Below are 1,153,433 nucleotides of genomic sequence, written 5' to 3' on the forward strand. Positions count from 1 at the left end.
TCACAAAAGTAGTAGCAGCAATCAGGATTCACACACTCTCTGCTGAACTGGGGATCAAGCCTGTGGCAGGGGAGCCACTATGGAAACTCAGGAGATTCTGTCTGGGAACATGTCAAAGTGTCCTTTGATAGTGGGGAAGGGAGGGAGATTGAGGCCTCATTGGCTGGGATATGCACCTCATGGCACATATTTTATGAGAGAAATTTGCCATTCCTTCCTCTCTAGAGACATAGGTCTATGGTTATCTGGAGCTGGTATGTGGAGCCCCACCCTCTACGTGGGAGGAGAGGATGGAGGAGCACCAGGGTGGAGTTGGGGGCACTAGCTACGACATAACAAAAGACAGCAGCTGAAGAATGGCTAGCTTGCTTCTCCTGGAGCCTTCTCCTCTCCACCTCCACCATGAGAAGACAAAGGTGGGATGAACCACATCCAAACTCAGTCAGGGAAAGGCTCTGATCACCTCAACAGTCTTGGTCTTCTCATACCTACCCAAGGGATTTGAGACGGTTTTCCGTGGCCTTTGGTCTGCTCCACCACAATAAGAGGCTCGCCCGAGCTTGCCCTCGGCTTCCACCTGGCATGCAGTAGCCCTGCAATGAGGCCATGAGTTCTATAGCCCTTGGCTGTGAGATAAGTTTGAGATTCAGGGTGTATTGCAGAGATTCAGGAGAGAGTGTGTCCTCCAGTGGTCCTTGATCACCTCACTAGATGAGGTGAATGACCTTCCAGTCCAGGGCAGTATTGGCTGAAACGGAGGGTGGGAGGTCGGGGTCGTGGCTCAGGTATCCTTTAGTTGGCTCCATGTGGGATATTTGCCTCTGTTTTTGCTGAAGCCCGGTTTCTCCAAGTGGCGGTGTGCACCAGATAGATGGTTTGAGTCACTTTCGGAAGTTCTGGGTCTCAGGTGGAAGGAGGGGCCCTTTAGTTTATTCTTCAGGGCTTGAAGTTGAAATCATGAGTCCAGTAGGGAATGTTTCAGCAGGAGGCCTTGTCTTTACCCCACCCCCTATCTGTCTCTCTCTTCCTCCTTCTCATCCTCCCCCACTCACCCCTCCCTTTCTCCTTCTCAGCCTGCCCCTCCCATTTTTTTCTCTCTCCCTCTGTCTCTCTCCTCCTCCCTTCTCCCCACTCCCTCAACAGCAGGCCTATCCAGCCAGCATCACCATACGACTTTCATCTTATATTTGTGCTTACACAGGACAAAGGGCATTGATGTTCCATTTATGTTAAGGATGTAAAACTTCCCTTACAAATATAATTGAAAATTAAAATATTTATTATTTGTGTGGGCACGTGTGTGTGTGTGTGTGTGTGTGTGTGTGTGTGTGTGTACATGAATGTATATATGTATGTATGTATTCAACATGTGCATGCCACAGCACATGTGTGGAGGTCAGAGGACAACTTTTGGAGGTCAGTTCTTTCTCTTCTCTGTGGGATCTGGAGAACTAGAGGACACCTGGTGAGTCCCAGGTTTTTCTTCTGGTTTCTGGGAAGTGTTCCATTCACAGGCTCCCCACTAATTTCTACCTTTCCTGGGGACTGGGTTTGCTCAGCTTTATGACCATGGCTCTGGCATGACCAGGCAGCTCTAACATGGCTCTACTCAGGAAAGGATGTGTTGTATCTTTTCCTCAATCTGGCTTCAGAACAGAAAGAGAAGGCTCTGCCAGCCCCACACTGTGTGTGGGGTAAACGGTCACCATATGTTAGCAGCCCCTCACCTCCTGCTGTCCTATCTTGTTGGGAATCTCAGAGTCCTTAGCTCTTTCCATTCTCAGAACTGTGTTGGGATGAGCCCTCCAGCCACTCATCATCATTCCTTCCATCTTCGACTCTGAGCTGCACTTACAATTGTGTCCTGACCACAGGACCTTTGAAGCCAGTTCCGACTAATCTGGAACTTCTGCCTGGTCTTCCCAGAAGCTTGCATACAGGATCTCCCAGTCCAGTGAAAGAACTCGGCTCCCTGCTGGGCTGGCCTCTTGGAGGTGGAGATATTATGGTCTGGAGACAGCCTGGTGTCTACATCTTTACTTTTCTATTGTGCCAGACACAGTGACTCTGAAGGCCACACAGACTCCTGAATGAGTGCATGGCCACCATGGCCATCTGAGCCTTGCCTACAAATCCTGTGATACAGTAAACGATTGCTTTTTAAAACGTTCAAGGTGTGGAGTCATTTGTTAGGCAGTGAGAGCTTACGGGAGGAATCGACTGAGCCAGCCCAAGCAGCTCTCATCAGAGGTGGATATCAGGATGTCCCACTGGCTGATATGAAGCTTTGGTGGGCATGGGGATGACCTACTGAGCTAGTCATTGGCTAGCCAGAGCTGCCATGTGCTACCTTGAATTCCAGAGCCTGCCAAAAAAAGCCTCTACTCTGGGGCAAATTTCTTCTCTATCACTAGGGGCTTGGGCGTTGTCACAGTTAAGGCATCCTGTGACCGTGGCCAGAATGGGTGAGAAAAGGAACAGATACAAATCTAAAGATCTGCAAGGGCCTGAAAACTGCTGTGTTGCAGGGAATATTAATATGTAGCCCGGAGGTGTTCATTGAACCAGAACTCTACAGCAAAGGGCAGGGTGAGAAAGCAGAGGCAGGAAGGCCAGGCAGGGCAGGAAAATGTCCAGAGGCTGCACTGTAGTTCCAGGCTGAGGGTGGGGGTCAAGAACCAGTTTGAGCATCGGAGTCCAGAAGCCACTTTGGAAGGAGACCCAGGTGCTTTTATATTTAAAATGGCTACTGGAGAGCCCATGGTTGTGGATGTAGGGCTGACCAGATGCTGTTGACGATGAGTGTGGCACACACATGACCCTAATTTCCTTCATAAGGTGACAGGCAGAACCAGTACTGGGAAGGACTTTGGGTCTTGGGCCTGACCTTTAATTCCTAATTTCCCCCCCACATGCTCTGAACCAGGCTGCTCTCTGGCAAATACAAAATTCAAGGAAAATAAATGAAAGTCTTGGCTCCGCTGAGGACGCAGTTAACATTTACATCTGAGGACCAGCATCACATGGGAAAGGTGCTGACCCAGGCAGTTCGGCTGAGCAGGGAGGAGGAGGAAGACAGCTGAGTGACTGAAAACTTCCTCTTCCCACTGCACAGCAGTGTGTCCTTGACTGTGGCCCTCCGCCAGGGCAGGATGCCTGTCTTGAAGAGTCCTTTAATTTATCAATGAAGGTTAGCTCCTGTTTCAGGCAATTTTCTAAGCCGGCTGATTCATTTTTCAGGGGGTGTTTTAAATTTATAGGGAAATGGAGATCAGTGTGCAGCTCTGTTCCCAATTGTTAACCTAATAGTTAGCACCTACCCTTAGCACAGCTCATTTGTTGCATGTGCTCTATCAATATCTAGAGTTCATGCTAGGTTCCCTCTTGTTTTGGCAAATCCTTTGGTACTTGTGGCCGTTGGAGCCCATGCCTATGACAGGGTTCATGGGCTGAATCCTCATCTCCAGCCTGGTGGTTACACTCTTTCTATCCTGGGTGTGCCTCAACTCTGAGAGCTCACAGTGTACCCATGTAGTTCTCATACTTGACAGGCACCTTCTGGATTTAGTATCTTTCTCAATTTCACTCCCAGAATTTGGGCTACCCTGTCATGGGGCTCCTCTTTTTGCTGCTGCCTCTGGCTTCTCTCTGCTTTACAGAATGCAGCCCTCTACTCCAGCCTGACCCAGGGTAAGATGTGTTCAACAAGCTCTGGTCACACATGTTGGGCATGGCTCTGGATAACTGTCCTTGGCTACTGTTTTTGGATGATAATCCTGAGGAAGAAAGGCATACAGAATGGTCCTGCCTCTGGCAAAATGTCAAGTTATTAATTGGCAATTTCTTCATGTGTTATGGTAGATGCTGGTGATGGAGATGGTGGGAAAATGCAGGGCAAGTGAATGAGCCTCAGCTGCATGAGGTTCCAGGAAAGCAAAGATATAAATTCTCACTCTGAATAAGGGAGGCCAGTGTGCAGGTGTGCATAGCCTCAGGACAGGTGTCACATCTATACTCTGTCACACTGTCATATTCTATCTTTGATTTTAACAGAAGAAATGGAGGTATGGGGAGGGGAAAGAGGTGGAAGAGAGAGGAAGACAGAGAAAGAGGGAGGGACAGAGGTGGATGCTCTGGCTATGGGTTTCCTTCCCTTCTATTGAGCTGGTCGTTTCCTTGGTCACCCTAGACTCAGGTGCAGTGATCACTGCAGGAGCTGGCTTGCTTATTGCTTCATCTTTTATCTATGGGCAATAACATCTGACTAGTTTCTGGTGGTATTGCCCTCTTGAGATCAGCTGGGCACACCCAGGGCTTGCTAGAATTTCCAGGGGCCTCTCAGGACCTGTGGAAAGGGTCTGTATGCTATGCTTGGGATTTACAGTGGGGGCTCAATCAGTATGTGTTATTAGTGTGGCATACGTGGAAACAACTGGTGTTTACTGATTATCTACATTGTGCTGAGACCTCCCTGGGTGCCTCGGTGCATTCTAGTTCATTCCTCATGACCCGTTGGTACAGGCACATCATTCCTATTTTTAGAGGCCATGGCTCAGGAGTTTGGTGATGGGCCAAGGCTTCCAGCTGGTGCAGGCATACTGAGGCAGTTACCACTTGAAACAAGATCTGTTTTACTGAAAAAAAAAAAAAACCTTAGGTCATTCCCAGATAGTTTATCTATTCATTGATTTTTCCAAGAAATCAGTGCTATGTACCAGAGAAGATATGCTAACCATGTGGTTTTTGCCAATAGGCTCTGTTCCCAGAGCTTTCCTTCAGAGGAACACCTGCTGTCTTTGCCATTTCTGTGGAAATGAGGTTGAGGAGACCTGTGAACAGGTAGGCCAGCCTGGGAAGAATTCAGCTGAGCTATTTCCCAAGGAGAGTCATTTAGCTGATGGAGGAGGGCTTCCTCCTTGGACCATCATGCCTTTATGTATTTCCAATGTTGATCCCTTAGAAATCCCCAAGAGGATTTACCTTCAAAGGATGAGAACCTTGGAGAAATAACTACCACGGACAAAAGTCAGGAATGGAGATGGGCCTGGAGCACCATGGCATGCCAGGAGGGAAGGGCTTAAAACACAGCCAAACAGTGTGTGACCTCTTGGCCTCCGTCATGGATAAGATGCTCATTAAATACATTTGTCAACTGTCCTAGGGTCTAGGTCCTTGATAACTTAGGGTGCTCTGAAAGAGAGGTTACAGCTATCAGCTATGGCCCTGGGTGCCACCAGATAGTGTGTGTGTGTGTGTGTGTGTGTGTGTGTGTGTGTGTGTGTGTGTGTGTATCCCCTATTTGGTGACATATTCACAGATTCATTTATCCACACATTCATTTATTCATCTTCCATTTATTCATCACCTACCCACTTACTCATCCACTCATCCATCTATCTGTGCATCCTTCATTCAACCAGCCATCTACCCATTCACCCATCCACCCACCTAGCCACTCAGGCCTCCTCTTGATGAGGCGCCCTCTAGCTAAAGGTCATCCTCCATTGTTCTTTGGGTCTCACATTACTCTCCTGAAGGGTGTTGTTCTCTCCATGTTCTCTGCTCCATCCCCTGTATCATAAAATTTCCCGCTCTGCTGTCTTATTTTCAATGGCAGAAAATGGGATTTACTTTTTTTATTTTTATTCTTTAAAGAACTTCCCTTGGCATTTCTTTATCCTCGAGATGTCATCCTGTCTGTCTAGTTTTCTTTGGAACAGCAGCCCTTGAAAGAGTAGCCTGTATCCATTAGTGTCCACTTCTCCTCTCCCATACTCTCCTGAATGCACACCTCCAAAAAAAATTGCTCTTGTTAAAGTTATCCATGACCTCTACCATATTGAACTCAGTAATAGCTCTGTCCCCATTTCTCTGGGACTGACATTAGCCATAGCAACAGTAGATTGCTCTTTCCTTCTTCAAGCTCTTTATTTACTTGACCCTTGGCGCACACTCTGCCTGGTTTTCATTCTACCTTCATGGTGGCTCCTTCTCTATTACAACTCTTTCCGAATATCTCCAAAATCTTAAAATTGGAGCCTTTGGGGCTGAGTCCTTGGGCATCTGAATTCTACTGTCATACTTTATTGATACCATTCAGATCTAGACAGTTACAGATATAGTCCACATGCTGATGAGTCCTGTTAGAAACACCAACCTTACCCTTCCATGAACTTTAGACCCAGTCATCAAACTATTCCTTCGATGTCTCATTTGGACACAGGAGGCTTAAATATCCCACACCCAAACTAAACCCAGGTCTTTCTTATTCACATCCTGTTTCTCTTATATTTCTCTCTCACATTCTTCTTTAAATCCCAGGCAATGACAATCCTATCCTTTGGGTCTCCCAACCAAATGCCTGAGTGTCCTCACTTCTTATTTTCTCTTAAAGCACCACTTGTCACCAAATACCATGGGCCACACCTGCAGACCGCTACCTACACCAGTCACCTCATTGCAGCTTCAAGCCAGGATCTCTACACTGAGAAGATACGTGGCCCTGTGGCCATCCTCTCAATGCCTTGGACCTCAGTCAGTTCCTATTGTGGAACCAATGTGTTTCCATAAAACATGAGTAAGACTTGGTCACTCCTATGATTGATAAAGAAATCTTTTGTGCTTAGGAGAAAAATTGTCTGCAGCAATAGGGTCCTCTGTGATATGGCTTTCATCATCAAGATTCCCATCCTCATTCATATTCTCTCTCTCTCTCTCTCTCTCTCTCTCTCTCTCTCTCTCTCTCTCTCTCTCTCTCTCTCTGGGGTTTCTCTGTGTAATGATCCTGACTGTCCTGGAACTCACTCTGTAGACCAGGCTGGCCTCAAACTCACAGAGATATGCTTGCCTCTGCCTCTGCCTCCCCAGTGCTGGGATTAAAGGCATTGACCACCACCACCCAGCCCATCATCTCTCTTACCTGTTTGTATACAACACCCCTGGGCTCATTTTACAGGACTCTCTTTCTCTTAACAAACCAGACAAGCTCCTGATTCAGAATCTTTACACATGCTATTCTCTGCTTCAATTATGTGTCCATCCCTTTTCTTCTCCTTCCTCTAGGTAACTTCCCATCAGTCTGTCCCTCTTCCCCCAGGTGACCTTCCACCAGTCACTTCCCTCACTCAGGTGACCCCGCCCTCCACCACCAGACCCTGCCTTCCACCACCAGACCCCACCCTCCACCAACAGACCCTGCCCTTCACCAACAGACCCCGCCCTCCACCAACAGACCCCGCCCTCCACCAACAGACCCCGCCTTCCACCAACAGACCCCGCCTTCCACCAACAGACCCCGCCCTCCACCAACAGACCCCGCCCTCCACCAACAGACCCCGCCCTCCACCAACAGACCCCACCCTCCACCAACAGACCCCACCCTCCACCAACAGACCCCACCCTCCACCAACAGACTCCACCCTCCACCAACAGACCCCGCCCTCCACCAACAGACCCCGCCCTCCACCAACAGACCCCGCCCTCCACCAATAGACCCCACCCTCCACCACCAGACCCCACCCTCCACCACTAGACTCTGCCCTCCTCTCACAGGTGACCCTCAATCATCCTTCCTTCCTTCACTCAAGTGACCCTCCATAGCCTCTTCCTCCTCTCACAGGTGACCCTCAATCATTCACTCTCCCCTCTTCAAGGAGACTTTCCATCAGCCTCCCCCCTCAGATAACCCTCTGTCAGCATAGTCTCCTCTACCCAGGTGACCCTGCATCTGCTTCCTTCTCCTTCACTGGTGACCCTCCATCAGCCCCTAAGTCCTCTTTCTCTCTCTCTTTTTTTTCTAGTCTCTTACTTAGCTTTAGCATCTTAGTGAGACTTCCATCAACACCCTATCTAAATTTTATCACACTTATTTTTATCTGCCTTTCATGCTTATTTTTTTTGTTGAGAAAAATTCCAACCCATTATATATTTTTTTCTATCTCATTATCTTCTGCACCAGAAAGGACAGAGCTGTGGGAAGCAATGTTTGCCTCACATCAGATCCCTCCCTGCAGCATCCTCCAGCTCCATCTGCTCCTAACCCGATGTGGGGCTATGGGACAGTGTTGGCCTTATGGGTACCCTGCTGCTTTCCAGAACCATGCCTGACCCTCCTCCTAACCTGTCAGGCTTTTAGCAGATCAGCATGGAAACACCGCACAAGGAACACCTAAGCCCCAGAATTTGGGCCGGGGGAAGAACCACAATGAATATTTAATGCTTCTCCCGAGGTTCCTGCAGAGTGTTTTCCAGCTGAGGGTCAGTTCCGAGACTCCATGAGCTCCACTGTCAATGCCTTACTGTCCCTGCCAAGAGTTCAAAGGACACTGGGTTTTTTGCCTCATTAATATTAACTCCTTTGCTGTGGGGGCTTGTCCTGATGACATCTTTTCTTGTTAAATATTCATTCATTGCTGAGGTGAGCAATGCTCTGTAGATGGACTGTTACTGGGGGACATCACAGCTAATTGTCACCCTCTCCCTGCCCTTTGAGAGTCAGTGTCCCTGTCAGGAAGGTCTAACCTGGTCTTCCTTTGGGGAGGTTTGAGTTTGATGAGTCCCTCAGATGTCCTTGGATGCACAAAAGGCCATGGACCAGGCACTGTGTGGGAGAAGCCCGCATCACACTGTGAGCAGGACTCTGACACCTATAATTGGACATATCCCTCTATAGCCTCATCATTAATGGATGATCATGTGGGAGGAATTTTCTAGACCAAGCCCTCATTTTACAGATAGGAACATGGGATTCAGAGGTATGAGGGAATTAATCAATTATATACAAACTGGTTTGAGCCGACTGGAGAAAAGTCCATGACTTACTAGGCTACTTTAGCCAGTGAAATCAAAGCCAGGCACCTGTAATTAAGTGATGTTCAAATCTCTCAGAGCCCTTTCAAGTCTATCTACTTACCAAAGTGTTTTAAAAGCAGTCAGTGGGACTTGATCCACCCACCTTGACAGTACCCAGCACTAGTGGATACATATGAGTAAGTGCTGTTCACAGGAAGAGTATCCAGCCCAGTGCCAACATTTACCACTATCCAACACTGTGCACTTACCACACAGCAGCCACAGACTTCCAATTGAGTCTAAGCTTGAGGTGCTATCTATCTCTAAGAACTAATACCCACGCTCAGCTGAGGCCTGGGTTGAACTCTGCCTGCCACACACTCTCTAAGGAATTTCTGTACTGTTTTCTACAGTGGTTGCACCATGCCATATTCCCACCAACAGCAAACAGCATTCTGATTCTCTTTATTGTTAACTTCTGGCTTTGATGTTGTTTTGTGGAAGTGGGGTCCAATCTGAGCCAGATTTGTTGCTGGAATATTAACCATTCTGTACACCTGCTCTGTGACTGGAAACCCAGTGCTTTGTTGAGGTGGCTTGTGGTCTGATCAGACAAAAAGTTGAATTTAAAAGTCTTTGAAACAATTTAAAAGAACTGATGTAATGTTAAGTATTCTCATTACAGTAGTAAATAGATAAACATGGCAGCCAAGAAGCTTGGCTTTGCTCTATACCATTTAAATTACTTTCAAAAGGTTCATATTTAGAGTTGGAGTTTAAAGGTAAGGTCTAAGATTTTCCCAGATGCCTGAGATTTATAGTAATTCCAATTCCAGAGGGCTTTAATCTATTTCCCCTAATCTGTAGCCTTGTAGAAATAAGAGGCAGTGATCCCAAACTGCTTTTGAAAGATGCCTTGGCCCTGTGCTCTTGTAAAGTTTGAGCTGTGTGTCTATCCCTGGCAGGGTTTGGGTGGCCTCTACTGACCTCAATGCACTTGGGGAATGAGGCCTGTATGATGGTACTGAGTGCTACCATAGTCTTCCTGGTATGTGGCCCATAGCTGTTTCTGGGGGTAGGGATTCATGGAATTAATATGAGACAAAACTTGGCAAGAACCAGAGTTTGTCATGGGATGGCTGGGATGTCAGTTGTCTTCTCTATGAGGTGGGGACAGCTTGGGGACCACATGGGAGAGGGTGGCTCAGAGCATGCATCAGCCACTGTTTTGGATGCATTAGAAAAGACATTCAGTGGGAGGTCCACAGACTTGAGCCAGCCCTGGCATCACCCTGTAGTGACAACTTGCCTCCTATGAGTCCACGATCGTCACTGTGGTATGGAGCTGGCAGTGCACATGTCGAGCTAGAGCAGAGAAGGAAGGGGAAACATGCACCAGAACTCAACACATCAAGGCCCCTGACTGATGTTCACCGAGCCTTTGTCTCTCTCCATCACACCCAGTTTCCTTATGATGCGGGAGACATGCATCCTCAGACAACTCCATCCTGGGGACACTCTTGTACTGAAGAATGGTTTCAAAGCATACTTCCAACTCTCAGATTTGCTAATTTTTTTTTTTGTTCAACAAACTCTGCAAAATAAATGAAATTTTGCAATTAGCTTCTTATTGTCCCTGAACTCGGTAATGAAGGAATTGGGGGTGTTTTCCTTTATCGTTTTCATGTTTCATTGTACACCATAATGAATGGTGCCATTTACTCTCAGGTAACTATGTAGAGTGACACGAGCTAATTGCATACTTTGCAACCTCAAATCAGCAGAATCTCACAATATATCATGATAATGCTCCTGTATTTCACTGAGGAAACGGGCTGTTGAATACCAGGTTAATTATGCACGCATTTAATAGAATCATGGCGTGGGGTGGTAGGTGGGGGAGTTGAGGGAGAGAAGATGTGGAGTCAGCTCCTTCAAACCCCCCCCCCCCAGTTCTTATTACTACATAGTTGTCGTCTGCTGCCTGAGTGGGTATGTGTGTGCATTTATTTGTACAATTATAAAAAAGCCCTTACTTTGCAATGCAGTTTATACTATGCACAATATATTCATGGATAGTATCTTATTGGTTCACCAGTAAACTTAGGAATTAGCAGGCGAAGGAATAATTCCTGTGATTTTTTATTTTTTAATAAATGAGGAAACTGAGTCTTAGGAAGATCAAGTCTTAAAATAGCCATCAGATTCTCTCTGCTACAGCCAGGTGGCTGGTCCAAGACTTGTCCCACAGAAGACTAAGTACAGAGGTAGCAAAAATGCCCTGCTCTTCTTAATTCAGACACTGAGGTGCTGTCCAGTCCACAGCCCATACAGGTGGGGCTGCTCGAGATCACATACACTAAGCTCTTAGGATGCTCACCTCCTTAAATGCACCCTGGTCTGCTTACTTATATCCCTGTCATCTCAAGGAGATGCTAGCAAGGTCACCATTAGGAGTACCTATCCCTGTGTGAATCTGGGGTGTTCCCAGTGCTACCCTGTTCAGAAAACCTCCCTCATCTCTGAATGCAGACCCCCATCTTCTCTACCCCCTGCTTTGCTTCTCCAGTGTCTTGTTTTTCTCCCTTTCCTGCTGTCATCTACCATTATGTGCATTATGTGCACTGTGGTACACAGCCCTACGTGTGGACCTTCTGCCATATGCTCAAGGACCAGCTGCTGTCAGTGTGAGAAGGAAGGGGACGTGATAGTCATGGGGAGAGTGTCCTGAAAACCTCTTCATGGCTTCAGTTCTCTTTTGACTGCTTGTGTCCTGTGTCTCAGCTGTGTCCCCAGGAGCTGAAGTCACGTGGAATATTGGACAGGTACTGTGTTTCTGCCACCCCAATGCTCTGACCTAAAGACAGAAGCAGCTGCTCATCAGGTGATGAGAACGTCCTTAATTCTCACTGGGGCTCCACAGAGAGTGTCATGACGTCTTGTTCACAAAGGCAGAGATGGTGCACAGGGAGAAGTAGCTCTCCTAGGCATCCGGGAAGACTGGCAGGGGTGAGGTGGATGACATGTTCCTTGCTAATGGGGCCTACAAAGTATGATTCTTGGTTTCCAACAGCTACTAACACTTTGCAGCTGGTCCCTGGCTGTGGACAGGTCTCATCTCGTGTCCTGTTGGGAGATGCAAGATAGAGAACACCGGGTCTCTGCCCAGAAGTTCTAAATAGGGGTGGTGATGAATCCAGAATTTTTCCTCTTTGGGGAGGATCTGGGGTGCAGTCCTTCCACTGAGCTGTAGAGGGAGGGATGAGACAGGGCGTCTGTCTTAACCCAGGTATGCACAGGGCTTGGAGAGCACCTGCTGGCAGACCCACGTCATCTTCAGGGTAGGGCGTCCACAGTGAGTGGTTGGTAGAGACAGGGCAAAGGATGTCAGTTTTTCCTTCACAGACATTAGCTGATCTCAGTAGAATCAATCCCCTTTGTGGAGTTAGAGCTGAGAAAGCTGAACACACATATCCACATGTCTATGTTTATATACTTACACATATATTAATTATTCATGTACCCACTGATAACAAGGCATTTTCCATTTCTTGGCCTTTGTAAATTGTGTTGCAATAAACATGTGAGTATGGGTTTCTATTCCTTTTCAGAAACACCATGACCAAAAGCAATTTCGGGAGGAAAGGCTTTATTTCATCTTACAGTCCACCATTTGGGGAAGCCAGAGCAGGAGGAACTTAAGAACCTGGAAGCAGGAACTGAAGCAGAAGCCATAGAGGAGTGTTCCTTACTGGCTTACTCCTCTTGGCTTGCTCAGCCTGCTTTCTTCTAGCACCCAGGACCTCCAGCCCAGGGATGGTGCCACCCATAGAGAGCTGGGCCCTCCTACATCAACCATCAATTAAGAACATTTTCTCAACCGAGGTTGCCTCTTCCAAAACGACTGTAGCTAATGTGAGTCAACACACCAACCAGCCAACACAGAGGGCAGTTGTTGTCCCCTCCACATACTGTTTTAATGTCTCCCCCTTTCCATTTGAAGATGCTTTCCTTCTGCTTCTGAATGAGTTAGATGGTCTGTCAAATTCCCAGAAGGAGTATTTGTACTATGCAAGGTGCCCTGAGGTCGAGCATGGTAGCAACTGTGTTTCCTATTTCTCTCGATGTTTCCTGTTGTATACTGTGGGATGCCAGTATTTCCTGTTTCCTTCTGTGGGATACCCAGATTTCCCGTCACCCTCTATGAGGAGTCACTGTTTCCTCTTGCCTGCTATGAGGTAGCCTTGTTTCCTGTTGCCATCTACGAGGTCCTGCTGTTTTCTGTTGTCTGCTCTGAGGCATCTATGTTGTCTACCTTGAGGTGCCGCTGCTGCCTATTATCACCTGTGGGGCTCCTGTGGGTCCTGTTGCCCATTTGGGGGTGCTTTTGCAGCCTTCTATGAGGTGCCTGGTTGCCACTCGTCTCTTGTAGGGCTCCCATGTTGCTTGTTGTATCTCATGGGTACCTGTCATGTCTGTTGCCTCATGTCAGGTGATCCTCACTCGGCCTCATTTCACCCTTGCCACATTACTGTGGAAGCCATAAACAAGATTCCAGCAGGCACTCAGCCAAAGCTTAACCTGGAGAATATACGACTGCATGGCTTATGCAGGGTGAACAAGAACTCTCCCTCTACTCTGTGAAGCCATGCCTTGTTCTGTAGCGGTCTCTCATAGGTTTGGGACTCACACATTCACAGCAAAGCCTGGGCTGGACTTGCATCTGTGACCTGCTTCTGCTTCTGCCCTGACCTCTCCCATCCCGGGTCTCTGTTCCTATGATGTTCTGCAAATGACTTTTCTGGGATTCAGCAGCTTTGTAGGCTGATTGAGGAAAGCACATTGTTACAACCACCAAAGGCCTCTGGATCCAAGGTCAGCCCACATGCACCAGCCCCGGCTTGGTACGTAGAAACCAGATTGAACCAAAGTAGCAGAGTAAACATGAGCCAGGAGCAGGGCAGAAGAGAGGAGGGTCAAGATGCAGAATAAAACATAACTAGGTGTGTGTGTGTGTGTGTGTGTGTGTGTGTGTGTGTGTGTGTGTGTGTGTTTGTGTGTGTGTGTGTGTGTGTGTGTGTTTGTGTGTGTGTGTGTTGTGATGTTATATGTGTGTAGTCTCTGTGGTATGGCCTGTGTCTCTGGAGATAGTATGCACTGTATATGAACATTTGTATATTGTGTGTGCATGTGTACATCAATACCATGTACACATATAGGCATCACCATTAGAGGTACTATGGGGGGCACTGGTGACTTTTGTCTCCAGGGCACAGCCACCTATGAAACAGCTATTAAAAGTTGAGGTATTAGGTATTCCTGCCCCAGACAGCCCACTCCTAATGAAATACCCAGACTTCCTCTATCTTCAGAATCTACCTGGCCCAAATGCTACCTTCAATAGGAGCTACAGACTACTAGAAGTATCAGAAGCAGGCAGCTTGACAAGCAGTGGGGTGCAGGCCCCTGGTCTCCTAACATGGAGAGAGGTTGCATGTGGGGATGAGAGGTCCTCTGCTCGGCTGGAAGTGGCTCAGATGTGTAGATGTAACCAACCGTCTTATTAAATAAGAAACACAGAACCAATGTAAAAGAGAAAGCCGAGAGGTCAGAGCTCAGAGCTAAAATCTCACCCTTCCTCCCGCGGTGGTCCTAGCTTCCCAAAAGAGAGCTATTTCCTGTGTGTAAGTCTTTTCATAGTCTTTTGTTCTGCCTTCTCATTGGTTGTAAACCCAAACACGTGACTGCCTTGTCACTGTCTGTATGTACAGCCCCCCAGGTCTTAAAGGCATATGTCTCCAATGCTGGCTGTATCCCTGAACACACAGAGATCTACCTAGCTAGCTCTTCTACCAAGTGCTGGGATTAAAGGCGTGTGCCACCACCGCCACACTCTTGCTATGGCTCTAATAGCTCTGACCCCCGGGCAACTTTATTTATTAACATACAATCAAAATCACATTTCAGTACAATTAGAATACCACCACACAGATGAGGAAGGGCATCCCATCAATCCTCAGAAAGCATTTCAGGGCACAGTGTGAGAAAGAAGGTTGCAAAAGGTAGGGAGGGTAGGCCTGGACGGTAGAATGGTACATGGGAAGTAGGTGTGAGTGCGAATTACTTGTCCATTCATCTACCTGTCCATCCATCCAAGGCCCACCAGGTTCACTGTGGTGGAGGAGTACTCTCCAGCCTGGTGGGCCACACGAAAGGAGACCATCAGGCAGAGGATAGTGCAGCCTCACACTGGCCTGTTGACTTGATGTTGCTGGCGTAGCCTCACTTGTTGCTCCTCACAACGTCCCAGGCACTGGATAAAGCCCATCTTCCTTCCATACCTGTAGAGCATCTCAGCAAGTTTCAGGGCTGTGTAGAGAAGGCACAGTGGTCAGGAGAGCCATGGTTCCAGGTGTGCGCTGGAGTACCAGGTATATGTTTTAAGACCTTGTAGTGCAGACACAGTCCCTTTCTTAGCTCTAACCTTATTTCAATGCTAGTCCCAGCCTTTCCTTTAGGTGCCTCATTAAGGACTTACTTTAGCATGGAGATGCCACATGTTCAGGGTAATCATATACGGCCAGGCATGCAGGCAGCATGATCTGAGACAAGACTGACTCTCTAAATCCAGCAATCAGGATACCACTGAGACAGATAGCCTAGGATGTTCTGGGACCTTGGGACTCACCTTGCCTCTGTCCTGAGCATCCTTAGATCCTCTGTTTCTTTTACTGCCTCTCCTTCACTTCCTTTTCCCCCTTCATATGTCATATTACATAATATACAATGTAATATAATATACATATTATATAAGTTATATATATATATATGAACTTATAAAATCTATATTCTGCACATGAGAGAAAACATGCAATATTATACACAATATTTGTTTTCCTGGGTTTCTGAGTCTGGTTTATCTTGTCTAACACTATAATCTTCAGTTCTATTAATTTTCCTGCAAGTGGCATAATTTCATTCATCCTTATGGCCAACTAGAACCCCACTGCATGTGTGTACCACACTTTCATTCATCGGATGGTAGACTGTTGCGGTAACGCCCATCCTACCACCACCCGTTCACCATGTCCGAGCGAGGGCTGCGGATTAAAAAATAACAGACATGAGACAGCGGGTCATTCACCACCGCTGAATGCCGAATGCCAAATTCCATTTATTGAAAGAGGGAGGAAACCTTAAATACAGGCTTACAGCAAAATGGAGGATCCCTGGAGAGCAGAAGTTTGCTATTGAATATTCTTGCATCTAAGCTGTTAACGCCCAATATGCAGGACACACAAACAAGGAACTTCCCTTAAGCATTCAGAAGGGTGGATACTGGCACGGAATTATCATAGGGAGGACATCTGGTCAAGGTCCGCAAGCAGGCAATGGCTTTACTCAATATGGGAGGAGACCAAGGCCCTACAGTAGACATTGAGGCTGGTTCTACAACTTGGCTCTCGGGACTTGTGCAGCAGTACACGTACAAATATCTTTGTGGTGTTCTGACTTTGAGTCCTTGGGTCTAGATCCAGGTGTGCAGCTGGATCATAGGGTAGTTCTGTTTTTGTAACTTTCAGAGGAAATTTCATACAGGTTTCCAAGTGTCTGCAGCAGTTTACGTTCTCACCAGCGGTGTGTAAGTGTTCTTTCCACGGCTTCACCAGCATTTCTTGTCACTCTTCTCAGTGAGAGCTCTTCTGATCAGTGAGATGGTATCTCAGTATAGTTTTAACATGCATTTCTCTCATGTCTGTGATTTCTCTGTGGGTTAACATGTGTAAGCTAGAAAATTTCATAGGTACTGGAATGTCAGAAAAGATTGAGTTAAAACCTCAAACCCAAACTGAAGTTGCAAGTAACTCTATTCTTGTAAACAGTCATAAACTAGACAAGTGAAATGTGTGGTGTGTGATGGGAGCCTTCACACACACACACACACACACACACACACACACACACACACACACACACTTCAAGGTACTGAGAAGAAGGCGGGACCAGCTGGGATAGTGTGGAGATTGTTACCCTCAGGCTTCGGGAAGACCCTCTTGGTATGGTGACCTGTGGTCAGTGGGGTGGGAGACTGGTGACCTGGAACTGGGATTAGCTGGTGTATTTGGTATGATCAAAACTGGTCTGATGAGAGGTGGCCATGGGGTTGGAGGTCACTGGTGCTGGACGGAGGGATCTTCCACTTCAGGTCTATGGAAGGCTGTGGAAGTTTTGTTGCTAGAGTGATTGTACATAAGGCAGCAAGGACTTTGATCACAGAAGTAACGAGGCTGCGTTTTAGAACCTGGCTGTGCACAAAGGGCTGGGGAAGGGTGCTTAGGACAGCATGCTGTGGTCATAATCCAGACAACAGGTAACCATGTAGCGGAGTCCGATGGCAGAAGCAAAGGTGAGGCCTTGCCTAGAACAGGAACCCCATTGACAGATGGGATGGCGCCTCCATCTGAGGGAAAGGAAGAAATGAAGAGTGGTTAAGTTTTGCCGAAGGTGTCCTGAATGGTGGCATCTTTTGTTAAGGACAGTGAAGACTGACTCAGGGATGGAAAATAGGACTCTGCTTTTGAAGCTTAGCTGTAAATGTCTGTTAGTCAGTAGACAGAAGTCCTGTCGGGGTCAGGTAATATCAGTCTGTTCCAGGAATGTTGCCAAGGGTCCAAGACAGAGACAGGAGATCGGCAGCCTACAGAAGAGAGTCAAGGTGATGATTCCAGAAGGAGTGGCCTTTAGAGTAACACAGAGGAGAGCATGAGGGTGAAGCCTGAGGCTAGAGATGAGGAGAAACTGGAGAAAGAGCAGATGAAAGGGGATGTTGTCACATGGCAGTGTCCAAATGTGCCATGAATGATTGGAAAGATCATGCCAGTGCAGAAGCCGACTCGGGCTGGCCAGCAGACCAGGCTCAAGGCTTTTGTCACTATTGGAGACTACTCTGGTCATGTTGGTTTTGGTGTTAAGTGCTCCAAAGAGGTAGACTGCCGTCCGAGGGGCCATCGTCTTAGCCAAGCTTTCCATCGTCCCTGAGCAGAGACTACTAGGGTAGCAAGACTGGCCAGCTCCACACTGTTCCATGCAAAGTGGCAGGCCGATGTGGCTCTGTGTTGGTGCATCTCATCCCTGTCTCCAGAGATACTGGCACAGTCTCTGCTTCTAAGCCCGAGAAGCTACTGATGGTGGCCAGGATTGATGACTGCTACCCATCAGCCAGGGCCTGCACTACCACCCTGGGCAACTTTGCCAAGGCCACCATTGATGCCATCTCTAAGACCTACAGCTACGTGACCTCTGGAAAGAGACTATGTTCATCAAGTCTCCTTATCAGAAAATCACTGACCATCTAGTGAAAATCCACACCACAGTCTCTGTTCAGAGGACCCAGGCTCCAGCTGTGGCTGCCATATAAGGGTTTTTACACAAGAAAAATAAAGTGAATTAGGTCTGTTAAAAAAAAATAAAGGTTGGAGACTGACTGAGGCATTGGTTCAGACTTGGCTCAAGGCAGGACGTCTGGTTTCTGGTTAGGGGTCACTACAACATAAGGAACTGTATTCAAGGATCACAGCATCTAAAAGACTGAGAACCACTGTTCTAGAGTGAATGATCTGGAAGCATGTAGGGACCAGAGGATGGGTTTTGAAATCAAGACAACTGAAAACGACAAGCTGTAGGGAATGCTGATTTAACATGTACCCATCTCTGTAAAACTTGGTTCCTTCATCATGTGTGGGGACGGATGCAGGACACATATGTAGGGCATTGGCAAAGGCTAAATGAAGGGATGTGAATTCACTCTCCTTCTGTAGCAGAGAAGATGTGTATCTTGGAGGTTAAGTGATTCATCAGGATCAACCAGCTTTAAAAACCTTGGAGCTCGACCATCAAGCAGGAACCACAGACTGAACCCGGGGTCTGAATTGGTCATGGAACGGGGGGGGGGGGGGTGGGAGTGGGGAAATATAACCCTGGCCCACAGCAGAACTCCAGCCAAGTGCCCACTCCACACCAAATGCACCAACCAGGAGCTGGGCCATTGGGCACAACAGTGATCTGTTTGTGATGAGGAAGCATGGCCCAGCCTAGTGTCATGGTGACTTAAGTGAGACAGGGACACCCACATGCAGGCCTGGGGCAGCCCACACGGGCTCTGAGGAGAAAACACAGGCCTACCTGGTACCTTGCAGCCACACGGGCACTATTAGAGCGAGTAGAGGTATGGTAAGGTGGCTAATGGGAGGGAAGGGAGGAGGGAGGGAGGAAGAGCGAGAGAGACAGACGGACAGATAGACAGACACAGAGAGACAGACACAGAGATAGAGACAGACAGACAGAATGGTTCAGGTTATGTGGACAAAGGCATATCTGAAGAGCTGAGAGAGGAAGGGTTCAGGCTGAGATGGTGAGGGAGCTGACCCCTTGGGTGAGCCCTGCAATGTGTCTGAGCAGCACAGCAGAGACGACCCTGTTGATGAGAACACAGGTGAGCCAACCCTGAGGACATGAGCATAGGAGACCTAGTTCCACCACTCATCTGCCACAGAGCTACATGGGTTGGGGAGAGATGCCTTCCCCCCATCAATGCCTGGGGCAGGTGGGAGAGCTGACCCTGTGGTCACAAGAGTATAAGAACTGTCCCTGATCCCTACCAGCTGCAGCACTCAGGAGAACAGGCCCTGCACCTCACCAGGGCAGTACAATAGAGCCAACCTTGTTAGCAGAGGTGTGGGAGAGCCAGCCCCAAAACTGTGACCATTCGAGAGCTGTTCCCTATTTCCCATCTGATGGACCAGCCCTACAGCTCCCCAGGCCCAGACCCAGGGTTATGACTTGGCTGACCCATCATCCACCCCATCTATGATCTGCTGGAGCACAGGGACCTGACCCACAGACCCAAAGCTGCAGGATCTCCACAACACAGAGTGGCAGTGGGGTTTTCAGGAAGAGTCCTAGTGGAAGCCCAGCATAGGCTGTGTATGGAGACCAGAGGCCTTGAACCAGACCAATGATTCTTTGCAATGAACACTTGCATGTAGAGATGGATGTACAAAAGGGTATATGGCATGACTTGTTGGGTCCCACTGCAGCTTCCACGATGAGATTTTTTAATTTTTTTCATTATTCTTATTTTTTTAATTTAATTTTCTTCCATTTTTCTCTTGAACTTTTTTTGAGGGGGTGCAGGGGCTGAGGATGGATGCTAGGGAGGAGGAAGGAGGAGGATCAAGATACATGATATGAAAGACACAATAATAATAATAATAATAATAACAATAAAACAACAACAACAATAATAATAAAGAATCTTGGAGCCCTTCACACCCACCAGGAGTTTTTTCCCCAGGCCTGCATTAGCATCTCTTTGATAGTATGGTCTAGAATGATGGGCTCCAGCTCATGGTTCATGAACATACAGTTGTAAAGTCACCTGCAGGGTCACAGCAGGGCTGGCTAAGGATCTTGATAACATCATGTCTACCTTCTGGCTAACAGTGGTCTATCTTTAGAATCTACTTTGTTCTCTGCACCTGCTACATGTTTTCATAGCCAGGTTCCTGGATGCTGTAAAGGGTGAAGGATACAGGCAACCACATCCACCTGTGACTTGAGCCAAAGTAGGAAGAGGGTGAGATGGCTTTGAGCATGGGGACCTGAGGCAGGCACTCCATTCTGAGAGGCTTTCGTGATCAGTCACAAACCTGGACTCGGTCTCTCAGAAGCTGCTGTGGGGCAGAGTAATGAGTTAGGGCCCTGGATGTAAGACCATCTAGACCCGAGAGAGGAGGCAGTGTGACCCAGAACTCAGGAAAGCTGAGGGAGGACCCTACTTGAGCATATACTTTGTTGGACCCATGGTGGTAGTTCCCACGGTGTGTTAAAATAACTTTGGCAATCGTTAAGCATTGTGGTGTACAAGTTGAACTAAGACAGTCAGCCTAAAGTCTTGAGTTGAGACTCAGACTCAGCCCATTTTACTGTGTCTATGGCATTCTACTGTTGAGATAACCCTGAGAACCGGCACCAGGGAGGGGGGGCGCTGGCCCTGTGGCATGGCCACGGGATGTGCTGTGAGTTCATGTGGATCTGGCACACAGGCAAGCAGAAAGCAGCTTGCCCTCTGACACCAGCCCTACCAACTACTCTCAGAGGAAGCATGACCATCTGCCTGTGCCTATAGAGCAGCCCTGAGATGCTGGGCAGGAACTCTGCCTTTCAGTGGTTTCTGCTGTGGACTCTCCTCTACTCCCCATCCTACCCACTCACGTGCACAAAGTCCTCTCAGAGCATGCCAAACCATCCCAGGGTTTGGTAGTTTATCATCCTGCCCGTCCGCGGCCATTTCCCTGCAAGCTGAATGTACTCCTTGCTGCAGCTGTGGAGTAGGGGTTCATAGTTCTCCAACTAGAGTTCAGCATCACTTTCATGGTCTCACTGTGACTACTAAAGAAAAGACAGGTGTTGGGTTATAACAGTCCAGTGACTGTCTCCTTCCTGTCTCTGATGGATACCCACTGGACACCTTCCATTGCCAGGATCTATCCTGGGTACTAGGTACTAGGTACTTAAGGACAGAGGTCTTTTATGTATCTTCTCCCCAATAACTTACTTCAACAATGTGCTCTTTGCCCAAATTGTTACAGTATCTTCTAACCCAAGTGTTTCTGTTTCTGTTCTCATTTTACTACTGTGCACCCTGAGGCAAGTGGAACCCTCTGCAGTTACTCCCTGGCTTAGTACCAACCAATTCTCTGAGAACCAAGTGTCTAACCTCTCATGGGACCGAGAACAAATGCCCTCCTTGGCCCGAGGGATGTCTTCCCAGCCACATCTCAACTCCCTGCTCCCATTTATCCTCTGTTGAAGCCACAACCAATTACTCTCAGTTCATTAAACGAACCATCTTGCCTCTCACCTCCAGATCATTGCTCACGCTGTTTACTCTGCCTGCAATGGCGCTCTCCCTGACTCTGCATTTTAATTGCCTATTTATAACTCCATCCATGAAGGCAGCAATCAGATGATTGGGCATGAGACCCTTCGCCAGTGCCTAGCATAGTGCACAAACCCTGGTAGGAGAATAAGAGATCTTAATAGAATTAATAAGTTCATGTGTTCGTTACTTGTGATATATATGCCAATGTATCAGCTGCGGTGTCCTGCCAATGGGTACTCTGGGTGGCTGTGGGATGCTGTCAGCTTTTCTCTTTCCACCAAATGACCTAGACACCCAGTGACTGGTGAGTGTTCAGAAGGCTTCTTTATCTTCTCTCTTGAGAAGCTGCTGACAGATTTTGTAAGACAGAACTATCGATGCCTTAGAAGAAGAGAATAAGTTTGTTAAACTGGAGTAACTGGAGTAATGAAACCCCTTTTTATTTCCTTGTCTTGATAATAAGATCACAATGCTAGGAGTTTTACAATGCACTGCCATTGTGAAGCGACCCTGTGTGTACCGTGCAGCATCCACGAACCATCTGCCCATCAGATATGAGGTGCTATCCCCATTCCTTTCCAGGGTCCAGGGCACTCCTGCCTTTGTGTTGTTCTCTCTGTGGCATGGTATTAGTTCACAGTCACATGTCAGAGGTCTGAGCCACATTCCTAGCCTCCTGGAAGCCCCAATCAGAAGCTCCGGATGGGGTGGATAATGAGATCCGCACTTCCTCTCCCACCACATTGAGGTCTCGATGTGGGGTTGAATGCATGTGGAGCATCAGGACCTTCTACAAAGGCAAGGGCATATTGCTCTCATATGCCGGTCTGTTGGACAATTTTGAATCCTGAAATTTTAAACTAATGGTATCTATGTATCGTCCTCTACATCATTAATAAGGTGGCAGGTCCAGCTGGTGCCCCACGAGAGTCCTGGCCACTTGGAGGAACTCACTGCGGCGTGATGCCTGCTTGCTTTCAGCGCGGTGACCACACTACAGCTGGTCCTAGTGGGCTTGTTTTAAAGACTGTCCTAATCAGCTTCATGAAAATCCTGAAAGGCTATGTAAACGACACTTCATTAGAGTCTAAATAAGTTTTATTTATTGTTATCCCTGCTGGTACCTGATGCTGCTTTGGGAATGCTTCATCTGCCCAACACTGTGGAATGACGGGACGCCGTACACAGAAGCCTCTCCCAAACATCTAACATTTACCAGCTCGAGTTGCAAAGCAGAAATCCACAAGCCAATGCTGAGCTGAAGCATTGCTAAGGTGGGCCACCCAATTCCCTTACGCAGGGTTTGTAGAACATCTTTAACCATGTCACAGATAGCAGCCATTGCATTCTCCTGATGGGTACTCTAGGTGGCTGTGGGACACAGCCAGCTCTTCTCCTTCCACCAAATGACCCAGGCATCCAGTGACTGGTGATTGTTCAGAAGATCTCTTTCTCTTCTCTCTTGAGAAATTTCTGGCTTTTCAGAGAATAGAAAAACATAAACATATACAAAAAAACGAAGAACTTTTTTTCTTTCTACTTCAGATTCTTTAAGTGAAAATATTAGTTGACATGCATTTCTTTAATATAAAATCTTTTATGTGAAAAAGTGATAACAGATTAATTGTATGTTTGGTAAGTAGAGGGAAGGATCCTTCCCAGGGTAAACCAAGGGACCATAGGGAAAGATGTGGGTCAGAAATAATTCTACAAAGGAAGCTGGGTCACTTTTTTAATTTTCATTTTTCAGACATTTATATGGTGTTTCTTGATCATAGTAGATACAACCCCTCACTCCTCCATCCATCTCCCCACAAGACCACATCTCATCTTCTGCTCAACCTCATGTCCATTTACGATTTGTTTGTTTATAACCCATGCAGTCTGATGACTGCTGCCCAGATGTGGCATGGGGTCATCCACTGGGACATGGGGAACCAACCAGTTGCTATACTCACAAAGAATAGTGACTCCAGAGACTGAATTGATAATCATGGACCCTGTAAGTGTCTGAGCTAGGACTTCTGCATATATGTGATGGTTATGTAGTTGGGTATTCTGGTGGGACACTTAACACTGGGAGTGGGGAGAGGTGTCTCTGAATCTTTTGCCTGCTCTTGGGACCTCTTTCCTCCTACTCATCCAGGCTTGATATGAGGGTTTGTGCCTAGTCTTATGCCTAGTCTTATTGTAACTTGTTATGCCCAGTTCAGTTGATATTTCAGGGAGGCCTGCTCTCTTTTCTTTTGAAGTCAAAAGGAATGGATCTGGAGGAGAGGAGATGTGGGGTGGGTAACTGGGAAAAGCGGAGGGAAGAGAGGCTGTGGTTGAGATGTATTGTATGAGAGAAGAATAAAAGAAAATAAACTGATAGGAAATTAAAAACAAAGAAAAGTGACTCTCCAGTAGTCACCACTGCTAATAACCCACACTCAGCACAAGGTAGGGCCCCAGGAGCCTTCCCCGATCAATGCTGGAATTGAAAAAATATGTGTGTGTGTATGTGTGTGTGTGTGTGTGTGTGTGTGTGTGTGTATGCATATGCATGTGCAGTGTGTGTGTGTGTATGTTGTGTGTATGCATATGCATGTGTAGTGTGTGTGTATGCATATGCATGTGCAGTGTGTGTGTGTGTGTGTGTGTGTGTGTGTGTGTGTGTGTGTGTGTGTGTGTGTGTGCATGCCTGAAGAAGCCAGAGGCACTGGAACCCTTAGAGCTGGACTTATAGTGGGCCTCTGGACGTAGCTCTTGGGAAGCAAACTTGGGCCCTCTGTAATAATGGTGCAAGCTCTTAACTGCTGAACCATTTCTCCAGCCCTTGTGCTGGAACTTTTAATTGGCCTTTTCTTGTGCAGGTCTTAGGTGGGGAACCACAGCTGTGGTGAGCTCATGGTGAGACAGCCAGGACAGGTTGAGAGGTCAGCATTTCATGACACTCCTCTCCATCCTCATCCTCTGGTTCTTACATCCCTTCACCCCTCTCTTCCCTGGTGCTCCCTGAGTGAAGCCCTAAATCTTAAAGAATACAAAAGTATTAACAGATGGGGAATGCAGGGTGGTTCCTTGTGGTGGTATGGTGTAGTGGGAGGTATGGGGTTGTATCTGGAGTGGGTTTCACACTTTGCCTATTATTATTCCCACCGTGGCTTGGTCACTTAGTGGCTGTGTAACCTGGTTGAGGCTCACCTGTCTCCTCCAGGGATTACAGCCAACACTATTAGATTCCCTGTGGAGAGTCAGGCTGGACCTGGCTGGGAAGATCTCTCGATGAGGCTCAGGCCCACAGTGCATTCATGACAGGGAGTTAATGGGTATTATCTGTGGTCTTAGACCATTTTTGGTTGTTAGTCATGTAATGCCACAATTGTGGAAGTTATAAAAGAAAGTTATTTTGGCTCATGCTTCCTGGACCATTTGGAGGGCAGCATTTTTCTTACTGGTAGATCCCAAAGGCAGTGTAGAGTATCACCAGGTCAGGGCCAGTGAGACCAGTGTGGTGCTCTCTGGTCCTACAGTGTCAATGCTTTTAACACTGGGTAAACCTACTTCTAGGACATGATAGCCGAGGACACACTCAACCTACAGCCAAGCCATAGCACTCTTACCTCAAACGCTGCTTTAAGTCATGGTCCCATTGTGAGCAGTCATGGTAAGCTGAGAAACCTTCTGGCTCTTTTTTTTTTTTTTTTTTTTTTTTTTTTGCCTGTCCTGGATCTTGCTCTGTAGACCAGGCTGGCTTTGAACTCACAGAGATCAGCCTGGCTCTGCCTCCTGAGTTCTGGGATTAAAGGCGTGCGCCACCACCGCCTGGCCCTTCTTGCTCTTTTATGTTGGCTTCCAAAATCATAGGTTTTATGAAATGAGTGGTTGCCAGGCATGGTGGCACATGCCTGTAACCTTTTTAACTTGGAAGGCAGAGGTTAGAGGGCCCCGGGTTCATAGCCAGACTGAGCTACATAGAAATGTTGTATCTCGGATAAAGAAAAGTGTCTCTGTCTGGTGACCCAAAGCCATGAATTTATTACTGAGAGATGTGTGTCCAATGCATTTATTATGTTCTTGCCATAAAAACTGGTCTCCTGCTTGATGTACTCGTAAGTCAGGGCTGGTATCCCACAGATTGAGCAGGGCAGAGGTTCTTCATTAGAGGAGAGCAGGAGTCCAAGGGTAGAGGGCACCCCAACCTTTGAGGAAGGGCCAGTGACCTTAATGAGCAGTCAAACAGAGGGCCCTATGCCGAGGTTCAGAAGAGACCCGAGTGAGAGAAAACTCCAGGTGAGAAGAGATGACATTTTCCCCAGCAGTATGGTAGCCTGTTTCTTTCCCCCAGAGAGCTCCCTGCCTTGGCCCTGTGCCTCCCCCACCAGGACACTCCAGGAGGTCCCTGTGCTCTTCCAAAATCCCATTTTCTTGGTTCTTCTTATCTCTGAGGTGACAGGGTGACTTTTGAAAAATCCTTTATAAATTCTACGAGGAAATCAGAAGGGAAAGATTACAGGTTAAAAATAGTCAACTTCTCCAGTGCCGGGGTTTCTTCTGCCTGCCTGGATGGTTCCTGCTGACTCCCAGAAAATGGCCTTCGCTGTTCTCCACACTGGCCTAGTGCTGCGGGACAGGGACTCTGCCTTCCCACAGCTGTAGGGGACTGTCCCCATGTACCTTTCTAGACGGATGACTCATCTGTCACTCTGGTCTCTGGGGTCCCCCACCTCTCTCTTCTCTTTCCCGGGCAGATCTAATCATTAGCCCTTGTCCCTTGGGGGTAGTGGCTCTTCTCTGGCTGCCCGGCCTTCTCAGCTTCCCGTCCCTTGGACACACAGTTCCCTGTCAGAGTTCCCCATCTTCAGCGTGGTCACATTTGCTAGTGGAATCCTTATCCTTACACATCACGTCACTGCACGGCTTCTTAGTTTCCACGTTACCACCCATGTTCCTCGGCTACCCATCATTTGGCTCAACCGGATGCGAGTCTTCTACCCCTCAAGTGACAGTCCCAAGTGTTTCTCCCCTACTTGAGAGGAACATCCAGTCTGAGAATGCCTCACACTGATGCTGTCACGACGGGGTGTTAGTTTTTGGGGTGTTTTAGTTCTAACACTGGAACTGTGGCCAATGAGGCTCCCACAGGAAAGCGAAACAGTGAAGGTCCCCTCAGAAGCTTTGGTGACAGGGTTCATTCCCTGAGCTCACCCACATGGCTGTGAAGCATCCATGCGGCTTCCAGAAGACTCCTACTGAGCATTTCAGGCCACGTGCTTGATGGTTGGGGAACGCAAGGTTGGAAAAGGCAAACACGGGGCTGGAGAGATGGCTCAGAGGTTAAGAGCACTGGCTGTTCTTCCAGAGGTCCTGAGTTCAATTCCCAGCACCCACATGGTGGCTCACAACCATCTGTAGTGAGATCTGGCTCCCTCTTCTGGCCTGCAGGGATACATGCAAACAGAACATTGTAGTATACATAATAAAAAATAAATCTTTAAAACAAACAACCAAACAAACAAACAAACAAAAAAAAAGGCAAACGCTCCCTGTCCTTAAGCCTTGCGGTGGTTCAGGAAGGCAGACAAGAAGCCATCGGCTGATGCTTCAGTGACAGGGCACTGGGAGTTAAGTTCTAAAAGTAGCAAGGGAATCAAGTGTGAGGGTGGAGAGTGCCTGGGGGTGCAGGCTTCTGTGTTATTTAGAGAGAGGCGCCATTGAAGGTGCTGGTGAAGGAGTGCCTGAACAAAAGAGGAGGATGTCCCAGAGGGCAGTTAGGTCTCACGGGCTGGATGGGCCAGTGTGGTCAGCGTACCAGGAGGCCTGGGCTGGATGGGCCAGTGTGGTCAGCGTACCAGGAGGCCTGGGCTGGATGGGCCAGTGTGGTCAGCTCATCAGGAGGCCTGGGCTGCATGGGTCAGTGTGGTCAGCGTATCAGGAGGCCTGAGCTGGATGGGCCAGTGTGGTCAGCGCATCAGGAGGCCTGGGCTGCATGGGTCAGTGTGGTCAGCTCATCAGGAGGCCTGGGCTGGATGGGCCAGTGTGGTCAGCGCATCAGGAGGCCTGCTCCAGGGATGGCTGGAGTGGGTGAGGGAAGGAAAGGAGGGAGGAGAGAAGGGGTCATGGGAGGGTGGAGACAGAGGGGGAGGCCCTGGAGCCCATCCTGAAGACTCGGTCTTCAAGGTGAGATGGGCCAATTGAGGAATTTTGAGAGTAACACATTGGCATGTGAAAGGGAACCAACAGAGGCTGAGGAAAGCTGATGCCGTGGGCCCTGCTAGGAGCATGTGGAGGCTGTCCAGGTGTGAGGGGGGAGAACCAGACCCCGGGGGCTTGGTGAGGGTGGTTCACAAAGACCTCAAACAGAGTTCCATGAGCACAGTGGACACGTCACCATCCAGAGGTGGGCACGGAAACCAAGGGATGGAAGCACCAGAGCAGGAAATGTCAAAGCGACTGTGTGCAATGTTTGAGGTGCGGACCGCAAACATTCTTGAAGCTCTTCCAACAGAAGGGGAGTTTGTCCACAGAGGCAGCGTTTCCCACAAAGCCTGAGTGTTTTAGGCCAACCCTCCGCAGGAACTGAAGGCACACGCTGTATGCAGGGCTCTCTGCAGTACCCTGCACACACTAATCACAGGGTACCAGTGATGAAGAGGGCACTGAAAATCCACAAACGCGATGATTATGTGGAGACGAAATTGATTGTTTCAGTGATGGCAGAAAGTGATGACACAAGGCTCCAGCTTTGGCTTTATGGAAATTGCAGCATGTGTGTAGCGTATAGTGGTGTGTGAATGTGTGGTGGTGGTGGTGGTGTGTGTGGTGTGTGTGTGTGTGTGTGTGTGTGTGTGTGTGTGTATCTGCATGTGTGTAGTATATGTGTTATGTAGTATACAGGGTATATGTGTGTGTAGTAAATGTGTGTACAAGGTATATGTATGTGTGTGTGTGTATGTGTGTGTGCATGTTTGTGTGTGTGGTGTATGTATGTGTATATGATGTATATGGGGGAAATGTGTGTGGTGTGTATGTTTGTGTGTATGATGTATGGTTTATGGTATGTGTCTGTGTGTGTGGTGTATGTGGGATGTTTCTGTGTGATGTGTGTGTATGGTATGTTTCTGTGTGATGTGTGTGTGTGTGATATGGTGTGGGTTACTTAGGTCTGTGTGTTTATGCACATCTATCAGAGAAGCAGGGATAGTTTTATTTCCAACTCCGAGGAAGATGTCTCATTTTAAGCTCCCCAGCAAGCCCCACCTTCCATTCTTTAGCACCAAGTTAACTGTTTTCTTCTAAGCCGAGGATCCACCATGCCATTCCTCCCACTGTGGTCAGAGGCTGTTGTGTCTGTCCCTGTGACAGTTGCTCTTGTCTCATAAGGAATGCCTTGAGAGCACCCTGCCTGGCCTGTACTCCACCATGTCCTAGGCTATTTCTGCTGGTCAGTAAGCACGTGGCTTTTAGTGAATGATTATAACCACGTGGAAGGCTGCACTCACTACTGGTTTTGAATTAGAAGTCAGATGATGAGCTCAAGGGGCCTCACAACGAGGCTGTTAGGCTGATGCTGGTGTGGGAATGTGAGAAGATGCCACATGAGATCAGTCTCTAGGCTGGAGCTGGGGCTCAGTCAAGAGAGTGTTAGTCTGTCATGTACAAAGCCCTGGTTTTGATCTCCAGTACTGCATAAGCCAGGAATCATGGTGCATGCCTGCAATCCCAAAGCTAGGGAGGTTGATGCAAGAAAATGAAAGAATTCAAGTTCTGTTGCTGGATTCTAAAGGCTCCCTTGGGGGAGGGGGTAAGAAGGAACAGTGTCAATGACACAGACACTGGGAGTCAGGTGAAGGCAAACAACAAACTCATTTATTCAATAATGGGGAAGGCCTTATATCCCCTCCTCCCAGCACCCAGGCTATGTCCCAATCTGGTGGCATTGTGTGGTCATCTTTCATTGGCTGGGCATGACCAGGAACTCTGGCAGTGACCATGAACGCTGACAGTACCTGTTGCTAGGCCCTCAGGCAGACTCCAGGTTGGCTCATAAGGAAGTACGTTATGTGCATGCCTTGGCAACTGGTTTGAGCTAGTTTCCTTGACCCTATGGGCCTGTCCTACTACAAAGGTCATCCTCAGTTTGAGCCCAGCTTAGAAGATGTGAGATACCACCTCAATGAGAAAAACCACTTTCTGTGCTGCGTTCCCATTGGGCCACGCCACTGAAGCACTGGCCCTACCACCTCTCCTCCGCTCCGTGTCCCTGATGGTTGCAGCGCCCTGCAGAATGCATTCCCAGGGCAAGCACCCTAGGCATGGTCCCCATGGTCCTATCACATCTTGTTAGACTACCCCAGTGGATCACACTGCCAGAGATTCGAGGGTAGAAGGAAGGGGCAACTATCCATTGCTTCCTCCTGGTCAGGTCTGGTTTCCTGGCTAAGACATTTGTCTTCATGCTATTTCCTGTTGGGAAGACATTCCTGAGCTCCAGCATCCGTCTCTCGGGCTGTCTTGGACCACACAGTAGGTGCTGCTGCTGCTGCTGATCTCTGTCCCACTGTGTTCTCAACCTTGTTCTCACTCCCTTCTAGAAACCAGATATGTTTTTCATACAAAATTTAAGATTCCCTGGCTCCCTGAGGGTGAGATACAGTGTATGTGAGGCTCCCCTGGCATCTCCCTGTGTATCTGTGTCTGTATGGCCTATAGTATGACTCCACCTGAGCTCTGTGTGGTCTCAACACTGAGGGGCTGAGTCTTTGTTCATCTGAGCTCTGTGTGGTCTCAACACTGAGGGGCTGAGTCTTTGTTCATCTGAGCTCTGTGTGGTCTCAACACTGAGGGGCTGAGTCTTTGTGGACATTCATCTCTTTTGTGTGGTGATAAGCAGTGGCTGGCAGGTTTTAAAAGAAGGTTTATGGGTAATTTATTTTCTTCTTTCTATTTCTCTAACTTCTTAAGTGAACAAAATGTAGTTTATGCCTTTCTTCAGTGGGAGATACTTACTTTGAATGAAAAAAGTGCTTAGGAGAGGGAGGGGCTAACATACATTTCAGGAATTATTGTTTCCTGGTTTAGAGTGGAGTTCACACACCCGAGTGCGTGGTGAGAGCTCTTGTGAGGGCTTGTGGCTCTGGCCACAGTTTTCCAAGGGTTGAGAGCAAGCACTGTGCTCTTGAAACGAGGGGCTGGTCCTTCATTATATTCAGGGGAGGCCTCCTAGAAGATGCAGGGGGGGGGGGAGGGGTGCAGCCATAGCTGAGAAGAAAGACTCATCCAGGAATCAGGACAGTGTGTTCTGAGTAAAGAAGGGAGGGTACAGCACACCCTAAACAGGAATTCTCAAGCATCCTAGGGAAGTATGGCAGATCTGGAGGACCTGAAGGCCTACACCATGTGGCCTGCATTTCAGGGAAAGGGTAAAAAGATGACATTCAGATCACAGGCCTCAGGATGCCTTGGGCCTGGTTCAGTCTGAGCAGATTGGATTTCAGTACCAGCGAGACTAATATACAGGAAGGTGACTAGAAGCAGGGTACCAAAGAGAAATGAAAAAAGGTGGTTGCTCATGTGATACATGAGTTGAAGGTGGCTGAAGGTGATATGTAGATTTGTTATAAAAAAGCAAACTAAAATAAAAAAGTCACACAAAAAAGAGGAGGCCTATGGACCCTCTCCCTCAAACCCAAACCCATACCAAAACACATTCAGACGAACCAAAACACATTCAGACAAACAAGAGGCAACATATGAGCCCTATCCTCCAACAAAATAAAACAAAACACCCCAACCAACCAACCAACCAAAACATAACAAAATAGAGGAAAATATAGATCTTATCTCAAAACAAAATAAAAATATAAATGGAAGAAAAGAAGATATGTAGACTCTCTCCTCATAATACAAATCCAACCAATAAAACAGAAATAGCCATTAAAAAAAAGATTCTCTCCCCCCCCCTCTCTCTCTCTCTCTCTTTCTCTCTCTCTGTCTCTGTCTCTCTCTCACTTTCGCTCTCACTCACTCAAACATACACAGAGAGAGAGACAGACAGACACACACACACAATACATACACACACACACAGAGACACACACATATATACAGAGAGACAGACAGGCAGACACACATACACACAATGCATACACAGAGAGAGACACACACACTCACACATACATACACACAGACAGACAGACAGACAGACAGACAGACACACACACACACACACACACACACACACACACAGAGTGGGGGAGAGAGAGCAAGCTTGGCTGGAAGAATTGGGGGTGGTGACTAACAGTTAGTGATCAATCAGCTCTTGGCAGTCGGAATCAGGACAATAACAGCACAAATCAGTGGCAGCTTTCTGGTGTGACCAGAGCTGTGGTAAAGCTGGAAGGGGAAGTGGTGTGTGGTGGCAGATGACTGGGCTGAGAGAGATGGGGAGGGGTCTGCCCAGTGAAGAATGATGACTCAGCATGTGGAGACAACTTTAGGAACCTCAACGGGCTGTGTGGAGGAGGGAGACAGGGAAGGAGAGGACATGCCACCTGGGACTCCTGCAAAACAAGGTTCATGGTTACCCCAGCCTAAAAGACATGGCTGCCCAAAGAAAGCATCTAAAAGTTCACTTGATCATCACTTGGAACCTACGTTTGTTTTTTCCAGAGAAATTCAAACAATACTCGAGTATAACCAAGTATGTGCATGCCATCGTAGCTCCATTCCTAATGCTACCAGTGCCCCACCATATCTTGAAAGCATCCCCAAGCACCTCAGTCACTGCCCCAGAAATTCTTTTTATGCACATGCCATACTGTGCCTACCATTTTACCTTTCCCTCCGCCAGTTAGTTCTCCACTACTGCCTGACCTCTCTACTGACAAGGAAACTTTATAAGGCCAAGGAAGCAGGAAATCTGCAAATGCTACTATGATGATTAATATTGTCAACTTGACAGGATCCAGAATAGGAGACAAGCCTCTGGACATCTCTCTCTGCTTACTGATTGTGGATACAATGTGACCAGTTGACTTGTATTTCTGCCACTGTGTTGTCCTTACCATGATGCACCATATTCACTCAAAGTATTAACACTTAGTTAAGTTGTTTTTCTGTCTAGCATTTTGTTGCAATAACCAGGAAACTAACACTTGATCTTGTCAATGTTGTCCTATTACTCAGAAGACTCACAGAATGCAAAGTTGACTGTGTAAACTAGGAGTCATACTCCCCAGTGAGTCTGGTTGGTTGGCAGTAGGACTTGGATTTTCTCACAGTCTTGAGGGGTGCCAGGGTTGGGCTTGGAATTCCAGAACTGAAAGGAGATAAATGGCTGCTAGGAATAACAATGTCCCACATGAAGGTGGTTGGTTTGGGTCTATATGTTTCCACAGAGAGGGGACAATGTCTGTGGTTAGGACAGCTGTTTCAAGTGCAGACTATGAGAAAGGACACTGCTGAGCTATAAGGGTGGCTCCCTCCATAGGAAAGGCCCTCAGATGTCCTGTTACAGATAGGGAACCTTTTCTTGTCCCCCATCTGAGATTCATGCCATTGAGGAAGCCTGTGCACACTCAGTGTTTGCAACATTTTTTTTCAGAAGGGTTTTCCTCTTCTTTTCACCTCACCAGGAGCAAGTAACAGATCTGAAAGAGGACTGATTCAGGTACAACCTCCTCTTGAGAGCTGAGGAGGAGGGGGGCTTGAAAAAGGCTGGGCTCACAGGGGATGGATGAGCCCTGCTGGATTCATTCCTCCTTTGGATTGTCAGAAATCTGCTCAGTAATGGACAACCAGGAGCCCACTCTGATAGCATCCCATTTCTTGCTCCCAACTTATGTTTAATAATTCAGCTGGAGAACCACACAGTTGCTTCCAGCAGCACAGGATACTCTCAGAAAATCCCCTTCATATACCCCTGCCTGTCTCAAAATCCCTGCATGTCATCAGTGAAGCCCCCACTTTGGGAGACAGTACTAGTTCACCCCCAGATTCACAGCTCCCTTGAGTTTACCCTCCTCCCCCAGGAAACAGAGAGAGAAGGTCAGAGACTTCTCCAGGATATGGAAGCTCAGATTGTGTATGTTGGGAGACGGTTATTAAACCTAAGGCCTCACACATTCTAGGCGAGTACTCTGCCATATATTCCCAGGCCGAAAGTCCAGACTTTAAAGTCACACTGAATGGAGGTCATTCTGGAAATCTAAGAGTGGGATGGAGAACCAGCCTCACAGTGGTTTACTCAACACAGGGCTGGTTGATCCAGGTGGTTAATCACCCCATGGGAGACAATAGAAAGGCAGGCGAGATTCATGGTGGCCATCAGATGATATTTGGCATCCACAGGATATGGTGTGACAGATATGGGGGACAAACACTCCCTCCTCATTCTTTGTCTACACACTCTCCTTCTGGGGCCCTTGAGCGGCTCAGCTCAACAAAGCTAACCAGAGCAGCCCAAGTGCAATGTACTTCATCCTATAGTCAGCCTTGGGGTGGGGCCAGATGGACAGGTCAACTGCCCTGGGAGTCCAGATCTAGTTCAGCAGTCACTGTTTTGGGACTCCTGTGGCCACAAGCAGAGCAAGCCAGGATGGATCTGGCTGCTGCTATCAGCATTTGAGTCTGAACAACTTACTTCTTTCCTCTTCATTGACAAGGTAGAGACTGAACCTCAGACTTTGTGGGCTCTCATGAGGCTTAGCGGAAAGATGCATACAGAGCTTCATACATGGCTACTATTCCATCTCTCTGACCCGCTACCTCAGCCTCATTTTCCCGGAGGCCAGAGCGAGGAAAGCAGTGGTGTTCTTAAGAGTGAAGATAAAGGTGAACTAGTCAAGGTGATGGGGAAGGGGTTAGGTCATGCCACAGCTCTCAGGGTCTGAAGGACAATTTCAATGTTCATGCGCAGCTCTGTTGGGGCAGGGATAGAAGGATCATTGTCTTAATTGTTAAAAGATCTACAGCTCATAGAAGCCGAGTGAGTAGCTTCAGGCCGTAGATCACATCCTCAGTAGAACAGCCCATAGTCATCTTTCGGATTCCAAACTGTATAAATATCTTGTGTACATACTTTTGAAATGTGTGTTCTTGGTGGCATACACAGGTGCATATGTCTCAACTTTATGCACATAGAACCTGCAGGTGCATGTCTCTGTACTGCTCCCTGCCTCATAGGCATCTTGCATACATTTGCTGACGTGCACCAGGACAAAGGTGGTGTTCTGTCTAGAGCTCACCTTAGGAAGAAAAGGGAGTTTTCCCTCCCACAAAATGGCTGGCCAGGAAATGATAAGTGTACATGGCTTGGTGGGTTTTCTCCCTCTCTGTGCTGAGGTTTCCTCCATGCAATTAAAAATGGCAAATAAATTAACACATGAAAGTATGTAAAATGGAGAAAACATTTCTGCAGGGGTCACAGCCATGGTGACCTGGTTCCACGTTGCCCAGGTGTATCTGCTACCCTGGGCAGAGTGAAGGAAAATAACATCAGTGCTGGCAAGGCTGAGCCCCTCCCCCTCGCCTTTCTCTCTCTCCAAAATCAATGTGACTTCCTTTGAAGGAGGCTTCAGCTTTCCGTGGATGTTCCTGCCATCTCCCCTCCTGGATGCCAGTGCGGCTGGCAGGCAAATCAATTGGTCCAGCAGCTCTGCCATCCAAGACACAGAGTTGAGCTGACATCTCCCAGAGAGCCCCAGAGATTCAGCCTGGGCACCTGGGTCTGTTCAGTGCAGAGCAACAGGCAGGCGGGCACTGGGCATGCTGTCATTTGAGCAGGGAAAAGGGACAAGACGCTGTGTCAAAAGTGACACTCCGGCTTCTGCTGGTCTCGCAGAGATATCTGCCTTGATGTGACTGTGACATCCAGCAACAGAAGTGTCTGGTTTCTGCACTGGATTGAAATCCATCCAGCTCCCTGCGTTCACAATGATGATTTCTAACGCTAATTCTCAGTGAGCCAGGCATGAAATATATGCACAGGCTCTGCTCGCGAGGGCCTTTGGAGTTATTGGAGGTACCTGGGATGAAAACATCTGTGCCATTCCCTTTTGTGCATTTTCGTTTCCTCGGTTTCAATTATGCAGCCAGAGACTCTGGGCAAGAGAGAGAAGGCGAGAGTGTGCTGCTATGCCCCCTCTCTTGATAAGAGTCGGTGCCTGGCCGCTGCCTGATCAGGGAAGCAAGAGAAGAAAGGGGTAGCCTTTCATCTTCCCAGACACACAGCACTCCGCTCATGCAAATGAGATTGTCTAAAAGCATCCCTGCTTCCTGCAGAGCTGCCTGGGGGCGGGGGTCCCTCAGCCATTCTCTCCACAGGACAAATGTAGGGTGAGTTTGTTGAGATCAGGCCTGTGATCATAAGTGGTTGATAGGGCTGCCAGCCATGGAAAGCATTTGGGGGGGGGGGTATGATAATACAGCACAGGGCAGTAGGCTAGGGCTGTGTGTGCACCAATCACACGTGTATGTTGGTGTACGTGTGTGTGTGTGTGTGTGTGTGTGTGTGTGTGTGTGTGTGTGTGTTATTCCTATTTCACATCTGCCTCTCACAAAGCCTCAGCTGCTCCATGGCAGATCTCTGTTTATTCTCTCCTAGATAATGTGTGCCAAACATGGAACACGTTAGAGGGTGATGACCTGTGTGGTCTGAGGGGGGCCAAGACTGCACTGTGAGGCAGAGGTGAGCCAAGAATCCAGGCCTTCTGTTTGTATAGGAGAAAGGCCCCATGTGTCTCTTGACCTCTGGAGGCTAAGATCCATGTGTTGACCCCTTGGTTGGTTCTTACTTTCTGGGGCTCATGATGGGTTGGACACTGCCCCAAATGCTAGTGCTTCCCTGCACACACCCTCAGCTCTCTCATCTAGCAGCACAGGACTTTAGAGGGGTTCACGTTGATTTGGGAATTGCTTTATGGCTTAGTTATTGTAGGAAACACAGAAAAGAAGCCAATTTAATAGTTCTGAAAGTAAAAGTCCACAGACATGATTCCTTGTCCCCCCCACCCCCTACATCCCCTCCAGGCCTGTTTGTTCAGATGAACAGGAGTGTCCAACCTACTGCCCGTGGGCTGCATGTGGCCAAGGAGAGCTATGAATGAGGCCCAGTGTAACATTATAAACGTACCTGAAACATTGTGAGACTTTGTAATTTCTGTTTTTGAAACTTCCTGGCATAGCTCTTGATGGGGAACTTCGTAGGTGACAAGTCTAGTTGTAGCGTCCAAGATTGGACATGGCGATCCTGTGTGCCATGTGTCTCCTGTTCTGCCTCCCAGCACTCAGGCTGTGTATTCTTCCTACCTCTCAGATGCTCACGGAATAGTGACAAAGGGTGTGGAGAGGCCACAGGGAGACCCTGCGGCAAGAGAGGCTGGAATGGGCTCTTTGTCCATCGAGTCAACCTCTGTGGTTCCTTCCTTCCTTCAGAGTTCCAATCTGTAAAATGGGGCCATTCGAACCCAGCTTGGGAGGTTCATTCAGCTCCTTTTCCTATCTAGAGATTGTTTTGTTGCTGTTCTCTAGGTTCAGGCTGTGTGCACAGAACAACATTCATGGGGGAAGGGAATCAGAGCAAGTCAAAAATGACCACTGTTGGCCACAGTAGCTGCTGCCCATGTCACACTGCTGGACAGCTACCAGAAGCAGCTGGGGTCTAGAGCATCATCTAACCTGGATTTTTAACATTTATTTTTGAGCTGTGTGTGTGTGTGTGTGTGTGTGTGTGTGTGTGTGTGTATGTGTGTTGCTTGTGTATTTATAGGTGTATGTTTTTATGTGTGGTGTTTGTGTTTCTGGTGTGTTTTGTGTGTTAGCATGTTTGTGCTGTTAGTGTCTGTGTATATATGTGTTCGTATGTGTGGTGTTGGTGTGCTAATGGTGTGCATATGTGTTTGTATGTATGTGTTTTTGTTTCTGGGTATGTGTGTTTATGTATGCATGTTTATGGGTGCATTGTGTATTTGTGGATTCATATATGTGCACTTGTATTTTTATGTGTGGAATGTTCATGCATTTGTGTGTGTATGTGTGTGTATGATGTTTCCATGTGCATATATTTGTATGTATGGTGTGTGTGTGTGTGTGTGTGTGTGTGTGTGTGTGTGTGTGTGTGTTTGAAAGACAAAAGACAGCTGGGCTGGGGTGGTGGGGAGCACTGCCCAGGTGTTGTGGAGAGGAGATGGATTTGGGGAGTCTTTCCTTCCTCCTAATTATTTCTGGTTGGCTGCTGTTTTCTCTCCTCTTGTCTCCCTTGCCTCATTCAAAGTGTCTGTGGATCGATAATAGCTCAGGCTGAGAACCTTGGAGGGAGCCAGCCGCCACTTTAGCTGCCAGGCAGGATGGAGTCTGAGGTAGCGGGCAGAAACCCAGGCTGGGTAAATGGACAGCCTGTCAGCCCCAGGCCACCTCCTCCACCACATTTGCTTTGCCCACACTCCTGAGACTCAAAGCAATGACCCTGCATCACTCCACAGGCCTCTTGCAGCTCCCCAGTCTGCTGCTTGTGACCTTTCTCAATTCTGCACCCGTCTGCAAAAGGATTTTGCTGGCCTCACTTGGTGCCCATGAATTATCAAGAGTTTGGGGATGCTGGACAAGCCTCCAGACTGCAAGGGAGAACTCTTTCCAGGGCATATCAGCAGAAGAGGGTCACAGCCCGCTGCTGTAAAGAGCCTGAGTCTAGAACTCACTTCATGGAGCTGACTTGCGGGTTGCTCTTCAAAGAGAAGCACAGGCCTGAGGCTTATACCCGAGGCTGCTCAGTTAGCTGTAGAAGAGACCTGTGGTGCCCTCTGGTCTCTCATTTCTTTGCATCTTGTAGGGGAAAGGTATGAATGGGAGAGGCCACCAGAGATGCAGAGGCCATTGGCAGGATTATTGTTGCCTTTCCTATGAAAGTCTTGCCAGAATATTAACTGTGGATTCTAGAATAAGCTGATATGGGTTTTGCTCATCACAAACAAACAGTACAGCTACCAGCCCAGCTTGGCATGACAGTATTAGAAACGAGATCACATAACATACATGAAAGCTTTCTTTGTCACTTATAAGGACATTTTCAGGTTTATAGAGGGGCCGATGAGACCATGCTTGCCTTCAAGAAGCTCACAGCCAAGTGAAGGTATTCTAGCTGTACCTGTCACCACTGGACATGGCCAAGAAAATGCTCAGGGTGAACCACCGAGTAGGGCATCATAATGACTGCACATGACAGACGTCTGTGGATCTCATTGTTCAGAAAGTCCCCAAATAACAATGGGTTTTAAGACAGAAGAGAGAGGGACTGGGATCCACAGATGGAGCTGTCCTCCTTTGTGTTCTGGGGTCTCGGGGCTCAATTCTGGTTATGTCCTCAGATTTCAGCAGTACCTCTTTCTGTAAAACCTGTGTGTTTGTGCACAGGACACAGGGACTGCAATCCCCCTCCCCATGTGAACAGGAGGTGTGCATCTCTAGCAAGGAAAAGCAGGGATCTAAACTTGAAAGGGCCTCTCTTGTTTCAAAGCAGCTAGTGAGACTGCCTGTGCTGTGTGCTCTGTAGAGGATAAGGCCCCATGATGTCAGGATACATGAGTTCCCTGTCAACTGTGGGGCAGAGACATGCTCTGTAGAAGGATAGGATGTTGGGGCTCAGCCTCTGTGAGTCTTGCTCCAGAGTTTGTCCCACTTATTACCCCAGGACCCATTTTTTTTTAAAGAGCTCGATTCCTACATGAAAGCATTGTCCTGGAGAAGGAAATGTGAGGAGCCCCAGCCTGGGGCTGGACTTCCTGAGTTTCTTGTTTTCTAAGAAGCAGAACACCAGAAGAGTTAAAAGAGGAAGGAAGCAGTCTGAGACCAAATGAGCTTCTACCAGTTCTGCTAATTATGCAGCACACCCTCTGAATCTGACGTCTCTAGCCCTCCATGTCTGCATAAGGAAAACAGACGTGCATCTAGAATCATCTAGAATGACAGGATGCTCCATCAGTGGCACACCTCTTGGGTCAATCGATGCCCTCTGGACAAACTCGGCTGCACCTCCATTTAAACATCTCTTAAACGGGCTTGGTCATGAACTCCCAATGTGCTTGTACCTGGTGTGTTATGTGATACACATTTTGGGTCACAGTGGGTTCGTTTCATAAACCTGCCAAGTTGTTTTCTCTTAAAAAGTCCTGCATTTTGCTGCCTCTAACCCTTGTCACCCCATCCATCAGGTGCACAGGGCTTCTCAGTTGTGGCAGTCCTCCATGCAACCCTACACACAAGTTCCTGCCTTCTCCTGGTTGGTGTATACTACCTGGCATCTGGGCTTGGCCTTGTTTCCTCGGACAGGTGACCAGAGGACTCCAGATGGCTGCCAGGACTCCTGCACCATCCATGCTGTCTCCAGCTCTGGGCTGGGCTGGCCTAGCATCCTGGCATTTAATAATGCAGAGGCCTTTGCCTATTAATTATTAACCGTCCTTTCTGCATTTCTAAGGACAGAAAGGGGATGGGCTTTAAGACGGAACAGAGAGGGACTGGGATCCACAGATGGAGCTGCCCTCCTTTGTGTTCCAGGATCTCAGGGTTGAATTCTGGTTACGTCCTCAGATTTCAGCAGTACCTCTTTCTGTAACACCTGTGTGTTTGTGCACAGGACACAGGGACTGCAATCCCCCTCCCCATGTGAACAGGAGGTGTGCATCTCTAGCAAGGAAAAGCAGGGATCTAAACTTGAAAGGGCCTCTCTTGTTTCAAAGCAGCTAGTGAGACTGCCTGTGCTGTTTGCTCTGTAGAAGATAAGGCCCCACGTGGCCCAGATACATGAGTTCCCTGTCAACTGTGGGGTGGGAACGTGCTCTCCCTGATAATTGCAGCATCATCTGCGGCTTTACAGCATGCCCACTGCTCTTGCTAGACTGCCATCTCTGATGCCAGCCAGAGATTTCACATTCACAGGGCCTTGTGCCACAGCAGCTGAGAGGCCATCTCAGGATGCTTAGCTTCTTCCTTTCCTCCAGCCTGGCCCCTGGCACTTGGCAGCTGCTCATGACTATCAGGCCTGCAGGAGCAACGAAGGCTGCGGGGATTTGCCCTCACATTGGCAGGCTCAACACCCCTTCTCTGATACCTTCTTCTCCCCTTACCTGAGAGGCTCCGCTGCTCTTGAGTAGTAATAATAGGTAATAAAAGAAGGTGAAAAAGATCTGGTTTGCTCAGTTTTGCCTTCATTGAAGGAGTAGGGTAGGCATCAGCATCAACATGACTGTGAATGTTTTTAGTGCAGAGGGGCTTGAGGAAGGCTCTGTATAGGGAGATGGGGTCCAGGCACCTCAGTGACCTATACTCTGCTGAAGTCTGGGGCCACTTACTCTGGAGCGGCCACCTTCCCTGTCAGTGAATCAGTTTGCACCTATTAATGATGAACTCAGAGTCACCAATAATGCGTGGGTGTCTCATTAAGGAAAAGAAGTGAAGAAGCAATTCTCGTTGGTGCAATTTAACTGAGGACAAGCACAGATTTGAATCCTCTACTTCTCTCTCCCGGTATCTTTGGTGATTTTCTTTCTGCAGTGTGAGTCTGAATCTGTGCCTGTCTGGATGCTGTCTGGTGAACCTGTCTGTGTCCCTCTGTCTGTCTCCATCCCCCGCAAAAGAGCTTTGCTCTCTCTTTATTGAGCAATACAGAAAGCATCACATCAGGAAGGAAGGAGGAATCCTTTATAGAAATCTTTAACAAGGTTTTTCAGGGGATTAAGTTACTGACTCCAGCTGACCTAGATAAACAAACCAGTGCTATCAGACAATATCCATATGTTGTCCTGAACATTTATGGAGAATATTCACTTTATAAGGCTGCTTTTGGCTTGTTTTCTGTTGTATACACATGTATTACTCATGGGTCTGGGGTATGGAAGGATACATACATTATATTCAGATTCCAGCTAGGTCATAAACATTAATCCCATGATCACACGAGAAACCCAAGGGAATTAAGGTAGTTGTTACATGGTTCTCTTAAAGGCAGTCTAAACTAACAGGCTGAACACACAATGGGATAGCAGTCTTAAATGACCTCCAGGTATATTATTAACTCTGGCTGTGAAGTCTAGCAAAAGTTCCAGTCTCTTAGAATGAAAGAGACATTTTCATACTAATGCATGGCCACACCTGTCTAACCTGCCTTTCCTCCTGTGCTATCTGTTCTACTTCTCAAGTCAGAACAGCTCCCACTTGATTTCTTCCTGGATCCCCATGGATGATGATTTGGTGCAAAGTGGTATCACTCCACCCTGTTCCCCTTTCCATTCAGTCTTCAACTAGGACATGGTCTTTAGCTGAGCTGTAGGGGCAGCTTCCTTGGAGGATGTTTCTGCTACTGTTGGCTCCTCAGGTCCATCACAGAGACACAAAGTGTAAATGTGACTGTCACTCCCTGCAGGGGATGTCCCGGGGGTGTGCATTGCCCTAAGGTGGGACATGAACTCCTAATGGTGTGCGTGGGTTCTTGGTACCTGGCATGCTTAGGCCCTGCACTTGCTCATCGTCACTAAGCTCTGCCCCTTGCACCTGTCCATCACTTGTTCCAGATCCAGGCTTCTACTCTCTGGCTTTCATAAGTGTCTTCATGTGGGCTCAGCATGTCAGTCTCCTCCCACCCCCGCCCATTTCACCCAGCTACTCAAAGGTTACGATTTTCAAGAAGCTTGTCTCAGCCCTTTGGTTCTGGTGGCATTGCCCCTCTCTTTCTCTATGGTCCTCACAAGGTCCTGCACTGTACTTACAAGCTGTGGTACTTTTTTCCTTCTCTGTTTACATCGTCTTTCCTATCTGAGATGGAGAAAACTGGATGTGGACCTATGTGCTGCGGTACTCAGGGGTCCGATAACCACAATACCCAAGAAATAGGGCTGACTCTTGGTCTTCCCTTTTAGACATTAATCTGTGCCAGCCAATGTTCTTTAGAGGACTGTGTGCTTTGGATGGACTATGTGGCTCTGGGTACATTGAGGATGGTCAAGATACTATCTGCATTAGTTTGTTCCCTGGTGAACATGACTCAGTTCAATAACATGTGACTGTATATATGTCTCTCTGTGTATATATGTCTGATATGTATGGCACCAGACCCTGTGGAAAAGCAGAGGTCAGAGGAGGAACAGGAACCCAGGCTGAAGAAACAGATCTGAGCTCCTCCCTACCAGAAGCAGATATAAATGGCACAGATACTGTTTTCCAGATGAGGTCACTAAGAGACCTTACATGTGAGTTTTTTGTTCCTAAGCACTTGCCTGTAGGGCTGGAGCTGAGTGTGGAAAGGCCAGTTTGAGACCATACCTGAGAAGCCATGTGTAGGCTTTGGAAATATTCCTGGAGCCATGTTGGGTGTCAGCACCTTGGGAGGCTTAGGTCCTTAGAGGTCTCTGTTAGTCCTTAGAGTCTAGCTGGCTGGCAAGAAGCCCTTGCCCCTTATGTGAACTGTGCCCTGGTCACAGAGATGCCACAGAGACTCCTCCCCAAGCCTGGCAACTTGGAATGGTCGATGCCGACACATCTGAACATGCCACGCTAAGGTCTCCACCACTTCTTCCCCCACAGCCCTGGCCCTGGGTCAGAAACTTGATGACATTGCCTTCTCCTGGTCAGGCTTGCAGGGTTTTCTTGCAACCCTGTGTCCCTGCTGTGATCGGGCATGGATTCCTGGTAAGATCTCTGCTCACTATTCATAGAAATCTGGATAATGTCCCTGTGTATGGAGGAGGGCTTGAGTCTATTCCAGACCATCGCTGCAGAGAGAACACAGCTGGATAGCATGCCCTGCCCACAGAAGGATGTTTCGTAAGATAGTATGGGCAGTGGACCATTCAGGTGCACAGAATTCAGCCTGGCACAGCACCAGGGGGTTCAAGAGAAGCAATGACAATAAGTCATATTAAATGACACTTTGGTGACGAGGGAAGAGGTCATATGAACTGGCAGCCCTAGTTAACAGGAGGCTGTGAGCAGAATCATTATATGTGATATGTGAGGTAAGATACAAGTAATAGGGCGAGTTGGGAGAGGAAAAGTTGGGAAATCAGGAAGAGCAGGTGGTGAACGCTATTGTTCAGAGGGAAGGTGTCCCCGGAGGAGCTGTGGAGCTTCCCGAGATGTGGAAGGCCAGATGAGGCAAAGACATAATATCCCCCAGGGATCAATTCTGCCCTGCAAAGAAGCCATCTTGATGATTGAATGCCTCTCCTACCTCTGACTTAATGATGAGGTACACAGCCAGAGAGCAGCAGAGGACTCAGCCTAGGTGGGAGATGGGGAAATCATCCTGCAAGGATGCTCCCCTGCGCTCTGCATCTCCATTGCTGTTCTGACTGGGATACCATGTTTCAGTTAGCCACCGGAGCCAGTTAGCTGTTTTCAGAGACCTCATGAAGTCATACGTATGCACCAACTACAAAAACAGCCTTTGCTGGCGAGCAGAAGCTCTGAAGTCTGGGCAAGAGGATTAAGATAAGGCACTATGGTGATGAAGCCCACAGCTGCCCCAAGGGTGGGGAGCATGTGGTGACAATAAGGACTAGCGACAAGCACTGAGTCATGGCTCATCGGAAAGCCCTGTGATTTGTCTAGGTCTTCAAGTGAGAATGCAGGGAGGGACCTGTGACCAATCAGAACAGGCGTCCTCACAAGGCCAGCAGCCCCTGTCTGTGATATAGGCAGGTAGCTGCAGATGGACCAGACTTTACACACCAGATGTGCCCAGAGAGACCTCCACACAGGGAGGAACAGGCATGGGAGCTGATGTCAGGCCTGTCCTTGCCTAAGTGTGATACCTGCTGCTGGCAGCCATCACCACCATCTTCATGGCTTCCGGGAACCCACATTCACTACCCAATCCTTGCTGCATGCCTTGGCTAGCTAGGGCCTGGCTCCGGCTCTCCCGAGGCCACTGCAATGTGACGTGGAGCAGTCTGCATCTCATCTGGATGCTGAACCGTGTATCGCCCGCTCCCAACCTTGCTCATGCTGTAGGCACGATCTATGCCCTTTAGGTTATATAGCCAGTTACCTCCTGGAGGCCACCCTAAGCTCTTGAAGGTCATCCTTTATTACTGAAATGAAAGTCAGGGGTAGTTCCTCAAGGTCATCTTCTATTCATTACCATATAGGCTCTCCCAGAAGGACTTCCACAGTCCATCCATTAAGACAAGCAGAGGTGTGTGGGGGGGGAGACGAGGAGTGATGGGGAGGAGGGGGACCGGAGAGAGGGAGGAAGGGGTGAGGCATGACAGTGAGAGGGGACAGGGTGGAGATGGAGAAGAGGGACAGGGGAGTGAGAGGGAAGGAGAGAGGAAGAGAGAGGGGGGATATATTCAGGCAGCAGAGAACAAGCACAGGTGTAACACATGCGTGTGACATGACAGTCACACCTCTGGAACATCCTATTTGTTGGAAAGGAAGATGATTCCATAAGGGTGTGAGGATCAGGAGGGGGGCCTGCTAAAGACCCATGCGGTAAAGGCTTGGTCCCTAGGATGGTGATATCAGGAGGTGGCAGAGCCTTTCCGAGATGGGCCTTGCAGAAGAAAGGTAACTGAGTGTGTAACCTTGAACCGGAGTAATGAGGAGCCGTGAGCTTTGTACACCAAAGCCCTGTTCATCTCTCAGGGCCTCGTGTGGGCCAGCAGAGAAGGGAGACAGGGCTATGGCACAGATACATGTGCATGGACAGTCCAGAATCTGTGCTGGTGCAGTCCACAGACATGGTGAGATCAGAGGCACCCGGCTGGATAAGCCAGGCAGCCTGTCCCTCACAGACCTGGCTCTGCTCATGACTCATTCCCAACTCCCGTTCTCTTCAAGAGGAGATACTGCCTGACACCTGCATATCCCACACACTTCTTGGGGAAGTCCTGTAGGCATGCTATGGGATCCTGTCTCACAATGAACAAGGGGTTGATGAGGAGAAGGATGCTCTTGGTTCACCCACCCGAAGGGCAGTTCATGTCTTTCTTTCACAGCTCTTTGCCCAGAGAACCATCTTCCCTCCTCACCTTTTGCTTCCCTGTCCATGGAGTCCTTCTCTTCCCTGCCCTCCTCTTCTGCCATTGCTCTGGTCCCAAGTTCCACTAAGCTTTTTTATGCCCCCATCTGACTATGATGGCATAGATACACCCCGATCTTCGCCTCGCTGAAGTCTTCACAGCACTCGGCACAGGTGACCTTGGAATATCCTCTGTCCCTGCCACCATCTCTCTAGCTCTTTTGATTTTCTTATCTCCTCTGCTCTCTCCATTCTTGACAGCTCCACACTCTCCCCTCCATAGGGGCTTCCGTGGCAGTGTGACAATCTCTCTCCATGAATCTGCTGTGGTTTATCCACATGCTTTTCACACAATTAGACAACTGAGTTGCTTATGAGTATGCTAATGCATAGCTTCATGTGCACATGTGTCTCTTTTGGAGGCTCTGATAGTCCTGCCATGGAAAATTTGTAACTGCCCCTGGGCGCCCCTCCCCTGCCCACAGCTCCCCTTGCCTCCTAGGGCATCTCCCTTGACACTAGCAGGAAGTGCTGCTCTCACTCCTGACTCTCCTTGACCTTTTCTAACAAGATGCATTGTGTCGCTTATCACATTGACCTTGAATCCCAAGGTCGACATCCGTGTGAGCTTCCAAGGGTGGTGCAGTGTGGGGCTATTCATCTGCAGGCCCACAAGGGCCTCATAATGAGGCTCTCTGCCCTCATCAGCCCCAGAACTAATGCCCCTGTCTCACCCTCAGCCGAGTGTATTCCCGGTGAAGACAACACCCACTGCTGTGTCTGAGGCAGCAGTGAACTAGCACATGCAGATTCACTGGGGCTGTGTCTGCCCTACAAACCTCAGATGCAGGGAAGCAGGGATGGATGAAGACATTCCTCGGGATAGATGGAACCAAATAAGCAAAACAAGAGACCCAGAAGGGAGCAGGCCAGTCGGGCGATCAATTGAACTTCCTTTTACCATCCGAGTTAAGCCACAGACCAGCAAATGCACTGGAAGGAAAAGCGTTTGTGCATTAACTCATTAGAAGGCCTCCCAGAGCCTTGCTGTAGACGCCTTCGCCTTTTCTATTGCCCAGAGAAGATTGCGGGTCAAGGCTTTTAATGGTAGATGTTAGAGATCTGTAAAGCCTTAAAATGAAAAGAATTAGAAATTACCCAAATTCTGGGGTTGAGAAATATTTTTATCCTCATGGATTTAGATTCAGATCTGGACTTGCAAATTAAAACGGTACTGGGTGAAATGACTCACACTGTAAATGCTCTGAGGACAGTCACCTTCCATGCACTCGATGACAAGATAGATTAAAAAATGTCCACACAACCCTTTCACAGAGCCCAGGTGCTTCTCCCAGTGGGAGTGAGTCAGTGGCTCTATTGATAATGCTGTCTGCAATCAATGCCAAACCACTGCCGCCTCCACTCTTTCCTCGTGCTCATCCTGAGAAGCCTCGGCCTGTTTTCTGTTCCCTACCCTCTCTTCTCACAGTCCGGTCTCAGAGGGAAGAATCAGGGTGGAGATTGCTTCTAGAGAAAGTCACAGCCTCTAGTTTAAGTCAGGACTCCCTCAGCTTTCATTCTTTGAGGCTACTGATGAGGGTGTGAGAATTCAAAGACGCAAGCCGTATTTTATATCCCCAAGTTTATTACCAAGGTAGCAGCCTGTTGATGTGCATGTCTCCGTGGACCTCCAGTAATGAATTTCCTGCCATTTCACTCTTAAAAAAAAAAAAAGTATATGTGTTACTTGTCAAAAGCAGGGTTATTTATATGTCCCCAAATTCATAGGTTCTTGCAGCTAATCTTCACGAATATTACTTGATGGGACATTATGGGCAAGATTTACTTGATATTTGTCCTTTTTGTAAGCCTGCACATTTATTTAGAATAGCATCCCGGGTTCTCTACTAAGGAACAGCCTGCAGACCCAGCCATCCTCTGCCTGGGCCTTTGCCAACCATTGATTGCTCAAAAGATAATGGCCTCCCCAGCAGCAGCGTCGGAAGGGGGAGGAAGAGACGCTCTGGTAAGTTAAAAATGAACAAGGAGGCCCTGGCTCTCTGCCGAGGAGAAGACCAGAGAAATAGACAAAACAGATGCAGAATGGAAAATGTTTTTTCCAAAAAAAAAAAAAAAAAGTTTGTGTTTGCAACGTATGAAAAAATCTACCATGCCTAGCTCTTTCCATTTTCATGGCAGGGTGGGCCTGGGCAAGTGTGCCAGGGTAAGTCAAAGCAGAAAGTGTCCATCCTATTGGATCAAGAAAGGGTAGGACTGTGATGTCCCCAAAGCCCTTGACCAAAAGCAACGCTGGAGTTCAAAGTGATTGCCCCATCTTTCACGAGAGTGCTGAAATGGGCGTTTCCTTCAGGTATCCGACTCGTTGGACATGGGCAGGGTGTCCTGAAAGCAATGGACAGTGAACTGGATACTGAGTTCAAAGCAGGCTGCTAACTCCCTGGAGTTTCTCCGCTGCCTGGCACCCCATTCTTCTCTGCAAGGGAAGGAGGGCGTGAGGCTACTCTGTAGCTGAGATCCTTGCGAACCATGACATCGTATAATTATCCTCCTGACCTATTTCTGACCCAGGCCCGAAGATGGTGCTAAGTACCAGTAGTGCGGAAGAAGAAGAAATAACGTGGGAGGGAGAGGCAAGTGAGCATGGGTATTCTCTAAGGATGGTGTAAGGGAGGGGCATGAGCACGGAGCTCTCCCAGGCAGCGGTGATGGGGATTTTAGGAGCCAAGTGAGGAGTGTGGGGTGACCAATGAAGAATCTTTCACAGGGCTACGGTGGTTCCAGGGAAGAGCTGTGTATTCCATAGGATTTCCACCCTCCCCTACCCCACCTGGTGTATTCACCACTGGATTTGGATATTGGAAGAACCTCCACTTCCCTCGTGCTCTCTAGCTCACCAAGAGGGTACTAGAGGAGAAATAACCACACTGCCTATATAGAAAACAAATTAGGCTTCCTAGCATTCTGCCCAACAACCGCAGGTACCTGCTTCTGCTCAGCTAGATATCTCCACCCCACCCCTCCACTCCCGCCCCAGCCCCAGAGCCTCTCAGTCCCCTGCACCTTGAACACACGTGCCCCCACACCCCTCCACAGTTCACCGACTGGGTAGTGAGGGCTGGGCATTCATAGACTAAGGCCCTGACAAAAGATCTGGGCCAGATAGAGACCCCTCGCATTTCTGGTTTTCACCACAAGAGGGCGCGGCAACAGACGCCATCTTAGAGGCAGAGTTGCAGCCTCCACCAGAGGAGATTTCTGTGGGTTCATTAATCCTGGATCCCAGCATCCACAGCTCGTTTCTGTGTTTACAAACAGCTACAGTGTCTTGTTGGTAGCAGCCCACGCAGACCCAGGCAATGATGATCTGCCCTTCCCCTTCTTGTGAAGTAGTCTCCATAAACACGCAGCACATCTGGAGCTAGGGTAGCCTTCACCAGGGTTTTCCAGTTTCTTCTTTCGGTGCTGGATTCTCGATCCATAGTTGTTGACTGGACTTTGAATCCACTAATGCCGCCCAGTCTTCCTGTTGTTTTCTTCTTCTGGCTCAGAGGAAACTGAATCATCTCATCTCAGCTTCCTTCCAGGTCACTATTTCTTTCCTAATTTCTAGTTCTTTCAAACTTTTTTTTCTTTTACTGAGAGTCAGGGTTTCACTGCTACGGAGCCATGGCTGGCCCCATACTCACTATATAGAGCAGGTGGTCTCGAACTCGCAGATATCTGCCTGCCTCTGCCTCCTTAGTGCTGGGATTAAAGGTTTGCACCAACTAACGTGGCTTTAAATCTTGACCTTGCCACTTTGGTGGGATACAAGGCTCCACCTTTGGGGTTTTTGATTTTCTTCCCTTTGTTTGAAATGTCTCTATGGGGGGATTCACTGCCTGGCATCTCTGGCTCACAAACATTTTGAGACTCTGCCTGCTCTACCTGTCCAAAGGACACCTCTATCCAGATGTCTGCAGATATGGCCAACTTGACATTAAGTGCCCAATGTCTTATCTTTCTTACTGAACCTCCCCCTTCAGCCTTCCCCGCCTCAGCTGAGAGCTTATTTGTCCTCATTATTCTCAGGTAAAAGACTGTAGCATTAGCAGGGCTTGTGGCATACATCTGTAGTCTCAGAATACAGGAGTGGATACAGGAGAGTCTCAAGTTTGAGTTCATCATGGGCTACATAGACAAGATAGCCTGGTTGGGGGGGGGGGCGCTGCATCTTAGTTAGGGTTTCTATTGTTGTGGTAAAACACCACATCCAAAAGCAATTTTGTAGGAAAAGGTTTATTTGGACTACCTTTCCACACCACAATGCGTTATCTAAGAAAGTCAGGGCAGAAACTCAAAGTGAGAGCCTGGATTCAGAAGGTGAAGCAGAAGCCATGGAGGGATGCTGCTTATTGGCTTGCTCCCCATGGCTTACTGAGTCTGCTTTGTTGTAGACCTCAGGACCACCAGCCAGGGGTGGCACCACACACAACAGGCTACCGCAACCCCCCCTCCCATCAATTACTAATTAGCAAATAGTGCCCCACCCCCAGGTTTCCTTACTGGCCAATCTGATAGAAGAATGTTATCAGCTGTGGTTCCCTTTTCTCAAATAGCTCCAGGGTGTGTCTGGCGATAGAGTGTAGTAACTCTGAGTGAAGACTCAAAGGAAGGGAACGTAGAAGCACCGCATCATCTTCTTGGTGTCACATGTTGGACCCAACGCTGGTGGAGATCTGTCACCACAGCCCAGCCACAGTCTGGCCCCTTTCACTTTCTCTGTGGCTGTCCTCTCTCGGCTGGGTTATGGTAACTGCCCAAGGAGCATGCGGCCACTACTCTTTCCTGGTGCAGCCTGTTTCCACAGCGACCAGAGCTCCCTACTTGGACAGCCCAGCAGGTTTTGTTTTTCCATTGCTCAGAATCCTCAGATGGTTCTAACTCCTCTGAACAAAAGCCACCTTCCTTGTAGTGGCCAAGCCCTCCTGTTAGTCTCTGTCACCTGTCCATCTCCAGCTCCTGGGCTGCCCTGTGCCTGCCCAGCACAAGACACACCAGTTCCTTATCGCTCTCACCTGCGTGTATTAGGTACATGCCTGCCTGAATTCTTCCATGATTGGGTCCTTTCTTCCCAGAGGGGTGTTCCACACTGTACAGTATATGTCACTCATCAATGGCAGCCAGAGGACTCCCCAGTGGGATTTTGCATGTCACTTTACCCCACATTCCATACAATTCATAAATGTTAGTGAACTCTATAGCTGTCGGTTTTATTTGGTTAATTGTTCATTGCCTTTCCCCTCCAGAACCCGAGTGTCAGCAAAGTAGGTCTTGGAAGGAAACCAGGGCTGGATTGGGAAGCTGGAGCTGGGGGTGGTGGTGAGGGTTGGTTCCTGGGAATCCGCAGGACAAAGAAGGGGAAAATGGCATGGCTGGGCTTGCAGCTTGGAGAGTGTTTCTGGTTGCAGGGATTAAGGAACAGGAGGGAACAGTCTGGGCCAAGTCAAGGTCAGGAAGTATTAGGGAGATGGAGCTGAGCTAAGGGCAGCCTAAAGCACTGTCTTAGACCCCTGCCCCATGGCCTGGCACAGAAAATGCAGTGGACAGGAGCCTGGCTTGGGCTTGGCACAAATTATATCCTGGACTGCCCAATGATTCAGGGCTCATCATCTTCCTCTTTTGCTGTCCCTCACATAGCCTCATGCAATGTACTTGTGGGTTTTAGTTTTGATTTAAAAAATCCACATAATAAAATTAAGTGAAATAATTTGGGAGCCTGGGTTTGATATGAATTTTCTACATATGATATGCATGGAGGAAAACTATCCCTTGGATAGTCAGTGATAGCCTTAGAGCATGTAATGCAGGCATTCATGGGAACCAGCTCAGTGACAAGGGCAGACATTGTCAAGGAGTGAGGGGACTGCAGAGCTGCCTGGAGTCTAAGATGGGAGGTCCAAGTCGCCATCCTAATGTCCGAGGCATGAGCAGAAGGTGAGTCAAGATGACTGCTCCCAGAGTCTCGGTCTCTCTTCCCTGGATTCAGGGATCCATCTTCCTTCCCTCTTTGTCCTGTACCATTCTCTCATCTCTTCCTCAAACATCCTTCCTCCAGGCCTAGTTTGTCATGTTTCCTTGGCTTAAACACCCAGAGAGTTCCTCTGAAGTGGCTGGGATCCTGGTGACTAGGAAAGCAATCTGATTAGAGATCTACCCTGGATCATATAGCTGCTGGGTGACCATGGCCGACATGTGCTATTGTGCTCCTGAACATGGGTTCAATGATTAGAGGTGATAAGACTCAGATGAGCAGGTAGCTGGACAAGGTTGGCTTATGGGCAGTAACACTAGCTAGAGTCAGCTGTAGCCTTGAGGCACTAACTTTATGATGGACCCAGACAGCGAGCTCCTAAAGAATGATGTCTTGACCTAGGTCTTTTCTAAAGACTGGAACTGTGGGTCTAGGAAGAATTATCATTCCATCCTCCAGCTCTGAAGGATATGGAGGATTTCCTTCTTCTCCAGGGTCTGTGGACATACTTGAGATGATGCTTCATGCTTTCTACTCACCTAGCCTGTACCGCTGAGCAGAAAACACAAGAGAAGAAGGGAAAGGCTTGGCCCTAGGGTGCTTTTCTTTCTGGTGAACTGAGTGCCATATCTCATGAGTCAAGGGAAGGGCTCAGTGCTCTTCTGTAGCAGATTCAAGCCCATATTCAGTGACCTCCAGTTCCCCTGCCCCCTGGTTGCCTCTGCTGCTTTGTTCTACTCTGGATTGGGAATTAGCTAAGCTTTGGTTGGAACTGGGTCAGATACATCGTGAGGCATGAAAGGTAAGCTGGGGGCTCCATGTGGTCTAGACATTCTCACATTGCATGCTCACATCTTAGGCTGTGAACATTGATGAGAATTAAGGGCAGCAGGCTCTTCTGCTGGATGGAGGAGGAAGCATGCCTGGTATTTTTCAGCCAGGAGTCTATAGGCATGAATGATCAGGAATGTGTGGGAAGAATGCAGAAGTAGAACCCACTGATTATAGCAAACCCTGACCATTAATGCAGACTTGTGATCAGAGGTCAAGGGCATGGGCAGACACTGGTCACTGAAGACTGAGAGCTTGACCAATTTCCTCTGAGGCTGTTTGGGATCATTGGGCATTGATTTAAGGGAAGTTTTATGTGTCCACAGTGGCAAGAATGCTGTTCTTTAAAAAAAAAAATCAAAGATCCTCTAGCAAATCTCATAGCTTTGTCACAGTGTCCAGCCACAACCCAAGGGTCACTTCTCTGCAGGAAGTGTACACTTTGCCTGAACCTGCATGGGCAGTGACTTGACTCCAGCCAGCAGTCCTCAGCTCTCTCCGGCTTCATCAGCCTTGTGGCTTCTCTCCAAGAGGTGATTTTCATCAGGAGTGGATGGTATGCTTGTGGCATACCACAAGGATGGTCTAGAGACTGGAGGCTCATCCAAATACCGAGATACCCTCAGGGTGGGCTCATCCAGTCTCTGGGTGCATCTCCTGAATTGTGCTATAGGACTAACATGGTGACTCCCAGGTCACACAAATCTTGTTCTTAAAAAGGTCTGACTTCTGTAATTTCCCAGCTCTGTAAATGATGCCTTGGAGCCTGCACCCTCTCTAGAGTCACTGCATGTCTGGTTTCTTTCCCGTTGTAAGATCTTGCCAGGCTGGTCCCAGTGCTGGCCAAGTGAGGAGACTCATGCAGGGACTTAAGAGTGTCTGAGCTCAGACAGAAGGACCACGAGCTGTAGAATAGATCTCCTGACTGTGTCAGTATTCACTGGATCTGTCTGCCCAGGGAAAGAATCACCACTGATGGAATGCTGTTTGTGAAGCTATATGTAGTTCAACTTAATGATGACCCTGCAAGGTGCTTGTTTTCACTGAGGTTCAGAGAAAGACTAGGTCCTGAAACCCAGGAGACACCCACCATACTTCAGGCCCAAGTCCCTTTGACCTCAGATCTGACATTTACATGGAACAGTATCTTCATAATCACTGGCTGCAAGTGGCAAAAAGCTAGAGCTGGTATTTACTGAACAGTCTCAGCATCCCAGAAGGCAATGTTCTAGAAAGGCTGTTTCACTTGTCTGCAGCTCTGGGACATATCTGTGACTTGGAAAGCATCTTCTTCATAGCCCAGTGACTCCCCTGCTCATCAGAGGACAGACCCATAGCTGACTCTTCTTTGCATTTGAGTGTGGACTTTGGGACAGACCAGAAAAAATGCAGGTCTATGCCCCATCCATTCAGAGGGACCTGGAAGAGGGCTCAGGGTTCCTCTTCTCTTGACCTTACCTAGAATGTGAATATCAAGGCAGGCCACACCATCCAGAAAGGGTTGGTGTCAGAGTATCCAGCCACTCAGGGGCCACTTCTCTATGGGAAGATGTTGATACCTGAACATGCATGGGCAGTGACTGCAAGCAATGTTCAGCTGTTCTCTGTCCTCCTTAGTCAAGTAGCTCCTCTCCATGTGGTGATTTTATAATCAGGACTAGATGACATTCTGCACGCTCGTGGCACAGTGTAAAGATGGCCTAGGTGCTGGTCTAAACACTGAGATGTTATGCAGAAGGTGTAGGACTCATGAATGTCCCTGGAAGCTTTGCATCAGTTCCTAATATAAGACATTAATAAGAAACGCTGAGATCAGAGCCTGTGTGTACATTTCCTCCTTTTAGGTACATGGAATGATCTACCTCTACTTCCCTGCAGAATGAGCATAAAAGTCTGAAAGGACTCAGGGACAGGAATGAAGCTCTGGCCCTCCCTGCAGAGCAAGACTGTGCTGAGTATCGAAGGGCAGCCTGCCTGGGCATGTTGGGATCTTGAACATGTTCTCTTATGGGTGTCCTTAACCTGGTCTCCAGGGCAGCCAGCAAATTCAGGGACACATCAGGGCTGCACATACAGCTTCTTTAAAAGGGAGAGGCAGTCCTTATTTTTCCCAGCGTCTATATCCAGGTTTTACCAGAGAGCACAATTTAGCATCTATGACTGATGCTCACAAAAGCTCAAGCAGACACTTAGAAGGAGTTTTTGCAGGAGGAACATTACCATGAGGTTTCTCCCTCCTAAAAATGTCACAGGCGTGGATTTGAGTTATACTCCATCTTATTGCTCCGTGGAGAGGAGGTGTGCCTTTTATTTCCAGTGAAAGAAAGCTTGGTATTGTACTTTACAAATAACCAATATTTATTGTCTATTTCCCATGTGTTGGGCACAGTGCTAGCGAGGCACTGGGGAATTAGGTTGCCATAGTGCAGAGCCCATCCACTAGGCTGTGAGTGGGGAAGGCACCTCATGTGTACCCTGAGGTGGGAAGATGGGTCCTTCAGTGTGAGGTGAGGGCTTTAAAAGTTCTGATTCAGTAGGAGCAGATTAAAGACATACCCTTCTTCTCACAGGTACCCTGAGACTCTGCAGGAGTCAGTTCTCTGTTGATAATAGATTCCCTAGGAAGCCATCTTCCCCAGCCCAGAAAAGGAACCAGAGCTGGGAACTTCCTGGAAAAGGCAGGCTGGATTTGTTGTTCAGGGAGTGCCAGGCATCTGAGTAGTGTGCAGGGTATGTGAATGAGTTGGTGCTTGGGGCCAGAGGGTTCTGAATGGCCTTCCTGGGTACGCATGGACAGTGATACAAAGCCTTGGATGCTCAGAGGTCCACCAACATCCAAGAATCACATAGAATTACCTTCCCTCTCCTTCTGCCAGAGAGTAAGGTGGATGCCTGGATTTGCTGCAGTCTGGGGGCTCTCTCCCAACTCCTGGAAGCTCAGCACTGCCCTTGGAAGGACTAGTCTCACTCCCAGCTGCTGAGATTTTTGCAGGAGGCTTGGGCTCATCCTCAAGGACTCTGAGGCAGAGCAAGGGCTAGAGACACAAATAGATTTGCTAAGACAAAGCACATCTGCCTTTTGCCCACTTCTGTCCCATTTTGAAGGTTTTATGGGCATTGAAATTGTGCCCACAATGCTGAAATAACTTGATAGGGGGAAAATCCTTGGAAATAAATAAGCTTTAAGGAATATATTTATTAGAGTGACGGAGAATGGAGAAGAAATTTGCCATTTGAGAGCTCACTGCGAGAATGCTTGATCCTGTCTATTGTTCATCTTATTCAACTGTCACAGTTACTATTGAAGCTGCCAGGGACAGAAGGGGGTGCTGAGTCTGGGTGGACCACAGGAGTGCTTAGGAAGCTGGTCCTGGCAGATGTAATGTCATCTTGACCTCTCCAGAGAGCTGCTGGGGCAGAACCAGGCCCAGGCTGATCCTGAGTCCCTTTGCCTGGTTCTGACTGCTGGGGCTCGAAATGCCATGCCAGGAAGATTTCAACTTTGGAGTTAGAGTCTGCAGAGTGGAAGTGGAGATTGGCTCTTCAGTGGGACCAGGGACCTAGCCGAGGTCCCCAGAGTGAGAGCTCTTGCAGAGCTGCTATACACATTAGCATGAGGAGGCTTAAAGCGGCGGAGACTGATTCGTTCACAGATCTGTCTGGAAATCCCAAAGCCAGGTGTTGGCAATGCAGTGATCCCCCTGAAGCCTCTGAGAGCGAGCTGGAGAATCCTACTGTCAATTTGATTGGACTGAGAGAGCACAGATTAGTAAAGTGCATCTGGGTGTTGTGTGTGAGGGTGTATCAGGGATGAGGCAGAGCTTGAGGGCTCAGACCTGATGAACTGTTCAATTCATCTGATGGAGTGAAATGGGAGGGGACTAGCAGGACTCCATGGGAGGGTGGAAGATGGGGCTTGTTTAGAGGAAGCTGGGTACTGGTCAGATGTGTCCTTGAGGGCCTGGTCCCATACATTATGGCTGCACTCCGCTCCTGGGTTTCTGTGCCAGGCCCTCCTGCGTTAATGGAGTGAAGTTTCTGATGCTGAACCACATAAGCTTTCCTTCCTGCAGTGTTCTTGGGGTCCTTAGCCACAGTACTAACCTAATGAGCATGGGGGGGGGTCCTTATTTACTCCAGCTTCTGGAGGCCCACGTGTCCTTGGTTTGTAGTCTTATCTCCTCAACCATTGTTACATAGCTGTCTTTCCTCTAGGCATGCCTCTATGACCGTCTTTCATGACATGTGGGTACAGGGGCATGAGAATCTCAAGTTGATTATATATGCAAAGGCTCTTCAGACAAAGAAGTATCCAGAGATCTGGGGATTTCAACTCGGACAGACCCTTTGGAGACACAGTCACTGTATAGCATAGTTGAGCTCTAGTTTTGAAGATTAATTAGCCTTGGTAAGTTTGAGAATCTGGGCGGTAACCAGGAAGGCCAATCTAAATGGAATCATCACCAACAACAAGGATGCATGTGATATAGACCAAAAAGCTAGGCAGGTCTATTGTGCCCTGTGCTGTGCTCTCTCCATGACTACAATGTCACCCGTTCTTTTGTTGGGTGACACTCTTCCTGGAATTCTGTAAGAAAGCAGGCTGATCAAGCCATAAGGAGCAAGGCAGTAAGTAGCACTCCTCCATGGCTTCAGAGTCAGGTCCTGCCTCCAGATTCTTATCTTGTTTGAGTTCCTGCCCTGACTTTACCTCACTGACGGACTGTGATGTGCAGTGCAAGCTGAAATAAACCCTTTCCTCCCAAGTTGCTTTTGGCGATAGTGTTTCATCACAGCAATAGGAGCCCCAACCAAGACAGTTGGAATTGGAAGAGACTTGTGGATCTCCTAAGTTTTAGGCACTTACTGAGACTTGGGTGAGTTGTTTACATTCTGAATTCTTCAGAATGGAAGGTTTCAACTCGGAGAGAATGGCTACACAATACCTTCACTGTGTTTTGGAAACGGGACTACAACAATCTATCATATCAGTTTCTGCTGTGTTGATTCATCAGCCCTAGCAAAGATCCCATCTTTAGTTAGGGACTGTTTTGTTCTGTGTTGCTCCAACATAATATACCTTTGGGCCATTGGCCCCACTCCACGCTAGTACCACCAGGGTGTGAGTCTCACATGAGCACATGGGCTTTGCTTCCTGCCTTGAAATGGCTAGTGTTAATTGTCAATATGACAGGATCCAAACTCACATGGGAGATGTGCCTCTTAACATGCCCGTGAGGTATTATCTTGATTATATCAATGGATGTGGGAAGACCCATCCTTGTTGTGGGCAGGTCCATTCTCTTGGTCAGATGATCCCAGAGTGAATAAAATGGAGAAGGGAAACTGAGCATGTGTGTGCTCATCACTCTCTGCTTCTAAGTGTGGATATCAAGTTATCAGATGCTCTTGTTGACCTGGCACTCCCGACAGGATGGATTGTATCTTGAACGACGAGCCAAATAAGCCTCTGTCTCACTTAGGTTATATGTGTCAGGTGTGTTATCACAGCAACAGGGAAAGACAGACAGGCAGGCTTGCATGCCACAGTTCTGACCACAGATCCCCACCCTGTTGGAAATCCACAGCCATTCTAGCAGCCCTGGAGCATCTGGTTCTGTTTCCCGTCCTAGCTCAGTGTGACCACTTCCTGCCTCTGAGGCATTGTAGAAATCAGTTGCCAATCATCTGACATCATTACTGTCACCCTCTTTGTATTTTAAGAGTTTGATTTTTTTTTAAATAAAAGCATATATTCTCTAAGATTATTAATTACATCTGTTTTGAAATGACTGTTTGGTTCCACCCTGCTAACAATGCCAGGCATCAACCTTCTCTCTTTACTTTTCACCTATAATCCTGTGGGCTTCAAAGCCAGCGACCATGGCCGCTACTTCCATCCCCACCAAGCCTGTTAACTGCAGAACACACACCGTCCCACAGCTGGATGGAGTCTTAGTCCGTGTTGTGCAGTCAGTACTTTGGAGAAGGTGACATTTCCTTGGAGCAGCCCCAGAGTCTGGCCTTCTCCAAGCTGCAGTGCCACTGAAGTCACCTCCCCACACCCTGACCCGCAGTTAGCAACATGATGAAGTTGTTGGGGACCTCCCAAATGGGCAGAGTATCATAGGCTCTAGGAAAGGGGAGCAGGGGGGTCTGAAGACATTGGGGTTCCTGCAGAAGGACAGTCAGGGATGTGAAAGAGACCTAGAGGGGAGAAAGCCTGGAAATGCATGTTTATTGTGACAATGGTGATCATTATAGCAACCACATCTGTTTTCTGGTGCAGGGTAACAATCTACTCTAAAGACCCCTGAGACATGGGAAGATGCAGTGGCTTGTTGGATGTCAGCTTATTGGGCTGAAAGTCAGGCCTCTCTGTCCTAAAAATTGCTTATGTTCTTTATCTTGGTGTGTATTGGCCATGAGAAGCACATGAGGCCTCAGACAGAAAACACCAGAGGGAACCACTGAGGTCTGAGGAGGGCTGGGGGTTGCCTCAGTTGGGGGGGGGATGGGGTGCAGCATAGCTCCAGGGCTGGAGCCCAGCCACCAAGCAGTGGAGGGAGGAGCTGAAGCTGCCTTAGTTTTATGGAAGGAAGAGCAGGTGCCTCTCAGAAACAAGGGCTGGGTTGGCATAAGTGTGGAGGGCATAGGAGATTGAGGCTGAGAGGGGCCGTGCAAGGCACACAGAGAAGTAGAGAACAGTGTTAGCGGCTATTTGCTGTTTCCTCGGGTAGCATGTCACCATGAGCTTCACATTCTTTGCCATCCATCGGGAACCTGTGGAGATTTAAAATCAGCATCTAGGACTTGACCATTGCTCAGGAGAAAAAGGCTGGATGGGACTCTGGGTAACGTGGAGTGCTGGGCATTTGGAAGTAGGGCAGACTGGGTAAACAAAAGGTAATCATCCAGTTCGAGATAGGCTGAGTTTGCATCAGTTGCAGATGTAGGCATCCCAAGACTTCTGCAGAGTCTCCACAGACTGTGGACAAAGGTCAGAGCACGGACTTTCTACTAACTTCAGGAGCCTCAAGCTCACCGTAGTGTTAGGTGCAGAAACAAAACACGAAGAATCAGAGTCCCGGAAGAGAAAGCAGATATGAATAGGAAAACCCAAAGAGGGAGGACCAGAGAACAGTACTGGGGCATCTGTGGGGTAGGGCCTGGTGGAGTTGGCTGGTCAGAGGCATGGACTAGCACACTCATCGGCAAGGTTCTTAAACCTCTCTCCAGGTCTCTGGATTTTAGTTTCTCATATCCGCAGAGTATCATGCATATCTTCGAAACGCACCTTTCCTTGCTGCTGACTCTAAACGTGTTTCACATTTCCCCTCCTGGCTTTACAGACTCATCGATCCTCTCCTTTCTTCCCAAATGCCTGAGCCAGTGCTAGGCACTGCCTCCTGCAAAGTGTTAAACAGCAGAGGAGCCTGGCAGACTTCCAAGGCACCGAGGCTGCAGGCAGGCGAGCAAGCTGGCTGGCCCCACCAGGGGAGACATTTGCAACCCCGGTCGATGGAGACACAGAGGAAAAGGTTGGCCTTTCTGCAGAGGCTTCTCCCATGCACGGCTGCCGGCTTCAGATCCATTTTCTCATAAAGCCCAGACTCAGCCGTGAAAGGCTATAATCTGAGGGTTTAAAAATGCCAAATCCAATCCTGGGGGATGGAGAGCATAAGATGAACTGCTCTCTGGTCTGGTGTTGGGAGGAGCACACCACGGCTTCCCTTATCTGCTCGCTGTTAACCCAGCACCAGCAGCCACACGAAGTAAGGGCTTTAGGTTTATCACCTTGCCACCTGGAAGACACAAAAGTCAGGGCCCCTGCTGGGCAGCTGCTGCTCTGTGGGTCACTTTCCACTTCTGTCAAGGGCAGATAAGAGCTGCCCCACTCCCCTTGGAGATGTGTGGAAGACAGATGTGATTTGAGTGGTGTATGCATTTTATAAATGGAAAGAGTCAGGGCAATCAAGGTAATATACATGCTGCCTGGTTGGGGTGTAACATCGTCTCTTGTAGCTAGACTGCTCCTGTGTGTGTGTGTGTGTGTGTGTGTGTGTGTGTGTGTGTGTGTGTGTGTAAAATAGTTCGGTTTTTCCTTTCATTTGAGTGTAAAGTGCTGTAGCATGGCTATTTTTGAAGAGTGTTCTCAATAACCAGGTAGTGGGTGCTTTTTGGAGTTCATGGGCATGAGCAGAGGCAAACATTAGCATGAGGATAAAATAATGGTGTATGTGGGGGGGGTAGAGGATCCTCAAGTGCCACTTCTGACTATGGAGCCTCATACAGCAGAGACAGGTAGATTTGAGCCTGTTTTCTTGAACAACACCCAGAGATCTCCACAGCAACCATTTTATACACCAGTAAAGACCTCTGCTGGCTCCTCAGCTCTGGCCATGTCTGATTTCCTGCTATGTCTTTATCAGATCCCCTTAGGCATACTTACAAGTTGCTTAGTCGGGAGAAATCAAAGCCCGATTATGTGTTTATTTATGTACTTACTTCTTGAGTTAAGAACACAATCAGGTTGACATTTTGAAAATGCAGGACATGGTTTTGAAAACAAAAAGTGCCATGTGTCATCTCATCCTACAGAGATGAGGTCACCTACAGAATGGAAGCATTCGTTCCAATGATTTCTATATTCATGTGTGTTGTTTGTTGTTCTTTTATCTGTATATAGTGTTGGCCAAACACTTGAGAAAACAACTCAAACCAAGGATTCATTTTATGTCATGCTTTCGGAAGGTTCAGCCTGTAGGTACTTGGCTCCGCTCCCTTGAGCAGAGCATCGTGTTGGTAGGAGCATGTGATACCACATGGCAGACAGGAACCATAGACAGAGAGAAGGGGCTGATACAAAGGCATGCCTACTCTTCAACCTGCTTCCTCCAGTCAGGTCCCACATCCTAGTTTCCAGAGTGCCCCACCCCCCAAAAAAAGCACCACCAGTTGGGACTGAGTATTCAATTCATGAATCCATGAAAGACTTCCATTTTCACACTCCAACATTTTTGCCTTGGGTCCCCAAAGTCCAATGGCCAATTACAAAGTGCTAGATGCATTTAATCTGTTCCCAAGAGTGCAAATCTATGTTTAAAAAAATCTCTTATTTCTTTACTTTTTGGCGGTTTCACACATACACAACGCACAGTAACTATATTTACTCCCCTTACCTTCTATTAACTTCTATTTACCTTCTATTAACTACCACTGAAGAAAATGACACACCCCTACCACTACCCTTGATCCTCCACTCCCCCAGCAGCCATTAATAGTCAATAGCTTCCCAGGAGGTCTGGAGTCTCAGGGAGAATTCTTCTGCTCATCATTGAGTGCTCAGTCCTGTGAGGCATAGGGACACCTCTGCTTGATGGATGTCAAGGGGTCCAGTCAGAGGCAGGCATCCGCTGCTGCTGTGTGTTCATGATTGCAACAGTTTTGTCATAATCTGGTTGGTAGCATTTCATGGCACTCCTCTGCTGTGGGATGTCTTTCTGTATGCTCTCAATATGTGTTGCTCCCATTGGTTAATAAATAAAGCTGCATTGGCCTATTGCAGGGTAGGATGGAGCCAGATGGGAAAATCCAAGAGAGATAGAGAGGGAAGAAAGAGATGCTGTGAGCCACCCACAGAAGAAGCAAGATGTGAGAGATCAGGTAAGGCCATGAAGCCATGTGGCAAAACATAGATTAATAGGAATGGGTTGAGTTATGTCATAAGAGTTAGCAAGCAAGAAGCCTGAGTCATAGACCAGATATTTTATAATTAATATAAGCCTCTGTGTGTTTTTTCTTGGGACTGAGCAGCTGCAGGACATGGCAAGACACAGGAAAACTTCTGCCAACACTCTTCCAGATCTTAATTCTTTTTTCCTATCTTCCTTGATGTTTCCTGGGCTTTGAGAGGTGAGCTAGACGTCCTGTTTAGGGCTATGTGCTCAACACTCACTTATTTTCAGCACTTTGGCCAGATCAGAGACTTTGTGTTAGCTATTACTCTCTGCAAAGTCTGAGAGCAGAATAGTTTATAAAACAAACATTTGTTTACTTAGGGAAATAACAGTAGTGTAGGCTAAGCATAGGCTTTTGACCAGGCTTATAGTACCAGATATCTATTGCCTCCCATAGTGCAGGCCTCTGATCTAATCACAGAGTGATTGGTTACCTTAAAATAGTCATGCCACTGTTACATCAGTGAACACATCTTGGCAGGTCAGTACTGCAGCATGCACGGTCTAAGGCTGTATGAGACTATTGATAGGTTTTCTACCCCAGCAGTCTGCATAGCCCCTTCCAGCACTCTGAATGCTAGCCAACAGGGAGAGTTTACAGTTCAGTTACAACTTGTTTCCAAGAGTTCAATCTCAATCATTCCATCACTGTTCAAAAGTTTAACTCCAGAATCTCTACCGAGACTCAAGGAAATCTCTTAGGTGTTACCCCTGTAAAACATAATTTACAAACTTCTAACACACAGTAACACAGAGCAGACGGCCCCATTATGAAAGGATAGAATGGGAGAATAGAAGGGTGGATTGGACCACAGCAACCCTGAAACCTGGCAATGCTGATACTAAATCCCGTGTCTCTATGTCTGACATCTGGAGCACATGGTGTCATGGCTTGAGCTCCAAAAGCCTGGGGAACCCCACTCCCACATCTTTATCATCCATAACCTTTCTTTTCCTGTGCTGACTGCATCTGTTTCTTATAGGTTTTCTCAGTAGATATTCTAAATCCCTGGTATCTCCAACTTCCTGGACTCTCCACTGCAAATTCACTACCAATGCATCACAGAACCTTGTCTACAAAGACTCCAATCCTATTATGTATTGCCTTACCTTCAAGGTTTTCATTGTAGTCTGGGCAGAAATGACATGAAATTAAAAGCCTGCAAAGCCAGATTACATAGGCAATGCAAAGTCTACCACCAGCTCCAGTGGTGGCTGCTCTCCTCTCCTTGGACTAAGGCTGTGACATCACTGAATACCTGGGTGGCTGAATGCCCTGTAGTGACTCATCGAGAAACAAGTCCCTGGTCCTGTGCAAGCAGCCTGCCCCACTCTCTTCTTAAGGGAGTCTTTTTAGAAGAGTTTACTCTTTGATATCCTTGAACCTAGGTGGGGTCCAGCCAGTTCCAGAGATTCTCTTGGGGCATCTTTCCTGCTTCTGTTTTGAAAAGCATGTGCCTTTTTTCATGGAGTAACTAAGCTCTTCAATAGTCAAACCTTCACACACTCATTTTCTGGCCAAGTTTTAAAGTTTTTCAAATCTTCATATTCTTCCTTTTGTTCATAACCATAGTGAAAACCTGGCTAAAACCAGCTAGCCTCAGCCATGCCACAACCCAAATCCAATACCCAGTGGAATTTTTGTGCCCATCTAAAGCCTTGTGAGTTAGGTTTTCACTACCTGACTTCTAATTGACATTCGAGTCCTCTGAGATTATACTAGAGTCACCCTTTATGTTATGCTTATAATATTCTATGTTTTCTCTGATCCCCATCTCTAAGATCTTCCAATTTCCTCCCAATAAACAAGTTGCAAGGGCTTAAAAATCGCATGCTGGGATTTAATCTCAGAATCAGTTTGCATTTCAATGATATAATTTTCTGTGTTTAGTGATAGTTTTTGGTTGCTGTTGCAAAATAACTGTCTGAACAATTTAAAAGAACAGAATTGACTCCACAAATTTGTCCTCTCACTTCCACATGTGGACTGTGGCATACGCCCTTTTCCCCATCATACACACACAGATACAATGATAATAATAGTTAAGCTTTCTTTAAAAGGAGGAAATACAGTGGCTCATAGTTTCAGTAGGGTCAATACATTGTATTCTTGGGCATAACATCACGGTTTCAGTGGGGTTCATACATTGTATTGTTGGGTATAACATCATAGTGGTACAGTGGGTCAATACATTGTATTCTTGGGCATAACATCATGGTTTCAGTGGGGTTCATACATTGTATTGTTGGGTATATCATCATAGTGGTACAGTGGGCCAATACATTGTATTCTTGGGCATAACATCATGGTTATAGAGCTTATAGAAAAGGCTGTTCATTTTTGTGGTGAATAAGAAGCAGAGAGGAGGGGACTAGGGGGCCAATCGTGTCCACAGTGACCTACTTCTTATAATTAGGCCCCACATCCTAAAGCTTCCACAACCTTCCAGGATATCATCAGTAGATGAGGACCACATATTCTACATATGATGCTATGGAGTCTCATAGTCAACCATAGCAGTTACTACATGTGTTTCTGTAATAGTCTTCTGTGTTTATTCCTTCTTGAAGTCCTGTGGTATTTTAAATATCTTACTCTTCCCACACCATCCACCAAGGATTCTTTGTAGCATTATTCCAGTGACTAATGAATATTTCAGCTACAAAGGCATTTTTTCCTTTTCCTGTCTTTTCTCTTTACATTTCCAGTTGAACATGTCAGACTCTCTGTCATTATCCAATGTATTTTGTTGTTTCTGTGCCTTCAGCTAAAATAGAAGCTGCAGTGTATGGGGTTTACCAGCCATTCTGTTGTCAGAAATGCACACAGAGAGCACAGCACAATACACAGTAGCTCATATATAACAATTATTTGTTGATGATGTATGGACTTTTCTGGCTTCCCTTGTAGATGTTTCAAATGTTGCTACAGTAAGACACATTCATGTGAATCTTTAGGTGTATTTCTATGGTTGATTGAGGGAAAATTCTGTAACAAAATGTTGATGATCAGAAACTGTGGGTGTTTATATGGACCTTGATAAATTTGCCAAATTTTAAACTAGAAATGACACCAGCTTGCATTCTTATGGCCAACATATGAAATAACTATTTATTTTCTTTCTTTCCAAATACTCACTTGCATTTATTTTCCTGTCTATCAATTCCATAGGCACAAAGATACATAACTTTTAATTTGAACTGTAACTCTAGTGGATGAGAAAAATTTTGCATGTTTATTAACCATTTATATTTTCTGTGGGCTGTTCCTTTTCATTACCAGTGATTTTCCCCTTGTTTCTTTGTGAAATTTCTCTGAGCCTTAAGAATACCGATCTGTTACACATGGCAAATCCTCATTTGCTCTTGTCATTTAATTTTGTCACAATTCTTTCTACATACAAAACTTTTACATTTTCCTGTAGTGAAACGCACCCACCTCTTTATGATGTGTGAAGTTTTATGGAAGAACATTAGATTCATTTTTCCCCTAAATCCCAACTATTGACAGGAAGGGCTCATAACTGAGGCATCCCCCCTTTATTGAAGGGTCCTGAGTGTCCCCACTGCAGAGAAGAGGACCCCCTTTTTCTTAGGATGGAAAGATTGCAGATCAGTCCTGCAGCAGAGATGAGACCGAAGGCCATTTGCAAGATGGATTTTTGTGGTCATCTCTTGGTGGGGTCAGGGCTATGGTTTGGGGTTCAAACAGTGGTGAATATAAGGAGTGGGGAGGTCACTTAATACAGCACACCTGTCCTCAGAATTTATCTTAATCCCATATTCCTGATGTTTTACCATCTGTCGGCAGGCCTCCCTCCCTGAAATAAGTCAGGGGCTTGAATTAATTTCTTGCTACGTTTGTTCGCCTCTTCATTTACTCCATATGTTCATCACCTGCATGTGCAGTCATTCCTTTAAGTCTCCACCACAGCTCCCCATTTCATTCTCTTTCCTTGGTCTACAAAGTATGCTTTATTGTCCTTATTAATCCCTCCACTGATACTACCGCAAATGCTATTATTTTTCAAGAAAATTAGAGCAAATTTTTAAAGACCTCATTATTTTATGTGGGTGAAATAAAAAAGAGTTGTCTTCCAATGGACCATGTCCTTGCCAAATTTATATTTTAGTTGAGTCTCACTCCAAGACGACCTGTTTTCAAAAGCCTGGACTTGTGACTTGATGCATTAGCAAATAGAACTTCTGTGGGGACTAGAAAAACCAGAAGGGTCCCAGAGGGTCTTGAATAAGAGCTGAAATTCCAGTCCTATCCCTCGTTCATTAGCTTTGAGGTGGGTTCTCCATGGACACCTATGTGGACCCTTATGTGTGATCAGTGAGCTCCTTGTAGTGAGGGAAATTGCAGATCATATGCTCCAAATTCACTTGCCATTTGCTCCTCACTGACATGGAAGGCTTGAGTCTTCTGAATCCAGGAAAGTTCAAATAGTGGTCAGAGGAAGAGGCCTGTGAGTAAGGATGATTCAAGATGTGTTTGCATGCAGGATTCTTGACATCAAGGCTTTGCTGATGGCTCTTCTGTTTTTTTTAAACACATATAGCTGAGTTTCTAACATTGAATTGAAAGCTAAACATTGTCAGGAACATCAGGAAATACACCACCGGGATTCAAACAGATTCTGAAGGGTGCTAGAATCAAGACATATCACTGAGTTCTTTCCTTGTTTAGTATTCCAAACTCTTTTCAGAGTTAGTTCGTTGGGCAATTATATCATGAGCAATGCTCAGCGAGGCACTGATGTCACCAATGTCATCAGACTTATTGGACGATGACTCAAATTTGCCAAGTCACAGGTCACAGTTCGAAGTCATGTAGGCTCCTCTGCAGAAGAGGTTGAACACCAGGCTGTTGGGAAAAGGTGAAATCTTACGGCCTGGAGTGGGGTCTAGAAGCAACATGTTCAATCGGTTTGCATGTCTCCTGCTCAGGGTATGTGACTACACTGTAGGGAAATACCAAGGCTAGGTAGTTTATAAGGAAAAGATAATATATCTAGGGTATTTTGTAGCCCCAACGTGCAAATAGCACGGTGCTGGCTCTAGTGAGGCTCCCCTAGCTGCACCATGCCTTGGCGGATGGCATCACGGTAAGAATATGAGAGAGGGGAGATGACATCACTAGATGAGAAGGTGGACAGAGAGTGGCTGTAGAGGAGACAGGCTTGCTTCTTCTATGGCAATGTTCTCATGAGCATTAAGTCAGTGTCCCAAAAGAACCCCCTTCATCCCTCCCAAGGACAGTACATGGGACTTAGGTGTCCTACTTACCAAATGCTCCCCAACCCCATGTCATGCCATCATACCGAGGATAAAGACCCTGGCGTATAAACCCCGGGGGATGCACTCATATCACACAACCCTAGCATTAGCCTTGTCTCTGGGCCTCGTGGAGGACAGGAGTGGCTTCTCTTCTAAACAAAGACAACATGAGATGAGCACCTCAGGGTTGAAATGACCTCCAAGACTCTGTCCCAGCACAGCAACCCTGTCCCCACCCACATTGCTCCTCTTTCAGGGTTCCCAGTGCAAGACCGCAGAAGCCTCCTCTGTGCACTGAAGGTGTGGAGGGGACAGATGGGGCCTCAGAGGTCCTGCCTTGGGGCTGGTCAGGCTCTGATTAGCTCCTGCGATGTTGCTGACCTTGCCTGGCTGCTCAGAGCTGGGTAACTAGTGGGGGCAGTAAAGTTGCTTCCTGTGCTATGGGGCTGTATCTGAGGTATCAAAGGTATGGTGTCTGGATCATATAGAAGTGGGCAGAATTTGATTCCCTTTCCTTCTCCCTTCCCTTCTTTCCCTGGAGTGGTCACCATTCTCATTTTTGCAACAGAGTGGGGTGCTTGCCAAGATCCCTTTGGTCTCTAACCCCAGAGGAGAGTCTACACAGCCTAGCTGCCTATAGTTCTGTTCATGCCACCACCTCCTCTAGGAACTTGTTTCAAAGGAACCTCTGATGACCAGTTAGTACCAAAGGCCCAAGTACAAGCGATGGGGCCAGCCATACTCTGCAGCCAAGCTTCCAAGTGTCAGCAGCCTGGGGAGCTAAATGACCATCAGAAGCACAGGAAACAAAGGACCACCTGAGGCACAGGGGGACTGTGGAGGGCAGGGATGTTAGTCCTTCAGGGATTGAGTCAAGGAGTCCTGGCTTAGGGTAGCACCTATGAGTTGCATAGTCCAGCCTCAGAGTGGAATAAATCTTCTGGAGTGGTCTGACAGTAGTGGTTATTAAGCAGCAAGGGGTCCGTATGTGCTCCTGTGGATCCATGTGTGTGCATGTGTTTTCTGTACACACACACACACACACACACACACACACACACACACCAAAAACCTTGTATCTACTCTGCTTTTCCCATTGATCAGCCCAGCTTCTTAGCCTCTCACCTTCCTCCACAAATACCGATAACACCGTCCTCCTTGTCTTATCCTTTCATGGCCTCTTTTTCTTCAGTGGCTGTCCAAGCCCTTGAACTTGGCCCAGCCCTGACTTGCATCCTGTCTCCAAAGTTCCCCAATGGCCATCCTTTCTCTAAGAGCATGAGGCTAGATCTGAGGGAAAGGCAGTTGAGGAAGTAGAAATCACAGGATAAAAGTCAAAGGCATCTTTCTTGATTTGCCTTGACCAAGGCTCTGCCTTCCCATTAATCAGATTCTCACCTCCAGTTCTTCTCTAACCTCTTCTTGAACAAATGAGGGCGAGACCACTACCCACCTATACCTTGGCTGTGGAAAAAACCAGGCTCGCCTCAAGCGAGGGACAGAGTCAAGGTTAGAAAGTGCTCTGGTTTTAATTCTCGCTGCTCCACAAGTGGGACGCAGGGCATGATGCCAACCTTCTTAATAACTGAGAGAAGGGAACAAATGGAGAGGGTGCAGGTGGGAGACGTGAAGATGTGCTGGGCTGATTAAACTCCACACAAAGAGGAGGCCTTTGTTCTGGAATTGGGATGGGGAAATCCAATCAATCACTCTACTTGCACTTGAGAAGAGAGGGAGAGATCATTCACTAGAATCATCTTTTCCTGTTTTTAGTCTAGTGATTTGCTAATGCTGTGTTTAATAACACACAGGAAAGGGGAGGTTTTCAAGACTATAGCTACTGCCTCCTCTCTGAAGACTCAAGGCAACCGTCCTTAGGGGAGGTGTTCTTTTATTCTTACTCACTTCTTTACAGCTGTTGGATGGTGACTCCACACGGTGCTAGGTGTGAGCTGATGACCCAAAGAGTCTCAGGGTCTTCCTTCGTGGATTTTATTGTTCCTGCTGCAGACAGTCATATTTTCATCCAATATCCATTTTTTCTTCCTTCCTTAACTGTAAATTCTTAGTTGAGCATCTGTTCCTCTAAAATAAGGATCTACTTTGTTACTTTCTTTGTATCTAAGAGTGACTAGGGAGAAAGGCACTGGTCCAAGAGTCTTAAACAAAAGGTTCAAGTCTAAATTCCAGGCAGTGTGGTTTTGATGGTGACAGCATGTAGGCTTCAGTTCACTTCCTCTTTCCTGTTGGTCAGAATATTTGAGTTGTAGTTCAAAGTCACCTGTGGGGGACAATAGTGTACCCCCCCAAAAAAAAGGGAAGAAGGAAGAAAAGAAACCAGAGTCTCTGGTATGTATGGAACCAGTAGTTTAGAATTATCCATCTAAACTCTAAATTTACCTTATTTTGGATAAATTGTACATTGTGTCTCATTTCACCTAGGTATTTTCAATGATCTCTGAGTCACACAGCAGAGATGCTCTCCATGTGGAAATGGTAGAAAGAAATAAAAGCAAATCACTACAGGTCATAGTTTGAGTCTAAAATGCCTCCCATGCACTTATATGTTTAAACACCTGGATCTCTGCTTGTGGCATCCCTGTGGAAGGTTGTGGAGCCACTGAGGCAGGAGACAGGGCTGACCGAAGTGGGTGTGACCCTGGAGGACAGCCTTCTGGGGTTGTAGCCTGGAATTGCTTTCTGTGTCTTGGCTTGCTGAGTTGTGAGAGGCTGTGCTGTATGTTCTAACCAGCACAGTCTGAGCTGCCCCTGGCACTGGGCCTTCTCTTCCGTCACAGGCTGTATTCCTGAACCCATGGGCTAAACAGACCTCTTCTCTCCTAGGTTGTTACTGTCGTGTTCTGTTTTGCTTTTTTTTTTGTCTCAGTGATGAGAAAAATAACTCAAGACAAAAAATTGGTACCCAAAATGGGATTATTGAAATAATAACTCTATATGGTTTTTAGGCTCCTGGAACTAGTTTGATGTAGTCTTGAAAAAGTGAGCCAGAGATGCACAGAATGCTGTGATTAATGTTTTACAGGTTATTCTGGGAATTTGAAAGAGCAGAATGTAATAGAAATGAGAAACTAACCACAACTGTGCTAGTGAAGTTTTAGACAAAAATAAGGACTCCGTTGGGAGGTCACCTAGAGGCCACTCACAATACATCCTAGCAATGTACTTGACTGCATTCTGGTTTTGTCTTGAAATCATGAATGAAACTCAACTCAGAACTAATGCACTATTTTTTTTGGGGGGGGAGAAATTCCAAGATAGCATAGTCTTAGGCTGTGGCATGGGTACCGCTTATTGTGTTTAGCCAGATTTATATCAAGACTGCAGAGTCCAAACAGAGCAGAAATACACAATAACAACAACAAAAATGTGCTGTTTGGCAAAGAAAGGCATGTAGGACACTTAAACTTGTAGATCAAGTGGCTGTAATTGGTAAGGGCATTGGTATCATTAAAGAAAACTCACACATTTTCACTGGGCCAATAGGAATGGTGGCTTTAGGGTGAGACTTGATCACCCACGGGAAGTTCCATGGTAAAAAATGCAAGCCCATTTGGAAAAGTTTCCTTTAAAATATAGTGACTGATAAATTAGAGGCTCTGAGGTGCCTTGCTCAAATAGGGATAGCTAGGTTAATGTTTTCCAGGTTCAGCCTCACAGGTACCCATCCATAGACTGCTGCAATTGGGCATATATGAAGCACTCTAGCATATATCTCAAGTTGATAACAGAATTTGGCATCATCCACTGGGGCTGGTTTTGTAGGCATGCAGAATGGAAGAGTTATAGAGCCAATGAGGCTTGTACCAGTGTTCCAGGGGATGGCTGACAAAGTGTGACAGCTAATGTTTCTCGTCAGCTTGACACACCTGAGAAGAGAGAACCTCAGATTGGCCTGTGGGCATGGCTGTGACATATTTTCTAAGTTGCTGATTGATGTAGGAGGGCCCAGTCCACTCTGGGTGGTGCCATCCCTCGGTGTGAGGAAGGTGGTTGAGCAAACCAGTAAGCAGAGTTCCTCCACAGTTTCTGCTTCAGACTTCTGCTTTGAGTTCCTTGTCTTGGCTTCCCTCAGTGGTGGACTTTAACCTTTAAGGTAAAATAAATCCTTCCCTACTCTAAGCTGCTTTTGCTCAGAGTGTTATATCATAGCAAGAGAAAGCAAATTAGACACACACACAGAGGTAATATCTAGCAAGCCAGAGTATCCTCGAGGATCCCTTGAGAGCTGTAAATGAACTATGATGGCAAAGCGTCAGTCTCAGGGAAGACCCCAGGATGCTGGAGGTGTCAAGAACATGGGACTTCCTCCAAGGAGAGTGGCACATGCTGGATAGGTCCAATCTAAGCGAGACACCACTTGAGCTGCTGGTGTAAGGGTTGTAGGAATGGAACCAAGCCTGCGGTAGCCCACATGACATACTATATGCCATATGTAGAGCTACAAGGCTTGATGTTTCCCTGCTTAGTCTTGGTCTTCTCTGGATCCAAAGTTTCCCTTTATCCTCCCATTCCTCACTTTGGGAAGGGAGTGTTTTACTCTCTGTAATCACAAATTAGAAACATGTAACTCAGTTTTTGTTTTTAATTTTACAGAGGCTCATAATTCATAGATTGCCCCAAATTTACAAAGAGACTTTGGGCTTTTTAACATTAAGACTATGGAGACTTTTGAAGTTGGACTGTGTTGCTTGGATTCTAACAGATCCCTCAGAGGAGGGGGTGAGAAGGCGCGGCGTCAGCGACACAGACACCGGGAGTCTGTTGAAGGCAAATAATGAACTCCTTTTTTCAATAACAGGGAAGGTCTTACATACCCCTCCATCACCCAGTCTGTGTGGTTTTCCCTCATTGGCTGGGCATGATCAGGAACTCTGACAGCAACCAGGAACTCTGACAGAGACCAGGAACTCTAATACAGATTACACTTGTCAGGATTTCTGTTGGCCAAGTATCATCAGTGACCTCCAAGGACTTATGGGTCCCTTGTAGGAGTCGATATTCTACCCTCAGATGTGTTCATCTCACAGACCATCTCTAGGAAGGGCAGGGAAGACCTGGGGAGAGCTGTGGGGTCTTCACAATGCTGCTCCTCTCTGGGCCCCATTTCTTCAGAGCAGTTTCCCCTGAAGCCCAGAGCCATGTCCCAGCTACCTCATGCTCTAGAAATGGAATCTTTACACACAGATGGGAGACACTTTCCACCTAGAGTTTTGAATCCCCACAATGTTCTGTGATTATGTCTCTTCTGAAACATCCCCCAACAGCTGAAGAAGTGAGACACATGAAGAAAACAAGAGCCTGGGTGTTCATATTTCCATGTCATACTGAGCAGGTGGAGAAAAGGGAGCACAGACTATGGTAAGGGAGCACTATGTGTAGAGGGAGAGTGGACCAGGGAAGAAGTGACCCTGGGAGGAAAATACTCAGAGTAGGGAAGATGTAATGATGGAGGAGAGTGCTCTAGGGACAGGAGGTGGTAAGCTGAGGAAGAGGGGCAATCTGGAAGAAAGGAGGATTGATAAGGGGGTAAAGGATGGTTAAAAGAGGAGGGCACTCTTGGAGGAGGGTAGATGGGCAGAGGGAAGAAGGCATTCTCAGAGGAGAAAGGATGAAGGAGGGGGCAATTAGGATGGCAGTGGATGTTCCTTTAGACAACCATTCATCTCAGATTTTCTAGTGATGTTCTTCAATAATAACTCACCTTGTATCCTGACGGAAGTTCAGGAACAGGTTAGATGTGGCATTGGGGTAGCAGTGCCCATATCAGCTCTGAGATCATTGCAGCCACAGTGGCACAATGTAGGGTGGCATACTGCAGACAGTGTGATGGTACAGGTGGTATGATGAAGGGTGGTGTGATGATGCAGGGTGATGATGCAGAGTGATGAGATGATGCAGGATGGTGTGATGATACAGGGTGGTCTGATGATGCAGGGTGATGAGATGATGCAGGATGATGATGCAGGATGGTCTGATGATGCAGGGTGATGAGATGATGTAGGATGGTCTGATGATGCAGGATGATGAGATGATGCAGGATGATGATGCAGAGTGATGAGATGATGCAGGATGATGATACAGGATGATGATGGAGGGTGATGAGATGATGCAGGATGATGATGCAAGATGATGGCGCAGAGTGATGAGATGATGCAGGCTGGTGTGATGATGCAGGATGGTCTGATGATACAGGGCGATGAGATGATGCAGGATGATGATGAAGGATGGTCTGATGATGCAGGATGATAAGATGATGCAGAATGATGATGCAGGATGGTCTGATAATGCAGAGTGATGAGATGATGCAGGATGATGATGCAAGATGATGAGATGATGCAGGGTGGTGTGAAAATTCAGGGTGGCATGCTGCAGGTAATTTGATGCAGGGTGGTGTGGTGAGGCAGGCATTGTGATGGGGCAGGTAGCATGAGGATGCATGGTGGCAGGATGCATTCATATGAGGATCTCAGCACATAGTAAGTTGGTATTTTATAAGCAACTCTAGAAACAGAACTTTATGGACATGATTTCATAGAAAAGAAAAGCGAATGTTGGAGAAGTTTCACAGCCTTCATGCTGCAACAAGGGGTTCAAATTCAGCTCTACTTTTGAAGCCACCCAGTAGCCGCCCCCACAAGCTCCTGAGGATGTGAGTAGGTGTGACAGGCTCTAAGCTTTATGTCATGTCCTTCTTCCATGCCTTAATTAAAGCTGTGCATGTTAATTTTTCCCCTAACTTTTAAGCTCAAGGGTCATTCATAGCTCGTTGACAATAGAAATCCAACAGTTTTTTCCCCAAAGTAAACAATAATTAGCCAAACTAACATTTAATTTGATAAACTTAATTTGTAGAAAGCCTGCATCTTACATTAACCCTGGGATTATCCACTCAACAATTTTTTTTTGAGAAATCCATGATGTGTGGGGCTTGTGTAAAGTTATTCATAAGCTAACCTGGTCTACCCTGCCTGGCACCTGGTGCCTCATGGAGTGTCTGCTTTGTTCTCAGCTTCTAAGCTTAGGGGGAAAAAACTATAGAACTTTAAAGTGTAGGCTTCTCATTTTGAAGGCAGAAAATATTAATTTACCCATTTTTATCAGGATAGGTTAACCTCCCACTCTACTCTCCCACCCCCATTTCAGGGCCTCAGCACTGTTGCTATTTCTTTCTCACTGGACCAGGACCCTGTAGACACCAACATGTGCCAGGTGCAGAACTGAAACCATGGGTTGCACCTGTAGGTCATGGAGGAGCACCTGCTTGAGCTGTTCACTAAAGTGTCTTCCCCACCCAGTCCTTTCCTGTCCCTTGTTTCAGAGGACGGTATAGCCCAGCAGAGCCCTGATACAGGCTGTCATTTAGGATCCAGATCTTTCCATGGTATGGGTTTCCAGAGCCTCTGTAGCCGGCCATCAATGGGAGAGAAGAGAGGCATCCAGGGTACCTGAGCCTGGAAGAAGCACTTCTAACTGAGCATGGATCATATTTTCAAGATGGACTGAAAATATGAGTCCAGCTGTATGTGGAGGAAAGTCGAGCCTCATTGCATCTGGGCCATGTCCTCCTCAAAAGGTTGATGGGGTAATGGAAGCCTTATGACACTTGCTGTTTTTCATGATGTTATATCAGAATCAGGGGGATTGTCTGTGATATGCCCTTTCTCCTGAGGTCATATGAAACCACAGAGGCTGTCTGGTATTTACTCTTCCATCAGTGGCCAACAGGAATGAAGGAGGCCATATAGAACATACCTTCCCTCACAAGTTCTGAGGGAATGGTTGAAGCCATCTGGCAAGTGCCCTTCCTCATGAGGATATATGGGATTGAAGGAGTCCAGGGGTTTTCAAATGCTACACTGTGCATTATGCAAATGTTCATAAGTTTCATCTCTGAATCAGACAAGGAGAAATAGCTATGGTTGAGGGCCCCACATTGCAGGAATCCCAGACATTCCTGCTGAACAGGGCACCCATGGAGACATTGGACTAAAGTAGGCTGATATGGAGCAGCTGGAAAGCCAGACATGGTACCTGTGGCCTGAACTCTGAATGCTTCTCTGAATATTTCAGGAGGAGGCTAGGCCTAGGCCTTGGTCCCCTCCCAGAGTCAGAAAAAGGGACAAATTGCAGGGAATGCAGGGCACAGCCAGTACCCCATTGGAGGTCCAGTCAGGTACATGTCTGGGACTCGTGAGTGGAGATCTACTCCACGATGGCTATAAGATGAACACCCTGGGTCCCGATGCTGTGCTGATGTGGGGGTGCAGGGGTCTCCCTCATGAACCCTAAGTTTTCCCCACTCAGCTTCTTTCTGGGTCCACATAGCTACTGAATGCCCCTGCTCTGCTCCCCAGGGTGAGGATCAATATCATCTGCCCATTATCTTGGCACTTGCTGCAGCCCAGCAGGCTGAGTCTCTGACCTCCTGTTTACCAGGCTCCCCCAAAGCCACAAAGCTTCTGTTTCCAAGTGGCTGGGCCAGAAACATCTGCAGTATTAGACTCCCAGCTCCCTGGGTACACACACAGTGCAAGGCAACTCACCCAAGGGTAGGTAGGTATAAATTGTCTAGATACATTCACACAGCCCTCTGCCCCTTTGCCCCTTACTTTTTATATAAATATTTTCCCAGTATAATTTGTAAGCTTGAGCAAAAGAGAAAGCATTACTGAAAACTCCTTAGGCTTGAGTGAAACCATTTGCACAAAGGTTGTCTTAGGAGGTAATGTTCCCACAGTTATTATTGGCTGGGTTTAAATTACATATAAATTAAGATACTAAAATGAGGATAAATGCAGCATAATAAGTTGTAAGCTTTATTCTCTGTAACTGTACAGAAAAATATTTTAATTTAAAAAATTTCCATAGTTAAGTCTTGCATTTAAGGCATTATCTCAGAAATTAACACATCATCATTTCTTTCTCTTTCTTTTTAAAATAAAATTTTCAATGCCTCAAACTTTCCATGTATGTTGTGCTTGATTTGTTGGCACATATATATTTAACAACATGCATACACGTGACAGTTCCATGTACAATCTTCCAGATTTTTCTAGACAGTCTCTTTCTCTCTCTGACTTTGAGGCATGTGCTGTGATTTAACTCTCATGTGACACTGGTTTTAAGAACTGAAGTCATCTTACATATATTATGTGCTGGCAGGCATGAAGAGGATTTCCAGAGAGAGTAGATTGCAGCTGAGTGGGAAAGGTAAGGCTGATGCATAACCCGGAGTCCTAATGAGCTAGCCCAGACTTCCTATGAGCAGACACCACACTGTACAGAACTCTAATGTGCACCTCTGGGTCCCCTGTGAGTATACACTATACAGAACCCTGAGATCCCACCCTGGGTCCCCTGTGAGTATACACTACACAGAACCCTGGCATCCCACTCTGGGTTCCCTATGAGCATACACTACACAGAACCCTGGCATCCCACCCTGGGTTCCCTGTGAGCATGCACTACACAGAACCCTGGCATCCCGCCCTGGGTTTGCTGTGAGTATACACTACACAGAACCCTAGCATCCCACCCTGGGTTCCCTTTGAGCATGTACTACACAGAACCTTGGCATCCCACTCTGGGTCACCTGTGAGTATACACTACACAGAACCTTGGGATCTCACCCTGGATCCCCTATGGGCATACAGTGTACATAATCCTGAACCCTGATTCTGAAAAAGCTGCTTCCTGTGGCATCACACCAAGAGTGAGGCAAAACCACTTCTGGGATCATGCTGGGCATAGCAAAGCCAAGTCCACAGTAAGCTCCTGTGATGACCAGAAGTTCTGACATGTTGCCTTCCTCCTGCTTCCTACCAGAGACTCCTGCCTTGACAAACACTCATGCAGGGCAAGCCTCAGGCTCCCAACAGGTCTTTATCTTAGTTACATTTTCTATTGCTGACCATGACCAAAAGCAACATGGGGAGGAAAGGGTTTATTTCATCTTATGACCTGTAGTCCATCATCTAGGGCAGGAACTCAAACCAGGAACTGATGCAGAGACAACGGAAGACTGCTGATTACAGGTTACTCACTTATAACTTGCCCACCATGCTTTCTTATGCCACCAATGACCACCTGTCCAAGGGTAGTACCACCTGCGGTGACCTAGGCCCGATCATCAACCATCAATCAAGAAAATGCACCACAAGCTTGTTGGGGCATTTTCTCAATTGAGGTTCCCTCTTCCAAAATGACTACAGCTTGTATCAAGTTGACATAAAACTAGCCAGCACAGACTTGGCACCCATACTCCTTCCTACCTCCCTACCACAGATCCCTGCCCTGTGCCTGTCTCTTAACGTTAAATTCACTAAGTCCCAGAACTTTCTTAAGTGCATGCTGGGGTGCATATGGGCAGAGGAGTGTCTTCTACCCCCTGAGTTGGGACAGCACTTCAGGGCTGATGGCAGCTGGTAAGCAAGGGTGTGCACAGGGCCTGTGAGGACTGGAAAACTCAGCAGTGGTGGATGAGGAGGATGCAGCAGCCTTTAAGAGGACTATCTGCCCAGACCATGAGCCATGTCTCATTCCCAGATATCCCCAAAGAATCTGGATCCTATTCCAGATGGCTTCAGTGGAGCCCCCTCTTCTGCTCTACGTCTTCAGCTTCTGCCTTCATGGAGAGGTATCAGAAAGGAGGCTTCTGAATCCATCCCTGAGGGAGCACACTCAATGCCCAACAGAACACCAGGCTGGGGCTGGCAACAGTGCCTCCATGCTCCCCTCCTTGAGTGCGCAGAGATGGCTACACGTGTCGTCTGGACCAAGAAGGGTGCTCCACAGGGCAGGGAGTATGGTGGTCCAGCATTTGCAAGCGTCACACCCATGAGAAAAGCATGCTGGGAAACAGCACAGTGCAGCTGGGACATGAATGGCTTCCACTAGGGTGGAAGGGCTCCTGATTGCAGCTGGTTTCCTTGGCAGGCGAATCACATCCTCCAAATTGTTCCCATAATCACCTTCCTTCTGATTCTGACCCTCCCTCTTCCCTCTCTTAGGACCCCGAGTGTCATGGCCCACCTCAGCTCATCTCCCCATCTCTGGGTCTGTAATGCCACCCCACCTGCAAAGTCCCCTTTGCTACTGACAGACACATTCGTAGCTCACAGGGGTGGGAACCAGGACATCACTGGGAGCCTTTACTCTGCTCCAGAGATGAATACAGGTGGGATTTTCTTGTCACCCAAAATTCATGAAGCGAGGTGCCTGTTTGTGCAGCCTCCCATTCTCTCCCTAAGCTATTGCAGATTTCACAGAAACAGAACAATGGCTGTCACATGCTGTTGAGGGAGCACAGCATCCTCTCTTCAAGATCAGAAGAATGTAGCAGGGAAGCACTGTGGGTACCTCCTGCACACTGTGACATCAAGGTCGCTGTGATCCAGGAACATTGTGGTGACAGTGACATGCTCAAGGTCGCTGAGCCCAGTGTGAGGCTAGGAGGAAAGCCCCCTCCTTCCTGGGGAGCAGCTCTCATAAAAGGCGTGCATTTTGCTCTCAAATTTTAAAGCTCCCTTTACCTGCTGTGACACGTACTCATGGGCCAGGAAGAGCTCTGTGTTTCTAGCCATTTCCACACTATGACACCGGGACGTGCCCACCTTGCTAATTGGGGAGGATTAAATGGAGCAGCTATCACAAAGCCTGCAGCAGCACTCTCTTCCAGAGCAGGAGCTGACAGCAGCCTTCCCCTTCCTACAGACATAGCCCTGGCAGAGCCTGCCTCCCTCACAAAGGCAAGAGGCCACACTGCTGAGGAATGGTGTCTTCCCACCTGCAGATTTCTGCTTCTCCCAGCCCGGAATAGCTCAAGTAGGCTGTGACCTCGGCAAGCACCCTTGAGAGAGTCTCGAGGCGCCTTGAGAAATTGCACAAGAGGCGCTCTGCATCTGGGCTGGATCTATTATTCATGCAAGCATGTTTCAGCGAGCTGGGTAATTTAGAGTCTCTCGGAGAGTGCTCTCTGCAGCAGCCATAAACCACGTTCCCAGTGCTCCAGGGGAAAATTACCTTTCCATTGCTCCAGCTAGGGGTCATATCAGAGATTTCACCCAGGGAAGTGAGGACTGAGGAGGGGCTGAGACAGTCCAGGGCTCAAGGGCCCTCCAGAGCCCAACGCTGGGGACATCTCCACCTGTCACTTCCTGGACGACCTCTGGAGCTTCAGCTTCCTCACTGCGAAATGAATGCTGACTGCAGATGCCTAGCAGCCAGGCTTGTGCAGGAGGAGCCCAGCCCCCCACCCTCTACTGGGAGCTGCAACTGATCTCCTGCCTCTGGCGTTGTCTCCACAGGGTCATGGATGTCTGTCTTCCTGACTAGGGACCTAGGACACAGGAGGCACAGTGGTAGGCACACAGAAGCACAGATTCACTGTGTGCATTTTTATCTCCATCTTCATAAAGCTGTCATCGTGATGTATTTAAAAACTACAACAAATACAGATGCACAGGTCCGTCCCCCCCCCCCCCCCCCCCCCCGCCAAAAGCAGAGCACTGACACTAATGCATACACCACTCACACATACACCAAAGAGGAGAGATGCATTCAAAGAAGAAAGCATCAGCATCCGTTTTCAGACGTTAGAGACATGACGGGAACCTGAGGCCAGGGCTGGCTTCCGACTTTATTTTTAGCTGTGAGAACGTGGCACGTGTGGTGTGGCCGCTCACCCCTCTTCACTGCAGTGCCACTGGCATTCCATCCCACAAATGCTCAGCTGCTGTACAGAACAGCAACTCCCCCTCTCCACCCGGCCAACATGCGAGGCAGGAGCTGGATAAATCTCCAGGTGCCAGGGTCTGTGGCAGCCCCTGCACTCCACCGGGGCACCGACGGCATGGCTTGGGCTCTCCAGGGCATTCCTCATCCGGTAGGCCTGGCTGCTTGCATTTCATCTCATTCCTTAGAGCCCGGGTGTGACAACTCCTGGGGCTCTCCTGTGCTCATGGCTGTCGGCTGGTGACAAGGACATCTGTGGGGATGTAGACCCCGAGGTGAGAGGGAAGACGGCTGTGAGCTGAACACCTGCAGTCCCAGGGGGCCAGCATGCCACCTCAGGTGTCAGGTGGAGTCCAGGATGCCAGTCAAAGGCTGACATGGAGTTGGGCTCTTGCTGAGTTTCTGCCAGCTTGGTGGCCCCCACATCACGGTCCTGTCACTGCAGGGATGGTGATGCTCCCCTGGTGGGGGGGACAGAGTGACAACCCAAACCTCATCCTTTAATTTCTCAGGGCCTTTGTTTTCTCTGTTTCCTATCTATTAAAAAAATAATAACCCATCTGGTTGGACCATTTTGTGAATGTACTAAATGCCATCCAATTATTTACCTTGAAAGAGTGGATTCCATCTTCATGAAGAAAAATAGGTGTGGCTCAGCTGGTAGACAACCTGACCAGCATGCAGAAAGCCTGGAGTTCAGTTCCCAGCACTGTATAAACTGGGCATTGTGGTACATTCCTAGGATCCCGGCCCATGGGAGTCTTGGAAGGAAATCAGAAATTCAAGGTTTTCTTTGGTTACATGCTGAATTTGAGGATACTCTGGGCTACATGAGACCCTGTCTCCAATAAGATAAAATAAAATCAAAAAGGAGAAAAAGAATGTGTAAAATAGATACCTGAGACCTTGAGATCTTTGGAACTGTGCAGAACCTCAGATGCCATCTGGGCAAACACCCTCATCTATAGAGGGCTGCTCAGGTCACACCCAGGATCATGGGAGAGAAGAATACTGAAGCCTGCCCAGTGTCCGAATTCCAGAATCAGGACCCTGCCCTTGCATGGTCCCATGCTCCTTCTTCAGAAGCTTAAGTGTCTGAACCGAGGAGACAGGATCCTGGCTGGCTGCTTGGTTATTGTTGTTGTTACTCATTGACCCTCTGGACTAGGTGCTGAGACTGAGCCTTGCCTGATAGCTGCTATTTGTGGGGATGCCATTCTGCTCCATGACAAAATGCACTGCTCCTTGGGGTTCCTTTGTGTTTAGGATCATGATAGCATCCCGTGGAGGATGTCAGCCTCTGACTCTGCTCTGGCTGCTCCTGTGGCCAGGAGTTCAGGGCCTCAAGGGTCTAAGGATCCCAAGGTGGCTCAGTTCTCTTCCCAGGGAAGCCAGAGAAACTAGAGTATGGGTCAGCCACTAGAAAAAGAAGTGGCACTTATGAGGGTGACCCAGAGGGACTGACTCTTAGGAACCCTGAAAGACCTTTCTATCTAGTCTCTGGGGAGTTTCATAGAAAGACTTCCTGAGGGTAACAAGAAGGTCAGTTACCAAGAGAGGGCACATCCATGCCAGTGGGCAGAGCACTGCTGTTCCCAGGCTGGGCCAGCAGCTGGCCTCCTCACAGCAGCAAAGTCCTAGTGAGGTCACCGTGGCTCTAGTTACATTGGGAGCACTACCTGTGCTCCAAATTCTCTGAGAAAAGGCTATTTAAGCCCCTGTTGTATGATAGGTATAAGGGATGGCCCAATCCTGCGGCTGCTAGCCAGAAATTGTTAGCTGTCAAGACATCCCAAGAGCAGGTACACAGGTCCTTCAGGGATACCAAGAGGTGAGGGTGTATCCAGGGTGTGTCATGGCCTCTGCTGGACTGGGACTTGAGAGGAAGGAAGACTGCCCCCGTATTCCCAGAAATCAGGTGGCTGTGTGTGTGTGTGTGTGTGGTGGTGGTGTGGTGTGTGTGGTGTGGTGTGTGTGTGTGTGTGGTGTGTGTGTGTGTGTGTGTGTGTGTGTGTGGTGTGGTGTGTGGTGTGTGTGTGTGTGTGTGTGTGTGTGTGTGTGTGTGGTGTGGTGTGTGTGGTGTGTGTGTGTGTGTGTGGTGTGTGTGTGTGTGTGGGTGTGGTGTGGTGTGTGTGGTGTGTGTGTGTGTGTGTGTGTGTGTGTGTGGTGTGTGTGTGTGTGTGTGTGTGGTGTGTGTGTGTGTGTGTGTGTGTGTGTGTGTGTGTGATGGAGGTGAAGGAGGTAAAGGTCTAGGAGGAAAGAAAGCAAAGGCACATCATATGGTGGGGGGAACGCACTGGGGCCAGGCAGAGAGGGGAAGCAGGAACGTGGAGGGAGAGGGCAGGCAGGCAGGAGCACAGGGCTGCTGGGAGGAAACAAACACTAGGGTGGGGTGAAGAACAGGAACATAGAGGGGAAAAATGAAGCAGGATCACAGGGGTGGGTGGATGGAGGTGGGGGTGGGAGGCTCTTAACAGAGGAGAGGCTAGGGTGGGCTTCCCCATGCCAGAGCAGCAGGCAGCTGAGATGTCAGTGGTACCTGGGAGAATCTGCCAGGGTGAGCCTGGACTGGGTGGGCAGGTCCAGGGCAGATATAGATCAGAGTGACCAGGTGACAGAGAAGGTGGCAGACAGATACAGTGACATGAACAGCATCCACTGAGGGGCTGAGTCTGAGGTTTTGAAGTTGAATTGCAAGGCAGGGTAGGCGTGGGGGGGGGCTTTCTCTTCTCTCTCTCTCTTCCATGCCTTCCAGAGGAGCAGCAGGTCCAGCACAGGCCCAAGTCTCCCACAGTTCTTCTTTATGTCCTTGAGACCTGCGGTGAGGCTGACGCAACCTGTAAGTTCTCATATGCTCTGATGATTCCTGGGCTGCAACGGGGGGGGGGGGGTGAATCTCATGGTAGTGTACCCAGATGCTCTTATTGTCTGGGGATCAGCCTCCTCCCCAGATATTTTCTTTTTTTCCCTGCCCTCATGCCAACTGACAATTTATAACTCGTGTTAGTTTGCACATTTATTCCACTCCAGGTGATTGCTTCTCCCTTCGGGTAAGTGTTGGTCAAGGACTACTCACACTAGGCACACGGGATGGTAAAGCTAAGGGAAGATGCCTATAAGGGAGGAAGGAAAGTCGCACTGGGAAGGACTACTATAGTACCGGAGGGCACCGGTGGGCATGGAATAACTCAACAATGCCAACATAAGAAAGCAACCCAAGTGCCCAGCAGGGGATGAAGAACAATGAAAGTGTGGGACATGGAAGGTTTTGGGTTTGGGGCTTAAGGAGGACAGTGAGGCAGACTGTCCTTTGGGGTAACAGATCTGTTTGGAGAGTTACTATTGTCACAGAAAGACATAAGGGATGTTACTAATGTCAAAGAAAGACATAAAGTCCCAACATGACTGGGACTCTGAGGAGAGCCAGGTCCCCAGGGCAGAGCAGAAACCTCTTCTTACAGTGTTCAGATGGAGGAAGATGTTCTGTGCCCCATGATTGATGAGTAATGCATAGTATGTGCTTGCCATCAGGCTGTGTATGAATAGGTGTGAGGTAGAGAAGGTGTAAGTCTAAAAAACATGCTACTTTAGTTCTAGAAACTAAAAGACTGTAGTTTCAGGAATTGACCAAAATGATGGAGGACTTTTCCAAAAGGGTATGGCCCTTACTAACAGTGTGTGTGTGTGTGTGTGTGTGTGTGTGTGTGTGTGTGTGTGTGCGCGCGCGCACACACACACCCTAGAACAATGTTCATCCTGAGCAGGATGAAGTTAGGTGATTCTATGCTGTATGACCCACACTCTCATCTTACTTGTCGGTACATCTTACACTATGTACTCACCTGAGCATGCCGCACACTGAAGCAGGGTGGGGAGCAGCTGCCAGTCTTTACCCTAAGTTGGATAAAGATGGATGTGGAGCTAAGGTACCATATGGGTGAGTGGTGTGATAAGCAATTAGTGCATGTGAACTTGTATCAAATCATCACACTGCATACTTTGAACATGCCTAATCTTTGCCAATTATTTTAAAATATAAAATAGGGTTCCTTATGAATAAAATACAAGGCTAGCCAGGTATCAGCATGATAATGTTTACAAACACAAATAACATGATAAAAATTAGTAGGAAAATAGGGAGAAGAAACAAAGAGAGAGGAAGATTTATGAGTTTAGGTTATCATGTGGGGACTGAATATGGGCAAGTGGAGAGAGCTGGGCTTTTCTCTATAGTCCCTTTGACTGGATATATGAGTCTGTGGACAGAGGAAGCAGACAGCATCACCATGGCCAGCTCAGGTCAGGCTTACCCATCATTTCACAGAGAAAGATATTAACCATCCAAGGGTCTTCCCAAGGTAATATAGCAATTTGTGGCTGAGCGGATGCATCTGTAGACTTGAAGGTCAATGGAATCCTGCAATATCACATTGCATGAGCTGCCTAGGACTGTCTCCTGGCCCTGAGCCATGCTCACAGCACTGCACAGACAAATAAAGACATTCTTCTGTGGACAGAAGATTCACACTCTGTACCACATCTCTGCTTATTTATTCCCCCCTTTTCTGATGTTTTGGTTGGGAGCCTTGACTTTAAAGGCTGAGGCATCTCTCTAGCCCCGCCTCCTTTTCTGAGCATCTTTTACCATGGTGCTCAGCATCCTTGAGGATGTCAAGTGAGGGTCTGTACACAATGGCACTGCAGATAATAAATTCCTTGTATGTCTTTGTTGTTGGCTGGGCTTCTCAGGATGGTTTATCAAACCCTTGTGAACTTTTTCTCTAGCTCTTTATCAAAGGCTACAGAAAGGCAGTCTATTTGCATGTTAAGATGAGGAAAAAGAACAACCACTTTAAAAGATAAGGGTTGGAATTTATAAGCCTTTACAAACTGTTATTTCTTTCACTGAGGGAAAATAAAAATGGGAGATAGTAAGAAGGCAGGGTATTGCAGATAACATCATTTAGAGGATTTTGAAACCTGGTATAATTTATCATCATATAAGATGCTTTGGTCTGCAAGATCAAAGCGACTGGTGTTATCTATCTACATACAGCCAATTGAATTGCCTCTTCAGAGTCCCAGACAAACATTTCATTAGTTGCCATTCATCAGGAAATTGGGATGAAACTCCAAAACACTTCTTTAAAAAAGCTGGATTGCATTTCCTACACGTGGCACTTTAAAAACAATCATTTGTATGGCACTTCTCTTCGGAGAGCTCAAACCATGTCGCTTCCCAAATATTTGTAGTCTTCCTGACCCTCCTTTCCAGTCATGGGCTTTATTCTTCTCATTTCTCAAGCGGAGGGGGAAAGACACAAACTATTCCAACACATCAAGTCAGTCTGGATCTAGGCAAGAAAACCATGATGTCATTTTAAAAAGCTATTGAATTCCAACAACAGCTGTGTCACTTGGCTTGGCAGTCATCTCCATCAAAAATCTATAAGTGGGGCAGGAAGGTGATGTGGGCTTGAGTTTATCGAGCACATGGGGTTGTGTTGAGATTCCTGAGGTGGCACTGCAGAGGGAGGCCGTAGGGATGGTCAGTTAGGAATGCTGTCTGTCTGTGGACTGTACACTGTACCCGAAGGATCATGAGCCTGACCTGTCTCATCTTAGGTGGGGCATTTGCAGCAGTGGATGTGTCCAGATATTCCAGATTGGCTGCTAACAGCTCATGTGAACTTTTCCCTACCCAAACCACACCTGGAGTTTGTTTGATGCAAATATGCAGGAGCTAGATATATATCTTTGCCCCACCAAGAAGATACTAGCAAGCTCAATGAAACATTCATCTGAAGACACCAGAGAGCCGCCCAGACATTCTAGGCTTGAGGGTGTTTCTCCAAGACAGAGACCCACAGGGGATCTTCCCCTCAATGCTAGAAGAAACAAGCCTGCAAAGTGGACTGAGCCACCAGGGCCAGAAAAGACAATGATGATCCTGAGGTTTCAACCTCCAAAGCACATAGGAAAAGAAGGGATAAGGTATCTTGTCAGCTCAGGATACCATGGCAGAATGTCACTGATGAGATACTGTCACCTCCTTGCAGTCCTGGAGGTGGGAAGCCTGAGGTTGAGCTGAGTAATGACCAAATCTAGATGAGGCTTTCTCTGGCTGTAGACACTGTCTTCTGAGGGATAGCACTCTGGTGCCTTCCTCCTCTTACTAATCATAGTGTGATGATCCCACCCTTGTGGCATTGCTAAACTTAATCTTATACTAGAGACCCCACCTTCAAATATCATCATACTGCATACCCAAGGTGAAGAGAAAAACTTGAAAGTTTACATGCCATACGTATGCATCTGCATTCTGCCACTTCAGCAAAAACACCTGAGGTCACTTAAAGGAAGATTTATCCTGGTGTATGTGCCAGAGGTTTCAGTCCAGGGACACCTGGCCTTTGATGTTCTGGCAAAACATGATGGTGGATGATTGTACCATTCATTTAATGGTAGACAAGAAGTAGGGGAAGAGGGGATCAGAGGCAAAAATCTACCCTTCAAAGGTACCCTCAATGATCTACTTCTCCAACTGGGCTCCACCTCCTGGTGCTCCGTCTAGCTGTGACAGGATTGACCCACAGCACCCCTGTGATCCCATCACCAGTTGGGGACTAAGCTATCAGCACACACGTCTTTGAGAGAGCACTTTCTATCTAAACCATGACAAAAACGTAACTACCAGCTTCATAGGAGGAGCCAATGTTCTCCTTTCCTGTCTCACTCTAGTTGGACTTTATTTCCCAATACTCACTTATGCAGATACTCTGCTTTGGAGAGTGCTGAGGGTCAGCAAAAAGGGTGCACCAGGACTGTGGACACCAATACTCAGAGGATCTTTCTGTGTTGTGGGCAGTGGTCAAAGTGGCCATCTTGTCCTGCCCATAGACTGGCTCCTTCTGTGACTTTCCCACTGGGTTCTACAATGGGTTGTCTCCAGTGCTGTATGCCTTCTCCAGGTCTAGCCTCCCATCAGTACTTCCAGCTCTGGGTTGGTGCTTAAGGCAGATGGTTTCCTTAACATACCAGATAACAAACCTTTAAATGCTATTGCAACGGCCAGGGAGACAGGTCAGTGGCCAACCTGAGGACAAAATTTGGATCCCCCAGAACACACGTCAATGCTGGTGGGCATGGTGGTCCACCTGTAATCCTAGCATTGGCAGATAGGGACAGGATATCCCAAGACCTTTATCACTCAGTGTATAAGGTGAAAGAGTCCTGGAGAATAATTATGGACATAAATGTCAAGCCTCCACATATATGTGCATACAAATATGCACAGGCATGCATGCTCACACATGTATCTATATGCATACACACACACACACACACACACACACACAAGAAAATGGAAAAAGAAAAGCTATCGTGAAAGTTTGCTTGATTATATGACGCTATGGCAGTTACTGATAAATTAGAAAAAAAAAAACCAAAACAAAAAACAGGTACCCAATCCTCCCATGATTCATCTGCCACCCCACTACAGGAAACTACCACCCCACTACAGGAAACTGAAGCTGCCTCAATTGTTTCACAGCTGTGAACATTAATGTCACAGCTCTTGCACAGACACGTGGAGGTTCTCATTTGGCATTTGCACCTAAGTAAATTTCTAGAAGAAGAACCTATGAGGCAAAGCCAGGCACATTTAAGGCTTTTGAGTTCTGCTGCATAATTATCTCCTGGAAGTTTTAGAGGTGACTGCCTTTAAGTGAGACTGTTATTTCCAGCATATTAAGCCCCCCTCCCCTTAAGGTTAGGACCACTGTCATTGTATATTCACTTGCTCTATAAATTAGTTCTGACCTCACAGACTTCCTGTTCTTTTCCATTACCAGGCTACCTTCTTAGCTCCAGGGGTGGGGGAAAAAAAAACTTCTTAATTATCACATCTTCATACATTCTTATAACAGTTGGGAGAAATAGTCCCTATTAAATTTTCAATTAAATGATTTATTTTTCTAATGAAACTTAGAAATATTTTGAATGTTTCTATCTGATTGTAATTTTTCACTAAAGAGGTTTACATTCATACCTCAATTTGCAAAGAAGTAGCATTTCCACCCTACTCTACTCCTGTCAGGGAGCACAGGGTCCCATCCCGAGGAGCTGCCTGCTCTCTTACTTTCTTTGGTTAACTTAGCAATTCCCTTAACGTGGGTTCCCTTCTGCCCATCTGCTGACATCTTTCTTATACACTCTGTATCCGTCAGTCCAGTTTCTCCCATCTCAGGCCACGTCCTTCCTCACAAATGAGGCCCCTCCTTCATAATTTAGCTTGGTATGAACCTACTGTGTCCTTGCTACAAGATTCTAAGCTGGAATGTTTTTTTTTCTAGTGCATTATCAATGTTGTCCAAGTACCTTCTGGCTCTTCGTGTCTGAGAAACCTGCTGTCTTTTTTTTTTTTTTTTTGTGATTAATCCTGGGGAAAGCCCTGTGGTTTATTTCCCTATGACCATTCTTCAGGTTTCTAATTTACGATGAGTTGTCAGTAACTTAAAAGTGTTGCTCTTTTATTCTTCTCTGCTCTGCTCCAACACTCAACCTGCTTCTTGCATTAAAATCCTGGCCACTGTAACAGATGAAGTCCAGACTTTCATCTGAAGATACTAGAGAGTCGCCTAGACATTCTAGGCTTGAGGGTGTCTCTCCAAGACAGAGACCTATAGGGGATCTTCCTCTCAGTGCTAGAAGAAACAAGCCTGCAAGGTGGACAACAGTGTAACCTTTGCACGCCTTCTCCTACTTTGCCCAAGTTTTGATTTTCTTCCACCCTTGGATGGCTCTCAAAGCTATGTCTTAATTCCACCGCCCTTCCCTTCTGCAGGTCCATTCTACTGTTAATCCTGGGTTGTGACTTGAATTTTTAGTCTGACATTGTTTTCAGTCCCAGGAGTTCCACTCTGCAACATTTTTCCTTCAGTCTTTGCTACAGTGACATAAACATGTTACAAACCTTGTCATTTCATCCCTCCTTAAGTACACAGGTTGCTGTGAATGACTGCCACCATCCATTTCCAGAACCTCCCGTATTCCCAAACCAGCCTGGTCCCTTTAGACCAAAGCTCTCCACTGCTTGGGAATTCTTGCTCTATAAACCAAACGCTCCAGGTCTTGCATGTGAGTATTACCTTGAAGTAATTATTGGTCTGTATGTGCTTATTTTATTTGGCATGCTGCCTACAATGTTTCTTTCATTCATTGTCTCCACCTCCCCAACCCAGCCTTGCCCACTGTTCTTGCTCCTTGATCAGATTTCCTTTCTTGCATTGGGCCAGAAAGTGCCCATAGGCATTCATGGCAGCATTCCATGTGTACACACACATGTGTGTGCACATGTGAACTCTTGACTGATGTATACCAACAATAATAATTTGTGTGAAAAAGCAAGACTTATGCTTATGTGAAGTGTTCCCTAGATACCTACTACAGCTTTTCATTAGTTACCATCAGGCAGTGTAGGGTGTCAATATCAAACATAGCTCTCATTGAAAGGGATTAAGAAATAGTATATTCTTGAAACCAAATGGGTCTGATCATGTCCTTGGTACACAGAATCAGATGGCTTCAAGTATCATGTACTAACACAGAAATTGTTTTATGAAGTTTTTATAATTAGAGAATAAAAGAAAGTCATAAATCTAAACAAATACATGGATGGAAATATCAGGTATTTGAGTGTTCTGGCTAGTTTTTTTTTCAACTTAACCCAATCTAGAGTAGACAGGGGAAAGGGAGTCTCAGCTCAATAACTGCCTAGGTCAGATTGATGACTGATATAGAGGGCCCAGCCCACTGTGGATGACATCATTCCTACACAGATGGTCCTATGCTGAACGAGAGAGCTAGATAAGCATGACCCTGTGAACAGCGCAGAGAACAAGCTGGAAATCCACATTCGTTCATGATAGACTGACATGGAAGTGCAAGTTAAAACCACTCCATCCCCTAAGCTGCTTTTGGTCACAGCAAGAATGTTTTGTCACAGCAACAGAAAGCGAAGACCAGCAGTTTACAGAAAAACAGAGGAATCTGTTATAGGTTTTAGAAGTTTTCTAATGAGATTCTCAGCTTTAGAGCCGGTGGAAGCTTGTGTTCTCTTAATACCTTCTCACAATGACCTACCTGATACTCAAGAAGATAGTAGGTCAGACATAAAGGCAGGCAATGGATAGTTATCAGGCAAATGCAAGAAAATCACAGATCTGTAACATTCAACTCTTTACAACCACAAAGTTCTGGTCAGCTAGTCTTGTGGAATCTTTAATATAGGTGTTTTTTTCCTTTCTTTTTTTCTGCTGAGAACTTCACTCTCATTCATAGATGAAGAAACTGTGAAGGAGGCCGGGGAACCCTTGACCCTGCATGTGTTGGAAATGTTGGCATCACCTTTACTTACATCCACAGGGAAACAGAATTCTTGCCTCTGGTGGTCAGGGAGGCTTCAGGTTCCCTAGTTGACTCTTCTTCCTCCAGACACCTTCTCTATGGTAAGAAAAAGAAAAGGAAGGACCAAGAGATCAGCCTATCCCAGGAGTTAAGCCCCAGCTCCACACACCTTTTTCTTTGCAAATGGCTTTTACAGCTAAAACACCTTTTCCCCACTGGTTTTCCTATCTTGCTGAGGCCTGGGGGAACATGTCTAGTTCTTGATAAGCTACAGGATTTGTGAGGGCCAGTGCAAAATGAAAATGCATAGCCTTCTATTTGGAAGTTAGTAACAGCAGCATGATTGGAGCTAGGCTGGGGCTTTGGAGCTCAAGTTCACCCTGGGCCAGAAACTCATCTTCAGTGTCTGGCAGGGGGACTCACAACTGATTCCAACCATGAAAACCAGGATGCTCTGTCACTGGACAGAATTGGCAGACGCATACCTCTTTCCTCTCCTCATGTATAAGGGCCAATTGTTGCACGAATCCTAAAAGGTCTTATAATAAAAACCCAGAGCCAGATGTTGGGGTAAATGTTGAAAGACCAAGGAAATAAAGGGAAAAACCACTAGAGAAACTTCTCACTACAGAATCCTCAGTCTGAAAGGAAGGCTAGAGCCTATCTCCACAATTCCTCAGACTGAATGCCTCTGAGTCCTCAGCCAAAAAGGCTGTGGTTCCTGTCTCCTCACATCTTATGTGCCTTTCTCCGCCCAGCCATTTTACTTCCTATCTCATCCTTCCTAGTGCTGGGATTAATGGCACGTGTGCTTCCCAAATACTGGGGTTAAAGGTGTGTGCCACCACTGCCTGCCTCTGTTTCTCTCCTAGACTGGATCAATCTCATGTAGTCCAGGGTGGCTCTGAACTCACAAAGATCCAGACGGATCTCTGCCTCCAGAGTGCTAGGATTAAAGGTGTGTGCCACCTCTCCCTGACCTCTCTGTTTAACTCTGCGGCTGGCTCTGTCCTCTGATCTTCAGCCAAGTTTTATTAGAGTACAACAAAGTATCACCATAGCCAATTTAGAGGCTCACAGGAGATTTTGTTTCATAGTTATGTTTTCCTCAGACTTCTGTCTTTGCATCCAAACTAGAATCAAGCACAGACACACGACTATCTTCCAGCAAGAGCCTGTAGGCACACAGCTCACCAAACCTAGCCTGCTCCTACAGAATCCTAGGGAAGAGAACAGACCAATGTGGCCCTAGCTCTCTTTTGAACAAGCAAGTGGAGCTTCTCCAGCTATAGAAGCAGAAGCTGCAGGCAGCCACTTCAGGTTGGGCACATCAGGTCCTGATTGCTCATAGGAAGGGCAGGTGCTGCACAGAGTGGCCACCACCGTGGAACTTCTGCGGGGCTCACAGGAAACTGACCAGAAACCTAAATCATAGTCCGGGATATGGCTGAGTGTACCAGACTGACTTGCGAGACAAGCCTGGGAGTGGATGTAGATTGTACAAGCCACTAATCTAGAAAATTTTGCTGCAAACAATAAGGAATTCTTTCCGAGAAAGGAACTACTCAAGCCATACCCACCCTCGATTGCTGCACTCAGACTCTGCATACAGATGCACAGAATGACAGATGCACAGGCACCCATCCAAAATCAAAGGCGATCGGTTTGAAACTACAGCTGTCCAGCTGTCATTAAGCCCCTAACCCGGACTTTGAGTCATGCATGGTTACTAAATGAGAATTCTTGGTTGCACTGCGCTGGCCAAGCCGTGTTAAAATGCACGCTCTGCCTCTTTATTTAAACAATCGGGGCGCTCTGCATGCCACAGCAGTCAGTCTCACACAGAGAACACAAGAAGCCAGGGGCCACACTGCATGCACACTGCATGCAGCGTTCACCACTCCTCGGCAGCGCCCGCTAAGCAGGGCAAATGCCTAGGCCGCGGGGCATGCTGGGGCGGCGCGCAGCATGCTGGTTACTGCAGTCCTTTGCTCTCCAACGCTCGCCAGCGGCTCTGGCCCAATGCATAGTGGTAATTGTAGTCTACAGCGCTCCGTTTCAGACTGGCAACGCCCCGGAGCTGTGCATGCTGGGAAATGTACTCCATAATTCCCCTAATAGAAGCCGCATGGTCCCCGTTCAGCGCACGCTGGCTTGAGACCACACCTTTCATCATGGAACTGGCCAGCTGCAGTGCCTGCTGGGAAATGTAGTTCCATAACTCTGGAGGTTAGAAGCCCGGATGTCTGTGCCTTCCTCCCCTGCTCCCTTGAACTTGCACACAACCCTGAGTTCTGGCAAGACCTGGGAACCTGACACAAAACAAAACAAACAAAAACCTGTCTTGCCACAAAGCTGGCTAGCACCAGGCTGAGAAAATGAGGTCGGTCTAAGGAAAAATTAACCAATATAAGAAATTTATACATAACAATAAGAATAAAAAAACGTGGAGCTAATTAAGATATAGCTGAACAAAGAAGAGTTGGCAATGTCGAATCTCCAAGGAGCCTCAGGCATCTGAGAATTATTGCTAGTCTTGAAATAAAAAAATCTGAAAAGTCATCTTTTAAAATTTAACTTTGTGTGTGTGTGTGTGTGTGTGTGTGTGTGTGTGTGTGTAGCTATGCACTCTACTGACTGAACTATATCCCCAGTCCTGTTTCTGTTTTTAAATTAGTATTTTTTTTCAGTTCTGAGGATCAAATCAAGTCGTTGAACACATTCAAGAGAAACACTTTACCACTGAGCTGGTCATATGCCTGTAATTTGAACTTTAAATAATATATTTTGTGTGTATATTTATAGTATACAACATGGTGTTTTGATATATGCGTGCACTAGGAAATGTTTTGGTCAAGAAACTAGCATCCACTACCACATATTTATTTGAAGTGATTTGAAATTAACCTAAATATCTATCAACAGATGAATGGATGACAAGTGTGTTGTATATACACATTGAATTATTATTCAGCCTTAGAAAAAGAGGAAATTCTGTAACTAGCAACAACACAGATGAATCATAAGGGCATTAGGTCTAAGTGGGATGAGCCAGACACAGGAAGACAAGTATTCCATGAGCTTGCTAAAGTGTGGAGTCCAGAAAAGTATAATCCATAGAAATAAAGAACAGAATAGTAGTTTCAATAGCCAGGGATAGATGTGGGAGATCGGAGAGAGGGTGATCAAGGAGTAATTCAACTACAAAGGCAAAATAACATCAGATGTAGTATATAACGTAATTATGGCTAATAGCAATGATGTAACAAACATGGGTCCCACAGTTAAAATTTTGATGCACTGATTTATGGCTCAGAATCCATCATACACATATACCTTCAGGCGTATTATTTGGTAGTGTGATTGTTGGGTCATATGATAGTTACATTTTTAACCTTTTGGGGAACCTCCATCCTCACTTCCATAACGGCTGTTGTGATGGCTACCTTGTTAACTCCACACACCTGGGAAGAGTAAGCTTGAGGTGAGCAATCATCTTCATCAGAGTTGCCTGTGGCCATGTCTGTGGTTGGGGGTGGGGAATTTTTGGTTGCTGATTAATTTAGGGGGGCCTAGCCCAATGTGGGCAGTGCCATCCCTGGGCAGGTGGTTCTGGGTTGTCAAAAACAGCAAGCTGAGTACACCCTGGGTAGCAGGCCAGTAAACAGCGATGGTCCTGTTTTTGCTTCCTCCATGTGGTCTCTGCTTCAGTTCCTGTCTTGGCTTTCCTCAACGGTGGGCTGCAACCTGTAAGTTGAAACAAACTCTCTCTTCCTCAGGTTGCTTTTGGTCAGTGTTTTATCACAGCACCCCCAAACAAACCAATACAGCTGTGCTAATTTACATTCCTATTTGCTGTGCTTCAGGGTTTTTTTAAATCCACATCCTTGGTAATATTGGCTGTATTTTGTCTTTTTGGTGACAACCCAGCAGTTCTCAATGTGTGGGCTGTGACCCCTTTGGGGGGGGGTTGAATGACCCTTTCCCAGGGGTTGCCTAAGACCATCAGAAAACACAGATATTCACATGACGATTCATAACGGTAGCAAAATTATAGCTATGAAGTAGCAATGGAAATAATTTTATGGTTGGGAGGTGGTCACCATATCATGAGGAACTGTATTAAAGGGTCACAGCATTAGGAAGGTTGAGAACCACTGTGCTAGCCATTCCTGATTGAATGAGGCAAAAATCATATGATTTTAATTGTACCATGATTTGTGATGTTTAACAGTGTTCATGTACATATCAGCTATTTGTGTGTCTTTTCTTTTGAGAAATGTCTATTTAATTCCTTTATTTGTTCTCTCTTTTGATTTGGGTTATTAGTTCACTTGGTGTTGAGTTGAATTCTACATGTTTTGAATTGTAGCTCTTTAGTAGATGTATGATTCATAACTGCTTTCCCTCACTACATAAGCGGTCACTTGACTACCAATGGCTTCTTTAGTATTGCAGAGAATTTTAATGTGACAAATCCCCATATTTCATGACGTGTCATGATCCCACTTACGTGTTTGTGCTCCTGCTGTTTGTGCACTAGTGTCCATATCTGAATCAGCTTTTCTCAGAGCAATGTTATGAAGCACCCCCATTTTATTTTCCAGTTCTATAGTTTTATATTTTGTGTTTGTCTTCAACTCATTTTGTGTTGATTTGTGTGTGGTGTAAAGGTCTGATTTCATTTCTCTGTGTGTTGCCTGGGCACTATTTATTGAAGAGAATGTTGCCTTCCCATTTGTGTTGCTGGGACCCTGGATAAAGAGCAGTCAGAAATGCACAATTTTCCATTTGTTCAGTCGGTCTGTATGTTTATTGTGCCAGGACCACCCTCTTATTGCTGTAGTTTTGTGGCATATTTGGATATCCAGTGGCAAAGATGCCTATAGCTTTATTCTATTTGTTTAGCTTGTTTTGGTGCCTAAACGTCTTTTGAGACACTGTATTTTAGGAATTATTTTTTACTTTGGTGGAGGTACAATTTGGGCTCTGTTAGCAATTGCACTTGATTCTAGATCACGCTGGGACATGCACACAACTTAACAATATTAATTCTTATAATCTGTTAACATGGAATGTCTTTCCGTCCTTGAGTTTTTCATTTTTCTCTCTGATGTCCCATTCATAAATCCCTCATGACTCTGTCCTGACCAATGACATGTGATTGTCATATGGTTATCTTAATGTGACGTTGAATTGGTTTGCCAATATTTTTGTGGTGGACTTTTGTATCTATTTTCATCTAGAATATTGTCTTGTAATTTTCTTTCAGTAGTCCTTTCTCACCAGGTAAGCATGAGTTTAAGGGCACATGGGGCTGACTACTAAGGAGAAACAGAAAAGCCAAGGAGGAAGACAGATTTAAGAAGATGGGGAGCTGAAAGGCAATACGTGTATCTTACTCTTGGAGTGTGACACAGTTGTTCAGGACAACAGGCACAGTCATGGTGCGGGACAGCCCACAGCCAAGTGTTTGCTCATAGACCCAGGCATGTACAGTTCAGCTGGACTCACATCTGTGGGTTAGAGATGCTCAAGGAACCTGCACAGCCTCAGTCATGTGAGCTTGAAGTTTCCAGGCTTGATTTGGAAGATGAGTCCACATCCAAATGAGCACAGGGAGTCCAAGTAGTAGTTTCCATTTCTGGCGACTCTTAGCTGCCCTGATTGAACTTCCCTTGGGTTTCCCAGGGCTGATTTCCACAGGCCTCCCTCAGAAGTCAGAGAATTCACAATACATCATTCAGCCCAAGGCTGGACTCAAACATGAGTTTCAAGGTTTGAAGTACTCTTCACTTTTGTCCTTCTTAGGCATTTTAAAGATACCACGATCATAAAATAAATGAAAATGTGGATCCAAGATGTATGCAGGACCAGTTTTAAATGGCACTAATATGGCTTAGACTAAATGCCATCCATCTGAAGGGCTCCTGTCTTGCTGTAAACAATCTGAAATCTTGTCTGTTAAAAAAGAACACTGTGATACCTCACTGCTCCCAGAGAATTTTCTGTTTTTTTTTTTTTTTCCACCAACACTTTACCATTGTGGTTCCTTTAAACTGTAAACCTCTATTTCAGTATGAACGTAAAATGCCTCTGTAGGCTCATGTGTTAAAACGTTTGGTCCAGGCCAGGCAGTGGTAGCGCACGCCTTTAATCCCAGCACTCAGGAGGCAGAGCCAGGCGGATCTCTGTGAGTTCAAGGCCAGTCTGGACTATCAAGTGAGTTCCAGGAAAAGGCGCAAAGCTACACAGAGAAACCCTGTCTCAAAAAAACAAAAACAAACAAACAAAAAAAAAAGTTTGGTCCTCAGTCCTCAGGTGAGGGTACTGTTCGGGGAGTTTGTGGGACTCCTTTGGAATATGTGAACTAGCCAGCAGAAGTGAGCCACATGGAGCTAGCCTTGAGGGTGATGCTCACTCCCACTTCTGCCCTGAGTCCTTTGCTTCATGGTGTGGTGTGGAGGGGCTACCCACCAGCCCCACATTTCCCCAGAGTACTCTTGAGTAGGAGCAACAGAAAATATTAGTTAGAAGGACATAGAGGGGAGGGAAATAGATAGAAAATACAGGAACCTATTCCATCAGGCCCCGACTGTCTCTGCTCTACAGTATTTGTAGGAATGCTAAGGGGTGGAGCAAAAGACCTGCCCCCCAGCACAGCCAAGTGCACACCATCTCAGACACCTGTACTCAGGCCCATGGTCCAATCATCCTCTCTATGCAGACCTGCTGGATAAAGCCAGTAGGAGCCTGAAAGTGGGCTCCCACGGTGTTCCCTTCACCACCAGTGGACCTGTCTCAGCATCATGCCTGCTCCACCATGATGGATTCTGTCTTTATGTCTGTCTGTCTCTATCTCTTCTGAAATTGTGATCCAAAAATAAATCCCCCCCCTTTAAATTGTCCTGTAGGGGATTCTGTCACTGTGAAAAGGAAAGTAACGCAGCAAATTGACCCTGAGAAGTAGTGGTTGTTGCTCTGATGAACATGGCCATGTGTTTTGTATGCTTTTACAACTTGTCTGTGGGAAGAATGTGGACGAATTCAGAGTCCTGAGCCAGAGAAGCCTGAGAATTGTGCAGGCAAAGTTCAGAGGGTGATGTTGGTGGGAGTTCAGAAGAGAGGATTCCAATATCAATGTGGTCAGGAGAGATTATGTGTGTAAGGTTTCAGATGGGACCTCTATCTGGATTAGGGGCAATTCATGTGACTTTCTGTGAAAGGATATAGTTATGTTCTTGTTTCCAGGAAATCTAGTGAGGCTGGATTCAAAAGTCATGAAATAATTAACTTGGTGGAGGAAATTTAAAGATGGTATGGCATTCAGATTACTTTTGCTGACGTTAGCCAGATTTAAAGGAAGAAAACAGATCAGACAGCAGAGCAGAAAGATGTGAACAATGTGCAGCTTGGTGAGAGCTGGAGAATGAGGACATCTAAAGGTGTGAAGAAGGTGGAGGGCTGCTGTGGATAAAATGTGTTGTTCTCATTGGTTGATAATGAAGCTGCTTGGCCAATGGCAAGGCAGAATAAGCTTAGGTGGTACAATCAAACTGAAGATGGAGATGAAGAAGGGCAGAGTCAAGAGACGTCAGCCAGCAGCCCAAGGAATAAGATGCCAGAGAACCAGTAAGCTACAGGCCATGTGGCAATGCATAGATTAATAGAAATGGGTTAATTTAAATGTAAGAGCTAGCTAGTAGTAAGCCTGAGCCATCAGCCAAACATTTATAATTACTGTTTGAACGATTATTTGGAAGTGGCTGTGGAACAGGTCAGGATGGAGAAGCTGTTTACTGAGGACAAAGCACCTTAATTTGTTAAAGTGCTGATTATTAAAGTGATTGAAGAGAAACAGCATGACTTGCACATGGACCATAGGAAAGGCACCTTCAGTATAAGGTTCATGACTCCTCTTCTAGCCCCAACTCTCTTCCTGTCTACCACCACCATGTGACCAGCAGCTAACAGCTGCTGTGACTGCAGATGGAGCCTTTCTAGCTGGTATTTCTTCCCCACTGTGATGAAATATGCCCTTTAATCTGTGAGCCAGATAAGTTCATCTTCCCTTATGATGCTCTGTCAGGTGTCCTGTGATAGTGAGAAAACCACTCAGCACATCCCTCAAAGTGAAGAGCCTCTGGAGAGAGTAGACATCCTCTTGTCTTCAGCTGGAGATCACCACAGCCCAGAGGGACTTCTGCTTCAGCTAGGTAACCCATTCTCTGAGAAAATGCTATTTCAAGAGAAACAGCCTCGGGAGGGACAGCCCATTGGCTCGTTGTCAGTATTAACTAGAAAGTTGACAGGCACCTTGGAAACAAGAAAGTGGGGTGTGAGTGCAGGAACTGTGGGAAGTAAGTTTTATTTTGAGTATGAGAGAAGGTGAGTGGGGTAGATATGAGGAATGGGCATTGTTATTGATGCTGTCCCCTAGTGATACATAATTACCATTGTTCTTCATAGTTGCTCATGATAGAGTTTACCATCTCCCATAGTGAACGACTCAGAGGCTGAGTGGAATTGAGGTGTTGATAAGTGTACCCCAGTCAGCAGAAGACCAGTGTGCACATAGGCAGCTGGATGATATGTTTTCTCCCCCAGTCACTTAGCAGCTGGAAGGGAAAGGACCCCTGACCATGGATGATGTTCCTGTTGCCTGTTTCCATAAATATTCCAGTGTGAATCAAACTACAGACGTGTGACATGCATTTAATACAAGTAAAATTTACATTCAAAATTAAATCAGGTCATTTTGAGACAAAGAGGGAATAGAAGCTCTCTGTACCATATTGTGAACCACCTCTTGTTTAAACGTCCATTACCCAGAACAAGAAATGAGTTTTGTACTTAAATTGACTTCAGTCATGTTACATGTGTGTGGGTGTGTATATGTACCCTCAAAGACACAGCCTATAATGAATGTGCTTATTGAGATGGCTTATGTTGATTGTCAACTTGACAGCATCTAGAATTACCTTGGAGACAAGTGTCTGGGAATGTCTCAGGGATTATCTAGATTAGATGAGGCAGGAAGACATACACACTAACCTCAGACAACACCGTATCATGGGCTTGTGTTTTGGACTGATTACAAAGGACAAAGTGAGGTGAGCACCAATGTTCATCTTTCTCTGCTTCCTGACTTTGGATGCCATGTGATCATCTGCCTCATGTTCCTGCTGCCGTGACTTCCTTACCAAAATGGGGTGTATTCTAAACTGTGAACCAAAATATATTCTCTCATCCTTAAGTTGCTTTTAAGTATCTTGCTGCAACCATGGCACGAGTAACCAAATATACTGAAAGTATTCCTGAGGGTAGAAAACCTGCCCACTGGATAGAGGTCTTCAGGACCATCTGGAGGCATGTTACACTGTCTTAGTAATTTGCTGTACTCAGATGCCCTTGTGCTGGGATACCTGCCTAGGTCCAGATCATAGCTTCTGAATGAAAACCTTCTTCCCACAGAGAAGACTCAGGGAAATGATAAATACAAATGTAAATTAGCTGTCAACTAGATATTAAAATGGATTTTTAAGACGAATTTATCTACTTTAAAAGGGAGTAAAGATGATCCTTCTGCTAAATGATTTGAGAGCGTAATTGGCTGATGAAGGGTTAGAAAAACAGTGATGAAAGGCAAGTGCATTTAATTCCAGCCTGTCACTTCCCGCTTTATAAATTGGTTTATTCCAAATGAATACTCAGTTTTCAATATTAAATTACTTCTTTTTTATTTATTTATTTTTTCCCTTTTCCACCATACTTATGTGACTCCTTAAATATATCCAACAGTGGGCAAAAGCATGCAACATATGTTTTCTGGGTGTGTTTTAGGATCTGCTGAAGTGTAGCATTAATATTGAAAGAAATTATATTATTAGCTTCAACTTGTAAACCTGGTAAAATGTTTGGCACTGGATGGGTCTTCCTAAAGATAAACACTTGTTCAGAGGGACATGGGTTAGTGTGACTGTAACTTATTTCCATCATGGCCATTTTTACCATGTGCAAAGTACCCCCACTCCCTTAAAGACTAAGCTCATTTCTCTTCATCACAGAATCAATTAGCTGTGGTCAGCTGGCTGTGATACCACAAGGCTCCTGAGATCCACATGTTCATCACTTAATCCTTCTAGCCTAGTAAAATAAAAAACCCAACCAGGTGTGGCTAGGTGTGACAATGCCATGCCCTGATTACACACAGGCTGACTATAACCACTCATGGGTCCTTAGGAAGGGAGAAGAGAGGGAAATGTGTCCAGGGAAAGTGAACTAGGGTAATAGCACTGTTCCCAAGGTGGAGCCCTCAGACCAGCAGCTGGAAGCTTGTTGGAAACACATTGGAAGTCCCCCCAGCTTATCCCTGTGATCTGTTAATATGAGCAGATTCCCTTCCACAGGCATGAAGGAAGGAGACAGTCCTACACGGAGACTCATCAGTGGAGGTCATTCAAAGCTACTTCTCACACTTCTTCACTCACTTGTAATATAAAATTGGTAGGCTTAGGGAAGAGGCAGGGACAGGATGCAATGGAGCCGGAGAGTGCTGTTACATGTCTCTCATCATGGTGAGAGCAGCTCAAAGAGAGCCCTGTATGTCCCTGCTGCTGAACCAACAGGAGCTGTGTTGAGAGGGCTTCCAGTTCTCAGAGTCCACCGTGCTGTGCCATGTGCCAAGCAGAGGACCATAGATGGTCTGGGAAGGAGCAAATTTGGGGAGAAACAGACACATTCAAATCCTTGCCATTTCCACTCTGAAGTGGAGGAGTTCCTCATGTGACACCAAGCTTAGAACCTCAGTGTCTGCTGTCCACAATCTAGTTTCTGAGCTGAGCTTAAGTGATTGTGACATTGCCTGTGACCTAAAATTGATCAAAATAGTCATGTATGTCCTCAAACTTTCCTTAAGGAAAAAAGTTATGAAAAGTGTCTGTGGGGCCATAGATAAACTGTGAAGATGTGTGGAAAGATTGTGGTATGAGAGCACACACACACCTCAGAGGCAGAGCCACAGCAGTTGAGCTATTAGCTTCATTAGAAAAATATTTTGACTCATTCAGAATCAGTAAGGTTTTATTGTCACTTTTGATAGGTCTAAGTATAAAGTCACATCTATTGAAAACACAACATTATAATGAACCCTGATATGAACCAGTACAGGCTTCTGCCAGAAAATCTTTTTCTTGGTTTATCTGGGGTGGGGGTTGGGCAGCTAAGAGGCAGCTTGGAAATCACCAGAGTGGATGATAGGGTGACTTCACTTCTCAGCTTCAGGGACTCTTGTGATCTGGGGATTAGATGGCCCCTGGAAAGCTTGTGTGTTGAAGGACTGGGCCCCTGTGCAGTGATGGATTGTGAGGGCTCTGATATCATGAGTAGATTCATCCATGCATGAATTCGTCATGGGATGTCATTACTGGGAGGTAGTGGAACATGGGAGGTAAGGCTTGGTTGAAAGGAGTAAGTCATTGGGTGCCAGTCAATTTTTGGATGGTACATCTTGTGTCTTTGGAGAAAGAGGGGTTGGGAGAGAGGGGAAGGGGGGATAGGAGGGAAAGAGGGGGAAGAGTTAAATCTGTCTTGAGTGTGAGTATGTGCATGTTTGTGTGAGGGTGCACATGTGAGAGTATGTGTGCATGTGGAGGCCAGAGGACAACCTCGGGTATTATTCCCCAGGCATCATCTATCCATCTATCCCACTCTCCCTTCTCCTTCTCATCTCCGTGTGTGTGTACGTGTGTGTGTGTGTGTGTGTGTGTGTGTGTGTGTGTGTGTGTGTTTGATAGAGTCACTGTGTCCAGAGATCACTAAGAAGGCTAGTCTGACTGTCAAGTGAGCCATAGGAGTCCACTTACCTCTGCATCCCCAGCACTGGGATCACACATATGTGCTACCTACCATGTGCAACTGGAAATGTGGGCTCTAGGGATCAAACTCAGGTCCTCACGTTTGTAAGACAAGAACTCTACTGACTGAACCACGCCCCCCACCCCCCAGCCCAAAGCTGGGGTCTTTCCTGCCAGTGTCAAATGACTTCCAACCATCTCTGTCATGTGCTGATGTTCTAACAGGTCAGCAGATGCACAGGATGGAGGGCTGGGATTTAGGACAGGATCACTGGGAGACACAAAAACATCAGACTCAGAAAAACAGACCGTGCGTTTCAGGAAGATGTATTGAAAGTAGATAATCCCTATGTCTAGGCCATCACCAAGGATGCAGCTGTTTGGATGTAGTCTACTAAGTAGAAGAGAGAGGCAAACTGTGTGTGAGGGAGCTGAGGAGCTGGAGGGACCGGACAGGCTCTAGGATTTAAGCCATTGCTGTAACACCTCTCTCACCTGTGCTAAGTGCGGAGCTAACTCGTGGATCTCATCGGCTCTGTGCTTGCGATTCATTTCCCGTACTTCCTGCTGTGAGGCTGTTGGCCCTTCTCTCTGATACCCTCCACCTTACACTCAGGGTGGAGTCTTCTTAGGTAACTTGCGTCTGGCACACTAGACCTAAGTCAGTGTGTTGACAACACAGGGATGCTCAGAGTCAGAGACAGGACCAAGCCATTCAGAACCAAGTGGGTCCCAGCCCCTCTTTTTTCCCCCCACCATCTCCAGAGGCTTGTCCCCAGGTATTGCTCAGGCAGCCCATCTTTCTACATCCCCAGTCTGCCCTCCCAGATGCTTCTCTTTCCAGGGCAAATCTTGGCGTTTCAAGAAGGGCTCCACTCAAAATGGTGCCAAAAGGCTTCAAGAGCCCCATGGAAGCTGGGAGAGGCTGCATATGCTGCAGTCTGTTTATTAACAGAATTTCTGTGGCTACTTCCCTTGAGCCCATAGTCCAGACACTGAACTCATTCTGTCCACATTTGCCTCTAATTGAATGACTGGGGCCACTGTCTCCTTTCTCCAGATAAATAACTAACACTGAGGGTGAAGCCTTGTGCCAGGCCATGCCATGAGGACTGGGATACCTTTAGTGGCAGAACTTTTGGATCTTTAGGACAAAGGAAAAGGAGCATTCTATCTATCTCTCCATCCCACAAGGATATTATGTCTAAGGCACAGGATCCAGGAATGCAGAGGCGGTCCAGACTGCACTGTGGATAATGGACTTCAAGTGTGATTTTGATGGAGTCCTGGGTGTCAAGGGATGACCCTGAGTACAGTTACCATTTAAACTGAGATTACAGGGTAGGGCCAGGATCAGGAACTGAGATGAACCCTGAATACTGTTAACTTCTGGGTGTTGCTGGCATTTGAAGTGAGGGCTTCAGATTTCCTCCTTCTAAACTTCTCCCTTTCAACTCTGCCCTTTCAGTTCTGTAGGGTTGATTCCCTCTCAGCCTCTGGAAGAAGGAAGGGGGGTTTGAAGGCTTCATTTTCCAGCATCTGTGTGATGCACTGGCTTCCTCTGTGTTTCTCTAACATGTTGTAGGAAAAGTAGGGAAGGCTCCATCAAGGGCTTCTGGCAGACAGCTCTTGGGAGGAAGCTCGGCAGTGTATATTTGGTGGAGGAGTCTGAGGAGCCTGAGAAGCAGCTGCCTGGCCCCTGGGGTCTGGATCCCAGCTCTTGGCTTACAAACGCATGGGCCTGAGCTCCTTGATAAATGGAAACAATAGGGTAACGGTTGGTTCTCCGCTGATCCATATCCGAGAAGGCTATAAAAATGGTAATGCGTGTATTCATAATTAACACACCAGCTATAAATCATCTCAGAACCAAATTATGAAAACGAGGAATCACACATAACGCTATTGGGGTGAAAATTCACTTGTGCGAAAGCAAGAAGACAGAACAGGACCAGAGAGGTAGACTCACTGTTGTCCAGCTTAGTGCACCGTGGATGGAGGGCCAGCATCAGTGACACCCTTGACTCCACAGTGAGCCTCTATGATGATGAGGCTCCAGTAGACCTAGGAGATAGGATAACTCAAACATTTACTTCAAATTGAAGCGCCCCCCCAAGGGAGGAGGAGGGAGGCCTATAAGACTCAGGAAATCTCTGAAACTAACTAGATCTCAAGGCCCTTTACCCAGGTTATGGAAGCAATGAACAACTATTTGGTGAGGAGGCTCTCTGACTAGATGATCTGCCTGCGGACGACTATTCACCCTGTCTCCTTGAGTCATGCAAAGGGATCTGGGGTTACAGCTCCCACGGGCTGGTAACCCAGGTTAGGGTAGACTTTTCAGGAGTGCAGATGCCATGTTCTTTCACCCTGAGACACTCACTGAATTGCCAGATTGGACCCTAATGCAATGGTTACTTTGGTCTGTCATTTCCCTAACTGGTATGAGTAGATGATTATTCTCGTCTCCCCAGAAAAGTCTCACACAATATGAGCACACCCCTAGCACATAGCAGACTGACCCCCTGTGATACAGCAACTCTCAGGGCAACACTTGCCAGCCTACATTTTATTCACAGAATCACAACAGGAGCAATGGATTCCCTTAGCTATGGCACTCACCTGTGGCTGTGCTGGAACATTTGTGTTTAGTCCCTATCTTGGTATATGCAAGATCACAGCTCTGTGTATCAAGCTGAGTTCTCTAGGTGAACCAGACCAATAGAATGTGTACATGATGCTTCACTAGCTTGGCTCATACAACAGACTGACTGAGTAGTCTAACAGTAGCCATCACGCTCTAGAAAGGCTAGAAGCCCAAAGGCTGCCCACAGTCCACTCCTCTGGATGTCTCAACATCCCAATCTGGTGCCGAAGGCCTAGAAGATCCTTGGAGGATTATTACTTTTCATTCTACACTGGGATGCTGAAGAAGCTGTGTTCTAGTATCGACAAGGTGGCAGCAATAGTAACAGCTGCCACCTGCTGGAAGGTGGGGGAGGGTCTTTGTTTCTGGTTAATCCCTCCTGAGAACATGAGCTGACAATCAAGATTTGTCACCACAGTTAGTGAGAGGCCACACCAGACTGAAATCCAGATTCCCAGATTCTCGGGATGACAAGAAGAGCTGGGCACTGGTTCCTGCAAAGACGCTGTCCTATTTTGCTTTTCTACTGCTGTGATAAAATACTGACTGACAGCAACTTGGGGGAGAAAAGGGTCTATTTATATTACAGTTTATGGTCCATCAGGAAGGGAAGTTGGGGGCAAGAACCTGGAGGCAGGAACTGAAGCAGGGACCATGGAGGAGACCACGCTTTCTGACTTGCTTTTTTATACAGCCCAGGACCACCTGACCAGGATGACCAGAATGGGCTGAGCCCTCCCACAAGAAACAATCAAGAAAGTGCCCCATTGGTGTATGCCAGTCTGATGGAGGCATTTTCTCAGTTTAGGTTCCCTCTTCCCTGATGACCCTAGCTTGTGGCAAATGGACAAATAATTAACCAGCACAGGTGTCTTGCTCAGTGATGGGTTAGCTGCCTTCTCTCTGGGGAGCAGACAAAGGTGGAGCCTGAAGACCAGACATGTTCCTGACCTGCATCCAGGTAGGACCAGTTCTGACCCACAGAGCCCTGCCCAGAGTGCTTGGGTTTAAATTAGGCCAAAGACAGACCACCAACAGCCATCCTATCTGGGTAGCTTTTAGAGAGGGTCCTTTTCCTGGTGTACTTGAAGTTCTAAGAGTCACAGCACAGAGGGGTTTCCTGGGCCAGGCAGATGCTCCTTGAGTGATTTTTTTTTTTTTTTAAACAGAGGATCGGAAAAATGCACTGAGCATTTGTCAGCCGTGTCAGTGAGGATCTCTCCTCATTGCTGGCAAGCTTGGTGAAGCTCATGCTTTCTTACACACACACACACACACACACACACACACACACACACGATTATGGTTTTTCTTTTTCCCAAGGCTGGTTACTGTATTGTGCTCTTTCAGCTGCACCTTTCTTACTCTTTGGATTATAATCATCTGGTGTTAAGCTTCTGCTATACACAATCCAAAGATCAAGCAGGGATTTTATGGGCAGCCTGAAGCTCAGAAGAAAGAATTAGGTTGAGCATCTGCATTCTCAACGTATCCTCTCTTACCCTCTGAAAATATACGGAATAAAATCAGGCTATTATGACTTAAGTAGCCAGGTATAATCAGAGCTGAAAAGAGGCAGCCCAGGAAGCCAGATGTCATCGAAAACCTGGGTGCACAGTGCATTATCCTCAGACCTCACCGAGCTCGGCTAAAGGAACAGGCTGAAGGAACTGGGTGGAGATTCTGTGACTCAGCCAGGGCGACATGGCTGGGATGGGGTACTGAGATCTGACTCGATCTGCCTCCCAGGTGCTGGTGTCCCTCCAGTACTGCCTTATTGTCCTCAGCAAGTACTCAGTCTCTTGACTGAGTGAAGCCCGAGGCTTAGATACACAATTCACACCTCCCTCTCACCAGCTATGCCATAAATCAGGAAGATTCTCCTCCATGAGGAGGGCAAGTGTGGCATTCCGGCAACTAACTGTCTTCAGATCATGAGGTGGTCACCGGGAGAGTGCTCTGAAAACTACAAAGGGACACAGAAATGTAAGACTTGTAATATCTTTGTTAGGGGTCCGAAGCCACGGAGATGGGTTTAGCTGGGTAAACGAACAGGTAGGTACTTACATGAAGCCCCTTGGAACTGGTGAAGGGAAACTGGAGCAGGTAGAGACACTTAGCTCCCACCTATCACAGTGTGGTCTGTGCCCCCTGCAAAGAAGGATGAGGAACAGCGAGGAGGCAGGCAGGTTTATAAGGTCACAAAGGCTTGCTCTGGTGAGGGTTGACTCTGTTTTCCCAGCAGCCTCAGCTTCCCTTGTTGTGTTTAGTGAGGCAGAGGAAGGACAGAGAGTTAGGGCATGTGTGTTGAGTACAATGCGGGGCTATCTTTTTTGTGACACTTGGTAGCTGTGTACATGGAGATCACCGCTCAAGTACTGGTGTCCGTCCATCTAAGGCCTCAGAATCTTTAAAAGATGAGGAAAACAGTGTCTTCCTAACAACATGTGGGGTTCTCATGAGGATCACATTGAATAACGCATCCAAATGTTGGTTCAGAGTGATGCCGGGCAGATGAGCTGTCTTTGGCCTCAGTGAACAACCACTAGAACTCAGTGTTTGCTGTGAGGTCTCCAGGAGCTCTGGCTGTGCATCCTGGGGCACATATGGGTTGCACATTGATCGAACTTTGAGGGACTACCCTACTATGTTCCTGTTGCATCTCAGCTGGGCTGCACTTTCCCGCAACTGAGAGAACTCCACAAACACAAGCATTCAGGGTGTATCCCTGCCCAGCTAAAGTAGAAAATATAGAAACAAGGAAGTGTTAACATCTCCTAGGGGTGTATCTAATATGTCACAAAGCCTGAGAAATACTATGTTAAGGGGTTGTGCTGGAAGGAACAGTTTAAAGCCATATAAATGTCACCTTGACAGAGAAGTAGTATAAGGGCTGGGTGCTCCTCTACTGCCCAGGTCTGCTGTGTCCCCTGAGATCCTGAGTTAACGACAAGGACTCCCTTGAAGAGAATGAGTTTCCTCAGCAAGAAGGAGAGGAGACTAAGAAAAACAACTGAGGTTTTTAGAAAATCTAGTCACAAACAGAAAAACAGTTTCCATTGGTGAAGAGCAACACTCCCTGAAGGTGGAGACGCCAGTGTGTGGCAGCTTCATGGCTCTGTGCAGTCCATTTGGTGCTCTGGTTAATGCAGTTGGCTTCATCTTTTAGGCATAGGGGAGTCACTCTGGGTGAGACTGGAGCATTTTGGTAGGATCAAGGTTGGCTTCAGAACCTGCCTTCCCCACCTCTCTTCCAGGAGAGCCAGGTTCAGAAGTAAAATATCTAGAGTTTGGTCTAACAGTGTCAGGGGCCAGGATGGCAGAGACCCATGAATCCCAGCTGGAGGAAGGTTCAGTTTGGAAAACACAGCCAAAGCTTATGGCAGCAAGGCAATAGAACACCTGTATTTGCCCAGGGCTGCCTGTGAGCACAGGCTGTGCAGGCTCTGTCCAAGGATCCCCTGTTCTCGCTCCAGCCTCTCGCTGAAGCCAGGTGCCTCACTGCACTTCTCATGAGTGATAGTCTCCTTTTCACTTTAAAAATTTCAGTCAGTTAAACATAGGGCTTTCCAAATGTGTTCCATGAGTGCATTTATTATTGCATCTACACCAGCCTTCTGTGAATAATCTTATTGTAAATGGATTTGTAATCAAAATGTCCTAGACAGTTACACGTTTGCACAGCTCGAATAAACAGGTAAAGACAGCAAAAGCAAAACAAAACAAAAGATCAACCCAAAGGGCTCAACATTGAACAAATACAAGTGTCTCTATCAGCTACTAGAAGCCACTTGGAAGCCACGCTGATTTAAACAGTGCCCTTCCTTGTCCCCTGGCACAGAGAGTTCACTGTTCTCTGTGGATGATTTGTCCTTCCGTGTATTTGCTAGATTGTGAGTTACTTATGTCCTCATGGGCTTGAGTGAGGCTGGGCAAGGAACACTCATCCAAAATAATTTTGGAAAAGTTTACAGAGAAGGAAGAAGAGGGAGGTAAACCCTTCATGTGCCCTTTTAAGGCAGCATGTGCAGGTCTACAGCTATTCTGTAGGACCGGGTCCTAAGCAGAGCCTGGGTGTGATAGTGACACTACCCTGACCTGTCTGCACCAACGACACTGTGGTGTTTGGTGTTGCCAGCACTGATTCAAAGATTAATGTTCATGAGCTTTGTATGTGATGTGTTTATTCTACATTGAAGAAGGCCCACCTCACTCCAGTCATGGCAGAGATAGAGGTCTAGTGCTTTCCTCTGCTTATGGACCAATGCACAAGCTCTGAGAAGTGTCATGGGCAGTAGATAGAGGCAGCAGAAGGGTTTGGAGTTGCTGAACTGCATTGAGGTTTTCCTCCCATAGATATAGTAGGCTATTAGCATCAGCAAGTTTACAAACCTAGAGCGAGGAGACCATCTGACCCAGTGGAGGCCAGAGATCCTGGAGATCAGGGAGGAGAGTGGGGAAGGGCAGTTGTAATGTCCTGTCATGGAGTCTGGAGTTCCTAAAGTGTTTTCTGTCAGACTAGCAATCTAGTAAAAATTCTAAAGAGCCTTCATTCCAAAATGATTTTAGCATCACTCAGAGCTTCCAGAAAGAGTGAAGAGGCCTAGAATATTCCTTACTAGCTCCCAGAAATGATGTCCTGTGATCTAACAGGGAGCATGTATCAACAATGGGAAACCGAGGTCTGAAATAACATTAAGTGTGGGCTTGTTCACATTTGCCAGCTTTTGTACGTGTTTCCCTGTCTGGGAAGTGGTATGGACCATTCTCTGAGATTTTGTTACACAGCGTAGGGGACTTCCCTTCCCCCAGTACTGTCACTATGGTCACAGCCTCTGTCTACTGCTGAACCCTGAGCACCAGTGACCTGTACTCTTTCAGGGAAAATCTGTCATCTTGAGGACATCCAGCAAATCGGCTTTTGTCATGGTCAGTGAGGTCAGATGCATTCATGGGTTCCTGATCGTCTTTGGTGAAGGGTATGGTAGGCCTTGGTCCATTCTGGAATTGGATGGCTTATTTCTTACTGCCCAGCTTGAGAACTGATCGTACATTCTGGGTACAGAACTTGCGTTGAGTTTGTGGTTTGCAAAAATCTTTGGCCATTTCTAAGAAACAATCCATGGTCACAAAGATTTCTCTCCCTTTTCTTAAAAAAAGGCTACAACCTCCCCAGCCAGTGTCTGAGTAAGGAGTCTGGGAATGGTGGTTTCAGGATGGTGGTGGGTTGGGGTGGGGGTTGAAGCCTCTGGCATCAAAGAAGAACACACCGGGTCTCAGGCCATCCAACAGCTCACATCAAAGCAGCGTGCGTAGGCACATACATGCATGCATTTAGGAATACAGGTGTGTATGTACACACGTTGCCACATGTTTGGGATCACCTGGAAAGGTATCCTTTAGTCTAACTCTACTAGTTACTTTTATGCATGCGCCAAGCTGCATGTGCGGCGGTCAGAGGACAACGTGTGGAAGCCAGCTCTTTACTTCTACTATGTGGGTCCCAGGGACAAAACTCAAGTTATTGGTCTTGGTGGGAAGTGACTTTACCTGCTGAGCGTTTGGCCAGCCCGGTAACTTCATCTTCATTTTATTCATTCATTTATGTAACAAGATGTAGCTAGAGTTTTCCTGTCTTGCCCACAGTCCGGACAAATCTTTGTCACCCACCAGTCCCACAGCCGCTCAGACCCAACCAAGCAAACACAGAGACTTATATTGCTTACAAACTGTATGGCCGTGGCAGGCTTCTTGCTAACTGTTCTTATAGCTTAAATTAATCCATTTCCATAAATCTATACCTTGCCACATGGCTGGTGGCTTACTGGCATCTTCACATGCTGCTGGTCATGGCGATGGCTGCAGTGACTCTCCGCGTCAGCCTTCCACTTCCCAGAATTCTCCTCTCTCCTTGTCCCACCTACTTCCTGCCTGGCCACTTGCCAACTAGTGTTTTATTTATGGACCAATCAGAGCAATTTGACATACAGACCGTCCCACAGCAACAAGAGTCAGGCAGTCCTCTACTCTCTTCAGCTCTGTCACGAGTTCCAGGGAGACGAAGCCAAGAGTCCCTATGCTATTCCAGGCCTGCCGGAAGGAGGCAGGCCCACCACAGTCAGCACTTGCTGCAGCAGGCACAGCTGAGCCATGACTGAGCATCCTAGGGACCAGGGTTTGAAACAGTGAAGTTGCTGGGCCATGGATCACAGCGATGGATGTCATTTCTGAGGCAACACTCCCTGTTGTGTGCCGCAGTCTCTCTTGTTACCCACAGTTAAGGACCCTTATGTCAAGTTTCCTTCACTGTGGTGTTGGAAGACTGAGAGGCGCATAGGCTGTCAAAGCTTAAGGCCTTGGTGATGGGCCTCTCAAGATGTTGCAAGGGTAAGCTTTGAGCATGGTCTGAGGCAGCTGAGGAAGTCAGGGACAGCTCCCTGGGGAGTGTGATCCTCCTTTATTCCACAGCTGACATTGTGTGCCACACTCTCGGTACTTCTATCATATACATCTATCACATACACCAACTTTCAGGGTTCCAAAACTATAGAGCAGGATATTTGGGGGGCAAGACTCATTTCCTAATTATCTTGCATGCATTTTGTGTTAGGTGAGTTCCCAGCACATATCTGCTACTTAATAGCCAATTGCCACTAAATAAACCAATTAATCAGTGAGTTGAATAAATGTCGGGCTGGTAAATGCTGTTCCATTTGCTCTTGTCTGTGGCATAAATTCTGCCATTATGGCTGATTTCAGGCCACCAGTTCGCTATCTATCATTCAGTTCACAGAACTACTGACAACTGAGCAATCAGCATTCATCAGCCAATACAAGCCAGGAGCTCAGCTCTTTGGTGTGTCAAGGTGGAAATCATTGTGCACATATGGATGGAATTTAGGCCTGGCTTAGCCCAAGTTGTTTTGCTAGGTTGTAGACACCTCATGGGCAGAGCCCAGGTCTCATGCTCCTTGAGTCTCTTGGAGTTCTCTGGCCCACACATCACAGCAGCTGTAGTTATATCGTGTATAAGCTCAACCTCCCAGGCTCTAAAGTTCTGTGGGGACTTTCCTTGCCAAGAAAAAACAACTCTAGAGAAAAAGCTCTCATTGCCCTTGGGTAAACTATGACGACTCAGGATGAGTATGAACAAATCTGGGCAAGATAGGCCAGGTGGGGAGAAAACAGGATCAGTGTTGGGAGGGGAGATAGAAGGTGAAGAGTGGTCCAGCAAAGACTCAGGTCAGGGCAGGAACACAAGCTCCATGCTATCCTTGTCCAGAGGGTGGTGGGATGCCAAGGAGCCAAGGAGGGCTTGGGTAGCCTCAGGGTCTGTGATAGCCAGGATCACCAAGAGGCTCCTTGTTCAAGACCTGCAGTGTTTCTTCTTACCTTAATAGACCAGGAGACCGTCAGTTTAGATTAGAACAGGATAACACAATCGGAAGTTTCTGGTGGAGGTCCACCCCTGTCCACGTACCTTGGTCCATGCCTGGTTCCTCTGACAGTTGAGACTCCACATGTTAGGGTTCTCTGGGCCTCATTTGACACTAGACTAAGAGGTGCTTATCATATTTCATCCAGAGTCCTAAGCTTGGCTCTGACCACTGAGAAGCTCCGCCTAAGTGCTCACCTGTTCCTCTGGGTAGTCTCCTATTACCCTGTATTCTGCTAAGACTAGACAAGCCTTCCATCTGTAGCCTGGACCACCTAGCAGATCCCAGGTCTAAGGCCAACCCCTGTGCCCAACCAGCCCTGTGTAGGTGACAATCCTCATGGAACTCGGGACCTGAGTCTATTATGTCCAGTTGGAGTAATTCCCACAAGAGCACCATGAAATCTCCATGGTTTACCTAGGAACAGCCTTCAGTGGGTCGGGCAGAGGAAACTTTGGTATCTGTTAAATCTGTACTTCCATGACTCTTAACTGCAGACACACAGGGAAACACTATCCTTGGTGCTGAATGACATACTTCAGTGCCTAGGTTTTTGTAGGAAATGTTAACTATTTCAACATTGTTTTTCTGGAAGGAACCTTCTAGTGTTATAGAGTATGTGTGATTTCATGTGTCTTATTTGTGTGTGTGTGTAGGGAGAGGTAGGAGTACATAGCAAACTTGGGTGTTTAGTGCCCATATGTGGTGGTGGTGTCTCTTTGTGTGAGGTGTGTGTTGTCTCTATCAGAGGTGCATGCTGTCTCTCTGTGTAAGGAAGGGTGGTGCACAGCCTCTCCTTGTGATGGGCATGCAGCTTCTGTGTAAGGGTGCGGTGTCTGAGTGTCAGGGGTGTGCTGTGTCTGTGTGTCAGGGGTGTGCTGTGTCTGTGTATTAGGGGTGCACTGTCTCTGTGTGAGGGGTATTCTGTCTCTGTGTATTAGGGGTATGCTGTCTCTCTCTCTGTGTTTCATTTTTTCATTGATGGGAAAAGCCTGACAATCAAATTACTTAGAAGACTTTTCAAATTGACTTTGCCTCTCTTATAAAAATGAGCCATTTAATGTCTTTGAGGCCATCACTGAGTCTTTCAGAGGGAGGGTGAGGCGAATCAGAAGTAAAACCCACACACTCTCGCTAATGGTGTTAATCTCATTTGCTGTCAACATTCAATACTCATTGAAACTCCTGTCCCTCTACCCCCTGGGACAGAAGCCCTGGCAGAGGAGCTGCCAGAGTAGACAGGCTATAGTCAGGCCCAACTGTAGGTCCCAGATGTCCAGGAAGGGTGTGGCTGTCATGGCTTATCCTGAAGGTCAGTCTGTGAACAATAAGACGGGACAGATATGGACCTGGGAGATGCTTCTTGCTGGAGCAAATACCATTCCACGTATTAGTACAGCTGTCCAATCTTTTCACAGAAAACAGCAGGCCATTCACTCCTGCATGTGGTTCAGACAGTAGAGGTCTGAACCTGGGAATGGAGAGTATAGATGATACATTCTTTTGGGTGGTCCTGAGTGACAAGCCCAGGTCTCTGGGGCAGTAGACACCACAGAGTCAAAGATGTATGGCCCCAGAAAATCTTCTGCAAAAAATCCTGAGCTGTGTAAGTCGGGGCTAAGACACTCACATCTGCCAGTACATAAGAACTGAGTGGGCCTTTCTGGGCCTATACATTTTTGCTCAACCAAAGGGTACTGAAACCTTCTGTGTGGTTTTGGATGAGTGGAGTTCAAGGATCTCAGTCAAGGATGCCAGATGTCCAGCAGAGCTACTCTGTTTCCAGGAAAGAACAATGGATATGGATGTTAGCCACTGCTAGCCAGGGATGTACCTATAGAAATGAGGGGAGAGGGTAGAATTCTGTTTAGAGGAAGGGCATCTGGTAGACCCGTGCAAATGGAGTTTCAAGGTATTAGCTTGTGAACTAGGAACCAGCACAGTGGGAAGTCAACTGACTCAGAGGAGCCAGAAGAAGCACTAGGGAAAAATGGCCTTGGGTGGAGCAGGCTCCAGTCTGACTCTGGTGTCTATAGCACCACACTGTCTGGGCAGGGCATGCATGCTTGATTATCCCCATGGGACAGCTGGGAAGTCAGGGAGGCTGACCGTACAGGGCTGGAGTGGAACAGTTTGTGAATTAAGTGGGGGAAAGCCAAGGTATGGGCATGGCAAGACTAGGGGGCAGCTGGGTATGGCAGGTCACTGCCCTGAGGGCAGGGAGCTGGAATACATGGACAATGTGGGGACCATGACCCCACTGACCAGAGAGGGGAGGAACAGAGATGTGGGATGGGAACAAAGGCTTTTTGGAAGGGAAATCAGCCTGTTCCCCTGGGTGGATTGCTTAGAAAAGCTAATGAGAGACATAAAGACCAAAAGCATTCAGGGGATGCCAAGTGGAGATGGTGCTTCAGCAGGAACACACTGGATGAAATTTAGCATAAGCTGTGAGGCAAACAGCAAGCCTGGCCTGCTCCCCACTATGCATGGTGCCATTGCACAGACTATAGGCAAGCCATCTGATCCCTGGGCCTGTCTTGTGGTGGAGAGTACAACAGAGAGCAAGTCAGTACACAGTAGACAGCAGATGGTGGCTGTCATGAGCTCCCTGGATAAGGCAGTAGTGTGGTAGTAAGGAAGAGTCGTCGGACAGTGTGATACTAAACAAGCCTGAGAATGGGAAGGAGGTGTGCACATACAGAAATCCAGCACATCCTAGGCTTCAGGATGAGTTGGGTATGGGCCCAGGTTTGGGGTAGAACTGTCCTGGAGGTCCTGTACTTGTGAAGAGCTTCAGGACCAGCTGGGTAGGGGAAGTGCACAGTTGACCCCGATGGCACTTTGATGCTCACTGAGACACACTCATCGGTCTCTCCCTGGCCTGCCTTATCTGGGCCTCAGTATCTCTGATATCCTGAGTCCCTATAGTCCAGAGACTGCACTGCCAGGTGGTATTGGCACGGAGGCTTGGGCACTTCCTGTCATCTCTCCCAACCCCACTCTGCAGCTAGCCTCTAACCCGGAAACGGTTGCTTCTCATAAGGTCCTGCCCATCTTCGTTGGCTCCCTACCTTTCTTTTCTTTCTATTTTTAAGATCAAAAGCAAAGAGATTTCCCATACATATCCTGTCGGCACATGTATCCATTGTTGTGAGCATGCCCACCAGGGTGAATGTACATTTGTCACGGTCAGTGAAGGACCCCTGATGCATGATGGTAACTCAAAGTTCACAGTTCACATTTATATTCATGCTGCCTATCGATGTATTTGCATGCATGCAGTGACATGATCCATTATTGTTGATCATATGAAATCTATATGATAAAGTACCATCGCTGCCTGCAGTTCTCCTGTGCTCTGCCATTCCATCCATCTCACCCCAGTCCCTGGTGTTCCCCACCATTGTCTCCTCTCTTAGCTTCACCTATACCTGAACCTCATCACAGTGGATTCCCACGATGGCAGCGCTTTCACACTGTCTATCACAGATATTTGAGTTTCTCTCATGTTTTGAATGGCTCTGGAGTTCCATTCTATTTGTGCTGAATACTATCATGTAATATGAGTACACCCCCTTCATTAACTCCCCCACTGAAGACATTATTTACTTGCAAGGTTTAGAAAACAGAAAGAAAGCTACTGTACATATCTGTGTTCAGGGTTTAGTGTCAATAACAGTTGTTACTTCTTTTGGGAAAATATTAAGGGGTTTAACTGCTAGATTCTATGGACTGTGTGTGTGTGTGTGTATGAAACTACCAGGCTGTCAATCAAAACTGGCTGCATCATCCTGCACTTTGGATGTGCATGCATGTGAATGTACTTGTGTATGCAAACATGCACAAGGGTGTGCATGCATGTGTGTGCACATGCACATGGAAGCCAGATTTCAACTTCAGGTACTGCTCCTCAGGCATAGTTTCACCTCCTTTGGGGACAGAGTCTGAAAGTCTCATTGGCCGGGAACATGTAGGCTAAACTGCTTTTCCAAGAGTCCAGAGATCCACCTGTCTTCTCTTTGCTAGTACTGATGTTACAGAAATGCACCACCACACCTTCATTTTTGCATGTGGGTTCTGGGAATTAAAATCAGGTGCTCATGCCTGGGAGGCAAGCACTTTACTAAGTGAGTCATACTTATACTGCCCCATTCTGCATTTCTTGCCTCAGTGAATGGGAGTCCATGTTACTCCCCATGGGTCATGGTGTGCTCTGTTCCTGCCACCCTGGTGAGGATGGAGAGATGTCTGCTTTCAATGTGCATTTCTCTAAATGAGGAGTGCTGAGGACACTCTCTTGACATGCTAGTTTTCCATCTGTTTTTGGTGAACTGTGGTCTCTGCAAATACTTTAATCCCTTCATTTTCTTGTTGAAAAGTTCTTGTCATAGTTCAAATAACAGGTCTTTACCTTGTAAGTCTCTTGAAAATAGATCAACGTAGTATGTGGCTAGTCTTAATATTCTCCAACTACCATCTTCTTTCATAGAGAAGTTTTTATTTTTTGTGGCAATACAGCTTACTGCTTTTTCAAGGCCCATGCCTTTGCTCCTGTAGGTAAAATGTCATCTTCATATCTAAGGTCATCGGGACATTTCTCCTCTGTTACGCTCCAGGGATGTTATAGTTATGTGTTTTATATTGCAGTCTGTGATTGATTTTGAGTTAGCTTTCATAATAGGTGCATGCTCTATGTCTCTATTTTATTTTATTGATGCATTATTTATTTTGTCATGTAGATGTCCAGTCATTCTAGGGACTTGTGTTCAAACACTAACTTTGCTTCATTGTGTGGCTTTGCTCATCTATAAGGATCCTCTGTTCTTTTTCAACCATCTATTTATCTCTTCTTTTACTAATATCAAATTGTCTTCAAGATTGTATAGCATCATTGTCTATCTTGAAGTCAGTCACTGTGTTCCTTCTCTTTAGTATTGGGTTGAATAACCTGGGTCTTTTGCCTCTCCACACACTTGAGTCAGTCTGTCAATATCACAGTTATTAGGGGCTGAGACTTTCCTTGGAATGATGTTGAATCCACAGAACTATCCTTTTTTTCAACATTGAGTCATCCCACCCATGACCATGGAGCATCCCTCCTTCCATTCAGTTCTATTTCATTCACAAGAATTTCTTAAACTAGATGTATTTTATTAGACACAGACAGGAAATTTCACTTGGGTTGTGTAGACGTAAATGGTACCTTGTATTTCACTTTGAACCCCAGTTCTCCTTGCTGCTATAGAGGCCAGTGACAAGTTTCCTGATTTTAAGAATGTATCCTGTAAACATGTCAAAACTGCTTATTCCTGGTGTCTTTTATTCATAGATGATCATGACATCTGCAAACAGATTTCTTTCTTTTTTCCAAATCTATATATTTTGTCTTTATTGTATTGGCTATGACTTCCAGTATGTTGACTAGAAATGAGGGGTAACATCTGTGTCTTGACTTTGGCCAAAGAACCCTAGTTTCTCATGGAAACTAAGATTGTAGATATGAAGTATTTCAGTAGGTTTTCTTTCAACCAGAGGAAGTTTCCCTCTGATTCTAGTATTTTTCAGTTTTTAGTCATTCATATGGGCTTGATTTTTTCAAGTTTTTTTCTGTACCTATTGATAGTATCACATAATTTCTCTTACATGTTTGAATATTTGCCTGCATGTACATATGTGTGCCATGTGCATACAGTACATGTGGAGTCCGGAAGAGGGCCTTGGATCCCCTGTTCTGAAGTTTAGGGGTCATGGTGAGCCACCATATGGGTGCTGGGAACTGAGTCAGGGTGTTTTGCCAGAGAAGCCAGTGCTGTTAACTATTGAACCATCTCTTCAGCCCTGACATGAATGAGGGTTTTTATTGTTTAGCCTACTTATATGATGGATTATACTGATATTTTTGAGGCAGGCTCCTACCATGGAGTCCATGTTCATGCTAGTCAAAAGTGAGCTTTAACTTGTGATCTCCTTTCCTCCCCCTCTAGAGTGCTGAGTTTATAGGCATACACCCTGTGTCTAGCTCGTATTTACAGATGTTGTAGTGTGAACTGGCCTCAGGTACCTGGCTTGGGCTCATTCTTTTAAATACCGTACCCACATAAGTGTGTTAGTTTATTTTCTGTCTTAGTACCATAATGCCAAGGTGGCATAACTTTATGAAGAAGCAAGGTCCATGGAGCTCACCTTTTTCTCTAGAGGTCTAAGGATGTAGTACCAGCTTCTGCTCAGAAACAAGGGACATTCTCTCCTTTTACAATAGCTCAACCATAATGGCTATTGAGGGTTCCTCAAGAACTATTAAATCCCTCTAGGGCAGCATCACTGGTGATGTCTTACTGGATTCCACTTCTTAAAAATTCCTCCAACTCATAACATATCCACATTGGACAACAATATGGGAAGCAGAGCAGCATCTTCAAGGCAGCAGTCCCTGCCTCCACAGTGTTCCCTCCAATTGCACCTGGTTCAGACAGGTGAGAGTATGTCTCTTAATATGTCCTACATAAAACAGGACACTGAATGAAGGAGGTTGGTCACAGGGATTTCTGGTGACAAGAGAAAATTTGGCTGAGAATGAAATGTCCACACTGGGATTCCGGTGAAACCTCTGACTAACAGCTTCTCAGAGGAGTCATGTGATCTGATGCCTAACAGCAGCCCGAGCTTGCTGGCGCTTTGCTATTCGGGACATTTCACCCAGGACCTTCAGCTGTGTCTGGTTTATCTTTGCTCTCCAAGCCCGCCCACTGCTCCCTGGCCTGGCTCTTACACATGTCCAGTTTCCTAAGGAGAGCCAGTGATGCATCCTTGCCTTCCAATCCCGGCATGAACTGTACCACTAGCGGAACTCGGTGGAGCTCCCCAAAAGCCCTCCAGCAGCGCGTCACCGAGGAAGTGTTGTCTGTGGACCTGTGCCCTGATGAGCCTTGTTTTCTGTACCGAGTGACTGGCCCTTCACTGTGGCCCGCTGCCAGAGCCATCTGATCCCTCCTCCCTCATGGTGTGTGGTTAGCATCTCAACATGCAAATCCCGGCAGCTGGGCACGTTCCTGGAAGCCCATTTGCCTGTTGTCAGCCATCCTGCCACAGAGACAATGGCAATTGGGGTTTTGAGACCACATCTATCCCTAATGCTATTTCCTGTAAAATTCCTCTTAATTGTTATCACTTCTCCATCTACTGGTCCCTAGAACATTCTGGTGGTAATGTGATGACCACAGTTCAGAGCCTTCCTCCTCTTTAAATCATGCCGCCTTTGGTCCATCTTGCAAGGCTGGACTAGCCAGTCCCTGTGGCTGCTGGAGAGAGCCAGCCCTGAACAGCCAGCCACCTGGCTCTTGAGACCTCACTTCCAATGACAACAGAGCTGTATGGTTCTAAAGTAGGCCTGAACTCTGTATATACCTCATGCTACATTCCTCTTCCCAGGAAAACATCCACTTTTGTGTGCATTGGTTGGGGTGAGGGTATGCTCTGCTATGCCCCCTAGAGATCTTCCTGAATGCTCTCCCTAAAAGACCATTCCATGTCTGATTGTTCTATTTCAGACTGTGGAATGACCTAGAAAGCTGTTTTGGTTGGTAGCAACTTGGTGATTTTCCCTCTGGTCTCAACATCGAAATCTGCTGAGCCTTACAAATTGTAATGCCTCAGTGCCCCTTTGAAACCTGTCACACCACAGCTGAGAGTCTAAGTACAGAGTTCATTCTAGATGAGGACTTGATATGTACTGGCAGCCATGATCTTCTAATTCAAACATGTGGTTTTTCCTTGACCAAGGAATTGTACCATGTCCCCAGCACAGGGCAGCTGTACCCACCACCCAGGTTTCCCTTAAGCTCTCCAGCTCTTTTCCTCTTGGTTCCCTACAGTACATCCTATGAGGCCTTTGGACACACTCATTTATCTGGCAGTATAGCTGGAGTGTGCAGACATCCCAGGAAGCTCACCCCAGACTGTTAGCACAAGTGCCTAGCTGACGTTGCCCTCCTAAGTTGTATGTCTCCAGAGCAAGTGTCTCTCATTTATGGCAGGCGAGTGTTGTGAGTGGACTACAGAGTGAGGTGTCACACCCTCGCATCCTATCATGACACCCACACCAACACTGTTTTGTCTCTAGGGCTCTGTTTTTCACCCCTGGTGCACTCTGAAGTTGACTGTTTCTATGATATGCAGTGATGAGATAGGCCACCACTGCTGCCTCCTCTTCCTCCTTCTCTTCTTCCTCTTCCTTATTCTCTTCTTCCTCATCTTCTCCTCCTCCTCTTCCTCAACCTCCTTCTCTTCCTCTTCTTCCTCATTCTCCTATTCCTTTCTTCCTTCCTCTCCTCCTCTCCTCCTCCTTCTCTTCCTCTTCCTTCTCTTCCCCTTCTCCGCTTCCTTCTCTTCCTCTCCTCCTCCTCTCCCCCTCCTTCTCTTCCGCTCTTCCTCTTCCTTGTCTTCCCCTTCTCCTTTTCCCCTCCTTCTCTTCCACTCCTCTTCCTCCTCACCATCCACTTCCTCCTCCTCTTTCACTCCTCCTCTTCCTCCCCTTCTTCCTTCCAGGTTAGTCCAGCATGCTATAGCCTTTCATAGGTCACCACCTGCTCTGGGCCTGGAGTTGCCCAAGTTGTCCCTTAGATGCTTATTTCTTGGGCACCTCTCTGAACATTTCCATTCCCTGAGGCAGGGTTTAGCCTTTGGGAGCAGTTAATCAGTCTCATTCCTTCCTCTGATGGTCAGAGAAACATACAATTCAATATGGAGGAGACTGAGGTTCTGGAAAAAAGAAAGGGAAGACAATAATCCACAAAACACACTTGATTCCCTGACAGAAAACATGTCTAGAAGCTAATCACTTCCTCACCACTATTCTTTGTGTGTGCCTCACCTCTACTCACCTGGCTGGCTGCTGAGCGCCTTGTACTGTGCACTCACCCACCTACCTAATCTCATAATATGTCCGTTTGTCACTTGCCACCAGCTGTGAGGCCGTCAGCATGGCCACCCAGCTCACTGAAGCTTGAACTCTGCCCAGCTGTCTCCTCAGCCAGCTCTCAGATTTCCTTCAAGGCTGTCTGGCTCTGGATAGAAGCATGCTCCCAGGAGAACTCCTTCATGTCTACATCTAAACAAAGTATCCTTATCCCAGCACTTACTGGACCACACCTTTGTTCTTTATCATTGCTCTCCTCACTGTATCCCATTAGTGAGCCATGTGGAGCCAATTGTCTGACACTGGGCTGCTAGTGAATTCATACAGCTAGTAAGTACATGGCAGACATTTCAGGGCCCCTGAAGAGAGGATGGGTGAGATGCCTATGTTCCAATCGACTCCACCCACATGGCTCCCAGAGCTGCTAGAAAGAATGACCAAGTAGAGATAAGTCCCAGCAGGGAGCTAGGCAGGTGCTAGGGCAAGACCTGAGCAGGCTGATCCCCTCCCGTGTTAACACGGAGGTTGAGTCCGGATCCTGTTACATGCTCCCCTGGTGGCCCTTGGCTACTTCCTTCACTGCCAGCTCCTGAAAATTGCCATCACTATCCTTCTCATTCCACGGGTCCCAGAGAGAAGCAGGCAGAGACAGTGCCCTGTGGCAATGGGTTAAAATTACGCTGTCACTCAGGGAGAGTAAGATTGCACAGAGCTCAGCTGAAAGGCACTGATTTCTTAACAGACACATTCAAGCAACTACCAGAGCAGAGATGGAGGGGCTGCTCACTGATTCTTGTGGGTACCCCGTGCCTGCCTGAATGGCACTGTTTGCTTCTGCCAAGAGCTGGGCTAGAACAAGTTTTAACAATAAAAAGGAATGAGATGAAAAGCAGTAAGCTCATGGTAAACCAGCAAGGGTACAAGGTAGGTCCATAGAGCAAAAACTACACACAACTTAAAGGAAAACTCTAACAGTTGATCACATCTTCCCCACAATGTGCTTTGATAAGAGCACAACAAAACACAGAACACATTAGTGTGCCCACAAGAGCAATTCAGAAAGTTCCCAGAAGCCAGTGCCAAGTGAGACCACTACCCAGACTCCTAGTCTCCAAGCTCTTCTGGACTGAGCTTCTCAGTGACCATTTAGAAAACCTGGAGCCTAAAGACTTGTGTCCATCCTTGAGGCAGGCAAGCTTAGGGCTGGCTTAGCAACACAGACCCTCCTTGGCTTGAGCTACACACACATTCCTTTCCCAACAGAATTTTTACCAGTCAAGCACCAGACTTGCATCAGACTGCATGCACACCCACTTCGAAACAAAGAAATTGATCGCTCTGACCAGAGCTTCCTAGCAACCCTTAGTAACTCCCATTCTGTGATTAGACACATCTCTCCACTAAGGAAAACGGGCTGATCCAGGCTGGACTAATAAATTGTATCTTCTATATGAACTTCTAAGAGGGATAAAAATCCTATTTGCCATCTTATACCTATGCATGATTGGGTGTGCATATATTAAAAACAGAAGCATAATCAGAAAGGACATCCACAAAGAGCAAAGGCTTACATTAATTCAAGACTGTCAATCAAAACAGAGAACCACCCACACTCTAGCCCTGGAGACTATTTCCTCTGCCTCTTGGACCCACCTAGGCAGTTACAAGTTTCAAAGACTCATGTTTGCTCAGAGCCTGCTGCTCCCTTGCAGTGTGGCCCACACTATTTCACTTTGTTTGTGAACACAATCCCTCGCTACTATGCTATCTTTGCGTTATTGTTCAGTTCTTTGACCAAGATGTCAAGAGCCCTGAGATATCTGGTCCAAAGACTCCCGGTAACATTCCCCTGATTACTGAATCAGTGATAAAATGGCTGGGGCACCACATGAGCCCCAGCTTAGAGTTCAGCTTTCTTCTACTATGCTTGTGACCCCCCCCCCCCCACACACACACCTGAGAACACAGGCCTGAATGATCTTGTTTGGGATGGGATGTGCTTTTAAGAACTGACCAAGAGCAGTACATGGATAACAACAAGGTTATGTTTCGGACAGCTCGGTGTCAAGTTCATGTAATAAGGATCTACTTCTGCCAGGAAAGTTCATCCCTTCTCCTCCTCCGTGGCTCTGGGGTCAGTGTATACCCTGCCTTGACCCCCTACCTTCAGAGTGACTAAGTGCCACTGAGCATCCCCCCCCCCCCGCCCCCCTGCCCCCCCGCCCCCTGTCTTGGCTGGGTTCCAGACTCTGCATTGTGAAGATCTCCACCGGAGCTGGGGAGACTGAAGTCTCCAATTTTAGGGCCCTTCCCATGTCCCTCAGGTGGCTTCACGTTCCTTATTCCTAGCCCTTCTCTTCTCCACTCCAGAGTCCCCATACCCCGAGAGTTCATTATGAATTACAGAATGTTATAGACTACAAATACGAAGCCTCATATACAGAACCATGCCAACTTATTTATAAATAAGCTGAAAATTGGCAGGAAATTGAGCCCAATACATGCTCCTGATTTTCATCTGTGGATAAACAAAACTGCTCACCCATCCTTCCCCCCATACTGCCTTTGATAAAATAGCAGGGGGTTCACAAAGTTATTAAAAATAACCTGAATGCTGAATTAATGACTGAAAACTTTAAAAACTCATTTGAATAAAACATAGTTGGGTCTTTTAAAAAAGACATTTTTTATTAGTTTTTATAATAACTCATCTTTTCCCTAACTCCTCATAAAGATATAAAAGCTCCCTGTTATGATGCCCTGTGAGTCGGTGTCCTCCTGCTGAATAGGGTGGCCTGAGACCCAGCACTGTTTTGAGGGTTTCAGAGGAGAACCCTTACTCCAGCCAGGCACAGAGCACCCCCAAATGCCTTCCACAACTCTGTTCCAGGTCCTCTACTTCCAAGTGACCTCTGGGAGACCTGAGAGGATATCAGTGACCCCCCATCCCCTTCAGGAAAGCCACACATACTGTCCAGCAGCTTTCCCGGAGACCTTGCTTATTGTTCTGTTGTATTAATTTGTTTTCTCACTATTGTGACAAACGTATCTGTCAAGAACAACTTGAAGAAGGAAGGGCTTGTTTTGGCCTCAGCTCAGGATGATATATATAGTCTATCATGGTGGAGAAGACAGGGGCCATGGATGACATCGCCTTTGCAGTCAGGAAGCAGAGAGTGATGGGTGCTTATGCTCAGCTCACCTTATTCTATCCATTCCATTTGGGACTGCAGTCCGTGGGGATAGGGTCATCTACATTTAGCGTAGATCTTTCTACATTAAATAACCTGTCTAGGAATTCCCTCACAGACATCTCCCAGATCCTGTCCAGTTGACAATAATATTAACTACCATACTAGTCCCTGCTCAGGCCTTATCCATCAGAGCTCCCAGCTTCCCAGAGATGATGGAGGCCTCTGCACTGAACAGATGTGACCCTTCATGTAGAGGCATGGCTTCCTCCAATCAGCTGCCCTCTTGTCCTTCAGCTGGATAGTGCATCCTGTTATGTCTACGTCCTAGTCCAGGTAGCAGACCTCCTGTTTGTTATCTCAGGCTCCCAACAGATCTCACAGGGAGGGGGGCTCACACAGCAGGCAGGAACTCCCTTATAACTTGGAAGATGGAAGTCCAAGTCCCAGGTTTTGTCAGGAGGAGCTCCCTTGAGACTTCCCCATAGCTCCCAGATGGCATTTCTACTTCAATGTGTCTTCCATGCATCCTCACGCTGTACAGCTTCTGCTGCAGAGAGCTACTTATAGTGGATCAGGGTTACCCCGTGGCTGCACCTAACCTCCTGCTCCATATCCAGCCACATCAGGGGTGAGCAGTTCAGAATATGGATTTGAGGGACACAATTTAGTCCACAGCACCTCCTGTCTGACATCACAGATCACTTCCAAGCATGTGAATGTCTGTCCTGTTAATGTCAGTGTTTGTCGCTTTGTTTATCTATGTGTAACCCTGTTTCTGTGTATGTGTGTGGTACTCACGTTTGCTTAAAAATCCGTCACCTCATGTAGTAGGTAGGAATGCATCTTATCAGGTGTGTACGTATTCAACATATTTGCACCCTAGCTCTAGGGTTATGGAAAAAGAGGTGAAGAGATAAGCTTGGAGAGGGCACAGTAGGGGTGGCAATCAGCACCAATCACGGAGTGGAGCTCCCTAACTGCACACCCACGGTCTGATTACCATCCAGGTGTGGCTGCAGCTTAGCAGCTAGCAAAGTGCAATCATCTCTAAAATCGGAGCCTCAGCACTGCCTGTGTTTGGACTGCCACGTGCAATAATGTACGCCTGCTCTTTGCTCTCCCCTCACCCCCGGCAGTAAAGAGATGGCAGAGCACAGGAATCAGTAAGAACCCCATCAAGCTCTGTGATTCTTTTTTCTCTTCCATATGAGAAATAAGTACAGAGACGGGAGGGGAAGGAATGCTGAGATTATAGCCAGAAGGAGAAAGAACTGGCCATACAAAGTCGTGGAAGTGGGGAGATCAGCAGGGCTCTGTGTGGTCACTCTAGAGTCAGGCTCCCAGTTTGACTGACCCTAACCCTAACCCTGAGCCTGAGTAAGAATAATACAGACAGGCCCAGAGAACCTCACCTGACTTGGCATGGCACTTCTGAGGGGATGAAAAGGTATGCAGGACATTGGTCTCTCCCAGCAGCCTCCACACTACAGAGCAGCGGTGACAAGAAGTACTGCCCTTCTTGGGCACAGTAGCCCTGAGAACATCATGGTGATCTCACCAGTGCTGGGTTTAGATGGGACTGAATTTCAGAAACTCTTCCCTAAGGTCAAAGGTCATGTATCTGGAGATGGTGGAGTAAGGTCTCCAAGGGAAGTACTCCCCTCGAGGCCAATGCCACCAGCAATCCTGCCCGGTGAGCAGCAGCCAATCGTACAGTGAGCTTTGAGCAGACTGAGCTTTGACTGAGGCTCCCAGAGCCTCTTTCCCCATGGGAAAGGCCAGATCTCTGGAGAGTCTGCTTAGCATTCTTCCAGCCTCCATTCTTCCTCCCTGCTGCCTCTGGACATCTTTTAGTTGGCAGTATCTCTGCTGCTAGATCCACTGGCACAGGCTTAGGGGGAAGTGACTTGGGTCAGGTCAAGGTAACCTGCTCAGCCTTACCTACCCACTGTTCCTGCTGCGTGACCTCCTAGGTGACTCCGGGAAGCCACTGGATACACTGGTGAATTGTAGAAAGAGCCTCTTTTGGTGATATTTTATTTGTGCTGAAATGTGGTTTTACTTGTATGTTAATAAATAAAGTTGCCTGGAGATCAGAGGTCAAAGCAAGTCATAAGCAGAGTCAGGCAGTGGTAGCCCACGCCCTTAATCCAATCACATGGCAGGCAGTGTCTCTGTGTGTGGTCAAGGACACAGCCAAACATGGTAACAGGGGTCTTTAATCCCAGTACCAACCATAGAGACCTGGAGGTCTGTATAGACAGGCAGTGATGAGGAAGTCATGTGGCTGGGCTTAGAGCCAATGAGAAGGCAGAACAGGAAGGCAATAAAAGCACGGGTCAGACAGAAAGAAGCTCTCTCTGTGAAAGCTACTGCTGGTGGTAAGCTAAGGCTAGTCATGGCTATTGCTCTGATCTCTTTGGCTATTACCTCTGTATTTGACTCTGTGTTTCTTATTTACTAAGACTGTTTAGAATTTCATCTATAGCCTCTCTTGACACTGAGCGCTTAGCATTAGGGTTGAGGGTCTACACAGCAAATGCTAAAATGTTCACAAGCACTGGCCAAAGTGGACTCTGAACATGAGAAGTAAAAACCCTTGAGGTGCCTGGGACAAGGTTCAGTCATCGGCCCCTGTGGCCTAGAACCCACTCATGAGTGGATAGCCCTCTATGTCTGTTAAAGTCACTGCCAGTCCTCTGCCTAAGGTAGCTGGGAAGTTCCATCTTTCAGAGGGTCTGAAAGGCCACATTTCTGCAGCTGAGGAGGTTACCTGGGAAGGACTGCCTTGGGAACAGAGTCAGCCGGACATGAAGCAAGCATAACAGGGTCTCCTCAGCTCCCCACTGATTAGATATTAAGATGCCGTGTGTACAAACCATCCCCTCCTTGCTCAGCATTCTGTAACCCTGATCGGCCCTTGAACAAGGGCCAAAGTGATTTGTTTTAAAGCACAGGCATGTACCCCTTGCTCTCAAGTTGCAGATAGACTCTCTGTCCACCATCCTGTGCCTGCTCAGTGATCTAGTAATCCCCAGGACTGGAAATAAGGAAAGTTTTAGAGCCACAAGTGAGACTTGTGAAAGATGGGCAAGAACAAGTGCTGTTTGCTCTGTGCTGGACAGGGTCATGATTTCCTGGAACTGAGGAACTATGTCCTGGGAGGTACCTTTTAGTGACAGGCAGGTAGCTTTGTTGACCAACATGGTGAGACCTGCAGTTCCTGTTGCTGAAGGCACAAGGGTGTGGCATTACCTACCTGGGTTTTATAAGCATCTCCTGTTGTGCCAGCTGAAATATGGGAACTCTGGGACATAGAAATGAGCATTACACTCTCCCACTGCTGGAGATCAGTGGTCACACTGTGATTTGTCTCCTAGTAATAGTGTCCAGCTTTGGTTGGAAGGACCAGTCCCCAGCTCTGAGGCTGGGGCAGCAGGAACCACCAGGAAAGCATCAGGCCTATGTTGTCTAGTTAAGGAAATGAAATGGGATATCGATGTTAGGGAAGCCTCATGAAATTGTAAAGCTGGGGGCTCCTCAGGGACCCTGGGTGTTCCTCACCCAGTGACTGTACAGGAACCAGGATGGCCTTTTCCTCATCAAGTATGGCTCACATGGAGCATACAGCTCAAGAGTACAGTGTGGTTCCATGCAACAAGTACCTTACACAACTATCAGAATGTACCACAAAACTATGATCTCAAGACAGCACTCAGAAGTGAAGGGACTACCGTGTGTGTGTGTGTGTGTGTGTGTGTGTGTGTGTGTGTGTGTGTGTGTGCGCGTGTGTGTGTCTGCATGGTATTGGGGGAGGATTGATACCAGTATATTGTCAAAGTATATGCAACCTAAACAACAGTGGTCCCAGGTATGAGCGTTCCCTTGGTTACTAGAAGAAGCAAATCTCAAAGGAAATTAAAAATTTAAAGAAATTAAAAATTTAAATTGCAAAGATGAACAGATCATAGAAGCTTACATGTATGTTTGAAAGCACACATTCATGCACACACACTAAAATAAGGCTATAATTTGATCCAGTAATCTCACTCCTGGGTAATTATCTGAATGAAATGAAATCAGTGTCTCAGAGACATCTCTGCTCACCGTGTTTATTGTAGAATTATTTGCAGAAGCACAGAGGTGTGAATAACCTAAGGTCCACCCACAGGTGAACAGATAAAGAAAATGTGGTGTGGCTACACAATGAACTGTCATTCAGCCTTAAAGTGAAGGACATGTCTTCAATAACACCCATTAGAGTAGAGGACATTTGTGAAACATAAGCCAAACATAAAGACAGGTGGTACACTGTCTTATGAGTGGAATCTAAAAACAAGCTTGGAGAGTCTTAACAAACCCTATCTTGACCGTCCCCCCCCCCAGACAAGGTTTGTCTCTTAGGAGATTCTAGAGCCTGTCTAGTTGATGACCAGCAATGACCACCACACTGTGTAAGATGTCATCTTCCCCCTGAACTCTTTACCTGGAAAACTTACCCAAGGAGGTCCTTCAGGCCCTTAGCACATCATCTCAACATGATCCTGAAGGTGGAATACTCCAGACAGGCTATGTGGGGAAGTTCCACAGTGCACACTTCCAGCAGGCTTCTCTGTAATGCTCACACACACAGTACATAGAAAAGCATCACTTTGGAGACCAGGATGAGAAAACCCACCTCTACAGGAATGATTTTTAGCACACAGGCAAGGCGATGGCCACCTCTGTCCCTCCCACCACCACAGGTAGAGAGGCAACCACTACCTCCTGTTTTTTGAAAGTGAGCAGCATCTCTCACAGAGGCGAGTCCACATCTGTGGTGAGCAGATCTGTCTGGAAGTCTGGAAGAGACAATTGTGCTGAATGAAACTTTAAGAAGGAAAAAGATGAGCTTTTAATGTGAAAGATAAACAACAACAACAAAACAACTTGCCAAGTCTTAGGGACCTAACCAAGAGCTGGAAGGCAGAGAGAAGTTTGTTTCCTAAGAGCTACTTTCCCACTGAAAAGTGTACAGGGGTGCTGTCAATTGGGAGGATGAAGAGGGGGGCTGGAGTGCTGTGGGATGTCTTTCTGTATGCTGTGAATATGTGATGCTTCCATTGGCTAATAAATAAAGCTGTTTTGGCCTATGGTAAGGCAGCTTAGAGGCAGGCGGGGAATCCAGACAGAGATATGGAGAGAAGAAAAGAGAGGAGGGGGAGACACCAGCCACTGACCAAGGAGCAGCAAGATGCCAGCAGACTGGTAACGCCATGGCCATGTGGCAAAACATAGATTAATAGAAATGGGTTCATTTAAGATGAAAGAGCTAGCTAGCAAGAAGCCTGCCCTAGGCCATACAGTTTGTAAATAATATTCAGCCTCTGAGTCATATTATTATTTTATAAAAAATATTATTTTATAAGTGGCATGGAGAAACTTACCACTGTGCTAGAGGAAGCAAAACTGGGAATCAGATACCACCTGGATCCATGGGAAAGGACGAGGAGCGCTCTGAGACACTCGTGTGAGCACTGGGGGTCTGTCGCTGGTCGTGACATCATTGACAGGGTCAGTTCTGCGTCCATGATTCCACCCCGTTTTCTAAGGAGCAGCCTTGGGGGTGGCAATCTCAAGGGGAAAGCCCTCATTCTATACAATACCTGAGTGTGAGCAATGTCCAGGAAGGCTGGTTTGGGGGAATGGATGAAAGGCAAGCCCTTGGGCTACTACACACTCTCCAAAGGAGCCAGAAGGCAGCTGTGTCCGGTGCCCACCCACCCCATGATGGCACCAAGGGAGCAGCCCATCAGAGATCGCAGACTGGATCAGAGAAAGCTGCAGTTGTGGGAGATAAGGTTGGGTTGGGGCTGCCGATCTATCAGGACAGAAGATGTCAGCAGCTGCTGCCTGTGCACCAAGGTGACGGTGACCTCTGACCCAGGTCAGGACTTGACAGTAGCCCATACTCCCGGTGTCCCTGATTCAGCTCCTGTGTTCCAGATGTGGAATCTCCCGAGGCAGGTTGGGGAGAGACAGAGGACTGCCACTGAGTGCTTTCCAGGGTTGAGTTTCCTTCACCACTGCTCACTTGTGTGGACCAGTTTGAGAGAAAGGGTCATTTATATCTCTTCAATCCCCCCTTTCTAACTTATATTTTGAAATAAATTGCTTAGGCGTCACAACTAGTCAAGGCCCCCTCCCCCCTCAAACTACCCTCATGAAGAAAGAGAAAAACTGCTCTAGGCTGGGATCATCAGGGTTGAACTGTAGTGGAGACACCTGTTAGAAATGTCGGAACCAAGCGGGACCCTGCCTGGTACCAGATTGAGCCTTCCAGGGTGTGGCCCTTCATGGAGACTCACACCAGCTCCTATCTCTGACCTCTAGACAGTTCTGTGTCAGATTTAGCCACGTGACATCTCTATGCCTCTTTTTTTTTTTTTCATCTGAAATGTGGACACTGAGACCTTGGGAACTGCTGGGGTTAAAATGGCCGATACACACAAATGCATATCTGTTCACTGCAGGGACTCACATTTGTTGATCTGGAAGTAGCCACACCCATATGGCTGACAACCACTCTCCACTCTTCTGTGAGTGATCAGTCTCTTCACTAACCTCTCCCTTCTTCTAACCCTGCTGACGGGCCAGGCCCTGACTCTCACCCTGATATCTGTCTCACAAGTGATGACATAAGGTTAGAATGAAATTGGTGACAGAGACAAAGCCCCTCTCATCACCGGGAGAGGCCCCGGACTGTAAGGCAACACACACCAGACCACCACCTATAGCCATTCCAGGTCTCTCTGAGAAGAACACATCCCACCGAGACACCGACGTTTGGATGTGGAGTCTCTCCTTATTACAGTGTCCTGAACAAAATTGTCTCCTCACTCATCCAGGTTTTGTCTTTGACGGTATCTATCTCTCTACTGCTACCTCCCTGCCATCAATTTAGGCATGAGTCTGTATCTTTATCAATCGGGTGTTTTTCTTTGCTGGCTCATATTCCACCCCCCCTCTGCGTGTGTGTGTGTGTGTGTGTGTGTGTGTGTACACTTGATACTGACATTTCTAAACAGGTGTCACCTCTACAGTCCAACCCTAATATGTTCAGCTTAGGGCAGTTATTCCTCCCCTTTATAAGGGCAATTTGTGAGAGAGGGAGCATAGACCAGATGTATACATGCTTACACACACACACACACACACAGACACATCACACACACATACACACATACATACAGATACATATATATACAAACACAGATACACATATATGCGTACACATGCACTTATGAATAGACACACACTCCCACGCACATGTACATCTTTATCATGACTGTTCAGTTATTCCCAAAGCATAATCCTTTTTATTGGCTTGACACATGCTTGATTTTGGAGTGAGAAGAATGGAGCCTAGAGCAGGTTGCCAACACTCCACTCCTTCAGATGTGACCCTCTGATGATAAATATCAGTGTCATCTAGAAATCAGAGGATTATCATCATGAATGACCAGCCTATAAAGACTGGATCCTGTGCGAGCCACATAAGGGCCAAGCTGTGTGGCCTTTCTTTCCTTTACATACCCTTAAAGATGAGAACTTGTTCCTAGATCACTGTTTACTAAAAGCTGAGGGCTGGGTTTGGATGCTCTGATGGGCTGTGGAGTCTTGAGCCAGGAAGTTAGACATGCAGAATCATGGGCACAATCTTATACCTCTTGAGTCAGAATTTGGGTTTTAATGGCATTCCCAGAATAGCCCTATGCATAAAGTTTGAGAAGCAAAATGACTCACTAACCCATGTGAACTGAGTAGGGCTGCTTCTTACAGTTTGGATTCTTAAGCTGATTTTGTTGAGATATTTAATGTCTCCCTTACTGTGATCTGTAGTCTGAGCTCTGGTACAAAGTACTTTATAAACCACAAAGGCACAAATCCGGATATTTTGTCTTTCTGTGAGCAATTCACAGGATCCAAGAATATACAGGCTGAGAAATGTCTCCTCTGTTCTCTGAGAGCAATGGAAATCTGGTGACCTGCTGTGCTCAACTGACCCGGAAATAACTTTGCACTTAATTTTAATTTGCTATGGGTGGCAACAGTGTTCTTTTTCTGTCAAAAAAAAAAAAAAAAGCAGCAAGCACTCACATGGGTGAAGGGCTGCAGCTGTGATTGATGGCAGAGAATGTAGGGTAAGGGCAGGCAAGGCCTGCACAGCCAGCTGCCATCTTCCCGGGTAGCAGGAGAGTACTTCCAGAGGCTGCTGAATAGGCTCTGTCATGTAGGGGGATGCCCTGGCTCGAGCCTGCTGATGCCCTGGCTTGGACTCCTAGTCTATCTGAGCACACTTTACACCAGGAGCTTAGGAAAGGGAAGGGATTCCTAGCCAACCCTTAAGGGGTAATTATTTATTATTTCGACACTTGGGCATGGCAAGACCAAGCTGTAAGGTCCTCAGGGGTTACTAGGGGTCTGGACCAACCTGGAATGCCCTCCTGAGAACTTCAGTTTCTCCTTCACACCATGGCCTGGAGACGAGAGCTGTCTGTGATCGCCCCCCAGCTCCTGAATCTGCAGTCCCACCTGAAAGCCCCTGCAGGTCAATGCTCTTCCTTTGCCCCTTCATCCTGTCCTCTGTGATTTGGGGGGGATGTAAGGGTGGCTTTAGACTGCTGGTTCCCATGGTGCCAGGTAGACAAAAGGGAAGGCTGACCTCTCCTTCATTTTATGGGGGCAATGGCTGTCTCTTTGCAGCTGCACAGCTTGGTGCTGATTTATCCATGAAGTACAACTGAAGAATCAAGGCCTGGTGAGAATCTGGATGAAGTGTGCAACCCATGTGACTAACTCCCAGTTCCAGGTGGGATCTTGGACTATGAGCTTCACAGTCTCAGGAACCCGAGAGAGAGAGAGAGAGAGAGAGAGAGAGAGAGAGAGAGAGAGAGAGAGAGAGAAAGCGCTCCAAGGCTACCTTCCTAACCCTTACCAAGCAAACAGCCTCTGTCAGAGTTCTAAGAGGTGTTGGAATGAGGGTGCCTGGAGGATGTCAAGTTATCCCCTGTTGCCCGCCTCTGCTCTCCTGAAGTTGATGAGACTAAATGACCTCCAGGCAATGTGTCCTTCTCAGGATCCTCATTAGTTTTCCTCTCCCCAGTCTCCACGTAGGTCTTGCTTCATACGGCCTCTGATACAAGCCCTGCAGTCTCCCCAAGGACGCATCTGCCTGTCCATGTACCACTGGTCTTAAAACATCTGCCTTCTCCTCCCTCTTTTCCAGTATCCACACATGCATGTCTCATCTTAGTAAGTCATGTCCAGGAAATAACACCAGAGTGACTCCAGCTGAGTCAGTGTGTCAGCAAGAGCTGCAGATCAGGGATATTTGCATCAGACAATTTGACTCAAGGGCCTCAGTTCATGATATGAGAAATCAGGCCAGAGGGGTTGGTGGAGCATGGAAGACATTTGGGATTGGCTTTGTAGTTAGTGCTTGAAAATGTATTTGCTGACCACATTTTCTGTCCATAATTAGACCTAAATCTAATTGGGCTTCTGAAAGAGCTGTGGCTGTTCAAATGGTCTGAGTACTGTGGCAGCTTTCTGTACTGTGCAAATGAATGTATACAAAAGGTTCCTTGCCACTCAGATATCCCCATTCACTGGGTGCATCTCCCATGAGGCTGTGTGCCTTGAGTTTTCTGTGACATTGATATGTACCCAGTCAGAGAGTCTCTGAAACATATATCAACATAGGTATTAGGCCTGGGATGACATTTGCATACTCTGTGTTCTTCAGGACAGTGAGATTGGCAGCCCACCTGGTGTGTACCACCATAGGTACTAACTACTTAAGCCTATGGACTTAGGTCCCCTCACCTATAGAGGTATATGGCCATACCTTTTGGAAAGATGTCCTTAAGTTTAAATCAGGTGACATTAGTAAATTCCTAGGATAAAGTCTATTCATGGAGAGTAGTTGGTGAGTGGAAGGTCATGTTTCCTTTCCCATCCTCCTGTGTCTGACATGGTGTCCCTCTTCCCTCCTCTCTCTTTCTCCCACTGATCTTTCTTCTCCAGGACCTTGTTGGGCTTGGTAGTTACCCAACAAGGAATTTCTTCACATTTCATACCAGAGTCTAGTAGACTAATAGGATGGCAGTATTTTGTTTCATTTTTATAACAGGATCTTGCTATGTGGTTCAGGCTATTCCTAAACATACTTTATAATTAGCAGTTAAAGAACACTGGCTACTCTTCCAGAGGACTGAGTTCTGTTCCCCAGCACTCTCACTGAGCGACTCACAATGGCCTCTGAGTCCAGCTCCAGGTAATCCAATGCCCTCTTTAGACCTCTTCAAGTACCTACACATGCATGGCAGATACTGACAGAGAGACTACTCACACATGTGAATAAAAATAAGTCTTTAAAATAATAAGTGATTAGCATCCTGAGGACCAACACCTAAGATTGTATGCTGACCGCATATATGTACATACACATGCATGCACACCCACACACAAGCATGCAGCCATTCTCTCTCTCTCTCTCTCTCTCTCTCTCTCTCTCTCTCTCTCTCTCTCTCACACACACACACACACACACACACACACACACACACACACACACGGGTGTGGGGTGTGGGGTGGGGAGGCTTTCTGAGGGATTCCACACCAGGGGCAGACAGAAGGAAGAAAGGTTGTATGCCAACGTGTCAATGTTGGTTGAGAGGGGAGCGGGGCAGGGAGTCCAGGAAACAGGAGGGGTAGATACAGGACTTCTTGCTACAACCTTGCAGCGAGCCTCCGTCCTGCCCTTTCACCGACCATGCCGTAAATTAGCCAATGGACAAAGAGCTCAGCACACTCATTCCAGGAATCAGAGGGGCATCTGCAAATACTCAGGAGGCAGAGCAACTTCAGAAGGAAGTGAGAGGCAGAAAGGCAAAGACAGCTTTCGAGGCGGCTCTGGTGTCCTTGTTTGGCTGGTATGTGGAAGAGGAAGCGTAGGACCCCTGTGCTATCAGCACCAGGAGGACACTGGCTCAGAAGGTGGCTGAGAGGACAGGCTGGGAAGGACAGCGGAATCCAGTGTGGGATGAGAATCAGGTCCTTGCCGTGGGTACTGTCTCTAACTGACCAGAAGAGGTGGGTCACCTTAAATCTGGCAAGCCTTCCTCATGCCTTCCCCCACCCCGTCCTTACTGCCAGCCCAACCACATCTGTCTAGCAGATCGCACCCCTCTAGGCTGCTCCAACACCTATTCACTAAGAACAGGAAGGACACATTTCTGTTATCTATACCGTGGGGCTGTCCCTCGACCATGGGTCCTTGATATGGGGGCTGCACTGGGGAGGGACGTACGTTGGACTTGGTGCCAAGGGTAACTCCAGCCCAAGAAATTGGGAGAACCATGTGTCTTATCCCTGGAACAAGTTTTATGCTTGGGATGGCTGTGGGCCAACCTGAGTTACATTAACAAACGTGCAAAGACGGTTTCCGTGTGGGAGAAGCAAAGAATGCTCAGCTCCTGGCCCTGAAGACTCTTCTCAGCCCGAGGACCCTTGATGCTTTCTGTTCTGCTCATTTAGTGGGGGTGATGGCATTTCAAGGGCAATTCTGGATACAAAAAAACTGCCATACGCTGTCAAGCAGGATGCAGATGCGAAGAGAATTCCCATTCAGAACACAGCTGTGTATGGATCAGTGGCCAGGGTGGCTCGCTTCCCATCACGCCAGGCTGTTTACAGCACTGACGGTGCCGGGCTCGCTGCTTTGTATCTTCTGAACAATTACAAGAAGGAAATATGGAGAAAGACTGTCACTTGGAAAAGTAAATGCCAAGTAGATGCTGGGAGATGCTGCCTCGGTGTTTCCCCATGGGCTAAAATCATCCATTAATTTTCAGAACGACCAGCAACTACTTCTGAGTATTTCCCCCAGGGACACACACAAATCGAGACTCATGTGAGGCAGCCAGCTCCATTCATCCCCCCATGATGCCGGTCTTTGTGAATCACTGTGTCTAGTTTAGAGGGTTTTTTTTGTTTTGTTTTGTTTTTAATGTAGGGTGTGGTGTGGTGTTATGTGCATGTTCTCATCTGTGAGCATGTGTGTGGGTGCTTGTTAGTGTGTGAAGGCCAGAGGTTGATTTTGGTCTCTCTCTCTCTCTCTCTCTCTCTCTCTCTCTCTCTCTCTCTCTCTCTCTCTCTCTCTCTCTTAATGGCTCTTCATATTATATACCAGCACAGGATCTCTCACCTGAACTTAGAGGTTACTGCTTAGGATAATCTAGCTGACCTCCCAAGCATTGGGATTATAGGCAGACTGTCATGAACATTCAGCATTTATGTGGTTCTGGGGATCCAAATCCTGGTCCTCACACATACATGGCAAACACTGGAATGCTTTACCCACCCACTCATCTCCCCAGGCACCTAGTTTGGATCTAACTGTCAAAACTTCTCTAATGGATACTTTTTTGGCCTGGACCCTACTTATCAAGAGTATTTCCATTTTTCAGAATAGTCTGTGAATTTACTTTGCTGATGTGAACATATTTATTATACACAACAGATCCATTCAGCAGCCACCTTAAATAACAAATTCCACCTCGGTTCTGCTTTATTGTAATAGGTAAATAATTGTCTAGCAAGAAACCCTTTTACTTATGTGAGTGGTTTTTCAAGTCTGATGGTGAGGGTCTTCTGTGGCCACCCTTCTGAGCACCTACTATGGGCTGACATGGTGCTCATGCAGTAGGTGTACTTCCTAATGTTGGCCTGTTGATGATGGACGATGGCTGATCTGGTTGATGTCTGTTCCTGTGGCTGAGTCTCCTAGCTTGGTTAACCACAGAACCCCAGAGAACTGAATGAGGTAGTATTTGAGAATTGGAGGTGCACCAGGGCTGCTGTGCCCTGGGAAGAGCAAGTGTGATGTCACTGCTGGAAATCTGGGGTCTTGGAATATACACACACCTGGCCGCCTGGTAGACACACCAGGCCAGGCACTTAGGTGGCACCTGAACTTTGGACCCTCAGCACAGACATGGAGACCATCACGGTGTTGGCTCCACAGCTGTAGCTCAGAGGTCACATGATGTGGGGTGTCCTTCTGTATGCTACAGATATGTGTTGCTTTTTTTGGTCAATGAATAAAGCTGATTTGGCCTATGGCAGGGCAGAATATAGCTAGATGGGAAAGCCAAACTGAATACAGGGAGAAAGAAGGGTGGAGTCGAGAAAGATGCCATCCAGACGCCCAAAGAGCAAGATGCCAGCAGACTGGTAACACTATGGCCACATGGCAATAAATTGATTAATAGAAATCGGTTAATTTAAGTTGTAAGAGCTAGTTAGCAATAAGCCTGAGCAATATGTCCACACATTTATAAGAAATACTAAGCCTCTGAGTGGTTATTTTGTAAGCAGCTAGGGGACCAGGTGAGACACAGAAAAGCCTCCTCCGGCTACAGCCACCCTTGGACCACAGCTGCCCAGCTCAGGAGGATGAGAGGGTACCAGTCAAGCAGCTCACATCCTCCTGCCGACATTTGTTGTTCTGATTCTTTGTCCCTGAAATGGATTTCCTCTCTCATTTGGGGGTGCCAGTCAGAAATCTGTTTATGTCATGAGATCCCCAGGGTGCATGAAAGGAAGTCATCTCATCCAGGAGGTTTCCACTTGGGGAAAGGTGAAGACTGGATAGGGGTACAATTCTTGACCATGATGCAGGAGCAGAGGAAACATAGAACTCACTCCCATCTCCTGGCATTGTTCCATCACCGAGTGTTCACCCCAGGCTTTGGTCCAGATGGTGTGAGCACCACATACAGTTCCTTGCCTTTCGGTGACTGTCATGTGCAACCAGCATCTACTGGGGGTAGAGCTTTGACCTAATTCTCAGATCCCTTCCAGGCAACAGAAGATGCAGCCTGGGTAAGTAAGGCACAGGGTTATCATCAAGCAGAGATGGGATGTGGGGTTGTGGGTAGTGCAAAGCCCCTGAGGTGTACACTGGCTCCTCACTGCCCCATCAGCTTGGGGGACACCCTCCTCCTATTAAACTCTGCCTGTGTGTGCATGTGTCTGGTTATAGGCACGTCGGAGACCCATTCTGTTTCTTTAGAGACCTCCAACATAAAGTGCCTGGTCTATTCAGCTTCTTCTCCAAATCCTTCATCACACCACAAACTCCTAGAGAGAAGGGACCTCAAGTCACAGCCTGCCATCTTTGTGCAGTTACCAGCTTCCAGCTTCCATGTTAATGAAGGTTAAATATAAATCCTGTACATTTTAATAAAGTTTAAATATAAATGTTGCCATAGCTATTCCTTGCCAATTTTATTGAAACGGCATCCAGCAACGCTGCCTAGATAGGGCACAACATTTGAAATATTATCTAAAATGAATGAATAGAACTCTCCAGGAACACAGGTGAGATACTCTTCAGGTCCTGTCCACAGTCCTGTCCGGGTCTGTGACAGTGTGGAAAGTACTGGAGGGCTGCGTGACTTCAGTAGAGTGCTTGGTGTGCTGGGAGCTCACAGACAGTTCACACCCACAGGGTTGTGAGCATTGAAAAGACCCCCCACCCCCCGTACACCTGAAAAGGCCACCACTCCCATCCCTGCTGTGTGGGGTAGCAGCCTCCACTGCTGTGGGAATGTACAGCTGTGCAGTCCCTTTGGAAAGTAGCTTGGCAGTTTCTTAGTACCATATATGTTATCTGTCCATCCTATGGCTTGGTGCTTCCCCCAAGAGACCAGAACAGGCTTTCACGTGCATAAGAATGTGTACACTCAGAGGCTGTGCACAGGTGTCCACAGCAATTCTACCTGTAATAGTAAAAGGAAACTGGAAACACATAAGTGCGGTGACATGGCGATGTCACTTTTAAGCATACTGCATGACAGAAATGAGGTTAAAAAAACAATCAGCCATGAAGTTGGATCAGGTCCATAGCAGGATGCCATCTGTGTAATTAACAGTTTTTTTTTAATCGAGGTCTCATGTAGCCCAGGCTGCCCTCAAACTCACTCTGTATCCAAGAACGATCTTGAACTTCTGATCCTCCATCCTCCCCCTCCCAAGTGCTGGTATGACACTCTAAGTTTGTGTGATGGTAACAACTGAACCCTAGGCTTCATGCCTGGCAAGCACTCTATCAATAGAGCTGCAGCCCCAGCCCTAGTATTCTTAATTTTTGAGTTATAATATTCAACATTGTGAGGAGGGAAAAACGTGGAGTTCTTGTGGACATATACGCTTGACGTCTGTGTTCAGTGGTTGAGCTCATCTGCAGTACAATTGGCAAAGAGCATCAAAGAATCTACCTGTATAACCTCGGGTCAGCTCAGAATCTGCGGGGTCATGACTGCCCAAGATAGGCCCGCATGTGTGTTCTCAAGAAATATCCAAATTGTCATTCAAAATAGTTGAAAGAAAGAAAGAAAGAAAGAAAGAAAGAAAGAAAGAAAGAAAGAAAGAAAGGAAGGAAGGAAGGAAGGAAGGAAGGAAGGAAGGAAGGAAGGAAGGAAGGAAGGAAGGAAGGAAGGAAGGAAGAAAAAGAAAAAAGAAAAGCTACTTAGTGCAACACTAAGGAATTTTTCAAGTAAGTCTGAGCCATGCGGTCTCTGTGTCTCTGTTTCTTTCTTTGTGGATATGGGTGTTTCCATTTTCAGCTGAGTATGGCCTTAAATTCTTGAGTTGGAATACATGTGAGCAGAGCAGAGCTGAGAGTCTAGGCAGAGTACATCTAGACTAGATTTTTCCTGTCTTCTCCAATGTTCTAGCAGCAAACACCCAATAGCATGCTTATATACATTTTTTCTGTATTGTGAGAATGCACCTATCTGTGAAATACATTCTCAGAAGGGCACTTCTAGGCTAAACTATGCCTTCACTTAAAGAGCTGGTTAATACCTGTTTTCCAAAACTCATGTGCCAGAGTGCTTTTACTCCAGTACCTATGCCTCCATGTGGCATAGGCCCTCACCAAATTCACCATGGAACAGGTTGTAACACACACAGTTCTTTTCACTCTGGCAAGTGCTTGTACAGACATCTGAGCACACATCATCTTCCTGAGTGAAAGCCTGCCAGCTACCACTGCATGGCATCCTGGGAGCTAGAAACCTCTCTTGCCTCCTTTGTCCCAGTGACTAACAGCTGCCCTCTGGTCCACCCCAGCAGGTCCACTGAGTCAGAGAGCTGTGAGCAGAGTTGCTCTTTCCTCAGGAGTTTCTACCAGGGAGGGCCCTTGAGGCAGCCTTCTGCAGCTAGAACCCCATGCTGTGGGGAGTTTTGTGGCGATGTTTTCCTGCTCTGTGGATTAACTGTGATTGTAGCAAGAGGGGTTAAGTATACTCTAAAAGACTGTCAGAGACCAGTAGGGATGACTGTTGGCAGAGAACCTCATGGTGTCCTGGTAGCTGCCCTGTCTACAGGCAGATTTGCTGAGCCATAGGCTCTGTTTCTACTAGTTTCTTAAGTTAATGTAGTTCTTGGTTGAGTCCAGAATCATTGGGTTACTTCCCCACTCTCTTCCTCCTCCTGTTCCTCATTCTCTTCTTCCTCCTCCTACCCTCTTACCCCTTCCTTCTTTTCCAGATTCTCCCCTTCTTCCTCTTTTTTCTCCTTTTCCTCTTACCTATTGTTTTGAGACAGAGTCACTGTGGCCTGATACTGACCATCCTCTCACCTTGGATTCCCAAGTGCCACACAGCTGCATTTCTATCTACTGCCTGATATCAACTGTCGTTTCATAGTCACTGAAAGGCTGGCTGTTGGTTTCTTAGGAATAAAATCAGCCCTTGTTTCAAGCACCCTAATTAAAAGTAAGTAACAAGCTCTAGGAGAGCGAAGGTGTGCTGTAGTCACTGCACCAATTACTGTGATTTCCACCTAGTGTCTCCTCCACTGCTTGACAAGCTGAAGTCACTGAAAGGAAACTATTACACCCGAAGATCCAGCCACTCACCCCACGTGGGGGTTGGGGGGCAATGTGTGACTTCAACAAAGTCCACTGTCTCTGTAGATGAAGAGCTAGCCAGGTCAGCCAAGCAGCAAACTGCTAGCATGTGCAGACGACCTTGGTGCACTCTACCTCCACATCAAACCAGGTTGATTTAGGACCAGTTGGTGACAGGACCAGCCAAAAGGAACATATGCAAAGTGAATTAGGTGGTTAGTCTGCTCCTAAGACATCCAGGTCCCTCCCAAGTTGGATCAGTGGCCAGAGGAGGTAGCCAAGCATTTCTGAGATGAGGAGTGGGCAGCCAGCTCACACTAGTAAGCCAGCAGCTCCCTTCTTCAGCAGCTGTGGCTGCCATGTGGCTATTTGTGTCTGTGCCAGGCTTGAGCAGGTTGCAAAGTGGGTCCTGGATAATGTGACTCCAAGGACACTTTCCTGCAGTGACCTCATATTCTCCTTGTGCTCAGGTTCCTTCCATATGGCACTGTCAGACTCCTACACACCACACACAGGAACACATACACACACACACACACACACGCACACCCTTACACCCCTGCATATTCATACATGTGTTCAGGCTCTTAGGGTTCATCATATGCTGCCATTATGTAGGCTCTATATGGCCAGGTACCCACGGAAAGAAGCATTACCTGGCTGCACCACATAGGACTGAATAGAAATGGTTTTTCACTCCCTCCTGACCTTCTCTGGGGAGCTGCAGGGCCTGTGGCTGGCCTGATCATGTTAGCTAGTTTATCTTTTCTGCTTGGGCAGGCTGGGACAGGAGCCAGGCTGACCCCTTCTGCAAGCAGCCAGACGGCAGGAGTGAGCATTACTCCTTTGCAAGAAGACTCCAAGAAAAGGTGCAGCTGGTGTCATTAGCATCCTGGGGCAGAGCTGGCATCCTCTCTCTCCTTCCTCCCAGGGTCCATCCTTAATGACAGCGAGGAGGGAGAAATGTCCTCATCAAGACACCCAGGGAAAGAAGACTTGGGAGGGACAGGCAGCAAGGGTGGTCCTTGAGAAGTTCGCGAGTGGACACAATCCGATGTGCACCAGCCTCACTTCCTCCAGCTGAACTAGCCCAAGCCAAAGTTCTCGTCCTAATTCACAGCCAAGAAATGCCTCCTGCCTGTCCCTTTTCCTGTCTCATCTTCATCCCCACTCTCTGATAAATGACATTTCACTTATCTCTGGATTTACTCCTCTACTTTAGTATTAAGTGAACTAATAAGATTACATAAAAACACAATGGAGGTGAGGAAACCATGGCCACCTTCTATTGTCCCATGTCATAAAAAGAAGGTCCCATACACACTCACGCACAGGCTTACACCACGTTGGTTATGAAGGAATTCTGGGTCCCACTGTTCCTTTGACTTCATGGGGCAGAAGCACAGAAGCACAAAACACTCCACAGGACTCCCTAAGAGATGGCTCCAAACTCATCAAACTTGTCACTTTTTGCTCTGGAAAGGTTTCATTCTGGTTAAGAATAAGGAACTCCATGTGATGACTGTCACTGTAAGTTAAGTGAGCTATAAAATAATAATAATAATAATAATAATAATAATAATAATAATAATAATAAATAGTAATAATAGTAATAGTAATAATGAAGTCCTGCTACAAGACCTTGATGGTCACAGGGCTTGAACTTTAAGAGACCTAGAGGTAAGCCCTAGTCCCATGCTTCTCATCATGGCAGATACAGCTAAGGTGGACCCACCCTGGCGTCTTGCTCCACTGGGTCTGCCCTGGCACACAACAGAAAGATGCTTGGAAGTGGTAAAGCCTGATGAGAGTGTCTGCACCAAGGTCCCAAGATTGGCCTTTCCTTGATTTCCTTGAAGACCAGTGGGATCCAGCTTCTAGTCCTGTTAGTCCAGAATTTTCCTAGTAACTATACTGTTAGTTTTTTCCCAAGCAGATCTTCTTTTTTAAAATTTTATTTTATAATTTAATTTAATTTTACATATCAGCCACAGATTCCCCTGTTCTCCCCCTCCTGCGCTCCCCCCAGCCCACCCCCCATTCCCATCTCCTCCATGGCAAAGACTCCCCTGAGGATTGAGTTCAACTTGGTAGATTCAGTCCAAGCAGGTCCAGTCCCCTCCTCCAAGGCTGAGCCAAGTGTCCCTGTATAAGCCCCAGGTTCTAAACAGCCAGCACATGCACTGAGGACAGGTCCTGGTCCCACTGCCTGGATGCCTCCCAAACAGATCAAGCTAATCAACTGTCTCACTTATCCAGAGGGCCTGATCCAGTTGGGGGCCCCTCAGCCTTTGGTTCATAGTTCATGTGTTTCCATTTGTTTGGTTATTTGTCCCCTGTGCTTTTTCCAACCTTGGTCTCAACAATTCTCACTCATACAAACCCCCCTCTTTCTCGCCAATTGAACTCCTGGAGCTCCACCTGGGGTCTGGCCGTGGATCTCTGCATCCGGTTCCCTCAGTCATTGGATGAGGTTTCTAGCATGACAATTAGGGTGTTTGGCCATCCTTTCACCAAGAAAGACACAGGGATTGCCCAATGACAGAGAATGGATGAGATCTACATGAACAACATGGACATGAGTGGGGGTAATGAAGGGCAAGGGTCGAGGGAAAGAGAGCTTAGGGAATCAGGATATCCCAGCTGGATCAAGAACAGAGAGGGGGAACAAGGAATCAAAGACCATGATAAATGAAGACCACATGAGAATAGGAAGAAGTAAAGTGCTAGAGAGGTCCACAGAAATCCACAAAGATACCTCCACAATAGACTGCTGGCAATGGTCGAGAGACAGCCCGAACTGACTATCCTGTTATTATCTGTTTCTCCATTCAGCCACCCTTTCTCCTCCAGGTTGTACAAAATCACCTTCTATCACCTACAACTTAAAGCTTTCCACATTGTCTGTGGCTCAGGGAAGCACCTGATCCCAGGAGCTCCACATGCTCTCCACTCCCTGTTCCATGTTAAGATTCTCTCATAGGATCATGAAGACTGAGACAGCATGGAAAAACACATAGGCATGGCCCAGTTTTAAGGCTGACTTGAACGCTCTTTACATATGTCATTGGGAAGCAGACACTTCTGATTTTGAACTGATTCCAGATTTGCCCTACAATAAGCTGTATTTTTTCATTTGTTTGTTTATTTATTTATATGGACCTTTGTGTGTGTGAATGTTTGTATGTGTGAGAGGGAGAGAGTACACATGTGTACAAACATGAGCATGTAGAAGCCAAAAGTAGACATTGGCCCACAGCGTAACTTTTGAGCCTGAGCCAGGGAAGAGTTGGCTCTGTGAGCCAAGTGCCTGTGTAATGGGGGCTACCCTGGTGACATCACATGGTTGGGGGGTTCCTGGAAGAGGCACTGAGATTCCTGGAGAACAACTGTGCTTGAACATTTGGTTGGTCATTCAGCGACTGTGAGGATGTGGCTGAGGCACTCTCCTCTCCAGGCAGCATTGTTCTTGCACTATTGATGCTCTCCTCAAAACCATGCTATTTTATGAACCTGTGTGTGTGTGTGTGTGTGTGTGTGTGTGTGTTTATATAAAGGAGTTTAACTGGTGTTACCCTGTACAAGGGATAATGTTCCTCCAACAGCTGTGGGTTCCCAAATACAAAGCCAAGGGCCAGCGGTGGAAGAGTTCCCATGTGTTGTTGCCAGGGTGTCCTGGAAACCTTCGAGACAATGGAGGCTGTTGTCGGTGCTCTCAGTTGCCACCAGAACCTATTGCTGACGACACCACACACTTTGGTCATAGGACATAGAGAAATCAAGTTAGTATTGATTATGAAGCTCCCTCCCGGCCGGCTGGTTTTCACAGTACCATAAGGTACTATTCAGGCTGCTGAGGGAAAGAAATCATCAGCAGTCTTACCTTAGAATTGCAGTGATGAGCCGGGCGGTGGTGGCGCACGCCTTTAATCCCAGCACTCGGGAGGCAGAGCCAGGCGGATCTCTGTGAGTTCGAGGCCAGCCTGGGCTACCAAGTGAGTTCCAGGAAAGGCGCAAAGCTACACAGAGAAACCCTGTCTCAAAAAAAAAAAAAAAAACGAAAAAAAAAGAATTGCAGTGATGAGTGTTTTAGCAAGATCTACCCATAGATGCAATGTGAATGTTGAGGGGTAACCAACTGCTTTCCAATTGACTCTAAGGATAACCCCACAACAGGAAGCTCATGATTCTCACTGTAAATCTGACCAAGATTCCATGATTGAAGAACCCACAGGTCTCAGGGAAAGGATCTCTTACTACTATCCTGCTAAATTGATACAGCATAAAGCTGCCCTCTATATTTGCAGATTAGTACAGCTCTTAGACCTCATCTGAGAAATTCCTTTGTGCAGTGGATGATGGTTAACAGAAAAACCCACAACTAATCAAAGTGCAGAGAATAAGTGCCAGGAGAGTACCAACTATATCACACCCCTCCCAAAGCTTCAGGTCTATATTGGAGGAGGAAACAGAAATGTATAGGAGCCAAAATTCAGGGAGGATCAGACTAAAACCATGTCTTCTGGACATGCGGGACTGTTGGATTCATGAACTCACAGCTGCCTGCACAAGACCTGCAAAAGATCAAGTGAGCCAACATTCTAACATGGGAGAGGAGGGGCACTCATGAGCTTCCACCCCTAACCAAGGTGCCATTGACAGCTGGTGGCTTCTGAAGAGGGAGAGATGGCTTTTAAGGGTGTGTCTCCTGTTAGGACAACTATCCTCCAGTGGTCAGCCCCAGGCCTGGAAGTATATGGTTAGTACGCATAACCATATAAAAGCACAGGAAATTTGGAGGGGTTGGGAAGGTTGGAGACTCACGTCAATGTTTCATTTAGGATGGGCTCCCTACTGGGCAGGACAGGAGCAGAGAGAAGAAGCCGCTAAGAAGTGAACTCAGAGGAGCAGACAAGCCGTGAAGGCTTAAGGGAGAACATTCACACAGTGAAGACTTTTTGCCCTTCAGCAGATGATTAGACTTAGCAAAGGGCCATCAGGGAACAAAGATTCAACAAAACATGTAAGACAGAGCTTGGGGCACAGCCCAATGGTGGAATGCTGACCTAGCATATGTGAAATCTTATGTCATTAGCAACACACACCACACACACATACCACACACACCACACACACACACACACACACACACACACACACACACGCGCACACGCACACACGCACACCCCACACGCACACCCCACACGCACACCCCACACGCACACACCACACACACACACCACACAAACACATACACACCATACTCACACATACATCACACACATACCACACAAACACATACATACCACACACACACACACCACACACACACATATATCACACACACATGCACACGCACCATACACACACACACTATACACATATACACTACACAAACACACACACCACATAAACACACACACACCACACAAACACACACACACACACACACACACACACACACACCACTTGAAAGTAAAACAACAGGAGATAGGGCTCATAAGGCTGAACACATGTAAGAAAAGGCACCATAAACATGGCCTTGTATCCCGAGTGATGAGGAGTTAACTTGGGGGTACACTGAGCTGCCTGCACCCAGAACTCACTATTGAAATACACTCACAAAATGTTCACCTACGACTTAAATATGAGGACATTTTGAAAGCTTTTTTAAAAAAATGTCATTCCATTCTCTTCATCTATTTGTAATGTTAACCTAGAAAAATTAAAAGCGAGTGCCACTGCTAACAGGCTCTTGCTGGAAGAGGTAGAATAATCCATCCACTCAGTTTCAGATGCCAGAGGACTAGAGCAATCCAAGAAGGCATCAGCAATAGATTAGGAAGCCCTGTGTCCCATCTGCCTGTAGGTTTCTGTTATCAGTTTAGCAAACATCAGGCCGGTGGAGCCCCACAGTGAAGTTGTACATAGCAACCCACTTTCTGGAAAGATCTGACCTACAGACATCTCGTAGATGTGACCATGGGCTAAAAGAAGACTAGCAAAAGCTCGCAAACAACTTCTTTAGCACAGTGTAAGGAACGTGGGAGGGCAGGGCTCAGGGCTCAGGGCTCAGGGCTCAGGCCATGCTTCCACGTGGGCAAGTTGCTCCATCCGAGTCCAACTGCAGGGCAAGGTTTGCCATGCTTCTGGATGTCTTTAGTGGAAGCCCTCCTCCAACCCTCAGAAGACACGGCCCCAGGTTTAGCTACTTCTTCAATTTCCTCCTCCCCAGAAGGTCCTGCCTTTTAAAGATATTGTAATAGATGGATGAAAAGTAATTTCAATCAGGGAGAGCTGATGGAAGTTTTGGCAGAAAGCAGAGCTCTGCTTGAATTTTCCAGATCTGTCCAAATAGGGCAGCTCCTGTTGCCCCCAGGACAAACTCTGTCCTTCATATTCAGAGCAGCCGCGGCCAGCATCTCTCTTCCTGTGTGTTATGAGAATGCTGAATCTGAAGTGTGACCACTGGGTCAGAGTACTGAACAGTAGTTGTCCCTTTATCTTTGTGTGTTTGGAGAAGAAAGAACCAGATCCTCTGGAAAGTATTGCTGAGTTGTGGTTGTGGGTCAAGGTGCCCCCAGCGTGCCAGTACATGGGCTGGTAATGGAGGAAGCGGGAAGGTGCTGGGTGCCCCCTGACACTGGTCTGCATGGGAGAGGTACACCTCTCAGCTGCCCAGGGTCCTGCTCTTTATCTACAAAATGGGGCAAGCAGGTTCCTAGAAATCTGGCTAGCAGAATACCAGCGAGGTTGGGGTGGTGAGTATGAACACCTGTCAGAGTGCACTATGGTGTTAGCATGCCTCGGCCACAAGTGGAGTCATGCCTATTGTAAGCTTGGAGCCTTTAAACACGGTTCATTCCTCTTCCTCACTCTTCAAGTCACAGACAAGTTAGAGGTGAGAGGAAATGAATCCCAAAGAGAGCAGAGAGGGGACTGGCTGTGAGCACTGGAGACAAAGGCAAGGCATTTTATAGTCCTGGGGAGATGCTGACTGCGACCCTCTTTGGTTCACTGGCACAGGCTGCACAGGCCACACACACACACATTACTGGTACCTTCCCAAAGGGTTCAGTTGTCTCCCTCCTCTTCAGTTGTCTGGCCTCTCTTGGATGACAGCAGCTTACACACATACTGACTTTGTCCTTTTGGGGCTACCCCATCTCAGGCCCTAGGTGTGTGTCTGTCTGTCTGTCTCCCCTCCCTCCCTTCCTCTCTCCTTCTTCTTTCTTCCTTCTTGGCTCCTTCAAGCACACATTGCTGCTGCAAGGGGCACTGTTCATTCACAGGCCAGCCTTCCCTGCAGTAGACTGCACTGAGGCTGAGAGCGAGGTTTTCAAATGTGTTCCCTCCCACGCTCTGCTTTTTAATTTCAGAGCCCCAGGCGATCTGCGTGGGGTGACAAGTGGCAGTGGCTTCCCTGATGTTGGTATTCTGAGGTCGCAATGTGGTTGCAGCCAGAAGCCCAGGGATGAAGTACGGCATTAAAAATAAGAGAGATTAAAAATATGTGCCCTCCCAAGTCAGCAGAGCAGAGCCAACAGCCCCACATAAAGAAGCTGCGAGCAGGATGATCTGGTGGCTGGGAAGCAGAGGGGGGGCTCGCTGTGGCCATCAATCGTCTCCCTGCACCAGTGGAAAGCCAGGGCTGAGGGAGGGTGGAGGGGGGACTGGCATTGGGAGGAGAGAAGGGGGAGGGAGGCAGGGAGGCAGGGAGGGAGGAAAGAAGAGCTCCTCTAGGAAGCAGAGAGAGGGGTGGCCAGGTGGGTGCAGACTTAGCCAACAGAGAATGGGGGTGTTCATTTCTTCCTTGTGTAACCTAAAATGGCAGGTTTCAGCCTGTGCATTTATCTTTTAAAATTGCCTGTATGCCATAAATCGAGATTTTTACGACGCGCTGTCTCCCTGCCGTGCCTACAGCTCTTAGCACATCTCTCCTCTCCCCTACCTCATCATCCGCTCTTCTTCACCTTCCTTGTCCCCGCCACAGTCCGAGTTCGTGGGTCACCCCCCACCCCCGGCAGCTCCCTCCTCTCCTGCTCATGCTAGAAACAGTAATTTCTCAGATGACAGCTTGCTTACGTGGGGGTCAAAGCCTATCGTCTATTGTTCGAGTTGCACTCTGTTGCTGTGACCAACACCCTGACCAAAAGCAACTTAGGGGAGGAAAGGATTTATTTGGCTTACACTTCCAGGTCACAGTCCATCACTGAGGGGAGTCAGGGCAGAAACTCAAGCAGGAGCTTGAAGCAGTAATAGCAGAGGAACACAGCTTGCTAGCTTGCTTGCAGGCTCACGTTCAGCTAGCTTTCTTAGCAGCCCAGGGCCACCTGCCCAGGGAATGATGCCACTCACAGTGGGCTTGGCCCTCACCTGTCCGTTAATAATGAAGACAGTCCCTCACAGTCATGCTCACAGGTCAGTTTTATCCAGGGAAGCTGTCAACTGAAGCTCTTCGTTCATGTGACTCTAGTTTCTGTGACATGCCAATTAAAGGACATCTACTCAGCACACATGTACTAAGCAGGTGATATGACTGAGTCTGTATGTTGGTGTGTATGAGTGTATGTGTGCACTTGAGAAGGGCATGTTAGGAATGTATATTTAGTACTCAATTCATTTTCAATCTAATAGGGGACTGAGGATCTGCAGTTATGGCAGGAATTGCTAGTGTCCAGAACACAGGATTTTAACATAGAGGCCTGGTGAGGGGCTGTGGAAGGGACTGGCCTTGGGCAGTTTCCCATGTTGTGGAAGCAGTGTCATTAGGGAGGTGTAGGGTGTCTCCAGGCTCTGAGACCCCAGGGGACTCTCTCCTCTGTATCATACTTCTGTTCCTGAAGATTGATTACTGATTTAATTTATTCATTCATTGGAAATTCCAATAGATCATTAAAGTATCAGCATTTTGATTTTTTCATTCTCAGTGGGACAAAAATTGGAGTATTGGCATCAGGCATCACTAAAAAAGATGCCCCCATGGTTGATCTTCTCTTATTTAGATTTGTATTGGCCAAGAAGACACGAAGTACACGTGATCAAGGAACCATGGGATTGTGGAATAGTTGTAGAGGCCAGCAAAGGCATGTAGGAGTGTGTGTGTGTGTGTGTGTGTGTGTGTGTGTGTGTCAGTGGCACTGTCCACAGTTGGGTGCTTAATCCTGTTATTTCTCTCTGTGTGTCTCTGTTTTTCTCTTTCTCTGTCTCTCTTGGTGTCGTTGTGTCTGCCTGTCTCTGTGTCTGTCTGTCTGTCTATGTGTGTGTGTGTGTGTGTGTGTGTGTGTGTGTGTGTGTGTATGTGTGTGTGTGTGTGTGTGTGTGTGTGTGTGTGTGTGTGTGTGCTGTCCACAGCTGGGTAATGAATTCTTGTCCACCAAGCTCTGGTACAGAATTCAGGCATATTTCTGTCTGTATATATATCTGTCTCTCTCTCTCTCTCTCTCTCTCTCTCTCTCTCTTTCCTTCTTTCCCCACCCCGTGTGTGTGTGTGTGTGTGTGTGTGTGTGTATTCACACCTGAGTGCTGAATTCTTGTCCACCAAGCTCTGGCACAGAATTCAGGCATTTACTTTGACTTATTTTTTTAGTTTCCTCATCTGAAAATCACAGAAAATGAGACGCCTTCCTGACAGGTTATGGGAGGATGGTTGGGATGAAAGCCCAATGTGTGACAGTGAGATTCCATTGATGTCACTACTCAGAGAGGTTCAGGACTCCATTCAGCATGACTCTTCAGAGTCCCATGATTAATATATGGTTTTAAACTAACACGTTTGCCTGAAAGGTCTGCTTCCAACGTAAACTTCCCTGCAGGGGTGTGGAATGCCCTCCTGGATGGGGTCCAGCTCCCCAAATTACTAGGTCTTTCGTGGACATTTCTGATTAGGGTGGTAAAATGCCACAGAGGGCATGGGCTAGGAAAGGGGTTAGGGTGCATCTGCCCATGATTTTATTTTTGCAATGGAGGACCAAAGGCTGAAACTTTTCATGACTAGCCCTGGTCAGCCCTGAACTCTTCATCACTCCTGAGGTGGGGCTGGGACTGGGGACAGTTCTTAATAAGGAGGAGCAAATGTCTAAGTGATTAGAAGAATGAGAGGGTGGAGAGACGGGAAAGCACATGTGTGGAGAGGACTATGAATCGGTAGACGAACAGATGGATGGACAGACTGATGGATGGATGCATGCATGCATACATTCAGAGATGAATGGATGTATTGACAAGTCACATGTATATGTGTAAATTAAGAGACAGATAAACAAGAATGCGTGGACTTGGCTTAATACACATAGAAAGTATTTTAGGGGTTAATTTTGTACCAAGATTCCAAGGAGAGAATCCAGGTGGGCACTGGTGAGCTAGGACATGGGAGCCCAAGAATTACTCTCGTGACAGCAGATTTCTGGGAGGGGACCAACAGAGGTAGAAGCAGGGATGGAAAGAGACGATGTTGGCAGTAACTGTCTCTGTCACCCGCACGCATCGGAGAAGCCATACCATAGGTTACAGTAGTCGGAGTTCATCCTCACCCAGTGCTGTTGCACAGTCCTCCTCACCCAGTACTGTGGTAACAGTCTTCCTCACCCAGTACTGTGGTCACAGTCCTCCTCAGTACTGTTGCACAGTCTTCCTCACTCAGCACAAGAGGCAATTGTTTATCTTTTCTTGTTTTTAAGATGGGATCTCATGTATCTCAGGGTAGTCTTAATCACCTATGTATCTGAGGATGACTTAGAAACCCAGACTCTCATGCCTCCACATTCCCAGTATTCAGCACAACACCTGACTTTTTAAACATTTTCAGCCGCGTGTGTGTGTGTGTGTGTGTGTGTGTGTGTGTGTGTGTTCATTTGTGTACACAGCATATTCATAGAGGTCAGCTCCAGGTCTCAGTCACAGTTAGTACCTTTCACTTTGAGACGGAATCTCCTGGTGCTCACGGCTGTTACAGGAGCTGTCTAAGATTCTCTTTCTTTGCCTCTCATCTTATGGTTGGAATGCTGGGATTGCTATCCTGTGTTACCTGGAGACTGGGGATCTGAACTCATGTCCTCACCTTGGCTTGGCAAGTGCTTTACCCACGGAGGCATCTCCCCTGCCCTCATGCCTGGATTTCATTTGTCTCTTTTTAATCAAATAAAGCAAGTGAGACAAGACAAGTGAGAACAAACAGAAGACAAAACCCAAACACACATACTCGAGAGGCTGAATAACATATACAAGAGGCAGGACTCAAACCCTGGTCTCTGAGGCTCCCATAGTCATGTCAGCTGGCTTTGTGGCCTCTGCAGAGGCAGACACTAGCAGCCAGGCTCTGCCACTCTTAAGCATACTGCCTCTAACAGGGGCAATGGAGCAGGTTTGTGGAGAACAGTGTGCCTTCAGGATAGCAGCTTTGAGATTGAGCCTGTCTGCTTGTGGGGCTGATAAAGCAAAGCCTATGAAGTCAGCTACAGAAATGCCTCGGGCCCTTCTTCTGAGAAGAAAGGCTGTCCCTGTTGGTCTGGGCACAGCTCTCCTCCTGCTTAGCCCCAAATGGCCTCGGGCTGCTCATTCATTATCCTCCCGGTGCCCTGCCCCAGTTGGTGGACTAGACACGGGGGGGGGGGGGGGGGGCGCGAGGCGAGGCTGACGGGGGCAGCAGCTCAGACCCACCCTCCTCCAAGGACAAAGAGCAGTCCCTCTTCCCTCAGCGGAGAGGCCCCTCCCTCTCAGGCTGAAGACTGGGAAGGAAGGCTTGTTGCTCAGTACCTGTAATTTGCACAGAGGGAGTTCAGCTATTTCGGAGAGCAGAGGTACTAGAAATACCCGAGTGGTGGGGAACACCGATGCCTCCTCCCACACCACCCTCAGAATCTAGGGTAGTAAAGGGTGAACGTTCCATCAAGGTGACATTGATTTTAGAAAAGATTAAAAAAAAATGGCACCAATCTTTCTAAATGCTGGACAAAGGAACACAGAAACTAAAAGGCAAACAGACCTGCAGGAATCTACTTTCTCCCAGGACAGGACAGCGACACCTGTAGGTTTAAGGCTCCCCTAAGTTTCAGGGCTCAGGGATCCCCTGCTAAGATGTAGACTCTGATCCTCTGCCCTTCTGGGGTGGGGGAGGGAGACTGGAGTTCTGCATTTCTCTCTAGTTTTCCAGAAAACCCTGATGCTTGTCCCTTGAGCCACAATGGGTCACAAAGAAGTCTCCTTTCTCCAGGGTAGTTCCTCTCTGCACAGCTGTGGTCAGCTGTCCTGCAGATCCCCCAGGGAGGAAGCTGTCTCCTCTGAGTGATAGCCCAGTTGGGCAGTACTGACCGGACACTGCTCTGACAGCTTAAGTTTATATGTTCTTATCAGGAAAGAGATTTTTCTCAGGGGAACAACCGCAGCGTAGGAACTTCTGGGACTACCTTTCCCTAGGGAGCAATCCTCCAAGGACCAGGACAGTAGAGACAGGTCCTGCTTCATGAGTGCTGTTCCTGTTCCTGTGAACTGGATTACTGGAGTTAGTCTTGAATGCTGTCTCTTCTCCAGACAGGCCATTTGGAATTAGTACTTCAAATCTCCTCAGAGTTAATGAAGACTTTGGGCAGATCACTGGGTCAGCCAGGGTGCTGGGTCATGACTTCACAGGACAAGGACACTGATGACCCTGTGGCTGTAGTCCAGACACACAGGGCTTCTAATTATTTTTCCAATAAGTTTCAGGAAGATGTTGCCCAGAGCCGGTTTGATAACAGCTGTCACGGTGACTGTGTGTTCCCAGAAATCCCATGGGCACTGCAGTTCATCAGTAAAGGAAGTATGCTGCCATTTTTTATTTCCTTCCTGAGATATTTCTGTTTGGGGGAACTTGAAAGACGAGAGAGAAGAAAATATTAGTTCCCAGTGAAGTATAAAACTTTAGGATGTGACCCTGGTGCCTTTGTGACCAACCCTATGTGCTGTCCCTCACTGAGGTAACTGGGCTAGCATTTATCAGGTTACATTCACATTTATACACAGAGGGATTTAGAGATGACATCATGGCAGCCTGCAGCCAGGTGCTAAGCTGAAGCTGGGACACCTGAGCCTCAGGTGCTGGTCCTTTGATCTGTGCCCATGGAGAGTGTAAGTGGCTGTTCACAGAATTCTTTCCTTGGGTCCTTGGATATGGTTATGGAAATGTCACAGGGGGTATGGGCCAGAGACAAGGTGAAACAGAGCTCTGAGTTAGGGATGTGGCCTTCTCCAGCCCTGAGGTCTTTTGGCCTGGGCCTCTGCTGCTGTCCTCCTGACTCACCCCAATGAGGCATGCAGAGAATGACTGCAGCTACACGTGATCTCAACTCAAATTAGAAAATCAGGGGTCGCTAATGGACACGGCGGTATTCATAAGCTCCAGGTCAAATGTGGGTCTTCACACGTTATAATGGCACACGAAGTTCATCTCACCTCTGTAGGTAGAAGCAGGCTGCTATTACTCTCATTTCTGTATAAAAATTCAGGAACTTATCAGTTAGTAAGTGATTAGTGCAAACACTAACTGCCAGAGGTGTCAGTGGCCAGCCTAAGCCATACTGACAACAGAGCTCCCATCTAGGGAACCAATTTTTCAGTCTTGCAACAGAAACTTTGTCAATGGTTTGATCCAAAGTCTACCTTTTCTATCCTTACTTTCCTATAAGGACACGGTGTGAGAGCTATATCCCCAAAGTCATGACAGCCCTAAAGGAGACAAACTCGTCGTGGAGATGCCAGCCCTAAGCCCCACCCAGCAGTAGATCCTTCCTTATGAAATACGGAGCACACACACATACGATTGACCAGAGATGCACATTTTATCAGCTTGGGTCAAAGTCTCATTTCTATACACACTGTGATTCCAGAAAGAGCTCAGCTTGGTAGCTACCAAGCACAGAAGACAGGACACCCCAAACACCCAGAGAGAGACTCACACCAGTTTTTGGAAGTAGGGGTCACCTGAACTGGTGCCCAGCATGGTACGACTGCCACTAGAAGAAATGTCACTGGGCAGCAATGGCAGGCCTGAGCTAGGTAAGGGGTTGGAGGACACATTGTCAAGGGAATCCCCACTCCAGGAGCCCCTAAGCATGAGCCAAGGCCAAGAGAATGGGTTTAATGAAAGACATAGAGCAATCATGGCAATTAGGCATTTATCCCCTTGGAACTCTGGCTAATCCCAGTAGCAGACGTTGCTGGTCCTTCAGGGAGTGTGGGCAGGTGAGCAGGAGAGTCGATCCACCTAAATGAGCCAGGGAAGTCACCGTGTGCCTCAGGCTCCTCCCAGACCTCACCCACGTTCTCCTAAGTGAGGCTCCCTCAATCCTGTCACCGCAACCCAGGCTTTCTAACCCCCTCCAAGGTCAGGAAAAGGGTGGGGCATGGATAAGTGACTTGTTTGAAAAAATGGATTGCTGAACTGAGTGACTTACAGCCAAGGATCCTGGACTTCGGTCTTCTTGTATGCCTGTACCTGTGTAAACCAGTCACATTTCTGGGCCTCAGCTTCTTAATTCATATAATGGGGATATTTTCTTTCTCGAGAACAGTGGTTCTCAACCTTCATAATGCTGTGATCCTTTAATACAGTTCCTCATGTTGTGGTGACTCCCCCAACCATAAAATTATTTTCACTACTACTTCATAACTATAATTTTGCTAGTTATAGTCATAATATAAATATCTGTGTTTTCTGATGGTCTTAGGTGGCCACTGTGAAAGGGTAGGTTGGCCCCAAAGGGTCACAACCCATGAGTTGAGAACCACTGCTGTAGACCATACAATTTTTAGGATATAAGAGATGTAAGGAGGGAAGGACATAAACATTTATGAAAATGTAAAGTACTGTTTTCTAGTTGATATGTGTTTTAGATCTTATGGGATAAGGGATGTGACTTCCAAGGTGGGGGAAGGAAAAGAAGCAGGTGCTCAGGGAGACCATCTGGGGTCAGCGAAGGTCAGGGTCTACAAGTCGCTGGGGCAATTAAGTGTGGCACCTTCATTCCACAGCTGGAGGTGGGGTGTGTCAGATCACTCATGGGCATGCTGGGTCGTTGTCTGTCCACTAGACACACGCTAGAGTCATCTGGGAAGAGGGGGCGTCCACTGAGGAATTGCCTCCCTCAGACTGGCCTGTGAGTAAGTCTGAGGAACATTTTCTTGATGTATGATGGATACAGAAGGGACGGCCCAGCTTACTATGGGTGGTTCCTCTGCCTGAGCCCATGGTCCTAGGTAACGAACAAAGCAAGCTGACTCGTGAGCAGTGTTCCTCCATGGTTTCTGCTCCAGGCCTTGCCTCCGAGTCCCTGCCTTGGGTTCCTTCTCTGACTTCTCTCAGTGGTGGACTATATGCTGTTGCTTTCGGTCAGAGTTTTATCACATCAACAGAAAGGAAAGCAGGGCGATGATGCTCTCTCCTGCCCCTGCTTGGCAGGCCCTCTCCTCCTAGGCCTGGATAGTGTGCTGGATAGCCACACACAAGGGAGCGTATCTTAGTGGAACATGGATCCTCTTGTGAGCAGCAATGGCTGTTTTTTCCCTGACTGGATCAGAAGTAGCTGACTATGTACTATGTACGTGTGAATATGCACAGGATCAACCCAGACCTGAAGCTTACATTTATAGTGCCACATCTTCACCCTCAAGTAGAAGGGGGCTTGGTGAAAACTCACCTGCAGCTCTAGGGATATGTTGCTTGTGTGCACATTTAAGAATTCCTTTAAATACAATTGGTTAACATGTCCAGACCAACCATGCTGTTAAGTTGGTTAATGCCTGCAGGTTGTGTCAGTTTTCAAAGACCAGAGGCTAGAAGGCAGACGCGGAGTACCCAAGCTTGCAGAAGTGGAATATAAGCCAACCCAAGGCATGACCTATTTTGATGTGGTGTAGGAAGGAGCCCTGAGGGACACACGGAGGTGAGCAAATCAGGTCAGCACGGCCGGGGGTGGCCCTGGACCAAATGCCCGCCAGTCTGACGGAGGATTCTGACCTAATTTGGGGAGGACCTAGATTGGGGGCAACCTAGGACAAGAGGTGACCGAGGGACCTGTGCTATGAACCAAATCAGAGCCACCCGTGCAGTCTGGAGTGGTAGGTAGCCCAGAGGGGGGACAGCAGGTGTGACGCTGAGAGGACAGACAGACAGCCTCATTTGGAGGGATGCATTGAGGTGGGCTCGATAGACTATAGCGTTCCTTACGGCCTGTTTATCTTTAGGTGTCCCCGCCTACACTCAGCCTACTTTATGCTTTCCACGAGGATGTAAAAAATCTACAAATTAACACGTAGCAAAGCTCACAAACAGCATGCCATATCTTATGTCTGAAATCCAGTAAGCAATTTATATTATGATTCCATGACATGACTACAACACCCTGACCAGTTGAGTATTTACATCTTCTTTTGATACTTGATGAAATTAAGGTCAGAGGAGGTTTCCCACAGTACAGCTTCCCATGTCCTCTCACACCTTGAGAGGATGCAATCCCAGGGTGCAACCTCTCAAGGCAGCTTTGAACCCAAGTAGCATGAAGGGAATGGGAATTCCACCCTTGTGTCACAGAGTCCCGCATGCGAAGGGCAGTAGAGTCACGTGACTGTGTACCTCGTGTAGCTTCTGTGTGCCATGTGCACCACTCTGTTCCAAATCTTGGTTTAACACAGCAAGACTCTGCATTTGATGGCTTTGATTTAGTTCAATCTAGAAAAAGAAAAAAACCCGACTGATGAATTGGCTTCTCTTTCACCTCACCAGTGGTCCGTTAGTTCCAGCCAGGGCATCCAAGTGGTATGGGTTCAGATTGCCCGCTTGCTGGTGTCTGTCAATGGCTGAGTGACTATATACAGTACAGTTTTCATACCTGATGCATAAAGACAGTAGCCCCGCATACGTAGAGGAAGTGTTCATATTTATTGTACATTCAGCTAAATAGCTAGAGAAAACAGATTTTTGTTGTTGTTGTAAAAAGTACCAGTAAAGTCAGGACGTGTTTGTGACATGGCAAATGGAGAAAACTATCTCTGCAGGTGACATGGTGATGACCTGAAAGAGACTAATCATGTTCCTGAAGTGTGTGTGTGTGTGTGTGTGTGTGTGTGTGTGTGTGTGTGTGTGTTGTGAAGAGAGAGAGAGAGAGAGAGAGAGAGAGAGGAGAGAGTGAGTGAGAGAGAGAGAGAGAGAGAGAGAGAGAGAGAGAGAGAGAGAGAGAGAGAGGCGGTAACAAAATGACGCTCATTAGTAGTGGAAATGCTAAAGACAGAGAGCTCTTTCAGGCATGGTTAAGTTTTCATCATGGCAGACCCTAGGTTTTGAAACATAGTATTGGTTTGTTGAGTGAATAAACAAAGAAATCAATCAGTAGTTGCCTCTCTTGGGTTGGTCTGTGGTGGGAGGCTGTCCAAGGTATGACTCTGTCATTAGCTGAGGTGTCAGCATATAGCAGTGGCCTCATTATTCTTGTCATTAAGGTTCCGTGTCTCCCACTTCCTCCAAATAGTGGGTAATCCCTTTTGGAAGCTTTTAGGGATAATCACAGTTTGGAAGCTTGTGCAGACATTGATAGCTTCTCTCACTGGCCACTCTTCAAAACTGAAGAGGTCATGAATGTACGTGTTGTCCTAGTGAGCTTTACCTGTCAACTTGACACAGCCTAGAGTCGGCCAACTGAGGGATGGCCCAGCCCAGACTTTTCTGTGGGCATGTTTGTGAGAGACTGTCTTGACTTTTAACTGGTGTAAGGAGTACATCCCAGCACCATCCCCTGGGAGGTGGTCCTGGGCTGTTTAAGAAAGCTAGATAAATATGAGCCTATGAGCCATCCAGTAGTACGTCTCCATGGTCTCAGCTTCAATTTCTTGTTTGAGTGTCTACCCTGACCACCCTCAGTGATGGACTGTGACCTGGATGAGTAAGCCCAATAAATTCTCCCTTCCCTAAATTGCTTTTGGTCAGAGTGTTTTGTCACAGTGACAGAAGGAAAATTAGAACACATATATTCCTCTATATGCTCATTGGCCGGCCCTTCCATTTACTTATCTAAGCAACCACTGCCCACCCAACCTTCACCGGAAACCTATATATCCAAGCTGCATCTTGGTTGTTGGGAGACATGAACATCATCACTTTCTATAATGCCCCAGTCACTGGACAGGAAGATACTAAGAGGTAGTTTCGACACACCAGACTACTTAATAAAGAAGTTAATTTTCCTGGACCTTTCTAACGATAGCAGTGACTTTGCATCTCCAATAATTCAAACATTCCGAAGATGTAGTTTTATCTGGGTAGCATTAATATTTATAATTATTGCTCAATCTTCTGAGGCTGAGAGGTGTTTATAACATGGTTCTCCTTATTTGAGGACTTTCACCAATTGTTAATTGCTGACCAATGACTCTCTCTTTAGCTTTCAGAGTACTTCCTTGAAGGCACCTTTAGTTATAAAGCTTGAATTTTATCATGCAGGTTAATAATCTTTCTTCATTTCATTTTGGCACATTCCAGAAAATCATTTTTTTCAGCCATTACGGATCAAAACCGCTCGTGCTAATGCAAAATAAATGAGAAGAGTGGAGACAGAATGCGGCTGCAGGAGGGAGGCTCTCGATTTGAGGCATAATTGAGAGTGTGGAGAAAATGTGTGCAGGTACCAGGGTGGCACACGTTTCAGCCACAGTTTGTGTTTTTAATGCTCTGCAGCTCTGTGATCCCGACTGATGCTCCGAGACTGCAGGGGGGGGGCAGTAGTTGTGATGTGGAAGATGGGAGCTGAGGGAGCTGGGAGATCAACCTTCCTCACCTGCTGAGACCACAGGAAGGCAGAGCAGTCCTGACCAAGGAGACTCTTAACCTACTGTCATAGCACGGGTTATCTGGGAAAGGGACTTTAAGGTGAAGGGACTATTTCAGGGTCAAGGCAGTTATAATGCATCTGAACACTCTGGTCAATAGAGAAGTAACTTTCCGGGGTAGGGGGGAAGTAGTCTCATGGCCCTCTACAACCATGACAGTCATTTTGAATCCCCAACAATACCAAGGTTGGGAGGACATAGTTTTATCTAGGTAGCCTTGATTAGCTGTTGCTTAGAATGTCCAGGATGAAGAGTGTTTAGGAAGCAGTTATCCATGAGGAGTGAAGTCAGGATTGCCAGGGAGACAAGGGCTGAGTTTAGGTGTTCCGGGATGAACCAGAGCTCTGCAGGGCACCCAGAGTCCTCAGAGTCTTTGTGGAAGGGAGAAGGCTGGAGGCCTTAGGGTCTCTGCAGTGAGCAGTCATACATGAGCATGCTTCATCTTCTGGGAATATGAGGTGGGTCACAGCATTGCTCTGAAACCCAGGAAAATGCCTGGAGAAGTCTCAAGACAACCTTTAGCCACAAGCACCCCCATGATAGATGATGGTGTTAAACCTCTAGTGGGGTATAGGAGAAGTGTGTGGGCATGTTCTCCACCCAGAATCCATCCTCTAAAGCAAGTGAGTGGTAGAAAAAGTCCTCGCTCAGCCCCACACTCTGCTGTCACTGCCCTCCTTGGGGCTCCTTCCAAAGCTGCATGTCTTGAAAGAGGTCTTGTGTGTGCTGTTTCCACTTTTATTTCCTTTCCCTCCTTTATTTTTATTCTAGCTAGTCCCTGTCATGACTCATTGTGGTAGTATGGATGAGGAGGTGTTCCCCATAGTCCTGGGTGCTCTTTGGGTAGGTTTAGGAGATGTGGCCTTACTTGGGAGTAGGCTTTATGAGTTTAAGGACTCCCACTACATCTAGCTGTGTCTTTTGCTTCCTGCCTGTAGTTCAAGACATGAGCTCTCTGCTTGCTGTTCTAGCTGCTACCGCACCATGATGGACAGTTATTCCCCTGGATCCACAAACCCAGATAAACCCTTTCTTCTATAAGTTTCCTTGATCATGATGTTTTATCACAGCAGTAGAATAGTAACTAATACACTCAGCACTTGTTCTTCCTAGGTTAAGATGCATTTCAGGAGTTAGTAACAGTAGAGAGCTTCCTTCTAGTCTCCTGTAGAAAGATAGAATCAGTCACATTTCTTTGGCGTTATCCATGACCTCTGTGACAGAGCTGTGCTGTCACTGTCTCCTTGGTTCCTCATCCTGTGCTGGGGATCCTTGGAGCATTGTGTTTCAGGGCTAAAACCTTGTTGCCAGAATGAGATATTAAGGTAACATCTCTTCTCCAGACCTAGACCCTGTTCCTTGGCACTCACCTGCTTTGCCATGTCTTCCAGGGTATGTCAAGCACACACTGATCCTTTGTCCAGGCTCCCCCAGAGTTCTCTGGTTCTGGTTGTTGTAGTGATATTTTATTTGTGCTTGAGCAAATAAAGATTGCCTGGGGATCAGAGGACAAAGCCCAGCCCATTATATTAAACATATAGGTCAGGCAGTGGTAGCACACGCCTTTAATCCTAACATTCGGGAGGCAGAGATTCTTCTGGATCTCTGTGAGTTCATGGCCACTCTAGGAATAGAGCCAGGGATGGTGGCACATGCCTTCAATCCCACCACTAGTTAACCATAGAGGTCTGGAGGACAGACAGGAAGTGATAGAGCTGACCGAAGAGGGGAAGTGATGTAGCTGGGCAGAGAGAGGAAGTAAGATGGCCGGGCACAGAAAGGTACATAAGGCGTGAGCATACAGGAAGTAGCTCTCTGGGACTGAGGATTTCCTAGCGGTAAGAACTTGTGACTGGCTTGTTCTATTCCTCTGATCTTTCAGCATTCACCCCAATATCTGGCTCTGATTTTTTTATTAACAAGACCATTTAGTAATTCCTGTTAGAGGTTATCACTACCTTCCAGCAGGCAAGCCAGAAGCCATAGAACCACTGCGAAGTTACAACCAGTTCCTGTGTGTTATTCCCCCCACATCTTAAACTTAAATCTCCGAGTCCACTCAGCCCACTGCTTTGATCCAAGCTTGTGGAGCTGTTACAGGAACTGGGTGATTCACACTAAAACCATGGTCCTATTTGCCCTCTCGGAGACACTTTCTATAAGACTATTCAAGATGAAAATCTGTGTCATTCGCCACTAATTTAAACCCTTTATAATAAAGCAGCACCTGGTGTTTTTTTTACAGTCCCTGATGTGGTCAGTCCCCTCTGCTCAGGCTGTTTCTTCTCATTGTACCCTCTCCTGGCACCACACCTGTGTGCACTCTGTCAGCAGGGCCCAGCCACATCCACCCCTCTGTCCTCCGTTCACTACCCTCATCTCTTTTTGCCAGCTTATATCACTTCCTTTTGGCATCGTCTCCATCCACGATGACCTGGCCATACTTCCCTGGCACACATTCTTAGTCTGCAGATTTCTCTAAATTCTAGTGTTTGCTGTACATGAAATTTTCCACTGGCTCATGAAATTATTTCATTAAACCCTGACATTCCGATTTCACTGTGAGCTCTGTGAATGTAAAGATGGTTCAGACATAGCACTCAATAAATATTTTCGGATGGATAGGTGGGTGGGTGGATGAATATATAACTGGATTCACTGAGATCATAACACCGAATAAAAAACAGATTTATATTTTGGGGGGTACAGATGTTCACTGTTGTGTTGAAAACAGTTATTTTTTTTTTGTTGTTGTTCTGGGACACCCATTATGCCCTGGGATACGAGGCCATGAAGTCAAGGAGCAGGCCAGAGCCCCTGAGGGTGATTTTGGCAGAGAGGAGAAACCAGAACAGGGCCCTGAGCTTGCCAGGCAGGGAAGTAGAGGATGAAGGATCCTAGATGTGCCTGGCTGAACTATGTTCATCCTAAATTCTTACATTAACACTCCAGCCCACGGTACCTGGGGAGGTGCTTGCATTTTAAGCAAGCAAGCTAAAATGCTCTGGTAGAAAGATGTGTCCTGATAGCCGGGATAGTCAGCATCTCCCTCGGTTCCATGCCCCTGTGCCAGGCTAGGGCCTGCCTGCTCCTCTCACCTATGTTGGTTCCGCTTTCCTGGCCCTCAGAAGAACCCTACCTCCCCGGGAGGACAAAACGGGACCGAACAACACAAGCACCCATCATCCCTTAAGGACCTGTTAAACCATAGCAGCTGCACCCACCCCCCACAACTTCTGGCTCCCAGGATGCTTTGTGCTGCTGGTTTCTATTTCTCGGGGGGGGGGCAGGGAGGGGGGGATGCTGCTAGTGCTGCTGCTGCTGCTGCTGCTTCTCTGCCTCCCCTTGTAGCCTTGGTCCTGTGACTTGCAGGCCTCGGCTCAGCCCTGTTCCTCTGCCAGCTGGATTCGTCCTCCTTGCTCTGAAAATGTCTGCTGGGAAAGCAAGGCCATGGACATGCTCTCTGCTCACCAGAAAGCTTCTGACTCAGCGTTTTCCTTCCGATACTAGCGGAGCCCCCAGAGACAAGAAGGCCGTGAACGGGCCAGTGCAGCATGGTAGCTGGTGACCTGCAGAGCTGTTTGCCCCCTTTCCCTTTGGCCTGCAGACTGATGAACAGGGTACAGCCTGCACTCTGAGCCCTTAAAGAGGATGTTGAGTGGGCCTCGGGAACTAGTCACCCAATGGAGATCAAGCTGCCGTTCCCATGGTGATTCCACACTGAGCCCCGTGCCCTGGGAACTCACCTCCTCCCATTCACTGTAACCTCCATTAAGCAGAAACAAAAGATTAATACGGCAGAAGCCATTTAATGAACTCAGAGCTGGCAGAGGCTTGCAGCTTTTTTTCCAGAGCGGATTCCTGGAACGGCAGGCAATGCAGAGTCTTCCCCGCCTCTTCCAGGACAGCAAGGGCATTCAGCTGTCTGATCTCTCTGGGCTGTCAGACATCCGTGCAGCAAATGGGCTCAGGCGGTCTTATGGGTGTGGGGAAGATGCCTTACCTCTTCCTCCTTGTTCAGGTGATTCTCTCACCTCACTGGGAAGGGAGGAGAGCAGGGTCTCAGGGACCTGAAGAAAGGATTCAGGCTCCCTCTCCACCGCTCAGAGGAATGCAAGGGAGCCAGTGCTGGGAGGAGACCGGAGGCAGCAGTCAGTGCGTCTGGAGACTGGGTGTCTAGACTTGGTTTGTGGGAGGCTGCAATTGTACCAGGGGTCTGTGGTCACTGAGCTGGTTGGAGAGCTCAGAAGGTCTCTGTACAGCACCATCCATGTTTTGTGCACACTGGGGGCCCAGTAGAGGATATGCACCCATGCCTGATCTCTTTACCAGTCCCCTTTCTCTCCCTATTGGGACATGTTTGATGGCATTGGACTGAGGTGCACGCCTCTCTGCCGGGGCCTCTGCTTGCTGTACATACATCTCTGCCTTTCTCTGCACCTTCCGATGACCTATGGGATACAGATGCGGGGGTCCTACAAAGGATCTCTTGCTCTTCTAAGGGCTGATGTCAAGCCTTAGGCCTTGGGCTTGGATAGAAGCTTGAGTCTCACAGGCCCCTAGGGACACACAGCAGAGAACTTTCTCTCCAGAGCCATGGACAGTCTTCTGAGGCCATTCTCAGCAGTACACAGCCGCTGGGCAATGGATGAGCATTCGCTGCAAAGGTGAGATTAAACACAGCCGGCACAGGCATGAGAGTGGGGAGTCCTCCCCCCTCCCACAAAAGGAGTCTCTAGACACACTTCCAGGAAGATGGGCTCCTCTCAGAACCCAGAGCCCAGCAGCAGCACTGAGCATGTAGCCTGTGCCGCCCACAGAGTTGAGGGATGTGAGCTCTCAGCTTCCTTCATCCTCATCCGGGGCACAGTCTGGGCTCCAGCATTGTGTTTGCAGCACTCACTGGTAGCACTGTTCTCGTGACCATCCATCCTGTCCCAACTTCTCCTGGCCTGGAAAGTCGTCATGCCTTGGCAGGCCTTATTTTTTTTTTTTTCTTTTCTCTCTTCTTTAGAAACACTGGCTAGTGAGCAGGATGAGAAGGCTGGGCACTGTGGATGGCTAGTGACGCTGTTTCTTCTAACACTGAAGGTGGAGATTTCCCAAGCCCTGTTTATAAACCATGGCAAAACTGGGAATGGAGGTCATAAACAGAAGTGAAGGTGAGGTTGGGAGGAGAGGTCAGGGGCTGAGGAGCAAGGGCATCTGAGCCCCAGCTCTGAATCTGGCCTGGCTCTGAACCCACAGTCACCCACAGAGCTGCTGAGTCAGCCTGTGGTTCTCAATTTTGATCCTAGGGTTCAGAAGCAGAAAGGGAAGCTGCTGGAAATATAGGTCTCAGGGCAGCCCCACCCTGTTCCCTAGACTCTGTCCAGAGGGACCAGCTCAGTGGTGGTGGTCATGGTCGTGGTGGTGGTGGTGGGGGCGGGGGCTGGCTGACTGTTTCCAGTTCAAACTCAGCTCCTATTATTATTTTTAATAATAAAATATTTTGCATATTGTACTTCTTAATTAGTAGTAAATATTCACAGATTGTATTTAATAGCAACATATCCCCCACATGTGCGTTGAATATGGTAATTTGTAATTTGTTGAGTCAAAAACGTTGTGACTAAGAGAAAGTTAGTTTGGATGCAGGTGGAGAGTTGCTGTTCCTATCCACCACCATGGCGTAGAGGCCTCCTATAGGGAGCATCACACTGGGAGACACACTGCAGACCTGAACTTGCCCAAGAACAGAAACAACTGGCGAAGTCCTCCTGGCAGTGTGCAGGACTATAAAAGTTAGGCAGTTCCTTTAAAACCCACTTCCTGTTCACTTGGTGAACTCAGCTTCTCTCCATGGGATGTGCCCAATTGTGGACCCTTTCCCCACACAGTGCCAAGTGAGGTGTCCTGCAGCCTACTCAGGGTTTCCTTAGTTCCCTTAGTTTAAACCCTTCATCTTCTAGACATGGTGGCATCCCCTGGTCCATACTCACTACTTAGCATAACAGACACAGGGAAGCCTGAGGTCTAAACAGTGCAGAACACAAAGCAGGACTGAGCTATTTTACATGTCGGCATGTATCTGGCTCAGCCTACAGCAGGAAGATTTGCCCCTGACTGCCCTGTGGCTGCTCCCACCCTTGCTCCAGGCCCTGCTAAGCCTTCGATTTTTGCTAATGTGCTTTCTGACCCTTCTCCAAAATCATGTTGCTGGGATCTGAGAAGGGACAGGTTATAAGTCTTGAGAGTAGCAAGTGCTGCCCATTTACCTGGCTTTCAATTTCTCTGGGAGCAGAGCTGGTGTGTGGATTTAAGCAAGTGGGATGAAGGATTTCTGGAAAACCATGCAAATATTTCCAGAATTTATAGGATTTCAGCCTGATTCCTCATTTCAAATCTCAGACCCACAGTCTCCAATTGTATTACCAGCCCTTCTGAAAGAACTGATGGTTTTCCCACAATGGGATTCATACATTAAAACTAATCAATAGAAGAGATTAAGACTGAAACTAATCTGAGCATAAATTATTTTTTTTTTCTGAGTGGGGCTTAGGGTGGAGCAAAAAAAAAAAGTCTGTGAGGTCACAAATGCCTGCTCAGTTTCAGCATTAACCTTAGATAAGTTGTGGACAGGTCACGGTAGCTTTCTGGGCCGTGTAGTTTGCCCACCTATAGGAAGGGGCAGCAGGGTCCTTCTCTCAGGGCTGTTGTCAGATGATGCACATGATTTCTGGTGGGTGTGTAGAGGCCCTTTTACTGCTACAGAGGTGTTTGAGCCTCCTCTACATCCTGGAGATGAACTTGACAATAAACCCCCATTTGCAAGTCCCTAGAGCACGCTCTTCACTGTTCTCAGTAGGTAGAGATGAAATGTAACACCCAAGAGTGTGGCAGTGGCCCTTGATGGGTACAGAGCCTATGGGTGAGCCAGATATAAATGGGATTGAGTGATGGCTCTGTTGTCACCTAGAGAGGGGAGGATAGCTTTTCTCTCGGAATTGGTTATCGTGAGGCTTCCCGAGCTGCTCTGTGAAAACATTTATCAGAGAACATACTACATTTAGTGGTTGAGGGAGGTGCCACATATTTCATTCATGACTCCTCTATGAAGCCACGGAAAGTGGGGAGGTGGTATGTGGCTGTGTCCACCTGCAGCAGAAGCCACCAGGTGAGAGTCAGGCAGTACCCTGTGATCTTCTCTAGAATTCCTGTGCTAAGTGTGGAAAAGAATGTGCCAGCATGGCACAGCCCTCAGGGTGTGATTTTACATGGGGATCCTGGAGAGCCCATGTGACCATGTTTGGAAAGATAGCTAACATGGGCGGACTCTATCATCAGGGGCTGGTCACCAAGCAAACAGGGAGTGTGCACCCAAAGAGTCTCTGCTTCCTCTTCTTCCACTTCTTCCAATGTGTAGCCAAATCTTTCTGCCTGTCTCTTGGGCTTGTGTTGAGAGTTAAAGACACTGTCGGTGTAGAACTTGGCTCCCAAAACACATATGACTCACAAAAGTGCCCTTCATGTTATGACCAGAATAGGCCCAAATCTCTGTTCTAGAGAAAGAATGATCTCCACAAAACAGCACCCAGGAGGATCACACAGCTCACAGTCCCAAGGAGGTGCATAACTCCCCTCCTTGCATTCTAAGGAAGCCACGGAGAGGTCTGTGTCAGGGTAAACCACACAGGAGCTGTCTTTCAACCCCCTTTCACATGGTCTCATACCCTGAAGGTGGGGCTGACAGTTGATGCCATTACTTTGGCATTTGTGACATTTCTTGGTCCTGGGCCACCCCTCCCTGCCTCCTGTCCATGTGTTAGGAGGAAGCAGCTTGCTCAGCCCTCACTCTGGTTCTCTCCATTCTACCACAGCCGGGACCCAACACTGACCAGGTTAGAAGGGATCTTACAGCTGGGATGGAGACAGCAGGGTGATCCTTTGCAAAGACATATGTGTACAGGTTATGTGTGTATGTACATACAGATACACATAAGTGCTATGATGTGCATATCTGTCTGTATATGTATAGCATATATATGTATAAATGTGTATATATGTATATATATACATATACTCATGTACACACAGCTATCTTTGTCACATTATCACCTCTGTGCCCTTACAACCTTCTTGCCTTACTCTGCACTTGCCATTAAAATTGTTTAACTTCAGGGACAGGGTAGATGACTTAGTGGTTAAAAGTGCTCGTCATTAAGTTTGACAACCTAGGTTCAATCCCTGGATCCCACATGATGGACTGACTCAAAGAAAGCTGACTCTGGCCTCCTTATACAAGCATGGTATGCACACACCAAATAAATAACTGAAAAATATTTTTAATTTTCATAATGCTATCCCTTCTCAAATGTTACCCCTGCAGCCACTGTGGTCATTAGCCTGGGAATGACCCCTGACCCCTTTTGTCCCTTTTGGTCATGTGGACACAGAGCTCATGTTGCATGTGTCCTTATCTGCCCATTGTCTGACTGCAGAGGGCTTCAAAGACGGAAAGCAGATCTGAGTCACTTTTCCCTCTGCAGCAATTTGCCATATCTGGGCCACAGTAGACTCACATAATGAATAAAATAATGAATAAGTGAAGTTAATAAAATTACTGTATAAATAATACATAGGAAAAAGAACATTGCCGGTAAACCATTAACTCATGTATGGACATAATTAACCCAAAGAGGTAATTACTGTATGTTAGCACAAGTGTATTGTAAGTCAGAGAGTGATGGGGTTCAATGTCGGACCGGGCACACGGGTTTCTGTCACACAGAAAAGGTGACACGTTTGGTCAGAGTCATTTTCAAAATCAGAGGTGCCATTGACATGCAGTGAAATAACAGCATTGGTTGGCTGGTACTTATGTGTGTGCCCATGGACCCACAGCCGGGTAAGATATGGAACATAAAAGAACTTTCCTTGGGTTTCATCCAAGATAGCGTGCTGATTAGTTTTAATCATCAATTTGACATAATTAGAATCACCTTGAAGAGAGTCTCTATGAGGAACTTTCTAGATCAGGTTGGCCTGTGGGCATGTCCATGGGGGATTTTCTAGACTATCAATAGAAGATTTGCCCATTGTGGGAGGCACCATTACTAAACAAGGGATGCTGGGCTGTTTAAGAATGGAGGAAGTGAGCTGAAGAGTGGGCATGTATGCATCCATGTCCCTCTGCTCCTGATCCTGGATGTGATGTGACTAGCTGCCTTCTGTGGCCATGACTTCTGTCATGGTGGACTGTAACCCAGAATTATGAGCTAAAACAAATCATTTCTCTCCTAAGTTGCTTTCTGTCAGGGTATTCTATCAGGGTATTCTATCATAGCAACATAAACAAACCCAGGACACGTGGCTACCTAATAAGATGTGTTATTAGGTTATTAGGTTGTCATTAGCTCTTCACACACTGAAGAGCTGTGACTTGGTTCTGGAGAGTAGGGGAGACCACAGTAGTCTGTTTCACTCAGTGTCTTGTGTGGACAGCACAGGAACCCTGCTGTGGGTTGGGTTGTGTTCTCTGGCAATGAAATTTCAAGTCCTCACCTCTGTCCCTGGGAATGAGACCTTAACTGCCAATTGCGTGCCATTTCAGTCGATATGAAGGTCATTAGAATGAGCTATGACTCTCAAATGACTGGTGTCTCTGAAGAAGAAACAGACAGAGGGAAAGAGTAGCCAGGAGATATGACAGCCAACGTTGAAGTGGTGACCCAGCCATGAGGACCTGGCCTAGAGGCTAGGGCAGAGTCAGGAATCAACTCGGTATATGTATTCACCTTGAACTCTTGCCTCCAGACCTGTGAGAGGGAGGATTTTGTTACTGTTGTTCTAGGCTTCTTGATATCTTTGACCAGGCCTGAGACTACAGGCACCTGCTCCTGGAGGACCATATTTCAAACTCTTTTCTTTCTCCAGCAACCATGGAACTCATGATGTCACACATGGCCAGTGAAGCCTGGGGGCTGGAGGCCTAGTTGATGATACTGTGTCAATATCTAGGGGTTGCTTGTAACTAGAGCAGGGGAATACCATATGCTGTTTTCATTGGCCCCTGTAAATAAAAGAAGCATGAATTTCATGTCCAAGGGTGACATTCTGAGGCCTTCAGCCTCTCCAGTTGAATCTTACATCATCATTAGGGGTATCATACCACCTGGTCTAGTGACATTGTTCATTCTCCCCACAGGGCACATTTTCTAAAGCTCATTGGCTATGCACATTTGGGGACTTCCATCATTCCATTGCAAATGTCTATTGTTTACTAAGACCCTCAAACCATATTGAGCCATGGATAGAACACCATGAAGCTCCTGCTAACCCTGCTCTTAGAAAGTACATAGCCAAATAGGCATAAACAGGAAAGCAAATTTGGAGAGAAATTTTAAGCAAAAAATCTAGAATCTTCTCTAAATCCTAAAATCCCATCCTTGAAGTAGTCTTCCTATCTTACAGAGGCTATTTAATTTGTAACACATTTTCTGTCCAGAAAAGAAACACTACTGGAAATTTCTATTGCCCCCTGGAAGAGGAACTTCACAGAGCTGGGGTCGTTGTTGACTGAAGTTCTTTGGAGTTCCTGTGGTCATCACAGGGCTGTTATAAACATCAGCCAGATCCCCATGTTAATAAGGCTACACATAGCTTTATGTTCGTCCCAGCCTGAAATCACTGACTCATACAGTGGAGAACTTAGTCAAGAACAAGCCATGTAGAGCCTGGTTTGAGAGACTGACAAGGAAGCTCTTGTTCTTAAGGCTCAAGAATCCCCATGACTACAGCTGCAGGTACCAGGCCTGGTTGGCTATTGGTCACAGCCCTCTCTGTCACAGTCCCAACCTCCCTGCATCGTCCAGGGCACAGGCACACAGTCACTAGAAAAGACATTTAAATCAGCATGAGTTTCAAATTCACACGAATCAAAATTTCTCCTAACGATAGAACCCATAGCAAAGCATCTTATTGCAATAGGTAGGCTGTCTAAATGATTTTTAATGGTTCATACATTGTCTGATTTGAGATTATCTTCTGGAAGATCCATGGCATTTTGGAAGACAAGTAGTAGCCAGCAGTCATAGCACAGGTAAACACTCTAGAATTTTTCATCTGGAAACAACAAGTGGAATTGCATCTACTTGTCTGGAATTTACATTTAAGGATGTGTAACAATAAAGTAATATAATCTCATTTAACAAAAATGAGTGCTTTCTATGGGAACCCAGAAAGTCTTTTTTTTAGCTGTAGGAAGTACCCTGAACAAACATTGTATGTGTAAGGTTGCTGCCTGCTCTATGTGTGGGACATCTCTCCTCGGGAATATCTGAGGAACACTTGAAGATGTGTTCTCTGGGTGCTTGGTCCCCTTGTGCTGTCACCCTACCCCCTGCACTCTCTTCTCCCATGACACTTGGTGACATGTGCCTGTTCTCACATCCATATTTTCTTTTGGTCTCTAAGTGTTATCAGGATAGGGACTGTGCCTCACTGACCTGCTGTGGCTGGGACCTATGATGATGTGTGACATGATAAAAATGTGTATGTGCTATCTAATCAAATAAAGAAATCAATGAGTGGACTATAAGACATCTGAAACCATCAACAATGAACCAGCAACAGCTAGCATTGTGTACATCTTCTTTAAACCTTAACAATCAGCTGTTTGGTGTGAGTTACATAACCAGCACTCAGAGGAGCATATATCTAATGCTTTCCCTCATCTGAAGCTACAGGATACATGGAAAGAAATGGCGTTTTGTCTTTCCTTTTGTTCCATTGTTAATACATCTGTGGTCATGTGGTAGGAAGAATTGTTTGGAGTTCTAATTAGAATCAGGCATTATTGCCCCTGTTTTCAGGCTTAGTGTGTCTCTTCAAATCGGCTGCGGAGCTGACCAATGTTTGGGTGTGTTCTATACACTCAGTCATCTCTACCTAGCATTAGAATCGTACAGGACAGACAGACCATCTTCTCTCTGCTCTACCCACATCCACTCTTCAGTCAGCTTTTCATCAAGGATGAGGCCCAGGAAGTCAGCTGTTCCCAGATGTGTCCCTACTGCACTTAGCTTAGCAGGACAATGACACTCTAGAAGGTTTTGATGCCCATGAACTTTAAAAGGATTCCTTCAGACTTGAGGGCAGCCAGGTATCTGGCTTCAGAATTCTTGTAGTCACCCAAGCACACCCAGAACAAAAGAATGATGTGAGAACTGTGTCTACTCTTGTTCCCTAGAACTGATGTAGGAAGGCATCTTTGCATGTCTCCATTGAGTAGCAAACTAGAGAAAGCTGTCCTCTAAAGAGTCACCTTCTTTAGCAAGCAGTGTTTAGTTATTTTGCCCCCAAATTGGAAGGATACAGTGTGAGTCAATGGGTCCCATGGTTTTAGGGATTTCATTTCTATAGTTACCTATGGCATAGTTGATTCTGGGTGTTTGCATGGTTAATAAAATATTCTTAAATGAAGCCCTTTTGAGTCTCATCTGCATTCTCTGGTACTAAAAGCCACTGAGCAAATCATCCTGGCTGGAGAATTCTAATCAGAATTACCTTCATAGGTTCTGAGCCTAATCAGATGAGAATCAGTACCTCCTCCTCATCTGTCCTTCAGATGACAATAATAACAGTATCTGAGAAGTTGAGGAAAATATCAGATTTTTAAGTTTCAGGAAATTATGGAGAAAATTGTGTAGATGAAATACCTAGATAATAACACTGGACCCCAAACTGTCAATCATCACTCAAACACATTTTCTCATATGTGAACCCAAAGAACACTCTATTTCACATGTTCAGTAAGGGCAAGGAATCATTCTATAACACAATGGTATTCTTGGGGGTGATGAAAACACTTGGTGTTGTTAAGTGTTAAGGATCAGAAATCTCCCAAGCCTGGAAGAAGTTAGGAATGATTGATGGCATCAGCCCCTAGTATTGACCAGTCAAAATCATGAGGCAAAGCTTCTTTTGAGTACCCAGGTCATCAGCACAGACTTGTCCCCTTCATGTGCTAGTACTCTGCCAACTAAATGAGGTTCCAAAATGTTGGGGCTCACACTTCCCTCCAGGCCACAATTCAAGAAAAAAAATTAAGTCATGTGTGTACTCTGAGTGATAATCAAACCAGTTATTGCATGCTATAGATCATTCTAGATTATAGCACTACGTTATTAGTTGTAAACTGTGCACATACCAAAAAAATATTAAACCATACGATGATAAATCAGACAAGATTCTCTTTTGCAGGAAGTTGCTTTTTCTGATGAAGTCCCATTCTCTCTGCTGAGCACCACGAGGTGCAGAGCACTATGCTAGGTGGACCAATAAAACCAACAACTTAAGAACTAATTAGAGAGTGCAAGTGCATCAGTACAGGTGTATTCAAGGCTTGGAGGAGTCAGGGCCTGAAATTCCATAAAACAAAGGACACTCCGAACCTCATTCTGAGAAATCTGGGGCACGGGCAGTGGTGATACACAGGAGATAAACCACAAAGAAACTTCAGGAAGCGACTCACAGCATGGTATGGCTACATCACAGAAGACTGAGTAAAGCAGTAGGGAATAAGGCTGGGAATTCGTCACAGGAACAGTGTGTGTGTGTGTGTGTGTGTGTGTGTGTGTGTGTGTGTACACATGTGTGAATGTGTGTGCTGTATGTGTGTACATGTGTGAATGTGTGTGCTGTATGTGTGTACATGTGTGAATGTGTGTGCTGTATGTGTGTACATGTGTGAATGTGTGTGCTGTATGTGTGTGTGTTGTGTGTTTGTACATATGTGTGTACATGTGTGTGCATGCATGTGACATAGACAATCATTGTAAAACAGGAGCACATGTTGCGCACAATTGGCTCTCACGACTTTGAAGGCTGACGTGCAACATGGAAAACTCGGTCCTGTATACACTGGAAGTCTGTGACCCAGTCTGAAGACTGCCAGGCATGAAAAATTACCTTACTCACTGGACAGTCAGTCTTTATGCTCTGTTCATCCCTAAAACTGATTTGCTGTGGCCTTGACACACTGGGAGGGAAATTTGTTTACTTGAGCAGACTGATTCAAATGTTAAACTCATCCAAAAACACAAGGAAAACACAGATATTGTTTTGTGTTTTCAAGAGAAAACAGAAAATAATGTTTGAGCAAATAACTCCATGGCTCAGTGTATCTGTCACATTGTCACACACATTTGATTGCCACAGAGTCTGAGTATGGTGAGACCCTAGTACTTGATCCCTCTATGACAGGAATTTTCAAAGGTTCTTAGTAAAAGAACCGCGTCTTCTTTACATGTGAACAAGTTAATTCTGTTACTTCATGAATGAAGTAGTAAGAGAAGAATGCACAGTGGAGCAAGTGATGGGGGAGAGGAAAACAGGAACCCACAGAGATGCCTTAATCTGATATAAAACCCACACCTCTAGTACCTTATGAGATAGATGAGTGATTTTCAGCTTACTAACATCCAGGGCTTTTATTTGGTGGAGGCTGTCTGCAAGACTAGAAGGTCAAAACTGCTTAGGTTTCAAAGATTGCAACCTACACAATGATATAAAGGAAGATGTACTAGTTGAGAAACAATATGTGTGTGTCCACAACACACACACACACACACACACACACATACACACACACAGGCAAAATGCATGTAAATGTACACCATATATATATATATATATATATATATATATATATATATATATATATATATATATATGAACATAGAGGCAGGTGTGTAAATCTCTGGCTGATCTTGTCATCTTCATTGAATTGGGAAGTGCTTAAATTAGTGAAGTGCTTCTCTAGGTCTCTGGAAGAATTTCCATGGAAGATTCACTAAACTGGGAAGACCCTGAACATAGGCAGCAAATCTCAAAGGTGAGAAGCAGACGGAGTAAAGGGGGAGGAGGGGACAGGTGAGATGACTCAGTGACCCTTGCCTCACAAGCCTGATGACCTGAGTTCCATCACCAGAACCCAAACAAAGATAAATAGAGCCAGGCATGGTGGCACACACCTTTAACCCCAGCACTCGGGAGGCAGAGGCAGGTGGATCTCTGAGTGCAAGGCCAGCCTGGTCTACAGAGCGAGTTCCAGGATAGCCAGAGCTACACAAATAAACCTTATCTCAACCCCCCTGACAAAAAAGAAAATTAGATGGAAAGAATTGACTCCACAATGTTTTCTGGTGAAGACATGAGCACCATGTGGAGTGTGCATGGGACACACACACCCTAATAAGCAAAGTTTAAGAAGAGGGGAGATGGCTTTTTAAAATACTGTATTTGTACTTACGAAGTAAAACAAACAAACAAATAAAAAAAATTGAAAAGTTTTGACCCCAGTAGAAATGAAGCCAATTCAAGTGTCCACTGAGGTACCTCGGTAGAGGCTGCTGTTTGGTGTCCTTCCCAACGGGCACTGGCCACTTGGCAGACTGGGGCTTTCACTATCTGGTCCTTTGAGTCCCACCTCTTGTCAAGAACTCTTGACTTACAAGAAGAAATGCTCCAAAGGGGAGTTGTGAACTTTGCCCCACACTGATTTGGAGTTCTGTGGACTGGCTGGGAACTGGGGTGTGTCGGGGATTGTATGTTCATAACGTTTTTCTCTATAGAGATACAGACATGGTTCATCATATTTTAAGGAAATGTGCTCAAGAATGGCAATAAATGCCAAAGTATTTATGCCAATATGGTCTTTGATGGGAACATGTGTGGATTCCTAACTGCAGAGTAAATAAGTGAGTGGTCAAGTAGTCAAGAAAGGCGACCCAAAGAGGTTCTGTGTGGAGGGCATGGAGCCCAACCCAGGCCTCCCTGTAGCACGAATCCTGATTGGTCTTAATAAAAAACCTGGAGTCAGATATCTGGATAAATGCTGAAAGATCAGAGAGAAACAAGCAGCAGTCACATCTCATCTCGCCAACTCCTCAGCTGAAAGGGGAAGATCCGGTCTCCACAAATGCCCCTTTGTCCTCAGCCAAAATGGGTACCTCCTCCTGCCTCTTCCTGCCTTATATGCCTTTCTCCACCCAGCCATATCACTTCCTGTCTCAACCTTCCTAGTGCTGGGATTAAAGGTGTGAGCTATCAAGGCCTGGCTCTGTTTCTTTTTTAGAATGGATTAACTGTAGTCCAGGGTGACTTTGAACTCACAGAGATCTGTCTGCCTCTGCCTCCTGAGTGATAGGATTAAAGGTGTGCACCCCCCACCACCACCACCACTGCCTGGCCTCTATGACTAACTCTATGGCTGGCTCTGCCCCCGATCTTCAGACAAGATTTATTTGGTAGAGCATATACAAAATATCACCACACCTCCCAGCATACAGGGGGACCAGAGTGCTAGCTATGGAGGAACCTAAGACATGCTATTCTAGCTGTGTTTTGTGCCTAGGGCTTTATCGCAGCACCATATACCTTGATGCTCCTCCATCCTCAGGCTCCTCATCCTCCCTCTGGAGAGCTCTGAGTGACACATGCTGCCATGCTGTACTTTCCCCTTTATGGCCTGGAATAAGTGGAGAATTTCTCAAATAAGAAAAAAATCATACGAGCAAAATTTTTGACCCAAAGAAGCCTAAGTATTTTTATTTACCAAAAGGTACTATTACCTGGAGGAGAAAGGGGTTCATCAGCCCCCACCCCTAACTGATGAGTTATGGACTCAATGACTCCTGGGGGAGGAAGAGTCTCTTCTCATTAAGGGTGTGGCCCCTGGTACCACGGAGCTTCAGTGGATGGTCCCACACCCAGGAGTATATGGGCAGTAAAACGGAACTCAGCAGATTGTTAAAAACAAAACAAAAGAAAAGACAGGAAGTGTGTTGGGGGTGGTAGTGAGGAAGGTAGGATGGATTGAGGAGGAGTTAGGGGAGAATAGGGGTGATATGATCAAAATACACTGTATAAAATTCTCAAAAATATTATAAAAATATTCTTTAGAAAGATGGAGGTAGCACAAGGACCTACCTGGGGGGAGAAGACAGAGAGGCCTGTGACCTGCTAAGGGTCACAAACAGACTATGCAAAGAACTTCAGCAAATCATTTGAAACAGGCAAGCAGTTTAAACAGATACCTCAGGAAACATGTTGGAGTTGCCAGTGAAGAGTTTACAAAATGCTCAGTTTCCTTTCATCCTCGGGAATGTGAAGTTAAAATTTCAGTGTGACGTTCCCATGAACATTAGAAGAGCTGAGAGGAAGCAAAAGCCTTCAGTGTGAAGGAGTGTAACTTGGAATGGCCAGATCGCTCCTTCACATCTGTGGAGTGAATTGGACCAGCTCTGGGACGCAGACCGAGAGGTATATAAACAGTGCTAGAGCATCGTTCCTAATAGCTCAGGTCTGGAAACTTCCCAGAAGCCCAGGGGCAGTACGAGGACATCATGAGCGGAGACGGAGTCATATGTGGTCTTGTGAGGGATGGGGATGACGATACCACGGCTTCTCGCTGTGATGTGATGGATCTGAGCGAATGCCAGGGGTAAGAGACTCCATACCATCTGACTGTTACATAAGTCCCAGAAATGTAAAAGTGATCTGTGGTGACATGGGCCAAAGGAAGAATTACCCTTGGAGCAGGTCTAAAATAGCGGGGACTCAGGTGCTTCTTGGATCCCGTTGGTTAGAATTTGGATGAACACAGTTTGTAAAACCCCATTAAACTGAATGTTATATACCTGGGGTTTTATACTTTTAATCATGGATGCCATGCCTTAAAAGACACATTCTAACCTACATTCTCCAAAGAGAGCCATGTACCTCGATGGACGTGATGATGTTCTAAATCTTTATTTTGTCAATCTGATTTTTGTGGTTTGCTAGAGTTTAGAATTTGTGAGTTTGCATCCTGACCTTGTTCTATTAGTGAATTCAGCTTGGCAATATTAATCTGATTCCTAGAGAGTCATCAATGTAAACTTCACACGTTTACACAAACTTTTTTACACTCTGTCTTCAAGGTCATGGTAGAATTTGGCACATCCAATGCTCTAATAGGAGGTGTTTTCATGTGAAATATTTTATCAATATTATTTTTCTGAGTGTATGTACATATTACAGGAATTCTTGTAGGCTTGTTGAATGAACAAGGAGGAGGTCATTGACACCATTTTGGAGAGGGGTGGGAAAAATGAAGAGTGATTTCTAATTCTGTGACCATTCTACATACATAGACACAATTTCCTTTTATCATGTGGTATCTTAGTTAGGGTTACTACTGATGTGATGAAACACCATGACCAAACAACTTGAGAAGGAAAGGGTTTATCCAGCTTATGCTTCCATGATATTCTCCATCTTTGAAGGAAGTCAGAACAGGAACTCAATCAGGGCAGGAACCTGGAGGCAGGAGCTGATGCAGAGGCCATGGAGGGGTGCTGATTACTGGCTTGGTCTTCATGGCTTACTTGGTCCTCCATTCTTATTGAACCTATGACCACAAGCCCAGGGATGACTACACCCTCCATAAAGCACTAATTAAGAAAATGCCCTACAGCCAGATCTTATGGAGGCATTTCCTCAACTGAGGCTCCTTCCTCTCAGATGACTATAGCTTGTGTCATGTTGACATAAAACTATCCAGCACACATGGCCAAAGAGTACACATGCTGTTTCTATTTGTCTCTGTCTTTGGCCTCAGAGGAGGGGCTTCTCTTGACTGACAGCTCTACTGATTGACAACTGTGCTGTCAGTAAGGGTGATTGGGATAGACTCCAGGCTGCATCCTGCCTGAAGAGCCTGGCCTTATGTAGGCTTCCCTGTCCCCAGGCAGTGGGGATTTCACTATGGTCAAGAGTATGATGGTTGCCTGGCCACATCTTACTGCCTCTTTCCACGATGATCCTCTCAACCTTTCTTTCTTTCTTTTTTTTTTAAACAGAAATTCTAAGATTTTTAAGAAAATGCAAATTCTTCTGACCAACATTTTTAAAGAGTTCCATGGTCTTGGTTAATAATGACCTTGTTATCTATAAATATTAATTCTGATCATGCATCAGAAGAATGAGGGAAAGCCTGTAGACATTGTCTTTTTTTCCTTCCTATAATATGGTTTGATTGTGACACTGTATGTAGCCACATCCTCTAAAATCTTTTGTGTCTTCCTACTGTACACCCACTCTCCCCATGCCTCCCATCTCTTGTACATACACACATGCACACACACTTACTTAGCTTCCTGTACATGTTATTTTACAAAAGCCTCTACCATGTGACCTTTGCTGATGCTTGACTTGGCAGGGTACATGGCCTGCCTTGCTGTTCTGTTTTCTGCACATGGGTTACTCCTCATGTAGCTGAGCACACATACCTTGGTAAAAATGCACAACTTGAGGTATAGCCACAGATAGCCTTTCATGCTGGAACTATGCACTGCTCTAGTGCCAGCACTGTGATTATGTGAACTTGAAGCAGTACTTGGGTCTGGGAATTGTCCTTGAGTGTTCTGCAATAAATTATTTAAGTGAGCCAAGGAAGAACTAATTGGTTAATAACCATAATTGGGATTAAAGAGTAATTCTGATTTTTAAAAGATGTTTAAAAGGATAAATATTCAGTTGTCTCATTTTGCTATTAAAAAGAAATAAGCTCCCTTAAATGGCTCCACATAATGGAATGTATAGGTGGTTAAATACTGTCCTCCACATGGAGGTGACAGGCCATTGTCAGGGTCCCTGCTGGTGGCAGGCTACTGGAAGCAAGCCGCTTACTTGTGCATTGCCTTAGGACTTTGACTATTATTATTTATGTTTTGTGCTGCTCGGTAAATGTACATTGTGCAGAACAATAGATTAAATTGTGCCGAACAAAGAGTACGATTCTGGCCCCCGGGAGAGGACTTAAATTTTAGATGCTTAGGTGGCACAGTTGAGGACTTGCATAGAGTAGAAGGTGCAGGGCACAGGGCCCAGCAAATTGCAGGGGAGGGGAGGCTTAAGCTCTACCATGGAGAGAAGAATAGCCTTAGCCAGGCCTGAGTAAAGCAGTGCATCAGAAAGAAAGCTACATTCTGGCTATAGGGGAAACAAAAACAAAACAAGTCAAGAGAAGAAAGGAAATGCAAACAGGAAAGAGGTAAAAAGACTACAGGAATTTGTTTATGAGTACCAAGTCCACTGGCTCCTGCCACTGTGCCTGGGCCTGTAGAGTGTCAGGTGTGATTTGTACCATTTTCCTGTCTGTGGTTTAGGGAACCTTGTATCAGTGAGAAATACTCAGGTCTCCAAGCAGCCACTTGCATTTACATCTTCGTGATTCCTAGGGCAGTGGGGACATCTTTGTGCCCCCTGTGGTTGTCGTCAATGCCTAACAAGGTAGAATTCTTGCTACCTGATCACAAAAGAAAATCAAGGTGTGCTTTAAGTCCAACTGTTTGTTTGAGCAGTCTGGAGCTCAGGCTTTCAAGGCCACAAGTTAGGGGCTAATGAGCACATGACCAAGGACTGAAGGTATAAAACTTTTCATTCATGGGCACATTTCAAACCAGGTTGCATCCAAGAAATTCTGGGACTTGTCAATCACATGGGCGCGTCTTGACCCACAGCTGCTGTTTGCCTGCTTACTGCTTTTTATAAACCAAGTCGTACTTCCCAAATGCAATTCTTCCAAGAAATTTCTAATCTGAAAGGAAGTCCAGATTGGCACAGAGATAGCGGCTTTCTTGGCTCTGTGACTAACAAGAAAGTAGTACCCTGAGTGCTCAGAGGGAATTGTGCTAAGTCTTGCTCACATTTGCCAGTTGCAAAGATAGAGCTTTGCTGTCAATAAAAAACAGGGATATTTTGCCAGCTCCCCTTCATTCAGTCTCTCAGCGGTGGTTTCTCAATTGTCTCTCTCCCTCTGCTCAAGATATTGTGCCTGCCTAAGAAAACATTAATTCTTAACTCTGACAAAGCCTACCAAACTGAACAACTGCACTGGCCCCTAATAAGCTTTCGATTATTTCCTGACCTCTGGGCACACCTCTCAAATTTCCATCCTTTCATAGAGGTGATTCCTAGACTGTTTTCATTCTCCAAGAGCTGAACAAATATAACATTAAGAAAATTCTATGGGAACTCAGTGAAAGGATGATCCTTAATAAGCTTTAGAGACAAAAAAAAAAAAATGACTGAAGAAAGTATCACACCAAGCTTAATTATTGGTAGGTTTCCTTAAACATCATTCATTAAATAGTACTACTATATCAAAACATTAAAGAAGATCTTTGTGGGCTGGGGAGATGGTTCAATGGTGAAGAGCATGTCCTGTTCTAGCAGAGGACCTAAGTTAGGTTTCAAGCATCCACACCAGGCAGCTTACAACCTCCTGTAAACTCCAGCTCCAGGGGATGACATCTTCTGTACTCCACAGGTATGTGCACATACCATTGCAACAACAACAATGTGTGTGTGTGCACGTGTGTGTGTGTGTGTGTGTGTGTGTGTGTGTGTGTGTGTGTGTATGAATATTACCAATGACCTATAATGTCATTGTATCATTCAGTGTGTTTTGGAAGACCAGAACCAACCAAACTGAACTGATAGGATGAACACACACACACACACACACACACACACACACACACACACACACACACTTATTAGTAGTTCCTTGTACTTGAGGCTGGATACTTCAGCAACAGTAGTCCCACAGTGGCTGTTCACATTGGAGAAGCCAAGAACCCTGTAGTTCTCAATCCACAGGCCTGGGTGCTTCAGTAGTTCCAGTTGATCCCCCAAAGCTGGAAGGTTCCTCAATAGTGGCTGGTCCTCAGTCAGTTATAGAAAATGCTGGTTCTGGTATCAGCAGTGAAGGAGTCAGCAACAGCAGCAAAAGACACATTAACTTGGTGATGAGGCAAAGCCAAAGGCAAAATATGCCAATAATCTTCCTGCCACCATGCCTTTTTATCTAGGAGGCTACCAAAGGTGCAAACCACATTTGGGGTAGGTCTTCCCATATAAACTAAGGAAACTAATGCAATTTCTTGATTGAGGCTCCCTACTTAGGTGAATCTAATTTGTGACAAGTTGATATATACAGCAACCATCATGGCTATCCTCTATCTGGTCATGTGCGTGTGCGTGTGCGTGTGCGTGTGTGTTCTCAGTGTGTGCTCTCTCATGCATGTGTTTATGGGATTGTTATATGTGCCTGTGTGCTTACACGTTGAAAGCCAGAGGAAGATGTCAAGTGTGCTCTTCTAACCAGGTCTGTCTTATTCCTTTGAGACAAAGTCTCTCACTGAACCTGGAGCTAGATTGGAGGCCATCAGGTCCTACTGCTGTTCTTGTCTCTGTCCACACAGTGCTGGGTGCCAGTACCCCAGCTCAGTTCCTTATGCTTGCACAGTAAGCACACACATTCTTGGTTTTATTTTTTCCTGTTTCTTTCTAGTCCTTATGTGAGCGCAGTTATTTTAAAAATAGAGATTTAATGTTTTTCATTACTTTCATATTTTTGTAGTACTCTGTAGGCATTCTAATCTTACCAGTATGTTTTAGTCTATCTCAATAGCCGAGGTAGGGTATTATTGGGTTTGACTGGCAGAACAGCCAGAAACTAACAGGGGTGGGTTCGTAGGGCAGGTGTCCCGGGAAAGCATAGAATCATAATTTTCCACATTGATGTGGTTGACGGTTAAACTGTGTGACTGTGTAGAAGGTTCCAGAGAGCCGAGGAAAGCACCAGAGGACCAGAGAACGCTATGAATTTTCAAATGTACCCCTATCCAGAGGTCTGGTTAGTTTTTAAGTCACTGGCTGAGTGTATAAGTACCCAAGGACCCCAGTAAGCAGGCACATGCATATATAGAGGCAGGCATGTTTTAAACTCTCTACAGAGCTGCAGTGCCTACAGACTGAGAAAGGAAATGTGAGCTTGAGTACAAACACATTCGCTGTCCAGCAAGACAAAGCAAAACAAACCACCCATTCTATGAAGAACCAACAAAATACAGAGTTGCTGCAATACGTTATTGATGACGTCCTATTATCAATTAACCTATAACCAATGATTCCCAGGAGGAATGCATGGCAAACGATCACAAAAAAGTTCTGGAGTGGGACCGCAAGGTGAGAGCTGGTCAGCCGCTTAAAAGCTGCTGTTATACCAACATTCACTTGGTTAATAAAAAAAGAGGATCAAACAGCCCAATGAAAGTGTACTGTTAATGAATGAACCGATAGGAAATCTTAATGAAAATGTGAAAACTACAGAGAAACGAGACCGCTGGAAATTCTGTAGCTGAAGAGACAAATATCTGACATAAAAATCCACTACCTATTCAATTAGTGGCATTGATACAAAAACAAGACATCAGCTTTTAAAGGGTGGATCACCTGCAATAAATTTAGAGTGTAGGAAAAACATGGAACACCGCTGAAGAGAGACACAGAGAACTATATTACCAAGCATCCTAGCATACCTGCAATTGGAGAACCAGAAAGAGAAAAAAAAAGCTTCAATTAGAGTCACCACGCCTGGCATTGACTTATGACTAATTTCAGAATGTCTCGGTAGGGTCTGTGTAACATGTAGACACATCAAATATCCAGTCACGGAAAAAAAAATCTCTAAGGCAGGTACACAAAGACTGCAGTTGCGCACACAAAAGAACAACACAATATGCATTTGACTCTTCATCCTGAACAATGGCATCTATAGAAGTTTGTTGGAATCAAATGTTAAAAGTATTGAAACATGTTTTCTATAGCTATTGAAGCTAGCCTGTAAACACGAAGGCAGGATAAAGAATTTTTGATAAGCAAATGCTGATGGAATTCTTTGCTAGCAGAATCACATTATAAAAAATATCAAGAGATGCCATTCAGGTTAACGTTTCACAAGAAACCCCATAGCCATGGAAGTGGCGGAGGATATAGCAAACGGAAAATGTGCAGTGAATGTGAGAGATGGTATTTCTGCTATTGTGAAATAAAGTATCGCCTTACTGCATGCTTCACATCTGTGGTGACTTTATTAAAAGACACGTGAATACTGAAAGTAGAATTTCTAACAAATTTAAGGTGAGTCATGTATGTTGATACATTGGAAATAGGGGAGGAAGAGGAGGAATTGGAGACACTTTGATATGGAGATTTTTGTTATTTGAGCATTTTGTTTGTTTGCTTATTTTTGTTTTGAGATCAAGTCTTGCTTCGGAGCCTAGGCTAGCCTGGGACACATGATCCTTCTATCTCAGTCTCACAAATGATACAAACTTTATAATCCCTTGGTTATATGCCAGTATTAGTTTGGAGTTAAACATTCTATTACTTACACAACAAAATAGGAGGAAAAAAGTAACTAGTTTGTGGTGGTTTGACGAGGTATAGCCCCCATAGACTCATGTGTTTGAATGTTTGGCCCATAGGGAGGGGCACTATTAAGAGGAGTGACCTTGCTGAAGTAGGTATGTCCCTGTTGGAGGAAGTGTGTCACTGTGAGGGCAGCTTTCAGGTCTCATATATGCTTAAACTACACCCAGTGTGGCACACAGCCTCCTTCTGCTGCCTGTGGAATGAGATATAAAACTCTCAGCTCCTTCTCCAGCACCATTTCTGCCTACATGCTGCCATGTCCCACCATGATAATAATGGACTAACCCCCTGAAACTGTAAACCAGCCTTACTTAAATGTTTTCCTTTATAAGAGTTGTTGTAGTCATGGTGTCTCTTCACGGCAATAGAAATCCTAATTAAGACATAGTTATTCAATGTGAAATTAAATGACACCATAATCTTCTTAATAAACACAACACAAAACAGTCACTGAGTAAGAAGAACAAAAAGGAATGAGATTAACCCAAAGGGAAGAGTAATAGCAGATCAGAACTCTACCCAGATGCATGATGACTGATGCAGACTAGTGAAGAATAACTTTAAACCAGGGATCACCAGATTGGGGCCTGTGGGCAAATATGATCTTAGTTTGTTGTAAATGCTCTGTGAACTGAGGGTGCTTTATATATTGTAAATGTTAAAAGAGGAAGCTGAACACAAAGACAGTAGTGGTGGTGAAGATGATGATGATGACAGGGATGCTGCTGGTGATGATGAGGAGGAGGAGAAAGATGGGATGCTGCTGGTGATGATGATGAAGACGGGGATGCTGCTGGTGATTTGATGACGGAAGAGAACAGTGAAAGGAAGAAGGTTCAATTAGATGTAGATGGCCTGTGAAACATAAATATCTCCTACTAACTGCTACATAAAACATGTTTTCTGACCCTTTGACTAGTAGAAATCAGGGCTTTTCAGACTATCTTAAAGGTAAACAATTATGCCAGGCAGTGGTGGCACATTCCTTTAATCCCAGCACTAGGGAGGCAGAGGCAGGTAGATCTCTGTAAAGGTGTGTGCCACCACCGCCCAGCGACTGGACTAATCTTGTGCAGGCAACCACAGCTGCTGTGAGTTCACAAATGCAGCAGTCCTCGGTCCTAAGGAATACAGAAGACACCATCTCTCTCTAGTCATCCCAGACCTCTGGCTCTTACAATCCTTCTGTCCCCTCTTCTCTGAGCCTTGGAGGGGAAGGGGTGTGACATAGATGTCCTTTTTGTGGATGAGCACCTCTCTCCTCAGAGAACATATTCTGTGCATTTTTTTTTTTACCAGTTCTGGGTTTCTGGACAAACCATTGCCTACTTCACAAAGGAGTTTCTTTGACAAGGGCTGAGAGCTACACTAACAATGTATCAGTAGAGAGATACAATTAGAGAGCAGTTTGATAGCTGTGTCCATTTAGCAAGACTGAGACATTGATGCTTATTACACAGGAATCTTTCTCTAGACACAAGACATTGGGAGCACAGCTGATACCTTGAAAACAGTGAACAGCGGGATGTTGCCTGTTTACAGTCAAGAATACCACAAATTTTAACCATCACCATTTTTATTCAACTTTGTGTGTGAATTCATAATGTAAATATAACACAAAAGACTAAAAATCTTAAAAATGAAAAGACTATTATAATAAAATAACCTGATAATAAAAAACCCAGAGCTGGACATTGGGGGTAAATGCTGAAAGATCAGAGAGGCAAAGGAACAAGCCACTAGAGAAGCTTCTCACCAGTATCGAACCCTTAGGCTGAATGGAAGGCAAGATCCTATCTCCAGGAATCTTCTGACAGAAAGCCTCCGAGTCCTCAGCCAAAAAGGTCTCTAGTTCCTGTCTCCTCATGCCTTATATGCCTTTCTCTACCCAATCATATCACTTCCTTCTTCGTGCTGGGTTTAAAGGCATGTGTGCTTCCCAAATACTGGTAGCAAAGGCATGAGATCTCAAGTGTTGGCATTAAAGGGGTGTGCCACCACTGTCTGGCAAGCTTTATTTGATACACAATATATCACCACAACTGAGGGAAGAAGAGTCCCTCTCCTTGTGGAAGATGGCTACTGGAAGGTTGCTTGTGCCCCAGTGAATGGCCATACATCCTTGTGCCTATGGACAGCACTGATTGGACTCACGGGTTTATTAAAAACAAAAAGTAAGTAAAAAGAAGACTTGAAGTTGGGAGACAGAAAGAGTCAAGTGTAGGAGGGATTATCAGAGGGAAATAGTGGTGGATGGTTGTGACCAATATAGTATTATATAAATGTATGAAAATTTCAAAAAAAAAAACCCAAAAATATTATTAAAAAAGAAGTAACCACAAAGGTGAAGCATACCTTTTGAACTTTATTTCACAAACAAATGATGTTCAGATAATCAGCTAGCACAGGGAAAGATTGCTAAGACACCTGGTCAGGAAGACAGAACTGTATGGGTATACATACTGGAATGGCTGGAATTCAAAGCTGAAATCCAGATGTGAACCAAGATGTGAAGAATTGGAATTCACACATTGCTAGTGATGAGACAAAAATACATGGCTGCCTGGCAAGGAAGTCTACGGTGTCTTCCATGTTGAGTACACACCTATAATGGGACCCATTCACCTCCCTCCTTAATGCCCATCCAGTAGGGAGGAGAGCATGGCTCACAAAAACTAGCATGCCAGCATTCATATTGACTTCAGCAACAGCTAAGCATCCACCATTTGTGAATGTATAAATAAAATGTAGTATATCCACCCAATGAAATTGCATTTAGTGCTGAGAAGAATTGATTGTTGATTCACACAAGTATGTGAACGAATCTTAAAGCACCATTTTCCATCAGGCACAAATGATTTCCTAACCTGCAATTCCACATCTGTGAGATTCTAGAAAACTCAAGACAAATTTGGTGAACACCAGTTGTGGCTTCCCTGAGCCATGAACAGGGGTGGAGCATGGCCAGGAGTGGGTGAAAGGGAATGGAATTCTGGTGGGGAGTGGATGCATTCTAGAACTTCAATGTAGTAATGTCCCCATGATAGAGTGCATTTGCCAAAATTCATCAAACTGTACTCAAATAGGTGAATGTTACTTTCTCTATAGATTTTATGCCTCCAATCAGACAAGTTTTTATTTTTTATTTTTTACTAGCCTTCAGAACTTAAGCCCTCCGACTCTTATATAATGGACTTCTATTTCATTAGGGCCATATCTCCAAGTGCAGGCTAGACTCATTCATCACCCTAGTGGTGGCTCTAGACTCAAGCCATCCCAAGATTCAAGGCTCAGCTTCTTTGTCTCAACCATTTCAACAAAACCCATAGAACATTAGAGTGTACCTTGCTAGATGAATGTGGATCACAAGACAAGCCCTAAACAAGGAATTATGAACCATAGGAGAAAATTCACTGATTGCACATGCTGGGACCACAAGCAACATCCCAAACCCACCCCTAGGTTGTAAGAACAATTACCCTTCTAGATGACAGGACTGCTGGTGTGTGTGTGTGTGTGTGTGTGTGTGTGTGTGTGTGTGTGTTGCAGGGTTCTGTGTATTCCTAGCAATGTGGAGAGAATGAGTAGAGGGCTATCAGAGGCCATACACCCTGCCCAAATAAAAGTTTCCTGTGTGTGCCTGCTGGCTACACTGTTAAGTGAATATGAAATGTTTTTGATCTGGAATATTATAAACCCTAAGTTCCATTAAAAACTCAGAGATATTTGTTTTAACAAGTCTCATATTTTTAGGTGACTTTCATTTCAGACCTTCAGGTTGTAAAGCAGGCCAGTCTTGTTCACTTTTTCAGAGGATTCTCTCCAGATCTGGGGAACAATGGTTGGTGATGAACAACTGAAAACACACAGCACACTGACAGCCTGCAGAGTCCATGTGATTCTTGCAGTGTATGCTCAGACACATGTAGATCAGGCAGGTACTTACAGAATTCTAAAACCAGTCTAATCCTGTCGAGGAAGTACCCCTGAACTATACATACTAGATTATTTGAGGATCACAGAGATGTTTATTATTTTTCCCAGGGATGAGAACAAATCTGATGTTTTCAAGCCATTATATCTTCTATTCACTTTCAGGAACCTCCCCCCATCCCCTTCGCCTCTCTCCCTTCCTCCTCCTCTTCTCTGTGTGCATGTGCACATGTACATGCATGTATGTGACCAGTGGGACCCCATATGTCTACTTGAAAGTTAAAGCTTGCACCCCTTCAGTGTTGTAACAGCTACAGGGAATTCAAAACTCCAAGGCATCGCTGCATGCAGTTAACAAACCCACAGACTTTGCATAGCTCTGAATCTAGTCTAGGAGATGATAAACATTATGTCCTAAGACCTAACAGACAAGCACCTGTAGATGACAATGAACAAGTAAGTGTCACATGGGGATCACCGCGTGAAATGAACACTTCAGAAATGTGTCCTTTTGTCTCTGTGCCCTGAGTTTACAACTGGGGAGAGAAGATCCTAGGGGGAAATATTTCCTCATGAACATAGAATCTGAGCTGAGTCTCAATGACAGAATTTTCAGAGAGAGGATGGGCAGTGTGGTACTTGACCCTGATTGCCAACTTAATGGGACTGAGAGTCATCTAGAGATACACCCTATGCATGTCTGTCAGGATTTTCCCTCAGAGTATTACTCTCAAAACCGATAGCACCTTTCCATGGTTGGGCCAAACGTAAAGAAGTCTAATGTTGCCTTCTTCCTTAGTGTGTGTCTACTACTGATGTAAGCTTCTTTGGTCTTCCAACGTGGACTCTGCACCAGTGACTATCCAGGCAGCTTCCTGATTGGGACTACAGAGACACTCACCTTAGCAGACTGAGCAGCCTACAGGGTTCTCAGCCTCTCCAGTGTGCAGATTGCAGTTGTTGCATATGTAGCCCCTACCATGCAAGACAATCCAATAAATTCCTTTTATAATATTATCATCTATCTGTTTATCTATCTTCTATCTGTCTATCTTCTATCATCTATCTATCTTCTATTTATAATCTATATCTATCATTTATCTATGTATCTATGTATCTATCTATCTTTTATCTATCTGTCTGTCCATTCTTATCTGTTCTGTTCTTCTAAAGAACTCTGCCTAATAGCTGGCAGCTTTTGAGTTTTACCCGAGTCAAGGTTCTAAGTCCCTACTGAGTCCATACTGAGATGTTCTGAGGTGGGTAAACTGGATGTTACTGAGAAAGAGAGTGTAGTGTTTTATAAAAGATGAAGGAAGCAGGAGGACCTTCACCTAGACTCCACATAACATCAAGGAAAATAACTGAAGTTATCCTGAAAGCTATTGTAGACGCTAGGAAAAGAACACTGAGCTGCGGGAAGATTATTCTGATAACATGTCAGCATGAGAGACACAAGTTGAGCAATGATTCAGACCCAACCAGGGGTGAACAGGAGGATGAAGCAGACACAAGGGTTTGCACCTAGAAAGAGGCATGGAAAAGGGCTTGTCTCTGTGACACAATGAACTGAGGAATTACACAGAGAGGAAGAAAGAACCTGGATAAATCACAGAACCAGAGACAAATATGACATGAGTGGGTAGACCTTGGGAGATGGACTTGTGAGGAACCCGAAGCATTGTGTTCTTTATTCACACTGATGTTTTTTTGCTACACAGCTGGAAAACTTAGTGTAACAGGAGACATGAGTGCTGAGAATTCCAGGAAATGAAAATGAAGTATTTCAAGGGACCAATACAGAATTATCCTTAAAACTAAGAATGGTTGAGGTTTCTGAGAAGAAACTCCTCTGAAGAAGACATCAAGTCATTGACAGTTACATGATTGTGCTTATCCTTGATACCAACCTTGCAGACAGACCTTTCACCCAGGTTTTTCATGCTGTGCTGACTTTTAGTTTCACCATCAATAGCAGCTGTGAGTGTCCATAAGCCACAGGAACTCTTGGGATTTAAGTATGGCTTCTTGGTGCACTTGCAAGTCTGAAGACTTGCCCCAGGTATATACCTCCATTCTTTCCACTCCAGATCCGGGGCACATTTGATATCTCATCCTTTATGTATCCCTGACCTACCTGCTGGGAAGAGGATAATCCAGTGATTATGTGCATAAGCTATACCAAATAAATGATGCCTAGTGCATGCTTATAACTCACTTGGTGAAGCCCACATGGGCAGCCAGCCATAATGGAATATGAAATGAAGGAACTAAATGCAGGGCAGATCAATAGAGTGTGGGTGGGGAATGACAGAGGGAGAGCTGTACACAGGAAGGGGTGTCTGTCTGACCTGGGTCTTATGGGAAAAGAGAGCCACAGCAAAGCATGGGTGTGGGGGAAGCCTACCCAGCCCATGCTTTAGATATCTACATTAATGTCTCTGGTTCGGCTTTACACGGGCCAGCTCACCCGCCAGCCTGTAAACCTGTGTGATGTGTAGGTGCTTAGTGGCCACTCTAAGTGCCTGGCAGAAGAGTCACGTGAGTCCTACAGCTTGAGAAGAGATTGCTTTAGCTCTTTCGGCGTGCTGGCGTCATTTCTAGGAATCTCTCCAGAAACTCATTAGGTGTAGATGTGCACAGCCAGTCTGGTAGGAGACATCAGATCCTTTCCATTCTCTAGACCATTGGGAACCTTTGCCATCCGGGCCAGAGGGATTGTGAGACTCAAGGAAACAAATAACTAGGAGAATAAGTGTGTGCACTGCACAATAATTGGTGCAACAGTGTGGATGTTGCATAGCCGTTTGTACCCCTTCGTTTCTTGACTCATCTATGTTTCCAGTTCAGTTCATACATGTAATTGAAGCTCTTGAGCCCCAGCCACTGGTCTTTTTCCCCTCCCCCGCCCCCAGGATGGTGACTCTCTGAACAGGAAATCCATCTGTCTTTCTTGACTTCATTGCGGGCACTCCACATAAGAGATGAAGGCAATTTGGGAGCAGCAGCTGCCAGTCTGTTGTTTGAACTCCTGGCCCATGTGACTCCTTCCGGAATGTACAGAAGATGGGCCTGTGCTTCAGCCAGCAGCACAGCCCCACACTGTGACATCTGGCTGGATTCCTGCTCAATTTAAAGCAGCTGCCATCATTCCCCTGTTCTAACGACTTTCCTTATTACCTGACAATCTATCTGAACTATCGACTCATTTCCGACCTGCCAGTTCTCTCAAAAGTTATGGAAATGGTCTCCGAACTGCAGCTTCAGCATCTCCTCCTCCCACAGGCTGTCTGCACATCGATAGATCCTATCACCCACAGGCAGGGAGGCCAATCGAGCATTCTGTGCACTCACAGGTGCCGGTGATGGAAAGGAATGCTGCTGTCACAGGCTGACCCCCGGAGCACCATAACCTCCGAGGCCAAGCCAAAGAGCATCTGTCACTGGCCAGCTTTCGATCTCTTTGCAATCTTCTGCAATATAGGGACTGCTGTTCTGGAAGAAGCTGCCTGGGTGCTTTGCAATTTCTTACAGTTTCTGTCCCCAGTTCAGGAGGAATTCCCCTTGGTGAATGCTGTGCTCTGTGTTAGCCATCTGGTCAATCCGGCGTGAACATAGTAATCTTTCCAAGCCTGGACTGCTACAAAAGAGGTTCTGGGAGAGGGAGTAATGTACCCAGTGGTTTGGCAGGAGAATCATCACTCTATGCCAGCCATTCTTACTGGGCAAAGCTAGAGGTCACTGATATCTCTGCCTCTATGTCTGTCTGTGAGAAAGCCTGTTCAGGCCTCCTTCTCCTGTCTGTGTTCTGATTCAGAGGTGACCATATGTGGGCAAGTGTGTGCAGAATTGCAGAAGGGTCTGAGAAGGTGTCTCAGTTGGGAAATGTGTGCTGAGCTCAAGCCACCAGTACCCACATAAAGGGCTGGGAATGCTGACATGTTTTAATCCCAGTGAGAGAGGGAGAGAGACAGGCAGATTCCTAGGGAATTAGAGAGCCCTAGTTTATAGTGAGAGACTGCCTCAAATAAACAACACCACTCCTGAGGAATGGTGCTCTCTAGCTACCTACCCACACACATGTGTGCCCATGCCCACATGAACACTCATATGTTGTGTGCTATCTTGTTTGTATTCTGACAAATAAAGCTTGCTTGGAGATCAGAGAGGCGGGGCAGCACCTGCTAGAGATTTAGCTCTATGAAATCTCAGCCTGAATGGGGACTGAGATCCTGTATCTACCCCACCTTATCATTTTCTGTCTCTGCCTCCCAAGTGCTGGGATTAAAGGTATGTGCCACCACTGCTTGGCTTCTATGGTTAACTAGTGGCTAACTCTGCCCTCTGATCTCCAGGTAAGCTTTATTTGTCAGAACAGAAATAAAATATCACATAGCAATCATATGCACATATACACAGAAATATCTAATCTTACACTAAATATCTATTGCTACAAGTACTGGTATATTTTATGAAAGGTTTGCTCTCAGCTTTCAGGAATGAATCTACTTAATAGAGAAAGCAAACAAGACATGATAATTTTAGTTGAGATTGAGTTTTGTTGACTTAGAGAGACAGACTAGCATCCACCTTTTATCTCATATGTACGTGTGTGTTGTATGCACATGTGTATGTGTTCACATGTGAGTATGCATATGTGTGTGGGGGGTTCACATGCACATCTATGTGAACAGAGGCCTGAGACTGACCTGAGAGGTTTCCTAGATCACTGTCCACCTTAGTCATTGAGGCAGGGCCTCTCTATTGAGCCCAGTCCTTGAATGTGAAGCTAGTCTGGCTAGCCTGGTTTCTCTTGGGATTTTTCTGTCTGTCTTCTAACTACAGGTACCAGCCAGATCCATATAGCATTTTCAGGGGATACGTGGCAAGCTCTTCAACTGCAAAGCCATTTCTCCAGCTCCAATGTTACCTTCTCTGAGTTCTGGGTTGTGCTCAGGTTGCTATGTAATGCAAGGAAATGGGAAGCGGTGGAAAAAATAATACAAACTGAGCAGTTCAGAGTGGGTCACCGAGCTCCAGCTTGAGACACAGTGGCTTTCCTTGTCTGCCACAAAGTTTCACGTCTCACCACTGATGGCTTTATTTGGACACTCCAGGTGATGTTGGCTCTGTCCTGAGTCACAGCAGCTCAATTTGTGAGTTTGTGGCAGAGTTTAGAGTTCTCCTGCTCTGCTAACTGTCTGGGCAGCTTTCTCCTCTGTGTCGTGTGGTATTCTGTGCTTCTCTGTTAGTCATTTATCGTTTTCATTATGGTCATTTTCTACAATACCACCTACCATCTAGAATGAGCAGGACTTGAGGTGCGCTTTAAAAAAATCGTGTGACACAGTGCATTAGGGTATGTTTTTTATGCTGTAAACGATTGCTGAAAAGAGGGAGGAAAGGAATGTGGAAGAAAAACCTAATGCAAATGAGGAAATTATGAACCAAGGAGCAAGTAATGAGATAGGAAATAGCTCAGGCTGAAAGAATGGCAATTAGCAGGAATATTGAGGAGAACTCAGTGTGGTCTACTCCACACTTAAAAAATTAATTCTTAACATTCATCTTGAAGTTGTATAAGACTTAATATAAATGTTGCAAAATTATTACATGGGTAGAAATTGTAAATTAGGCAAATCCACCCTCGATTTTAGGAATAATGGGCTTGAATTTTTTTTTAATGTGAGCTCAGTTTAACAGACTTGATTTTTAATTATTTATTTCTGAAATTAAACACAAAGCTGTGACCAGATTATTCTTATTTATCAGAAATTAGTAATTTTTGTTATCAACCAACCAATAAAACTTGTACAAAAGTTATTTGTGCTTATTTTTAAAACTGAAACTAATAAACAAACAAAACCTGTGTCATCTTTATGATCAGAGAGATGGAAACAAGAAACATGTAAGTGGATGCAAATGCATCACCCACCACATCATTGTCCTGACATCTGAGTCCTCTCTCCAGGTTTCACACCACCCCTCCTCCTCTGATCTTCTAGGCAGGTGAGATGGTTGCTCCCAATGTTTGGCAGGCAAGACAGGGCATCCCCAGAACAGGGTGGCCAGCCAGACTGAATGAACCAGTGAACTCTTGGCTCAGCAAGAGACTCTGCTTCAATAATTGAAGTGGAGAGCAATAGAGGAAGGTACCTGACATCAACTTCTGGTTTCCACGCTATGCTCACACACATGAGGACATGAGCACACACATGCAGGCAGACATGGACAAACATACAGATACACACACACACACACACACACACACACACACACACACACACACAGGCAAAAATAAAAGCAGGAAAACTGTACCCATTTTGAGTTTTTCTAAGGCTATTTTCTTCCATGCTTTCTTAGGGGAGCTTCTTAAATGTTCCAGATAGCTTCAGATTTTGATATATAAACCAAATGTATGACCTCTTCCTCCTTAGCTTCCCACTCTGATTCATCCATTTTATAGAGTTGAGTACAGACTATCAGGAGGCAGCGGTAGAGAGAGATGTGTGACACACCCACTTTCACACCTAACCCCATGGAGTGAGTGTGTGTGTGTGTTCTAAAGAAATGGAGTAAAAACACTTAAATGCCTGTCTTGGTTACTTTTCTACTGATGTGATAAGATACCATGATCAAGATAACTTATAAAAGAAAGTGTTAATGCCATACAGTTGCAGAGCATTAGAGTCCATTATGAAAGAACAAAGGAATGGTACCAGGAGCAGCTGAGAACTCATATCTGTAAGTCGGAAGAAGAGAAAGACACTGGGAACAACACAAGTCTTTTGAATCCCCAAAGCCCACCCCAGTGACACACTTCCTCCAACAAGGTCACACCTCCTAATCCTTCCCAAACAGTTCTACCAACTGGGGACCAAGTATTCGAACATATGAGCCTTGGGGGACATTCTCATTTAAACCATCACAGTTTCTTTCTTTCTTATTTTTTTTGTAGGATTCTTCAGAGGATGACAGGAATTGTTCTAACAGTGCATTTTGTCCCATCCATCTAGTGAGGAGAGTATACAATGCTTAGGTTGACTTGGAAGGTTAACTTGTGATATTTTATTTGTGCAACCCAATAAAGTTTATCTGAGAATCAGAGGAAAAAGCCAGCCACTATATTAAACATAGAAGTCAGGCAATGGTAGCACATGCCTTTAATTCTATCATTTGGGAGGCAGGGATCTGTTTGGATTTCTGTGAGTTCAAGGCCACACTGGGAACAGAGTGAGGCATGGTGGTATATGCCTTAAATCCCAACACTAGTTAACCATAAAGGTTTGGAGGTCTTTGCAGACAGACAGGAAGTGACAGAGCTGGACAGGAAAAGGAAGTGATATAGCTGGACAGAGAGAGAAAATGAGATAGCAGAACAGAAAAGCATATAGGCATGGGTATACAGGAAGTAGGTCTCTTTGGAAGCTGAGGGTTGGTAAGATGAGGTTGGCTTGTGGCTTTTCCTATTCCTCTCATCTATCAGGTTTTAACCCCCATATCTGGCTTTGGTTTTTTTTATTTAATAAGACCATTTAGCAATTCATCTACACTAACTAGCTATTAGCTGTGGTAAGAAGAGAGGAAGGAAGAGAGGCATGGAGCTCTAAGCATGGGGGCAGGTACAGAGTAAGACCCAGCCCAGCACTGTAGCTGAAGTTTTCCTGGTCCTGACCGGCTCCCAAGGCCCTGCGGCTGCTTGGAACCAAATAAACACACAGAGTCTTATATTAATTAAAACTGCTCTGCCATTAGCTCAGGCTAACTATTGACTAGCTCTTACATTTAAATTAACCCATAATTCTTATTTATGTCTAGCCACATGGCTTGGTACCTTTTCTCAGTTCTGCCTTCACATCTTGCTTTCTCTGTGTTTGACTGGAGACTTCTGATGCTTCCCAGAATTCTCTTCTCTGCTTATCCCACCTATACTTCCTGCCTGGCTACTGGCCAATCAACATTTTATTTATAAACCAATCAGAGCAACACATTCACGACATAAAGAGCAATGTCCACAGCACAGCACAGTCAAGGCTTTATATCTATGTGCAATGGTCAAACTCTTTTCCAAGTTGGTTGAGCTGTGTCATATTCCCACCAGCACAGAGGCCAGATGACAGCCACATCACACAGGCTTTGCTTGGGTCAACATTTGCTGCATGGAGCCACTGCGTTAGGAAGATAGAGATGTCTCAGTGTGGTTTTTCACTGCACTTGCCCAGTCAATCCAAGTTGCTGAGACCATCTATGCGTTTGTTTACTAATGTGAGGCTTTGAGAAGATTTCCTGACTGGAGAGCGGTTATCACTTCCTGATGAGTGTCTGATTCTCCCGTGTCTACTGTTAAACTCTCTATCAAGCCACATGAGTGATCCTTCGGTCACCCTGAGATTCTGCTGCACACTCTGGAACATTTCCATTGTTCCTCCTGGGATGAAGATGAGTCAACATGTGGATCTAGCCGCTCCTGTCTTCTAGCCAGGTGGGGTACTGTGCAACACCTAGTCATGGCTTACCTCTAGGCAGGTGTGCCTCCCCTGGACTCAGGCTCCACACATTGTTCCCTCTTCCTGTCAACTCAGTCCTGACTCACTTTTGCATACCCTCTAGACCTTGGCACACACTAGCATCACACTCTCATGGAAGCCTTCCCTGGCAAGCAATCCTATTGTATTCTTTCGGTGTCACACACACCTTTCACATGTCATATAGCAACCAGATTTTACTTTCACTATGGGGTTCTTTGAATAAGAGGCTTGACTCCACTTTCTTACAGCTGTTCTGTCTTCCCTGTGGGTGTGGGGAATGGCTATCCATACTGACCTGTACGTCCATGATGCCCAATAAGTAGACTGGACCTTTATTGTGCTCAGTGAGTCCTTGATCAAAGAGAAATCTGGAACTAATTTTTTGTAGATGTTGAGATGTCAGAAACACTTAATAATGAACCAAGGAATACTGTGGAGTTGTCATTGGTAGGGGACAGAGTCAGTGTAGAGAGAGCTGCAGCATCCGGGACTGGACCAGGAACTGGTGCTGCGTCAACAGTCAACAGACTTCAGACTCTGGACCACTCATGTGCTTGAATATTTACTACCAGCACACTTATCTTTCTGGACATATATCATACAAAGTCTGTTTGGGGGGTGGTACATGAGTTCATGTGTGCCTAATATGAGTGTAAGTATTCTATTATGTTTCTGTAAAACTGTGTCCAGAAGGCCAGAAAGGAATCACATGAAGCAGGTTGAGGAGTCCACTTGAAGTAGGAAACTAGCCAGGGTGAAAAAAAGAGATGGTGCGTGCTCCTGCTACAGGACTTGCAGAAGCATCTTCTAGGATGGGCTTTCCTTACTGAAATGAACCTGAACTATGACACGTATCAGACTACACAGGTCAGCCCATCACTGATGATGGCTCTGTCCCAGAAGAGGACTCTGGAGCATTGGCTTCATTCCACTCCTGTTTACCTCACTTCTCACACCTGGCACAATGTTTGCATATAAATGTGTCCAACCCAATTGAAATTTTTGAATTTCTTTCTTAGAGCATGGATCAAGGATCTCTGGTAGTTCCCTCTGACTAAAGATGGAAATAAGGGAGTTACGGGTATTACTTTTTGATTAGTTTTCTGTGGGAAAAAAATACAAGATTTTATTTTGAAATTGCCACAGGCAAACTACTCAAACAAGAAAGTAGTTTCTCTGCAGTATTAAAGAATTGCAGCTTTATCACATGTGGCCAGGCCAGTGCGGTCAGTGAAAACAGCCCTGCTTATTTCTGCCATTGGCCTCCCTTGAGTTAGGTCACCTCTTGACCCAATGTGGTTCTTTGACATAAATGTGTTCAGATTTGGGTGGCTGTCACATCTCTGCTGTTCTCAACTCTAAAGATGATGTGTGAGAAAGAACAGGCAACCTGTGTCCATGAGCATAATGGAAACATGGAAAACCCTGGGCGTGGGGTGTGTGGTGAGCCACACCATTGGGGCTGGGTTTTTCTTTCAGGCTCCTTGTAGATGTCGGTCTGTACTTTATATGTGCTCCTGTGGTTTCAGTCTTTGAATGTGCAGATAAAAGGAAGCATGAGCCGGGCAGTGGTGGCGCACGCCTTTAATCCCAGCACTCGGGAGGCAGAGCCAGGCGGATCTCTGTGAGTTCGAGGCCAGCCTGGGCTACCAAGTGAGTTCCAGGAAAGGCGCAAAGCTACACAGAGAAACCCTGTCTCGAAAAACCAAAAAAAAAAAAAAAAAGGAAGCATGAGTGAAAACCAAAAATTCCCAGATTGTATTCATGTATCCCTCTTGTGTAGCCAAGGGTTCGGGATAGTTTCCCACACCTGACACAAGCCCTGTCCAGCTCCATAACACCATGCTTCTTCCTCCACACCATAGACCAGATATGGTGCCATTCAGGCATCCTGGAGTATTTCAGGACCTGTGTGGACTGTTTTCTCTCTCGGTGTGAGGAAGCAGGACACCTTGACACCATCATCATGGTCTGTCCTCACCAGAGTTCTAGACTGATACTGAGGAGATGGGACAGAGGGGACCTGTGGAGATGTCAAGAGAGCAGCCAAAGCCACGTCCATTTGTAAATTCCCAGCTGTATGGAACGAAAGGGGAAATTTGTGTTGGATTTTGTATTAAGGGTGACCCATGTGCTTGGTTGATATAGAATCTCGCATTCTGACTCAGTCAGCACCTAAACGGTCTGATTTGTATACAGTGTGTACTGCCTGTTTAAATTACATCTATCCAGATAGTAACACAGACAGGCTGAGTGTAAGCCATTGAAAGAGTAGTAGAATTTTCTAAAGAAGTTAGAGGGTAGAGAGGAGCCAATAATCATTTTAAAGTAGAAATTCACAGGTTGATGTATGTGTAGGATATGGAGAGCATGGATGAAGGGTCCAGGCTGATGTGCAGAGAATGGTGGGCACCTATTCATCTGTGTGAGAGTGGAGAGTCCACGAACCAGGTAGTGAGGGGTGGATCCAGGAGATGGCAAGTACTACCAGTTACCAGGAAATACCCTAAGGGGCAGAAAGGGGAGCACCCTTCTAGGAAACATCATGGGGATGGAGATGTAAGGTAAATTATAGATGCTTTTCTGTTTCTAATGAGGTCACACCCTGAGAAACCCATGAGAAGTAAAACACACCAACAGCATAAATAGATATAATACATCCATGTAATAGATATAAATAAGCTCCAAACTTCACAGCTTAGCATTAGAACTCTGCAGTGTCAGGTGTTCACACTCACGAGGAGAGGGCTGACTGGGAGCCCCAGCTTGCTGCCGCTGTGAGGAACATGAGAGAGGGTGGTGCCACATATCCAGGCCCAGAAAAACACTCAAGTTCAAAATTTGAAGTGTGGTTTGTGCTGGACATGTATGGTTTGGTGCTATCTTAAACCCCTACAGTTATAGGCTGGACAGACATATGTATTTGCAAATTCACAGACATAACGAGCTTCAGAGTCAGGGGACATTGTGCCACGGTAGACTTAGGATGATCTTGGATAAGATGGTGGAGGGTGCTGTGTACGAGTCTCACTAGGGGCTGAGAGGGACCTCTGCTGAAGGAGGTGGTGGACAGAGCTAGAGAATCAAGAACATGGAGCTCGTGAAGAAGGGAGAGAGGGCCAGTCCTCACTGGGGGGTGACTGTTTTTCTCCCAGTGAAAAGGAACACAATCACGGGAGGATGAGGACAGGAGGAAACGGCTGCCAGATCCTGGGTGAAACTGAAGTCAGGAAGCCCAACAGAGGGAGAGAATCATTGTTCACCAGAGGAGGACACAGGTTCACACTTAAATCAGCCTTTTCTGCCCAAAGCGGAAACAATCAGTGAACCTGGTAAACTCTGTGATGTTGGCACCCCAACCACGCAACAAGAACATGAACCGGGAGAAGGCAGGATGAAGCACAGCAGAGGCTCCCCACACTAGCATTCCCAAGGACCCTCTGCAGATGGAGATAGAGGACTCCCTCTAGGCACAGCCTCTTAAAGGATGGGGCCTTTACTTAAACCTGTAGTATGTCTGCTCTTCCTACCGCCAGTCACAAAATCTCCTCATGTGGGAAACCGTCAGGAGAGTCATTCCTGCAGCAGACATGTGATGAAGCCACAGAACCTTCGGAGAATGAACGTCTTTGGGATTTGTTTCTTTTGTATTGTGTGCAATGGATCAGAGGATTCTGGAGCGGCAGTGTGATTTTGAAGTTTTGCCTCCAACTCTAGCATTCTGATATGTGAGGAAATTAATAGGGTCGTTTTGACATCCCGAATGTGCTATTTATTTTTAATTAATAACTTTATTTTTAGAGCAGTTTTAGGTTTAAAGAAAAAGCGACTAGAAAGTGGAGTTGTCACTTACCCCTCCCATTCCATCCCATAGTTCCCGCTATTATTAACATGAATTAGTGTGGTACATTATTCCAGCTGAGAAACTAACGTTGAATTATTATTAAGTCCATAGCTTGCATTAGAGTTTAGTCTTTGTGTTTTAATGTCTATAGCTTTTGGCATATGTCACACATCTACCATCACATTATAACTCAGAATGATTCCGGTGCCCTAAAACCCCACCATGCCCCACCCACTCATCCCTCCTGACTCCACCCCTTGACAATCACTAATCCTTTTACTGTCCCCAGTTTTGTCTTTCACAGACTGTCACAAAGTTGGCAACATACATACTGTCTAGGGGCCTTTCAGATGGCTTTTTTCCCCTCCTATCAACATACTCATCATGTTCTCCCATGCCTGTCCTACTTAGCTTTAACTATCACCTGAGAAAGGAACCCCCATGGAGGAATTACCCATATTAGATCGGCCCGTGGGCATGTCTATGGAAGATGGTCTTGATGGTTAATTGATGTAGGAGGGCCCAGCCCACTGAGGACAACAGCATTTCCTTGAGCAGGTGGTCCTGAGCTGTATAAAAAAGCTGACTGAACACGGGTCTGTGAGAGAGCCAACAGGCAGCATTACTCTGCATTTTCCGCTTCACATTCCTGCCTGAGTTCCTGCTCTGACTTCTCTCAATGATGGACTGTAACTTGTAAGTTGAAATGTACCCTTTCCTCCCTCAGTTGCTTTTAGTCAGAGTGTTTCTCACAACAGCAGAACACAATTATAGCATGTCCATTCCTTGACTTAATAGCTCGTTTCTCTCCAGCACTGAATGACACACCATTGTCAGCTTTGACCGTTCTTTATCGATCCCTTCACTTACAGAAGGGCGTCTTGGGTGCTGCCAAGGCTTGGCAACGATGAGTGGAGCTGCTACACACACACACATGCTTTTGTGTGGATCTGGGTTTTCAGGTCACTTGGGAACATACCAGGGAAGTTGGTTTCTGGACCGTGCAGTGGGAATACGCGTAATACGGTGACAAAACGCCAACTCTTCCCAAGCGGTTGAAACAGCGTGCATTTCCGCCAGCGTGAGTGAGAGCTCTGGCTGTTCCATGCTCGGGCCAGCATTCTGGATCTGAACACATTCTTATGGGTGTTCTGAGGCACCTCACTGCTGCTCTGAAATTCCGAAACATGCAGTCTATTTACGCAGTTATTCACCATCTGTGCATTTTCTTTACTCAGACGTCTGTTTAGACGTTGGGGATACTTTTTTTTTTATTAGATTGATATGCATTCTTTCTGTTGAGTTGTAAGTGTTATTTGTATATTTCAGATACTCGTACATTATCATATATATGTTTGCCAAGATTTTCTCCCTGTGATGGTTAGCTTTTGCTACTTAACACAGAGTTAAGGATGTAGGACAAGTTATTCTCAATTGAGGAATTAAGGAATTTCCTCCAGCAGATTTGCCTGTGGGGCATTTCCTTGATTGCTAATTGATATAGGAAGGCTCAGCTAGTGATGGGCTGTACCAACACTCCTGGGCAAGTGGGCCTGGCTGTATAAGAAAGGTGGCTGAACAAGCCAGAGGATGCAAACCATTCCCCAGCACCCTCCCATAGTCTCTACTTCAGGTTCTGGCTCCAGGTTACTGCTTTTAGTTTCTGCCCTGGCTTCCTCTGATGATGGGCTGTGACCTGTAAGCCAAATAAACACTTTCTAAGCTGCTTGGTGAGGGTACTACCATAGCACCACAGTAGCCATCTAAGACACTCCCCAAGTGCAGCTTTTCTTTCAATATTTTTGTTTTTATTTTTAACAATTTTTTTTAGAGAAGAAGTTTTAATTTTAATGAAACTCAATTTATTTTATGTTCTTCCATGGGTCCCATGGATCACACTTTTATGTCAACATTGCATTTAAAAGAATTCATTTTTATGTAGTTTGGTCTGAAAGGTGTCTTATTCAGGCCATTGTCTTAATTTGTGCTTAATTTGACAAAATTGAAAATCCATGACTGTGAATATAATTTTTGAAAGTGACAAAGTTGGCGCTTGTTATGTATATATGCTCCTTTTTTTTGTTTTGCTAAGTTCATGTTGCATTATTTGTCTGATAATGGCACTGATGATTTTGTTGACTACACTGTCTTGTGGCTGATGATGTTTGATCATGTTGATGTTGACTGTCCTGTTGGTGATATCCTGCTTTGCTATGATGATCTCATGATTGATGACATTGCTTTTTTGATGACTGAGTTATTCATGCCATTGTTGGCTGTTGTTAATGCTAATGCTACTGGTGTTGATGATGTTGGTTGTATTAACACTGGTGGTGATAACTCTGGAAGTGAAGGCCTTGGGAGTAATAGCATGATGGTGTTGGTGATGGTGGTGGTGGTGACATTGGTGATAATACATCAGCAGTGATGATATTGCTTCCTCTGCTGCTATTGATGAGGTTTGTTACTGGTGGCAATGTTGGTGATGTTGTATGTTGTTGATTGTCTCGATTTCTTTTCCTGTTGCTATGATAAAATGCTTGAGAAGAGCAACTTAAGACAGAAACCACTGCATGGGCATGGTGGCATGTGCTTTTAATCCCAGCACTAGGGAGGCAGAAGTAGGCAGATGTCTCAATTGGAGGTCAACCTGGTCTACATAGTAAGTTCCATCACAGTCAGATCTGCACAAAGATATTCTGTCTCAAAAAAAAAAAAAACAAAAAAACAAAACAAAAAAACAAAACAAGCAAGCAAGTAAAAAACAGAGAAAGAGACAGATACACACTATTTGGCCCATGGTTAAAGGTACAGTGTAGCTGGAGAGTTTTCTCTCTGGGTCCTGCCAAGTCTCGGCAGTCCAACAGCCCACTTATAAAATAAACACACAGACGCTTATATTATTTAAACTGTTTGGCCTAATGGCGCAGGCTTCTAGCTATCTAGTTCTTACATCTTAAATTAATTGGTTTCTATAAATTTATACCTTGCCACTTGGCTCTTGGCTTACTGCCATCTTCACATGCTGCTTGTCATGGTGATGGCTGGCAGTGTCCCCCACCCCCACCCCTGCCTTCCTGTTCTCTCAATTCTCCTCTCTGTTAGTCCCGCCTATACTTCCTGCCTGGCCACTGGCCAATCAGTGTTTTATTTATTGACCAATCAGAGCAACACATTTGACATACAGACCATCCCACAGAAGTACAGTCCTTCATGGTGGGGAAGATATGTCTACAGGAGCTTGAAGCAGGTAGGCATATTGTATCCAATGTCTGGAAGCAGAAGAAAGAAATTGCTTGTGCTCAGTCCCATCATTCTTTTATGCATTTCAAAATCTCTTGCCCAGGGAGTTGTACTAACAACAGTGGGCAGATGTATTTGGCATGTTCTTTGGCTCCCAAATAAAGAAAAGAAGATTTATTATTAATTATGAAAGCTAAGGTTTAGCTTAGGCTTGTCTCACTAGCTCTATTAATTTAATTTAACCTGTTTCTAATCATCTACATTTTGCCTTGGAGATTTTTACCTTTTTTTTCATTCTGTATGTCCTACTTCCCTGCTTCTTCCATGTATGACTGGCTAGTCCCTGGCATAGCCCTGGAATCTCTTTTTTTTCTTCCCTCAAGCCTAAATTCCTCCTCCTACTTACTCTCCTTCACCAGATGTCCCACCTACACCTCCTTCACTATCAGCCATTCAACTTTTTGTTAGACCAATCAGGTGCCATAGGCAGGCAAGGTAAAACAGCAACACACCTCTATATAATTAGACAAATGTAACACATCTTTACATAGCTAAGCAAATACTCTGCAACATAAACAAATGCAACACCTCTTTACATAGTTAAACAAATACTCTGCAACATAAACAAATGCAATACATTTTTACATAGTTAAATATTCCATAACAGATAGGTCTTCCACTTCAATTAACTTAATCAAGATAAACCCAACAAATATGCCCTTAGGCCTAACTACCAGGTGATTGTAGATCTTATCTAGTTCACAACTGAGATTAGACATCAACTCTGGTTTCTCTTCAGATCACATAAATCTTTCCAGCAAAATCAAAAGAAGGGAATAAGCACACACAGACACCACTACCACCACCACCACCACCACCACCACCACCAACAACAACAACAACAACAAAATAACAGGAATTAACCATCATTGATCATTGATCTCTCCCAATATTAATGGAGGCAATTCTCCAATAAAAAGAGACTAACAGAATGGATATGAAAACAGGATCCATGTGGTGGTATTGTATTCCCCAAAATATTGTGTCAATAGGACAAAATGGCAGACTACAGGATGGCATTTACACCAACTCCATGCCTGACAGAGGGCTGATATCAAAAATATATTAAGAAATTAGACATCAAAAAACCTTATAATCCAATTAAAAATGGGGTACAGATCTAAACAGAGAATTCTCAACAGATGAAACTCAAATGACTGAGAAACACTAATAGACATGTCCAACATCTTTAGCCATCAGAGAGATGCAAATCAAAACTACTTTGAGATTCCATCTTACATCTGTCAGAATGGCTAAGATTAATAACACAAGTGACAGCTCATGCTATCAAGGATGGTGGAGCAAAGGAAACACTCCACTACTGATGGGAGTTCAAACTTGTATAGACACTATGGAAATAAATATAGTGGTTCCTCAGAAAATTGGCAATCTATCTACCTCAAGATCCAACTATACCACTTTGGGGCATATATCCAAAGGATGCTCAATCATACCACAAGGACACTTGATCAACTATGTTCATAGCAGCTTTATTTATAATAGCCAGAACCTGGAAAAAAAACCTAGATGTTTCTCAACCAAAGAATGGATGAAGAAAACATGGTACACTTACACAATGGAGTATTATTCAGCTCTTAAAAATGGCATCATGAAATTTGCAGACAAATGGTTAGAAGTGGAAAAGATCATCCTGGGTGAGGTAGCCCAGACCCCAAAAGACAAATATGGTATGTACTTACTTTATAAGTGGATATTAGCTATAAATAAAGGATATTCACATTATGATCCACAGACCAGAGAGGCTAGGAACAAGGAGGACTGAAGGGGGACATATGAATCTCTCTAGGAAGAGGAAATAGAATATATTTTGCAGGTGGATTGGGGTTGAATGGGGATGGGCACAAGAAAGATCAAGTAAGGGGAGGGACAGAGGAATGGAGGGAGAGAGTATGGAGGGATGACTGGAATTGGAAGGCATTTGGGAGTTGATGTGAAAACCTAGTACAGTGGAAACTTCCTGGACTGTATGAAGGTGACCCTAGTTAGGACTCCAAGTAACAGAGAAAGCTTCTGTAACCAAGTAAGCTTCCAATGGTGGAACTGAAACACCAACACAGCCACAAAAATCTTCAACCCACATCCTGTCCTGCCTGCAAGATGTGCTGGGGCAGTGGTGGTTCAGGGCTGGTGGGAGTAGCCAACCAAAGACTAGTCTACTTGAGGCCTACACCAGGGGAGAAGGCCCATGCCTGACATTGCCTGGAACCAGAAGCTGGATAGCCCAGAGTCTTAGTGGAAAACCAAACATGACTGGCAAAAAAAGGAATGAAATTATTCCTAATGATATTCTGCCATACTCATAGATTGGTACCTACCCCAGTTTCGATCAGAGAGGCTTCTTCTGGCAGCTGATGGAAGCAGATTCAGAGACCTACAGCCAAACATCATATGAAGCTCAGGAAGTCCCTCAGAAAAGGGGGAGGAAGGATTATAGAAGCCAAAGGGGTCAAGGATACCAGGAGAACATGGCCCACAGAATCAACTAAGTAGGGCTAATAGGGACTCATAGAGACTGAAGCAGCAATCACGGAGCCTGCATGGGCCTGGGGTAGATTCTCTACACATATATTGCAGTTGTCTAGCTTGGGGTTTTGTGGGACTCCTATCAGTGGGAAAGGGGATGTCTCAGACTCTTTTGTCTGCTCTTGGGACCCTTTTCCTCCTACAGGGTTGCCTTGTCCAGCCTTGATACAAAGGTTTGTGTCTAGTCTTATTGCATCTTGTTATTCTATGTTCAGTTAATATCCTTGGGAAGCCTTGTCTTTTCTGAAGAGACACAGAAGAGCAGTGGATCTAGGGGAGATGGTGCCAGGGGAGGGGGGGGGGACACAACTGGAAGGAGTTGGGGGAAGGGAGGCTGCTGTGGGATGTATTGTATTAGAGAAGAATAAATAAGAGAAAAGGAAACAAAAAGGAAAGTTTTGAAAAAGTATGATTTCCTAACCAAGTCATAATAAATACTTACCTTTGTTATAAGGAAGATAAATTAATTTCTATTTGAGAATTTAAAACAAGAGACATTTTATCTAGACATCTATAAGCAGTATTTCCATCTACTCTTTTCATGACCACTTATATTTCAATGTAGAGAAATGTAAGGTAGAATAATTTTATACTTTTGTAAGCAAAGCATTTTTGCCTATTTTAAGTTATTTTTTAACATTAAAATTTTGATGGAAGCTGGACATAATGGCTTACAACTTTAATCCTATAATCCTGGCACTTGGGAGACAGAATTAGGTAGATGTGCATTCAAGATCAGCCTGGTCTACAGAGTGAGTTCCAGGACAGCCAGATCTACACAGAGAAACCCTGTCTCGAAAAAAATTAATGGATTTGTAGCTCTGTGTACAGCTGTCTCAATGATTTTACACTGACTGGTAGCCTTGTGTGTTTCTCAAATCAATGAATTGCTTTCAGAGTTATTATATTATGTAACTTCTTATATTTGTCTGGAATAGTCATTCTGTTATTAGATGCAGAAATAATTCAATAGAAGTTGTCAATAACATGTTATTTATTATAAGAAAATGGCATGCAAACATGAGATTAGCCATCACAGGGATGATGGTGATATAACAATGCTACTCATTCTTCTATCATTGATGGTGTCATTGATGTGTTGAGATGATGCATTGGTGATGACGTTGGTTGGTGGTTGTTGATGATGCTGTAGATGCTTAAAACTTTTATGTTGATGGTGGTGTTGATAATAATGAGTTTGGTTGTTGATGCTACTGTGTTATATGGTGGCGATGGTCCTTTTGGTAGTTATGATGGTGATGTTGCTGCTGCTGATTTAGCTGCTACTGCTTGTGTCCAGCGGGTCTTTAAGGAGAGATTCTGTAACTCACTCACCTTTGCCATCCAGTACTTTAAAACCTGAGAGCTAAAAGGAAATGATTTGAATTAAAAAAAATGTTGATTTGCTTGAGTTTTCTGCCTCACCTCATTCCCTTGGTTTGGAACCTTGTTAATCATAATATATCATCAAAAAAGCCACGATGAAAACTGGTATTTCTCTGTTTTGATTCTAAATCTGAACTTCATATGCTTTTCCTTTGGTTATAATTTTAGTACTGATAATCCTTGTCCTATTTGGATACCTGGACAACACTTGGGCTTAGTACATGTGAGTTTGTATGGCTCTTGGAGCTGTGGGACTCACTCTCAACATTCTAAGACTCAAGATATTAAATCTTAGTTTAGTGTTTCCTGAGAAGTCATGTAAAAGCCACTTAACCCACCTCTCTCACCCCTTTCTCTTCACTTCCCCTCTTAGGGGCCCCTGTTAAGAATCCTGCAGTTTCTTGTCTACTTCATCATGAACACTTGCTAAGAGGGCAAGCATGTCTCTGCTCTGTGCAGCTGCCCCACTGCTAAGATCTTGTCTGGCTGGCCTGGGGACTTGTGGATAAACACTTCATCAAACTCCTTCACTGACTCACAAATGCATTGGTGGTACAGGTTGCTTCTGAATCTTGAAGAAAATTTTAATATAACTAATACTGTTTGATCATCCCACTTTATTGTACTATGAACTTTGAGCCAGGGCACGCATATGTACCTTGTAAGTTTCGTGTGAAGGAAAAGAAGGCTCAGTGTGGCTTCTCTTGACTTGGGTTAATCTCCTGATCCCGTGTTGCCTCTATTTAAGCTAGTGTGAATTTGAGAAGGAGACAGAAGGAAAGAAATCAAAGAAAATATACACCACTGTTTCCCAAAATATGTTCATGACAAAGGCCCATGTTTCTATCCTCAATAAAAATTTAAAAACTCTTGAATTCATGTCTTGTTGTTGGATTATTCAATATAAGGGGTATTATAAAGGTTCTGCAATACCCACAATAGGAAAAAACAAACAGAAAAGAACAACTCAACTTTGTTCAAACAGGCCTTTCACAAATTCATTGTTCTATATTCTACTTAAAAATATGCTCCAAAAATGTACCCTGAAGAAAATGCAGGGTCTTGCCTTTTTTTTTTTTTTAAGAGGAAACAGAAACAACCAGTTCAGGGAGTTTCTGGGGCTGGTTTCAATGAAAGGAAATTACATTAGTTATTTGACATTGGTAGCAACACTTTACTATAATTTTGTAGCTTGTAACTCATAGTACAGAGATCTTCTCTGTTAATATACTAAGCAAAAGCCAGCACTTTATAGTGTAAGCTAAATCATTGTTTCTTATAATTTCTCCTGATTCAAAATGCGATTTTTGGTTGATCTTAATTAGCCACAGCATTAACCAGGACTCTTTTCCACACAGCAAGTCAGGATTCCTTTCCCTGTCATCATAAAAAGGGTGTTTCATCTGTGGAAATGCCACTTCTTCAGAGAGGCCACTCAAATTCCTCAGTCTTAACTAAACAGCCCCCAAACATCCTATGAACTCTTGTCTCATTTTTTTTTAATATAAGAAACTCCTCCTTTTTGGATATTTAATTTTTAGTTGTGTTGGGGGGGCATTGTATATACGGGTAAAGACACTGTGGAGTCCAGAAGAGCACATTGGATCTCAGGAGTTGCAGGGAGTTGTGAGCCTGCTGACTTAGATGCTGAGAACCGAACTCCAGCCCCCAGGAAGACCAGCAAGCAGCACTGCCTGCTGAGCCACCCCTCTAGATTCTTGCCTTTTTGTTTTTGTGTTCACAACACCAGACAATGTGGCAAATGTAAGTCAGCTATTCATTAGCTCACTCTCGGAGGCCACTCGCCACACAGTAACCTCACGTGAGCGGTGAGACCCCTTCGAAGTACTCAGCCTGTGAAAAGGGGCCCAAATGGTGACAGGTGCTGAGTAAGCACAATGGCTGTGTGCACAACATGATGACACATGACATCCAGTCACTCCACAGTCCATAAGAACAGTCTAACATTCTCAGACTGGGCAGAGCCTGAGGTGAGCATACCATCTACATTATGGAGACTGCAGTGTGTCTGAGTTCTATGTTACTGATGTTTTCAGCCCACGGAGACTGAATGCCCTTGCTGCCGAGAAGTGTTTACAGGAAGCACAAAATAACACATCAATTAACTACTGATTTTTAAAAGTATGTGTACATGTCCTGTTTTGATGAATTTTGGTCTTTGAGTTTATTGTACATCCTCCCAATAACTACAGCCTAAGTCACATTTGTGCTGAGGTTATCGTCTCTGAATGGTTCATCTATGGGATTTTAGGTCCCATGACAATGGGATCCAGTAATGGTGCCTACTTCAAGTACACTCACTTAGGTAGTATTTAAAATTACAAATGGATATCCCTAATGTAGGCTCCCTTTTTAAATGAAAAGTTTTATTTAAAAAAACAATTTTTCCAAAAATTATTTTGGTTTAGTTAGTTCAAAACACATCACTGAGACTGTTCAAATTGTGTCTACTGTTAATCAGTCAGAGATGGCAATCATCCAGAAGAAATTCTCTTTCATGTAAAAAGGGGAGCATCTGCCTGGGCATATGAAGACCATTAAATTATGTGTCTCCTTGTGATAGGGGCTTTGGTGTGTGAGTACACCCATGTGAATGGGGTATGTAAGGGTGTGTATTTGCAGTTATGTGTTTATAGGGTATGTATGTGGGGTGTGTAAGAAGAGTGCATGAGATGTATGGGGGTAGTGTGTGTCTTGAGTGTATTTTTGGGCTGTATGCATGGGGTGTAAGCAAAGGGTATTTATATGGGGCATTTATGTGGTATGGTGGTTTGAATGAGAATGGCCTCATAGGCTCATATGTTTGCCCCCAGTTGTGAGAACTATTAAGGAAGGACTAGGGAGTATGTGAGGTTTCTTTTCAGAAGACTCACACCATCCCAAGTCTCTCTCCTTCTCTCTCAGCCTCCAACTTTCAGATCAGGACATGAGCTCTCAGCTGTTCCTGTCACTATGCCTTCGCTCAACCATCATGGGCTCTAATGTTTTAAAATCATAAACTAAATGTTTATAAAAGAAAAGTAAGGCATGGGGTGTGTGTATGGGGAGGGAATATGGTTGTGGAGGTGTGGAGTGTATGTGTATGGGATATATGTAGGGGATATGGGGTAGGAGATATGCATGTGGGATGGGTGTTTATAGGGATATGCATATGGAGTTTGTATAGATGTGTGGGTTTGGTGTGTGTATGGGGTTTGCATGTGTTATATGTATAGATGTGTGGTATGTGTAGGTGGTATGTATGTGGAGTATGCATAGATTATGTGTATGGGGTATGCATGTGGAGTATTATAGATTGTGGGTGTGGTGTGTGTATGGGGTATATTTTAAGGTCTGACTTATGTTCAGAGTATACTCTGTACAGTCTACTTCCCATAGCTCTGAATCCACTTCCTCTTATCTGAGAGTCAGGATCTGGAGAAACAACAGGAATAGATGACAGATCAGGAAGATCAAAGGCTGAAATAAGGCTGAATGCCATTTCAGTGACAGGTTGTGAGAAATCTTAGGAAATCAGATGCTGGAAAAATTTCTCAAGGATTTTGAACTCTTTACTTATAAGGTCTCATTAGCCATGAATGATGAAACCCTGAGTTGTGTGGATATGTACCTGTGAACCTTAATTCAAAGGCCAGGGCTGGAAAGGCTTTCTATAGAAGTTAGGAACTTCTTCATCAGGTTCCTGAAGTCCCAGAAAATAGGTATGACAACTGTGCAGGGAGGGACCTCTGCAAGCAAGACAAAGGCATAGCCCAGCCATATTGGAGATGAGCCCTTGTGTGTATGTTTTATCACATCTCCTGTTTAAATTAGGATATTGGGAAGCTTTTGTTTTTAACCTATCCTAAATGCTGTTTTAAAATAACATTTCAAGCTAGAAAACAGAGCTTTTTCCTTGAGTAATTAGGATTCTTTAATACTTAGGCATTATGCTCATTTGAGAAAAAAATGGGTCAACTAAAGCACTCATACCCTGCTGGTAAGCGTATAGGCAACTTTGAAAAACAGTTTATCATTACACAATTGCATTGCTCAGATGTGTGTGCCATAAACCACAGCTTTGCTTTTGCGTGTATGTCCAACTGAAATGCACTAAAAGACATCCACAGAAAAGCGCACAGCTCTAGTATTTGTAAACTCAAATAGGACATTGAGGTGACCAGTTTTGCTCCATGTATATACTTCTTCATAATACAATGTCTCATTATAGACTCCAATGCAACAGGGTCAATAGGTTGTGAAATAGAATCAATAGACTGTGGGACAAAGTGAGCCTTTGCTTTGAATATGTTGGGTATATCGGGTATTTGTAACTATGATACAGGCAACTGTGCAACACACCCTTACAGAATAAAAGCAGCCCTAGATATCCAACTAAATGGCAATCCGGTGTCTGGTTGATATCAGGAAATAATGCCATATTGAGGTATAGAGTCAATGTCTGGAGGATAGTGGACAAGTCAGCAGTGTGCTTGGCCAGATTAGTGTTGGTTCATGGAGGGCCTTGCTGTTGAGTGTGGAAGCCTGTACATTTATCACTGTGGTCTCATTACCTCACCTTTCATACCATCTTTAGAATGCTGTATGGTGAATGGACAACGACAGTGTTTTTTGCTACCTGATGGTATTCCATGCTACTCTCTCAGAGGATCCTTTCTGGTGTATATTACTGCAACACACTGGTGTATATTCTGTAACACAACACGTTCATAACCTCACCCACTGCTCACATCTCCCCATGGGCAGCTACCATTTTCCCAATTATTTTTTCAAACTTTTTTTTTCTGTTCAGGCCCCTTGTAGATCATTCCCTACCATGCACATGGACACAGACATTTTCTGTTTACTAATATGAAAAACAAGGTATGTGACCTAAAGTTGAGTGTTATTCAGACTAGGCCAGGTTCATCACCACCTCAGAAGATGGCTCACATGAAATTCTGTGATGCCGCTGCATCCATTTCCTTCTGTTCCAACGGTCCACGGGCACTCATGTATGCATCACTTTGGGCTTATGCTTCCTCTTCCTCTGTCAGCTAGTGATAGATGTTGTGGGAGTCAAGGCCACTTGCCCATGCAGCTTCATGTACTCCATAGCTCCACTTGCAGTCATTCTGAGAAAACTGCTCCACCCTGCCAAGGCCATCCTGTTCATAAGGTGTCTTAAATCTGATGGGAAACAGATTGTGTTCATTTGGGCTCGTGAGACTCCAAACACTGTCTTTACCAGTTGCCTGACAGGAATTATTTTTTCTGAAGGTGATAATTCTTCACTGCATGAGAAATGGCCTTATAGCAGACCTTTGGTCTTCTGTTGTGACTTGACTGTGGTGTCTACAATGAAGCCCACAGGATGAGAGCTTCAAGCTCACAGCTTCATTGCTAATCTCTTGACTCTGTCTTCTGAAGAAGCTGGCAATTCAAGTCTTGAGTGCATGGCAGCCTAGAGCTTTTGCAGTTCCATTTCCCACTTAGGGTTCTTTCAGAGCTAGACTTCTTTCATATTTCTGGGTATAATGGCAGAGATGATGTCATGAACAGTGCACTAGTAAATTTTCATGTGCTGTTTGAGCTCAAAGTTAATTTACCATATACTTAACAGACTCATACAATCAAAATGGGAAGTGCAGCTATGATTAGACCATGTAGACTGTGCAGCAGAGGTAGATTCTCAAGTATGGGGCAAGCATTTCCCAAGCAGGACACTCTGCTGAGCACACTGTGCATAATAAGAAGCAGCAGACTCAGACTTTGTAGTGTGTCTACTGTGGATGGATGACCACTGCATCTTTTGCTACCCCAGTAAACAGTGTCAAAGAGAGCTGATACTCAGGTATCAACTACCCAGATCTCTTCACACCATCTCCTGAGGGAAGGTAGAAAACAAAATGTAGCTCAAGAGAAATGTAAATGTCTGCTCCTCTCCACCACCTTTGCAAACATTCTTACTGCTGTGGTTTGCATCACTCTGCACCCAACACTGAAATTTCACTGTTCCTGTGGCAATTTCTAGAGATGGGATCTGTGAGAGGTGATTCCAATGTGCATTCTTTCTCCATGGGTGGGATGGGAAAGTTTGTCTCTCTCAGGACATTCTGTTTACCTCATAATGACCCCTGAAAAATGCCGGTCCCCAAGTCATGAACTCAGAACTATGAGAAAATGCATTGCTGTTTCTGTTTCCCTGCCTCAAGTGTTTAGTTATAGCAGGATGAAGCAGAATAATTTGTTAATCTAGTATCTGATAGCAATGATACCATGGGGATGAGTCAAAGGCCTTTTTTCTATTTTTTCCTGATTTTTTATTTTTTTATTATGTATGTAAGTTTTTTTCTGGCATGTATGTTTGTGCACCATGTGACTACAGTACCTATGGTAGCCAGAAGAGGGCATCAGATCCCCTGGAAATGAACTTATGGTTTGAGCTGCCATGTGGGTGCTGGGAATTAAGCCCAGATCCTCTGTTTTGGCAGCCAGTGCTTGTAACCATGGAGCCCTCTCTCTAGACTAAAGACCTGTTTACCGATGAGCTTGCAGTTGGGTTACTCTGTTCTGTTGCTAACTCCACCAATGCTCTTATGATGATTTAACCTCATGGGAGACTGAAAAACACAGTAGGATCACGCACCAGCTAAGGCAACTGTGGGAGTGCAGTGGTGACGCCTGACACCCTGGGGTGAGACACTTCATTTACTGTGGTGTCGAGATATGGCAGGTACAGTTTCAGGGGCTGCATTTGCTCCTTTCTCCTGACACCACATGCCAACACAAAGATGGTGTGGTATTGTGTTCCTCGAAATATTGTGCATGCTAATAAACTTATCTGGGGTCAGAGACAGATCAGCCACAATATTAAACATAAAGGATAGGCAGTGGTATCACATGCTTTAATCCTAGCATTCCAGAGGCAGAAATCCATATGTTCAAGGATATAGCCAAGCACGGTAACTCACGCCTTTAATCCTAGAAGTGAGTCTTTAATCCCAGGGAGTGATAGCAGATAACAGAAAGATATATAAGGCATGGAGACCAGAAACTAGAAGCATTTGGCTGGTTAAGCTTTCAGGATTCGAGTAGCAATTCAGCTGAGAGCCATTCGGATATGAGGACACAAAGGCTTCCAGTCTGAGGAAACAAGATCAGCTGAGAAGTTGGCCAGGTGAGGTTAGTCATGGCTTGTTCTGGTTCTCTGATCTTCCAGTTCACCCCAATACCTGGCTCAGGTTTGATTTTATTAATAAGACCATCTAAGATTTCTGCTACAGGACGGGGATTGCACTAGCTGCCTAGTGCCTTCCCATATATTTGAGGACTTGAAAGAATTATAATTTGGCGAGTGTTCAGACCCAGTAGCTCCTTTGCAAGCTGGCCATAGGCCAGTAGTCTGTGTCACCTGACCCCTTTCTACCTCAACTCTTAATGGAAGAGAAATAATTACTGAGAAATCCTGGTAGTGCTGAACAACCGAGTAATGCTGGGTTATCCCTCCTCCGTTTTTTTCCTAGGTAGATTGACATAAGAAGATGACACGCTTGTCTTTGGAAAATGTGGGGAATTACTGCCATGTATCTCTGCTGTGGTGCTTCTCGGCCCTTCTTGAGAACATGACCTCTTCCCCATCAATAGTTCTTGAATCTAAAACTTGGCTCATGTCTGTAAGCCGCACAAGGAGACGGTTGCTTTCAGCTTCCAGATCATGCACCCTCGATTCCTTCTCATGATCTGTGCAGGTGAGAAGTAGTTTGATAGTCTGCTGTCTATTTTGTCCCCTTGGGGAATCATGTTCCCCCGTCTTCATAGCACTGAAGGTCAGACCTGTTGGCTGCCACTCCAACCTTCCTAGTCTTGATGATAATTGCATCCACCTGGTTTCTGATCTTGAGGCTCTGACATCTGGGCTCTATTTTTGCAGAGTTCTGTCATCTGCATGGTTTCAGTAAGCCTGATTTTGTAATCACATTACCCATACTCAGTCTGGTCTGTAGAGGACAGCAAATCCAAAGAGCGTTTGGGAAGCTAGTGCTTCACTTGCATACATCTGTCATTGTTTGGTAGACAGTGACTGTGACAGACTTTCCTGGTGGCCACAACCAGGTGGGTTCGCTGGCCTTGCATAACATATCCTTTCTACCATGCCCACTTCTGAATCACTCAGTCTCTCCTTCATCTACTGATTGACATTCTAACTCATTTAGCAAACACCACTGATTTGTCCATGTTTCTAAGGGGCATCCTGGTAAGAATTTTATTTTCCATTTCATCTCTTGAGGCTCAATTCTGTATCTCCAACTCTTTCCAAATCATTTAACTTGCCTTCATGTGAGATTTTAAACAGGGCCTCTCTACCAAGCATCCTCAGAATTCAGTCACTTACACTTTGCTCTGGCTCCCCCAGCACCATCACATTCTGGCTGGTTCTTGTAAGTAGTCACCAGGCCCAGGCTAGAGCATGGCCTGCGTTATGTCTAATGGACCAGGGGATGGTGTTAGGGAACTCAAATAGATGGTGTTGGACAGGATGGAGCCCACATTTCAAGTAAGAGCCAATGGAGTGCTTACTCTTAGCAGGAAAGGTTGGAACATTCTTTTAGCTCCAGACCTTCTGAGAGACCATTAAAACTCAACTGCTGTAGACATCTACCCCATGTCTTCATCCCATGTATCACGCTTTTACTTTCCATTAACCAAAAATATGATGAGCTCTTGTGTCCACCATCACTGGGCTAGCTCTGAAACATCTTACCACTGGAGGCATTGTCCATCTGGTTGAATACATTTTCACTTGAGAACTTGTAAGATACACTTTCAGAAGGGTTATACAAAAATCTTTTATGACCTAGAATCAAAAAGTGGATTTGGGAACACAATGAGAGAATATTTTCAAAACACCAACAGTAAGCATCTACTGTAATCTTACCATTCAGAAGTAAGTGGGCACTCAGGACTGATGCGCATAAACGCTGGCTGTCTTCTCAAGGGCATGCTTTCCAAGGAAAGGGTTTTTGATACAATAAATGAGTAATGCACAAAGAGCTATGGAGAACAAATAAGTGAACCAGGACTGAATATTTCACAGTGTAACATCTTTGTGGTAAGACGATCACCGTGGATAAACAGTTTAACACACCCATCACCTTACATCACTGCCTTCTGCTGGGGTGAAAGTTCCTAAAATCCTAAATTTTATGCCTATGGTCTAATTGTATTAACTGCAATCCTCCTCCACATACAAGATAAATTCACCACCAGACCCAAGCAGTCTGACTTCCAGTCTGTACCATTTGGCTTGTGGCTCCCCATCTCCCACCCACCCCCTCCCATGCAGGTTCCTGATTGACCTTATGCAACTATCATCTACTATTAGAGATCACAAAAAGTGAAACATGGAGTGCTTTTCTTTTTGTACCTGGATGATCTCACTTGGCATAATGCCCTCTGCTTTTATCCATGTTGTTGTGGATACGGTGGCAGCTCTCTTCTCTGTGCTGAGTTATGTTCCCATGCATGTGTGCATATGATGTCTTCTTTACCTATCACTTCGCTGATGGTCGCCATTTCCATATTTTTGTTATTGCATCAGATTCTTCCATGAACATAGGCATGCAGATATTACTACAAGATATTTTACTTTTTTCTGCTGTATAACCAGAAGAAACATGTCCACTATCTCTATTTTTAGGGCATCTTTTTAGAATCCTCCATGCCGTTTTCCCTAACAGCTAAACCTACTTTTCATTCTTAAAATATACCTTCACTACACCTTTCATATCTCTCACAGTACTGACCTGAGAGACATGAGATCATACCTTATCATTATTGAAAATTTTCTTCTTTTCTTTTTTAGTTTGTGTTTTGTATGTTTTGGTTGCTTTATTTTTTCTTTTTTGTTAGGATCTTGCTGTTTAGCTCAGGCAGTACTTAAACTCATGACCTTCCCACCTCAGCTTCCTGAGTGCTTGGATCACAGATGTGTGCCATCTTGCCAAGATAATTAGTGATTATGAGCTCTCTTTCATATGTGTGTTGACCCATGTCCTCATTTAATAGATGTCTGTTGAGGAACACGGACCATTTTTTAAAATCAAGTTATTAATTTGTGCTGTTGCTTTTGAGTTGTGAAGTTCCCTTATGTTTTTAAAGTTGAGCCTTACTCACATGTGAGGTTTGTGATCATCTGGCAGTGCATGAGCTGTCCATTCTACTGATGGTCCCTTGTGCTGTGAAGAAGTGTCTATCCTGTCTCCACCCCATTTGTGTATTTCAACATTTGTTGCCTGAGTCTTTGTGTTATAGACAACAACTTACTGCTAAGGCCAGGGTTAATCTTTTCAGATGTATTGAAATCTTCAGTCCATGTTGGATCCATTTTGAAGGTGTATGCTGTGAAATAGTGTCTATTTTCATTATTTTGGTGAATAATAAATGATTCAAAAGAGAAGACATAGATTTGAAAGTCTGAAAATATCCATGGAAGGAATCAGTAAGTGGATGTGTATAGAGTGAGAAGATAGGATCAGAGTTGACTGGTTTAAAAGTGCTCTCAATCCCAGGTAAGACTGGGAATACTCACTGGGATTTTCTTATGCTAAATGTGCAATTGGTATTTAGTGGAAATATCAAGCATGAGGATAAAGTATTTGATGAACAATTGAAATAAAAAAATAAATCTCAGATACTAGAGAGAAAATTCAGTAGTTAAGAGCACATACAGTTTTTGCAGAGGACCTGAGTTTATTTCCCAGTACTGACACTGGGTGCCTTAAAACCACCTGTATCTACAGCTGCAAAGGATCTGAGGCCCTGTTAGGGCCTCCATAGGCACTACACTCACATGTGCTCACTCACTCACTCACAATTTTAAGTAATAAAAATATCTTATACAATTAAATATCTTACAAAATTAAAATCTGTGTCCATGTAAGCAAAGCCAAGGAAAAAAGAAAGAGAAAATAAAAAGAGAAACAATGAGCCACAATACATCAACAGCACTACAAATGTAAAGATTTTGAAGTTTTATGCCATTAGAGGGCTCAAGAAGAAATTTGAAAAATAAGATATAATGTATATATTTTTAATGGGAGATTATGGAAAACGGTATAGAAACACTAAAAGGAAAAATGACATAAAATGACAAAAGTAAAAACAGGCAACATAACCACAAGTCATAAAAATGATTTAACTGAAAAATTTTTAACACTTTGACCTCAAAAAATTAAAAAAAAATTTGTACATAAAAAAGTATGTACATAAGGAGAAGTATGTATATAATGAGAAGCTAGAAGAACATAAGCTTCATGCTTTTTATCATAATATTATTGGAAGCAAATAGGTTGGACAAACTAGAAATAAATGTGCACAACTAACAAGGTTCATCTGACATTGATCCATTGGGTTATGGATTGTGGTAGTTTGAATAGGAATGGTCCCCATAGGCTTATATATTTGAATGCTTGGTCATTAGGGAGTGGCACTACTTGAGAAGGATTAGGAGGTGTGGCCTTCTAAAGTAAGCGTGGCCTTGTTGGAGGAAATGGGTCACTGGGGGTCAGCTTTGGTTTACAAAAGCTCAAGCCAGGCCCAGTGTCTCACCTTTCCTGATGCCTGCAGATCTGGATATAGAACTCAGCTCCTTCTCCAGCACCATGTGTGCCTGGGTACTGCCAAGCTTCCCACCATGCTAACAATGGACTAAACTTCTGAAACTGTAAGCAAGCCCCATTAAATGCTTTCTTTTTATAAGTTGCTATGGTCATGGTGTCTCTTCATAGCAATAGAACACTGAGACTCAACTCAATGATGAGAGAACATGTATCCCATCCATTTATTTATTCATATTTGTTTGTTTGTTTATTTAATGACTTCAGAAATGAGGTGTTTGCTGTTACTGTTTTGTTTATGTTTTTGATATGGTGGGCATGTAGCTTGCTATGTTGAACAAACTGGCCTGGAACAGAGATCTGCCTGCTTCTGTTCCCCAGTTGCTGGGATTAAAAGTGTATGCCACCATTCCCAGCTCAGAAGTCAGCTTTGTTGGGAGAGAGAGTCTGGTGACTACAGGGACCATGGCTGGTCCTTGCATGTAGAGAACATGATAGCCGTCAAGAGAACATAAGAGACAATTTAAAGTGACAGAATGGGACAGATTGCTGCCACATATAGCATGGCAGGGCCCAGGCTTCCAGAGAAATCTCCATTCATATCCTGTCTAATAACTGCAGAAAAATCATGTATGCATATTTACCATAAATCTCAACAAATGTCCAAGAAGTTCATATTGTTCAGATCATACACTTGAACCAGAATTCAGTAAAGTTAAAAACTTATCTTAAAAAAAGTGACCAGCAAAGGTCTTCCAATAGGTTAATCTATTTTAAAATACACATAAAAGTGACCATAAATCAGGGAAGAAATTATAGTGCTGAGGCGATAACAATGAGCCCCAGCTCCATGCTTTGTGTTACACACTGTGCGCCATGTGGCCAAAGACCTCTGGGTTCCATACTTCTAGGCCAGCTTCTCCACAAACCTCTTCAAAGAGTCCAGACACATTCAGGATTCTGCTGTTTAATCAACCTTGAGAACATCTGTTTCCACCTTGGATAACTTCTCTAACACCATCTCCATCCCACTGGATTAGTTGGTGTTCCCAGAAGGTCACCTCGCTCCGGCATTCCCCAACAGCACTGTTCTCCTGTCTCTCTGCCCACAATCAACTCTAGTGTCTTTCAGACTCTCTAATCCTCTAGAAACCCTTCCCTCTCCATCTACAGGTAGGGCCCCTCCTAGTGACCTCTTCTCCACACGGAGTGCCTTATTGCTACTATTTACGCTTCCTTCCATGGTCTACAATAAGATCTATTGCCTCATTCCAACACCCCAACACAGTGTTGTTCAGACTTGTGAAAATCCACTGAAGGGTCCTGGCTGGGTACATGGACCAGAAAGTAGCTGTTAGTGTTAATGTCACTTTGATAGAATTAGAAATCTAGAATCACTCTGAAGAAGGGACTTGTGAGGGGTTGTATTGATTACATTGATTGGTGTGGGAAGACTCACCTTAATTGTAGGCAAGACCACACCCTCTGCTGGTAACCGTAGGCTGCATAAAATGGATAAAGTGAGCTGAGTACTGTTTCCTGTACGTGGATGCAATGTGACCAGCTTCTTCGAGCTCCTGCCATCGTTACCTCCCCACCAGGATGAGCTGTATCTTGAACTGTGAGGGCAAATAAAACTTTATTCCCTTGAGTTACTTTTGTCAGAGTATTTTATCACACCAATAGGAAGACGCCTAACACAGGGGTGGAGATGGATAGAAGGAGGCACATGACATGATGGCTGCTGGCTGATTGCCATCTGAAACCCTGCATGGCGATTGGGTAGGCAGAAGGCTGCAGGTCCCCTTCTGTGTCTGAACTATACATATGCCTGATAAAGCACTATGTAGAACACGTATATGGCATGCCTGACCACTGTGTGGGCTTCAGGTTCTGAGACACAGACAGTGGAGTCATTAGAGGACCCTCAGAGTCAGAGCAGAGGTCAAGGTCATTCTGGAAGGAGAAGCGCTTTCCCGCCTTTAGACATCACTGTGAACCATGGGCACTGAGAGTTACACCGTGAAGCTGGGAAATAGAGAGTGCTTGCTTTGTAAGCACGAGAACTTAAATTCAACCCTCAGAAAAATGCCCACCTAAACCCACCTAAAAAATGCCAGGCAGGGTGGGTATGTGCTTGTAATCACAGGGCTGAGGAGGCAGAGAGAGGCAGACCACAGGCTTTCTGAGCAGCTAGCTTAACCTTTTTGGTGAGCCCAGGTAGTAAAAGACCCTGTCTCAAACAGCAAGGTAGATGGCACCCGAGACACAACACTGCGGTTTGACTTCTGACCTCCATGTGTGCATACACATCCACACAAGCACATGTATATACATGTGCGCGCGCGCACACACACACACACACACACACACACAAAGAAATGACTGACACCACGAGTTCTCATGCTTGATTAAAGAAGGCTTACACTGGAGCCGGGTGTAATGTCTGGAAACCAATTAGCATGCTTCAAAATGACTATTTTCCCCTCCGTTTGACAAGTTTTTTTTTTTTTCTATTGGTTGAGGAAGGGAGGCCCTAAGCAAGGTGACCAGGAGAAAGACTAAAAATAAACGGAATCATATGGCACTCCTGAAGGAGTCTGTGGTATGCAGGATGCAGCGACAGATGAAGGCACAGGCTGGTCTGCCGCCTTCCCAGACAGTGGCCTCCTTCGATGGCGGAGATGGAGACAACACCGTGGTTGGTAGGAACACCTGGTGGGTGTGGCCTTGGCTGTGGCAGGGAGCTACACAGGCTCCGGGCTCTGGGTGCTGCTCTTGCCACCTCAAGCTTGGGACAGGGACGCCCCGGTCTCACTGAGATCAGACCCGTATGGTGCTGCTCTCCCAAGTGAGGGGTGAAGATTAAAAGCTGAGATGCAGTGAGGGTAATTAGTTCCTGTCGCCCTTGCTAGATGTTCCGTGGGGGAGGGATGCTGGGCAGTACCTTGACGTCGTCTTCTCCAGCTCTCTCCTGTTCTTTCCATAATAGCACTTCCTGGTAATTATTTCCTTTCAGTTCTTTGTACGATAATAGCCTGCAGTGACTTGAAATCTTTACACTTCGACGACGTTCGTACCTAACACGGTGGAATCTGGCTTCACTCCTCTCAGCGATGCCTCCTTGAGTGGCTATTTCCCTTTCTCTCCAAAGGTGTTTGGTCCTCCTGACTTCTTGGACGGGTGTGTATTTTTCAGCCATCACCAATTTTTTACTTTCCCCAGCTTATCTTTTATTAGATCCAAATAATAATTCTGTACTTGTTTTTAGCCATAATGACCATTGTTTACTGAAAGGCAGACATGCTACATCTCACAGTGTGATCAGTCTGTGAGATCACACTTCTATAATGAACACTATCCATACCCCTTACATGCACATGATACAGGCTTCTCAGCGGTACTTTTCTGTCTATTCTCTACCCTTCTGAAGTCAGGCTATGAACGTGACTACTGTATGATGACCCCATTGACCTGGATGCCTACATCATATTCTGTGAGGCATTATGAATGCTGTGCTCTCCATAAATACTTAGAGGGTTCATCTGGGCATACATACAGAAGACTGACAGTTTCAGTTTGTAAATTATCTAAAGAATCATTTAAAACATTATTTTTAAAGGTAGCTGGTGATTTAGGAATATGAAGGACACACAGAGGTTCCTGGTCTCCAAATCCAGTTGTCACTGGGTTTAAGTTGAACCATAGTCTTTTCCACTTGGAAGTCCTAAACTCCTGTACTTGGGACACAAATATATTTAGAAACAGGGTTGCTGCTGATTAGGTTGATATGAGGCAATTCTGGGAGGAGGTTTCTATCCTAACGTGACTGGGAGCCTTTGTGGAGAGGAGACAGACACACGTAAGAAGTGATACAGGTCGGTGCTAAAGAGATGGCTCAGCAGTTAAGAGTACTGGCTGCTCTTCCAGAGGACCAGGGTTCTACTCCCAGCAACCACATGGCAGCTCACAGCTATGTGTGACTCCAGTTCCAAGGGACCCAACACCCACGGCAAAACACCAATGCATATAATATAAAAATAAAATAAAAAAGAAAGTGGTACAGGTGGCCCTGAAGGCAGACATTAGTGAAAAGATGCAGCCTGGTGAAATCAAAGATGTCATTCACCTCCAGAAGCCGAATGATAAGACTTTTTCTCACAGACATAAGATCTAGACCAGACATGTTCAACCTATCTTTCTTAAGCTACATGCATCACAGGGTAGCTATGAGCACACGCCAACGCATGTGTAGATGACATATTCTTTATCAAAATGTTGGACTCCCCCAGCCTAGACCTCAGTTTTTTATCAACCTCTAGAATTATGAGACAATTTCTATTACTGTAAGTTACCTATTTCTGGGAGCTGGAGAGATGGCTCAGTGGTTAAGAGCACTGGCTACTCTTCCAGAGGACCCAGGTTCAATTCCCAGCACCTACATGGCAGCTCACAACTGTCTATAACTTCAGTTCCAGGGGATCTGACACCCTCATGCCAATGCACATAAAATAAAGTTAGGTAAATTATTGTTTTTTAGAGTTACCCATTTCTGAAACCTTGTCATGGCTGACCTAGGCTCTCACCCAAACCTCCCACACACCTTAACATTGTGACCTCTTCATTTCTGAAAAGGTAAGTCCCGGCTATGCCCCTCTTCTCTCCATAGCTCCCCTGGCTTTGTGGGAGTTTTCCCATAGAGGGATACAAACAAATAACAATAGCCAGTTGTAATGAGTAATCTGAAGTAAACTCACACCTTTCAGCTACACCTGGGAGGGACATGAAAACACATTCCAAGAACAATTCCATATTCTGAAGAAACTGAGGTCACATGATTTTTGTCTTGTTTTCTCACAAGCACTCAGAATTCTCTTCACACAAATCCATTTTTGGACTGTGTTCTGACAGTCTTATTAACAAACATAGTTAATAAGATAACACATGTGTACACACACACACACACACACACACACACACACACACACACACACACACAAATAATCCATAACATAGCTACACATTCTTTTTGTTTTAAAAAAACAATAAAAAAATGGTTTTTAAAAAATCTTAAGGGCTGACTTTGACCCTGAAGATTAATTAGATAAAGGGCCCTAGGATCCTAACTTTCTATTTAATTAACATTTTTTTCATTTATGTAAACATACCAGCCATAGTTTCCCCTCCCTCCTCTCTTGCCATCCTTCCCCCTCCCATTTACCCCCTCCCCATCCACTCCTCTTATGTCTCCATTCAGAACAGGCAGGCCTCCCACGGGCTGGAACAAAGCATGGCACATCAAGTTGAGGCAGGACCCAGCTCCTCCTCCTGCATCAAGGCTGGGTGAGGTAATCCAGCATGGGGAACAGGTTCCCAAAGCCAGATCAGTGCCAGGGGCAGGCTAGGAGTCTTACAAACAGACCAAGGTACACAACTGTCATACACATGCAGAAGGCCTAGGTTGGTCCCATGCAGGCTCCCTAACTGTTGATCCAGAGTCCATGAGCTCCCACAAGCTCAGGTCAGCTGTCTCCGTGGGTTTCCCCATAATGACCTTGACACCCCCTCCCCCTTGTACAATCCCTCTTCTCTTTGTTTAGCAGGACTCTGGATCTCTGCACCTGCTTCCATTGGTTACTGAATAAAGGCTCTCTAATGACAGTTAGGGTAGTCATCAATCTGATTATAGAAGATGGCCAGTTCAGGCACCCTCTCCACTATTGCTAGGGGTCTTAGCTGGGGTTATCCTTGTGGGTTCCTGGGGGTTTCCCTGGTATCAGGTTTCTCCCTAATCCCCAAAAGCGCCCCCATCAAGACATCTCTTTCATTACTCTCCCTCTCCTAACCCACCTCCCCTGCCCAGCTTGCCTAACCCGATCGCCATGCCCCCATCCCCCCACCACCCCCATTTTACCCAGGAGATCTCTTCTATTTTCCCTTCCCAAGGAAATCCATGGGATGCTGATCTTTTTAAATATGACTTATGAGGTTTCTTCCCCCCCCCCCAATAAACATGAAATCAACCCTTTTTCTACTTCTCTACATCCTTGGGATCCTTGCAACTCTTGTCTTACAAGATGTAAAAGGATAAAGGTAAGGATTAACACTTGTTTGGTCCCTTACTCTCCAGAAATTGTAAAAGCATCTTGGACCAGGACAAGGAAGCTCTCCTCCACTGCATCCTATTTCTCTGGGTCTTCACTCATGAGACACCAGAGCCACAGACAGGAGCAGGGGGCTGTCCATGCCATCTAAGCACGTAGATAGGGTTTCTGAAGAGAATCTGTTACCTGGAAGTGAGCAGAACCCACACATGGAGGAAGTTCCACAGCTTCAGAGTGAAAACTGTCCTCCGAGGGACAAGAGGAGACATTGCACTCCTGGCAGGAGAACGGGATAGATGAGAAGTTCGGGAAAAGTCACAAATGTGACCCTCAAGTTCGACCATCTGCAGGAAATTTTAGAGTGAATGAAGCTGAGAAAAGAAAAAATCACAAGCAGTGGATGAAGCTGAACAGTGATTTAATATATCATTGTCAAAATCTGACCATATCTTAGACCACGGGGCAGGAAATACATAAAGGAATACATAATAACACATAAACAGTACTGAATAACAATTACCCCAGTACTAGTGCTTAGTCCTGGTGGCTTTGTCATGTTTTCCTGTATTAGAAGCTGTGGCACTTTTTGCTTTTGTTCTTTTTTTCCTCAAGATTGCCTTAGATATTTTGAATCGTCTGTGGTCACGAGAGAATGTTAGGATGCTTCTTCTACTTATGTAGAAAATACAATTGAGATTTTGATAATAATCTCATCTAAATCTGTCAGATGCTCACTCAGGGTAGCATGGGCTTTTGCGCAGAATTAAGTCTTCCATTCCATAAATGTGGAATCTCTGTTTGGAAATGCTTTAAAATTTTTTTATTGTCATTGTATCACTTCATTGCATGTGGTATTTGTTAGACACAGACATGTTCACACACATGCACAAGTATTTTTATGTGTTAATTCCACTCTCCCACATGCCCCTCCCCTTGGCTTTCTTCCCTCTCCCCCCTCCTTCGTCTCCTTGTTCCCCTAGACAGTCCCCAATCTAGTTCATGTCATAGATACATGATTTTATGAATCTATATAAAATCTAGGAAACACAAATGAGAGAAAATAGATCATATTTTGTCTTTCTGAGACTGAGTTCATTTGCATAATGTGATTATCTCCAGTTTGCATCCTACAAATGACAGATTTTCATTTTTTATGGCTGAAAAAAAATTCCATGGTGTATGTATCTTTATGCCCACTTAGTGGGATACCTGGGTTGTTCAGTAGCTTAACTGTTGTGCACAGCATGAGCCTTGCTGAGGCTTAAGTCTTAAGTTTGTGGTTTGAGGTTGTTTTCATAACTTTCTTTTCAGTTTTTTCATTGTGTTTAGCCAAACAATACTTATAAAAACAGACTTATTTTTACTTGTATTTATGTGTATGTTTGTATGTCTGGGTGACCTTATAGCATGTGTGTGTGAATACCTGAGGAGACCTGGAGAGGGAGGGTATTAGATCCCCTGGAGCTGGTGTTATAAGGGTTTATGAGCTGCTGTGTGGGCACTGGGAACTTGGCTGAACTGAACCCATCCTTTAGTTTGTAGAAAGTTTTGAGGAGTTGCTTTTGTTCTTTTCTCCACCTAAGATTCTGTCTCTGCAAATATCTCGTTTGACTTTTCTAACTTGGATAAGGTTTAGTTTCAAGTTGCCTGCTTTCTCTGGCCGGGACTTTGAGCATTGTGTTCATTAGAAGTGGTAAAGGTAGCTTCCTTGCCTGGATCTGAAGCTCATTGAGTATGATGTAGCCATGAACTTTTCATCTGTGACCTTTATTAGCTGAGACAATTCCCTTCCATTTCTAGTTTCTTGGGCATTTTCACCATGAGCATGTGCTTAATTGTGTCAAGTATTTTTTCCTCATTGATTAGGATGATTGTGTTGGTTTCTTTTTTCCTTCATTATATTAGCATTTTTTTCATATGTTGAACCATGTTGCATCCCAGAAATAAATCAGGTTTAAACCTGGCATATGATCCTTTCAAAATACCTCTTTAATTTTGTTGTCATTTTTCAAAAAATATTATTCTATATGTTACTTTTGTTCTTTGAGACTTTGATACATGTATTTGTCAAAATTTAAGTATTTTAACTCCTATTGAAACCTTTTTCAGTAAACTCTTCCTACTTTGATCGATCTCTCTCTCTCTCTCTCTCCCATTGAATTTAATTAGTGTTCCTTTCATGATCATGAGTTGGGGATTATTTCCTGGAACATGGACAACTTATTTGTGGCTATACTACTGGAAAAAAATGAGATTCCCCCCCCCCATACCTATTAACTGCCCATGGTCCTCCAATGAGGAGCAGCCCCTTCCCCAAGGACGGTGAAATACCGAGAAGTCCGGCCTTCACGGGTCTTCGGTGGGTAACCACAGCTGTAGTGGGTTCATGAGTGTAGTTGCCCTGCCACACCCAGAAGCCACTGTTTCACAACGCTCCTCCCCAACTTCCGGCTCTTACATTCTTTTGACCCCCTCTTCCTCAGTGGTCCTTGAGTCTTGGAGGGGGTAATATTAATGTCCCATTTATGATGTAGAACTCCACAGTTGTTTATTTTCAACATTTTTACCACTTGGCTGTGAGCTTTTATGTATTATCCTGAGAGAAGTGATCCAGGACCCTATAGGCAAATGCCCCATGTTCTCTTTCAGATGTTGATCCTAGCTTCTAATCCTTAGACTTGAGTGTTTAAATCGGCCTGCCCTTGAAGGTCAGGAAGCTAGAAAGGTGTTGCTGGAGAGTGAGGGATGTAGGGGGAGAGGTCCTACAGAAGAGGGCAAGGCAGAGCACGTGTGATATGAAAAATGCTGTTGGTATAAAGGTTAGTTAGGTAGGAAACGAGGAGATAGACAAGAGGAGAGGGTGGCAGGACAGGTTATTAACTAAATCTTCAGGAAGTATGTCAAAGCCCCGTGGAAATCTGCTATTTTATAAGTCTATTAAAAGGGGTATATTTTTTAAGTTTTCATGGAGGCGCCTCTGTGAGTAGGTATTGCTCCTCCCTGAAGCTGAAGGTGGGTAAACAAAAACTCTAGTACCAAATATGAGAGACCTTCCTACAGACTGTTAGACAAGGAGAGGGATCTGTGGTTGGTATGTAAAATGAAAATAAATTAAAAAAGACAAGGACGCCCCCAGAGACCCTAAAACATTACAGGCCATTGCCAATGCCCTTGCTCACCCCATAGCTGAGGATACTGCATACATGGGGTGCAGGACACTAGGGAATCAAGCCAAGTGTGGCTGCAGGATTCTTCCCTGATGGCTGACTTTTATGGCCAACACACCTTATCCCTATGTTGAGGAAATGAAGACTTATGGGAAGAATTTTGAGTTCATTTTGGGGAAATACCCTATAAGGTCATTCTTATTCATTTATTAATTTACTCAAGATATTTTTTTAGCATCTGTTATACCCAAGACCTTGGATCATTCATAGAGAACCTCAGGGTAATAGCAATGTTATTCAGGACTGGGAATCTGAACCAAGCAGAACATTTCACAAGAAGTGTCCAAATAGAGAATCTCCCTTTCCTCCTCTTTGTTACTGCATTCTTTGTCTGCCAGCCCATTAGTCATTTCTTCTCTCAGTGATGACTTGTGTGATCTTAGTATCCCCACATTCAACAGTGGTTTTTCTGGTCTCCATCTCTGAACATTTCAGAGTCTTCTGGGGAAGGAAGACTCTAGAGATGTCCCCCACCCTCTGACGCCACGATCTCCAGGATGGCTTGTGCTCAGCTGGCTGTTTTGGAATCTCCTCACTAGCTCTTCCTCTCCACTCAAACCTGTATCTTAAATTAAGCAGTGTTAGATATGGAGTCTATCTGTGCCTCTATGTGAAATGTAAGATATTTGTGAGGGTTAATCTTCACGGTCAACTTGCATGGGTTTTAAATCACCTAGGAGACTTGAAACGTGCATGTGTCTGTAAGGGTGCTTCTGAGGATGAACTGATGGGGTAAAGATATGCACCCAAATAAGGGTGGCATTATAGCATGGGATGAAGCTTGGATAGAATAAAAGGAAGGCGAGCAACAGTATTCATTTCTCTCTGCTTCCTGACCCCCGAGTCAGAAACTCCATGCTTCTACCCATGCATTGTCAGCCATGATGGATTCTTCCTTCCTTGGGTTTCTTTTTGCAGGTACTTGGTAACGGGGATGAAAACAGTAAAGAGCATGGTGTGTGCTGCTGCTGTCTGCTCCCATAACTGTGGTGCCGTTTTTATGCTGGTGGTTTGTAGATCCATTTGCCCACTCAGACATCGCCTCTAAAAGCAGCACGACATGCACCTGACCGCTCGCCTGACCTTTGTCTTCCTTGCATGCATCTCAGTTTAAACATGCTCAGAGCAGTGCCCTAACGTTCCCTCACTGGCTTCTTTGTGTTACCGTCTACCAGGAGTTCAGGGTAGAAGGCTGTGTTCCACCTGCACATGCCATCAGTGAGCGCTGTGGGCCATGCTTTTGATCTTAGGGCATTTACTGTCTTCACATTTCAGCCTGCTTTCATCTCTCACCCTGCTGTCTGCAGCAGGCATCTGCTCATCCCCAATGCTGCCACTCCTCAGTGAGAAGTATAGGAAGACGGCGCCGCCCCGTGACCCCCAATGCCGAGCCCTCTGTTTCCTCTATTGGAGCATATGCCCAAGTGTTTCTCCCTCAACTCTACCGCGACTCCCAATGCCGAGCCCTCTGCTTCTACTACTGGAGAATATGCCAAAGTGTCCCTCCCTCAACTCTACCTCTGCCCCATGCCCACAGAGCAAACATCACCATAAATTGTCTCAAGGTTTGTTTCAAATGATTTTAGATGTATTTTTTATTTTATGTGAATGACTTTTTTTTCTGTGTGTATATATGTGTACCATGTGTGTTCCTGTTTCTCACCGAGGTCAAAAGAATAACTTGGTCCCCCCTGAAAATGGAGATACAGGTGGTTATAATCTGCCATGTGGGTGTTATGAACTCTAACTGGTTCCTTTGCAACAACAGCCAGTGCTCTTAACTGCTAAGCCATCTCTCCCATCCCCTATGCTCTGATTTTTAAGGCATAGTTTTAACAAAATAGAGAATACCCCTAAATTACATCTATCTATCTATAATATCTATCATCTATCTATCTATCTATCTATCTATCTATCTATCTATCTATCTATCTATCTATCTATGTATCTATTTATCATCTATCTATCTATATCTATATAATTCTTTATATTGTTTACTATTAATTTTTTTTGTAGACAGTTTAGTGAATTATAACAATCACTGGGAAGGGAGTTTTGACTAAAGTGAGCAGCATGGATGTAAGTATACTCAGTACAGCTGACAAGTATGTGTCTAGCACCCAGCTCACACCATGATGAGATAACACTGGCTGCAACCGAGGTCCTTACCATCTTCTCCAAAGTAGCTACTGCCTGCATCTCTAACCCCCCAGATCAGCTTCCAATGCTGCATAGGTTCTCTGAGTTTTGGTCATGTCAATCAGCGTGTTTTTAGATTTATCCATGTTATTCTATGTAGTTGAAGCCCGAGTGCCTTGTTACTGTGTGGGATTGCTGTGGGAGTGGGCTCCCCTGTGCACAACCATCCCATTGTTGGTCAGTGTTGACCAGAGGTCCTAGGAACTTTGAGGGGCAGCCAGTCTCTGAACATATTTATTCATGCCATTTGGCAAGGGCACATGTGCATTACTCTTGGGTGTAGCAAAGGAGAGGAACTCTGGAATGTGTATTTCTGGGAAATGAGTGTTTATCTCCAGTGAACACCACTGTTAGGCATCCACCCCATCTAGCCCCTTGAGTTGGGTGGACTGTTAGGACCCCACTACACCCTCATCAACCTTGGTATCCCTCTCCTCATCTCTCTGTGTCTCTTGATTTAGTCCATTCTGAGGAAGAATGGTTATAGTTAGTGGTATAGACTGTAATGTCACTTGTATTTTCTGATTTAAAATTATATAATAAACTATTAAATATATTTATTTGACTATTTTTCCCAAAGCCCCCAGTGTTGCACTTTTTCAATTTTTCACTTGAACTATTTGCCTCTATTATTATTATTCTCATTGTTTTTTGAAATTATTTATGTATTCTGAATGCTATATTTCTTTAAGGCAAAATTGCATGTGTGTGTCTGTGTGCATACATTATGTGATTTGATAGTCAGAAGTTTAATAGTGTTACAGTGGATCCTTTTTCTATTTATGATAAGTGCTTGTGAATGTCTGTCTTTTTTCTTTATATATTTTACTTTTTCTTGTATAGGTCTCATTGTTTTAAAGCTCATCCAGATGTGGTCTCAGTCAGTTTAGATTGCTCTGACACATGCTGTGCTGGCTAATTTTTTTCTTTTTTCTTTTTTTTTTTTTAACTTAATTTATTTTACATCTCAATCACAGCCTCCCCTCCCTCCTCTCCTCCCATTTCTTCACCTCCCCACTTCCCCTCCCCCCTCAATCTACTCCTCCTCCGTATCTGCTCAGAAAGGGGTAGGCCTGCCATGGTCATCAGCAAAGCATGGCGTATCAAGCTGCCCTAAGACCCTGTATTCAAGCTGGGCGAGGCAATCCAGCATGAGGAATAGGTTTCCAAGAGCCAGCTAAAGCACCAGGGACAGCCCCTGCTCCCATTGCCATGAGTCCCACAAATAGACCATGTTACACAACTGTCATATATATGTAGAGGTCCCATGCAGGCTCCCTGGTTGTTGGTTTAGACTCTATGAGAGCCCATGATCCAGGTTAGCTATTTCTGTGGGTTTTTCTGTGATGTCCTTGACCCCCATGGTACCTACAATCCCTCCTCCCTCTCCTCAGCAGGACTTCTGAGCTCAGGCCAGTGTTTGTCTGTGGGTCTCTGAATTGCCTCCATCAGTCATTGGATGAAGACTCTCTGATGACAACCACGGTAGTCACCAATCTTAAAACAGAGGATGGCCAGTTCAAGATATGTATCCTTGCCTCCAGGAGTCTTAGTTGGGGTATGTCAACTTTACAAAGGCTAGAGTCATCTGAGAGGAGGGAATCCCAATAGAGAAAATGCCTCCTTACAATTGGGCTATAGGCAAGTCTGTAGAGCATTTTCTTAATTAATAAGTATGTAGGAGACCCCATCCCATTATTAATGGGGCCACCCCTGGGCTGGTGGTCCTGGGTTCTGTAAGAAAGCAGGCTGAGCAGGCCATAAGGAACAAGCTAGTAAGCAGCCCCCCCCTCCATGACCTCTGCATCAGCTCTTGCTTCCAGGTTCCTGCCCTGTTTGAGTTCCTGTCCTGACTTCCTTCAGTGATGGACTACTATGTGGAAATGTAAGATAAATAAACTATTTCCTCCCCAACTTGCTTTTTGGTCATGGTGTTTCATCACAGCAATAAAAACACTAACGAAGACACCTACCAAGGGCAGTTTTACGAGGAAATCACTTGATTTTCAAAGTTCTGGACCTCAAGATATGAAAAACCAAGGTATTAGTGAGCTCTGTGTCCACTGAGGTTCTTCTGGGTCCTGAGTGGTTGTATGCACTTTTCATCTGGTGAAAGGCAGGATGGAGTTCTCTGGGGCTTTTTAATAGTGTCACTAAATCCTATCCCAAGGGCTCTACCCTTTTGACCCAGTCACCAGCCATATATCCCCACCTCTAATAGCATAACATTCAGGACTAAGAATTTGACATGTGAGCTTTGTAGAGATGTAGACCACCAGTCCATAGCAGACATAGTTTACATGCCATGCAATTTTCTCATTTAAAATATGCCATCTAAAAATTTGTGTAGGTTTGTATAAAGCATGGCTTATGTGACCATCACAATTCACTTTAGACCCTTCTGTTGATCTCTTAGGATGATGCATCTTAGCAGTCAGTGGGCACCACACCTTTCCCATCAGTCCCACAGCCCTAGTCAGCCAATGACAGATAGTCTTTTGTGGCTGGTTCCTTTCATTTTGTGTCACATTTTCAAGGTAGATCTACACTGTAGGTTCTATCAGTATTTCAATTTCCCTTTATTATCAAATTATATTCCATTTAGAACAGGATGGATCCAGTTCTCCCACTCATTAAACTGTGGGTGGACATTCAGGTTGCTTTATTTCTTCTTATGGATAGTACTGTGATGGTGGACACCCATGAGCAGGCTTCTGTGTGGAGCTGTTTGCAGTTCTCTGATGCAGGAGAAGCTGAGGACGCCTCCAGAGGGACCCATGGGTGTTCCGTGTTCCGTCTTCTGTAGATGTGGTGACTGAACCACACCAGACTGTATGAGAGTTTATAGCTTTGTCTATGTAGTATATTACCACCTCTCACCTAAAGCTGTCTCAGTGGATGAGAAAGTGGTATCTGATCATTTCTCCACTGAGTGATCTATGGTGCATTTTTCTTATACTTTTTGACCATTGACACTTCTGCTCTAGAGAAATGTCCATCCAGATCCTGTGCCCATTTCAGTGGAGTTGTCTTTATTATTGCGCTCCTGCTGCATCATCGCCTTATAAAATACACGATCTGCTAATATTTACATTCAGCCCATGGGTCATCTTTCATTTTTAAAATACAATCTGCTGAAACACAAAGGATTTCAACATTAATGAAAGTCCATCTTATTAATTTTTATCTTGTTGTTTGTATTTCTGATGTCATATCGAACAAACTGTTGCCTGCTTTAAAGTAAAAATGATATATATCCACTTTCTGAAAAGAGTTTTATAGCTTTCACTCTTGTAATAAGCTCTTTGGCCTATTTTTATTTAATTTTTATATATGATTTGAGGTGAATGTTCAATTATCTCAGGACAGCTTGTTGAGAAGACTATTTCTTCCCCATTTAATTGTTTTGGTGCTGTGTCTGAAAATCAATTGACAATAAGTGTGTGGATTTATTTCTGGGCCCTCGGCTCTATCCATTGATCTGGGTGTCTGTCCTTAGGCCAGGGCTGAATGCCAGCATCCACTGTCTTGATGACTATGGCTCCACAGTATGTTTAGAATTGATAGGTGTGAGTACTGCAAGTTAGCACTTTTTAAACATTGCTTTGTTGCATCTAGGTTTCATGTGAGTTCTATGATCAACTTGTTAATTTTGGCAGAAATGGTAACTGGGATTCTGACAGGTCCTGTAGTAATCCGCAGGGCAGGTTTGGAGACGTTCTCACCCTGATAATGCTTTACCTGATCCATGGTTAAGAGACACCTTTCATTTACTGAGATATTTTACTTCTTTCAACATTTTTTATAGTTTTATTTTATTTTTGCTTTATTTCTAATTGTTATATTTTCCATGCTGTTATAAAAAGAATTGCAGCCGGGCGGTGGTGGCGCACGCCTTTAATCCCAGCACTCGGGAGGCAGAGCCAGGCGGATCTCTGTGAGTTCGAGGCCAGCCTGGGCTACCAAGTGAGCTCCAGGAAAGGCGCAAAGCTACGCAGAGAAACCCTGTCTCGAAAAACCAAAAAAAAAAAAAAAAGAATTGCTTATTTAACTCAGTGTTCAGAGTTCTTAGTGACAATGTGTTGGATGCTGATGTCGACAACGGTATTTAGCTCTTGCCTTGGAGTCTCATTCAGACAAGATTATGTCTACAAATAGAGGTAATTCTACTTCCTCCTTTTCCTAACTGGACGCTTCTTATTTCTGTTTTACATAATTGCCCTGGTCAAACTTTCAGTGGGATATTAAGGAGAACTGTCAAGAACAGACCTCATTATAGGATCTAAAGCTATAAACTTCTCATCAGAGGACAGGTACAACTTTGTACACCCAAATCACAAACTACAAAGACAGACTCTCCCACTTGAGTTAATTACGTGTGTGTTCCTGTTGAGTTATCTGTAGATGCCCAGGTGAACAGCATCCCTTCTGCTCACAGTTTTGAGGTCTTCATATCAGGCGGAGTGTGTCATGATTCGTATCTATTTTGATGCTCAAGTCTCTTGTCCATCATCATATTAATTTGATAAATGGCACCATTAGTGGTCCACATGTTAAATAATATTCTGGGATAAACTCTATTTGGCCATTGAACCAATGTTTATATATGTTTTAATATTTAGTGTGCTTTTAATTTGCTAGTATTTACATTTGTGTAGATGGAATTTATTTTCATTTAATCCCTACAGAATTAAATGAAATCTTAGTTAGGGTTTCTATTGCTGTGATGAAACACTATGACCACAAGCAACTTGAGGAAGAAGGGAGTTTATTTTGCTTACCTTTCCATATCAAAGATCATCATTGTAAGCAATCATGGCAGGAATTTAAAAAGGGCAGGAATCAAGAGGCAGGAACTGAAGGAGAAGTCATGGAGGGTTGCTGCTTACTGGCTTGCTCCTCTTGGCTTGCTCAGCCTGCTCTCTATAACACCCAGGACCACCAGGCCAGGGTTGGCCTCACACACAATGGGCTGGCCCCTCCCATATCAATCAAGAAAATGTCCCACAAGCTTTCCCACAGGCCAATCTGGTAGGGACATTTTCTCAATTGAGGTTCCCTCTTCCCAAATGACTTTAGCTGGTGTCAAGTTGACATAAACCAGCCAGCTCATGAAGGTAGAGCATAGGGAATTCTAGACTATTTTCTGAGCTCCCACAGCTGGAAATCAGAGGAGGATAATATAGAATCTCAGCATACTCTGAATGGAGCTGACATATATGGCCACCAAAACCACAAATTCTGAGTGAGACTAAACTTATTGACTATGACTATGACCTCACAAGAGCCTGTGACCTTCTCAGAAAGAGCATTTACTCAACAGAGTTAATCCTAAAAAATTATGTCAGGTTATTTAGAGAAAGCTCCACTACACTTAAAATATTAATCGAGCTTCCTTCTTTGCTGTCCAAAGGTAATCATCTCAAAATGTAAACATGTAGCTAAACCTCTACACTTTAAAAATGCATCATTTTGAATTCTCATTATGACTTAGTAAGGGGGGTGAAGAAAGTGTCTTGGAGCTGAGTATCAGTTTTTAATCCTCTGTTATGCAATAGACTAGCATGTTGCAAGTGACTGAAATATGTCACTGAACTGCTAATATCTGCCTCTACATAAAACTTTTCAATATAGCTTTTGTTTGGCTGTATTTCAGTTAGTTAGGCCATTTTTTAAAAATTTCTCTTCATTTCTCTTAATGTCCAGAACAGTACTGGGAATTGCTTAATGTCATTAATTTTTTAAATGCATGTAAGATTACTTTATTATTTCCAAACACTGTATAAATATGAAATGTCAATAATGATGAAAACAGCATTAGACTTTCAGTGAATGCTTTAAATTTAATGACTCATCATAGCTTTTGTTTTGCCAGTTCATCCAAGAGTCATGTTTTTATGCAAATTAGAATATGCAATTGAGTCCTTAATCATTTATTAAAGACCACAGTGATATTTAAAGGAAATATCTAGACACACCAGGTTAGCAGTGAAAACACACATAGGACCTATGAGTACAAGCCAAGGAGGTGAGTGGCATGGGCACTAAGGGATGCTGATACTTATCATCTGATTACTTGAACCTGACCAGGACACCTTTCAAATGAAGAGCCAAGTAAGCAAGTGAGTCAGGCCCTTCCCAGACAGTTTCCTGGCTCAAGGACACACCCGAGGTCAGTGGTGGAGGTGGCACCAGACAGAATGCTTCTAGCACAGGGAAGAATGGCTTACTCTTTCTGACTCACTGGGCAAACCCTAGCACTTCTTTTGGAAAATAACATGGGGCTCCTTCCAAAGATGCAGTTGTTTCATTTGCTCAGTTCAGAGAAAGCAGATGAATAGAAATCTCAACACAAAGCAACTGCAACATTGTTCTCCCAGGAAAGAATTTCAGCAGGATGATGGCTACTTCAGCCTACCACGTCCAGGGTTCCCAATGCACTCTTGAGAATCCAGACTTCTAAGCTTCTATTGGATTTTCCTTGGTCTGTGGAGTGATGATGTGGTTTACCTGTCTCCATGGCTACAAATAACTATCATTAAAGACAATATAAATGGACAACCTGGAGTTCACAGGAAGAGTAAGAGCCCACGATCTCAGTATCCTTAGGCTAAAAGAGGCTACATCCTCTTCAGCAATGCCTGTCCACACCTCAGATCTGGTAGGCCAGGACTGGACTAGATGTTCCACCAGTGGCAAAAGGACTGTGGGCATCATAAGTGGCTTAAATTGAGGAGACAGATACACAGCCTGTAGCACTGGAGACATGCCATCCAGGAAGTAAGAACATGATGCTGGGTGGAGCGTCAACCTAAGTACTGCAGCCACTCCTTTAAAAGTATGCAGTACCTTACCATAAAGATCATGTGTCCCCTGCAAATGAATACTAATGCAATATTTTGAATGTATTTCCTCGTTACCTGGAAATTTAGTTTAGAATTTTCTTGATCCTCAGAAATAAAGATAAGCCTTAAGGATAATAAAGCATGTACCATAGCAGACAGGAGTTCTGCACCAATAGCAACTTCACCTGGAGTTGGACCCTCAGACAACCAATGCAACTGCTCCCCTGGAGTTCTTTCTGGTAGTGGTTTTGTTCACATTACACCTGCAATAAAAATTCTGGACCTGAGCCTTCAGACGAGATTGCGTCATCTTGGGTACACCCTCTGGGATCAGTACCAAGAGTCTCACACCATAGTTGAGTTCAACTGCACAGGACAGAACCTCTCAAAATCTAGAAGTTACCCTGGGAACACCAGAGTGCTGTTGACACACACACACACACACACACACACACACACACACACACACACACGTATTTTTATAAATGAATGATAGATAATATTCTTCAGTGGCTTTATGAAGTGTGCCCCTGGAACTCTGGCCACGCCAGATTCAGTGGGACTAACCCTGACCTCCATTCACTATTCACAAGCAGGAGAAGTTTATATAGAGAAACCAGACATAGGTGTGAGTGACCCCACACATGACCTGGATCTTCCCTAAAATCTGACTCAATATGACGCAACCAGAAGGAACTTGAGTTTAACTTCTGGGGAACTTGAAGAGCAGCATGACTTCCCTAAAGGGTCCTCAGGGAACGCAGCAGCAACAGGTCAGACATTTAGATCTTCACAGACCTTTCTAGACACTTCAGGCTATGCCGACCTGTGCAGCTGCTGGTCTCTTCCTCCAAACTTGCGAATCTCTCACTTTTCTTTCCCAGACCCTCGGGCTCTTGGTCAGGACATCTCATTGCTGGTCCTGCATGGCTTCAGGATGTCTGAGGCCTCTTGCTACATTGTGGGATGGTCACCATCATCCACAGCCTCCACCTACTGGATAGTTGCCCCCTATCCTGCACTGACAGTAAGCAGCAACATGACCAAGGATCCTGGGGGCAAAGTTACCCTTGATGAAGAAGCAAAGTTCTAGATGTCTCTTATCTTTTCTTGGTTTCTGGATCTTTCCTTTACCACAACTCCATTTTATTTCCATCCCCTGTATCTTCCAAAAACAAACAAAGGAGCAAACAAAAAGAAACAAGTCATCAGAGCTCATCCTGCTTAGGAATTACCCATGGGAGGTTGTGTCCCCCAACCATGCCACGTGAAGGATGAGTCAGGAATCTAGACAAGGAGAGAGCTTGAGGAGGGAGTCCCTGGGTTCCCAGAGTGAGCAGTGAGAGAAAGAACACCATGTGCACAGCAAGAATCAGAAATGAAGAAGATAGGACGCAGAGAGAAAGGCACACACATGGCACTGTGGCTGCTGCTCGTGAAGCCCTGCAGGCCACCGGTGACAGTGGCATCATTGAGAGAGACCCGTGGAAAGGAGGGGAGCGATAGACTCATGAGTTCAGCTCCAGCAGGCACAGTGGGGACAAATGTATCTGGTTAAAATTTACTGGACACCATAAGAAAGATATTTGTTAAACATTGTCAGCATATAATGAATGTGTGCTAATAACTCTGTGCTTTCTGGGGGTGCTATACATGAAAAGTATCATATAGGAAAAATTACTACTATTAATCTAGTTTTGGAGAGAAAGGAGTGTTGGCTCACAAGAGCAGGCATGGTTTAGTCTCCTGAAGACGATCAGCTAACTTTGCTGGAAAAAGAACATAGGATTTATTAGAAAAATTTTAAAGGAAATTAAGTCAAATAAATAAGAATTTGGGTCAACAAGTGATTGATAATAATTTAAAGAACGAGGTCTGTCATCTTAATTTTTAACTTGCTATTTAGTGTATGTACCTATTTGTGAGATACCATATTGTAAGTAAATACCTGTCGATACTACTGACAGTTGAAAAAGGCAGTGTTCCCGCCTCCTGAAGTATTACTTCTAGTGGACTCTTCAGACTCTGCTCTGGTTCCTCCTAAATGCACAGTGAGTTGTTAGTCAGCTTTACCCCACAACTGTGGCTTAGCAATGCGTACAATGAGAAAGCATTTTCTACAAGGGAAAGGGTCACCCCCAGAGGACCGGGTGTGGGCTACTGGGAGAAGACAGTCCTCAATGAGCTCGGCAGGGTGCTTAGCTCTGACTGGGTGTGTGAACCCCATATTTCACTTTATACTCACAAATGCCTGGAGAGGTTTTACCCCACTCCCATCCCTGAATGTCTTCATCCCAGGATGTCTTCATCCCAGTCTTTAAGGGCATGCTCTGCCCTTAGCCATGCTACTGACTCCCAGAGGTTTCTTGTTTACAGGTGTATTTTCTATATGACATGAACTCTAGATGGCAAGAATGTATGCTTGTTAATATCTCTATTTTCATTTATAAAAAGTGAAGAAATCATTTACACACATTCTTGGAGGTCATGTATTCCTACTTACTGCTGCACATCCTCACTTTTTGTCTCGGAGGTAATCCTATGGAATGGTTACCAGCATAGACTCTGGCTCTTCTGTGTTCTGAGTTGTGTCCAGATGTAGTCATTTACTTAGTTTTTTTTCTATATGAAAAAATATAAATAATAGCAGAAGTAACCGCATATAATTCTGGTGTGGTGGAGTATACCTATAATCCCAGTTATGGGAAACTAGGGCAGGAGGCTTGCCAATGTGGGGCCAGCCTGGGCTACAGAGCAAGGCTTGTCTGGACAACTTAGAACCCTTAGTTTAACAACTGTCTCAAACAATAAAATAAAAGCCTTCACTGAGTTAATCAACAAACGAATTGACACATAAAACATTTACGATGTTACTGAGTATTGTAACAAGGTATACATTAGCTATGAAAGTAGCTATTGTTATTCTGACATTTGTTTCTATGTGATAGAAAGTATTTTACATACTAGGTACTCCAGTAACACCTCATACAATTCCACAGATATTTCTTAACTTGACAAATTCAGTTTTACACACCCAGTCCTTTGTACTCTTGTTAATAATAAGGTTATAACAAAGATTACTTATTGACGGTTCTGTGTGGTCACTTCCTGGCAGCTTAGTGGGTGCTAGGTCTAACCTTGCAGGTTAGATGTCCAAGGTTAAGATCACAGCTCTGACACCTGCGGGAGACTCCTCCTCTGTCTCCTGCTGGCCCTGGTGGCTTGCGGATTGTCTGTGGTGCTGGTGCGTCCTGGCTCGCAGTATAGCACAGCAAGTGCTGCTGTCACCACGTGATGTTTTCCTTGGCGTGCCTCTGTTTTCTCCTTACTCTGTCAGGATGTGGTTTATACCGGTTCATGACCTCACCTGAACACGATGAATTCTTATGGTGTAGCTCTTTCCTCCAATTAAAAGCATTCCCTCCTGGAGGGAAATTCACTAAGTCACAGGAAGTAAATAAAACTGACAAAGGTTAGGGAGTCATAAAACACAGGATTCACAAAGGTCCTCCTGGGGTTGTGTAAACAGTTTCTGGGGAAGGGAACCCCACCTGGCTGAGCTGTCTGCAAGTCTTGGAGCTCTGGGGCAGCTTTCATGCATGCACCCCATGCTGGGCTGTGCTTCACATGATGCTTTTGAGTTATCCCATCCATGCTTGTGAATGGCACCCCACCTATGCTCCTGAAGTAACCCCAGTAAACTACTTACTTGTTAGGCTAGAATCAAATGGAGTTGTTTTGTTTTGTTGTCTTTTACCCCCTAACTTAGATGAATAGATGTGTGTGTGTGTTCCCCTTAGAACATCTGTACCGACCACATTTGGAAAGAGGGGCACCTACAGCCATGCTGTCAAGGCTAGGTCCTTAACATGTCCTCTGAGAGGATGCAATTTGATCTGAAGTTGCATAAAATACTGTTTGTGTTGCTCTCAGTAGAACTCTGTCCTGCATCACTTCTGGGGATTTCTTTGGTCATCCTCCTAATGGCCCATCTACGATGTCATTTGCAATCATTACCTACATAACATTATAGATGCAGTTGCCTCCTTTTCCTGTCCCCTGCCTGCCCAGAACAAGGTACTTTTTTCTGATTGAACCCCTAGGAGCTGAGCCTTTACATCTTTTCTGTGTTGGAATCATTGTCTTCTACACTTTCTTAACTAATTCTCATTTTCCTTGCTATGTATTCCCCACTGCCTTTTTAAAATTTGTTTTCTTTTTGTCTTGTTTTGTTTTTTTTTGAAACAGTGTTTCATTATGTAGCCTTGGCCAGCCTGCATCTCCTTATGTAGATCAGGCTGGCTTCAAACTCACAGAGAACTGCCTGTCTCCACCTACAGAGTGCTGGATTAAAGGTGCATACCTCCATTCTCACTTTATGGAAGAAGGCATGATGGCCAAAGTTTTAGAATCCTTGTATTTTTTTTAAAGTTCTTTTATTCTATTTGCACAATCATCTGACAGCTTGTCTAGGTGTAGAATTCTATGTAGAAATAGTTTCCCTTCAAACTTTAGAGGCAGGTCTGTTGTTACTATGTGGCATAAAGGACTTTGTTCTCCAAGTTTTGATCTCTCCTATGGAGCTGAGTTTTTTCATGTCTGTCTCTGAGGAAGTATTATAAATTCTCTCATGCTTTGCCCATGAGGAGACAGACCTGGAGAACACATTTACTCTGACTTTTACTAATTCAATGTCTTTTCCCCATCTTCTTGTCTCCATTCTCAACACCCTTTTACATGTCTTCTTTACTTACTCCACACTAAATAATTGTATTTGTTTCTACTGAGCTTTCCTTTTGTATCAGAAGCTGTTTTTGTATGATGATAAGACCCAACATGCCTGCTAACAATGAGGTTATCAGACTGACTGGGGCCTCAGGAAACATGGGTGGGACTGGCCAGCTCCTTGGTACCTTTCTGGGTTACTTCACCTAAGACACTGTCAGTCAATCATCTCAGGACCCTGAATGCACTTGGATGAAGCCAGGGCCAACAATTCCAACAGAGAATGATCCTCCGGTCCCCTGTTAGGTACGTATGTCTGCACTAACATTCTAGTGGCTACGCAGCTGAGCATCATAGGAGCTGCCTTCACCGTCATGTTAAAGACCACCCTCCTTTGAGCCTCTCATTTTACTTCTTCACGTAATAAAACAAACCTGTGTACTGGTCTAAGAGGTACTAGTGAGCTGATGGGGACCTGGGGAGGTGATCATGGAACGGTGAGTGATAGAGGGTCTGTACCTGTGTGGATGCTCAGACCCAGCTGTCGTAGCCTTCACACACAGCATCTTACTTTCCTACAGTCTTAGTGAGACCTGCAAGGCCTCAGTGTTCCGGTAACTTCAGTGGCCACCGGATACCTCTTTGACATCACCCTATGCAGGTATTTTATTTGTGGCTCTGTTGCCTACTCCCCACTCCCTAGTAAAACTTAACTTCTCTACTCACATTTTATCTCCATCAATTCAGTTGCTGTGGACTTAGGGATTTTTTTTTTTAAATTTCCCACTATGTAGGAAAAATAATGTATATTCATCCTTCACCGGTAAGAAGACAACGAGGGTTATTTTGTATTTTACTTTGTTTTTATATGCTGGGGGTTTGAACACACAATAACCATGTGTGCTCCCAGTGAGCTGGACACCCCCACCCTACAGATTGTCAAGGTTTTCTCTTTTGTTTGTGGAATCTAACATAACTGGGCTGTGTTTTCAACCAGAGGGAAGGCTGCATTTTACTTTATTTTTTGTTGTTGTGGGGTTTTTGCTTTGGTTTTGGTTTATTTGTTTGTTTATTGGCTTGCTTGCTTCAAGTAACTCTGCATTGACCAGCAGAACTATTAAAGAAAGTTTTCCTTTCCCCGTGGCAGGCAAGACCTCTCTTAATCTTAAAAATGTGTGTGTTGGGTTCAGCTTCACAGCTTCCTGTTTCCTTTCTCTGAAAGAGCATTGCTCTCGCTTCTGTTATAAAAACACAGCAATCTGCCTTGTGAAACCACAAAAGGAGAAAAGTATAGCCCATGATATAAGAACTCCATTTTTCTTTTTCCTTTCTCCTGCAATGCGATTGTTTTCCACACCCTACAGTGCGTATCTGAACAACTGGCAGTCCCAGTATGTATTACGGAGCCATCTCCCTCTGCCACCACATTATATAGTGAGCCCTTTACCGCATTAATTTTTCCTTTACTATGTGATTTGTAATTGCTCGAGGGGATTTAATCTTACAGATATGCCATAATTCACTTCTTTAAATAGTGTGCCAACAGTGAGTATTATGTAAATTTTAACTTGTCTATTTCCCGTGCAAAAACAATTCCTCCTACTAATTTGTGAGTCTTGGCTGGCTGTGAATTAACTTTTCCTCGCTCCCTGTTTACTGGATGTATTATTGTTGCTATGATGATTTTTCTCTCCCAGGCTCTGGAGTCTTCTCAAATAACTGACCTGTGGATTCTATGTCAGAAACGTGCTGACTTGAATTTAGACTGGTGTGCCATGCCCAACAGCAGCCCCCAAGCTGCTGCCCACAGTGGTCCCTTGGCTGTTTAGAAAACTTGCTCCTTATGCCCAGCCTTCTTCAAACTCTGCAGGGATGATGTTTCTGTGGGATGCTTCTCCCTTAGCTACCTCAGTGGGCTCTCCACTCTATCTCCTAGGACGTGGCCTTCTCAGCAGGACCTGCCCTGAGTGTCTGTTCTCTCTCCTGCTTTCTTTACATTCCTGTTTCCCCTTCCTTCCTCCTGCTATCATCCCCTTTTTAATCCTATGGAAATCACAACTTTTAGTTATTTATCACTTCTACTCTTTGACATGGCCCCTCCCCCAGAAGAGCAAGGTCTTGTGTGAGGGGTGGTACCCTCACACTACCTGAGACATCAGGAATGCTTGCTGGGTCTCTTATATAAATAAAACACACGGTTCTTATTCTAAAATACATTTTATTTTTAATCAGTGAGCACATACTGTGGACTTCGTATCAGGCTGTAGGCAGGGGATGAATTGATACCTGCTGCCAAGGGTTTCCCAGCTGTGTGAAGAGATAAAGGAGGCAGAAGCCACCTTGGTCTGTGCACTCTGTGTCTGGTTCCAGGCTTCCAGGACACCATGGGCTCTGGGAGGGAAGAGCCAGGGCATGCATGCAGGACACATGCAGAGGGAGTGATCACAGATGATCATTCCTCATATGGACAGTCCAGGTGGAGCAGGCTCCCTGCTGTGATGGGGCAGGGCACGAAGCCCACATCTGACCACCGTGAAGCTTCCATGAGAAGTTTTCTCTCTTCTATAAGGAGTTGGGAAAAGTGTGATGGGGGTAGGGATTGAAGTTTTTAATGATCAAAAGGGCACTTTCAGTACCAAGCAGTGCAAAAAGAAATAAATGAACACACATATAAATAAATACATGCTAACATGACAATTGAGTAAAACAGATGTTTTAGGTTTATAGCTTTAGGTGATAGTTGAAGCTATGGGTGAATATAATTATCCAAGATGAACTGTGAGAAAGTAATGAAAATGAGAAGAAATTTTGGAAAGGGCCAGTCTTCAGTAGGTAAGGAAGGGTAAACCAACAGAGACAAAGTGACCTCATGAGACTAACTGGAAGGGAGAAGAAATGGAGATGAGAGCATGGAGGATTATTCTGAGAGAAGCATGCTATCCAGAAATAATACTCGCAGGGGAATTGTGGCAGGGGAATAGAGACTGGAGATTATATATCAAGATTAACAAATGAAAGAAGCCTCGGAGAGGGGAAGCCCCTCCTCACATGGGTTTTACTCAACTAACAGACTGTACTCAGGGCAGTTTGCAGAGAAAGACAAAACCCTTCCTCTCCTGGACTTCATTTAAGGAACAGAATTTTCACCAGAAAAGGCAAGGTACAGAAATACGTATGAAAATGTCCAGTAAACGGTCCCACACGTTTGACCCCGCAGTTTCATAGGCTTTTCTTCAGCTCTCTGACCAACTCTCATTCTTGAGACTGCCTTTCTGTTTCTTAATAAGCTGATGATATTTCTATTTGCAACATTGTGTCCCTGAAACAGTTCTTCATCACCCTCTGACACAAGACATGGCCCTGAGACTCAGATCTGCACCTGGTAGAGAAGGTGCTCGGCCCCTTACAGGTGAGGCCTGTAGGCGACAGAGACCTCGGGAAGGCAAATTCCATGGCACAGCCGAGAGAAAGTGGGGTATCATGGGATCCTCATTTGCTTTTAAGTGTCTTGACTCTTCTTAATTCATTTTTGCTTTGTTGTGTTGGTGTCTCATACAGCTCAGCCTGGCTTGACCTTGTTACGTGGTTGAGGATGACTTTTACCTGGTCCTCCTGGCCTCCACCCTCGAGTGCTGTAATTACAGGTCTGTTCCACCGAGCCAACTTAGCTGTTCTCTAACAACTAAGAAAGGCAAGCACAGTGAGAGGTCCAGAATTTCAAGGTTTTAGGTGTGTGCACATGTATTAGTGTTTTGTGGCCACACCTGTGACAATTCACACATGTGAGAGTCAGAGGATACCCTCAGGGGTTGGCCCTTGTACAAGGAAGGGTCTTTTTGTTGTTGTATATACCAGGCTACCCGGCCCATGAGTTTCTGGGGACTCCATTGTCTCCACCTCCCCTCTCCACATAGGACTGTTAAAATTAAAGATGCTTTCAGTACGTGTCAAGCTCTTACATCGTTGGACTCAAACTCAGGTCTGCAAGCTTGTGTGGCAAGCATTTTTAACCACTGAGTCATCTTCCCAGCCATAACATATTATTACAGATATTTCATTCATGTATATGTATTGTACAATGTGGTGAGTTCCATGATGACATTTTAAGGTACAGCCTGTATTTTGAGTACGTTTACCTTCTATTACCATCTCTTGTCTTCCCCAATCTACTAGAAAATACCCCCTTCCCAAATCATACCTCATCTATTTATGGTTGTGTGTGTGTGTGTGTGCACGCGCTCACATGTGTATGTTTAAGTATAGGTCCTATTTAAAAGCAAAGGGCAGGTCTCAGCAGTGTGACATTTTGAGTCTAAGGCCATTCAAAAGAATGATCAGCTTCTTGCTGCCCTCTTGTCTATCCATTATTAGATTTACCCTGCGTGGTTCTGTAATAAATGCATGGCTCATGATGGAAAGTTCCCATTACTGAGTTCCTGGAGACTCTCATATAACTGCTCATTTAAATCACTCTCTGTAGACAAACTGCCAGAGAAGGTGGCCTTTGTGCCAGTCCACAGCATCCTGGACTGTCTGTATCACCTGCACCAGGGTTACTTCAGGGGCCAAGGTGCAGCAACATTCCCTGTGCAGTGAAGACCATGCAAATGGTGGATCACAATGGTTCTGTGGCTGCTGCTCAGGGTGACCTAAATCCAGCTTGAGCAAAGCTGAAAGAAGGTCCCTCTCTGGAGTTCTTGACAAGCTAGAGAGTCACTCACAGCTCCTTCCTGACAGATCCATGTCACCGTAACAATGCCTTTGACAGTGTTGACTGTCTGAAAAAGCAGTCCTGGACCAAGTCCAGCTGTGGCTCTGCTGAGGGAGTAGGGCGCCTCTGCCTCTTCCAGCTCAAGTCCAATTAGTCACCAGTATGTGGTCAGGTCTCTGTCCATCTTTCTGCTATTCTGCATGCAGCCACATTGGGTGCTGGCTCACTAGGATATACTGCCAGTGGGCAACAGGACTGGTGGGTGGACCTCTGTTAAACAGAATCCAACCCAGGCCTCAAGAGTCATGACAGAAACTGGAAGCAAGGTGTCTGGCAAGCGCTTTAACCAGAGCCAGGCTTCTCTCCGTGCTTGCTGGGTATCGGCTGCTCTAGTCCTCACAGAGGTAAAGCACTCTCACCTCTGCTGTTACAAGGTGAAAGCAAGGCAGGGAGACAGGAGCCATACAGTGGTGGGTGTTGAGGGGAGAAGCTGAGCTCAGACCAGGCAGCCTGGGCCATGCCCACAGCAGGGCCACCCTCGGCTCACTGTGAATGTCCGGATTCTGCTAACAGCACTGTTACCACATCGCCATTCTGGCAGGTCATCCTGTATGTCTCACCTTCTGATGAAAGCCAGCCGATTAAAATCACCCCTCCCCTCCACACCCGACCGTTTAATCAGAGAGGCTGTCTCTTTAGGAATCACCCCTGGGACGTTACCAACATTTCAGTGATGGAGCTGGGCCATCCTTAAGGAAGCTGCCAAAGCCTCTGCCCTCAGAACAAAGTCTGAGCCCTCAGCATCTACTGTGACAAAACATCCCATGTGCTCTTGCGCCCCGAGCTCTCTCCGCACGGATGGAATGTCAAAACCCCAGCTTTGGGCTTGAATATTAATTAGCATTTAAGACTCATTAAGCTGGTTTTGGTGATTTATTTCATTCTGTAATTAGATATTATAATTAGATTATATCTATCAGATTTTCAACTTTCCTTTAATAGGAAACTGTTCGATACATAGAGATATAAATTTATCAAATTATAACACCTCATTTGAACTAGATTGTAAATCTCGTTTTGAAATACTTGAGTGATAGCCTAATGGTGGTTCTGTGCTTATGTGTGAGTGTGCATTTTCTAAGTGGTCAGTGTGCCCCAGTGGGATGATGGGATCCTTGGTGTGTGACATAACTATCTCCTTCTATTAAATTTCGACCTTCAGAACTCAAAGAGGTATGTGTGGTATGCCACTATATATTGCTAGGCTACAAATCCTTTGTAGTCCTTCCTTTATGAAAACAGCATTGAGGAAGACATAGGATAAACTAGGAGCTATGCATGGGGTTTCCATGAACCAACACTAAAAGCAGGAGATAATAATAACAACAACAACAACAATACCCTACTGTTTTGCAGGACATGTGAAGATAAATCTCCTTAATGAGAAGGTGAATCTCCACTTTACTACAAGCTGAGCAAAATTAGAGTTGGTAGCATGACTCATGTGCACACTCACACACACACACACACACACACACACACACACACCTACCTGTATGTACACACACTCATGTGCACACACACACCACATGTACATATGCACACATACATGCATACACACATACACACACACCACACACATACATATGCATACATACAGGCACACACACATACATATGCACATATACATGCATGCACACACACATACTTACATGCACAGGCACACACATGCACATGTACACACATACACACACACCTATATGTACACACACTCATGTGCACATACACACCACACATGTATATATGCGCGCGCACACACATATACACACCACACATGTACATATGCACACACACACACACACACACACACACACACACACACACACGTGCACTCTTTTGGAGTGAAGACAGTTCAGAGCTGCTCTGGTCTGGTTCCCCAGTGGGCAGTGCAGCCATTGTTCCTAGCCAGTGTTAGCATGATGCCTGGTCAGCCTGATGGCTGGTTCATCCATGATGCTTCCTTTGGGGAGGGGAGCACCTGCCTCTGGGATGCCTGCTGGAGAGGAAGGCCCCAGGGTTCAGGAGTGGCTGTTTCAGCATCGGCCCTATTTTCATGTAAAGACACAGATACTGTATTTTCTTAAACATAAATGTGGACATGTAGTCTGAAGCATGTTCTGAAAATGGGGCAGAATATTTGATATTGGTCTGTCCCAGACAGTCCGGGACATATGGGCATTGTGTGCACGGCGAATGCGGATCTGAATTGCTCATTCATCTCTTGGTGCCCAGAGGTGTAGTTCTGGGAGAGCTCACTGTCTCTGATGCCTGAGCTTGGAGCTGGCCAGGGTCCTGAAAAATCTCCTTGTTTCTCTGCCTCTGTCTTTTTCTGTCCAGGTCTCCAAACCCTCCCCCCCCCACACACACCCCATCACTCCTCCAACAACTCCACCCATGCATACATGCTTACATGCTTTCTCACAGACCCTTTTAAGGTAGGGAAGTTTACTGAGTTTGATGGCAGCTGCTATTTTATTGGTGCTTTTAGAGGCACTTTTCGGGGGGGGGGGCGTTGTATAATTAAAATGTTCATCTTGGAGACTGTGGCAGGAAGTCATCCGACATGTACCTGCTCCCATTTGGTGCTGGGCAAGCCAGAAGGGGTGAACTCAGCCAATTGGAAGGCCAAGGGATCTCCCACTGCATTTTAGATTTAGGGGTATCAGCTAGGAAAGAAAGCTGGAAATGGAAAATGAGAATGAAAGTCTCAAAAAGGTGAAGGAAGAAGAGGGGAGGTACTTTATCAAGAGGGAAAGTTTGGCTTGTAGAACAAAGCGAAAACCAAAGCTGGGTGGAGGCCCATGATGAGCAGCTTTTCTAGAGCCTGTCCCTGAAGAAGACAGGAAAGGACTGGAATGGTGGAAGAATATCTCCTGAGATGGGAGGGTCAAATGGAATGGGCCTGATGTGTGATCCCCACCTCCAGAAGATGTCCGCTCTTCTATCATCAGTGAGGGTCTAAAACCCAGCCAGGCCAGTTTGCTGGCTCACCTGGGAAGGCTTTCTATCAGGCCAAGACTGTTCTCTACTAGGTTCACAGCCCACGGCAGCAGTACCAAAGCCCTGGGTGGTGGTGTTGAATCCCAGAGATGCATCTGGGAAAATGTAGACCTGAACTTCACTGAGTCCGACTTCAGTTTCATGGCACATTGACATTTTGGGGTCATGTGTTATGTGCTTGAGCTTCATGAAATACATGTGTCACTTTAACCTGCTTTCATCCCTACTCCCTCTGCCGTTCATCCCAAGATCTGCAAGAGTCCAAGCGTTCACATGGACCGCTCTTCTAAAACGCCACAGTTGGCCCTGTCGGTGACTATAATGAATGCACCTAGCCCATTTGGCCTGTCTGGACACCACCCAAGCCCTATTTGATTTTACCCTCCAGGTGTGTCTAGAAATACATTATCCCTATTGAATATTTGTGCATTGTTCATGGTGGGCCCGCTGATGTAGCAAGCCCTAACTCTACCCCCAGGTAGCATTCATTCTTATAGAGAAGAAGGCACCAAACACATTTAAATCTCTGGTTTACATTATCTGTCTAGGTAAGCACCAGGCCTTTGTGATACCATGTGAGGAACACAGAGAGCACTTGAGGTCAGATGGGCCAGGGATGCTGTTCCAAGTAGATTACATGGAACCTTCAGTATGAAGAGGAGAGAAGCATCCAAGCAATGGACACAGGAACCTACTTCTAGGCAGGGGTGTCAGGAACTGTCTTGAAGGATAGAAAAGATAGAATCTAATGAGGCAGAGTGGTTTACCAAGGGCTGGAGTGCCTCAGGTATAGCCATCAGAGGCAGAGAGCGAAGGCTGTGTGCTGTAAGAGTCGGGTTCGAGCCTCACATTACTGCTTACAATTAAAGACTAGGGATGTGGTGAGCTTTTGAGAGCCTGAACTCTCACATAGCTGCCACTAGCCACATGCAGTTATTGCCACATGTGTGCCCCAGGGGACTTGAATTGTATTGTACTTAACTAATTTAAACACAAGATAAGCTCCCTTCAGTTGTTGGAAAACTTATAGACATGTTTAGACCATCTTGGAGATATGACTCACCTTTTCAAAGTATGAGATTAAAAGTATGAGATAGTCTTATTTCTGATTTTAAAAGTTGGCATTGAGATTGCTGTGTGTTGTTAGTATAGAGGACATGCTGGATTTTAAAGACTTCATATAGAAGTGGAACACAAATATCACACTGATAGACTTAGGTACATCAAATGTTGATATGATGTTTTAGATCTACTCCATTAAATAAAATATATTGTTAAAACAAATTTTCAATTACATAGCTACTAGAAAATTTCAAACTAAGTATGGGGCTCTTTTATAGCGGGCATTGGTGGTGAAGAGCTGTGTCCTCAAATGGGTAGAGAGCTAGCGTCCTGCTCATGAGTGTGCATCTGAGGTGGAATGCAACCATGCATGGAAGTGAAGGGTTAGAACAAAGAAGACATCCAGTAGGAGTTAGGGCTTGTCATGGTGGCAATGGTAGTTCCTATACCAAGGCTCCACACTCTCTGTGCACACCCTCCTCTGTTCATACTCTATAGGTTTCTCTTCTGGACCAACCAACTTTCCCTCACAGTCTTCCATCTCTTTTTTTTTTTTTAACTTCAAGTGCTAACTCCTCCAGAGTTTGACTGAGGGATTTCAGCCTCTCCTATACTGGTGCCCTGTATTTGGCCCAACATCTATTCATTAGCTGCATCTAGACATGTATGAGGCAGGCTTAGTGCCCTGCTAGGGTCTATGATACTAGGCCTTGTCCTCCTGTGCAGTGATCAGTTCTCTTGCTGCCTGGCCTTCTCAGCCTCCTCCATTCCTCAGACTATCAGATCCCAGGGTTTTCTTCCATCTACTCTCCTGGCCATCCCTACTGGACAGATGTCTGGATCCTGGGGTCTCCTGATATCCAGCCTCCTGGCCTCCACCAGTGCTTAGATGCTGATGCCCTTCAGGATCACTGCTGCCCACCACTCTTGCTGGAAGGTTTATCTGTGTGCTGTGAGTATCCACTCACCCTGCAGGCCCTTCTCATGAATCATTGCCCCTAAGCCTTCTCTGATTCACCAGATAAAATCTACTTGTTAGACGTCCCATCTCTGGTCCACCCCTCCCTGCACTGACTTGAAAGCTCCTAACTGTCCCATCACCATTCAGAGTTCAGAGAATAGCAGAATGTCATCAAATTCTAAAAGAGAGGTCATAGCTCTAATCTAAAAATTCTCCCTCCTCCCACTTCTCCTCCCCCTCCATCTCTCTGTTTTGGTTTATTGAAACTGAATCCTGATGTGCAGTTCAGGGTAGACTCAAACTTGTAATTCTGCTGCCTCAGCCTCCTGTATGTTAGGATTACTGGTATATTCCACCATGTTTGCCTGATAGAGCAGTTTTCTAGAGGTAATTTTCCACTGTGGAGAACCTATTTGCCAAGAGTGTGTTCTCTGGGGATCCATTCTGAAATGGCAGTTCATCCAGCAGCCAGAGTCACTCACCACGTCACAGATTTCAATAGTGCCGACTTCGCCTTACAGTTTCTCCATTGCACACCCCAACCTAAGCCTGGTCGAGGACAGCTCAAAGTTATGCTCTTACATCCAGGCCACAGATAAGACTTGGTTGGTATAACACAACCCTTAAAAGATCTTATAATAAAACCCAGAGCTAGTTAACAGGGTGAAAGCTGAAAGATCAGAGAAGCAGAACAGCCAGTCACTAGCATACCCTCTATGAAATCCTCAGCCTTAAGAGAGTGAGTTCCTGTTTCCTTATGCCTTATATACCTTTCTCTGCCCTTACATTACTTTCTGGGACTAAAGGGCATGTGCCACCACTGCCTGGCTCTGTTTTCATTGTAGCCTTGAACTCACAGAGATCCAGACGGATCTCTGCCTCCCAAGTGATAGGATTAAGGATGTGTGCTACCACTGTCTGGCCTCTGCATCTAATCTAGTGGCTGGCTCTGTCCTCTGATCCACAGGCAAGCTTTATCAGGGTACACAATACATCACCACAGGTTGGGCCTGTGGTAGAAGAGGGACACCATCCATCTCTGGGCATCCCTCTTTTCCCAGATGTCCCATGGATACCTGGTCCATTTCTCTCTTCTGGATTGTCTGTTGCTTACACACTTGCAGTTTCTTTATGCTCCCTTAGGGGGTTGAATCACTCTTCCACAGGGTTTGTGTGAGACAATCAGAAAACACAGATCTTTACATTATGATTTATAACAGTAGCAAAATTACAATTATGAAGTAGCAATGAAAATGATTTTATGTTTGGGGGGGTGACACAACATGAGGAACTGTATTGAAGGGTCACAACATTAGGAAAGTTGAGAACCACTGTTCTAGAGTTAGGTTTATTGTGAAGAACATGGCTAATATTTCTTTTGTTGCTGTTTTTGAAGATTACCTTTTCAGCTTATTTTTCCAAAATAAAATAGAATGTTAGTTCAGCAACTTTCTAATCTAATGTTTTAATGTATTTTTTTTTCGGGGCGGGGGGGGGGGGGGAGGTGAGATTGATACAGAGCCTCACTGTATAGTCATGGCTAGGTCTGGGATTTGTGGAGACCAGGACTGGTCTTGAACATGTAGAAACCCCCCCACTTTTAACTGCTGAGTGCTGGGATTGCAGGCATATGTCACTATATCTTGTTTTAGTATTTTAATTATTGTCAATTATGAGGGCTATCAGGTCAGCTCAGGGCATAAAAGTCCTTGGGACCCACATGGTGGAAGAAAAGAACTGACTCCTATAAGTTATTCTCTGACTTCTTCCCCCAACACACACATACACACACACACACACACACACACACACACAAATAATGAAATGAACCTTAAATATTTCTATTTTTATTTACAAAGTCGTAGCACCTATAAATAACTTCTCTTCTAGTTAGAATTCCTAGTAAGACGTTGAGCAGGAGCAATGAAAAGTGGAAAATGCGTCTGGTTTGTGATCTCAGGTGTGACACTGTCTTTGATTCACTGATCACTGTCCCAACAAATCCTTGAAGCTCTGCCAGTGGGCTGGAGTCAAATCCTGAACTAACAGCAGAAGGAAAGGCAGCCCACATCCAGGCAAAACAACCACCTCAGGCGCAGGGTGACATTCAACCAGAACATACAGCAAGAAAAGAAATTGAGAAGAAAATCCGCAACACCGCAAACAGACAAATAATGGTAAGAAGTACACAGATGTACGGCAGGAATGGGCATTGGGAGACTAGATGTGAGCGGGCATGTTCTGTGTCTAAATGGTGGATGCTGTGCAAGGTCAGATGGTAAAGATTTAGCAGAGATAAAAATGATGAAAAAAAAACCCCACTAAATTAAAACCCTAGACATGAAAGGACTCTAAATGGATGCTGAGAATGGACTCCTCAGAGGACCTCACAGTGCTGAGGGAGGAGTCCTTGTCCTTGAAGGTACATGGCTTGAGTCACCCCGAGGGCCAGTGGGACAAGGGAGGACAATGAGCAATCAAAAGACCCTGGGGCTGTACGACAGAGTTCACAGGTCAAAAGGCATGTGCCTGGAGCAACAGAAAAAGTAGGTAGCAATCCAGAGACAGAGGAAATACCTGAGAAAGTGATGATTGAAAATATCTAAAAGTAATGTGGACTGTGAAATACAGGCCTGTAACATCAGGGAATACTCCCAAGGCAGTTACCCAACATTGAGAAAAGGATTGAAAGGGAAAAACTGGCAATTTCACAATCATGGTAGGGTCACCGAGCATACTTCTCTTAACGGATTAAATAGTCATTTTTTTTTTAACTGTAGAGAATGAATGTTTCTATATCCCCCGAATTAGTATTTTGAGTCCCTGATGGGCAAGCATTAGAGACAGAGCCCTTGAGGGGTGATAAGGATTAGGGGAGATCTCAAAGGCCCCACAAAGCTGCATTCCTCTCTGTGTGATACCACGAAAGATCCCAGATATGTCTGCACAGATCATGAGTTTACTGCCTCCCTCCAGAGCTGTGAGGAATAGATGTGTGTTGTTAAGACATCCGGTATGTGTATGTTGTTACAGCAGTCTGAGCCAATATTAATAGGTATCTAAAAACACAACATACATTATTGTAGAATACTCATAATTTTAAGCCGTTATAAAATATTTAGTAAAACACATTATCTATGGAGTTATTAATTGGGACTCACCATATTTTATATGACCAGAATTTTTATAGACTGCCTGTACAAACCATAGTAGAATTAATTGGGATATATTTTATTACCAAGAAAGTTCTCTTCCAGTTATTTTGGGGTAGATGGTATGCTGCTATTAATTCTGAGTATCCTGGAACACAGAAGAATACCAGAACTCATCATTCCTATTCAATTGTTTTGTGCCTGTTGGCCAGCCTCCTTCCATTCAGACCCCTCCATCCTCCCTTGTGTCTGGTTAGCATGCTGAACCCAGAACATATCAAGTTAAGTACAAAGAATCCAGATTCAGACAGCAACACTTTGTACCACAGGTCTGCAGAAACCAGGGTGCTTTATGAGCACACAAGCGCCAGGTGTATCTTGGAAGCCAGTTGGGGAGAGCTTCTCTTGCCATCTGCAGTTAAGACAGCTCTGAGGCCGGTGGTTCTTATGGATCTGTGCTAGCTGCATCGTACAGAAGTCTCCTACAGTAGTTCTTAACAGCAACTTCTCCCTGTATCTTGTCTGACATAAGCCTGGAGTGCAGATGGAAATGGGGTGCTCAGGAGGGAAGGCAGTAAGGAAGACCTGGAAGGGAGCGAAACCCATCTGTTGGGTGCATATTCCCACTGGATGGCATTTGCCTCTCCTGTCATGAACTCTGCAGGGGAGCTTGCCTGGATTATCTTCACCATTAATTTCCTGAAACCTTCCAAGGGTAACCCATGGGAGTAATGTTTTATTTTTTAAATTATTAAATGCAGCTAAGACAAATGACTCAGGTCTGTTATTCCAGCTACTCAGGAGGCTGAGGCAGGAGAATTGCAAGTTCAAAGCCTGCCTGGCCTATAGAAAGAGTTCAAGACCAGCCTAGGCAACTTACTGGGACACTGTTGCAAAGTAAAACAGTACAAAGGCAGCTAGGAATGCATCTCAATGTTGGAGTGCTTGCCTGGCACATGAGAGGCCCAGACAAGAAGATAATTACATTGCAAATTGGTGACTTTTAAAAGTGTGGGATTCTAGTAAATTATTATGTACTAAGGATACACTTTTGTCTCCATGGGAGCTGAGTATCCTCTCCCCTTGCCCACCGACTGCATTGTTAAGCTATGGCTGCCAAGTTCATAGATTTTTTTTTTTTTTTTGGTGGCAGAACATTTGCAGAGTGACATAAAGTATGTAATTGTAAGCCATTGTTGGTGTTCTCAATTTACTTCTCTCCCCCTTGATAGTTGTATTTTTAATTTTAAAGCAACCCACATAGCTTTCTGCCTGGACTGCACTGACTTCCATTGCCACCAACTCTGTATTAAAGCTTCCCTTTCTCCACATCTGCATTGGCATTTGTTGTTTTTATTTTTGGGTGACAGCCACCTTGATTGGGGTGAGGTGATACTCCATGATCCTTTTGACTTGTAGTTCCCTGGTGATGAGACATGTTGAACATGTGGGTGTCTTCTGATTTACGTTTACTCAGATCTTTATTCGTTCTCATTGGATAACGTTTTGCACTTTCACGTTGTCTTTATTTGAACCCCTTGGAGTAACAGTTTGCACATATGTTCTCTAGTCCTGTAAGTTGTCTCCTAACTCTATTGACTGCTGCCTTTGCTTGATAGAATCATCTTAGTCTGGCATAATTCCATTTGCATGTTTTTACTTTTGTGGTCTGTCCTGCCAATGATCTATCAATCCTATTATTGGGTATATATACTCAAGGGAAATGAAATAACTTATCAAAGAGGTTACTGATTAGCCATGATTGAATTATACAAAGAACCACTCCTTCACCTCTTTGAGAACTCCACAGAAATTAGATGAGTTAGGGTGGACCCAACAAGTACTTGTTTGTGGCCCACTCTCCATAGTCCTTTTACAGACTTCTGTACTTCTAAAATAACCTAGTAAGTTCCATGAAATCAAGGGTTAATGAGGTAATTTCTAATTCTGTTAAAATGGTTTATTACCTTTTGAAAGGATGTAATGGTCTTGCTGTAGAGAATGTCAGACACCACGTGATACAAACTTCATTTTGTGTAGACAAGAAAAACTGAAGAATGAAGGCGCTAGCTCCAGTTTATGCAGCTAATCGGAAGAGAGCTCCAATTAGACACCTGGCTGATGGCTCATAGAAGTGCACACATGCAGCCAGAGATCATGAGAAGGAGCCCTGCAACACTGCATCATGGCACATAAGTCAGCTTGGAGGTTGTCATCCTGATGTTTAGGAATACGTTATCCTGTGGGGACAATGCAGCAAATGGCGAGTGCATTCCAGAGTATGCCACAAAAAAGATAATTTAAATTTAGCCTGAAGTGTGGTCCAAGCAGAGCATGGATATGGCAGCAGGTAAATTCCTGACTGTCGGATCTTGAGGGTCTCAGCCACTCAAATAACCTTGCTTTTCAGATCTCCAAAAGACACCCAAAATGCTTCTCAAATTCTGATTATCCGTTCCCATGGAAGAATGTTCTGGGCACTTTTTTACGCTCAGTACTAGGCTCTTTGCTGTGTGCAGAAGTGTAGAACTCCCTGGCTCACAGGAGATGTGTCACAGCATGAAACACATAAACTTCATTCTAGGAGGCCTGATGGCAGAGAATGTGCTATGGGAAAAATAAGACAGAGAGATGTTAAAGAGGCCAAAGAAGGAGAAATAAAGGTAACTCCAAATCAGACAGCACCAAGGACACGTGAAAGGGGGAAGAATGGTCATATGCATGTATGTGTGCACACATATGTGTACATGTGTGCAGGTGGAGGGAGAGAAAGAGCAAAGAGGAGGACATGAGTTCATGTTTTGCTGAGGGAATAGTAAGGAGGCAGTGATTGGGGCTAGATGAAGAGATCAAAAAAATATTTGGTTTTCTTTGATGGTCTCCATCTGCTACAGAGAGAAGGTTCTTTGATGGTGAGTAAGAGTTACACTTACCTGTGGGTGTAAAGAGAAGTTTTAGAATGTAGCTTGGCATTTTGTAGACAGGGGTGGTAGGTGGTAGATCTTTGATCCCACAAGCCCTGGATAGATTTCCAACACCATGAGTTTCCTTCTACTGAGTGGAGCTTAAGTCCAATTAGACAACTATTGGTTACTGCCAACATGTGAGTGTCTGTATTGTACCTTTAGGGCTTTCTTGCCATGCTGGTCATGGCTGTGATTTATGGGGTTTATAAATAAACAGAACTATTGATTTCTTCCTTCTCCTAGCAGCCTGCATAATATTTTCTGGTACTGTGTAGAGAAGACCACAGGAAGGAGGCTTTCAAGTTAGACCCAGCCCAAATAATCCAAATTATATGTTCTAAGTACATGAGATCTTCAGCATACTTCAACAACTGAGAGTCATCCAAAAGGCACAGCAGTGGTCTATGTTGTTTGAGGAGTTTCTTCGACTATAGCCTCACCAACAACCCAGACAAAGGTTTCTCATGTCTGGTATAGAAGTCTTTGTTAGATAGTTGTCTAGTTAGGATTTCTTTGCTGTGATTAAAACATCATGACCAAAAGCAACTTGTGGAGGAAAAGGTTTACAATTGATAATCCATTATCAGAGAAAGCCAAGGTAGGAATTTAAGGCAGGAACTGAAGCAGAAACCATGGAGGAACACTGGCTCACTCCTCATGACTTACTTAGCCTTCCTCTTAAATAACCCAGGTTCACTTCCCCAGAGAGACATAGCCCATGATGGTCTGTGCTCTTCCCCTTGAATAACTAGTCAAGAAAACGCTTCAAAAACTTGCTGACAGGCCAGTCTGGTGGGGACATCTTCCTTAATTGAGGTTCCATCTTCCCAAATGACTCTGGTTTGTGTCAGTTGACAAAAAAACAACAAGGACCGTCTGTGGCTCTTGTGGGGAGCATTGTCAGACTAGGTGGCATAACTTGGCTAAAGTGTGTGTGTGTGTGTGTGTGTGTGTGTGTGTGTGTAATGTGTAAATATATGTCTGTATGTGAAGCATATATGTGAGTGTATGTGTGTGTATATAGGCATAGCATGTATGTAGCATGTATATGTAAACATAAAATAATACGATTCTTTGAGACTCTTGGTGTTATTTGTCCCTTTCCCTTCTGTGTTGACCTCCCTTTCCTCTTCCCAATGACAGCCCTCTTACCATTCCCCCCATTAATATCACTTATATATTCTACCCCCAGTCCTTCCCCCACCCCATAGTCCCTTCATACTTTCCTGGTTTCTGAGGTTACACTGTGTTACACATTCATATCTGAAGATTTGGCGCTAGGAACTACATGAGAGAGAACATCTGGTAGTTGTCCTTCTGGATGTGGGATACCTCACTCAGTACAATCCTTTCTAGACACATCCATTTACCTACAAATTTCATGGTTTTATTTTTCTTTACAGCTGAATAGCATTCTATATATGCACCATGTTTTCATTTTCCATCCATCTGTCGAAGAACAGTTAGGGTGTTTCCATTTCCTCGCTATTGTGACTAGGGCAGCGATGAACACAGTTGAGCAAGTGTCTGTGGAGTAGGGTGTTGAGTCCTTTGGGCATATGCCAGGGAGTTGTATAGCTGGGTCCTATGATAGATTTATTTTGGCATCTTGAAGAATCTACATGCTTATTTCCAGAGTCACTGCACCCATTGAATTTCCACCAACAGTGAACGAGAGTTTCTCTCTCCCCACATCCCTGCCAGCATTTGTTGTCAGTCATCTGGTTGTTCTTCACCATTCTAATGGGGGTCAAATGAAATCTCAAAGTTATTTTAATTTTTATGTCCCTAATTGTGAAGGATGGTGGGCACTTTTAAATATGTTTTAGACATTTTTATTCTTCTGTTGAGGACTGTCTATTCAGATCCCTAGCCTACATTTTAATTGAACAATTTGTTTTCCTGTCTTTTAAGTTCTTTGTAGACTCTGAACATTAACTATTTGTACATGTGTAGCACACAGAAAACCTCAATTGGACATAATATGATTCAATGGATGGATACATTTACAATGTAACTCCTGTACCTGTGGCTTACAGAACATCACCAAAGAGGAGGTGGAAAGATTGTAAGAGCCAGAGGACCAGGGAGTCTGCAGTGAGACTATGTCTCCTAAAATGGGCTGCACAAACAAGACTTGAACAATGACAATACCAAAAGGGATGCTAACTCAGAAGGGACAAAATCTCATGGAGTCCCACACCTAGACAAAGAACTACAGACAACTAATGGCTACTGAGAGAGAGAAAATTAGTCTCTTCTAAAATGAGCCCCCTAATTGGTTATCCAATATAACATGGTCAGCCCTGAAATCATACATACATAAACAATAAAAATGGACTTAGCAGGCTATATTTATATTTGTGTATATCTGCATACATACATACATACATACATATAATGATAATAAAGAAACTGAGGCTATCAACTTGAGAAGGGGGCATAGGAAGGGTGAAGGGAGAAGAGAAGGGAAGTGATGTAATTATATTTTAATTGAAAAATACATTAAAAATATTTGGATGTGCAACCAGGGAAGAAGAGAAAAACCAGGTCACATGGGGCTTTGCAGACCACTTGTCATGAGCACCCTATGCCAGAAACATAAACATGTTTGTGTCTTTCCACAAAGCTAGATGTATTAAATAATAGTAAAGTCTACAAATTTTAGCTGTCTCAATGGCAGCAATTTGTCATAAAATCCTACCTGACTTGGCCTGGTTGAGATGAATGCAAGTTCTTTTATTCCAGTCTTAATTGCTAATATTAGCTCTCATGTCACTCGGCACACTGTAAGTATGTCTGTACTTACACACACACACACACACACACACACACACACACACACACACACACACACACGGGTTACAGAGTGAATGTAAACTGAAGAGGCTCAAGAGGTTTCAGAAGTGATCTGAGAAGGAGTCTGTGTAGATAAGATAAGGAACCACACCAGCGTAGGAAGAGGCTGCATCTATTGCTGCTGGAATTGGAGTTTGAGAACAAAGTTGTTTCAGCTGTGAGATGAAAGGTTAAACTTGGGTCTGAGAACAGGATACAAGAGTTTAGATCCAGATCCCGGTGAGTGAATAGGTGGATGAATGAGCAGTTGAGTAGGCTGCATCCGTGGAGGGAGGAAGGAAACTGAGTCAACCAAAGCCTCTATCATCTTAATTCTCCCCCAGTGAACTTACAAGGTGCCTTTCTACTCTTCGGGAGTAAGTCAAGTTTCAGTCTGTGCTGGATGGGTGGTACCTGAGAGACGGTGTGATTTCTGTGTCCACCCAGGGGATGCAGTCATTTATGCTTCAAAATAGAGTCTCCTGGGACAAGACACAGCCTTAAAACCAGCACTTTGTACAATATGGAGTCACTGGAGTAGGACACAGCATACACTCAACACCAGTAATGAAGACTTTGCCTTCTGTTTTTAATTAAGTAATTTCATGACTTTGAACAGACTGGAACATGACTTAAACTCGAGAAAGAATTGTTTTGTTGTTGAGTGAGGTGCTTTGGAATGGTCAGGGCAATGATGGCAACTCTGCCCGGCTGGTCACCCTGAGTGAAAAGGAAAAGGTCCCGTGCTAACGTTTTGTTCTCAGTGGTAAGTAAGAAAACATGGCCTTATCCTTCAGGGAGCTAAGAAGGGATAAGGAAATGGAAAATTTGGGGAGGAGACAGAAAACACATTTGAACTTGCTATAAGAGTTCTAAGAATGATTCAGTGACCCATGCATTCTTTTAAAAATTTGTTCCTATTATTTAAAAACCATAGGTCATAACAGTATTAAATCACATCTTTAAAAAAAAAAAAAAGAGTGAGACACCACAGGCATTCCAGATTAGAGTGACAAAAACTTCCTAAGGAAAAAGAACTCTCCAGGGCCAGCCAGGAACCTGCAATGAAAGATCCTTCAATGTAAATGCCACTCAAAGTTGGCATTTACACTAGATGGCTAGCGAGGGACTCATTAAGAGGCCATCTCTAGTAGACTATTGAAGAGGTAAATGTGGAGCCCAGTGTATGGACATCTGGACAGGAGCAGAGGGAGTGACTTTTCCCAGCTCTGAAGCGGCAACAATCTGGTGTGTCAGGGATGGGTAGTGCAAATGTCACATATCTACATGAAATGAGTTTCCCTCTGGCTGTGCATGTGTATGTGAACACATTGGGGATGTGTATGCAGAGAAGAGTCTGGGCAGGGTCTTAGGCAACACTATGAGGATATGTTTCTTACTACAGTTGCAATAAAAATGTTAAGGCCAAGATCTTTATCTTACTGCAGTTTCTGACAGTGTGTTGGTTAGTTTTATGTCAGCTTGACACAAGCTAGAGTCATTTGGGAAGAGGGAACCTTGATTGAGAAAAATGCCTTCATCAGATTGGCCTATGGACAAATGGACAAATATTGATGAAATTATTAAGGCAACTCCACATAGTTAAAAGGGAGGTTTATTTTGTGGAGTAACTTACAAGTGAAGGGATAGGTAACAGGGTCTGGGAAAGGTGTATCAGAGTCCTGCTGTGTTCTCTGGAGAACTCTGCTTGGTCTACCTCCAGCATCCAGGGTCCAGGAACCAAGAAAGCTCCCCCATCCAGATCTCGGGTCTTCAGGGTTCCTCTCTCAGCTCTGCCTTGTAAGCGTGACATTTACTGAAGCCTCAAAAGGGGTGGTATTTCCAGGTCAAAGCTGGAAAGGCTACCCACTACAGACAAACCTTTGGGATATATTTTTGATTCATGATTGCTGTGGGAGGGAGGGCTCAGATCACTGTGGTGCCCTCTCTCTGCAGGTGGTTCTGGATTGTATAAGAAAGCAGACTGAGCAAGCTGGTGAGCAGCACCCGTCCATGGCTTCTGCTTAAACTCCTGCCTCCAGGCTTCTTGCTTGCTTGAGTTCCTGCCCTGCTTCCTCTGAGATGAAGTGTGACCTGAGAATTGTAAACTGAAATAAGCCCTTTCTCACAGCAATAGAAACCTGACTAAGGCAGACAGCATGATGATGTCTCAGGTACAGCAGACTCAGGTGAAGGGGGGGGGGGGACGACCTGCAGTTACACAGTGATTCAGGGAAGAGCAGGCAAGGGCTCTACTGGCTGGTGTTGTGGACACTTGGATGGCCCCTGAAACTCCCAAGAACCCTGTGGCTGCCTTGTATGTAACTGAGACACCATTGCTAAGGGCCTGGAGACGCAACAGGAAATTAAGCTGGTTTTCTTTCTTTCAAGGTGACTCTTGAGAGTGAGATTTATCAGATACATCATTTACTTAACTTTGCCTTTCAGCCAACTCTTTGGATTGTTTCTTTGGTTTTGGGGGAAGAACTCAGGTAGAACCATCCTGCACAGGTACTGCCAGGGCAGCAGGAAGGGACATCACTGTAGGATTGCAACAACATCCTGGAGCAGCCTTAGGGACATGGGGACAAAGGTCTTTTACATGTGTCTCCCTCCTTTACTGCCTCCTGATCATTTTGCATTTATATCTTTTAAATATATTTCCTTAATAAATAATTTAATGACAATTTAGACTAACAATACAAAAATAGCATGAAGTTTTCATATTCTCTGCTAAAAATGCTATTGTTGGTTTAGTTTACCTCCCAGGAATAATTAGATATTAGAAATTCTTTATTGAGGTGGTCAAATAGTTTCTTAATTTGGGTATTTTATTTGTTATTATTATTGTTTTAACTACACATATTTATGAGGCACAGTATGATAATCAGATGCATAAATCCAATTTAAAATGATTATATTCTAACTGTTGGCAAAACATGGGCCTCACCTAGAAGGGAGTAATACATAGTTTATTCTTGAGCCAAGTGTGAATGAGCAGGACCTGGAAATACAGACACATGTGTTCATGTCCCACATGGTATGTCCCACCTGGGTAAGGGTTGCATGAACCTTTCATAGTCACAGAGCACAGGAAAGTGGCAAATCAGTGTGTGTGATAGATACATGGGCAGAAACAGCAGGAGGAAAGGTCAGAGTGAAGCAGGAAGTCTCTGCCCCAGTCACACATGTTTGAAGTAGAGATTCACAGTCATGCCTAGCACTGTGGGTATTCTTCAAATCACCTTGACCCAATGGCTTGGGCACCATGGTTGGAATAAATCCAGAAAGCTTGAATTCTTAACAAATAAAACAAGGGAAGGCTCACAGAAGCTAGAGGTCTGCTAAGAATATGTCCAAATGCCTTTGCCTGGATGTTATGTACAATAGAATCTACTAGGGGGAGTAGAGACAGCCGGAGACAATTAGACTCTGGATCTGCCACATTCCAACTCTCTAATCAACAAGTCTTAGTCAGTCAATTTAGCCTCTTAGAAACGATCATAGTTCTGACTTTTTCTTGGGAACTTTAGTTCATATTAGACTTCCATCTTAGGAAATATTTTTAAAAGTTTCTATATTAATATGTAAATTTTACATTTTATGTATAATGATATGGAAATGTTTAGTTAAAACTATACTTCTAGAAAATATCTAGATTGGTTCTTGATTTTGAATCATTTAAATGTTCACACATACAGAGGTTACTGGGCTTGCTAATATTTTATTTCAAGCTTCTCATCTATTTCTTTATCAGGAATGGGTCTTTTCATCTACCCTTGCTGGGGCATTTTGTTTGTCTTTTTTTAAGTTTTTCTTTTCATTTTCTATTTTTTTATTAAGAAAATTTTTTCATTCATTTTACATAACAACCACAGATTCCCCTTCTCATCCCTCCTCCTGATCCCCACCATCTTCCCCTCTCCCCGCCCTCCTCCATCCACCTCTCACCCCTTCCTCCAAAAGTGTAAGTTCTCCCATAGGGGGACAGCCAATCCTGGTACATTCAGTTGAGGCAGGACCAAGCCCCTCCTTGCTGCATCAAGGGTGAGCAAAGTGTCTCACCATAGGTAACAGGATCCAGAAAGCCAGCTCATACACTGGGGACAGATCCTGATCCCACTGCCAGGGGCCCCTCAAACAGACCCACCTACACTTCTGTCTCCCGTATGCAGAGCGTCTAGTCTGGTCCCATGCAGGTTCCACAGCTGTGGGTCTAAAGTTTGTGAGTTCCTATGAGCTTGATTCAGTTGTCTCTGTAGATTTCCCAATCATGATAATCTTAACCTCCCTTGCTCATATAATCCCTCTTTCCTCCCTTTGACTGGACTCCCAGAGCTCAGCCTGGTGCTTGGTTTGTCTTTGTTTTAATTACACCTGTGGTAACTTTGAGGTCACCTTCTCTTTGTATACGCTGGGATATTCACTGTAGCTAGGGCACAGCCCCTTCCTGCAAGTAGGCTCTGCTCACCACAGAAGCATGAGAAGCTCTGGGATGTCCTCGAAGGAGTGTCTTCAGTGTTCCATTTCTACAATGACTATTCCAGTTTTCTGCTTCTATTTGCATCGGTTTTGGGGACATGGGTATTCTAGGAATTTGGTGGTGTTGTTGAGGTCTTTGTCGGTATGACTGTTTATAATAGTTTTTAATCACTTATTCTCCTCGGATTGTGATGTTCTGTCATCTGCCTCATCTCAACTTCTTTCAGCGTGCAAAAAAAGTCTCAACGTATTTCTCATATTTTCAGTTTTGGAACTGAATCATCTATTACCTATTTTAAAATTCTGTTCATAGTTGCTCTTTAGATATTTCATTTTTGTCTATTATTTTTACCCTCACCAGTTCATGAATCTTCAGGCTACGCTCTTAGTACATGCTGACATTAAGCTTGTAACTGACCTCCTAGGTTGGTTCACCCAGGGCTTCTGTCCTGTGTATGCTCTCTGGGTGCAGTGTGACCCCACTGGGTTACAGGGTCCTGCTGTCCCTGGGTCTCATTTTTTGAATGTGCTTAGTGATTATTCTTTGATAGTATCTGTACAGTCTTTATGAGCACCTATTTTGAGATTTCAACAAAACTGAGCAACAGTTTTGTTGGACATGACCATGAGCCTCAATGATTCTGAGACTTGCCTGCCTGCAGCATTGCCTCCTAAAAAGCTAGAATATACTGGGCATGTGGCTGTTACCCGAACAAGGGGTATGAATCATGGGCTTTCTCATCTTTGTTGATTTTGTTTGGGTGATTTGGTTTTGGACCCATGATGTTACTGAGTTTATCCTGAAAGTGAATCCTAAGTGTTTGGACCAAGATGTTTTCTGAAATATACATGGTTCCAGGCACAATTATGAATCTCTATGTCAGAATTTGTCATGAAATGAGCTGGTGGGTCCAGAGCCTGTCAGCTTTGTCCAGGGTTCACTTCTAAACTCAACCAGCCATAACTTCACTACCACCAAAGGGGCAAGGTTGAATCCCTTCATGAAGAACTTTCTGCTCCATGTAAATCCTTGGATAGATCTAGACAGCATCTAGGCAGACACAGAAGCTAGAGCTAGGATGCTAAATATGCTTCATCCCAGATTTCCAGTGTCTATGTTGCTACAACCCAGGAACCATGCTGCATGTCACCAACAAGACAATAACTGTTCGCTGGAAGGCTAAGCACTCCTCGGAATGCTCACCTGGCCCAAGTAAGCTGTTTTGCAGAAATTGTGGTGGTACTTGTGTCTTCACAACAGAAGAACTTAGACGGGCTGTGGAGCACTTTGCTGCTCGGCTTTGTAAAATCTTACTCCACTTCAGAACATCTGTGTGAGGTAGCTGCACTTAATATTATCGCTTCTTAGAGGCATGAAGTGACCCATCCAAGATCACACAGGTACCGAACTGCAAAGAGGACATTCAGAGACTCTGACTCTTCTTTACCTCTCTGTACCTGAAGTCACATGGGACACATGCTCTCATAATTTCTATCTGGCTGCAGTCATTGCATGGCACAACCATGCAATGTTGCTTGGTCCTGGTGACAGACTCCCAGTTGCAGCACCAGGCACCCTTCACAGAGAGGCAGTGTGTTCTGTGGGAAGATGCAGGGTCCACAGAGTGCCAAGCACGGGCACCCAGAGACTAGCATGGAGATTGATCTTGTTCCCCAAAGTAAGAGGAAGCTAGGAAGGTTTCTGTGAGTGCATCTCAGTAGTGTTCATTAGGTGTCACTGTGGATTCTGTGAAGAGGTGAGACCTATGTTGAATGGATCTGACCATGCTTCAGGGATATGCTGACTATAAAGGTTCTGAATTTGCAGGAACGCTAGAGCACCTCTGTGCCACCCTCAGAATCTTGGGTGAATTTGAAACTTCTCTAAAAAAATTCAAGACTTAAAAGAAAGTTAGACCAGGACTCCTATTTGGAGGTAAAATTTAATAGATGATGGTCAGACTGTGCCTATAGACAATTACAAATGTGTCAAGTAATGGTGAGCTGCAAAATAACTCAAATGGCATGATTTTGCTTTCCTTTGTATCAGTGACAGCACCTGAAAAATGTAAGCAAAATTTATTTAAATAAGTTGCAAACCGCTTTGGATCGTGTACATCCTAGGTGCATGGAAGTTTAGTTCTGGCCCTGATGAGAATGTTTTTATGCTCCTTGAGAATTCTACTGTGGGATGCAAAGCCAAGCAGCCCTTATGACTGTTGGGACTCAGTGTGTGTGTGTGTGTGTGTGTGTGTGTGTGTGTGTCTGTCTGTCTGTCTGTCTGTCTGTCTGTGTGTTATTCTCTTTTGTCTGCATTTGCTTTGCATTTGTGAGTGGCTGGATGTTTGCTATCAGGAGTTCTGCTAATCATGTTGACATCCCCGTCCCTGGCCACCTGCTCTGCCTCTGCAGCCGGCAGGTCTACCGCAATGCCCGCTCTTTTGTTGTTTTTTCTTTTTCTTTTGCCCTTTGGATTATCCAGATGGTGTGTCTCGCACTTCTCTTAGTATTTTAGGCGGACCCTGCTTGCAGCGCTGCTTGTCGGTGCTCTGTATTTTATAGTGGAGCTAAAAATAGCTTAAATCTGAGTGGAAGTCACGGTGCTGGGCCAAATCCAAGCCTCCAAACTCATGGGAGTTCGGTCGTCACTCTGAATTTTGATTTTATGTTTGTACATGACTTGGGCCTCTGTGAAATGAAAGTGTAAAGCTGCGTCTCTTGCTAGGAACACAAGACAAACCTCCGTACACACTGGTGAGCCCCACACAGTGGCACCTAGAACTTGAAAAGTCCCTCTCTGCCCAGTCATCTTACACACTGACTACCATTTGTAAGGGTCTTTGAGTGTTCTCTTCTGATTCCTCTTGTCTTCTGTAACAACTAAATCAGCCGATACCAGTGTAGAGGTCATCAGTCTCAGTCTTCCCCCCAATAATTTATCTCATTCAGTCTTCCTAAGACTTAGTTGTTGGCTTTTTGTATTGTCTTGGTTTGGGGTATAGCAGAAGTGATCTGGCCCCAAAGTTTTGTTTAGGTTGTTTGTTCAAGGTGTTGTTTTTGTCTTTGCTGGTTGGGTGTGGATTGTATGACCCTCCAGAGTGACTTGGTCATCAAATCACTTCCTTGCTGTGCTGTTTGAACCACATTGTCTGGGCTGATTGCTAAGGTTTCTTTGTTATAATACCAGTAATTCTGGTGGATAATCTTGAATATTCACCTCAAATATACTTTATTCTTTTATGAAGGAGCTCTCAAAAATCACCCCAGGTTTACTTTTTGTATAATTTTTTTTCAGCAGAAGTAAATTTATTTAGTTAAATTTACATTTTATGATTATGTTCAGGCAATGAACTTACCTGCCTTACTTAAGGCTACTTAATTATTGTCTTCTGTATACCAGTGCCTACAGGACCAAATATTAACATTTGTGCATGTGTGCATGTGTGCACATGTGTGCATGTGTATGCAGAAGTTTGTGGGTATCAGAAGTGGATTATATGTTTGTATGTGTTTATATGTGAATATGTATGTGTATATGTATGCACATATATACACAATAACTGCCTCTTTACACAGTTTTTGCTGCTAGTACTCTAATGCTGTCTGAAAATATTAAATGGAAAATCTATAAATAAGTAGGTTATGCTCCACATAACATGCTGTTTGAAACAGTAAAATAAAATAGTTTTTCTTGCCCACAATGAGAATCTACCCCTTGTCAGGAGTATCCATCCTGCCTATGATGCCTGTACATTAATGACCTGGCAGCCATCTTGGTTGGCAGCAGGTCTATAACCGCATTCCAAGGTTTGTGTTCAAGTCATCCTTATATTTCTTAATGATGGCTTCAAGGTGCAGTATGGTGGTGCTAGTGAGATTATAGTGTGTGGTTATAATTGTCCTACTGTATTATTATTCATTGTTGTTAATCTCCTTACTATGTGCAAATCAAAAATTAAAATCTGATCTCAGGCAATAGCTAAGTGGATAAAAAGCATTGGCCACATCACTACGAGGGCAGGACTTTGAATTCCCAGAACCCATGTAAAAGGCAGACACATCACATTAACATCTGTAATCCCAGTGCTATGACGGGAGGTCAAGGAAGGGATAATACCTAGGAACTTTTGGCCCAGCCAGCCTGCAACAGAAAATTACCAAGAGACCCTGTCTTAAACACGGTGGAAGTCAAGGACTCAAGATTATTTCCCTCTGACTTCAATACATGCATTCTATCACATGTGTGCCAGTGCTCGCTCGCTCTCTCTCTCTCTCTCTCTCTCTCTCTCTCTCTCTCTCTCTCTCTCTCTCTCTCTCTCACACACACACACACACACACACACACACACACACATCACACACACTATTAAATTAAAAATAATAAAGTCTGTGCTATATTTATCTATACACCCACTGCCCAGGACACCGTGCTCAACACAGAAAAAAAGCTGACCAGCACAGAGATCCTCATACATGTGTGTATATTATATGTATATATAATTTAAGCACATACATATATTATATGTATATATAATTTAAGCACATACATATGTGCTTAACAATTTAAGCACATATGTATGAACATTCATGTGTGTGCATGGATCATGTAGTTTTATGTGTAGTTATACATTATGTTGTATGTATCTACATGTATATGTGCATTCAGGTATGCATATGAATGTATTTGCATTTAGGTTAATGTCTGTATATGTTGGTGTATTGATATGATATACATATATGCATATATGTGTATATATTTATGTGTACACACACATACATACATATATATATATATATGCAAGATTTTACTGGTTTTGTGTCTCTGCTATTGAAATATCCCAGTGTACACATTAATTTTCCTTTATTCTTCTCTTGTACATTACATCCCGACCACAGTTTCTCCTCCCTTTACTCTTCCCAGCCCTCCCCCATCTTCCCTCTACCCCAGATCCACTCCTACTCCATTCCTCTTCAAATAAAAAAAAGAGCAGGCCTCCCAGGAATATCAACCTAACGTGGCATAATGAGTTACAATAAGGCCACATTAATTTTCTTTCTTGCACTCTGGCTTGGTGTAATGATAAAATCCTAAGTATGTAACCATTTGCCTGTACTTCAGATATCCAATTTCCTGGTTACATGATGCTTCATATGAAGTTGTCTGCTCAGGGATACTCTGCTCTCACTCAGAGCTGCTGGACAGACACACCAGGCTTCTGCAGCTGGTCCATCATCATCTGGACTCAGCATTTCCTGCTATGGTTCTCCACATGACCCTCAGCAGTAGGATGTGTGTTGGATCATCAATGCTCCCAGACCTTCCAGTAAATGAAGTCAGAGTACAACTTGTGTACCTGCATCTTCTCCAAGATCTGAAGTTGGATCAGGACTTGACACATAATTTGGGGACTTGGAACAAGGGTTTCAGCTTGTACTTTGCTGTAAGGTTGGGTTGGAGGCTTCCTAAGCTGTGGTAGTGTTTGGGTATAAATAATAAGTTGTAAATATTTAGTCAAGGTCAAAGTCATTTCTATGATGAAATAGCAGCCTTCCTTGGGCATTATTCCAAATGCTGTTAACTATGTTCTGAACTTGAGGCATCATAAAGTAAGTATTTATTAAATAGTTTCTCTTCCATGAGTCAAAACTGGAAGTGATAATCTTACCTTTAGAACTGGACAGTGGTGGTCCTAGAGGGTCCAGGATCCCACTAAGTCCCCAAATATATACTTTCTTCTAGAAACTTCAAGCATTCACCATGGGGAATTAAAAAAAAAAAAAAACAAAAAGAAAGAAAAACATATCTTCAGCAATGGTTCAGTTTCAGTCTCGTGTTCTTTTTAGCCCTGTGCAAAATGATGGAGGGAGTACCTTGTTGACCCTCTGGGCATGTTCCTCCCACTGAGGCCCACTCTGCCAGGGCTTGCATCCAGGGCCCTGCAGTGTTCTTCAGCTAGTGAGGGATGCTTCCTAGGCTCCATCTCCCACAGTGCCGCTGGCACAGGTTGGGACTCCATCTAGGCATTCACACCATAGAAGGTGGCTGGTGCATTCCGAGAAAGGAGTCTGCAGGGAAGGAATCCATTAGGACAGAGTGCCAGGATTCCACTTCAGTAGGGCACACTTGTATCTGCAGATCCCCACACCTCTGTCTCACTGCCTTGCCATTCATGGGTTCAAGCATCACCCTTGTATTCTGGAATTAGACCTTACTTGTTATGTTGTTTTTTTTCCTCCCCATATGCCTGCAAATACGTGCATATGGAAGTCTATTTAACTTTTCTTTAATGGACTACTTTAAAAGGATTAAGTGGATATGAAAGGCAGCTTACACAGGGCTTAATTGGCCTTGCAGTCCAGGGTGCAGGAGATGGGAGGCCGTTCTCTTCCAAGGTCAGATCAGTGTTCTGAAAGCCATGCTGCTAAGAAGCACTGGCTGTGGGCTACTCCCAAGTTTCATAGTTAAGAGAAGAGGAGGCGGATAATAGTAGACCAGGTGAATATTTGATTTCTGTCATCTTTAATGCTCCTTTCCATTCGTCTTTCACATGCTAACAGTTTGCCATCTGTATTTTAATCGCCACTGCCCAGCCCAGAGCAGAGTTTGCTGACAAGCTGTGGTGCCACTGCACATTCTCAGGGTGACACTGACTTCTGTAGATAAGATAGCAAGCCCTAAAAGAGCTTTGACTGAATAGCTTGAAAATGCTAACCTTAAGCCACCCTGCGGCATTGCAGGAGAGCTTTTCTGCCTGTAGAGTTGTTTTGCTTCGTGAATGACCAACATTTGGGACACAGGGAAGAATTTTTAGCCCACTTTGCATCAGTGATGGCCTGAAAGCAGTCCTGAGACCCTTCCTTTTCGAAGTGGTTTTCACCCTGGTAGTGAGTTCACAGTCACATTTCCTGAAGCCTGTACGTAATATTCCTTAATTATTTGGAGAAAGTGTTAAGTGAAAGAGGACCCAGGGAAAGGAGGTAAACAACTCAGTCTGTTCTTCATGACTATGGAGAGCACTAGCAGGAGAATCACATAAAAAAGCCCAAAGTGGGAGAGGTGAGCACAGACTCCTGGTTGAGGTCATTGAGGAAACATGGCTTTGGTCCTATGTGGCCAAGGAGGCAGCTCAGCCCACCAGGAGCTGGAAATGGGCAGCAACTCTGGAGCTTCCAGGTATGAACAAGGCCCTGACAATACCTGGACTTCACTGCTGTATGGCAAGAAGACAAAATTGTGGTTCAAAATGAAAAATTTGGAGAAAAGATATGGAGGTCATTTCTGCAGTGTTTTAAATCAAGAATAGTGTAGGTCTTGTGTTTTCAGGCATTCTGAGAGTGTAGTTCCTGAAAACACACAGACAATGTCTTGCAGTCACTTTCCATTACAGTCTTAATTGTGGATATTTATCATGTTCCCAAGTTCCAAATGTTTTAGCTCAGAAAAGTCACACTGTCTGGAACTATCTTTTTGTATTCATGTATTTCAATTTTAATATTGGTCCTTCAATTGGAAATGCTGAAATGACAGTGACCGACGGCTGAAGATAAATACAGACGATAAAAGAAAACAAAGCCTTCATATTAAAAATAACTTAAGGTATTAGTATGAACCTACCTACAAAACTTATAAAATATATGCAGAAGGCCTTGATGGTCTTCTTGTGAGACTCCTAACAGTGAGAGCAGGGGCTTTCTTTGACTCTGATGCCTGCTCTTTGGACCCATTCCTCCTACTGGATTGCCTCATCCAGACTTAGTAGAAGAGAAGGAGCCCATTCTCATTGAAACTTGATATACCTTGGCTGGCTGATATCCATGGGAGGCCCACCCATATCTGATGAAAAACAGTGGAGGAAGAATGGATGTGGGAGAGTTGGGAAGAGGAGAGGGAGGGGAAACTTTGGTTGGGATATTAAAAAATTAAACAATAAAACCTTATAAAATATGATGTTTTAATATTGTTTTATCAAAACTATACATTTGCTTAGACTTACAAATCAGGCAATTCCAAAAGTTTTGAGTAAAACAGTGGTCATCCATCCATCCATCCTTCTATCCATCCATCCTTCTATCCATCCATACATCTATTCATCCATCCATCCATCAATCCTTCCATCCATCCATCCATCCATCCATCCATCTTTCCATCCATCCATCCTTCCATCTATCCATCCTTCCATCCATCTATCTTTCCATCCATCCACCCTTCCATCCATCCACCCATCCACCCTTCCATCCATCCATCTTTCTATCCATCCATCCATTCATCCATCCATCCATCAATCCTTCCATCTATCCATCCTTCCATCCATCATCCATTTATCCTTCCATCCCTCCATCCATTCATCCCACCCATTGCATCTATCCATCTGAATCTCCAAAGCTCCTCTCTCAGCCCTTATTCTAACATATTCCTCTGTAGTGCTGAGTGGTTCCACACATTGCTGTTTCTGTCTGTGCATGTGTATATCTGTGTATGTGTGTATATGTATGTGTGCACATATGCATGTGTGTATGTATGTTTATATGTGCATATGTGTGCATGTGTGTGTTTATGTGTAGGAAAGCCAGAGGTCAATATTGGATGTCTTCCTCAGTTACTGTCCTCATCTTTAAATTTTTTAAAAATAATTTTTGACAAAGTTTCTCACTGAACCTAGAGGATATGTTTGGCTAGACTAGTTAGGTAATAATCTCCAGGGATCCACCTATCTTCACCCTCCCAGAACTGGGGTTACAGATACATGTCACTCCTGGTTTTTGATATGGATGCTGGGGATCTGAATGCAGGTCCTCATTTTTATATGCCAGGCACTGAGAATCTGCCCAACTCTGATAGATTAATATTTCTTTTTGCTCTGGTTAAGATGATCTATTGATGTGGTCTGGAAGGTGGGGTGTCCAAATGCACAAACGTCTTCTCCAAAGCCACTGTCCAACCCAGTTACATTCTAATCTTAAAAAGAACTTCCCAGCGTTTACTCTGTCATTATCCATAGCCTTCTCTTAGGAGCCACAGAATCCTTGGTCTAGCCATTGTCCCTCTAGACCATCAACCTGCTGTGTAGCAGCTTGTCTTATGGCAAGGGATCCCTGCAGCTTCCTCACTGGAGCCTGTGCCCCTTTTGGTCTAAGATGGCCACCATGACTGGCTGGAGTCTATTCTCTTGTGGCTTCATAAAAAATAGAATGTGAATAAAACAAGCATTCTGGTTATCATCAACTGTTGTTGACTAAACTCCAACCCTGGAGGCACAGCTGGGGGCCTCTGCTCGGAGAGGAAGGCCAGGTCTGAAATGGAGCGACACTGTCTAGGTTGCAGTCACCTTCTTCTTCCCTCGCCTCATCCTTGGTGCTCCCCTCGAGGCCACACCTGTATTCTGAGAAGGGAGAAAGGACCATTCCTCTTGCCAACATTTTCTTCTTATTTTGGGAAGAATAAAAACTTTCCAATAGAAGTTCACAGACTCTAATTGATCAGATTTACATATAGCAAATATTTCCAGATATTATAGATAATTACTTGTCATTTTTCTATCATAAAAAATGTAATTAATGTAATGGAGAGATGGCCTGCAGTTAAAAGCACTTGCTGCTCTTGCAGAGAACCCAAATTCATTTCCCAGCACATGTATGGTGACCCATAACCATCTGTAACTCCAGTTCCAGGAAGTTCATTGCCCTCTTCTGGCATTGCATACACATACATTCAGACAAACACTGACACAATAAAATAAAAATATTAAAAACATAAATCAGTTGGTGAAAGGAAACGGTGGGATTAATAGATTACAGTGTATAATAGCACATCATTTATGCACAGACATACCTGCACACATACATGCATGTGCTATATGCACCTTAAACACACACGCATGGCACACACACACACACACACACACACACACACACACACACACACACACATACACACACACTCTGTCCTCAGTCTTCTACTGTGTTGTTCATTCATCTGGATATCAGATGCCAGACTGATATCCAGATGAATGAAAAGATATCAACTTTTCTTCAAACGCCAAAAGCCTGTCCTACAGCAGCCCACACAGAATGCCAATCCATGAATACTCCCTGGAGCTGGGTCCTGGCTTTCTGTGACGTCTTCTCACACTCCCCACGTGCTGCCATTCCAGGAAGGTTCTTTTTGTCCAGCCATTTGGGTCCTTAGTGGGTCCTCAGTCTTTAGTCTATACCCCTGTCCTTCAGCTGTGGACACACATTGCCTTTAGTTTTCAGTCAATTCCTCACTTGCTATTCTTTATTCCTTCTGAGTCTCACAGGCATTGGATTATTTAACCCCTATCTATCTTACCATTGTCAGATCTGCCCCCCCCCATATCTTTTTTTTCTGTTCTACTTTCTAGGAAATTTTTGCAAGATTATATCCCAATCCTACTACTGGGATTTGGTACATCAAATTTTAATATGCAAGGGATCTTTCTGGCTCTTTGAATCTCTTTCCTTTTCATATAAACTCCCATTTCTATTTTGGGTGTGTATTATCTTCTCTTATGTCCTGAGACTATCATTTTCAAAGTTTTTTTTTTGGTAACTTTTATTTTCTCCAAGTATCTTAGTTTTCTTTTTTCTCATTGTGTTTTATCTGTGTGTTTTGTATTGGACTATTTTCATACATCTGGGAACCCTGTGCCTCCAAATGTTGACCTGATGCATTCTACATCCAAATTTTGTTACTATCATCTTTTACTGTGTTGTTGGCCTTCTCTCCTTAGGTTTGTGCCTTCATTTAATCTTTGCTATCACTTTTGTGAGCATTGAGAGTAACCAGAAACCTGCTGGGCTGAGGAGGAGGATGACTATATTTACCACTTCTTAAGCAGCATGTTTCTTATTTCCTCTATCCTAAGGTCATTTTGGCAACCCCTACCAATGTAACAGCAAGAGCATTCATTTTGGCACTTACTGAAAGAAGAAATAAGAATTCTTTCTTTCAACCCCAATGCAAATCCAAAGATCTATGCTAAGATTAGTCCACAAAACGCATTTGTCCAGACCTCCTGACACATAAACAGAGAGACTGACTGCAAACTGGTGGTCTATGATCGTCTAGAACATGGCTTTTGCAATTTTATTTAGGCAATGGGTCTTTGGCTAGGTTGTCTCCTTGGTCATTGGCTTTGGAGCTACATATCGTCCTGCACCTGCTGTGGGCCCTGGAGAAGAAAGCCTCACTGCCTTCCTCACAATCCTCCTAAGTCACAGCTTCTACTTTACGTCTACCTCAGGTCCCATGGGACACCTTTCACCCTGAGACCAGACATCTTTGACCCACTGAGTAATAAAGATCATAATGCTTGTTTTCTACAACTTCCTCTGGAAGAATCCCAGACTCCCTATGGAGATGACCAGCTTCAGTTTTGCAGGAAATGCACAAGATGAGCCAGGAGCATCTTTTAATTATAAAAGGAAAGAACCATGCAAACATAGAATGATGGAACATGCCAAATAGATAGTGCTTTCAGTGACCAAAGCTGAACAACACAGTAAATACCAAAGCCCTGAACAGATCCCAGAGTGTACACTAACCCACATGAAAATATAAATAAGGGAATGGGAGGGAAGAGAGATGCTGCAGAGAAATGCCACCTAGAATCCAACTCTGGACCCTGCCAGTGGTATGCTGAGATACACTGAGGTCATATATTTTGCCTAAAATATCTGACCCCCGCAAAAAAAATTTATTGCTGTGACTGACCACTAAAGGGACCAGCACATGAGAACAAGTGCCTGTTTCTAATGTACCTAGCAATGTAGATGACAATCTCACTTGACCCTCACCTGACAAAGAGAGCTGGGTCCTGTGACAAGTCCCCTAGAACATATCTGAAAGAAGGGTTCTGTTGTTAACCAGATGGTACTCATTCATGCAAGATGGTTGGCAAAGTGGGGGAGAGGGTGTGGGCATTTGTTGAGAATATAAACACTGTAGAAGAAGGGACTGAAATGTGCACTTACCTCTCTCTCTCTCTCTCTCTCTCTCTCTCTCTCTCTCTCTCTCTCTCTCTCTCTCTGTGTGTGTGTGTGTGTGTGTGTGTGTTTGTGTGTAAATACACAAGGATACATGTTAAATATTCCTTCTCTTTACTTTTTGAGACAATGCTGTAGAATCCTGTCCTCCAGGCAGAACATAGCCACTGCCATCTGGAACTCAAAACTGTTTTGAGACCTGCAGGAGACATGACACTGAGTTTAATAACATTTCTTCACAGAAATGGGCAGGAGAAGGCTTATCGGGTCCTTGCTTTATATTATAGCCATTCACTTCCTCCTGCTCAAGCTCCCAACTGCATTCAATCCTGCCCCAGCTTCATATGGTCCAGGAAGATACCAGAATGTGTAGGAGGTAGAAGAATGACTGGTTCTGGGAAGTCTTTCATGCAGCTTTTGGGGGGTTATCCATCTGCAGCTTCTTTTGGAGTCACCTGTGCTTCTGTGAGTAACTCCTCACTCTCGCTTCCATGAGAAACCCTTCACCCACCCTCCAATGAAGAACCCCTCAGTGTCATTCCTATGAATAACCCATCACCCCACTCCTGTGAGAAACTTTACTCACACTTCTACAAGGAACCCTTCACCCATATTTCTGTGAGAAAGCCTTCACTTAAGTTCCTGCTAGGAACCCTTCACCCACACTTTTGTGAGACACACTTCACCCATACTCCTGTGAGGAACTACCCTCCTGTCTCTACCTCCCCAGCGTTAGGAGTACAGTGTGCACCATCATCACACCTCACTGTTTCCTCTGACTCTCAAAGGAAGTACTATGTGTCCAGAGGTTAAACTTTCTTCAATGGGACAAGGAAACAGAAAGGACACAGTGTATAGAGATAGATCTGGTAGAGATATACTCTGCATATCTGGCAGAGAATGAAGATAAAGGAATGCAATGACAGCAAGCCATGCTCCAGGTGAGCATGGAGGAAGTATACAAGTGAGAGTAGTTCAGCTACAGCCTGGGCAGGAGGGCTCAAAGGCATGAGGGAGAGGTCCAGAGTTGTAAAGGATGGAGAACTGGTGACAAAAGGCAAGGTTTTTTTTGTTTGTTTGTTTGCTTGTTTTTGTTGTTTTGCTTCTGGTTCTGATGAAGGAAAGAAAAGAGACCTGGGCAATGAAAGAAGAAGCTAAAGGTAGCTGAGGATTGAGGAGTACAGCTCTGCTGCTAGGACCAGATGAGCTCCCACCTACACTCTCAAGAAGAGGAAGGACTTAGCATAGCATCCCATTATAGAGCCTCTGTGCTTGAAATACTTGGGAATACCACATGAGAGAGGAAGCTACATCAACAAGCACTAGGGTTTTAAAGATACTTATGGCTTGAGTATAGTAGCTGAATAAAACACAAAATAACTAATATTTAATTATCATAAAACTGATAGAAAATATTATTTGAGCTAAATAGCCCTCAATATAGTTCAGAGAATTTGTCAAACTTAAGCAGAAAATGAAACATTGCTGAGAAAATGAAATCCAAATTTATATCATCACACGTGATAAAAAATTAAGAATATAGAGAATAAATACTAAGTTCATTTGGAATAGAATCAAATGATTATTTGACTACAAAATATAAGGCCTGCCTAAATCTCATTAGAAATTGCTATAAAGAAAAAAAAATATTATTGAAAAAATATCCCTTATACCTTTTTCCTTCAATGTAGTTTATAAAATTTAGTGAAAACAATTATAGATAATAAAACTTGGGACATATATGGTGATATTCAGAATGTGAAAGAAATATTAAACAGCAAAGAATGCTTGTATTTTAGAATGTTTCATGTTTTTTAATAGAATGTCACATGTTCAAAGCTGAACTTGGTCATGGAATTATGGTACTTAATTCTTAAGTTTTAATCTTGTTTGTTTTGAAACATTATACTTTATTTATTCTTGAAAGTGATAAAGCACTGTAGATCAACATCAGAAAAATCCCATGATTAGCCATGATAACATGGTGGATAAGATGGAATTTCTTGTCTTTTTCCAATACCATTTTCTTGGGTGTTCTGAATTGTCTTTGATTTGTTTTCTCATTTTTATTAGTTACTTGAGAATTCTGTACAATGCATTTAATCATATTCACCTGCTCCAACCCCTCCAGAGAAATCCCCCTTCCTATTATACTGGTCAGTTTTTTGTCAACTTGACATAAAATAGACTCATTTGGGAGGAAGGAACCTTAGATGAGGAATTGCTTCCATCAAATGAACTTATAGCCAACTCCGTGGGACATTGTCTTGCTTTATGATTGATTGGGGGTAGGAAGCAAATAGGGTAGATTGTCCTGGGCTGTATAAGAAAGCAAGGTGGGGGCTAGAGAGATGGCTAAGTGGTTAAGAGCACTGCCTGCTCTTCCAGAGGACCCAGGTTCAATTCTTAGTACCCACATGGCAGCTTACAACTATCTGTAACTCCAGTTCCAGAGGCTCCAACACTTCACATAGACATAAATGCAGGCAAAACACCAATGTACATGAAATAAAAATAAATTAATTAAACAAACAAACAAAAAAAGCAAGATGAGCCAGCCACAGGAAGCAAGTCAGTTAGATAGATGTATTTCTCCGTGGTCTCCACTTCAATTCTTGCCTCTAAATTCTTCCTTGGAGTTTTTTACTTGACTTCCTTTGATGATAGACTGCATAAACTAATAAACCTCTTTCTCTCTGAGTTGCTTTTGCTCAATGTGTTATCACAGCAACAGAGAAGTAAACTAAGACATGTATCAACCCAACATTGTGTCCTATTGCTTTTAAATATATCCCATTAAGTACAGTTTGTGATATCCTTATATTCTTGGGTATGGTGTTATCTTCTAGAGTATGGTCCACTATACTCTACGAGGAGTCACACTCTTAAATAAAATGCAAGTTGACTCTTCCACCAGCTATCAACTGCCAAGAGGTCTTCAGCTAGGGGTGGGAATTAGTGCTCAACCTTCCATTTCAGTGCTGGGATTTTGTCTGGTTTGGGCTTGTGCAGTTCTTCTATATGCTGTCTAATCTACTGTGAATTCATATTTGCAGCTGACATGTTGTGTCCAGAAAATAGTTTTCTTATAGTCATCCATCTCTTCTGGCTCCTACAGTCTTTTCATTCCTCCTTCCACAATGATCCATGAGCCTTGGAAAGAGCAGATAAAGATGTCCTGTTTAGGGATGAGTAGTCCACAGTTTTTATAGAATGCTCCTATCTCCTTTCCAGATTAGTAAGCAAACTCTCCAGAGACAAGGAATGAAACACATCCCAGTCAGAAACAGAGGGCTGAGAGTGTTCTTTCTGCATTTACCCTAAAGACACAACACCCTCTCATTTCTAAACTATTGAGTTGCCAACAGATCTCCCAGAACATTTTAAAGGTTTGTAAAGTTTGAGAACAGAGAGCTGTGTAAGAGGCAGGCTACCAGATCATCTATGCTGCTAGACCTTCTCAAAGGTATTCTGTATTTCTAATGACAGTATGAGCAATTAAATGGATGTAAACATTCTCTGTGGTGTCCTTGAGTGCTTACTCCCTGTAATATGCTTTCTCTAGGTTTAAAAAGGAAACATGGATGAATAATTTTTGCTCTGGGATAAATTAGCCATTTGTCAAATCAGTCTAGTGTACATAGTCTATTGAGAAGTGTAAACAAGAAACTTGACCCTTGATAAGGTGACAGAAGAGGAAGAGGTAACAGGAACCCACCATGAAATTTATCCAGAACCTTGCAAGCAGGTATGTCCTCTATAGAGGCTTTACTGACCAACCAACCCCCCTTTTCTTCTTGGAGACACAGTCTAAGCATAACAAGGTAAATTATGATTAATTGAAGTTGTGTATAAAATCTGGTGTTTTTCAGTATTTCTTTGGGTTCCTTTCCTGAGTTTAATATTCCATCAGAGTATGGTTCAGTATGGATTGGCCACTTACAAAATGAACCCTAGTTATCAATGCCAAGGACTTTGTTACGCTGAAAATTTTTCTCTGCCTTTTTGGAAATGCCTTAGTTAGAGTGTCATTTTTCTTTCCTTTCTTTTTCTTACCAAAAGTACTCATTTACTCAGTTAGTCAACACACTGAGTAGTCTCCTCACCATCTCATGACAGGTTCTATACACTGATGGGTAGACAATTACAGTGCATCCTCTCTGTTTAGTATGAGAAAAGTACTATGGGAAATTCAAAGAAGACCCAAGGAATGTAGGCGTAGGTGGTCCCATGGGTCTGGAAGAGAGTGAGTGTATGTGTGTCCATCCAGGTGTGGGGGTGCAGAAGTGATGGTGATGGACCCCTTGGTGTATTTACACATGAAAATTGGGGAATGTTTATGGAATTATCTAAGACATCTGGAGCAGATATTTTTACATCCAGCACCAAAGACCCTACAGAGCTCAAGTGGTAGTGAGGGCAGAGAGTGTGTCTAGACAGTGAATGAGACAGATGGCAACAAAGGTAAGAACACCTGCTGGATGTGCAGACCACTGTGTTGACAGGACACAACCGAAGAGTAAAGGGAAGGGGAGAATAATGCTTAGTTGCCATCTCCTCTGATAATTGTGCTATAGTCCAGCTAGGGAAAAAATGGAAATAAGTGAGACAAGTAATTGTAAAGAAAAAACTAAACTTTTCATAATCACATCAGACACTAGAGTATTTGATATCGTGGAGATTAAGAAGCATTACAAAAAAAAAGTGCTGATGAAAAATGTCAGTTCACTCATTTGTTCCATCCAGTATGGGTATTTGATGTAGAGAAAAAGAAGAAAGAGGTGTTATATGAGACGAAACACCCAGCCTGCCATCATGAATCTGAGTTGGAAATGTCAGTATAAGCTTGGAAGATGTTCTATGCTTTAGCTGTGCTGCTTGGAGTAGTTGGATGGATGATTAAAGTATCCCAGCAGCAAAGAGTGAGTCACCCAGACAGCCCTCTAGACAGGCTCTTCCCAGCAGGAAGAGGAGTGGAGCCTCCCCAGAAGGCAGAGCAGAGAGCGGACAGGGGGATCTGAAACCCCTGGAAGAAAATAGGAGGCCACTAAGATGACAAAACTCACAACATGGGTTTAGAACAGTCTGTTGAGGCCCCTACTGACCATGGGTGAAACAGCTTGAACTTCCATTCTGACATTAGCAACTGGGACTTACTAATTCTATCCAAACCCACTTATTAAGATAAATTCAAAAGTCCAGTCAGTTGCTCTTCAAGTTAATAACCTTCACAACAGCAAGTAAAAGGGAAAACTGAAAAGCTTACAAACTTTTCCTGCCAGGAAGTAAGTATAGAGAGCATTTTTCCTTCTAGATACATTCCCTCTCAGACAGGAGAAAAGAGTAGAAAATCTAGACTGTTGGCCTTTTGCAGCCTCCACTGAATACATACGTCTCATTTCTGAGTACCAAGACCCAAGGCATCACCGATGTGTGCCCTTGCTAGTGGTAACAAACAGCAGGAGCACACTGAACAACACCAAGTGCGTGAGGTTAGGGTGTGGCACAGCGAGACAGTTAATCTGGGGATCGTGAAGTGGCCACAGAAGGGTCTGGAAGCGTGCTAGCGGACCTTCTGTTCTGATCAGAGGTGACTGGTGGTCTGCTTGTGGTGACTCATTGACATCTGCCCTTATTCCATGTTATTTCCTGCCTCTGTGCTTTATTATCCATGTCTGTGTTTTATTTTATAACTTTAATAAGCTCAAAAGACAAAACCAGAAAAGGCTTACATATTTATATTTTGACATTTCAAAGAGATTAAGATTGAAATAAAATGGCATTAGCTCATGCTGGCATGAGTTGTGTGTGTTCTAAACTATGGGCACATTTACTTACATAGATAAACAAGGAAAGATAGATCACCCTAAGTATACTACAGCAGAAATACCTGCTGTTAACATGTTATTTTCCTTGTTTCAATTTTCTCAAACAAATTTAGTATTGAATATAAGTCTTTCTCTTGATATGCTGTTAAGTTTTGTCAACTTGACATATGGGAAGAGAGAAACTTAACTGAGGAATTGCCTCCATCAGATTGACTTGTGAGTGTGTCTGTGGGGCATATTCTTAATTCTTGATTAGTTTGAGAGGGCACAGCTCATTGTGGGTGGTGTCATCCATGGACAGGTGGTCCTGGGTTACAAGAAAGCAAGCTGAGCAAGCCATGGGAAACAAACCAGTAAGCAGCCCCCCTCCATGGTCTGCTTCAACTCTTGCCTTCAGCTTCCTGCCCTGATCTCCCTCAGTGATGGACTGTTACCCTTTCTTTCCCATGTTGTTTCTGGTCAGTGTTTGGTCCCAGCAACAGAAACCACACTAGAACTAGATTTCCCACATATTTTCATTCTCCTTCTTTACATTATTCCTCCAAAGAGGAAATCACTATCGTTGCTTATAGCCATAACATCAGCAGCACCCTTCAGCCTTTCTGTGTGTCAAGTCTGCCCCATCCCTCAAAGCAGTCCCACAAAAGCAGATACTCTTGTCCCATTGCCTTGCTGAGTCAAAGAGAGAGACACAGAGCAGCTGAAAAGCTTTCCTGTGGTCTCATAACTGAGTGGATGACAGGGTGACCCAGCAGAGTACAAAGGGGAAAATACCACCCATTCAAAATGTGGCTTTCCTTTCTTTCTCACATCTCTAGGAGTTACAGACTGTGTTGGATTCTCTATACCTACACATCAGTGACTTTCTTCACTGCAGTGACCGAATACCTGATAAGAAGCAACTTCAGGAAGGAAGGTTTTATTTTGCCTCACAGTTTAAGGTGTGGGAGGCCTGGTGGCAGGAATGTGAGGCAATGGTCACATTGAATCACCAGGCAGGAAGCAGAGGGAGAATGAGCACATGCATTCAGGTCAGGCTATCAAACATCAAGTCCTGTCCCAGTAACCCACTTCCTCCAGTGTGGCTCTATCTCCTACACATCTCACCACCCTCCCAAATAGCACCACCATCTGAGCACCAAGTATCTCAGCACATGAGCCTGCCAGAAGCATTCCGTATTCAAATCATAGCACCTGGCTATATGGTCTGCATTGAAAAAAAATTACTAGTTAGAATAAATTTTAATGTAAATCCTGGGCCCAGCGGGACACAGTGCTTAGAGTGCCTTACTTCCCTTGTGAATTGGAACTGTTATGAAAATAATTAAATCCTCCAACCCCTTGGCTGAAGTCAGTTACTGAATCATGTTCAGGGGTATGGCATGGCTTTTTCCTGGCCTCTTTGTATTAAATACAAAGATTAAAGAGCCTGCAATATTAGTGTTCTTCTCTTAGTTCTATACATGGAAGCAGAAAGATGGCTCCAATGGTATTTATTGCCCTTTCAGAGGACCTAAGTTCAGTTCCCAGCACCCATCAGATAGCTCACAACTACTGTAACTCCAGTTCTAGGGGTCAGATGCTTCTGACTCTACAGGTATCTACACATATATGGCATACCCTCACATAGACACATAAATACATGCACATATGCATATGTAAATACACACAAATAAATCTTTTTTTAAGATGCCCTACACATGTGTTGAAACATTACATAGTGCTTGTGTGTATGCTTTTATGTCTTAATAAATCAGAATTTTAGTTTTAAAGGATCCATGATTCTGTTATTTTTTATTTTTTATAATTACGTCTTTCAATTAAAATTGACAATTCAGTTCTGATTATTTCTGGTATCTTGGTACTAAGTATTATAGGCAGACAGTATTTTCTTTTAAATGTAAAGATAAATGTATCCCATGCTAGGTAAGGGCAGGCAAATGGATCATTGTCTTCTGACTAGTGTGGCTGATGCAGAGCAGTGGGTAAGAGTGCTTGAAGGCAACAACATAATACTAACTGCTTCCAAGTTGGTTGTAGAAGTTAATGAAGGATTTTAAATTCATGATGCATATTTGTCATTTCCTAGTTGTTGACAATAAACAAGAAACTTGATTATTAAAAAGAGAATAATTCCTGTTGTGCAAGCATGCAAACGTGAATCCAGATCCTCGGCACTCATGTGAAAAAGCCAAGTGTTGTAGTACATGTAACATGGTTGTGGTATGGGGTGTGGCCAGAGATGAGTAGAGGCCTAGCTCTTTCTGGTTATCACTCCAGCCAATTGGTGAGCACAGGCTTCAGTGACAGGCCACCTTTCAAAAGACAAAGTTGAGAGCAATCCAGGAAGACACTGGACACCAAGGACCTTTGGTTTTCACATATACACAAGCACACGCGCACACACGAGAGAGAGAGAGAGAGAGAGAGAGAGAGAGAGAGAGAGAGAGAGAGAGAGAGAGAGAGAGATCAAATCTAAGATTCCTTAATTAGATGCACCATAGCTTTAATGCAGAGGTGTCTTTTTACCTACTGAGTCTCCTCACTAGCCACCCTAGTGGCTGCTGTGGGTGCCCACTCACTGTGTGCTTCCTCCTGAGCAGACTTCTGATTGCAGGCTCCTCAATGCCCTCCTGATTTCTCCCTTACAGCATTCTTTGCAGGAATGTCAAACAGAGAACCTACTCAGCATCCTCTACTAACTATAAGCAGGTCTTGCTTAGGTCCATGGCCTTCCTGGGGTACATACAATCCCACATCCATGTAGAGCCTATACACTCGTTACACTTATCTTTAGGGGGAGTCTCTACTTCTGCTTTTCCCATTGCTTCAATATCCCTAAATTTTCACCTCTTCCAGAATGCTAGGGACCCAAGGATGCCAGAGAGATCCTCATGAGTTGGTTCTGTGAGGTCTAGGATTTAACGTAATATTTAATAGAATATGTGTACTTGAGTGGTTTCAATCAGCATGAGATAACTTTTCTTCTGAGACTTATCTTTTAAAAACAAGTTTATTAGACATACATTGGAAATTTCAGTTTCCCCTTTATAAAGACTTGTTTTTTTAATTATATGTACATGGGGAAGGCATGTGACCATAGGTACCTGAAGAGGCCAGGAGATAGTGCCAAATCCTCTGGATTAAAGTTATGAGTGGTTATGAGCCCCCTAATATGGGTGCTGAAAACCAAAAACTATACAAGAGTAATACATGCTGTTTTTAACCACTGAGCAATCTCTCCAGCCGATGATGATGATGATTTTGATATCAGCAAGCAATTAGCAAATGTACCATACTGCTTTATTTTCTAGGGTTAATTTTTTTTTTTTAGTGGTTTTGGCTCTGAGAATTCTATTCTCTAAGACTGAAGATTTCCACATATTGAAGAAATTACATAGATGTAATAGAGAACCAGAAGGCATGGCAATCCATCTCGAGCTACTTAAGTGTTGTCTTAAACTCACACAGTTCTGGGGGGATTATGACCCTGTGTGGTGGTTTTAAATTTGAATGCCCCTACCATAGGTTCATATATTTGAATGCTTGGTCATCAGGGAGTGGTACTACTTGAGAAGGATTAGGAGATGTGGACTTTGAGGGAGTAGGTGTGGCCTTGTTGGAAGAGGTATGTCATTGGGGGTGTGCTTTGTGGTTTCAAAGTCCAAGCCAGGCCCAGTGGCTTTCTCTCTTCCCACTGCCTGTAAATCCTGGTGTAGAACTCTTGGCTATTTCTCCAGAATGATGTTTGCTGCCATGCTTCCCTCTATGATGATAATGGACCAAACCTCTGAAACTGTAAGCAAGCAATTAAATACTTTCTTTAGTAAGGGTTTCCCTGGTCATGGTATCTCTTCATAGCAAAAGAACATGAACTAAGACACCCTGGTAGAAAGGAACAGACTAAGCTTTGGCATGTGTTAAGTTTGGGTCTTGATTGAATTGCTCACATTACTATGCACCTGTGACTTCCGACCTTGTCATTAGATGAGACAAATGTGGGAATTATTTGAAGAAGTGTTTCCTCACCAGCCACAGGGGCTCCACTTATGAGTGCATGGGTGAAATCCATGAGGCTTTTCAAACTCTGCAAAATTCTTATTCCAGTTTCAGTTCATGTCCAGATGAGCTCTAGTGACCTAGAGGTAAATTTTTCATTTCCTTTCATCCCTGCATTCTTAGACATCTTCAGGTTGCTGATTTTAGCAGAAAAGCACTAGGTTTCTCGATGTAGGTCAGGGCTCCACCCTCAGTGAGCAGATTACACATTAGAAGCTCTCTATCCATGTCTGTCATTTCCATCTCCCTTTCCTATCTTCTTCTTTCTCATTCTTTTATCATTTTTGCTCTCTTCATTTCTCACTCTGTTTTTCTTGTTTCTGACTCCATGTCTCTGTCTCTCTATGTCCATATCTATCCCTGCATCTCTCTATGTTTGTCTCTCCTTGCCTTTGTCTATGCCTGTCTCTAATTTCGGACCTGCCACTGTTTTCCTAGCCTTTAATTTCCCAAACCGTGAAATTGGTGAGCTTTCATTTGTAATTTCCCATAATATCAACAACTGTTTGTACTTTTATTTCTATTTAGAAATTAAATTCTTTTGGTGAATGGTAGTCTAACCCTATAAACTAAAGTGGATTGTCTAAGTTCTACAAGTACCTGAAACCAGTGCAGAGAGTGGGGTCTGACCCACTTCTTGTGATCTCTGCAAAACAGCACACTGTTCAATCCCAAATTTGAGGTCCCTTTCTGAGGAGGTTAAAGGAAACACAGCCTGACTCTTGACCACGTGCATTCAGAAATCATGCTGAGGAGGCATTTCCGGGCCATGATGGATAAGATTCACTGTCAATCACCAGGTGCTGTAGAGGACAGCATTCTTTAAGTGAGGGATCCAGAAGCCTGTGTGGTGGATACTGATGTCTTTGCTGGACATAAGGGAAGGTCAAGGTATGGTAGCAGAATGAAGCCCTCAGCAGTTGGAGCATTCAAACATGGGCAATAATGGAACACGGAAATCCTGAAGGTAGAAATAGAACAGTAATACCTGTTTTAGGGAGCCAGAGAAACACAGGGAGCCTAAATAGAATAAGATCTCCAAGCTCCAAATGAAGGCTGCCTGAGCCTTTCCCCACCCTGTGTGGCTAAAGGGCTCCAAATATAGCCTCAATGTGTGCACTGCAAGGCTGAGTCCAGGCTGTGGAACCCATCTAAGGCTCTAGTCCCACTGCTTTATCCATGGGCCTGTAATTCTGGGTGATTGCTCAGGAACCCTGTTTGTCTTGCATTTCCCTCTCCCTTATTGGTATGCAGCAGTCCTGTAGTATTTTCACCATTAGAAATGATGCCCTCAGCCAGCACTGAATTCTCTACTTGGTCACCCCACAGTAAGTGAAGGACCATGAAGAAGCAAAAGTAGGTAGGACATAGTACTGTATCTTACCTTTCTGTCTCCAAACTCATACCGGACCTTGTAGTTATATCCCAGTAACTGTAGAAGCTGGTAGGCACCCACATTTACAAAACCCTTCCTGTCCTTGCATAGGTCTGCCTTCTTGCAGGAGTGAAAGGAAAATTTCATCCTCTGCATAGATAAAGGACTCATCTGACATGAAACAGAGTCGAGGACACACAGTAATTTGGGACATATGAAGAAAAACTGGGCTTGGGATTCTGGTCTTTTGGTGAAGGGAGTCTGTTTCCTATGGTTGTATCTCTGGTGATTTTCTTGAGTGCAGAGACTATATTTGGGAAGACACTCTTTGGGTGTGGTAGTTGAAAGAAATGGGAGAGGCACTATGAGGAGTGACACTTCTTGCTGGAGTGGATGTGGTCTTCTTGGAGGCGGGCTTTGAGGTCTCATTTATGCTCAGATTACTGCCCAGTGTCTCAGACTACTTCCTGTTACCTACAAATCAATATGTAGGCATTGGGCTACTTTTCCAGCACCATGTCTGTCTACATGCTACCATGTTGCACCATGATGATAATGTACTAAACTTCTGAAAATGTGAACCACCCCAATTAAATGTTTTTCCTTTATAAGAGTTGCTGTGGTCATGATGTCTCTTCACAGCAATAGAAGCCCTAACTAGGGCATGTCATATCACACTCCTGTCCAGCATTGTCTTTTACTTCAAACAGACCATTCACCAAAAGTCAGTGAGAGACTTACCTTCTACCTCACATGTGGTAACATTGCATCTGTGAATTCTCCTGAAATACTGCTTGCCTCTGACTTCTAATCCAACAGTTCAGCACTATGGGTTCAAGGAATAGATTCTGACAGTGTTGAATATATCTTCTTTTTACCTATTGGAATTTGAGAAAATGCAGGAAAGTCTTGAGGCCACATTGAACATGTATCCCCTATCTGTCTCTTCATAAGTCTCTACTACTTAATAGACCCCATGATATCCTGTTTCCAGGACCTAAATGAGCCTGTGTCTGATATCCACAGGGTTGGGGACCTTCACACTATAGTATGTCTTCCTGACACATAGCTGCAGGCCTGTGTGGGACAAGATCATCTATTTTACTGATGGTCTTGCAAGGTCTCCCCTCAAAGGCACTTTTATTTTGGATGCTCTGGTTTAAAGATTGATTCATTGCCGTGATTAGATGGAGAACCTTGAATCATTGCCCAGTCAGACCCTTATTCATAGATACCAAGTTTATTTAGCTCCTAGAATTATAGACCACTCTCTTAGTCCAGACCAGAAGTTCAGTCTATCTGGACATCATGGACAATTTAATTGATTTACTACCAAATGCCATGAGTAAGTCCCATCTCCCCGAGTTCTTCTTCCAAGTAAAAACCTTAGTTTTGTTTATCTACAGAAATTTGAATGTTTATTCCTTCTTTATTGAAGCCCCATTTTTCTGCATTGGCAGAATTCATGTGTATCACTTAGTGGGCATGGTGGGGGTACTGGTGGACTTGAGTGGTATTGTCAAGGTGACTGACAAACTTGGTACCTCATCCACTGAAGACAACACCCAAAACCATGTCACAGAGCTAATATCCCCAAGACAGACACCCACTGCTGCCCCAGTGTAAGCACCAAATATTATTTCCCTTCCCCCAAACCCAACTGCCCTACCCTGCCATGATTGCCGCTGAAAAATCCTAGAGCACACTTCTTATGATAACAATGGATGGAAGACCATGTGTTCATATCTCACTGGAAGCGATGTTGGAAAACTAAGTACCCAGGTTTTTCATATAAGAGGTACTCCCTACCTACTGGTGGAGTTCAAAGGTCAGGAGGTTCTTGATGCAAGCGGGAGGTTCAGGCCATGGGAAATAATGAAGAGAGAATGCTCATTGCATAGAGGGTGAGGAGCCTGTTGACTCTGTCCTCTGAATTATGTCTGTTTCTAAATTTTCTAAGGTGGCTTCTGTGATTTTCCACATTCTCTTTCCCTAATGCTTTTCTTCAGTATTAAAAGTCTGCTAGTTACAGCAGGTGATGTTCTCAGAACAATTTGGAAAAACATGAAGTCACATAAGGCTGATGGTCTGGAATGATCCTCTTCCTCTTTAGTGATGACACCCATATTCAAGCTGGAACTTCATTAAGAATCCTGCTGCAGGCCGCCTGTTCTGTGTTGTTCCACAGGCACACTTGCACTGAGACACATCACTCCTTTTCTTTAAGTACCTTGATTTGTAGGGAAGCTACATTGGTAGTGTTGAAGGAGAAAAGAGACACAGCCACCTCAAATAAAATAAACCCAATGATAACAGTCTTTGGAGACTTTGGAAAGAACTTTTGGACAATATGGATATTTAACATTAGGCTCCCATGTGTGAATTCAGAGTACTTACGTTTACAAACGTATAAGTAATGTTCTTAGAATCATGGACTTGGAGGTAGGAAAAGAAACTTTTTGTAGATTATCTTAGTTTGCCAATTATAATCACCTGCAGTCTAAATTCTTCATGCTCCTTTAGATATCAGAATTATCTTTTATGGAATTTATGTGAGCATATTCTCTTCCCCAAATGACTAGCTGTATAAAATTGAAGCCACAGGATTGGAACTTGAACATTTTCATGCCTGATCCTTCAGACTCCTTGGGCTGGGTGACAGGAGATTCTGTGAGAGAAGAATCTATCCAAGAAGTTTCAGAAGGGAACAAAGATTCTGTCAGGAACTGGGCTAGGAGCCATTTGTGTGATAATTTGATCAAGAGCAGGGCTTCAGTCTGCCTGTGTCCTGAGTACCTGGGTGAAGTTAAATCGGGAGGTCATGGACTAGTTTGTTTAGCGGAAGAACATCCAGGCTAGTATGGAGAAGGCAACTGTAATTGTTGAAGCGACCTCCTAAGAGAAGCCCCCTGTGTTTCACTGGGGCAATAGGAAAGGAGCCTGGAGCACAAGACCCCAGAAGCCCCCTGTAAGCTCTGTCTTCTCAAGGTTCAGATACATTTAAAGGAAGAAACCTTAAGTAAAAGATCTCCCTGCTCCCCAGAAGCAACTGCCTAGGGGAGTGTTTGCAGATATAGCTGTGGTCCAAGGTGAGTAGGCCACCTCTTGAGCTGGCAGGTAAACCTGGCAATGCCATCATAATACTGATTTTGAAGCCAGGGAGGGTGGGCTCAAGGTTGAACACCTTCCATGGAGAGCAGCTGAGGCCAAGCAATGCGTGGCAGTGTTGGAGTCCCTGAAAGAAGCCCCCCCCAACCCCCAGAAGCTATGGTGAGAAGCTATGTAACTGAAGCTTTGGTTGTGATGGAAACCCCAGGATATTGGAGATGCCAAGACTGTGAGACGATCACCAGCATGGAGTGAAATCAGCCCAAAATCTGGGTATGCTGCAGGTCTTGAAGCTGGAAAGGCAAGGTGATTCCTTCAGAAGCCCCAAGTGATGCTCATAGAGGTGCAGGATTTGGTGTTTGCCCTGCTGGGTTATGGTTTTTCTCTGTATTGTCCCTTCCTATGGCCTGGTTCTTCCCATTTGGTTTACTCTGTGCCAATATCTGTTAGAAATACATAACTTGCTTTTTATTTTATGGGAACACTCAGTTTAGAGACTTTGGGCTAACTACTGGAACTGTTGATGACTATGGGGACTCTTCAAGCTGAACTAAATGCATTTTATAGTATAACATGGTCTTGAGCCTCCGGGCACAAGACCTTGAGGTGATGGCTTAAATGTAATATGTTTGTGGTCAATTTGATGAGGGTTGACATTTTGATGGTTAGTATTAATTGTCAACTTGACAAAATCTAAAATCACATGGAACTGTTATGGAATATTAGTTTAAGATGTGTTACATTTGTTTATATTATAGAATATTTGTTTAATGATACAAAGATTGTTGAATTCTTATGTTGCATTTGTTTAATCCTGCAAAGCTGTGTTATTTTGCCTGTCTAAAACACCTGTTTGGTCTAATAAAGAACTGAATGGCCAATTGTTAGGTAGGAGAGAGGGATAGGCAGGGCTGCCAGACAGAGAGAATATATAGGAGGAGAAATTTAGGCTCTAGAGAAGAAGGAAGAAGAAGGAGCAAGAAAAGGAGAAGGAGAGGAGGACACCAGGGGCCAGCCACCCAGCCCTGCAGCCACATAGCCATGCAGCCAGCTATGGAGTAAGAAGGAAAGAAAGATATATAGAATAAGAAAGGTTAAAAGCCCAGAGGCAAAGCATAGTTAAAGGGAAATGGGATAATTTAAGTTAGAAAAGCTGCCTGGAGACTAGCCAAGCTAAGGCTGGGCATTTATAAATAAGAATAAGTCTCTGTGTATTTGTTTGGGAGCTGGAAAATAAAAGCCAACTTCATGTAATATGGACCTCTAAGAATGCACATGGGGCATTACCTTGATTATGTTAGTAGAGGTGGGAAGACCATCCACTGTGGGTGCTACCATTCCCTAGGCAGAAGATCCTGAACTGTATGAGTGGAGAGCATGAGCACTAGAAGCACACATGCACTGCTCTCTGCTTCTGACTGTAGATGTCATGTGACCATTGTTTCAAGTTCTGCTCCCCCCAACTTCCCCACCATGGTGGATTGTCACCTGGAACTGTGAGCTAAAATAAAATAAAAACCCTATGTCCCTGAAGTTGGCCTTCACTGATTTTGCAAGTTAGTCCTTTTTACCTTATTCTTTTTGCTTTGCTGCTGACATACTCTGAAAGTGTTCCAGTTGGGATTAATTCCTTGTGATGAAAATGGGGCTTCCATCTCTATCATTTGCCCTATATTAATAAAATAGTGCTTATCTCATATGTTCCTAACCTGGGAAGTTATTTCCTTTGGGGGTCCCACGGCAGAGGCCTGTTTGTGCACAGTGCACATCTGATGTGGTTGCATCTGGAGTCCAGATTTTAACCATTTATTTCCCTGGCTATAGTAAGGCTCTCTGCAAATTTGTGTTCCCTTTAGATGTCACAGTCCCTGATCACCGGTGTCAACTGCATTATTTTTTTTTTCTTGCTATGACAGAATATTTGACAAAGGAAATGTAGGGAACTATTCATTTAGGCCCACACTTAAAGCTCATTGTGACGAAGAAGGCATGGTGCCACCAGTGTGTGGTAGCTGGTCCCACTGTGCTCATAGCTGAGAAACTTAGAAAAATGAATGCTAGGGCTCTTCCTGTTTTTCCTTTTTCCATCTTATTTAGCCCAAGACTCCAGCCTGTGAAGCCATGCCCCTCATATTTAGTGTGGGTCTTCCAACCTCCGTTAACCCAACCTAGAAATTCTACTAAAGTCATGCTCAGAGGTTTGTCTCCTAAGTGATTTTAGATTCTGTCGAAGTGACAATCCATTCTAATCATCACAAGTTCAACCCTTGTCAACTTAACACCCAGACATATAACTTTTAAGTCATGACCTTCCACTCTTTGCCCCCAAGAGTTCGTGGCCATCTCACAATGAAAAATACATTCATTCTTTTTTCAGTATTCTCCATGGACTTTAGTAGTTTCCAACAAAAGTAGAATGCATAGTCTCTTCTGAGACTCAGGCAGTCCCTCTACTGTGAGCCCTGTATTATCTAAAAATGAGTCACATACTCCCAACACACAGTAGTACACAATAAACATCCCCATTCCAAAAAAGGAGAATGGTTACATCACAGAGGAAGATCACAGAGAAGCGTGACAGAAACCCAACAGAATAAGTACTAGATCCTAGAGCTCCACTCTCAGCATTTGGAGCTTATAAAGGAATCTTCAGACTTCCAACAGCATTGGATAGCTCCACCTTTCCAGCTTTCTCACATGCAACCTCTCACTTGAGCGAGATCTACTCTGCGCCTGCAGCTTTTTTTTTTTTTTTTTTTTTTTTTTTTTTTTTGTGAATGTGCTATGGTCCTGGTGTCTCCAAGATCCTGGGGGCCATGACAACTTAGGTTTCCCATTCACCTATTTATACAAAGGATTTTATTTATTTATATTGCATGTATGTATGTTCTGCAGGTATACCTTCATGCCAGAAGAGGGCATAAGAGCCTATTACAGATGGTTGTGAGCCACCATGTAGATGGTATGTGGGTGCTGGGAATTGAACTCTGGACTTCTGGAAAAGCAGCCAATGCTCTTAACCATTGAGCCATCTCTCCAGCCCTGTGCAAAGGATTTTTACTGCCTTTTGTGTAGATTCTGGCTTGTTCACAAATCTTCTGGCCTTAGTGTCTCTCTAGAACTATGAAAGTTTCCATAATACTCACTCTTGCATCTTCCATGCCAAATTCTGCCAGTAGCTCATGGTGCAGCCTGGATGCCCTTGAACAGCAGTTGTAGTAGCTGCTGTGTGTTGACCCTGGGGAAACATTTCCCAAGGTTTTATTAATAATATTTTTTAAAATTTTAATTAAAATATAATTATGTAATTTCTTCCCTTCCATTTCCTGGCTCCAACCCTCCCCATGCCCCCCTTACTCCCTTTCAAATTCATGTATATATAGCAGTAATAACCTAGGTATTTATTTTTGATCAAGGAACCCCTTCAGCAGCATTCCCACTTCTGTCTCTCCTTCCAAATGAATGTGTTTGTTCACAGCTTGGGGCTGTCCCCTAGTGAGATGTTACCCGCACATCACCTTCACTATTGTCCATTGCATAAACCCCCTGGCAGACAGGCCCAGAGGTCTGTCTCCTAGGTGATTATAGACCCTGTCAAGTTGACTATCATTAACCATCATATAACCTATACAATCATGGCCAAACATAAATGAGTCGTGAACTTCCTGTTGCAAAACTCAGATTAACCAGCCACTGGATCTGCAAAACTCAGATTAACATGGAAGCTTGTCCACTTCCCATGTTCTCATCTTTGGGCAAATTACATCTGAGGTGACATGAAGTGGCCTGTCTGTGCACATGTAGAGACTGTTCCGAAGTCTAGAGAGCAGAGAGGCTGTCCTTTCTACCCACCAGGAGACACACTTTATTGTTAATTGCAATAAGAACACTTACCTAACCATTAGAAATATAACCTATAGTTTACATGTATGTATCTCATTTTAAAATTTAAGCAGTATCTATGACTTATTATTTGGAGGGCATACTTATTAGAAGGGACTGTATATTTAAATGTATTTTCTCTTACAAATAAATAAGAACAGGTAAAAGGTTAGCTTTTTACTTCCTAATGGAGACAGGTTTTAATTTTTGAAATGGGTTCCTAAGAACAATACACAATATATTCTAAGTAACTTAAGAACAATTTGATATTTGGATGCGAATAGTTTTATTGTGTAGTTTAACTGTAAACAATGGGTAGGTTTTAATATAAGTGGTCTTTCGTGTGTCCCCCAGTCTTCATGTTCCCTGAAAGGTTTAACTGTGCCTTACTGCAAAATACTTGATTTTGCCCTTTTAAGATACCATAACTTATCAAGCGGTTGCTGAACACAGGCTGGAGTGGCTCTGTACTCTTGCTCCACGGCATCATGCTTCCTTCATCTTTTCTTTCTTTCCTCTAAGTCATGTGTATGCTGGCCTCTCCAGCTCTGATGATAGGCAGGGGTGGGTGGGAAGGATCCTGGTGCCTCGAACCTGACTAGAGACAGGGCAGTTATTGCTGATCAGATGAGGTTGAAGGCCACACAGTAGCGGGGTGTTGAGTGAAGAGGTGCAGTGGACTCCAGGGACAAAATATCAGTCCTTCAGCCTGTCATATCAGAGAGAGACACCCAGAGCACCTGGTGACCAGACCTATTGAGGCAACATTATAATCAACACGTGCTTGCTCATTCATTCTCTCTCTCTCTCTCTCTCTCTCTCTCTCTCTCTCTCTCTCTCTCTCTCTCTCTCTCTCTCTCACACACACACACACACACACACACTTGCATGCACATAGACACATAGGTATTCACAAGCAGTACCTGCCCTCTCACATACTTGTATCTGTACAGACATGTACATATGTATGAGAAAACATACCCAGATAAACCTGTGATTTAAAATAATGAAAACTCAGTATTATTTTGGGATTTCTTTCTCCATCTAAGATAGTACTCATTTGAACCCTGAGGTAGTGTCTCCCATACCACCTGGCTGTGTAAAGCTTCCTGAGACTTTCATACTTCTATTTTGTTGAGAGGTGCTTTGTCTTTCATAGAAAGGAAAAGAAACTCTCGAGCTACTCAGATTTCAGTTCTAATACTACTCTGTAGTGACTGCACAACCTGTGGGTAGTCTATCCCCCGTACGAAGTATGAATGCCTGTGTGGGAAGCTTGGGACCAGTGTGGGGGCCAGAGGAGAATGTGTGCTCCCATTTTTTTCTACTGACTGTAAATGATTCCCATTCTTTGCTTCACGGAACATCCGATATGGTGCCCAATCAGCTGAAAAAGCTGCACAGACGTCATTAGTTCTGGGAGTGGGGTGGGGAGATGGAAGGAGTAGGGGGAGAGAAAGGAGAAGGCTGCAGCAGCTTGCCCCTTGTGGAGTGGAGTCCCCACCAGGGCAGCTCTATCGATTTCTGACTCACACTGTAGCAACAGGACTACCAAGCAGGAGGAAAAACCACATCTCAGAAGCAGGGATTACAAAAGAAAACAAATGAAAGAATGGTGCTGGTAGCCCCCCTCCCACCCCCAGAATCTTCTATTTGTTAGCAAGAGAGCAGTTGAGAGAAGGACATTGAATAGTCCCTTAACTTAACTTGGATCAGAATGGATAGGAAATGTACAGTATAAATGAGTTCTGAAAAATTCCTGGTTCTACTTTTCAAGCTGTTTCTGTTTTGTGTGTGTGTGTGTGGTCTTTTTTTCTTTTTCTTTTCTCCTCTTTTTCTTTCTTTCTTTCTTTCTTTCTTTCTTTCTTTCTTTCTTTCTTTCTTTCTTTCTTTCTTTCTTTCGAGAGGATGTAATGATGCCTTAGGGGAAAAAAAGCTGAAAATTCTGATAAGGATATTTAAAAAATATGGCTTATTAAAAGGAACCTTTAAGCTATACCTGAGAATTTTGAAAAGCAATGAGATTTAGTTTTAATAAATTTTGTCCAATAATTGCATCATTAGGTGGCTTCCATCTCCAACTTTCAGCCTGTACCTTGCATGAGATCTAGGGGACAGAGACAGTCTGGTAGAAAATCTTCAAGCAGGAGCAGGCTCCCACCTGGCTGCTTGGCTCACTGGGCTTTGAGCCAGAGAAGAACATCACTAAGTGACCCCCTCCCCCAAGTTCGGCGGCTAAGGCTTGGGCTAGAAATTCGTTTCTGGTCTGGGTTTTCAGGCAACCACCACATTGAAACTTAACCATCATTCTCCTCAGAAGAAAGACAACTAAGTTCAGTTTTAAAATAACAGCGTTGTCAGGCAGGCTGTCTGCATGTGAGCAGCGGAAAATTAGAATCGAGCAGTCCGTCCCCCCACCACCCCCGTGGCACACACATGTGAGCACGAGCAAGCGCGCACGCACACACACACACACACACACACACACACACACACACACACACACACATGCAGGCACGCACACGCACACGAACACGCACAGGCATGCGCGCGCACACACACGTAGCAGTCGGTTAAGGGGAAGGGTGATACCTTTTTAAAAACCGAAAGGCAGTAAGCCATTATTAGCAAGAGCTATATTGAGCTTGCTTGTCAGACAGGCAACAAAGCTGAGCTCCAGTTCCGCCCAGACATGTGCCTTGCCATTTTCATTTTAATCAGCCTGCTCAGGATGGCTGCTGATTCATTTTGCAGGATGTCCCCCTGGGAGCCAAGGTGGAAGCCTCCGGCGAGCTGCTCTTGCATCTAGGCAGGATGCAGCAGGGCACACAGAGGGGAGAGTGAGGAGGAGGCTAGCGGGAGGGGAGCTCATCCACAGGCTCACTCCACAGTTCAATATGGCTAGTTAGCCCGTGCTTCGTGAAACCCAGGATACTGCAGAAAATATAATGAAAGAAAGAGAAAAGAAAAAAAAAAGTCAGATCGTGGGATCGTCATTTCATTATCCAGCAACCACCCCCTCCACCCCCCACCCCGACACTGAATGGCTTGGAATGCTGGCTCTCCTCATGGTCAGCATATACATACACGCATACACACACACACACACACACACACACACACACACACACACACACACACACACAAACATTATTTACCTGGTAACTAGCTGGGGTGGTATACCTGATTTAGCTGCAGACTTTGATTTGTAGGACTGACAACCTTATTATGCAGTGAGCTTATTATTGATATTATTCTGCTCTCGGTTGCCATGGCCACCTTGTGAGAGACATTCAATTTTCTCTCTTCCATCATCATTATCTATGAGGCCATCTGTTGTGGAAAATGAATTCAGCCTCATTTGCATGACTGATAAGCAATTTTTTTTTTTATCTATTTAACAGAAGGTCATATGCCGGGGATTTGGAGCTCGTGAAAAAAAAAAGTGGAAAAAAAAAAAAAAAGAGCCTGGGAGAGGATGAGTGGGGCTGCGTGCATTAGGGGCTGGATGTGGAGGTAAAGCAGATCTCTCAGGCCCGCTAGCCTCTCCTTCTGCATGTGTCATTCCTGCCCGGACGACATTTTTTTTTCCCCTAAGCTACTGCTACTGCACACAAAACAGAGCGAGAAAGCTTTTTCCCTGCAGTCTTCTTGGAGGCCCCCTGGTTTCTCACCCATTGTTGGTGGGTGTATTTCAATTTTTTGAATCCCTGGACTGTGGGTTATGAAATCAATGCTCGCCGAAGACAAAAGCAGCCTTCCCTGCCTCTTGGTGCTATGCGTCCTCCTCCTCCTCGGCCTCCCACTTGTGGGGGAAAGGGTTTTCTCTTTCTGTGTGTTTTGAGCCGTCACTTGTGAGCGGTGTGGTCATGGTGTGAGGTACGTGATGCTCATTAGGTTGATACTTTGGACTCAGGGGTCAGGATCTGTTTTGCCGTAGCTCAAGGCTTCTGCTGCAGTCCTATTGTTTGCTCCTTTTTAAAGTTATTTTTATAGCATGGCTGGTAGCTGGAAGGTTCCTGAGGTCTTCCATCCTCAGAAGCCTGTCTTTAGAGCACGAAAAAAAAATGGGTAATAGATTGCATGCCTGAACAATAATTTTGTTTATAAAAAGAAATAAAAATGAGAAAAACGAAAAACTTGCTGCATGTGTGGAGGTCGGTGATTTGAGCTGAAGTAACTTCCTGAGAGTGGGTAACTTCACTTTACAAACAAGGGAAGGTTATAAGCAAGGGCTACGAGAACATTAGCTGCTCCTGAGGCACTGTTGTATTTGTCTAATTATAAAAAGAAAGTTGATTGATGTTCATCAAACTGGTAAAATCAAATAAAGATTTTTAACAATAACCTCAATGTTTGAAGTTCATAATAACAAAACAGCACTTAATTTATAACAGAAATATGTTTTTTAAAAATCACTTCATAAACAAAAAGTTGAGTCTTCACACTCTTGCTTCCAGATAGATCTGAATAAACAGTAAATAATATAAATGGTCACATGAGTGTGAAAGATACAAAATATACAGTAGAGTTTGAATTTAACATTAATTTAGTCATGACACATTTCTTATACCATTGAAACTATATATATTGTAGATCATTATGTTGTTTACTTAACTAGGAAAAAGTAGTTTGTATAACAACTCTTTTGTTCAAATGTTTATACTAACATCACAGACAAAAGTACCCACAACATCCTCATAAGCATAAAAGAGTCTTCCTAATTGTTCAAGTTCATAAAAGTAATGTAGCTTGTGAAATGAAAAAGTAAGGTATGTTTTACATATAGATAGATACACAATTACTTTAAAAATGCAAATGTTTTATTCAGAATTCCTCTCTGAAAACAGCTTCATAGGATTCCTGTAAGTTTTAACATCCCCCAAACTCTGAGCCCAAAGTATTGATGATACAAATACGTTTTAAATACAACTATGCAGCATCTATCCCCCCCAAAAAACTTTGTTTTTCCTTCCACAATTAACCTAAAGGAACATAAATGAATAAATTGCCTCAGAGCAGAAGTCAATTGGTTAAAACTCTCCTTAAAGTTGTGCTTCAATATTAAATTTTATTTATTGTAATATTTGTTTAGGATAGACACTGAGGGGGTGTTTGTATGATGGAGCAGTAACTTGGTACACTTTTTAAAACTCTTGCCATGACCCCTCCTTCTCCTAAGCAGCCATTTAATATATATTATTTTAGTCTGAATCTGGGGAAAATAAATTAATATTAAATGTCAGCTACACAGTTGAAAGCCTCCAACTGCAGAATTTGGGCAGTTTGTGAAGATTCCTGCAATCATGTTTTCTTCAGCGGACTAGCAGCAGGGTGGTGGCTGAATCCACGATGTGCTCTGAAGGGCTGTGTGACCGCCTTTTGATTTCTACTTTCAGCCTTCAGATTTGTGAATCAGATCTGTCAAGTTCTGCAAATCCTCGGACAGAGCACAGTTGATTTCTCCCCCTCCCCCCCTCCCAAAGTTAATCACCATCTTGGTTGGCTTCCTCCTTGCCTCCCTGACATTTGACTGCTGCTAATTCACTGATTAATCTCATTAATGTGATTATAGCAGGATTTGGAGCTGGCCGCCATTGTTCTGTAGACAGTCCTATTCAGGCTGAGCACTTTCCACACCATTCAGTTTGCTGTGGTTTTTTCAAAGGCTGGTGGAGGGAGCCATTGTGATAGGGTTTCCTGGCCTCCTTTCAGCACCGGGAGCTGTCCGTGGCAGATAGCAATTGCATTCGTCGGAGGCTTCCTACAGGTTCACTGCCCATGTGAAAATGGCTCACTTTCATCACTTAATGACGGTGCCCACCGAGGTAGAAGTCGAGTGGTGTTTACAGTCACAATTGGATGTTTTGAAGATGGTGGCAGCCCAGATCTGTAGCCGATGGTTTTTATTTTGTAAGGACATTGCTGCTGTTATTGCACGCACATGTTTGTAAATATCGGACACATGAATCTGCCAAAATAACTCATGTGATTTGGGGCTCTAAAACTATTGTAGATTACAAACATTACTACTTTGGAAGTGGATGCTCTTTACCTAAATGCATCCAGTTATTAATACAATTTAATCTTTTATTTATTTATTTATTTATTTTGAAAAGATGAACCAGGGTTACCTGGTTCACTAGGGCAGGAAGTACACCTAACAGGAACATTTCTACGGAGTTAAACTTGCACCCAGAACCACAACCAATGCCAGCTTCATGGATCTGTGTTTGAAGCTGAGGCCAGGGCTGAGGCCCAATAACTTGAGAATACTTATGACTGATACACAAAAATTCTTAAAGGAACATGAGCCTACAGTTTGCTTGGGAATAGATAGCTGTATGAGCTCAGGTTAAAAGAATGTAGTTAGGGTGGTGAGGGAGGGGGTCAATGCTCATTGATATGGCATCTTTATTATTTCTGCCATTTTTTTTTACCCGATTTAATTTAATTTTTACTCTTTTAAAAATTTTGACTTCTATTCATTGTTACAAACTATTGCATCCTCTGATGATACCTGTTCATTTCCTTTACCAAATTAAAAAAAATAAATGCAAATAAAAGATATTTTGCAATGTTAAAATTTTTTAAAGTTTTTTTCTATTTGTTACTATTCTACATAGAATTATCAAATAATGAATTGTAATCTAAGTATTCATTTGCTTTGTTAGCTCTCTTTAGAAACACACCACATGTACAACTTTGAAAAGATGATTACATCTGAGGGAAATTTTGATGACAAAATAATATTTTTAATGTCACCTGTCTAAACCAGACACCCCATGTCTACCTGCAAGCCAATCCACTTTCATGGAGACCTGTTGTTTTCAAAATACATATCATCCCTTCTAAGACACTGCTCACTTACTATATGCATTTTAGTGGCTACACTTTAATCTCCAAAGAACTTAAAGTTTTAGTACTCTTGTGTTAAAAAAAAATCACTTATGGAACAAGAGAAAATAATAAGGTTACTTGGGTAGGAACCAATCTGCCCTGAACTTGAACTCAACTGGCTGACCACTTTCCTCAAGGGCCATGTTTTCTAATCAATAACTAGTTTTTCAAATGCATCTAATATTTGGCCAGAAAGTCTGCAGAATCCCCCAGAACCCTGAACAGGAAGCAAATGAGTGGCAGGCGAAAGAGCTCCAGGCTGCTCTGCTCTCCAGCAGATCACTCCATAGCTGAGCTCACTGCAGTGTGCTTTCAAGTTTTTAAGAATCTCTCTCTCTTTTCCTTTAAAATTGGGTAGCATTCCTTGACAAGAGCAATAGGAGGTAAACTTGAGCAAAAACTCACAAAACATTAACATGTGTCTCACAAAGCTAAGTTTCATCCCACTGCATAATACAGTGCCCCAACTGACACCCATCTATATGTATCCAAACCAAAGACAGCTGCTATCACAAACTTAAATAATAAAGTAGTGTATGTGTGTTTTGTTTTGGTGTGTGGGGGGTGCAGTGATGTCTAAATATCATATATGGCTAGTATTTTTAACAAACATTTTAAGTTGGCATATCCCATATATTAATATACTGCCTAAAATGGTCATAATTGGCACTGGGAGTAATATTAAGGATTCTACTTCTTGTCATTTATTGTGTGTTTTTTTTTTCTGACATCAGATGATTTTAGGGAAACATCTATACATTTTCCCATCAGTGGGTTATGTTTCAATGTGACTCAGTTTGGAATATCTTTTGTGTTCTCTCCCTTCCTCCTTTCCTCTCCCCGTCTCTCTTTTGGTCTCCTGGCCTCTCTTTAACTCTGTCCCTGATTATCTCTCAGCCTCTCTCTTCTGTCTCCCTCTCCTCCACACCTGCATTGTTCCAGCATACACAATGACTTTTCTGTGAATGTTTTCACAATGAAAGTGGTTTTTTTTTTATTTTATCGTTGGCATTCTAATGAGCCCTCAGGGTATCTGCAGAAGTAATCAGAGATGGCAGAGAAAATGTAATCCAGGTGTTAGAAAACTAGAGAGAATGCATCAGTGCTTATTTATTGTATGAAAAAGACACTGACCAACCCTGCTGCCTCAGGCTGCTGGGTAGGAAGGAAACATTGCAAATGCTATAGCTCTCTATGAAAGAAAAAGGCCCATGTGGGGATTGTTGGGGGAGCAGGGAAGGGGAGGGAGGTGTTCTGATGGCAGTGGACAGTGCATTGTCTGTGAGAAGATGGAGGGGCACTGGGTGTCCCCAGCAAGCCTCCTTGTGGAGAGCTGTGGAGGTTTCCGTCAGGGCACTGGAAAGGGAGCAAGCAGTACCCTGTGTAGTAACCTCGCGCCAGGCAGATGCTCTTCAGAGGAATTACCTCTGAGAGCAGGAAGAGGGTGTTCCTGGGACCTTGGGGCTGCTGTCAGTCTCCCTCGGAAACCAGTCTGCACTGTGCCTATGGAGGCCCCCAGTGGCTGATCTGTGGGCTCTGCCCTGCACTTCTGTGCACAGGGCTGACAGCGCCGGTCGGTCCTGATGGGAGGGGTGGAGGGGATGCAAACACAGAGGGATCTGTGACCACACGTGCCTGGGGCTCTCCATGGCAGCTGAGGAGCTGCATGAGTGAGACAGACTGCTGAGGAGGACTTGCTGATGGCCACCAACTCTTCTGCAGAGAGGTACCTCTTCCCTTTCATTTAAAGGTGACATGTGGTTGCTTATTTGCCTGGCTGTTGAAGCTTCCAACTCCTCTGAGTAATTTCTGATAGTCTCTTAAGTACTTCCCACAGCCAGTTCTCCACCTGCCTGGACACCTTCCACTCTTGTTTGGTTGCACACTATGACAGAATGGCATGGTTTGGGTTACAAAGGGCCAACAATGAGTTCTCTTGGCCACAGCTGCCTCTCAGGTAAACATGCCTGTGGGCTGCTGGTCTGAAATCTTCCCAGAGTTGTTCTGACTAGGAGTCTGGATATCCAAGCTAGCTTCCAGCAGAGGGGAGGTACTAAGCAGCCTTTATGATTTAGTGTGCCTTTACGGTGTGCTGAGAGGCTGGTGAGGGAAGGGGGCAGCTACTGCCACAGAAAGGCATGTGTTGCTTGCCTCAGTAGCCATTTATAAAATCAGCACTTAGAAAAGTAAAAGCATAAAAAAAGGACAAATGCTATGGAGAGTCATATAGCTGTGTTCTCTTTTGTGTTTTTGGCATCCTACTGGGTCTGCTCTTTTTTAGAATAAACTTTTTCTGTTATCTTTTCTTCGAATGATACTAATGCTGGTATCATGGGCTGTCAGTGCTCAAAGTTACTCAGAGAATAGTTCTTCCTCTTGTTTTAAGGAAAAAGGATCAAAGGAGCCTCTGCCAGGATGGGATAATGTAATGTGGCTGGCAAGCCAGGGACACTGTAGGACCCCCTTCGTTAACTCTCTGGTGCCCGTTCTCCAGCCTTGAGAAGTGTCAGGGAGGCCTGGGCGCTTTTGTTTGTTTGTTTGTTTTTGTTTTGATGTGTAGCCGTAGTTTTAGTGAAAACACCAAGGTTCTGCTGACTTTGGTGAGGTTTCTTGGACCACAATATGCATTTACCATAACGTCAGCGATAGGGGAGATTTTCTGAGACACATCACCTAGCGGGTAGCAGCCAACAGCCAGCCTGCGTATTTACAGTTCTCATCTATTACATTAAATACAGCACTGCACATCATACACTCCGCTCTAGAGATTTAGAGGCCTGTGGGTACAGTGTAGGAAGCACACAGCACACATCCCAATCCTGCCTCACTGCCGAAAGCCTAGTAAACAGGAAGGTTAGAAATTACTGGTTTTAACTCACAGCTGTCAGGTTGAGAAACATCTAGATCAGCGATGAAGTTAGGATTTGAGGAAATGGCTGCTGCGTTTTGTATTGCTTAAAGGACAGCAGCCCCGAGCAGGGTAAGTCAGCAGGATGCTCCCGGTGTGCCTCTGCGGCAGCGATGTGGTCTCTAAGGAAACCTGTGCCTGATGCTCGCAGCCTGGGCAGTGCTGGCGGCCCAGGGCCGTCTGTCTGCTGCCTGCTGATGGAGGCTGCGCCGCATCCACCAGGCAGGGCTCTGCACGCATGCCCGTCTTCCCCGGCGTTTAGTGGTGTCAACTTATTAATTTCCATCTTCGACTTCAGGCCTGTTAGTTTCCTGTCTGAAAGCATTATTACTTTTGTCCATGTGGCAAAATAATTAGCATACAGATGAGAAGTGGCCCCGTGTCTGCGCGCCGATAGAGAGAAGATGTGCGGTTCGAAGTTGATTGGATGAATGGAGAACAAATGGTGGGCGTTCAAACAAGAGTTTTGTAGTCGCGGAGCAGGCTGGAGAATTTTCTGGGTGAGTCCCTAAGATGGAAGGCAGGGGTGGCTGCCGTGGGAACGACTGCCTGTCAGAGGCTGGCTTAGCGGAAGGTGCGGAGAGGGACTGCAGGCGCAGAGAATCCATTCTTCAGGTTTCTCTTTGAAATCCCCTCCAGGTAAATGCGTCCTGTTGTTTCTGCAGCCGTGGCTGCGCTTCCCAAAGTGGAGCAAAGTTCAACTCTTAAGGGCAGTAACAATAGAATAGTCTTTGGCTGGTGCGTGGGGTGGCCTCTTCATCCATCTTCCGTGCAGAAGTGTGAAGTGGAAATTAACTGTTTAGAGATTAGTGTTTTCAGAAATTTACAGCAGCCATTATTCAACGTGTTTAATTAATATTTTCTGGGACAGTGTATGGAGACCAGCAGAATTAGCAAATGTTGTTCTGATGAAAGCCCAGATGTAATTAGTTTTGACTAGTATATATTTTTCCTAGCTGGAAGGAGATTTTTAGCTCATTTAACCAGTTACTTATTGGGGACAGTGGAAACTGAACTGATGTTTTTGTAGGTCTGTAGGATGCACAGAGGGGGAAATTTTAAATGAGTACAACCTTTGATACTGAGTTCTTTTCAGAAAAAAAAAGGAGATTTTTTTTTCCAAATCAGTTTTCTGAGTTCATAAGTAATAATGAAGCTTCCTGGAGCCCTGAGTGTCTATTGTCAACAGTGGCACAGATTTCTTATATAATTCTGGGACTACCACGCTGGAGCATGGGTGTTTCAAAATTCAGTTCAAGATGCTTCTGGGGGAAGTCACTGATGAGGAGTCCTTTCCTGTCTTAAGGATTCCTAGCCTCCTTAGAGGGAAAGGTTTGCATTTTAACTGACCTAATTATTTAGTTTGTTTTTAAAGTCAAACTTCAGACCATGATCTTTTAGCTGTATTTCTGTAGTTTCATGGATATTTTGGAGCATGGCATGCTTTCATTTTGATTTTTTTTTTTTAAAAAGCTCTCCCCAAGTGTTGCTATACTTTAGAAATGACAGCGAATGTGTGACAGAAAATACAACTTTTGGGGGAGGTGGGTGGGTATCATTTGTTCTGCTTCAAAAAGTATGCCTTTGTAAAAATGAAAGCCACAAATACCTTCAGTGAGTCCAAGCCTCAGGTGTGACAAAGTGGGAGCAGGCTTGTTTGTCCCTGGTAGGTAGAACTTGTCTCTGATCATTTTCCTGGTCAAATTGCAAGTTTCTGAATATTCACATTAAGATGTATTTTTTGGCATAATAGGAAAATTCTCAATTTTTCTCCCAATGTATATGTACATACAAATGTTTTTTTTCCTATTGCATTTTTAAAATTAGCTAGTAAGCTAGAATGAGGGAAAAAATAAACTCATGTTTTAAATGTCTAGCCCAAAGTAATGAATACCCAAGAGTTCTCGTTTTCATGAACTCCTATCTAGAGGGAGGCTGCACTGTGCTCCCTTCTCCCATGCCTGTCTCCTTTCGGAGTTGAGGCCATCTCTGTGCGTAAAATAACTCTTTTGTTTTCTGGTTATAACTTTCTTGGAGCAGACATCAGCCTTTCTTTTTTAACCTCTGCTTGGCCGTTTAGAAGCAGGGAAGCCCTTGAATGTCACTTACCCACGAGGCTTCCTTTGTGCCTGGTTGCCTCTCACAGGTGAGGTCCATTTTTTTTTTAAGGGCAACAATTATGTCACAGGAGTTTCCACTGGAGGGAGTTACTTTTGCCACTTACAGTCCTGTCAGTTCTCAAGGCCCCTTGCAGTTGATCAGGGCTTGATCTAAAGACAATGAAATGTCCCCGAGAGCTGTAAATGTGTCCATGTGAGCCAGCCTGAAAATGTGATCTTTAAAGGAGACTTTTTATTTTTATATTTGTTTTCAACTTTTTCTCTGAGGTTGCAAATCAACTTTGGGAGAGATTATGACCTTCCATAGCTAAATCATGTAATTCATCCATGAGATTCCAAATGTCAGGTGGCTACCTTTGCCGCTCTGTGGGCAGTGGTCTCACTGGGGGGGATCTGCACCTCAGTGCCACATGTGCTGCCCATAGGGCTCCCACTGCTTATGAACAGGAAAAAAAATGTCAACAGTTTTCTTCCAAAATGTCACTTGACCTTATTTCCTTTAAAATTCTGTGCTTGTGATGTGTTTTAACACAGTAAAGAGAATGTGCTGAACCCTCCCATGGTTTTTTAAAGTGTAAAACATGTATATTTTTAAGGTTGCTGGGGTAAAAGTGTTGTGTGTAGGCTATAATATTTGAGTCGTTGGGTTAATACGTGCATCATGTAAACCTGTCTTAGATGTATGTGTGTACTCATTAATATAGTTGTGAGAACTTTGTGACTCTATACGGTATGCTGTCTGCTACTTAAATGAAGTCCAACGGTTTAGGCGGCACACTCCCTCAAATTGCCTTGAGAAAATCACCCCAATTGAGCATTTGCTTCAGATGTTTTCAGGTGCAGTGTCAAGCCTGGAACTCTAAATCAAACAACTCAGGGATGAATAATTTATTGGGGAGGGGGGTGCTTCTTTTAGTACATCGGCAAGGATTTTCATTGTAGGATTTCCACCTCCAACATGGCCTTGAGTAGCACCTCAGCCATTGTCTAAACTGAACCGTAGTGTGTTCTAAGCTGCACTCACACAGAGTGTCTTGACAAAAGTCAGCACCACTCCTCAGTTCTGGGGGGCTCCTACATCCCTGAATCCTGTAGGCAGGGGACAATTCTCGGAGGCTGACTTTAAATTTGGTGCTGTATCCTCTCCCTGGTCCACACATTCCCCTAGCCTGTGCCATCTGAGCAGAAGCTGAACGCACAGGGCACTGTCGCCATGAAACAATGCTAGCCAGACTGGTGGTGGAAATAATCCAGTCTGCAGGGCACCCCATAGAGAGCCATCAAACCGAGTCTGCTCTGGAGCTGTCTATGAGAGTGTGAACATTCAGAAATCAATGCTGCATCTGCTGGTGGACCCTCCGGTTCCCTGAAACCCCCACCTGCCTAATGCATCTGGGCAAGAGCTTTCAGAAGCCAGCTTCCTTCAGGATAAATTTAATACGTCTTGAGGGCCAGGCGCAAGCAAATTGATTCTATCTCTGCAGCAGGAACACTCATAAACATCTGTAAGGATACAGATCCTCAGCGACTCCAGGATGAGAGGATGCTATTTTGTGAAATATTCTAAGCCTACTCCCTTCATACCTCATGCCAGCATGGCATTTTTTAATTAGGAAGTTGATTAAAAAGGGCATGGCAGACCAGGGTGTATGGTCCTTTGGCATTAATCCAGCTGTTTGTTGATGGGATGGTGGAAGGCGTTGCTCATTACCCATTTCAAGAAAGGGAGAATCGGAATTGTTACAGGGCAGAGGGGTGGTAAGAACGGGGCAACCCTGCGCTGTGTGCTGAAGGCAGTTGGTTGTGGCTTCCTCTGTGCTAAGCTTTCCTGCAGCAGACTTGCCGGCTTCCTCCATGACCCAGGTCACGTGTGCTTTGCAGATACCTGGGAACACCGGGCAGCTCTGTGTATTACACTGAGGAATTCTGGGCTTCTGGCTTTCCGGCAGTCAATAGGAAAAGTCATAATTGTTTGCGCTTTCTGGATGGACATCTCTTTTGGCCACATTTCCCGTAGGCTGCCATCAGCAGTGGCAGCTCTTCTAATCTCTATGGTGCAGCACTGTTAACCTCAATAGTAACTGGTTTTGTTTTGGCTGTTTTTTTTTTTTTTCTTTCTCTTAAAGGGAATTCTTTTCTTTACAGGATCTTTTTAGAGCTTGAAGTATATTATCACAGGAATAAAATTTTATGCCTACTTGTAGTGTTCCCATGGCTAATGTGGTGTGAATAAGTACCCTGTTATGAATTTAACCCTGTCCATTCTTCTCATTGTTCGAACACTTCCTGAGATCAAGTGTGCCTAAGAAAGTAGAAACAGATTGGCAGCTAAGACAGACACTGGGACCCCCAAGCTGAGGGAGGGACCCTGGGGCTTTCACATGACCTCTTGAGGGAGCTGCTCAAGGCTCAAGACAGGGGACACAGGGAGATGTCTTCACTCCAGTGGGACTGATCAGCTGATTGGCAGCCAGCCTGTCTTTTGTTCTCTTCCCCTCTGAAACTCCATGCAAGTTTGCTAATTATTTTTAGATTCTGTGTTTTAGGAAAGTTCAGTGATAGATCACTAGCAATCAGCAGCCGTGATGGGCAGCCTTCTCAACTGCAGCCTCTTCTCCTAGCAGCATAACATAGTTAGCACTGAAGATAAAGAGTATAGCTTCTTAAAGTCAGTTTCTTCCTCCACTCTTATTCCACTGGTGGAATATCTATGCAATGAGGATACCTTAAGCTCCTATTGTGTACAGAGCCAAGAGAGAGAGAAAGAGAGAAACATCCTGTAGGTAGTCAGGGCCTAAGTATCTGTCTGTCTGTCCTACTGTATGCAGAGCCAAGAAGAGAGAAACATCCTGCATGTAGTCAGGATCTAAGTATCTGTCTGTCTGCCTAGATGTGATGCTAATCCCTGCAGGGCAACCTTTCCATGAATAGATTTGGAAATAGATTTTTGCTCTTCTGACCTAAGTAGAGTGGTCTGAATCCCTTATTTCCTCTTCCAGGGTGGTGAATACTCTGGTGGTCTTCCTGAACGTTACCATAATTTCATAGCATTGTGTAACTGTATTTCTCTATTAATTACATATTGGAGTGTACCTCCTTCTCATAAGAGCTAGAAATAAAAGTCCAGCTTTTTTTTTGTGGGTTCTGGATAGCTGGTCTACTTTCCCATAGTTCCACTCACATGGGACACAGAGTCAAGGTGACAAGCCTTTTCTTATTTGAGAATATGAGACAGTAAACAGAATGGTGTTTTGAAGAAAGAATATTGGTAAATGTCAGATGTCTGCTTCTCAGTTTCTGGACTCTTCAAAGCTGTGGGTATCAGGGATAAACAACAACATCTTTGGGTGGGGTGGGGTTAAAGCCTCTATTGCTAATTGAGGCCCAGTCTTCCAGCAGACAGACAGATCTCTGGGCTATCCACCATCCATGCTGGATGTACAGTATGAGCTGTCCTGCCACTGTGCAGCCAGCTGAAGAGCCATTGGCTACAGAAGCCTCTGGCAGCAGGAGGAGGAGAATTCAAATGAGAAGCTGGTGAGGCATTTAGACACTCTGTCAGGAGCTGCCTCCTTACCATCTAGCAGACTCCACTGAACAAACCTGTAGGCTCAGGGTTAAAATTCTGCCATTAAATCCTCTAACAGACAAGTGTGGTTCTGGTTAGATTTTTATTTTCTCTTGGAGTATGGAAAAATAAGTGGTACAGGCATCTGAAAGCTCCATGTCTTTTCTTAAGGATGCAGATTGCATAAAGTAAGAGATTTGGGTAGCTGCTGGCTGCTCATATACAAAACAGAAATCCTAACCATGTGCTTAGTTAGATTCTAGTCTCATTTTTCTTGTCCTTTGTCTTTCATGGGATGTTTGACTCTAAATTAAAATTCATAAAATTCCCCATTGAGCTTCCCAGTGCCCTTTTCCATGATTCTGAGAGAAGTCATGGAGGTCTTGCCGCCCGAATATTCTTTGACTAATTTGTTGTTACTGGGATATTGTTAACTCCAAAACAACCCTTCTCCCTCAGAGACCCACAGAGCACGCCAAGCTGTGTCATGTCAGTGCCCCAGGGACACCTTGGCACACCTGTTTACAAACGGGCTGGGCCACCTGTTCCTTCAGCTTCAGAGTTAATGATCAGAGAAGGGTCTGATCATCAGGATCATGTGAGTGGTAGCTATCCATTGTGAGATAGGTCACTTCTAACACACAGTGTCAATAGATGTCTAGTCAATTTTGAGTAAGTTAGAAAAGATACTCAACTTGTAATCATCGAGTGAATTACAAACATCAGCGATCTGGAGAGTAGATGTGGAATGTGTGTCAGAAATGGTGCAGCCAATAAAAATCTGATCATTTCATAATTTGCATTTTTTTTTAAAAAAAAAGGGACAGATGCAGATGAAAGTTTCCTTTTGCTATAGAGGTATTGCTGAGGTGGAGGCTGCTTGGACCATGAGCACTAGAAAATAGCAGCATCAATAGATATGTTAACATGAGAGGGGAAATTTTCATGGGGTCCCATCCCTAGACAAAGAACTAGAGCAGCTCATGGCTGCCCAGGGAGGGAGAATTAGTCTCTCCCAGGAATGAGCCCCCTTATTGATTGTCCAATGCAGAGTAGTCAGCCCCGAAACCACATACACGCAAGTAACATAAACAGACTCAGAAGGTTGTATTTATTTATTTGTGCGTACACGTACATATGAATGTGACAATAATAAAGAAAAGGAGGCTGTCACTTTAAGGGGGAGGTGAGTGAAGGGCTAGAGGAAGGAAGGGAAAGGGAAAAGGGATGTAATTGTATTTTAATTAAAAGTGTATTTTTTTTTTAAACAAGGGTCTGTTAAACAGTAAAACAAACGAAAATATCCCTGCAGGCTGCACAGGTCTGCCTGTCTCCAGGGCTACTTGTCTTCCACTTCCTCTTGTGACTAGGAAACGTGGAGTTGGGGCCACATGCTGTCATCAATTCTGTGCTTCTGCCTTTGACTATTAGTCCTAGTTGTTTCTGCCCCTAGGCTTTGTTTACCAAAGGGCACGTAGTTAAATATTTTCCCTTTACTGAATTCTCTGGTCCTTACCAAGAGTCAGAGCATTACCCATGCCTGGCTGGATTCAATCAACTGAACTGTGTGTGCACTGAAAGTTTCCAGCTAATTCTTCACTATATGGAAAATGACCCGTCAATCTCATTCCTTATTTTTCTCCGAGCTTCCACCGGAAGGCATTTTCATTAAGGACCAAACAGGTAGCCATCCTTTCTAGGTTTTATTTGGTTCTGTGTTCCTTTTACTTTCAAAGTGAAATTTCCATCTGTAGTTCACTTTGGCATGACCCGGAGCCCATTTGGAAGGTGCAGGCTAGAAGGCAGTGTGTTGTCCTCTGGCTTCCCACAAGACTTGGGGGTGACTTTGAGCACATCAGCCCAGGAGTCATCTCTTTGTGTATTGTTTCAAAGGAGGGAATGGAGGCCACCACTTCCCATATCCCTTTCCAAAATCCCCACTTCTGGAAGGAAAGCAGGGGCCTGGGGCACTCCTACCAGAAACTCTTGCTAGTGATGGTCCAGCGCAGCCTCACAGAGGCTAGGGAAATGACATGGCATTCATACAACCTTTTGCTCATACAGGAAAAAGAAATCACCTCATGAAACTCACATGTGCCTGAGCATTAACTTTCTCTTATGTTCTTTCCTTTGTTAATTTTATCTGTTGTATGCCTGTGACTTGCAATAAAGTCACACATTTGACAAACATTCCTTTATGGCAAACTGTAGGTGGACAGATCTTCTGACAGCAATCACAGGCACACACACTGATGGCTATGGGGGTCACCTCTTGGTTTTTCTCAGCTCTATCACTCCCTTGGGTCTTTCTTCTCATAAAGCAGGCAAATAAAGTGATTGACTTGGACTTAACGAAGCAGCCCACCACCTTTTTGGCTTACCCTTCCTTCCAGAGGCAGCATTTAGGGTAGGCATGGGTTAAATGGGGACACATTTTTAGTAACTAAAATCTATTACACAATCCCTGATTCTGATAGCCTAGACTAGGTAGCACATACATCACACACACACACACACACACACACACACACACACACGACAAGCAAGAACCTGTGGGTTCAAATAGACACCACTGTTTATCACTGCAGCCAATGTCATGTTCAGCAGCACCTCATGTGGGCCATGGTATATCTACAGGGTACCCCAGTGAAACATAGGGCACATTGCCTGTAGTGGGGAAGGACATAGCATAAGGGAATCAGGCCCCAGACAAGGTAGAAAGTCCACACATTACCCCTGACCATGACTAGGGTAATGGAACCTCTCCAGGACACTGGTACTGGTGGCTTTTTAAATAAATAAAGCTGAAGTAAAGAGTGGGTGGGGGAAAGTGAGCACAGCTAGGTATGGGGCAAAGGCCTTGGTACTACTAGTTAGAAGTTGCTGTATGTTTCACAATGCATGAAGAAAGGAGTTTGAATGTTTCTGTCAGGAAGAGGGGTTTGACATCAGAGGACCAGCTCCGATGTGAACTAACTCTTCACAGTGAACACCTGCCCATCAATGTCTGATGCTACCCCTAATGTATGGGTATGTTTATGCATCAGTTTTAAATGGGAGAAATGTTAAGGATACACGTTCAGTTTAACAAAACCATCCTACCTTTCAAAAAGCCAAAATGTGGCACAGAAAACTGCCCTCTGCATATTGGGAAATAAATCTCATACTAGAAGTGTTGAGAAGGTTCAACAAGAGTGTTGTTGATAAGGTCCATACAGGAGGGGAGGGGAGGAAAGCCTAAACACTCTCAGAATTTACTCTTCTTTTGAGATGAGAGAGCAAGGATAACATTTGCTGGCCATAAAGATGTGCCTAAGATAGGAGTTTTCTACTTGTGTTTAAAGTGGGGCCAACTAGGATCAGAAGCCCAGTGCTGCTGAGTGACAAGGATCCACACTCTGTGACTCAAGTCCGAGCCAGGCCATAGTATAGTAAGAAGCTAATGAAAGGGGATGCTCAGGAAGTCAGCTATGAAGAAAAAGAATACAGTCAGAATGTCCTTGCCAAGTCCATCACACCAAAGTCTCCCTGGGTATTAGGCAAAGGCTGCAAGAATCCTCAGGACTACCGAATTCTGTCAGATTCACAATCATACAACTCTAGGCATACTGGCTACCTGCTTCCTTTCTAAAAGTCTTCAAAAGTGCTGTAAATTCTACCTAAACACATGACAACCTTATTGCCTGTTAACTACATAGTTAACTGAATGATTAAATCTTAATCTTGCAGTCTTCCTGAGTAGGTTCCATTTTTGAAGATTTTTTTTTATTTTCATTTAATGTGTGTGTGTGAATATCTGCATGTATGTATGCACCGCAAGCTTGCCCAGTACTTGTGGAGGCCAGATGAGGGCATTAAATCCTCTGGACCTGGAGATGAGATGGTTGTGAGCCACCATGCAGGTGCTGAAAGTTGATCCTGGGTTCTCTCAGAGAGCAACAAATCTGCTTGACTGCTGAGCCATGTTTCCAACAGCTGAGCCATCTCTCCACCCCCTGAGCTGAAAATTTTAAGAAAATAATGGAAATGGGGGTGAGGAGACAGATCAGTCAGTCAAGTACCTGCAAGTGCAGGGACCTGAACTTGGATTCCCCCAGCACTCACGTAATAATCTGAGCATGGTGGCAGGCATCTCAGGCAGAAGAACCCTGGCATGGCTCACCAGTCAGCCATTCTAGTCAATTGGCGAACTCTGGATCTGGTGAGAGACCGTCTCAAAAACTAAGGTGGAAAGCAACTGAGGAAGACAATTGACATCAACTTCTGGCTTCCACATGCCTGCTCACTAATGTGCACACATATCAGCACACACACACACACACACACACACACACACACACACACACACACATTATAAAAATGAAGAAAATAATAGAAATAGGTGCTTTTCTTCTTTGCTCTGCAAAACTCTATGTGCATCTGGGACTTCCTCCCTAGGAGCATGTTAGAAAGATCTGGTTTTTTACAATCCCAATAGCAATAAAAGGGCAGAATCCTAGCATTGCTTGCCTACCAAGGCACAAAGGTAGGTGAGCTGTTCAGTGTGGGTTTCAAAACGGCTCTCAGCTTAGAAAGAGCTCCTGATCTTAAAGTAAGACCAACTTTATACATGGCTTGCAGAATAGTGACTCCACTAGCAACAGTATAAATACACACTTGTTCAATATTTTCAGGGTCGCACCACAGCAGTAATGTGAAGCATCTCCCCACATTCTCCTGACATCTCTCAGTGAAACATCAGGCAGGGTTTCTTCCTTCCTTTTTACACACCCATAACTTCTTAAAAATTATAGTTATTTGGCTAAGCATGGTGGTGCAGGCCTGTCATCCCAGCTACTCTGCTGGGGAGGCTAACCTCAGAGCATCCCATGTTGAGGCCAACTTTGGCAACTTAGCAAGACCTGATCTTAAAATAAAATGTCAGCAAGAAGATGGAGATGTAGCTCCGTGGTGAAATATCTGCCTGACCTGCAGGAGACCCTGGGATCAGTCCCAGTACCACATACAAAAATAAAGGATCTTAATCGTGTTAACAAAGCCTTCTTCAGAAGGTCTGAATTATCTGCTTTCAGATCCTGTTTAATGTAATCGGGCATCAGGCCCTCTGCAGGAGCTCCTAAGTAAGCTCCTGCTATGCACTAGTTCAGTGTGGTCCAGACATATAGGATGGAAGGACGTGCCAGGCTCTTTGTTTTCACATCAGCCAAGATCTCCAGAAAGTGGCGTGCCATGTTTCATAAGCATAGCTTCTGTGTATACATAGTGTGTGTAGGGGGCACATTGGGGGGTGTACACATAATGAATGTGTGTGCATGTGTATGCATTGTCTTCAGGTTCCAAGATCATTGCTGCTCCCTGTTCCTTGGAGCTCAATCCACCTCCAAGTCGAACTTCTTTAGCTTCATTTGTTATTTGCAAAGAGCAGCCACTCATCTACTGGCTGACTCAGCACCAAAGACATGGCCTTTTCTGCATAACCTGTTTTCTTCTTCCTCTTCTTCTCTACCGACTTCTGGCCAGAGCCTCCCCTTATTCCCATGCATTAATGTCCCTCCTTCTTCTACCTATGTGTCCCACACCTTCAGATGAAACGTATGATAGATAGAGAGAGTATGTAGCAAAGAGAGAGAGAGAGAGAGAGAGAGAGAGAGAGAGAGAGAGAGAGAGAGAGAGAGAGAGAGAGAGAATGAGAATGAACTGTGGGCAGTGAAAATTCTCAGTAATCTCTATGTGCCTGCCATAGTCTCACATGAAGGTGTGTGACAGGGACCAGACCCTGAGTGGAAGAATGTGGGAGTGACAGTGACAGGAAGATACACCAACCTTCCAGGTGATTTTGCCCCCTTTACTCCCCACTAGACTTTTCTTTGGACAGCTCCCTTTCCAAACCCAGGCTGCAGGCTCTTCTCCACTGCCCTTCTTAAGATTAGATTGTCCCCTGCCCCCAGAAGCACTGTTGTGTGCACAGATCCTCGGCCCTTGTAACTGACCATTAAGGTTCATACACATTGAAGGAGCTAATGAGAGGTCCTTACTACTATAAGGAAACACATTTGGAATCCAAGCCGCTTGGGCATGTCCATTAACACCTGGAAGCTCAGAGGCAAGCTTCTTCACTGATGGCCCAGGGTGTTGCAGAACTGATTGGGACTGAGTGGAAGATTCGAACTTTCCTGATAAAGTATGGCTGCTTGAAAAGTACTTCACCGTGGGCATCTGTCCATCAAGCCTGATGCAATCAGGGTACAGCACAGGTTTAACTGGACTGCATGAGTCATGTGCCTGGCAGAGGCCTTTCTGTCTCCTTACATGCTCCATGACTCTTTCCTCGGCAATATGCATGTCTAAAAGCCAGTTCTAGTCAAAGAAATGAGACTCTTGAGACCTGGCCTTGTCACCCATCCTGCACAGCACCTGAAGGTTGGCTTACACAAATGCAGTGGAGCATGCTCACTGCTTTCTCCCAAACCCTGGGGTTGTACTTTCTTCAGAGGATGTCACCTGGTGATGTACTTCGTATTAGAAATGCTGGTGTAGGGCTCTCAGCTGAGAAAACCATTGGAGATTGGCTTTACTGTGCATCTCACATCCTGCAACCCCTTTCCACACTAGATAAGGAACACTGGGGAATGTTTATCAGATAAGCCAGAGCAGCAGCCTCATCCAGGGCACAGATGCCTCCCTGTCTAGCGACACCAGCACGGAATTCACAGGTTGGGTACAGATGTGTGTGTCCAGCTCTAGGGGTGCTGCTTTGGGGCAGCTGCTATGGGAGAGCTGCAGCGTGGCTGGCGTCTGCTTCCTTAGGTTATCAGCTTAGATCTGGCATCAGCTTCCCTTTCTGATGCCCTATATGATCTCTTTATCCAAATCTCAAGTTCTTCCGTTTGTCATGAGTAATCTTGAAATTAGATCTTTGTCTGTGAACAGATCCAAAGCCACAGCTGCGACTGTGAGGTGTCAGGAGGGCAGAGAGACCAAATGTCAGCATTTCAGGGCAGAACCCAATATGTACCATGTGTCTGGATGGAGGGAGTAGTAGATGTCTGTGGTTTTTGATTCTGCTATGTTTGTTTTTCTGGCTGGCTGTGTATTCGGGCATTTCTGCTGCAACCCCTCATCTAAACGACTGTGGTGAAACTGTTGCTTAGACAAGATTGTTTTTTTTTGGGGGGGGGGGACAGTGTGTGTAAGGAGAAAACCAGGGAGTGCTGCCCTTTTGTCAAGGAAGTTTTCATACTATATGGGAGAAAGATACTTCTGTGGATGACCCCAGCGCAGTTTGGCATGTGATAAAGGTAGGGAGGACTTGCTAAGAGGGCACTCTGGTTTTCTCAGAGGAGATTTGGCCAGGCAGGGCAGTGATGGGGATCACGTGGAGGTGGTGTTTGCCACAATTCCAGAGAGAAGGGGAGGCAGTCTATAGATAAAGACATGGGAAGAAATCTGATCAGGCAAAGTGGATGCTTCTCTAGGGGTAATTCAGAGAACCTTCTGAGTGAGAAGGCAGTTTCTATACGGAGGAACACCAGAGAGCCACCTGGAGCACAGGTGGAGCAAGTCATCGGGGGTCAGAAGCCACCTTACAACACTCTCTGGTGATGGGCCTATGACTTCACTCTCCTGATAATGGGAAATTACGGAAAGCTTTTGTGTGGCTGAATGACAAGGCCAGAGCTTTTCTCTGGGATAATTAATCTGGCAGCCAGTCAGTGGCTACTTCCTGCCAATTGCCTCTCTAAAATAGCTCTCCCAACTGCTGCACCCCCTCCACCCCTTCCACGCTTTCTTTGGGACTGTCACTTATCCACTCATGCTACCCCATCATACAACTTGCCAATCGTCTGCACCCTGTGGTGTGGGAGATTCCCGGACAGGCTATAGTCAGAGTCTCATGGCTGTACCTCTCTCATCCGTATCAGACAGAGCACCGAGAACCAGATCCCTCTGTACAGGGTCTGCATGCTGGTCCCTCCTATTGTTCCTTCCACTCCTGGATCCTCCTCATTATCCACATCCCGTCAACCTCCCAAGGCTGCATTTCCACAAAGCCCACTCGTCCCTCCCCAGTGGTATCCATCCTCTTTTCCCCTGAGTGTTCACAAGGAAGATTGCCTTGTATTTATAGCTGTGTGTATCCTGGCACTATCTTCCCAGAGACCAGGACACAGTTTACCAGTTCTATGGGTCTGTGTGCCATAGTAGATGGAGACTTGGTTTGTGCTCCTGATTCACTGTATTATAGTGGTGAGACATGCAGGGGACCTCACCTCAGTATCGATGCTGGCACTGAGGTGCGGCTGTTGGTAGCCATCTCACTGTCCCACACTGTCTTCGCTACTTCTCCATTTTGTGCTCATGCACCATGACCAAGGCAACTTGTAGGAGAAAAGGTTTGTTGGGGGCTTACAGTTCCAAATGGCAAGTGCAGGGCCATCATGGTGGGGAGCATGGCAGCAGGCAGGCAGGCATGGCTCTGGAGTAGTAGCCGAGAGCTTAGCTCTTCTCCATAAGCACATGGCAGAAAGAGCTAGCTGAGAATGACGTTGGCTTTTGAAACCTCAAACCTTCCCCCACCTCGTGACACACCTCCTCCAACAAGGCCACACCTACTAACCCATGCAAGCAGCTCTAACAACTGGGCACCAAGTATCCAAACATACGAGCCTCTGGGTATGATTCTCATTCAAATCATAGTCATTTACAACCCTGCTGCTAAGGGATGAAGCTACGTTTTCCTCTCAGCGGAGAACTTCCTGTGTTGGCTTCCATTCCACTGTGCACCCTGGTATTTAGAAATAGGCACGGTGTCTCCTTGGGGGGAGTCACCGTAAGTCACAATGCACAGACTGCCTGCTTTATTTTAGATTGTGAAGATTATGTTAGATTTTCACCACTGTGACAAAATACCCAAGGAGTCCGTCTAAGCAAGGAAAGGTTTATTCTGTCACATGGCTTCCCAGGTGTCAGTCTGTGGCCGGCTCCATTGCTTTTAGGTTTGTGGTAGAGCAGAGACACTTGGCAGAAGGTGATAGTGGATCCCATCTGCTTACTTCCTGCCAGCCAGTTAGCAAAATGAGTGACAGGAAGGGACCAAAGACAAGATACACCCTTCAGAGGTCCACCACTCCCCAGTGACCTACTTTCTTTAAGCAGGCTCCATCCCACAACAGTCCATTCAGTCATGGATCTATGGATGGACCCACTGATGAGGTCATCTTCCTCATCATCCAACCACCTGATCAAAACTTCAATACATGAGCCTTGGGGCCATTCTTACTGAAACCATAACAGCCTCAAACTTCCTGTGCGTGATGTCCCATATAGGGAGCCCCAGACTTCTGCACATCTTCTCTCCTTTATCTACTGTGAGAGATGTGTGTTCTACCTCGTCTGACCCTTTGATACCACTCAGAAGATAAATACTTACATGTCTGCCTTGGGAAACCAACTTCCCCCAACACACACACACACACACACACACACACACACACACACACACAGAGAGAGAGAGAGAGAGAGAGAGAGAGAGAGAGAGACAGAGACAGAGACAGAGACAGAGACAGAGACAGAGACAGAGACAGAGAGGGGGGGACCTCGGGCAGAAGCACAGCAATTAATATTAAAGAACTATAGAAGGGGGAGGTCATCTCTGTCCTCAGCATTTCATCTGACCAGGACCAAAACTAGACTATGGGAGAGACACAGAACTCAGATGACCCAGACCCAGGGTCAGGCAGAAAAACTATGAAGCTTTGCAGGCCTCCCTGCTCCAGAGCCAGGCTTGGGGTCACACAGAGAAAGAAACCTCAAGTCTTCTTGCTCCAGATTCAGTATTGTCACCTTTGGGAATATGAGAAGAACCTCCTTGAACTTGAAGTAGAGTATGGTGAATCCACTATCCAGAAACAGCCATCAGCTTGACATGTTGTGGCTGGGATATAGCTCAGTGTAGAGTGGTTGTACAATAACGCTAGGCCTGGATTCCATCCCCCACCCTAGACTGGCATTTCCACTTGTCTTTCCTGCCACAGAGGTTCTGAGAGCACAGCCTGAGTGATGCACCTGTCTCTGAGGCATAAAGAATATCTCCTATTTTGTGATATTTTTTAAACTAAAAGCTGCTCCAATAATTGCAATAGTGGGGCTGAGCTGGATTAAAGTTTTTCTGGGAAATAGATCTTCAGATATCTATATCTGGAAAATAGATCCTTCATATCTGTGTATTTAAACCAACAGTTGCTTTGAAGGATTCATTTCGGCTATTGTATGTAAACGGAGTAAGCTTCTTAGCGGGACAGTGAAGTACACAGAGTGGGGACTTCTTCAGCTTCTTGCCTCAAATGCTTCTGGGGAATCCAATCCATGGTGTCCTTCTCGCCTTGGCTGACTCTGCTAAAAGGGGATGGATTTAGACAGGTGTGCAGAGAATTTTGAGACAGAGATATGCAACCCTCAAAGTCAATTTCTCTTCACTTCCAAGGTAGGCCCAAACTTCGAAAGCCACAGAATAAGCTTTGTGGGAGGTGGTATGTGGTTCTACTGAGAAAGTGTGTGCAGTCTGGGTTTCTTCATTAGCATCGTATAAAACCGAGCATGGTGGAACACGCCTGTAACCATAGCACTCCAGAGATAGGGGTGGGAGAGTCAGAAGTTCAAGGTCATCTCCAGCCACATACAGCCTAGATTACACAAGACCCTGTTTCAGAAAACCAAAAACCATTTTTTTATTCAATTCCCAGCATACTTCAGGTTACACTGACCACATCAACTCTGTGATGTGTTTAACATCCTCAGAGACCAACCATTTCCTCCAAATGTCATACCTGTGGTTTCAGACCCTGAACTGGAGGGAACTGTAAGTGTTGACCAGCCCCAGCCCACTGTTTGTCTCTGTAAATAAAGTTTTATTGGGGCATTGCCATACCGTCCATTTGCGTACTGTTGTTCAGGTCATGGGATGAATGTGCCCAGGCTTTTTGGTCAGCAGTGATAGAATCATAGATACAGCCCACTCCCTGGACCTCAGTCATCAGGAGTGAGCTGGAACAAGGTGAACAGCTGTGGGGGAGGGGGAAGGACAGTAGCACAGAGGTTATGCTGAAATCAAGGGGAGAGGATGTAGAGGATTCAGTGTAGAAAGTGCAGTGAGACATCGGAGTGGGTGAGTCTGGGCACAGGGGACTGCTGGTGTTGTTCTCCTGGGAGTGTGACCAACCTTAGGATTCCCTCTCTTCCCATTCCAGTAGCAGGCCTCCTCAGTCCGGCTCTCTAGTTGTCTAGTCCCCGATCTCTCGGGCTGCTGAACTTGACCACATCCCTCTGGAGCACAGTGTCATGACAGGTACACTCACCTCCACGATATGGATTCTCTTGTCTTCATACCTGCAATGGAGCTATCCTAGATTACGCTGCTCTCAGACTTCAAGAGTCCACGTGGTCCATGCTCTTCTCATTCGGGTGTGATGGCAGCTCCTTATTCACATGGCCATCAGACCCAGTACGGCTATAGCACAGGTTTTCTGTCTCACATCTTCTTTGTTATCACCTCTCAGTAACTCCAATTCAAATATTTGTTCTGGAATAAAACACTCGTCAAGAGATAAGAACTGTGGCATCTTTGCCTCCTGTTGCTAGGGTGACTGGGCAAGCCAGGCCATGGGGATGCAGCAGGTTGAGTGATGCTGTCCTTGGTGTCCACCGATACTTGACGAACATTGGCTCTTGGAAGAGAATATAGTCTTTTACACACTGCTGTAGGAACAAGGTAGCAGCTACCACTTTTATTGTCAGTGGCTTCTGTTACCATCACAGTCTAGACCTGTGTCAGTTCTGGCTTGTGGCTGTTGCTAGGAGAATTGGTGGCCTCCTGGTAGCCTCTTATGGGTACATGACTTCTAGGGAGGTTATCATCCAGGATAGCTCGATGAGTGCTGTCTTTGTGTGCTGTGTTTTCCCTCACCTGAGTGCATCTCTTCAGCTGAGATAAGGTAGAGTCAGGCACTGAAGTCTCCCTTTCCAGTCTGCATCTGACTGAGAGTTGTGATTCTCTTCAGGAACTGGCATCATCTAATTTTCAATATTTGAGGATGTTGTTCCCTGTGAAGGGTAGCACTAGAGGGTGCTCTTGTGGATGAAGGGAGAATGGAAAGTAAGAAAGTCCAGGTGATCCATGAGAAAAAAAAAAAAAAGGCTTTCTAGCTTAGGTGAGCTGTGCCATAATCAGACCATCCTGGGATTAAGCTGAAGTTGTGGTTTGTGGGATGAGATATCACAGGACTTCTTTCTGATACAAAAGAAGTTCTGAAAACTCTAGTACTGAAGATGGTCATTTGTGATGTTGTTATATTGTTTGTAACATGTGCCTGAGAGTGAGCCTGGTTACCCATGTAATAGCAGATACCCAGGAAATGTAAGTTGAATGACATACTGAATGGATGGAAATAAAGGGATTTAGTTCAGACGATGACTGAGGGACCTTGCAAGCAACCCTGAGCAGTCAACAGACTCCTCGAGGACTTGGTTCATCTGTCAGATCATGCTTAAATTTTACCATGTCTGCAATCTAATTTTCAATCTTGATTTCAGCAAAGTTTTAGGTGAGACAAAGATTCCATTTCAATTCTTTAACAGTTCAAGCATTCAATCCGTTTTCTACTTTCTTTTCAGTCCCAGTCACTTGAACACATAGAGCTGTTGCTCTTTCCAGGATGGAAAGAACTCATTGTTCATTGTGAGCAGACACCAGCCACGGGGATGTGCATATATCAGCATATTTAGTGGCAGGCACAGTCTCTGCAATTTGACATCTCAGTCAAGTTTGTCTTGAAGTCTGGCAGCCCCTCCTCCTCCTCATTTCTAAGGAACGTGGTCCCACACTTCCAAGCTCACTGCGCATAAATACCCAGATTCACAGTGGAGAACAGACAGCATCATTTCTGTGCAGATTTTATCTATTGGTCCAAAACATTCCGAATATTTAGACAACAGTTACTGGCTGATTGGTTAGCTAATTCCTTTTTTTTATCCTTACCTTTGGGTTTCCAGTTTGGCTACCTGCTTGCAGGATGACTTTCTCCTTCACTGTGTCATGTCTATGTTTCTGACTTGTGGAGAGAATGCTGTACAGTCTGTTTCTTTTCCATGTAGGAATGTTCTGCACTGCTAGTGATGCTCATTTATGCTGACACAGCAACCAAGGAAGGTAGTGTTATCCCATGTGGACATACACTTTGGAGAACAAAGAGGAACCCATGTACATGTACTCATGCCTCATTCATAGAAGATCAAAGTACACCTTCTCTATAATTGTATCAGTAGGATTTAACTTAGTGCCTGGTACAGGTTCAAATGCTTTTGCTTGGACATCACTTAGATCTCTGTGATGTTTCCTTACCTCCAGTTAAGAAAAACTCTTAGAATGGTTTATATAGCCTTCCAATCTTGTTTTATTCTTCATCAAAAAAAAAAAAAACAAAACAAAAAACAAACAAGTACTGAGAGCAATGTGTCATGCGGTACCTGGTAAAGCTCAAGTATGAGATGAAGACTTAATAAATAATAAAGTGATGAAAAATTAATCTGTCCACCCATGTATGTGACATGGGATATCCAGGAGACCAAAGGGTAATTTCCAACATGTCTGCATCAAATGCAGTTTCTTTACAGCAAGGAAAAAATGAAAGCAGGGGAAAAGAAGGAAGGAAGGAAGGGAGGGAGGGAGGGAGGGAAGAAGGGAGAAAGGAAGGAAAGTAGAGGCAGACAGAGAGACCAGTAGACAAAGAAAAGAGGGAAGTCAGTAAGAAGAAAAGACAAGGAGGTGCAAATGGTCCAGGGCCAGGCTTGTCTCACAGAACCCAGCTGATGGATGTGACGCAGCCTCGAGTTCCTCTCTGAGTAGAAAGAGAAGAATGGCATGCCTAGGTCCCTGTGGGTGGGATATATATCCAAGAACAGCCAATAAGAAGGGCACAGTCAGCTCTGCTGTACCAGAGGACATACATCAGTCCTGGTCCTGATGGTCCCTAGAGCCTACAGGGGTTAGAGAACCTGGGCCTTCTTTGTATGCAGGTCAAGGCAAGTTTGAAACCGGTGACATCGGAGAGAGGAACCCATCCCATGCTGCCAGACATTGAGCAAAATCCTTTAAAACTCACCATACTAAGAAATTTAATACTTTACTACTATTTGGAAGGATCCGTTTTATTTATAATATATTGTTCAAACTGAGAGGATGTGGCTACATTCTCTCTCTCTCTCTCTCTCTCTCTCTCACACACACACACACACACACACACACACACACACACACATACACACAGAGGAAGGTATGTTCTTCATTCACGAGAAATGAAGAGAAAGATCTTGTAACATTTACCCTACATTGGACTTCAGCAAGATCTGTCTGTGGACAATTTCATATTACCTAAAATTGATTATACAAGCCTGAAAATTAGCTGTTAAGAATAACACTCCTCTGAGGTCCAGTAACTGTTCAAGAAACAAAATATGGTCCACACTTCCACATGCCTTGTAGACACATATTTGAACATCTCCAGGTTAGAACAAATGCTTTGACTTTCCATAACTTCTAAGTAGTTGTTATACAGAGGACAAATACTTCCATATGAGTATTTTGAATTTCTGATTTGTACAAATCTTGTTTTGCTGTGTCCCCTGATCTAACCGCATGCTGCCTGTCTTGGCATCTCACTTCCTAATGGTAAACTGACTTCAGGCCAGGTTAAACAACTTGGGAATCATGCCAAAGGCATTGCTGTACCAAATAACATTACCCCAACCCACCCCTACTTTTCTCTAAAGTTAATTAAAAGGACAAAGTACATCAGTAAGCAAGTGAAAAAAAAATCTAGAGCCAAAACATAGGAATCTGACAAGCTAAGATTGTAATGACATTGGGTTGTGATTGGGGTTGGATGTTTAAAAAAAATAATCACCTGGAAAGGAAATATCCTATAGCTTCCGTGTTCAGGAATCCCCTACTGTCAGTTTTAAGGGATATGTTGATCAGTTCTAAATAAAGCTGAGGAAAACTAGATGATTAGCAACTTGAGATTTTTGAACTTCCAACTTCACTGATGATGGTTGCCTCACTTGAAGGAAGCCCAAACAGTGTGTTGGTTGGTGAACAAGGGAAGGGGGCCTGCAGAGGGGATGAAAGCTGTGTTCTGAGTCTGTGCACCGCAGCGAAACAGCAGACCTCACTCCCCAAACAGACCCAGTGCCCCGCACCCTCTATGCACACGGAGGCTCAAGATCCTGACTATGACACAGTCACTTGGCAATCACAGGTGAGGCTTCCCTCTCCAATTGCTCCAGCTGAGCTCAAGGCTTGCTCCCACAGGGACCCGCCCACAGGAACCCTTTGTGAATCACTGAGCAGAGGCATGATTTGGGGAGACTGTGGGCATGTCTGCGCCAAGCAGTGCCAGGACTTCCCACAGTCAGTGGCTGTTTTACCTCAGTAAAATTCTTGGTGCCCCTGTGGGGAAGAATGCACTGCTCCTGAACAAGCCATGGCCCTTTGCAGTGGACTCGGGATAACTGATGCCTGAGTGAGATGGTGACTGCCCCAAATCTCTTGCAAGTGCTGAGAAAGCTCTGTGTCCTATGAAAATCTATGTTTAGGTTTCATAATGGTGAGGCTGGTGTAGGAAAGCCTCCCCTACACTTTTGCTTCCTTGGGCATGGTCCCCTTCTTGTGTTGTCCCATAATTAAGGCCATCACAGTATTTAAGGTGTTTCTTTTTAAAATACAGAATCTGATTTATATCCTTGAGAATTTACTTTGTTATAAAAGCTTATAAAGCCTCATACCATCATAACCTTCTCCTCTATGGCAGCTGACAAAGGCAGTTCTTAAATGGAAGCATGCCTTGTTCTCAAAGATTATTCTAATAGATGTGTACCAGACGACTACAGCTACTTGGGCTTTATGAAATGATTTTGCATGGAGTTGTTTATCGCCTAGGTCTCATGTCACTATTTCTAGAGGAGGGATACCTTTAGCTGTGGATTCAAAGTCTGTCTTGGTTCCTCTCATTTCATTGACTTAGCAGATGGTTACTGAAAAGCTGTGTGTGCACCATTGCTTGGGAAATGTTGTCTCTGGTTTTGTTGTGACCCAAATTCTGACCTCACTTGTATTCAGTCCATAGGCTTGGTGATTAGGATGAATACTTGGGAGCATGTTAAGGACAGCCTGTGGGCCTTTGCTGTTCTGTGCTTCCCTGTGGAGTTAGCCCCAACAGCTCTAGCTCTACTTTCTTCTCACATCTTATCCCACCGAGTGGTGTAGACATTGGGATTGAGGTGGATAGGGGTAAGAAGGAAGGGCACACAAATGCTTTGTAAGCACCACTCTGGAGATGAGGAGGGAGCCCTGAGATGTTATGCTTTACCCAAACCCAGGGATCCTTTTCTTTGCTTAGAAGACTCCTAAAGACAGCCACATTCTTTTTAGCCTCTCTCCCTCCCTCCTGGGAAACCACTCATATGGTAGCAGGAAGGAGGAAGGGGGCGGTAGTTCCTGCTACGCAAGACAACACATTTGTTCTTCCTTGAGCAATCCCTGGAACCTTCTGGAGCTGAGGCATTGGAGTGTTCTGAGTGGTGTGCAGCTGCTGGCTGGGTGGAGGGAATGCCTGTGCTGAAGGTTAGGGATTTGAAAACCTGTCTGGAGGAAATTAGTTCAGATGCTTTGGTTGTCTGCAGAAGGCACTGCGTGTATGAGATTACCATGGTGACTATGGCAGTGGGGTCAGTGTCCTGAGTGCAGCCCAGCTCCCCACTTGGTACCTGGAAGTGTCTTATCTTGGAGCACATGTGAAGGGGTATCCAGGGTCCCCACTCTGGGTACCGCCTCTGACTAAATTGATAGTTATATTGCCTTTCCCCTGAGATGCCACTAGGCTGTTAACATTCCTGCCCACACCGGGTCGGGTATGAGGATACTCTGGCATTGCCCAACCCGCCAGTAGAGAGGCAAAACCTCTCTAATGCTGCTGAGTGTGGAGTTTCCTCTGAACAAAGCAGCCACAAGCTGTGTTCCACTGAAGGAGCTCCCCAGGATATCCACAGCACCATAGGCAGCAGCAGCAACACAAGCAATGTGCCTCCTTGTGTCTCTGGTACCCAAGACCTGATCAGTGACTACATCCAGCAAAGCTCCTCACTCTCACTCTGTATCCCCCTTTCCTGATGAGCTCATGACATTAGCCAGACAGTGCTTCTTGAAAGAGGAAAACACGTACAACCCATTGCAGACAAACATCTTAATACCAGTCACAAAGATATTTCCTTTTAATTTCTTGGGGGGAAAAAAGGGGGTGGGAGAGCCTCAAAATGGAAATAGCTGTTAACATGAATTTCATTCCTTCTTTTAAAATGAATCTAAAACCCTCAGAGTGGGACCAATGAGCAGGTGACGAGTTTCCCCATTTGTTTTGAGTGGGTACTCCCAGGATGTCAGGTCCCCTGAGCCCCAGAAGTCTGGACAGCGGAGCCTCCAGACCCTGACCACTCGGGGTGCCCCCCCGGCTGTGACTTAGCTGTAGGCCTCCAAAGCGGGAACAATCTTTACTGCATTTTCTGTCTCCTGTTGGATTTTTGCACACCTTGCTCAGTTCCTAAATTTCTTGGCTCAGGGTATTTGAGTTTCCACCCATTGACAGTAAAATAGCTAATGGGACAGAGTCTTTTTGTGCTTCCCCTCTCTCTTCATTAGAGGACAGTTTCCTTCCCCCTTGATGCTAAATAGGATGCGCCAAGAGCTAATGATGAAAGACATCATCTAGCTTGGTTGTCTCACAGCATGCAACTTATCAAGTTACAAAATGCAGTTCTCGGCCCAGTGGTGGTGGTGCATGCCTTTAATCTCAGTACTCTGGAGGCAGAGGGAAGCAGATCTCTGATTTAGAGGTCAGCCTGGTCTACAGAGCGAGTTTCAGGGCAGCCAGGGCTATACAAAGAAACCCTGTCTTGAAAAACCAAACAAACCAACAAACAAAAATGCATTTCCCAGAGTGCCTTGGGATTCTTGGTATGCCGCCATTGCTCCTGCAGTATGAACCAAAGCCTGCTGTCTAAAGCATGCTTTTCTTCTCTCACCTGAGAGCACTGCTCCTGCCCAGCCCTACCTAGCCCTTCTCCTTCCTGAGCTAATCTGTGGCTACCTCAGAGCCCTCAGATATTCTGATGAATGAAGAGGTACCAGGCCTTCACTTGGCGCTGCATCAGGAGGCCATGCCCAGGGGAGGGTATTGCTCTCATTGTACCCTATTAAGTTCTAGTGCCTTCATAGATTGCTCCTCTATTTGTAAAGTTTGCTTCTTCAGGGCTGAGATATATGATATGATATGATATGATATGATATGATATGATATGATATGATATGATATGATATGATGATATGATTGATGTGATATGATGATACCATAGGTCCCATGATAACCAGCATAATGCTATGTGTGCGTATGCTAAGGTTTTCAACAAGGACTTTGCAACTGACTTGTTTACAAGGCAAATGATGCCCTAAGGCCTGGCAGCATCATTATACCTCTGTTCATGTTTCCTTGTGACTTGGATGTTGTCACCCTTGCTGATAAGAAGAGATATGGTGATAAAATATGAAAGCATATTTAAGCCAGTTTTGTTCTCATTTGTAACACAGAGATAGTCCTGTTTGGAAGATTGTCTCCTTCCCTTTCCTCTTCTCTATCCCTGGTTTACTGTCTTGAGCTGAGGTTTGCAAGGAGGCTTCCTGACCACAGCGGAACTGATGAAGGAAGCATGGTATCAAGTTAGACTTCTGGATGAAGTTTATTTTGCTCCAGTCAAAATTCAGAGGCTCTTGCTTCTTGCCAACTGGCTTCCCCCATTCTTTCTAAATTGAAGCCTGTCTAAAATATTCAACAAGGACAACCGGGCTGTTACTGAGTGAGTTTGAGAACATGATAGGAGTTCATGTAATCCCTGGACATGCTTGGATAATAACGAACTTCAGAAGCAGAGTCACATGACCGAAACAGCAGCTGCCTTGTTTTAGCATCTGTCCCCAGTATGTCTCTTCTGTCTCTGGGAGAGTTCCCAGTCTCCTCACCCATCCTGGCCTGAGAGTGACACTGACTGTATATTTTACACTGGAAATGCAGATACCCAACAGAATGAAGCTTGGTTTCCTCCCTTCCCCTCTTTCTCCACCTATGTTTATCTCATGCTCTTTGAAGATTTGATCCCCGGCAGAGATGATGGGTAGTCCTCAGCTCCCAAGGCTGACAGCTCTGGGTAGAAATGACCTCAGCATGCTGTGATTCTTAGACTCAAACCATAAGAAGCTTAAGTTCCATCTAATAACCTTGTCTTATACTTTCCCCTCTGAGTTTATGCATTAAAAGACAAAAGAAATTGTCTGACATAAGGTGAGCCAGGAGGAGGCATTGTGGCCAGTTGGGCACCTGTGGGCTGGTCTTCTTGCCTGCCCCCAGGCTGAGTACAGGGGCATCCATGGACTCTCAAGAGGGTTGGGTTAGCCTCAGGGTTGAGGCTGGCTCTGCCACAGCTGAAAAAAATAAAAGCATCTTCTCAATATTGGTGCGCTTTGTTCCTGCATGCCTTTAACTCCGTCCTTTGTCTAAGAAGCCTGAGCCATGTGAAGGTAGCAATGCTTATATCCAGCTCTCTTGGCCCTCTCATTTCTGCATATTGGAATGACAGTGCATGTCATCGCTTAGAATCCGTGGGCATGTCAGAAGTGAAAGCTCATTTCTCTGACAGCCGGGCTCCAGGGGCACTGCTCTGAAGTCTTTAACTCTCTTTCTTTTCTGAGATCTCTTGGTGAGCAGCCCCTAAAAACACACATGGGTATTGTTTTGGCCCCTTGTCCTTATTCTTCTTACCCCCTTCCGATCATGAGATGCCACAGCTGCCACAGAAAGCATGGGGCAAGGCCTATTGCATCTAATCTCAGCCACAATTCTGTAGCTGCACCACTGAGCAGGCCTTGTATCCTCTGCACCCACTGTTTCTGGGTAACTTCTCAGCTGTGAATCTGGCTCCTGGGGTCTTGATTTCCCCCCAGGCAGCCTTAAGCTTTTCCTGAGAGCAGGCTTTGCAAATGTTCTCATGGAGAACAAGATTCAGTAACAATGATATACCCCTGGTTCCTTCCCTTCTCTTCTTTTACATCCACATTGGTCTCTCAAGTGCTTGGATGACAGGTGTGAGCTGCCATGTCAGGCTGAAAACAGATTTTGTGGTTATTGGAATGCAGGAATACTTGATACGTTCATTATTAATGTAAGCGTGTTCTTCTGGGACGCAATTACGCACAAAGCTTTATAAGGTAGTGCCTTCAGCTGCAAGCCCCTTCTCCACACCACTCTGCAGGGATTTCCTGCCGGAGGTCAGCAGCAGAGCCTTCACTTGTCTGGACACACTGGCTCCTTGCTTGCTTTCTACTCAGCTCCCTGCTTCTCACTCTTCCCCAACAGGGGGAAGCAGAGAGCAAGGCAGTAGGGCAGGATGGGCCAGGTCAACAAGGACAGGGCCTCTCACTCCTCCACATAGGGCACCAGCACCCGCACAAAGGACTCGGGCTTGCTTGGGTGCTGGGTATTAACTCTGCAGTTTTACACATTTTGGGAGGTGCTCCCCAAATGCAGACAATTCCTTATAGTGATGATGAGAATGATTTTGGATACCTGGGGTGCAGGCCACTGCTCCTAGGCAGGAGTTGACACCAGGACCACAAAAAAAAAAAAAAAAAAAAAAAAAAAAAGATAGTGTGGGAGCATCCCTGGGCAGAAGCCATCCACCTGGTTCTGCTGGTAACCTGCAGCCAAAACTTTCCATAGCAGCACACACACATTCATTCAGCCACACAGACTTCTCCCATCAAAAGAGAAGGGCTTTCTCCCATTCAATACATTAGCAAATAATACCACCCTTTGGTTTGCATTCTCTGTCTGCAGTGAGCTTCTTTAGGACAAAGTCTTCCACCTTCTGGGCTGAGCGCTCACCTCTCAGCAACTACCATCACCTACTCTGACTCTTTACAAGAACAAGCTGGTGCTGGCTTAAGTCCTTTGGAATGGTGGGCATGGAGATTTACAATGTTATCACTGAATGTGCAATCACAGTGTTAGCATCTCACTGTCATGAGCCCAGGGCACACTATTTTATATCATAAAGGGATTTAAGTTAAAAACAAAAACAACAACAACAACAAAAAAAAAAACACTGGTGTGTATCCAGGAGAAAGAGTTCTTCTATAGCTTTGTGAATAAAATCCAAGGACAGTCAGGTGTGGTGCCTCATACGTGCAATCCGACAACTGTGAGGCTGAGACAGGAGGATTGCCTTGCCATGAGTTCAAGGCCAGCCTAGGCTACAGTGTTTCTTAGTTTGTTTTGATGTCTTGTGCATGCTCTGAATTTTGCTTCTTTGAGTTCAACCATAAGTGAGCCAGTTGAAGTGTCACTGAGAGGTCTCCTGAAGGTTTGCAGTGGTACCACAGCATCCCAGATGTGGGGCACGGAGTGTGTCTGTCCTTGGGTTTTACCTTTTTTCTTGTGGTGGAGGACACTCTGCTTGTTACGGAGCTCTCTCCGTGAAAGCTGCAGAGCAGTGACTCTCAGCCCAGTCTGTCCCCTGGGACAACCTGGGGAGCTTGTGCGAACACATGTGTGCATGAGCCAAGTGGTGTGTGTGTGTGTGTACTGTACACTGTGCACATGGAAGCCAGAGATGGGCATCTGGTGTCCTCAGTCTCTCTCCACCTGATATTTTGAGACATCATCTCTTACTCAACCTGAAGATCACTTATTAGAGATCACTTATCACCCCTGGGCTGGCTGGCCAGTCTCTGCCTCCCAGGTGCTGATATTACAGGTGTTTACTGCCAAACCCAAGTTTTTATGTCTCTGTTGAGGGTCTGAACTCAAGTCTTCATGCTTGTGTGCCAAACACTTGACCAACTGAATCATCTCCTCAGTCCTCTTGGTTAAAACATATCTGCCCAGTCAAATCAGATGCCTGAAATTAGTTATTGGGTAGTTTAATGGATCCCCAGGTGACTGTGATATACCAAATCTCAGTACTGTCTGCTCCCACACCGTGTGTGTGTGTGTGTGTGTGTGTGTGTGTGTGTGTGTGTGTGTGTGTACGTGCACACAAATAGGAGCTTTCCCTCTGTTTGGTGTTGGTGTACATAATGGTGAGGAGTTTGGCTTGAATGATTCACTTCACTGGTCTCTTTACCTCACATCTTGTTGCATTTCTTTAAAATTATATCCTTAAGTCTCACAAACCAAGTCAGCACAACTGTTTCTTGCTGCTGTCCTCAAATGTAACCCTTGTTTGGGGTAGGGCAGAATGGTTGCCCATTCCAATGCATAAAGAAACATTTTATCAACAAAAGCAGAGCTTGTTAGGGCCACTCTGCCCATGTGATCCTCAAAACATTTGTGTTCTGTCCACCATTCAGTGTGATCTCAAGCACTCAGGTAGATATGTGGTTCATCTAAAAGCTGCCTAAGACTGCATATTGATCAGAAATTCCTGATTTACCCCTATACACTGAGGTCACGTACTGTCACTTGTGACTGTGTGCCTGGCTTGTGGTGATGACAAATTGTCCAGGCCACTTGAAAGGTGTCAGAACATGAATCCTGACTCCTATGGGGTCTCGAATCCATCTGAGGAATGTCTTCTCCAGGGGACAAATGACCTCTCAGCACCATCTGCCCTTAGAGTAGGTTGAAGTGGCATTCACTTAAGGCCTGGTGCAGGTGAGGAGGACTGGAGCTGTGGCTTCTGGCTCTATAAACTCATAATTGGATCTACATTGAAAGAATTTCCCTTTTCATGTCCTTAGACAATACTAAGAAAGTCACACAGCCACCCAAGATCAAATGCTGCAAAATATCATACCCACACCCTCCTCATCTAGAAAGGGTCTGGGGTCATCTTGTTTGGCTGCTTTTATTCTCTGGGTGGCATCAACAGATCATCTTTGAGAGGGATGGCTGCTGGAGTCCACAGGTGGAACCAGTTGGCGAGGCTTTATGGTGTTGCCATTGGCCGCTGCTCTGTGTTCATATATTGGCAGATATTTTGTATTGACTTCTCAAAGCCCAGATTTTCCATAGATGTGTGTGAAACTGGCTCACCACTATAAAACTAGCCAGAAAGAAGTAAAAAAAAAATCAGTAAATATATGGCATTTAAAAAAGTTGTATGAGCCACTACCAAACCACCATATTTGAAATGTGAAGGAAGATGGTGTAATAGCAGGGGAAATGTGAAAAAATAAACAAGTTTGCAAAGAACAAGCTTCCAGCGTCAGATGCAGAGGCAGGACCCGATGTGCCAGCCTGAGTTGGATATACTATGGCTGCCTGCCATACCCTATGCCAGGGGCCACAGTCCCTTTCTGACCTCCTTTGGGGACCAAGATTCTTGGGTCAGAGAACACTACAGAAAAACCAAATTAGTAAACAAGACAGTAGCTTATGTCAAAGGGTGGAACGTTCATAAAAGTGTGATTTTCTAGGAGAAAAAAAATGACATGGTTTAATTGTTGATGAAGAAGCTATCAACTTTAAGAGGGATATACACTCCATGCTGCTGGGCCTGGCTAGAGGGGCTTGCATCACGAATGAACAAGGATGTCTTCAGTCAGGGCATCTAGGTGTGGCTCTGTGGGACTCTGAATCCAGCTCACTGTATGTAACATGAACCTTTTTAATGAGCCTTCAGAGCAGCAAGGTTCAGGAGAAACGAAGGACGCTGTAGGAGTCCATATGTGCTGTTACAAGCACCAGTAGGTACTGACAGTAACAAAAACAAGATGAAACTAGGCTTCCTATAACAATCACCCAGCCTATTAAAATGATACGGTGGCTTCAGATAATCTGAAGGTGAGGAGTGGGGTCTTGGGCATTCTTTCTCTTCGGTGTACTCTGCATCAGCATGACTATGGGTGCCCAAACAACTAAGCACGCTTTGCTCAGTTCTTTCCAAGATTTCTCTGATGAGTGGTGTAGTGGGTTAGGTGTGGGGGTGGTAAAGATGCTGTACTCAGAAGTCAAACCATCAGGATTCAAACCCAACGTTTGCACTGACAAGCTAAGCCAGTTCCTCAGGGTCTCAGGTCATCTGCAGGGTTGGCATGTTGGTACCCCTACCTTGCTGTGAGGACTCAGGAACATGACACCTGGCTAGACTTGTACATACTCTCTATTTCTGATCCCTGGCCACTGAGTGGACCTTCTGGTTCTGTAGAAGTATGTCCTGGCCAGTCAGAGAAAGAAATACTGTGGTGAAGAGGTTGAAGATGGTGAGGAAATGCTGCAGTTGTGCTCTGTTTAGGAGGGATGAGATCCATACAGGTGAGCACAACCATGTCCATTTAAAGGCAGTTTGAACTAAGTACTGTTCATCCAGAATATGGATATACTCGGGGGAAACCAAAGCAAGTTTGCCGAGTTACTGCTAACACTCACACTCCGTTTCCTTTTTTTCCCCGTGTGTACCACAAATGTCAGTGTTACCTTGTGCTTTTACTTAGTACATTCTCTGTCTTAGCTAAATATCTGTAACTTTAGGCCTGTTTTTAAGAAAGACTGAGACTGACCCCTGTTCCCTGGCGTTTCTTGAATTCATCATCATCATTAAGGCACCACACTCTCTGCATACTCACGCGCACCACATTCTCTCTCACACTCTTACACACGCACTGTGTACTGGGATGCTCCTGACACTCAGTGACAGCTGCAGAGCGCACCATACTTGACTCAGTCATGGGGTTTAGTCAGTATTTTCAATATCTGAAATGTCGTACACTCTTCACAGCTACCTGAAGTTGTTTCATTACATATATTTGTTCGTTTATCTTGGGGTGCCTTGAGACACACCTGGGATGGCACTGGTGTGAGGCCGGAGGATCATTAGTGGGAGTTGGTTCCTTTTTCCCACCACATGAGAGAGTTCTGGGGGTAAAAATTGAGGTCAGGTCTTCAGGCTTGGCAGCAAAGGGCTTTACTGCTTTGAGTCATCCAAGCATAAAAGGAACAGTTAAATGGTATTTCAGGAAAAAAAGAAAAGAGAGAGAAAGGAGCAAACACATGAGCAACTGTATCTGACAAAGGAGTGAGGAGCAGTTTATGAAGTTGATGTCCTCAGAAACAGCGTGACTTTGGGGTACCACTGTTAGGCTGATAACGGGGTGGGGGGGCACACCGTTGACTGTGAAGATGGAGCCGTTGGTAAAGTGCTTGCCGCACAGACATGAGGACCTGAGTTTGATTCCCCAGAAGCTGTATAAAAGAGCTAGGGTGTTGCTGCAAGCTAGTAATCATAGCCCAAGGTAGGCGGAGACAAGATGATACTTGGGGCTACTCTGACCGGCCAGCATAGCCTACTCGGCACATTCCTGGTTCAATGAGAAACCCTGTCTCAAAAAATAAGGTGGACAAGTGTCTGAAGAAGGACAATGGCCTTGCATTCACACACATACATGCGTGTGTGAGAATACACAAACACAAACACAAACACACACACATATATGCAAGCATATGTATGTGCACACAAACTCAGGATATAGGGCATGATGGTGTATGTAAGGATTGTGCACAAAGTTGGAAATACAGAAAAATATGTTTCTTTTTCCTCCCATGGAGTAACTAAATTTGGAATGACTCTGGCTAATGGTTGGAAAAAGCTGAATTAATGTTCCATGGGAAGTGTCCTTTCTTCACGTAGTTCAGTGTTTCATGTGAGCCTAGAACACAAGACAGAGTAGAAACTTCCTTGCCCCTCCCAGGTTCTTTGCTTTTGTTTTATTCAGTTGTCTGCTATTCTTTTCAAAGAGACAGTCCTGGCATGGCCTTAGAGACACAAGCTGACTGCAGGACCCTGGGGCCCTCTTCCCTCCAGCAGGTGCAGCTCTTGTCTTGACGTGACCACCTGTGGCTAGCCCTGGGGAGCTGAGCCTCCGACTCCGGTCCCTTTGTTGGTGGCCTCACAAGGAGACCAGAGACCCCAGGCCTGACCTGGGCTCTTTCATTTTAGCAGAGAATTGCCTTTATGTTTAGAAGCGCCCCACCTGCAACCAATGGAGCTGGAGAGCCTGTCACTGGGACTGTGCCTTGGATGAGCTGTGGCAGGCAGCCCTGGTGCAGAGTCTCCACTTACTTACCGAGATAGACTAAGCTGCCAGGAAGCTGGCCTTGCTCAGTGAATCTTAGACAAGACTTCAGTAACCATGTTCTGTTCTTCTCTCCTGTGCAGGGGTCACACAGAGGCTGCAGCTGAGGTCCAGGTGTGTGCAGTTCTCAGCTGGGCTCTGCCCTGCCCGTGTTGACAACTGAGGAATCACAGAGTGTGGTAAGTTCATTCTGATAGAAATTTGTGGTTTCATTAGGAAGGCGCTAGGAGGTGCTACCTGCAGAACGTGGGGTACAGCAGTGGCCATGCTCAGATGAGGCCAGTTGAGTCAGCTTCCTTCACACTGGTCTTTGTGCCTAATGCTTAGATGCTTATGCCAATGTTTAGTCAACTAAACACACTTGTTGAATTCACATGTTTGACTTTTTCTTATCTATTTACAATGATAAAATCATTGTCTGTATCCCAAATATTTCAGAAATAAGCCAAATCTAGGAAAGAATGTTGTCCATGAAGTAAATCTATGTTTTACATAGTAGTTGGATTTTCTCCTCTTGGTGCTTTACATGTATACTGGGTCTTCTAACTTAGAGCTGCTTCCATTCTTCAATTGTGCCTCAACTCAAGTGTCTGTCCTGCCGGGGCAGAAACCTGACCAATACCCTCTCCAGACACCAAGTTCACTGCAACCAGCTACACCCACAGCTGTTTGGTCCCACAGCACCCTGTTTCCACAAGGTTATATCTTTGGCAGTCATGTGTCTGACTTGATCCATCTTCAGATGGGAGCATGCTGATTGCTTGGCAACAATCAGGAGGCATGTGAAGTTCACCTATTGCCCTGCCCACCCCATCATGACATTGTGGTGGATACCCAGGGCCTCTGGGGTTCTGCCTTCTTCACAAAGCCTGCATGGGTGAGACTGAACAGCACTCTTCATCTCAGTAAGACTAATTCACTTCTCATCAAGGCTGTGAGAAAGGAAGAAATCCTTCAATCTCTCAGGCTTAGTGCTTTCTATTTACTATAGAATTTTTAATTTTTCAAAAATCATACTTGTTAAGAGAGTAATGTCATCACTTTCCCTTGCTTTGGAGACCTTTGTCATCCACAGTTGTCCTTGAATGCTGCCATTTACACTGATACCAAATGGCTAGAGAGACAGAGTCCTTTAAAAATCGGTTTTCTTTATATGGTTAGTATATACACACTACAGAAAAAATAGATATTTTAAATGATTTAAATAAAAAATGCACTGAGAAACTCAGTTCAGTTATAATTACCATTAATACTGGTTTAGAATTCCTTATGATTACATGTATAATTTTAAATCAGGCTATGTCATTCTATACATTTTCTTCTTTATTTTCCACCTCTTTCTGTATTAATACATCCACTTCTAAAAGCATCATTTTTCCATGGTGCATGATATCCATCCTGAGACTCCATAAAGTTTTGCTCTGTGATCCTTTCTCAAACAAAACAAGGCAAAAATTCTGGCTGTTTATTCCCTTCACTGTTCATATAGTAAATCCTTCCTTCTCAGATGCCCATGTAAGTATTCCTCTCCTTTTTGCTGTTTGCTCATGTTCAGTAATAGAATCGTGACACTGCTCTGCATGTATGAACAGGTATTTCCCTGGACACTCTGTGCCATAGTCACATTCAGGAGCAGCCTTGAAATACTGGCAAAGTAAATGCTATCATGAACTTCGGATTGTAAACAAGGGGCTCAGGTGTCTCTCCCAGAGCCTGCAGAAGTCCTGCAGCATCGTGGTTGTTAAAGAACCAGCTAAAACAAATGGTAAGAGGGTTGACGCTAGATGTTCATGGGCCACTGTGGCTTGAAGTAAGGATGAGATGACATGGCCCAGTGATTCCCCTGATGCCTGTCACAGGGACATAGACTTGGGGACAGGCAGAGGGACACAGATACCCCTAGGAATGCTTCAGAGCTAGGTAAGAAGCAGTCTTTATGGACATTACAGGGGATGTGATGAAGGGGTCTGTGATGAAGGCCCAACTTTTAGAAAGGGGCAAGGTCTGCTGGCTTCCGGAAGCAGCTGCCTGGTGTCCTATCTGTCTTTGACCCTGTGCTTAAAAGGACATGTCGTCTTTAACTTCCTACTGCCTCCTTGTTTTCCTTTATAGGAAATGCATATACTAAAATACAGCCAGGAAAACATTAGGTTAGTACATTATATTTATCCTTAAATTTAAAGCATCAACTATTTAAGATATCTTCACTATATTACAGAATCATGGTGTAGATTTTGGGGGACTGTTCATAGCACTCACCATGCTTGTGTTGAAGGACAAAGTCTATATGCTTGGAGTTTCTGTTGCAACATTTCAGGATACAATGGTATGATTTCTGGAGTTTACTTCCATGTAGATGTGGTTCGATAATCATTTATAGATACATGTGGCATTGACCAGCTGACAGCACTGGAACTAGCCAAGAGGTTTGTGGAGCGTGTTGTTTCCCTGTCTATAAATGTTTGTTCATATGAAAATATTTCAGTGAATGAGGAATCACATGACAGTAAGAGATATCTGTTGACACCGGGCTGATGCAGAAGAACCTGGTTTTCTATATTGGAAAATCTGGGATCAGTGTCCTCTCTGAGACTCAATTTCCCCATCTATGAAATGAATCTGGGTACCACAAGGTTGTATGGAGCATCCAGGAGTTGATGTGTGTACACACTGCAGGACCACATTACATACAAGCCACAGATGAACTATATGTGGCTGCTATCTTGCTTCTGATATAGGTGCAGACTTGTGTGTTCACTTTCTCTCTTTTAGACTGATTAATTTTACATTTTAAAGCCAAATGAAGAATTAAACTAGTAAAGGACTTTTTGCCATGTGTAATGTTGGATAGACTTCTAGTGGTATTTTGAAATAATATTTTTCTATTTAGTATTTTTAAAATAACTTAGTGAGGATAAATTAGGGATTTTTCTCCCCAAACCATGATGTTTGGATTGAATGATCAGCCACAGCACTACTTTTTTCCTTAAACACTTAACTATCTCTAATTTTTATTTTACAACTTAACTTCTTCTTGCAAAGAGTGCATAACTCTACTTTTTATGATTATGCTGTGGACTCCTTCTTAACCCTTTTATAATCCAAGAAGGGAGGTAACATGGCCATTCTTTGTTATTATTATTATTAGCAGTATTAGTCTTTTACACATTATTTAAACTCTTAGCTATTCTGTGAATGGAGCCAGAGTTTGGAATTTACCAATGACAGCCCCCAAGAAATAAACATCCTGTTCACTGACCAGCAAAGTGCAGGTTTGAAAGGCAGCAAGTGACAGCTCTTACTGTCCTCCACTCCTGTCTTATGTGAGTGTTTCTGGCTCTTTTCCCTTGCAGATGTGAGGTCACTTTTACAGCCCATGAAGCCACTGTCCTGCCTGCTGCAGAAAACAGACAAACAAACAACAAAACAAAACAATTTTCCCAGGTTTACCTTTGAGAACCGCTTTGCTGAATTCCTTATCAGGTGTGGAGGCGAATGGATGGGTAGAGATTAAGGATACTGGCAAATGAAACAGAATTTAGCATATGAGATAAAAGACAAACACAGATAGTGAACACCATGTGTTTAGCTAAGCCCTGGAATTCTGGAGAGACAGGCATGTGGATCTTGATGGACAGTCCAGAGTGGGGTGGGGGGCTTCCTGAAGGATGTTGGTTAAACAAGCTTTGTCTCTTGAAATGAGAAAGAAGCAGCCAGGTAGAGGGAGGAAGGGAGGGAGAATAAGGCCAGCATATAAACTCGAAGGCATATCTCTATATGCAGAGGGGGAGAGGGACCAACTCGCAATCCGTGCTGAGTGAGTGTGGAGATGCAATCCAGTCTCCCCAAAGTTCTGGTTCTCAGGTCAGCAGCTAATGCTAACTTGGCTACAATACAGCCGTCCTAGAGGCACAAGCACCACGATCACGACCAGGTGACCAGGGAGAGGTAGACATTAACAGACAGCGGTGTCTGTACCCCAACTTGATTGTCTGCCAGAGCTCCCATTCTTGCATTTGTCAAATCATCTCCCCGTCGTTGTAAAAAAGACTTTATTAATTAGTAGCTGCCATATCTGTAAAATTCAAATGCTGCCTTATCTGTGTCACGGCAGCTGAATGATTCTGATAGGAACAACAAGGAACCTCACGCGGCACTGGCAACCTGGACCTCACTCCGCTGCCGCTGTGTTGTGTGGGAAATGCATGACAGATGTGCTGGGCAGGTGCTCTCAGAGGAGGTGTGTGGGGAGGCAAGTCGCGCGCTCTGTGTTCTCCGTGCCTTACGGACAATGGCTATAGACAGACCCTGGCGAACAGGAACAGTCATTGTTTTGACTCCTGTGAGGCTGCAGTCCCCTAATGGTGCTAATGCACTCGCGCTAAGTGTCCACGGTGTGCTGTGGTGTGGGAAGCCCCTCTGAACAGGAAACACAGCCCGTGGGTCAAGCACAACCTGACACAGCCGAGAATAGTAGGGCAGTCAGTGGGGGCGGGGTCACGAAGCATGGATTTGAAGGATGAGATGCTGGGAGGGAGCAGCGCAGGCAGAGTCGGGTAGCTGAGACCTCCCCTTGACGTGGAAGCAAGGGGAATAAACTACAAAGAAATGTGCTGTTGTGCGAAGCTTAGTGCAGAAGGACGGGCTGACATGGGGTCACCAGGAGCATGTCTGTGTCAGAGTGGCCGAAATTTGTCTAACAGGCATTGGGAAAGCATGTGACGTGGAAAGTGTCTATAGTGAAGATGAAAACAGAGAGGGCCCTGGAGAGTGGGGAGGACCTCCCAGATGGTCTGACGTTTGACTCTTATCAATACCATGTAGGCTAAAGTAGCTTGGTTCCCACAATGACCTCAAGAAAGCTACTTCCCCTCTCCAAGCTATGAGATTCTCACCTCAGCTACATCCACATAGCCCCTCACTGGGGTGCTGGGCTTTGGGGTATCCTGTGAATGGACTATCAGCAGAAGCAACTACAATGCTGAAGCCAGGCATACGGTAGAACGTCTTTCCATCCCTGCTCCACAAGTGAACTGTATAGGCTGGTCTCCAGCTCAGCTGCACCTGTCGGCAATAACGCACACACTCACATTGGCATGACCACCTGCCCTTGAATATCCTGTTCAGCCATCCTTTAAGGCAGAGCTCCGAAGTCCACTGTGGGGACACCCATGTGTTCCCAGAGCCACATGTCCTATGTGAGACGCTCTCCCACAGCTCTTATCCAAAATTGTAGTTCTTCTAGTGGGGTAGCATACCTGTCTCCATATGTTACCATCAGTGTTCCTGTTCCTGGCCCTGTGCTTGCCAGGTGTTTCCAGGAAGGGTTCTGAAGGTCTCAGGGAGTGACCCCTGGACCTAGCCATAGCCGGCTTCATCGGTCTTTGCTGGGAAGCTCTTCTGAGGCATTCCCATGCATTTGTGTGTTCCATCTCTCAGTGATATGTGCAGGAGTGATGTGAGAGCTTGCAGGAGAGGGGTCTTCAACAGGATCTACATGTATGACAGACAGACACAGTAGCATCCTTAGAGCTCATCCAGTCTGTACACCTGTGCTGGTGGTGCTACTGTTGACTGTTTCTTTTTTTTTAAAAAATATATGCTTTAATTACACAAGACCTCCTTTCTCAGACTATTCCCCCTAGTCAAAGAAATTACTTTAGAAAAAAAAATAAGCCCAACTCTCCTGGAACAAAATGCATCCACATCTGAAAATAGAAACCAGGACCTTTCACACGGTAATTAAGGGTGGCCCTTTCCCTGTTCTAAGGTTTCAGGAGAAAAATGAATTCATATTGCAAATAAATTCCAATGACATGTGAGTACTTAAAATTCAATAGACTGCTCTCGATTCCTCCCCCTCCCTCCCTCCCCCTTTCCTTTCTTAGTCTTACTTCGGGCTTGCCTGTCTCCTTTTCATTTACACGGAGAAAGATCTATATTTGAGTCCTACTTCTTTGTACTCACCCCATAATCACGTGATTAGTGTTCTAGTATGTCTTGATACCATTTAAGTTTTTTTTGTTACATTGTATGTGTGTGTGTGTGTGTGTGTGTGTGTGTGTGTGTGTGTGTGTGTGTGTGTGTGTATAAATGCATACCATGGTATGCCTGTGGAGGTTAGAGGTCAGTTTGCAGGAATCAATTATCTCCTTCCACCACGTGGGTCCCAGGGTCAGGCTTGGCTGCAAGTGCCTTTATCCCCTGAGCCATGATGCCAGCTCTATTAAAAAACAAAACAAAACAAAAAAAACTTTATGAGAGGCAAAATATTTAAACTACCAGAAAGAACGACTTCTGATTTTCAACCACAGGAGTGGGTGGATGGAAAGTTTTGTTATGTAATTCTCATCTCTTGGTGCTCACAGAGCAGTGACACCATTGTCTTTTCCAGGTTTGTTTTTCCTGCTTATAACCCAGATTCACTCCCTAGCGATCTTCAAACTTTCAGCAGGCTGGTCTTAGTGCTGGGTACTGCTTGCTCTGCAACCCTGGAGATTCCTATGGTCACTGCCCTGGGCAGGTACATCCAGAGCATCCCTGTGTTGCTCTGAGCACTGATGCATGGTGTTTCTGCCTCCTAGGAATGTACTCTGTGCCAGTGTGTGGGAAAGGACTGATCCTAAGGGGACCACTTTCTAGGTGGGAGGAATATTGGAATCCTTCTCATGCATTCATTTTTTTTAATCCATATATCTTTGTGTGCAAATATTCATTGCAAAGAGTCATTGGTCTGGTTTGAGGTCTCTGGTTTCTGCTACACTGTTCATGCTGGGCCCTCACTAGGATTCCTCTTGGATACCCTGTTGTTTCCCTGTGTTGTGGAGGTCCTGCAGCATTGGGTCTGCAAGACTGGCCCCTTCATGTGTTCCCACAGATCATAGATGCAGTGATGTTGGGGTGAGCCAACTTATAACCCTGTTTCTAGGCCTGGATAGTTACAGGATTGGTTAGTCTGCCAGCTCTCCCCTGTCTTCACTGCCAGGGTGAGCTCTTCAGCACTGCCCTTGAGCAAGGGGCAGGAGCAATTCTCCTGCTTTCAGATCCTCAGGGTCTGCTGTCCCATACCTATACCTTCATGGCAACTCTACTGTGCTGCCCAGGCAAGGGGTAGGGTTTACCCTCCCAAGTGCTGCAGTTGGTGAGGGGCAGGGATAGCTCTCTGGCTCTGAGGGCCAACTCTCCCACCTGCTATAGGCAGTGAGGAGTGAGGGGGGACATCCTTCCCCCACCCCCACCACCATATGGCAGATGAAGGGTGGGGCCAGATCTCTCATGCTCACATTCTTGGGGCAGTTCAACCCCCAACCCCACCTCTGTCAAGAGGGTCAGCTCTACTGTTCTGCCCAGGTGAAGTTCAGGGTTCACTTTCCCAAGTGCTGCAGCTGGTAGGGGAGGGGGGAGTCCAGCTCCCTCCCTCACCACAGGTGGCAGCGGCAAGGGACAGAGGACACCTTTCCCTCAGCATCACCACCACATGGCAGACAAGGGAGGTGTGACCTGTACCCCACTCTCACACCCTCAGGGCCACCTCACCCATGCCTCTGTCAACAGGGCCAGCTCTACTGTGCTGTCCAGGCAAGGAGCACATACACACATTTAAAATGCTACAAAATTCTGTCTCTAGATTCTGTAGGAATATGAGGGACTGGAAGACCCCACAGAGCTGTACCATCCATGTCATGCCTTGCTTCCTGTATACAAAGCTTATTTGTCAACAGTAACCGCCTGTTTTTAATTCCTGTTTTTCCTGACTATTGAACCCTTTCTTAATGACTGAACACTATCAGTCTTGTTTATTCATTTGCTCAAAAAATAATCATAAAGCTTGTATCTCCAACTCTAAGAACAGAAGAGAAAAGAGAACCCAGTACTTGCCTCTAAGGCAAACACATTTTAGCAGGTGCGTTTTTGAGAGGGCACATCAAGTGCACTCATTAATTAATACATGCGATATGAGATAAGACTGTGCAGAATGAAGTATGCCAGAGGGAGTGTGCTGTGGAGGTCGGGTGGGAGCGGTGCCCCGGGAAAAAGCCTACCTGATAGAGTCCAGGAGATAATAAAAAACGTGAGCCTCGGGGGCCTGGGGATGACCAGGTGTCCCAGACAGCTTTCTAGAGATTTGAGAAGGGAAGTCCGAGTGGGAGAGGAAGCCAGGCAAAGGTCCTGAGGCAAGGCTGCATCTGTAATATTCCAGAAACAAAGGAGCAGAGCGGAAGAGAGCTGCAGAGAGATGAAAAGTGCAGCAGGAGCAGCAGCTGGAGCAGGTTCCCCTGTGCCCTCAAGTGGTTGGATGTGGGTTGCTGACGGTAGGGAGGAAAATGGCCTCCCTTCATGTTCAATGAGAGGCCAGGCCCTGGAAGGCCTAGAGCCTGCAGTGATCTGTGGAATGGGCTCTTCAAGAGGCTCCCCTGGCTACAGGTAGGGAAGGAGTAGATGTGGAGTAAGAAGTGGAGGGAGATGGGCAGAACCACAGCCACAGAGACAGTGAGATTCTGGACGAGGGCGGAAGTAGATAGGGACAGATGTGGTGAGAGCAGTCTGGATGATGGTGGCAGGTGTGCTGCCCCAGTGGTTGAGGAGTCAAAAAGAAAAGAGAGGCAGAGAGGTGGAGGAGGAACAGCTGCAGAAGGCATGTGAAGCAAGGCAAGCCCAGGTGAGTCTAATGTGGTCAGCAGAGATGCTGGAGATGCCCACATTCAGGAAATACTGGTGGTACAGACTAGGAGTTTTGAACAACCAAATAAAAGCTCAATGCTGAGTTCTCAGAGATGGTGGGGTCCAAAGGTCAGATCAGACTGTATCTAGGAGAAGGAGTCAGCAAGATGGCAGGGATGGATAGAGGACCATCAGACAGGAGCCAAGGGTGGGATCCTGTTAATATTGAGGCAGATAGGATCAGATGCCAACAGAGTGCTCAGCCTGATATGGTTGTCCCTGGGGCAAAACTGGCACTGCCCACGGTGGTGACTGGGGACTACCATAAGAATAGCCTGAATGAGAGACAAGCGTAGCTGGATTGGCCTCAAGGAATGGAACAGCTTTCCCTGTCTGTCTTAGTCAGAGTTTCTATAGCTGTGATGAAACACCATGAGCAAAAGCAACTTATGGAAGAAAGGTTTTACTTTAGCCTAAAACTTTCAGGTCATACCCCTTCACTAAGAGAAGTCCAGGGAAAGGTTTCAAAGCACAAACTTAAAAGCAAGAACTGAAGTAGAAGCCATGGAGGAACATTGCTTCCTGTCTTTCTCTCCATGGCTATTCAGCCTGCTTTCTTATGGCATCCAGAACCACCTTTCCAGGGGTGGTACCACAGTAGGCTGGGTCCTCCTACAGCAGTCATTAATCAAGAACATGCCTGATAGACTGTCCATAAGCTAATCTTACAGATGCATTTTCTCAATTAAGATTTCCCCTTCCCAAATATGTTTGCAGAGGGTAAAGGAGATGAACTAGGGTCCTGAGGAGAAGGGAGTTCAGATCTGAGGGCTGAGACATAGGGAGAAATATGACTGAAGGGAAATGATGTGTCTAAACCTGTGAGTGTGACAAGCAGACAGTCACTAGTAGTGACAGGTTTGAACTATGACCTTGGCCATGTGGCTGACAGATGGAGAGCAGGCACGGAAAATACAGGTATAAGAACATCCAGACACAGATGCAGTTTATAGCCTTGGGCACAGGAACCCAAAACAAGGAGGCCAGGGTCCCCGCTGGCTTGAAGCACCAGGGAGTAGAGTAACTTTTGTTACAGCAGCCAAACCCAGAGGTAGCAAGAAGGGTGTATAAACAGTGTTCTCAGAAGGCAGCCACACTTCAGGGTGGGCAAGCCAGCAGATCATGTGGACATGTTGTTGTTAATGGTTCCAGGGTCTCAGAGGTTGAGGAGGTCAGGCCATGTCAGGACAGGTGAATAACAGGGTCATAGCAGAGGAACATCTTCGCAAAGAGAGCTCAGGTAGTGAGTTCTCTGAATATCTACAGCTTCGCTGGGGCACATGGACATTGGTGAAGCCATAAACTGTTCAAGTCAGGTGCGATGGTACCTCCTGGCTGCCACCTTGGTTGGATTGAGAGGACCCTAGGAGACCAGTCAGATAACTCTCCCTGCAAATGAGTGAGAAGTGATGGAAACTGGGAGGCAGAGCCTGGCTGGAGGAAGTGGGTCACTTGGAGATGCGTCCTTGAGGGTTTTGTCTTGCCAAGCCTGGTTCTGTTATGGCTTTGCTCTACTTCCTGTCTCCTGTGATGGACTAAAAGTCCTTTTGTCACAGCAAGGAGAAAAGTCATTCACACCCGTGACTTTGCAGAATTTGCCGCACATGGTGTGTCCCCGTGTGTCACAGAAAAAGCTTTTTGCTATCTCAGGATTTCTCTTGAATTTGACATCACCTTTGGCAGAGCTATCCACACATACCAGAGGCTAAAAGTGCCATGGTAGTAGCCTGAATTGTGCCCCCCAAAGCCTCCTGGGTAGAAGTCATATTTCACTGTTACTGCATTGGAAATGAACCTGGAGATGGAGCCTAACCCAACAGGGCTCTCCCTGAAGGTAAGGATACAAGGAAGGTGCTGTGTGTAAGTCAGGTATGGAAATCACCAAGGTTCAGATATCTGATGTCTGGATCTTGGCTTTCTACCCTCCAGACCTGGGAGGAAGCAAATTTTCAGTCTCAAATCCCAGCTTTGTTTTTTATGCTATGAGCTCCAGAAGACAAGACAGAACCGAAGAGCTCCCTGTGTGGGTCAGGGCGATTGTATCATGCAGCTTCCTGGAACTCTCCAGGAGAAGTTCAGACAGACACAGCTTGGTAACAAACTGAAACCTGAAGAATCTAGGATCCAGCAGGATAATAGTACTTATCCACTGACAACCTAAATTCAGTCTTTGGGGTCCATGAAAAGGTGAAAGAGGAAACCAACTTCCAAATGTTGTCTTCTGACCTCCACAGTGTGCCATGGCATGTATGCATGCAATCTCTCTCTCTCTCTCTCTCTCTCTCTCTCTCTCTCTCTCTCTCTCTCTCTCTCTCTCTCTCTCTCCCTCCCTCCCTCTCCCATCTCTCTGCCTCTCCCATCTCTCTGCCTCTCTCCCTCTCTTTGTCTCTCTCCCTTTCTCTTTCTCTCTCTCCCTCTGTCTCTCTTCCTCTCTGTGTCTCTCCCTCCCTCTCTCCTTCCTCTCTTTTTCTCCATCTTTCTCCCTTTGTCTCTCTCCCTCTCTCTTTCTCTGTCTGTCTCTCTTTATCCTCTCTCCCTCCCTCTTTATCTGTCCCTCTTCTTCTTTCTTTTTCTGTCTCTCTCCTTCTCTTTGTCTCTCCTTCTCTCTTCTTTCTCTGTCTGACTGTGTCTGTCTCACACACACATACAATATATAAATTTAATAAAATATTTGAAACAAGTAACATTTGAATAAAAGAATGACATCCTGGTATTGGAAGGAGATGGAGTTTTTCGGCTTGTCCATGGGCGCCACTGCTCATGTGCATGAACCTTCCCGCACACATGCAGTAATTGCCTTTGATGACTACAATGAGCAGATGGAGAGAGCTCTATGGAACCAAGCTCAGTGTGCTGCGTCTGGGTCTCCGACAGTTTTACTTGGGGCTTCCTTAAAATGCTAATTTAAAACCCTGCAATCTTGGCACCGTGTTCACTTGTGACCTGGTGTAAACTGTTGAAACAAAATGAAGAAAAGTCGCCTATGGATGGCTCACTACACATCAAAACACTTCACATGAGGCAAGGATGCATTGAGGGCAAGGATGCACAGACATGTATTTACATGCACGATGTCAGTTTGTAAGGGAAGAGACAATAACACACACGCACTCACACACACTCTTACAGATATGAACCTGTGAGGCACAAGAAGCCTTTCCCACCTGACCAGACCACAAGAGCTGCCTCATGAACCAAAAAAAGGAGCTAAAACATCCAGTTGGGAACCTATGTACTCTGACATTTCCATGTTAACTAGCTGACTAGGAAGGGTGAGACATGTACAGGGGCAGATGTTGCTAACTCTGACAGGAGTGAAGTGTGATGGACAGGACAAGGGTGCTAGGCTTACTCTTAGGAACATCTGCAACCTCATACTGGCACAGAAGCATGTGATGTCAGACCAAACTGGGTTAGGGATTCCAAGGGGCTCAGGGCCAAAATTCACTTTCTTTAGGGTGGGGAAGCCAAGGTGTCCCGGGCCAGCCTGCACTTTCTTTATCAAGTGCTTTTGCATAATTGCTTATTGTCCTCTGTGTCCTTCTGTGACTATACTTACAGATCATCTGGCTAAGTTGAGTCTCAATTAAGAAGATTGGCTGTAATTTTTTTTCCTGTGTCTGCTTGTCATTTCTTGGGCAAACTTCAAGTTTGACTCAGAGCTATGACTTACTGGCACATCCTTTCTTCCCTTTTTTTTCCTATTCATGCCTCTTTCTGACATATGGTAGAGACTCAAAAAGAGGTTACAAAAAGAACCAACTATGTTGTGTGACTGACTGTCCAGGATGCTATGATGACTTTAGATTCAGACACTGTCTGTTGAGCTGATCTGCTCAGGATGCTCCAGAGAATACCACACCTCAAGACTGCTTCATTCTCATGGTTCTGGAGACCAAATCCAAGAATAAGAGACCAGAAGTCCTCATGTCTGGACAAGGCTCTGTGTTGGTTTTCAGGTACCCACCTTCTTGTGAGTTCACCAGCAGACAGAGGGATAGCTCTCCTTCTTCTAAAAGTAGCTACTCTCACCAGGATTCATTTCTTGTCATCTAAGCATCATTAAACAGGAGCTGCAAAATGGGAATTTTGGAGGAGCAAACCTAACCCTATCCCTCAGGCTATGACACAAGGGAACATGTGCATGCACACACACACACACACACACACACACACACACACACACACACAGAGAGAGAGAGAGAGAAAGACAGAGAGAGAAAGACAGAGAGAGAGAGACAGAGAGAGAGACAGAGAGAGAGAGACAGAGATTTCAAAGTACATGCATATCTATATTTACAGGGTATAGAGGTGTATGTATGTGTATGTATGATTTATAATATTGTATTGGGAGTTCTAAATGCCTATGAAGAATGGGAGTACTATGGTTTTGGCCTATCAAGAGGTAATTCAGGCTAACTTGATGAAAGTGGGCTTGATGGGATCCTGCCTTTTTTTTTATTAGAGCAAGGCCTTCCAGGCAGAAGGTAACACAAGGATCCTTTACTCCCAAATCAAAGCAGAAACCACAGGCATTGCTCCATCTCCTGAATTTGGGAGAGATACAAAGGCAGGATGGTGAGTATGTGGCCAAGATGCTGAAGAGCCACAAATGCTGACTCTGCTGAAAGGTGGTGAGTGTGGCCAGTGTTAACAGAGATCTCCAGGATTGCTCTCTCTGCCTCAGCAGTGACTCTCTACAGAAGTTCAGAGGCTAAGCAGTTAGAGATAATCTCCACAGAAAATTAGATAAGATTAGATATGTCCAGGGTGATATGGCCATGGACCCAGGAGGAAATTAGATCCACTAGCATATGCCAGTCTCCATTGTCTTCATTAATGTTTTCATCTGATAAGAGATGATGAACTCAGTCCTTGTTTGGAGGGGAGAAAACTGGTAGAAACTAGGTGCCTGCTATGAGTGGCATCTGTTTTGCTTTAACAAATATATGATCTAAGGCATCTCTGCTAGATTTTTAAAGTGTGTGAGGGTGGATGGAGGGTGCTTGTTCATGTGTGGGGATGAAAGTGTGCACCCCATGGCATGTGGAGACCAGAGGACAGCATCAGGCATAATCCTTAGGAACTCCATCCACCTCCTTTGAGAAGGGCCTTTCAGTGGCTTGAAGTTCTCTAGCTAGGCTAGACTGGTTGACCAGCAAGTCCCAGAGATTCTCCTGTCTCTGCCTTCCCAGCTCTGGGATTATAAGCATACTTCCATGCCCAGTATTTTTAAAAGGGTTCTGGGGACCAAATTCAGGTCCTCATACTTGTAAGGCAATTGCTTTACCAACCAAATTATTGCTTCAGGCCCTTATAGTGGATTTATACTGAAAAGGTGTGTTCTTTATTGTCACATAATGATATCCTTGTGGAGCCTGTCTACAGACCAGTGTCTCTGACCCCAGGTCCAGTCCATGTCATACCGGGGGAACTCAGCTGGTAAACATCTTCCCATCCTCCCTAACATCCAAATACCTCAAGGAACAATACCAATGAAGAGAGACTCGTATGAGATGAATCAAGGCAAGGCAGGAGTTGATCCAAATGTCATTTCTTTCTGCCTTGGAAATGGCTGTTTGCTTTATCCCCTTTCCCAGCAGATTTATTGCACAATTATATTTTACTTAGGCTAATAATTAAATGAGTCTGAATTCCCTGAGCATATAATGCTTGATTTGGGGCAAGGGTGTTGTTAAGTCACTGTGAGGGGAAGCCAGCCAGGATTAACAACTCACGTGGGTTACCTTAAAAGCAGGAAACACATCCACAGGAGCAGATTGTTACCTATAGATCTCTAGTGTTTTCCAGTAGATTTTCCCAAGTGAAGTTGATTAGCATTATACACATTTGTCAATTTGCTTGCACCATGAAGGCTAACATACACTTTCTCCTAGTTGTTTGGCATGAATGTTGAAAGGTGATTCTGGTAATGGCAGCAGCTAGTTTTTGTAAAATGTTCATGAGTCATTGTTTTAAGTTGTAGTTTATTCTAATGCTATACACTTTGGTTTTAAAATAAATAAAAAATATACAATGCATGCACAAAAAATCAGCATACCTTTATATCTTGTCACACAAAGGAAAAGCATTTCTCCTACACCAGGAAAAAGACGTGCTTATACACAACTAAGATGGAATCTCTTACTTGATAATATTACAGTTTATATTTCAATCAAAAGTATTCCTAACTCATCTTCCTGGTCTTTTTTTTTCTTATCTGATTAAACCTCCATAAGAAATTGCCCAGTCAAGGTTCTTCAGGTTAATAATGATTATACCCATTGCTCTGATTCAAATTACTATATTTTTTCATTTTATTTACCATTTATTAATTGTATAAGGTCATGTGTTTCATTATATTTCTCACACATGTATGACATGGGCTAGACCCAGGGTCAGAGACACTGGTCTGTAGACAGGCTCCACAAGGATACCATTATGTAACAATGGAGAACACATCCTTTCAGTATATGACTGATCTTAAATTCCCATTGTCATATCCTGTTCCCCTTTCTCTACTTCTAATTCCATATTAGTATCTATCGTTTTCTTCCACCTTCGCTATGATTGCTACACACATGCATATACATATAAATATGTAAGTAAAACCAGATGAGTTCATTTAGTGTTATATATATATATGTTGTTTATATACATATACATACACACACAATATATATATATATATATATATATATATATATATATATATATTGTTTTAGAATTGACCACTTGGTGTTGAATAACCAACTATGAGGTGCATCTCTAGGGAAGACTAATTCTGCCCTTCTCAGAAGTCATAAATTGCCTGTAGTTCTTTATCTAGAGTCGGAGCCTTGTGAGATTTTCCCCATCTGTGCTGGCATCTCAACTGGTGTTGGAAATGTTCAGGTCTCGTTTTGGTGACTCTATTGTTGAGATGCATGGGCACAGCCTCCCTGTCTTAGATAGGAGACACAGTCCCTCAGCAGACATCCTGATCCTTATCCTGTCTTTTACTACATTCTTTCCACTCATTCTTCATGTTCCCAGAATCTTAGGTATAAGGGTTCCGTTACAGATGGATAAATTGGAGCTAGGCACACAAAGCTCAGTTACTCTCTGTATTCTGACCAGTTATGATTTTCTGTGATAGCCTCTCTCTCTGCTGCAAAAAGATACTTCTTTGGTGATGGCTGAGAGCTCCATTTATATGTGGTATAAGGGTAAGCATTTAGAGTGAAGTTAGGAATTACACTGGTTTAAGAACATGACAGCAGTAGGTTCTTCTCTAAGATCTATGGATATACCAGTCATGATTAGCTGATACTGTAAGCCTAACCAACTGTAAACTTCATGAGAATGTATGAGGAGAACATTTCTGTACTTTGGAACTTGTATTATCTACACTTTTTTACACTCTCCTGTGGGATAATGCTCATATACACTGTAAATATTTGTCACTTGAATTGGTTTAATAAAATGCTGATTGGTCAGTAGTCAGGCAGGAAGTATAGGCGGGGCAACTAGAGTAGGAGAATTCTGGGAAGAAGAAGGGTGGAGTCAGGAGTCACCAGCCAGAAGCAGAGGATGCAAGATGAGAATGTTGGACTGAGAAAAGGTACCAAGCCATGTGGCTAAACATAGATAAGTATTATAGGTTAATTTGAGTTAAAAGATAGTTAGTAATAAGCCTGAGCTACTGGCCAAAAATTTATAAGTAATATTAAGCCTCAGAGTCAATTATTTGGGAAGCAAATCTTTCCCAGCCACCAACATCTGTATAATCACAGCTCTTCTGCCTGATGGGTTTATCACTGAAACCTTTGTAATTTACCATCTCCTTGCTTCTGGTGACAGGATCCATCCATGCCATTTCTCTTTATCAGCAGTCTAACACTACTCAAATGGATTGTAGCCTGGCTCTGATTTCCTTTTTGTTTATAAGCCTTGGAAACTCTCCTACCCACAGTAGACATTAATTTTCCATCTGAAATGATGGACTATAAGTCCCCTGTATAGATGACTAAGGCTATAAGTGAGGAACATGTGCTATGTATCCTCTCAGCAAAGCTACTAAGCTACAATGACAGGGGGTGTCACTGAAGTGCAAAACCCCACCTCAGACTCTTCATTTTCAACCTCATTTTTTCAAAATGACATCACTAGGTGTGATGGTTAATATTTGTTTCCAACCTCAGTAGATGTAGAGTTGCCCAAGGGAGGTTGTGTTCCCCTTCTCTAGTTGGAGTACCTCTGTTCCTACCAGATCCAGTGTTGTATCATGGTTCTTCTGAGACACTCCTCTTCATATACCACAGTGATTGTCCATCTATGAACCACGCCCTCCTTGTACTAACCAGCACTTGTGTCACATTTACCACTGAACCATTCCAGATATTCTTCTGGGTCTCAGGCACTGAAACTTACATGTAGAGTCTTAGCCAATCCCATGATCAGTGCTTCAACTTTGATGCTTAGACCTAAAAGACCTTTAAGGACTGAGATCAAATTGTATATAGTCCCATTGGCTTTTGCTGCATACCAAGTAAGTATTCATGCAGGGAGCAGGTGTTTGGACAGAGCAGGTCAGTGATGTCAGACAGGATTCAAAGCCTCACTTCACAATAGCTTCTCTCTGACCATTGTTGAGTGATGAAACTTGAGTTTCATGTCTCTAACATGGGGAGAGTATTCATCCCTATCCCACAGACCATTATAAGAATTAAATGAAACAACATTTGTAAAATTACTAGGATATTTAGAATACTGAGGTACTCTAAGAGGGTTTCATGATAAGATTGTTGAGGGCTGAGGTACATGTATATAGCTATTGGTATCTCCAGCAAACCCACAAGTGGGACTCACCCTCCAGCTCCACTAGGAACTGTGGAGCATACTACCCCACACTTAAGGTCTTCTACCTTTCAGTTTTTCCCTGTCTGATTCAGATTTCAGACCCCCAAATCCCCTGTACCTGTCTTCTCCTTTCCAGCATCTTTGTGGATAGCTAAAGACACAGATTAACTTCTTGGAAAGCTCTTTTGTGTTTCTATATGACTAAATGCAAAGTTGGCCTAGGGCTGTGGGCACATCCCTTTACTCTAAGTATTTATCATGAAGAGCCTTGTCCTAGATGCTGAAAGAACTGCCTGTGATCACCCAGAGTCAGATCCAGTTCCCCCAGCAGGGAGCTTTCCACACACCACATACCATCTGAAGTCACCACAATCTCGGTAGTTCACAGCAAGGTGGCGTCCCTGGAGGCCTTGGTTCCTATTATCTGGATCCTCCTGTGTTCTTTTTGAACACTATCAGATGCCTCATCTGGAGCTCAAGGATTCTGGCCTACAGTAGCACACACTGCCATTCACTAATTTTCTTTGTGTGTGCTGTACACTGGACTAAGTACATCACATATAATGTCATTTAGTTCTAATGACAACATTAGAAGGTAGATGCCATTATTCTCTTCAAACACAAAACAGAAAACAACAAAACAAAAATACTGAAATGCAATTACCCAGCATTTTGTAGAGTGAAAGAACAGCATTGTGTGCTCAGGTCTGACAGCATCCAGATTTCCCAGTTTTATTTTCATACTTTTCTAGTCCTTGTGCCTTCTGTAGCACTTGTTCTGCTGTCTTGAAGAAGTGTTTTGTTTGATGAGTTGCTAATTGATTGGGACCTCTCAGCCTTGACGCTCTGTGTCTGCTCTCCCAGACCTTGAGCAATACCAAGCCGTCTCAGACAGGGATGGTTGCATAGTGACCTTCCAGTCAAGTTCCGGCTCCCTCCCCTACATCACCTGTGCTGTCCAGTCAGCAGGCTAGGCGCAGTGTGAATGCACCCACAAGTGGTTGGTCCACACCAGGGGCACTCAGCAAGCCCTCTGAGTCGAGGCTCATGTTGTGCAGAATCTGGACTGAGGCTGTTGAGGTCAGCCATGCCAAAATCAGTATGTCTCCTCCGGCTTCTGCTGAGTCAGTCATATTATGAGAATGTTCATCATTGACCTCAGCTTTGCGACTTCCATTCCAATATTAAATGACTCACAGATCAGTTGTGGTGCACTGAGGTGTCAATGTAGGGTTTGGGGGTGAGATGTTTCTACTGACATCATGGGGTACTACCTAGATAGGAATAAATGAAAAGACATAAGATCCAGGCATCTCGGGGCTCTGGGCAAAAATAAGACTCCAAGGAATCAGAGACATTGGGTCCTAGGAGGGTACGATTGTCCCTGGCAGGCTATCATTTGTTCTGAGATCCAAAAGCACAGAACAAGAAAATGGCTAAATCCTAGGAATAGCCCACATTCAGTTCTGGATGAAGGTAGGTTTCTTAGTCAAACTCAAGCTCAGTTTGAGCCTGAGTTTGGGTTCTGGCCTTGCTCCATGGGGCCTTTGTCTACACATTAACACTGGGAAGCCCAACTCTTTCACACTTAGAAAGGTTCACTTCATAGAATCTCTGAATGATGGAATCTCATTGGGTACACGCAATGATGGCATCACTCTTGACACAGAGAACATGTACATGTCTGACCCTCAAGGCTTTACCTCCTGGGTGCCAGCAACAGCCAAGAGCTCCGAACCATCTCCTATGAGCAAGACTGCCAATGTGACTCTGTGTATCAAGTAAGCCAAAACGGAGACTGGGATCCTGCGCTGGGAGCTATGCTAGTTGCCATGGCTGCTGTTAAGGGTGGTTGGAGACAGCTGTGCCTCAAAGCCCAGGTGACTTTACTCCTGAACTTTGCTCCTGCCTGTGTGAAATGGGCTTCCTTGTCCACTTGATGGTGGATCATCTGGCTTTGTTGGGTGCATTGTCCTTTTCTCTGGGATACTAAGTAAAATGCAACTTGAAGGGTAGAGCTGAGAGTTGAGGGGTATTCCAAGAACTTTGCCCTAAAATAAATCTCAGCTTCCTTCCACTTCCACATGGTTGTAAACTTGCAGTGTTCTTAAATTATAAAAAAAAAAAAAAAAAAGCTAGCACAAAGGCACAGCAGTAGCCAAACCAAAGAGAGTTTAGGCTGAAGAGATGGCTCAGTGGTTAAGGGCATTCACCTTTCTTTCGCAGGACTTAGGTTCAGTTCCCAGAACCAACATCAGGCAGCTGGCCACTTCTTGGAACTCCAGTTCCAGGGAAACTGATACTCCCTATCTTCCATGGGCACCTGCACACATTTGGTCCATGTAAATTCACACAGGAACGAACATGTATACTTAAACAAAAGTAAAAAAAAAAAAATCTTTTTTTTTAAGTAAGTTAAATTTGTCCAGGCAGGAAAAAAATTAAATGTACCTTCTCTAAGGACAATAATGACTCTCACCTAAAGGTTAGTTGTCTCAATATAGAGTATTTTTAAATAAACATAAAGTACTGCTTTATATTTGAAAAGTGTGTGTTTTGTATCTTTACTTTCGTGGGAGTTGTTTCATTATTTACTGTGTGCCGCTCTCTCTCCACACTTCCATTAAAGAAATGAAAATTTTTTTGTTTAGCTACTTGGAATGTTTGTCTCCTACCCCGGTAGAGCCTAAAGTTCTTTCCCGTGCACTGACATAAACAAGAATTCTGCCCATACTGAAGGAAAAATAAACAAACAAAAAAGCAAAACCTAAACCTAAACCAAAACCAACCAAACAAACAAAAAAGACAAAAAAAAGTGCTGCAAGAAAGTGTATTTACCTCCCATGCTTATGGATCAACAGAATCAATATTGTGAAAATGGCTGCCTTGCTGACAGTGATCTACAGATTCAGTGCAGAATTGCAAAGGCATTCTTCACATAGCCAGAGAAGATAACCCTAAACTCCGGAAAGGAAATGTCAAAGACCTCGAAGAGCCAACACAGTCCTAAACCCACAGAACAATGCTGGAGGTATCACAGCATGTGGACTCAAGTAATATTACAGAGTCATGGTGTCAAGGTCAGCCTGAGACTAGTGCAGAAATAGAAACATAGACCAATAATCTACACTGACGACGCCATAAGAAACCCTCATAGCCACAGCCACCTAATCACTTAAAACGATGTCAAAAACACAACAAAACTCTTCAGCCATTGGTAACAGGGAAAGTAACTATCTACATGTAGAAGAAAGAAATTAAATCTAGACCACACCCTGTGATAACTAATTCAAAATTGACATGCAATCCAACACTTAGAAGCCACTACAGAAAAACACAGGGAAACTAGCCGAGATACAGGAATAGACAAGGAATCTCTGACTAACAACTTCAAAAGCACAGGATATGATCCCAGTAATTGATGAATGGGATTATATGAAATTAAAAATCTTCTGCAAAGCAAAGGAAATAATATCACCAGAATGAAGAGACAGCCTACAGGGTGGGAGAAAGCCCTTGCCAATTATATATCATACAGGGAAATATATAAAGAACCTTAAAAACTAAACAGAGAACATCTCCCCCAAACCTTCCAATCAATAAATGGACTAATAAACCAAATATACAGTTTTCAAAATAAGAAACAATAATGGCCAGTAAATTTTTGGAAAACTGTACAACATTCCTTAGCCATATGGAAAATGAGAATACCTTGAGATTCCATCTAACCCTAGTCAGCATAACAAGAATTAAGCAATGATAATACATGCTAATGAGGAAGTGGGAAAGGGGACCCCTCATTCACTACTGGTGGGAATGTGAATTAATCCATAGAAATCAGAATGTACATTCCTCAGAACACGGAAAGTAGAACTACAATACAACCTCCCTAAAGCACTGTTGGATAGATGCCCCAAATCAGTGTGCCACTGAGGTATTGGATTATCCATGTTTGAGCTGTACTATTCACAATAGCCAGAAATTGGGTCAGCATAGATGTCCATCATCTGATAAGCAATAAATAAATAATGTGGTGCATATTCACAATGGTATTTTATGTAGCCACAAAAAGAAAAATGAAATGATACTTGCAAGAAAATGTATAGAACTCCTGGAGATCATTGCGCTCAGGGGAAAAACAGCCAGACTCAGAGTGATGTTTTCTCTCATATGTGAATTTTAAATTTTAATGTATATATGTGTGTAGAGGTGACCATACAAGTACATGTGTGTGCATTCCTGTGTGTGCATGCGTGTGTGTGTGTGTGTGTGTGTGTGTGTGTGTGATTGTATAGGTTTTGAGACTGCTAAGGGTACCAGGGGAGGGGAAGAAGATATCTTAAGGAAGTGATAAGAGGAGGGAAAGAAAGAGACAGAGAGATGCAGTGTATTAACAAGGAAGCAAGGATGGAGAGGAAGACAACCAGCAAGAAGTGCAGGACATGGGGCTCACTGCAGGGGAGAGGGGTAAGTAAGAACACAGGATGCATGAGAACGCCAAAACCGAGCCCACTGCTTTATACGGTACCTTAAAATGACTAATAAACCAGTTACAAAACAGAAATAAAATATAAATATCCTTAGGGCAGAAATTATTTGGTTTTGTTTGGTAGAAAGCTTCAACTGGGCAACAAAGATGGTCAGGTCAAGAGTTGTTACAGCTCCCGTAATTGGGAGTGAAAACGTTTGGAAAGTCTGAAAATTTTCTGAAGTTGAGAGATGGGGAAACATCAGTACCATTCATTCGTTAATTCATTCATTCATTCATTCATTCATTCATTCATTCATTCATTCATTGTTTCTTTTGTTTCAGAGCTGATGCAGGGCTTCCTATAGAGAAAGCACCTTCTTGGTGTTATGGCTCAATGAAAACACAACCTTTGTAGACTCCCAGACTGGTAGAAGTCTAATTGAGGGAAGACCTAGTTCCATGAGCAGATGGTAGAATTCCCATTACTCTGCTTTGAGTCAATCCCATTTTGTCATGCTATATTTTTACTCAAAATCACACAGTATGGACTCATGAAGTATTAAAGCTTTATCTCACTTCACTGATTTGTTTCCCTGTGAGTGTAAAAAATTCATCTTTATTCTTTTAAGGAAGAGAGATAGCCTCTGTTCTGACTGGTTCTAGAACATTACATAATATAGCATAAATGACCCATGGTGGGTCCTTTGTCTCCTCTCACTAAAAGGACACAGCCATCAAGCCAGTTGCTAAAAACTTTAATGATTGAAAAGATCACTATAAATGTATTAACTCACTAAACGCTGGAAGTGTCACCATCTGCAATGTCTTGCTGACTTCTGCTGACTTCTGGCATGAATATGTAGTATATCAAATTCTGCTGTCCATCTAATTGGCCAAATCTGAAAACCCTCCTTAGTGAACTCCCCACTGATACAAGTTTCAAAGACTTGGAGATAGAATATAATTTTATTTTATACCTACTGGAGAGGGAGGACTAATGGGTAGCTCTCTCCCAGGGGGGCTGGGTAATCATTTTCTTAGTTCCATTCCAATGATTCTGTTTCTATTTAACATTAGGAGATGATATAGTTATGTCTCTAATTCGTAATAGGCCTTCTTCATTTCCGATTTGTCTAAAAGACTGTAATCAGATTTATGATGCAAATGAGCAAAAATATCAAAGGACGTATGTGTGCAAGTGCAATGGGAATTTAGTCATCTGCTTTGCTTTGATGTTTTCAAGAACAACAAAGAAGATGTCAGAAGAAAAGGCTGGAGAATGGTTTAGAAACATGTTTTGGAAACATACTCATGCATCCATGTGTGTGCGCACACACACACACACACACACACACACACACACACACACAGCTCACATACACACTGCTGGGAGAAGAGTGGTGAATCTAGTCAAGGGCAGGTTGAGGGAGTAGACGGATGAGGCTATTGAGTGGCTGAGATGGACATGAGGTACTTAGGGCGTCTGAGTGGCCAACAGAAATGGACCCATGCAATAAAGTTAGCTTTGTGAGCTAAGCTGAAATTTCTGAAAAGAGCATTTAAATCCAATAGCAAGGCAGGGCTCCCAAGGGGACATATTTGACGTTTTTGTATAATTTAATAAGAGAAATGTTGAAGTGTTGTCCCAGAGTTCACGCACATGAGAGAACAAAGCAAATAGCCACCCTTCTTCATAGGAGCCAGACCCAGCCTGGAAGTTATCTCCATGTGACTCTGAAGACTCAGCTGTGGTACTGTGTAACCAGGGAAACACCACACTACTATAAATAAGAGATGAAAGAGAAAGGAACCCCATGGGTACTTGTCTGGGGAAGTTTAGATAAATCCACCTGCTCATACAGTAATAAAATTGCTTCTGCTAGAGAGTAGATTCTGTATGACAGAAAGAAGGTATGTGGGGTAGAATGGTACACAAACCCTTCAAAACATGTTGCTCTATCAGAGAGGTTTGCCCAGAGCTCAAAGGAGAACGTGCATCCTTGATCACTTAAAATTAGAAGCATTGATGACTCAAGCTAATGAGAAACCATAACCACAATTTTTCAATTCTGGTTAGATTCTCCAAGGTCCAAACACTCCTGTCCCCATTTGAGACACAGTAGTGATCTTGGAGCTGACTAACCTTTAAATGTTTCCTGATCTTCAGGAAGTTTGCCCATTTCAAGGATAATGTCATGGAGGCCCAGACAGAATAAGATGGACACTTCAGGGACCACTTAGTTAAGGAGGGTTCAGCTGCAAAAAAAAAAAAAAAAAGACCAATCATAAATTCTTTTCTTTCTGATGCACTCAGCACGATTTCCCATTCATCAGATTTGGGAACACTGGGGAAGGAATGGGTCAATATGTTTATATTGAGGATACTCAGGGAGCCAATGACACCATCTTAGGTGGGGAGAGTAACTCCTGCCTTGTAGCTGCTGAGGAAAGTTCAGTGGGAGGTCATGTGACAGATTTCCAGCATGCAGGTGAAGTTAGGTTGTCTTCTTGGCATCTCAATCAGAGTTGCTAATGCTTTTTTTTTTTCTTATGGAATACAGATAGGTCAAAGGTACCGAGAACATAGCTGTGTGCATCAAGTCAATGAGGCCATAATGAGAGTCAAGCCCATCCTTCAAGGACACCACATTCTTATCAGTTAGCATGGCTAACACTTCATCAGAGAGAGCATTAGCCACATTTGCTGTTTGCCAAGTAGTCTCACCGATCCTACAAATTTTGAGATTTCCAATTCACAATTTTCCCCTTGGGTAACAGATATATATGTTCCCATCATCCCTCAGTTCTATTCAGGAATAATTTACAAACAGGAATTGTTTGTACTTAGAATGTCCAGTGTTATGATTTCATAGAGGTGTGCACTGTGAAATCTTTGCCTCACAGATGTCAAGGGTATATCATTAACTTTGTTTACAGAATCTTGTCTCTAACTGGAATTCTGTGTCCTAAGTGACAGCTCTCCATCTCTGACCCTTGACCCAGCACCTGGCAACCACCGCCCCACTTCAGTTTTGTGGGTTGAACTCAGTGAGCTTCCAAACTGGAGATTCTGAAGCATTTGGTTCTTGGTAGCTGGCTTGTTTCCCTTTACACACTGTCCTCAGGCTCTTCCTGCCGCCTATCATGGCAATGTTCCCTTATATGGGCCCGAGACATTCCAGAGTGGCGTGCTCCACAGCGCTCCACCTGTCCACTGTCAATTGACGCTTAGTTGTCACATGGTGTCACATCATATACACAACCTGAATGTGTCATCCCATTTCTTTAGCCTCTTAAATATAACACTTTAGAATGAACCATCAGGTAATAAGATTAACTATTTTAAAATATATTGGCCTGAAGCTAAAATGACTTCTGGTATCTGACTCATATTTCTATCCAGGATTTACTACATTTTTGTTTTTCAATAATTTCCTTTATTTTTCTCATGAATATACTCTCGGACAGGAGAGTCATCCCTGGCTCCGGAGGTTGCAGTGCTCTTTGAATCCTAGCACAGAATGAGCTGACAGAGCCCTCACAGTACTGGGGCAGGACAGCAGCCGAGGTGTTCTTCCTGACTGACTGAGTCTGCTGTGACAGGGTAGTTTTCACAGGAAGACATACATGCTCTATTTGGAAAAGAAGGCCTTTGGGACAACATTCAGGGATTTTTCATTGTGATCTTGAATATGAAAAAAATAAAATACGTTTTTTTATACATTCTTTTTTGTTATTTATTTGTGAGTATAGGAGATATATATATATATATATATACCACATGTGTGGAGATCACAGGACCATGTGTAGCAGCTGGCTCTTCCTTTTCACCATGTGAGTCCTGAGAATGGAACTCAGGTCCCCAAGTTTGGCCTCAGGTACCCTAACCTGCCGAACCATCTCACTGGCCCAAGTGACATTTTTTATAAATTTTTATTATAATTTTTATAGAATGTTTCTTCAAGCTATAGTTGTTTCAATGATCACCAAAATATCTTGATCCACCTTTTGTGAAGATTTTATTTTTCCCAGTCTCCATTTTCTGTCTAGCATTTCTTTCTCCTTTCTGGCATAACAGTATGTGTTGCACACATAACTTATAGGGACTTCAAGGCCACTGTCACCCTCTAGAGTGGTAGAAGTAGCAGAAAGCAAAACTCCTTGTGTTCCAGCTCTGAGAGGTGGTCACAGAAGTCACAGGTGCTGCAAATACAAACACTAAATTCAACATGAACAGATCAAATGCAGAGGTTGCCTTGCACATAAGTAAACCCTACCATGTAGGAAATATGAGGGGCTTAAGTTTAGTCACAGTGATAAAAGACAGCCTGCTACTTCCCTTATGCACTGTTCTACTCTGTGGGGCCATGTCATCAGTCAGGAGTGACATCTGGGAGCCTATTTGAAAAGCAAATTATTGGACCCACCTCAAGTAACAGAATGGAAGGGGAGTACAGCCTATGTTTATTAAACTCTCAACGTGAAATCAAGACCAAGTTTGAGACTCGCTTTCCTGTAGTGGTAGGAGGCAGACTATACCTACAAGCACGGGATCCCATGTACAGCCCTATATGTGCATGTGTCTGTTTGGATGTGTGGGAGTTATTTGCATGCACTTGCCCACTCACACAAGTAAACATCAGCAACTGCTCTGCAACTCTACATGCCAGCCTTCCCTCATCTGTTACTGCTGACACAAAGATTGCTATGCCTTTGCCTCTAATTATAGCTTTAGCTACCTGTCAGAAACTCCTACCTATAGTCAGTTGTTCTTTGTTATCTAAACAAAACACACACACACACACACACACACACACACACACACACACACACACACTGTCTTCATGCTGTTGAAAATGCTGCTTATTGTTCTGGACTGTTTCTACATCTTCTATTGTGTAGTCTTCTCAAGATTTTAGCCACTTTTGACTCATTTCCAGGGGAATGACTGAAAATTGGAGTTGAGAGCCATTGTTTTTAAACAGCAGATAGCTAATATTTTCAAAGTTCAGACTGTCTGATCCCTCTTGCAACAGTTCAACTCACCTAAGGGTTTGGGGACGGTTGAAGAGATGACAAACAGTGCTCCTCCTGTGAAAACACACAGAGAGCTTCCTTTTTGGAAACTCTGCAATGTCTCCCAAGCTCCTGATTCTGAGCAGGTGTAGAGAAGCACCAAAGAACAAATAGTTAATGCAGTCTGCACAGAGAAGGGTAGAAGCTGTGAATACACGCATCCAGAAATGCCCATTTCTTTGACATGGCAGATGCACTGTGATGTCCTTGGGCTCAGTTTTCAACAGTGATCCTTCAGGATGAAAGGTTATTGAGGGGCGTAGCACTGTGGACTCCACATGTGCACAGGGTACAAATAGCTGGAAAATGGAACATTGACTTAGCCTGGGTTCTATGGATCTTTTATGTTCCAAAGATTAATAATTCTAGATAATAGGATTCTTGATAAAAAAAAAATCCTTTGAAAATTCTATCCTCAAATGGGAGCTGGTTTAATTATTGCTCCTAAAGTCATTTGGATTCTCAGTGGACAGAATGGAGTCTTCCCTACTGGCTTCCTTCCCTAAGTAAACCCTACCTAAGACAGGCTGAAGTTGCATGAAGGACAACAGCCTTACAAGAATGGGTCCTTGGCTTCTTCACAGTTGCTAATGCTATGATTAAAACTGGTTTCACTGTCTACAGGAAATCAACTGAAGACAACTAAATCTTGGAGATTTAGTTGACACATTTGATCACTTGGAACAGCTTCTTGACACCATAACAATCACAACAGATGAAACTTGCCCACCATTGTGTTCCAGACCTTGAGATAAAAATGTACTATACTTTATCAAAGGTTCACAGAACTCTGTGATGGGGAAACCAAGGCACACAGAAGCCAAAGTGCCCCGCTTTAATTTTTCTTTAATTTCTCATCTCTCTCCTAGCAAGCATTGCAGAGTAGCACTGCAGGGGGGTTGCATTTCAACTCCTTCAGGTAACCTGGTGGGCTGAAGAAAAAAATTCAGAATCATGAATTCTGTTTTCTGGCGAGTCTGGGCTGCTGGCCATTGCAAAGTCTCAGGAAATGCCCACTCAGTGGCTACACGGGCTTGCCAAGCACATCGTCTTTGTAGGTTGTTTTGTATTTTTGATGCCAATATCCCTTTGGCTATCCTGCCTCTGGCAAGCTGGCTCTGGGGCTGGAGCTGTGGTCTGAGAAACTCAGCAATTCTCTCCTCTCCTCTCCTCCCCTCCCCTCCCTCCCTCTGCCTCCCTCCCTCCCTTTCTCTCTCTCTCTCTCTCTCTCTCTCTCTCTCTCTCTCTCTCTCTCTCTCTCTCTCTCTCACACACACACACACACACACACACAAAACGTGCTTTTCTGCAAGGCTGCTTTTCCTCTGGCATCCTCATCCTCACATAGGATATGGGGGTGGGATCTGTTCTACCTACTGCACAGTGTTGTAAGAACAAAGAGGATATTGGAAGGGAGGGATTCTGTATTCCATAAATCAACAGGAAAGGGAGATTTCTATGTATTCTTTCTTGTATGTCTATCAACCAAGAATCTCTCAAAAGTTTATTATTTAAATTTTCAAGTAGACACACAAACCAGAATATTGGCTAGTCTTTGGGAAATCCCTTCCCCAGCAGAGACAGACATTCCTGTCTGTCTATCTGTCTGCCTGTCTGTCTGTCTCTCTCTCTGGATAGAATAGATAGATAGATAGGTAGATAGATAGATAGAAAGGTAGAGAGATAGAGAGATAGATATGTGTGCTTATACCAGTTGGATGAAAATCTTGATTAACATTTGTCACCTTCTACCTTGTTTGAAACAGGGTCTCTCTTGTTTACTGCTATATATACCAGGTGAACTACCTCACAAGTTTCTGGTGATTCTATCTCACCCTCCCTTCTCCTGGTGGGAGCATGCTGGGATTTTATGCATATGCTACTGCATCTAATCATTATCATAACATCCTTTGACAGGCTTGAATGTTTTCCTACATGCACCTTGAGCATACCTCACTGAAGCAAAAACATACTCAAAATGATCACACCTATATTATATGACTGCTTGTTGTGAAGTTGGTATTTCATCACCTTTTGGGTGTATCTGAAATTCAGCTGTTCAAAAAACCTGGAGTCTATTGGTTCATGGGTTGCCTCACACTTGTGTAGGCCTTGTTGGAGAAAAGCCGTGCTAGCCAGTCTGGCCATCTGAATGCATAGTTTCTGTGATGTGTACATTTTCTACATTGGCCAAAATTTACCAGTTATCACTGTTTGGTGTGCTGTGGTACACCATGGGGTGTGCAGAATCCAGTGCAGACTCCTCTGGGTCACTTGCATTTCCTTCCTGAATCCAAAACAAAACAGTATAATCCAGGGAAGTTATATGGTTTCTGTGCATTCTACAAGCAAGTTTCATGTATCCCTATAAACCAACCCAACCCTAGAGATAGGCCATGCCATAGAAGGCTCTTCCTGAAAGATTTTATGCTTATTTGTAATTAGGTGAGACAAACCCATTGTCTGAGGTGTTTGGTTTTTGTTGTTGTTGTTGTTTTTGTTAGTTAATACTTTAGTTTCCCAAAGAAAGTTGTAACTTTATATGGTGGTGGTCCACAGCTAGATTTTAAAATTTGTATTTTGTCTGTTAGAGTATGCATTTAGAAGGTGTCTCTGAATCTATATCAAGAGATATGCTATGTGAGGCCATGGTCTGATTTAAGCCTTATGGAGATAAGTTTGTCTAGAAGATTACTTATTTCACAGAAGAATCATTCTGTTTGCAAAAGAACTCACTGAGAATGTCTTTGAATAGTGAAGTCTCTTAGGGCTTTTAAATAGGATTAGTCTTCCCAAAAAGCTTGGCTCCTAACACTCACGTTCAGGAAACTGGAATAGCATATAATTTTTGGTTAACACAATTTCAGTTCCTCATCCTCAACTTGCCTGTCCTTTCTGTTTTTTTATCTTCCAACTTTGGGAGCCTCTCTGTTCACATTTCTTGCCTGTGTCTCCTCTCTGTGAACTCTGTTTTTTTTCTTCCCCTTGGTCCTGCTGGATTTTTCCTTAGCCCTGTTCTAAGGTAGACTTAGAGTCTACCTCCCAGACCTCTCTCCTCTTACTGCAGGAATTTAGGTACCAGCTGTACAGGTGCCATGTTTTGATCAAAGGACTTAAATCAGCCTTTTATAAAATCACATTCTATATTACACTATGGTGCAAATACTTGTACATGTGTTAGAAATTAGCTTTCCTCCTCAGTGAGCCTTTTCCCATTCTGAACTTCCATGAGAAGTACAACCCAAGACCTCACAAGACTGCCTGAAACCACAGATGGTGTCACATTCCATGGACTGCCTATTCCTGTGTACACCTATCTGTGGACATAGAAGATATTAGTACCACAATAATAAAGAAAAAGTGCAACTGTATACTGTAATGTGTATTCTGTAAGGATTAGAAAGTCTGGAACTTCCATTTAATGCATGGCAGCCATGTGCATGGACACAGAGGAAGTTTATTCTTCCATTGTGTCCATCCAGAGTGTGTAGATGTACAGATTCTGTGTTGTCATTATGAAGGCAAAGTCTAAGTAAAACAGCAAGTGAGAGAGAGAAAGACTCACACAGGACATGGTCTTCTAGACCAATCATCAAGGTTTTTACGTCACATGAAGTGAAGGTGTGTAGTTTCCTTTGATACCAGCTCGTGGGATGTTTTTGAGGCGGCATGAACCACTACTGAACTGCTCTTGTTGCATTGTTGATAAGAGTGGTCCATGGAGCCTGCTAATCTTGCTTGCTCATCTATCTGGGAGATGAGTAGTGGACTTACTTTGTGTGTGGGAGAGACACGTGGTTTACAAGGGTTTGCAAGAGTGTGGCAATAAATCTAAACTCTGCGTTCAGAGTCATTCTTGGAAAAGTTTAACTCATGTCACACTGCTGTCTACATGATAAAAAGCCAGTGAGATAGGTAAGGGAGCTTGCCACCAAACCTGATGACCCGAGTTCAATCCCAGGGATTAAAAAGGAGAAATAATTCTAACAAATTGTGTTCCAACCTCCACATGTACACTGGCACATTCATACAAATGTGCATGCATGCACACAGACACACGTGTATACATGCACACTCATGCGCACACACAAATAAATAAAATGTTAAAAATTAAAGCCATGGGGGGGCAGGCTACAAATATTATTCTTCCCATCTCCCTGTTATCTCCTCCTTTCTCCCTTCCTCTCCCCATCTGTCTGTCCATTCACACACCCTTCAGTCCATATATACTGAGCACTTCACTAGCTACAGGGAAGAAATGGTCAAAATACATTTATATCAGTCCCTGGCTTCACATTGCAACATGAGACCATGTGGGCAGTCCTGAGGCCATTGTAGCTGGGAGTGGGAGCACACCCTCTCCTCCTTTGTGAGTTACTTCTTTGTTACTAAGTAAACCTATCTGACTAGAAGCCAATAGGAATTTAGAAGTCCTCCATAATCTAATGCCATTCCCCACCCCCTGGATATGGTAGAAGAGGAGGAATAAATTGAAGTGAGATTTGCTGGGGAGTTCCAGAATAGATACAAGAGCTCCTTGCTTTAGTTTGTGAAACTCAGGTACCACATAAGAACCGTCTATGTAACATTATTTATGTGATAATGTTACACCACTGAACAGCCAAGAGAAATAGAGTCCCCACCACAGCATTGGATAATGCTATGCCTTGTTTCCCTCTATGTCTCTGCCTCCACATTTAGGTGACTGTTCTATGTTATGAATGTCATCCCTCTGCCCCTTCCTCTGCCAAGCAGTAGGAGAAAACCCACAGCTGGAAGCCCAAAGATGCTACCCTGGTGGGGTGTCTTAGCTGGGGTTTCTATTGCTGTGAAGAGACACCATGACCTCAGCAACTCTTGTAAAGGAAAACATTTAACTGGGGCTGGCTTACAGTTTCAGAAGTTTAGTCCATTATCATCATGACTAGAAGCATGGCAGTACACACAGGCATACCTGATGCTGGAGGAGCTGAGAGTTCTACATCTTGATCTGCAGGCAGCAGAAGGAGGCTGTGTGCCACATTGGGCATAGCTTGAGCATGTGAGACCTCAAAGCCTATCCCCACAGTGATACATTTCCTCCAACAAGGCCACACCTCCTAAGAGTATCACTCCATGTGGGCAAAGCCTTCAAACACATCAGTCTATGAGGGCCGTGCCTATTCAAACCACCGCATGGGGTTACCTCAAGTCCATTGAGAGGGAACAGACCCACAGGCCCCTGCCTTGTCTCTGGCTGGTACCTTCCCCTCCTGAATCCCATACACACACCAGCTATCTCTGTCTTCCAGCTACCTCCCTCATTGAGGTTGCTTCTCACTTTTTTTGTGATGTAGCTGTAGTTTGGACTGCCAAGCCATCCCATAGGAAGGATGGAGTTGGTGATGAGAACAGATAAGACCCCCTCCATTCCCTGTCTCAGCACTGACTGCAGCCTCAGACACTTCTAAGTGAACACCATGGGGCACTCCCCACCTTCCCCGTGCAGGATGAAGGCACTCCTGTCTAGATGGCCCTTATCTGGTTTTTCAGTGGCTACTAGCACTCCACAAAGCTCTTTAACACTCAGCTTCTTTAAAAATTCTTTAATGTTTCTTAACTTCTTGACTGATGGATTGAAATAATCTCACCTGCTACTGATATGCATTGCTGCAAGAATAAAGACTATAAAGGAATATAATTCTGAAAACAAAATGTTCACCAAGTAAGAAATAGTGGCATCCTGTAGAAAGTGCTTCCTCCCTTTTCCCTTCTGAATATATGCAGGCATACGCATAAATTTGACAGGCTTCTTACCTGGCATATGTTACCTTCAGGTGGTTCTGAATGCCACAGTGAAGAGCTGGTGTGGCTATACCCTGGAAATGCCAAGTACCTTTCAATTCTTGGTACTGAATTAACTTGTCTGCATCATACATTAACAAGTAAGCTAACCTCCAAGTAGAAAACACCTATTTACCACCCATTGTTGGTGGCCAGTAACCAGGCTCAATGTGGCAGGGAGGTGTGGTCATAGTCACACAAAGCTGGTCTCACAATGCCCCACCCACTCTGGTGCTGACTATAATTCCAGATCCCCCAAGACTAGGATAAAGAAAAAGGCATAACATGCTAAATACGGATTTAAAACTATATGAATATTGAATGTGACTATGGAAATACGTAAATCTTGAGATTATTTGATTTGCAACAAGATGCATGGAACTATACATCATCATGTTAAGTGAAATAAACCCAACAGAGAAAGACAAATAATAATGTTTTCTCTCATATGTGAAACCTATATTTTACACACACACACACACACACACACACACACACACACACACACACACACACACAATGAAACCAGAAGGGGAACTGTATGGGAAGGGGAAGGAGACCAGTGGGAAAGTTGTAAGGATGGTCATGGGGGAGAATGTAGCTCAAGAAGTGACACTCTCAAACAAAGATGCCTTGCGGAAACCCATTGCTTTGTACAATGAGTACAGGCTGGTAAATCAATTTTTTAAAAAGAAAGGATGGCAGGGGAGTGGGGGATGCTCATTATAAAAATGATGAGTGTAAGGAATATTGGTGTATAGTATCACCATGGAAACGAGCCAGTTACCTGAGGTTTAAGTCTACTACCAGGGCTATGGTGAGTCTAGGGTAGGGATGGGGGTCTAGATAGACACACTCATCAATCAGAGAACAGCAGAAGGCTAAGGCATAAGATAAATGCACCCAACTGGACGAAGGGTCTAAGAAGTAGTTAATGTGGAGACAATGCCAGGGAGGTCAAGATTAAGGATGAGGAGACCCCGAAACAGGGTTGATATCAACCTGGATAGAGATATAAGTGGCCAGAACCAAGTAGGAAAAAAGGAGAGTCAGTATATTCTAACAAACATGTTCATAGGCAGACCTTGGGCCAAGGAAGAGGCAGAGGGATGAGGGAAACACAGAGATGGTGGAAGCCTACCAAAAGAGCCAGGCAAATGGCCAGGGCTGTAGGCAGAGGTAGCCAGAGCCTGAGGCCAGAGTCTGAGAAGCAAGCCTCGAAGGGAAGAGGCCGCTGAACCACCACTGCACTGTCCCGTGAAGACATGCACTCAAATTCTGTGGGGTAGTTTGGATATGGAGTGTCCCCTACCAGATACCTGGTCCCCAGCCTCTGGGGCTGTTTGAGAAGGTTGTGGGACCTTTCTAAGGTGGAGTCTCTCTGGAGAAAGTCAGTCAGTTCCGGTCTGCTCTCTCTGCTTCCTGACGGTAGCCACCTCACACTTCGGTCATCACACCTTTCCTGACATGAGGGACTGTATCATCTCAAACTGTGAGCCAAAGTCAGTTCTCCCTCCCTGAAGTGGCTTCCTGGCAGGCATTAGCCAGAGCTATATGAAAAGTAAATAGTGAAGTCCACTTTCCAAAATAGTCTGAATTTATTCTCGGAGTGAGTCAGTGAGGGTTGTTGCTTTCCTGCTTAGCTCGGAGCTGTGGGAGCCCTGAGAACCTAGCAAGGACACTCTACAACCCTGTTCCACCAACTGCTTCCTGAAAAGGACCACACAGAAACAGTAGAACCAGGTGTAAAGCAGAACCTGGAGGGATGACGTCCCAGGAGTGTATACTGGGGGCAACACAAATTCCTCCCACCAACCTTTCCCATTCCTTTTCATCTGAAATCTCATCCCAAGCATAATGACCAGCACAGACACATGTGATGAATCTAAAGATGATCTCTCAAACTTTTCAATGTCTGCCCCACTGTAAACACATCGCCTGAGACACCCATGTGACGATGATCTTGGGATTCAGGATGTGAGTTTCTATCTTTAGTGCCTTGATCTGCAGACCCACAGCAATGCCTCTTCCTTTTATTTCTTCAGAGCAGGGAAGCCAAGACAACTGTGAAATTACAAACCCATCCAGCACTATTATTTTTAATTGAAATGGCCTAGAAAGCAGCCACATGTGTGAGTTATATGCTCTTTACTTTCTACACACGCAATTCTCATTTGCAGGGAGTAGAAAGACAAGTGTGCACTGAGAAGACAGATATGTCTCTGCATGTCACAAACGCAGCTTTCGACCTGATATAGATGGGCAAGTTGCCATTTAAAACTTATAGAAGAGATTTTCATAGCAATTTGAGTTCACATTCTATCACATAAAATAAGCACAGGCGTAGGCAGGAACCACAAGCCTGTCTCTGAGTTTGTGTTCCCTCTCTCTCCGGCCCTGACATGGCCTCATGTAAAGAAAACTCATGCACTTGAGTGTGCTTACACACACACACACACACACACACACACACACACACACACACACACACACACACACAACTCTACATGAGAATGTTTTTCAGCAGTGACTCATTCCTCTTGTCCCAAATACTATTTTTTTTTCAAAAATTTCATGCATATGTGTGTTTTGCCTGCATACATGCCTGAAGAAGCTAGAAGAAGGCACTAGATCCTCTGGAATTGGAGTTGCAGGCAACTATGAATCACGTGCGTGCTAGGAAATGAACCCAAGTCCTCTGGAAGAGCAGCCAGTTCTCTCAACCACTGACCTACCTCTACAGTCCCACAAATACTTTATGATTGGACAAAATGCCATTGCATTGGACCTCTAAATGGCTGTGAGTTCTAGGTCCTCCTTGCAGCCCACTGTTGACTTCAATTCCACAGGATGGCATTCATGTCTCTTCTGTGCACCTGTGTGGCTGGCCCTGCTTACTCTCAAATCACCCCACAAGGCAAATTGGATTCTGCTTGTTCCCCTACACCTACCTGAGGCCACTACTTTCTCTTTCCACATCATGGGTCCAGCAATGTGTCCAGGCTCTGAAGTCAATACCAGCCTGTAGATGAATTTCTAAACAGTCTTATTAAATAAGAAGCAGAGTCAAATACAGAGGTAACAGCCAAAGAGATCAGAGTGAATAGCCATGACTAGCCTTAGCTTACCACCAGCAGTAGCTTCCACACAGAGAGTTTCTTCCTGTCTGACCCGTGCTTTTATTGCCTTCCTGTTTAGCCTTGTCATTGGCTCTAAGCCCAGCCACGTGACTTCCTCATCACTGCCTGTCTATACAGACCTCCAGGTCTCTATGGTTGGTACTGGGATTAAAGGCTTGTGCCACCATGTTTGGCTGTGTCCTTGACCACACAGAGACCCTGCCTGCCATGTGATCAGATTAAGGGCGTGGGCTACCACTGCCTGACTTCTGTTTATGGCTCGCTGACTTCTGATCTCCAGGCAAACTTTATTTATTAACATACAAATAAAATATCACATTTCTGCACAAATAAAGTATCACCACACCAGCCCACTCCAGGGCCACGTGACACAGAAAACCTTCAGGAGCCACAGCAAGCAACTCAGAGATACAAGGAAGGACCACCTCAGTTTATCAGCTGTGTTTCCTCCATCTGCAACCTGCAGGACTGGGGTAGATAAGTAGGCTCCATCTTCTGTAGTTCCATTGGTAATTGTCCTCAGTGGGGGAGCCACCCCTGCCTTGTGTCCCCTCTGTCCACATCTTGTTTTGCCTTTCAGGAGTGGGTGGCAGAAGGCAGCTGCTCTCATGTTCAGCATGACCCCACCCAGCAACTTCGTTTTTCCTTTGTTCTGTTTTAGCCCCATTTTTATCAATGTATATCCGTTATACAAATTAATGAGTTCTACTTTGGCATTTTTCATTCAAATACATCACACACTTTGGTCACATTCGTCCTCCATTATCTTCTCCTCTCCCATTTCCTGCTAGCCCTTTTCATACCCTTTCATACTCTCCATTCTATTTTATTGGCACACATACATGTAAAAACCTAGGTTCAATAGAAGACAATATAGTATTTCTCTGTCTGGTTTTTGTTTGTTTTGTGGGGGTGTGTCTTAATATAATCAATGACCTCCAGTGCCATCCAGGAGTAAATGACATAATGTCCTTCTTTTTTTTTTGAATAAAAATCCACTGTGTATAGACTGTGATTTCTTTATCCACCAACTTGTTGACAGACACCAGGCTGGTGCCATGTCTTAGCTGATGGGAATAGTGATGCAGTAGTCATGGTTGTGAGGCCATCTCTGTGTTGTGCTGACTCAGAGTCCTTTGGGGATGGTACAGCTAGACCACAGCCTGTTTCTTTCAGTTCCGTGAGGAACCTCCATACAGATTTCCACAGTGGCTGTCCCAGGAAACCCTCCCACCATCAGTGTGAAGGGTTTCCCCACCCCCACCCTGGTTGTTTTTGCTCTTTTGGGGGGACCAACACCCGGCTCCCCAATAAATCACACATAAACGCTTATTTTTAATTATAAATGTCTGACCTTAGCTTGGCTTGTTTCTTGCCAGCTTTTCCTAACTTTAAATTATCTTTCTTTTGCCTCTGGGCTTTTTCCTTTCTCTTACTTCTGTAAATCTTACTTTCTCTCTTACTCCATGGCTGGCTGTGTATCTGGGTGCCTAATCCCTAGCATCCTCCTCTCCTCTCATTCCTTCTCCTTCTCCTCCCAGATTTCTCCTTCTATTTCTTCTCCCTGCCTGCCAGCCCTCCCTATCCTTTCTCCTGTCTTGCTATTGGCCAGTTATTTATTAGACCATCAGGTGTTTTAGACAGGCACAGTAACACAGCTTCACAGAGTTAAAGGCAACATAAAAGAATGTAACACATCTTTGCACCGTTAAACAAATGTTCCACAGCACAAACAAATATGACACACCTTAAAATAATATTCCACAACACCACCCCCAGTCCCAGTTCTTACTAGCATTTGTTGTTTATTAACAGGTCCTCATTCTGACTGGAGTAAGGGGGGATGTAGTTATTATTTTGATTTGCATTTTTTTTTGGCCACTTGTAATTCCTCTTCTGAGAACCAGGTAAGGACTTCCTACAAAGGACTTTAAGAGCTCAGGAGACAATGGGCAGAGCTGACAAATGGGGTTGCAGTCAGTTAGACAAGCTTCTGCACAGGAAATACACCAGAGTGGTGAGACAGACATGCCTTCTTGTCTGGTTTGTTTAAAATGTGTTTGTATCGACAAACTGCAGTTGTATATATTGATGAGGTGACCAGTAATATAATGACTTTAAGGATGTAGGATGATTAAATAAAGCTAGCTAATGTCATCTTGAGTATTTAACTTTTTATGATGAGAATATTAAACTTTAATCTCTCAGCAATATTGAAATGTGTAAAGCTCTTAGCAGTCTACTTTGTAGTATACAATTGATCTAAGAGAAATCAAATTTGTTCTTCGCTTCTTACTGAGGCCTTAACCCCACCTGCACCCCCAATCTCTGAGAGCTACTCCCTGATTCTGGGTTTGTTTATCACATTACATTGTCTGAGTCCCTTTTTGTTGCTATAACAAAATAGCAGAGTCTGGACACTTTCTAAAGAAAATAGGTTTAATTATCTCACAGTATTGGAAGTTCAAGTCCAACAGCAGTGGGCCCGTGTGTCAGCCTCAGGTGAGTGGATTTCAGAAAGAGTCTGAGAGATGGAAGAAAGTCCCAGGGCCATCAGACAGGAATCATGAGAGGCTTGTGGATTAGGTCTACTTTTTCTATGAAAATCCTCAGAGGATTCAATCATTTTCTTCTATGCCTTACTTTAAGACAAAGGCACCAGCAGTCAACAGTGTTGACCCAACATATGCACCCTAAAGGACTCACACCCACCTACCCCAAACCCTAGCACGTACAGATGCCACTCACTGTGTGAACTGATGGGAAGGAGGGATGCCCAGGAAAAAATAACTGAACCTGGAGTTAGGATTAAGTCAAATCTTGACCTTCAAGCTGCTCATAGGACCTCGAGAAGGCCCAGCTCTGTAGAACAAGAACTTTCTCCAAGGCTCCCCAGGTATAAAAAGAACTTACCTTACTAACTCACTCAAGAATGTTACCAAATGTCAACTTGATGAGGATGGTCTCTGGGCTGGTGGTAGTGAATGTCTGTTGTCAAACTAGATTGCATGAAAAAAGCTCAGAACATTAGTAAAGCACCTCTGGGTGTGTGGGATTTGAGAAAGTGTTGAATAAGAGCCAGAACTGCCCTGAGTGTGGGGGCACTGGATGGACTGTGTTGAGGGCGGGCATTCTTTCCTCACTTCTCAGGTCCACCTACCTCACCCCAAGGAGTGGAGCCACCAAAAGTCGGACAAAAAAGCCCTTCTTCCTTAAGAAAAACTATTTGCTGACCATCTACAACATTGAAGGAGTGCCTAAAAGGTGATATACAGAGTACCTGTTGCAGCCTCTCCACACCTATCAGCCCAGGGATGCTTCATGCTACACCCAACCTTACTCCTTGCTAAATAGAGGCACTCTGCAGGGCCAGCAGTGACAGGGAGTAGAGATTAAAGAGAAATACCTGTCCAGAGAAAGAACAGAGACAAAACAAGATGGCCAAACTTAAAGAAACTGACACCACAGTCACGGGTGGCAGTAGTAACCAGGGGATTTTAATTTATGTCTGTCTGTCCTCCTCAGGTTTGACCACGCCCCTCATCACCACTGACCACACCCCTCCTCAGTCCTGACCACGCCCCTACTTAGCCCTGACCATGTCCTCCTCAGTCCTGACCACGCCCCTCCTCAGCCTTGACCATGTCCCTCATCACCACTGACAATGTCCTTCACAGCCCTGACCACGCCTCTCATAACAACTGACCATGCTCTTCATCACCACTGACCATTCCCTCCTCAGTCTTGACCATGCCTTCCTCACTACTGACCACGCCCCTCCTCAGCACTTACCACGCCCTCCCCACTCCTGACCACGCCCTCCCTACTCCTGACCACGCCCCTCCTCGCTCCTGACCACGCCCCTCCTCACTCCTGACCACGCCCTCCTCACTCCTGGCCACGCCCTCCCCACTCCTGACCATGCCCCTCCTCAGCCCTGACCACGCCCTCCTCACTCCTGACCACGCCCTCCTCACTCCTGACCACGCCCTCCTCAGCGCTGACCTAACACTGATCACACCTCTCTTCACTGATGATCACATCCTTCCTTACCACCGCCAGCCTTGCTTGTTTTTACCACTGACCATGTCGCCCTCTACTGACCATGATTCTCCTCAGGCTGACCCCACCCCTCCCATCACGGACCACACCCCTTCTGTTTCACCTTTATAGTCATGTCCTTAAGCAAAGAGCCTGAAAGCCTGTCACATTGCCCAGGCAAAACCACTGAACGTAAGTCACATGAAAAACTCATAATGTCCTTTCCACATGGGTACACCGTCAGGAGAGGCTGTGTTCGCATTCATAACAGCCCGCAGCAGCCATTCCGTCCCTTTTGCAGCTGCATGCACTTGGGTAAACTGAAGAGCAGGTGGCTGCTCTGACTCCGAGTGCTTCCAGGGAGCACTGACATCGGGAGCACGGTGTAGCCCTGGTGGAGGCAGGAGGCTTATACACTCAGGGAGGCTGCCCTGCTTCTTCTCTGCTCTCACACTAACACCAGGGGGACAGGGGCCTGCTGATCAGGAGTGGGCTGCTCTCTGACGTTACAGTCCTCCATAAATGCCCATGTCTCCCTTTCAGCTGTTGTAGCTGCTTCCTTCTAAATGCCATCTGTCTGCATCCTGGAATCTTCCCTCCTCTCATGGAGCAGGTCCCAGGCTGAAGAAGACACGCCATCCCCACACCCAGTAGGTCCCAGCTGAAGTCATCCCCGCCCCCATTCTCAGCAGGTCCCAGGCTGAAGACATTCCATCCCAAACACAGTAGGTCCCAGGCTGAGTGCATTCTTCCATTTCCCTTTCACAAAGAGAACTCACAGAAGTGTGGGTCTTATTGAATGTTCAACACAGTGTTCTCTACCACAGGAACATTTTTCAAAACTGTGGAAAATTTACAGAATCGATTTTCAGTATTTCTGGCTCGGGCATAAGATGTGTGTCACTCTGAGGACCGCTGTGACCACTCGCTTGTTCTGCTGACTTTTCAGATCTAACAACATCAGAGTCTGGAGAACCAAACAAAGCAGGCAGACTGTGACAATGGTGAGCAGCAGCGAGGAGTCAGAGCATGCATGTAGAAACGCAGTGGTCCTGAAAACAGCTGTCACTATCTGGGCATGGTGGTATAGACTTTTAATCCCGGCACCTGGGAGGCTGAGGCAGAAGAACTATGAGTGAGTTCAAGTTCAGCTTGGGCTCTATAATGAAATCCTGAGTCAAAATAAAAAAAGGAGTCATTGTCTATTTTTGTGTGTGCCATTTCTCCCAACAAGCCTGGGATAGTGTAAGCCATGACTCACTTAGCCTTGTAAATCTTATAAATTAGTGAATGGTAGACAGACAGGCAGACAAAGAGGCGAAAAACAAACCGAATGGGTGGAAAGATATATAGATGACAGCAAAGATCTCTCACATCCCCTCTGGTGGTGCGGCGTTTTCTCTCAGGCTTGACTATTTGGCTGTTGTATTTCTCTCTGTCTGACTCACTAGCTCTGGAAGAACGAAAACAGAAGGGAGAGGAAATAGCGAAGCTGGGCTTCTGGTGGGAAGGCTTGTGAGGAGGCAGCCTCCGTTCCTTCTTGCTGTCTCTGTGTATTTGAGAGCACTTTGCTGTGAGCTGCCTCCACCGGCAGGGGGGTAACTTCTCCAAGGCCCCTGGGTGGGTGTCCAGAACCCTGGGACATGTCTGTGCATAGAATTTTTTTTTACAATAACGCTCAGTGAAGCCTGACTCCCCTGTAGCCATGGCTGTCATTTCTGCACACAGGAAGATCCCAGGAGGAGTTTACCAGGTCCCCTTCTTCCACACGTCTTGACATTATGCAAATAGCTATGACTCAAAGGTCAGTCAGGGACAATGGCTTCTGTGGTGGAGTCCCTCAGCACAGTGAGCAGCCGGCTGAGTGACAGCCACAGGCCACTTCAGGATGTCAGATTTGCTACCTGTGGAGTCCTCCTTCCTGCGGCTACTGCTGGAAGGGGACTTCCCACAGTCTGCTGTTGGGCAGGAGCTGGCTGCTCCTGTCATATGTGACTTCTCAGGCATGCAACTTGTTGGTGGCCGTGGATACACAGGAAGTTTCTGACATTACCATCACAATTCAGGGGGACACATGAGCAGCCACTCAAAGAAGAGACTCTGCTCACATACCAAAGCTGTACTTCTGGATTCAGCTTCTCAGTAGACCCTCCAGGAAGGGCCACATGTATTGTATAGCATACTTTGTGATGACTTAATCTCAGGAATCAGAGTGTGAGGTAAATCCCCACCAGAAAAGTAACATGGTACCTTTGAAGTGCAAAGGATAAAAAAAACAGCTGCTGATGGGTTAGGGTTAGCCCACTGGACTTCTTGGTATCTTTACTACCTCTACAACTAGTTTACTCATAAAAGGAAGTTGATGGCAGCTGACTTTTCAACTGAACATTCACCCCCACAGTGGAGAAGGGCAGCCAGATGAAACGTGAAGTACCATCTACTGACAGGCCAGGGAAGAGTCCTAAGTGAAAAGTGAAGCACTGGTTTGCAGTCAGCACTTGTATGTAAGTGAACAATTAAACAGGGATGTGAAAATTCCCTGCAGCTCCCTGGTTAATCAAAGCAAGGACTTAGAACAAATTGTTTTTTTTTTTTTCCTTCAGAGAAGTCTATACATTATAAATTACCAAACATGGTTTGATTTATTATATTTTTATTAGTGTATATTAATTATATAAACCCATAGGCTTCTTTATGACATTTTTATACATACCCAGACATGTGTGTGTGTGTGTGTGTGTGTGTGTGTGTGTGTGTGTGTGTGTGTAGTACCATATCTATGGTGCTTTGCTCCTGTATATCTTCCCATACCACACTTATTCCCACTGCCTCTCAACTGGTCTGTAGTTTTATTCTATGGAAGGCTTCACATTGTAGCAAGAGGATGAATGCTGTGGAGTAGACACACAAGTGTGGTGATGTATTGTGTACCCCAATAAAGGTTACCTGGGGATCAGAGGACAGAGACAGCCACTAAATTAGACATAGAAGTCAGGCAGTGGTGGCACACATCTTTAATCCTATCACTGTGAGGCAGAGATCCGTCTGAGTTTCTGTGAGTTCAAAGCCACACTGGGCTACATGGGATTTATCCAGTACAGGAGAGAAACAGAACCAGGCAGTGGTGACACACGCCTTTAATCCCTGGAAGTAATGTGGCATGATACAGAAAGGTATATAAGGCATGAGGAGACAGGAACTCACTCTCTTGAGGCTGAGGATTTTGTAGAGGTAAGAACTAGTGTCTGGCTGTTCTGCTTCTCTGATCCTTCAGCTTTCACCCTGATATCTGGCTATGTTTTTATTATTATTATTATTATTATTATTATTATTATTATTATTATTATTATTATAAGACCTTTGAAGACTTGTGTTACACACAAGGGTTCAGATTCCTTTTGGCTGTGTATTGTCAGAGCTGCCTGATGTGTTGTCTATCGTGTGTATGTGTGTGTGTGTGTGTGTGTGTGTGTCTGTCTCAGAGGCTTTATGTATAGCAGGTGCAGACACAAATAGAGACAGATCCTCACTGAATATAGTGCTCTGCCTACAAGATGTGCATGTTGAACTGAGGGCCCCTATATTGCTACTTCTCCTATATCGACCACAGATAATTTAAGTATCTTGAGTCAGCTATCCTTGTTAATGAATGACAAGGGCATTCAGGCTGGTATGGCACTCTTGGTCCTACATCACAAGGCCAGCCAAGGTGAGGAGAATACCCTTTGTCTCGGTGACTCCCTTGAAAGGAGCTCATCCTGTAGCAGCATCTTCAAAACTGTGCAAAGGCATACATGACTAGTTGTTTATGTGATATATTCTAACAACACCATGGAAACCTTCTGGTTTCAAATACAAGGGAAAGATGAATACAGATGGGTCTATACATTAGTCGGACTCTATTTTCAAAGAAAGGAAGCAGATCTAGAAAGCTAATAAAGATATCATACATAAAACATATGCTATAAGATACACATATATATAAATAACTCCATCCAAGCTTATTTAATAATATTATTTTATTTGTATAAACATCCGTTTTAAGTATTTGTGTATATTCAGGCATACAAAGAGCCTACTTAAAACACAGACGTGTCTGGACTTGTGCTTTTACACTCACTGGAGCATGCACAGGCCTGTCAGCAAGGACCTCTGGCACACATTTGTATGTTCCCTGAAGACTCCTTCCCCAGAGGGATGGGAACAAAGGTCTTTACTGGCAGAGGAAAGTCAGAACACTTGACCTTGTCCTTCTCCACTGCCTCCATTTCCCACTGTACTTATTCTAAAATCCTTTCCTTTTTGTAGATGAGAAGGTCGACAGTAATTAAATTAGCACCCAGGTTTCTTGATGCTCACACCAAGGATCTGTCTACACACAGATCAGGGACAACATACCCTTCACCAGAACCGTTGGTGGAAGCCTCCATCTCTGTGAAAGTCCGGACCAGTGCAGACATTCCGTATCGGGTCTGAATATCTAACTAAGGAATTTAGCTTCAGTACCACTTGAAACTACAACCATGCGAGAGTCTGCCATACAAATCCCCACCTGTAAAAGGTGGTATGCTTAAAACTCATAGAACAGATTTATATCAACTTATTTCTCCAAAACTCTTCAAACATAAGTAACAAAGAAACTGACCATAAAATAAACATATCATCTCTAAATAATATTAAACATTTTAAAATCCCACTATCTAATCAGATTAAGATTTCTTGCCCCAACTACAGACCTGCAAGATAAGTTGACAGGAGACACTTCCCTATGTATCTGGCATAAGAGGAATTGAAATGTAAACCAGAGCTCAGAGTCTGATTAGACAGTAGTAGTCAACGTGTTAATATTCTTTCCATTTTACTCTGAATATTAGAAATTAGTTTTTAGAATAATTAAACTAAAGTTATTTTGATAAGCTAGAAAAAATATTTAAAAATATTTAAAAAAATAATGAGCTTTTACTTCATTGGCAACCCTGCAAACTGTGTTTCAAAACAATGGTGTGAGATACATTTTAACTCCTAACTTCAGAGGAGTCTTTTTCTCAGCTGAAACAAATAACAGGGAACATTGGACAGTGAATTTTTTAAGAGACAGTTGCCTTTTTATATGAATCACAACATGGAACAAAAGCAGCTGTGCGGGGCCGATAGTAACAAGGTTGGTAGGAGGTGAGGATGGTTCCCGTGGAACACCTCATCAGACCACACCATCCAATCAACTTCACCCTTGCCTGGGCTCTCACAGTCTGCCATCCCACAGACTTGGCAGTTGGACCGTTTCAAGGAAGCATGTGGTATCCTACTACGGTCAAAGGAAGCTTACGTAGTCAAGAATCGCAGTGGACATACTAAGTAGAGAGTGAACCCAGGAGTCAAAGTTCAGAGGTGAATTTTCAGACTGTAGAGATGCCTCCACGACTCATCTCTGTAGAGGTGGTCATCAGAAACCAACATGGAGTGGGAGGGAGACGAGGTCTGAAGGCTGAGCTCTGCAGACTCTGCAACCAGGCCACAGGGGAGGCCGCTGAAAGCCAGAGAAAGAGCTACCCCTGCAGGTGGAAGAAGAACAGGGAAGCGGCAACCAGAAATCAAGAGAAGATCTTGTCTCAAGTGCAGGAAGCGGTCTTCAGAGTCCAGAGGAGCTGACAGATAAAGTAGGACAGCAGAGGATCACCTCTCATTTAGAAATCATCCCACAGCAAAGCATATGTCCTATGATATATTGGGTAGATGCCATCCTTCATTACTTATGATGTTCAGTGGGAATGGGGAATAGTCTAGATTTTCCTAAGAGATTAGCAAGCATACCACAGATTAGCTACAAAATTATAAACAGCTTTGTGCATGCCTGCATGCGTGCGTGCATACGTGCATGCATGTGTGTATATGTATGTGTGCATGAAAATAGAAAGAGGGCCATGAGGAAAGAAGTGGACTAAGGAGAACGAATGAGGAAATAAGAGTTATGGAAAATATGTCATGAAAAAGAAGACAAAACTACTCTGAAGCGATGGGACTAGCAGAAGGTTGAGAAGGAGAGTAGAGGACAGTAGGAAATGAGTAAGAAAAAGTATAATAATGATGTGTGTGTGTGTGTGTGTGTGTGTGTGTGTGTGTGAGAGAGAGAGAGAGAGAGAGAGAGAGAGAGAGAGAGAGAGAGAGAGAGAGAGAGAGAGAGAGAGATCTACTTCCTTTTGTCTGGCTTTCTCGAAGTCTGGCTCTGTTTGTTTGCTTTCTGTTTTCATTTATTCTTTGAGAATTTCATACAATATATTTGATCATATTCCCAAACTCCTCTCGGATCCTCCCTCACCCCTAACCACCCAACTTCATGTTCTTTCTCTCTCTTAAAACACACACACACACACACACACACACACACACACACACACACACACACACACACACACCCCTCTCAAACCGTTGAGTTCCTAAGCATGGGGCCTGCCCTGGAGTATGGTTGATGTACTCAGTGACACTCTGTTGAGTAAAACTGAGTTTCCCTCTCCCAGCAACTATCAATTGTGAATCTCTTCTTGGCTAGGGGTGAGATTTTTGTGCCCACTTCTACTTTGTCCTGCTGAGATTCTGTCTGTCTTAAACTTGTACAGATCTTGAGTATGCTGTCATAGTCTCTGTGAATTTATATGTGCATCTGCCCTGGTTTTTCTGGAAAACATAGTTTCCTTGAAGTCATCAATCACCTCTGGTTCTTACAGTTTCTATCCCCTCTTCCACATGGATCCCGGAGCTTTGAGGGGACCCTGGATCATGATATAGACGTCCTTTTTAGGACTGAGCACTCAGGTCTCCCACTTTCTACACACTGTTTATTTGCAGGTCTCTGTGTTAGTTATCATCTGCTGTAAGAAGGAGCTTATCGAATGGGTTTTGAGCAATGCTCTGATCTATGGCTATGACAATAGATCATTAAGAGTAGTTTCACTGCTACATTCACTTAGCAGAGTAGTAGTAGTAGGTTTTCCCCTAGAGCTCATGACCTATCTAGTCTGAGATTTGTGGCCTCATGAACAGTGTCAGGTCGTTCTTTGATCTCAGGGACAAGCCTTAAATCCAATTTTGAAAAGTGGTTGGTTATTCTCCTTACTTTCATGCCACTATTACAGGAGCAGGCATATCTGTCCTCAGGCCTTTCTTGTAGCTCACAGGGTTTGCAGTTGAGCAAGACTGATGATCACTTCCACCCTCCAGGAGCATGCATAGCCCCTCCCAGCATTATCAATACTAGTCAGTGGGGGCGGAGCCTTCAGTTGAGCGCCAGCTCTATTTCTCCATGATCTATAATGTAAGAATGTTCTGTATTCAGCCAGAGTCTTGTCACCAGGTTATGGGTAACCAGTAGCATTGGCAACAGCCTGTAATGTTTGCACCCTTTGGCCAAGGACTCAAAAAAATGTAACCCATTTCTTTAACTTGGCACTTTATCTGGTATGCTATGATGTCTAGTTGGGGCATTGTCCCCCATCAATGTGGTGACTCTGTTTAAACTCCTTTTATATATGTTGACATTGTAGGAGTCTTCTACAGCAGGAGGTTTCCACAGGGCCTTTAGTGTTAGCAGTCACTCCAATGCTGGCCCCCTATCCTGCCATCCCCTCTCCCATGTAACCTTCCTTCTCTAATTTTCACTTTCCCCGTTTATAACACAAATCCATTCATTTATATGTGAACCAAACAAATGAATAATAAAAATTGGGTGGAAGGACCAGAGTTGTTGATTGGTGGTAGAGTGTTTCCCTTGCATGTGTGAGGACCTAGGTTCAATCCTCAGTACTTCCAAAATAAAGTAAGTTGAAAATAGCAGCAACAGCAAATCCATAAAAATGTTTTGTGTTCCTAGAGACTGAGGAGAGGTATCCTGGCCTCCACTTTAACTGTGTCCTGCATTGTAACCTCCAGTTCAGCGGTTCCTAACCTTCCCAACTCTGCCACCCTTTAACACAGTTCCTCATGTCGTGGTGACCTACAACCATAACATTATTTTCATTTCTACTTCATAACTATAATTTTGCAATTGTTATAAATTGCAATGTAAATATCTGACATGCCTGATATCTGATATCTAACCCCAGTGAAAGGGTCATTCGATCCCCAAAAGGTTTGCTACCCACAGTTGGGAACCACTGCTCTAGGGTATCAGCTCATGGCTGTCCCTGAAGTAAAGAACATGGGTACTGTTGTTGACCCCATCCTTGCTCTGCTGTTGCTTAGCATTCATGCTGTGGGTCATGAACTTGAGCTTTGGAGCCGACACAGCCCCTTCACCTCTCACTCTGATCCTGGGTGAACATCTGGACCCTGGTGCCTCACTGTGTTCCAATGTATAAAACGCTGATGAGAAAATCCCATTTCCTAGGATGTAGTCAAAGTGGGAAGACACTTCCATGTAACATGGAGCAGAGAGAGCTCAGCAGAGCACTGGCAACCAGAAGCCCCCTCCCCCCTTCAATGCCGGGCCTGTCTGGTTGCTACACTGGGATATTTTTTCCTCCTTGGGTTTCTTGTGGCATTCTTTTATAAAAGTTTCACATTTCTAGTCAATTTACACCAATCAAACATCCATACCAAACTTTGATTCATCTCAATGAAATAAAATTAAAGAAGCATTGCTTGCTGATCAAGAGCAGGGCCTTGTAGGGAGTGGTGGCTTCCATGCTGGAGAGATGGGCATGCTCTGTGAGGAAGGGATTATTATTTTAACAACCATACTTGAGTGATAAAAAGGAAAGCTAGAGCCGGGTGGTGGTGCACTCCTCTAATCCCAGGCCTTGGGAGGCAGAGGCAGGTGGATCTCTATGAGTGTGACGACAGCCAAGGCTACACAAAAAACACGACAAAACAAAAGAGGAAAGCTAGAGTGATGAGGCCATTTGCACGACTATGAGACTAATCTTGACCAGCAGTGAAGTAGAGCAAGACAAGAACAGCTGTGGAGCAGGAGCTGCGGAAAGAGACCTAGAAACCAACCATACTCTGATCTGCAGCTGGGGCTACTGTGGACCTTACCTTAGAAGCCCGTGAAAGGCAGCGCTACAGGTTTTCATCAATAAATAACTTAGGTTCTGGTCATCTAACTACAATACGAATTTACTAATGTAAGGCAAGAAAAGACAATTCAGAGTTAGAATGGCTAACCTCAGGCCGGGCTGGGACACAGCCCCCCCCCCCCCCGCCCCCGCCCTCCCCCCCCCCCCCCCCTGGCCTCTATGCTCCTGAGGACTAGAGGACTTCTACAGGACATTCTGCAGTATTGTGCAAGGAACTCTGTAGTTGGACAAAAAAAAAAAAATACCCTGCACAATTATAGGAAGTTCTGCAGTTATACACAGGAAATGCTTTTAATATTGTACAAGTTCTAAAGTTGTGCAGGGCACCTTGTACTATTGTAGAGGAAGTTCTGCAGCTACATAGGAAGTTCTGCATCTATCTACATGGGAAGTTCAGTCATCAAACAGGAAGTTCTGCAGCTACACAGGAAGTTCTGCAGTTACATAAGGAGTTCTTCTACTACAGGGTAAGTTCTACAACTACACAGGAAGTTCTAAAACTACACAGGAAGCTCTGAAACTACATAGGAAGTTCTACAACTATATAGAAAGTAGTGTAGTATGTGAAGAAAGTCCCAAAGCTATCCAGGAAGTTCTAAGTTGTTGTATAGGAAGTTCTGCAGCTACTTCTGCAGTGTTGTGCAGTATTGTACAGGAAATTCTAAATTCTAAAGCATTTAGGAAGTCCTGTAACAGTGTATGAACACTTTACAATGCTGTACAGAAACTTCCAACACTACCTAGGTAGCTCTACATTGTTGTACAGGAAGTTCTATTATAGCAGGAATCTTAAAAGTTCTTATTAAAAGCCTCTGTATCTAGTAGCTGTCTGTTCTCTGACCCCAGATAAATTTATTAGGGTACACAATATTTTGGGGAACACAATACCACCACATTTCCTCTCTTTTTGTCTAAAATTAAAAAAGCTTATAACTAATACAAGAAAAACTATCTCCAATAAGTATATGCAATATACAGTCAAGATTACATTAACAATGTCTAGTCCATTAACATTTGACAGATTCAGACAAAAAAACTCCATTATATATATTAACAATGTCCAGTCCAGTAACATCTGATAAACTCAGACCAAAAAATTTTCATTGCTTATCTTATTTAAAACAACTAGTTCTTTTTTAAAAGTAGATTCCATAATCTCCCTTTTTATCTTATCATATCCATATTCTCTCTTTTTTCTTTTCATAATAGATTCAGTAGTCTACCTTTTGTCATTTTTATATCTTCCCCTTTTTCTTCAGGGTAGATTCAGTGATCTACCTATTTATCCTATTATTTCTTTATCTTTTTTCTCAAAGTAGATTCGATGATCTATCTCATATCTATATTCTCTTTTTCTTTTTGCTTTCTAGGGGTGAAGATATCTTTAGGGAATCTTGAAAAGAAAATTTTTTGGGTTAATTGTCAAGTCCTGTATCATTTGTCCAGTCTCTGCATAAAAGGAAAGTTCAGGACTTGTTTCGAGTCTTTATTCAAGTAGTCTGTCAGACTGGATCATCTCAACTAGCCATCTCAAAATTGTCCTAAGCAGTTTGTAGTCCAAAGCAGATCTTTTCGTGGTATTAATCAGCTTAATGGCTTTACCATAGTCCTTTTGAAGATTTCAAAGTTGCTGTTAGGTGTGGTCATGGTTCCATGCAGACTTTGTGTGTGTGTGTGTGTGTGTGTGTGTGTGTGTGTGTGTGTGTGTGTATGCGTGTGTGTGTGTGCCTCCTCTGTGGTTTGGAGCAATCACAGTCTGATAAATGTCTCTCGGAACCATGAACATTCTTCCCTAGAACAGAAAATCTTCACAACAATTTCTCCCCACCATTTGTCTTGCCAAGCTTTTCCAAACTGACCTTTGCCAATGCTTTCTTGTAACACAATGGTCCTGGCAATTCTTCTCTGAACCAGCAGCAGTAAACCCTTCGTCCCAGGTAGCAGCATCACCGCAGTCACCAACATGATGAGAAGGAGCTGGCAACGTGGAGCAGTAGCCACTGCTTCCATAGTCCCACCACTGTTTGTGGCTCAGTCCAGGCCAAAGCTTCTCCCAAGTCTCCTAGGCCAGCCTCAAACTCAGGATCCTGCTTCCTCTGTCTCCTTCAGCAAATCCTACCGGCGTGCGCCACCACAACTGGCTGAGTGTAGCTTGGGCCTGAGCTGGGGCTCACAAGGCCACAGGCAAACAGCTTTTTCATGAATTTGTAACATGAACGTTGGGCGCCAGGTGTAGAAGGAATCTTAAAAGTTCTTACTAATAAAATCAAACCCGGAGCCAGGTTATTGGGGTGAATACCGGAAGGTCAGAGAGACAGAATAAGCCACAGCTATCTCACCTCACCAATTCCTCAGCTGGTCCTGTTTCCTCAGACTGGAAGCCTCTGAGTCCTCATCCAGAATGAATCCCAGCTGAACTGTGTTGCTCCAAAGCCTGAAAGCTTAACCAGCCAAATGCTTCTAGTTCCTGGTCCTCACGCCTTATATACCTTTCTGCTTTCTACCATCACTCCCTAGGATTAAAGGCTGGCTTTCTGGGATTAAAGACGTGAGTCACCATGCTTGGCTGTTTCCAATGTGGCCTTGAACTCACAGAGATCCAGAGGGATTTCTATCTCTGGAATGCTAGAATTAAAGGTGTGAGTGCCACCATTTTCTAGCCTCTGTATCTAGTGGCTGTCTGTTCTCTGACCCCAGATAAATTTATTAGGGTACATAATATTTTGGGGAACACAATACCACCACATTCTATAGTTATCTAGGAAGTCCCCTATTGTTGTACAGGAAGTTCTCCAGCATTGTACAGGAAGTTCTACAGATGCCTAGGAAGTTCTGCAGTGTTGTGCAGGAAGTCATGTAGCATTGTACAATATTTATTGTATGGGAAGTTCTACAGAATTTAGAAAGTCTTGTAACAGTGTATGAACATTTTACAGTGCTGTACAGAAACTCCAAAGCTACCTAGGTAGCTCTACATTGTTGTACAGGAAGTTCTATAGTTATCTAGGAAGTTTCCCAGTGTTGTACAGGAAGTTCTAGAGTTATCTAGAAAGTTCTACATTTATCTAGGAAGTTCTTTGTTTTTGCACAGGAAATTCTGTAGTACTGTACTTAAATTTTGTCAGCATATAGGAAGTCGTATACAGAGTATTCTATGGCGGTGTACAAGACATATAGAGCATTTTGCTACATCTAACCCTAAATCCAACCCTGACCTAGACCTAACCCTAACCCATCATGAAAGAGACAGGCTCACACCAGCTAACCCACATAGGAAATATATAGGGACACCTGCCAGGGATCTCTGCATCCTCAGGCCACACAGTGCCTAGCCTTGGGCATAGCACATGAAACAGCTTTGCCAAGGTCTAAAACTGAGGTGATCAAACTGCAGAGGCTTGAAGAAAGAAAAAACTACCTGGACTTCATGGGCCAAATCCAAGATCTGTGTGTTTTAAATGTGTTGTTTGGGCATAGCAATGACCACAACTATGAGAACCCAGGGTAGATAGTCAGACCATAACTAGGTGAGCACTGTCTATAACACCAGTGATCTGTGACCATTGGGCTGATTAAGAATGAGGGGGAAGGTCAGAATTGAGGATGGAAAAGGCAAACATTTGAATTAATGCTGCAATAGTACACCTAATCAACAATGATCCAGCCAGCTGTGTGACTTATATACTATACATACATATATTTTGTAACACAGCGACTATGGGGTTAAAAATCTAAGTCTGCTACTGTAAGCAAATTATATGTACTTGTTCATATAACACCTAGGATTGTAAAATCGTATAGATTTAATTATTCTTCATGCTCCTTAGTCACAAGATCCACACTGGAGATCATAAACCAGGCATCCCACATGCTCCTAAATGACCAGCTGGTCTGTTATAAAGTAAGTCCCTGGGGCATGATCATCAGTGCAGGACTCCAGGACTTTGACATGGGGGGGGGGTCTAAGAAAGATTATTTGTATCAAAATCAGCAAATCTGTTGTATTTCTAGAATAAAATACAGACACAGGTATAAACACTTCTCCCTTTTCAATGTCATCCAGGCATCTCGTACAGTGTCCCGAGGGCGAGGAAGAACAAAAATAAAGTAAAATGTAAAGGAAAGCTTGTCCAGGGACTGCGCTTTCTTCCACAGGCTTTGCTGTTGGTCTGTTCCGGTTAATTACGAGGACTCCGCAGTGGCTGCACGAGCTCTTCTGCAACATTTTATACTTTGTAACAAAAGAGGACACGGCTGTGGAAATCACCAGTGCCACCCAAAGGTCTGCTCATTACTACACAGTAAGAATGCCTCAGAGCTGTCAGCCTTAAAGCTGAACTGTGTTTTTCTTTTTCAAAAAGACACATGCCCCAAAATTGCTGTTAATCGATGACAGCCATGGAGTCCAGAAACAGGAGATATTTTTAGAAAAATACATTTATTCCTACTTCAAAGTACAGTTAAGTAGTAGTAATTAATGAGAAAGACTCATCTTAAAAGGAACATTTAGAAAGGGGGTTCTGTTTTGGGACCTTTAAAAATGTTTTTGATGAGTGATAATGTAAACTATTTAAAATGCTCACATTTATACATTTTAAAAATTTGCTAACAAAAATTAATATGAAAATTTAAAATTGTCAAAAGTTAAGTCGGAGCCTATAGCTTTGATTTCATTTGTTACATACATATAGGTGAATGGTGAGGGTGATTGATTGATTGATAGATACATATATATATATATGTATGTTTATGTGTGTATAGGTATATGTGTATGTATATATGCATATATATTCTACATATATATTTAACACACATACACAATCTCATTATATGAGTAATTTACCATGGCATTTCAGAAGGGTAGAAGCTGACTAGCTAAATTTCAGTCAAACTGAGGACAGCTTATAGACAGACATGAAGAGTAGGCTCCTTGACTTAGTTGCAGTAAGCAGGGTGGAGGCTTACTCCCATTTTAGAAGAATGTGTCTTTGTGTGGTGTCTCTCCAACTGTGACAGGTCTCAAAATCAAGTGTCAATATAAATTGTTCTGAGAGATTGAAATTGCTCTTTCATAGAATTTCAGACACAGCTTTTGAAAATAATGTCATATTTGAAGATAGTTCTCTCATTTTGGAAACTTTCTTCCTATACTTCGGAAGAGAAATGATCTGATGTATTCATAAACTTGGTGGGGGATAAAACTGAGGCTCAGTGACTTTGTTTCTATTGGAGGGATGCTGGAGTCATAGCCGCTGTGACAGCACAGCATCTCCTTGTGTGGAGTGAGGAAGAGACAGCGAGGAGGCCCAGTGCATGCTTTCCTTACCACAGAAACATAAAATGAGCATGTTCCATTGGGGGTATGCGTGCATGTGCACGTGTGTATGCACATGTGCATGTGTGTGTCTGTGTGTGTGCATGTATGTCTGTGTCTATGTGCATGTGTGTGTGTCTGTGTGTGTGTCTGTATGTGTATGTGTGTCTGTCTATGTGCATGTGTGTCTGTGTCTGTGTGCATGTGCGTGTGTGTGTGTGTACATGTGTGTGTGTGTGTGTGTGTGTGTGTGTGTGTTTGTGTGTGTGTGTGTGTTTTGCTAGAACTTGAACTCAGGACCTCCCACATACTAGGAAAGTGTACTAACACTTAGCTGTATCTCCAGCTTCAGGAGCATAGATCAGGCTTGGGCTCATACTCAAGCACATGGCAGAGCTTGGGTTCAAAATATATGAAGTCAACAAATTAATTGATTAGCTGATCACATGCTTTAAATAGATTTTAAGACATAACATTGTGTAGCATCTGACACTGCAGAATTAACAGAGGAGTCTGGCCTGCATCTATGGTATAGCTTCATGGATTCCATGCCTAAAACTAACAAAATAAAAACTAAAAAAAGCAAACAAAAACCCCAAAAGATTGGCCTAGGTATACTTAAGCAGTCAACTTAATACAATATTTCAAAAATGTTTTTCTTCTCATAAAGGACAGGGAAGAATCAAAACTCCTTCTAATCCCTGGCTTGAGTTGTGGTGAGCGCAGACCTCATTTTATATGAGTTTATAAATATAATTTAGGCGCATAATAACATACAATCTACAGTAAATGTGCTTTGCAAGTGGCTCTGCATGTTCAATACACTGAGAGCCACCCACCACTCCTCAGGGGAATGCAAGGTTCGCTTGCTGCAAGCCTCTGGTCACTGCATTTCATAAACTATCTGCAGCATCCCTGGTGCTGTGTGGTTTTCTTCCTAACAACACCCTGCCCAACACATGTTGTTGATTCTTTGACACTGAACCCGCTACCACCAGCTCTTCCTTTGAGTCACTGAAGGAGATGTACCTAATATCCCTGATTTCACTGTGACCCACAACACAGCAAACAGCTCTTCATTTTAAATCCAAACAACAAAAATGATAGCTATGGATCTATGCCTTAAGTGGACTGTAAGACAGACAGTTGTCTGCAATACAAGGACTAGGTGACAAATCTGAACTATAGAAATGTACACCCTACAGGTGGTCGTGTTGGTAGTCTTAGGGAGGGTGGACTGGAGAAAGGCCATATGAGTTACCTAGTGTTTGCGCTGAAGAGAAAATAAACTAAGATGTTTTCTTTCTTTTTTTTTTCTCAGTGTTGCTGTGTGAATTTGATTAAAGGGATATTAATGTGCACTATTCTAGACATGGTACTAGATACAAGGATACAAAGATCCACAGACATAGTCTCACCCTTGAGTGAACTATAAGTGAGGTCGGGGTGTGGGTTTATTCAGACCTAGGCCCCTACAGGGATATGCATTCAGTGTGTACAAAGCAACCTGAATGCCATGCAGTGAGTTTCTACTGGGCTGGATTTTGAAGGATGACTAAGACTATTAGGTAAACAGAAAGAACAAATTTGGAAACCTGTGTTGTCCTCGAAAAGGGCGCTTAGCTGGGAGCTAAGAATTATTTTTCACATAGTAAAAGGAGAACCAAAGCCTTAACAAGAAAATCAGCTGTCCTATGGTGACTTTTTCTGTGTTTCTTTATAGGAATTTTATTTTATCTATTAGTTTCCAATGAAAATACTGAGTTTTGCTGTTGTAGTAATGTCTAGGTACCGCTAAATATAAAACTTGAAAGGACAGCTTAGGGACATTTTGTCATTAGTAATAAATTTTAATGTAAGGACTTTAGCCTAACGTGCCATTTAAAAGAGACTTGAAAAGCCTAACTACAAGGCTGGGGATTCGTTCAATGGTCAGAGCTCTTGCCTAACATAGGTTATGGTTCAATTCCCACCACCACAAAAAATAAAAAATACGTCAGTTGCGAATCATAAAACAGAAGTGATAGGTCTTAGACAGTTGTGAAATGACAGCTGCAGTAACAGATAGAAAAAAATGGATCTTTCCAGGAGGGCAGCTTCACCTGGCTTCCTGGGAACTGTGGGGTGGGCAGGCTCCCTAATAACCCGTGAGTGCCTTCACAATGGCATTGTGCAGCTGCTAAAGCCAACCCAACACCCCTCTGCTTCTGAGTCAGAAGTTTTCAAAACTTCAGTCCATTTTGTCCCTTTCCTAGCTGGTGTGATAATGGTCAGGCACCATGCAAACCACTTCACTTTAGGCCACTGCTTCTAGGTCACTCAACTGTGGCCCCATGTTGGTATGCTAGGTGATCTTTTCCTACATCATCCAAGTCAAGAATCTCAAGTTTGCCAAATGAAAGAACTGTCTAGGTATGTATGTATGTACCAAGGGATGCCTTACTTTCCAAAACATTTTGGGATCCAGGAAACTCCCTCATCAGAAGTGTCATTATATAGTAGGAAGATCCAGCCTGGGAAGGCTCACTCCCTCTATGATTCAATGATGTGGTTTTGTGAATGGAGTGTGGTCCTTGTTGGAGTTCCTGACAGGGAATCATGCCAGCTACACGATAGAGGAATTTGTGGGTATGATAAAGTGATGGGAATGATGTCTTAGATTGCAGGAGAGAGGCCCAATGAAAGCTCAGGAGTCGTCATATGACAGAGGCAGAAGGACATTCTCAAAGAAGGAGATTTGTAGTCATGGAAACAAATTGAGTTGATGTGCCAAGCGGGCCAGGAGCCAAGGATGCTAGTGGCCCCCACAGTGTGGAAAGGCAAGGGTAGAGACTGTCTTCTGAGCCTTTATAGGAAGGCAGCCTTGCCAACACTTCAATTCTTTGGACTTTCGCCCTCCAGAGTTGTCAGATAATAAGTGCATGTTGGTTTCAACCACTAAACTAGTTTGTTACAGGAACTCATGTCTTAGGAAGTCATGGATATCCAGGATCAGTCTGTACCATATATTTAAATTGGTGATAAAGCTAGCTCATGACACCTCCACAGGGATCAAATGCCACAGGTGCAGAAACACCCTGTGAACAGTTAAGTTCAACACAGAGGTCCGAGCCTTGTCTAAATGAAGACATATACCCAGGAAGGGGCAGTACTATGCTATGGTTTCCTGGTTTGACCCTCCCTCTCTCAACTCCCCAAGCTGTATGTTTGAGTTGTGAGTAAAGATTAGGACCACACTGTTTGTCCTTGTTTCGTTTTCTGAAGACACCCCCCCCCAAGTGGGCCTCAGCATGTTTCCCCCTCTCTAGAAGGAGCCAGAACCTTGTCTGCATATTCCCTCCTTCTGTACTCAAGGAAGTAAGTGAGTTGCAGGTGACTGGCTCTGCCAGCTAGTTCCTGGAAGAACAGACAATGAGGTGCTTCAGAGAGAGAAGGGTCAGTGAGTCAGAGAGCACAGTGCCTGTTGTAAGTGTAAACAAGGCCAAGGAATGAGCAGGATCCTATTCCGCCCACTTACAGTCGTTAACAGCCCAACCAAAGGCTTCTGTTGCTCAACACAGTAAAGCAGTGCACATCTCTCCCTGGATCCTAGGAGTTGTAGGACAGGGAGAGACAGCACTGCCCTGAGCAGCCTCTCTGAGACTCTGTCACCGGCTCCACCACCTTCCTCTGCCTAGGTGAATGGATGGTGATGAAGGCTCACGGATCAGTGTTATTCCTGAGCTAGCCGGATGGTTTGCATTTGGTAGCCTAGTTGCAGTCAGTAGTTTGCCATTGCTGCCAGGGAGATTTCAGAGCTTAGCTTCACAAGCTAGAAAGGGCAAGAGGAAGTCCCTGCCCCAATCCTGTGATGGACATAGTCTTTTTCAACACTCTTATCTTTAGAAATTGACATTTGCAAATATTTCCTATCAAAAAAAAATGTGTTTGCTTTTCTAAGGGTAGATAAGCATGTTATGATAAAGCAGACCCATGCTGCCTTGTGATCAGGGACAGCGCTGTCAAGATCTCACTGCCCTACTCCCCTCCACGCCTTAACCTTTCTAAGCCTCCTATTTCCTCGGCAAACCAATTAAATCGGCTATGATTCTGGGAAGACCAAACCTACCTTTTTCATCAAGCTGATCTTTCACTCCTGGGATCTACAGCATTTTATCTTGTGTATTTGTGAGACCTTTTCCAACTCTGTCTCTCATTGCAGATATTTCCACCCATGCATAACTCTGACTTATGACTTCATTCACCACTTAGCTGGTAGGTGTTCTCATTTAAGCATTGAATAAATAGTTGGCTTCAGTGTTCTCATCCATAAAAGGGCAGTTCAGCCTAGATCAGTGATTCTCAAAAATATCCATTATAACTGCCAGATCAACTTCGGTGACCTATCACCTGTGTCTCACAACTCACAAACTCTAAGGTCAGACCCAGGCAGCAGTATTTCGAATAATTCTATACATGATGTTTGGTTAGCTTACATTGTGTTTATTTTTTCACCTTTTACTTACTACCCACTCCTTTGTTCTCTCAAATTTTAAGTGTGAGCAGTATGTATGTGTATGCAAGTGCATTTATGTATGTGGGTGCACATGTTGAGTCTAGAAGACAACCTCCATTGCCATTCCTTAGATACCAACCCTCTTGTTTTAATGAGACAGAGTGTCTCATTGGCCTGGAACTCACCAAGTAGACTGGGCTGGGCATGCTGGGCATGCCTGTCTCTGTGTTTCTAGTGCTGGAACTATAAGCATGAGTCCCCATGGGTTCTAGGAATCAAACTCAAATCATCAGACTTACAAGGCAAGCATCTCCTCAGCCCTCAGCTATGGATCTTGAATGACAGCACTCACTCAGTTGCTAATCTTTGTTGTTGTCTGTCTCCTCTCTCCTGTGACTTTTATTCTTAGTTAGTTCGTTAGATTGTATGTTTCAATTTGGCTACACAAATATGGACAGATATAACGATATAAGACACACAAAGGAGTATAAGGTAGCTATGAAGCAAATGCACACAAGGGCCCCAGAGAACAGTAGGAGCAGAGCAGTCTTTGGAAAGCTCCAGGCTAAGAACTTTCCAAATGGGATAAAAAGATAACTACGCACAAGCTCAGTATTACAGAATTCCAGTTGAGACAGCCACAAAGAAGATAACTAGTGGAAACCAAGTTCCAAGATGAAAGCTTTTACAAACATCAGAATCACTGTGGTTAAATTCTCAGCAAAACTGCGGAATTTGGAAGACAATGCTGTTTTATATTAGAGATGTTTACAGAGAGGCTTGCTAATGAGTTCTTCCAAAATGGAAGCCAAGGAAGGGCATCTTCAGATACAAGAGTAACGAAGAACTAGCACCGACAGGTCTGAACTAAGGGTGATCATCAAAGATTTTACAATAAGAAGGGAAAGTATGGTTGTAACTCAGGGAAGCATGAAGGAATAGAGTACCTCTCAAACAGAACAGGAAGGTGACCATCTTACATATCATATGAACTTCTCATGAGGTTTACTGTATGTGAGGGAGATAACCAGGTGTAATAAATGAGCATCTGTGCTCTTGGATGCATCCCATCCCTCAGAGTCACACAGAGAAGAGAGTGGCTGTAGGCAAAGCCTTGGAAAACTCCTGTTTCTGGGAAGCAGCTGAGGTACTTTTAATGTCAAGTGTTAATCAGTCTAAAATGTGGGATATTAATGTAGCATGACAGATAAACAGGGAATTTGGTTTCCACTAGTTATCTTCTTTGTGGCTGTCTCAATTGGAATTCTGTAATACTGAGCTTGTGGATAGATATCTTGTATCCCGTTTGGAAAGTTCTTAGCCTGGAGCTTTCCAAAGACTGCTCTGCTCCTACTGTTCTCTGGGGTCCTTGTGTGTGTTTGCTTCATAGCTACCTTATACTCCTTTGTGTGTCTTATATCGTTATATCTGTACATATTTTGAGTTACACCTATTTATTCATGTGGGTCTGTGGTGTGGTGTGAATATGGTGCACATTTGCCACAGGCACATGTGGAGGTTATAGGACAACTAACTATAGGAGTCAGCTCTCTTCTTCTTCCACGTGGGTCCAGGGATTGAACCCAACTCCTCAGACATAGTGATATATTTATTCTCTTACCTGCTGAGCCATCTCAGTGGTCCTATGTATAGAAATCACTGATTTTTTTTTTTTACTTACCAATTTCCAATTCACTAATTTTTCCTTTGGTTCATAAGGCTATTGCTATTAATCCTATCAACCATGTTCCAAATTTCTGTGGTTTTTCAGTTGTAATATTGTATTTACTTACTTACTTATTTACTCATTTATTTAATATAGGATATGACTATGTAGCCCAGGCTGACCTTCAATGTGTTGTCCTTCTGCCTCTATTTTATAAGTACTAGGATTGCATTCATGTGCCACCATATCTGTCCTCCATTTTATTTGTCTCCTAAAATTTATTATTTTGTTATATCCATTAAGTGTTTTCATGGTAACTTGATTCCTTTCAGATATCCCCATGGGTCTGTTCTATTGGCTGTCATTTGAGGGGTGTTGCTCAAATCTATCTGGCTATATGCCGGTCTTGTTTTACTTTGAATGGTGAACACCATAAAGGGTGTATTTTCACCTTACTCTGAGGTTGGTGCTGTGTGACCTTATCCAGGCATATGTTTGCTTTTACACTTCTCTTGAATGACAGGGTTAAGGATGGAGCACCTCACTCCAAACACCTCCATTCTTCTTGTAATCAAAGCTGTGGTTCAGTTACCATGGGAACCACACTGTTTCCTGTTACCTTTCCTACCAAAGAACAACACTTATTGAAAATCTCTCACATTTCCCTGCAGTTCCTTCCCAGTGGGCCCTGAGCTCTAGTTGGAGGCCCCCAGTCAGGTACCTTTGCGCAACTCTCTGTTTTGACTTTCAAATCACACCAATAACTCTGTAACAACTTTCTCAAGCAAGAAGCTACTGCTAAGAACAGAGCCGTCACCCCAAGCTGCTCTCTGCCATGAGTCCTGGCTTTGCAAGCCGTGGCTGCATTCTGAAGCCATCAGATGGGTGATATGGACTATGATTTCCCCCCTTGTCCTTACATGAAGGCTCTTCTCCAGTAATATCATATGCCATTGTCTATCCAATCTGCCAGGGAGGTTATAAGATAGCCAGTTCTGAAGACTGTTCACTGGAAAAAACTCTTTTAGCACTAAGTCTGTATAATCACATGTCCGAGGGTGATGATGGTCCACATTACAATAGACATGTGACCACAATGAATCCATTGACTTGGTTCTCAGAGCGCTTGGGTGTGATGAAGCTGGATGCTCCTCATGGCTGTCTAGCTTTGGAATATCTGTGTATGTAAGTTGCCTTAAATGGTAGGCAGATAACTGCTTCCCCATGCCTCCCAGCATAGGCAAGGAGGATACCCTGTACTTACCCCTTAAAAGGGATTATTGCTGACACAATCCCATTCTTCCAGAGAGTAGCAACTGGAACTCCAGGGGAAAGATCCTTTCCCTTTTCCCACCCCATCCACACGGCTTCAAATCTCACTTTAGATCCCCAAATCTCACTTCTAGGATGATAGAATTCTGGCATGAAAAAGCTTCTGGCGTGTTCTAAAAGAATAGTAACTACAAAATGACAACCACTAGGTGAATAATCTTATCTCTGAGAACAGAATTAGTATGTAAAACATCAAAATCACAACCAAGATCATTACACTGACTTAAAAAATAAAAACATAATTTTTACTAGGCACATTATGTATAGAGAGGATATTAAGTATTTTAAGCCTTGACTATGAAATACAACTTTGAACTATTTAGTATTCTGAGAAACTCCATGAGCTCAAATATGATCCAGGGGGGGAGTGTGTTCTGCCTCACATTGCTAAAACCACAACCACATATCCCAGGGTTCAAGGTATACTGACCTGCTATTGATCTGCTCAACCTTGGAACATCCAAATCTGATAAAAAATAAATCACAGAATTAAGTAACAACGCAGCAGAATGCTGAGAAGTTATTTTTAATTCTTATTCTTTTGTCTTTTTAGAATTTATCAGGTATAAGTAGCACACCCAGGATTATAACCTAGATTGTGTTGTGAGGTATCCACCAGAGAAGTCCACTCAAACACAGGTCCAAGCCAAAGGAAAGTCTTTATTAGCTGGTCAGTGACTGCACTGGGTATTTAAGATCCAAGTGAAGTCCGGAGTCTTTCTCGGGGTGGGTTTTAAGCACAAAAACCACATCATAGGTTGACATACCTCATTTAGCAAGAACAGTTAGCCAGAAGCAGAACTATAGAAACCAAAAGGCAAGGTTAGTACATTTAAGGGCTTTCTCAGAACTATGACTTTGATGGATTAGGTTGCATCTTTGTTCTCATTTTGGCTGGTGTTTTCTGCCTAAGTGCCGGGTTCCAAGGCCTCGATGGTACTTCCATCATGGTATCAGTTGTGCTAAGATCTGGGACTTACTAAGGTCTGGGAGCCTGCTACATACCATACCCCACTGGTTCTACGAGCACGAGTCACATCATGCACTCATCTAGGAGCAGAGGGTTATATCGGCTCCTTAGCACTAGGAGTCTCACGGAATTTATTCTCTGCTTTGCATAGCTAACTAGGCACTTGAGAAATCAGGATCCTATAGTGAGAGAGAGGAGCAAAAGGGTTAACGGCTGTAAGTGGAGTAGTTAACCAGGGTAACCGGGAGAACAGAGACTGGTGCCAGTTGTTAGATTATCAACCTCTTCTTTCTCTCTTTTGAAGGTTATTTCCAACCATGGCTAAACTTTTTCTAATTATCCCTGATTGACTGGCCTAGAAGCAATCAGTTCCTCACAGTGCCATGCAGAGACCTCCTTGTCTCATAAAGAAGAAGTCCAGTCCTCTTTGATTCTGAAGAACAACCTTGGCTAAGGCATCTAACTGTGCTTCCAGATGGGAAGCAGAATTTTCTAGAACCTGCCATGCTTGCCCCCACCAACAGGGGGATGAGAATAGGGGTGGCTCATTGTGCACAGGGAAGCCCAGAATCTAGACTTAGGGGGGCCCTGACTTCTCCATTATAGATGAACACCTGTGGCATAACATACACAAGGATGTAAAGGAGCAGAGTCTCTTTCAATGTAAACAGTTCAGAAGATTAATACTTGGTTAAGCTGTTAGCACAAGCAAGCCAGGTAGTCTCTGGGACCTGAAAACACATTCCATTGCCATTCCTGGAGATAACCTGCTGTGTGCAGCTACAGGAATCTGCACGGGCTAAACTATCTAGGGGGTATCTTGGTGACATTAAGCAGGCACCCTTCTTTTAGAGGTCCCCCAGGGTGAGCTTAGGTTGGTCCCATTTACAGCCATTAGTGTTGGAATTGGAGCTCATGTTTCATGAATTCTAATCCCAACATAATATGGGGGATTGGCACCCAGGCACAGACAGCAGTGCTGACCTGTGTCTGGCTAGGAGTGGCTAAGGAATTGATTTACTCTTTCGAGCATCCTGATCACTGAGGGGTTGGCTTCTGCTGCCTCCTGGGCCTTGATCTTTAAGGTTACCAGAGGAATTCCTGGAGAAATTCCTGGAGTTTGGGGGCTTGCCACTTTAGGGGGCTCATATTCTGTGGTACCAAGATGGATTAGTTTGGGCTGATGTGCCAGATTTCTTTTGGCATAGGTTTCTTTTGGATAGTAAATTTGCTGCCCAGATTTGGAACATTTAGGTATAACCTGACTCCCCAGGCGCTACTGGTTTCCCAATAATGATCTTTGGCTTCCTGCCAAGCCCTGACCTTTATGGATATGAGATTATATTGCCAATGACCAAAGGTGGATGATGATGCTCTCCTTTCTAGAACTAGGGATGATCAGTACACTCCCAGAAGGACCCTGTTTCACAACCCCACTGAGCACAATAGTATTCTCCTGGCTTCTAGCAATTTGGGGAGTTGTCACCAGGGGAGGCCTAGTACTAAAAAGATCAGAGCTCCTTCTCTTCACTGGTGGATCCACAGCCCCAGGGTGTGTGCTCCTCTCCAGAAGAGAATGAACCATACCCCAGTAGCCTCTGGATGCAGTATTTTATTGAAATCTGCCTGGAAGGTGGGTTGGGTCTCAGTGGGCAAATTAACTATGTACTGCCTGGTTCCAGTCTTTCTTAATTCACGTACCCAAGGTCCTGGCTCATGAGGGTTTAGGCCTTTTCCATGGGGAGACCAAAAAGGATAAAAGAGGATAATTATAGTTATAGGGCCTGTGTCATTCTTATCTTAGGGAGCCAGAGAAGCTGGTGATGATCCATCTGCTGTTATCTTCTGTAGCCTCCTGAATTCAGCTGGGTGTGGTGGGTCCTCTCCAACCATCTGATGACTAGTTCTGGTTCTGTTTTGCAGGGCCTAAAAGGATTGAGGAGGGAATGATTAGTAAAAAAAGAAATTGCCCCAATATTCGCCAGCCCAATTGCCTGTTCCACATCACACAGGTGGCGATGTAGAAACCAAAGTGCATGTGAACCTCAGGTAATGAAGCTAAAAAGCCAGAATAGTGAAGCTTCGGCTGACCTTGTACAGTGTTTGCAGGAGGCCACATCTGACACTTCCAACACTAGAGCCTATGACCTCACTGTGATCTCTCAAAATAGTCAAGCATTTCGTGATTCATAATTAGCAATGCCATCTAGCTAAGGTGATGCCTTCCACTTCAAGGTCCACAGAGACAAAATATCTTTCTAACCTAGACCCTGATAGAATGCCTGAAGGTCCAGGGAGTCGACAGCCCTTAGCACAGCACTGGGAGTTCTAGCTCTGAGAAGCAGGCTTTGCTGGCACACCAGCTTTGACAGACATGGCTTGAAGCCCTGCCATGACTTTGCCCAGCTAACGGTACTCACCGTCCCTCCTGCAGCAAAGGCAACCTGCCTGGATTCCAGACCCTGGTCCCAGGAAGATGCCTTTCTGGAGGCATCTGTCCAGGCTTGCACTCTACAAGTCAGTTCAAAGTCTGAAAGGCAGAGGAACAACCGGGCATTCCAAAAGAATGGCAAACAGATGTTGAATGCAAACTGAGCACATGACAGCCCCCAGCCACTGCCAGTTCCAACAGGTGCTCCCTGTACCATGGACACTCAGGATTCAGGCTCAAGTTTCTGCTGTTTGTTCTAACGGTGAGGCTTTTTCTGAGGGCCAAGGTAGCAAGCAGCAGGAATGTGTGGCAAATACTGAACTACCATGCAACGGTGAGGAAAACAGCAGAATGAGAAACACTGGGCATCTGTGAGGCTTGCTCCACCACGTGTGAGATACTCTTGCAATGTTTTTTTTTTTTTTTTCCAGAATGAGGGATCTACTTCAGGCAGTGTTCTTAGACCACACCCCAAGTGTGCTTGCATAGAACCTGTTTCCCCTGAAACCAAGACTATATGATAATTACATCCATATTTAGTAGACTAGAAGACAACCCAGGTCAGCGTTTTGATTCTAGAGATGTAACACCCATAGGAAAGGCAGGGCAAAGCACAAAGCCAAAACGTCCCCAGGGATACATGCTGACGTATATATACTGACGCATATATACATGGATATATATAAATACATACGTACGTATGTATAGGGGCCTTTCAGTAATTACTCTTACAAAATAAGTTAGGGGGCTGTAGAAAGTGCAGTCACCATGCTGTCCCCAAACTCATAAAGCCCCACCTCCTTCCCCTCTGTCTTCTGCTGAAGGGTGAGGGATGGGAAGGGTTCTGACTCTGCACTGCACATCCACACAGTCTGCCCTCGGTGTTCCCACCTGTGTGGGCATGCAGCCAGCTTTCATTCTGGAAACCCATGCTGTGCCCCCTGGCAGCTGCAGCCTGCCTCTCTCTGCCCTGGACCCAGCCAGACTCCCATCACTTACATCTCCCCTCTCCTAGGGGGTCTCTTCTCCCGGGAGAGTGAAAGTCATACCTTCTGCAGAATCCGCACTTATACACAACAATGAGCAGCCTCGGGTGGGTGGCTCGGTCGGTGCTTCATTTGCTGCTCTGTTTGCTTAGTTAGATTAAAAACCGCCTGGCAGGGAGCTCTCCAACCTCCATAGGAGATGTGGTGCTGACATTTTTCCTGAGCCTCGATTCCTGATGAAAAGCTGATGGTGGTTGGCTTACTAATTCAGAAGCTAGCTTCACTGTGTCTGTCCTATGACCTGGGTCTTAGCCTGTTGGCAGAGTGAGATCCTACCAGAAGGCTTCCTCAGAGCTCTGATATCACTCCCTCCACACACACCCATGGACCATCCCACAAACTCCCTGTCTGCTCCAGCTTCTGAAAGTGCCTATGGGGACCATGTTCGCCACCCAGGCACCACACAAGAGTGCCCTTAGAGTGTTGACAAAGGAATCTGCTCTGCATGTGATTATGGAAAAGGTAGCATTAGGGTATTTAAGGAAAGGTCTGTTCTGAGATATGTTAGCCCTTCAATCGTTCACTCATCTCTCTGCTTACTACCAGACAGTGAGGACTTCCTGTGTGCCAGGCTCCATGGATATGCCACAGGGAATAAGGTAGATGAGTTCTGAATTTCTGAGAACTTTCTCACCATAAGGAAAACAGGGTTGGGCTTGCTGTGGATATTGTTCTATATAAATAAAACACTGGTGGCCAGTGACGAGGCAGGAAGTAGGTGGGACAAGGAGAGAGGAGAATTCTGGGAAGCAGAAGGCTGAGGAGAGAGACACTGCAGCCACGGCCAGGAGAGGCAACCTGTAAAGACGCCGGTAAGCCACCAGCCACGTGGCAAGGTATAGATTTATAAAAATGGGTTAATTTAAGATAAAAGAAGAGTTAGCAGAAAGCCTGCCACGGCCATACAGTTTATAAGTGATATAAGCGTCTGAGTGATTATTTTATATGTGGATTGTGGGACTGCGGGGCTTGGGGAACCTGGAGAGAAGCCCTCCAGCTACAAATGGCGCCCAACGGCTCGAGCTTCCACCTTAAACCTGAGAATATTTAATAACCAATTCTAAACAGAGCCAAAACCAGGTTCCTGCTTCTTGTCTCATATGAGCAGCTAGACGGCGCAAAACGCGGGTTTGAACACTGGCGAGTTCCTGGCGTGTGCGTTTGACCGGCAGTATGGCGGAAATGAGGCGTCTGCCAGCGGCACATTAAGCTGTGTGGTGGATTTAGTCTTTACTAGTATTAAAAAAAAAAAAAGAGGTTTCTGGGCTACACGCTGCTTTGATAAAAGCTTAGACCCACTATTTCTGAGACTTGATGACTCCCAGAGCTGGCAGAAAATGTACCACTGCCATGTTGGGCAGCTAAAGTGGGTGGAGCCAGCAGCGACAGCGCAGTTTCAGTCTCAGAATGGTACAGTTTAAAGCAATAGGCTCAAGGCTCAAGGTAATATAAAAAATAAGCCACGTAACGATGGCTAGCTACCACACAGAGAATCTGGATTATGTTGTCTTTGATATTTGTAACTGAAGAAAAACATTTGATTGCAAAAGCTGTTGAGTTATGCCAAAATGTATATTTTAAAGGTACCTTGACTTCAAAATTTGGATTTAAGGATATGTTGCTTTGGAAAAGAGGTTCTGCTTTTGTTTCCACAGAAAGCCAGAGGCTATGGATTTGTTCCAGATTAAGATACATCAGGTTTCAACAGCCAAGACCCCCTGAAAGGTCTCCAATGACACCATGGCCCAGATGATCCAGCATCCAGAGCGGTTTCAAGGCAACTGGTTCAAACAATACAGCCTCACGGACTACCCCATAGGTCTAAAATTTTCTTTGCATCCCCATAAGATACAGCGCCCCCCTCCAGCAGGAAGTAGTAAGAGATGCTACGCCCAAATTCCCAAATATACCAAGCTGGCTTTAGAGGTGGAATTGGCTCACTCCCCCTCTAAACCCAGACATATTGCTTTAAAAAAAAAAAAATGGTTAGGCAATTCTTGTGTCCCAAATCAGAAGAGCCCTCTGGTGTGGGACAGAGAAAACCAATATTTTTATTTAAAACAGATTGATTATAAATGTGATCTCTTTCTAAAAAAGAAAAGGGGATATAATATAGATATATAGGAGGATATAGAGATGATAAGATAAAAGGATAGATTAATTAACCTACTTTTAAAGAACAACTTGTTTAAAGTGTTTTACATTGGTATAGATTTTAGTTTATGTTTAAAATGTTTTACATTGGTATGGATTTTAGTTTATTGATACAAACTTGAAGTTAATATTGTTATACTGTGTATATATATATATATTTCTATTCTTGTTTGAGGTATTATGTTTATGTAACTCATTTAAAATTGTAATGGATAATTAAAAAATAGATTAATAATTAGTCATCTATGATAATCATATCTGTAGCCATGTTAGTTAAGTTTTCTAGGTATACATAGATATATTTCAGATAGATAGGTAATCTTCAAACACTTCATAGACCTAGAGAATATGGCATTTAAATAACTTAAAATTCTGTTGATGTGAGACACAGTTGCTCCTGTCTGCACCAATTGATCCCGAGAGAATGTTGGGCTTCTAAGACATTTCCATTTGGAAGTTTGTCTTTTTGGCACAAAATGGCCTACTGGGCAAAGAACTGCCCTTGCCTTGATGGCTGACAGTACAAGTGCAATGCTGTCCTTTCTGGACAAGCGGGACACAAGGAAAGTGACCACTGTACTCTGCCAAGACAGGGTAAGATGGTCTCTCAAAATTCCTGCTTCTGAAAATGGTCTGTCAGATATTCTAGGCCTGTAGCCAATCTGAATGCACCAACAATGCTGAGAAACATTAGGTGACTGTCCAGGCTGCCAGCTGTCTTGGTCTACTCTTGCAAGATTCCCGAAAGTTGCTTGCATCCATCTACCATTTCTCAGGTACCATTATGTTCCTTCTCAGGTCTTTGATGTGGTTGAAAACTAGATAGTTGTAATTTCCTCAGTTATGATAAAAGATAAGTTAGATATAAAACCTTAAACTCACAAATATAAGATAGATAGGACATCTTCTTTAATATTGTAACTATAATTCTTCCTCGGTAATTGTTTTGTTATATATAATTTTACCATGTTAAAGTTAAAACCTTCCTTTTTAAAAAAAGAAAAAGAAAAAAGGGCAAGTGCTGTGGATATTGTTCTATATAAATAAAACACTGGTGGCCAGTGACGAGGCAGGAAGTAGGTGGGACAAGGAGAGAGGAGAATTCTGGGAAGCAGAAGGCTGAGGAGAGAGACACTGCAGCCACGGCCAGGAGAGGCAACCTGTAAAGACGCCGGTAAGCCACCAGCCACGTGGCAAGGTATAGATTTATAAAAATGGGTTAATTTAAGATAAAAGAAGAGTTAGCAGAAAGCCTGCCACGGCCATACAGTTTATAAGTGATATAAGCGTCTGAGTGATTATTTTATATGTGGATTGTGGGACTGCGGGGCTTGGGGAACCTGGAGAGAAGCCCTCCAGCTACATGGGCTAAAGAAATATTTGAAATTTAAATCATGAATAAGGAAAAGATCTTGGATACAGAGAATAGCATCAAACCTTACAACAGAAAGGAATGTTCTTTCGGGGTAGATGGGATGTCCCTGTCAGAAGCAGCAGCCCATGCAAGGGCCCCGAGGCACATACACAAAGGGTACTCAAGTGTACGCTTGTGTGGAGGGACTGCAAACCGCCCTAGAGTTACAGCTAAGAAGAGATTCAGATGCCAGGCCCATTCACAATCTCCTTGCTCTGAGGCCCTCAGAACAACTTGTTTATGATGGGTATAGCTCCATTTAAAAATCTAAATGGAAATATTATTAGACATCATTTATTTGCTTATTTATTCATTAAAAATAATTAAAAACCCATTACATGTTAATAGGAGTCATATATATTTATGAAAAATAACAATATTTTCTATAACCATTATCAGGGAAAGCCAGCATTTCACATTGAGAAAGCTCTTTCATGTTGAATTCTGTCCTGCCTTACCAGACTGCAGAAGTGGTTTCAGTCCACATATCTGAAGACCATGTTGTTAGAAGGCCAAGTGAAGACCTTGGCCATCCCTCAAAGGTATGAAGCAGTCCAAAGGCCTAGAACCACACTCCAAGAACTTTTCTAGGTGACTCTGTTCTTGCCTCAGGAGTGGGAGGTGAATGTTCAGAGTCATCTGCAGTCTTGGTAGGAGCAAGGTCACCAAAGCTCCATGGGGCCAGGGGAAGTTGCTGAAGTTCTCTAACTAGAAGACTCCAGGCAGCTCTGTGCAATCTGGCTTTGCCAAGGTCATCGTTTTGCCCAGTGGAGCATGCACAGAGGAGCAGGAGAGCTCTAGGAAAAGCATCCTGGACACTACCTTCTAGAAGGCTGAGGGACAATGAGTCTGTGCCTCGACTGTGAGCAGTATCCTGCAGTCAAGTATAAATGATCCAGAGAGGTCAGGCCTGGTGGAACCTGTCTGCAATCTGAGCAGTTAGGAAGGGAAGTGGGGAAAAATAAAACAGAGGAGTAAGGTTTCCCAGACACAGGATTTCCAGATGTTCTCATGGAGTAGGACCATCCACGCACAGCTCAATCCCTGCATCTGGCCAGCCTGTCAGAAGGAAAGCAGCTTCTTCTCTCAGCGTCTCTGAGTCCTTTCATCCACAAATAAGCATCAGGCTCAGGATAATTATGATCTGAAAGACAGATCCCCATTATGGGACCACAAAAGACCAGGACAACACAGGACAGCGAGGGAAAAGGAAGGATGCAGGCTTCCTCTGAGGTCTGGTCTGCCCCCTGGTTGTCAGTACAGTGTATGGCTCCCAGTAGACCTGGATCAGCATGCCAACCAGGGCTGATTTTCTAGGCCATTTAAATAAGTAAAATGGTTATGCAATCTGGCGATGTCTGGTAATGTCACTGGTTGTAACCCAACAACGAAAGCACTGTGCACGACTCCCAGCTGCCCGAGGGCAAGCCTGTGCCATAAAACCATGCCCACCCAGAGACCATCCTGAAGGGGAACGGGAACAGCATTGCAATCCCCACCCCACAGACAGCACCTCAAACTCTATCTTCAAGGCCACAGGAGAGTCCACATCCAGAACTGTAAACAAAACAGTTGTGAGCTTCCATCATAAGTCTGTTGGTACATGAAGATTGTTTGTGGGGCTTAGTTCCAGCACCCGTATGGGTGTACTCATGTATTTAATACAGAAAGGAAGCATCTGCATCTGTGATTCCTATCAGTAAACAGATGTTTATTTATTTATTATTTGCAGTACTGAGGCATGAACTCAGTCTTGAGCATGTTAGCCAAGCTCTCTACCTCTGAGCAACCTACCCAAGCCCTGCTTTTTAATAAACAGACTATATTCGAAGATGGCTAGGCTTGCATGTAAACATTAACAGATTAGTTCTCTAAAGGATATTTTAAACTCAAATTTGATATTTCAATGTGGACATAAGCAAATTACTGTATACAATATTTATTTAGTATGGATAAATTATAACTAATTAATATATACATATTGCTATATACATGAGGAAGAATCTAAGGACTTTTAAAGGATACTCTTGGGTTTCTCATAAAGAGTTAGAAATAGGATTGAGATGATAACTCAGTGAGTGGAGTATGAGGACTTGAGTTCAATCCCTCAGGATCCATGTAAATAAATAAATAGCCAGCCAGGTATGGGTACATGCTTGTAATCCCAGTTCTGGGATGGTAGAGACAGGTGGATCCTTGGATCTCAATGTCCAGCCATCCTGCCTAACCTGTTTGGTGAGCGCCAGGCCAACCAGAAACTTTGTCTCAAAACAATGAGAATCATGCCTCAGGAACAGCAGCACAGTTTGACCTCTAGCCTTGACATAAATGTGTATACATGCTATGTGCACCTGCACATAGACAGAGACACAACACAAACAGGTGCACGCGTGCATACACACACACACACACACACACACACACACACACACACACACACACACAGACAGACACACACACACACACATTGGGAATAGCAACCCATGTGCTTGGGCACATAGTCTGCAGGTACACATTTGGAGTATCTTTGGGGATGTTAGAACAGAAGTCTGGGTTCAAAATGAGCTGCGATAGTGTGAGAAGCAGCTCTGGGTACAGTGAGTCTGTCTGTACTGGGTTTGATGATGAATGCAGCAAACAAGGAAGCAGGACTTTCACAGTGTATTTTTAGCTGGCTCTAAGGTATACCACCCTCCCCTCCTTGCAGAATTATTTTTAATTCCCCAGAGCATGCTCCCTGCCACTCATCACCACATTTGGGGCCTGCTCTTTTTCACTAGGGCTGCGCTGCCTTCCTGTGGGTGCCGCTCATCAATGCAGAACTGATTTGGAGCTGAACTGTATAATAATAAGCCTTTCAGCGGCAGCCCCACACTTGCCTTGTAATTAAGGCCTGATGGTTGTGTTGACGGCAAATGAAAGAAAATGGCTTTGTTCTCTCTTCCCTGGCTTGATTGCGGGTTCTCTCGCTCACCTGAATTCCACCCATTCTGCATTGTGCCTGTGATTGCTGGAGGGCCATAATTGCAGTCCCAGCCGATGACATTTTCAGGAGGTACAGTCTGTGCAGCTCCAGGGGGAACTGATGGGACTGTGCCTGGTGAAGCCCCTCAAGGGTGGATTTAGGAGATGCCTGTGTGGAAGTGAAGCCATGACCCAACACCAGCGCTCTCCTCGGACATTCGCTTTATATAGCGGTGAATGGCCGCAGCCTGCCTTACCTTGTACCTGCAGTCCAAAGGGACAAACTGAGTACAGACACCATTGCTGAAGTTCAGTAAGGACATGGGACTCATACCTTAGAATGTGTTTTAGGGCTGAAGACACGGCTCAGCAGTGAAGAGAATTTGCTGCTCTTGTAGAGAACCTAGATTTGGCTCCCAGCACCCACATGGCAGATCACAACTCCCTGTACCTCCAGTTCCTGGGAAACTGACGCCCTCTTCTGGCCTGCACGGGTACCAGACATACACATACATATACACAGGCTTAACTCCCATGCTCGCAAAATAAAAATAAATAAACTGAGGCTGGGGTGGTGCCTCAGTTTTAAAGTGTTTGCCTTGTAAGCACAAAGACCTCATCTCAGATTCCCAGCACTCACATAAAAAGTCAGTATGGCAGCTTGCACCTGTCACCCCAGAGCTCAGGAAACAGGTTCAAGAGAGTCCCTGGGGCTATTTGGCCAGCTAGTCTAGAGGAATCACACTGAATGGGAGACCTTGTCTCAAAAATGAAGGTGGTGAGTGATTGAGAAAGACACCAGCTGTCGATCTCTGCCCTCCTCCCCTTCTCTCATACACACATACACACACACACACACACACACACACACACACACACACACTCACTCACTCACTCACTCACTCACATACACTCTCTCTCACATACAGAACATATTCACACACAAACACATACATATACACAGATTCCTCTGGCTATGTCTCAAGAAGGTGATCAGAAGCAAAAAAAAAAATACTTAGGTCAAAGCACATTCCATAGAACTGCCAAGGTACACCTCGTCTCCTCTGTAAAGTGCATTGCTGGGATGTATATGCAGTTTGCAATTGTGCTCATCCACTCTCTTTATTCATAAGACTGAACTCAGTGCCAGAGAAGACATTTGTAGACATCCACGGTATAAAACCTGCTAGCCTCCTAAAGCTGGTGTAATCTTGGTTGTCAGCTTGACCACATCTGGAATCAACTAAAGCCCAAGCAGCTGGGCACACCTCTGAGGGATTTTTCATGATTGGACCACCTGAGGTGAGAAAATCCACCCTAAATCCCAATCATTTGAGCTCAGAAGACCCACCCTAAACCTGGGCTACAACTTGTGGTGGCAGCCCACATCAAGTGGCCTAAAAGAAAGCTTTTGCTCTTTGTCTGTTTGCTCTCACTCACACTAGCAAGTTCATCTATTCTGCTGGTGAAGTATTCCTTCACTATTAGAACCTACTTCTTTAGAATTCCAACATAAGACCAAAGACCAGCTATGACATCCAGCCTCATGCAGGGATCAACTACCCGACTTTTCCCTTTTTCCACTGGGAGATGACCATTGTTTGACTACCCCAACAACAATCTGTATCCCACTCTCAAATCCTCCTTTAATATATATTTACTCTACTGGTTCTGTTCCTCTAGAGACCTCTGGCTAATACAGTTGGTGTACATGCCCTTGGTATTTGGACTTGACAAGAGAAGCCCATAACCGGAGCGTATGTCTGGTAGCACATAGCCAAAACTAGACCAGCTTCCACAGGCTATCACATGGGCCCTGCCACACTGCCAGCATTATTTCGGGGTAGGCTTCTCTCACAAAAACATCATATTTACTCAGAGAAGCTCAATTCACAGTCTCCTGCCATTGCAGTGATCACACACAGAAGAAAACAACCAAACCTCCTCTCCTGGAGGCTGGCGGCCAACTCCATGTCTATCTGCCACTCCACTCACCTGCTGGATGGAAAGACTGTAGTGCAGATGTGAGGGCTGGCCCATGCTGAGGGCTTGGGCATGTTCCTCAGCTACTTCCATTCTCAACACTTCTGCCATAAAAGGAAAATTTAAACCATCTGTTACGGTGGATGCCTGTGATCCCAGCTCTTGGGAAGGAGATATTAAGAGTTTAATGTCAACCATGGCTATGTAGTAAGTTAGGGGTTGTCCTGAGATGTCTCAAGGAAACAAAAACAGAAGCAGGGGAAAGACAATTTAGGTATACAACACAGACCCATCATTACTTTACTGCTGTTTTCTTCATGTTTTCATATAAATTTTCTGAAAATATCTACATTTTTATTGAGTTTTAAAATTTGCATCAAACGTAACAATAATTCCATGACAGTACAGGACAAGAATGTTCACAGGTCAATATGACTTCAGGCATCCATCTTCACCCCAAGACAGTACACGGGGGCAACATGTCCCTGGAGCATATGCTCGGGTATAGGAAGTTGCTGGGAGGCAGGGTCCCCAAATTCTGTTCAGAGAAGCTTCTCTTAGAAGGACCTAGAGGAGAGCGTTCACTCAGCCACTTCTCAACGCTGATTCCTCCCATATCCTTGTGTCCCCAAGACACTGAATAGCATGTCCAGCACCACTAGCAGTTGAGTTGAAGTCTATGACAGAACTCTCATAGGAGGCCTCAAGCAATTAACTTTACCCTTCTGAAGAGCATGGTGGCCCTATGCCTCATGATGATATGCACATTTATATGCTTGTCCAGTAAACTTACAGAAGTTGGCAACTTTTGGGAGCTTGCTTTTTGTTTGTTTTCTATTATATTTACCTAAATTGACAGAGCAATGAAGGAAATTATTTTTCAAGTGCCTGCCTCTTCCGCCTCCCTCAAGAGCAGTTTCCAATTATTTTAACCAAACAGTCTAACCACTCAGAGATTAGGACGCCCACAGATATAATGGCCAATTCTTGTAAGTCGGTTTGGTGGAAACAGTGTTGCTGTAGGTGGACTTTGCATATTGTAAGTTACATATCCTTTCAAACTATGTTAATAAAGAGCAAAATGAAGATCAGATCTTGTTATAAAGTGGTCCTTGCTGTTGACACTGACGTTAATTTATAATCTGGCAACATTTTAGAATTCAAATATAAGAACTTGTTTATGAGATCATTTCATAGCAACCTGGTAAGTATAGTTTTGGTTTTTTGGTTTTTTTTTTTTAATTCTGTGATGCTTTGCAAAAAAAAAAAAAAAAAAAAAAAACAAAACAAAACAAAAAAAACAGTGTGAAAAGTGAACAGGTTGAGAAGGCAGGAAAAACCCAGGGATTTTTATTTCCTAGACTGAGGGGGAGTACATGGGGCCATGAGGGGCCAGCAGGCTAAAATCCTGTGCTAACAAGTTGGGACTCACCAGGTCATATGTGCAGATCCTGTCTGTCAGGGTCCAGTCTCTCTGGATGATGTGCATACAAACCTGGCTGGTAGAGATGATGAATAACATGACCAAGCTCTGAATCCACCACTGAGGAATAAAGGAGTCAGGAAGGGTGAGCTCAATCCAGCGCATAGTTTGGTACTAGCCCAAAGAATGGGTTGTCTGCACACAGTGCCGTTTATCCAAGTCACAGCGTGTTGAGCGGCACTGCTTGAATGTAAGCAAGCTTTATTTTAATAAAAAGCATTGCGTCCTGGGGGTTAGAATATTTAATAAACTCAATATGTAGAGAAAGGTCTCCAGTCCCAACTTACATTCAGTCTGTTTCTATTTACTGTTCATATTAGCAGGTGGAGGTAGGGGCATTGTATGTGCCGGTGCATGTGGAGGCCAGGAGTTAACTTGGGCGTAAGGCCTTGGGTAGGTCTGCCTTGTATTTTTGAGAGAGTCTCTTATTGGCCTGGAACTTGCCTATCAGGCTAGGCTGGATGTTCTGTGAGCTGACAGGGTCACTCTATCTCCAGCCCCCAGAGGCTATAAGTACATGCTACCATAACCTTACATTTCCACGTGGGTTCTGGGGATCAAACTCAGGTCATCATCCACACACAGCACCTTGCCCACTCATCCCTCTCTGCAGATCACTGTGTTCACATTGTTCAAGGCTTTTCCTTTGGTAAAACATCAGCCTGGCCCTCCCTACCCTGGACAGACCCTCTGTCTCCAGGATGAACTGCACTTTCTTCCAGGCTTACTGTACAGTACACCATGCTTCCTCTCTCAAGTTATTTGCTGATGGTGTGACCCCCTCAAAGTTCTATCCCTCACTTATTTGCAAACCTTTGCAACTCCAGGCAGAATTTGTTCACCTCTGGGTGAGCATGGCATTAAGTATGCCTCTGCCACAGTATTTCCAATTAAGAACATGATGGCCTCTCTCGGTCCCTCCTCAGAGTCGAGCCTATAGGGGACTAGGCTGAGCATTTTTTATCCTGTATCCTGTGATTCTTAGGCAGGTCAGTGTAGCTGAACTTGACTCCCCTCTTCCTCCATTATGCTTTGTTAGGGAGCTGGTAATTACCAAAATATGGCTCCTTCCCTGAGAACCAAAGGGAAATAGCCAAACAGGCAGCAGAGTACGCCTCTTCTATCTACTTTGCCTGAATTCATTGATCTCTCTCTCTCTCTCTCTCTCTCTCTCTCTCTCTCTCTCTCTCTCTCTCTCTCTCTCTCTCTCTCTCTCTCCCTCCCTCCCTCTCTCCCTCTCCCTCTCCCTCTTCCTCTTCCTCTTCCTCTTTCTCTCCTTCTCCCTCCGTCTCTGCTCCCACCCTTCCTGTCTCCCTCTCTTTCTCTCTCTGTGGCTTCCTTCTTTATGAGAATAATTTAGAAGAGAGAGAGAGAGAGAGAGAGAGAGAGAGAGAGAGAGAGAGAGAGAGAGAGAGAGTCAACAACTAGCCCACAATAATTTAACTATCCTCCTTATAATGACTCCACATTTTAGCTGTTTTAGGACTGGTTATACTTTAAGAACTTTCAGAAGCTAAATTCTTTAACGCAATATTGAAAGGAATGGGCTTCTGGTATATGGTCTTAGGAGTTGACATAGACACTGGTTTAACATTCTGAACATCTCCCCCTCCCCAAGCTCCACAAGGCAGATCCTGCAGGTAGAAAACCCCTTCTCCTTAGCCTGAGCTCTGCTGGGATAAGTAAAGTCAAGCCTGGGGACACAGTGAATTCTTGCCCCTAAACTTGCACACAGACCTGGAGCCAATGGTAGGGTGGAAACATGGTCATGCTCTGCTAGGAAGGTTCAGGTCCACATTAGCTCCGTGATCTCAGGAAGGTCACCTTCCTGGAAATCTGTTTCTCTAAGCACAAAGCTAATTGAAGCTTCTTTACCTGTGCTCGGGATTATTTTGAGGATCAAATAAGGAATTGGCATAGAAACCCTATCTTTGAAAGTTCTTTATCACAGAAGCAGAGAGCCTTTGGTACATCTGTGCAGAGGGATCTCATTGCCCCACGTATGCCCTGCTGCAACTTCTTTGCAAGAACAGTGGTTGTAATCGTAGATAACTAGAAAGCTCTGCCTGGCCCAAGGCCTGGTTTCCATACAGCAGGGCATGTCTGCAGCAAGAGCCATACATGTACTCATGTCTTCATTGTTTCTACTCATGTGCAGCTTTTAAGTCAAATTAATAGTGTATATAAGTCATGCTTGCAATCACAGCCCACAAAAGACAATAATTTATCTAGATTTTAAGGAAGGTTTTGCTGTGGCAAACAAGTTTTCCATCCAGTGACTCTTTGCAGGCATGTTGGCCTCGAACTCACAGAGATGCACCTGGATCTGCCTCCTGAGTGCTGGGATTAAAGGTGTGCACCACCCAAAGCATAAATTCTTAACCTAAGCTCATCAATAATGAGCGGCTATATGATCATTTTAGTCTGTTACACAAATACACACGAATATACTTTTATAGTAAAAATTTAAGTCATTAGGGTCATCTACAGGAAGAGGTAGGCATGACCCACCCTCGTTGGCAGGCTGCACATGTGTGTGTGACTCACAGATGCATGAGGGACAGCACTGGACGCTGGTTTGTGTGCTGTGCCTCAGCAGTGTTAGGCTATGGTTTGCGCTGCATCAACCTTGTCGTCGTCGTCTTGCTTGTTACACAGGGATCAGTTCTAGAATCATGTTTCAGCTAGAATTGTTGCATCGGTTCAGCACTCAAGATTTTTTTCTTTTATTATATGCAATACTGTAATGACAATTTTAACATGCATTTATGCACACGTGTGACTAAAACGTATTTGGTAGACACCAGGAGCTAAAATTGTGAAATCAGCACATGCATATTCAAAATTAGTGTACATGCTGCCAAATTCCTGACAAGGGTGTTCCATTTAGACCCGCTTAAACCTGCTTGAGAGTGCACTTGCCTGGCCTCTACCATACCCCATAGACAGGATAAAGCCTCTGATATCACATCCTAGGCACTAAGGGTCCTGGTTGCTCTGGCCACACCATTGTGGGCTCAAGAGTCCTTTTCTGCATCTGTACTGAGATTACCACAAGATGGAGACTGTGAATAGAGGTCTGCGGGACACATCTTAATCTAGCGGGCAGGTTACACATAGGATGTGTGTATATCTATAGATACCTACACACTGCACACTCTGAGCACTGGTGTCCTTCGTATTGTCAGTTGGAACGAGGTCCCTCACTAAATCAGGGCTTTGTTGTCAGCACCAATCCTACCCAGGGCCCAGGGAGGCTATTGTAATGTGCTCAATTCTGTCAACTTGACACAATCTAGAAAGCCCAGGTAAGGAACTGCCTAGATTGGGTTGTCCTGTGGGCATGTCTGTGAGGGATTTTCTTAATGGGATTAACTGAGTTAGAAAGATCTACCCAGAAGGTGTGTAGCACCATTTCATGGACTGTCACCTCTCTAGAGGGGGTGGGACCTGGGAGAATGGAGCCGATAAGTCTCATGCAACCGCCAACTTTATTCAGAGCCCCAGACAATTTATACTCTGAAAGTTAAGAGAAATCACATGAGTAAAGTTCTCATGAGTTCAAGCTGTAGACAATCACAAGGACAAGCTGCACGTGGCAAAAACATGTTTTTCCATGGAGGCATATAAAGGATACTTTAAACATTTAACTGAATAACAGCAGCAAGCAATAATGGGTAATCTGAAATAAACTCACTCTTATCCGCTACACATGGGAGGCGCACGCAAACACATTCCAAGAACAATTCCCTGTTTGGAAGAAAATGAGGTCACAAGACTCTTGTCTGGTATTTTGGAGTGTTTTCACAAGCCCTCAGAATTCTCCTCACACAAGTCCATTCCTGGACAGTGTTCTGACCATGGACTGAGCCCCGGACTGAACAAAGAGAAAGCAAAGTGAGCTCAGACGAGCACACGTGAGCTCATTCTCTCTCGGCTCTCGGCCGTGGATATGACTCGCAGCTTCAAGCTCTTGCCACTGTGAGTTCCTTGCTGTGATGGTCTCTGCATGGAAGTGTGAGCTGAACTAAGCCTCCTCTCACCCAAGAAGCTTTTGCTGGATATTTTGTGATGGCAATCAGAGAAAAATTAGTGTGGTGTGATGGGAAAATCTGCACATGGCAATGAGGTTTGGACTCTCTCAATTGCCCAAATGCATATCCACACTCAAAATATAGGATTTTGTGAGCAAATCTGAGAGTCCGAAGTTGATTTAGACTCTAATCACATGCAAAAAGGTGTGTGGCATTTAAAAATGGTAAAGAGAGTTTTGATATAGCTCTGCTTTCTCTGATGTCCTGTTGTTTCTCTTTAAGATGTTATCATCTATTACTTCTGTTGTCATGTGACTTCCTGGCTTATTATAGTCTTTATTTTCTGCAAAGGTTCCTTCCCTTCCCTTTTGAAAATCTGGAAGTGGACATACTTTGAATTTCATAGACATAAGAAAATGAATTATCTTCCCACAAGCTGTTCTAAAGCACAGAGTGTAAGTAAGCATGGGAGTGGGGCTCCTAACATATGGGTAACTTGGCATGAAGGGAAACACACCCTATGCCTGCAGGGAGGATGGTGAGCCAGAGAGTTCACACAAGTTGTTAGTAGAGGTCCCTCATGCTGCCCTAGAGTATGGTCCTTCTATCAGTAGATGCTCGGGGAGAGGAGGCAGAGACGTGTGTGCGAGTCATAGGGATGTGCCGTCAACCAGGGCTGCCCACCACAGGCAGCTGGGGCACGCTGCTTCCTGTCCACCATCTGGACTCCAGACGTGACCACGAAACTATAAGGAAGTCCTGTTGGAAATTGCCTTTCAGGTCCAGATGGTGCTGAGACACCAGTCTAGGAAAGCAAACCATGCTGAGGATAGAGTCCTTGGGCTGTATCTCATGAGGTCTCATCATTAACTCCACCTCATTCAGCGGAGGAGTCTACTCTTCGCTCGGCTGCGCGAGGGCTGGCAGGCAGTTGTCTGGCTCTTATTGTTCAGTGTTGCAAGCCCGAGGAAGATGTACTGTCAAAACATGTCCCTCATGTTTTAGCCTAGCTCATGCAGAACTTTGAAGAAGGAAAATTTCAAAAGCTAAAATGATTTCCACTGGAGTGGAAGTGATGCTGTGATGGTAGCTCACACACACTTTATCATAGACGAAGTTTCTTATACAAAAGCTGTTTGTGTTACGAGAATCCTTAGGCAAGCCAGACCTGCAGGGCTAAATGTGCACAAAGTCAGGTTCCGGTACCTGCTGAAGGGTCCTAGGAGTGGAGGCAAAGCAGGGAATACTTCCCACTAGGAGGGGCTCATCAATGCTGTCATTAGCAGGGCTCCTTTAGAAGCACTGTGAGGCAGAAAGCATTCCAGATTCCTAGTTCCTAATGCCATTCAACCAATGCTCAGAGCGTCAAATGTGTCTGAACCAAGCAAACAGGAGAAACGCCTTGAACCAGCATCTCTGTTTCCTGCAGGAAACAGCTTCCTGGCCAGCCATTCATGCCAAGTACACAGCAGGGCATCGGGGATTCTGGGGGAAAGTCTGAGGGGCTGTACTGGCTAGTTTTATGTCAACTTTGTACAAGCTAGAGCATCAGAGAGAAAGGAGCCTCAGTTGAGAAAATGCCCCCATAACATCCAGCTGTAGGCAAGCCTGTAGGGTATTTTCTCAATTAGTGATCAATGTGGGAGGGCCCAGCCCATTTTGGGTGGAGCCATCGCTGGGCTGTTGGCCCTGGGTTCTATAAGAAAGCGGGCTGAACACTCCATGATGAACAAGCCAGTAAGCAGCACCCCTCCCTGGCCTCTGCATCAGCTCCTGCCTCCAGGTTCCTGCCCTGCTTGAGTTCCTGTCCTGACTTCCTTTGATGATAAACAGTGATGTGGAAGCATAAGCTGAATAAACCATTTCCTCCCCAATTTGCTTTGCTCACACTGTTTCATCACAGCAATAGTGACCCTAACTAAGATAGATGCTAAAGGATAAATCTTAAATTTAGCCCTGTGCCGTGTGTGTTGGGTAGGGAAAGTGAACTTCAATGGTTCTGCCTTTCAGAAGGCTTCCCACCACTGCTGGCTCAGCCAGGTTCTATGATGCCGTCGTATCCTTGAAAAGAGCAGTGATGTCCCTTAAAAATCAGGAACCTCGAGTGTGTGTGCTAAGCACCTTCCCATAATCTGACCTTGAAAACAGATACCAGTTGCACAAAAGATCCAGGACCCAGACTGCAGAGATACCCCCTCCGCTGTTAAGAGCCAGAACCATGGATGGGGAGGCTCTGAACCCTGGCTGCTCTGTCTTGTAAGATTGAAGTTCTGAATTCTGAGCTGCAGTGGTCAGTGTCTAAGACCAAGGACGGAGAAGGTGTTGGTTCTTCTGGAGGAATGCCTGAGTAACCGGCTCCTGGAGGGGACTGATTGGTGGCATTTTGGATGTTTGCCACTGCCCCACTGCTGTGTATAAGTTACGTGTGCGAATGCACTGTAAATAAAGGAGCAGCCATTGTTGAGGAAACAGAAGTACTGCGTGCATTTGTATCATATGCATATGTATATACACATTGTGTGTGTGTGTGTGTGTGTGTGTGGTGTATCGTGTATCTGTGAGGGCAGGCATGTATTGGTATATGCATTTGTGTACCTGTGTATACGTTTGCATATGTGTGCATGTATGTACCTATGAGTATGTGTGTGCATGGGGACATTGTATTGTGCACATGTGTGTACATTTTCAAGCAGATCTGTATTTGAGTGTGCATGTGAGAGTATCTGTGCCTCTGCATGTGTGTGGGGGTATGTTAGTATGTATATTGTGAGATATGCATGTAACTGTGTATACATGAGTTAGTAGGTATATATAGGTATATGAGAGTATGTGCTGGCTTGTGAGTTGTGTAAGCATCTGTGCTTGTGTGCATGCTTGAGAGTGTTGAATACGATAGATAAGAGAAATCCATACTAAAGCACTAAAACTTAACATGTTTAGGCATGTAGCATAATCTTTGCAGACTAACAGCTCTAGACCTAGAATACAGCACCATTTATCATTCCAGTTTTCAGCCGGATTTGGGTGGTGGGTAATCTGGTGGCATTTCCAGATTGATCTGTCCTTTGCCTGGAGAATTTGCTCCAGCAATGCTTTACACACCAGCGTGTATTATGTAGGAGATGGTATTGGCCTCTTAGTCCTATGGCTGAGCACTCTGAATGCTGACTTATCTCCAGGTAGCCTGTGAGAAGTGGAGCGTAGTGTCTTTTAGAGGATTTATGGTAACGCTGCTGTGTGTGGCTGATGCAAACTGGAGAGCCCTGAGGGTCTCTTCATTCCCTGACACACTTCACTGCCGCCCATTAACACCTCTGCTGTTATTGCCATAGACTGGATTTAATGAGGCCTCTGAATTGGAGCTTAGCATCAGAAACAATGGCTTCACCAACCAGACACCTACCTCCCCAGCTCCCTCCCTCTGTTTCTCTTTCTCTTTCTCTTTCTCTTTCTCTCTCTCTCTCTCTCTCTCTCTCTCTCTCTCTCTCTCTCTCTCAAACGAATTCTTTCTTTGATGATATTCTTTGAAATAATCTAGGTATTTAAAAGTCAGAACCAAGACAATATTAGATAAAGTTAATAAGATATATTCTAAATTTCTACTCATGAAGATAATTTCTTTTGTTGTGTTAAAGATAAAGCATGGTGACATGTGGAAGTCTCCTGGGGCATCAGCAGACTATATTTTGTTATGAAGGGGCGGGGGGGACCTAGTTTCCAAGAAATTAACATATAAAATATTTTCACCTATTGCTTGGTTTCTTAATGTCATCAAAGTTGTGAGGAAGGGTAATAGTTACACAGAGTGCTTGGAATTGGTGTATTATGTGCACTTAGCTTTAGCCCAAACAGGGGCATGTATTTAAAATCAGGCAAATAATTTGGGTTTTAAAGTGAATCAACTAAATCACTTTTTTACATGTATTTATCTGTTCGTTTGTGGGGGGAGGAGTTGCCACAATGTACTTGTGGGAGTCAGTTCTCTCCTAGGAATCGAACTCCGGTCATCAAGCTCAGTGGTAAGTGCCTTTTAAGCACAGAGTCACCTCCCTGGACTTAAAAGTTTAAAAGTGGCTTAAAAATCAAGGATTCTAGAGACGTCGTCCTGTGGATGCCTCTTTCAACCCGGCTGTTTTAAGTGTCAGTGCCCATCTTTGCTTCCTGTCAGCAACCATGTCCTTCTTGCTGTTCTGTTCCTTAGGAGATGACTGCCAGGACGAATTGGTGACAATATCCAGCTGGCATTTCTGAGTCCTGTGGCGGGAGCCAACGGCACTGGTCCGAGGAGGACCCAGAGAGTGAACTCAGGTACCAAGTCTTTTCCCATTGGATGCTGTGCATTGCCCCTCAGAGCCTGTGGGGACAGAAATCGCACCACCCATTTCCCAGCACAGCCATTCCATGCACTCTTACAGAGCATTTGCTGTTAAATGGGATGGTGTATGCTGCTGTTCTTGATACTGAAGTTACACATGGGTGTCATGACGGGAGCCCATAGCACCCTGTGGGTGCTGTGAGGAGTCCTCGGGCCACGATGGTGAGAGGATAAGACCGTGTTTCCTTTAAAAAAAATCATTGCAAACAGGTTCCACATTCAAGCACAAGAAGCCATGTTTTGAGTTCACAAATTCTGGTCTAGAGGGTCAGATCAGGAGGGATGGTGGTGAGGAATGCTGTCAAGGGTTCACTGTCAGGTGTCAGAGCCAGAGGTTAGGGTGACCATAATGTGACCCAGACCTCAGAACCAGCCCAGCCTCCATCTCTGGGCATGTACAGTGTGGCCTTGCTTCAAAGCCTCTGGTACTGCATTCATGCCTCTCTGCTGGAGAAAAGGGATGCCAGTAAAGCGGCAGTTGTTCAGGATGCCCCGTGTGGAAAACTCTGGTCTACATGTTCAGGTTCACAGTGCAATAGTAATTTGTTTGTCTGCCAACTACCCCATTTGCCTGTCTGGTGATGGAACTCCAGTCCTACTCCATGGAGATGAGAGGCTGCGATTGACTCCCATATGCTGCAGCCTGGTGGGGCTGCCGTCTTTAAGAGCTTTGTGAACTGCAGGAATAGGTCACAGTCGTTTCTGTTATTTTCCCTTCTACACCCCACTCATTTCCCCTGAAGAAACCCAGTGTGTTCATTGGTTCAGCCTGGAAAAGCATTACGTTTAATTGTACATTTCCTTGTAGTTAAAAAAAGGGTGGAGGGGGTGGGGCAGGCACAACAACAAAACCCTGTTCAGGTTGAGTGTTAACTCATACTCAGCTTTAAAATCAGTTACATTTCTGATTTTTAGGTTCTGTCAGATATCATTGAGTTTAGTGATGAGGCAGCTTTGTGGACTATTTTTTTTTATCTAAGTAATATTTTAATGAATCTCTATTGAATTAGTATTTTTTTTTTTTTTTTTTTTTTTTTTTTTTTTTTTGGTTTTTCGAGACAGGGTTTCTCTGTGTAGCTTTGCGCCTTTCCTGGAACTCACTTGGTAGCCCAGGCTGGCCTCGAACTCACAGAGATCCACCTGGCTCTGCCTCCCGAGTGCTGGGATTAAAGGCGTGCGCCACCACTGCCCGGCACGAATTAGTATTTTTAAATGGAATAAAAGTTCCCATTTAAATGAAGATTATCAATGTAGTTTAATTAAAAGTGTTCAATACAAACCTCATTGGAAAGTAAACAAAGCATCAAAAAATAGATAGTTTTGAAAGAGCAGCCCATCTACATGGTAATGAACTTGGCCTTCTACAGGCTCACAGCCAGGGATGTCTTTTTGATTCTGCAAGATATATCTTGGGGAGGTAGAGCAAATTGAACTTGCTCAAAGAAGAAAACATCCTTGTGGTCCTTAAGGCCTCTAATCTCTCCCTGCCTTGTTCTCATGACCTTCCTATGACATCATGTGACTAGCTAAACAGACACTGAGTTAGCAGACCATCCTGGGTGTGAGGGCTCTTGGTTTCTAGACCCAGTCAGAAGCCCAACAAGTACCTGTATTTCACAAGGGTGGTGCCATTTGGTCCTCAGTGCCTGTGAACTGCCTCTCACGCTGGCTTTAGTGGTGACTGGAAGTGAAGTTCACAAATGGACTTTCAGAAAGGGCTGTAGAAGTAACCGTCTTATTCAATAAGAAACACAGAACCAATGCAAAGATGAAAGCCCAAGAGGTCAGAGCTAAGAGCCTTACCCTTCACTCAGCAGCTATCCTCTTCAGCCCAGAGAACTACTTTCTGTGTGTTTGTCTTTATAAAGACTTTCTGTTCTGCCTTCTCATTGGTTGTAAACCCAACCACATGACCGCCTCATCACTGCCTGTCTGTATAGACCTCCAGGTCTTCTTTGGTTGGTATTGAGATTAAAGGCGTGTGTCTCCATGCTGGCTGTATCCTTGAACACACAGAGATCTGCCTAGCTCTGCCTCCCAAGAGCTGGGATTAAAGGCGTGCACCACTACCGCCCAGCTTCTGCAATGGCTTGCTATTAGCTCTGACCCCCAGGCAACTTTATTTATTAACATACAAATAAAATCACATTTCAGTACAAATAAAATATCACCATAAAGGGCAGAGGACATGACCAGCTACACCGTGACTTCAGGAATTGTGGGGTGGAGTGATGTTTGTTTGTTATTTGGTTGGCTTGGTCTTTTGAGAAGGTCTTCTCCTCCTGTGGTCCTTAGATTTATGGTAATCCTTCCTCCAGCCCAGAAACAAAATGTCCGTGTTCATATGATCATGAACAAGACCACAGTCTGTGGGCGATTGTAGCACAGCTCAGGGTGACAGACTGTGTTGTTTAGGCACCAGTGCCATGGCTCAGATCTTAGGTCTCCCAAAGGCCTGTGTGTTGGAACCTCCAGCCTATGTGCTGTAGCAGGGCAGATCTTTCAAAAGCTGGGTCACTGGGAGTGTGTGCTATAAAGAGGTCCAATGAGTATAAGTGTGTGTTGAGCTTGCAGAGATTATGTGTCTGTACCATTTCCACTTTTGTACAAGTGTGTCTTCAGGTGGCATTCATGTTCATGTGTGTGTATGATTCATGTGCTCTACCTGAACAGTAAACATGATGCTACAGGTGTATGCCCTTATGAGGAGGGAAGAGCTCAAGCCCGTCCTTTTGCTCTATCGTGTCTTGACTGTGTGGTGAATGGACTTTCTCTTCCATTTGCTCCCATCATGACAAACCACCTCACTATAGAGCCAAAGCTAAGGGCCAGTCAGTCACCAACTGACATCTCCAGACTGTAACTAAAGAAAACCTTTCTTCTTTATAAGAAGACACATCTGGTGTTGTCTCTCATGATGGGGAATAAAATAACACAGTCAAAGAGTAAACGTTTTAGGGGCTGTGCCCTCAGAGTCTCTAAGGCTAGCAGTCACTGCCATTGTACAAAATGAGCCACAGACAGTACTAGACGAACCAGGCAGGGCTGATCCCAAGAAAACTCTATTTGCAAAATGATGACAAATGTGTCTGGATGGCAAGAAGGCAACGTCAGAAATGCTAACAATTCTGTTGGTGTCTGAGGTGGGTACCTCGTGTTATCCTCCCTTACAGACTCCAGAGTCCAATGTGTTGGGAGTATGTCCATCACAGGCTCTTTCTTGTTACAAGGCATGTGAGTCAGGTCCCAGCATGAGCCAGTAGCTGCTGTAAATTCCACAGTCTGTGGAAACCAAGCGGGCTTCAGGAAGCCTACAAAATCCACGGAGAGGAGTTTCTAGCATTTCCATGGCAACACCACTCTGCCTACCACCTTGAGATCCCCCAGGTGCGCGTCTCACTGCTGTAAAAGCAACTGACAAGAGCAAGGGAGCTCTTTATTTTGATCACAGCTCAGAGGAGCATGGATTATATGAAGAGAGATGGCATGCAGGCAGAAGTTGCATCTTGTCTGTAGTCAGGAAGCAGAGAATGAAGGAATTCAGTAGGCTCTCTCTTTTTCCTTTGTTATTCACACTGGGACCCTGGTGTAGCTTCTTCCACCATGAAATGTCTCTGGAAACTTCCTCACAGACATGCCCAGGGGTGTGTCTCCTAGGTGATTCCAAATCTTTTCAAGTGACAATGAGGATTAACCCTTACATAAGTGAAGCTAGCCCCCGTGACTCTGGAACCCAGGCAGGAGAATGGCCATATGAACCACACACCACACATGAGCAGAAGCCCAGAAAAGCTGGCAACACCTGTGCAAGTGGCCCTGGGACAGTGCAGGAGCCGGGCTGCGATGCAGGGCCGTATGAAGACTTGATGTAACACAGTTCACCCAGTCTGTTTTCCCAAGTGCTGTACGATAAGAAAACAAACAGAAAGAAAATAAAATGCCAGACACAAAAGAGAGTTATTTCAAATTCTCATGTATCACAAGCTTTATAAAAGGGTTTTAAATTCAGGAAGGACTTGATAGGATACTGTAGACTATTTTCAAAGGCTGTTTTATTGGGAATAAGGATTTGAAGCACGTTTTTGATGGAAACACAGATCACCAGCTGACTTCCCTGCTGAGGGGGTGGGGGTGGGGTCTGTGTGCAACACATCCTAGATTATTTCAGAACAGTTCCATGCAGCGCCTGAGTGGGGGAAACAACCTACGGGGCATGCTGCTGTCACTCTCCCACAAGAAGAAGGGGCTTCCAGACACAGGGCAGCACAACACCCTGCAGATATTTGGGTAGTGTATCCCAAGAAGCCAGACCAGGGAACTGACTTTTGCTTTTGCTTCATGTAATTTGAGCCTGAGTTGCCCCCATGCACAAAAGGATAATAGTCATTTATTGTTAGCAACAAAAAAAGTCTAAAGAGCACAAGGTTGATTCGTGAAACACAGACTGTAGTAGCCAGTTCCAGCCTCTGTGCTGTGTCTGAGATGAGGGTAGATGGAGGAGAACCTATGAGTCAGTCACCACCTGGTGCCCAGAGCTCTTGGAAGGCTGTTAGGGAGGTGAATCTGGTCACTACAGCTTCTATAAAGAAACATCTTGGAGGAAGCCTGCCTGTGGAGTGAGTAGCCCATACTGCATGCATCTCACACTCTGTCTTGCTTCTGTTATCCCAGCATTCCCAGGCCGAGGAGACCTGTGTAGAGCTTGGAGCTCCTGCAGGAAGAAACATGGCTTATCTGTGGTCTAGCCCTTAGTCTGTGGCTCACTCTATATGTCGGGTGGGTGATTGAGCTCAGCAATGAATGAATGATTTCACAGTGAGATAGCTGCTACTGTGAGTTCCTCACTAAGAGGAGCCGGTGGGATGACCACTGATGAACATCACTAGTGTGAATAGTAGGATACCAATCCTCTGACCGTCTCTGTAATAGATGTCTGTAGCAAAGGGCAAAGGGCAAAGGAGTCATATTTCTTACTCTCACCTTTCTCTGGGGTGTTTTCCTCACTTGCCCCCAAACCCCTAATTCCATTAGAACACAGTGTACCCCTTAATGTGAGGCTTGACTTTCTCTCTCCACCTGGAGCCTCCTGGAACCATCATTACCTCCTAAGTGTGGCCTTGAGCATCTGCATAGGGTAGGTCCTGAGATCCGGACACACACCTGCTGATCCACTGACTGAAGTTCCCCTATTTCTTGAGTTTTTTGACTCACTGCTTTTTGCAGTAGTACATGAAGAGAGGGAAGGCTGTCTATAACTGAATTAAATAGATGGTTCTCTTCTTTTATAATAAAACATCTCTAGATAAATTATTTCAAAAGTCTCTCTCACACACAATTGTATGTCATGCATCTGTTTGGTGTCTTCAAGCCAGCATGGTATACAAGATATTAGACAGGAAAATGGAACCAAAATTCTGCTGAAGAGCTGTTGATGATAAACCATGGAGTGGGAGGGGGTTTTAATGTATACATTAAAAAGCTAACCACACTATGGGGGAAAAAAAAGAGTGTCTAAAGTGACAGGTAGAGTGTGTGCCCAAGCAGGAGAATGGGAATGTCTCTGGAGGCTACTCCATAGAAGACTCCATAGAAGAAGCCCAAATCCTGGGCTTACCCATCTTCCTGGCAGGTGCTAGGGAACCAGAGGGATGTAAAATAATTCTGTGGGAGCCAAGCAAAGGCGCTACCATGAGTTCATGTGTAGTTGTATAACAAGGAGAAGTTGTAGCTGAACTACAGCATGAGAGATAGGGATGAGAGCCTATGCAAAATAAATAAATAAATAAATAAATAAATAAATAAATAAATAAATAAATAAATAAAAACCTGGACAGGATCCAGGCAGACCAGCGCTCTCAGTGAGGGCATGAAATGTGTGATAAAAGATAAAGCTGTGATCTGGGAAGACCTAGGATAAAGAAGTGTTCAGAGAACTCACCATCCTGAGGGTGGGAGGAGCCTACCCTTACCTCTCACCACATCAGTTTGTATTGAAATAGTGGTAAGGTGCCATGTCACAGGGCGGTTAGCATTCCACACAGCGGTGCCTGAACCATGTAGCTCTATGGCTGCACACAGCCCAGGCCCTCTCATTGCTATTCATGAAGAACCAAGACACACAGGCTTTACCATAAAAGACTGAGGCAGAGCCACCCTGATTTATATCCATGCTGTGTGCTTAGCCTTTCCAATCAAAGTGCCTTCACTTACTTCGCAGCTGTGTCAAAAATGAAGCGGTGCGCTGTGAGCCACGGCAGGAGGATTTCAAGGACATTTTGTCAAAGAAAAATGCAAGATGCAGAAGAGAAGTAAAGGCTATGGCTGCACACATGTGTATATTTGCTTATATTTGCATAAAGCATCTAGTAGTGACAAAGAGCAAGCAGAAATGTGTGTGTGTGTGTGTGTGTTTCTGCAGACGATTCAGGATCCAGAGGGAAATTTCTCATTGTTTTTCTTCATTCATCGCTTGCTTTTTTACGTTTGAAACATGCAAATGCATCTCTTAGTCAAAACAAACTTTATAAGAAACCCAGAAGTGTTTTCAAGCAAGTCCCCTAATGTGCCCCTCAGACCCTCTGAGTTCACAGATGGGAGCAGCTCACTTTTCTCTGTAAGAAACCAGCAGAGCTCCTGAATGCTGAGTCTGGACTTGAACTCTGGCCCCAAAACAGGAGTCAAAGTGGCTCTCTCGGGGATCATCAGGCCACAGGGATGTCATCAGAATCCTGTTTGACACTGATTGTTGGTGTACAGACTCAAATTTATCTGAATGCAGGAATAAATTAAGGCATGGTGGTGATGGCCATGTTGTGGGATGAGGATAGAGGAATGTGGGAGAGGAGGGAGAAATAGGAGGGAAAGGAAGGGGGAGAGTGAGGGCAGGCTATGGAGGTAGAAAAGAGGGAGGGAGGAGAGGGAGAAAAAAGGGAGGGAGGGAAGCAGGAAAGGATGGAGGAAGGAAGATGGATGGATGGATGGGTGGATGGGTGGATGGAGGGTGGATGGATGGGTGGATGGGTGGATGGAGGGTGGATGGATGGGTAGGTGGATGGATGGATGTGTGGGTGGATGGGTGGATGGGTGGATGGGTGGATGGATGGGTGGGTAGATGGATGGGTGTGTAGATGGATGGGTGGATGGTTGGATGGATAGATATTGGTGAAATTATTAAGGCCACTCCACATAGTTAAAAGGGAGGTTTATTTAGTGGCAAAACTTACAAATGAAGGGATAGGTAGGTTGCAGGGTCTAGGAAAGACATAGCGTAGTCTGGCAGTGTTCTCTGAAGAACTCTTCTCGGTCTACCTCCAGCATCCAGGGTCCAGGAACCAAGAGCGGGTGGCACATCCAGATCTCGGGTCTTCAGAGCCCTCTCTTGGCCCTGCCTTGTAGGCGTGACAGTTACCGAAGCCTTAATGGGGGTTAGAACTTCCAGATCAAAGCTGGAATGGCTACCTACTACAGATGGATGGATGGATGGATGGGTGGGTGGGTGGGTGGGTGGGTGGATGGATGGATGGATGGATTGATGGCAGTAAGAAAGAAAAGGGGAAGTGGAGAGTAAATAAAAGGATGGGAGACATCATCTTGGCCAATAACACGTTTGCGATATGCATGGTTGCCTTCTCCGCAGCTCCCCCATCTCACACATGCTCTGATCCCTAAAACTCTAACTCACAACCCAATTTACAAAAATCTTCATTAGGAGATTACGTATTACATTATTCACTTACTTGATAATTGAGTGATAATCTTAAGGGCAGAGTCTTGACTCATTTAAATAAAGTGGTTTAAAATGTAACACTCAAGGAATAGCTGTGGAATGGGAGTGGCAACAATCACAGCAGAAATTCCTTAGGACACTAAAGGGAAAGGTACCTTGTAGCTTAGCTGTAGTTTACATAGTAAAGTAGCTATGGATGGACAGATGGACAGCTGGGGAGGTATGACACTGATCATGAATTTTATACATATATGTGTGTGTGTGCATTAAATTTCTTTTTGTTAAAGTAACACATAGATTATGTAGGGAAATAATCATCTTTCCCCCTTAGAGGACAAATATTGAAGTATTTAGTTATATGTTGTCATGATTTGGGAAGTCTGCTTTCAAAAGACTCAAAAACTAGTTTGTGAGCACATATGAATTTCATGTATGTGTAAGCACTATGTATGTGGACATATATGATATGTGTTGTATGTTTGTGGGCATGTGTGATGGGCATAATTGTGTGTATTCCATACATTATGTGAACATGCATGTAAAGGTGTGCACATCTGTTTTCACATATGTGTGAATGCATGCATATGTGTGGTATGAGGTGCATCTATAGCATGTATGTATGTGCATGTCTAAGTGGACACATCTCTGCTTCCTTATATATGTGCATACATGAGTGATTCATGTACTTCACTTTAACAATAACATAATACAGACCATAAGATCCTAAGTTAACTCTAATATATGGATTTTTCTTTTAAAACATGCTTCTTAAATAGTCATGTAAATATCATTGATGGGGAGGGTGTTTCACCCTTTCTTTGTTATTATGTCAAACTGAGTCTTTCAGTGGGTAGAGCTTTCGAGCTCTGCTCCTAATTTCCCTGGAGAGATGCCTACCTTTCTCCCAGAGGCTCCTTATGGAATCACCAACAGGCTGCTTCCCCTCATTAACAGATGACTAACGCAGCTTGCAGGATGGATAGGCGTCTGAGGCCATGGCATCTGGCACTCATGACGAGCCACAGATGAGTTGCCAGCACATGCTTTTCCCCAGTGAGGGTGCTGCACGGATGTACTGCTGTCTGGTGAGTGGGGGTCAACTTTACTCAGTGAGATTCTGGTGTGAGGAGTGGACAGGGATGTGCTATCCAAGGGCAGGAGTCATGAACAGCCCTCTGCTTTAAAGTGGTATATAGTTCTGGAAATTCCCTCTCTGTCTCCTCCTTCCACCAGCTATGAGAGTGCTACTCAAAAATGCCCCTACCTCAAGAACATTATTTCTTCTGACTCATTCTCACACAGAAATAGAAGGATAGTTATTCAGCAGCTCCTATGTATGGCTCTTACGTGAGAGACACTGTGCTAGAGCTTTGTCCTGGGACAGCCAGCAAAACTCAAGATGGCGTTGAAACCTCAGCTACCCATGTGACCTTGTTCGTGGTTCTTAAGCTGCCTTCCGTGGAAGGACAGGGACAGTCTTCGACTGTGGCCAGGAGGAAATGCAGAGCACTGGGAGTGACAGCCAAGGGGGCTGAGCATGGTAAAGACCCAAAGTCACAAACCACCTGGAGGAGGAGCACAGAGAACATGGAGCTGTGTATATGAAGTGGTCACGTCTTCAACACCTGTTCAGCTGAAAGTGGTAGCTCTTAAAAGTCATCGAGGCACCACTGAGCTTAATGAGCCAACTTCCAAGGGCAAGGTCATGTGATTGGCCTGAGCAAATCTTGAAAGTGTGCCCCTGGTGCTAGGGAGCACTGTGCTTACACTGATGTATGAGTTACATCCTAACGCTATGGTAAAATATCACGATACAATTGACTTGAGAAAGAAAGAGTTTGTTTTGGCTTGTGGTCCAGAGGGATGGTGGGAAAGCACAGTGGGGAGACATGACCACAGTCAGGGCAGAAAACTGGCTGGTCACATGTTCATCCACACACAAGAAGCAGAAAGAGGAGAAACAGAAAGCCTATTGCCAGTCAAATACTTCCTCCAAGATTCTACCTCCTGAGGGTTTCATACCCTCCCTGGTGTCACCAACTGGGGACCAAGTGAACCTAGGGGGCACATTTCTCATTCACACCACCACAATTGGCTACATTAAGTACCATCCTATAAGAATAACAACCCCTGAAGGAGACATTATTTCCCTCAATGAAAATGGTAGGCACCAGGTTGCTTTTGTTCTTGTTAATTCCATAAAATTTATCCTGGGCCATATTTACTTTGTTATGTGGTGACTCCAAGTTCCCTTTGACAGACTGAGTCAATGGTAGAGGCAGATCTCACGACAATATAGCATGGTAAAGCCACATTATGCTATTTTACTTAAACTTCATTTATTACTGCATAGGGTTTATATAAAATCTTTTTCAGCTATAAATCTTTATAATGCAGGCCGACAAGATAGCTTAGTGGGTACAGAATCTTGCCACCAAGCCTGAGGACCTGAGTTTGATATCTGAAACTCACAAGAGAAAAGGAGATAACTGACTCTTACAAATGGTCCTCTGATTGCTAGATGTGCACCATGGTACATATTCATGCATGTGTGCATGCGCGCGCACACACACACACACACACACACACACACACACAAGAAAATCAGTGTGAATATTTAAAGAAACATTTTAAAAATACATGAATCTTTACAATGTTTTGTCACAAATCTGTGGCTGATTTATCCCTATGGGAAATAGGCACTGAGGCTGGAGAGATGACTCAGTCATTAAGACTATTGGCTGCTCTTCCAAAGGACCCAGGTTCAATTCCCAGCACCCACACGGCAGCTCACAACTGTGGGTAGTCCCAATTCCAGGGGATCGGACATCCTTATACAGACATACATGCAGGCAAAACACTCACCAAAGAACATAAAATAAACAGATCATTTTTAAAATTATTATTTTTAATAATTTGTTTAAATTTATTTTGTGTGCATTAATCTGAAGGTGTCAGATTCCCCTGGAGCTGGAGTTACACTGACAGTTGTGAGTTGCCATGTGGGTGCTGAGAATTGAACCTGGGTCCTCTGGAATAGCAGTCAGTGCTCTAAACCGCTGAGCCATCTCTCCAACCTCCATTTTTTTCTAAATTTTTTTTAAAAAAGGAAGGGGGGAAGGAAGGAAAAAAGATGGACAGACAGACCATGGACTAACGCAACTCAGGCAAGAAAAGTAATTCCCCCAAACACAGACACATATGAAGCGGAGTGTGGGCAGGATTCCTACTCAGGAGCTTGTAGAAGTACAGCAAAGTTACCCCCAAGTATCTACAAAGGTGCAAATGAGCCAAGGATCCTGAAAGAAGGTGTTCCAAGTGTCTATCAAGATCACAAGGATCTGGATTAGCCATGTTAAAAAGTAGCCCTGACTTAGGCAGCCACACACATCATGATGCACAATTATTTCTTAGATATTTCAAACCAGATGCCACAAACTCGCTTTGTGGCTCTGGCATCTGGAATCTGTGGCCTTGCAGAAAGTGCTATATGGGGTGCTCGATGGAACAGCAGAAGATGAGTGGGGAGCGTGGGAATGGTGCTGCATGTTCGGGGCCTGTGGGGATGACGATGGATGTTTGAGAGGCCATGAGAATGGTGCAGGATGTTTCGGGAGCCGTGGGGTGGTACAGGATGCTTGTAAGGCTGGAAGATAGTGCAGTAGGGTGAACGGCTGTGGGGTGGTATAGGATGCTTAAGGGGCTGTAGGATGGTGCAGGATTGTGGGAGGCTATGAGTGGTACAGGTCATATGAGAGGGGCTGTGGTGATGGCATAGAACGTTAAAGTACTGTGAGGATGGTACAGTGTTTCTTGGGGGCCATAGAGATGGGACTGGGTGCCTGGCTTTAGTATTGTCTTCCTCAGATGTCAGATCCCAGGCCATTACACAAAATTGCTACTGTGAACATCTATGTACTCTCAAGGAGAAGATAGAGCGCAGACAGCGCACAGAGCTGTGGCTCTGCTGTTTGTCCCATGGAAGATTGACAAGGACATGACCACAGAGGTCCATCTGTCACACAAGTGTTCTCACCCTGCTCCCCTTATGCTGACTCAATGCTATTGTCCCAGCCAAATGACATTAAGATAACCTTAATGTGGCCCACACATCCGACACCAGGCAGGGCCTCAGCTTGCTGACCGAGCTTTGGGTCCACATGCTGCCTTCTGTTCTTGAGCCCTAGTCTGTGCACTTGGACTTTGGCCCATGTGCCTGTGTCCTGAGGGAGTGAGTCACCTGAGATGCCTGCTTCTGCTAGCCAGGCCTGGGCTGCTGGCCCTAGACTTGCCCTTTGCAGAGAGGTTCTATAACCAGAAAACATGAGGACTTCCAGTGGGGCTCTCTTCTCTGCAGCAGAGTTGTGTTCCCCATTCAACACCTATAATACCTCAATGCTCAGGATAAGGGCCTGGGTATGAGCATGTTTTAATCAGCGAGCCACAAATTCTGATGTAGAGGAATGAAGACGGTTGCCCAGAGCTCAACCGACCTCTCTGAGGCTCCTGTGTGCCACCTCCATCCCAGCTGGTTACCAAGGACCCAGCAAGCCAGCCCTATAGCTGTGGATTATTCAGTTTCGTCACCTGAGACTCTACAAATACGGTTCATCTTCTGCTTTCCTTTCTTTTGACATCTTTCCTTAAATGTTTTTATGTCTGTATAGTAAAACCCTGCACAAACCTTCTAGCCTTTGGGTTTTTTTTTTTTAACTCTTTACTGTGTCATGGAAAGGTCACATGTATCTGTGGTGGAGAGCCCTAGGGTTCTTCTCCACACTGCAGGAAGAGCCAGCCCGTTTCTGCCTTTTCCTGCCATCTTGTCTTCTCCCCAAATGCAAGTTACCTTGGAACATCCAAGTTGTTGTGTAACTTAAATAGAAATAATTCAGTACATCTTTTACATCATTCTGTTCCACTTTTTACTCTGTTTCTCTCCATAAATCTGGCTAAAAACAAGGAACAATCATGTATGTCACGGCCTAAGCGTAATGCTATCTGGAAATTTCCTCTCCCAAATAATTTAGTCCATTCCTTTTGAATCCCATCTCAAATTTTCAGAACATGGACAGAAAGTAAACAAAATCTTAGCTATAATGCAACAGGAGTGGCCCCTACCCTAGTTCCCCCCGCAGCCTCGTTCCCATCCAAAACCTCAGCAACGTGTTCACACTCTGCATCTCTATGCTATCTGTATTCACACTGGAATGGCCCAGTGAGCCCAAAGAACAGCATTCTAGGGCTCCAATAGTCTGCTGCTGTCATCCATCACATACCGTTTCAAAACCCTAAGAATCACACAGTCGAGTTTTCACGGCCACACCAACTACATCTCGGTATCAAATTTTTAATTGGTTATTTTTCCCACCACTGTGAACAAAGCCTGTCAGAAATAATTAAAGGAAGGAAGGCCTTATTTTGGCTCAGAGTTCCAGATCCTACATTCTACCATGATGAGGAAGGCATGGGGGCTGAGTCAACACCCTCCATGATAGGGGTAGTGAGAGGTACCAGTTCCCTATATGTTAGTGTCTAGAAGCAGAGAGCTCAGGCCAGAATCATTCTGCTAGCTAGGCCACCAAAACCAGATTCCAAAACCTCCCCACAAAGCAGCAAGAGATGAAAAGGTATCGTTTAAACACGTTTAACACATGTTAAATCACGGTGTATCTTCCCTCTGCTTCATGACCACATTCCTAATAGTCCTGTGGCTTCAACGGGAAGCACTCTGGGTTCTGCACAGTCCTGATCTGCAAATTCCAAGAGCAATATGTAGAATGTTGTGACAATTTGTTGGTTGCTTGTAGGTGAAGTTAGTAATTTAGTTTTTGTGACGTCAGTTGTCACAGCCACAGCCCAGCTATGTGTGGGCAGTATGCTTGGTCACCAAGAGTCACGAGAACACGTCCTGTGGTTGTATGTGAGATGTAAGGTTATTAGAACTCACAGAGGTGGAAAACCCAGTGGTGTCAGCTGGGCATGCACTTTTACAGGGGCCCCAGTGTCATGTGCTGGATCGACAGCCATTACTATTTCCCCAGAGCGCCTCACAGCAGGCCATGGTGGGGAGAGGGGTTTACGGGTCTGTCAACTGTTTGCACTGTTCCGAGCATGAACAGGGTCCCTGCATTCTTAGGGACCCTGGTGCACGGTGAGGCAGGTCCTCTTCTTGATTAGCATAGCTTGCTCATTGCCAACATTCCTCTAGATGTCACTGACCTGGACATTCCAGTCCCAGCTCAACTTCATGCACACTTGACATGGCAACAGTCTGAGAAAGAAACACTTTTGGAGACTTAATGTTTTATCTTGTCTTTGTCCCAAGGATCACACAGCAGCCCTGAGAACATGGTACATAGGAGTACACCCTAGAGGATACCCTCCAAGTAGGGGTGCAAATGGTGTTATACCCTGGTGTCCTTCAGCAATGAATGTAGCCTTTCCAGTGTGCAGAGACCCAGATCCACCTGCTTTTCTCACCTGCTAATGAAGGACCTGATGTTACCAATTATTATTCACCTGATCCTGCGTGTCAGTAGCAGTGCCAGTGTGCTTAGCTTCAAGTAAGTGTGCAACTCTGCGTGTGTTTATGCATGATTGTGTACCTATGTGTGCACATATATGGCATAACATGTGCACATATACACACATGAGTGCCTGTGTGCAGACAGTGGGCTGAGAGCAGAGCCACACTGAGGAAACAGTGGGGTGCTGAGATGCATTCCAGTTTGACTGAGAACAGTAAGCAGCCCTAGCTCAAGCCTTCTGCTTTCCGACACGAAGAACCTAGGAGAAAGGCGTTCTGCGGCTCTGCACATTTCCAATAGGCCCCGGCAGGCCTTGTCAGGCACAGACTGGGGATGACAGCCTGGAACATGCAAATTACTGTCGAGGTGACTTGGTGCCAAACACTCTGTTTCACAGCCCCCCGTGAATCTGCCAAACCTTTCCTTGTGCAGACAGGAAACAATGGCAAGGAATCAGAAGGTCCTTTCTCTTTCAATCTGCCTCTCAAGGGCATATTGTGGGGTTTATCTCCATGATCATACTCAAAAGGCCCTTGCTGGGGGTGGTGTGATCCCCAGATGGTGCTTGAGGCTGTGTGGTGGGAGGAAGGTAAGTTCTCTCTGGTAGGAGGAGAGGTGGGCCTTAGGAGACAGGCTGGAGTGGACAGAGTCGAGGGCTGAGGACCAGGTGCGGGGTTGGAGGCTGGCTGTGGAGTCCCCACAGTCATGCGTATTGTTCGCTTCTCTTGTCTGTGGTGCTGGGCCTCTAGAGAGGCTAGCGCCGGGGACCTACTGTCTGTGGGCGTTTAGGGAGACAAACCAAATCTATTCGTTAGAAAGGCACTAGCTGCCGCTTGCGAAACCTGCCGACTAGCTGCTGCGATAACAGTGTCAGCATGAAAACATATTTCTATGGCAACAGATGCATTTTCTTTTAAATTAAATGAGATAAAAAGCAAAGTGTCTGCGCCTTGTAACGAAGCAGGTAGCGGTGTCGGGAGAGAAACAGTGGTGCCTGGCTCCACAAAATATTCATGAAGCGCACACTTCTCCACTTTCATCCCATGCCCTTTCTCATCCGCTCATACATCATCCAAATTTCTTGTGGGCCACCAGTGTCAACTGCGGGAATACAGAGATAAGATAAACTTCTGCTCTTCATCAACAGTGAAGTAAAACAGAAGCCCAGCTAGTGTGGCAGGCCTCTCCCTCCTACTACCCCTAACCCCAATTTGGCAGCAAAACTTAAGAATAGTAAGGGTGTCACTACAAAATGGTGGCTTGGCCAGAGTCTAGTCCGCAGACATTTGATTGTACTTAGTGGCTTGTTAAAAGTGTGGAGTGCTATCTCCCTGTGAAACTGATGGAGCCCACTAAACTAATCCTGACATGGGGACCCCCATTTTCCATTTCAAATGTGTGTATATATATATCCCCATTCCAGGATATGCTTTTAAAGGCCGAGAACGATCCTTGCTTTGTTAGGAGGTGGATGCAGTGATCTGCTTGTATTGTATGCTGTGGAAGTGCCTTGGATTCTGATAAGCAAAGCACCACGGTTATGTAAATCGACTGTCACATCCTAGTTTTCCTAAAGAATATGTATTTTGCCAAGCTAATTGTAATTTGATCAAAATGTTATTGTGCCCAAATGAGCTTGAATGAATTCTTGGTATTTCCTCTCAAATTGTTGAAAACAAAACAAAAACAAAACAAAAAACCCAAAACAGTGAGTGAGTGTGTGTGTGTGTGTGTGTGTGTGTGTGTGTGTGTGTGTGTCTGTGTCTGTGTGTGTCTGTGTGTGTGTATCTGTGTGTGTGTCTGTCTGTCTGTCTGTGGATCTGTGTGTGTGTATGTCTGTGTCTGTGTGTCTGTGTATGTGGTGTGTGTATGTGTGTATCTGTGTGTGTGTCTGTCTGTCTGTGGATCTGTGTGTGTGTGTGTATGGCTGTGTCTGTGTGTGTCTCCTATGTGTTCATGTGTGGGTACAAACGTAGAAATCAGAGGACAGTCTTAGCTGTTGATCCTCAAGTGCCTTCCTTTGTTTGAGATAGGGTCTCTCACTGGCCTGGCACCTGCCACATAGGCCAGGTTAGCCAGTCTGTGAGCTTGCAGGAATCTGCCTGTCTCCACTTCCTATCTTGCCATCCCTGGGATTACAGGCACATGTCATTGTGCCCAGGTTTTCAAATGAGTTTTGGAGATCTGAACTCAGGTTCTTACACTTGTGAGACAAGCTCTTTACCAACTGTTTCATCTCCTGAGCCCCCAAAACAGATTTTTTTAAATTTCTTATTTTCAATGAAACCCTTGACTAAATCCAATTAAAATACCTTTTTTTTTTTTCTTGTTTCTGTTTCCTCCTCCTTTCTCAATGTTTCCTGAGACCTTCCCAGAACCTAACTTCTTCGGCAGGTTTTTTTCCCCTGCTGCTTCAGCCTAGGATCTCTACCTTCTGCAGACCTCAGTGCTTTTTTGGTTTGGAGGACTGATGTCGTCGGAAGGTCCTAGAGTCTGGGTGGGAAGTGCTACCTCTCCTTGCCTCAGGTAACCTAAGGAGCAGGAGCTTTGCATCCCTTTGTGGCAGATGAAAAGGCTTTGATGGCTCCCATGAATGAAGCACAATGAGCATCTAATCCACATTTGGTTTTTAAATTTCATGTTTATTTTCTTCACTTGCATGAGGAAGAAAGAGCTCTCTTTTTTTATTAATTAAATTTGTTCTTTTGTAATCTCATACATGTACAGAATACATCCAATCATTCTCATCTCTTGTCCCACCTTCTCTTGTCCCCTGAACATCTAACTGTTGTCTTACTGACTCCTGCATACTCCTTTCTCTGCCTTGCAGAATAGGTTACCCTGTCACACCATCCAGCTCCTGAGGGAGGGTGCAAGCTCTCAGCAGGCACCTCCAGATGGATCTGAGAATGTGGGCGGCCCCTAAAATACAAATCCATTCCAGAAAGCCTGTCCCTGGGTCCTTGAGCCAAAATGCAGTCATGTCCTCTGAGGACATCCCAGCTCAGCTATCCCAAATTTGATTTTTTTTTTTTTTACATTAAATGGATTTGTTGTGCACTTTAGAAATGGATTTTATTCAAAAAATTATCTCATTTGAAGTAATAATAGTTTGTTATGTCTTATTTGCCTGCTTACCTGTCTGTCCTTCCTGCACCGGTACTGCTTGTTAATAGGGTCTCCTCCTTTGGTCACTGGGAAGGTTTGGGTATTATCTCCTGTCCACCCACAAGCAAAGTGAGGGTCAGAGGGCAAAACACGGAGCTGTGCTGCACAGACAAGGCTTTGAGCTACCCAGTGCTTGAAAACAGCGCTCAGTGGGATTGAAAAATAGTGCCCTCAACGCCATGGAGAAACATAACTGAGATAAGCTGACACAAACGGCTCTCAACCATTCTGCAATGCACCGTGGTTGACTCTGCTCATGAAAGGTATGAGGCTGTCAACAGAGGGTTACACTGTATCCAGCATATTCTATTTAATAGAGTTCAGAAATCTAATATCACAGAGGAAAATTTGATGTTTTAGAATTCCCAGACCTGCTTCAAGCCCTGATTCCTAGACACATCAGTTTAGGTAATTTTGACTTTTTTGCCTAACTCAGGGGCTGTCCTGGGTTAAATGAGGTCCATATCCAGCATTTTCACTATAGTGGCTAACACAGGAGAACCCTCCAGAAAGGGGAAGCACTTATAGATGGTTGTTTTTACATCTTACACAGCCCACATGTTAAACAGAACTTCTGAAAGGATTTCTGTTCCACACTAAGAATTCTGAAGACAGGGAGGTGCTCTCATGGCCAGTGAGCCGAGCATATCATGTAGGGGCCCCTGCTGTCCTGTGGATATGGAACTCCCTCCAGCGAGATGCTGTCTCTGACATTTGAGATGTTCAGTGTCCATGGCCTTTGCAGCCTGCACACGGAGGAGCAAAAGCTATTGTTGTCCATATTTGAGCTGGGCTAGCTCTGCAGGTCGACAATCAATGCCTCATTGACTTCAGGTGTCAGGAAGGGCTGTTTTTAATAGCTAAGATGCCATTGAGTTAGTAAACCTTAATCTAAGTGTTATTTAGGCAAGGCTGCTTATCCAATAGAGGGATGAACAAGTTTCGAACCTTGGGGTCCAGGAGCAGAGGATTGGAAAGGTTTCTTCTTCCCTTTCTAAGTCCAGTGAGGCTGTGGTCCTCCTAGGGCAAACTCTGAGCAGGGGAAAGATTGCAGCCTCCTCGCAGAGGATGCTCCTGAGCCTCCACCAAGAGCTTGTCACCAGACGCTCCTGCCATTGGTGATCCTCAGAATGGCACTGATCCCTCTTTCCCACCAAGCTCTGACCTAACACCACACCTGCAGCGTATCTTGCCAAGTGTCAGTTTTCAGCTTCTTGCAATGCTCTGCACCCCTATGTTCTCCTGTGCCTTCTCTCTTACTGCCCTCTCCCTGGTCCTCCTTCCTCAGACCTGGACCCAAAAGAAAACAGGCTGAGAGGAACTCTAGATGCCAGCTCCTTTTCACCCAAATTCAGCAAACGACAGCCCTCTTCTTGTTCAATAAGTAGCCTCAGCTGTCTACCTCAGCCACTTTCCAATACAGTACAGAGGCCCTGGGCTCAGGAGATAGCTTCTATGTTTCAACCCTTCCCATTGGTCTAGATTCATCCCACTGCAGCTGACCATTGCTCATTTTTTTTTTTTTCGAGACAGGGTTTTTCTGTATAATTTTGGTACCTGTCCTGGATGTTGCTCTGTAGACCAGGCTGGCTCGAACTCACAGAGATCCGCCTGGCTCTGCCTCCTGAGGGCTGAGATTAAAGGTGTGTACCACCACTGCCTGGCTGATTATTCACCATTTCCTCCTTTGTGTTTCTGCCTTTAACCATTGATGCTTCTTGCTTGCATGTTGGTCCTTACCTTGTACCATTTGCCTTCTGCGTTGAGCTTCCACTCCTAAGGAGGACTCTGCACCATGCTGCAGCTCCACCCACCTCCTCCTGGCTTCAGGCCCTGTGGTTGTCTACACAGATTCACCCCAACTCAATATGAAGTTTGAACCTTCCCTCACAGTCATGGAAGCCCCGCAGTGATTAGTCTGCAAGGCTGGTACCTCTGTGGCTGCGCTCCTGGACTCGCAGCAGGGTCCCTGCCTTTCTTCAGTAGATGGACAGATGCGATGTCAGCTCCAGACCTTCTCTGTCTGCATCCTTTCCAGTCCTGCTGCTCACAAAGCTCGGAGTCTTGTCATCTCCCACCAGGACATTCCTGGGGATTTATTTAACGTTCTCGGGTTCTAGTTTTCGTTCCCTCCAGTCTATCCTTGTCTAAGACTTCACCTAAAATCTGGATGAATCCTCCCATGTTCTGTTCTTCTTGTTAGCATTCTGAGGTCCCCCAGTTCCTCGGGGACCGGGTCTTTGTGAAGATCTTTTCCCATCACCTCTCCACCTACAACCTGTTGACATCTGTGCGCTGCTACCCGTGATGCCCCCAAAGACTGCGCTGTGTCTCCTTCCGGCCCCTGCTGTGCTGCTTCTGTCTGTGGTGACCGCTCTGCACTTGCTCTTCTTGAATCTGTGATCTGAGCACCACTCCTCACCGCCATTCGGGCCGGCCTCCTCTATGACCTGACTCCTGTGGTCTTAATGAGCTCTGCACTTATTTCAAGAATTATATCATATTCCCAGAACACATTCTACTTCTTCCTTTTAACACTAGACTGAAGTCTTCTTTGGGACTCGGAATAAACCCTTTTTATTTTTTCAGCTTTTGCCTCTGAAGTCTGCAGGACACTGCATGTTGTTGGTTCCTGATATTGAGAGTCCTCAAATCCCAATTCACTATTTTTTTTCTGAATTGTTTACAACTGAAATGGCTATTGTTTTGTTTTCTCCTTCTTTCCTGCTTCATAGAGACCTTTTAGAGACCACTATTCACAAAAGCTGCATTTCTTCTCAATGGTTCACAGATCTGGAGACAACTTCACTGTTTAAACTGTGGTTCTTTAGGTACTGTGTTTAATGAAGATGTGAGAGTTAGAAGTCCTTTTGTGTAGCATCTTCTAAGAGTGGTTTCTACTAGCTCTCTGTCTGAGTGATGGGTATTACCTTCTGTTTACTTCATGAGGGTTCTTACCATAGTCTGTTTACCCCTTAACCTTGACTACCCTGCCTTACATATTTCAAGTTCTCAGATTTCCTCTTTCCTTTCCTCTTCCTTCCCTTACATCAGAAATTCTCCCTCCTTTCCTCCCTCTCTCCCCCATCACCCTCCCCATTCCTGCCCCATCACCATTTTTCCTTCACATCAGAAACCCAGCTGTATGTCTGGACTAAATTCATGAAGAATAAAGAGACTAAAAGAATAAGTGCCAGGGTGAGGACATGGGGATCCAGAGTGTGAGGAGATGTCTTCATGCTATTAGATTTATGTTTGAAATATACAAGCAACATCATGATCTGTAGTGTAATTTCTAAGCTGATTTTAATTTTGTTAAAATGTATGGTTGTCTGGGCTCTTTGGGATGGGAGGCTAGCAGAGCCTCCAAGACAGGCTTTGCAAGGTCAGTATTGGCTTCCAAATTACCTAATTTTCTATAGTAGATGGAAAGCTGAAATATAAATTCAACTTTCTTACTGGCATTTGCAATGACTGTCTTTGTGGAGTTTAAAACTGTCTCAGAGAGTTAAGATAGAGTATGTTCTCCCTATGTAAAAAGATGGGGTTGTTGGGGAGAATGAGCAGATTGCTCCGGAGGACCCCAGCCTGTCCCTCTACCAACTGATCCTTCAGGCTGTCTCCTAAGGCAACTGTACTCCTCTTCTGTCCCCTTAGGTCTTATTCTCCAGTGACCCATTCTACTGACATGAAGGAGCATGAGATGGCAAATCAAGAAGGAAAATGAGAGGAGAGAGGAGAGGCCCATTCTTGTCAGATCTTGGGATGTGACTGAATCCTTAATACTTGTTGATGTGTAGACATTGAATCAATGGTGCTGGAAGAGAGAGATTCAGGGAACTCATGGGTATAGAGAGTGAAACACAGATGGAACTTAAGGGGTGTCCAGATAATTGGGGCTCAGAGAGAAATGGGTGTCTAGATAATTGGGGCTCAGAGAGAAATGGGTGTCCAGATAATTGGGGCTCAGCTCTTAATTCTGTTGTTTTCAGATAGTCACAGTCTAATGACACATATTTGCCAGAGTCCTGTGTTTGTCCTTCCCATCCCACTGTGGAGAGTGTAAGGACCAGTAACACCAGTAGGTAGAACACCCTGTCTCCCCTTTCCCACCAGCAGACTGAGAGGAAGTAAATGGAGTGGGGAATCTAGTGACTTCTATGGGAGGTGGACCCGGAGTTTAAGTAAGTCTTACCCGCTCGCACTGATGGGACTCAAGCAGCTGATTCTCTTTCCTCTGTGAGGCTTTCAGAGCCTGACCAAACTCTCAATGAACCCAGGAGCAGTGTCTCCTCAGCCATTCCAGCAAATATCAGGGGACAGTGTGACAACGATAAGGAGACATGGTCAAGTGTTCTGTGCACCACAAGCAAAGGTCACCCCCTAGAGAGTCACGCACTACAGTACCACATGGGTTTAAGATGGTGCCGTGGGCTGCTTTCTGTTGCTGCAATAAAGACCTTGACTCGGAACAGCTTAGAGGAGAAAGGGTTTAATTGGTTTGCAGGTTATAGACCATTATGAAGGAAAGTCGGGACAGGAATCTAAAGGCAGGAACTGAAGCAGAGATCATGCAGGAGTACTGCTTACTGGTTTGCTCCTCATGCAAACTCAGCCCGCTTTTCTATATAATCCAGGACCACCAGCCCAGGGGTGGCCCTGCCCACAGTAGACGGAACCCATTGTCTTCAATCATTGACCAAGAAAATGTTCCACAAACTTCCTTACAGGCCAATTTTATGGAGGCATTTTCTCAGTTGAGGTACTTTCTTCTCACATGACCCTAGCTGTATCAGGTTGATAAAAAATAAAAATAAAAAGCTAAGCATCACGACGGAATAAAGAGGGAGCTCAGTGGATAGTGTTTGCCTTGTAAATGTGGGGATTTCAGTTAAGGTAACCATGATCCACATTAAAAAAGGCTGAGTGTGACTACACAAGGCTAGAACCCCAGAAATGGCAGGATAGGAAGAGATAGGCAGATCCTGAGAAGCTTGCTAGCCAGCTAGCTGCTTGGCAAAGTTCCAGGCCAATGAGAGACTCCAAGTCAAAGACAACATGAAAAGCACTAGAGGACTGACACTCGAGGTCTTCCTTTGACCTCCACATGAGTGCCATGCACACTTGCAGTCACATGTGTACTCATGAGCATGTACCCCACAAACACACCACCCACACGTGTGGTGCTTTAAGACTTGTGCTATAGGGAACCTAGCTTAGCGTTATCACCCCCAGTGTTTTCAACCTTATCTTCATCTAGAGCCCTCCCTTAGGTGACATCTGTAAGCACCCAGTGTTCTGCAGAATCTGGAAAAAAAAAAAAAAAGGTGAGCTAGAGACCATCAGAATCTAAACCTCGAGCACCACCCCCAGCTCCCACCTTCCTAGGACCTAAGGAGCCACCTGCTGTGATCCAGCCTCTACCTCCTATGCTACTAGCTGTCAACACTAGTGGTTACTTCACCTACCTCAGCAGTCCAGAGAGTATGCCGAGGTGGCACTCGGAGTCTCTGGAGGGCAAGGCATGATTGCTGTCTTTGTCCAGCCAGAGGCCGCTGCTCCCTGTCTCTAGAAACTTCTTTGACTAACTCTGAAAGCCACAGGCTCAGCTGGAGTTAGAATCAAGGAAAATGAAAGGCAACATGTATTAAAATTCAAACTTGGAAATCCTGGTAACCGGGAGACGTGGCACCAGATGGACCCGTGTCTCAGAGTGACAGTGAGCTGCTGTCTAGTGCAGGGACTCCCAGGTGGATGGACTGTGTGCCATGGGCCCCAGCTGTCCTCGTCTGGGACGCAGACACCCTGCCTTCCTGCGCCTTTGGCTGCGGTTTCAGCCATGACAAGCAGGTTGACAGCTTGTCGGCACTCTGACACCCGAGAGCCTTGCTGCTCTGGTCCTGCAGGTGGGGAGGTCTAGATCCGCTTTGGAGCCGCTTCGCAGGTCAAATGCTGGAATTTCAATGTCAGGCTATGTGACCAGCCTGACAGAGAGCTTGCTTTAGGTTCTGGTGAATCAATGTGTGTGTGTGTGTGTGTGTGTGTGTGAGAGAGAGAGAGAGAGAGAGAGAGAGAGAGAGAGAGAGAGAGAGAGAGAGAGAGAGGAGGGGGAGGGGGGAGGGGGAGGAGAAAATGTGTGTGTGTGTGTGTGTGTGTGTGTGTGTGTGTGTGTGTGTGTGTGTGTATGAGAGAGAGAGAGAGAGAGAGAGAGAGAGAGAGAGAGAGAGAGAGAGAGAGAGAGAGAGAGAGGAGAAAATGTGTGTGTGTGTGGGAGAATATATACATCTGAGGGTGCCCAGAGAGGAGAGAGTGCTGTATTTGGGTATGCATATATATATGCATGTGTGTGGAGGCCAGACATTAACCTTGGATACTGTTCAGGAGCCATCCACCTTGTTATTTGAGACAGGACCTCTCACTGGCCTGGGGCTCCCTGATCTTCCTTGATTGGATGGTCAGGAAGCACAGGAATCTGCCCATCTCTACCCCCTGAAAACTGGGATCACAAGTGCACACTACCAAACCCAGCTTTTCTCCACATAGTTCCTGGGGATTGAGCTCCATTCTTCATGTTTATATGGAAAGCACTTCAATAACTGAGCCGTGCCCCTAACCCCCGGGGATACTTCCACCCTTCAACACAGTCTAGTCATTTATGGGACACAGTGGAGGTGGCTTCTGATAGAAACAGCACCCCACCCAACCTCACCCCACCCACACCTGTCCTCTACCATTTCTTCACTTCCCAGAATTAACTGCCCTGAGATATGTGTCTCCTGGGCCTCGGCTAGGTCTGCACTGTGTGAGATGCTGACTCAGTGCATGAACATCCTGTCACTCACAGTGGCTTCTCTGTGAATGCATCCCAGCCCCTCCAGACTTTCTCAGATGCAGACTGGAGAGCATCGGGCTGAAAGGCCGTCTGATTGTGGCATTCATCATCGCTGCAAATTAGCTCTGCATTAGGAGGATTTGGTCATGGAATGCTGGTCTCCAAAATGCCTCTGTCTGAGCAGGTTGCAAGGCACCAGAGTCTTTTCAAGCCTGCCAGCCGCTGGAGCTCAGCTGCAGCTCTGGGTGGCTTTGAATGCTAATCACTGCAGCAGCCCAGTTGTCACTGAGCCTTAGCGCTGAAAAAAAAAAAAAAATGCCATCCAAAGCCATCGCGAGGCCAGGAGATGATTTCAGATGAGAAGCAGCACACGCTCTGAAAGTCCTTTCCTCCTCTTTGCACAGCACACTGACAAAGTGACTTATATTCGGAGCTGGTGGAGGACGCTCAAGGTCGCACCAGGCACCACACAGGGTTTTTGTTGTAGAGGCAGCAAAGGAAAGGCAATCCTGAGTGATCACACGTAGAGCTGGTCCCCATTTAAATGGGGGCATCAGCTCACCGAAGAGCCTGGAACATTAGAGCAGGAAAATTAGGAACAAGCACAATGCAAGGAAAAATCCTCACTGTGAAGCTGCACTGCTAACCACAGATTTTTTTTTTTTTTTTTTTTTTCATTTTGAATCCCCCAAAGTAGTTCCTCAGCAAGCCGGATTTCCTGTGGCCACAGGAGACAGATGTGTTATTCCTTGTGTGTCTCTAGGTGCCCGGGAAGGAGACACAAACACTAGGCGGAGGATGGTGTGCTCCATCCAGTCCAGTCCCATTGTCCCGGTGCGCCTCTCCCCAACAGCGGTGCTTGTGTATGTTGCAGAGGACAATGTGTCCTTATGGTGCCACCGGCCAAGTATTCCTCTTTCCTGCATCCTTCAGAGGCAAAAAGCATGTATTCCTAAACCAGATCACACGGCCTTTTATAAAGATCGTTTGGAAAACCATAAGCCCCATCCCAGTTTGTTTGTTTGTTTGTTTGTTTGTTTAGGAGAGGCTCTGGAGTCTGTACGACCCACACACAGTGCGATGGCAGCCAGTCTGAGATGCAGCCGGACCCTTAGACTGTGGTACCTGAGCTTTCCTGTTAAGATCTGAATATGTGCTTAGGGATATCCCGGGCATCAGCACAGGCAGGGGCAGTACATGTCTCCTTCCATCCTCACTTCCCAAACAGAGAGGACACAGTCCACCCAGATGCCGTGTTTTGAAGTGATTACTGTCTAAAGACCTTGCAGTACCACCCTCTGCCTGTCTGAGCCCTCTTAAATGATTTGTTTGTTTTTTAAAGTAGGTAATTTACATATTTATCAAAATTTCATGTTAAATTCTGTACATTTATAGTAGATTCACAATTATTTTTTTTTTAATTTGTTTGAAGCCACTATATTATGTCTGCTCATCTGGCAGTGTGTGTGTGGGGGGGGGGGTCATGCATGCTCAGGTTTTTCTTTTTCCTTTGCTAGTAGAAAATGAAGATTTGTTCCCTCGTTTCCTGTATCATTTCCTATCCTTTTCCTTTTTAAGATGTGTTCTACCCTTCCTAACTGCAATTCGAATCCCGCCCATGGAGACCCTTTTTATCCCACCAGGGTGTCATGGTGAGCCAGGTTCAAAAACAACAGGAAGAAAGCTGTGAAGGCAGGATTGTGTTAATGACATATCTTTTATCTACAGTGCCCCTCAGGCCTCCATCTCAAACAGGGGAGAGCTGCCTCTAGATAGCCAGCTACCTCCATTTCATATATTCCCAAGACTTTCCAGGCCCCATGTGACCACTAGGATTATAGTTTTATTTATGCATAATAATTTCTCCAAAGCACATATACTGTCTATGAATATACATCCTTGGAGTCTCTTGAATGCTGGTTTTCAGAAATGAGCAGGAAGCTTTCTAGGCATAAGGTTGTACTGTCCAACATCTCAGAAGATTTCTTCCAGGCTCAGCACTTGTAAACACACACACATTGTATACACATGTATACATATGCACTCACATTGTGCACACACATACACACTGTACACACAGACACCCATACACCAGACACATGAAGGCAACTAATCCTCATAATCAGTCGCTTTCTATCCAATCTATTTTCTTGTTTTTCCAAGGAAGGCTTATTGGAATAATTATCTAATGAAAGACGTCATTCATTGCAATATTCTGCCAGTTTGCACAATAAAATACGTGAGGCGTGGTGCTGAAGTTGTGAAAGCGATCTTAAACCAGGTAGAGCAGCAAGATGCTGACTAACTTGAGAATGTCGTTAACAATTAAGTTTGTCAAGTACGTTGAAAACTTCCTAGCTGCTTTGGCCCTGGAGAAAGTGCTCCACTAAAGGTAAGCATATGCACACAGGCCATTTCCAACTTCTGAGCAGGTGGCATTCTAAAAGTTGGTTGGGAAGTCAGGTGTTTGGGGATCAAAATGAGTTTCCCTTCAGAGGCAGAGCATAAGCTGTCGTCAGACTCCCACGCCAGCCTGTGAAGTTATTTCCCACTTTACCCAGGATCACACTATTAAAGGAGGGGGTCAAGATCTGAGCTTTCACTCTCTCATCTTCCTACTCACTGTATAAACAGAGCGTTTATGCAGGAACAATGAATTGGTGGTAAATAAGTCAGTTTTTCAGGAAGATGAAGCGTCCTGACCACACAGATGGGCAAGTGTGCTTTGGTTATCAGAGGGAAAAGGGAAAATGTGATGCCTACTGTTTAAGACTTATCCATATGCTGTGTTCCCTTGAGATGGGCCTGCCATGGGGGCCTCCATCAGGGAGGCTAAGGGTGACCCTCTACACAGTATTCTGGCTGCTGGATACACAGCTGGGAGGGGAGAGTGAAGGATATGTTCAGCTCCCTAAATAGGGTTCCTGCTATCCTCACTCTCATAATCTATCCAGCGGCAAGTGTAGCTAGATCCTGCTCCCCAGTGTCCTACCCAGGCCCATCAACCCACCCACCTGTATGCTGTTCACACTTGCCCCTCATGTTTCCTCCATTGACACTCACTGTTCCAGGTGATTTTCCTCTGTTCCATACCATCCTAGTGAGTCCCAGATACCAGGAGGAGCCAGTATCTCCCAGGGAGGTGCACAGATGTGAGGACAAGGTTCTCCAATCTGACTTGGGCATCTTAGGGAGAAACATCAACAGACCCGGGAATCTAAAGTGAGTATAGGGCAGAAGCTGGACTGTAGGAGGGTTCAGGAACCTGGGTGGACAGCTCTGCAGAGCATCCAGGCAGATGGGTAGCTCAGTCTGGGTGTTTGAGTGCACTGGGTGGTGCTGGGGTTTGTAAATTCACCACTCACTGGAGATAGCGTTAAGTGTTCCACACAGGTGCATCTTGACAGAGATATGCAAGGACCTTGGCTTTGTTTCTGGCCCAGGGTACTTTTCCAGGCCCTGACTCCTGTTCAGCCCTACATAGGGCTGGATGGCATTTCACTTGAGCTATAAAAATGTGACCACTACCTGAGCAAAATCTGTCTGTTAGAGTATCTGCAACATTAGCAATGTCCAATAAGGTATGTGGTAAAGTAAGAACTGGGAAGAAGTCGTATTAAAAGAGGGTGGGAGGAAGAATCCCACCTGGCACTTTCAGATAAACCTCTCTGACACCAGTGATACCTGAACAGGTCAGCACCTTGTGTCTTTAGGATAGACTGTGTAACAAGTAATAATAGCACCTAAAGATCTTAGACATAGGAAAGACCCATACACAGTCCAAAACAACAGGTCAATAGGTAGCAACCAGGCATAAGCAGAATATGGTGACTCACACCTGTAATCCTAGGACTCCAAAAGCTGAGGCTGGAGGATTGCTTTAAGTATGATGCCAGCTTGGGCTATTTGGTGAGTTCCAGGGAATCTTGGGCTACAGTGTGAGAATCTTCCTCAGTGCAGAAATGGGGGGAAAGAAAAAGACACAGGGATGACATCATTTCAAGTAAAAAGGAACTATAGCATATTGGCTTTGATCTTAGAAGAAATGTAAGCAAAAATAGCACTTTTAAGGCAAATTATTTTATTATAGGAACCAGAAAGAAACCATTAAACTTCTCGGTGAGCAGAATTTCAAAATCACAGATGATGACATGGTTAAATTTGGTTTTTGTTGTTGTTGTTGTTTGTATTTGTTTTGTTTTTTGTTTTTAACTGTCAGTTTTTAATCCTCATGATTCACTTAGTTCCATTGCCTAAAATTGTACCAAGTTTCCTTGTGATCTGAAGAAGAGATTTCTGAGCTCATGTTTGCCCTGGCCACCATCGTCTTGGCATTTGGCTGAGAATCTTACTGGTTGGTTCTGTTACTCAAGTGCACAGCCCACTAGAGTGATGATGTTTGAAAAATTCATATTCAACTTCAATGAATAAATATTTGTGATTTGCCAAAAATATTATTGGTCCTGGAGATATTTTAAATAGATGTTAAGTGGGCCATCTCTCCTCCTGATAGTAGGAATTTGACCAGTCTCCTTTTCTGAGAAGGGACTGGGCAATTGTAGTAACAGTAGCCAGTAGTAAGTAGCAGAATATTCTGGAAGAACCCAGACCCAGAACCCTTAGCTCCTGAAATGCACCCTATGTAACGGGACCTGTGTATAAAGGTGGAAAATGGAAATGTGTCCTCTATGTTGGTATTAAAAGGTAGGGGCAAGCACCGTGAGCATGTCATTGGGCACAGTGCACAACCAGACCCTGGGGAGAGGGGATAGCAAAGGTGTCGACATGCAAAACTCTCCACGTGGTGATCAGCTGTAGGACTAGGCTGAGCTTGTGTGTGATCAGTTCCACGGATGCGCGTTTTCAGGCATGTGCACAAGTGCATGTCTTACGTAGAGAGGAATGCAAGGGAGGGTGCTGGAACAACAGCAGTTGTTACCTCTCTGAGGTGGAATTCCACAGGCTTACACTGTCCCCCACTTCCCCAGGGCACTCAGTACTGGAGCCTTATGCAGTCCAACAGTAACAACGCAGCAAGGAGTGTTAGAATCAAGAACAGTTGTTTTCTTTTTTCCTGAGATGTGAGCTATTGTTAAAGAAACAAAGGTTCTGCATACATGTTCATACATTTTACTTAATCTTAGGCGATTACTCATTAATGGCAACATAAGATTAATTAGAAACAGTCAAAAACATTGATCTGCTGCCTCGCTTTAAACTAAGCAGAGAGAGAGAGAGAGAGAGAGAGAGAGAGAGAGAGAGAGAGAGAGAGAGAGAGAGAGAGAGAGCGCACAAATCCACAAAATAAATAGGGTAACAAACACATAGTTTCTGATTGTGCATGTTTTGTGTTGGGTGTATGTTGCATGCATTTACCTGTATGCATGGGGAAGCCAGAGGAGGCTGTCCAATGTCCCACTTAATCCCTCTCTGTTTATCCCTGTGGCACAGATTCTCTCAAAGAATTTAGAGCTTCTATTCTTTTTTCCTAGCTGTGCTGGTCAGCAAATGCCAGCAATCGTCCTGTTTCTGCGCACTCTCTACACTAAGCTTCTGGATGAATGCTGTCATACTCAGCTTTTTCTGTGGGTACTAGGTATTGGAATTTAGGTCGTCATGTTTTCATAGCAAGCACTGTAGACCCTGGGCCATCTCTTCAGCCCATAGTTCCCTGATTTGCAACTTTTATTTGGTTGTCTGACAGCATGCCACTAAAACATTTTGTTTAGGTTGGGAATATTTACCTTTAACACTCTACAGACTTCAAAAACACATAGGAGATGATTAAATGCTACCTACTGAGGGATAAGCACACTGTTGATTTCCACTGTTGAGGGGCCCTTTCCTGGTTTAGTTGTTGAAGCACTTTGCCCTGAGCTTTCCATGTTGAACTGCATGTGCTTGGACTGAGCATGGATCTGTGTTCTGCAATGCCCCCCTTAAAAACAGAGCAGAAAGGGCTCAGTGTATAAGAGCATGTACTGCCCTTGTGGAGAACACGAGGTTTGTTCCCAGCGCTACACCAGCAGTTAACAATCACCTATAACTCCTTAGAGATACAACACACTCATCTGGACTATACAGGCACCTGCACTTATGTGTATCCACCCATCTACCCACCCACACTCACCCACAGCTAAAAGTAATGATAATTAATCTTTAAAAATAGTAAATATGGAAAAATGTCCTTGGGTACAGTGTAATATGTAGAAAAGAGAACAAGAAAGGGTAAATGGAAGGGGGTAAGGAAGGACTGGACTCAGGTAATGGACACCAGTCCTGAAAGCATATAAAGCTAATTTTTTCCTAGTTCAAATTTGTCACAAATTCTTTAATTCTTGTGGTAGATAGTGGGTAAAATATTTAATATTGAAAGTGTCAAAATTAATGTGAAGCTCCATGGCATTCTGTTCAGAATGCCTATTCTAACTATATACAGCCTAATTGAGCTGTATAGACTTTGGGTCTGGTTAATTTGATGCATAGTGCTTTTATTTATTCGCAATGTCTTTTTTTTTAAATAAAATTTATACAATTTAAAATAATAAATCCAAAATAAGCAAAAGTAAACCAGCAACCTAGTGACATCCAAATATGTTTCTTTCCTCACACTACAAGTGACTTTAATCAAGAATATGATACTTTGGGGGTGGTACATGGAGGGTGTCAGGGCTAAGTCCTAGGGCCTTAAGAAGTGCCCTGCATTGAGCTACTTCCTGGGCCCCAGAGGATGGCTCATTTTATTTCTGCAAAATGATGCCATTAGCCAGCAAAATGGAAAGATGAGCATCTCCGTCTGTGTTCTCTGTCCCACTTGCTCTTTGGCCGCATTAGGAAACCTCCCTCATGCAAGTTATTGTCTCTCCCAGGCCCTATTCAAGCTATGTTCGTAGCTCCTCTCTTTCAGTCTTCTTGGCTTACTAGGCTACCATACAATCAGACATGTCCAGCCTATAATCTACAGGATAACTAATGGGAGAGATATCCCTAGTAATCCATGGCGTCTGCTTAAGGGGCCAAGAAATTTATTAGAGAAAATAAAAACTCACAGTACATACAGAACAGAGGAATTATTGCAGGGTCCTGGAAGGCTGAGGCACAGTCCCACACTGTTCTTTCACCCGGTCTGTCTGCAGCATCCAAAACCCCGAGGAGACAAGAGAAAGCCCTCGATCGTACATCCCAGGTCTTAAGGGTCCCCATGCAGCCACACCCCAGGGGCATGTACTTCAAGGTCATAGGCAGATGTAACAGCTACCTGATAACTCACTAGGGGTGGTGCTTCAAGGTCATAGCTAGGACAGCTACCCACTACAGATAGATGCGCCAGATAGCTATGAATTTGGCCCACGAAAAATCTGTAAACCTACTCAATACATAAGATTGAGGGTAGGGTAGGGTGAGTGGCTAAATTGCAAGGTTCTCAAGTGTGAACTCGTGTAGATGATAGCATCATGTAGTAATGTCAAAAGGTTAGACATATCTGGTCATGAAGAAGGCATTCTAGGACTGCAGCTGGTCTTCAGTTCTGAGCTGTGGACCCTGACTGCCTTGATACCTTTGCACACTCTGGCGGTCTTCCTAGAGACCCTCGGCTCAAGCACAGCAGCTGCGCTGCCATGCTTACCCCAGATCTTATACCCACTCAGCAGGCCACTCTCCCCACTCACTCTGAGCTCCTCCTGGATAGAAGAGCAAAGGAAAATGGCACACACCTTTGTGGTAACAAGGCTGTGCCTGTGCTGACCCAGATGCCAGTGAGGAGGCCCATGAGTCTAACAGCCTACCTTCAGTGTGGGAGAGGCAAGGGTGATTGCTTTGGCTGCTGAAGGACATCTAGGCAGTAAAAAATTATATAGATTTGCTGGAAATTGAGGGTTTCATAATCAAAAATGAATAGAGAAAGAGAACATATTGATTTTAAACCAACAAAGAAATTGGGTTATGCCAGGCTGGGGCTCTGGTGATTGACTTACTCCATCCTCTTGGGGAGGGAGGTGGAGAACAATCTTCCTCATCTCCCTGCAACTGCTGCTGAGTATTGGGAATGAGTTTGCCTGTCAGGAAGATTCTCAGCTCTAGCTTGAAGAATTGAGCCGTTTCCTGGGTATCAGATACAGTCTTGTTGGTGAGGAGCGGAAGAATTTAAATTCCTCACTCTTTTGGTGACACTGTAACCCCTTGAAACCACAGAGGCAGGCTGCAGAAGGTCCTTCTGCTACTCTGAAATGAACATATTACCACTTCTGCTCAGTCTGTCTCTTCAAATAGAACCATGGACTGGAGGGTTTAAAAGGGAAGAGAGGACCAGGAACCCAGACAGTATAGTGGTCAGTTCCTCACCTGTGTGCCTGGAATGGAAAGACGCAGGCACACAGGCACACCATTTTCTGGATACCTTTCACCTGTCCCCTCCAGGTCTCTTTCCACTTGCTGCTGATCCCAGGTTATCACCATTGTTTGGTGATTAGGATTTATCCAGAGGCCAAAATGTCCAGTGTGTGTCACTGCTCATCCTTCTATCCACCCATCCACACCTTTCACTTTTCTATGTGCGTAGATTCTTCCATTCATTCCTATCTTCGGTCAACATATGTGGTCCATATTCGAGGATGGTCACAAGACAGGCTGTTCTATCCCTACAATGTCACTGAGACAATTTAGTCATTTACTGAGGGAACTGAACCCTTAGCAGACTTCAAGGAGGGCCCAAACTCTGTCTGGAGGTGGGGAGGTTCTTACTTGGCCCAGGAGCAGAGGCAGCCAAGACTGAAGCTGAGAATGAAGGCAGCTTTGAGAAAGTGCCATGGGTTCACCGGAGCAGCCATGGTTTGTTCGTGTTCATCTGTAGGTCATGTTAAGGAGTTCCACTGTGGGTCAAAGAAGCTTATGCCTCAGCCCCATCACATTGCTATGAAAAACACCAGTAGACATTGATTTCTCAATCATGGATACCTGAAACCCAAGAGATGGGGGCTGTTGAGGGCCATTTCCTGACTTTCAGCCTTCTTGCCATATCCACATGTGGTAGAGAGAGTTCTTGTCTCTTTTCTTATAGGGTGTTAATCCCATCAAAATGTTCCATCCTCTTGACCTCCCGAAGCTATCACCTTCAAATGTCACTGGGCCTTCCATAGACTGTGAGCTTTGCAAAGACAGGAACTTAGAATTGATGGAGGGTTGGGAAGCATGGTTTATTTACTTCCTTTTCTTTTTCACTTTGTTTGTTTTCTTTTTTGTTTGTTTGGTTTTGGTTTGTTAGTTTTGGTTTGTGGTCTGGGATTAAACCAAAATCTTTCACATGCTAGGAACTTGCTCTACCGCATCTCTAAAATGAGACAGGCTCTCATTGAGTTACCTAGCACTGGCCTTCAACTCACTCATGTATTGTTCGTAGGCCTCGAAATTTTGAACTTCTTGCTTCAGCATCCTCAGTAGCTGGGATTATAGGCTTGCACCACCTTGCCCAACCAGGTGTTTTGTTTTATATTGGAGATTTAACTGTAGTTACTTGGCAAGCATCCTGCTACTGAGATACATCCCCGGCCCCACATTTGTGTGCTGCTTATAATGTTCCATTTCATCTGAGAAAGTGGATTCAAATGGGTCAGACTATGGGCAAGGTCCTCAGAGGTCTGCAGCATGGGGGACAGACCAGGAGAGTCTTAGGTGAGGCACAAACCATGAGGAGGGACAGGTTACAGGGGCTGAGGCATCAGAGAGAGTGACCATCCTGCTGGTAGCAACTGAAGAGACAATGACAAGATTTACTGAACCAAGGGACACTGGAGGCATGGGGATTTTTGTATTTATTTTTGTTTTTGAAACAGGGTTTCTCTGTAAAGTCCTGGATGTCCTGGAACTTGCGCTGTAGACCAGACTAGACTCAGAAATCCACCTGCCTCTGCCTCCCAAGTATAGGATTAGAGACATACACCACCACAGGGCTAGACCTCAAATCCAGGCCTGTCTGAGTGGGGCAGATCTTCCCTCTACAGCAATGGTTCTCAACCTACCTAACGCAATGCTCGACCCTTTGATACAGTTCCTCGTATTATGCTGACCCCCAACCATAAAATCATTTTTGTTGCTACTTCATAACTGTAATCTACTACTGTTATGATTCCTAATATAAATATGTTTGGAGATAGAGGGTTCCCAAAGAGGGCACAACCCACAGACTGAGAACCACTGTTCTAGGGGCATCCCAAGCCAGGCCAATCTATACAAGGGAACCACCCAACAATTGACTGTGTCTTACAGGAACACTGAAAAACTTGATCAGTGTTGATTTTGTTTTAAACTTAAGCACACGTGAAGCTATGAAGTGAAGAACTTTTTGAGTTTTGTAGTAGTTTTTTTCAATTAATACACAAAACAGTGAGTTTTATTGCTAGACTTTCATGCATACATTGTTTTGCTCTTCTCCCCCACCGCCGCCCACATCCTCCTCCACCTCTGGCCTCTCTAGCTGCTTCCTTCTTTCACATTAATCCCCTCTATGGTTTCTTGTCTCATGCTTTTCCTCTGTTCTCCAACTCTCTCTTAAGACTTCTTTCTCCCATTTCGTGATCTCCTTTCTGATTTCACAACCTCTACCCACACATACACACTTGCTTTTGCATCACTTTACCAAGAGAAGACACTTGAGCTACTGGTACATTACTGTGTTCCTGAGTTTACACTGGACGAGCATGGAGATGTTAATTCCCTTGGGTTTTAACCCACACAAAGAAAAACCACTTAGACTTAGAAACAAAAGAGATAACTAAGAGCGAGGGTAACTATATTGCCTTGATTGAGTTTGTCTTATTTTTTTTTTCTTGCTAAACCATTTCATCATTTTACCAGATGCTTAGACCTACGGTTTCCTAATTTGCAAGTGTAGCTCTTTGGCCTGTTAGGAGCTGTGAGGAGTTAGCACTAGCCCGGTAGCCTTGCACAAGGCAGCATCTTCTCCTGTGAGGTTGTGATCTGCCTGGTCTTTGAGAAGAGTGTTTGGAGATGTGCATCCCTGGGTGACATTAGCCCACTGATGTCAGCATAAGACGCATTTCCTTTGTGCGCATCCTCTGCCTCAGAAGGTTTCCACAAGGGAGAGTATGTCTCCTCCTCATTCTAACATTTTCCAGTAATTATCAATTACCAGTCAACATGAGGAAGGAAAATTGAGGCGAAGAAGAGAATCAGAATTAAGATGGGAAGGACAGTGTGAGCTCGTTATAGTCTGAGTTACCATGAAGGCCTTGGAATCTCCAGCAGGGGGCAGTAAGCACTTGGAGTGCAGCAGGTGCCCTGAAAAGCTGGACTCTGAAATCTCTGTGGTTCTGCTGTGGTAATCTGCACATGGGTGGGTTCCTAAGAAACCTGGGACTCTGGCGAAAACAAACTTCCTTGGAGCCCTCTGCAGAACTGGAGGCCCTTTGCTTACTGCAGGGGATGTGGTGTATAAAACAGTTCTCAGGGAAGGACTCCTAGGTGCACACGTTAGAGTCTCCTCCCTAAAGGGTGGGTTAGGAGAACCTTCAGTTGAGGTAGCTTAGTGACTTCTCATGGCCATTGCTTTCTCATGTCCTTCCCACTGCCTCTGTATCAGCAACGCAGGTTGTCCTGAACATATTCTGCCCATTCTCCCCCTCATCCCATGTCACGGCTGAACTCAGATCTATTAGCCAAGCTGTAAACCTCTCATTTAGTTCTCGGTAGGATTTGCCATCGGTGTATCTACGTAGCCAAAGGCTAATGGTGAGCATCATTACAGACCTCATCCGTGAGTAAATAAATGCTCTCATGGATCTTTCGTCAGGAAAAACCATCTTTCATAACAAAGCAATACTGCAGAGACGAGGCAATGTCTGCTGGGGTTATGAATATGCAAAGCTCTGACTGTTGAACTCCTTTTGTTGATGTGTCTCTGTTCCCAGTAGCCTTTTCACAGAGTCCTCTGAGTACCCCACATCATGGTGCTAACAGACTAGTCTCTGTGGGTCTTGGGTTTTTATTCCAGGGCTGCATGTGGACTGGAGGGTGTATGGTGGCTCATCCTTTGCAGGTGTTAGTAGTTTCATTTTTTGGGGTTACAAGAGTTCACGATAATTAAGAAGCGGGAGAAACCCAAATATCATCGCTCCGGTCATGGACTCTGTCAAAAGCTTCCTCAGAGCCATCACAACACAAATCGCAACTCTTGAAATGAAACTTTACCAAATATTTAGAGATGATAATACATTATTTACCTTTAAAATACAACTGTCCCTCAGCCTAGGTGTCCAAAAACAGAGGAATGGATACAGAAAATGTGTTACACATGCATGATGGAATTTTTCAGATATAAAGAAAAAATGAAACTGTGTCATTTACAGACAAATGGATGTAACTAGAGTTAATTGTATTAAGTGAATTAAGTTAATCTCAGAAACACAAAGGTAATAGTTTCTCTCATCCGTGGTTCCTAGATGTTATATAGATACATAAAATCAAGTATAAGATATGATATGAACATAGAAGCCAAACTTCATAGTGGAACAAAGAGGACTCGGGAGATGGAAGAAAGGACACAGTAAGGAGGTATGGGGGGAGGGACGTGCTCAACACCCAAGTATTTGCATGGAGCATCCTATGCAACACAGTAGTGTATACAATGTGTACAATGAAATGTTAATCCTATGTGTGTATGTACATACGTGTGTGTGTGTGTGTGTGTGTGTGTGTGTGTGTGTGTGTGTGTGTGTATACACATCAACTGTTCCTGTCAGTGTTCCTGAGGCTGACATTTCTGATTGGAGTCATGAACATATTTATGAAAAGAGATCCATGTGTTTCTTTGCCTGGATTTCTCTTTGAGATTTCCAGAGTAGGATTTGAAGTAACAGGGCAGAGGACATATCCACATCAAGAGCTCTTCTCACTCATTCCTCTGTCCAGAAGTTCAAGTTTGCTCCCACCTACCCGTCAAATTGTCTGTGCTGACACAAAACGCTTTTGTGCCCTGAACAATGGTATTAAGCTATGAGGTTGTTCTGGGCAACTTCCTTTTCTCTCTCTGTCACATATCACAGGTGCCTCTCTGGCTCACAATAGCATAATCTATCTCATTTTTTTTAAAGAGCTGCAGAACATTACACAGTGTGCTTTAGCTTTGATTTGTGATGCTGTTCCCTTGTTAGCTTGCTGTAGATGGATTCCTGAGCCTTGCCACTCCCAGAAGCACAGCCACAGACAACAGTGTGCTTGTGTGCCTGGACACCTGCCCTTCATTTCTGTAGGCAAGACTGTAAGATATGAAGCTATGGGACAGGGAGTGCCACTCAGAACTATAATCAGTGACGTCAGGCATCGCTGACCAGTATCCTGCCAGCCCAATGCTTAGCGGTTGTGACTGTTTACAACCTTCTGAGTTCTTGCCAGTCATGTGGGTGAAATCGTCAGATTGCCTTAATGTGCCACCTGGCTGCTGCTAATCTTGGGCATCCCTTAGGAGATTCTTCTGTTTTGTTTCCACTTCTGTGACCTTTTCCTGACCCTTGATCTACTGGACGATGCTTTTGTTGTCAAATTTCAGGCTTTCTATGCTGGGAACGGCAATAGTTTTCACATTGCAAGCACTTCCTCTCTGTCCATCCACCTGCTCTGCTTCCAAAGCATCTGGGGCCTTTTCTCACATGCGATGCTTACTTTTTTATATAGCCAAATCCATCCATTCTGTGACTCGTTTCTTTCTTATGGCCTCTGAGGAATTCTTGCTCGTCCTTCATAATAATCACACCTACAGCTTCCCTAATGCACTTACAGCTCCTTAAAACTTCGGCTTTTTACTAGATATGAAGCGTATGTCTGTATATGTCATTCCAAGTTGGTCTGATGTTATTTTCTCCTCTATAGATCCTCACATGAGAGGCTTCCTTGAGAAAAGCCACCTCTGTGCACACAATGTAGTGCACCTACATCAGATGGTATTTCCCATACAGAATGGGCTACTTCTAAGTATTCATCTTCCCAGATGATCTTTCCCCGTTAGCTTCTGTCAATCCCATACTGACTTGGTAAAATTGGCTTTATACTAGGTCTTCTTAGTTATGCCCTAATATCAGTAAGGGCATGGCCTCTGTCTAACAACAAATGCCAGCTTATTTGCTGTGAACTTTAAGTTGTACTATCAGATACTCATCTTCCCAGTTAAACTATTTAGAGACAGACTATAGACAAGTAACCTTGTACTTGAAGCTTGAACGTCTTCAGTCACCTCACGCTTCTCCCCCGGTGAATCCTGTCTCTACTTTTACAGAGTCTCAGTCTCACTCCCTGTCTGTGGTGTCCTGTCTGTCTTCATAGTGAAGCAGGGTTTTTGGTGCCATTTCCATATCAGTGTGGCGAAGACAAAAACAACAAGTAATGAGTAATCCTGTTGTATTTCTTAGTCTGGCCACCTTGTGGAGTTCCTTACCCCTTTTAATATTCTTTGGAAGAGTTCCTTCTGTTTTCCTGGTATGAAATAATTTCATATGCAAACAAAGCATATTCTCTTTCAATATTCATGTGAATATGTTGGGTGATTAACTCCCAGTGTTAACTGGAGCCCCGTGAATAAGAGTGAGATAAGGACATCTCTCTTCCTCCTCTTGCTCCAGAGCCGTTAATATTTCACATTCAACACAGCCCGTGCTACTGAATGAGGTAGATATTTGTGTCTCTCTTTGTTTAAAACTGCTGTAGAATTGTCTGCTGCTTTTCTATCACCTACACATATTTTTCTTTAGTTTCTTGATATAATAACTAATGTGGTGGAATTTATTTACATTAGCAGTAAACAAATGGACATAGTTGGGCTATATTAGATCATACTATTGTACCACTCAACATGTTAGGCACCATGAATGCCATAGTTCCCATTGTGGAGCTAAGGGTTTAAAATCGAAAGCTTTTGTTGGTGTGTCATAGTGAGTGGCATGGAACCAACTGGGATCTAGGATTCCTGTGGTTCTCTTCACCCTTTTCTTCAGGAAAGGATGGGATTTTTTTTTAATGTTCCAATTAAAAATAATCTCACATGGTCTACTTCACTGAATCATCACAACAAATGTGTGAGGCAGTATTGTTAATACAATCATTTTTGAGAGACTTGGACGTAATTAGTAATTTGCTTAATTGCATGGAGCTAATCATTGACTCTGTTGTCTCAAGCATCTGCATACAACATTGAACAAGTGTGAGTTGCCCTGTGCATGAGGAAGTGCACCTATGGGATGGACCTCAGTCAGAGACATGAGGAAAAGGAGGTCTCTGAATTTGACTTCACCTTGCACATTGCTCAGGGGTCTAGTGGTTCATTAGAATCCACTTGGGAAATAGCACGACTCAGACTCATAAAAGTTGTATTGGCAGAAAGAATCCCGGCACAACCAGGTACATGACACACACTTGTGATGCAATATTTGGAAGTAGAAGCAAGATTTGGAAGTCAAGGACAGCTTTAGCTACAGAGAATGTTCAAGACTAGCCTGGGCCACATGAGATCCTATATGAAAAATAAAAAATATGCCACAGGATTCTAGGTCACATGAAGTTCAAGGAAAAGACCTAACTGATGGTGATGGCAGTCTGAAAAGTGGCTCCTACCAGCTATTATAAAGGGCATCTTGAGCTTGGAGAATGTTCCATTTGGTGGATTTTCCTAGATTGGGCTGGAGACAGTGCATATAATTACACAGAACTCTAGAATATGCGTTAGGCCACCTTATGGTCTTTATTACATGGATATTACATCAAGGCAGACTATTTGTAGATATTACTTCCCTTGCATTTAAATGGAGAGCACTGTCATCAGTAAGAAAATGTTCTGTCCAAGAGAGAGGAGGGAAAGTGTGAGTACTGTGGTATTAGGGACTGAACCTGCTGGGCCAGCATTTTACAACTGAACTTTATCACCAACTCCTTTATTATTATAGTTTGCTTTGAGACAGGGCCTTGCTCAATTTCCAAGACTGGTTGTGAACTCACTCTTTGAGACTAGACTGGCTTTGACCAGGTATTCCATTTTTCTTGGGCTCCTACGTGGTTGAGCGAATAGCACTACACCAATCGGCTCAGAAAAACAGATTTCCATGTGGTATGTCTGTTCATGTGCTTACATGCACGGGTAGCAATTCTAGTCTTACACAGAGAATTTGAAGGTGAATTTATGGGTTTGGGTTCCTGACACATGGCGATTCATTCCTTTAGAAATATATAAGCCCAGAAAATGTGACAGAGTAACCCTGGAGATTCTCACTGTGAAAAAGTATTACTGTTCTAAAATATGCAGAAACATCTTTGATTATACAGACAGTGTATGCTGGCTATAAATCTATGAATCTAAAGGGAATACAATTTCAGTAGTCAGTAAGAACTGCTTATCTAAATATTCCATATTTCAGGAGACCTCAGCACACAAGCACTGTTGTGGGTCCAATGTATACCAGGCTTTTTGGGGGGCCACCAACCAGCTCCCAAATCACGACACAGAGACTTCTTATTAGTGAAGTCTTAGACTTCCAATTAGTCTTCTAATTAGGCTAATTAGACTCCTTATTATGAATGCTCAGCCTTATCTTGTGCTTGTCCCACTAGTTCTTATAACTTAACCTGTTTCTCTTCACTCATGTTTTGCCTCAGGGCTTTTTAACCTTTCTTTCTATATGTCTTATGCTGTGTCTGCTGGCTGGTGGCTGCCTGGCTGGCCCCTGGCATCTCCCTCTCTTTCTCCTTCATTCTCTCTTCTTTCTTCTTGTTCCTCCTTCTCTCTGGAGCCTAGATTTCTCCTCATATTTGTTCTCTCTGCCTGCTAGCCCCACCTAGCCCTCTCCTGCCTAGATATTGGCTGTTCAGCTTTTTATTGGACCAATCAGGTGCCTTAGGAAGGCAAAGTGAAACAAATGAAACATATCTTTACATAATTAAACAAATATAGCATAAACAAATGTAACACACATTTACATCATTAACAAAGGCAGCAGAAACAAATGTAACACAGTTAAAACAATATTCCACAGCATAAACAAATATAACATATCTTTGCTTAGTTAAAGTAATAGTCCACAACACCAACATATCACAAAGGCTTATGCCGAGGATGCTTTTCTAGTAGCAGGCACAGGGCTTGCCTTGCAGGTGGAGCCATCCAGAAGAAGAAAAGCCCAGCAGAACTACAACACCCAAGCACACTCCCCTGGGCTCAGATGAGGCTGGGAGCCTATTTCTTACTCAGTCTTTCTTATCCAACACTATCTCTGTGCTGCCTACTGAGACTCACCCATCTCTGGCCAATCCTATGGCACCAAGAGTTAGGGAAGGGTTGTCTTGATATGTGCAGTCTGATCATGGGCCACACCCTTCCTCAGGGCCACCAGGACCTCAGAGCTACTGAACAATGGGGAAGAAGTCAACAATTGCAGTGAGGACCCAGAGGAACTCTAGTGACAGTCACAGTCTTTCCAGGTGGACCTATAGGAAGGCATCAATTCACAACAAACCTAAAGCAACCATTAAATGTGTTTTGTGGGAGTTGGGAAGATGATGTCTTAGTTGGTAAAATGCTTGGTTTTTAGGTTGAGCCATGTGTTATAAATCCCATGGGTTTACAATCTCAACTTGTGAGGATGAGGTAATCAGGTCTCTATAGTTCACTGACCAGCCTGGACTACCTGGATTTCCCTGTTTTAAAAAGAACAAAGAGGACAATGCCTGAGGTGGTCATCTGTGTTGTGTGTGTGTGTACACATACATGTATATACACACACGTGTGCATACACACACACATATATACACACACATGTGCACATATGAACCTTTGCATAGATACACACACCACAGCATTATGGATAAAGAGCACCTCATTCATCAAGCTGTCTATAAATCTCAAAATGATCTTATATCATGAGTGTTGTGGACTTAGGGCAACTTAAATAAATCTAGCAGGTGATTTTCTTCTCTGATGAACAGGAATGTATGCATCAGGGCTACATATCAGGTGAGAACCTGGGCACAGGAACAGCCTACTCACCCCCAGGCCCTTATTCTTTACTCAGTACATGAGAACCCTCCAAGCCTGGCTTAGCCATTGTGGACAGGGGAAATATATAGAAATAGACTTGGAATGAATACATTTTGCTGATGCATGTAAACCAGTGTGGTAGTTTGAATGAAAATAGTCCCATAGGATCATAGGGAACAACAGTATTGGGAGGTTTGGCCTTATTGGAGTAGGTGTGATGTTGTTGGAGGAATTGTATCACTGAGGGCAGGTTTTGAAGTATCAAAAGCTCAAACCAGGCCTAGTGTGTCTCAGTCTCTTCTTGCTGCCTGTGGACCCACGTGTAGAACTCTCAGCTCTTTCTCCAGCACCCTCTCTGCCTGCATACCACCATGCTTCCCACCTTTACAATGGACTAAACCATTGACCTGCAAGCCAGCCCCGGTTGCAGTGGTCATGGTGTCTCTTCACAGCAATAGAAACCCTAAGACAACCAGTTACTCCTACAGTTGACTCTAGATTTGCAACACTGAGACTAGAATGCCTACATCTCTTGCTACTCTTTGAAAAACCAAAGGAAATGCAACTGTACTCCTCTTTATGCTTCGCACTGTCTGCATTGTTCAAGTTGTTTTATGCCATTACCCAGCCATGTCATCTGTTCTCCTTACTTTCTTTCCCATTTTTGTCCCTTCATTATTTGCAACTCAAAAAAATGTGCTAAAAAACTATTTACAATATTCTTGATGACTTATTTCAAAGCCTGAACTATTTTACATTTCTAATTATTTCCCACCCCATCTTTTTTGTTAAGCTTGGATGCTCACATAAAGTGGCTTCCTACTTCAATACTGGTTGAACATCTCCCAGGTCCTTGCACACAGCTCCTTGCACCAGGGCACACAGGGAGCAAAATGATCACGTTTCCTGCTCCATAGTTTTTTAGACATAGTTTTTAGAAAGTAGCACAAGAATAATCATTAAAAGTGTAAACTGGTATAGAAAGAAATTTCAGAGAGATATCCTTTGTGGTTGGTTGTATCGGTTGCACAGGAATGGAGGAAATATCAGCTCTGGCATAAACCAAGTGAGCACTCACAGTGGTTGTGTGGAGGGGTTCCAGCAGGTTTTGTCACTGGCAGGAAAGCGGACTGTGAAGTGATAAGAATGAAAACTCAAGACAGTGCCATCTTTACAACTCTGGGTCAAGACCTCCAGGTTCTGACCCTGTCCTGTCTCTCCTTTACACATTTAAACATCGTAGAACTCATGACCTGTGACCTTTACAAGAAAAACTGATTCTACTAGCTGGTAAACAGAGTTCAGGGCCAGGGCCCAGAGAAGCATCTGTGATAAGCATAAGGACATGCTCTTGGTGGAGGATGCAAAGTACATGGGGTCTCTTCCATAGGGATGCGTTCTATTCACTGGAGAAACAAAGCTCAGGATATTGGTGGATTCAGGAAGTCTGGCTCATAGAATAGGATCACCAGGTCGATTGACTACTTTTTACCCAAGCATTCCAGGTGACTAGATGCCATTCATGTTCTTCCATTGAAGAAAATAGGCTCATGTAATTGACAGTCCTGATTTCTCCAATGCTTATTCTAAGCTGTGCTTCCTACATGGTGGGAATTAGGGCAAAAGAGAGGGATGGGAATGGTAAAGTCATGGGCCTTCCCTGCCCTGGCTAGTGTGAAGACCATTAGGCGGGAGGATGAGGACAGACTTTTCTGTGTGGTTCTGCTGATTTCAACTTGATGGCCCAGTTAAGAAAGCCTCAACTGATGTCAGCAGTCTGTCTCTTCAGTGTTTCCTCCTGTGGAAACCCAGGCGAGAGGAGAGTGAAAAGATGCTTCCTGTGTCTGTTCAACCAAACAGCAGAAGCTGTAAGGAGCAAAGCGGCTGGGGGCATCTGACTAAGACAGAGCCTTCAGGTGACAGAGAAGCACTATGTAGTGTAGTGAGTCCAGAACCTCTTCAAGAGCAGAGAGGAGGAACAAGTGTGTCAAGACTCACACACAGGCAAAAGCTTCTTGTGTTTAAAAGTCGCTGTCAGCAGTCAGTCAGGATTCCCACCATTCTTCTATCTCATTATCTAAAGGATCAGAATAGTTTACCAGTGTGAGACCTTATGAAAGAGTTACTCTGTAAAGTGTAATGTGTCACATGAACGGTATGTGTGTGCTCCAGCCATTCAGAGGGAAATGGGTTCATTTCCTCTGCCCTTAGCAAGCTATCAGAGTATATTGGCATGCTGGGGTGACAACAACCTCCTTGCTCAGGGCCTGTGTGGGGCCCCTGGCCCTGTGCTGGACTTCCTGTCAGTTGATGCTGGACTTCCTGTCAGTTCATGTTGGACTTCTTGTCAGTTTATGCTGGATTTCCTGTTAGTTCATGCTGGACTTCCTGTTAGTTCATGCTGGACTTCCTATTAGTAAAGCCCCATGAACCATGAGTATGCTAACATTGCAGATGAGTAAATTGAGGCAGAAAAAGGCCTAGATAGCACCTATAGGAGGAAGCAGTGTGGGGCTACAGGAGTGAAGGACACTCACTTCCAGGATGGGAGACATGGAGAAAGCCCCAGAGTCAGCCACATTCCTCATCAAAAGATTATTTACCCATCTGATTATTGAGAAGCAGGATGTGTTGGTTACTTTTCTCACTGCTATGATAAAATATATGGGAAAAAACAACCCAAGAAAGGAAGGGTGTTTTGGCTTACAGTTTGTGGAGAAGCCTATCATGATGGGGGAGATGATGGCCGGAGCATGAGGCAAATGATGGTACTGCATCTGCAGGAAGGAAGCAGAGAGATGAATGGGGTTAACCAGCTCATTTCTCCTTTTTATTCAGCCCAGCATCCCTGTTTAGGGATTGGTGTTGCCCACATTTAGGGCGGGTCTTCCCACCTCTCTTCACCTATTTTAGAAACGTCCCCCATACCCACACCTAGAAATTTGTCCTCCCAATGATTCTAGATCCTAACAAGTTTACAGTCAATTAATACAAACTATACTTCCCTGGGATTGAAAGCAAATATCACATTTGTATGTTGCAGTCAGTATGTGTAAACAGGAGTGTGTTTTAATCCAGACACTCGAAGCAGTGATTCAACATTGGATCAAGGTGTATGTATGCGAGAATATGAACACACCCACATTGCTCTAAGGCCATGAAAGTGGAATCAGTGTTGCTGTGCCTTGTGACAATGCTAACTGGGATGCTGACTCTTGTCACTAGCAAAGGGCAAGTAAGTGATAAGCAGAGATGGCACCCAAGCTGCCCTTGAGCCAAGGATATGACCTAGAGGTAGAACAGACCATTCCATTCCCATTGCAGTATGGAGAAATGACAATCTAATCTTTGAAACACATTTTGGAATTCAAAGACTTAATCCAGTGCTCCACGTTGAGATAAATTTTTAATACATTCATTACACAAAACCTGAATTTTTAGTTTCCCTTAATTGCTCAGTGGTAATGACTCCCAAATATGATGAGATATTTATGAGTTGCCACCCCGCACCATGTTCTCATGGAGAGCTACTTACAAATGGCAAACACAGGTTTCTAAGTGCCTCTTTATGTAGATCAAAAGCACCATGTAATTTTTTAAAGCAATATATTATTACAATTAGTATTTGCTACTAATGGTGTTGTCCCCACACCCTTTGTATATGACCATGCTAATATCTGTTTCATACCATTGAAGAAACACGCATGGAACGTCTCCTCTTGGTTTTGAATTCTAACTCAGCATTTATCTCAACCGATTGCATTTTCAACTGGTAGGTTGTAGCTCAGACTGACCTCAGCAGTCTCCCTGCAGCCCATGACAGAGATGATGGCTGTAGCAGGGAGACAAGTGGGTATCCTGATGGAGACTCTTGCCTGCTGTAAATGCCTTGCTTGGCTTCAGTCCTCCTGACAGGGCTCACTCTATTCCCAATTTGTCACAGGCGTTCAGTGCTACAGACTCGGGCAAGCTGTTATAGAGGAAGCTGGAGAGAAAGGAGAGACACAGAGAGAGAGAGAGCTGGCAGTAATTGTTATGTTTAATTTTTAACCCATTGTCAGAGAAATTACTATTTCATTGGAAAAAGAAACTGAGCAAATAGCTGGAATGATTTAATATTGCCTGGTGGTCAGTACCAAGGAGGCTAAGGCTGTCTATAATTAACAGTTTCAAACTTTGATCAGCTTCCAAGCTTTATTGAATGGCAGCCCCCAGTAAGTACCTCCATAGCCCCCACCCCTTTTATTTGTAATGGGCATCACATTATGATTAACTTTACAGCTCCCAGATAGCTGAGCAGTTTCTTCAGAAGTTTCTGGGACTGGTGATTTTGATGTCTTTCCCAATGCTGTCTATATCCTCATGACTGTGTTGAAGCAATCATTCATCTCAATATTTATACACCTGTTATTTTGCACATCTCCAGCTAAGACTTTATTATCATATGTTTATCATATATTTCCTGGTTAATATATATCAATATGTGTTAGAATTTAAAAAAATTTTTTTTCATGTTAATACCTTGAGGTGGTTTGAAGTATACTGCTCACAGGATCCTGCCTGAGTTTCTCATTTTCTTTGTTTTTGTTTTATTTTGTTGAAACAGGGTTTCACTATGTATCTCTGGCTGTCCTGGAGCTCACTATGTAGACCATGTTTGTCTCAAACTCAGAGATCTACCTACCTTTGCCTCCCCAGCACTGGGATTAAAGGCATGTGCTGCTATTTCTTACTTTCATGTAGGCTCACACTATTGTAAGGGAATGATTTTTCCCTGTGGTGAAATCATTAACATGATTTATTTAGTTAAACACAAACAGGAAAACCTGACAACAAGCAGCTACTTAGCCCTACCATATACATGAGACTATGTGCATGTGTACATCCCTGTATTTTAACAGTCAAGTGCATATTCCAAACACAAGCAAAAGAACTACAGGATGCATAAAACATGGGAAGCACGTGTTCATTATACATTTATTTATTCAGTGTGTGTGCACATGTATCACACAGTGCACTTGCAGGAGTCATTTCTTTCCTCCTACCAAGCAGGTCCTGGGAATTAAACTCTGGTCATCAAGCTTGGCAGCAAGTGCTAAACCATTTTGCTGGCCTTCATTTCAAACTCCCCAGGTCCTGCCTGTAGTTGACATGAATTCTTTAACAATTTTGAGAATTGTCACAATTTCCCTCATATAATCGGCTTCCTTGTAATCTCATACCTTATCTTATATTCCTCATTACCTCAGTTTATCCTGATGCTCTGCCTCTGGCCATAGTTTCCTTGTTCAGTTCAGTCATTGTAATCAGGTAGGAATACAGTATTAAGGAGATGGTGCAAACAGCAATGTATAACACCCAGAAGTAATGTCACTCTGTTTCGAACTGGGGGCAGAGTTTGGACTCAGCCTGGCATCCTCTGAATATTGATCTGACTCCCAACCATACTTTATTCTGCAGTCCACCTGCCCATTTGAGCCAAGGGCAAGGGTAAGGGGACAGAGCTCTCATGGTCACAAGACCCACATTCATTCACTCCATAGTCTAATCTGTCTCTAATACAACCAATTTCACCTGCTTTATTTTTTGTTTGATCCTTTACCACTGGGTTTTACTTTATTTTATTTTATTTTATTTTTTCCAGAGCTGAGGACTGAACCCGGGGCCTTGTGCTTGCTATGCAAGCACTCTACCACTGAGCTAAATCCCCAACCCCACCACTGGATTTTATTAAAATCTATCTAATGTAGTATGGTGATCTTATCTGCATTTGTGGAGAGTACCTGCTGAATCTCTTTTGGAGTCATAGAAGATGTTAGGGAAGGAAGAGAAATCAGGTCATCATTGTCTGGGCTCAGGGGAGACCCTAGGGTTTACCTGCAGGTCTGTGCAAGAATGTGACAAGGAGCTTACACACACGAGAGAGATTTTGTTTTTATTACAGAAGCCAAATTTCTCTATTGAAAGCAAACATCACATTTGCCCTTTGCAGTCATAGACCATGGCAAGCATTTGACTCTCTGTGATCTCAAGGATGATAAGCCTGAGAATTCAAGCCTACTGTGGCTGAGTTCCCCAAGAAGTCAAGAGCAGAGGATGCAGGGAAGAAAGACAAGGATTTTGGTTTAAAGTGAGTGTGAGGAGTCAGTGTGCTGCAAAAGCCCTTACATAGTCTGTCCTTCCAGTGGCTTCAGTCACAGCCTTACAGAGTTTGGGAGACCAGAAGGCCTCAATCATTGCTCAGTCTAACAGTTTCCACACAGCATTTAGAGACCTAAGCTCTCCTCCTGATTGACCTACTGGACCTCCAACCCACCTCTCAAAGCCTCAGTGTTGTCATTGGCAAGTGATCACTCTCATGGTAGCCTATATGTGTGGCACATTGCTACAGGGTTTCTTCCTGACAACTCAAGTGGACAGGTGGACTGTGGACTTCAGCCAGAAAATGGTCGCAGCCCTGTCCCACCCCTCACCCAATGCAGCCCTTCACCTCAGCCTGGCCCATCACAGATACATGGTATGCATTCTGAAAATTAATGCCAAACAAACATTCACAGCATTCAAATGTTTGACAAACTTGTGTTCTCTATACTGCCTGCTTGCTCGCTGCAACCTGTAGATGGAGATGTGAACATGTCTCCATGTTCCTGCCATAGGGATTTATCAACACACTGGAGGATCTTCATCCTTTGGGGAAGTCTAGCCATGGAGATCCCTTGAATTCACTTATTAAAAACAAACACCTTAACTTCTACAATGTGTTGTGTCTTAGGCACTGATAATTCAACAAGAGATAGTTGACAAATATCTTCCCTTGGGGATTCACATCTGGTGGGTCACTTGGTCCCAGAATTTCTGCTTGGCTATGGTTTGTTGTCTTCTGGAGGGGTTTCATGGTCCCTAGAAAGACAAAGCAGATGATGAGGGACAAGATGAGTTGATAGAGGCACAGACAAGACCTTCAAGAGGAAGAGGTGTGTAGAGTTCCCTCTAGTTCTGCTTTATCAGCATGACACCATGGTGGGTCTCCATCAGTCCAATCCGCTCTTGTTTTCCATGTGGTTCCAACCTTAGGAGGTGAGAGGTGATGTTGTTTCCACAACAAGGGCCATAACAGCAGGCACTGTCCCCAGAGAATCAGTCTCCCAGGCTGTGACCATAGTCACCACAGAATCAGCAGCAAGGTCAAGATTCCCTGAAGACGTAGTCTGTCACATGCTGGAGTCAGATGCTGTGTTTTGCTCTCATCATTCACCCTTTCCTAGTCATTACCCCCTTCCTTATCTTGCTGATTGTCACTGTGCATGCTTTGTAGAAGGTGAAGCTTCGCCTAAGCCAGGTTCAGGGACTTGCTGCAGGGCATGTAGTTCAGAGCTGCTATTTGAACCCACAGTCTCTAATCTTTATGATGAAATCACTTGTCACAACCAAAGTCATGTGATGTATAAAGAAGTCCCTTTGTGAGTCGATAGGGGTCAACAGCATGGAGAGGCTTCTGAGAGAGGGGCTCCTGCCAGAAGATGCTCCTCTCACCAGGAGCACCTCAGTGTGGTCCAGGGATTCTGGTTGGCAGTGTGACCTAAAACTTATGGGCATAAAACTCAGAACTCATCAGGAATCTGCATTTTAACAGAGCTGTGAGGCCTTCACCCATTGAAAGGGCCCCTGCTTGCTCTAACTCCCTGCTTATGATGTGCTCAGCAGAGTGAGCTATTTGCATAAGGGAATCTAAAGCCATTCAGATTCTGTTTCTGTTAGTATTGTCAGTTCGGGGTGAATGGCTGGGGAAGGTTTGAAAATGAGTTAAACTTGCAATATTTTCCTTTGACTGGCAAACTGTGGGAAGCAAATTTAAGCACTGTTTGTTTTCTAAGCCCTCTGAGATGTTACTTATACATAAAGCAATGGCCATTTTTGCTTCATTTAGAGCAGTGGCCCTGGGTGCTTGCCCCAGACTTCGGCAGGGTGGTCCAGTGTCTTAGGATGGGGCGGTTTTGGCTTTGGGAAGGAGTCCCTCAGTACTAAGTTCTGAAGACAGGCTGACTTTTGCTCCTGCCACTCAGAGCATTGGTTCATTTTCAGTCCCTGACTCGGGGGATGCACTGGAGGAGGGGACCCCTGCTGGCTGCTGTTTGTTTTCTTATGTGCTACCTTGAGATGGTTCCACACTTCAGCACCAACTGGGCACTGCTGCTTGGAGGCCAGGAAGAATCTGATTAGGCCTCCAGTCCTTGATGTCCCTCCTTATGATCTGTCCCCATGCCAGCCCAATGTCCACTTTTGCTGTAGACCACCATCATGCACTTCTCTGGCTTGATCACCAGATGTGCTTTCACAACGACAGGTTTCCTTTTGAAAGAGCCAAGAAACAAGCTCTGGTCAATGTTCACACACATGAATGAAAAACTCAGACCACACTTGTATGTGGGTATGCAGAACCCCTCTATCCTGGTGGCCCATACGTGCCATGGCAACAGTGGATAAATGACATGCTCCCAAAGGGTTACCTCCACCCCAGCAGCAGCACTCAATGTGTGTGCATGCATGTGCACAGACAGCAGAGGTGAGAACTTACAGCATCAAAGCTAGACTAACTACTACAGGACCTTCTATTCTGAACAGTTTCAAATAAATTTTACATAAATGGCTGATGAGGAGACAATAGCCACAGGCAAGCCAATTTCTCTTATGGGGTTTTTGGTGACAAAATGTTAACAGTCATTTTCTGCACAGTGGCAGATACCAGGTATTCCCCCATTTCTTAGCCATCAGAAAGATGAGCTGCCCATGCTCATAGATGAGACACTCCTGAAGAACAGTCCATGGCTAAGAGAAATGCCACCCTTGAGGTACAGCCTTTCCAGGATAACTGACAGCTGTTATCTGGGTGTGTTCAGTGGTTAGGGGCATCCTTACATCATCGAAGGGAAGTTTAGAGTGTCTGTGCCTGCCCCAAAGACTAGACACTGCTAGTTCCCATCCTAATAGGAGAGCTACCAATAATACGGGGGTGTCTTCCATGCTCCCGGACCCAGCTCATTTGCAGGGTACTCAGCATAGCAGTAAGAACCTTAGAAGGCCCAGGGCATGCAACATAAGCAGGAAGAGGGACCTGGGAAGCGGGTGGAAACTGACTAGACAGGAAAAAGGAGAAGAGGAAACAGATATAGGAAAGAGGGAGATTGTGCCAGGACAGAGTGGATGAGAAAGGAACAGCGAGCGGCCAATGGGTTTTGGAAACATGGGGGTCCTTGGTAACTCTGGTAAAATCAACTTTAATGAACTGATTAAAACAAACAAAAACAGATGCTGAAGCCGGGCGGTGGTGGCGCACGCCTTTAATCCCAGCACTCGGGAGGCAGAGGCAGGCGGATCTCTGTGAGTTCGAGGCCAGCCTGGGCTACCAAGTGAGTTCCAGGAAAAAGGCGCAAAGCTACACAGAGAAACCCTGTCTCGAAAAACCAAAAAAAAAAAAAAAAAAAAAAAAAAAAAAAAAACCAGATGCTGAAATGGCTTGAAAGGCAATCATGAGACAAACTATAGGACTTATTTTAAGGGCAGAGAAACCCCTAAGGACAAACAATGAGGTCAAAGAAAGATTTCTTTGTGTGTATTGGTGGTGTTTCCACAGTAAAAATTGGAGAGCATATTGCACGCACTTGGGACAAGACATGAAAATCTGCATCTCCCTTGGCCAGTAGTTTCTATTGGCTGGAAACCTGGCAGTGCAGGGTCCTGGTTGCCTGGTGCCAGAGAACAGACCTCCTGTTGGTTTGGATTGCTGGTCTAGGCACCATCAGGGATGTGTACGTGCAAATGACACCGATACCTCCATGGCTATAGCACTGTGAAGAATTGATTTAGAATCTGTTAGCTGTGAGTTTATTCTGAAAGTTGTAGTGTGTGTGTGTGTGTGTGTGTGTGTGTGTGTGTGTGTGTGTGTGTGTTATTTGTGCCTGAAATTATATTTCTACACAACTGATTTTGTATTTCTGTGAATGAGATAAAGAGAGGCAGACCAAAATTTAAAAATAATTCTTAATTTACATAGACATCATCTAATAAATTACTACTTTAAAAAAAAACTAATGAAATCCAGATACCTGTTGTAGATGGTACCTATAAGTTTTTGGGGCCTCCATCCCCTTAGAACATCTCAAGTTCTGGGATTGGCACTTGACTTCTCAGTGCTTCCTATTTTTCTTCACTAGTGTTTGTTTTGTTTCTCAGAAAATATTAAAGAGAGGGTATACTCCATAGTCTGTTCATTTTGCCCTTTGATGCTCAAAGTCTCCTTTGGCCAACTTGAGCTATGATACTTTATACATCATTAGCTTGTCTCAGTCTCAAATCTGTCTTGGGCCCTCACCATCCCAGCTTGTCTGCCACTTGGGATCTTACTGGTTTCCTGAGTTGTTGGGGGCTGCAGCAGGGGAGAGGGATGGGCCAGCTGTCTCAGGACAGGAATTCCAGAACGTGTGTAGAGACCTTACACACACACACACACACACACACACACACACACACACACACACACACACACCGGCAGGGATGCTGTGAGGGTGGAGACAGCAGGGCTCATCCCTCATCCCTCCCTCACACTCACCGCAGCTCAAGTGTCACCACTTCGACACTGGAGTTGCTTTCACATGCATTTCCAGGTGAGGGTATAAATCACCGAGCGGCAGTTTGCACAGCAGTATGGGGGAAACGCAGGCTGAGCACCGAGACCAGATTGTCCCCCGGGGCTCCTGTTCTTATCATGCCCCCTTGATGGCAAGAATGACAGGCTGCTGTCAAACTGAAAGCAAGAATGCTGTGTGCGGTGGATGGAAAAGGGACTGAAGTTCACAGTCACAACCCAGCTGCAGGAGCACACCCTGTGTGGTGACTACCATCATTGCCAGAACCTGAACCCAGCCTCAGATTTTGTAAGGGTGCTTATAGGTTGCTTGATTTGTGGCCTGAGCTAATAACAGACTCTGCTTTGGATTTCCGTGAACATCTCTTGATATAAGGCAGTTCTTGCAACATCTGTGTGAGGTAGAAACCATCTCTGCCCTATGGACAACATTCTTCAGGTTCTGGGTGATTCACCAACTTAAGAAAAGTCACCAAGGACCAAGACGCTGAAAATCATCCCTGTTCTGTCTACCCAGTGCCTCACTATTGGCAACTGCACTGAGTTGCCAGGGCATTAGGTATAGGACGGCCGTGGGTACCACTAGTCACAGAACACAGGGGCAGACTTGGAGGCACAAAGTAAACCTAGCCTTGGGCATATTGAATTCAAAATGCCTCTGGCATTGTCTTGTGCATCAAGTGCTTGTACTTTGGGGTTTGCTTTTCAAGAGACTGAGTGGGCTGCCTGATGTGTGGGTGGAGCTGTTTAAATCATGCCGTTATGGACACAGCAGGCTTCAGACTTGGAGATGAATTTGGTTGCAGTCAGAGCCCTATTTATAGAAGGCAGACTCAGCATATGGCCCAGTTTAAAGAGTACAGCCAGTGACAACGAACATTCCTTGCACTTTCTCTAGAAGTTGAAAGGCATCCAAGACAGCAGGTACATATGCTGTCCCTACTCTGGGCTCTTTTCATTGTTTCAGTGTGGAAACCCCCGTCTCCACGAACCAGGCCATGTGGCATACTTCCCTGGGAGGTTGGGTTCATGTAAGCTGGTCAGATCTGATATTCATCAGAATTGGCTCCTGGTTGGAAGATGTTTAACTTTGGTTTAACTCAGAAGTGTCCCTCCTTATCATGCCTTTGACATAAAGATGAACTGTGCACTTCACCCTGATGTTGACACTACTGAAATTTGTCCAACCCCTCCTCTCCTGTGTGAGCCCCAGGTGTCATGCACACAAGTTCTATTTTACACCATGCTACTTCAAGAGTCAACTTGTTGGGGTGCTCGGATCTAGCAAGGGCCTCAGACTGTTCTCTTCCCTCAGCACATATTCATTTTGCCAATATAAACAAGAACAAAAGAGACTCATAAGAAAGGCTTATAGCATGTCATGCCTTCTTAGTTAAATATCTCCGAAAACTCAAGAAAATCTTGTCTGTAGTTACTACCAACCCAGCCCACCCTTAGTCACATTTGTGTGTATGTGTGTTTAATTAGCATAATTTTGCCATAAGGAAAAAATAAAACAAAACTTCAAACCTAAGACTATATTGAACCCCAAAAGAAAACAAATGCTAATATGTCATAGACAGAGGCAGAGAGGAGAGAAAGCAGAGTGCTGACAAAGTTTTATTTTCCCTAGAGTCGGTATAGGGAGGACCAGACATTGCCTGTGCAGGCATTTGCTTTTCCCTAAGGAAGCAGCAGCTGTGCCCAGTGTGAAAGGAGAATGTTCTTTGGGACACTTTTGACCCTAGTCTACAGTCTTGAACAATGCATCTTGTGTGGTCACAGCTCACAGAGGTGCCAGCTTCCATGGCAGCCATAGATCTTTCCTGTTCCAGGTCAAAATACTTATTCACTTCAGATGGTACCACACAAGAGCTTTTTCAAAAACTACCCTGTTAAATTACATTTTCTGAAGATTGGACCATTCTTGTCTTAGGTATAAAATAAAATCATCAATAAATAAAAGTAGATGTCATTACAGAGTATGAGAAGATGAGAGCCTCATTTTCCAGTAATAAAAAGGGTTGCAGCTAAGATCCAATCTATTATCTTGGATAATAACGGTAATGTCTCCCATTGAAGTGTTTATAATGGGCTGAGTGACCTGGGATCCTGCTCTGGGTGGGAAAATTTCTCCTTCAGGAGGATGACTGCTATGGATTGGACAAAGAGTCTGTCTGTGGCAAAGGGCAGACCCAGCTGTAGACAGTCCCGGTGGCCTGTTGCCTCCTGTTACAGAGCACCGCCAGAGTCTACAGGGTCTGAGAGGGTGAGGCTGTGAGGAATGCCTCTTATGTTTAGAGTTTTTGTTGACATGCTGCATAGGAAAGTCCTACGAGCAAAGAATTAGCCATGCAGGCAGACAGTGTAGTCTGCCTCTTTGCCAGCCTTCATTTGATGGCCACTGTACCACAGGGTTCCCTAGGACATCTCATACCCCCCAACTACAGGACTCACCCTCAAGATCCAGACTTCATGTTTCTCCTTTTAGTTTTTGTTGTTGAAATCATTAATTCACTATCCTTTAAGTTTTAACAAGGTGATTCCATCTTCAATATAATAGTTGAGTTTAGTTCCTTGGTAGTATTCAGAACAGAATCATTTCCAACTTCAAACTGAGACTCAATACCCATGGGAAATGCTTCAGTTTTATTTGTTTTCTAATTAGCACTGTTTACTTATTATTTCATGCATTCTGAGCATATCAATCATTTGTCCCAAATGCCAGGTAAGGATTGTGAGGATGTAAGATGTTCGTAATGTAACGTGGATAGCAGTGTTTGTCATATGATCAAGATTATTATACATTGTTAGTGACAATCACATTCTCTTAAAACAATTGTCACATGATATTGACTCACCCGATTCCAAGAATGGGCCAGGTGTAACCCTGATATCTGAGGTTTGGGATCTGCTCTTTGGAAACCCAGAAGCACAGAGCTGTGGAGGAATACTTTCCCATGCTTGTAGCTGTGCTTTCCTAACTGTAATGTAAGAGTATCCCTTAGGTGGCTCCATTTCCTCACCTGAATCCAAGATGATACCTTCCCATCAGAACTCACTTGAGCCTCTGCTTGTGTTCCTTTTAATCAAAGGAGCCTATTGGCCATCTCAGGAGCCTCAGTGAAGATGTAAGGGCCACATGGCTATGAACCAGAGATGCAGGGCCCTCCACATAGTGCTGATATTGTTGGACAAATCTGAAGGACCCACTTGGAGCATGCACAAAAAACAATAGGTGCCTGTTTTAATGCTCCTTTCAGCCTAAGATGGCAGTACTCAGTACATCAGATGACACCCTTGTCCTCTTGCTGACAGTGGCCAAGTGATTGCTCAGGAGCCATCCTCTCTCTGTCCTTTAGCCATTTGCCAATGCTGTTCCTGCATCTGCGCTAACTTCTGAATCTCTCAAGTGTGGGATGAGGAGGGATGGCACTCCTCCGATGTATACTGTCAGGGCAGCCCTGTCACCCAGCTCTCAGACAAGCACTGGGTCCTAGCACACACAGCGGCCCTGGCAGAAGCAGAGATGACCTTGTTTTAAGTGACTAAGTGTGATTATTTTTTCAAATTTGGGTCCTTGGAAAGGCCATTGTGAATATATTTGTTTTGTTGCAGGATTATTGCAGTGTTGGGTGATTTCTTTTCCACCCACATACAGAGATTTCTTTGAGAATTAAAGAGGAAGTAGGCAGGCTTTCTCTGGCACATGCAGACATGTGGAAGAATTTCTAAACCTCCTCTTGGGGATGGTGTCCATAGCAACCGAGACTGTTCTGCAGAGGAATTCTCAATTAGCACCAAACACAGGAGCACTGCTTGCCAGATTTCCCTGCCAGAGTGGTCACCATCACAGAGCACAAGGTGTGCCATGACATGGTGTGGTAGGAATGCATCGCCTTTAAACAGCTTGCATCTATGATGCATGGGACTTGCAGACTACCAGGCCACTTTCCACTGGAGACTGGCCATAGATATTATAACTAGGTACCAGCTGTCATTCACCCTGACGCTGAAGTGACCTTGCCAAAGTGACTTCCAATCCAGAGTCGGTGATTTAGGGGTTAAATTAATTAGATCTCTATGAAGTCATTATATACTATAGAGATCTAATTAACTCCATCTATGTATCCCTGGGATGCATTGGCAGATGAAAAGGACACACAGACTGCCTCTTACATGATAAAAAGGGGGCTTGGGTATCCTTTTGTTACATATTCACAAAGGCTCTAGAAGGATCTACAAAGAAACCAGCAATGTATACATATTTAGAATAACTGAGAATTAGGCAGATGAGCAATTAGCAAGGAAAAAGACTTTTCATAATAAATCCCAGTACACTATCTAATCCTAAACCACGCAGACATCTAATCAATAAAAATTTAACTTCCAAAGAAAATAAAACATGCATTTCCTCGGTGGCCTTCAAATGCATGAGTCAACTATAAGTCTTACTGTTCTAAGGTATCATTCGAGCACTTATCGGGCATGAACTGCACCCATGGATCTTTGCCAAAAAATGTATACGTTTCGTTTAAGGAGAGGCCTTTCTGCGGTGGCAGGCACAAAAACAAGGAAGTGCATTTGCATAGCAGTGTAAGTGCTGGGCTGAAGAGATTCTGGAAAGAAAATGACAGCCGCTATGGGGGATAAGGAAAGCTTCTGAGATAATGTGAGCCAAGAAAGGGCACGCCAGCAGGATGACGAACGTGTGCTTAATTTGCTCAGCAATCAAGAACCACTGAAGTGTTCGGAATGGGAGAAACTAATCATAGATCCTGCCTTTCAAGAAGGTGGTGGCTGGTGATCCCTTCACACGAGGCGCAGCGGTAATAGCTGCCACCCCAGGATTTACGGACCAGATTACACGAAGGGCTCTGAATGCCATTGTCTCTGTTAATCTCTAAAACACCCCTATCAATGAGTAGATGGAAGGAAGGATGGACCGGCGGATGAATGGATGGATTTATTGCCTCGCAGAGCTCACAGCTATTGTAGTATTAAAATTTCATCCCACATGTGTTAAAATTGGGTCTTAGAGAGCGTAGGCAGCCAGCATGTGGCCACAGGAATATCACACATGAGAGGAGGGACTGATCCTTGACACTGAAGCCGGCATGCCAGCCCCTTGGTAATCACACACTGTGCACACTGGTAGTGCTTATCAGTGGGTGAAAAGATAATTACTAAAAATGTGTGAGTTCTGAAAACACCTTGAATGTGGGACTCACTTGCTCTCAAAGCCTACCCATAAACACATATACATCATATAAGATATCAAGTGAATCTTATCAGTATTTCTTTTTTTTTTTTTTTTAGACTGCACTGATTCTGTGTTATATTCCATTGATGGTCCATGCATAAACCTTGCTGGGTAGCCAGCTGGAGGAATCCTCACCCCCTATCAGGTTTAGAAATATGCTGTAGACTCGGGCAACCTGCACTCTGCGCATCCAGGGGGTGATGTGAACTCTGAATGACTCCCATTGAGCCAATGTGCTCTTGTGTTGCTCATTCCCTTGTTATCAAACGTGGCAAACAGACAAAATTAGCCCAGCCTTTAATGGAGCCGTATGTTTGAGGGGAGGTAGGAGGCCGTAGACTGTGTGTATGACTCTGACATGAGGTTTTAACCAGGACCTCACTGAGGAAACCGTTGGGTATAGATGGGCTGAGAGCTCAATACCCATTGTCCAGGGTGGTGAAAAGGAAAGGGAGGAGAGGGGAGATCTGAAGGTGAGGTAAGAGTGAGGTGGGGTGAAGTGAGGTGAGGGAAAGGTGAAGGGGTGAGGTGAAGGAGTGAGGTGAGGTGAAGGGGTGAGGTGAGGTGAAGGGGTGAGGTAATGTGAGGGTAAGGTGAAGGGGTGAGGTGAGGTGAAGGGGTGAGGTGAGGTGAAGGGGTGAGGTGAGGTGAAGGGGTGAGGCGAGGTGAAGGGGTGAGGCGAGGTAAAGGGGTGAGGTGAGGTGAAGGGGTGAGGTAAAGGTGGGGTGAGCCGAGGACGAGGTGAAAGTGAGGTGGGAGGGGATGAAGATGTGGTGAGGGCCGGGTGAGGGTAAAGATGAAGGCAGTTGAGAGTGAGGTGAACGTGAGGTAGGGCGAAGATGAGGTGAGGTGAGAGCGAGCTCAGGCAAAGGTGAGTGTAAGATAAGGTGATAGTGGGCTAAGGATGGGCTGGGGTGAGGTGAGGAAGAAATGCTTCCCTCCCAGCTCCCCACCCTCTCATTCTATCTCCTGAAGCAACAAGCGTGTGTTTAGTCTCCTGGGTAGCAGAGGGCCTGGCCTTGGCTGACTAGGGCACCCAGGCCCTTCATAGATACAGGTAGTCATCATCCCCTGGGTCTCAGACCTCCTCAGACTCTATGACTCTTCTCCTTTGGTACCATAAGCCCTCAGTTCTGCAGAGCTGGGGAACTGCTCAGAGACAGTCATACTGCCTCCATTGTGGTATGGTATTTCCATCAGAGTTTAAATGAAACAAAGCTGGTCTGGATAAGCAGATGGCAGCTTAGCCACCTTGTCTCAGCAGTGAATGACATACAGGATCTGAGACCAGTTGTGCATATAAGTCCTCGTGACATTGAACAGACAAGGACTGTAAAGGCCAGCACAGGCTATTTTCTGTGAGAACCTTAGTTTCTCCTGAGATTCCATTTAAGATCTCCTTACCATGACCTCTCAGGAGCTCTTAGGGATTAGGGAATGATTTCCCAATGTTCTGTCTTCCAGACTTCCTTTTCATATTTTTCAAACTGGATAAAAGCAAAGAGGTCAAATGGAAAGTGCACATCCTCTGAAGGGCTAAATCTAGATCTTTCATCGTGCTACAAACCGAGACAGTCTGCTGAGAAGCAAGACTGAATCTACCCCTGAGGGAAGGTCAGTACCTGACAGGCAAACCAGACCTGTACCTGTGATTTAGTAGCTTACTCTAGGGAGTGGTCACTGCAGCTAAAGACATCATGTCACTGTGGTGGGGGGATACGAACAAAGGAACTGGGCTTCCCACCTTTGGGGAAAGCCACTGAGTCTGCTCTGCCCAGTCTTGGCTTTGTTTCCAGGTCACCAATGCTTTTATTGTTTGGCACACAGGTGCTGTGTGGAGTTCTGAGGTCCCTGCTGGGCTGGGCTTGCTGTGGGAGGACACAGACCTCTCAGCTGTCAGCAGGCTGCCTGGCTCCCAGGAGGTCACTTCGGGCTAGCCATCTATCTTTAGCAGCTGTTAGCATCTCTTCATGTCCCAATAGGCAGTGATGCAAGAAAAAAACATTACAGACCCTGCTCCCTCTGTGGCGTGGCATGGCCACATGTCCCCGTTGCAGCAGACTGAGAGGATAAATCATGGTTTTTGCAAAGGCCACCCATGTGTAAGCTGATAGTCAAATGACCTGCTAGTCCTTCCCAGGGTGTCCTAGGAGCCTAGCCTCTGTCCCTTGGGTACCAGAAGCAATTTTCTCTCCTCCACAGTTGCGACACCAATGTGTTTCCACACATCACTAGATATCCCCTGATATAAAAACTACCTACTGTCTAGAATGAGGCAAGACTGGTATTCAGAGTAATCTATTGCAACCATTCATTTGAACTCTGCCTTGGCTTGTTTGTGTGACAGTCAGAACCAACATTGTATAACCTACCTCTTAGGTTGTAACTTTATCACAAATTTATTTTTATGTTCAGATTATTTGAAAAGCATAATGTATTTGTAGTGGTAAAAAAGATAACTTTGTCTTAGGCCACAAAAACAAATGAGGCCTTGAGTACCTTTGCCCAATGTTTAGTTGTTGGAAGCCTGCGTAGGATTCAGCTCCCTCCCATCTCTGTGAGTGTGGACTTAAATCAGCCTAGGAGTCATGCACAGATGGGAGTCAGCATGAGGATAGACTGTGGATTGTGCGAAACTCCTCTGTGAAGGCCAGGGTTCTACCAAGCAGTGACTGTCATGTGTAACTTTCACTACTGGAACAGCCCTAGTTAAAAGAAGACCCAGAAGCCAGTGTCTGTTATCAGCAGACCCAAGGTCTCTTAACTCAACAGAGGGCAAACAGCAGAATCAAAGGTCCAAGACCAGTATGGGAAAAACCTGGACAGTATGTCATGGAAGGGTGTGGCAGGCTGCAAGCACACATCCTCCAGCATTCAGAAGTCCCTTTGGGAGCCATACACAAATGGAACTTGGGGATATGTTTGAATATAGGAGCCTCAAAACCAGTTTTGTCTGGCCATGTGTGAAAGATTGTGCACAAAGGAGCTATTTCTGGTGCCTTGGGCTCAGCTACTACAACCTAGGGCCTAGAATTTCCAGCATAGGCTAATAAGGGTCCTAGACAGCAGGTGCTGCAAGGGAGGCTGCCATGCTCTGTTCTGGCTTCCATTAGGACAACCTTGTCAGCCTATCTCCTACTATCTATCACTCGGAGCAGTCTCCATCACTGTGGAATTCCACTTCTTCTGGGGTGAGCTTTCTACCATTACTCCCAACACAATGCTTATTAGGAACGACATTTCTTAAAGCACTGGCTGATGAATTTGGCCATTATTAATACCTAAAAATGCTGTTCTTGAGTGGGCGCCACTACCAAGCCATGGAATGTTTAAGACAGATGACCACTGGTTCCAGAACAATCGTCCTACGGGCCAGGGCCCTGGTGTTAACCCCATAGTGAGCTCAGATTCTTACCTCTGAACATCTCCTGATCTGCCTTTCTCCAGAGTGCATCCCATAGGACCAACAGGAGGGACGACATGGAAATGGGGACAGGGTGTGGAGAAACAGACGTCTTGGCAGTAAGTGAGGCATCTGAGTGCATGACGCTGGAAGTTTATCAGAAGGACTTTGGTTCCTACCTGCTCTGCTTCCATATCCAGGGAAGTGAAGAAAAGGAAGGAACCGAGTCCTGGGCATGATGGAGTATCCACAGCACAGACAAGCAGCCACGGTCCATGTGGACCCTCTGGAAGGAAATGGGAAGATGCATGTCTCGTGTGTGCAGTGACAAGAGCTGGGGCCCCTAGATCAGATTCTCTGATTTGGCGCTGCTGGAAAAGCCAATCTTTGTATCCAGGGCCCCCAGCACTACTTCCTGTTAATTTGTGGAATAACAGATGACTCTTGTAAGAAGCAGGTATAACTGACAATGTGTGATGTGGAGGGCGCCTTCCCTTTTGCAGAAATTGTCCTTTGTGGTTCCCACTGCTGTATCTAACAGAACCAACACCCAACTGTCTGTCATCCTCATTACTCAACACATCTCTTAATGATTCATAGAAGTAGCAGATCTGTTTCCCTGGCATTAATGGGGAAGTAGACACTTCCAGGTATAATCCCACATGTGTTTGTGGAGCAGTAGAATGTTGTTTCCTTGGATTTTGATGAAGAAATGGCATAAGCCCTGTGTCCTATGCTTTTGCTTCTAATAAAATACCAACCCATGCCACCCCTCCTTGTGTAGCTCACACTGTGGCCCCTGTCTCTTTACAGAACAGGATACTGTGGCCTTCCAGGGCTGCAGTGACTGTGTTACACTAACAGAGTGAAGAGACACACTGTTGTCAATGGTTTAGCATCTAGTGTCACTTTGCATCAGCAACACAGCCCATTTCAGATCAGCCCTTTAAATGTTAGACTGGCCATGTTGCTACTGTGGTCCTCGCCTGTGACGGGGACATTTTTATACTCAGTACCTGCTGCAAGGGGGTGAGTCCTGCTCAGGACTCCTGGTCAGTGCCCTGCCCTGAGCCTAGTCACCAGTGTGGCACTCATGCTTAGACTGGAAACTTACTGACAGCCTCTTCTGCAGGATACTCTCCCAGACTTGGTCGACTGTGCGCAATCACTTTCTGAGGAACACTGTCTCGTGACTTCTTGCGGTTCTCTTGTGTCACCCTCTGTGCTACCCAAAGTGAAGTAGGCAAGCACTCTGCACACATAGCTTGTAGACCAGGGGCTTCTCTTCTCAGTTCTCATGCTGTGTACTTAGAGCAAATGGTATCTACTCGCTGCTTACTTCAGGCCAACCACCCTGCTAGCTGCTTTTAGATGTATTACCTCCTGTTTTATTTCCATTTCATAATCAGCCAATGGTATTTGTCTCTCCATATTCTAGAGGAAGGAATGAAAGCTCAGAGAGGGTGAATAATTCTTCTGTGGTCACAGAGCAGCATACTATAGCATGGCAGTTTCCAGGGTAAAAAGCCCTCAGAGATATGATTCCTGTTTAAAACTACTGTAGACTCATTGTGACCCTTGTAGTCTTCTTTTTGCTCTGTTGACTTGATGGGTTTGTAGAACCTCTGACTAGCCTGGTGGAGACGAATATGTTTCTATAACATAAGGACTCCACCAGCTATTGACGTGGTACACTGCGGTTGGTTACACTAAGGCCAGAGCTGTATATCATCTCTTGCTTAGGATCAAGTGCTCATATCACACATTGTTGTAGTGGTATTTGCTCTATACGGCCCAAGGAGGGGACACTTCTTGCCCACGGTCATGGGCGGAGCACATACCACTACACATCACAGTTGTCTATGAAAAGCCACTCTTGCCTCAGCCACTGTGCTTCCTGTTAGTCGACTGAGCTGTCAATTCGGTAAAAGCTGCTGTAACACCCGGGGTCACCACAGGCCACTTAGAAGTCCGTCTTGCCATGCCCCTGGCAGTTCTAACTTCAAGGCCTGGGCAGGACAGCTTCACTTTACCTGTTTACAAGCAGCCCTTCCTTCACCTGACATAGAAAATTTTCCCAAATAAAATAGGACAATGGCAACATGAGTTGCTGCTGCTGCTGCTGCTGCTGCTGGCATGAGATCTGATGTTAACTTGGCTTGTTTTTTTTCTCAGCTTTTGTCTCTTGCCTTTTTTTACTCACTACTTTAACTGTAGGTATGAATATAAAATGTACGTTATTGAAAGTAATAATGATCAGCCGGGCGGTGGTGGCGCACGCCTTTAATCCCAGCACTCGGGAGGCAGAGGCAGGCGGATCTTTGTGAGTTCGAGGCCAGCCTGGGCTACCAAGTGAGTTCCAGGAAAGGCGCAAAGCTACACAGAGAAACCCTGTCTCGAAAAAAAAAAAAACCAAAAAAAAAAAAAAAAAAAAAAAAAGAAAGTAATAATGATCAAGATAGTACAATTATGTTTTGGTTTCCGGTCTCAATACAAACACGTATACCGATAGCATGAACTCCCCAGATGTGGCTGAGCGGTCTGCTGACACGTCCCGTCTGCACATTGTCCTGCACCTGCTCACTCCCATGCTGTTGTTGTGCTGAACACAGAAAGATGCCAAGCACCCCCCACACACTGTTCCCTGATATTCTGTCTGCTGCCCCGTCAAGTCAGGGGCATCTTTTTAAAAACATTAAATTGATCCTTTGACAATTTCATACATAATGCATTTGGATTACTCTCCCCCAGCTCTCTCTTATGTCCCTCCCATCTTCATCTCCCTGTCACCTCAACCTATCCCTTCCCCAAATTCATGACTTTCTGTTTTGTTTCATGACCCAGTTAGTTTAACCAGGGCCATTTAACCAGGTGACTATTAGATTAGGACTGTCCACTGGAGCCTGATGGGGTTACCAGTTAGTTTAACCAGGGCCATTTAACCAGGTGACTATTAGATTAGGACTGTCCACTGGAGCCTGATGGGGTTACCAGTTAGTTTAACCAGGGCCATTTAACCAGGTGACTAGTAGATTAGGACTGTCCACTGGAGCCCGATGGGGTTACCAGTGAGTTTAACCAGGGCCATTTAACCAGGTGACTAGTAGATTAGGACTGTCCACTGGAGCCTGATGGGGTTACCAGTATACACAACTGAAAACAATGGTCCCTTCTTTCCCTGAATCTCCATAGAAAACAGTTCATCAGTGAGGGCTGGGGACCCTCTGAGTTCCTCCTCCATCTTTTCCTGACTGCTGCTGCGCCCATTCTCAGGCAGGGAGTGAAGCCATCTGTACGAGTTGAAAGTTCATGGTGGCAATGGCCGTGTGTTGGTGAGAAGATGGCATTTTGTAGTCCTTTCCCTCTTCCATCTCTTACATCCTTTCTACTGCTTCTTCCTCAATGTTTCTTGAGCCTTGGGAGGGATGGAATCAATGTTGTGTTTAGGGCTGAGCACTCAGGGGTCATTTATTATCAGGATCTTGTATAGCCAAAGGTTCACCACAACAACCCAAAAGAGGGTGTCTTAGGTAGGTTTCTGTTGCTGTGATAAAGAACATGACCAAAAGCAACCTGAGGAAGGAAGGAAAGGGTTCATTTAGCTTACATCACCGAAGTCACAGTCCGTTGAGGGAAACCAGAGCGGGAACTCAAGCACGTCAGGAACCCGCAGGCAGGAACTGAAGCAGAAGCCATGGAGGAACGCTGCTTACTGGCTTGCTCTCCATGGCTTGCTCAACCTGCCTTCTTATACAACTGAGGACTACCTGCCTGGGAGTGGCATCACCCCAGTGGTCTGGGTCCTCACACATCAATCACGAATAAAGAAAATGCCACATAGATTTGCCTGCGTAAGCCAGATCTTATGGAGACATTTTCTCAGTTGAGGTTCACTCTTCCCAATGTATCCAGGTTGTGCCAAGTCGACACAGAACACAGGGAGGGGGTTGGTTGGTTACACAGCTCTGACTGAGGCGGAGGGTAGTAATTGTCTATGGGAATACATAATATATATTTAGAAGGCAATTCGACACTATGTCAATTCAGCTGAACAACAGAATTAAGATTCCTCCCTAGGACCTATGATCTTACCACTGTGAGTTTTTGATAGAATTTACAGTAGCAAGCACAGATTCCCTCCTGTGAAGCAGGCTTCAGATCCAATCATAGAGCCATTGGTTATCCCCATAACTGTCTTTTATCAGCAGCTAAGATCCCAAGAAGTACAATTACGCTGGCATAATCCTCAAATTTTATAAGAAAACTACAGTAGAGTCCAACAAAAACACTAACAATTATGCATGCAAATAGCTGCAGGTTAATGACATCCACTACTGTCTGGGACAAGCATGCCAGCATAGGAGCAGGGAAGCTGGGAAACCCCAACACATTCTGAGGATGACACACCGAGTGTGAACAGAGAGATGGTGTGAACAGAGAGAGGCAGTGTGGAGAGAGAGATGGGGAAATGGCAAACATCTTGTAGATGGGGCTAAGTAAGTGTTCTGGGGCCTATGCTGAGCTGTTTGGCTGTTGTACTGTTTGGGCTTCCAGAAACACTACAAACAGTTGGGCCACCTGGATCAGATTCAACCCTGCTAATGTTTATTGATGTTGCTCTGAGCCCAAGTGAAGCCTGGGGACTCTGTGATGAATAAGATTGATTCTGCCAGGAACCTTGAAAAATGCAGGACTAGAGAAGATAACCATAACAAAGGTAGGCTGTAACATGTGGACTGAGAGAAGTAGGAAATAGTATTATGAAATTCTAATTCTGATGGCCATGGGTGTCATGAGGAAGACTGCGTCTGAGATAAATTTTTCTGTGAATGTGAGTTCATGAGATAAAGGAGCACCAGGCCATCTCAAGCTGTGACCAAGACAAGAGTGAGCACACATGGGTTAGAAAGGCTGGTGTCACATGGGAATGGTATGCTGGGTCCTCTAGAGAGTCAGCCCACTGACAGAAGTACCAAGGAATGTAACTAGACCATAACGGTCCTGTGAGATGTGTCCCATTGTCATCTTGGTGTGTAGAAGGACAGACATGGAGGCAAGTCAAGACCTCCACCTCAGGGTTTAAAACTGTGGACCTGGCCTGTAGGCCATGTACTTTGCCTGGACAGCACAATAGAGTCAACCCTGTTAGTGGAAGTGTGGATGAGCCAGCCCCGAAGTTGTGAGCATGGGAGAGCTGTCCCCATTACTCATCTGTCTTGTGGTGGTATGAGCGGGAGAGAGACGCCCTTCCCCAAAAACGTATCAATGCCTGTGGCAGGTGGGAGAGCTGGTCCTGAGGTCACAAGAGCAGGAGAACTGTCCCTGATCCTCATCAGCTGCAGCACTCGGGAGAGTGGCCCCTACACCTAGTCTGGACAACACAGTAGAGCTGGCCCTGGTGTAGGTGTGGGAGAGCCGACCCTGAGGGTGTGAGAGCAGGAGAACTGGCCCCGCCCCTTGCTCCCTGCTGCACAGGGTAAACGTAAAGACAAGGGAGAGCTGCTAGCCTGACCAACCCTGCAATTACCCACGCTCAGAACCAGGGTTATGTGTTGACCCACCCCAACATTCACCCAATCTGTGATCTGCTGGAGCACAGGAAGTGGTCAGTCCTGTGGACCCAGGGCTGCAGGATGTCATGACACAGGGCAGCTACAGAATGTCTGAGTAGAGTCCCAGTGAGAGCCCAGCATTGATGGTGTAGCAGAGACCAGGGGCCTTGAAGCAGACCAATGATTCTTTGTGATGAGCACCTGCATATAAAAAAAATGTATGGATAAAGGGGTTTACTGTGTGACTCACTGTGTCACACTGCAGCTTCCATGATGAGATTTTTCTCTTTCTCCTTTTTTTTCCTGTTTTCTCTTAAATTTTATTTTGTTTTATTTGGAGGGGGTGGAGATAGGTGGGATCAGAGGCATGATATGAAAGACAAAAGGAATAAATAAAAAGAAAGTAAAAAAAAAAGCAAAAAACAAAAAACTGTGGACCTGGGAGAGAAACTTCAGTGTGTGAGCAGAGACAGGCAGGGGCCAGAGACTCAGTCAGCAGATCTTCCCACCATTATGAGGGAGGGTAAATAATATCCCAGACACTGTGGAAAGCTGAGGGCACCTATTGGCCAAGCAGGGTTGGACATGTGGCTGCTAATACCCAATGCCTGTTTATCTAGCGTTTGCATTGGGTATAATATAGATTGTTATTTCACGTGTTTTCTTTTTTGTGGTGGTGAAAGGGTACCCCACTATTCTTTGCTACATTCTGCTCTCGATGAGCATGTGACTTTCTCCAATTATGTGGTGTAAACACAGGAAAGTAGGGGAAGGGATCAGAGCTAGTCAGGGATTGCCCTCCCCTTCTTTGGAGGAAGGAACTGAATAATGTCTTCATCAGCTCTTTGAATTACCATAAACACACAAGAGTGGTGGGGAATCATCACCTTAGCCTGCCTGTTGATGGAGCTTCCTACATCCTGCATCCCAGTGTCCTGCTCTAGTCCCTGATGCTGATGCTGATGATTTCTTTCCTGACCAATCCTGACCCCTTCTAATATATCCTGTTTCCCCGGTCTGATTCTTGCCACTCAACTCTGAGAAGGCTGAGATTCCACATTCTGCTCCAAGCAGTTCCTGAAGAGGATATAGGTCTTGAGATCTTTAGGTCTTAATCTTGAGGAAGAATGACTGTCAGTGACAGGTGAAATTTTGAGCCAGCTCAGCTTGAATCGTTAAGTCACTTCTTCCCAAGGCCTTTGTGTTTGTGTAGATGGGGGCGGGGATCACCCTGAGAAAAAGTGCTGGCAACAGGTTCTCAGGACCCCCTAACCAGTGTGGTTCCCTGTAGTGTGGGGTATCCTGCTGCTAAGATACCAAACATCAGGAAGTGTGAATGGCTGGAACCTTCATCCATCATCCAGTTGCTATACAGGGAACAGCTAAGCAGGGGCTGGCACACACAGTGACAGCTTGAGAAGAACAGCAGCATTTAGATAGGGCAGATATTGCTTCAAAGCAGAATTCCAACTGGCTTGCAGGCGTTGTGTGAAGACATGCGAACGCATCTGCTATGTTATCCCTGCAGCAATATTGGGCTTGTTCTAGGCATGCAAGCTCACAGCTCCTGGTATGATTCTGGACTCTCAGCTAGCTTGAGAAAACTTCATCCTGACGTATCTCTGCCCTTGTTGGGCTGGTGGTGTTGGGCAGCGAGGTTGCCTAGGTATATGGAGTAAGAATTCCGTGCAGCATGTCAGACTGTTGCTGGCTTTACTCCTAATCATGAAATGGGTCCGTTCCCTTAAGAGGAATTGGGTGAGGTGCCCATGTTTTCTGGAAGATTAGAAAAAAAAAACCTGACCCTCTCATGGGCTTGCACTTTGTGACAAGCACTGCATCTGTTACTTTTCCTCATAGATAAGACAAATACCTGACAAAGGTAACATGGGAGCTCAGTATGGCTCATAGTGTGAGGGCACAGTCCATCAAGCCACTGAAGCAGGAGCTTGAGGATGCTCACCACGTTGCATCCACAGTCAGGAAGCAGAGAGGAGTAAGCACCTAAGCTCAATTTTTCTCCTTTTTAGTCAATCTGAGACCTCAGCCCGTGAATCAGCACATTTAAAGTGGGTCTCCTTACCTCAGTTAACCTAATCTAAGTAATCCTCACAGGTATGCCTAGGTGCTTGTCTTCTAGGTAATTCTAGATCCTTTCAAGTTGGCAATATTAACCGTGTCCAGTATTGAAACAAAATTATTGGGCATTGTTTATGTAACGCTGTACTTTCACTGGTGTTTCAAGTCCTGCCAAGCATTTTTGCACAACGCTCTTGTAAGTATTTTGCTATATTTTATGTAACATTTGGGGCAAAGTTCTTTTGTCTCCAAGTAATTAAAAACTAGTATAGAAGCAACAATGAGATACTGTGAGGTATTGGTCAAGATTCCTGATGTGTCGCCTTAATTTATATGCAGTGGTGGTAATTCTTAGCCAGTACCTTATTGTGTACCCCTGCAACATAGGAAAAATGGGAATATCTATCAAACAGCTCTGAAAAAAGATTAACAAATGAATTTGACTGGACTATTGGGTTATTAGAGTTTTACCCCAGGACATTACACAGTGCTTAACTCCCTCCCAGCATCTTTTACGTGAAAGCTTGAGCCACTTGAACAAGCCATGCAGGTCCTGGTTCTTCATCTATAGACTAGCCTAGTGTTGGGGTGGACAATGGAGTTAGACTTCCTCACAACATGGCCATGTTCTCTCTGCACATCATATGGAGCAGGCAGTACTAGCAGCTTTCAGCCTGTCTTTCTGGTCATGAACCCAGTTGTCCTTTGGGATAGTCCAAGGATAAAGAGGGTAAAGAAACTTGAAAGTCTTTGGAATTAGACTTTTGATCTTCTGAGTCTTCTCCAGAGGATTTCCCACAGGAGACATCACCATTCCTCAAAATATGATCCCAGCCAGGGAATGGTGCCACTCACAATGGCAAGTCTTGTCACCTCAATTAACACAATCAAGACATTCTCCCCGAGGCCTTCCAGAGGCCCGCGGCTTAGGTGATTACAGGGTCCATCAGACTGTCATTTAGCACTGACCATCACAACCACCTTATATCATGATCAGTTGATTCCTTGAGAAGTGATTGGCAAGAAGGACCAGGATTGGTGTCTCAGAACCTAGAACTAAGGTGACACAAGAGAAAACAGGAAACATTTTTCACTTGCTCTTTACATAGTGGAAACATGTATAAAACCCCTGTGGAGAATTAGCCTGGATATCTTGAAAGCCAGCTACTACAACAGCATAATTCAAGGACTTTGAGAATATCTGCAGAGCTGTTTAGCTATTGCTGAACAGTGATCCACATTAGAGTTTCCTCAACAATCCCCAAACTAAGACCTTTTTCCTTGTCCATTTTCCTGTTCTAGGCCTTGTATATAAGAGAATCTGAGGGTTTTGTCTGTGTGTGACCAGCTTCTCTCATTAGTGTTTTCTACATTCCTCCTGATAAAGTGTGCATGAGAGGCTCACTGCTCTTAGTGGCTGAGTCCATTGGTATGCATCTCTGTTCTTTGATTTTTACTTATTTGTTTATTTATATTTATATTTAATAGTAGGTTAATAAATAACAAAGGCTAAGTCAAACTATTCTTTTTCAAGACTGTTTTGATTACTCCAGCTCCTTGCATTACCATGTGAGTTTTAGGGTTGACTTAATAATTTCACAGACATATATCAGGCATTCTTGACAGACTGCATAGAATCTTCAGATCAATCTAGGCATATTACTGTCTTAATATTAAGTCTTTTGATCCATGAATATGAGATGTCTTTCCATTTAATTTATGTCTTTCATTTATTAAAACTCTTTTATAGTTTTATTGTAAATACTCAAACCTCTTTTCTTCAGTTTACTCCCAGTTACCTTATCCTCTACACTGATAATATGAACAGGGTATTTTTTCCCAATTTTTGATTTTGATATTTTCAGTCCCATTTTTATCAATCCAAATCCAGGTACTATATCAAAAATATCATTAAATGAATGGCTTATAAACAACATTAACTATTCTTTATACTTTGGAGAGCTATGAAATATAATGTCAATTGGCATATTTAGTGCCTGGTGAGGGCCTATTTCCTCACAGTGAATACTCATCTTCTCCTATGTCTTCACATGGAGTAAGGAATTAAGGGAACTTTTCTTAAGCCCCTTGATAGGGTCCCTCCTTCATGACCTTCCTAAAGCCCTTCTTTTATACCAACCTTACAGCTTGGAATTGCAACATAATACTGTTTGGGGGATTCACAAATTCAGTTTGTTTTATTATCTTGCTCTTTTTATCCCCTAAACTTACTAATTTTTGATTTTTTGAGTTCTAGTCTTAAGAGTTCTCTATATAAGAATGTATCATCTGATAATAGAAACATTTCACTTCTCTTTAATCAGACATACTTTATTTAGTTTACATGCATAATGGTTGTGTAAAGGTGAAGAGAGCAGCCACCCTCATTTGTACATAATCTTAGGGAAAACATCCATTGTTCATGATCGACAATGGTGTAAGATGTGGGATTTTCATAATACTTCTTATGTTGAAAAGGTTCATTTCTACAATTTTCAACCTCTTTTACTGAGATGTTCGTGTATCTGTATGACCTTCATACTATTGCTATGATGTAGTACATTAATTAAATTTTTAAATGAACAACTCACCTTACATTCCTGAGATAAATCCCATTTAGTCATAGTATATAACCATTTTTCATATGGCTGGATTTGGTTGTTAGTATTTGTTTGGATGTCTTTTAATATTTGTAAAGGTTATTTTAGAATCTTTAAGGGTTATTTCAATATTCATGAGGGTTATCTTACTATTCATAAGGGTTGTCTGCACTTTTTCTTTTCTAGTCATATCCGTATGTTTTGGTATCAGGGTAATACTGATCCATAGACTAGATTAAGAGATATTCCCTCTTCTCTAAAATTCTAGAAAAATTTGTTAAAGATTACTGTTATTTATTCAAATTTTAGGGGAAAAATCACCAGGGAAGTGAACAAGACCCATGCCTTTAATTTTTACTTTTTTTTTTAAATATTTTTACATATGCATGCCTTGCATATAGACCAACTTATAAGTCTTTTGTCATTAAAAGTTATTAAAATATAACTCAGGTATCTTTGCTTTGTATGAGTATTGAATATTATTGAAACCATCTCTTTCTCATTGAGTAAGTTTCAGTAGCTTTTGATCTCTAGGAATTTTCTATTCCATCTCTGGCATCTGATTTATTAACATACCATGGCTCACATTATTCCCTTATGCTTCTTTTTCTTTCAGTAAAGAGATAGTGGTTTTTTTTTTTTCTTTCCTCCCTGGTTTTGGTAACTTTCTGCTTCTTTCCTTTTTCTCTTGAATGTCTAGCTTAAACATTTTTAATCATTTCCAGACAATTTGTCTTGTTAATGCTCTCTATCCTGTTGTTTTTGCTATTGGCATTTCCTGTCTGACCTGGAGTGTCCCCACAGGCTCATGTCTTAGGAACTTGGTTCCCACGTACTGGGGCTACTGTGGAGAGGTTAAGATGTGGTGCCTGTGAGTGTGAGTCACTAGGGCTGGGATTTTGAAGGAGTCACACACTCTGGTTCTGGTCTAGCTCTTTGCTTCATGATCTGAAAACACAGGAAGCCCCAGCTTCCACGACACACCTGCATTGCCTCCCTCACCAGGATGGGCTGAAATGCCCTGGAACTGTGAGCTGAAATAAGCGCTTCCTCCATTAGGTTGTTTCTCCCAGGTTTTTGTCACTACTACGATAGAAGTGAGGTAAATTGTCTCTGTGCTCCTAGGTTCCTTTTCTCTTTAGGTTTGGATTCATTTCATCTTTTTTTGGGGGGGTCGTGTTTTTGTTGTTGTTATCACTCTTGGATAGTTTGATTTTGGCTCTTAATTAGTTTTTGAGAGGGGAGGTAGCTGACTTTTTATGTAACTTGTTATAAATGTCCATCTAAGCACGTCTTCATCCACAATGCCTTTACTTCCACAGCATTTTCATTTTAGTTTTGTACAGTCCTTAATTTGCTCTGTGACTTTTTTGTTTTCATTTTCTTGGCTTATTTAGGAGAGCTTCACTTTCATGCATTTACACATTTTCTTTTCTTTTTTCCCCCCTGTCCATGGTTTCTATTTAATTTCATCTCCATGACAGAACACACCCTGGGTGACTCTAACTCTGTGAAGCTTGTGGAGATCTGATTTGTTGTCTACCCAGCAGGCCCCGATAGGGACTTGTGGAGAATGTGGGTGTTGCCATTACTCAGCAAGACTTGTCTGCTGTGCCTAGTTGTGTTGCAGTGTGGGTTACGGTTTTGTAAGACAGCTTCTTTAATTTTATTTGTCCATTATTGAGGGCAGGGGATGACTCCAGCCATTGTTTCTGGGTCTTCTTTCTGTTGTGTCTGGTTTTGATTTATATATTTGGGACACTGCTGTTTGCTTCACGTTTGATAGTGCTTATGATTATTAGACATTACTGACTCACTGAATCACAATTTCAAAATGTCTTTTTTTCTCTATAATAAAATACTTCACCTTCCATTGCTAGAAAAGACACTCTTTGTTGGTTATTGCTTGCAAAAAGTACCATTCCCAGGCTTTAACATTCAGGTTATTTTCATCTTTCAATCCAAAGTATATTTTTTAGATGACATTAGTAGATTCTATTTTAATTTCTTCTTCCAATCTCTATTAATTGAGATGTTTAATCTACTTACATTTATTGCAATTATTGATAAGTTAACATTTAAACTTTAACTGTTTTTTTCTATGCATCCTGTCTTTTTATGATAACTTCAGTTCTTGATGCCGTGTCTATTGCATTGATCCTGCCAGTATATTTTTAATTCCTTTTAAATTTAGATTAATTTTGTTTTCTTGTTAAAATGTTCTTCTCAACCATCTTGGAAAATATAACCAGCAGTTAATTCAAGTTTGCATAATGCATATTAATACTAACAACTTCAAAAGGAGGTGAAAAAACTTTGCTTCTCAGTAGTACCCTTAATCCTGCCCTCTTTGTAATGATTTGTCCAACAAATTACATCTTTGTACATGCACACACTTTCAAATTATTTTTAGAATTTATTTTACTTTATTTTATGTATAGGACTATTTTACCTGCATGTATGCATGGGTACCACATGAGTGCTTGGTGCCTAAGAATGTCAGAAGATGGTGTTGGATCCCCTGAAACTGGAGTTAGGGACGGTTGTAAGTAACCATGTGGGTGCTAGGACTTGAAACCAGGTCCTCTGGAAAGGCAATCAATGCTCTTAACCACCGAGATATTGATCTAGTCCCAGATTTTAAAAATTTATTGATTTTTGCTGCTCCCTTTCAAACATATAGCAAAATGAGATTATTACAAACAACATGAGTTTATACTGTCTTTCCTAGTATCTGGGAAGTCATCTTACCCTTGTGGTTTTATGCCCTTCCAATTCAGCATAAAGAACCCCTTTTGTTATTTCTCAAGGGCAGGTCTTCCAGGAATTCATCCTCTGTGTTTGTTTACTTGGATATGCCAAGATGTTTTGTCCTTAGGGGTCAGCTCCAGGGACCTATGTACACTAGGCAACTGCTCCACTGTTCCTGCATACTATACAACTGCTCTGTCATTCCTGCATTCTGGGGAGTGGCTCAGCCACTGTGGGTCTCAACCCCACATGGGGTCACATAGCTAAATGTAGGCATCACAAAAGAATTGGTAACAGTAGAACGTTTCAGACTATACAGTGACCAGTGCTTAAAAAATTCAAAGTTAGTGGATGCATAAAGATTATGAACATGCCAGGACTAGCCCATATTTTGTCACGTGACTCCACTACAGCCTTGGTTCTGAACACACAACACACACAGCGTTGGCACATTGCACTGTGCGCACCATCACGACACACAATACCAACAGATGCTGCCTGGAACACCTGGTTCCGATTTGAAGTCGCTGTGTGTTATGAACAGTGATGTTTTTACTGCATGTACAAAGTTTTCTGCTCTTACAGAAACAACAGCTTAATTACAGAAAACAAAGACTTGGGTTTTTGTCATTCCTCAGCTTGTAAGTAGCAAATTAAGATAACATTGGATTAAATTGTGTTGGAATGATAGATTTTTACAAATTTCTGACTTGTGTTTCATCAAAATCTGCTAAATGAATTTTGGCTTGGGATTATGCTGGAATTTCCAACAAGTTCTGAAATGGCCCTAAGTATGTCTACCATTTTTTTTTAACTACATATTCATGTGAAATGGTATTCTCAGCACTGGTAATTATAAATTCAAAATATCTATGGACTCAGGGAAATACTGAAGATGCCCCATTTCCTATGGTATCAAATATTGTTAGGATTTAATTCTTTATGTGAAAATAAACAAGCACATCCCTCTTGCTAGTATACAGAATTGTTTTAGTTTGTAATGAATGATAGAATTATATGTGTGGCAAAGAATCATTTATCTATGATTTATTATCAGTAAAGATTTGATTTCTATGCCCATTTTATATACCTGTACACCCAAAGTCACATGCAGATCTTTTGAGGAAGAAACATGTATGATGGTAAAAAAATGTAAGAAGCCCTGATCAAATCCCTAGTCATAGTCTTCATTTTAAAGGAGAGTTTGGCTGGGTGGAGAACCTGAGGCTGACTCTGAAGACCTTGCCAGGAGAGCCTCCATAGAGCCAGCTGTGACCCCATGGTCCGCCCTCTAGGGAGCTGTTTTCCTCTGTGTTTTTCTTTATCTTTGACTGTCAGGTAGGCCTGATGTGTCCAGGCATGGGACCTACTTGTATATATTTTGATTTTGCTTTGTTTATATTATTTAACCTAGGATTTAATTAAAGTTTTCAGCTACTATTTTTTCTGGTATTATTTTTTCCTGACCCTTTCTTTTTCTCTCCACCTCTTGATTTCCAATGAACACCTAATGGTAGTCCTAGTGAAGCTCCACAGACTCCAAGGTTCCTTCCCTCCCTCCCTCTCCCTCTCTTTCTTTCTGTTTCTCAGACTAAGCCCTCCAGCCCTCCTAAGGACTGTTTCATTTTACTGGTACTTCTTAACTCCAGAAACCATATTTGGGATTTTTTTTGCCTACATAATTTGTTTCTGTATTGACCTCATTACTTGGTAAATTGTCATTTCTGTCATTCCCTTGAATTTTTTTACTCAAACTCCCTTTTATTTCCTTGGACATATTTATAACCGAGTTAAATGTATTGTCCACTGTAAGACATATTGAATATGAGTCTGTTCAATCAAATACTACAATGCTTAAGTTTATGAGAAGTAATTCAAATCATTCACTCTCCTCCACATTGTAAAAACTTTTATGCAAATGTTCTTAAACAGTCCCCTCCGCCTACCACCCAACATGGTAAAATCACTGTTTACACAAAGGTCCTGCTGTGTTCTTGGATAACTAGTCAGTGGGGAAAGCCTGAGGTCAGACCCCAGACAGTGGGGGAAAGACATAGAATAAAAACCAAGTGTACTTCCCGTCTCTGTGTGAATCCTCCCCACTTTGGCAAGCAGACACCCTTTTGGTCAGGAGGAAAGTCTTACCTTGTCTAGACACTTCAATCTGAATGGAAGTCTTTCTTTGCGACCCTGAATTCATTTCTTTTTTCCTTTTTCTTTTCTTTTTTTTTTTTTTTTGGTTTTGTTTTTCGAGACAGGGTTTCTCTGTGTAGCTTTGCGCCTTTCCTGGAACTCACTTGGTAGCCCAGGCTGGCTTCGAATTCACAGAGATCTGCCTGGCTCTGCCTACTGAGTGCTGGGATTAAAGGCGTGCGCCACCACTGCCTAATTCCCAACTGTGAGCCTCGTCAGAAAGATTTTTTTGTTGCCTGTTCTTTCTTCTTGTGTCAACATCATCATACGTTTATTTCTTTTTGTCTCTTCTAATTTTTAAAGTACTTTATGACCACTATAGTATAAATTCTCCCCTCTCTGGAGCTTGCTCTGATTGGTTCTTGGTTGCAGTGGTTTTTTGTTTGTTTGTTTGTTTGTTTGTTTGTTTGTTGTTTTGTTTTGTTTTTCTTGTTGCTACTTGTTTGATTCTTTTTTCCACGACTAACTCTGCATGAGTTCTCCACGAGTTTGTTTTATAAATTCCTGGTATTTATCAATTGTTCTGTTTTTCAGCTTAGGGGCTGGTATAAACTAGTGGTGTTCTGAGACCCCTGGAAATGGTTTTCTTAAATACACTGCACATCTTCAGCTCTTTGCCTGGGGCGTCCAGGTGATAAGAGAGGAAGCTTCTTAACTTTCAGTCCCTGATTAGTGAGCCCCAAGGTTATTCCAAGGTTAATTCCTTCCTTTTCCTTTGCTTTTCCAGAACAGACTCACAGCCTCTTAAATCCACCCCCTGTGGGGGTGGGTTCCCTAGAATTTCCAGGCTTTCCTTGAAGCTCTTAGGGTGGCTTCTGTTTATTCTACAGAAACCACAGCCTCGGGCAGGGAGAAGTAGGCTGCAGCCACTGTTGTTTTTTTGCAGTGCCCTGAAGATAGGTCCTCTAGCACTCTATTTTGAGAACATAGATTTGCCATGGGACCTGCAGGCTCCCAGAAATGCTGAGCTAAGCCAAAACCCACCCAAATCTCTCTCGTCGTTTTCATCGGAACAGCCTCGCCTGCTGTCACTCTGCTAGGATAGTGGGAGCCTAGAGCACCAGGTTAGAAAGCTCATTGTCCTCACCGCCTTACCAGAACCCAGTGTTCCCCTGGTTTCTCTTGGACTGACAATTCTTGATTCATTCCGTGGCATTGCGAACACCACAGTTTTGATGTAGCTCCCCACTTCATTGTTTTTATGGTTGGTTTTATTGTTCTGCAAACCCATAGGTTATTTAGTTCTCCAGGTTTTTATAGCTTTGTGTTGTAATTCATGACATGGTCCCAGCTGCCTCTGAGGCTTATGTAGTCACTTGTGTGATGATCCCACCCCATAAATGCTCCTCCCTCCTGTTGCTCTCCTCTAGCTGACCCTCATTGCTTGGTATAGAGCATCGCATGGAGCCTCCTGCTTCCCTCAAGATGCTGAACTGTAGCCACTCACCTCCTCCGTCCCATCTCATCAACTCCTCTTAGTTCTGCGACCTCAGATGAAGAGTCTCACCCCAAGAAACAGTTGGCCCCTGGGTGGCAGTTTGCCAGAACTGTGTGCGCGGTTGAGTGTTCAACATGCATGCAGTATGTTTGTGGTGCTTTCCGTTATCAAGAGGAGTTTGAGCATTATGGCACTTTCGATGGAATGACTGATCCATAGAAGGATAAAACACAGTTTTGCTTCAGAACTCAAATGTTAATGAATGAATTATTATTGGCCTGAACATGGAGTATTTGGGGGAATGTTTGGGTCATTCTGGATTCACAGACACAGAACCCATTGAAGTGATTGGTACACACCTAAGAACTGCTAGGGGTAAACAAGGCCCAGGAAGTGATACCATTATCTTTGGAGAATGCAATCAATTAGGTTCTAAGACAATAGAAGCCCCCAAGAGAAACATGAAAGGAACTACAATCAAGGCCTCACATGACAGCCAACTCAATGCATAGTGAAATACTGTTCCATTTGCATAACTAACTTACTTCTGGCAAGTTTTGAGGCACGAATATGACTTTCCCACCTTGTGTTAAAACTCACACGTCCACCAACCCACCAAAGGTATTCACCTGGAAGTCAGGGTGAAAAACTAAAACGCCCTACTTTTTTGACCTGCTGCTCTCTAGTGTTCCAGATCTCCACAAGTGCTGCATCTTGAAAGTAAGGTGTCACCACAGGCTCAGGTGGTTGATGTTTGCTACACCATTTGGGGAGGTTGTAGCCATTTCTGGATGTGGGGTCTGGCTGACAGATTAAATCACTGTATGGATAGACTTGAGAGTTAAAACCTGATCAACTGAGCTAGAGTTCTCCGCTTTCTGCCTCTAATGCAGTAAGACCAGCCACACCAAGTTGCTACACACATGCCAAGCCACTCCCCCCCCCCTTCAAACTGCGCATCTAAACAAACCTTTCCTTCCTTCAGCTGCCCCTGTAAGGCATTTGGTCAAAATAACACCAACGTAGCCAGTAGAGTAGGTCTCTGTCTTCACTCCAAGCACCCTGGTTGGGGTTCCTTCACCTCATGCCTTCTCAGTTGTGGGATGTCTGCCTTCTCCAGGCTTGTTCCCCATCATCCCTCTATGAGCCAGCCAAAGAGAATTTGACAGCTTCAGGTCTATTCTCCAGATCCTATACTTCAGAATCGTCATGAGGTCAAAGTTCAAGCCACCTCTTTTCTCCTTTTGTTATGGCTGATTTTACTTGGGTCTCAGAGTACAGTCTACATTTTATTAATCGCTCTCCAAACATAGGAATCTGTCTCTCAACAGTGAGTCCTCTGCTTCTTGTGCTTTCCTACAGTCCTGCCCTGTGGTATAGGTCAGTAATCAGTCATCAGGAGCGCCTTCCTCCACCTCTTATCCCTAAGGTTCAGCTCATCATGAAGCCTACAAATCTTGTGGCAATATGCCTGACTCACTGGATCAGTGATGAAAAACTCTACCCACAGAGGTCTGCACTGCAGTTCTGTCAACGTGGAGCTCACATTACTGTATGCATTTGGGGTGGGGTATTGGATATTGAACCTAGGGCATCATTCATGCTGGTCCAGCATGCTACCACTGAGCTACATTCCACAGCTGCATGCACTGTCACAGAACTGCATTTCAGCTGTATGTATTCTACTCTTCTTTTCAGACCTTTTAGAAATACAAATTGGCTTTTACACAACTAGAATTTGTGAGGTTTGGACAGATGTTCACATTTTTATTGCCATGGCATAAATTAGAAAGCTCTCAGAATGCTCTCTTTTAAAACTTTAGTCTAGGTCTTCTTTTCCAAATGGTGTTGTTGCAGTAAAATCTTTTAACCATTCCTACATTCTATTAACTGAAATCATAAAGCAGCTCCCTTCCGTGGCCTCTGTTTCAGTTCTGCGTTCAGGTTCCTGCTTTGAGTTCCTGCCCTCATCTCCCTGGATGATGGAATACAAGGTGTAAGATGAAATATATCTGATCCTCCCAAGTTGTTCTTGGTCATAGCGTTTTACCATAGCAACAAAAATCCTAACTAAGACCAAAATTGGTTACCAGAAGTGAGGTATTTCTGTGACAAACCTGACTATGTATTTTTGGGAGGATTGTGGTAACATTTGAACTTTGGGCTGGAAAAGCCACTGAATGTTCAGAGCTTAAAAGACATGTCGAAGGAACTTAGAAGAATGTTAAAAGCAGTAAAGATGGAGGCTTGATTTATGAAGTTCAGGTAAAAAAAAAAAACTGGGGGTCCTTTAATGGTGCTAATGGGTTGTCTGATATTTTGAATTAAGAACCATTAAAATGTGAAATTTTTGGTTTGTTGGACAATTGACATTGTCAGCTGGGGTTGGGGAATCATCTGGGATTAAAAAGATACCAGCATCACTGAGGGAAGTATTTCCTCAGTGTCAGAAACTGTGATACAGAGGGGACCCAGGTTGTACCTCTTGCTGACAGCTGAGCTTGGTAACATATAACTCACCAGGCAGCACAGGTTCTGAAGGCATGAAGGAGTCATGGAATGCAGCGGAGGCTTGCCAGTAGGTGGTAAGGTTGCAGTCCCTGAAGAGAGGCTTTGAGAGGCCAAAGGTGATGGTGAAGCCCCAACTGAAACAGAAGCTGCAGGACTGAAGGGGTCATGTTTAGAAGCTGAAGCTTGGTACCATGTGGCAGGCTCAGAATCACCAAGAGGAGCCCATGCCAGGCTTCTGGTGAGGGTGAAGTTGCAGTGGAAAGCTAGCACTTTGGAAATGCCAGTAGCATGGTAGGACCGACCACTAAAGACAACATCAGGTATGGAGTGGAGTTGACCAGAGCTTAAGAATTGACACTGCCAAGACCCTTTGGAGCCTGGAGAATCATGAGTGGGTCCCAGACGTCAAGAAATGAACTATTTACACTGTTGGGTTTGGGTTTTGCATTGATTTTATTTAATTGTGTCTGTGCCCTGATTCCTCCTTCCTGGAGTAAAAAAGTCTCTAAATTATTTTTGAATTTGCAGGCACCCACAGTTCAGAGACTTTTTGGGAATTTTAGAAGGACTGGATATTTTAGAGAGACTTTGAACTTTGAAAGACAGTTTGAATGTTTTAAAAACAGTGAACTTTTAAAGCATTTGAGATTTCAAAGTCTGAGGGGCTTTTAAAGTTATACTATGTTCATATTGTGATATTAATATGAGATCTTGGGGATGAACGAAAAAGAAAAGGTTATTGTTTAATAGTGTCACATCAGTGTGTAACACTGTCAAGGAATTAATTTTCCTGGATATTTTTTCTGTCAACTTGACACAAGCTAGAGTCATTTGGGAAGGAGGATTCTCAATTGAGAAAAATGCCTTTATATGTTTCCCTTCAGCAACTCTATAGGGGATTTTCTTATTTGGTGATTGATGTAAGAAGGCCCAGCCAATTGTGGGTGGTACTATCCCTGGGTAGGCAGTCCTGTGTTGTAAAAGAAAGCAGGCTAAGCAAGTCAATAAGCAGCACTCCCCCATGGTCCCAGCAGTAGCTCCTGCTTCCAGGTTCCTGCCCTGATTTCCCTAGATGATGAACTATAAACTGTAAAGTGAAATAACCCCCTTTATCCCTAAATTGCTTTTGGTCATGAAGTGTTTAAAATGTTGGATGTGTATCCTGCAAAAATCATAGCCTATAGTTCTTGCTCTCCAGAGGAGAGTGAAGTTGGACGTGAACCTGGAGACTTGATGGGAGGCTGAAAGCCAGGTAGACTTGCAAATATCCCCTGGCTTCAGTAGAAAGTGCAAGGTTGTGGGATCTGGGGTTAAGAGCACTTGTTCTTGCACAATGGCAAGCTGCCCCCAGTGATGGAGGACCATTGAATTACCTCCCTTTCCTGTTTGGGGAAGCATCCAAAAACACTAGAAGCAAATAGAAGATTTTTATAATCCTAGACATGGGATATGAGGAAGGCCCTGAATTGAGCATCTACAGGAAGAAGATGAGAAGGTGTTGGGGAGCTTCAGATGCCTGGAGTTGATTTTTTGTTGTTGTTCTTGTTTTGTTCGGTCTTTGCCAATTCTGACTTTTTAACTTAACATTTCTACTGTTTAGGTAGCAAGACAAAATAGTCTAATATCTAGAAATCACTTGAAAGCATTATCCCCCAAGATCCTTTCCATAGGAAGCTACAGGATGATGTTTCCCATGGAAAAGAAGGTAAAACAGGCAGAGGAAGACTGGGAGGTAGCAGTCACATGACCCAGAGCAGGGCTCCTGGGTGTTGGTCAAGACGACATCCCCAGTGTAGCACTGACCAGGGATCGAGGCATACAAAGGACTCTTGAGATGGCTTCCAGATGGATGCCTGAAGTATTATATAAGTCAGTTGCCTAATTCTGAGAGTGTTCATTGTTGAATTCACCCTGAGGATGCAGTAAGGCCAGGGAGTTACTGTGGAAGGAAACAGATATGGGTGAAAAGTATGGTCTAATGCAAGCATGAGTCACCTGCCAGCAGTGTTCTCTCTGTTAGGATTGTGGAATGTTCCCTAGCATCCACATGCTGTCTAATAGGGCTATGCAAGGCATGGGTTAAGGGGCATGCTCAGAAGGTGCATGTTGGCAGGAGCCCTTCATTCTTTGTAGTGGAAGCTGGTATTAGGTACTGCATCCTTGGAGATCCACAGAGATGCATTCATCTGTTCAGGAATTTGGAGATAAAACTCCAAAAGGAATGACTAGAACACTTGAAAGTCTTTCCTTCTGGAACCTGAAAACAATGGGAATACACATTACATTGTCTAAAAATCAGTGTGTTATATCATTCATTGCACTGTACTAATAGTAGCCATGATTGATGCAGCTGGTGCCAGACTCTTTCCAGTTCTGGGACTCATAGAAGTATGTCCTAGGTCCCAGGTAGGGTAAGTCCATCAGCTAAGCAGGAAAGAAGAAGGAGAATGCAGCTCAAGCTTTCTCTCTCCAGTGAGAGCCTATGGAGGGCTGCAGCCTCCCTCTAGGCTCATCCATCTGTGAATAATCGTGTTTGGCAGCTGATACATGCTGGCTTCTCAGGAGCAGAGCGCACCAGCAGGAGTGATGAGTTCCTGGCTTGGGTTGTTGCAAGAGGTGGTTTCCTGACTGTTGCCATGTTAACAAAGGTGCTAAAATAGCTGTTTCAAAGACGCTTAAAACTGGATAGCCTAGATATGTCTCCCACTCAAATAGCACCAACTTGGTCCTCTATTGGAACAGTAGCTTCCTTGTGACTGTGACTACCCATGAAAGCTACCCCACAGTACTCATAAAGCCACTCAATGGGGCTACCCCTCAGCCAGGGGACTCCCAAAGTCAGTCTGAAGGTATTTCCCTATCATACAACCTGATATTGTTTAAGCTATAGATTTATTTGTTTGTTTTTGAGACAGGGTTTCTTTGTGTAGCCCTGTAGCCCTGACTGTCCTGGAACTAGCTCTGTAGACCAGGCTGCCTCAAACTCAGAGATCCACCTGCCTCTAGCTCCCTAGTGCTGGGATTAAAGGTGCGCCTCACCACCTTTAATTTAATTAGATTTCTGAACCATACTGCTAAACTTACAAATAGCCAGGAGCCAATTTGCCTCCAAATTATTTACCTCAGCTCTCTAAGTTACAGCTATATGCTCAGTGTGGTTGTTTACAGATCACTCTCTGATAGGGTGTGTGCATATGTGCATATAAGTGCACCCACACTCCCATGTACGCAGGTGCACTTTCACTTACTGGTGCACGTATGTGGAATCCAGAGAACAACCTCAGATATCATCCACCATGGCTTTTTTGAGGCAGGGTTTCTACCGAACTAGATGTGCATATTCTCCTAGTCAGGATAGTGACCAAACCTCCCCAATCCTCCTGCCTCTGCCTGCCCAGCCATGGGATTACAAGTGTGAGCCACTTTTTTTTTAACGTAATTTCTTTGGGATCCAACTCCAGTCCTCACTTGCACAGGAAGCACCTTACCCACCAGACCATCTCTACCATGCCTTTGATTGTTTTTATGATGAAAAGAATATTGGAGTAAAAAAAACAGATGCAAACCAACTGTTGGTCCTATGGTGAGCTTAAAGACTGAAAACAAAAACCCCAGTTACATTATACATGAAGAAGAGCTTACAAATACCAGTTTGGAGAAGAATGCTCTTCTCTACCTCATCATTTGGAAACAAGTCTTAAAAAGAGCAAAAGAAAGGACTATGATAAGGAAGGAGGGAGGAAGAGGGGAAGTAAGGGAAGAGACAAAGGAAGAGAGGAGGAAAATAAATCTGTCCTTCTTCAGCCCCTCCCCCAAAAGTTTTAGACTAGTTGTCTATTTTCCACTACAAGATATATTACCATGTTTGTCTGTCTTCATGTATAACCAGCCTCAAGAACAAAATACCCATTAATCAATAGTCTGTATGTAAGGACAAATAATACTTATTGACCACAGCTAATTTCAAATAAATTAAACAGCACATATCATTGTTAAGTGGAGACAGCAATTATTTCTTATTATATCATGAATATTAATAAAAGATTAAGTTTCAAATAATGTTAACTATTTGTTTTAGTTAAGGTTTCTTTTGCTGTGAAGAAACACCATGACTATGGCAACTTTTACAAGGAAAACGTTTAATTGGGGCCAGCTTACAGTTCAGAGGTTTATCACCTTGAGGGGAAGCATGACCCCATGCAGGCAGACATGGTTCTAGAGAGGTAACTGAGAGTTCTACATCTGGGTCAGCAGGTAGTAGGAAGACAGAGTGGCAACGGACCTGGCTTGAGCTTCTGAAACATCAAAGCCCACCCCCTGTGATGCTCTTCCTCCAACAAGGCCACACCTCCAATAATGCCACTCCCTATGAGTCTATGGGGGCCATTTTCATTCAAACTACTACACCATTAATAACCATTAATAATTCACTGGCCTAAAACTAGGTTTTTAATTAGAGCTACTGCTTTATCATATGCTCTATGAATGAGTTTGTGACAGTAGACAGTATACTTCAAAGTCTAGTTTGTAGAGCCACACTTCTGAAGAAATCTCCTCCACCTGCTCCCAGCAACTATTGATTGCTAACTGCCTGTATATACTCGGGAAGGGAAGTCATCATGTAAGCCTCTTCCCTTCCACACAGAACATTAATGGGCATTCTGTCATGACATCCATTTGGAAGCCTTCACTCAGAATGAGAATTGGGGATGCCAGGGACAGAGCAGTGCCCCTTGACTGAGAGACAGGCTTGATTCTGAGTAGCAAATTTTGGTAAGGTCTTTCAGTGTTGTTGACCTACAGATCTTCCAAGGGAGAGAAAGATGACTGCAATCGTAGGACAGGGTGGCTGCCATCCTCCCGTAGTCCCCAGCATCCTCCCTGTAGCACCCAACACCCCACCCTTGCTTCCTGTAGCATTAAGCATCCTCCCTGAGATACCCAGCATCCTCCCTGTAACAATCAGTATCCTCCCTGTAACAATCAGCATCCTCCCTGTAACAATCAGCATTCTCCTTGTAGTACCCAGAATTCTCTCTGAGATAGATACCCAGCATCCTCTCTGAGATACTCAGCATGGTCCCACTGTCCCTTAGCACATATAAACTGATTACATTTGTTGTAGTGTCAGCACAAGTTCTATGGTTTTGTTCCTTCTCTGTGTATCAGCACTTCCTTTGACTCACTCTTGGTCACCTTCTTGTGCTGAGGGACCTTTGGACATCCATAAACAGCAGTAAATATATGTTCCCCACTCTCTTGACCACTTGGCCTTAATTCTGGAGGGTTCAAAAAAGCCTTTTTAGAAAAAAAATTCTGACCTACCCTCCCTACAGAGGACAGTGAGACAACATAGTAACACCATATTTGGAGTCATTTTACAGAATGCAAAGTATTATTGTTATTGCTACTAATCCCCAGTGTTAGGAATACAGGTTGTGTGTATGTGTACATGTGTGTATTCATATGTGTATTTTAAACATATGGGGGGGGGGTACATGTGTGCATGTGGAGGCCTGAGGTCCACCTCAGGTATCATTCCCCAGGATGCTGTCTACTTTGTGTTTGTTGAGACAGCCTGGGACTCAACGATTTGTCTAGACTGACTGAATTCAAGCTGATGAAACCTTTCTGTCTCCACTTCTGAGCACTGGGATTACAGACATGAACTATGACGTGCAGATTCCTGGTGTGGGTCTGGGGCTCAGACTCAGGTCCTCTTGCTTGCAAAACAAGCATTTTACCAACTGAGCTATCTCCCCAGCCCAGGGGGAAAAGTACTCAACTTTCTGATAAACCAAGAGTGAATGGGCTGAGTACCACTGAGAGTCAGGCACTATGCCCAACTGTTGTGACTAGAATTAAGTTGGGCAGCAGATACTGACATGATACAGACAAAAGTTAAATACAGAATAACACTCATGAAACCAGATGAGAAGTTGATAGGTTACATTTCATCAAAAGCACAGCTTTCAGCCAGGCGATGGTGGCGCATGCCTTTAATCCCAGCACTCGGGAGGCAGAGCCAGGTGGATCTTTGTGAGTTCGAGGCCAGCCTGGACTACCAAGGGAGTCCCAGGAAAGGCGCAAAGCTACACAGAGAAACCTTGTCTCGAAAAACCAAAAAAAAAAAAAAAAAAAAAAAAATTAAAAGGGCTGGAGAGATGGCTCAGTGGTTAAGAGCACCGACTGCTCTCCCAGAAGTCCTGAGTTCAATTCCCAGCAACCACATGGTGGCTCACAACCACCTGTAATGAGATCTGGTGCCCTCTTCTGGCCTGCAGGGACATATGCAGACAGAACACTGTATACATGATAAATAAATAAATCTTAAAAAAAAAAAAAAAAAAAAGCACAGCTTTCCCCCAACAAAGAGCCCTGTCAAGATATGGAAAGGAGAAGCAAAAGATTGGCACAATATTTGAAAATCTTGGTTCTTAACCAGGGCCGAGTATGTAACACACAGCCAGCTTTTGAAATGCAACAGTTAAAAAAAAAACTCAGTAAGAAAATGGACAAAGGCATGAACCCACATGTCACTTATGATAACAGATGATGCAATGTTCAATCCCACTATCTATGAAGGAAAGGGGGGTTTAATCCAGGAGGTACCCACATACCACTAGAATGACTGAGGAGATAAATGGCCAGAGCACCACACTTGGCAAAGAGATTGATGCACTAATGGTGCGTGACTTGGCACAGCCTCGATGGAAAACCTTTTAGAAGTTCCCTTAAGATGCAGAATTATAGTTCCTAGGTAGCCCATTATAGCCTCTTAGTTATTGACCTGGAATATTCCCAGAAAAATGAAAACTTATGTTCACCCACTAACTGATACTCAAACATTCGCAGCAGCTTTGTTTTGGAGAACCCCATACTAGAATTACCCAGATGTCCTTCAGAGGATGAGAGTCTAACCATGGAACAATGTGTCATGGAATGCTATTCAACCATGGAAAAGAACAAGCTGTCAATGTTCAAAGCAACCCAGGGAGTCTCCAGAGGAAAATATTAATTAAGAAAAGCTACTTCTAAGGACATGTAGTGTAAGACTCCCTTTAAAACACATTCTTGGCATGCTGTCATTCCTGGGGCAGGGGGGCAGAGGTGATAGGAGCTGAGAGAAAGGCTTGCTATGAAAGAATGAGAAGCCCAGTGTCCTTGAGTGACTGGTGTTCTGCATGCTGGCAGTGCCAGTGGACACCCCACCTCCACTCATGACATAGTATTATAAAGTTGAACACAGCATTAGCCAGATGTCTGTCAGCTTTCCACCTCTGTAACGAAATCCTCAGAATCAATAACTTAAAAGAAAAAAGGTGATTTTTGACTCCCGTGTCTAAGTCAAGCTCAAGCCCTGGAAGAACACTGCTTTAAGCCTCTGGCAGGATGCCAGATGCAGTGGAGAGGAGCAGGGGACAGAGAAAATTGGCTCGAAAGCCTGGAGCAAAGCAGGCAGGAAGGAGCTAAGGCATCTTGGCTCCCTTCAAGGTCATAGTGATTTAAGGATGTCCCACCTGGTTCCAATTCTCAAAGTCTACAGCATCTTCCTAATTCTGTCACACTGAAGATAATACTTAACACCACACACACACACACACACACACACACACACACACACACACACACACACACACACCCTCCGGCAGATATTCAGCTGTCAAACTATGGTACATACAGAGACACACACATGCATATAAAACTTCAAATTCGAGCAAGGGCAGGATGACCCAGTGCTATCCTGGGTAGACGATAACCTGTGATTTTTCAAGATGCAAGGGATACAGAGGGAAGGAAAAGTGACATCCCTGTAGCATCTCTTCCAACTGCAGCTGAATCTTTGATTATGTTAAAACAGTTTAAAACACAAATGTGTAGAATATGGTTACCAAAAAAAAAATGGCAAATGTCTTAAAGAAAAGTGCCCAGGTCTCTTCTGGGAGGTGAGGGGACAAAGCAAGGGGAATTGGGGGGGCAGTCTGGCTGTGTTCTTGTTTCTGCTGCCTGCTAAATGCTCCACTTAGAGCTTGTCCTGGGACCCATCAGAAGTGAGCACACAGCATAAGGGGCAACCAGACTCTTCAGGGCACTCTCTTCACCAATACTAAGCAACTGGGCAAAGGTGGAATCATATATGATCCTATCAACTTTCCTGTGAATTTTTACATAGTGGAAAACAGTCAAAGCATAATGTGTAGGCATGTGTATGCAAATATGTAGATGTATGTGTACACACACACACACACACACACACAGGCATCAAGGTGTGTGTGTGTGTGTTGTAGCCTCTAATCCATTTGTTATAGAACACTGTCCTCTGAGCAAATCAGCCTCCATCTTCATCAGATCAGTTGTGCCTACTCTCAAGCACTGATCACCATCTGTTTTGTTGGCTGTTGACATTCCCTCACTAAAAGGAGTGGCTGGGGAAAGTCACTGAGCCTTCCCTTGGTCTTCTAGACTCTCCTCCCAGCCATGTGTGTGCGATTCTGCTCTAATTCCACATGGCCCCAGGACCTTGCTGGGGAAGTTCATCTGAAGGGATGATGCCATCTGCGTGGCTATGGGGAAAACATTATCAATGCTGGATGAAGAGTTTTCCCCGTAGCTGCTTTGGGGTCACTCATGCTCTGCATGCTCTGTGAGCAAGCCCAATCAAACTCATAGTTTTGTAGGTCAGATTGGTGTACACTCAAGTCTGTGAGGCAGTTTCTCGATTGTTGATTAATGCATTAGGGCCCAGATCACTATGGGTATTGCCATCCCTGGGCAAGTAGTCCTACATTATATAAGAAACCAAGGTGAGCAAGTTATGGAGAGTAAGCCAGTAAGAATCAGTCTGCCATGGTCTCTGCTTTAGTTCTTGACTCCAGGTTCCTGTCTTGGCTTCCTCTAATTACAGGCTATAAGATGTGGTAGAGGTGGAGTCCTTGGACCACCAGAAGTAAGACCTACTTACATTTATCCAGAGGTGTGAGACATGCTTACATTAATAACATTTTATGAAAACAACACATGATTGTAATCACAGCAGATCACTGACACCCAGCCCCCTAATCTGCACCCAGCTGCTTGTTTGCTCTATGTTGGTTTACTTCTAAAATATATTTAAATTTATTTCTTGGTGCTCTTTATATGACACAGTCAACATCTACTTTCATAAGCATTGAATGCCTACAAGCCATTTTGGTAATAGCTCATGTTCCACATATTAGTAATTGTGACCATTTTATAAGTATTAAGCAGGAGTTAAAAATAAATCCACTTCAAGCTAAATACTTGGAAGCTGTTTTGTGGTTTCAAAAATAAAAGGTTTAGAATATTTCTTAAGATATTACTATGTTCCTTTCAACTGTCAACATGCCACAACCTTGAGTCACCTGGGAAGAAAGTCTTCTTAATGAGGAATTATCTAGATCAAGTTAGCCTGTGGGTTTATTTGTGGAGTGCCATCTTGATTGTTAATGGATATAGGAAGACTTACCCTGAATGTAGCACCATTTTTCATGGGCTGGACTCTGAACTGTGTAAGAGTGAAAAAAAAAATCTAGCTGAGTGTAAGAAGCAGCTAGCAAGCAGGCAGCACAGGTACATCCATTTCTTGAGGCTGTTGACTGTGATGTGATGTGACTAGCTGCTTGAGTCCCTGCCTTGACTTCCCTGAAATGATGGACTGTAACCTGGGATTAAAAGCTAAAACAAACTCCTGCTGCCCTTAAGTTGCTGTGGCCAGAGTATTTCATCACAGCATCAAGAATTAAAGCAGGACACTTGCTTTTTGTTTTTCTTTTAAAGCAGCAAATAATGAGCTGTTGCAAAATATTTTAGCAGGTGTTACCAAGGTAGGTTTACTATCCTCTGAAGTGAGGAAAATAAAATACAGACTATGCCTCTCCAATTAGCCTTATGATCCATCACACTATCTCAGTGCTTTTCAAGCCAGTCACAAATAATTCTTTCAGCAAGTTTTATTGAAATATGATGGTTTTGTGCTATCTTCACATTGCAACATTAATTTAACTTGTTTCCTAAATGGATTTTCTATAAGGAATGATTGATCAGAAATGTGTTGTGATATGGAGGTCAGTGTCATCCTCCTCCCCACAGGATTTCTGTGTGCCTAGCCTGTTACTACCGCCCTACTCATTATAAATGCAATGCAAATAGCAGTGTGTCCTAGTAATCACATCCCTCATGTAGGATTATTGTTTTATTGTGAATATCAGCCTCATTATCCTGCCTTTCTATTCTTCTCTAGAGTGACCACATCTGGTAGAAGAGGGGAAGATGTAGTTACTGAGTCCAGTCCAGTCTTTGTGTCTCTCACATTGTCAACAAAAGAAAGGCTCCAGCTGGTCCCTCAGACATATGGATATTCCAGGAGCCACGTAAAGGTAATGATATTCCTTGCCTTAAAAGCCGTTCATCTGAACAAGCATAAAAAGTATGTTTGTGAATGGAGGGGTTTTAATTTGCTAAACAAAGCACACTGTAATCTCAATGATCAAACTCGGTGTGAAGTTGCAGCACGTTGCCTGTTGCTAGACCAGGACCTGGGAGTGCTCTCTGATCCAACTGCGGCATTAAATGGAAGTTTCATGGTGCTGTTAACAGGTCTGTCCACTCTTCATAGATATGGACCAGCTCCTTGTTACTAATTCCTGAGGAGTTAGACGTTTCCGTTTTTAGTTCTGTTCAGGGCTTTCACATTTAAGGAAGGGTGGGACCTCACAGCATGGGAAGGATGTCGTAGTCCTTCACTGTTGATGGATCTTTCTGAATACCAGGAGACCCTGCCAGCTGTCCCCCTTCCAGAATTCCAGGTTATGGCTAAGCTTCTTTGGCCAGAAAAATGGATTGTGGTAAAAATAACACAACATAGAACAAAGCTCATCTTAGCTGTGTCTAGGCCCGTAGCTCAGGCATCCTGTAAATATTCACATTTTTGTGGCCTTCACCAGCATTTATTTTCAGAGCACCACATCTCTACAAATCTCAGCTTGACACCCACCAAGCATCAACTCTTCATTTCCTACCAAGCAGCCACCATGCCTCCTCCTGTCCCTTGGATTTTGGGCTCTCAGGTCCTTTGTATGAGTAGGACCATAATGCATCAGTCCATCAGAGGCTGTTCTGTTTGCTTTGCACATTGTCTTTGGTATATTATGTAATGTATGTCAGAATTCCCTTCCTTTTTAAGGCTGGCTGATACTTTAGTATACTCTTATCACTGGACACACCTGTGCTTCTCTGTCCTTCACACACCAAGACTGATACTGCTGTAACTCAGAGTGGAGAAATACAGGTTCAGGTCATTGTTTTCAACACTTCTGATATGTGTCTGTAAGTGGAAGTATGGGTTACATAGATCATATTGTATTTTTAAATTTGTGAGGAAACTCCATGATTTTTATAGTGGGTATGCCATTTTACACTCCTATATACATTTTCCAGTTTTCAATTTCCCCAAACGCATAGCCATCCTAATAAGTATAAAATGATGTGTCACTGTAGTTTTTGCTAAAAAAAAAAAAAAAAAAAAGATTATTGGTGTTGAATATGTTTTCATGTACTTGTTATGAAATTGTACTATCTTAGCCAAGTAGTTCATGCTGGTAATCTAGCAATTAGGGAGACAGAGGCAGGAGGACTACCATAAGTTTGATGTTAGCCTGAGTTACACAGTGAGTTCTGGGTAGGTTTTGGCTACAGAATGAGGCCACATTTCAAAAAGTCAAGGAGGAGGAGGAAAAAGAGGAGAGAGAAGGGGAGGAGAAGGCAGAGGAGGAGAAGAAAATTACGTATCTTCTTTGGAGAGATATAAGAAATTTTCTTTAATTAGGGTAGTTTTGTTGTTTGGTTGTAAAAATTCTTTATATGTTGTAAATATTATCCTTTTATTGGTAAATGAATTTGCAAGGATTTTCTCTCATTTCATGGGTGGCTTTTGCTCTGTTGATACTGTTCTTCAAAGCATCAAAATCCTATGATTAAAAAAATGATACAGTGCAACTTATTTTTTCTTTGTTCCCTGTACTTTTGGCTTCATATTCAAGATCATCAGGTTTGGTGTCCAAAGTGTCTCCCCTACATTGTCCTAAGGGTTTTACCATTTTAGCATTTGTGTTTATGTCATGATCCATCAGAAATTGGTTTTATTATACACTTAAGGTGAGGGTCCAGCTTTATTCTTCTGCATTTGAATTTCCAGTTTTCCCAGCATCATTCATTGAAAAGACTGTCCTTTCCATCATGTCTTGGTACTTTGTCAAATATCAGTTGGCCTTGTATGCAAGGGTGGGGACCCGTCGTTTTCCATGAGTCTTTATAACTCACTACCCCGTCAACACCACACTGTTTCAGTTGTCGTGACACGGCAGTAAGTTCATCTTGGCCACTTAGAGTCTTTTGGGATTCCATGTGCATTTTAGAATATTTCTTGGAAAAATGCTTTTGAGGTTTTGATAAGGATCACATTGACTATGTGAATTGCATGGCTAACATTCTTAATTGGCTACAAACACTGTTTTTGCTCTTTCTAGTAATGAGTTTCGGCATGCAATTTGCACATGTACTGTGACTTTAATTCTTTTTCTCAATCCAGAAAATAATATTTATATTTTATTACCTACCTTTTCTATAATCAAAAACCTCTTCAAATTCTGGCCTGAAGATGTTGTTTCATTCTTGAGCAACTCTGTTTGCTGGTGGTAATTGGGTGGGTGCTGATGGTGGCTCCACGCTCTACAGCATCTTTACCATTGCATAGATAGTGTTCATCATAATAGCCTAGAAACTCCCAAACACAGGTGTTTCCAGATCACAGGGCATTGTCTATGAACACAGTCAACACTAATCATGAAGAGAGGCTTGGGTGAAGGAGTAATTGTGTACACCTGTCAGTTTCCATGTGCTGAAGTTATATAACCCTGCACATACTTACCCCCGCTGCACAACCACCAATCTCACTGAAGGGAGGCGTCTACTCTTCACACTCAAAGTGCAGGAGGCTCCGTTAACTTAGCAAGGATCCTAGGGTACCATCATTGGGAGTAGCCTGGGTGTATATACACTAGCCTAGATGGAAGAATGAAGAAGGCTGCTGCAGATCTAGTTTCATTATGCTTTACCAACTGCAGGTGGTCTTTCCATTTCAGACATTAATTGAAGACCATTTACAGTTTAAGAAAAACATTCAAAAGTCAACCTTAAGCCGGGCGGTGGTGGCGCACGCCTTTAATCCCAGCACTCGGGAGGCAGAGGCAGGCGGATCTCTGTGAGTTCGAGGCCAGCCTGGGCTACCAAGTGAGTCCCAGGAAAGGCGCAAAGCTACACAGAGAAACCCTGTCTCGAAAAAACCAAAAAAAAAAAAAAAAAAGTCAACCTTAAACTGGGCAGGGTAGTGCACGCCTGCAGTCCCAGCACTTGAGAGGTAGAGGTAGGAGGACCAGAATTTCAGGCCAACCTGAGCTATAAAATGACTTCCAGGCCAGCCTGGGCTATATGCAGACAAACAAGAGCTAACTGAAGGCCTGTGCTGGGTTCTAGCAGCTTCTGTGAAGGTGCTAAGGTAAAAACCTGTGCTCATGATCTCTGTACCTGTTTTTTTATGTCCTCAACAGCACCAGGACCTTTCTTGTCGCTTGAGATGTAAAATAGTAAGAGGAAGTCATTGCCTCAAAGGGATCCAGACCAACCCAGAAAAGGCACACGAGAGACCCAATCTCTTTCTTGGTTAGATCAGAGCTTATGCACATCATACTAAGTCAGTAAGAGATTTTGTAAGACAACTTAGGATGACAATGGCAGTTATATAGCTTCAGTCCATCCCTCTCAGAACAAAGATAGATCAATGTCTCCAAAAATGTATACATTCTCCCAAACCTAGAAATGACAGGTTCTCCAGATTCTCATCTGCTGGTCACTTCGTCTACCCTCTGGGTCCATGCCACTGTAGATTCTCCTGGTGCTTTTTTTCAGCCTACCTTAGTCAACAGAAGGATTGGCACCTGCTAAGTTGCCATACTGTCTACAACCCAATCCAACTTTCAAAGTCTCTTACTTCACACCATGCAGTCCTCCAGTCCTCAGCCTTGTCTTTCCACAGCAGATAATTTCTTTAAGCATCTCCGTGTAAGGACTTTGGGCTTGCTCTTACAGGAGACATAAAAAGTACCATGGAAATGGCATGTAGACCAAGGACATCTTTCTATCCTCTCATGTCCCAGTTACTACTGTGATTGCTGAGATGTGGACACCTGTGGTGCCCTGCAGCTGGTGCAGAAGAAATCTAATTCACTGCACCAGAGCCCAAGGAGAAAACGCATCCCATTTCCATGCTAAAGATATGACTGAAAATAAAATCAATATCTGTTTCCGGAGACACACGTGGATTGCATTCTGAATGGTGACAATTTTCACAGGGCTCACGTGTCCAGAAGGAAAAAAATGCTGACTTAGCTCCAGATTTATAAATTGGTGTTTCTCGCCTTTGAGAAGATGTTCTTACAAACTTAAGCGGTGTCCCTTGCTTTAGTCCTGGTGGTTCCAGCAGACTTTCAAAGCCTTAGTTGAGTGTTAAAGGGTCTGTATCAAGGTCAAATGAGATGAGTTCTGTGAATCAAATCAACTGCAAAGGTTAATAACAGTAGCTAAGCATGTATTAATGCCTACTGTATGCCAGCCTTGGTATTAAATGTACTGTTAACTTACTTCATCCTCAAAATAACATGTGACATGTTACCCACATTCATAATCATGACATATTAGAGCAAAGTAGTAGACAGAGAACTTAAAAATCACAGTGAAAAAATTAAAAAATAAAAAAGTGTATAGTACCAAAAAAAAAAAATCACAGATGAGGAAATGGCCCAGAAGGGATTAGACATAGGTAGGCATTTTACCTTCTAAACCCACTTCTCTAACTACTGAACCACTCTACTGAGCTATGCAGAGCCAGATGTCCTGTGTTGTTTGTATGTATATGTGTGTGTGCGCACGCGTGCGTAATGGATTATGTATATGCACAAGGAACTCGAGAATATGCCAGGATGCTGCTAAATCAAGATGTCCCATGAAGCTGTCAACCAAGGTTTCTTGTTTATTTTTGTTTGTGGATTATAATTTTTTTTTTGAAACAGGGTTTCTCACTGTAGTTTATTAGGCTGTCCTGGTACTCATGACAGTCCCCCAACCTCGACCTCCATGGTACAAAGATTATGAGTATGTCCAGTTTACCACTTTCATACATTTTTGCTCAGAAAACAACCTAATAATTTTAAACCATACTGTCAGGATATCACTAAGTCCTTTTCGACTGTTCGTCATGATTCACTTGTAATTCTCTATAATTCTGGTGACTCCATTTCAATATGATGTTGTAAATATTAACAATAGTTTAAAAAATACATAACCTTGTTTCAGCTTTGATTTTTCTGGAATTTATCTTAGAAAATCATAGAAACTTGCCTTTCTCAGAATTTGCATTTTTGAGGTGATGGGCTACCAGCCTTCTGGAAAGTAGAGCACCATGTCACCATTCCTGGACTGTGATAGAAATGGCCCTCTATGATATTCTTTTCCTCTCCTTGAGGACAGTGAAGCTGCAGGCAATGGGTGTTTGGATGGCAGCAAAGTTGTGAAGTAGGCACACTCACTCAGGCCCACCCATCACTGGTGGTAGACAAGGGGGTTAAAAGAATCTCATCCGGTAGGGAGTTTAGATAACAAAGAAGATAGGAGGTAGTAACCAGCACAGTGAAGTCTTGCTGAGTGAGCGGAAGTCAGCTAGCTACATGAGTGTCCCGTGGTATGCAGCCTATGATCTGCTTCCTTGGGGGGGGGGACTGTGAGGCTGAGGGTTTAGCCCAAGTAGACCAGGTTATCCCACATACTGACGCTAGAGTTCAGAGGCATTGTCTCTGTTTTTGCTTGGAGCAGAACTAAAGTGTCTTCTTGCTCTGATGCTGTGGAGAGGACTCCAGAATCACTGCTGCCACATGTCCACAGAGGATCTGTGTCCCGAAGCCTCCACCCACGACTGTCAGAATTGGTTTTCTAAGTTGCTGTGTTTGGTCGGTGGAGTAGAGAGTGCTGAAACTGTTCCTGAGGTCGTAGGTATCAATTATTTTGAATATTAATTGAATTAATAGTCAGACTTCATAAAAATGAACACTGGTTGAGTGTGTGTGAATTATACAGTGCCTGGACTTAGCCTTTGCCACAGTGTTAACTCTGATGGCCCTGGGATTCACTCTAGACAGCCCCACACCTGGAAACCTTTAAAAATTATTTAGCCACAAAAAAATTCGATCATAATATTTGTGGAAAAATAGATGAAACAGGAAATTATCATCTTAACTAAAATATCCTAGGTCCAGACTGACAAACACCACATGTTTCCTCTCATATGTAGACGCTGGATTTTAATTTTTATCTGTATATACATATGGGATGGTTGGGTATAGATTTGAAACTAGGAATAGGACTGTTTGAAGGGAGAAGAGGCCTGGAGAGGATGACACAGTATTTGTGACAAGGAAGCAGATGAATGGGTGGGAAGAAATCACTGGGCAGGATATTGGGAAAGAAGAGAGAACCAACGTGGTGGTTTGAAAGAAGACGGCCCTCAGGGAGTGGCGCTCTTAGGAGGTGTGGCCTTGCTGGGGGAAGTGTGTCACTGTGGGGATGGGCTTTGAGATCTCCTATGTTCAAGCTACTCCTAGTGTCACACAGTCTACTTCCTGTTGCCTGAAAGTTGTAGGACTCTCAGCTACTTCTCCAGCACCTTGTCTGCCTGCATGTCACCATGCCCCACCATGATGATAATAGACTGAACCTCTGAAGTGTAAGTGAGCCATTCCAATGAAATGTTTTCATTTATAAAAATTGCTGTAGTCATGGTGTCTCTTTACAGCAATATAAAACCTAAGACAACCAACAAAAAACAAAACACATATGAGGATCCGGCATGGAAACCTTTATTATGCTAATCTAAAGTACAACTAAATTCCAAAATATATGCATACATAAAAAAGCATCTAAAAAATAAGATAAAGTCTTATTTTACTTTGTCCAAAAGTAGAGTACAAAGGAAAAAAAAAGAAGAATCACAGGACCCCCCCCCCAATTCCTAATAGAGAAAAATGTGCATAAACAAAATGAGAGGAATGTGTGAAGAGGAGTAAAATATTAAAAAGAATGAAGAAGAGCAGTTGTAGTGCTGCTGAAATCTGTGGTGGGAAGAAACCTGTCCTGCTGGGAAATTGTGGCCTAGTGATTAAGCCAAATATTGACTTTTTATTTACTATTTTCATATTCTCTCCCTAACAGCAGTTTAAACCTTCTCCTTAATTTTAATTTTTGTTTGACAGAAAGATTGGGTAGCATCTTTCTAATAGGGACCAACTATCATTAGTACTTCTAAAGTACATCCTGCTGAAGTAGCAAGTACCATATTCCACTTTGGGGGTCTTTTAGTTAAGTCTCCTTATCTATTATCAATGGTTCCCTTTATATGGAGTCAACCAAATTGAACTCTCAAAGTTTTGTCCAAAAATATAAACATGTAACTTGGTTAAGTATAAGAAGCATTGTATAACACATCTGCCAAAGATTACTAATGTTAGGGAAATATACTCTTTCTCTTTGAACATACAAAGGGCTTATCATATAGCCACATTGTCCAGAAGTTTCTAGAATCATCCTTGTTGGGCACACAAGAGACCAGATGCATAGTTTAGTTTTCTTTTGGATTTTGGACATACTCTAATGTGCAGGATAAAAACCCATACCTCATAAGAAGCCTTCCTGAATGCAGAGGCCCATGTAAAACACTTAGGTAGAAATGAAACTCCATTTGTTAACTCTACTGATAAAGTCTGAATGGGGGCATAGCTTTTTGAACACTGATAATGTAGAAGAAAGAAGACAGAATCTTCCCTTGTCAGAAACACTTTCAAGGTAAAGTAAAAATGCACAGGCTCTGGGTGGGTGTGGTTCTAACTCTGTATCTATGAAAAACCAAAGAAGAAACAGCAAGGCTGGATTATCACAGACATGGACAGATACTAGGCTGAGTGTTGTGGCAGTGATCACAGCACATAGTGGGTGGAGGCAGAAAGATTAGGAGTTTAGGGTCATCCTTAACTATAGAGCAAGTTAGAGGCTATCCTGAGCTACATAAGACCCAATCCTCTCAAACCAAACCAATAAAAAGCTAAATTTGACAGGAAGATTAGCTGGAAATGGGTAGAGGGTATAGAAGATGTTCTGGATTTCACATTAGAAAATATGCTCATGCTACTAGAGTGGGCTGTGATGCCCAGCTTTGATCGCTTGTTCACTGACAACCATCCAACAGGTGGCGCGGTGCTGTGAGTAAGAGTGTGACATGGCCACTTGCAATATCACACGACCCAGGGAAAGCCTGCCCTGCATAGCCACTCCACCTCAGCTGCTGCACGTGCAGAGCCTGCATGCCGAGGACACAGGCCGGTCTTGGTGCTCTGCGTTCACTGCAGTTACTCAACTTCCTCTTCTGTATGACAGTCATAATCATTGCATCTATACCTCCGAGGGCTATGGTAAGGGTTGAATGAGTTTAAGTGGCACTTGTCCCACGGTGAGCCTAGTAGGAGTGAGGCTGTGTTTGTGACATTTATTGACGTTTTACTGGTAAGAGCAGCATTGGGGAAATGCCACAAATATTCATCCATGGGAGACTGCCTAAGAAATTGTACTACATTTATCTCATGGGACACTATGAGATTTTAATGAGTACGATTATATGAACCTAACCAATCATCTCAAGATCCAATGTTATACCAAACACTATAGAATATAGAGCAATGTGTGAAGTGTCATTGTGTGTTTTTAAAACACCTTTATCTGCTAGTGGTTTGCATGGGAAAGCAGGGCCACAGGGGAAGAGAATGGGAAAGGCTCCCTCAGAGGGAAGGGATTCCTTTGCATGGCCTACCTGCAGATGTTTGCAGGCAATTGTGCTAGGCATGCCTGTGTTCCTCCTTAGAAGCAGTAATCAAGTTAATATTCATTGCAGAGAAACTCTGCAGGCCAGCATAATGAAAACGCCCCAAAGACACAAGCTGTTAGTGGCTTTGTGGAGTCAAGAGTCCCACCCAGGTAATGATGTATTCCCCAGACATATTGGCAGGGACATCAGGAGAGAATGCTGAAGTAGAAGGCAATGGCAGAGTGATGTTGTCAGTACAAAGCACAGAGAGAGTTGGCCCTCTGAGTGAACAGAGCTCTCACAGAGACCCACATATTCCAAGTCATGTGTTGGGGGGGCATGGAGACAGGATGCCCCCCGCCCCAGAATAAGCAAAGACACTCGATGAGAATACAGCACAGGCTTGGGAAGAGGCAATGGAGTCTCGGTGCATGCATGACGCAGCCCCATGAGAGGGGTCAGGACAAGTAGAGGACATTTTTATTCCCAAAGACTTCTTTAAAATGCTGCATGTGCCCTCCCAGAGACTCAGGAGTCAACAGAAGAGGACTCAGCCCACAGAATAGGGTCTCTTCATTCTCCTTCCAACATGGTGTTTCATGAGCTGGCAGGTAGTTCTGAGGATGATCTGTAAATTATTCAGCTCTTATGCACAGCATTTTCCTTGTACCACTCTGTGGGAACCTATCCCAGGCCCTCTCCCAGCAGGCTGCCAGGGGCCAAGTCCTGCTTCTTCTCTACCCTGGAGGGCAGGCTATACCCAGGCAGTGCAGCACAGCCTGTTGGAAGCCAGCTTCAGAGCCCACGCTCTCCACAGAGTGACGGATGATGCTCATCTCCCATCATTTCATGGGAGAGTCACATGCATAATTCTCATTAGTGCTAATGGCAGCTTCTTACATAAATTTTATAGGGCGGGAAGGTGGGAGGCAAGCCACTTTCATTCTTCACGGGTTTTCTTACACCGGCTTCATTCCTCTAGTCTGGAACTGGCTTCTGTGTGTTATCGGGTACCTTGCACTTGAACTGCCAACTCTCTTTACTACGTGGAGATGGACTGTAAGCAGCGCTCTGTGCTCACGTGTTCAAACACCTCCTACTTGTGCCATCCGCCTGGCAGGCACAGATATCCAATTAGTGCAACTGATCCAACGAATTCCCATGTGTTGCTTGTACCTGCTGTGAATGTCACTCTGCTCAGTGATAATGGGGCCTGGTCCCAAAATAGAGGGAGGGGGTAGAGGGCCAGGAAGACAGAGTCGTCGGTGAGAGCTGAAGTATTTTTAAAGTGACGACAGACACCAGCCCTTTCTGAAGAGAGAGCCAGCCTGTGAAGCCAGTGTGAGTTCAGGAGGAAGAGGCTAGGTACATCCATCACCCGGTCTCTATCCTCTCTGGATTCAAGAGGAAGAGGCTTGACATGCTCCTGTTATCCAGTATCCATTCTTTTTCTAAAGGGATATAAATGTATGTCTCTAGACACCAAAATGATAATGCATGTCTTCCTCTCTATTATAAGTATCTTCAGCTGTCAACTTGACTCAAACCTTGAGTCACCTGGCAAGAGGAAACATCAACTAAGGGACTGCTTCTATCAGATTGGCCTGTTTCTGTATATCTCTATGACATCTTCTTGGTTGTCAATTAGGGAAGTACACTGTGGTTGGTGGCACTAGCTGGGCAGGGGGACCTAGATAGCTGGATGTGATCCTAGAAGCAAGCCAGGAAATAGACAGTGTTCCTCTCTGGTGTCTTCTTCAGTTCCTGCCTGGAGTTTCTGTCTTGGCTTATCTTCATGGTGGGCTTTAACCTATAAGTCGCCTTCTTTCCAGGTTGCTTTTGAGCTTTATGTATATTGCAACACACCAGAACACTTTCCAATCCATCAAATGCCCTCTTAGTCTAAACAGGACCTCATCTCTGACAAAGATGACATGTAAACCAGCATTTGTCCCTGGATGTTCAACTGACAAGACTATTGCACACATACTTACAACTCACACATTCATGTACAAACATCTCAGGGCACTGACTGACTTGGTGCAGGCCTCTCTGTATATATTGTTGACGTGTAGAGGGAAGAGCAAAAGATGCCCTTTGTGAGCCTTCTTTCAGGGTCCGACAGAGGACAGTCCATGACCTGAGCACGTCACTGGAGCCAGGGTCAGCCAGAACCAAAAGGACAGTCCTGTTGTTTGAGGAATGGAGAGGGTTAGGATGGCCTCCCTCACTGCACATGGAGAAGAAAGGAACAGAAGCTGTGGTGTGCACAGCTTAAAATGGCCCCATGGCACACCCAGTAGATAGAATGTAAGCTAAGGGTGGTAAGCTTTAAGAAAATACTTCACCAATAAAAATGCTACCACACTGTGAACTTGGAATGCATGTGTTATTTCACATGACCCTTGTGTACCTGGAGTGAGGGCAGTCATGGGGAGGTCAGACACCTCAAAGAAGCAGCAGAGCTAGGCTCAGGATGGGACTCGGGCTCTGAAGGTCATGCTCTTAACTGCTGCCCTGTGTGACTCTCCAGGGGTCAGAGTGATGAGAAGAGAGAGGAAGGAATAGACAAAGGTGTTCTTCAGCAGAGGAGGACCACCACACACAGGCCCAGGGACCCTTCACTCCAGCCCTGCAGAAGTTATTTGGCTGTCACTTTCTCTCTCTCTTCCTGATGAGACAGTAGGCAGAGTCTCCACAGACGATGAGGAAAGAGACAAGACTTGAATGTATCTGAGAGAAAGGCCAGGCAGGAGGGCAGCAAACGCATTCAAGCAGGCACCTGGCTGGCAGGAAGCACCAGAGACTCATGTGAGTCAGGTGTGGCCTTCTGGTATCTTCCTGCCTCAGTCTACTGAAGGCACAGTGGGAAATAAGACTGAGGGATGCACTTTTTTTTCTGGGAGGAAACTGATAACGGAGACCATCCAGGCAGTTCAAAGACTCTTACAACAACTTTACAACTAGCATGAGCAAGATGAGGGCTGGAGGGCCAGCAAAAGGCAGCAGGTTCATTGCAGGATACTTTAGCCCTTGTGTGGTTGCTTAGAGGCTTGTTCAGGTCAGGGTGTGTGAGAGAAAAAACAAACTAGGAGGATAGTGCCCTGGGGACACTCAAGTCTGTGGTGACAGGTGTGGCATTGCATGACAGGAGGGGCAGGAATGGGTAGCAGAGGAGTCAAGAAATCCAGACTTTGGAGGGGCCATTGGAGTGGAGCTAGAAATCCTGTGGACTACTGCAGAAGGAAGTTTGGCAACAGTCACTGTGAACTAAGAGCTGAAATCCCCATGGAAGGTTTCAGGGACCGCATAAAGTCTACCTGTGAGGTTCTAGTGAGCAGAGTCACAGCTGCGGGAAGAATGGCCTGGAATCTAGTAACAGCATTCCCTTCCAGCTTGTACCCTGGTGTCAGGCCTGCCCAGAGGGTTACAGCGAGAGGATCAGGAGGCTGAGGACGTGGATGGACACAAGCAGAAGGCCCCTAAGAGCAGTCCAGATGTATCACTGCTAATTCAAGAAAGAGTGAGAATTGCAAGTTAGGATGGAAGCATGAGAAGACGGGAACTGCTGAGTCGAGAACACAGAGCCTAGGATGGTAGCAGCTGACGATGCAGGGGTGTTAGTTGGGAGCTGGGCAGAGAAATGCAGGCCACCAGCCCGGAGCAATGGATGGAGCCAGGCTGGACGTGCTGAGGCTGGGTCAGGACCTGAGCGGAGTTCCAATGCCCTTTCTTCAATTATGCCAAACATCCATAAGAAGATAATGAGCAATTTCATGGTATTTCTGTTGTAATTTATTCTTCATTAAAGATAATGTATCAACAGTGTTTCTGGAGGAAATGCATGTGACTAAATTTATAATTTGTGGCATTGCCAGTTGAAGTACTGAAATAATAGTTAAAATGTGACCTAAATCAGATAGGTTGTTACTCAGTTGTGTACTGTTTTCAGTGTTTTTCCAAGCTTGGTACCAGGATGCAAGGTTATCCCTGACCTCAAAAACAAAACTCCATTAATGGCACTGGCTTCATAAGTGAGCTGGAGGTGTTGAAAGGGGGCTGCAACACACAATCTCTTCATAACAGCTCCAGTACAGAATATCTGAAGAAAGTACCTCTCATGGCCTTGAGTTTGAAGGCCGTATGCACTGGGTAAACAGGCAGGAGTTGGCTACCCACAGCTGAACTGAAAATGCCTGACCTCCGGCCATCTGCTAAGCCAGACGTGGTATTGCATGACTATAATCCCAGAACTCACATGGCTGAGGCAGGAAATACCAATGCAGTTTGAGCTAATATAACAAAACTCTGTCAAGAAAAGAAAATCTGCTTCAGCTACAAAGCAGAGATATGGGGAGGCAGAGTACTAAAGAGGGAACAGCTGAGATTCGCCATGGTCACAGATGGGCAAATGGGTGCTACAGAGGCAGTGAAATACCTAAGTACTCATTGCCCAGGAAGGTTGTCAGAAGGTTTTTTCCTGATGTTTTCTCGTTTGATAAATAACAAGGGATATCTTTGAAGTAGAATGCTCAGTTCACATCCAGGTCCAAGGCACCCTGCCGTGACTTAAACCATGCTCTGGAAGTGTCCTGATGTTACTACTCCCTTTCTGCAGCTGAACTTCCAGAGGGAGTACATTAGAGGAGAGAGGCCTTCTGCTTCCAGGGAGATTTGGCTGCCTTCAGGTGACCGTGAAAAAACAAAAAACAAAAAATCAGAGTATAGCAACTTCACAGTCTCCACCATCTTCCATTTGTAAATTCATGCCACACAGTTTAGTTCCCATGTTTCGCCAAAGCCCAATTCAACGTAAAATACAGAGTAATCAGAACAAATCCAACCATTCACCAACAGATGACTTCTAGTCACCTACTACGTCAGACTGTGGGAGGGTCAAAGCTCAGATATTTTTAGTTGTACCTTTCCAGAACTTTCCAGAAAGGCAAACCTCAAGCAATCCACTGTTCTTCACCAAGACCTTTTGCCTCCTTTGTCTGCTCCTACGTCTCTGTTTCTCAGCATGTTGGGTACTGTGGGTATGGTGTCAACAGGGACATTTTATAAATGTAGTAGGAATCAGTTACTCATTGACAGATTTTAGCCTCACATTGACATAATGATTGGCGAAGCAGACAGGGACTCGGTCCCCGAGTATAAATACTTCCACTTTAGATGTTCCGGTAATTTGACCCCAAATAACCAGCCTGTAGTAAAGATTCATAACTCGAGATTTCACTGACTATAAAGTATCATAATACTTTTTCTAAAATATCACATTTATAATTCTCTAAAAAGAAGCCAAGTGACTTTTTAAAATAAAGCCATATTTCAGTTCTCCAGAAAAATGTTGGATTCCCAACTTGAAAGAACCATGGATTTAAAAAAACAACACTTTTAATTGGGTTTCCTGTCTGAATGATACGCAGGTGCAGGTTTGTAAGTACACACTCCCATGTCAGGTCATCTGTGGGTCAGAAAGATGCCTGAGTTTGTTCAAGTTCTCATCTGCAGTAGTTATGGCCATACACCAACTCCAAGGGAGATGAATCATTCTTAGATCACCAAGGGGTGAAGATGGAGACCTCTGTCTAGTCTTTGTCCCTTTACATCCTATAGCCAGGGTAACACCTTAGGAAAAATGCCTATTATAGGCCTATTGTATGTGCTTGTTATGTGCACATCAGGTACTGCATGTACATGAAACTTCAGCACCTGCCAAGAACCCAGAAATGCACAGCCCCAGTATAGAAAAGAGACAGCCCTAGTTACTATGCACACAGCTCACTGTCAAATGCTAAGGACAGACCCCTGATTCATATACACACAGACCAGTGTCCGCTGATGAAGATTAACCCTTTGTTCCTAAACATACAGTCCAGGACTAATGACTAATCAGGATGCCAGGGCAAGTGTAATTGAATTGAAGCAGTGGCTCAGGCCTATCATTGGCTACAGCCAGTGTACTGCAGGTTCTTCCAGAAGAATGTGGCAGCAGCTGTCCTCACATGGAGCAAACACCCCCCCCACACACACACACATATCACAAATATACAGCCAACACATTGCAGAAAGATTCCTCCATGCAGAGATCACACTCGGCAGGAATACGGCCACAGCTGTCCTCACACAGAGCAAATATGCTGTCTTCTTATTTCTTATGTGTGCATCATCTTACCCAACTCTCTGTATAGCCAGGCATGAACCATGATCATTCTATTCACACTTGTATGTGTAGCGGCCCTCCTACCTGGAACAGTCCTCCCTGTTCCTCCTCAACCCTATGACATCCGGTTTCCATCAAGGGGCTCCAGTCTGGTTTTGATGGGCAGAGCACTTTTGACCCTCTCTAGATTCAAGGTCACATCTTTATCATCTATCATATTCCTTATGAACGATTCACATTTTCCCATGTTTAATTTAACTTTGGACATTCCTTCAAATGACAAACTTTCTGTCTTCTAACAGTAAAGAAGTCAAGGTTCTGGCTAGTTGTCTAATTTATTGAGCTGAAGATACATCTATAGAACACAACAAAATCACATATAGAATTATCATTCAACTTTCTTTGTGAGATTGAGGCTTAAACGCCCCGATTTATGGGAGAAAGTACAGTGAAGCACGAAGTGGTTCTTAATTATCATGAGCATCAAGGGAGACATGCAGGGGACCTCTGTGCATCAGCAGGGTTGTTTACTGGCTGTCTTCTGAGTGCTGTGGCTGTCCCAAGTACTGGAAATAGAGAACCAGGGTGTCCAACAGGAGCTTGGCGGCTACAAAGTACAATATCAGTGGGACAGTATGTGCAGATTACAAAGCTACTGTGGTCCAGTGTGTCCAGTCATGATTAAAGGAACATCTAACACAGACAACGTCTAGGCTGTCAAGAACGCCTCTGGGAGTAATGGTCCTGAGCACCGTCCTGAGGGTAGGAGGGGTTTAATCAGGAGGAAAGATGGAGAAGTGTGTACTTGGAGGCTGAGTGTGGGAGTAGGTGTGCAGTGTGAAGAGAGAGTCCACGGGAGAACCAGCCAGAGAGAGAAAGTAAGGCCTCACGATTACGAGGCTCCATGACTCTCTGAAGGCTACAAGAATAAGATGAAAATAATGCTAAGCAAACAAGCAATGTACTCTCACTTAGGACTGATGGTCTGGCATGAAATGGTGATTGAGGGAGACAGACTGCTGGCAGGGAAACAACTAAGAATACAGTCATATATTCCACGGCATTACTCAGACTAACAGGGTGCCCTGGCAAGGAATGGCAGGCAGGACAGTAGAAATAGGCCAACTGAGAGATGCCAGACAGTCCACACTGACAGACTGACAGACCATTGGGAGATGGTGGAAGGAGGGTGGTGGTGTGATAGAGGCAGATCAAGGGAAGATCAAGTTTCTCTGTTTGCAGTTGGGCCTGATGGTGCTATTAGCCAGTTTGGGCAGAAAGGTGAGCTAGAGAAATAGCTGAGAAAGAAAAGTATTCTGGCCAAAGATGTGAGCCCAAAATATAGCATTCATCTTAGGTTTAAATTATATCTCCAAACTCAAACTTGGCTAAAGTAATAGATGACAAAAGAAGACATGTTTTCTTCTGGTAAATCTACAACAGTTCACATCCCTGGGTATTCACGAGATACCAAGCCACTGAACACAACTTAAGGGCACAGCAGAGCATCTGACTTTTCAACATACAGAGTTGACAGGAACATTCTCTTCTGAGTTAGTTTCCCCCTCGGAGAACAGGTGACTTACTAAGCTCACAGAATTAACAGTCACTGGGAACTTCAATGAGAAAAATTAAACAAATTAGTTATGCTATGAAGCTACTTAGTAAGAATCCAGACCAGAACTCAGAGCTCCTGACACTCTCTATGCCTGTTCCGTTTTCCCTAGTCAGAGTCTGAGAGTACAAATGTGGGTATTAGTCAGCAGTGAGATGACACCCTTTCCGGGAGGACTCCCCAGCAGCTCACCACCTGCACATACAGCACTATCCCATCCCCCCGGGCTGCTGGGACCAAGCCTGGTGTCTCTTAACCATTTCTAGTGGGGACAAGATAGCCAGGGACTGGGTTCAGAGGCGAATGCTGCTGCCTACTAAGGTCCCTATTAGAATGAGAAGAGACAAGAGCATACCTTTTTAACAAGATGAGATCTGGAACTTCAAGGCTGACTTCTGGTGTCACCCTCAAGCATTGAAAACATGAGGCTCCTTTCCTCTCAGTGACAAATAGCGTAGTACATATAGTGTGGAACACGGCCAGTCTCCTCTGGAGGCCCTTCTGTCTGCTGGGAATGTGGGTGTTGGCTTGCAGGCAGCTGGGAGACTCACCTGGATTTGTGTCCAGCTGCTTCCCTGTATAATATGAGTAAGTCACATGACTTTGCTAGTCCTCATCTTGTTATTTGAAAATGGGGGTTGAGAAGATCTGACATGGCACTTGGTCTGGGTGTCTCCTAGGCCACTACCTCGTGTATGTCTATGGCTGCTATGTGAACTGGGGAGATGGCTCGTTGAAAAAGTGCTAGCCATGCCAGCATTAGGGCCTGCATTCGATATCCATCACCCATTAAAAAAAAAAAAGCCAGGCATGGTAGTACATGCTCATAATTCCAGTACTGGGAAGATGGAGACTGGTGGATCCCTATGGCTTGCTGGGTAGTCAGCTTTGACTAATCCACAAACTCCCAAAACACAAGGTGGAGCTAGGGCTGGACATACTGCTCAGTAGTTAAGAGCCCTTACGGCTCTTGCAAAGGACCTGGGGTCAGTTCCCAGACCATATCAGGTGACTCACAGCCACCTGTAAATCCAGCCAGGGTATCTGATACTCTCTGGCCTCCACAGGCACCTGCATGTAACCTGGCTTACATAAACTCACACAGGCACACGTACACATAAATCAAAATAAATAAAGTTTTGATATAAAAACAGAGTGGAGGACACTGGGAGAACCACCCATGAGACTGACCTCTGTCCTCCATATGCACATAGATGCACATACGCATATGTACATACATATATGCATGCACATGCATGAGTGAACACAGCACACATATATACACATATACATACATGTACACACCCATACACAAATGTGTGTGCACATGCACACACACACACACACACACACACACACACACACACACACACACACAAATCCCCACAGAGCTAGTGGTAACTATGCCCTTAAAATGTAGGATGCTAGAAAATCATGTATTTCACATAATTTAATACAGACTTCATGGGTCTGATTTTTTAAAGTGAAAAGCAGAGAGACTACATACCCAGGAGACCTGGTTTAGTTGTTAGAAAGCATCTCAACAGGCCTTCAGGCTGTGACAGGAAGCAACTATGAATCATATCTGTCTGCTCTGGGTCCCACAGTCCTATTGTCTACATTATCCTTAGAGGGGTTTTCCCAAACCAAATTTAGTCTCAAGACAGCCCTGAAGAAAAGCACATTAGTCACTCTGGTATTGTTTCTCAGCTCGGTATTCCAGTCACAAATAAAGCTAAACTCGCCTCTGTCTGTTTACATGACAGTTAAGATGGCTGGCTTCTCACTAATATTTTTATAAGATTTAGCACACGAAACAGTAGCTGGCAAAAGAGAGTAGTCGTAAGGTATAATACTGAATGAACGGATGAGTAACAGCTTCAGAGGCAAAGCAGTCCTGTAAAACACATGGAGTTGTGCACCAGCCTGTTGTTGGTGTCCTCAACAAGAGGTAAGCACTCCTGGGGCTAGGGAGATGATAGCTCACTGAGTAAGGGTGCTTGCTGTACATGTACACTGAGTTTGGGTCACAGCACCCATGTGAATAGCCAGGCATGGCCACACCTGCTTAGAATCCCAGCACAGAGGAACAGAGCCAGGCCAGCCAGTCCAGCCAAAATGGTGAACTCCAGATTCAGTGAGAGATCCCATCTCAGAGTGATGGAGCAGGACATCTGGTATCCCCTTCTGGCTTCTGTACATTCAAGCTCATGCACCTGCACACACGTGTGAATGTAATTCCAATTCCAGATCACCCAAGTGTGAGGACAGACTCTGGGGGAGTAGAGGTCATTGAGATGCATACCCCATGTGCTTCAAGGCAGTATTGCCAAGCATGAAGCCACCACCCTGAATGGAGAAGGTCTCTCTGCCTTCCTGGGCCTCCCAGAGCCATGTAGGGGCCCAGCCATGACCTTTAGAACAGCCAAGAATGGGGCGGAGTGCTCCTTTCTAGGGGAGACTGGGCAGATCTGACGGTTGTGTTCTTACCACTATTTCCAGCTTCCAGAGAGACAAGAGAAATCAATAGCTCCCCAGTCTTGCTGGTGTTTAATCCAGACACCACTCTCTTTCTGTGGAACCCTCGGACCTCCCTCATGCACATGGGATACCTCTTTTTGGAATACCCATAAGCTTGGGGAAGGCTCACACTTCCTTATGTTGCCATATACCTTATGTTCTCTATTTCTGCCCTGTCATATGCACAGTCTTGACGTCTGTAACACAGGCAGCGGTGGGACAGTGTTAAGCATTCCCTCTGGAACAACCCCACACTTCTCTGCACACCCAGGTCATGTGCAGGAGGGCCCCCGCAGACCTCATCTGGCCATGCACATGGGTACAGCAGAACCCCAGCAGTGCACACAACACATTTACAAAGCATTTTTATGATAGAGGCAGTGAAGCCCATGCCACAGTTTTATTACCGTGATTAAACAAAACTTTAAGCCTTCAATCCCTAGTGTGGAGTACAACACACAGCAGCACTCAGTGAGTGTAAGTGAGCCATGACTGAGGACAGGTGTTGCTGGCGCCACTTTACAGCACCCATGCTTCAAAACCCAACTCAGGCTGTTTGGTTTCCTGTCCCTTGCTGAGGCTCTCCTATCTGGCATCCTACAAGGCACATAATTGACTGGTTTAGATTTTTGTTTTGCTTCACGTGTCATGTTCTGAATATTGAATTTGAATATAATTGCAATGGGTCAGACTACCTTTTTAAAATTTTTATCCAGTATGCAGGTTTGAGAGCTGGGTGAGGTGAATGTTATATGTAAATGTATGCAAATTGACATGCTAATGAGCCTGCCCCATTGCAGTAGACTTCTGGTAAGTGTGAGGGTTGTCACCCTGTCACTGGGCAGTCCACCAGGGAGCTTGTGCAGTATTGTGAGCTCAGTATGATTTAGATGTATCTGCCCTGATGATTATTATTCTCCAAATCTCCCACACCATTCCTGGGGATGACAAAGATCTCATTGGCTGTCTTCCAACATGTTGTGTCGTTTCTGTGTTGGAAATGAGTTTATACCTTGATGCCTACTAATTTGGAAGCTGGCTTCCATTCAGTAAATAGTTGGGTGTCCTATAGGTACAACATGCTAGGCAAATACAAGGGAGCCACCCAGACAGAAAGCCACCCAACCCGAGAGCCATGCCAGGAATGGAACCTGCATCCCAGGCTAAGACTATGGTGGGTGGTTTTCAGCATGAGGGACTCCTGTGGGACTTTATGGAGGGACATTTATGGCAGAGACACAGCCCTGGCTGGGTTCATCCTGTTCTACGATGTCCAGGCATTGAGGAGGCACAGCCAGTTGAGGGAACAAACGAAACATACGTAGACTATTGGACCCATCCTCCCTGTCTGAGGCCTGCCCTGCCCATTGCCCTATCTGTTAGGTTTCTATATTCAGCTTAGAATCAAATGTGCCCACACTGAAACAAATAACAGACATTAGGTGATGTAGACTCCACAGAGACTGAAAGGCAGGTAGGATGTGAGACTGAGCAGAAAGTCTCTTCAGGGCAAGCTCCTGCAGCTTCAAGAAAGGGTGACTGAGGAAACATGGGTGACTAGGACTTGGCTGGTGGATTGGTTGATGAGAGACCCTGGGAAGGAGCCCATGGAGCTGCTAGACTGGGTACCCCCAGGGTAGAGCCTGGGAGAGCAGGGTTGAGGTGTAAGGCCTCCAGGGCAGTGCATAGGCTAGAAGTAAAGTCTGTGGACTGACCCTTGAGATCCAGGGCAGAAGCTTTGATGAAGGCTAAGCGAGCATGGAGAAAAAGCTCCATGAGTTATCTAATTAGAGAAAAAAGTTGAATTAATGGATGCCACGAAGCTGCCAAGGTTGAAAGTACAGACTCAAGACCAGAATCTTGGGATCACTTTGATCTGTGGGCAAGAGTAGAGAGAACAGCTTGAAGACTGTCAAGGGGTACTACCTCAGCCAGAGCAGAGAGGGACTTCAAGAGCGGAGGAGCAACTCAGCCGAGCAGACACCATGGAAGGGTGACTTTTCAGAAAATGTTGCTAGGAAGAGTAGTGGCAGAAGGTAGATAAAATATGATAATTTTTAGATTACAGTCACGATAAAAAATTCAGAATTATTTGAAATTGGCATTTGTTTTGAGGGGAGTATTTTAAAATACATGTAAAATATCTTCTCAAAAGAGAATCCAAGCTTTCCAGATATATACGAAAAAAAAAAAATGAGCTGACAAAATAATTCTGCCCTCAAGCTTTGTTTCAATCAAGGGACTTTTAAAATTAGTCAGTTTACAAAGGTTCCTCATACCATGAGTAGGGTGCAACTTACCTTACCGTCTATTTCTCCCAAGGATATCCTCACCTCTCAAATGCTTTGTTTGGAAATGGTGTTGGGGTCTGGGCTGAAGTGGTGAGTCAGCAGGGATGCTGTCCTCACTGCTGTCTATGGACCATGCAGCCCAAGCCCAGACCTGGAAAAGGGTGAAACTCACTTGGTATAAGAACAGGACTCTCCCACAGCCTCACCCAGCTTCTGAACTTCCATCTGCCTGGAACCGTGCTTTGAAAAATCCCCAAATACTTCACTGACAGGGCAAGAGCCTGGGTCCAGCTCTACCTCCAGGAATCAGGGTATGGTGGAAGTGGTCCCCCTGAACAATATACCTGAAGCCAATGCTAGGAGCTTCACCTAAATATTCTATGGGGCCACTCTTCCTCAAGAAGCCCACACCTATACCTGGGTTTGTTTTTATTTTTCCCCAAGTGTCTTTCTTGCTCTTGATCCTGGTGTTTGTGTCTTTTAGTACACAGTGACTGAGAAGCCTACACCAGGTGCTGGCTGTGTTTCTGAGATCCCCTTTTTCCTATAGTTAAAGTCTATATATTTATCTTTAATCAAACCTTAACTCTGCTTCATAAAAAAATACTTTCTTGCTACTAAAACATCTCCTCCATTAGAGAGGGTCTCGGATGGTAGGTGGAACTAGAGACCAAAGAAAAGCTTGCCCAACTCTGTGGACAGAACTCAGCTGAGTCTCAGAACACAGACAAGCCAGGGGAGGATAGGGCCCACACACAGCATCCAGGTTGGTGTTAACCAAGTGTCCCCCTTTTCACCATAGTTTTATGCCAGGCTCAGTTTAACCACTAGCAGGTCCATTCCTATGCTCTTTTGGAGGAGGCCACAGGTATCTGGGCTATAAGAAGCTCCACTACCACATTCTTCTGTTAGTTCTTCTTCTGCCCCCATCCAGGTGTCCAGTTCTTGTATCTCCTGGCCACATGATTACTGTCTTAGTTAGGGTTTACTATTACTGTGAAGAGATACCATGACCACAGCAACTCTTATTTAATTGAGGTAGCTTGCTTACAGTTTTAGAGGTTCAGTTAATTTTCATGGTGGGGAGCATATCGGCATAGGCAGGTGTGGTACTTGAGCTGAGCGTCCTTACATCTTGACTCAGAGGCAACAGGTAGATGAATTACTGTCACACTGAGTGAAGCTAGATTAAAAGACCTCAAAGCCCGCCCCCACAGTGACACAAACCCAACAGAAGGTGTGGCTCAGATTAAAGGTGTGCCCTCCAGCCTCAAGGTCTGGATTAAAGGCGTGTGTCATCCAGCCTCCTCCAACAAGACCACATTTCCTCCAACAAGGCCACATCTTCTAACAGTGTCACTCCATATGAACTTATGGGGGCCAAATACATTCAAGCTACCACAATTGCCATCACTCAGTTCCTATCAGCTGATCATCTGTAACCATAGATGACTCTATGCCTTCTCCCTCTTATGGACTTAAGGAGAGGGTCAAACAACTCATTTCTGACTGGGTTGTTTCCTACTGGAGCAGTACTAATTCTTCAGGCCAAGGGGGAGGTTTAGACTCCCCACGATGAGAAGCCTCTGGTGGGAAATAGGCAGTTTCACATCAGCCTCAACTTTCAGTCATGGCAATAGCATGACATCATCAGAAAGCCTCCCCTCCCCCGGCTCCAAGAGCCACCTTCAATGCTACCTGACACCAGACTGAAAATAAACCTGGAACAAAGAGAGGGGATTCACAGAAGGTGCAGGACTTTTGTGGGGAAGGACAGAGGGTAAAACCACTGACTTCGGTGAAGCCCCTAAGCAGACTCGATGGACACCAACTGCATGCAGTTTAACCCTCCTGCATCCATGGAGCCTGGAGGAACTATTCTAGAGATCTTCAGGGCTGGCTCTACCTCTGAGGGACTGTCTGTCCTCATCCCAGCAGCTGATAGTAGCCAGCTGGCTTCAGCCTCTGGCTTGGAAAAGCATCACTTTGACCTCTACCTCTATCTTCAGGCCATTCTTCCTGTGCATTTGCCTGAACATCCCTTTTATAAGAGTGCCTGCCAAACTGGATTAGGAACTGCCTCACTTTTTCATGGCCTCATCTTAACTAATTAAATCTAAATTTACTTAGTCTGTGCTGCCATAATAACATGTTCTGGACAGACTATAAGGAACAGAGATGTGCTTTCTCATCATTCTGTAAGCTAGGAAGTACAAATTCACAGGCCCAGCAGACTCATTATTTGATGAGAGAAGACATATTGGAACTTCATGCAGCAGAAGGTCAACAGCAAATGGAACCTCACTCTCGTGACCAGTTACTTCCCAAAGGCCCTCTACCTTGTGTATTATCATCTCTGTGTTTGGCTTCTGTATTAGTTACCTTTTTATTGTTGTGACCCAATCCCTGACAAGGAGAGGCTTAAGGAAGCAAGAGTTTATTTTGGCTCATAGTTTGAGGGTACTAGCCATCATGGCTGGAAAGGCATGATGGGACATGATGAGTGGGATGGCTGGTCACATGACATCAGCAGTCAGGAAACAGAGAGCAATATCAATACTCCGCTGTCTTTCTCCCTTTTATTCCATCAGGTGCCACTCACACTTAGGGTGGATCTTCCCACACCAATTAACCTAAGCTAGATGATCCCTTATGGGCATGTTCAGAGGTTTGTCTCTTAGGTGATTTGACAATATTAATCATCACAGGTTCCAACATGAATAGTCAAACCATTGCAGACTGAATCTCAAATATGGCTACTTCTGAAATACGGGGGTGAGAACATGTGGATTTTGAGGGAAAGAGCTGAGCCCATCACAGTGAGGTTTGATAAAATGGGATGTTGGCAGTCTTCCTGTTGCAGTACACGAGGCTAGCCCAGCACCTCTCAGAACCAACTTCTCTTTAAGATGATGGAGAAAAATGTCTAGTTCCAAGTCCTATCAGTGACCCCTGTTGGATAACCACGCCTGGTCTCTGGGTCCTGTGGACAGCTCTTGAGTATTAGCAGTTTTCTAAGATAAATGCCCCTGCTGGCTTTAGGTCACAGATGACTTTCTTCTGCCACACTTGACTCATTTGACCAAATCAACTTACAGGCTGGAACTTAGTGATTTTCAGAGGGCAAAATCATGACAAAGGATTGACATTACGCACTAGCATTTTGCATGCCTGTCTGGCTCCGAAGGTCTGGTGGGCTGACACGTTCAAGAGGAAAGATTGAAATCTCTCCCACTGACTATTCTGACATCACTTAAGGGTTGAGTTTCTGTTTCCCTTTATTTAAAAACTCTAAAGTTAGTGCCTGGGGACTATGAGTGTTAGCCAAAGAAGATGGACTACCCTGTAAACTAAAGAACATGTACTCCTGCAGGGGAGATGCTGACCAACCTAACGTGTAACTGTTTCTGTGATGCCATTTGGAGGATGTCTCCGGGTTCACTGGGACACACATTCTTCTCTGTATGCAGAGAAGAGTCTTGAGTGTTCTCTGGCAGAGATCCTCTCCAATCTTGGAAGAAATCCTACCCATTTTTAGTAGATGTGTGTCTGTGGCATTGCCAGGGCAAAGTCAGGGCATATTTAACCAACATTCTGAGGCTATTCCGTCTGCAGCCGACAAAGGTGCCAATGTGCTCAGGTGAGATGAAGACATCTGCCTGATAAGCCTTATGAGCAAATGCTCCACCCTACAGAGTTTGGCCCATTCTGTGCCTGCTCACACTAAAAATTGTTTTTGGAATGGCAACGTATTTAAGTGTTCATCCCCTGCTCAAGCGTGATGTTCTGGCCATAGCAGGAACCCAGCATACTTCACATAGAGTAAATGAAAGCAAGTAAGCACCATGCTGCCTTCCCCTCTCTAGGCTTCTCAAGATCAGCAGGGTCTCGGTGAAGTGGATAAATGACCTGTTTCCTGAGGACTGTGTCCCAGTCTACTCTGCTGCTTACCATCTGCTTTCCAGAATGTTCCAGACCAGGCAGTGGGAGTCTGCTTAAAAATAAGTTATGTCACTCGCTCTCCTGCTTAAAGTCCTATATCAGGCTCCTGTGATGCTCAGAATAAGTCTAGGCCTGCCCTGGGTTGTCAGAATTGAGCTGATGTGACTTGCCTATCCTCAACCTCATCTGGGCCAGGGTCTTGCACTCTGAGAATGTCGAGCTCACCACTCTACTTTCTGATCCCACTCCCAGAACCTCCTCCCCTTGGACTGTGTATTATTTTCTGTTTCCTCAGTCTGGACGTTTCTTTGCTGGTTTCTCACTCAGCTTATCTGTCTTTTCCTTCCAGGTTACCCAAGTGTTACAATTCTCTTCCTTAGGAATGCCTGTCACCCAGGAGGCCCTGCCAGCCAAAGTTTCCCATCCTGGCAGCTGTCCATCCAGCCTCTGCATTAACCCAGTTTTCTGACAGCTGGAGTCTGAGCCAATATCTGTTATTCCAAGGCTTCCCTTTTGTGAAGGGGCCATCCCAGGACAGTGATGCTATGCTCACTGGGACTGTGCCCACTGGCGAAGTTCCTAGTTTATATCCACCCCAAATAAACTTTGGCTAATTAAAGATGCACATTTTTAATTCATATATTACACAAAGATTAGGAGAAATCCTGGAGTATGTCTTTTACTATATAGAAGAAAAAAACTTCTTAGATACAGCACAAAAAATTGATTTTTTTTTCTTATGAGAAAATAAAACAGTGAATATAATTAGGTCAAAGTTCAAAAATTTGATATAAGTAAATCTTTTAAAAAGTTCATAAACTGTTGACAGATTTCAGGAAAGACCTGATCAATAATACAAAAAGATCTATAATGATATATAACAACAAAGAAAAGTAGGGATCCAGCAGCAATGTCAGAGAAGAAGGCAGAAATGCTGTCACACAGTAGAGCAGATACGAGCAACCTGAATGATGAGCGTGCCCTCGGGATGGCGGTGGGAATCTATAACCCTAGTACTGGAAAGGGGGGTGGAAAACATGGACTTTCAAATGCTTTTGGTGAGTGGACTACATGTGATGGGCGATTTTTCAGCATCTGTTAAATTTTGTGTACCTGTCCCTGCAGTGTATGAGGCCATGGCCACGTGCACAAGGAGACACACAGAAAGAACTTGAGGGGGCTGAGGAGGTGGCTCCATGGGGAAAGTGCCTGTGAGGCAGGCGTGAGGAACTGAGTTCAAGTCTCAGAATCCACATAAATCCGCATGGAGGCACCCGTCTATAACCTCAGTGCTAACAGGGTAGAGGCAGGCAAAGCCCTGACGTTTGCTCGCTGGCTTAACCATACTTAGAGTTTCAGATTCAGTGAGAGACCCTGTCTCCAAAAATAAAAAGCAGGGTGCAACTGAGGGAAGCCACCTGACGTTGGCCTCTGGATTCCACATATATGTGCATGCATGTACACATGTACTACTGCCAACATATACGTTCACAAACTTACCAGTGAGTACATATATAAACACAGAGTGAGAAGAGAAAGGGGAAGAATTTTGGTTTGTTTCATTTTGCTTTTGTTTTTCAAGACAGGGTTTCTCTGTGTAGTTTTGGTGGCTGTCCTGGATCTCACTCTGTAGACCAGGCTGGCCTTAACTCATAGAGCTCTGCCTGGCTCCGCCTGCCAAGTTCTGGGATCAAAGGCATGTGCCACTGCTGCCTGCCCAGCGAGAAGGGAAGAATTTTATGAGCACGTTTTGTACTTAGTAGGGCAATCCTAAGTTTTACATTGTGTGCATAGGTCCAAACACTACCCGCACCCCATAGATACACATGCTAACAATCTACCATTTAAAAATAAAATGGTAGAGCTGGAGAGACAACTTGGTGGTTGGGAATACTTGTTGCTCTTAGAGGACCAAGTTCAGTTCTCAGCACTGACATCAGGCAGCTCACAGCAACCTGCAATTCTTACTCCACAAACTCCCACACCCATGTTCACACATGCACACACATATGCATATACATAAATAACATAATAAATCTTTTAAAAACTTTATAAAAATGAACTTATTTAAGAAGCTAAACATTGGGGTTGGGGATTTAGCTCAGTGGTAGAGCGCTTGCCTAGAGAGCACAAGGCCCTGGGTTCGATCCTCAGCTCCAAAAAAAAAAAAAAAAAGTTAGGGCTGGAGAGATGGCTCGGAGGTTAAGAGCACTGACTGCTCTTCCAGAGGTCCTGAGTTCAATTCCCAGCACCCACATGGTGGCTCACAACCATCTGTAATGAGATCTGGTGCCCTCTTCTGGCCTGCAGTTACATATGCTGTATACATAATAAATAAAATAAATCTTTAAAAAAAAAAAAAAAGAAGCTAAACATTGTTTAATTGTTTAAGCCACAGTGTGTAGTCCTTTCAGATTCTTGCTGCCCCACAAGTTTTTTTCTGCAGGCTGTGGCAGCCCTCTGTCACAGCTAATGCCAGAGACAGACTCAGGTCCTTCTACTGCCCATGTTTGTGTGTCTTTCTCCCTGTTTGCCTCTCCCTCCTGGGTACCAGCAGGATAGTGAAGAGACCCACTATGTGCCAGCCTCTTCCTATAATCCCAGCAAATCATCAAGTGTATGTTCTGCCAAAGATTTAATTGGTATTTGAGGGATGAATGGCAAAATTATACATGAAAATAAAATCTCTTTGTTAACTTGAAGGTACTGTATACCACGAGGGGTTGGCATATGTTGTTGGTTGTTTTTGCTCTTTTGAGGGGCCCTCCACCCAGCTCCCAAATAAATCACACATGGAGGCTTACTATTTTCTTATGAATGCCCAGCCTTAGCTTCACTTGTTTCTAGCAAGCCTTCCTTAACTTAAATTATACCATCAACATTTTTCCTCTGTGTTTTTTTTCCTTTTCTTACTTCTGTATTCTTACTTTCGCTCTTACTCTGTGGCTGGCTGTGTGGCTGCGTGGCTGGCCCCTTCTTTTCTTGCTACTTGATCTTGCTTGCTTCTTCTCCTTTTTATTCTCTCTGCCTGCCAGCCCTACCTATCCTTTCTCCTGGGTTGCTATTGGCCATTCAGATCTTTATTAGAACAATCAGGTGTTTTAGACAGGCAAAGTAACACAGCTTCACGGAGTTAAACAAAGGCAACACATCTTTGCATCATTAGATAAATGTTCCACAGCATAAACAAATGCAACACGCGTTAAAATACTATTCCATGGCAGGAATATGTAGAGTCTGCATTATCATCTTTGATGGGCCTTGCCCCATAACTTCTACATGAAAAAGAAACCATCATGTGTGGCTTTGTGTATATGATACAGACATACATCAACCCACCTTGGAGAATGGGCGCTCATGTGTAAAGCACAACGAGCATACCTCAGTCATAAACTGGGTTAACATGTTCTTAGTACTTTCTGGAGAAATGGGCACTTACAGAAAATAGCACTTTAAATTTTTAGCTGTCTGAAACAATGAAGAATGCTTAAGTCTACATCTGCAGCACAGGACCTCCAGCACTCCAACAGGAGCTAGCCGAGGTGTAGCAGCTCCTGTGAGGCCCACTGAACTGGCCTTTGTCACTCAAAATGCCTTCTGCTCCCGTGTGTCAGAAGCACCTCACAAAATGCCCAGCCTCAGCTCAGAGATAACACCTGGGTGTTAGCATTGAGAGACGGCCCTTCCTGCTTTCTGATCATGGCTGTTGCTCCCCAGGAATGCTGTACCAGCTCAGGTAGAGTGTGAACATAACACAGTCTGTCCTCCCAGATGCCCAGGATGTGCTGGGCTTATAATTGTAACACCTTTACCTGAGACTTTGAGTGACATGAGCCAACCTCCTGCCAGCTCCAGCTCCTGACCCAGTGATCTGTTTGCCTTGCCACACTTTGCCACTAGGTAAAGAAAAAGAAAAGAATATTTGTCATTAACATCTTCACAGGCTCAGCAGGCTTCCTCAGTACTTCTGAATGAGGCCTGTTCTCAATCAGCCACAGGAAACACAATGTTCCAGTGTTAGCAAGGAAACCTTGGGCACTTTTATTTATGCAAGACCCCATGCTTCCAAAATGGGTTCTGCGGAACCTTTATCCCAAGTGTTAAAATTGTGATGTACAAAGAAAAAAGTGCAGTTGGCAGCTTATTCTGAACATCAGCACACGTTATTGTCTTTAGCAGAGGATTTCTCAGTCTAAGAGACTCTATTGCATGCTGTTCCTTTCCAGGAGAGTGATATAAAGTCTTGTGTGCTTGTATTTGAATGCAAAACTGAGTTTCCTGAGAATATTCTGTGATACCAGCATTCTGCAGAACAATTGTGAAAAATGCACGCAGGCACTCTTGGGAGTTCTGATTTGAGCTGCTTAGACATAATATGCTCCCAAGAAGTCAATCAAAAAAGCACAACTGAGATACTTGCCCAGAATATAAACTGGATAATAGTTGTGCCCAAATCCCAGTTCTGCCTTCTAATAGCGGGTATGTCCTGCAGCATCCTCCATTAACTCCTCTTTGGGAACTTCTCAGAGACAGAGATAAATCCACACTGCTAGCAGAGGGAAGTGTTGCCACCTTCACAGAGGAATGACAACATGAACACAAAGTCAAGAATACAAAAATGCACAGTGGCTCTCTGCTTCCTGGCTGACATGTGGTACACAGTCTTACCTTCTCACACATACTCTGCCACCATGTACACCAAGGTGCACTGGGCCAAACATCCATGTGCTGTGTCCACTGGACTCCTGACCCAAAGCAAATCTTTTCCCTTATAAGTTGTTTCTGGCAAGAACACTAAGGAAATCAGTACCAGAAAACAACAGGCCACGCAGTTCTTAAACTTTTGGAGCTGGTAGGGAGAATTTCAAGCAACTGGAAATGTAAACTGAAAAAGCACTAGAATGCCACAGGCACCTTAACGGGCTGCTGTGCTGGGTGTTCAGTAGACACGAATGCTGGTAGACGTCAGCCCAGTAAAGACTTCAGCTGAGAATATTTCAGCTAAGAACAAGGACTATGTTGAGAATCTGGCTAGCAGCCACACAACGTAGTTTGGCAAATGGTTTTTTTTTTCCTCCCCTGTGTCCTAAAATCTTCTAGAAAGCTGATTTTAAAGGTAATAGACTCATTAATATGGTAGAGAAATTTTCAAGAAAATCTAACACTTAGATTATGGTGGGTTATTTCTAGCTGCTTTTAGCCATGTTTATAGTGAGAATCAGGAGCTGAAAAAAAAATCTAACAGAAGGATATGGAAAGCATATAGTGTGGTCAGAGATTGTATTAAAAATTGTGGACGAAGAAGGTTTGATTATGAAAGTTACTAGCACCATTCAAGGTAATCTAGCACTTTGCTTTGGGACAGTAGAGAGGATGCCTCAGAGGCACCTCAGGAACTGGCCAGACCCTACCCATCACAGACTCAAGAGTAACACAAAAGACAGAGAAGAGTGACCTGCCAGGACATTCTGCTCACACAAGGCCATTTAAAGAATCATTGTCCTGGCTGCAGCCATCCAGAAACTCTCACACTGATGGTGTAGGGAGCCCAAATATCACTTGATCTGGTGACAGACATTGGCATCATCTGTATAAAGCTAGTTTTAGAGATAAGATCATGAAGGCTCACACCAATATCACAAAGGAAGGCCTGGGGGACCAGGCAATGTGCAGCAGGGCTCAGAGACCCTTCAGGCAAAAGATAAGAAAGTAATGCATGAGGTTAAAGCCCAAGCTACAGTGGAGACCCCAGGACACTAGATATTATAGGAACATAAAACATCTGCCAAGAAAATTCACAGGTATTGAGTAGAGCTATCCCAAGACAGGGGCCATATGGTCTGCAAATGCCAATGCCGTTAGCAACAAGCATGTTCGAGCCTGCTACAGTTCATATCATGACACTCTGTGGCCCACATTCAAGTCTTGAAGCTACAGTATCTAGTGTTTGTCCTGTTGTGCTTCAGTCTCACGGCGCTCTCACTCCTCCTTGACGTGTTCCTGAATCTCTCCCTTTTAGAATGGGAATATTTATTTTGTACCATTGCATATTGGAAATATTTAATTTTAAAGAAATTTTATAGGAGCTCTCAGCTATGAGTTTGCCTTGAGTCTCAAAAGGGATTTGAAATTTAGACTTGTGAACAATATTGGAGCTGTTAAGATTGGGAGATTCTTGGAGATGGGCTAAATGCATTTGACATTTTGAGATGCCCATGAGTGTTTGGGAGCCAGAAGAAAGAACTTACATGATTTGAATATGAAATGCCACCCTTGGGCTTATGTCTTGAACACTTGGTCCCCAGTGACTAGAACTATTTTGAGAGGATCTAGAAACCTTGAGAATTAAGTCCTACCTAAAGGAAGTAGGGTGTGTGTGTGTGCGTGTGTGCGTGTGTGTGTGTGTGTGTGTGTGTGTGCCTTTAAAGGTTTCACTGAGACATCTAGTGTCTGTTTGTCTCTCTATATACTCTCTACACACACACACACACACACACACACACACACACACACACACACCGCCCCGTATTATATTGCTGGTTGACCAGGCAGTCAGTAGCTTCCTCCACCTCCAAATGTTCCCACTGTCATGTTCACAGTACCATGATGCCAAGTCACCATGGGTTGAACCCTCTGTGATGATAAAGCCAAAATAAATCTTTCTTTGCTTAAAAATGCAGCCAGCATTTTGGTGCACACCTATAATCCAAGTATTCAGGAAGTAGAGGCAGGAGGCTTGTGAACTCTAGGCCAGCATAGTCTGCAGAGCAAATACCAGACTGAGGTGAATGGGCCATCCAAGTTACACACAAGTTCCTAAGAAAGAGAGGTGAGAAAGGAGAGGGAGAGGAAGAAGGAGAGAGAGAGAGAGAGAGAGAGAGAGAGAGAGAGAGAGAGAGAGAGAGAGAGAATGAATTAGAAATGATGAATTAAGAATAAAGAATAATAAAGAAAATAAATAATTGTGAAGCTAAGAATGAAAAGATTAGTAGTAGAAACAACTGATGGTTTCCAACCTATTTCCATGAAGGTGACTCTAATTTATGTCTCCAGACAAACTTGAGTCATAGTTGAGCAGAGCAATACAAAGATTCCAGATGTTCAAAGCATGAACATCTTAGGGGGGCATTTCATATTAAAACCATAAGTTCCTCCCCCTGGCTCCCAAACATCCATGGGCACCTTGAAATACCAAGTGCACTTAGCCCATCTCCAAGATTTTCCCCAATCCTGATAGTTCCAGCATTGTACACAAATCTACATTCAACACACTAAGATGAGGGACATATACTCCTTTTATGCTCGGAATTTAGTTTCAAACAGAATACGTATTCAATATTTGGGGCCACCTTAAAAACAATATCACTGTTAACAGCAGCACCTGAAGAAAGTTTGGAAGCTAAAAGCAAATGCATATTCTAAAACCTGACCTCCGTGTGACAGATACTATCAACATTTTTCTTCCTGCAAATATTCATTTATGCTTTGTGAGTTTGGGTTATATTCATGTTATAATTTTGGACCCTGATAGTTTTTTCAAATTGTATCATAAGCACTTATAATTTGCCATTGCAAGATTTACAGGGGGAGTCATAAAGAAGTATCTACTCAACCCCAGATAGAAAGGACACTAAGAAAAGACTCCATCCAAGTCCAGACTGTTGAACCAGTGAGTCTACCGGGATTGCTTACAGCAATGTAGGTAACTCAAAGACAGCTGTGCCACTGAAAAGTCCCAAGGTCTTCTGTAGCTTTCCATAATAATTGCGCGACAGCTTTGTGGGGATGGTCATGTCATGCCTGAACGAAATAGCTCCATTGTGTTACTGCGATCTCAATTTACACAGCGATGGAAAATTAGTGTTTCTTGGATTATATACTGGATTGGTTGGTTTTCAGGGTCAGGGATTGGCCAGTTTTTGTAGGTTTTAGAACCCAGAGCTGGGCTTGGACCTGTTACCTACATACTGGGTATTTTCTGTCACTTCATTTAACATGCCCAGAAGTCTGGCTGGAGGGTATTTGTGGTGATTGAAATGAGAACTGTCCTTCTAAGGCTCCTATTGGAGCACTTGGCTCCCAGTTGGTGGCACTGTTTGGGGGGAAGTTATGGAACTTTTAGGAGGTGGAGCCTTGCTGGAGGAAGTGTGTCACTAGGGGTGGGCTTTGAGTGCTTACAGCCTTACCCACCTTCCTGTCCCCTGCCCCTGCTCACTCTTCTGCTTTCTGTGTGTGGCTGAAGATGTGATCTTTCAGCTTCCTGCTCTGAACACCTGCTACCCTCCCTGCCCTGCCATTATGGACTCTCCTAAACCTGTGAGCAAAAACATATCATTTCTTCCACAAGTGGCCTTTGGCCATGGTTTTTATCACAGTAACAAAATTAACTAACACCAAGGTTGGTACCAAGAATAGGATTATTGCTGTGAAGAACCTGGTCATGCTAGTTATTAGAGGACTCTGGAAGACATTGGAACTTTGGACTAGAAGAGCAGTTGAGTGATGTAAGCAGAGCTTAATGGGCCACTGTAGTAGACACCTGGAAGAAGGTTTTGAGAGTAATACAGACTGTGGAGTCCTGGTTTCAGATGAAAACGTTTCTGAAGGAAACAAAGAATATATTAGCAAATGGAGTAAAGGTCACTCATGGGATATTTGGGCAAAGAAACTTGCTGCTTTCTGTCCATATCCTAAGAACTTGCCTGGGGCTAAATTAAAATGTAATGAATTCCTTTGTTTGGCAAAGGCAATTTTAAGATGGCATAATGTTGAGTGTAAGGAATGGCTATTGTTGATTATTCTTATGCAGGTCTATAATGACTACAAGTAAGTAAGGCAAAAATAAATACAACATGTAGTTTGGAGGGGGCAGAAAAAGAGTACTAGAAAGATTAATGCTATAGCCAAGGCCTGAACTCAAGAGAAAATGTTATTGTTGGGAGATTAACTCCATTAAGGAGAGGCCTCCTGCTCGGGAACAAATGAAGGGTACCCTCAGGGAAAGGCGACCCAGCTGAACTTCCAACTTGTAAAGGGAGAAATCACACAAGGTTGCATGCTCCTAGGAAGCAATTGCTTCAACATATGAAAGCAGCTAATCTGGTCAACAGGGAGCCAAGGGTTCATCACAAGGTGGCAGCTGAACTTGCCAGTGTCATCTATGTGGTACTGGCTCTCGAGCTTGAAAGATGAAAGAATGTGGGGGTCATGGATTCTTCTTCCGTAGTTTCAGAGAGCTGCTGAAGCCAGGCAATGTGTGGCAATGTTCCTCACTGTAAAGGGGCTCTGAGAAGCCATTGTATGAAGCTATCATACCGAATCCTATGTCACAGTGAATACTCCAAGATATTTAAGATGCTAGAGCCTTAAGACTTCTGCCAAGGAGTGCTTAATTCAGGAGTGAAACCAGCCCAAGAGGGGTTGCAGGCAGCAAAGCTGGAGAAGAGGAGCCATCCTGATCCTTTAATCTAAATCCCAGGCCCTATACATGGAACTACTTGGTGGTTTGATATATGCCTTGCTGGGTTTTGGTATTGCTTAGGTCCAGTATTTCTTTCCTATGGACTTATTCCTTTCTTTTCAAATGGAAATTTATATTCTGTGCCATTGTGTGTTGGAAGTGTGTGATTTGCTTCTTAATTTTACAAAGGTCACAGTTAAGAGATTGCCTTGGTCTCAAAGAGACTGTTGAAGACATGTGAACTTTTGAAGTTAGACTAAATGCATGAGGTGACCATGAGCCTGTGGGAGTCAGTGGAATATAATGGTTTAAGAGGAATATCCTCCATAGGCTCATGCATTTTAATATTGGCCTCCAGTTGATGGAACTGTTTGGGGAGGTTATGAAACTTTTAGGATATAAAGTCTTGCTGGAGAAAAATACATCACTAGTGGTAAGATTTGAGAGTTTATAGCCTCACCCTACTTCCAGTTCTCTCTCTCCTTCCCATCTCTCTTTCTTTCCATTGGCCTATGCCCCCTCACTCCTCCCTTTCTTTGTGTACTTGAAGATGTGATTTCTCAGTTTTCTGCTCCAGCTGCCTATGGCCACACTTCCCCTACCATTATGGACTCTGCCCCTGAGACTATAATCCAAAAAATATTTATTTGTGGTTATGGTGTTTTAATCACAGCAGCAAGAAATAGCTAACACAATATTCTTTCCCATACTTCACAGAAGGGAGAGAGATCTGAACCTGAGCAGTCAGGGCAAGGCAAGGGGACTGGTGGGGTGTCAAGCCACACCTCAAAACAATGTCATCAAGCAAAGTCAATGCCCTTGTCCTTCATGTTGGGGAAGGTTTGACATGTATTCTATAGCCTGTCCCACATTTGGTGTTTGGCTGTATTCAATTTCCATCTCCTGAATTTCTTTGCAAAGCTGAGAAGTCGGAGTGCTACACATAAGAATGCAGTCTGCCCCAGATGAGCTCAGGAATGGCTCCAAGTCCCAGGAGTCCATGAATAAACAATAGTCTAGGTTAGTAGACAGTTTCTTTTGGAGTCCATGAATAAACAACAGCTTAGGTTAGTAGACAGTCTCTTTCAGACTCTTGATTGTAAGAACTGCTTTTATCTTTCATTTTCTGCTAACTCTTCCATGCATGTTTCTCAAATTCCACAGAATCTGCCACGCAGATCAGCGGCTACCCACAGCAGTGCTAGGCCAGAGGCCATTTTATTTGCTGCTGAGAATCCTATATCTACAGGACACTGTCTAAGCTGACAGTCACACACCTAAGAACCTGAAGTATGATGCCAAATGCTGCCCAGATTTGCTCAGGGTTGGGCAGGAGCTGTCTCTGCCTACGTCCCCAGGTCCACAATGCCATCTCACTATTCCATTCTGGTCTTTTTTTTTCTTTGCCTCCTGTCATGTTTCTCAGAACCTCTCCTGAAGTACCGTGTGTCTCTGTTGTTGTCCCTCTGTGTGTGACCATGAGGACAAAGACTCCTTTGGTTCCACAGAACCCAAACTGCCTGAAGTGAGCCAAATTCGTATCATCAGCTACCAAGTAGATCATGGCAACTGTTCCTTGGGTCAAGGCTGAACTAAAATAATGGCAATCTCCCTTCCGGGTAGATGTTTCACTAAAGGAAACAGCTAGTGGTGAGTCTGGCCATGCTGCCAGCCCCCACATGTATCTGTGGAGCTTTCTGCTTGGCTTCTGTCTGATGGCAGGGAGCTTTGTGGCCTTGGAGTCACAGGTCATGTATAGCTGGGCCCTAACTGTGCTGAGTGCTAGTCTGTGGTCTGGTGTGACATCTGGTGTAACATCTATCCAAGATTGACGAATGGAGTGGGACAGTTAATAAAGTAGCAGACAGGAACAAACCTGGATCCCCAGACACAGAAATCATCATCATGTTGTACATTAAGGATCACATTCTTGTCTTTCTGTGGCTATTCCCAGTGGGCATAGGTCTAGAGAAAGAATGATGTTCCAGGTCACTGGCTCCTGGGGTCCCCTACCCTCATTCAGCTTTGCTTATAGTTATAAAGCACAATAGCTTTAAGTGACAATAGTCTTCCAGTGTGCAGGCTTCCTGTGAGGATCAAATGTGATCATGATGTCTGGTTAACCAACATTCACTAGCATGTCACTCACCGGCTAGGGTGCCACACACCTTGCTGATAGGATACAAACATCCCTGGAAATGGAGGCCCCTGAGGCTGCTGTTGCATCAGGACCAACAATACCCTAAAACGTAGTTTTGATTTTAAGGCTGCCAACTCCAAGTTATCTAATATCCCTTTGTCCAGATTTCTTATTGACCTTCTAATCTTCTGAGTTCTGGCTGCCCAAAGCCACACTATCCACCTAGGGCTCCTGAGTTGGGAATGGCCTCCCCATGCTTCTGTCTCCTCCCCTTAAAGGGAAATGCCAAGTATATCTCCTTTCTGTGCTGGAAGCTCCGTCCACTGCAGTTTCTTACCCTGGGTTCCCAGCTCTAGATCTCCTTAGCTTCCTTCCTCTCCCTTTGGCAGGTTCCTACCTCACTAGCTGTACTAGGGCTAGTGGTACATAGTTCCTTTCCACCTCTGAGCTTCAGGCTGTACAGTATATGCCAGACCCTTAGGCTATGTATAAGAGAAAGTACAGTGCCTGTTCTGGGCCAAGAGACATGGAAGAGAATCCTTCCAGTGCCTGCTGCCCCTGAGGTCTACTCACCCCTTCTGTATCTTGGTCAGTGGTAGATAGGTTAATGGAGTTTCCCCAGCACCTAATGTCCACTGGAATAAGAGCCTTTTTGCAGGGTAGATTATCATTTTTACTCAGAGCCCTGGCTGCTGTGAGCTTTAATTAAACCTCTGTTGGGGAGGAAGCTGGAGGTTGCCCCTCAAAGGTAGCTCCAAAGGATAAGACTGATTATCAAAGTATTAGGTCTGCACTCTGCTGTTAGTGAAGTGGCTTAACCCTCCTGACTGCTGGGGGTGAGGCAGCATCCTTGCACATCCTGCTGCAGAGCTAAACAAATGGGAAGCATGATGCCCTTCACTCCCTCTCAGAAAGGTTCATTTTCATTTATAAGAGGCAATGAGGTGATATGAACCTCTTAGCAGTGAGCTGCCATTTTCTAGGCAATTGGGTGTAGAGAAAAAGAAGTAGGCAGCTACAGTCCTGCCATATCAAGGAATGTCACTGAGCCCCAAAAATGCTTCTAAGGCCACGCTGAGTCACGAATGGCCTATAGGGAAAGTGTAGGACACAGACAGGTGTGGCAGCAGTGGACAAGTGTACTCAGAAGCCATCAGGGTGTTTCCTCCTGACAGAGCTCCTTGCCCTCCTCAAAGACCTAGGCTACCAGGGCACACACCTTTTCTTGAGAGTTCTCCCATGCTATTGAACACAAGATAGAAGTCAATGACAGGTGGGCAGCCTGCCTCGGGGACAATACTTATGAGAGAGGACACTAGCTCCATCCTCTGAAACAGCCTGACCTTCAACCAAGGTCATACCTGCCAGGGTCTGAGGAGGCACAAGCACATAAGTACCTGCAGTGAGTCATGCACCAGGCTCAGCCTGCCACACGAGCTGAAGTTTGAGCCCAGCATCTCCCTTCTGCACTTCAGGGACACCAGCTGGCTGCACGACCCTGCAAGGCTGGGCAGGGGCAAGGTGTGGGGCAGCACTAGTGAGACCGCGATCGGATATCCCTGATTTTCTAAGAAGCAACGATTCAGGCAATGAGTAGACAGGTTGGCAATGGAAATCCACCAGAATAACTCAAGGAAAGAATAGAACCCAGATCCCAGGGGGCCTGACCCCATGAAGCTGAGGCAGGAATGGGGCCTTCTGCAGGTCCTTAGAAGTTTAAGCACCTCTACTACAACATGTTGAGTGAGTACTCTTTGAAAGCGCTTAGGGATTTAAAAAAAATTGAAACATAATTTACATGTGATAAAATTCACAAACTTTAATCCTGGTGTCTGCTGTCCAGTCTTGATGTTTGGGATGCATCTCTAACCACATGACTACATGGTACACTTCAGCATATTATTTTTTAAGTTTGAATTTTTTACAACTTTTTTTTTGGTGTCATGGCTCAGAATCATAAGATTCGTTTCTCTTGACTTCTCCTGTTTAACAGTTTTACCCCTTATGCTTTTTAAAAATATTTCATTTTGTATGTATGGGGTATAGGTCTGTGCACAGTGTCCATGCAGTGACTGCAAAAGCCAGAAGACAGCATTGGATCCCCTAAGACCAGAGTTATAGACAGTTGTCAGCTGCCACTTGGGTGCTGGGAATCAGACCTGGGTCCTCTGGAAGAGCAGGCAATGCTCTTCATTGCTAACCCGTCACTCTAGATTATACTTGGGTCCTTAAGCCAATGTGAGATCCATTTTACATATGGTATTATAAGACAGGGGTCCAAATTCATTATTTTGTGTGGTAATATGATCTGTCCCAAAATCATTTCCTTGGTGGAAAAGTTAATAGCAAATACCTAGGGGAGGGCGATTTTGGAAACCTCTATTCTATTTCCTTGACCTGGTGTCTCGCTTTACACCATTCCATCTTATTCTGCTTTGCTAAAAGTTCTAAAGTTGAGTGTGCGAGTCCTATGACTTCTCTCTGTATTGTCTGCTGTGGATATGGCTTCAAATATTAAATGGTTCAAAATCAAACAGGGCAGAGCTCAGCAGCAACCTCGTACTTTTCAACACCAAAGCATCGTTCATTAGAAAGGCAGCTACTGTGACACTGTTGCAGTAATGGGAAATCCAGCCTGCAATAACTCCCTTAGAGAAACGGATCCACAGATGGCAAGGTAGGCAAGATACCAGGGAAAGAGCTACTTGGAATGTCTCTTTTGTCCTGACACCCTGCCATGATGAGCAACAGACCTTCCTTTACACCCACACAGCACACCCCCTCTATATCCAGACAGCAGACACTCCCATGGGCCCAGAAGGCAGATCCTCCTCTACACCCACACAGTACGCTTCTTCTATACCCAGACAGCAAGCCTTCCTCCACACCTAGACGGCAGACTCTCCCTGTACCCAGGGACCAGACACTCCTCAACACCCAAACAACAGGCCCACAAACACAGCAGAACTCCTCTGCACTCACACAGCAGGCCCTCCTCTACACCCAGACAGAAGACCTTCATGACATCCAGAAAATAAGAAAGTAAACCCTCCTCTATACCCGGACAGTAAGCCATCATCTATACCCTGACAGAGGGCCCTTATAAACACCCAGATAGCAGACTAGTCTCTAAACCTGGACAGCAGGCCTTTTACTATATCAGAAGAGTAGGCTGTCTTCTACACACACAGAGGGAGCCTTCCTCCATATGCAGACAACAGGCTCCGCTCTACACCCAGACATCAGACCCACTAACACAGCAGATCCTTCACTAAAAGACAGCAGGCTCTCTTCTATTCTCAGTGGACCCTCCCATAGGCCCAAACAGCAGACCTTCCTGCACACCCATACAGCTGAATACTACATCCAGGCATCAGGATCTCTTCTGAACCTACACAGCAGACCATTCACTATACACAGAGAGCAGACCTTCATGTCTATACCATATGGTTTCCTCTACACGCAGACAGCTGACACTCCTCTGTACCCAGACTGAAGGTTCTTCGCTTCCCCTTATCCAGCAGCAGGCTTTATCCCACATCTGGACAACAGGCTCTCCTCCACACCAAGACAGCTCTCCCTCTACACTCAGCAGCAAGCTATGCACAAGGCTTCTCAACATTGCAGAGACCCTCCTTTGTCATTGCTTCCTTCAGCCCTCATTAACTGCTGAGGTGCCCTCTGCAGCACAACCACCCTCTGCCTGTCCCCTGAACTTGAATATTGCCTCAGGAGTTGTGTCTTACCCTCTCTCACATATCCTGCCCACCACATATCACCTTCTGCTCAGGGAGACTCGTCAAGAGCCTGCATTCTGACACTATGTTGATCCAGTTTGTACTCAGTATTTGAAATAAGCACTAAATAAAGGCAGATTGATTTGGAACAGTTTCAAACTCAACTTCAAAATGTAATTCAGTTAGTAGAGTACTTGCCTAGCCTGTACAGGGTCCTGGATTTTGATCTCTATAAAATTACTAAATTTCCAGTACTTGGAAAGCAGAGGCAGAAGGATTAGGAATTCAAGGTCATCCTTGGTAAATGGCAAGTTTGAGGCCAGTGTTAACTAGATGAAAGGAGGTGTGTGTGTGTGTGTGTATGTGTGTGTGTGAGAGAGAGGAGGGGGAGGGGGAGGGAGAGAGAGAGAGAAAGAGAGAGGGGGAGAGAGGGAGAGACAGAGAGGGAGACAGAGAGAGACAGAGACAGAGACAGAGACAGAGAGAGACAGACAGAGAGAGAGAGAGAGAGAGAGAGAGAGAGAGAGAGAGAGAGAGAGAGAGAGAGAGAAGGGGGAAGGGGGAAGGGGGAGAGAGAAATTGATTTAATGCCAGGGCAACCAAGCGTGGTAGTTATACCTATAATGTCAACATTTAGGAGGAAAGAACATGAGAATTGCCTCAAGTTCAAGGACAACTTGGGCTACACAGCATATACCCAGACAGCCTCTCTCAAAGAAATCAATAATAAAAGACTAAAATGGCATGGAGAAAATGTACTGTTAAGCAAACTGCCACACCATCACACAATATTGTGCTGTCTACCTAAAAAGAGAAAGGGCACAGAGGAAGGAGGACATGAGTGGGATGCAGTAGAAAAGGAGGGCAAGTTTGGTGACAGAGGCCGGTACAAATTCATGCAGGATGTACTCTAATGGCAGGCCCCAGTGTCCCAGGCCAGTGCTTCCCAGGTGACCAGGACTCAAATCCTTTATGAAAGAGGGTTCCTGCAGATTCCACAGAGTGCTGAGGCTGAACATTAATGCAAAAGGTGATGGTCACACACACATTCCAGGGGGCCAGAAGAGAGTGAGAATCGGGTCCTTCAGCTACAAGAAAGCTTAGGCTTCTGAGTACCCAGAAACCAGACTGGCCACAGCAAAAGCTGCTGGAACAAAGCCTTCACCTTCTTGAGCAAATCAGTGTCACACTAAGACTGTCACTGACAAGAGAGGAAGAGGCATTTCCAATATGCAGGACCTTGGACAATCACTAGGATCCTCATTCGAAAGAGATGCAGACCTGTCTCCTCAAAGAGAAAAGAAATCCAGCAAAGAGACACCTGGACACAGAGCCTTGGATTCACCCAGGATGGTCTTCTGCTTTAGGAAACCACCAGCTGCCCTGGGAGGGTGACTAAGAGGGGACTGGTGAGGTCTCCAGACAGGGTATGACGCTGGCTGTGGCAAGACCTGCCCAGCCCCAGGGAACCAAGAACCCTGTCCAGACATGCAGGAAAGCAAGGGCTCCTGAAAGCAAATAAACAGAAATAAATTAGGTGTGAGACCTCATTTTCCTGAAATTTATTTCCCAGGGGGTATTCCTGCCACCAACTTACTATTTTTAAAAATGGACTAAGAACCAAGAAAGAGGAGGCTCTGATCTGGTTACACAAGGCAGGACTCCTCCCACCCCTCCATGGCTACAGGGGCTCTGCTGTCCCTGATCCTGCCCCTGGGGTACAATTGGCTGCCTTCACCAATGTACCATTCTGAGTCAGCTTAAACAGCCTGCAGGCAGGAGCTTACTGTGTCTCAATGTCATTGCCGATTCTTCTGTGCCTCTGAAGCGTCATCTCGCATAGCTTGTTAACAAAATAAAAAGCCACAAATGAGTATGCTCTATGTGACAAGTTTAACAAGCAGGAATCTCAGATCCAATTTCATTTCTGCCAAAAATGAGCTGTACCACAATTGGTTTGCTTGTCACTCATTAATACATGATTTAATTGTTTAATTTTAAACATTATGAGCTATCAGCATGTGTGTTTCTTGATGTTCTAACGTTCAGGTGAATGTTAGTCGGTTTCAAAATACTTATTTTTTTAGGAGAATCTAAAAGGCAGTGTTATGTTATAATTGAGCTACCATCAATGTATTGACTTGTTTTCCTTTTTATCTTGCTGTTGTGTATTGATTTAATCATTTATTGACTGGTGTCGACCATAGATTTTCTACTGACTCAAGAATTTCCCCTTTCTCCTCTTTCATACTTCCTGTTTTTTTCTTTATACCCCAAATTATTTTTCTGCATATTTTAAGACAATGACTATGTTAGTCTTAATCTCTGTTCCTTTAAATTTGACTATGGATGTGTGTTGCGATATGTTATCTATCTTGTTATGCTGAACTGCTAGGGTCCTTTAGGAGACCAAGGAGACAGTCCCAGTGAGCTCTCTTGCTCATCACTAGAAGCATCCCTTCTAGACCCAAGGGCAGGAGTCTGGTAAGAAGGGTTTTCTGCCTATTAATATTGTCACACTTGTACATGAATGCCAGGGAATCAGAGATGCTTACACTCTTAAAAAAAAAGTGTGCAGACGTTCTACCATTCATTGAACACTCAGTAATAAGCTGGATGCTTTTGGTATATTATTTAATTTAGCAATTGAAAACTCAAGGAAGTTTGTGCTTATGGAACAATACACATAGACCATGAAATAATAAGTGAAGGTATATAAAAAACCCATTTTGTCTGAACTTGATCATTTAACTATTCAATATTTTACTGGTTGGTTGAGTCACAGCATTATAACCCCAATTTGAACTGGATCCCTCCTCTAGTCAATGGGAACAGGGTGGGGTTTTTCTGACTTCCCTTTTCTTTCTTCTTTCTCCATCTTCTGTTTCAAGTCTGTGCCCAGTGTGTTAGGTTCTGGAGGAAGACAGTAGTGCACAAATATTCATTTGCTGTCTGTGTAGATGACATTATTTTTAGAGAATGAGGTTTATAAGGGAAGACTCTACACCCCAGACCCTAGTGTCCAGTGTAATTGAGGAATGCTCATTTCCAGGCCCAGAGCAAGGGTGTTGAGGCCTCGGGCCAACGATCTCTGTGTGTCTTACTGCCTCACCCCCCTGAGTTTGCTGCTGTTTACCAGAGAATTCCCAATGACGGGGAGTTTATACTTTGGGGGCAGGTGTACTATGTCAAGCTGAGGAACTGAAATACAGATATTTATAAGTTCCCAAAACATCTCCAGTCATCTGCCCACAGAGTTAGCTCGCCATCCTCAGGAGAGAAGCCTTTCTTCATCACTTGATCTGTTAAGGTTTAAGATAACCCAGAGGTTACAGTCCCAGGGAACTGCACAGCAGTGGCACTGAACTGCTGGAGACAAATGCAGCAATGAATGTCCCAGAAGACTGAGGGGACATCAGTGACAGCCACTAGGGCTCCCCTGGGAATACAGAAAGCTCTGCCTCCCTCCCCCAGACCTCTGCTTTTCCACTCTTCTGAGAGTACGTGAACAGCTGGCCATGTCCTCCCTCCCTTCCGTCCATCCTTCCTTCCTTCTCTAGTGGGCATACATGACACATGTCTATGCAGGTCAGAGGACAGCTGGCAGGAGTCAGTTCTGCCCTTCTACCATGTAGGTCCCAGGGATTGAATCAGATTGTCAGCAGCAGCAAGTGCCACCTCACTAGCTTAGGCTCAAATCAAGTCTCTAAAGTCCTTGAAGAAGTCACAATTAAATGAGGCTTACATGAATCCTAGTGTGGAGCTCACCCCATGGTCGTTGTGAAGGTCGATTCTATCCCAGACTTAGGGAGTAGGGGCATTGATGGTTTCCTGAATGTATCAGCCTAAGGGGGGGGGGGCTGCCGCAAGCAAGAAGAACAACTTGAATGCAGGAACATGTGGCTAACCCACGGGTATTCTGGTCCCTGGAAGAGGAAAAATATGGTCAGTCATGGAGGACACCCATTTACATTATCTCCTGATATGTTTGTGAGATCCTTGGGTGCGTAATGCTTTTCCTTTTTTACAGATGGAGAAATGGAGGCACAGAGAAATTAAGTGACTTGGCCACAGTTACAAGCTGGGGAGGACCAGGGAAAGCCTAGAGAGAGCTGGCTCTGGGCCTGCATCCTGCCCACGGAGTCACCCTGTCTCCGTCCTCAGGAGAGAAGGCTTCCTACAAGGTAAGGGCCATCTGTCTCCCCTATGATGTGCCTCCGCGCTGCCTCCACACTGAGTGGGGAGTTAGTGAGCAGAACTGTGAGTAGCCCTCTCTGTTCCAGATCAGATCAGTGATGAATGACGTCCTCAGGTGTTCAGCCTGGGCACCTGACGCTCTATCCTGGCAGCTCTTGACCTCCTTCATCCTTACATGACCTCATAGTCCCCAAGTGTTAGTGCCCTTAACCTTGACAGACCTCCTTAACACCGGGTCTCCTGGGTCTCCACTGTGTCATCCCTGCTGCAGCCACTCTGTCCTCTGTGAAGCCCTCAGTCTAGTCCTCACCTTTTCCTTCATGTCTGACCCTTCTTCCTCTTGGATGGAGAGTGATAAAGTCCTGGAAGTTAAAAAGGAATGGGGCGGGTGTGTGGGTGTCCGTGTGGGTGTGAGATGATGCTTCAACTGCCCTCCAGGATCTTTTTTCTAGTCTGTGCCTGTTGTGGCCTGCCTGCCCCTCTCACAGCCAGCACACGTCAGGGCCTGGGCAACTTTTACCTCCTGGGCCTTCACTAGGAACCTAACTCTCACATCCCAAATGTCATGGCATGTCAGGCAGGGAGGAGAGAGGGCAGGAACTAGATCCCACTCATCATCTCTGTTCTGAAACTCTGCTCTTCAGTCCCACACAACACAATTCCACAGTGTCCTGCTGACATGTCATTGGTCTACCCCAGACTCTTACTGTCATACTGAGTGTCTACTGCTTTTCCTTTTCTAGACCTTTCTTCCCTCCAGCCTTTCGTTCAGGATTTGCTGGGTTGTTTTCCTGTTCTCAGGGGAGACTCTGTGGATGCATTTGTATCAGCTCCATCAATGAAAGCTCCCTGCAGTGAGGCATCCCCAGATGGAGCGGTGCTTTTGTCATGGGCAGGGCACACCTGACACAGGAACTGATTTCAATGGGGACAGCTTAGTGACAATCAGGTTCCACGAACTGATGGCAACCCCATGGTACAGACACCATCCCTGGGATGCAGAGCTGACAGCTCATTGGTAGTGTATACTAGGTATTTTACAGTTCATGAAGCCCTTCCCAGTCCTTCCGCACCTGTTGTGAGCATTCACACCTGATCCTCAATTCAAGCTTACAGGAAAGTGTGGCTCTTACTCAGTAGATTGTGCAATGCTGACACCGAGGCCCAGAAGGCAACAGAACCACAAGATGGGGGAAGCTCCCTAAGCTGCATTGTGTATACTCTAAGCTACTTCTTCCTCCCTTTCCCATAGCTGTTCATTTTATAACCCGAAGCAGTTCATAGCAAACAGTGTTCTGAGGGGTCTTCTGTTTCTTGCCCTTGAATGCTGATATATGTCACAGGTCACAGGTCCTATCACCCATAGGCAGGAGCTTCTACAACTTCTCTATATTCTTTAGTATTTTCTTTCCCCTAAAAGCTACATAAATAATTTAGGGGGTAGACTCTAAAAAAATTGCAAACTAAAGATTTGCTGGTGTAATTTCACATATATAAATGAAAGGTTTGAGCTATAGTTTTCTATATCACACATGAATCTTGAAGTTTAATATTTTTACCATGATAATTAAAATTAATTAGGGGGAATTCAAGATACAAAATGCTGAGCATGGACAGTTATCACCTAAGAGAATCCTGCATCAGCATGTGATTATGGAACTGAGTGTGAAAATGTACAGACTTTGAAAATGTCTCAAAATTTGTTTTTCAAAGGAAGACACAGGACAAAGATCGGATAGCCCAAAGGCCAGCACATTGAATGTTGTTTCACCCTCCTTAGTTGAGGAAATAGGGCCAAGCAACCCTAGACTTTGTCTCACTGGAAGAAAGGAAAAGGGAAGGCCATGGGGAATGTTTCTAGAAATAGGAGTGTTCATATTTGACTTAAAAGTACAATAGACTTTTTGTTGTTACATATTTTAAGATAAACTGACATTATCTTTTTAGAAAACTCTTTAAAATGTGCATAAAGATGTGCATATTTATTGTGACTTACTTTCTGTAGTGGAAGTAATCAAACCTATAAGAAATAAAACAACCCAACTCTCCACCATTAGAAGTTAGGGGGCAAGTCAGATGCCTCTAAGCAATGAGGAACAGACATGCACACAGCAGAGCTACCCTCCTGCTCCAGCCTGCGTGGGGTTGTGGGTTAGCACAAGTTCAATACAGCCAGTTGCCTGGAAGTCAGTTCACAATCAGTAAGCATGTAAAGGAAAGGCTGGGTCACATTCATCATGTTCTGGAGCCTAGCACCTGTGTCATCTAGGGAAGAAACTTCTCTGGGAAAGGTGGGGCAGCTGCTGATTTACCCTCACAGAGCTGGGCTGGTCCCTGTTCCTTTTACCTCTCCAGTAGGTCAAGAGATGCAGAAAGCATGATGTCTCTGATCTGAAGATGTGGTTGACTAGTGGGAATATTCAGATGACCTCAGGAGGCAGTGCAATGTTGGGAAACTTGTTTAGAGAGAGGTTAAATCTATTCCAAGGAGATGGATAAAGAGCAGGTGAGTGGTTAACATTGGGAAAGAGAACTTAGACACTGGAGGCCTGGGTGACTTCTAGAGAAGATGGCATTCTCTGAGCCATTACTTTATAAGAACAGCCTCCATCTTACCTTTGAGTCCACAAGCTGACAGTATTCTGTGTAGCTAGAGTTTTCCTGCCTTGCCCACAGTCAGGACAAATCTTTGTCTCCCACCAGTCCCACAGGTCATCCTATGGAAGTCACACAAGTCCTGTACGTAGGTTAGGTCTGGCTTCTCCAAGGTTCTGAGACTCAGCCAGCTGCTCTTCTTGAGAACAGTTACCCTCAGGGATGAAGGAGACCTGTGGTAGCACTCTAGGCTTCCCCAGAGTCAGAGCACAGAAGTCATGGATGCTGGACTGTCCTGTGAACCAGCTCAGACCACAGTGGGATCAAGAAAGTTGAATTCCATAGTGTGGAAAACAGGTGCCATCAGTAAGGGATGAGGAAAGACCAGAAGCTCAAGGTAGTGCACAGCATTCCATGGGGCTGCCACCACTCAGCTCTGGCTAGTGGTGACCAAGAGAAAGTTAGGAATCATCTCAGAGTATGCTCTTTGCTCAGGGCTTAGTCAGCAGCCTCTCAGACATGAGCACTGGCCCCCAAATGTACACAGCTGCTGGGAAAACACAGATAGAAATATGGAGGGATTTTTTCTCTGTCTTATCCACCTAATATTTTACTTCTATCTGATGATACTAAGATTAGACAAGTTGAGTAATTTCACATTTACTGGTGCTGTGAACAAGAAGCCTATTTCTCTCTCCTAATTTTCCTGTAACTTCTTGAAAATTATGCCCTCCCTTATTTCACATGAATATCAGATCTAGATCCTAAAGATCAGTGTGCTTATACCACATTAAATTCTCTAAATAAAGGTGTTGTCATACTTCGGAAAGTTACTTTAAATCGCCATAGCACTCGGCCTTAATGCTTTGCAGGAATGACCAGAGTATATGATTTCTCATTTTTGTTGACCTTCACAGATGGGCTTTCATGATCCAAATTTGTGTGAGCCTGAGCTGAGTATGGGCACATGTTCTGTCGTGGAGCTGTAAACATGATGTGTCTGTTACCTAGGAGACAGTGACTCTCAGAACAGGTGCTAGTGGGGCACACCAACCCACACACAGTTGCACCCTCACACCTCTTCTCTCCAGAGTTCTGCTTCTTCCTCATCACGTCTTCCATCTAATTTGGCCTCTGCCCTTCCTCCAATCTCCCCTCTCAGTGTGGGGAACCAGCAGTGAAACAGATTTGAACAGCAAGAACTGAAGACAGGATCCGCTGACTGGTCCAATGATTAACTGCTTCCTGAATAACTAAAGGGTGATAAGGCAGGGTTAAGAACCAGCTCAAGTTCTGGGGTCTAGGTGAAAGCTACCCATATCCAACCTGCAATTCAGAACCTCCTCTGGTCCCTGTCCTACAAGGAGGACCATGGAGGGCCAAGAAGATCCACAGTGTGGAGACAGAGATAGCTTGGCCCCCCACAATCCCAGTGCCTAAAATGTAGCTACTTCTTGGCCCATGGTTGTACCCTGCTGGTACTTGGCAAGGAAAACAGGCTCCAAGGGTTCCCACAGACTCCACAGACTCCTTGAGAACACAATACTTTAAAATATTACATTCTCTTCACTGAGGCTGAAACTGAGGAAAGTGTCTTTTATCAGGGGAAAAAAGATCAAAGTAGTAAGATACATCCTGATTCCAAATGTAAACTTTACATGCTATAAAACAAGTCACGTGTTCTCTTTTCAACACATCACCCCTGAGAGCTTCTGTTGGCATAAAACCAACTTCTTAAACTCAAGACTTCTTTACGTATAAAACCACTTAATTTTTTTTAGAAAAAAAAAATCTAGCCGGGCGTTGGTGGCGCACGCCTTTAATCCCAGCACTTGGGAGGCAGAGTCAGGCGGATCTCTGTGAGTTCGAGGCCAGCCTGGGCTACCAAGTGAGCTCCAGGAAAGGCGCAAAGCTACACAGAGAAACCCTGTCTCGAAAAACAAAAAAAAAAAAAAAAAAAAAAAAAATCTATCATTAGTTTGAAAATAAATAGGCTTAAGGAAAAAAAAAGATGGATGCTAAAGTATCCTTGGAGTGTGGATTTCCTAATGTAAATTGCTGATGGGGACTTCAGTGACCCAGGCAATGAGTGGGATTAGCATTTCCAGTTGCAGGGAGGGCAAAGATGGGATATGGGAAACATCAAGGAGTCGTCCTTGGTACAGCTAAGGAAGCTCCTGCAGCTTTTGAGCTAAGAGCCCCTGAGCCGTGAACAGTCCAGACTCTGGTTGCCACTGATGCTGTCTAGTAGAGGGGTTACCAGAAGAAAACTAGTCACCTTTCCAAGATGGCAGGTGTGCAGGGTATGGAACTCCTGAAAAGAGTGTGCAGGAAGCCTGCAGGAATGCCTGGCCTGTGACCGCACACTATCAGGTGTGACATTAGAAAATGCCACTGCACAGTATATGTGCTCTGCTGAAACCAAACCACACTATTGGCATTTGCTGAACATCTGTAAGGGTAGAATACAAACAAATTTGAAATATTTCATCCTGTGATTTTCTCAGACAAAAGGAAAGAAAGAGAGACTCTCAGAATTTATTTAGTGTTGTCTGTATGTGGAATGCTGGGTTAGACATTTTAAAAATATATCTATCACTCAATCATCATTGCAAGAAACATTGTTTGATAGAAAATAAAACACATTCAAGAAACACTGTCATCCAACAGAATTAGTGCTAGATAAACCAACAGGACCAGAGGAGAAGAGAGGAAAAGTAGAGCCTGTGACAGGAATTTAGCATAGAGCAGGAGGCCTTTCTGTGTAGCTGGAGTAGTGTGGTTACATGACAAGCAGTTAGTGGGAAAACGGCTGTCCATTTCCAAAGGCAGAACTGACCTATATGTGCAAAACAAATAAAAATACAGAAAGGGGCAGGCATGGTGACACATGCTTTTAATCTCAGCATGTGGAGAAAGTCTGGTCTACACAGTGAGTTCTAGGCCAGATATATATATATACCAAGGTGTATATATATACCTTGTCAATAATAATAATAATAATAATAATAATAATAATAATAGCAATAATAATAATAATAATAAAAGGCTTATGAATTTGAATGCAAAAAAAATAAAGTAGTTCTTATTGGGCCACCTGAACCATTAGCTGAGGAAGCCAGTGTTCCCATCCCATGCCCACAGAGAAGAGCAGGGTATGCCATACCTTGAACTAAAGCCAGGAGCATCATAAACACAGGTTTACTCACCAGATTCTGAATAAATGTGACAAAATGACAACTGTTCCCTTCTGAAATCAGGTACAGACCCTGTGATGATGGACCTTCCTTTGCCTGGAATATCTTTCTGCCATTCCATTTTAACCTGAAACATCTGATTAATTCAATGTTCAGCTCCAACATCAGTCCCTCTACCCTTCACCATAGTTTTTTCTATCCCTGGGTGAGAGTGTTGCTCAGCTCAATTTACCCTAACACTTTTAATTCAATTTTAAGTTCCTTAAAGAAAAGGATTTTAAATGTCCCTCTGCCCCTGGACAACTTTACAGGGTCTTAGAAGACACACTGTTTCTACAGAACAGAAGCACTTCCCTCACCACAGGCCTTACTCACTTGCCTCATTGGTCCTGTACAGCTTTGCTAAAATTTTGCTTTATCTTGAAAAATCTCATGTTGAATAGCAATTTCCGAGCCTCCGTGTGTCTGTCCCTTTAGGTGCTGTTTAAACTACAGCCCCCACACTAAGACAGCATTCAGAAGCTTAATGCTTAGGCCAACTGGACAGAGGCTTTGGTAGTATGAGGCCCAAAAGATGCCCAAGAAACTCCTGTATCATATGAAACACCCCAACAGTCTCTTAAGTGCATTTATTGCATCCATGTCTTCTCCTTAAGACATTCATGTTCCAGGAACAAAGGACCAGCCCACAAGGTTGGTTGGGCCACATCCTCGCTGGCCTGTGTAGGCAACCATGTGAGTCCTCTTAGCCCAGTCCCCTTCCGTCTTCTCAGAATTCAGCTAAGTCACTCCTTTTTCCATAATATTTCTATAATTCACCCCACTCATGCTACCATGGCCTCTGTACGCTCTGCCCACTGTGCCCCTCCTGGTCACCACTGGCCTCACAGTGTTTGTTCCCTTCAAGTGCTATTATTTCTCTTTGATCCATGAGATGTTCCTTTCAGTACACCGCCTATCCTCTGTTACCTATAGGCCTACAGTTTCTCAGAAAATGGCTTCATTCATCCATCCATCCATCCATCCATCCATCCATCCATCCATCCATCCACCCATCCACCTACTCACCTATCTATCCATCCATACAGGACTTCAAATATCTTTGTTCAGGGATAAGTTGCAGTCTCTTTCCATACATGGACATATGATTCTCAAGTACCATAGCGTTCCATGAGCATGCACTTCCCATGAGCTCTTCCTTTTCTGAAGCTATCCTTCATATACTAAATCAGGTGCAGCACTGTATCTGAAGCAGACAGGTCACATGAATAGATACTAAATTCATGGAATGAGCTTATATTCCTTATTGTATGATGTGCCCTGATGCCACTGGTCACATTGTATCCATGGAAAGTAAGTGCAGACACTCCGAGCTTGGGCAAAGGGCAGGTCTACCCTCAAGGTATATCTCTAGCAAGGCCATGCGCATCTGTTCGGTGCTTTATTCTAATATGTCTCTTTCCAAGGAGTAAGTGGCTTTGATATATGGTATATTGTACAAGGCATGGAATATGCCATCATGTCCCATATCTTCTGCCCAGGAATGTTGCTGTCCACACCAGACATGGCAAAGAAATCACTGTTGGAGTTAAAAAAACAAACAAGTAATCTGAGAAATGTTTTACTGTTTGTGTCTTAGCATCACTGCCAGTCTCTTATCAGCCCCTCTATTATAGTGACTAGAACTACATATATACCTACTGAATGAACTTTTATTCATATCTAATAAATTAATATATTGTGGAAATATTTGGTGGATAAGATATTAGTAAATATTTACCTCATGGTTGCTCATCCCTATGATTTAAAGGGGACATTGACAGCATATGTGACTTTCCCATCCATGAGTTCAGAAATGTAGGGTTTTTCCATAGATGAAAGAAACATAAAAAATTTCCTTACAAGACTGGTACAAGGTTCTAATGAAGTAGAACTTGGACACTTAACATGACAAAGTGTTTATCTGAGAGGAGAAAGGCTAGCAGAATGCCTTTGGGGGCTTCCTTTCCATGTCAAATATCATGTATATAGTATGTCCTCTGCACAGGCAAAGATCTGTGTACCTGGATTGAATAACACAGAAATGAAGCTTCCAATGGTATGAGTGACATTCTGCTCACCTCTCTTTCCTATAAGTTCTTTGTCATATTAACCCAGTTAGTTACAAGGAACATCTAGATACTTTTTGTCTTCTTGTAAACATAGTGGGTGTCTATTATGTTCTTGGTACAAAATATAATGCAGACAACCAAAGGTGTCCTAATCATATCCTCAAGAGGAAAGTTGGATTCCTGGAAAGCCATCCAAGTTTGTGGCTGAAGAGTGCAGAGGCCTAGTGATTACTAGACCCAGGTTTGATTTTCATTCCTCAATGAGCACATTTAAGACTGTTCAGCCCTTGGTTTCCCATGCTGCCCTGTGGAGGCCTTCCTTTATAGAACTCCACAGCATTAAGTGCCTATGACTCCAGTACCAGGGATAGTCAGGGGTGCTGGGTACAGCTGATCTGCATTCACAGGACAAGGGCACTGACCACCTGAAAATCTATTCCCAGATGGACGTGGACGCTGAGGAAAAGCGCCATCGCACACGATCCAAAGGTGTTCGAGGTAAGTGAGCACTTCCCCGTGTCTCTGAGGCTGGCTGGAGATTGCCACAGCAGTTCACTGACCCCCAACACCACCACCCTTTTGGTAATTTTCCATGGGAGAAGAGTGCCTATGACACATGATAAATTTTTATGTTTTCCATCTCTCTGCAGTTCCTGTGGAGCCAGCCATACAAGAGCTGTTCAGGTTAGTGCTTTGTGGGGGAAAGGTGTTCCCAGCAGCAGTTTAGAAAACTCAGGCCTCTGAATGGGTGTGCTGTACTTACGGACTGATTGGCGGCTTGCACATAGCCTGCTATAGTGGTGAAATTAATTCCCCTGAAACTGCAGATAAAAAGCTCCCTGTATCTCCTCCCTTGGTCAGTGCTGTTTCTCCTCTGCCCTCTCTCCCTCCCTCTCTCCCCCCTCCCTCCCTTCCCCCTCCTCTCCCTCCCTGCCCCCTCCCCCTCTCTCTAAGAGGCTGGCCTACCACCATCAGTGCCCACAGAAGCCCATGCAGCTATATAATCAGCTCTTTCCTGTTGCAGCTGTCCCACTCCGGGCTGCGATGGCAGTGGTCACGTCAGTGGCAAATATGCACGACACAGAAGGTAATGCCTGCCTTTTTCACAATGTGCTGTCTAAGATGGCTTGTTTAGAGACCCAATGCAAGTGAAGACATGTGGGCAGGTGTTTGGGGATATAATGCATGCCATCCTTGTCTTCTTTTCGATCACTTCTCCATGTCCTTCCACCTCCTGTATAGTTCTCAAAGCATAAGACACTCTGTGTCACAATGTTGACAACAGGGTATAAATTGGCACAAATCATGAGGAGCCTCCCATTCTCACCTGTGAGCCCATGCTCAGCATGTGGAGAGCTTGGGGCTTCCCATGACCCATGAGGAAGGTTGAACCCTTCCCTCTCTCCTCATTACAGTGAACCTCAGAAGATAACTTAACACAAGACCTGTTGAGCTTTATGAAGTAACCTTGGTCCCATCGTCTAAGAGATCTTGTACTGGGAAACACAGACTGCAGTGATACCCAGACAACTGCAGGGAATGCTCACACAAGGGACAAGAGTTAGGACAGATCACACCCAGAGTCCTGGAGACAGGTGGTCTTGTTACTCTCACAAGTACTAGATTTCACATTCCTGATGGTGAGGGGGTGTGGAGAAAACATCAGGAAGGAAGACAGTTGAAAATGCACCAGGGCACTTTATACACACCTGTGGCCAGCTGCCATGCCCATGTTTCGTCTTCCCATCTGCTCTGACAGGAAACACAGGTGGGTCCTGCTGTATGAAGGTCCCAGACGTGATAGGTGTCTAAAGTCATCCTGTGCTACTAACTTTCCGTGGCCAGACTGACATCATTTGAGTCGGGCACTGCCAGAGGTACTCAGGGTGACCTCTCCTTTGTCCTCATTCTCCATTTTCTGTCCAATGAAACAGTAATTTGTGGGTAAAATCAAGCTATTATTTTGATTGTCACTTTGTAAAATCAAAGGAAAATTTGTGAATCATTCCCCAGATCCCCATGATTGCACACAAGGGCACAGGGGATTGCTTAATGAGCATCCATCATGAGATGGCTGTCTGGTTTCCCCATGACATACCAAAGGAGACATGGGCCACTTTTCTCTAGGAATTTTTTTGTTTTAAATTACTAACTTTAATGTGTTACATCATTATTCATGCCATATAAAATTGTAAATTGCTGAATCAGGTAATGAGACTGGTAACTAAAATATAAATTTTGCTACGTGGAGACATGTAAGGTCTTAAGTCTGTGTGCTTAAAGACAGCATTATGTGCTCAACAGAAAAATAGTTGGCAAACTCTGAGCAGCGTCTATTTTCTCCTAATCATCTCTTCATTAGCCGATAGTTAGGCTTTCTCACAGTTATGAAAATAAATTATTAAATTTGGTTAACAAATTTTAACTGGATATCATTTCATAGCCACAGTTTTGCAAAGAAAAAAAAGAAAGAAATTTAGAAGAATAATTACAAACATTCATTTGGCTTTTATTCTGTGAACAAGTAATTGCTGTACCTATGGGGTTGTGTTGTGGTATTTCAAGGCATGTTCACAGTGAGCACTGATCAAGTCAGAGAGATTACCACTCTCTTCTCCTATCTCTATCACACATTCAGATCCTGAAGGTGAATTCCTGGAAGGTGTGGGTTGATGTGGCCATGAATGATGTATATTCACTTCTTACATACTCTGCTTACACGTGGTTTCTGAGGGAGATCTGAAGGCAGTTTAGCCTCAGTCCATTTCAAAGTAGATCCTGGCATGAAGCACTCAGGTGGACTATGAGGAAAGACACAGAACCGTGCCAGCTAGGAAAGTTCCCCAGAAGCCTGGGCACATAAAAATGCTGGTACCATTTTATCCTGACTCATTCCCTCCTGTTTGAATTGAAGCATTCACCAGAGAGTACACAAGCAATGTAATATGGATGGAAACCAATGGCTCCAGTCTGGAAACCTGGATTCTGATTTTCCCTGTGCCACTGACCATCTGAGGTGGCAGGACAGGAGTGATCTAGTTGGCTGTGACCTCCAGGGTCCTCAGGCCACTGGTGATACTTGCTAAGCAAAGCCACAAGATAATGCATTTTAACATCTTGGGGTTGCTGGTGTGTTAGGATTAGAAGATTTGATTATGTCTGGCTTTGATTTTTATGGTTTGAAAGTAACTTCTGGCTGCGGTATTTTCCTTTCCTGAGACCTGTCCATTCTGTATGCAGTCCACCGGGGCAGTAGTGGTAACTGTGAAGGATGTCTGATGTGACTTGGACATGGGGCTTGTCTTAGGGGTAGAGAGACATGGGAGCTACAGCCTGGTATGGATAAAATTATCTGCCCTTTTTATCCTTTTAGCAATGTATTTCTTGTCGAATGCGTTCTCCTCAAGGCTGCAATTTTCACTTAGCTTCTATGTCCCCCCCAGTCCATGGTATTATTTTAATATGTTGAAATGTCTCTTTGAACATGCACAAAGTGACTAGAGGCAGATGTGGGCAGTCCATGTTATGAAGAAAAAAAAAATCAGTGTGTGTGTGGGGGGACCTATTCTATAGCCCTTTGTACCATAGTAAAATGGTGCCTATTCTATAGTCCTTTGTTTTTATTAAGAAAACTCCTAAGAAAATGAATATTTTCTCACCCTTTTAGTTTGCTGTTTCTGTGCTTCTTAGGCACAAAGGGTGAGGCTCTGCATGCTGATCGGTCTCCTTGTGGGTGCTAACTCTGTAAAAGAAGACGGGAAGGTTGGGTGTCCTTGGGTGATGGAGACGAGCACAGATTTCAAAGAAATGAGGAATAAAGCTGTACCAACCACTAGATAAAACCTGGGCAAGGAGATAGTAAGTTGAGAGTGATTCACAATTTAAGATTTGGATTTAAATATTAGGACCAGAGTAGGGCTGCAATATGCATTTGGGAATGTTTTACACCAACCCCTGTATTTTGTCTTAACAAAAGACAAACTGCTTTGTAGGTATTTGTTTGTGTTAATAGCTCGTAATAATCCATGGTCTCTGGTAAACCTAGGTCCAACCATACAATTAAATGGTAAGTTGAAAGTTAAGCTAGTACAACATATAAAGAAAACTGAAGCAGAGAAATGCAGGCTATGTCGTGGTCCATACAGTACTAAATTCAGTATGAGTCTCCTGGCACCCAGGGCAAAAATGAGGAAGATGAGTGCTAGACTCCCAGGAGTCTGACAGAAGCATTGCATGGCTCCCTCTGAGTGACACCCTCTTGGCACCAAGCACCAAGTGTATCTGAATGGATTGCTGACAGCAGGCATCCAAGCTCAGCTGACATTTTGGTGCCCCATCAGCTAATCTGGGTTTGGCTTCTCAGAACAACAGACAGGACACACAGTGACCTTCAGAACTGTCAATAATAGTCTGTGGACACGAGTCTGCCCTTGGTCCCATATGTGATCTCGTGTCACTAGCTGTGACTATGACAAAGGCATGCGTGCAAGGATGGGAGCTGACGAAGTGTACCCTGAGGATTGGAGGCAGGTCCTACATTCTGAACCCTCTGGTCTCTTCTGTACACAGTGAAGATGGCTCCTTTTGCCACCAACACTGCCATACTGTGTATGGCTATGTGTGTGCAGCTACCCTGATCCTCTACTAGTCTATGGCTTCCTACCTTGTGCTAATAGGATGTCAGAGACAACTGAGAACCTCAAATGTACAGTCTAATTGGAACTTCAGTTTTCAGATACATCCAGTAAATCTCAGTCTTTCTGAGTTCCTGAAGGGTCAGCTTAGATCCCAAAGCCTGGCTGCCACTGCACTCTCTACCCACATGCCAAAGTGGGCTGATAGGACCTGTGGACATTTAAAGTGCCAAAGGCCAGGGCTTTCTTGCATGCCAGCAGTTAGGTTTCGGTGAGAGAAATGAAACATCTGTAGTTACAGGCATGACGTTCAGCAAGATGCTCTGTAGCTTCCTCCTGACCTTACCGAGCAGGTAAGAACCCAAGGTTTAACATCTTAGCAAGCAGCTCACTGTGAGCAACTCTGAAAGTGTAGAAGGTCCTGCATAAGTTTCTGGAGACCCTAGCAGAGGACAGGCACAGAGTGGGATCTGGTACTGTACACTGATAGCCCCCCCTCCCCAAACTGAAGGCCGATTCTCTGTGGTTGGGTTGCTGACAAGTGAAAGAAACCACTGCCAGGCTGGGTTGTGTGAATGTGGGTTGTATGGGTGTAAGTGTGGGTATGACCCTGGGTTGTGTGTGTGGGTGTGAGCCTGGGTGAGTGTGTGGGTTGTGTGAATGTGGGTTGTATGGGTGTAAGTGTGGGTATGACCCTGGGTTGTGTGAGTGTGGGTGTGAGCCTGGGTGAGTGTGTGGGTTGTGTGAATGTGGGTTGTATGGGTGTAAGTGTGGGTATGACCCTGGGTTGTGTGAGTGTGGGTGTGAGCCTGGGTGAGTGTGTGGGTTGTGTGAGTGTGGGTTGTATGTGGGTGTGAGCCTGGTTTATATGTGTGAGTTATGTGGGTGTAGGTTGTGTGAGTGTGGGTATGAGCCTGGGTTGTATGAGTGTGGTAGTGAGCCTGGGTTATGTGAGTATGAGTGTGAGTGTGGGTTGTGTGAGTGTGGGTGTGAGTGTAAGTTGTGTGTGAGTATAAGTCTAGGTTGTGTGAGAGCGGTTGTGAGCTTGGGCTGTAAGTGTAGTTGTGAGTGTGGGTTGTGTAAGTATGGGTGTGAGCCTGAATTGTGTGAGTGTGGCCCAGGTACCTCATCAAAGGTTTTGTCATTCATCTGGAGTGTTTTAGGAACTGATCTTGAGACATGAGCTATAAAGCCAGATGTCAAAAAATTTACACAGAAATCTATTTGTCATCCTCAAAATACTTATTACTTTATTTTTCACTAATATCATATTAATTTTTCCAAAAAATTGAAATAATAATATTTTATTAGCATTTAGTACAGAGTGATATTACATGCTGTGTAAGAATTGGAATTTTAACTTTACACACAAAAATTGTTAGGTGTATATGCTTGAAATGAATTAGATTTGCTTGTGTATAAATGATTTCTATAAAAGCCTCCCACACACCCAAGGGTGGAAAGTAAGGGGCTCAGAGCCCGGACACATTCACTACCTGTGTGTTCCATGAGCCTTCTGGACTGATGGGACAGTTAACAGATTTCATTTACACTCTTTACTGAGATTTTTAAATTACTTATTAGTTAAGCATGGATTCCTGCTTAACTAATAAGTTAAGCATAACTTAGCCTTGTAGTCTCTGAGCACTTCACCAGCACCCTGAAGTTAGGAGATGAGAACAGCTATATTTCAGCCCGCTCCAATTTAGAAAACACTAAGCTAAATCTTTCAGCTCACATTTTTAAATTTACAAGCTTCAAATGGTAGCTTTTCTTTTTTTTTTTTTATTAGGAAATTACTGGATCCTCTCTGGCTTGTTGTGCGTACTCCTTGTTCAAATTCTCTTCCATTTCACGCACCTTTCCACCCACCAGCGTGATTGCCAGGGCAGCCGGTGGGTGAATAATTGCCTGTCTTCACAGGAGCTTGCTTGGGAGCTAAAGTGGAGGGCTGGCTTCCTGATGTATGCACGCCTCATTTGGATTCTGCCAACAGCCTCAGGGTGATATTATTCATGCCTTGACAGAGAGCACTCACTAAAAGCTTTGGAACCCAGCCAGGTACTGGCTGAGAGATAGGGGAGCATTGCAGCTTGCAACTGAGAGGAGCATCCATAATCCAGAAAAAAAAAAAAAAAGGAAGAAAGAAAAGGGAGAAGGAACAGAGAGAGCCCCTATGCCATCCTCTTTGCTTTCCCTGGCTTCATGTAGATAGAAATTTCATTTGCATTGAAATAAAACACCCTAAAAATAATTGCATTTTTTCCTAACCACGCTTGAAAGTTTAACACAATTTTCCACGTTTAATTGCAAAGCTGATTTTAATTAGTAAGGCCCCGCATGTGAAAAATGAAGATCCACTTGGGTGCATGGATACATTGCAGCGTCTGCCGGATGTTCTAATTAACGACGGGGCTGCCTTGCAGCAGGGCGCGCCATGGGATGTTTATAAGGGATTCAGTGCACACAGCCACCTAGCCAGCCTATCTGTGTTTACTCCCCTCCGTTCTTTATGAGGCATCATTGTGCCTGCCGTCACCCCATCCATAAGCTTTATGGCATGCCTGTCCTTTTTACTATTTGTCACCGATTCTGTAAATCACAAGTTAGGGCATACATATTTTAACATTAATTTGAGAGCAGACCACAGCAGCACAAAGAGAAAAAATGTTGAGACCTAGGGATTTATTTGGGTGAAGTAGCTGTCCCTGATCACTGCTACTCTGGGGCTGTACTATGAGTTGTATCTGTGCAGATATATTTGGGCACCGTTGCTTCGGACTGTGGTAGCAGTTAACCTTTATTATCATAGTAAATCCTTTATTTTAAAAAGTCTCTTGGCCATTTTCCTAAGAAAACAGTCAGCCTGCTGCTGTCTGCCACACATCTGGTCTCTGCCTCCTTTGTGACTCAGTGGGTTTGATACACAAAACAAACATAATACGTTTACACATGTTTGAAAAACTGAATATATATCTATAAATATATATTAATAATGCTACATTCAAAGAGAAGGAGCATAAATATTTTCAGATAAGGAGCTCATGTCCTGGCAGAGGATCTAAGGGCTGTGATCTGAAGAGGTCACATCTGGATTTGGCAATTATCTCAGCCTGACACCTTGCCTGACGATCAGACACGTGATCTTAGCAGCTTTGGAACATCAACAAAACGCACAGGAATGGATGGGTAGTAGGGCTAGTGCTGGTGCTGACCCACCAAAAGGTCCATGGTTCACTCAAATTCATCTATGCAGGAATCGTAAGAAATAACAGCTACTCAATACACCCAGAGATTGGAAGGCAGTGGGTTGTTTACAGGCAGGTGTTGGAGGAGCTGGATCAGCTGTACAATTAGGAACAATATCCTTCGGGACCCAGTGTTGTGACCCCAGCTAGTTCTCACCTGAGAGGTGGTGTCTGCTGACAAAAGGATTCTTATGAATGGTAGGCTGCATCTTCTCAGGGGTATGTGCCTCAACTTATTAGGAGGTGAGGAGATAGTGATGGGGAGCAAGGAGATGAAAGAGTGTAGGCTTCTAGTCAGGCTGCCTTAAGGAGGCTCTGATGACTCCTCCATTACTCATCAATTCTGCATCTCCAATCGGAATCTAGTCCATTTCATGTTGCTGTTACAAAATGCCCCAGATTGGACTCTATAACAGAAAGGGTTTTGCCAATTGGCCTTATATGTGGGAGCCTGAAAGGAAGGCCTCACACTGTTAGGCAGGAAAGTAGAGGCTGGAGGGGCCCAGCAGCTCAGGAACTAATCCAAGTTCTCTAACCCTGAACCCAAAGAGCAGCATCCTGAGTGGCTGGGTCCCCTCCTCACTGATGTCTCTGCTATGAGGCCCATCATCTTAAAGGTATCAACACCTCACCACAACCGTGCACCCGAGTGGAGGAAAAGCCACTTCTCCATCATGACACACACTAGCGACTTTCAGAGGCTGCTGAATTAGGAGCAGTGCGGCATTCTTGTTCTTCACACACTTACCTAGGGATGTTCATGCATTAGTAAAGCAATTACTATCATTTAGAATAACAATGAGAAGATGGATGAATAATTGGAGGGACCTTCTAGACTCTAACTTTCAAGGACCTGTTATTTCTTCTCTGCTATCCCCTGCCTTACAGAGAATAGTGTCTTCAAAGTTCAGTGACAAAATATGGTTAGAAGACAAACTTCAAAGTTAGAAGAAAAAAAAACTTGAAAGAAAGCAACCCTCCTTTCTAACTGTAGCATTGATCCAATGAGATTTCAGTATTCTGTGTAGCTTTAGGTTTTGCCAGGGGCACATATTAGCTTATGAGATCCATCATCAACCCTCCCACCTGGTGACAAGATGCAAAGGTGAACCCATCCTAAGGGCCACTACTTCTTCCTCCAGCTCTCTTTCCATTCTCCTGCACCCACCTCACATGCAACGCAGAAAAACAGCTGTAGCTGCTCCAGACTCTGAAGCACTGATGGGACATGGCAGCTGTTTTCATATCTCTAGGGCTCCACAGGCCCCCATGATCATTCTGGAGCCATCTCTGATAGACAGTCTCTATAAGCACCTAACCCAACTGTGAAGCTCGGGGGTGGTCATTTTCCTTGAGCCTAGAACCTTATTACTACCTAAAAACTCTCTAGAAAGGTAATCACTGGGCCCCCATCCAGATCTGCTGCATCAGAAACTGGGGAGGGGGGCCTCATCCATCTGTAACTTAAGTGTCCCTGGGGACTCTGTTGCTCTGAGCTTGACAAGGACACCAAAAAGAGCATTGTTGACGAAGCAGTCTTTCTAGAAAAGGAGATGGTGCCTGGGAAGGCAACTAATAAGGCCAACCCAGACTACCTTAAGTGTCTACCCAGTCCTGATCCCATCTGAGATTTAACAGTGAATGAGGATTCAAATCCTAGCTCCCTGATACAGAGTGTGTACAGAACAAGAACTCACATTCAAACTATGGACATCAACTCTATACAAATGGGGTAGACATTCCTGCTCTGATATCCATGGAATGTACAGCCTGTGTCCTCACCCTGCCCCAGCAGCCCCACACAGTGTCACTACCCAAGAGAGAGTAGTAACACACACACACACACACACACACACACACACACACACACACACACTAGTAGCCAGGATTGTGAGTGTGACTAGCAGTGACTGAGATTTCACTTTGATTCAGATCACAGATGCATTTGTGTGGCTGAGCAACAAGAAACAGTCTACAAGATGTGGCTTCTCCCTGGGGGAGGAGAGGGCATCACTTTTCAGGGAGACATGGGACATTTTTTTAAGCCACTTTTTTAGGGTCAGCCACTCATTGCTATCTGTGGGTACTAGAGGGTCAGCACATACTCTGAGACCTAAAAGGTATTGTGGACACCTCCCACTGCCTTTATAGAGCCCCAGTGGATAACAAAGGAAAGCCTTCAAGACTAGAAGATAATCAGGATATCTGCTGGAGACCATGGCAACCCTCCAGGACTCTCTCCTTCCCCATTGAGAAAGAACGTGTGTTGTCTCTGGTGCTTCTGCTACTCTGAACACATTGGGATAAGCCACCCTCCTTCCTGCAGAGAGCTCACAGTATCACTGTGCAATTTCAGGCTCTGCAACCTGCTCCTGTCTCAGTGGCCACTCTGCAGGGCTGTAACTTGTGGCTAATGCTGTATGGAATGACACAGAAGGATGCTGCCTGTACAAAAGGATTCATTTCCTGAGACTTCAGGGAGGATAGAGCAGGGACACACAAACCTCCTGGATGCAATTCTTCCATTAATAATTCATCTTGCTGCACTCTTGCCTACTTCTTATCAACCCAGCCAATCAGGTGACTTGCTGTACTCTGAATGAGACCTTGGCTCCCAGCTGGCATGAGACAGGTATCAGAAGAGCAGGGGAGCCTGAGTGTCACATTCTGCCTCAGAAAATCAGAGGGGTCCTGTGCCTACCAATCGCACTAAAGACAAGATTGGGAAATGAGGTACAATGTGGCCATGCAGCAGTGTGGGCCGGCCTTCCTATGTCCAGGAGCTGGCCTGTCCTGGCCTAAGTATGGCCAGAACACATACTACCCTGAGCCTCTGTGGCCACCATAATTAATTCTAGAGCCATAACTAGTATGGTGGTGAGGGACACTGAGCTCAGGAGTGGATACAAGGGCCTCATTGCTCATGTGTCCTCTCCATATTGACATAGTGTGGTCGGGATGGGGATGGTGATACACAGAAAGGCTGTGAGGAGTTAGCAGGCCAATAGAACAGTGGTAGTCTCCTGATCAGGCATATCCCAGGACACAGCTGTCCACCAAGATGTAGACAGTTTCTTCCCCCTTCAGGATCCCTAGGTCCTCAGAATCCCCTGGAAATAACAGTCCCAGGGACAGAAGCAGTAGCCTCCTGAGATGCACATCACAGCAGGCCCAGTCCCCTCCTGTCACTGGGACTCAATCCTTTTAACCAGTCTTTCTTCCCCATGTTTCTTTTTTACCCAGTCTGGAGATAGTCTTTCTTTCCTCCAGCCCTCCTCAACCGCCCACCCACCCACTTACTCCAAAGGTGACTAGCAGGTTAGGAAAAAAAGGCAAAGTACTATAGTGAGTAAGAAAGGAACCCAGTCTTCCCTGAGGCTAGTAGGACAATGACAAACTTCTTGCATTGACCCAACTTGTTCCAAACAAGTTTGAAAAGGTGGGGTGGAGGAATCCAGCCCAGAGTCTTCTACTACCTTGCTACCCTGGAAGTGAGTCTGTCTATCAGCTATCTCTGGGGCATCCTTCATCTTAGCCCTAGGTGTACACATGGGCTGCCAGGACAGCGGAACCTCCAGCTACAGGGCAACTTCCAAAACACTGGGGAGAGAAAGGGCGGCTGAAGAAGAGTGGACTGTATAGGTGCCCTTTGTCAGCTCCCGAGGGATGCAGCTGGCAGGAGAAACCAGAGAAACACCGAGACTGGCTCAAACTTGAATTTCAAATAAAGGTCGGGCACCTGCTTAAATAAGGGCAAGTGTGAATTATGACAGCCTCATATGAGTGGGGCGAGTCTGTTATTGTCACGTGTTAGAGTCCTGCCCCTCAGTTCCTATCACCTGACCAGCTAAGGGGTGAGAGCACACCTTCAGCTTCTTGTTTGTGGTTTTTAATATATCATGACTCTTCTTTTATAGGTTGGCTTCATGTTACAGCTGTAACTTTGTAGTTATTTTTAATTATTTTTTACTTAATATAAGCCTTTTGCCTTATCATTAGATAGTATAATGATGCTGAATTCCATCCTGGGACTGTGCTGTAATTCATGTGATTCTCTTACTGTTGACAATGCCTAAGTGTTTGGAGTAGCACTTCTGCTAATACCTTCAGGGTTTCAGTTTTCTCTGGGGGATAGAATAGCCTTATATGGCTGGGTAAAGGACATGGGGACCCTGTGTCAGGGTTTCTTACTTGTAGGGTGGGGTCTGGCAATACCATATTTCTAGAGTGGAAGATCAGGAAGCCCTTATTGTTCTCTGGAAAGAAGATGCTGTGTAATCTTGTCTAACATGCTTCTTGCTTATCCAGAAAACAGCCTCCCTTTTAAAAAATTGATCACTTAACTTACAATGTTTTTGCAAGAGCATTCTGCAAGACAAAATGGTTAGCATATTAAGCAATGTTTTTCCCCTTTTGAGAATGAGCTAGCCTCCCAGAGTACTTACTCTCAGGTTGGGTCAAGGTGTGACTATCTCTCTATAGTCAAGTCAAAGAATGGGCTACTGGGAAATAGGCAAGCATAGGCCCCAGAACTCAGCAATCACCTGTTCAGCCTTGAGCTCTAGATCCAGAATTGAGAAGAGGAACTGAGGGATCACCCTTCATAGCCAGCTTAAACCATAGCTATAAAATGGGTCATCAGCATGCCCTCTGGGCATCTTGCACCAGTTGTGGTCAGACTGGAGCACAGCCATCTGAGGCCCCCAGTCCTTGGGTCAGCCACCTAGAAAATTCCCTTTATTCCTAAAGCAGACCCAGTACAAAGGAGAATTAGGCTCTGGCCATTGGATGGAACATGGCCAAATACATGGACGGGCCTGAAGGTTTTTACAGGGCCACTTGTGTGTCATATAGAGGTGGTGAATGGAGCCTTTGATACTTGTTGGCCTCTCATTCAGTCAGTCTCCTTTAGGTTTAATTTCAGAATAATGGTAAAGTTTCTGTCTCTAGATGATAAAATGAAGCCACCCAGCTCTTCGCAGACTCACATGGAATGGGAAAAAACGCCAAAGGGTAGGGGCTACGCCCACACTCTATCTCTTGGCACTCTCTGAAGGTTCTCATAAGGGGAGCAGACAGCCTGTACCCCCTACCCCCACCCCCCAACATTCTTTGCAGGCTCAGCAGTCCCTTCTACCTGGAGACTTTCTCCTGTCATGCCAGTCTTTGGGATAAACTCAAAAGAATCTTTCCAAGTCCTGGAAGCCTGTCTTCAGTAGGTCACTCCTGAACTTGCCTGCTCCTTCTAGAGCTGTGCATAATTCTGATTAATTTTCAGGAAAATGAGCCCCTCTGCTGCTCCTGTCTAGTGAAGCTGTATCTGCTGGCTTTCCCAGTGCAGGGGGCAGTGCTGAGTGACTGTGGTTTAGGAGGCAGTGGGCCCAGGGCAGTCAGGGTCCCTTGCCCACCAGAGCTCCTCCAGAGCTTTACCCTGTCCCTGACACCTCAGGGATGCTTGAGAGAGAAAGACTTTCTACAGAGCAGAGGACTGTCACTAAATGTCTAGGGAGTATAGACCCAAATGACACTAAGGGCCAATCTTCATGCCTGATGTTCTGAAAGGCATTAGCATTTCATGTCATTCACGAGGGCAACAATGTTTTTACATCACCTAAAAACATAATAAAAATAAATACAGGGAGTTAAGGATTTTTAATTAGAATATGTTACTCTTAAATTTTTTCCAGAGAAGGGGACAAATGAAGCAAACAAAATCATCCTCACAATTTATGATACTTTGAAATAATTAAGCACCATTTTTGTGATTACTCAAGTTCTGATTATTGAATTCGGGTTTGAAACAGCTACTGGGGATTCTGCATCCAGAGGCAGTTCTTCCTGCCTGTGTCATCCGGCATGTCTTAGAGCTTGGTCCCACTCTCATGGCACTCAACACTCAGCCAGACCACACCATGCAGCCAACTCGCCACAGCCACCAGCCTTGCACAGCAGCTCCTCCAGGGACAATACAAGTGACAGACTCTACATGAGGTGGTGCAGGGCTTTGTAGAAGGGTGGGGATAGAGAAGATGGGACCATATGGCAGAGCTGTGCTCCTAAGCAATGCCTCTGATGAGTGTGGAAGCTTTTCTAGTTTCTTTATCTCAGAAATTACAGCATTTGGTCAAGAATCACATAAGTCAGGTTTGAAGTGATCGCCAACTTTTATGAACATGTAAAAAGAAACTGTGAGTCTAGAGAGATCCATGATATCTTGACACCCTACTTACAGAAGACTGATTGCATAGATGTCCCTAAACCAGGAAATATGATTAAAGATCAAGGAGGTAGCCTCCTGCCCTCAAAGATCATGTGACACATCAGATATACCATAGTCAGAGATAGAAGCACATGTGTCCATGGTGGTATGTGATTATTTCTGAGTTCTGTCATTGGTTCTGAATATAAGGCAGAGACAGAAGTTTGACTTTATGAAGGCCCCCAGATCTGTTCTACTTCATGCCTCTTACAAATGCACTCTGTCAAACTCATGGATTTCAATGTAAGGAAGCATCCTGACAGCAGCAGTCTGATTTGCTGAAACATTAGAAGTGGGAAGACTCATATTACTCCAGTGTTTGTTCTGTGAGCTGCAGGACTTGGACAAGATATATTAGCCATCTTCCCAGAGGGTATTCATACACAGTTTAACATCCAGTTCCTCCTAGCTGTGCACAGTCTACATCATTCAAGTGTCCTATGATTCTCCTCCTACCCAGAGGATCATCACAATTTTCCTCAGAGAGAGGTTTCCTTTTCTGCATTACAACACAACACAATACTCTGTTGTCTTAGAATCTGATGAGACACTTGCTGCAAACCCACTTGTAAAATTTCTTCCCAGGGAGAAAGAAGACCGGTAACCCTGTGTGTATTCATCTACCTGATGTTGGCCATTCACTGTATGTTTCTGAGAAATTTTTCAGCCTTGAGAATTAAAGGGAGATAGAGAAAGAAGTAATAGATGGAAGAGCAAGTTTCACCAGTGAACTATCTGAATTAGGTCTATCTCTATCTGAATATATGAGCCATACTAAGGTGATATATTTTTCCCATCTCAATCCTGGTAATCACAGGCCATGCCATGCACACAAAGAAATACCCAAAGCAAGGACTCAACTTCTCCCTGAGGAGAAGGTTTTGCCAAAGCTCTCAGAAGATGAGATGATCTGAGCTCCAAGAGAGTTTGTGAGGAAGAGGGAAACAGCAGGTATACATTTCCTGGATAGCTGAGCATGAGGAAGGAGGATGTCTTAGAGTTTCTAATGCTGTGAAGAGACACCATGACCACGGCAACTCTTATAAAGAAAAACATTTAATTGGGATGGCTCACTTACAGTTTCAGAGGTTCAGTCCATTATCATCATGGAAAGGGAGTATGACAGCATGCAGGTAGACATAGTGCAGGCTACATCTTTGTCAGAAGGCAACAGAAAGTCAACTGTGACACTGGGAGTAGCTTGAGCATAGGAAACCTCAGAGCCCGGCCCCACAGTAATGCACTTTCTCCAACAAGGTCATACCCAACCCAACAAAGTCACACCTCCTAATAGTGCCACTCCTTATGAACTTATGGGGGCCAATTTCATTTAAACTATCACATTCCATTCCCTGGCCCCCATAAGCTTTTAACAATATCATAATGTAAAATACATTTAATCCAACTTCAAAAGCCCCCATAGTCTATCACAGCCTCAAAATATTTAAAAGTCCAAAGTTTAAAGTCTCTTCTGAGATTCATTCAATCTCTTAACCATAATCCCATATAAAATCAAAATCATAAAATAGATCATATACTCCCAACATATAATGCCACAGGATATACATTATTGTTCCAAAGGGAAAAGGAATATAGCAAGAAAATACTGGACCAAAACAAGACTGAAAACCATCTGGGCAAACTCCAAACTCTGCATCTCTATGTCTGATGTCAAAACGCTCTTCAGTTCTCCAGTTCCATTCAGATTTATTGACTGCAAAACATTTCTTTCTCTTTGGCTGGTTCCACTCCCTGTTAGCAGCTTTCCTTGGCAGGTATCCCATGGCTCTGGCATCTCTAACATCTTGGGGTTTCCAAGGCAATCCAGGCTTCACCTTCACAGTTTCACATAATGGCCATTCTAGGCCTTCATTGAGGGACACTCCTGATACTTGCCTGGCCTCAGAGGCTTTCCTTAGGCACAGAGGCAAATTACACAACCAATTTCTTCTATCCTTAACTCTAAAGCCAGAATCATGTGGCCAAAGCTGCCAAGCTCTGCTGCTTGCTGGAGATGGGACATGGCCCCCTCATTCAATTACATCTTCATCAACTTTCTGTTTTTGATTGTTACCTTCACTACCTAAGCTTGGCTGTCCTTGAACTTGCTCTGTAGGCCATGTTGGCTTCAAACTCAGAGCTGTGCCAGACTCTTCCTTCCCAGTGCTTAGATTAAAGGCATGCACCACCACATCTGGCTCTAAGCTTCCTTTTTGCAAGTTGGAAACTTAGCTGGATGGGATCTTGCCCTGAGGTCACCACTCCCTTTATTTCATTTTTAAATCCTTTTATCTCCTTGAACACAGGATTTAGCTCTATTCCACTTCCTAGTGCTCCTTTTCTCAATCTGTACATTTTGCATTTTAATTTGTTCAGTTTATTCCTTTTCATTATAAATCTTCATCAGAGTTAACACTAATAACTACACAACAGAATCTATACTAGGCTGTTTTGAGATTTCCTCTGCCAACCGAATTAATCCAAACTCTTTACTTTAGACTCAGGCAGACTTTTTGGACAAGGGCAAAAGGCAGCCACATTCTTCACCAAAATATCACAAGAGAGATCTCTAGGCAACATACTAAAATTTTTCTCCTCTGAAACCTCTTGAGTGAGCCCCTGACAGTTCAAAGAACTTTAGCACCACTGTCTTCCATGCTCCTATGAGTATGGCCCATTGATCAGTGCTTAAAGCTTTCCACTGCTTTTCTAACACTAAGTACCAAAGTCAAAATTCTTCCAAATAAAAACATGGTCCAGCCTATCACAGCAATACCCCAGTTCCTGGTACCAACTTCTGTCTTAGTTAGGGTTTCTATTGCTGTGAAGAGACACCATGACCACGGCAACTCTTATAAAGAAAAACATTTAATTGGGATGGCTCACTTACAGTTTCAGAGGTTCAGTCCATTATCATCATGGAAAGGGAGTATGACAGCATGCAGGCAGACATGGTGCAGGCTACATCTTTATCAGAAGGCAACAGAAAGTCAACTGTGACACTGGGAGTAGCTTGAGCATAGGAAACCTCAAAGCCCACCCCCATAGTAATGCACTTTCTCCAACAAGGTCATACCCAACCCAACAAAGTCACACCTCCTAATAGTGCCACTCCTTATGAGCTTATGGGGACCAAATACATTCAAACTACCACAGAGGATGTTCAACATAATGTTAGGAAAGAAACTGAGTCAGGAAGGGGACATGCAGGATTTCATATATAGAGAGAGGAGGAGCCATAATGAAGCAGAAGGCTTGGAGAGACCTCCCATGCTCCTTCACTCAAGCTCAGTAAATGCTGCTTGTTAAACATCCAAGTTTCCAAGCTACTTACTGAATCATAGTGGTGAACAATCATGTCACTATGTCTTAGTCACCGTTCTACTGCTGTGAAGAGACACAATGACCAAGGCAACTCTTATAGAAGTCATTCAACTGAGGGAATACTTACAGTTTCAGAAGTTTAGTCCATTATCAGCATGGTGGGAAGCATGGGGTGGCACACAGGCACAAATGGTGCTGAAGAAGTAGCTGAGAGCTACATCTTGATTGACTGGTTAAGAGAGAGACTCTAGGCTTGGCATGGGCTTTTGAAAACTATACCACAAGTGACTTTTTCCAAGAAGGTCACACCTCCTAATCTTTTCAAATAATGCCACTCCCTGGTGACCAACCATTTAAATCTATGAACCTATGGGGGGGCATTCTTATTCAAACCACCACATCCTGCTATCCAAGAGGGTGAGGAGGAGAACTTGAATGGCTTAGGGCAGAGACCACACAGTACAAGCACTAGCCATTTTCTGTCTGAGGTCCCACCCTGCAGAACCATCATCCCAAGAGAGCTGCAATGTATGGAAAATTCAACCTGGGGACAGGGTGATAGCAGTGCTTGGAATGAACCCAGGGCTGAGAAAGAAGGCAGGGAGAACACAGAGGGCACTCCAGGGCAGAGGGTAGCACTGAACACATGGCTGCTAGAAGAGTGTAGTACAGAGGGCCTCAAGGTCAGAAGGAGACACTGCTGATGTCCAGTCCTTGAGATGAAGGGCTGGGAATGGGAACTCACAGGGGCCAGTTTGCAAGAGCATCAAAGCACAGAGGGTGTTGGATCTCTACTTGCCAGGAAAGTAAGAGAATAAGGGGGCACAACAGGGGAGGGAGGAGAAGAAACAGGAGGGAAATAGTAGAGATGGGAGAAGGAGAAGAATAGAAAGGTGGGGTGCAGGCAGATAAAAGGGGGGATGTTAAACAAGGACTGATGATGACTGACAAGAGGAACCAGGTGTTTCACAGAGGCCATTTGTCCACCTGCCCCTGAGTTCCAGGAGGAGAAGGTGAATGAAAGCAACAGGTGACCCAGTTGAAAGCATTTAGTCTTAGCAGAGGTATACACACACACACACACACACACACACACACACACACACACGCTCTGCCTGCCCTCACATCTCTGTGCCTTCACACATGCACACTGCCCTCACACACACTGCCTTTTCACACATCCATCTCATAAGCCCTGACCTCCCATCAAGGATAGATTTTAGTTCATTGATTTTTCTCATAAGTTTGCTAGAGACAAAACTATCATGGTCAGACTTGTAGCTCCATCTGCTAGAAGTCATGGTAGTAGCACTGGTGAAACCCTAGGAGCTTCTAGGCCACGGGGACTGAGGCATTGAGTACAATGACATTCAGAGTTGAATAGTACTTTGCCAAGGATGCTGCCACGTTGTCTACCATGAACCCAAAGGTACATCTTTCCACTGAGCTGAAGATAAACCCAGAGTTGTACTGTCACATACATGCTCAACCTTTCTGATCAAGCATATCAGTGCCAACTTGAGCATATTCATTCAGTAAGATAAGATGGAAATAGTACCATGATACCACATGATGGTCCAGCTGAGTGAGTGGTGTTTGTTCCCAGCAATTACCTATCTGGACATGTTCCTTTGAACTGATGTAACCAGAATGCCTATAACTAGTGAGAACTAGAAATGTAAAGTGTGTCTAGGTCCCTAGGAAACATTTTTCTCTCTGAATATGTACATCAGTTTTCATTTTGGCTGGGTCGAAGAGGTGTTTTTGACATAGAAAGTCTGGTTTAATGTTTGACATTGGGTGTGCCACTGCATTTTCTAGGTCAAAGCTGGATCAGATGGTTTTTACGGCTCCTCCCCTGTACATGTTAGTGGTGTGATAGGCCACTAGGCCATATTAAAATGAACACTTTTGGAAGACCTCTTAGCCACCCAAGCTCTTTGGTTAAAATAGAATCTCACTTAAAGCACACCCTAGTAATCTAAGGGCATGAATGGACCAGATTAATCTGCCAATCTTACTGCTGATGAGTGGCTTGGCTGTTGGAATAGTTTTAACATCTGCAGCATTCTGATCTCACAAATGTCAAGGGCAATCAATACCTTTTATGGAGAGAAAAGAAGCTGTATGCATTTTACTGAAAGGTGGGAGCTGATAGAACCAAGCAATAAAGGCTGGTAGGCCACTGCCAATTGTTTCTGCAGTCAACCAACAGAAACAGAGGTTTTGAAGCCTTCTTGTCATGCATGATGGGGACCCAGGATAATGAATATCTGGCAGCATCCCTAACACCAAATAAAACTACTACATTAATGCAATAAGCCAGCACCAGCACATGTGAAGTAGTCAAGGTAGTTTACAATAGACAGGAAATATCTCCTGTGCAGAATATAGGATAAACTATCTTGAATTCTAGCCTGATTGGAACTGACTTGATACAGAATCAGGAACTTGAGATGGGCCTTAATGATGAGTAGGAGAGGAAACTCCCAACAGTACGAATCATGAATGAACACAGAACTCTAGAAAAACGAAGAAAGGATGGCTATGATGATGGACCAGACTGGACAACAACAGAAGCTAATGTGAAATGGGAAGATGCAGACAAGTTAAAATTTCTTAATTCAGTAGCCCTTGTCTTAGTTGAGGTGAGGTGAGGATCAGAACATGGATTGATTCCTCTGCTGCACAGGCCTCACTTGACTAGTAGCTGGGACTTGGCTTCTAAAGGCAGAAACATCCAGGGGAGAATAACAGTGATGCAAAGTCCTGTCTAACCCAGCTGAGTCTTTGGCCCTGCTGTGAGCTGGATCTTCTGCTGATATAGAAGGCATGGGAGGCAGCCACGAGGCACCTACTAGAGGAAGCCTCTGAAGACTGAGTGTGCATGGTGGCAGGTTCTTGAGATGGGTGGAAATGGGGTGGAAGCAGGGGATGGCTCTATGTTTGTGTGAGATGCCTCTGTTCCATGTGGCCAGTGACCTGGTGCATGCTCATGAGTGGTCACCCCGAGAACTATCTTCCAGTGAATCCAGCAGGATTCAACAAGTCATTCATTGTATAGAAAACTGAAAGCAGGCAGGACAGACAGACCACAGTGCCTTCCTTGAGCCTATGTTCTGGAATCTGAAAGGAACAGTGGGCAGTGCAGAAGGTCACCACAGCCTCCTAGAACTTACTCCGCAGACCCACGTGACATTGGTACACATATCTGCCACCAAGAAAATCTGAGGAATCTCAGTCCTCACCCAGGGCAGCACCACAAGACACCAGAATACAGGCAAGAAAGGAAGCTTTGAGGGAAATTTCTCTGCAATTAGAAGCACACTAACATTTTTGTGCAAAGGTAGAGTAAAGACATTTTAGATAGGCAAGGGTTCATAGCACATGCCTCCATACACCCTGCCTCAGAGAGTTCAGGGTCTTGAAGATGGGCTCCACTGAGGACATCTGAAGGCCAGAAAGAAGAACCAGCCTAGTGAGGAGCAGAAATGTCCCCAGGAGGGTGAACATACAGAGCCTAGGGTGAAAAGGCACAGGCAGAGAAGGCTGCAAGAAGGCTGACTTGTGTGTGTCATTGGGACAGAAACTTGCACACAGGAGTTTGATACCTGAAGGAGAGTTGGAGAATCAATTAGGACATATATGGAAAAAACAGAAATATCCACAAATACAGTGTTAATAGACAGGAGAGAAAATGCAATAGTACAATAGTCGGCACCGCGGCCTGGGCAGACCCTGTTTCATGGTGGTCATTGGGAATATCTGTGGACTGGACATGCACCTGTCCATCTGAGAAGGTACCTGTTGAGCTCTTATCTCCCAAAGAATCCCAGTAGGTAATGCTTAAACTGAAATCCAGGGAGCGTTATATGAGCACTTATTCCAAGATTGTCAAAGAAGCAAAGAAGACTTGGAAGATTACTGGTTTTTCAAACTGACTTTTTAAATGATGTGCTAATAAAAAAAACCATTGAAAAAAAGGCAACCATTGGAGTGTAAATAAGATAGCCTGGAGAAAAGCTATTGAAGAAATCTGACAGGCCCGATAAAAGTTGTGACTCGAGAAAGTGTTCTCGACTTCATGTAGGATTTCAGCAACTGGAGCAGTTATGTACGTAAGAATCCCAAGGAACCAAATCTCTGCCAGAGCTAGTTTGGAAAATGGCTTAAGTTCTGAGTGAGGTTTCTGCAGTGACCACCAGAGCTGCCTCTGCTGGTTTTCATGAATTGAAAGCTGTTGGTGTGGTTGGGGGGGAAAAGTCAAAGGTTAATGGTTGTTTTATACTTTATCTCTTTGGCAGTATGTGTTTAATACTGGACTATGTCGTGTAAGTGCATTTTTAAAGCTAAAAAGCAAGTATGTGACTCTGAGAAGTTCATGTTTAAAATCTGTAGATAAAGATAAAATATACATTTATGTATAATTTTTATTAAATATTTTTCAATGTCTAGAATATTTATGATTTACGGTGAGTTTAAATTGAAAGTGGATGTGAAGTTTCCAAATAAACTAGACATCTGTTAACCACCCTCTACAGAAGACAGTTAAACTAAGAAAATACACTAGGACATAGTTACAACTGACTTAGTTTTACTAGTGTGTGGTTAAATATCTTATGAAGAAGTTTGAAATTCTAGCTCTTTAATTGAATAGTACAGTGGTTCAAATTCTTTTGAAAGTATTTTTAAGTGCTTTCCTGTACTCTACAGAGAGGTTCAAGAACAACTCAGAACCTTCTTCTCGTTTCTCCCCCATAGTAACATCCACAGTACACTGTGTTCTGGCAGGAGGATGGTAGGCAGTACGTCTGGCTAGAAATGCTGTTGGGATGGGCAGCAGTGGGTGGCGACAGTTTTACAGTGGTGTTTTCCTGGAAACAGTGGAGTGAGGGTCTTAGACAGAATCCCATCTACTGCTATCTACTTCAAACCTCATTCCAGTCCCACCTTGCTGAGGCCACCTACCAAATGACATCTATAAGGGAACACAAGTTTAGTGCACAAGCTTTAGTTGGCTTTTCCCTTCTTCCTAACCACAAATAAGCTAGTAGATACTAGTTTCCTCCTGGGTCTTCTCCATCAATTTTTGGTACCTTCTACCAGGCTGGAAGGCCAGAGGTTGTCCTTTGCCCCTTCTCCTGATCACTTGAACATGGGTCTTGTTTATTCCATGCCCAAGCTAGGTGAGTTATGATTGATACCACTCCTCACATGTCTTTTACACCCCCTCCCATCCTATTTTGTTCTCTGCCAGTTCACTCCCATACTACAGGTGAGAAGTCATCACTGCAGTCAGTGTGAACATGGCCATGTTTGTCACTTTTTACTCTCTTGGGGCCTCTTCTGACCCCATCACCTGATCCTGACCAAGGAGGGCCAGAAGGCTAGTAACACCCCTACATGTCTATCTCACTACTCATGTTACAGCTCATAGTCCCTCTACCTCTGTCTTTCTGTGTCTGTCTGTCTCGGCCTTTCTCTGTGTCTGTCTCTGCCTCTCTCTGTCTCTGTCTCTCTATTTTTGTCTGTACCTACCCCTCTCTACTTTTCAATCTCTCTTCATTTGTCTTTGTTGTATTGGGCCCTCCCTGTGTCTGTCTCTGCCTCTCTGGGTCTGTCTGTCTCTGCTTCTCTTTATCTCTCTCTGTCTCTCTGTCTGTATCTGTCTGTCTTGGCCTCTCTTTGTTTGTCTACCTCTGTCTCTCTGTGTTTCTGCTATTCCCTCTTCCCCATAGTGCCTTCCTGTGAAGTACTCTACTTCCCTTCTCCGCAGACCTATCTACGCTGTCTCATGACATTAAAATCATGTGCACTGCTCAGGAAAACACTTCCTGAATAAATAAGCAGACAAACTCACTCAATCTTCATGCAGCAGATGCTTCCTGAATGCCTACTTATTATATAAAAGGCTTTATAGAGAAAGCACCATTGTTAATGGCCCTTATAATAACCCAGTAAGAAATCAGGGCAGGATTAGTAGATGTTAAAAATCAGAAATCCTGGCATGAACAGAGGGGAGTTATAAACTCTGACCAATGATGCCCAGGGGTGTGGCCCTAAGCAAACCTCTGTCCCTTCAAGAGGGCATCAAGAGTCCTGCCTCACAGGGTCATTGTGAGGGTCTAATAGTGATAAAGGTCTATAACCTCAGCTACTTGGGAGACAGAAACAAAGAGGTAGAGAATGAGTTCAAGGCCAGTAGGAGCCTATTATAGAGACCTGTGTCTCAAAACAACAACAAAAAGGTGAACTGGGAATGTAGCTCAGTAGAGTACTAATATGTGTGAGGCCCTGAGTTCTATCTATAGGACCATAAAAAACAAAGAAAACATTATTCACATATGCAGTAAGTGTTCCAGCAGTGACATTCTGGACTGAGGTGCAGAAAACACCACCTATGAGTGAAGTAAATGTTCTGCCAGTGACATTATAGACAGCTGCAGCTAGAACTCAGTATTTCAGGATTGTGTTACTTATGACAAAGTAACTACTAAGCTTAACACAATGAAAACACTATAAGCCACACAGGAAAAGGCTACCTGTGATCATAAAGAATGACTGGAGAGCTCTGAGCTAACGTAGCAGCCACTGGACACTTACTAAACACAGCTCCCATGAGATACCTGCATTCTATCCTCTCCTATCGGTGACTGTGGCAGAGACCATGGGCAAAGGAAAGGCTGCCAAGCTCATTTTCAGTTACACAGATTCTGCTCCTGTTTAGTACCTGTATAAGGAAAGCACATGTTTAAAACAAAACAAAAACAAACAAACAAAAACCAACTAAACATAACCCAGAATCCAGACTTGAAGAATTCTGTGTTTTACATACTCAAATCCATGGAGGGTAAACCATAGCAAGCAACCTCCAGAAGAGCCCACGACAGAACACAGAGAACCAGTCAAACAAAGATATATAAGTTTTTCAAAATTAAGGTACTCTGGGGGTGCCGGAGGCTGAGTTGGAGGAGAGTGCAGTAAGGTGTCTTCATGTGGCTACAGAGAGATTAAGACACAGAGCCCAGACACTGCTTCTGTTTAAGTGTTATTTCGCTTTCCTCTCTACTTTCCATTTTCTCTCTATCTCTGGACAGAGATGTTACACAGACTTTAAGGGCAGTTTGTTTGAATCAAGTCTAGAGCCTGACTCTGAGGTGAGGCTGCAACCATGATTATGCCTGGCGCCTGCATTAAGAACCACTTTATGGAGACACTATGGAAAAATTATAAAATTGTTTCAGTCAATGAAATACTATTGAACTACAGTGATGTTAGCAGTAAACATCTTTGCTAATTCCTTGATGTTTCAACCGTGTATTAAAAAAATATAAATGCAGTCGAATTGCAGTGTTCACATTGTATTTTATGTGAACTGATGGGACCAGAGGAGAGGAAGAGCAAATCGGCACACTACAAATGAATTTGTTCTCCAAGGACACACTTAGTTCTCAGGTGTGCAGTGCTTGGAGACCAGGAAGGAACCTTCAGTACATACCTAAGACCAAGTAACTGTTCTACCCCTCAGGTGTGGGTGTTTGGCCTGCTGGACACTCTTCACATGCTTTCCAGGACCAGTGGGTTTTTCTAAGTTTGCCTTCAAGAACCTTATGCTGCCTTCCAAATTCCAGGTCTCTTTACCATAGTCCATCCTCACCTTCATCTCCATGACATTCATTATTTCTTCACTTGCCTAGTATGCACTAAGCAATCCAGAGAGCATGCTAGACTCTCAAATGATATGAGATTGCTTCTCCTCACTGACCATGACCATATGATAACCATTAGCCCCATGTAGCACTGGATACTTGAAATATGGCTAGTAAAGCACAGAAATTGGACTTTCAGTTATCTTTAATTCAAAACCTGCATATGCTATGAGGCTACTGTGTTAGATGCTGCAACTCAGAAACTAAGGAATCAACAGATCCTTCTGTCATATCACTCTGGAGAACAAAAAAGGCATCATGTGACCTGTAACTCCACTAGGACATGGTACACTCTCATCCTTCACCAGCAAGGACATAGTGGATTGTCCCATGAGTGTTCATTGGCTATCTACCACCAGACAGGTTCCACTGGCCACTCAGAGAAGGCACACACCTGGTGAGGCTTCACCATGTGATTCAAATGATTAAAGAATGAGTCGATGAGTTTTATTTGAAATAGCAATTGCTCTTGGATAATCTCTGAAGTGGAACATGAGAAGAGAAGCCAAAGATATTAACTTTAGCCCTCAACCTGGATGGCTTCATGGATGCTTCAAGCACTCTGCCACGAATCCACTTGGTTTTTTCAATCTGAGGACATCCAAGAACTGTAATTTTGTTGTCATTTGGAAAGACATGAATGTGTTGATGGACACAGCTGTGATAATTCACAGTACTCCAAGTGCATAGGTGAGAATGAAACTTCTCTTCCTCCTCCCAAGCTGCCACCTATCAGCAGATGCAGCATCCATAAGACATGAGTTTGGCAGGACCCACACCCCAAATACAGTCCCAGGGCTTTTCCAGGTCTCTGGTGACCTGAGCAGCCTCCTGAGTCAGCTTCTAATATTGGGTAAAATGTGTCTGGACTCAGAATTTGTTATCACATAAAAGTGGACACCAGGAGCTGGCAGTTAGTGAGAGATGTCAAGGAATTTGCATATAACTGAGGTGAGACACTTTTCACTGTGTTTTAAGGACATAAAGAAACACCAGAGCAACAAACAAAATGAACTGGCAGGAGGTGTTAGTGTTTGAAGCCAGTGAATTCTACTGTTAACACACTGAACCCACTTTTTCCAAAAAGCAGTTCAAAATATAAGTAGGCTGGAAGACTAACGCATACACTTACATGGAATGTTCCAACAAGGAGAATGGTCATCCTAGGAAGTCTAAGTGACCTCACAAGTTAGGCTGTGAAGGTCTAGTACCACTCATCTTGTAGATGGATGAACATAGGCTCTGCCAGAGAGGCCAGGTGTGTCCAATTCAATGTTGGTGAGGCTCAAGGACCTTAGTACTCAGACCCTTGCATGCGGGTCCTATTACTAGCCTGGAGTTATCCTCAGTTCTTGACTTTTCAAATGAAAGAATTCAGCCAAGAGATATACATCGTTTAATTAGTTTATTTAGCAAAAAGGAGCTGAGGTAGTTCCCTTCAGACAGCTTAGAGAGGCCTGATGAGAGAGCTGGGATTTGTTATTTTTAAGAGACTATTTAGGACTATTTATGATACTAATATTTATAGAGGTAAGATGTCCCCCTTTTTCCTTCCAAGAGATAGTGAACCAGATATATCTCCCTTTTAGACTGTTTCTTCCCATGGTCCTCTTAAAATGCCCATAAGTATGTGAAAGCAACAATGTAAATGGTATTATAATAAACCCCGAATCTTTTGAGGCTGCAGACCCTTCTTTGGTATGCATATATGGCAACTGGGAACATCCTTGATACCTTGGTTTCTGATATATATATATATATATATATATATATATATATATATATATATATATATATACATATATATCTGAGGGTAGCTTCAAAGATGCTTAACCATAAGGGGACATCTGACCATAAGGAGACACAGCTGTCAAGATCCAACCACATGTCAGTGAGAGCGGAGGCCACTGTATACCATTCTGCAGCAAATACTGTCACAAACTGAGGACCTAATCAGGGCCAGGCACTGAACTCACCTCCTCATGTTGGTTTTTGCATTTTGTGACAAAGGTACCAGTGTGAGAGGGACACATTTTTAAATTTCAGCTGTGATTATGTGAGATACAAAGTTGAACCTCTGTACAAAATTACTCAACTGATAAGCCCTGCCACAGGTGAGCTCCATTCACCATGTTCCAGCACTGCATACTCTGCCATGCAGCCTGACTCCAGCACCCACCCTCACCTCTTTTCATGAGAGGTTGGTGCCTGTTACTACTATGGGGTCTCAGAGTGCAGAGGAGGCTCCCTCAGACTATAGTGTATAGTATCTCTGCAGTCAGCATCCTCCTTATCACCTGGCTCATTCCAATGCCTGAATGCCACACAGGCATCCCTTTACTGACCATCTCCATCTTCACTTCAGTTGTCATCCTAGCAGTTCCCCATGACCTTTCCAACACACAAAGCTGATGGCATCAGTAACTGCCTGCAAGAGCTCAGAAAGAGTCCCACAGTCAGCCCACTGAGTGGACCTGCCCCTGTCTGGCACACCATTATTTTCCTCTCTTGTCCTACTTCTCTCAGCTCCTTGGGGCTTGTGTTTCCGTTTTCTGAACTATATTGTGCTTTCTCTTACATCCATCCATATTGTTTGCAGATTCTTTTGATATGTATTCCAAGTGTCTTTTTTTCTGCCAGAAAAAGTTCTTCTACCCTTAAAAGTTCTTCCCAGCATAACTTCTCAAGGTCTTTCAGGCATTCGATCACCTGACCCTTAGATATGGTGTCCTCCACATATTGTATGAGAGGACACACGACCCCTAATTCATTCATTTGGTCTGAAATGGTTCAGTGCCATGATGTCCAAGTGTTTGGGTATATGGTATAGAAGAGTGAGAGATTAGAAAGGATACCACTGACATGTCAAAGTCACTACTGGACCTCATAGTCCTGGAGCAAAAAGCTCTGTCCCTTTGCATCAACATCTGCTAAATACCCATTGCATGGCACTGGATGGCCAAGATCTGTGATCATGTCATCATTCCTAGGTTCCAAACTGCATGTCTTAGTTAGGATTTTTATTGCTGTGAAGAGACACCATGACCACGGCAACTCTTCTAAAGGAAAACATTTAAGTGGGGCTGGCTTCCACAGACTTAGTTCACTGTTGTCATGGCAGGTGGCAATGGTGGCATACAGATGGACATGGTGCTGGAGAAGGAACTGAGAGTTCTACATCTTGATCCTCTGGCAAGGAAGCAACTGTGTTTCACACTGAGCATAGCTTTAGCGAAGGAGACCTCAAAGCTGACTCATACAGTGACACACTTCCTCCAACAAGGCCACACCTTCTCCAACAAACTAGACCTCCTAATACTACTACTCCCCATTGGGACCATTGTTCTTTCAAACCACTACACTGAGCCAGCCCAAGTCTGAAGGAATCTCCTATTGTACTGACCAGTGAAAGGGAAAGTCACGTGGCATTTTAAATACATGCATTATTTCCCATAGTATTTTTGTCACTCTCACTGATACTTATTCCTTGCAGTACATACAAGCTTTCCAGGAAGAAAAAAAAAAGAACAACTAAATAGGCAACATAATTTGGAGAATCATCTTTTCCCAGGGAAAGAATATAAAAGGTCAGCTTGGAGGGAGAGTCCGGCTCAAATTCATCTTGATTTAATGGCAACTGCCAGAAACCCCAAAGTCAATCTCTGGGGGCTGGGAATGGAATTGACATTATCCATCTGACATTATCACTGACAGTGACCAGCCTTTAAATGAGACAATACCTGCCATCAACATCTGTAGTTTGTCTGCTTTTAGTAGGTTTTCACATCTCAAGATACTATTCTGTCTTCAAAATATACAGAGCTAAGCATATCCAAGTGCTTTTAGAAGATACACATCTTATATTGGTGTACATAATATATATGTATGTAAATATCATGTGTGATATAGTAAAATATTTAGCAATTTGAATCTGAGCTTTCAACTGCCTGAGAAGCATCTGGAGGAAGGGTTTCATAGCCATCCTCCTGAACTAGGGTCTCCATGCCATTTGGAATCATAGTGATGGTGACCTAGAGGACTCTGATTACATGCTAATGGTAATTAGACAAATCAAGCTGTACTTCGATGTCATGTCATTCTCATTAGCAGAACTGTATATGAGAGAAGAGTAGTACCCTGCCCCTTTGCATTTGCATGATGACATTTATGCTCAAGCCCAAATATCTGCAAGGCATCCCATTGCTCTGATATTCAGGCAGTAATGTAAATCTCCTTCTCTGTCCTTTCTCTATTTTTTTTATCAGTGTATATGGTTGTCCCTTGGCTAAAAAAAGGAAAACGCAAGATAAACAGCCCCAAGAACCTGCTCCCAAGCGAAAACCATTTGCAGTGAAAGCAGATAGCTCCTCAGTAGATGAATGCTATGAGAGTGATGGTACTGAAGACATGGATGATAAGGAGGAAGATGAGGAAGAGGAGTTCTCTGAGGACAATGATGAGCAAGGGGATGAGGATGATGAAGATGAAGAGGTGGATCGGGAAGACGAGGAGGAGATTGAGGAGGAAGATGATGATGAAGATGATGATGATGATGATGATGGAGATGATGTAGAAGAGGAAGAAGAAGAGGAGGAGGAAGAAGAAGAAGAGGAAGAAGAGGAAGAGGAAGAAGAAAATGGTAATCTTTAAGTACTAACAAAGCTTAGACCATGATTTGGGGTCAGTTTTCTGCATGAGTTTTCTAGTGTTAATATCCTTGGCATCCTAACAATTCCAGGACTAAGATTTTTCAACACCAAATGGATAAACTACTTATGTGAACTTAAAAGTTTGTCCCAAATAATTCCTTTAAGTTATCTTTTAGGCTTCAGATTTCTGTCAAATTGTTATTTAGATTGGTTGCCATGGCAATTTGCTGAGCTATTTGTGGCATAATGTAGGAAGAAATCTGGTCTAGCATGTCTGGTGTTTAAGTTGTTCTGTCCGAGAGGTACTCAAGCATGGCTGTTGGCACAACCTTAGCCTCTGTACCTCCAGTGTGAGAGCTGAAGAGGTACATTCTGTCTGTTGATTGTCAAAGCTATACTTTGGTGATTGTCATGTGGCTGGGATAAAAAGAGATACTACTTAAAGGAAATGGTTGGTGGATTGGTTGTGCACTTCATATTTCAGATCCAGGTTTCTGGTCTGAGGCAGAATATGGTGAGTTGTTCAAGCAAAGTGCAAGCTTGCTGTGAAGTATATGGGTTGCTTCTATAATGCACTCCAGAGGATATATTTTTCTGTCCAGTTTTTACAAGACTCAAAATCATGATTTTTGAGCCTTATATTCTAGAAGGAAGTGGTTTTCTCATGATCCTAGATACAGCTTTTGTTGGCTTAGGGTTTTCCTCATAGAAATGTCAAAAATAATGATAACAGGATGAGAATACTTTTTTCTCACCCTTGTCCCTTGGGCTCAAAAAATCTTCAAGAATCTGAATTCTGAGACAGCTAATTTCCAGATACAAAGCCATTATCTCATCTATTGGAGAGAGTACATGTTTAGATCATGCAAATGAGCCAGGCATCACTACTCCTATGCTCAGGCATAAAATAACACACCTCATTCCAAAGCCATGGCCATTTGTGCTAGAAAGCATGAACTTTACTGGACAGTCCTACAGTGTTACAGAGGCTTAAAGTTGTTATGTTAATAATTTGCTACTCACATTTTTCCTAGGTTCTTTCTTATGGTATTACAGAACACTTAACAAGTTACATCATAGCTCATGCCAATAATTACTGTGAATGCTGTGTGAACCCAGTGTGCTGTGGATAAATGTACTGATGTCACTAATGAGCAGCTAAGAATTAACTCATAACCCTGTGTAATGAAATGTGTGAAAAGATGTAGAGGAGACCAGTTAAGCAAATATTTAGGGACACAGTATCAGCTGTGTGCAATTCTAAATGATATCTTTAGTTGTCAGTGCTGATGAGTGATTTGTATCTTGGCTGTGTGGCATCATTGCAATCATATAAAATACTCTCTTGCATATTCTCATCATGTTTGGGAAGCAGGAGACATTAATGTTCAGGGTTATGAACATTCGGTATGCACAAAAAGTCTTGTCCAAATTTAGAATCTGCTCCATTTTCTAAACTTAAGTGCTTCTGTTTTGTTTGCTTGGGGTCAGAATTTAGGTAACCTACCTTTTAAATATACAAAGTGACATGCTTGGAAGTACTCACAAGTCTTACTGAGGTGCATAACAATATGGCCACACTGGCTTGAGGTGTTCTGACTTAGCACCTAGATCCTGGGTGCATAATGAGCTCAGTAGCAAATCAGAACCAGGCAATTTTAGTTGGAGTGATCAAGCAACTGAACATAACCAGCAGACATAGGACAGAATCATCAAACTTCATAATAACTGCATAGGTCCCAGATTTTTAAGTATAAGGCACACCTGGCCTGGCACCCACTTAGGGATCCAGCACATGCTGAGTATAACCAGCTTGTGGAAGCAGAAACCTGTCAGAAGGGAGGAGGACAATCTCAGATATGTAGTCAGCCAATGAGGCACTGTTTTCAGAAGTCACAGCATCTGCTCCCCAGATAAGTCACCTACTAGGTGACTTAAAAGACCCATTGAATTACTGAGGAGGAGCTCAGCACATGATCTGCTGTGAGAATAGTTTGTGCGACCCCAGTGAGGCAAGTATGCCTTTGCAACACCCTTGATAGAAAGGAAGGCCCTTCACCCCCTTTCAAGCACCCTCTTATGTGCTACCTAGACCCAGGCACTGCTTTTTTTTTTGGTTTTTGTTTTTGTTTTTCGAGACAGGGTTTCTCTGTGTAGCTTTGCGCCTTTCCTGAGACTCACTTGGTAGCCCAGGCTGGCCTCGAACTCACAGAGATCCGCCTGGCTCTGCCTCCCGAGTGCTGGGATTAAAGGCGTGCGCCACCAATGCCCGGCAAGGCACTGCTCTTATGGAGGATCATCCCCGTGGTTCTGATTGTTGTGGGTGCTTTGGAGGTGATGCCAAAGGCTTGTTTGATTTCCCAAACCTTTGACCATCAACAAACTGCACTATCAACCCAGCTTTGTGAGTACAGTTCCTGGAGAATCCCTCAGAAGCTTCTGTAGTATGGAGAAGTCTCCACTGAAGAGCCTGTGAGCTAGTATTCTAAGACACAGTTTAACTAGCACCATACAGTGATGTCCCGGTGCTTTACATTCCAGGTATTTCAAACCTGCCAGGGCTGGGAATCTCCATCAAAGGAACTCCAGAGCTTTGTTGATAGAACAGCTATTCAACATGATCAGACTCTTATTTGTGTTTACATTGTTAAAATGAAGCTTTGAGAGACAGAAATCCATCAGTCTCCTATTTTCATATCCTCACTGTGCACACCCTATTTTTACCAGACTGTGGAAGTCAGTGCCCAAACTTGTCACAGGATAGCCCTACCACACATCTAGGAAGCACAGTGAATGCAAGATTCCTACAGTATGTGACAGTCACACTTTTTAGTGCTAGTCACTGTCCTGAGGTTTCGTCTCTATGTCCCTTAGTTGACTCATAGCCCCATCACAGGCTGAGGTGCAACCAATTCCTCTCAGGTTGGCAGTGCCTCATTCCTGCCATATAGGTACAGACTGTGACCTCAAGTGAGAAGCAAGAAAGACAGAGAGCTTCGAGTAGAGAACTTAAGCAGCCCATGCTTAAACCATAATTTGGATACAACTTGAACAGATACCATAGTGGAATAGACCATATTCAATGTGCAGAAATCAGGGCAGTGATATGGGAACAGGGAGAGAATCTGAACTGGCATCAGCCTGAGGACCAAGCATGAAGCCTCAGGTTATCTGTGCTGGTAACTGTGTCCACCCAGGAATCATTTTTTCTTGACTATAATTTGAAATGTGTTTACTTTGTTTCAGGTAAAACACATTTGCACAAATCATCAGATTATTATGAAAGGAGTCCACTGAATATAGAAGAAACATTATTTAGAACATGGGAATTAAGTATTTCGTTTCAAGGATCTTTGAGCATTGCAGTTACACATAAACTAAATGGCCCTGACACTGAATATCCTATGAGTACATGTATTTTAAAAAATTGTTATGTTTTATAATGTGGGCAAATCACAGGCTAGTCTTTTCCATAGTCTCATTTTCAAAATACATAGTGAAAAATGCACAGTAACTATCCAATTCCATACTTATTAAATAACAACTACCTATCCTAAAGGTGAGTTAGTCAGATTTAGCAGATTTGGCACATACTATGATTAAAGGTCTTTCAGGATCCCTATGATAAGAAATACAAATTTACTGCATAGATAATACATATAAGGTATGGTTTATTTTCACACTCCACCCACCAAAAAGAATAATCATTTAAAACATCATATGCAGATATACATATATGCATGTCCTTTTGAACTGAAGTTTCATCTCCCTATAGACAGGAAAGTGAATTCTCTGAGGAATGACTAGGCAGTGTGTGGTCTAGACTGAATAAGACCAAACTACTACCCTCCTTACTTTAAATTCTCTGCTTCAGCTACTGATAAAATGCTGGAGTTCCCAAGTGACATCTGCCTCTGGCATCTCAGAACTAAACACTGTGCCCTAAACACTGAACACTGCAAGACTGTCCCCAAAATCACTGTGTGAATCAATGCAGGTGCCCTTTCAGTTAGGGTTATCTGGCCTTTGTATCCCACATCAGTTAGCAGCCATGGGTGTGGTATCCTTGGCAAGCTCATTCTGAGGAGTAGATTGTTGTGAATTCTGATATTAAGAACCTTCTCTAATATGCTAGACAGTTGCTCAAGGCCAGGCAGAATGAAAACACATGGTGTGGAGGCAAAGTGGAGGGGGGGCTGCTTTTGTTAGAGCAATGTAGCTTCCTCTGCTGTCCCTGAAACAGCTGGGGCACTGGCAGTCCACACAGACAGATTCTGATGTGGGACCCTGTCCTCATAGTCCTTATCATGAAACAATAGATCTGTCCATGAGACTGCCTTTCCTGAGGTGATCCCACTCTTCAGTGAGTCCATTTCAAAGACCATACTATGTGAATTCCTCCTCACAGAAGCATCTTTCTAATTGTTAAGATTTCCTGGGGTATGTTTTCTTCCGCACAGTGATGTGTAAGGCCCCCAGTTGCACTCATGACCTGATCATGGGTGAGGTAGTGGCTGGTGTGGTCATGGGGGAAGAGGATAAAGGTGCTGAGCGGTCTGCACTGAGGCCCCACAACTCCCCAGTCAACCCTCAGGGTGCTGCTCTCCATATTGATTAGCCAATTATCCTTCTGTATCTTTCCCAGGGACAGGTCCCTGATGAGGGAAGCAAGCTGAAATGCAGACAGACTGTGAAAATCAGAATTAGCCAGCCAGTGTTCTACTGCAGTCAGCAGAAAAAGCAATGAGTTCTGAGACCAGAACAGCACAGAGATGATGTGTTTAGTATGCAAGGCTTCACCTGAGGAAGGCTGTGGTCACAGTTGGGAGAATGAATATAGTGGATTTTATCTTCTTAAAATTAACCTTCCCAATATACACAAAAGTCTTCTGTGGGGATACTGGGAATGCAAGTGCCCTGAGGTAGATGGTGCTGTGGCTTGAGAATAAGAAAGCCTTTAACCTCAAGTAAGATCTAACTGTCTGTCCATAAAAAAAAAAAAATTTAAAAATCCTGCTCCATGTCAACTAGTTTTTGCTTAATTATAAAATAAATTATATCAAATTTCATGAAGTTTGAATACCTTGAGGCAATTCAGAAAATGTAATGAAAGTGTAATGCTTCATACCCTTAAGATGCAAACATATGTGTGAAGTGCTAGAGGCTAGCCTTTTCTACAGTAATGAATCAGGGTGTCACACAGCTTGTTTTAAAGTCCACTGTAGAGAATCAGCAGTACATTTGGTGTGTCTTGTTCATTTAATTTTTACCCTAAATGCTGAGTGGTCACAGGGACGAGGGGCACTTGGGGTTAGGGAGGTGGAATCCTAGCTGTGCTCATGTCACTCATCTTGAGAAGGTCATCCAGCCTTTTAAGTTTCATTGTGAAATAAAACTCTCCTCTTCACTCTCTCCCTGTCTTGCCCTGCAACATAAAGTGGGCACAAGACACAAAAGAGCTTTACAAGTCTGAACTGTTCATAACTATGATGTTGCAGCCAAAGTCAAAAGTGACTATATGATAATATCCCTGCATTTAGTCAGGTCTACATCACTCTAGAACTATAGCTCTGCCTATCTGGAGCACTGACCCAGTCGTGCTGCAAGCCTGTTCTGCCCTGGGGACAATCAGTGCTCAGGACCATTAGCTCCAAAGTGGGAAGGGAGTGCCAGAAAGACAGGCAGTGAGTAACAGTGCTGTCTGCTAAGGCTACATCAGGACAAGGTGTCAGGATGCCTGACTGTAGTCTCAAACATGGTATGTGCTTCTTGTATACTCAAAGGGTACTGGGCTAGCTGAAGCTTTTGTTGGATTAGAGTTTTCTTTTCTTTTTTGTTTCAATAAAGAGTAAGTAAAGTAAGAAGGAACACACACACAGGCCAGAAAGAACACAACAAAGAATTGAGCTTTGCACATTGAAGTGGTGGCTTTGAGAATTCAGGCTGAAGACAGGAACACGTTTGGAGACTGAGGATTAGAAAACCTCTTATTACAGAGAAAAATAACATCTATAGGGTCCCTTAGAATTGAGTCAGGGATGAGGAAGGGAAGACCTAGAGGTCCCTCCCAACCTACCACACTTATGTAAAAAGCACACTTACCTCAGCCCTGCTCTGGAGACAGAAGAGCTAGGATACACTTCACGAGGATACACAGCTACACTGTGTGCTCTGTGGGCAAGCAATGCTCAAGACTGGCCAGTTAACATTAAAGAGAGGCAAACAGACAGGTGGTGAGGAACAGACACAGACAATGAATGGCCCGGCTGAGAGAAACAGATAGAGACAGGAGGACAGAAACAGGCAGAGGGCAAGGCGGACAGAGACACCGAGACAGAGGAAGAATTGGTCAATAAGTCACTGCCATCTGAAAGAGTTCATGGATGGAAGGATGTGGCTATCCTATTATTTTTAAATCCTCAAATCTACATAAGACAGTGCCCAAATGTCATTCAGAAGCTCCTCAAAACCTTATGAATAAATGAAATTTCATTCACATTCCATTAATTTAGTTCCCTAATGAATGAAAACTTTAAGAAAGAAACACAATTCACAGTTTCTAAGTTAAAAGTGACTTGGTTCCCTGGTAGAAATTGTTTTTTCTTTTAATCTACCTCATTGTGTTGCATAGGGAATTTTATTTTACGTACAACATGGACAACTAATAGGGGGCTACAGTTGGTAGGAAGCTTGCCTGGGATTTATGGACCCCTGAGTTCAGTGACTACCACCACAAAACATGGAAAGGGTGGTACAAGCCTGCTACCTCAGAACTCAGGAGGTAGAGGCAGGAGTTCAAGCAACCTATAGGCTGCTGTTTCCTATAGGAAGCCTCATTCCTTTCTTCCTTTATGCTGGTCTAGAGCCCTAGACTCAGTGTGCCTGAGAAGCAAGGATGCTGAGGGCTGGGTATTGTAGCTTCAGTGGCTCTGCCTGGCTGGTACCTGCCTCCCTCCCATGGTTCATAAGCTCTGCAGAAGAAACTTGTCAGCCTGGGAAAAGTCAGAGGAAGCAGCCATTAGCAAGTCTGGGACCCAGACCACTATGACTCAGGATACAAGATGCATGGCCAGTCTTATGACCTTGAATTAAAGCACTAGAAATTCTTGTTGAATGATTTCCCTCATCTGTAAGGCATAAAATGGTGTATGGACTGCAGAGAGCTATCAGAAACCACAGTGGGGGCCCTAGGAAATTACCACCTCCTAGAGCAAAGCTAGATAGTGGGATTAACTTCAGGTTGGTATTCCCAATACTCATGAGACACAACCACCCTCCCAGACTTCAGGAGAAGACATCTAAGATGGATGTCCTGACATTGTATGGACAGGCTCTGGCCATGTCCTCATCCTCTGTGCCCACTTCTTCACATACTACATTGGCCATGGGGATCTTGGCTTTTCTGGAGCCTTGTAAAACTGGAACTTACTGCTGCTTATACTCCTAGCCTCTGGCAAGGGTCTCCTTCCTCTTAAGAACTGGCCTCATCCTCCTGCTCTGGCTTCCTGTCTTGCCTATATTCCCATCCAGCTTTGTTTTTCTTCATAGCATGCAGCTGACATCACAGTGTATATTCACACTCTATCTATCTCTTCTGCATTTATCACCAACTATAACTCCTATGAATACAAGGATATGATCTTTTTGTTTCACTGTTGAGTTCTAAATGTGACTTAGAGATATGTGTTAATGTGGGTTATCCCCCATCCAGTATACCAGGATTGGCTTATGTAAAATGTGACAACCATAACATTTATCTTCAATTTGGTGAGAAGTCTGAGCTGATGCCCTTTTCCAAGGGCTCTATCTGTTTCTGTTTAATGAGGAATCCTGGAAGTGCCAGATTTAGTTGGGGTTGATGAATGGCTGCTAGAACTCCACAGGTATTGCTTTTAGTCAGCCTAGGTAGCCATTACTTTCTGTAACTCAGTTTCCTGGGTCAGACTATTTCTGTGAGAGGTATCTTCCAATGACCAACTGAGCTGCTAGCACCTTAGCATCTTGGGGAGTTTGGGAAACATCTAGCTTCTTCTTCCTTTAGGGGGAAAATATAAACTTTAAGACAGTGTCAGGAACCAGGATGATTTCTGAGCAGGTAACTCAGTGGGTTGTGTCACTCCAAGGAGGGTATCACAATAGGCAATTATGACCCAGTCTGTGTTCCCTCGGGACTAATTTGGTAAGAAATGCAAGATCATGTCAGACCTTGTTCAGGAGTAATAGAGGCATTGGCCATGCCATGAGTCAGATTGATTTATAAGGTTGGATTGACAACAAAGTGCACACAGCCATGGAATAAACAACAGCAAATACTGAGTGTGCTTATCTTCAGAAAAACAGCTCAAGTTTTCAATGTGCACACACTAGTAGCACTGAGAATAAATGAGAGTAGCCTTCAGAAAAGAAGCTGGAAATTCACTTGCAGCAACTGTGTGTGACACATCAAAACCATGTCCCAGGATTTAGCAGCAACATGGGAAGAAGCGGCTGTAGAGCAGATACAAAGGAGCTGGACCTCTGGAGATGGGAACTGCACCTGTGTTCAGGATTTTCCTGGCAGCTCCAGGGCTGCCATCCCTAGAAGTGTCCCCAGATATCTTCTGCTTGTCCCTCTGTCAACTCCTCTTTTCCTACAGGTGGAGATGGGGGACTCCTGAGGTGATAGAAGGTGGTCCTTGTTGAGTAGGATCAACCTGTATCCTAAGAAATTTTAGTCTTGAGAGGCAAAAGCTTCAAAAGTGGGACCCAGAAGCAGATGGCATCTTACCCTTCAATGATATTGTAAGAGACAGGATGGATTGTGCTGTAACCTTCTGAAACCCTTGAAAGGAGCCAAAAAGGAATCTGTAAATGTCTCATCTCTTATCCCCATTTATCCACACAGTTAATTTATGAGGAGGAATCACTACAAAAAGGTTCTATTTACATTTGTTTCTTAAAAGTCCCACCTAATGGGGGGGAGGGCTACCCACCACCCCCACATTTCTCCAGAGTGCTCTTGAGTAGAAGCAGCAGGAAATAGAAGGATTAGAGGGGGAAGAAACAGATAGGCAATTCAGGTAGCCTTGAGAGGGCCGGAACCTGTTCTACAGGCCTCAACTGTCTCTGCCCTAAGGTATTTACAGAAATGCCAAAGGGTGGGGCAAAAGACCTCCCCTGAGCACAGCTAAGTGCAGACCATCTCAGACACCTGCACTCAGGCCCGTGATCCAATCATCCTCTCTATGAAGACCTGCTGGATAAAGCCACTAGGAAACCTGAAAATGGGCTCCCACACCTAGCCATATAAACTTCACTGACTAGAGGAAATCAAATGCAAATATCAGTCATTCACTTTCAACAACTTTCAAGAGAAAGTGCATTTTCTTACTATCTGAAAACAAAACTCCGGTGTCTCTTTTCCTTCCATGGGTCTCTGCTTCAGGTGCCCCCCATCCTGAAGCACTTGCACCTCTTCTTCTTGGCACCCATTAAGCCCATGGGGCCTTCTTAAGGGCATTGTTCAGATAGAAACTACCACTTGGGGCTTTGTGGGTATAGAGAAAGGGTTGTGGTAGAAAAGCCCAAGTTTGGGGGTGAGTGTTTAAGATAATCCTGTTCTGCAAACCTCAGACAATCTACAAGTACTGAAAAGTAACCGACATATCTATAATGAAAAATCTGGAGATGATATAGAAAAATTGGGAGGAAGATGGAGACACTTGGCCACTCAGGGGGCATGCTGATGACCAATAGGGTACCTGCCTTTCTCCAAATGTGATTTGAGAACTTCCCCATGCTCAAGCAGTGAGAAGGATTTTAGTATCTTGATGTTAGTCCTTCTATGAATATAAAATGCTTCTTTCAACACCAGTAACAAGGCAAACAGGAACACTGTTAAGTAAGGTGTAATTAGGAAACAGGACAGTTGTGACTATGGTGGCCATAGTTAGCACCATCTGGCTATAATGATGTGTTCATGCCTCTCCATCCCACTCCCACCGTCCTTGCTGATCTAGAGGACTTTTATATGGAAAGGTGCCCTAGGGGTTGTCTAGCTCAGCTAAAGACCTGCTGATCTGTCCAGGAGGAAGGGGACTTGGAAGCAAGGTGCTAAGATCCTGGGGCTGAGTTCAGAGAAGTATGGCTTCCAGAATTTATTCTGCCCTCTGTTGTAGGGATGCCAAGAAGGTGGGCCCTGTCCCCTTGACTCAAGTCTGGGGGTTCTGAAAACAGCAGGATAGAGGACAGGTTTTCTCCTACCATCCAAGGAGATGCCACATGCGCTGCACAGTGTGACAAAGTAGCAGAAGGAAGAAGGCCAGAGAGGAGATGCATGGTGATCCTTGTCTGAAGAAGTGATGTGTGTGTGTTTGCGTGCACACACATGTGTTTCATGAGCTCTTAAGATTATTGTTAGCAGAACTATGGGCAGTCAGGATCTGCCCTCTGTTAGCCTCTTTAAGTGCATTTCACTTGCTTTCCTATCTCGCTTGGTTAGCCCAGGGCTGTCTTGACTATCCATCCAGAGTGTATGTAGGCCTTATCTAATTTTCTAATCTCTGGTGATGGCTACTCTTCATTTTCATTTTAGAATTTCCTAGGAGGCAGAATCTGGGTCTGTCTTTGAGAGTTTTCAGAGATGTTTAAAAAAAAAAAAAAAAAAAAAAGGAGGGAAGACCTACCAACCTACCATGAATGTGGGGCTGGGTACATCTCATAGGCTAGGTCCTGGACTAAATTAACAAAGGAAAACAAGCAAATGAAAATCCAGGTGAGTGCCAACATGCTTTGTTCTTTGCTTCCTAATTTGTGAAAGATCCTATCTGCATGCTTTCACCACTATGGACTCTACCAGCCTTCTCTTGCACAAAATACTGCATCACCTTAATTATGAAGTCAAAATTAATCTTCTTTCCTCACCTTGATTCCATCCAGTATTTGGTCACAGAAATGAGAAAAATAATACACCTTTTCAAACCAGAATGGATCTAAATTGCATTAGTCAAGACACTGGCCGGTGGCAGGCTAGCTTAGCTGACAACCTCAGCACAAGTCTCAAAGGCTAGTAATTGAAATCTGTCCCCAATTCATGATAGGCTAGAGAGGAGTATCAAAGAGAGAGAATGCCAGAAGACAGATGCTGAGAATAACAGTAGTCACCTGTGGTTGGGGGACATACAGCAGAAATCTGCCTCATCTGATGAGAAGGATCTGGGTATCTAGCTGCTAGTCTACACCAAGCCCACTGGGTTCCTCTTCCAAGAAGACTGCAGTTTGGTTGCTATGGAAACAAGCAGTGCAGAAGACTGGGAAAGCAATCATGCACAGCATCCCAGTATGGTCTCTCAGTTCTGTCACTTGAACACATGTGACTTGTGGCTGCCTTTCAGAAGTAGTAGCCACTGAAGAATCTTTCTTAGGGTCTCTACAAGGATCAAGAAGGACAAACAGATCTCTACCACCATAAGACAGGGCTTTGTATTCTTCTGAATTCTATTGACTACAGAGAGAGAGAGAGAGAGAGAGAGAGAGAGAGAGAGAGAGAGAGACAGAGAGAGAGAGACAGAGACAGAGAGAGAGACAGAGCGAGACAGAGACAGAGCGAGACAGAGAGAGAGACACAGAGCGAGACAGAGACAGAGCGAGACAGAGAGAGAGAGTGAGAAAGCTCTTTACTGAGCATAAGATGTGATTATCAAAAAAGTTATATCTCAGGCATGCTTTTTAGAGACAAACTACAGCAAAACCAGTGTATGAAGTTCCAGCCATTCTAGGAAAACCTCCCAACTATGTGATTCTGTCTGTGTAGCATAAAATCTTCCTAGTGGTCAGACTCAGAGGAGGTGAGTTATGGCAACAACATTTATAAAGCCTTCACAGGAATCAAAATCACTTGTATAACAGCAGTTAACAATGAGGTTGGTTGCCGCCTAATAATCTTGTGGGCAGATCTCCTGGACTCAGCCACAAAAGCACCTCTACCTTTAGGCTTATTTCCATCCTTTGGAAGTGGATCAACCCAAACTTCTCTGATTTCCATCCCCACATGAAAACTCTGGGATTCAGCAGGGAATACCAGGGCCTGGACAGGTTGAGAGGTGGTCTCTGGTCTCAGCCTGGCCCTGGGGCTCTGTGAGATGACAAATGCCAAACACAGTACTACAGAGGGAACACAGTATTCTATCTTCTCTACGCAGCCTGGTATTCGTGTTCCTACTGTTTATAACATAAACATGTGCATTTATTTTCTGGAAAAAATGCTTTGTTCATCACAAATACATCCTTCTTCTTTCAGAGAGCATTAATCACTAGACAGAAACAAGAAATACTGCCTTCTGAAAGTTTTGTGAGCTGGAATATTTACATCACATTTCTAGTCCCTGACTGGTATAGAAAATTCTAGACCATTTTCCAAAACCCATAGCTATGATGGAGTCTTTTCAATGCTAGCCTCAGCAGAAACACGACTAGGTGGTAAATTGTCTGAATATGGAAAACCAGACATTGAATTCTAAATGCTCACCATGACATTCTAGGCAAGACTGAGACACAGCATGTCTTTAGAATCTGTTTGCTGATGACTTGGAGCCGGTTTCCCTCCATTAGTCCACATAATTAGGAGCTGGCTTTAGGGGATGCCTTGAAATAGTTAAACACTGGTAACTTGGGGAATTCTATTCACCTGTGAGGATTTTGGCCCTAAATGTCATTTTCTCAGCCATATCCGTATTTGCTGCTGTCACTCATGAGGCCTTAAATGACACTGAGCATTATTAACTTAAAGAAATGGGAAAAAAAAGCAGCAGGCCCTGTCTTCATATGCATTCCCTACTGCCCATTTCCAGATGTCATCCTTGAAGAGGCGAGTTTCTCCAGGCATCTATGAGGGAAGAGAAAGTACTGGGAAAACATACCACCCATGCCAGGCATTTGAAATCCACAGTCTGTGTACCTCACTCTAGGGTTTGTAGGAACCTGCCAGGAAAGGCCAGGCAGATAATTATCCCTGCCTTACAGATGAGCTCATTATGACTCTTGAAAGGTCACTGTCCTCTCAAAATCACTAAGTAGCAAAAGAGTGATGGGACCAGTTGCGTAACTTGCAATTTCATATCTGCCTCACACGGCCACCAGAGCATCTGTAGTGTTCTCCCAGCTCACTTCCCTGTGAGAAGCAGGCATGCCGCACAGGCTGGAGAATGCCTGTCACTTTTCTGGCACTCAGGCAGGGAAGAGACCAATGCTGTCTTCAGTTCCTCAGTTTCAAGGGATAGCATGGCTGGGATACTGTGTGGAGCAGCTTATCCACTTTTCTCATCTTCTTGGGAAAAGGTGACACAGATTGGTCATAAGGGGGTGAGATGTACTCCTTAGCATGTCATGTGGAAAGCAGGACAGGTAAAACAAATAAACAAAACAAACAAACAACTGAGGACAATCCTGAGATGAGTAAATGGAGAATCAACAGCATTACATCTGCCACATTTCCTGGGAAAAGCTCATGAGAGCCTTGTCCTTTTCCAGAGCAGAATTCATTTTTGAGCTTAGATACAGAATCAGGGATTAGGTGGGATTTTTTCCTGGTTATTACATTCAATGACTTCCTCCTCCTTGTGTGTGTCTGTGTGGATACACATGTATGTGCAGATATACATGAACACGGAAGGTACATATGGCAGCCAGAGGATAACATAAGGTATCTTTCTCTACCACTCTCCACCTTATTTTTTAAGATAGGGTCTTTCACTGAACTTGGGGGTCACTGATTAGGCTAAGCTGGCTGTCCAGCAAGCCCCAGGGATTCTCCTGCCTACTTCCTCAGGTACTGGGATTACAGGCATGTCACCACACTTGGCTTTTACATGAGGTTGGGAATCAAATTCAGATACTTGTACTTGCATGATAGGGCCTTTACCGGCTGAATTTCCACATGGGGGAAAGAGAAGACTTCTTCAAACTTTCCTCAGACCTTCACATATATACTGTGGCACATGTATCTACATGTAGTCAAAGACATGCACATAAAGTATAACTTTTAAGATTTTTAATGTTTCAACTCATGAGACATATTGTCCATTTCCAAATCATGGCTTACAAATTCATTGGGTTGGTACTCTATAGATAATAGTGACAATTACCCAAACGTCAGGTTGCTGTGTATGGGTAGAGCAGCTTTATCATGCCCAAGGATGATCTAGTTGTAGCCCATGAACATAACAAAGTATAAATCAAGGGGGAAATATAAAAATCACATTTCCAAAGAGTCATGAGAACAAGATGTACTTAGCCCTCAAAAGCTGTGCTGCCAGCCAATGGGAAGGTGTGCATCTGGGATTAGCCTTACCACACTTGTGATTATGTTTAGTAGTTTAGCTTCTTTCTTTTTGCTGCTCTTTGATGACAATTTTATCCTTATGATAAGGGGAATGGTTCAGGCAGAGTGTGGTGAAATGAGGAGGTTTGTGTTCAGAGAGAGACAAAATCTGGTTCACGCAGCAAGTGTTGCCCTCTAACTAACACATGCTGATGTTTGGAGAGTGGGTCAGATCCTAAATATCTGTTGACTCCAGGTGGGATGTTATTTTCAGTTATTGCTATATTGAGCTCCAAATCTCTTTTTGCTAACATAAACCTTTTCTGCATAAAATCCATAACGAAAGCACCAGAGGTTCAGTATCTCAGCTTTAGTCAGCTGGTGTTTGCAGCTAGTCGATATGCCTCATTCCTCCAAATCATTATCAAACTCTGAAAGTTCTCTGGCATTTGAATCATGAAAACAAAGGACAGATGTGAAATGGCATCCGTTAACCATCCAACCAAAGGGGAATGCATTTGAAAACTCATTTATTATTATCTATGTTTCGCAATGCAGATGACAGCAATTGTGTAGAGTTGTGAATAGAGATTCAAATCCAAACTGCTCTCTAAGTGAAAGCCAAATGGGTTTCTGATGAAATAGAGGGGTTTACGTCATACTTAACATGGACTTTTAAAAAGATTTTCTCTAAGTCTTTTGAGGTTGAGTACATCTTACTGAAGTTTCTTCAGGCTGATGAGATGGATGAATATATTACCACCATAGGTCAAATTAAATGATAGATTGTGAGTGTGACAGTTAATAAATCCCATCTGATCCAGTGACATGTGGTCACAGTACATGCCTAACTTGTCTTTAGAGGAAGCCTTTGTCCTCTTCCTTCCTCACATTCCCTGTGGCACTCCTACCACTTCACTGTGGGCCTTGATATGTTGACAAGAAACTGTCACATTCATACTTCTCAATTCAGTGTCCTTATGACCAGGAACTTCCTAACAGGGAGTCCTTCCTATGTGACTTCAGAAATCTGAGGTTGTCTTGTATGTTGCCTTAATATGATGGGAAGCAAACAACTTAGAGGGGGTTACAGAGAACCTCTAAGTGTTAGCAAAAAGGAATGTTCAAGAATTTTTAGAAAGAGATGTAATTGATAGGCCAACTTTTGGCTGTGAATGCAGCCTTCAATGAAGGTGGTAAATTAGAATATCAAAAAACAAAAATGAATATTTTGATATTATATTTATTGTATTTAGTAGCTGATTTTAAAACTAACAGAGTTTATAGCTCTCTGTGGATATCTTAAGTGGCCTTCTGCTCTTTAATATGATTCATTTGCTTTATGTTTATATTTTCTACCCAGCAGCAGATGTCTTGTAAGATTCCTTTCTAGACAAAGCAGAATTTGACTTGCTGTGAGCTTGCTGTCCATGCTGTAGCAATAATCTTCACAGTCTAGCCACTTTCTCTCTTCCTTTTTGTCTTCTTTTTTTTTTTTTGCAGAAGACCATCAAATGAGTTGTACTCGAATAATGCAGGACACAGAAAAGGATGATAACAACAATGATGAGTATGATAACTATGATGAACTAGTAGCCAAGTCACTATTAAATCTTGGCAAAATTGCTGAGGATGCAGCCTACCGAGCCAGGACCGAGTCAGAAATGAACAGCAATACCTCCAATAGCTTGGAGGACGATAGTGACAAGAATGAAAACCTCGGTCGGAAAAGTGAACTGAGTCTAGATTTAGACAGTGATGTTGTTAGAGAAACAGTGGACTCCCTTAAGCTGTTAGCACAAGGACATGGTGTTGTGCTATCAGAGAACATCAGTGACAGAAGTTATGCTGAGGGAATGTCACAACAAGACAGTAGAAATATGAACTACGTCATGCTAGGGAAGCCCATGAACAATGGACTCATGGAGAAGATGGTGGAGGAGAGTGATGAGGAAGTGTGTCTGAGTAGTCTAGAGTGTCTGAGGAACCAGTGTTTTGACCTGGCCAGGAAACTCAGCGAGACCAACCCACAGGACAGGAGTCAGCCACCCAACATGAGTGTGCGCCAACATGTCCGGCAAGAGGATGACTTCCCTGGGAGGACACCAGACAGGAGCTACTCAGATATGATGAACCTTATGCGGCTGGAGGAGCAGCTAAGCCCCAGGTCTAGAACGTTCTCCAGCTGTGCCAAGGAGGATGGGTGTCATGAGAGGGATGATGACACCACCTCAGTGAACTCAGACAGGTCTGAGGAGGTATTTGACATGACCAAGGGCAACCTGACTCTGCTAGAGAAAGCCATTGCTTTGGAGACAGAGAGAGCCAAGGCCATGAGGGAGAAGATGGCCATGGACGCTGGGAGAAGGGATAATCTGAGATCCTATGAGGACCAGTCTCCAAGACAGCTGGCTGGTGAAGACAGAAAATCCAAATCCAGTGACAGCCATGTCAAAAAGCCATACTATGGTAAAGGTAATATTTCTACCTAACGTAAGTTGGTTCAGGCAAATGTGAGCTAAGTGAGAGATTCTAATGATAGTCTGTTGTACTATAAATCACTACAAATTTTATGTCTAATGTACATTTTTAGAGATTATTCTAGAATTTTATCATGTGATACTTTGTCTATAGAACAAATAAAATATTTGTCTGAGAAATGCATAAAACAACTAAATGCATTGTCATTAGACCAGGTGGATGAGATGACAGTGGGAGAGTGCATCCTGGAGAAGACAGGGCTAGTGCACAACACACCTATGATAGAGACCATAAAGACCAGTCTATGCTGTTACCATGATCTATGCTCAACAGTGGCAAGGGTTTAGGCAACAATCAGTCAATCAGAGATGAGGCACTTTCTTCATAAATTGGATTGAGTAGATGGCTTCATGATTTATAAAATTATCACCTAGTGACAGTTATTGATGAAACTGGCCCTGTAGAAAATACCCAAAAGGAGCTGAACAGCAACACAATGACCGATGACATAAGATAAGGACAGTGACTGCACATTAATTATCTATGATAGTTAGCTAAGGAAACTACTTGCCATGCAAGTCACGGATTAGTCACAGCTGAAACCAATAGCAATTTCTCTAGAATATTCATTCCCCTTACTAGCTCCATTACATTGTGGAAACAGTTGTGGCTCTTTTTTCAAATACTGTGTATTTTTTTTTAATCTCAAAACTATCCAATATGACAGTTTAACTGAATTTTATTTTATGAAATAAGTGAGTACATATTTGCATCTATCTATATATGTAACTGAGCTAACCTGACGGAGCGGCTTCATGTTCATAGTAGCATCTGTATCCATCTGCAATTGGTAAAAGTCTTGATTCAGCTTCACATAGTAAGCACTTCAGTATGGTTGATTCTTCACAAGACTCAGAACTATGAAAGAAACTATCTCAAAAATGAAATTGGTAGTTCCTTAAATCTTTTCTGTATTATCACCAAAATGTTCCTTTTTCTGCTTTTCATTTTGTTCTGTACATTACAAATACTCAGTTTCCTCACTATGAATCTGATCATGAGATTCAGAAATTTAGTTTGAAAATCAGTTGCTGAACAAACTTAAGAACAATCAGAAAAATTGTATCTTCCCCTATCATGGCACAGGTGTGTACTCCCCTTTCGATGTGTGCTCTTAGCTCTGTGACCAGCTGGACATTGCAATGACCAAGTCCAAGCTGGTAGAAGCCTTAGCCAGACAGAGCGCTGAGTGTTACTGGTTGACTATTGCCTGGGTAGATATAGGCTTTCCATTCAGTTGCACATTCCACCAGAGGAGTGCAAACAAGAACGCATGACTTTCTAAAGGATACAGATTCTGGTGCCATTGAGCTTCAGGCTTTCCTTGAAACACTATGGAACACTGAATATGTGTCTTAAATGATGAAACTAGCATTTGAACAAGATGTGATGAACTGATAGTTAAGAGATTTCTAGTTGGATTTTGAGAATGATAAAAATCAATTTTAAGAAATTCACGCCTTCCCATATGACTAGATATTTTGTTGTTCAGATATATTTTAGGCTCATGTTTTAGAATTCTAAGTAGTAGTTCCCAGGACAGAACTCTGGTCTTAAGAAGCATAGTGAGTGACCATGTGTGGAGGCAAATTACTCAACAGAGTCTCTGCATCACCATGGCTTCTTTGGTTTGTGTAGTTCGCCAAACACACAACTCTTTTTGCTTTGTTGTTATATTGCTTTAGTTTTATGCAAAAACATGGAATTTGCCCTGTGCGCTTCTTCCCCTACATAAGGACAGGGAAGTACATTTTTATCATGAGAAAAGGAAGACTGGGAACCTGAATTTTCTCATGAGATAGAAGGCATTGGTCACCACTTCTCTAGCTTCCCAGGTTTACTTCTGACCAAAGTTATCAGTGTTTTCCAGCAACAGTTTCCATGTTTCCTTGACTATAACTATAGTTTCATTCTGAGCCAAAGCCAAGCTAACACACACACACACACACACACACACACACACACACACACACTCCAAAAAAATGGAGCAAAGAGATTAAAGCCCTTTATAAAAGAACTAAAGTTATGGGACCATATCTCACCAACATACCTGAAGCTGCCTGTCACATCAACATGGTGCATTGTGGCTTCTCTCTTCCTTCTGTAATGATAGAGACCACAGATACCTATTCTCATACCATACATCTTAACTGAAAGTACCTCATTAAAGTACTAATGAGTAACACTTCAAAGTATTAAGTGAATATAAAATAACTCCTTTGACTTCCACACAGCCCCCTTTCTCTGACCCATGGGCGGAAGGGGAATACGTGGAATTCAGCACACTTTTTGTTTCTGTTATTTCAAGGTTTCTGGTTAGGTTGCCTGGTCTTTTTGTCTGCTCTATTCTTTCCTGTTTGTTTGAAAGATGAATTGGGATTGCAAGAAATAAGGAAGCAAAGGAAAGTGATAGTGAAGGCCGTGGCAGGCCCCATCTCCGTCATGCATCAAGAGCAGACTATGCTCTTCTAGTTTCCATACCCCGAGAGTTTTGAGCCACTTTTTAAAATATAAAGATCACTTAATTTCAAAACTGTTTCAAAGTCTGTGAAATCTTGTTATTTGTGGGAGATATTGGGGTCCTGATGAAGCAGTAACTTTATGATAAAAGTGAATAGTAACCATTGTACGTTGTATATTTTTAATCCTGTACAAGTCATTTGTACCTAGTTAAAAATCTCTTAAATTTATTATTTTAAACTATCAATGCTGTCCTTTGAAACTGTTACTGTGTGGTTACTATTTCATAATGACATGGATTACCTTTTCTCAGTACAATGAAATTATATGCCCTCGAAAGGCAACAAAATGCTAGGCTTTACTTTTTATCTATAGAAGCTGAAATGCCAGGACTTACTCTTGGGTTTGTTGGCAGAGGCCATGAGGCAAGTATAGGGTCAGGACAGCAGTTGGCAATGCCCAGTGTTTTGTTCCACACCAGTGATGCTGGAGCTGTTCTAGCAACTGACAGGAACATTAGGTAGATGATATGTTAGCAGAAAAGGAAAAGGGGAATGTCCTTCACATCAACATAGCAGCGTTTGTAAGATCCTGGGAGTCATTTGTCTATTTTATGCTCATAAGTGACACAAGAAAGTCTGTAAGAGTTCAAAAATTCCAAAATCAAGCCAGGTACAGTGAGTGGTTCATGCTTGTAATCTCAGTATTTAAGAGACTGAGGCACAGAATATTACCCTGAGTTTAAAGTCAACCTGAGTGACATAGTTGAGATCCATGCCAATTTGGATTACAGGGTGACATTCTATCTCAAAAGACCAAAGCAAGTAAAATTCAAAGTCAAGATATTTTTCCTTGATATAAATGAATTCTTAACCAAAAGTAAAGCATGTATTTTCTAATAAGCATGATTGGCCCAATTAATGAGATATTCATATAAAAGAATTAAACTCCTGATGAAAATTTAACTGTAGCATTCACTGAACCAAAATGTAATAGCTACTATTGGTGATCTGAGCAACTGGTTTTCAAATACTTGTTCCAAAACACAGTGTGTCACAATCTACGATTTAGAATTCAGCCTGAGCTGGCCTCAGAAACACTTTCAAGAATGTAATGCATGAGGGTGAACTGTGGTTGATCTGGGTGTTAAAAAAAAAAAAAAAAACTCTATTAGGATATCGTTACATCTCTGGCATCCAGCATCCAATTCTGGACCAAACGTCTGCTCTGATTGGCTCTTGGCTGGCGCTGCAGAGGAGCTGGCAGCGCTCTAGATCAGCCTGACCTCCTACTGTGTGTATGCATGCACAGCATTACACGAGCCTTCCTCTGGTTCCAAGCACAGACGAAGAAATCAAAACAAATGGTTGCTCCAGCGGCTTCTGAAGCGTTTTTTGATTGCCCATCACCCTGCCAGGTGGGATCGCCACCCTTTCTGTCATTTGCTTACAGTGCCTTCTGAGAGTTCAGTTGATTTTCCAAAAAAAAGTGCCGAATTGCTATGCTAAGAAGCAGTGTTGTTTAACCTCAGAGAGAAAAGTCTGCAGGAAAATTCTGCAGTTTATGGCGTATGAGACCAGAGTTCTTCAAAGAGGGAATCAGGTGAAGGATTTCTGAGCAGCACCTCACTCTGGCTGAATTATATGGAGAAATTGCTGAATGAAAATAATATGGAGTTTTGTTCTCTAAGAAGGTCACTGTCTCATCACTATTTACATTGATTTCTTTGAGCAACACAGCTTATCATGTAACACACGGGAAACCAATTAATCAAGAGTTAAGATTAGAGATAGGTGCTTTTTTTAATTTTTGGATTAAAAAATACTTCATGATTCCTGATTACATTGTATAAGGTTGAAAATATCACCCACACCCAAAGAGCTATGAAGCAAAAGCCTAATGTCCCAGCCTGTCCCTGACACCTGCCTAATTTTTCTGTTTAGCAAAGGTCTCTTCAGGTTGCTGGATAACCGCATGAGTCTGCAGCTGGTAAACATTCATTTTCTTGACACCTGTTGTCGCTTTTAGATCCCTCAAGAACAGAAAAGAGAGAGAGCAAGTGTCCAACCCCCGGGTGTGATGGAACCGGCCACGTAACTGGGCTTTACCCGCATCACCGCAGTCTGTCTGGATGCCCGCACAAAGATAGGGTCCCTCCAGAAAGTAAGTTGTGTCTCGCCGCTCCTCGGGGCGTGCAAGCACTCTGGCTCTGTCAATCATCCCCCCCAACCTCATCTTCATGGCACCTCAGTGAAGCTGTCACTGACCAGACCCTTCCTCAGCCTGGAGGGCACCTCAGGAAGCTTCCCCCTACATCCTCTGGATATTCTGGGTACCAGCTCCCAAGAGTAGCTCACCCGGAAGTTGTCTCCCTGGAATAGGCTCCCAGGCCCACTTGGGCTCTGGTCCTCATTTCTACTTCTGTTATCCCAGGCAGGTAATTTCTCTACTTGGTCTCACACATTACAGAACTGAACTAGCCAGCCTCTAAAGTAACCCAATCACACTGGTCTTAGAAATCCCAGGAAAAAGAGGCCTTGGGACTCCTGCCCAAATTCCTGAACTATTGCATATTGTCCAATCAGCATTTAGAACAGTTTTGTTGCATTTTCTGTAGTCTGTTTCATATCACAGGTGCCCTGGCATTTGCACACTAAAGATACCAAATGAACAGGTTTGGATCTGATGGAGTTTTCTTTTACACATTCTTTATAGAAGATAGGTTCCAAGGCTATGAGATGAATCTGTGAAAACAGTGTTTCTTTTAGATATAAAATGATACATAGCCTTTTTTGTTTACCTTTCTCTTGGCAAGAAATATACCAACTGTGTAAAATCAATGAGAATCAATTGTCCAAAGCATAGACTACAGTATCAGGGATGAGTAAGGTAGTGGATGCCTAGTATGAACCTACAGCATGCAGTGCCCTCCTTCAGCTTTCAGTGGGGAAGGTGCCTGGAGGTGTTTATCCAAACGCATTTTGAGCACCATGCTGTTACCATGGGCACCCTTGAAATCCTTGAAAAGCAAACCTGTCAGAGGGCAGGCAGTTCTTGTATCAGTGTAGCAGTAGAAGCACAGAAAGCTAAGTATTCTCTGGTGAAGTATGTTCAGATGGTATTGTGGCTCCAGGTTCTCAAATGCCTACTAAAATGACATGCTTATGTTTCCTGTAACTGTCTTGAGGACAATTATGAAAAAGTTGTAAAAATAAACAAATCCAGGTGTGTCTACAATCCCGTGTGTTACATGACAGGGAGACGCATGGTTGATGACAGCGGCTTCCACATGTGAGCACTGTGGTGGGTGCTTGGCTGGCAAATGCAAGCACTGGCCCATTCAATGCCATAAACCCCTCAGGGAGCACTGCCCTGATTACCAGATGAAGAACATGGGAATCTGACTCCATCTTCTTTCTCTTTCAAGGGAAGCACACTGGCTGGCAATAGGTGATGCTCAGTTCTTTAAAGTTCATCTGAGCAAGTGTTAATGGGCCTGAAACCAGCTGTAAACCCATGCCAACTCTCAAACCCATCACCAATCCAAACCCTGGGCCTGGTGTTTCTGTTTCAGCTCTAACCTGCTTCCTGGTATCAGGCATGTTGCCGGTTCTCAGTACAAAATGAGGCACCAGGGCTGAGAGCTAATGTTTTAGGAGGAAGTTTCTTTATGGGATTTATCCCCAGGGCATAGGTTTTTTTGTGTTTTTTTTTTTTTTACCTTCAAGATTAATCCTTTTCAATGGATAAGAATTCTCCTTGACTGTATTTTTACAGGAAATGTCTAGATGTGGTTCAAGTGTGGGCTATGCTCTGTTGAGCTGGAAATTGATTAGGCCTGCTGCTTGGCCACATGTGGATCTACTTTAACAGGCAGTAAGTAGGGCTCAGGTCTGAGCTGGTCTTACAGGTGTCATAAAAATTCATTTCTAAAGCCAGGTATGGTGCATGTCTGTAACCCCAGAACTTGGGAAGTAGAAGGAAGTTGAGTTTGACACCAGCCTGGTCTATATAAGACCCTGTCTCATAAAGGGTACACATGGCACAAAGGTACAGAGGAACTCTAAGTACTGCCTCATGAGTACTTCTTCATAATACCACAGAATATAAATGTAAATAATAAATAAAGTATTCCACAGTAGGTAGCATTGTTTGTTTTTCTGGACTGGCTTCCCTGTCCATTTCCACCCAAGTGAATTCAGTGAAGGGCTCTTCTGCTGTAACATACTAACTGGACAGCAGAGGGCAGTTCTGCCCATAGAGACCCCCCAGGTGAGCCCAGACAGAGTTGCTATCACCACTCACAATACAGATTTACAGTATGTTGGGTAGTGTGTGTGGGGGGGTATCCAAAGTAGGTGGAGTGGGTGCCACCTTTTGAGTAAGTATTACTAGTACAAACAGGAGTGAGTTACCAGGGAAAGCATGAAGTAGGAGGAAAAGAAAGGAACCCAAACATAGGCTTGTTTAGAAAGGTGAGGTAAAGGAGGAAATGGGGGGGGGGGTCAGTAAATCCAGTAAAATAGCATTTCTCAAAAGTTCCAGGTGTTGTGATGTCTATGGCTGAGGTTCAAAAGGAGCCTAGGAGGAAGGGCTATAGAGGTCACTGGACCTCCTGTTTGAAAGCTTCTGTAGATGCTTCAGAGAAAGACTGGGGAAGAAAGTAGTGAGGGATAGCACTACAAACTAAAGTGGAGAAATGTTTGAGACAGAGTCCATAGAGACAACCTGCAGGCTGAAGAGGCAGATGCCACTACAGGTATAGACTGAACAAAACGTCTGGGTCTCCATTTAGCAGGATACAGAAACAGCCACTTGAACTCTGCCACACAGCCAAGCCTGAAAGGTGTTTGCTCTCTCCAGGGAAGACTTGATAACAGAAATATTTGGCATAAAGAGAAATAAAGACACATATTAAGATAAAGAGAAATATGTGTCATTCTAGCAGAGCAATAGGCTCGTGAAAAGACTAGCAAAACTACAGACTTCAAAGAGAAGGGCACATCCTCCTCTGAGACAGGGACTTCTCAGAAAAGGGATCTCCTAGCCTGCAAAAAATGGGCTGAATGCTGACTTTTCCACTTTGATCCATATTTACTGAGCATTAGCAATATCTAAAGAGGAGGCAGGAGCTATGAGAACTTAAGGACAAAACTGCAATAGGCTGTTTTTAAAGAACTCACCAACAGTAAAGATGGATACAACAAGGGCAAATAGAAACTGTATACAGGGTCCAGCAAGACAATGACTGCTCCAGGGGAAGAAAGTCATGGTGAATAGTGACAGGTGTAAGCAGACATGGCTCTGAGCAGACCTCACATGAAAACCAACCCTAGGCAGGCTTTGCAGGCAGGGAGGACTGCCAGAGGCCACTGGGGTTTGCAGAGCTCAGAGAGGCAGAGCATGTGGCCAGCAGGCATCTTTGGAGTCAGTTGTCTTGACTTCCCCAGAACTCCTAACCCCACAAGCCTCAGCAGATACACAGGATGGAACCATTGATAAGGACCAGCTTCCCTGGATGCCAGCAGGCAGGGTCTTCATGCCCTGAAGGCCATCTCTGTCATCTTCCTATTTGTTACTTTCATGTCGTGAAAATGCAGAGATCTTACTATTCCTGCTCATTCTACTGGAAGCACAAAAAGATACTGATTTCATAAGCAAACATGGTTCATTTGAAAAACAAGGTTTAAAGTTCTGCTCACTCACATCTGACTTTGATGATCCCATGTGTTTCCAAAGCACAGGCATGTTTTTAAAACGCCCAGGCTATGTGCTGTTACACGGCTGATCAGCATCCAGTGCTTACCCATGGAATACACTAGGGTGGCCCCTGCTTTTCTGTCCCATGTGGGACTATTCAGTTTCAGCGCTGTCTGACCCCCATGGCTCCTTGCCAGTGCACCCTGCTTTGCATGCCTGAATACAGTCATACAACCTTCTTTCTCTTCCCACATGTATTTCCTGGTCATGCACATCACAGACGTTTGTAGGCCTGTCTGTTGTAAACTAATCTAGCCTGTTAAAACAACTGCATATTGTATTCTCATCATTTCTCTCTTTTAATGCTGGGCTGTTTTCTTTGCCTCTCCTTTGTCAAGTTCTTGCCATGCATGAAAATGTTCTCAAGTGTCCCACTCCAGGCTGCACAGGGCGAGGGCATGTGAATAGCAACAGGAACTCGCACAGAAGGTAAGCCACACTCTGCTGGGGTATATGCTAGAGGGAGCCATCCATATCCTTGCCCCATGGGAGCTCTTTACTGATATGCATCCCTCTTTTTCCAAGGAAACTGGTGGATCTACTCATTGCTCCTTAAGTCAGTCGCACCATGTACAAGAAGGTCAAATGCTTGGTTGCCCTTTTTTGAAGATTAGATTTCTTCAGTTGTTGCCTTCCTTAGTATAAACAAACACTGTTCCCTCACAAGATACTCTTCTTGGTACAGCATCTAAGATGGACACCATAGCCACTTATATTGACAGAGACCAGAAGAGATCCAGCAAGGTTCTAACATCTTCCCACATAGAGGAGACTGTCTTCCATGTACCATGTAGAACAATAAACTAGAACCCAGCAGTGCTAACCCAGATGACTAACTTGGCTGCTCTTGAAATTCTGATGAATCCCCTGTCAACATCATGGGCACCACTAAAATACGAACAGATGCCCCAAAGCTCTAGTAGGGGTAGGTACACCAGTGGTGACAGTACTCCAGGTCAATGGCTTTAACTGGACCACTGCCGACAATATATGTGGTCAGAATCATAATCTGTATGGGGACAAGTTCCAGCTTTCTTCTCCATCATTTTCAGACATTATAAGAAACGCCAAGATCCTCAGAAAATCCAGGTGCTATCAGATCACTTCTTTTTTGCAGTAGCAGAATGTGATTCTGTTAAGGTTTGTCTTGACATGGCTTAGGTTTCTTCCTAAATAGATGAAGTAAAATTTCTCTTAATTTTTGTCTGACTGGTTAGTCACAACAAGCAGCTTGGTTACTGGTGTTAAGTTTACAATAAAACAGACCACAGTTCTAGGCCTGGTGGAGGTTCTCTGGTACTAAATCTGCAGGAGCTGACAGAGAAGCAGGAGGTCCCTGCATAGTCTTGTGCAATGAGCCATCTTCCAGCTTCAGGACATGTGTGCACATGATGGATACCCACACATATCTAGAACACACAGAGTCAGCATGTAGACACCAAGATTCCCTGAGGAAGCAGCTGAAACAAAGAAGCCTCTCTGCTTCCTCTGCCATACTGACCGCCTGAATTAGTTACTAAACACACTGGGACACAGTCCTATTGCACCTGCTTTCTCTTTCCTTCCCTCCTGAGCTGAGGTCAGAATCTCTGAAGCCTTGCAGGTAGATGCCTTTGTGGCATCAGCTCAGAGTGACACCTTCTGGTACAGCCAGCTAACTGCCACTCTTGAGTTTGTCAAAAACTCTTTCTCTAGCAGCCACTGCCTGTTCTCCAGAAATGGCCAACACTCTAGAATTTTTGCCTGAAATTTTAACCAGCTTGTGTTTCATTTGTTTCTGTGAATTTGGTATGCTCATTGGATAGGCCTGGTGTTGCCATCAGAGCTGTGTGTCAGAGCCCAGGAAATACACAGCACCAACCAGGCTGGGAAACTCCCTTAGTGCCATCTACCTCAGGGTCTTCTTGGCTGACTGAAGGACAGAACATGATGGGTGCATCAGTGTATGGCAAGGCATTTGTGACCATTCAATTACATCTTCTTTCTATCACAGCCTCTCTGGATGCCCTATTGCTGCTGCAGAAAAACTGGCAAAGGCCCAAGAGAAACACCAGAGCTGTGACGTGTCCAAGTCCAACCAGGCCTCAGACCGAGTCCTCAGGTACTCAACAGAAGTGTGTCATTCATGGAGTTCCATCAGAATCCATCCCAGACACAGAGCATGGAGAGTGTTTGGGACACTCCACAGGGTAGATGTGCTTTACGCATAGGAAAGACAGGCCAGATTAGAAATTGAGACTTGTGCCCTCTCTCATGCAACATTATGTGGAAGCCTGGAGGTCAGTGTAACTCCCAGGTCTCCAGTGGCTCAGTGTGACTTTTGAACTGAGAGAATTAGAAACAGTTATATGATTTGCAGCCCTGATAATTCATAACTCTATGAATGCTAAATAAAAGAGAAGTTTTAAAAATCAGTAATGTTAGTAGCCCAATATAATTTTATCTCAGTTTGGAGCAAGGTACATCACCTACTTATGGATGGCACTGCTCTTTTTAAAAATGCAAGAATGATGAATGCCACATTACCCATGCCTGGAAGTTTTATGTATGAAAAGTCATCAAAGCTGTCATCACCTTTTATCCTCATACACCCTAAGATGTGGGTGGAAGTAGGTGGCATCACTGCCATTTGACAGGCAAGACACTCAGAGTGCAAGGGCTCATGACTTACCTGAAGTCACTTAGTACTGCATGTTAAAGTGGAAAAGGCCTGAGGAGCAGGACTGAACTCCAGTTTTCCAAATTTGGGAAGATGGTTATTAGTAGAAGAAGACATCTACATTCCTCAGAGACTTCACACACATCTCATGACATCTATGATAGCCAATGTACTTCTGCCTTCTTAGTCTCATGACAATGTCTTTGTCTCTGCACACAGATGCTAACTATCATCCTAGTGGCCACATCTGGTTAGGTAGATGCCACACCACAGCCAAAACTCAGTGCTAGCTCTAAGACATACAGGCTGTCTCTAAAGAGTGATGATGAATACTTTCCCATAGGTACAGCATTTGGCTTCTGCTAAAGGTATTTCTTTGGGAGAAGTTACTTAGAGAAAATCACTATACAAGAGGCAGAAATGTCTTCATGTCCTCATTTAGTATTTCATGGATTTTTTTTGCAAATAATTAAACTTCCTTTCTCCTTTGGTAACAAATTAAAATATTTATAGAAAATTAAAAATATTTAAATAAAAGAAAATAAAAATAGCTATAGTTCCTCTATTCCAAGGTAATCCCTCTCTGACTTTTGATGTTTCTATGCATTGTGATGAGAACCTTGAAGAACCCCTTGTACGCCTCTCAGGTTCCTACTTACTGTCACAGTCATTTTGCAGATATCACTGAATACGAAACAATTCATAGGACTTCTCCACTTCTCAGTCCATCAATCATTGGTAGCATGAGGACAACGCCCCCCCCCTCCCGCAACTCCCCAGGCTGTTTAAAGGAGAGTCCTTAGCCAAAGGAGATGTGGGAAATTGTGAGCAGGGTTTATAACTAGAGGAATTTACTCATTTCCTTCAATCTGATTTGGCCAGTTGTGAAAGGTAGAGTCCCTTTCACGATGACTGCCCTGTAGACATGGGTGCAGGTTCAAGTCTACTTCCTCCATAGCAAGTGCTGTGTTTGGGTATCTTGAGAAACTTCTTGGCCCTTGAGACTAATAAGACATTCAGGTAACTACAAATATCACCTCCATCCTGATGTTCAGAACTAAGGTACACCCTTATTGTTTCTGTGGCTTTATAACTCAGGGTCCCTCTAAGATGATGCAGTGAAAAGATATATCCAGCACCAAATAAAGAGGAGGGGACAGCAACTACATATGGGCAGGCAATCCTCCTATGTGCCTCTGGCTGGTGTGTCAGCCAAGGGGGCAAGCCTCTACATAGAAACAAGTCTCCTCCAGCTATTCATAAAAAGCCTAGGAGCTCCACCTACTACAGCTTAGGTTCTCTAGGCAGGACTTGGCCTATGGCAAGGACATGGGTCATCTCCCCCTTGTACCTACCTGTTCTCCATCCCTGTTGCTCACCTTAGGTAACAAGTATAACCTCCTATAGGAGAAGTGTCAATCTAGCAACTTAGTGTTCTCCATATCTCATTGGCATGAAAGAAAAGATTAAACTTTAAATCTACAGTAATGTAAGTGGTCAAGATTTAAAGAAAAAAAAAGTAAAAATAAAAATGACAAATTGCCAAGCAGGAACTGGACACTTGAAAAGCCCACTGACTAAGGAAGTGTCCTGTAATCTGTTCCTGCACCCATGACCCTTACTGCCATCCCTGATGGCCACATAACCCTGCTCATTCCTCTGATTTGGTCCTCATCCTTCCAAGGCTCAGGATCGACTCCTGCCAGCTGTGGCTCTCTGGCCTTGCCAGAGGGTGAATAGAAAGGTTGTTAAGCCTTAAAGTCCCAGAAGTTCCCATCTCCAAAGGTGCTCATAGTTTTCCTCTCTTCTTGAAGGTTTTTTCCCTTGGATTGTTCTCATCCCATGCCGGGTTCTAACCTAAAAGTGTTATCTATTATGCAACACCTACTCAAACGGTGCCTTCTGCTGCCAAGTGTAGAACCAAGGCAAAGGCTAGAGCTTCATGCATTTGTGAAGCATTGTCCTGTCTAATATAATGCTCTTAAACAACAGCCCATCAATTGGTATACTATTGCTTCAACAAGAAGTAAATAAGCTGAATTGGTGAACTGAAGACAAGTAAGTTGGTAATTTGGGAGTGTGTATTGGAACCACACTGGGCCACCATAAAAGTGGCATAGATACACTGTTGAGTAACATATAAAGGCCAGGTCACCTACAGGCACAGCTCTGTGGTAGTCTGTCTGCCTAGATTGCCAGTAAGGGACTGAAGGTATGACTCTAGTTTAGCGATGGCCTATAACGCATAATACTCTGGGTTCTGTCTAGTATCACAAAAATAAAAAACAAAAAATAATCAAAGAGGACTCATTTTCTTGTAACTACTATTAAATATAAGTTTAAGAAGTAATCAGTGAAGGAACAACTCATATGCATGGCTGGATATTGTCAAAGGTTATAATAGCAAGAAAAAAATGAAAGAAACCAGTTCAGTACAGTAACATTCATATTCTAACCCCACACAGTAAGAGTGGCTTCCAAAACCTAAGCAACTCAGAGAAATGGCAAACGCCAGGTGAAATCAGGGGCAAAATACGCCGATTTCTAAACACTTAAAAATCGTGCTAAGATTTCACCGTTTTCAGCCTGGAAGAATTCTGGGTAACTCTTTAAGGCGGTTTTCATATTTTCTAAACATTGGCCCTGTGAACTGCAGACCGGGAAGTCGGGCGAGAGGGCACGGGCCGAGCCCTGGGATCACCACCCCGTCCCAGGAGAACGAACGGGCTTTGCCCCACGGCCTCGCACCAGCGCTCGCCCCGCGGCCACGCTGGCTCACACCACAGCTCACACCGCGGCCATGCCGGCTCACACCACAGCTCACACCGCGGCCACGCCGGCTCGCACCACAGCTCACACCACAGCTCACACTGCGGCCACGCCGGCCCACACCACAGCTCACACCACAGCTCACACCACAGCTCACACCGCAGCCACGCCGGTTCACACCACAGCTCACACCACAGCTCACACCGCGGCCACGCTGGCCCACCCCGCGGCCACGCCGGCTCACACCACAGCACACCCCGCGGCCACGCCGGCTCACACCACAGCCCACCCCGCGGCCATGCCGGCTCACACCACAGCTCGCCGCGCGGCCACGCCGGCTCACACCACAGCTCACACCACAGCTCACACCACAGCTCGCCCCGTGGCCACGCCGGCTCACACCACAGCCCACCCCGCGGCCACGCCGGCTCGCACCACAGCCCACCCCGCGGCCACGCCGGCTCGCACCCCGAGGTCCGGAAAGCTGTCCCCTGGGAGATGCGGGCAGTGCTTGGGGCTAAGGACAGAGTTCCCTAGTTCCAGCCGGGTGAGAACAGCGTTGCCCGCAGAACAGGCAGTGTTTCCGGTCAAGGAACAGGCGCCGCATCTGGTAAAAGCTACAAGGCGGTATATCCGGTAGGAAAAGACAGTGTTTCCACCTAAGGACAGGCAGTGTTTCCGGCCGAGGGACAGGCGTGGAGGTTTAGGCAGCGTTTCCGGCCGAGGACAGGCGGTGTTGTTTGTTTCCGGCCGAGGGACAGGCGATGTTTCTGGTGTTTCCGGCCGAGGACAGTCGGTGTTTGTTTCCGGCTGAGGGACAGGCAGCATTTCCGGTGTTTCCCACCGAGGACAGGCAGCGTTTCCGGTGTTTCTGGCCGAGGGACAGGCAGCGTTTCCGGTGTTTCCGGCCGAGGACAGGCAGCGTTTCCGGTGTTTCCGGCCGAGGGACAGGCGGTGTTTGTTTCCGGCCGAGGACAGGCGTGGAGGTTGTTTAGCGGGGTTTTCTCGTGAGGTCCCCGGCCCGGGGTCTGGGATGACGAACCGGCGGTGTTTCCCGGGGAGGTAGGCAGCAGGTCCAGGCGCGCACCCACCGAGCAACAGCAGGCCGGCCTGATGGCCCTGGTAGACGGACTGTGAGCCGACACCCGTCCGCGCATTCGCCGTTTCCCTTTCTTCAACGTTTCACGTGAACCAGAGCTAGAGTGGTCAATGAGCCCACCCGAAATTAAGGAAGTTTTTAAATAGATTCACTGTTCAAAAATGATGCGGATAGGGACACGGCTTTTTAGCGATATTTTACCTTAGAAAAAGTTTTCATCGATGAGTGGAAGACTTGAAACTGACGTCTGTTGTATAGAAGAGAATTGGTTAGGGTATAAGGGGACCTTTTATGGCATAAGTGATTTCCACTTATGAAATAGACACACAGGACAGAACGTCAGTAAAGGAATAAGAATCAAAAATTCCTCTATTTAAATATTTTATCCCAAAGTCTAAAATAATACTAGATTTTCAAAAAATTGAAAGGTCGTGACTGTTTGATCAAAGGTTTTCCTACAACTGCATTTTAATACCCAACTAGATAAATTCTGATCCAGTTTTGTCTCATTCTATGTCCATAAGTGTTTTTATTTCCTCTTATTTTTTGAGGAAAGTTTCTTAGGTGTCCATGTCATTGTATGTGATTCCACAACCCATTGTAACCTCCACAAGTGCAATCCGATGTGACCTCCTGTACATCAGATGCTTCCTCAACCTTGTGTGTCATATTTTCAACATCGTTCTTCCTGAAAGTGAGAGAAAATGATAAAACACATTCTTAGCGTTTTTATTTCTTCTTTTTAGTTCTAGTATTGACTTTTAGGCAGGTACTTTATTTGTGGTGTGTAATTAAATAAGACTGTCTTTTTTTGGGGGGGGGTTAAGTTTTAATCTGTGAAAGGTCTCGAATCCTTGATACATGAACGAAATCATATGAACTAGGATAGATATGAATCGTGTTGCATGCACAGCCTCGAGAAAGCAAGCCATTTGTTGTTTGTTATCTGTTTACTTCCAGGCCAATGTGCTTTGTCAAGCAGCTTGAGATTCCTCAGTATGGCTACAGAAACAATGTCCCCACAACAACACCACGCTCCAACCTGGCCAAGGAGCTTGAGAAATATTCCAAGACTTCGTTTGAATACAACAGTTACGACAACCATACTTATGGCAAGAGAGCCATAGCTCCCAAGGTGCAAACCAGGGACATATCCCCCAAAGGATATGACGATGGTAGGAGGTGCACACTCTTATACATGAGAGACACATTGCCATTGATGATGTTGTTGTTGTGTGTGTCCATGTCCTGCAGGTCAGCCACTGTTCGTGCTTGCCCAGTGGGTGCCACAGGCACAGCACACATGGCAGAGTCCTGTGCTGAAAGCGCCTCGGCCCAGGAGGGGCAGGTGGACACACCTGTGGGTCGTCAGAGGGGCTCTGTTTTCTGCAATGACTCCAAGGCATTGGCCTCTGCCTACTTACATGATACAGAGAACAAGGCCCTAGGCTCTCTGTGTTTTAGGGGTGTGACTGAGCTGGTACCCTTACCTAATAAGCTTTTTTAAAGGCAAATACCCAAGACAAGTTTCACTGGAAGAAACAGGTTGAACTCTTTTGTGAAGCTCCACATTGACAATGCTCTTCAAGGGTACACATTAGAAGCCTCTGAGGAGAGGGCCTTGCTCAAGGTCTGTGCACAGGCTGCACCCTAGACCAGTGAAGGTGGAATCCCTGGGATCCTCTTTGTATTAGTATTTCTTAAAAGATACACAGGGCTCTTGATGCAGGCATGGCTGATAACTTCCACCTAGCTAGCTATGTGGGCAAGCCAGGCCTGCATTCCCTTTCTAGATGTTGAGGAGGAAGGCCACTTCAGTGTGGGGCACTTGACCCTGAAGGATCACCTGCCTTTTAGAACTGATGGCACAAATAACCTACAAGTCGTCTGATGATGTCAAAGTCTTGCTTGATACCTTCCTTCAGATGGAGGAAGAGGGGCTTTTGAGGAACTAGGGCTCTTCTCTGAAAAAGATACTTAAAGTCACACACACACATAAAATGTATTTAAAAGTCTGTGGATTCAGAAACCTTTTAGCAGTTCATCGTGAGCTGCTGCATACCTTTATAAGCTGTGTTTTCTTACAGAGATAACACATAATTTGTTTTATGAATGACATTTAATGTTTCTTGACATATCACATATTGATCATTTATGTGTATCAATTCTGAAATATTCAGACAGATAAATACACATAGAACAAAGGTAGGGAAACAGGCATCATAGAAATAAGTATTTTGGGTTTTTGTCTCTTTGGTAACAATTACTTGCTGGTGTCACATCTCGTAATTCATTCACTCAGTTTCAAATGAAGGATCAAAAGGAAATTATGTTCACACAGATGTAAATTCAGTTGATAGACTTTTCAATCCATTGATATCGTATAGTGATTCAGTTAATTTTTCATCAGATATTTGTTTTTCACATTCCTACTCCAAGGCTATGGTAAACACCGATGTGCTTTGTCACTTTTCACCTTACTGACTTTAGCCTGGCACACAGGTAGAGTCATGGCTGGTCATGGTGTCTTTAGAGCCATGCATCCCTTTCTGGTCCATAAGTGAATCTGCTTTAGCTAATACAGCTTTGCACTTTATGAGCTACAGGGTTCTGCATCAAAGAACCTTCTAGTTTATTCACTTCCTTGAAAGTAGAGGGGGACTGAGACACTGAGAGTCCCTCCTCAAGGCCTCTGTGATAAACAGTGGAGATGAGGTGGTTTTCCCACCATAAAGGCAGGAGTGAGCATATTTATTGGTCCTGATTATCTCAAGTCCAGACAGAGATCTGTCTTGCAAACTTGGAATGAGTCATGCTTTTCATTGGTCCACCAGAAAAGACCAGTCTATTGAGCATGCTCAGTTAAACCTCAGCATTAGATTTTCAGGAAACCAAGGAAAAAAGGAACAGCAGCAGCCTTCCACCCCAACTCTCTGAGGAAGCAAATCAAAGCTCTAGTTCTCTCCTGCTGTCTCTGCTGGCAGACAGTTATATCTGAAAAAGGCCCATCCTGGACAAAATTTCTGAGTCATAAGACTGTGTGGGAGACCCCACCTAGGGAAGCCATCCCTGTGCTCAGGCACCAATAGGTAGATTCCAATGTAGTTGACTATAGAAGCACCCCATTTGCCTCAGACTTCTTTCAGACAAAGAAGTATCTCCTGCTCTTGGAGAAATAAGAGATTTCTAGACTATAAATTCCAGCTTGACAGAAATGAAAGTTCTTAAGCACTGGAGGTGAGTGGTGTAACTAATGCATAGGGCCTGGATATCAGCTCTTTACCTGCCTAACCTCCCTGCAGCCAGCAAACCTTCTATCAACCACTGGCTTCTCCCAGACACCTCACCAGTGTCTGCTGTCTATCCACCTTCAGTCTACTTAGTTTGTCCTTCTGGGCAGAAGGGTTCATAGGTGAGATAAAAAATACAGGTGTGTGACATGCACTCATGCATAGGGAAGCAGGGGCCATTCTGTCTGAAGGACTGGATGAATGCCACCAAATGGCATACACTTGTGCCCAGAACTGGAATAGGCTTGATATGCAGGGATACCCATTGGTTTGGGGGCACTAGGTGACCTGGGGAGGCCAGAAGGAAGAACAAGGTTCAGCTGTAGGGGCTGAGGAAACAGCCTCCTCATGTTCTCTGTCACAGTGTGGATCTGGACACCTCCCATAGGAAGAGGATGTGTACAGGATGAGATGGAATGGGAGGGGAAGGGTCAGCACAGTCCGTGAGTGTGAAGTTAGCATCTCTCTCCCCTGTGGGCAACTAAGAATGGCTCTTATGTCTTTCAATTTTAACAAGAAAGCCAAAAGAAGGATGTCTCATGACATGGAAGTTATATGAAATTTTAAATTTCCTATCTGTGGTTATGAGCCCATGGTTACTTTCCATCTCACCTGTGGTCTAGGCTGTTGTCTAGGTTAGTAGCACATCCCAGGACTTAACTCCTGCTTGGACCTCATGGCCTCAAATTTTTGCCACCAGGCCATTTGCAAGACAAGTTGCTGGCCTGGGTGTTTCAACCTTGGGCACAGCTCACAGGGCCACCACAGCTCCCACCCTTGCCTCTTCCCTTTGACCCTTCCAAAGTCTTCAAGTTCCAACTTCTGATTATCTATGAGCCTTTTCTTTGTTTCTAAGAAATGCCAGTATGCTTTCTAGACCAGTCCTCTCACCTTAGCCCAGACTCCACGACATCCCAGACACGAACATCAGGCAGCTGGGCCATCAGTCTAGGTCCTCCACATTAATCCTTTGTAGCTTGGATTTCTGTGTCTGCCACAGCCACAGCCATGCCTGAGACTTGCTTCTCTTCTGCTACCTGAAAATCTTCCTCTTGGGCCTTTTCTGCTCAATTCTTTATGCAGCACCAAGTGTCTTATTTAATTCTATGGCTGCCTTCCAGCCTATTATGGCAGCCCGTGTCTTCTGCAAACACACTGCCTGCCTGCAGTGTAGCCCTGTGTCCCATCCCTGGATTGATTCACCAATGAGCATGCCAGGATGTTAGCTCCCAGTGGGCAAAGTACCTGGCCCTCAGAGTCTTCAGGCATTGCCATAGGGGAGGAAGGACTAGGAAGATAGTGGCTCTGGCAGAGGTGGTAATCAGGCCCTCTGTAGGCCTGGTCTCCAACAGGATAATCCTGTTTTCCATGGAGGATTCTGCATCTTCATCTCTGCCCATTTGTAGTACACAACACAGAAGTTAAGGACTAAGAGACTATTCCTCCTTCTAAAAGCACCCACCTTAGTGATCAATGCATCTGTATTCCTATATGTCTGGTTTTCATGAAACTCATGATTATATGGTCATGTGTCTATTCCCTGAAGGAAACTGAAAATGCAAAATAAACATATCATCTAAGGAGTATGAGAATTTCCATAATCAGAGCAGGCTGCTGAAGAGGTTCTAGCTGCAGGTTTTGTGTTGGTTTTCCCACTTGGGTTTTAGTCTTTGAAGGCAGCCCATATTTAGCCCTGGAGATGGGTGATGATTTTGTCTTCTTTAGTCAGGGATAGAATGTAAGCAAGTGTGGCACTTAATGTGGCTGCCTGGCTATCAACCACTGGTGGCCTCTAAGGGAGAAGCCTTCACATTCTCATTTCCCATCATCTGTTGTTACCTAGGTTACATAGTTTCATCTGAAATAGACCTTTTTGCTAAGGAAGAAAGGTGTATTAGCTACTATTTTTCTGGTTAGACATGGAGGAGGACAGTGACAGGAACATCCCAGGTAAATGCCCTCACTATGCACCATGAATGAATGCCATGCTGAGTGTGGCCTTAGTGACTCAGACTGACAGTTCTGTGGATATCAGGCAGTGTTAGCAGGATGAAAGACACTGCTTTCTCGAATTACTTAAAGTGCTGTTAATTTCATTTTGCATAAAACAAGTTGTTATTTAGACTAAGAAAAAGGAACAGTATAGATGTGACTGTCACCCTGGTTGCATGAGTGATGGAAATGGGAAGATGCATAGAGAGGTTCTTGACAATTCAGTCCCCAGCTAAACTTCTGCACTGCCCACCTGTCAGAATGCAGGCATCATCTCCATGACTTAAACCACTGGAAAACTACATGCACCACCGTATTTACACTTATGACTTCAAGATAATGGAAAGTGATCAAAGTAGGATAACAGAAATATAATAATTTTAAAGATTTATTTTAGTAAAATGTTGCCCACGGATGTAGTGTTTTAAGCAGCTGAAATGCTGGGACAGTAGAGGACACATGCCTCCTAGACTGCAACCTGAATGCTTCTCTGTGTCTGCTGCTGCCTTGAACAGTGTCAGTGTCTGTATCTGTGAAGTGCATATGCAGCAGAATCCACAGAGAGATGGGAAGCTAGAGAATCTGGTATATTTGACCTGGGAAGCAATTACCATGGGACAGGATGCTGCAGGGCATAGTTAAAATCCCAGAGACATCTGCTGGCTCTCCCTTAGCTCTATGCCCACAAACCTGAGTAGGGCCACTCCACAGCACTGAGTGGGAATGCCATCCTTCTACTCTGACACAGCCCTATATAATGAGACCCTGTCTCAAAAAAGAAACAAGAAGATATCAAATTATCTTTTTTCCTGGATTGGTGCCTAGCCTTACCTATCTAAAAAGAAAACAAAATAAATTCTCTTGAAAAGTGATAGTGAATGCCTGTAACACTAGAACTTGATTTGTTGGGCAGATGCAGTAGGCTCTTCAGTTCTAGACTAGCCTGAGTTATGTGGTGAGCTTTATCCCAAAGACAACTTCATATGTGGTATTGAATTTTTCTAGCATTTTCATGTTCTTGTTTTTTATGAAAAATGTTAATGATGCAGAATTATTAACTTGAGTCCACATCCACAACAATTCAAAGCATGGCAGGTATGGCCAGTATAGCCCTTGGTGCCCGTGTGCAGGCCTCTGCCTAGTCCCCCTGTAGTGCTCTTGTTCAGTCACTCAGGGACCCTGGTATAAGCTGTGCATGGTCAAAATCCACTGTTCACACACACACAGTTCTACAGTCATACTGATGGAGTTTACAAAAGAGAGAGAAGAGAATGAACAGGTGGCCACTGCCCCCTCCACCTACCCAGTGCAGTGTTCCTGAGCTGCCCTGAGGCTGATTGATTAACTAGCCCTGCATAACTAACAGTGTGTCCAAATAGCTGTTTGCCCTACATGAGCTGTATTGGAAACTGACTGGGGTCTCTTGGAAGGAATCTGGATGAAACAGTTGCTTATGCAGTTTGTTTCCTGGTGTGGGCGCTGAAATTAGAATGGGGTGGTCACTCTTACCCCAGGATCTGGTCATCATGGCTTCATCTGAAGTAACTTGAGTTTTATTAAAATGTTTTCCCAATACTATACCTCCCCTGAGTCTTAAGCAGCCAACATTTAATCAAGACTCACATTACCACCTAGGGTCATTTCACTATGGTTGTTCATTTGTGTTTGGAGATAATTTTATAGTATGAGTTACAAAGCCTGTGTTAGCTCTTTTAGAAAGCTTATGGCTCATTTTGTGTGTTTTGTCCTCTTTGGAGGACAATTACCAAGAACAGGCTCTAGGTACAGAGCAGCTAATGACCCTGAGGCCACAAGCCCAGAGAGCAGTGGTCAGCCATAAGTCTTTTCACAGGCACAGGTACAGTTACCATAAGAATGACTAAGGTAGCCATTGCCTGTGAGTGAAAGGTAGCTCTAAGCATTGCCCTAGCTAGCCAACCTGGTCCATGTACATCCCCAGCCCCTAGTGCCATTCTCTGCCCTCTTAACAGTTCCCTTTAGGTAATTCCTCACCCTTAGGAGGCTGGACAGGGTGTCTCTATGTGGAATATCTATTCTTGGTGAAAAATGAATATCCTGTGAGCTCAACTAGTAGTGCTCTGTGTTAGTGAAAAGGACCCATCCTAGTAAATCAGCCATGAAGGAAAGGCATGTTAAGTAGCCCTGAAAATTGGCCCTTGTTCCTAAGTACTTGCTGGCTATTTATGAAGGTGTTGGCATAAAAGGATGCTGATCAAGGGATCTGCAAGGGAAGACCCCCTGCAGGCAGATGACAAGCTGACCCCGTGTTGTCCAGTGTCCCACATTTACCAGGGACAGATCTCTGTCCTCAAACATGCTAAGCTCATTTTTCCCTCTAACTCCAGAAGCCTGTGTAAGAATTACAGAATAGAGGTGTTTGGCTCACAATAGCTGGTATGCATGCCCTGCCAGAAACTTTTTCACAAAGCCTGTAGTCCCCACAGCTTTAGTGGTGGTTCTTGGGGATCCTGAGAATCTGGGTCAACTACACAGGGGACTAAACCCCAGTTGGTATCCACAGCCACATGTGGGTAAAAAGAGTGGTCAACCTCTTGATGGATCTACCAAAGGAATCAGTCACTTATAGTAGCAGCTAAGTCCTGTCTTACCCAAGTGGGTAGATGCTGCAGCAGTCATGAGCAGCCTGTCAAAACAAGAGTGATTCTCTCCCAAGGTCACCCCAATTCTCTGTTCATTCAAGCACGCATAGTGCAGAATGGGCAGAATCTTGGTTCTTCATGAATAACCCCCATTTCTGTGTGTATAAAGATGGGTGGGTTGGGACCAGTTGTGTGTTCAGCATCCTGGGTGCAAGGCCTAACCACACTGTCCTCTGTCTCTGCAGCCAAGCGGTACTGCAAGAACGCCAGCCCCAGCAGCAGCACCACCAGCAGCTATGCCCCCAGCAGCAGCAGCAACCTCAGCTGTGGTGGTGGCAGCAGCGCCAGTAGCACATGTAGCAAGAGCAGCTTTGACTATACACATGACATGGAGGCCGCACACATGGCAGCCACAGCCATCCTCAACCTGTCTACACGTTGCCGTGAAATGCCACAGAACCTGTCCACCAAGCCACAGGACCTGTGCACCGCCCGGGTATGCACAGGGACTCAGCCGTGTCCCATGGGAGCTGGCTATGAGTTTGTTCACTGCCAGTCCTACAGCCCTGGCCTCAGAACAGTGGACAGATGTTTTGGTCCCCTCCAGTTCTAGCTTCTGTCCAGGACATTAGCACAGCCATCACCCCTGAACTTTATGGTGTCTCAGCTTCAGGGTACACAAAGCCAATAAGAGGTACAGCTTGCTATTTAAACGAGGTTTGGTGGTAGCATTGTTAGATAAATATGAGGCTATCCCTTTTCTACGTGCATAGTAGGTTAGGGATAGGGAAGCAAAATGGTGACATCTGACTGCACTCTTGATAGTCTATGGTCTCAACCAATACTCTTATCTCAGTGGTACCCTCAGTGCTACAAGATTCAAGAAATGTTTCTGTTGTTTAATTTTTCTTATCTGTTAAAGCAATTGTATTTATCATGAAAATCACTTTTTTATTTTTTGTTTTGAGATTATAATACAATTATGCCCATTTCCCCCTTTTAAGCTATTAATTTATGTATGTGTGAGTGTGGAAAGAAGCAGGTATACCGTGGTTCATAGGTGGAGGTCAGAGGATAACCAGCAGAGGTTCTCTCCTTCCATCCGATCGGCACATATCATTTGGCCCACTGCAGCACTGCTGGCACTCAAAGCAGAAGAGAGAGCCATTAGGATGGGCAGGGAAGAGAGGGAGCTCTCTCCCCAGGGCTCTAGGCAGGAAGGAGTGGCAGGAAGAGACTGTGCACTGACCACCTGCCCTCTGTGTCTGGAGGCTGTGGGCACTAACAGCAGTTGTCATAAATCATTGTAAATTATGTGAATGGAGAAAGGTCAATCACCCTATGGTTTGCAAGTACTTCCATTCCTTCTCTATTTTTATTCCACAGTAATGGGACAGTGTCAGGGAACATGCGCTCTTTATGGCCATCTGGGCTACTGAAATGCAAGGCTAGTATAGAAGCCATTCCTCCCTGTGAGAATAAAGACAGGAACCTCCCCTGGGGTTGTTAGTTTTGTCCTTTTTAAAAAATAATGTTACAGTTGGGATAATGGTTCCAATATGATGCATCTAAATTAGTATCAAAGCTTAGAATCTGGGGTGCTTTGACAGTTCTGGCAAAACAACACTAAAAATATATGAAGAGCACAGCTCCAAGGCCAAGACCCTTGTCCCCATGTCCTCTACCTGCCCAACCAGAAGTGGTGGCTAGACATCAGAGGCCATGGAGTCATTCCAGTTGGAGGGCATATTCTTTCTTGGAAGAGTGAACTCTCCTGGGGAAATGGAGGGTTATTTTGACTGTGCTTGTCCACTGCCATCTAAATACCTTCACCCCTTTGCCAGCAAAGCAGACTCTGAAGAGCTTGACCTATTTTGATACATCAGTGTGTGTGTGTGTGTGTGTGTGTGTGTATGTGTGTGTGTGTGTATGTGTGTGTGTGTGTGTGTGTGTGTGTGTGTGTGTTCTCACTTTTCATTGACTCAGTAGCAGATATGAAGATACCCAGATCAACTCAGAACAGAGTCCCCATAATAGGGCCTGGGGACTTGTAGTGCATACCACCTGTTTTTAAAATGGAAATCTCTTGGCACTGGATTTTATGTCAGAAGGAAAATTCTAGTTCCTTCTCCATCCTTTCATCAACATTCAAGTCCTTTCCTTTTCCTTCTCACTCACTTTGTAATTATTGTCATCAGTGGAATGAAGCGGGGAAATTAACCTGGTATATTATGGATGTATGGTAGGATAGAGGATGGATCTGTGGAGGATGGATGAGTAAAGGATAAATGAATACATGGATGAATGGATGATGGGTAGAGGGAGGGAGAAGGGTGAGTAGATAGATGATAAATGGACGGGTATATAGATGATAGATGAATGGATGGGTGAATCTTCCAAGCAATTTCTCTGTTAAGCCTGTGGTAGCAGGCATACCTACAGATTGTGATGGTTCACTTGTGTGTTAATAGGAAGTGGGGTTGGAGGGTTATATTGGTGAACTCAGTCTTAGCCAATGGTCATCCTCAGTTGGGAAAGACAGAAAGGTGGAAAGGTCAGTCAGGCCTTCTGGGTTATAGATCTTTCTTTCAACAGAACCCAGACATGGAAGTGGATGAAAATGGTACCCTGGACCTGAGCATGAACAAGCAGAGGCCTCGAGACAGCTGCTGCCCAGTCCTAACACCCCTGGAGCCCATGTCCCCCCAGCAGCAGGCAGTGATGAGCAGCCGATGCTTCCAGCTGAGTGAGGGGGATTGCTGGGACTTGCCAGTAGACTACACTAAAATGAAGCCTCGGAGGGTAGATGAGGATGACCCCAAAGAGATTACCGTAAGTTCTTCTCCTTGATCCTACCTATATTTGGTACCAACCCAAGCGGGGCCTTGATGAAGAAGAGTCATTTGCACAGTCTTCAAGAGAAAGTGCATTTTCTTCCTAAATTTGACCTTTAGCTGACAGGGACTTGAAAAACATTTTTGGTTGACTCGGGAAATGTATAATTGACACTGAATTGAGAGAAACAGACTATGGGCTCTTTCAAATTTTATTTTCTAATAAGTATGCATCATTACAAATGGTTTCTTCTAGGAAAATACAGAAAAGAGCATATTATTTTCAAAGAAAATTATACTGCATTTTCCTAGGGCAGTATAGGCAGGAGGGTCAAGAGTTCTAGGACAACATGAGCCATATAATGAGACCCAAGTTAATTAAAAAGAAAAGAGAAGAAAAACTTATTAACTGTGTGCTACAGATAAGCTCATTCAGACTATACTTCTTGCTCAAGCATTCAGGTTATACTTCTTGCATAATATATCTTAGTATAGTCATCTGACTCCTTGTTTATGGCAGTCTTTCTAAGATGCTTATGTTAGAGCACATTTTTCCAACTAGTTTGGACTTTCAAATTAGTTTACTACTGTAGTATACTAATGCTTGGACAAAGGAGGATATTTTCTTTCTATTTTGTGTGTTTGTGGGTATTACATATACAGGTGCACCCACATGCAGAGCTCAGAGCAGGAAGTCAGATATCTTCCTGTGTCACTCTCTGCCTTACTTCCTTTAGGCGAGGTCTCTCGTTGAACAGACTAGCCTGGCTTGCCAGTGAGCTCTTGGGATTCCTTGTCCTTTCCCAGTGCTGGCGTTAACTGCACCCACAGCCATCCCTGGCTTTTTAATGGGTGCCTAGGATTCAAATGTGGGTCCTTGTGCTTACAGGGCACGCCACTCTTCTACACTCAGCCATCTCCTCAAGAATCTCTTTTCTCGACTAGAGACTTTTCCAGTGCTCAAATCTGAAAGTTCTGACATCTTCATACTTTGAAAAAAAATGAGTAGAATAAGAAGCCCACTTATCAAACCAACACTGCCGTACAGTGGAAAAGAAACAAGTGGAGAGGCCTGCCTTTGAGCCCTTTTTGTTTTTGTTTTTTGTGCTATGTAGTCCTGACTGACCTCAAAGTCATGGTGATCTCCCTGCCTTCTCCTACTGAATGCTAGAGATAAAGGTATGCACTATGTCACTCAGCTGAGACTCTGTCTTAGTTCCTTTTCTGTTGCTGTGATAAAGCAACATGACCAAGGCAACTTATGATTGAAAGTGTTTAATTGGCCTTACAGTTTCAGAGAGTTAGAGTCCGTGATGGCAGAGAGAAGGCGTGGCAGCAGAACAGCTAAGAGCACACATCTCAGACCCCAAGCCGGTGTCAGAGAATACAGTGTGGATGGCAGGAGGCTTTTCCAGTATCCAAGCCCACCCCAGTAACACCTCCTCCAAAGGCCACACTAATCCTTTCCAAAGAGTTCCACCAACTGGTAACATGATCTTGTGGGGGCCATTCTGATTTAAACCACTTTAGGCTCTTATCTTCAGTCTTCAAATTGAATTAAGTATTTAGGCATTGTAAAAATGGGATCAAATTTGAGTGGCAAGCTAAATTTAAGCATTCTTTTTTTCTACAGTTAAACCATGATCATCAAGAAAGAAATGGTAGTTGAATCCCTGAATTTATTTTAATTAAAATTAAGCCTCCCTCCAGTGACAAAAGCTTCTTCATCATAGACTGTCTTAGAAGTAAACTTGTTGTAAATTTAAATTACAACATTAATGTAGTTGGTCTTCCATTGCCTTGACATAGAAAAGTACATGTAGTAAAACACTAGTGACTGGCAAAACGTCCACTCTAAAATGTTTTCAGGCAGAATATTAGATTTACAGGTCCCTGTTAATAAAAGGTGTCCCTATAATAGCCATGTACATAGAGCTCTTTCCTAGACACTAGACACAAAAAAAGGCCAGGTGAACTGTTTTCTCTAGCTGCTAAAATATCCACTGGTCCTGAGCAAGAGCCCTGTGAAGTTTTAGCAGCCCATGGACAGTTCACCTTGCGTTTTCAGAGGAGCCCCTTATCACAACAGTGGTGCATTTGAGTTTTAAATAGAAGAGAGGCAAAAGAACAGACAGGGACCTGCAGCCAGCGAACTTCTGCTGATGGGTTGTATTGCTGTGTGTGGTTCTGAAGCTGCGTTCTGTCTACAGCCAGAAGACTTGGACCCATTCCAGGAGGCCCTGGAAGAAAGAAGGTATCCAGGGGAGGTGACCATCCCAAGCCCCAAACCCAAGTACCCCCAGTGCAAGGAAAGCAAAAAGGACTTAATAACGTAAGCATATCATAAGGTGACATGCTGGCTCTTAATTCTCCCTTCTCTGGCTTACTTTTAAAGTGCAGACATATATGCCTTGTCGTTTGAGCATGCACATTCGTGGCCCAGGAATCTCCAGCTGCCAGTTGAGCAGAGCCAGAGGCTGCCTTGCACCTGCTTGTTCTCAATGATGCTCTACATGTGAAGGCGTCATTTCATTTAACCCTGTGCATTTTGCAGCTTTCTCCAGGGTGCTTAAATCCCCTTGCAGACATTGCAGCTAAACTGGAAACAATGAAATTTTTTAAGTTTTTTTAAAACATACTTACTATTCTGGCTGTCTTTGTTTTTGTTTGGTGGCAGATGTCCAACTCCAGGGTGTGATGGGAGTGGTCATGTGACTGGTAATTACGCCTCACACAGAAGGTGTGACTTCATTTTTCTCATGGTGGATTCTGTCTTTTCAATTTATTGTTTTCAGCTTACCTCAACAATGCTGTCAAAGTACAAATGTTGAATTCTGTGTCAACCCTCTGAGTGCTGTATGCTGCTCTTCAAAAACATGCTACTTTACATGTTACACAGTGACTGTTAGACCACTGAATTTGCAAAATTCTTCTCAAAAATTTAAACCAAGAGAACATGTATTTTGTTGTAATTTTTAAAAAGTTATTATTAACAGAAATGATTTCTTAGACATATGTGTGATGATATTCATAGTTAATGGTATAAAATTTCAGTATACAGCACTTGGCCCATTGCTCTTCTGCATTGAACTTTTTTATTTTCAACTTTGTGTTGTGTTGTTCGGGCTCTGCTTGCTGCCTAGGGCTTCACTCACTGTGTCTCCTGGCCTGTCTTACAGTCTGTCTGGCTGCCCCCTGGCGGACAAAAGCATTCGAAGTATGCTGGCCACCAGTTCACAAGAGCTCAAGTAAGCATTAAATCTCTTTGCTGTTAGTTCACAGAAAGTAGTGTGCTGTTTGAAAGTAATTTGTTTGTGAAGGAGTCTCCAGTGACATTCCTGCCTGATTTATTTGGATGGTCTCTAGTTCTTTTGTATCACAACCTTTCTATCTGGAATTTCTTGTCTTCAGATAAGCATGGACTCCCAAGGAAAAATGTTTCAGAGTTACTCAAACTTTTAGAAAATTATTGTATAACATTTTAAAAACTGGACGCCTTGGATAAAAATCTACCTAGTAGATTTTGTGTTCTTCGTTATGAACACTGCCCAGGCCAGTGATGGTTCAGCTCAAGATTTATGTGGTGTTGGCATACACACACACACACACACACACACACACACACACACACACACACACACAGAGTAGCCCCTCCCTCTCCTCTGTGTTGTACCTTTTAAACATAATTCTGGCAAAACTGTGAGCCCAGTGCCAGCACCAGCAAACTGAGGCTATTTTCTTTTGTAATCAAGTATACCAAACTCAGTTCCAAGGAGACTATAGAAGGAGGCAGTGAAAGTATGCAGAGAGCATCGAAACCTTACCCTCTCTAGTCAGTGTGGACTTTGAGGTGTCTGTAGGATGAAAGGCCAAACTTGACAGCACAGCATGATGCCAACAACTGCCCCTCAAATGATAGCCTTTGCTTACCTGACCTCTCCTACTACTGTGTTCTGTGCTTGGCTGGGAAGATGCTGCCCCCTCCTGACCATCCTGTCCCCTGACCCCATGTCCATAGTCCAGGGGTGACCTGAGTGCAGCCTTCTGTTTGACACCCATATCATTTTTTTCAGGCTCCCTGTCCAGGGCCCTAGTGCCATAGACCACCTGCTCATGTTCAGTGACTTCCTGAACTAGCCCTCCTGTCGCACACAGGACTCTTGCCTTGCCGTTGTCTTCCTGAACTAACTGTAAGCAGCTGGAGGGCTTCCTCTTGTCTGACAATCTAGAAGCATTTAAATCAATGCCTGGTGGACAAATAGCTTTAGCACCTCAAAGCAACAGCCTTAGGAGCAACAATCCGGCACACTTTTCTCAGGCATCTTTTTGTCATGGCTTCAACCCACATTTCCCTCATGGTCAAAATGTGACCAACTGCACTTGGATCTTGGCCAGCACATCAGGATGTGGCATCATTCTCTTGACTCTCTTGATGAGGAACTCTTTGCAAAAGCCTGTTGTATCTCCAATTGCAGCAGGCCACCTGTAAACAAGAAACTAGCTTTTGTGCTGTTTGTACATTCTGTCTGCTTAGTGTCTTGAGACCTGGGACCAGAACATTTTTCTGACAGTGTAATTCACATTGGCTTATATCTTTTAGTGTTGGGCTTGATGTTTTTAGTCATCTACAATTTCAGGCAGACCTGCCGTTTCTTCAGACCACAATTCTCCTTGTCTCATTTCATCTCGGGAGGTGGCTGGTCCTCTCATCAGTATCCTGAGGGAAGGAGCTGCACTCACATCTTCCAGACAGAGTAGTCTTGGCCAGCACGCTCCCTTTTTCTTCCTGCCAGGAAGTTGTGTCATCCAGAAAACAGACGCTTTTGCCTGGTTTTGGTTAGTCCTTTTTTGCTTGATCTCTGCTGGGAAATCTAAACTTGACTAATTTCCTAAAATGATCTGTTTCTGTTAATGAAACTTCAAAACTAAAGATTTGGTGTCTTCTTTAAAGATTTGGTGTCCCGCCTATGCTTCCTGCCTGGCCACTGGCCAATCAGTGTTTTATTTATTGACCAATCAGAGCAACAGATTTGACATACAGACCATCCCACAGCAAGAGACTAAAATTTAAACAGCCATTTTTTACTTGACAATATGTCCTCTACACATAAATAAATAAATAAATAAATAAATAAATAAATAAATAAATAAATAAATAAATAAATACACTGTCATGATAGCCTTTTATCTCGGCCTTTTCATTGATGACTCTCAGTCCATCACTTCTTTGTAGCAGTCAGAAGGATTGGCTGGGGAGCTTTCTCAAACAGAGTAGCACAAGTCATCCTCTTTAAGTTGTATAGCAGCTTAGAGTAACTCATAATTATTGCAGTGTATTAATATTCCTGAAAGCCTTGGTCAGTTTGTACATTAGCATTTTACCTGAATGAGAAACTGAGTTGAGTCCCTGGTTATTATTCCTACAATACTCTCTACTTATCAATAATGATGTTAGGAAGTGGGTCCCAATGACCTCAGATACCACTTGGAACTTTTTAGAAAATTTCCTCTTATCATTTCCAATACTGAAATTTTATAGGTGACCCTTAGATGAACATTCTTAGCCATGGACAAGAAAGTTGTCCAAAAACCCATTGACCTTTACTCTTAAACTTCATAGATAGCACTCTGTTTATTCATCCAGAAGAGCCACTATGGGATAGTTGTAAGAAGAAATCAATGATTTTATGCTTAATTATGTACAATGTGTAAACTAAAAATGTATCAAAATGTTACATGAATCTTACCAACACTGTGGAATCACTCCTGGACCCCTTGTGTCCCTGTTATGCATATCACATGTCCTGGGGGGGAGGGAGACTTGAGGGCCAGAGAAGGGAAGACTGTTGAGCCAAGTACTTCCCTACCCACCCTGCCTGTGAGATTGTGGCCACAAGCAGCAACAAATCCAACTGTAAGAAGTAAGGTGACCTTTGAGAAGAAGTTGCCCTAATGTAAAATCTGATTCTAAAGGTACTTTTCTCCTTTTGAAATGTCATTTTCTAAAATTCTCCAAAGTGCCACATGAAAGGCAGCAACAGCTTTGCTGCCTCTTTGAAGAGCCATAGCCTCCTGGCCAAGGACCCTTTCCTATATGGGAGTCATGTTCACTGGCAGACACTGGCAGATGCTGGCCTCTGTGGGGTTTTAGCCATCTCAGTAACCAGTCTAAGCCAAGAAACCTAGCTTCAGACAGGAACCATGGGCTTGCTTGCAGTGGCCCCAACTGAACAGGCTTCCATTTACACTTCAGTCAGATATAATGGAATTCTAAAATTAGAGTGGTTGTAGTTGGCTTTAACCATGCACACGCAAATGAATATACAAATCAGTAACTAATAAACTGAAGAGGACTACTCAGGGAATGGCTCACTGAGTCCCTGAGAAAGAGGTAAAGCAAAAAGGCCTGTCTCCTCTCTGCCCCTCTGATTTATGTTGATGCCCTTTGGGAAACCCTCCCTAATATAAACTCCTAGGATCCAGCATAGGGCCACAGGAGAGTTCGTAGCCTGAATGCTGGACCATGACAAGTATCCTTGGGAGTTCCCTGCCCTGAATCTTCTTTCCATTTCCTCTCCTGTGGGAGTGTGGATGGATGGGATGAGTAAGTGGGAACATTCATCTTAATCCCCTGTAACTAGATATGCACACCATAACCCAAATAAACAGTGAACAGAGATCTATGCTGTGCAAACCTCATAGTTCTCCAGACACAGCTTAGCTCTGTGTGTGTTTGTGCCTCACTTCCTTCAGTGCAGATTATAGTAAATTTCACAGAGTAAAAATTTAAATTCAGGTAATACAAAGAAAGCAGGTATCATGATCATGACCTACTTTTTTCATGGAGAACATGTTGTAACATGAAATGCAGATGTTAGACCCTCTAGCCTAGCAGAAAGTCATCTCTTCCATGCCTCAGTTTCTTTATCTGTAGCCTAGACTAGCACTGGGGTAGCTCAGTCGGCATTCAGTGGATGCCAGTATAACCAAAAGTGTCAAGGTCCAGTAATCCCTGGGTCCTTAGAAAACATCCACCAGCCGGGACTCAGAAAAGAGGAAATTAACAAGGTAATTGATGTTTCTGAAATGGCAACATCCCTTGCTCTTTGAAAAGTCACTGAAATAAGAACTTCATTCATTCAAAGGTCTTTGGGAAAAAAAAACTTACCATCATATTCTTTAAGGGATGTGGTAGCACACACCTATAATGTCAGCATTCTGCTGAAGCAGGAAGATGGCAAATTCAAGATGGCTAACCTGGGCTACACAATGAGACCCTGTTAAGAAGAAGAGGTGGGGAGGAAGATGATGATGATGATAATAGAAAAGAAAGGACACTGTACAGGTACACGGTTAGATAGTGTGGGGAGGTAGGAAATCTGAAAGCTTTCATGGAATGTTCTGTTGTGCTATATCAACATGTCCAATAGTGTGCTCTATAAGCCTATTTTATCATGTGTTTCTATTGTGACTGCTTGCTCTTTGCAGTGTGAATCATCACAGTTCTCATATGTTCCTCATTTAACCCTTATATCCAAAGCTTCCCCAGCCACGTTGATCCACTGGCATCCATGTCCTCACATCCCAGGATTCCTTTGGAAACAAAGACAGTCTAGAATGCACTGAGTTCACAGACTTCCTATACTGAAGTCAAACCATGAGAAGACATTTTCATGGATTACTCAGATTGGTGAAATTCATTCATTCATTCATCCATTTATTTATATGAGATGTTCAGTCATCTCAAACATATTCAATTCATACCTAGAGGTAAGACACAACTTCAACCTCCCCCTCCACCCTGGAAGCCATGTTCATATACTTACAACAGACCAAAGAGAAACTCTACACTAATCCAGGGATCATTGGAGGACAAGCCAGACAAGAGAAGGGGTGCTAGATTATTAGGACAGGCCAAAAAAGTACCATAAAATCAGGTAAATGTAGGCTACATTTGTGGGGACAGTCAAGGCAACCTAGCAAATAACGAATGTTGGGGGTACATTCACAACAAGAATGTGTGTTGTGGGTACTAATTCTATGCTACAAAATAACTTGACCAACCTAGGGAAGAGGTTGCATCTAAAGATGACAACTAGAGATGACAGCAAAGGTGTAGTCTATGGTAAGGTACTAGACATTGTCCTAAGACTCAACAGGGACTTGCTAGCAGAGCTAAAAGCAGTATCCTGGAATGATAGTGCCCAGAGACTGAACTATAGCAGAAGGATGGAGGAGGGAGTGTCCACAAGAGACCCCTGGAGGAGAGGGCAGAATGGTGGCTTGGGCTTGGGAAAGCCTGAGAGTTTAGATCGAGTAGCTGCCTTGATTTCTGGTCCTCCACAGAAAGAAAAAGGGAACATGTGTTACAAAGATAACTCCCACCTTCTAGCACTCCTTCTATCATGCCTGGGTCTGCAGCCACGTGTAGCTATCATGAATTAGAATGTGGGCCAGTATTGAAACAATGACTGCTCATAGGAAACCAGTAACAACCATTCTTGGCAGGAAGGTGGTTTTCAAGGCAAGGTGAGAATTGAGCTGTTAATGTGCTTGCGCTTGTGGGAGATGCCTAGGCATCATCTGGCGGGCAGTATGTTTAGCCAGTCTGAGAAGGCCCACCTTCAAACTGTCATCTTCACCTTACACATAAAATGAAATCCTTAAAATATTCAGTAACATCTTCTCCTTTTTAAGAATTTTATTTTATATGTATGAGCGTTTTTCACCTGCTATGCTCATGTACTATGTGTGTTCCTGGTACTCAAGGAAACCAGAAGAGGGCATCAGATCCCCTGGAACTAGAGTTATAGGCCATTGTGAGCCATCATGTGAGTGCTGGGAATTGAACCTGGGTTCCAAGGAAGAGCAACCAGTGCTCTTGACTGGACTGCTGAGCCAGCTTTTTAGCTCTCTCACCATCTATTAAAAGCAAAACAAAACAAATAATAGATAAGCACAGATAAGATCTCCCAAAGTCTTATACAACAATGAAAAATGTCAAGCAGAAGTTAAGCCATTCCTGACTTTCTCAGTGGGGACCTGCCTTCCCAGGCTGGCCAGTGACTCACTTGAAATATCAGCAAGTTCATGAAAGGGAGCCTGGCTTCAGCAGACACTGGCATCTTACTCACCTTAAATTGGCTACATTTCCAGGTTACCTACTGTGAGTATCTTTGCACTGTTGCAATTCACCTTCTAAGCCTGGACTTAGAGAGGGAAGCTTTGGGTCCTTCCTCTACAGGGGAGCACTTGCTCTCCATCTTTCACTTAGAGCTAACTTGGTAGTTGTTAGGTTTTCATCATGACAAACTGGGGAATATATTAAATTCTGAGTCAGATCTTGAAGCACATGTCACCCCTCACATAGAAATTATGAAGCATTCAATTCAGATATCAAAAACTACTGAATGATGCTGCTTAACTGCAAGCAAAAAGTGGCATTAGTTGTTTCTTATTTGAAAAAAGTGTTGAAATTATATAGTGTATTTGATGCTTACTATCCAAATGAAAATTTTTTATTTCTTTTAATTTTGAATATGTATTTTTAGACGTATTTTATATATTTGCATTTTATTGTTATAAGTATAAATTTACACACACACACACACACACACACACACACACACACACACACACGCACAAGCACACCCCATGATTGTTGCGCTGGACATTTTCCTTTTGTGACACACAGTTGTCTGAGTGTTCTTCATATTTCATTGCTTGTCAAATGGGCCTCTCCTACTTACTAAGAATGAGCCTATTTCTATCTCATCCTTGGCTCCTCTGGGGTGACTCTGAGAAGCAAGAGCCTTTAGAATTCTGGGGACTTTGGGCCCGTTCCAGATGTCAGGCACCATGCAGCATGAGGTACAAGCCCCTAAAACAGAAAGCCTAGTCACTCAGAGGCAGTTATGCTGGAGTTTAATTGTAAATCTGAGGTTTTAATCTTACAGAGACTTCACTAATTTATAGTTTTCTAGGAAAAAATGAACAAAATTGTAAATAAAGTAGATATTCCCTTTGGGAATTTATTGACAAGAATTTTGGAGAATTGTTTTCCTGACACATTCAGGAGAGGCCAGGATTCTCTTCCAGCCTTTTCTGGATTGGAATTTTTGACAGATAGGGCAGACTGCTTTCAGGCATGCCAGGACTGGGGAGCACCACTGGGTTTAACTTGTCTGCATGTTTTATATGCTTAATCACTTATTTGTAACCATGGCCTGTGCTCTCTCAGAGCGACAGTCTGATGATGCTCATATATAATGTGTTCTGGTCCTCTGCTGCATTTTTCCATATCATTCTCCTAACTGCTGGGTTTTATCTGACTCCATCTGAAATTATTTGAGTACCATAAGTTCATAAATTTCTTGTATATATAATTAAGATGTGTAAACTCCTGTTTCCCTATGGAAAGAAATGAAGGGCACCCTAATCATACAAAGCGACTTGATAGCTGCTCCTACTTGATTTTTGTGTGTGAGGATCCAGTGCAAATGCCTTCTGATAGATGAAAATACAATTTGACTGTGAAATGAGTGACTACATACTGTCTGTCAGAACTTTCTAAAATGACAGAAGGTCCCTTGTACACAGACCCACATAGTAGACACAAGCCACCTGAATTAGGCTACTGTGCCTGGGGACTGAGTTCTTAGTTGTGTTTAATTTTTATTAATCTCTGGGGCTAAGGATTTCACTTCATTTGTAGAGTGCTTGCCTAGAATATATAAAGTTCTGGGTTCATTCTTCACCACTGCATAAATAAAGGGTGGTGGTAGCCCATGCCTGTAATCCCAGCATTCAGTAGGTAGAAGCAGAAAGATCAAGAGTTCACGGTCATCCTCAGCTATATAACATGAATTTATTAATCTAAATACCCACATAGATCAAGTAAGATTCATGTCATCCATGTCAGATCTGCTTCTTTTATATTGTCTATATTGTCCTTATTCATTTTGCATTCTAATCAATATGTGGGAGTATTTCATTTCTGGAGCTGACTAGCTAATATATTGTTCAACATCTTAGTCCTCGACGTTTTTGTTATACTATCAGTGAATGGCAAATAAATTAATGTTCATTTGTATGTTGTTTCAGGCAGATTGAAACCAAATATGACATAAGTTTCATGGTATTACTTTTCTTAGAGGAATCTTTGCATGCTAAATAGGGCCTATAAGAAAGTAATTAATAACTCAGAGTGAAGGCTCCGTTATTTTATTTTTTGTTTTGTTATCCAACCTTATTGTGTTCAAGCATGTACAAAAGTCTGATTTGAGCTAACCAGTTGCAGTAAGAAGCCTCAGGCACCCTTCTAGTGAGATGATTGTCAATGCATCTGCTGATTATGTCAGGCTTTTCTCACCCTTCCACTCAGATCTTGAATGTTCCTCTTTGGAGTTTGTATTGACCAGTAATAAAATAAGTCTTCCTTTAAGAACAGCTCTGCAGGAAAAGGGCAGTGATATTCATGGCCCACTTTTCATTCATGTTTAAATTATGATGCATTTATAGAGTACAGAATGCAAATATGCATGGCTTGTTTAATATACCTTTCTGATTATTATTTTATTTGAGTGTGTGCACATGTGTATGTATATGCGCATGTGTGTGTATGTGTGTGTGTGTATGTGTACAAGTACATATGTGTGGAGGTCAGAAGTGAGAGTCAGTTCTCTCCTTCCACTGCAAGTTCCATGGATCAAGTAACAAGTGTATTACTCTCTGAAGCATTTCCTCAGTCCTAAAATAACGTTCAGTGTCATAGGTAGGCAGTAAGGAGCATGTGAGTTGGCTGGCCTGTTCAGACAGTTGGGTAGGCATGTTCATGTGACCCCATTCCACTCTGTCCCCACCCTAGTACCATCCCAGCATCTCCATCCTTCATGCTGTCTTCCTGTAGTCAAGTATGGGTGATATGCTTAAGTAGGAACTTGATTAGGATTTGAAAACATACACGGCATATGTGAAAGACTATGGGGACTTTTGAAGTTGGACTGAATGTATGTGTGATATGGCTGTGAGCCTATGGGGGCCAAGGAGTGGGATGTGGCAGTTTGAATGAGAATAGCAACCATAAACTCATATATTTAAACATATGATCCTCAGTTGGTAGAACTATCTGGGAAGGATTAGGAGGTATGGCCTTGTTGGAGGAGGTGTGTCATTGAGGGCAGGCTTTGAAGTTTCAAAAGCTTATACAATTTCCAGTGTCTTTCTCTATCTTTGCCTTGTGTTTATGGATCGAGATGTTAGCTCTAAGCTAATGCTCCAGTGCAATGCCTGCCTGCCTGCCTGCTTGCTTGCCTGCTTTTATGCTCCCCAACATGACAGCCATGAACTCTAGCCCTATGGAACTGTAAACCCCAAGTTAACCCCTTTCTTTTATAAGGTTCCTTAGCCATTGTATTGTGCCACAGCAATCGAAAATTAACTAAAACTATTGTATAAATAGTGTATAAAACTATTAACTACTGGCATATGTGTCACAGTTGAGGGAGAAAATACACCATTTGCTAAGCAAGTAAATTTAAATGACTGAGTATAAAACTAATACAAATTCAAAAATGATAAAGCAAGGACAAGAAAACATACTAATATTCAAATGTTGGTGTTTTGATTAGTTATGATCTTGCTGTGTGCCTTTCTGCTTGCTTAACGGAGAATCCATGCTCTCACATTTGGAGTTGTGTAACACAGGGGCACATTTCCAAAGCTTTCATCTTAAGAAGGCAGTGTGAGAAACCTAGACACTGGTACCCAGTGTTGCTTTTGCAAGTGTCACTGGTAAGGGTTCCTGCCTCATCTGCACGTCTGGTATGTGATGCTCTTCTCCTTCAGGGCTGAGACCCTCATGGGTAGATCCTGACCACAAGTATTCTGTAGGGCATGACATATGTCCTAGTTAGCTTTTCCATTGCCATAATAAAAGTGATCAACAGCAACTTGGGGAATAAAGAGTTTATTTCAGCTTACAGGTTATGGTCTAGCTTTGATGGAAGTCAGAAGCTCAAGCAGGATCCCAGAGGCAAGAACTGAATCAGAGAATACAGAGGAATGCTCATTACCAACTTACTTTCCCCTAGCTTTCTCAGCTACCATTTTTGTATAGCCTTGGCCCTTCTGTTCAGAAATGATGTCACCCACAGTGGGTTGAGCACTTTACTAATTATCAATTAAGAAAATGACCCTACCAACATGCCCACTGGCCAATATGATGTAAACAATTCCTCAGTTGAGATTGCCTCTTCCCAGGTGTATAGATTTGAGTCAAATTGACAAAAACTATGACATTTACCACAGGTATCATTTATGTGTCATACCTGGTTTTAGGGGACTCCTTGTCACAGTGTATAAGCCAAGCCCTCCCCTCCTCACTTCTGACATTTTGAAGATCACAGGTGGATACTACCTGCATACTTAGAGCATACCAACAAAGTCAGTGCAGGGGGCAAGGAGAAGGTCTCAGAACATATAGCAGTTGGATTCACTAAAAGATTGTCAGTCTTTATTGAAGAGCTTTCAGGAAAAAGATGACATTGCCTGATGTGGCTTCCCAAATCCCTCTGGTGTCAGGAAAGTAGAGGATCTCCATGGAGATGGGGAGTTGGCAGTGGAACAGAGGACAGCAAATGGGAAGGGGTGTGCCCCAGAAATAAGGGTCCAGGAGACAACTGGTATTGATGAAGCACCAGTTTCCCCTCAGCACAGATGGAGATAGAACTGAGTTCCAAAAGTCAAAATTGGACCTCTGACTCTCTATGATCCCCAAACTATTGGGGATTGTGTAGGTGTTATTGAACCCTATGTGTTCTTTAATTCACAAAGGAAGAAAAAGTACCCAATCTTGGAGAGTCATGAAACAGGGCAAGAAAGTGGAACCAGCAGTACTCTTAGTCTGCCTTGTTGATTCTCTCTCAGACTCAAACTTTACCATAAGAACCATAGGAAAGAAAGAGTGAAAAGTATTGTCTTTGTGGATATTGATTCCTGGAATAATAGCTCAAATATTGGCAGCCTGAGTTTTTGTCATGACTAGTGTCCATCCGGGGTTAAGTCTATTACTACCTGATGCATGTAGGGTATAGGAACAAGGGAGAGCAATGATGACTCCCCCAAAAGAGAAGGGCAGGTGCTTATTTTCAGAATATTTTGCCTTGAGGCCTGAAGGATGGTAAGGAAATCCAAGTACCCCTTGATTCTTCAAGTAACCATTTAAATTGTATGCATCCTTGAGAAATGGTATGATATATTCTGTCCCCTTGCCATGCAGGCATATATCCTTGAAATGATTTTCATAGCTTTCTGTTTATCATAATCTAACCTGTCAACAAAAGCACACTAGCATGATTTCTACTGTCAACCGCATCTCTCATCATCTTGCACTCATAGACTCCTAGGATTTCTGACTTCTTCCAGTAGATAGCATTTACCCTTTTGCTCTGTAGTCATCTGTGGCCTATGACATATAATAGAGAGTAGTTTCTATACATGTGCCCATCATTCTCCCCTAAATTCAACCCATTGTTATAGATCCAAGGACTAATAAGTTATTAATGAACAAAATGAAAATATTCTTACTGTACAACTCAATTTTGTGAGACTCCAGAGAAGTTTTTGAAGAACTGTTGAAAGCAATGGATGGGTCAATGCACAGACTAGCCAGTCTTGAGAATTCTAGCCACTTCTAAGTGGTAAAACTTGGAAAGATTATCCAGGAGGTTCACCAAGATCTTGTTGCTTGGGTGGAAATTGACCCAAGATTATGGGCATCATGATGACATTGCCTGCTGTAGGGACACAGAGCACTGGTCATAGTGGCACGCAAGTGGAACCCAGTGCAGCATTACAAGGAGGTGACAAAATGGTGGCAAATACAGAATGATGCTACATCACATTCTGCTGCCACATAAACATCTCAGCCCTGAACCAGGACCAACAGCTACTGAGTGGAGGATACACAGACATTGTTGACTACTAGATCAAACACTGGAATGAAAGTCATGTCCTTGTCCATCAAGAAAACCTACTTGCCCTTCAGCATTATGCTCAGGTCTTCATCTACAGTGTGTCACTGCTGCACAGAAAAGATAGCCAGTGTCAACTGAAATCAGCAGAGTGATATTCTTATCAAAACAAAAGCAGCCTTTAAAATGTGAAGAAGCAATGCATCATGACTCCTCTTCCTCTATGAGTAGCTGGCCTGAACTACTCTGTAGAGCAGGAAGCTGAGACTTCCTGGAATCAGCCACTGGGACCTTTGCATTGAAACTCACATGTGTTTACCAAGTCTCAAGAACTAGGTTATTTGTGGGAGCAGTGTGATGGAAATCCAGGTATTCTGAACATTACCTCTACTCTGAGGTGAGTTGGATAACCTCTTGGCTCTGCCCTCTGTCTTCTCTCCCTAAGCCCTACATCCTGGTTGAGAGTTCCTGGGTGCTTGCTTATCTTATTGCAGGTTCATCCATTAGATCTCCACCCTACACCATCATTTATATATTTACTAGGCTAAAAATAGCAGACAGGTCAGAGCTTTTCTGCTTAAAAGTTATCAGACCGAGTAGCTTTGAGTGTACACTACATCCCAGAGCCTGTCACCCAACACTGAAAAGTGTATCTGTTGGGTGTTCTGGTTCTGTTTGTTCATTTTAGATTAAACACACATTGTTTTTAGTTTAGGTCCATGTGTGGGACAAGGTCTCCAATAACTCAGTAGAAGGTAGGACTCCTGACTCTGGGACTTGGACTTGCTGTCCAGTGCTCTCTATACCCAGAACCCACATGGTACTTAAGCACACTGGACATTGAGTAGACTTTAGTGGATGGTCAAACTACCACTTCTAGTTGGTCTATTAAATCTGGCCTTCCTCAAGAGAACTCTTTACACAAATGATGGTGACAGGTTCATGGTTGAGTTATGGTTCTACCAAATCACATTGCCAGTCCCTGATATCTGTCTTTGGGGGCCTTGAGGATTATGACTTCTCTCTTGGAAAAAGTTTCTTTTTCTTCCTTCTATTCATGACCAGAGCTCTTTCTACAGAAACCACTCCAGTGCCACATGGGCATCAAAGAAAGCAGCTGCTGAGACCAAGTAGAGACAGTTTCCACTACTGTTTTTTTTTTAATATTTCCTTTAGAATTTTAGTTCAGTTGTTTAAATTGCATTATTAAGGCCGCTTCAAAGATCTAGAGGTGTATCTGAATGTGAGTGATATGAGGGAAATTGCACATCCTCACCCCACCATGTACTAAACATTTGTGGCCTGAGTCCCTCAGTTGAAGGCCATAGAGGGCAGGAAGCAGAGCCAAGGTCAGCACAGACAAAAATCCAGACTTCCAAAGTCAGACCATGGCTTGACTGTAGTCCTAGTGAGCTGTCCCCCATTCTCATTTCCATCTGCAAAGTTATTTCAGTGCCAGCAGCTTGTCCATCAAAAAGATCAAATGAGTGATGTCTATACAGTACTTGGAATGGCACTTGATGCCCAGAAGAGCTGTGTCTATTAGCTCAGTGAATTCAGATTGGCACACAGAGAGACCAGAACCAGCCCAAAGTAACAGAAGGCCAGGCTGAAGAAGCCCTGAGATTGTTTGGAGGGAGGGGACAGGTAGTGTCAAGGGAAAATGACCAAGATGATTAGCACTCTAAAATTTAACCCAATTCCAACAAGGACTGAAATAAAACTTTTTACACTTGAAACTTCAACAACCAAGATCAAAATATTTCAAAGATAAAAGAATTCCATTTCCTAATATGTCTTTTTCTCACTCTTGTCTAATATGGTTCAATTTTAAAACTCTTATATCAGACTTGCAAATCAGGTTTAAAATCATCAAATAAAAATGCCCATCAGCCCGTCAAATTCACTTCAGATCTAATCCTCATTTACCACCACCCCACCCCAAATTCAGAAACATTTCCCAACTGGCATATTTTGATCATCTCTATTCTCTGTCATATCTTTATTTCTCAAACTACTTTGAATTCTTGCTTCATTTCCCTTCCTTTTTTGGATAGCATGTGTTTTAGGATGAGAACATAGTAGAAACTGAGGCACTTTTTGTTCTCCTGTGGATCATGGTGGATCAGACCCCTTCTCCCAGTGTTAGAGCCATTGAGAAACCCTGTGTCTGGCTTACACCTCTGTAGACTCTAAAGGAGGCCAGCCTGGCTTTAAGGTTAGTCTGTTAGACAGTGGATTAACTTGTTTCTCAGCCTGCTTTTGGCACCCTCCAGAGCCTAACCTATCACCACCTTGGTTGGCTGCTAGTAACACATAGCAGAGGGCATTGTGGGATTCCTCATATAAAGCCCACTTTAATTCTTCCTGTGTATTTCAGCTGTGCTCTGCTGTCACTGTGGTGTCTGGGACTCTCTTACCTCAGGCTCAGGCCCAGAGCTCTCTGGGGGAGATGACCTAGGCATCTTATACTTGCTAATTCTTCTTTCCTTAGAGTGTTCCATTCCACTTCATCTACACACCTACTGCAACTAATTGTTCCATACATGTCTGCTTTGTGCTGGGCCTGATGAGGAAAGAGGTGATGGAGGGTGGGCTTATGGGCGTGATACCCCAGCAGCTCAGCTGGCCCAGGCACTCATTTTATAACAAGGAACAAGGATTCAGAGATTCTGAGCTCATACTCTATCTTCCCTGTCTACATGTGCTTCAGCAAGTTAATGAAGCTTTCTGAATTCCAGTTTCCTTATCTAGAAAAAGCAGCAATAAGATTTGCACACACACACACACACACACACACACACACACACACACACTTCATAAGGCTCTTGTGTGGCCCAGTAGATGTACATGTGTCTGTCTCTCCACAGAGGCTGGAAGTTATACCATGAACATCAGCGAGAGAGACATGGCCTTGGAGCCGCAGAGAACATGGTTTAGACAGTCTAGAGTAAGCCTCCTGGTGGCCAGCCCAGAAACACTCTGTTGCTCCCATTTCTTCCAGCACCTCCAGGGTCATTTTTTGTTGAAGATGTTTCCTAAGCAAAGTGAAAGTTTTAATTTGAACATTTATATCATCTGGTTTTCTATTTGTACAAATTCTTAGAGTTTTCTTATGTTCATGGGAAACACATCAATAAGATGCAGAAGCAAAAAAGCTGTGGCTGTTTGGTGGGTGGGCAAATCCCTACTTCAGGTGGCTCGTGTAGGTCTTTCAGATGCCCATCCTCTCTTCATGGATGACACAGTTGATTTTCAGTGTATTCCTTTTGTCTTTCTATGGCCTGTGGCAGAAGGCAGAGTGGGTGAGACAGGAAGGCTATGGAGAGAACCAGAAAAGCACATGTCTGGCTGAGTGAATGGTTCCTACACCATGCACACTATTTCACAAGCAGAAAGCTATCCCAGAAAGGTGACTTATCTTAGGCCATGACTTTCCAAGGTAAACATTGTACTTTAATAAATTTGCTGTGCTGCTTTCCACAAAGATGTGATGTTAACTCAGTCTTCTATATCCAGGGGAAGAAATATTGTTGGCCTCCTTCTCTATCTACAATAGGCACTGCTGATCTGTATGAACACATGATATCCCTTCTCTACTCCCTCTAGAGCAAAACAGTTCAGATTCTGCAATGGGCCTAGCCCAGCATGGTCTTACCCTCAGGGTAAGCTATACATGTACACACACATACACATGCATGTATACACACACACACACACACACACACACACACACACACACACACACACACACACACACACACACGCATGTGTGCTGAGCCAGCACAGAAGGGTAAACCTAGAGTGATTCACCAGGTTGATGAGAGGATGAGGCCTGGGGCTCCAGGAGACCTCCTCCCAGTGCACTTTCCAGAATGCTGCTCACTGGTTCCCTGGACCATTTTTAAAGTGAGCATAGGGCAGTCCTTTAGCTACCGAAAGCTCAGAACTCCAAGCTTTAAAGAAGGCATCATAACAGGTGCAAAGAGAAGTACAACAAATGGCTTTAACTTACACCAGACACAAGAATGCTACCTGATCTCTGAGTCAAGATGACTGGGACACTCCCCTGGGGGCCTGTGCCACAGTCTGTCCTGTCCACAGGGCAGCCTCTCTGTGTAGAGGCCCCAGAGTCCAAGATTCTGTGGGAGCCTGTGAGGAAGAGGGCTGAGGTTCAAACCTGAAGTTAAATGGATCCAAGCCTAGCCATGTGCTAGGGCCTGCCCTGCTTAAAGGCAGCTTCTCGTCTAGAGGATTCTGTTTGTGCATCTTCCCCATTCTACACACTCCTTAGAACACACAGTGAGACAAGCCCACTTCATTATAATGTCTCCACCCTCCTTGGGGCATTCAGCCTTCTACCCTCAGAGCCTCCCCATCCCTTCAACACTGGCTGCTCAGCACCTAGGAACCTGATCTAGCCTTTAAAAGAAAACACAAAAACCTTGCACATTGTAGAATCAGCCTGCACCACAGGGATGACTGAGGAAACTGGGAGCCTGGCAACCAGGTTGCCATAGCAACTTGCTCTCTCTTTCTGCTTCCCTTTGCAGCCTCAGGGCAGGCCTAGCCTGGCACAGTGTGCACAGAACAGGCAGGATGTAGAACGCCCCCACTGTAGCAGGAGGTTTCAGAGCTTTCTCTCAGGTTAGCCACATTTGCCAGCCTCTTGAATGGAAAGGAGGCCCTGAGGCCTGCTCCACACGGGCACTGACCATGGCACTACAGCCTTATTTTCTGAGTGAATTCCCAGTCATGCAGGACTCTTCACCTTCTCTCCTTGTCTTACCCCCTTCCCTCCCTGCCTCCTTCCTTCTCTCTCCCTCCCTCCCCCCACCTTGTCATACCTATTCTTCCCTTATAGCTTACATAAAGACAAATCATAAAAATGTGATTCTCTTCCTAAGAGACATAATTTTTATATTAGGCAGGTGACTTTTCTGTTAATTTGCATATTGGGGCAGCCACATCTCGAAATGATTGTCTTAAGAGTAGAATCCAAAGGCATTAAAGGGTCAGTAAGTAAAGATATGGTTAATATTCGTGATTGCTATGTCAGCCAACCCACAACATGTTCTTTTCTTTGGAACAGTTGAGGTTTAATGGAATATTGTGAATTCAATGAAGCCTGTGTACAGCAAAGGCCTAAGCCTACATGTTTGCATTAATGAGGATATCTATATTTAATCACTAATCTTTTATTGCACACAGACCCTGCAATGTACTGAAAAGCCTAATGTTGCCCAAGTGCTGCTCCCCCCCCTAGTTCTCCATCTCCCCATGAGCCTATAGACTCGACTGCATTTGACATCGGCCTTTCCTTGACTGCCCTCCTAACATCATCCTTCTGACAGAACTGGCTTCCTCTCCCCAGCCATGCTGCTTCCCCCCTTGAGGACCAGAATGCTTGTTAAGTCTGGGTACTTGGCAATTCACAGTAGCCTGGCAGATGCTTGAGCCAAACTGTCAACAGTGGAATTCCTGATAGGAGGGAAAGTATCAGAACAGACACTGTGGACCCTGGAGCCAAGGTGGAGTGCCTCTGAGGTTTTGATGCGGTCCCCCTGGGCACTGAGATGCCTTCTTTCCAGTGCTCATGCCTCCCTAATGCTGTACCAAGGAGAGTCCCCATGCTCCTCAGCAGGTTATAGTCCAGGCTACCCTCTTTTCCTGTGCTGCTCTTCCTGCTGAAGTAGGGCCTCCTTCTGTTCCTTCCTCCAACCTTTTATTGCCATCATCATCTACAATGAGGAAGCCCTGTCCTATCAAAATTCCCATTGTCCTGGTTCTCTTTCTCCTAAATCTGTATTAAATAAATGTCCTTAGACACATATCTGTGTTCTAATATGTGTTCTTCCTGGGCATTCTCCTCTCCCCCATGGATTCCTCTCTTTTCCCCAACTGATGCCCCCTCGTTCCTGGCCTGGATGCTGCCTCAAAAGGCTTTTCACTCCATCCACAAATGTTTCCTTTTGCACTTCATCTCTTTGCCTGCAGTACATGTTCTCTCTCTCCACACCTCTTTCCTCTCCACCTGCCCCTCCTCCCTACACACATAGTGAACAATGACTTGACTCTCAAGCTGAACAGATGGGCACTCCTCATCTTGGAGAAAAAATACCTACATGCTTCTTTACATCCCCTTTCATAGAAGGTAGCAGATCTGGGCCAGGAAAAAGAAGACTGAGGATCTGGTAGGATATGGACAGCTTTCTTCAAGCCCAGTGACTGTGGGTCTGAATTGGGATTGGATGGATGGTTGTCTAGACCATTGCAAGCTGACTATCCCATCTCTCTGGAGGTCACAGGTGTCCTTCTGCCCAGGGAACTCTAGCTGTACTCTAGCAATTACCAAAAGTCAATAACTACAGGAAATACAAGGATCTCAAAAACTAGCTGATCTTTAAAAATAAAAACAAAAAGAGATCTGTGGTCCTAACTACAGTCCTGTATGCTGGTATGAATGTAAAGATGGATGTAAAACCAAAAAACTCCACACTGAGAATGTGGAGCTTCAACACTAAGTAGGCCTGTGTGGGTGTGTCTGTGTTTCTATGGTGCTGTGAGCTCTACAAGGTCAGTGGACCTAAAGGCTAAACAGAGTTTCTGCAGGGGACCAGACCCTGGACTGGACAGACATATTGTAAGCCTACCATCTACATGGCAAGTTATGAGTAGATTCTGCTTTCCTGGATATTCCTCAAAGCAGAAGTCAAGCCCCTGACCTAGATACCAGAAGCCACACCAGGACTCAGTGAAATAGCTTCACTGCTTAGCAGGCTGTCTCCATGTGGAAATGGACTTCAGTTCACCTCTCCTACAAATGTGGATTGTAGGACAGCATACCAGGCTCACAGAGCAAGGATCTCTGGCAGATACATAGTGAAGGCCCTTGCTGGAAAGAAAGCCAAGGGTGAAGCAGGATGTGGCTCAGTTATGGAGGGGACAGCTGTGCTGTGACCTGAATTCCCAACAGTCCAGTAGAGAACAGGAAGGACATGTGGACATGTTATACCATAAGGCCACAGACTTCCTGCACTTTAGGTTAGGTCTACAATTCAGAAAACAAGAGCCTAGTGGCTGCCCTAGAATGGCTGAGTTCTGGTGAGGAGAGGCTCAATATACTTCCCACCTCCCTTTGCTTCAAAGACCCTGGGTGCCAGTGTGGCAGGAGGAATGAATGGAACCAGGTAGGAGATGTCACCACTCAGCCCTGTCCTTGGGGGCTATATTATGGAAAGAAGAGGACAGATGGACACAGCTTCCAACATGAGTATGCAACTAGAAGCCAGAAAAGGATACCACAGATAGTAGATGGGGAGAGCCTTTACCCTAGGGGCTGTTGAAGATTGCTTACTAGAGGAGAAGGTCGAAGGCAGAGTCCACAACTCTGGGGACTCTCCCCTCATAGTGGCTATACCTCCAGATGTCTGTAAAAGGGTCCTATACACATATACCATTAGACATCAGACCCCCCCCTGGGCTTCCTGAAGCATGCCGTAGATAGATATGAATATTTGCTGTGGTCAGCTGTCCCAGGCTGATAACACACTTGGAGTCTCAGCCCAAAAGGTCTTTGAGGTCACCAGTGTGCCCTCCTTAGGCCTCTGGGAGAGAAGCTGCCCTCCATGTTAGTCAGCCAAGGTCAGAATTCTCTTCTGAAAGGCTAGTTCCTGCAGGCAAGTGGCAGGAGGTCTACCTTTTCCTCTTGAGACTCGCTTTTCAGACATATCTGTACAGTATCTTTGTTCCCCCTGAGTCCTCTTTCCTCTAAACTAAATGACCCCAGTACTTCCAGTTCAAGCAGCATACCAGGAAGGTAGTCCTTCTTCCCTCCTGGGCTTTTAGAACATGGTCCTACCTGTTGCTCTCCCTGGCAGGTCACGGGATGGGCAGGAAGTCCAAGTTCCTGTGACTCCACTGGTCTCCTATAATCTAGTCATGGAAGAAGGTATCAGACACAGACATGATCTTGGGGTCCCAAGTCTCAGCAAGTCTTTCTTCCAACTCGGTCTGCCAAGGCTTGCTTTTCATTATGGAACTCATCTATTCTTTGTGCACTCCTTTTCTCAGTCTTCTCTTCAAACAAATTCTGGATGAGAGAAACTCTACATTCTTTAGCAGGGTCCAACAGTGGACTCCACTGTCTTGAGTGTCCCTAGGAAGAGAATGCCTGTTCTTCCACACCCAGGTCCTCAAAGTTAGCCTTGTTTCGTCAAGGCACTTTCAGGAGTTAGAAGGAAAAGGGACTGATCCCTAGAGTGGGCAGAGTCATAATTGGCCTCTACCTTCTGGACATGCTTGGGAAGCTCCCAGTCACAGGGGAGACCATGCGGTAGCATTCAGGCCTATGTGTTCTTAGCACCCAACAGCTTCTCAACACTGCGTTCCACCCCTTTGTCCTCTTTTCCTCTCACTATACTCACTGCACCCTTATCCTTGACTTTCTCCCACCATTGTACGCCAATCAGAGGAGCACACTCCACCCAGTCTAGGTTTAGAGCATGGTAGATGCTCTGACCCTTGACTTCAGCTCTCTGGCCAACCCTCCTAGAACTCAAAGGGAAGGAATGGGAATTGGGAAGAGCTTGGCTATTAGACATCACTGATGGCTCTTGACACTTGTCCATAGAAGCTCATTTTATCTTACCACAGTCTCTCTCAATCTCCCCATCCCATAAACCCTGAGGGGTCTGTGGGAGCCAGAGCATGAAAGTGCAAGTAGGGTAGCAATGAGCACCCGCAGTAAGGACTGGGCACATGAAGCAGTGATGAAAGTGATGGATGCAGACATTTAGAAAATTTGCTCATGACCTAGCATGGGGAACATAGCTGTAATACCAAAACATGGAAGGCCAAGGCAGAAACATCACAAGTTCAAGGCCAGCCTAGGATACAAGACCTTGCTTCAAAAAGAAAAACCAAAAGAAACAACAAAAAGATTCTAATAAAAGAAAATTCCAGAAAAGGATAGGGTGGAAGAGAGGTTTTTTTGTTTTTTTTTATAAAACTTGCCTCACTTCTGTGGAATCCTTACATTTGAATCTGTTTCCTTCCCTGTAAAATAAAGAATTTGATTGAGTTAATTCTAAAATATCTTATAAGACCAAGTCTGTGGAAACCCTTATTGATTTGAGCAAACAAATTGTCTTAAGACGGGAGAAAGGTAGGGTTTTTCGGATAGAGGGATGAACATTTTTTCATGCTAAGGTACTAAAAGGTGGAAACTAAACTGGAAAACAATATTTAAATGAAGACAGAAAGAAGAAAGCAAAGAAGTGGGATCTGGGCAGAAGACATCAATTGGTCCAGAATCCAGGAGAGTAGGAAATGGTTAACTCCCTGGGGTTTTGTGTGAAGCCAACAAAAGGACTTTAGAGAATAAAGGATCCTGGTTAGATGTGGTGATGCATGGCTATCCCCAGCACTCAGAGACTGAACCAGAAGGATCTGGAGTTTGAGGCTAGTCCCAGCAACATAGCAAGACCCTGTGTAAAAATCCCAAGTAAAGAAATAAATGACCCACAAGCATAGAAAATACAACAAACAAAAGTAAGATTAAATATTAGAAGTGACCATTTAGTTCCAAAGGAAAACCAAGTATACCACCTACAGGTGGCTCAGTCATCCCTCTGCTACCCCAGAAAACCTGCCTGTCTTCCAAAGGCTAGGGTCAGAAGCCTTCAGAAACTGGCCTGATTCTAAATGACTCAAACTCTCTCTGCCTTTTGCCGAACAGAGACATTAAGCCATCTGTGGCCAGAGAAGTGGAGCTAATTTCTGGTGCCTCCATGTGCTCTGGTGACTTGAGCAGTGGCCAGCCATGCAGCATTTTCTCGTTCATCCTTCCCAGAGTCTGGGTGGGAGCCAATGAGATAGGCCTCCCCTACACTCAGAGCCTTAGTGTCCTTGGGAAACATGTCTAATATGTTCTGATTTGATGTGTGAACAAGTGCAAGCTGCTGGTAGTGGTTGAGATGGAAGAGCACTGTGGATGAGTTAAGCTGTCCGTTGATCTGTCTGGAATGGGGCTCAGTTCTCCATGGTTGAAAGTGTTGTCATGTGAAACTCTGGCCATGGATCTCCACTCCTCCCTCCCTGCCCCTTAATACACCTTGACTGAAAGATATCGTGGATATTTGACAACTCTGCTTAAAGATAATTAGATGTGTTCACTAGTGCCTGTTCATTCCATGAGAACACTTTTTGGACCACGCAATTATGTGTGGTGTAGAGTAGATGCAGTCATGTTTACATACTTCCAACTGGCAGCTGGGGCCAGGGAATCCCCTACAAAAGCCTTCATAAAACTCTTTGAGAGTGGCACTGACTTAGGGGTCAGTGAATCAACAGAAGGTGAGTATCTCTCAGCCCAGCCCCACCTCCCAGCACTGGATGACTTTCCCTTGCATGTCAGATGTGGAGCCCCAGCACCCGCCGTAAGCCAAGCTGTGTGGTGTGTTCTTTGCTCACCTTAGAGGGTGAGAAGTTAGGAATGGTGGTTTCTGTTGCCTTGAGCCCGTTGCACTAGTCACCTTTTGTATTTTTTTTTTTTTTGCATGGGTTCTGACTGCGGCTGCCCCGCCTCTTGTTTAGCTGGTCCCCTGCTGCTGGACGTGCATGTGCTCTGGCAGCAGTTTCCCATGGACACATCCCGTTAAGTGAATGGGACGTCAGGATGTGCTAGGTACGTTCTGCCGCCCTGACAGGAGCCCACTGCCGATGTTCCTGGGACATCCTCCAGCTGTGCAGTAGGTCACAGTGTTGGCACCCAGGGGTCCGAGTTAGGTGTCTTCCCACAGACTCCAAGGGCAGCATGATCCACACAGATGAGTTTCCAGTTAAGACTTGTAGCTGCATGATTTATACACAAGAACAGAGCTGCATGCAGCATGCCAGTCCAGCTGCCACACAGCCTGGGTGCCACCCTTGGGCCAAGCCTGAGCTCCAGTGGCCCACAGAAATGAATCAGACATGGCCAGGCTGCTGGTCAGTTCTGAGATGGGTCCCCTATCCCTAACACCAGGGGCACTGTGAGGCCAACAGAGTTGAGTTCGTGGCTGAAGGTTGAATTTACTCAGTGCATGTTAGAAGTTACCCCCCCCCATGCTGATAACAAGCTTGTGATCTCATCAGCATTAGACTGACTTCAAGAAATTCCTATTCCCAATGAGTTGTACCATGAGCCTGAGATCCAAATGTACTTTACAGAATGCCTTATATGTTCTGGCAGGGACACTTAGTCGTGCACTGCTTAGCTCTGGCCGGGTCAGTGGTGAACAACATGGTGGTGGTCCACAGGACTACCATGGAGCTTGGGTATATTTTTACCACACTTTATGCTTTGGCATGTTTAGAACATGGTGCTATGATGACCTGTAGCACTCGGTGCAATAATGTGCCATACAGGCTTATAACACTGGGGCTGGAAGCTAGACCAATGCATACGCCATAGAGCCTTACGCCACCTAGGTCAGTCTCTGGTGTTGTTGCAGTGACAAACCACCACTGATACATCTCAGAACATGTTCCCAGGGTTAAGTGACCCCCATATTAGGCATCATAGAACTAACAAAGTTCTCAACCTATCAAATGGGTATTCATTTCCCCCCTGGAACTGCAGGGCTCCCAGAATCTGTCAGCTAGGAGTCACTGTATCCAGGCCTCTCAGACTCATTTATATGATGATGCATTTGCACCAGAGACCTAACCCTCTTCAACACTTTAGCTAAAATTCATGTGGAGGGCATTTAAACAATCATTTCCCATTTATTGGTTTGGTTTTGAATGTAATTACAAAAGAAATGGCATGGAACAAAAAAAGAAGCGTTTTGGTTTTGTGTGTTACCTATGTTAGCAAATCTAACCCAATGGCTACTAATATTTTGGAATGTGCAGGTTTTCTCAATATACCTACATCCTGAGTGTTACACTATGAGAAACACTCATCTGCCTCTTGGAGTATCAGAACAGCATAGGAGCTCCTCAGCACAGATTCAGAGAGGTGCAGATCTATGCCCAGGGCCTTCACATGTTGGCAGCACTCTGTGGTCTAAGCACTTCCAAATACCAAGCTAGTCCCTGCCCCACAAGCCTCCCGAGGAAACCTTGGTGAAGGCAAAGCAAGGCAGGGTGGAACAGTGGGGGACAGGGTTGGACAGGACTTCTGGGAGAGAAATGGGTACCTGGAGGAGGAAGGGGATGAGACATTTAAGAGATGGCCCACCCAGCCCTGGTACCAGATCCCCTGAGCTATGTTAGAGCTAGACAACATTCCAAATCTGCACAACTGGGGTAGAACTGCAAATAAAGAGAAAGTTATTAAATATCTTAAAAATTGAAAAGCTACTTAAAGATTTTGTCTTCCCTTGAAATTGAGGTAATGTGTTTAAGAAATGTCAGATGCTATGTATATTCCTGATAACTCACCCGCTTTCTCTTTATTTGTGGAAAAATGTAAGTTTGTAACCTAAGAGTGAGCATATGATATTTGTCCAGTTAAAATGTCTTTTTGTTTCTTTCTTTTCATTTCTTTATTGTTTTCATTTATATGACAGAAGAGATGAAAAGAAATATACTTTTAAGGACACATTTATTTAGAAAAGAAAGTGTTTTTAACTGGAATTTCTACATAGCTAGGCAAGAGCTTGTAGCCAGAACCATTGCACTTTATAACTGTAGTTAGCACCCAGAGACAGGGCCTACTTTTACATTTTTATTTCTTTTAAAATTGAAGGCACTAAGGAAAGAGTTTTTTTTTCTTCATGTTTTCTGTTTTACTAAAATAGAACTGTTATGAAATAGGAACAAAAAAGATACTGTAAAGGGGATCTCTTGAAATTCTTCAAGCCATTAAAGTACACCTGCCCCACATTGTATGTTATTATTCCAAGCATTTAGTCTTCTCTGCAGTTTGGTACCAGTCTCAGAATTCAAGCATTTCTAGAAGACAGCTCTCCAGGCCAGCCTGGCCTGAAGTGGTCAGCCCCAAGGACAGTAAGTCCAGGCAGGGGTCCCAGGTTGGCAGTTCTGGGCACCTTAGTTTGAAGATTTATTAAGTGAGCATTACCTCTATTGTGAAAACTCATGAATTCTTGCACACACTTTCCTGCACTGATTTGGGGGCCCACTGAATGTTTAGGGGCTCTATCTTACCCAACAAAAGTGCTAGGTTCTGTACCAGTCACACATTGCCCATACCATTCTGGGACCCTGCACTTGGGGGAATCTTACAATCGAAACTGTGACCCCTTCCAAGTCCATGGAAGGAGCTACCCCTGGTGTTAGCACATGTCATGTCCAACCAGAATACGTGGCCATATGTAACCCCTGCAGAAGAGATGTGGCAGGATATAAGAGTTGGAGAGTTTCTAGCCTATATCACATGGCCTTGCCATGAAATGAGGTCCCCTTTAGCCCACAGTGATCAGAAAATGTGTTGTACTGTGCATACTCACTTAACCGGAGGGTATATCTACATGATGTCACATACTCCATTAACCATAAGGTGTGCCTATCATAACATAACATACTTAACCAGAAGGCACACCTGTCATGATGTCATACTCAGTTAAACAGAGGGGGTACCTATCATGATGTCACATGCTCATTTAAACAGAGGACACATCTATCATAATGCCACGTATTCTCTTAACCAGAGGACACACCTATTCAGTGTCATGCTTATTTTATTAGAGGGCATGCCCACTATGACATTATACTTTACATTCCTTAATATAATTCTAAGTGTTGATTTAACCCTCAAAACATGTCTTTTTGAAAGAGTGTGGGGACAATATAGAGGAACCATTTTCAAAACACTTATGAATAATTAACCAGGGAGACAACTGCAGTCAGTGGATGTAACTGTTTCCACTCTCTCTCTCTCTCTCCAGGTAATGGTTCTATAAAGAGGGAACCACATGGGGCTGTGTAATGGGGCTTGAGTCCCTTGAGGACAGATGCAAGTCAGATCTCAGATGTGCTGGCTATTGTCCCATCTTTTTGGCAAGTGCTAATGCAAAGTTCTTTGGCTTTAAGATTATATATTTCAGTGCACTGATATCCAGTTCTCTTATGTTAGAGGGTATATCTGATACTCTCTGGGTAGGTGTGGCCAATGGTTGTTCTTAATGAGGTCCTGTGTTTACTGGTGATAAAGAAACAGAAAAGCAGGAGTCAGAGGGACCAGAGGTTCAGACTCCAGCAAGCAGCAGACAGCTTTCCCTACAGAAAAAGCCATACCCTGGGGTCAGAATAAATGGTCTATGTGAACCTCTGGATTCATATTTTAAGTATTTTGCCTGAATCTGCATGCCTCTCCAATTAAGCACTATTTAAGAGTTTTTTTATATTATTTTTCTGTCAGTGTTCTTCATTGTCTATATAAGACCAGTGTTGTCAGCCCGAGAGCAATATGTACCACCAAAAATTATTTTCTCTTAATATCATAAACACAAAACCAAGTTATAGCAAGAATATCAGGATGTTTTGTCTTACAGTCCGAAAAGCAGCAAGTATAGAATGAGATTACTTATTCATCATTTCCTTTCTCTGGGTGTTTTTTACCCATAGTCTCATTGTAACAGAAGAGAAAAAATATACTGATAAAGCCAAGCACTTTGTTTACGTCCTTAACCATAAAAGCCTAAAATATCCCCGGTGCTGCTGTCTATGGCAGCTGTTAGGAAAGCAGGAAGGGTCACCGAGCAACGTCCTTTTAAAGCCTCCTTTGGCCTGCCAGCAGCACTTCAGTGCTGACAGCCAAGCCATTGCCTCCCCCAAGGGAGCTGAGGGCCGTTTCCATGGAAACCCAGCCCATCTCTTCTGTGGTTTCAAAACCCAAGCTGTGCACACAGGCTGCTTCTGATTGTCCCACGTGGGCTCCCTTCCTGGGAAGATGTGCTCCTAGAGGGACTGTTGCCAGCATGACAGGGAAAAGTGGATTCCACACACCTCCCACCACCAAGGCCCTGCAGCAGACAGGCCTGAGAGCAGCTTCCTTTTTTAGAGGAATCATCATTCCCTCTCAAGGCTGCAGAAAATTGTGGTTTTGAATATTGAGATTTCTTAAGGCTGGAAAATTTGTATGTAAATCTGTGAGTTTAAGAAAGCCTTAAAGTCTCGAACAGTCAGATAGGAATGAATGCCTGGAGCCACTTCAGAGGAGAGCAGGTGAATCCGTCCAACTGCCTTTCTTGGCCCAAAGGCGCCACCTACAGGTGGAGAATGGCACTTCAGCAATTCTGAGCTTAAATAGTCTGGGGAGAGAGGAGCAGCCTGCCTTGTTTGCTCCTCAGAGAGAGAGGCTCTCTAGCCCCACAGCTACCCCTGGCTGTAGATAAGAATATCTTATCTACATAAGGGTACCAGGATCTTACCTGCAAGCCCCACAGCCTCATGGCCAACAGGTGGCCCCACCTGGCCAAGTTCCAGAAAGAAAACCTGATTCTCATGGTGTTTTCTCTGCAAAACAATGAAAGCCCTAGAAATGAGAAAGCTGTTTGTTTGTTTGTTTGTTTGTTTGTTTGTTTGTTTGTTTGTTTGTTTTGGGGTTTGGGTTTTTTGGGTAGTAGTAGAAAGACTGCATTTTGAACTCTTTCTTACCAGGTAATGAATTATACCTTTATAAAGGACAGCCTAACCCACAGAAGTTGCTGCAAGGGTTTTTGTGGGTGGAAGTGGTGAAATCTAATTATCATTGCTTTTCCTTGGTTATAACACCTCACTTTCATTTTGAGTAGACTATGGCAACTTCTACTCCCACAAAAAGATACAGATGAAAAATGTTTACTCATACTAAATGAGTAAACTCTAAATTGACTTTCACTGGGTTTTAAATTAGGAAGAGATTTTTAAATCCCCTACAGTAGAAAATAAGGCCGACTGTGTTACTGGTGGGTAGGAAGCACAGAGTCTCTTCATGTACCCCCAAACAGAACTGTTACGATATTCAGTGTCTCTCAAGATGATTTCACTGCTTCCAAGATTTTCTCTCAGGTGAGTTCTTTAGCGTTGGGAAAATCTGCCACTGAACAAGTCCACTGAGTTACTTAGAAAATACATTCTTAGCCATTGAGTGACAGGTCTTATTATCACACAGGAAGTGAAGACCAACACAGTCATTCTGTTCCAACCCAAGTCTCCAATCAGGGCTGGAGCTACTATTGATAAGCAGGAATCATTAAAACAAGTTCAGCCCCATTCTGTAGCCAATGCTTATTTCAAAGATCCATCTCCTGTGTGGACTGGAGCATTCTACAGATACCACTGCCCTGCCACTCAGCTGACTTTGCTTCTCCCCTAACACAGGCCATAAATTAAACCCTATCCTTAAATATTGTATGGAAGATACTAACTTCTGTACCATGAGATCTAGATACACATTTCCTTTCATAGGACCAGAGGGAAATTAGAAAATATCTAAACCCTGAAAATTGTTTATGCATCCAAGTATGGCAATCTGCCATTCACACATTTGAAACTTGTCCAGTTCCTGTGTGCCCACCTGCTCCTTGGCACTGTCATACAGTCTAGAGAAGGCACATCTGTGGGTGACTAGTGTGCCAGCCTCACTACCAGGCTTGTGGACTAGCCTCACTTTGTGCACAGGTAGCCTGCCAGTCTCACTTCTGTACTTGGCTAATATGCTGGCCCACCCTGAGCATTGCTAAGCAGAAACACTTCATAAGCAGAGGGAAACCAAGACATTTGGGAACAGAATGCATCTGCTGACTGTTCACATGTATCACTTTGTTCCTGACCCGGCTTCAGGCTCTCACTGGGTAGGGATACACAAAGCATGGTCTTCTTTTCATTAACAGAGGGTGATTTGTTCACTGAGTCACTGAATCTATGTTATTTAATGGAAAGGGTATCTTTTCTTAACTTATGTCCCTTAGTTTTACCTTCATAGTGGTACAAAGGCAATGAAATTGCTTTGAGAAGCATGTTTCTGCATTACTATCTGCTTGTTCTTAGGATGGTGTATTTATGAAGTTATATGGAAACTTGGTAGGTAGCTCCATGTTAAAAGTGCTTGCTTTGCAAGCATTAAGATCTTTGTGCTATCCTCAGAACCCACTGTAAAAATAAAATAAAAACTTGATTCCCATCACTGGAAGGTAGAGGCAGATATATCCCTAGGGCTTCTTGCCAGTCTAATCTACTTGGTATGTTCCAGGACAGACATCTGTCTCTAAATATATAGATGATTGGTTGATAGGTAGATAGGTGATAGCTAGATGATAAATATTCACAGACAGACAGATATATGATAAATATAGACAGGCATACAGACAGATACATAGATGATAAATATAGATAGAAGGATGGATAGATGGACAGATGATAGATGATAAATATAGGTGGATGGATGGATAGACAGAGGATAGATGATAAATATAGATGGATAGATAGATTAGATAGATAAATAGAGTGAGTAAGTGAGGAGCAGTACCTGAGGAATAATACTGATGATGTCCGCCAGCTTTCACATCCATATATCCTAACCCAGGCACACACAGGTACACACACATGCGCACACACACACACACACACACGCACGCACGCACGCACGCACTCACACACACACACACACACACACACACACACAAGTTACTTGGATAGAAATAATTATAAAACCCTTCAATGATGCAAACTGGCCTTAAGGTACCAAGTGAATTTGTTTCTGTGGGTTTAAACAAACTTGGCAGAAGAACCTATGCCTAATATGAGATCCCTGGCAGGGCATGCAGATGCACCTCCTACATTGTACTACAAAATGGAAAATTAATAGGCTTAAGGTACAGCAGACCTGCAGAAGGTGCCATGACTAGAGAACCTGTCTATCCTTCCCCTCCACCCCCACCCCAGCCCCACTTCCAACACAGGTACCAGCTGTTACCTTTCCTGGGCTCTAGGATCCCTCAGTATGGACAGAATTGCGAGGAAATGGCTCAGGTTCCTGTTCAAGGTTGGCTCAGATTAGGTCATGCCCTTAGCCATGGCACATATCTTTCCATTTTGTATTTTGTCATGTGTAGATTGTTTTGACAGCAAGCCCTGCAGTAACTGGCCATGGTTAAGTTCAAGGGAACAGGAAGGAGACAGAAAGGCCATCTGGGGGGCCACCTAGTGACAGAGGATGCTAGGTGCTTCAGGGACTGAGGATTCCTAAGTGGCCACAAAAAGCCATGGTCCTTTGTATATATCCTCATGCTGAGAAATGAGGAGGCAGAGATGGATTTGTATGTGGTAATGGTCGTGAGTGAGCTAGGGAGCTCCCAGATCAATTTAGTCTCTCTTAGTAGCAAGGATACACAATAAAGGAGTTTGCCTTTCAGATAAATAAAGTCAACTACCCAGGGGGGTTGATTTCCTTCAAGTAAATTACCCCATTTGCATTTGTACTTGTAGGTGCCCCACCCCTGGCTGTGACGGTTCTGGACACATCACTGGCAATTATGCTTCTCATCGAAGGTATGTAGACTCATCAGAACTACCCTCTCTCCCCAGAGCAGCAGCTCTATCTTGGCAAGGGTACTGCATTCCTGGCTGAGATGCAGGCTAGATATGGTACTATTCAGCTAGGGAGATCTAGACTTGGAGTCACAAGGCTATCATCCTCTTGGGGGTTGATAGAATGTTCATCTCTCCTGGGTCTGTATACTGCCCTAGAGCATCAAGAGGCCACTAAAACATTTCCAATCCTTCATTCTAGAAGAACAAAGGAAAAAGATTCATCTCCAAATGTAAGATTTCTGAGAATGCCCCATGTAGGTGAATATTCTTAGATGTACACACTGTTAGTCCCTTTAACATTAGGGTTTGAAGCATAAAGCTGCACAGTTACTATGAACAGGGTTGACTGCTGAAGAGAAGTTTAACTTTAAATTTCCATTCCTCACAATGAGAACAGAGAAGCTACAATATGACACAGAACTCCGACCATATGAGTTGACAAAAGGCCTCCACTACCTGTAATTCCATCAGCATGGTGGATACACACTTTATGACAGGTCCTATGTCAGAAGAGAGTTGAAAGAAAATCTTGGTGTATAGCATCACAGAATAAGAGTAGGTGAATACTTGGTAAAGGTGGCAAGGCCAGCTTTCCTTAAGAGGCCTGGTGACAGGTTCAGGAATCCTGTATCAGAGCCCCAAAGCTTGGCACCTGCAAGGACAAGTGGGGATCTACAGCTAAGGGGCAGGCTGTCAGTAAATTGCAAGCCATCATCAGAACTATCCTGGAGGACCCCATAACATTACTGCTGAGGGCAGGCAGAGTATAGATGACCATGAAGCAAACACCAAGGGCTTGGGATGTTTACTAAGCTGGCTTGGCAGCATTCTTATTCACACTTTACTCTGCAAGAACAGATAGGGATCCAAGATTGGGACTCTCAGGCTCTGGTCACACAGGATGGTCTTTGTCAGAGTCTGAGAACTCAGGAGTTCCATGGGGCCATCCTTGTCTGTAGAAACAGACATGCACATGCTGCCAAAGTACAGAGAAGCACATGATCTCCACCAGGCTTTCTCAACTGCAGCAGTGCTGGCATTTGTGAATTGACAGTCCTTTGCTATGAGGTTCCCCTCAATCTATAGGCTGATGGATGGTACCATGACCTCCATCCTCAAGTGCAAGTCAAGATGTCTCCAGACTTAGGCCCACTAGGTCAAGAGAGGTCTTGTCCCTTGACTTGAATCACCAGGTATGCAAGATAGAGTCAGATCCTTCGGAAAGGATCTCCAGAGTAGATGGTTGGTTTATATTAGAGAGAATTCAAAACACTCATTAAATATATAAAGTCAAGTACATTCTAGTCTAGTCTTTATATTAATTTATCTAGAACATTCATCATATTGTAAATCTGTACAACTAAAAATGGAATTTTCCTGGTCACCTCACATCCAATGTCTTGTTTTCTACTTTAAAAGCAGGGTTTCTCTATAGCAGCCCTGGCTGTCCTGGAATTCACTCTGTAGACCAGGCTGGCCTCAAACTCCTAGAAATCCACCTGCCTCTGTCTCTCGAGTGTTGGAATTAAAGGCATGCACCACCACTGCCCAGCTCATTTGGCTTTTGATTTAGAATGTTAGATATTAGTAAGATACAAATGTGTCATTAAAATGTAATTTAGAGCAAGGCATGATGGTTGACATCTGTAATTCCAGTACTTGAAAGCTGAGGCAGGAGGATCATCAAGAGTTCAAGGCCATACTAGGTTACATAGAGAGACTTTTGTCTCAAAATAATGTGGGATTGAATATGTATGTATGTATATGTATATGATGTACATGTGTGTGGTATGTGTGTATGGTATGTATGTTGTATATATGCATGTGCATGCATATGTATGTTATGTATCTTTGTGTACATGTATGGTGTGTACACTTGTGTGTATATTGGTATATGGCATGTATGTATGTGTGGTGTGTATATATGTGTGCAGGCCACATACATGTGTTGTTTGTATTTGTATTCATGTGTGGTAATGTCCATGTTAATGGGTATGCATGGCTGTGTGTGTATGTGTATTTGTTTGTATGTCGGGCTTATATTTAAGCTATGATCAATGCTGAAGTAAATTCAGGCTTTATCAACATAGTTGCAAAGCAAATTTGATTTTGAGGAGAAAACCTTGGGCAAATATTGCCTTGTAGCAGTTTTAGTAAACAGGAAGTGAAGTGTATTGAAGTGTTATATAATATCAAGTTCCTTTACGTAGAAGTTGAAATAGAGTCAAGCATATTAAGTAAGAACATTGCATTTGGTTCACAGTTCTTATGTAAATTTTCCACTAAGAAAAGACTGAGGTCACAACTAAATAAGCAAAGGTCTGTATAAGTTGAGTAAACACAGAAGCCAACAGCTAGATGACTACCTTCTTCAGGCCCATTGGTTCTTGGCCACAGGATGATTAGAAATCTTCCTTCTCTTTTATGTTCCTGAATCCCTTCCCAGAGACACAGGCCATGAGATACTTGTAGTACAGAAGCCGTAGAAGAAAGTTTACCTAGACAGGGATGCACTGCCCACCCCCAGATATGCCACAATTTAGCTCAGGTTTGAGTACAGAAATGAGGTCTCAGAGCAAGGATTCCAAGTAGATCAAGGGTCAGAGGCTCTTGGATAGTTTCTGGTGCCCATGGGTCTGTCCTTCCTGGTCATAGAATGGTGCACACATTGCCTTGTCTTAGGTTACAGGATGTCCCTCTTCTGTAATTCAAGACCCTAGAGAAATACACAGACCTCTTTGTAATAGAAATGATCTGAAGACGTGTCTTAGTCAGTGTTCTATTGCTGTGAACAGACACCATGACCACAGCAACTCTTATAAGGGAAAGCATTTAATTGGAGCTTGCTTACAGTTTCAGAGGCTTAGTCCATTATCATGGCAAGGAGCTTGGTGGCACACAGGCAGACATGGTGTGGAGACATAGCTAAGCATTTTATATCTGGATCTGTAGGTAGCAGAAAGAAAGAGAGACACTGGGCCTGGCTTAGGCCCTCGAAACCTCAAAGCCCACCCTGCAGTGACACACTCTCTCGGACAAAGCCACACCTAATCCAACAAGGCCAGACTTCCTAATCCCTCCCAATTAGTGCCACTCCCTGATGACTAAGCATTCAAACATAGGAGCTTATGGGGGCCAACATTCTTACTCAAACAATGCTGTATCCCTTCCTCATCCTGCTGTCTACACACTGAACACAGAGAACCCATTCTTTTGAGGGCCTGAGGAAACTGAGATTCTAAGAGATGAACTAGAGTTGGAATTAAAGCCATGGTATCTAGCTCAAGTGTCACATCTCCATAGACCTATGAGCCAGAATGGTACTGGAAGACCACGGGATGGAGTACAGCCCACAGGGAAAGATGCACCCAGAGACATGCTAGACAGGATGCAATTGGAACTCACTTGGCTTAGCTATAAACAGTAGTGCAGCTTCCAGTTACAGTGCTCTATCTGAAGCCCCTAAATTTATCTCAACAAATACCTATGGACTGATGTTTTCTGAAACTTTCATCTACTACCTCCACCTCCCACTGTCCTCTGATGGGCCTGTAAAGCTTTCATGGTCTACAGTCTTCAGCTGACTTTGTCTTAGAATTCTTGATCATTTCCTTGGTTTCTCAAAGATCTTCTGTGTGCTCTTCTGCCATCCTTCATTCGAGCCTTCTTCATCTACAGTTTTTTAACATCATGGTTCAGTGACTTCTGAAGGCTCCTACTACACAGGCTCACAGGGTTCCATTATTCTCTGAGCCCTCTCATTTGCCTTTCAATTGGATCATACAATAGCAAGACACACCCAAGACCCCTCGGCTCCTACTCTGTGTCTCACAGGGGATTCTGTCCTTCCCATTTAAGTACCCCAATATCTTAAGGGGCAACTAATAACCTCCCAAAACACAGGGTATTGGTAGACTTCCTATGTACCAAGTATTGCACTGAGCTTCCTACATATATGGTCTAAATGTCATGTGAGATTATTTTTATCAGAGTTGAAATAGGAATTGAGGCTGGAATGCAAACTTCCCATGCTGTCAGCTGGTTGTTCTCCCAAGCCCTTTCCTGTTGTCCTTCTATGAGGTGAAAGACCCAAGGCTCCAGCCCAAAGATTGGTGGCACCTTCTACTCTGTTCCATTGTGCTTTGAGAGGTCCAGACAGTGATCCCAGAGGCCTACCCTGTTATTAGAAGCATCATCCAATCCCAAAAACAGAGATAAAGACAGCAGACTTGTTGGTATCCAGAAGTACAAAGAGAAAGGCTTCTTTGAGGTCATAGAATTGTAACCTTCACTAGGGAGCTATGGACACTACATCATGGAACTTCTGACAGAAGCTGTTCACATACTACAGGGAAACCTTTCTTTTCACCTGAGCTGGCTAAGCCCACCCTAACCTGTCTCTCTACCCTAAGAAATCAAGTGTTACAACAGTGTTTATGGTTCTCAAAAAAAAAAGCCTACAACAATTCAGTAAAAGACCCAAATTGGCTGTTTTCAATTCTAGGACCATGCAGCACTTCACAGAGCAGCCACTACACTAATAAGTAGAACAAAGGAGGCTGTTGGGATACAGAGGAAATCAGAAACAGCAACTCAAAACTGCATTCCTAGCAAGGCAGGAGACAGGACAGTAGACAGATTACTGATGCCAACGTCAATCCAGAGGCTTCTGGGTCTTTCTTTAGGGGTGGATTTGGGCAAAGAAGTTTGTTGCCATGCCAGATAAAACTGGCCTGCTTAAGAAGTTGACTGTCATCTCTCTAATGATGGTTTAGAGTCAGGCAAACAGCTGAAATTCAGCTCAGAGATGTGAACATTGGTGTGGCATGTTGGGGTCTATCACCAGAACCTCCTGTGATTGTCACATGTCTTCAGATAGATACAGTTTCAAGCAAAAATACAAATATCTAAGGAGCCCCTGAGTCAGTGGTAATGAACTGTGGGAAACACAGTTTCTGCTTAGGAAATTTTTAGTAATTTATAGCATGATTTCGAATTTCAGCCCAAGACTACAGAAACCTAGAATCTCACAGATATTTATTGAGCACATCATACATTCTAGAGGTCAAGTAACAATGATAACTAAGAAGGGTGTGTCCTTAAGGTGCAACTAATCTTTGGGGGAAAGAGATGCAAAGGTTTGGGCAGTGTCTTGGGCAGCTCCAGGGAGTGGGGGATTTGGATATGGGGACTGGTTTTCAGGATGAGGTAGGCTGGGAATGGTGGTGCACTGGTCATCTCCCCAACATGAGCTTTTTGAACATAATGTGCACACTATATTCAGTACAGAGGAAACTCAAAAGTATAGGAAGGAAAGTGCCATTTGGACAAAGGTGAATGGCCATAGCGTGATCTGAGATGTGAAAGCTTCCAGATAGGATGGAGGCTGGTTCTGTTCAAACAACATCACCTTTGAGGTTCTTATATAAGCCATATAATAAGGTAGACATGAGAAGAAGGAAAACTTTCTCTGACCATGCAGCAGTCCAAAGGAGTGAGTGGTAAGAAAAAAAACAGTATTTAAGAAAGGAAAGATGGGCCCAGAGGCTGGTGTTAGATGTAAGGAGTGGTGCATAGATTCTTAGGGCTCCCTCAAAGGTCAAATACCTGCAATTGTGTCTCTATCACTCAGCCAGAAAGAAAGGTAGCTGCCTTCTTGTGGGCATTTGGATCTTAAGGAAGGACTACAGATGTTGTGGAATCTCTATATCATCCCTGGCCTCCTGTTCTTCTGTCCTTCTTCCCTTAAGAGCCAGGAGACAGGAACCATGATCAGAGACATGGCCAAGTACTACCAGTAACAGGACAGACACTTCAGAAGCCTGCTTGGTGCCATTCCCAGACTAATCTATAGTAATGTCACCATGGGAATCTCTGGAGTCCATGAAGAATAATGGATTTCATGTCCATGGGTACATCAAAAGTAGAGAGTATTGAGTCTGAGGTTATAGCTCAGTTGGTAGTGTGCTTGCTTAGCATACATAAATAAATTCCCAGCAACACATAAAACTAGGTGGGATGGTGCATGCTGCCTGAAATCTCAGGATTACAGTACTGACAAGGTGGAGGCAGGAGGATCAAATTCAAGGTCATCATAGGCTACATAGTGAATTGAGGCAAGCCAGTGTGTGTGTGTGTGTGTGTGTGTGTGTGTGTGTGGTGTACATCAATATATATCAAACAAAACAAAAAAGTAGAGTAGTGAGTCACTTGAAAGTCCTTGGCAGTGCCCTTGGTTCTCTGGGGCTCAACTGGGGGTAGAAATCCATATGCTTCCATCAATCAGGAAGAGGAACACGGGTTGCATCAAACTTCCAGTCAAATGCTGAAGTACTGTCTATCAGAATGAGACCCTAAAGCCCAGGGATTATAAGCCACTGAACATAATGGGCAGGGAAACTGGACCTTATAGTGTCAGGAGAGACATCTGTTTCCTCAGCCCATCCTTCCCCATTATGTTCATAATGAAGCTTTCAACAAATACTTAACTGTCACTTGCTCTGAGCAGGGCTTTGAGTAGAAGTTAAAGATGCAGATGAGTACAAGGTGGCTCACATATCCTTAGGACCAGCCTCTTAGAGGACCCTTTGGAGGGAAAGGTGAGCAAAAAGAAGCCAAGGCTTCTCAGTAGATAAGACCTCCATGTGGAGACCAAACTCATGGATAGTGGCAGACAAGGAGTACACGTGGCTGAAAGGAAGGTGAAAGTCCAGGGGGAAAGCCATCAGGGGACACTGAGCTAGAGGTGGCAGAGGAATGAGTTAGACATTGAGGAAATGGACAGCCTCACAAGCTATACACAGGGCAAAGCCCACACTGCATATCCATGCTTGAGATGTCTAGGTATAGGGAGAGACACTCAGAAGAGGCCTAGTACATGAAGATCCCTTGAGAAAATCTCCAGTTCCTCTATATCCAAAACCTAGAAAGTAAACAAACACATTCAGACTTCAGCATCCCTTCTGTAGATACAACCAAACATCCATGCTTGGGTGAGATGGAATAGCTCCCAGCACAAATCTGGGCTGCAGGGCTCTTCACTACATCAAGATTGGCCTGTCTACCCTTCATGTTACCTCACCATCCCTCCCTCCCTCCCTCCTTCCCTCCTCCCCTCCCTCCCTCCCTCCCTCCCTCCCTCCCTCCCTCCCTCCCTCCCTCCCTCCCTTTCTCCTTCTATATCCATTCACAGAACCTTCTCCAGCATCTTTTTGATGAGTCCTCACTGTCCCCATTTCTCAAGCTGGCCATTCACCATGTCTGCAGCACCTAGTCCACTCAAGGCTTTTAACCCCCTTGAGAGGGAACTGACAGAGTATAAAGGCATTGAGAGGACATAGGAACTATGTCCAAAATGCACTCCTGCCCCCCCCCCCAGATCTTTAATTCATCCCCAAAATTCCAGGCTGTGGAGAGAACCAGGTCACTGTTGAGGAAGTTTTTTTCCCAAGACTCAATGTTGGGTGTTTCTGAAACCTATCTCTCCTTCAGCCTTTCTGGGTGCCCAAGAGCAAAGAAGAGCGGCATCCGGATAGCACAGAGCAAAGAGGACAAGGAGGACCAGGAGCCAATCAGGTATAGGGGCCAGCAAGGCCTGACCTTGAACATCTGTGAGAAAAGGGAACAGTGGGTTCTAGAAGGTGTCTGCTGAGGTTTCACTAAGCAACTAGGCCAGATGAACCTAAACCAAAGTGCATCTGCTAACTGGCCACAAGGTTTCAGATGTCCAACCCCAGTCTATGTCACCAAGTAATGTTCCCTTCCCCAGAGTGTACTGGGACTACAGGCTTGTGAAAGGCTGTGAGAGCGTAAACATAATACTGAAAGCAAATTTTCTGCCCTCATGCTGGCTTGAGAGAAGCAGTAGTAGTGCTTTGCCTTTCCCGGTGTGAGCTTGGGAGTTCGGCTGCACTGAACCTTCCTCTGCAGGCAAAGGGCTGGTGCATCTGCTTGTATTTTGTTTTCATTTTCTATTTCTCCTTGCCTTCCCTCCTTCCCCGGGCCCCAAACCTCACCAGATAAACTTGGTGGGTCTGCATTAAATTTCAGTATCAGTACTTTAAGAGGTAAGTTTTAACTCAAACAAAAATCAATGAAGACATAGATTATTAAGATAAACTAAAATGTATAAAAATAAAAAATATGGATTCTGTGGCATGTAAATTTTGCTATTCAAAAAGAAATGTGGGGTTAGAGATATAGCTTAATTGATAGAGTCCTTGCCTAGCATGTATGAGGTTCAAAACTCAGCACTGCATAAATCGGCATGGGTGGCACAGACCTATAAGATGAAGACAGGAGAATCTTCAAGGTCATCCTCAGCTAGTTCCTCAGGCCAGCCTGGACTACATGAGACCTGGTTGAAAGGAAGGAAGGGAGGAAGAGAGGGAGAAAGGGATGTAGGAAGGGGGAGAGGGGGAAGAGAGAAAGGGTAGGGAATGGAAAAAAGAAAAGGAGCAGGAAGGGAGGGAGAGGGAAGAGGGAGGAAAGCGAGAGGGAAAGGGAGACTGGGAAATGAAAAGAAAATGCAAGCAGACACATGGCCCTGAGCAACGAAGATTGTGAAGTCTGCCTCAGCCTTCTCTGAGGCACACTGGGACACTTTCTTGGCTGAGTCTGGGTTCCGCCTGTACTGTGGCAAGCAATCAGCAGTACATTTCCAGGACCTCCAGCTCCCTGCACCTTCCACTCTAGAGCCTTAGATACAGCTCCTGAGGTATGCCATCTCATCTAGCTGAAAGGACACTTTGTGTCCTTCAAGAGCACAACCACATACAGAGTGCTTCCTAAGCCTTGAGAGAACGCAGGTTGATGAAATTACTTTCATTAGCATATACTAATTGAACTCCTACACTGACCCATTGGCTTTGCATTTTACCACAAGAATTCTGTCCAAAGGTGACATTTTCTGCAAACATCTGCATTTCACCAGTGCTCCTTGTGTGAGTCACCACCCTTCCCAAAGCACAGGACATAGTCCCTTGAGCTGCTTATCTGTCCCTAGTGTCCATTTCTAAAAGGGTGAAATACCATGTGTTCCCATTGGGTGATGTCTTTCTAGGTCATCTTCTGTATCCTCTAGTTCTAAGATTACAGCCGTGTGCCACTACATCTGGTTCTTACTGTTTTCCTTTCTCTTGTCCAGTAAAGCATGGTCGATAGTTAGTTAGTTAGTTAGTTAGTTAGTTAGTTAGTTAGTTAGCCATCACATGGAGTGACTGTATTACATAGTCCACTATGCCTATGATGGTAAAGACAATGAAGTTTGCCTCCTGTCTGTTGTCCAGGTGCCCAGTCCCTGGCTGTGATGGTCAGGGCCACATCACTGGGAAATATGCATCCCACCGCAGCGCCTCCGGGTGCCCCTTAGCGGCCAAGAGGCAGAAAGATGGATACCTCAATGGCTCCCAGTTCTCCTGGAAGTCAGTCAAGACTGAGGGCATGTCCTGCCCTACACCTGGGTGTGATGGGTCGGGACACGTCAGTGGCAGCTTCCTCACACACCGCAGGTGAGTCCTCATTACTTGGTGGATCCACTTTTCAGCTCAGTGGTGGATGCTAAAGGGAGCAGGTTTTATCTTCTTCCTCATCATTCATGCTAAAAAAAAACCGCAATGAAAAACATCCAGCAGACTAACAAAATGTGGAGATCTGGGAAAGGTGTAAAGCTTCAGATTTATCTCAAAAGCACAAACCCCTTCAACTGTGTCTATCTACCATGACTATGGTTTTTGGGTATTTTTCTTTAAATCAGGATTCACAGTAAGAAGCAGACTTTAATCATACATGAACCCACAAGAGCACATACATAGATGTCTGTAGACTGAAGCATGTCTTGCTTGGAATTCCAAAGCAGCCCCATCCTTGGAAAAGAGGGTGGTGCTTGTGACAATGGCCTTATCAGATACACAAGAAAACTTCCAGGAAACTCAGCCAGCCCCATTCATTTTTATTTGTTTAATTTAAATAGAAACATGATTCAATATCTTGAAAGAGGCCTGTTTTGTGGTGTGTCCTGGGCTCCTTGGGAAAGCAATGGGTCTCAATGGCAGCAGCCTCAGAAGAAAGCCAGCAGGACCCATTTGACAGGGTGTCTGAATGCCGGGACCCACAATGCACAGTGTCAATCCTGCTAGTTGGGGAGGAGTCACAGGGGTCCCTTGCTGATGCTCCATGATACTTCTTGCATGCAAGTGTGCTCACAAATACCTGGGTCTGTATAAAACCACTTCATTAATAAGCAGACTAAAGGAGTAAAGTTAGCTTCAAGACTTTGGGACACAGAGCCTGAACATTTCAAAGTGATTTTTAGTCATTGAAGAAACTCCTGGGATAGAAAGATGACTCCGTGGATAAACGCACTTGCTGTGTAGGCATGAAGACCTGACTTCAGAGTACAACACCCATACAGCAAGTGAGGCCTGTTCCTGTGTGTGTGGTAACTCTGGCACTGAGGCAATCACTAGGGCCTGTTGGTTGCCAGCCTAACCAAAATCCCCTGAGCTCCAGCTTCAAGGAGAGATCTTGCCTCAAAATAACAAGATGCAGAGTAATAGAGGAGCACATCCAATGTCCTCTGGCTTCCATGTACTCACAGGTGTACACACCCTTCAGAATAATTTGCATATTAATACAATATACACACATACATACACAAAAAAAGAAGGAAGAAAAAAGATAGTCCTGCTCTGGTAGAAAACTCCAATGACCTAAATACTTTATAAAAAGAAAAATAAAGGTCTTTCCCATGATACATTCTCCCAACTTCTTTCCACAGCTAGTGATTCTTGTTTTCTCTCAGAAGCTTCTCTTATACAATAAGTATACTCAGTGGAGATACTTCAACAGGAGTTCAAGTGTGGTCTGCAAGCTGCATCTCAAGGCGTGTTTCCTGGAGAAAAGGAGACTATGCTAAGTGGAGGGGAGTTATGCAGCAACAGGGTATCCCCAGCACCAGCAGCTCCAAAGAGAAGGGTCTCATCCCCAGGAGATGAGTAAGCCCAGATGAATGCAGACGATGGAGGGAGTTACGATGAGGGCTTTAGACAAAACCTAGCTTTTGTAGTTCTAACAGGAGGCATAGAAGACTAGCAAAGGCGATAAGAGGCACAAGGAGGAACTGAGAGGGAATGGTGAGCAAGAGGATATGTGGTCCCAGCCACAGAAGGACTAAGAAAAATAGAAAAGAACTAAGTTTTAAAGTTGGGCATATCAGGGGCACTTGCAATTATAACAAAATGTTAAGAGACTAAAACCATTCTCTGTGCAATGGAGTTGAAGCCTGAAATTAAAATGGAGGCATTGCCTTGGGGGCTGCTGGTGAGAACCATTTCCTTGTTTGCATTGTCTTCCCAGGGTGGAGAGAGAATATAAGTCCTTTTTATAAGAACACTAATCTGATCAGGTCAGGGACCACCACCTCACCTCATTTAGCCTTAATGGCCTCATTAAGGATTCTGTATCCTGATACAGCCCTGTGGAGTAGAATCGTGGATGGGGAGGCTAGGGATATTCGTTATATAAACGGGGTGTGGTGGTGCACTCTAATCCAAGCACTCCAGGTAAGAGGGAAAGGATCAAAAGTTCAAGGTTATCCTCAGCTGTATATCAAGCTTAGAGCTAGCCTGGGGTACATGAAACCTAAACCAAAACAGCAAAACCAAAACTGTGTGACCGGGGATAGAGCAACAGATCAGTGATTAAAAGTACATACTGCTCTGAGTTCGGTTCCCAGCAACCACATCAGGTGACTTATTACTGCCTGTAACTCCTTTTCCAGACTCTATAGGCACCTGACCTCATGTATACACACACACACACACACACACACACACACACACACACACACACACACACACACAATCACTCACTCACTCACTCACTCACTCACTCACTCACTCACTCACACACACACAAAAAAACCTAAATCTTATTTTTAAAATGTGAACTTTGAGGCACACAAACATTGAGACTATGACAGAAGAAAGCTGGATTCATTTGAACTATGTTTTCTTGAGATTTTCTGGCATTTTAGAAATGTCCAACAGACAGCTGGAAATAGGGTAAGGGGAAGATCCCTAGTAAGATCACTGTCTGATCACACATAGGTCTGTGGCTTATAAGGAGCAGGAATGGCAGAGAGGAGAGTGGCACTCTGAGAAACATCTCTTGGCTAGTGAACTGATGAGGTCAAGACCCCAAGGTCACATGACAGGGCAGGCCCACCAAAAAAAAAAAAAAAGACTAATATCACAGATATTGCAGAGGCCACATGGCTGAGAGGGCTTTGAGGTAGAGTTTTAAATGATGGTTAATCTCCAAAACTGGATATGTTTCAGCTTGGGTACCCCTATCATTCTATGAAGGGCTTAGGCAGAGGGCTGGAGGCCAAAACCAGACTGCAACAGGTCTGGTCAGTAACAGTGCCAAGGTAGTCACAGGACATTTCCAAAGTCCAGATCGGGGAAGAAGTGACAAGAGTGGGAAGCAGAAGAAGGAGGGTGATTGAGGACATGACCCAGGGGACAAAGAGGCCCAGTCCTGGTGGAAGTCAGAAAGCCAAAAACAAGGAGGGGAGGGGAGTGGTGTGAACATCTGTGGGAACATCTAGGTAGAGGAACCACAAGCTAGAGGACATGGGCGTACTGTGTGTGGTGGGGGGGAAGCTAGGGTGTTCTGAATTTCCTTCAGGAAGACTGATAGGAAGGACTGCAAGGAGAAAACACAGCTCCAATCAGGTCCCTAGTGTCCTTGTGTATGCTGAGTCACTGCCACCTCCTTCATACCATCCTCACCTCTCAGTGCTGCACAGAACTTCCATGCATCGGACTCTACCCATAGGAGGAAAGGCGCTCAAGTGTTGTTTAAGATAAGATACTGTGTTCCCTGCCACCCTGCGTATCTGAAGACCTGAGGTGTATAGTAGCCAAGTGAGCTTCACTAGATATGTGCAAAAGAATGGGAGGGAGAAGACCAATGCAGGAAAGGCCTCTGCCAGGTCTGAACTGGCTCAAGCCTCTGTCTTCTGGGAAAGCTTCAGTAAATTTGGGCAGAAGCAGGATTAGCCAGGGACATGCACAGCAGCTTCATAACATCTGGAACCCACTATTCATGTGTGAGTACAGGCAGCTTCTCCATCCCAGGAGTCAACCTACTGCAGGTTGCCCGGGCTCTGAATGTGTATACCCGTTATCCTGTCATTCTTCCCAAAGCAGCACAGTATAATACTGGTTTCCCCCACATTACAGTGTTGGGTTTTTTTTTTTAAGATTTGTTTTTATTTTTTAGTATGTGTATGTCTATGTGGGGGTGGGGAGGGTCTGTGCATATATAAATGCAGGTGTCCACAGAGTCCAGAAGAGGGCATCAGATTCTCTGGAGCTAGAGTTACAGGTGGTTGTGAGCATCACAGTATTGTTGCTGGGGAACCAAACTCAGGTTATCTGCAAGAGTAGTATGAATGCTTAACTACTGAGCCATCTCTCCAGCCTCTCATACCAGCTCTGAAACAGTTACATTGTATGAATAGTATAAATGATCTATAGGAGTTTTAAGGTGAAAGGCATAGCTCTGTGGTAGAACATTTGCCCTATGCTCAAGGCCTGAGGTTCAATTCTCAGTACCACAGAAAAAAGAAGTGGAAAGGCTGTTGGGATGTTCCATGTGAATACTAAATCATTTCATAAAATGAACGTACTTGTGACTGTTGCTATCTAATTGGGGCTTTGAAAACAATCTCAAATACTGAAGGATAAGTGTGTACCAAGTAAGCATCTTCATTTACTATCACCTCAATTCTAATTCCACAAAGAAACCAGAAAGAGTCTCCAAAATTAAAGTTTAGATTCACACTCTAAATGAGCATTTTTGTAAGTAAGACATATTTTCTTTGGAGGCATTACTCAGACCTCCCTGGCCTTGGGCTGGGCCACGAGTCTTTCACAGTCTTTCTAGAGTGTTTGTTTGGCTTCCCAGAACCTTGGCAAAGCAGACTCCCAATGAGGCATTTATTTTTCTCTACAAATGGCAGACTGGAAGAGGACAGGAGAGGGAGTTTGGGGTGTCTTCAACACAATTTCCAAGGGTTGTGTTATCTGCAGCATAAATGAGTGTGGTGGTGGTGGTGGTCTGGGTTGTACTGTTTGTGGTGGCAGTGGTTTTAGTTGTGTGGTATTTGAGGTGTTGTGGTACTTCTTATAGTGGTGATGGTCATGGTTGTGGTGACTGTTGCAATATAGAGATTGTTCTGGCTATGGTTGTGGTAGTTGTAGAAGCTATGATTGTGATTTTTTTTCCTTGTGATGCTTGTTATTACAGGGCCTGTTGTGGTGATTGTGACTGTGGGAGCTGTGGTTGTAGAGGCTGTGGTGCTGCTGGTTGTGATGTTTGTGATTGTGGGGACTATAGGAATGAATGTTTGTTGCAGTGGTGGTGGTTGTATTATTGCAGTAGCAATTGTGGTAACTATGATACAGTGGTGGTGGTGGTATTAGTCACCACAATGGTCACTACTACTGCCATAACTACTACCATTGCAACAATCATCACCATCCCTACAACCACCACAGCCATAGTACCTGATGGCTACCATCCATGCCCATAACTGAGCATTCTCTGCAACAGAGCTACTCTCATTTAGCTGTTCTTCCCATGTAGCAATGCCACTGGAGCAAAAGTAGCCTGTATGTTTAGACAGGAAGAAAATGGGAGCATGGGAACATTTTGCAAGAAACCAGATGTGTCACCAAGATGGGACTGCACTGATTTCCAAAGGCCGCCCAACAAACCAGTGAGCACTGGGAAGTTTAAGTCATAGAAATGTCCCTCTGTAACTAGAGTGGAAATATCAGAAACTTTGAAGATATACCTTTCCTGTCCTAAGAACTCTGTCGCCCCAAGCTCTGCTTTGCTCTGTCCTCACAAGCCCTTCTCTCCTTGTGTTATTGTGTGATATGGGTAAAGTTGCATTTGAGTCTACACTAACTTGACCTTATCCTTAAAGACCCTATTTCCAAATAATGCTGTACCAAAATAATGCTCACAACTTGGAATGTCAGCCTTTCCTATTTGAAGATCTAGCAGTGCAAAATCACTAAGTCTTGCCTAAGCCCCCTCACCAGGAAAAGAAGAAACAAAATGGAGCTGGCTTTGCTGTCTGTGAGAGTCAGGGTTAGGGGAAGCCTAAAAGGACCCAGATGGAGACAAGCTCTCCTGTAAGCACAAGCACTTGAAGCTGCCCTGGGGCCTCTGGGACATACTGCTGTCCCTCTGGCACTTTGAGCCTCCCTCTTTGGTCAGCAACCACATCTTGGAGAAAGAGATGCTTTGAGGTCACCAGACCAACATGCAGGGCCACACTTAGTCCAAGGTGTGCAAGCAGTACCCCACTAAGTACTTGAGTCTAACTCCCTAAGAAAGGGGGCAGAACCAGCAGATGGACACCTGGAGAGGGGATACACCAGCTCTTTGTGTATGAAGTTACAGGAACATATTCCCCAGCAGAAATTTTACCGTATCACTTCTATTGAGAATCCTGGTTAAACTCCATAGACTGGTTCACACTTGTCCTCACTGAATCTCATGATACCAACAGCATGACCAGTTCTCCTCATGAACCTACAAAACACCACAGTACCATAAAATACAAAGGAAGAGAACACATCACACCCACAGACACTGGCACATGCAGGGAGGGACACATTCAGAGTTCAGCCTCCTGTTGAGAAGCTGGACTTGGGATGTGGAGGTAAAACATAGAAGGGGAAGGAAAGCTGAAGAGAGGAGGGCAGGAACACACGCCTCTGAAGGTGCTGAGGCCAGCTCAAATTCTACAAGGGTAGGTGGGCCCTTGAATCCTGAGCCATGTTCCTCCTGCACCCCAGTAAATGGAGAGTAGAGAACCTTGGTATCAACTGCTCTGCAGGCTGAAAATGGCCAAATCTCTACAGAAAGCAGGAGCGGGAGGTGCAGTGGAGGGGCCCTGCCTCCTCCTTGGCCTCGGATTCTAGCTGAGACAACTGACCACTCCTGCAAATTTGCAGTCCCTGCCAAGTCCAGGTCTCTAGAAAAGGGGGCCTGGCTCCCCACTGGAGTCAGAAGTCAGGCAAGAAATACTGATGGCCACTGGCACCTATGAAAGATAACCAGAGCCAAGAGCCACAGCCAGTTAAGGACAGACAATGCTGCCTTTCCTGACAGAAACTGAAGCAAACCAACCCAGAAAGGAGAGGTGAGACAGAAAACAACAGCAACAAAGCAAACAAAAAACCAGAAACACCATGGAAACAAAAGGACATTTTCCAAGCTTATCCTTTGTCATCAGGCATAAAAGGATGGAAAGATCATTAAAGTGTATCGTATGTATAGCCCAAGGGGAAGGGGAAAATACATCTGGAAAACCTAAGTACAAAGGAAGGGTTATCTGGAACGTTCAGGTGCAAAATTGATGGTGTCTCCCATAAATTGCAAAGAGATAACAGAATGTCATAAACTGTATTTCAGAAGAATGCGTGACTGGTTCAGGAGGACTAGTAACCAACTACTAAAGAGTACCCAGGAAAACAAACAAAAAACAGAACTGAGGAAATGAAAGCAAGAATATTACCAAAGAAATAAAGCAAGAAAAGTTCCCAGGGTGAAGATCCTGAGCATTTCAGGGGAAGACCTTGTTGAGAAACCAGGAAATGAGGAAAGTTCCCAATCAGGCTTTCCCAAAGAAATGGCTCCCATAGGAGATATGGATGGGACCCTGGCAAGAAAGGGGTTCCTCCACCAGGGCTAGGAAGGTTGGTCCACCCATCAGGGCTACACTGCAGCCTGGGAACCCTGACTCCTCTCAAAGTCTGCCAGCTAATTTTTCCCTCACCTCTTTTCTGAAATAACTGAGGTGGGTTTTGCTCACTACAAATATCCTCACAACAATGTTGGATTAAATAATAAACGGCTAGAAAAGGCAGTCTCCACAGTGACACATAGACCTGACCATCACAGACAAAATCCAGGATGAGAGAAGAGAGGAGAAAAGAAGAGGGATTCAGCAACAGCAAGGGAAATTAGAAGACAGTGGAGTATCTTCTCCCCCTCATGCCTAGGTGGTACTCTTCTCCTGTACCCACTGAACCACCCAACCCAGTCGTCTCCCTAGAACTCAGCCTACTTTCCCACAGCAGCTTCCACTGTTCTCTAGCCTTCGTCCCTAGCCCTTTGCAGGTGCTCTCCATGATACTGCCAGCAACACAAGCTTCAGGGTACTGTTCTTAAATCCAGTGCCCTCAGCAGATAAGTCAGGTCTCTAGCCACCAGCCTCTGCCTGTCTCTGCAGCTCCATCTGTCATTCTAATGCTGGCCATACCTGAGCTCAAGGCTATCCAGCTCCACCTCATCCGTGGCTGCTCCTTACCCACCAACTAAATAATCAAAGGTAAATATCTACCAGACTCCCCCAAAGTGTTAGACCTCTAGTTAGGGAGACAGTGGTTCACAGGGGTTAGCCCAGGGACCCTGCCCAAACCATCTGTTATTCAGGGAAAGTGCAGAAAACCAAAAGGACGGAGGACTCAAGCTGGTGTTTGGCAGCTGCTGTAGCACCACATCTCATTGCTATTATCAGGGCTCCTTTGTCCAGTGAGTGCTGCTGCACTTGGGACAACTGAACAAACACATTGAATCAGTGGCTGAGGATATGAAATTCTGTGACCATACAGGGGCTGCTGCTTTATTTTTCTCTTAAACCTGGGCCTCTCTGTAGCTAAGGCTGACCTTGAATCGGATGGAGATCTGCCTACCTCATGTGTGACTATGCTCAGCTCCTGGCAAGGTTCTTGACACTGTTGTAGTGTTTCAGTGATCACTATTGCTCAATAACCCCAACACTAACCTCTTAGGAGAGTACCAGCCTCTTTGATATTCCCAAGCTCTGGAAGGAGTATTTGTTTATGAGACTGAAGAGGCTGGCAGTGGTTCCACCAACTGAGAAAGCAAAACCACTTTGGTAGCAAGGACTTGGGTCTAGGTGGTTGGTCACACAGCAAATTCCAGTATGTATAATACTAAATGGTGAAGATTGCTGGAAGAGAAATGGCCTACACAGAGACAATGGATGCTACCTCTCCACCACTTCTAAAAGCCTCTAGAAGTCTGAATCTAGGACTGCCTGGTTTTGCTGAGCAGACCCCCAGTAGACTCTGATTCCCTGGTGAGACACTCTTCAGGAGGCATCTTATCTTGTGATCTTCTAAGGCAAAGTCAGCCATTGAGTTTCACTTCAGTTCTTAAAGTTTCTATTCTATCCCTTTAAACTCATTCTCTTATTGATTCATAGCTGCTTTCTCTCAGGCTGGACTCTAAACTTCAATGGGTGAAAATGAGTCATGTATCTGCATCTCCTCCAGCCCCTGCTACCTTTCAAGGCTGTATTAGGCAGCTGTCCTCAGAAGCACAAGTGAGCTGTGGGCTTTCTATGTTTGCCCTGTCTAGAGCCATGTATGGAAGTGACCATCCCAGGGTGTTTCCTTAGGAAAACCCCATGAGTCCACTAACATGTTGGAGAGAGAGTCTCCCCAACAGATGTCATTATACAGCAAGACCTCCAAGAATTCCCAGAAGCCCAGGTCTCCATCAGTGTAGTCACAATGCAAGACCCAGGAGAAACAAGCAACACCAGCCAGGCCCTCTGGGTCTTTGAGATGATCACTCGGTGCCACTCACAAACAGCCAGGCACCCTATTTCCCCATGTATCCAGCTGTCTGCCTGGCACAGAAGTACCTGAAATTTCTCTCTCCAAATAGCTCTGGAGCTTCCTGTTTGGCACAGAATTTAAAGCTAAAATCTTTCTAATTATGGATTAAGAAGGATCACAGGGATCCAAATGAGACAAAGAGTGGCAGGAACTCTATGGGGCTCACCATCTTCTTGCCCCTTCCTCACGGTGCTTCTCTCAGCTTGTTATTGATAGAAATGGAGCTGTGGTGTGGAGGAGCACATCATGGCCATGTCACCATGCGTGGTGCACACTGTGTGCCATGGAAAGCATCACTACACTTCAAGAAAATGAAAGGCAACTCAGCGAGGAATCAGAAGTCACATCAGTGAGCAAAGCACCTGGGACTGTGCCTAAGAGCCTGATTCTAATGTGCCTTTCTTTGGGCACCTCAGGACACCTGGTCTCTAACACACTCCCTCCCATCTGTTGTTACCTCCTATCTACAAAGTGAACAGAGTTCACATGGTCATCCAGCCTGTTCGTGAGTCACACAGACTAAACTTTCTTTCAGATCACATTTTTACTCCTTATGATCATGTCCTGCCAACTTTGGTCATACACCCCTTTGGAAGATGAAGGTTCTCCAGGAAACCAATGTCCTGATAAATACTGGGAACCTTTTCTCCTCCTTGAGAAGCCACAAAAACTCTTGCTGGGTCCTGCAATGATGACTGGTGCCAGATTTCTAGGACCCCAGGCAAGTAAGAATAAGGGAAATGGGCATTAACTATGAGTTTCCCAGAATTTCTCAGCACTGAAACTGCAAGTCTAAGCTCAGAAGCCACCTGCCTTTGTTAAAAAGAGTTTCCACAACAGACTGAGCTCCTTCACTTGTATCTTGCTTTCTGTGGCAGGAGGCTGGCTATGTGTTTCTACCTGGGGCAGGTAGGTGTGTAGAGTACCCTCAACCATCCCAGAGTCAGCCATGCAAAGAGGAGACTGCGTGAGTGACCAGCAGATGGCAGTATGTCTGCAAGGAATCAGACACAACCCAGAGGTCTGAGCCAGGAAGCTCAGGGCTCACTTCCAAATTTGACTTGTGGGGAAATATACTCATGGATTGGAATGGCAGGAACTGAATGAGATATTTGAGCAAGATGCAACATTCTTTGGGCCAGCCTTTGTTTCCTGACACAGTTTCCCAAACTCCTACCCAGGCCTCATCCTTATGAAACACTCGTATTTACCATTCCCATCAGGGAGATTTATTCACTGAAGACAGAAAAGCAACATAAGATTGCTATTTCTAGCCTTTATGTCCAGTTCGATGTGAGATGTCATTTTTTGTTTGTTTGTCCTTTATTTCCTCTTACAAATGTAAAAAGGAAAATATGGGGATTCTGGGCAGTAAATACCCGAGAGCTAGACTGGCCCAGAATCCATCTGGCTTTCTACTGAGGACTCTAAAGAAAGGAGCGTTGCCTTGAGTTAAGTCTGAGGCTCTACTTCAGGAGACCTTGAGCTAGCTGCTGATAGAGCAGAGCCACTGGGCGGCACTTAACAACTGTGTCATAAGCAATTCATGTCAGCCTGGGAGCTCGCTGGAAAGGGGTTCTATAATCATCATTGTAAAGGAAACAGAAGAAACTAGAGACATTCCCATCAGTAGAACCCACATCCTGTCCCATGAAAGCTGAATGCTGAGTGGGGAAAATGTCATCCCTCCATCATTGACTATGTGCAATGTTACTGAAGGCTACAAAGCACTCCTGGAATTCCTGGTGTGCTATGCTCTTTGTCTAGGAACGGCCTGAGATGAACAGGTATGATGTCTGAGAATATGATCCCTGAAGGCTGCAGGTGTCCCCAAATTAGGAGAGGCAACATGACCTGGGTGGAAGTGTGTGGTCCTATTTAATAGATAATTAGATGGAAAAAGTTGTGTGGTCAATACACAGTGCTGGGGCAGGAAAACAAGACCAGAGGGCACCATGGGTATATGTAGAAGAGCAGAAAGGAGTCACCAGTGTGCAGAACCTTAAGCTGACTATGTGGACACTTAGGAAACACTGGTCTTAAGGATCTGAAGAGATGAGCTGAAGTCCCAGGACCATTACACAGGATGTGTGTGGTGTGTTGGATTCAGCCCTGCAGCTCCACTAAGGGACATACATGGGCCCCAGGCACGGTGACAGTGAAAAATGACAGGTGGCTTAGGATGCATTCTCGGGTGTCAGCCTGGGTACACAGTAAGGAAAGGAGGCAGGCCTCTGGAACCCAGAACTCCACACTCTGAAGCTCTCTGTCCAACTTCTAGAAACTTCTGCTGCAAGAATGGCCAGAATCCTGCTTGGCAGAAGACAGTAACTGCTGTAATTTGGGAGATTCATGCTCTGTGGGACTGGGCCAGCCTGCAACTTGGGCAAGGTGCTGTCTTTGTCCATAGCCACAGTCCTGGGAATATCTACAGGAAGCTTTAAAGGCCTTCATGCCCATGCCCAACCTGCCCTGGAACTGAGGATGGGTCCAGTTATACCCCTCTTTGAAAAACATGAGACCAGAAGCTCTGATTTCAGGAACTGACTAGCACAGGCTGGTGCAGCAATGTGCAGAAGTTACTGTGGTTCTTAGACATTATGCCCGATTCTAATCTGACCTTATTCTCCTTTCACAAGTGAGCCAGCACAGGTCTACACAACACATGCCCTTGATGCATCCTAGCCAGTGGCTGACAGAGACCTACAGATCACGCTGTGACTGAGGCCTTTTGTCCCTGGGGTACCATACCCATCACAGTGGCATACCCCAGGCATTACAAGTGTGTTGCAAGCAAAGCTGTAAACAATACCCACCCCAGCAGAGCTGGTCATATCTGAGCTCAGCACTTATGATTATGTACAGAAATGATGCTGATAATATAACTGTGAGCAAGCAGCTGCTGTAGAGACCAGCTATAGAAGACTTCTGTTATTTCCCATTCCCCATTCCCATCAGGGAGATTTATTAGAAGTGAGGCCCTTCTAATTGTACAGAGAAATCCGACTGTAAAGCAGTTGTGGTGTCTCATGGTAGTGGCCTCATCCAATATCTCATGTTTGTACAAGCAAGCGTTTCACCTTGAGTTTGTACAAGCTCATCTCTTCAGATCCTTAAGACCAGTGTTTCCTAAGTGTCCACATTGTCAGCTTAAGGTTCTGCACACTGGTGACTCCTTTCTGCTCTTCTACATATACCCATGATGCCCTCTGGTCTTGTCTTCCTGCCCCAGCACTGTGTATTGACCACACAACTTTTTCCATCTAATTATCTATTAAATTACAGTGATACACTTGCTTGTACAGATCACTTTGTATTGCATTTATCAAAGCACACAAAGGGGCAAAGGAAATAGAACTGTGTCTATTCCCTGTGAATCAGCAAGCAGCAGCTAAGGCTGTATGAGGCTGGCTTTTCAGGAGCAAAACATGCCAAAAGCAGTCTCCTGGTACCTGCAGACAGACTCCCTAGAGGGAGAACTCTGGGCAGCAGACTTAGTCTGAGTTCACTTCCAGGGATGGAGAAGTGTGCTTTGTTTTGTTTTCTGAGGAGGTCTCATCTAGCCTTGGCTGGCCTTGAACTCCTCTTGTAACTGAGACTGTTTTTGAATTCCTAATCATTCTGCATCCACTTCCCAAGTAGATGTGCCACCTCATAGGAATGTGCCACCATACCCATGCCAACCTGGGAAGGTTTTACTTTTGGGGTAGGCTTCACAAGTCATCCACTGCGCTTCTTCGTTTATAATACAAGCCTGAAGTCCACAGTCAAAGGTGATTTTATCAAGACCCTGGGAAACTTCCGTTTCAGTACCCTGCTGCTGTCAAACTTCAGAATTGCACTGGAGTCTATACATGGTGCAGGATATGGGGCCCCTGGAGGAATCGTGAATAGGTGATATGAATAGGCCTGTGACTGCCTGATGGGGTCCTCCTTTCCCTTCTTCACTGCCGGGGAAGAGCCTGTGCTTTGGTGGGCATGAGGAAACCCCCATATTCCATCCATGGAAAAGAGCTCTGTATAAAGGACATGCTGGTTCCAGCAGACATTCAGCCAGGAGAGCCCCTGTGCAAAAGTCCCATCACACATTTCCATCAGAGAGGCATTGGAGAGCCAGGGTGGAATTGGACTAGGTGTGGTATTAAAGAACCAGCAGAGAGCCATGTATTTATTACTGTGACCAAAAGCAACTGGTGGGAGGAAGGATTTACTGTGACTCGTGGCCCTGAGGTCCCATTATGGCACGGAAGGATGATGGCAGAAGCTGCTGAAGGCTGTGGGGGTGAGAAATTGCTCACATCTGTGTACATCAGGGTGCAGAGAGAAGGGGAAAAGGATGCATTCAGCTTGTTTCCTTCTTTTAAAACCCTTTCTATTCAGTCTAGAATCCTGGTATATGGAATGGTATTACCAACATTTGGGATGGCTCTCCCTCCTTGGTTAAAATGCTCTGGAAATGCCTTCCTTTGAAGGACTTTCACAACAGAGGTGCTGCTCCCAGGCAATTCCAAATCTAGTAATAGTGATAATGCAGAAGAACTGTCACAGCAGGGCCACCTGAAAACCAGACTATACAGTTGGCTGGATAACAAGTCTGGTTCCAGAAACCTTGGTATTGTGTTTGACTTTATGCCTGCTTTCTTCCCAAACAGTCTGTGGGAGAATGAGGTGAAGGGGGCTTGCTATGGGTCATGGTAAGCAAAGCTGGGTGGAACATTCTTACACTATTTTGTTTTTATGTGTTTGAGATTGGGTTGAATCTGGTTGTGTAAGTTTGATGCTGTTCATAAGAAGCAAGGTTTTAAGAAATATAATTCCCCCCATAGAAGCTGCAAAAGCTTTGTGAGCTACACCATGAGGAGCGTGCTAACAGCCATCTCTTGTCTTACCAACAGCTTGTCAGGATGTCCAAGAGCCACATCAGCAATGAAAAAAGCAAAGCTGTCTGGAGAACAGATGTTGACTATTAAGCAGCGAGCCAGCAATGGTAACCACACCCTGGGGTCCCCAGCATTCCTGCTGGTTAGAGAGGTGGGATGTCACTGCATGCCAGCTCAGCATCAGCGACTTATTCCACTGTTCTGAGACAACAGAAGATCGTTAGACTCCACCTATATCCCATATCCCAGGATCTCCAACGCTGGGTCAACTTTCTCACCAACAATCATGGCACACCTTTCCTTCTTTTTCCCTCTGGCCTCCATTCCTAAGCCTGTAACCTAGGAGCAGCATTGGAGCACTAAGGACACAAAACAAGGACAGCAGCCTCCTTCTGCCCTCTCCTCTTTCTCAGCATGTTCAATAACTGATTGTCTTGAATTCATCTGCAAAGTCCACCCCCTTCAAGAAACCCTGTTGCTGGTGACTAGTTTGTATGTGTATACAAAATTTTACCAAGGAAAATCAGAGACCTTGGGAGGATTTTGTAAGTAACATCTAAGCCACACTAGCTCACAGATCCTAGACGCACCCCTCATGACTTTTGGATCCCATAAACATAGTTCAGCCACTAGCTAAAATTCATTTGCTGGGGCACTTTTGGAGTTATCTATAGCTAAGCATGAAGAGCAGCAGCAGCTAAGTGCCAATGTCAATCCCAGCCAAGATGAAGGAATGCTCTGCCCTGTTGTCTCAGGTCTCATACTGTAAATGAGTTTCTTCTTGTGGTGGTAGCTACATGTTTTTTTGTTGATGTTTTTTTTTTGGTGATTTTCTTGTGGGAACAGGTCCCTAGGCATAGAGATGAAACACTGACTAGTGTCTCTGAAAGCATGAAGCCATGATGTCCCTTGCAGAAGAAATGATTATATGGGGATGCCTCCTTCAGGGAACATTAAGGTGCTTCAGGATGTGTATTTGGTTTTGACCCATGGACTAGAGTCTTTATTCAAAAACACATAGAACAGGGCTGGGGGAAAAGATCAATAGTTACCAGCAGTCCCTACTGTTCAAGCTTGAGGTCTTATATTTGGCTTCCTAGGACCCATGAGAAAAGTCAGTGATGACAGCATGCTCCTATAACCCTAGAGCTGTGAGGAAAAGAGGCAAATCCCTGAAGCTCATTGCCTCACTAATATAGCCCAATCAGTGAGCTTCTAATTCAGTCATTGATTCTGTCTTTAAGAGAGAGAAAGAGACCAACCAAGTAAAGACATCCAAAACAGAACATGGGCCTCCATTCATATATACACACCTTATACACATACGACACCACACATAAACAATAAATAAATAAAAACAGAGAAGAAACCAGGATGTCAGAGACTGACAGAACCTCCTAAGTCTCCATGAAACCCAAGGCTCAGCCCTCACCCAAACTGGTTCCAGTAAGAGACCCAGGGCTCAGCACTCACCCAAGCTAATTCCAGTAAGAGACCAAGGGCTCAGCACTCACCCAAGCTGGTTCCAGTAAGACACCCTTGGCTCAGGACTTGCCCAAGCTGATTCCAGTAAGAGACCCAGGGCTTAGCACTCACCCAAGCTGATTCCAATAAGAGACCCAGGGCTCAGCACTCACCCAAGCTGGTTCCAGTAAGAGACCCAGGGCTCAGCACTCACCCAGGCTGGTTCCAGTAAGAGACCCAGGGCTCAGCACTCACCCAAGCTGGTTCCAGTAAGAGACCCAGGGCTCAGCACTCACCCAAGCTGATTCCAATAAGAGACCCAGGACTCAGCACTCACCCAAGCTGGTTCCAGTAAGAAACCCTTGGCTCAGCACTCACCAAGGCTGCTTTGAGTAAGAGACCCAGAACTCAGCACTCATCTGAGCTGGTTCCAATATGAAACCCTTGGCTCAGCACTCATCAAGGCTGGTTCCAATAAGAGACCCAGAACTCAGCACTCATCTGAGCTGGTTCCAATATGAAACCCTTGGCTCAGCACTCATCAAGGCTGGTTCCAATAAGAGACCCAGGGCTCAGCACTCAATCTGAGCTGGTTCCAGTAAGAGACCCAGGACTCAGGACTCACCCAAGCTGGTTCCAGTAAGAGACCCAGGACTCAGCACTCACCCAGGCTGGTTCCAGTAAGAAACCCTTGGCTCAGCACTCATCTGAGCTGGTTCCAGTAACCTGTGATTAAGATTTGCAAAGTGGTGGGGATGTCCTCACCAAGAAGTTCCACCTATAAAGTCAGCACTCAGAAGCAGTTACCCTGAAGCCAGAAAGGTAGAATCCCAGGCCCCTTTTGCATGATAATTCTAACTCTGGATTCACTATAAATACAGTATCCAGGGCTGAGAGATCCTCACATCAGACTGGTAGATCCACAATGGCATCCCAGTTCAGATCCTAGACCCTAAGTTATAACTCTGGTCAATTTCTGTCTTCTCTAACACCAGCTGAAGGCCAGTTGCAGTGTACAGGTACATAGGCTCAAATCATCCCCTTTCTGTCTGTCATCTCATATTATTTGATGTCCTAAAAGTAGTACAGTGCATCTGCCTACAGAAACTTTCTCTGCCAGTGACAGGTATAAATACTAACACGTGGCCCATCATTCTCCAGAGACATACTTGTATGTGTGGTGCAAGCTTTGGGACTTGAGGTGCTGTGAGCCAGTGTCCATTCTGCCCAACACAAAGGACATGGAAATGGAGGTCAACTAGAGTTTCTGCTTCCCAGAAGGCTTAGGGTCTACCTGCATGCTCTCTCTTTGGAGCACCAAATAACCAGCACAAAGAGCTTGCATTGAGACACTTGCAGGCAGTGTCCACCACTCTCTTGCTCACTAAGAAACCCAAGTTCTTTGCTAGAAAGAAGATAGGCACTGAACTCCAGCCAGGCAGCAGGCATTGACAAGACACTTAGCACTGCATCTTACAGACTAGTTCTGGTGCTAAGGCAAACACCTCTTAGTAGGTTACTCTAGGTCTGTGCCCACACATTAGTAAAGGAGGTAGCCATCAGACAAGGATCAGTTCAAAGGAGAAGAAAATGAAGAAGCTCGGGGACAAACATGTCCTAGAGGAGGGACCGCTCACACTGGACAGCCCTATCCAGACAGCATGGGCAGCCAGCTCTCAGCCTCAGACTTGCAGCCCTCTGTCAGCAGCCCTGTTTTTTTACCCTCTGTCTTACAGTAAAACATTTGTGTTTTGTTTTTTCTACTCACTAAAAGCAACCCCTAAGACTTAACAACCATAAACCTGTCTGTCTCTCTTCTATGCTGGGACTCTTGGCCAAATACTACCTCTTTTCAACCAGGCTTCACAGTGTTTTGGAGTGTCTCTGACCTCCGTTCTGGGCCCTTATGCCTGCAAAGCTTAAAAACAGACTCTGCAAGGCCTGGCCTAGTGCATACTTACCCATTGGTCTGCAGGAGGGGCAGGTGACCAATGATACCCACAAGCCCAGGACTGTCATATTTGAGGATAATGCCATCTGTAATTCTTCTGTACTTTCTGTGTCCTCAACCATGTAAAACCACATAGTCCCAAACAAGAGAATCCCTGTCATATTGATATTGACGGTGCAAAGTTGTCAGCAACAGAACACAGCAAATCAGATGTTGAAAATACCCTTTGTAAACACAGGCAGTTAGTCATGGGCCTGCATTTGCCAGGGCTGGCCTAAGGAGACACCTAGGCTCTTGTACATTGGCGGTTGCTGGCTTGGACTACTCAGCCTGAGATAGTCAGGTTCACACCCTTCCCAACTTCTGAACATGTCTGGGGTCAGATTCTCTTAGGACTCATTATGGAAGCGTGGTGTGCCCAGGATGACAGAACCAAAAATGAGCATGCTAGGATGCTAAGTGCAAAAAGTAATGAGTATAGCTAGATGAACTAAGGGTTAGCAAAGCAACTTCTGCCCAGAGTCAAAGGACCAAATCCTAAGGCTTTGGACATTCAGCTGGAGCTCTTACCTATCAGTACAGAACCTATCTTACCCAGGTTCTTTCTAGAAGGGTTTCACTTTCTCTAAGTGCCTTGATCACAAGGCAGGCTGGGGTGGGGAAAGAAAGACATACACACTGTGACTCTTTATAAATTCAATGATATATTTCCCAAGAAAATTCAAGTCCAAATGGAAAAGGAACAGAGAAAACAATGTATTTCTGCTGCAATGTTTTCGGGCACTAACATGATGATTTTGCCATTACAGGTATAGAAAATGATGAAGAAATCAAGCAGTTAGATGAAGAGATAAAGGAGCTTAATGAGTCCAATTCCCAAATGGAGGCTGACATGATCAAACTCAGAACTCAGGTAACAGTTTGTGAAGCCGCAATTCTAGCTCCAGCGTGGAGCCCTGCTTCTTGTTCCTCTGTCACTGCTGCTCCTGCTGCACTGAGAAAGAGTGTCCCTGTGTGCCTAAGCTGGCCTAGAACTCCTGAAGTCCTCCTGCATCAACTTTCAGAGCATTGAGCTTACAGACATATGCCAGTATCCCTGCCTGGCCCCAGTTCCAGCTCTAATGTCAAACTTTTAATTCTACTTCTTACAGAGTTACAACCCCTGTACCAATGTCAAACCCGAGTTCTAATCCTGTGATGATGCCTCGATTCTAGTATTAGCAGTTCAGCCTCAATTCTAGGTCTAGCATGGAGCCTCACTTCTAGCTTTAACAAGAAGCCTCTGTAATCTGTGCTGTTGCTTAGAGGAGGGCTGAAGGCACCTCCTGGGAGAGGTGTTGTTTCTGTGTTTTCCCATTTTTCCTCAGATTTTTCCCCTGGTGGGTAACTTTGCCTTCTGCAGAATCATTGCATGGCATATTTTTGGTAACAGAAAGGCCATATGTTGTCCACCTACCTATGTGTGCTTCTGTGCTCAGCCAAATCCATTTCTGAATAGCCATTCCCAGAGTATCACCTGCTGTAGGAAAGACATGGGTTTTCTCTCCAGGTGGTTTAGGCCCTAGTGTTACTAGTCGTTTTGCATCATCCACAGTGATGGTGGAAGCTCCTAAGGTTTCTGAGAAGCATTGCTTCTTGCTTACGTCTCTTAGCTTGTGGGCTGGGAGGAAGCTGACATTGCATTTATATGTGAGTTCCCAGGGTCTTGTGGCCAACTGGGAAGTTGAGGAGAGAGCTTGTTGTAGCACTTAGATGAGTATCTACTAACAGAGGAGCCTTCCCAGCCCTTCGTGACAATCACTTTGGTACTCACTGTGGCAGGTGTCACCATGGACACACATGTCATGCATGTCCACTCAGATCCTGGATGAAGCACTTTTTCCCAAGGTTGCTTCATATTCTTGGGCTATACATTAACACAGAGGTAAAACAGAGACAGGTTAAGGTTGAAGTCGCTTCTGACAGGATCACACTGGAACCAGGAATAGAGAAAGTCACAGCCAGTGCCCAGGGTTGTGGTTCTACTTAGGTGACTGGAGTCCTGCTCAGGAAGAGCCCAAACCTAACTTTGGCAAAGAACTAGAGAGTAAATCCTAGAAAGTAAAGAGGAGGTCCATCTGGGCATTTCAGTGTCTCAAATAGTTGACCTGTCAAAGAAGACCTCCCCTGCCACCCATATTAGTCCATTCCTGTTGTTGGTGTGTGCAGTGCTGTAAAGGTTCATGGTGTGAAGGAAGCAGGCCCGTCTTCACTCATGGTTCTGGAGATCCAAGGTCAATGGCCACATCTGGAGATAGTCTTCTTACTGCTGGAATCCCCAGATGGTATGGCCTATCACATGGTGAGGGACAGTGTGTGTGTGTATGTGCTCGCATGCGCTCATGCACTATATTACAGTCTCTTTTCCTCCTACAAAAGTACTAGGCTCCTATCATCTAATTATGCATCTACCCTGAGAACCTTACCTCATACTAATCACCCACACAGGCTCCATCGCTAATATCAGTATTTGGATTAAGTTTTCACTTTCATCACTCTTTTTCTTTTTTTCTTTTTTCTTTTTTCTTTTTGGTGTTTTTGAGACAGGGTTTCTCTGTGTAGTTTTGGTACCTGTCCTGGATCTCGCTCTGTAGACCAGGCTGGCCTCGAACTCACAGAGATCCACCTGGCTCTGCCTCCTGAGTGCTGGGATTAAAGGTGTGTGCCACCACCACCCAGCCACCTTCATCACTCTTCATAGCAGGTATTAAATGTCAACATGTGAAGCCCAGTGACACTTAAACTCCTTCCAAAACACAGTGTCTTCGCTAACCTAGGACCACGGTTGTTAAATATCCAGTGTGTTCAGTTCACTGTCCACTGTAAGAATTCAATTTGAGAGACAAAGGTACCACTTAACTGAGAGGGTGAGCCCGTGATTTGGTAATACAGTTGAGCAGCGTTTCTTGTCAAGTTGGTACAACCAAGACGGCTTTTGTGAGCCCCACGTGTTCCTGTGTGTGCAGCTACATACAAAAAATTCAGTCCCTAGGTCTCTGGCCCTATAATAAACTTGAGTCAAAGGTCCTAAGTGCCTGCCCAGACACCTCTCTGGGCCAGCAGAATGACCAAGGACAATATGCACTTTATTCCAATTCAGCTGGACTCATTGTAGCACAGGTAATGGGGCTCTAGGAGTGTTGGGCACCCAGCTGAGCACTCTCAGACTGAGTCTCAATTCAACAACTTAAGCACATCACATTTCATCCAGTCCAACTCAGTTCTCACCCACTGTATATAAACGTTAACAGCTTACACAGGAACTCAAACAGAGAGCTACAAAAGTGAGCTGAGCACACTCTGGACCAAGGGAAACATAGAAACCAAATATACTCTTGGTAAAGAATGAGAAAGAGGAGACTAAGACTCATGGAACAAGGCACGGGGGAAATAAGGTGGATGTAAGCTACCACTGGGTGGTTGTGAGATGGCCCAGGAGAAAGAGAGGATGCCATTGGGTAATAGGAAGGGAACATTCTAGCACAGAAAATACAGGGGCAGAAGGAAGAGGGTTCAGATGGGAAGCCTGTAAAGAACCTGACCCCTGTGGTCACCAGTTGGGCTCAGCAGCTTTATTGGGGAGGAAGAAGAGAAAGAGGTGCTGGAATATGAAAGAGAAGTCATATGCTCAGACAAGATCGCTAATGAGAAATTACCTGGTGTTTGGCTCTGTCCTCTCTCGCTTGGCCTCTGCTAAGTTGGCTGGTGTCAGCCCTGCAGCTGGTCTTCAGCTGCTGTATCTCTGAACTACTCATCAGAGTGTGGTTTGTTTTCTCTGTGATCTAAAATTCTCCGTGTAACTCAGTCTCATGTGGTGGTAGACAGCAGAGGACCACTTTGCTATGGAGCTTTCCTCAAGTCTCTCCCTCAGTGACCTCACACTGGGTGTAGGCCTTGTCTGTGCATCTTCTGCACACACCTGTGAAGTATGTCTCACTGGCCTTGGTTCTCAGTTCTGTTCACCACAGAACAAATGTGCTGGCTTCTGGACCCCACAGCCTTTGTCAGAATAGTTCTGTTCCAGGCTCCTGGCTGCTGCCATACAACTCTGTACAGTACTGTGTGTGAGGAAACAACCTGAATGCATCACAAAGTGATGTCATTCTGTTGGGTTTACAATAGCCACTGAAAGAAGCACAAGAGGCTCACAAGTTTGTCACAAGTGGGCCTTGGACTGTCTTTGATCTCTAATGGCTCCTTCTGATAGAGGCCATCCTGGAAAATACTTAGGCCCAGAAGCAAGGCAGGCAGGCAGACAGACATGAGACTTGCTCAGTGAAAATAAATGTGTGGTGTATGATTGCCCTTTGCAGACCTTAAAGATGTCCCATTCCTCATGACCTCCAGTCATGATCACAGAGGATCTGAGGGTCCCTAGAGATCATATCTGTCCTACCTGAGTAAAGAGCCAGTGTTCTTCCCAGAGGTCCAAAACAGGCACATTCTGACCCAGCCCTCAGCCTGCAGCCTGGCTCTGAAGGTAGTACAGGCTCTTCACATACCACTGTTGAGGGCCAGTACTTTTGGGAGAGCCTGGGGTTGGGGAAAGATATGTCCCCATATGCTCTCCCACAGCACTCTGACTCTGAGAATGGCCACTGCATTTCAGTTTTGACACTTCAGTGGAATTAAGCACCCTAGGAAAACAGATATCTTGTTGCCAGTGTACATAGAGGCTTCTGCTTATCCAAAGAACAAGGAAACTAGAAAAATAAGGAAAACACTAGGGAAACCAGGGCTAATAGTCTGGGTAGGCTCCCAGGGTCACAGTACCTTGACATAGGCCTCAGGCATTTGGATCTGAGTCCATAGGAGAAAATGAGTTCAAAGCCCACTTGAAAGTTGGAAAGTCACACAGTTGAGAGGAAGGAAGCCAGGTTGCAAGACTTAGAGATGCCTACGATTCTACTGTGTGTCCAGATACCCCTCTGAATGCCCTACCCACTATCCTGAATTGTCCAGGAACCCCACACGTGGTCAAGTGTGCATATGAACAACCTGGGGCTGGCTGGCTGGCTTACACCTAGAGATTGAAATTTCTAGGCCACAGCTGCAGCTTGAACTCCTTTTCTGATTAGAACTTGTGCTAGCCCTTCCCACAATCTCCATAGTTTTCCCCCAAAGCTTAGTGGTTGGTATCTGCACATGGACTTGTTTATTTTGCAAACAATGCAGCTCAAGTCGCTATCTTCTTATGGGTAGTACTCCAGGAAATGATGGGGTGTCTTTGGCTGGAAAGCCTGCTTTAGACACATGATTGGAAAATGCAGGGTAGAGGGGAAATTTATCTGAAATAGCCCTATGAATGCTGGTGGATATATCCAGGCATAGCCTGAGGCTTGAACCACTGAAGTTGCTCTTACCATTCCTATGAAATCAGGCTGATTGATTTAAACCCACTGTACAGTAGAGAGAAAGCCAACGCACAGAGAAGTGGGGCCTAGAGCCCTGCAGAAGTTTACTGAGGTAGAAGACCATGGAGGGTGCAAGGCCTTAGGCACAAATGTGAGGGGGTGGATCCTGGGGACCTGTGTGGCCAATAGTTAAAACGTAACTGTCTGGCAGACAGAGAAGCCAGGATATCCATTCAAGTGGCTACCAGGATTCTGTCCCCACTCCCCTCCTCTCCCTTTACTCTGCCTGAAATGTTTGGCACCTCTTGCCATTCTGCCATCTCTTTGAATTATATTTTAATCTCAGAAATCATGCTTTTAGGATCAGTTTCCTAGAACACAGGAAGCCTTGGATTCCATACCTAGCACTACACTAACTGGGTATAGTTACACCTGATTGTAAATCCAAAACTTGGTAGGTGGAAGCAAGAAAATCAGAAGTTCAATGTTGTCCTCAGCTACATGGTGAGTTTGAGTTAGCCTGCACTACGTAAAAAAGTGGGAGGAAAATGGAAGGGCCCTGCATAGATTGATGTCCTCTATACTAACCCACTAGCCAAGATTGGCTCTAAGGAATCACTCTGACTAGAAGAGCACATCTTCTGCCATGGGCCCAAGGATAGCTGCCTCTGGGGCCTCCTTCCTCAATAGCAACTGCTCACACACGCACTTCTGGGCCTGGGAGGTATCCCTGGGATGGTGTCTTAGTCACTTGTTTGTTGTTATGAAGGGACACCATGACCACGGCAACTCTTTTACAGGAAAGCATTTAATTGGAGACCTGTTTACAATTCCAGAGGTTTAGTCCATTGTCACCAAGGCAGGCATCCTGCTGGAGAAGTAGCTGAGAACTACATCCTGATGTACAAGCAGAAAGGGTAGGGAGGGAGGAAATGGACCCTGGCATGGGTTTTTGAAACCTCAAAGCCCACCCCCAGTGACACATTTCCTCCAACAAGACCACATCTCCTAATTCCTGTCAAGTCCCTGGTGACTAAGCATTCAAATATATTAGCCTCTGGGGGCCATTCTTATTCAAACTACCACAAATGGAAACACTAATTTAACAGGAAAAAAAAATGCCAGAAAGTTGACCAAGGTATCAGGAGGAAAGCATTTGGCTCCAAGGAGTTCTCGCATAGGACAAAGGGGATGTGTTCCTTCCGGGGAGAAGTCCCACTAACACACTGCTCCAACTCTCAGATATGCTGAGTATCTCACAGTTTTATAGGCCCTGGCTATGGTGAGAGGTAAGAGCCTAGAACCTGAACCAAGTGCAGTTCAAGGATGACCAGAAAATGGGGAAAGGAGAAAATAAGGGCAAGAGGGATAGAGACACTAATGAGAGAGGAACTCAGTGTAGGGGACACATGGCAAGTCCTGAGCATGGACCATCTTGGCTTCCCATCCATGTGAGGTGGAGGAGGACCTCCCCCCATGCTAGCACTCTAGCCCTTGGCAATCCTCCATTTCTCCCAGACCTTTTAAAACAGTGGTCCTCAACCTGTAGGTCCCAACCCCTTTGGGAGTTGAACGACCCTTTCACAGGGGTCACCTAAGACCATTGGAAAACACAGATATTTACATTATAATTTATAATAATAGCAAAATTACAATTATGAAGTAGCAATGAAAGTTTTATGGTTAGGTCACCACAACATGAAGAACTGTATTAAAGGTATTGGGAAGGTTGAGAACCACTGTCTTGGAAGAAGGAAGCCAAACCAAGAGACCAAGCCTCCACCTGCATATACCCACTAGCCACCCACATGGACACAGGGCACCCATCAGAGCAGACAGGAACACTACAAAAGGAAATTAACATCGATTCTAGAGATTCATACAATTCCCACAAGACATCAGGGACAGATGGACAGATAAGAGTACCCAGACTTGAGAACATTCAGTGGGGGAGAGCAAGCTGACAGTGAGGACACCATGGCTGCTGTGGCCAGCACCATGTGTTCAAGTGTAAAGAATCGAAGACACAAGTCCAGGTCCCCAAGATGCAGCCTCTGCGCTCGAGCAGAAAGCTTCTGTCCTTGTCCTGTAGCCTAGTCCCTCACAGCCAGTGTGCATGCTCCCAGAAGCCTGCCTTATGTTACATGTCAGCCAAATGTGTGATTTCAGATCACCACAATGGAGAGCAACCTAAAGACAATTGAGGAAGAGAACAAAGTCATTGAGCAGCAGAATGAGTCGCTCCTGCACGAGCTGGCCAACTTGAGCCAGTCCCTGATCCACAGCCTCGCCAACATCCAGCTGCCTCACATGGTAAGTGACTGAGCTCAGGTGAGCACCTCGGAGCCTCCACGGTCCACCTCACTGAGTAGATGTCTGTTTCATTGTCCATGGTCCTTCAGCTTTTGGTTGTTTTTGGTCACCACCCTGAAACCATACCGTTAACCGCTAGAAACATTGGTGGGGCTGATCGTATAACATTAAGTGTGCTCTGAGTAGGCCTGTTAAGTATTATGGAAACAGTGGCTCTATGCTATGATACTGTTTTATGCTTTTGTGAATATACTATTCAGAAAATAAAAGTTGTATATGAACTACTATTTAATATCTCGTAGGATCCAATCAATGAACAAAATTTTGATGCTTACGTGACTACTTTGACGGAAATGTATACAAATCAAGATCGTTATCAGAGTCCAGAAAATAAAGCCCTACTGGAAAATATAAAGCAGGCTGTGAGAGGAATTCAGGTCTGAACAGCTGCTCTAGTGGTGACTCATGCTTAAAAAGGATGCCTCTTGTTTCTTGCTGCTGTAACTTACCAGAAAGTGTTATATATTTATTTCTGTCGGAACAGTGTTATGCTACAAGACTTCATAATGGTTTTGTGTGCTCTCAAGATAGTACCTGCAGACTAGTTTTGGATACATTCACATTTTGTACGTTTTCATATAAGCTGACATAGTGTGATTTGCCATGTAATGTTTATAGCTGCTGCTGTCTGCACATTTGGGGGTCTCTATATTTCTGAAGAGGTAAGCTGATCAAAATAAATAGAGTGTAAATTCTTTTTAATGCTTTAGTGATTCAATGTTTTAGTATTTTGAACTGAAATGGACAAAAAAGAAAAAGGAAAAAAAAGCAGGTTTGGATGATCACTTTGTGGCCTCATGGCCACTTTTAGACATTATAATTTTGCCTCAGGTTGGAGGACTTTGTGGAATTTAAGAAATACATTTTGTGTGCATATTGTTTCATAGCAAGAATTGGTTGCAAAAAATGCTTTATTTTTGAACAATGCTTGGAAATATTATGTGACTTTTTTGTTTGTTTGTTTTAGGAGGATGGTGTATGGTGGGGGCAATAAATGAGGTTTTTTGCATTCCAAGGAAATGGCATATGGATTAACTATAAGAAATGAAATAAGTAATTTATTGTAAGACAACATCAAGCCATGGAAACTTGGCAGAAGATTCAAAGCAGCTTAAACAGCACTTTTAATTAACTCCTAGACATTACATGGTGGGACTGTGGAAACTCCGTTAACACAGGAGCTTGTCAGAGGTGGACAACACGAAGATTTCCTTTGCATTTTCAGTAACCTTTGGAGCACCCTTCTCTTATTTCTCCTAGAGCCCATGCCCCTCTGAACTGTTACCACAATATAGCTTACCTAGCAGAAGTTGATTGTTTTCCAATTTGAGAAAAAAAAAAGGTAATTTAAGCATTTATCTCCCCTTTCACTTTCAAAAATCATCATCATTTGTTATTCTTGTTTCACATCTGAGGATGAAGGCTAACGGCTGTGATTGCCCCGGTTACTGGATGGGATTCTCTGCTGGGCGGGTGGGAAAGCAGCTCTACCCTTCCCTGCCCCCTACCTGCCCCAACTCTGACTTTGAATAAGCCTTGGTCCTATTCAGAACACTCTGGACACCAAGGCCAAGGACATTCACGTTCTGCCCTCGCTGGGTCCAGCTGACTCTAGCATCTGCACAGCCTTGTTTGGTTTATGGTGACCTAACCTGAGAAGGAATGCAATCAGATTTTAAAGTTACTAAATATACTTCGGCACTTTTTTGCTTTAAACTAGATCATCTTAGACTTGTTGATACCTTTGAAATTTGATGGTTTCATCCCAAATGACTGCACTATATGTATGCATATGGCCACTTTTGATTGCTGCGCCCCCTTCTGAGTAGTCTTTGACAATGTGTTGTGTTCCCCGATGTCGACTTGATTTCCTTTTAGTAGCATCTCTCTCTTCCATGTCTTGATGTTATGCAGGAAGTACAAAAGTACTTTAAAATTTTGTTATGAAATAAAAAAAAAAGATGGGTTTTGTAAAAATAAAAAAAAATATTTTTAGCAGAACAGGACTTACAGGGTCATTGTCCCCACAATGTGCCAGTCGGCTCTTTGCACTCGCCTTGTCCTATATATCCGTACGGAGGTGTGCAATCCTGTGTCAGTCGCCTTGTGACACTGAAGTGGATGAGTTGTAGAGGAGGCCCTCGAGGCTGACCCAATGCGGTTACTAAGGGAGACTACAGGGATCTCACGACAAATATTCTGATACAATACTCAACCTCGGTATATATATATATGTATAAATATAAGAATATCCCAGCGGCACTTTATACTGTTCACTGTACAAAAGCTTACAGTTTTCCACAAGGACTTTAATAACTAGCTGGGGAAAAGATTATGTAATTACTTGGGGCTCTGCGGGACCTTCTCTGTCCAGCGCCCCCTTTCTGTTGTGCGATTAGTTGTAGCTGCCATGCTCAGAAATGCCTTTTTGAGAGCTGAAGCAAGGTGCTTACTGTCACCTGATGCCATACACATGGTCCCAGGCCCTCACCCGGGGGGAGGGGGGGCTCTGTTCATAGCGGCACATGCATTTCCCCACCGCGTCTTGTCTGCAGCTTCTTGGCCAATGTAGTAATGCTTTTAGTAGAGTAATAGGTAGTATCAGTTTGGATTCTTATTGTTATCACCTATGTACAATGGAGAGGGGTTCTAAGCACAAATCTGCTGCTCATGTAACGTTGGTACATAATATCAAATCAAAAGTTATCTGTGACTATATATAGGGATCACACAGTGTCACATGTTAGAATGCTGACTTTCCACATGGGGTTATTGTGAGTCATCAGAGCATATTTATTATAACTTATTGTTCATATTCATTTCTAAGTTAATTTAAGTAATCATTTATTAAGACAGAATTTTGTATAAACTATTTATTGTGCTCTCTGTGGAACTGAAGTTTGATTTATTTTTGTACTACACGGCATGGGTTTGTTGACACTTTAATTTTGCTATAAATGTGTGGAATCACAAGTTGCTGTGATACTTCATTTTTAAATTGTGAACTTTGTACAAACTTTGTCATGCTGATGTGAACACATCTTACTCTGAATAAAAAGGTGTTGCCACGTTTGTAGCACGAAGGATCTCTGTTGGGTCTGAGTCTTCACTGGAGCCTGGAGAGCCCTCTGGGCTCCTGGAACCCACGCCCCTGCACTCTTGCCTGGGGCGTAGCACTGTGGGGCTGGGCTGGAACTTGAGGCACTTGTGGATGGATGTGGGTCCCCATGCATCCTGCTGGCCGTGCTTCCCAGAAGGGGAATGTTGCTTCCTTTACTGTTGCTCCTGTCCCTCACCCCTCCCCAGCTGAGAGCCAACCTGAGCACTTGAGGTCACTTCAGTGCAGATGTCTTGCAGCAGCTTGGTACTGCTGTTGGTGAACATAAGCCCATACCCAGAATGCCCAGGTGGACCGCAGTGGCTTTCACAGGGCTTCCTTACCTAGAATTCGATCTGTGGTAACACCCTGGTTCCGCTACTCGCTCTACCCATTTTACCTCCTTATCACTCCGGTTCCATGGGTCTCCTAGGACACAGAGGCTTCAAGGGGCCATCATGGTTACTTCACAAAATGTCCCACATTGGCTGCTGTGATTGTAACCTTATGGGTGATTCATTTTAAAGGAGTGTTTTGTTCTTATACATAGCAGAGCACATAGCATCACATGACTGTTGTTGGTTATTAAACCCAGGAGCTCACAAAGGATGCAGTGTTGCTTTCAGGCTATTAGCAAGGAGCTGAGCAACAAAGTCACCTCTGAAATGTAACTGGCCCTTCAGACATTCACATCATCCTATTAATAAAATTTTAAAATTCAACAACACCCTTCTATAGCATGCACAGACCCCTAAAACAGTCTAAGGAAGCAGCCCCTGAAATCGTGGTGAAACTAGGACCTCACTCCCAGTGGTGCCCTCTGCTGCTAAACACTTGGGGTCAAGTGAGCTCCTCAATCCTGTTCCAGCAGATTGCTTCTTGGAGAGCTGGCAGCAGCAAGAAGGTGCCTGGAGTCATTGTTGAGATCTTCCAGTGCCGGCAGGTGAGTGGTGACTCTACCCTGTTCCTTCATTTCTGCCTCAGACCTGTCTGTGGGCTCCTGTTTAATCCCATCTCTCGAAACAAATAAAGCTAATGAACGGGTGGCTGTCAGTGTCACAGGTCAGCCAGCTTAGGAGCAACCCTAGAAGCAAAGTCATTATTTAAAACAGTTTAAATAATGTTCATAATCTAAGAAAATTTGAAAAAAAATTAAACTTGCTGTTTCTCAGCATTTGTCCTGAAAATATAAGAACAGTTGTGAACAGAGAAAAAAATAATCTCATAATCCTATGATGGAAGAATGGGTGAACAGATCTGAGAAATGCACTTTGCAGAGCATCACAGAAGTGATACAGCACCAACTGTGATGGTGTTAAGTCAAGAGTAAGTAACCAAAACCCAAGGGCCAGTGTCAAGGTGAGCTGAGTGCACACAGGTAACCCAGAGTCAGTGCCATGTTGGGGTGGGCTGAGTGCACACAGGTAACCCAGAGTCATTGCCATGTTGGGGTGGACTGAGTGCACACAGGTAACCCAGAGTCAGTGCCATGTTGGAGTGGGCTGAGTGCACACAGGTAACCCAGAGTCAGTGCCATGTTGGAGTGGGCTGAGTGCACACAGGTAACCCGGAGTCAGAGTGTCATGTTGGGATGGGCTGAGTGCACACAGGTAACCCAGAGGCAAATCACAGCACTGGTGTGGGTTCAGCAAGCACTTAGCAGGAGAAATAGAACAGGAAAATACTTCCAGATTACTGCCCCAAGAAAATCAGAAGAAGAGGGACTCTTGGAAGGTCATAGTTCCCAGCACAGCATCTCTGTATAAGACAGCACAGGAAGGACAAACAGTGGCATTTCATACGTATGTCCAAGAGCCCTTTGTCTGAGCCTTTCCAGTCTTGCCAGACTTACCAGTCTCAAGGAGAAGGGCTTGGTCATATATTTCCCACCATGGATAGAAAATTTGATTATTGTTTTTATTATTTATTTTGGTTTTTCAAGACAGGGCTTCTCTGTGTAGCCATGGCTCTTCTAGAACTTATTCTGTAGCCTAGGCTGACCTCGAACTCACAGAGATCCTCCTGCCTCTGACCCCTGAGTACTGGGATTAAAGGCGTGTGCCACCACCGCCCAGCTGAAAAATTGATGGGCAGATGAGGGAAGAAGCCATGGTCTGGGGCCACAGCAGATACCCAGAGTGGCAAAGAACAGCTTTGTAGCATCCCTTCCTCCATGGGCATTCAAACAGCTTGGCAAGCACACAGGATGCAGGGACAGGGAGGTCAGGTGACGGCAGAAAATGGCATAGTCACCTTAGGACACTGGCAGGAGGCACTGACAGCCATCCACACGGAGTCCAGCTGAGGGCCCAGCCACACCTGCTTTTCACTGGGAGGGTCAGCACCCTCTCCCACCCCTTCCTCAGCACAACCAGGATTGGGCTTCTCTTCCACTCACAGTGACTTGATTCTCTGGCAGCAGGACACACCTCTCACTGCCCCCTCCCAGTTCATATCCAGACAGACACTGTGTACTTGAACTCAGTAAGACTACACAGAGGAGCCAGGATCTTAACCAACATGCAGTTTAACTACGTGCCAAGGAGAAATTCAAGCAGTGCACTTGAATAGTCTTTCTCTTTCAATTGCTGTCTCACACACACACACACACACACACACACACACACACACACACACACACAGTCACCAAGGTGACTCTGAGCAAAGTGGGGAAAGGGCAAAGATCAAATGTGTCCAGTGCACAGTGGACTCAGGACAAACCTACCCTGGATTCTGACCCATCCTTACGTCAAAGGTCCTCTCCCTTCTCTTCTCCAAACTCTTGAGGGATCCACTTCCCACTTACGTATTGCTTCTTTCGGATATGTTGCCTTGAGTCATTTTTCTTCAGCAGGGCAAGATAAGAAAGCAAAGGATAAGTGAATATCAACAAAACCAGTGAGTTACATGGGGGAGGCTTAATGATGAAGGAAATCTACTAATGGAAGGAAAACAGGAGGGAGGAGATGGGGCACGGGATCACAGACCAGTCACCTCCCAAGGCATAAAAAGTGACATGGTCTCAGGTAAGTCACAGCTGTCTCTTCTGTCCTGGTGGGGTCTGTGGTGGTTGTTAGGAGAGAGGTGCCCTCACAGGCCCCTGTATTTGAACAAGTGGTCCCAGGTGGCAGAGCTGTTTGGGGAGGCTGTGAAACCTTTGGCAGATGGAGCCTTGCTAACAGAAGTGTGTCACTAGGGGCTAGCTTTGGGAGTCCATAGCCTCCCACCACGTCCAGTTTGTTCTCACTGCTTCATGTTTTTAGTTGAAGATGTGATGATCTCTCAGCTTCTCGCTTTTGCCGCCTGCTGCCATGCCTCCCTGGCCATGATGGACTCTGCTTCTGGAACCAGTAAGTCTAAATAAGTTCTTTCTTTCATAGAGTGCTTTTGGGCATGGTGTTTTATCGCAGCAACAGACAAATAATTCAGGGTCTGGGTTTGTTCTGATATGATATTGTTGTGGTATACTGGGTTGAGCTCCAACAATGTTTCCCCCAAGAGGCAGTCCACCCTGCCAGGGTGATCAGCAGAAATCACGAGAAACAAGGATGCTCTTTCAGGTGCTGGCCACAGCTGGGAAGCTAACAGAAGTTTTGGCAACTGTTTTGTCTCGGGTTCAGGGTAAGTTTTCCATTTCAGGTCATGTATAAGATTGAGGCAAGAGATGCTAAAATAATTTTTCATCTAGTATTTGAGAGTACAAAAAATACATCTAAGACCATGTAGGGAGTAGGCTGGGGAAAAAAAGGACCTTATACTAACTTCTCCAGTCACCAACCTAAACTGGGTCTTTCCATAGTCACCTCAGAGTAGGGTCCTCTGGGCCCCAGTACAGCAGCCACCCAAAGGTCAGGTTTGCACAGGCCCATCTGAGAGCGTCCTGCTTCTTAGAAAATATCCTAGAGAGAACCCTCGTCAAGGGACCATGTTCCTCCCTCTACACTTTCCCAAAGTAGAGCAGACTTCTGCCCATGTCCTAGATCATCGTAGTGGGGTGAACAGAATGCTGCTGCCTTACTCCCTTTTCCACTAGAATGACCCCTGACAGAGACACAGCCCAAACTACTGAAATCTAAGTAAATGCATCTTAAACATAGGCTGAGGACCCACCTGTCAGCAAAGGGTAAGGACAGCCTTATTCCAGGTCCACCTTATTATGGAGAACAGCCAACCATAGTCTGGAAGAATACTGACTCCGTTAAGGAAAGATTCAAAGCAACTGCTCAAACATGGGCTTCCCAGCAGCACCCAAAGGAGACTGCACTCTAACAGCCACCAACTCTATCCTGGCCCATGCCACACTCAGGGTTCCAAACCTCAGTAGACTGGGAAGGTAATTTTTCCCAAGTGATTTGAGAAGCTCCAAAGTGGAAACTGGTGAAGACCCAGGATAGGAGCAGTCAGAGGACACGTGTTCAGAAGCACTGGAGCCTGAGTCTGAGCATGCCACTGCCCGCTGCCCCTGCTCCAGAAGGACTCAGGCAGGTGAGAAGCAGAGGTGTCTTCAGGAAGGGAACTTTTCAGGTGAGCTAGATGGCAGTGGCTGGCTTCAGGAAGCCAGGAATGGCCCTGGGTTCCATCTGGGTTCCGTCTCCAGAAATGCATACACCAGAGGTGGTGGCACATGCCTGTAATCCCAGAACTCAGGACCCAGAGGTACGATGTTCAGAAGTTAAAGGTCATTTTTAGGTATATAGTGAGTTCAAGGTCAGCTTGAGCTAGAGGTTGGGTAGAGGGATGGAAGAGGAGAGGGAAGGGAGGGGAGAGGAGGGGAAGAGAGGGAAGGGGAGGGAAGGAGGGGGAGGGGAGAGGAGGGGAGGAGAGGAGGGAGGAGGGGAGAGGAGGGGAGGAGAGGGGGGAGGAGGAGAGAGGAGGGGAGGAGAAGAGAGGGAAAAGTTTAGTTGGAATCTTAAAGTGCACAGTGTAACTGCAGAAAACAGCAAAACCATACGTATGGCTACTACTAAGACTCCTAAGTGTTACTTTCTCAAGAAGCCCACAATCGTACTTGGATGTATCTCATCTTCTCCCTAAGCATCACTCTTTCTGTTAATGTCTGTGCTAGATATATGTTAAAATATCTTCCTTAATAAATTCTGATTCTACATCACACTGACTCTTCCTAAAAAGAAAAAAAGTAAAAAAAAAATGTAGAAATGAAAAAGAAAAAAAATCTGGCTTTCCTTGAGTGGAAAGAAGTCCTTGGGCTGCTCCAGGGAAGAGCATGGAGCTGCCTCTGCGACTGAGGCATAGTAGCTGTCATAATCAACAGCTGCCTGCAGAGGGTGCTGGAGGGCACAGACAGGGAACAAAGCTGGAAGGTGGACCGTGAGCAGCAGGGCTGGGACTCTGACCTTCAGTGAGTCTTGTCTGGTTTAGAAAATGAGAGAGGAGGGAGAACAAGAGGTGGTTTAAACCCAAAGCTTCTCATCTACCCCAAACCCACTGACACTCATTCTCCAGAGAGGAAGTGACTTAAACCAGCACATCAGGTTAAGTATCACCATTTACTGCTGTGTGTGTTTGAGAACTAGTCTACAGAGGATGCAGGGATGGGAGCCGTGAGCTGGAGTTCGTGGACAGCTCGTGGGAGTGGGGGCCTGGGTTAGGGCAGTGGTGGTGGTTAGAGACAGGGGGTGGACACATTGCTAGTGGGGAGCAAGAAGAGACCTGTAGTCAGTGGAAAGAGCTACACAGGTCTGCCCTCGGGGCACACAGCCAAGCCAACCCACCCAGGCACTGCATGAAAACATGCAGGGAAGCACCTCGGTTCTGGCAGAGGACTGTGTGGCTGGAACCCAGAAGTAGGTGATACCAAGGAAGTTGGGGGTAGAAGTCAGAGGTGTCTTGAGGCTGGCTGTTGCTGAAGAGATGGAAAGAAGCTTGGGGAGTGTGTGTGTGTGTGTGTGTGTGTGTGTGTGTGTGTGTGTGTGTGTGTGTGTGTAGACAGGCAACAGACAGATAAAGTGTAGTTTGAAATAAATTCACACTAGTGCTTTACAGTCTATTCGTCTCTGACTTCCTATGACTGCATCAGGCATAGAAGTCATCCCAGACCTGGGTAGCTGGACACTGCCCATCTTCATTCTGCTAGGAAAGCAGCGTCCCTAGAAGGCTGGGGCCAATCACTGAGACTCTCACCGTGGCAGCCTGAGTCCAGGGTGGGTGGATGTCTCTAGCTCGTTTTCTGTAGGAAAAGAGGAGCTGTGCAGCACCTGCTCCTGGTGGGACACTCTGAGAGGGACAGACATGCTGAACCAGGACGCCTGGACAAGCACGAGCAGCTCATTTGACTAAAGCTCCTCCTCTGCTAGGTAACTAACAGCTTGGTCCTGCTGGTCCTCCCTCCATCACTGGCTGATACCAGGGGAAGGTAGAGGCCACACCCATCATATCTAAAGCTACAAAAACAGGAAACTGGGGCTGTAGGAAAACATTCTGCTAACGGAGCTATAACCCCAGCCCAAATCCCATAGTTTTTTTTTTTTATTTTTTGTTTTTTGTTTTGTCTTATAAATAGTCTGAGTTTTGGGCCCAGTGTGCTGAGTGCTTTATGGCTCTTTTCTGGTAGTGTTTGTTTGAGACAGGGTTTCTCTGTGTATTCTTGACTGTCCTGGAACTTGCTATGTAGACCAGGCTGGCCTTGGACTCAGAAACCCGCCTGTCTTTGCCTCCCGAGTGCTGGGATTAAAGGTGTGCACCAACACACCGAGTTTGAAACTGTTAATTTACAGAAAGGACTTGGGAAGCTAGAATGTCTGACATTCATTGTGAATGCCTGGAAAGCCAAACAGAATGCAGAAGAATCCAGGGAGACTCTGTTGTCTCTATGAACATTTTTGGAATTTTCAATATGGGAATCTCCAAGGTGCTACTCTGGCCTTGGGTTGCACCTTCAGAACACAAGATCACATCTAGAAGGTCTGAAGGGGACTCACAGAAGCTTCTGGCCTTTCTGGATCCCACCAAAGGAATCAAGGGCATCTGCTCCATGGCAGAGCATGCCCGACCTCTAGGAAACACCGGTATAGTAGGAATTCCCCTGCCTCTAACATGGACCATCGATGGGCAATGTGACTTCAGAGGCCTGTATCCAGACAGGCATCTAAAGTGAACCACACATCACAGCCCACAAATTCTTGGGGAAACTGGAAGCCACAAAGAAAACTGTAAAGCACAGGTCTCCACACAATTCTGTTGATTTTCTTTTCACCATTTTCCAAGGCACTATGGCAGACAATGTAACATTCAGTCAAAGTAAAATCTCCTGACCGCAGAGGTCCAAAGTCAAAAGGCTCAAAATAGAGATCATGACAAGGTAACATCATTCACACAGGGACCTTTACACTCAAGACCTTGGTAGGAACCTGCCATTTATCTCCCAAAGTGTGAGGGTCAGAGCCTGGCCTGGGCATCCTTTATTCCCTGTTTATGTTCTAGCTCTGGTCTCACTTACCAAAGATCCTGCTGGAGAGGAAGCCCAGACCTGTGGCACGTGGAACTCACTAAGGAGGCTCAGTTCCAGTCTCAACATTTGAGTCTCTCCTGCACATGATTATTGTCTTGGAGCATGTCGGAGGCAGAATCTATATGGAAAATGTTTAGAAACAAGGAAACACAAGTCATTCAAAATCATAATGAGCACTTCTACTGGTTGAGATGGTGATGTCAGCAACATGATTTATAAGCCAAGAGTTCAGGAATGCCAAGCCAACTTTGTTCTTTACATATCTGGGGTGGTTTGAACAAATGGTCCCCCAAAGGAAGTGGCGCTATTAGGGGGTGTGGCCTTGTTGGAGGAAGTGTGTCACTGTGTAGGGCAGGTCTCTTTTGTTCAGGCTTCCCTCAGTGTGACTGTCAGTCGACTTCCTGTGACCTGCATACCAAGATGTAGCCAGCACCATGTCTGCCTGCATGCCACCATGCTCCCCACCATGATGATAATGGACTGAACCTCTAAAACTGTCACCCCAATTAAATATTTTCCTTATAAGAGTTGCCATGGTCATGGTGTCTCTTCACAGCAACAGAAACCCTAACTAAGACAACAAAAGATGTAAATAAGAGCTAGGGAGGTATCTCACTTGGTAGAGTGCTTTTTCTGGCATGCATGAGGCCCTGGCTTAGATTCCCAGCACTATATAAATGAGCATGTTAGTGCGGAATTGTAATTCTAAGCACACAGGAAGTGGAAGCAGGAGGATGAGAAGATCATCCTTAGCTACAATGTAATTGTGAGGTAAGTATGGCCTAGAGACTGTCAAAGAAGATAGAAAGGAAACGGAAGGGAGTGGAAAAGGAAGGGGGGGAGGGAAGGAAAGAGAAATAAAATCTTGCCCAAAGGGTCTATGTCCCTTGCATTATTATTGATGAAGAGAGTTGGGTGTCTTAGAAAACTGCAGACTGATATAGGGGCTCACTCTCACTGGTGCTCACTCTCCCTGTCTTTCCAAGCAAGGAACCTGCCAGTTGGTTTTCAATTCCCTATCAGTCTCAAGGCATACTCTTCCTTTTTCATAGCTGAAATGGATTCTGAAGTTCTGAGTGGTCAGTCTGTCCGAAGCTAGGAGGCTGACCATATTGGAGCTGTCTTTGGTTCTAGACTCAGGTAGAAAGAGAAAGGACCTCATTTTTTACCCACCACTGCGAGATGGCTTTGGTAGCTATAGAGCAGGAAGCTTAGGTTTTATTCCTAGCCGAGCAGAGCTTTGGAGACCAGTGCTCAAAAACCCTAAATTTCTGTGTGCTGTGGGACCATCAAGAGCACTCTCTGAATTTGTGTCAATTTACAAAGAAGGGTCCCAGAATTTTCTCATAAAACAATCTCCTTTTTTCTCTAGCTGGGAGACTCACCAGCAGCTGAAGTCTCTGCTTAGGTGGTGTGCTTGACATTTCTTGGCTGCTTGGTGTGAGCTGGGAGGTAAAAGCTGCCAGGTAGCTTGGGATGCATTGACAGAAGCTCCTGACAAGTTAGATACATGCCGCCAGGGGCCACCTTGGCACTCCTAGGCCAACAAGGGCTTTGCTACAACGGGGAGTGGTGGCTGCCCACTCTCTTCTAGAGTGCTTAGCCAGCCAGCAGATCACAGGCTCGTTAGTGAACGTGAGTACTTTGGCTGGATGGAGAGCCAGCCTGTCTGGGAGTGGAAGGTGGGGCCCTCTAGCCTGTCCTCCACTGTAGAGTTATGACAACACCCTCTACCGGCTCAGCAATCTGCTCAGTACCATTTTTCATTTTGTGAAAGTAATTAATCCAGAGATGTGGGCTTTTCAGTGTTTCTCAGAGCCCCAGTTTACCTCGCGAACTTGTCTGTGGTGGTGTAGCAGGAGACAGCCCCCAGTGTTGCAGTCTGGGGAGTTCCCTTCTAGAGGCCTCTCTACTCAGATACAAAGCTTTATCGGTTCTGGCCCATTTTCAAGCTTGGAAATGTTTCTCTCTTTTAATGAACTATTTCCCTTTCTGTTATTATCCACATGTCTCTATCTGAACCATTGTTCAGAGACACAGAACCTGGAAATTGCAGTGGATGCCTCCCAAACTCAGATCTCACCCACAGCACCATTGGGGAGGGAGGGGCTCTCAAGTTACAGACAGGGTTTCTCTGTGTAACAGCCCTGGCTGTCCTGGAACTCACTGTAGACCAGGCTAGCCTTGACCTCCAAGAGATCTGCCTGCCTCTGCCTCAAGTGCTAAGATTAAAGGTGTGTAACACCACCACCACCACCACCACCAACACCACCACCACCACCACCACCACCACCACCTGGCCTCAAGTTACATCTTGATGGGTTGCTATTTTTTTTCCTTTTCTGATAAGTGAGATTATCAGGTGGCTCCATTAGGTCCCTTGGATATAATTACAATCTGATAAGATAAAATCATCATCCCTGGGCTGCCCAGGGGGATTAAGGTATATCTTTTTATTGCTAGTGGGATTTCTAGAAAACTGCAAGTTTACAGCCAGAAAAGGACTAAGCCTTATATTCTTATTTCTTAAGCATGGTCCATAGCTGTTTTAACATTATTATTTTAAATAGTTCTGTATGAAATACATATTGTCTCTATGTAGGCAACCTTCACAGCAAATGTCATCAATTGTGCTGGAATTCTTGAGTCCCAGCTAGACTCCAGGGTGAGAGGCCCGTCTCTCTTCCTATGTCTCCATAATTTTCCCTCTTTCTATCCTCCTTCCGTTTCATTTACCCCATTTTCATTGTTTCAGGGATCACTTTGTCCATGTTTCTCACCTACATACATAAAATGTTCCCTTTTACAGCTTAAAGTTAAGATTGATCACTTCTTAATAATTTACTTTAATGTATCTAAGGTTCTAATAAGCTTTATTTTGAAATGATAATAAATTCACAGAAAGTTGTAAACCCAGTGCTGGGGCCTCTGGGCTTCTCCTAATGCCTGTGCATGCATGGATGATGCTTTTCAAAGCCATAGCCTACAGCTAGGCATGTGTTGACCCCGACACTGGTGCTCATCCACATTCTTCTTATTGTGACTGCAAAGGGGCCTGAGCCAGCACAGGGCTGGGTCCACCCACTTGCCCGGCACCTTGCATCCCAGTGGTACTTTGTTTCATTTGAAAACCAGGCCCTACCATACTGTGTAGCTGGCCTCGAACTCCTAGTTTCAAGCAACCTTCCTGCTTTAGCCTCCCGGGTATCTGGGAAGATAGGCACACACTAAGACCAGCAGCCAGCTAAATCTGCTCATCTTTAGGACTGTGTTGTTTCCCAGGGACTGGGTGGGACTGATGGCTCACTTCCTTGGAAGCTGAAAGAACGCTTTGCTGACTGCAGTCTCTTCCCTTCTGGTTCCAGTTTCTTCCCTGCCTTGCCCATCCTGTATGTGGGACTAACCTGATATGGCAAATCACCAAAGCCCACAATCAACTGACTGCTGTTTAGTGCTATCCAGTGTCCCCTCCCCTTCCTTGTTTCCTGGAGCCAGGATTGGGTAGTAGCAGAACATCCACCAGGTGGGTACACCCCTGTTGGGCTCCATCATAGATAAGTCTGGCCAGGATCAGGTTAAATATGACCCCTGGCATCGGGCTATGGAGTGGAGGGCTGGAGTGCTCCCTGCCATTCCTGACAATGGGGACTCTGGAACTTTCCTGGTCCAGATCTCCTGTTGTACCTTACTTCCTGCTGGGCCTGGAGTGCAGCCTGAAGGCCTCACTACCTTTACCAAGGAGAATGTGTGTCCATGTTCAGACAAGGATCCAGGAGTGGGATAGAAGGTAGATCTTCCCTGGAGGAGTCTCCAGAGAGAACCAGCCTTTCTTCTGGCTCAGGACTATGGGAAGGAACATTTCTGATGTTTGAATTACTTTGTCTGTGGTTCCTTGGAGGGTGAGAGTTAAGCTCCTAGCCTCTCAGCTATGGGCACCTAAGGTGACCCCTGCTTTCCCAGTAGGCTATATGTGTGTATAGTGGTTAATTTTGCCTGGGAGTCAGGCGGAAGGGTCAGGGTAGTAGGTGGGGGTGGGGCTGACTTACTGAGGATTCTTAAGTATTCCCACACCAAGGTCCAGCCTACATCAGAAAGCTCCCAGGGAGAATATGTCGGTGGCTCATTGCCTTACTCACACAGCCCACACTGACGGAGGATGAACTAGATGGGCACCCCGCATTTGCCCACCCAATCCTCACTGGCTCTGGGTAGCAGCTGACCTTGCTTTACAGATGAAGGAACTGAAGCTCAGAGAAAAGAAGGCTGAGGGGGTCCCAGCATTGGAAGCTATGGCGATAAGGCTGCCTCCCTGTGAGCCCAGGCTTAGCTTAGTAGAGCAGAAGAAAGGATGGTGGTGCCATGCTGAGGCTGGAGAGTGGAAGTGTGGTCTGCATCTCAAAGGGAAGTTAGGTGAAAGACTAGAGCAGTGCAGTCAGTCGGGACTTGGGGTGCTCTAAGCACCCCCTCTCATCCACAAAAGGGAACAAATGTGGAGGACGATAATCCAGAGAGGGTTGTGTGCCCCTCCCTTTGGCTCTGAGACTATCGAAACAATGATCTCCAGGATTTGGAATTTCCCAGGAATCTCAAACTGAGAGAGAGAATGGCTGAAGCCCTGATGCCTGCCAGCAGCGGGAAGAGGGGGCCAGGTAAGAGATCTCACACAGTTCTGACCACTCGTCAGTTTGCAAGAGAAGCCAGAGCTGAGACAGACCACACACACCTTGGCTAGGACCACTTCATCATATATTACCTCTGGCCCTCCATTTAAGCCTAAACCTCTCATCAGGACCTTGAAGGTGGACTGTGTGTGTGTGTGTGTGTGTGTGTGTGTGTGTGTGTGTGTGTGTGTAGGGGGTGGGTTAACTGGGCCTACTTATTTTTTTTTTCCTTTTCCCAGTGTGGCTACATTTAATAAATTTTCATCTATTTAATTGGCATATTGAAGACCCATGGTTGAGTCTATCCTGTTAGGGCTGCCAGGGCCCAGGCTTTGACCCAAGCTCTCTAAAGACAACATTTGCCTCAGAGGTTTTCATGAGGCTCCAAAAACAGAAATACCTGTATGAATATGGTTGGGGGATCACAAGATAAATGGATAGCATGAGCCAGGAATAGCTGTGAGGAGAGCAGGCAGGGGAACAGCCACTGTTCATGTTGTCTCAGTCAATACCATCACTGGGTGGAAGTATTCGAACACTCCACCACCGAGCATTTCTCTTTGCCTGGGTACAATTAAATGTTTGCTGTGGAACAAGAAACAGGGTGTAGGGCAGATGGAAGGACTTGGAAAGTGCTTATAAGAGGGAAATGGGAATTCGCCTGGGTCAGAAAACTCATCCAGAGGTCAGTATGGAGGTGTGAGTCTTCCAAGAGCCTCTAGGGGGCACATGAAGGCGCTGATGAACAAAGAGCATGAGAAGGACATTTGGCTCAGTGTAAGAACTTTGGGAAAACACACATTCTTTCAGTCCTTAGTCATGGTCCTGGCACTTAGTCCCCACCATACTTCATTGTTTAGAGCTGTACAGATGACTGCTATGCCTACCAGGCATCCTCTGGGACATAGAAACAGCAGGGGAATGGATGGATGGATGGATGGATGGATGGATGGATGGATGGATGGATGGATGGATGGATGGACGTATGGATGGGTGGGTGGATGGACGGATGGGTGGACAGCTAAATGGTTGGATAAGTGGATAGGAGGATGAGTGGTATGGATGGATCGGTGATGAATTGAAGGGAAAATGGGTGAGTGGATTGAAAAATGGGTAGATGGATAGGTAGGTAGATGGGTGAACTGAGTGGGTAAGTGGCTAGAAGTGGGGGTGTGTGAGAAAGACTGGAAAGAAGGACAGGCACCACAGATGGATGGGTGGATGGGTGGAGCTGTTTTTTAAAAAAAATGATTAGTGTGTAAAATATATGTTTTAGTGTATTTCTCGTACTTGTGTATACATGTGGAGGCTAAAGGTTGATGTCTAGTCTTTCTCTATCACTCTTTATCTTAATTTTTTGAGACAGAGTTAGGCTGGCTAGACTAGCTGGCCAGCAAGTTCCAGAGGGCCACCTGTCTCCCTTTACTCCAACCAAAGCCTACACGCTGGTGTTATAGACCTCTGCCATTATCCCAGGCTTCTATACATGGATGTTTGAGGGCCAAGCTTGGATACTTCTGCTTGTCCAACAGGTACTTTCCCGACCAAACTGTCTGTCTCTCCAGGCTCTTGTAGCAGAATTTCTTCTCTAGGAAAACAGTTTTTACTCCCAAGATCTCAGATGATTTAGTAAGATCAAATATATTAGTGAGATCTCCCTTATCAAAGTCCACTAGTCAATTTTAACCACATCTACAGAGTACCTCTCCAGGGGAATATCTACTCTTAAAATGTCATAGGATGCTTTTATCCAGTCAAATGGATACATAAGACCAAACATAACTGATGGCTTAAACAGCAGCTGTACTGAAAAGAAAGAACAAGCACCTGGAAATGTGGCTCACGCTGTGGGTGCTACCAGTTGGGGGGTGTTTAGGATGTGAGGAGTGGGGCCACTGCAGTTGAGTGAGGCTGAAAAAAAAAAGGACCGATATGCCTGGTAAGAACTTAAGTATGAGATGAGACTGCCTACAGTAAGGACCATTTCCAGGTTGTTGCCTATAGAAAAGCATGGTGTGTTTGTGTGTGTGTGTGTGTGTGTGTGTGTGTGTGTGTGTGTGTGTGTGTGTGTGAGAGAGAGAGAGAGAGAGAGAGAGAGAGAGAGAGAGAGAGAGAGAGAGAGAGAGAGGTGTTAGGTGGGAAAATGCAATTTTGGGGGAGAAAGATATTTTTGGTTTCTGGTATCATACACTTGACTAAATTTTTAACAAGTAAGGAGGCATGAGTGGCCTAGGGACCCTGAACTTGCAGTTGCTGTTGAAGGCAAGGCTGTCAGTGCTGGGGTCTATCAGGCCCTTGACTTGTACTAACTGCAGGAGATAAGTCTGGTCTCTGTCACAGTATACAGGCTAGTCTGTCTCATCTTGTCCTTGCTCATCTCCACTACAATATATACCTGGAAACTTTGCCCTTGTGGAAACTTAGCTCTGGTTCTGCAGGAGTTCATGGTAGAGTGAAGGTCTCCTGGGGTGGGCAGCCTCACAGGAGGCTTTGTGGTTGGATCACTCGGTTCTGTCATTCTCACTCTCGGAGCTACTCAAGGGAGTGTGGCAGAAGTCCTGGAAAGTGAAGGCATGCTCCAGGCTTAGCAGGAAGGCCTTAATCCTCTTCTCCCCCTGGAATACAAGCTCCATCTGGTTGGAGGTGTGCCAGCCATGGAGAGGTCCCAGTGATTAGGAACTGGAGGAGGCTCCAGTTCCTCTGTGGTATGTACGCCTGCCAGCAGTGCAGCTGAAGCCTTGTGACTGTGCCTGAGTGTGACCCCATCTCTCAGCAGTACCCTGATGCTGGACCCCCAGAAACACCCCTCCCATCAGAGAGACTATCTGCCTGGTCACAGTGGGAGGACCGTAGTTTGCAGGTCAAGGCATATCTGGTGTGTTGTTTTTCCATCAAAATAACAAAACACCGAAGCAAAACAACTCAAGGGAGAAAGATCTGTGTCGGCTCAGTTTCAGAGATTTCTGTCTGTCTGTCCAGAAGTGCCTGGCAGAGCTGGGCAGCTCCCTTAAACCATAGAGGATACCTGGGCAGACTGATTTCTTTCTTCCCATCTGTCCTATTACACTGCCAGCCTATGGGTGTTCTCTGGGTGAACTCTGGTTCCTAGTGGGTCTTCTCTTATTAGGTAACTTTTTTGTAAATTTCCCTTAGACACAACCAGAGTCTTACAGAGTCTCCTAAGCGCTCAGTTCATTCAAGTTGAGAATCAAGATCAACTGTCACACCTAAATTCCACTTCCAAATCTGATACCTAAGAACTCTCTTCCTTTGGTTGTATTGCCTAACCTGGACCTCCTGGTCTGAAGAATGGAGAGACTGGAACCCCAGGGAGAATCAAGGAAGTGTATATATAAAGTGTCAGCATTCGGTCTTTCTTAGCTCACACTCACGTTAATCTCAGGGCTTCCCTTTTATGCTGGCCATGTAAAAGCAATCTGAGGTGGCCACAGGTGTTCTCCATCTTTCCTACAAAGGAAAGCACCAGGTGGGCCAGGGCTCCTCACAGGCAGTCAGTGTTGGAGGCCTCGGGAACCCTCCCAGGGGAACTTCTAATTCTGCAGCACAGCTTTAGCTGTGCGCCACGGGGCTGGCCCTCGGTTTCTCCAATAGGAATGAGGAAAACTTAAATCAGGGATAGGTGCTTTTGTGTGGGAGTTGGGGGTGGGTGGGACTGAGGAAAAAGAGTGTGAAAGCTCATTTCCTAGAACACCAAACACTTTTGTGTTCAAAATAAGGCACCACCAGCCACAAAACCCTTGCATACAGGCTGAAAGTATGGTTAAGGGGGGATGTGGGGTGACTTAGTTGCGGCATGGCAGTTTTAAAAGTAGAATCAGAGATCCAAACCCGGTCCCAACCCTCGCCTCTGCTCTTCCTGGTACCCCCACAGTGGAGTCTGTGCGCATTTGGTCACGCTGTGCAGGGAGGCCCGGCTGCAACTCCCGGGAAGGGTCGCGGGGGATCCTACATCAAGGCCCTGGTGGTGCTTGCCCAGCCCCCGCCTTCTGCGAGGCCGAGAGGGGAGGAGCCACGCGCATGTGCACAGCTGGCGCCCCCCGCCCCCCGCGCACAGCTGGGACGTGGGCCCGGGACCTGAGGGCTCAGTTGGGAGCCGGCGGTGGACGCGCCCGCCGAGGCCTCCGCTGCGGTCCACGCGTGCCAGCGTCTGTCCGCGCCGTCTACCATGGCCGTGCGCTCCGTGCGCCGCTGCCTGCAGGCGCTCCTGCTATGCTTCGCCTGGGGGGCTATGGCGGTGGTCGCCTCCAAGCCAGGGGCAGGCTGTCCGAGCCGCTGCCTGTGCTTCCGTACCACGGTGCGCTGCATGCATCTGTTGCTGGAGGCCGTGCCTGCGGTGGCGCCGCAGACCTCCATCCTGTGAGTGCGGCCCGGGGGTGCTGGGGTCCGCGGGACGTGTGATTCAGGGGGATCGAGGGGCGTGAGTAGCCTGGGGGACCGGAGATATTGGTTTGGCGAAGTGGGGAGTCCCGGTGTCCGTCCTGGGCATGCTGGGCCTTTGTCCGTCCTGGCTGGGACGCCAGGGGCGGACCTGAGCTCTGAGCGTGCGGCCTTGGGAGCCGCCTTTGTTCAAACTCAGAATCTCCCGCTGGCCCGGGAAGTGGTAGGGAGTCGCCAGGGAAAGCCCCGTGCGTCTCGTGCGCCATCCCCGGCTGGCCTCCCCTCCGGTGTCTTCTCAACTTTCACTCAATCCACTCCCTCTCCTTCCCTTCCCCCCTTCTCTTTCCGTCTCCCTGCCTCTCCCTCTTCTGAATCGCAGGCCTGGGGGGTTAGGTCGCCCCTCCTGTGACCTCTTCCTCCACCAGTCTACCTGCCCCCCTTCCTCTGCCTTCTGGAGCGAGGCCCACACCACACCACCCTGTGCCAAGGAAACCTCTCTCGCAAATTCTGCGTCCCGCGGTGCCACCAGCGCCAAGTGTCTGCTCCCATCAGCTTCTGTGCTAGAGCCTTCAAGTTAGCTGGGTGTCCTGGGGACCCTGTTGGGCGCAGCATTTGTAGGGGGCTTTTTCTCTGCTTGGAGGGAGCCTGACATCCAAAGTGCCATGGGGGGCCCTCCACTGTGCGGGTGACCAAGTTCTGGGCAGTCCGGGGGACCCCTCTTGCTGTTTCTACTCCCAGCTGGTCTGTTTCCTAAAGGTTCCCCACTTCCTGGACACTTGACTTTCACCTGGAATTGTGTACTTCTGCCTCTCCACAAGCCCCCAGATCAGAAGGAATCCCAGTCTGGGGGAGAGGAGCCAGAGTTGGCTGCAGGCCTCTGTGTGCTCTGAGATTTGGGTCTGGTGAAGGCAGGCATGCGTTTCAGGGGCCAACTGTAATTCAGGGCCCTGCAGCTGCACTTCTGCATTCCAAAAAGAGTTTTCACTCTTTGTGGCTGGGCTGGAGGACTTTGGCATCTCCCGAGGAGCCTGTGAAAGTTATAAAAATCCGAGGGAACTATTCAAGGAGTGGGCGGTCAGTGTTCTCACTTCTAAAAGTGCATGGGTGTCCTACTTCCTCTGGCGGGGATTGTGCGGGCAGCAGGGCCAGCCTGGGGTGGGAGCGCCTAGCAGAGTCCTCTGAAGAGCTAAATAAGGCTTCCATTCCAGAGGGTGCGGATGGCCAGCCAAGGCTGTATTGGAGAGCACAGACATCGTCGTGCTGTAAAGCATTAAACTTTTAAAACGGGCCAGAGTGGAATGTCTCCAAATGCAGAGAATTTCTGTAGTGAGTCAGTGGCCAAAACTTGGACCCTGAAGCCATATTTCACATCTGGGCAAAGTCAGATACTACTCAGACTGTGTGTTCCCAAATCTTTAATTGCTTTCTGCAACAGTGTTTTAAGATGAGTGCTGCAGTACAGAACTAGAGCCCTCCACTCTGCTTTGCATGCTACCATGCTACACACACACACACACACACACACACACACACACACACACACACACACACACACACACACAATGTAGCTGGGGGCCTGAGCTCAGTGGTTAAAGACCTTTGCAGCCAAGCTTGACAACCTGAGTTCAATTCTCAGGACCCACATGATGGAAAGAGGGAATTGACTCTAGCGAGTTGTCTTCTGACTTCCATATGCATGCATGCCACATGCACACCCCCGTTATAGGAATAAACTTAGAAAATTAATTTAAAACAATTTAAATGTAGCAGAGGGTGTGAGAGGTGTCCAGAGAAACACCGGAGACAGTGTTTGGAAGATTTCCCCAGAAGGTGTGTTTGCAGAAATTCAGACCTTGTACTTTTATGGATGTCTGAAGTTTCCTGAAAGATTTTGTAACAAGGTACCACTGATTCTTCCAGGCCAGTGCCTGACAGAACATAAGGTAAGTTAGCCCCACTCTGTGACTGGGTCCAGGCTGGTGTGGGTGGGGTGGCCCAATGGGATAGTCACACACAAAGGCATTGCCTTCTTTCAGCTCTCTGCCCACTCCCTGCTCTCACACACATGCTGATACTTTATAGTTTTCTACATTGGAGGCAAAGGGATAGCTCAGTGGTAGAGAGCTTGCCTTAGCATGTGAGGCCTAGAGTCAGAGCGACAATGCTGAGGAATGAAACAAAGGAACAGTTGGTTATGTAGAAATCAGACATAAAAGACAGGAACTTACAGAACCCCACCGCCAGAGTCAATGGGACCATCCACTGTCACACCGCTTGCGGCCTGGAAGTCCCACCCCCTCTCATCTTCTCCAAAGACGAAATCCGGTTCCTTCCTTCCCCAGTGTTTCAGAGAATGCCCGATTGTTTGGGGCTTCAGAAGGTTCTCAGGCCACCTTTGGTACAGGTTGACTGGCTTTGCTTCCTGGCACCTGAAAGTTCAAGGTGGAAGATGTCATGGGTACCCTGCGCCTCTCTGTGCTCAGTGCCCTGAGCCTCTTTAGGCTGTGTCTGTCTCAGTCTGGCGTGGAAGGCTGGGAGAAATGCCTGCCTGTCTTTTGCATAGTGTACTGAGTAAAGCACCCCATAACAGGTGTTCCTTCCTCTGTGCCTCTGCACCCTGCCTGGCCTTCTGGGTCCTGTAGGTCCTGGGCTTCTCACCTCACATCCTGCTCCTTTCACATCCTTTATTGTCTCCTGAAGTCTCCACTGCTGAGGTCATGGGAGTTAAGCCGAAAAACCTAACATCCACTGGGCATTCCAGGCCACTCCAGTGCCAGGGAGTTGTCACAGACTGGTGGTGTGTTAGAAGCCCCAGTACAGGAATGGTTGAGGTTATGAGTTTGGGGCAATTTCTCTGGGTACCATGCAGAGGCCCCAGAGCAGTCACAGCCTGGTCTCCCGGGCCTCTGTCAGTCTGCCAGAGACCTGGTGCTCATTCTTAGTTTTCTGATTGCCTCGTCTGTTTGGACTTATGATAGATTATAGACTAGCCACTTCAATAAAGACCCAATCCCTGTCGTCAGCCTTGAGGGATATCGGCTTTCTTGATGGAGACCAGGACAATGTCCAGGTGTGCCAGGCCTGTGTGGGATAGAGGAGGCTGCAGAGCTCTGGTAGAGAGATCTCTTGGACCTGTGGGTATGGAGATGGATTCAGTTGTTCAACATGCTTGTCCCATCAGTCATAGCTGCTCACAGCTTGTCGTTCACCAGCACAGCATCCAAATGAGGCACTAAGGAGAGAGCAGCTTCCTACAGCTGCCCCTGTAGAATCAGTCACCTTCCCACAGGAAGCGCAGTCTTCTCTGCCTGAAGACTGGAAGAGAAGAAGGGCCTGGGGGGGGGGGTTCACCACACTCTCCATTCCCGGCATTGCCAGTAGTGTGTTAAGTTCACAGGAAGTTCCCTGGCTCCTGGCCATGTCCTCTGAGGACACCTTTGGCTCTGGTTTACTAGGATGTACTCTCTACAAAGTGGTCATAACACAAGAGCTCATGTCCCTGGCCTCAGGGCTGAGGGACGCTCAGATGCATGAACTCACTCTTTCTGGGAGGCTGCTGTCTTCATTCTGGGTTCTTGGGGTGCTGGCCAAAGAGGAGAACCCTCAGTGTCCATCCAGGGCTCAGTAGGACCTGTGTGGCATGCATTGACACCCTTGGGATGATCTTTGAGGGTTTATTCTGCTGGGACATCACTACTTTGTTCTCTGAATGCTTGTTCTTATGTGTCTCTGTGTGGATATCTTTCCTCCTGTGAGGGAGATCATAGTGGTTCCACTGTTCTTTAGTCTTTCTATCTCTGCTCTTCAGTGTGTTTTAATGTCAAAGAAATGATATAAAGATAATCCATCTACCTGGGACCTTTGTAGTGGTATTTGCTCTGCCCATGACCTTGGACTATACGACCCAAAGGAGGCGGTACTTCCTGCCCTTGTATGTGACCTCTGATAAGGGGTTGGAGAAAGGTCACATGTCCTTCTCCCTGCTCCTACTTGCCAGGTGGATTTGCTCCCCCGTCAGATCAGAGGATGACTTTTACTGTCTTCTCCATTCTGTAATCATGAATGTATTTCCTCAATTTATATCTTAATAAATTCTGTTACCCATTTAATAGACTCACGTGGATTGATCATAATAAGTGGTGCCCAACTTGAACCAGGCAGCTCTGATGGAAGCTTGGCTCTTAATGAAGCCACCTTCCTTCAGTTTTCTCCTCCTGCACTACTTAGCTTTCGCCTATGTTAATAGACTCAGTTGGTGGTAACAGAGTGTCAGGGAATGCTTGAGTATGGTGCAGGGTTTGTGGGGAGAGCCTTCCTGGGCCAGCTTGTTTGTGATCAGATTGCTTTCACTCACTTTTATATCTGCAATCTGTGTTCCCCACAATGGGAACCAGAAGCTGAAGAGGAGTCCGGGGGGTTTTATCTGAAGTGTTGGGTGTTGAGCAGGCTGGACAAGAGGTGCTACACAGATCAGAGGCACACCATTAACACATGGGCCCAAAGTGTGTCTCTTTGTGACTGTAAAGTCGTGAGAGCTGAGGAGTCATCATGCAGTGTGCTTATTCCCATTGACAGAATATGAGCTTTTGCCCGCCCTGTTGGAGAAACTGGCCTTTTCCTTTGTACTGGGCAATAAGGAGAAATGAAAACAGATTCAAATGATAAAGTCAGCTAAGGCTATTATGGAGTTAGGAGGGTCAGGACCCCAGACCTGGAGCTGGAGATTTCTTAGGAATCAGGAAGTTAAGGAAGTAAAGAGGCATCTGCAGGCCTCTGGCCTTTAGTGCCACTCGGGGAGACCTCTTGAATTTCACAATATCCAGGACAACCACTTGTTTTCACAATGACAGCTTTGTGGGCTTTGAGGTGCAGAAGAAAATTATGTATTTGAAATGTCATTGCTTGAATGAATTCAGATTAAGAGCAGTTTAATGTGGTGCTTACGTAGCTGGGACTCTGTATTAGTTCCTGTTGCTGTGGTAAATAAAACAGCATAACCAGAACAATTTATGGAAGAGTTTATTTGGCCCCCTGATCCAGAGGGATGAGAATCCGTCTTAGCAGGGAGGCATAGTAGAAACAGGAAGCTGGGGCCTCGCATCCTTAACCTCAGACATAAAGCAAGGGGAGCAAACTGGACGTAGGCAGGGATTTTAACTCTTAGAGTATGTCACTCAGTGACACACTTCCTGCAAGGCCACACCTCCTAGACCTCCCCAAACAGTTCTATGGACCGGAAAGAATTCAAATACTGGAGCCCACAGGGGACACTGCTGACTCTTCTGCGACAGACCGTCTCTGTGAGCCAGGAGCCTTTGGGATCAGAGTGGGTCGGTTTCTTTACCAGACTCTGGAGGCCAGATACCTACCGTAAGCACCTGACACAGCAGCGCTCTGACAGTGTGTGGGAATGCTTGTTGCTTGAAGTGACAACTCGTGATGACTTAACATCTTTCAAAGTTGGTAATTCCAGCACTTTATGCTTTCTTTGTCTTGGTGTTTTTGTTTTGAAAAACAGGAGCCCCCCACCATCTCCTACCCCTGTTTCTTTATCACTTGGTCTAGTTTCATTTCTGGTCTCATGACCAATAGCCCCCGATCAAAAGCAACTTTGAGGTAGAAGTGGTTTATTCTGCTTACAATTACAGGTCACAGGCCATCACTGAAGAAAGTCACGGCGGAAACTCTAGGCAGGATTGGAATATAGGCCTCCCTGCTATTCCACACAGCTTTATCTCAGACAAGGAGGTGCACCAGGAACCAGAGAAGATGTTGATTGCTGGATGGCAGGCAGGCTTATGCTTAGCTAGCTTTTTGTCTTGGCTAGTTTTACATTACCACCATTTGGGAACCTCATCTGAGAGAATACCTGGATCAGATTGGCCCATGGGGCATTTTTCTTGACCCATAATTGATGTGGGAAGGTCCGCTCCCTGTGGGCAGTGCCGTCCCTGAGCTGATAACTCTGAGTGGTATGAGAAAGCAGGTTGAGCAAGCCACAAGGAACAAGCCAGTAAACAGGATTCCTCCATGGCTTCTGCCTCAGTTCCTGCCTCGAGTTCCTGCTCTGACTTTCCTCAGTGATGGAATGTAACCTGAGCATTGAAAGGGGCAATATACACCCTTTATCCCAAGTTGCTTTTGGTCATGGTATTTCTATTAGCACAGTAATAGAAACCCTAACTAAGACACTTCAGGTTCTAGGTGTTTCTATCTTACTTTAAAAATTTAGGTGTGTTCATGTTCAAAGTGCATTTCTTGTAGGACCTTGCATTTCCGTTCATCATTCTCTCCAGCACCATGGTATGTTTGTTTGTTTTTTTTAATAGATCCCAGACATCTTGAACTTCACTTTTTTTGAGGACCGCAGTCAACCCCAGCTTTGTTCTGATGATTTAGAGAAGTCACAGGAAGTCAAGAAGTTGAGTGCCCTCTTCCCCCGACCCCAAGTCTTACTATTAAGATTGGTGAGGCAGGGCTGGAGGCAGGCTCCCTTTTAGACCTATGATATTATTAACCTTTCAGGACGAGACTCTAAACACCGGGCCAGAGCCCCATGGCTCCTTTGCTGTGTGATGGATGCAGATGGGCTCCTCACCTTGGTCCGGCGTGAGTGCTGCCTTTGAGCCATGTGGGTGCTTCTGCCCGTGTAGGTGGATGTGAGCTTTCAGGCTCCACTGCACACTCTGCAGTTTGCTGCAGTCTTCTTTCTCTCCTCCTGGGGTATTCTGGTGTTTCTGGCATCTCTCCTGAGAGTTTTGGCTGCCTCAGGCTCTCCTGACTCCTGGTGTTATCTTCTCTCTCAGACAGTGTGCTGGACCAGCTGCATGCTCACCCCATTTGTTTCCCATCTCTCCGGGTTCATCTCTCGTTTTGACTGAGGTGCAATACCATGAAAATGGTTGCCTATACGTTATTTGGGCTTCTTTATAATGGAAGAGCCTCACCTGTTACTCCATCTTACTTGAGAATGAACAGCCCTACTTGCCTTAAAAAAAATTTTTTTTTTGCTTTGTTTAAATTATTTTTCAGAAAGATGTGGTAAAAAGGAGTAGTGCGAAGAATAAAATACTGAGTTAACTTTCACAAGTTCAGAGTCTTGAGAAAAATGTTTCCCATTTGTCTTTGGGCCATTTAGCGTGAACTGCTCTGACAAGCAGTGGCAGGGTCCTGGTGTATTGCACCATGTGAATTCCCACACAGACATTCTTGGCTGGACAGCTTTCTGCTGGAAGTTCTGCTTAAAGCCAGGGGTTACCAGCAACAGCTGTGAGTAGCCTGCCTGTTAAAGATGAGGTGTTGGGACAAGCCAGGACAGGGTCTCACATTTTGTCTGTGGCTGCCTGCTAACCACAAAAGCAGAGTGGAGTAGGTATCTGTACAGATAGACTGAATGGAGTAGATACTTATGCAAACAGAGTGTTTATATAAACCAAGTAGTCTTTACCACTTGCCTCCTTCGGTCACATCATGTTGGGTGTAGACCCAAGGAGCTGTCCTCTGCCTGTCTTGAACTTGTCTCTCTTCCATGGCCTTGAGGCTGTGATGGGAGCAGAGTGGGTGTGTGTGTGTGGGGGGGGGGGTGGCGCTAAGCTTCCTGAAGTGATGCCCCACTGGTGCTCACACTGCATTGGTGAATTCTGGTCACATGTTTCACCCTACTTTGGGGCCCAGGACTGGATCAAGAATGTGCCTATAGAGAAGTGGCTTCCAGCAGCTCATTTCCCCAGCTGTGGTGTCTTTGGGTTGCCTTTCACTGATTGATTTTCTGTTCTGTGTACTTCTTGACAGGGGGCCTAGGTGGAAGGGCTCTGAGCTTTGGCCTCTTCTCAGAGAGGTTTACCAGATGTCCTGCTGTGTGTGTCCCTATGTTTCCATGTACTGTGACTTAGGGTAACGTTCACCCTCACCCCTAAAAGGAGAGTGGGAAATACTACCATCGAACAAGGTGGTCTTAAGATCGTCTGCTCATGAGAAGCACTGTGATGTGCATTGATTGCTTGGGGTTCACAGTGGCCTGCTCCCGTGTGACATGGGTTATCTGTGCTTTGGCCTCGGTGTTGGTCCTCACCTGTGCCCTTACAATAGAATGACTGCCCAGCCATTTGCATAATGGGAGCTCTCTAAAGAGATGAGACCAGTGGGTTCCCATCCTGACTGCTTCAGGTAATTGTTAAAATGATGGGTGATGTGGTGGAGGACTAGAAGAGAGAAACAGGGGAAATCCTTCATCCTTAGGATCAGACCAATAGCTTCTGGGGACCAGGGGTCAGTTGCATTTCTGAACAAGTTTGGCTTCTGCTGTGACCATGCATCTTTGTCCACTGTGTGCCAAGGATGTGAGGCTGCAGCTCAGGTTCCTGTCCTCTGGCTGGAGGATACTCAGCCCTTCCTGTTTACCTCTAACACTGCATGCTGCATACAGACTTGGTCTTCAGAAATTCACCCCTTGATGACTCCCTTAGGAGTCTCTGAACCGTTCATCTTGGGGAGGAGTTAGGTTCAATAAACAAACATGTTAGATTAGCCTTCCCTAAGCAGCCATCTTCACAAGTTGTGCTAGGAGTTATGGAATCGGTCCCCTCACCCACTGATTGACCATTTTGTTTTTCTTTTACAGGTTATTAAAAAAATTATTTTGCAAACAATATACATTTGTATTAAAAATGCTTTAAAGACAGATAAAACAGAAGCTGATGGCTTATACTCTATCATTAGATCAGATGCACATTTATACAGATGTCTATGTGTATGCCTAGACATATCAATGTTGACATGCCTGTCATGTCTCTTTTCAAAAATTAGGACATGATACCTGTCCTATTATGTAATGTACTTGTATGCTTTAGCATTTGGCCACATAGCATACTTTGTGTGTGTGCGTGTGCATGTGTGTGTGTGTGTGTGTGTGTGTGTGTGTGTGTGTGTGTGTGTGTGTTGTATGTTATCTGGGTGTGTGCATGGAGGCCAGAGAATGATGTGAAGTGTCTTTCTTGATTGCTTTCCTTATATCTTTTTTATTAAGAAAAAAATTGTTTTATTCATTTTACATACCAAAGATCCCCTTCTTCCTTCCTCTCACCCCCTGAGCTTCCCATACCCTCCTACAAGAAGGTAAGGCCTCCCATGGGGAGGAACATTTAGTAGAGACAGGTCCAAGCCCCTGCTCCTGACCCAAGGCTGTCTAAGGTGTCCAACAGGGTCTCTCACTGAACCTTGAGCTTACTGGTTGGCTAGACTGGCTGACCAGTGAGCTCTAGGGATCTATCTTTCTCTGTCTCCCAGTGCTGCTGAAGTTAATGATGTCCAATGCTGTGCCTGCTGCTGCAAATTCAAACTCAGGTCCTCATGCTTACATGGCAAGTACTTCACCCAGTGAGCCATCTCCCCGGCCCCACATACTTGTTTTGATCATGTGTTTGCTGGGTAATTGAAAGTCATTGTTTATAGGTAGAGATATGATAGGTAGGTAGATACATAGATAGGTAGATAGGTAGATAATAGGTGGATACATAGATAGATGATGATAGATAGATAGATAGATAGATAGATAGATAGATAGATAGATAGATAGATAGATAGATAGATGTAGTTTAAATGAGAATGGCTCCCTTGGCTCATATGTTTGAATACTTGGTCCACAGTTGCTTGGGAAGGATTAGGAGGTATTGCCTTGTTAGAGGTATGTCACTAGGGGCAAGTTTTAAGGCTCAAAGGCCTCCTGCTATTCCCAGGATACTCTCTGGCTCCTGCTTGTGGATCACGATGTGAGCTCTCAGCTGCTGCTCCAGCTGCCTGCTACCATGCCTTCCTCCTCCATCATAGACTCTAACCCTATGGAACCATAAACCCAATTAGACTCTTTCATGGGTTGTTTTGGACAGGGTGTTTTATCACAGCAGTAGGGAAGCAGCTAATACACAAGTGCATACACACATGCATACATACATGCAAATTTGTGTGCATGCATTTGGGGATTGAACCCAGGACCTCAAGCTGCACCACTTTACCACATCCTCAGTCCTGCCTTGTCATTGTTAATGAACACGGTATTTGTTTCTATGAAATTGCCAAGTTTATTTAACTAAATTCTTATTACAGACTGTTGCTTTGTTTTCACTTTTTAGCAAACATAAACAATACTTATAAAATACACAGTGTGCAATTTCTGTGTGTATCTGTCTGGGTTATTTTTAGGGTGTGGTTCTGTAATCCTGTAAAAGATAGGGTAAAGTTTCTGCAGTCACTGGTCATACTAACAGATCCATGGATAACACTGGTTTTGTGTGTTTCAGCTTGAAAATGCCTAGTGTGAGCATATAATTCATCTATTAACAACGAACTGGTGGCTAATAGCCCGCCAACCTATTCCTGAGTGGAACCAACCTGTCTTGATCTGATACAGTGTTTGTCTACAAGGCCCACCACAGCTGCCTGTTAGAGACCAGGGCACATACCAGCATCATGCTCAGCTGGGATGTTGTAATAGCAAAATCAACAACACAGAGTACAGAACCACCAAAGCTGTGGTACTAAACAGGACTTTAGAAGGGACCCTGTTGATAACATAAGGGCTGGAGCGAGAAGGCCACCTGTCCATGATCCTCATTTGAAACAAATATGCCAGGTGCCTCAGATTCTCCACCATTCTGCACCTGTCTACAGCTGATGGCTGAACTCCAAATACTGGCGTTGGGGTAATGTTTCACAGAGATGGAATCTACAAATAGCTGTCTCCTTGAATTCCAGGTTGGGACACTGTCCCAAACTCAGGGGCTCCTGGCCTAAAGTGAGACACTAGCCCAAGGTCAAGAGATTCTTGACCCAAAGGGGGTGGTGCTGCTGGATCTCGAGGACTCTTGGTCCAGCAGGTCACCCTCCTTACAGTTACTCCCAGCAGTCCCAACAGGCCTGCATGCTTGTGGGAACACCCTGGGAATCTGTGCCTCAATCTATATTAGTTGAGGGCAGGACAGCTCTATGCAAAGTAGTAGGATGCTCAACAGTTTCTGAGGGGAGACCACATGTCAGCCTTTGAGGATGCAACCATCCCAGAGTTGTTCTGTTTCCCTACTCTTACAGTGAACACACAGGGTGGAGGTGCAGTGTAGGAAGTGTGCGGTGCAGGGGTGAGCTAGGCAACTTGGTGTTAACGATGTAGTGGTCTGGCAGGGGCAGGAGACCCCTTTCCTGGAGCCCTCATGTTATGGGGTAGGGCTGGCTCTGGTGAGAGGTGAGGACCAGGCTCACAAAGTTATAGGCTCAAGAAGACACTATCAAAGTGTGCTGGCCAAGGTGTGCTGGCAGTTCTGTTGGTGATCTGGCTGTGAGCTTGCCGGACTTGATCCTCTCTATTTCACGTGTTGTCTTTAGTGGACACAGAGAGATTTTAATGCAAATAGGAAATTGCGTGAGTAAAGTTTTCCATGCATGCTTCCATGGGCTTTTCTAATGGGCCAAAAATGTTTAAGAAACGTCTAATTTTTTTCCTTTTGAGGATGGGACATGGAAATAGCCTGAGATTGTGGGTGCTGTCCTCAAAACCACTTCTTTAATTTCAGAAACAGCTTACCTTTTCTAAGACACTACAGACCTAATGTTACTCATTAAGAAGTGAGGACAACAAACGTGGATATGCAGACTTCCTGTGAAGAAGGCTGTCAGTAGAAAATGGGAAAGTTTGGCTCAGTAATGATTTGAGCTCAAGCTAATATTGTCTCTTTCTTAAGGGGAAAAATAAGGCCACCAACACTCAGGAAGATTTTTTTCTTTCACGTAGAAATGTAGGAGGATTGAGATTGTAGCATAGTTGGAAAAGTACCTACCTCAAATGCACCAAGTCCTGAGTTCAGTCCCCAGCAATGCTGTATAAACTGGCATGGTGCAATGTTCCCAGAACTCAGTGGGGTCTGACAGTCAAGCTTATTCATGCTTATGTTGAAAGTTCAAGACCAACCTGAACTACCCTAGATCCTATCTCAAACAAAACAAAACATGTCATAGGAAAGAAACAGTGCCTTTTGGGTATAATGTGAGAGACAGTATTGTTTCTCCAGTGGAAAACAAGCGCTGCACTGTGTCGGAAGTCTTTGTCATTAAAGTCACGGCCCTCCTCTTCCTAGTCATCCTGGCCTTCCTTTAGGGAGTAAGATTAGGTCTGTTGCTTCCTGGAGTGAAACAAATGTTTCTGAAGCTCTGTAACCAGAGTAACTGCACTTTTAACTTTTAAAAATAGTAATTAAAGTAGATTGATGGTCACCATTGTTTCTTTTTCAAATGTGTGGGATGTTTGTATTGGCATGGCAACAAGTTGATTAACCTTGAACATTTGTTTTCTCGTATGTGTTGTTTTTCATTATACACTCCTCTAAAAGCAGTGTCACCCCTTTATCCACTCATCCACCTACCATCCACTTGTCCCACTTACCCATCTGTCCATCCACCTACCCATCTGTCCATCCACCTACCCATCTATCCATTCATCTACCCATCTGTCCATCCACCTACCCATCTGTCCATCCACCTACGCATCTGTCCATCCACCTACCCATCTGTCCATCCAGCTACCCATCTATCCATCCACCTACCCATCTATCCATCCACCTACGCGTCTGTCTATCCATCCACCTATCCATCTATCCATCCACCTACCCATCTATCCATTCATCTACCCATCTGTCCATTCATCTACCCATCTGTCCATCCACCTACGCATCTGTCCATCCACCTACGCATCTGTCCATCCACCTACGCATCTGTCCATCCACCTATGCATCTGACCATCCACTTACGCATCTGTCCATCCACCTACCCATCTATCCATCCACCTACCCATCTGTCCATCCAGCTACCCATCTATCCATCCACCTACCCATCTGTCCATCCACCCACTCATCCAGCTTCCTCTACCCACATATCCTTCTAGCCACTTGCACACTCATCATTCCATCTATTTACCCATTTACCTACCCATCCACACATTTCTCTATCCATCTACCCACCCGCCTATCTACCAATTCATCTGCCAACACATTCATCAGCTCACCATCCCTTAGTGACTCAAAAAGGGAGTCCTTGTGTGTCAGGTGCTAGTGTTTGCATGCTCTGTGGTCAGGCACTTGCTTTAGGGGAAGGGCTCAAGTCATAAGGCATAGCCAGTAGTACTGGAAGATGCAGCAGTGTTACCTAGTTACTACCCACCCCCTGGTTTAAGTACAGGGCTGATACCCAGCCACCTCATTATAGAAGAGCTAGCTACAGAAAGAGCCTAGTGGAAGGCCTCTTCCCTCCTGTGCTCAGCCTTTGAGAACACTTGTTTGCTGTGAGACTCCCCGAGTTCTGTGTCCAGGTTCATCGGGTTCCCAACAGACTACGATTATTTCCCCAGCTCCCAGGATTATCTCTGGCTAGCATCTGGAGGAAAGAGAGTTCCTCCCACACCAAGGTGGTGCTGTTGTGCTTCTCGGGTGCTCAGGGAAGGGCAGTTCTGTACCTGGACACTGATTGGCACTGGTGTGGGGTGGTAGAGGGTGAGTTGGGGTGACAAGGGATATGAGGAAGTCCCCATACCCTTCAGAGGGACCTCTTTGGCTAAGAGTTGCTTTGGTTCTCTTTACAAGGGTCCATTTCATTTAGAGCTCCCAGAGTGCTAAGGGTGCAGATAGCCTCTCTTGTACACAGAATCTCTTAAGCATTTCTACTTGGTGTATGTGTTTGTGGATTCTGTTTTACTACTGCTTCCTCCACAGTCAGCCTGACTGAGCCTTAGGAAAGCAGCAAAGATCAGCTGGGGTCAGGAGGCCTGGGGTCAGCTCTTCATGCTGGCCTGTGGCCTTCTGCTGGCCAGGCAGCTGACTGACTCCTGGATGGCTGCCCAGTGGGATAACATGATTCACCCATCTGCTTGGCTGCACCCAGAGTGTTCTGGTCTCTATGCAGAACAACCTTGGTTAACCCGCTCAGTTGTTTAGATAACAATGTTTTTGGTACATCTACCATGTCAACTGTGTAAGAGGAAGGGTGACCCTTCATCTCACTGCCAGCCTATCTGTCCAATATGGGGCGGCAGCGGGGGGTGGGGGGGCAGTTTCATGTGTCAGTACAGTTAGGCCACATCTCCCAAACATTGGTCATATATATGCTTCTGTTAAGGTATTTAGATGAGACTAAGATTAAGTCAGTATCCTGTGAGTAAGACAGATTTGCCCCCAAAAACCTGATGGGCTTTGTAGAGTCAATAGGTCTCCCCTGAGCAGGAAGGGATTCTGCCAGCTGACAGCCTGTGAACTTAATTCATGTTCACAGAGCTCCTCTCTGGGGCTAGCCTGCTTGCCCTCCTTCAGACTTCAGTTCCACAGCATCCTCTTGAGATCCCTGACTAACAACATCCCTGCGGTCTGCTGCATGACTCTGATTCTTCTAGATCATAGGTGATTGGATCTGGTTGAGTCCCGATCTAAAGCTAGGGCACTGATCACTACTGCTAAGCCTAGCATAAACGATGCTGTCTCCTCAGAACTTAATCCAGGAAGTATAGAGGGAAAGGATCAAAGGGGTGGTGGACGGGACAGAATACATGTGTCATTAAAGCAGAAGGAGGGCAGGGCTGGAGGGGAGGAAGGGGGCAGTGGATGGGGAAAGGACCAATGAGAACAGATCTTAAAAATGCCGGAAGGAAACCTGTTACTTTGTATGCTAATTAAAAAAAAAAAAAAAAAAAACTTAAGAAACTTTTGAAAAAGGAAGTGGCAGCCAGTGGCAATCAGTAGAGTCGAGAGGGGGCTGTAAGAGAGCAAGAAAGTGCTGCTGGGGGTGGAGGGTGGGACCTCAGAAGAGCAGCCAGCTGGGGAGCTTCCTGAGAGGAGCCAGTGGGCAGCCACCTCTGTCCCTGCTGGGCACCAGGAGTTGTGGAAGGAGGTGAATTCCTGGCTATTGTTTGATTGAAAAAAGGAAGGAGGGACAGGAGAGAAGGGAAGGAGAGCTCGCTCTTGTTACAGAAGCCAGGCCATTGATACCAGGTTTAAAAAGTACCTTAATTAGGAAAACTTGATAATTGTGGGGCCTGTAATACGTAAGGCATGCAAACTCTTTTTCCCTGCACATCTGTAATTTTTTGAAAGTATTTAGTAAAGGAAAATCCATGCTTCCTGTGTCCTTGTGTCTTTCCTTCACCATGCCTTCTCCGTGAGTGTATGGGTTTTGCTGTGTCCGGTGTCTGTGTGTTTCTTCGTGTATGCACTGTGTATGACTGTGCATGCTCCTTTGCATCTGTTTCTGCATGTCTGTTTTACTCCATGTGCCTCTGTATGAATGCTGAGGTCGAGGTGTCCGCTGAGGAGCCCTTCTGAGGCTGTAAGATGTCCCCGAACCATTTTCTTGTTCTACTGAGGGTGTCCGTTGTCTTGTCGAGCTTTGGGCAGTACCCTCTGATGGAATGCCCGTCACAGCCCATGGGAGGAAGCATTGGTATTTTCCAGGTCCAGAAGCAGATTGTGGGAGGGCTTTGAACATTGAGAGGTGTGAGGGACAGAACTGAGCTGGCCAGCACACGCACCAGAGCTGGAAAGATGCCTTGCCACAGAATACCAAAGAACCAGGGGCCTCTGAAATCTCATACCCCAGTGAGCAGTGAGTCACTCCTGTGTCCAGGGAGGGGAAGACACCAGCCCTACACCAAGGCCTGTTCTTCAAATTAGAAGACACAGCCACTCAGCACCTGTGTCCTGTTTTCATAACAGGAAGACTTGTGCAGTCCTCCTCCAGCCTCAGCTCAGGATTCCCTTTCCCAGTGCTGTGTCTGAGTGACTCTGCTGGGAATGGGCCCTCTACCGCAATTTTCTTGGCTGGTTATGATTAGGAAGATGTCTGCCTGGTTATGTTTTCACCAACACACTTGCTTGGAAACAATGAGTTCCATGCTTTGTTGTGCGGTTGTTTTTTTCTGACCTCCTTATTTACTTAGAATAAGAGCTTAAGATATTCTCTCCATTTATTGGGTTGCTGTTCTCACTCTTGGCCCCAAAGTGGGGAACTTTCTAGGGCAGCATAAAACGGCCTTGACAGGAGTCTCCTAGTATGGGTTTCTGGCCAATTATTGAGGAAGCAGGGAGAAACCTGACTTCATTTTTCAGTATCCATGGGAAATGTTTTGGGCTTGTTCCCAGGGAAACAATATACATGGACTAGGGAGGGCATCTGTATTGTTTATTCATAAGACACAGCAGGGGGCTTTGCAGTGATTGCTTGTGTTTGCAAGTGGCCTGAAGAACAGTGCTCTAGTAAACAAAAGCTAGACATGGTTGCACTTCTGGGTCCCAGCCTTTGGCCAGGCCTACAGTATGCAAACTGTGCATTCTGTCCTTCCTTACTCTCTGGGACCTAGGGATGGTTTCAGTCTGGTTTTGTCTAACTAAGCATTTCACACTTTTAAGTGACTAAAAACTAGGCAAGAGTTTTATATTAAATTGACATCCAGTGGGGTGGGTTTTAAGTCCGTTGGTTTGTGATTTGTAGAACCGTAGAAGACACAGTGTGGAGCCACTGGTCCAAAGCTCTTCCACACTGCACGGAAATCAAGGCAGCAGGACAAACAAGGACAGAAAGAGAAGGAATGCAGGCATGCTTTCCAGTGCTCAGCTCATTTTCTCTGTTATCCAGTCTCAACCCAGGGAATAATGCCACCCGCTTGTGGTCTGGGGTTTCCCATAACAGTTCCCATAACAATCATGACAATCCTCCACAGAGATGCCTACAGAACAACCTGATCTAGACGGTTCCACATCTTTGCAGGTGATTTTAGGTCATATCAAATAGACAATTAAATATAAGCATCCAAAGCCAGAATCCTCTGTCCATGGAGCACACGTGGACCTGAAGCCCTCTCTGTGGAGCATGCATGCTCTCTGGAGCTCTCTCCTTACAGCCTGGGTATTCACAGGCTTGGTTTCTCCAGCCTTGCTCATCTAGTTACCTATCTCTTGGTGGGGGGTATCACTCAGTTAACCAGTCACGTGAGAGCTCCCACCACAGGGTTATTTTTGCAGCTTCAGTGTTCTCTTCCTCTTCAATGATGAGTGCGGCACAACTATGCACAGTTCCTATTGGGTACATCTTCATCTTGTACCCGGGGCACCTCTTCCCAGAGCAGCCTCTGTCTGTGGCTTGCATGGGTATCATTTGAAGGGGTAAAGAAACTAGAAGTAAACACCTGAGAGTGCCCATAGCAGCTGGACGCATGTGTGCTGTTCAGGCAGCGTTGTGTACTGCGGAAGTACCCGACTCCCGCCAGGTTAGGGCTGAGCAAACCTAGCACACTGACTTTTCCATAATGAGCAATGCTCAGCTGCTGATGCAGTGCATTCACACATGGTTGCCCAGGAAGAGCAGACTGGATAGGACATGGGCATGTCTGGCACCCCTCCTGTTTGGTGCTTTAGGGAGGAGCTCTTGGCTTGTTAAAAGCCGTGGTTACCATCCCAGAAAACAGTCCTGGCTTTGAAACAGTTATTGTGTTTCTTCAACCATCTCCCACCCCCATCTTTATAAGTCTAGTTGCCCTTGTGCCTATCGCTTTCTTTGTTTTTTAAGTGAGAAGGAAGTGATGGAGGTGACTGACAGACAGACAGACAGGAGGCTGGGGGGGGATGGGCGGGCAACTCTCTCTCTCAGGTCTTCCTTCTTAGGCCCTAGATAATAGATCCTTTTGAGGTACTTCCTGAATCCATTTTCCTCTCCTACCATGTGGAGGTGACTCATCAACCTGAGCTTTGAGAATGAAGTGGACAGAGAACTTGAGGGAGGGCTTTCTGTTCTGTGATGGGAAGCAAAACTGCATTCTTCAAAGTCTCAAGGGGCCTACTTGTGAGTCCAAACAAATACTCCGTATCAGGGTTTATATTGGAAAACCATCTGTGAACAATAAAGCAGGCACGGGGGTGATATTTCACTGTGTGCATGCATATAAGTGCTAAGCCTCTGCTCAGCTCTCCTGAGGCCCAGTGTGGGCATGACTGTTTCCTTATGGTCACAAGCAGAACCCTTGGCCCCACCCCTCTGGGCCTCCTATTCATTCATGACATTTGGTGAAGTCTCACAGAGTTGTTTGTGGAGACAAGATGACTGCAGATTCATGTTGGGCATTTGGGATAACCATTTAACATCAGAGATTGTCACGGGGCACCCAGGATGTGCAGCTACCTTGTCCTCAGAGGAGTGTGGGTGCTTACCTCTGGGCCTTGTGCAGTTTTCCCTGGCCAGTGTCCTTCTCTGCAAGTACAATCCTGTTTGGAGCCCTGTGGAGCTGGTGAGCAAGGCTTGCGAACCCATCTGATGGTACAAGTGGGGTTTCCATAACTGTCCATATGGGGAGCTAGCTTGCCAACAGGGAACCAGTGCAGACACAGGCCAGGACCCCAGCTTCATGCTTCTCCTGGGTTTGTCTTTTGTTCTTGCTGATCTGTGCCAGTTTTAATTTTAGTAACTCTGATAAAGGGAAGTGTATCTGTGTACGGTAGGGAACATGTGCCCAAGAGGATTTGTGGGTACTTGAGTGCTGAGCAGGGTCCACAAAGGCCTCTGCAGGCTGAAAGCATGAGCTAAGAGAAGTGGGGTGAAACTCATTAACTGTCTTGTTGAGTTGTACATTAAAGTTGTGCCCTGGGCTACAGGGAGGTCAGAGAAGCAAATAGAGCCAGCTCTTGCCCTGCTCAGCTGCTGTGTTATCTATGATTAATGTGAAAAGTTTTGCTATTACCTCAATCTCAGCAGCATCTTAATTCCCCTAAATAGTCGGTTCAGTGTTGTCCTGGATCCATCGATTTTTGTACTTGAGTATAATTTCCTTCCTATGTTGCCTGCTGGGATACGCAAGGTCAGACTCTCCCCTCAGCACCAGTGTGGCCCAGCTTTTGTGTGTGTGCTGCCCTAATTATCTGTGAATGAACAAGAGAATCACAAACACAAGGATGTTAATCAGTGTACAGCCTGCTGCGAAATCCCCATGTGACCGTGCTAGCCATTGTGTGTTATCAGTTTGGCTGTTTCTCCGGAACTGCGCAGAAGATGCTGGGGTGCGGGGCAGCTTCCATTTCCCACTCTTTTCATTATTGTAGTTGGCACATATCATAATGAATTTCATTTGCACAGAATATATATAAAAATCACTGTATATTTTTATTTCTAAACCTGTGTGTATATGTGTTTATGTGTGTAGGGACACGTTATGTGCATTTTCAGTGCAGGCCAGAAGATAATCTCAGGTGTTGGTCCTCAAGTGACTTCCACTTTTTATTTAAGGGAGGGTCTCTCCTTGATTTGGAACTTTTCCAAATATACTAGGATTACATGTACATCCCATGATACTTGGCTTTTTACATGATTCTTGGGATAGAACTTGGCTCTTCAGATTTTATCAATAGATCCATCTCCCCAGCTTTGTATATTTTTAATATGAGCTGCATACCTATCAGATTGGGGTTTTATTAGTTACTTTTGTGTTGTTTTGGCAAAACCCTGTGACACATGAGAAAGGAAAGGTTTATTTTGACCCACAGTCTCAGAGGGTATGGTCCATTTCAGCAGGGATCCCTGGCTCTTGGTGTCAGAAGGAACAGCCCATCATGGCAGGAAAGTCCTGGGTCATGATGTCAGAGGGTACAGTCCATAATTCCAGGAAGGGCATACATCATGGTCTCAGAGGGTGCAGTCCATCCTGGCAAGGAGGACCTGGCTCACAGTCTCAGAGTGGTTCAGTCTATCATTGCAGGGAGGGCATGCAGCAGGGCCATACTGTAGAGGTTCCTCACATCATGTGGACCAGGAAACAGCAAAGACTTTGGAACCAGGGATGGGCTCTAAGCTCCTGCCTCTTGTAGCCTACTGCTTCCAACTCCTAAAGGTTCCAGAGCCTTCTAAAACAATCCCACCATCCCAGGAACAAATGTCTAAAATGTGAGCCTTTGGGGAAGGTTTCAGATTCAGACAGTGGGAGTTAATTCACAGTCATTCCTATGGTTAAGTCAAGAGTATTGTTAATTCGAACCCAGCCTAGCCAGGTAGGACGTCACTACTTCCATGGAGAATGGTGGACAATCTGCTCTTGGGCAGGGAGGTGATACTGCCCTATCCTTCAGGATTGCACATTGGAGATACAACTCAGAAGAATGGCTCAGATGAGTGGAAACCCAGGTCTTGCTGTCTGTCAGGAACATGCAGCTAGGCTTGTGTGTAGGAGCTCTGACAGTCTCTCCCCAAGGCAGAGTCAGGACCCACAGCTTTCTCACTGTGTGTGGAAGAGAGCTGTGCTAAAGCACCATGTTCTCAGGCTGGGAGGATAAAGTCAGACTAGGAGCTGTTACTGGGGTGGGACCTATCTCTGCTGTCAGAATGTGGAATGATATCTCTAGAGCCACACTCTCTGTCCTGAGGTCTGGGTACATGGTTGTCACTTTATATCTAAGTTCTGGGGCTGGAAACAAGAGATCCCAGTGATTTTCCATTGCTCAAGCTGTCCCTGCACTGGTGTGGTGATGCCTCTCCTCAGGGGGGGTTGTCAATGCTGACTGTTGAACCAGCAGCCCTGTCCTGCAGTCTGTGCTTCTCAGCCCTCTTCTTCATGATGCCAAAGTCATGACTTGGCACCAGACTGTGCCCCTCCTTAGCTCCTGGCCTATGTCACTTTGGGAAGGAGCTTGGATTCTACCCCCTGGTGAGCAGCATCCTGCCTAGTATTACTGATTAGAACTGATTAGTGGATGCCCCCAGATTCCTGAAAATGAGGGTAAGTTTGTGGACATGATTGACATCACCTCCAAATGCAGCTGGCCTATTGTTCGTCCTCTGACCCAGCAGTAATTCTTACGGACAGACGCATTCATAAACAGAAAGTGGTCTGCACAGAAATCCCCATCGCAGTGCTACTAACAGCAGCCACGGAAGGAAGGTCCTGGATAGCGTTTGTGGAAAGGAAGCAGCAGTGGTCAGCTGTGTGGAGGACAGAGGACCTGGAATAGTGTCTGCATACCGCTTGTATTAGCCCCTCAAGCTGGTGTATGAAAACACCACCAAGGGGTCCTGAACAGTGACTCTAGGTCTGGAAGTGTGAACTCGAGATGCTCCTGTCATTCAGCCCTCCCTGCTTGCCGGCAGCCAACTCTCACTGTGTCTTCTTCCCCTGGCGCAGAAGGCAGAAGCAAGCACCCTGGGGTTTTTTCCCTCCCTAACCCCACATGGGGGCCCCATGTTGAGTGGAAAGCTGAGAATGTATGTTCTACTAATTCACCAAGTAATTCTGATTTCACTTGATAATCATGCCATTGTCAATCACAGAGCCCAGATTCTTTTATTCCAGTCTTAAATGCTATAATAACATTAACTCTCTGAACACATTTACACTGTTATATTTAGGTTATACAATGGTTATGAACAGGTTAAAGAAGCTGCATTGAAGACAGAGATGGAGAGCTCACACAGCCTCAGGGAAGAGTCTGTAAGGGACCAGATCTGAGGTCTTTACGAATGGAACTGCAGGGCTTATAGCCATGCAAGTGCACAGTTGTCCAATGCAGGTCATAGTAACAGCAGGTTCAGGAGTTGGCTTGAAGTGGATTGAGTATCATGGGCAGGAAAAATAGATGCCCCCTGCTTCAACAGTTTCTCAGAATAAGCCTTGAGACAACTGGTGGGTAATCCTGCTAGCTATTCAGTCTTGGTGTGCTACTCCTCTACTCTGAAGGTGAAGAGGTTTTATGTGGTGTGTACAATAGGTTTGGGGGCCTACTTACTTTTGGCACTAGACTTTGGATATGCCCACGTGATCAAAGTTCACAGGTGGTAGGCAACTTTTTTACTTGAGAAAGTTATTTATCAGGCTTTGCTTCCTGGGTGGTGCTGAGTGGTCTCTACACACACACACAAGTGCCTTTGTCTTGCCTGTGCATTTTCACTAAAAATGGAGCCAACTGCTACTTTGTGAAGTAGTCACCCAGGGTGGGTCACAGCCTGAAGCTGTTGTCTTATACCATATGGAGTCGTTTTAGATCAGGGCACAGTCTGATCTCCTCAGTATGTGTGTCCTGCTCCATCCTGGGTGAGAAATAGAACCTTGTGAAGTCCATCCCGCCCATGCAAAGGTAGACTGAGGATCCTTTGGGGATCCTAAGGATTTTATCACTTCAGTCAGGAGAAGGCTTCATGGCAGTCCAGAGATAGACGGGAGGTATGGCACCTGGTGGGATTGCGCAAAGGCAGAGGTCATGGAGCTTGGAGATGAAATCCTCCAATGGACTGTCAGGTCAGGGATGAGGTCCATGTAGCTGAGAGGAAGGTGAGGAACTCTTCCATCATGCTAGCTCTGTGAGCCTTACACCCTGGCAGAAAACAAGACACATTTTTCTCCCACTGAGCTCTCTGATTGGAACCATGTAGAGACCAAGGATGAGCCTTTTGTGGAACAGCCCAGGCCTTTGGAAGTTCTCAGCAGGGTAGGGAATCCAAAGCAAATATTAGCTACTGGGTTTACACACGGCAGAGATGGGAAGATAATTTAAGATGGGCTATTCTTCCCAGTCTGCAGGGCTGGGCGTGCCCCTGTGTTCCCAGGACAAGGCTCATTGTTTCTGCTGGGGCAGGGTTCCGATGAGGGTTCCTGGGTCATTTCCATCCCCCGGCTTGGTGGGTGCTTCAGCAGTCTTAGGAATTGTCTCAGACACTCAGGCAAGGGTACTAGTTATTCTTAAGCACTGAGGGCTTCATATTCCTTCTGTTAAGTGTCTGTGATCCTTTTGAGGATGAACTGGCAGATGGCTGCTTTGGGCACATGGACACAATTCTCTTCCCTGGGATTTTGACAAGGGTACAAAAAACCTTTGGCTTCTCTGCTGTGTATGGCATATTCTTCCCTTGCCATACCCGGGCATTCTGGTCTGATGCAGAGGCACCCCACTGTGCGTGTGGGGTTCGCTCTTTCTCTACACTGGAAGGCTGGCATTATTGTCAATGGACAAAGTGTGGAGAGAGCTGGGCATGTGGCCTGCTGTCTAAACGGAAGGCAGAAGAGCCTGCTGTTAAAGTAGATCTGCATTTTGGTTGCTTGTATTTGGCAACGTAATTTTTGAAAGACTTGCTAATGTAGGTGGGGTTACTTAAAAACGCATCTGTGGAAAAAACTTCAGCCATAAGGAATGAAGTTCTGTCCTTTGCAGGGGAATGGATACAACTGGAGTTAGTCATTGAGTGGATTAAGTCAGCCCCAGAAAGACTGTTGCATGTTTTTCTCATTTGTGGGCCCTGGACTTTGTAGATACATAAAAATAACACATACAGGTTGACGTGAAGATAGAAGTAAGCGGTTTAGGTTGAAGAGGGGAGGGGCCTTGTAGAGGAGTGCAGCAGGAATATGTCCAAAGCACACTGTGCACATGTGTATAAATGCCCTTATGTACCTGCATAATAAGAAGTAGTGAAAAGAAAGAAACGCATTTGTCTCATTTGCGTGCAGTTTTACTTTCGTCTTGAATAAATGGTAAAATTTCATGTGTGCCAAATCATGTTTTAAAATAAGCTTCCTTATGGTTTACTATCAGAAAAAAAAAAAGACACCTTAATTGGATGTGTCTGTTTAATGGATCAGAAAAATTAGGAGTAACTTGGGAGTGCCCGCGGGGCTGTGGTTGCACAGTTCCCCTGTAACTGTTTGCTAGAGGACTTGCTCAGACATGATGGAAGTCTGGGGCTGTAGCCCAGCTGGACTCAGGGGCTTCTGAGAACCTGGAGTTGAGGGCTTAGATGCAAACCCCTGCCTGGGGACAGTTGGCACTGGGACTAATTGCCTTTTGAAAGTGAACGGCTCACAGTTTCAAGTTATTTTCTAAAAAGCTTAAAGTGGAAAATGCGATTTTTAAAAGCCATCACCAGGACCCAAACCCTGAAACAAATAGCTCCTAAGCAGGGTCTGAGCCACAAGCTGCTTTCATGCTTGTCCAGATTTTAAGTCTTTAAGAACTTTGCTGAGCTTTTTTGTTTTGTCTCAAAAAAAAATTATTCTAGTGTTTGTTTATTTATTATTTACTGTATGTGTACATGTGTATATGTTTGTACATGTATGTATGTCACTGTGCGGAAAAGGGGCTTGAACTCAGGCTGTCTGTCTTACCACCTGAGACCTCTCGGCAGCCTGGTTTTGTGTTTTAAAGAAGCTTATTCATGAATGAGTACATCATAGAGCTCTTCTCTTAGAGCTGAGCCTTGTGGCTTCTTAGCATGCCTGAACACCTCGGCAGGGCCTCATCACAGTGCTTGCTCACATGGAAGTTTTGTTTGGCTCATGGGGAGTTCACTAACTGGGCTCACTCTTTTCCAGAGCCCCAGAATCCCAGAAGTGTATGTAAAGTCACAGTGGAGTCCATCCAGAACCCTATCAGGAATTTTCTTTTTCTTTCCTTTTCTTTTTCTTCTTTCATTTGAGATAGAGTTTTACTATATAGCCTTAGCTGGCCTGGAACTTGTTGCATAAAAACCAACATGGCTGCTGTCTTAGTTAGTGAAGAGAAACCCTGACCACAGCAACTCTTTTTTTTTTTTTTTTTTTTTTTGTTTTGTTTTTCGAGACAGGGTTTCTCTGTGTAGCTTTGCGCCTTTTCCTGGAACTCACTTGGTAGCCCAGGTTGGCCTCGAACTCACAGAGATCCGCCTGGCTCTGCCTCCCGAGTGCTGGGATTAAAGGCGTGCGCCACCACCGCCCAGCCCACAGCAACTCTTGTAAGGAAAACATTTAATTGATTTAATTGGGGTGGCTCGCTTATAGTTTCAGAGGTTCAGTCCATTATCACCATGGCGGGGAGCATGGCAACGTACAGGCAGACATGGTGCTGGCTTCATCTTGATCAGAAGGCAACAGGAAGTGGACTCAGTGTCACAATGAGGGAAGCTTGAGCAAAAGAGACCTCAAAGCCCATCCCCACAGTGACATATTTTCTCCAACGAAGCCACACCTCCTAAAATGCCACTCCCTTTCTTTCAAACAACCACAGCTGCTAGTTTACAGAGATCAGCTTGCCTCTGCCTCCACGGTGCAGGGATTAAATGCATGCACCACCACACTAGACCTAACATGGCTTTTGTAACAGCCTGCCAGACTAGATCCAGCTTTCCCTGAACTGTTGTGGTTACAGAGGGTTCACAGGGTACATAGTGAGGAATGCTTCTGGGTCAAGAGGACATCATGTGCCAGGCCCTGGCACCAGGAGCTGTGTCTGACTGATGGGTGGAGGAGGCCTGTGTGCAGTGTGGAGAGGGTTAGGGCTGGGTGTGGAGCCTAAGAAAAGAGGGAGGGAGAAGGGCTTTGTTGTTTGCTTTCTTAGCAGCAGTCATGGCAGTCATCGATAGGCTGATTACACCACTGATACAGACTCCAGCAGGCCTCTGTGGGCCCCACCAGTTGGTCAAGGAACACTCTCAGTCTAGGGGATGGTGGATGGAGTTGGAGATGGGGGAACATATGATGCAGGAGGTGAAGTAGATGTGAAGTCTAGTTACACCTTCCTGCAGCTGGACATAGGAAGGCCAGGGCATCTGAGATGCCCCTCTGAGATTTCCATGCTAAGCTAATAGGAAAGGGTGTACCTTGGGCGTTGGGGGGGATTGTCAGTCACAATGTCAAACATTCCTCTCCTTAAATCATTTGAAAGGATTTTGTTCTAAACACCCTATCTCAAAGAGTTCTTAACATTTGAATAGAAGAAGGGATGTGCTTACGCACACTAGACTTGGATGTTGCAGGTCTCAGCAAAATGCATGACTTCAACCCACAGCAATGTTCAGGAGAATCCAGAGTCTGAAAAGTATGCTCCTGAACTACTGCATGGGTGAAGGTGAAGGAGGTGGGTACGGAACTGCAGGCTGTACCCAGCAGCTTCCTGCCCATCGTGCATGGCAGAGTCTGCCACAGCGCACTTACTTTTTAAATGACTGTGACTGAACACCTTAGTCCCACACAGCTCACAGATGAGAGCAGCATTTACAAGCAGGTCACCATAGGACAGCAGGAACCAGAGAGCATACAGAAAGCAGAGGCCTGGGAACAAGGTTGTCTTGGGACTACTGATGGGAAGAGGAACCATAGGGATGATGGATGCTTACAGAGTGGAAGGGGTTTGCTGATGGAGAGCTGTGTGTGGAGGGAAACAAACTCTCCATCAGCAAGACAGTTTGGCATTCCGGTTGAGGCCATCGTCCTCCTGCACTTGAAGACCCGTGTTCCTTGCCGTGCTTTGCTGTTGGGGGACCTGCAGGCAGAGCGAACCTGCGGACTCCACTGTGCCCTCCCTGTTCTACCCCTGCACAGATCGTTGAAGATGAATCGTTTCAATCAGGAGATGCCCCATATCACCCTCAGACACAATTTAGTGAGCTCAGAAAGGACACTGACAGCTACTGCCAGGAGATGTCTAGAAATGTGATCTCTGGAACCCAGGTAAAGGTAGGAGAAAACCTACTCTACCCACAAAGTTGTCCTCAGACCTTTCCACATGTAGACACACACACACACACACACACACACACACACACACACACACACACACACACACCCGTAGTGGAAAGGTTGTGAATGGCAATGGCCATGAAGCTTAAGCACATCCCTCAGGGCAGGTGAGGTGGACAGATGGGCAGGAAGCTGCTGGGTACAGCCTGAGGAGTTCTGTGCCCACCTCCTTCACTTTCATCCATGCAGTTCAGAAGCATACTTTTCAGACTCCAGATTCTCCTCCTGAGACATGCATTTTCTCCAGCACATACTCAGCCCTGCCCTGTCCCTCCCTCCCCTCTTCTCAGTTTCCATAAGTGTCATTCCAACCCTGGGCAAACAGTTTGCTAATTTACACCACAGGAATTCCCTATCAGCTGCAGATGTGGTTTGCAGTGATCTGTAAAAAACAATGCGTTGATTCCCTCAAGTCCCTCTCACTGCTAACATCTCAAGCTGTAGTCCTCCATCTTCAGCAGGGCTCAGGAGCCCCAAGTAGTTGAGAAAAGAAAGGGGTGTTCACAGCTCCCTCAGCACACAGCCCTCCATCAGCAACCTTTCTTAATTTCCCCCTTTCACTCTGTAAGCATCCATCATCCCTACGGTTCCTCTTCCCATCAGTAGTCCCAAGACAACCTTGTTCCCAGGCCTCTGCTTCCTGTATGCTCTCTGGTTCCTGCTGTCCTATGGTGACCTGCTTGTAAATGCTGCTCTCATCTGTGAGCTGTGTGGGACTAAGGTGTTCAGTCACAGTCATTTAAAAAGTACGTGCGCTGTGGTAGACTCTGCCAAAAGACATCCTGACAGACACAAAACGAGTTGGTTTCTGTGTTATTCCCCATAGGGAATGCTGTCTTTCACTATCAAAGCACCCAATTTTAGCATTATTTTTTCTATTAAGAGGTATTCATTCATAAGCACAGAGGGGTAGAAATTCTTTTTGGTTTTTCGAGACAGGGTTTCTCTGTGTAGCTTTGTGCCTTTCCTAGAACTGACTCTGTAGCCCAGGCTGGCCTCAAACTCAAAGAGATCCACCTGGCTCTGCCTCCCTGAGTGCTGGGATTAAAGGCATGTGCCGCCACCGCCCGGCTAGAAATTCTTTTAGTACAGCCAAATATTGCTGAAACACATGAGGTCTAGTTTTAGGATGTTGTTTCTCACCTCTCATTCAGCTGCCATTCAGTAGCTGTTCAGCATTTCACGATGAGATGCTGGTGTGTCTGGGGCTGGTCATAGTGTGTACTCAGGGTCATGCTAGGAGACGGAGCTTGAACCTGTCCTGTCATAATTCTGATTTTAAAAAGTAGAATGTATTTAAAATATCTCCTCTATAAAGAGAGGAGACATTAAATCCTTTAGGTGAGTGGTGTGAGCTTACATTCCTGGAGGAGTGTTTGTCAACTGAAAATTCACAAGTCACACTCACTCTCAAATGCATGGAGAGCAGAAAAGCAAGGTTAACTGCCCTTGTACTCAGTGACTTTTGACGTTGTGATACCAGTGATATCAGAAGTCTTCTATAACATGTAGAGATACTGAAATTAATTAAAAAAAAAAAAAACCCAAGCTGTGAAGAGAAAGTAGCAATTAAATCATGTCAAGTATACATGCATTCAGTTCAGCTCTGTGGGGTATTTGCAGGCTCTTGCCGGTAGAAACAAGTACCAAATACTAAAATACAAAGCAAAACCCAAGTGAGGTACAGGCTGTGTGGTCTTCATACCTGAAAAGTAACTGTATGTGGTGTGATGTGCTGTCAAGGTTCTTCATCTGTGAGCAAACGAGTTTTGGTTCTCAGACCAAACAGAGATGCTCACTGTTTTTAATTTGTTGACCAAATCATTCTTAATATTAAAATTGAAAAATAAATGAAAACACATGGCACATTTTTAAATGGGAAAAAAAACCCCAACATTGTTGTAGAAGTTCTGTTATTGAAGATTGAAGCAATGAAATTTATACGCTTCAATCCTTAAATATGGCTTTTTTTGTTCATAGCTAGTTCCTTCTGCTTAAGGTAAGCATCATTGAGTGGGGTGTGCCTCCTAAGCTACTGTGGAAGGCGATTCTAAGGCAGGCTTCCCAGAGAAAGATTTAAACTTGGGTTTTGAACTGTGAAAATGGCTTACTGGGTAAGAGTACTTACTGTGTAAGCATGAGGACCTCAGTTTAGATCCTTGGCACCTGAGCTAGGTGTGGCCATGTATTTCCCTGTAACCCCAGCCTCCACACATGCACATACATGTTCACTTGCATATACTTGTGTGCACACACATACTGCCCCAAATCCCAAAGCAACAACCATAACAACAACAACAAACAAAAAAATCTTACATCTTACTTTTATTGTTCTATGGATGTGTGACAAATTATGACTTTTAAGCATTAGTATTACATTTATTTAGTGTGTGCACATGTGCACTTGTATGTGTGTGTCTGTGTGCCATAGCATGCTTATGGAAGTCAGAGGATAACTTTGGATTGGTTCTCTTCTTCTGCCATGTGGGGCTGGGGAAACTTAGGTTGTCAGGTTTGGTGGTAAGCTTGGCCACAGCCCCTTTACACCCCGAGCCATCTCACTGGCCTCATGCGTTATGGTTTTGATGTATAATACCAACCTGAACTAGATTGTCTTTTCAAGCATTAGGTTTTGCTGTCTGGTAGGTTTTATGTTAAAATTGAGATTTTGGAGTGATGGAAAAAGTAAGCAAACACTGAATCAAGACAAACCGTGAAACTCCTTGCTGGCTTTTTAAATGACTCTCCCTGTAGTCTAATGCTGAGCTGGAGTGGGAAACTTTTTATTTCATTTTTTTTTAACCCTGATTGAAGGCTCTTTGCACCCCAGAGGGCTGTGCCAATTCAGAAGGCCGGTGCTGTAACCTGGGGAAGAGGAGAAATGGTGCTGTCTGCTGTCGGGATAGGAGAGTCTGGAAGGGGCTAAGTCTGCTGGGAACTTCCCAGCAGGAGTCTGCTCACAGCTGAGCCCGATTCCCACCCAGTTCCCCAGCAGGAGTCTGCTCACAGCTGAGCCGATTCCCACCCATTGCATTTCTCCCTCTGCTGTGTACAAAGTGACAGGCTTTAGGCAGTTTCTAGTTTCTGAGCGCTTGCTTGCCATGTAAGGGAGTTTCCTCTGGCCTGATTCTAATTGCACCCCCCTCCCCTCCCCTCCTCTCCATCCTCTCCCACACACAACCCACACCCTACCTCCACTCCCACAAACGGCCTTTAGTTCCTTAACCTAATATCCCACTTCTCCAGAAGGGAACCTTGGCTACTTCAATGGTAGCCAGATGGGAACTGTGAGGTAAGCCGTGATCTTGCCCCCAAATCACCATCTGGGGAGCCTTTGGGTGACTGCCTGTGCATTCTGGGGATACTCAAGTATCAAGCTTGCCTAACAGAGAGATTGACACCCGGTCTGTGCCGTCGCCAGGTGAATCCCTGAGCTCTGTGGGGTACAGGCGATACTCAGGATGAACGTTCATGGAGCTTCCTGTCTGAAAAGGCTGCTCACTTGGGATCTGTGTCCTTTATTGTATGCTCCTTGGTCTCACTTCTATTGGTATTTATGATCTAGCATCCAGGGTTTAGAAAAAACAAAAACAAAAAACTGGTGTTCTTTATCATGAAGAGCTGCTGTAAGGGTTTTTCTGGGGTATGGATCCTGGGGGCAGCGGAACACTCATAGTTACTCTCTCTGAGGTTCACACTCAAAGATGTTTTTAAGTAATCATTCTGTTTATGGCCTTCCCAGAACTTTCTAGAATCCACCTCCATCCCTGCTTCATGCCAACTTCATGGGGGAAGTTTGAGACATTCATTACTTGCTGGGAAGTGTTTTTTCCGAACCATGAGGGTGGGCACCAGATGGCCTGATCATTAGCAAGTGGGTGGGGAGCAGTGACTCCATGGCCATTGGCACACTTTCCCTGCTCCTGGTCCCCTGCTCCTGGCCCAGTGGAGGAGAGTGAGAACTGAGAGCCAGGAAGATACTTTGAAGTGCTTTTTAGTTTTGAAGCCTGGGCCCGTGGTTTCTTCTTCTTCTTCTTCTTTTTTTTTTTTTTTTTTTTTTTTTTGGTTAGAGTTTTTGGTAGAACTATTTATTATGATGTTAAAAACAAGAATCTCAGTGTCAACTGAATCGCACTAAAACTGTGATGAGGAGGGCAGAGGACACACACACTCCAGTTCTCTATGGTCTGTCTCCTGAGGCATGTGCAGATGTTAAAGGTCTATTCACACTTAGACTGCTCAGCAGTGATAAGTAGATGGAGGGGCTGGAAAAGAAGCAAATGCTGCTGTAGCCGCACACCAGGGAATGCATGTGTATGAATGCCATTTCCGTATCATACATGTTCACACATGTACAAACACTTCTGTGTGCTGTGACCTTCCTAGCAGATGGAAGGGCATTGTTTTTGAGCGATGTCTCTCTTCCCCCAGAGAGTTTGCTAAAACACACACTTCTGCGCTGTCCCAAAGTTCCCATTTTTGTGCTCTTGGGTGAGACCCAGAATTCCTTTCTGAAAGTCCCCTCTGCCACCACTTCTGCTGCGGCCGCCGCCACTGCTGATGACTGAGGACACCACAGGGCCCTTGTAAAGGGACTGTCTTCCCTGTGGCTCCTTACATAAGCATTCTTTTGGGAGAAATAAAGCCCAGTCATGTGCCTGCATGTCCTTGAACTTGCGGCTCATCCTTGAAGGGGCATTTGGTTCCTTCTGGAATATCCCGTGGCCATAGTGTGTCTCTGAGTTGAAGCATAGAAGTCCCTCTCTTTCCTCTGCAAGATGACAGTGTCTGAAGCTATTCTGGTGTCCCCGTGAGGTGTGGACATGTAGACTGAATTGTCGGCCTGACCTCCTCCCCTTGATCATGCCCATTTTAGCTCTTTTCCTGTGCTGTGATCATCAGACAGAAAAGCCTACAAGTGTACAAGGATAAATGCCTGTCTTTCCCATTGGGTATCCTCCAACGTTCAGCTTGGCTTCCAAGGTCCCATTTCTGCAACACGAAGTGTGTTGCAAGGTATGCAGAGTGAGCTTTTCATCTCAGCTGCCCTTTCCCCATTCCAGAGTTTCACTTTGGTTCATTGAGGTTTCAGTTTGTTAGTTAAGAGCCCTGCCACCCCTTTGGTTTCAGAGGGGACCCCCTGACCCTCTTAGCATCAGCCTGAGACTGGCAGTTCTTGGCTGCTTATGTACAACTTGTGAAATTGCCTTCTGAACTTGCACCAGCTTTGTCTAGCAGAAATGCACTGTGACTAAGGTGCTGTCACATTATAAAACAAGGAAGAAACAGCTGGGATAGCATCTATCCAACTCTGCTTGTCTAGTACTTAGATTTTAGTATGTGGTCACCACAGCCATTGAAACCCGGGCCGAGTGCTCAGAGCCAGCCCTCAGTCCCCAGGACCAGAGGATTGGTGGCCCCAACTCCAGACTGGGGAGCGTACCTTTCATAGCTTTCTCTTTACCCTGCTTAGACTCATCTTCACTGACCAACCCTTTGGCCATCATCCGTGGCTTTCTCGCTTCCGAGTGATCATGCAACATTGTCCTTTGAAATGGAATTTGATGAGTTCGAGATAGTGTGTGTCTGGTTTCCCAAGTTGAGCATGTTTTCTTGACTGGAAGTAGCGATGTGCAGCACATCTTCCAGAGGATGCCACGCGCCTGACACTTGCTTCATTCAGGTCAGAGTTTCTTCCCCGAGTTTGACGTCATGCTAAAGCCTGACTAACCAGGTTGCATTTCTTGACAACAGTTGGTCCGTTTGGCTCCTTCCCTTCCACTGATCTGTTTCCTGTGGACCCCTTCTTTTGACTCTCCACATGTCCCACTGGATGCACTGTGAAGTAAAATCTCACTTAAATGAAAACATCTATGTTAGTACCAAGGAGGGCTGGCCAGGGCAAGAGCAGGGCCCACAGTAAAATCTTAGAGGAGAAAGTGAATAAGGGGAGGAGAGGTTTGGAGGCTGGAATGAAGCTGTGCTACTCTCGGAGCAGAAAGGCAAGCAAGCTTGGTTTGCCCTTCACCTGGAAAACTTGACAGTAGCAAGAAGGACCACATCCCTTTGCTGGCTCCTCAGCTAAACCGCGACGTTAGTGACCCAGATACATTTTGTGAAGTCTCCTTTTGAACCACGAACTGGAACTGATTCTGCAGGTCACTGGCATCTGTTGAATCTGCTCAAGGTAATTAGAGACAGTGAACACTTCAGGTCAGAGGGAATTCTAGGAGAATCGACCTCTCATTACTCTGGCTTTGAGTTATCCCATGATTCCTATTCTATCCCAGGGCTGACAGCAGAGTACTGCAGACTGAGTGGCTTAACCAGATGTGCACAGCTGCGGATGGAGGCCGGAACCCTAAGTCAGGGAACCCCCCTCCCTCACCTCACCTGACCTCTTCCCTCATGGTAGACTTGTGACCTTGAGTAGCTGCCCCACCCCCCATCCTTGTCTATCTGCCTCCCTGTTTCCCTTCTTACAAGGACTGTTGGGCTGGGACCTACCTTTTAACTTGATCTCCTGTGGAAAGACCTCATCTTCATACACAGCCATACCCGGAGGAACTGGGGTTAGGATTTATATGTATGAATTCTGAGAAAACACAGTTCAATCCTCAGCAAAATCCCTGTTGAAGTAGGAGGAAGGAATTTTAATTTTCTAAGATGACCTATTAAAAGTGTGAGTTTCTCTTTATTACTCAGTGACATTTACATGTGTAAATTTAGGTGTTTACAGTGTGTGTGTGTGTGTGTGTGTGTTTGTACGAGTGCCTCTGTGCTACTGTGTATTTGTGGAAGTTAGGAGACAACTTTTGGGAGTCACTTCTCTCCCTCCACCATGTGGGTCCCATTGAACAAACTCTGGTTTGTCGGGCTTGGTGGCAAGTGCCTTTACTCTTGAGCCATATAATTTATATAAATTTACTATAAATTTATATAAATTCACTTTTCAGCTCAAGCTAGAGATGAGCTTCCTGAGAAGGCACATTGTCACTGCCTCGCTGCCCGGAGGCCTTTGACCCGACACTGTCCTGTCTCTGGGCTTGTGACTCTGTGTGTGAGTGGTTCGAATCTTCCCATACTTGCTCTGAGCTCAGCTCCTTCGGGGTTCAGAGCCCCTCTTTGGCTTGACCAGCCCTAAGTTAGTTCCTGTGTGCTCTCCTGTGTGCTGTTGCCTACATATGTGCCCCTCTCTCCCCAGGGAAAATGAGGATCGGTTTTACTACTTTAAGCAGAACTCTGCTTATACACTTGTTTGGAAACACCAGCCCACAGTCTGTGCACAGGATGGCCCTTTTTCCCAATTCCCCTGTTGAGATGACTTTGTGCTTCGAGGCAGCTGGTTAAATTCATGGAGATAACTCTGTCCCTTAGTTGTGTTTCAGCTCATGTCCTTGCTGGTGAAGGCTAAATGTTTCTGTGCTCACAGCAGGTGTGACACCTTGAAGCTATACAGATCTACCTGTGTGTGTTAAACCGAGACTTTCTGGAAGTAGAAAGTTCAGTGGGCTTGGCTGAGGGTGGAATGTGTAGGGCATTCATTCCTGTCATTTTTTTTATGTTTTTTTTTTTAATCTACCCACACTGGTTAAACAGATTTCTTGTGTGTAATGTTCACTCAAAAAAAAGTACTCTTATATGAGAGAGTTCACCTAGAAATGGTGGCCTATGTGATGTCATTTTTAAACATCTTTTCATCTTGAAGTCATTTGTTTAAAGGAGAGCAGCTGTGCATTTCCTACCATTAAAATACATTTCCTATCTCTTTGCAGGGATCTTCGGTTCAACAGAATCAGAGAGATCCAGCCTGGGGCATTCAGGAGGCTGAGGAACTTGAACACATTGTAAGTTAGAACATTTAGTTGGTAGCCAGTGAGAGAAAAAAGGAAGGCAGTTGTACTATGTACCTGTAGGTAGATATCAAATGTTGTGGCCATCCTCTGATTGCCACAGTTAGAGGGGATGAGTGATAGAAGCCAGGATAGTGGAGAAATACCTGCCCTTTGCGTGTAGACCAGCACACCCAGACTTCCTGTAGGGCTAGCTCCCACTTCATACTTCCCTTTGCTGCTTGGGTTGGCCTCAGTGGATACTTGCTTTCACCTCTCGCCTGTATGGCTGCGGAGGACAATCATCTGAGCTCAGGCTGGCTGTAGACAGGGCTTTGGAGCCACTGAGTTATGCCACAGAGCTTTGATCTCCCAGGGCAACAAGGAGCCACCACAGACTCCAGGCTCTTTGAAGTACCTTGAATACACTGAGAAGCTGCTCCTAGGGGTGTGGGAATAAGGAACCACTCCAGCCCTGAAGGGCAGAGTGGGAGGTGGCTCTGCTCCTCATCCTGTGGGAGATTGAATGGCAAACCTCAGAGACATACATCCTATACAAACTGGCCCTTAGTCGTGTCAGAACAAGATTCTGAAACGTGATGGGCTAAAGATGCATACTCCTGTGTCACGGAGGGAGGATTTACTTCTTTAATGTATATGACAGTGGCAGAGAGAGATAATCTGGGAACCTTAGTAACTCAAGCTGGTCCCTGAGCTGGGATTTAATGGCTGCCGGCAGTAAGGTCTTTATTTCATCATTTTCTGACCCTTCTAAGGCTACAGAAACAGTTTTCCTTAGTAAAATTTGGAAGCATTTTTGTTTGTGATTACATGTCTGTTGGCATTTTCTTCCATAGGCTTCTCAACAATAACCAGATCAAGAAGATTCCCAACGGTGCATTTGAGGACCTGGAGAACTTAAAGTACCTGTAAGTTATGGGGCAGCTTTCTACCCCACAAACATGGGCTACCTGCCTTTAGAACATTTAAGTGTAGAACCAAGGTGTGTCCTGTGTGTGAGTCACTATAAAAACCCCATCCCAGATGGTTTTATTTTTAGGTGAGTGAAATTCCAAAGCATGCCGTCATCTGTATAAAGTGATAGGTGATGTGGGCTGAGTGACATTCACATATGTACTGCCTTTGGTAGCCGTGGTCTGGGCACTCTGACTTTCCAGGGGGGCGGGGCAGTGTACACAGCTTGCTGGGGCAGGCACAGCCTCCTGGGGGTATATATACAGAGAGAGAAATGCGTGTTGTAGTATGAGGTTTCAGCTGCTTTTTCAACTGTAAGTGGGTTATGACCATGAGTTACTAATTTCTTTGGAGTGTCACTAATTTCTGGTAATGTTTTCATCTTCCTGATTTTGCTTCATCTTATTTTTATCTGGTTAAGTGTTTTTATATTTTGAATATTCACTTTTATCATTTGAATCATCTCCTGCTTGTTGAAGTCAGCTCTGAAGTTTAGAAAATCATCACTCTTAAAAAAAAAAAATGTTAAAAAGCCAGGAGTGGTGTTTGTGAGTCTAGCACTTGAGAAGTTGAGGCAAAAGGACCACCCGGGGTTTAAGGATAGCCTGGGGTCACATAGAAATATCCTGTCTTGCATTGACTTAGTGCCCTGCCCAGGCACTTACTGTAAATGGGAAGGATTGAGGAAAACTCGGTGTTTCCAGGGGTTGAGTCCAAAATGTGAAGGATTCTTTTAGGGCTTAGATGAATTCCCAAAGTGAGCCATTTTGTCAGTTATTTTTGTTGGGGAAATTGATACCATATTGCATGTAAGCACCTTTAATTTGAGCTGATTTTTAAAACCAGACAGTTTTTTTTTTCCCCAGTGTTGATGTGTACTGGAAATCTGCTTTGATTTCAGATGTCAGTGGACCTCCCTACAGTTCTGTTTTCTGAAGTATATGTTCCTCAGTGCAAATGTTGGTGCAAGCCCTTTCCCAGCTTCTTTGGCGTAGGACGCTGACTTTTGGCGCCTATTCTTGAAGCTGGCATGACAGGCTTTCTGCCCTTCACCTTTGTTGTTGACCACCTTGCTGTTGCAGTCCAAGGTCCACCAGGGAGCCGTGATTTCCTGGAAAGCGGATGGCATCACGTGATGCCAGCATCGCTGTGTGTGCATCTGTATTTTCAACCGTTTTGTGTTTCATTTTATTTCTCCTTCTGAGAATGCACTCAGTCTCAGGAAGTCTGGGGTTCCGTTTCCCACGATGTCTTTTAAATCATACTCGCTGGCCTTACCTTTTGCTTCCCTTCCAAGCGGCCATGCTCTGGCTTCTCCTCTCCCTCCCACAGCTTAGAGTGGGGTCTGGACAGTAGGTCTCCTTAGAGACAGGTCACACCGGGAGACAGGCGGCTAGGACTGGAGCCTAATGCCTCCTTCAGCTTTGCCCAGGTCCTGATGGCTTCCTCCTCCACTTCCCTGGGATCTCATTGGGAGAGTACTTTGATAATCATTATAATAACAGCATTTTAAGTGTTTAAGAATATGTCTAGGGGCTGGAGAAATGACTCAGCTGTTAAGAGCACTGACTGGCCTTCTAGAGGACCAGGGTTCAATTCCCAGGACCCTCATGGCAGTTCACAACTGCCTGTAACTCCAGTTCCAGGGGATCCAGCACCCTCATAAAATACATACGTATGTACATACATACATACATACGTATATACATACATACATACATATTAAAAAAGAAAACAGAATATCTCTAAAATTTATTATTTCAGCTTTGTGGCTATTTGGTTAAGACATGTTTTTTTGGGTTTTGTTTGTTTGTTTGTTTTTCTTTTTAACTGTGAGTAGTCCTTATTTTCTGGACCTTTGTTGCTTCTATTTAGGCACTGGCCACCTACTTAATTTAATTATTTCCCAAAGATGAGATGGGTACTTGAAATAGAGTTCACGGTACAAAGATGGAACATATGAAATAAGAAGTTACAATGAATTATTAGAGCATCAACTGTTGTTTTATTCTTAAGGAAATGCATTGTGCCCAGTGTCTTCATTATTTTTAAAGGTTTTGTTTTGTGGTACCGGGTATGGAAATCCAGAGATTTACCCCTCTACCTCTGAGCTGCACTCCCAACCCCACACCAGTGTCTTTATAAACACACATTCATATATATTCGTTGGATTTAATTATTTCACACACCCTTCAGGACTCCATCTCTCTGCATTAGTAGAGGGCAACATTCTTTGGTATTTTGCTTTAAGAAGTGGACATAGGAGTCAGTGGTAACTCAGGCCTAAGATGTTGACATGTACCAGGCATTTCCTAAAAATCATGTACATAATTATTTAATTCAGTGATTCTGTCCATTTAAGAAGCTGGGATGCAGAAAGATTGAGTCTTTAGGTACATGGTTTCAAAGAGGATCGATTTCTGATGTGGGTTTGGTGTAGGTGCTGGGCTGTTGGTGGGGACGGGTGGGTCCTGGATGGTTTGTGTTAAAGTTCGTGGTTCTTTGGGGGCCACTTTAGTGATTTCCACAGAGGGAAGAGGTTGAGACCCTTTGACAAGGTGCAGTCCCCTGAAGTGGTGGGGTCTTGCATAGACAACAATGAATGCTGATCTGATCCTAGACATGTTATACCCCAAGAATTAAGGCAGAAAATGCTGGGTTTTTTTTTTTTATTTCCTTTTTTCTTACACATCTTTTTGTTTGTTAGTTGCTATTCAGGTTTTTTCAATTTTATTTTATTTTTTAATGTTTATTAACGTTAGCACGCAAAGGGCTGGGCTTTATTATGGCATCTTCATACGTGTCTGTCATTATGCTTTCTCATTTGTTCTCAGACCCCGCTTCCCTCAGTGTGGCTCCTCTCCAGCTGGTTCCCTACTTCCCTCAACCCTGACTTCTGCTTTATTACCTGTATTCATTACCCCCTCTACTTCCTGCCTCCCTTAAGGTATCATTCATTTTCTGCTCTCATGATATTCTCTCTAGTTTCATCACACACACACACACACACACACACACACACACACACACACACACACACGATGTGTGTTTGTGGAAACAGGTAGTAATACTAGATGCTGAGCCATCGTCTTGAAATGTAAATTTCACCTGACAGGGAAACATGGGAGACGTTTGCCTTTGACTTGACCTCTGCCTGTGTCACCAATGAAGACAAGCCACCCAGGGGACAGGGGAGCCATCTTACAGTACCCTTCAGAGCCACCAGGGTGGCTGCCGAGGACTGGGTGATGAGGGGCAGTGCAGGCCTGGCATGTGCCCATGTTGAGAAGTCACACTGAGGTAGCCCCAGGACGCAGGCTAGGTGGCTCCTTCACAGCAGCGGTCCTCACCCATGCTGAGTCAGGTTTCTCTGTAGAGGATCAGGGGTTCAGATTTGATCACTTTTCATGCAGCACCAAGGCAGACAAGGGAAGCTATGGAAGAATAGTTGTATCATGTTCCCACAGACCGTTGGAGGACACTGAGTGAGGAACATCATGCAGTGTTCCCTTGTCATGAAATACGATTATTTGTTTTAATTTAGACCATTTAAAAAAAAAAAAAAACCTAAGGTTCTTTCTTGGACGGTATGCCATTCCAAAACAGACCCTGTAGTACACATGGCTCTTGGAAAGGATTGCGTCTGCTGTATAAGAATGGGGCTCTGGGTGGGAAAGAAATTCAAGACACCTTCAACCCCCTGTTTTTCCAGAGCTGTGCTGGTATTTCTGTTTAGTAGAAAGTGCTGGTTTTGATCTTACAGTCAATGCCTTTTACATGTGTAGGGAAATCATTTTACTTTCCCCAGGCTTTGAAGCAGATGTCAGGACATCAGTAGACACAGTAGGAGGATCTGTGGACCACTTGCTTTTGAACCTTGAAGTCCCAGAGAAGCGACTGGTACTTACAGTGTAATGTCTTGGTTGTACCCCCATGCAGGCATTGACTCTAAACTGTTCTCCGTGTGTCGACTCAGAACCTCCCACCTGGAGTTGAGCGCTCATTGTATGCTAATACTCCTCCGTGTTTCTTGTTTCAGCTATTTGTACAAGAATGAGATCCAGTCAATTGACAGGCAAGCATTTAAGGGACTTGCCTCTCTAGAGCAACTGTAAGTGTCCTCCATGCCATCTGCCTTATTGCCTCCCGCAGGGAGAGATGACTGATTGCATGATGCATGTCTGTACTTCCTGGGGTGCAGGGAGGATGTGCATGACGAGGAGAAGCAGCCGTGGGCGTTTTTCACCCACCTCTCCCACCTCGCTCCCCTGCGCCCACCCAAGAGCAGACATTGCTGTGTTTCTTCTATGCATCAGACCCTGGCCCTGCGTTCACCATTGCAGGAACAGGAACATAACTGGCTTTCCTGTCTAACAGTGAGAAGTTGGGTGCTCACACGGTGGTGGAGACACAGACATGCAAACAAGCACAAGCTAGACGGGCTCTTGTGGTAGGAGTGTCCAGCATGGGACAGGACCTGTGTTCACGGCCACGTGCGGTTCCAATCACGGTGTCATTGTTTAGGAGAACACAAGCCTTACCCCCTTGTAGTTCTAGTTAGTGGTGTTGAGTGTGCCAAAGTGCCATATGAGCTTGGGCTTTGTCATAAAATCAGTCATTGTGGGCTGTTTGTTTTTTTGTTTCTTTTTAATTTTTTTTTTTTCAGGCATAAAATTCAAGTAAAGTTACGAAGGATTTTCTGGTTTATGTGTCTGGCTAGTGACCTTTCACTCAGTAAGCTGAGGCAATCCTTGTGGGATTTCAGGCTATCTTGGGTTTGCAATTTCGTGGATGGAAAGCAGCTGTTAGATGTACTGCAGGAACAGCCTTGCACTCCAGTCCTGTGTCTGTTGCTGTGTTGCGCCAGAGGATTGGCACAGCTGGGTCAGGGCAGCCGCGGGCAGGGCCGTGTGCTGCAGCAGCCACATGGTGCACCTGTATCCACACTAAGCTTAATTAGTCAGCAGGCAGGTCTGGTAGCCTAGAAAGGGGAGTAAAGTATGTTCAGAAGAGGTTTGTAAGGCCTTGTGTAAATGGCTCCAGACAGATGAAACAAGGAATCCAGGTTATTGCAAAAACTCTTGGAAATACCTAGAGACTTTACAGATGTAGATGTTTACAAAGGGACACATTCTGTTTTCACCAAGTCATCATGGTGCTAACCTGGCAGGGAGTCCAGGGAAGGAGCCCAGCTGGGGGGAATAAAGAGCAAGAGGATTTGAGTGGCTTCCGTGAAATAGCCAGTAGAGCTTTCTGGTGACCAAGAGCGGCATCCTGAGACAGTGGGGATTTAAAAAATAAACCCAGACTAGTGGAGACAGGTTGGTGCTGCTGGGGTATGGCTTTCTTTCTGAGAACTGAATGCTGTAGTGAGACTAGGGGACGATGGACCCCTTGCAGGTGTGATCAGAGGAGCAGGTCAGTGTGTCAGAAAGGACTCAGGCCTCTAGGGTTCTGTCTGACGTTTGTGTTTGTGCAGAGTGTGGCTGGGAACAGAGTTCCTGCTGGCTCTGCCTCAGACTCTAGTAGCTTACCTGCAGAAGATGCCACTCAACAGGGACATTGGGAACCATGAGGCTGTGAAAGCCTGGATGGGGAGCCCTGGGGCAGCACTGGGATCTGCCTTGCATTTTCAAATAGCTCCTCAGGGGGCCCTTGTTATCCTTCTCAACACGGTACACTGGGCCAGCGTTAGTGGCTGATTCAGCAATGGTGTTCTGAGGAGTCCACTCCCTGACCTCCATTGTCTCCGCCATCCAGAGAAGAAGGGCGATGGTGTCCAGAATCTACCCGGAGTCCCAGCAGTCTGGAGTTTTGCAAACCCTGAAAGCCACTGTCCTTGGTGCTTCTTGGGGCAGGATATCTGAGGCCCATCTGTCAACTTCACTGCAGGCTCAAGGGCTTTGAACCCAAACCATGCTACTTGCCCTTGTGGGAGTCTTGAATACCCTGCTTTTGTTCTTCCAGCTTAGCTCAGGTTCAGCCAGAGACTCCCCGGCAGCTCCCCAGGGTTGATGGTTCATGTGAGCCACAGAGACTTAGAGACTGAGCATATTGGTCTCAGCTTCCTAGCACACACCAGCTACACATGGTGGAGACTGAGGATTTCTCTTTGGTCCTGTTTCCTCTGGTATCCTTGGATCAGATGCTGTGCTGGAACACTCACTGACCCCAATGGCCTTCCTCTTTCTTTCTTGTCTTGCAAACACATTGTCATATGGGGAGTGAGGAGCACATACCTGCACCCGAGGAAGGTCAGGGAAGCCTTGGTGCCCTGTGCCCAAGGAAGGGCAGGTGGGCTGTGAACTGTGGTCCTCAGAGTTTAGGAGGCTCTGGATTAGTTCTGCCTGGGGAGTTGCTATGGAAATAAGCTCATTTGGGGACCCAGAAAGAGCACTAATCTCACAGCTAATGAAAATGGGTTTAGAGAACAAGGCTTTATGTGGAGCTGTGGTGAAGAAGGCTGCGTGTTAGCTCCGCTGCTTGATTCTGTCTCTGGCCCTTCATTGAACAGAAGTGTCTATTATCATAGTCACCTGAGGGAAGGCTTTTCTCTGCATCAATGAAGCCTGGGTAAGAAAGGTGACTGACATTTTACTGAGCTGAAAAAGTCCCACCATCTTTCAAAATGAGCAAACTAGCATTCCGGAGAACGAAATTAGTTATAGCCTAAATTGTAAATTGTTTGACCTAAGGAGATGTTCACCACCTTATGTTACCCCCTGCCTGAGTGCCTGGTTCTGTAACTGTGGTGTTCTTAGTGTCACATGGAAGCATCCACAGCTTAGTGCAGGAGTCCTGTGTGTGCACATGGACAAGGGTCCTGTCTGCTAGGTTGCTTTTGGTTTTTCCTTGTTATCTATTGCTGGGTATCATAGATTAACATGAAGGGGCTGGGCCACTGTCACACCACTTGGGTTCATGGGGACCCAGGGCTTGCTAAGTCGTGAGGTGTCATCTGTGAGGTAGCCTGCCTGCTCTCACATGTGTCTTCTTGTCGCCACACACTGCGCAGAGCATGGGAAGTACCTAGTGACATGTGGATGTGAAGTGTGGAAAAAATTTTGGAGCCAAAAATCTGGGTTGAAAAGGTCGGTAAGTCGTTCACATTTGTGCTGTTCTTTTAATCCCCTAGGTACCTGCACTTCAATCAGATAGAAACTCTGGACCCGGAATCCTTCCAGCACCTGCCGAAGCTGGAGAGACTGTGAGTCCAGCTCCCTTCTTTAATTTGCAGCCAGGCCCCAGCTCATGCTGCCTGAATGGTCAACACCTGATGAACACTTCCCTGGTGCTTTTGTGTAAAATCCATCTCTTGTCTCAGAATCAGAAGTGGCGCTTGGTATTCTGTGTTCGGTAGTAAAATAGGACAGAAATCCAGTTTTTTCTTGAACTGAAGTACATAGCAGTCAAATTCACTCATGTTAAATAAATACAACCGATAAGATGTGTGACCTCTTGGGCTTATTTTCACATGTTTAGGAAGTTTTTGTTTGTTTGTTTTTTAATGCAGTTTTGCTCTATTTTCTCTTTCCACAGGTTTTTACATAACAACCGCATCACACACTTAGTTCCTGGGACATTCAGCCACTTGGAGTCCATGAAACGACTGTAAGTGTGCATTTGGGTGTCTGCTGCCTCCAGTGTCCATGGGACACCCTCTCTCCAGCTTCAGGAAAGCCTTAAGATGCATCTATATGCCAGAAATGCAGGCCTGTTGAATCTGTTTCAGTGTGAAGAGGCAAGCAGATGACTCACATGTGGCAGCAGGCTGATACTTTAATAGGGATCTGGAGACAGTTTTTAAATTATGTTTAAATTCCCCCAATTAAGTTTTAATTGCAAGCCACATATTTTACTGATGAGAATGAAAGCCATTCTGGAAGCATCTTCAGGCGTATGCCTCATATTCCTTTTCTTGAAATTCTTTTACCTGAATAAGTAGACAGATGTCTACCTAGTTTTTTTTTTTTTTTTTTTTTAGGCCTCCTGAAATAACCTTTGTATACTTATTATTATAATAGAATTAAGGTATTTTAGTGCTAATGGAGGTATTTAGCACCCTTGATTGTTGTCTTGTGGTCTCAAGAGCACAGTTAAGATGTTACTGGAATGTGTGGTGTCTATAATGGACTCCAGTGCTCATGGGGCTGGCTTCATTTCTGAAGCTGACCAGATCATGAGGCTCTCAGCCTGAATACTATCAGATGCACAGAGGCAAGCCATTCCCACCCAAAGAGTGGCTTAAATGGGGATAGGAACTCGCTGGGGAGCATGACCAGTCAGGGGCCGTTATTTTTCCATCCATGTCCATGAGACAAAAACTCTTTCTCCAGAGAAGAATTAACAGGCAAGGTGAATCCACATTTGGGGTGGGAAAATAGAATGAAAACTCATGTCTTTGGTGTATAAGAGGGGAGAAAGATATTGCTAAGATAAATGTCAGGAAGGCCCAAGGCGAAGGATGAGGCAACCCATGAACTAGCCTACAGATGGGTTTCCCTATTTACAGCCTCAGAGAGACACACTGCTCTTTTAGAGGAATGCCAGCCCTTCTAACCCAAGACATTCCTTCTTTTGCTGCCTTTACATTGCTCAAACATGAACATCCTAGATTCGGAGATAAGGGCTAAGTCGATCAGAGTTGGCCTTGCCCCTCAATGGCCTCACTGAAATGCCCTCTCCCAAGGAGCAATCAAGATGGGTGTGGCCTTCCTCCAGCTCACTCGGCTGCCTGGGGTAGACTGGACAGGCATATCATGCTGAACTGCCCATCCAGGCTCACCCACTGCCCCTTGGTACTCTTCTGACTGTAGGATCTTGCTATTCAGATGTGGATTGCAGGCTGGGTGCCCCAGGAAGCGATGGCTGTTATCCAACCCAATGCCCATTCTTACCTGAGTGTGGGGTGCTGCATCTTGTTGGCCATATTTCTGCCAGGGAATATAGATGTGTGTAGTGGTACCAGATTTGGGTCATTGTCTCCTCTGGGCTAATGCCCTGGACAAATGTGGATTGGGCATGCATCTCCCCCCGACCCCCCTGTACCAGGTTGTGGAGTGTGTGTCTAGTAGTAGTGTTGTTACGCAGAATTCAATCCTTGACTGGTCATGCTCCCAGGGAGTTCCTGTTCCCATTTAAGTTACTCTTTGGGTAAGAGTGGCTTGCCTCTTTGCATCTAATAGGATTCAGGCAGTGCCCCTCATGACCTGTCAGGTGGCCCTACCTGAACCCCAAAGACCTTGCCTTTGTGCAGAACAATTTTCAAAGTGAGGGATCTTGCTGGCTCTAACTATGGAGGCAGAGTTTGTCCCCACGGTGCTGTTACCCTGGCTCTGCCTCATCCATGAGATGCAACCCTGCTCATCATGTCTGTGATGCTCCCATAGGCATGGGGACATTGAGCTGCTCTGGTATGCCGCAGAGTGGAGCACTGTTGTGAACTGTCAGTGACTCTCGGGAAAGTCTGTGACTCGTCTAGCCCATACTTGCCGTGGTTTTTTTTTTTTTGTTTTGTTTTGTTTTTGCCGTGTTTGGATTGGACCTAGGGCCTCCAGCATGCTACTGGGTTATATCCACAGCCCATTCCTGGGTCTGAAGCTAAGTACTTGGTCGCTGGTTGGCTTTACCTCTCTACTGAAAGCCTCCTCAGGGCTTCAGACTCTCGGGCTTTTCTGTAGATATTTGACCACCTCCCTCAGTCCTTCCGATTCTCTCCTGTAAAAACCAATTTCTTACATGATTAATGCCCAGATGTTCATCATCTTTAGCATCCTTGAGGCTCCAGAACCTGGAGGTTGTTCTGTCCAGGATGGATCAAAGTCTCCTTAACTCCTGCAAATCTTCATGACTTCTTTCCGTAGGCGACTGGACTCAAATGCGCTTCACTGTGACTGTGAAATACTGTGGTTGGCAGATCTACTGAAGACCTATGCCCAATCTGGGAATGCACAGGCAGCAGCCACCTGCGAGTATCCCAGACGCATCCAAGGACGCTCTGTGGCTACCATCACCCCAGAAGAGCTGAACTGTGGTGAGTGGGCCCTGGAGTCCCTGCCAAAGGACCAGTATGACCCCAGCAGTCCAGACTTATCCTCAGTTGACATTGCAGAGGGGCTGATTTGTCTTCTGTCATGGGAGGCTGAAACTCTGGAAAGGCAGTATGTCATTTTTGTGGGCACATATGTGCCGAGATGTGTATTCATGCCTTACAGTATCACCCCGCCAAGAGGATTCTGATTTGGGTTCCCACCTGTGTGAGCCTCATGTTTCTCCATGGTGTTCATTCCTTGCATGTAGAACGGCCCCGGATCACATCAGAGCCTCAGGATGCAGATGTCACATCGGGGAATACGGTGTATTTCACCTGCAGGGCTGAGGGCAACCCCAAACCTGAGATCATCTGGCTTCGAAACAAGTGAGTTGTGTGGAGAGTAGAAATGTCACTGCAGCCCTGGGAGCCTGTGCACTTCCCCATGCTTGACAGACACCTTCCCCTTCTATGTAGGGAGATGTAAAGGAAGGAAAGGTTCCACACCTTCGCTCTTCCACATAGCAGCTGAGCCTGAGTTACTGGGAGAAGAGCTTTCTCTCCAGTGGGACTCATTCCTCCTAGGCCACAGGTCTCTTTCCCCTGGTCAGCCATTGACCTGGCAGCATTTTGGAACTTTCTTACCCCATCCAGTGGGAGCTAGGGAAGTACTGTATGTCCATTTCTGTCCATTTGTTCTCTGGCCAGAGCTTCTGGTGTTTGGCAAGATGTTAGTAAGTTTTGGACCAGTGCCGTGATGATGGACTTTCTGGGGTTGGAGACAGCTGACGTATTTGGCCCATTTCTTTTCTTCTTTGAGGCCTAAGTGTGTGGGCTATGATGAGTCTACACAGGCCTCCTTTGGCTTCTGGAGTCTTGTTCTGAGTGAAGGAGTTTCTCTTCATTCTACAAACATGGTTGTGACTGCCTTACACCTCACAGCAGTTGTTCATGGATGGCAGAAGGGGTTGTCTGCTTGCCAGCACTCTGGCCCAACTATGGGAGCATCCCGCCAGCTGGATCTGAGAGCTGAGTGTTGGTCGGGTTTATTGTGGGAGGGAAGTGGGCACAGAGAATTGAGGAGAGGGACACATATGAGTGGGGGTGGGACAAGCAGTGATGACCATAATGTAGGGGCAGAGACCCAGTCTAGAATGAGGTCAAGGTGCCTGGGGATAGTACCCTTGTCTGTGGTGACATAAAGCATTTTTAAACTTATATTTTGAAGGTGGAATCCTTGGAGGGAAATCCTAAACACAAAACCATCATATAATCACCTCTTAAATCCATTTGTACCAACAGACATCAGCCTAGAGTGAGGATTGCACTCATGGTCTGGCTCCCAGTGTGTTCATGCCAAGCTCACTGGCTGTGCCCAGTCTTTCAGAAGCAGAGAAGCCTCCTTGAGAACATCACAAATTGAGTTTAGGAACAGAAGGCTCAGATACTGACTGTCAAGTCATCCTTGTTCCAGCTGAGACTCAGATTCCATAGCAAACAGGAAGCTCTCTTAAGTAAAGCTCTGTTTACAAACGAAACAAATAGGAGAGTGACCACTCAACATTTGAGAGAATTCAGGGGCACAGTGAAAAGATGATACATCAGAGTCAGGATTATGCCAGGTCTTGCATTGGTCACATTGATCTTGGAGCCATCTGTATGGGGAAAATGTGAGATACATTCAGCCCTTTAAAAACCTCCATGTCATGCATAGCTCTGGGGCTGATGAGAGTTAAAATCTAGGACTGACTACAGGTGGGATTCTAAAGTGTTAGAAGGTTGTATTAAACAGTAGAGGCGCATCAGTATGGCTCAAGACCTTCATACCTTTTATAAATGGAAGACTTAAATTAAAACTACAAAAATAAATATGACTGACCTTGAGTCAAAGTCCCAAGGCCTGTCCTTCCTTTGGTGCCAGCTCTGCTTGTCACTCACTGAGGTTCCCTGGCATTCTTGCTGCTGACCCACATGCACCCAGGAGTTGCTGCCTTCCAGGAGACTGTGTCAGAAGCATGCCCAGAGCATAGAAAGGAGGTCCATGGGTTGTTTTGTTTGTTTGAGACAGGATTTAATGCATCCCAAGTTAGCTTCTTACTTACTGTATAGTGGAGGATGACCTCGAACTTCTGATCCTTTTGCCTCAACTTCTCAAGTACTGAGATTATAGGTATGGGAACCATACCTAGCTTCTTGCTTTTAATTGTATAAACTATGTTTCTACACTTTTTTAAATGTAATTTACAGAGATAGAGGGAAATGTGTTATTTGCATTTTCCATTGGGTTAATGTTTTCCTTGTTTGGAATTAGGACCACATTAAAGCATTTAGATTGGGCATGCAATAATGAACACATATTTGTACTCCCCTAGACATGTCTGCTAAGTCACAGTTGCTGAGGGAAACATCTGGAAGCAACATATCTGTTGCTCTTGTTCTCTAAGCCTAGCATGTGTCAGCTGCATTCTAGAGCATTAGAGCCCACTGGAGGACAGACCCCTGGGAGAGGTAGAGTACTGGCCTGAGCTGTAAGCACACTGGTTTCTGTCTCTGTAGTAATGAGCTGAGCATGAAGACAGACTCACGCTTAAACTTGCTGGATGACGGCACACTGATGATCCAGAACACACAGGAGGCAGATGAGGGCGTCTACCAGTGCATGGCAAAAAATGTGGCTGGAGAGGCGAAAACACATGAGGTGACCCTCAGGTACTTGGGGTCTCCAGGTAAGTGGAGGATATTGCACGTTAGGGTTACCCTAACCACCCACTTCCTCCTTTCTTTGTACTGCAACTCAATGAAGTCTGAGATGGTAAAGTTCCCATGCCAAGTAGCTCACGAGATTTCTGAAGCATAGGGTCATAGGTCATTCTAACCTGCCTCAGGCCCATGGCTACACCCTGCTGCAGGGGTATATACAGAAGCTTTGAGTTACTACCACAGGTAAGAAATGAGGAATAATCATAACCAGTTCCATCTGCCTATGACAAACAGACTTAAAATCCATAATTGCTTATTTCTTAGTAAGCCATATAACATCAGTAATTGCAACCATGATTTAAACCCCATGAAGCTTTATAGGAGCAACCACACTAATAATCGCCAATGGACTTACCTCATCCCTGTTATTTTGCTTAGCAAATACCAATTACAAATGAATTCATAGTCAAACTATAATTACGACCCGAGGTCTACAAACGTGTTCCCACTAATAGCCACCTGGAGAGACTGGCCATGCCTCACGGCAGGTACCCGCACAACCACATCATATACATGCTTCTTGGCACTGAGGCCTCTGTTTGCCAAGGGCTTTGATTATTTCAAATTAAATTTTAAAATGCTGATTTTTGTTGAGCATATCATGTTTAAAATGCCAAGCGTCTGTCCAAACCAGAGGAAACACAGCTGTGGCCTTCACGCCTCTGCTACAGTATACAGGCACCAGCCCTGTTCTGGTCTGCTTGCTCTGTCCATGGCCGGTGTTCACTGTTCATCCAGCAGTTCTCAACCTGTGGGTCACGATAGTTTCTGGTTTTTTGTTTTGTTTTTTAAAGAAAGGCAACATAAGACATAATCTATTTACTAACTTATAATCTGGGGTGATATACCACAATCTAGGTGCTAATGCCCACAAGAAAAGCTGTTTATAGAGTCTCAGTAGAAACTAGAAGTGCCTCGTGCTACTTATGTCAAATTTTGCAAAACAATTTTTTTTTTTTTTTTTTCGAGACAGGGTTTCTCTGTGTAGCTTTGCGCCTTTCCTGGAGCTCACTTGGTAGCCCAGGCTGGCCTCGAACTCACAGAAATCCGCCTGGCTCTGCCTCCCGAGTGCTGGGATTAAAGGCGTGCGCCACCAACGCCCGGCCTCAATTTTTTTTTTTTAAATCTTGTTTTTTGGAACTTTTTGGATTCCATGTTGTGGACCCACAAGAAACAGCACAGGGCATAATACAGACTTAGGAAATCATATGTAGGTTGAGTGTCAAGGGTAGTTGTAGGGTAGTTTCCAACACAAGGGTGTGTGTAACTTCCTTTCTTATGTCCATGGCTCCCTCTTTCCATGTAGGCTATGTCTGCTGTGGTCCCACTGCGTGTGGAAACCTTCCCATGAAACATACTAGCAAATGTGTGGACTTTTCCCATTAGATTTAGAGTTGACACTGTTCTTTCATTTGCGGATTTTTTTGTGTGTGATGAAAGTGATATTTTTTATATGGTTTAAATATACCCCACAATTTCTTATGGCAATAGAGACTACCACAAAGCTTTAATTGGGTTGCCAGTGTATTTATAATAAATAAAAGCAAAGGTTCTTCGGAGAATTTAGAGTCTGTCTGGGGAAAGAAATACAGCTCTCCCCATAGTGTTCACTGTCCACAGGTTGCCTACCTTTGGTTGAGCTGAATGTGGGCACCATTTTATTTTCTGCACTTTTTCCCCCCATTAATCCATGTGTGCATGTGTGAATGTGGAGACGTGTGCCACAGTGTGGAAATCAGAAGGCGGCCTTGGCTGTTGATCCATGCATGCCTTTAACCTTGTTTGAGACAGGGTCTCTTGTTGGTCACCCTACGTACAATAAACTAGCTGGCCAGCTAGCTTCTGAGGATTCTTCTTCTGCTTCCCATCTTGCATTATAGATGTTAGAATTACAGATCCTATCACATCTGAGGTTTTGTGTGCAGGGGATTTGAACTGAGGCCCCTGTGTTCACATGGCAAGTGTCTTATTGCCTACTGAGCCATTTCCTCAGCCCCATCTATGTATTTATTTGGAAAAGCAAAACAACAAGTGACTATGTAATTAAATGTTGTTGGTTTTACTTATTTTGGAAGCCATTAGGGTGAATGGACAGCCTAGGCATCAAAAATACCAAGTAGAGATCTTGTGAAGCTGTGAGAAATTAATTGAGAATTTCTGTTTGTGACAGCCCGACCCACTTTTGTAATACAGCCGCAGAACACAGAGGTACTGGTGGGCGAGAGTGTCACTTTGGAGTGCAGTGCCACAGGCCACCCTCTGCCGCAGATCACCTGGACAAGAGGTGACCGGACACCCTTGCCGGTTGACCCTCGAGTGAATATCACTCCCTCTGGAGGACTGTACATTCAGAACGTCGAGCAGAGTGACAGTGGAGAGTACACGTGCTTTGCCTCCAACAGTGTGGACAGCATCCACGCCACAGCCTTCATCATCGTACAGGGTGAGCCGTCAGACTCTTGTCTTCTCATGACTCCATCAGTGCCCTTGGCTTTGCCCGGCCTGCACCGTATCACATGCCCCCTGTACCACTTAACTTGCCCTTTCATTTTTCTTTGTTTTTTGAGTCAAGGTCTTTGCAGCCTAGCCTGGCCTTGAACTTTCGATCCTCGTCTCAAGTGCTGGGATTAAGGTGTGCACCGCATGCCTAGCTATTTTGATATGCATGTATGTATTTGTATGTGGGTGGGTATGCATCTATATAACCAGAGAACAATGTCAGGTGCCATCCTGGTTTTAGGGGTTTGGGGTTGTTTTGAGACTTAGTTTCTCATTGCCCTAGAAATCACCAAGTAGACTGGGCTGGCTGGCCAGGAAGCTTCATGGACCCTCCTCCCTAGCACTCTGTCCAACTTGGTTGTTTTATGTGGCTTCTAGGGACTGAGCCATTTTTCTAGCTCTCCCTTGATTTTTTTTTTTATTTCATGTGTTATTCATATCATACATCTTTATCCATTCATTCCCCATCCCTTCACATCCACCCTCCGTGCCTGCACCCTCCCAAATAAGACAAAATTCAAGAGAAAAAAGGAAGAAAGTGTGACCAAATAAGTCACACCATATACTCTTTGTCCATGCATCTCGACTTGCAAGTGTTCACTGCAAAGAGTCATTGGTCTGGTTCGAGGACCCTGGTCTCCACTACATGTTCAATGCTGGGCCCTGACTAACATTCTTCCTGGACATCCCCCTGCCACCCTGTGTTATGGAGATCCTGCAGCTTTGGGTCTGTAGGTCAGGTCCCTGGACATGCTCTAGCAGATCATAGATGGGGTGGATGTTGGGGAAGGCCAAGTCATAACCCTGGGTCTGGGCCTGGGCAGCTATAGGGTTGGTCCACCAGATGGGAAGTTGGGACAGCTCTCCCATAGTGTCACAGTTTTGGGGCTGGCTCCCCTACACCTGCACTAACAGGGTTGGCTCTATTGTGATACCCTGGCAAGTTGTAGGGGCTGCTCTCTCGAGTGTTGCAGCTGGTAGGGGCAGGGATGGCTCTCCTACTCTTATGACCACAGGGCCATGTCTCCCACCTGCCTCTGGCATTGATGAGCGGGGGTGGGGGTGGGGGTAGGGCACATCAGTCCCGCCCCTGTTGCCACAAGCAGACGGGTAGTAAGGACAGCTCTCCCATGGTCACAGTTTCAGGGCTGGTTCTCTTACACCTGTACTAACAGTATTGTCTGCCTTGCTTTTTAAGATCTATAGCATCCCTTCCATTTGACCTGTCACACATGATTTGGTGGTTAGACAGCTTTCCTTAGGAAAATAGGACTTTGAGGTTGCAATGTTCAGACTACCCAGGCACTGGCATCTGTGAATGTGGACATGAATACCTGGCATTGAAAGTAAATCAGTGTGTATGTGATGCAGATAGCTCTGAGTATACCCTGAGGTCACAGTAATAGTGAGTCAGTGTGTGCACCTTGCATACAGTTTTGAATGTACTGATATTACAGTAATGTGTATAAAGTATACATTGCCAAGGGCACAGTAGTCATGAGCCAGTGTGAGTGCTTTGCATACAGCTGTGACGTTTCTTAGATTACAATGCCATGTGCACCTTGTACATATCTGTGAATGCAGACCAAAGTACCAATGTCACCAAAGTCCACTTGAGAAACCAATGAGTTTTTTAGGGATTATTTACAGGAATATGGGTGAGCAGAAATGATTCAAAGACAGCTGTATCACCAATGCCAACCCAACATGGGTGACAGCTCACCAAATCAGGGAACCTGGAGCACACTGCACAGCCTGTAGGAAGCTCAGCAGTTTGGAGAGTATTCTTTCCAGCTGGCTCAGTTGGTCTGAGCATTGTCCAAGCAACTCAATGTTTTTATTCCTTCTGGTCAGCTTGATTGGTCTCTGCTGCATTGAGGCTGTTTGGCTGGTGTCTGCTTCTTCCAGGTGGCTGGGGCTGTCTGAGAGTGTTCTCTCAGCAGTGTTTTTGTTTATATACTCTTGAGGAGGAAGAGGCCTCGGGAGCCTGGTCAGTTTGGGGGACTTTCTGAAGCTCTTTTGTAGTGTTTCCCTTCCCCTAGACCATCTGCTGTTTCACCTGCCTTTCCACATCTTACGCCTTAAGTCTCCCTCCAAGATGGAAGGTTTTAATCTTGGAGGAACGGCTTACAAAGTACATGATACCGTTGGTAAAGTCCCTTGGCTGTGCTGTCACTGTACAGGGTATTGTCTCTCAGTGTCACATTTAAATGTTCTTCCCCTGCAGCCCTTCCTCAGTTCACTGTGACCCCTCAGAGCAGAGTGGTCATCGAAGGACAGACTGTGGATTTCCAGTGTGAAGCTAAGGGCTACCCTCAGCCAGTCATCGCCTGGACCAAGGGAGGTAAGATGTTACCCTGGGCCCTCTGTCTTCTCATTCACTTGGGACACAAGCTATTGTCCCTGGGTCAGGCAAAACCAGCATCTTCCCCAAAGGGGAGAGCTGTGACGTTGGAAGAGGACGAGGTATTTATAGAACCTGCCTTGTAGTGCCGCGCTGGTGGTCGCTGAAGGCATCATGGATTGAAGCCGTCTTTGCAGAAGGACTCGGGGTGCCTGTTGGAGCATCTATACAGTGGTTCACAGTGTGTGGGCTAGAGCCTGTAGAACCCACCAAAACAGGGTTTATCCACTCATTCCCAGAGCCATTCCCCCATTTCTGCACTTAGTGTGTGATCACTTAGTACTTGGTCAGATCATGGCTCCTGGGGTCTGATGAAAGCTCATCAAGGTTGGGTGAGATTGTGGCAAGGGCAGGTGCTAAGTTCACTGAGGAAACCTCTGTAGGTCTCCAGTGGTCCTGCCCTACAGCCTAGGCAGGGACCCTGGAGATGATCTGCCACCTTGGCTTGAACCAAAAGGTCACTGCATCCTCCTTCTGGGGAGTGCTCATGGATCCTGAGAAACAGAACGAGGTAGAGGCCAGTTGCACACTTCCTCTTGGTTGGCTAGGAAAGCTACCTTGTGGAAAGGCTTATCCACCTTTTCAATATCCTCCACCTCCAAGGGGGCTTGACTTCTGTACAGTCTAGGCCCAGGTTCCCTTAATGTCTATTTCCTTAGGCATACTTGGGGTCAGCCCTACAGGCACCCTGAGTCCTTGTCTTGTCCTCACCCCTAATTTTGCCTTTTGGCTCTGTTCTCTGTCCCTTTTTGTGATATTCCTTGGTTGATATTTCTTGACTCCTCCTTTACTGTTGGAGCCCACACAGGGATGTGGAATAAATGCCTACTTGCTGGAGCAGGAGTGGGCATTTGATACCTGATCCAAGAAGTTTAGCCCAGTGACATTGCCATCTTCAGAGATAACATTCTCTCTAAATCTCCTGTCTCTGACCCTGACCCTGAAAACCTTTATATCCAGAGTGACTGATGTCTTGCCCCACTTTGTAGGGAGCCAGCTCTCAGTGGACAGGCGGCACCTGGTGCTATCCTCAGGCACACTCAGGATCTCTGGGGTTGCCCTGCATGACCAAGGCCAGTATGAGTGCCAGGCTGTCAACATCATCGGCTCCCAGAAGGTCGTGGCCCACCTGAATGTACAGCCCAGAGGTAGGTGCTGTTGACTGGGTAGATTTGCGAGTGCCTATCACCAGTGACACACTTCCTGCAGCTGACGTCAGGCATCAGTATTATAGTTCTAGCTCTTCTGGTCACTGTGTTCGGTTTAGAACCATGGTACTTGTGTTCATGAGGGATTCACAGGTACTTATATCTTTATTTCCTTTGTTATAAAGACATTTATTCATTTCATGTTGGCCTCAAAGAGTCTGACTGTGTTAGTGAGCATATTAGGGAAGACAACTTAGATGTAGCCTGAGGCTCTTGGTTTCTGTAAGGCCCGCGAGGGTACCATGAGCCTTGTTTTGTCTCTTAGACCCATAATGTCCGCTGTGGGTTTTGTGGACTCCCCTCCTGTACTTGCTTGGCAAACGCAGTGCTCAGGTGCACTTCCCCATGGTGGGATCGCACAGTGGTGCCTGCCAAGCTGCCTCTTCTGCCCTCTAAGTCCTGAGCATCAGGATCATTGTTTTATCAGTGGGCCAACCACACTGCATGCTGCTGCCTCTTGGTAATGGGTGTGAGTTGAGGAGTGCAGGCAGCCTGGCTTGCCACCCAAGCCGCCAGTTTTTCATTTTAGCTAACAAGTTCACTTGCAGGGCTCTGGGTTGGCCTGTGTGGGCTCTGCTCTTCTGAAGTCTGTGGTGTGAATCAAGTGCTGCCTCATTCTCCACACTTGCCTCCTAGTCACCCCGGTGTTTGCCAGCATCCCCAGTGACATGACTGTAGAGGTGGGGACCAATGTACAGCTGCCCTGCAGCTCCCAGGGGGAACCGGAGCCAGCCATCACCTGGAACAAGGTAAGAGCTGACCCCTCACCCAGGCTCTCTCTAATGTGGGAAGTGTGATGCAGGAAGCGTGTGTTTCAAGTACCCTGAAGGCAGCCTTAATAATAAAGATAATGAAAACAAAATACACACTCCAGCATCAGAAGTCAAGAAAGTCCTCTACAGGTACACAACTTCAAGGAATGAAGTTGAATTTTTATTACTTCATTTTTCTTTGCTCTTCATATTTAGCCCACGGTTAGGCAGAATCCACATACTCTACACAAAGGAGATTGCTGAGATGGAATAGTGACCTCACTAGGGATCCCTCAGAGTGCCAGTTCTCAAGGCTCTCCAGCTACTTCACTGCCCACCCACCTTCTCCACAGTGGCACAGCTGTGGTCTGCACACGGCTTATCAATTCTGTCTCAGAATTGCCCTCTCTCCTAGAGGCCTGTTTCTATGAGCCTTTTCCACCATAGCTCATGGCCTCCAGGAGTTATGCTCCCAGGTGCTCCCAAAATAGTGGGGCTCATCTATTGTACATACCTGTTCTCAGCAAAGGACAGGTGTGTAGAAGAGCTTGTCTCATTGAGTTGGACTTGGGAGAATAGTAATGACTCTCCTTCCCTGGGAAGATTGGGACAGATGTAAACATAGCCTCAGAGATTTTTTTTTTTTCCATTTGAGTCTTAACACTGGATAGACATTCCTTTCTCCCAGGGCAGCAACTTCTGATTCCCAATCTTACTGCAATATCATTTTTATTATTCTGCTCCAGGATGGTGTTCAGGTAACAGAAAGTGGAAAATTTCACATCAGCCCTGAAGGATTCTTGACCATCAATGATGTTGGCACTGCGGACGCAGGTCGCTATGAATGTGTAGCTCGGAACACAATTGGATATTCCTCTGTCAGCATGGTACTCAGTGTGAATGGTAAGATGTGTATGCCAAGCACAATGCATTGTCTCATAGGGCTTGGGAGATACAATATCGGGGCTGTATCTTCATCCTATAAGTGTCCATTTAGGGTGTGTGCTGGTTAGTTTTAACTGTCAATGTGATAGAATCACCTAGGAAAAGTTTATTTAGGAATTATCTAGATAGGGTTGGCTTGTTGATATATCTGTAGGAGATTGTCTTGATTGTTAATTAATGTAAAAAGGTAAAGCCCACTGTGGGTGGCACCATTCCCTGGGCAAATGGTCTTGAACAGCGTAAGAGAAGAGAAAGGATGCATTTGATTTTTCTATGCTTTTGACTGGATTTGATACTTTTAAGTTCTTGCCCAACTTCCTCAATAGTGAACTGTAACCTGGAACTGTAAGCCAAATATATCTTTTCTTCCCTAAGTTGCTTTTTGCCAGGATATTTGTTACAGCACCAACAATCAAATGAGAATATGATGGTAGTATGATTCAGAAGTCAGAAAGTTTGGCCCTAACGTGGTCAATGACTGAGCTTACCTTGGAGTATCTTCTTCTTCCTGTATTTTTTTTTTAAATCTTCAACAGCTCTTTTCATACCCAACAGTGCATTTTATGGTGATCCCTGCAGGCATTTCCATGCCTTGCAGATGGTTATGGCTACGTGCAGCCTGGGATGCTCCTCATGCACATGGACTGTCCTTTCCCAGGGTAGTAATTAGCCAGAGTGTGAAGATTTCATCTCTGCATCCTCCCCCACTTTTATTCTCCTCTCTGCCTGTCTTGCTTAACTTTGGGGAAGAGGAGAGCCAAGAACCCTGCTCAGACACAGCAAAGGAAAAAAATTGATGAGAGAGTTATGGGGTCTGGAGCTCAAGGGAGGAGTCAGGGCTGAGTATATTAACACCCTGGGACTAGATGAGGTCACCCAGGAGAACCTGTCTAAGAACCAGAATGGTCATTCTGCCCTGGCTTGTCTAGCCATCAAACTGACTAAAAAAGGAAGTCAACAAAAAGATATTCTCCAAATGACCATTGAGGAGATGGGGTCAGAGAGCAAGGATTGTATCAAATAGACTCTGTACCTGTCAATCGATGTGGAGAGAAGAGTCAGAGTAGGGGAGAAGAGGAAGAAAGAAAGATGATGAGTGTGAACAGGAAGGCAATATGCACAAATGCACCAGAGACTGGTAGAAGCAGGTAGTTCCCAGTGTATCCCAGGCAGTGGAGGTTTGCCTGACCAGGAGAGTCTTTCCCAACCATGCCTTGTCTGTCCCAGGGGAGGAAGTCCGTCCCAGCAGGGGAGTTCACCCTAGCCACACATTGTCTGCCCCAGGGGAATGAGGTCCACCACAGCAACCAAGTGAAGGATCATTTCAGCAGGGTCTCTTCAGCTGTGTCCAGGCCTGTGAGGATATAAAGGAGAACTAACCATTGGGTTAAGATGGAAGTGGTGTGGTGAGAGCTACTTCAGTGGCTGAGGGTAACGATAGGTTATGGTGGGGTTATTTGTGCTTGGCAAAGACTGACTACTGACCAGTTCTTAGGAGGTGAGAAAGGAACAAGAACTGAGACTCACACTGGACTTGGTGGTGCATGCCTTCATTGCCAGCACTTGGAAGAGACAGGTAGCGCTCTGTGAGTTAAAGGCTGGTTTGGTCTATACAGTGAGTTCTATTTCAGCCAGGGTCTGGCATATCTTATCTATATAGATACATAGACAGATAGATACAGATGTATACATATAGGTAGCTATAGATAGATAGATAGATAGATAGATAGATAGATAGATAGATAGATAGATAGATAGGTCTTGTTTCAAAAAAATAAAAAGGAATCAAGTATGAAGCTTTGATGGAGACAGGTTGTGGTGTGTTACATTTGCTGTGTATTGTGTGTGTATCTGTGTGGTGTGCATTATGGTGTAGGCTTATTCTGTGTGTTATGATGGTGTAATATGGTGTGATGTGTCTCCTACAGTGTGTTGTGTGGCATGTTTATTCTGTATGCTGTGGTATGTGTATTATGTGTATGTGGTGTGTGCAGGCCATCTGGGTATCTAGGTGCTGATTTTTTTTTTTGCTGTGTGTGTGTGTGTGTGTGTGTGTGTGTGTGTGTGTGTGTGTGTGTGTGTCTGTCTGTCTGTCTGTCTGTGGGCCCTAATAAAGATGTCATGATGGTGACCACTCAAACAGGGTAAAGACTGGCAATGGGGTGGGAAGTAAAGAGTGGAATCAAGCATTGGGGATGGTTGTCCTTTTAGAAGAACAGAGACTTCCAGAATGAAGACACCTCCCCTCATGTCACTGTCCACCAGATAGACCCGAGAAGCCTCAGCCCCCCAACAAACATCATACTGGGCATAAGCACTTGCGTGCTTTGTGTCATAAACATTTTACCACTTTTACAGGATATCATACAATTTTTCACAATTAAAGAGCCTATGATTTCCATACTGTTTAAAAACAGCTTCTCGCAGAATTGATGATGAAATAGCTTGAGCATCGGTTCAGCAAACAGAAATATCTTTTGGATGAAAGCATGACTTATGTCTAGATGATGTCGTGTCTAGACGTGGTTGTATGAGTAAGAAAGGAGTGTTTATTTTTTCCTGCTAACGTGAGTTCATGTTTTCCTAGTTCCTGATGTAAGTCGAAATGGGGACCCATATGTTGCTACCTCTATTGTGGAAGCCATTGCAACCGTTGACAGGGCCATCAACTCTACGCGGACACACTTATTTGACAGGTATGGTGGGCAGGGCTGTGGCGCTGGCCTTGGATGGGGAAGCGGGTGGGGTGGGGCGGAAGTCGTGTTTTCCTAGTGCGTGGGTCTTTTGCCCATTTCACTCCCCACACTTTACTATAACAGTCTAAGAACTTCCATATGAAAGCCACCAGGAGCGTCAGCTGACTGGCTTCTCTGGGGTTAGCATGCTAGCAGGAGGTGGACCTTCTTCACAGGCTCCGGACTGTGATTCACAATCAAAACATTTTTTAGAAGACCCACCTCATTCTTTTTGGCTTGTTAGAAACCATTTGGCAAAAACAAAATATTACTGAGGTGGCCAGTGGCTCCGTCCATGTTGGCAGCTGCTGCAGACTCTCTGCACCTTACCTGAAATGCGATGCCCGTGACTCTCTCTCTTGACTTATTAATGGTTTGTTTTCAGTGTCTTTGGTTCTTGTTTGTCTGTCTGTTGCTCTGTCGCCTTCCACCTGGGATGAGTAAGGTACAGTGCACCACATTGTCCAAAGTAGCGATAGAAATTTAGAAATATCAGTACAGTTTTAGTTTCTGGATTTTGTCCCCAGTGATTTATCTCATTGATTCTCTCTCTCCTCACTCCTGCCAGCCGTCCTCATTCTCCAAATGACCTACTGGCCCTGTTCCGGTACCCACGGGACCCCTACACAGTGGGACAAGCCCGGGCAGGAGAGATATTCGAGCGGACCCTGCAGCTGATCCAGGAGCATGTTCAGCATGGCTTGATGGTGGACCTGAATGGAACAAGTCAGTACCATGTTCTTCTACCTTCTTACTTGAGCATGAGGTAGCAAACACACCCTGCTGCATGTGCATTGTGTGAGAGGCTCTGACTATGATTGCATTAGTATCTGAGCCCACTTTTTCCTGAACGTGCATAGGTCCTGGTGTCTCTTTTGGTCAGCTGGGGACTTTGCCCAATGTAGGACCTGATTATCTGGGCTGTGGATGATTGATCTGTGTCTCTGCTGGGCTTCCTGTGTGTCCGTCTTTCTATAGGCCTAGTCCTTGTGTGAAGGGGAAGCTTCATAGGACAGTCTTGAGGTAGCTGGTGTTTCTAATTGCTTCTCCCAGCCTGCAATTCCTCATGCCCCCTTACTTTCTTGGATCTTTGTATGGATATTTTGAAGATCATCCTCTGTAAGCCTTTAATATGTGCAGACTGAGTCTCTAGAGCCAGACATAGGCTAGAGATACTTTAAGGAAAAGATTCAGTGCTGACTTTGACCAGCAGAGAGAGACAGAAAGAGACAGAGAGAAAGAGAGGGAGAGAGAATGTACATGTATGTGTATAGGTCTTATGTGCCTGAATATGTGCACATATGTGAATGTAAATGTGCCCATGTGTGAGCAAGTATCTCTATGAGCATATCTTAGAGGCATGTCATATGAGTGTACAGGCAGCATTGTGAGTGAGTGTGCATGCATATGTGTGTGTAGTTATGAGAGTTCATGTGTGAATGTCAATGTGTGAGCATGGCCCCAGATTGCGTGTGTACAGGTGTATACATGCACAGATGGCTTTTCTGAAGACTCTGGAATATTCTGCAGGGGAGGGATAGTGAGAAATGTGAAGACCTTGGTGTAGGCAGAGTTTTCCCATTCTGGAAGCCACTTCCAAATTACTACACAAAGACTTATATAAATTACAAATGTTTGGCCAATAGCTAGGCTTATTACTAACTAGCTCTTACATTTAAATTAGCCCATTTTTATTAATCTATATATTACCATATGGCTCGTGACTTTACCTGTCCTCTAGCATGTCTTGCTTCCTGGGTGGCTGGCTGGCATCTCTCTCTCTCACTCTGTCCTTTTTCCCCCCAGCATCCTCAGTCTGATCGCCCCACCTATACTTTTTGCCTGGTTATCAGCCATCAATGTGTTATTAACAATGAGCATAATCCACAGCACCTTGGCTGTGCTAATGTCTACAGGCAGCATTTGATGAAGCTGAGCTCTGAGCATGGGATCCTGGGGTCATTGTGTGGCTATGCTTGATGACTTTAGGAAGGTCATGGACACTTGATAGAGGCATGCTGCTGACCAACAAGGCCTGCAGTTCTCCTGTCCGAGGTTCTTGATCAGGAAGCCAACCCAGCAGGAGCCTACCCCTGGCTGGACAGGTTGGAGGTCATGTTTTGTGATAGATTCTGTGAAATTCAAGGCCAGTATCATGAACAGTGCCCTAGGGTGATGGCAGGAGACTGGAGAGGATGGTAGGAGTCAGAAACCTATAGGAGGCCTCGCACATGCAGGTGGCTATCGGATGGCCTCTGAAGAAAAGGCTTTTCTGTATAGTAGTCAGTACAATATATAGTGATGGGCACAGGGAAGCTGTTCCATAAGGAGGGGACCTCCTGTGGCTGGTGTAGACGTGCACTCTCTGCCTGTTCCATGAAACAATATGAGGTGAGGCTGAAGGTCCTCGGCTTTGGACCGCTGAATGTGACGCCCCTTACACATTATGAGAATCAGTGGTATAAACCACAGGCCTGATGGTAGGGCATCGAAACTATTAGCAAACCGTGAGCTGAGCCAGAGGGTACATTCTACATCGGATGCCAGGGCATCTGCAGGCACCAGCTGAGACACTGAGGGCAGTGGTCTGCATTGCTGGTGGAAGTCAGAACCACCCTGCTGTGTGTTGCAGGTTACCACTACAACGATCTGGTGTCCCCGCAGTACCTGAGCCTTATTGCCAACCTGTCGGGCTGCACGGCACACCGCCGTGTGAACAACTGCTCAGACATGTGCTTCCACCAGAAGTATAGGACGCATGACGGCACATGCAACAACCTGCAGCACCCGATGTGGGGCGCCTCATTGACTGCCTTCGAGCGCCTGCTGAAGGCTGTGTATGAGAACGGATTCAACACGCCCCGTGGCATCAATCCCCAGCGTCAGTACAATGGGCACGTGCTCCCCATGCCCCGCCTGGTGTCCACCACACTGATTGGGACAGAGGTGATCACCCCTGATGAACAGTTCACGCACATGTTGATGCAGTGGGGCCAGTTCCTTGACCATGACCTGGACTCTACTGTGGTGGCCCTGAGCCAGGCTCGGTTCTCTGATGGCCAGCACTGCAGCAATGTGTGCAGCAATGACCCTCCCTGTTTCTCCGTCATGATTCCCCCCAACGACCACCGCGTGCGGAGCGGGGCCCGCTGCATGTTCTTTGTGCGATCGAGCCCTGTGTGCGGCAGCGGCATGACATCCCTGCTCATGAACTCTGTGTACCCTCGAGAGCAGATCAACCAGCTCACTTCCTACATCGATGCGTCCAACGTCTATGGCAGCACAGACCACGAAGCCCGCAGCATCCGCGACCTGGCTAGCCATCGTGGCCTGCTGCGTCAGGGCATTGTGCAGAGGTCTGGCAAGCCTCTGCTTCCCTTTGCCACGGGGCCGCCCACCGAGTGCACCCGTGATGAGAATGAGAGCCCGATACCATGCTTTCTGGCTGGGGACCACCGTGCTAATGAGCAGCTGGGCCTGACGAGCATGCACACGCTGTGGTTCCGGGAGCACAACCGCATTGCGGCAGAGCTGCTGAAGCTGAACCCGCACTGGGATGGGGACACTGTCTACCACGAGACTCGCAAGATCGTGGGGGCAGAGATACAGCACATTACCTACCGGCACTGGCTACCCAAGATCCTGGGGGAGGTGGGCATGAAGATGCTCGGCGAGTACCGGGGATACGACCCCAGTGTCAATGCTGGTATTTTCAATGCCTTTGCCACGGCAGCCTTCAGGTTTGGCCACACTCTGATCAACCCTGTGCTCTACCGGCTGGATGAGAACTTTGAGCCCATCCCACAGGGCCATGTGCCCCTCCACAAAGCCTTCTTCTCACCGTTCCGGATTGTCAACGAGGGGGGCATCGACCCACTTCTCCGAGGGCTGTTTGGCGTGGCCGGCAAGATGCGCATTCCCTCCCAGTTGTTGAACACGGAGCTCACAGAGAGGCTGTTCTCCATGGCGCACACTGTGGCCCTTGACCTGGCTGCCATAAATATCCAGCGAGGCCGGGACCATGGCATCCCACCCTACCATGACTACAGGGTCTACTGCAACCTGTCGGCCGCTTACACCTTTGAGGACCTGAAAAATGAGATCAAGAGCCCCGTGATCCGGGAGAAGCTGCAGAGGTAAATACTGGTCAGCTGGGGCACTTTCATTAAGGATGTGTGGATCCCAGGTGATCCTGGCTGTGAACCGCGGTGCTACCATCTCTGAGTTCAAGTTTCTGTGGTGGCTCAGGGTCGGGTGAGAGAAATCCGTGGAGGCTGAGATTAGACAACTGGAAGCCTGCTGTCTGGGATGCTACAGAGAGCCTAGTGTCAGGTAGAGGCATGTCTGCCAGCCTCTCTGTGCTCAGGTGGTGGACTTTGTAAACTGCAAGAAGTTTTCTGTTGAGTGTTGAGACGGGAGTTGTATTTTACTGGCTAGGACAGGTAAGAGTCAATGGCAAATGGGCATCAGACTGGCCAGCCTCCTGGGGCTGGCTCGGTCTGTAGCCCCCTATGCTTATTCAAGTGGCCGTTTGTTCATAGAAGAGGAGAGCTGGACAACAAACGGGCAAATTTCGAGGGGCGACGAATATCCCACCACTCGGAGGATAGGCCCAGGTCTGCTCAGGATTGGGTCACCTCACCTAGGGCCAGGCTTCTTCTCAGACCTGCCTCCTGGGATCTGTTCAGACCTGAAGGTCTATGGAAGGGCTCTCTTTTTGTGAGATACTGCTGTGGTTTCTGAATGAGCGCTGCTCTGCCCTCTGTGATCCAATTCGTTTACATAATCATATTCGATTACTGGCAAGGGAAGCATATGAGTTCTCCGCGGGAACTGTGTATTTTTTTGTCACCGTTATGCTTAATTGGGATTTATGCTCACCGACTGTACTTGGTGTGCTTCAGCGTCCCCCTGTGTTCCTATCCAGATGGCCACAGATGACTTTCCCAGTCTTTTTTTTTTTTTTTTGATTGCCAAAATATTTCAGAACTCCTTAGTTTCTGGTAATCCTGCCACTGCTGCTGGAGATGGTGATCCTAGCCTGGCTGCAGGGGAGAGACCCCTGGCAAAGACAATGCTTACCCCCCCTACCCCACCCCTCTACCCCACCCCCACAACACACACGGAATTACTCATCGATTTTTTTTTTTCTGTGAACCCATTACCAAGAGGAAAAATGAGACATAAACAGGAGGAGAGATGAATGCCAACAAAATCCAGGGCTGTCAGGATTTTCAGCAGGCCTTAGGGACAGCAGCTGCCGTCTACTGTACTGGCAGCCTGCTGAAGTTTTACATTTCAGGGCCGCCTGGGGATGAAGAACTGGGCTGAATCTGGACTTCTCTCCCTGGTGTGCGTCCTGTAAGCGACACAGTCCGGGTCCCCAGGCCCCTGAGTGAGAGAGCTTTGTAGTGTCATGGAGACCATCCCCAGCAGGCCTGAATCGGATATCCTTCAGCCTCCTGCCATCCCCTTATGAGTGGGAGGGTGGAGGACAAGGAGCAGGTATCCTGAGGAGGCACTGGTATCTGGTGCTTGTGGAACACGACCAGCAGCCCTCCAGGCTCCCATGTCAGGTGGCTTCTCGTAAGGCCTTGGAGGCTTTAGTCCAGCATGCTTGTCCTTGGACATCAGACAATGAGCACAGTTTGTGCTTGCGAAGGCTGGATGCCAGCTTAAGTGAGAGCACATTTATTCCACTCGCAAGATGAATGAATATCTTTTCAATAGCATGTCACAGCTAGATGGTAGGGTGTTCCACTGTCGTTCCAAGCCTGGTGGGGAATGGAGCCAGGGGATGGAAGATGCTATTTCATGCTCTAGCAGAGTCTCTAGCAGCAGTCGGAACCAAGACCACCTGCTGCCTTGTAATCTCTTGGGAAATTGAACAAGCGTAGAAAAGAAAGGTCTCTTGGCATTGTTATTTCTTTCTGTATGAACATATATTCCTGGAACACGGAGGACTTGGTGAAAATGCTTTGTTAAACATTTTCAAATGTTTAAGCCTCATGTTAGATATCTACCCTATCTAATTAACCAGCGTTTCCATATATGACAAGTGCGTTTCAATATATGGTAAGGCCAATTCCTGTTATTTTCAAATATGGCTGCTCATTGTTCATATACTCAGGGAAGAAGACAGGTGCTGAAGACAGGTGGGTGTGCCAGGGAGTCGGGTGGTTCTCCCTGGAGCACAGGAAACAACGTTTTAATTTTATTATCTATTTTTGGCTTTTCAAATTATTTGTAAATTGTGTGTGTGTGTGTATGTGTGTGTGTGTGTGTATACCAAAAAGAAATTTTTAAAAAAATATCATTAAATATGCTTTAAAGAAATACTGGTGAGCTCTCTTTGTTCAGTAAAAATCTGGAGAATGTGTGGATATGAAATACTCGCTGTGTTTCGAATCCCAGACAGCTATGCTGGGCAGACCTGACTTCCTCCTTGTCTGTTCCAGGCTGTATGGTTCGACTCTCAACATTGATCTGTTCCCGGCCCTCATGGTAGAAGACTTGGTCCCTGGCAGCCGCTTGGGGCCAACACTCATGTGCCTGCTCAGCACACAGTTCCGACGCCTGCGGGATGGAGACAGGTGGGTGCTGGAGAACCTTGCTGTACTTACATGGTTGTTGTGGACTCAGGACAGATGACGGTGAGGACCCCTCCCCACTTGCTGCCCTCCTGACGGCTCTGTACCTCCTGTAGCTGCCTGACACCTTACCGTTTCCAGCTAACACACTGAGTCCCAGGAGCTGTTGGTCTCTGGAGCCTTTTGAGTATTCATGGCGGCACTCAGAAGGACTAGAACATTGTTGTTTGTTTTGTTTGGATTTTTGAGATAGGCTCTCAGTGTATATCTCAGGCTGGCCTCACTCATGGCAAGTCTTCTGCCTCAGCTGTGCACCATACCACCTAACTGGAGCTTGTGGCTTGTGGCAAGACTTCTTTTCATTCTAACAATGTTAGTTTACTTTAGCGAATGGGAAAGTTGGCCAGACCTATGGCTGAGAGTTCAGTCAGAAGTTTAGCCACCCATCTCTTTTGAAAAGTAGCCCATCTTCTTTCTTTCTATCCAGATGGGCAAATGTACCGTTTCTTATATGCTGGGGCTTTTTGTTTTTCTCACATTTATTGGGTGAGAATTTGAGCAATGTCTGGGTCAGTTGTTTTGTTTTGTTTTGTTTTGTTTTGTTTTGTTTTTTTCTGTTAATGGAATCAGTGATTTCCATGTTGGAAGAACATTCTTACCTTGGATCCTTGTGGCCAGCTGTCTCCCTGCCTGCTGCTGACCCAACTGACCCTGTTGTCATCTCTGGAGTACAGGTTGTGGTATGAGAACCCGGGCGTGTTCTCCCCCGCCCAGCTGACTCAGCTCAAGCAGACATCCTTGGCTAGGATCCTGTGTGACAACTCAGACAATATCACCCGTGTGCAGCAGGATGTGTTCAGGGTGGCAGAATTCCCACATGGTTACGGCAGCTGCGAGGACATCCCCAGAGTGGACCTGCGAGTGTGGCAGGACTGTTGTGAAGGTATGTGGTGCCAGCCCCCTGCCCTCTTGCATGTCTCCCCATGCTTGGCTGCTCTGGTCCTTGGTATGGTCATTATTTGTGGTTGCTTTGCTTGGTGAGTGGTTACATGGTCTGAGAGATAAATGTCAAGAAGTCCTATCATGAAGGCATCATATATCCTTCAGCCTAGGCTATATGGGTCGGTAACTCTACACCCCAACACTGCCTCATGAAGAACTTAGGAGACACAGAGGCACCCAAGGCTAGTGTGCAGCTTTACCACCTTAAAGAGGTGTACACTGAAATGCTGATAAAAGTTCAGCACGGTAGGTGTGCACACACCAGCCACTGAGCCATGTGTGAGCATAAATACCATGCATTTAATGTCACATTCCATCCTCCTGCAGTACATCATGTTTATTGATGGCATTACCACCACAGATGCCTGTGTGAAGATGTCACTAGCTTCATTATTATCTTAGGCTGTGCTGCATTCTGATAACCAAAATACTGTGTAAAAGAAACAAAATAGTGTGTCCCTATTGCATATCTAACATTGAACCTTTTGTACAGCTACATCCAGGTGCTTGTGTGTTAGTCCCATGAATCACAGCCACAAAGAATGAGAAATAGCTGCTCAGGAAGCATAACAAGCAACCCATGTTATGCTGATACCCTGTTGTAACTTACAGCCAGAGAAAGGAGCTCTGGACTGTCTTCTTGAGGAGGTAGAGAGTAGTGTTAGGGGTGGAAAGCCTCGTAATGAGGTCTGTACAGTGTGGTGAAACTTTATTTGTGCATCCCAATAAAGCTTATCTGTAGATCAGAGGACAGAACCAGCCACTAGATTAGACATAGAGGCCAGACAGTGGTGGCACACACCCTTAATCCTATCACTCGGGAGGCAGAGATCTGTGAGTTCAAGGCTACACTGGAAACAGAGCCAGGCAGTGAGTGGCACACACCTTTAATCACAGAACTGGAGATCTCATGTCTTTGCTTCGGAAGGACACATGCCTTTAATCCCAGGAAGTGATAGCAGGAAGCAGAAAGGAATATAAAAGGACCAGGAGGCTTTTTAGCAGCAGTACAACTGAGACTCGCAGGGGTGAGGACTCAGAGGCTTTCAGTCTGAGGACTCATGGAAACGGGATCGGCCGAGAAGTTGGCTGTGGCTTGTTCTGGTTCTCTGATCTTTCAGTTTTCACCCCAGGACCTGGCTCCGAGTTTTTTATTAATAAGATCGTTTAGCAATTCATGTTACAGTGCAGTGCATCCCAGTCTGCCTGGGGAGGCCTGCTCCCTGTGGTGTCTGTCCACCTCGCACACAGGGCTACCATCACAGCTCTAGCAGCCACTGGCTTCCTGTGGTGACTGTTCTGCCGTCTCTTTCCCACTTTGCATTCTCGAGTTCCTCTCTTGGTTAACCTCAGTTTCCAGTTTCTAATTTGAGTGCAATTTTGGCTTTATCCAAACTATGATCAGAACCCCATACATAATCAAGCTGGGGGCATTTACAACCTAAGCCGAGTGACATATGTTTGTGGTGAGAAGAGGACTCAGGATCGATGCTCCAGCCACACATGGAGCAGCACACTTGGTCCTCAGCCCTGCCCTACCCCTTGGAGGCCCTGAAGAAGGTGGGCACACAGAAGAAAAGAGGTGCACAGAGTTCAGAACTATGGTTATCTCTTATTTTTCTCCTAAAGTAGTCACCCAGGGTATTTATTAAAATGAGGTTGACTTTTGAAACTGCATTTAACATCCTAAGAGGATGTGTGGTGAGGGTGGGGGTAGGGTGTATCTGTATGTGAATGTGTATGATCATGTGGTTTGCCCAATCTGATTTTTTTGTCTGCCTCTCCCCCATATGTATGTATATATGTATGTGTATATGTTTGTATATGTGTATGTATTGTTCTCTCTCTCTCTCTCTCTCTCTCTCTCTCTCTCTCTCTATCTCTCTCGTGTGTGTGCGTGTGCGTGTGTGTGTGTGTGTGTGTGTGTGTGCACGCGCGTGTGCATGCGTGCGTACGTGCGTGCGCGGGAGAGAGAGAGAGAGAATATTCACATAAAGAACATTGTGCTTACTGTGTACCCAGTACTAAATGACTGCTGTTCTTGTGCTCATATTGTGGGAACTTGTTCTGCTTTTGCTTCTTTTTTGTTTTAAACTCTCACAGGTTTTTTTCAGTTTAAATATTTTCCTACAAGGATGGCAGAGGATTTCATTCTGTTTGTAGGAACCTGTTGTCTTGAAAATAGTGTGCAAGGCCAGTTCTGATTTCCAGATACAGAGCCTCTATTTTCTGATAACACGACCAGATCCCCTTCTGTTACAGAACAGAGCCAGCCTTCACTGTTTACTTAAAAATGTCCACAGTCCTGGAAGAGGTCGTCTCTGAGGCAGGCCTTGTCTTGGCATGTGCCCCCCAATCTTTTCCATTGTTCCAGCTACTGCAGATGCTCGGTGCCCAAAGTTCTTGCCGACACAGCTTCTTCCAGACACTGTGTCTCTTAAAATAGCAGGCTCAGTCCAAACCCAGAAGAGCTTTAAGATTCTAAATTTACTGGTTTCTGTTTTAGCTCAAACTCATTTATTTCTAAATCCTGCAGGAAGAAAATGTTAGTTGCTTTTTTTTATTATTATTATTTTTTTTGGTGTGTGTGGTGTGTGCTTGCATAGCATGTGTATGTTTGCATGTGTGCAGATGCACATGCATGTGGTGCAGTTGGCATGTCGAGGCCAGAGATGGACGTCTAGCGTCTTGGGTTGACCATTTGGCTTGTCTATCTAGCCAGCCTGCTCTAGGTATAGAAACTCCACTTCTTCTGTTTGCTCAGCGAGGGCTTTATTTACTGAGCTGTCTCCCCAGACCCTGTTCTTTCAACTCAGCTTTGAAGAAAGCTCATGACAGTATCACTTCCTGGAGCTGTACCTGGGTCACAGCCCCTAGAGCAACACGCATGTACCTCGGAACCTGCAGCAGCTGCTTCTGGGGTGGGGCAGTGTCCGTTCCTTTTTACTGGATGTGGGAACTGCAGCCTCTTTCTAGGGATTGATGCGTCCTGAGGGACTTCATACATACACACACATACATGTGCATACTCCCACATGTGCAATTTGAAATATTATAGTAATGATGGAAATACTAAAAAGAATTTAAATATTTCACCCAGATTCACCAACTGTGTTAACATTTTCTACATATTTACTTATACTTTTACGTGTGCACAAGTATGTATTGTCTATAAATAAATAAAACACAGAAGTTTTTCTAAACGAGCCTAGGGAGTTGCAGATTTCCTGCTACCATGCTCCTAAATAATTTACTTAAATATAATCAGAATTGAAAAATTTAGCATAAATACAATAGTTACCTAAGTTTTGGATCCTGTTTGAATTCTATTGTTTTCCCAATGATGTTAGTTCATGACAGGTTCCATCTCACTTAATTTTACCTGAATGTTCCCAGACTCCTGTGTCCAAGAAGAATTCTTGGTCTGTTTCCATCTGGGTCCCTTTAGTAGGTTTCCTTCCATGTAGCTTTGTCTGACCCTTTCCTAAAGGTTAAGCACAACACTGGGGCAAAGCTCGAGGCACAAAGAACTGTGTTCCTCTTGACACACCGTAGCAGGAAGCACAGGGCCCTGTGACCAGTGACAGTGATTCAAGTTACTTATTTAAAATGTTTGACTAGACGCTTTGGTGAGTGTGAGGAGGGTTACAAATGTGGTTTCAGTTAGAATCTGAATATTCTCCCCCTTTGCACCAAGCTCTTCCTGTTGTGCAAGGCCCTGGGTGGAGAACCATTCCTAGGCAGGGCAGGTGTTCCAGGTGAGGTTCAGGTTTGGAACACAGGTCTCCTGTATGCACAAAGCTTTGCAGGTGTTACCATGGTTTGGTACATTTGCATTGTGAACATGGCTGCTTCCTAGCAGCGGCAGCAGCATTGTGTGTGGGGTTGCACTAGAGTCAGGGTGCATGCAGCTGAGAAAAGTCAGGCAGAGGAGCGTAGCCCAGCTCTGCTCTGTGCCTGGGGGAGAGCTGGAATATCCATGGCAAACACGTGGCCCTAGATTCCCAGAACCCATCTATGTGTAGTGCTTAGGTCGGGGTCCCTGGGCACAGCCCATTCATACGAGCCCCCCCCCCCCCTTGCCTTGCTGTTGTTCTCAGATAACCTAGGGCAAGGCTTTGTGAGGGAGAATCACCCTCTTCTAGAATATTCAGGCTTGTCTGGCCTGGCTTCGGTTTTCAGGAAGACTTGGAGGAAGAGACTTTGGTAAAGACTGGGGAGTACAGGAAGTAGATATGGCATTGGAAGTCCAAGATGCTGTGGATCTGGTTTAGGTCCTTGGAGCCATCTACCAAGCTGCATTATCTGCTCTGATTGTTGGATAGGGCAAATTAAACCCAGCTTAGCTGGGGTCAGATAATGACCTGCGATAACAAGATCCAGAGTGCTTGATTTAGCTGGAACACTTCCTTCCTTTTCTAGCCATAGACATCAGAATCTTAGATACTCTCCTCCAGAGGCAGGCAGGCAGGCACATGACCTCAGCTTATTTCTCCTCTGCCTTTGTCTTGTAGGATGTTTACTTTAGTAGGGTCACAGGACTTGAGAATTTGGAAGATTGCCTTTGGCCTTTGCTTTCTTCTGGGCCGGGCTGTTCTTAGGGGAGAAAGGAGACATAAGATTTGTGTAAAAATGGGTGGCTTTAATGAATAATGTAGTTGGGGCTTAGGTGAGAGAGAATAGGGTTCCTCCCCATACCTGGAGCTTGGGATGGAGCCTCAACCAGGGCAAGGAAATTACTTGGACTTGTTGCAGGTTGATTTGGGCTGATCATGAGGTCTTGAGTACCATTGGAGAAGGGCAGGAGGACTTAGGTTGAGCAGACTTAGATTATGCTGGTGAAGTGTGGGCTGCAGGAGGGCACAGAGGTCACCCGGGGTGCTCTGGTGGTTTGTCTTCAGGGAGACTCGCTGCAGCTGTTGGCAGGTTTAAGTACTGGACTAACAGACCCACTGTTGGCTCCATGAGTCCTTTTAGGCACTGCCTGGCATCACAGATGTCCTAATTGAAGGGGAAGGGGAGATGATGTATGATAAAAATAGCTACTGCTTAACAAGATGTAAATTTATCCTACATTAGCGTCATCTGTCACTGATTGCCCCTTTTTGCTTTCTCACCAGACTGCAGGACCAGGGGACAGTTCAATGCCTTTTCCTACCATTTCCGTGGCAGACGGTCTCTGGAATTCAGCTATGAGGAGGACAAGCCCACCAAGAGAGCCAGGCGGCAAAAGGCACTAAAGTAAGTTTTGGTGCTGTCTGCGAGGTGTCCTAGCGACGGTGGGTCTCTGCCACAGGCTAAGGTCTTGCTGTTGTTTTGAGCTCAGTCATAGCCTGGGCTGGCTAAAGCAGAGGTGTCCCAGAGTACAGAGTAGACAAGGCCTGTGTCCTGTTTGACAGTGCTGGGCTTTAGTGTGCTCAGCTGGGCACTCTACAGAAGAGATGGATGCACTTAGGAATACTGGCTTAGACCTGTGCATTGACACTCTGAATCTCCTCCTTTCCCCTTAGTGTGAAATATGGCAAACTTCTTAGTAATGCCACGTCAGCCACCCGTAAGCACTCGGAGGGACCAGAGACTAATGATTTAAAGACGTTTATTCTGGAAATGCAAGATGTCATCACAGACCTCAGGAAACAGGTAAGGCTGGCCCAAGCCAATGCCGTCTTCACCTCCTTGGACCTCTCACCAGCACCCCCCAGAGGCCTTGCATTTCTGGGTGATGGTGAAGGTCTTGACTTTGCCCTCACCTGCTGGGGACTGGCCATTGGTGTAGCTTGCTTATCTCTAGCTTGCTGCTAGCTAGGCTACACAGGACTCTTGTCTTCATGCTTCTCTGTGGGCTAGTGTGTTAGGTACCTTTTATTTTTTTTATTGCTGTGATTAAACACCACGAGCAAGACAACTTCCAGAAGAGTTTCTTTGTGTTTACAGTTTCGGGAAGTTAGCGTCCATGGCTGTGGGTGAAGGCATGGCAGTAGGAGAGGAAGCTGAGGGCTCACATCTTCCACCAAAAGCACGAGAGAGGAAACTAGCAATGGTTGGGGGCTTTGGAACCTCAAAGTCTGCCCCCCAGTAATGTACTTCTTCCAACAAGGCCACACCGCCTCAGCCTCCCCACACAATTGGGAAACAATTGCCCAAGACCATTAGGGGCAGCTCATTCAAACTGCCTCAACTGGGGCACTGGGCCCGCTGGACAGCTGATGTCTCTAAATTTGAGACACCCTGCCAGGGAATATGGCCGAGAGGCTATAACTGGAATAGACACAAAGTCCCAGAAAACTCAGGCACAGCCAGAGGAAGAGGTGTGTGTGTGGGGGGGGGGGGGACAAACTTGAATTCCTGCTGGCAAGCAACTCCTTCAGGAGCCTCGTCAGTGATGGTAGACTCACCAAGGCTGCATGGCAGGGTACCAGAGCTACACACCACAGCCCTGGCTGAGGACCTATAGGTAAATTCCTCTCCTTCTGCGTAAGGAACTTTGCTCTGCTTCTTCCAGGCTCTGTGTTCAATTACTAAAGGCCTTGTTTCAAAGAGCGGAGGCTGGAACCTCAGGCTAGACACGGGAGGTCTATTCGCTTGATAGTAAAGAACATAAGTGTGTGTACCTGAATTATGAGACAGAGAAGTGTCCTGGGTAGTGTGGAGTGTGTCCCAGGAGGGAGTCTGACATTGGTGACTGGTTTTTAGGATTCTTGAGTCTGGCTCTGTCTCTATCCCAAGGCTACTCAGGTGATAGGCTTAGAGGAGACTCATGTAACCCAAATTCCTTTCTGGATACAGAAGCCATTCCTATGGCATCTACTCCTGCTTGATCCTTGCCCTGAAGGCACAGGGCTCCACCTTTGTGCATTCCATCACCCAGCTTGTTTTGTCCCAAAGCACCAGAGTGGGTGGTACTGGGAACTCCTGGCTCGGGTAGAGTAGCTGAGACCAACCCAAGGAGACCTCGGGATACTGATGGGAACAAGTGTCCTTCAGATCGATTCTTGGTCTAGGTAGGCCGCATGGACTTAGTGTCCATGGTACCATCATTTACGTTCTGCCTGCAGTCATGGGGCAGGACTTCTTGGCTGGAGATGCCAGCAGACCTGATAATACAGAATGGCCTTTGTACAGACAGCTCAGCAATTTCGGCCCTTCCCTGTAATCCCTGCATGACAGTCTGTGCTGATGCCTATGGCTCATCAATGCTGATGGCCATCCAGATCATAGCCACCTTTGTCCTTAGCTTTTCTGGGTTTTGAGTTCACTCAGAGTCAGCCACTGATGCCCAGGTTACTCTCCACTTCCTAAGGATACTGGTCCTTCCTTTAGTTTTCTTCATGGCCTCAAGTAGGAATGTTGAGAGTTAACTAAACCGTAAGTTTGTTTTGTTTTATTAGGAAATGCTGAAGCATATCTTATGGTGAATAGCTCTTTGGCTAACTAAATTCCAGTTGGGATTTAGGCTGTTAGGAGTATAGTCATCCTAATACAAAGACAACACGGTGATCTTAGTGCCAAGGGGGCTCACAGAGTTGCACAAGATTCTGTGCTCCAGTGTGGACTGGGGACCACAGTGTGCTGTAGTTGGAAGTTTCTCCAGTCCCATCTGGCTCCACAGTCCCATGTTTCTCAGTCCCACGGTCCTGCAGCCATTTATAAAACAATCACTTGCTGGGTGGCACATGCCTTTAATCCCAGCACTCGGGAGGCAGAGCCAGGTGGATCTCTGTGAGTTTGAGGCCAGCCTGGTCTACAGAGTGAGATCCAGGACAGGCACCAAAACTACACAGAGAAACCCTGCCTTGAAAAACAAAATAAATGAATTAATGAATGAATAAATAAATAAATAAACAAATAAAATGATCACTCAGAGGCTTATATTAATTACTAACTGTATGGCCTATGGCAGGCTTCTTGCTAGCTAGCTCTTTCATGTTAAGTTAACCCATTTCTATTAATCTGTGTTTTGCCATGTGGCCATGGCTTTACTGATCTGCTGGCATCTTGCTGCTCCTTTGGTGGTGACTAGGCATCTCCCCCTCCTCTCCTTTCTTCTGTTTATCTGCTTAGAGGATTTCCCACCTCTGCCTCTAAGCTGCCTTGCCATAGGCCAATGCAGCTTTATTTATCAACCAGTTAGAGCAGCACATATTTATAGCATACAGAAAGACATCCCACAGCCTTGTGCTCAGTAGGTAGGACAGGGAAATTCAGGGGCTGAGGTTGAAATCCACATGGGAAGTAGACTGATTTAAAATGCTGTGGTTCCTATCACCTGTTGTAATGCAGGAAGCCTCTCCTCAGCTGAGCATAGTTGTTGAGGTTTGCATCAGCTTGCACTGCTATATGTCTTGTTGTAGATAACCAGCCTGGAGTCTCGGCTCAGCACCACAGAGTGTGTGGATGACAGTGGTGAATCCCACAGCAACAACACAAAGTGGAAAAAAGACACATGCACAGTTTGTGAGTGCAAAGTGAGTATGGGGTCGGTTCTGTGTTCGTGCCCATCACATTTGGATAGTGGGTGGCCCAGGTGTCAGAGTGAGGTCCTGCTGGCCCTGATCATCAACCCTGGTTTCCCCTCATAAGCTGGAGAGAGCACCTGGGGGCATTTGTGTGAACCACCCTACCTTCTAATGGTGTACAAGGAACACACACACACCTGGGAACCTGAAAACTTCACAGCTCATGACCCTTCCTCCCAGAGCTGGCTGTTCCATTCACCCCCTTATCCTCACTGTCTCTGTCCAGGTCTGGCCTGGGATGTTACTTACAGAGAATACTAAGGGCACATGTCCATTTGGGGGAAGAGGTGACAGATAGGCCAGGGATATACCTAAGTTGTGAGCAGAGGTTCCCCTGAAGCCATGGCAGCAGTATACTTGGAACAGAGCCAGAAGGCAGAGCAGCAGAGATGGAGACCAATCCAGATCACCTCTTGTCTAGCAGTGGACAGGGTTCATCCCTTTGCCGGAACAATGCAGGGTATTCCAATCATCCATGGGTTGCCTGGCTAGTGACGATTAAGCTAGAAGAGGCAGCATTCTTTGCAGAGAAGACCATTTCTCTCTGGTCTCATTCTCCTTCCCAGCAGAATGCAGTGGGAGATTGGGGGTGGGACAGCTCAGTCTTTTGATCCTGGGCCCCACAGTGTAGGGTTAGAGGACAATGGGAAAAGTACAAGGTGTGCAATGTGATCCCCCAGGGGATGTATTTATAGCTTAAAGGCTCTAAGTGTCTTTAGTTACAACCCCGGGAGAGGAGAGAGCCAAGCACAGAGACTCATGGTGGGGGATGAGGACAAGAAGCATGGGGCACCATCCTGGGGCAGGGCTCATGTAGATCATGCCCCATAGAGGATCCAAGAATGTGACAAGACTCTTTCTCCCTCCTTCAGAGTGGTCAGGTCACCTGCTTTGTGGAAACTTGCCAGCCTGCAGCCTGCCCAGAGCCCGTGAAACTGGAAGGTGCTTGCTGTCCCGTCTGTTTCAGGAGCTCTGCAGAGGAAAAGCCTTAGTGTTCCTGAGCTGAGCGCCTCGAAGCTGGTCCGCAGAATCCTTGTGAGCTTAGGTGGCAACATGGGGAGCTTCAGACCACAGGACAAGTTGGAATTCCAGACATTTCAGGGCCTCCACTGTGTCATCACTGAAGCAGCCCGGGCTGTGTTTGTAGAAGGAAATCGAGTAGGCAGGAGTGGCTCTGGTCCTCACTTCATGTTAGACTTCTCAGGTTCTTATTTAAGTATTTTTAAATGAAAAATTGGTGCTACTATTAAATTGCACAGTTAAGACATGTGGGTTCCTACATTGCTTCTGCTCGATGATGCCACATCTGTTTAATTGAGGCAGAAGGCCTTTGACAGTCTTCATTTGAGCAGAAGCATTTGGCAAATGGAACAGGATCTTTTAAAATAACTTCCCAGGCCAACAATCCGCACAGGAACACCAGGGCTTCCTCCTACCATTCCTTCATGTCTGCTGTCTTCACCTTCAGGGCTCTTCAATATCTGACCACAATCCCAATACAATCCTGCATCTTGGGACCATGTCAGCCCTTCTACACATGACTATCAAATTATTATGCCACATTTAGAAATGATCTTGTTTCCACTTAGAATGTGTGTAAATACTGCCTTGCTGTAAACTGAATGTGAAATCCTTTGGTCCCATGCCACATCCAGTGACCTGAACAGCCCCTTGCATTGGCAGGATGGGTCTACAGCCACCACCTGCCTTGGTTCCTGACCATAGCGTAGAGAGGGTGATTCACTTTCCAGGCCCTTTCAATAGGTGGCAGACAGGCAGAGCCTGAATGTCTGAAATCACATTGTGTGAATGCTTTAAAGGAAAAAAAAATCCCTATACCTCATTTTTTATTGCATGATGTTTTATAAAAATTTGCCCATTTTAGATGTTAGAAAAATTATTTCCACTATGCAAAAGAATTTTTTTAATTCAGTGAAAAGCAACTATTATACCTCATAGTCTCTTGTTTTTAATTGACCAAAATGTTCCATTCTATTCTCACAAGGTTCTGAGGAGTCTCCCCTGAACAAGCAGGTCTCACCCTATATACCCAGCACTGTATGCTAGCCATGTGTGTACATCAAGAGGGTCATCTGACCAAGGGCTAGGGAGGAAGACCTCAAGGACACAGACAAGTCAGTGCCAGTTTGAGAAGGGCAAAATTGGTGCCATTATAGGGAGACCATCGTTGGGTAAGACGATGTTCAGCTCCTTGCAGCCTCTGGCTTGTGTTGGGCAGTAAGGCCATTTTGGTACAGTCTATGTGTGACCCTTATGCTGATATGATTACCTTCCCAGAGATAGACACAAAGCAGCATGTGTAAGGCTGCTGAGCAAAGACAGCATCCCAGCGTGGGCGTGTTCACTGTGGATTCGCCACATTGGGTATGTAAAAGTGGTCACCTTGCCTTACCCTCCTGTTGCTAATGATATTCAGAAGCCCAGTGGTCCAGCAGGGATGGAAATTTGTGAAATATTAAACTGAACTTCGTGATGAGATCTCAGAATAGACTTCTGTGAAGTAGGAGGCATAACTGTGCCATCTGAAATCTGATGGCCATGTAGTTGCTCAGGCATAGAAATGGCAAGAGAGCCCTGTCTTGGGTAGCTGGTATTTCACATGCGCCCCGGGGGTATGTCTTGTGCCAAGGCATACAAGTGCACATGGTGCTGAGACCGGCGTCAAGGGTTTTTGTTCTCTGATCCTGTGAAGGAAGCTGGCTGTGATTTACATTAATTTCTGTAATTCAAACCAAGATGTCTGCAGATCTCCATTTTGATGTTATAGCGTCACTGGCCAGGCAGTGGGCAGTGCCCAGACACCCTTTCTGATTAGCCGCTGCACTGGGCTTCTGTGATACAAAGCAATGTACATATTTATTTACTTTTCTGACTGTTGCCAACAGCCAAATGCCATTTTATGTTCCTTGTATTCAGTACATTACCAAAGAGGTGTTTGCACTTTGTAATGACACCCTTTCAGTTCAAATAAAAGGGCCACGTTGTCAAGTGGAGAATCTGTTCTTTTTGCTTTGATGCAAATGATAACTTGCTTGCTAAATGATGTGGAAGTATGAGGAAGGGACCCAGTCCTACACAGAAACTCAGAGCTACACCATGAGCCACAAAAAGAAAAGGTAACGGGAGGTGTGTAGTTAAGAGAGAGACTCTTCCTTCTGAGATGGGGAGGACACCTTAGCCAGGCTGATGTCGTATGGGTTCTGCCCCTGGGACAAGCCTCCAGCATTTCCATGTGGACCAGTATGTTCCTTTTTCAGGGAATGCACAGTGCTTTTGGCCCTGGAAGAGGATAGGGTGGGTGGGTAGCTTCTGTTCTTCACAGAACAGGAATAAAGATCATGCCGGTCCCATGGCACCACCAATGTTGAACATTTTTTCCACGTATTTGTGCTTGTGTGTGGCCTTCAGCCCGACCAAGGTGACCTGGGCAGCGGGTTTGGGAGGCATGCTGCTCCGAAGGAAGCAAGAAATTGAGGTTGTTTTTACAATGGAGAAGATCACTGCTGTTTGTCTAACTATCGTCCAAAGGAAGATGTGATGTGAAGGAAACTTAGCTGCATTAAATTCGTGTATGTTTATGTATGTGTGCATGTTCATATGTGTAGAGACCAGAGGTCAGAGAAAAGTGTCTTCCTTGAGCACCTTAGTTTTTGAGACAGGGTCTCTCTCATGGACTGTGGAGCTCACTAATTAGACTAGGCCGGCTGGCCAACAAGCCCCGGGGATCCTCCCATCTCCACATACCCCTGCTCCTAACTTTTTACAGGGGCTCTGGGGGTCCGAACTCAGGTTCTCAGTGGTATGTGGCAAGCAAGTCCTTGGAGCCATCTCCCAGCAGTTTGCGTTAAGCTTTCTAAGTGGCCAGATCATTTCAGAAATAAATGAGAAACTCTGTACTTCCACGAATGTGCCTTGCTGTGGGAGAGGATGTGTGGGATTCTGCTGCACTGTCCTGGTGAGACAGCTTTCCCACGTGTAAACCACGGTCTGTGACACATTCAGTTCACATGAGGTCAGGAGCTCAAAACTGACTTTTGCAGCCACTAAGAATCACATGAAAATTCCTGCTGCTCTTTTATCCTCCCTAGAATGGTAGGTGTAGCATAGCTAGACCTCCATTCTGCTTAATCTTTTTGAGGCAGACAGGTCTCACAAGGCCAGCTGGGCCCAGCATTAGCAGAGCCTAAGAGCAAAATAAGCCCTGGTCCTATATGGTGGCTGGCCAGCCGGTCCCAGGTTTTCCTTTAACGCCCTGCTGACTGACAGGGACCCTGAACCATCACTGCATTTTTACTTCTTCAGATGTGGAGTGTTTTTGACTGTTCAACTGAAATCATCCCATCATCTATATTCACATGACTGTCATTCTCCTAGTGCCGTGCCTCGGGGGGGTAAGAGCACCTGCCCCCAAGCCTGACAGCCTGAGTTTGATCATTGATCCTTGGGAACTACATGTGGGAGGAGAGAAGTGACTCCCACAAGTCTTCTGACCTACACCTATTACCGCCCCCCCCCCCACACACACCAAATCTGTATATATTTAATTTTTTTTTTAACTTCCTAAACCCAGACTAGAGCCTTCAGTGGTGGGAGCAGGAGTGAATTCAAAAGTTTGCAGAAGCGCTATCGTGGCTGGTTTTCTGTTTGGGGAATTTGTTAAAGGCAACTCTGTGTATATCTGTTACTGTAATGTCTGGCTTTCTTTGTTCAAACAAGTGGGACGCCACAGGACGGAAGCTGAGGTCGAGAACCCCAGAACCTTCTCCGCAGTTTTTCTGTATCACGTCCTAAAAGTCTCTCCGAGTTGATAAAGACCGTGAAGCGGCTCCCCCTTTGTTCTGAGTGCACCCTGTGATCTTCTAGGGCTGCAGAAAGCCGTGTGGCAGGTGCAGCTGTATTACTGGTGGCTGTGTTGCTGAGGAGAGATGTGGGTTTTGAGCATCTTCATCCCATTGTGACTACTTCAGTACTAACTATAAATTGATTTGTAGATGTCAGGAGAGGGTAAGTGACAGAAATCATATCATCGTATTTTCTTACTTTGTCTAATGTTAAACATAAGTGCCACGGCAAGTTTTATTTTTCAGTGTCCTTTACATAGACCCGACTTTATTCTTACTAACCCACAGTTAAAAGCACTCCCCGCCAAAAAAAAATAACCTCTGACATCATTGTCCCATGTCTTCTAAACATCTGCATTTTAGTGTTTTATTGTTTTGTCTATACTTAACCAGACCAGGCAGGATACACACATTGAACCGGAGAGGCCTGCAGCTGTTTCAGAGGAGATCCCTGGAAAACATCATGTTTGTGTTCCTTAAAAATGACATCAGGAATCATCTCAGATGAGGCTGCTGGTCATCACTGCTTGTAACTATGACTCAGAGCTCACCAGGGGAGGAGGGAACAGGATGTGGTGCCTGTGGTCTCCAAGGGCACTGTGCAGCCTGGCCATTAGGTTTCCACAGAAGTCCCAGTGCTGCTGTCATAGGACTCGGCCTTTTGCAGAAGTCACAGGACTCTCCCCTTCTGCCTTGTGGGGCAGAGCTCTCCTGTAAGTCAGGAGTACCCAAACTGAGACTCAGGTCTTGCTGGCCCCAAAACCAATCCTCTGTTCATTCCACCAGATTTAGAGAAACAGTACATCCATATTTGAGAAACACTGGTTCTCTGTGCACCCTTTCAAACTGGTCCAGATAGATTTGCAGAGCTTGCTGGGCATGCCTCAGATGTGAAAGGATAAGTCTGTGATCTTAAGAAATCTTGATGTTTCCTGTTCTCTTTGAGTGCTCAAAGGTGATGAAGTCAGACAAAAAAACCAAACCAAACCAAACAAACAAAAAACCAACCTCTTTGTCTCACCCAGAACCTCTGCGATCTCACCAAGAGCTGATAGCCCACGTCCCACAGGGGCCAACCCTGTTCCTAAGAGGCTATGCCCTGCATCCAAGCTGTTTTCACTTGCCCAGGCCTCCTTTGCCAGTCCCCGCTCCTTCTGGTGTGACAACCTCCCATAGTCTCCCCAGACACTTACTGCATCTTGTATGCCGTGTTCAGCTGATATCACTGAGAAGCCTGCTTCCTGAAGGGAAGTGGAGGAGCAGTGGATCTGGGGTAGAGGGGAGGTAGGAGGGAGTTTGGGAGGAGGGGAGGGAGCAGAGGCTGCCATTGGGATGTATTGTATGAGAGAATTAAAAACAAAAGAATCTCCACGGAAGGCAGTAGCTGTTCTTTAAAGCTCAGTGCCTTGTGGGCTGATCTTAGCAGAGACCTTTTTCTTTCTCTCTCTTTCTCTTTCAAATGAGTCTAAAGACTTGAGCTTTGGAAAAGTTCCATCTCTGTTAATTGCCATTGGAGCACAGACTATAAAATCCACTGGGGCCTCACTTTCTTCATCTATAACTAGCTAACTTGTAAGATTTCTTTTAATTAAACAAGCTAAATCTAGTGGAGAGAAAGGAGTGTGGGTATGTTTACTACCAGAGACAGTGTCTAGAACAGCCTCTTGGTGCTCTGTATGCTGACCCAGAGGGATAGAACTTGGCCTGTGTGCTTTTGGGGTTCTGAGGGTCAAGTGGCGCTCTCCATAATGTTAATTAGAAATCTAGCCCTTTAGATAAACATCCATGAATTCTCCAACCTGTGAACTCTAGATAAAGGTGCCCTTGTTCTTGTGTAGAGGGCCCCGAAGCCTGAACATGTGCACCTGCTCCTCCTGGATTTGGACTGTCAGTGTGAACAGGAAGCAGAGTTACCTACATTTGGAGATGGACTGAAAAGTATGTTTGAAGTTAGGAATGACTGGCCACCTAGGCAGCCCTTCTTTACTTGTTCACTCAGCAAACAGTAACCAGCTCATAGCCAAGGGTCCATGCTAGACTCTAGATGTGAGCAGATACACCTAAAACAGATGTAGACTAGACAGATGTCCCAGTAAAGACTACCAGATACAGACTAAATGGGCTAGAAATAGTCTAGAGGCAGAATATGGACTAGCTATTGACTGCTCTATATAGAGACTCACTGGACACACAGTAGGTGGATGGAACACACAGACTGGACAAAGGCTAGACAGATTACCAGTCTGGGTTTGATATAAATAACCTATGTGTAGACTAAATATAGAACAAAAGCAAACTAGAAAAATGCTGAAAATGAACTAACTGCAGACTAGACTGGTTTGCCTTCTCAGCACCATGGGATGAAGTTGGTGAAGAGCTGGCTGTGGAAGCTGAACTGTGAGGCAAGGGGCAGAACCCCCAAGGAGTTTACCTTAGAGGCCAAAGAACTTCCTACTAGTGAAAAGCAGAGGGAAGGGCTGTGGTAGTAATACAGGTGGTATCTCCACCCCAGGCAAGGGAGCACCAAGGTGGGGAAGCAGCAGGTTGGCAGGGTGAGGTTTCCTTAAAGACTTGGCTCTCTGGGTCCCTAGTGGACCACCTCAGAAGGCTTGCAGCAGGGAAGTACTGCAATGTTGCCCACAGTGGTAGCCCCATGTCAAAGTAGGAGCTAGCTCCTCTATAATTGCACAGCCAGAGGGCTTTTTTTTTTTTTTTTTTTTTTTTTTTTTTTTTTTTAACATCTCTCTTGCTACAGATGGGCGAGAGGTCAGGACCTCAGGGGCAAGAAGAGCAGTTAGGATGACATGATAGTGTCTGATGAAACCCAGGAAGAAAGGAGGGTAGAGAGAAGTTCTGTGTGAGTAAGAGTGGGAAGTGGGAATGGACACATGACTGAGCTGGACCGCTAAGCCACAGGGGCAGGTAGGCAGCCCCTCCTGCCACTGTAAGAACCCTGTGATGAGCCAGTCATTGCAAATCCTCCAGATGCCTCTTGTTTATTTGCTGGGAAGTCACAGGATCATGATACACAGTGACTGGCAGGTGCATGCACACTACCGATGTGTGGCCTTCAGGCTGTAAGTGTGCTTGGAAGCTGGGTGTTGCTGCTCTGGCTGTTCCTACCTTCAGTACTGTCAGTGCCAGAGTGGAATCATCCAGGATACCTTGGAAACTCCTCTCTGTGTGGCCCCAAATTCTTCCTGTTGATTACCTGACAACTTCAAGAACATGTCTCCCCACTACTACTATAAAAATGTACACATCTAGGGTTCTTTTTGGTGTGCAGTTCCCCATAAATGTCTGCAGATAACTTCCATCTCTCACCTGGTTGGTTGCTTTTCATTGGTATAGTCTTCAGTTTATGGTTGTTATGGCCATGTTGATGGCAAGCTGACATCAGCAAGAGAAACAGTGGTAGAATGTGCATATACACATGACGTGTGGTACCAATGGCTCTAAACCATTCAGACAAGGAACAGAGCTGTTAACGGTGTTCTCTGGCATGAGGAGCTGAGAATTCCTCGCCAGGGGCAGGTATCTGTGTTCAGATGAAGCACAGAGCATCAGGGAGTCCTGAGAAGACACCAAGAGCAGGTGAGGAAACAGATACCCTAGTTGGTGAAAGGCAGGGTGTTTGGGTAAGGCTCATGCAGTCTTCAGAGCTGGACCCCCATGGAGATGCTTCCTGTCTTACCTTGACTTGCAGATTCACTTCTGGTCCTGTACAAGATGCACCTCTGGAGTGGTCCTATAGTTTCTATCTGTGGAAAAGGGGGAGGGAGAAACAGCCAGCTGGCCACAGCCTTTGTCCCTGAACCTGGAGATCTTGACTGGGACCTAGAACATCCCAAGTGAAGCACTTGCAGAATCCATCTGCCTGAGACTTGTTCTTTACCTACACGGGACATGGTATTGTCTTTGTTTCTGAGTTGAACAGTAGTTTGGAATGGTGTCACGCAGTGAGTGGAAGATTTTGAACCCAGTTGGGGTCTACACAATGGAAGTCCAGCTTCCTGGGAGTATTTTAGACCCTTGCATTGAGACAGCAGCAACAAGCAAATAGGGATCATGTGCCTGGACCCAACAGAGGAAGAGTCACACTCACAAACTTCTCACAGGACCTTGGGAGAGCAGTGACCAGGAGATGTGTTGCTGGATTCTGGGGCACATCAGTCCTCAGAGGTTCATAGATGTGTCTCCTCACCACAGATCTTTATGTAGGACTTTATGTATCTTTATGACTGTAACACTTTAGAAGAAAACAGCATTTGAGAAACTTTTCTGGACTAGGCACGGTAGTGCACACCTTTAATCCCAGCACTAGGGTACTGGGGTGCAAGAGAAAGGTTCTCTGTGAATTCAAGACCAGCCTGGTCTAGATAGTGAATTCCAGAACAGCCAGGGCTATGTAAAGAGAACCTGTCTCAAAAAAAAAAAAAAAAAAATAGTAAAATTGCTTTTTAAAGCACATTTAAAAAATATGAAAAGACAAGCTACAGGGTTATGAAAAATGCCTGGAAATCCCATTTAATGGAAGACTTCACCTAGAACAAGATCTCTTACAGCTCAGCATCAGGAAACAAACAACTCGGTATAAAGCAGGCAAGCTATTTTAACACTCACGTTCTCAAAGAGGGTTTAAGAAAGATAGGTCAGGTGTAGTTCGGTGGTGGTTGGTTGGTTTTTCCTTTTTTTTTTTTTTTTTTTTTTTGGTTTTTCGAGACAGGGTTTCTCTGTGTAGCTTTGCGCCTTTCCTGGAACTCACTTGGTAGCCCAGGCTGGCCTCGAACTCACAAAGATCCGCCTGCCTCTGCCTCCCGAGTGCTGGGATTAAAGGCGTGCGCCACCACCGCCCGGCCACTGGTTTTTCCTTTTAAACTCCACATTGAATTCCATAGCTGCCGCACCAGTTTGCTCTCCCACCACCAGTAAGTATTCTTTCCCTGCATCCTTACCAACATTTGCTGTCATTCAATTTCCTGATGAATAGGGTGAGAGGGAGTCTCAAAGTATTTATTTACATTTTGAAGTGTTTATTAGCCATCTTCTGTTCAGATTTATAGCCCACTTGGGGGTTATAAGGAAAGAGGGCAATAATCATATCAACAGATTGTTAACTCTATTAACCAGTGGGAAAGGTCCAGCAGGAAAACTATTGACACCATAGATGCCAAAAAGCGTAGAGGAAGGAGAATCTCATTCGTGCTGGTGGGAATGCAGGCGAGCATCCTTTATGAAAGACAGTGCAGTTTCTTGGGAAATTAAATGTGTGCTTTTCAGAGGGCCCATACCCTGTTCTCCCAGGAGAACAAGGGAAGCCTATAGTAGGATTTTCCATGCTGACTTAATCTTTAAAATTGATCTGTCTCTCCTCCACTTCCTCCCTCCTTCCTTGTTTCTCTCTCTCTACCTTCTTTTTCTCAGTCCTCAGCAGGGCAACACTAATTACAGCTGAAAGGCATGGTAAAATCCTTGGCTGAAATCCTTGGCACATTGTGTCAAAGTTCAAATTCCATTCCATTCATGTCAGCCATAATTGGGACATACAAGGCTTTTGCTTTATTTTGTTTACCATTCCCTCAAGAGTAATTAAAAAATATCTTTATACCTCCTAAGTTTCAGAAAACATATTGTTTTCTTTTATTAAAATTGAGGTCAATAATCTTATTATCAAAGATCTATGTTATAAGTTGGGCATAAATTTGACTTTTAAAAAAATATACTAAATGGAGGAAGGAACATGAGCCTTCAGCCTTAAACAAAGAACTACAAACAACTAAGGAATGCTTAGAGTTTGAGGAATTGTCTTCCCTAGGGAAGAGCACACCAGTTGGGTTGTCCAATATCCAAATGGTCAGCCCTGAAAACATACATAAAAATAACATTATACGGACTGACAGGTTGTAGTTAAGAATTTATATGTATTTATATATATATATATATATATTCATATATGCATATGTCAATAATGAAAAAGAGGCTATGAATTTCAAAGACAGCAGTAAGGAGGGGTGTGTGAGAGAGTTTGGAGGGAGGAAAAGGAAGGGAGACTGCGTAATTATATGATAATCTCAAAAATAAAAGAAAAAATATACTGAGGACAAACACTTCTTTTAAAACATAATCATTTGAGATACACAGCCAAAATATCTTTGGGCAATTTTCATTTGGAATGAGCTGTTGGATGGCGAGTGCTCTAATTGCCTGGGTATGAGGGTCTCAGTCTTTGTGACCTAGACAGGGGCAGTCTATGTGTTTGCAGAGGTTCCCTTGGTTACAGAGCCAAGACTGCTAACCATAGGGCAGCTTTGTTGAGATGTTTGCAGTCATGATTGCTTTCAAACACAGCCTCCTTTAGTCTTTACTTTGGCATTTCCAGGAATCTCGTGGGGGTTCACTGTCTGCTCCCTTGTGTGGGTCTTGTTCAGCCAATGCAGCTATTGCGGTGAGTCACCGCTGTTCCTCATTGTTCTCCATTCTCACAGCATAACATGTGATTTTTATTGACTCCAGGCAGTTTTTAAGCCAGAGCTCAAAACAGCTCCAGTCTTCTTGGCTTTCATTGTCCTCAACCCTGAGATGGAGATGCTGTGGAAGATGGAAGCCCTTGCCTCTCACAGAGGGAGAGCTGGATTGAAAATATGAAATGTGAAAGTCCTGTGATTATCAAAATACTCTGCACTTAGTCATCCTTTAAACTGTAGTTCTGAAAACAAGCTGGAGAAAAACACATTAGATATTTAAATGATTAGGTATTTCCCTAGAATTCCCCCAGAAAACAGCACAGTTTAATGTGATAAGAGAAAAGAACACAACCAAGAAGTCAGCAAAAATATCCACCAGGGATGAAGACGAAGTAAAAAGGAAAGCACAGTGACTCTGTCACCAGCCGAGTGGGGACAGCTACAATGCTGGCGATAGTTCTTGGGGACACAGAGAGAATGCTGGTGGAGACTCTGACCTTCAGGGTTGTAGACAGCAAAGTAGAACTGATAAATACTTGGGAAAGCATCAAACATTGCCTTTCTCCTCCTGGAGACCTATATTTGTGTTGAGTGTGGGAAGCAAATCCATACCCACGGTGTCCAGTAGGAAGGCTCCTTTGTACATACAGAATAGAGACCTATTGTTTCAAAGCAGACCAGGAAATGTTTCATATTCTATTGTAAGCACTGGAGTAGCTGTTGAACAATAACCCCACTAGATATAGAAAATGCTAACACATGACTTGAAATAAAATGCTAATAACAGTTTTAAAAGCTAAGAGACAGTGGGAAAAAAAGGAACAAAAGTTAATAAAATGGCTTTTTAAAACCCAACCAGGTTGGTGATGATATTGTATGCTGATGGTTTAGATTCACCAATTAAAATAATATTGGGTGAATAGACAAGGAAGAACCTTCAGGTATATGTCATTTCACAGACCCACATTTTAAAGGTCCACATGGGTAGAACATTAATGGGTGAACAAAGATATGATAAACCCTGAATATAGATAGCTGGAATGTCTGTTTTAGTGCCAGGTAAAATAGATTTAGCAGCAATAATATTGCCAGGGCCAAAAGAGAGACATCCCATAATAATGAGAAGTTTATCAGGAAACCATCATAGTCAACAGTATGCATTTCTCTCCATGCGGCATAGACGTGGAGAGAGTTAATATAAAAGCAGACCTTTTCACAAAGCAGGGGATTTTAACACTCCCCACCTGTGGTCATTAATAGAATCGTTTAAAAAAAAAAAAGGAAAGAAAGAAAATAGAGGCTGCCAAACACTAGCAATTTCCTTGGTCTAATTGTTACTTATGGCGCACCACACCCAACAGTTATTCAGTCTGCATTGCCTTCAAGGGCACACGGGCATTTGGCAAGGGTTAGTGTGTCATTCAGAGGAGGAGAAAGAACAGACAAGTGTGAGGCTGTGAGCTGAGCAGGTGCATTTGTAATTCTCATGGGGGCTGGGGGAGAATGTGATGAGCTCTCTGCGCCTGGAAAGAGACTCAGCTGAGATTGAGCTGGGCCATTAAGCAGAGAGAGTTGCTTTGCTCTTCTCTGAGAATGGTCAGATGGGAAAGAGTGTGAGTGTGTGTGTGTGTGTGTGTGTGTGTGTGTGTGTGTGTGTGTGTGTGTGTGTGTGTGTGCGCGTGTGTGCTGTTTCCTCTCCTTGTGAAGGATGTAAAACTCTGACCTGGCATCCCACAGCTGAAGAGTACCATGAAATGGAAAAGGATTTCCAAGGGAAAAGGCAGGTGAGGGAAATGGTTGCTGTTCCCACCCTCTAGGAAGATGTGTGAGTACACTGACTCTTGAGTGTTACCTTCCAGAGTTATGATACACCCTTGAGCTGGGGAATAATCCTTCTGTACATTGCAAAAAATGTGTTGCTCTCATTGTTAATAAAAAAGCTGATTGGCGGGTAGCTGGGCAGGATTTTCGTGGCAGAGAGAATGCTGGGAAGAAGAAGGGCAGAGTCTAAAGAGCCAGGAGCCTCATGCAAAAGAAGCAACTTGGGGAGTTCATAGATGAGGTAAACAAGCCTTGGGGCAGCACATAGACTAATAGAAATGGGTTAATTTAAGTTGTAAGAGCTGGCTGGAGACAAGCCCATACTATTGGCTGAGCAATTACAACTAATAACAAGTCTTTGTGTGGTTATTTGAGAGTGACTGCCAGGACACAGAAAAACTCCGCCTCCACCCTTGGGCTGAAAACTCTCCTACTGCTCCTGGTGATGGCTTCAAATCAGCCCCTGATCATTGGGTTTCTAACAGACTAGGGTGAGCATTCGAAATCAGAGTTTCTTAAGCTTTATTGTGTTTAGAAATCATCTGTGGATCCTAAAAATCACACCCTATTCAGGTAACTGTACACTGAGAAGAGGGGGGATAGGTGAGTGGTAAGAGTTAAAATCCACTGGGATCCAAGTACCTGTTAGAAACCTTGCTCAGTGTTTCCTACCTATTGTCTCTGCATTTATCTACAATTGGAACAGCTTCCCAACAAGGAGTCTGCCTTAGAGATCTTAGAGCCTGCACCCAGGTCCATTTGGTTTGGTGAGGACATAGATCTCTGTTCAGCTTCCATGTTAGTTATGGAGTAGCCTTGTAGGCTACAACCCCATCTAGCGCTTCCCTGGACTACTCATTCCTTGTCTACCAAGCTAGCTGGATTCTAGCCATAATCTACGGCTAATAGCTTTGATGCTGAGCTCAAGAGGGTCCCCTTTACATTTCAAGGACTCTGACCAGTGACATCATGGTAGCATGGATTTCTTGTGGCTGAAATAATTGAACTTGACACTGGTGCATGGTAAACCCAGAGCTTTCCCCTGATAGCTGGTTGTTGAACAGTTATGAACATTGTCTCACTATGTGCAGTCTTTGGGGGACTTTGGGTTGTCCAATTGGTCCCTTATTCCAAGATTATACAAAATCTATGGTAGGTAAATGACACATGTTTTTTCCTTGAACTTTCATGTTCTGGTAGCTCAGTCACCAGTGTCTACCAAGAGTTGGTAGGACTTTTGAGAGGTGGGTCCATGTGGATGGTGAAAAGAGAATGGTCCGGCATCTTCATTAATGGAATCAAATTTTTCATGGTTTGTTTCTTGAGACAATGTTTCGTGCTTGAAGTCTGGGGTGGCTTGGAACTATTATGTAGCCCAGGCTGGCCTTGAACCTAAGTGCTCACTTGAGTTAAGCTTCCCTCGGAAGAGTGAATGGATGGATGGATGAATAAATGAATGGGAGGATGAATAAATGAATGGGAGCATATTCGGTGCAGTGCCAGCAGGTACAAGAGCCACAGAGGCTGCCACAGTGCCATGTTTGGCCTAGTTCTACACATTGCATTGGGTCGATTATTTAGTGGACCCCAGGCACATGTAGCCAGGCACGTGAAAGTTTCCCAATGTGTACCAGGTGTAAGAAGTTTTTGCCCCAAATCTAGGGCACCTGGCTTCTCTGCAGCCTGGACAATAGCCCAGGTCACAACCTCTGCAAAGAACCCTGGTTCCCCCAGCACAGCAGCTAGAGAGAACAGGTTCACTAAAACATAGTTATATTCTACTAGAGTTTGGTGTGAGAAGTTCATTGTCTTCCTTAAGATCTGGTTCTAATTTTGAAAACAATCTTTTGTTTACATTCTTTGTATCAACAACAGTATTACCCTCAGGAAGAACCTTGAGATGGAAGTGAGCTCATTGTGAGGAAACTTGGAAAGTCAAACCCACCAGAGACTCTGGGGCTGGCAAGAAGAGGAGGGCACTTGAGGCTGCTGCACAGCCACGTGGTTCCCAATGGCAGGAAAGCCGTGTTGTGGATGCCCACACTTGCCTCTTAGCTGTTCTGTGACACTTGGTGCTGCTCAACATCTCTGAGCCTTGGTGTATCTTTAAAATAATGAAAATTAGCCCTAGGTTAAGGATCATTTTTCAGGACTTCATGAAAAGGCACTTAGCATAGTGCCTGTAACTCATTGCCTCATCACTATTATTTTATCATGTACATACTTTTCCATTTCTCTGTCTTATTCATTGGCATAGCAGGTGACTAATAACCTTGTATTTTATGCGCGCGTGTGTGTGTGTGTGTGTGTGTGTGTGTGTGTGTGTGTATGTGTTCGTATGTACATGATGCACATGTAAGAGACGTGTCAGGCGTGTGTGTTGGCATATGGGGTGCCATTCCCTTAGCCACACCACCACCTTGTTTTTTGAGACAGGGTGTCTCACTTTTTACCTGAAACTTGCCAAATAGGGTAAGCTGATAACCCAGCAAGTCCCAGAATTCTTCCTCTGTCCATACTTCAGTGCTTGAAGCACAAACTTATACCACCAAGCTCAACTTTTTCCATGTGGAATCTGAGGATATGACTCAGGTCCTTACACTTGCCTAGCAAATGCTTTACCAAATAAGCCACAAGATTGTGGTTTTGTTGTTGTTGGTAGTTGGTTTGTTTTTTGATTTCATAATAACTGAAGAACTGTGTGAGCATTAAGAGCAGCTTAGGAGGAGACAAATGTCAGAAGAAGGTGGAAGCCAAGTGAGAAGCACAGGGAAACTCTGGTGTGCCAGCCAGCTTTCTGTCACTACAGCAAATGCCTGAGGTGCTCAGCTTACAAAGACACGCAGTTTATTTTGGCTCACAGTTTATGAGGTTCTGGTTTGTTTGGCTGCTCTGCAGCTTTGGGCCTGTAGCAAGGCAGCACACAATGGTGGGAGAGTGTGACAGAGCAAAGCCTCCCTCCTCAAGATCCTCGGACAGGTCAGGGAGACCCAGCCCTGGAGGTCAGGCATTATTAGAAATCACTGAAAACAATAAGTTGTAGTGAAAATCCTAATTGGTCTTAATAAGAAAAACCTGAAGCCAGATATCGGGGTAAATGCTGAAAGATCAGAGAGACAAAGGAGCAAGCCACAGCCACCTCTTACCTCATCAACTCCTCAGCCTGAAAAAGGCTGAGCTCTTGTCTCCTCCCACCCAGCCATATCACTTCCTGTCTCCACTTCCCTTGTGCTGGGATTAAAGGTGTGTTCCACCACTGCCTGGCTTCTATGGTTAACTAGTGGCTAGCACCATACTCTGATCTCCAGGGAAGCTTTATTTGTCAGAACACAAACAAAATATCACCACAAGAAGTCCTGATAAACACCCCTCAGTATTTTTCCTCTTCTATGACAGAGTGGTTTGGCTCCTTGATCAGCAGCTGTCAGACTCCCTGTGTGCCCTTCCCCCGGGCATCTTGCAGAGAGTGAAACTCAACTCTCAGATTCGAATGCTGGTCAGGAGCAATTGCTATCCTTCTAAAGTTCCCAAGTCAGCGAGACTGTGAATGGAATTAGAGAACCACTTGGGTTGGAGGTAGCAAAGTCAACATTCCTAGCTTTCAGGGGAGTAACTGATCCAGCTACGTACACCTGGAGGAGACTTCAGGCCAGCCACAGACACCTCCAAGAAAGTTCATTGACGTCAGAGGAAGGAATGCAGCTATCATGGCCACTGTTCCTGCATGGCTTTGTCTTGGGAAGCTTCATTCTTGCTATGACAGACCAAAAGACCCTTAGATGACCCCACTTGCAGCCACGTCACAAAACTCCATGCACAGTTGCTCTGAACTTCATCATAGCATTCTTCAGTCTGCTTTGGGAGAAACCCCTCTCTCGTCATGACAATGCGCATGCAATATGCACTGTATAAATTGTTCCACTTACTCTCTGAGCAACTCCACTGTTCCTATGCTTAGGCCTAGGTTCCAATGAGTAGTTATATTGCTTGCCTGTGGTCTTTCATTATAATCAGAGTGGGTTGTGATGGTAACGTGAACAGGAAGCTTCTGAGGGTGCCATACTCAGGCCCATGACTCACTTGTCCATCTCTGCCTGGCACACCTCCATCTCATCATCTACCTCAACTACTAACGGAGTGGCTATGTGATTAACAGCTCCCCAGGCCTCTGAAAATGGTGGGGCTGAAGCTGCTTTTGCTACCTCCAACCCTGCAATTTCCTTCACAGCCCGCTGGGGAACTTTGGAAGGGCAGCAATTGCTCCTGACCAGACTTCACATCACAAGAAATTTGAGTTTCATTCCATGGAAGCTGCTACAGAAAAACAGATACACAGGGAGTCTGACACCTGCTAATCAACTAACCAAACTGTTCTGTCGTAAAAGAGGAAAAATACTGAGGGGTGCTTATTACAAAGATGTAGCAAGACCTTGGTCTTCATGGAGACCCCAGTTCCAAGAACAAGTACTTCAGGATGCTCCTTGCTCTGCAGTCTGGTAGAGCAACACAGACCCATCTTCAGAGGGTTTGGAAGAGATGTGTTTATGCACCATGGAGGATGCTCATTTGTGAAACTTTGGCTAGATACATAAACACCCACATAGGTAATTATTTTACCCATATGTTTACACAGGGCCTTGGTTTGTTTTGTGCAGCTATAACAAAGGGACTTAGATTGGGTAAATTTACAAAGACCTATTTTTATTCATAGAGATTTGTTTCTGATGGTTCTGGAGACTGGGAAGTCCAAAGCTTCAGCTGGGAAGGGCCTTCTCACTACACCATCTCCGCAGAGGGTAGAAGAGAAAAGAGCATGAGAAAGCAAGAGGGAGTTCAGTTCCCTTGTCTGACAAATCTCTTGAAACAGCAGACATAGTCCTTTGTAAGACCTTGATCCATCAGTGCTGACAAATTCTCTTAAAGACCCTGCCTCTCAGCATGGTTGCTGAGGAGACTGAGGTTCTAACACAGGAACTGTCAGGGATGCAATAAGCCCTAATGGTGTATAATATGTATTTACAGGTGTTTATTCATGTGCCATAGTCATTTCTGCTTGTAGATTTGTTTTTTGTCCATGTCTCATGACCAAACTGCAGCAAGGCAGAAGCAAGCAGGTAAAGAGGTGGGTGGATATACACCACTGGTAATGAGGGTCTCTGAGTAGGGCTGTGCTGTGTGTAATATCTAAGGATTCTTGAAGAATATTTGAATGCATGGTTGGACAGGAAGGAAGGGTGGTGGGTGGGAGGACAGTGTGCTTATATTCCTGACTGGATTCCCTAGTGCTGTGTTTAGATCCTGGTAAACAAAACTCTGAGCCTGTCTCTTGCACCATTGGCTCTTTTATGGGGTCACATTGCCTCCCCAAGAATGGCAAAGAAGGAGCATATTGAATCAGCTGCAGTTTGAGGCTTGATGTGAATAATGTTGCCTGGTTCTGAAACATGAATACTCTGACATCACCCTGCACATCTGGGGAGAATCCAGTCTGCTCAAAAGGACTTTCTTTCCCCAATTGTTTGACCAACAAATGCTGCTAATTGTTCCCATTAGAAATGTTTATTAGTAACTGAGACAGGCCTCTGTTTAGGCTAGGGCTTCTCAAGGCTCATTCCAAGACTAGCAGTGCCCCATCTGAGCGCTTGTCTGAGATGTAGGGTTCTGGTCACTCTGACCTCTGGAAAGAAACTCTGGGCATGGGCTATGGATGTGCGTGTAACAGCTATGCTCAATGAGGTTTGAGAGGCACTAAATACATCTACTGGTGACAACTCCCTTTAAATAAGAATGAAAACTGGGCCTAGTGGTTTTGACTTGTCATCCTGACTACTGAAAAACAAGGATGAGGCAGACGGATCGCAAGTTCAAGGCCATCCTGAGCAACTTAGGAAGGTCTTGTATCAAAATAAAAAAACAGGAAAAAGGGCTGGAAGCATGTGTAGTACAGTGGTGGTGTTCTTGCCTAGCATGGGTGAAGTTCTGGGTTCAGTCAAGAGCATAATTCCCACAGGAGAGAAAAAGACCCCCACTATCACCTTAGAGGGCCTAGCATGCCCTGGAGCCTGAGTTCTTAGGAGTGTGAGCAATTTGTACTAAATTAAACGGAACCACTGGGCACTGCTTAGGCCTATTTCCTCCAAATGCTTCTGCTTCTTATCCAGAGGGATTCCCCTCCCCTGGTAAGTCTGTGGTTGATATGGCTTTTCCACAAGGCACTGGGAACTTCTATTTCAGAACCACTGAGATCCCACCTAGTCACTACTTCCTACCCGTGAGCAAGATGTCACACATTGCATGCACAAGTACAACTAACTTCTGCCCATCCTGTGGTCATGTGCCCATTCTGCCTTACTGGAAGCATAGGAAACATGGATATCCATGGTGGGAGCTTTGGCCCCCTATGCTGCTAGGTTGTGTTTACCTAACTCAAGAGAGTTAGGAGAGACCGAGGCAGATGAACTATGTATCACTGTGCCTGGCAGCAGCAGGGTGGAAACTTTAAGTGTTTCCCAGCCCAGTCTCAGCCTCCTGTGAGCTTCCCATCCACTGTGGCCCAGCTGCTGCCTCCACTCGAATGTCTGGCTCACCACATTCAGGACAGATGTCTGGATTCTCCTCACGTTGCCCCTTCCACACCTCCCATCCCAGCCATCTGTTGGTCCTTCAATCATCAGATCTTAGGCAGGATAGCGAGCTATGCTTCCTATTATACAGGAGGCCTGGCTGCTACCCTCAGCTCTGTAGCTTACAGGGTTGTCATCCTGCTCTCCTCTGGCTGCTCTCACAGACACTTTGCTCCACACTGTGCTAGGAGTCCTGGGTTCCCTCTATGGCATCACTTTATATTTCTTCATGCACAGGGGTATCCTTCACAGATGTGGTCCATGAATGCAGGGAGTATGTACTAGTGGAACCAATAACCCCAGCTTCTGTCTTCCTTGCTCCTCTCCATCCTCCACAGTTCATAGGCCATTCAGTTCTGGAAGGTTATTATTAAGAATATATAACATGGGTTCACTGTATTTTTTGCTTTGATGTAGCTGGCCCTGCCTCTCACCTAGACCACCACAGTGCCACTCCCTGGCTCTTCCTTAGTAATAGCACAATATTTCTCACCTGGAGCTGATCTTACCTACCAGGAAATCCTGAAAATGCCCAGGGTCAGTTGTGGTGATTACCACCTTCAGGGTGAGAGGCGGAGACCAGGGTGCAGCTGTGCACCTTGCACAGAATGCGAGGAGTGTTGGTAGACAGAACCAAGAACAAGACCGGCTGACTCTCCTGAAGCCCTTTGATACTCCTATGCTTAGAGGACAATATGAGTTATTTTACACAGTCAACATGTCATGTCATTCTTCTACTCAAAACCTCGTCTCACAGCCCTGTCTCCTGGAAGGGAGGCCCATTCCTTGAATAGATGCACAACTCTGGGTTTGCTGACCTTACTGAGAGGGGCTGTGGTGGGCTGATGAGTTCCTTACACTGCATCTTAAAATATATGCATTACATCCATGACCCCAGTACCATGCCTTTGCTTCCTTTGAAGAACTCACAGACCACAGGAAGAGCACCCTCCTTCCAGTGTGTCACCTGATCTCAATAGTTTACAACATTGCCTCTATGCTGAAATCCTTTACCTTTGATTGACTTGTTTACTTCGTTTGGTTGCCAAGTTCCCACACATGGATGGATTGTTTCAGCCGAGTATTAAGACAGGAATGTACTTTTCCCTCAAGAATCTGGACATGTGTAGCAGGGTTTTAGAGTAAGTAGCATGGCAGCTGGTCCATCACCATAATGATGGGCCCTCGCTCATGCCCTCATGGCAGCTGCAGAGGCTCCTGCCATTATTTGTTTGTTTCAGACAGCAAGAAGAGACAAGGGCCAAAATAGAATGCAGGGATTATTGGGTTTGTCTTCTATTTAGGAGATCTGTAGGAATCTATTATGAATGAACCATCTGTTTCGGAAGTGGTAAAACACTAACAATCTAGAAAACAACCCATAGCCATCCAGCTTGATGTAATAAATGCAGTCTATTAGGTGGTTATTCCTTGCAAGCAGTGGAGGACAATGGATGATTGTATTCACTCCATGTGGCCACAGCACTCCTGTCCAGCTCCCATTCACCTCTATGAGGATCTAAGGCAGAGGACCACTACTGTACTTAGGATGGCCTGAGATTGTGGTTCCCAAAAACAGCAAAACTGATGCAAATCTAGCCTTACAGCCACCTAGAATTAAGGCAGCCATGTAACTGTAGTCTTGGATAGCCAGGCACACACAAAACCAGACTCCTTGTCTTTCTAGGGGATTCTGCTGTCTTGGCAAACACTGTTTGGCCCTGGGAAAGTGTATCAGTCAAGGTTCTCTAGAAAAACAGAACTGATAAGATTAATTTATATATATTAAAAGGGAATTTATTAGAGTGGCTTATAGGCTTTGCTCTGGCTAGTTCAACATTGGCTGCCTCCTAATAGAAAGCTCAAGGATCCAGGGGGCTAGAGAGATGCCTCAGAGGTTAAGGAGGTTAAGAGCACTGGTTGCTCTTCCAGAGTATCTAGGTTCAATTCCCAGCACCCACATGGCAGCTTACAACTGACTCTAAAGCCAGTTCCAGAGACAGTTCATGAATTCAATAGTTGTTCAGTCTATGAGGCTAGATGTCTCAGCTGGCCTTACGTATACATTGGAATTCCAAAGATGTAGGTTCTAATACCATTGAAGGATGCCTCAGCAGCAGGATAGATGGACTTGCCAGCAGGAGTGAGGGTCAGCAAGTAAGAAGCAAAATCCTCCTTTTATGTCCTTTAATGCAGACTGCCATTATAATGTGTTGCCCAGTTCTAGGGTGAGTCTTCATACCTCAAATGATGTAATCAAGAAAAGCAAAACCCCTCACAAGTGTCTTGGGTTTGTGGTGATTCCAGGTATAGTCAAGTTGACAAGATTAGCTGTGATTAGCTGTCACAGAAGGACAGTGTGCTTTTCTGCAGTTCTGGAAGCTAGAACAGTTCAATAGTGGTTTGTTGCAAGATGGAGTTATTTCTGTGGGTGAATCCCCATACATGATCCTACCGCAAACCTCTCCTCACCTCTGTCCAGATCTGAGGCACAGATATACACTGTCTCTGAGAAATACAAGTTTGTAGATGCTGCCTGTGAGACTGAAAATCCAGTTTGTGTTGGAAAGGAAAGGGAAAGCTGCCACAAATCTGTCTGTATTTTTTTCTGAATGGACGCTTTCAGAAAAAAGTCCATGTTAGTTCTGTTCTGAACCTTTGGCCCTGAGCCCTGTGTCCTGAGTACAGAGTCTCAGTAAACCTTTGTTAGAGTCTCATTTCTGGTCCACCTTTGTGCTTTTCCTTACTCAAGGTCCAGATCTGGCCTCAATGTCTTCTGTGCACAGGGCAAACAAGGGTCACCGAGTTCCAGTTATTCATATTGCAGCACCAGCTGGAGACACAGCAATGGCCCCTTTGCTCTCTGGATGCTGGAGACTGACTAGGTATTGGTGCATGCAGGTGGTGGGAAGGGGTTCCCCCCAACCTAGGTGGGGATCAGCCAGCCACTGAGAGTTCTGGAGGGAAAGCTTCAGAGTCCAGACTCTCCCAGCCCTCTCACAAAAGTACGATTCTGCCCAGGTCTCACAGCATATTAGCATTTTAAAGGAGGTTGGTGTTCATACACATGGGCTGGGCAATGGTCTGATTTCCATTACCAATCACACAATACCACAGATGGGTGAGTTACAAAGAAAAAAGCTTTATTTTTATTCTGCCACATGGTTGCATCTGGTGATACTTTCTTACTGGCAATTAGGAGAAGTGCTGAGATGGCAGTATATGAGAGAGAGACAGAGATAGAGAGACAGAGACGAGACAGACAGAGAGACAGACACAGAGAGGTATGAATGAATGAATGAATGAATGAATGAATGAATGAATGAATAAGTGTATGAGTGTGTGTGTCCTGGACTCTTCCTCTTCCTATGAAGCTATCATGACTCAATGCAGCTCTATCTTAGTGAACTTAAATCACATACACTTCCCACAGGTCCAATTGTTAAATCCCATAGTTGGGTTGGGTTGATTTTTCTTCCCTCTCACATCTCACAGAAGGATTAATCTCAACACATGAAGACTTGAGAGACCCACGCAACTCCATCCAACTCAACACAAACTATCATAACCAAGCAACACAGATGTTTTGAAGATGCTGGCAGTGTCTGGTCTCCTGAGGCCCCCTCACTGGCCTGTACAGGCATCTCTCCCTGTGTTCTCATGTGGTTGTCCCTCTGTGTTTGTCTGTGTCCTGATCTCTCAGAACTCCAGTTTCCCTGGGCCTGGATGCCAGAGTGGCCTCATTTCAACACAACCAGCTCTATAACCTCCTACTTCCAATGACAGTTTCACTCTTGGGTCCTGGGTCTGACCTTAGCTTATGTGTTTGGGGACACAGTGCAGACCTTAGCAATGGACAAGGCCGGAGCTGAGGATGCCAGCCACGAACTGAGGTTTCTGTCTGCACCTGGAGCAAGAGAGGAGTGTTCTGTCTAGAACTGAGTTCTGGCAACTTTGACCAGCTACCTCTTTGCCCAGCTGCTCACCAGCCCAGACCCCCTTCAGTCCCAGCTACCCACCCCACCTCAGCCAGCCACTATGGCTCAGCCATGCTTCCCTAACTTAGCTACCCCCTGGCCTAACCTCCCCCGGCTTCCATGCTGCCTTCCTCCAGCTGGCTTCCATGCTGACACCCAGCACCCAGTGGGTTTACAGTCTTCCTCTGCTGTTTCACAGGAGGTGTTAGACAAGACTGGTAGACTTTGCTGTTCTCAGTTTCCCGACCTGTATCTTAGGGTGTGAGCAAGGTGGTCCAGATGGTCATGTGGATATATCCGAGTGACTCTGGGTACAAGGGCACAGTCTAGGGACTTCAGTGACTTAATATCAGCCAGGTTGGTAAGAGAATGCATTTCGCAAGGACTCATGGATACTGGGAAAACGTGGGTCCCTGATTCAGCCTGGGACCAACTAGAGCCTCTGAGGCTTGAGAAAAGACCAAATTGTCTCTTGGAAAATGGGACCTTGCTTGGACCTAGAGTTGGAGTTGAAACTCCTGTTATATAGAAATGGACTCCCCTGTGAGAAACTCCATTTGCACAGTCTTAATGGCCTAAGGGCAGAGGAATGCAGAGTCTTCGTGTGTGTGTGTGTGTGTGTGTGTGTGTGTGTGTGTGTGTGTGTGTGTGTGTGTATGTATAGATATTTTAGTGTATGTGGGGTGTGTGTATGTGTACGTGATATGTGTATGTTTGTGACTGTATATTTCATGTCTCTGTGTGTATATGTATGTATTTGTGTATGTGAGTGTCTAAGTGTCTGTGAGCATCTGTATATGTATGGTGTGTGGGTAAATGTATACTTGTGGTGTGAATGTAAGTGTGCCTATGTTCATTTGTATGCATATGGTATATGTGTGTATGTGGTGTGTTTGTATGTGAGTGTGCAAGTATATGTATGCATCTCTGTGTATAGGCTGTATATGTCTTGTGTGTGAATTTGTGTATGTGCATATATATGTGTGTCTTTTTATCTGTGTGTGTATATTTGTATATATATATATATATATGTGTGTGTGTGTGTTTGTACATGAGTATGAGTCTCTCTGTGCCTATATACAGTGAGGGGGCAGTCCTGTTTGGACAAAAAAATGCATCTTTAGAGAATGACTCAGTGATTTAGGGTAACCTCAACACCCTTCTTCCCAGTGCAGTGTCCACAGAGGCCATGAAGCGTGGGAAGTGTGTGGCCGGGCAGCTCAGGGTGGCCTGGCAGGGCAGCCAGAACACAGAGCCAGGGAGGCCCCTGCTCTCCCAAGCCTCCTTCCAACAAAAGGTTCTTGTTTTCCTCTCCAAACCCCTGTGAGCCATGTGGGACTAGAGGGCCAAAGTCTCAGCTGTGGTACTTTCCAGGGAGGGGGGCCAAAGAAGGCGGAGACACTGTGGTCACAGCTGTCCCACAGATGAAGTGGGTACCCCTGAACAATAATGGGGTGGTAAGCATTGGTAGGGGGAGCATTAATGAGGCTCCCAGCTAATTTGGGAGGACCTAGCATCCTTCCAGAATTTGCTGGTGGAGTTATGTGAAGCACTTAGTAGAAGCCCTTCCCCGAAGGCAGGGAGGCAGAAACAAGGCCCTCACAGATGTCAGTAGCCTGCCTTCACTTTCCAGGGGGATCTATATGCTTCGTTTCCTGGGGTAGCTGGGATTACTCAAGTAGCAGCACCTGATATTTTATCTGCCCACTAAGCAGGGCCTGGGGCCAGCAAGGAATGACCATGTTCTATGTGTCTGGGGCAATAAGGCCTGGATGGTTCCTTCCTAAGAAATAGTCTCTTGAGTCAAAGAGACACAGAAACTCCAAAGTACAGGTCCAACAGAAGTGAACAGCCTTGGTCTGAGTGCTTCTTCAAACCTTGATTTACCTAGAGGAATGTGTTTCTCACTATGGTGGTTTCCATTATGGTCATTACCTTAGATGTTTTGATGTCCAGGGACCTCTCAGCCTGGCCCCCAAAGCACAGCTTTCCCATGGAGCTCAGCATGGCAGAAAATCTGGGAGATGGGGAGGAGAAAATGCCATGATGAGCTGTCTGTTCCATTATGCTTTAGATGTAATATCCCCTGCTACTTGGTCCTGGGAGGTATGCTGCCCTTTCTGTGGTTAGCCAGAGATACTTGAAAAGTCATTTTCATATTGATTCAAAATATGTGCCTCTTGTGTGAAGTGTGTATTTACTCGAAGATTTGGAATGTGGTTCCCAGTAGTGTCTTGTTGAACCTAGATTCGTGAAGAAAGCTCCCAAGGCCATAACTGAATGCCAAATAGCTTCGCAGCCACACCTCTGGGCTGTGCATAGTCTACCTACTGAGAATGGAAACCCTCGGGCTGGCAGCCTCATGGTTCTCTCCGCTAGACTTGTTACTGCCCAGCTCGGCCAACCGGCGCCTTTCTGTGGACACTGGGGCTCCCACTCAGGGGAGTGGCCATGGCCAGACAACCAGAGGCCTGCTGAAGTCAAGGGGTGCTGGGAGTTCCCAGGTCAAGGGCCAGAATTCCAGAATAGAAACATTCCGCACAGGATTGCAAGGAATGTGGGCTTAGCATATCCAGGGGAGGGGCTCCGAGCCCCAGCTCTGGGCTAAGAAGAGACTTTATAGGTCAAAAGGCTGCACTGGCCAGTTTGATGTCCACTTGACACGAGTTGGAGTTATCAAAGAGGAGGAAGCCTCAATTAGGAAAATACCTCCATTAGATCCGGTTGTAGGAAAGCCTGTAGGGCATTTTCTTAATTAGTGATCAATAAGGGAATTCCCAGCCTATTGGGGATGATGCCATCCCTGGGCTGGCGGTCCTGAGTTCTATAAGAAAGCAGAATGAATAAACCATGGTGGGTAAGCCACTAAGCAGCACCCTTCATGACCTCTGCATCAGCTCTTGGCTCCAGATTCCTTGCCTGCTTGAGTTCCTGTCCTGACTTCCTTTGGTGATGAACTGTGATATGGAAGTGTAAGCTGAATAAACCCTTTCCTCCCCAAGTTGCTTTGGTCATGGTATTTCATCACAGTGATAGTAATCCTAAGACAGAGGCTGGCTAACATAGAACTCTATTTGTAGGGTGATTCCTCTTCAGCCTGGGTGGCAGTTTGTCAGAAGCCAGGGCCCTGGGCCTCATTCCCTCAATGTCTTCCTTACTTGGGTCTCTCCCAGGTGCTAGGGCAGGCCCCAGGATGTGGTATCTAGGGTGTATGTCTTTGGAGGTTGTCAAGGACAGAACAGAGCTGAGACAGATGTATAGAAGGTGGTAGACTATCCCCAAGAGATTATTGAAGCGGTTCTTGCTGGGTATGAAACAGGCCTAGGAAAGGCTTTGTGTGGGAAGAGGCCTGGAAGCATGAGGGACCATGCTCTCTGAGCATTCTTCTGCCCTCCATTACCTGCGCCAGAGGTTACATCTACAGATACCTGGGGAAGAGGGAGGCAGAGAGCACAGGGAAAGAGGACATTTTCAAAAGAGACAGGAAGAAGTTAGTGGTTTCATTTCATAGTTATTCTGTGGAGCAGACACAGGGGTGGAGAGAAGGGAGGGTGGAGCCAGGGCCACAGTTGAACAAGGCCTGACCTTGCTCAGGATCACCTGTGTGCTACCTGGGCTCTGAAAGAAGTTGTGTGGGTAAAGCTCCAGAGCTAAAGAAATCGTAGATGTTCTAAGCAGGGTGACAGCAGGGATGGGGTGGCAGGGAGCATCTTGGGTGCTGTTCCCATCAGGATGCAAGAAATCCCTACCTTTCTCTGACATCAGACCCTACTGCTCCAACAGTGAGAAAGCCCTTGAAAGGAGGCAAGACCCCCCAAATGCATCGTCTGCAGCTCTCAGGATGGAGTGAGACAGGATACAGATCTAGGCGATCCAACAACACAGTGACTCTCAGAAAACGTTGGCTGTAGTCATGTTTGAGGCAGCTGACACATTCAATCATTTTCATCCGTATAGCAAGGGACACAGATTGTGGGTTAGCCCTGCTTCTCTGATACTGGGGATGGACTCTGCTCTGCCTTTGGTCTTCCACAAGATGGCAGAGTATGCCCAGGGTCCTACCTGGTAAGATGGTGGCACTCTTGTGCTGTAATAGCACACTTTGCCGTTCATTGCAGGAGGGACTTGGAGGGCTGGCCACTGATGAAGAGGATGCTGGAGTTCTCTCTAACAGTGGGAGGAAACCCTGATCTTTTACAGCTGTGTTCCAGCAGTCAGGCCTGAGAGGGAAAACTGAACTGAAAACTGTGCAGTAATGTGATGCTTCCTGTGTCTGGAGAGTTGAGGAATGACAAAAGCCCTGCTCTGTATGAGATTTCTGATGTGCAGGCCAACCTTCTCTTCAAAGTGAGAGAAAATCTACCAGAAGTAAGCACACTGTGACAGAAGGCATCCTGGTCTGCCTAGCCTTGTAAACAGGAATGGATGAATATACGACTTTTTAGAAAAGTCTAGACCCACCAAACTGTGGCAGCAGGCCAGGTCCCATTTAACAGTAACAGAAGAGCTGGGTTTGTAGGGGTTACTGGTCTCTCAATGTGCCCAATGAGCTGCAAAACATTTTGTCTAAAGAAATGGACCTCTTGATTTATAGGATTTGGATGAAGTGAAGCTGGAGAGTGCTCCCTTGGGAAGTGCTGGGGCTATCTTAGCCCCCTAACTGGGAACTCAGAGGGACTGGGAGAACTTGCTTAAGAAAGACATAGGAAGTGGAAGGGACAGAGGGAGGGAAATGAGGTTTGAGGAGCAGCTAAGCATATAAATTGGGCATTTGGAGGGGCCGGGTTAAACACAGCTGTGTCTTTGGTTGCTACAATGTACCTAAATCCACAGCTGGCTCAGAACCCCTCCAGGGATCACACTGGGTCTTTGAGGCACCACCGGAAGATATCCATCATAGACACACTCAGCACGAAGTAGGAGGTGGTGTGGTCAAGTCCGGAGCTGGAAATGTGCTCCAAGGACCCAGACAATTGTCTCTCTACCTTTGCAGATAAATGAGGAACAAGCAAGCCAGGCAGGAGTGTCATACACAGCATCAAGGTGAGGCCGCCTGATGTGGGCTTAGCACAGTATTCTCTGAAGGTTATGGGTAAAAGAAAATAAGGGTCTCTTGGATACATATGGTCTGTGCTACAATTTGCCTCTCATGAGCATTTGAGGCTTCCATAGTATCTCAAGCTTGTTTAGTGTTGCAGGCAGGGTGCTTGGAGGGCATGGCCTACTGGATTAGTTACTGTAAAGCAGAGGGTGAGGACTGTCCTTCTCACATGTCAGGGGAATCTTCTTTGTGACGAATCCAATTCATACAACAATTTACCTTCAACACAGCATGACGGCCTCTGGAGCCCACATGGGCCCTAAGCATGGATCTGGGAGTTGCTCTTTGATATACCAGTGAGTTATGGCTAGGAGGCTGACTCCCTGTGAAGTGAGGCTGTGAATGACTCTGAGCTCCTGGCTTTATGGAAGGGCCCTGCAGGAGTGAGGGTATGTTAGAAGCTGAGCATACCCTACATAGTTGCTAAGAGTTCCTTTCATTTTTATTATGATACTGGGTTACATAAGGCTATTTTCATGCAAGTGTGTAATGTACTTTGAGTATATTCCCCCTGACATTTCTCCCCTTTACCAGCCTCCCCCATTAATTCCCTCTGTTCCTTTATATTTTTACATCATCTGTGTATATATGATTTCATGAATTTATGAAGCCTAAAGCCCACAAATGAGAGAAAACATGTAATACTTGTCTTTTTGAGACTATTTAATTCATTTAATATGATCATTTCCAGTTGCATTCATGTTGGGGAGCTGGCCAGATGCTCAGTGGTTAAGAGCACTGACTGCTCTTCCAGAGGTCCCAGATTCTATTCTCAGCACCTACATAAGGACTCACAGCCATCTGTCACTCCTTTGCTGGGGAATCTGACTCCCTCTTCTGACTAGGCATGCACATGGTACATAGACAAACATGTAGGCAAAACATCCACAATATAAAATATATATGCATACATATAATATATAATATTTATACATATAAAATAGAAATAGAAAAATTTAAGAAGAGTATCTTTCATGTGTGTGGGGTCTTCTTATCTGTTGTTGCTCATGGCTCAGGTCAGTCGTCTACTGAGCACCAGGTGTCTGCAGGTTCCATTGTAGATGCCAGGGTCCACTTTCCCTCCACTTGGCATTTTGGTCCCTTGGACCTGAGCTGGTAAACTCTGGAAAAAGGACTTGGGTTGTTCACAGACTCTAAGCGAATGCCTGCTGTGTGCCAGATGCCTGGGTTCACGGTGAATAGAACAGGTGGCTGGCTGAAAGCAAGGAACCCTTTGCAAGTAGAGCATCTGAAGCTGAGCCATAAGGGGCTGAGGAAGATATCTGACTGTTCCTGCAGGGCAGAGGCTCTTCTGTATGAGTGGCTTGATGCCACAATGCCAGGCTCCCTGCCAGGCCACACCGTGCCCTCATAAGGGGCCACCAACCCTGTGCTGGAATTTGCTTCTTTATACCAAGGCCCAGAGGAGGACAGTATGAAAAGGGGTGTTTATGTTGGGAATGCTCTTACCTGCTCACATCAAGTTGATGCCCACGTCAACTTACACACGTAGACTGAGACACTCAAGTTTTGCTTTGGGGACAAGGGTGTTGGACAGGAAGGAGGCAGGAGCCTCATCATGGAGACAATACCGGATGGTGTCTCAAGGAAACTGCAGGAGCAGTTCCTGAGTGTGAAGCCGAGCCCAGTCTCTTTCCAAAGTTTCCATTTCTCTGTGACAAGAACTTCCAGACTAGCCTTGAGGCAGGAAGGCTGCTCTCAGAGCCATGTCCTTGTCTTCTTGAAGTTTGGCTTCCAAACCTGTTCTTCACACGAGAGACATACTCTTTGCTGAAGCTTCCAGCTGTAGTCACTGTTTTCCACTGAGAAGTAGGAGCAGAACAGAATAGTGGAATGGAAACAGACAGTATCATCACAGACACTGAACAGCTGGCCATGCTCTGGGCCAAAGCTAGTTTTTCTGAGGACACATGAGCTGGTTTTAATTTGTGTTTTACTATCCCCCACCACCACCACTTTTTTTTTTTCCAATAAAAGTGTTCTTGTTTGTTGGGTGAATTAACTATGGAAAAACCTTGAGAAGTTCCAGAAGGAAAGTATGGCTTACAGCTGTTACCCTGAGGAGTTTGAGTTGTTCTAAAGATCTGTGTAGGGGCTTCTCTTGCCAAGTGTTTTTTTTTTTTAAGTCTGTGACTCTTTGTGGGGATCATTGTCAACCCAGATATGGATGACAGCAACAATGACTATTACTATTGCTAATAATAATTCAGAATTATGTGTGTATTGTATGTACTTTTATATAGATAATAATATGGTTTCTTATGACTTTCTCAGACATCTCCTCCTTCCTTTTTCTGTATTTATCTGCAGATAAATCTAATTAATCACCCGGTTTTCTATTTCCTCCTCCAAATCACTTGCACCCTGCTAGTCCACCCTCAATTGCCCCCCTCCACTACCATTATTCCCTTTTATTTTCCTGGTTTCTGCAGTTACTCCAGGTTATATACTCATATCTGAAGACTTAAAGCTAGGAACCATGAATGAGAGAGTTATGTTTGTCTTCCCGGGTCTGGGTTAAGCCACTCAATATCATCTTTTTTAGTTCTATCCATTCACCTGCAAACTTCATTTTTCTTTACTATTGCAATCTGTCTGAAACTGTGACCCCTTCCAGGTCCATAGAAGGAACTGCCCCTGGTGTTGGTACATGTTATGTCCAACTAGAACACGTGGGCTTATGTGAACCCTGTGGATGGGATGTGGGAGGATATATGAGTTGGAGAGTTTCTAGCCTGTATCACATGGCCTTAGCATGAGGCCACAGTGATCAGAAAATGTGTTGTACTGTGCATACTCACTTAACCAGAGGGTATATCTATCATGATGTCACGTACTCCATTGACCATAAGGCATGCCTATCGTAGCATCACATACTTAACCAGAAGGCACACCAATCATGATGTCACATTCACTTAAACAGAGGGGGTACCTACCATGATATCACATGCTCATTTAAACAGAGGGCACATCTACCATAATGCCACATATTCACTTAACCAGAGGACACAGCTAGTGTCAGAAGGAAAGCATGGCTTACAGCTGTCACGCTGAAGAGTTCAAGGATTGTCCTAAAGGTCTGTTTAGGTTGGCAGGAAGAAGCCACAGAACCATGTGGACACTGGGGATGCTGCCTCTCCCAGGATCTCTGTAGCTTCTTCCCCTTCTTTCCCCTGCTCCCACCCCCTTGTGCTTTCTCTCTGAGGAGAAGGCTGTGGATGATGGTGAGTTTCTTTGGTGTGTTTCTAACCATATTCTTACTGCCATGCTTTCTTTGGTGTGGCACCGAGGGATATGTAACAGAATTTTCCCAAGGCCAGCCCTGAGAAAATTCCTCCCTGAGTCCTGGGAAAGACGCTATGTCTGGCGTGGGGTACCTGAGGGAAAGGAAGCTACATACACCACACTCTTTTGTTCATTTACTTTATTCCTTTAAGACAAAACTCGATCTATACAGCTTCAGTTCCGTCCTGAGTCTCAGCTCCTCTTTGTACCCACTTTTCCTGTCCCCTCATAGCCCTGGTAATAACCTAGCCCTTACACTTTTGGTCTCATCTTCATCCTCTGTTCCTTCATCCTCCATCTATCCTTCCTGGCTCCTTACCCCTGGCCCTGATAAACTCTGTAAGAGATCTGCTTTACCTTCTGCAGAACCTCTGTCTTCCCTCTTTTCTCTGGCCATGTGGTACTGTATCTGTGGAATTCCGTTCCAGTCCTTACTGGTTATGCAAAAAGCCCTATTGTCTTCAGTCAGTCTCTCTGCCATGCCCCTAGGCCTGAAGTCAGGGGAAGGTCTGAGCTTCATTTGCACAAGAAGCAAAGTTATGAATCTAGGGTGCCAGGCACTTGGCCTGGAAGCCAGGTTGTCTCTGAAAGGATGTTTTACCTGGTTCAGGGGCTTCAGGCACCTAGCAGGTGGTCTAGTAACTATTCTGTTCCTCCTTGTCTCTCAATGCTTTGCTTTGGGCTGGCCCTATCTTTGGATGTAGCTAAAAGGAAATAGTTGCAAAAGGCAGATACCCAATGCAAATGCTAAAAACGGGAGTCAGGAGCTCAGAGGCAGAGAGTTCTGCCTATGTGACTTTATCCAAGTACTTTTAGTGTATATGCCCGAGACAGATGTATACACACACACACACACACACACACACACACACACACACACACACACACACACACACACATGTTCTAGGGGAATTATGAGCACAAGGAATTCATAGGAAGACGCAGCTGAATATTAAAGCTGCATAACACCAAATATTTCGTGATAAATGGCTTCCCATTTGACGGACCCTTGGTCGGTCAAAGTATAGCTTATTATATACAGCTAGACTTTCTATTTCATTTTCTTGTGGCTTGCCACAGATGGGGGGCAGGGACAGAACTAGTAGGAGCTCTTGAGGAGGAACCACCTGGGGCCAGCAGTGGATCAGGAGGGGACCTCTGCTTCTAGGTGTTCTGACAGAACCCATGGGCTCCAGGACACTAGGAACAGGGCTTCATGGAACAGGCTAAGGAAATTTAGACAACAGAGCCACAGGTACTTTCCTGGAGCACACTCTTGGAGCTACTACAGAGTCATATACCGTCCTGAGTGACTTAGAGGTTTCTGAGTCCCTTCCTTTGGCGTCACTGCCAATCAGACCCCCAGTGCATACAGAACAGGACAGCACACCCAAGTGCTCTATGACACTCCCAGGCACCAAGTGGCTGTATCTGTGGGGCAGCTAATTAGAGAGCATTCATTGATCACTGGTGTCAAGGGAAGTATTCTAGAACTCCATAATCCAGAGTTTTCTTCATAAAATTCAGTAACAAAACTGATAAATTTAACTGACCCATTCAACCCTTAATGGTTCTATAAAACAAGACTAAGGTCGTTTAGACAGATATTAAAATAAATTCTGTCTGGAGCATATGATAAAAACCTTTTTATCAATTGCTTTTCTTGTTTCTGTCACAGTCATGAACTGTCTCTAAAAGGCATGTTTCCTCCTTGAATTTACCCAAACTATTTGTTGTTGTTGTTTGGCTGTCCATCTTCACTTAGCCATGCACTTCCTCTTGATTTCAAAGGTCTGGACTGGAAATTGGCTTTAAGGAACATTTTCCCTCTACAATCATTTTTCTGGTGATTAGCTACTTGTACGCTCATGGACTTGAGCCTGTCGCCTGGGCAAGCCCACCTGTGGGAGGGAGGTGCTGCCTTACTCCAAGATGGGTTAATGTGGAGAGGGAAAGGCTGCTGTGGGAGAAGATGGCCGAAGGCACAAAGGAACAACTTGGAGGTAGATTTCTGATAGAGCCTCTGTGTGAGCCCCTGGCTTGCGATAGCAACGATGGCCTCCTGTGGTGTTCAGATGGAGCATGCCTGGAGGAGTTCACAGGCAGGGACAGTAATTTCTAAAGACACTTGTTCATGAACGCTCCTTGCCTGCCTCAGGTGGAATTTGGAGAGCTCTTGTCCGCAGTGATTGGAGAGCCCCTCACTTATCTGAGACATAACTGGATTCAAAGTAGAGCCCGTTGGCTGTGACTCAGTTTCCCCTTCTGTGAAGCAGCCCCTCCCTGCTATCCAGCCTGTGTGGGGCAACCAACCTTTTCCTCTGGGGTAGCAGCTACCCACAACCACATCTTGAGCTGGTCCAGATTGCATCTCCAGAGACTGAGCTGCTGAGCAAAACACACTGCTTTCTGGCGTGCCCTGAAATGACTTCCAGAAACGGGAAGGAATGGATTTCCTTGAGTTTATGGGAAAATCTTGTGGAATTTTCTCCACCCTCAAGGAAAAGGGGCTCTAGCATATGTTTCTGTTTGATCACCGTGGCTGATTTTCTAGAAAGGTCTCTCATTATCCACCAGCCTACACGATGGCGCTACTATGGCAATGATGGCTGTGCCAACTGTAGCTCACTTGGGCATATACCCGCTGGGCTGAGCTACACTCTGTGAGAAGTGTAACACCCTCTGGATTTCATGCTGGGAAAACTGGTTTGAGCCACGCCTGTGTGTGGTGGGTCTCCTAACCCTCACAGAGGCAGTCTGATCCCTTCTCCTGCCCCAAACAGCTTTCCTAGTACTAAGCCATAGAGGACAAAACATCTCTAATGGACTCTGGGTCTCAGAGGGTCACTGACCCAACTTCTAAATCAAGCCCTGTGGACCGGATGGTTTCTGCCTAGTCTGGGCAAGCCATCTATTGTGCTAGAGAAACCCAGTCAGCGTAAGGATGGAGTTGCACTTAGAGGGGAGCTGGGGTCCCTGGGAAGGTCTTAGAGTTTCCAAATGCCCCTAGCCCTATTCCCCAGAAGCTCCAGCAGAGTATTCATATGATAGAGCAGATATGAGCTGGTATCTGGGCCAGTCCCACGATGTCTCTAGGAGGCTGAGGTGACTGTGTCCCCTTGTCTAGACCTGCCTCCAGGGGCTCTGCCCACCCTCCCCATGCTATTTGGTTTGCTTTGGGGATGTGATGAGGATATTGAGCCTGGAACCACCTGCCAAGAAATAGACCCATCTCTTTGGGTTGGGTCACTCAACTTCCTAGACTGATTCAATGAATACTCAGACAACTGATCAGATGTCCATCTATGACCACACCCCTGCCTACCCCTGCAGAAGCAGGGGGGCACCATGGGAGATTGGGACCCTCATTTAAAAGCAGGGGCTGAAAAGGCCTCACAGAGAGGAGCAGGACCTCTAAGCCCTGGATGAAGCCAACCAGGGAGGCCTATGGTGTTAGGAATCCAGTAGTCTACATCCCAACTTTCTACCTAGCCCTGGAGGTTCCAGGTAATATTCCTGCCATTGAACTGCTTAAGCATCCACAGAAGACAGGATCTTTCCATAAATACTCTTTTGTCCTGTGACTTGTGCTTGTGTGCATCTTCGCCCTCCCCCCCCCCCCCCCCCGCCGTGCCCCCCGGAGTTCTCAGCAGCATTTTCTGAGGCTGTCCTAGGCTCATTGAGCATTACTGTCATGGGAGCCCTGCCTTACTCCAAGCTGCCCACAGCTCATGCTGTGCAGAATGTGGTTGTGGGGCCAGTAGGGGGGGACTGCACAGTGGTGTTTAGCAACCCAGGCTGGGACCTGATTCCATCAGCCATGGAAGAGGGTCATCTGAATAACTGAGACAATGTCCCTCCTTTAAAAGTCAAACTAAATCTTAGGAGAAATAACTGATCATACAAAAGTGAGAAAATAGATCAATTGTGTTACACTTGTAAGAAACAAGGGCTCTTCCTCCATGGACTAGAGTCTCGTAATTGCCATTTGCAAGGCAGATTTGGGGTTCAGGCGGAGGCAGCAAAAGTCACCTGGTCATAACGTGACCTCTGAAGCACAAGCCCACCCAGCCTGCCATGTCTTGTCTTGGGGAAAGCCCCTCAACCAGCAGCCCTTCTCCCTCTGTGGGAATGCTTAAGGTTTGCAGCTCAGCATGTCCGGACAGCTCTCTGAGATTGGCACATAATCAAGAGCTCCCTCCCCGCCCCAGCAGGGCCTCCTGCTCTCTGCCTGACTTTATTTGGAAGCTGTCCCTGAGCCTGGATACCTGACCCTTCTCAAGCGTGAGCTTTGACACAGATCCCTGTAGATGCTCTCCCCTGGATGCCCATACGATAATTAGGTATTCTGCTCCAGCCGAATGGCAGGACTGCACTGCTGAACACAGATTAGGTGATGCCCCAGCCTCTGTCTCCATCCTATATATTTCTCCTCACTCTGGAATAAAGCTGTCCTGGGACACTGAAACTGTCTCCTGGAAAGCTATTTCCATCCTGTTCACAGCCATCCAAACTCTGCTCCCTCCTCCATTGTGGACCCCTGGCCAATGATCCCCGAGGAGGAAGGAGACCCACACCCTCCTCTCTTCTTTTTCTTTCTCTCCTTTTTGCTCCTCTATTGATGGGGCCAGGATCATCCTTCTTGTCCACACAGCCTCTCCACTCCCTGCTCTAGCCACCATGGATCCTTACTTACTCGTCATGATACAAGCCTAGGGTGTATGCATGTGTATGCGTGTGCCCACGTCATACCTGAGGATTCAGTATAATGGCTACAACTCAAGGTGTTGAATACCACAGATAAGGGAAGATGCTTAGTGAAGTGTCATGTGCAAGGAAAGTTGTGACATGTGATGGTTATTGAGCAGATCACCTTTTCCTGCTCCTTGGGGAAAAGCTGACTTTCTGAGCTGGGCAGAAGTCACTTGAGGAGGGGCAGCAGGTCAGACCAAGGCACCATTTTGAATGATGCTCTGGCCAATCACCATTTGTCCTCCAGATAACCCCACTTCCTCTTCCACACCTGAAGGAGGCTCTGCTTCCAAAGCTCCCAGTGACGTCGTCATTAGCCCTTCACTTAATCCACCTCACTGCGCTCCATGCCCCAGGGAGCAGATGCAGACTGACTCACCACTGTCCAGACAGTCAGGCCTCACTCAGTACGAGACCCACCAGCTGGGTGACTAAGCAAATTCTGTTTTCTTAACTGACCATAGTGTATGATCTGAGGCCTGTGCCCAGCCCTTCACAGTACGTGACAGATTCCATGTCAGTAATGAAAGAAAGGGGTATGACAGGGAGGAAAGATGGAGGGGAGGAAGGCCACTTAGGAGAGAAGAATGGCTAAGTAGGATCAAGTGGAAGTCACCAGGCAGGAAATGTTTCCATAGTAACACTAAAGAAATTCAGAGTTACAGCTAATACTGAAAGTTTAGAACAAGCCCAATTCACATGTAAAGATTTGTTTATCATGAAAGGTCAGATCAGACCATGACCACATCCAAAGTCTGTCTCTTTTACAGTGGTGACTTCTAGACTCCCTCTATTAACAAGAGTTAGTGTCTCTGAAACTCACAGAGTAGACGTGTCCATCCCTGCATGCTAACAGCTTCACTGATGGTGGCAAGTGAGTCTGACAGCTGCTTGGTCTGAGGTCTTCAGGCCCAATGATGAGCATTTAGGCATCTTTAACAGGTGTCTCCCCTGGCCCTATGGGAACTAGGGAAGCCGATGGATGAGGCGGCAGGGAAAGGCTCTCTCCAACCATTTTCAGTGTTAACATTTAGGATGGAGCGATTTGTAAGAATGAAGACGTTAAAGAGTTCAGAGCCCCCAGGCTTGCTATCGGACCACAGACTTCTGATTTGTACATGAAATGTCCCTTAGAGCTTTGCTCCCTCAGCAAACAGATACATCTATAAGGACCAAGAGAGCAAGTCACTGTTGATAATACCAGAGGGATCTCAGTGGTAGAGGCCATGTTGGCCTGACTCTGAACGGGATGTTCTTGATGGTGTCAGGATCCACAGATATCAACAGAAACCCTGGCTGTGGTCGGGCCATGGACCAAGACATGAGCCTCAGCTGCAGCCCAGGCCTAGATGTCACCATGTCTTCTGTGGCAGCACAATCACTATTTGTAGACAGATAAATGTTTCCCAGCCATGTGTCACTTTCCCATCAGCTCAGTATTTAGTTTCTCCCACTGGTATCAATCATACAGGTGAGGACTGAATTCTGATCTTCATCCCTTCCTGTTATACAAGTTCCTAGCTGTTTCATGCTCTTTACTCAGCCCATATCTGATCTGTGGTCCCTTCTTGACCCTTTTCATCATAGTGGCAGACACAGCCATATCCTCAGATTCATCCTCCTGGTAGAATGTTCATAGGCATTTCTTCCAGAAGATAGTTCGAAGCTTGTGTCCTTCCCTGTTCTCTACTTTGTGAAGTTTTCAACTCATTAATGTGCAAACCCCACTTACGTGTAGAGTGAGTGGCTTTACAGTAGATACCAGCAGTCACCTGAGCACTTTGGTGACATGTGGATGTAGTGATGGTTGGGGTGTCTACAGACCCCACAGTGTCTGCATTGTTTTCAGTGACCTAGGGGGAACAAACTGAGGGGACTCTCCTAGAGAGGGAAAAAAAAAATCGAGTGAGCATAATGTGCTCCCTGCCTTGTGACCACTGTTGGCCATCAGATGAACTCAGATGACCGCGTACTTCCTCTGCAAAGCCGACTCTCTCTGAAAGCTCTTAAAACTGACTGGGGGTTCAGCTCAGAGCCAGGAAGGCTTTGTGGCTATCACTGTGTGAGGGGTCCTTACCCCTGACTTCTTGTCCAGTTATTATTGTCTTATGATTGTTTGTTAAAATCATACTGGCACTTGGCAGTGTTTCAGATTTTCTTTTGGTGTGCTTATGGGATAAGGGGGCAGGGTACATGTATTTTGCAGGAAACTGAGTCAGAGGAGGGATGACATGGCCTGCTGTTTTCTTACATGATGTCTGCTCAGGTGGCACTAAGTGGACACAGGGTCCACCTAAATTTCTCTGTCATGTGCATAACTCTCACAGCAATAACACAATCAGTTGAAACAGTTACCTACAGAGACACATCTTTGTCATCTCAGAAGTAGTGTGGGCCTTTTCCTCTTTTATATACATTCACAAGGTGAAGCTTTACAGAAAATACTATTAGATATATTCAGTTGTGATAAAGTGTACAATTACTTTAATAGAGCCCCTATTTTTAATATTTTTGTCACTGTATAGACAGATACAGAATGTTCTTTCTCTAAATTAAAAACAAAAATATTTAAATATAATTAAATATTTATAGTAACATCCAACAGCTAGGCCTTTAGTGGCATCTCAAAAAAAAATACAGAGAGCTTGTAAGATATAGCAATAATTTTCTAAAGCTAAGTTACAATGGACTCCTTCTGTTTTCCCAGTGTCTAAAATGTTTTGTTGACTGGAGCTACTTGTACAGGCAGGATCTACCTTCCTCACGGATGGCTGCCCAGGCCCAGCAGGTCCAACTATTTGCCAAGCTTTGTTCTTTCTAAGCAAGGGGCTGCCTATTCTGAGGTTGCACGGAGCTTGACCTCTTGGCCTCAGTTTTCCATCTAGTGCCACAGGATGAGCCTTCTGCAGTGTCTTGAAACACTGACTCCTTAGGTGTCCCACCAAGCTGGGGACTGAGCTGCTTCTCCACCCTGTGAGGCTATGGTTCTTCTTTGATGTTGTTGATATAAGCTTGAAGGAGTCAAATACCTAAGGACTTCTGAGGCCTGAGAAGAGTGTGTCTTACTCTGCGGGGTCATCAAAAGGAAGGTGTCCCACCTCCTTGTCCTCCCATCACCATCAATCCCAAGGTTAATGTGCCAGCCCTGTCCTGACTGGAATTACCATTTAGGGCTCTGGGACGAAGACATCCCTGTCCTTTCTAGAGGATCCAACTCTGCCCAGGTTTGCCTACCCAGTCCCTCTCCTGCCCAAGGCCTGTGGCTAGTGTTTTCCAGGAGGGGCAGCTTGCCTCTCAGATCAAGCTAGACCTCTTACTTAGTTCCTTTATGATCCAGTGTGGGATGCCCTCTAGCTCCTAAGGGAAGATTTACTCCTGGCCTTACAGAACTGTGTCTAATGGCACTTATGGTCTCTAGTTCTAGAACAAAGGCAGTGCTGGCCACTGGTGTTGGTGCTGCGTGAGGGAAGGAGTGGGGTCGTCGTCGTCTCCAGTTCAATCCCTGTGAGTCCTGTGCTGCTGCTGTGAGGAAGAGAGGAAGGACAAAGAGGTGAGGGATACCCACGCAGGGAGAAGAAACCTCCTCTGCATCAGGTGTGGACGTGTGGGGATCAGGGGACTGTTTATTCCTCTCACTCCCATGGTACCAGCCTCACGGTTGCCACTTTTATACTTAGAGACACGTTAGAAAGAGAAAAGTATAGTGCACGGCTGGAGAGATGGCTCAGAGGTTAAGAGCACTGGCTGCTCTTCCAGAGGTCCTGAGTTCAATTCCCAGCACCCACATGGTGGCTCACAACCATCTATAACGAGATCTGGTGCCCTCTTCTGGCCTGCAGGCATATATATATTATACATAATAATATATGTATATATACACATAAATATAATAATAAATAAATCTTTAAAAAAAAAAGAAAGAGAAAAGCATAGTGCAATTATCTGTGGGGAAGGGGGGACAGGAGATGTTAGACTTAAAAATGAGTACAGAGGATTCAGGAGTGCTGTGCTTCTGTGCCGAGTCTGAGGAAAGAAATGAATTGTCGTGGAGACGCATCACTGAAGGCCTGGGGCACACTGCTGGTGACGAACCTGTGTGGGCCAGGCTGGTGGGTTAGACACAGGGAGGACACGCTTGTCACAGAGCAGTCTTGAGGGACGAAGTTAGGGGCAAACTTCCTAGGATTGAAGGCTGGCTGGCCTGAGGATTCAAGTTTCTATGACTTTCTCAGGGGAAAATAGACGTGAAGAAAGAGCCTGCGCTGTGTGCTCCAGCCCCTGCAACTCACAGCACTCACAGGCTGAGTCGGACACACGGGAAATCTGCACTGAGCCCATAGGAACAGGTGGCAATGATGATACATACTCTGCTTGTGAAGTGGCTGCTTCACAGATGTGTACTAGGATGATTTTAGTGTTGGACTCTTTTACTTCCTCCCTTCCTCTTGGCCACACAGTCCAGGTGGCTCTTCCTGCTATGGTGTAATTTCTTTGCATTTTCCTGAACAAAGCTGACACACTTCCTGACTCCATGCTGGGTTTTCTTCCTGTAGTTCTGGATAGTTAATTTCCATCCATCTGATTGGACAGAGCCTCTATAATGCCCAGGAGGGCCATGCATTTACCTATGGCTTCTATTTTAGGGAACCAGGCCTGCCTGGAGCCATGAGGCCACTGCTGAGGGTGCAGTGGAGAGCCAGATTCTGTGCTTTGGACAGCGAGCTGGAAAATCAGTGCTGGGGTCAAGGGAAGGAAGCTCAGAGTTTACAGTTTCAGGCTTGAAACACTTCAGTATATTTTTGGAGCTTGGAATCTAGTGTGAGGCAGAAACTGTCATCGGTGACAGAGGACGTCTCTGTAATTCCTAAAGCCTACCTGCCCCTGCAGGTGTGCAGCAGGTGCTGTAGAAGGGAGGGATGAACAGGTGTGTGCTCTCAGCGTGTATTGATGTGGCTCCTGGAAAGCCATCAGTGTGGCTAAGAGTAGGCTGCAACAAGCCCTCAGCTCATATCACACTCAAGATAACCAAGGTCTTCAGATTTTCAGCCAAATAAGAAACTACCCATGTATATATAACTCTAAGAACACACACACACACACACACACACACACACACACACACACACACACACACACACACACACACACCGGACCAAATGAAAAGGCTTCTGTGTGTGCGTCTCAAACAGCACATTGGAATTTAACAGACCAAGTAAATACTTCCCAGCAGAGCTAATACAATGGTAAGAAAATCCAGCAACTGTGAGAGTCCCCTATATGTGCCAGCAGGTGGCACTGTGGGACAATGGACAGAGCAAAAGCTGCTTCAAAGAAACCCTGGATGATGAGGTCTACCTCTTTGTCCTTAGTTTCTTCCTCCCCAGAATCATAGCCCTTCACCTTTTGGTCCTGCAGGAAGCTAGGTGTTCTAGTTCTATGTCAGGAGATAGGAGCAGTCAGGTACTAAGATGTGTCATCAGTATGAAATGAAGGGATTAAAAGCTACCTGTCACACACAGTGGGGCTACTGGGAGACTTTCAGTGGGTAAGGAACATGTTATAGTTTGAAATGTAGGTGTCCCCAAAGGCCAGGCCAAAGAGGGGCAGCACTGGAGGTGGGGAGAACTTTTAGCTTAGTTTTAAAAATTAGCTTACAAAGTTAGTAGATTTCTAATTATTCTTCCCCCTTCTCTTATTAAATAGATTATTTTCTCATACAATATGTCCTGATTACAGTTTCCCCTCCTCCTTCTCCCAGACAACACCCATCTCCTTTTCCATCCAGATGCACTCCTATTCACTATCTCATTAGGCTTCTAAGAGATAAAAACAAAACATGACAAAATAAAATGTAATAAGATAAAACAAAAACCATTATATCAAAGTAGACAAGGCAAACCAACAGAAGGAAAAGAACTCCAAGAGAAGTCACAAGAATCAGAGACCTACTCATTCATATACTCAGGAGTCCCATGAAAATACTAATCTGAAAATTGTAATATATATATATATATATATATACAGAGGACGCAGTGCAGACCCATGCCAGCCCTGTGCTCGCTGCTTTAGTCTATTCTAATCTAATCTAATCTAATCTAATCTAATCTATGCTGTTTCCCCCTCCCAGGGAGATACATGTGCCCCCTTCTAGTCCCCATATTTATACCTAACCTCTCTAGGTCTACATATTGTAGCTTGGTTATCATTTAATGACTTATATCCTATCCACATATAAATGAATACATACCATACTTATCTTTCTGGGTCTGGATTATCTCACTCAGGATGATTTTTTCCTAGTTCCTCTCATTTATCTGCAAATATGTCATGTTTTTAAAGCAACTAAGTAATACTGTATTGTGTAAATGTTCCATATTTTCTTTATCCATTCTTCTGTTGAGGGACATCTAGGTTCTTTCCAATTTGGGGATATTATGAATAGAACAGCAGTGAACATGATTGAGTAAGTGTCCTTGTGGTAGGATGAAGTATCATTTGGATATATGCCCAAGAGTGGTATAGCTGGATCTTGAGGTAGATCAATTCCCATCTTTCTGAAGAACTGCCATACTGATTTCTGTAGTGGCTGTACAAGTGTACACTCCCACCGGCAATGGATGTATGCTCCCTTTATTCCACATCCTCTCTAGCATAAGCTGTCACTTGTGTTATTAATCTTAGCCATTCTGACAGGTGTAAGATGAAATCTCTTAACCACTGAACCATCTCTGCAGCCTGTAGATGGAATCCCAAAGTAGTTTTGATTTGTATTTCCCTGATGGCTAACGATGTTGAACATTGCTTTAAGTGTTTTGCAGCCATTTGAGTTTCCTCTATTGAGAATTCTCTATTTAGACCTATACCCCAATTTTAAATTGGATTTTTTATATCTAGTTTCTTGAGTTCTTTATTAATTTATCTAATCTTCTATTAGATGTGGACTTGGTAAAAATATTTTTCCATTTTGTAGGTTTCTGCTTTATCTGAATGACAATGCCCTTTGCCTTATAGAAGCTTTTCAGTTTCATGAGGTCCCATTTATTGTTGATCTTAGTACCTGCACTAATGGTCTTTTGTTCAGAAAATCTCCTGTGCCAAAAAGTTCAAGGCAATTCCCCATTTTCTCTTCTATCAGGTTCAGTGTATCTGGTTTTATGTTGAGGTCTTTGATTCATTTCCAGTTGGGATTTGTGAGAGATGATTAGCTTGAATCTGTTTGGATTTTTCTGCATTCAGACATCCAGTTTGACCAGCACTATTTGTTGAAGATGTTTTCTTTTTTTTTTCAGTGTGTATTTCTGTTTTTTTTTTTTTTTTAATGAAAGATGAGGTGTCCATAGGTGTGTGCATTTATGTGTGGGTCTTCAATTAGATCTCATTGATCAATGTGTCCATTTTTATGTCAATACCATGCTGTTTTTATGACTATAGCTTTGTAGTACAACTTAAAATCTGGTATAGTGATAACTCCCTTAATTTCTTTTACTATTCAGGATTGCTGTAGCTATCTTTTTGTTTTGTTTTCCCTTATGAAGCTGAGAATTGTGCTTTCAAGATCTATGAAAAATTGTGTTGTGATTTTGAGGATACTTGCATTGAATCTGTAGACTGTTTTTTGGTTGGATGGCCATTTATTATTATATTAATCCTACTGATACACAAGCATGGGATATCTTTCCATCTTCCATTTCTTTCTTCAAAGACTTGAAGTCTTATCATACAAGTCTTTCACATGCTTGGTTAGAGTTACCCCAAGATATTTTGTATTATTTGAGGCTATTGTAGAAGGTGTTTTTTTCCCTGATTACTTTCTCAGTCTGTTTGTCATTTGTATATAAAAGGGCTACAGATTTTTGTGAGTTAATCTTGTACCCAGCTACTTTGCTGAAGGTGCTTGTCAGCTGTAGGAGTTCCCCAGTGGGATTTTTAAGGTCACTTATGTATGATGTCATATCATCTGCAAATAAAAACACTTTGACATCTATCTTTCCAATTTGCACCCCCTTGATCTCCTTCAGTTGTCTTATTGCTCTAGCTCAGATCTGAAGTATTATATTGACCAGGTATGGAGAGAATGGACAACCTTGTCTTGTTCCTGATTTTAGTGGAATTGTTTCAGAGTTTCTCTCTATTTAAGCTGATGTTGGCTATGGGCTTGCTATAAATTGTCTTTATTATGTTGAAGTATGTCCATTGTATCCCTAATCTCTCCAGGACTTTTATCTGAAGAGGTGTTGGGTTTCTGTGAAAAGTCTTTTCTGTATCTAATGAGATGATCATGTGGGGTTTTTTTTTTCAATTTGTTTATATAGTGGATTACAGTTATTGATTTTTATATATTGAATCATCTCTGCTCTCTGGGTTGATTATGGTGGATGATCTTTTTGACATGTTCTTGGATTCAGTTTTAAAGAGCTTTATTGAATATTTTTGCATCAATGTTCATGAGAGAAATTGGTCTGTAATTCTCTTGCTTTGTTGAATCTTTGTGTGGTTTGGGTATCAATGTAACTGTGATCTCACAAAATGAATTGAGCAATACTCCTTCTGTTTCTACTTTGTGGGTTAATTTTTTCCACTTTCTTTTTTTTTTTCTGTATGTCTTTTACATCTTGTATCTTGATCCCATTCATTTCCCTGTCCTTTTGCATCCACCCTCTGCCCCTGTACCCCGCTCCCAAAATAAAACAAAATTTAAGAGAACAAAGGGAAAAAATTAAAAATCTCATCATGGAGGCTGTAGTGTAACACAGTGAGTCATGCAGTAAACTCCTTTGTCCATATATCTTTATTTGCAAGTGTTCATTGCAAAGAGTCACGGGTCACCAATGGGTCTGGTTCGAGGCCTCTGGTTTCTACTACACTAGTGGTGCTGGGCCCTCAGTGGGACTCTCCTTGGATAACCTGTTGTTTCCCTGTGTGTGGAGATCCTGCAGCTTTGGGTCTGTAGATCAGGTCCCTTCCTGTGTGCCAGCAGAGCATAGATGGGATGGATGTTGAGGTGGGCCCAGTCATAACCCTGGTTCTGAGCTGCAGGGTTGGTCCCCCTGCCAGTTCTTCCCTGCCTTCACTGCCAGGGCAAACTCTCTAGCATTGCCTAGCTAATTCACCTCTTGCAGCATTGGACAAGGGGTGGGGCCTGTTCTCCTGCTTTCGTGCCCTCGACTCTCCCACACCTACACCATTAGGTCTAACTCTGTTGTATTGCCCAGGTGAGGTACAGGGGCCACTCTCCAGAGTGATATAGCTGGTGAGGGGTAGGGACAGTCCTCCCGCTCTTATGACCCCAGAGCCAGCTCCTCCACCTGTCTCATTGATGAGTGGGGATGTGGGTGGGGGCATGACATGGCTCCTCTGCCCATGCTGCCACATGTCAGATGAGTAATGGGAACAATTCTCTCTTGCTCACAACATTGGGGATGGGTCACCCTCACCTCCAACCACCAGGCTAGCTCTTCTGTGCTGCCTAGGTGAAGGGCAGGGCCCACTTTCCTGAGTGCTGCAGCTTATAACGGGGAGGAGGGTCAGTGCTGTAGTCTGTTGCAAGCAGTAGGGGGTAAGGGATAAGGGGGCATCTCTCCCCATCTTGTGGAATAATTTGAGAAGTATTAGTATTAACTCTTCTTTCAAAGTCTGGTAGAGTTCTGCACTAAAACCACCTGGCCCTGGGTTTTTTGGATGGGAGAATTTTAATGACTTCTATGTACTGGGGGTTATAGGTCTGTTTAAATTGCTTATCTGATCCTGATTCAACTCTGGCAAGTGGTACCTATCAAGATAATTATCCATTTCTTTTAGATTTTCCAATTTGGTGGAGTACATGTTTTTAAAGTATATCCTTATGATTCTCTGTATTTCCTCTGTGATTGTTATATCCTCCTTCTCATTTCTGATTTTGTTAATTTGGATATCCTGTGTCTTTTAGTTAGTTTGGATAAGGGTTTGTCTATCTTGTTGATTTTCTCGAAGAACCAAAACTCTTTGTTTCATTGGTTCTTTGTGTTGTTCTCTTTGTTTCTATTTTATTGATTTCAGCCCTCAGTTTATTTCTGCCATCTACTCCTTTGGGGTATGATTTCTTCTTTTTGTTCTAGAGCTTTTAGGTGTGCTGTTAAGTTGCTAGTATGAGATCTCTCCAGTTTTTTTTTTTTTATGCAGCCATTTAGTGTTATGAACTTGCCTCTTAGAATAGCTTTCAGTGTGTCCCATAAGTTTTTGTATTTTTTATATTTATTTTCATTAAATTCTAGAAAGTCTTTCTTGGTTTCTGCCTTGACCTGTTTTTTATTCAGTGGAGAGGTGTTCACTTTCCATGAGTTTGTAGGCTTTCTACTGTTTCTGATGTTGTTGATATCTAGCTTTAATCTGTGGTGGTCTGATAGGATGTGTGAATTATTTCAATTTTCTTACATCTGTTGAGACTTGCTTTGTGTATGAGTATGTGATCAGTTTTAGAGAAAGAAACACAAGGTTTGGAGAAGAAGGTATATTATTTTGAGTTTGGGTGAAATGTATAAATATTCATTAGATCCATTTGGTTTATAATGTCAGTTAGCTCAAGCATTTGTTTATTTTTTGTGTGGATGACCTGCCTGTTAATGAGATTGGGGTATTGAAGTCTCCTGCAGGTCAGGATTTCAGTTTTCTTTAAGGCTCGATAAAGTTTTATTGTGTACATATACCATGTTTCCTTTGTCTTCTAATAGATACCTAGGCTGGTTCCATTTCTGAGCTCTTATGAATAGGGCAACAATCAACATGGGATGTGCAGGTATCTTTGTGGTGTACTGACTTAGTGTCCTTCAGATCCATGCTCAGGAGTAGTATGGCTGGGTCATAAGGTAATTCTAGTTGTAGTTTTTGGAGAACCCTCCATAGTACTATCAATAGTAGCTTGAACCACTTTATCATTAGGTGGTGGAACCCCTAAAAGTTAGGCCTAATGGGAAGATCACTGGACACAGACCCTTAAAGTAGACTGTGGGTCTCCTGCCCTTTCCCTGTTTTAGCCTTGAGTTGAGCAGCTTTGCTGCACTAGGTGACCCCACCATAGTGTTGTGTCTTACTGGAGGCCCAAAGCTATGTGACCTATCGGTCATGGATGAAAACTTCCAGAATCATGAGCAAAAACAAAGCTTTTCTCTCTATAACTTGATCATGCCAAGTGTCTGTCACAGCAGTGCAAAGTGGACTAAGAGGGAGAGGACCAGGAAGGATTAAAGATGGAGAATGAGTGTTAATGAAAAAGCTAAGATGGTTAAAGTGAAACAATGTTCCCATGGCTTATACAGATATGTAAATATGTTTTTAATGCAGTCCCAGAGGAGGATATCTGTGCCAGACCAGGATAAGGCTGTGGCATTTATTCATCTGTGCTTTGTGGTGACTAGGACATAATGAGAGAACTGAATGTATTTGGAGAAGAGTCTTGGTGATTCTGAATGAACATAAAATTGTCTTGAAGGATCTGGAGTCTATGCCAGCTTCTCTCAATCCAGCCTTTCAGCCATGTGTGATTCTCTCAGCCTTCCACCCACTCGTCCGTTAGCCTCGATGTGTAGGAGAGGCCTTAGCAAGGTCTGGCCTGGACTGCATCCATGGAAAAATATGAGATAGAAGTTATTGAAGCCTGCTCATGAGATTAGCCATCCTGCTTCCTCAAGCCTCTGACTCCAACATGTGTCATGTCTTTTCCAAGCAGCTTGAGACCTGCGTTTGTCAATGCCTGGCTCCAAAGCAGTGAGAACTTCTACTCACACAGAAGGACCTGGGATCCATAGGCAGGTTCCTGCTGGAGAGAAAGCATGGTGAGCATTGTCCCCATTACCATTTCAGGTGCCAGTCAAGCCACTGAGTTGTGAATTTAAACTCAAAAGTACCATTGCATTTAGGTAAGCAAAATCCTCACTTCTAGCAGGGAGAGCCCCAGGAGACAGGCTCAGCCACATTCAGCTTTGCAGTGAGCCTCGGGTGTGTCTACTTACCTTAAAGGATGGGGTGCTGTGGCTTCACCCAGCAGTGAATATTAGGGTGAAGGTAGTCATTCCAGACAGACCCCTCATGTGATAGGTGACTTTAAATTAAAACGTGTGGGAGTTGGTTCTCTCTCTCTACCACATGAGTCCGGGGTATCAAACTTGGGTCCTTAGGCATGGTAGCAAGCACCTTTACCAGTTGAGGCTTGTCTCTGGCCCTACATTTTATTTTTAGTTGGATGATAATCTAATATATATTGTAATATATAAGCTCTGATGTTTTCATATGTGCTAGAATTGTGGAGTAAGTATATCAAGATAGGTAACTAACTTGCCACCTCACACACTTAGTTTTCTTGTAGTAAGAACATTTTGTATATCAGTTTTTCAAAAACTCTGAGATTTATAAAAGGTCTGTGGTCACATTCTGGGGAGCAGCCCTCCTGTATGATTGAAGTTCCCCCCCCCCATCCTGCATCTCCTGAGATTCACCCATCTCAGATGCTGGGTACCATCACTTGCTAGCTGTGTCTAGGAACGGAAGCCACAGTCATATATGACCCATAAATATAACATCACCTGGGGTGCACATAAGGTAAGAGGTAAATAACCAAATTTATACTGATTTCCCCATGCTGGTTATAATCTTATTTTTGTTCATTTTTGTTCCTGTGCATGTCTGTCTCTGTGGGTATGTGCATATGTGTGCGGGTGGCTGCCCAGGCTGTAAGAAAGCTTCAGATCTGGAGCTAGAGTTACAGGCATATATGAACAGCTTCACATATATGCGTGGAACTGAACTTTGCTGCTCTAGAAGACCAGCAAGCACTCTTAAACACTGAGCTGTCTCTCCAGCCATCGTCACCACTTTATTTTAAAAAGCAAATGTAAAAATCAGGTGTTTCTTTTTTTTTTTTTTATTTCCTCCAAGTAATAGCTCAGATAATGTTTTCCTGTAGTTTTGAAACTGGCTTGTACACATCTTTGACTCTGGGGGCTTTGGCACCAGCTGTATGAAGCAAGGACATAACTGCTCCAAGGTATGGTTGAAATGAAGGTTTTTATTGTAGATATGAGGGAAAGTACAGCCAGAGACATTTGGAAGAGTCCAGAGCAGGAAGAGAAAGTAGCAGACTAAAGACTAAACATGGACAGTCGCATGAACCAGGCTATGGGGGCAGGAGTGAGAGATGAGGACCAAGAGGGCACAAACGGCAGAAATATAGAAATGAGAAGCTGGGGTAAGGGAAGAGGTCCATGAGCTGGAGAAGTTTAGGGTAGGGGATGGGGTGGGAAGAGCTGAGAAGATGCCAGCATGGACTCTGTAATATAGGTACTTGCTATCCTGAGAAAGCTTAAAGGCCACCATGAGCTGCTTTGGTATGCTAATAGCTACTACACTTAACCATTCCAGCCTTTTTTTATTGATGATGAGGTAATCTCTTCTGTAACTGCCTCTTAGCTAAAATTAAGGTGTTGTCAGAGCCCAGGAAGACTGGACTACTAGTCAAAAGTCAGGAAGAGAGAGAGGAGTGCTGGGGGACATCTGTGTTGCTTGCTACCCAGGTTCTGCAGGACCACCTGGGTCTAGCAGAATGCAGACAGCTTTAGTGCAGTCTGGATGTGCTGATTCATCAGAAGCATCTAGTTTACACTGCTTTCAGCTAGTTCCAGTTTGGGGCGGTGAACAGTCTCCAGTTGATTGGAAATCTGCTGGGGCGGATATAGATTAGGGATAGAAGGTAAAGTTAAGGATCTCAGGGGACAATCTACATCTTGGGTGTGCACTTGAAACTTCCGGGCCTGTGGTCCCAGCAGTCTGTGTGGAAGTGGCAGGTCCCAGGAAATTCTGTTTCTCAAAGTCTGGCATTTAGATAAAAGCTAGCATTCTCTGAGGGACTTGAGAAGCTAGTTCCCACTTGCTAAAAGTCATTTTCTTATCTCTGGCAAAGGGGACATACAGCTCTCCTATTAACAAAATCCTGTAGTGTCTATCAGCATAGCATCATCCATGCTAGCCTCTAGGCTCCACAGTCTCTACTCACAAGTACTTGTTATACACGGCAAAGCCTCCCACCCTAGCCCATTGGTCCCCTTTTTCCCAGGTATCCATTCCCTTATATCCCTGAAGATCTTTCCCCTGTTGCTTCTCCAAGGTGAGGTCCACCACACAGATAATTCATATCTACTGGGGGCAGAGGCAGTTCCCCGATAGACACCCCCACCCCCAGAATTTCCAGGTTAATGTTGAGAATTAGTCCCCTGACAGAGTAGCCTGAGACAAAATGATTATTTGCCACCTATATGGCCTCCCATAAGGTAATTCATTATGATAAACTGAGAGAGGTGTTGTGGGAATTCGCTCCACCCATAGCTTTAGGGTGTGGCTTCTTGTCTGCATATATGACCACTTAAAAGGAGAGAGAAAAAGGGTTGCACTCTCTTGGGGTGAGGAGGCCTGGTCAGGCAGTGGAAAGTGGCTTGCAGTTGGTCCCCAACAGCCTTGAGGTGAACAGAAGCTGGATCAGGAGTAGATCTGCAGCACATCTACCTTGCTTTGTATTAGTGAGTCTGTCTACCCATTGCACCCCTTAATAAATTGATACATATATAACTCTGTGGGCTCTCACCTCAGAGAGGTCACTTAGAGGCTGGATGAAAATCCTCACCCTACTTACAGAGGCTCCCCTATAGTACACAAAGCTAGATCCTAATTCTCAAGATGGCATGCTTGTCTCACTTCATCTTCCAGTTAGCTCCTGATATGTAAAAAAAAAAAAAAAAAAAAAAAAAAAAAAAAAAAAAAAATTAAAAGGCTGGATGACAGCCTTCAACCCTCCAGAGAGATCTGTGGAATATGACATTTAAGGTGTTTAATGTAAGTGGGGGAGCAGGAAAGGATAGAGGAGGAAGCCCTAAGGTCTCCTCCAAAGAAGATGGGGACGCAAATGAACTCCACATGGAGCTTGCTTTAAAGTAGCAAAGCTGGCCCTGGGTGAAAAGCTGTCCTTTATTTCACCAGCCTCCAGGACCATGCCCAAACTGTGGACACTGGAGAGTTGACTGCATCTCTTTGCCTCACTAAGGTAGGTCAGCCCCCCAAGTTCCTCCTCCATGGAAAAGTCCCTTGCATCTTCTGGACCTGGTGGCTGAAGACTAACACTGCCCTCGGACCCCCACCTTCCACAAAACCATCAAGATTTCCAAGAAGGAGCCTAGGATAATTGTCCAGGTAGTGGGTAAGTCCGTGTCTTTCTTAATTGATTCAGGAGCTATTTGGTCTATACTTCCTGGTTACAGGTTCTCTCCTCTTTCCTCTCTAGGGCCACATGACAGCTTACTCTTTTCTCACCACATCATTGGGCAGAGATATCATGGTTAAGTTAAACCTTTCAACCAACTCTCTCTGGAATTTCCTCCTCTGAAGAGCCCCCTTATTCAATGACTAATATTAATGCTTCACCCTCCCCCCATCAGACTCTCACGTTGACCCAAAAGTATGGGACAGTTCCTCTCCCTTGGTGGCCTCTCATCCTCCTCCTATTAAGATCCTGCTCGGGGACTCTACCTCCTACCATATTCCTCTAAAACATAGACAGGACTTAAAGCCTATCGTACAGTGCTTTGTTGATAAAGGTATTCTCAAGAGCACTCATTCACCCTATAGCATCCCATCCTGCCTGTACTAAAGCCTGATGGTTCTTACCACCTAGTCCAGGACCTCAGGATTATTAACGCAGCAGCTGCAATTCCTATACCCACAGTAGTCCTTAACCGTTATACTCTACTCTCCGATTCCCTTCTCTACCTCTCATTTTACCATCCTAGACCTTAAGAACGCTTTCTTGAACTTTCCCTTTTCCCTCAGATTCACATGATGTCTTTGCTTTTACCTGGGAGAAGCTTGACACCAGTACAGCATCACAGCTTACTTGGACAGTCCTCTCCCAGGGGTTCTGAGCCAGCCCACATTTTTTCAACCAGGCTGTAGCCACTAACCTCTTCTCCCTAGATCTGTCCCTAAACCACTTAATCCAATATGTTCATGACCTTCTACTACGCAGCCCCTCACTCGTCACAACATTACTCATCTTTTTGACTTTCTAGGAAAAAGAGGATACAGAATTTCCCCTTCTAAAGCTGAACTTTGTCTCTCAAGTCAAGCATCCCCTAACAGCCGTGAACTTCCTCTTGATCACAGATGGTATCTGCAAACCTCATACCTCCAACCACCAGGGAAGAGATTTGAGAGGTTCCTTGACCTGGCAGGGTACCTTAGAACCTGGATTTCTATCTTTGTTCTTCTTGCTCTCCCCACATATGAAGCAGCTAGCGACACCCTAACCAAGCCTCTGGATCCCACTAAGCCTGACATGTCTCTGAGATGCAAACTCCTACATGCTGTGGCTCTCTCTGACTTTGACCAACCCTTTATTCTGTGTACTACTGAAAACTGGGGAATGGCCTAGAAGTTTTGGGACAAATGGGAGGACTCATGTTGGCCCTGTTGCCTACCTTTCCAAACAGCCAGATACAACAGTTAGGGGATGGCAGCCTTGCTTATGGGCACTAGCAGCGGCCTCTCTACTCTATCTCTCACCACACCAGCTCAAGGATCTCCTGTCACACAGGAGTCTCTCCACTCTGCGCTTTTCTAAGCTTCGGACTTTTCACATCACCCTCCTAGAGAACCCTGACATCTCATTCGGTTCCTGCTCTCCATTGCACACTGCCGCTTTCCCCCCAGTGTCACTACCCTCACCCATTCCCGCCTAGAGCCTCTTGATACCCTTGCTTACAGAAATTCACAACTTCCTCTTACCTTCTGTCACATCCTGACTATACTTGGTTTACAGATGGAAGCTCATCTCTCAGCTCCCCTGTTTCCTGTCAAGCAGGCTATGCCATAGGCTCCTCCGACCTGGGTGTAGAATCTTCTTCTTCACCCTGGGCACTACTTCTCAGAAGGCAGAGCTCCTAGCCCTCATTGGAGACCTCAACTTAACACGAGACAAAACCATCAATACACGCAGAGATTCTAAGTATGATCTCTGTATTCTACATTACTATGCTTCCATTTGGCAGGAGTAAGGATTTCTCACCCCCAGAGGCACATCTATTACCAATGGGCCTCTAATTCTAACACTGCTAGAAGCCTCTTATCTTCCCAAGCAGACAGCAGTCCTTCACTGTTGGGGGCAGTAGGCCCCTACTAATGATACAGCTTTGTGAAATGCTTTGCTGACAAGACTGCTGAAGAGGCCATCCAACATTCCTACTCCCCCAAGCTTAATCCTTACCTTGTCGTTGAGAGTCCCAACGACAGGCCCTCCAAGTTATGAGAGTGGTCATGGATCCTCAGGGCTGGATTCTCCTACAGGACAGGGACCATATCTCCCTAAACATCAAACAAAGTCTTTCCTGACAGGCATTAACAAATCTTTTTCACACTGGGTCTCAACCTCTGTTTGCTCCAACCCTTCCTCTTCCCCAGACATTCTGCCCATAAGGCTATCACCCCCAGGTGATGCAAACCTCCCAACAGGGGTCCCTGCAACCCCCTCCTCCTTTCAACCCAACCACAGGTGATCTTGGGAGGACTGGCAGATTTCACACACATGCAAAACACACAAATACCTTATTCTGGTAGACAGTTTCTCAGGAGGATAGAAGCTTTCCATACTATAGCTGAGACTCCAGAAAAGGTATCTCATAAATGATATCTTACCCAGATTTCGTCTTCCATTCAGTCAGATAATGGCTTAGCATTCATTTCTAAAGTCAGTCAGTCTTGAGGGCCTTAGGGGTGCAGTGGCACCTCCACATTCTCTTTTGATTCCAGTCCTTGGGAGAGGTAGAAAGGACCGATGGACTTATTAAGACTTCTTTATCAATACGGTCTTCTGAACTTTACCTTCCTCGGACTCCACTTCTACCTCGTGCCCTCCTCCCCTCCCGTGCCCCACCCTGAGCCCCCTCTTTCCTCAGACTGTGAGTTAATGTCCGGCAGTCCCTTTCTTCCAGGAAATCTTGGTGACTACCCTCTCTTGAGACACTTTCTCTGGGAACATGTCTGAGCCGATCACCCAAACCATATTGCCAGGAGACTGGTTTTAGTTGAAACCCTCTCACCCAAGGACCTTCAACCCATGCAGGATGGATCCACATCTGGTCATCCTTAACACACTAACGGCAGCTAAACCTCAAGGAGTTGCAACTTGGATCCACCTGTCACAGTTCAAAGGGGTGACTGCTTATTTGTTAAGTACAACCACCCATCTATGGGCCCTCTAAAGCTTAAGCTCTCCTGCCTACTACCCATCCCTGAGAATGGCTTCTTTTCTCACACTCCTGCTGGGCGCTCTCTTTGTTCTCTTGACCTCCCACACAGCAGGACCTAGACAAGCCTGGAAGTTCCAGATACATCCATCCAAATTAAGATTATTCCTTCTGTCCCGCCTCTGGCTGCAGCTCAGAGCTTCTCTAACTTTTGATCCCCAAGCAGACTTTTTCTGCATCTGCAGAAAGCAACAGGCCAACTTCAATTTATGTGACAATCCCAAGTACCGTTTTTTTCTCCAAGACCAAACCTGGTCTGGACACCTATGTTCATTACTCTGAACAAGGATGAGGCATACAGCCTCCACAACTCTGCCATGGGCCCATACTAGGTATGGCCACCTTCTCCAGAACTCCTGGAATGAAAAAAAAAAAAAGCATCCAAGGGGCCGTGGGAGCAGATCTACACCTATAGGAAGGCATCCTCTAGCCTGTCTCACAGAGAGCCAGTGATAATTTTTAGATCTCTCAAGGAAGCACCTGACACCTTTCTAGTGGTAGAGACTATTCAGTGGTCTGAGATTATCCTCTAGTCCCAGCTGTGTGAGATATCTCCGAACTCAGCCTTTGGAAGACTATTCTAAATTAACCCCTGAGTCTCCTCCGTGCTCTCCTGCAGCAGCTATTCCTCTCACCCATGTAACCCCAAAATCGTTTCCTGGCCCTCATCACCTCTGGAGACAGCAGGTGGACTGCTATGCAATAACCACTGTCAGTGCTGACCCTCATCAGCACGTGCTAACTTAACCAATTTCAGAAACCTCACTAGCCCCAGAAGGAACCCTCTTCTTGTGTCCATTTAAGTTTTACTAATGTATAAACAAATCCACTCACGGTCCCTGTTTCCCCACTCTGTTATTTCCCCCAACTCACCCTATACATGGAAGGAGAATTCTATACTCTCCTCCAAGTCTCACACAGGGATCAACGAGGCCATAGTCCTCCCTGTTCTGGTAAGAATTAGTCTGACGATAGGCAGCTTGGGTCACAGCCTATATCTTATCTCAACAGGTATCCACCCAGCTAGCAGATAGCATCCAGGAATCAACCTCATCCCTGCAATTACTCCAAACCAAAGGCCTTCTGCTTAGTAACTGCTGAAATGGAGGCACTTACCTCTTCCTGGAAGAAAGCTGTTACTATGTAAACCAGCCCAGCCAGGTGGAAAAAAGGATTAAAGATTTCATAAGAGGTGGGGTTGGGGGATGCTTTGGCTTCCAGGGGTTAATTTCTTTGCAGAATTCTCATTTTGGGCCCCTGGCTCTTACATGTCTTTGGCCTACTGATTTTCATACTCCTAATCATAATGATCACACTATCTCTTCAGTTTTTTTTTTTTTTTCAGAAAAGAATTAATGAAATTGCCCTGTGGTCAGTAAACCAGATGCTTCTGGCAGAATTTCCCCAGGCCTACCATTGCCTACCAGTCTGAGCCCCTAACTGCTCCAAAGTGGGCTGTACTTCACTACCCTAGGAAGCCCCACAGAACCTGGACAGTGAGTGAAAATCCCAGATGTTCTGGGCTATTGCCTGATTTCCTCCCTTCCTGGCCTTTTGATTGGCATTTCAGTCTTCCTGGTTCCTAACACATGAAGCCCTAATTTCATCTGAGCAGTTATAGAAGAGATTGCACCTCTAGTCAAAGGACTAGAATGTCATGTCCCAGGAAATTCTCCAGCACTCCCTCAGGGACTGGAGAAGCTTGTTCCCATTTGCTAAAAGGAGCTATTCTCCTTAACATATGCCTGTAGTACCTATCACCATATCAAGGTCCATGCTAGCCTCCAGACTGCCTCAGTTCCCACTCACAATACTTGTTATACATTTCAAAGCTGCCCAGCCCACTGGCTCCCTTTCCCTCAGGTATCCATTCCCTTATAGCCCTGAAGATTTCCCCCTTCATGTCTCTCTGCTTTCCTGAGAGAGACACTTGGCAGTTTGGAATATTTTTCTCCCCTTTTCATCCGTGGAGTGGCTATTTTGGTTTCTTTACAAAACTTCTCACACTCAGTCAGTCCCAAGATGAGAGAGAGAGCGAGGACCTTCATGAGTAGGCAGGTGAGAAGCCTAAGTTACTGACTGAGTCTGTTTGACCTGTGACAGATGGATCCAAGTCATGACCCCCTAAAGCTTACATGGATTTCAAGTTTACAAGAGAGGTGGAAGTTTTAGATACATTATCATTACCATTGTTTGTAATCTACACAGAAATCCACGCTGTTAAGTGTCTGTAAACAGGCACTTGTGTCTTTGAGTCGTAGCTATAGCTATGGTTTTGGGTTTAAAGAATGAACACTCTTTTCCTCTGTCAAGAGGGTTGGATGTATGAATTGAACAGAGATGTTTCCAGCATGATGAGAAGCACTTTTAAGTCAACCAAAGGAAATTTAAATTTTGAGCTGTGGCTATGATAATAGTATAGCACTCAGTGCTTTACCAGATAATTTACTAGATTAATAGGTTATCAGGACTCAATTGATTAATGTTAAAACTCTGAGCATTTGAAGTCTTCATATAGCATAGTGAGAAGAAAATTTGAAACATTCTCATTTTTCACATACCCTAAAATCACTTTGACCCTCACAACTTACTTAAGCTTTCATAGTCTCAGACCTTTACAAACCTTAAATTACTTTCTTAGACCTTCACAGCTTACATAAATTTCAAACCTTTTCTTTCCATTCCATCATTTACCATGAGACACAGGTGGTTGATTACTAAGATCTGTCCCTACAAAGCTAGTTCCTTTAAATAAAGGAATAGTAAAAAGCTACATTGAAACCTGTTTTGTGAGTTTGGAGTCTGCCAGCAAGGAAAACTGTCTTGATTTTTACACATGAAATGGACTGACTGGGCAGCTCCAGCCTTGGGGGAGGAGCTGGTTTGCTTGCTGCTGTTAAACTGATAAAGATACAGCTAGCCACCTATCAAAGATCTGAGAAGGATAGATTAGAACAGGAAATATAATCTGTATTATTTAAATGCAGATTTAAATGCCAGAGATTTACCTGCTATCTGCATGGTTACACTGGGCTCCCCTGTGGTAATTTCAATGGTTTCACTAGGGAAAAAAATTGTTGGTCTTCTGGATGTCACACAGGACAGCTCGAAGTCCTCAGCTGCCAGACCCAGCTAAAAACCTAACTAAAAACTAAAAACAAGTAAAGTTTGCTTAAAATCAGTTATATTTAAGAGACAGTCCCCAAACTCCTCAGAGATCTGCTGAATATGGCATTTTAAATGTTTAATAGAAAATCTTTCTGTGATAGACAGAAATGCCAGCTCCTAGAGGCGACTATAAGGTCTTCAAAGACAATGATGGAGCACAGATGACTCCACCTGGATTGTGGTAATGTTAACCACTGAGAAAAACTGCCCCATTCCTGGCTCACCACCCAAACTGTAGACAGTTTTCGGTTGACTTCCCAAGTTCCCACTGCAGAGGAAAATCTCTCAGACCCTCTGAGAGATTTTAACCCATAAATACAGTAACAAGGACAAAGAGGCTAGACATATATCTTCAAGCCAGTTTCTACTAGCCTGAATAGACCTTAGGAATTTATAAACTATTTATCAAACATATCTTATTCATCAAGCATATTGTTCCTTGTCTAAAATTTTCTAGAAGCCTAGTGTTGAACACAGCAAGGATATAAGTAGTTAGACATAAATCTCTAAGTTAGCTTTTGTTAATATGAGTAGACCTTTGCAGCTTTAGGAGTTCATAAACCTATTTATCAAATATTCCTTATTCATCAAACATATGTTATTCCTTGTCTAAAATTTTCTAGAAGCCTGGTGTTTAGCAAAGACTTCAGTAGTTAGATATAGATCTCTAAGTTCATTTCTGTTAAATGGAGTATACTTTTATAACCTTAAAAATTTATCATCATACAAAAATCCATCCTAATGCAAAATATTTTGGAGACTTGCTGTTGCCCCCTTAGTTTAAAAAGGAGATACAGTGAGAAGCAGAGGGCTCAGTGGGACTAAGAAGTTTCATGGTTATTGCTTTAGTTGCTTTATACCATGTGGTCATCTTAATCAAGATGGTGTTGAAGTTACATTGGCATGTACCCTTTTTGCCCTTAGTAATGATGGCTGCCAGCCACATGGTTGCTTCTATGATGAGGTCATCAGCCAGGATGGAGGCAAGTCACATGGTTGCTATTTAAAAACAACTACTTTCTTAAACAAGAGTTGAATTCAAGTTACATCTACAGTATGCTGTCATAGATCTATTTTTTTAAAACAAGAGTTAAACCACATATATAGGATACTGTAGTAGATTAACGTTTACTATATATAGATTAAAAAATTATCAGCTTTAAACTTGTAACAAATGGCTAACTTTTCATTACAGATTTTACAGTTTTTGAAACCATACCCAAAAAACTTACAAATCCAGAGTTTTAAGAGAACAGAGAGCAAAGAAATCATAGAGATAAAAGGTTTTTAAGAGTGGAAAAATAGAAAAAGCTGAATGATAAGAGACTTTTGAGAGTGCAGAGCAGAGAAAGTTTAGATAGAAGAGATTTTGGAGCATTTATTTGTGCAGTGGCAGAAGATGTCTGAAATGTTTCCATAGCTCAATATCAGGCCTCTGCTGATACAGTAAACCAGATCAGGCCAAATTAATAAGTCCAGATGTAATCTGAACAGAGCAAAGCAACTCCTGGGTGACTCTCGGGAAGGCAGGAGAGCGCACATGGGTCTGGCAACCAGGTCTTAAACCGCCTGTAGGTGTGGTCTTGAGTAGTCCCCCGGGGAGGGACTGACCCTTGGCAGGTGTTCTGAGTGGCAGGGTCTGGAATGGGGAGAGTGAGACTGGAGCATGAAATGTCCCCTTCCCCACCAAGCTGGAGATCCTCAACAATGTTACCATATGAGAGAATTTGAAAATCAAGTGTACCAATTTGGGCCCTTGATTGAGCTGTATTGAGGTCAAGCTGTTTCCAGTAAGACAGTGGGTGAGGCTTTAATGAAATCCGAGTCTGAGGATTAAAAGGAGAAAGGGTTGCAGACAGGAACTCCACCAGATGGAAGGTTCCAGTAAGCTCCAAGAGGGAGCAGAGAAACAAGGAGAATGGGGCCATCATGAGGGACAAGGGTCACAAGCAGGGACTCTACAAGAGAGAGGATTCGAATATCATAGAGACCCAGGAGGGTGTAAGGAAGCTTCAGAATTTAGTAGCTCTTATGGGGAGGTGAGGGAACTTCAGGTGGGAACATATGGGAGAAAGGGTGTGGGAGAGAAGGGCAATGCTGAGAGCTGCTGGTAGCCATGGCTTTACCAGAGACTGTGGGAGTATACAGCAGGTAACAACTAGTGTTCAGCAGGTCAACCTACTAGATGAATACTCTGATGGTAAGCCCCACTTGGCGAAGCTGTGGGGTCACTGACTAAATGACTAGTTGCTTCTGTCTGTAATTTTTCTCATGTGCTACTACATTTCTTCCCTAATAACAGCTATGGGTACTCTTCCCACTGCTTGTGTGTTTATCTTGTGTAAATATTCCATCTATTAGGTACACATGTAGCTGTGGATAGTCAGGAAGATGATTTCTGCTTAATTTGTATAATCTGATGAATAAAAATAATACTAAGATATTTTTCATAACTGACATAGGAAAGTAACAGTATTCTTAGCTAAATGTGTGAAAAAGCTGTCTTTGTGACTAAGATCTCAAAACAAATTCAAGACAGACTAGCTTTCCCTGCAGAGAATACACAAGGACAAGTTCCCAAGTGTCTGTTAAACCAAAGCCAGGCACAAAACAGCTTTAGTAGACAATTCTCTCAGCAGTTGGCTCTCTGCACATACTCCTGACCATTCAAGCTTCAGCCAACTAATTGTTGATTGCTTAAATCCTGGGTTTCAATGTCACTTTCTGTCTGGGAATCCTGATCACTCAGGTTACACGCACAGCCATATGGTACTTGCTGGACAGTTAGTGTGACCTCCCTAGCCTGAGAAAAAAACTGTGTGACTTATCATGTGTTATAAGAATGGGTTGGACCCTGAAAACATAACATATAATTGTCCGGAGTTTGGCTATTGAGAAGTGTGTGGGTGTGTGCTGGCAGGAGATGTAGCTGTGTGCAGAAGTGTGAGAGAGTGAGTCAAGAGTGAGTGAATGATGTGGTAGTGTGTGAAGGAATGTAGCAGAGTAGAGAGAAGAAATGTGTATAAAAGAGATGTATGTATATAAAGAGAGCTACATAGCTGTGTGTCAAGAATGTAGCTGTGTGGAGATTTCTAACTGTGGAGACAAGGAAGATGAAGCTGCATAGAAAAAAGATGTAAGTATTATGTGAAACCCATGAGAGTCTCTTTAAGGGGTATCGAGGATTAAGATATGAAATGGGGAAAAATACACTCACCGATACAGAACCAAGTAAACAGCCATTGTTATCCTCCATTCTGCCTGGCAGCGAATGGATCTGGCCCTCCAATCTCTGATCACTCCAAGAGAACCACCATTCACCCTCTCCTCAGATTTTAAGCAGTCACATAACCCTCCAAGGGGTCATGCCCTAAGGCTGGTACTCCAAAGCTATTAGTGGAACAAATACCCACAACACTTCCCCTTTTTGTCTAAATAAGGTTCTAAACCTAATACAAAACTATACAGTTAAGAACAATTACCAAGAATTTTCCAGGAGAAAGAAAGGTAATAACATAAACAAAAATGGAACTACAACCAACAAAAACAACATCAAGCGTGAAACACATAAGGCTGATACTTCAAAGCTATTGTCGGGATGAATACCTACAGCATGTAACTTTATGTAGAGATGCATGGCTGTGCAGGTATGTGGCTGTATGGAGAATGTAACAATGAGGAATGTAACTGTGGATACAGAAAGTTTCAGAGAAAAGATTTTTTAAGATGAAGTAAAAGAGAAAGTTACCATCAGAAAATGTGTGTTTTCTTATTTTTCCCCTCAGTCTAGCCCTCGCCACATTCATGGATTTTTTTCTTTCTTCATACCATGGACTGCTGGAGGCTGGTCCTCCAGTTAGCAATGGTGTAAATGCCCCAGTGACAAGAATTTCAATTCAGGCATCCCCAAGCAGAGAGAGAAATGTCCCAAATCACAGAAGAGGCATCCCTTTCCATGTTCATGGGGGCCCAGGGAGGTAAGAGGAGCATCCTGGCACATGGGTGAAACTTTTATAGTAATAGTAGACAAAGCCGGCAGCTCTGTGGTGATCCTTATCCAGCAGAGGAGAGATGAGTGGTTAGAGCAGATAGATGAGAAAGCAGCTGAAAAAGGAGGATTCCAATAGAGCAGAAGTTCTCAACTTGTGGCTCATGACCCCTTTGGGGGAGTCACATCAGATATTTACAATTCATAACAGTAGCAAAATTATAGTTATGAAGCAGCAACAGAATAATTTTATGGTTGGAGGTCAGCACAACACAAGGAACTGTATTAAAGGGTCACAGCTTTAGGAAGTTTGAGAACCACTGCAACAGAGTGAGAAGCATCAGTTGTCTTAGCAGAGAGATGCCCACATGATGGGCACCTAGGAGGGTATAGAAGGCTCCAAGAGCCAGAAGGATAGAGGACACTTAATGAATGGATAAGGACAGACAAACAGAGCAGGTGGAGGGAAACAGCAGCTGGAGAGGCAGACTCCATAATTGGAGTCAAGTATGGTGGCAGAAGCCAGCAGTAACAAATGATCCATATTTATTTTAGGAGAGTTGAATTAGTATCTTGAGCCACCATGTGGAAGGGGGCTCATACATGCCTCTTCTGGGTTTCAGCACTAGCTGTATAAAGCGAGGACATGGTCACTCCAAGCTATGATTGAGGGAGGTTTTTATTGTAAATACAGGGAGAGTACAGACAGGGGCATCTGGAAGGGTCCAGAGCACAGAGAGAAAGTAGTAGACTAAACATGGCCAGTAGACTAAATTGGGGCATGAGAGGATGGGGTGGGGGGTGAGGGGTAGAGGGTGGGGTGGAGTGAGAGAGGAAGAAGAGAAGGGATTAAGAGGACCAAGAACCAAGAGGGCACATGTCTGACATGGCAGGGTTCTATAGGAATGAGAAGCTGGGAAGAAGGAAAGCCCATGAGATAGAGAAGTTTAGGGGACGGAGTGAGAAGAGCTAGGATGCCAGCATGGATTCTGTAGCAGGTACTTGCTATGCTGAGAGGTCTGGAGGCCAGCATGTGCTTTGGTATGCTAAAAGGCACCACAGTTAGCCATTTGTCTTGGAGTTTCTTTTGGACCTGACAGTTACTAATTCTAACTCACCTGTACTTTTTTTAAAAGTAGGTTCAACTTCTGACAAATTGTCAGTCTTTTATAATTAGTGTGAGAAAGAAACCCAGCATGAGGGAAGGACAGAAGAGGACAGGGGTCCATGTTAAATAGATGCATGGAAGGCCCCTGCACACAGCTGCAAGAACAGCTGATAGTCACAGTGACATCCCTGGGATTGGGGTGACAGACATACCCTACCTGTCCGGTGTCTTGGGTTGCAGCCTTGTGTGGAGAAATCCCCCTCTCCTGACTGCTTTTTAATCCTGACTGGGCAGTCACTCTTGCATTTCCCTCCGTGATCAGCAATGTGGATTTCCTTTCAGAATGTGTCCTGTGGATAAACACACATCTAGTCATTGTTATCAGAACTTAGAAGACCACTCGAGGGCCTGTGTACATCCTGCTCCACAGTAGCTGCACACAGTCATGCAAACAGTAACTACTTCTCTAGACTTAAAGTCAGGGAAGTCACTCAGGGGACCACAGAGAATTTCTTCCTCTGTGGCCTCATACTGGTCATTAACTGGTAGCATATGACTCCAGAGGACTCAGTGGAGAGTGGGGCCTGTTTTTTTTTTTTTTTTTTTTTTTTTTTCAGGAGGAGCCCCAGGGCACAGTGGCTAGAAAAGCCATTCTTCATGGCTTGTGAAAGCTGCATCCATGCCTGACCCTGCCTCTTTTAATTTATCATGCTTTTATTTATTTTTTTTTTTCCTAGACAGGGTTTCACTGTGTAGCCCTGGCTGTCCTGGAACTCATTCTGTATACCAGGCTGGGATTAAAGTCATGCTCCACCACTGCCTGGCTCATGCTTTTAATTATTAAAAAAAATTGTGTTAATCAAATTGCAATGCCTGTAAGGAGAAATCAAATTGTGAAGCAGAAGTTTGCTATTCACTGCTCATATTCATTTTAATGGCCTGTCATGTTTGCTGCAGCTTATAAGCTGTCCTGTAGACATGCAAGGCTACATTACTGTCACATCACACAGCTTATCCACCCCATGGCTCTCCACTCCCATGTGCATGCAAGTGGTTATGTGACACTTGAAGGGGAGTCATGTTTTCTTCTACCCATGGACCATGGGCTGCCTCTGTCTGTACATTTCTCTCCAGGAGAGATTTTTGTCATGTACACAATTTGTCTTACAACAAAATAAGAGGTTTCTGTGAGACTGGTGACCATGGTTTAAAGAAATGCCTTTCCAAGAAAATAAAGTAGGAATTAGTCCTGGACTCTGGATCCCTGAAACAGGCTTCCAAGCACCACTTAATGTGTAAATATCTTTACCCAAGGGAAACAGGATGTGTAGACTGTGGTTAACTGTATGTGTGCTTGGGAAAGAATGCTATGAATGTGAAAAGAAAGTCTGTCTTCTAGAGACAGGATGGGAGGAGAAAAGGGGAGAAGAAGGGAAGGATAAATGTGGAGTAGGGGGAGCAGGAGAGGAGGAGGATGGGGAAAGGGAGAGAAGAAGGGAAAACCTGACACTTGACCCAGTTCATGCTGGACACGGATAAACTGGTGGTCACCCTGGCCAGAGACTTGGGATACTTGTGAGCTGCTTAGTCAAAGATCCTCCCATGATGCCTCAGTTCCCAGGAATCCCTATGCGATGCTCTACACAGTATGGATGTGTGCCCATCCTCCACCCTGTCCTATTATTTGGGAGGCTAATCTTGCTTATTCGGACACCACAGCTGCATCTTTGGCTGGTTCCCATGACACTCCGTAGGGCTCTACCACAGTAGCTAGTGGGTAACTGTAACTGCCTCAGCTGGTCTCTACTCTGGTCTTACATCAGTGATGTGCATGGCCTAGGTCCTTCCCATGGAATAAGGCCAGCTCTTTTCTCGCCCTACATCACGTGCTATGGTGATATTTTGTTTGTACTCTAACAAAACTTGCCTAAAGATCAGAAGGCAGAGCTAGCCACTAATTAACCATAGAGGCCAGGCAGTGGTGGCACACACCTTTAATTCCAGCACCAGGGAAGTGGAGGCAAAAAGTGATACAGCTGGGTAGAGAAAGGAATATAAGGCAGGAGGGAGACAGGAGCTCAGCTCCCTTTGGCCTGAGGATTTGGTAGAGGTAAGAAGTCTCTCTAGTGACTGGCTCCTTTACTGATCCTTTAGCATTTACCCTGATATCTGGCTTTGAGTTTTATTATTAAGAAATTATTAAAATTATTATTATTAGGGTTCGTGCTACAACCTGCCCTACCTTTATTACCTAAATCACATCCGAGAGTCTAGTCTGCTGTACAGTGGTCTGTGGTACTTAAGGTTGGGGTTTCAACTGCCCTCATAATGAGGGAGTTTTGGGAAGAGCCACACCCAGAGGAGAGGAAATGATTGTATAGGAAATGGGCATAAGGAGAGACTTACCACCTGCAAATTACAGTCCAGGTGAGGCTGGCCAACCCACCAATGAGGAGTGCACCCAGCGCAATGGAGACCCAGGATGCCTGAGGCAGCCTGCCAGAATCTGTACAGGAGGACATAGGTCAGCAGATCTGGCCAGCATGGCTACAGATCTCCACCTGTCTGGCTACAAGCACAACTCATGGAGGAAACGATAATAGGTTTTTTCCAAGTGAATCGGAGGTGGGGAGAGCTGGTGGAAACTGGCCCTGTCACTGGGAGAGAGGCTTAGGTCTAGTGACGGGCACAGTTCCAGGGCTGGGCTGGGGCTGGGGATATCCTTCCTTTCTCATCTTGGAAGACAGACAGTGAGCTTCTGAGTGAGCTGCTTAAGGCTCCTAAAGGAGTCAGATGGGACAAGACAGCGGGCACATGGCAGCCACACCCGAAGAACATGATGCAGTACTAGAACTGCATTCATAGGCATTTGGGCTTTGCGAAGATTGTGAGATTCAACTGGGGTCCCGGAAGGCAGACTGAAGCCCCATGCAGTTAGAACTTTAGGGGGATCTAGGGGCAGATGGCAAATTACCCAGTGATCTTTACAACACAGAGATAAATCAAACTATTCACTGTGAATTAGAGAGCAAAGGGCAGAACCCTTGGACCTGTCTAGCCAGGGGCTTGAAACCTCTGATACTGGAGTCTGAGCAGATGCTGCTGCTCATTTCTTCTGTATTCCTGCCAAGTTCTGAATCCACTGACTTCCTGTGAGGAGCTGTCAGTCTGTGGCCAGTAGCCTTTTCTCAAAGTCCCTGCTGTCACAACCTTGTTATTGACTCTTCTGCCAGCTGCTCATCACTGGCTCCCTGGAATTGTTAGAAATCCTCCAGCAGAGAACTTGTTTTCAAATGTCACAATGTCACGCACTGTACTGTGTCCGCCGCTGTAAGGTGGCATGCCCCTAAAGCTATGAGGACTAGTCCCAGCAAGAGGCGCAGGGGGTTGAGTCAGTGCTGGCTAGGGATGACGCTGAGTCAGAGAGGACGTGCTGAGGCCTAGTAGCTTGAGGTTTGGTAGCCTGGTGTGATTAGCCTGGCTTTCCAACTGGGACCTGCACTCCAGATGTTCTCTCTATATAGAGTCTAAAAATCTCTCAGGGTTTGACCCTCTGGAAAGCTGGGGACACTGGTATTTCTTACAGCTGACCCCTGGGGTTTACATTTGGCCGTATATCAAGTGAAAAGTATTTAGATGGAACTGCCTTACCAAGGCCTCTCTATCCTTCCCCAGCTTGGATTTGGCCTTTCATTAGGCCACCCACTGTGCCTCTGCCTGTACATGACTGTGGAGTCTCCAGGCTTGGCTTGTGTACCCTGCTTAGCTCTAAGCTCAACTCTAGGAATCCTTTGTGCAGGGTGTGAAACCTCCATACATTTTTCACTCCAGAATGACTTGAAGATCAATGTCAGCCCTGGTTAAGACCTTCAGCCCCACACTTGCAAGGGCCCTTGTCTAATCTTGCATGTTTCTGAAACATGTCCTTTTGGTAATAACACATCAAATGAAGAAATTCTGTCCTCAACAATTTTCTGGCTTCAGTGGTAAGCATTCAGAGGGGAATGCCAAAGACATCCTGGGCCAAACAAACATCTGAATTGCAGACAGGTGCCCTTTGGCTGACTGACAGCATCAGGAGTTTTATTCTGGGCTCTTGGAGCTGTCTCATGGGATAAGATGAGGTTAGCAATATTCCTGGGCCTATAAGGAATTAGGATGCTGACTTCAGGGTCTCATGGTTCATTGTGGCATGCTTCTTTCTGAATTAGTTATCTTGGGCTTGCGACTATAAATGAAGACAGAAGCAGCCTCAAATTCTGCTGTACACATTCTGTAGCATGATTTGCATCTAAAAAGTGTTTCAGACATACTATTGAAAGCTGACAGGGTTCCATTCCCAGAATTTCTCCAGGTTCTCCTTGTCTACTCTCCACCAGGCAGGGAGAGCCTCAGTTTGGCACCTGGGTAGATCTGGGGCACCCTCTAGGAACATCACTAAAGTTTGATGACATTTCGAGGAAGCCACTCACCTATGCAGGTCTTCTCATCCTCACCTAGCACATAGGGGTCTGTGCACACACACTGGAAGCTTCCCTTGGTGTTCTTGCACTTTGCAGAGGGGTGGCAAGGTGGGTGTGTCAAATCTGCACACTCATTAACATCTGCAGGAACAACACACAGTCAGTAGTAGAGAAAGAAGAGCCTATGTCCCCAGCCCCAAGTAGCAGACCCTTCTTTTCCAGGCAGGCCAACACCTAGGTCCACCCTTGGTGTCAGGAACATTAGTGTCTTGGCCTTGCCACCTTCCCAGTTTGTATTGTCACCTCATACTCCCTGTGCTTGTAAGTCACCTGCAGGGCACCTTAGCACTGGTGCTGTGGCCAGGGCATCTCAACAGCTCCTGTGGTTCATGGCCCAGCTGTATCCCTTAGGCTCTTGGTCTACCTGTGCTCCTGCTCTCTCTGTCATCCGTACCTCCACTGCCTTTTCCACAGGAGCATGAGTCACTGACTATAAAAGCCAGACTTGCCTTTCCTGCCTCCCTGTGTGAGGACTCTGTTACTATTGACCCAGCTCTGCCACAGTGTGCACGGGCAAACTGTGCGTGTGGAAGGTAATGGATGACAGGCATCATGCCCTTCTCTCCTCCGTGAATCCTGGGGATCTTATTCTTACTTTTCCTGTATGCATTTTTTTGTGGCTACCACAAGGAATTACCATAATCTGAGAGCCCAAGAATAGCAGCTTAATGAAGGTGTCAGAGCACAATGCCTCTCCACAGGCTCTTCCTTTGCCTCTTCCAGAACAACTCTGGGTATATCCTGTCTTTAGACTCATTGTATTTCTCAAGCCTCTCCAACTATCCTTCCTTGTAAGGACACTGAACTCTGGGTGAGGGACACCTGGAAGCATCTGTAAAGATTCTATTTTCAAATAGGGCCACATTCTGAGACAGTGAGGCTTAGGACTTGAACAAATCTTTCTTTGGGACAACTTTCAACCTCAGACTCAACATGATCAGTTTGTTCTAAACAGAAGTCACTCTAGAAAGGCTAGTGAGTTTGGGATCATGTACATTCATTCTGGCTTTCTTGCAGAGGATTAACCCTGAGGAGTGTGCTACAAGTCTATCTTGAGAGGAGCTTGGTACTTCCTACAAAGGATAAGAGAAAACATGTTGAAGTTAGCCACCTTATTAGAACTCTGGGAGGACCAAGGTGTTGTGTGCTGATAAGATTTTGTAGTGTTTTTCTTTTTTTTTAAAAAAAAAATTATTTAATTTTTAATTAATTTATTTTTAAATCTTTTTTTAAAATATTTTTTTGGTGAGTGCTTTGCCTGCCTGTATGCCTTCATGCCAGAAGAAGGCACCAGATCTCATTATAGAAGGTTGTGAGCCACCATGTGGTTGCTGGGAATTGAACACAGGACCTCTAGAAGAGAAGTCAATGCTCTTAACCACTGAGCCACTCCAGCCCCGAGATTTTGTAGTTTTTCAAGAGCAGCAGATTGTATCCTCAGATCATCATGAAAATACCTTTACAGATTTGTCTGTCCCTGGAAGCCATCATAGAAATATATATGCTCATCTCTTATATACACATTGTATAACAGTTATGAAAAGCCACAGACAGGCAGTTTCTATCTACTGGAACCTACAGCTTGAATGAGAATTATCACACACACTGGTTGGATTTTCCTATCAGTTTTACATAGATGGTGTATTAGTTATTTTTTTCACTGCTATGATGGTTTTAAGATACCTTAAAGAAGGAAGGTTTTTGGGGGCTTATAGTTCCAGAGGGATAAGAGTCTATCTCTCACCATCATGGTGGGAAGCATGGCAGTAGGCAGGCATGGCAGCTGGAACAAGTGAGAGCTGACACCTCACAATACCACAAGCCACCAAACAGAGGACAGCTTGGAAGTGCAAGGCTTTGAACTCTCAAAGCTTACCCACAGTGACATATTCCAACAAGACCACACCTCATGAGCCTCCCCAAACAGTGAAACAAACTAGGGACCAAGTCCTCAAGTGCTTAAGACTATGGGAGACATCTCATTAAAACCACTACATTCCACTTGCTATCCCCCATAGGGTCATGGCCATATCATAATGCAGAATGCATTTAGTCCAACTCCAAAAGTCTCTGTAGTTTTTGGGTCTTAGCATGGTTTAAAAGTCAAAAGTCTGTGTCTCTTCTGAGACTCAAGGAAATCTCTTACCTGTAAGAGATTGTAGCCTCTGTAAACTCAAAATGCAAACTGCAAGCTTCCAACACATAATGGCACAGAATGTACATTGCCATTCCAAAAGGGAGGAACGGAGTGTAGTGAGAAAACAATAGACCAAAGCAAAACAAAAACCCAGCATGGAAAATACCAAATCCTGTAGCTCCATGTTTGATGTCAAAAGCTTAGACAGCTTTGCCCTTCCAACTTTGCTGCCTGCAAGATCTGTGCCCCCCACCCCCAGGCTGTTTCCACTTCCTGTGTGCAGCTCTCTTTTGCAGATACTCATGGCTCTGACATCTGAAACACCTTGTTGTCTCCACTGACACACAGGGTTCATTTTTACGACTTCATGCATTGGCCCCTCAGGGCCTCTTGCTTTCTCAAGGACCCTCTTGCAGGGACTCCCCTGCCACACACTGCCTGACCTCAGCAGCTGAGGCTGTGGAGGAAGATGCCATGACCTATTTACTCCCACTTCTTTCATCACTCTAAATCCAGCACCATGTGGGTGACACTGCCAAGTTTGGCTACCAGCCCGGGATGAACCGTAGAACCCTCAAGTCACACATGTAGCAGCTTTTGTTTGTTATTATTTCCTAGGACATTTCCTTTCATAGTCCTTCCCTTTATTCCAGTACAGATAAGGCCTCTCCTTGTCTTCCTATCTCTTTCATCACCAGCCTGGGTTGCAACATTAAGTTTCCTGGTGCTCATTGTCTCTTCAAACTGTTTTGCATTCCTTTTTGTCTTACTTTCTCATTTTCATTGTAGACATGCATAAAGGTGATTCCTAGTCACTATTTAATAGTCAATATTAGGATGTCTTGAAATCTTCAACCAATGAATTAAACCATTGCTTTTAAATTTAGCCCCAGGCAAGTTTGTAGGACAAAGGCAGAAAGCAGCCACAATTTTGCCAAAAATCTCACAAAAATATCGCGTTCATCTAGAATCTATTGAGATGGGCCCCCCAAAGTCCACAAAGCTTCACTGCAACATTAAACCACGTTTCTAGTCCAAACTTCCAAAACCTTCTTCCACATTTCTCCAAAAACCAACATGATCATGTCTGGCACAGCAAGAGTCCACTCCCCAGTTCTAACATATGTAGCCATTACTTTTATACTTCTGTAATAAAACATCACAAGGCAACTTATAGAAGAAAGGGCTTATCTGGACTGACTCTAGGAGGTTAATAGTCCATCATGGCAGGGAACCATAGAGGCCCTGGCAGGTGTGGCAGCTGCAACAGCTGAGAGGTCACATCTTGAGCCACAAGCACCAAAGAGAGCAAACCTGGAATGCTACAAGAATTTGAACTCTAAAAGCTTGCCCCTAGTGACATACTTCCTCTACCAAAGCCACATCTCCTAATCCTCCCCAAACAGTACTACCAGCTGGGGACCAAGTATTCAAATGCCTGAGACTTTAACTCATTCAAAGCATCACAGCTGGATTTTAGTGAGTAAATGGGATTTGAATAGAGAAGATAAAATAATCTCTTTGGATTTTCTGTGTTAAATAATTAAGCTTGTACTCTCCGTTAAATAGGGAGTCACATGGATAGGCACACACTAGTTGGAGATCAGTTAGATACATATTCATGCCAATTATATTTCATGCCAAAAATATTTAGTTTCTAACATTCTTTAAAGGTATGTTTTGCTTCCTTGTAATTCCTTCTTTGGATATATGCAGTGAGAGGTAAGATTTCGTGAAGACGACCCGTATGTGTAAACACATCTGCACCTAGAGTGTTTCCTCAGTGTACCCTCATGGTTTGCATATAAGAATATTAAAAAAACAATAAGGCAGGAAACATGGATTTGTCATCATGAAACGAGTAGTCTCTCTGCCTTCCCTCTTCCCATCTTGCTCTGCAGAGACCCCTGCAGTTATTAGGTCTAGGTCCTGCCATGCTCTTTGCAAGCTTACGAAGACCTTATCTGTGCAACACATGCAAATCGGTGGCATTTCTTCCAAACAAATCGGGGTGGATTCTCACCAAACATGCCCTCTGTCAGCTGTGGTTTTGTTCAGTGGTGTGTCCTAGGTGAACTTGGTTCTATAGCACTAGCAGACCCTCCTGTGGTGAGATTTAGTTTGTGCACCCCAATAAAGCTTATCTGGGGATCAGAGAACAGAGCCAGCCACTAAATTAGACATAGAGGTCAGGCACGGTGGCACACACCTTTAGTCCTATCACTCAGGAGGCAGAGATCCTTCTGGATCTCTGTGAGTTCAAGGCCACACTGTGAACAGAGCCAGGAGTAGTGACACACGCCTTTAATCCCAGGAAATGATGGCAGGAAGCAAAAAGGATATAGGGCATGAGGACCAGGAACTAGAGGCTTTTAGCAGCAGTTCAAACCTGAGACCCTCATGGGTGAGGACTCAGAGGCTTTCAGTCTGAGGATTCTTGGAAATAAGATCGGCTGAGGAGTTGGCAAGGTGAAGTTGGCTCTGGCTTGTTCTATTAAAGGTATATAAGGCATGGAGAAACAGGAACTCATGCTCTTGAGGCTAAAGGATTTCAGTCAGAGGACTCATGGAGTTGGTGAGGTAGTAGCTGGTGGGTGTGACTTGTTTTATTTCTCTGATATTTCAGTTTTCACCCCAATATCTGGCTCTGGGTTTTTTTTATTAATAAGACTGTTTAGCAATTCATCTTACACCCTCCTTAATATATTCAGCATGGTATTTCATGGTGTGCACACATTCACCATTGTAAGGGCACTAGGCCTTGTTCTTAATGTTGTGCATTCATTAATTTAAAGAGGCAACCAATGAGCTGGATCCCATGACCATTCTCATTGTACATTGGAAGGGTTGGAGGCAGGAGTAAGCTGAGTGACCTCAAGGGGCAGAGCCATTAGCTGCTGAAAGAGATCTGGTGTGAAGCTGCTGAGTTACTGTACTGAGGAAAAAGGACATGGTCAGTGCTGCCCAGTGGGTACCTCACCCTTAACACACGTGGCTTTGCAGTGTCTTATGGACAATGCCAATTCTATCTCAGAGCTGTTGGCCCTGAAAGGATGCTAGTCTCAAAAGAGGATGTTGCTGTGGGATATTCTGTATGGCAAATGTGTTGCTCTGATTGGTCAATAAATAAAACACTGATTGGCCAGAGGCTAGGCAGGAAGTATAGGCGGGACTAACAGAGAGGAGAAAAGAAAGAACAGGAAGGCAGAAAGAGTCACTGCCAGCCACCGCCAGGACAAGCAGCATGTGAAGACGCCGGTAAGCCATGCGGCAAGGTATAGATTTATAGAAATGGATTAATTTAAGTTATAAAAACAGTTAGCAAGAAGCCTGCCATGGCCATACAGTTTGTAAGCAATATAAGTCTCTGTGTTTACTTGGTTGGGTCTGAGCGTCTGTGGGACTGGCATGTGACAGAGATTTGTCCTGACTGTGGGCCAGACAGGAAAACTCAAGCTATAGGATGTCATTTCTTCTGGTCACAGAATCCACATTATAAGCTCACTTGTTGCAGGTAGAGACCATGCATGCCACCTGATGTTCCTACCAACAGGAGTACCTGGGAAGCTCAGAAATTAAGCCAATGACCACTAAGTCCTTGGTACCTACTGACCACAACTTCCTTAACTTTAGGGAGCCAGGGTAAAAGTCAGGATAAAAGCAGCTGAAGGGTGTAGGCGGGGGACAAAAAACATGGTTTCTATGACATAAAACTGCCTAGTGGAGGCAGAAGGGGTATGCTGCTCTTACATGTTCAGTGGAGAGGAGCCTTGTGAACTGTTCTGTCAGCTCATATTCAGTACAATTAGTGGTCAGTGCAAGCAGACTGAGACACGTAGAATTTCCCTCAGCTAAACTTTCCTGTGCAGCTTTAAATCCTAAAACAAATAGCCCGAATGAGTATGTAGCAGTTCAGGTTTTTAGACTAAAGGAAGTAAAGTGTACAAGCTAAGGGTGCACCGTACCAGGGCTGATGAGCCATAGAGCATCACTGCACCAAACCCTAAGTGTCACACCCCGAGGAGCCACTGCCAGAGGGGAGAGCTGGTAATCCTGGTCGAGGGAGCATTTCTTCTTTGTTTAGTTGCTAAGCCAAAAGAGCGTGGAGGCTTCCAGGTCTGTCATAACGTTAATGGAGATTAACTACAGAATGTGATAATTCAGAGGGATCTAAGTGGCAGTTGTCAGAAACAGCAGATGCACACAGATGTTGCCGCTGCGTAGAACAGCTGGACCTCTGTCACTCATCCTGTGGGGACTCTGTCTTCTGGCAGAGAATCTCGGATGGTGTTCTCAGTGATAAGGTCCTTTGCCTTGCTCCCTGGCCCACTGTTGCTCGTGATTAGAACCAAAAGAGAACTGGGGAGTCAGTCAGCGCTGGGCCTTCACAGCCCACTTTCTACTGGTACAAGTCTGGGAGAGTGGGACTGTGGGTGTACGTCCAGGTTTGCAGCCCAGGTAGGTGTTTTCTGGCAGTGGCTTCCATCTCTTACCTGGTGGCCTCTGGATCCACTGATTCCTGGGCAGCTCATCTTGCTGCCAGCTATTTTCCCAGCTCTCTTCCTCTCTTCCTTGCCCTGCTCTCTCAGGCTACAGTTGTGCACTGGGGGAACCCGATGTGACTATCTGCCACCGTGTGCAGAACACAGGAGTCAGCCATGGCCAGGGCTGAGACTTGCTCGTCTGCCTCTTTACTACTCAGGGTTTAGAAGTGAAGATCATTGCAACTGTTCAAGGACAAAGCATTTTGGACTTCAAGGAAATGTTCATCCTTGTGGGAAAGGAGATATAAACTAAAGCTCACCCTCAGACACTGGACATAGAAAGCTCAGAGGTGTCTGGCATGTTCACAATGCTATGCAGAGTCATACCACCCTTTCACTGCTCTTGAAAACAAAAACAAAACAAAGAACAAAAAAACTTTGGAATTTATCTCTGCTTGCAAACCAGCCAAGTTCTTTCATGACATCACCTCTGCATTCAGAGACTTTGCTGAATGTATGCCACAACAAGCAGGCCATGGAAGGGTGGCTCTGGCATCCATTCCTACTGGACCACTTGGCATACAGGGTCTGTCTTCCATTCAGGAGTCTATCATTCATGTGACTGCTGGACATTGAGTTGAGCAACATATCTTCTCTAAAAGCAGGCCTCCTGTCTCTTCTCTCCCTGCTCCCTGCCCCTTGCAGAAGAACTACTTACAGGAGGAAGATTTTTAAGTAGAACAGAAGATACCAGCTACTGTACCAGTAAGTCTCATTGCCAGGGGACTAGGGCCCAGGCTTATTCTTTCTTACAGACTTGTCTCTTTGCAGAAAATAACCAGGACTCAGGCTCTTCCACCACAGGCTGGCACTCTTGCCAACTTCCTAAGCATCTTGGTTGCAATCCCTACTTTGTACAGTCACAAGAAGGAAGAGGCTGGTGGAAGCCAGGGGAGTCCTTACAGCAGCGCCTGAAAGTGCCTGTTTCCTTCTGCTCTCCTGTTACTGGGTGTGAGAAGGATTGGGAAGTGATTCTCTCAGCATGAGGAGGCCAAGAACACAGTTGGGAAGGTGATGCTCAAAGGGGTGATAGTTCTGGGTCTCTCTCTCTGGGTGCCTGGAGTGAGAACCTTCTCTGCTATTTCATCTGGGGAATGGGCTTTCTCAATTCTTTCTACAGCCTTGTTGAGAACTAACTGGCTCCTTTTCTTCTCTCCTTGTCTAAAGCACCATGAGTCCAGATTTGAAGTGACTGTCTCCACGTTTTGCCATTTGAAGAAAGCAATGGAGTATGGCCAACAGTTCCCCTTCAGTGCTGGGACAACTCAAGGGATACACCTGTGCTCAGAAAAATGTTCTGGTGAAGGATCTGATGCTCTTCTTTGGGGAAACACAGATTGTTTTGTAACTGCTGTTAACCTTCACACCATGTGGCACCACTGACCTTTACAGACAGGAGGCTCAGAGTCCCATCCATTCTGGGTGCATGTGACCTGCTCCTGGCCTTGCAGCTTGTATCCATGGAGACAGGAATACACCAGTACCAGCTTCCCAGACTCTTCACAGTGCACAAAGTTCCCATTGTCCACCTTGTCTGGGAAGACACACTTGTCATCTGTGAAATGTTGAAGGTCAAAATTCAGTGAAGCCACAAGAAAGAAAGACTCTAGACCATCAGCCCTGCTGTGGGTTGAGCTGTACCCCTCAATTAAAACTTTATTTCCCAACACCTTGTATCTGCAAAGCATTACATTTGGAGATGGAGGCTGCAGAGAGCGGGTTTCCTTGGCCCTTTCTTAGTCTGGGATGGAAGCGATTAATAGGTTTGTATGTGTGTTTCTCTATGGGCATGTATGGCATGCATCTCTGTGTTTCTTCTGGCAAATGGGTGCTAGGCCCTGGATAAGTGCCTGACATGTAGCCAATGCTTTATCTCCTGTTTAAAGCCAAGACTCACATGGCTCAAAGCTGATGTCATATAGTTAATGAAAGAGTAAACACTTGGTGTGGCTGAGAAAATTCCTTGGTCAGTAAGGTGCTTTCTGAGTAACTGTGAGGACCAGAACTGAGATGCCCAGAACCCACATAAAAGCTGGATGGGCATGGCAGTCTGACCATAATCCCAACACACAGGGGGCAAAGACAAGGAATTCCTAGAGAATCTGGCTAGCCAGACCAGCCAGTTCTAGAATCAGTGGGAGACCTTCCCTCAATAATGTAAGATGAAGAGATTAAGGACACTCAGTGTCAACTTCAGGCCTCCAGATGCACGTGAGCACAAATGTGTGCCAAAATACTTGCCAACATGAATACACATAGCCTACATATGCCACACATATGCATGCACATACATGCAAAAAGAATAAATGTTTTGTGTCAGTGATATTTCAAGAGCTATAATTTGGTCTGTCTGAAGTATAGAACTAAAACCAAGGTGAGAACATTTACTTTGCTAATTAAATCTCAGGAATCTGTAGGTCCCTGCTCAATCTTACATCTTTTCTACATAGCCAAATGTCAGTCACTACTTGCTTTTAAATAAGAGCTCATCTGCTGCTTCTCATCCAGGAGGACTGAGACAGCAGGATCCCAGGAGACTTGATACTCATCCATGGTGGGCAGAGTTCCATAGTGCTGTTGGAATCTCATGGGTACAGAGCCCATGGCAGAGAAGGAGATTCTGGGGGTTGTCAGTGCCAAGGCTCAGCAGCTACCAAGTAGTGTGTGAGCCTGGATGGGGTACAGGTCTATCAACTGTTGCAGACTTCTGGTGTGATTCTTAGCTCTCACTGGGGAGCTACCATACCACAGGGGAAGGCAAGGCTCAGTCTCACCAGTACTTTCTCAGCAGCACAGGGTTAAAATCAGCCATGTGGAGAGGTTACACTGACTTTAGTGCCATAATAATATAACAAGAGTCTCAGAGTCACCTTGTGGAAAGGTCTCCCTCCACACTTCAAGGTCCATGCTAGGGATGTCTTCACAGGACTTAAAGTCCTGGGGGAATTTTCCAGTACGGAAGGCATCCACAGGAACCCTGGTGAGGCCAGTGTTGTCACAGATGACCCGAGGTAGTGAATGCTTTTCCAGTTCCTGCCTCTGAGCGTCTGTGAAGACATGGCTGTTCTCCCACCAAAACCTGCACGGGAGAAGGCATGTGAGTGGGAGCAGCATACAGTGCCACTTCCCTTTCCTCATGCACTCAGTATCAGAGGGTGACCACAGCATCCAGGGCCTGTGAGAACCAGGCACTGTAGATACAGAGGAGAAAAGAAGGGTAGGAGCCTGTGCTGTGGGATGGTCTATATGTTAAATGTGTTGCTCTGATTGGTTAATAAATAAAACACCGATTGGCCAGTAGCCAGGGAGGAAGTATAGGCAGGACAAGGAGAGAGGAGAATTCTGGGAAATGGAAGGCTGAGTCAGAAGACGCTGCCAGCCGCCTCCATGTAAGATATTGATAAGCCACGAGCCATGTAGCAAGGTATAGATTTATAGAAATGGGTTAATTTAAGATGTAAGAACTAGATAGCTAGAAGCCTGATCCATTAGGCCAAATAGTTTAAATAATATAAGTGTCTGTGTGTTTACTCAGTTGGGTCCGAGTGGCTGCAGGACTGGTGGGTGAGAGAGATTTGTCCTGACCATGGGCCAGGCAGGACTGGAAAAAAACTTCAGCTACAAGCCTGTCTGGAAAGCGCCATCTGCAGGGCAGTGTGAACTGCCCAGCTTGTAGAGGACTGGCTGCACTCTGCCTGTATGGGTGCATCCCTGTCTCAGAAACAAATGGGTCAATAGCAGTCAGCCACAGGAAGAGGTGCCATTCAGTCCAAGGTCCAAGTGTTGTTCTTGTCCTTACCTCCAGGCCAGGGTCAGTAAAGAGAGAAAATAATGTTAGTTCTTCCCAGAATATGAACATCACGAACAAAGCTCCAATTTCCCACAACCCTTTACCATATAAAGACTGCCTCTGTTCCTACTTGGGAACACATTCCCTTAGATTGTGAGAAGGAACTGAAATCTGCAAAAGGACTTGGACAGCATGAGAAGGAGTCCCCTCTATACCAATTGGCTGATTGAAGTTTTGCTTCTTGGAGACATTCAGTCATAAACACTGCAGTGAAGAATCACTGCATCACTCTAGCATTTGCCAGAGGCTCTTGGACTTTGCCATTGGACCTGACCCAGTGGCCATGCCACACTCAAGGGAATTCAGGAAATGACCAGCCTCCAAAGTTTGTGTCTTCTCATTCCCAGTTATGTCAAGCCACATGATTTGTCTAAGGATACAGTTTCAAGGGAGATAAAACCCCTCAGTATTTCTCCCAGTTGTCTTATCTCTGTGAAATGCTATATCCCAGAAATTAATGGCAACATTCCTAGCAAAGGCAAGGAAAGAATCCTAAGGCTGTGTCTAAAAGCTGAGGCACTCCTGAAAAGCGATCTTTTGGGAGGGAGATAGGGATGGATGGATAGATGGATGCATGGATGGATGGAAGGAAGGATGGAGGCAGAAAAAGAGAATCTAGTATGGAGGGACTATTAAAAGAAAGAAAGAAATGATGCTTCCTTGTTTTATTCTTTATAGTTGCATAATTCTAGCGTTTCACTTTACATTCCCCTGATCACCATCTGGTGTCGGCTCATGGGGCCCACAGATAATGCACTTGCTTCTCTAAACCCCTCTGGGGGAGTTCAAAATTCTAGGCTGAAATGGAGGAAGAAACAAGTGCAAGGGCAGGCAGGAGCCTCAGCCAGCTGTGCAGGGCTGGAGATGGAGGCATGGTGGGGAGTGGGAGTGAGTCTGTTTAGCACAGACTGCTCCTAGGTACCAGCTGGGGTCCACATCTGCATCAAGGCAGGTCTACCTGTCCAGTGTCAACAGTATCTATCAGTGAATGGCCAACGATGGAAGCCATAGATTGTCACAGTTTGAATTGTGTACATGACTAGAAATATGGGAAAACAATAGTAATATTTCTAAGTGAACAGGATATTCTATATGTCTTGTGGTCTTTTTGTTGGGTGTCAACATTGTTTTACAGTCAGGGATGCTATGTTTGAGAAAAAAACCTGCCCCGGGTCACATAGGCACTTGAGCACAGATCTAGCTGCTTCACACAAGCCCTATGTAGAACACTGATTTATGCCCAGAGTGCTTTGCTCAGAGCGTGGAGAGACTTTCTACAGGTACTTACCTGTCTCCATCCCTCAGGGCTTTCATCTGCTTCCCAATGATGCATGCGAACAGAGGTCCAGTGCGGGCCCCCAGCAGGAAGTTTTCAGCCAGGCCTCCCATCCAGACGTCGATGTTGTCTGTGTGCTTGTACAAGTCCATGATCTTGTTGACCATGCTTCTGTTGGTAATGGCCCTGCTCAGTTCAGCTGGTGTTTCCAGGCGTGACAAGCCACAGAACTCTCTCCATTCATTGTAGCCTGCACCATAAAGAGAGGGTAGGTCTGTTTTTACAGGGACTTAAGTTTTACCAGTCTACACATGGGTTCTGCTGAGCCCTGGAAGCTAGCGTTGCAGAGACACAGCCCTGCCTGCCATTCCCTGCTGCTGAGTGACCATTGCGTCATTGTGGCATGACATTCAGTCCTATGGAGTTCAACAGGACAGGCCATGCAGCACAGACTTGGGGTTCTTACAAAGAGTGTATTTAGGGGTGAATTAGGATTGGAAGGGGCCAAGTCAAGATGCTTTAGTGGATTCGTACTATTATTGGCTCAGTCTTCTCCTACTGAACTATGGTGACAGGCTATACCCTCTTCAAAGCTGTTGATGCTCCAGAAGGACACTGAGAGCTCATGGAGATCCAGAGCATACCAGCACACACACACACACACACACACACACACACACACACACGCATACACACACGCATACACACACACATACACACATACTCACAAACATAGATACTTTCTTGTACACACACTCAGAGATACATACTCTGATATACACATACACACTCACTTTAATACACATACTCATAGACACATACTCTCTTATACATAAACACACACATACTCTTTTCTACACACACAAAACCACATACTCTCTTACACAGATATGCTCACAGACACACACTTTCTCTTACACACATATACTCACAGTCATACTCTCTCTTACACACATATACACACTCATAAACACAGACTCGCACACATATACATATACTCTTATATATACACAAACTCACACACTCACAAATGCAGTTTCTCTTACACAGACACATATACTCTCTTATACACACTCATAGACACTCTCTTGCACAAACACACACACCACACACACACACACACAGAATACACATATGTACATGCCTATCTTCCCTTGTCTGACTGTCTCTAATATTATAGATTATCCCCCATGCTTGAGGGTGAGCTCAGCATTGCTGGCAAAGCCCTGCCCTGGCCTCATGGCCCCAGCATCTCTCACCCTCTCATTGTCTCTACATGCTGCACTCTGACTGGGCTGCATTCTCCACTGGACACGGGATCTGATTTTGTAGTATCCTCCTTGTGGGCTCCCTTTGGCCTCATCCTCCTCATCTGGACTTTCTCCATTAGTGCCAGTCACAGTCTGCTGTGGGACTCAGCAGGCAGCGCAGTTCCTTGCATTCCCTTTCTTCATTCTGCCATCTGTATTCCAGTGGAGTCTGCCTTGTGTTATTTCCACTCCCTTCCACACCTCGACTCTCAACAAGTATTGCATAAACACACACAGAGAAATGAGGTCTAGGCCATGTCTCTGCAGGGGTGACAAGGCATTAATGGGATAAAAACTTTGGGGACTCAGAGTGAACCCCATGGATAAAGTAGACTCTGAAGAAATGATCATGTATCTTCTGGGGAGTCTAAGAAGGGATGCTAGAACAGCCTTGCTAAGCCATGGAATGGGGTGTTGGGAGCTTCTAGCTACAGGGAACAACACAGAGGCAGTAGGTTACAGTAAGTAAAAGCCAAAGTGAAGAAAAACATCAGTGAGAATTTAAAAGCTGGTTCATGAATGTTGCCATCCAATGGTACTGAGTCAGTTTTCAATAATGGCAGCTCCCTCTATTCTGATTCAGGAGAAGCTGGTATCTGTTTAACATAGCTGTTTTATTGTTGTTGTTATTTTATTTGTTTTATGTGTATATTTATATATGATGCAGCTAAGCATCACATCACCTTTTTCAGAGCCATGGCTCTTGAGCTTCCTGGCCAACAAGATTGCTCTACCTTAACTCAAGGTCTGCTGTCCACAGCTGGACCTGGTGAGTGGTAACTCATTGGCAAGTCCCCTCTTAGTTCTTTAATTCCAGGTGGGTCACCTCCTGTTATCTTTCTCAGGAGCCATCTAGCAAGATGACAGCCTCCTCCTCTCCTGTCTCCCCAGTTCTGTGGAATCCCATAACATTTCCAATTCATCACCCTCTGCTTTAGGACAGACCCCCCAGATCCCATAATCCCATGACAAACAAGATAAAATCAGTGAATCTGATAGATATATTCCCACAGAGGTTGGGGAATATAGCAGTTACTTCATTAAATAGCTACTTGAAGGATCATTTATTTTCAGGACAATTGAAGCTCAAAAAAGAAGTGAATTACACTCAAAAATTGGGAAAGAGCTTTTTCAGGGGCCATAAGCAGCAGATATATTCCTCCACAGGTCAGAGAAGTAAGTGCACCTGGAGTTCATGGTGACACACAGAAGGTGTGTGGTCTTTCAACATAAGCAGAAGGGATGCTTTTCTATGTCTTCCCAGTATATACTTGCTCTTCAAATCCAAGTTACTACAAGTTGAAGGCTGTGGTGAGGGAAGAATGATACCGAAGGACATACCAACTGCACTCTGCAACCAGAGCTTCAGAATAGTAGCCACAGTAACAGCACCTGCATCTAGGACTTTTTCTGCTGCATATACACAGAGCAAGGGCACTGGCCACTGGCCCTGTGAGTGGGCCACTGGGTTAGACAAAGCATCAGTGTAGTAGTTCCTGGGGAACCTTGGTGCTCCACAGGCTTCTGTGGTGGGGACTCCATCAGGATCCTGGGAGAGACTGCAGTTCTGTAGTTGGATGCCTTCGAAGACTGGGAATTGTCCCCAGGGCATACAAGAAAAGACATCTCAAGTACAAATCACAGGAAGGGACACAGACTCTTCCATAGAGCTTACAGGGTGCAGAGGAGCCAGTTTACACACAGATATGTAGTTAGTTACAGGCCTGGTACATACATACCTATAATCCCAGTTACTTGGGAGGTTGAAGCAGAAGGATCATGAATTTGAAGCTAGCCTGAGTTACATAGCAAAACCTCATCTAAGAACACAACACAAAAGGCCTAACAAACAAATAATAAAAAAACACCACAAATCTATTCCTTTGAAGCTGGCAGTGCAATAGATTTCTGGGTATATTTTTTATACCAGACACTGAACCAGATAGTCCTTCTCTCAGCACATACTGAGGTGTACCATCTAGAGACCTGACAAACCTGGTAAGCCATGGTCACGGCCCCTCTGCAAGTCCATCGATGCCAGATCCAAGGTGCCAACATTAGGCAACACAAAGAGCCTCTCAGTCAGTTCCTCATTCATCAGCTGCTCCTGTAACTGCAGCTTGGCTGGTCTTGCTAGGAGGCCTCTCACTATTGGATCCAAACCACCTGAAAAACATCATACAAAAGCCATTGAGGTCCCTAGGTCCCTGCTGAGTTCTGGGGACAAAGGATAGATGCTCAGTTATAAAGCATGTTTATTCTTAACAAACATCTGTGCAGGTTCCCCAAAATACCTTTTGCAATTCTAAAAGCTTTCCAGGTTCCTTAGAACACGGCAGTTATTGACAACTGTGTGCTGAGTGTGCACCTTCAGCACCTCAGGGACTAGACATAGGCAGGACCACATTACTGAAATTCATCATTATTTTTCAGCAGCAGAATGCTCAGAGAGGTGGTTCTCAACACTCCTAATGCTTCAATCCTTTAATCATACAGTTACTCATGTTGTGGTGACCCTCAACCATAAATTTATTTTCATCATTACTTCATAACTGTAATTTTGCTACTACTATGAATTGTAGAGTTTATGAATAGAAACATCTGTGTTTTTCAATGGTCTTAGGTGAGACTCCTGTTGAACTCGTCTTTTGACCCCCAAGGGGTCACAACATACAGGTTGAAAACCGCTGGTTTAGAGTCCAAGGGAATATTCTCTGGACTCCACATCTGGAACAGTAAGATGTTGCCTGGTCTGACATCAACTAAGGGGCCAGTTACTGTTGGTGCCCACCAAAGGCAAATTTATAATATAGCTTGAACTGGGTAGGATGACTCAGGAAGACCCCAAACCTCTCTCCTCATGTTCTGAATGATAGAAACTTGATTATCAGTGGTGAGGAAACACACTGTCAGCTACCATCATCTCTACCCTCCAACGTGTTCCTGTACCTACTTTTGAGACAGCTTAGAAATGATCAGAGGGAGAGAAAGACCATGGGGAGAAGAGTAGAAAGAAATAAATGTAGGGAAGCATAAAACAGTTCTCCAGAGCAGAATCAGAGAATCAGAGTTTTGTTGTTGTTGTTTGTGTTTGCAAATGCCAGCATCCTGCAGCTCACAGTGCTGGTCCCATCAGAGAACAGGTATGGCACTTGTTGATGAAGGAATGGCATAACCACCAGGATACTTCTACTTATCTGTCTGCCGAGAGAGAGAAAGAAAGAAAGACACACACACACACACACACACACACACACACACACACAGAGAGACAGAGACAGAGACAGAGAGAGAGACAGAGAGAGAGACAGAGAGAGAGAGAGAGAGAGAGACAGAGAGAGAGAGACAGAGAGAGAGAGAGCGCGCGCTCTACACCTGGATAATTTATCCTGAGTACTGGATAGCTCCAGATGTGAGTCAAGGCATTTCTCAGGAAATTTCACCTTTCAAAGAACCTTGAACACTGCAATAGGGGTGGCTCAGCCGGTAATGTGTGATGCAAGGCAAGCACAAGAACCTGAATTTGCCCTCAGAACCCAGGGGAATAATTGTAGGGTGCGATGGTGTGTGCTTGTAATTCTGGTGTTATGGAGGCAGGGACAGGGTGATCCCCGTGGCTGACTGTTCAGCCAGTCTAGCTTCATTGGTTAACTTCAGGTCAATGCGAGATCCTTTCTCAAAGGAAGTGGATTGCTTTTGTAAGGATGACACCAGAGGTTGTCCTCCAGCCTGTATTTGCACACATGTGCACCTGAACACACAGAAACATGCCACATAGGTGCATATATGAAAAAGGCTTTTTATTTATTTATTCCCTCTAAATACTGATAAATTAGATAGCATTAGTTTAACCAACAAGCATGGATAGTAAAGCCTCATGCTAGGCTACCCTGGCTGTGCTTAGCTGTAGGATCAAGTCAGGAGGATGGGCATACCTTCCTGGATAAGCCTCCAGGGCCTGAAGAAGACATCATGCAGCTGTAGCCTGGGGAGGTCTGTGTGGTCCTGGAAGTCAGCATCCAACCGTCTCACCAGTGGATGGACTGTGGCGTGGCCAAAGCGGAAGGCAGCAGTAGAGAAGATGTTGGAAACAGTAGGGTTCACAGTAGGATCATAGCCTTCATAGGGGCCCACGTACTGCCTGAAGGCATCAGGACCAAGGATCTTGGGGATATAATCCCTCATGGTGATGATCTATAGGGAGGGAGACAGGTGTTCTCTGAGCAAGGAAGGTTTTCAGCAAAGCCCAAGGGTGCCCTGCAGGCCAACAGGAGATTAAAAATAAATAGGGAGGAAGTCTGCCTGGGCTTCATTGTGATAGAACACTATAGGATTGGTGAACTTCCAAAAGGAGGACACAGTCCACAGATGCAGTCAGAGGTGTGGGAGGGGACATGCCCATCAGGTAAAGGCACAACCCACAGGAATGCTAAAAAAACAAACAAACAAACCAACAACAACAAAAAAAAAACAAGTAGAGAAGAGACACTAGATTGATAAGGGTAATACAGAAATCTGAGACCATCTTTACTGTTCATTTAGACAGTTATCACTTCCTTATTGAGAATAGGCCACTGGATGATTAATGTTCAGGCCAGCAGAGATCCTCAGACATGCAGAACTAAACCCTCTATTTTACAACTACTGGGCATACCAAAGGACTCACACCACCACTATTGCAGAACTTTTCTAAGAAGAAACTTTACTAAGAGAACTAACTTGTATCCACCATTATCTGGGCCTGGAATTCATAATTAGAGAGAGAAATCATCAGAGATTCATCTCCCAGGGCAGAGAGAAGGCAGTCAGGTGTGTGTGTGTGTGTGTGTGTGTGTGTGTGTGTGTGTGTGTGTGTGTCTCCTATTGCCATGGGATGACACCCCACTCTGCACAAAGAGGTCACAATGCCTGGCCAGCTCCTCGAAAACGTCAGGGCTTTGAGGCTCCTGGTCTTGTCCTAAAGCTAATATACAAAATTGTTTTGGTTCTGTCCTCACAGATACTGATGTGAGGTTCTGCTAGGGATACCTGCAGTGATTAATAAAAAAAAGTCTGTTTACATATGCCTGTCAAGCAAGGTTACAGCTACTCAGTGAAGCACTTTGCACCCAGAGTTATTATTATTATTATTATAAGCCTCAGTTTCAAGTAAGTTTTGTATATCTCATTTCTACTTTCTTATCTAACACATCACAACATAGGCACACACAGAATAATGCATACAAATACAATCCACTACAGAAACATACACATAGAACACAGATCACAATTCAAACTCACAGAGACAAACACTCAAACACAACACACACAAATACTGAGCACAGATTCAGTAACACAGTACACATGACTCCTTAATCAGAGCTGATAGACATCCAATGTGCACCTCTGTGTACACACAGATCCTGGGGTATTTGAACATTCTGTGAGCCAGTAAAGATGTTCCAGCCCCTGATGCCACCTGTCTTCATGTCCTCCTTACTCACAGCAACTCATGGGCTATGCCTGGTCCTCAGGCACCTGTAGCTTGATTTTTTCGCCTTGCCCACAGTCAGGACAAATCTCTGTCACCCGCCAGTCCCACAGCCGCTCAGACCCAACCAAATAAACACAGACACTTATATTGCTTGCAAACTGCATGGCCGTGGCAGGCTTCCTGCTAACTGTCCTTATCTTGCTAACTGTGCTTTTATCTTAAATTGGTCCATTTCCATACATCTATACCTTGCCATGTGGCTGGTGGCTTACTGGCCTCTTCACATGCTGCTGGTCATGGCGGCGGCTGCAGCGTCTCCTTCTGCCTTTCTGTCCTTTTATATCTCCTCTCTGTTAGTCCCGCTTATCTTTCCTGCCTAGCCACGGCCAATCAGGTTTTATTTATTAACCAATCAGAGCAACTTGACATACAGACCATCCCCCAGCACAGCCAAGTGCAGACCATCTCAAACACCTGCACTCAGGCCCATGGTCCTAATCATCCTCTATACGGATCTGCTGGGTAACGCCACAAAGAACCCAAGAAGGGCTCCCACAGGACATACAGAACATCCCACAGCAGGCACCTGAGGCCATGGTAGGGCAGGTGCTCCTGGGCTGCCCCTTGGAACTACGCACAGAGGACAACACTCCCTTCCTTATTCGTTAAGTGAGATTGAAGTTATCTTCCTGTCTTAATTAGGGTTTCTATTTCTGTGATGAAACACCATGACCAAAAAGCAAGTTGGGGAGGAAAGGGTTTATTTGGCTTACACTTCAGCATTGCTGTTCATCACTGAAGGAAGTCAGGACAGGAACTCACACAGGGCAGGATCCCCGAGCAGAAGCTGATGCAGAGGCCATGAAAGAGTGCTGCTTATTGGCTTGCTTCCCATGACTTGCTCAGCCCACCTTCTTATAGAACCCAGGGCCAGCAGCCCAAGGATAGTACCACCATGGTGCCATGGGCTGGGCTCTCCTCCATTGATCACTAAATGAGAAAATGCCCTACAGCTGGATCTCAAGGAGGCATTTCCTCAGCAGAGGCTCCTTCCTGTGATGACTGTATACCTTGTGTCAAGTTGACATACAAAACTTCCCAGTACACTTCCCCACAGGGGTTCTGTGAGGACACGGTTGATGTCAAGTGCCTGGCACACAGTCTGTTCTAACCTGACACTGGAAGAAGTTTAGCACAGAGCAGTGGTTCTCAACCTTCCTAATGCTGCGACACTTTAATACAGCTCCTCGTGTTGTGGTGACCCCAAACCATAAAATTATTTCATTGCTACTTCAGAACTGTAATTTTTCTACTGTTATGAATCATAATGTAAATAGTTGACCCTTAAGGCATAGAGATACTTTGAGAACTACTGGTATAGAGTAAAATAACTCATTCCTCCCTAACAACCCAGGGAGACTATGGAATCAGTACTGCATTATTTCTTTTTATTTCTTTATTTCCTTCCTTCCTTCCTTCCTCCCTCCCTCCCTCCCTCCCTCCCTCCCCCCTTCCATCTTTCAGTATGATTTTCTCTGTCACACAACTGATAAATGACCAACAGGAATCTCCATTTAAGATCCTCTGACTTTTAAAAAGAATCATAAAATAAAGATTTAAAAACTGACTCTTAATTTAACTTGACAGAATGATTAGGATTACCAAAACACAAACATGCCAGAATCCAGCCCTCTTAGGGCTGCTACGAAGACCAGAGCTATAGTCTGTGAGGCTCTGTGAGTTACAGTTACCAAGCAGCAGCCAATGAAGGGACCTATTGTTGGGCACAGTTGTGTCTCAGGAGGTCTGTAGCCCTGTGGTTACTCTGGATGATGCAGTGCTGGGACAACAGCGCCAACAAGAGACCCCTAGTACCAGGAGCGTTTTGCTCACACACACTTGTGCCTCGGAAGTCCCCACTTGAGCATCCCAAGGTGATCCTGCCAGAAACTCAGAGAGACCATGGTGGTCCTGCTGGAAGGCACTGGTAAGCCCGTAGTGACCCTGTCCAACACTCCTAGAGTGCCTACAGTGGTCTTGCAGACACACCTTAGGGGCACCCACTATTCACTGTCTGTACCCCCCCCCCCATGCCAAGGTACATACCTGGTGCAGTGCGCCCACCACCTTGCGAGCCTCCTGGTAAGCAGTTTCAGCACTCCAGTGTGTGTTGATGGCCTTGAGTGAAGCAGCCAGGCGGTTGTGCTCACGCAGCCACAGGGTGTGCACTGCTGCCAGGGCGGGGACCTCGCTTGCACGGCCATCGCCAGCCAGGAAGCAGGGCCTGCGGGTGGCACTTGGGGCACCAGGCTCCGGAGCGCAGGCAGCAGATGCGAAGGGCAGATAGCTGCGGCCTGAGTCTCGGTGACGTGTGTTGACCCGCAACAGCCCTGCGGAGCTGCTCCAGTTGCGCAGCTGCTTCTCAACCCCAGGCGAGCTGCCATACACAGTGGATGCGTCAAGGAAGGAGGTCAAGGCATTCATCTGCTGCCGCGGATTGGCCACAGACAAGTTGCCAAAGAGAGCTCCCTGGTCCCCGGTGCCACAGGCGGCTGAGGAGCGGTAGAAAGGCAGGCACGCAGTGGTCCCCGAGGAGTTTGAGGGAAGCTGTGGCAAAGCGGAGACTAGGTATCACCTCAGGTTCTTGGGCCCTTTTAGAATCTTAAATCATAAAATAAATTTGTGTTGATTAGATGATGTGGAGTAAAGGGTAATAACTGTTGCTGAGTAACCACGCCTGGTTCAGAGCATGTACATGGCATGCCCTGGGAATTGTGGGATCATTTGTACACACAAAATAGTGTTGTACACAGGAGTGCATTGAATCCAAGGAGCATATGTAGGTAGTAGCTCTTGAGGACAGGACATGGGGAGGAGACTTTGTATTTCATTTCAGGATTTTTCTGTTTAATTTTTAAAAAGGCATATGTCATTTCAAAAGCAATGGGGAGTTTAGGGAAGTTACCTGTATGGGGAAGCAGGGATTTTGGTTCTCACAGGTCAGCTGGCAGTCACCACCTCCCCAGAAGGCTGTTGTGCTGGTGCTCTGTGGTGTGAGAGCAATGTCATGATCGATGTACTGTCCCCACACCGTCAGGAAATCAGAGTACTGGTCATCTTCTGTTACAGCCTCATTTGAAACTTGAATGAGGTGCCTTGTCACCTCCCGAACCTGGAGGAAGAGAAAACAGATTACGATGATGTAGAGAGATTGCACTGTAGCCAATAATGGAGACCTTGGGGTCTCAAGTTCACAGTGAGGATCTTGTTCACAGCTCCAGGGAGCCTTGGGAAGAACTGTCACCGTGGATGTGATGGAAGATACACACATTTGGGCTTGGAAACCTGCCCCTGATTTGTGATGTCTGAGGCCTTTTAGGTCACTTCTCAGAGCCTTAGGAAGATCATATAAAATCTCTAAGTGGACAGAAAGCTATCAGTTCCCAGGTCATTGTGGGAAGTTTGTGAAGAACATGTAGCCCATGACTCAGGCCTGAACTGCAGGGTTCTGACCAAGGTCTTGGTACCTAAAGACTTGTCTGATCTCTTCATGGTTTGGAAGTAGCCATTCCCTCTTTGTTCCTTTTCTTCCTCCCTGTCCTAGGATAGTGCTGACTGTTTCCAGGACTGTTAAGAAGACGTATTTTGGGAACAGAAAGAAGGTTTCCTTATTTCACAGTTTGATTCTCTGCTTCCACTATGGGTCCCAGGAACTAAACTCAGGCTTGCATGGCAAACACTTTTAACAGGTAAGCCATTTTTCCAGCCATAGGTCGAGATGGAGGGGATTTGTTTCCAGGTGGGTCAGACCCATAGCCTCTTCCTATATGACTTGGGGACTAACAATGGTAAGATTTGGGTTTGACACTAGACTTTCTGAGTGCCATAATACAAGTGGGACCTATGGTTTGAGTGAACATAAATCTTTGGGGATCAGAAAGTACAGTATGATGGGAAGAATAACACCTCCAAATATGTCTGCTTTATAATATCTAACCTGCCTGTGTGGTTAGAGCAAAGACCTTGGGATGCAGAGATTATTCCAGGTTTCCAAGAATAGTCAGTCTGGTCACATGGGTCTTCAAGTTTTGAGAGCTTTCTTGACTGTTGTCAAAGAGCTCTGACTCGGGGTGGAAGACATGGAGAGATGCAACATTACAATATGGTAGAAGAGCCATAAAGGAAGAGTGAGTGTAACCTTAGTTAGAAAAGATAAGGCCCAAGAGATGGTTCGGTGGTAAAAAAAAAAACCTGCCTGCATGTACCCCATCCACAAACGAATTTGGAAAGAGCCAAAGAGATGGATTTCCCCTGAGGACCTCTAAAAGGACACAGTCCTGAGACACCTTGACTTTAGGCTTTTGGCCTATAGAACTGGAGTTAAAATTTTGTATGAGTTGGTAATCTTGGATTACTCTGTTAGAATAAAATTGAGAAATAAACAGGCTACATGTAAATATACTTGAGTGCTGATTCTTATATATAATAATATATATAAACAGACATGAGTTTGTAGAATCTTAGTATTAGTACAGAGCTCAGAAGACCTCAGGATTTGAACTAGTCCATTGTCAAACACACGATAGGAAAGAGAAACATCTTGTTTAAGTGTAGACATGAGTATCATGCTTTCTCAGCGAACCTTGGTACCCAGCTCCATTTGCTGGCCCCCACTAACTGCTAGGAACACTTGAGCCTCTCAATAAAAAGACACCTGAAAAAAAAAAAAAACTGAATCTCTATTGGAGAGCTTTGTAATGGAAAGAGTGTCAGTCCACATCTGACTGGGCCAGCCCTGCCTTTCTGGTACTGATTTCCCCTATGCTGAGCTGAGTATCTGCTATCATACATTTTGAGAATTCTGTTGTGGATTGTGGCATAAAAACAAATGTTGACTTCCCCACTGACATTGAGAGTCAAACTAGGGTCAAGATGGACCATGTTCTGATGAGGTAGAACAATGGACCCAAGGGCACAAGCTGGACCAAAGGACCAGTAGGAAAGGAATTCATTTCCCAAGTCAATGTGCCTCTGATAGAGAAACAGTAGCCAGCACCTGCACATATATAGTGTACACGAGTGAATTCATTAATGAATGCATGTATTGGCTGAATCTTGTCTTCTACCAATGAACAGAAGAATTTATTTGAGAATATTAAAGTGTTTATGAAGAGGAGAGCTGTCAGATTAGATGGCAGTAACTTTAAATCTCAGTTGTTCTCCTCACTAGCTGACTCTGGCTAACCTTCAGAGCCTCAATAATAAGTCTTACACCTCAGGGCTCCAACTTCTTAGGAAGTTTGGGAACACAAGGGGTTGTGTGAATCCCTACGATACTAAATCATTCCAGTAGTTGCCCATTGCTCTCCAAGGCTGCAGGGAGTATGTTAGCATTATGGAAAACCTGTTGCTGTCCTGTTGAAATAGGTTTTAAATGAGTACCAACTGGGGGCAGTGGGAAGCCATGGTATAAGAAGTCAGGGTTCCAGCCTCTGGGCTGACTGAAGCCATCTTCATAGACAGGAGGCAGCCATCTTGCTAGGGCTGTGTTGGAGGCTCCCCATCTGGGGTGATCTCTGTGGAAACAAATGAGGGGATGTGTCTGAGATGGAAGAGAATAAAGAAATGCTGGGGTCTCAATACAGTATGACTCACTCCAGACAATGCACCAAGATGGCATCTCTAAGTCTCCAGATAGGCCCTACCAGCTTGTCCCCCAGATGGGCTTCCCTGGGGTATGTGGAGGGAACTGACTTCTGGGGCCTCAGAATACCTTCTTGAGTGGTAATCCTACCTCAAGGATCTCTGACTGCTGGTAGCCTCTTTATACTGCCCCTTACCAGGTTCTCAGGCTTCTCTCCAAAGAATTTACTATGGGTTCCTACCCAGAGGACAGATATTTGGGGCATTCAAAGGGACTATTTGAAACAGTGTCACATTTAAGCACCTTTAATCAAGATACTACAATCAAGACACATCCAAGACCCTTGTGCTGATCAGGATGATGATATTTCTACGAGAAATAAGGTACCCAGGAAATTACCAAAGTGTTCTAAATTCAGAAGTGAGAGGACTGCCAAGGGAACACATATTAATATGCACATTTGAATTAAAAATAAAATTAGGCCCTTTTTTGAGCTAATTGCTTTGAAGTAAGAATGAACCCCACCACCCAGGCTAAAGGGGGATATTTCCTATGCTCAACCTAATCTGTGATTTTATTCTTTGGTTCAAGCATAACTTAGAAAAGACACATTTAAGGTCCATGTTAAGGCAAAGGTGTGTTGATCAATACTTTACTGATTTCCCAAGCTTAGGGACAGTGCCTCTAAGCCAAGGGGGGAAAGAGTGTAATTAAATGATGACACATTTTGGCACCTTCTTCAGAAGCAGAGGAACTGAAATATTAGTTATTGGCTGCTAATCCTAGGGAAAAGTAGATGCTTTCCAAGTTCAAGTAGAACCACCACCTGGGTTTTGTTGATTTATGATAGACCAATATATGTTTTGTTTTTGTTTTGAGATGGTCTCCTGGAACCCAGACTGGTTGAGCTAAGATTTGATGACCTTGAATTTCTGATCCTCCTGCCTTTACCTCTCCAGTGCTAGGGTTACAAACATGTATTACCATGTCCATGTCTAATGTATGTGGTGTTGATTCTTGAACCCAGAGCCTTGTTCATGCTAGGCAAGCACTCTGCAAACCAATGCTACTTCCCCAGACTTAATAAGTGATTTTGACAAAAGCTCATGTGTATGTTTGTTTTCTTGTATATCAGAGGAAGAATTTTGAAACCCAGATTCAATTTTCATAATAAACTTCTGTTGGTGACTATAAGTTCACATGTACAAGGTTCTCCAGCCCCCTTTACTGAAGAGGGGAAAGGTGGTCACTGTGTGTCTACCTCATGCTTTGTAAGAGGGAACTGTGATCAGCAACTCAGTCTGAGTCATTGGGGGAGGGGAACATAGATTAGAGAAGTGCAGAAGAGCAAAGTTTCAGAGTCAGAGGTGGGTGAGTGACTATTGTCACCCTGTGAGGTCACAGAGAAGGGAATTTGAAATAAAAATGCCTGAGATTTTGACTTTGAAAATTGTTATTTGCACTCCTGCCAGGGAAGCAGGTAGGCTGACTGAAGAACCTCATCTCTCCTTCTGCTCCTGCAGATCCATTCCACCAGTCTCACTCCCACCCCAGCTCTGCAGCTGAACACCTGCTGCAGGCTCCTTTTCCTCTCTGACCCCATCCTTTGCAGATCAGGAAGATCTCCTCTAATTCCTTTCCGAAACTCATTCCATTATCCTAGCCTCCAATACCAGTAGGGACTCCCTGGGAACACACCAGCTGAGCAGGGCAGGGAAGCAGGTATGCTGACTGCGGATCTTCTCCTGTCTTTCCATTTCTCCAGATCCAATTCTCTAATCTCATCCCCAGCTCTGTAGCAGACCTTTTGGGGTGACCCCTTTTCACTCTCTGCCAGAATTCCAAGCAGGCAAAATAAGCAGATCCTGGCTGGACACTCTGTTCTCCTCCCTCCTATGAACCCTTTCAGATCCCTAGCCTATCCCCATTCCTAAATGTCAGCTCCCAATACCCAAACATATTTTACCTGAAACCCCCCAGTGGCCACATCCATCAGATCCACAGAAAAATTTTTACTAGGCAGCACACAGCTATCACACTCTTCTGAAGTCTAGAGAGGAAACATAAAACAAGGAACAAAGCCCCCATGCAACAAAGACAAGACCAGATGTCAGCACCTAGACTGAAAATCATTCCAATCCCAGATGCCTAGACACCCGGGTTTAAAAACCAACAACAGCCAGGACAATAGTCTCTACTTAGAGCCCAGGAACCATACCAAAGCAGACCCTGAAAATTTCAACATAACTGAAGCACAAGAAAAAAAAAAAAGACCTTAAAACAGCCTGTATAAAGATGATAGAGATTCGTAAAGAGGAAATGAATACACCCCCGCCCCCCCGCGAAAGAAATCCAGGAAAACACAGAAAAATAGTGGAAGAAAATAGATGAAACTGTTCAAGACATGAAAAAGGAAATAGAATTCTGGAAATAAAAAAATTAAGAATTTGAACAGGAACTACATAGGAAAGCGTCACCAATAGACTACAAGAGATTGGAGAGAGAATCTTAGGCACAGAAGATACAATAGAAGAAATAAATTGGTCAAAGAAAAGGTTAAATCTAAAATACTCCTGACATAAGATATCCAGGAAATCTGGGACATCATGAAAAGACCAAATCTAAGAATAATAGGAATAGAGGAAGAAGAAACCCAGATCAAAGGCCCAGAAAATATTTTCAACAAAAACATAGAAGAAAATTTCCCTAACCTAAAGTACATGCCTATAAAAGTATAAGAAGCATATTAAACATCAAACAGATTGGACCAGAAAAGGAAGTCCCCTTGGCACATAATGATCAAAACACAAAACATAAAGAACAAAGAAAGAGTATTAAAACTGCATTGGAAAAGACCAAGTAACATATAAAAGCAGATCTATTAGAATTACATCTGATTTCTCAATGGAGACTCAAAAAGCCAGAAAAGCCTGGGTAAATGTGCTGTAGACTCTACGAGACCACAGATGCCATACCCAGCAAAACTTTAAATCACCATAGATGGAGAAAATAAGACAAATTTAAGCAATGTCTATAGATTCAGCCCAGCTGAAGGTGCTAGAAGGAGAACTCGAATCTAAGGAGGTGAAAACACAGGAAATAAATCATCTCAGACCTGGAAAATCAAAAGAAGGGAAACACACAGTAGCAGCACCACCACCACCAAAACCAAAACACCAGGATTCAAAAATCAATGATCATTGATGGCTCTCAATATCATGAATTCAATTCTCCAGTAGACCCAGACTAACAGAATGGATATGAAAACAGAATCCATCCCTCTGCAGAATCCAATAAATACACCTCAATGTCAATGATAGGCACTACTTCACAGTAAAGAGTTGGAAAAAGATATTCCAATCAAATGGACTTACAAAGCAAGCTGGTATAGCCATTTTAATGTCTAACAAATTAAACAAGTTAGACTTCAAACCAAAACTAATCACAAGAGATAGGTAAGGACTACATAATCACCAAAGGAAAAAAATCCACCAAAATGATATTTCAGTTCTTAACATATATACCATAAACAAAAGGGTACCCAAGTTTGTAAAAGAATCGCTACTACGGCTTAAATAACATATCAACCCTCACATACTGATATTGGAGATTTCAATACCCTAATCTTGCCAACAGACAGGTCGTCCAGACAAAAAACTAAACAGAGAAATGCTGGAGCTAACAGACATCATAAACCAAATAGGCATAACAATATTTACAGAACATTCACCCAAACATGAAAGAATATACCCTCTTCTCTGCACCTCATGGAACTTTCTCCAAAATTGATCACATACTCAGACACAAAGTCTCAACAGATAGAAGAAAACTGAAATAACTCCCTGCATCCTGTCAGACCAGCACAGATTAAAGCTGGCTATCAACAGCAACAGAAAGAACAGAGAACTTACAAACTCATAGAAACCAAACAATTATATACTGAATGGAAAATGGGTTATGACAGAAATTAAGAAAGAAATTAAAGACTTTCTAGAATTGAATGAAAATGAACGTACAACATATGAAGACTATGGTACACACTGAAAGCGGTTCTTAGAGGCAAGTTCATAGCACTAAATGCCACATAACAAAACTGGAGATATCTCATATTAGCAACTTAACAACACTCCTGAAAGCTCTAGAACAAAAAGAAGCAAGCACTCCCAGAAAGAATAGATCACATGAAATAATCAAACTTGGGGCTGAAATCAATAAAATAGAAAGAAAGAACAATACAAAGCATCAATGAAACAAAGAGTTGGTCCTTTGAGAAAATCAGTAAGATTGACAAATCTTTAGCCAAATTAACTAAAAGGTGTGGTGATTTATTGCGTCCCCCAATATATTGTGTATCCTAATAAACTTATCTGAGGTCAAAAGACAGAACAGCCACTAGATAGACATAGAGGCCAGAAAACGGTGGCGCACACACACACACTTTAATACTAGCATTCTGGAGGCAGATCTGGATTTCTGTGAGTTCAAAGCCACACTGGAAACAGCCAGGCATGGTGACACATGCCTTTAACCCCAGGACGTGATGGCAGGAAGCAGAAAGGTATATAAGGTGTGGGGACCAGGAACTAGGGTCAGTTAAGCTTTTAGGTTGTTAGATCCTTTCAGACGAGGACACAGAGGCTTCCAGTTTGAGGAAATGAGATTGGTGAGGTGAGGTTAGCTGTGGCTGGTTCTGTTTCTCTGATCTTTCAGCGTTCACCCCAATACCTGGCTCTGGGTTTGTTTTTTATTAATAAGACCCTTTAAGATTTGTGCTACAAAAAGGCAGAGAGTATATCTAAATTAACAAAATCAGAAATGAAAAGGAAGACATAACAACATGCAGCCCATCAAATTGGAAAATCTAAAAGAAATTAATAATTGTCTTGTCAAGTACCACTTGCCCAAGTTAAATCAAGATCAGATAAGTGATTTAAGCAGACTTATAAGCCCTAGTGAAATGAAAGCAGTCATTAAAATTCTCCTAACAAAAAGAAGTCTATGGTTTTAGTGCAGAATTCAACCAGACTTTCAAAGATGATAGAATGACTTGTATGATAAAACTTCAAGTCTTTGAAGAAAGAAATTGAAGAAGATATCAGAAGATGGAAAGATCTCCCATGCTCATGGATTGTTAGGATTAACATGGTAAAAATGGCCATCCTACCAAAAACAATCTACAGATTCAATGTAATCCCCATCAAAATTCCAACACATTTTCCCACAGATCTTGAAAGGATAATTTTCAGCTTCATATGGAGACACAAAATACTCAGGATAGCTAAAACAATCCTGAATAATAAAAGAATTGCTGGAGGTCTCACCATTCCAGATTTCAAGCTGCACTTCAAAAAATCCAGATTTCAAGTTGTACTACAAAGCTTTAGTAATAAAAACAACATGGTACTGGCACAAAAACAGACACAATGACCAATGGAATAGAATTCAAGACCTATAAATTCACTCACCTATAGATACTCATTTAAAAAAAAAAGTAGCCAGAAATACACTCTGGAAAGAAGAAAGCATCATCAATAAATGGTGCTGGTCAAACTGGATGTCTACATGTAGAAGAATGCAAATAGATCCATACTTACTACCCTACACAAAACTCAACTCCAAATGGATTAAAGTCCTCAAAGTAAACCAGATATCTTGAACCTGATAGAAGAGAATTAGAGGATGGCCTTGAACTCATTGACAGAGGGGAAGATTTTCTGAACCGAATACCTACAGCCCTGGCACTAAGATAAACAATAAATGGGAACTCATGAAACTGAAAAACTTCTGTAAAACAAAGGACACCATCATTTAGACAAAGCATAAGCCTACAGAATAGGAAAGGATTTTTACTAACTTCACATCCAATGGAGAACTAATATCCAAAATATATAAAGAAAATGATATAAGAAAATCCCAAATAATCCAAGTAAAAATATCAGATCTATACAGAGAATTCTCAATAGAGGAAACTCAAAATACTGAGAAAAACTTGAAGAAAGATTCAATATCCTTAGCCATCAGGGAGATGCAAATCAAAACTACTTTGAGATTCTACCTTACACCTGTCAGATTAGCTCAAGTCAATAACATAAGTAACAGCTTATCCTGGCAAGGATGTGGAGCAAGGGGAACACTCATCCATTGCTGGTGGGAGTGCACACTTGTATAGCCACTGTGGAAATCAGAATGGCAGTTCTTCAGAAAGATGTGAATCTATCTACTTCAAGATCCAGCTATGCCACTCTTGGACATATACCCAACTTTAGATAACACTTTATCCTACCACAAGGACACTTATTCAGTCCTGTTCATTGCTGCTCTATTCATAATAGCCAGAAATTGTTAAATAGCTAAATGTCCACGAACAGAAGAATGGATAAAGAAAATGTGGTATATTTACACAATGGAGTATTATTCTACTGTTAAAAATGACATCATGAAATGTGCAGGCGAATGGATGGAACTAGAAAAAAAGTCATCTTGAGTGAGATAATCCAGACTCAGAAAGAGAATTACAACATCTATTCATTTATAAGTGGATATTAGCCATTAAATAAATGATAAACAAGCTACAATCTGTAGACCCACAGTGGTTAAGTATAGAGAAAGGGACTAGGGGGACACATGTATACATGTATCTTCCTGGGAGGGGAAATGAATACAATTTTGTGGATGGAATGGGTGTTGGGAGGATGAAAACAGGAAAATCAGGTGGGCAGGGAGAGGGGCAATTGGGTTGAGGGAAGAAATGTGGATAGAGACAGCTAGAATTAAGAGGCATTTAAGGAGTGGTATGGAAACCTAGTGCAATGAAAACTTCCTAAAATCTGTGAAGGCAATCCTAAGGAAGTCTCCAAATGATGAGGGGGATGGAATCCCACTGGCCATCTCTTATCTTCAAACAAAGCTTCTAGTATGGTGGCTTGGTTACATCTAATTAAGTTGTTTGCCAAAGGAGTTCCATGCAAATCCCCAAACACCCAGGTTGTTGCCAAGACAATATGTTCATCTCCACAAACTGACAAGACCCCATTGCTGAAGACAACACACAACTCATTGAACATGGAGAGATCAAGCTGGTGTCTATATAGAACCTTCACACAAAAGTTCTTGGGTTTTTCCTATGGAAAGGTACTGTGTGGGCTATCAAAAGAGAAAAGTAAACAACAACCCAGACACAAACCCTTTGATCCACAACCTGTTCTGCCTTCAAAAAATGCTAGGGCACTGGTGGCACAAAGCCTGTGGGACTAACCAACCAATGTCTTATTTGACTTGAGGCCCACTCCAAGAGATGGAACCCATACCTGACACTGCTTGGGTGACCAAGAACCAGAGACTAGATATCCCACAGCTTTAGAGTAAAACCAAATACTACTGTTTGTTTTAAGTAGTTACAAATGACTCCTAGTGATACACTGCTGTATGGATCAATTCCCTATTGAGTCATCATCAGAGGAATTTCCTCCTGAAGCAGACAGGAACAAATACAGAGACCCACGGCCAGATACTATGCAGAGAGAAAGAGATCTTGGAACACTCACCTCTAAATAGGATGTATCCACCAAATCCCTCCTCTCAGAGCTTAGGGAACCCCACAGAAGAGGAGAGAGAAAATATAAGAGCCATAAGGGATGGAGGTTACCAGGAGAACAGGGCCCTCTAATCAACTGAGCAAAGCTCAAATAAACTCTGAGACTAAAGCATCAAGTGCAGGGCCTGCCTGCATAGGTCTGTACCAGGTCGTGTGTGTGTGTGTGTGTGTGTGTGTGTGTGTGTGTGTGTGTGTGTGTGTGTGTGTGTGTGTGTGCGCGTGCGCGCAGCTTTTAGTATTTATGGAACTTAGCTTTAGTATTTTATGAACATGTGGGTCTCTGGATTCTTATGCCTTTTTTTGTTGTTGGTTTAGTTTGTCCAACTTTGATGTGATAGTTTTTTTTTAATCTTATTTTGTTATTTCTCAGAAGCCTGTTCTTTTCTAATGAGACAGACAGAAAGGAAGTGGATCCAGATGGGAGGGGAGGTGGGAGGAACTTGGAGGAATAGAGGAAGGGGAAACTGTAATCAGGATTTATTATATGAGAAAAGAACCTATTTTCAATAAATGGGGGAGAAGGAAAATTGTTATCTGGATATATATGCCCTTAGAATACAGAATTGTAGTGAGGCGATTTTTTTTTGCATGTGTGTTCACGTGTGTGGATGCACATATGTGTGCAGTTGCATGTGTGAACAGTGGTTTATGTTAAGGATTCATTTCTATTCCTCTCCATCTTATATGTTGAGCAGGTTTTCTTGTTGAACCAATGCTCAACTATTTTGGGTAGTCTGGCAAACTATCGTTTGCCAGTTTACTTTAGAGATAGATTCCCTTGTCTCTGCCCCCTTGAGCTTGGGGTTATAGATGAGGTGCCACATTCATCTGGCGTTTACACAGACTCTGGGGATTCAACTTCAGTCCTTGCCCTGTGTGGCAAGCACCTTACAAGTAGAGACACCCCTCTTAGCCCAGGCAAGTGATTTTTAAAAATCTTTTGGAGTGTTCCAATACTGATTTCCTTATCTACACTGTTGTGGATAGACATTGTAACCCTTCCTTTGTGTGACTGACTGAGATGCTCTGCAGAGGAGGGGTAGCAGTTATGAATTACAAAGAACTGCTTGAAATGACCACAGAGGGGAAAGGCTTCATCGTTTGCCTGTCTGCTGCTTTACCTACATCATTCCAGAAGGACTAGTTAGCAACATGCCATGATGCTCCAGGGAGGCTTGATGACTTGGATGTCTGGAGAGACAGTAAGTGGGAAACAATTCTATTATTAATACTTTATTGACAACTAGCCCACCAGCTGGCTCGATTTGCAAAGGTAGGTGTTGGAGTAATGCTTTTAATTAGAAACATGAAGGCAGCCAGCCCTTCACACAGATTTGTTACAGTCAGCTGTTCCTTACTGGAGCTCCCTCCATAAAGCACAGCTCTCAGGGTGGCCCCATTTCACCCAGTCAATACTAACATAATGTTCACACAGCCTCACTGTGATTTCTTTCCTGGTTGGCTTTTCTATTTCAGCAGCTCACGAGGAGGTCTTCGGTGCTCAAGAACACTGGGTTGTTGCTGCGGACACACAGTGTGTCAGTTGGGACCAGCTGTTTCATAAGACCCCAGGAGGACAGTGCTGAGTGCCTCTTGCTGATCTGGAGCCCTTGGGATGTGGGGACCACACAGAGACACCTGTCAGTAGGGGCTGAAAGAGCCTCCATTCCCAGTGAGTTCAATGTATCACCCTGCATTTATCTTTATTAGGCTTGCATGAATGATGGCCATGCAAATATGCTGACAGCAGCAATGAGCAGAAACATTTCTGAAAGTGCTTTTCAGGAGAGTGGTGCCTTATTTCCTTCATAGCTCCAGTGACCAGGACTTAGGCACAGGCATCAGGCACTGCAGTCTTCTCAGTGTTCCCCATTCTAACCAGGAAGAAGACCTATGCCTCCAGCTCAATAGGGTGTATGAAGCTACTATGCCATTGGGTTTGTTTTTCTGACCATCTACCCAGCCCCAGCACATAGCGGAAAGTAGCAGAATAGCCCTGGGTCAAATATGAGATTAGCTTCTCTCTTCACTTCTACACGCATGTTGCTTTCTCAGCAGTAAGGTGGAATTACATGATAGAAGAATGGTAGCTGCTTTGAATGGGGCAGGCACACAGAGAGTAGCTCATCACACCTTAGCAGCCATGCAGTCCTAGGGTGGTCCAAGGGCTTCACTACACTTCGAAAGCTGGTCTGGAGGAGTGAGGAAGCTCTGATCCTGATTAGGGGGAATCTCTGGCAAGAGTTGCTCTACTGGAGACAATTAAACCATCCTAGAGGTGGGCTTGTCATTGCTGTGGTCAATGAAGCACATGGGGGTCTCTGAGATTGAGGGATGTGCTTTTCTGTAGCTGGTATGAATGTGACCTTCAAGAGTTTTGGAAATCGATCTTCTGGAGCCACTGGTACCTATGTAATGGTTTGAGAGTCCTACAGGACACCAGCATCTCCCACCTTACCAAGAAGAGTTGTATTGATTTCTAATATCTAGTTCCACATTAAGTGATAACCTCTTTGAATTCTAAAGTGTGATTTAGATTCTGCAAAGGCTCGTGTTTGTAACAACTGTTGTCTAAAGCAGCTTAACTATCAATGCATAGACTTTCCCCAAGGGGGTTGATTGTGTTAATTCCTTCCAGGAAAGCTCCACAATTACATAAGTTTATGTTAAAACACCAAGGAAAAAAGTAGGGATTAAAGGTGCCTGTGAATGTGTGCCCACAGATACACATCTAGGGAAAGGTCTCACTGTGCATTTAGACACACAGAAGTTATTAGACCTCCCTAGAACATCCCACCTGTTGCTTGTTAGTCCTTCTGGAATGGTCCTAATTGAAGCTGTCAGTTATCAGGAGTTAGGTTATTTCACAATGTGTTTGGAAGGCAAACTCAAAGTTTAATTTAACTATTAGGGAATGACTATAGAAAGTTGTAAAACAAATTACATTCTATGTGCAGATGGAATTGGGAGTTCTTCTGGTAACAGACACATCCATCAAATTTTCTTTTCTGAGTTTGTCATTTATCCTAAGAATGATTTCTGAGTGTCTGGATTGTATTGAACAGAAAATGTCCCCCATGAAGAGGAGTGAGTACAGATCAGTACTATAGGGAAGCTGACATGCTGGCCCTTAGTTTAGGGTTCTGCAGACCATGGCATGTGTCTGTCTTTGAGTAGGAGGTACAGTTGGCAAGCCTGTCTACTAGGCAAAGGTTAGAGTCCCTCAAAGTCAACTCTGGTGAGAGTGATAAGACCATGAGGGGCCAGGTCATCAGGGCTCATCACATGCTTTCCAGAAGCTGTAGTACCCTGAAGTCAGTCAAGTCAGCCACTTACTGCAGGAAATCTCCAGGACAGCTCTCCTTGGGAAAGCATGCTGAGTTACACTGGGGCATTTCGAGGCTCATGCCTGGGGCCAAGAACAAGGAGGTCAGATGCTGAAGAGTCACTTCATGGTGACAGTCATAGTAATTATCACTGGGATCCAGAGGACATGCATGGCTGGTGGAGAGGGGTACAGTCTCATCCATATTCTTTTCCAGAGACCAAGCCTTGGGCATGATATTACAGGGATGGGATTCATGCTCTGCCCTGCCCAGTCCTCATCTATTACCATCCTTGTTGAATGGGTCATATTGCTTCCTCAAGGGCTAAGCTTTGGATCTCAGGCTGTGCTCTAAGAAGTGCTGTATGTATCTGCATCCTGCAGGGGAGGGCTCTGGGCCCCACTCCTGCTATTTCTTCCCTTCCCTTAGAGATCCACATGTCCCTTCTTCCTAATTAAGCTTAAGTAGAAGTCTGCTTCCCAAGGTAGGTAGACATCTCTACTCCTAGGACCTCTCAGAAGGAACTACCATTCCCTAGTCAGGGAATCATGGATTATCAAAGCAAAGAAAGTCAACCAAACAGCTGCAAGCTCTCACGAACATGGGTTGTTGTGTAATCTATTTCTGCTAGAAAGGCTGACCTCCCTTCAACTCTTTGGGAGTTTTTAATCCCTTCTCTATGTTCTGGGAGGCACTTGTTTAACACAATACTTGTAACACGGTATCTGTTTCATCGGACTGTATGTTTAAGTCTTGAGGGCAGAGGCATGGTTCTGAACTATATCATGCTTGGGATCCATCCCTCTGCAGCACCCAGCATATATGAACAGGGTGTGTTTCACCATGGCTGCTCAGCATCTTTACTATATCAGAGGCTTCTCCATTTGGCTGGATTTTAGGTAGCTTGCTTTCCTTTTTCTAAATACTCACTTGGAGACTGTTTTTAAAAGATGAAAAAAAAATCCACATTTCCCACTGGCAGGTTCTGAGCAGTATGGAATTGGGGGTAGGAAGCAGACATGGTTCTATGAATCCTGAGGGTTAAGAACAGTTACCACTTCCCAGGGCTTGACGAATAAAGCTGAAGTTTCCTGCTAATAAACACTAGCAGAGGGAAAGGCTCAATAATAAAATGACAGTAAGGGTGCAAGAAAAAGCCTACATGGGTGGGCAAAACACACCCAGGTCTGAGAAATAATTCTGAAAGGCAACCATTGGACTGCAGGGTTGAGAATTTAGATATCTTCTTTAGACTCAGGAACTCTCTAACTAGGCAGTTCTAGGTTTCTAAGCTAGCTGATATAAGCTCCCTGATAAGTGGTATTTAAGGGCTATGTTTTCAGGGAAGGGGAAATGCTGCTGCAGCCCAGTGACTAAAATGAAGCATCTCTGTCATGGAAGGTGTTGACCCTTCAGCACTGGGGTAGACACTTGGAGTTTTCTATGGGGGGGGGCAGCAATCAGACCAGTGAGAACTTACTGACAATCAGAATTAGGTTGCCTACAAAAAAGGGGGGTAACGGTAACTGGGGGAGGGTTCTGCTTCATCTCATTCCTCACAGCCACCTGACCTTAGCTCCTTGAGTGGAAAAAGCCAGTGTCCAAGTGGCTCTTCTTTGTGGTAAGATCCACACTGGCTACTTGCATGTGACTGAGGTATTTGTTTCTGTTGGATTCTGTCTGTTTTTCTAAAAGTAAACAGAGGGTAAGACCTCTGTGATCAATTGTGTACCCTCCTTCCTCTAATTACTAGGATCCAGCAATAAGTTCTCACATATATGAGGCTCCTTGGTTCATGATCAGGCTCTATTGGAATTCAGCATGTAAACATTAATGTTTGAAATACATCGAATATTATCTATGTAGACACACACGAAGCTCTCCTCAGTCCCTACTACAAATACCACATAATTTACCAAATGAGGGACTTACAGGTAAGATGATGGGTTAGAAGCCCCTTTTGATGGTTAGCGTTAATCATCAACCTGACAGAACTTAGCATCATCTGGTAGACAAGCCTCTGAGCATGCCCGTAGAAGATCATATTGATGTGGGAAGACCCATCTTAATTGTGTGTGATCCGTAGGCAGGGGATCCTGGACTACTTGGATCCAGCTAAGTAGCAAACATTCAGTGTTTTCTTTCATGACTGTGGTTATGATGTGAGCAGCTGCTTCAAGATGACACACTGACTTCCCCATAATGAGGTATCCCAGAACTATAAGTCAGAATAAACCATTTCCCCCTTAAATTGTTTTTGTCAGGGTACTTTATCATAGCAACAGGAAGAGAAAGCTAAGGCAACCTCCACATGACCCACTGAAAGAAATAGGACAGCAAGCAGCAGTGCTTATTCTAACAGCTGAAAAATGAGAGATAGATGCACCAGGTGAATTCTCCAGGGGCAGGAACATGAAGTTTGGGCCAAGGCTAGGGGTAATTTTCAGAGGGACTCTTCAGTTACAAACACGATGGAACTCTGGGCTGGAAAAAGATAGGCTGTGAAAATGTGACCAGGGGCTGGCTATACAGCAGAGAGACATAAGATCAGCACAGTCTCTGGAGACAGAGGCTAAAGTGTGCCTGAAGCTGAGATTCACTGGGAATCTGGAGGGAACGCCCCAAGAGGGAAAAATCCTGCTACTGCCTGGGCAGGTGGTGATCTGGGAACTAAGAAGTACCCTGCTGACTCAGGGAAGGTGTGCCAAAGTCAAGACAAGAGGAGTGACTTGATATGAAACTACATGGTGACTGCAGAAACAATCTTACAGAGGCAGCTGTCCTGATAAGAGGAAACTGCCCAGCTGAAATGTTAAACAATGGTGTGGGGTATGGTCACATTAATACCTTGGATGTAGAAACTCAAGCCAGGGAAGCAAGACCATCCAGAACATGTGGAATAATAACCAGTGGAAACTACCTAACATCAGTCCATACTGAGGGTTGGGAGAACTCAAGAAAGGGCTTGACATCTACTGGCAGCTGAGCAGAAACAACCAAAAAGGTTCATTAGAATGTATGTAGTGTCTGGAGAAATGGCTCAGTGGTTAAAACCACTGACTGTTCTTTCAGAGGTTCTGAGTTCAATTCCCAGCAACCACATGGTGGCTCACAGCCATCTATAATGAGATCTGGTGCCATTTTCTGGCCTGCAGGCAAACATGCAGGCAGAACAATGTATACATAATAAATAAAACTTTTTTTTTTTTAAAAAAAGAATGTATGTAGTGTCTCCCTCAAAGGGCTTCCTGCAGGTAGCGTCTCTTATCCATATTAAAACCACACACTGCTTGTGTGGAGCTCTACTCAACCACAACATGCAGCACCATGTATCATTAAGACAGAATTATGGACCCCATAGTATAGAGGTGCAGGATTGGGAGGGGGTAAGGGAAAAGGTTAAAACCAATAAACATGAAGAAAGTAATCCAAATATTGATTCAAGTAAGTGGCTGGCTGGACAAGGTGGGATGTCCCAGAAACATACACTGAGCTGAGATCTTGCTCTGAAGCCAAGTGAAGTCAAGAATCAGGAGGTGGTGGGGGGCATTGTGATGGTTTGTGTTTAACATTGGGCCCATACACGAAGGGAAGCAAGAGCTACATGCCACAGGACCTGATGCCTTATGGCAGATGGCCAAACTCTTACATTAGTCAAGGTTGGTGCGAGGAAGCAGAAAGTCCTGGTAATACACTAGAGACAGGTAGGAGATTGGAGAAGTCAAGGATGCTGTCTAAGTATCCGGATTAAGACATTAGGTGAGGGTAATCCATTCAATGGTTTTAGAAGATAAGAGTGAGACAGAGCAAAAAAGTTCACCTCTGCTGTCTATATCTGTAGTGCAGGTAGCATATCTGTAGTGCCAAGTAGCTAGCGTGTGGGAGAATGGAGCAGAGAGAGGAGTGGATGGTCACAATTCATGGATCTAGAGCCTACTGCATGATGGCATGTAGTCATGATCAAGCCATGAGAGGCCCATGACTGGTAGAGGGTCTTCACACAGTACCTGTTGTTGCAAGCCCCTGTGATGGGTCGGTACTTATTTGCCAGGCATGTATCAGGACATCTTGGAGGCAGCATGAACGGCAAGCAACCTGAGAGGTTGGCAATTGTGCCTAGAAGGTCTGCTGATAGGGCATCTGCATAACAAGACAGACCAGAGTGTGTGTGACATCAGTACCAGATAAAGTACCTTTCCAACTTGTATCAACCATAGCCTCAACATCTGCATCGGGACTCCCTGTGTAGACTCAGACACCATTCTGAGAAAACTGCCATCTCCTTCTCAGTCATATACTCTTTCATTTAATCCCCTCGAGCATCTTCATTGTTAGAAGTATGGGGGTTTTGTCTACTTTTGTGCTTTGTGATGACTCAGAAAAACAACCTGAGCGCCATGTGGCTCCAAGACAAGCCAGTAGGCTACTACTTAGAGTTGTCACCCATTCATAGCATACATCACTGGGGCCAACTCATTATATCTGTACAACAAAAACATTCCCATTTCACAATTATCCACTGCTTCAGGAGAATACTAAGACAGGATGTCTCTCCTCCTGTAGAAATCTGCCTTGGTTTAGCTTGCTAATAGTGTTCATTCCTTCCCTCTATAAAAGCCTTTATTTTTTTTCTGCTATTGATTATTTTCTCATAAACTTCTCTAGATTAGAGCCTTCAGATGCAATCTCTTTGGTTTATGTTTACTGTTTTTCTTACCAATTCTGTCACTGTTTATGTTATTCAACAAATCAAGGTGAGGAGGCTTGAAGATAACCCTACAAAACTTGGGTGGCTATATACTAATGAAATTGAGATACTCATTAGAACAGTGGTTCTCAGCCTGTGGGTCATGATCCCTTTCACAGGGGGGTCACATATCAAATATTTACACTGTAAGTATAAAACAAGGAACTGTTTTAAAGGGTTTCAGCATCAGGAAGGTTGAGAACCACTGCACTAGAAAATAAATCCAACAGTAATGCACTCTGTTTTCAAATAGAAGAGAAGCAGAGCAAGCATCTCAACATTGAGTATTCCATACCAAGCCTCGGGGAACAGGGAGTAAACTGAGCAGAATTTGCTTTCAGCTGTGTGAGGGCCATGTGTCCCCTATTTTACAGACCATAGCAAATGCAATTTTGTTAAAATACTCACAGGTTCAAACTTTTGTTAGTCAACAACCCTACATTCAGAAACACCTGGTCCCTCTACCCAGTGCATTTACTGTTTGTTTATGGTGGTGTGTGATATTTTCTTTGTGTTCTGACAAATAAAGCTTGCCTGAAGATCAGAGGGCAGAACCAGCCACTAATTAACCACAGAGGCCAGGCAGTGATGGCACACACCTTTACTCCCAGCACTAGGGAGGAGGAAGCAGGAAGATCAAGAGTTCAAGGCCACCCTGGGCTACACGAGACTTAACTAGTCTAAAGAGAAACTGAGCTGGGCAGTGGTGGCTTATGCCTTTAATCCCAGTACTAGGGAGGTGGAAACAGGATCTGAGGATTTGATTAGTAGAGGTAAGAACTTTCTATTGGCTGCTGCTCTGCTTCTCTGGTCTTTCAGCTTTCATCCTCAATATCTGACTAGGGTTTTTATTATTAAGACTAATTTCGATCACACTTCATTGTGTGTTTGTGTCAGGGAGTCTATTTGGATTGGTTCGCCTTCCTTTTTATATCTTAAATGTTCTGGAGTGGCTGAGTCTATAACTTAATTTAAAAATACCATTTAGGGTAGAATTCTTCAATTTCACATATGGTCTGTCTTCCCAATGTGCTCTTACTCTGGCCTGGGCTGGGAGCCTTGCAAAATGAAAGCAGGAGTCAGCAGGCTCCCATCCTTGGGCCGGGTCACCCCACATCACTTCTACCACTGTCTGAGCTGATGTCACTGCTGGGTAGGGACCAATGTCCTTAGAGAGGCCTTTCAACTATGCAGTCTGAAACAAAACCCTTTTAGGAATGACTTTTTGGTTGCTATAAAAATCAATTAAACGTAACTATTCAGTATAGGATCTGAGAATTGTGGTTGATCCTGGTTTAAAAGGAGTTCATCGTATCAGGCAAAGCAGCACCAAATTAACATATAGCAGAGATCAAGTAGCTCACGACACTGCATCCAAAATAAATGTCACTGAGCTTGTTAAAAGAAAGCTGATTTTCCAAGTGTGGCTTCATAGAAGTAATGATGCATCTCTGGGCTGTGCCCACATTTGCTTCAGGTCCACAGAGGTTTTGATCTGAGGTGGTTCATGCTTCCACTGTGCTCTACTGCGGCCACCATGTGAGCGGCCAGAGCCTGCAGACTCACCTCGTTTTTGGAAAGCCCATCCCGCTGTCATGTTCCTTGAGTAACTAAGTCAGAAGGCCCTGGCTACAAACTGGGAAGGTGGAGCTCCTGTCCAGCCCCCTGCTTGCTGTGACAAGACACAAATGGAATGAATGTTTCCTCAGAGAGCTCCTACGAGTGAATGTGTTCCCCATGTTTCACTAGGTGGGAAGGCTACAGGAAAATTCCCAATTCATTTTAGACCACAAAAGGCATGTTTCTCTAAATAGAATTCAAATACCAGAGGAACTGCATTTCTCAGAATAACATAAATAAGAAATCGTGTGTGGGTTTAAGCAGAGGCAGAGGCATGTGGCCACTTACCTGTGAAGAACTGTGATTGGTCACGTTTCAAGGCTTGTATTGATGTTTCCATGATCTCTGCTGCTCGGGAAACAGCCCCACTGGTGGACTCTGGCAGCTTGGAGAAAGAGAGAAGCTGGGTTGGGGAAAGGACTTCCCTTTTCTTGAGGTTCCTAGAATAAGGAGATATAAGTTAACTGGGGCTGGAGAGGCACCTCAGCTGGCAAGAATACTTGATGAACAAACACGCACGTTATTCAAATTTGATCTCCAGTGCCCCGGCCTGCAAAGCTTCAACAGGTACTCGACCACCCTAAGGAGGGAATGTAGGGACAGGAAAATACACCAAGTCTAGATTCTGATCAAGGTGCAACTTTATTTTCTCCAGAAGGCTTTATATAGTTCCTGCAGGGTGGGGGGAGCAAGAAGCTGTCATCTGCATAAGGTGGGACAAGCTAATAGGATGTTTGTACAGGATGTTTACAGGGTAAAAGGGTCAAGGGCTCTGACTCAATGTCCTGTTGCTAGGCAACCTGACTGTAAGATGATCCAGTTCCCTGTCTTATCGGGGGGTCTGTATTTTTCCACTAACTAGAGATTCTGTCCTTGTCCCTGACACCCCAGAACTTATGGAAAAATCTGGGCATGGTGATATGTGCCTGCAATCCCAGTGCTAGGGGTTGGTAGAGACAGGTAGATCTCTTGGGCACCTTGCAGACTAGCCAAACTGGTGAGCCCCATATTCCAATGAGAGAACAAGTCTCAAAATATAATGTGTAAGGCTCCTGAGGTTCACTTCTGGCCTCCTCATGCATGTGCATGTGAACCTGCACACAGATCCCCCCACATCATCCCCCATCACTGACACATATATCACACATACATATACACTAATAAATAGAACACTTAGTGAGTGACTGCACATACCAGACAGTGCACCAAGGGGCATACAAAGAAAAAAACCTAGATGGTTCTGAACCACAGAATTGCTGGGGTCCGTAAAAGGAGCACAAGCAGAGTATCAATACTGGGTGCTGAAGAAAATGGCCAATATTTTCTCTTTAAGAAACATCCATATCTAAATGATCTTGATTTTCTTTTACAGTTCTTTGGTTCTCATCAAAACCTGGGCTGGGCAGTCACCACAGGGCAGAGTGTCTCAGCTGTAGTGGGGAGGATCATCAAATCAACCACCTCCAGAGTCCGAGTGTCTAAGGCCAGGCAGACCCCTGCAGCTGGCACAAATGTCCCTTTCCTGCTCTTGGTTGTCCCAGATGAACCCAGGTTTATATCACTGCGGCTTTTGGGAAAACAACTCAGCCTTCTTTTCGGTTTTCTCATATTCTGATTAAATGGAATGTTTATATTTTCCATTTCTTACTAATAGCCTAAAACACATACTGCTCTCTGAGCAAACATCATGTTTCAGGTGCTTCAGTGCGGTTGCCTCATACTATAGCCTGAAAACATGATGAAAGAGGCCACTTGCTCCTATTACAGAACAAAGCCAGTTACTTCAGGTGACCACAGTGTCTGCTGTAATCATTTCCACATCTCTGTGTATACCCAAACAGTGTGCTGCTCACCCCAAAATATGCAATACAAATAAGACTTAAAAGCCTCAGGACATAAATACTATGATTATGACAGTTTTGTAGGTGAGGAATTTAACACTTAACTCATATAAGGTGAGTAGCTTTTTCAAAGTAGATATGAGTGACAGCAGCCATGTTGAGATACACACACACACAGAGTGGGGGCCCACAAAAGCTTCCTAGTGAGATCTGAAGCTTGCTTTACACAGCAGGGCTGCATGAGGGGATGGCTTGACCACGTGCATGGTCACCAGGTGCCTGAGATAGTCTGCATTTGGCTGTGCTGGGGGAGATCTTTTGTTCCACCACTTGGCATTCCTTTAAAAGCCCTTTATTGCCGGGCGGTGGTGGCGCATGCCTTTAATCCCAGCACTCAGGAGGCAGAGCCAGGTGGATCTCTGTGAGTTCGAGGCCAGCCTGGACTACCAAGTGAGTCCCAGGAAAGGCGCAAAGCTACACAGAGGAACCCTGTCTCGAAAAACCAAAAAAAAAAAAAAAAAAAAAAAAAAAAGCCCTTTATTAGAGACAGAAGGGGCTGGTAGGTTTTGACCCAGGCCCTCCCAAGGCTATCCTGTGTTTCTGTCTGTCTCTCTCCTCTATATTTCTATCTACATACTCCTCATTTCTCTCTGCTCAAGAGTACCCTGGGAGAAAAGTGGGATCAGGCCCCGCCCCTCACTTGTACTGGAAATGACTGTTTACCAATGTCCATGATATAAAATATGACTTATCAAATACTTCTATTTTTTACATGCCCACATATTTGTAAAAGATCCAATGAAGACCTGAGCCTTGAGGACACAGGATATTCAACATGCAAACTAAGACATGAATTGATCAAAGCTCCATGGGAACTGACAGAGGCCAGGAGACCTCAGTTCAGAGGTGGAGATCATTGTCTCTCACCACTAGCAGGGCTATATCTTCCTGAGATGCTAATGGTAGACAGGAGCATGGTCCCTAAAGACAGAGACATTTCTCTAAAATTTATTTGAGCAAAGGACATTGCTAACAGGGAAAATGGGATGTTTTAATGTTTGTATTTTGAGCACCCCTTCTGATGTTCACCTTTGTAAATGCGCAAATATTTTGGATGCAGGGTGATTTGTCTTTCTACTTAGTGGTTGATGAACTCTTCCTGATTGCCCTAGCTGCCTTAAGGGAAAAAAATGGTCAGTCTAACAGCCAGCTGGCTATTATTATGCCAGAACCAGCCATTGAATACCCCATGGACTCTGAAGCATGGGAAACAAGGACCCCAGCTCCTCCAGGAGGCCTTTCCTGTGCCTTTTGCTGCTATGAGCCTTGATGAACTGTGTCTGCCTCCTTCAAGGAGCACGTGTGATGTTCTAGCAGAAAAACTGCTCAGAGTGGTGCTGGGGCTAAAGACTGCAGTGGGTCTAAAACCCAAGCCTTGATGGTGGTGATTGGTGCTAGGGAGGGGCTGAGCATCCAGCTGCCTCACTGCCCAGGAAGCAGATAATCAGTCTGAGAGCAGCTAGGGCAGGAATAATGAAGCAGAAGGAAAGATGAGGAGGGAGTGGAGAGTTGAGAGAAAGGAAGGACAAAGGGGTAAGAAGCCAGGGAAGAGAACACGTTGGCCACTGTTGATGGAATATTCTCAGGGAGCTACCAATTCCTTAGAGTCAAGGGTCTTAGACCCTAGCCCAAGAGCTATAATACTAGTCTCTGCCAAGGTCTAAATTTCTAAAACTCCAGGCCTGGTAGGTACCGGTACACTTGTAAGGCTAAGGATTCTTATACCTGAGACTCACAGGGACTGCGACACTGGAGGGCACCACTTTCTGATGCTGTTGCTCACTGCTGCCAATCGAAGTAACAAGAGCTACTGGAGAGCTTCTCCTTGCCTGTCCAGCATTCCTATCTGGAGAGAGCAAAAGAACCCTTGGCCTGCTGATTGGTGATGCCAATACCCGACTCTGTTCTGAGGTAAACAGCCACCGTGGTACCTTGACTCCTAGACTGGGCGTTCTAGTCCTCACAGCTTGCTGATGAGAGTGGTCATTACCATGGACCAGTGCCTCTATATTTCTCTAGCTTGTCCCCTTAGCTATCACACAGCCCTTCAAGAGGACTGGTCCTCCCTGGCAGATTATCTCCCATCATACCCAGCCTGCCATGTGCTCTGATCTTAGGGGCTAGATGAAGTGTTTGTATCAGTTGCTGAGTCAGCTGTCCATCTGCTGCTGCCCCTGGGGAGCAGAATAGGCAGCTCCATGTGTTAACCCTCCAATCACAGTGCATGTCTCCAACCATTGTGCCAGGCTCATTAACACTCCAGCTGCAGAGACTGGAAGGGTATTCAGCGATGGGCGTGTGTCCTTATATTTGCAGAAGGATATTGACTTTACAATCACATTTCAGGAACTCTGTTCAGCTGGCTCAGCATTCCTCATGTGAAAAGCCGAGGAGAGCCATGTGTCAGATTTATGTTCTCTTTAGTCCCCAGGGTGTTTGAGAAGTGGAGAATGCTGCCCAGCAGTGTCATCCTCATTAAACCATCCTGTGCCCTTTGCCTCTCAATCTGCTGCCAAGTGGAACCTGGAATATTTCAGTATCGACAGACTAAGATGATGTCACCGATCTGAGCACTGATAATCCTGCTGAGTGTATCCTGGAGCCCACAGGCGACTGTGAACCAGAAATTCACTTTGAATGCTGAAAGGGAGCATATTTGTTGCTCCAGGAGTGGGCCTAGTGGGTGCGGATGTGGTCCTGACACTTTGTGCTGTCTACGGCTTCCTGTTTCCCCAGACTCACTGCCTCTCAGCAGAGGAAAAAAATAGGGAAAGTAATTTTATCCACATTCTGGGAGGGAGGGAGGGGAGGAGGGAGGGAGAGGAGAGAGTGAAGGAGGGGAGGGAGGGAGGGAGGGAGGGAGAGAGAGGGAGAGAGGGAGGGAGAGGGAGGGAGGGAGAGGGAAGGAGGGAGGGAGAGAGGGAGGGAATAAGAGAGGGAGAGAGGGAGGGAGAGAGAGGGAGGGAGGGAGGGAATGAGAGAGGGAGGGAGAGGGAGGGAGGGAGAGGGAAGGAGGGAGGGAGAGGAGAGAGTGAAGGAGGGGAGGGAGGGAGGGAGAGAGAGGGAGAGAGGGAGGGAGGGAGGGAGAGAGAAGGAGAGAGGGAGGGAAGGAGGGAGAGGGAGAGAGGGAGGGAGAGGGAGGGAGGGAGGGAGAGGGAGTGAAGGAGGGGAGGGAGGGATAGAGAGGGAGTGAAGGAGGGGAGGGAGGGAGAGAAGGAGGTAAGAAGGGAGTGACAGAGGGTGGGAGGGAAAGGGAGAAAGGAAGAGATAGAGGATCGCCTGGTGACTATATGGATATAGGTTTTTTTTTATGTGTGTGCATCTGCAGATGCACAAAGGCCAGTTTGTGCCAGGAAAGCTCATCTGCTTGGTCTGATGAGGACTCTTGGCCCAAGAGAGTAGAGGCATTGGTGTCTTTACTCTTAAACCCAGAAAGGGCTGGTGAGCATAACTGGTCCCCCACACAGGGCTCTTTGGAGCTACTTCCTACAGTACAGCTGACCTAAGTGGCCCAGCCGTGACTGGCATAGGCCCTATCTACTCTTGCCAGCCTTTATACCTGGCTCCACTTCCTACTGCAGAAGCACAGGCTACCTATCGCAGCCGAAGCTGCCATACTGCCAGTCCAGCCTCATGCCCCTTCCTCCCCAAACAGTGCAGCCGGGGGCTTTTCCGCACCAAGATCGACACTGTGAAACTCTTCTAGGTTTATGAATTCTCTGCCACCTCTCCCACCTCCAGTGGGCAACTCCTCTGGCTCTAAGATTCCCAGGAGCATCCTGCACTACTGAAAACTCCCTGTCTTCCCTGACCTTTCCCACCAGTTTATCTTCTAGGGAATATTGTCTCCTCTTTTGTTCACCTTCAATTTTTTTTAATAGTCAAGTAACAATTTGTCTGTAGCCAATGTGGAATAATGAAAATATTTTCTGCCTGGAATAATAGAAATTTGAAGCAAATTGGAAGGTTTCAGGTAATAATTTGTTCCTTGAGAGATGCTGTAACTTTTTGCCAGCTTCCAATAAAACAATAAGCTTGTGAAGACAAAACCTAGTATGTTTTTTGAAGTTTTCTGAACATCTAACAAGACACCATGATACCATTAGCACTGGCATCTGTCACATATCTAAAAGAACGATGTCAGGGGCTGGAGAGATGGCCCAGAGTTAAGAGCACTGACTTCTTTTCTAGAGGACCCAGGGTGGATTCCCAGCACCCACAGTGTGGTTCATAACTGTCTGTAATCCAGTTCTAGTAGATCTGATGCCCTCATCTGGCCAGTGCAGGCACAAGGCATGCACATGGTACTTAGATATGCATGTGAGCAAAACATGTACACACATACAATAAGATGATAAAACATTTTTTGAAAAATTGAAATATGATGTCAGTTGTTTTAGGAAAAGATGACGGGCAGCTTTGGTTCTAGGCTTGAGGTAGTGTCATGGGGACATCCCAGTGGTTAGGCACCATGCCTGAGGCATGCAGCACTCTTTCTTCCTTGATGTGTCCTAATGCTATTCCTGACCAGGCTTCAGACTCTGCCATCATGGCACCATGAACTGTGATTATACTACGGGCCTTTGATCTGTGTTTCTCTGAGCTGAGAGTTTGAGACTGAGCATTATTTTTTCATTACTGCCAACAGCACTGAAATCTCATATGAGCTCATTTGCAAGAAGGGGTAATGGTGAACACTGTCCCTTACCTCTTCATGGTGCTGTAGACTGCATCGTCCACCATGAGCTGGCTCGCTTCCACGACACGGGTAACACGGGACTTCATCATCTTCCCTAGGATATAAAACATGGCACCACTAAAACAGACCCACAGTAAAGCAACTCTGCCAGCTTTAGCCTTCCTCAAGTGCAGATGGACACAATGCCAGTCTCGTGGTCTCTAGAAATGAATGGATTATTGGGCTGTTCTTGATCATTAACATTTATATTAAAAATGAAACAGATTGTGAAAAGGTAAACTAAGTAACTACATATTTCCGACAGTGTGTCAGTGAGAGGGCCTTACAGCCTTCAGCACCTGACCGCATCTACCTTCACTGTTTGATGTAAGGAGAAGCAATATGATGGGAAACTGCTGGAGAACCTGAGACGTTTGTGATCTCAAGACACCAGCTTGGAGCACAGTGTCTACTCAGTCTCCCCACTGGCTGCTAAATCCACCACCTTGTTATACCCATTTCCATTCCTGAGTCAGCTGTGGTCTTCATTTCACTAGCTGGGAAAAGTACTCATCCCTCAGACAGTGCCTGTCTGCTTCCCACCGTGATGATCTTGAACTAACCCTCTAAAAACTGTACGCAGCCCCCTCCCCCGATTTAACACTTTTGTTTTATAAGCATTGCCTTGGCCACAGTGTCTCTTCACAGCAATAGAACACTGGCTAAGACAGAGTCTGAGAGTTTGTGTGGAGTCCAGTGCTGTTGGAGACGCTTGAGAATGTGTCTCTTTTCCTTTCATTTCATTAATGCCTTTTTGGGAAGTTCTGTACCTCATAACTGGCTTCCCCTACACTCTCATCACTGAGTGGGAAAAGTGACAGCTGAGACATCTCACCTTTCTTTCCTTCCTGTCTTTTAAAATACCGACCTGCGGGACGGCACCTCCCCTCCCAACACAAAGACCCTGATGAGTAACATTCAGACTCCTTTCTGTGGAATACAAGACCCTAACAATCTACAAGGACCAGGTTTAATATTTCAAAGCTCTGGGTGTGATAGCCAGATTCCCCCTTACTTTAAAATGTATCATCCTCTGGTACTAGAGGAATGGCTTGGTGAGGAAGAACATCTGCTACACAGCATCAGGAACTCAGTTCAGACCTCAATATCCATGAAACAGTCTGGCACGATCTCATGTACCTTTACTGAAATGCTGCACGGAGCAGGGACAGGAGGATCACTGAGGCTTGCTGGTTGACAGTCTAGTTTCAGGTTTAGGGAGAGAATCTGTCTTAGGGTAACAATGTAGAGAGTGGTAGGACTCCTGATGCCCTTTTCTGGCCTCTATACACATACACATGGGCACAAATGCCCTTACATACCTGTGTACATATCCCATCCACCCCCAAACTAGCAACTTAAAACAGGCTACTCATTTTCTCTTCTTTAACAAAATAATGACCCTTTGAGTGGATGCAGCAGAAGAACTTGATCCGTTCTTCATGGTGTATCGTGTGCACTGTGAACCTTAGAGAGCTGGGTACCCTATCCAGTGGAGGTTGGACTTATACTTGTCATGTGTAAGACCTAAATGATTGAATAAAAGAATTAACTATAAAGCAAAAAAATTTTTTTTTGTGTGTATGTATTTACTATTCTGGAGAATAGTAGCTGCCAGTGAGAGAATTTCCTATTATTTACCCCTATTAAAATGAAATTTAAATTAAACGGATCATGCATTGCTTATACTTAATTGCTACATTACAAAATATTTTACCACAATTTAAAGAAAGGTTTATTTCAAATTTTGTCTTTGAACCAAAGATTTTTGTATTAAAATTTTTCCTGTAGAAATGCTTTCTCATCTATAATCTTCTAAAATCCCTGTGGGACTGAATAGATTTTAAATTAATTATGTTTTGGATAAACAGAGATGTCTCGTTTATCTACAACAGAGGAGAGAATCTTCCCCTCTGCCCATCTCAGGTTAATTTTCTGGGGCCGCATAAATTAGACAGACAAAGAAAGGATAAACAAGAGAAAAAACTGGCAGCCAGCAAGCCTTGGTCTGTTTGCTGAGGTCCCATGAGAGCTGCCAGAGCTAACTGACAGAGCAGAGCTGAGAAGTTGACTAGATGGCATTCTCAGGAAAGGAAGAAAAGAGGGAAGGAAGGAGGAAGGGAGGGAGAGATGGAGGGAGGGAGGAAGAAAGGAGGGAACAGGTGGTTAGTGACCAAGCTGTGAGGAGGCAGATAAATGGGGAATGCCACTAGGCAGCTGGCAGCTGGGTTTGTGATGTGGGTTCCTGGATGTCTGTGCCTGGCTAGAGACCTGGAGCCTTCCTTTCTTTCTTCCCCTCAGGGAGGGGTGAGATACTTTGCAAGTGGATTTTCTGGCCAGCAGGTGGAGACAGAGTGCTTCTCTGTGACCTGTGGCATTCTCTCTATCTCAAGATCCACCCAGCAGGTGCACAGGCTACCCATGACTTGTGGTTGAGGCTAGGACAATGACCCTGAGAATTTCAACTTGGCCTCTTCTGTTTTTCTAGAAGAGAAATCCAAATTCTAGAGAATAACTTGACTCATTCCCTGTCTGGGAGATATCATCTGTCATCTGGCTTTCCACGTGTACCTCCTGAAAGTGCCATCTGCTCTGGGAGGCACACTGGCCTCTAGAATCCCACCCTTTGCATATTCATAGCTGGAATGCAAGAAGTCATTATACAAGAAGATACTGTGTGTCAGGACAAAGAAACAGGCTACGTAGTTCCAAACATGTTCACTAATACAAAGCAAAACGGAGTGAAACACAGCAAAGAAAACAAGGTTTCCTCTCCAAAGCCACAGAGGCCCCAGGCTCCTAAGGGCTGCCCTTGGCTACTCAGATCACTAGGCTTTTGCTCAGAGCCACGTGTGGATCCTGTTTTGACCGTCTCTGTTTTCAGAAATCTGGTGAACTAGAACAGAGCTCGCCAGCTTTCCCTTTAAACAAACTCCCCCACTAGGCTAGCTTCCCAATCTCAGGATTTGCAGGCCGCTTTCCTGCTCACACTGCTGCTCATTTGCATCTTATTTTCTTTTCACAGCTACAACTAGCTGCTGAGTTCACCATGCAGATAATTTCGCACGGATCTTAATTTTGCACCAACACTGGAAGCCTGTCTCAGTTTGTAGAGAAGAATATGCCGGTCTTCAGGAAGCATGTGCCACTAAGCATTGTCAAGAGATGCTCTGAGCAAAGTTTTCTTAGATTTATAATGGTCGTGGGTATACTTCAGGAGAAAATGAAACCTTTTTTTCATTTTCAGTACTTTGTTACCGAATTTCCAGGTGTTGAGGGCTCTTTCCCTCTGTGTTTTGAGCCATCTGGCTCTGCACAGTGATGTGTGTGTGTCCTATAGCTTTGCTTCCCAAAGTGCCATTGATGTCACCCAAATGCACAAAGTCACCTCTGCATTGTCATCTTCCAAATGCATTTAATTTTGGCTGTGGTGAAGTAGACCAAATGAAAACTATGTTTCAAATACATTTCAGCAGTGAATATGTATTATTTCAAAGGCACTGTTGTTTTGTTTTCAGCTGACTAAATAATGTTCATACATCAAAGAATGCAAAATTGAACCACTGTGAAGCAAATACTTTTTGCTTGCTTTTGTGTTTGTCTGCGACAGAGTCTTATGAAGTCCAGGCTGGGCTCACTTCAACTTGCTATATATCCGAGGCTAGCCTTGAACTCTTGATCCTCCTGCCTCAGATGAGATTACAGGTGTGCCACCGTACCAAAAGAACTTAAAGAGCACTACCAGTGATTTTAATGATTTTCTTTTATTTAGTACCAAACCCAGGGCCTCATATATGCCAAGACAAGTGCTGCCTTGCTGACCTACACCAGACCAAACATATAGCCAAAGCTGGCCTTAGCCTTGTGATTCTCTTGTTTCATCCTTTTTAGTGTTTGCCTATCGAGATGTGGCACCACTGCTGGCGTATTTTCTAAATAAGAAATTTATGGAATAGATGGATAGTAAGTCTGCTTCAAAATATCAGAATGAATGGTAAAATACATTCCAAAGTGCATTATCATTGTGAAAATTGTTTTATACATTGTCATATATTATTACAAATGTAAACAAGAGATTTAAATATATTACAGATTTATAAATCATGCCTTTCATCCCAGCATTCTGGAGGCAGACGTAGAGGTAGGGAGATCTCTGTGTGTTCTACATAGTGAGTTCCAGGCCGATGGGGGCTACATACTAAAATCCTGTCTCAAGAAACAAAAAAAAATATCTGTGAGCAGAGTTATAGATAACCCACATCCTGATTTTTGAAAATAACACAATTTCTAAAATTTAAAGCCACGCTGTGCAGATGTTTTTATGAACAGCTCGTGGGTGCAACAGCTTGCTCTTGACTAGCCTCCTGACCTCTACCTTTTCAGTCTTGTTTTATTTCTCTAGGGCCTTGATAATGATTAAACAAAAGGATGAAGTGGTTTACTCCCTGACTGTGTGCTAAACACCTGTTATGTTCCAGATGTTAGAAGGGTTGGTGTGGAGGAGTAAGATTTAAAACAGCTACCTCTTTTGTTTCCTCTGGTTGTCCATGGCAGCACACTTCCTAAGTTAAGGCTGAGCAGAAATGCCTGTGATGGTCAGGTGAAGGGACCCAGACTTGGAAGGGGAATGGCATGCCCATCAGAAGGAGTGCCTTGCAGGAACACCCAGAAGGAAGGAAGGAAGGGAGAAAGAGAGGAGGGAGGGAGAGAGGAGGGAGGCTTTCTTCGGGAACTCCTGAGCTTGAGAAGGCAGCTGGTGACTTCAGCACAGTCATGATGTCCAGACATTCAGAAGAAACAGGCAGAACATGGCTCCTAGCAGGAAGCAGGTTCGGGTGTGGATGAGTGTGCTAAGGCCCAAGGGCTGGGCTGTGTTTAAGAGATGGGGGCAGCAAGTGCCCTCCAGCATTCTGCTACCAGGACGCTTGCTCCCTCCCTACCCCATGTCCCTCTCTTCCGTTCTCTATCCCCTCCTTTCCTTCCTTCCTTTTCCTTTTTTATTGCAGAGATTATGTTAACCTTGACATCTCAGTAGCTTTCTTACCGTAATTTTCCACACGACTGACAAATTCCAGAAACTATACTAGAGACATTTAACGAAAGATGGTTTTATAACAAAGGAACAAAAATACTCAGAACTTTTCTTCCAGATATATGTACAGGTAAAATGAAAATGATTTATTCTGCAATCATGAAAGAAAACTCAGTTCTTTTAAAGGAGGAATTACAATTTCATCCTTCTAAACTGAAGAATTACATTATTCTCTTTGAAAAGCACAAAAGGGTCTTAACTGGTTCTCAACAACTGCCGTAACATGTTCAGTTTGTTGAGTGTGAAAAACAACTTTACAAGATGAAAAGATCACATATTGTTTGTTACTTACCCCACAAGACTTCTCTGCGTCTCAAGATGAAAGGGAAGAAAATTCCAGTTCCCATCACCACCAGTGTGACTGCCATGGCTCTAAGTGCTCTCATTCTGGAGCTGAAGTGGGGAAGAGATGATCAGGTATTCAGCAGTACACTGTGGGATCTACTATAAATACCCAGGCCTCTCCTCAGGTGGGCCTTCCCAAGTCCAAGGCTGCCACTCTTTAGTAAAGACACTCAGCCATCAGATGCATAGACAGCCTGGGGTGCTTATCAGAGCTGGTCCTCTGTTCGTTAGAAATGTGAGACTAGAGAATTGGAAATTTGTCTATTCAAACACATCTATATAGAGCTAACATCTGACATTAAGCATTTAGCACTTACAAAGATTAAATCCTTGCACCTGCTGTATTTCTTATGGAATGAGGACTATAATCAAGTGATTTCAGAAGAAACAGAACCAAAATTGGTCATGCTCCACTTTCTAAGTCTTTATTTTCCTAGTCTTACACACAGCTGGTTTTGAACCCCTGACTTTGCTAAACAGGACATCCCAGGGAGAACACATCATAGTGCATATCGTAGTGTGTGAGGGTCTATTAGTGACCCAGCACACCTGAGCTTAAGTCATGGGAACAGGGTGCTGCCAGGCTTTGCTAGGAAAAGCTCTGCTTGCCACACAGCACAATAATGGCCTCCCATAGACAACTTTACACCTTTCGTGATAGATTTCTCTTAGAAAATGGAAAATAAAAAGTTTTACAACCTGACTATTTTCCTTCTCTCAGCCGAGGAAGTAGGATGTGCACCGCTGGGTGCGTTCTTTGTGGTCTTAACTTCTGAAATGTGAATCTTGATTAGTTTCCTGGGACTTGGTCACCATCCATATAAATGGACTCTGTGCTCGGATACCCACTCAAGCTTCTGATGGGAGTGGCTCCATTCTATGTTTGCTTAGCATTGTATTCCTGCCAAGTTCCCGTGTGTCCTGGCTGGTCAGAAAGAAGGTGCCACATCACAGGGGACGCTCTGTCCACCCGACTTAGAGAGAAGTGTGATATTCAGAGAAAGAAAAAAACTTATTAAAAACCAACCCCTTTAACACTTGCACATTTCTGAACTGATACAGCTGGATGGATGGACAGACAGATGGACGGACGGATGGACGGACAGACGGACACACACACACACACCTGCACACAGGACATTAAAGTAGGAGGCAGACTTTGGAAGAAGAGATTTAGTGGAGGGTAGTGGTAAGGAAATGAGAGGATAATGGGGTACTTTGATATGTAATACATATGAGAAATTGTAAAACAATACATAAAATTAATAAAAAGTACTGCATAAAAGAGAAGATAGGAATCATCCAACATCAGCAGAATTGTGTGCTAAGCTGGTCCCCAGTGGCAATGGCAACCTGGAAACCTTATTGTATATCCCTGAGGTACCAGGGTCCTTCTTCCTGAAAAGTGAATAAACTACATCCCTGTTTGTAAGGGTGAATAAAGAGTCTCATTCAGGATGCATTCAAAGCTCACCAGCAACATCCCCAAATCCACCATCTCTGAAATGGGAAAGATTCACTGGGCTCCTCCCTGCCAGAGCAAACAATAAAAGCTGTGAACAATGGAAGCCAAGATGCAAAGACGACCCTGAGACCAGCCCAGCTGCCTGGAACAGGTCTGGATCCACTGTGGCACCTGGAAACGGCATCCTAATTTGAGCTGCCAGCAGGCTGCGTAGGGTGCTCCAGCTTACCAGCTTTATGAGCTGTCACCCATGCTGGGCTGAGCTTTGGTGATGCAGCTGTCTTTGAGTCATTTGTATTCCTCTAAGTAACTCCTCACCCGTGTTCCCACAAGTAACCCCAATACAAATTGTTGGTTTATCAGGTTGGACTTTGGTGGCAGCCACACTTTGGTCTGTCATTGGTTCCCTATCTGGGGTGAGTAGACCTGTGTGTTGTGTCTCCCCGAGAAAAGTTCTGGTCACACATATGTAAATACATTTCGGTGTTACCTGGAGGCCAACAGAGAATGCCTAAGAACATGATGATTTGCCTTAGAGAGACCCCTATGAAGGCAGCAGAGTGAATGCTAGAAAACTATAACTTTTCCTCTGAACTATAGGCTGCAGTTTCCCCTCCTACCTCTATTAAGCTATAGTGATGAGTAAGTTACATCCATATGTGGACGCCAGTTAGTACTTTAGTGTACAAAGCAAAGAACGACAGAGTGATTGGCTTTGCTTAAGACAGCCACCACCTCATGTATTCCTCTTTTTACCTCTCCTCATCTTCTCTTCATATCTCCTCATGACCTCTTCACACCCTTTTCTTATCCTCTTCTCATGTCCTCTCTGTATTTTTTCTCAGATTCTTGCCTCGCACTCTTTCCATAGCCTGTCTCCACGTCTTCTCATACCCTCGCCTCACAGCCCTTTCTCATAATCTCCCCTTAGCCTTACTTCTCACCCCCTCTCTGCATCTTCCCCAATTTCCTTCTCACACTGTGTCTTAGTTAGGGTTACTCTTGCTGTGATGACCAAAAGCAACTTAGAGAGGAAAGGGTTTATTTGGCTTACACTTCCACATTGTAGTCCACCATGAAGGAAGTCAGAGCAGGAAACATTGTGAGAACTCAGAGGCAGGAGCTGATGCAGAGGCCATGGAGGGGTGCTGCTTAGTGGTTTGCTCATCGTGGCTTGCTCAGCCTGCTTTATTACAGAACCCAGGACCAACAACCCAGGGATGGCACCACCCACAATGGGCTGGACCTTTCCCATCAATCACTAATTAAGAAAATGTTCTACAGGCTTGCCTACAACTTGATCTTATGGAGGCATTTTCTTAATTGAGTTTCCCTCCTCTGAGATGACTTCAGCTTGTGTCTAGTTGACATAAACTATCCAGGACAACTGACCTCTTTTCACTTGACACACAAACATATCACAATTAAGCCACAAACTTGCCTTTCTCATTCATCCCCAAGATCTCACATAAAAAACATAAGTAGCTTTAAAAGTCCCACAGTCTTTACAAATCCAAACACATTAAAAATCCTGTTCCTTTAAAACATTCAGCATGCCTTTAATCCCAGCACTTGGGAGGCAGAGCTAGGCAGATCTCTGTGATTTTGAGGCCAGCCTGGTCTACAGAGCGAGATCCAGGACAGGCACCAAAACTACACAGAGAAATCCTGTCTCAAAAAAACATATATATATGTCACTTCTCCATCTCAGCTCTCTGTGGCACACACGACTTGTCTTCTAAGCTCAGGATGGAGCTACTGCACTGCTGCTGCTGTTTTTGCTGGTCATCCCATGGTACTGGCATCTCCAAAATGCTGGGGTCTTCTGCTGCAACTAGGCTGCACTTTGACCAATAGCCATCCATAGGCTCTCTTCATGGTGCCTAAGCCTCAACTTCTCTGCATGACCCCTTCAGTCCTGGGCCTTCAACTGCCACTGAGGCTGCATCTTCACCAATGGCCTCTCCTGGCCTCTCACAGTGCCAAGTCTCAGCTGCTCTCTCTGGTCCCTTCATGCCTTCAAAACCAGTACCACCTGGGTGACTCTTACACTATGAAGTTCAGCTGCCAGCACGAGGTACAACCTAGGCCACCTCTGAACACAGCTCCTATGTTTCTCTCAGAAAACACTTCCCAGAAGGATTTTGGTTAAATGATGGTGATCTCTTCTTAATCACTGCTAATTTCTAAGTCCCAACCGACCAGCATCAATTGTCCCAGTAAAGCAAAGGTTTCACTTTAGTGGTTCTGTTCTCTTGTTAATCACAGCTGATTCTTCAGCTCCAGCTGATGAAACACCACCGATTTTTCACATAAAACCTCATTAGAGTCTTTGCTTCCCTCTGAAACTCCACAAGCCAGGTCTTCTTTGGTCTCAACATTCTTATCTTCAAAGTTCCAACAAAACAGCTCATTTAGCCCTCAGAACTCAATGGCTCTTCTGGCTGAAATTTCTGAAGTTCTTCTACAAGCTTCCCCCAAAACACGGTCAAGTCTGTCATAGCAATACTCCACTATTCCTGGTACCAACTTCTGTTCTAGTTAAGGTTATCACTGCTGTGATGAAACACCATGACCAAAAAGCAACTTGGGGAGGAAAGGATTTATTTGGCTTATACTTGGACATCATAATGAATCACCAAAGGAAGTCAGGACCCCCCCCCCCTCAAGTGGGGCTGGAACCTGGATGCGGGAGCTGATGCAGAGGTCCTGGAGGGGTCCTGCTGCAGGCTTGCCTACAAACCTAATTTTATGGAGGCATTTTCTTAGTCGGGGTTCCCTCCTCTCATATGACTTTAGCTTGTGTCAAGTTGATAGCTATCCAAGACACATTGTCTCCTCACATTCTGTTCTCATAAACTCTACTCAAAATCTAGGATTTTGTGATGAAATCTCTTAAGATCTTCTTAAACCAACTTCCAGGAAGGAATGCATTGTGGATACCGTGCTGCACCCTAGGTCTTAGGAACTTACTTGTCTTAAACATGAACCTTTGTACTCTTAGATCATAATCTCCTTAGTTCATACCCCTGCTCTGGTACCAGCTTCTTTTTCTCACTTCCATAAACTTGACATATTTAGGTTCTACATATGAGAAAGATGGTGAAGTATTTGACTTTTCATATCTGGGTCTTGTGTGGTATGCATGTGTGTATGCGTGTGTTCATTTACAAACTTGGTTATGATTGTTTTAAGAGAAGAATATCTTTAAGCCATGGAGTCTAAGGATTTGTGATACCAACACCATAACATTGTATCCTGGGATAAAAAACAGACACAGACTGGAGAACTTAGGGAAACCAGAACAAAGTAGGTTTTTAGAATTATCTTGATATTTCATTCTGGGTTAAAGATTGTACTGTAGCTACATATAGTGTTCCTTTTGGGGGAGGTGTTGAAGGTAGTTGCAGTCTTCCAGCTCATTTGAGAATCATTTTAAAGCTTCCTAAGCTTAAAAATTCAGTAATATATTGCATTCAAAATCAATTAACTTACCTGGTAGAATTCAAGGAATCATTTGGTTTTGTTCAAACTTAAACTTAGATCAGTAGGCAATTTGCTAAATTATACAAGCCAAAATAAACCAAAGACATATGTACCGAAAAGACATTAGTTGACAGAAATTAAATAAATATACAATGGCTCTCCCTCTAAAACCTCAACATCTAGTAATGACAGTTTCTGTAGTCCAGGTGTGAAGTGGGAGCCTTAGTCTGTGGGAGCTCTAGAATGTATTGTCTTATTTATCTCAGACTGTGAGCATCATGTTATGTCCAGGGTAGAGTCTCTGTTTATGGATTTGTACTTTTCATTCATGTGGCCAATAATTACAATCTGATCAATTCAATTAAATAGACCTAGCCATATTTTGATGCTGTGTCAGGCTCATGGCCAAATACACACCTGTTTTCACAGTGTCTGTGATATGGCTGCACATCCCTTCTAATGTCTAAAGGCATATTCTATAGACAAGTACCTTTCTGAGAGCTAAATCTGCACAGTGGGTCTCATCTAGGGATTCAGGATATTTCATACCAGGTATATTCTATACCCATCCAAAGTCATCTTCTCAAATAGTGTTAGGTTCCCCTGATGTTTAGAGATTTTAGCCATATTGCTCTAGAGCAGTGTTTCTCAACCTTCCTAATGCTGTGACCTTTTAATATAGTTCCTCATGTTGTGGTGGCCCCCAATCACAAAAATTATTTTCATTGCTACTTCCTAATTGTAATTTTGCAACTCTTATGAATTATAATGTAAATATCTGTGTTTTCCAATGGTCTTAGGTGACCCCTATGAAAGGGTCTTTTGACCCTCCAAAGGGGTCAGGACCCACAGGTTGAGAACTGCTGCTCCAAAGGGTATAAAATCTTCACAGAGACAAAGTAGACCAAAGAAGGAAATTAATGTCAAATTTATGTGTCATTGCAGAGTTTATTTTGTAGGCTCTCATTTTCTAGGTTCTCTCCTACGAATAAAGAGATTGAATGAATGTGATTGGAAATATGATTCCTTATATTATTAAGGCCATGTTCTGCTTTGGACCCATCATGCCCATGAGAAGCTCTGACTACATGGACAGCAGGGACTTTCCCTGAGCACTAGGATTGAGAATGGGTTGGTCCCAGTGCTCCTTAACTGGTACTGCCGAAGGCAGAGTGAACAGGGGGAGGGGTACAAAACTTATCCATCCCAGTTTCTAGGAAAATGTGACTTCAGCTACACTCTAGTGTGGGTGTTAGTTTCTTTATGAAATGCCTAGTATGCTCCCACTTCTAGCTGTGTACAGCAACTGCTAAGCCAGGAAACCAGATAATCCCTTGCCAGGGACTATGTGCAGCTCTTCCAGAATCAGTTTGGAGACACCCCCTCCCTCCTCCCCGGTAGCTGAAGCCCAGGAAGCCAGCTGGCACTGACTGCTCAATTAAGGACAAGCAGTAAATTGCTGTTTTTGTAGAGGTAAAGCTAATCACAGTCCTTACCTGACTGCTCTGCTTTTGACGTCAGACTCTCAAGTGCTGTGTGTGTCTTCCACAGTTGCTCTGTGGAGTGGGAATGTTGAAGGGTCCTTTGTTTCTCTCAGGAGTTCTCAAGTAGCTCTAAACCATGTGTCACACTGTATCATGCTCCCATAGACTCCAGAGTGTCATCAGGCCCAGGAGCCATTAGGAGAAGTGAACCCTAGTCTGAACTCTTTGCACTTGTTAATTGAAGTTCTGGTACAATTCACCTGTTTACAGAGTAATCCTGAAGAAGAGAGTCCAAACGTGAACACCATATCCTTGACCTAAGAGACAGAGAAGATTGCAACAATGTTCTTACTTTAGTGAACTGAGGTTGTTGCAAAGGAAGGCAGGGGGTGTGACATGTCAAGAAATCCGAGACGGCATGTACTTCTCTGATTTGCTAATGTTTCTGGTGAACTCAGCCCAGCTTTAAAACACAGGTTTTTACTATGTCACTCAGACTGGCCTTAAACTGGAAATCCTCATGTGTTGAGTGCCTCTTGAGTTTGGGGATATAGGCATTGTACCACCTCTCTTTGCCTGATTTAAACTCAATTTTATACTGGGCATTAAGACACTGATACTTGGTGAGTTAAGGAAAAACAACTGCAGGAATGTTCTAGAATGTAGAATCCATTTATCGGTTTAAAGACAGCCTGGGAATTAGAATGCTTTGGAAGATTTGTAAAAAAAAATAAATGTGCCACTCTTAGAAAGAAAGAACATAAGACATCGTAGTTTTTCTTACAGTGACAAATAATGTCAAGGACTTGCTGGTTGGTTGTAAAAACTAATGGAGCCACATTTTCACACAGCATTCAATTAGTTTTCTGTGTCTTGAGAGCCTTAGAACAGCACTTCTTGATGTCCATATCAGATCCTTACCAGTGCCCCAGGCCTGCACCTCAGGCTGCCTTGGGCTGTAGGTGAGGATCACCATGGGTGGGAAGTGCTTCGCTGCCTCTACAACCTTTCTAAGAGCATGGGGAGTGAAGGGTGCCATATGGCTTGTCAATGTTAACATGAATAAAGGCCCTGGAGGACTCTCGCAGAGAAGCATTCATCAAGACGTTCCTGAAGGCTGTCTAGGAGCTTCTGTCTCCCCCTACAAACTCTGGTACTGCTCTCCTCTCCCACTCCAATATGTGTCCCCCTCTGCATAAGGCTATGCCTTCTAACATCCGTCAGCAGGGAAGTGAATTCGCATCTGTCTCTGGGGTAATGTGCTTATTGAATGGTGTGATGACAAATTAAGCTCATACACTCCTTCCAGGTCTGTGATCCTCCAAATGACAGACTTGCTCAAATGGTTGCTCCCTTCGAATGGGGCCTGGCAGCATCCTTCCCTTCTTTGGTTCTCCTACCCTTGGTGAGAGCAGGTTCTACAGAGCAAGTTAAAGCACAGCCAGAGCTACACAGAGAGATCCTGCCTTGAAAAAAAAAAAGGACATATATAATTTTTTTTAAAGAACCTTTTACAGGGCCTAGTAATGGCTCAGTGAAGAGCAGATGAGAAGGTACTGACCTCCAGCACTCACATGGTAGCTCACAGCTTCCTCTAACTCCAGCTCTCACCAAGGGTAAGAGGCAGCTTAGGTTTTCACTCCTGGGAGGATGATGACTTCTGTGCTGCAAGAGGTTGCTGGGGTGAAGTGTTAAGGGGTGAATTTACCAACACTGTGGGAAGCAGATCCCTCGATGTGAGACAACAGGAAATGGGATGTTCCCAGGTCCTTGAGCTCTAGAAAATGCAGGCAGGACTATGATGGACAGAAGATCAGAAGTCTAGTTTGCTGTTCTTGCCAGGGGACATGGAGGCTATAAGCCAGGTGTGGGGATTTCAAACCAAATCCTCACAGGCCAGGAAGGTTGTGATCATACACATCATTGGGTGTAATAATACATTGCTCAGCTAGATTCTTCACATGCTTCAAGATAATAGTCATGGAAAGAAAACCACAATACAGTTGCTCTGGGGAAAAAAAGGAACATCTTGGGGTTTTAAAAGACATGTTGCATTTCTACATTCTCATTTCAGCTAGACTCAGAATTATTAGCTGTTCAAAAAAGTTCTGGAACCACATACCAGAACACAGAGCTTCTCACCAAGAACATCTTTCTAATGTGAACAAGGAAGGTTAACAAGTCAACTTTAATAATTTGTAGAGTAGGGCTGACTATCACCAAACATCTCCGGGCTGGTAAGCATGCCCCTTCTCTGAGGGGAGCAAGAGGACATTTGGTCTGTTGAATTAGAGTCATTTGGAGGAGGGTGGGATCATCAAGTGGATTAATTCAGGGATATAAAGAAAGCACTGACCCCCAAATTAGATAGTCCATGTTGTCCAGACCAAATTACAGTTTGACTGTGGTCTCTTTGTAAGTAGACCTGGAGTGCCACTGTGACAGTAAGAGAGGGAGAAAAGAACACATGTAATGTATCCAGGTAAACTCTGATGTAGAATTCAACCCAGTTGCAATTTCTTACATTGATTCATCAAAATAAATGACTAGTATTTCTTCTTAGATTCAACAAATAATTATTACACACCACTTTAGGGCTAAGGTTTGTGCTTGAGAAGTGTATAAAGCATACTCTATGTCTTTGTAGAAGTTATATTTAAATCAGGAGAACAGAAAAGCATATACTTTCTGTGGGTGTGATGCACTTTAGAATTCTGGGAGGTGGATCAGTGGGAGCAGGGAGGGATTATCTGATTATTTGACATGATAGGAAATGTGTGAACTAATAGAAGGTGGGAGAAATATGGAGGAAGTTGGAGAATTCTGGCTATGGATAGATGGATGGGTATGTGAGTGAGTGGATAATGGATGGATTGGGGGGCATGTGGATAGTTGAATGAGTGAAAGAAAGGATATGGCAATAGATGAATGAGTAGATAGATGGACATATGAATATATGGGTAGACACAATACATGCGTGGATGGATGGGTGGATGGATACACATGTGAATAGATGATGGATGGGTAGGTGGGGAAATGGATTGATATGTGAATAAATGAATTGATGGATGAATACATAGATAGGCACATGAATAATATAGACATATAGGAGGGTGAATGAGTATAAGATGGGTAAAATAGGGACTGGAGAGATGGCTCAGAGGTTAAGAGCACTGGCTGCTCTTCCAGAGGTCTTGAGTTCAATTCCCAGCACCCACAAGGTGGCTTACAATAATCTGTAATGAGATCTGGTGCCCTCTTCTGGCTAGCAGGCATACATGCAGGCGGAATACTGTATACATAGTAAATAAATAAATCTTTTTAAAAAGATGGTTAAAAAAAGTGAATGAATGAATGAAAGACATATTTTAGGAGTTGTCTGGGTCATTATAAGGATATATTATTGTGAATGAGCAAGAGATATATGGTATAAAATCAGTCTTTTAAGTTGAAACCAGCTTACTTTTTAATGATAAATTTATAAAGGAGTAGGAAGAAGATATTTTAGAAAGGATTTTCTTTTTATTTAGATTGTTTGATTTTTTTGGTACCAAGGACACATGATTGGAAAACAATCTCTCTCCTGTCTCTGTCTCTGTCTCTCTTTTTCTTTCTCTGTATGTCTCTTTCTGTGTGTATGTTTGTAATTAAGAAGACCTTCTTTAGGCTTACAGATCAGTGACTGACTTACCAGGACAGGATGAAGCCTGGGAGTGAAGTCAGTGTCCTCCTCTCCTCAATCAACTCACGTCTACTCTAAAAACGTAGAGGAAATTCACACATCCACCTTTCCTGCCTGGGCATCTTCACTCATCATGACAGCAAGGATTTTATTCTTAGATAAATGTGGAGCCAGCTCCAAATATCTTGTTTTTAAAGTAATGGCTGCTTACAATTTCCTGTATTTTCTGTAACTCCCACTGAGCTTCCATAAAAGCAGTTGAAAACAAGTTTTCTAAAGATAAGAAGGTGCCACAGAAAGGAGACAGGGAAAGTGCCTGTCAAGATCAGGCTGTACCCTGCTCTAAGTGGTGTCCTATTGTGTGAAACAGTGGCTTTCAGGATGTGTGTTGCCCTGGGTGATTTTGTCTACAGTGTTTGGCTTAATTTTGAGTACAAATGTAGACAGCAGGATGGCTCTGCTCCTAGTTGTTTGTGTTGGCACCACTGCTGGTCCAGCATCATTCACTAGGCACTGACTGGTAAATAACTTACTTCTAATAATAAAAACTACCACTTTATAAATTTGCCAGAGTCAGCTGGCATGTCATGAGCCCCTAGGCATATTAAATCCCTATCATAAACAAGACTTGAGAATTATCAAATACAACAGACCAAGGAAGGGTACAAACTCATGGGGTTTTATAAAGAAGAAGACATAGATGTTAGAAAGTTGGGATGGGGCTGGCATCCACAGAACTGGCACTGAACCGCCCAGTGTGTGTATCAAGGAACCAGCTGGCAGGTAACTCCTGACTCTCCCCTGGGCTTCAGCTCAGTTTGGTCCCTTTAGTTGACACAGTCTACTCAAATTGCCAACAGCTTATCCATTTTTGGCCTGACTGTGTATCTTTTCTCTAAAGTTCTATAGTACTATACCTGCCTCTATGGCTGGCATAATCCCACACCTCACTTTTGTAGCTCAGCTTAGCTGCAGATCCTGTTAACTCTGAGACCTGCAATTCAGTTCCTTAACCCTTGAAGCTGTCTAGTATGATCCCTTCAGACTCCTTAAACTGTTGCAGCCTCCTTAACCCCCTTTCAGCCATATTCTCTCTCTCTCTCTCTCTCTCTCTCTCTCTCTCTCTCTCTCTCTCTCTCTCTCTCACACACACACACACACACACACACACACACACACACACACACACACACAGAGTTACTGTGTGTTGTGTTGTATGACTGAGATCGAAGAGTAATTAATACAGATTATAGTAACAATAAATTCTAACACACATAATCATTTTTCATGTGACAAAGCACTAACTATGTTTTACTTGCATTAATCAATGCAATTGACAATCCTTGAGGAAAATACAATAGTATGGAAATGTGGCTAGATAATTAAAAATGAAGACAACTTGGGAACAGGACACGGACAACAATTGGTGTTTTCATCGATGACTGGCTACAGGGGTGAGACGTGAAGAAATTATCAAAGATGCCCGATGCCTTCACCATCTCAGCTTGGGGACTGTATGCTAGTGATTCCATTTATAAAAAGAAGGATACTGTGCACACAGATATATCTAGTTTCAAATGTCAAGAAGCATTCAGGTTTATATATTATTTGTATAGATGTCCCTCCACATTTGATAGTTTTCATATGTGAAACCCACTATAATGACCCAAATAACAAAATGCACAGGAGCTACCAAACCCTGCAGCTCAGCTGCACAGTACATTGCAGCATCCGTGGGGTCCTTTGTGACCTAGAAGCAGCCTGGAGCTGACAATGCTCTGAATCAAGAGAAAGTGCCCCATTGTGTACCACTAGCCTTGGGAAAGGTCAAATGTAACCTTTGAAGTGTGGCTTAAATTGGACGCACATCACTTTTGCACCATGGAATTGGGGACCGTGTGTAAGCCTGATAAAGCTGTACTTTATATGAATTATGCATTGGTATAAATGACAAAAGGGCAACAAATAAGAAAATCCACTTCCTGGGGAGGTGCTTTGAGTTCCTATTTGAGAAGAAAGTTTACAGCACTCTTAATAAGAATTTCTTTCCATTATTACTCTCTTGTTTTTGCTGCTTACTGGTCTGTATTACCCACCAAGGATGTTTGTCAACTCCAAGGGGAACTTCAAGGCAATTCACCTCCTTTTTAGTGTCTACATCTCCCTTGGTAGCTCAGTTCCCTCACACTCAGTCCTGCACTTATGGAGAAGAGTGCCCACTATCATTAGATCTAGCTTGTCATACATACCACACTGCTGGACCCCACCAGTGCACGGCCATTTAAAAGGCCGTGGCACTAACAACTATCATTTGTCCTTGTGGGCTGACACTCCCTTCTATGGACTATTGTCTCACAATCCTTCTCTTTCCATACCCTGAACCTCCTCTGCTTCCCCTGCACACTTCCCTTACAGCCAAATCCCTTCCCACTGCCTTAGGAACAATAGCAGTAGGGAGGGGCTACTGATGGCCCCAGTTGCTCACCTGTCTTCTTCCTGTTCCCCACTGTGTTTGGGGCCCCAGTTCCTATGGGCAGCTCCATGGGACTGCTGGTGTGTGAGATTCCAGGTAAGGATAGTGTCTTGATGCTTATATTCATGGATTGCCTGAAACTGCAGCGGGGCCTTGCTCTTGAAATGTCAAGAATGCAGTGACAAGTCACTTTGATGTGCTCCTTACAGTCCCAATATTCCCCAGGGGTGTTCTGTATCTGTCTGCAGTAGTTGGGGGAAATGTATACCCTGTTTGCTTGGGTTTTGGCCAATCACACATCCTTGTTTGGCTCACGATAACTGGGTATAAAAGGCTCCTTAGTAAATTTAGTAAAAGTCCATGATTCTTCTGTGACTAAGATATCTCATATCACCTTGGTGGTCCTACGTCCAAAGATGAAATTTGTTTCTGTTAGCTAGAGGATGGATTAAAAACCTTTTCTGTGAGTTCATCTCCTACTGATCTGCAGGTCAAATCTCCCCTAAAGTGTTGCCTGTATAAAAGTTCAAGTCTTCTCCTTTTCCTGACCTCAGGCTTCAATGAAGTCCTTTCTGCTCAGGGCTATGCTGTCAAGCATCCTGTTCTCTATTTTGAGTCAGCATTTTATTCCATAATGAATTGTTTAAACACATTTTTAAGCATTCCCTAAGGATCTAGTGCTTTCTCTGATCTGCTTTGCAATTAAACTGTTTTAAAAACAATCAAAAGTTGTTGTGGAGTTGCTAGCACCTTTGTGAACCACTGATGGGACTGTTAATGGAAAACAGTATGGTAGGCACTCAAAAACTAAAAATAGAACTGCTGTGAGACTCAGAAATGCCACTTCGGGGGTTTTAATACAAAAGAATTAAACACAAGCATCCAGACATTTGTACAAAAGATGTTTGTACACCCAGGAGCACAGGAACATAGTTTAAGATAGTTCAAAAGAGGAAACAACCTACATATTCAGCACATACGCGCATATGCACACAAGTGCACACACGTATATATATAGCTGTGTATACAGACACATATGAAACAATATTTGGCTTTAGGAAGGAAATTCAGACACAAGCTACAGCATGGATGAACCTTGATGATATTGTCCAAAGTCAAATAAGCCCGTTAAGAAAGAACAGATATTGAGCAATCTTACTCATTAGATGTCCCTAGAGCGACGGACTTCATAGACACAGAAAGTAGAGTGTGTCTTGGGAAGACTGTGAGAGGGGAGGGATGGAGTTATCTGTATCAGGACAGAGCTGGTTTGGGATAAAGAGCATCCTGGCTTTGAGCAGATAACGGCTGTACAGCAGTGCGGCTGTGCCGAATGTTGTAGCACTGCTAACCGCTATATTTTCACCTCAGTTGATATAAACCTTCCCATTCTCAGTCATTCTGCTCCAGGCTTTCTCCCCTACCATCCAAGGCTACATTCCACAGCCAAGGTCATGTGGCTCATGGTCAAGATTACTTCAAGCAGCTTTGACACAGTCAACCATGTCCTAGCTCCTGGCGTCCTTTTCCACACAATGGTCCTTGCACCACGCTCCTCTGACCCCTCTCAACACCTCCCTGCTGTTTCTTAGAGCCCTTAGCTGGTCTCTAACTCTTAACTGTAGAGGCAGCCCCTGGCACAGCTGCCATGACACACCAGTTCAGTGTGCTACTAGGTTTGTGGTTGGATCCAATTTTAGGACTCCAAAGGCCACCTGCAGTTGGTGCTCTGTGTTCTGGGCTCCAGCTGGACTTTGGCCTTGGCCTTTAGGCTTGTTCACTAGATTTGCCTTTGCCATCAATCCTACCTCAATTTCAAAAGTAAATTCTGAGTCTTTTCCCAAGCCCACTTCTCATGGTCCTCTGGTTCTGTAACAGCTGCTCATAGCCCAGTAGATCAGGCCACATCCTCACTCCACATCTAATCTCCCTATAGGTCCTTTCCACCATCTGTTCCATGGCTGTAGGCCCAGGAAACAGCATCTTTCACGAGAGTATCCACAATGCCTCCTGAGAGGCTGGTGTGATCTTTTCCTCTTGCCATCTTTTTTTCAGTGCAGCAGCCTGGAGAAGTCTTCTCACCCTCGGGGTCAGACCTGTCTGTGGCATCCATTTCCCCTGTAATACCAGCCATCTTGGTTGTGGTCCACAAAACACCTGCTGCTCTGTCTCCAGTGCCTGGACCTTAGATCTTGCCAGTGACATTTCCCCTGGTCCTTCATTCCATCAGGATCTCTGTCCTGGTAGAGCCTCAGAATGCTTTCACCTTGCCTGGCACCTCGGCAAGCTCCCGGGGTTCTCCTCCACAGTGGTTTTCATCAGGTACCATGTCAAGTGTTTCTTCCATTGTTTTCTGATCATCTCTTGTCCTGCATTGAAATTCCTTGATGTTTCTTTCATCAACAGTAGGGGAAAGGTTCAATATTACCCTTACTCCTTGTTGCATAATCTATTAGAATGTGCAGGTTTTATGTAACAGCAATAAGACTCCATATGCACATGTGCTAATGGGAACCTGATGAGCATTTCCTGTGTGCTTAACTATCTGTGTGTAAGAAAAATCTCAAAGGACAGGAACTCTGCAGCAGCAGATGGAGCAGACTCTCCTTTCTCACCTTTCTGGGTGTCCTTGAGATGACACAGCAGGTAAAGGTTACTGTGATGAGATATACAAACGAATTTGTGTTGGTGAAAATGTGAGTGGATGTAGACAAGCATACAGTCTTCTTTTAGTGGGGCTTCTGCTCTGTGTCATGTGATTTCCTCAGATAGAACCTGTCAGCAGTGTTTTCACTCCAAATTTAAAATTGAAACCAGATTAAGCAAGGCACACCTAAAACTTCAAATTATCATTTGTCATACTTTGGGTTAGAGACTGTCTTTCTAGAGTATTAAATAATGCATCATAGGATTGTTAACCTGGCGCCAGGAAGAGTCATTTTGGAAGAGGGAATCTAAATTGAAAAAATACCCCTATGAAATTGACCCATAGGCAAGCCTGGGGGAGCATTTTCTTGGTGATTTATGTGGGAGGATCCAGCCCATTGTGGGTGCTTCCACCTATGGGCTGGTGGTCCCAGTTTCTATAGGAGAGCAGGCTGAACAAGCCATGATGAGCAAGCCAGTAAATGGCACTCCTCCACGGCTTCTGCTTCAGTTCCTGCCCTCACACTCATCTCAGGGATGGACTGTTACCTGGAAATATAAGATGAAATTATTCTTCCCTTCCCAAGCTGCTTTTGATCATGTTTTATCACAATAGTAGAAAACTCAAGATAGCAGGTATGGAAGCCTCTTCAGGATGAGGTCAGGCCTGTGTTTGAGCAACAGCACACCTGTGGAGCTGTGACTGAGTACACACAGTGAGAGGCTCCCCCTCTCCCTGGCAGCCAGCACCTCCCTGTGAAACAACCACAAGAGTTGGGAGTACCCAGCTGGAGAGCCACTCATGTGCACACTGATCCATGAACCCAGTCTAGGGTTGGACTGTACCTACTTGAAAGTGGCCCAAGACTCATATGCCAGGACTGCTTTCCAGCACATTCTGTTCCTTCTATGAAAACTTCTCAGAAGTAATTCACCTTTCCTGGGCACCTTGTGTAGGCATGTTACACAGATGGGTGGGAGAAAGACAGCACTCGAGGATGTTCACAGGGCATTCCTAGGGCTGTGCCTCTTCTTTCCTGTCTGTTACTATTCTCAGGACAGGCACATGGCATTTATCTCCAGCAGAGGCTGATGAACTTGAGAGAAGTTGCCCACATGGTAGACCTGCTGCAGGGATTCCCTGGTCTGAAGACACATGCCCACAGCTCAGGTGTTTCCTGAGTACCACTGTCCCATGCCTGGGAGGGGGTCTATGATGGAAGGCTTGTTAAGTCTGTGCTGCCAGGCTCCAATCATGGGTTGTCAGCAGCAGTGGGGACTGAGACACAGCTCCACACTGCCTCCAGGAGCACTCTGAGAATTCCACTAATCTAGGACCTCTACTTAGGTAAAGCCAGTGAGTAGGAAGCAGAGTTGAAATTTACCCAAAGACATATTAAACATAGATTTTTTTTAAAAAAACTTTTTTTTAAAATTTCCTGTGCATTGGTGTTTTGCTTGCATGTATGTCCATGCAAGGATGTTAGATTCCCTGGATCTGAAGTTACAATTTTGAGCTGCTATGTGGATGCTGAGAATTGAACCCAGGTGCTCTGGAAGAGTAACCAGTGCTTTTAACCAGTGTGGTACTTCTCCAGCCCCTTAAACATAGATCTTAAGCACAGGGATGATGGAAGAGAAGTTCTGTGGAAGAAAGACACATCTGAGAGCACTGGCCAGGATTAAGTGCCTCCAGAGCAGCCATGTGTAAGGACGTATTCTTTTCATGGGAAGACCTTGGGCTGATTACTGCTGCTTGTGGTATGGGATTGCTAGATCACAGCTGATGAGGTAAAACCCTAAGTCACAAGGGTTGCAGGGAAGTTAAAATGTTTACAGTACAAACAAGGTTTAGTCCTGTTTTTGAGATTAGCAAAAAGAAAAAAAAAATTGTCTAGGGAAGCTATAGACCATACTTGTAGGTCACACAGGCTTAGGTCTTAAGTTAATTGCATTGCTGTTTTAATGTTCTCCTCTCTATATAAAAAGAAGGTTGTCTCTATGTCAACAATCTCTACAGAAAGTTCTTTGAGCTGGAATCCTTGATTCTTAGCTGGGGGAGGGAGAGGGAGAGAGGGAGAGGGAGGGAACTTCCATTCTGTTTATGGGCTGTTTCTTTTATCCCCTGTTAAGATAGCTTTGTCCTTATTACTCTAAGTTTATGTGAACTCCTCTCTCCTTGCCTCCCTTCCTTGGAACTGTAATTCACAGCCCTCCAATCCTGTCTCCTGATGGCTGAACCCAAGGCCCCAACCTTTCGGGGATTTTGAATTTGTACTGAACCACATGTAACAGTCACTGTAGATCACAGCTTTCCTCTCACTAAAATGGGAATCAGGACATTACAGAGTGCAGCAGGTGGGGATAAGTACTGAGTACTCTGTAACACACATCCTGCAGTGAATGTTAAATTCCAACTTCTTCCCTTTCAATTCACTTCCTTGTGTCATTTCTGCCATTTCTGGCAATGTATAGATAGAATGCAGATGATACAGAGGAAGAAATCTTCCTTATTCCCCCATGCCTCCTTGATTCTCCTGTAAATGGGAGTTGAAGCCAAGGAGAAACACAAGGAGAGGCTTGGGTGCACACCTCGTCACACTCCTAGGGAGCTCAGGACTTGGGTTTAAAGGACAACAGGGGACAGGGCTGCAGAAGGGTGGCCAGCACAGAGGTGGGGTAATGTCCTTCAGGAAAGGGGCTCGAGGTTAGAGTCACCACCTCTGCCCTGAGCTGAGCTGTGCAAATTCTTCATTTTTCAGGGCAGACTAGGAGACATGATCCACAGGTGAACAACCCCTTTAAGAGAGAAACTCCTCTCCCCATGTCAGCATTTCCAGGCATGTGGCTGTTAGATCACAACAACCCACATGCCAAGAGTTCAGAGATGAAACTCCTCTGTTACTGCTTTCAGACGATGATGGCAGCCGGGTGGGGGTTGGTAGTGGTGGTGGTAGTGGTGGTGTGTGTGTGTGTGTGTCCTTGCTTGAGTGGTGTGACATACAAATTATGAAGACTTGAGCTCTATAAAGAACTAACACACCTGCACATAGAAATAAGCTTTTGTTATTTGTATAACAAATCTTCATCCGGCACAGCTCCTTTCTGAGAAATCACTGACACACTTATAGCCTCGTAAGAAAGTTTGTACTTTCTGATACACCTAGAATTATATTTGGTTTACCATTTCTAGTGTGTTCCAAGCTACTTAGAGAAAACTTTATGAATGTTAGGTGTTGTGACTCCAGACAGTTTTAGTCTCCTTCCCATTAAAGGCAGAATGGTGCTGATTCTGAATATACTAGAGCTGATATGGGAGAGTATAGAGAGGTGTTCAATCACAGAAGGACCATTTAAGTCCTACTTAGGAAAGGGGCTCTTCCTCAAGCCCTAGGACTGAGAAGAGTTGGATCATGTTCAAGTTCATTTGCATATGGCAGCCTGCCAAATTGACCCATCTCCTCTGGTGTTGGCTTCTGGACCCAGGATGAACAGATATACAGGTATCACAAGGTCATAGTTCAAGCATAAAGACTCATATGAGTGGATATACCTCTTGGTTGGGGTTCAAGGTGACTCATGGCTACAAGAGCTAGAATAAGGCTCAGTATCTTCCCCTCTACAAGAAGCATAACAGATGATGTGATCTCATCTGGGTTGAGGATGCTGAGCAGCCAAGTTTCATTTTCATGCTTCTCAGAACAGCACAGCAGCCATGTTGACATAGACTCCTTGTTTTCACACTTGTTAGTGGTTTTCTGAGCTTTCCTAGTGGGAGTTGTCGAGGAGTGCAGTCTTTACATAGGCAAGAAGTTATGTTCTCTCTCTAAGATTCTGTAATGTTAGTTGTGGGCTTCCTTCTTTCCTTCTTTTTTTTCTTTCTTCCTTTCTTTTTTGGTGGAGAGATGGTTCAGTGGTTAAGAGTATTTGTTACTCCTGCAGAAAACCTGGGTTCATTTCCCAGGCTTACAACCTTTCCATAACTCCAGTTCCAGAGGATCTGGACCCTCTTCTGCCCTCTCTGGGCGCCAGGCATGCATGTGGTGCACTGATACAATGCAGTCAAAACACTTGTGCTCATCAATAAATAAATCTAATTTTTAAAAGATTTATTTTACTTTAGGTGTTTATGTGTCTGTGTGTATGTGTGTATGTGTGTGGATATGTGCACATGAGTGAAGGTACATGAAGAGGCCAGAAGAGGGCATCAGATCTCCTGGAACTGGATATAGGTGGTTGTGAACCAATAGCTGTAGATTCTGGAGACTGGACTTGAATATTCTGGAAGAGTAGTACACACTCTCAATTACTGAGCCATCTCTCTAACCCCAATTATTGGCTAAGTGACACTCAGGCTAGCCTCTCTATCCTGTGAATCTATATTTCAGGTTTTCCCAGAATTGTTCATTATATCCCATTAAGTAACAAATGATTTTTAAAAGCCACAGGGCAGTCTCCCTGCCTAAAACCCTTGAACCAATCAACTTCAACAATTTCCATACCTGTCACAAGGATGGTCCTTGGTGAGCAGAGTGTATTGTTTCTCGATGAGCTGGTTCTGTGCTTAGATTTAGAGCTCTTTTGCCAATGGGATGTGGATACGCATTTTGACTCCATGATGGTCTTCATGGAAGCTGCTGACATCCTAGACAAGGAAAACCTGCACCCATGGGTCAGGAAGAGATGAAATGTGAGTAGCTATCCAACTGAGAACATCCATGCATTTGGGGGCATTTGTCCAAGCATGAGGTTAATCTGCAAGACCACCATTCCCAAGACTCAGGGAATCTAAAAGGTCTGTGCATGGTCCTGGTAAGCCTCTCCTTAGGGGTTAAGGTCAAAACATGTTCAAGAGGTTTACAACATTAAATTCTGCATGGCTGTCCCAGTATTGGACATACAGGTTTCAGCACCCTATCTAAACATTCAAGTAGCACTGCTACTAGCAAAGATGGAACAGACTATCTACACTTGCTTTGATGCAGGAGACAGTTCTGTGAGACATGGTTTAATCTGAAAAAAAAAAAAAAAACCTACCCAGGTAAACTCTTTGAGATTTTAATTGCTTTGTGTATAGAATTAACAATAGATTCTTATGTTCATGTATAAATTTTATGACATGTTAATTTTGAACTAGGTGGTTTACAAGGATACCTTAGCAACTTTGGATCCCTACACACACACACACACACACACACACACACCGGTCCAAACAAAGCAACTGGTCACTACTCCCTAGTACCTTCCTGGCATCCCACTAGAACCCTCTATACACATTCTTATTAATTAATTAATTAATTTATTTTATTTATTTATTTATTTATTATTTATTTATTTGCCAAACATATGCTGGACTACATCCTGGAGCTAACATCAGTGTGTCATTCAAGCCTAGAATGGTCTGTGGTATATATGCACAGTAAAGCAAACTGTGTCCTAAAATGAGATTTTAGGGGAGGGAAAATCCCCTATTTACCATCTCATGCCTATGTATGATTGGCCACACACATTATTAAAATCAGATGCATCTTGGGAAAGACTATGAACAGAGAAGAACGTCTTATGTAGCCTGTCAATCAAAACAGAAAACACGAATGCTCCTGCTTCTAATGACCAATTCCTCCAGGTCCCATGGAAAGAAGTCCTACAAAGTAATCTAGAGTGCATGAGTAAATCTCACTCAGGGCCCACAGCTCTATTGCAGTGAATCTCCTCTACTTTCATTTTGCCTTTGAATAAAATCTCTTTATTACCTTATTATTTATGTGTACTTTTCAATTCTTTGAACTAGACATTAAGAATTTTATTTGTACCAAATGTACAAATTTCAACTCATGATGATGATGATGATGATGATGATACAACAGTGTCATGTGATAACAAGCTTGATAACTCTTCCTATGGCCAAGTCATACAGCTATTCTAAGGAAATAATGAGATAAATTGGGTTTTCATTGGGAAAACTATTTTTTTATGTTATTAGATAACATAAGGAACAGATTTTCTTTCTTTTTTTATTTGGATTTTTTTGCTGAGTACTTGTCAAAGCAGAATGAAATAAGAAGACAGATGACACATGTTCCTAAAAAGAAATCAACGTCTATTGTGTTAGCACTATGTCTATGAAATCCACAAACAATTGAGGTAGAAGTCTTTTTCATTTCTTAAGACAGGGTCTCACTAAATGGCCAAGGCTGGCTTCAAATTTGTGTTCCTCCTGCTTCAGCTAAGTTTTGAAATTACTAGGCACCACCATGCCTGTTTCAAAATTTATTTTTTAAGGAGCCAGGAGAAAATATTTCTCCAAGTTTAATACAATAATGAATATCTAACAAGGTCAAAATCTTCTTATGGACAAAGTCACAGGCTGCTTAATGTAATAAATTATTTTCAAGGCTCAGTATTTCAGGCAGAACAATATTAGCAGAGTGATAAACATATCAATAGAAAGAATCCTCAGCAGATGAACATTTTTATGGAAATTCCAGGGGAGGCATCACTCAGCAGTGGCAGAAATCAATGGCAGAGGCAAAGCGTCAGTAAGAGAGTTTTTTGCAACCTGGGATGCTTGGACTAGAAAGTGGACATGTGTAGAAAGGATTGATGAATGCAAGAGGAGGACAAGTGATGAGACTGTAACTAGATGCAAGGTACCTAAGACCCTGGCTCCCTATCCCCTGCTAGCCCCTATGGCTTCCATTGACTTTTTGGCTTTGGGATCCCAGCAAGGGGCAGCCATTGCAGTCCTGTATTTATTGTCCCTCTCCAGACCTTTGCTCTTGTCTGCCCTCTCCGACTTGGCTGGGTGCACCCTCTCTGTGGAGTTTGACACTGTTCTTTGAGGTATCCCGGGCACTGGCATTATTTTCTTTTGGCCAAGTACCTACCCCTTCTGCAAACCTGAGTGTACTGTGCACCATGGGTGGGGTTAGATGCCATTGTTTCTCATTCCCCATTATTCCAGCTGCCCTGGAAACCTTTTGTAAATTGAAGATGAAGTCTACACTTGAAAATCAATGGATAGTACACGTGCTGATAGATCTTGAGGTTCAGTGTTAGTCAAATTTGCCTGGTTCCACTATAATGCAGAGGCATCTGGGAGATTCAGAGATGAAAGAATGTAGTTGGGCATCCAGGGAAGGGATTCACAGACACAGAGAATAAAAGCAAATCTGTCCCTGGGGTGCACTTTTACTGATATTTGCTAGTCCCTTCACACTAAAAACACCAACCAATTTAAAATAGTAGAGACAGCCATACAAGTTCTGTGTGTCCTAAGTTTAAAGTCAATGGGGACACATCCAGAGGAATTCATTATTTTCTTAGTGACTGTGCTTAAACAAGGGTGCCACTCTACAGCTCCATTCCTGCACTGCTTTCCAGACACACTGATCTGGGGGAAGTGCAACCTTTGGTGGCTCTTGGTTTCTTTTCCTGTTGCTGTGATAAATTACCCTGACTATAACATCTTATGGGAGAACGCATTTATTTTAGCTCACTGTCTATAGTTCATCATGGTGGGGAAGGAAAAGCAACCGAAACTCGAGGCTGCTTGCTGGCTACCAAGAGGTGGAGAAGCTCCTCTGTCACACCTTCCCACTGCCACGATGTTATGCCCAAATGCATAGTCTAAGCTATCCTAGACTAAAACCTTTTGAAACTGTGAGTCAAAGAAATGACCTGCTTTTATGATGTTTACATCTAGCATTTTGGTCATGGCTATACAAAAGTCACTAGCCCCTCTTCTCCTGCCCCAGGATTCTGGTAGAACCTATAAATCTTCCCCCAAAACAACCCGCAAAGGAAACCTGCTTGTGTGTGCACTCTCCTCCCTGCTGGATCTGAAAGTTGAGCTGAAGAACAGCCACAAATCTACCTGAAAGGGGGGTGTCTTCCCTCTTGGCTGTGTATGCCAAGCCTTGCATTTTCTCTGAATCTCAGCTTTAAATGAACAGTTTATCACAAGAGAAACATTTTTCATGGTGGTAAATACATGTTGTTTAAATTTTCTAGCTGTTACTCTGGTGAAAATATAAGAGTTAGGAACCAGTAAAATATCCATCCTTCACCCAGCCAAATCCTGTGGAATCTATTTTGCCACTTCCAAATATAAAATAGTTCTTTTAAAAGTCAAGTGTTCACTAAAGCTGTCTCCACTGCCTCCCCATGCACTGTTCTTTTAATACTGCTGTCATACTGCCAAAGCTGTTGGGAGATTTATTTTTAAATGTAGAGATATGAATTTGGCTTTCCACTCACTTGCAGAACCATTTAAGTTTCTTCAGCTTTTAGAACGATGCTGATGCTGTTCTGTCAAGAGATGCAGTTTTTCTGTTAGATGTCTTCACTGCTGGGTTAGTCAGGGTTCTCTAGAGGGACAGAAATGATAGAGCGAGCACATATTACAAAGGGGATGTATTAGCTTGGCTTACACAAGGGCTGGGTAGGTCCATAATGACAGTCTGCATGCTGGAAAGGCTGAGAAACCCTTAGCGGCTTAGTCCATGAGCCTCATAAGCCTGGTGCCTCAACAGCCCTAATCTGATCCCAAAGGATGGAGATTCTAGAGAGCAACTGATCTTCAGTCCAGATTGGAATGCTGAAGCTGGGTTTTGATGTCCACAAAGGTTGGCAGCGACAGTGCAGAAATGATTCCTTGGAGCTTCCTCAGGATCTGTCTCTGTGTTTCCAGTCTTTGTTGACTGGGGACAAATGTTTCCTCCGTGGTCCCGAGAGAAGTACCTGGACTTAGTTACAGACAGATTGGAAGTGCTCTGAGAAATGGGGTCTATTGTCTTTCTTCAAGGCTATCCTGCCCCCAGGTCCTGAACGTAACCAGTGGCAGTAGGAAGGGGTGTGTGTGACAGATGGACACACCAAGTTTCCATAAAATCAGGCATATTGAAGAATTTCTTTAAAAAGGAATTTATTTTTGCGCTCTCTCTCTCTCTCTCTCTCTCTCTCTCTCTCTCTCTCTCTCTCTCTCTCGTGTGTGTGTGTGTGTGTGTGTGTGTGTGTGTGTGTGTGTGTATGTTTCTGTGTGCCTGTGTAAGCACACATACATATGTGCATGAGGGCCAGAAGAGGGTGTTGGCTCTCTGGAACTGCACTTACAGGCTCTTGGGTACTGGGAACTGACTGCTCATCCTCTGAAAAAGTAACAAGTGTTCTTAACCAGTGAGCTACCTCTCCAGCTCCTATTTAAGAGTTTTCAAACACAATCTTCCTTTCTGAGGAGACAAAAGGCTTTTACAATAATAATAGGCATAGGCACTCTACATCAATCATGATTAAAAAGTTTGCTACAGGATGGAGCCCTGGTCTTATACCCAGTGTCCCAGTCCAGTCTAAGAAGCCTCACCTATACCTGTGCACTCCCAGTCTCCAGGCTTGGGACAGGATACACACTCTGTCTGCTAGACTTTGCCCTGATAAGCCCTTTGTCATTTTCATCTCCCAGGCCAGCCCAGCCCAAGCCTGCTGAGCTCATCTTCCTAATCCAAAGGCTTCTATGCCTACCCCAGTCCTCAAGTAGAGCCCAGGTACCACACACAGTGCTTCAGTTAACTCAGAAGCTGTGCCTTCCAAAGCTTCATGTTTGGGCCAGGATACATATCCCGTGTGACAATCCAGTCTGCTGTGTCCACAACAGAACACAACTAGCCAAAAGGTCCCCATGCTCAGGTCTCATTTAAAAAATACAGCAGTGTGAAAGGTCAAAACCATATGACTCCCCCTCAAACTATCAGTCCTATAAAAGTTTACTTCAATGAAAATTACCTAGATGAATCAGAGGACACAAATATTACAAGAACAATCATAAATTTCATCAAAGACTTTAAGGAATTTAAAGAAAACACAAACAACTTAATGAACTTACAGAGAATGAATTCAAAGAGTGCCTGAGTGATACCCAAGAAAACAGCCATAAGGTTGAATGAAATGATAAAAGCAATCCAGGAGTAGAAAACTGAATTCAATAAAGAGAAACATTGAAGAGAACTCACGTTGAAATGAAGATAGAATTGAAAAATCCAATAACCCAATTAGAAACTCAGGAGAGTAGATCCAATAGAAGACAGAATATCAGGTCTCGAAGGCAAAAAGTACTGGAATTACTTACCACATAAGCAAGAAGTATGAAAAATACAGAAAAGAAACATTCAGGAGCTGTGGGACACAGTGAAAAGAAAAAAACACCAAACTTTTGAATTATAGGCATAGAAAAGCAACAAAAATCTGAGGACAATGGCATAGACCAGATCTTACCCAAATTTAGGAAAGACACACCCACATAGATACAAGAACACACAGAGCATCCAATAGACAAGACTATAAAAGAAACTCCCCAAGTCATATCATAGTTAAAATGCTAAGTATACATAACAAAGAAAGTAAATTGAAAGCTGCAAAAGAAAACAAACAAACAAAAAAACCCCAGCAAGTCACATGTAAAGAAAACCCTACCAGAACAGCTGATTTCTTAGTAGAAACTCTGAAATCCAGGAGCCTGTAGCACTCCAAGTCCAAAAAGACCATGCCTGCCAACTTAGGCTACTGTAACAACTCAAACTATCTGCCATAGTTGAAGGAGAAAGAAAAAAATTTCCAAGCTACAAACAGGCTAAAAAAATTAATGTACACCAAAACAATCCAATGGAAAAGACTGGAGTGAAGAGAGGAACAAGCAGAGCCAAGACACCTAGAAAGAAACAAATGAATCCTAATTGCCGAAACAATATGTCAAGGTAAAGATGAGAACTCAAGGCTTATTAAAAGGTATTAGTTGATTGAGTCACATACTCAAAAAGAAATTCAAAGCAATACAGAAAGAGATTCTGAGTGACCTGCTGATATTCTCAAGATGATTTTTCCTTTCATTTTTTGTAATCAAATGCTGTGGAGATACCAAAATGAACTCAGAGGTCACCAAAATTCAGATAGCAAAATGAGAGTAAATTCATGTGGAACTTTAAAATCTGTCTCTAAGTCAAGTCTGATCGTACAGACCAGTAATATCAGCTATTTGAGAGGTGGAGGCAGGGCAAATGCAGCCCACTAGGACTGCAGAGTGAGCTCAAGGCCAGCCTGGGAAATTGAGTAAGGCTTGCCTCAACATAAGATGCAAAAAGAGAGCTGAAGATATGTTCGATTGCAGAATGCTTTCCTAGAATGAACAAAGCCCTGGGTTCCATCCTGAGTATCTCCTACTGCCCTGCAAAATTCCCAGTGTTCAAAACTATTTGTTATGTATATCACTCTTACTAAAATTTAACCCTGATATGCCAAGTGTTAGTTATCAGAACACACCATGAAATTAATATATTTCTCTCTTTTCAAATCTAGTTAATGCTTATTGAAACCTATTTTTACCCCTTGGCTTGAGACCATAGTGTTAAGCTGAAATTGTGTCTCACCTGGCCTTTTTTTCTAAAAGAGACAAGGTTCTTAAGTATTTCCCCCTCTATGACAGAGTTCATTCACATCTGTTAGCTTCACTTCGTTAAAATCCAAGGTGCTGTGCATGAACCACATAAGCCCACTCTGAAGACAAGGCACCTAGATGGGTTGGGTACCACTCTCCATGACACACACAATGAAATACTTATAACCTCACTTCTTTGTCTTTTAGGGTCATTGGTGTTCCTAGTCTTCCTCAGAAAGTCTGCAAATAAAATATCAAGATCAACAATTATCAAGAAATGCTACTAATGGTGGGAATTATCTACTTGGAATAATCTTCTGCCCATATTTGAATTGTAAATTAAATGAGGGTTGATAACTTGGATTAAAATAATTTTCAAAATGAGATTCTTCACCATTACTCACATTTCATTAATAGAAAGCTTTCTGTTCTTACTATTCAAATGAGACATAATATGCATAAATGATCGTGTTTATAAGATAATTACCGCTATCATTTTAGAGTCTACACAGTTTATTTGGTAGGACTACAAACACTGAGTGGGATGTGATGAGCACTGGGGATGCTGGGCTTGCCTCATTGCCAGTCTCATGAAGTACCTCATAAGCCTCAGTGTCTTCACCCTGGCAGCGAGAGCCCAAGACTAATTTTACCTGTACCTAAGTGAGCTCTGAGCTTCAAGGACCCAGTGGGAGACCACAAATGGCCTCTAATCAGAGATCACAGTGATTTTTGTCATTTTCTAATAGAAATATAGAACCGAGGTGATCTTAAGATTAACTATATAATCCAAATAAAAATAAAACAATTTCTGACCCAATCCCCACTGTGAAAGGCTGAGCAGAAGCAGATACTAAGATCCTGGACGTATGTTGTTCTGAGAATGGTGAACAATTTGACATCTGTAGGAGCCCAGGCTAAAAATGTGCCTGTGGCCATTTCAGGGTGCAATACTTGGCACCTGAATAGTGTGCAGAAGGCAGCGAGCGTCTGGTTGTTTTTAAAATGTGCATCTTCAGAAAGAGCTATGCATTCATATAAATGTAAAAATACACTTTAGGCTATAATCTTCTGGGGAAAATGCTGTGACCTTCTCTGGTTCCCAGTAAGGTCCATTTTTGATACTGATATTTTTCATAAAAACAAAATGAAAAAATTCCCCATTTCCTCAACTCTAGTCCAGAATACCTTCCATTTTTGAGTGGGTTTGGCTTTTTTTGTTTTTTTATTTTTCGAGACAGGGTTTCTCTGTGTAGTTTTGGTGCCTGTCCTGGATCTCGATCTGTAGACCAGGCTGGCCTTGAATTCACAGAGATCCACCTGGCTCTGCCTCCCGAGAGCTGGTATTAAAGGCGTGTGCCACCACCGCCTGGCTGGCTTTCTTTCTTTCTTTTTCTTTTTTTTTAATAAGGAAAATCTGTTAAACTTTGAGATTATGTCCCAAAAGAGGATTTGGAGAGAAGGAATTTATCATTCTTTTTTCTGAGTGAATGTTCACAAAACTCTTAACTCTTATTGCTACAGACATTCCTACTAACAGAAGTTTGAGTAGAAACATGAGAATCAACCTCCACATAGACAATGCGGTCTGGTCCTCCATGGATACAATTTGTAGGGTAGAATGGGAGGACCACTCTGCTTCCATAGTCTGAGAGAAAACTTAAGTGTTCAGAGAGGTGCCATGTACAACACATGTTCTATATACATGATGGATATACACTGGGTAAGGAGGTTGTAATTTCAACAAGAGAAACATATACTGTATTTGATATGTTAAAACCATTTCCTTCCTCTCAGATATCAGATAAACATGGGTGGATGGCAGTCAGGGGTCTGTGGCTGATTGCCAAATCCTTCGCTGCTTCAAGGTCTGAAGGATAGCTAGACCCCAGCAATGTTTCTCTGCTCCCCACAGGGCCCGTGTGCTTCCTTAGGCTTCTGTGCTCTTCAGTCTGATAGTTTATGTTCACGCTTTTCTAGAAGCCTCGAGAAATAAGAGCACAGTCACACCGTTTCCTAACCACAGCCTGAATTTCTGAAAGGAAACTCAAGAATTCCATTAAATTTTTTTTAATATGAAAATAGAAAAGTCCCAGATTTGAAGTTATAAACAATATGAAAGACAAGGAAACCAAAGCATGTGCTGTATTTGATTAATTAGGAAAAAATAGAATTTCACATTTAAATGACATATAATTCAATTACATAACAAACATGTAAGCATTTAATATAAAACTAAATAATTAAAATTCTCTCATCTCCCTATTCATTTCTCAACCCAAATGCCAGTCCCACCTGTGACAAAGGGAGAGTTACCAACGCGCCTGTGGGAAGCCCATTCCTTCTAAGAAAGAGTAAGTGGTGGCTTCCTACTCTCCTACCAGGTTCTTTGCAAAAATAAAATTTGGATTTCACGAATGCAAGCAGTAGACTGTGGTGTTGCATCACTGTCTGTTTGAGAAAGGCTGGGATGGGATGGTTTCAGAGGACCCTGAGTTCCCACCACCACTGTGCCTGGTCAAATCTGTACCCCACTGTCAGATTCAACAGTCTGACCCATCTGTGAAACTAGTGATGTCTTTATTGGTATCACAACTATAGGCTCATTATAAAACCACACAAAGTTGCAACATTGTGCAGGAAAGATTTGTTTCTTAAGAAAATAATTTAATTGCTTGTAGCACTCTCCAGACTCATTTTAGCTGTTGCACATGTATCTTCTTGTCATACTCTGGCTGTCCATGAACACAGGGTCCAAGGAGGCCACCTTGGCAGCGATGAAAGAGTGGATACAGTGGAGGACTGCCGTCAAGTCCTGGAACTCCAGCTCCTGAGGGGAAATGAAACAGGACTGTGGTCACTAGGAAGATGCACTGTGGCAACTTTTAGCAAACTCAGCTCTTTGTATACGCCAAGACTTTTCCTCAAATACAAATACAAATTGAAACAGGTAGCGTTAAAATAAAAGCAGCATAGCACAATCAACATATATCTATAAAGATGGATATACTGTTATTTGTATTGATACTCTGACAATGCAGGATATGTTTCCTTGATTCCATACAGGGTAACATGCAATCCTTTTATGTGGCATTCTTCCTTAGTTTGTGCTCAGTCTTAGGTAGACCTGAAGATCACAGTTATGATTTATGTCTTCACCATAAGCTGGAAATGCCAGGGCTAACAGTGACATTTAGATGAGGGTCCCATGGCAGCAGAGCTAGCTGCTTGCTTACCCTGGTTGCAAGTGTGCACTCTCCCATGTGTGGCTTGTAAAGGGCATTTTTGGAAGAACAACCAGAGCCCTACTGTGTGAGCAGCACACATAGGGGGAGACCTTGGTTCCTTCTCATCCAGTTGTCATGCCAGCAAAAGAAAGAAATGATGCTCAAGAACAGGATTCTTTAGGAGATTGTGGGCTTCACCACCACAGAGCATATGAAAAATACCTTAAATTCCTGGGTCCTTACTTCTCCACCTTGAAGCTCTCAAACACTAATGGAGATCAGAGGAAAGGTTTACAGAGCCAACTCTCTTCTACCATGGCTTCTGGGATCAAATGCAAGTCCTGCTAGTCTCTGGGATTATTCCTTTCGTTACATACTTCTCCACGTGAAGTCCCCAGCCCAAAACAGCAATGAACTTTCAAGACTAAACAGAAGTTTAACAGTCTTCAAATGTCATGCTGTTATTGGGGAAATCAATCTTCTTGTCTTGGGATACAAATCCATCCAAGAGGCAGAAGAGATGTTCTGAGTGCATCATTGGTGTTTTTATTTTTTCCTCTTCTGTGTTGTTCCAAATGTGGTGAAGAACAGCACAATTCCCTTAAGGTGACTTCAATTATTGACACTCTATTTATTCAGTTTCAGCAAAATTCTGTCATATTCTAAACTGCCGAGACAATGCCACAGAAAAAGCTTCGTTATTTTCAGGAGGTCAGCTCCTGTCGGTTTCCCAGTTGTGCTCCTTGAAGCCTGGCTAGGCAGGACCTCTGGGATGGGAAGTCAGCCCCCCTCCCTAGGGGAGGGATGGAGCTCTCCATGGGTGCTGAAGCTCCCCCGACATGAACCCCTGATAGTTTTACTAAGACATTTCTCTTCTTAAAGGTAAGGATTCCATATTTCAAATCCAGCCTCTACCTTCCTTTACAAAAGACTCCACCCAAACGCCTTTCTTGTGATCTTGTCCATTCCTTTCAGAAACTACTCCTGTCCTGGGGCTCAGGACCTTGAACCAACCAGAGTACCATGGGAGGGTGACTGGGAATGGGACAGGAGTTTTCACTTTGGAATGACTAAGAATTTGTGCTGCTGGTACAAGGAGAAAACAAGCCAGCTGGAAAGTGAGTCCCATGGAGTCATACCTGGCCAGAGACAGAAAAGACATGGGGATGGGGTCCCTTGTACTTGGAAGCTGTCCTCCACCTCCTTATGCCTGTGAATAAAGGGCTCTTTTTTCTTTCTGCCCATGTAAGATCCTCCTTTGCATGCAGGTGAAGCTTAACTTTGATTTTACCTGCATGATTTCTTTTTTTGTCTGAGTAATAAACAAGATACTCCAGATGCTTTGGGTTCTCTTTATATTGCTAAAGGGGTTTCATAGTGAAGCTCTGTACTTGCTACACAGCTGGCCCCATCCTGGTTGTTTGTAGGATCCATGAGTTACCTAGCTCCTTTGCCCGATGTCAACCCACCCACTTGTTCTCCGCATACCATGAGGTGGTAGTCAGGATGTTTTTTATTAGGTATGATTTTTCTTCAGAAGAGAAGAAGACCAAGTAATATTCTAGAACAAACATAAGATTCTTGCAAGCTTAACAAAACTCTACTTCAATCTGTGCATGCTCTTGGTAGTAATCTCCTTCTCAAGGGGACAGTAGAAGAATAAAGCCACAAAGTCCACATCATGTGCATTTCAGCAGCTGTTATGGGAACTGAAAATTGCTTTACAAATTCCTACAATTTACTCAATAACAGCATGACACACTGGAAGAAGAAGAAGAAGCCAGATGGCCACTGACATTGAGGCACAGATCCCAAAGCAGACTTGGTATTTCCTGGCATGGTAAATTGAAGCCACATCAAAAATTTTTGAAAAGACTATCACAAGAGAGTTGCTCCATGCAAAATCTCAGCCAAGAGCATCCCCATCCAGGAATCAAGTGTAAGTCTCTGGAGCAGGAGTCAGTCTTGGTCCAAATACAGCATCTGAACATTTCCCAGAACATCTCTGGTTCAACCAAGGGCCAAGTCATGACACCCGCTGCTCCGCCTAGATCCCAAGCAGACTCTGTCAGCAGGGCCATTCTGAATTGCAGCCTTGCAGGTGTTGTTGACCACAGCCATGTTTGGTCTCTGTTGAACAGGACATTCATGGTGATCCCAGTGCCTTTCTGTGACTGCCACTTCCTGCTGACCCCTCAGACATGTGTCCCAGGTGGGTGGTGTGCTGCCACCTTCTACTTGCTAAGAAAGAGAATCTACAACTGACTAGAAAGACAGACAGCAGGGGCATAGCAACCTCCTCCAAATTTGTCTGACAGGCCTGAGTTTTATTTAATAAAGATAATTCTTTTCAAAACTAGTTTTGAGAAAAGCAGGAAAAGCCAGATAGTGTCTGTAACTGTAGACTGTTGCTGCCCCTTCCCCACATCAGCTAGGCTGTCTTCTCCAGGAGTGTCATATGTACTTTTCAAACATATTTGACATTTTAGGAACGTGGGCCTCCAGATGAGCACTACCCACCAGTGCAATGGAGCCATGAGAAGCCCAGGTTAGGATAAAAACTTTCTTGGTGGGATGTGATGTATTATACTGTTAGAAAAGGTACTTCTATGTTTAATCATAGCTTATTGTCAGCGGCGATAACACTTTCAGTATTGTTCAGTCTCTGAGGTGAAGTGCACCAATCTGGAAAGAAGCCCTGAAGACCTGTGCCTGTTTACCTGTGCCAGCCCAGGCTGGAGCTAAGTTGATGGTCAATGTCCCTGACACATAGATATCACTTTGCAATTCAGACTCTGGCTCCTCCATTTACTGGCCCGCAGTCAGGCAGTGGGACATTGTCAACTGCTCCCAATGTTCCTGACATTTGTTACTTGCTCTGCTGTCAGTTGTTCTTCCATGATTGTCTTTAAATTATGGAAAATTTTCTGGAAATTTACTCCATGAATCTGGTGTGGTTCTGATCAAATACAGTGCATGGCTGAGCTGGGCAGCCTGGAGACTGTGTACCTAGGAGGTAGTTTCCCGGTCAGTGAAACTGTGACCCCACACCCGTGTGTGGGTTCCCGTGTGACTGAGGTGGCTGAGAACAGGGGACAGTTACTGGAGTCCATCAGTGTGAGATGGATATTATTTATTTATCAACATAATTAATAACATTTCCTCAGCCTCAAAACTACCACATAAACTAAGATAAAAATCAGAGGCTACCACTTCCAGTTTCCAAATGAGGAAATGGACTTTCAAAGGAATCTTCCAAAGTGACAAGGCCAATTAGTTGCAGAAATGTCACTTGAAGTCAGGAATCCAAGAAGCTTCATAGGGCTTCCCTGCTCCCCCTGCTAGAGTTTTAGGATCTTGGTATTATAGTGTCACCATGTTGCAAGCTATCTGAGAATGAGAGTTACCCTGAGAAACCCTGAATCACCACAATTCCTGAGATTCTCTCAAGTGCAGAATCTCAGCTTTACCCAACCTCCTTCCTCTCTGGCTGTCTTTGTCCTGGGCATACCTTGAGGACTGGGTAGTACTGTTGAAGGGACACTCACAAGCCAGATGCCATCATCTAGGAGGAACAGGGAACAGGGCCAGTGACCCCACAGTAAAGGGGCCAAGGAATAGAGGAGGTGATTTTGATGGTACCTTCCCATGTATATCCTTGAATAAACAATTCTGAATTTGGGCAGGGCTAGGGATGGAGGCATTACAGAAAAGGGCAGGAACCAAGGACCAAAAGCAAAAAGTATGTGGTAGCTGTGGGTCTGTGTATGGGTACCATCAGGGAGAAAACATGCTGGGTAGGTTCTGGGAGGTCTCTAAGCTCACAGCACAGAGGACAGCCCTTTAGGAAGTACAGGGAGCTATGGGTGGAGGGTGTATAGGAGAGAGACAGAATCATGTCTGTAGGGCAAGGACACCTGTCCAGTATGAGACAGAGGGAAGGCCTAGGGATAGGAATTCCTGTCAGAAGAGGACAAGAGTCCATGAGAAAAGATGAGGCCGTGAGTTAGAATAGAAAGGAAGCCAATGCCAGCTTTGAGAGAGGGCAGATAAATGCAGGATTAGTGTTCTTTGGCACAACCCAGACTAGAGACACCCCAAAGTACCAGAGAGATATGCTCTCCAGGAATGGTGAAGCAACCAGTGGGGGGAGGGGGAGAGAGAGAGAGAGAGAGAGAGAGAGAGACAGAGAGAGACAGAGACAGAGAGACAGAGAGATAGGGACAGAGAGGGGGGAGGGAGGGAGGGGAGGGTATGAGCAGGAGAAGGGGAGATCAACTCAATGCACTGATCCAACTCAAGGAGCTGGAGGGACTAATGGAGAGTGTAAGAATACACTGCTCTCCTCAAAGGAGGCTCCTCTTCTAGTTTTATTTGGAATTTAATTGCATCAACTGGGGTAGACTGTGGTTTTACCTTCTGGGTCTTAGCTACATGTGGTTCACTGTAACATAAAGACTGGACATTTTCAGAAGTCAAAAATTTGTAGGTTTTTAAGTTGCCCACTAATCTATGCAGCTCGATGGAATCATACACTGTCTCCTCCATCTTACCCAGGATGTGAGACATCATTCTGTCCACTGTCTACACACTGCCTACACTGCCTGCTAGTAGTCATTCAGAAGCCATCTGTTATTAGATCAACTGTCTTGGCACCACCATGACCCTTATTTTACTTAACGGTGACTCCAAAGTAGAAGACTAGTGATATTGGCAATTCAAATGTGACAATAAGAAACCTTAAAGTGCTTCCCTTAAACCAAAAAATGTAAGTTTATCATAAACTTGTATAGGAGTACTTGTATGGCGTATACTGGAGAAAACACAGATGCACAGATTTCAGTACTAAATTAGCAACTTTTTAATCATTGTGGCAAGGTCTCTGATAGAAGGAACTCCAGGCAGGGAATTTTACTTTGGTTCAAGACTTCAGGAGATTGCAATTCATCATTGTAGGCACCAGGTGGGGGCTGCTCATGGTGGCGGGAGTGTGCGGAGCTGTGGTGGCTCCTTACATCTTGAAAGATCAGGAAACAGAGATCTCAGCCAGAACCAGAAGCAGATGTGTAACCTTTAAGTCCTACCCCAAACAACTCAAGTCTGCTAGCTAGACTTCAGTACTAAAGTTTCTACAGCCTCTAAAATCAGCACCACCAGGTGGGGACCAAGAGTTCAAACACATGCAGAGAACATTTCCAACTCAACTTGAAACAAGTACTATTTGGGGCTTCTGGTAGCCACTGGGTGGGGGATGTTTAAGAACGCGGCTCCTGGAAATGGAGACCCTGTCATCTCTTCCACCAAACTCGTGTTTGTCCTTGTAGTGTTCTATTACTGTGAAGGGACATCATGGCCATGGGAGATCTTATAAAAGAAGGTATTTAATTAGGGGCTTTCTTACAGTTTCAAAGGCATATTAGTCCATTATCATCATGGCAGGGAGCATGGCAGCATGCATGGTACTGGAGAAGTAGCTGAGAGCTTTACGTCCTAATCTACAGGCAGAAAGAGACCTGGCATGGTTTTTGAAACCTCAAAACCCCAGTGACAGACTTCCTCCAACAAAGCCACACCTACTCCAACAAGGCCATACCACTTAATCCTTCTAATCCTTTCAAGTAGTTCAATTCTTGGCGACTAAGCATTCAATTATATGGGGATAGGTGTCATACTTATTCAATCTACCACAGTGTTCATTTGTCAGGATTTGAAGGTGTATATGCTTTAAAAAATTTTTTCTGTCACTTTCAGAGTTGGTTCTGTAATCTGTCTCCAGGCTGTGGTGTGTGTTAGGTTGTGAAATCTTCTAGACTTTTTCTGTTCACATCCTTTTTTAAAAGAAGGATTTATTTTTAATTATGTGTATGGTTGTATGTTTATGCTGGGGTATATACATGTGACTACAGATACTTGTGGAGGTCTAAACAGGGAATCAGATCCCCTAGAGTTGAGTTATAAATACTACAAGTTTCAGGGCAAGGGTCCTATAAACTGAACTTGGGTCTTCTACAAGAGCAGTATGTGCTTTTAACCACCAAGTGATCTCTCCAGCACCTCTGTGCTATGGGATGTCTTTGTGTACACTGTGAATATATATTGTTCCCATTGGTTAATAAATAAGCTGCTTTGGCCTATGGCAAGGCAGCTTAGAGGCAGGTAGGAAATCCAAGCAGAGATATAGGAAAGAGAAGGGTGGGATGAGAGAGACACCAGCCCGCCCCCCAAGGAGCAACAAGATGCCAGCAGACCAGTAACACCACGGCCATGTGGCAACATATAGATTAATAGAAATGGGTTAATTTAAGATGAAAGAGCTAGCTAGCAAGAAGCCTGAGCCATAGGCCATACAGATTGTAATTAATATAAGGCTCTTTGTGTTTACTTGGGACTGAGCAGCTGCAGGGCTGTGTGAGACACAGGAAAACTTTTGCCTACACTTCTGGTTCACATTCTTATTCTTCCTCTTTCAGTAAATAACAAAATTACAAATTAATGCATTTTATTGACCTTGGCAGGATGGTAAGAAAAAAAAATGACTTCTGCAAATGACCCTGACTCTGTCACTTTTGCTGTTTCCACATATTTTAAGATGAACAACTTTTGGCAAAGCTGTTTTAATTAATTCAGTTTTTTTTTTTCAGTTTGCCGTGACTCCAGAGTAACTCATACACACACTGAGAGCAAGAAAGCTTGGGATGAAGAGTGCCTGTGGTTTCACTTTTTTCCCCCTGTGCTGGTAAATATTTTATTTAGAAATTCCCAAGTTCTGACGAAGATAAATAACTCCTACACATTTTATTCAACCAAGGTCAATATCTTGAAGGACAGTATAAAATTTCTCTCATTTTTAATTTAATGCTAGAGGGTAAAATATCGATAGTGATGCACTGGAAAGAGATCTTCAGCTACTCTGGTGCACAAATAATTTACAAATGCACAAAACTGACTGGAACTGACTCACACCAGTATGTACTTTGCCACTTGGCAAATCATTAGCCTCTGGAAGGCTGCCAGCACAGCCTCCTGTCTTTCCTTCCTGCTCCAGTGAGGACAGCAAGACGATGACCTCCATCTCCCTCTTCTGGGGGCACACCAACACTTGTGCTTCTGTTTCCCTTTGTGAAAACACAGTGCTCAGATCGACTTTTCATTCTATCATTAGCACGAATGATGTTTCTTTGAACCTAAATCTTCAGCCTTCACTCATCTCCAGGGCCAGTGAATAATGAGAGCACACTGGCATTCCACAACATAGATGGAAATTAGGTCCAGCTGTCCCTGCTTGTAAAATCTGTTATTTAATGAACTATAATTAGAAGAAAATGGTTGATAAAATGGACAGGGAGTAGAAGGTGTAATCTAGGCAGTTTCCTTGGATACAGAGAAAGTGAGTCTATGGCACACATGTGCAGGTGCAGCTAGGCCAGCCACACTTCAGGGTGTCCAACACACATGTGTTGCTTGGCCGTGGGGACAGAGTACTCTTTGTATGTGGAGATAAATCCTTTAATAAAGCCCCCAGGAACTCAATTAGCTTTCTAGATAGCACCTCTTTCCAGGTAGAGCCTCATCTCTGTGATGTTTCAGCCTACATTCACTTCCAGGGGCGTGGGGATTCTCTGCCTTTCCCAAAAACCTAACTGGTACCCAGAGAGTGGTATTTGTACTCTAGAAGGGACCCTAGGGCATAAGAATGTGACTCAGGGACCTCCCAGGGCTTTCTGATCATCTAACTGGGTAGCTTTCCCTTGTCACTAATAAAATCTTTAAATTTTAATTAAAAATTAAATTTTAAACAGGCACCTATGATTTATTATTACCTCCAAAAATCTCACAGCTCATTCTTTTAAAAGAAACATTTCCAAAGGTTGGGGTGAGCTGACCTTGAAGCACACTGCATGTGTGTTGTACTGAGGTTAACTGATAGTGATGGTTAAGAGCACATTCCATGCCTGCCCACAGGTGTAGACTTCTACCCTGGAAAATGATGTCCATATCAAGAATTGGGCATGTGCGTGTTTTCATGCACACTGGCCCTTGGTTCCAGGCCTCATTTTCAGCAGGATGTCAACTAGCTCTGAGTGTCATGGTTCCTGTGTTCCTGGACCAAAAGAAGCCTTGTAGCCTCCAATGGGCCATCATCAGTTTGTCTCTTAGTCACCCTTACTATCAGGCATGGTAAGGACATGCTGGACATGCTCTGCTGAGTACAGAAGACAGGCAGAAGAAAACAGTCCTCTCAGGGGAGATTCCATGCTCAGTTCAAGTCCCAACCTCGTTCCCAGTAATAGAAAAATGTTCTGGAGATGGTGGGGGCATATGGGTGGAGCCCACATGATGAGAGTTTTGTTCTTGTTTAAAAGCTCCTTCCACTAAGTGAGGACACAGAGAAGGTGGTATTTGTGAACAAGAAAGCCTCAGACACCAGAAGCAAGATATGCTGGACCTAGGACTTGAAGCTCCCAGGACTATGAACTGACCTGTTCTCAAACCCAGCTCCATGCTGGTGTCCACCTGGCGTCCTCTGGTGACTCACTCTGGAATAGCATCTCAGGGCCCTCTCCCCAGTGTCTAATTATGCTGATTTTTTTTTCTGCTTTGGGCCCTTTTTCTCTCTTCCTGCATTCATAGATTGTTTTAGGGAACAGGCCCATAACTGCTCGCCTCAATGCAGGGCCAGCTCATTCAGTTAGCTTAGGATCTGAGCTGCCAGAGTGCCTTAGAAAGCTCAGCCCAGCGATATCCCAGATGGGGTAAACTTATTGTCAAGCAACCATTTCCAGTGTTTTCCTAATGGAAGAAGAGTTGTACACTTGCTTAGAGATTACATTGAACTATGTGTTTCTGTTTATTTGGTAATTCTAATTCCATGGACAGATAGGACACAGTAACTTTAATTCCACGACAGACAGGCACACTCAAAACAAAGCAAAGGTAAAGTAAGCCACCTGCTATTGTGGGTTGGTTAAGTTGTGTGAACAAGCTTGTGTGGAAGCAGACTTTCAAATGACTCTGAGGAACGTTTGGGACTGGGCACTGCACCTGAGGGGCATTGAATCTCAGAGTTTCTACTTTGAGACCTCTACAGAGGTCTCTACTCTTCCTGATGCAGACAGAATTCATTTCTCCCTGATTCCTGCTCAGTGTTACAATCTGTGTAATGATTAGGTTGGGTTAGGTTGCTCACCTCTTTGCTCCTTCTGACTTTCTGAAATGGTTTTTCAGTGTAACTAACTCAGCAGCATCAGCAAAGCATGCCTGGCATTGGACTTTGTGGGGAGACTGAACAGCAGAGTTCTGTGTGCTGCCTGCTGCTCTTAGCTCACAGTTACCCACACTCAGTCCTTCTCACAGCATCTGATAGGCTTCTCTGGCTTCCTGATGATACAAGGATTGCTCTTAGAGGGTGAAAATTATGCGCTATTGTTTCTCTCAAAGACAAAATTATTCTTCATTAGACTGTGTTTTGTTACATGGATACAGACGGGAATATTAGGAGTAAGATGAGTGCATCACCTGCAGTGGTGAAAGTGTTTCCTTTTAATCACGGGAAGTATTTTCTCCTGAGAAACTTGAAAAACTCTGAGTATATTTTGGTAACACCTCCCTTTCTCTTCTCCTCCTCCTTCTCTCTTCTCCTCCCCTACTCTCTCTCTTCCTTGAGCCAGGGTCTCATGTATTCCAGGGTGCCCTTGAATTTGTTACGTAGCCAAGGATGTAACCCGTTATCCTCCAATCTCCAACTCCAAATTGCTGAGACTGCAGGCCTGTGCCACCACACGCAACATTCGACAGCACTTCCTGCACTAAGTTTCTTTTTCAGTGTTAACATATTAATTTAAAACACATTAGTAAACTATGTTCAGTGGACCTCATGCTGTGGAAATAACCTATCTAAACCTGTCCTGAGAAACTCAACCTCAGACACAAGGCTGGGGGTGGGGACATCACAGCAGGAGCTAGGGGTGGGGTTGGGGACTGTTCTTCCACTGCTGTCCCATACGGTGTCTCCTCATAATCTCACTGTAGTCACACATCTCGTCAGCCGAACAGAACTACAGGAAACTCAGTCTTTCACTGACGAAGGTTTCAGAAGTGGGGGAGATGGTTCTGTTGGTAAAGTGTTTGCCACACAATCACAAAGACCCGAATTAAGATACTCAGCAACCACGCAAAGTCAGTGTAAGCTACCTAGCACTGGGAGAGTAGAGACAGGTGGATTCTCAGAGCTTACTGCCCGCCAGCCTAGCTGGATTAGTGAGTTCCAGCCTAGAGAAAGTCCTTGTCCCAAAAAATAAGGCAGAGAGAGACAACTCTCTGATAATCAGATATCAGATATCAAACATCAACCTCTGGCCTCTATACACAGTACACAGACATATATGTATACCTGCATGCACGCATGCACACACCTGTGTGAACACGCACAAACATGAACCACATGAGAGAGAGAGAGAGAGAGAGAGAGAGAGAGAGAGAGAGAGAGAGAGAGAGAGAGAGAAAAGAGATATTGAGGCTTTATTCTAACTCCAAAATCACCTAAAGGTCTAACTATCCCCCCCCCCCATTTCATATAAGCTACAGCAGATGTAGATGTAGCTGGGGACATTATCTCTGAGATGAGCAGGGTTATGTGAGGCATCATCCCTGTCCCTTTCCCTTATCCATAGTAAGTTCTGGGCTGCACCTGCAGAAGCCTCCAAAGCCCAGGAGGTGCCCTTGGTTCTTGCTTCACTTCAGTTAAAACCTCAGCCTTTTTCTGCCTATTCCCTGCTTGTATCCCAAGAGAAGCCCAGGTAGTCTGAGATCTATGAAGCCTCAGGGTTGGGCTGCAAGTTCGTACATTTGAGTTTGTTGAGATATATTCACACACCTTCCAAACATTGCTATGTATGTATGTATGTATGTATGTATGTATGTAAGAGTTCTCATTCTTTTCCTAAAAGTATCCTCATAGAGTATTTAAATTTTCAGCATTATTCACCCAGTATTCATCCCTCTGGCCTCTGTAAATTTTAGATCTTTCTCTTTTCTAACAACTAGGATGGAAACCCACATAATCCAAAGGCCACAAAGAGGTTAACATTCATTTCAACTCACTACACATGCATTCACACTCATCTCATAATGAGGCATTCACTCCTTTATCAACACAGCTGACTTACAGTTGACTGACTGATGGTTGAAAGATAAGAAATTATACCTTTAAATCCCACAGTACCACCTGCTGAGGGGCATCTCAGATGCCAGGCAAACATGTGCTGCTCTTTCAGCTGGTGTTCTAGGCAACAACAGTGCCTCAAGTATACTCTGGATCTAAGTCCTTGGGGCCCTGTGACTCCCAGGCTGAAGATGTGATAGTGACAGGACCCTGCCATGGGTGCCCCATCAATGGACAGACCAGGGGGAAGAAAAAATCTTGACATGAAAGTGATATAAGTCACTCTCTGCCTGATTCTCCCCACTCAGAGCACAGGACTGAGCTCATAGTGGAGTGGCAGGATGCATCCTCTCCAGCCAGCCCAGTGTGCCAAGAGTCTTATCTCCCCACTTCCAACTCACCACAGGAGTCCACAGCCTATCCCAACCTGGGGCTTCACAGGCTGCCCCATCTCCAAAGCTTCACACCCTTCCTCCAGCTCAAGGCTCCTCAGCTTTCCCCCCAAAATCAAGGTTTCACAGTACAATCCCTGCAGCTATCACCACAAACCTCCATAGTTTGCCCTCACCTCAGGACTTCATAGCTCGCCTGCCCACACTCAGGAACCCAGAGCCTGAATGTCCCATCTCAGAAACCCATAGCTTCCTACTTTCCTTCAGGGCTGTACATCTTGAATGGTCCACAGCCTGCCCAGTATGTGCATATCCCACTGACCTTGGCCAATTCTCCACATAGAAGAGTCAAGCAATTCTTCACAATCTCTCTTCTACTTAGAAAGCAGTTCTGAAACACTCTTTTGTGGATTGAGACAAGGAAAAGATAAAAATAGACCCTAAACCTTCACATATAACAATATCAGGTAGGTTGTGTTACTCAGGTTAATTTCCTAAGAAAGAAATGCAAGGGAAGAGGTGACATTCTAAACAGTGTGTGTGTGTTCCACATACAAGTCTTTCAATGTGCTAAACTTATACTTTCATTTGCCCGTAGTCTGTATTAAAACTAGTTTGTTGATGATATATTTATGTAAAAACATGAAGGAAGTCTACCTATTAATTATAAGAAGATACCTCAGTGTGGTGCTTTTGAAAGGCACAGGGGACTTTTTTTTTACATTCACTACTATAGACATTCCATCAGACAGTTTGCAAAACTCTTCTATTAAATTTCGGCTTCTAGAGCATTTTAAAGTATTGATTTCCTGCTACTGTTTGCTAAGCAGCTTGTGGATTTTGATAGAATTAAGTACTTTGTTTCATCTGTCACAATTTCAGGACATAAACTCTCAGTGAAAAAACATCAGCCCCGGGTTTGTTAGGTTGATTTCCAACTTTGGGATGAACTTGTCTCCTTCTCATGCTATGTTTTTACCAGCTGACCCCTCTCCTTATTTGTCTTTGGGTGCAGGATATGCAAGCTTTACCTTTGTTTCGATCTGTTTGGTGTCCAGGTTCTGAAACAGCAGCTTTACTCTAGTTTTCCCATCATCTGAAGATCCCTTAAGCTGAGAGAACTTGAATCTCCAGAGCACGTTCTGCAGAGAAATGAAATGAATGAGTGATTCATAAGCATTTACTTTATTATCACTTAATTAATATCTAATAAATGAAAGCACCTGCCAGGGTAAATGCCATTTGTTTTGACATGTCCACCCTCAGTGTATAGAGGATGATCACCACGCCCAGCCAGCTCAGGGTCACACACTAGCCTCTCTAGACTTCACCCTGCTTTTATCTTTGGGGTCTTCCTGTACTTACCCTGGAAGTTTTCTAAGACCATTGCTTCCTTCTTCACTTGCAGAACTATAAAGTCCACTGAAGGCAGGCCTCTTACCCAGTAGGATACCTGCCACAGTACAGTTAACATAGAAAGCTTGGATCCTGGCTATATCATCCCACCATGGCTATGCACTGTCATTCAGCCTCAGGTTCCGGATAATCAACAGGAAAACATGGGCAGCACAGCCTTACACTACTGCTTCAAGTTTGCTTAGCACTTGCTGAGATGCTTCAGAGGCAAATGTCATCTCAGCTCTCAGAAGGCTGAGACAGGAGGATAACCACAAGTCTGAAGCTAGACTGGTTCACATAACCAGAAAGGGCTCCATAGGGAGAACCTGCCTCACAAAACATGAAAACACAATCCTTATCTTCCCGGTAAAATACCAATGGGAATTAGCATTTAGCATCCTGCAGGTCAGGATTTTATTGCAAACACTTATTTTTAAGTAATGAATAAAGAAACATTGATTTCTAAATGGCCAACAAAGCATTTTCAATGTCAGCCGGACAAGGAGGAGGGGGATGGAAAGTCTCAAGATGCTTTTGTCCCTCCAGATGGCAAGCTGTATGCCACACCGTCCACAACAGCCTCACGATTCCATTCCTCATGATATGTTTCATACTGAATTGAGGACATGGATCAAGGGAAAAGTCTCAAAGTCCACGTTCCTTCTATATTTCAAGACAGCTGGAATCCACAGTATCCTGGGAACCACTCATTCCATCCTTGCCTTTCCTTGGTGCTAAGGCTGAGCCTCTGCCTGTTCTGGTAGATCCAGGTACACAGGTGTTTTCAGAGAAAAATTACCAGAGTCTTTCCAGATTGAGAACTTGAGAAATCTCACCCTAGTCACTGCACAAGACTGCCAGTTTTATCACACAGTCCTTGTTCGTGGGTGATGTAAGCCAATGTTGCTTTTCTGCTTCTCCTGGTTTGGGATGTGAATACATGGTGAATAGGGTAGTAAACAGGCCTATTCTCCTTTTTTCTTTTTTGACCCTCATGTCCTAAGCATGGTAATGCCATAAGCACCCTTGGATTGTTGACACTTATATAGCTAGTTGTCTTTAATGACTAAGAGTCCTTTGTTTCAAATTTCTCATGCTTTCTCTCATGAACTTAAAATGTAATTTTTTTCAAAGAAAACTATTTCTGAAAGCTGTGAGTGTTATTTCTGCCTGTGGTCTAAGTGAGCTACTTAATTTCTATACTCTGAGACCTTCTCAATATGTGACTGAGCCTCTGTACACCAGTCTGGGTATGCAAGCTGGGAACTCAGAGCCCAGATTGGCTGCTTGGAGAGCAGGCAATAACAGTGCTCTCTTTAGTTAAAAACATCAGGAGATGAATATGAAAGGGCATTGGGTTTCCCACTGGAGTAATAAAGGCTGAAGGGCATCTCAACACTCAACTCTCAATCACAGAGCTGAAAGGCATCTTTGTGTGGTTTTAGCAACTGAAGCACAGGTCTCCAGTTACATGACATACATATATTAAACACAAGACCTTTCCCTTTGCTTTCATCATTGCCAGTTTTGCTGACAGCCACTTCTCACTCCTTCAAAACTACTTTGGGTTTTAAGGCCTTGCAGGTGAAAAGTGACACCAATACTCTCTTTAGGGTGCCTGGTGGCATCCACAGGGGCCATGAGACTGGAATGGTGATGTTTTGTTCCTAGCAGAGTGACCATATCTTCCCTTCTACCAGACAATCATGTCCTTTTTCTTTTGAATTTGGTCTCTCTGTGCCTCCACTTCCTCCAGCCTGGGGTTCAGGCTTCATCGGCACCAGCACAGCATTGGGCAAACAGGAGATCTGCACTGAGCAAACTGGAGTATTGCTGCTGTGATCGAGGAGCATCCACGAGGCAAGAAAAACAGAATTCCACCATTCCAGGAGTTCTCCAGTTAATGGCACCAGAAATATTTGCCTCCTCTGATCCTGAGTGGCAGAAAATTCCCAAGTGTGGCTTCTTTCAGAGCGGGAAAAGAATCTGGGTGTTGTTGGAAATCTGAGTGACACAAACCCTGGAGTCCTAGGCTGTGTTGCTGCTGTGATCCCACTAGAGACAAGGCTGGGTGTTCAGACCGTTGACAATAGCTGGTGAAGGCAGCTCTCCTTATCGGCTTTGGGTATCTGGCTGCTCTTTATCCCACACGTGTGTGTCAGGAACTCAGTCTCTTCACTTCCAGCTCTTCTCCTGCTTCCGTGTACCATGACAAGACCAGAATGTCAGTTAGTATCAAGCCCCAGAGCAAAAGAAAGCTGTGATGACCAGTGTTCTAACCCCAGCTAGCCCATCAGGGCTAGGGCTAGGGCCATTTATCTAGAATGGTGTTCTGGTTTATCCTCACTTGGATGATTTTGAAATGCCCTTCTAGAAACAAGCAAAAGTGTGCTAGACTATGGTCTTCTCACTTAGTATCTAGGTCCAAGCATGTTTCCTGCCCTTCCTAATTATTCCTTATATTAATGAAATAGATAGCTAATAAGAATGGATTGTTGCTTGGAGACAACTGTTTGTCTCTCTCTGGTAAAAGAAAGGTAGGGATGACACAATTGAACCATTAGTGTATGAGGCATGACTGTGGATAGCCACTAAAGCAGGAGCAGTTATCCAGAATTCTAGCACAGTGTGTATGTGTGTGTGTGTGTGTGTGTGTGTGTGTGTGTGTGTGTGTGTGTAGGTACATGTGTCTATGCTGGGATATGCATGTGTGTACTTGTGCATGTGGAAACCAGAGGGTTAACCACAGTTGTTCCTCAGGTGCATTCCACCTTATTTTTAGAGATAGGCCTGTCATTGATCAATAAGCCCCTGGTATTTACCTGCCTTTGCATCCTCTGGCTTCCTTATGTGGGTTCTGGGGCTGGATTCCATGCTTGCAAGGCAAGCACCTTATTAACTGAGCCATCTCCTAAGCGCCAGTGAGTCTCAGTTTTACACACCCAAATCTCAACATGTCTAGCCCACAGATCTATTATGGTTTTCTCCACAGTGACTTGGACAAAAGGCACAACTATCCATAAATATTTCATGCTTGGTTGTTATTTATATTCCACAATTATTTCGGAGTTTACAGCAATAATATAAATCTCCTTACATGGAGTTTACAAATGCTTTACTTGTTTAGGGAATGAAGACTTGTAATTAAGGCCAAGAGGGGAGTGTTCCATGGACTCAGGACCTTGTTTACCTATCACAGCTATGTTGGGGAAACTTTCTCAGTATGGAACTTACTGAAGAGGTCACCATGAAAATGATGCAAGGCCAGGAAGTGAGAGCTCACCTTTAAAAAGGCATAGTCAGGAGGTTGTGGCCCAAGCTCAGCAAAAATCATCTTAAGTAGATCTTCAGGAAAACTTGTCAGATACTGGATGAGGCAGTGATCCAGCGATTGGGTGTGAAGCTCACAGGGAGACACTGGATGAGGCTGTGATCAGGTGTGAGGCTCACAGTAGTGGTGGAAAGCTGTCTCCCAGAAGCAGAGAATCTGGGAGAACTGAATTTAGAAAAGGATCTGCTGGGTCTCCATGGGAAACCACAGACCAACTCTATCATTATCCAGAGCTGCTGTGGGATGTTCTCTATGCTGTGAATGTGTTGCTCTGTTTGGTTAATAAATAAAGTGCTGATTGGTCAGTAGCCAGGCAGGAAGTATAGGCGGGACAAAGAGAGAGGAGAATTCTGGGAACTGGAAGGCTGAGTCAGGAGACGCTGTCAGCCTCCGCTGCCGTGAGTAGCAACATGTAAGATGCCGTTAAGCCACGAGCCATGTGGCAAGGTATAGATTTATATAAATGGGTTAATTTAAGATGTAAGAACTAGATAGGAAGAATCCTGAGACATTAGGCCAAACAGTTTAGATAATATAAGCGTCTGTGTGTTTATTTTATAAGTGGGCTGTGGGACTACAGGGGCTTGGCGGACCCAGAGAGAAACTCTCTAGCTACACAGAGCATTCTGGGTAAGGGGCAGTCACTTTGTCTAGCCCAAGGAAGCATTAAAGGACTGACATAAATTCTAATGTTTAATGGCCAAAGTTTGGATTGATTAGATCATCTAATCTAATCAAAGGTCAAACTCAGGAACAACTGAGTTTAACCCTCTGCCCTCCACATGCATAAACATACATAGTCACTGGGGAGTCCAGTTCCCAAGGGCTCATAGCAGTCATGTACAGCATTAAGAAACAAATGATACCATTGAAAAACTTGGTTATGTTAATTTTAAGGGAAAGATGCTAGATTTAATGGTAAGAAGAATCCCTCAGAGTACCATTTGAGACTTGCCTTGGAAATCAGGAACATTGCCTGAGGAAAAGGAGGGCAGGAAGCAGGCAGGGATTCAAAAGTGAAGGAAGGTGGCTGATGTATGACTTAGTTGATAATGTAACATCATCAGTTATAGCTATCCACAAGTACAGTACTCAGCATCCCAGAGAACCCAGCCCTTACCCAAGAGGGAAAGTTTGTCCACCATGGGATCAACCTCCACACAGGAGCAAGGGCCATGTAACCACGAGGCTAAACCCTCTGATTGGGTTTTAGCTCAGAACTTCCCACAGACCCTTACAGAAACAGGAAGGGAGCTGCAAAGTACTAGACCCTTCCTTCCAGGTCACCAGGAACCAGAGTTCACATCAAGACTTCCTGGCAGTGTTGCCTAGTCCTGGCTGCTCATTGGACAGTGGGTAGACATGGTAATAGCCTCTTGTACAGTCACAAAAGACCTTCTTCAGACTCTTGTATGGACTCTTGTATGGACTGTGGTAATCTCTGTACTGACAGGAAGCCTAGGTGAGTATGAGTAAGCCAAAGACAGAAGCACAAGTGAACCTCTGTAGGATCTCCAGCAGGCAGCAGGACTTGTGTGCTATGTTTTACTCTTCCTTGGTAAGGGCCTTGGCCAGGATATATTCCAGGATGTTGCCAAGTACAGCAGAGAAGACACAGAGAGACTCCTACAGGCTCTGTAGAGGTAGACCATGCAAAGTTGCCCTTAAGGTAGAATCCAGAAGGTCTCAGATTTGGTATCCTGAAGTGCAAGGCTGTGCAACAGAGAAGCAGCAGATACTACATGGTGTTCACTTTCCTCCAGGGTAGATGCTGTAACATCACACTCATCCCAGAAGATCACGTGCAGCAAGAGTATTCAGGTCTGGCTTCCTGCTCATATTACTAGCAAGTACAGGTCCTGTGCCTGTCTGTACATACCATGGTCAACAGAAAGGTACAATGAGAATAACCCTTGACAAGGGTCACAAAGTCATTTGCTAACTGTGGGCTATAAGCATGGATGGCCTTTAATGTTGGATGTAGAATTAAAATCCATTTTTGATATTAAATTTTTATGCAATTGTATTTTGTTATTACTACAATCACTGTGTGAGTCCATAGTGGGAAACATCATGATAATTTCCCTGCAGAAAGTGAAATGAATGTTTTCAGGAGCCAGGATTGTGTGACAGAAGCAGTTTCCATCTCTGCCTCAGGATTTTTCCACCTCTGCATACAGAGTGCTTGGATACTATAATTCTTTATGGTACTCTCCTGTTCATGGCAAGTGCTGAGCAGGCCTCCAACATGAGCATTCCAGATGTGGCAGATAGTCCCTTCCTGGCAATGAAAAACCTTCTTCAGACAACTCCATGTGTCCCCTAGAGGGCAGACTTGTCCTGGCTGAAATCTCTGTTCTGGCAGAAGGAACAGAATTGGAAGACTTCTAGACAAAGTCACTGTCTGTAAGTACTTACCAACTGGTTGCAGAGACTGGGTCACAGAAGAGAGTAAGTAGCCCAAGAGGCTTAGATAGGGCAGCTTGGAGATAACTATGAGAAGAAAATGACTGCTGGTTTTTTAGGAACCTTCCATGATGCTTCATTTCTTCACTGTGAGCTCTGGGAACAGTGAAAGGCCGAAACTGAGCTTGCACAATGTATGTGAAAAGCAGGTTTCTGGAACTCTGATTATTGTTAGTGATGGTAATGAAGACAGGATCTAGTAGAATCATGTATATGGGTGAGCTCAAGCATGAGCCCTCAAAGACCAGACCAGAAGGGCATCACTCATGTCAAGTGGCACATCCACAAACTGAAGCTTTACACAACAGGAAAATCCCCAACAGTCCAGATTTTCCTAAGTCCAGATTGGCTTCTGCTTGGAGGGACTCAGATAGCCTGAGTGGACAATAAAGACGTCTTTTCTGCTTTGTTCTGCAAGAGAAGCTACAGGAAGCAGCTCCCTATGAGCCCTTGCATGAGGCCCCTTGATCCTGCTCAAGCTTTCCACAGAAACCATTCTTCCGCTCTGTGAGTCTGCAGTGTGCTGCCATGCTTTGCCCTTGCTAATGAAAGCCTGTGACATCTCTAAACTAAATACACTGGCAACCTCTTTTCATAGCAGCATTCATCATAGGCATGCTTTTCCAATCTCCATTCATTCTTAATAAAAAAAACCCAGATTTTTATAAATATTATGTGCTAAGACATTGGCCCTTCACTTTGGCAAACATTTTTCTTATCACTTATGTAATTAGGAGAGCCCTTAGATGATGGTGGAAATAATCCAGTGAGTTCCACTACTCACACAGGTGGTTTTAATCAATGATGCTGGAATTGAGGGTAGCTTTCTATTTGTGGATGTATTTTACCAACCTGTAGAGCTTATTCTTACCAAAACTACTCTGGTTTTAAGCAATGGTTGGGATTCTTTTCACTGTGTCTTAGTGTTGTGTGTTTTTTCCTTCAGAGGGATCAAGAGAATCCCATCCTATGCTTTCCTCTCTCTCCTTCCCCACCTCTGTCTTCCTCCCTCCCTCCTCTCCCTCCCCCTCTCTCTTTGTGAATCATACTTGCCAAACACCATTTTGCTGGAGTTTTGCTGCGTGGGCTCTAGGGACTGTGAACACTCAGGGACCCCAAACCAGCAATAAGGAAGGCAGGTTATTTAGGCAGACCTTTGGCTCAGTGCACATCTGGTGGGCGCTGTCTGCTCTCAGACACCTCTGAGCAAGTGCAACGTAGCATGTATAGTGTCTACAGGGGGTCCCTACATCTTACCTTTGTTTTACTGTCAAAGCAGGTAAATCCCAGAGCAAAATCCACCGTGAAGCACAGCATTTCTCCTTGCCAGCTGCACAGATATGTTTTTGACTAGAAAAGAGTATTAATTTTGAGTAAGCACTCTACAATAGTTCTGGTTAACTAAAGGAAGGTAGTTGGCACATTAGCTACTTTAGCCGAAGTATGATGTTTTAAGTCTAAACACACAACTTATGTAGAATATATTAGAAGGTTTGGGGGTTGCAGGGAACTGTAGAGACACCAATAGGCAGGGAGATCTTCATTGTTTTCTGTATTTAGACAGACAAGGATGTCTTTAAAGGCATCAACTAAACAAAGCCAAATCATTAAAACATTTCAACAAGTATCTGTTCCCCAAGGTACCTCTAAAAACACTCACTGGAGTAGTCTAGAGCATAGAAAGAAACAGTCCTAAAATTGGAAAACTTCTTTTTGTCAACTTCAGCAATCAGTTTTCAGCTTAAGTTGCCCCAGTAAGCACAAGATCTGAAGCCATCATTTGAGTGGGCAAAATCTGGGCGCTTTTCATGTGATAGGGATGAAGGTGTTGCTTAGGGATGACGATGAAGGGGGCAGGACTTGATTTTCTGGCTTTCTGATGTGTGTGTGTGTGTGTGTGTGTGTGTGTGTGTGTGTGTGTGTGTGTGTCCACACGTCCAACACAGGGAAGTCAGGAGGAGCTCATCTCACATTTCCACAGATCCTTATCACTACACACAGGGTGCCTTGTACATTGTCTGCCCCGATACTGCTTCTGTCATCTATCTCTTTTTATACTATATTTTTTCCTAGTAACTAGACAAATGTCCTGAATATCATTGAAATGTATCAAAGATCCCCGTTGTGACCGTCACCACATCTTGTCTCCATTCTCTCCTTTACCTCTCATAGGAAGACAGAGAGCAGGCCCACAAAGTGAGGACCCTATACAACATGACTTGACGACCCTTCCTTCTTTCCAGCCTTCAGTCAGCTTCCTAATGTTGGCAGGTATCCATAGCTGCTCACCAAAATCATGCACAAAGCAGATGCCCACTGCATACTATGCAAACCACTAGTGTTTCGATGCTGGTGGGAACTGGAAGCTCCAAGCGGTTCCCCATGCTCACCTTTTCTAACTTGACCTAGATCATAAGACACGCTGACATTCCTTCTGCAAGTCCATGACAATTTAGGCTTTCATAGTTTAGGACTTGCTAAATTTCTAGAATTTAAATGTAGTGATTATAAACTATGAGAAAACATTTCTAGGGAATCATTATATTCTTGTAGCCCAAATCTCTGACGTCATGAAAGCAGTGGAAACTGTAAACCCCAGTGGACAGTGCCTGATCTTCAGAGGGCAGGAGAGCACTGTTGCAGAATGCTACACACTCCTGTGCTTAGCCAGCCCCTCAAAGGACAGAGGAAAGAGGTAGAAAGTTTGTGCAGAGGCTCAGCCCTACAGAATCTCACAGCAGAGTCAGTCAGTGGCTGCTAAATACACAGCCTCTTCCCAAATCTTCAGAATCTGGCACGGTGTGTGTATTTGTGTGTGTGTGTGTGTGTGTGTGTGTGTGTGTGTGTGTGTGTGTGTGTGTGTGTGATATCAGTATTCCCATTGTTGTATATATTTACTCCTTCTTTTCCTTAATATTTTGGAAAAAAAAAACCTGTTTCCAGTTCGCTAAGAGGAGTCTGCCTCATGGTCCATTCAGTGGGACAAAGGCGTCAGAGGAGTGGTCATAAACATGACCACTTTAAAGGCACCCGTGTGGACTGCTTACATTTTTAAAATAAAATCAGCAATTTAAACCTTTTAACGTAACTGATGGGGGGCATTTTCATGGCACATATTTGGAATTGCTCAAGATATGGAGGCTATAAGAATGACTTACTTAATGACTTTAGATTTACTGGTAAAAGCATGGATAAAAGTTGCACACAGAATGCCAGCTGCTGGGCAGAGGAGTAAGATGTGTCTTTTCTTGAGGGACTCTATCTAAAACATGTTATACAATGACCCACAAAACAGTGCTTAGTGGTTGACCATGGCATTGGACACCTAACAGAGCTTTGTGAATAAATTACTGTGCTCAGGAGAGAAGTACTAAATGCCTCCCACAACAACTGTTCAGACTTTAGAACAAGTTTCCAGAGCATTTTAGAACATATTATATGAAAATGTCAAAGAGGCCTTAATAATAGCTCCAAATACATGGCTGTGAAGGTCAGCTTCAGAACAAAAGCAAAGGCAACAAAAAAGAGCAACCAATGTTTAAGAAAAATATCAAAAACTTCAGGCACAGAATCACCTGGGGAGTTTAAAAAAAACAACAAAAAACCTAAGACAAAACCAAACGAGAATACTGGTGATCATAAAACGCCTTCTCAACTTTGTTCTGGATAAAGAGCCTTGTTGCCTAGAGATGGTGCAGAATCAACCCCAGAACAATTGCTCATGTCCAAGGAGGAAATTATGTTAAAAGAGTGAACAGTCAGTTGGGTTTAGCGCTGCTTGCCTGTAATGCCAGCTTTCAGGAAGCTGCGGCAGAAAGACTGGTAGTATGGGCTAGCCTGGCCTACATAGTCAGACCCTGTGAAAACAATAAAGATGATGATGATGATGATGATGATGATGATGATGATGATGATAAAGACATCAAGCCAAGCAACTTGAAAAGGTCCTGGATGCCAACACAGAAAAGTGAGGAACAGGTCTGATCACATTCACTGTGGAGAGTTGGTTTGTATTCATGAGGAATGTGGTCACAGTGTCCTTTCTGGTGCTCTCTTTGTGCTTCCTACCCTTTCGTGCGTGTGCGTGTGCGTGTGCGTGTGTGTGTACATCTGTCTATCTCCATTTCCATCCTTCCTTCCTTCTCCCCTTGATTATGGGTAACTGTTTTCATTTTTTTTTCTAAATATTTGGTAGAAATCTCCAGGGGAGGCATCTGGTCCAAATATCCCTTTCTTGGGGAAGATGGTCTATTTCACCTTGATGGAGTTCCCCTTGATATTTGTCACCTACTCTATGTATGCAGAGCTCTGTCATGGTCTCTATCTTTCCTGATTCTGGCAATTTATGTCCTTTCCTCTTTCTTTCTTTCTTGTGAGCCTTTTTGCAGGCTTGTCAAAGTTAATGATATTTACAGAGACCCAGCTTTGTGATTTGCCTTAATGCTTCTCTGACACATTGATGACTTAGCCATTGTTGTCTTCAAGTATTTCAGTATGCTCCCATGATCTTTCAGTTATTGATTACTGTTTCCAATTTGGTTGGAGCACATACTTTGAATGGCTTCCATTCTTACCAGTTTGTTGTGGTTGTTTCACAGTCCTGGTATGGTTTATTTTGGCAAATGCCCCACAACCCTTCTAGATAACCTCCAGTAAGCTACTGTTCAGTGGGGTGCTCCATAAATGCCTCTTGTGCATTGCTGTTGGTTTGTTTCCCTTGGCTCCATCTTCTTTTACATCATATATTTTGCAGTTCTGTGTCTAGTGAACACATGCATCTTGGCTAAATCTCCTTGGCCAGGGAGTTGGTTGCTCATCCTCTCACAATACCTCCTGTGATAGCATTTTCTGCTTTGGAGTCTACTTAATTTGACAACAGCTACCCTTGCTTTCCCTTGACCTGAGCCACATGGTATAGCTTTTTCTGTCTTTTCACTTCGAACTGTGTGGTGATATTTGAGACAGCCTTTGTGCAGACATCCTATGGTTGAGTGGTACTTGCTGTCTGTAAGTCATTTCATCAGTGGCATACTCACACAGCTTCCAACTGATGGGATTTGTGATGTCATTACCTTCTGTTTGTTTCCTTTCTGCTTAATGTCAGGTTACTTGGAGGGAATGTCAGCCTTAATTTTTTTTTGTTTGAAGGGTTTGAGGTTTTGTTGTGGCTGTGCTCACCCCAGAGACTTAGAGAAGCCTCACCTGCTTCCACATGGTTTCTCCTCCTCACTGTTGCTCACTTGCTTTAAGCATTTTCTCTATGCATATTTGGACTCATCCTAGATAGTGGTATGGTTTTTTGCTTCAACCATGAATGTGACAATCTCTATCCCCCTTCCCCTTTTCCAGACACTTCTGGGTTCCAGCTTTTGTCATTTACTTTCTGTTTAGAGAAAGTCTCCATCTATTTCTTTTAGGTATATCTGCCAAAGGCAATTTATCTTAATTCCCCTTAATTAGGAAATGGCTTGAAAGACATTTTTCATTCTTGAAAGGTATTTTCAATGGCTATGGGATTCTGTAAGATAATGCCTTCTTTCTGGCACTTAAATACTGGAACCCTTACTTCTGCCATCATTGTTCATAAGAAATTTCATGTAATCTGGATTATTTTGTTCTGTAATCTTCTATTATTCATTTCTCACTGATTTCAAGATATTTTTATTTTTATTTGACTTTCTGAGCTTTAATAAATACAGCAAGTCTCGGTATGGGTTTCCCAGGGTGTTTCTGTTTTTAACCTACTCTCTTCTCAGATACACAGGCTTTTAGCTTTTAAAGTTTGAGCTGTACTCTCTTCAAGTATATTTGTCTTTCCTCTTGTCTGCTCTTGGGCCTCTAGTCACGGGCACTACACTTCAATCTGTGTCTTGGGTCTACTGTTCCTCCAATCTGTGTTCTCTCTGTTACTCACAGAGACAATTTTTGTTGACACAGATTTGGCCACAGATCTTCCCTCTGCCCTTATTTTACCTCTTTTCCTGAGCTTTTAATTCAGTGATAATAGTTTCCACATCTACATTTTTCATTTTCTTTATTTCTATTCTCTGTTGTGTTATATCTCTTTGTCAGTACTTACGATATTTCCATTTGTTAGAATATATTCATACTTGCTTTTTGAAGCATATATTTTAAAACCACAGCTGCCCTCAAATCTTTCCCAAATAAGTTTAACATTTCTGAATTTCACTGTTGGCACCTGAGGACTGTCTGGCAGTCTCTGAGATTTTCCTGGTTCTTGGCATGACAGGTCGTTTTCTTTTGCAATCTGGAGAGTTTTGTATTATGAGACTTCTGATCTTAGGCTAACATTCTGTTTTAAACAATCTTCTTGACATTGTTTCAGCAGGGGAGGGTGATGCCAAGTGTGCTGGACACTTGGTTGCTTTGTTGCCCCTGAATGAAGGTGGATATCCTGGCCATGTACTAATCTGCTGTGAACCCACCTGTGGAGGCTCAGACTTCCCCATGGCTGACAAAGGTAGAAAACCTGGCTCAAGAAAATTCCCCACACTGAAATGAGAACCATAAAATAGGCCCAAGCCTTCAAGAAACCTGCAGCCCAAAGAATTCTGGTAAGTAGGCAATATATAGCAAGCCATCATATGCCCTGGAACCAGGGGTTGCAAAACAACCTGGCTTATCTCCCACCCTGCAGTTCATAAAATAATAATAATAATAATAATAATAATAATAATAATAATAATAGTAATAATGATAGCAGCCACAGTTTTGGGGCCTGGCAAAGCCAGCTCCTCCCTTCACTACTCTCTATACAAAAACTGATTCTCAGATCCTGCATGACACATTTCCCTTTACCCTCAGATACTGAGCTACAGGCTTGTGGTCACCAGCCTCTTAGACCAATAAGACTGTTCTGTTTTGAGCTGAACAGTCATTATATTGATGATTTCTGGGTTACCAGGCTGCACTTTTTTCATGGGACTCTTCTGAGTCTGACTGTTGGCAGTTATGGGATTTTCTGGTCTTTGTTTCTTCAGCTCCAAGTCTGGGCAAGTAGGCAGAAGGAAACCCAGGACTCACCCACTTAGTTCTTTCTGTCCCAAGGCCTCTGTCTAGTTAGTTTCTGCTATGGTTTGGATGTAACTGACCCTGGAAAAGATGGACATATTGGGCAGTTGGTCCCTAGATGGTGGCACTATTTTGGAATGGTGCAGAAACTTTAGGAGGTAGGACCTAGCTAGAAGAAGCTGATCACTAGAGGTGACTCTTTGGAGGATATTTTGTTCCGGTCACATCCCTCTCTCTGCTCTGTGGCTGCTGAGAGCTGAGCAGCTTTGCTTGGAGACTCCCCTATGATGCTCTGCCTCACTATGGGCCCAGAAACAAGTGATTATGGATGGAAGCCCCTGGAAACGAGAGACATTTGCCCTCTGTGGCTCTGCTAGGTGTTCTTTGGTATCAAGTTTCCTGTTTTCCTCTTCTCAAAGCTACCCTGTATATTATGTGTTATTCCTAGGGTTTTTATTCCACTTAGTGGAACCAGAAAGAAGCCCCACACTGCTCTTTAGAAGTAATAGCTTCATATTAGTGTTTCCAAAAATTTTATTTTTAGTTTTTGGTCACAGCATAATGTAATGTTTAATAAAAAAACCTTTAAAAATAAATTTACTGCTATTGAAATTCCAGTGCAGGTTTTCTGAGGTAATCCCCAGGTTTCTTAGTACTACACACAGTTTTGTCTAGAACACATGACGAGGCTTTCCTCACCTCCCAGTGGCCACAATGGTTCTGTCTATTGCAAGTCTGCACAGGAGTACAGGAAAACACACTGCAGCTGGGTGCGTGGTGGGCTGTAGAGCCAGTGGGCTCTGCATACTTTTCCATCTGAGCTATATTCAGGGACAATCCCAACCTCTTCCACTTGTCCCTGAGAAGTGTGAGAGTCCTTTGCCCCTTTCCATTTCTCAAGCATATGCCTCAGTGATCAGCTACAGTGAAGGATTTACAGAGCTCATGTCAGCCCTCAGTGTGACAGGGCAGACCCTGTCTTCATAAGAAAACACAAGAGATTGGATTTGGAGCTGGCCTGTGTCCATGGACACGTCATTCTTACTAAGTGTGGATTGATCGCTAAGGCTGTGGAGGACCCAGCGTATGGGTGTTTTCCACAGACAGCACAGCATAGATTAAACCCAGCCTCAAGCTGAGCCCATGAGAACTGCAGATCTTGCAATGCCCACTGTGCAGAGCTGCAGGCTTCAGCTGCGAGCTTCTTTTGGCACAGTGCGCCTGTTGCTAATCAAGACTTACAGGCCCTGGGAAGGCACAATCAGGAAGGTTCTGAATACCTACCTTTGCTTTCATCTCCGAACGCCACTCCAGAAAATTACATATGTGGTAGTAGCAAAAAAATCAAGATAATTAAGATTAAAATAGCTCTTTGTACGATGGTGGGTTGTGAACTAAATCAGACTGTGCTAAAATGTAGTTTTAAATAGCACATTTGGGTTCATTTTCACATATTAAAAAAATATTCACACTCTGGTACCATTAAATAAACAAAGGCATGAATATTAGCTTTTGAAATATCATAGAGAACATGGCAGAATGTTTAAATGGAGGCTGATAAATAACAAAGGAGCTGAGGAAGCAATTCTTTTCATTGAGAAGAGCAGGAAGCCCGGGGCTGTTTGGAGACACCAGGGCAGGGAAGAGCTTGAAAAGCAGCTGCAGCAGAGGTACTTCTCGGGGCAGAGCAGACAGAGGCCAGCCTCTAAGCCTGGGCTCACTTTACCCACCCTCCTGTTAACAGTGGTAGAACTGTGCTAGGTTCTGTGAATCACATCCTCTCAGTAGCCTAGGAGGTCAGTACCTTAATTGCATTTTAAGGTGCGCAGCTTGCCAAAACTAAAGGAGGTGCTCACTCTCCTTATCCTGGGGCAGGCTCCTAACCACGCTGCTTCCTGCACAAGAGATCAGAGCTGCAGCCTAAGTGTTCACATCCTTTATAGGTTGTAATGTGCTCTACTTGAAAAGTATGTTGTGATCCTAAATCAGGTAAACACAGTGATAAATGGGAGGTTTACAGTGATAAATGTGAAAGTTAAAAAACACAGATAGCCAATCAATATTATGCTTTGATGAAAAAAAAGAAGAAAAATATGGAATCAAGTTCTACAAGAAGGAAGAAGACAATATTAAAGAAGAAATATAAATAAAGGAAAAAATAGAAAAACAACATAGAACATTCAGACTCAAAATGTGACCTTACAAAAAGGCTTAAAAAATCCCCAAATTTTATCTATATTGATGAAATACAAAGAAGACTCAAATAGCCCAAGTCAGAAATCAAATAGGGCACATAGTTACTGATTGTACAGAAATACAAAATACTGGAAGAAAATTTTAAACAATCTTGCACCAATAAATTAGATAAATTATATGAAATGGATGTGTTCCTAAGAGACACACAATCTGCTAAGACTGAATCATTATGACATAGAGAGTGGGGACATTTATTTAACTAGTAAAGGTGCTGAGCCACAGCCAGTATCCCAAATGCAAAGGAAAACAACAGACCACACAGTTTCATTGGTAAATTCTACCAACTATCCAAAGAAGAATGAAGATCTCTTTAAAACTTGAAAATTGGTGTTTCTAAATTTGTCCTCTCAATCTACATTGTTTTAGTGCCAAAGCCAAAGAGAACCCCCAGGAGAAGAAAAGTAAACATCAGTGTCTCTCATTGATACCGACCAAGTTTACCACAGAACACAACATGAACACCCGGAATTCAACAATGCATTATGGCCATTATACACCATGACAAAGTGGTATTTATCTCTGTGAAGAAAAGAAAGTTTGACACCAGAAATCAATCAATGCCCTGTACTGTATTAAAAACGGAGGGAGGAAACTTTATCATTTCAACTGATGTAAGAAAGGCAAAATCCAAAACCATTCCATGATAAAAGCAAAGAACCCACTGCTGGAAACATAATGAAACAACCGCATGCATGTGAAATCACACAGCTAATGTCAATGAAGAAAGACTGAAGTTGTCTCTAAAGGAACCAAAAGGCATCAAATTGGAAAAAGAAAAAAATGTAAATTGATCTTTGCTTATAAATGATATGAACTTATGTGAAGAAAGTCTTAAAAATTCAACAAAATTGAACAGTATTTGAGCATAGGAAATTAGCAATAAAAGCAAATTATGCTTCTACATGCCAATCATGAACAGTCTAAAAAGGGTGTTAAGGAAATAATCTCATTTACGATTACATCACAAAGAATAAAATATGTAGGAGTAGAACAGCCAACTAAGGAACAAAACGAACTAACCAATGAATAAAGCATTTAAAATAAAATATTTAAACCAGGAATTAAAAGAACCATAAACTTAAAATTTGAAAACTCGGGGGATCTGTGATTGGTATGTAAAATGAATAAAAAAAATCTTAATTAAAAAAAATTTAAAAACTCATCTTGTGTTCCTACATCAGATTTAATGTTGAGGTGCCACTACCACTGGAAGTTACTAATGACCTCAATGCACACCCCCCAAAACTCCAAAGACATTTTCAGAAGATTAGAAAAAGTGTGGCAATCAGGCTGTGCTCTGCTGTCAGTTACTCCAGCTCTGTGAACTAGTGTTTTTGTCACTCAAGGAGGGGGGCAGGGGAGTTGTGTCTTGTTTTGAGACACATCATTTTAAAAGCAGCATTTCATTCCAACTTCAGTGAAAGCACAGAAGCAGGAGGACTCTGCACTTTGCTATGAACTTAAATACCACTCATCTACACACTCCAGGAATTGTTTTAAAAATTTGAATTACCAATCATTTACCAACAGTGAAGCAACCCTCTGGGATTAATTTTCTATTCCATTTTATAGAAAAGGAAACCAAAGGCAGAGATATCAAAGTCTTCTAGCTTGTGTGCTGTGAAGCCAGGTCCCTGGCCTGGCTTCTACAAGGCTGTACAGCTCACGGTTGCTGTGGGATGTCTTTCTGTATGCTGTGAATATGTGTTGCTGTGATTGGTTGATAAATAAAGCTGCATTGGCCTATTGCAAGGCAGCTTAGAGGCAGGTGGTAAATCCAAGCAGATAAACAGAGAGAAGAAAGGAAAGGAGGGGGAGGGAGGGAGGGAGGGAGGGAGGGAGGGAGGGAGGGAGGGAGAGAGAGAGAGAGAGAGAGAGAGAGAGAGAGAGAGAGAGAGAGAGAGAGAGAGAGAAGAGGGGGAGAAGAGGGGGAGGGGGAGGGGGAGGGGGAGAGGAGAGGAGAGGAGAGGAGAGGAGAGGAGAGGAGAGGAGAGGAGAGGAGAGGAGAGGAGAGGAGAGGGAGGGAGGGAGGGAGGGAGGGACTGACCAGCTGCTACCTAAGGAGCAACAAGATGCCAGCAGACTGGTAATGGGCATGGCATTAAGTTATAAGAGATAGCTAGCAAGAAGCCTGCCATAGGCCATGCAATTGGTAATTTATATTAGGCCTCTGAATTATTATTTTATAAGTGGCTGAAGGACCGTCATCATGCCAGGCAGGACTGGCCAGGACTGGAGAAACCTTGCAGCTACAGATGATGGTGTCTGGTGATGGACTGAGTAATTCCTTTCAGGGCCACTGAAAGGAAACTCCTGTTAAGACCATCTTTTTTTTTTTTTTTTTTTTTTCATGGAATCAACTGTAAAATCCAGGCAAAGAAAACAACACCTGCTGCTCCTCACCTCTATCCCGCAGTGGAAATGCCATAGGGCCTTTTCTTTGCCTCATGGATATTTCAGCCTGGCCTTTGAGGCTCACAATAGACAGGTACTATGAGTGTATGTATGGTCTTGCTCACTGTGACCTTGGGCCTTCTGTTGAGTATTCCATGTAATGTCTGCAAGGATGGTGCTATTAATAGTGTTCTAATTTAGCTTCCAAATCAAGAGTATTTTATTGCTTCAATTTTCCATACCACACTGATTGCTCAGTCCAGAGCTGCTTGCTCCTGAGACCACTGGCGTTGTGGATACTGCAGGGTAAAGTTGAGTTCTCCAGCACTGGTCTATCAATAAACATTGCTGTGAATGGATTATAAGCAGCATGTGCCATGAGGAGAACAGAGGGCAAGGCACATTGCTGATCTCCAACTTCTCTTGCTGCTGACTCAGTGAGTATATCCTGTTCCAGCACAGACCCTCACTTCCTGGAAGTATGCTATTCATTCTAACCAGTGGTCTTAAGAAATAAAAAGTTAGAAAATTTTTACAATTTAAAATCTTCTCAGTGTCCTACAAATGTGGAGAACAGCAGCTTGTTTGTAGATGAAGAACTGGAACTGAGAAGCTGTGGGCTCCCCCTGGAATACTCAACATGAAAGGCTCATGGTGGCTTCAATGTTCTCTTGTCACACTTGGCTTCCTGTGGTATTTCCATGACCTGCATGAGTGGATCCCAATAATTTGGGTGTGGGGCAGTGAGGGTGTCCAGTGGAAGGCATGACTTCTGTAGTTTCCCGAAGCCCATCCACACCCAAAGCCCCTGGCTCTGAGAAAGAAGAGAAACCAGGTGAACAGGCTCAGGAGGAAGGGAATAAGGGAGGACAACAGCAGTAATAAAGGCCATTTGTTGACAGATTTTCTTTGAAGTTGGTTGTCCTGGTCTGGTTGAGTTGTTTTTGTTTTTGTCAACTTGACACATGCTGGAGTTATCAGAGATAATATTCTACTTGTTTTGTAAAAAATGTTGTTGTAAGTAAATGTTTAAAAGTAAACCAATTTTCTTTTGCTTTGTTCAGAGGCATATTTTCAAAGAGATCCATATACAAACTGCAAAATATAATGGTTTGGAATGTGTTACAAAAGAAAACGAAACCCACTTTTTATGGTTGCTTTGTATGTTTTGGGGAGTACCTAATCCGTGAGACAGTCCTTTGAAAATTTGGGGTTATAGTGACAAAGAAAATAGGATACTGGTTACTCTGAGATTATGTTCTGGAAAATCATCTGGATTTGACTGTTAGACATATTACCAGGTCAATGGTCATCCCTTCCCACACCATCTACCAGAATGGGAATGCTAAAACATGGAAGGCAGAAGCTTCAAGATGAGTGCAATTAATAAAAGCTAATTTGGCAAGCTCTTCTGGAGATGGGAATGTTAATTGAAGGGTTGGATTAAACCCTGAAATAAATTAAGTTGCAGAAATAAAAACAGTACCACTACTAATCTAATTAAATTAAGCTATGATGGGCTTTAGGGTAATGCCTTGCCAGCTCTAATCCAATCTATGCTCCAACAGCTTTTTGGATAATATTCAGAGAGGCTAATTGTGCCAAGAACACTAAGCAAGAGTCTTCATCACCTCACATCATAATATATTCTGGATTTAACCGCTGAGCCCCCATACAATGACATTACCCTAAACTGACCTCAACTTACGGAATAGTCACACAGCAGCTGCTAGGCACCTGGAGTGGGGAAGCAGCACATGATGTCCCCAAGCACTGGTAAGTTGTCAGGCAGCCCAACAGGGGCATGGACAAACAGAAGACTGATATGCACAAAGTGTGGTGAGTCCAGCTTGCTGGAGCACAGGACAGGACAGGCTATCTAGTGGTATCATGACAGACAGGTCTATCAGAGGACAAACTCTGCAGGTCTGGTTTGATCATGGAAGAGAGCCTCACAGAAGGACGTTTGCTCTGCAGGAACTCTGGCTCTCGGATGTGTGACAGGACCAGTGAAAGTCAGTGTAGAGTGGGCAAGGGGCATATACAGCAGAGAAAAATGGTTCCTAGACATCGCTCATCAATGCTGACTGATAGGCAAATCACACCAGACACAGCCAGATCTAGGACAGTAGCTGAAGGACCTCAGGGTCAACCAGTGGCAAAAGGGATATAGGCACAAAGCAGGATCCCAGCAAGACACTCACAAACTATCCTTTCTTCCTTTCTGAGAATTTGGGCTTCAGAGTGGACGCTGCTTTTTGGCTTAGAAGCTGGCGCATATACATCCTGTCTCCACGCCTGTGTTCTATGCCTCTTGATGATGCTTTGAACTTAACACAGACAGTATAAGTGCTTGTCTGTTATCACAGGATGCCATAATATATAAGGGGAACCCAAATGTCTTCAACGAAGAAGAACCTTGTGGTTATGGGAAATGCAAAACTCCATTCTGACTCTGTCAGTGGCATTAAAAAATAAAGAGAACTGTACTCTTGAAACAAAGACTGAGGAACAGTGCGAAGCAGAATGTTTTGACCTGGTGTGAAGGATAAGAGATGCTCATGAGAGTGTATACCATGAAGAGAACAGATCATAAGACACAAACAGATGGATCCTCTTGTTGGGTGTATTAGTTGTCTGTTGCTGTGATAAAACACAATGATCAAGGTAGCTTATAGAAGAAGAGTTTATTTAGGTTTATGGTTCTAGAGGGTTAGAATCTATGACGGCAGAGCACAGGTGGCAAGCAAGGTGGCTGGAAAAGAGAGTTGAGAGCTCACCTCTTGAACTTCAAGCAGGAAGCTGAGAGAAGGAACTGGGAATGCTGGATGGCACTGAAACCTCAAAAATCTGCTCTCAGCACATACTTTCCAGCAAGGCCATACCCCCTAAGCCTACACAAACAGCCCTACCAACTGGGGATCAGGCATTTAATCATCTATGCCCATGAAGGACTTTCTCATTCAAATCACCACATTGATTATGGCTGAGAGGCCTGCAATTTAAATTAACCCAACTTTGAGGCACTGAGCCATCTTGAAGCTCAGCATTCTCAGAACACAGGTAAGTTTCTGATTTCAAAGCATGTAATACTCTCAGACAAACACCATTTCCAACAGAAAGAGTTTAAGTAAGGTCAGGAGTGATGAATGAAGAATAAATTGGAGATGCTACTTTCATCTAAAAGGATTATAAGAGAAGACACATATACAAGTATATAGTGCTATAGTTGTTTCAAGTGAAAAATGGAATTTTTATATTTGAATATAATTCAGGTACAATAAAACTATTTTTAAAAAATAGATCCACATTTATATCTTTGTGAAAGAGGATCATGGGCTCCTTTACCATGACTAGAATGGGGTATGGAGGAAAGTTACTGAGGACGTGTCAAGTCCAGTGAGTAATTTGGGTGCCCATGACTCTCATGCACACACCTGTTATAGTCATATTCATTATAGTTAGGTTATTGCTGTAGTGCATTTTTCATTGTCTTAACTAAGTGCTACAGACTGGTAACTAATAAAGAAAAGTTCATGTAATTGTTTTTATTTTTTTTATTTTGTGTATGTGTGTGCATATGTATACATGAGCATGTATGTTGGAGTCAGAGGACAACTTCAGCTGACTTGCCTCAGGTTCTATCTACCTTCTTTGTAGATAGGGTCTCATTGCCCTGGAACTTACCAAGTAGTCTAGGCTTGATGTTAGGGAGCTCCAAGGATCTACTTGTCTCTGTCTCCCCAGGGCTGGGAGTACAAGTAAATGCCACCACACCCAGCTGTGTTTTAATGTGGGCTCTAAGTATCTAACTTGGGTCCTCATGCTTGCAGTGGAGGCACTTTCCAGGTAAGACATCTCCTCACACCAGAAAGGTGTGCTAAACTCATGGTTTTGGAGTGAGGTTTATCTGATTCAGGAGTGGGATTTATCTCAGTGATGTGGATGCCAGACTCCTATAACAGCATACAAGACACTGAGACAGTCTAACTGCTTTCCCCAACAGATCTAACTTCATATAATGCATAAACCTGCTAACCTATCTATTTATTAATCCATGAATTGATCCACCAATTAGGGCAGAGTCCTTATGACTCAATCATCTTTAAGTGCGCTTCTTAGTCTGTCTCCTTAATACCTGTCAAAGGGGACTATACTCAAGACAAATGTTTTACTGCACTACAATCCAGAAACAGGAAATTCCAGGAAGGTTACAGGATGTGAAGTGTGTATGTTAGCCAGATCATCAGTGGTTGAAAATCTTTCTCCTGGAGAAATAATCTTAGAAATGACAGCAAAGTCCCGAGGCTGAGCCATCCTGTTCTGGAAGTTGAATATCAAGGCTATACAGAGAAATCAAGTTATGATGTTACTTCATTTTGTCTATATACTTGCTCATGAAGGTGAAACCTGCTGGGTAAGCAAAGACCCTGGTCAGGGATTGGGCCAGAGAACTAAATAAATCTCCACTTAAAACAAAACAAAACATCAAATCACTCTTTCCTAAGGTGCAATTTTCTCCTTTGTAAATGCAGACTGACATTACCCGGAACATGTTTGCTTTCACAGCAGCCAGCATGCCTTGAGTGCTGTGTCCTCAGGAGTTGTGCAGAACACCTTCTGGTGTCCCCAAATAGCTATAATGCACAGCGCTGTCACCCTGTGCCCTCATGGAAACAGAGCCCCTAACATATCTGTGCTTTTGATTTGACCACATGTGACCCCACTCAGATAAGAACATTTAAATATCTCAAGAATGATTTCATGTTTGAATTCAGGAGAGAGGAAGGGTCACAGGCCAGTTTCCCAGCTCAGGTGCTATCTTGGGATCACACTGTGCTGTCTGATTTCAACCTGAAATGTGCCCCCCACTCCCCCCGCCCCCGAGAAATGCAAACCCCACAGCACAAGGTGATAATTCAGTAAGTGTCTGTTATAAGGGAAAAGCATGCCCACTGCAAACACCCTGTTATCTCTTAGAAGGAGGTGAGTCTTGTGCAACTAGAAAATAGATGAAAGACACTGAAAGGAAAATCAGTGTCTTTTCAAAAGCAGCAAAGATGAAGCTAGTACACCATCTTCTGCCAGGCTGTAGCGGTCACTGGTCATTCACTTCTCTGCTCCCAGCCTGGCATCTGCTCATACCCCTTGTCTAAATCTATCTCCCGGGGGCCTCCAACTCCAAGGGTACCATAATGAGTTATTTGAGGATGAGAGCAGCCCTGTGTGCCTTTCCTGATTGATATGTGCCCAGGGTCAGGTTAGAGCCTGAAGAAGATGTTTGAGTTAGTATAGACTCCAATGATCTTTTAGGTTATTCCCTAGCACAGAGCCAAGAGCATCCTGCCAACCTTGGAAACTTGTGAGTGTCACATGTTAGTGGTAAAAGGCAGATGAGATTCCCTATTACCCTGAGGACTGTTGGTGAAGAGCTGTCTTATCTTTCCACAGTCTGATTCCTGCCATGTGTTTTCATCCAACTGCCATGTTAAGCTACTTGATCTAATGTCCTTTGCCCATTTTGGGCATCTGAAAGCAACTCTCAAGTTCCCAGATTTCTCCTATCTGGATGAAGTGCCTCTCAGGAATTCCTGTCATCAGACTTTAACCTCTCATGTAAATGAAAATGACATCCTCCTGTAATCTGTCCTTGAAGAATAACTGAGCTCAGCTTCAAGCTATCCACAGAGCTGATGATGGTGCTCATAGAGAAGGCTTTCAGGAAGGAGGTCAAAAAGGAGGTGTTTCATATGCTTTCCTCCCCAGATGCTCCTCTTGCTCTCCTTAAATGCAGTAATTCATTTTATGAGGACTCTGCGCCCTGTCCTATGGCAGTGAGATGATATTTAATGTGAATATAATTGTGATGCATGGGGGAGTGGGGCAATAATGTCAAGAGTTCAATCAGATCATCCGGTGCTAGGAGAAGGCGGCCCAGGTTTCACTCAGATCAGAGACTGGACAGACAGAAGCCACTGAGGCAGAGAGTACTGGGCAGGCATCCAGGGAAAGGTTGGGAATCAGTGATCTGGAAGGCAAAGAAGCTCAGCAGCGCTCTGTCCAGACACTATACATTCCTACATCAGGGGAAGGGGGCATGAGCTTCAAGTGCATAGAGAGTAGAGACACACTGGGAGGAGGGGGCTCAAGCGGGGAAGGGCAGAGAAGGGCTGAGGCAGCAGAGTGAGTAGAGGCGAGGAGGATACGGGATCATAGGCCTGAGACAAGAGGGCTGCAGTACTTGTAACTGGAGTGTGTTTTCACCACAGCACTCAGGGAGTATGCAGGCTCTGGCTGGAGCATGAGGAGTTTAAGCACTTTCTGGCTGTGGCCAATCATGAGGCAGGCCACTGAGCTTCCTGAGCCTCCACTGCCCATGAGGAGCCTAGGAAACCTGAAGAGGGATTGCACACAGTATACTCAGTGGCTAGTTCATTAGAGTCTCTGCTGTCCTTTGTTCTACATCCCGTGCATGCACACAGGAGAGGGGACAATGGACGGAAGGGGCAGCCAAGCTTTAGGCTGCATTGCAAGCTCATGCCTGAAAACAACAAAAACTTAGAGTTAGCAAATCAGCACACAAGTGAATAGTTTTAGAATAGTTAAAATTGTTAAGTATTTCCTTCTTCTAGTCAGGTTCACATTCCCATGGGAGTCCAACAGCAACACCAATCAATATTCTAACAAAATAACTTTGCTCAAGGGCCAAGGTCTTCTTGAAATGACTCATTTTTCTCTTCCACAAAGTCACAAGAAAAAAAATTATTGCAAACAGTTGTTTCCTGGCAACAAAAGCCAAACTTGGTCACTATGTATACCTGGTTGGAACTGTGTATAACACACACACACACACACACACACACACACACACACACACACACACACACACACACACACATACACAATCTCCAAACACTGGATAGCTTCAGTAAAGCCTGAAACTATACATACTGTGATAGCCTAGCCTGAGAAGGTTCTGGTCAGCAGTATCATGACCTCTAGACTAGTAATGCCCAGGACTTTAGGCTGTTCACTCTCTGAAGTGACTGAAAGGGTTCTGCAGGTATGATCATTGAAAGACCTCAATTATCAGGTCAGGAAAACAAACTAGATCATCAGTCAAACCTCATGGACCTCACCATGGAAAACCTTCTGCCAGAATAGACCTATCCCTGGATTTAGATACAGCAGAGCCAGGCCAGGAGTGTCGGGTGGAACTTCTCTGCCAGTAGCTGGATGTGGCTCCATAAGCCCACCCCAGACCTCCAACCTACAGAGCTGCGGGAGAGATTGCCCTAGAGCCAGGTAAGCCACAAAACACATGTTAATCCCTGTGGCAATAATACCAAAGCTCTCCTGCCCAGACTGGTTTGATATTACCATTTTTCTGTGATTGTTAGCAAATCCATTATCTTATTTCACTCTCGAGGTTGGCTGAAAAGACACCATTTTCCAGGCTAGATCTCCATTGCTTTACATTTCATATTTGCCTTTTCCAAATAGTTTCCTAGGAGTTGTTTGTGTTGGACAAACATAAACACAATTCAAGTCTAACTCCTATGTGCAAACATTAGGCAGGACAGCCACTGATAAATGTTTTCATAGATATGTATCCCCACATCTCCCACCACCCTGGCAGGAAGAGCTGGTGCTGGATTCATTCCTGTGCTCTCCTTTCAGGAACCATTAGTATTAGCCATATCTGATGACATGATCTGAGGTTATGAGCTAAGCCCAACTGAATACAGACTGCCCAGAGAATGAGTGGGTAGTGCGAAAGGCGTGTTCAACAAGAGGTCCCACTGTCGCTGCCTTCTTGAGAGTCTGTGTCTCTACAGGAGTTTGCTAGAGAGCTGTGAATTGTGGATATTTGAGTTTGACTGGTTATATAATACTGCAACATGCTTAACAGAGACAAAATACTAATAGAATTATAAAATTCAGTTAGATTTTTTTAAGATAAAAAATTGATTGGTATTTTTGTGTGTGTGTTCATGATGCACGTTTGTAACAGTGCTCATTCAAAGGCTCACATGTAGATGCCAGAGGACAATTTTATGCAGAGGACAGTTAGTTCTATCCTCCCACCTTTAGGTGGTATTTGAGAATTGAACTCAGGTCCTCAGGCTTTCATGGCAAAGTGTTTTACTCCCTGAGCCACCTAGTCAATGCAGACTTTAAAGAAAAATTTAAGTGAATGTATTGGATAACATCCATACGAAGATACTTGTGAATTTATTGAAAGTCAATATTCCCCTCATGGCTAAGAACATCTCACAGAGAACATTCAGGCAAGTGAATAACAGGAAAAGCTCATTTTAGCATGGATTTATTTGGAACTTCAAGAAGGAGGCACCCCAAGTGTCTGCCCTGTGCTCTCAGAAGCAACAGGAAGAAGAACAAGATGTCATTTCAAGAGTAATGGGCACCATATTGATGGTTTTAAATTAAGATAAACCTGACTAATAACCTACTTCTCCAAACAGCTCAGCAAACCAGCACTATGGCATGCTGTTTTGTGTACAAAATTAAAACAAGCTAAAACTTAATTGCTTTTGGTAGCGAAGCGGTGATGATCTTTTAATCACCCATTAATCTAACCCAACACTCCTTAATATTTCATTCGATGTCTCATAGGTTCTTTTGTCTTTCAGAAGAAATAGTAAAACATTTGTAACAGTCACATGGTATTAGAAAATCTCTAACAGTGGTTTTTGAAGTAACTCCAAAATTGAGATTTCTCTAGAAATTATCTGGAAAATTAATTGAAGCACTTAGGGAATTATGTTTTGCATATTTCAATGTGAAGTGTATTTTAAACATTAATTAGTTAATTTACTGGTATCACTCAAGAGATAAAATAGTAATCTTTTTAGAAACAACATCCAAAAGGAAGGCTGAGGTTGCTTTCCCATTCTCTTACAAACTCAAACGAACCAAGGTCAGCAAGGGCCCACTTCCCCCAAACACCTCCCCAGCACATTCTCCACATATGGAGTTTGGGTGTGCAGAAAGTATTTTCTCTGTAACCTCATGTTACCTGTGGTGATCAGAACCTCTCTGTCTGTACTTTTTGCCTACAAGCTGAGAATGCCTTTGGAGGAGATGGTTGCCATCAGCTGCTGATCATTGGTACCCTAAACAATAGGTAGCTCATCAGGAAGAAAGGATTAAAGATTTATCACAGTACCTAAGATAATGCCAACCAGACCAGGAACCTATACAAGCTAATTCTCCAGAGTCAGCAGAACAGCTCACACCCTAAACTCTTATTCCTGTATATCATCCACACTCATATCTTTACTTGGGTTTATTTGCTCATTTCTGAAGAACACTGATGGGTGTCACTGTTTCTTTTCCCTGGTGACAGAAGACATGGCAATCTAATTAGGAAGAAGAGGGTGTAAGCAAGAAAAAAGAATTAATACTTAAAGGATGAATGGGGACCTAGAAAATCCATGAAATCAAGGGATGGAGCAGATAAGACATTTGGCACTAGGTAAGAGCAGGTTTCACCAGTATACCCAGTGTGCATCCCGGCCATATGACACTCTGGTTATTTTGTGGATTTGCTCTAACTGAGATCACTTGAAGTGTTGTAAAGAGATGAAGAACATACAACATCCATAAAGAGGTAGTTGTGGGTTTGTTTAGAATTGAGATAAACATCCTCCAGTTTTTAGAAAGTTTCTGTTAGTCAACTGATGACATTTGACAAGTGAAATCATGGCAATGATGAATGATATCCAGTGGATTTGAGGCATGCCTTGGTGTTGGAGAGAATTCTGCTAACTGGAAAGCCATGCCAGTGTTATCTCTATCTCTTTCCCATCTGAAATCATAAAATGGGCCAGTCACATGTCTTCAGTATATCCCTTAGGGCATGTCTTGGTACTAAACTCCTCCTTCATTTCTTCAGAGGGAGGGGATTCACCTTCAGGACTCCACTGTGCATCTATAGCCACTTTGCTGCAAAATGCATGTGGTGGCACCCAACGTGAAAGGCATCACCCTTGTCTTTCCTGGAAGAGAAGTGCCTGGTATCCCCATAGAGCCCACAAGAGAGACTAGCAGTTGTTTTTGTTGTCACATGTCATCTAACAGATGAATCCTCTTCAATCCCACGGCTTTGGAGTTGTTGCAGATTTCCATTGTTATAAATGTAGCTGTTTTGAGCATTTTCCTGCACATTTAGGTGAGCATGGCATCACTGACCAATGGTAGGTACTAGTCCATACTGTATACCCTGACAAGCCTGTGGCATTTTCCATTTTGCTAACAGAGTAGAGACTCTAGCTTCTTCAGTCTTATAGGTAGAACCCCTCTACTCATGTGCTTCTTGAGTCAACCATTTGTCACATACTCTCCTCTGGGAAATACTGACAAATGAGCTGGTGGTTACTGTCCCTAAGCCAGCCTGCCCTGCTTTTAAATAGCTCTAGAGTTAGAACACATATTTTTTCACCATCACAATGGCTTGGTCCTTTCCTGTGTACTGCTTATAGATGAATAGACTAGGATAAGTATCTCACATATCTCTAGACTGTCCTTGCATGCCACCCTTGCAACACAGGACCAGGTTTTATAAAGGAAAACACCCCAAAGCATCTCCTGGATACCAAGGGGTTTACTGGTCTCTATGCCATCCCCAATTCATCTTCAGGCGGCCTGGGAAGAGTCTTTCAACACAGCTGAATTCAGGAGGATCCTCAGAGGATGCCACTGAGGAGCTCTCAGAAATATGTGACCTTACATTATAGTAATCACAAAGACTACATTCTTTCATATGTGGCTGACTACTTTCCTGTTTTATATGGGACCACTGAAGTCCAAGTTCATGTAAAATAAATGACACCCCCCATCAATCACATCACCACTGGTGTGGTGATACTTCTGAATATACTTTGAAAACAAAGATTGATGCGCACAAATAATTTGTAAAGCACTGGAGAGCTGGTAGACATGCAGTGCCATCTTCCAGGAAATCATCTTTCAATCCTAGAGACATCAGGCAGTCAGCTCCTATGGGCAGCTGAGGGTCTTTGATGTGAAGCCTAAGAACAATGATATCAGAGCACCAAATGTCAAAACCAAGGCTTTGATGTTCCTGCACTGTGAGCCTTGCTGCTTACTGTCTGGCATGGGCATCTCAGAGGCTCCAGCTACCCTCTCTCCATTCAAAGGTGAGAGAGGTAATCTCCAGCAGGGAGATCTGGAGATTAGCCTGTTTCATCTGCTGTAGAGGGATGGTGGTGGCGGTCCAGGGAACAAATTCCATTGTAAGGGCTCTGATGCTGAGAGAGGCTGTGCACACAGCTATCTCCAAAACTATGAATGAAGGCCTGCAGCTAGGTGTGAGCAGCGCTGTTCAGACAAACCTCTCAGGCCTGAGTCTCTACACCGTGCTTCTCACCTACAGTCCCTGGTCACTGAATGAAACAGTGTCCTTATGGCTAGTCACCTTGCACTCATCTGGCTCATACTCACTTCTTAAATTGCTCACACACCATTTGAAAATATTTCCCTCCTTCTCTTCATATTTCTTTTCCATAGCCTTAGTTACCTGTACTCACTGTGGTTGGAAAATATTAAATGGAAAATACCTGAAAAAAAATTCACGAGTTTAAATGTACTGTTCTGAGTGGTGTAGTGGATTCCTGTTTCATGTCCCTCAGTGCAACACAGGATGAGTCCTCTCCTTGCCAGGCATGTCCACACTGTGTGTACTACCCTCCCCATCAGTTACTTAGAAGTCATAATGATCCTCGGGTCACTGTTAAAGTGTCATATTTCTTGTTTGTACAGTTTATGTTTTTTTGTTTTTTGTTTTTTGCTTGTGTGTGTGTGTGTGTGTGTGTGTGTGTGTGTGTGTGTGTGTGAGCTCACATGTTACAATGGCTATGTTAGCACCTCCTTTCCTTTCATCGGGTTGGCATTGCATCATCTTACTTCATCACTAGCAGAGGGATGAAGGCAGTATAGGAAGATAGTGTAAGAGAAATGGGTCTCTACCTTAAAGAGGAAATAAAAACTTTCCTTAAAGAGGAAATGAAAAGCTCTCTTAAAGAGGAAATAAAAACTTCCCTTAAAGAGGAAATGAAAAACCCCATTAAAGAGGAAATAAAAAATTTCCTTAAAGAAATGGAAGAAAAAACGAACAAAAAATGGGAAGAAATCAAATCAAGCCAAGAAAAAGCAATTAAACAGATGAAAGAAACATTCCAAGATCTGAAAAATGAATTTGAGACAATAAAGAAAACACATGCTGAGGGAATGCTGGAAATAGAAATCCTGACTAAACGAACAGGAACTACAGAAACAAGCATAACCAACCGATTGCAAGAGATGGAACAGAGAATCTCTGACACTGAAGACACGATAGAGAAAATAGATTCGTCAGTCAAAGAAAATGCTAAAGACAAAAAAGTCGTAACACAAAACATCCAGGAAATTTGGGACACCATGAAAAGACCAAACCTAAGAATAATAGGGATAGAAGAAGGAGAAGAATACCAACTCAAAGGCACAGAAAATATATTCAACAAAATCATAGAAGAAAACTTTCCTAACCTAAAGAAAGAAATACCTATGAAGATACAAGAAGCTTACAGAACACCGAATAGGCTGGATCCAAAAAAAAAGTCCCCTCGCCACATAATAATCAAAACACTAAACACACAGAACAAAGAAAAAATATTAAGAGCCGCAAAGGAAAAAGACCAAGTAACATATAAAGGTAAACCCATCAGAATAACACCAGACTATTCAATAGAGACTATGAAAGCTAGAAGATCATGGACAAATCTCATGCAGACACTAAGAGACCACGGATGCCAACCCAGACTATTATACCCAGCAAAACTCTTAATCACCATAGGCGGAGTAAACAAAATATTCCAGGATAAAACCAGATTTAATCAATACCTGTCTACAAACCCAGCCCTACAGAAAGCACTAGAAGGGAAAATTCAACCCAAAGAAGCTAAACACATCCATGAAAAATCAAGCAATAGATAATCCCACACCAACATACACCACAGAAGAAACAAGCTGGTGTAGCTATCCTAATATCTAGAGAAAAAGGATGTTTCAAAAGAGAAGAAGTCTTGTGGCAATGCCTCAGTGGTCCAGGTAACTACTAGAACTCGGAAAAGTTGGTTGAACTTGGGATTGACTGGGAGGCCAAAGATTTAAAAAGCAGAGGATTCTCTCAAGACACAAGTTGTGTGATAATAGTGTGTTTTGTGTGTGTGAATGAGAATTTGTAAATGTTGAATTCTAGGCTTCGACAATCATTGTCAGTGCAGATTAAGCTGCAAGTATTTATGTTTTAAAACTTAAATTATAAAGCTAGTTACGTCTTTCTAACAACTAGTTTTAATGTTTATGAGCATATTTTACCTACATTACCTTTTCAGGATGTTGAGAAAGATGCATCACAAGCACAGGCTGGAGGCTGGGGGCTAGATGGTTTTGAGGAAGAGGTCTTGGTGGACTCTTTCATAGAGCAAATGGAAGCAATGCCTTCTGGGAAATGAGCTAAGTTTTAATCTAGTCTTTAAGATTAGAAGTCAAAAACAAAAATATTAAGGAAAGGAAAACCCAATTGATCTTTGAAGTATTGTTATGTGGAATTGAGTGGGACTTTTGAGGCCTTTCTTCCAGAAAACAAGGACTTGGTTGTCAGGCCTATATTAGGCCTAAACCTTGGTGCCATGTAGTTGTACTTAAATCATTTCAATGGAAAGTGTCTTAGTGATTGGAACTTCTAGTGCAGTTTGGAGTTCTTCCATTTGAAAAATGTGATATTTGTATGGGATTGTTTGAATCTTGTTTTCTAGTCCCTCCCCATCACCACCCTCATAGTCTGAAGTTAGATTTTTCTCTCCATAAAGGAACAAAAAAGGTGAACATCTTGTTTGTAAATAGGTATCTAGTAAATAGTGGTAAACTTGAAATGGCAGAATTCTTTAAAGCCTAATTCTAGGTAGCCTTAAGAAAATGTATCTTAATTATTTTTGAACCTGTATTCACCTTGTTTTTTTCAAATATCTTAAGTTATATTTTCTTTTTCAGAGCTGCTTCTTATTTGGGGCTACTTTTTTTTTTAATTGAGGCGTAATTCATAAAAGGGTATATTGTTTTGATGAGCCTTTTTACAACTGTGGCTGGATGTCTTTCTTTAGTATTCCAAGAAGGGCCATTTTACTTTTTTAGAGTTACTTTTTAAAGTCATGAGGTCAACAACTTGGACTACTATGCATGTAAGTGCTAATGCAAATTAAAGCCCAAGTTGACCTCCAGCAGCAGTTCATTCTATGTTGACAGTGAGAGAACACTTTGCCTGTTAGGATACTGTTACTCGTGGACTGAAATGTTGAAGAAACCTTCCCCTATTTTGTTTTTTGCAAAAATCAAGGTATATTCTAGGGTTTCCTGGTTGACCTCAACAGATTAACTAAGATGATAGTCTTAGTTCAGAAATGATCTGAATGTAGATTTACAGTCTACGTGTACAGCTGGCTAAGTGAGATCGCTTTCACAGTTCTGCATGTATCCCATCGGCTCCCCATTAGTCACTGAACTCTTAAAACTGGTATTATAACATTATCACAATGTTTTGCACCAATTTTATAAACTTTACAGTGCAATATGTGTTCCTTTTCTGAGGCAAACCAAAGGTATATTTCTCAAGGTTCTGCTGCTATCAGCAGCGTTGATGGAGGATTTTTTTTATACATTTGTAATAGATAGAAATAAACCAGAAAAAAAAAGAAGAAAAAAAAAAGTGATGGAGGAAAAGGTGAACACTGCAAGAATACTCAAAAGGGCTGAGAGTTGCAAACACCAAGAATGGCTTTGCATAGTAAATGAAATAGAACAGCTCTGAACTATAGCTTACTTTTCCTGGTTTGGTCTGATAGAATGATTGAATGCTTTTCTACAAAAATCAGAGCCTTAAAAACAAGGATTTGCGCCGGGCGGTGGTGGCGCACGCCTTTAATCCCAGCACTCGGGAGGCAGAGGCAGGCGGATCTCTGTGAGTTTGAGGCCAGCCTGGGCTACCAAGTGAGTTCCAGGAAAGGCACAAAGCTATACAGAGAAACCCTGTCTCGAAAAAACAAAAAAAAAAACAAACAAACAAAAAAAAAAAAACAAGGATTTGGTGAGATTGTAAAATGGTGTGCCACTTTGGCAAAACAGTTTGGTGGTTAGTCAAAATGCAAAACATTGTTACTCTGTTACTCAACAATTCTACCCTTAGGAATATATCCTCAAACTACTGAAAATGTGCACCTATGAAACATGTACATGAAGGTTTACAGCAGTGTGTTGCTAATAGTAAAAGAGTTAAAACAACTCAAATAGCTATCAAATACTGGAGAGAAATAAAATGTGGCTTATTCATACAATAGAATATTATTAAGACATAAAAATGAATGAGAAACTGACAGATTAAATGACTTTGGTGAACCTTCATAATTTCATTTGTAGATCTTTCCATTTCTAATTTATAAATACATTTGGGGTTATAAATTATAAATGTACTGCCTCCTGTCAACATTGTATACTTCTATTTGATGATTTCTCTGTCAAACATTATATGGAAATGTTTCCAAGTATTTTTTGTATTAACTGTGAATGAATAGAACAAAATAAATTGCCTGTGATGGAAAAAAAAATAAAAAAAAAAAAAGAGAAATGGGTCTCCTTCACACAACCTACTACATTGTCAAGCTACATGTTTTTGCATGTGTTCATGTGATTGCTAATATCTACAAATTATACCTTACCATAGGTAGACATGCACAAGTAAACATCGTATGTAGGATTCAATAATCCAAGGTGGTTTTTTTTTTAAATCCACTGGGGGCCTTGGAACATAACCACAGAGCTTGAATTTACAGGAGATGTAGAAATGAAGACATAGCACTGTTTTCCCACTGGATCCGAGATGGCATGTGCTTTAATAATCTCTAGGGAGAATAGGGTTCCTCTTATACTCAGATCTCCTTGTCCTTTAGAAAATCTACAGTGGTCTGGTTGTCTGACATCTATGTCCAAGTCCTCTCTTCCCATAGGGCTCATAACTGAGGTGCTTCCAGCCCTCTCCTACTATGCTTCAGAGGAGCTGATGTCTTCCTAGTTCCCAGAGCAGAGGCTAGTGACAGAGACCCTTTAGCAGATGGTGTTCCCTGTATAGCCATGTGGTCTGATGAATTCCTGTTCCAAGCTGTCAGAACCAGTCTGAAGAAGAGACCTCAATTTAATCATTGACTATGTCTTCTTGTCCACTAAACATTCAAAAGAAATCATCTTTCTTCTGAGGAATGGTCTGTAACCAGGAGAGTAGTTACCCAGCAAATATATCCAAATGTGAAGCTTAGCAGGGTAGAGTTACTGGGGCCATTTTTTTCTTAATGTTGATGGCAGAATGAGTCCTGTTACTTGTAGCTAATCGAAACCTATTAGATAGGTATTTTAAAGTTGCTGGCTCTATGTTATTATGAAAAAGATATTTTATTTCATTTTAATTGCTAACTCAATACTGATGGCATAAACAAAACTTTGGAGGAATTGATGTGGAAATGCATAAAAATATTTCATACTGCAGAAAAATATGCATAAAATATATGTTTTAATAAAAATATTCAGCTAGATATGGCAAAGCAGCTTGAAAGCTATCCACTATAATCTTGGCACTTGTGTGTGAGTTTGGGAGGCATTAATGGAGCAAGTAGACCCATGAAAACAGTTAGATGTTTCTGAGTGACGCTGAGATTTCAATAATTTTTGATATCTGTGATATAGGTATTATTTAAAACAATATTGCATAGGACAATGCAACTTGAAGAGACTGTTCAATGGGGAAGCACTGACTTTTTTGTTCTGACATCTTAGGGTTTTTCTGCACAATGCCTTGGCCACATGGGCAATATATGTGGAGCTTATCTGTAGAAATGTGTCCTAAGTTTGAGGGAGAGTCCATGAGGTACAAAAAGCATCATTCAGATGTTTTTCTCTAGAGGTGATCCATTAGCTAATGCATGCAGGAAGATGCCCCAGGGAAGAAGATAAACAATCAACACTACAACCATGCACACATCATCCACATTTAAAATGGGGAACCTTGAGTTGGAATAAGATCCAAAGTCAGTAAACATAAAACCAGTGAAACAAGAAAAAGTAGAGATGGGAGATGGATGAAATAAATATGGCTTTGCTAACCAACAAAGTAGGTTGCTATTTATTGTGTCTGAAATATGCTAGTCACAAGGTGCTTTCCTATAATTTCATTCTGTCTCCAGGGAGGCTGTATGTCTTAGTACAGTACATATAGCTTAAAAACTGTTAAACTATGACACTATTATATAATTTATAGGTGGCCATGGAAAAGCCACAGAGCCCTTATGTGCTTATGAAAAGAAGAAATCAATAGTTACACACTCAGCACATTTAAAAATCAAGTATGGTGTGTGGAAAAGTACGCATGGACAGTAGCACCACTTCTAGGACAGCTCTTTGATTTGCCTATGTTAGAACCCTCCATTTTCAGGAATCATGCTGTAGTTTGGAGAACTACTTTGAACAAGTCACTGAAGGAGGAAGAAGAAGTGAAAGTTCAGGATTGATCTTGCCTGGAAAGATCAGAAAGGCATCCTCTCTCCTGTCTATCTGTTTCCCAGGGGACCACAAGAATACAAGGACTGTAAGTCACTTCCTGAACAAAGCCTTGAGAATAGCTCCAGGGATGTTCCTAGGTCTCTAGAAGGAAGTATCAAATAAGAATGGATAAAGAAAATGTGGCATATTACACAATGAAGTACTACTCAGCAGTAAAAAAACAATGATATCATGAAATTTGCAGGCAAATGGATGGAACTAGAAAAGTATCATCCTGGGTGAAGTAACCTAAACTCAGAAGGACAAACATGGTATGTACTCACTTATAAGTGGATACTAGATGTAAGGCAAAGGATAACCAGACTACAACCCACAGCTCTAGAGAAGCTAGCCAACAAGGAGAACCCTAAGAGGGATGCATAGTTAGCCCAGCAAAGGAGAAATAGATGAGATCTATATGAGCGGACTGGGTGTGGGGGTAGGTAATGGAGGGCAAAAAATGGGGGATGAGAACATAAGGAAATAGGAGATTCAAGTCATAACAGGGACAGGGTGGGAGAGCAAGGAAAGAAATACCATAATAAATGAAGACATCATGGGAATAGGCAGAGGCAGGGTGCTGGGGAAGTTCCCAGGAATCCACAAGGATGACCCCACCTTGGACTACTGGCAATGGTTGAGAGGGTGCCTGGACTGGTCTACTCTGGTGGCCAGATTAGTGAATACCCTAACTGTCATCATAGAGCTTTCATCCAGTGACTGAGTGTAGCAGATGGATGCAGAGATCCACAGCCAGGCGCCAGGCCTAGCTCCAGGAATCCAATCAATGAGAGAGAAGAAGAATTCTGTGGGCAGGGGACGTCGAGATCATGATGGGAAAATGTGCAGAGACGACGACCAGCCACACTAGTGGAGACCCATGAACTGTGGACCATTAGCTGTGGAGCCCCCATAGAACTGGATTAGGCCCTCTGGATATGTGAGACAGTTGTTTAGCTTGAACTGTTTGGGGAGGGGGCAGGCAGGGGGATTGGGATCCATCCCTGGTGCATGGGCAGGCTTTTTGGAGCCCAGTGCCTAGGGTGTGACATCTTTGTGCAGCTTTGGCGCAGGGAGGAGGGAATTGGACCTGCCTCAGCTGAGTGTACCAGGCTCTGCTGACTCCCCATGGGAGACCTTGACTTGGGGGAGGTAGGAATGGGGGGTAGGTTGTGGGGGAAGGCTGGGGGCAGGAAGAGGGAGGAGGGGGCGATATGTGGTTGGTATGTAAAATGAATAGAAAATTTTGTAATAATAAAAAAAGAAGAATGGAGCCTTCAGACTCTCCAGAGTTTCTGGGACACACTCACTCCTCCCTTCATCAACTGTGAAAGACCTGTACAAGCTCAGTACTAATTGCTAACAGTATTTTCTTCAGAATTTGCTTCCTCTCTTCCAATCTTAATCGCAATACTCTTTTCTTCCCTCCCTCCCTCCCTCTCCTTCTCTTTCTCTCTCCCATCATCGCCCTCTCTTCCCTTCCTCTTTCTGTCTCCCCTCTCTCCCTCTCTCTTCCTCTCTTTCTCTTTCTGTCTCCCTCCATCTCGCTCTCTCTCCCTCTTTCTGTCTCCCTCCATCTCCCTCTCTCTTCCCCCTCTCTCTTTCCCTTCCCCCTCTCTTTTCCTCCCTCCCCACGCCCCACCAAGGGCTCACACCTTGATTCTCTGATTCTTCCTACAATGAAGGACTCCTCCTGCTCTCTTGTCTGAACACTGTCAACTTCTGGAGAATAGATGTTGTGACTGTTATGGCTCCACCTCTATCAGCCATCTTTATCCTCCTTTAGAAAATGACAGTTCTAAATATAGAGAAGGACTTATTGACCTTTGTGAAAGAAGTTCTCCTGTCTATCAACACCGTAGACACACTTATCCATCAGACTGAATCACTCGCAGTCCCCACCATGAGAAGAATGACTGCTAGTTTCCCTCCAACACTAAGTTCTATGATGGAGCTTCCTCTTTATCTCAGGACATCTCATGGTTGCCTGTCACTTGTCTTTCAGGGAGACTGTATTCACCTGATTACATTGTCTCGGGTGCCTGACCTGAGCTCTGTAGAGCAGTGGCCATGGCAACCAGATGGGTACCATCCTTGTGTCTCTTACTCTCCTGTTGGAAGCAGAATGTGTGCTGCTGTCCTCAGAGCAAAAATAGCTCCAAAGTCTCCTCCCTATAATGGGCATCGTAAAGTTGCCTTCTGGTGGCATGGACTCTCTGTATAGATGATTTCTAGGTGGCAACAAGTCATCACATCCAGTAAGTGCTTGAAGAAGGAGAGTCAACATTGTGGGTTTTCCTTCCAATGTAATATCCTACAAAAAGTGACCTGGGGTCTCAGCTCCAAGATGCTAGGGAGGATCAAGAAGCAAGTTACCCCATACCATGCACAGGGACTAGTTCTGGGGAAGATCTCAGGGGCTGGGTGGAGCAAAACATTCAGTTTCTGTGGACATCTAGATGTTAGGGCATTTAGTGGTCCGACAGACTTCACATATAATGAATTCTCAGGAATGATCAGGTCCCAGTGACAGTTCATCGCATCACAAAGCCCATGTGCATGTTGGTAGTTAAGTGACAGGTAAGTAAACAGAATCTTTTCATACTGGAAATGAAGTAAGTGTCTTTAATTTCTATGCTCACACTCTTAGAGTTATCATCACCAGGCTAGTCATGAGCCTAGACTCTTGACAAGGAGACAGACCTTGTCTGATGCATTGCTTCATTTATTTTCTGTCATTCTTTTCTTCAGCAGGACATATCCTGTGAAGAGGCCCATATTTATGATAACAGAAACCATAACGCATCCTTTCTTATCTGCTCAGTGGATACACATTTAAATTTGTGGATGATTTATTTGCTGTCTTCAAGAACAGAGAAGCAATTCAGACACATTGCTGTATCATATTCTCCTTTGGACTATTAAGTCTGAGAGGAAAGGCCATTAGTGTCTTAAAATATTGCACATTCAGGTGATTCAGAGCTGTCTCTGAGTTGGTTGCTCTGTAGCCTGCAAACTCCTCCTACAGTGGCAGGTGAGTCCCACAGTAGAAGGAGATTTTGCCCTTTCCTCACAGTAAATATGAATAAATATATGAACTAGATACATGACCCTATGACAGACAGCTTCCCTTATTAATGAAGGCCCTGCTCATCATGGAAGATTGCCTTGACTTGGTGACTCAGATGAAAAATATTCACCTCTCACGGTCCACTTTCCTGAAATAAACCCTTATTTATATTCCATCCTCTAGGTGTCAGGTATTGCCCAAAAGCTGATAGTGAGAAAAGTGTGAATCCCGTAACATACTCACCCCAATTCTCTGAACTTCCATGAAAGTTGCTCTTTGGAATGACTTCTCCCACACGGCCAGGTCACTGCCCAGCTCCACACTGAAGATGTGGCTCTTCCCATGGCTGGCCAGGACACTGAAGCAGTATGATCTGGGGTCTTCACAGTCAAAATCTTGGAGACCCAGATACAAGTTTGCCTGCAGCCAGTAGTTGTCTGAAAGCCAGAACTGAAAAATAGTGTGGATTGGAAATGGGTCAGGATTGGAGGGTTGAGCCCAGACTACAGACCACAGCCCACCATTTGGGAAGAGGGTTGCATTTGCCTTGTCTGGTGGAGGTCACCTCTTCCTCACAACCACCAAATGGGGCAAGTGCTTTAATAACACTTTCAGAACAACAGCAGGAGCAAATGAAAAGAAGGAATGCACTAGATGACCCTGATGATCTCAGACTGTCCTGTCCCCGCCAAACAACACCTTCCAATGATGTGCTTGTTTTGGAGCAGCCACACCCTCTCGGGATTTCCTCCTGTCAAGGTTAGCTACAGGGACCTGGATGCCATCAGTTGTTACCGCTTCCAGATGAAGGGTTTGGAAGCAGGCAACAGGGAACACTGAGAGGAGTCTTCTGGAACAGGCTGCTTCTCATACACAGCTACAGAAATGACTCACAAAAATATTGTACATAAGCTATGCCCAGACTCTGATTATCAGAGGTTAGCTTTTCCTCCTAAAAGAATGATAACTACTGTTTTTTATATTTTACTTTTAAAGACAAAAACTTTTAGACTCTTGTTCAGCACAAATCCAACAAACTGAGAAAAGCCCATGGGAGCTTTTTGTCTACAATGATTCCCAGATGGCCTGGGTGCAGCACTTCTAAGGAGGCGTTCAGGCCCAGAGCTGCAGGTTGGTAGCCACTGTTTTATCACCTGAGTTTTGAGATGAAATATTATTCCATAATAGGTCTCTAATGCAGAGACAAAAGTGTGTTCTTGTTCTTTCTCTTTTCAACCATAAATTGTAGTGAAGGAGTTCATAACTGAATGAATAAACCTGACTGGGGAGAGAGAGAGTACTTAGGAAACTGAGCTAAGAGGTATAAATGAAGACCACGAACATCCTCATTAATAGATTCATCACAGCAACTATGTATTTAAACTGTCCTGCTAATAGTGCTAAAATGACAGGAACTCCAATCACTAAGATACATCTCGCTTGATATCTAATAACTCTACATAATTGGTGAATAAAATATAGTTTATTTATAAAGAATTGTTTTAGAACAGACTATGAAATGCTGAGTAGTAATTCACAGATCTGGCCACATAGCAACATTCCCAGGAACCTTTATGTAAAGAGAACTCAGATGTCTGAGTCACATCTCACAGCATGTAAAGTTAGATCCTTTGCCTTTGGTGAAGCTCCCTCCAGATGACCACAATACAGAAAAGGTTGAGAATCCTTGCGGTGCAGCACCGTGGCCTTGCTGAACTGGAAACTACAGTCTGTGTCACAGGGACAGGAAGGATGTGGTGGTGGCATGTCCAGCAGGCTTTTCCCCACTGCAGGGGCCTGCCATCATCTTCCCAGCTCTTGGTTGACAGAGGCACCCTCATGTAGAGAATGAATTTGAGACCAGCCTGGGCTGCATAGACTCCAGTTAAAAAAATACCAACAAAACAAACAAAAGATAAAACTTCCAACAACATAACTAAAAGAACCAAGACCCCGAATCTCAGTGAAATCCTGTGTGTCGAGTGGCACACCTTGGTGGGATATGCATTTATAGGTCCTGTTCATTATTCCCAGCATGTCAGCACAGCAGGGGAAACAGGAAAGACTCACAAAGACTCTCTCCAGGTAAGCCTGCATCCCTTACACTGAGTCCTTGTCAGCAATGACACCTTCCCATTAAGGGAAAATGACTTCCTGCCTGTGGATCTGCCACATGGGAACTGTGCAGTGCACTGGACAATTCTGACAGCTTCATGGGACTGCTGTGGATACCCCTCCCCTTCATTATGTTTGAATACTTTCCTATAATTGGTTAGAATCGCTTTACTCGTTATTCTGGCCTCTCCAGTCCAGGCTTAAATAAGAAATCCTCTTAGGTCACAAATTTGAATTTGAATACTAAAATATTCCTCAACATGGCTAAGATGGTTGCTTGGCAGTAAGAGTGTTTGCTGCGCACCCAAGCATGATGTCCTGAGTTCAAATCCCCCATCTGTGCAGAAAAGCCAGGGTGATCCTCTGCATTTGGAACCCCAGCGCAGTTAGGGGCAGAGAGAGGAAGATTGCTGGAGCTTGTTATTGGCCTACCTCCAGGTTCAGTGAAAGGCTGTTTCAAGGGAATAAGGTGGGAAAAAAAACCCCAAGAAACCTAGCATACTCTCCTTGCCTTTGCATATTCAAGGGTGTGGGTACTTACACACACACACACACCACCACCACCACCACCACCACCACCACCACGACCACCACGACCACCACAACCCCCCACAAGCACCATTACCACCATCTATCCATCCATCCATCCATCCATCTATCCATCCACCTCAATAATCAGTAGCATTTATCAAGGACTGGACTGGACTGGAACAGCTAATGGAACAAGGAAGGTTCAAGTTACTTTACTATGTCAAAATACCCCTCAATGTCTGTTATCTGAAGGGTATCTTATCTCTACGAAAGTGTCCAAATGTCAAGGATACCCACCTTGTGAACTTTAAACAGCACCTCACAGAGGTTATAGACACGTTCTGCTCGTCCCCAATCCAGTGTGCTTACCTGTGGGAGATAAACAGCTGCATTTGTGTAGGAAGGGCAAGGTCCTTCAGCTAAGTGCTCCAGTGCTTACCACTATGGAGCATTTCCATATCTCTCAACTTAGATGCTGAACTTTCCTTGCCCTGGGTGACAATGAACTTTATAGTCTGGTGTGGATTCCAGTTCTGTGTCCTCCTCTAGTATGCAACTGGGATGCAAAGGATACTTTATTGATATACACACTGGAAAAATGAGAATTTTATACTCCTGGGGATAAATTTAGGGATCCATTTTTGGATTATCTGTCAATTACATTTTAGTTTAAATGCAGAAATGTACGAAGAGTATACATGTGAGATGGTATGACAATCAAGCAGACACACTGTTGACCAGCTGTCTGTTACTCAGGACTAAACTTCCTAGACATTTCTGCTTCAGAAATGAATGGAAAATTTACCTAATCAATTTATCTGAATATGTTTTTGGAATGCTTGTCATATCATAGCTCATAACTATTCATTTTTGAGTGATGTGTTATGATTTATAATTTACACTCACATATATGATCTCTGAGTTAAAATGTTCTTGGTAAAAATGTACATAATTATCAGCAGTGTGAGACATTTGGGTCTCTTCTGTTGACCATGCACTTAGCCTTGCAGTCAGTAAACTTAAACAGGGATTTTCTGTGTTATCTTTGAGGCAATGAATCCACATGTATTTTATCAGCTGGTGGCTTCTTAGCAATCATCCCACCACACAAAATGCTGCCAAGGTACTTAGATGCAAAGCTACTGAAGCCAGAGCACTAGCCAATGGTGAGTTTGACATGGAAACAACATTGATGTGTTACCATTTAACATATCATTGCTCCAGAGCCAGCTTCTGCTGGAATTGAACAGCAACAAAATACTAGAAAAATACACCTTAAATAGAAAACAAGTAGGATTAAAGTGTTGATGTGAAGCTTGGCTTTGGGTCAGCACTCAGGCCTGGCATGGCTTCTGGGATCAGCAGATGGTGGTTGGTCTTTGCTGCATCTTTCAGATTCAAAATATCTAAGACTTTTGTACCCCTTCCCAAGGCCATGGTGCTCAGGGTTCCAAAGACAGTATTGTCCTAACTCAAAGACAATGCTCACTGAACCTGGGGCTGTTCCTGTCCTTTTGACCTGTATTACTGTTCACCTGGGTAAGGGAGATGCAGATGCCTCTCAGGGTAGAGCCCCAGGGCCATTGGTATTACCAGCCAAAAATAAATCACGCATGGGCAGGCCCTATGCCCAACTTTCCCATTAGAGAAGAGCTGATTATTTTGAGAGAATTAAAAAAGAAACACAAAGAAATGATTAAACACATTATTCGGAGACATGCTCCCTTAATAGCTGACATGATGTTTCAATATGCGTTATACATATTCATAATTTTGCCTTTTCAAAATGTGGTTTGTAAAATAAGCATTTCCCATGTCATTAATTTTTTTTCAGAAATAAAATTTAAATGGTAGCTTAGCATTTCAGTGTGTAGATCCATCATTTTTGTAAGCCTGAACTTCATGCTGGACATTTTAGATTGTGGTTATATTTTAATCATTCTAACAGTGGCTTGACTATCACATTGAGGACATTATGTTCTGATATCTTGTTGTATAAAATGCATCTTCTTCATTGGCTCGTCATCAGTATGTGGCAGAATAGCCTGCTTTCTGAGCTGTATTCTAAGGTAAGGGCAGGAGGAGGTCATGCTCCTCCCCTGCTATATTCAGGGTATTTTCTGGTCACCTGATCTCCTCCTGTCTTAGTTTTCCTATCAGGAGGTCATGCCTGTCCCATGAGGATGACCCCATCTCCATTCTAGCCCCTGAATTGCTGAAAGTGACTGATGCTCCCATCTTGTGTTGTGCATACATCACACCCTGCCCTTCATTATCTCAGTCACTGTGATGGATTCAGGGAAGAGACCTCAACAGAGATACAGAGGAGGTAGAAGGACTAAGATTTGTGGGAAGAGTCATTTCATCATTGGACTTGGGGCAAATGTACCTGAGCATTGCTGGAAGTCACAATAGGCCTCAAAGACTTTGGTTACTGCTAATGTCTTAACACTGCTTCCTTTGCTGTAACAACATGTCACAAAGATGCAAAGTGACCCAAATGGAGGGAGTTAGGTAGGTTGTGGCTGCCTTTTATTGCCTGCTGTTTCTGTACATCTAAAACTCTCTAAAATCAGACTGTTTAAAAAACAGGTCTCTCTCTTCATTCCCTTTCCCCAGGATTCCCAAACTCTTCTTAAAGGCTTAGCTGAGACCCAGACCAGCAGGCCCTAGGAGAGAAGGGACAGGCTATACGCTCAGAGAGGAGCATGTGTGCTCAGCAAAGTCCCACCTTGAGGCTGAGCCAGTAGTCAGACCTGATAGCCCATAACCAGCCTGGTTCTAGCCTGCACAGCAGCCCCTCCCCATGTGATTTTGGTGTAGATACCTCTAATCCAGCAGAAAAGTAAACAAGAGGAGTCTTTGAATTTCTCCTTGCAGAAAATTATCAGCAAAGTATTTGTCACATTCTGCATGGTTCTTTTTACTTTTTATTAGTTATATCTCTAAAACCTGGCTGTGAATTCTGAATTCTGAATTGAATATAACAACCTTTCAAGTAGTTATCCTGATATCCACATTGCTTGAGTAGGAAACAGTTGACATAAACAGCTCTTTGACATATATTCACATATCCATAACAGAATATAAATGCAAAATTCAGAATCTTAGGTCTGCCTGGTCAACAGTATTCTGACAAAAGTGAAGGTCTATTGAGCTCTGCAGGTCCCTGACTTGGTGTTCAGGGCTGAAACCTGGGTAAAGATACAATACCCACCAAGCTCACCAAGACAGAGGTCCTTGGCCTTGCTGTGTTTCAGATGAAGCTCAGTGACCTTGGTTTTAATTTCTAAGTAAAGTGGCATTGGTGCATCAAAAAAGACTGTCTAGTGGGCCAAGTGAGGTGGCCACCTCAGCTTCTACTGATACTTGTAAGCAAGGGAGTCTCAGGTGACCCAGGACTAAGCATTCATACACACTGCTGAGAAGCTGCACAGCCACACCATTCTCCTTATCTGGTGGATTTATGAGGAAACACAGAGTCTCCCAGGCTCTTGAGAAGGGAAGAAAGACTGAGCAAAGAGAAAGGATGTATCTTGGATAAAAAAAATACCGCATTACACTGCAGACCTGCATTTAATTATTCCTATCCTTACAAAAAAGAATTTCTGATTTTGCAAACCAGGTTCTCTGTGATATCATTTCCTCATGTGAAAGGTTCCCTCACACAGGAAGTACAACTTTTTTTTCTGCTACAATACTATCATGGTACCCCTCTCATGGAAGGGATAAGACCTTAAACAGAGAGAAGGGGTACTCAGCTTAACACTCTGAGCTATCATCTAGCTGGATTCTTTAGAAAGTGGCTTCATGTGTCAGTCACTGGCCCTAACTGGTGATGCAGAATCAACACAAGCAGAGACTAGGCCCACTGATTCCAGTCCTCAAGGGTGCACTGCAAAGAGGAGAATAAGCAGGCATTCATGTGAGAAGAGACTAAAGATTTCTAAATCACATATCCTTGCTCCTCCAAAAAAAAATGGCACTTGATGGCTTTCTGACCTGTCTGGCTATCCATGGCTTTTGGTAGAGCAGTATTTTTTACTATAAGACACACTATGTTGGTATCTTTTAGGGTTTTCATGGGATAACAGAATGATGCAGCAATTCTACATTGGATTCATTCTTGTCTACACTCTGCAAACTTTACTTAATTCAGTTCTTTCCAGATAAACTTTTACAAGTGATAGAATATATCTGCCTAATTGACATTCTTAAAATCACTGCTAATATTTTCTATAGGCACAAGGGCCTTCACCACATAATTTTTCCACTAATGCTACATGATGTTGTTAAAATGATTTCACAACCTTACTTTTAACACATTTTTAATGGTGTTTGAAAACATGAATAGCTGAAATATCACCTTTTGGATTCCCATTTGCAAGTCAGAAATAAATATTCTATCAATGAAGTTGAGCAGAGTGAAAAGCAAGGCTGAGGGTCTCAGCCTTCCAACCCTATCTTTCCAGGATCTCTGAGGGTTTTGGAGATAGAGGATGGAAAATGGATGATGAGGTTCCTTTCAGACTAGACCCTGCTTCTTCCTCAGCAGGACACCTCACTGCTGACTCCTATATCTCTCCATCTCCCCCCACTTCCTGAAGGAACTCAGAAACAAACTGTCCTTGATTAAAGGATTTTTTTTTTAGCTTCTTCCAAATTTTCCATAATAAGAATCTATAGGTCCTTCTAGAGTCCATTTCAAAATTCTGACAAGACATGTTGAGAACTACAGCTTATTTTGACTTTTGAATATTTTGACTTTTCTATACTGTCAAGCTTTTATAAATGCCTATAACTGGCCCTTGGGATGAAGGCTGGTTGTGCCGTAACCACTTCGGGAAGCTAGTGACAATCATTTAGGAACATTTACAGAATTTATTCTCTCTAGAAGTCATTTGTGTAGCTCCAAACTCCTGGAACAGAGACTCAACCTCCTTCCCCTAGGGAGGACATGCTGACTTTACTGAAATGCAGTCCATCCTTTGGAGATATGGGTGGGTGTCCTGCTTCAGGCACAAGCTCAGTCCTGTGCATGTGAGGGGACCATGAGCCCCGCTGGGTCCACACACTGGGGAACCTGGCACTGGATGCTCTGTACATTATTAACTGTCTGTCTCTGATCCAGGAGCTTCAAGCTTCATGCAAGGTTAAGTTATTAAAACTTAACTTAATGTTTCTGATTTAGGCAAAGTAAAAACTGTTATTGGAAATTACTAGCAATGCCAAGATATAAATGCTAGGCCCAGGAAACATATATAAATATTTAGGTATAAATTCACTTACCATATTGTGTGTATTACTATGGCAACAAAAAGCTGTCTAATATTAGTAGTATGATTTTTATCTCTTAAATTTTATGTGCTTCAGAGGCTTCAAGGCACTTATGTAAGTAAGCTATCCTGTGTTCACTGTGGCCCGGTGGGATATTCCAGTCAAGATTTATTATCTATGACATATAACTGGGAAAACTGTTGGATAAGGAATGTAAATAAGTTGTCTCATGTCCCTGGCTGGTAAGCAGGACAATTATGCTGAGAACTTACAGCTCCGAGTTATTAACCTGCAGCCAATTCCACTGAGACACACAGAGTAATTCCTCATTGTTCCATACCATCTTTCCTATCTCGCTTTAAAAATTGCTTTGGCTATTGCGGATAAAAGATGAATTTTTTAAAACATTTAATTTTGTCCAACACCATTCTATTATGTAAGGTAATTTTTTATCTTTCTATTTAACATGTTGTCTAGGCTGCTTGCAGCTCTTTACATCTTTATTTCACACAGGGCTGTCCATTTTGAGCATGCTGCAAGTGAATGAACCTCACCTGTTTGTCTCTAGAAATGGACAGGTGTTGAACTACGACAAACATGAAAACCCTGCTTTCATGGTCTGGCTTCTAAGCTTGTGCTTTCGATTTCACTCCTCCTTGCTGATGCTGTACAATATGTAACCAAGGCTTTCAAATTACTCAGAAACTAATCACAGACTCTTTCCTTTGTTGCCCTTAATTATCAATGGAAACAGCTGTCATGTCTACTTAATGGTGTGGCCGGTCATTGTGGCCACCATGACATTATCCTACATTGTGAAGACCCTTGTCCTGGATGTTCCCGCTATGTGGAGCTCTTGTCCCATGGGGCAAGATGACTAGGCCAAGTGTTTGGATGGGCTTCCTCCATCCACCCTCTATAATTCTTTTATAGAATAAAACGACATTTGTTTCCCCCTGAGGATTGCTTCATGTAGATTTGAGGGATTGAAGTACAAAATGCTTTTGAGATTTGCTACCCACCCCTACCTAAAAATATCCAAAGGGTTGATTTTTCCCCTTCATATCCCATTTAGAGAGTTTTCTGACATTTCCAATTCATTGAGCACAGCTGTAGGGGTTTACTATCTCCTAATACAAGGGATTACCCAGTCAGGGACCATTCAGCCATCAGAGAGTGTCTATGTTAAGTCACTTAACCTCCTAACCAACAACTACTTTACTACCATTTTAGAGGGATAGCAATGACAGCTATGTCACTGGAAAATTGAAAATTATATATATATACATGTATATATATATATATATATATATATATAGAGAGAGAGAGAGAGAGAGAGAGAGAGAGACATAGGGACTGTACAAATGAAACCCTCTACTTCAGTCTGAGTGTCTATGTTAAGTCACTTAACCTCCTAACCAGCAACTACTTTACTACCATTTTAGAGGGATAGCAATAACAGCTATGTCACTGGAAAATTGAAAATTATATATATATATATATATATATATATATATATATATAGAGAGAGAGAGAGAGAGAGAGAGAGAGAGAGAGAGAGAGAGAGAGAGACATAGGGACTGTACAAATGAAACCCTCTACTTCAGTCTGACTTTAGGCTGAATATTCATTCACAAATCATACTGTTTTCACCATTTGGTTTCTTTCAGCATAATTATCACAGGAAAAATGGAAATATTCCAGGCCTAGAGGAAGCATGTGGCACTTTCCCCCAGCATAGCTGAGGATCCAGCCAGATGAGCACCACACTCTGTGGTCTCCACTGTCAATATTACCTGCATGTTACTGACATCATTATTCGGGTACCATGCCTGAGTATGAGGGAAGACTCTAACACTACTCAGAAATATCCACTTACTTTGTTAGATAAAACCATATAAATCAATTTAGCAACTTTAAGGAACATTAATTAGTTTACTCTCAGGAGAATTAAATCAGTGCTTATGCAAATATTTACATGATTGTAATGTGAGTAAATCTACAACATAAGATTTTTTTTAAAATAAAAAAACAAACTTGTAAGTAGACACATTGTTGTCCTAATTCAATCCTGGGCAAGAAAAAGCACATTAGTGGAGAAAGCCAGTGAAGGTAGCAGTACTTCTTAGTGAGTACATTTCCTCACTCATAGCTTTTCATTTTATGCAGGTTGCATACCCCAAGGGAAGCTCAGTGAAGGGTGTTTCTGAAAATATAAAATTATTCCAAACATTTGTGTTACTTTATCTCATTTTAATGGTAGAAATTTATCTCACTATTTTTGTGGATCTTGTTTTTTCGGGGATATTAAACTAAGTTTTGTTACTTATTAGTTCTAGTGGTCAGAATCCCAAAAGTAAATTAAAAAAAAACCAACCAACAAACAAATAAACTTCAAATGATGAACTTTTAGGCAGAGCACTTATAACCCATTTGATCAATCTGAGAACAGTGTGGGTAGGAATTGGAAAATAGAAGTATAGAAAACAGCATCCATCCTTACAGTTAGGTGATGAGTCCCACTAAAACAGGCTGTTCACATTAATCAAATCTGGAAATTGTGTGGGAAAGAATAACTTCAGAAATTTCATTATTTAGACATTTAGTTAGAAATATCTAAAGAGGGGGCTGTGTTTTGCTTTGACTGCGTTTTGGATCCTTCAACTGTATAACTCAACCAAAGAGCTGTCTGCATCCCACCTCCACACCAGCTGATGTTTGAAGCAGAGACTTGCTATGGCTGTTTGAACTGAAAGACCAAAATGGACTCCTTTACAAGTTTGCAGTAAGTCACTGGTGGTTAATCCATAAACAGGACCCATTCTAACCATGGAGGTCTGGAGAGGGCCACGGACAGCCGCCTGTCTCTGCCTTCTTCCAGGACCCAATCTCATATGAATAACTCTAGCAACTGGCCCCTCACTGCCATCAGATGCAAACTCCTTACCGGGGGAGTGCTGAAAATGTAGAATGATGAGCCCTTCAGGGCCAAGAACTTGGATCTGAAGTTCTGAGGGCTGTCAGCTCCCTGGCGCCTCTCATTTACCCAGCCCATGTGCACCACCTGCAGAGGGAAACCTTGGAAAATTAAAAGCCAAGCCTTAATGAGGTTGTCCTAAGAACAGAATACTAACCACACTCAACATGCTAGGTTCCTTGACCTCAACCCAGTACGTCCAAAAAAGAGGGGAAATCAAAGAAGTCTGGATGAATCTACAAGTTCCAACTCAAGCAGACAGGATAGAAATATAAGACAATTCATGGTGAATACCCAGACCCTTGTAGGGTAAGGCTCACTACAAGCAGCTGAGTTGGGGGTTCCTTGTATGTCTTAAAAATGTGGTATTACCAGAGAAATGGCTCAGCTATTAAAAGCAAAGGATCATGTCCCAAAGGACAAAAATGCAGTGTTAAATTACACTCTATGAGGGGTTATGCAGATGAAAAAATAGCTAATTATATTTTCAGTATTTATAGTAATCATGTAGCATCATATAATGTGAAAAAATGATTAAGGGTTTTTTTTTTTTTTACAGTTTAACTACCTAGCAGTGAAAAATGACATTAAACATAAGATTCTTACAACTCAAATAGTTTCAGCCTCATTCTACAAAATGCAAACTATAAGATCAGAATGTGGTTCAGGTGTATAATGGAAATACTGATACAGTTTGAGAATTCAGTGAAATGATTTCAGCCATATTAACAAACAACCCTCATCTTACCTTAATTTACATATGACACATACTTTGTAGTAAATGGTATTAGTAACTTCCGTTTAACTTTCCCATCTCCCCATTTTACCATTTCAAGGACAACCAATTACCTAAAAAAATCCTTATTAAACAAACAAAACCTAAATTAAGACAGAGTTCCCAATTATCCCCAACCTCATTCTTCCTTCTCTAACTTTTAGGAAGGGTGTTGCTATGTAGTCCTGGCTGTCCTGGCACTTGCTATGTAGAAAAAGCTGGCCTCAACCTCATAGAGATCTGCTTGTTTCTGCCTCCACAACGCTGACATTAACGTTGTGTGCCACCATGTCTGACTTCTCAGCACTTTAAATGATATAACTTATTCACTATTTCAATGAACATTACCCAGGGTCCTTTGGGACTGATGACCTTGTGTCCAGAGTTTTGGACAAGAGTAGAAAGCTCATCAGTAATCCCCATGTTCGGTTAGAGCAGCCCTGCATCAGCTTTTGCCCAATAACTCCTGGCAGTATTCCCTCTCACACATGATAGACCGGCCCTTGAGGTCCGTATGCCAGCTGACAGCTAAAATACAAACCAGACAGACAAACATGGTTTCTGTTGGTAGGGATAGTGTCATTCTGTGCAAAGTAGCAGCCATGGCTGAACATAATCACAGTATGATATGTACTGACTGCAAGTGACTGCTACACAAATCTGTAACTTTTGTCATTGACTAGAATCTGCATGTATATGTCAAGCAATGTGTATGAATATTCAAGCATGTATAGTGCACGTGTTAACACAGGTGCATTTAACATGTGTACACACGCATGCATGTAAAGTCCTGAATTCAGTCTTGGCTATCATTTCTCAGTCATGGTCTTCCTTGGCTTTTTGAGACACAGGGTCTCAGTGGCTCAGAACTCGTCAAGTCTGGTAGGCTGACTGACCTGCAAGCCCTAGGACTCTATCTAGGGTGCTCCACAGTGGGTTACAAATAAACTCACCATGTCGAGTTTATTTCTTACAAGTTACATGGATGAAACTCTGGTCCTAATGCTTGGAGGCAAAACACTTTACCAACTGAGCTGTGTCCCCAGCCTTAACTTTGTCTTACATGTGCCCCAAGAAGGTGAGTTATATCAAAGTGATGTGATAAAGTGACAATATTATTATTTTGAAAATTTCATATATGACTTGGGATGGCTTTAACATAGTTGGCTTTTTATAATAAATGGGACTAGAACACACAATCTCATATGATAACCATATTTAACACCATGCCTTAGGAAAGCCCCTGGCACAATGTCTGCAGACAGAAGCAGGATGGCATTTGTACTCTGAGAAGACTGCTGAAATGTTAAGTCCTCCTTGAATGTCTTCTGGATCTGGCAACCTTCCAGACTGAAAGCGTGACAGCAACAGGGTCTTCTGTCTTCCTCCTCTTCGTATGACCACATACACTGCCATGAGCTCTGAGAAGGAATGTGACATGGCCACACAGAAGAGAGGATGGTGACATTCACGGGTGCATACATGAGTATGGATAAACAGGAGTACACAGGAGACGAACAGGCAGTGTAGACAGCTGATTAGTGAGTCAAAGATGAAGGTGTCAGTTCTAGATTCCTGGCTGAAATGGAAAAGCTGCAATCTTCCTTCCCACAGCAGCAGAATTCAAACAAGGATGAACTACCCTTGGATTCCAGTTCATTTGAAGGCCACCATGGGTTGTCAGAGCTACAGGTGTTAGCTAGGAACCAGTGCCACCTCTGAAAGTACTGCAACCAGCATTTGGCTCTCCTTGTCTGCTATGCCCTTCACGTTATCAGTGTCCTGGTGAAGTGGGTCTCTCTACACTTGGTCAATGCCATGCCCAGCACATAGTCAACAAGAATTCCATACTCAAGAGTGGCCGAGAAGCCTCTGCTCTAGCCATGGTGACAGCTCAGGTTAGTAAGCATCTGAATCACCAATTAGCTGGATGTGAACTTAATTAAATCCCATGTGTAATTTAATTCCGCCTACATCAGTTAGCCTAGAAGTAAGTTATAGCTTTGCTGTTATTCAGAACATTGACTGCCTTGTGAATCTTTTTTATGTATGTGTAGCTCGTTCATAAATAATCTACAGGAAGCTAATCTTATCTTTTACATTATGAATTTTTTAATGACTTGCTGCATGTTGTAAGAAGTGTATATCACACTTTGGTGAATGCTGACCTGATGGTATTATGTGACATAATTAACTGGGGACACAGGGGTTCACCATCTCCACAGAGGAGTGCTTTGTCATCTGTCTGTTCTGGTGCCACTTCTGTGGAAAGTCCTGTCTTTTGTTGGGTCAGTGTAGACACTTGGTTAAGCCTTCACCAGATTGTCATTACACATGTTTTTTTCTTCTACATGAAAAGCTGGTTTCCTGTGCTACTTACATTATTCTTGGAGTATTAATCAAGGCATCATCACATCATTTCCTTAAATTAAAATCCAAGTTAGAAATTTTAGAAGAAATTTATTTTGGAAATTAAATAAAGCTGTAGTTTTACTAGGTGATTACACTTTGATTTACCTAAAAGATTTCTCAGTTTGTGCTTATTGTCACTAGATTTAGGCTGGCTATGTGCACGTGTGTGTGTGTGCATACCCACACATACACACACACAAGCTCACAGGTCAGAGGTCAACAATGGCTGTTATTTCTCAGGTGCTTTTTTTCCTTTCTTTCTTTTTTTATCTTTTTGTTCTGTTTTGTTTTGAAATAGGGTCTCTCATTGGCTTGGAACTCACCAAGAAGACTCTCCTGGCTGGCCAATGAGCCACAGGGGGCTTCGTGTCTCTGCCTCCTCAGTGCTGGAATTACAAGCATGCACCACCACACTTTACTTTTTTTTTTTTTTTAATGTGGGTTTTGGGAACCAAACTCAGGTTTTAATGCTTTCAAGGCAAGCATTTTCCAAACTGAACCAGCTCCTCAAGCCAGCTTGGTCTTTGTTTTAGACAAGAGTGCTCCAGTTTGAGCAACTATTTATAAGGTTAGATGCTGGTTTTTGTACTAGCCTCTAGATTCTCTTTTCTTTTTATTTCAGTTTTAGCAGTTGTTAGGTGCCATGCTGGACAGTTTTGTGTCAACTTGACACAACCTAAAGTCATCTGAGAGGAGGGAACATTAATTTTAAAAATGCCTCCCTAAGATCGGGCTGTAAGCATGCCTGTAGTACATTTTCTTAATTAGTGATCAATGGCAGAGGGCCTAGCCTACTGAGGGTGGTACCATCCCTGGGCTGGCGGTCCTGGGTTCTATAAGAAAGCAGACTGAGAAAGCCATGAGGAGGAAGCCAGTAAGCAGCCTTCTCATCAGCCCCTGCCCTATTTGAGTTCCTGTCCTGTTTAAGCTCTTGTCCTGATTTCCTTTGATAATAACAGTGATCTGGGCATATAAGAGAAATAATTTCCCTTCCTCTCCAAGTTGCTTTTGGTCTTGGTGTTTTATCACAGCAATGACAATGGTAAGTAAGACAGATGCCTTTCCCCCCACATTTATTCAAATATTACTTGTTTATACCAGCAACCAATGATTGTTTAAAGTGGGGGAAAATAATGCTTTCATTTTTGAAGGGCTCAGTGTCAGCTCCCAAGACACATAACAGAGTGTCTGGAGTTTGGAGCAAATGTGTCACAGGCCCTACCAGCACACAAGCAGACGCCCAGGATGGCAGGGATGGTTTGAAAGCTGCCATATAGGATGGTGTGACTTCAGTGTCCAATGTAAGAACACCAATGAAACCTCTGGGCAAGTCCAAAGTGGTATCGAAATTTTCAGTCCAGAAATAAGTATATGAAGAAACAAAATCCCAGAAAATAAAAGTTTAGGTTTAGAATGCCCAGCATGATGTTGTTTTGCTGTACAGACGAAGGAACTGAGGTTGCCAGTTTTTTTTCAATGTTTCTGCCAGAGACGGACATAGCTGGCCTTAGAACCCAGGCTTTCACTAAGCAGGGCCAGCAAAGGAATGTCATGTGAGCAAAGTGTGATGTGTGGTAGTATTCACCAAATGAAGCTGATGTCTCTGGTGTGAAAGATGATTCATGAAGTACCTGCTCCTCAAAGAGTCTGCAGCCCGCAGCATTGCCATTTCCCTGTGGTCCCTTGACATCCAATGACAGGAAGATGTGAATTCCACAGTAAAGGAGACATGTTCTGGTCACAGGCCCATGGTCTTTCCATGTAGGCCAGTTGTTAGTATCCATCTGCAAATCCAGCATTCTCTGAAGCAAGTCTGGTTCATGTTCTGGAGACATGGCTTTCCAGTGGCATGCTGGAACCCACTAACCTCGCCCCTTCCAGAGGACTTGATGTTTCCACCTTGTTCATCATGAGAGATCTACTCTGTGGTCACAGAGACCCCAGCAGGCAGCAGAGCCCTGTGGTCCACACCAGATCAGCTGGGGGACCTGAGGACAAGGACTATCTGTGAAGGAGCTGATTCTCCAAGCACAGAGTCTGAGAGATGCTTCAATGTTCCGAGAGGCTAATAGAATTCAGTTTCAAAAACAGTAAATCATTTGCAGAAATAAGCAATACAAACCTAGTTGGGCATCCCACCAGCAACAAATAAATTGAGAAAATGTCTACGTGTGAACCAAGTGGAAGTGTTTTAGTGGAAAAATTTGTAAGAAATTTATTCTCAAACTGTAAAGTTAAGTGGGAATATAATAATTTAGTGTGGGAAAACATAGAATGAATGCTATTCTAGTTTGAAGATGTTTATAGAAGTATTACTCATAAAATAGCTAACCCCTCATTAATCTATGTAAAACACAAATATAAATGATAATTTATAAAATATTGAAAGTAATAACTTATATTTAGAAGAGTTATATTTAGAAGTTGTTTCTTTTTCCAGTGTAAAAATGCTGACTAACAGGTCCGATTGAAGTGCAAACTGAATTTCTTATCTTTCTCAGTCAACATTTAATTGAGAGGAATATTCTCCTGGGTGTCATTGTCTTGAATTTGGGTTCTTTTTATTATTAATTTTTTTAAAATTTATTTTACATTCTGACTGCAGTTTCCCCTCCCTCCTCTCTCCTGCTCCCTCCTCCCACCTCCTTTCTACCCGTTCCCCCAATCCACTCCTCTGTTTCTGTTCAGAAAGGGGCAATCCTCTCATGGGTGTCAACAAAGCATGGCATATAAAGTTGAGGTAGGACTAAGATCCTCTCTTTGTATTAAGGTTGGGCGAGGCAACCAGGTATGAGGAACAGGTTCCCAAAAGCCAGCTCAAGTGTCAGGGACAGGCCCTGATCCCACTGCTAGGAGTCCCACAAATAGACCAAGCTACACAACTGTCAGACATATGGAGAGGGCCTAGGTTGGTCCTATGAAGGCTCCTTAGTTGTCGGTCCAGAGTCTGTGTGCTCCTATGAGCCCAAGTCAGTTGTTTCTGTGGGTTGCCATGTCATGACCTTGACCCCGATGGGTTTTACAATTCTTTCTCCCTCTCTTCAACAGGATTGCCAGAGCTTGACCCAGTGCTTGGCTGTGGATATTTGTGTTTGTTTCTATCAATTACTGTATGAAGGCTCTCTGATGACAATTAGGGTTGTCACCGATCTGATTACAGGAGGTGGCCAGTGAATTTGGATTCTGATGCTAACCACTGTTTAAAGGGCATTCATAAGCACCAATTAAAACAAGAGTAATACATTAGTATTAGTTTCCTTAACTTAAGGCTATAACACTTGCTTCTGAAAACCTATGAAAGATCTAGTCCAGAAACCAATGAACTATAAATAATTTCCCCCTCATATATTCAGCCTCATATGTGACTAATAAGCATTCCATGAAAGGCGGAGCCAGGAGTACTCACTAAGAGCTGATGGAGAGCTGATGTCAATGAGGGGCCTGACCAGGGGAGCCTTGCCCTAGGTACTACATGATGTAAGAACACTGCCCAGAGTGGAGTGACAGGATGCCCCCAGTGATATTAACACCTGTTGGGTCAGCACCTTCTGGGATCCATAACAGCTTACAGATAAGTATGTCATAAACTGAATTCCACCTCTGTGTTGAGGACTCTACAAGAATGACTTGGTTGTAGAGCAGAGATGTTGCAGATTGAGAGCCAAATCATCCCGATCTATCTTTAGTTCCCTTAATAAGCACTCATGGCTCCCTCCATGTCTGACCTATCATCCTTGTGACAATAAGGTAAATCCTTTCAGAATTTATTAACAGACTGCTAGCTGCCACCAGTTCCAAAGCTGAGCACAACACCAGACAACATGTAAAACCTACAGCAGAGATTTCTCCACTTTGCTCTAAACAACCTATGTGATGTTCACATCACTGTATTTGAAAAGTGCCTTTATCTACGCGTTTCTTTGTTCTGTTATCGTAAAAACTTCAAGAAACTGAATATGGTATATCGGGGAACCTCCACCTGTGTTTCTGGGCCACGGCTACTGAAATTTGATTCCAGAACAAATTCTCATATTCCCTTTGAGATGAGAACTATGCTATTGAGTCAACAACATCATATAACAAAATGATCCCAAGTCACACAGGCCTTTCTCCATCCTAAATCCCCTCTGGGCTTACACAGTCCTCTCTAAACCCTGCGAAGATCACATTTTCTGCTGGATACAACCCACAGATAACATTTGTCTTAGTAAACACAGGTGATCAGAACAGTCCCCGAAAGTGTTTCCAAATAAAGAGCACTGAGTTCACACACGGGGCATGGCATACCAAATTCAGTACGATTCTCACTAGCATATTCCTATCTGAATTTCACAAAAGGAAGCATCCACTTTGGGGATTTGTTATCCTACTGAGCTGAAGGCATGCACCTACCTGGTCACAGGGAGAGCAGCATTTATTTGCCATTTTCATCTGTAGAGGGAAGACAGCAAGGGGTCAATGTGTCACACACATTAATGCCTTCATTTTCCAGCCTGTCTAAATGGCAGCTGAAATTAATCAGCCCAGGAAACTTCTTTGGAAGTTTTTTTCCTTTATGCTGTGCTTATCTTCAAACCAGAGCAAACACACACTTACCATGATAATTCTCAAAGCATGAAAACAATGAAACAAAATAAAGTGTACAGACACACTAATGTCATTGTTCCCAAATAGCAGCCATTGAGGTGAGGGCAGCTGTTGGATGACAGATGTTTAGACATGTGAAAAAGAAATAAGGAAGATGGCCTCCACTCTGTGTCACATTAGCTAACTACAATGACCAATGGCCACAGTGAATAGTCAATTCTTTACTTATTTCCCCAAACCCTGTAGATGTCACTTCCCATAATTTTACCAGTAAAGAAATGGAAGTCCAGAAGAAGATGTACCCAAAACTGTGAGCCCACATGTCTGCCCTGCCATGCTGCCCAGGAGTCACCTTCAATATTAATTTAATCAGGAGAACCCTGCACTCACTGGCTTTCTTCAGATGCCAATCCAGCCCCACCCATCTCCTTTTTCTTTGCTTATTTATCCTTTTACTTGTTTAATTTAAAAAATATTTATCCATGTAGACCCTAGGGGTTCAAAGTGTGGAATATTAAAACCAAGAATGTAGGAAGGCACTTCTTTATACAACCGTAGAAAGATGGCTCCTTGTGTCCTCAGAGTAGAAATCTCACATATCACTGCATCTCTAAACATTTCAGATTATTCAGCCAACTTCTGTCTGTCAATGGGCAGGGTAAGGCAGGGGATGAGGACTGAGGGGGAATCAGGCACTAGGCTATGTGGTACAGAGTATCACAGGTTGTGCCAGGCTGATGAGAGCAGATAACAGAATGGAGTGCAAACACACACCATGGGTGTTGGAGTGAATTTGGGAGCTGGGCCAAGCCTTTGGTTAGGGGCCAATCCTGCCACAGCTACACAGCTACAGCTTGTCATACTTCATGATGTTCTCCTCCTCCAAATCATCTCTATTTATTCCTCTATTTTACAAATCATACTGACTGAATATTAAACATATCACACCCAAGGGCACAGAATACTTTTTTTCTGGCCCAGATGCCTTCAGTGAGACACAGCATATGTTTTTGGTTTGGATAAGTCCTTTTTAATATTTTAAAAACAAATGTTCATGGTTGGGATATGCATGTGCTTGTGTGTGTGTGTGTGTGTGTGTGTGTGTGTGTGTGTGTGTGTGTGTAAGTTTGTGCTCATGTTTATGTGTGCACCTATTTGGGGAGGCTGTAGAAAATCCAGGGTATATATATTGTATTTTTATCCCAGTTAGTAGTTTATCCAAATAAAAATGCCACATTCTATTTAACATGTTTGTATTTACACACACACACATTGTGTGTGTGTGTGTGTGTGTGTGTGTGTGTGTGTGTGTGTGTGTGTGAAGAGAGAATGGGAGCGATGGAGACACAGACAGGGAGAGAACTAGCCTGAAAGTTTCCAAATGTCTACTATATCTAGACACGTTTTAATAGCTTAAGTTTTAGTTATTTGAGTTAGATATTTGATCTGTTGAGACAAGTATATATTCAGCATGCAGACCCAAACTTGCAGTGGGTTAATTATACTTGGAAAATTCTCATCACTACTGCTAATGCAAACATAAGTGGGAGTAAGTCCGACTCACATGTTGAAGTGTCAGGTCACTGATGTTGGCTGAGATTGCACGCAACCAGTCAGCACAGTCCTGGGCAGTGGGGAACTGAAGGACTCCTGTGCTAGTTCCATCTAGGGCCAGCACCTCGAATGCACTGGACCTACAGCAGAAGAGAACACCAGGGAGGCTGTCAGCTGAGAGAGGATGATACCTGCTCTGGTCCATCCAGCTGGGGACAGGGGCTTCCAGCCCCTGCTGTCCTATGCTCAGCTTATGTCCTATGCTCAGTCTTAATCTCCTAGTCAACAGGCATAATAGGTTAGCTTTGCCAAAATGAAAACCCACACTGAACTCCCTCACTAGGAACCATTTCTAATTCAGTAGGCACAAGGCAAGCAGGGCAGATGGGAAAGAAGCCTTGCTCTGGTTGAAATCTCAGAGTTATCATTTTATAGGAATCCTAGCCATAATTATCTTGAAGCCCATTTACCTCATGGAATCCAACATAGCATCAAACAACACACTCACTGCTGACTGGGACTGAAACTTCCCAGTGCATACACTCAGGATGGACAGCGGAGCTCTGGAGAAGCCCCATGTCCTTACTTTGATGTGGACATGGGGAGTGACTGACATGAAGCTGACTCAGTCCCAGTATCTCTCCTTGTTGAGAAGTCCTTAAGACTTATATCGCACATGCATCCACTCTAAACTGTGTTGTTATAACCTCTCAGCTATTGAGTTCTGCTACCCAAGATGAGGACTTAGGGGAGGAGGGCTACCGAGCCTTTCCTGTGTGTGAGCAGCTCTCAAAACAGCTTCCCACGAGTGAATAATCTTTCTTTTTAAAACAGATATCTCCCTGACTGTCCCTACCTTAATTAGCACTTCTTGAATGAGAATGAAGCATTTAATTATCCCCGGCTGATTCTTCAGCCTGGTGGAATATGAAGGGTGATGAGTGTATTTTTGAAAGTATCACTAGAGGACGAACCTAAGATGAAGGTGAGTTTTAAGTGAAGGTACAGGCAGCTGACAGGATGGCTTTGAGGAATGGGCCAGGGGTGTCACCACAGCCTTCACATGGATGTTTCTAGTTGCTTCTTCCCATTGCGTCTTCTTGGAAGAGCCATTTGTCTCTAACTCCTTCATTTCAAGGTTCCTTGTTCTCTGTATAGCTGCCTTAGACCTGCATGTTCTATGACAAATTATCACTTTCTCTATGTGGCACTGAACAACATTAAAAATATGTCCTTGTGCTTATTTTGGACACTGCAAGGACATGGACTTTATTCTAACTGCAAGACGAAGTCACCAGGAGTCTTTGAGCAAAGAAATAGCATGGTTAGAAATGGATGATAAATTTGCAAAAAAAAAAAAAAAGGCCAAAGGGACAGTGGGGCATATGAGAGAAATCTGGTAACTGCTGGAGTAACAAGGCAAGGAGAGGTGCTTAGGAAAGCCAGCCTCGGAAGGTGACTGGGGAGGGGAAATTAGTCAAGAGATTGGACTCAGATCATGGGACTAAGAGGAATCAACACTGAACACAAGGTTTGGCTGAATGCACAGAAGTATAGCTGTAATGTTTAGCAGCTGTGCTGGAGTAACTGGACCCAGCATGTGAGGAAGGCCAGACTCAGGACAGGGTTTGGGCCATCTGCTTGCTTGTGATGCTTCCCAAGTAGAGCTGGGAGTGGGTGGTGGAACAGTCAAGTGTGGGCACTAGGGACATGTCTTGTCTAGAAATAGAAAATGTGAGGTGTCCACTGTGCAGGGTCAGGCTGTGAGAAGGAGAGAGCTCACCAAGGAGCAACATGGAAAGTGAAGCAGCTGGAGAAAGGAGTAACCAGCAGAGAGAACAAGACTGACTGGCAAAGTGGGATATGCTAAGCTGGCATGTTTCCCTGAAAGTCATCCCCAAAGAAAGGTTTCTGCAACAGAAATAAATGTTGGTGTACTGACACTCTCTGTACACCAGATGTGAGGACTTAAAGACTCCTGCTGCCCCCAAATATAGAAAAGTAGTGCAAACCAACAGACGTGTAAATCACAACACAGGAACACAGGAAACATGAAGAAGAAAGGCAACCAGGCTGTTTCAAAAGACCAAAGTGCCTCATCTACTAAACACAGATACTAAAATAAGCAAAATGTCAGACAAATATTCTAAAGCTTTCTGGTAAAAATGATTGACAACTTGAAAGTGAATACAGAGTAGGTGATAAATTCAACTTAGAACATAAAGCAGGCGTCAGAGGAAAATGGACCTGGATTCTATCTCTATCATGCCTCAGGCAAACAGGAAAACAAGCCAGGGCTCTAGTCCTCATTTGTCAGTGGGGAGGGTACCGTCCACCCAGGGTGAGGATGGAAGACCTCTGAGGATGGAGTAAAGTCTAACCCTTTGTCTGGATCTGAATGGAATCTCAGTAAGTAGTGGTAATGGGACCAATAGAATTTTGACAGGATATGATTATATTTTATGAAAGTAGTATGTAAAATATATTTATACATCAAAGAAAAACTACTAAGGACATGGAAGATGGATGGAAATCTGCCATAGTATACTTGAGCTCTTACTTGAAATAGAGACCCTTGCCTCTTTCTTCAAGTTGCTGGAATGCTATACAGAGCCCCTTCTGCATCTAGGTATCATGAGATCCAAAGCCTTGTGCATACTCCAGCAAGGCTTTAGATCCCCAAGATGTCCCTCTCTGAGGACAGGGCTGTTTCCAAGGGAGCTATTGTACCCACTTGCATGGTTATCAGGCCTTATATACAGCTAACTGCCATTCACTCTCACTGAGTTGTGCAAAGCCCATGTAAGGCTGAAGGAATAGTTGAATTTTAAGCAGCAACTCCTTCCTGAAGGCTCCAGTTAGGGAGCCCTCTGCATTCCCTGGTGTTGACCATCCAATCTCACTGCAACATCCATATTCATGTTAGTAACCACACAATCTGCATATGAATTCCTCAAATGAAAACCTGCTGGATTATCTCAAAGCCAGTTGAATACAATGTATTGATTCTACAACCGAGTTCAGAAATGGTGCTAGGATATGACTTTGTTAATCAAATCCCTCACTTTTAAACCTTCATCTTTGTTTGCATCATAATTCATAAACATGTTATTTTATAACTTGTTCCACAAGACGTCTCCTTTTCATTTCAAGACCAAATGCTAAATGATGTCCCAAGTGTTTTTTGAGAAAACTTCATCAACAAATATATTGGCTTGTTAAAGGGTCTCGTGTACCAGGGAATTGCATTGTTCAGATGCTCATGGAGCTGGGACAAGATATGATTCATCCACACCATGCACATTGCTCAACATAGAAACAAACCCTCAGGTCACTTGTGCCTCTCTGTTTCATGAGGATACTGGCAAGAAAGTGAAAACAAGTTCTTAGCCACATGGAGTTTAAATTCTACTCCAAGGAGCCACAGGCAAAGTTTTCTGGCTAGTAGTCTACTGATTTTTATAGAGGTGAGAGAATCAGTGAAGATTTTTACTGGGTGCAGTGGGCAGAGGCAGGGGGATCAATTCAAGGCCAGTCTCAGGTGTAGATATGTGAGATCCTGTCTCAAAAAGAGAAAAGGGGGGAGGAGGAGGGGAGGAGGGGAGGGAGGGTGGAAGGGAGAGAGGAAGGGGGAGGAGAGAGGGAAATGGAGAGAAAAATCCTCAGATAGTTAAAACACAAGAATATGAAATTTTATACCCCTCTCCCATTTCTGTTCTTTAAAAAGATTTTTAAAAATTCTTTTTTGAGTACATGTGTTCTTGAACATATGTGGGTGGGTACTTTTGAAGGCTAGAAGGGGGCATTGGATAACCTGTAGCTGGAGTTACACGGATGCCCTTTTGATGTGTGTTTTCAAACAGGTCAACAATGAGCAAAGAATTCTTATGCTTTTTCAAATGATATATTACTTCTTGTATTTCTCTGTAAGTCTTTGAAGTAAAAAATTTAATAACATGGGAGGAAAAATTGAGGACACTTACACATCTTATAAACAATGGTATTGAAAATAAACAATAAAGAGAGCCAGCTGGCAGCTTCCTTTGTAATAAACACGGTATATCAGTTTTCAAACATTGCAATGGTGTTATCTTTACCTTATGAAGAAGGTACTATTATTGAGATCTAGAAACTGAGTGTATACATGGTAATCACTTACCCATGTTTACTTATAAGGTCAGGCAGGCAAAGGCAAGGGCCCACAGTCACCACCAACAGAGAGGAGGGGCTTCTGACTCCAGCCCTCTTTTTAGCTCCTGATAGTGAAGATGTCTGATCTGGAGAAACTGTAAGATCCCTGTGCACTGAAACCATGGCAACTGCTGCTTCTAGGAGCACACAGCTCATTCTTCCCCAACCACACAATTCATTTGAACCTGGTTTCTGTTTTTGGTTTGGTAATGCTACATTGGCTATGATGGCCAGTGGTCGTCATTTTACTCTTTCCTTCTGGGACAAGACCACAGCTGCAGACTGTAGATGCATGGGAGTCACACTGCTGCCTGGGGAAACTGGCAGGAGCTTTGAATAGGACCTTTTCTAGGTTAAAGACAAAAAACACTCTATGCCAGGAAACTACTTGGCTGGGAGAACTCTTTACCTTCTTAGGATCACATCTAAGATGAGAAGCAGAATGCATTCGCAAAGTGCAGCTTGAGGAGTCTCCTCTCAGCTCCACACATGGAAAACCCTCCATCCTAGGGAAGGAATCTGGGCAGAAGAGTATCCTTGGGAGAGACTTGGTGACAGATCAAAGGTCTATCAACAACAGTGTTCTTTTAAAGACCCCATTAGGAGCTCCATTACTATTTCTTAAATGTGAGATCAAAGTGAGAAGGTGGCAATCCACCAGGACCAGTTGCCATACCTGATCTGGGACTCCACACTCCATGGTGAAAGGCAGATCACAGATGCTGTCAAGTGCCTGGCCTGTGTAGCTTTGAGTTCAGACTATATTTAATGAGCCAGATTAAGCCCCAAGGTCACTTCACACACTGAGAGAATCAGGGCCTCTAGAGCCTTCTCCATCTCCTCTCCCAACCAATGCTCTCTGGGCCTGGTATCAAATTTCCTGACTATATACCTTTCTTTACTACTGTGAAAAATCCTGCCTCTGTGGCTCCCTAATTTTATGGCAAAGATGAGGATGCTGGTAAACTGAGGGCAGACAGTCAAGATAAAATGACTTTGCCTACAGCAATGAGTCAGGAGCGGAGAAGTCAGATGCCTCTGCCACTGATGGAGATGAAAGATCTGTGCACACAGCGGGTGGCCAGGAGCAAGCTCAGGGGAGAAAGGCATGCACATTGTTATGTTTCTTTCATCTATTATGATTCAATTCGTCCAACTTTAAAACCTCTTCCTATTTATTTTCATTTCAGATCTTGAGAGCCTATTAAATCTCTACACACAAAGGAAAGGGGAATCAACTTAGCGTTCAAATGGGAGGACTTGTGATGAGTTTATCTTGCTTGGCTAAGAAGCGATCTTTGAGTCTGAAAGTGGAGGCTTCAGGATCCATCAGCACACAGGGCACTAATCCCTTACAGTCAAGATGAATAATCCCCAGAGATAGAAATGAAAGATTCTACATGGAGAAACTGACATTCTGACATTCAGTGCAGGGGGAGAGACAGAGCGTTTGAAGGAGTCAGGCACGGAGGGAGTAAGCGAAAAGATTATTCGTGAGTCAATCTAGAAGAAAGATGGCTGGTTGTGGCAGCAGGAGAGGTAAGTGTGGGGATGGCTGAGGGGACAGTTGCAGCAGCATTTTGCTTCTAGAACTGCATAGACCCAAATCAGGACCATTATGCACTATTAGCCAAGGCAGTAGTGACCTGAGTCCATCCAAAGAGTCTCTGTGGCTTCTGCAGAACACTGGTTCATTTAAGTGCCCACTGAGGAGCTCTAGCACAGCAGGTACAGGAACCCATGCAGCAAGGTATTATCTCTTTCTGTCAGTCTTCTGTCTATAAAATGAGGTTCTCTGTGGATTTAAAGATAGCACATTTGAGAAAGCAACAGCAATTCTATCACCTGCTTGCTGCTGGCAAGGTTGTGAGGCCCCCAGGCAGAGAATGGCCCTTCCTGGATAGGCTGGAACAAGGTGTAGGAGACCAGAAGAACAGCAAAGCACCTGTCCCACTGCCAAGGTATGCAACACAGCTACCTGGTATCAACCGAAGATTCCAGGGTCCTGGGAAAGATGAAACCTGCTGCTCCCCTCTTCTCTTTTCCAACCTCCAGAATAAACACCATGTTAGATGATGACCACAGGGCCCCAGTATTGACAACTCCCCATGCAGAGTTGACCTTCACTGTCATCCCCTATGATCTTTAATCTCACAGCAGGCCCCTCTTCCTACTGAGACATGTGATGTTCAGGACTCTTTTCCTGCATACTATGTGAAGCTGGCATCTGAGGCTCACAGGCATTGAGAATACTGTACTGTGGGAGACCTTGACTGCCTGACATGTTCTATAGGGAAGCTTTTTTTTTTTTTATTTTTGGAATGAGTGTTTAAACATGGCACCATCTTTTGCAAAACAGATCAAAGGATTTATCAGGATAATTGTGACTTGCACTATCATTTTGCAAAACGTGCTTATCTGCAACATGCCTACACATTCTGTTTTGACTCCACAAAGCCCATCTGGTCCTCCATGATTCTTATGTAAGGGGAACACTTCAAAACAAATGGGGTTTTCCCTAAGTTATGAAACAAATCTTCATTGTTATTTTCAGAATCTGGACAGATGGGGCAACAGGACCCAAAGTTATAGTCTTCACTTCCTCCCATTCTCTTTCCTCCTTTCCTTCCTGCCCCCCTTTCCTGATGTGCAAAAAGAAGAAGGTTAATGACTCCTTATCATCTTCAAGGTCAGCATAAAACAAGAGGTGTGGAAATGGGTCCTCTGTATGGGAGAATAGAGTTGGAACAGATCATGTAACTCAGGATGGTGGGTGGGTGTAGGCTCCTGTACTGTTTAGCTTCATGTATTAGAGTTCTCTAGAGAAACAGAATCAGTAAAGGCAATCATCTATCTATCTATCTATCTATCTATCTATCTATCTATCTATCTATCTATCTATTTATCTATCTATCTACCTACCTACCTACCTATCTCCAAGGGGATTAATTAGATTAGGTTACAAATTTTGGGCTCGGTAGTCCAACAATGGTTGAACTCTGGAGAGGCTGAGGACCTGATAGCTACTCAATTCATAAAAATGAATGCCTTAGTTCCTGGTGTAGCACAGAGGATTCTGGAGAGCCATTGGTCTTCAGTCCACAGTAGAAGGCTGAAAATGGGTTCCAGAAGGATGGCAGCAACCGCAACAGAACAGATGTACTCATTAGCAGAGAGTGAAGGTTACGAGGTAAAAGTAGCAACTTTCCCTTTGGGCTTCTTTGTAGGTTGCTACTGGAGGGTGCCACCTACTCGGAGGTGATTTCCTTTCTTGCTTAATCCTTCTAGAAAATACCCCTTCTAGAAACATCCCCAGAGGCATGTTTCTTTATAGACATATAGATTATGGATCCAGTCAAGTTGACAATTAACAGTTCTTCTTTGGGGACAGTCATGCTTCATTTGCTCAAGGCATCTCCCAGCTCCTCTGCGCCTACAGTTAGGCTTTATGTTGCTTTCACTACCATCTCAGGAAGCAATGAAGTGTTCATCTTGTCTCTCATTCCCTTTGTTCAACAAGAACAAAACATAGGCAGGAATACCTGCAAGCAGCCTCATCACGGTCCCTAGAGGGCAATTGGGGCAACCCCAGGTCCCAGTCCTGCATGCTTCTCTGAAGCCTTGACTCTATTCTCACAATCTCAGTTTGATCTTCTTACAGCATCTGCCTCCAGACTTGACAACCCCTCTGTTCAGTTTTTCTACATATACTTCACTATCAGAGAGATTGTCAATGGTCTGCTGGCATACATATTGCTCTTGGTTTTTTAGCCAGCTACACCAATGCCTTGATCTTAGCTTAGCATGAACCCAAACAGTGACCATCTAAGTCAGGCAGTGACTGTCATGTGTCAGCTGCTATGCTTTATTGATTTGGTCCACAGTAGAAAATCAGTGTGGTAGAGCTAAGTGAAATGCTAGCTTGCCTCCATGAATAGCTTGCCTTCTTCATAGCCATGACCAGCAGTCAAGCTGTGTTTGTGAGAGAGGCACTTTGCTAGGTAACCCAGGACTTAAAGTTGCAGCATGAGGCTGAGAAGTCTGCAATGCAGCATGGCTACAGTGTCACAGAGTTGAGCCTACTCTGTCCTCTGCTAAAACCCTCTGAGAACATGCCGGCTATTGTTATGCATTAGTTTCATATCAACATATTCTGTACTCAAATTTTCAGTGAATACTAATTTCTGTTTTGTGTAGTATAATTTTAAAGCAGTGTTACTCCCCAATGGGCTTGGTCACAGCCATACATGGCCCAGAGCCTGTTTCTGATACTATTCAGCAAGGAAGGAGTCTCATAGCAGGGCCATAGAAGAAGGTCCGATTGTCTGAGAGTTTCCCCATTACTCAGTGCAGTTCCTCAGCCGTGGGTCCAGCTCTGTCCTACAAACATATGGACCTAGGGGGAGACATGGCTAACTATACTGAGACTTTCTCATAGCTGATGCTGAATGGTTCCTGAGTGTTCATGAAGCCCTTTAGACTATGGTCCAGGAACAAAGCAACGCACATGAGAGACCCACCTACTTCTGACACTGGGTCAGGCCTGTTGATTTTAGTTTCTAGTAATCAGGTAAGCACTTCCCAACTATAGTCTTAGGGCAGCTATGTCCAGCAAGAGTTCTATAGGGAGATGTTTCTGAAGTCTCTAGGGCAGGCTTGTCTGCCAGTGTCCTATAGTCACTCCTCTGTCATTCAAAGATTTGGATCTTAGTTCCAGTTCTTTGTGGCTATGCACTGAGAAAGGCTTGCCTACATAAGAGTGGGAGAAAACATCTCCCACAGTGCCCTTGCAGCCTCTTAGGATGCTCCTACACCCGGGCTTGAGTTCCTCTCAGCCACAGATCAGAACAGTGTGGCCCACCCAGGAATCTTTCTAGCATTTCCTCAGTGTCATCTAGAGACCCAGAGGAAGACACCCTATTCTATGAACCCAGTACCAGGTTTACAGTATAAAATCCTTATCACCAGCCCCATAGAACTCCGTTCTGGACATTCTATCCAGGATAAAATAGAATGCATACTCCTTAGAACTCTGATGTCCATCAACTGTGGCTTCCACTGCAGGTACAGTTTAAACAGCCAACTTAATCATGCAAAAGACAAAATTGTGGAAGTCAAATGCAGGTTATTTTAATAAGACAATTAGTGGGGGAAAGCAAGAAAACAAAGAAAAACAAAATAGTAAATAAATCATGGTGGACTGAAGTGATACCTTTCAATATATAATGATGGGAGTTCTAGGTGGAGAGGAAAGAAGGAACAGGCAGAAAGCAGTGTCTGGAAATATCCTGTATCTTAGGAGATACAGAGAAACCCAGAAAAGAAAGTGTGAAATACCCCTAGGGTAATCAATTCAAAATGGCACAGCCAGCATTATTAATCAAATTCTCAAGAGAATTCTGAAGCAACAAAAGAGAACAAAAGTACTATATATAAGGGAACAGCCTTCCGATTCTTGGTCAAAATCTTCAGGAGGGAGTTGGAATACTGCATTTACAGTGTTAGAAGGAAAAAACTCCAAGTGGGAATACAATGCCTGGCAAGGTTCTCCTCTGGACTAAAGACTGAAGGAGTTTACCACTATAGTGATCACAGTAGTGATAAAAGGATTCGTTAATCTGTTATGAACAAAATGCCAAATAATGCACAAATATGCAAGAATATGAAACCTTATCAGCTTTGCCCCAGGGTTAATGGCACCTACCAGCATGTGGTCCTGATAAAAGAAGAGGTCTGAGAGAAAAGCAGGAATGCTTGCCTTCATGTACTCCTGTATGGGTGTGTTTATCACTCCTGCCGCCAGCCTCCACTGACACAAACTCCAGCTTCTTCATTCTATCTAGGTAAGCTAAACACTAGTGACTCTTCAGGGGCCTCCTGGGCTTTTGATGCTGGCTGGGACTTCTGAGGCCTCTAGCATCATAGACTAAACAGCTATCAGGTCCTATGTTTCTCTAGCGTTCAGGAAGACACTGGACTACCCTGTCTCTAGTGTGTAAGCCAAACTAATAAATTCCCTTTATAACAGACAGACAGACAGACACACACACACACACACACACACACACACACACACACACACACACACCCCGAGGATCTATAGCAGTAACAATGTCAGCATGTGAGCCTGTAGATTACTGTGGATTACTCTCCCTCCTACAATTCTGTGTACAGACAGACCTGTCTCAATTCACAGAGAAGAACTAAAAATAACGTTTGTGGATGTATGTGTGTACACATGTGTATATTTGTGTGTGTGCATGTGTGTGTATTTGTGTGCATATATTTCTCTCCTCAACAAATAAGAACAATAAAAACAGACTCCAAATAAAGGCAACTAAAAGTATGATAAAGCCAGAAGTTGATTTTTTGAAAAAATGAAATTAATAAAAATTTAGAAAGATTTAAAAAAGAGCAATCTCAAATCAGAAATGAACAAGAAGATATTGGAAATGATCAATAGGAACACAAAGGATCTTACGTGGCAACTGGGAACAATTTATACTAATTATTTGGATAACCTAGAATATTAAGATAATCTAGAAGACAAGTTCCAAGAAACACATAAATGGCCAAAACTGAATCATATTAAGACAAAATCTTAGTGAGCCATTAAGGAGGCTGGATCAAGAGTTTTGATTCTCATTAAAGAAAATGTAAGGACCTGGTAGCATTACTGAGTTCTATAAAACATTCAAAAAAGAAATAACACCCATGCTTCTCAAACTCTTCCAACAAATCAAAGACAATAGAACACATCTAAGGTAATTTCAAAAGACTATCATTACCTTTGGTCTAACCCCAAAGCCAGACAAAGACACAAGAAAACACTAGTATGAGAAATACATGCACATTAACAAATACATTCAACAGGATAATTAAATGATCATTCGTGTGGCCAAATGGAATTTGCCCTTGAGATGAAAAGATTATGAAGTACACACAATAAATATGACACATCATGCCAAGAGAATAAAGGGTAAAAATGGCACAACCATTTCAATGGATACAGAAGAAACATTTGACAAAAGTCAACACCATCTCATAATATAAATCATTCTCAAAGAATTAGGCATGGATTGTATCTCAATAAAACCAAAGAGTGCAAAAAACCACAGCACACATCATACTCAGTGATGAAATGATGACTATTTCCTGTGTAATTGAGAGCAAGAGAGGGATGTCTATTCTCACTACCTCTATTTGGGATTGCACCAGAAATACTAAAGAAACCTACATGTATGTGTAGGAAAGAAGAAATGCAATTGTTTCTGCTAATGATTTGATCTTATGTACAGAAAAGATATACCACAAATACTCCACACATGCATAAACACATAATGCAAGCCATTCAAACTGACATGTGGACTCACTACAGCTAGAAGATACAGCATCAACATACACAAATCAGTAGTGTTTTTGAACACTAGGAACAAACTGTATAAAAATAAATTAAAGAAACAATCCCCTTTGCAAAATAATAAAATAGGCATGCACCACCACCAGGCAGAGGCAGGCGGATCTCTGTGAGTTTGAGACCAGCCTGGGATATAGAGTAAGTTCCAGGAAAGGCTCCAAAGCTACACAGCTACCCTGTCTCAAAAAACCATAATAATAATAATAACAACAACAACAACAACAATAAAATAGGAGTAAATTTAAGGAAGTTCAGGATCTAATCACTGAAACCTATAAGACATTGATGAAGGAAATTAAAGAAGGAACAAATAGATGTAGTTACATTGAGTTTTCATGGATTAGGAATATTAATATCAAACGTCCACACCACAAAAAACAGCTACATCAGGCGCTAACAACCACCTGTAATGCCTATTCCAGGAGATCTGGCACCCTCTTCTGGCATCTGCTGGTACCTACACCTATTTGCTCCCACACTTCCCCAAAATGATTTCTTTTTAAAATTTTAAATGTGAATATGCATGTGGAGAGTCTGGGGGTATGTGCATGTAAGTGCAGTTGCCTATGGAAACAAGAAGATGGTGTTGGATTCCATGGAGGTGGAGTTACAGGTGTGGGTACTGAGACCAAACTTAAGTCCTCTGGATTAGCAGTATCGGTTCTTAACTATTAAGCCATCTCTCCACCCCTAACAACAACAACAAATCTTGAGGTAATTATCCTGATTCAGTCATCACATATTGTGTGTGAAATATCACGCTGTACCCCATAGATACATAGATCTTTATGTTTCTATAAAAAAGATGCCTAAGAACACATACATGCTCATACCACACACATACAACTTTATACACCACACTGTACTCACACCACATATCAAACAGCGAAACTACACACACATATTTTATGACACACAAGGTTCAATTTGCAGCAAGATGTTTATGCTATGTCTTTGCGAACTGAAGCTGGTAGGCAGGTCACTGTTCCTTGTACCTGGCTTCTCTCAAAACTCGAGCAAGGAGCCCTGGCCTCTTAGCCTACCCAGAAGGGTACATGAGTCTTCACAGATACATCTTGAAACTACATAATTAACAGGGCTTCCAAACAAGTAGCATTTATTGAACCGTGGAGCCGGCCTAACCCTCTTACTTTATTAATGAAGAAAATGAAGATCACCAAGTTTAAATGGCTTTTCAATATCTATTTGTCATTTAGAAAAGTATGCAGTCTTTTATAATTGAACCTATTCTGTTGATACTTAAAGCTGAAGACAGAGTTTCTTCTTCTTAGACTATTTTCTAAGCACTGACAATTGTTCTTGCTAGAAGGGAGAGCAGTTCCTATTTTAAAAAATAAAAAGATCAGCCGCTCCAATTGCTTCTGTATTCCTTTCCTCTTGGCCTTCAATACTTCCTCAAATGCTGCCCTGTAGAGACACTGCCTGTGCTCGCCAATGCTTCTGTCAGACACAGATACAGTAGCTGGAATTGGCACAATGTGGGGTTCGCCAGACTTTCCCACAATGCTGGAGTTTACTGCCTTTTCCTCCAGTGCTGGGTTCACTTTTCCCACTTCCAACATTGGTCACGTACCTGAGCTTTTCTGTTCCAGCTTTGTACCTGGAGATCCGAGCCATGGACAAAGGGACTGACAAGGTGTCTAGCCAACGCTTCTCATACTTTGGTTCATTAGCTATGGGCGAGGAAGGTGATGACGGAGCCTGTGCAAAATAAGCAAGAGTCAGTCAACACAGGACCAGTCAGTTCACTGTTCTCTGGAGAGGCTTACAGCTGAGGCACCCATCCCATAAAACTCAGATTAGCCCACTTCAACTGATGAAAGCATACAAGATAACTTCTCAGAGATCCAGACAGAAAGCAGCACTTATATTTGAATATGAAAGCTTTTAAAATATGTTTTAAACAATTTTTTTTTTGCAAAAAAAATGGAAGAAAGCTAAAGAAGAGGGCAGAGAACTGCATTTGGAGGAGATCCTCAGAGTCATGACAAATCTTAACTTAAAAATGTGGAACCTTAGGAGAAAGTAGTTCAAAACAAGCTGAGCTGATGGATGTTAGGCACCCAGTAATGTGGGTAAAAACAGAATTGCTCTGCCAATGGCAAATGAATCCCAGTTATGAGATAGATTTCTAGAACATCATCAGGCATGGTGGGGCTTGAGTTTCTTTGTTAGACATTCAGAAAGATATGAAGTCATACCTCTTCTTGACCTGACAGGGACATAGTCCCTAATGGGGTAACTACAGCTCTTCCCACTTAATTTTCAGACTTTGGAAATCCTAAAGATCATGGCTTTCAGCCTCAGACAATAGGCATCTTTGAAGGGAACTGTGACAAATTTAATGAAATGAGTAAAAGTTGACTCATAAAAATGCCTTTATAATACATGTTTTAAAAGAATCATGGCATCTGCTACAAAGAGAATAAATAACAAAATAATCAAGTCCCTGGATCTAGAGAGGGTGGGAAGCCAGACAAGCCACTTAAATGAAGGTGTCAGGGCCAAGCTGAGGCCATAGAGCAAGGACTCTCAAGGGTGGGGACATACTCTAATCCAGAGCTTGGCTATGTATGCCTGCCCATCTTAGAGTCACTATGGAGTGGGGACATTTTGCCTTCTCGCCATCTCCCTTCTTGAGAGAACGTTCATTGCCATCAACCTGGTCCATATCCTATGTCAAGTATGAGAAATATGGCTTCTCCATTGGTCTCGTATGTTCAGATGAAGACCTGCCTTGAGAGTCACACTGGAACCTGAGCCAGGAACCTTACCACGTGTGTCTGGTTTTAGTGAGGTTACTTGGTCCAGTTGCCTGGACCTGAGGCCAAAGAGATAGATCCTTGGTGATGTGGAGAGTAGACAAGTGCTTTGCCAACAGGGAGCAGGCTTTGAGATTGTAGAAAAAGTCCAGTTCCACTGGGCTGTGCACACATGTGTGTGCTCTCCCATGTGGGGTAGAACTTGGGCATGGGGGGCCTCAGAGATTTCAATATATACTTTTTTGGAAGCTCACCTTTGGCCCTGCTAACAGGCAGCAAAGGAGCTCCCAAACACCGAGGGACCTGGTAAGGAGAGGTGTGAGCAAAGTGGACACCCTCCAGAAGACCAGACTCTGAATGGCCTCTGGGGCTAGCTACACTGAGCAGACAGATGTATCCCCTCAGCCCTTCCCAACTTGCAGATTACTTAATGACATAAAGCACTTTATTAAAAAAGCAATGACCAGAATGAGGTACAAATCCACAAATACCAGACACAGCAGCTGTGACATAGTAATTATGAAGGAACAATTGGATTTGCCTCCTTGCATTGTATCTAAAAGGGTCATGCACCAGAGGGGCCCTGCCAGACTTCCTGTTCTGCATTCTCATTCAGCTACTATGCTCTGATAATTATTCAGGAAATAGGAAACAGGTTTTGTTGGTGAAAAGAAGAATGTGCTAACAAGAATAGTAACTGTTAGAAATGTGCATTTCATGATAGCACATATGGATTAACTAAAATAATTTAGACTTTCTTCTCACCCAAAAACCCAGCTGACTGAAAACTATGTTGATGGTTATGTTTCTTAGGCTAAATTCCTACAAGTCTCAAGTTCAACTGCATCAGGTTGATGAGATAGTACTCGGATCCTGCCTCCTTGTTGGCAAAGGCATGTCCTTCATCCTGAGATAGTGGCTCCTATAAGCAGTTGAGAGACATTTATCCACCAGGGAGGGTGAATGCTGACAGCAAAACGTCACTTCAGAAGATGTGACAACATGAGGCCCCCTGATGCATTCTGCAACTGTGATGAGAAAGGGAATAGATAAGTGTGTAAGGTGTCACCTCTCTGGATACTCAGCTGGATGGCCAGAGTCAACTGCATCTCCACTCAAAGCACAGGGAACCTCAACGTCATCCAACTTGATAGCGAGCATCTGTGTTTGTCTGGCCCCTTGGTTCCCTTCCCTACATGTGCCCTAAGCAGCCTTTTCCCTGTGTATTTGTCTGAGGATTCTGCTAAATAATGGAGATCCTGGCTCTCCTGGTTTTCTCTTGTAACCTGGTAGGTTATTTCTGCTTTGTCACATAGAATCTAGCCGAGTCAGAAATCTGCACCTGTCCCTTTGCCTTTTGAAGACAGCAGAATAGCTCACTGTTTCTTTTCCATGGTCCTAACACAGACCCCTGGAGGGGTGCTCTCCTGTGACCTGCCTTGCTGTGAGGGCTCGCAGTCTTCAACCACTGGGTTCTTGTTGCATGAAAGCAAGGGCCTTGCTTTACCCAGCACAATGCTTTTTTAACTGCTGCCTCCTGTCACTTGGAATTTTCTTGTCTGAGAATTGTGCTACACAGGAAGCCTGGGTTGGCCATTTAGATTTCCATGTCTATGTCTGACAACATGTAGCATATTGACTTGAAAACCTCATTATAATATAATCATATAATATAATCATATAAATCACAAAGGCAATTTCTCAAAGGTAAGCTCGCAGTCCAGTTTCAATGATATTTATTGATACTGAATGTGACCCTGGACTTTCAGTATCCATGTTACCTTGACACTGTGGTGTAGTCTAGCACCATGGAATGCAACTGTCACTCCAGGTGGGACCCCCTACTCTTCTTGTACCTTGCTCTGTTACAAAAAATAAGTTTGTCTCCAGTTTCTCATGTTTATGAGTTGTATAAGCATCCTTTACTGTAGTGTTAACATAAATTTGTAAACAAATTTTAACTACTCTTTCCATTCACTGGAATAAAATGCAATGCCTAACCATGTTTAAAATAACTTCATCTTGGAGATGAGCATCTGAGGTCTGGCTGGTAAAGCCACAACAAGCAGGTGGAGCGAGGTGACATCTAGTACGTTGCCAGTAACGTGTCTTGCCCTTATTTCACCTGAGCACAGTTTATGACCCCTGCCATGCTCAAATGTTGGTAAAGAAAAAAAAAACCACTCTGCACTCACACTCCATAATGTCTTTGTGTAATGTTTATTTCTATGAAATCAATTTTCAAAAGCACTAGAAAAATGCCTGAGGACTTTCTAAAGGTATGGATCATGGATATTCTGACATAATATGCAATAACAAATTCATTACTTAGTAGACATTACCAAGAAGAGAACATGCAAAGTGTCAGTTTGAACACAAACAAAATGTCCCAACACAGTTTTTAGTGTGGTGTGTGTATTTCTTGCATGAAGCTCATTACAGAGTTTGTAGGTAACCATCAAATAATTTCAGTTTTAAAAGAATGCTTTGGTCAATAAATAATCACTAAACCTAGGATGAGTTTGTCTCTAGCTGCGTGGACACTTCATGTTCAATTTAAAATAATAATGGCTGCTCAGCAGACAAAACCTGCCTGTGGGTCTCAGCTTGCAATTTCCATCTTCACAAATCCTGCTGGGGCTATGAGCCCTTAGTAATGTGATTTTAGAGAACAAAGCCACACAAACATAATAAAAGGAGCAATATTTGACCAGAGCAGAGAAAAGTTGATGACCCCAGGAAAGCCCTGATTGAAAGTGAAAGCTGTAAGACACTATCCATGTGCGCGGTTAGTGCCATTCCCATAGCGACTTGGTCGACGCTCTCCTTACAGGGAACTGTCATTTATAAGTACCTGAAAAGTATTTCTTCAAAAGATTTCTGTGAGCAGTCCTAACTGCTGCTGTATCTTATATCTGTGGGAGATGACAGTGTCTGAGGTCTGGCTGGGAACCCACAGCAAGCCACGGAGGAGATGCTCACTGCACTGTCAGCAGCTCGTGGCTTGGCTTCGCTTCATGTGTGCACAGCCCACTCCAGCTATACCCACTTCTAACTTTCCAGGCTATAGCATCTGACAAAGAGAGAATAATGGGTGATAAAAAAAAATTGAAGAGCGTGGTCAACCTTGTTCTACGAGATTTGGAAAAACTCAGAAAACATTTCCTGACATGGGAGAGATGGCTGTCAGGATTCCTGTCCTGTCAGTCCTAGCTCTGTACATTCTTTGTCCTGTGGACACCAAGCTTTGTGCACACCTGACCCTCCTCATGCCTGGCTCCTTGGATACCTGGCTCTGCTTACCCCCTTGACTATGGTGGTAGGACAGCCTGGAAGGAGTGGTTCCAGGTCCCAATAGCATCCAAAGTCCCCAAACTTGCAGTCTGCAGCCAAAGTTGCAGAAAAACAAAATAGAGTGACTGCAAAGTCAAGGTCTTAATAAAGACACAGAATTGTTTTGCTTTCATATCCTCAGAGGTATTTAGAGGAGTTTCAACTGTAAACCATGCTGAAGTGGAAACATGCTGTGAATGGTGGATTTGCTGCTACCTCTACCTGCCTTAGTAAATTCTTATTATGCTCCGCTGCTGAAGACTAAGGAGGCACCAAAAATGCTCGGGGTTTCTTCCCCACTGTTGAGAGGTCTGTCAGTTGTTTTGTTGCTGTGATAAAACACCCAGGAAAAAGGAGCAATTTATTCTGGCTGTTTCAGAGCTGATGGCTCATGGTTGGCTCCACCGCTGCGGGTCTGATGGAGGGCTGAGATGCTACCGTGGAAGACTGTGGTGTTGTATATCAGTTATTTTCCTCATAACTATGAATCATATCTGACAGCTTAAAGGAGGGCAGATTTGTTTTGGTTCACAGTTTGAGAGCACAGTCCACGGGGGTGGAGAAAGCATGGTGGCAACCACAGCTTGCCATTGGAACAGCAGACTGGCTCATTGCATCCAGCAGTTACCTGGCTAGAACTCCATGGACCTGTGTCGGCCAACTATGTAAAAAAAAGGCTCTACAACTGCTCCAAACAATGCCACCATCTGGGGACCAAGTACTCAAACACTGAGTATGTCAGGGTTATTTCACATTCAAACCAGAACATGGGAGAAAGCTGCTGACCTCAGGGCATCCTGAAAGCTGAGGGTGCAACAGGAAGGAGCCAGGACAAAATACACCTTTCACAGCCATGGCTACCACTTTCAACCAGCCTTCACCTCAGGGCTTCCAACACTTCCCAATAATATCACCAAATTATGACTCCATCAGCAGACTAATTCATTTATCAGGTAATGATCAAACCACCTTTGATTGACTGGATACAGCATCAGGGGACCTTCCTCAAACATGTGACTGTTTTGAGGAACACTTCATATCTAAACAATAAAAGGTAACTGAAGCCCACTTCTAAATGCAGTGTGTAAAATAAGCTTAAGTCCTTGCTTTTTATACTGGTCAGGAACTTCCATAAACCCAAGACAACTCCACAGCAGCTCTCCAATGGCAACTAGCACAGAGTGCTTGTCACAATTCACCAACATTTAAAGTACACTCTGTTCACGTAATAAAAAATATTCTGCATCCGTTCTCTTTGGGGTCCTCAAGAGATGAGCCCCAGCTCTTTACCCCTTGGCTTCTGCTCCTAAACATTAGCCCTGAGCAGTCTCCTCATAGTACAGGCCTCTCCTAGTTGGGCACTGCCCCCAGCCTCCATGAAGGGTTACTTTACATGGGCCAGCACAGAAAATTGCTTGGCACAGAAGCTGCCCACTCATGCCATGGCAGTTCTGCCAAAGAACAGTGCACAGACCCTAAGCTGTGCTGGATAACAGCAGGCTGCTGAGTTAGCAAACAGTGCTTCAGGACACCTAGGCTTCAAGACAGAGAGCAAGCACAAACCTCCAATGCAGGGCAAGAACCCTACTCCTCCTCTCTTCCTTTTCAGGAGTGAGGATACAGGAGAGGTAAGTCTGATAGTTATTCCCTGCATTCCTGTGAACAGTGAGTTTGTGATTTTTTCCTTTTGGAGAGGCACAACAGGACAGAGAACAGCTAGGCCAAAATATTCTGAGTCAAGAAATACAATTTCATTCTGAACCACCATGTCAGATAGCCCCCTCCCCCAACACACACACACACACACACACACACACACACACACACACACACACACACACACACTCCAAACCATCCCAGTACCCATTATTATCTGGGGAAAACCATGCAGAACAGGAAACAAGCTGGAGAGTGGTATTGAAGGTGATTTTAACAGCTGGAGGAATTGGAATCAATTCAAACATAATTGCACCCATGTATTCACAACAGAGATGAGAAAACAGGAAGCTCTGGGAGTTAAAGGGAGCCGTCTCCACCTCTGATACCTGGAGGACACTCAAAATGCAGAGAACGGCTGTGAAAGGGCAGCCAGAATGTACCTTCTGCTCAGCAGATTTATCTGGACATCTGCACTCTATTCCTCCAAACAACACAGATTTTGGAAATGATCCTTACCTTATTAAAATATGGGCCTTAAGTAAAAATTACAGTAGTTTTAAATGTGAATTGATGCTGTAGGTTGAATATGAAATGTCTGCTATAGGCTTCTACTTTAAATGCTGAGCCCCTAGCCTGTGGACTATTATGAAGGATCTGGAATCTTTAGGAGATGGGGTCTTGCTGGGTAAGAGGGTCACTAATGAAGTCTTTAGAGACTTTAAAGAGCCTGCATTCCAGGCTCTGGCCTGCAGTCTCTGCTCTTGCTCTGTTATGGTGTAAGGAGCCTCCACCACATGCTCAGCTATCACAAACTCTTCCATGCCTTCCCGTCATGATGAGCTGAAATTCCTTTGAAACTGTGAGCCAAATAAATCTTCTCTTCTTGGAGTTACTTCTCTGAGGTATTTTGTCACAGTGCAGAGAGAAGTAACTAATAAAATTGCTTAGAATATAATTGTCTATGTGGCTGTTATAAATAGGTCTCATTTTATGGGGAAAAAGATATACATCATCTACATTTGTTTAAAAATAAAACAAATCCAGATTCTAATGTAGTATGAGAAAAGTATTTTTTCAGTAAGATCTAAATATAGATAAAGTATAGCCATATTTCAGGTTGGATCTCAGCTCAAATATAATATGGACCTTTGAACTTCAAACTCTTCAAAAAGAGACTCCCAAACAAATAATTTTCAGGATGCAGAGGTATAAGAGTGAGAGATGAGCATCAGCTAGACTTAAAAGTTTGTACTCACTTCCCCAGTTCAGGAGAAACTTTTTTTTTAAAGGAAGCACGTTTTAATAACCAGGTAATGAAGATTGCTGTCAGTATGTAATTTAAGGTAACTACTTGATGTCGGAGATGATAGGTTATTTTGACTGAAGCACTAGAGCCCCCTTTAAGAACTATTCATAGCAGATCTTACATATTTCTTATTTTGAAAACAGAGATTCCCTGCTTCATTTCAGGGGAGAGGCATGCCATCACTCTGTCAATCTTGTCATTTTTCTCTCAGCTTTAGTGACTATGTTATGGTAAATTTTACAACAGTAATTATTCACCTCTTGATTTTATTGTCTTGTTAAATGTAATAATCACGCCACTGTCAACCATAGCTCACTTCTTCCCTGCTCTTGTGATCCAGTGTCTCCAAATGGTAATCAACCATGTCTTCCCATACAGGGAGCATGTTCCTAGCTGGGTATCTTCTCTACCTTTGGGTGCATCTTGCAGGAAGCAGGACTAAGATGTCTATCTCAGGTTATTTCTCACAGAGCAAAGTTCACAAACACCAAAGTGTAGTCCAAGGGCAAGTGCTCTGCAGACAGTAATGGACTTTCTACTGTGAGAGTAGACAAATGACTCTTCACTGTGATGGAAATACAGAACTGACTCTGTGAGTGTCCCAGTGCATCAATGACTCCTGTATCTAGGGTAACACAGGACAACAGTCACTAGAACCATTTGCTTTTCTCTGACTTGTCTCATGACTGCCAATATGTTACCCAGACTGACTTCCAACTCCCAAGCTCAACTGAAGCCTCTGCTTCCTGAGTAGGTGGGACAAATAGGTGTGCTGTTGTGCCTGGCTCAAAACTAATTTTTAAAATCAAGTGGTGGCTGTGAAAATTAGGATGCTGTTTGTCTATGGTCCCAAGACAGGGAGATGTGACTTGTGAGTATGTTGCCTATTCTTTGTTAGTTACAGAAGCCAAACTTTAAATTATTAAAATCTATTTAAACTGCTAAAGCAAGAAATTATGGTACCATGTAATTAAATGAACAAACATGAATCTTTTCCCCTGAGTTCTACCTGAATGTGAGGGTGGGAAAAGATCTATTATAAAATATACTTTAAAACTTATTGTGGAATGCTAAGGTTCTACTTCTGACTAAAGTCTCTGTGAATAATAAGCCCACCTACCCAGAGAGAGGCTGATCATTAGGAGGCAGGCCCAGAGTAGCAAGCACTGGTGGTTGCACTCATTTGTAGGGTCTTAGGATAGGGGGGTGAGGCACAGGATTAAGCCTCATGGCAAATGTACAGTGCTCATGTTTCCTTGATGTTTCCCATGAATTTGGGGATAAATCCTCACTGTTCTCCTTTCATGTGAGTCTTCTAGAAATCTCCTAAAAACAACTTGAGACCCTCTTGATAAGGCTGCCTGAAACCCAGAGGTTACTTTGAATTCTACCTCAAAATGAAGACTAATGTTTGCTTTCCATGCAGTTATGAACTACTGGTTGAATGTGTCTTAGTGGGTATAAGGACAAAGACCCCACATGGGAGTAAATTTCAATGGAACTGACTAATTCCTGTTTTCATTGTTTCTTCCAGAACATCTGCATGTGCCTCTGCAGTTTTCTCCTCAACCCAGGGCCCTTGGGATTGAGGTTCCCAAGTGATGAGGTCAGGGGATTGCACGTGCTTACTGTGTGGCTGCAGTGTCCATTGAGGTGCAGGCCACTGTCAAAGAGAGGCGATGAGGCTCTGCTGCTGTGGTCACTGGATGGCCCCGGGGACCCTGAAACAAAATGAGAGGCATTCATTCCAGACGTAGTTGTCAACTACATCATGTGTGACTATATGACTGCAACATAGCTAAGCACACAACGAGAGCCAGCCGTCCATTGCTAGGCCCCTCTCAGGGATGTGGAACTGAGTTGGGGATGACTCTCAGGTCTATTGATTAGCCAGAGGTTTTCCCTCCTTTCCCAGAACCACCAGTGCTCCTAGTGCAATCTCTTGCCTGTCATGTTATAACGCACTATCGGGATGCAGAGCAGGGCTGTGTCTACAATAGGGTTACGTGCCCTTGCAGTCTCTCATCCCACTCCATTACTATGGCATATTCCCTCAGAGTTGCTGATGGGTGGATGACATTTGGGTCTCTCATTGCTGCAGACAGGCAGTATGAGAATGTAGGCAATGCAGAAGGGGTAGCCCTGCATCAGTCACACCACCACCACCATCATAATCTATGACAAACTGAGTTAAAATCCATTTGTGTATTGTGTACAAATGCAGTGGGTTTGCTTGTATAAAAAGCAAAAAATCAATGTGGCATGTGTATCAATCATAACCATTACTATTTTACAGATTGGGTGACAGATAGATTTTCCTACTGTGTCTTTTGGTAGCTAAGTGTCTTCACTGTTATGGGAGATGATCTGACTTAAAAAGGTTTTCTCAGGTTAGCACATTTGACCCAGTCCAGAGACAACAGGTGCCCAGTAACTGCAAATCCCTTTAAGAACAACCCTGCAATCAGCTTTCACACAAGTTCAATAATCAAGTTAAACTATTAGTTTCATTAAGAATTGTTAAAGGGAAGCTTGGGGCCATTCCCAAGGCTTCAGGCCATTCACTCAGGTCCTGAGGGCAACTCTAAGAAAAAGAGTTTTCTGTGATTACCCCTGGCCCCATTATTTCCTGCACAAACAAGAAGTGCAGGCAGATCCTGTGTGTCAGTTCTTCCATTTTTTTGTGATGTCTCATAAAGACAGATGGTTGAGCACCACCGCCTGATGACCAGATTCCCAGAGAATCTGCACATCTGGAAGCACATAGGAAACCCTCTTGTGTAGGAGAGAGACAGCCCTGAGATTAGGCCTTCTGAGCCTTGGAAAGCAAGCAGAAGTGCCGCGGATGGCACAGTGGTAGGCTTATCACTGACAAGCTGCAATCATGGTGAGGCTGTAATGCTATCAAGAGAATGAAACAGGAAGGCAGGCCCTCTCCCCACCAGCCACTTGCAAGAAAAGGCATTGAGAGAGGAACCGAGAACTGGGTGGGCACCATCCTGCATGTCAGCACTGGATCATCTCATCTCATTCCCAGGACTGTAGTGAACTGTCAGCCCTCCTCAGTGCATATGGACATGGGGTGCCTAGTGACCAGAAGGCTCCGAGGCTGACTGCTAATTTCCAGTCTACCTCTGCACCTCCCATCATGCACAGCCCAGCAAGTCAGTGCCCGTTCCCACCCATGTCACATCTATTAGGACAAGTACTACGAAGCACTTCACCGTATTCCTACGTGTGCTGGGAGACACAAGAACTCTTTGCCTTTATTTACACAAACTGACAAGTGAATATTTCTCTGCTCATTTACTACCCCAGATAGATACAGTTGTTGCCCAGTGGAATCTATCCCGGTCTAGGCTTTTGTTACTTTCCATTACAGAGTGCTATTTTTACATTAGCACAGTTTTTTTTTTTATAGCATTTCCATGTACACTTTAGGACAGTCCATGCAACTCTTTCCAAAGTCTTTCATTTATATCCAGAATCAACTTGTCATTATTTGCAAGAAAGATGAAAACATTTTGAACTGCCTAAAACCCCCTAGGTAATGCTGTTGCTCTGAGTGACACATGATAAATGTCACCATAAACACGTCTGAAGAAGCAATGTGTAGTAAGCGGAGAAATTTAAAATTGATAGTCTTTTGTAGACATTGGACTCCTATTAATTTCTCATTGACTATCAGCTTTCCTTCTGTATCCCCAAAGAAAAATTTGAATACTTCCTATATTGTTTTGCTTACCACCAGAACATCCATTTTCCAAATCTGGTCAGTGTTAGTAATTGTGGTGTGTGTGTGTGTGTGTGTGTGTGTGTGTGTGTGTGTGTGTGTGTGTGTATGTGTGTGTGTGTGTGTGTGTAGGGGGAACATGTTCATTTATGAGTAGGTGTATATGTGTGGAGAGGCACATGCACATGTGTGCACATGCATGTTGAAGTCAGAGGACAACTTCATTTGTCCTTCCTCAGGTATCATACACCTTGGATTTTTAATTGAGGCCTCTTACCTGCTTGAAGTCCATTAAGTAGACTAGGGAGGCCCAGGAAGACACACTTCTCTGCTTTTCCTGAACTGAGATCATAACTGTGTCTCTTAACACATGGCTGTTTTTAATGTAGGTCCTGGAGGATGTTTTCAAGACAAGCACTTTATTGACTAAGCTATCACCCTAACAAAGTATTAGCAATTATTAATTACATAAAGAATTGTTCTAAAAAAGCAAAGAAAAATGCATAAATCAGTAGTTATAAAACTCTTTTCTTCAAAGACTGAACTATAATCTGTCCAAAGTCCTATGACTACTTCACTAAACTTCAAGCAGCAGAGCCACAGAGGGAAGCACTCTGGAAGACGCTCTAAGCTAAACATGGCATTATCGTAGGACCCAGAATTCTCTTCTCTAGGTAGAGACTTAACAAAGATGTCCAAACAAAGCCTGTTGATGAATGTTTGCAGCAGCATATTCATAACAGCCCAGAAATAGAAACAAGTGTTCATTAGCTAAAGAGTGGATGGAGCAATGCCCTACAACCATATAAAGCAGAGTTATGCAGCTGTAGCAGATGCATGCTACCTCACCAATGAACTTTGAAAGCATCATGGTAAGTGGAAGGAACAGCAAGCCAAGGTCACAAATTGTATGAATGCATTGATACACATTTCCAGAAAAGGCAAATCCAGAGGCAGAAAGCAGTGACTTTGAGTGGCTGGGGGAGGGAATCAGGGGCTGCCTGGTAGCTTGTGGAGGACCTCCTTTGAGCAGTAGAATGTCAAGAAATTTAATCAGTGGTGATGGTGTATAACATAGTGAAATACTACAATGTGCAAAGTCTATCTGTATAAAATCACCAAGTGTCTGAGATTCTGAAAGAAAAAAAAATGCACAGGTCTGTTGACTCAGTCTCACTGGGTATTTATGTTCCCATTAATATCGATTTAAGAAATGCTAAAATGGACATTTTATTTACTATTGGTATGTTTTTCTACATCAGCAATCACCTCTGTGGGACAGATGTTGCTTCAGACAAACAAGCAACCCAACAGAATCTACGCAGGCAGAAGCAATTTTCCCTCAGTGACATGTACTCACCAGAGACCATTTTGCATGGATTGATGGAATGATTATGGCCCTTGTGTTTAAATTTTTATAGATACTAAAGATTTAACTGTTTTAGGTTGTAAAGAACCAAATAAAAGACGAATGGACATTTATAGAATTAATGGAGAGCTCAGCATCTATCTCTGGAGTCTACACTGCCCCTGAGCAATGGGGCTCAGAGGAGTTCAGGGTGGAGCTAGCCACAATGGCTGAGCTCTGCACAGGCCCTCAGCAGGAGAGTCCACAAGACTTCCTAGATAACCAAAAGGTATGAGCGCCAAACCCTCAGATTCCAGTCAAGCCTGTGAAAGGAAGTTACTTTACAGTTCCTGGGCTTCAAGAGCTCTTTTGAGGGAAATGGCAGCTTCAGAGCCATGGTGACCTTTCCTTTTCAAGAAACAGATGTTGAAATCCTTGTGGCTGTCAGTTCTACTGCTCCCATTACACCAGTGTTAGCAGCCACCAAACATTCACCCTCTCTCCTTATCCAGAAACGTTACTGACCTCTGATGGGAAGCAGGGAAAGCTGTGCAAGCATCCTGTTGTCTCCGTCTTTCATGCTGCCCATTGGGCCAGGCTATAACTATCCCTCACTTCCAATCTCAGTACAAAGGCACACTCAGAACACAGAGTTAGGCTCATGCAGGAGGCGGAAGACACTCACCTGGAGGTAGGCTGCCATGCACGAGGTTTTACTTGTGCAAGAACAAGATGGAAACACATGTTTAGCACTACTACCAATCTTCTATATCCTGGGGAACAGTGCTGTGCGGGGCTGGCTTGGGTACAGCCTCCCTTGTATACAGCCTTAAAAACTCCCATCACTTCCAATTAAGAAATTTCCACCATCCTCATGTGGATCCTTTGGATACATGTGCTTCAAAAGCCATGTACTAAACGGCCTGGTCTCAGCCTGTGGCTCTACTGGTAGGCAGAGGATCTGTTAGGAAGTGACACTCACACAGAGTGAGTCTAAATAGGAAGTATCCATCAAATAACCCCCTTCCTCAGAGCTTGTGGAACCCATGGGAGAGGAGGCCAGAAGAGTGTAAGAGCCAGAGGGATGGAGGACACAGAAGAACAAAGCCCCACTAAATCAACTAAGCAGGGTGTATGTGAGCTCACAGGGACTGGAGCAGCAAGACAGCTCCTACATGGGCCCTCCACATTATAGCTTTTAGCTTAGTATTTTTATGGGACTCTGGAGCGTGTGAACAAGTGGGTCTCTGACTTTTGTGTCTGCTCTTGGGACTCCTTTTCCCATTGGGTTACTGTGTCCAACTTCAATATGATAGTTTTTTTTCTTTATCTTACTATATTTTATTTTGTAAAAAAAAAATCTTAGCCAAAAAAGAAAAAAGGAAAAGAAAAGGAAGTGGCACTTTGTGGGAAGAAGTCAGGTGATGTGCCCTGGGCACCCTACATCCTTCTTCTCTGTCCCTATCATTGCTTCCTGACCAGCAATGGAAGCAGCTGCCTCCACCATACATCCCTGCTGTGGTATGCAGGGCTCCCATAGGCCCAAAGCAAATGACAATAAATTGAAATCTCTTCAACTGTGATCAGACAAACCAGAGACCCTCCATAGGGCTATTCTCCTCAGGGTTTGTTATAGCCATGGGGCACTGAGAAACAATCCTCTTCTTTAAACTTCCTTCCTGCCCCCCACCCCAGAATTTCAGAGAGGGCAGACATTTTCTATACCTGATGATCCACATGCCACCACATCCGTAGCAATGGGAATGGCCATTACTGCACCCCACTCGGCTAGCCACACTTCCACATTACACCCTGTTACAGAACCTCTGTCTACATTCAAGGGACCGTTATTTCCTGACTCATCTTCCCAACTACCAAGACCAGCTCCTGACTTTACTCTCTGAATTGGTAGAATTGGTGAAGAAGAGAAAATGCTGAAAAGTATAGCTCTCTTCATTTTTTATTTTTCTTCTTTTATCACTCTACTGTGTTCTTGTTCTCTCTGTGTGTATCTCTCTCTCCTCCCCTCATTTAACACCCTCATTTCTTCCCTTTCAAACCTCCCTGGTAGCACTGATAGAATACTGAGTCTTGCATCACCCCCTCATGTACTAAGTGACTTGTAGAAGAGCACTCATTCTGATGTGTGGTAACAAGGGGAGTTGGAGTCCCCTGGGATCTGTGAGTGATTGATCACAGGCATCACCACATCCCTGTCTCTGTGCACATGAGAGCATTCTTAGCATCCCTCATGAATTCCACAGTGACAATTGTCACTTCCGTCTAGTCTTTAATCTGTTTCTGATATCTACTTTTCTTACTATGGGGATCTTCCCATCTGTACATGAAACTCTTCCATGCCATCCACAGATCCTCAAGAACTTGTCACCTACAGCTCTTCCTCCATTTCACAGAGATGTGGTCCCCAGGAACCCAGGGCAAGTAGCCACTCTTACCCATGAGTCTGCACAAAGGGCACCAATTTCTCTAAAAGTAAATATCACAATTACTCCCTGTGGTCACTTGGAAATGACAGGCTCAAAGGTCCCAGGGAGAAGGGGATAGAAGGAAGGTCTGAATCTAATGGCTCTTCTGACAGAGCATGAAATGGGTGCATGGCCAGAGTCCACAGCTGACAAGGCCTCAGGAGCAGCACCCAGGCCAGTTACACACTAAATAAGAGAGATGCTAACAACAGGGTTACAGCAATGGAAGAGAAGGAGGGTGAGCATGCAGGATGGACCAGGGAGAAGGAGCCACCCTTTCTTGGGAGAAGAGGATGAAGAGAAGAGTCAGTCAGGACAGGAAAGGAAGGCTGGCCCAGGCCAGGAAGGCTCCTGCTGCTATCAGCTGCCCCTGTACTTGCAGCTGCAGGAAGTTAGCTCTACAGATGCTGAGCCTTGTCTTTCAGATCTTTCCTAGAAGCAGAAGACAACATCCAGGAGTCAGCCCACTGATATCCAAAATAAGGGCAGGACCTTCTGTTAAATGCTCAGCTATGGAGAATAAGTTAAAGACACAAACCATGCTCAGTAAAGTGCTTTTCTAAGCTTGATGTTTACCAGTCTCCCTGGATCTAGTACAGCAGTGTATCACAAGCTCTGCCTCATCATGGTAGGTACTCTGAAGTGTACATTAACATGACTGAACTGTATACTTAATATGAGGTCAACCTGGATATTATGAATACAAGCTACATATATGCACATGAATATGCATTAGTAGTTAACTGGGTGTGTACATGTGGGTATGTTAGTGTATGTATATGAGTATGTGCATGTATGTATGTTAATGTGTGTCTGTGTGTGTGAGTATGTGTGTGTGTGTGTGTGTGTATAAACACAAAAGGAGGGAGTTCATGTGAAGGAAGACACAGAGTTGATTCTGATTATGATGTCTGGAGTGCCTTAGCATCCTGTTGTGCCCCTCTGTCTGTCTAAATCAGTCTTCTCTCGGAGAATATGCTTGGGAGATAATTTATACCCACTGTACCAATATATGCGGATAAATAATGTAGGAAGGAAGAGAATCCCACAACACCCTAACACCTCTCCCCTTCCCACTTACCTAATGGGAGCTTCAGAAATGAGGGTGCTTCCCTGAGATACTCCACAGTGATGGTAACGTCATCGCCAGCGTTTCTCAGAAGATGCACCTGTTCAGAAGGTGAGAACAGCACTTCACCATCACAGAAGAACCAGACATAAGTGAAAAGTAAAGTCTTTGCAGATCTTTCCTGCTTTCCAAGAACTCATTTGAGAGTTACCTGAGACACTGACACTCTGTAGGATGTACATCTCTCTGGACCCATTGGTACAGGCTGCTGTTCTCATCTCTGATTTCTAGTCATGTCCTCACAGGTAAGCCTTCTTAGAAAGGATCCTATATCTTAATTTTTCTATACTTCTATATCATCCAGGACATTCCCTACATGTGATTACCTAAAACTGCCTTTTCAGATTGTCCAGACCTACAGCAAACACCACAAATTTCCTTCTCAAGGTCTGCATGCTGGAGTTGGCAGTCTGAGCTTGGCATGTTAGCAAGATTGATTCCCATGACATACTCACTGTCCTATAGCAGGAGAACTGTATGTTCACCCATGGAGGGAGGCACTCTGGTGATCTTATGGTCACCATGGAGAGAGGCACTCTTACGATCTTATGGTCCCCTCCCAAGGGCCCCACCTCCAAGCAGACACAAGTACTCTGCCTATAAGCAAGGATGGATGAGACCCAAGGCAAGGACTCTAGGACCCCAGATCTGTTGAGCCCCCCAGATGCCTGGGGACGTGAGTGGGTGCTCTGTATGGGTCGACATGAGGCAGTTTCAGAAGACTCATTGCACAATTTTGGATACAAACGTATTTAAAATGTAATGAAAGAAATGCATACTTTTCACCACCATTCCTATCTCAACCTTCCAGGCCAATGTAAAGATGTTTTTATCTTTCCAGAAAGTCATAGAAAAGTCCTGTTTCTGATTTCAAGGGAAATTTGGCCTTATCTGTAAAAATTCATTGGTCGCCGTTTGCCTCGTGACCACACAATTAGATCCACCAATACCTGTGGCACGTAGGAGTGATGCACCATGAGATTACTCACACCATTGTCTCAACTTTTACATTAATGGACACATGCCCTGAACTCTGGCAGAATGCCTTCTCTGCCTAAAACAAACATCACATGCTCATGATTTTCTGGCTTTTCTGGGGCTCATGTGTCTGATTCAGGAATGTTCCTGATTCAGGTTTGCAGAGTGGGTCTGTCACTAGGGTCTTCTCACTGACCCTTGGTTCATAGGCTTTGCCTGGTGTCTTCAAAGCAGGAATCCCACTAACAACTGCTGTTATCAACTGTGTTTCTCTCAGTGCCTCATGTTTTTCCTTTTATAAACTTGCTCATCCATCTCTGTCACTTCCTTGTTTAAATTCCTGTGTTAATCCTGCTTTAAAACTCCGATGTGGAAAATAGATTTTTTAAAAAAATCTTTCTTGGATGTTTAAAACCTCCTTTCTACCCAGAGTTATCACCTAGCTGTGTCTCATAATTCTGACACAAGAAATGTTTTAATATTGTTCATGCTATCTTTTATGATTAAAAATTCTTTTTATATATGTTTTAACGGTTTATATGATAGAAATGTGAAAACATTTCAGCTCATATAATCCCTCCTCTCTCTTGCTGGTTGGACTCCTGGAGCTCCACCTGGGGTTTGGCCATGGATCTCTGCATCTGCTTCCACCAGTCACTGGATGAGAGTTCTATCATGACAGTTAGGGTGTTCGGCCATCCGATTACCAGAGTAGGTCAGCTCAGGCACTCTCTCAACCATTGCTACTAGTCTATAGTGGAGGTATCTTTGTGAATTTCTGGGCACCTCTCTAGCACTCTGCTTCTTCGTATTCCCATGGGGTCAGCCTTGGTGCAGGGAGGAGGGGACTGGACCTGCCTCACCTGAATCTACCAGGCTGGGCTGAATCCCCAGGGGAGACCTTGCCTTGGAGGAAGTGGGAATGGAGGGTGGATTGGGGAGGAAGGCTGGGGGGTGAGAGGAGGGAGGACAGGGGAATCTGTGGCTGATAAGTAAAATTAAATTAATTATAAGATAAAATATTTATTAAAAAAACATTTCAAAGAAGGATCATTTTGTTGACTTGGCAAAACCTATGGTAGGCTTTCTTTTGTGGCTTAAACTACTTCAAATATTCCATGTATTCTTAGCTAATTTGTATGAACAAAGCAATTGAAAAATATATGGGAAACAGGTAAATTAATTTAAAAATAGGTATGTCCAAATGTGTGTACATATGCATTAGTGTGTAAGCATATGTACAAGGGTATAATTGCATAAGCAAGAGTCCATGTCTGGAAATGTGTATATGTAAGTGTGAATGTGTGCATTTATTTACCACAAATTTCACATTCTGACTAACTGAAAGTTTCTTACCCCTAGCATTGAAGAGAGTTTACAACATTTGTAGAAGAGGCAAAAGGGGCATCCATGATACCATTCTCTTCATCCTGAGTGCAAGACAAATTGCTACAAGGTCTGGAAGAGTCTATCACCCAAAGAGACAAAGCTCCATGGAATCTCCGTGGAAAGCACCCTAGCTCACTTCTTTGTAAATACATCACATTCTTGACGACAGAGCCCGGTGGATTGAACTTAATTTGAGCATTTCTCCTATATGAGTTGTCAGTGTCTTTGAGCACAGAAACCAAGAGTTAGAACCTTGTAGAGGTGAGAGCAGCATGCCAGCTTGGACTTCGGCTGAATGTAGAGCCATGCTCATGGAGCCTCATCTCATCTTCACCCTGCACATCTGAGTGTATGAAGGGCATGCTCACTGTCAACTGACCACACAGTCTCCAAGTGATCCTACTTTCCAAGCTGATTTCACACCAATTTAAATTGATTTAAATTCAATCTTTGCCCCATCTCAATTGAGACACCAAAGTGACCCAGGCTGTATAACCTAACCAGAGAAAATGCCTCCGGTTTGTCCTGGTCTGAAGTAGTGGCTGTGAGTGTCTAAGCTCTCAGGAATACAAACACTTCAGAATCTAGCCCCTCCTCTTTCCCAAGATGACATCCCCTTCCTCTCTTTGAGCATCTCCAATACTACATCCCTCCTTTTCACTCATCTGCTGAAATAGAGATCTTCATTCCATGTTTATGAAGGATGTGCCTGTGTTCCCACCCTAGAGTCAGGCTTTACTCTGTCTCCCTATCCCTCTCATGAGGCTCTGCCTTTTCTTCAGCCTTCTGAAAGCTGCACTACATTTACTTCATTATTCAACACATCCATTCTATGCTGAGCTCCCCCCGCCCTTGAATAGCACTATGTTGAAATACCTCGTGCCACAGAAACAGTCTCCAAGGTGTGTTCCATGCACACCTGTGGCATTTATACTTTTCTGTCCACAGCAAAATGCTGTTAAGATTTGGCTTGCCCTCTAATTCCTCCTCATGTCTGCCCTTCTCAGATCTCCTCACTATATCTAGTCTAGTAAGGTAGAATTCCTAAACCTCAGCTCATGTAAGTTGACCTCCCAGATACCTTCAACCTGACTGATCCCTGCTCCTTCTCCATCAGTCTTTTCATGTGTGTTCCAGTACCCATCTTCTCATCTTTCTACCCCTGCTATTAATGCTGATTTCTGAATGCTTGCGTCCTGAAGGAGAAGTCCTTGGGCACCTGACCCTAGAAAACCTCACTTTCCAAACACTCACTTCTAAGCTCTGGCTTTCAAAACCAGACACACACTTAAAGTCTCTACTTCCCATATCAAAGCCCTTTCTTCAAATACCAACTTCCAGTCAAGTGGATATCTCCCTGCAGCCCAGCCCAGCAGCAAGTAAAAAGTGTCTAGGGCTGAGACATCCTCCATTTGCACCACTGTGGCCAAAGAACACAAACTGTGGAAATTGATTGACATAAACAGGAGAACCCAATGCTCTCAGCCAAGAGTCTGTTACCCTAAAACTCATCCTGTCCTTAAATTACTAACATTTTGGAACTATCATCTTAATAGTTTCATGTGATCATGGGAGTGCACAGGAGCAGTATGCATCAGCTTGTGTGTGTGTGTGTGTGTGTGTGTGTGTGTGTGTGTACAAGTTTGTGCCTGTGCATGTCATGCACAAATGTGAGTGTGATGTGAGTACAATTTGTTGGCAGGGAGGAAGGAGGCAGCTTTGAACTTCTGAGTAAATTGGGAAATCCATTTTTTATACAGGGAAAAGCAATCTAATTTTTATTTAATGCTCCATTATGTTCATTTTGATATTCATTTTGAGATTGGCCAGAGTTCAGAAAACATCTCTGTTTGTTTTGTATGATGTTTGTTTTACTAACTCCCTTAACTTTACATTCTTAACAATAGTTTTCAATGTACCTGTAAAAGTTAATATTTCATAATCTAATTTTCTAATTTAACTCTTTATGATTAATCAATCTATTTATTTATTTATTTACTTATTTATAGGTTTTCAAGACAGGATTTATCTGTGTAGCCCTGGCTTGAAACTCAAAATTTCACCTAAAGGCATGTACTGACATACCCAGCTATATATAATAAATCTTATTTAACATCCATCCATCTATCCATCCATGCATCCATCCGTCTATCTAGAGAGACATTTACTTTCCTTCTCACCAATAAGAAGTCCTGCCAAGATTTGCACACCCTGCTGCCTGCTCTGCGCTGTGGGGTTGGCTGTTGCTGCTCTTTGTGTTACCAGTTCTGGACTGGCTGATGCTTCCTAACTTTCAAGTACACTTCCACAGATCCCACTGTTTTGGAGCTATTCCCTTTAAGGAAAATACTCTCTCTTGGGGCAAGAAGGAAGCTCTCAGGAAACAAAGGAAACTTCCAAGGCCCAGCAAGTTCAGAAAGGGACAAGATTCACAAGTCCTCTCTCCAAGGCTGCAAAAGTAGCAAAGGGAGAAGGAAACCTCTCTGGAGGAGCTGCCTGCAGGCTGGGCATATCTGTTTTATGCATCATTGCCCATGCTGAGGTGGGCCTTAAATGATGCCGATGCAGCTTCCCATGAGCCACTCACCTTTTTCTAAGCAACCCCAATACACTCATTGGCTCACCAACCAGACAGGTGGAAACATTTCTGTGGAATGTCACGGCTGAGGTGATGTCCATTTAGGTTTTTCTTAACAAAACAAACAAACAAACAAAAAACAATCACACACCAGCCCTTCCCTGTGTTTTCAGTTGGGTTTCCTGTGGATTCAACAATACGCCTTCCCACTGGTTAAAGAAACTTTGTCTTCCAAGATCCTCTACAACTGTGAAAATTTCCTGGTTTTATTTATATAAGTAGATATATTAAAAAATCACCTTGAGTGACTTCATATCAGAACCAAGATTATACCTTTTCATACCTAGTTTCTAGCATTCACTTAGCTTATTTTTTTTTTTTACCCTGGCTTATTTTAAACACAGGCCTCTATTTAGAAGCCATATGCATGCTACAGCTAAGTCCTTGTTATAGTAGCTACCCACTTCATGTTAGCTGCTGCAGGCATTGGGTGCAGCATGCTTTACTGTGATGCTGAATTATTAGTCATTTGTGTTGGGAAATAGATACAATTCTAGAATCCACTAGGGTTTGCTGCTTTCAATCAGATGAATTTTATTGCTTGACTTAGTTACTTATAAACAGATTATAAGTAAAATATGAACAAGTTCTAGACACAGGAAAATCAAATGTCTTACTTCTGTGAATAATTATAAACTTTGAAGCAGTTTCCACCTTCTCATTTTCTTTGCATCACACAATTTCTGTCTACTCATGTACTTAGACAATTGCATTTGAATTATCTAAGAAGACATTCTTTGGAGTATTCATTATTATCAGGCATGAAATAGCTCCATTTGGGCATTTTTATATTTGGATATATATTTTTAATAATTTCATATTTTCTTTACATCTCAAAGTAGTAGGTCCTTTACTGTGTCAATTGAACAAAGATGAGACTATTTTTAAGTGTGGGCATTTCCCTTTGCTTATTTTAACACAACCATCACATAATACGGCAGTTCATAACTGATTGTAATGGTTAATTTTGTGAGTCAATCCTGCTGGGCAACACCAAGTTAGTTGTTCGATTAAATATTAACCTTGGTGTCACTAGGACAGGTTCTGCAGATATGGTTAGCATCCACCCTCAGCTGACACTGACAGTGTCCTATATAATGAGAATGGATTGCATATAATCTGTTGAATCTCAAGGTTTTCAAAAGGTTTATCTGAGGAGGAAGTTCTACCTATAGCCTATACACAGTTGCACATATATCATGCTTGCACACAAGTAAAACAATCATCTACATGTCTTCTCCTCTCCTCATGTCTCTGGTAGAATCAAATGCATCACTGACTAGCAGCGTAATGCTTGCAGTGACAGGGGCAGTGTGAACGATCAATTGGGGGTTCAGATTGAAATCACAGATACACAAAGAGAAGCTCAACCAAGTCGGACCTCAGGGTGTCAGGGTCCTCCACACTCAGGGTTACAATTCCTTGGCAGCCAGAGGAAGTAAGTCCTAGTGCTCTCTAGATCTTCCAGTGCTAGGGATGGCCTTTCTACCATCTCTCGTGTTCTCAGCACTTTCATAATGTTTATAGTCTCATCACTCCAAATTCCAAATCCCAGCTTTCTGGAATCACCCTCCAGGGGCTATTAGAATGTCTGGGCTGGAAGCCTGAACACTGTCTCTTCTTCCTGTTATCAGCTCAGCTTAGCCTACCCATCATCAAGACTCCAGTCGGGATAGAGTACAGCACTGGGGGGCAGTGTACAGAGGGGAGATCTGTTGGACTGCTACCATGAGAGGTGAGAGGATTACTGTTTATACAGTCAATCACACATGCCCATTAGCAGTCATGAGTTGGGGAGGGATTCTTCACCCCCAGACTGGGAACAGCTACGGGGAAAACACTGGAGCAATGTGTATGTAGTGTGACTGGGCTATCCCAGGGTCTTTGGAAACTGTTATGGCTAAATCAAATAGCCATGGCAGGGTATCTAAAGTAGCCATGACTTAAGCAGAGTCTCCTGAAGTTGTTAACTGTGTAGCAGCCATAATAGTTGTGACTGAAATGAAGTCTTTTCTGTGTTAGTAGCTGCCTCGAAGGATCTGTATCTAGATCCAAGTCTCCCTAAGCAGTTGTAAGATATTTAAAGCATCCAGTTATCTTGATTACAGCCGGAGTAATGGTGAGAAACATGGCTGTGTGATTGACAGTTCCTGTGCACAAGCTTCCTTCTTTTTTTTTTTCTTCAAATTTTCTCACCATTTCCTGTGTTCCATTTCAATAACGTCTGGTTTAATTTTTATTACTTATTTTCTTCTATTTACATTCTTCAAGAAAACATCAGCTCATTTTATTATAATTCTTTAAAATTTATTTTGAGTTGATGAATAAAAAAAAACTGTGTAACATATGTAACACAAATGCTTTAAAATGGATGTAAGCCTGGATGATAACAACCATCTATTTTCTTTCTCTGAGTGGCCACACAGCTCAGAATCTGTACAATGAGAATATGGACAACTTGCTGTCTCCCACAGCTTCTATAATACTATACAGCACTATAACAGAAGCCCACAGTTGTGCTAAAAAGAGAAACTATTAAATCATATATTTATATGTTTAAAACTTTTGCCAACCTCAATTCATAGATTTTTCAAATCAGTAGACTAAGATTCACCTTGCAGATAGAGTTATGTTAGAAAGACTCTTTTCTCTGAGCATAACTGGTACTTTTCCTTTAAGAACTAAAACTAGAGTTTACTATAAGATTGAGGGGGTAAAACTCTGCAATATATGAGGTCTTTTACAAATGGAACATATCTATGAAATTTATGATCCTGGCAAATTAAGATTACATATATAATTAACAGTGCTCCTCTAATTTATTTTGTATCACAAAATAATGTAGACATAACATTTGATAAAAGTATATTAGTGTTAAATACTTTTAGGGTATAACAACATTTATAAAATCTATATGGCATTTACTCAAGAAATTGTTTTTTGGGTAAATACTTTTAATTTTATTTACAATACTGCTAGTGTTAAAAAATGCATAGCCTTTTTTTCAATTATAATATGTCTTCTTACCATTAAAAAAATCATACTTTGCAGAAGACAAACAGTAGTATTCATTACTAAGTCTGGAAAGCCAGTAATGAGTTTGCTTCCCATAGCTGATTCTAATGCCCAACTGTACATCTCTAGAGACCAAGAAACATGTCTGTCCATTTGTGACTCTGCTCTAGCCTGGTGAACAGGTAACAGCAATATATATGCCCTGAGTGAGGAATTAATAAATAAATTAGTTGCTTGTGCTGAGCAGGTCTTCATTTGCGTACAAATCACTCTACTCATCTGGTTTCATGTGAATTCAGCTCTGGGCAGTGAGGGGACTTTACTTTAATCTAGAATAGAGTTGACTTACCAAAAAAGCACTGATGAGTGAAAGGATGAATGAAAAAAAAATGCCCATTAGGGAATGCTAACTAATTAAAAGCCTATCTAAGTTTTACTGCAACACAGAATGAGACCTGAAAGGGACCCTTAGGGGGTCTCCTCCAATCTCATGCCTGCCTCTTGTTTCAGTAAGTCTCCTCCTTGCTCTATTCTCACATCTTATTCCTGCTCAGCCCCTGTAAACGTGGCCTGCTCTGTCAGTACCTCCCTCCCCTCCTCCTCCACCTTGTTTCTCAAGATCCAACTTTAATGGTATCTCCATATGTGCTCCCTCTCTCACAGGCAAGGCAACAAGGGCCCTTATTACACAGGCTCCATGGCACCAGGTTCTCTGAATGGCTGCACTGTGGGTTCTCTCTCTGCCCAAACTTTAAACTTGATGCTTCAAGATGAGGTTTCTCTTTCATCCTTCTTTGTCCTTTTAACCCAACATGATCTGAGTCCATTTTCTCGGGGTGAACTGCTTACAAATACCTTTGACTCACATCATCTTAAGCAACCACCAAACATGCCTGTCAGCTGACCCCTCCACATTATACATTTTACACACTAAGATGCTGGGGTGAGCCAATGTGTCAAACTGAAGACTATTGTGCAGTGAGGGTCTATGTGGCACTAGAAAGACCTTGAGGGATGCCTGGCAAATTCTGCTTTATGACTTGATGTGACCCTCTAGGCAATGCAGTAAGTCAAATGCTTCCTGGATTTCTGTGCCCTTAAATTTAAAATTCAAAAAAGTCTGATGTGTTTTCTTCAGTGCTTGTGATGACCTGAAGGTCCCTGGTGTGCTGTAATTAGGTAACTCAAGCGCTCCTTTCCAATTCTAAGACTGTGTCTATGAACACCTTCAGATACATGTAGGCTAATAGAAAAAAATATTTAGAAGAAAGTAACACAAAAAAATAGAGCCCTCCCCCCATGTAAGACTTACCACTTCTTCATGGGTTGCATTTTCTACATTAATGCCATTCACCTGAACAATGACAAATGAAGAATTTTGAGGATAATGACTGATTGGAATAAGTTTAAAATTTAAAGATGCAATAGAGTTAAGGATTAAAGTTTAAGGTACTGACCTGCAGTACAGCATCTCCTATGAACAACATCTCTGTCTGGTCAGCTGCAGGGTTGCAAAAGCAGCAACATTGTTAAGGGGATCTTAGCAACCTTTCTTCACAGCAGTCTTTAATCGACATTGTATTTGCATGAACTGACACCATGTAATTCAATATCTGCATATGTTTGTGCACATGTGCCCAAATATGTATGCTCTGGTATGCGTGCCTATCAATGTTAGTATGACTGGAAGATAACAGTGATGAAAGTGTGTGTGTTGTGTGCATGCTTGTGGAATGTGTATTCATGTACATGCGTGTGCATGACTATGTGTGTCAGTCTGTGCTATGTATATGTTGTATGTGTATGGGTCTGTGTGTATATGTATATAGTCATGAGTGTATGTGGGTATGGGAAAATATAAGACACCAGTGAGCTAAGCTGATGACCAATTTTAAGTACCTTAAGAGATCTGTGATGTGAAACACAAACACCACTTCCTCTAATGATAGATTTGATTGAAGTATGTGGAAAGTTTGGTTCACACTTTTCATTAAGTCAACACAGACAATAAATGAGAAATTTCAGAAGCTATTCAGCATCTCCCTCTCCTCCACACGGATGTGCACAGATTGCTGTCATTAAAGCAGGAAGGACTGCATCATAAAGCTGAATGGAATCTCACACATTTTCACTCAATGTCTCCCCCGCCACTGAAGAGATAACACAACATGACTGAACAAAGCTACACCAAGTAAGGCATTTCTCTTTTACACAGGGCGAGAGGAAAGTCTGTTTATGAGTTTGTTTGAATTTTCAAAGGTCTTTCATTAAATACTGGAAAAGAATAACTTTTTAAAAGACTGGAAAGCTCTTTAAACCGTATGTACAGCTGGATGTGGTAGCTCATGCCTTTAATCCCAGCACTCATGAGACAGATGCAGGTAGATGTCTATCAGGTCAGCCTGGTTTTAATAGTGAGTTCCAGGACAGCCAGGGCTACACCATGAGACCCTTTCCCCACAAAAACCAACCAACCAAAAAACACATCATATGTAGAGATAATGACAATTGTCAATGCTATTTCTATTTATTAACAACATTAAATCATATTGAAAATGAAACATATCCTCCATATGCCTGAATTTTAAAGCAAGGATGTTAAGTAATCCACATGATGTTCTCATCTCACTGAGTCTTATCATAGACAAGCTGCTGCAGACCATCCCTTGTTGTAGCCAGATCTCCCTTCTGTTCACTCCTGATGCTCAGAATTCTCTTTCCCTCTGTCCTTACTGCCTCTGTCACCATCCTCATCCCTCACCATCTCAACCTCCCTGTTTCTGGTTCTTTCTCAAGTCTTTGCATAGCATTCATCTTCAGATGTACCAGAGTGGGACGAGGTTCAATGAGAGTCATTGATCCTCTGGCACACAGGAGAGATCTAAGGGATGTGGTCTACAAGAGCATCAAACCCACAAATTTTCAGGGAATCAAAGTCCATCAAAAGATATTGCACACATAATGGTAAAAGTATTTACAGGTTGTGTATGAGTTTTCAGGGGATTGAGTGTATGTCTTCTGTCAGAAACATATTGAGGAGGTTTATTTTGTCCCCAGGATGGCCAGAAGCCACAAACTGACACCAAGGGAGTACCTCAGGGAGTAAGTAGAGAGGGCAGGAGCTGGTGCTCAGCCACGCCCACATCTATATGCCTGTGCTAGGCCATGCTTGCACTTGGATCTCCATATATGCTATCCATTTTCTTCTGCACCCTGTGCTGTGCTATGCTCACATCTGTTCCCTCCAGCCTCACCACACCTGTACCCCTGTGCTACATGTGCCCATGCCTGCATCCCCATTCCATGTCATTCCTTTTACCTGAGTAATGCCTACTTTCTGCCATGAAACCTGTATTTACATACTAAACTAAGCCCCAAATGTTCTCTCCTGCTCTGCCAACAGGGGTACCTGTTCCCTGCACTGACTGTTCTGGATGCAGTGTATTCTCACCAGGACTGGAGATTCATTAGATGACAAAGAATGCTAGGTCGGGCTGACTATGCACCAAAGCAATTCCTCTTAATGCATCTTGCATGGAATAAGAATAATAATTTGACTGAAAGGAAGTCTGCTTTATTAAAACTTATCTTAGGCCATGAGCTTTGCATGTCTGATTCAACATATTTCCTGTTCTAAATCAGCTCACACGCCACCAGAACTTCCATCTTGGAGAAGCAGCCACTTCCTATAGTCTCTGGAGTGGATGGTGTTGTGTTCTGCAGGCTGTGCTGGGTCCAGATGCTCCTTGGAAGCCGGGCAACAAGAGGATCAGCCCTAAGGAACTACTGCACAATTTTGATGTGCACACAGATAACATGTTATAAATTCCCAAGTAATGAAATTAAAATGTCAGCAGCTATCTAGGTAAATAGCAAAGTACTTGTACAAAATTTCAAAAGTTTTTGAGAACAAATTAGCATCCTTAAAGAAAATGGGCAAATCTTCTTTAAGTAGAAGTCAGTGGCATGTGCCTGGCCCACGTCTCCAATGCCTCTCTCTTCTTGCCTTAAAAAGCAGTTCTTCTCCATCCACTGGGAGTTGAAGAGGCAGTGGAGGAAGATGTTTGAAGAACAGACAGAGGGAAGTGGACTGTGTCTGCCTATCCTTCAGAAAGGAAATGAAGGCACTGGCAGTTTTCCTCCCACACGGTTTCTTTGTTGTTTGCTATTTTGTTCTATTCACAGCAATAACTAGCTTTACTAGAACTACCACTACTTGAATTCACAGCAAACTTTAAGCTTTATTTCTAGAACAATCAAGGCTCTTCTATATACCATTGCTAAAAATAGTCACAAGGCAATTTAAAGTGTTAGCCACAATTTCACTGAACTTCAAATGATTCTTGGTGCAAATTTAATTCTAGCTTAAGAAATAAAAAGGCCATAGAATAGCTGTCTGCCAGGTAGTTATGTGCAGCCAGTACCATTAATAACAGCTCAGATAACTGTAATGTAAAACAAACAAAAAAACAAAAACAACTGAGGGCCATGCTCAGCTCTGGGTCAAAGCTGATGTTAGAGATTTGGCTAGGGGCACCACAGGGAAGCAGAAAATGATCCAGTCTCAGCTGAACAAAAGAAATGCTTTGCAGAATCTAGTCCCTACAAGCTGCCATTAGGTCCTGTTGGATATGCTCATCTTTCTGAACTCTGATTCAGAAAGGTACAACTTGTCCTTTTTCTTCTCTCTTTCTTCACATGCTGGCCAGACTGCTTTGTCTGGTACCTGAGGCCTCCCCACCCTTTCTCCAAAGTTTCCTTTCCTACCACATGGCTGACCTCCACATCAGCTTAACTCAACATGCCTTTTTTCTTTTCTTTTTTTCTCCAGGTAGCTTCTGAGATTTAAAATTTGTGCTTGATTTCCTGAATCACAAACAAACCCAAAGCAAGTTGAAAGTGACATGGTCTGTGATAAAAGACAAACACAAGAGTTGGGTTTGATTTTAATTCTATACCCCTAAATAATATAATCTGTTTGGTCATGTTGGACTAAATTTGTGAATTTGAGCTGAAAAGTGGGTCTAGCTCATATCCCTAGAATAAAGTCATTACACAATAAAAGAAGCATGATGTATTATAATCCAAATAAGCATTGCTTGCAAGTGGGTCTGGTGGTGATGAAGACTTTCAGCTTTCACTTATCTCAGACTTTATTTCTTACTAATTTCTGAAGGACAACTTTGATGGTCATAGTATACTTTTTCAGTAAGGTTTTTATTTATTCAGTTTCCCTTTCAAAAACTTTTGAGCCAGGCATGGTGTCATACCCCTATAATTCTAGAATTGGGGAGTTAAAAGGAGAATCATGAGCTCAAAGTCATTCTCAGCTACATAGAAAGGCCAGACTGCTTTGTCTGGTACCTGAGGCCTCCCCACCCTTTCTCCAAAGTTTCCTTTCCTACCATATCACTGACCTCCACATCAGCTTAACTCAACATGCCTTTTTTCTTTTCTTTTCTTCTCCAGGTAGCTTCTGAGATTTAAAATTTGTGCTTGATTTCCTGAATCACAAACAAACCCAAAGCAAGTTGAAAGTGACATGACTACATAGCCTGGGCTACCTGAGACCTTGTATTCTTGGGTTCACAGTGCAGGCACAGGTAGGTCCAGTTTTCCATAGTGCTGGGGTCTGTTTCTTTAAGGTTGCTCCATTAGAAATGTAATGTGCTCATGACCTCATTTTGCATGAGTGTGGCAGGCATTTATCCCTCACAGAGGGCAACAGACAATATCAGAGCAACCTGGGACCAGATAGGAGCATGACTAGTTTTTTCTTAAGTGTAAATTTTCTATGAAAAAACAAAACAAAACAAAACAGGGTAATATTAAAATTTGACTCTGTTAAAAGTAAACAACAATATATTAGTATTGAGAATCTGCTAAAATAATCAGTCCTCTTTGAACATTTTGTGTTTCTAGAATAAATATTAGAGTGCCATCCCTGAGATAATCCAGGCTTTGAAACGCCAAAGCAGCCCCACAATTGCTGAGCATTCGGCTATTTTTGGTGATTTCAAAATATAATTTTCTCAGAATAAGCCTAGATACAAAACATCCTCTATTTTATCTCCCCTCCCCCATTTGGTATGTTGGTTGGGCCCAATGCATGCTAATCCTAAACTCTAACCTGAGCTTCCTCCTCAGCACAGTAGCCCAATATGAACAAGAGTGCATGCGAGCACACATGAGCATGTGTGAGTACAGCATAGCTTGACTTATCTAACATCTACATCTGGCCTCACCTTGCACTCCTGCGGTTTTCATTTACTTTTTGTCCCAACGCTGCCATGGTAAGAAAACATCCATGCATGTTCACGGTTCTGGTGAACCGGGGAAAGCAGCATGACTGCTTCTGCAGCCTTCCCTGTGCTGTGACTTTCACCAGCTCTGCCTCACAAACAGAAACCAATTAAGCCTGTCATCACCCACCCCAGCTGGTCCCTGCAACCCCTGAATTCCCAGCACATCTTGTCTAGTCATATAGGACTAGAATAAACAGTCAGCCACAGTGGCTGTGCTCCATTTAGCCATGTGTTCAATAACCCTGGCTTAAAAAAATATCAGAGACTGGGATAAGGAGGACCATGTGGCCTCATGTTGAGAAGATGGCTCACTACTACCCACTTCAGGGAACTTACCATAGGAGTTCAATATCCAAACTCAGTTCATTTCCCAAATACTGCCTTTGTTAAGTTTTTAGGTCTTTCTAGAAAGGTATATTTTACCTATAATAGGGCCATCTACACTCTTGCTGTAGTTTAAAGGCTAGACTTTGAAGTAAGATACAACTTTGACTTAAATGGTGCTTTATGTCTCCCAGGAGGCTCTTGGAAGCATAAGCCAAGGATCCAATGACATTGGGTGAGTTCAAGAGCAGAAACAGATGACCCCAAGCCCCATTCCTTGAGATCTGTGCAGGTCCTGGATAGGCACTAGGAGGTTCAAGTATCATGTTCTTGGAAATTTGTTTGGGTCCTGGCTAGGCTTGAGAAGGCTTCAGGACACTGTTCTGGGGATCTGTGAGGGTCCTGTCTAGGCACCCAAGTATACATAACCACCAACTCCATAGTGCAAGCCTGTGGTCTGTTTCTGACATTCATTAACAACAGCTGATAGTGTTTGTTTACTTTTCTTCAGTTCTGCTTTAACTCAGCCTTTGTGATGGAAGTTTCTACACAGAATTTAAATTAAATCTGCAGTAGATTACGTGTGCTTCAGAGCTCTTGAAATATCTCAAAATTCTTTTGGGTGTTTTCACATTTTTCACTCAGCTATGCAGTCAATTTGATTATCCTTGTCAAGTTCTATTTACTCTGATAGCTTTAAAAGAGTATCTCTCATTGATGCCTTAACAATGAAGGAAAGTTTACATATTCTCCCTTTTATTTGTGAGCCAACTCAGGGGTGAAACCAGAGCATTCTTTATTTAGGTCTAAGTCAGGCTAACCTGAGACTAGAACAAAACTTATTTGGCACAGTAAACCAAGAAGGAAAAAGTTCAACATAAAAACTCCAACTCTGACTCCACATCCATCTTGCCAGGCAAAAAGGGTTCCTTGTAATGCACTTCTGACAAGTTCATCCAGACACTGAGACAAGACAGTGTCACATGGTTCCAAACATCCAGAGAGAAGATTGTCACTGTCTTTCCCAGGGGCCCTGAGTGTTCACATTTTAAACTTCAAGAGCAATTCCCTTATAGATACACAATGAAGGAAGGGTGATACACACCGAAGGAAAAGCCTCGCATTTGAGAAGCAACGTGCCAGAGACAGAGCAGCCTTCAACCCAGGTGGTAATCATGATGGATGCTCCAGGGCATGTGAATAGTGGAGTCACAGACACATCCATGAAAATAAAGGTTATTGTTATTTAATTTAATAATATTTAATATTTAAATGGAAGTGTGGGAATCAGAGAAGTACAAGTGCTGAGAAGAAATTTCCAATATTAGATTCAACAACACAAATGAAAAATATCAAATAGGAAAAGAAACTAATGACAAGAATGTATCATGGGGGTGTATGGCAGGGCCCTGATACCAGGTGTGGGTTGTGGGGAAAGTTAGAATATACCTGTCTATTAAATACCATCTATTTTCTGTCATCTATTCACTTGTTAATCTACATCTATCATATATTATCTATATATCTATAATCTATCAAGCTACCATCATTTAGCATTTATCTCTCATCAACCTACCAATATTTGTCCATTTGTGTGTCTGCCTATCATCTATCTATCTATCTATCTATCTATCTATCTATCTATCCATTCATCCCCACCCACCCATAAATCCATCCACCTAAATCACAGAATGGTTTCCTGGGTACATGTGCAAACATCTGAGGAAATGACAGCATGGCCAATGTTCAGCCTGACACTAAGCCACAGTTCAAATCACGAGTCAGTCTTTGTAAGATCCCGAAGCTAGCTGAAGGATTTTGCCCACACTTCACCTAAATATCACAGAAAAGATGACAAAATTATCTTAATTTATTTTTTCCTGTTTGTCAGGATGCAGTTCTCTGTGTCTTTCCTAACTGCTCCATTTGTCTCTTGAATACAAGCATCAAAGCCATGCAGGATCGACGCCTACCCAGGTTCTTAAAAAACAATAGTAGTAGTTTATTAAGTTACCATTGTTGGCACTTTTTAATTAGTTTAAGCTGTGGCTGCATGTTTTAGTAGTATACAATGAGATGATCTGCTGTGGCACAAAGAACTATATTTTTAACAAGAATTTAAGTTTTAATTTAAACTGCTCTGGACTAGTAGTAAGAGACTGGGTAAGTCATTATTTCTACTTGTTTTCTGACCTATAAAATGATCAGAGCCTATATGCCATTTCTTAGCTTTTCAGAAAGTTCTTTTCATGTATTGCAGTTATGGTCACAATTTATAACTGAAAACTTTTCTACCTTGCATAGTCCTACCATTTATTCTTCATGATCTGTGTGTAGTTTTCCCTGGATATTAAAATTTTGCAGAATCAGAAATATCATCATTAAAGTTTATTAAATTATTGAACAAAGCTTCATTCTTCCTTGCTTTGAAAGATCAGGTGGGTGAAAGAAAGTTATCATGGACAGTAACAGGGGTATTAGTGAGCTAAGTGACATATGACCTATTAAGATGCACACACAGCTCAAGGTTCCCTGTGGTTCAGTAGCCTCACATGCATGTGCACGTTACACATTTCTTAGAAAGCAACATGAGGCGATGTGTGTAGTGGGTGGGAAGTGTGCTTTCATACTATATGGGATATGTATGACAAAGGGAAGGTAAATCCCCTGGGAGAATGCAGGTGTGGCTGTAGATAAAGGCTGGGTTAGCACCAGTGACACAAAGAAGGACTCAGAAGTTCAGCCAGCTACTTCCACTTACACAGCAACTGAGAATAATTGTCTATTTATGGGCAGGGACAACAGGGTCACACAGCAAAATTAAGACCAGAGAAGATAAATATTAGAAGGAAATTTACATCCTCAGTGTTAGCATCTCATTCCCACAAAACAATCCCATTCTGGTAAACTTACACATGCCCTTTACAGAATGGTGTTAAACTTGCTGCCATGGGGGGAGCTGGGTATTTAGTACTTTTTTTTTCCCTCAGTGTGACCCAGGTTTACAGGCAACCATCCTGATGAGCATGAAGCCTAGAATCTTGAACAAACAGGTTTTGTCAAGTGTACTCCAGGTACACCTCTAGATGGAAAAGCAAGTGTTCAATTTGAATGCCCATGTGGCTCAGCCTGACCTTATGAGAAGCTGGTAGGGTTCCCTCTCATGACATGACATTACCACTTTGCAGGATGACAACTATGTGCCTGATTTTTGCTACTCTGTAGCCACTCTGGTATTAGGAGGAATGAGAAAGTGTTCTTCCTGTGGGTTTTAACATTCCATCCTTAGCTTAAATCTTTTCAGCCATTCACTGCTGCCTGTCTGCAGAAGCCCTCTGCTCAGAATTCATGCAGAGAGGCAAGAAAATATGGGCAGGAAATGGGGGTGCTACTCAGAGTCATAGGCTGGTAAGAAAAGGCAATGTCCTTATCAAAGAGAGTAAGGCTTTGCAATGCCAACCACTCCTAGACTCTCAGAAAGTACAACAGGCCAAAGGTCTGAGGAACTTCTTGCAAGCCCATGTAGCCACCAGGAATCCAACCCACAGCTTCCCAGACAGGTGTGGGAGATAGCTGTAGTGGCTGCTACTGAGCAAGAAATTTGGGTTCTTCAACTCAATCATCTTCTACATTGTGCACACAGAAACAAAACAGGGCACTAGCTTTCTCAGGACCCAAGTGAGTCCTCAGTGTGTTTTCCCAAGGACATGCAAGGTCTTCTTGACCATGGAGAGGTCACTTTGGCATCTGACAGAGGCTAGCACACTGCACAGGAGAATCACAGGCCAGTCAAATATACTGTACATTGCAATTGAAGAGGTATATTTACTTCTATCATGTTAAATTTATATTATTATGATTATATGCTTGAGGCCATCTAACAAAATATGTATTTGAGATGAATATATATATATATGCATGTATGTATAAAGATCAAAACTAAAATGTGTATGTATATATGTGTGTGTGTGTGTGTGTGTGTGTGTGTGTGTGTGTGTGTATACCTATACACACAAATACTGAAAATATTAGATAGTTGAGAAGCAAGCAGATTAATGGACAGATAGAGGGTGGGAGGTAGACAGAAAGATGGATTGAGAGACAATATGATGACAGATGAATAGATTTTCAGTGACTCAGAACAGCTCTCATCACTATGCTAATGAGCTTCCCAAGCTAAGGATCTTGTACTGTCTAACTCTGTGTCCTGATATCTAGCAAGACACTAGACACTCATGATGGGATTTCACAAACAGAGAAAGAAGGAAAGGAAGATGGACAGGGAGGAGAACTCATTAGATTATTGCAGACTGCTCTGGTCCTTCGCTGTTTCTGATGGCTTTCTTTGTGTTACTAAAACCCTAGCAAACACTCCCATGTCAGTGTCAGTGGTTCTCAACATTTTTTTATGCTGTGACCCTTTAGTACAGTTCCTCATGCTGTGGTAACCCCGACCATAAAATGATTTTCCTTGCTACTTCATAACTGCAATTTTGCTACTGTTATGAATCATAATGCAAATATCCATGCTTTCTGATGGTCTTAGGAAACTCCTGTGAAAGGGTCATTCAACCCTCCAAAGGGGTCATGACCCACAGGTTGAGAGCCACTGCTATATGGGGTCAGTGCTATCTACCTTACTTCCTATATGGAAGAGGGTAGAATTGTGACAGGCATGGCAGCTTCTGAGGACCTCTGTTTCTAGAGGTTTGTCACACAGAAGACACTGTAGTCTTACAATCTGAGCAAGGAGAATGTTCAAATGCTATTTCTAATGTTTTCATTCTAGTTAGTAACAACTTGTAACTATGATTAACAGGCAGAGTGCTGACACAACTTCATTTACCACTACACATTTTAAAAATTAAAATTAGCTATCATGAGGAGTGCAGTAACTCAAAAGACACTCAAAGATCATTCCCTATCTCAGTGTGTCAGCAACTCTTTTGCTTGTCTCCTATTTAATTGTGTATCCCCCAACTCCCAGATCTGTCTCTCATGTAGCTCCCCATAGTCTCCAGTCAAGGACAAAGACCCCTTGTCTAGTACTGAGCCATATTCTGAGGAAGGTTAGCTTGGGGCCTGCTCCCCACTTCTCTTCTAACCTGTGCATGGTACCAAACCACACCATGTTGTGAATCTTCTAAGTGCTATGTTAACAAAAAACCAAAAAGATCAGACAGTAGGATAGCTTGAAAGATTATGAATGAAGTAGGTTATCTATCAAAATGGGGGAGAGCCACCCATGAGCACCAGCAAGAAAAAGGTGACTCAGCAGTGTATGTGTGGCAGTGAAGTATATGGGGCAAGGATGATCAGGTATCCTAGAGAGCCTAGGTGAATGGACAGAGCTGGTCCTGTCTCCAGGAAGGAAGCTTTGGATGGTAGTACTGGAGGGGATGGATACTCATACATAGCTACCATGTTCTCTACACTAAGAGGTAGAGTCTCCCTGAAAGGAAAATATACCCTGAAGCTCAGGGTGGGGAGAATGCTCTCACAGGAACTCATGGCAAGTGAGTTACCTCAACTTCTCAGAGGGTGAATCTAATTATTCAGGCAGAAAGGAAAGAATATGGTAGGTTTCCCTCCTAGAAGATGGAGGTGGAGTTGCTTGGTGATTACTCACATTTTCCTCTTAAACCTGGAATGAAGATTTACCATCTTCCAATAGAATTGCCCTACAGCATGCATGAGACAAAAGCCTGAAGGAAACCTCACAAGCTAAGGGTAGATAGATACATGTCAGCGCCATTGCATGCAGCTGTTGACTGATTGATGAAGGAAGTGTAAATATAAAAATGCTTGAGATAAGTGATTGACTTAGTCACTTTTCTTTTGCAGTGATGAGACACCATGTCCAAGGCAATGCTTCATCTGGAGCTCACAGTTCCAGAGTTAGAGTCCATAATCAGCATGGCAGGGAGCACTACAGCAGACAGCGACAGCAGGCATGACACTGGAGCAGTAGCTGAGAGCTGACAGCTGATCCACAAGCACAAGGCACAGAGAAAGCTAACTGCGAATGGCACGGGCTTTTAAAACTTCAAAGTCTGTCCCTAGTGACATGCCTCCTCCAACAAGGCCACACCTCCTAATCCTTCCTAAACAGTTCAATTAACTACGGATTAAATAACCCTATATATGAGCCTGATTAAAACTATCACAGTGGTCTAGTTATAAACTGATTTGAGAGTCAATAAAAATCCTGTATTCAGTTAAACAACCAACAACCAGAATAATCTGTGAATGGATAAATCTGGTCTTAGAACCAAGCTCATCTGAAATGCTGCTTCCAGTGTCTTTCCCATTGGCACCACAAGCCAAGTATCACCCAGCCTTATGAAATAGCAACCCAGAACAGGGCAACACAAAGGATGTTCAGTTCTAAGTGAAGAAGCAGCAGAGACATTCTGACTCTGTTTTACCAACCTCACAGTGCTGTAAGGAGCTGCACAGGACAGCGAAGACAGAAACCAGGAACAGGCTTGGAGGTAAGGGCCTGAATTGCCCTGTTCCTGGTGTTGCTGTCTATCACTAGGAAAACTCTTCCAGATGTCTATGTCTCAGTGTCCTCATCTGAAATACGGGGATGACCACATCAAGAACTCATGGGATTTTTTAGAGGCTGCACAGTGATGTATGGAACACAGAAGTCCCAGCTCCAATTTAAACACTTACTCAAGCCAGAGCCACACCTGGCTATTGAGTTTTCCCTCTCGTTTGACAAAGCAAACTAGTCTTTCTCCGCTACTCCCATCACCAAAGTCAGTGCTTATCATAGCAAAAATGCTAAAAGGGAGGGAGGGGAGGAAGGAAGAGGGAGAAAAGAAGGAGGAATGAAGGCAGGAGGATTGTAATTATAGTAGTCATGGATGTTTTGCCTGTTTGATGGAGTTTTGCAATTACCAAATGAATCAGTTGCAGACATGTATAAAATTGATTTGAAGTAGGTGAGGAATCAAAGGAACTGAAATTTGTGATGAAGTTTTAATGCTCTTAAATTATTTTCAAGATTTCTTTAATAAAATATGTGATGACAAATTTCCCCGTCATGATGTCAAAAATCACACCATATATTAAAAAGGATCTGGAGGCCAAGATGCTCAGATTAGCATCTGGTTTGTGGACAGTCTCAGGATCATCTGGTCCTCTAGCCATGGGAGGGACAGACCTGTAAAACTCCGGGCCTCTGAGATCATAGGGGGGCCAGGGTTGACCTCACCTGAACCCCAGGGTGGCTTCTAAGTAGGTGGTCTAAATTCTATGACATTGCCATTTGGTGCCATCAGGATCTGAAATCTGGTCACACTCACTAACTTGCCTCAAAGTTTCATGCTCCATAGCCGAGGAGGCGAGAAAGATCACTTCCCAAAGGATGGGAGAGCCAGACCCAAGGCAGCACTATCTTTCCTTCTCAACTCCTGTGTCCCCTTTATTCCTATCCTCAGCATCATCTCTATACACTTGTGTCCTTTAGTTCCCTTTTTCATCAGTTCAAGTTAAATTCTGCTTTTCTGATTCCTCATCTCTGTGGTGTCCTCTGAAGCCATGCACACACACCCCTCTGCTCAGATCACACAATTGACATAGAATATTGTTTTCCTGGCCCTGCTTTCACCTAACTCCACAGGGACTGCCGGTCACTTTGTCAAAGTCATTGGCACTCACCTGTTTTTGAAGTTGATGAACCAGCAGTAGACAGCACTAACTCTGTCCTCTTGCTACCACATTTTGCCAGCAGCAGCCTGACACTTCATCTACAAAGGGCATGTGAACTCTGTCCATTCACTCTCAAGCTCAGCAGAGCACTTGTACACAGTCCATCTGGGTCTTTTACCCTGCCTGATGTTCTGTACTGCTGCACCTGCACCTCCAGGAGGTCCTCTCCTTACAGTGACTGCATGTTTTTAAAGTGAAAAAAAAAAAAAAACCTTACCACCTCACCTCCCAAAAAGATTTAATGTGGCACCTCTTAATCATAAAGTCATCACCTATAGAGCAAAACAGTTTTAAAAAACAGCCATGCTTTCTTATTCAATCATCCTTAATATCTCATATATGTCATATGGTTCCTGCTCTCTGAGTGTGTACAGCAGGGGTGTTTATTGTCAGCCTGTCCTGCAGGACCCCACCTCAGTCTCCTCACTGAATGCTCCAGAGAGCTATTTGCTGAACAACACTGAACAAATTCTTAGACACATAAGAGAATTCCTGATTTTTCTTCTTTGATCCAATGGGCTATGTCAGCCTTGTTCCAAGAGAAAGACAGAAGGAACAGCCCGAGGGACACGTGTGGTTAGTTAGAGAGTAAGAGCTAGAGAATGCCTTGCTTGTACAGGCCTTCCTCCTGGGGATGCTGCAACACCTAAGCCATGATGAACATCTTGGAGCATGTTGGGATACATGCAGTTTCTCTTGGAATAAGCAGGTATTCCCAACTCCAATGTCTCATTCTTGTTTCTGATATTCCTGAACAATTCCAAGGCTATCTGAAGACTCCATACTTAATTGGGTGACAGTGTATGCTCTGCATGTCCACATCTGGTGAGAAATATGGGCTCTCCTTCTCAAGTCTGGGAATAGTTAAATGTCTGATGCCTTCATATATTAGTGATGAGTGTACCCACTGTTGTGAGGTCCATCCTCCAGGGATCCTGCAACATTGGGCAAGAAGTATCACACTCCACTACCATATTCTTCATGTGAATGGTATAGCCCTCTGTCAGCCTCACATAGAGACTCCGGGTGAGCAGCCCTCCTTTGTCTATGACTGTCATACATTAAGATATGAGAAAGTGAGAACAGCCCTAACCCTAACTGTAACCACAATGCTTGCATTCCTTTAGACATTTTTTGCAAGATACTATAGGGCAACTGACATAGAAGATGAACACTGTGGAGACATGAAGAGGTATCTTTGAAGCATTCTATCGAAGTATTGAGAGGGTCCCGTAAGAAAAGGACTGGGGCAGAACAGTACAGTCAACAGATTCTCTGGTTTGGCTGTCAGTGGTGGATGTCAGATCTAAAGACACTTGTGATATGACACCACTTTCATATCAAGCCTGGCTGGACTGGAGTTACATGTGAGGCTTCCAAGGAGCTGAAGAAAGGAGTCCCCTCACTAAGAGCACCATGCCAGTGTGTCCTCACTCTAGACAGCTCCATTTGCAAACTTCTAAGTCCTATGCCCTCTGACCACATACATCTAATTATGGTAACCAGACAATTTTAACAAGGTCACATAGGGTCTCCTTTTCAAAACCACAGCCTCACTTCCACTCTTGTCTTAGGTGGCCTCCTGCACTAAGATTTTCTTTCTCAATTGAGCATGAAATTTTCCACTGACTTTCTGTTGGTTAGCCATTCCTTTTTGAAGCATTTCATATTCACAGGTTAAAAAATGCACCAATGAAAAAGAACTGATAATGTTTACAAAGATTACCTATAGAGACAGAAGTGCACATGAGCAGTTTTCCTTCCATTATTAATCAGCCAAGCAGATGGTTGACAGGGGTGCAGAAGTAATTAAACAGAGCTAACACGCAAGAGAATTGATTTATTCCTTGCTTATAGAATTTCACTTTCAATGCACCAGAGCCTATACTTCTGTAAAGCATGTCAGCTCCACAATTACATCTGATAAACAACACGGATCCTGCAGTCCAATTTAACCACAGCATTTGTTTCTAAATGTTTTAAAAATCTCAAAGAATGATTATTTGATTCTGAGAACTATATAGCTCTTTCACTTTGCTGCTTGCCAAGGTTACAGCTAAGCTCATATTTTCTGATCAAATGAAATCCTTGGTGCCACCAAGGGGGGGTGGGCGGGACACACACACATATGCATATATGGAAAGGCACTTGTGATATGACACCACCTTCATATCAAGCCTGGCTGGACTGGAGTTACATGTGAGGCTTCCAAGGAGCTGAAGAAAGGAGTCCCCCCACTAAGAGCACCATGCCAGTGTGTCCTCATATATGCATGCATGCGTGTGTGTGTGTGTGTGTGTGTGTGTGTGTGTGTGTGTGTGTGTGTGTGTGTGCATAGTAAGTGCTTCCATCTTTTCTATCCTGATCTATAGGTAGTGTCCTCTGCCTCTGTGGGCCACAGAAAGCTGCATTCCTGGGCTTATTGGATCTCAATTCTAATTAGATATCCTGTCTGCTGTAAGCAAACTTTATCACCTTGCTCAGAAAGGATGAAAGCACACCCTGTGTTGACTCCTAACTGACTTAGGTGAAGGCAAATTTTCATGTAGATGCCAATTTCAGAATGAACCATGTGGACACTTCTCTCTTTCCCAAAAATGTTTTCAAAGGTGTCATGGGAGTCTATAATCCCTCTAGAAATTCACCTCTTATTTGAAGTATCTCTTCAATACAATTCGATGCCTTCTGTAACCTCTGTCAGTGGCCTGGATGGGTCTATGACACAGACTTTTAGACATCTTCTGCCATTAAAGCACTCTACCTACAGCATTCAGTGCAGTTCAGACCCAGGCTAATTGTACCAGACCAAGCTGAATTCTTGGTCTAGTGCAATCAGGTGAAATGAATGAGAAAAATTTGAGAGAAACTTCAAGCTTATTCTCCTCTCCACACCCCCATGCCTTCTGCTTCCAGCAGGAGCAGAGCCAGGGCCACAGGAGTCTATAGCTGCTGGCCACCTCTAGCTTTGGTCTCAGTTTGAGGTGTGGGAGCTCACCAAACTGACCCCACCTCCGGGTCCTGACTTACCTCCTTTTTAAGTTGAGGCCTAAGGATGCATGTTAACCCCACCAGACTACAGGGGACTGCCCATATTAACGCCAGCACACCATCCTGTGGAGACTGAACTTCCTAGGCAGGGGCTGGGGCTGGGAGGACAAAGTTGGAGGAAGGGCACAGGAGAAGCTGTTATGAGAAGCTGACAGCAGTGTGTCTCATAACAAAGTCATTTTTGGACATCAGGAAATACCCTATTTTTCTGAGAATTCCCTGCCCCATAAGGAAGTCTCACCCTCACCTTCTGTGTCCATGTGTCCTCCCAGGAACCATTAGTTCTATCATTACTAACCATACATAGATGGTGTTCCTCTAATGGCCTGATATAATAGCTAATGCCATGATGTCCATGTGCCATGGTTCCAAGCAGTGGATTTTCACTTCCCTCTGGGTCACTCTTGAGCATGTCTGGAGTTCTACAATGAGTAAGTAACTTGGATGCCCACAGGCTCTTGCCAGATACCAGTGGACACTACAGGGTTTCACCCTACATTTAAGTCTCCTCAGCTTTAAACCAACTGTAAGAGACTCATTGCTCAGATTTGTAGTAGCAAGGGCTCTCTGCGGTGACTGGACACATCACACAAGAAACAGTCTTTTATGGGCTGACAAAGAAAATGGAAAGGGCTGCCGGGCGTTGGTGGTGCACGCCTTTAATCCCAGCACCCGGGAGGCAGAGGCAGGCGGATCTCTGTGAGTTCGAGGCCAGCCTGGGCTACCAAGTGAGCTCCAGGAAAGGCGCAAAGCTACACAGAGAAACCCTGTCTCGGAAAACCAAAAAAAAAAAAAAAAAAAAAAAGAAAAGAAAATGGAAAGGGAAGCCAGCATGTATCAGGGGACCAGACACATCCTCTCAAACAACACATGGTTATATCAGTGAAGTGTAGCTGAAAGAAAGCAGCCAAAATAAGGGTGTGCTAATTTCTACCTCTTAAAAACTATTTTCTTGTCATAGTCAGTGTTCATGCCCATCACTGGGACCAGTCTTACCTGCTTGGTCTTTGAATATTTTGGATATGACGACAGGGACTCCATGCTCTGCTCCTCCCTAGAAGGCAGAGAAATGAGAAGGAAACAATTATGAGGGCTGAGACTGAAGGTTTTGGCGCCTGAAGGTCAGGGGAAGCAAGAAAACAAGCTCATACCTTGATACTTAGGCCCAGGCCACCCACAGGTTGTCTGCGAAGTGTAACAGTTCTGTGCTTTAAAAAATGTTAGGAAAAAAATAAGTTTAGGTTACAATGCGTTATCAGAGAATGAACAAAGGAATGTATATATAACTTCTTAATCAAAACCTAAGCAATTTTAAAATAAAAATTCCTAATTTGGCGCTTTCTGACCTCTGCAGTAGCAGTACCATCGCCAACCTTCAACCAGTGGTCTGCTCAGAGGGAAACAAGGTTGCCGGTAAAATCAGGTCCTGTTGAAGGCACCGCTGGAAATCCACACAAAATTTCTACAGACCTGGTTAGCTTGCTGCCTCACCCTCACGGGGCTCTAGCAACAGAGCTCCATTTGGACAATGCCCATGTCCATTCTCCAAGTGGAGAAGTTGGCTCCCTTCAAACTTGCTCTCCTCCCACTGGCCCTAGAAAGGAGATCCTCACTCAGCACATGTCACTGCAGTTTCCCTGTGTTAAGTCCCACTGTGGTCACCACTATGCATTCCAGAAGAAATAGCCTTTTCATACCCATGAACACAGATGGCTGATAGCATTTACATCAATGTGGTGATAAAAGCTAAAAACATAATACACCTGTAACTGGCAATATTCAAAATCTTGTCTCTTACGTATGAAATTACAGTCTTTCATTTTGCTGTTGTCTAAACTGACTGGAAAATTTTTACACAGCTGCGCATAGGAATGGGACAAACCATGCAGGAACCATGCTGGAAAGGACAGGGGAGGTGGCTGGGGTATGATAGTAAGCAGGAAAGCATTTCTTTTCCCCCAGAAATACTATAGGAACCATAAACATCATACTTTAACTGAAAAATAGTAACATTCAGACTGAAGGGCTCCAAAGAATCAATGTTTGAAAAGCAAGGACAGAGGCTGAGAATGGCAGAACACCTGGGGACCCTGCTTCATCCTGGGGCTTGGGTGCACAAACGGTACAGACAGAAAACAGCAGGCTGGTGGGAAAAGCTGCTGTGGGCCATGGCATATGTGATGTCTTCCCCAGACTGCCATATCAACCGGTAAATAAACTCTTAGGGAGGAGTGTGTTAGTTGTGAGATGGCTAAGTTCTAATTAGATGTGGTAGCATATGTCTGTGCTTCTAAGAGAGCCTCTCAGAACAGCAGGACACAGAGGTCTGAATCCATCACTCCCCAACAAAGCTGATGCCTTAAATACATCATACACTCAGAATAAAGAAACAAAAAAAAAATGAAAGTAAATAAACACACTTTACAGAATCCATGAGTAAATGCTCTGCATAACATTGTAACTGGAAGAATTATATTTTGTGCATAGCCCATATGTCTAAGTAATGAACCCTTTATAAGAACACACACAAGGAAAGAGCCGTTATTTAGAGACTTTAATGTAAGAGCAGTCATTTTCATTTTTCTCATCTAGGCCACACTCAAGCACACCTGACTCCCATTGGAGACACATTGTCAACACTTATCTGAGGGGCCAAGAGTGTTGTCATTCATGCTACAGCAAGAGAGAGCAGCAGCACACAGTTTAAACCACATTCGTCACAGCAAGAATTACAACATCTGGGATCCCAAAACAAGCTAAGTATCTAAGAATGAATAATTGATTAAGATTCCTCAGTGGAATACCAGTCAACCTTGAACAGGAGGGGAAGTTACTCATCTGTGACAATGACATACATGAGCTGCAGAGGATTATTAATATGTTTGCGACAATTCAGGTACAGAAGAAAAATATGGCGTGATCTCATGTCTGTGGTAGGCCCTAGGGTTACAACGTACAGATATAGCAATGTTGGCCAGAGGCAAAGGTGTGAGTTATATGATGGGTAATTTATAGCTGAGTGTCTGAAATTCTAGCACCTAGAAGATATAGGCAGGAGGATCAGGAGTTCATGTCTATCGATTAGTTACACAGGGGAGTTTGAGGCCAGCCTGGGGCCACAGGAAACTCTGATTCAATAAAATACAAACAAAAAGGGTTAAGTTCTGGGGCTCTGACTACAAGATAAGGATGACAGTTCACAATATTGTACTGTATACTTGAAGTGTGCCAGGAGGGTAGATCTTACACTCCAATACTACTGCGGCCTCCACACACATGCACATAATGTAAATATGCAAGATAATATATATACATATATAATGAATCAGTTTAATTACAGCAATCATTTCTATATGTAAGTCAAATAATCATGTATGTAAGTCAAATCACACTGTACAGCTAAATATATGCAATTTTGTTAGTCATTTATATCTTAATAAATTTGATAAAAAACAAACCAGCTGTTGGGACAGAACATCCCCTATTGGGAAAGGAACCTTAGTTGGGGTTAGTATTGTGATAAAACACCATGATCAAAATTAACTGGGAGGGGGAAGGGTTTATTTTGGTTTGCAGTTCCAATATCACAGTTCATCATCCAGGAAAGTCAGGGTAGGAACTCAAGGTAGGAACCTAGAGGCACAGATCTGAACACAAGTTTGAAGCTGTAACAAACTTTAGTCTGGAAGTTAAGAAGTAAGAGTTATAGTGGGTAAGAAAATTCTACAGGAACTTAGAGAATATGACTATAGGAAAGCTGCTTCTAGCACTTCAAAGCCATTTTTGTGCTTAATGAAAAGATACATAAAGGGTAAGAATTATATATGTCAAAGAAGACAGCTGTCTTGACATATTTATAATCTGAAGGAAATGTGGAGAGAGCCAAGTACAGTTGAAAGGAGACTACTGCCAAGGTATGAGTACCAGCTGATTGTTAGGAGAGTGTGCTGGGCTGAATGGTAAATGCAATCTCTTCTAAAAGTCATTTTATAATACATTCTGAAACAAAACTTGAGAATTCAATGAAAACACACCCACTTCGCAGACAGAAGGTTTTATCATGTTTCATCATCAGTCCTGGATCTGTTCCTCTGACTAGTGAGTGAGGGCCTGTGTATGTGGAAATGGGAAAGTGCTCATTTGTAGGGGAATGTGTAGACTACACATTGCCAGGGATCAATTACATTACACATTCAACTTCTTATCCATCTCTGGATGCTATGGCCTTGACTCTGATGGGTGCTTCTTGACATACAACAGATTCTGTCTTGATATTTCTCTTGACCAAAATGATGAGTTCACCAGTGGTTTGATCTGTGCAACAAGAGCTCTCATAATCCAACATCCTCCAAATGACTGGACCCACTAAACTTTGATGCATGGGCTATGTGAAGGACACTTCACTCCAAACCATACACTGGTTGAATAAGTCAATGCCACTTTGATGTTGTTCTGGCTCTTTAGATAGACTCTTACTGAGTGTTCCTGACTAGCTTTGAACTTGCTATTTAGCCCAGGCTAGCCTCAAACTCACAGAGATATATGACTGCCTCTGCCTCCCAAGTGCTGGGATTAAAGATATGTGATACCACTTTTAAAATTCAGTTCCTAGCCAGAGGTATCTGGTTTAAGACTTGTGCAGAGATAGGTGGATCCACTGGGTGGCTAGCCTAGTCAAACTGAGGAAGTCTGGGCTCAGTAAGAAACTCTGTTTCATGAAATAAAGAGAGAAACAGAGGAGGACCTGATGTCAACCCCAGGCCTCCACACACTCATACAAATGACCACACCATACATCTCTCTCTCACACACACACATGTACATACACACACACACACACACACACACACACACACACACACACACCTCCCCTACCTCCACCCCCACATATACACACACATACATACACCACACCTCTCCTACTCCCACATACAACATTAAAAAACAAACTTGGAGAAGGTATGAAATAGAACTACAAAATGAGTATTTAATCTTGGGATGTAACCAGTCAGCACTTAGGGACAGATGAATTGCAGCATGCCAATTTCTCACAGAACCTTCCTGAACAGTGATTTTTGAAGGTCTTTTCTGACTCCTGGACCTGGATTGGGTTGAGCCATGCCCTGGAAGCAGGAGCACTTACATTAGCACCAGGAGGGGCTCCCCCGATGCAGATGACATCTTGCTTTTGAACAGTCAGCACCTCTTTTGTCAGCTTCAGCCGGACGTCATAGGCATTTTCCAAGCCTTCATCATACAACAAGGCCAGAGCAGTTTTGGTCTGAGGATAAAAAGTGGTGATATGAACAAGTGAGTCCAGGAGTCCTCAGCAAGACAGGTGCTTCCTTTCCTGCCACTTTCTAACCTGCATGCACATATTTCTCTTCATTCATGGTAGAAACTGATTGATTTATCTTTATATATCTCTCTGGAAAGTTGGGCTTTCCTTGTACTCTATAAATGCTGTTTTGGATTTTCCAGACTTCCTGTGACATGCTTTCACATCCTCATACCAGAGATGCTGAGTAATCCATGTCTCCATTTGAAGCAGGCATTCAAGACAGCAGGGCTACTTTAGCAGCTCCAGATGGGAAACTGCAGGACACTGAGAGTCCCTTGGGTCAACACCCAGAACAATAAGAACCTTTCTAGCAGTTGCAGTCCATAACACAGGGGCTGTCACCAAGGAAAGTCACATCAGGCAAGTGCCTGAGGAAAGGGCTCATGCTGTGGAGGACAAGCAGCGCTCTCAGTTGACATGAAGAGGTGAGGTACCAATTCATGGAATGTCAATATGCCAAGCACACAATCACATGTGATATTAATTTTCAACAAATTCATTGAGTCAAGCATCTTGTGCCAGTGAGTTTTCTTGGTAAAGAAAATCCCTGGTCCCAGAGACTCTAGGAATGGAAACAACTGGGATTCATTCAGAGGAGAGAACAGTTGTGTAGGATAAAAGCCAAGGAGAGGGTGCTGGCCCTTTAACCAATGAATACGATATTCTAATTATACATTTTGTGATAGTTAATCTCTGTGGACAGCTTGGCTGGATGGAGAAGTGCCTAGGAGACTACCAAGTGGAGTTTTCCTGAGGGTGTCTCTAGAGAGGACTAGATCAGGCCATCTCTGAGGTGATCAGTGGTTTAACCCACTACGGATCCAGAAGTCAGACAACTGGGAGGTGATGGGACTGTAGAAGGCAGGTCCTCACTGGAAGAAGCAGCTCCCTGAAGGAATGCCATTGAAATGAGTATCTTGCCCTGTCCACTTCCTGTTCTTCTCCGCTTTCTGATGCCAGGTCACCCATATGCTGTAGCCTCCAAGATACCCTGAGGCACCATGGCCTGAAGCAACAGCGCTGGCATAGAAACCTCTGTAATTGTGACTCAATGTCATCCTCCTGCCTCACAGTGTTTTCATGAACTTTTTCACAGCTACTGAGATGGAAGAGCACACATTTTAATATTGAATACCATCCATTTAAAAGTTCACCAAAGAGATCAAACAGGACTCAATGAAGATCTGGCATGGGCTATCTGCTGCCTTCTTTTGACATCTGAACCAGGTGACACCAGTAAATTCAGCTCCTCAAATGTTAAAACGAGAAAAATGAAAAGTCAGGAACAAAACCAATTTGGAGATAATTAAGCTTTCTAAGTCAAAACTATAATTTTATTCTAATCATTTCCTCCTATGAAAACATTCACTTACACCCAACTATAATTAGCTCGGCAGAGATAATTGTGTGCTTTGACATAAATATGATGCAACATCCAGGGTGTGTGCTGTCTGCCCCTTATTGTACCTCCGCAGACACCGGCCACTATTCTCAGAAAACTCATCAGTGTAGTCCAGATACAAGGTTGTGAGGAGACCGAGGTGGCACCAAATCCAGGCAGAGTGGAGAAGGGACCTGCCTCCTTCCTGCCCAACTCCAACTCAGCACTCTATCCTCTGTACCATGGCCCCAGCAACCAATGTTCTTTAACTAGATAATCAGGGACCTTTTCTTTTACACAGTACCCAAAATAAAAGTTACCTTAATCTGCTTCTTTAAAGTAAACTTAGATCTTCTCATTCATAAAGAAAAAATTAAAAACCTAATAAAAAAAAAACCCTATCCCTTCTGTAGCTTTCCACGCTAGGGTGGACAATGCCATTGTCCAAGGCATATGTGGCCCTCTGACCGCCATGTATGAATCCCAACAAACTCTTTGAAGCATGCGGGAACACACCTAACTGCAGCCATAGGACCCAGTATTGTCCCGAGTCTTCCCAATGCCACCCATGGCCCCACAGGCACTCTCCATCGTCATGACCAGGAAAGGCTGCTAAAAGTTGGTCGATATGGCCTCATTCTTCTGGGAAAAAGTGATCCAGGGCTCTCCACCTCACAGAAAAGCCACATTCTGCACTGCTGTGAGCTTTGGTTCCTTCTGGTACCTCTTTGCTCCCACCTCAGCCCTTCTGTCACCCTGAGGGCCACCAACACTGAAGTCCTGTGCCCACCTGTTCCTTGCTAGTCCCATACAGCAACTTCACAGTCTGAGGGGTCACCACTAAGGTGTAAAATCCAGACACCATCACATGTTATGCCCCCAGTGTCCTGGTTCCCTTCTCTACTCTGCTTCCTCTTGAAATCTGCAGAAGCTGAGTTCCATGCTCCCGAAGGATCTTATTACTTTGCTCAAGGCTGGGTTCAGGTTTCTTCAGCTGGAGTCAGTATTGCCTAGGACAGAGGAATGTTCCTCTCCCCAGTGAGACCCAGGAAGAAAATCCCTCCCTCCCCTCCCCCTTTTCCTCTCCCTCATTCCTTCTCTCTCCCTGTGTGCATGTATATACAGTGTAGTGTACTGGATTAGTCTGACTTAAGAGCCAAAATACACTGATTCACTGCACAGAAATAGTCAACCTTTCTATGACAAGAATGCCATATACAAAAATGTGAACATAGAGCAGACAATAGATTAGTGTAAATAGTCTTACTAATCAGGGTAGAAAATTAACATTCTATTAAATTGAGAAAAGAACATTGAATACAATTCCCCAAAGATCTAAAAATTAACTCCCTAGAGAGAGTTACTTGAACAATAAATGATCATAGATAACAGAGTAAAGTCACATTTGTGTGTAAACACGAGTTTGTGTGATGGTAGGTATGCCCAAAATTTACAAAGATGGGCTTTTTAGAAATTGTATTCTATATAAATATGGGCATTTTTTACGTTTTGAGCATGCATCGTATACTGCTGTCTATTTAAATCTGCCAGGTTATACCTCACTATACCTATTTCTTGTCTGTTGAAGTCAATTTCCCTTCAAGTAATTTAAGGTAGGCCTCCATGAATTTAGAAAAATTATACACATTGTATATTTTTATTTATTTATGCCTCTGGGTGTATCTCTGGGGTATAATTAGTTATAGATGAATTTGTCACAAAAGCCCCAGAAACATCTAATAATTTAGACAGAGGACATGGATGTCTAGAATGTCCATGACTAAAAGAAGCACATGTGGCCATTCCACTGTTCAAAGTATGAAAACGGGTACAAAAGATGATTTCCCTGGTTCATTTAGAACTGAATATGTCTTCAATGCACTGTTGACATTAAGTGAATTAAAGAATGAATATCAGATGCCAAGAGAAACCTGAAATCAACCAGTTCCTAAAATGCAGAAAGGAAAAGAAACTCAACTGGTCACCTTCTCAGGCTCTTCCGAATGGGGACAGACTGCTAAAATTTAATTTAGTTGTGATTTTGGAAGGATAAAGCTGAGGCGACTCTAAGTGACACTTTGTTTTAGAGAATTCTAAGCCCCTCCTCACATCTTCCACATGGTTAAGAAAGCTTTCCAGATGTCAAGACCTCACGGATGAAGTCAGTTTGCCAATTGTGCAGCTAGCCTTGTGAATGAGCGGCTGCGTGTCAACATTTACACATTTCAGGGTAGCATACAGACCATGGTTTACTATGTTTATCTTACGGTTTTGATAATTGTAAGAAGCAAGCACTTGACTTTGGCATTTCTGTCCTTGACAGCATAGGCCTGAGTAATCCCTTTTGCAGGTGTGAGGCCTATAGATTGCCAACTGTGAAGCAGGCTTTAGTCTCCATGAAGCTACCAGCCAGGCTCTATGATTTGTTCATAGACCTTCCCATTAGTTTTCACAGCATAGTCATCACCAGATATCAACAAGTCATTGAAGCCTGACATAGGTTATCTGGGAGGTTCCCTCTGTGAACCTGAACATCAGCACCATGGGTCAACTCATACATACATCCTGACAGATATTTCAGGGTTATAGACAAATTGCTTCTTGGTGGTGGTGGTGGGACTTGTACAGCGTTGAAAATGATCTCCTCACTCAGCCTCAACCTAACCAAAAAGCAATGATCTGAGGCTAGGAATCCAACAGTGATCAAGTGAGAAGGGGGTGCTGTCCCCCAGCTGGGGGGACAGGCTCCATGCTTCTATAGTAGTTGTTGCCTCTGTGTGCAAATTGTCTGGAAATTTGTGCCCCTGGCAAGCATGCTGCATGGCCCTGCCTCACCTGCAGCCCAGTGCCACTTTTCTCCAATGACTGTGCCATTTTCTATATAAAACAAAAACAAAAACAAACAAAACTGGACAGTGAGATAAGAACTCCCTCAGGAACAGTGTCTAATGGAGGGACAATATTTCCCTCCCCTGTTTCACCCCTTCAAACTGTGTAGCCCCAGCCAGGCATCCATCCCTACTCCATCTTAGAAAAGTGTGTAGAAGCCGATAACTTCCAGCCTGGAGCCGGCTCATCACCATCTTTATCCCCAGCTGCAGATTTCCCAGTCCATAGCCACTACCACTACTTTAGAGTAGGATTCCCACCAGAATATAGTTCTGTTTCCCACACATTGGACAGTTTGGGGAATGTAAATTAGATGTGACAGTGATCTCTCAGCTACTCTCGTCCTTTATCCCATATCCTACGGTGCCTTTGCTTGCTGTGAACTGAAGTTTCTGGAGGGAAAGCCACATTTATGTTTAAAGTCTCTACTAAGATTACTGACTGACCAGAACTTGGTGATTGTGAGGAGCTAGATGCTGCAAATTCAGAGCCAAATTATCTTGGGCTATCTTCAGACCTCTTAATAGCTGTTGTGGTCTACATCTGTATCTGACTCACTGTACTTTGATTACCATGTGAAATTTTTTGAGATGGGTTAACTTAACAGCAGAGTAGCTTTCACAACCTCAAAGCTAAGGATGTTATCAGATAGCCTCTGAAATTCATAGATTTTCCTGCTTTGCTTAACCTGCTTGCTAGATGGTTCCCTCAGTGTGTTTGAAAACTGCCTTGATTTATAATGTTCTTTTGTTCTGTTACTATAAAAACATTAGCAAGCTGTTACCACATTGAGACATGGTAGTTGTGGCAAGCTGAATGTGTGTTCCTGGGCCATCATCACTCATATTTGGCTCTGAAATAAACAGTCTCTCATTCCCCTTGAGGTGAGAGCTATGTTTTGTATCAACACAACATTCAGCTTACAATAAAGTGACAGTTTTGTTGCAGAGATAAATCTGTAGTCATTATTTCAGGGTTAAAGCATGAAGTCGTTTATGAACATTGAATTCAAGTTCAAATGTAGACATGATGATTGTTAGATGCATAAACATCTCACTACCTCACTTCACAGCACATTCCTAAGAGGACTTAACAATCCTGATCACACTATTGTTTGATAGGATAAATCATTTTTTATCTTATGTGTGTGGTATACATGTATGTGTGCATATTAGCATGTGTGTGGGCAGTGGGCATACGTATGTGTGAGTGTACATGAAGAGGACAGTTTTGGGTGCTGTTGCTCAGTTGTTTTGTCCACCTCTTTTTAAGACAGGGTCTTTCATTGGCTTGGAACTCACCAATTAGACTAGAATGAATTTTGACCCCTACCACTCAAGTAAAAAGTGGCATATACTTGTAATCCTAGCACCTAGGAGGGAGAGACAGGTGGCTTGCTAGAGCTTACTGGCCAGCCAGACTAAACTATTTGGCAAGCCCCAGGTTCCAGTGAGAGACCCTGTCTCAAAAACAATGTGGACAGGGCTGGAGAGATGGCTCAGAGGTTAAGAGCACTGACTGCTCCTCCAGAGGTCCTGAGTTCAATTCCCAGCACCCACATGGTGGCTCACAACCATCTGTAATGAGATCTGGCACCCTCTTCTGCATACATAATAAATAAATAAATCTTTAAAAAAAACAAAAAACAATGTGGACAGTATCTGAGGAATGACATCAGAGGTTGACCTCTGATCTCACACAAGCACAAACATATATGTATAGCTATATACACACCTCTACACTTCATACACATTCAACATGTGTGTGTAAAAAGTAAACTCAAGGAATATTTTAATGAGTAAAAAATTAAATGTATTTTAATGAACACTGTGTGTACAGGATGAAGTACCCAGTGTCAACAATGAAGTAAATTAGCTGGTCACAAGATGAAGTAGTTTCTATTTAGTGTTATAATAAAAATCATTATTCCTGCAACTTAGTCATTGACCACATTGTAAAATATATAATATAAGATTGTTTATATGTGTAATTTCCATTTTAGCATTTTTATAACCTATAGAATTTATTCTTCAGTAACTGGGAATACCAAATCAAATAGAAATAGAATTTCTCAGCACAATCCAAACTTCTCATCAGTGACCTTGAGGGGACTGAAACTTATAAAGAATTTGAAGGTTGTCCTAACAGTGACCTCTCTATTGTTATTTAACTAATTACTAGGAAAAACCCACTATATAAACATAGACAAAAAACTAGGGTCATACAGCAAATGAAAAACTCCAGGATACAGTCCGAACCATATTTTATCACATCACATCATATCATTATTAGCATGCATGTGTGTGCTCATATACATGCTATGGTACATGTGTGGAAGTCAGAGGACAAGTTTGTTGAGTGAGTTCTCTCCTGCTACATTTATCTGAGTTCCAAGGATAACACTCAGGTCAGCAGGGTGGTATATTAGGTGTTTTACTCCCTGAACCACCTCGCTGGCCTACCCAAAACAGTTTTAAGAGGTACTTTCACAGCAATAAGTCTTTATATTTAAAAAAAAGACAATAGAAATACCTTTAAATTATGCTTCAAGGATATATAAAAGGGACAAACTGTAGATGAACAGTCTTATTAAAAAAGAAACACAGAGCCAAATGCAGAGTTAAAAGCTCAAGAGGTCAGAGCAGTAGCTGAGAGCTGAGACTTAAAACCGCCTTTTTTTTCCCTTCCTGCCATTGCTGTCCTTCCCCTCAGAAAGAGACCTACTTCCTGTGTATCAGTCTTTTTATTCACTTTCTGTTCTGCCTTCTCATTGGTTGTAAACCCAACCACATGACCTCCTCGTCACTGCCTGTCTATACAGACCTCTAGGTCTTCTATGGTTGGTATTGAGATTAAAGCTGTGTGTCTCCATGCTGATTGTATCCTTGAACACACAGAGATCTGTCTGTCATGTGATCTGGATTAAAGGTGTGTGCCACCACTGCCCAGCTTCTGCTCTAGCTTGCTATTAGCTCTGACCCCCAGGCAACATTATTCATTAACATACAAATAAAATCACATTTCAGTACAAATAAAATATCACCATAACAAACTAAATTCAAAGTTTATATAAAGAATGAAGAACAGAACAAATTATAAATTCACAAGGAAAAAAATCAGTAAATCTAAAAATAAACTTTCACTTTTCTTTGATATTAAATAAGCCTTTATCTAGACTGAGGAGAAAATGAGGGATATTCAAATGTCGAGTGAAAGAACAAATGTGTGTTTTAGCAGCACAAGGAAGGATGAACCATCAAGAACTCATGACACAGTGATGAGCTGATGGTGAATGAAAGTGGGGACATTATGCCAGATGCCACAAAAATAAAAATACCAGCAGGGGCTAATAACAACCACATACCAACAAGTTTGGTATCCTAGAGGAAGTGAACATATTCCTAGACTTCCTAGACTAATATATGTTACCATGATCTAGCTGGGAATAAATAGGAACCCCCAATAAGACAATAGTAAGCAGAATACTGACATGAAAAGCTCCCAACAAAGAAAAGTCCATGAACAGATGGCTTCTCAGCTGAATTTTATGAAACTTTCAAAGATGAATTAATGTCAGCATTCCCAAACTCTCAAAATACAGGACTGGAGGGAATACTTCTCAACATACTTTATGATGTATCACCACCTCACACCAGAGACTGACAACAATACCACCACAAAAATTACACTGATGTTCAACATTAATGCATATGTCCTCCACAAAATATCCACAAACTAAACTCAGTAATGTATCAAAAATAGTACGTGTTGTGGCTAAGTAGGATGCATCTCTGGCATACAAGGATGGTTTAACAGATATAAATCAATGTAATATATCATACTAGCATAAAAGTTAAAAACCAAATGATCATCTCAGATAATATAGAGAAAGTATTTGCTAATTCAACATCCTTTCTTGATTAAAAAAGTCAGCAGTTTAGATATAGAAGGACATTTCCTCAAAAATGGGAATATTATAAAATCCTCCCACTGACATCATCAATAGTGGCAACCTGAATGTGTCATGCATCAGACTGTATGGTAGGGAATAATGGTCTTTGTAATAATTGGTGCTGGTAGAATGGGATTTCCATGCACAAAAGAGAGGATATGAACTTGTATTCCATCACATACAAAACCCTAGAATATTTGTAACATCCAGCCACAACCTCTGAACCAGAAACCTCCTGAAAGAAAATAGCAAAAGCTCCTTGATATTGGTCTGGCAATGGTTTTTGGAAGGAGTATCACAAAAGAAATCAGGCTATATCAGCAATATAATAATAATAATAATAATAATAATAATAATAATAATAGTAAAATCATGAGGAATGGGATTGTAGTTAACTAAAATAATCCCATACCCAAAAGGAAACAATAAGGAAAATGAAAAGAGAAGTTACAGACTGAGAAACAATGAATGATCTGCAATCGGTAAGGGGTTAACTTGAAATTCACAAACAGCTCACACAACTTAAGAGCCCAAACCAAGTAAACTGACCAAACACTACTCAAAAGTCCTGAGTAAATCTTGCCTCCAAAGAGGATGCAGGTGACCAAGAAGTATGCAGAAAGATGCTCAACATTATGATTGCCAGTTAAAACCATGATGAAATGTCACCTCTCTCTCAGTAGGACAGCTATTATCAAAGTCAAGAGAGAGGAAAGGATGTATTTCATTGGTAGAGCACTTGCCTAGCATGCCCAAAGCTAGATTAAATCCCCAGTACTGAAAGAAAAAAAGTCAAGTGTGTGAGAATATAGTTGGCATAACCATTATGGAACGGAGTGTGTGAGTGTCTCAGAAAACTAAAAGAATATCTGCTGTGTTACCCAACCATGCCCTACAACATGTACACTGAACCTTAAACAAATGAAATCACATCACAGTGACAGCTGCAACCCCATGCTCATAGAAGCATCTGTCTCAAAATGTAAAAAAAACCTTTGTTTCTATCAATGGATGAATGGGTAAAATAATCAAGTTCTATGTATATATACCTGAAAATTATTCAAACTTAATAAGGGAAGTGGTCCTATCATTTGCTTCAACATATATGAAAGACATTGTGATAAATTTTAAAAAGTACACACAAATGCAATTGTGGCATGGTTTCATTTACATGTAAAACTTTCAAAATAAATACATCAAATACAAAGCAAATTAGAATTTATTAGGAGTGGGACAAAAAAATGTGGTAACATAGGTCAGAAGACATGCAAGACTGGGCAGACAGGGACAGCATGGACATCAGGTTTACAACGGCATGCTTTTGAGATTTCTATTAAACGAGTAAATTCCAGTTGTAGTTATATCTTTTACTCTTTTGCTCTCATGGCTCTTTGCTCTTTGAGGGTTCCACCATCCAGCTCCCAAATAAATACACATGGAGACTTATTCTTACTTATAATTGCCCAGCCCCGGCTTGGCTTGTTTCTAGCCAGTTTTTCTTAATCTTAAATTATCCCATCTACCTTTTGCCTCTAGGCTTTTATCTTTCTCTATTCTACATACCTTTCCTTACTTCTTACTCTGTGGCCTACTGTGTAGCTCCATGTCCTGGTGCCCTCTTTCCTTTTCTCGCTCTTCCTTCCTCTCTTCCCAGATTTCTCTTCCTATATCTTCTCTCTGCCTGCCAGCCCTGCCTATCCTTTCTCCTGCCTTGCTATTCACTGTTCAGTTCTTTATTAGATTAATCAGGTGTGTTAGACAGGCATAGTAACACAGCTTCACAAAGTTAAACAAATGCAACATAAAAAAATGCAACACATATTTGCATCATTAAAACAAATGTTCCATGACATAAACAAATGTAACACATCTTAAAATACTATTCCAAAGCATGCAGCTGTTCCTACAAAACATAAGCGTTACTCTAAAGGATAGTGGGTATGTCAGCTTGTTTCACTGTAGTAACCATCTCAGTAGTTGAATAGAATCTCATGTAAAATACCTTCAATACACAGAATGAGGTTTGCTTAAATATATCCAAACACACATTTGGGAATAAAATGAAATATATATTTTAAGGCTCATGATTTGGAAACTACTGCTAAATTTAGAGAAGAAACATTTTCTTCGTAAATAATTTGAATTTTTAAACTGCACAAATTTATCAATGCAAATATCACTGCATAAATAGATACATGTCATGAAAGATAACTATTAAGCAAACACCACTCCTGCCTGACAGGAGAAAACTAGCTCCGTGTGCCATCACCTGAAATGGTGCATAGGTTGTGCTGACACACCTCTGGGGACACTATGCCTCAATGTGCCTGGAGACAAAGCCAATTTATATCTTGTTTCAACATAATCATAAATGGCCTTGCCTTTGGGTGTTTGTACAATCACTTGCTCAGTGACTCAGACAGGAGAGAGGTTGTCTAAGGGGCTGTGAAGGAGGTCTGGTTTCCACTGCCCAATGGACTGGTGGTGAGGGTACACAGCAACCCTTCTGTGAGACCGTTCTGTTCAGGAGAGGAGAGTTTTCTCATGTTACTAAGGTAACCTGGAGCTTTATATTAAACTCCCGGAGAGATAGGTCTTGTTTGTAGGTTTCCCTTAGTGACCTCCTTCCTACCACCTGCTTCATCTGTATGAAATCCCAGAAATGGCTCTCAGGCTTGTTTTGACCTGGAATGTCTTTTGTTTTGTCTTTTTGTGAAGCATGTTTCTTTTAAACAGCATAAAGTTACGTTTCATCATTTACTCGAATTTTAATTGGAGTCATTCTTTTCAAGGCCTCTGAAGGCAATACCTGATATTATTTGAGTTAAATATATCATGATTGGTCCTTGTTTCTTGTTGGACTCGTCTGGTTTTTGTTTGTTTGTTTGTTTCCTTCCTCTTGACAGGAGTTAGCTCTCTATAGGCAGTAAGGTAAAAGGTAAAGCTAAACTGGTATGCAAATGTGAGAACACAGAGACCATATTTTAATTAATAGCCAGGAAGATACACCCAATCTGGGAGACCAAGGATACCTACAAGGTTGGTGAGTGGCAATGCCAGTGGGACTGACAGGAATCAGCAAAATGATTCAGCATCATCAGCTAAAAACAAGTCAAAGATGGGGAAACGGGGGCTTCAACATGTGACTACTCACCAGTTTGGGCGACCTACACATGAACAGCTTGTGATCATTTCCTGGGAGACAGGCATAAGGTATGGGCACACAAACCCAGTTTACTCAAACTCCCAGAGAATTAAGCAATCTCAATAGGCATTATCTTGGCCCCCAAGAACAAGCAGTTCAACAGGTTCTCCCGCCCTTGGGCTTTTGCATTCTTGGGAGTTTCTCTCATTTTGTCTTGATTATACTTAATAAAGCTTGATCTCACTTTGCTTCTCTGTGTGTCCCTGGCTTTAATTATCACCAGACAAGGAGCTCAAAAGTCAGTGTCTTGGGTTGATTTTGGGTGGCTATTGACTATCCAGAAGGTTTTGACTCAAGCACATCACTGTGACCCTTTTTTTCCTTCCTTCTTTGAATGAGTCAAGTATGTCTGATTCAAGTTCATCATATTTATTATTTTTAGCTATACCTCTTTGTTGTACTTTTAAGAATTTCTCTAGAGATGAAAACACTCTAATATCATCTCTCTGCCTCTGTTGCTCTAGCAGCAACACTCACCAGCCTGTCCCAGGCCCAGGGCAGGTGGTAGAGACATATCCTGCACACATGGGCCTTTCTTTATTTTCTGTTCACAATGAGCAGTGTATGGAGTAACTGCAGAGGCAAGAAAATAGCATCTCCTTTTCCAGGTTGAAAAAACAGAACAGCTCTGTGGACACTATAGTGGTACCACTGTGAGATATGATGTTAGAAGCTCAAATAATAAGGATGTCTGAAAAAGCCATGAGGGATCATATTATTAACTATCTAGCTTTCTAATTGGATCTAAGATATGCCCAACAAGAGGGAAATCATGCCTGATTGTGGAAACCTTCAATAGCCAAACATTCAATATTAATGAAGTCATAGATCTTGAAGGGTAACCTACAAACCAGCAATTTACTAAATTTACTAAACCAAACTACATTCTAAATATTTATCTTTATTCCTACAGATAAGTGCAGTCCTCACCCCTTGTGATAGTTTGAATGTAATTGGCACCCATAATCTCAAAGGGAGTGGCACTATTAGGAGGTGTGGTTTTTGTTGGAGTATGACCTTATTGGAGGAAGTGTGTCACTGTGGGGATGGGTTTCATGGTTTTCTATGCTCAGGATACTGCCAAGTGTATCAGTGGACTTCCTGTTGCCTGCAAGGTGTAGGACTCTCAGTTACTATTCCAGCACCACATCTGCCTGTATCCTGCCATGCTCCCCATCATGATGATACTTCACTGTACTTCTAAAACTATAAGTGAACCACACCAGTTAAATGTTTTCTTTAGAATAGTTGCCATAGTCATGGTGTCTCTTTGCAGCAATTAAAAACCCTAATTAAGACACCCCTCATCAAGTAAACTTCTCTTTGCTACAGATGGAGACCTTATAGAAAAGTACAACCAATCAAAATGTGGGGTTGTGAAGTCCAGTCCCAAAGGATACATCTATCTACAAACACAATTCCTGCACCTAAGGCTCAGGGATCATTGCAGAGAAAGGGGTAGATAGATTTAAGAGCTGGAGGAATATGAATTTGTTTTGAGATTGTGTCCACTGAGAATGTCAGAAAATATAGAGCCATAAAATCTAACCAACATGACTTCATAAACATGAGCTGCACAAGGAAGGCATCAACAGACATGTTAACACAGACAGATAAAGTTCATGGGGCCTCAGCCCTAGACAAAAACTACAAGTAACCAATGAAAACTGAGAGCAAGTGAAACAGTCTTTTCTAGGAAAGAGCATACCAATTGGTTATCCAATATGAAGTGATTATCATTGAAACCACACACACACACACACACACACACACACACACACACACACACACACACACTCCACCATCACTACCACTACCAGCACCACCAACAACAAAGCAAAAAGAGGCCATGAATTTTAGAGAGAAAGGAGAGGTATGAGGGTATATGAGAGGATTTGAGGGGAGGAAAGCAAGGGGAAGGGAGAAGTGCAGTTCTTATAAACTCAAAAAAAAAAGATTTTTAAAAAACTCACTCTCTGGTGGAGAAATACAGGTAAAACCAGAAATAAACTAGGAAGAGCAGGAGGGAGGGGAAGAAGATGAGGAGGAGGAGAAGGAGGAGGAGGAGAAGGAGGAGGAGGAGGAGGAGGAGGAAGAGTAAAAGGAGGAGGAGGAGCAGGAGGAGGAGAAGCAGAAGAAGCAGAAGCAGCAGAAGCAGCAGCAGCAGCATCTGCTGTGAACTGCTGGGAACATGAAAATGTATGCATTTTTCTGTAGACCTAGTTCCAAACCTCACCAACATGTCACAAATGGTGCCCAAGTCTGGATTTTGGGACACCCTTTATGTAGACAAAACCTCCATTACTGCTATTTGTAAACTCAGATGCTCCTAAGCCAGTCCGTGTGGAATACTTGAGACCCTACACAAGCATGCTTGACTCTATGTTCCTACACATTTTCTACAATGAGTTGCTCCAGCTCACAAGTCATGAAGAACAATACCATGTTCAACTGGAAGAAAAAAAAAGTCAAGGATGGGTGTGTCTGAACACACAACAAGCTTAACTAAAGAACACATGTGTTGGGACACATTTAAAAGTGGATATAAAATAAAGTATGCTTTTCCTCAAAGAGGAAGACTGTAAGAAGAGGACAGTGCAAATGTTCTGATCTGATCCATGGCCTTTCCTTGGTAGTCTTTTGTATTATCACAATCACATGATTCAGTTTTATCTTCCTTGCTTTTCTAATTTTCACCTGAAAACATACCTCTCAGAATAATGAATGAAATACTCCTGTGCAGCCCCAGAGAACAAAGACACTATTACCTTCTTGTCTTGGGAAAGAAGTAATCACTACTTGAAGGGTCAGTTAATTCTTCTTATGAATTAGGACTCTCAGAAATGCCTGCCTCCAGATGTTCATGGAACTGCCACCTGACACTGTAGGGCTTAGGCTATCTCAGATAGCAAACACTTATCAGCACCACAATACCTTTAGGATTGTATCTATACTGTGCCATAAAGAGAGACACAATCAGGAGCAGAGATTTTCTTACTCAAATTTTAAGACTCAGTCAAAATTATATTCATACTCAAAATTGTAGCTATATATGAGCTAGGCAATGAAAATGCTGGACCCTGGAAGAATCAAACACATCCTTGGTCACAGTAGAATAGCCCTAAAGATCGCTAGAAAAATTGTATGTAGATATTCCTCAGGAGGGGAGACATTATGAAAACAGAAAGCCTAAATGGTGAATTGACAATTCAGAAATTAAACAGAGGAAATTTAAGGAAGATGAAAAATATGTAAAAATAACTTGGATCAAAGCCAGAGTGAAATATTACTAAGCCAAATGACAGCACAATCAGAAGCCTGGCCATGCTGAGTTAGCTTAAGTGCATAACACAAATGAAACAAAAATGAAAATAAAGAGAAGATGGCAGAAATATGAAATGCCAGATAAGAATGAACCGCTTGTAATTGATATTTCTAAAGTAAAGGAGCAGTCATGCCCATAGATATACCGGAAAAATATCTTCATAAAACCATAGATGTGCCCATAAGAAAAGCCAAGAGGGTGGAGGTGGGACACTAACAGCGACACCCCACACCACATCTTTCTAGAGCAACTGCCATGTATTAAAGGAACAATAAAATGATAAGACTTTTCATTTTCAATATGTAGTGAATTTGATACTTCTGATTTTTCAGGTTTAAATTCACTGACACATGTGGAATTTTGTATTGAATACAAAATTTTTCAAAATGCCTGATATACAGGTCAGAGGGACTCATCTCTCCCTGGGGGACTATGGCAGGAGTTAAACATTTTAGTGCACCGTTAAATACTGTTAAGTCACTCTGGATAAAATCCTGTATTGGCAGCACTCTTTTATATTTGACTCGTCCTTTAAAAAAGCTAAAATGTCACAGGCCAGGGTGAGTTCACTCCCTAATTTACAGCTGTTAGGCCTTGCCCTCATGCCTGGCTGCCTAGTGAAGGTTTGTCGGCCAAGCAGGCAGCTTAACAGCTCTCACATGAGCACGATCTATGTCAGACACTCCTGGATGCCTCAAGGTCTCTTGATGCCAAAGCACAAGTCTGGCTCCAGTAGATACACCAATCGCAACTGATTGAAAATAGCTCTGGATTGACATTTTGCCATCCCAAGCTTAGGTGGACTCTATAAGAATCTGTAGCCATTTTTCACCCAGTCTGGAGGGGAATCACCTCCTTCGGTGGCCCAGAACAAGGTCTATGGTTGGTGAAGATATAACCCTCTATTTGCATGAAGGTTGTCTTGATTGGTGCAAACACCCTGGTCATTCTGTCTTTCTAGATGTGGAACCAAGCTACTTCAAGGATTACAATAGCTGCCACCTGCTTTCACAGAGCAATAGCTTCAGATGCCCAGAGCCAAAAGTCTTCTGAAGCCTGAATGGAAATACATCCATTCCCACGTCCATTTAAAGGGTTTAGGTCATTATTATAAGCCTTTCACACAGTAAAATCCAGGGCATTAGATCATTATTAGTAATTTCCTCCCAACATTTCTGGAAAGATGAACATGATACATATTCCTCCAGAAGACAGGAGTATAAGAAACACCATGAACCTTCATCAACCTCAGCTGTGGCCAAAACCCTACAAGGAGGGTGTTCTAACAGTATATCATGTATCAATCTGCCTTGTAATCAAAGATGTAAAACTCCAAGGGGGAAAAAATCCCCACTTCTACTCCAAAGGAGCAATATTTTTAGAGAAATGGAAGCTAAGCATAATTCAGTTTAAAATTTAGTGCAACCCATGACATGAAACAGTTACTGAGCCAAGATAATAGAATACCCATGCCTGGTATCAATCACAGGGGTGGCTTCCCATGGTACAGGTCCTGGATCAGCTTCTACACAGGAGTCTGTCAGTCCCTCTTTAGCTGGTAGGGAGGTTTCATTTATAATGTGACAGCTCCAGAGATAACAATTTAGTAGGAAAGAGCTTGACCCTGGGTAGAGGCTGAGGAGGATAGTATCACAGATAGCACACCATCACATATGCCTCATGGAATGGTGAGAGACTGGCCTGTTAAATAGAGGCATGAGTACAGGGTCATTGAAGATGTCCACAGACACTCCATGAAAACAGTCAGTGAATTTATAGAGTTCTTCATCTAAAAAAAATTTTGATGAAAATACATCACTCATCCCTAATAAAATTTAATCAGAAGGAACTCCCATGGTCTTTCAGATACAAAGGAGCATAGGGCTTCTGTGAAGTCTCCTGATGAGTTCTCAGTCAGCACAATGAAATTCACATACACAAAAATCATGCACAAACATTATAAATGAGAAATAAAGCTGTCATGCTCACAGATAAAGTCAGTAAGCATGAACAGACTCTAAGTGTATCTCTTTATAAAGACAGAATAGCAATTTACCATTGGAATTAAATTACTACTTAATCATATATAGTGCCAATATTTAAAAGTATATTTCAACATATAAGTAACAAATAATTATTAAAGAGACAAAAGGTGAAACAGCATTCAATGTTGCCATTATTGTGAGTTTACTAAAAGATTTCAGGATCTATACAGTGAAAATTATAAATGTTATTGAGGAGATTTTAAGATCTGTATAAATTATAGTTCATGCCTATGGGTTAGGTGAATTAATATTTCCAAGTTCTTGATTCCCTCCAAATTAAACTATACATTCAAAATAATAGAAATCAAATTCTCAGAATATATTTTTTAAAATTAACAAAGTGAATACATATTTTAAATGGAAATGGAAAAGGAATAGTCAAGGAAATGTTGAAAAAAAAAGAAAAGCTTAAGAGTTATGTGAACAGGTATCAAGAACTATTGTAAACCTAGGATAATTTTTTAAAAAAGAATTTGTTGAAAAAACACAGCCAGAATAGACAGAGAAAATACAGAACCTAGAAAGGATCCACATATGTGTGTCCACCTCATTGTGATAAGAGTCCCTTTGCAGTGAAGTATGGAAAGAAAACTATTTAAAACATTTGCAATTGACAGAAAAATGAAGCATGGCATATAAAATCAAGTGTAGCTTAACTGCACAGCCAACTATGAAAGGCAAATCAGTAAACAAAATTTAAAAAAAATTTCATTAACATGGAGTGGATAAAGATTCCTTAAGCATCACAAAATACGTTCTCAACTGTAATTTAGAAATTGATAAATTACTCTACATTGCAATTGAAAAATTTTGTTCAATTAAAGACACCGCTACGAGAAGAGGAAGGGACCCACACAGATAGCTGCCCCTGCTTCTCCTGTGTTTGCCTCTTTTTATCTCACAGATTTGAGAGACTCATAAATGTAACACATCCGAAAGTCCTGCATCATTGTGCTCCTTTCTGAGCCTGTGATAAGCACAATGACCAAAAGCAACTTGGGGGAAGACAGGGTTTATTTCACCGTATACTTGCAGGACCCAATCCACCATTGAGGGAACCTAGAACATTAGCCATGGAGGGAATGAAACTTACCGGCTGGGCTCACACAGCCAGTTTTCTTATACAGTCCAGGCCCACCTACCTAGGAATATCACTGCTCACAGTGGACTGGGCCCAGGTACATCAATTAGCAATTAAGAAAATGTTTTATAGCCATACCTGTAGGCTAATCTGATCTAGGAATTTTCCATCTGAAACTCCCATAATTAACCTGGGCCATAGTACATTGATAGCTGCAGCTAATTGGGAAGGAACATCAAAAGAATAAAAAGCTAAAATTAGTAAATATATAAATAGCCATAAAAAGATTACCACAATCTAAGGCAGGTAAAAACAAAACAGGCAATTGATCTGAACCATCACTTCATCAGGGAGAGATACAGATGGCGAATCAGTCTATGAAAAGGTACTGAACCGTATCTTCCCAGTGAGTACTAATGAAAAGACCTAGAGCCACAGCACTAACCTGCAAACCTTAGGAGGATGGGAGCAATGGAGACTGTCACTCACAGATGGTGAAGACAGCCACTTGGAACAGAGGTTAGCGGCTTCTTACAAATCCGTATATATGCTTGCCACATGTTCAGCAATTTCTCTCTTTGGTGTTTATGTAGGAGTTCAGAACTTGTGTGCACACAGATATTGGGTATTTACAGCAGTTTCATCCACTGGAAGCAACTCAGTAAATGAGAGAAGTTAAATGTGCTTCACTCAGACCAAGGAGTATTACTCAACACCGAAAACCAATGGACCGTTAAACCATGAAGATCCAAAACATCACTCAACAAAATAAACCAGAGAGCACTTGGCCACTCCAATATCAGTATGTGGAGTCTGTCTTTTTAAAAATCTATGTTTTTTTAGAAAATAAATTAGTTATACATAATAGTGGATCTCAGTATGCCACTGTCATACACATGTATAATGTACTTTTTAAAACAAACAAAAAAATCAAACTTACCCCCATTACTTTCTCTTGTTCTCTTCCCACTCCTGTTAATAATCCCCTTCCTCTTCCCAATTAGGGTATCTAGTCCCCTTTCTCCGTGTGTGTGTGTGTGTGTGTGTGTGTGTGTGTGTGTGTGTGTGTGTGTGTGTCCATGTGTGATCCAGTGAGCTTCATTGGGTTCATTTACAGAAGCCTGAGTGAGGGATTATTTAGAAGATTGAGGGCATCGTACCAGTGGCTACCCCACTGAAAAAAATGTCTCTCACTCCTCTTGTAAGCACTAACTGCCCCAGGGAGGTATGGGGCCTCTTCAACCCTCCTTCTGTGGATCTTGCCTTTAGTTTCTCTTACACATATTTTTTTCATAGTGCGTTATCATGAAGTGGAAGTGTTCTTACAGCAGCTGTTGTCTCATGGATCATAGGCAGCCTACTTTCTTCTTTGTAATGTCACACAAGACGTCTGAGCATTGGGTTCTTGGAACTGAAGAAATGTATCATGGAATTGCAGTCATTAGAACCCTGGGATCAAATTTTGTAAAAGTGAGAAAAAAAATCAATGATCCTCAGTAGGCTCTTGGTGCCTAGAAACCTGTTCCTCAAAGACCCTGCCAGTCACCAGGAGCAGAAACTTGATTCTGGGCCTACTGGTTACTTATATAAGAGGAAAAATAAAACAACCCAATAATAATGATAAAAACAAATGAATCAGATTCTCATGGCATGCTGAACCTGTTAAACTATTTAAGTTGAAGCCTCCTCCTTGTTGTCTTTCTATGTAGGCCAGGCTGACCAAGTGCTGGAATTACACATGTAAACCACAACTCCTGGCAATTAAAAATCGTTTTTTCAGTGTTTTTTTCTGCCTGCTGTGATTTAGAGAAGAGTTCCTTGCTGTTACAAAAGACAAAAACCATTTGGACAAAAAACAAATACACCTTCAGATAACTGTTCTCACCTAAGAACCTAAGAGTGATACATGTAGCAGCTCCATGCTGCCTGTCACGTGTAGTTCACATGTATACTGGACATGGGCTCTCAGTCTCCCTGAGTGGGCGATAGGATACACCTCTCTGATTTGTTCTATAGAGAAGAGATGCTGCTTCCTGCACAAGCCACCATGCCTAAGTCACCACGAATCCCCCTAAAAATCTACTCTTGTCACTTGATCACGAGTTGACAGAACAGGCAACACAGACGAGCAGCAAACTCAGAAATCAAACCCCTCATTTGACACACACCCAGGCTCTGTCACACAAGTATATTTTTGAAGCATAATTTACATCTAATGTCAAGGGTGGTGGGCAGAAGAGAACTTCACGGCCTACACTACCACTGTCGCTCAGCCTCTTCAAAAATGATATTTTCCACCTCATTTTTAAGTGTTATACACCATCACATCTCATGTGAATTCAAAGAAAAAATACATAAATTAGTTTTTATTTGGCAGATGAAATCAAGAAATGTGTATTCAAGGAGACACTGTTTCCTGTTTACCATTAGACTAATCTATTTGTTGGACAGGTCCATGTGGTTTTGGGGGGTGGCACCGAGATCATATCTAAGTTGAAGAGTTTGAGAAACGTAGATCATGTAGTCTCAGGAAAAGGGCAAAGGACTGGGAGAAAGGAGCCAGGGAGTGCAAAGCTAGAGAAGAAGCACATGGGGGAGAGAAAGTAGGGGCAGAATAGAAGGATCCAGGCATTGGGGCTGTGGGGCTGAACAGAGTTGGAGGCAGAGAAGGTGTCCTCAAATTGGAGTGGCCACAGGAATCACCTGGTGTTGGGGCTCAGTCACCTGGTAAAAGCCAAACGTTGTGGATTTTATAACTATGTCCAGATTCTGTTGGGGAAACTGAGGACAGGTAGAGCCAAGACAAGGATGCAGAAGTGAGAAGCTGAAGGATACATGACTGAAAACATAAACACACTGGTGACAGGTTCAAGAGGAGCACAAGAAGGGTCTGATCACAATGACAGCCATGCCCAGAGCATCCCATCCAACAGGGGTAAGGAATTCCACCATCAATGTCTGTGCTGTGTTGGGTCATCAACCAAATGCAGAGACAGATACAACTCCATGTCTGATGATCACTAGTGGGAGCCACAGGCATAGTTCCCAGATGTGTAATAGAAGTAGAGATTACATTTTCTCATACTCCAGAGAAAATAAAATTAAGTACATTCCTGAAATTGCTGCTTTAAAATGTATAGAGACTCAAACTTTAGACTAGTGGTTCTCAACCTTCCTAATGCTACTAATAGAGCTCCTCATGTTGTGGTGACCTCCAACTATAAAGTTATTTTGTTGCCATTTCATAACTGTAATTTTGCTATTGTTATGAATCATAAATATCTGATATATAAGATCTGATATGTGTGACCCACAGTTTGTGAACCATTGCTTTATACAATGATAATGCCCTATGGTGATACTAAGAGCTCTGCTGTAGAGTATGGCATTAAAGAAAACCAGCAACCTGTTAGTAACTGGACTTAAGGGGTGTTAAGATGGGTAGGACTTAGAGTTATTGAATATCTCTTTCTATAAAAACAGAAACTAAAGTAAGCCACAGATCAACAGCTCCTCTAACATCTTGTACAGCAACTAAGTAACAGGACTGGATGCACACCACATTTCAGCATTATTTAAAATATATATCTATCAGTACTGGATTTTAAAATGCAATCTAATTGTGAGAAAAGTGTTGAGGAAAAAAGATTGTACATATATTCAAGGATTATAAAGGCAATTACCCAATCAAAATAAAGTAAATTGATTGCTACTATGGATCCAACTGCCAACTCTTCTGAGAATCACTGCTCATAAAATGCATATTTTGACTAGAGTGCTGCTACTGACTGTAAAATGCAAAACTAAAGGACTCCCTACCTTTACTGTATATGGGATGCATGTTTTAGATGTGAGACTGTGTGAATTTTTACATACTCCACAAGGACTTAGAGATTCACAAAGATGAACATACTGTCAGGATATATATTTTTAAGATATCCTTCTTTAGATGAGCTAAAAACATAAAATGTGGCTCATATGGGAAAAATAAACCACAGGTAGGAACAAGATGAGGAATAAATGTAAGACACCAACATTTCCCAAATGCATGTGTGTCAGAGATGTCACATTTGACTGTAAAATTAAATTAGGCACAAGCTTCTAATACTTTAAAAAATAACAGCTTGAGTTAGTGTATTTCACAGGCTCATCAGCATCCATTTGAACATCCTGAAAACCTGTAACAAGGTTGAACTTGAACTGCCATGTGTCAAAACAATGGTGAAATTAATCATACCTTATAGCTGAGTTCTTTAGAGGATAATTCTTCTTGGCTTAATTGTTAAGATCCTTCTCCTATATACTGAATTAATTTAGAATGTTGGATTACAGTATTATAAAGGACAATAACAAAAACTGTTCATTTATACAGTGCTTAATAGATCCAGAGGCAGAAGTATGAATAGAACTTTGCTTCAAGAGGGGGTTCCTCAGTCTATCAGTGCTTCCCACTATACACAGAATTCCCCAATACACATGATACCCCCTGAGTGCATGCAGTGTCTACTCCAGGCAGCAACCCCTAGACCCCCACCCTGAATCCACGGGATGCCCCTTGTCCTTGCAGTATTCCTGTCCATACCATGTCCCAGTCCATGCAGTAATATCATTCAGGCAGTGCCTTACCCCATCTTACAGTCTCGACAGCTTTGCCTCAGACACAGATTCAGCCATTTTACAACCACAATTCTTTTCCACAACTAGCCATTCCAAGTTCATGGATCAGTAAGATTGTTAACGCGGCAGCAAGCCTCAAAACCTATTTACAGATTTGATCCAACCTTTCAAACAATCTCAGCTGCATCTTTTGCCAGGAACTGACAAGTCAATTCTCAGTTCTATTTGGAAAATCAAGAATTTTAGAATATTCAAAAAGATTTTGTCAAAAAGAACAAAAGTAGGAAATCACAAGCCTCAACTTCAGAACACTGCAAGGGTGAATGGCAAAGCCCTTCAAGGGACCATGGTTTAGTCATAAGTACTAGTAACTAAATGGCGTAAATAGAATAGAGAACCCAGATATAAGCCTTGAGAGTGCCCTGTTCTCAAAAAAAAAAAAATGGTGCAAAGATGGAAGGTATGGTGGTGTGAAGGCCTAGACTTAACTTTACAGGTTCAGGAATATGCCATGATAACTCGAACAGATACAGAGCAGTATCCTCCTGCAGACATCCTGTCTGCTGTTTAAAGGAAAGCCTAACAGGATCCAGATACTCTTGCCGACATCCTGTCTGCTGTTTATACAGGAAAGGAAATCTTAACAAGATCCTGTCTGTGATTTATGGCCCTTGAAGATATCTAGATAATCCTGCTGAGCAGTCCAGATAATCCTGTTCAGGGGGTTGTGGTTCCCCACCAAAAGTCTAGACCAATAGTTTCAAAAAATCACCTTGCCCCTTCTACCCAATCCCAAATTGACAATTTCCAGCTTGTGGTTTTTCCCTATAAAAACCCTCTACACCTGGGCTTGGGGCTGTGACCACATTTCCTTCCATCTGCCATGCAGTGGCCCAGGTTGAACCTGAATAAAAGGACCCTTATGTGCTTGCATCAGAAATCGGCTCCCTGGTGGTCTCTGGGAGTTTCGAGAAATGGATACAACAATGGTACATGACTATAATCCCGGTTCTCAGGAGGCTGAAGCAGGAGGATAGTGGCAATCTGGGCTACATAGTGAGTTCCTGAGTAAAAACACATGAAGAAAGAACAGAAAAATCAAGCAGAAAAGAAAGATACCAGGATAAATGGACACATATGCACACATCACATACTGAGATTAGTACAAGAAAATTTGAAGACTAAGGGTAAAGGCAATGCCAGGGTCCTCTTCAGGAGCAGAACTGGTAGAATGAATAGGTATATGTATTAATAGGCTTACAGGCTATGGGCCCGCTAGTCCAACAATGGTTGTCTCCCAACAGTAAGGCCAAGAATCAGTAATTGTTCAGTCTATGAGGCTGGATGTCTCTTATCCAGCCTTCAATATTCATTAGAATCCTGAAGAAGTAGGCCTCAGCAGCAGAATAGATATAGATAAACTTGTCAGCGAGAGTGAGAGCAAACAGGTAAAAAGCAAAATGTTTCTGTCTTCCATGTCCTTTTATTTGGGTTGTTACCAGATGGGGTGGTTTGGATTTAGTGTGGGTCTTCCACCTCAAATAATCCAGTCAAGACAATGTCCAGTTGCTTAGGTTTTAATTGATTCCAGATATAGTTGACAACCAAGATTAGCTACCACAGGTAGTCTATATAAAGCTTTTATAAGATGACTTGGGAGCAAAGATGTGACATTGGTTTCTTAGAACTGACAAAGCACGGATACAAAGATATAAACAAAGCAAATTAGAATTTATGTGCTACAAAGGACCACATCAATAATGTTAAAGAAGAACTCACAAAATAGGACTAGCAAATTACAAATAATATAGAATAACGATGTTCTACAACTCATAATTCAACAATGGTTTAAAAATAGGAAAAGGCTCTTGAACAGAAAACGAAACCCTATGAAGATGTTCAACAATGCCAATGGGTACATGCAAATTCAAACTACGGTATGATTCCATTTTGTACCCCTTAAATTGGCCCTCAAGTGAAAACAACCCAAATGTCCATCAAGTAAGAGGTGAGTAAATAAACTCTGATGCATGGTAAACAAAACATGGTGAATCGATACAACCAAATACTGTTTGGCCATAAAAATAACAAAGTATCCATGTATATTAAGTTAAAGATATACCCTGAAAATATTCTAAAGGAAAGAATCTAGAGAGGAAGATCCCTCTAGATCTTTACCTGTGGCTGGGTATATAAGTTATCGACAAGCCTATCAACATGTTCTAGGATGAGGAGGGCTGATTTCTAACTGGCATGAGGTTTCTCTCTAGGATGATGAAAGTGTTTTAATATAGCGATGGTTGCACAACTGTGAAGGCAACAAAAACCCGAATTTTAAAGGATGAATCATTTGGCATGGGTACCCTCTCTCATTTAGTATTAAGTAAAACTTGGTTGTGACAGCGCCATTGGCAGCACTGTCCTCCAAGTGCAGCTATGCCCAGGGAGAGTGCACCTTCACTATCACACTTTTGGAACATCAAGATGTAGAAGCTATGGTTCTGATGAGAAGTGGGCACAGATGCACTCCAGAAGCCACAGGCCAGTACACACTGATGTAGGATTCCTACTGAAAGCTCGGGACTAGAACCCCTTAATACCATGGTGATTCTTTGAGAGAGAGAGAGAGAGAGAGAGAGAGAGAGAGAGAGAGAGAGAGAGAGAGAGAGAGAGAGAGACAGAGACAGAGACAGAGACAGAGACAGACAGAGAGAGACAGAGAGTGAGTGAGTCATGGAGGGAATAAAGGTAGGGTTTTGCTTGTTCTGATGTCCCAAACTGGTGTTGAAAGCCAGACATTTTTGCTGAGAAGAGCAGACACAGACATAAACAAATACAGAGGAAGACCATGCTGCTGCTGAAGTTGTCAGACAAGGGGAAATCATGGAACTGCTCTAGATACCCTGCCTGAGGGGGGACAATAGAGGTGGTTCAGCCCCTTGACTGATGCTGGGCCATGCATGGAAAGGAAGATGAGTCCTAGCAGGCAAATGCAGCTAACAGGGGCTGAGCAGGGTGGGTGTTCATGGCCCTGCACACTGTAGAGGTGGGAATCTACTGGGAAGGCTTGGGTTATTTTACAAAGACCCATTCTGACTGCTACAGCCTCCAGGTAAAGCCGTGTATGTGCATCTGCCTCTAACACTGGACACAATTTTAGAAAGATTGGTCCAACGATAATTGTGAGCTGCTTGCTTCTCCAGACAGAGTCATATTAAATTGATGTATTTCTTTGGAATGGATTTAAAGACACATTTAAAATTCTCTAAGCATGAAGCAAAATAAAATACCAAACAAAAGCCCAATAAAAGATTAGCCTCTGTTGCTTTCCCCAGATTACCTGACAGTGCATTGTGCTTCCTAGTCCCCGACAATGCAGTGTTTGATGGATGTCACCTTAGCTAGTGTAAGTAAAGGTTCTCAGGTTATTTTATTGTTCAAAGATGCTTTGGCTGTACATTCTTATCTTTTTCTTATAGATAAACCTCAGAGTTAATTTTTCAGTTTAAATATTCTTTGTGCTTTTGTTAGAAATCTATTTTAACTATACTTTCATGGAGAAAATAGATAATAATCTAGTGTGTCACACAGTATCTACTGAAATATTTCTATTTCTCCTCACTTTTATTATTACAACCCTTCATAAATGTACTTTCTCCTGTTTATTTTCTAAAGTGAGGTTCTTCCACGTGTGGCCATGGGTCAGGCCACTGACATGGTATAAGGGAAGCTTTGTGGCATACAGTATTCATTCTCTCTCATTGCTCTTTCTCATTCTCTTTCTCTCTCTCTCCCTCTCTCCTTCTCTCCCTTCCTCTCTCCCTCCCTCACCCTCTCTTGTTTCCATAGAGACTCACAAAGCTTGTACTATTCACAGTTACACCCTTCCAGACCAAGGCAACCCCTGTTCTCAGTTGTGACCAGTATAGAACCTACAGCTGTCTCTCACCTACAGCTATTCTATGTAGCTCTCCTCACACTTCTAAAACTAGAAAGAATCATTTCCTGTGCTGATCACCTAACAAGGTGGACATGGAGCAGAGCTTCAGCTGGTCTCATGATCATTGTTTCAGAGAGAAGAAAACTTTCCTCCTGGGAAAGAGGAGACATACTAAGTCCATCAGCAGTTATTGTGTGTGACTGAAGGCTATTGACTGTGCAGGTTTAGGTCATGTCAATGCAGAAAAGGTCCAGAGACTAGAGATAATGGCCAGTGCTCACTGCTGCAGGAGTTTTGGTAGCCAAGACAAAATGGAGGGACACAAAGATGTTCAGATTAGGAGAACATAGATGCTCTTCTAAGAATAACCCATTGCCCACTTTATATAAAATTGTGTTCTTACACTTTTACAAAATGCTGCCTTTAATATTGTGCTTGTTCCCTTGGAGGAAAAATAGCAAAATCTTTTTATTTCTCTGGTCTCAAGAAGACTACAGCATCTGTCTATACATACTTTTAAAACAGCGATTTTATCCACAACAGTCCTGTGTTCCTATCATAGTACAGCAGCAGTGGATCAATACTAAGTTCACTCCCCATCACTAGGAGAACAGGAAGTCCAGGGGAGGCCAGACACTAACATCTCCATCCAGGGAAGTGATGCAGAGCCAGCCAGTTTGCATCTGATAACACAGTCCAGAGCAAAATAAGTAAAACGCTTCAGTTTTGTTTGATTTGTTTTCATTGCATGAGGTGGAACCTAGCACCATGCATATGCTAGGCAAGCACTATACCACTGAGCTGTGACCCTGACTCTAATTTTAAAAAAAGCATTTTAAATTGTCTGGCCATAGTTTAGATGTAAAGTGAAAAATGATTCATTTCAATACAACAGCAACATAAAACAGGAAACCTCACTCTCTTGCATCTCAGTGGTCCCAGCTCAGTGGCTTGTGTCTGTCAGGGGCTGCCGTATTTCTGTTCCAGCTTGGTTCCTTCTTCCGTTGGCTTCTTCCTTTTATCTTTTGTCTCTTCTCTTCCCTGAATGCATATTAATCACTCATTCTCCAGCTCTTGTCTAAAAACCCGACCCCCACCCTAAAGCTCAGGTACTTAGCTGGAAGTCAGCTTTCCTAGAAAAGAATGAGGAAAAATGATTCAAAGATAGACCATTTCCTTGCTCAAGGTTGTGGGGTAGAGTTCTGAGAATCCTTTGCCCATCTGGAGCATAGCCTGTCACACTTACACTCAAACCTGTATGGGTTTAAGATGTGTCAAGGATTAACATGTACTAGGCACCTGACCACCAAGGAAACAAAGAGTGAAGTGCCTCCGATCTGAGATGTCCATCATGCAATGACCAATATCCATGAACTTCACACACTATTCACTTTCCAGGTCTGACCTGTAGCCTAGAAAAATCAGCCAGATGATTAAGCTGGATGACTAATCTCTCTGAGGTTGTGGGACACATACTTATGTTTTCTCTGGGTCCCAAAGGAAACTGAGGTGCATCTTCAGACATTGACCAGCAGATTCTATCACTTCCCTGACAATTTTTGTCACAAATAGGAAAGTGAAGCACCCTGCCAACAAAACCTCAGTTAGTCCATTTGTAAAATCAGAGCCAAGGAAGGAGCATAAAATATGTGCATGTGTTCTCTTTACTTAGGGACCACAATATCACTTTCTTGATTGCAACCATGATCATTACAGAATAGAAGAACTCATAATTCAAGCTAATAAAATATCATGAAAATCTGGAATTTTAGCAGTGGGAGATGTTACATATATGGATCTTTCTCCATATTTAGAAGCAACTACAACCTGAGTTTCTATACATGTTCTTTAATTTTAAGGAAAATTCACATGTCAAAATACATTTGCTTTTCAAGCCCAATTTTATTTAATCTCTTTCAGCACTAACTTTGAGCTCAACCACCTCTCATTCACATTTCACTGAACTGTCCAATAGCTTGTACTCCTACAGAGGTGCTACCCACATCACTTCAAAGCTTTATGCTTACAATGAAAGCCAGCACCTCTGGTTATCATCTGTGGCTCATAGATGGTGATGAGACTTCCTTCACTCCATTCTGTCATTTCTTGTCAGTGGCATTCCTTGGTGGAGAGGACAGGCAGACTGAATGGGACATGAAATGAGAGTAGCTTTTGTTAACTGAACAGATGGCTACTCAATCACAAAGGGCAGATGTGGACTCAAAGCCCAAATTATGTCATTAGGAAACAGATTTCTGTGCTAAGATTATCCTCTACATGGTCAGGGCAAGAAGGGGCTTGGATCTTCCCAAACACCTAATGTTCCAGTGTGGTTTTCTAAACAAGCCAAAACAACACCAAAAACAAAAACCATTCAGTCAAAAGTCAATGGAATTTACCCATGTTAATATGCAATAGCAATGTATTAGAATTATGAAAATGGTTTTTCCCTACTGTTATCATTTGGTGTTTAAAATAATGAGGGAGTGAATGGAACTCAAAAGAACTACACCAATTTTCTGTCATTTCTTAATGTAGACAAATTACTACCTAGTACAAATTAATATTTTAATGAGGATTTCTATAATTGCTTCAGTGTACCTCAATATCATTAGTGACTGTAAATTATGTTCATAAATTACTCATACAGTTGCTCAGTTAATTATCTGCAGGGGAATGACTTTATATCATAGCACACAGTATTAAACCCATTCAGAAGTTTATTTGTTAATTCAGTAATGCATAGTTGACTTCTGTGTGTGGGGATACATGGGTAAATGCATGTGTTGACAGGGAAATGCATCTCTGGGGAGCCTTTTGCCCATGCTGGAAACCAAGATGGCTGTTGTCACCTGCTACCTTTGTGCCCACCTACTTCTTACAGAGCAACAGCCATTGAAGTTCTCAACAAATAGAAGGGAATTCTCTGGAATTGCACAAGTGAAAATATTTTCAACGTATCTTTCAAAAAGCCTAAAAGAACAACAGGAGAGTAAATAGATTATCCACAGCCTAAATCCAGGGCATACCAGGGAGGTAGATCACAGGACATATCCATTCACGTGTGAAAAAAAAGTAGCATTTTAATCTCTGCAACCAGATTATAGTTCTCTGGAGCCCTGGCCTGAGACTGTCAATTGTTTTAAATGTCAAGAAATAAGTAGAGGACAGCCTGTAAAGAAGAATGAGTCTTATAACATGTAGTGAGACACTCCCTGGGGGACAGAATTGTGTCTCAAAGATCACTGCACTCGCTACATGACCTGTAATAATGTTTTATAGAGTTCAGACTCAAGACAAATGTTTACTATAAAACCATGTTCCCAAAGATATTTAATACCAGTGTTATTTGTATTATGAAAGACCAAGAAGAATACTATATTTCCTCTATAAATATGTACCACACATACTCTGCCTATGGAATAACTTACAACCATCAACAGAAATGATCATATGCAAAACTGAGGTCCAATCCAAGAACAATCCTTAAAACATTTCTATTAGAAATTAAAATTAAGCCAATGGTGTACCAAATCAATAACAACTACAGCAAGAAAGGGAGTATTTTTAAAAACGTTGCACATGGTATTGATTTTTATATTCTTTGCTACAGACAAGGGTTAACAATAAGCCAATATTAGAAATTACATCCCAAAGACCAGGGTTAGTAATAAATCAGTTTTTAGTTAGTAGTTTTACTGCTGATACTGTTTTTTTTTTTCATTAAAATCTCAAAAATACTGAAAGTACACAGAGGGTGAGTTGATACTGTTATTGAGGTCAAGATATTCATTCATTGAAGAAAAGAATCACTCAAAAATAATTATAAATAGAAAAATCTATAATAATGTAAAATTTGAGGAAGTACCATTGATTTAGTGTTTTTTAAATGCTTATTTTTGTTCTGTCTAGGAAATGGTCTTACTAGCTTTTGGTTTCTAACTGTACAGTTGAACAGTAGATTTTAGAAGTGTCTCATCTCTCTGAAAGAGAGGACATACCATTTCTAGGTTCTGTCCTAAGGACCAGAATGAGCTATCTCTTTCTGTCAGGGTCAGTATTGACAGAGCAGGTCAGCAAGATACAGAGGCCAGTTTGCAGAACCCCCTACCAATTACGCCTTAGAAAATTTAATTGCAAAGACAACAGTGACCATAATTGTAACATGTTCATTAAAGTCACAAATGTGTACACATACTAATACTAAAAAAGTAAAGAGCTAGCCAGAGAGAGAAACTTTAGGATTACCACAGAAGCAGGGGCCCCAGCACCACTTTCTACTATGAAGACTCACAATGTAAGAGACAAAATTGGGTCTGGATGAAGCACAGTGTGGAACATGCCAGCAGCCTGGGTGAGCCCTGGTTCCATTCCCAGCAATACACAGGTACACACAAAGGATAGAATTAAGCACCAAGTTTTAATTTTTAAGAGAAACTACAGTTATCCAAAGCTGATGAAGGAATACTATTATTTATGGAAGAAAGGCTCTTGAAACATAATAGAAAATTGGTTTCTGTCAGATTCCATGAAATAACCAATTCAGAAGGTAAAGCCGGTAGGAGAAAGAGTGTTACAAACACTATTTATGCTGGCCACAAGGACTATTGATATAGGTGATAGGTAGGTAGATAACAACAGAGTGATAACAGATTGATTATCAATACATGATAGACACACAGAGACAGAGGCATGGAAAAGTGGGGGATGTCAGGGAGAGGCAGGACAGAGAGGGTAAGAAAGAGGGAGCAGGAGAAGGGGAAAGAGAGAGGGGAAGAGAGAGAGAGAGAGTGAGTTAAATGTGGGAAATCTGTGAGACAATCAAATCAGACACTCAGCACATAAACACCGGTACAGCCTGAGAGAGATGCAGACAAAACTCATAACATTTGCAAATGATTTTCACTAGTTCAGTAGAAACAAAGCAAAACATAAAGAAAATACAATAAAAGCTTAATTTTAGAACTAAGTGATGGCTGTATGGGTGTTTATTGGTCTATACTTTCTGTGTTCTAGAAAACACTTACTGTTACAAATCAAGAGAATGATAGTGGGAGCGAGTGCATGCTTAGAGCACCATCAGCTCCACATGGACTATGCGGCTCAGGATGACTACCAGATTTGGAACAAAGGTTTCATGTCAAGTCATTCTTAGAACTCTGGAATCCCAGACATTTTGCTCTGAGGTTCTACTGCAAGTGACCACTCAATTCAGCTAGGTTGTTCACTAAATGGTCAGCTCAGGGGTGATGTGGAGAAAAGACAGCCCCTGGACAGTATGGATGTTGCTGCCAATCTCCAGAGCCCCCTTAAACAGAGCTACTACTCATCGGAGCCTGCCTGGTTCTTCTGTGGTATTACCCAGAAGTAGTGTTAATTGAGAAGTTTACATAGTAAACAGTCTCTGACTACAGTCAGATTCCAAATGTGTCTACTTCTATCCCTTCCCAGATCAACTCGGTAGACTACACAGTTCAGAGTCACTCTGTTCCTACCCTCCATTCATACCACACATTTTTTTCCATATTTGGTAGCATATTTATGGCTTTTTTCAGGTAACCTCTTCTTACTTCTCAACTCACAGGTAAACTAACTTTCTATATAATTCCACTCATGTCCTTTCCATTCTGTCATGCAACCATTGTCAGGTTAGTATCCACCTCAGACCATTAGACCCTGCTCCAAACATGCTTAGTACATATAAAAAAATAAAAAATCAAAAAATCAAACTATGTCCTATTTTCTACAAAGACTAGAGAGCTGGCCATTGTGTTTTTAGCCTCCTCTCCCACTACTGAGACAAACTGAGACCATGCTAAGTTGTCATGTGTCCAGTAGTCTCTGACACCCCCACAAAATGCCTTGCCCACTGTAGCCTTGCAAAGTCCTCCTCCGAGGCTGACTTCCTGAAGTGCTAATTGGCCCTGCAGACCTCACACAGGTTAAGACGTATTTTCTAGGCCAGGAAACTGTCAGGGATGGTGATGTATATTTCTCTATAGTCTCAGCTACAATCCCTGCATTCCATGCCCAGCATTCAAAAAAAAAAACAAAAAAAAACAAAACAAAAAACCTGCTGAGGATGAACTAAGGGTTTGACATGAAAGTCAATTAGAATGTGAAAGCGCACTTCACTTGGGCCTTTGCCAACTCCTTTACAGAATTCTCTCTGTCCCCATGTGCATGCTTTATGACCCACGCTGCCCCAGGTCTCTGCAGCATGCAAGCTGTGAGCAGCTTTCTGCACCCATAGAGCTCACTCTGATGTTTGGGGTGTGCACAGCTCTTATCTCTGTTCCTCTTGGGTTCCTAGGCTTTCTCTTGATGCTGTCTACAATAATCTCCATTGTCAACTTGATGAGACTAAGAATTACCAGAACCTAAGGGCCTCCTCGCCTCTTTTGGCAAGACTGCCCAATTCCTTGGTGCACTAAGCAGTACTTACTAGCTACTAAGATCCTTCAGAAACCAGCCAGCTTTAACAGGAGCTTTAAAAACACTGTGAATTAATTATTTTGAATTATTATATACATACTCATCAAAAGTGGGAATCAATAGATGATCTTCATTGGAACTTATAGTTTGATGTAGAACTCACTAACAAACATTCATTCACCTACTATGCAGACATCAAAAAAGATGGGAAAACATCAAAGGACATTGTAGAGAAGCCAGGATGTAGCTAAGGACAGTGTGGGTGGTTCTCTTCAGGAGCTTAGGCCTAAGGGAGCATTTGGAAGGACAAACTGTCCAAAAAACGACACACCATGTCACTATGTCACATGATCACAACCTTCCATTCACAGAATATGAACTTTTTAGCCTGAATTTAAAGGTTGAAGGAATCTTTGTGTCTGATACACAATTGTGTATAATGACTTTCATTTGTCAAGGGCAGCTCATAGCACACAGGCCAGGAAGCAGAGAGGGAATGCCATTGTTTCATGCTTTCTCCTTTTCAAAATGCTGTATTCCACCTAAGGCCTCAGCCTATGAGAATGTGCTGCCCACATTTCAGATAGCCCTCCCCCAATAGATAACCCTTTCTGGAAAGTCTCTCAGATAGATCCACTCACCTAGATTCTCAATCCAATTAAATTCAGGATCAAGATTAACCATCACAAGCCTTGTCCACTTGACATAACACTCTTGTCTTGGCTTTGAAAGGTGCGTGTATGTCATACAATGAAAAATGTGCACAGTTTATCCATAAGAGTTTATAATCTTAACAGTTCCAACACTGTCTATAAGTTTAAATTGAAACATCCTCTAATACTGAAGATAAACTCTTAGCTTTAAGTCCATGTTAAACCTAAAAAGCAAGATAGATACTTATAGCATATTATGGTATCAACATTTCTATTTGAAATATGAGAAATAATGGCAGACAATAGGGATTAGACTAAAGTAAGACTAAAACACAGATTAGAACATAGTAAATTCTGTAGCTCTGCTCCTTGTCTGAGGCTTTCCTAGTCATCCATTCCATGTCCATCTCCAACTTCTTGGGGGTTCCACTACATCACCCATGTTGCCCTCACAGATTTACTTACTGCTTTCTCAGGGGATGCCTTCAGGGACTCCAACCTCATTACACATTGTCTGCTTTCCTGTCAGGCCTTCCTTAGAAATCTTGATAGATGCATTCAGGAATCTGTAAGTTTTGAATTCTGCCTGCTTGCATAACCAGCATTATGTGGACAGGACACTGCCAGCTCAATAAATAGGTGGGCATTTGAAGTATGTTTGCATCTTCTGAGTTCCTGGGTAGTTGAGCCTGGTAAAGCATATCCTAAGGAAATGACTTCCCAGGTATCCTGTCAGCAAGATGTTCTGGTGGGGCTCTTCCTCAAGAGAAAAATCTTGTAAATGGGTTTGCATACATATACTTTGAATGAGGTAAACATGTGTCTTGCCTTATAGCACTAATCATTTAGAAAACTTAGCTCCAAATAAGACAAACCATTCAACATCTTAAAATCTGTTTTCTTTCAGGCTTTCCCTCCTACTACTTACAGCATAAAATATAACTCTGGCAGTAGTCATCTGCTTAAGCTATATATAAATTCCATATCTGAATGAGTGTTGTTGTTCCAATTACCCACCTCATGCTACAGAGAGAGGTGATAATTATGAGGCAAAATTGAAGTGGCCTAACGTCTGAGGTCCACAGAGGCCACATAAACAGTTCGCCCACAGTTTCATAAACATGTCCACTCAGAGATGCGACTTATTAGCTACAGAAATAGCCACTATAACCCAGCACTGGCTCTACAATTCAAACTCACTTAAACACAAACTTTTAATTATTATTATTTTTGGTGGTTCTAGGACTGGAAACCATGATGCTAGATAAGCTCTTTGCCACTGAGATACAATCATAGTCATTTCTGTTTTGTTTTGTTTTTCTTTCTGTTTCCTAAGACAAATCCTTACCATGTAATACTGGCTGGCATGGAATTCAGGACAGGTTGGCCTTGAACTTGCATCAGTCTTACTGTCTCTGTCTCTTGAGTGCTGGGATTACAGCTATGTGCCATTATGCTTGGGTCAATATTCTTGTCTTAAGAGGCCCTTGAATTATCTCTGAAACAGTGAAAACAATGCTGTATCCCCAGATGGACAACTAAGCTTGGGCACAGTCCAAGAGATCATGTGAGCCGGCAACCTCTCAAAGCAGGCAATCCCATGTCCCCCTCACCATCCTAAGCATTCCAGCAGTCACAAGCATACCCACTGCTGTTTGCTGCTGGGGACAAGGATGTGAGAAACACAGCACTCTTCCTTGTGAATGAAGGATAGGAGTGGAAAGAAGATCATAAAACCAGAAGCATTATCCATGCCTGTTTGCCATGATTCTGCTCTGCAAAAACCTCATCCGTTTGGAAGCCTGCTTCTTGTTATACAAAAACAAGACTCTAACAGAAACCCTTCCAAGGCAGCCAGCTGCACACAGACACCAAGCCAATAGGGCACCAGGATTATGACACTGCATTGTTAAAGCACATATCTGAACTAAATATTTTCTATATATCAAGAGGTATGTTATAGAAGTTTCTAGTCTGCAGCACGAATCCTAATTGGTCTTAATAAAAACTCAGAGCCAGATATCAGGGTAAATGCTGAAATATCAGAGAGACAAAGGAACAAGCCACAGCCCTCTGATCTTCAGGCAAGCTTTATTTGTTAGAGCATACACAAAATATCACCACACTAGTCTGTCTTCTTCTGTGTGCATTTTAGTGAGCAACACACTTCACAATCACCACCTGATAGCAGCTACTCTTCCTGAAGCTTGTTATATATTTTTAAGTGAATATATCTATGTTTCATTTTAAATGGGACCACAGCAATAGGCCAGACTTGTTATGAAAGTCCATGCACTGCTGTCATTATGGGATTCAAGTTACATACAGTCTTAGGGTTTTCTTTCAACATTACAGGACTCAATATCTGCCCTCTGCCTCCTCCACTTCCCCCATAGATTCAATTAGCATACTATTTTTAAGACACGCCTGACTTAGGAATTTGGATCACCCTGAAAGCTCATTAGAAATTAACATCTCAGATGGAGCTTCAGGAAGAACCAGCCAGAGTCCTTTCAGATACAGAAAAATGAAAATCCTCCATCTGAGCTGGAGTAGATTGGATACAAGTCGCTAGCCACCAGCTCTCCCTCTGGTGATGTGCAAAGACACCACCAGCACATAGGATATATACGTATTTGTCTAAGGAAGGTGTTTATTGAGTAGATGGGAGACAGAAAAGAAGAGCAGTAAATTAAAATAGGAAAGAAAACCATTCATGCTTCCTTCTGAAATGATCCTCCCCACCTGCAAAAATTTTTTAAAAAATCAATGGCTTTTAAACACTAATTTCCTTATTAATATTTTTACTTTAAATTTTTTTAACTTTATATGTGTTTGAATGTTTAGCCTTCATAAAAGTATGTGCACCACATGAGTGTCAAGTGCCCAGTGCCTGTCAAGGTTGGAACTTGGCACCAGATCCCCTAAGAGAAGAGGTTGTGAGCCACCATGTAGGTGCTGGTAACTGAACCTGTGTCCTCTGAAAGGGCAACATGTGTTCTTAACCATTGAGCCAGCTTCCCAGTCCTTCCTTGATATTTTAGAAAGGGGGCACAAACTCTTTCCTTTTAGTTTCAAAATAAGATAGCATGTAAAAGAGATACTGATTGGAGACAGGAGAGGCAATTTTCACTTCATATTGTGTAAAGAAATCTGGAGGTACATGTTATAAATAGCTCAGCAGGTTCATACCATAATTCTCAGAGACAAAGCTGACCGCCTGTCCAGAAGGACAAGACTAAATTTTGGAATAATAAATTACTACTTGTTTCCATTCTCTGAAGTCTGCTACTGGAGATGGGGGCGGGGAGGCAAATTTTGGGATGTTAATCCTCTGTCTTCCTAGATTACCAGCAGGCTGTCTAAACAAAGCACAACTTAAAGATTCAGTTCCTGTCTCTACTTGCTGGCATGAACAGGCATTCTGTATTCCAGTTACAATACTATACACTGATTTAGTAGAGCATACTTATGTGCTTTATCCTCAATTTTAATACAAATACCCACACAAAAATTGGTGATTTATAGAAACAATACCAGAAAGATGCCCACCATTTATAGTTAAGTATTATTACAGGCAAAGGCTCATGTCCTCCAGGACTCATATCTAACTGCAGTGTGATGGTGGTCAAAGTCAGAGCCTCCGGGAGGTGACTAGGTCTTGGGTATTGTGTCTGAAAGACAGGCTTAAGGTTAGTGCCTCTGTAGGATACTTTTCTACTTTTGCTTCAGTAATAGACAATGACAGGGACCTCTGTGTTCTAGGAAGCAACTGTCAGCTCCTCAGTCTTGATCTTCTTGTCTCTAGAAATCATGGAGTGAACTTGTTAGTTTAGAAGCTCTTAGAAGCTAAGGGTCATGGCACCACCATACTGACCTTCAACATCTGCTAAAGATGGCCAGTGTCTCTGAAGGCAGGCAAAACTATGAACTTTTGTATTTACAAAGAACACTAGAAAAAGATGGCATCAGTAAAGCAGATTAAGCAAAAAACTTTCTCTCAAAGGTCAACATAAACTTAATGCTGAGTGGGAGGTAAGATGGTTAGTCACATGTCTGAGAGTCTGGGACCCAGAGCCAACAGCAAGGAACATCAATGAGATTTTTAATAAGAGTACCATAGCAATTCACTGGAGAAAGGGTATTTTTAACAAATGTTGCTTAAACAGTTGGAGAAGCATGTTAAAAAATGTTTATGACAGTTTAGGAGGAAATAAAGAGGGAAAAGGAGGAAGCAAGGGAGGGAAAGGGAAGAGAAGGAGGAAGGAAGAAAAAAAAAAGAATCTGCATTGCTACAAAATTCCAAAATGTGCATTCTATAAGAGGCATTTTTCACTGAGACTGGAAAACAACTGAAAAGGGAGAAGATAATTACATATTGAAACATATCCCACCCCAAACAAGAGTAAGCAATGGCTATCTTTCATGTAGGATTGGGATGTGGATGTCTCTGGGGGCAGCACAGCTGCTTCTGTCAACTTATGTCTGTGTGGATGGTGACTGCCTCCATCACCTGCTGATGTGCACCCTCAGCCTTCCTTCCTGACCTGCATTCCACAAGGTCTCCATCTCTTCTCAGCTCCCACTGGATACCAGGGCCTTCTGGAAGATGATGACTACTTAGAGGAAGGGAACATATATTTTGCTATGACTTCTGCATCTTCCCAAGCACTTGGCATGGGCAATACACATAACCATCACCTCAAAAATGTGGGTCAGAGAGTATGTGTGAGTATATGAATGTATGCGTGTGTGCGCGCGCGCACGCGTGCTCGCGCATGCGTGTGCGTGCCATACACATATGTGATACTCATCTGTGTAGAGGCAACAAAATAATATTCAATTTATAAAAGCTTTTAAATGAAAAGTTATTGTAGTTTGTAGCAGGCTTTCTTTTGGGCCACTAACCAGCTCCCAAATCATGACACAAAGACTTGTTATTATTTATGAATGCTTGGCCTAATCTTATGCTTATCTTACTAGCTCTGATAACTTAACCTGTTTCTCTTCATCTATGTTTTGTCTCTGGGCTTTTTACCATTCTTTCACTTTGTATACCCTACTTTCACTGCTTCTCCTGTTTGGCTGGCTGGCTGGTGGCTGCCTGGCTTCTGGTCCTGGGGTGTGTCCCCTCTTCCTCCCCTATTCTCTCCTTCTTCTCTCCCAGGCCTAAATTTCTCCTCCTACTTATTCTCTCTGCCTACTAGCCCCATCTATCCCTCTCCTACCTAGCTATTGGCCATTCAGCTTTTTATTAGACCAATCAGGTGCCTTAGACAGGCAAGGTGAAATAGCAACACATCTTTACATAATTAAACAAATGCAGCATAAACAAATGTAACACATCTTTACATAGTTAAAATAATATTCCACAGTAGTTTATATTTTACCAAATTCTGTCCCTAAATTTGTACTCGTAAAGTACTGTTAGGTAATTTTTCGAGAATGTTTCATTATTCTGGAATGTCAAGGACATTTTTTTAAGCAACACAACTTGTGCTTTAATTAGACGGGGACTACATATTGTTTTTCCCACTAAAAGAACCAATCATTTATTTCATGAAGAAAAAACATGCTTTACCTGCTAATGAAGAATCTTTTCTGGGTTTTTCATGGAAGTTCTGAGGATATCTTTTAAAACTTTTAAAAGACCTATTTAATTTTATGTGTATGAATGTTTTACCTGCATGTATGTATGTGTATCATATGCATGCGTGATGCCCATGGAGGTCATAAGACAGCATCAGATCCCTTTCAGTTAAGATGGTGGTGAGCTACCATTTTGGCGCCTGGAATCCAAACTGGGTCTTCTGCAAGAGCAGCAAGTGCTCTAACCACTGAACATGAGTTAGGGATTTAAGAATCTCATCTCTGGGAGTCTTAGAGCTGCTTAAAGGAGGTTCCAACTTCATGTTCAGCCTGGCAGACTCCTTCTTACGTGACCCCACACTATCTTGCTTAGTCTCTCCTTTTTGTAATCTACTATGACCATCTTGTTCATACATACTGATATCACCTTCTGCAGGGGACATACAGCCTCTTTAAACTGCCTGTCATCCTGGTAAGTATAGTTTAACTTATGCAAAAGACAGGCTTTCAGATATTAAAAGGAAAACAAATCTGACTCCCAAGTTTCTCTTTTTCAAAGAATAAAGTTACTTGGGTCACCAGATCCCAACAGCCCAGTGAGCACCATAGAGGAGAGGCCCCTGTCCGTTGGAGGGAACTGAGGCTGTGCTCATGTCCTGTGGGGGATTCGGTGGCTAAACAACACCTTGACACCTATGTGGAAGGAAGAGGGATCCTTGGCAAATATAAAATGCAATCTTCCTCCTCCCCTTGTACACAGTACTTGCAAGAAAAAAATGTGTATTTTCCTTAAAAAACAATAAAAGCAAATTCATAGAATAAAATATATTTCATTTCCCTCCTCTGTTTTTATGCATACTGTATATGTACTTGTATAGATGTGTGTGTGTGTGTGTGTGTGTGTGTGTGTGTGTGTGTGTGTGTGTATGCGCACACACATATTTAGGAGCTGGAAGTCAATGTAGGGTGTCTTCCTTAATCATTGTTCACCTTAGGTTTTGAGACAGCATCTCTTTGCTAAATCTGGAGTTTAGTAGTTTGGCTACGATGGCCAGAAAGCCCCAGGGATCCCCCTGTCTCCACCTCCCCAGTGCTAGGATTAGACATCTGAGCTGTTTATAAGAATTGTTTTCTCTCTTTAAATCATTGCACTCAGATCCTCCAAGTTAGAGCACAATGGCCCTAGAGTAAAGACTTTCGCCCTAACTGGTAATACCATAGTGGTCCAGAAATGAATAGGCTCAGAACAGGGATGTTTGGAGCAGCGTGCCTCGAGTTCAGAGCTGCTTTGTTGACTTCCGATAAAGGAGAGGCTACCATTGGGAAAGAAAGACTCAGAGGAAGGAGTGATCTAATTACAGAAGTTGCTCAGTGTGACATGTCTTCTGGATTGCTTCTACATTTGCCAAATGGAAAAATCAAAGGTAAGTTTGTTTTTGTATTTAATGAGCGCAAGCATGTGTGCGGCATGTTCTTTAGCACATCTGATGGAAACTCACGAGTGGTGAAGCAGACGACTCCAGGGAGCTAGCGTGGGGTTTTCCTTGATGCCTTTTGCTTTAGAAACTATCTTGTGCCTAAGAACAAAAGTGATTTTTATATATTTGGCCCTCTGGAATCACTTGGTGCCTAGAGTTTGATCTGGACAAGATACAGTTACTTGTTTTTGAAAAAAAAAGGAATGAAAAAATATAGTTCTTGGGAAAAAGAATTACATAAAGCATGAATTCTGCAGAGAAAATCTTTCCAAGCAAACTATATAGTTTGTAACCATATCATTTCTGGTGTTGTTGGAGAAACATATATACATATGTGTATGTATATGTGTGTGTATGCATACACCATATGTGTGTGTATATATATATGTACACACACACACATATATATATAAATATATAGTCATCTTAAATTAAATAGTAACAGCAGCTTAGCACACCTGAGAGGCTGAGCACCCATTAGTTGTTAGTCCTTGAGGCTGTGTGTTACACAAATTGGAGCAGTCCCACAATGGCTGTCTCACCTGGGAAACCAACAACCTGGCAGTTGCTCAGTCCACTAGGTTCAGTGTCTTAGGAGTCTGGTATTGAAAACCAGGAAGGCTCCTGGATAGCTGCTGGTCCTTACTACAAGATGGAAGCCCGAGAATGTGGGTTCAGGAATCAGCTGGGAATCAGCAGCAATAGTAAGTCAGAGACAAGAGGGAAGGAAGGCTAAACAAGTCAGTAGCAAACAGTCTTCCTCTGCTACATCCTTCCTTTCTGGATTGCTACCAGAAGGTGCCACCCACCATTGGGGAGGATCTTCCTGCATCAATGGAGGCGATCCGGAAAGTTCTTCAGTTGAATCTGCTTATTATTATATATGCAGGAGACCCTAATTTGTAGCAAGTTGGCATTAAAACAAACTATAATAATGTCTACATTGATAAAATACAGAATAAAATTTCTTCCTGCATACTGCATATCTGCGCAGGAACTGAAAAGCAGATGTTTTGTTTCTTGCTAATCTAAGTGGTGGCTCTGGGTGTTTCCTACCTTATAGTAACTGTGACCCTGTGTTCTTTATCCTCTACAGCCCTCACTCAGAAGTTGGTTAGTCAGTACTGTCTTGGGTGTAGAGTATGAGTCCATAATGCTGCTCTCTACACAGGAAGTGCTCAGTCCTGTGTCCAGTGTTTATGCAATGGAGGTTTGGGGTTCATGGGGAATATAAGTCACACAGGCCAGGATGCAGGACAAGTTAGCACAGAACTCCTCAAGGGACCTCACAAAGAGTCCAGTCAGCGTAGCACTAAGCTCAGAAGAGGGCTGAAGTCTCACAAAGGCTGATGCAGGACAAGTCAGCACAGAGCTCATCAAAAAACTTCAGAGAAGGATGCAGGACTAGTCAACACATGACTTAGCAGAAAGCAGAAGTCTCACAAATGAGGATGAAGGACAAATGATCATGGGACTTAGCAGAGGTCAGGTACCTCACAGACAAGGATTCAGGACAAGTCAGCATAATACTCAGAAGAGGTGGGAAACCTCATGGACAAAGAAACAGGACAAGTAAGTTGAGCCCCAGGCTCCAGCAGAAGGGGAAGAGAAAAAAATGGGACAGGTTGGTAACGTCTATTAGAAGACAGGAGTGTGAACCAAGGTCCCTCCAGTGTACAATAGGATTCTTGTTTGACTGTGGGGACATTAACCAAGCAGAGGAGTCTTGTCCTAGCTAAGACGCCACAAAGCCCACTGCTCAGGACCAAGTCCACACACTTGCCATTTCTAAACCTGGCTAAAGGTTTGCCTTTTGTTTGATTTCATTTGTTGTGAAAGGGGTTGCTATTAATAAAATAAAATTTTGCTTGCTCCATGGTGGGATAGAGTTGGTAGGGAATGGTGCTTTTTCCTCCTTCTCCCAACAAAAGGGATTGGACAGGAAGCAGTAAACTCAGCATTTGAGAAGAGGATTTAACATTACAGATTTGCCAGTGAGCCTACTGAGATTTAAATTTCAACCAAAGCTATACTCTAACCTTAACTCTACACTGTTAACTCTAGGGTTAATGTCTTCTTGCCTCAATTCCTCACATGTAATCCAGTTCCCCAACAGGGCTATCACAAAGATTGTTTACTTAGCATCTATAAAGCTAACCTTAACCCTTAATGTATGTAATGAAGTACAGAGGCCCTAAGCTTAGAAAATTATTATATCTAGCATTCCCTTAATGTGTTTCAAGGATAACAAAGTATTTTCTCTTTTGTGTGTGGAATGGCAAATATTAAACAAGGTTTCCCTGTGCACATTTTCTTTTCGTGTGTATTGGTATAGGTGCACATCTATTTGCATGTATATATGTGCACATGGAGAGACAGAGACAAACTCAGGAGTCATGCCTCAGATGCTCTTCTCTTTTCTTCCTATTTTCTCTTTCAGACAGGGTCTCTCACTGGCCTGAAACCTGCAAGTAAGCTAGGCTTTCTGGCTTTCTGGCCAGCATGCCTCAGGAACTCACCTGTGTCTGCCTTCCCAGTACTGGGATTATAAGCACACACTATCACACTTGATTAATTTATATGGGTTTAGGGGATTAAACAATTCAGGTCCTTGTGCTTGCATGGTAAGTACTCTATGTACCAAAACATCTCTCCATTTTCTGAAGCACGCATTTTAATACCACACGAGTACATTTATTATGCATGCTAGATAGCACATAGAACTAAAATTGCAGATAAACATCAGCAGCAAATAGTGAGCTTTGTAGGAACCATTGTATTCTCAGCAAAACAAGTGATAAACCCAAACTTCTCCTTCTCTTCAATTTAAATATAAAATGGAATAAAAATGTGGGTGTTCTAATCTAAAATTTATCACCTATGTGCTTCCAGCAGTCTCTGTGACTTGGAAACACAGTATTTCCTATGCTGATACCAGATAGTAGGAAGCAGAATGGAGCCCATGAATTATTCATCTCATATGCCCAAGTCCTGGAGGAGGTCATCTCCCTCTCACTGATCACTTGAAACTATCTTTTCTGACCTGTCCACCTATAAGGAGAAGTCCTTCAATGAGCTGACATATTAATAGTTAAGGGGTATGGGACTAAGAATCCCCTATAGAACAAAGCATATGGAAGTCTCAGAAGTACCATAGAGACATGGTAGTGCTATACAAAATTATCTAGCATCTAAGGGAATTCTTCCACTAGAAATGTTGGGTGGTAATTTATCTACTAAATTCTTTCTCAACGTCTGATTATTTGTTACTCTTGAAGACTTATTTTTGATAGCACTCAGAGACCCAGAAGCAGTTCTCAGTGAGAACAGCCTAGTCTCTTCTCTTGCAATCTGTCTCTGGTGGGCTTTCTTTCTCTCTCTTTCTCTCTTTCTCTCTTTCTCTCTTTCTCTCTTTCTCTCTTTCTCTCTTTCTCTCTCTCTCTCTCTCTCTCTCTCTCTCTCTCTCTCTCTCTCTCTCTCCCTCCCTCCCTCCCTCCCTCCCTCCCTCCCTCCCTCCCTCCCTCTTTCTTTCTTTCTTTCTTTCTTTCTTTCTTTCTTTCTTTCTTTCTTTCTTTCTTTCTTTCTTTCTTTCTTTCTTATCTGTCATTCTCGTGACCAAAAGTTTAGCATATTCTGAAGCCTCTTCTATGTTTTTCTTAGTAAGTTGTTTATTCAGAGCAATATGTCTATATTTGTGTTGTAGGACACACAGAATAATAAGAGGCTGAATCTTGGGTGCGTTGGCCCTGAGCTTTTCACCTTCATTGTTTAAGGGCTTTCTGACAACATAATGGTTGGACATCATCTTCTTTAGAAAGATTGAAACGCTTTCAGATTCTGTTCCTTGGAGGCCCAACCACTGAGGGACAGTAGTATCTGTCAGTCCAGGAATATCCTTTTTTCTCCCACCCCTCTTTACAATAACCAAGTTGAGAACACTCAGATTGGAATCTATGATGCACTCATGAATAGTTCTTCTTTCTAATTATCCTTAGAATAATTAGAATTCATAATTCTATAATAGGAATGTCTATAATGTCCCTTACTCAATATCATGCTCATTCTGCTATGGGTTAAGACACACCGATTCAGGGGAAAACCTTGTTAGTCATTTTCACTGATTCAGACCACATAACCCTTCCACTCTTTATCTAGAGCATCAGTAGCTACTTGTGTGGTCATGCGCTTCTCACAGAAACTACAAAGCTTGTGTTCATCTTCTACTTCAGCGAGTTTCTGACAACTGCTGGTTGGGAAGGATATATTCAGTTTCATTTTAACAATGCCTAGGAGTCCCGCCCCAATACAAAGCTAGTTTCTAAATTCTTAATAAAAAAAGAGTGGCATCATAATGTGTCCGTAACTAATCCCTACACATGGGAACACAAAGCCTACCCCAAACTTGAGGCAGGTCACACAGAACATCCTTTAATTTGTGAGTGAAAAATTATGGAAGGCAGAATAAACTCAGACTTGATTCTGTTTATGGCATCCACAAAAACTCCTGTTTAATTTAGACAAGTCACTTACTAGATAGGAATTAAAGTTCTCAATATTGTCCTCCAAAAATATCAGATGGCTTTTACCTACCAAGCTTGACCAGAAAAGCAATAATTTCATAGTTCTAGAAGAATGTACATTTTAATAATTCTGGAAATATTTGCTTCCAGTATGCTCTTCTTAGGCATTTCCTGATTGGAGGCATGACAGTTCTAAGAGTGGGGACAGACACCCATTTTTTTGTTATCTCACATTCTCTTGGACTATCACCCTCAGTGCATGGTGGAATTCATTCATAAAATTATAGTCCCAAAGTATATGCATCCAACAACACTTCAAGGCATACAAAGCAAAAGCAAACAAGTACAAGAAGAAACAGAAAAAGTCATGAGCTACAGTGGAGATTTCTGTTTCTTTCTCTCAGTAATTAGTGTAACAAAAGTTGACTGAAAATCAACAAAGATACAGAAGATAGGAGCCAATTGCCATACAACTTCATTAGTGACATCTGTACAAAAAAAAAAACTTCAGAATATACATTTTTCAAGTACACATGAAACATCCATGAAGATAAATAATGTTCAAAACTATCAAACCAATTCTGAAAATGCATAAGGACTAATCTGACACAAAGTGTGCCCCCATTCATACTATTAAATAAACAGAAAAACCACATGTACAGAAAGAATATCACATGACTTTCTATAGCCCATGATGTAACACTGTGTTAGAAAAGCTACTGTGGGAAATCAGGGACTGAGCTGAGGTATACCCTAGAAAATCAGCAAGGATTATGCTGGATCTTGAGGGAAGACACCCAGTCTATAGGAGCCCTTGGGGGCCTGCGATCACTCTTCCCAAGAACCACAGTAACAAGGGACACGGGTGTGATGTTTCCACAAAGATTATACACAGCAGCACAAACAGCACAGGCGTCTGCTGTGCTCATCCTGCAGAGATCTTCAGTTGGCACATACCAAGACTGCAGATCCCAGGAGAAGGTGGGTTCTCAGCCCAAACCATGTCATCTGCACAGACTGTACACCATCTCCTTGTTGGGAGGGGGAGTGTGGACACAGTTCTAAGTCCAGCCACAGTCCATTTTTGCAAACAGACCTCCACAATGGACAGAAGTTTGGGTCCTACTGGGATAAAGTTTTTGTAAAGAATAAAAGAACTAAATTGAGAGGCTTCTGGAAGCAATGAAGACACTGCCTAGTAGAAATATGTACTATTAAGTGCTTACCAGTAGGAACAAAGGGATGACTTGGATCAATTATATGAGATTCCATCTAAAGTGTGAGGAAAAAAATGAAGCAAAATAACCTCCAAAATAAGGAAGAGTAAGAAGAAAATAGTAAGAGAAAAAATCCAATAAACTTCAAAGACAAGAAAAATATACAAAAAAATTTAAAACTAGTAATGCACTAGAGAAAGCTTGAGAGAGAAAACAACAAACAAATAAGAGGAAGAAAGAAATAAGAAAGAGAGGAAGAAAGAAAGAAGAAAAGTATGAGGACTCACCATAATGAGGAACTGTATAACACCCCTGAAGAGCGCGTGGATTTTAGAACCCTGATGAGGAATACTATGAACAACAATTTTTTCAAAGTGAATGAGTATCACAGACACACACTCCCTCTTACACACACACACACACACACACACACACACACACACACACCATACTGTGGTTGAGTGAGGTTTTTCCCCTGGAATGTAAAGTGGTTTTGATTTTCAAAAAATCAATATAATCCATTATATTAATAGACTACAAACACAAAAACCATTCTATCACCTTAATGGATGCATGAAACACTTCACAAAACTCAACACATTCTTCTGTACAAATCCTAGAAGTAGGATTGGCAAGATAGCTCAGCATATCAAGGTACTCATTGCTGAGTCTGATAACCTAATGACCTGGGTTCAATCTCAGGAATTCACATGGTGGAAGCAGAGAACCAACCTCTGCAAATCCTAGAAGGAAAGCTCCTGCAGTTGAAAATGTCATTAAAAAAAAATACATGACAACAAAAAACCGAATCCTTCTCCTTTAAGTTCACAAATAAGGCAAAATGATCCTTCATTTTATCTATGCGATACTATACCTGAAGTGCTACAAATTATAATAAAGCAAAAATAAAAAGATGGGGGAAAAAGGACAATTCACTAAGAAACAAACACCTATTCACAGGTAATATGATCTTGCATTTTTAAAAGGTCTATAGAACAACAAGAAAAATGTCTTAGTGGTTAAAAACTCTTGTTGGTCTTGTAGAAGACATGGATTTACTTACCAGCACCCACATAGCAGCTCATAACCATCTGTATCTCCAGCTCAATGTCATTCAACAACCTCTTCTGGCCTCCCCAAGAATCAGACATGTACACACACATGCAGGAAAAACATTCATACTCAAAATAAAATCTTTTACTAAAAAAGACCCCACATAGCTGAACTTGATGATGCAGGTCTGTCATCCCAGCTACTTGAGAGGCTGAAGCAGGAGAGTTGCAATTTTAAAGCCTACCTGGACTGCATAATGCATCCAAGACCAGCTTGAGAAAATTAGTGCAACTCTTATCTCAAAATAAAAGAAAAAAAAGAAGGCTGAGGATGTAGTAGCTCAGTTGTACAGTGTTTGCCTAGCATGTGAGGATCTTGCTCAATACCCAATGTTAATTTAAAACAGACTTCCCAAGGATCCAAATGATAAAGAGTAATGCCACAGTAATGATAAGAGGTAGTGTCTGATCCAACTCTACAGGATGCCACAACACACACACACACACACACACACACACACACACACACACACACACACACACACACACAAGTTCATACTTATTGCAGAGAAGTAGTGACAGAAATGGTGGTCTGTGTCCCAGCCCCAGCCCATCCAACCTGGGACACCTGAGTCATCTAGAGGATACAGCAGCCAAGACCTGAAGGCATAGCTATGTACCTAGTTAGAAAGAGTGAATAGGACAGGAAGAGCTGGCCTCCTACAGAAAAGTGTATGTCACCAAAACTGCCATATGGCACCTGAACAAGAAGGAGTCTAGACAACAGAACCCTGTGACCCTTCAGGAACATACCCACAATTCCCACAGCACTGCAGGAGAAAGATCAGGGTGCTTACAGAGGAAAGGGCCACAGGAATGTCCCCTTGAATCTCCGCATTACAGAATTGTGTACTCATACTCCTGTGTCAGAGACTATCTGTAAAAAGCAGATCCACAATACAGCTGACCAGATGGGTCATTAAAGGAAGGAAGTCACAGGCTTCACAATGGAGCTATAAGCATTGTACCTGGAGTCCAGAACAAGGAGGGCAGCCTGCTCATAGCATACTCTGCGGCCATGACATAGGGGCCCAGGGCTCACAGATGCAGGTAGAAGTCCACTGGTGACCCACCCAGCAGAGTAGTTAACTAAACAGGAGGGAGACCTGAGGTTCAAGTACACCAGCTGAGTGGAGAGTCCTGAACCTCTCATTCACTTTCTGGTTTAAACTTTCCTGAGGCAATCTATGAGAGTCCATTTTCATTGTCGATTTGATGGAATTATAATTACCTAGGAGACATTTCTGAGTGGATCTGTGAAGGTACTTCCAGAGAGACTTAGCTGGGGAGGGAAGACCCACCCTGAACGTGAGTAGCACCATCTAATGGGTCCAGCACTAAATAAAAGAAGACAACAAAGGAAGACAGCTCCCTGACTACCCCTCCCTTCCTCCTTCCCTCCTTCCCTCTGTCCCTCCCTCCCTCCCTGCCTCCCTCCCTCCCTCCTTCCCTCTGTCCTTCCCTCCCTCCCTCCCTCCCTCCCTCCCCTTCTCCCTCCCTCTTTGCTTCCAGAATGTAGCTGCAATGTCACTAGTTATCTCATGCTCCTATTGCAATGGACTATACCCCCTGCACACACACACATACCAAATCAAGACTAAAAATGTATCAGTCATGAAAGGCAAAGGATAACCAGGATACAACCCACAGCTCCAGAGAGGCTAGCTAACAAGGAGAACCCCAAGAGGGTCACATGGATCACCCTGGGAAGGGGAAATGGATGAGATCTCTATGAGTAGACTGAGGATGGGGGTGGGCAATGGAGGGTAGGGGATGGGGGATGAGAACATAAGGGAACAGGATGGTCCAGCTGGAACAGGGATGGAATGAAAGAGCAATGAAAGAGATATCTTGATAGAGGGAGACACCATGGGGACAGGGAGAAACCAGGTGCTAGGGAAACTCCCAGAAATCCATAAGGATGACCCCACCAACTAGCTATAGCAGAGAGGGTGCCTGAACTGGCCTACTGCGGTAATCAGATTAGTGAATACCCTAACTGCCATCATAGAGCCTTCACCCAGTAACTGATGGAAGCAGATGCAGAGACCCACAGCCAAGCACCAGGCCAAGCTCCAGGAGTCCAGTCAAAGAGAGAAGAGGGATTCTATGAGCAAGGGGCATCAAGATCATGATGGGGAAATGTACAGAGAACCAAACCACGCTAGTGGGAACTCATGAACTGTGGACCAATAGCTGTGGAGCCTCCATGGGACTAAACTAGGCCCTCTGCATAAGCAAGACAGTTATGTAGCTTGATCTGCTTAAGGGGCCCCCTGGCAGTGGGATCAGGATCCATCCCTAGGGCATGAGCAGGCTTTTTGGAGCCCAGTGCCTAGGGTGTGACACCTTACACAGCCTTGGTCCAGGGTGAGGGGCTTGGACCTGCCTTAACTGAATGTACCAGGCTCTGCTGACTCCCCATGGGAGGCCTTGCCTTGGAGGAAGTGGGAATGGGGGTTGGGATGGGGGTGGGAGGAGGGAGGGGAGGGCATCTGTGGTTGGTATGTAAAATGAATAGAAAATTTCTTAATGAAAAAAAGAAAAGAAAAAATGTATCAGTCAGATGTTTTGTCTCAGTATGAAGAAAAGTCACTGAGGCAGTCAGTCTACAAAAAGCCCGAAGGCACTTGAAGCCAACGTCAGAGTCCCTGGATAAAGTAGTGCTGTAAGGTCTTGCAAAAGTCCACACTGATGTATCTCACAGTCCCCCAACAGTTACTATTTTAACACTTGAAAATGTAACAAAAAGCACCTTTATTAGTTTTGTGTGCAATTAATTACAAGAAGGCTTGTTTCAATGGAGATTTCTTTTATAGGAATAAGCAAGTTATTTCTCAAAAGTCACAGGCACAATGTAGTTATTTATCTATTCAGAGCTTCATTAAGAGATGATGATACACAAGCAATGCCTGGGTGCAGGGACATGCTGGTGTCTGAACACTGCAAGAAAGAGAGTAAGGCCTCAGAGCCAGGGTGTATTACCCAAAAATTCAAGGTAACTGATACTCATTTTTTGAATAAAACAAAGGTAGTGAAGTAAGATTTCTAAGAACTTGCAGTGGGTTTTCCTGGCTGTGAGTCTTTTTTTTTACAAAACCCGTTCCAGTGGACTTGTGATATCTAATAAAGAGTCACCACTACAACTTAAAAATTCTGAAGTCAGTTTTAAGTGAAGATACTTTAGCATTTACTGTTCCCACAGATACTTTCCTGGCATCTGTAGAACCACCCACTGTTGCAGGCAGTTAAAAAATAGCGTGGAAAGAGACACAAAGGCTCAACTTAGTGAAATGAATATATAAACTCAAATACATTGAGTCCAATATATTTGTGTTTTCAAATGTACACCTTTCAGAAGTCAATCCAGATGCACTCATTATTAATAATTAATTTTATTAATTCAGTTGTGAGCACAGCTGTCAAATATCAGAGGGAGGTATATCCAGGGTCAAATGACTTCCATACAAGTCCTCATACAATCTAGGCAATGCGACAGCCACCTGCTAACCTGGGAACTTTGACCAAATATTTTTTAATATTTTCAAATTTTAGAAAATCATATACCCATGTAAATAAAAAAAAATTGTCCCTTTGGAGCATGCTGCCTTTCTTATTTGCTTTAAGATAAATATTTATTTATATTTTAATGCAATTCGGAATTTCTTATATCATTTTATTTCAATTTATGTGTAGCAATTTTTCATTTCCAATAGTGCTTACTTTATAAAGAAAAAGAGGTTTAGATTCATGTTAATGTTGAACATTTCTCAAATAATGAGGTCTATCTGTGGGTGTTTTAAAATCTCAAAACACAGAGTGGTAAAAGTTGCAACATCAAAATCTCTGAGATGAAAAAAAGTGACATGAACCAGGAACTCAACTCATTTTTATAATAACAAGAGAATAAGAATCATGTTCAAAGCCAAAATCATCAACATTCACCTGTCTCTCTTCTCCCAAATCTCCAGCTACTGAAGGAGTTAGGCCAATGACCAGGTCAGAACAAGACTCCTGCTTATTGGAAAATGTGCTTATTCTCTTTTAACACTCTCTTTTCTCATTTTTTTGTTATAAAACTTTTAGTTTTCTAATTTATATACCTCTCCCCAATTAGATCAGAGGTGAGGATAAGGCTCCTCCTGTCTCTTTCATAGAATTATCCGATTTTCTTTACTTGGCTTCATTACTTAGCATTGTAAGTAATTGAAAGAACACAACCTTTCCACCCAAGAGAGACAGAACCTCTGCTTTGTGCCATAGGTAAGACACTCATCTCAACTGATTATTTCTATTGGGGAGGCTGATGCCATTTCCAAGGAGCCAGCGCCTAAACCACACTCTTTTACAATTAGGGCAATGTGGTTAAACAGATCACGATTAAGTGGAACAGGGACAAGTCAAAGCCACAAGGCAGCAGTGTGCCCCTACTGCCCCTCAGAGCCAGGGCTTCTCTACAGTGAGGAAACTATCCTCTACCACACTTAGCTGACCAAGCTCAGCCTCTGCTACACCCAACACTGGACGGCAGCTCCACTCTGAACAACCACCACTGATTTACCTGATTTACACTGCTTCCTTGGGAATGTACATGCATGCAGAACAAGGCAAACTGAACTCAAAATGACACAACCCCAAGGAAATAAAGTGACCACACCTAAAACTCGCGAACAAGGAAAAGAAGTTCTATGGTGGAGGATCTTCAGGAAGGTGTACCTCAGAATTTATATGCTAATCTTCCACTTAGTAAGGAAACATCACACAGAGTCATGGTGACAAACCAAATTCCAGTAGTTTCACTAGTTACTTTTCTTGTTCTTGTGAGAGAAACAAGATAAGGAAGGAAGGATTCAGTTGAGTTGTAGGTTTGAGGAAGTTCAGTCCATCATGCCAAAGAAGACACTGTGTGGAAAGGGGCTAATAGTTGTGGCAATGGGAGCAGGAGACTGATGCTCTATCTTACAAGAAGTCAGGGAACAGACACCTTAAGCCTGTAACCCATAAGCCTGATTAAGAGGTGAGGACTAGCCACTGAAGCCAGAATCATGAGTTAAAGAAATGAGAATGGGAAACAAATAAGACACAGATATTTGAAGTAGTTGAGAACATAAAACTTCATTCTAGTTCATTCAAGAGTACTAACAAATGGGAATTTCCTTTTTGCATGCCACAATTATTTATCACTACAGAAATTCCAGCAACAGCAATACACCAACAGAAAGTGAGGCACTACCAAGTGTCAGTGGTGCACATCTTTAATCCTCTGTGAGTTCGAGGCCAACCTGGTCTACAGAGCAAGATCCAGCACAGGTACCAAAACTACACGGAGAAACCTTGTCTCAAAAAAAACAAGAAAAAAAGAAAGAAAGAAAGAAAGAAAGAAAGAAAGAAAGAAAGAAAGAAAGAAAGAAAGAAAGAAAGAAAGAAAGAAAGAAAAAGAAAAAAAGTGAGGCACTAAAAACTGGTGTAGGCTACCACGATCAATTCTATTTAAAATTACTACAGCCTTTATTAGAGCAAGTAAAGTAGGTATACCAATGAGCATTGTTGAATCAGTGGATTTTGAGGGACACTGAGACATGGTAGAGACCCTTATCAACAGGGACAGCATATTCTTGAAGATGACTACTCTTTTCTGCTGCCACACATGCACCATTCCATTTCTGAGTGCCACTGAAGGACACCTTGAGGCTGATGCTATCATCTTAAGAAACCTCCAAAATGAAAACAGTCAGCAGCATATACAGCCTGATTCACACTAAGGATTGTAAATAGTCAGGACTTCCAACTGGACATTGCCAGAGAACAAAGACAGGAGTCCCTAGCACATGGTGAGTTTCTACCAGTCACCCATTTGTAGATTCATAGATACATGGGCAGTAAAAGTGCATGTGTGAAATGAGCTGAGGTCAGTCTGAGTACTCATCCTCAGGTCAGCCTGAACTGCTCAGCTCAAAGTCACACACAACAGAAGCTAGTAACAAAGCAAAATACAAGTTGTAACCAGGATATTATTGAGGGTAAGTATGGTGTGAAATCCATCACCCAAGGCATAGAGTAGACACCACCCAAACACCACTTTCTGTGGTGTTCTCAAAGTTCACTAATGTGTTATAAAGATGTTAGCAGGACTAGAGAAGCCATTTCTGGAAGTTATTTTTAGACAAACCTGGGTCTTCACTACTCAGTAGGGAAAGCGTCAGAATGTCCTGTGTCAATACAGAACAAGGGTTGTTCTGAACATTCCCTCCAAAACCCACTCTGAAAATTAACTCTTATATGGAACAAGTAAACCTAGAGTGGCTCAGTTAATTAGAGAGCAGGTCACTTAACCCTACAGTGGATCAGTTAACACAGGTGTAGGTCAGTTAATCTATAAGGAGGTCAGTTTATCAAAGAGGGATCAGTTATCCAATGTGTGATACAGAAAATGGCTAACTACTACTCCATAAAAAGTATTTGGGAGAAATAAACCAAAACAATCTAAACAGGAAACAACTAAGGTATACTTTAATAAAATGATCCCAACTTATAAAAACAGATGAACATGTATAGATATTAGGAACTACTTTGTGTCCCAGCCAACCTAAGTAAAGGGAATTTAGGAACTCTTTCTTCCCAATGCTTTTCTACATTTCATACACATTCTAAATTGAGGTACTGTTATGTACTACCCACACAGACCTCAGAAGCTGGAAGACCACAGAGGGTGGCATGATGAATACACAGCTTGCAGCACTGGCTGGTGTCCTGGACTCTACCTAGAATAGCAGTTTTCAGAGCAGCCTCCAGCCAGGTCAGTTGGTCTGGCCATCTTCACATTGCTTCTGCATGGACCCCCTACCTGCCATCTTATTCTTCTTCCTTCTCAATCCAAGGGCTTAATGCAACAGTCAACAATTAATCCTAGGGCACCCACACAGGAGCTTCTGAGTAAACTCCCCTATACCCTATCTTCTTTCTTTCTGAACAACAAAATGCCAACCTAGAAGTATTTGATCCTACATTAATAAGAAAGCAAGCTTCTCTGAGGTTATAAGAGAATTTGGCAGAAGTGCTGGAAGTGAATAACTGAAATGCCCAAGGCACCTAGAATTTTCAGAGACCCGTGCCAGGCCTGGCCTCTCCTATGTGAAAATTACATCGGTCACAGAGAAGTACCCTTGCTCAGAGGCAGTCACTTCAGAAAGATCTGTATTTTACCTTAATCAGACAATTTTGCCATCTCATCTCTGTCCCGAATCCCCGCCCCCCCCAAACACAACATGCATACATCACTTATAACTACCAGCTCCACATCCAACATTGTGATTATTTTTAACATAATAGCATGGTATATCTTCATACCAAAGAATGTTTCTGGGTTGTAACATAGCCCAACCTAAAAATGCTTTATTCTTATTTATTTATTTGCAGACTGGGATAGAACTGAGAGACTCCCCTCATCTAGGCAAAGTACCTTATTACCTATTATCCTTAGACTTCTTTTTACTTTTTACTTTGAGATGGGGTTTTACTATGTTGCCTAGGCTGCCCTTGAATTTGCAACCCTCCTGCCCTGGCCTCCTAAATTGCTGGGATTACAGGCTAATTCTACCAGGCCAGCCCTAGAAATTATTTTTTATCATTAAATCTGAGTAATGAACATCCTTAATACAGTACTAGATGCTCTTCCTATTTCCTTTGCTAGAAAGAACAACCTATTTTGTATACAGAAAAGGGGGTCAGCCTATATGTGTGTAATCATTTCCTTATCATGGTTATTAGCAGTCTCTAAATTGAAATCTAATTTCTCCAATCTTAAAGTATTTTGTTATCTTTAAATCCCAAATGTCAATTATGCACATTTGATATCACAACTACATTAATAGCAAAATACTTTTAAGATTTAAGAAACCATACATTTTTCTAGCTTTAAGAGAGTTCAAATAAAAACAATTTGGGAAGTTCACAGTACTTTTTCATATCTCTCTGGGTTTTAAATGAACAAATTTATTTTTAAAATACATTTTTTACATTATAACATTTTTGAGTTATAAATCCATTTCTACTGCATTTCAAATCCTAAACACCAATTTAGGCAGTGTTGACTTTAGATTTTTTTTTCTTCTAAAGCAATTACAGGAAATTTACAAAAGCTAAGCCAATTCAGCTTCAAAGAAATGTCATATCTTTATAAAACTTTTAACATGCCATTTTCACATGAAAATACTGCTCTCTGTAGTTATAACCACCAAGAAATGCAAAGTAAAAGATAACCCATACAAAGAGCCAGGCTGGGCACTGTTCTCCTGGTAAGCCCCACTTTGGGGAGTCTGAGACCGGAATGTCTCAAGTTCAAGGCCAGCCTGAGCCACATAGTGAGGCTTGAAACTCCACCTCAACAAAACCACAATAAATAAATAAAATAAGCAACAAAAACACTTTATAAACAGAAGCTTAATATAGAATAAAAAACTCCCCAAGACGATATTCTATTTTACAACTGTATTAAACCAAGTATTTTGTTACTATAAACTGAATTATAAAGCATTTTTTATCAGTTTCAGTTTTCCATATTGTAAAAGCATACTAGAAACTATAAACTGAATTATAAAGTATTTTTATCCGTTTCACTTTTCCATATTGTAAAAGCATACTAGAAACAATTTTTTGAGTAAACTCAAGAGGGAAAATCCTCCTCAAAATTGGCAGCCACCATCATAGAGCTAGAAGTGTCATTCACGTTTCTTACATTCATATGGTTGCTTTCTCATAAAATTCTACCAGCACTCAGCTTTTCTTATATCCCCTCATAAGGCCTCGCACGTGTGTTCTGTGCACCAGTGGCCACCTTCCCTGACCTACCAGCTGTCTGCAGTCTGTGGTAGTGAGCCAGAGTGAAAACAAGTGACTGACTTCAAATGTGGACGCATCACTTTTGTGTCACTGTAACAACATACCTGTCGGAAACAATCTGGGGTGGGGAATCTTTGTTCTGGCTCACTGTTTCAGAGGCTTGCATTCATCATGGCGGTAAACACATGGTGGGCCACACTCCAGCCTTAAAAGTGGGAGTATGAGGCAGTTGCTATGAATGGCAGAATGAACCAAGAAGCAGACAGAACATGTTGGATCCAGGAGTGAGTATTACCTTCAAACACCTATCCCTTCATCTGGAGTCCATTTTCTAGGGGCTTCCCAGCCTCCCCAAATACCATCAGTCACTGGAAACAAGCATTCAAGCATGAGAATGTGAAAATAATTCAAACCCAAAGGCAGACAAAGGGGTCCCTCCCTCCCTGCTGTTTTCTGATCTTCTTATTCTTATTGATCCTGGCTAATAGAAACAGGTCTATTTAGTATCATTTCTACACAGGATGTAGAGGGGCCTTCTGTAGCCAGACCCTGTTGATGCAGCTGCTGGCTGGACAGTCAAGGACATTTTGTCTTTATTTGATCTGTAAGTGGCAAGCCTCAACCATGCCCACCCAAAGGGCTGGCACTAACTAAAATCATCAAGCGCTGCAAAAAGTTCTCACAGCATAGCACTAGGTACACCTTGGCAACTATGTAAATATTTCTAATGGCTTTCAGGAGAGTTGTCTATTGTTTAAAGGCAACCAAAGGCATTGTCTTAGGATTTCTACTGCTGCGATGACACGTGATGACACACGATGACCAAAGAGCAAGTTGGAGAGGAAAGGGTTTATCTGGCTTACATTTCCAGATCATAGTCAATCATTGGAGGAAGTCAGAAAGGAACTCAATCAGGGCTGTAACCTAGAGGCAGGAGCTGATGCAGAGGCCATGGAGGAGAGCTGCTTACTTTGCTTCTCATGGCTTGTTCAGCCTGCTTTCTTATAGAAGCCAGGACCACCAGCCCAGGGATGGCACCACCCACCATGAGTTGGGTCTTCCCCCACTGATCACTAATTGAGAACACTCCTTACAGCTGGATCTCATGGAGGCATTTTCTCAACTGAGGCTCCTTCCTCTCTGATGACTCTATCTAGCAAAAACCTTAAAAGTTCTTATTAATAAAATCAAACCTGAGGCCAGTTATTGGGGTGAACACTGGAAGATCAGAGAGACAGAACAAGCCACAGCTAACCTCACCTGGCCAACTTCTCAGCTGATCTTGTTTCCTCAGACTGAAGCCTCTGTGTCCTCGTATCCAAATGGCTCTCAGCTGAACTGTGCTGCTCAAAACCTAAAAGCTTAACCAGCCAAATGCTTAACCAGCCAAAATGCTTCTAGTTTCTGGTCCTCACGCCTTATATACCTTTCTGCTTTGTACCATCACTCCCTGGGATTAAAGGCTCGCTTTCTGGGATTAAAGGCGTGAGTCACCATGCTTGGCTGTATCCTTGAACACATGGATTTCTGCCTCTGGAATGCTAGGATTAAAGGCATGTGCTACCACTGCCTAACTTCTATATTTAATATTGTGGTTGTTCTGTCTCTGACCCCAGATAAGTTTATTAGGGTGCACAATATTTTGGGCAACACAATACCACCACAATCTTGTGTTGACACACAAAACCAACTAGTACAGGCATGTAAATCATTGAAAACCACATGTTCCTGTTTTGTGTATGGGGGGGGGCAGATGTGTGTAGTTAGTGTTACTGTGACAATATTTCCAACAACCACCAAATCTCTTTTTTTCCCCCATAGTTCTGTGTTCAGAAGTTCAAGATCAAACTCCTTGGCTCTTTTATAGAGGATCCTGCCTCCCTTCTTCGGCACTGAAAGACTCACAGCTCCATTCTCATATTCCTCTCTGCTTCGGCGTGGCCTCCCAAGTCCTCAGGCTCCCTTCTTCCTAGCACCAGAGTCCACGTCCCCTGTTAAATGCCACTCAGACCATTCCTGAGTGGATTCTCTCCGAATCCCTAACTTAGCGGAAAGCCTGTGGACTCACATGCCTGTGGAGCAGGTAGAGACGCAGAGGGAGAAATAGTGGGTGCCAACATCTGGAGGAGAGAACCGGGAAGACACTGGCTGGAGCAAACAGGCTGAATGACACTTGCAATTTGATGAGATGATACAAGCATACCTTAAATGCCCTGGCTGCACAAACACATGCTCACACACACAAATGGTAAAAATAGGAGGTGATGCGTGTTAAGTAATTTGGCTTTGTAGTTAGTACACATGGTATCCATATAATGAAGATTGAAGATCACACTGTATATATGTACTCTGAATATATTCACATTTTGTCAATTAACACTTAAATGTTATAAAGAAATGTCTCAGTCACACCCTCTGAATAAGGCAATATTACGTACGTACGTACGTACACTTCCATGATGGCACAAGTGCAGATGTGGCGTTAAGTTTAGGGGGCCAGACTTCTATTCCCTACAGAAGCAGCAGAGCCGAAGGCTTCCCAGACACACTGAATATTTGTCAAAGAAGCCCTCAATGGGGAAACCTACCTCAGTCTGTCAGAACCCAGCAGACTTCAGCAGGAACAGTAATGGTTCTAGGTTTTCAAAACTGCACTGTACACTAAAAAATGTACCTGTACCACCTTCTATGAGTCCCCTGTCATTCTGAGCAGGCACTATGAACCTGAATCTCTTCCACTATTGGTATATGATGGAAATAGAAACATTAACTCTAATAGCCCCAACTCCACAGACAAGTGTACTGTGTACACGTGTGCTCTACATAATACATGAGTAAATGTGTTGAGTAAACATTTGTGTTCTCCATCTCTGTGTTACCTACATGTGTGTGCTGAGTTTCAAGCATGTGTGCAGTGTACATGATTTCTCTCTGTACTGTGTATGTACATAACCTATGTGAATGTTGATAAACATGTTGTTTATAGTACATATACTTGTGCAGATATACAGGTGTATGTGCTATGTACATGCACAGATACAAAGAAATATATCTGTTATATGCATATGTGTAATGTGCATACATGTATACATGTTGTGTCCATGTATATAACATGTGCATTGTATACACATGTGTGGCATGTACAATTATTTGAAGTATGCATGTGTGGTACATACAGGTATAGCATACATGTGTAACTTGAATGTGTGATGCATGTGTACCTGTATGGAACATGCTGCACACAAGCAAGCCAATCTATCCCTGCCCCTGAGGCTGAACAGGCTAGTCTTTGCATCCTCTACTGCCTTGTCTCCTCTCCCTCTCTACTCTCACACCAGCTGTTCCTTCATCTCTGGTTCTCATATTATTGACTGGCTCACAGACTCCTCCACCCAAACAAAAGAGGCTACCAAAGAGGCAGGGGCCCTCCCTCTACTCCTTCTTGATCAGTGTAATCACTAACCTGGTTAAAGGATACACTCCTGTGTCATAAAACGCCCCCTCACAATAGTCATAAAATGTGCACAGCTTCTGTGTCTCCATTCTTCAAGTGCAGACCTCTCTCAATGGACTCTGCATGTATCTCTGGTTATACTGGTCACAAGCACAGACAAGGAATCTGCTCATTGAAACTTCAGTCTGATGGGAAGCTGAATACAATGGCCTACACCTGTAACCCTAACACTTGGGAGGGATAAGCAAGCGAATCAGATATTTAAAGTCATCCTTGGCTACGTGGTGAAGCCAGTGTCCTAAAACAACAAAGATAAATGCAACCTTGGAGTCAGACAGAAGCAGAGAGGAGATGCCAGCCTGCTGTCCAGAAAACAGCATGGAAAGGCAACAGATAAAGCCATGGAACACGGTGGCAACATAGAGCTTAACAGAAATGGGCTGAGTATAAGTGTAAGAGTTAGACAATGGTAGGCCTGAGCTAATGGACAAGCAGTTTAAATAATATAAGTGTCTGTGTGTTTATTTTATAAGTGAGCTACAGGACTGCCTGCCAGGGCTTGGCAGTCCCCTGAGAGAAAAACTCAAGCTACACCTGAGTAGCTCAGTTGTGTCCTGTAAGTTATACATGTGTGCATATGGTCACATTTGCAATCAATCATACAGCATTTTCCAAGTGTCATTCTCTTCAGCATCACAAAGTCTCATTCTCCAGAGACTGCGGTGGTGTTGCTCACCATGCACACTCTCCATCCCTCTCTCAATGCACAGAAGTACTATAGCCATTTTTCTGGGGGCACCAAGAAAAGATAGTATCTATCTTGTTGCAAACACAACCTTTTTTTTTTTTTTAAAAAAAAAAAAAGCTAGAATTAAAGTCTTACTGTGAAACAAGTAATATTACAAGAAGGTAGCATGGCCTTCTAAAATCTCCAGTGTCAGCCAAAAGACAGTGCATGGTGAAAATAGACACAGTGGTACCAAACACAGGGTGTACGTTTAACTATTATAAGATGGCATGTCTCCCAAAAACTAGAAATAAATAAGAGAATGTAACCCATGTCGACAGTGTCAACACCAGCATGTGCTTCTCAATAGGCTGTTTCTGGCCCCTGTGGATTCTGAACACCCCAGATTTAAGGTAGGAAAAGTAATTTCACATCACTAGGGACATAATGAACACTCCAGGTAATTACAGTGCAAAAAGTCAAACTGATAGAGCCATTTGGAAGAGCATAATTACCTGAAGAAATCACTAAGATAATCTCCAGCATTGGGAACAGAATAAATTACATTTAACTATTAACAGTTATACTAATATGTAAAATTAAAATTTAGCTACTATAAAATAAAAATGGCATAATTCTATTGAAGCATAAATAAGCTAAAAGTTAAATAAATCATCAAGAATCAGAAATGGAGCTCTTCCCTCTCATTCATAGCAGTGACTGCTATGAATAAACACAATGGAATTAACTGGCTCTCATACCTGGGAGTATAAGTGATACCCCAGGCTTGCCTCCTCCTAAGAAAAGGGGCATAATTTCCACTCATTTAGAAATAATATTGCTATCAGAGCTGGGGCTGTCCCTTCCTAAAGGTTAGACACAGGCACACTGCTCTTAAGGATGGCACACGGCAGCATGTGGGCAGAGGATACAGGCAGCAGTGGATGCTGGTGGGAGGTCCTGGCTGAGACAGAAACTATAATGAGCCAGTGACAGGGAAGCTAGAGGAAGAGCAGGCTAAAATGACTGTTCAGGAAATGAAACTACCCAAGAAAAGTTGGAAAACCTAGAGTCCAGAAGTTCAGTGGGCCCAGTCTCAATGGTCAACACAGACTTGTGGTTGATTCTATGTGATGCTCAGACATGTCAGCATCAAAGAGGAAACCCAGCCCAGGGTTATAGTAGAAGGTAAGCCTTGAATATGTTTTCTGTGAACCCACAAGCAGAGCTGGTCCAATCAGAGGGGATGTAGACAGCTTTGGGGTCCACAGAATGCAATGTTGGCATAATTCGGGGAGGCCCAGGACCAGGTCAGCAAGAATAATGCAAAATATATGGGATAGCTTCCAGTGGCCATTGCATATACCCCAATGTGAAAACAAAATTGGGGCATTCACCCTATTAGAGGGACAGAAAGAGAAGAGGAGCGGTCAACAATGCACCCTGAAGCTGAGAAGCTGAGAAGCTGCGAAGCTGCCTTCAGACAAACGCACAGACTTCTGGGACTGGGGCGATGGGGTCAACCCTGTCCTCAGTGGGGCAGAGGACATGCTCAGCAAATGGAGCACAGCACAATACCTCTTGCCACTGCAGAAAGAATCATAGAATCGGGGACACAAGTTGGGGGTGGCCCACTCCCTCTCCTTTACCTCATCTTGGAAAGGGCACGAGGAGGAGGAATTTTTTTGTTCAACTTCTAAAAGCTGAGTCAGCCAACAGTGTAGGAATTGTCCTAGATGCAAAATATTTGTTTCCCATGGAAAATAACATAAACCTTATTGGAATTATTGGCACTTATACCACACCGCAAATATGGACTGTTTTTTTCCTAAATATTTCAATGGTAAAATCAAAGTTTTATTGTGGAGCTGGGTGTGATACTATGGTTATATTTTACCTATAATGAAGTACTATCATTTAAATCTCTGCCTGCTAGAATCAGTTCTAGGAATGGAATTCAACTGTGCCATGTGATTTACCACCCACTTATTTCAATTAAAATAAAAATAGATACATTTATTTTTCATTGGTCAGTGCATAAATGACTTTACTACTGTCTGGAGTAAGTTGTACATTTGTTCCTGGAGTTGGGGTCCAAGGAACAGTGATGAGAGAAATAAATCCGCAACATGGAAGTCAGTGAGCGTACAATGTCGTGTGCACTTATATTTATCGTAATACAAGTCAGCGCTGTAATCAAGTGGGATCTATCCAAATGTCAAGTGGATTTTGGTGCCTATCCCAGCTGGGAAAGTCAAAATGCTGACAGTTTAGCATCAGCATCATTCTTCCACAATAAAAAAAAAAAATTACTGTATATAGTAAGACAGATAATGTGTTAGGCAAGTAAAGATAATGGAGATAAAACAGGTTAAACAGAATGAAAATTCAGCAATTTTGGAGTAAGTTGTCTTTGAAATTAGAATACCTTATGTGTTAAAAATATAACCTGACATTTTTATAACTTTGCAATTACAGCCTTAAATAAGCTAAAAGGCATAGTCATTTTCCTTAAATCTTAATTATTTGCCTAATAAAAATGTAACAGATGAATAATAATACCAGATCTGAAAAGAAATATTTAGCAAGGACATTCAAACTGAAAAAGAATCTCAAATCCTTGCAGCACTTTTTAATAGCATGTGTTGAAGCGTGCCGGATGGTAGTATTAGAAGTCATTGTCACAGGCAGGATAGGATTGCAAAGATGCCCTGTACGTCCTTGGGGGTAGAGAAGAACAACAGCAGATGCTCCCAGAGGAAGCCAGGAATGTCCGTGAGTGGGGATCAAGTCAGCAAGGGGAGCTTAGTGCAGAAATAGAAGGGATAAGCCGGCTTGCTTCCAAGGTCTGAATGGGACTCCAGTGAGGCCTAGGAGACAGCACCACCTCCTGTTGGCAGAAAACAATGCAAGATTTCCAATCCCAGTCATAGGCTTATTGGACCACAAGGGAAAGAGCTCACGAGTAAAAAGCCCAAGTGCCTTTTCCATGAAATTATTTTTTCCCTAGAAGGACTTTGAAACCTCCTTTATTTCATTTTATGCAGCCAAAATTCTCAGTCTAACTAAATAGCCAGTTTCTGAGATCATACTACCAAATGTATGCATAAATTATAACATCATGATGTACTACACTGATTATATGGAAACTGTAATTTTTAAATGACAATTTATTGCTAAGGGTGATTGGTATTAGAATCCAAGTCACCATAAGAATTGCTCTGGAGAGTTTACAGGTGAGAAGTAGGTACATGGACTTCCCAGGCTGGGGTTGCTAGTTTTCTCCAATGCTAATCAGTGAGTCCATCTTCACACTGTAAGTCCAGTGCACTCACTCCCTGGGTTCCAGCACAGCATGGCACAGGGAGCAGGAAGAAAGGGGAGTGCCTTCTTAACTGTCACTCACCCTACCTGATGTAATTAATCACCTATGCTCACAGCAGAGCACAAAACCAGGCTCCAGAAAATGTAACCTAACCATTTAATAACAAAGAATCTGGTGCAACAGCTTCCCTCTCATTCTGTGCTGCAAGGCTACCTCCTCCAGCCTCTCTAAAGATGGTTATGTGAGTTGCCTTGGAAAATATATCTATATTAAAACATTAAAACTGAAAACTATGTAGATATAATAGGTTGTCACATATTTCAAAAAGATAAAATTTAATTTCTGATATTTTTGACAAGTAAACAGTTTTCCAAATTAGGTCCTGTTCAAATGTTCACTATGAATCATGTCTCCTGGTAAAACCAGGTAATACCCTGTTTTAAAATACATGGATTTGGCCTATGACGTCACAGGTACCAAGAGAAATTCCATAGATGAGATCAAAAGTGTCTGAAAGAAGGAAGGACACATAACAACAGCAGGAAACAATGGATGGATCCTACAGTACCTGCCTAACTCATCCTGCAGCAAAAGCAGCCCTAGAAATATGGCTAAGTGTTACCATTAATAAGTGCACCTTCCCCTGGGCAGGGCACGTCATCCTATGAAACTGCAGCTTACCAGCTCACACTGTGGTGGATTGAAGAATGACCACTTATAAACAGAAAATAGTCAGTAAACTCAAGTTCTGCTTAGAGTTGCAGACTCTCAATCAATGGGATGGCTGATCTTCAAAACAGAACTTCATGAACTGACCTAACTTAGAAAAGTGTGTGAGACACCAAACCCAACCCAGTTGCCCTGACTCAAGCAGCCATTATAAAGAATAGGTTAAACTTTTGACTTCAGACAAAAAATTAAAAGTAGTAATACAATAGATTCAGTACCATCTTTCTTCTATAATTATTTTTTCTAAGTAGATGCACTAGGTTCTTTTAACTTAAATGATCGCATAGCTGGGAATTGCAAGCTCTATAATGTTATGCATAGTAATTGTTAAGAAACTGAGGAGTTTTTTGATGACTATGCTCCAGTGATTAACAAGGAAACACCACCCACCAAAGGTTCAAATGCTGCAACATGAAGACAGTTGACACAATGTTGGGATGCTGAGATTGTGTAAATGTCAAACTTGGCAGATTTACTTTGAATAAGAACTCAAGCCTCACTCATTAAGACTTAGCACCGCACCACAGTAAATCTCAGGTATGTTCTGCATATTACTGAAGTGCATGGCCTCAATGGTGGCAAAAGTTTCCTTTAAGGATAGTTCTGATGGGACAGTTCACATCATCAAGGCTGCTGTTATGCATGAGGCACTGAGCATGTCTTGTGCTGGTTAGCAACTTAGCAAGGGATATGGAGTTCAATGAGCCTATTTGAAGGCTTCCAGGTAACACATGTGCTTAAAACTGAAGTCTGCCAAAACTCACGGGTAGGTTCAAAGTAGAATAAACCACTTCAATTTTCCTCTAATTATAGGAGTTACTAACAAGACTTGTTGCAATAATACTTCCCCAAATGCACCGTGGAAGGACACCCTATTAAAGTCCTGAGAATAATATGATAGAAAGTTAGCGACTCACGAGCTTCTGTACTTGCTTTCTACTATTTCTGGATAATCCAAGTGTATTTTCTAAGGTTTGAGTCTGCTGTAGTTGGGTAACTATTCATATTACAAAGTATTAAAGAAAAAACAAACAAGACAACAAAACCCCATCATATTCCACCAAAAACATTAAAGATGTCGAGGGAATCGCTAGAATGGTACAACTTGCAAAGCAGATAGATACATTGGTCTCAACACATTAAACATACCACTGTGCAGTACCTATTTCAGAAGACTGGACACCTGCAGCCACTCCAGTCTGCAGTTTCAGACCTTTGTTACCCTAAAAGGACCTTCATCTCTTGTAATGCTGAGGGCTTGGGCTCTTGAGCAAAGTTAAAGAGGAGGTGTGACTGCACCCCAGGACACAGGCACACAGCTTCCTAAGGCCGTGATAAACAGCTGCTGTCTTGCACCCTTTCCAGAACACTCGGTTGTGTCGTGTGGGTGGCAACTTGAAGGTTTCCAAGAACTTTCCGTTTTTGTTTAAGCCAACAATTCTGGGTTTTGTCAATCAATAGTTTTTTGTTGTTGGTTTTTTTGTTTGTTTGTTTTGTTTTTTGTTTTTATAAGGATGGGGTGGTGGTGATAGGAGCTAAAATAGACTCTAAAAAGTTGGGCCATCAGCGTCCCCTTGGTTTCTGGAGGTCCTGAGCTGGTGGCCCAAGGGATAGGCAGAGGCAGTTGGCACCACACCCCATCAGGGGGACAGCAAGAACCCCTGCATAGTGTCCGAGTTGCTGCAAGAGCCCCTGCCTGGAGCAGGAGGGACCATTCCTCGGAAAAAAATGCTGGGCAAAGACCAGACCCCACGCTCTGGAAGACCATAGTTACCACGCAGGAAAGCACCTGTGCCCCATGACCCAGATGTTCAAGATAAGAAAATCAAACCCTGCATGCTGGTAGCTGTGATGTAAGAAAGACGAGGTTGCAGTGCCCAGGGGCTAGTGATGTCCACTGTGCCCAGGGCCCAGCGCCAACCCCCGCCCACAAGAGCCACCCGGATAGGGGGACACAAGGACGCGAAGAAAGGAGGGGGCGCTGGGAGAAGAGGGGAAACAGGGGGACCAAAGGGAGTCAGGGGAGGCAGAAGAGGGCCTCCAGGGGACCCCACTCACCCGCGCGGGCACCAGTAGGTGACTAGGACGCCCGCGGGGGGCGACCAGGGACTGCGATCCCTCGGCGCTCATCGCCGCCCACGCGGCTAGGCGCGCGCTTCAGGCTCCGGAGCTCCCAAGTCCAGCGCCTGCACGGCGCCCGCGCCCCTCTCTGGATGGGCTGGGGCGGACGGAGCCAGCAGCCACTGCGCTAGCAATCAGGGCAGGCACGGAACCCCGCCCACCTTCCAGCAGCCGGCCCCTACTACCCTGCTCACCGCCCACCAAGCTCCGCCCATTACCATCAAGCCCCGCCTTATACCCGGTAGCCCGGCCCATCAGCTCTGCCCTTCCACCTCCAGCCAGTGCAGGCAGGATCGGATTGTGAGAGCTGCAAGTGGGGATCTCACCTCCTTACAGGGACCATCACTTCCCCACAGGGGCCGGTAAAGTGCAGAGCTGAGGCATGGTCAGAAGTGTGCTTCCCTTAGGCTGGAAGGCTAAGAGGGCACCTGGACCATTGGAGACTAGGACGCTGTTCCCAGTGGATTATGGTGATACCATCAGTGGAACTTACAGACGCTTGGTGACCATCTCCACTGGCAAAGCTTCTCAGATTCTGAGTGTGGTAACACTTTGCCCCGACAACAGCTTTGGGTCCTCTTGATATTTGCGGATCTCCACACCATAACCTAGCCCAGCAACCCTCAGGACCCACTTTCTGGAAAAAGAAAGCATACTAAAGTACCAAGTCCTTCAACTTCAGTGGTCTCCATTCCTGTGTGCTCCTCTCTTGGTATCTACTTAGGCCCCAGTCGCCAGTCACTGTGAGGGCTCCTTCTGATGTACAGGGCTGGGGCTCTGATTCCATCTTGTCTCCCACACTTTCCAAAAGGGCTCCAGCTTCGTCACCAGTTTCATTTAAGAATTTCTCATACCAGGTTTGTTTCAAAAGAAATAAAAAAGCAATATTGAGTTTTATAGATCCACACTATCCTAGTATAAATGTAAATGGAAACTTGTTGGGAACCATTCAGCCTAGTACTAGACCAATATATGAGTGCTTGTCCAATGGGTCTCCAGGTGAGGCAAAAGCCTATAGGGACAGTCTCACTTGGCAAGGACCAGTGGACTTCTGGACAGCACAGGATACTGCTGGGACGGCACGGCCTGCATGCTCCCTTCTCTCTTGAAAAATTGATGATTCTCTTGGCAGTTTTAGTGTTATTTTGTCAATCATGCCTGGGACAGATATGATCATTCCTGGAAACCCCATTTTTTTTTCCTCAAATATCTTCCCCTAAAATTCTCTGGGAGCGGATGCTTCTCAGGTTTCTTGTCTGGGGACGTCAGCTGTCACTTCAGACCCCGAGAGGTGTTCCAATTCAGTGCTGACAGGATCGGAGGCAGATCACCCCTATTTCTGTAAATAAGTTTTGAACAATAGCATTCTAAAAAATATGTGTGCCTATGTTTATCACCCTTGGTTTTGTAAAGACAGGATGTACCTGGCTCGGTATTTGGCCAAGCTACCAAAATGATAAGTGTTGTTCTGAGTTTGAAGATGTTTTGATGTAAAAGTTGAGAAAAAAATATTTGGCATAATTGTTTTTGCTGGAGGTTAATGTTGGAGGATGGGAAAAACTTGTTTTTTAGTATGGAAAACATGCTTGTTTTTGAAGTACAAATAAAGATGGCTGGAGCTATTCAGGGCACACCACTTGTGTGAAACTCAGTCTGGTGGTTGGACACTTCATTTCTTCTCAGCATTGCCCCTTCCTCGGCTCAGGACCTGAACCCAGGCTGCAGCTAGACCATGACAGAAACTAGTCTTTTAAGACTGTGATTGCCTGCACCCTCATCCAATGGCCTGCCAACACCTGAGTAAAAAGCAAACCTGTATTTTTCTCCTTTTTCAGGTCTTATGCCCCAGCCCTATGACTCACAGACAGGCATCCTGGGATGCTCATGTTGGCTTTACAGCTGCACTGCTGGGGAAACTGGGAAGTCTAATGTGTGGTTTTCATATGGCCCATGATGGACAAGCAAATATGCAACAATCCATTTATAATTGGCCACTGAGCAGCCCTG

The 1,153,433-nt window shown here is 44.3% G+C and overlaps 4 protein-coding genes, 1 long non-coding RNA gene and 1 other non-coding gene across 26 annotated transcripts; 3 read left to right on the plus strand and 3 right to left on the minus strand.

Annotated features, from left to right (window-relative positions):
- Nucleotides 1–280,511: 280,511 nt before the first annotated feature.
- LOC121825146 (uncharacterized) lies at nt 280,512–306,583 on the minus strand. The gene is made up of 6 exons (XR_006067273.2): nt 306,472–306,583; nt 299,285–299,626; nt 297,116–297,401; nt 295,957–296,048; nt 290,444–290,580; nt 280,512–281,593 (listed from the first exon to the last, which is right to left on the minus strand). It is a non-coding gene; the product is annotated as an uncharacterized LOC121825146 (long non-coding RNA).
- On the plus strand, nt 300,472–710,442 carry Myt1l (myelin transcription factor 1 like). 18 transcript variants are annotated; one of them, XM_076559626.1, is made up of 25 exons: nt 300,472–300,571; nt 338,499–338,594; nt 423,087–423,193; nt 514,235–514,370; nt 558,851–559,004; nt 567,364–567,418; nt 567,571–567,604; nt 567,945–568,007; nt 596,360–596,733; nt 612,543–613,514; nt 618,069–618,203; nt 622,139–622,229; nt 623,794–623,901; nt 629,288–629,502; nt 636,476–636,726; nt 638,826–639,062; nt 641,275–641,396; nt 642,244–642,312; nt 672,454–672,516; nt 680,050–680,133; nt 681,846–682,067; nt 696,191–696,282; nt 700,400–700,503; nt 707,153–707,296; nt 707,599–710,442. In XM_076559626.1, the coding sequence occupies exons 6-25, from the start codon at nt 567,364–567,366 to the stop codon at nt 707,737–707,739; spliced, it is 3,576 nt and encodes a 1,191-aa protein (XP_076415741.1). In that variant the 5' UTR covers nt 300,472–300,571; nt 338,499–338,594; nt 423,087–423,193; nt 514,235–514,370; nt 558,851–559,004; the 3' UTR covers nt 707,740–710,442. The 18 variants fall into 18 exon arrangements, with proteins under 18 accessions (XP_076415741.1, XP_076415742.1, XP_015863564.1 ...); XM_076559627.1 differs by lacking the exon at nt 300,472–300,571 and adding an exon at nt 305,227–305,318; XM_016008078.3 differs by lacking the exon at nt 300,472–300,571 and adding an exon at nt 306,351–307,000 and having other exon boundaries at nt 700,400–700,509; nt 708,324–710,442.
- On the plus strand, nt 541,572–541,644 carry Trnas-aga (transfer RNA serine (anticodon AGA)). Its single transcript has one exon. It is a non-coding gene; the product is annotated as a tRNA-Ser (tRNA).
- Nucleotides 710,443–726,654: 16,212 nt separating the features above from the next.
- Nucleotides 726,655–804,781, plus strand: Pxdn (peroxidasin). 2 transcript variants are annotated; one of them, XM_006989785.4, is made up of 23 exons: nt 726,655–726,959; nt 761,292–761,363; nt 762,206–762,277; nt 766,363–766,434; nt 769,459–769,530; nt 769,863–769,934; nt 772,187–772,356; nt 772,623–772,740; nt 774,910–775,079; nt 777,284–777,556; nt 779,840–779,956; nt 781,006–781,164; nt 781,861–781,973; nt 782,723–782,879; nt 785,509–785,617; nt 786,225–786,382; nt 788,289–789,792; nt 792,115–792,249; nt 792,981–793,189; nt 798,369–798,489; nt 798,759–798,888; nt 801,600–801,713; nt 802,637–804,781. In XM_006989785.4, exons 1-23 carry the CDS (start codon nt 726,769–726,771, stop codon nt 802,754–802,756), a joined length of 4,428 nt encoding a protein of 1,475 aa, XP_006989847.1. In that variant the 5' UTR covers nt 726,655–726,768; the 3' UTR covers nt 802,757–804,781. The 2 variants fall into 2 exon arrangements, with proteins under 2 accessions (XP_006989847.1, XP_015863556.1); XM_016008070.3 differs by lacking the exon at nt 766,363–766,434 and having other exon boundaries at nt 726,667–726,959.
- A 59,450-nt stretch (nt 804,782–864,231) lies between these two features.
- On the minus strand, nt 864,232–930,180 carry Tpo (thyroid peroxidase). The gene is made up of 17 exons (XM_076558944.1): nt 929,816–930,180; nt 923,316–923,416; nt 917,902–917,986; nt 911,581–911,732; nt 908,933–909,065; nt 893,808–893,937; nt 891,327–891,533; nt 890,468–890,968; nt 886,824–887,082; nt 884,884–885,054; nt 881,591–881,828; nt 879,323–879,531; nt 877,837–878,007; nt 869,721–869,852; nt 867,655–867,754; nt 865,350–865,598; nt 864,232–864,256 (listed from the first exon to the last, which is right to left on the minus strand). Exons 2-17 carry the CDS (start codon nt 923,407–923,409, stop codon nt 864,232–864,234), a joined length of 2,856 nt encoding a protein of 951 aa, XP_076415059.1. The 5' UTR covers nt 923,410–923,416; nt 929,816–930,180.
- A 21,780-nt stretch (nt 930,181–951,960) lies between these two features.
- On the minus strand, nt 951,961–1,151,706 carry Sntg2 (syntrophin gamma 2). Of its 3 annotated transcripts, none has more exons than XM_016008086.3 (17): nt 1,151,364–1,151,704; nt 1,084,596–1,084,733; nt 1,080,604–1,080,655; nt 1,080,449–1,080,506; nt 1,063,511–1,063,554; nt 1,063,366–1,063,407; nt 1,053,986–1,054,073; nt 1,046,967–1,047,058; nt 1,037,851–1,037,978; nt 1,024,659–1,024,788; nt 1,022,900–1,022,938; nt 1,015,291–1,015,407; nt 1,007,364–1,007,435; nt 1,004,664–1,004,870; nt 973,262–973,354; nt 965,841–965,951; nt 951,963–952,859 (listed from the first exon to the last, which is right to left on the minus strand). In XM_016008086.3, the coding sequence occupies exons 2-17, from the start codon at nt 1,084,631–1,084,633 to the stop codon at nt 952,728–952,730; spliced, it is 1,443 nt and encodes a 480-aa protein (XP_015863572.1). In that variant the 5' UTR covers nt 1,084,634–1,084,733; nt 1,151,364–1,151,704; the 3' UTR covers nt 951,963–952,727. The 3 variants fall into 3 exon arrangements, with proteins under 3 accessions (XP_076415777.1, XP_015863572.1, XP_006989845.1); XM_006989783.3 differs by having other exon boundaries at nt 951,964–952,859; nt 1,080,604–1,080,660; XM_076559662.1 differs by lacking the exon at nt 973,262–973,354 and having other exon boundaries at nt 951,961–952,859; nt 1,080,604–1,080,660; nt 1,151,364–1,151,706.
- Between the last annotated feature and the right edge of the window lie 1,727 nt (nt 1,151,707–1,153,433).

The sequence above is a fragment of the Peromyscus maniculatus genome, chromosome 22 (assembly GCF_049852395.1).
Source record: "Peromyscus maniculatus bairdii isolate BWxNUB_F1_BW_parent chromosome 22, HU_Pman_BW_mat_3.1, whole genome shotgun sequence".
NCBI lineage: Eukaryota > Metazoa > Chordata > Mammalia > Rodentia > Cricetidae > Peromyscus > Peromyscus maniculatus.

What these genes read in the sequence shown, in the direction of transcription:
- Tpo (XM_076558944.1), bottom strand. Translation starts at nt 923,409, where the DNA reads ATGAGAGCACTTAGAGCCATGGCAGTCACACTGGTGGTGATGGGAACT. An exon ending in GCCCTGAGGGATGGAGACAG is followed by an intron (nt 879,532 to 881,590) that starts GTAAGTACCTGT and finishes TCTCCCGTGCAG; the next exon opens with GTTTTGGTGGGAGAACAGCC. An exon ending in TGAGCCTCCTGTCTGTAAAG is followed by an intron (nt 869,853 to 877,836) that starts GTCAGTGGTGCC and finishes TTGTTCCTGCAG; the next exon opens with ATGTTAATGAGTGTGCAGAT.
- Myt1l (XM_016008071.3), top strand. Translation starts at nt 567,364, where the DNA reads ATGGACGTGGACGCTGAGGAAAAGCGCCATCGCACACGATCCAAAGGT. An exon ending in AAATATGCACGACACAGAAG is followed by an intron (nt 568,008 to 596,359) that starts GTAATGCCTGCC and finishes TTTTTTTATCAG; the next exon opens with TGTATATGGTTGTCCCTTGG. An exon ending in AACTCAGAACTCAGGTAACA is followed by an intron (nt 700,510 to 707,152) that starts GTTTGTGAAGCC and finishes GTGTGATTTCAG; the next exon opens with ATCACCACAATGGAGAGCAA.
- Sntg2 (XM_006989783.3), bottom strand. Translation starts at nt 1,151,435, where the DNA reads ATGAGCGCCGAGGGATCGCAGTCCCTGGTCGCCCCCCGCGGGCGTCCT. An exon ending in GCCTGGGCCTAAGTATCAAG is followed by an intron (nt 1,080,507 to 1,080,603) that starts GTATGAGCTTGT and finishes TCTGCCTTCTAG; the next exon opens with GGAGGAGCAGAGCATGGAGT. An exon ending in GCTGCTCTCCCTGTGACCAG is followed by an intron (nt 1,015,408 to 1,022,899) that starts GTAGGTGCATGC and finishes TTCCCTCTGCAG; the next exon opens with GTGGTGCACATGGGCTGGGT.
- Pxdn (XM_006989785.4), top strand. Translation starts at nt 726,769, where the DNA reads ATGGCCGTGCGCTCCGTGCGCCGCTGCCTGCAGGCGCTCCTGCTATGC. An exon ending in CTGCCGAAGCTGGAGAGACT is followed by an intron (nt 769,531 to 769,862) that starts GTGAGTCCAGCT and finishes CTCTTTCCACAG; the next exon opens with GTTTTTACATAACAACCGCA. An exon ending in AGCCTTCATCATCGTACAGG is followed by an intron (nt 777,557 to 779,839) that starts GTGAGCCGTCAG and finishes CTTCCCCTGCAG; the next exon opens with CCCTTCCTCAGTTCACTGTG.